We start from the raw sequence: 1,153,433 nt of genomic DNA, 5'->3' as shown, positions 1-1,153,433 counted from the left end.
GCAGGGTGATCCTTATATTTTGTATATTCTTAAATCTATTATGTTGTTTTTTTTTCTTTGCTTCCTGGGACCTTTCTCCATTAATTACCCTCTTAGTCTTTTGGCTGTGAAGTCCTTTAATTTCCACCTGCTCCTTATTAATGAAAACTATGGTCATGATGTACTGCAAAAGAAACAGCACAACTTCCACCACACCTGCCTCTTTTCACCCGCTTCATTCCCCAATAAACTTCTGAGAAGCGCATGACAAGACAAAGCTGATGCCCTCACTGTCACTGCCCAGTTTCCCTGAAGACTTTAAAATGACAAGGGGTAGTGGGGAGAGGGAGGTGTGTTGTGGAGTGGCGACATCTGATTGCAATGGGCCAATAGTGAGCTTATCTATCATCCCTTCCCTCCAATACTCTGTAGAAAAGGAGGTAGAGGGAGGGCATCCTGTATGAATGAAGCAGGGGAGTCACACTGCCATCCTCTAGCTGGGTGACCTTGTGCAAGTCATTCACTTCTTGTGCCTCAATTTTCTGTGAAATAGTACCCATCTCTTAGGACTGCTGTGATGATGAAATGTGTTAAAATTTGTAAAAGCCTTAGAACATACATGAACCATATAGTAAGCTCCATATAATGCTGTGAGAAATAACAATAGAAGACTTTACTCTTAAATGAGAAAACTGAGGTATATGATGATTCAGAATCTTGCCAGGCCCATGCAGATAGTAAGTGGCGGAGCAGACAGTTAAACCCTGGCTATCTGGATGCAAAACCCAGGCCTTCAACTGCCATGATTTTCTCCTTCTCGATCATGACGTGTTGACCAAAACAAAGAAAAATGCAACAATACAATAAATAAAGATCATATAAATGGCATTTTACACATCTTAAATTAGTAATAAGAGGCACTGTTTTATTAATTTTCATTCTCTATCCCTTGCTCCATAGAAACTTTTCATGATTTCCCTCCCCAGCAGTTTCAATAAGATGCTTGCGAATTTGTTTTGCTTTGCTGCAGATAATATGCTTACTAAGAGTCATTGTTTTCTTTATGGGGCCAGTTCTCCTTCTAAATGTTCAATGCCTTTCTGATTTTATGACTTAGAGCAGTTGATTGTTGACTCTTAACTCTCCCCTCCCACTCTCTAGGTCCCGCCTTCTGCCTTCCAGATTCCACTGTAATTATTTACAGAAAGAATAACTTGGATCCTTGATATAGAAAATGCTTTAAGTAACCTGTACTTAACTTACTTATGGCCCTCTTCCACTCTCCTAAAAGCTCATTTTATGAAATCTTATAATTCTTGCACAATAAATGTGCTTTCTTCCAGCATCTCACAATAGCCAGGGTGTAGGCAAATGGTTGATTGATCCAAGACTTGGAATTTGCAGAAGAAAGAAGAAAACCTTGAGGCCCTGGCAATAAAGTGGTTAAAGTTACTCCTCATTAGTTTTGGGCTCAACAGGTGAGGAAATGAAAAATGAAACCATGAGGTATAGAGGAAACGGGGATAAGAGACTGTTGGGTTCATTCAGGTGAAATGCTTGAAAGTGAAAAAAGGGTAAGTTGAGGATCTTAAGAAGGACTTGGCACATTGGGCTGTAAGTTCTAGGGAACGGGGCTCTTTAGGGTGCTTCAGAGTGTAGTTGTAGGCCTGCATTTGTGAAGTGGTCCCTTTCAATCTTCACTCTCACACCCATGGGGCTTTTCCATCCCAGAACTGCAGGAACCAGGTCTTATTACAAAGTAGCTCTAGTGAGTCTTTCAGGTTTTTCTCTTTTCACCTGAATCTTAATGTTTGTTTAGCTGTCTCTTTTAGAATAGGCGCATTCTTTGTTACTTTATCATGCTGTGTCTTTGAAACCACATGTATCATTCATCTTTTTGATCAGTTATTCCCCAAATTCTTATTCTCACTCAATATCCCAGTATTATTCACCACCCATGGCCCACACTTGCTTGCCTAAAAGAGATGAGGCAGACATGTATGGAAGAGGAAGAACCCTGGGATTTATAACAAAGGATCTATGAAGGCAAAGGTCTGCACTGGATCTACCAAGTGGATATTTTAGTCATTAATTATGATCATAGAGGATGGGTTATCAAAGAAGAATGGAATCAGCTTCCAAAATCTTCACTGAACATGAATGAATGCTTGGGAATTCTTCAGAAAACATGAAAACTTGTACATGCAGTGGCTAAAACCTCAAAGGATTTTTGTGGTTTTATTCATAAAGGTGAAAGAGTATTGGTCTGCACATGGCAATGGGGCACTTAACAGGGCTTGTGATCTGGAGAACATGGCAGCATCTATTTGACGTTTGACAGGTCCACAGCATCATTTCCCAAACCTCCTGGATCACAAGTATTGCCTTGAGCACTTGTTAGATATATGGTGCTCTTTATATATACAGATGACAAAGCTCTGCATGGGACAAATAAGTCAGAACCTCCTGGAATGTTTGGAAAATATTGTACTTGAGACAGTCTTTTCACAACTAAGAAGAATAAGAAGAGGCAATATTCTGTGATGATGCTGAGAATAAATGAATGTTTGCTCACAAAACAAGATTTTGAGAGGGTGAGGTGGAGAAAGCAGAGCCGAAGAAGCAGGTTGAAAACTGAACAGAGAAGTCTGGCAATGGCAATAATATGAAGGGAGTTGAAATGTAGCTGAGCAATGTGCAGAAAAATGAGTTTGACTTTTCTCAGGACAGCAAGCTGGCACTGGCTGAGGTTCCTTGAGGTATAGGAGTTTTCATAAGGTTAAAAGATTGAAGTGTTTGCTCAAAAGTTGAATAAAATTTTGCAAAATATTTTTTCTGTTGTCTATGAAGAGAGCTCTTCTTTCAAGGAAAGGTCAACTTGCTTTCTGGTTGCTTACCTTGGGATAAAACCCCAGCAGTTGGCACAGGTGAAGAGGTTCAAAAGTTCTCATGGTGAAAGAGGAGAGACCGTCAACAGTCATGGAAATCTACCTGTGAATCAGGCTCTTTTCATAAATTGCTAAGAAGATAGTTGGTTCTTGGATTCTTACCACTTAGCAGATACCCTGCTGTCCACATTGGAAGGCTCAAGTTTTATGTGGAGGAACTGGAGCACCTGAGGTGCCTTAGGCATAATGAGCCCTGTGTAAGCTGTTCCTGGTGATTGGACGGCAGTCACAGTATGCTCAGGTGTTTAACTCCCAGCCACCTGTGCTGGCTAGACGGCATCAAGGCATCAGACCACAAGCATGTGGACAATATTTTTTGTCTTCCAACATCACACTGCACCTTGAGTGCTAAAACATCATAAATTTTCTGCTCCCATTTTCAATGATATGTAATCCAAGTTTTGCTTTTTTTTCTTTTTTCAGTGAATAAATATTCAAGCTATCACTGAGCTGAATCCAGAGAAACTCCAATTTGCTCATTTCTTGCTATTTCTCTACATTGATCTTCTTTTTCCCCATGTAGCCACCTCAGACTGTAATTCATCTAGTTAGTTTTTAGTTTCATAGCTCCTCGTTTGGGGTGCTGCTAAACTTTCACCAACCCATTTCCGTTGAAATTCTGCTCATCCTTTGAGGACACATTTACATGCAGCATTCTTCAACTTTCTTCTATACTCTAAATTGCAATTATTATTGGAGTTCCTATAGCACTTTGTACCTCTATCTAGACAACTTATTAATATCATTAATAGTCCGTGCGCCTTATGTCTCTTGTTCTCTTATTAGATTATAAACTCTTTGAAGGAAAGGTTGTGTTTTAGCACTGTTATCCTCCACAGAACCCATTTTATCACCTTGATTAGGGTGTGCACTTGTCCAAATATTGGCTGATTGAATAACCATTTCCAGTGTCTGCTTATAGGCCTTATAAGCAGACAAAGAAACACTGCACACAAATCAAGTAGCAATTTATCAGCAGTCCCCCCAGTGGCTTAAATGAGTAAATGACATTTTCCAAATCACCAGAATTTCCTATTGTTTAAGGAGAATCTTGAATAGTAGAAGCATAGATGTATCTCTGGGTAGTCTGCATTCTATACAAATCATGCAGTTTGGGGGTGACTTAGGGACATAGTTCCTTTCTTTTCAGAATGACATAAGGAGATATTGTTCCAAGTTCTGGAATGTGTTATAGGATGGAAGGAGACGTTTCAGACCTGGCACCACCAAGCACACATGCTAAACCCATACACTGTGACCTCAGGATATGAACAGACTGGAGTGAGGAAGCCTTCAATAACTATCTCTGGACGAGCGGCTTCAGTCCTCTGGAATTGTGTCTTCTGCGTAAAATGTGGATTAAAATGTCTTTTCTGAATTTAAAGAAATACCTTGGATGCTTCTTATTCTTCACTTTGGAATATCTCACCCTCATCTATCTCCCTTTTCAGCTGCTGCTGCAGTGACCAGTTTTGCTAGCTCCACGAAACTTCCTGCCAGTACCACCTGAGCAACTGATTTCAGGTCTCTTGCCTCCCACCACAGAGTATCTCTGTTGACACCATATGGGCAGCCATGGGAACCCACTCAGCTTGCAGTCTAGGCATGCATATTTCAAAAGGTCAAGGCAGTTAACAGCTCATGGGGTGAGCTATGACCATTGAAAGACAGAAACAAGTAGAAAGTTCTTTCTCCTCTTTGGCCCCAGAGCCTGAAATACATCTTCATAAAATAGAGCAACCAGTTGCCTATTGCAGTGGCCAGCTGGTAATGCTTTCCTTTATCTGACTTCCTTTCCATGTCATCTATTCATCAGGATTCCTTACTTGTATGCTCTGGATTCATACTCAGCAAATAGCATAATCATGTAAAAGCCTTTGTCCAGAGTCTGCTTTTCTGGGAACCTATGTTAAGACATCACACTTTTGCTATAACATGGGCAAAAACCACAAAACTAAATAAATATTTAAAATCCCTGATTAAAAAAATAAGGAAATAGTAAATTCACTTTTCTCTAGGAAGGTAAATATGAAGTAAGTACGTATGTGGTCATATCACCGTAAGAGGACTTAAAAATTACACTAGACTTTATTTGATGTGGAACCTTTTACCCAAACCTGCCGATGATTTGAAAGACTTTGTATAATCACCATGTACCTATATTCCCTTGGATGCTGGCCTGGTCTTAGCGGGTAAAACTGCATAGAAATCACAAGGGGGATTAAAATCAAAACGGCCAAATTAACCCAAGCTGACCATATTGCTCTGTGCCCTAGGAAAGGCACTGGAAACTGGGAAACAGTAATGGAAAATAACCAAGAGGCTAAGGAGAGAGATGTTATTTTTGAACTTTTAAAGAGAACATTATAAATAGCAGAGAAAATGGAAAAGCAGAAATTAAAAACAATAAAAACAAAAGCAAGTTGACAGCAGCTCTTTTAATATGACAATTTTGGTGCTTCTAAGGCCCAGGCTTAGGGACATAATAGCTGAGTCCCAGTGAAATAGCCAAGGACCATGGGGTTTGAGCACTTAGTCACAATGGCATTTTAGGTTAAACAATCATTGACTAAGCAGTGAAAAATGAGATAAATTAAAATTATTTTCTTCACAACGGCCGAGGGGCTTGGCAAGTAATATATTGAAGAAATTTCCTGGACATAATAGGTTACATTAATTTTCAACTGCAAAACAATTCCTTCAGCATTATTTTTCAAGGAGACAGAGAAAAAGGGGGGAGAAAACCACCCTGTTACTCGCGCTATTTACTTCTGGCCTAAATGAGAAAACATGTTTCAAAGGGAAGATTAAGAAAGGCGTATCAAGACACAGAGCAAATCCTGACTGTAAAGAATTCAAGCTAATTGGTTACCCATTTGCCTGTTCAAATGTGGTCAGTATTAATCCAAGAACAATAGAAGCATAAGTTATGAAAATCGTTACATTGGGAAGCAGAATGTTAAGCCCTCTGATAGCTAAAACCACCTTTGTGTGGAATATGGAATTAAAATGGGAGCAAATCTTCTCATCTAAATATATTACCAGTTATTATAGAAGAGCTCAGTGCCTGTGATGGGGGCTCTTTGTCCCTGATCCTGAGTAAATGGGGTGAACACCTCAGGTTCCAAACCTTGTGGATTTCGCAAGCAGCTTGGGAAGCCAGGCGAATGGAGCTGTGTAGGGTGGTAACAAGAGGATGGTGTCACCAACTATTTCTAAATAGGAACAAAAGCCCATATTTCTTTTTCTATAAGGGGCAAGACAGTAAATATTATAGGCCTTGTGGTCATACATTCTGTCATAGCTACTCACCTTACCAGTGCAACATGAAAGCAGCCATGGATATTATGCAAATGAATGAACATGGGTGATATTCTAATAAAACTTTATGGACACTAAAATTTGAATTTTGTAAAATTTTCATGTGTCATGAAATATTTTTCTTTTCATCTTATTTCATTTTTTACTTTATTTTCAGCCATTTAAAAATGTAAGAATCATTCTGAGCTCTCAAGCTGTACAAAAACAGCCAGCAGGCTGGATATGGCCTGTAGGTCACTGTCATTCTTTATTACAGTAATCATTAAGAAATACAATAGCAATGTTATTAAAATGTATGTTGGAACCTCACTTGTTAGTGAGATGTGTGTGACTTCTTTGGTCAATCGGATAATTGTTTTCAAGTATAGATGTATGTTTTCTTAATTTCATTATATTTTTCACAATGTAATGATTACTGACAAGGTATACTTTTAAGTTTCATCTGTATTATTAACACTCTTTTCATAACTTTCCTATGTCACAACAATGGACAAAACAGATCAAACTGTGATTAGTGGCATTTGCCAGTTTCCATGCTGTAAAAACTCTAATTTCAAGCTCTTAGCATGACATTGCTTGCTTATGTTCTGTGAATGAGTCTCTTACAAGCACATTGCAAGAGCAAGAATTTCTATCTTTGTTATCTCTGCTTCCATTCTGCATCTCATACAAAAATAAGCAAACTAAATGCTCAGTAAAGATACATTGGTAGAGGAATATATCCATTTGGTAATAGTTTTCTCTCTCATATCAAATCATTTTATGTGATGGACTCAGATCTGTGACAACCAGATAGCCATTACCTTCTAGTCCAAGGTTTGGTTACAGACCTTAGCTCTGTGACTAGCCTCCAACTAGTAGAGGAGATAACATGAACTCATTTGCTCCCAACTTCCCTCCTATTTCTCTGCTCTCCCTCTGCTTCTTCACTTGGTTGGCATTCTCTTTCCTTCTTTTGCTCTGGTTCCTAGTACCCTCTTCTGGCTTTTACAGTATTCAAACCTTCCCAATATACCTAAGTACCTATTGTGGTGTTTATTTGGAGAGAGAGATAAGATTGATTTACAAATAGAATGCAAATTTTGAACTAAAGTATAGGTCCCCATTGGCTAAAATTTAGGAATTTCATGCATCATTTTGTCTTAGTTAACTCTAGTTGCCATAACAAAATACCATAGACTGGTTGACTTACAATCAACAGAAATCTATTTCTCAGTTCTGAAAGCTGGAAGTCCAAGATCAAGGCACCAAAGACTCAGTATTGGTGAAGATAATTTTCTTCTGTTGCATAGGTGGTGTTTTCTTGTGTTTTCAAATGGTGGAAGGGACTCGCTAGCTTTCTGCAGTTCCTTTTATATAAGGGCACACATCCCATTCATGAAAGTTCTGTCATTATGATCTAATCACCTCCCAAAAGGCCCCATCTCCTAATACTATTACCCTGGAGATGAGGATTTCAACACAGGAATTTGAGGATGACACAAACATTCAGATTCCAGTAGGAAGCTATAGGTATATATTTCTGTGTATGGTTGTATCTTTACATGAAAAATGCTAAACATATTTTACTACCCAAATTCATATTCTTACAACCTTTAGAACTGTATGAAATAAATTTTAAACTTTCCTTTAGCCTATATAATTATGCCCCACAAAATTAAACATTAACAATTGAGGGAGTGTCATTTTTTAGTTTATTCCACATTTAAAATAAAACTTCTTTCATATGTGTGTGTGCATGTGTGTATACATATATTCATATATGATATATGATGTGTATGTGTTATTGATGTGCATAAATGTTATATATGCATAAGTGTGTATATATATATATACAAATACATATATACATTATGAAGTGACCCCCCCACTCCTTCCTCATTCCTTATACACATTATTCAATCCATAAGACTTGAGTCCTTCTTGTCCTTGGTGCTCCCTCAACTTTCACTCCAAGCCACTCCCTCATGCAACCCCCTGAGCTCTTAGTGGCCAGGAGGCTCAGGGTCCACATTTGCACTCCAACATAGAGCTCACATTTGCTTTAGTGCATACTATAATTCCCCTGGACTTTATCAGTACCCTCTCATTGTGTTCTTCATCTTTTTGCATGATGACTCTGTAACTGGCATCCATGGCCATAAAACCATTTAGATTTCCTGCAAACAGATCGCTTTCCAGAACTCCAGTGGCAAAAAGCTGATGTGGATACTGATTTCTTGTTTGTTAGTGGCTAGTAATATGGGGCCCCAGAACAGTAGAAAGAGCACCTGTTCACATTTGTGAGCTGCTGGAGGCCACCCTACACTAGCAGCAGCAGTTGGGCCTCCTGCTGCATATTGTGCCCTTTCTGCAGACTACCAGGATCAGGTAGATTGCAGGCACAACACTGGACTCTGGAGCTTGCAGCCAGAGCTCCCCTGCACTGGCTGCTCACTCCAAATCCATTTTGCCCTTTGTCTGCTGAGGGCCTGATAGCAGTAGGGCCCAGCAGCTTGCAGCCAGATCAGCAAATGTGACAGTCTCTGCTAAGGCAAAATTGCACGTAGTGTCTGTCTGCAAGGAAAAGCACCACCTAAAAGAAGCGTGTCAGATCCCTAGCCAGCCAGACACCCAATTATTGGTCTCTGCTTTTTTTTTCTTTTAATTTTTAAGTTCTGACAAAAATGTCTGCTATAAAGCAGGGGGTGGTATGGCTGATCATTTTTTTTTTCCCTTTGGATAATTTAACTTTCAACCCTGGAGGACAAGACCTGGATGTCCAGTGCCTGATCCTTGCTCACTGGGTTCCAAATAAACACACCTGACACATTGACAGATGTTTAGAAAAGCTTTGCATTTCCTGCATAGCAAGTATTTAGTAGCAGTATTGCTATTGTAATAAATATAGGCAGACATACCTTTTTATTGCACTTCCCTTTATTGTGCTTCAAATATATTGAGTTTTTTTTTTCCCCAAATTGAATGTTTATGGCAACTGTGTATCAAGAAAATTTGTCAGCATTATTTTTTCTATCACCATGTACTCACTGTCAGTCTCTGTGTCATATTTTGGTAATTCTCACAATATTTCTACCTTTTCCATTATTATATTTGTTATGGTGATCTGTGATAAGTAATATTTAATGTTACTGTTATTGTTTGGGGGATGCCATGAACCATGCTCATAGGAAACGGGGAACCTAGTGTGTTCTGGCTGCTCCAAAGACCAGCTGTTCCCCCATCTTTCTTTTTCTCCTCAGGCCTCCCTATTCTCTGAGAAACAACAGCATTGGAATTAGGCCAATTAAGACCCTACAATGGCCTCTCAGAGTTCAAGTGAAAGGAAGAGTCACAGGTCTCTTTAAATCAAAAGCTAGGAATGGTTAAGCTTCAGAAAGTAGGCATCAAAAGCCAAGATAAATGGAAAGTTAGGCTTCTTGCACCAAACACTTAGCCAAGTTGCGACTGCAAATGCAAAGTTTTTTTTTTGTTTGTTTGTGTTTTGAGATGGAGTTTCGCTCTTCTTGTCCAGGCTGGAGTACAATGGCACAATCTCGGCTCCCTGCAACCTTTGCCTCCTGGGTTCAAGCGATTCTCCTGCCCAGTCTCCTGAGTAGCTGGGATTACAGGCATGCACCACCACGCCCAGCTAATTTTGTATTTTTATTTTTAAGTAGAGATGGGGTTTCTCTATGTTGGTCAGGCTGGTCTCGAATTTCCAATCTCTGGTGATCTGCCCTCCTCCGCCTCCCAAAGTGCTGGGATCACAGGTGTAAGTCACTGCACCAGGCCTGCAAAGTTCTTAAACAAAACTAAAAGTGCTACTCCAGTGAACATGTGAATGATAGCCTTATTGCTGATTTAGAGAAAGTTTTAGTGGCCTGGATAGATTAAACTAGCCACAGCATTCTCTTAAGCCAGTATCTAATCCAGGGCAAGGCCCAAATTCTCTTCATTTCATTTCCTGAAGCTGAAATGCTGATTTGGGTACAGGTGTAATAATAAGAAGGCACACATCCGTAAGTATCTCAGAAGTGGTATACAATTACACTCACACAAATTTAGGCATTGCATTTATGTTCTAAGGCCATCATAAGAAAATATTATGGAAAGGACTACAGCCACCATTTTTGTCAATCTCAATGAGAAACACAAGGCCTAGAGTGAATAATAACTTGCATAAGAATATACAGCTACAGTTGGCTGAGTTTGAATGGAGCTCAAGAATTGCATCTCAATTTTTTGGTTTCTTCTCAATGCAGTGTTGTTTTCCATGTGCTGCAATATACAACTATACAGAGAAGTGCTGTACTTGGAAGATTCTGTTCAAGTGGCAAAATTATCAGAATACACTTAGATGTATGTGGGAAGTTTATTTCATTGATATTGAAAGGGTAGACCGGGTGTGGTGGCTGACACCTATAATCCCAGCACTTTGGGAAGCCAAGGCAGGCAGATCACCTGAGGTTAGGAGTTCAAGACCAGCCTGACCAACATAGAGAAACCCCATCTCTACTTAAAAATAAAAATATAAAATTAGCTGGGTGTGGTGGTGCACGCCTGTAATCCCAGCTACTCAGGAGGCTGAGGCAGGAAAATCACTTGAACTTGGGAGGCAGAGGTTGTGGTGAGCCGAGATTGTGCCATTACACTCCAGCCTGGCAAACAAGAATAAAATTCAATTTCAAAAAAAAGCAAAAAATAAAAGAAATCACTGGTTTCTAGTCTGACACCACTGACTACAATATTAAGACTAATACTTAAAAGATTTCTTCAAACATTTTACTTTTCTCTTGTCCACACAGTTACTTGATTCATTTAAACTATTGTCCACTAATGAAAAGACAAAAATAAAGATAAATTTATCAATCTTTCATTAAAAAATTCCAGCCATATGTTTTCTGAAGGTCTTGGATGCTTTTGACTATATTATTTCAGATCCAGTAGTTCCCCACATACACATGTGTCTATCTGCTCTATGAAACAACTGGAACATCAAAATCTATAGGCCTTTTATATACACTGTGTTCTTTGTCCAATGACCTTGAATAATAGAAAAGCCAAGATTAGTGAAAACATTTTTAAAACCTGACTTATCAATAGATCATGATATTGTCTTTGCCTTTTAGCCTTATTTAAGGGTCTAGGTTGCTGAAGCTGGAAGGTCCCTTAGAGTTCACCTAGGCCAACACCCTCATTTTCCAGATGAGGAACTTGCACCTGGGAAGAAATTAAGTGAATTACTCAAGGTCACACAGAAAGTCACTTTCTGAGTCAAGCTAACATTCCTGTCTTTTGATATCAGTTCACTTTCCAATATGCCATAGGGTCTCAAAATTAACAAAATGGAGTAGTACTCTACTAATATTCAGCCAATGGATTTTAATTTGTCTCTTAATTTTTATTCACCTCCTACCTCTGGGACTTCACTTCAAGGTTAATAGAACCAGTAAAATATGGGTGTAGTTTCCCAGAGGGCAAAGAATCCTATAAATCAACTTTCTCTCAAGGATGACTTTCTTAACTTCTTTTGTGAAAGATACTCTTGAAAGCAAGGTCTTATGAAAGACTAAAGGATTATCTAAATTAAATGTCTCCTTTAACATACCAAGAAGTAGGTCTGGAGTCCCAGGTCTTAGAGACCTCGAGGGAGGCTATGCCCGATGGAGTAAGGGGAATGCCCAGGACAGATGGGCTCCCTGTGCAGTCATCCAGAACACAGGCAGTCTTGGGGCTGCTATATTAAGGGTACTTATGAAGGGGTGATTTAAAACTAATTAGAGCAATGGTAGAACCCAATTGGTACTTAGGGTTCAGAAATTCTTGAATACTCTGAATCTAGCTGAGGATTTATGGAACTGGCCAGAGGAAACAACCAACATTGGCAAAGCAGTCTTAGACTCTGGCTTGGGCAGCCAGCCCCAAGCATCTCAGTGCTGAGTGAGATTCACAGCCAGGTTGCCGAGGTCCAAAATGCTCGAAAGACAGGTCTCCTTCATGATGGGCAGACTGATGAATGCTTTAGAGCAATTGATCAAGCTCTGTGGATAGATGTCCCCTTTCATCTTGAGTTCTCTGCTTCCACCATGGTTTCCTCATCTCACCTCACAGTCTCCACTCGCTGCCTACCCTCACCTTACCATTGCTTTGCATTCTTTCCAGAATTTCAACGTCCAGAACTCCCCCTCTGACCACCCAGCTCACTTTCAAAGTACTTCCGTTGTAACTGTAAATAATTCAGAACCAATCTGATACCCTCTTTCTCTTGTATCTACCACTTTTTCTCTATCAGGCCCCTCTTAAACTCATATTCTGTTTTATGCAGCTTGGATTTCAGGCACATTGTGATAGTCACTGCTTACGCATTCAGTTACCTTAACCCTTCTTCCTCTGTCTTAATCTCCTGGCCCATTCCCAATTGTGGTTTAGTGCAACGCTCTGCCTCCTGCATGTCTCTGACTTGCCTCCCTGGAAACAGTGTGACTGTAGAAAAATCAATGACTGACATCAAGAAGGCCTCAGTATCACAGGGAAGCAATGCTACAGTTCCACACAGCTGTTCATTCCTCTATTTCCCAGGGGATTATGGCACACCTTTTTCCATCCATCTTCCATATCCCTGCCCTGAACCACTCAGCTCATTACTTTTGCCTTTTGTTGACAAAATAGAAGCAATCCTAAGAGAATTACATTTAGCCCTTCAACAACATGGGTTTGAAGTGAGCGGGTTCTTTTTTATAGGGTTTATTTTTCAACCAAACACGGATCAAAAATACAGTACTCACAGAATGCAAGTATTATAGGGATGACTTTTGGCATAGCCAGGTTCCACAGGGGATCTGGTATATGTGGAATTGGTATATGTGGAACAAATTCCACATATACCTGGCGGTCCTGGAACCAATTCCCTGCATATACTAAGGGACAACTGTGTTTTATCTTCCCTCTTTCAATTTTGCCACCTTCACTTCACCTGTCTCTAAATGCTCCACTATCTTTTCTGGCACAGTGGATGAACTGGCACCTTAACTACCTCAGAAAGTCTATTCTTCTTCTCATATCCTTTTGACCACTCAAGTACTTTTTGACCCCTTTCCTCCTGCATCTCCTTTCTCCACACTCTTTTTGCTCAGGAGGATGGAAGATATCACCACATGTTTGCTCAATTTCAAATGTCAGTGTCAATTTCTTTGTTCCTCTTTATTGATAAAAAGCTTCCAAGAGTCTTTGTGAAAGTTGGCACATTATCTGGCCTCATGGGCTTCACAGTTTAGCAGGGGAAAGGCACAGTTAAATAAAGATAGAGAAGAGTAGGTAATTACAAGTTATTAACATGTAATTACAAATTGTATCATTGATCGATAGGTAGGGACAAACAAGATAGAGAAGAAATGTAAACCAGGTAAAATTTTAATTGTTATATGAAAATAACAGGCATGCTCAGGTGTGGAATGTATCTGGAAGCATATTCCACACACACACTCTTTCTGACACATTGCTACTCTCCTTTCCTCCCACTCCAAAAAATAAAAGTGAACAAACACATTATAGCCACAAGAGATAACCCAATATGACAAACTTCCTATTGGAGAGGTTATATATGAGGATGGCATCATAAGCATTGAAGCCATCTATTCATGGATTTACTCTATGGTGAAAATCAAACATTATAAATGTGGAGAAAAGATACTGATGTGAAAAAATTTTTTACTACAATCATTGGTTGCAGAAATTGCAGTGGGCACTAATTTTGAGATAGAAGGTTGGAAGGAAGGGGACAATGGGATAAAGTGTGAGGATGCCAACTAATATAGCTTGCCTAAATAAGAGCAACACTGAATTTCATTCTTGATTATGCTAATTCAATAAATATGAATCTAATTTTGAATATTAGAAAGAATTCTGAACGATTATAAACTCAATTTTCTATCATGTATTTGAGATAGAGACATACTTAAAAAATTTTTAATAACATTTTATTTTGATTGAAACAGCAACAAAATAAAAGTATTAATTGAATTAGCTCTTTGAAAACAAACTTTGAAGAAACACATATAGATAACAATTTTCTATTGATGTTTCTGTTTTATTTATGTATGGGTACTTCTCATTTCATGCCTTCAAAAGTAAACATTTAATTTTCACCCATGTTATCTTTTTTGAATGCCTATCCCACACCAGGGAGTCATATTCCTCAGGTGGAAATGGCATTCGGACTTACTGGGTTCTCAAACTTCAGAAGGGCTTTTAAAAATACAAATTGCTGGGTCCTATCTGGAGTTTTTAATATTATTCCAAGTGATGCTAATGTTGCTGGTCGGGGATCACTCTTTGAGAACCATTATTGTAAAAAAGAAGAGTCCCAGGTTTCACTTCCCAGATATAGACAGTTCTGAATTCTGGGCTCTGCAGTTATAGCTCCCTCATTCTGTGAGCCCAGAAACATTGGTGGTGGTGTGCTTTGGGGAAGGAGAGGCAAGCTGTTACTTTTCTTTCATTGGTCTTAGTTTTGCTGCTGTTACTTATAAGTAAAAAAGCAGAAAAAGACAGAAATGCATGTAGACTTTGTTTTCTTTCATTTCATATCAGAAACAACAAAGCGTTGTTCTTCCATTAGAAAAAACTGTTAGAATTTTTCTGTGGCCCTGTGGGAAGGAAATTGATATGTACATTTATTTGTACATTTTCTGTATTTAAGTTATTCCTCAATTAAAAGAAAATAGTTAGTGTAGTAAAGCCTCAGAATGAAAGCCTCATCAACTGGATCATGGCAGGTGCAGGTTTCTCTGGACACATCAGCTTGTGGACTCACTTCAGACTCCCATGAATTAGCCTCAGGGGAGCGATGGCAGCCCTTGAGTCCCTATTGACTCACCTGCACATCAGCAAGGCATGGATCATTCCTTCAGTCCACAGGACCTTCTGGGGCACTTTGAATAAAACAGCATGGATCCTCACTTTCTATCCTTTTTGTTTTCTTCAAAGCCCTATACACCTTTAGACCCATGGAATATGCCTTTGTATATCTATAGTTATCTGTCTACCTCACCTTCCTGAAAGTGTCACAGGTGTAGGCTGTTTTGTTTCTGCCACATCCTCAGCAGAGCTCCTTACATGTGTATGGCTCTCAATATATATTTGTTAAATTAATGAGAGAATGAGGAAGTGAATTAATGAAACCACACATGCCCCATTAGGAGCACTAACTAGAAGAAATATACAGAGAGAGATTTTAGACTAAAGCGAGTTTCAGTTAATCCAGTTCTCTTTGATTCTGGCTGTGTCCAGGGGGCTGTGTGAGGTTCTCAGAGAAAAGAGAGATCCAATGAATATTGCTAAGTTTCAATCAACTAAAAGATCCCTAATTTTTGAAGTATGAAATATACATTGAGTGGCACTGGCAGTTTGGGTTAGGGTACCATGTACAGCTTTGGGTATAGTGCAAGGAGGCAACCTCATTCCCTTTACATTTGGTTGGAGACAAGGAGGCAATGCTATCTCCCCTTCCTATGTCCCCTACAAGCAAATGTGTGGATTTTACTCATCCTAACTGGGCTGTATCTGAGCAGCAACTAGCCAGAGAGTCATGCTTCACAGCACTGGAACCTGTCCCAGGGCCTCCATTTCAGTCAAACTGAGAATTATACCTGAACACAAATCAAGGCAAGTTAAGCACCCTTCCACAGTCATCTCTGAAGATGCCCCTTGTTTGCTGAGGACCAAATGTTGCACAGATGCATCTTCCATTCACTCTAACTCTGCTCTCTGTTTCTTCCATTGTGCTAGATGTGGTACATAACTCTTAGCTTTCCACGAAGGTGTATCTCAGAAATACCCACCTCACTTTTCCTATCCTGAATGGACTAGGCAAAGATACTGAGCTTTATCTTGGGCTTCTTGGGACTGAAACCCTTCAGCCTGAGCTAGATTAATTGATTCTCCTAAAAAACCTACAACCTCAAGGGGCCCTGAGACTCTGATGAAAATGAAAAGTTTACCATAAAGTAGCAAAGTGGGGATAGCAAAGACATTAAGGAACATACATATCAGGTATGACAATCACAACTCTCCTCATCTTGTATCCCACTCACAAATTCAACAAAAGAAGAGTTTACTAGGAGGTGAGGCTCTATGGATTTAACATTAGAGCCATACATGTTTTTGAGATATAATTTGCATACATTGGAATGCAAAGAGGTTAATCAGAGCCATCATTCAAATGAAGTAGAATACTGCCAGCATCCCCAGGAATTTTTCTCATGCCCCATCTCCCTCAATAACTACTCTGCGGTCATCACTGTTCTGCTTTCCATCACCATACACTTTTGCTTGTTATTGAATAGGAAATAATCATGCAATATGCCATTTTTTGTGTCTGATTTTTTCTCAACATAATGGTTTTGAGATTCACCCATGTGACTATGTATTTGAGTAGTTCATTCATTGTTGTTGCTGCATAGTGTTCCATAGTACAGATGTACCACTTTTGCTTTACTATATCCCAGTTGTGGACTTTGGGTTGCTTCCATTTGTGGATACTATAAATAGTGCTGATTGAATATTCTTGTACAATTGCATTGTAATCACAAGCACTGAGTTTCTTAAGATGAGTACCTAGGAGAGAACCTGCAGGAACATAGAAGCAGTGTATACTTAACTGTGGTAGATACTGAAGACTGTTCTTCCAAACTGGTTGTACCCATTTTGCATTCTCACCCGTAGTATATTTTGCATTCTTTCCACTTGCTGTGCATCTTCATTAACCAACAGTATTGCCATGTACCTCATTTGATAATATTAAATTCCTGCAGTCCGGTTTTGTCTAAAGAAAGTATGCTTATTGAAGTAGTGTTAAAGTGAATCTGTACCTCTCTGAAAAATTCAAGTATGGTGTTATTCTAATTTAAAAAAGTTAACTCACTTGGGGGAATGCAGACAGTGGAGTGTTCTTTCATTTTTTTAAATTTCCTCAAAAATAACCACTAATAGGAAATTCTAAAATATACCAAGGGCCAAGCACCTGTGAAAGTCAAGGTAGAATCCACAGGAAAGCAGATTCCATAGCTGGGACAGCCCTTCTGAGAGTGTGGAGTGAATGGAGCTTTCCTGCTCTGCTATTCTCCTGCCCAGGTGCCCAACGTTTCCATGGGCCCCCTTGGTGTCCTTGTTTTCCCAGCAGTCTACTGACTCAAGCCAGTGGTCCCTCATTGGTTGCATCTACGTTTTAACCTTGAATTTCAAAAGTGTTTGTAAATGTCATCTCAGGCCCTGCTTGCCATGCTAGGTCCATGCAGTCATCCCTAAGATATTACTCACAATCTTCCTGGCCATGCCTCTGCCACTGCAGCAATCCCTGTACAGTTTGAGAAGCCTTAGCAGATGGAGCTGAGTGTCCTAGAACTTGGGGACCTAGAATTACATACATGAGATTTTAGTTTCTTCAGCAAATACAAATCAATGCTAGACTATTTATACATGAAATATGACTATATGAATGCTATTTGTCCTCTCTAACATATATTTAAACATAAAATTAGAACATGCATAATACATGAATAGATAAATATATGCTCTGGTTAGGAAGAAATACATGATATAAATAAGACAATCAAACACTCAATAAAATAAAATCCTATTCTAATAGTTTTGCCACAGACTAAAATGCACTTAAGTCTGTCACTCCTCACTGTGTAGTAAGGCACACTGAAACCATTCCCTGACAGGATTCTGTCAGTATTGATGCCATTTAGACCTTAATACCTAATTAAGGCTCTTTTATTTTCTTCCTAACCCATTTTTCCTTGACGTTCTACAGTGGCTTTCCTTGGATACCCATCCAACCCTCTCCACACTATAGTGCACTATAGAATGTCCTACTTATCTGCGTAATTAGTGCAAAAAAATCCTTTGGTTTATAGTCAATGCATTTGGTTCAAATAATTAAAACACATATTTACTACCCAGCATTTTTTTTTTTTTTTTTTTTTTTTGCAGCCTGGTCTCTGTTAACATGTGTAATCATAACTATTTATTCAATCAGGTTCTCTATAAAGTCATGGCTACCTGTTCTGTGTACTAACCTATGAATCTTGCTTGAAAATAAAACAGCATTCATAAAAAATTCTGGAAAAAGGACCAAAGAGATTTTTTTTTTCTCCTCAATCAGAAAACCAAAGTTAAAAGTAAACCTTCCAAGTAACTTATTGACATTGTATCAAACGCCTTGCTATCCCTTAACACCAAATCTGCTATGGCCTCAGGCAGGCAGATACATGCCTTGTGGTGCTGGGTATTTTGAGTTATGATATGCAGACACCTTTTTCCAGAAAATGCTAGTTTTTTTTCCTAATTCTGTTTTGCATAGACTGTATAAAATTTCTATTAAATCATTTGATTATAAGCCACATTTGATCCCTATAAAATTACTAGGTTATAACCCCCCCGTAGAAAGGCTGAATCCTCCCCCCATAACACTGAAGACATGAGTTTCATATAATAAGCACTTAATACATATTTAATGAATTTAATTCTAAAATGCTTCAAGATAACTGAAATTGCTATAATATAATAACTTCTGGACTAACATCTGCCCTTATCCAGTTAGATGTAAAAATGTTCACTATAGAGTGAAAGACAACACTTTTATAATTAGGTAAGAATTAGAAAAATTCTTGTTTCAAAAATAGCTTAATTTTTGATCTATAGAAATAGAAGAAGCCAACATCATATTTTCTAAATGATTAAGGGCAAAATCATAAAAAAAAAATTCAGCTTTTAACCATTGCTTAGTACATAAAAAGTACACAAACATTTGTTAAATGAAAAATTTGTTGGTGTCAGTGCATCAGTATACATTTTATGTAAGAAATCAAAACTTTCTGTGAAAATGAGAAAATAAATTATTGGTAATTCTGATTAGTCCAAAGAGAAATAACTTTAAAAATCATATTTACCTGCAAGTGATCTAAAATGAGTCTGAGGTTTACTAGGTTGTAACGTTATGGCTTAGTCTTTCTTTGAGCACATTTTGACTCAATGTTGGAGAAATGCCCCCCCAAATTCTATGGAACACCATAAGTTCCCACTTTCATACTGTATATTGTAGTAAGTTGTCTTGATGTCCGTGCCAGATCCCCTGTTAATTGCTCACTGTTATGTCTTTCTCTGAGAACTTGCCCTTGACCAAACAGGAACCACTGTACCCTGGATGTTACACCCTGGCCTCCCTGACAGGCACTCTGGGCAGCCAGCAGCAAATCACTAACTGAATGGGGTACAAAATGCTGGCTTCTTGTTTCTGTATGGGACCAACTCTCAGTACAATCCATACTCTGGAGCCCCCTGTGAAATTGGACTGAAGCCAGACTCCAGCAAAGATTGCTTCCTTGCTTAGTTCATTTTTCCTTCCCTCTTCAGATCCCATTACCTCTTCCCTGAGTTTTCCCTTGACAAGTCACTTTTACAATAATATCTCAAGTTTTAGGCTTTGTTCTAGGTGCCTTAACCTAAGACAGTTGATACAAATGTGGTCTTAGGAAGAAGACTAAAAATGGGAGTGAGACTGATCACTCATCAGTCTAAGAGCCTAATGGCAATAAAAGCCCTGCTGTGAGTGGTAGATGGAGTATTTATGACCCTGGTGATTGAATAGCCAAAACTTTCATCTACAATAAACTGAAAGGAAACACAAGTGGAAAAGAGGCACTAGCTGATGTAAAGTCTCTTATATTTGATAGACATGGTGAAACAGTAACTATAAGGACTCCAGAAATGGGTGACTATTTCCAAGCACCATTAATTTATTTTTGAGAGAAACGTTGCAAGGTCAGATCAAATAATCAGCAATTTAAAGGCTTTTATAAAACATTAATATTTTGCATCTGATGGATAGACAGAGTTAAAGACCAGGTAGAAGACTTAATCACGAGTGGCAGAACTTTAGAGAAGGGTGCATTTTTAGTCTAAGATTTACTGTGCAAAAGTCAAGGTCCAGATGGGGAGTAAACAGAATCCTGAATCTCCTGGCAGAAATATAAAGGTAGTTGCACTTCGATCCTTAAATGTCCTGCTTCTCCTGAACATTCTAGTCCTGAAACCAATCCTTCTTGTGGGAAAACACAATCTTTTTCTCTTTGCTTGGGAACTATGCATAAGCATCAGATGAGGCAGGCCTTACAAGACAAGAATTGCCATACTCGCAAGAATATCTGTTTCTACCTTTACTGTTTGCCATAAATACCATTGAATGTTAGCATACTCCAGTGAGAAAATGCTTTGTCTGAAAAGGAAGAGAGAGTTTCCTCTGTATACCAGAGAGGTTATACACCAAAAGCCTTCAGGATATGTCTCATATGTACTGACAGGTACCAGGAGAGTATTCCTGAAAGTGAATTCTTACAGAGGTCTACATAAGAGATAGTAGCATACACGTTCATAGTAACTTTGCATGGTCCCTGGGGAAAGTTTAAAATTTAGAGAGCTGGTGCTTATTAATTACAAAAGAGATGCATTAACTGATGTGGAAAACTGTAGAGGAATGAACCCAATTCTCAGAGGCGTGGGCACGGTAAAATGGGTTTAGTATAGTTTGGTATGTAAGACTGGAAGATTTAGCAGTCCCTTCAAAGAGCCATATTAACTTTTGTTTACAAAAGTGATTAAGAATTGCACTGATGTTGAATCAGCCTTGTTGAGAAATTCAATATTGCTGTTGTCTGTCAGGCCAGACTTGGTATATAAGATGGAGGTACAGAATTGAGTTCCATACCGGCAATAAGGCCACAGGAACTGAGAACAGCAGAGACCAGGTGGCATAATTTAACCACTTGAAGCAAGGTGGGGCATAATGACTGAAATGGGTGACACAGTTACAATGGCACCAAGAGAGCCTGGCCCAGCCAGATCTATAAAGATGGCTGATAGACGATGATGGCTTTGAAGCAGTTTGTAATTGGATGATGTACACAAAAATATGTTTTACCTTAGGAGTATATAAACTGTCTGCTTCTACAATCTGAAGGGACTTGACCACCTGGGCATTCTGGAGAACATCATGGTGATCCACTCTATTGATGACATCATGTCAGTTAAACTTGATGAGCATGAACTGGGAAGTCTGCTAGGTTTTTTGAAAAGAAAGACGTACTCCAGATGGCAAAACATAAATCCTACCAAGGGGCCTGATACAACTATGAGGTAATATGTTGGACTTGCTGGGGCATCTCTTCCAAAGTATTGGCACCATTCAACTTGCACTTCTACCACTAAAAAGCAGCACAATATTTGGCAGGCTTGAGTTCTAGAGGAGGCACATTTCACACTTGGGAATCCTCTAATCTTGTTATTGAATGATATGGAAAGTTGCCAGTTTTGAGCAGAGTAGAGGGTGTGAGATAATAGTGCAGTAGATCCAGGCTTTTTAAAAATAGCTTGTCACTTGAACTACCCACTGTAATCCTGCCTTAGTCCATTCAGGTTGCTATAAAAGCATATTATGGACTGGGTGGCTTATAAACAACTGATACTTAGGTTCTGATGGTTGGGAAGTTCAAGATCAAGGTGCCATCAGATTCAGTGTCTGCTAGGGGCCTCCTTTCTGGTTCACAAATACCCATCTTCTCACTGCATCCTCACAGGGTAAAAGAGGCCTAGAGATAAGTGCATGCTCCCGCAAAGGATGCAGTAAGTAGGTCACTACACTGAAAGCTGCAGTTATCTCAAGTTCACTTTTATCTGCTCCCGTCAGTAGAGCAGCAAACACAAAATGGAATATTTGGCCTCATAGTACTGCTGCAGCATAATGAAAATAAGCAAAATGTTTCTGGTATGTAGGTGACATGCTAGAACACATTTTAGTACCCTGGAGCCCTAACTATAAGTGGGCAGGTATATAACTGTAGCAGGAGAAGGGCTTGCCATCCGGGACTCACACCCATCACAGATGGAGGTCTGCATTACCCCACCAGGCAATCCATCTGGCCAGCACAAGTGCTGTTTGAGGATGTGGGGAGTCCAGATGGGTGAAAGTGAGTATCCTTAGAGCTTCAGGACTAACAGCACCAGCAGTACCTTCCACTCTTGTAGGTTTTCCCAAAAATTGTTACCAATCAGAATCTCAGGTTAAATATTCTAACATGAAATGTGAACTTCATGTTAAAAGTAAATGATTGTGAGTGGTATAAGGGGTGGACTTTGGCGTTTGCAGTTTCTACTCCACTAATGTTCCCTTGACCTAACAGTGCACCCATCCCTAGTGTCTATCCCCCAGCAACTGTGGTAACTGCTGATAACTGATTATAACTTCGCCCTTCTCTTGATAACTGCCCAGTGCCAGATGGGAGCCACTACTTCCCGAGGAATTTCATCTGGGATGTAACCCCTCTATCTCCACCACTGCCAGGCTACAGTCAGCAGGCGATGACGAACAGACACAGGTATAAGAAAAAATCCCCAGCTCTCATGGCCCAACTCTGTGGCACCAATAATACTCAGTCCACTTTGAGATTAATATATTCAGAGTAGCTTTTTTGTCCTTGAGAAATATGGTGTCTGGTTGGGCAGCTAAACCTCAGGTCCAGAAATTGCTAAGATTAATGAACCTAATTTAAACAAACCTTTATTATCTAGAAATATATTATCTAAAGGGTCTAGAAAATAGGTTTTCTAGATTACAGAGAGTTTATGGGTGAAGCATTAACATTAAAATCATAACCGGTTTGGATGGGAGTCTATAAATTTTTATTGCAATTTGCATGCTTTCTTAGACAGAGGATATTGGATATTATTTCAACTGTTCTCGATGCCTCAAAGTTATTGTTATTAACAGCTCTTACTGCTGGAAAGTACTATAATAGTGATGCCTCTGACTCTGCTTAGATGTGTTTGGATCTGCACCAAATGAATAACAATGTCTTTGCCTTGAGTTATGTTTGATTTTGATCATGTTGCTATCTCTTTCTATTACTTTACAATTTTGAGTGTCCCCACTCGTTGCAGTTCTTTACTCCCTTTCAATTTGTTATTGTATTTTATTGACAGGGGAATTAAATATTAATAATTATTGAATGTGTACTGTGTACCAGGCATTTTCTAAGTGCTTTACATACATTAACTGGTTTAATCTTCACAATACCCAAACTCATTAGAATGTTTTACAAATTAGTAGCAAATTGGTCCTGCAAAACATATACGTGGCTCTCTTGTACCACATACATAAGCTGTAGTGCATGAACTTGCTGACATTTATTTTTATTTTTATTTTTTTTGCTGAGAAGCTTAATTTTTCTGTCCTCCTAGGTATTTACCTATACGTTGGATAAATAAGAGAGATAAGACATTGAAAGAGTTCAAGCTATCCCTATGAACATAGGAAATTATGTAACTGAGACTAAGAACACAAAGAAGTTGGAGTATTAACCACATTCCAGTAGTGTTGAAGATCTGCTTGCACAATGAGAGAGTGAGGGCCATTCTGAGTAAGAGAAATCATTTATATGATGCTACATACTAAACAGCAAGTTTACAAATTAAACTGTTTAACCACAGACAAAAAATTCGAAGCAATTTTCATTCTATGAATTTAAAAAGGTTGTCTTCCCACATGGGCTACAGTAATTCTAAAAGTGAGTCCCTTCTAGCTTTTCACTAATCCCTACAGTTTTATCAAGACTGTCTTAAATTTAACAGAAAAATCATGTTTCTATGAATAGTACATAAAAGAATGGATATCTTTAGATGTATCCTTTAATATACATCCCAGCATTTTCTTGGATTCCAGTTGGAACCTGTTGTGATAACATGACCCTCTCATTCTCACACTTCTTAAGAAACAAGGATGAGACCAACCCAGAGTCATTGACCTTTTTCTCCCTGCTTTATTTGTGCTCTAATAAAAGTAACATAGCACCACCTATATCCTCCAATAAAGTGTATCCAGATTTCCTTTCTGGCTGGGTTCTTAGCTCTTCCTCCAGGAGATGCTGGATTAGTGTCCCCATGGCCTCCCATTAGTTTAAGACATTCTTTTCAAACACGTATAATGCTCCCTGAAGTGTTATTGGTTTATAAATTACACTTGTTTCAGGGCAATAAATGGAATGATGAATGCATGCTTTGTTCAATCACCTTTTTATTCATGAAAGGCAAAACAAATATTCTAAAAAACATTTATCTACATCAAGAATAAGCTATAAACCTTTCAAAAATGCTGCAAGTAATCTGGGAAGGGACCACTAATTACTGTCATAACAAAGAATTCAATGGCTCCAAATGCTCATGGAAACATAGAATGTTAGAGACGGAAAATCTAGTCTACCATCCTTCTCTTACAAACTAAGTTTTTTACTTCTTAAAAAATTTTAGGCTCATGACCAAGTGTGGTGTCTCACACCTGTAATCCCAACACTTTGGGAGGCCAGGGCAGGCAGATCACTTGAGGTCAGGAGTTTGAGACTTTGTGGCCAATATGGTGAAACCCTGTCTCTACTAAAAATACAAAAATTAGCCTGGAGTGGTGGTGCATGCCTTTCGTCCCAGCTACTTGGGATGCTGAGGCAGGAGAACTGCTTGAGCCCACAAGGCAGATGTTGCAGGAAGCCAAGGTTGCACCACTGCACTCCAACCTGACGGACAGAGAGAGACTGTTTCAAAAGGTTCAGGAGGAATATGCTGGTTTGTTACATGAATAAATTGCATGTTTCTGAGACTTGCTGAATGAATGATTGCATCACGAAAGTAGACAGCATAGTACCTGATAAATAGCCTTCAAACCCATGCTTTCCTCCCAATTCTCCTACTTCAAGCAGTCCCCATTGTCTATTGTTTCTTTTGTGCCCATGTGTACTCAGTGTTTAGCTCCCATCTATAAGTAAGAACATGTGATATTTGGTTTTCTGTTACTGCACTAGTTCACATAAGATAATGGCTTCCAGCTGCAATCATGTTGCTACAAAAGGACATGATTTTATTCTTTTTAATGGCTGCATAATATTCCACAGTGTATATGTACCACATTTTCTTTATCCAGTCCACCATTCATGGACATCTTGATTCTGTGCCTGGTATTGTAAATAGTGCTGTGATATACATATGAATACATGTGTCTTTTTGGTAGAACAATTTATTTTCTTTGGGTATATACCCAACAGTGAGATTACTGGGTCAAGTTGTAGTTTTAAGTTCTTTCAGAAATCTGCATACTGCTTTCCAAAGTGGCTGAAATGATTTACATTCCCACAAGCAGTGTAGAAGTATCCCCATTTCTCTGCAGTCTCGCCAACATCCGTACATTTTTGGCTTTTTAATATCCTGACTGGTGTTAGATGGTATCTCATTGTGGTAGTGAGTTGCATTTCTCTAATGATTAGTTATAATGAGCAATCTTTCAATATATTTCTTTGGCGCATGTATGTCTTTTGAGAAATGTCTGTTCATGTCCTTTTTTCATTTTTTAATGAGGTTATTTGCTTTGCTTGCTGATTTAAGTTTCTTATAGATTCTGGATATTAGATTCTGTCAGATGCATAGTTTCTGAATATTCTCTTCCATTCTGTAGGGGGTCTGTGTGCTGTATTTATAGTTTCTTTTGCTGTGAAGATGCTCTGTAGTTTAATTAGATCCCACTTGTCGATTTTTGTTTTCAATGCAATTGCTTTCAGAGACTTATTCATAAATTCTTTGCCAAAGATAATGTCTAGAATGGTTTCCTAGGTATCTTTTGGAATTTTTATTGTTTTATGTCTTATATTTAAGTCTTTAATCCATCTAATTTTCCATATGGTGAAAGAAGGGGTCCAGTTTCAATCTTTGACAAATGGCTATCCAGTTACTTCAGCACCGTTTATTGAAGAGAGTCTTTCCCCATTGCTTATCATTGTTGAATTTATTGAGGATCAGGTGGTTACAGGTGTGTAGCTGTATTTCTGGCTTCTCTATTGTGTTACATTGTTCTATGTGTGTTTCTCTCTCTTATAGCCAGTACCATGCTGTTTTGATTTCTGTAGCCTTGTAGTATAGTCTGAAATCAGCTAATGTGATGCCTCCCGCTTTGTCCTTTTTCTTAGGATTACTTTGGCAATTTGGTCTCTTCTTAGATCCATATGAATTTTAAAATAATTTGTTCAAATTATGTGAAAAATGACATTGAGAGTTTGATAGAAATAGCATTAAATCTGTACATTGCTTTGAGCAATATGGCCATTTTAACAATATGGATTCTTCCTATTCATGAGCATGGAATGATTTTCCGTTTATTTGTGTCATCTCTGATTTCTGTCAGCAGTGTTTTGTAATTCTTGTTTTACATAGAGATCTTTCATCACTATGGTAAGCTATATTCCCTGATACTTTTTCTTTTTTGTGGTTATTGTAAATGCAATTGCATTCTTGATTTGGCTCTGAGCTTGAACTTAGATAAAAAAAACGATACTGATTTTTAAACACTGATCATTTTACCCCGAAGCTTTACTAAAGTCATTTATCAGTTCTAGAATTCTTGTGGTGGAATCTGGGGTTTTCTAGGTACAGAATCATATCATCTGTGAAGAGAGAGAGTCTGACTTATTATTTGGATAACTTTTTTTTTTTTTTTTTTTTTTTTTTTTTTGCTTTCCCTTGTCTGATTGCCCTGGCTAGGACTTCCAGTGCTGTCCTGAATAGGAGAAGTGAGAGGGGGCATCCTTCTTTTCCTCCTGTTCTCAAGTAGAATGCTTCTGTTTTTTCCCCCTTCAGTACAACGTCAGCTGTGGTTTGTCATAGATGGCTCTTATTTTGATGACTTTCCTTTGATACCTAGTTTATTGGAGGTTTTTAATATGAAGGGATGCTGAATGTTATCAAGTCTTCTCTGCATCTGAGATGATCATACGTTTTTGTTGTTAATTCTATTTATGTGGTAAATAAAATGTATTGGTTTGCATATGCTAAACCAAACTTGCATTTCCGGAATAAAGTCTACTTGATTATGGTGAATAAGGTTTTCAATGTGCTTCTGGATTTGGTTTACCAGCTTTTTTGTTGAGAATTTTTGTGTCTGTGTTCATCAGGGGTATTGGCGTGAAGTTTTCTTTCTTCATTGTGTCTTTTCCAGGCTTCAGTATCAGAATTATTCTGGTTTCATAGAATGAATTAGGGAGGAGTTTCTCCCCCTCAATTTTTAAGAATAATTTCAGTAGGATTTGTACTACTCCTTCTTTGTGCATCTGGCAGAACATTGCTATAAATCAGTCTCATTCAGGACTTTTTTTTTCTTTTTTTGGTTGGTAGACTTTTTATTACTGATTCAATTTTGGAACCTGTTATTGATCTGTTCAGGAATTTAATTATTCCTCATGCAATCTTGGGAAGGTGTATGTTTCCAGGAATTTACCCATTTATTCTAAGTTGTCTAGAGTGCATATATGTATTTGTAATAGTCTCTGAGGATGTTTTATATTTCTTTGGGGTCTGTTGTAATGTCATCTTGTTTTTTTCTGATTGTGTTTATGTCTTCTCTCTTTTGTTCTTTGTCAACCTAGCAAGCAGCTTATCAATATTGTTTAATCTTTCAAATAACCATATTTTGATTTTGTTGATCTTTTATATGGATTTTCACATCTCAATTTTATTCAGTTCAGCTCTCATTTTGGTTACTATTTTATTTTTGCTAGCTATGGGATTGATTTGCTCTTGTTTCTCTAGGGCCTGTAGGTGTAATATTAGGTTGTTAATTTGAGATCTACATGTCTACTTTTTAGATTGTATCTTAACCTGGAAGAATAAGGAATTCTAAAGAGATAACTCTCCTGAAAGCAAAAACACCTTTTAAAAGTTCCCATTTTGTAAAGTGTCCTACAAATTATTTCATATAATTACATGCAGGTTTATCCAGTGGCATGACTGAGCATTTTGTGACTTCTGTGAGGGTTGGGCTTAAACTTGAGGGTGAAGAAGAGAGAAATGATGCTTTACACAGTGTTAGGAGACAAAAGACCACCTTTCTCCCTAAATCTGAAATTCCAAAATACCAATTTTAGAATTCTTTTAATGTATTAACATGTCACTTTCTCATTTTATCTCTTAAAAATTCAGGAAAAGTAATCCTTAAACATTTCCAAGGACAATTTCACAGACTCTATGCAAGCAATATAATATATATTGATATAAAGCAATATCCAAAGAAAGGGGTAGCTAGTGGCTTAGGAATCTCTATATTTGACTATCACAAACAACTCTGCCAGAGCATGCTACCATTAACCCATCTCCCATCTTGGACCAACAAATACACATCTTTTTGTTTCTTTTCTCCTTATTTTGAAATAATTTTAAATTTAAAAAGAGCATACAAAGAACTTGCAAGAATAGCACCCTTCACTCAGACTCCCTAATTGGCAATATTTTATTCTCTGTATATGTGCATGTATGTATACATTATTGTCATCTTTCCAAAAAGTGAAAGTATGTAGCAAATATGATGCTCCATTATTCCTAAACAGGTTCATTACCTAGAAAATACTTTCCCACAAATGACAACACAAACATCTAAATCAAGAAATTAACATTTATAAAACACTACTTTCTAATGCACAGACTCATTCAAATGCTCAGTGTTGCCCTTTACAGATTTTTTCTTCTTCTAACTCAGGATTCCATCAAGGATTACACGTTGTATTTAATTGCCATGTCTCTTTAGTCATTTTCAATATGAAATTTTTCTCTAACTTGTCTTTTTGTGATCTTGATATTTTCAGTTCAACTGAGGTATTTTGCAGAATGTTTCAATTTGGACGTACTGAAAATTTCCTCATGACTGCATTTAGGCTCTGGATTTATTGAAGAAAAGATATAATGTCTTTCTTAGTGCATTACACCAGCAGGCACATGATATTGATTTGTCCTATTTCTCTTATCACTTAGTTAAGGTGGTGTCTGCCAGGTTTCTCCACTGTAATGTGACCATAATTTCCTCTTACAATCAATGGGCATTTTGCGCAGAAATACGTTGAGACTATGTAAATAACTCTTCCTCAATGAATTTTTGCCCCTGATGATTCTTTACCTGAATCAGTTGTTACTATAATGATTGCCAAAGAGTGCCCTCTAATTCCATTATATTACTATTTGTGATTAATAAATTAATGTGTATATATGTAGATACATACAATTTAAACACACAACTTGTATTTCCTATATATCATATATATCACATATATTATAATACATATAAACATCATCAATAACTATAAGGAGGTTTTTCTAAACAATTATTGATTCATCTTCAGTATGAATGCATGGAGAGAGAAATATTTTTTAATGGATTATAACTCATTATAGTAATCATTTCTTTTCAATCAAATTCCACCTTATCTGGCCAAAAGAAACATGGTTAGCTGATTCCTGTGTTTTTCCAAAAAGTGTTTGTTTTCTTGGCACTCCTTACATTTCTGGAGCAAAGGGTAGTCAAGGCTCATATTGTACTTTCATTTCCCCAGTCACATCATCAAACAGAAGCAGCTCCTTATTTTTTCAAGGAACTCTGGCTCTCCTTAAGATCACAGTACTAGGAATGTCCATTGGTACTGAGATGTTATGCTTCCAGGCCTCCTCAATGAAGACCGCTAGGAAATGTATGTGTGTATATACACATAAACTCTTACAAACGTATATATACTCACATATATCTATGTTTATTTCTTTATTTTTCTATATATCCATGTAACTCATGTGTCTACATATCTGTATTTATCTATACATATATATATGTGTGTGTGTAGATACACATATATACACATGTGGATCTATTTATATCTATGTAAAGGTAAATACAAGCTAAAGAAATGTATATTAGTACATATATAATTACATATTTAAAAACATGAGTTCACACCAATTCTTCCAATTTCAATCCAACAAGAGTTCACTTTACCCTTTACCTTTTCCATATTTGTATTTCTTTTATCAATGAGAAATCTGAAACCTATTTTTCAAAATATAATTTACATAGAGTTAACCCCCAATATCCATGGGTTCCTCATCTGTGGACTCAATCACAGGTTAAAAAAAAATTCAAATTTTAAAATTGATAAAATAATATAATAATAGAAATACACAAATTTTAAAATACAGAATAAGTATATAATAGTCATTGTATTAAGTATTATAAGTAATCTAGAGATTATTTAGACTATAGAGAATGTATACAGGTTTTATGCAAATCTATGCCATTTTATATAAGAAACTTGAGCATTTTAGTATTTTGGTGTTTAAAGGGATTCCTAGAACCAATCCCTCATGGAAACTGATGAATGATCAAATCTTTTTATATATATATAGCCACTCTCCTGACCCCATATGATTCAATGGCTCCTGTTTTGCAGACCCTATATGCCCTATGGGCTCTCATTGCTTCTTTAGCATTAATACCCAGGTATTGGTTTATGGACCTCATCATATTGGCCCCCTCTCTGCAGGTCTTACCTATGGTGGCCAACTCAAAAGAACAGATAAGAGGAGGCAAAACAAGAGTAAATATCCACCCTTAAATCTCAATTACGATAGGAATTCCAATAAGCATTTCCTCTTTATAAATGCCTTTCTTAGACAATAGTTTCTAATTTCTCTTATAGAACTTGCTAGATAAAAAGGTCAAGCTTATCAACCTATAGTTATCCACCAACAGTATGTAATCTTTTTGAGGGCTGAATGTATAGCCATCTTATTACCTATTATATCTATTATAGATTAGTGGTTTAAGAAATATTTTAATAAATTAACAGAACTTATTAAAAACGTTTACATCTAATATGAAGCTAAGTAAAAGTTGATTGATAGATGACAATGAAATGCAGATTGAAAACACGTGAACAAATTAATAAGACGATATTAAGCAAAAAAGGCAGTCTGAATAGCATGCATGAACTATGAGGAAATTTAACAATTCTCATAAAATCGGTTTGGGGAGATTCCTTGGCTGATACTTATTCTAACCACCAGAAAGCAAGAGTACTTTCAGATTTCATCTGACTAAGAATTAATGGGCTTGCTCACTTTGCCTACTAATTTTTACATCTGGAGCATGGTATTCAACAGGCAGTTACATTGCATATACAGCTGCAAGCTGAGAAATCATAGCATACCAGAAGACAGACAGAATGGCATGATGAGGAAAGGATGGAGGGATCCAGGATGCAGAGAATGGGGTTCTGGAGCTTCAGTATGGCTGCCCTCAAATATTCTAAGAATGCTATTTGATTTATTTATTCATTAACTTTTGCTTTAAAGGGCAGAACTCATGCCAGAGATAGAAAAATATAACTAAGCGGGCAGTAGCACAATACAAGGTAGAATTATCAACAGAGATGTCAACGTCCAGAATAAACTATTTGGCAATATGTCAGTGGAAGGATTTAATTGGGTGGTGGGCGACTGATCATCACAGGTGTCAGTGCATCAGCTCTGGAGCAAAAGAACCCAAATGTTTTCTTTCACATCTAGGATTTATAATTTTGTGATTGTGAGTTTTTTTACTTCAGTGTGAATTCTTATTTTTCCTTTTTACAGACAGGGTCTCATTCTATTACCCAGGCTGGAGTGCAATGATGCAGTCATAGCTCACTGCAGCCTTAAACTCTTGGGCTCAAGCCATCCTCCTGCCTCAGCTTCCTAAGCAGCTGGGACTACAGGCACATTCCACCACACCCAGCAAATTTTTGTAATTTTTTTGTAGATACAGGGTCTCACACTATGTTGCCCAGGCTAGTCTTAAACTAGGACCAACCATCCTTCTACCTCAGCCTCCCAAAGTGTTGGAATTATAAGCATCAGCCACCACCCTCAGCTCTAAATGGTTTCAATTGATATGAACCTTAGTTACTGTATTAGTTCTTTAGGTTTCTTTAACAAATTATCACAAACTTCGTAGCTTAAAACAACAGAAATTCATTCTCTCACAATTCTGGAAGCTGGAAGTCTGAAATCAGTCCCACTAGATTAACATCAGGGTGTCAGCAAGAATCACTATCTCCCCAGAAGCTTTAGGGGAAAATGTGTCCTTTGCTGCTTTGAGTTTCTGGTTGTTGCTCATATTCCTTGGCTTTTGGCTGCATCACTCCAGTCTCTGCCTTTGTGGTAATATGGCCATCTCCTCTTAGGTCTGTGATCTCTTTATCTCTCCTTCTTATGAGGATGCCTGTGATGCCTGTAGATAAAACCTGGTTAATTCAGAATAATCTTCCTGTTTCAAAATTCATAATCACATCTGCAAAGGCTTTGCCATATAAAGTAACATTCACAGATTTCGGGAACTTAGACATAGATAGTTTGAGGCGGTGATGTGGAGGATAAGGGGCGAGCAGGCATTATTTAGTCTACTACAGTCACCTTAGCAACAGAGGAAATCCTAGCTAGGATGGTGCAAATAACATTTCATTCCATCTCTGCTATTTCCTTGTCAAGTGTAACACAGCCTGCGGTCACGTCTTCGCAGTGTTGTCCTAGCAGTATGTTCCAGTTCCTGTGCTTCATTCCTAGCATTTGGCTCCTCGACTGAGACCTCATTTAGGGAAAAGAACAAATTCCCCTTGAGTAGCCACTGTCTGCCTTGGTCTCCCCTAGCCCTCTCTAGTAAGCATATATGCCAGTGTTCGTATGGGGTGGATATAGCCTGAACCATCAAAATTGCTGATTTCCAATTAAGATTGCCAACTTTGGCTTCTAAATATTTGGTTGAATGGGCTGGCAGTAAGTTCAGAAGGAGAACCATATTTATGGAGAAGATCTCATGTGCCAAGTAAATTAAGATACTTTGCACATGCTTTTCCACTTGATCATCAAATAATTGTTGATCTTATCCTCAATTTAAAGATGAGGATCAGAATTAAAAATGTCACATCCTCTTTGTTTTAACCTCAACATCTGTCAAGGAGGTAGTATTTTTCTCATTTTTATAGAAGTGGTAATGAAGCTCAGAAGTTAGTTGTGTTTTTTTCTTGTCAAAGACACACAGATATTACATGGTAGAGCCAGAATTTGAAAATATGTTCTGCTTCAAAAGATGTGTCCCTAAAATCAAAAGGTTAAAAAAAAGGTTTTACAGATAAAATGAACAGAAGTATGCTATGAAAGTCCCTTGGTTATTTTACTATGATGCCCAACTGCCCACTATTAGCACTTTATTCTTCCGGGTTAAGATACAATGTTTCCTAATAACATATTAATGTCTCTAAGATGTACTGTATATTAATGCTTTATATTTGAGGTTAAGGTTTAATCAAAAGGAGAAAAATGTGAAGTGTACATCTAAATGTAAAGTCTGGCAAGGATTGTGCAGTGATTCTGGACCACCAGCTGAAGTGGTTCAGTATAATTTGGAGTATACTGGTGATCCCAAATAAGAAATGAAGAGAGTAGCAGAGGCAAGAGTCTCATCCTTCACAATGTGCTAAAAATGAGGTTTAGCAGAACTCTGCCCTGAGACTCCACCAAGTCTTTCTGATGCTGTGATGTGGACAAGTTTTAAATGATGTTTTTCAATATTTTTAAAGGTGAGATCACACTAATAAATTGAAAGTTTCATGAATAAAATTGTCTTTGGAATTACCTACCTTATTTGTGTGAATACACTCAGTAAATTTATGATGATTAATGATAATATGATGAACACTGCAGTGCATAATAATTATTTGCTACTTATTATAAAACATCGCCAATATTTTGTATACCCAAGCAGTGCAACATGCAAGAAATTCAATGAAACCTTTTTAAACAAGCCATGGGGAAAGAGAAGAGCAGATGAAGCCACACACGCTATCTCTGGGGACAGAGGCCTCTCCTCCATCATAAATTGATTGCTCTGGCACCTATGAAAGGCAACAGGGGCAGTTAGAGGACTGCATAAAGAGATATGACTGTCACAAAGAAAGAGGAGACAGAAGACTGCCTCAAAGGAAAGTAGCGTTTCTGAACCTGTGAGAACACAAAGACAAAACTTCCTTCAAAATTCATAACTGTTGAGTTCTGGATAGCTGAAAACAATACAGGAAAACAACATTAAAAAACCCGTCCACACTTTCAGCATAATGTGAAATACCCGAACTTCAAAATTAGTGTAAATTATTTAGTAAATGCACCAAAACTCAGCAGGTAATCTTTCACCTTCATTCCCCACTGCAAAGGCAGGCCAAGAAAGGAAGGGACACCAGTAGAGCCAGTCATGGGAATAATGTCAACTTAAAACCACTATGAGAAAGCTAAAGTTCACCCTCAGTGTAAAAATATTAAACATTTTTTAAAGTGATTTGGTAGATTTGAACACAGTCTAACAGTTTATAGGAAAGAGGCTTAAAAATGCATACTGCTTGAAGTGACAGTCTTCAAGATACTTAAATTCTGGGAATTTTTTTTTAAAAATGAAAGGAAGAAAAAAGCCATTTAGAAATTGAGTGGTGAAAGATAAGAAAATGAAAAAGATCAGAATCTGGGGTTTTGAAAGACCAAGAGAACCAAAAATATTAGAGGACACGCAAATCCTCTCCTGTTATACATATACATGCGCACACACACAAATCCATCAAAGAATACAAATTTTGCTATTATGAAAAAACTGCACTTCCAAAGAATCCTCCAAACCAAATGAATACCCCAAAATGAATGGAAAAATGTAAACTAATGAAGCCACACAAAGTGATTATTTTTAAAAAGTTAGAAAATGAAATTCAATACACCTCAAGCAATGAAAACAGTTCGAACAACCAATAATGTGCCCGAAGAAACTGTAAGACAATACTCCAAAGTAAGTTAATTGTACTCAGATGTTTAGAGCTTGGAAAACCACTAATTTTTTTAAAATTGGAAATTCAAATTGATTATTGGAAATTGGCAAGAGTGAGAGAGAGACAGTAAGAAAATAGTTGTTTGAACTCAGAAAAGGAATGTAACCAAAGAAAAAAACAAAAGACTAATAAAGGAAAATAAGTATTTAACAAGAACCATTGAAGAAATCTGGAAAAATCTCAAACAGAATGAAACCGAAATAAATAAAAAGAAGAGGTCTAGAGAAAGATAAAGAAAAAATAAAGGATGGAGAAAGAATAAAATTAATATATCTGGAGTCCCTAAATTAAAAAATAAAACCCCTAGAGCAAAACATTTTTAACGATGCTAATGCTTAAATGTACAAACCGAAAGCAAAATTTCTATAAAGAAACACTTGAATCTACATATTGAAAGAACCCACAGATACATGGAATATCTAGCCTGAAAGGATGGGCTATGAGATTTCTATACTACAAAGTATTACACAAACATATAAAATGAAGCTGACTTCTATGAACAGATATGGAGTAATAGCTGGACTATATTTTGAAGTGACAAAAAGTAGAAAGAAATATCTATAACATATATATTTCATGTAAGAAACATACATATTTCATGTAAGAAAAAATGGACATAATAAAATATGTATGTATCTGATTATGCAAGAATGAAATGAAGAAAAGAAAAACCATAAATTAGAAAGATTTATTACCTCGAGGGTGTAGGTGGAACACCAGGTTGACAGAAAAAAGAAATGCGTATATCTGCGTGGTTCCTGGGTTGTTTTTTTTTTTTTTTTTTGTATGTTTTTGTATCATTCTGATATCTAGGGCAATGTTAAGGTTTCAAATTTTTAAAGAAATAAATTATGAGACAGAATTTGGGGAAATACAAACTGGAATACAAACTGTAACAAATCTAATTTTCTTGCAAATAACCCAACCCCACTGAATTAAATGGAGAAATAATGACACTGAAAACAGTATTTTTCTAGAGCTAGAAGAGCTGTACATAAACATTCTTCTTGAGTTCAGCAGTCCCCAAACCTTTTAGCACCAGGCACCAGTTTCCTGGAAGACAATTTTTCCACGGGGGTTTGAGGGGCAGCGATGGGGGAGTATGGTTTTGGGAAGAAACTGTTCCACCCCAGATTACCAGGCACTATTAGATTCTCATAAGGAGCCTCAACCTAGATTCCCTCCCATGTGCAGTTCACAATAGGGTTTGAGCTCCTATGAGAATCTAATGACACTGCTGATCTCACAACAGGTGGAGCAGAGCTCAGGTGGTAATATTCCCTAGTCTGCCATTTACCTCCTTATGTGCAATACGGTTCCTAACGGGCCACAGTACCGGTCCATGGCTTCCAGTTGGAGACTCCTGCTTCCTGCTTTAGTTAGGAAATTAGTTTTTCCCAGCTGTATGGGCTACATTTTTTTAAATACATTATGTGAATTAAAGGATTGAGATAATAAGTAAATACATTGTGGATACTGAGAGCCAGTTTTCTCACTGTTAGGAGTTACAAATAGAGAAATCTAGAATAAATCCTGTGGTGTAGAATTGAAATTGTAAGTATGAGATTATAGATGGATGTGTGTGTGTGCATATGCAATATAAATATATGTGCTATACACATACTGGCATATATCACCTCTAAAGTGGTCCTGAATTAAGTGGCATTCCAATATAATGAACACAACTTGTATCTATATTTTGGTTCTAAATACCATTCTCTACTAAAATAAAACAGGCTTCCTTGGAGGAATGTCCAACTCAAGTTCCCAGTCAGGGAAAGTAGATGTTGAGTCTAAAATGTTGTGAGACTCCAATAACCAAAAGAAGTGCTCAAGACGTTACAGAAGCATTCCCAAAAGATACAAAAGCAACTCAAGAGCTTTCAATGCCCAAATCAATGAAAATGTGAGCAAAAAAAGATAGTAATGAATTATATTCTAGGAAATAAAATCAATATTCATGAGTCTATACTGATATAAATGAATAAGAAATATGTGTGAGTGGGGACACTTTTTTACAGTAGAAAAATTAATGTAGCAGAAATATCAGAAAATCATCATTTAGCAGTTATCAAGTCATCATTCTTTCAGTTAGGAATTGGTGTCAACTCAGTGAGCAAAAGTATGATGAGAAGTAGAATATTTTCATAGTCTCAATGTGTCTCCTGAAAAGGAACTTATTAAATGGGGTCGGGGGAGAGATTAATATTACATTGGAAAAACTTGGATATCATCTTAACGAAGTGCTCAAAGTTCATATCACTCAGAATGGGGCAAATCAACATGTTGTTTAATAAATAAATAAACATCCTAGTGTGCTGTATTGTTCAGAAGGTAGAATTCCATCTGTGATATTTCTGCAAATGCAAAGACCAATTTTAACCATAAAGAAACATCAGATAAACCCATGCAGCGGGGGCCTTTTATAGAATAACTATAAAATAACTGTTTATATTCTTACGAACATACAGATTTATGGAAGTTAAAGACTGAAGAAATGTACCAGACTGAAAAAGACTAAGGAGATATGAAAGATAAATTCATTGTGTCAAGTTTGATTGAATCCTGGAAGAGAAAAATGACATTAGTAGAACAATTGGTAAAATAAAAGCCTATAGATCAGTTAAGTATCCCAGCACAAAATTAACTCATTAACTAAAAAGGGAATAATAGATTATACCAAATAAACATGAGTGATTCCCCTTAACCATGTAATCAAAGTTAACATCAATAGGAATGATACAAATTGACATTATGTGTTTTCTGGTATAATGAATAGAGAATACAGCATTTGTGTTTATTTGCTCTTGCAAAAACCTTATAACTTAAATCATGAGGAAATATCAGAAGACTCCAAATAGATGGACATTCTTCAAAATAACTGGTCTGCTTTTTAAAACATTATCAAGGTTAAAATAGGAACAGACAGGCTGAGGAATTACTTCATATTAAAAAGACAAAGAAGATACAACAACTAAATGCTGTGATTCTAGATTGGACCCCCGGCTAGAATTTGTTGATTGATTTTGATTTACTATTTTGTGAAAAACAACATGATTAAACAAATGGCAAAGTGTAAATAAGGTCTACAAATGTGTTTATAGTATTGTAACAAATTAAAGTCTTGAATTTGGACCACTGTTCTTAGGAAAATCAGAAGGAAGTATTTAGAGTTGAAGGTGTCATGTCTGAAACATTCATAAAGGGTTCAATAATAATGATAATATTAGAATAATAGATAAAGCAGAAAGAATACAAGAACAGTATGTATATATGGAGTGAAAGTATGCAAGTATGGAAAATTTTTAACAGCTGGGGACCACAGCAAAAGGATACAGTGTAGTCCTTTTTGCCATCCATACAACTTTTCAGTAAGCCTGAAATTATTTTAAAATAAAAATTTAAGAAGGAAGGAAAGAAGGACAGGTTTATATGCTAGAAAGTAAGCTGCAGAGAAACACCTGTATGCAAATGAGGCTCTGTCACTTGCTTGTGGAATGGTCTTGGACTGCTCTGCACTTCGGTTTACTTCTCTGTAAAATAGGAATAATAATTTTAAATAAACCCAGACAACAGCTGTGAATATTAATTAGCAAGAATATTAAAGAATAAGCCTGATAAAGGTGCTACCTGTTAATATTATGAACATATCAGTTTTAGTAGAGATGGAGCACAAATAAAGTATCTTATTGATATTAAGAACCTAGAAATTCTAGGCCTTGGTAACCAGCTGGTCACAGATGAGAAAGAGAGAGATCTATTTTCAGGTGTCCTAAATGGACAACTCTGTGGATAGTGGTGCCTTTCACTGGGTAAAAGAATAGGGGAAGAAGTGAAAGATTTGATGAGGCAGAAACACAATTTCAATTGTGTATGCATTGAGTTAAAGTGCCTGTCAGAAATTTTTCTGGATATATCAGTAAATGTTTGGGTAAATAAGTAGGGGATTCAAAAGATCTGAACTTGAGTTGTAGTGTGAAAGTTACTGATAATGCGTTTTCTTATCAAATATGTTTTTCCATTTAGTGCAAACTATCTGAGTTGGGGATGAAAAGTTCTCCTTGTATCTCTATAGCAGTTTGTAGCTTGTTGAGTAGGAGCTGTGTAATTGTATTTAACTGAAACTTTCATGTGGTCCCACCATGTGGGTCAGCATAGAACCTTTGTGGGAAAGATGGTGAGCAAACAAGGGCTCTGCCTAATGGACCTAAAGAAACATGAGTTCCTGGTCCTTCAATGAGCCTAGATACCACCAATACAACCCATCCCTCAGACTGTGTGTGTGTTGTGGGGAGAGGTGGTTTCCCCTACCTTAGGAGGTAGATAAAATTTGTCTTTGCACTAATTAAGCCCACTCATTGTCCCTTCCCTTCAAATCAGCTTTTGGGGTTGTCTTAACAGGTCGTCTTCTGCCTAGAGAATACAGCTTACTCTTACCATGTAACTCTACTCTCATTTGGAGGTCTCCTCCCATCCTTCCTTCCCATTCCTTCTGGTTTTTGCCTCATTCTACTAATACCATGTGAATGACTTTACTATCACAGTGAGGAAAGGAGTATATAAATTACAACAGTCTTAACTTTCAAAAAATTAAAAATCCCAACAAATGGAACATAAAAATAAAGTTTCTCTTCATTCAGATATCCTACATAAGAAACTGGCATCAAATAGATGGTATAGGGTAAGAGGATGGGAAATAAAATTTGATAAAATATGCTTATCCAGTGTACATACTCTTTATTCTGGAAGTGCATGAGTCTTCCTGAGACTTGTTTCTGGGATTCAGTCTTTTGTTCCACATTGCATGCTTAAAATGGAAGCAGAACCTATAGTAGGGAAAAGGAAAGAAAAGGGGAGCGTGATTTGGGAACCTTGGTTTATTATCTGTTTGTGATTCTATCAACTACAAGAGACAAGGATTTTATTTTACTTTTCATTATCACTATACAAGACCTTATGGAAAATACTAATGACTAAATTTACAGCTTATAAATGGCTTTCACATGTATGCTACCAATTAAACTTTACAAGGTGAAGATCTGAGGTAAAGTTATAAATCATTTTGACTGGGACAATAAGGTTTAAAGAAATGAGCAAAATGTTTCCCAAACTTCTCTGAGCATTGGAAATCACCAGGGTACTTCAAATTTTACTAGTGTCTGAGTTCCAACCTCAGAAAACGTGATTTAATTGGTTTGGGATATCATCTGGGCATTGGAATCTTTAAAAGATCAAAAGCTGCTTCCAATGTGAGTCAAGCTTGAAGTCTACTTCCTTCATAAGTTTCCAAAGTTCTAGAACTGGAAAGAAACAGAACTAGGATTAATTTCAGGACCCAGGGTGTCTAGTTCACTAGTTTCAACATAGGTGATTACATATATATATACACACACATATATGCAATAAAAATAAACTTATAGGAAACTCAGTAAAATGAACTTTCTCTCTCTCTCCACTAACTTTATTTCCAGAGTTCAAAATTGGGTGGATACTGGTTGGTGGAAAAGAGTTAATTGCAGCCGGGAGATTGGATCCAGAAGATGACAGGTGAGCACAGTCAATGTCAGGGTGAGTGAGGGAAGAGGTGGGAGAAAGAAGAGTGCCTGTGGCCATTCCCGTGAAAAACCGAAAACCAGAATGATACAGTGGAACATGTCATGTGGACCTAAGGGACAAAGCCAAGCCACTCAGCCAATGTCAAGAATTTGATGGCAACTGTGATAGATAGCCTAGTTGCCTCCCGTAGAAAGAGATAAAAAACAGTTCTCATCAAGTAGGAGTGAGGAGGTTATTAGAACCAGCTGTATACAGTAAAAATCAAAGTTGGCCAAGGTTTTCCACTTGTGGTGGGACCTGATCCTGAAACAATTTTGTGGGCAGTTGCCAGGAACATCGACCTAAAAAAATTATACACACACACAACCCCACCCCTCTCCCCACTACACACAACTTTACTATTTCAGAAACATGGTCCCTATTACCTTGTATTTCTACTTCAATGTTTTTATACTTAGCCTGTTTATAGTTAGAAAAAATTAAATTGGTCTAGTCTACTTCATACTAAAATAAATGGCATTTTTAAATGGAAGTTGAAAAAATGCTAATGCCAACCAATTATGATATTTTCACAATACATATAGACAAAGCCTGCCTATTTCTGAAACCAGAGATTTCATGGCTTATTGCTATTTACAGGGAGAAAAGGATTTATTGTATCTGTTTCAAAACCTTTAATATGCTTCCCAAAAAGTTATCTGGTTCAGCAAATAAAGAAAACAGGAGAAGAGAAAATAAATAGTAATCAGAAGACAATGTAATGTCTACTGTGCTACTCCTACTTTGTCACAGAACAAAATAATTATATGCATATTTTCAAAATGGAAATGATTTGAAAATGTCCCAGAGTTTCCAATCTGTAAACTGAGATTGCTGCAGTTGTTTCTCACTCTCTCAGATACATTTTAGTTATACATATGTATATTTTTTGCAATTAACCTATGTTTTGAGCCTCCTAGTCTACTTGATCACAGAAGATGTGATTATATTCACTTCATGGTCCATATAATCTATCCTAGCTTAAGTTCAGTCAGTTCAGGCATTTCTCTTTTGCGTAGTCCCTGGGGTGTCACCTGGCTTTTAGGGGGAAATGTTTTGACCACAGTCCTCATCATCACTCAGTTGACATCCACTGAGATGAACCATCAGCTCCTCCAGGTCTAGTGTGACATTTTTCAAATAGCATCACTTGGGATACCCACTTCCTATCTGGTTTCTGGTTCTGTGTTCATGGCACTTATTTATACTGTGCTTTTTTCATCATGATTGTAAATGACTTTTTAGTCTTTCTGGCCTTCATCATGTTCACAGAGGCATGGGGAGGACCTTTATCCTAGGGTGTGTCCACAGACTGTTCTGGAACTGTCTTTGGCCTTTTCTGTTGCAGACTGTTATACATACAACTCAATGTCAGCAACTTCACATGGCTCCAGTCTTTGAGGATTCCAGTCTGAATGCAGGGGCTGGGTGCCCTGTACAATCAGAACCTGAAACACACTGTCATGTACATTTACTCTGGGATCTCAAGAAAGATTATCTGATTCTCAAGAACATCCTCTTTGTGTAACTCTAATTTACTTTGTTACTATCGAGGCAATGGGTCACCTTCAGTTCCTCAGTAAGCAAACTGGTTCTCAAGTCCTTTTGTATTCCCAGAGTGTGCTAATTACATAGCTTTGTGTTTCGTCCTCAAAAGCAAGCCTTTTTATATTCAAATGTCCTTTCTTATTAACTAATTTCTATGCCAGAAAAATAAAAACTGTTTCCCACAGATGTGCTGAGGCACCCCATAATCTGCAACATGAAGAGGTAGAAAACATCCTGAGATAGCTGGGAATTGTAAAGACAAGATAACATACAGGTAAATATACAACTCTTAATCCACTGTATAATATACGGTGTGACATGCACAAAATTTTGCCCCCTAAACCATTCCTTACCCTAAGGTTATAATTGTCATTAATTAGGAATTGAGTGATGATGGGAAAGATATGCTCAGAAAGCTGCCAAGTGTTGGGCAGGGAGACCAGAAATACCAGAGTGTAAAGCTTACTACGATCCAGACATGCAAATGGACAGCAACACACAGCATTAGTTATAATAAGGATAAGCCACGTGACCGGGAAGACACAAGCAATTTGTCAGAGTACAAGCAGAGACCAACACTGGGGATCAGAGGTAGGAAACCAGCAATGCCATCTAGGCAGCATGACAAGCCTCACAGCACCGGCATTAAGGATTGGCCTGCTTCATCAGAGACTTGATGTTGAGTTCCTGAACTATAAACTGAGTTTCTTAGGGACACTTTGCCCAGAGCCTGTATAGATCCCAAAGCCTGATTCGGGCTGAACTTGCAGGATATAACTTCATCTTAGAAGAGCCCACAGATCATCAAAATATCACCCTTAATGCCTAAGTTCTTGTTGTCAGATAATAAGTAAATTTTTTCACAATTTAGAGACTGGGCATAAAATGGAAATATCTCTAGAAAGTGTAACTCAATGATTTATTGCACTTTGAGTTATCCATGCCAAAGGTAAACAACTGTCTTTTCTTTGAAGATAACTTTTGAAAACATTGGGGGTGGGGTGGGTGGGTAACAGCTTTATGGAGACATAATTAACATATAATACAATTCACCTTTTTAAAATGTACAAGTTAATGGTTTTTATTATATACACAAGTTGTAGAATCACATTATAACACCAATTTTACAACATTTTCATTACTCCAGAAAAAGAAATCCAGTACTTTTTAGCCATCATCTCCCAATTTCTTATCCCCCCAATCTTGGGAGATCACTAAGCTACTCTGCATATCCACAGATTTGCTTATTCTGGACATCGTCTATAAATGGTATCATACGCTATGTGGTCTTTTTTGTCTGGCATCTTTTGCCTAACACAGGGTTCTTGAATTTCACCCATGTTATAATATGTATCGATACTTCTCTTTTATTGCCAAACAACATTCCAGTATATGTATATACCACATTTGATTTATTTGTTCAGAAAAAAATTGTGTGAAAATATCAAACATAAAACAAGAACTAATATTTAAATAAATTCCCACAGATGTATTACCCACCTTCGAGCTAATGACTAACGTTGCTTTTTTAAATTTCCCACAAATCCTACCTCAACCTGCTTAATTTTGATATGAGTTCTTGCATAAATAGTTCATAATAAATTCCTATATATATGAGTCACTTTTTTAAAACACAAAATCATCATTGCACCTAAAATTATTGTCTCTGAATATCATCAAATAACAACAGGTGCTCGATTTTCTCTTTGTATTTCTTTACATATTATTTATTTAAATCAGGGTCCAAAATAAGTTCTTGAATTTTCTGAGTCTTTCTTTTTCATCTAAGTTTCTTTGTCCTTTTTTATTTTCTTACTTGCAAACTATTTGTTGAAGAAACTGGACACACTGTAGGGTCCCTTCTATTCTCAATTTTGAAGATTGCATTCCCTGTGGTAGTATCTAATATGCTCCAATTTTGTCCATATTTCCACAAATTGGTAGTTGAGCTAGTATCTTCATCAACTTTAGGTAGGATACTTTGGCAAGAATTCTTCATAATAGTGATGTGTATTTCTATCAGGGGAAACATAAGACTGGTTGTCCTTTTTCTTTTTCCTGTGTAAGTTTCTAATGTTAAAACTGACCAGCGATTTCTGGTGCTGTCAACCCTATCCAACCATTAAAAACTTCCCTGTTAGCTTTTCTCGTGGTGTTTTAGCATCCATTTTTAATTATTACCTAGATATTTTATTAGGAATTATAATACAGTAAATATCTAAGGTTCATTTCTCACTGAGTACCTTGGATACTTTCACAATGAAAAACATTCTCTCATCAATTATTTGATTACTCTGATTTACCATTTCAACAAAGGAGTCAGTTATATCTTCACCTATTGTTAACAAACAGTCATAAAACCTTGGGGAGTTTCAACAATAAGTGTTTCTCACAACAATGAGTTGGCTGGGGTAGTTCTGTTAATCTGCTCCAGGGTGTGGCCAGCTCTACCCTGAAAGGGGGTTTGGGTTAGAACCACGTGTATTTTATCTTCCTTGGTCCAACAGGATCGCCAAAGCATATTTTAGTTATGATCAGAGCAAAATAGCTAATGGTCCAGATGTACAAGTGAGTCTTCTCTTCACTTACCTCCATTAATCCCTTGCTGAAAGGCAAAGTCAGATAGTGAAGTGTATTTCTCTTTAAATAGAAGAGTGGGGATTTCAAAGTTACATGGCAGGTGAAGAATGGGGTGGAATTGAGACCAATGATTTAATCTGTCACACTTCTAAAGTTTTCTTTCTTTATTCTTATTTTCTAGTTTCCTGATAATGTATTGATTCCCTAAGATCAACCTAAAATGATCAATATTTTTCAGTATCATTACAAACTCATGGATTTAACAATATTTTATGTAACCAATTTATTTTACACACTATTTTGTTGTTCAATTTAGTCTACTTCAACTTGGCTCCTGGGTACTTTGGACAGCCTCAAAGGTCTTTGAGAGTTCTCTTGCTTTCTGCTGTGAAAATATAGTATTGGGTCATCATGACCGAATCTGGGAACTTTGTTTTCTTTAATTGTTATTTAGAGAATATATGTGAGTAATGAGAACGCTCATTGTTAATGGTTTTGTTATTGGTTCTAGGCCTTTTAAGTAGATGGAGATGGAAAATACTTACAACAAAATAATCAGATTTATACTAGTATTTCTGATTAAAATTTAAAATTGCACATTCACTTAATTTATACACACACACACACACACACATTTGTAAACACTATATTTATAGTAATGCTTATCAACATTCCTCTCCTATTATTTCTGGAGTTTTATTCCTACCAAGGAAGTTCTAAAAGCAGGTTTAAACTGGGAAAGCCAGCATTAAGGTAAGTGAGTGACTAAATGACAGAGGTATACACCTGGGATCAGAAAGAAGAAAAAGACAGATGACTGAAGACAAATTATACTTCTTCACAGTGCAGCTAATTGCTAATAATACTCTTGATTCGGGACCATGGGGATTTAAGGCTAGATGTGGCCTGGGAATCAGAAATTTTGAAAAATACCTATATGATTCCAGTTTCACGCCAAAGTTAAAAATCACTGACTTAGAATCTATCTCCAGTACAATATAACTAAGAAGCAACAGCCTTGCCCAGTCCATGGAGCATCAGGTTAGCCTTCCTATAGGTTTGACCCTGTAGACGTTTTACCACTGGACTTTTGTGCTTAGCCCAGATGGCATCTACCCTTTTGTCTCACAATATGGTCGTCAGTAATTGAAGTGGCATGTAAGAAGGAAAAAGGCACAGGCTTTGGAGTCAGAGGACTGCATTCCACAATTTACTACCTATATTACTTTCCTCTTGCTGCTGTAGCAAATTACTACACATTTAGTGTTTTAAAACAACACAAAGTTATGATCTTACAGTTCTGGAGGCCAGAAATGCCTTGGGCTAAAATTAAGGTATGTGTGTGTTGCTCTCTGGAGGCTCTAAAGGAGAATCTGTTATCTTGCTTTTCCACTTGCTGTTGCTTATCCACATTTCTTGACTCCCAGCCCACTTCCAACGCGGTAATATTCAGTGGAGTCTTTCTCACGTCATGTCACTCTGACACTTCTTCCCTTTTCCCCATATAAGGACCTTTTTTATTACATTGGTTCCACATGGAGAATCTAGGATAATATACCTATTTTAAAGTTAGTTGATTAGTAACATTGATTTTCCTTCTGCATGTAACATAATATTAACAGGTTTCAAGAATTAGGAAGTCGACATTTTTTGGTGGAGAAGGGAGAACTTATTCTGCCCACTATAGTTGCTATTGTCACCTTCAGGAAATACTTTATCCTTTCTGAACCTCATTTGCATTTTCATGAGCACCTGAGATCATTTTACATCTTTATGAATTTATTCATCCCAGTGATTCTCAAAGTATGGAGAGTAGTAGGACCAAAATGTTCAGAAGGACTTCTTATTGGTAGAGTGACAATGTACCACTTTCCCACTACATGCTTACACATTCTGAAGGACTGCTATGAGGAATGAAAGATATATTGCATGAAAATACCTGGACACAATGAGGACCCGATATCTATTAGCATTTTTTCAATTTGTCCTTCTTATTTATTTGTTCCACTAAATTCATAGAGAGGGCTCAAATGTTCAAATATGTTGATTGAGTCCCCTGGATACCACTAATCAAATTACCAAGCTTTTGCCTTAGCTCTGGTTCCAGCTAGATATTTTACCTACTAAAGTGGCTCACATAGTGTGATGGTTAATACAGAGTGTCAAGTTGATTGGACTGAAGGAGGCAAAGTAATGATCTTGGATGTGTCTGTGAGGGCACTGCCAAAGGAGATTAACAGTTGAGTCAGTGGGCTAGGAAAGGGAGACCCATCCTTAATCTGGGTGGGCATCACCTAATTGGCTGCCAGCATGGCCAGGATATAAAGCAGGCAGAAAAACTTGGAGAGGCTGGCCTAGCCTCCCAGCCTACATCTCTCTCCTGTGCTAGATGTTTCCTGCCCTCAAACGTCGGACTCCAAGTTCTTCAGGTTTGGAACTCAGACAAGCTTCCTTGCTCCTCAGTTTGCAGATACCTGTTGTGGTACCTTGTGATTGTGTGAGTTGATACTACTTAATAAACTCCCATATATTGAGTTTCTTTATATAGAACTCTGGCCTCTGGAACTATATCTGCCATAGACCCACATTTCAGAAGCCACCTACCCTTCCATCTGAGACTTTGAGTTACCTAAGTTACCTTCCTCACCTTGAAATGGTGATGGCAGCTAGCATGCGAGCCATGCCTAGAGATGGCATTAACTCTCAGACACTGTACCCTGTCTTTTGACATAGACATTCTAAGCTGTACAGTCCCAGTTCTCTGCTCATTCCCTGCCACACTGGGCATAGCTGTTGCCAAGGTCCTGCCCTGCTTGAGACCCATGACAAACCCTCATGTCTCTCCAAAGACTTTCTATTGTTTCAAACATGTTGAGAATAGTACATCTGAGAGTATGCTAGCAGCTTTTTATGCTCCAAAATTTGTTTTTCTTTTTGTGTATGTCTACTGTAGATTAGGCTTTTTAAGCCATAAATTCCAATTACCATAATCATCTAATTCTTGGACATTCATTGATCATTATATTTTACCCTTAGTCTACCATAACTGAAAGGGTGAAAAGGAAAGGAAGATTAAGGTTGTCTTTGGACCTGAGGTCAAGGAGAGAAGAAGAACCTGAATGATGTTCATGCATTTACAGTTGAATGCATTCCTTCAAAGACTATTTATTGAGAACATATTATGCAGTTTTGTAACATGCTAGTCATATATTTGTGAGAAAAAGTTGATAGTCTTTCCCTCATCGATATTATACATTTTTATGAAATAAAGAATTATCCTGATTATAAATGCTTATAAACATTTCAAGGGTGCCAATTACATTACATTAAAGATGTTTGATTGTTTTAGATATGATAATAGAAACTGGCCTTATCTAACGGTTCACAGAAGTTGTAAGCAAAGGAAGAAAATAGCACCATTGTAATATGAAGGAAATGTATTCTAGGCAAAGAAACAAAGTGAGAAGACTGAGGTGGGAGAGAGCTAGAATCCTTAAGAAAGACAAAATCTATAGTAATGGTACAGAATCAATCAAAGGCCACAGCACTCATAGTCATCTATATAATGATACAGATTTTGTTTTTTAATACTAAAAGCATTAGAAAATCATTATGACTCTTAATTTAGCTCACAACGGTGCTTACTCTTCATGACATCCACATCGTTGCTCAAATATCTCCCCAAAGACATCCCTGACCACATTAACTGAAATTACTTTCATGCCATCACTCTCTATTCCCTTTTTTGCTTACTATTTTTTTCATAGTATTTATTACTATCACAAAATTGAATTATATATTTGGCTATTTACTTCCTTTGCTTACAACTTCCGTGAACCCTTAGATAAGGGTTCATGAGCAATCTTCAGGCAAGCCCTGAGAATGTTTCCACAATAAAACTAGACCAACACTTCAAATATGTCAATTGTACAGTAAGAGGTTCATGTAAAAGGAGAATAAGGAAACAACATAAGCAAATGCAATTTGATCCAACATTGTAGTTCTCGGTCTTCTGCCAACTACCCATATGATACGGCAAGTGGATCCTTATGTAGATCCCCTAGATAAAAATGCCAACTAACAACGACTAAGCTCAGGGTCTCATTTGACCCCAATCAAGCCTACACTTTTGATCTGTCATACAAAACTGATAAACAGATGCTATTTTACGTTTTTAAGGCTGTGGTAATTTGTTCCACAGGAATAATAAAATTGATGGACTCAAATTTTTCCATATTTGGCCAATAAAATTATCTTCAAGCAAATTATTGTGTCCTTCAGACATACCCCATTATTCTTAATGAACTTCCTTATTTTCTGGCACATGTGTGCATGCAAGCTCACACGCGTGCACACACACACCACCCCAACACACAATGTTTCTGATTCATTCTGCACTTTGTCAGCCCTAGTCTCCAAGGGTCACTGGTTCCTTTGAATGGAGAAAGATATTTAGAAACTAAGATCTATCTTTGTAGTTGTAACACACAGGTAGACACAAAAACATCCATATACACAAACAGAACATTAAGCAATGCTTACTTTAGTTTTCCAATATTTTATAAATGGTATTGTACTATATAAAATTTTATATGACTCGTCTTGCATTCTCAGTTGGACATTTTTGTTATTCATCTAAGTTGATGTCAATGAACGTAACTCAGTTTTTCATTGCTATGCAATGTAAAATTATGCCACAATTTCTTAACTTTCTATTGATGAATATTTGAAACATTTCCCTTTTTAGTCTGTTACAAATATCAGGCCATTTATTTTCTGATCCTCATGAAGTATATGTGGATTTCAACTTTACCCAGGTGATGCTCAATTGTATACCAAAGTGCTTTTGCTGCTGCTCCACAGTTTTGCCAATACTTGGTGCTGTCAAGCTTTTTAATCTTTATAAATCACATGGCTGTAAAACAGCTCCTTCTGGTTTAATTTACATTTCTCTGGGTTCTAATGGCGTTGAGCATATTTTAATAAGTTAATTGTCCATTTGTATTTCTTTTGTGAAAGCTGTTTTAAGTCTCTTGCCTAATTTCCATTATCTTATTTCTCTTCTTACTGATTTATAAGTTGTTTGTATGTTCTAAATGTGATTTCTTTCTCAATTACATGTGTTGCAAATCTCTTTTTCTACTTGGTGCCTTCTGTTCATTTTTTAAAATTAATATTTCTACAGGTCTGTGATGGGCTGAATTGTGTCTCCCCCAAATTTATGTGCTGAAGTCTTAAAATGCAGTGGTGCTATATTTGGAGATAAGGCCATTAAGGAGATACTGAAGGATACATAAGGTCATAAGGATGGAGTCCTAATCTGATAGGACTGGTGTCCTTATAAGAGATACATTAGCACTCACTCTTCCTCCATATGCAGGCACAGAGAAAAGACCATGTGAGGACACAGCAGGAAGGAGCCATCTGCAAATCTAGGAGTGAGGACTCACTAGAAACCAACCTTGCTCACACCCTAATCTTGGACTTTTAGCCTCCAGAATGGTGAGAAAATAAAGTCTGTTGTTTTAATCATTCATTCTGTGCTATCTTGTTATGGTTGCCCTAGCTGACTAATATTTCTCATAATGAATGGACATTCTTTTAAATTTAATTTAGTTAAATTCATCAATAATTTATTTTAAATTAGTACTCTTTGTTTTTTATTTACTAAAATTTCCTATATCTTATCTCATGGAGATATTGTTCTATATTTTCTTCTGAATAATTTAAACTTGCTGAAAGTTGTAAGAAGACTCCCAAAGGGTATTTTCATTATTTCATATCTCTCTGTCCCAGTCTCTGTCTGTCTCTGTGTGTGTGTGTGTGTAGATGTTTAAGTATTTATCCTACCAAGAATTGATATTTGTATAACATGATAAAGAAATAAGATATTATATAAAACATGTAATCATTCATAATGCATTATTTATAATATATTCATCATTACATACAATTTGCTATAAATGTATGTATTTAATATGATAGACTGATTTTTACACTTTATTTATTAAATAATTTATTATTTAATCCAATGTTATGTCCTAGTTGGTTTAATTATATACTATGTTCTGATATCTAGAATAATTTTCTCCACTTGTTCTTGAGGAAAGTCTTGCTATTTTTGTCATTTGTTTTCCATACAGTACTGAAATCAGCTTGTCAATTCCATTAAGATTCTATTGGAATTTTGATTGTTATTGCATTGATGCATAAATCAATAAAAGAAAATGGTCACATTTTATAGTGACTGCCAACAGACATTACATATCTCTTGTATTTTGAACATCCTTTACAATTTTCCCTAGGAGTCTTACGTATCTTTTGCTATTTTATTGTCAGACACCTTATATATTTAGATGCTATTGTAAAGGGAAATATTTCCTTAATTACATTTTCTGAATTATGCTGCCATATAGAAATGCATTGATTGTGTTTATTGATCTTACAGCCCACAGACACATTGATGAACTCTCTTATTATTACTAATAATTTGTCTGTAAATGCTTTTTGGTTTTCTATGTAAACAACCATATCATCTGAAATTAATTTGTTTTGTTTATATCTTTTCAATTCTTATGCCTTTACATATATCTTATTTTTACTAGGCTCGGATGTCTAGCACAATATTGACTGCAGTGATGATACTGGGCATCATTGCCTTATTCTTGATTTTAAGGACAATACTTTAAAATATTTATCAATGATGTCAAATATTTTCTTGTTTGGAGCTCATCCCTTTTTATGAGGTCAGTGGTTCCATTCTGTTTATTATTTAGTAGGAATTTTTAAAAATCATATTGAAATTATATTTTGTCTATAGAAATCTTATGGCTCTTTCCTTTTTACTCTGTGTATGTAATGAACTACCATAATACACCATTTATTAAAGTAAACATGCATTTCACGATAAACGCAACTTGATAAATTGCTAAATTTGATTTACTAACATTTAAATTAAAAGTTTTTAGCCTCTAGTTTAACAATGTATTTGCCTACAATTTCCCTTCTTTTTAATAAATAAATATACTGGGAGGATTGGAATTATCTGCTTCTTAAGTGTTAGTTATAGGAAACGGTAGCAATATGAAATCCTCAGCACTCGCATAGCTGATTTTTTACTGCAAACACTAGTGACTCTGTCCAAGGGCTTTCTCTAGCTGTTGGAGGCCAGTAGGCCCATTTCCAAGACTGAGCAGTAAATGCCCCTGGGAGCAGCACTCAGCCAATAACACATGAGTGTCAAAGTATAAATACTTCATATCCCTTTCTCCTAGGTGCAAAACTTTGGAGGCTTTGACTACGTAATCACTCAGAGGTTCCTTCTGGGACCCAGCTCAATTGCCTGCAAGCCAACTGCTCACAAACATATTTTTTATAGAACTCCTTTTCTGCTTCCTTTCCCTACTCTTATCAGGAATTCTTGGGATCACTTTCCAAAGGAACCATTTCATTCAAATCCTTGGGTTCAAGGTTGGCTTCTGGGGAAATTCTGATTAAGATAAAAATACTCCTCTGTAAAAACTATCTGGATTTGTCTTTGGCAGGTTTCTTAACCATTGCAACATTTTAGTGATTTTAATGTTTGTTTATTCTACTTAAAATATGAGAACATTTGCTAATTTATATTATATATATTTTTCAGTTATGCATAAGTTTTTGAACAAATTAAGATAAAGTTGCTCAAAATGTTTGTCCATTAAATTTTTAAATCCTGCCATAATTCTTACGACTCTTCTTTCAAAACTATCACTTACTCATTTGTGGTTTTACCTTGTTTGCTTGATCACCATTAGCAGAGATTTGTCCATTTTATTAGTCATTTTAATGCCTTCATTGCTGGCATATTGAATTCTCTTGGTTGTGTATTTACTTTTTATATGTTATTAATTTTTCTCTCTTTAAAAAATATATTTCTGACCAGAGAGAGTGGCTTATACCTGTAAACCCAGCACTTCAGGAGGCCAAGATGAGAGGACTGCTTGAGGCCAGGAGTTTGAGACCAGGATGGGCAACAAAACAAGGTCCCATCTCTACAAAAATAAAATTAAAAAATTAGGCAGAGTGATGCTCAGGGTTACATGTACAGTCCCAGCTCCTCAGGAGGCTGAAGCAAAAGGATTGCTTGAGCCGAGGAGTTTGAGGCTGCAGTGAGCTATGATCATACCACGGCACTACAACCTGAACATGTTGTACATCTCTATTGATATGAAATTCAATAGCTGATAAAACTATTATGGAAAAAATCAGGTTAGTGATTACCTCTGGAGGATAGGGACAGGCTTTCACTGGCAAGAGTTATAAGGGAAATTTCTGAGATGATCATGAATATTTTATATTTTGATAGGATTGTGTTATATGGAGGTATGTGTTTATCGAAACTCAGTGAAAGTTTTTTTTAAAGTTTGTGCATTTCTTTGAATATGGATTTTGTATTGAACAAAAAAAATGGTAGGGTTCAACTCTGGTTGTATGCTGTATTATCTGAACCAAATTGGGCTGATGACTGGAGTTTGAGTGTCATAAAGGAAATGGGATAAAGGGAGGACTGGATGAATGATAGGATATATGATAAACTATAGTGAAATGTTTCTGATGTAATCTGAGTGATGGACATAAGGAGGTGAAATTATTTCATCCTTGGTTTATGTTTTGAGCCTGTCACAGTAAAATGTTTGAGATAAAAGACAACGAGAGAAGGAAAATCAAAGTTCCTCCGAACTGGTCTTTTTACTTGTTTCTTTCCCTCCCTATATCATAATGTGAATGTAGTGGATTAAAAAACAAACAATTCATATCAAGTTTTTTTCTCTGCTGAAGACTCTAATGATTTCCAAACTCTTTGAAAATCACAGATAAACTTGTAAAATCCTACTAATTTGACCTCTTCTGTTTTACTTTGACCTCAGCCCGGACCACCATATGGATTGTTCACTCCACTCCATCCACGCCTATCTCCCTGCTGTTTCTCAAGCACATCCCACATGTTGCTGTTTCAAGGCTTCACCTGTGTTCTCTCTACCCAGATCCCACCTTCTCCAGACATCAATGATCTCAGATCTCCCATTCTTTTAGACTTTTCTCAGTCTTTCCACTCAGAGGGTCTTCCTTGCTCACTGTACTTTAAATGCCTGCCACAGCCCCCATGTTCAAGATCTCCTTCTTTCCCACTTTTTACTTTTTTCTAGCTTTTATCTATAGTAACATGCTATATTTTCCCTTTTTCATTTTGTGTGTTTCTAGATTGCTGTGGAATGCACACCCCATCATGGCAGGGATGTGTGTGTGTGTGTGTGTTTTGCCTTCTGCCCTTTCCCAGCACACACAGCAGGACCGGGCCCATAATGAGCATTCGTTAGGATTTGTTGAGTGAATAAATGACCTATCTATTAATGTGTTAACCTAATGCTGTTAATGAACTAACTGTTTCTTACATCTAACAGGATATATATGGCAATCAAATTACAACAAATGTGGTGCCGTGTTAAACTGGGAGTAAGACTACTCATTGACTGTGTGGTCAATTTGTCACTTAGTATCTTGGGTCGTCATTGTCTTCCCTTACAAAGTGATGGTGTTGCATTAAGCTGGGGTCTTCAAAAATGCATATATATATATATATAGTATGCCCTTGGATACCTGGAGGAATGCAAGGCATGGGTGGGCAGATTTCTAGAACTTCTTCTCAGACTTCTACCTTTCTTTTATGTTTTTGGTTTTGCATATTGGACTTTGAAACCAATTTTATATTTTACTAAGTTTGGCAAAATTTTGTAAACTCATGAATAGAAAATCCATGCAGTTCATTAACAACAAATTCTATTATCCTGTCTAAATCTGAGAATATAATTTGTATAGTCACTAGAGTACTTCTGAGGTCAGAAAGATCTAGGGATCAAATTTTGGATCTACCTCCTTTGTAATTATATGATTAGACCTCTTTGAGCTTCAGTTTCTTCACATGAAAAACAGGGATTAAAACAATCTATGCAATAAGTTGTTTTTGTTTAAGATATAATCACATGTGATCATCCATGTAAAGCACTTATAACCATGCCTGGTGCATACTAAATGTTTACTAATTGACCGCTTTCACTTTTATAAACTTATTCAGGATTCCTAGTAAAACTGACCTATGAAGTCTAAATACTGTTCTTCAAATAGTCCACTGTATTATCTGTTTTATAAACAAAGATAATTTGTTTGGGATTTTCCAAAATATAATCAGAAGTGATTTTCAGAACAAGAAAAAATCAGTTACAAACTTCCTCCTTGCCTGGTTCCTACAGCTCCATCCTGCCCCTCCAGCCACTACCAAGTATATCTCATCACCAGGCTCACATATGTGACAGTGATAAAAAGGTCTGTGCTGGGAACAATATAGTGGGTAATAAATCAAGGCTGGGGGTGGGGAGAGTAGCAAGCAGGGTGGAAGGAGGGGTGATGGCATTGTGAATAATCAATACAACAGACTCTGTAAGAACATGGCAAAACATCTTACTTAACATGTTTAATAAAGCCAAAGAGGAGAAACCACTGATAATATGGAAACAGGCTGTTGGATTGCTGGAGAGCCCTTTGCCCACACAGTCAGGGCAAGGCATGGGAATGAATGAGAGCTGCTACCACTGTGCTGGCCCCAGCTCTGACCACCCACCCCACACTGTGCACAATATCTGGGATGGTATATGTTGCTCTTCCTGACTGTCCATCTCAGTTGTTTCAGGAAGAAAGAAAAACACTATTTCAAGTACTTCTAACCATGGTTAAATTCAAGAACAGGTAGCAAAACTGCTACAGAGCAATGGAACCACTCCCCCAGCTTGGAGAAACAAGATAACAGGAGTATCCAAAGGATGTTAGATACTTAAACTGAGATATGGCTGTCACTTGTTACTGAATGATTGTGCAAGAAAGGATTCCTGGGATACTCTAGGGCAGTCCTCTTGTTTTTCAAGGGAGAATATGCAAGCTTAGGGAGAATGAAGTCACGATGTCACATAGATATTCAGTGTCAGGATAGAGGTTAGGGTCTAGGTATCAAGTTTAAAAACATTAAATTGTCTAAAATGCCTTGCACACAGGAGATACTCTATAAATGGCGGGTCATTCACATTTTCCTTTAGTGCTGATCTCTTTCACTTCACTGCAACTGGGGCTTAAAGAGAGAAAGAAAAATGAATAGTGTACTAGGAGTGTGAAGCCATTGGTTAGAAAGCTGATTCTTTTACAGACTGATATAATTTAGGCCAAATCACTGAACTTGGGCCTCAGTTTCCTCATTTCCAAATTGAGAAGTTAGTTTTACAAAACTGAAAGGTCTTTCATCAGTCTAACATTCTTAATTTGAAGAATTCTCCCTTTCGAACTGAATATGACCTGTGTTCATAATGAAAGAGGAAAAAAAAAAGAAAAAAAAATTGCTACAATATTATGACAGCATCTTGTCCCTTGGCAGTTTTAGAATAATGTGTTATTGTTAAATTTGGTGGTACTGTCTTAGCAAGGCAAACAGAAATGTAATGTTTGCTAATTGAACTATAAAAATAATAATTACCTTTGATGTAGAGGAATGCAAAGTCACTCAGCAGTGAGCTCTGATTGTATGAATGGAAGCAGTTATCACGAGAGCCCAAACTAGACTAGAAGAGAGACATTCCAATTACATCTGGATGGTGCTGAATGTATACCAGGCATGAAATGCCTTCTGTACGTGCAGGAGTATTCCCCTCAGTGCTGCCATGGGCTAAGGGGAACACGAAGACTGACTGCTCTAAGTGATCTGTATCTTAAAGGGGAGAAGGCTGGAATCTCTTTTATCAGCACCCTAGCCTGCAGAGGAGGGTCAGGGTGGTGGTAATAAGGTGAGACACTGTCCAGGAGATGCCCTTAACCCATTCACAAGGCTCAACTGCACTGCTTGATTCAGTGGACTCTAAGGATGTTTTTATGACTCTAAAATTTGCACCAACTTCTGTATTTGGGGTTATGAAATCTACATTCAGAAATTCAGGGTGCTGAGGGTAGGGCATATGCAGTTCCCATAGCCTGGCTCAGCAGGCTCTGGACAAAGGCAGCTGATTCCAGTGGCCCACATTACCACATGTAGCCATCCCAGGCCTGCGAAGGCAGAGAACAGGCACTTCCTCAGTGCATATGGAGCCAAGAAAGCATACTGGACATAGAGGATTAGATCTCTTCCCCAATTTCTATGGGCTGAATGTCTGTGTCTTCCACAAAATTCATATGTTGACATCTTAACCTCCATTATGATGAGACTAAGAGGTGGGACTTTGGGAGGTGGGAACCTGCTCACATGATTCGGATTAGTGTCCTTATAAAAGAAGTTCCGGAGAGTGGCCTTGTCCCTTCCACCATGTATGGACACAGGGAGAAGCCCCTGTCTATTAACCAGAAAACAGGCCCTCACTAGATACCAAATCTGCCAGGATCTTGATCTTGGACTCCCTAGTTTTCAGAACTGTGAGAAATAAATTTTTGTTGTTTATGAGACCCCAAGGCGAATTTTTATAGCAGCCTGAATGGACTAAGACACCAGCCCTGAGCAAAGTGGAGAAATTCAAAGTAAGAGAGTGAGGCAGTTGTGGATTAAGCTGTGGATCAACAGGCCAACTGCAGCTCAGAGAAACAAGTCCTGAAATCTACGTGTATCATTTCCTCCAGCTCACCTTTTGCATGTTTATTTTCCCTGCTTCCCACCTACACAGTGAGCTCCTCCTGGACATCACGTAAGTTATTTTTACTTATTTGCCTGTGTGTTTATTTGTTCGCTTCTCTTTACTCCTTCTCAAGTTTAACAGTGATCAGGACAAAAATTGGTGCCCGTTAGGAAATGAGTGTTGATTGAAGGATTAGATTGAAATATTTGATTGCCTGACTGATTTAAAATATTGTGTCCAAATCTAGTTTACCACAATTCTAATAGAAACTTTAGGGAGAAACCATTTTATCATGTATTCTAAAATATGTGAGAATTTTGTTAGGGCTTCTTGTCAGAATATTTTCAATGAGTATTTTATTATACAACAAACTTTCTTTGGAGACCCCCTTCCTCCTGCTTACAGCTCTCAGTTGGCTTCTAATTTTAGCTCAAAGCTGTGCTCTACCAGCGTCTGTAAGATTTTACTCTCCATTTCTCTCTAGCCCCCTCCCCAACAAAATCATACCCGTATTTTTTTTCCAGAATGTAAAATATAGAAACAGGCATCTGTTTGGACAAAATCAGTTTTCACTTGTGAAAAGTGGATGCTTTCGAAAATCACAGGCAACAAGAAAAATGTCAGAGAATGGAACCAACTGTTGGAAGGATAATAAAACCCTCACTCCCAGTTGGATGAGCTGAGAAAGAGATTTGCAAAAGAATAAATAGGCAAGACATGTTTTGACTTCAAACGGTCATTGAGTTCCAACATCCCTAGCTTGGTTTAAACCTTAGACCCTTGATGCTTGATTTCTCAATGTAAAGACAAAGGCACCCCTGTCTGTACATTTGCTATGAGCATATATGGAGAAACAACCACGTGAAAAGGGACATCTGTTTTCTTTCCACACAGTGGTATTCTGAAGGACATTTCCTCTTTGATAGAAAACATTGTCTAGGCCCTCACTACTAAATAGTAATACTTTGAGAACTTCCAATTCAATTAAATGCAATTATGTTTGTAATTCATAGAAAGAATGTTATATGAATACTTGGTTCTTTAGCTTTTGGACCTTTCCATCATGAGTTTAAACTGTGTCAATCTTTTGGACAATTAATTGGTTTTGGAGGAGGTAGAATGCATCTTTGGCATAAAGTTTGAATTTTCTTATCTGTTATTAGAAAGGATTTGCAGTAAGATGCCTGGTACATGGTAATTGAGCTCAACAAACATTTATTACTTACCATTTCTTATGTACCGGCACTAAGCAAGATGCAAAAGATGCTGACCTCATTGAACAGCTGAAGTCCAGAAAGAGATGCAGATTTCACATACTATAATACATGCTTAAAATAATAATGTACATGTAACAGGTGGAACAAAAGGAGAGCCTGTGCAAGTTCCCAGGGTTTTCTACAGTCTCTGTATACCTTCACGCTTCCCACGGCTTCTAGCCCAACACACATATAGCACAATCTCAATAACTGTTGAACAAAGAATCACATTTTTAAAAGTCTAGGCACCTTTCTGCCAAAACTGATAAATATGCTACAAATTTTGAATTCGCAAAACTAAACTCTCTATCTTAAGAGAATGGTTTTGAAATGTCTCAGAATATTTTTAGTTTTCTTTAAAAAAATAATTTTAGAGATAAAATATGTTGTATTCTATCATGCATTCCATTTCCTCCTTCATTCCTAAAACAAAAATTGAATGATAGAAACTAGATAGTAATTTTAAGAGTTCATATATTTTGGAATTATATTTTACTACATTTACCAGTGTTAAAACAATACCTACTCTCTACTGCTTTTCTTCATTCTGTGTCAACATAATTCTCCCAACCAGAAGTTTAGCCTGTGCTTTGAAAGAATAGACATATGAATTATGCTCTTTGACCCTAAGAAGTTTACATTTTAAAAGCGTTTATAAAGTACAGATTTATGTGATTTACACAGGCACAAGATGACATTATAGAAACATACCTAATCAAACCTGTAAGTGGAAGATTATGGGATTTATGTATAATTGCTGCATAAATTGAGGACGCTCCTCTGGAAGATGTGGAGTTTAGACTGAGCTCTTGAAACTTGGATAACAACTGATGTGAGAAAGGGTTAAAGTCAAAAACCAAAGACGAGAATGTAAACAGCGTGGTAATATAAGGTCAGAAGGGCAGGGTGCAATTCAAGTATTCTTTGAAGAGTGCCTCTTAATTGTACAAGATAAAAGACAAAACTTCCTAACCAGGGGACCAAATACCTTAAGAATCTAGGTTCATCCTGTCTTTTCTGTTTTATTTCTGCATGTTATTCATGAGTAATCAGTGCCCCTCAAGCCAGTATTGGACTTTCTAATCTCTATGCATTTTTCTTACTTTTCCCTTCTCTTGGAATGACAGACTAAGCTCTACTCTCCATTTATTCTTATAAAACTGAAGATAATTTACCTGTGATAGCACCTGCATGAAGGATTCTTATCCTCTGAGCTCCGTTATTTATTGCCTATATATTGATTTTCTTTATGTATATTACACTGAAATTTTAATTGTTTTCAGACACCATTCTAAATTGAAATTATAAACATATTCTGAAGACGGTAAATTTCTTTTAATACCCCCAATATTTAGATATATTCCTATGTACTCTAAGTATTCAATAATTACAACAACCAATGAATTAGCAAGCAAAGGGGCACATTGTGGCAGACATTCTTTCCAGATTCTCTAAATCTTAGCATATCATTTCTCTTCTGACATAGTTTCAAGTCCCACAGTCGTCTCTAGTCCTGGCTCTACCATTACCTCACTACGGGGCTTTCCACAATCCATTAAGTTCTTGGGTCTTCGGAGCCTTTACCTGTAAATACTGTAGTTAATAAAGAGTTACATCACTGTTTATTTGAAGAAAGAAGTCTTGAGAGGAAAACAAAACACGTGTGTAGTAAATACTGACCTATTGCTTCAGATTGTTTTTTTCTTCTGGTCAAACTTCCAAAGCCAGCAGTGTGGGCAAAAGAGTACAGATTATTTTGATGCAAATGCAAACTGACAACGGAGCTGAGAAAATGGACCAGAGCAAGGGAGGGGACAATAACAAGAAGAGGACAATTTTATCACATGAAACGTTAAGTGGCTGCAATATTGTTCCTTTTGACATTTGGATCTGGATGCAACTGAGTGATGCTGAAGGCTACTTTACTTAACATAATTCGTCTTCCAGAGCAGATGAGGTCTTACTGAGCAAACATCATTTTTCAGTTTCTTTTGGACTAAATTTGGATGTGACCCATCACCTAGAATTCTAGTGCCTTCTCATTATTGTAAGGCTTTTGTGATCTTATCCCTCGAGACTCAGAATGAGAATTCCCGCAACTGTGGAAGTGGATCAATGGTTGGGCCTAGCAGATAAGTGAGTTCAACTGAGGAAATGAAGTTTACAGCCCACGACTTGGAGTCAGAACTTTTTTCTATGCCTGCGGCTGACTGTGGACACCAGAGTCCCATGCCAAGACAGCATTTAAATACCAAGGGATGAGATACATCACTGCACAGGCGTGATGCCTGGCACCCACACTATCTCCAGATGGCTTGATGTGCAGAAATAGCCTTTGGGATCAAACTCAATGTGGCGAAGTCCAAACTCGTGATCTGTCCCTCAGGACTTCTTTGTCGTATAACTCCCCTCTGCTGCTTAGAGGTACAGCTCGTAGTTTGTTAGGGTGCTGCTGAATATCAGAGAGTGTCCTTCTCACCACCAACAAAGACGTTTATTTATCTTCTGCTGTCTACAGGGCACTACACTAAGCACTTACAATATAGAAGTGGATTGTGTGATTACTGCTTTCAAGTGCTTCCAGTCTAGTTGGCGATGAAGGATATGCACAAGAAAATGTGAACATCTATATGGGTCTGCATAGTAACACTGTGTAATTTATGTACAGAGAAAGTAATGTAGAATTTCAAAGCAGATATCCACATCTCGAATTCTTTAGTGAAACACCCAAAAGACAAGCATCATAGATATTAGCACCAGAAATTATTTTCCAGAGCTGGGCTGGCCAAGAAAGGTTTCTATGATAATGAGAATGTTCTGTTCTGTAGTGTCCAATGTGATAACCGTTAGCCACAGGTGGCTATGTGTACTGGAAATGTGGCCAGTGAGACTGAGAAAGTGAGCTTTTAATCTTATTTGCTATTAGCTAATTAAATTGAGTTTCAATAGCCACGTGAGGCTAGTGGTTTTCATTTTGGACAGTACATTTCTTGAGTATTAACACTCATTTAGCATAAATAGCACAGGTACATGAATGCGAAGTTCACTAAGTTAAAAGGGTAAATTATTTAGAGCCAGTTCTAGTCCAGGAAGACTTCACACTTACCCCATCTGTAAGAAAAACACCATTCTCATTACACTGGAAAGGTGCAGTCACTCTCAATCAACTTTATACTGTCTTCACACAAAGATGAGGTCAAATTTAAGGGCTCCCAGACTGCAGGTTTCATAAGGACAGGGGCTTCATCTGTTTTGTTTACCATTATATGCATTATATTCAATACACCATTGAATGATTTATGGTGCATATAATGGCATATTGAATGGTATATTGTGCATATAATGGTAAACAAGCCCTTCACATAGTAAGTGAAAATAAATAAATGAATTAGCAAATAGGTGAGTAGATAAAACACTTCGTGTATTGTTATAAGCATCTCTGCTGGTTAAGCCGAGCTGACATTTGTAATGAAAATTACAATACCTAGATAAAAAATGCCACTTCTTCCAGCATAGGCATGAGTCTGGCTGATTTTGGTGTGGGGCCTCATACATTTCAAGTGCTCAGTCCGTATTTATCAAATACACTTGATCCATGCATTTCTGTATTTGTTTCCCCCAGTTAATGATTTGCAACAGGGATTTTTTTCCACTTATTTTTTCTTCTTATCCCACAAAATGCCTATCACCACCACATACAAGTTTCTCCCAATTTTGTTAACTGAATTACATGAGAAAGCATTGAGGTATTTTTGAGAAGCCCCTATTCTTTCAGAGGGAACGAGTCAGAAAGAACTAGAAATGGTTTACTTTCTTTTCATGACTTACTTCTGTGTGGGGGTTCAGCAGAAGTAGCTTTACAATATAAGGAATAAAAATATCTACCTTACACAGTTGATGATTTGGGGAGTAAGCAGTATGGAGTCCCTATTTCTATTTTTGTAAATTGAAAAATGCTATTTCTGCCTCACCTATCCTCCTGTCTTTCTATCACTTCTCTGTTAATTTAACAACCTCTCACATGCATTTTTTATATAGATAAGTCAAAATATATTCCTGTGAAAACCAAGAAGAAGAAAGGAAAAGCTTTCTGCAGCCCAGGGCTTGTAGGATGAGCATCGATACACTTGATCTTTCCCGGTGGAATGGGCACGGGAATTAACCCACACACTGGCACACGAGCTTCTTGTTTCTGCCAAACATGTCAGCTGAGATGGGGTTGCTAATTTATTTATGGGGACATATGTCAATGTCACTCTGAGAAAATGGTTCCAGGACACAAAAAAAGCCTGACTGCTGTCAGCGCTGACCTTATGCGTAGGTGGAATAGCCACCTGCTCACTCATTTTTTGGGAGGTTAGGGGATCCAGGGAGCCCCGCCTTATCTCAGTCTTTGCTCAAAGAGTCTTCTCTAAGTGAACTTCCCATAAATTTCGTCTAAATAGAATCTGTTATCCTAGGAAAGAAGTGTACCCTACTCTGCTTTCACAGTCATTACCCATGAAATGCAATCGGAGAGCAGATTTTGACAAGGGTTGGAAGCAAATATGTGGGTAGGGGATAGTGCTTAACACAAATTCATGGGTGGAAGGGAGGAGTATAAAAGAATGAGGCTGGAGGTCATAAAACTTTACTATTCTTAGAGATTTCTGTAGATACCACAATGAAGTACTTGCAATGTGAAAGGTGCATCTATCTATTCACATCTTAAGCCCAAGTCTCAGATATATCAGTCAACATCAGAATCCCTTTGCAGCACTTGCCACAGTTAAAAAAAAAAAATTTGACATCTCTGTTTTACACTCCATAAGTAGCACAGTTTTCTGCAGGTATAAGAGATCCTTCTAACTTGGTTTAACACCTAGGCTCCAGAGCTGCTCACACACAGCAGGCAATAAAAGCAGTGCCTACCCTAGGATTTTTGCTTGCCTTCATGTCTTCTGTTCAATAGAACCATTGTCCCTGCCTCTGTGATCACTAAGTGTCTGGACCCTGACTGTTGGGGCTTTTGATATCTACCTGCCTAGCTGACTTCCCTGGAAAGTGAGGTCTGACCTGCCGACTCCCTGTACCTTCCAGCCCATACCCGTGTGACCAAGCCCCCAGCTCTGTCTCCTCCTGCTCTGCCTGAGACTGTTGCTGTCCACTCCCCAGCATGGCACCCAGGGTCCTGCCTTGAACAACAAAGGGACATCAAAGCTTTGCTACAAGGCTGAGACAACTCGTAGGTTTACTGTCTTTGTTGACAGGCTGGTGGCAGTGGTCCTGGCAGGCAAGAAGGTAAAAAGTAAGCTGATATTAGAAATAATGGCAGAGAGGCAGAATCCAGTCTCTGCTGTTGTCAGCTGCCTGACCTTGGGTGATAGGCTTAAACTCTCTGAGCTTCAGTTTCCCCATCTATAATTGGGCGATACTAATATCAACCTTGATGGCTCTTGGGAGAATTAAATGTTTGAAAGTGCCCAGGACAAGTCTTGGCACATAGTAGGTAATCAATATGCAGGGGATTCTTTTCTTCCTTCCTTAAAGTAACTGAGCATGAGCCCAAGGTGAAGGTTGAGATTTGTTGGTGTCTATTTACCCCGTTGTGCTAGGAACTCCACTTTGTATAACTCAGTTCTATAAGCATTGCCCTTCTGTGTCAGTGTCAGTCATTTCTCTGCCTTTAATTTGTGAGATTTTACCCCCCAACACTTGTTTTTCTTAGCTGAAAAACAAAAAGAACACTACTTTCTCTCCTTCCCTGTAGATATTTCTACTGGCTTCCAAAGATAATTATTTAATGGCTCCTGCATACATGGTAACCAGATAGACTTCACATCATCTGGTTTTAACCACAATCTTGTAGCAGAGGACCCTCATGTTATCAATGGGGAGTCTGACACAAGCCTGTTGAGTCACCAGCACTAGTTCAACCCACAAGAAAATAGCAGAGATGGGATTCAAATCTAGGCCTCCTGAATTAAGTCCAGCTTTTATCATATCACATAAGAATTAATAAAAAAGCTTATAATGAAATAAAGGGCTATATGAAAATAATATATTGACAATATAGTAATTGTCTGTACATGAAAAGTTCTATCTCAAATATGATAATGTCTTGTTTCTTTTCCAGATAAGGAGAGACACAAATTCTGCTTCACTGAAGAAAATTATCTGAGTGGATGATCTTGTGCCCTTAGATTTTTCTTCTTCATCTTCCTCACCTCCACCATGACTGCCACCACAATCACATGCTAGTTGTTTTCTGAGAAACTTGTATTAAATAAGAATCAGATCACATGTCAGCTCTAACAATCCCATATTTATTAACACCTAGGATACAAGGGATGCATATGTAAAACGAACTATCCAGCATGCATAAATGAACATTCACAGAGGTTTTATCATTTGGCACTATGTTCTGTGATTTTACATTTGTCAATTCATACAATGAGTACAGTATTTTGCTGATGAGAAAACAGAAGCCTGGCCGGGTTATCTAATTTGACTAAATTCACAAAGTTAGGTCTCTTAATTCCCTGTGTATTCCATTCTTACCATCTAATTATTTTCAAAATTGGTAGTAGGGACAGTCAAATTCAAACTTCTTGTAATACTAAAAGTTACTATATTCCCTTTCCCAGGGGATTTTCTTTAGAAGGGAAAACATAGGAATTTCAAGATGGCAGATGGGGAAGGTGGCTTTTTTAATCTATTGACTTCTTTACTTGTAGGAAACATAGCCCTGGTTTATCTCATTGTCTGAGCACCTTTCCAAAGAGAGAAGCTTCTGAATAAAATTTTTAAACAAAACAAAATGATTACAACCAGAAACACATTTCCAAGGACACTAAATCTGTTGTGATGGTAACGAGGGAAACACCTGAACTGCTGAGGCTGGTTTCTTCTGAATGTATTCTTGGGCATCAGCTAAAGTCTTCAGTCCTGTTTGCATAGAGCGTTCTTTCCACCTCGTAGGGCCTCCCTAGTCCCAAAGAAAGCTGTGCATCACATTAGTGTACTAATGGGGTATACTAGTACTTTTATTTGTGAAGGAGTTTGTAGCCAGTCTTCCACATGGATTACCTTATAATCTGATAGATTAAAGATGAAAGCCCAATGTAGGTAAGAAACTTTAATGATACATATGTTGCCTCATAATCAAAAAGAAAACATTGGTTCACTCCTCTTAACCTACATCATGGGTTAAAGAAAACATTGCCCGGCCAGACGTGGTGGTTCATGCCTGTAATCCTAGCACTTTGGGAGGCCAAGGCAGGTGGATTACCTGAGGTCAGGTATTCAACACCAGCCTGGCTACACTGTCACCTAAGTGAGAACCTGACCAAAAAGGGGGAAATTTTAAAACAAAATTCTAGGAGGCCATTGTTTTGGACTAATCTCATGCTCTAGGCCCCAACAAACCTAACCGAAATGTAACAAGACTTTACAAAACACATGGACTCTAGAACAAACCAAGTTTTGTTTTGTTTTTCTTCTACAAATCTCTATAACAAACATTTCTAACAGCACATATATCCACCCCCTGAAGTTCCCCTTAAATCTCTTAACCAGATTCATTTCCTCTCGCCTAGAGACCACCAAGCTTCAGATGATCAGGCAACATGGGCTCCAGCCAGTTCCAGGTGGAGACACCGTCCCGGCCCTCAAGGAGCTACCCTGCCTCCACTAAACAGAACAGGGCAAGAGTTCCATGATCCCCAATAGGAATGGACTATGCCCCAAGTCAGCATGAAGCAATTACAGAAAAAAAGACCATCAGTCCCTCTGTCTACCATAAAGATTTATGGGGATCACATCTCTCAGAGGGGAGATGAGGCAGGAAAATAGGGTCTAGAGGCAGGGAACATAAGGCTGATTCCCACTTCAGCTATAACAGGAATATCCTTTCCATAGGGCATACACTGAGTAAATGACTATGTAACTTTACTTTATCCTCTTCATTTACAAAGGGCATACCCCCAGTAGAAGGTATTTACACTCATAAAAACTCTGTAACGGAGCCTTTGAGACCCTATGCTCAGGTGCACTACCACACTGTGGCATGTACTTTTGTTTTCAATAAATCCCGTCATTCCTTTCGAAAAAACCAAACCAAACAAAAACAAAACAAAAGAAAAGCTGTGCATCTATGCAGACACCTCTTTGAAAGGGTGCTGGGATCACTCATTAACTCTCCCAGAGGGTAAATGAATGCCCAAGCAGAGTCAATATTCTGCCTGGTTTACTAAGCACTGTAGATTGGCACAGCTCTAGTCTAGGACCTTTGGAGGATACAGGGAATATGTGGCACTTGGCCTCAGAGTTTTATATCTAGACAGGCTGAAGAAAGCAATTGAAACACTTTACGATGCTGGACTGTTGTCTTGGAAGGTGAAGAAAGAGTCCTCAAAAAGCTAAGCAAAGTCAAAAGGACCATGAACAGAAAAATAAAAGTGAGTTATTAAAACAAGTGAGAATTGACCCAAATTCTTAGATTCTTGTTTTAATTGTTATCTTATTGTAAAAGTTAAGAAGAGACCTTGCAGTTAAACAACCAGTATCAATAGCTTCCTTAACTATACTAGAAACTCCTGTAATCTGTGTTTCCCAATTCTTTCCATTTGCTTTTCTTTCTACTGTATTCCTTCCTTTCTCCTTCATCCCACTCCTCCCAGGCTTATTATACTACTTTCCCTCATACTTTTTCTTACCTCCGTGACCTTTAATATCTTATATTCCTTGTAGCTTGCCTTTCCCGTGATCACTTTTTCTCCCTCTCCCCATACACCTCTTCTCTGATGCTTTATTGTCAATAGCAAACTCATGAATAGAGACTCCTCAATGCAGGGGAAAAAATTCTGGAAAACCAACGTTTGGGTTGTCAAGCATCAGAAAACTTTGAAGATCCTCTGCTCAAATTGGTACTCAGGATGCCACCTCTGAATAGTATTATATCTATTTTTTGTGAGCAATCAGTTTGGAATATGGGGGTCCAGTACCTGAAAAAGGATCAGTCCTAGTCCTGGTTTACTAAATGCAGTGTCTTCCCCAGCTGGATTCCCCATACCCCACCAGCAAATAGTGATACATCAGTCCCAGAGAGTGCAGAAAAGTCATCTCCAGTCCTGCACGTAAGCCAAGAATTAGCTCTACTTGCCCATCGAATTTCCTGGGCCCTGGTACTATGAAACTTTCTAATCCCTACATATTAATATTCTATTTCCATATTTTTAGACTCTAAAATGCATTTGTCCCACTACATTTTATGCCATTGATTTTAATAATTAAAATTATTTAAAAAAATAATTTTAATTGCTGTCAGTCAGATGACTGTCATAACAATTTTGCCATTGAATGAACACACCCATCGTAACTTGCAGAATGAGTTACAGTAGGTTGAAAGTTAATAGTAAATTCTATTATTGCAGAGGCAAAAACAGAATACACTTTTTAGGAACGCTGACTCATCAATTGTCTTCATGACACAGAAGATAATATTGTTTGCAAATTCATGAGCATTGATGTCCAAGTAGAAAAGTAGTTGAGAAAAGTCAGTCAGAATGTACAGAGCACTGAGACCTCCAACACTAATGATACTTATGCTTCTTTCCTATGTACACAACAGAGTTGTTCACAAAAATTTATCTCTAAATAGGTTGAAAAGAACTCTTTCAATTGATCAAAATGAAAAAAAGCATGATATCAGTGTAATTAGCCATTTTTTCTTTGTTTTTTCATTCTTAATCATTCTTCTTACAGTTTACAATAAATATTTTCCAAAATAACATGATGTGTTTCCTCCTACTAGAAACTGATTCAGACTTTCTCCTCCAGCTGCTGCCTTGAGGACACACTCAACCCTTGATACTACCTACAGTGTAATGGCAGGGTCCTCTGTAGCTTGTGGGGAAGAAAGCCACATTTACTACTTTCTTTCCTCACAAATATATATCAGTACTCAGATCAGCCTTCTGCCCCAGAGTAGTGTAATTTGGATGGATTATACACAAACCTGACATTATAACTGCCTTCTCAGATAAGTTAGATTCTTAGTCATTGTTGCTGCAAGGAAGAAAAAAGTATAGACAACACAATTTTGGAGTCAAGTCGTTGAATTTCTCATTTATAAAATGAGATTTTAAAGTTGTTTTGATTTGTGGGCATGCTCAAAAGATTATATAGAATAATATATTTGAATATACTTTGTAAAAATAAAAAACTGATACTTTCAAAATATACTGCTCATTCTTCTTATTCTGCCTTCTTATTTGTGTGTGAAGACATTTTGCCTAAAAGTTCTAACACCAGAGTGAACTGTAAAATCAGTTAAATGAAATATAAACTTGGTGAAGAACAGCTGGCCAAGGTGCCTTTGCTAAACTGAAAACTTATGAGGAAAATATAATGAGTTTATATGGAGAATGCAGCCCCTCACCTCAGCTTCTCTGAGCTTCCATGTTTGAATGACCACGGTCTTATATCGATGGAAACCAACTTCATTTGAACTTGCAAGGACTGAGGAGAAAGGAAACTCAAAACCTCAGTCATGGACTGCCAAGATTTAGAAATATTATTAGATCTTGGATCATAAATCTGAAAGCAAAAAATGAATCAATCACTTCAATCTTTATGTGCAAATCACTCTGCTAAAACCAACAAAAAATGTTTTGATTTTTATACACCAAGACAAATGATTGAGAGCTAATATAATTGGAAGTAGGCATAATAAAAACAATACCTTATGTTTATGTAGCACTTTATAATTTACAAAGTAATTTCACACACATTTTTATTTTATCCTTACACCAATTTGTGGAAAAGGTATTATTCCCATGATAAATGGGTGAAATTAATCATTTTCTCAAAGTGATATTAGTTTAGTCAGTTGGTAGAAGATAAGGACCATGGATAAGTCACTAGTGCATCCCCAACACCTAGCTGACACTGTGATACTGTGTGTTATGTGCTGAAGGAATGTTTCAGTGAGTGTGGTATTGAAATGCAAATGAGAAGAACTCTGTAGGGTATTGATTGAGAAATGCTTTATGGAATTCACGAAGCTTCCATGGTGGCGAAAATTATTTAAAATTCTCAGAAAAGTGGCATATAGATATTCTAGATGGAAGGAAACTGAGAAAATGGTGGGGGAGGGGGAAGCAGGAAACTGTGTGGGATATTCATAGGGTTTACGTGTTAGCTCCATGGCTTGACCACTAGCTATGCATGCATGGTCCTTGACTGTTATAATTTTCAGGAGAATCACAACTTGACCAGAAAGCAACTGGTTCAATCATCTGAGTTACAGGGAAGCAGGATGAATTGCTGACATCAACAGCAGAGACATCATGTTGGATGACCGTGGTATAGCTGTCATGCCCCATGGGTAGAAGTAAAATTAATAAGCAGAATATAGAAACTAGTTAGTCCGTGGAAAGAAGAAATAATGAAACTGGGGACCCTGAACATGCCCAACTAGTGCAGGGCTGCAGGGCTTGGCACCTGCCTGCCCCTGCTGTACATATATAGCCATCAGCTTCCACAGCTAATAAGCAAGCAGAGGGAATGACAGGCTTTACCTAATGAAAATGGCAGCTATCAGTTTGTGACTCAAAAGGTCTGGCTCCAATTCCTCTTACAGTTGATGATTTGATCCTTGTCGAATTAGTGGGTTATAACAAGAAGGCTGCATGTGATTTCTGCCAGGGATTTCTTTTTAATCCTCTCCAATTTTTATGTTTATGCTTTTCCACAGAAAATTTGAAGAATGTGTGATCTTTACTGTCCCTCCTGACAAAAGAGTGTTATTATTTACTGAATATCTATCACTAAGAACAGCACCAATATACAATTAGAAAATCTCCAGAACTATTAACTTAGTCAATATTTAACAGAGTGTAGTATTTTGGCCAATCCTTACATTCACCTACACATTTTGTTCATCATGAAAATGCAAACTCCTAGTGTATACCCACCACTTAAGTTCCAATGTACTTCATGGGCTTCTAGTTTTGACCTGAAGGTACTCAAACAAATTTGATCTCAAAAGGTTGTTTTTCATGATAGAGTCCCTTCTACCATATGGCTCTTAGAAAGTAAGAATGAAAGGGATCATTTAAGTGATCTGATTTACATGGGACAGCACATAATAGAGGTAGATGGAACAGGAATTTTCATGTTAGGAGACTGAGAAAGGCAAATGAGTTTGAAAAGATATTTGGAAACCCCATCCATGTACTATATCCCTCTGCATAAGTCTGAGTCCAGCCTTCTCTCCATCACTAATATTCTCTCCATAATTCTCTTCTATAGTCACGTGACTTAAAATGTGGTCATAGAAGGCTATTACAGGAAGGATAGTCAAAGATCACAGGTGAAAACAACTGTGCTTAGAGCAATTATGCAAGTTTTCCCAAGCCTACAGGTAGCAAACAAGAAAAAACTACAGCTCAGGACATTTGGATCTTAGCACAGTGAGTGGTCTTTCTATGTACTATGATAACTTTGTACTCATCAAAAGCAGGTTAAAAAAATAGAGTATTCTTAAATCATATTCCACCTATGCTTTTGAGAGGAACTCAGCAGTGCTTTCCAACCAGACAACAAACAGCAGAATGGTTAGCTTATCCACTCTGGATTCCTGAACAATAGCTTCCGTTTGAAACAAGAGACAGAAACATGGAGAGCTTACAAGGAAATCAAATCAAACCGAATTAAATCAAAAAGCAGCGTTTGACTCCTTAAGAAAATGTTCCCTGAGACAGCAGCCAGCATGGCCAGCATGTAGGGATGTGTGATGTGTAGGCAGCCATCCATTCAGGCCACTGGCTACCAACAGCTGACTCTAGAAGTAGCATTTGAATCTACCCTGAGGGGGGCCAGAGCCCACAGACAGCTGGGCCATCTGTTCCGATAATACCACATTACTCTCTACACTCAGTAATGAAGGCTCCTGAGTAATCTTTCATCAGAATGACTTCACGGCATTAAAAATGTATTTCAATACATAGCTTGTTTAAATATTTAACCCTCTTCGGCTTTGAGAGATTGATTCGGAGCTGCAGTGTTTATATGGGCAGGAAACATTGATTTTCATATGCATGCATGCATTAATTCAGGAAGACTTGGGCACACACCAAAGGTTTTGATAAATGGATCTTTAAATCTCGGACTTTAAGGGAGAATATTGGTTTGCCGCCCAGCTCCCATCCCTCTGCCAGTATTTAAATATTTTCAATTCTCATTTCTCGGTGGTGAGGAGGAAAAGTCAGTAGTTGAACAGATTTTTGTGAATTATTTTGGGCAAAATTTGTTTACAGGACACACATATGCATGCACACACATAGAGATATTATTCATTATTCTGGTCTGGAGTGGGAGCTATTTGTGCACAGGGCTATCCAACTTTTATTACATCTATCTACAGCTTACCTTTTTCTGATATCTTGTCAATAAGCTCTGAAGACTGCTGTGTATTCAGCACATGCAGAGAGGCCAGGGACAGAAAACCCTTTTGTAAACTTCTGTACACGGTGACATCATTTAAACCCATTCCAATACTTTCTTTATCCCACATCCTCTCACTTTATTAAGGTTTCCATGCTGGGAGCTCTGGTTAATGCCAACCATCAACTTTGAAAACGTAAACACTTCAGTGTGTTTGGAGGACCAGCCCTGCTGGGCAGAGGACATATGCCTTGTAAGATGTTCTTAGCACTCAGCTTCCAGGTGTTGAATAAGTAATCAATATTGTATATGCAAACCCCTTTCATCTGTATAGATCATTACTCAGTACTACCTAATCTTCATCTTCCTTTCATAGATTAACAACAGTCCCACGAGATGTTTAGCTGACACATTATTATCACCACTGAGTGTGTGAAGAAACAGGTCTCAGAGAGTTTAAGCAAATTTTCCAAGTGCAAACAGCTGGTGAGTGGGTAAGCTGAAGCTGATTCTTGGCTTTTTAAGTTTTCCATCATGGCATTGGAGACAGTTTATTCCTCTAAGATACCTATCTATGACTTAGTTATCACAGCTAAATCAAGATCTATTGACAGTATATTAAATACCAAACGTATTGGCATGGAAATACAGTGATAAGTAGGATGAAGTCTTGAAACCAAAGAAACTAGAGAAAATAAAGGGCTCGGAGTGAGAATTAGAAAGTGTAAGATGAATGATAGAGGCACTCTGGACACAAAGGAATGAGATGGTTCCACAAAGATGATCAAAACAATAAATTGTTAACACAGCCCAAGTGTAAACTTTGCCACCTGTTCAGCAAGAGAATCAAGTCCTTAGGATCTAACACATCTATGAAACATAACGAATTAACCTCTGTCCCTTATATCTAAAATGGTGCTATTTGTGCACCATTCTTGGGAGAATGGGGAAATGGTTACTCATCATTGTTCACGTTTGTGGTTGATTCTGAGGGATGATAGGTGAACTCTAACATGGAATGCTATTCAGAAGAAAGAAGCACTGAGTTTTTGGTATGGACAGTGCATGCACATGGTTTCAGAAGCCAAATAGTACCTATGGCAGTACTTGCTTCAACATCCCTCCTCTACAACCCTTTTACTGTGTCTTCTGGTTATTACTTCAGTGTTTCTGAATATTATGCAGATAGTGCTACATTTGGTATTGACTTTAGACATTATTCACATATACCAACTGCATCTCATCTTCCACATGTATCCAAAATAGTAAGACATTGTATTAGTTAAAATAGTAGTCTTTATCAATATTATAATAATCATGTAAGTATTATTTATTTTACTACAGGATCAAATAATGCTCTATATTGTCACTACATTTCTTTCTTTATAGCAGCTTTCTTTTCCATCAGCGTTCTGTTTGTCTTTCCTTTTCTCTCTTGCTCTCTCCAGGAAACACAAAACGTATACTCTTACTAAATGCTCTCAACCACTCTGTTATCTCTTTTTATCCTCTGAGGACTTCACCACCAGATCTCTCCATCCTCTTACTATCATTTAAAGTTAGAGCCCTCTCTCTAAGAATATATTTTCATTATAACCCAAGGAATTCTCTCTAAAACTCTCCTGTATGATGACTTTCTTTTCTGCCTATGATGTAATAGCCATTGCTGGTTAACTACTGCATAGTTCTGGAGTACATCCTCTTGTTGCTTCTCACAAAAGGGTTACTAGTAGGGACATTTTCTGTGCTTTGCTTACCCTTTTTTTGTTCTCATATTCAATTGATAGTTTGGCTAACTACTGAATTTTAGGTTGAAAATAAATGTTTACTGAGATTTTTGAAGGCATTAATTTCTGGCATTCATTCTTGTTTGGAAAATAGAAGTCATACAAATTATTACTCTGTTTTGACTTATAATTCTATCAATTTTCCTTATTCTGAAATATAATTTGCTTTCAGGTGGGTATTTTTTTTCCTTATTCTTAACACTAGAACATTCTTCTTTCAATGTAGAGTTCCATGTCTCTTAATATACATGTATGTAATATGTATATAATAGATATTAATAGATATTATATCATTAATGATTATGATTTATATATTAATAAAGTTCTCTATCTTTCCTTTATATAGAAATAGTACATACAAATAATTACTATTTATATATCACTATTTCCTTTATATAGCTATTTCTTATATTTATTATGAACTCTATTGACTCGTTAGAAACTGAATTGGTTACATAAATTTTTTGTCTTATAGTTCAAATTGTATTATACTTCACAGAAAAATCTGACTTTTTCAGAAAATTGTTCTTGTTCTTTAAATGTTTTTGTTTCTTTTCCCCTGTTCTGTAAATATTATATTTTAATAGCATACTTCTTGTCTTTACTCTGAATTTTGTTTTTGAGTATACATTAATATAATTATAAGAGGGGTATTTAATTTTCATTTGTTTCCTACATTATCTGTCTCCATCAAGGAAATACTATTTCATTTAAGGTCCTCTCATGTATCTTATAAACCTGAGGTTTCCATTTATATGTAAGTGTGAGGCATACTAAAAAGTAATAATTGAAAATTAGAGTCTTTGAATAGCAATGATAGCATAATTCTATTTTTTTTAAAACAAGAAAACCTCCTCTGCCCCAAACATATGGAACAAGTAATAAAATATTTTTAAAAAATAACTGAATTAAAAACAACATAAATATCTCTGTGAACTAGCAGTTGACAATAAAAAAATAAGTTAAAATTAGGGCTAAAATTCTGAGTTATGAACGTATATGCAGGAATTGTCAGGTTTCATGGGTGAAGGAAAAGAAAAAGTTTCCCTGTGAGATGGGAGGCCTGAGCCCAAAGATAGCATGTTGGGTGGAGCTGCTTTACTCATGAAAAAAAAGCAGGCTGAAATAAGTTGCGTTAAAAATTTCTAAGTTGAAAGTCACTACTCTTGAGCCTAGATTATGCCACTGGATGACAGAGCAAGACTCTGCCTCAAAAAGAAAAAGTCACTGCTCCAGTGGATATCACAATACTTCATGGCCAGGAAATGAATATATCTGCTAGCTGCGTATATGTGCGTAGGTAATAGTTCTGACTTCTCCATGAGACAGGGTACCTAGAAGCCCGTATCAAGACTTAATACTTAGCTGGAGCTCAAGATCTGATTAGAAGCAGCAACAGAAACTCTATATTGGGGGAGATGACTGAAATGGGAGGCAAAGAGAAAGAAAAAAGTTTAGGGAGAAGAGAAAGAACTAAAGTAAACCTATTAAAATACACAGAAACATAAGGTAAATCTAATGTTAAAACAGTCAGCAAAATACAAATTCAAAAGAATAAATTACATGTAAAATGATTTTTATTGAACAGTATGACAAAGCCTTATAAACAAATATGATTATAATACTCAAAGAGAAAATCAGAAATTACATCCATTAAAACACAAACACAAAATACTATAAAACAAATTAAACCAGAAATAAAGGATTGGTAGATTTTTTTAAAAAACTACTTATAAATCTTGGAAATAGAAATTGAAATAAAATACAGTTGGGGCAAACTATAGACTGAATAAAGTCAAAAAGGGAACTAAAAGAAAGAAAAACTGAGAAATTAACTCAGAAAAAGCAATCAAAGGACATAGAAATCAGAACTGGGGGCGTTGGCTTACCTTCATTTGTAATTTCAGAATATGAGAGTCTAGGAAATGAAAGAAGGGCTATATTAGTAGTGACAGCAGCTAAAATTTTTCCAGAATTAAAAAAAAAAATAATTCTCAAATTAAAATTTTGTTCTGAGTTGTGGCAAGACTTTTATATTGTAATTAAATTTTAATACATCCACACTGAGTAAAATATCTTTAGAGCTCCTAGTTAAAAAGACATGATAGCCAAAGAGGAATGACGGTTTACCTGCAAGCAGATACTTCAGCAGCAACAAGAATTGCCAGAAAAGAAATAAATATTTCAAAGTATTCAGTGAAAATCACTCATTATTATAATAACCATACAATAAACCTATAATATCATGAACACTGAAATATAAATTTTCAGACAGATTAATTTAAGAGAATCTTTACCATGCAGAGATTACTTCTAAAATAAATTTTAAGTAATATATTTCAACAAGAAAATTAACCCAAAAAGAAGAAAGAGCATAGGAAAACTATAACGACATCAATTTTAATAAGATATATTGATAGATTCAATTTGCTGATTGTTAAATAATAATTATGGCTGAATTATTTGTATTAATACAAACTCATGGGACGATACTTGCATGTTGACTATGTATTTCCTGGCAGGCTTCATTTTAAGGTGAATAGGGAGAGACAAGCATTGCCTTATGGGATTCCCAAATCCAAATTTCCATTTTGAAGCTCTCTTTTCTTGACTTACAAAGACACTGGAATATGAGGCCTGAAAGGACTTTGAAAAAAACTTTCTACACCCAGCACTTTGGGAGGCCAAGGCAGGTCGATCACGAGGTCAGGAGTTCAAGACCAGCCTGGCCAACGTAGTGAAACCCTATCTCTACTAAAAATACAAAAATTTGCGGGGCATGGTAGTGCGTGCCTGTAGTCCCAGCTATGGCAGCAGCTGAGGCAGGAGAATAGCTTGAACCCGGGAGGTAGAGGTTGCAGTGAGCTGAGATCATGCCACTGCATTCCAGCCTGGGCAACAGAGAGAGACTCCATATCAAAAAAATAAAATAAATAAAACTCACTACAACCTCAGATAATTTATAAGCAGTCATGTAACTTAAGAAAACTTCCATCTGCTTGGCTTACAATGATGTTTGAAACAGAATCTTGAAGTGATTTACACCAAACCCCAGAAAGTATTCTAAGTAGTCATATGATGTAGGTCAAGTTTTTCTTCAAAAGCCTTTCTTCACTCTATTGAGTTGGGCTTGCCCAACTTTGTCTTATGCTTATCTCTCCAAGAAGAATGCTAAGTTGCATAATTCTTTCTCACTTTACTTACTTATACCTGTCACAGACACCTGTTTTATTGTAAGGTGTGAATGAATTCATGGAACAACCTTAATGTCATGAAAATAATTCAGATACCATTTCCCAAAGAAATCTACAAGAAGATGAAATATAATGAAATAAAATGATACATGAATTAAAAAAGGGAGGGGTGTTCTGTGCCCCTTTCTATGAGTGTGGGAAGCACTGCATACTACATATCCAACTCTTGAAGATTCATAATTTGTATAAGCATGTCACAGGCCCTTCCAAGCCATGCATTTTAAAAGCATGGTTAATATGTTTCTAAATTTTTGAACATTTGACTCCATTTTTAAATATATAATATACTGTTATACATCCCCAAGAACATTTGTATTTTTGAAAAAAAGAGATGGTGCTTAAGTACATCAGAAAAACAGTGTGATGTAATAGAAAAATGTATCAGATTGGAAATAATGAAACTAAATGTCAATCTGAAGTCTGTTATAAAAGAACTGCGATAATTATTTCTTCTTTTCTAAAATATAGCATAACAGTTCTTTATCTTTCATAGTTCTGATTGTTTTTATAAATAAAATATTATTTCCATAATCTATTACAGACTAGAGTGAGCAATGCTTCGGTGAAGGAAAAGAAAGTCCTTTCACTGTTTAAACAAGTAACTCATGCAGGCAAACGCCCTTCTGGCTTCCAGATAGATTGGACTTGTACAGAGAGGTGACCAAGCTAAGCATGAGAGAACTGCGGTTTCAGAAAGGAAGTCACAGAGGAACAATCTTGTTTTTCAAGAACGGTTTTTAAAAGAAAGGATGAAGGAAGGAAGAAAGGGAGGGAGAGAGAGAGAGGCATCAGCTAAAAAGAGCATTCAAAATGGTTGCTCTTACAAAGTGTATAAGTGAATGTGAAACTGAATTACTACATTCTTACGCTGCTAATAAAACATACTAAAGACTTTGTAATTTATAAAGAAGAGGTTTAATAGACTTACAGTTCCATGTGGCTGGGGAGGCCTCACAATCATGGCAGGCGAAAGTCATGGTGGCAGCAAACTAAAGTTATGGCGGCAGCAAGAGAGAATGAGAGCCAAGGGGAAACCCCTTATAAAAATATTAGATCTCGCGATACTACTTGCTACCTTAAAACAGCATGGAGAAACCCACCCCACCCCACCCCGGAGGCAGCCAAACCATATCAGAAACTGAAAAACATGAAAGCAGAGACCCAAACTTTGTTTCCACAATAGGGAAGGATCACCTGCATCTTGAGAAACCCTTAGGAAAAAATAATATTCCTGTTTGAACCACTGGAAGCTAGTAACAAAAAAGATAGTGCTTAGACCTAGGACGTGGCATTTAAATGAGTGCAGTCTACATTCTGTATATGGATTGGCTATTGAAGCAAAGAAGCTTAATCATTACAAACAGAGAGAGGCCATGGCAGGGCACATGCTAAATGGTTGAGGAGGGTGGATCAATTGTAGTCATTCAACAGAGCAAGATAAATACAGCCTCCTAGAAGAATAGTCTCCAGTCACAATTTAAACATACAAAGGACATTTTCCAGGTTGGAGTAAAGGAGTTTCCCCCCAGTTGGTGCAGCACAGAAATGGTATAAGATTCAAATAGTCAAGGACTACTCATGACTATTCACTGAATCAGAGATTCATTCTCTGTTAATGTTAAGTTTTGTTGATGAGAAAGCTCCACTAGGCAGTATTTGGGCCACCATTAGAGGTTAGAATTGCAGAAATGATATTATATATTGAAGTAGAATTAGCAGGTTTCTGAAATAGCTGATGGAAAAGACATAGCATAGATCTATTCAATACTCCAAGGATTAAGCTTATTTAAAGCAGTCAAATGCCATTTGAAGATCCTGGCATCTATCTTCCTTCATGATCTGCTCTTTATGCATTTTGTTTTATGCTTTACAGTTTGGAGATCATTCTCCTTGATAGATAAAATGAGAGAAAAATAAGAGATGAATGAATCACCCTGCCTTTGCTGTCATTTTAACAGTACCTTATCAACCATGAACCATGTTCTTCTTCCGGTTCTGTACGGAGTGAAAATCACCATTTTCCTGAATCCAGTATTTCTTCTTGCTCTTCACCACCTTCTGTTTTTTATCTTTCTCAATGAAATTCCTAAAGCCACAAGGGGCCTTTTCACTTATTTCTTTGTTTACATGGCCCTCTTTCTGTCTTTGGTTTATGTTCTCTAGAATATGGATTCCTTGGAGAATTCCCATTATGATCACTTTATTCCAGTAGGAGAGAGTAGACAACACAGAGGGGGAAGTAAGCATATGTGCAATCAGGTAGTGTTTTCTTCTGTCCAGGAAATGAGTACACATATCAAGTATCAACATCTAAGTACAAATTACCTCATAAAATAGCTGTTGCAGATAGTATATAATCCATATGGAACTGTAGGAAATAACAGTATTTTTTCTTATTATTGCTGCCTCTAGGAAAGTTTCTCAGAATAGTACTGATAACCAATTGGAAGCACAGTCTTAATTCTGACGAAGCCAGACACAGTCTATATGGTAAGCCATGACACCCATATTATATGCCTATTGGTGTCCTCACAGACAGATCCCCCCAAGACTCCTATCACTGCAACTCTATTGCACAAGATTATCAGTTTATTATAGCAAATTGTAAAAATTTATTGTTTTCTAATTCTTCTAAAAGGTCAATATGAAACTAAACAAGAAGAGGAAGGGAGCATTATGGAAGAAAAATAATAGATATTAGAAAATGCAGAATCAGGAGAAAGCATAGAATGTTGTAGGATTGATGGAAGGCTCATGAAATTGTAGGCTAAGTTTAAGTTGTAGAATAAAGCAAAAGATCAAGTTAAAAAAAATTAGAAAGGTGTCACTCATGCAAGGCTTTTCAGCCTGTGTGAAGACACTTAGACTTTCATAGCAATTAGAAGTTAAATAAGTAAGGGAGTGTCTTGAATAGATTTATGTTAAAAATATTGCATGAGTTACTGTTCAAAGAAAGCTATGAAGGAGACCAATTGAAAGGCAATTGTAAGAGGCCAAAGAAGAAATGATACCAAGATGTAAATAGCATGGTAGCAATACAGACTGTTTATATTTAGACTGCAGGGTTACAGTGATGAAAGAGAGGATAACTTTTATTGACAAGTAAGAAAGAGAACTGAGAAGATCTTAGATCTATTTAATTTTTTTCCATTGTATAGACGAAAGAGCTACTGCTAGAAGAAAACAAATGAAAATGAATGTTAATTGGCAATTAAAAGATAAAAGAGAAGAGGTTGAGCAAATTCAAAGAGATTTTTGAGTCTAAGTACCATGTGTTACACACACACACACACACACACACATTCTCATAAATTTTTATCTCCATTTCTCTTATCTCCTGTCCTTTTTTCCTTCTCTCTCTCTCTCTCTCTCTCTCTCTCTCTCTCTCTCTCTCTCTCTCTCCCCCTCTCTCTGTCTCTATCTCTCATGCATACACACAGGTTGAGCAAAAAACACTTCGAGTATTTTTATGTTTTGCTATGTCTTTGCATCGTTTTGAGAAATTTTACTAAAAATTAAAATTGACTAATTTTTTCAATGAATGGCTGTGATGAAACTGGACCATTTAGGTAGCTCAGTTTTATTTCAGTTACATATAGGACAAAATGACTGACTTGATTTGAATTTTATAAAGGAGAAAATTTGTATTTTCTTTTTTATACTGGAGAAAAATAGGTCCAGTATAATACTCAGGTCTCTTACGTAAATAATTGCAAAGGCTATATCTGGGAAGTCCTCTGCTTCCCACTCCCTATACTTTAACTTCTTTGTGTACCATTTTTGTGATCTGTATTAGAAAAACTATAGCCATATATAGTTTCTAGTGATTTTCTGGATAGTATCACCTCACAGTGATACCACTTTTGTTTTTCTTTTGTACTCAATCACCAAAGTGGTTTACACTGTAGCTCAGATAAGTTTGAGGATATCTGTTCAGGCATATAAGTTATTTTGATTACAGTGCCATTTCCTCATGTGCTTTATTTAAAGGCATAATCTTAATAGTCATCTTCTAATCATCCTCCCAGTGCACTAAATTTCAGTAACACTTCCACAATTGCGCTTGCATTCTTATGTCAAATTTCAAAGTCATTATTTGGATAATAAGTACTCAGTTCATTGGTTTAGAGGATCACTCTGTTTCTTTTTTTGTTCATTATTTTTTTCTTTCAACAAAATCTACCAAGTATCTGCTATGTAATAGACATTGTCTAATCTCTAGGAATATAAAATGAACACTTTGTTTTTATAAATCAGCATTCTAGACAGAAAGGAAGAGATAAGACCAAACAAATATAAAAAAGGCAAATGAAGATAATGTGCTATTCAGATAATAGGGTGATATCATAATGTAGCTTCCTAGTTGCATTAGATTGCCTGTAAGGCGATACTTCAGATGCGATGAAATAACAGGTCATAGAAATCTCTGTAAGAATCATGGAGAAGAGCATTCCAGGCAGTGAAGACAGACATGAGAAAGGCCTAAGGCAAAAACAAGCTTGGGTTGTGCATGCAAAAGATAAAGGACAATTGTGACTGAGTCCTGATGGATTAGGAAGAGTAGTTGGCGATGATGGTCAGCACACATAGAGTCTTGTGGGTCGGGGTCAGAAGTTTGAATATCTCTAAATGAGATTGGGAAACTAATCTTATGAATGATTTGAGTAAATCAGTGACATGATCTGGTTTATTGTTTTAATAAGACCATCTGCTGGTCTTTTGGAGGATGACTTGAACATGGACACATAGATAATCAGGAAACCAGTAGATGTTTATGGTTAGAGTCCAGGAAGTAGATTATTTATCCCTGAATTACAGTGAGTGAAGATTTACAGTAGTGAACCAATTTCAGAAAGGTTTTAGAGGAAAAATTGATGATGCTTGTTAAAGGAAGGAACATGGTGGGTTGAGTAAAAGTAAGGAAACCAGAATAACACCTACATTCTACATGTGTACAACAAAGTGGGTGGTGGTATTTTTTTTACAGAGGTGGAGAAGGGTAATTGGGGGAATAATTTTTTAATGAAAAATTAGGAGTTACCTTTTTTTCTGTTTTATCCAGTTAGAGTTTAAGATGGTTTTTAGATACTCGGGTAGAACTTTCAAATATCAGTATACATTCTATTCCGAAATGTCTAGAAACAGGCCAGGATAAAGATATTTTGCAGACCCTTTCACAAATGCAAGCAAAGCCAGGAGAAATAGGTAAGGTGACCCAGGTCACCCAGAGAAAATGAATAGCAATCATGGTGCACACCAACCTTTACAGATATAGAAGAAACATAAAAGTGAGGACACGGAGGTTAATGAAATAAAAGAAAACCCTAAATGGGAAGATAATATGCTTTCATTGTGAACTTAAAGGGGAAGGTAAACAAGAATTTTATGAGGAGATAATCTTTCAGTAGCTGATTGCTGTTGCTGAATTAAACAGCTATATATAAGAACTGCTAATAGATTAAATAATATTAGAAATGTATGCATCAGTCCCTACCCCACAGGACCTGAATGATGTTATATAAGTAAACTGTCTCAAGTTTTTACAGGATAGTTTTCAGCATTTCCTTATCACATATACCACTTTCTTTGACAAAAGTTGTCTTCTGTTGGTACTTTAATTATTGTTTCTGTGTTTATCAAAATCAGCTACAAGATAGTCCTCAGGATAATAATTCTGTTCAGAGTAGTAACTTAAAGTAAGTACTACCCTTAAAATAAATGCTTTCCCTTTATTGCTCTTTCACAGACTCATCCACCAATGCCAAAATCCCAGTTGCTTTGGTGACCACTGGAGAAGTACATGAAAGCACGACCCTATCCCAAATTCTGTTCCTTCCTTGGAACATGGAATTTTCCAGTAATCTCTCCCAATTTATTTCATTTCTTTTATTTGTATTCCTTGGAGAATCAACAGAAATGAAGAGCATCTGGTAGGATTTACAAGTCAGTATAAATTAGTATTATCTGCTTATGCTGTAAGAAGTCCAGTAGAATTTAGGATTACAAGACGTGGAGTCAGAAAAAATCAGAATTAAGACCCATTTCTGACACTTGTGAGCCCTGAGGTCAAACTATATACTTTTCTAAAATAAGATCCTCAAAGTGAAATTGGTTCAATGAAATCTTCTTCACAGTGCACATGTGAAGATAAAATGAGATAATAAATGCTAAGCACTCAGCACAGTGCCTGGCACATGGTAAGTGCTTCATAAATGTTAACTACCACCAATAAAAATGATGACTGCAATTTCAAAACTGGCCTATGAACAGTGGGGAGAATATGACTCAGATTAGAAAAGCATGAAGGTGCTCTGAGAGGTGGATTAACATGGGCCAATACAGGGGTACCAGAGGAGGAGAATCCATTTTGACTGGAGCAGAGGTTACTCAAAGAGAAGACTCTATAAATTCTATTGAGTTATATTTTCATTTCTCAGGAAACATAGAAGAGCCACAGGCTTGCCTCCATGTCTTCAGAATTAAACTCCCGGGAAAACCCATTTTTTGTAGAATTAGAGAGAACCTACAGAATAACCAGCCCCTTACTTAGTAGTCTGTGCCGTATTTACAGGTCAGCTGCAGCTCTCAGAATTCTCTCACAACGTGACCCATATGCAGTTTTAATTTAGCTCTCTTTCCTTTCTCCTCCTTTCCCTCTTCACGTTGTCTAAGTGCTAATAATAATAATTCAATTTAATAACATCCATCCTCACAGAGTACTCAAGCCCATCCGGTCCTCAAGGACACCTAACCCTTCCCAGGCTCACCTCTCAGCTTCTTTATCACACTTGAAGCACATCATAAACTACATCTTCCCCAGACCTTGTCATAAAGGGTAAGGCCGACATTGCAGGAAAGAAGTCAGGGAAATACAACCTTGAACTGTTTTATCTCCTCTTTTCTCTGCCCTTCTCCTCCCCCTTGCCTTTCCCTCTTCTCTTTGACCAGTACTTTTCCTTCGCAGCCAGAAAGAGAAAAAAACTTAAACTCTTGTTCCCAAAGGGGTTTCCTGGAATGATTCACTTTCTGTTTGGCAATTGAAACCCAATCTAATATGAACGATACTCAGCATTGATAGCTGCCTCAACAGTCATTAATTTGCTAATAGAAATTGCTTTTTGATGATGCAGGTCAGGAGGATGGCCTCTGGTTTGTGGATAAAGAAACTGAAACATGAAATGTTAAATGTCTTTTACACAATGACAGCACTGAGAATAAGGCAGGGAAAGGATTCACTTATCTGGTATTCAGCTCGATAAAAACTTCAGCATCTCGAAATGAAAAAAAGTAAAGAAAGTGGCAAAAATAACATCTATGAACATCCAAAATAATTGTAATAAAATGTGCTTAGAAAGACTCATGCATTTAATTCACATAATTATGCTGAATTCATTTATTCTCAATTGACACACAATTTTAACAATTTTGTATATTTGACCTCCTGGTATATAAAAATACTTTAAAGCTAAAAATGGTATTAAATAGTTAATAAGTACAAATTATATTAAATAACAGATAAGCTGATAATATTAAAATAGTAAATAATAGCAAATTATGAAGTACAAATTATAGGACAGACTTAATTGTTACATCTTTATTATCATTATTTGAATCCTCTTTTTTTGTCACATTGTGGATGAGAAAACTAAGACTCAGTGAGGCTATACCATGTAAACAAGGTCAGGCTGTGGGTTAAAGACAAACATGGAATGTTACTTCTGGGTATATAACTCCTTACTCTGTATGTCTTAAAAAAAGAATATAATGTCTACTACATGGAATTGTTATAAGCTAATATGTGAATGTATAGTAAAAAGTTGTAGAAAGCTAAAACAGAAAAGCTTTTAGTTTTGTAGAAATTCTTAGGAATGGGGCACAACATAATTAGTGAATGTTTTAATGAAGATTCACTGATAGCCATTGAGAGACAGGCCAGTATGGGCAAGAGAACTGGATTACAGGCAGTATTACTAAGCACCATATATTCTAATGCCTTTACCTTGATGCTACACATTTGTACTCGTTTGTAACCAAGGTCCAATCTGTAACACTAAATTGTACATGTTAGATTGTATAACACTGTATCACTATCTCTTGGCCACTTCTCATAGTGTTACACAGTACTCTTGCCCACTGATAAAGGCACACTACCCAGGCCAGGACTAACAGTGCATACACATAGGTAATCCACAGAGGGATCTGGAAGAAGGAAGACCATCCAGGTATTAAACTGGGAAAAATTTAATGATGTTGTCAACAAGAAAGCCAAACTTTATGAAATATTTAAAGAGGTTTATTTTGAGCCAATCTGAGTGACCATGACCTGCAGAATAGTCTCAGGAGGTCCTGAGAAAGTGAGCCCAAAGCAGTTGCTTTACAGTTTGGTTTTATACATTTTAGGTTGACAGAAGTTACATGCAAAGATGTAAATCAATACATGGAAAGTATACATGGATTTGGCTTGGAAAGGTGGGACATCTCAAAGCAGGGACTTACAGGTCATAGGTAGTTTCAAAGTTTTCTGACCAGCAATTTGTTGAACGAGTTAAGCTTTGTCAAAAGACTCAAAGTCAGTAGAAAGAAATGCTTGCATTAAGATAAGGAAGTGGATTAGTCAAGGTTCTCTAAAGGGACAGAACTAATATGATAGAAGAATATATAAAAGGGAGTTTATTAGAATTAACTCACATGATCACATAGTGAAATTCCACAAGAGGCCATCTACAAGCTGAGGAGCCAGAAAGCCAATCCAAGTCCAAACACCTCAAACGTAGGGAAGTTGACAGTACAGCCTTCAGTCTGTGGTCAAAGGTCCGAAAGCCCCCAGCAAATCACTGGTGCTCAGTCCAAGAGTACAAAAGCTGAAGAACTTGGAGTGTAATGTTCAAAGGCAGGAAGCATCCAGCATGGGAGGAAGATGGAGGCTGGGAACTCAGCAACTCTAGTCCTTCCATGTTCCTCTGCCTGCTATTATACTAGCTGTACTGGCAGCTGATTAGATGGTGCCCACCCAGCTTGAGGGCGGGTCTGCGTCTCCCAGTCTACCCTCATAGACGCACCCAAAAACAATACTTTGAATCCTTCAATCCAATCAATTTGACACTCAGTATTAACCCTCAGAGGGGGATTGTGGAAGGCATGTTCTTGTTATGTAGATGAAGCCTCCAGGTGGCAGGCTTCAGACAAAATAGAGGGTGAATATATTTTTTCTGTCTTGAAAGGGGTCAGACTCTTGGTAATTTAGGTTAATCTCTCTTGGATCTGGGAAAGACCTAGCTGCATTAATGGAGATTCTCTACAGATCCAAACGTTCCCCAACAAAATGTGGCTTTGCAGGACAATTTCAAAATATGTCCAAAAAATGTATTTGGGGGTAAAATATTTTTATTTTTTACAGGGCCTGCTGTCATGTGCTGCTATACCAGACTCAGGTTCAAATTTGGTATCTTATAGCCAAAGAGTCTGCTTTGTCAGTCTTATGATCTCTATTCTAATGTTAATGCTGATAAGTTGTGCCTGAACTCCAAAAGGGAGAGGGTATATATAATGAGGTTTGGTGATCTCAGTTCTCAATGTGGGTGGGAATTAAGTTTTTCAAGTTTCTCTTGGCCCAGAGTGGGTCCGTTCAGTTGCTTGGGAGACTTAGGACTTTATTTTTGGCTTACAAAATGTTAGCATTTTCACATTTTATCCCCTTAATTTTCTTGATCTCTGTTTTGGGGTTTTCTGTTTGCAAGGGTCTAATGCTGTTTTGCTTTCTAATCATATATCCTGTATTGACAATGTATCTGACAACTGTAGCTGAAAAGTTATCTGTCTCCATTGAAGAGAAACTGATTGATTCACTTTTTTTTTCCCTTGAGACAGAGTCTCACTCTGTTGCCTAGGCTGGAAGGCAGTGGTGTGATCTTGGCTCACTGCAACCTCCTGGGTTCAAGCGACTATCCTGCCTCAGCCTTCCTAGTAGCTGGGATTACAGGCACATGCCACCATGGCTGGCTAATTTTTGTATTTTTAGTAGAGATGGGGTTTCAATATGTTGGCCAGGCTGGTCTCCATCTCCGACTTCGGGCGATCCACCCACCTCAGCCTTCCAAAATGTTGGAGTTACAGGCGTGAGCCACTGTACCCAGCTGATCATAATTCACTTCTAAAGGTAGAGAGCAGTTATATCTGTTGGGTCACAGAGAATAAAACCCCCAAAAGTACAGTGCTTTGGCATACTGAGCACTTTGGAATTAAAGAAAATTAAAAGGCCTTGGAAGCATCCTCAGAAGCAAGAGCTTACTGACCTTTTCCTGTGTCTCCCTTCAAATACAGGGTAGAACTCTCTGAAATTCTCTTACATGAATCTCCACCAGAAGGAATGAAATTGCCTTTCATTCTCTCCTTGAAATTTTATTATCTATGGCGAGAAAGAAGACTGAGGTACCACATTTGGATGGACTCTGTCACAAGATATTGTCTAATTTGTAGGCTCATTAAAATTCCAAAGAGAATCATTTACAAGCTCATCTGTCTCCAAGACCCCTTAATTTCCCTTTACATTCACTTACTAGTCTTCACAATTGTCCACACACATACCCATTTTCCTCTCCTCTATAAATAGGGTATATAAGTTTCAAACGATCCAGCCTTGTTCGTTCGTTCTGTGTTTATTTGTTTGTTTGTTTGTTTTGACAGAATCTTGTTCTGTTGCCCAGGCTGGAGTGCACTGGCATGATCTCAGCTCACTGCAACCTCAACCTCCTAGGTTCAGGAAATTCTTCAGTCTCTTTCTTCAGCCTCCCAAGTAGCTAGGATTACAAGTGTGCACCACCATGCCAGGCTAACTTTTGTATTCTTAGTAGAGACGGGGTTTCACCATGTTGGCCAGGCTGATCTCGAACTCCTGTCCTCAAGTTATCCAGCAGCCTTGGCCTACCAAAGTGTTGGGTTACAGGTGTGAGCCACCACACCCAGCCTATATTTCATATTTTATGTGATTCCTGTGCTTATGCACATTAATAAATTTGTAAGACTTCTAACATTTGAGAAAACATGAAACTCTAAGCTATAGCTCCCACGCCATTACTTCAGCATTATTGTTCCATCAAACCAGCTGGCATGGAATTATGGGGTAATTGACTGTGATCATCAGAAACAGGGAGGAATGCTGTTACATAATTGAGGCGGAGAATATGTTTTGTACCTAGGTCACTCACTTGGTTATTTCTTGGTCCACTTGGCTCAATTTTGATGAGCATCAGCTGCAGGTGTAAGACCAGTAGTAATAGGAACGCTAGTTCATCCTAGTAAACTTTGTTTTCACAGGAAAGGAGGTCCATCAGAATCCTAGAGAAGCTTATTTTACAAAGTGTATTAGAGAGTAACAGGGGTTAGTTAGGATAAATTGTTGTAGTGTGCTGCTCAGATCGTTACCCTTCAGGACCAAGCATTCATTTCTCCATCTGCTGGGAATGTTGGCTATTGACAGATAATATGGTTAGGCTTCATGTCCCCACCTAAGTCTCACCTTGGATTGTGTAATCCCCAGGTGTTGAGGGAGGAATCTGGTGGGAGGTGACTAGATCACAGAGGTGGTTTCCCCATGCTGTTCTCATGATAGTGGGTGAGTTCTCACAAGAACTGATGTCTTTATGTGTTCGGCAAGTTTCTTCTTCACTCACTCTTCTCTCTTCTGCTACCATGTGAAGAAGGTCCTTGCTTCCCCTTTGCCTTCCACCATGATCGTATGTTTCCTGAGGCCTCCCAGACATGTGGAACTGAGTCAATTGAATCTCTTTCTTTTATAAATTACCCAGTCTTGGGTAATACCTTTATAGCAGTGTGAGCACAGATTATAACAGATGTAAGCTTAGTAGCTCTCCTGGAGTTTCCCTCTGCTGATAGCAGGCCATTAAATCTTATGCCTTCCTAGTCTAGGTATAATCCAAGGACCAGCAGCCCCACCAGTGTCTGGGAGTTTGTTAGAAATGCCAATAAATGGCCTAACCCCATCCCAGAACTGTTGAATCTCAGTATGAACTTACAAACTTCAATGGGCATTTACAAAAACGATGTTATGTGTGTGTGTGTGAAAGTTTGAGAAGAAATGTTGTGGAACATTGTTCTTCCAATGTTTTGAATTGTACATCCATGCCATGAAAAAATAATAAGCCAAGCATGCACTCAATATTTATAATATTAACCTAATATATCCTACATTATTATTATGTATCTATTCTTTATTGCATATAATACATAATACAAAATCTATATAATTATTATCATATTGTATACAATTGTACTAAAGTGACAAACACTAAAAACATTTTCAAATATGGTGCCTAAAAAGAATAAGGTGAAAATAGTCAATGAAATTTTCATAGGTTTTTCATACTGTTCTATGGATTGTCATGTATCTTGGCTGTATATACGCCATGTTGGAGATTGCTCTTCTCTAGTCAGAAACACATTAATCTTGTGCATTAGGTAGGGCCCTGGGAGGGGAATTAATGGAAACAACAGAATCAGGGAAAATGAGGATTTTTTTTTTTTTTTGGTAGACTGGGAATGAAAAGAAAATTAGAGTGGTTTGAATTTACATCAAACAGTGACAGCAACTAAATATGACATGATTTCATTTAAGGAGGAGAGGAAACTTCTCCTTTATTTTCCATTCTGTGTAATTCCAGTCAAAGATGTTTACCAAACTTCTCCATTTTCCACATAGGATGCTTGCTCTTTGCAGGTATCTGATTGAATTTTCAGCAGCTGTTTAGCAGGTCATTTTATTTGTCAGGTAGATGAAGGTAATGATAATTTATCAGCCCCCAGTTCAGATTCATGGCTGATCTGTCACCATGTATTTCTACAAATATTGCTCTTGTTTACTCAAGATGCAGCTCAAATTAGCAAGAGATTATCTATACATAGATGTACTTAATGTATGCATATATATACATATATGTTTGTATATACTGTATACATGTGTGTATATATAATTATATTCATATATACATGCATACACACCCATTATAAATCCAGACCAGGCTTTATAACACCATTCTACCTTCTCTGGCATGAAGATGAACCAATATAGTGACAATGTGAGTGCCTGAGTTGATGTCTCCAGCTGATAATTACATTAATACTAAAGCTCAGGAGGTTGGTATGGAATCTGTTCAGGACCCCTGGTGTGGGAGCTGAGCTCTATTGTTGTACACAAAAGGAAGCACCCTATAATTTCACAGAAAGCAGAAGGGCAGCAAAATAATATTGTTTAGACACTGCTCAAAGTAATAGCCACTGTGTTAGTTGCCTTGTCAGCCTTTCTGTCAGCAATGGAATGTTGTAGGGGAATGGAAAAAAGTCCCTCTAAAAATGTAAGACAATTAAGATATGAGTGAGGTAGGAACATGGGGTCTCAGAAAAGAAAGCAAGAGCCTTTCTTTTCTAACAAAAACGTGATACAGGAAATACTCAAGATGGTTCAATATGCTGTGGGTGATGACAGAACGCTGTTCATGAATATTTGAACTGAAGGACCCGCTGAGCAGTCAGTGTGAAACACTTCCTTGAACCAATTTTTCATTTCAACTCTATTAGGGATATGTAGAGGGAAAAAAATATTTCTATTCATGATGGCTCCTCAAGTTCACTCTTCATCATTCCTCTTCAACTCCATATAAATAAAGGCAATGGTAATGAACCTACAGAAAAAGAAAATACAGGAGAATAAACTTTATCAGCAAGATGTCCCTTAGGACTGCTGGTTCTGAGGACAGAAAGAAACTATAATGTCCAGAAGTTCAGTTACCATGATGTAAAAAGAACCAGAAGTGTTCCACTGAAGGTAGGTTCTAAGCCATTCTTAATCCTAGAAGCTGGGTCTCTGTTATTTCCTTTCTCATAATAGATATTAAAGTATTCCCAGATTACCTCATGTGATTATTCTTTTACTGAAAACTATAAGATGAGGAAGGGAAAAAAAAAGGAGCAGCCACATGATGCAGAACTGAATTGAGCTAATCTTTGTCTCTGTAAGTGAATTTGCAATGTAAACAACACCCCTGCAAAGGAAAATCACGGACATACCTGTAAAATACTTTGGGGTTAAAAGCCCAAGGCATCAATGAACTGCAAAAAATGTATGCTTCTTTTCAGAAAATAATTACATAACACAAAAGTCTTAAACCCAAACCTTCAAGTCAAATCAAAATGACCATACAAATCAAAATGACAAAAACAAACTAATAATTCAAATTGTAAAAATACCAGCCAACACAATTAATACTGAAGGATGCTCATTCCAGATATCCTAAATTAAATGCATTATAAATATTTCAGATTAAATGCTTTTTAATTGGCCAGTTTTTAAGTCTGCTGTTAGATTGTTTTTGTATGCTAAGGATTTTCAAAAGACATACCATTTTCTTCATTATTCAGAACAAAAGCTATACCTCCAAACAGGCAGAAAGAAAATAAGATCAGTGGCACAGGAAAAATGAACCAATTTATAAGTTTGGAAATGAAAAATTTAAGTATGTAAGTAGAAATGCAACTGATATGATGGAGACTAGACATAGCAGAAGAGAAGGTTACTGTTTTAGAAAATAGTACTGAGAAAGACAGTCAGCATGTTAGATAAAATGTTATATTGAATTATATTAAACAATATTTAAGAAATACAGAGGATAGGTTGATAACTTAATCATATTTTATTGAATCTTCAGTATAGAAAAGAATAGAGAGAATGGTAAAAAATTAATACTTTTAGAGATGTTGAGTAATCATTATTTTGGAATTGAAGAGTTGTCAGATTGAAAATTGGGTACTAACCTGGATAAATAGAAAGAAGTCTACATTGTAGTTATATTATTATGAAAGTACAAATTATTCAAAGTAAAGTTTATTAAAATATTATCAAAAATAAAAGACTAGTTACTAAATGGTGATAGACTCCCTTCCTCAGTGTGTAGACTAAAAAACAGTGCAATATTTTCATAGCATAAGGGATGACAATGCAACATATATAGTTTTTAATGTTCAACTAAATTATTATTCCAAAATGAGACCAAAATAGAGTCTAAGACAATTTGTTATGAATGAACTCCTGCCAAAGAACTATTCAAGGCAATACTCGAGTCAGAATAAAGGGAAGCAGAAGAAAGCACAGGAAATGGTGAAGTAAATTCATAAGCAATGTTCGATACAAAGCATTTCTAATTTTTGTGTTTGATAACACCTTTTATAATAAGCTTGACAAAAAGGCATATTCAGTGACCAAAAGTCCTTCCCATGATTAGGAAGAAAATTGTAACACTAGATAATTTTGGATTTTGTCAAAAAGTTATATAAATGTTTAAAATGTATGTGCATGAGAGTCTGTGGCAGAGTAAGATGGCTTACTAGAAGTCTCCATTGACAGTCCTCTGCAGGAGCATCGACTTGAACAACTGTCCACACAAAAATATCACCTTCGTAAGAACTAAAACTCAGCTTAGGTACCAATGTGGCCACAGTGGGTTACAGCACAAACAGGATCCCTGATTCCAGGCCTTAGCTTTTGGATGATATTTCTAGACATGGCTTGAGCCAGATGAGAGGCCACTGCACCGAAAGGATAATCCTAGGCCTGGCAGCATTTACTACAAGTTGACTGAAGAGCCCTTGGGCCTTGAATGAATATCAGCAGCAACCATGTATCATGAGCCTTGGGAAGTGGTGGCCATGAAGACAGACTCCTCTGCTTGTGGAAAAGGGAGGGAAAAGTAGGAAGGACTTTGTCTCATGACATGTGTTCCAGCTCAGCCTGGATAGATAGATGCCTAAGGTTTCTGACTCCAGGCTCTGGATCCTGGATGGCAACCATGAAGCCACCTGGGAATGGGGTAAGCATGCCACCCTGAAGGGAAGAACACATGCCTGTCTGGTTTCACCACCTGCTGATTGTAGAGCTCCAGGGCCTTGAACAAACATAGATGGTAGCCAGACATTTGTTGCCATGGAACTTGGGCAAGACCCAAAGCCGTGCTAGCTTCAGGTCTGATACAGCACGATTCTAGCGGTTGTGGTCACAGCATTACTTGTGTCACCACTTCTTTAGCTCTAGGCAGATCAGTGCAGAGGGAGACACTCTGTTTGGGAGAAAGTAAGGAATTAGACCAAGAGTCTTCAATGCCCAGACACCAACAAATATTCATAAACATCAAGAACATCCAGGATAATATGACCTCACCTAACAAACTAAGAAAGTCACCAGTGACCAATCCTAGAGAGACGGACATGTGAATCTTTCAGACAGACCATTCAATATACCTGCTTTGAGGAAGTACAATGAAATTCAAGATAACACAGAGAAAAAAAATCAGAATTTTCAGATAAATTTAACAGAGATTTAAATAATTAAAAATAATCAAGTAGAAATTCCAGCATTGAAAAATGCAGTTGACATATTGATGAATTCGTGCATCTCTTTTTTTTTTTTATTTTTTATTGCATTTTAGGTTTTGGGGTACATGGGCAGAGCATGCAATACAATTGCATAGGTACACACATGGCAGTGTGTTTTGTTTGCTTTCTCCCCTTCACCCACATTTGGCATTTATCCCCAGGCTATCCCTCCCCACCTCCCCCTCCCACTGGCCCTCCCCTTTTCTCCCCAATAGACCCCAGTGTTTAGTACTTCCCTCTCTGTGTCCATGTGTTCTCATTTTTCATCACCCGCCTATGAGTGAGAATATGTGGTGTTTCATTTTCTGTTCTTGTGTCAGTTTGCTGAGAATGATGTTCTCCAGATTCATCCATGTCCCTACAAATGACACAAACTCATCATTTCTGATTGCTGCATAATATTCCATGGTGTATATGTGCCACATTTTCCCAATCCAGTCTATCATCAATGGGCATTTGGGTTGATTCCAGGTCTTTGCTATTGTAAACAGTGCTGCAATGAACATTCATGTGCATGTGTCCTTATAGCAGAACAATTTATAGTCCTTTGGGTATATACCCAGTAATGGGATTGCTGGGTCAAATGGAATTTCTATTTCTCAGGCCTTGAGGAATTGCCACATTGTCTTCCATCGTGCATCTCTTAACAGCACAATTCATCAAACAAGAAAGAATTAGTGAACTTGAAAACAGGTTATTTGGAAACACACAGAGGGGACAAAGGAAAAGAGAATTAAAAAGAACAAAGCACATCTATAAGGTCTAGAAAATAGACTCAGTAGGATAATTCTAAGAGTTACTGGCCTTAAAGAGGAGGTGAAGAGAGAGAGAAAATAGGGATAGAAAGTTTATTCAGAGGGAATAAAGAGAGAACTTCCCAAGAGCTAGAGAAAGATACCAATACTAAAGCATCAGAAGGTTATATAGAATGCCATATAGATTTGACTCAAATAAGACTACCTCGACATTGAGTAATCAAATGCCCTAAGGTCAAGCATAAAGAAAGGATCCTGAAAGCATAAATAGAGAAGAAATAAATAACATATAATGGAGCTGCTGTACATCTGGCAGCAGACTTTTCATGGAAACTTTACAAGCCAGGAGTGGCATAACATTTATTTACTTCTTCATTTGTTTATTATTATTTTTTTCTTTCCAATTTTTAAGTTCAGAGAGTACATATACAGATTTGTTACATGAGTAAATTGTGTGTTGTGGGGGTTTGGTGTACAGATTATTTCTTCACTCAGGCAATGAGCTTAGTACCTGATGGATAGTTTTTACATCCTCATCTTCCTCCCACCCTTTGCTTTCAAGTGTTACCAATTTTTGTTGTTCCCTTCTTTGTGTCCATGTGTACTTAATGTTTAGCTCCCACTTATCCATGTTCATGGATAGGAAGAAACAATATTGTGAAAATGGCCATACTGCCCAAAGTAATTTATAGATTAAATGCTATTCCCCTCAAGCTACCATTGACTTTCTTCACAGAATTAAAATAACTACTTCAAATTTCATATGGGACCAAAAAAGAGCCTGTATAGCCAAGACAATTGTAAGCAAAAAGAACAAAGCTGGAGGCATCATGCTACCTGACTTAAAACTATATTACAAGGCTACAGGAACCAAAACAGCATGGTACTGAGACAAAAATAGATATAAAGACCAATGGAACAGAACAGAGGCCTCAGAATTAATGCCACACATCTACAGCTATCTGATCTTTAACAACAAAAACAAGCAATGGGGAAAGGATTCCCTAATTAAAAATGGTGCTGGGAAAACTGGGCTAGCAATATGCAGAAAACTGAAACTGGACCCCTTCCTTACAACTTATACAAAAATTAACTCAAGGCGGATTAAAGGCTTAAAGGTAAGACCTAAAACCACAAAAACCCTAGAAGAAAACCTAGGCAATATCATTCAGGACATAGGCATGGGCAAAGACTTCATGATTAAAACACCAAAAGCAGTGGCAGTAAAAGCCAAAATTGAAAAATGGAATCTAATTAAAGAGCTTCTGCACAGCAAAGTAAACTGTCATCAGAGTGAACAGGCAACCTACAGAATGAGAGAAAATTTTTGCAATCTATCCATCTGACAAAGGACTAATATACAGAATCTATATGGAACTTAAACAAAATTACAAGATTTACTGAATATTTTAAGTTCACTATTGATATGTACTCTTCAGAAGAAAAGATTTCATTCAAAATATTACTGTTCATTGAAAGGCACCTAGTCAACCTGCAGCTCTGATGGAGATGTGCATGGAGGCTAAGGTTGCTTTCATACCTGTTAACACAATAGCCCATAAATCAAGGAGTAATTTTCCTCTCATGGATCTGAAAAAAGTAAATTGATAAAATTTTGAAAGCATTTACCATTTTAAAATAGATGCTTTTAAGAATATTTGTGATTCATGAAAGAAGGTCAAAGCATCAACATTAAAAGCACCTTGGAAGAAGTAGATTTCAACACTCATGGATGACTTATTTTTTTTTTGAGACAGTCTCACTCTGTTGCCCAGGATGGAGTCCAGTGGCACAGTTTCGGCTCACTGTAACCTCTGCTTCCTGGATTCAAGTGATTCTCATCCCTCAGCCATCTGAGTAGCTGAGATTACAGGCATGCACCACCATGCCCAGCTATTTTTTGTATTTTTAGTAGAGATGTGGTTTCACTATGTTGGCCAGGCTGGTCTTGAGGCCATCCTGGCCTCAAGTGATCCCCTGACTCAGCCTCCCAAAGTGCTAGAATTACAGGCATGAGCCACTGCACTAGGCCACGTATGACTCTTAGACATTCAGGATTTCAGTGGAGTCTTGCAGCAAGTAACTGCAGATGTGGCAGAAAAAGCACAAGAACTAGAATTAGAAGTGGAGACTGAAGATGTAATTGAATTGTTACAATTTCATGATAAAACTTAAAGGAAGAGTTGCCTCTGATGAATGCACGAAGATAGTTGTTTATTGAGACTGAATCTACTCTTGGTTAAGATGCTGTGAACACTGTTGAAATGACAACAAAAGATTTACTATATTACATAAACATAGTCAACAAAGCAGTGGCAAAGCTTGAAAAGATTGACTCTAATTTTGAAAGCAACGCTACTGTGGATAAAATGCTATTCAATAGCATCATGTGCTACAGAAAAATCTGTCAGGAAAAAGAATCAATGTAGCAAATTTTATTGTTGTCTTATTTTAAGAAATTGCCACAGCCATCTCAACCTTCAGCAACCACCATCCTGATCAGTCAGTAGTCATCAACGTTGAGGCGAGACTCTCCACCAGTAAAAAGATTTCTATCTGTGGAGCAATCAGATAATCATTCGTATTTTTTAGGAATAAAGTATCTTTTAATTACAGCATGTTATTTTTCAGACATAATGTTACTATACTCTTAATGAACTACAATATAGTATTAACGTAACTTTTATATGCATTGGTAAACCAAAAAACCTGTGTCATTCTCTTTATTGCAATATTTGCTTTATTGCAATAGCTAGAACCAAACTCTGTATCTTGGAGCTATGCCTGTATTAATCCAGAGATCAGTTTATGTTTATTTTGCTGTTATTCCTTATCTACTTAGTCCTCAGTGTCCTTTACTTATAGCTGGCAGATATAGAAAGAGATGATGGAGAAGACATCTACTCTTAAACTTTTTGGCCTAAAAGTGACACATATGACTTCTACTCATAGTCCATTGTTAATAACTAATCATATAACATTACATAGATTTAAAATGAGCAGCTATGTTTTTAAGAAAACACATTAATCATTGATGAAAAAGTGCCCATCTCTGCCAGAAGTTGTCCATGTAAACACCAATATATCCATTTGTAGTCTTTCTCTTACCCAAAAAACAATTTTCCCTTCTATAAATGAAACATCTCAAAATCCCATCCAATCGTGTCATCAGTTCAAATCCAAGATCTCTGGCAATATTCAGTTCACTCCAGCAGGTTCAGGTATAGTTCCTCATGGACTGATAGATTTTTGAAATGGAAGAGGCAAGTTATCTCTCTTCATTTCCTCTGAAAACATCCAATATCATTGTGGAACAGGCAGGAAAACATCCATCAACCTTCCAGTTGAGTAAAAGGGAACATTGTGAGATACAGTCACTTGTCCATAAAAACTAAATTCCTCTATTGTAGCAACTTTGTATACTAGCAGTGGCTGAGATAGAGCCTGATTCTGCTCTCCGGGAGGAATCCTGTTGGCTCATGGTTCTGCATGACTTGTGACTCTACTCTTTGAGACATTCTTTCTTGTTCATTACCCTCCAAGGACACTCCGTTTGGGGATATTTCCCACCTGGGAGGAAAACAATATAGCTTTCATAGCATGCTTTTAAACTCAGCATGTTTGGGACATGTTAAGGACTCAAAATTTGCACTAAGACCTCAATACCCAAAGGCTGTTTGGGTCATAGATGCTATTTCTTTGAAAATGCAACTCTACAAAATATATAGTAGGCTTCTGATCTATTTCCTCCCAGGGCCAGTAGTTTTTTTCCTTGATGCTAATCTCAAACCCAATTAATTTCTTTGTTTGTTGATTCCATGTCTTTTTCTCAGCCATTTAATAGTAGTTTTTGAGTCATGCCCTCAGTAGAAAAAATAATTTGCTCCAGATAATTCAAAGAAAGGAATTTGAATAAAGGGGCTATGTTGACAGGCATGAATAGGAATAAGGAAACAATGGATGATGAGCCACCCAGTGACTAGCAACAGAATGAAGCTGTGACCATTCTTAGTGATGAAGGAAGAAAATAGAGTTACTAGAACGAGTGAGAATTAGAGCCAGGGCAGGGAGACCACTGAAACAAGCTGTAGTGATGGGGAAATGTAAGTTGTGCCAAAAGAACAAATAAATAAGGAGGGAATAGCCAGACTCTCCAAAGTCCTGCCGGATGCATTTAAACCCAAAGAGAAACCTGCTGCAAGGCAATTCTAGAGAAGCAGTTCACAGGGATCGGCTCTCGGAGGCAAAAATAAAGCAGCGAAGGGTGGAGAATTGGTCTGTGTTGGTTAGGAGTGCTTGTAAGTGGTGAATAGTCCAGAAAGATGATTACCATGTGGCCAACTAACAAGACTGAGTGGAAGGTCACAACTTTAATCTGAGTTTCATGCAGGGCTGAATCTTCATGGGTCTTGGGGTCTTGGTTGCTCAAATCCCTTTTATTTTTATCCATTTGAGTTTTGGGGTGTCGAATTTGTCAACTTTTTAAATCCCTTCAAGGTTCTAAATTCTATGATTCTATATATGTTTTTTCATTTTCATTTGAATACTTGTAAGTCCTTCCTGGAGCCTGTCTTTTTCTTTTTTCTTCAAATACCTTCATAAACATATCGGGTAGCTGCCAACATACACTGCAATATTTTGTTTTCCACTCTTCTCTCAAAGTCACAGTTGGAGGCAAATGGTTTGTCTTACTTGAGGCAATGGTCTACAGAAGTGTTGTCACTACATGACATGGATTTCAAGCTTTCCACTTTCTGATATCAGTTGGCTTGCCACTTGCCACATGACAGCTATGACAATGTCATATATTTTAGGATTTTGTTATGGCAGCACTCTACTTCAAGGCAACATTTTTTGTAGTAGTTAAGATAATACAAGTTGCCATAACAAACATGTCTCAAAATTTTACTGACAAGAGAATCTTTTTTTCACTAGATGCAAATCCAATGTGAATTTTCATTGGGTAGCTTCTTCTCTATTGGTTCAGGAACTCAGGCTCCCTTTGTCTGGGAACTCTACAAATCACTAGGCTTCAAATTATTTTGCATTCAGCCAATGAGTAAGTAAAGTGAAGATGAAGAAAGCATGCCTAATTCTTAACCAAGTTGGCTCAAAAGGAACACACATCACTTCTGCCCATATTTGATTGGTGAGAGTTAGCCATATGGACCCAAAAAGATGCCAAGAGGATTGGAGAAGGCAGCTCTTGGCTTGGCACAAAAACTCTAACCTAAAATAGAAGAAAATAAATATTTGGAGAAATAATAGCCATCTGTGCCAAAAGGGGAAAACAAATCACACAGAAGGTGGCAGGAATATGTACAAACAAGCAGAAATCACTATAAATGTGAAAAATAATAAACCACTTAAAAACAGAAATTATGAGTTTAAATTTTGAAATATATCAAAATTTAGCTTTCTGCTGCTTATTTAAAAGGGAATTTAAAATAAAGCAACAAAGAAGTTGAAAATACATGATTGGGGAAAAATGTATACTGTGCAAATTTCTATTAAAAATATATAGAAAAAAATAGAATTTAGAATGCAATGTCGATGAATATAAGAATAGCAGAATTAAAATATAATATGTGTACCTGACCACATAGTTTTGAATTATATAAAGGAAAAATGACAGAAAATGTAGCAAGCTGCTCATTAGCTTTAGATTTTTAAAAATATCAAAATGGAAGTATCAAGCAAACACTATAATACTGCATTTAAAAATAAATTCTATAATAAAATCATCCAATTTGTGTTCTGGTTCCAGGTAAGATGGAATGCATTCTACTCTGTTTCTTCCACTAAATGCTACTCTAAACCTGGAAAAAAAATGCAAGATTTATTAAAAAGAAAAATAGAAGCCTACATACTACAAACAGGTTGCATACATTCAACACCTTTAATAAAATGGAGAATATATTAGATACTATAAATCACCCAAACTCATTCAAAATGAAGTAACTTTCATACTCCTATAACTAGTAAACGTAGTAAATTCACCATTGAAAAACTTCTGAAAAATGAAATATTTTATTGATGAGTTCTACCAAATAATTAAAGAAGAAATATAATTAATTCTACACAAACTTTTCAAAAACAAATAGAAAAGGAGAGAACACCTTCCAACTCATTAAAGAAGCCAGTATTATCCTGATTACAAAACATATAAAAAAGAGTACAATAGAAGGCAATACTGTACTAATAACCCTCATGAATAGAAATATAAAAATCCTCAAGAAAATACTGTCAAATTCAATCCATCAATACATAAAAAGAAAAATAGATTAACAAATGGGGTTGACTGTGGAAATGCAAAGTTGATTCAAGATGCAAAAACCAATGCATACAAGACATCATATAAACAGTCTAAAGAAAAAAACATGATTACTACAATTGGGGCCAAAAAACATTTGACAAAATACAACATCCAAAAATGATTAAAATTCTCAGTGAATGAGGAAGAAAAGGTAACTCACTCAACCTGATCAAGGGCATCTAAAAAGCTATTGCTACATCTTACCTAACAGAAAGATTAAATGTTTTCCTCCTAAAACTGGTGACAAGGCGAGTGTGCCCCTCTTATGCCTCCTATTCAGCATGTGCTGGCTTTTACAGCCAATGAAATAAGAAAAAAGGAAGTATGAAGTGTGAAGTTTGAGGGTAAGAAATAAAACTTACTCTATATCCAAGTGGCATATTGTTTACATATAAACTCCTCCAAAAATTATCCACAAGATAAATCAAAGGTGGAACTAATAAGTGAGTTTGGCAATGTAGCAGAAGGCAAAGTCAAATAGTATTTCTATATACTAACAAGTAGCATTCAGAACTTGAACTTAAAAACAAATAAGCATTTGCAATAGCTCTACAAAATAAAATACTTAGCTATGCACCAAAAAACTTATTTAAAAAAATTTTTAAAGTCCAAACAAATGGAGATTCATGCTGTGTTCATGTGTCGGAAGACTGAAGAACATGTCAGTGTTTTCCAAATTCATCTATAGATTTTACACAGTTCCAACCAAAATCTTGGTGGATTTTTATGTATGAAGATACAATAATTCTAAAATTTATATGAAAAGGATATGAATCATAAGGGTCAAAACAATACTGAAAAAGAAAAAAGTGGATTCATACTAATGGATTTAAATAGTTACTATGAAGCTACATTTATGAAGAATGTGTCATGTTGCTGAAGGGATAAATGTATAGATCAATAAAACAATACAAAATCTAGAAGTAGGTCAATACAAATATGTCCAGGTGATTTTTAAAGTATATTTTAAAGGAAATTCAATTGCTAAAAGTCTTTTCAACAAAGAAAAAACAAATAACTCAGTCTAATCCCCACACCTCATACAATATTTAAATAAAAATGGATTATATAACAATGTAAAACTAAAAATGATTACACTTTCAGAAGAAAACAAAGGGAAAACTACTTATAACCTAGGGCTGGACAAAGGTTATTAAACACGATACAAAAAGCAGAGTCCAGAACAAATACATCAAAATGGATTTGATCAAATTTGGAAGTTTTGCTTTGAGAAAAATACTAATAGGAGAATGACAAAATAAATTAAAGACTTGTATAAATTATTTTGTAATCTCATATGTGAAAAAGGAACTTGTATGCTATTTATTAAGAACTCTCAAAACTTGACAGTAAGTAAACAACCCAAAGAAAAACTGGACAAGAGTCTTGAACAGATTCTTCACTGAGGAGTATATACAAATAGCAAGTAGCTGCATGAAAAGGTATCAATATCAACAGTTGTTAGAAAAATGATAATTTAATACAATGATAAAATACCACTGCATACCTCTTAGAATGGCTTAAACAAAAAAAAAACAACAAAAAGCATATTTAAAAAGTGGTCACTCTCATATATTGCCGAAGGGACTGCAAAATGGTATGTCATTCAAGAACACCACTTGGCAGTTTCTGTTTAGTGAAAACATATACTTACTGTATAATCTAGCTATTCAGAGTGTTTAACCTACAAAAATGAGAACTGTACATGCATGGTTATATCAACAATATTTATTTATTTTTTTGAGACAGAGTTTCACTCTTTTTGCCCAGGCTGGAGTGCAATGGCATGATCTCAGCTCACCACAACCTCTGCCTCCTGGGTTCAAGCGATTCTCCTGCCTCAGCCTCCCAAGTAGCTTGAATTACAGGCATGCACCACCGTGTGCAGCTAATTTAGTGTTTTTAGTAGAGACAGGGTTTCTCCATGTTGGTCAGGCTGGTCTTGGACTCCTGACCTCAGGTGACCCACCCATCTTGTCCTCCCAAAGTGCTGGGATTACAGGCGTAAGCCATCATACCTGGACATATCAGCAATATTTATAACTACCAAAAATGGAAACAACTCAAGTGTCCTTGAATAAGTGAATGGATAAGCAAACTGTGATATTATCACTCAAAAAGAATAAACTGTTTATATATGAACCAGCTTGGACACATCTCAAAGGCATCGTGTTGAATGAAATAAGCCAGTCTTAAAAGGTTTTTTTACTGTATAATTTTATTTATGTGGCATTCTAAAATGGAGATGATAATGACAGATAACAGAATGGTGGCTACAAGGGGTTACAGATTTGGAGGAAAGGTGACCAGAAAGAGATAGCATGAGGTAGTGATTTTGGAATAATACCACTCTTTTGTGTCCTGATTGCAGTGGTGGTTAATATATACACTGTTAGAAGTCATAGAAATTGAATACACAAAAGGTCAAATTTATAGTGTCTTAATTTTTAAAAAAATGTTTTAAAAGGTCAGCAAACTTGATGTGATACATATGTGTATATGTACTGCAAGTAAGATAAAGTATACCCATAAAATATTTGGAACCATTGGCCATATGTTTAGTCAGCAAAAGCCTCAACATTTTTCAAAAAATCACTAATATACAAGTTACAACCTCTCTTCAAAAGACAATGTAATTATAAATAAACAAAAAGTGCACTTTGGACAAAGCATATTTTTGAATACTTAAAAATGAAATACTAAATAAGTTGAAATGAAAATTACAAAATGCTTGGGACTGAATGACAATGTAAGTTCACCATGTCATCTAAAGTGAGAGAGTGTAAATAAATCACTTAAGTATTTAGCTCATTTAACTTAGGACATAAAGAAGGAAAACCTAAGTAAGCTAGATAGAAGAAAAAATTAAACGGGAATTAAGAAATAATCGAGAATATCAATAAAATGCAAAGCTTTTGCTTTAGAAAATACAAAGCAAAAATACACAAACCTTTAACAAGAGTGATCAAGTGAATAAAAAGGAGAACAAAGGTACAAGTAAATAATATTGATATAAAGAATTGGGTCATAATTACATAGAGCATGTAAAACAAAAAAGTTAAGAGGATTTTTAGAAAAACACTGCATCCACATTTAAAAACTTACATGAAATGACTAATTTTCTGAAAACATAAAAGTAAGCAAAATTGACAAGAAAAAATATAAAGTCTTCACAAATCAATAATAATTGTTGAAAATGAATGTATAAATAAGTTTTTCCCCCAAAAGTGAACAGTCTCAGAAATTTTATAGGCAAAGCAAATATGGCAAGATATTTTGATATGATATATTTGGGATTTTTTTTTTTTTTTGGATACAAGTATACATTATGTTGTTCTCTGTATTGTTTGGTTTGAAATATTTCAAAATTAAAAATAAATGACAAAAAGCCACTGGGATTGGAGCACAAACACTATATTCAGGTCCTGGCTTTATCTCTTGTTCATGGTGTGATATAAGACATGCAACATGTCCCATGCTCAGTTTTCTTTTTCATTGTGAGGGGAGTATCAGGTAAAATGTGCCTTGCACATGTGTGCCCTGTGCTCAGTGAGTAGTTCTGGATCTTATGTGGACACCTAGACTCAAGAGGCTAAGAATCTAACACTGTGATGGAGCCTACTAAGACACCAGCGATAACAACCAGCATTTTACGATTGTGCCAAAAATGTTTGTACCTGAGTTTGTAGGAATATCAGCTGAGAGCTACATGTGGAGTTTGAATTAGGCAAATTGGGATAAAATTCATTGTTCCTAGAAAATGAGAAAAAAATGAATTTTGAAACTGTGAAACTCAAATTTTAAAATTCTTGACTATGTGCACGTTAACTGGAATGAAATATTTTAGAAAGGGGGTTAGTCCTTATGCCCCGGTCAAACACACTTGCTTCTTCATGACATGCTCCAGAAGAAAAACTGTAGCCTGTTCAGAACAGAGAGAAGAGGCCAAAAGGACTAATTGGGTTTTATTATTAGAACCCAAACAAAGAACCAGTGATTTTACAACATGGAGAAGGGAGCCCTGGGAAAGGCATGAATTGATGGCTTTCTGTGTGTGAGGACAAGAAAAGAAAGGTAGTGAACTGGAACTCCCGTGATGATGCAATGACAAGATGGCATTTGTGTCACTTTAAGTTTCTAACAGACTGTCAGGAGAGGACCTGGGTCATATATGTTCTATAGTTCATATGACCACCCTGATGTCTTCATGCTCAAGCTTGATAACTTCCTAAGGGAAAAGCAACATGGGGTTTGGGACCAGATGAGTCCCAACTGCCATTCCAAGTGGGGTGCCTGTCCTTGTGGTCTATGTCCTTCCTTGGTTAGGGACCTTTTAGAATAACACACAAAAAAGTCCCGTCATTCCCACCTCATGGCCACAGATTGTCCTAGAAGCTTCGTGAACCACTCTGTGAACCAAGCTATTGGTCACAGGAAGGGAAGCTTACAAATGCCACCATACCCTTCCATTACCTGGAAATAATCTGATTGTTGGAGTCCCTTGCTAATTGATCCAAAATATAATTCTCTGTGTCAATAAGTGGAAAATGGTGTTTAAATGTCTTGATACAAACTTTTGGAAAATAACAAAAGATTAGAGATTTGTGGTTTGTGATAATGAGACTCCTAGGGCAGGGGTCATGCATGAGTCTTCAAGCCCTCTGCAATAGTAATAGGATGGAGACAGGCTTCATAGAAGTGGCACTTGTGATATAACAACAATTCTATCTCCTACTGTTACATTATCAATGGTGCAACTACCATCTTCAGGGTGTGGTGCTACTTTCATTATATATAGTATCTTGATCTTCCACACAGTTCTGTAGGTCAAATGATATTTTTACAATTGACATTTTGTACATGAGAAATTTCTGAATCAGAAAGATGAACTTACCTAAGATCACACAGCAGGTATGAGGTGACAGAACCAAGATTGAATTCTGATCTAAGCTTACTGTCCAAACCAATCTATCTTGAAGCCACCAAAGCATTTACTGGGGTAAATTTACTGATTTGGCAACTGCCTGCTGTTTATTGTGCAGTTACATGGCCTGTAATTTCCATTTAAGGGATGTGAATCTTCATTGTACACTTCAATCACCTGGCTCTATGCCCAATAGTGGCAAAGACAATAACAATCACAAACCAATACTATGCTGGCATAAATTCTGTGCCTTTCCAGTGTCAGTTGATTTATGGGGCTAGCTATGTTTTATTCTGGGACAATACTAATAACACTGTCCATATCACCAGTGGCATGGTAAGGTGCTGGCTTGGCAGCATTCCTGGACTAAAGAGATGAATGATGACTAATCCTCAAAGACTTTACAAATGAGAGACAATTGTCCGACAAATCTTATGGTGTGTTCTGGTAAACAGTGCATCTGGGAACTGAAGGCCCTGAACTCAGTAGCCCCTAAGATTTTTCTCTAGCTCTTCCTCTCTGTATTTGAACACCAATTATCAGAATTCTCTCTTCAGTGTTCACATCTGAGTGTTCTCAAGCTGGTATCAACTGCCTCTGGTGGAGCTGACCATTTGCTCCTCTGGGCATGGCCCTGGTTTTGATTAGAGTGTAAATATAGATTTATACCCTCTAGGTATATTTACATACTCTATACATCTATTGAGTATACATAGAATATACTATATACATCCATTAGAGTGTATAAATCTACCCACCATAGCATCTCTGCCCTCTCTTACTGTTGTTTTGTCGTCTGAAGGAGGAGCACAGCCTGGGTAAATGGCAGGAGTACCATTGAACTGCACCTCTGACTTACCACTCATGTTGACCTTTAGGCAGAATTACATATGCTAACAAACCTGGTTCAAATCTGAGATCTTTTCCTTATTTGTGATGGAAATTTGAACAAATGACTTACATTTCTAACTCTGAATTTCTTCACCTGCAAATGGGAATAATGCTAATTGCATTAATTATTCCATTGGACCAAATAAAATATCATACACATAGTTTATAGAGTAGTGGCTAGGACATTGTGTCTGAAAATTGGTAGCCTTTATTTTTTAAGTTTATGTAAAGCACCTAACCCAGATCCCAACACTTAGTGAGAACAACAAATCTACAAATCTGTCAATGCCATTTCTCATCTTCCTTTCTAAGTTTATCCTAAATAAAGGTTCTGAATTAAATCCCATCACATCATACAATCTTCTTGTAGGAAATCATCACAGCCAGTTTTCAGGCCTGATAACTTCCTACAGTTTTCAGAGGATATCACATGGAGACCCAATGATAAAGACCTCTGAAGCCTTCAGGCACAAGGCTGCCTTAGATAGCCCTGCCCACCCTCCGTCATTCTCAGTAATCATGCTATTTGGCACATCCTCGGAGAATCTATTTTCAGAACTCTTAATTATAGCTAGTTCTTTAAAGTTTTATCTTCTTTGAAGCAATTTGGATGAAGTAGATGTGTGGATTTCTAGGAAAATTCGAAAGAATCATTCCTCTCTGATGCCTGGATCCCACCATGTGTTGAGTATCCCTTTGCAGTAATCATACCTTCTTCCAAAGCCATTTTTAATCAAATACCTTGGAAGAGACAGCAAACGTCTTAACATCTCAGAATAAATGACTGTGTTGTTAGAGAATCTATTTTCTGGCAGCATGAAGGCATTACTATTATTGGTAATTTTTTTTTAATTTTCTACTTGGATATATATTTGTCAAATATTTTTAATATTCCCTTGACATTTATATTTGTTAAATAGCTTGGTGCCTTCTTTTTCTGTCTTTATATATGCTGGTTAAATGTTGAATGAACATCCGTACACTGGCTCCTATAGTGCTAGAGGTTTGGTCTAAGGTCCTGTACCTGTTGCTATGTGTGGAGAGAGCTTTTTAGGTCCAGTCTACTTTTCACTCTCGTGTCTTAGGTTTGCTTAATTTAAAACCTGAAGTCTGAACTCTAGGTCAGTTTGTCAGGGAAGATTCCTGCTAAGGAAGAAAGTACTTATAAAGTTGAGTGCTGCTCATTGCTCTTTATTTGGAAGCCTCTCATTAAGCCTCTCATTGTTGCTATTCCACCCTTTGAAATGTCCTAGTTCTGAGATGTCAAGTATTCTGGGCTCTTCTTCATAGTGGAACCCAGCCTTGCATTTGTAGCCTCCTTGCATGGACTGAAACTCTGATTCTGAATACCAGCTGAGCCTACAGAGCTTACCTCAGAGTTCCTAGAGGCTCCTTCACAAGAGATCCAGCCACCATCTGTCTTAGGTTCCCAGTCCATTTATTTATTTAGGTAAATTTGTTCTTCATAGCCTAGCTCCAGGCCTAATTCCAGACTCTGTGATTATTTCCTTAGCGAGCTTCTATGGCTGGGCTCTGACCAGGCCAGCCTCTCAGAAACCCATCTTGCCCAACATTTCTCTAGCTTCATTTGTAGGGAGCTCCATCTATAAAGTCATCTCTCACTGAATCCTACTATGTGAACCATAAGGAAACATATAAGACTCTGTTCCATGAATTAATTATCAGCTTTTTTTGGTGGCTGATGTTCAGAATTTCTAGGAGTTCTATTTTTAAAAATTAACCTTTACACTGAGGCTGTCAGTTTCCCCGGGCTTCTATAACAAATTACCACAAACTGGGTGGCTTAAAACAACATAAATTTGCTTTCTCACTCTTCTAGATGCCAGAGTCGAAATCAAGACATTGGCAGAGCCAATCACCTTCCGAAGACTCCAGGCAAAGATCCTTTCTTGCTCCTTCTAGCTTCTGGTGGTTCCAAGCAATCCTTGGATTCCTTGGATACATTTCTCCAATATCTGTCTCTGTGGTCACATTGCCTCCTCCTCTTCATGTGTCTCTGTATTCTCTTCAGCATCTTATAACATTTGTTGCTGAATTAAGGACCTACTGGATAATCCAGGATGGTGCCCTTATCTCAAGATCCTTAAGTTAATTATATCTGCAAAGATCGCTTTTTGAAATAAAGTCACATTCAAAGGTTCTGTGGTTGTAGAAAAGGACATGTTGTTTTGAAGGTCACCAGTACACTTAACTACACTAGGCAAAGGAGAAAAACATGAAGAAAAAAATAGATGATGTTTGTCCCCATTTGGAAATGTACATATTGCCTAAGGGCTTGGGCACAGATGCAGTGCTGGCAGCCAGGATACACATTCCTTCCTCATAATCAGCCTTTGGAGGTACTATCTAAAAAACTGCGTAGGCTCACCTTTCAGATGAAATAGTCAAGGTGTTAACTGTTGAATATATTTCTTCTTCAAATACTTCACACAAGTGCTTGCTTTTCTGGTTTAAGGCCATTGATTCTTGTTTGTCCACCCTCTAATAACTTGGAATCGTTTTTTTCCCCTTATTTCTTACCTATTCTTAGTGTCTATGTTCAGTTATCACATTCCCCACCCACTGTCATCATTGCTCCAGGCTGGATGTATGAAGTTCTTTTAATAATCTTTCTCTGTAGGTCATATCCTTTAATCCTTTTATCGTTTTTGGATCCTCTCCAATCTATCAATGTCTCCTTCTAAAACAAGCAGCCAAAATGCTACAAGAAGTGTTGTGTACCTTGTTTTTAAGCAGAGAGATAACAGATATTCACAAAGAAGGCCAGGGATTTTCAGAAACACATTCTGGAATTAAATCACATGTATTAAGTCAGGCTTTCCCAGTGCTTTATGCACTCTTCCGCTGCTTCAGCAACTGCATTAATTTCTTCTAATCACCAGGGGAAATGAGGAAAACAGACAGTTCTGGGTGTGTTCATTATGCCTAAAAATAATAGCAGCTGCCATTGGTCCCATGCTCATCATGTGCCTGCCCATGTGCTTTCATGTATCTGCTACCTCATTTAATGCTATACACTCGCAGTTGCACAGATAAGAAATATAGGCTGTGAGACAGCAGGAACCTTGCTGGGGTCTAGAGGAATATTAAGCAAGATGCCAGAATTCAATCCCAGGTTTGGCTGCAACATCTATTGTCCATGATACTACACCTTAGTAAAACTCTGGGTTGGGTTTTAAATCCCTAATGAAACACTGAGAATACTACTTTATTTAAAAGATAGTTCACTAAGTATTCAGTTCGCTGGCTGGATTCAGCTACTTTATTTTCTCCAAAATGATTTGCTTGTCTTGACTTGGCGTTTGAATCAAGAGTAACCTCTCTAAAGGATCATTACCTTAAAAGGTCATTTAGTTTATATCCATGCTTTGGGGGTCCCAGTCAGTAAGCTAATTCATCAGTGTCAATAAAGGATTTTCTTTAAAACTTTAACTCTATTTCTTTTAAAACTTGTATTACACAAGAATGCCACAAATCTATTTATAATGGGTTTGACCAAATACTTATAACTCAGTCAACTATCCTACCCAGTTCTGATCTAGGCTGTGCAAGTTTTCTAAGGGAAACATAAGAAAATATAATTCCCATTGAAGAACTTAGTCTTACAGAAGATAAATCCCAGGCTCAGAAAAATACTCAAGATAGTCTATGATCCAAATCTCAACTTCCTGACATAGACAGGGGTTTGTAAATCTGTTTAATCAGAAATACCAGAAGCCCATCTCAGAACAACTGAATCAGATTCTCAAAGGCCGCAGTCTGGAACTTGGTAGGTGAAAAAGAAGAAAAAACTTCAGAGGATTATTATTAGTCAGATTTGCTTGTGACTATAGAATACTGGCAGAAATATATTCAAAGAAGAGACAGAAATGTTGGTATCAATAAGAATAACATCTTACTACTATCTAGTGTTTTTCAATTTTCAAGTTAATTTCCAATTAACTTGCAATTACCCAAATTCCTGTTGTAAGGACTAATTGCCAGTCAGGTTGTACATAATAATAACTAAAGCCCAAAGTATTAAGTCACTATTTCATCCCTGCCCTAAGCCACGTAACTATTGAGAGCTCAGGCCACTGAATACTCAGTGTAGTCCTTTCTCTTACACTAATATGGGCATCCTTCATTGAGGAAAGATGTAAGCTAACAAGGAAAGAATCCTATTTGGGAGGAGAAACAGAAAACTAGATTGGCTACCAGTCCTACTTCTCATATGCTACATGATCATTAATGAGTTACCTCATCTCTCCAAGCCTCACAGTTTTAAAAACAGAGGCTCTGGATCACATCACCCTAGGTTAAACCATTGTAACTGAGGGACCCCACAAACAAGTTACTTAATCTCTTTGTACCTGGATTGTCTTTACCTGTAAAATAGGCTATTTTAAGATTAAATGTGTGAATGCATGTAAAGACCTAGAATAGTTTCTATGAAGCATCAAGTTTTTTGTTAAGCTTTAGCTTAGGGAAATTAATCAAATAAATGTGAAGTTTTAAATTAAGTGTTAATTTTTTTTAAACTGACACTTAAAAGAGACACTTAGACAATAAGATCACATATGATGGACTATTTATAAATAGAAAACATTTCTGGTAGTAATTATTATTTCTCTTCTTTCAGGACAAATACAGTTAGTGATACTTGGCATTTAATGGTTATATAATGTGTTGTGTGCCAGACACCATGCTAAATGACTAACATGCATCATCTCTAATCCTCAGTACAGCCCTATTGCCTGTGAACACTTTTTTGTCCTCATTTTACAGATAGGGAAACTAATGCTTAAGGAAGCTAAGTAAATTGTTCACAGACCTGGTAAGTAGGGCGGCCCAGATTAGTTCACAGGTCATTTGTTTCCAGACCCTGTACTCTAAACCACAGCATTCTTGCTGCTGCTGCTGTCTGGGCACTACCAGCAAAATTTCCAAATGGGTGAAGTTTATCCTTCATACTCTCCACTTCTTTCTCTGATTCCCTCTCATCATCTCCTATGCTCTCATTCCCTCCCAAATGCTCCCCTCCCCCTACAACCACAAGCAGCCTTTCATACTATCTTTTAATGACACGAATTCTATCATATCATCCCCTTTTTCAGACCAGCCCTCACTAGAATTGATCCATATGCCAAAAATTACTTCCTTCTTCACAATGAAATTGTCATTTTCTGTTCTCATCCAGGTACTGAATGCAGAGAAATCTGACTGTGTAATTCACAATAAGGAATGCTTTAAGAGTAAGAAAGATAATCTTTACATTTCTGGGGGAATTTATTTTTTACAAAGTGTTGGTTAACTGAACTACATCTTTAATTGGTGGCATGTTAGACTATGAAAAAGTGAAATAGAGGATTTGGCCTGGACTTGGGAGATATTGCAAGGTAAAAGGGCACTGCAGAGCCCTTGACAGAACTTATTGCTATAGGTATAAAAGGGAGGATGCAGTCATATTCCAAGAATTCACACATTTGAAAGTGAAAAAGTGCAGGTGTTCAAGTAGGACCTGGCTTTGGAGGACAAAGACACTCTTTCATCATTTTATTAAAGAAGCCACAGTGTGATGGCAGGAGGAATATTGCATGTCCTTTCTTCACAGCAGCCTCCTTAGCCCCCTCCCCTTTTTATTAAATCCAAGAAAGAAGCATTGTTCTTAAGTTGACAGTAACTGCCTGTGCACTGTTGGCTCAGGCCCTTCCTAAAGCCAGGGCTAAGGTGTTCTATAGCATGATATTTACAGACTAAAGAAGGATGACATTTCCAGAATAAAGCGGCCAGCCCTGTGGTAGGATCAGCTGTCTGGAAACTCACTTCAGTTGGAAATGACTGTTTTTCCAGTTGTTCCATAATGCGTTTTTTTTTTACAAAACAAACAAACAAAAAAGTTGTCTTTTTTTTCTTTTGGGAGAAACCTACAAATTCATTTCAAAGTGCTCTATACCATGGCAGGAGGGATATTGCATGTCTTTTCTTTAGAGCAGTCTGCCCAACCACCTTGTCTTTTTATTAAATCCAAGAAAGAAACATTGTCTTTTGGTTGACGGTAAACTGCCTATGCACCATCAGCAGAGGGGAACTTGGTAGGGAGCCTGAAGAGAAGGGGAGAGGATCTCCTATTTAACAGAATATCCTGGGCCTCCCTACCTCTCTGTATACTGGTTGACTGTCTTTTGAGATATCTTTGAGAATAGGTAAATCAAAAGCTCTGACGTCAAGAAGCTGACATCTGAAAGTAAACACAAAGAAAGATAACTAATAATTCAAGAGATACATAGTGAATGATAACGATAAGTAACTGTGAATATCAGAAAGCAGAATATGGTTTAGAATGCAGGTTGTAACAGTAATAATACTACTACCTTCATTGTTCTCAGGACTAAACAATATATGTTTGATGTAAATGCATGTGCATAGGTAGTATACATAAGAAATTGTTTTTTATATAGACATATGCCTACATGTATATACACTCATAAATAATCTTCTAAATAACAATATAAACTGTTCCTATTAACACTCAAGGATGTGACCATTAGTGGGGTCTCTCCAAAGAACATTTAGCTAGCAAATCAGCCATGAGAAATTTTTAGGCTTAGCTTTGTCAGATGCTGAAGCACATGTTTTTAATTCCTATAACACTGCCTTCTAACAGTATGGTGAATGTAACAGAGTTTAAAGCAAAAAAATCACTAGAGACTCCAATAATTTGTGGAAATCAAAAGGTTAAGTTGGAGAAATCCTTACAAAATGGGAAAGTAAAAACAGAAGGGCAGCAGGAGGCCTGGCATTATGGTAGATTACACAGATAAGGGGTGGGGGGACAGTGGGAAAATTGTGGGTAGAGGATAATCTTAAGGTTGAGATTTCATCCATAGGGCACAGGGGGGTCACTGAATATTCTTAAGTAAGACACATGGCACAGTATTGTTCCCCAATAAGAAGTAATCTCCTGAAGGCCTCTTGTAAATGTGATCATCTATTGTGGTCATGTTGAAACAAGTACATGGGAGAAAGAGTCCTTATATTTTAGAGACATATATTAATATACAGTCATCCATCACTTAATAACGAAAATACGTTCTGAGAAATGTTTAGTTAGGTAATCTTGTCATTGTGAAGGCCTTGCTAATTCTGGACACTAGCGTAGACTTGGTAACACTGTACATTTAGGCTACAGTAAATTTGTTTTTTAAAATTTTCTTTCTTCAGTAACAAAATTAACTGCAGCTTAATGTAACAATTTTACTTTATATACTTTTTAATTTTTTAAACTTTTGACACTTAGATTAAAACACAGATATATTGTATAGTTGTACAAGTGTATTTTCTTTATATCCTTATTCTATAAGTATGTTTAGTTTAAAACATTTTTATTTTTATACTTCTTAAACTTTGTTAAAAAACTAAAACTAAGACATAAAGGCACAAAGTAACCTAGGCTTACACAGGGTCAGGATCATCAATATCACTGTCTCCTCCCACCCCCATATCTTGTCCCCATGAAAGGTCTTAAGGGTCCAATAACATGCATGGAGTTGTCATCTGTGACAACAATACCTTTTTCTTCAATACTTCCTAAAGGAACTACCTGAGATTAACTTGTTTTGCATAAGTAGAAAAAATATACTTTAAAATTATGATAAAAGTGTAGTATAGTAAATACATAAACTGATAACATATTTACTATCACTATCAATTAGCTATACTTTGACTGGCAGTGAAGTAGATTTGTTTACACCAGCATCAACAAAAACAGGTGAGCAATGCATTATGCTGCAATGTTAGGATGATGATTACAACACTAGGCAACAGAAAGTGTTCAGTTCCAATATAATATGGGGTCACCATCATATATGCAGTCCATCCTTAACCAAAACATGGTTATGGGGCACAAGACCATATTTAATGATGAAATGGTACAAAGTTTCATGTTTGCTTTAATAAATCCACCATGTTTGTTTGGGAGGAGGGAGAGAACAGTGGAAATAAATTTGGCCATATGCTGGAAATTGCTAAAACTGGTTCATTGGTACATGGAAGTTCATAATACTGTTCTCTCCACTTTTACATAATTTTAAAATGTTCATAATGATAAATAAGAATCATTAGTAATTTAAGTAGACTTTAATTTGTGAGTTTAAAGTAAAAGAGAAAATATTAAATCTGTGAATTTTTGATAGTTAATGTAAAGCATCAATGAATTTTTCTTAAAAACTGAGCATGATAGAATCAGCTCTCAAATTCTACCATTAGATTTTAAAATTTGGATAATATAATAAGTATGCCTGGTGCATGTATTGTCTCCTTTGCTACAAAGTATTTTACATTCATAATTTCATATGATCTTCAGAGATAATTCTGAGAGTAGCAGGGCCACTAGCATGAGATTTGTCCTACTTGGTACCTAATGAAAGAATTCTGGTACCAACTTGTAAATCTCTTACTCTGACTTCTCAGTTTCTTATAGCACTAGAAAATTAAGCAGAGATGGGCAATAAAGGCAACATAATGATAATTCTCACTGCTATTTAAGGAGGTACAAAGACCCCCAAACATATTAGCAAAAGACTGAAAGGAATGACCCCAGACTCTAGTTTGTACACAGAAGCCACCCCTAAAATACTTGATGAATGAATGAGCCATTTCCATATTCATATACCTTTTAAAAGACATAAAGGCATTAGGGAGGTTAGAATAGCCATCTACAGGGATTAAAAATTCTGCCATATCTATATATTTTTATATATCTATATTATATATTTTCTAAGTGCTTACCAAGGGTAAATTTTAATATTTTCCTGATAATTTTAAAAGTTCATCCTTTTAAATTTTCCTTGCTTTGCCCATTTTGGGTCTGTATGAGGAAGAAGCTAAGGAGCAAGGCATGTAGCAAGCCCACCCAGCTTGACTGGTATAGAGGAAAAGTATTTGAGAATTATGAATTTGAAAAAGTAGCCTTTCCCTTATACATCTTCTTCCTGTTTACCCCTTGATATGGTTTGGCTCCGTGTCCCCACCCAAGTCTCACGTACAATTGTAATTCCTGAATATTAGGAAGGAACCTGGTGGGAGGCGACTAAATCATGGGGGTGGATTTCCCCCTTGCTGTTCTTGTGATAGTGAGTGAGTTGTTACAAAATCTGGTTGGAAAGTGTGTGGCACTTCCCTTTTCACTCTCTTTCCTGCTGGCCATGTGAAAATGTGCCTACTTCCCCTTTACCTTCCACCATGATTGTATGTTTCCTGAAGCCTCCCCAGAAGCAGAAGCCTGGACAGCCCACAGAACGATGAGAGGATTAAACCTCTTTTCTTTATAATTTACCCAGTCTCAGGTATGTCTTTGCAGCAGTGTAAGAACAGATAATATACCCCTCTTTCTCCTTTCTCTTAAAAGCCCACTCACCTATGTGTACTCAGAGCTAACAAGAGGTAGTATGATACACTGATAAGAGCAAGGATTTCAATTCATTAAATCTTATATTGACTAAAGCAATTGTGTGCTTGGGAAAATGTTTCCTAGATTTTCTTAATTCTAGGTTAAGATAAAATCAATAGCTGTACTTCCTACTTTGTAAGAAATATTATTTGGCAAACTTGCTTGTAACTGGTATGAATTATCACCTCTAAGGTTTGGTATATGAGGGTCTGATAGAGATCTAAATGGTTGTTTTCAATAATCAAACAAATGAAGCTCATACGGTGTAACTGGAAAACTGTGTTTGATATTCTGGGCCAGGGTAACCTATCATGGACTCTGCATTCATTCTTCCATATGTTGCAACCTGCTCTGCCCAGTTTTAAGGCTGACAGGCGAGGAAGGCATCAGTGGGATGGGAAGTCCAAATTAAAACAGAGCTCAGTCATTAAGCTGTCCTATTGGCAAACCTGCTGACCTCTTTTCATGCATTGCCAACCATTATTCTGGTGTTTTAGAGGTTTGGCCATTAGGCCATTAAATGCTTTGAGCTCCATTTTCCTTCTCTATAAAAACAGTGTGACACTGATGACTAGCGGGCTGTTATATTTATGTCAGCATGAATAATGTAGTAAAAGTAATAACAATCATATAATGGTCATATTTTATATGATAGTTACTTACTATGGTGTAATTAATGTATCCTATCTTCATTATTTAATATGGGCCTCCTGGCTTGTTTCATGCAGACAGCTGTTTATGTGGGGACCCAGATGCTGACAGTATCATGTCTGCCATAGCCGAAGAGAGGAGTAAGAAAGGGAGCCATTCAGCTAATATATTCCTAATGTTTTCTCTTCTCCCTGCAAATAGTTTCTAGAACTCTGTATTTTAAAACAGGGATGGCCACAGATTCCGCAACAATAGATTCTGGAAATGATAATGGACTACTTATAACAAATCTGTTAATTGCCAGGCATAGTCCTACATCACTCGTGGGTTATGGACAGATTCCTATTTTGCTCAGGCGTGGTGAGTGCCTTAACCCATCACCCAGAACCAGGAAGTGGCTGAACAAAAACTGGTTTAGATTTTACTCTAAGTGTATGTGCTGGCCCTTTTCATACCCAACCATGTCCTTTGGTCATGAAAATGCCTTGATAGGAGATCAGGAATGAGGGACTGATTCAATAACTAACTCAGGCTAAGTATCGTGGTTCATGATTACACTTGGAGCCTTAAGGTGTATTTTTTTGTGCAAAATTCAAAATCAGGCAATAATACTAATGCTACTAATAATAATTTTTAAAGACATAAAGGCATTAGAGAGCTTTCTTGTTATAGTAACATGGCTGTTGGGAAGCGCATCTTGGAATTCCCAGAGAATCCTTTGTCTCTACCTCCACAAGCAGCTCGGCATTTGGTGGGCACTGTGTCATCCCTGCTGATGAGAAACCCATCTACTTTTTGAAGATGGTGAACTGCTGTTTTGATCAAGTCCACTCCACCTGGTCCTGCCCTGCCTGCTGTCTCCCATGCATTCTCTGGGTGATTGCATGAGTAAGCTGACCTGTCAATATAATAGGCCTGCTGAGATTATGATGTAGAAAAAAACTAGCTGTTTGTTTTAGAACTTCCTTTCTGTTTCCATTTTTGATGAAGTTCTGGCTTGGGTATCAAAAAGGATGTTTTTTCCTTGGCAGCAGATCTGTAGTACTGCTGCTAATGAGGCCACCACAATGAGTGTGCTCTCTATGGAGATATATGGGAATGGGTGAGTCTCGCACTGCTCCTTAAGTGAAACACTGTCCAAACCTGTCCCTTTTGCTCTCCATTTGTGAAATTTATAGAATAATACTGCTCTACCATTAAGGACTTAGCTGCTAAGCATTTGGGGGTAGAATCACATTTGATGGATAGAAGGTATTGATACTGACCAGGTCAGGAGCTTGGAAAGAACAAATGAAGAATGAATAAGATCAGTGAAACAACTCAAGCCCAAGGGGCCTTCTTAGACACTAGTACTCTCTGGACCTTTATCCATACTCAAAGCATCTAGTCTCTGCATGTGCATGTGTGTGCATGGCAAGGAGTGGGGACAATGGCCAGGTAGACAAAGCCAACTTGTGGTAGAGACCAAACACATCATATGAGATACCTGCTCTTTTGATTGAAACCCAGTTGATTTTTTGGGTATGTCAGAGAATCTCCAGGCTATGCAGCCCAGAAGAATGCTAAAAGCCATGTGACAGAACTGGTCCCAGGAGAGAGAATGTGGTACCTCTGCCAGGCACAGGTATCATACAAGCCATCTAGTCCTAGATGCTTCTACTAGAACCTTAACCACCACTACCCATGGATACCCACCACTAACGCTATTATCCCCTGAAAGGATTTTGCGTGGAACCTGCTTTTTAAAACTACTATTTTCCTATTTAAAATACATCTCTTGAGTCTAATGAACAGTACCTGGGTCAAATGAGTATACACCAGATCCAAAGGAGACTAGTGATCTGAGTACCTGGCTTTCTCACCAAGAATCAAAAGGTAAGCGATGTATTACGTCAATTTAAAAAGCATGTCCAAAGTTTCTAGGAAGCTTCAAAATTAGCAAATCCTTATTGTAATAGCAATCTGTGCACAAGAAATTGCAAGCAGAGAATGGAATTAGAAAATCCTAGGTGATAACCTAACCCCAAATGGCTGGAATGGACTAACAGGGAACTAAACTAAAAGGGCACCGGAGTTTATGATTTCAAGTTAAGAAAAACTGATTGATGTCTCACCTGGGGAATCAAAGAGGTTGCTGAGTTATGTTAAAACATGTATTTAGGGATGCCAGGAAATATGCTAGAATAAGTTGACTGATTAAGGTTCCATTCTATTGGATATTAAGTCCTAGTCCAGGTCCTCCATGAGTCAGGGAACAGGGTAGATAAAAGATTTGTGATTTTGCTCTGGTTTTATAATGTTTTGCATGGCTTTTAGAGGGGCCAGTAGGAATTGACAGATCCTATATTCACACATCAGTGTGCATATTCAAAGTGTTCGGCACATCATTTAGGTACCAGGGATATGAAGATAAATCAAAGAGCATCCCTCCTGTCAATATACGTGCATGCTATGGAGAGTGGATGTGAAATAATGGGACAGGTAGAGATGGTCCATGGAGGCCTTGTGGATGAGTCATTATTATTCTTTTGTCTGATCTTTCTATCATATAGTTTATTCCAAATAGAAATTAAACATTCATTTTATTGTTTTATTTCATTTTATTATTTGCAACAGGGTCTTGCTCTGTCTCCCAGGCTGGATACAGTGGTGTAATCTCAGCTCACTGCAGCCTCAACTTGGCAGGCTGAAGTGATCCTCCTACCTCAGCCTCCCAAATAGCTGGGAATAAAGGTGCACACCACAATGCCCAGATAACTTTTAAATTTTTTGTAGAGACAAGGTCTTCCTAACATTGCGCACACTGGTCTCAAACTCCTGGGCTCAAGTGATCCTCCCAGCTCATCCTTCCAAGTGCTGAGATTAGAATTGTGAGCCACCCCATCTGGCCCCGATTGTTTACTTGTTAAATGATCTCTTCCTCCTATGCAAATATAATGGAAATGAGAGAACAGACCTGTTTTTTACTCTGCATCCTCTGGTGCAAGGTGGAAGTTCAATAAATATGTATTGAAAGAGTGAATAAATAAATGAAGATGAACCATTAACTGAAACTTCCCAAATGAGTGTTTCCAGGTAGAGATTAGATGATAGAGAGATGGAGGAAATTCTAGAAAGTGGAGCCAGTACTGCTAAGGGTATGAGAGAGAAAGAAAGCTAGAGAAAGTTAGAACCTGCAAATCACTTGGTACTACTGAAAAAAAAGTGCTGAGGCTAGTCAAGATGACTAAGATTGGAAATCAAGAGTCCACGCATGAAAGGCCATTCCGTTAGTTTCTTATCTGCTATAACAAATCACCACAAACTTAGTGACTTAAAACAACAGGTGTGTACTTCCTCACAGCTCAGGAATCCAGGCATGGCTTAGTTGGCACCTCAGCTTATAGTCTCATAAGCCTGTAATCCTGAAGTCAGGTGGAGCTGGTGTCCCAACTGTGTGTCAGAGTCCTCTTCCAAGCTCACATGGTTTATGAGCAAAATTCACTTTTGGTCAGCTGTAAAATTCACAGTGGCTTGCTTCTGCGATGCCAGCAGGAGAGCCTTATCAGAAAAAGCCATCCCTCTCTGAAGAGCTTTAACCTGGTTAAATCAGGTCAAACCAGTACAATCTTCCATGGGCACATAGCATAACCTAATTATGATACTGACATGCATCATATTCACAGACACATCCTGGGGAGGAAATTATAGGGCCAAACACACTAGAGCATGGAAGTTTGGAATCCATCTTAGAATTTTGCCTATCATATCATAGAACATTTTACATGTACATGTACAGATTACATATACAACATTGCACATGGAAAATTGTACAGAAAGCTTGTCATCTGTTGTGAAACAGGAAATCATTGAAAGGCTGTGAGAATTGGAGTAATGGGGGTATGTTGTTTTGTCTATGAATCATCCTGGCAGCTTTGTGGATGTTCTATTTAGAGGACCAAGGCTGCAATTCAGTGAATAAGATACTAGACTGTGACCAAGATCTAAGTGAAAGATGATGCTGGGGGTGCTGGGGCAGGAGAATGGGAATAAATAGTATCCCTAACTGCCTGTTATTTAGGTTCAACACCTAGGCCTTATCCCTGATTTTTATATTTGCCTCACATTCCATATTTAGTTAATCAGCAAGTTGAATCAATTGTATCTCCCTAATATTTAGAGAATTGTAAATTCTCTCCACAGCTCTCACCTAGCTCAAACCACCATCATCTGTATAGTTTATTCTTTAATATTTAAAAATATAATTTAGATTTATGTTACTTTCCTTTCCAGAACCCTAACTGGCTTCCTATTGCATTTAAAATGAAGCAAATGCTTTACTACATCCTACTGGGTTCTCTCAAAATGTGAGACTCTGAAACCACCCCACTATGCTCCGGCAAAAGGCCCTTCTCTCTGTCTTGAATAGCTACACCATTCCCACCCCAGAGCCTTTGCATTTGCTATTCTTTCAGCTTGGACTATTCTGCCTCCAGTTATTTTTGTAGCTGTCCTTCACATCATTCAAGTGTCAGTTTAAATGTCACTCTGGCTGAAGAAGGTAAGCAAATCACTATCATAATACCTTATGTTATTAACTTTATAAGATATGTATGCAATCATGTTGTTTATCTGTTTATTATTTGCCTTCCCTACTAGAAGGAAGTTCCAAGAGAACATCTGCATTTTCACTTCATATTGCTCATGTGCAGATCTGTAGCTAATACATGTACAATTGCTTAACAGATATTTATTGAATCAGGATATGTTTGAGGAAAAGTGCAAAATTTTTTGAACTTGATGATTAATGCAATGTGATTGACAATGGAAATGAAACCTGAAAGGTTCTTGGTTTTCTCATTTGGAGCCCCGAGATAAAATATAGAGGGAAGAGTATGTTTGGGACAGAATAAAAATGGCATGTAATGGAAACAGAAAGACAATGGATAAGATATACTTGCATGAAAACCTTCTAAAAAGTTTTGTGTTTTATGAAGTTCTAAGAAGCCAACTTGATCAACATTATTTTGTGGTGCAAAGTGATCAGACTAAAACCTATCCATTGCACTTAGTATGAAGAACCTGCTCATTCCTTTAGGGAGAGGAATTTCTTTATCACCTTTATAGTGAAGCTGAAGCTAAGCTAACTTCAAGTATCCCAAATTCTAGTCATTTAATTAAAAAATCACTGCATGTAGATACTCAGAGACCCGAGGAGTGTGGGATTTGGCATTAGAGAGCCATACCTGTGCTTTTCAGCACACACACCTTTAAACCATTCTTACTTTCTTCTTGCTCAGGGTGGGTAGACGTTTCATTGGAAATTTTCATGCCCAGCATGTTTTGCTCCAAACGTTTTTCTTGCCTCTTTGAAAGGCCATGTTTATTTAAAGGAAAATTTAATCTGTCTGTGCCTGATGCTTTTCCATTTAGCTCAGCCAAATGTTTTTTTCCTAAGAATTACGTACGTGCTGATCAAGCAATGTTGTTGCTTGTCAGAAGTGAAAGTCACACTTCCCAGTGAAAATCTCCTGACCCCACCAAAAAGCATGAATTCAGTTTAAGATGTCCCACCCCAGGGAGCCTGCCACAGGTTATAAGCTTAAGAGAGGTGAAACAGCTTCATGTGTCCTTTTACTCTTGAGGCCAGCACCAAAAATGAGACAATGCTAAAGAATGGTCAAACCTATGGCGGGTCTGCAGGTCTGCTTTTTCCCTGGTCCATCATCCATTCGGCAGTGAGTGAGTCTTCCCAGGTTTGTGTGCTTCCATTTTTCTTCTCTGTGAGTAGCATTGGTCTGCTGACTTCAAGACATGTTGAGAGACAGAACGAAATCAAGAAAAAGAAATTATTAGTGGAGTTTTGGAATCAAATCACAGGCACTCCCCACCCCCACATAGGATCCACTCAGCAGTGGGCTAAGGATGATGAAACTGCCTGAGTCCTGGGTGACGCAGAAACTAAGAATGTAGATTTGAATAAAGTTTGTTATTCTTGTTTTCCATTTTGACTTCTCATTAAGAATCATTCCATTCATGGGAAAGACAGACTAGCACATCTGGCAGCCTCCCCTGAACTTCCATGGAGCCTGGAAGATATTCATGCCCTACACTCTCTGCCACCTGTGACCACAGCTTGCACCAGTAGATTCTTCCTGTGGCACACATCCTGTGCCCTGGTTGCCCAGCATAGCTTTCTGGTCTTTACTTGCTATCCTCCTGACCTCCCAATATCTGGATGGATTCGCACATCTTGCCTAATTTATCTCTCTCTTTTCCTTCTTCCTGTGACAGACTTCTCATACCAATTGATCTGAAAATACGTAAGCATGAATTGACAAGCCAGGTAGATATCTTATAGATTATTTTTCTCCATGTCATTGTCTCACATTTATTAATAGTTTGTGAACACCTATTTTACATATAAATTAGAAGTAATTAAGATTATCCTTTAATAGCTTCACACCTTCCTTGGATTCCTATATGCTTTGTTGAGTGGAAAAGAAAGAAGTAAGCTGTGGTTAGTGTTGGGAATGAGAAATGAACACAAGGCTTTGGCTTCCAGGGTCTCACCTGTGAACATCATCAGTCCTGGTTCCAAAGAAAAGAGATGGAAATTAATGCATCCATTCCCTAGGGAGAGCCTAGGTCTCCTGGCTGCCAGAGATCAGCTCAGTTCACTACATCATGGTTCCATAGTTAGCAACTATGTTAGGCATGAGATTGTATTTACTCAATATATGTCAGCAAGTGCCCACAAAATAAGTGATATTTGTGTGGATTAACTTCTCTCAACTTTCTATCCCCTAACTTCCCACCTCTGACTAGATGTTTGCCAGTTAAATATATGGGCCCTCCAGAGTGCTGCTCATTGTGCTTAGCAGCAATTCCCCACTTCCCTCTATTCTCATGTAGTCATAACACCACCCTTTTCTGTGCTTTCCTATGGGATCTCCACTCCACTGAGAACCAAGGAAACATCACAGCCTCTTCCCCTGCCTAGGAAGGATTTCCTGGGCTTTCCTTGGCCTCACTATAAATTGCCAAGACTAAGCTGTTATCTTCAGTAAAAATTTACCCAATGTCCAATAATACAAGAATGAAAGTCAAGACCTAAATATAAGTTATATAGGACAACTATATTTGGAGAATCAGACCCATCTACAATATCCACTTCTGTGTGTCATTAACAGCAATGAACAATGCTTGGAGTGTCTTGAACATCTCTCTCTGCTGCCAAGTCCAGACCATCTGCCTGGAGATTGAAAAAAAAAAAAAGAAGAAGAAGAAGGAAATCTGCTTTCACTGTGGTCTAATGCCTACTTTACCATTCCTCATTCCATAACTAAAGATAGGTTTTGCGTCAAGGGTAACTGACAGTGAGAACATAGTCAATCCCTGTGCGAGAGTCTGCTTCTACCAACAGGAGTGTGATCTTATGATATTCAGTAGAACAGCTTAATCAAAATGTCATAGTGTCAGATTGGTATATTTTAAGTAATGCATTCACAAATATAACAGTATAGTCATTCATTCAGTCAGTCAGCCATTCATTTAGAAAACCAATTCTCAATGAGCACCTAATACCTAGCACCTAGCACAATGGCTGGCACATAGCAGATGCTCTATGGATATTGGTTTACTGAATGAACAAATGAGCTTGGTGCTTTTATTTGGATAAGCTTGTGGTCATTAAGAGAATGTTTCTAGATTCAGACAACTTCAGTTCAAATCCTGACTTTGTACTCTTACTAGTGACCTTGGGCATGTGCCTAACATCTCTAAGACACAATTCCTTTATTGTGTCTTATATGACTGATAATGATGATGATGGCAATGGTGATAATAAATGGTAGTGGCTCCTTCATAGGTTTGTTGTTAAGTACTTAAGGTAGGGTGAAATAATATTAGGATATTAGAGGACCCAGTGACATCATGTGTGAGATTTAGAATGAATCTTGTGGTTCCCTGAGCCTCCTGGGTCTGGTGAGTTGCAGTCAGCTCATAAATCTCATCATGCTGAGGACTGCCTCTGCCACATCTCCTACCTATTTCCTGAGTACTATTTTGAATGTCTGTGTCAAGGTCCCTTGCTGAATGGGAGATTTTTGGGACTCTCACAACCTGTCTAGCACTTTCCAGCTTTACTCACCTAGAAAGCAAAATCCTACACCTTATATTTCCATTTCTGTTTAAAGAACTATTTTGAATCCACTCTCATCCTGGAACTTTTGAGACAGGACATACCTGGCCCCCAGTGTTGCCTGCAGCCAAGCTTTCCAAACAGAATAAACCACTTTGTTAACACTGAACAAACTGAGCCTCACCTGGGCTCCTGATAGCTCTTGCTTTTTAGAAGTAGAACTAGAAGCTACATTGGAGTTTTATCTCAAAGATTAAGTAATGTACACAAAAGCACTCAGCACAGTAATTGTACTGAAAGGACTCAGTAAACGACAAATTTTATATGTATGTACTATTTTGTGTATTTTATATATGTAATATATTTTATATTATATATATGTACTATTATCACTTGCCTCCAAATTCCATTACTATTCCTTACCTCTTTTTCATTTTCTTTTTAATGATACAAATTAGCTGCATCAGCATGAATTGATTGGTAGATATAATCCTCATTTTCCACAACTCCAACACAGCAGCCATGGTGATACTGGGCATAAAATTCATCCCTACTGTATCATCTGGGCTAATTTATCTTCCTTTGTCTCATTTTTAATGTAAGATTCATTGAACCATAAGGGTCTCACCCCCACTCCAGGAAATGCTTGCCTATAAATTTAAATTTCTTCCTAGAATCTATCAGGTATCGGCATTTTAATATTTTATATACTCCAACCATACCTTCGGGACATGTGATTTGTTTACATAGCAAATGAGCTATTGGGAATTCCTTTCTAGAGAAGTTTTCATTCTGTGAATAATTCTAATGGTAGCTCAGTTTCCAGGAATATCTTTTTGAGGTTTTTTATTATTCATAAAAGAAACCATGCTTCCAAATTTGTTGAACACCTAGATTTATTCCAGGGAAAGTCACAGTAAGAAGTCACAAAATGCTGGTGTAAAAAAAGGCTATAATACTCACTTTTGCCATCAAGCTTGATATTTTTAATACGAATTTGTTTTATGTAGGTTTTAATATTAGAAGAGCAGTTATCTAGCAGATAAAATGGGAGAAAGAAAAACAAAATATCTTGTCTTCTGTGTCTTCTTAAAACTAAGTACATGATTGGGAGGTCAAGGCACGTGGATCACCTGAGGTCAGGAGATCAAGACCAGCCTGACTTAAATGGAGAAACCCGGCTCTACTAATATTACAAAAATTAGCTGGGCGTGGTGGTGCATGCCTGTAATACCAGCTATTAAGAAGGCTGAGGCATGAGAATCACTTGAAGTTGGAAGGCAAAGTTGCGATGAGCCAGGACAGTACCATTGCACTCCAGCCTGGGCAATAAGAATGAAACTTCATCGCAAATAATAAATAAGTACATGTATGGGTTGTTTTTTGTTTTTGATTTTTTTAGAACAAAATGTTTTATGAAAATAAAAATCCTTTGTAAGAAAGCACTACAGATCAAATGCTGTATTTACACTTATTAATTCAAGGTCCAGTTATGCATCAAACCCTGAATGGGCACAGCAATGGTTTACAGCTGAAACGAAATTGGACACACAAACACTTAGATTCTACTTCTACCAAAAATCTTGATTAATGCAAAAGAAGAGAGCGGAAATACTGACATAGGAAATCGGCCTAGAAACTAAACTGGCAGAGATGTCAAGTTAGCAAACTGTTGAAAGTCACATCTCCAAAAGGCACTTATTGTTATAAATGTACTTAATACCTAAACGTGAACCCCGAGCCTAGCTTATATTTTCTTCAAGAATTTGCAAAGAAATGCGTTGTGTTTTGATATGTTTGGATAACAGGGGAAATACAGGGCTGCTCCCTCCGTCAGCCCTCTCCACCCTGCATTCTACACTTCTTGAGCAACACGTTTGTACCTACTTTTGTGTCTTCCAAAGTACCCAATTCAGTGACTTATAATGCAGGCATCACAAAAGTTTAAGATAATATATTAATAGTAATGTTGATGATAAAAAATAATAGCTTTCTGTTGGCTTTCTTTTAAAGGTTGAACAAAACAGTAGGAAGCAAAAGTAGAGTAATAAAGGGGCTTGGAAAGAAATATCAAAAGTTATGGTAGAGTCTGTACTTCCTCTGAGAGGTGCTAAAAGGAGTAAAGCTAGTAAAATCTTCATCATCATCATCATCTTTTTAGTTGATAAATATTTAAAATCGATCTTGTCTTCAGGGTTGAAAGTTTCCATTCTTATGTTTTAACCTGCCCTGCCTGCACACCTTCTGCCCTTATGCTTGTGTCTTAGAGAGATGAAATAATGTCCTCTAATTATCTTTGTTTAAGCTATAGGCCCCTGCACAGGATCCCCACAGACTTCCTGCCATGATGAGCTCGACAGAACACTAAAGCAACCTCAAAGACACCAGTTATGCCTTTTTCTGAAAGTGTGGCTGAAGCCTTACTTAGGATAGCCTCTATTCTTTTTCTGAGGCTAATTCCCTGCTCCTAGAACAACAAAGTAAAGACTTTTTCCCAAATGAAAGCAGTTGAGATCCACATTTCTACCTTAAATGCTGCATGAGTGAGAGAGGGTCTTGTCTCTTTCCATTCTTTATCTCTAAGACTTCTCCCACTTCTGAGACTCCTGATAAGTGGGTCCCTGTCATAACCACTGCCTCAAGAGAATGAGAGCTTTGTATGGATTCTCCATGTCTCAGTAGCAGTTGTTCTTTAAAAGTAACTCAATTGTAGACACAGCAGGTTTCATGGGGCCCTTTCCTAATGATATTAACCCTAAGAGGAAGGGTTTTTGTATGGATATTTTTATACCTCAAGTACCTGAAATGAAATCAAGAAATTATAAGAAATAAGAAAAAATACCTATCTAAAATTCAATGCCCTAAAACACATTCAATTATTTTTCTGTAAATTACATTCAAATAACAACTCATAGTTTACATCTTCTAGTATACAAATACTGAATTTTATAAAACATTTTGTTTATTACATGCAAATAAATATTTTCTATTCTATTCTATTCTATTTTTCAAAATAACAAAAATGAGTCTGATTGCTAAACTGACTTCCCAGCTCACTAATGAATTGTGAAGTCCACAGCAGAATAACCCTGTCTTGAAAGCTCACAATCTATGAGTTCATATTTTACAAACAATCCTTAATAAATTTAATGACTGGCTATCCCAGCATACTGAAACCAAAGGCAATCAATTGCATAGAGTTAGGCAAGATTGATAGACTGAAGAATACAACAAAGAAATGAACACTTCCAGCCAGGCATGTGAAGGAACAGAAACAACTCCAAAAGCACTCAAATGGGAATTAGTTAGTGACAGATCAAATAGCTGCTCATACCTCAATAGAGACCCTGAGGAGACAGCGGCGTTATGGTGCCAGTCAATAAGTGTGCTGATAATGATAACCCCAAGTAACTACAAAAACTTTAATTGATGCTCTTCATAACAAACATAGTTAAAGCAATTCAACAAGTTATTGAATACTTTCTTACTTAAAGCATTACGTTTAAATACTGTGTAGATCGTTTCAGAACTATTTCAACAAAAATAATGCTAACATAACAAAATAATTTGGCGATTTTACAAGATATCATCTGGTATGGAAGGCTTTCAACTTACAGCAGTTTCCCCCCGTACTACATCCAGTAAGAGAACCTTCCAGCATGCTGAGTGGTTTGACGGTCTGAAAACTGGACCTGTGAGAACTACCATTTTTATTAATTTTCATGTCACTCTCCAAGTCTGTACTTCTGCTAGGGAGGTTGGTACTGAATCCACACCTTCGTTTCTCTAAATGACATTCCCTGGATGTAGTGGGGTAGGTCTCAACTCTGTCCCACCTTCTCCTCTCTGGACCACCTGTCCCTATCATTTATCTCAGAATAAGCACCAAAATTTCTCTTCAGCCCCTTGTCAGCATTTTGTAAAACTTTGTTTTTGGTTTTGCTTATTCTCTATATTGTCTTTTTGTCAACCCCTTTTATTTCTTATGGGACTTCTGGTACGTTCTCTTCTACCCAAGTGTTAGGTATCCCTTTTATCCTAGAAACTTATATTTCACCTTTATTTTTCTATTTTAAATTACAAAGTCTTATCTAATTTTGCACAAAGGCTGAGAGAAGAAAGAGAGTTAAGAATTAGGGGGCTGAAGCAAGCTATGCTCTCCTTAATAGGATTCTGAAGCACCTTGAAATCTAAGACCCTCTTACAAGGAATCTTCAACTATTGACTTGTGGAGAACAATTTATTCCAAAATGATGCTTTAAAAAGATTTCACCTCTTTTTAAGCAGAAAAGGTTTTCGTAGGGTATCTTGTGAAACATGTAATCGTTTCCACAACTTGAAAGTCAGAGAATGAATCAATTTAGGCCTGCCTGAAGAGAAAAGGTTTCACAAATACTCCAAGGTGTTTAGAGTCTCAGTGCTAAGAAGGAATGACCTGAAAAATGTGTATTTACCCAATCAAAATCCCAGTTAGTTACTTTGTGGATATTGATAACTAATTCTAAAGTTGATATGTAAAGGTAAATGACTCCGAAGAGCCAACCTAATATTTCTGAAGAACCAAGTAGAAGGACTGATACTATCTAATTTCAATCCTTACTATAAAGATACAGTAATCAAGGCAATGTGATACCCATGAAAGAATAGGCCAGTAGATCAGTGAAAGAGAATAGAGAGCCCAGCAATAGATCCATACCAACATAGTCAAATGATGTTTGACAAAAGAGCAAAGACACTTTGAGGGGAAAAGAATAGTCTTTTCAACAAACAGTGCTAGAACAATTGAACATTCACAGGGGAAAATAATTAATAATTTAGACATAAAAACTAACTCAACATTAGATCATAGGCCTAAATGTGATACACAAAATTATAAAATGTCTAGAAGATTACATGTGAGAACATCTGGATGACTTTAGATATGGCAATGACATTTTAGTACAACACCCAATGCACTATTTTAGTTGTATGTCACAGGTTTGATTTAAAATATTTTTATCTTTCATTTAATATTGTATATGCTTTATTTTCATTTCTTTATGAAATGTGGGTTACTTAGAGGTATATTATGTTATTTTTCAAGAAAAGAGAACTTTCAGTTTAGGCTTTGGTTTATTACAGCTTAATTTTAATTTTGGTCAATAAACATGCTCTTGTCCCTTTCCCAGATATGGACATGAGACTGCTCATCCTCTGTATGAGTTCAATCATTTAAAATTTGTTAAGAGCTGCATAATGAAGCACTATTTGTTCAATTTTAGTAAAAGTTTCATAAAACCCTTCAATTAACTTTCTGTGTTCTATGTTACTAGGTTGAGGGATTCTATTAGTAAAAGTTTCATAAAGCCCTTAAATTAACTTTCTGTGTTCTATGTTACTAGGTTGAGGGATTCTATTAGGTCAAGTTTGTCAATCAGGTTCATCAAGCATGTTGTTCAAACCTTGCATATGCTTATCATTTAAAAAGTCTTTCTGCATGTTCTGTCAATTATTGACGGGTTTTAAAATCTATTTTTATCTTTGTAGATATGTATATTTCCTTTTGCATATTTATCAGTTTGCTTTACGTATTTTCAGTCAATGTTAACAGTAAAATTGTCATATCTTTCTGGTTGATTAAGTAATATTACAAAGTGATCCAGCAGAGCACGTTTTTGCCTTAAAGCTTCTTTTGACTGATATTAACATATATGTAGCATTCCTTTACTTTCCATATCCTGAATCATTATTTTAAATGTATTTATTGTCAAAAAGACATTGCCATTTCTGTATTGTTTTATTTACATCTACATATTTTACCTTTTTCTTATTTCATTTCTATTTAATGTAATTATAATAAAATGGTTTTATATCTATCACCTTATTTTTTAATTTGTCTTCTTATTCTTTGTTTCTGTATGTATTCTCTTTCTCCTTCTGTATTAACTATATATTCTCTCATTTCATTTTTTTCTCTACTAATTTAGAAATTTTAAAAAAATTGTTTTTGAAATGTTTTAATGGTTACCTTGAAAAGTAAAACAAGCATTCTTAGTTGATCAATGTACAAATTTATTCGTATATTATTTTGAGATTTATATTGTTGCTATTAAGAAATCACCTGACTCTTTATTGCTTATTCTTGAAAAACTTCTAACACCCTCTTACTGATTTTCAGATTTATTTTTGTCTTCTATGTTCTGCTATTTTACTATAATTTAAATGGATGAAAATTTATTTGTATTTATCTTTATTTATAATGTAGTCCTCCTCAAACTGGTATATTTCTTTATACATGGGAAATTATTAGCCAAGAATACTCCAAATATTGATTCTGCTACATCTCTCCTCCTTTCTTTTTTCTTTTATAAAATGTATTTCTAATCAGCAAATAATCATGTATATGTATGGGATATGTTGCAGACTTTTTATATAATTCATAATTTTCATATAATTCATAACTCTATTTGCCTACATGCCCAAAGTATGTTGTTTTCTTTTCTTAAGACCGATACTATAACTAGAACATATCTTGCTGCTGTTCATGCCGGGTCAATATTATCAAGTGAATATTACTTTTTTTCAAAAGGCATTTCAAAATCTTTATTTAAGAAACTTCTTGAAAAAAAGATTTTAATATCTATTATTTTTTCTTTTATTTTCTTTTCAGAGACTCCCATTATACCTATTTTTTGGTCTTTTTTTCTGCACTCAATGTCTCTTATGGTTTTGCAAAAGCTTTATTGTTTAAATCTCATTTTTAATTTCTTTATATTTAAATTTTTTCCAAAGGTATTATTTGTTGTGTTTATTTACTTTTGAATCTGTTCTAGTTTAGTCAATTTTCAGCTAATATTTACTCTTATTTTCTGAGTTATTCTAATTCCAACTTATGTTCTTTCACATATTTAATTTTGTTAATATATTTTAGCTATTTTAATATAGTACATTATAGTTTTGATTTATCTATTAAGTGTGCCATTCAGGCATTGTTGTACTCATTGGAGAAATGCCATTCTACTTCTTAGTCTCTTTTTCTTTATAATAACTTTATATGGAATTTTGCCTGAATTTTTTTTAATGTACAATTATATGTAAAATTGAAAGTCCTAAACTTGCAAATGAAGACTTAATTCAGATAGCCTTTATGACATAAAGGATTTGCATTCTCTATTGGTCTAGTGTACTGTTAGGTTGACAGCCTGCTCCATGAGTTACCTTGGCTCTATTTCTCTCCTTCACACTTTACACATCTCTTTGCCTTTATCTCTGTTACTCTATCCTGTTTAGCTTTGATTTTACCCCCAGCAATTTCCTCCTCAGACTATGTCCTGTCCGAAGGGAACCAGGCCGATCACGTGCAAAAGCTTACAAGGACTGAACTACTCCAGGCACTTCAGGCCTTATCTCAAGTCCCTTATGTCCTTATGTTTAGCTATGAGTGGAGGGGGCAGAACTTTTTTCATTTTCAGTTGCTATTCTCAAACTGGCCTGACAATATTTCCAATGAATATCTTTTAGCTTTTGAGATTATTTTGTTCTCATGTTGGTTATACTCCCCTTTGTTTCCCTTACTTCTTTCATTACACACTCTACTACTGTGCGAATCTTGTAGCTATTGGTGACTTGTCCTTATAGACTTAAGATCTGGAGTATATGAGAAAATCCATTGCCTAGCTTTCTTCTATATTGCATTCATAAGTTTTTGCTTTTGCAGTGTTGTGGCTCTGCCTTAGGTGAAATAGGAAAAATTCCAAACACTATACTTCCCTTGTTAATGACAACTTCCCAGATTTATCTGAGTCATTATGCTTCATTGTGTGTTCTTTATTTTTTGGTAAGCTATTTTTGAAAAATATTTGAAGCCAATAATAAATGTGCATTGCTGACTTTATCTGTATAAAGCATTAAAATTAACCTCATGGGCTTCTGATTTCAGAGAAAATAGATTAAGCACATTCCATATTATTCTTCCCACTAATTATAATCTTGGAAAAAGCATAAAGCCAACTATCAGGAAACATTGAAAGATGGAAAAAAGATGAGGCAGTCCGTCTTGAGAAATTGCGATAACACAGTGATGCAATGATGAATTCCATCAAATTACTTTTTTCCTTTTTTTCTTTCTTTACCTACCTTCCTTCCTCCCTTCCTTCCTTCCCTCCTTCCTTCTTTTTTGTTCTTCTTTCTTTCTTTGAAGTAAATGTTTTTCATTCAAAACCCAGATGGTTTTATATTTGCTGGTCATGTGGTTTGTTAGAACTATTCAATTCTGCCTTTGTAGCATAAAGCATGACTGTGTTTTAGTAAAACTTTATTACAAAACTAGATAGTGGATCCTATTGGGCCTATAGGCCGTAGTTGGTCAACCTTTGCTGTATATCCCAATGAGCATGATAGAGCTGTCCACAGATCAGAATAGAAAGAGGGATGGCCCACTCTCATTCCACCTAGTGCTTCAGGGATCCTAGGTCAGAGCTTGTCCATCATCCCTTACACTAAGGCCAACAGAGATAATACCCCTTCCCCTTTCCAAATGGGGAGGCAAAACCATAGTGTTCACCCCTTTTTAGAAATAAGCAAGTGACAGAAAACAGGGGCACTCTACCTCCTCTCAATGACAGACAAAGTGTGTGGAGTTGCAAGAGTTTTGAGAGCAGAACTACAGCAAGGTATAATGCCCAGGTTTCAGATGAGCCTCTGGATATCACCAAATAGAACAGATTAGAATAGCACTGCAAGGCTTTGAAGACCAAATTGAAAAACCGCATTCTACAAAATTGACCCAAGATATGCAGAATACCTGCTAAAAAATAATACTAACATAGAAAACAGAGTCTCATATGTAATACTAAAAATATCCAGAATAAGATCCAAATTTACTATTCATATCAAGAACTGGAAAATCTCAACTTAAGCAAAAAAAAAAAAAAAAAAAAAAAAATCACAATCAACAGATATTAACCCAGAGATGAAACAGAGATTATAATTATTAACAAAAATTATAAAGCAGCCATCCAAATGTTCTAACATGCATCTGTAAACATGCTTGAAAAAAACAGAACATGTTAGATGAGAAAGAGAAGATATAAAAAAGCAAAATAAAATTTTAGAATAAAAAATACAGTAGCTAAAATAAAATACTTAATGGGCTAAATAAAAAAATAGAAATGGCAGAGAAAAGAATATTCTAATTTGAAGATAGATTAAGAGAAATGATCCCATCTAAAAGGCAGAAATATAATGAATTTTTAAAAATCAAAGACTTCGGTATTAACAAAATGTCTAACATTAAGGTAATTATAGTTAAAGAGAGAAGAGAGTTTTATGGCTGATAAAATATGTGAAAAAATAGTTTAAAAATGTCCCAAACTTTGAGAAACACATAAACATGCAGCTTAAGACACTCAGTCATTTCAAACTATTGTGGATTAAGAAAAATTCAACATAAACACATAGTAAAGTTTATTAAAATTAAATATAAAAAATAATACCTCGAAAGTAGTCAGCAAGTATTGATACATCCGCTATGGGAAGAGTGATATGAATAACTGCAGATCTGTAGATCTAACACACCTCTATCAAGATCCCAGCCGATAAATTTTGTTGAACTTAACAAGCTGATGCCAAAATACATATGGAAATGCAAAGCACCAATAATCACCAAAAAAATCTTAAAAATACCTTGAAAGACTTTATTGATTTCAAAACTTTCTATAAAGCAATAATAATTGAGATGGTACAATAATTGACATTTTATATATGTGTGTGTGTGTGTGTGTGTGTGTGTGTGTGTGTGTGTGTGTGTGTGTGTATGTAATGGAACAGAGTTAAGAGTACATAATTACACAAGTACAAAATAATAAATAAGGCCAGGTGCAATGGCTCATGCTTGTAATCCCAAAAATTTGAGAGCCCAAGTGGGGAGGATCACTTGAGGCCAGGAGTTCAAGACTAGCCTGGGCACCATAGCAAGACTCCATCTCTACAAGAAATAAAAATAAATAAATACAATTAGCCAGGTGTACACCTGTAGACCCAGCACCAGGGAAGCTGAGGTGGGAGAATGGTTTGAGCCCAGGAAATTAAGGCTGCGGTGAGCTGTGATTGTACTATTGCACTCCAAGCTGGGTGACAGAGCAAGACCCTGTCTGAAGGAAAAAAAAAAGAGTCATAATTAAAATAAAAGTGGAATTGGTGTGGAGAAAAGGACTGCTATTTATTGTAATCAGTATATTGTAAAATGTTGTCATTTAAGTTTTTTAATATGTGCAAAATATTTAAACTATTAAAGTATGGCATACATACAGAAGAATAGATACATTATTAGTGTACAGTTTAATGACTTTTACAAAGTTTAACTGAGCTTTGAAAATTAAGAAGGCTTTGTTCTAGTTTGACATCTTCAATGAATTATCTTACCTCTACAGCCCTCTGTAATCTTCTCATTTACATCAGACATTCTATTAAGTAGCATCATTAGTGCTAGTGCTCATGTTAAGTCCATGTATTGACTTGTACAATCCTTCAACCACAACATGTGTACACTGACTCCAGAGCAAATTATAAGTTCTCTGAGAATATAGGACCTGCTCAGACCCAGTGGTTGGAGAGGGCCAACTAGGCAGCTGCCTGGATCACCTATGTAGTACATTGAATCATGACTAGGATAAATAGGAACTATGTGGCTAATTGGGTCAGATTTCTACACCCAAATTCATGTGTGTGTGTGACTGGGGGAGGTGGAAGTAGATATAAATTTGTTCTACTATTTAATCGAGGAATACACAATTTTTTTAAATCTGTTCAATCAAGGAACACACTACTTTTTTTAAGATGATATCTTTCTGTGTTGCCCAGCTGACCTTTAACTCCTGGGTTCATACAATCCTCCTGTCTCAGCTTCTCAAGTAGCTAGAACTACAGGCAGGCTCCACTGTGCCCAGCAAGGAACACACTATTATCCTGAATGTGATTCTCTGCTTTTCTTCTAAAAGTGTTGAGTCCTAGCTACTGGCAGATCTTATGTTTGCTGAGTACAAACAAAATCTATATCCTGAATGTCTTTCACATTCTTAAATGTATTTCACATTCTTAAATATACTTAGTGTGTAAGGTTACATGAGTTTGGGGAAGGAAGCAATGAAAAAGCTAATGATTTCAAACAAGTAAAAGAAAAATGACTATTGTAATCTTAGGCAGGTGGTGACCCTGATAATCTCTGGAAAAAGGAGTACAAGAGACCTAGTCACTCCATGAGCAAGAAAAGAAACCCAGGCAATATTACATATCTAATTTTATTTTTCAATGAAATGCAATGTAAACTACTTTTTCTATTTGCCCAATGAAATCTTCAGTAAATTAACCAATATTCACTAATTTTCTCTTGAAAGTGAAAATTTACTTTAGAGATTGCAAACTGAAAGACAAGAGGGCAGTAAAGGTAAGAACTACAAATCTTTAACACAAGATATACATGTTGGGTGCGGTGGCTCACACCTATAATCCCAGTACTTTGGGAGGCTGAGGCAAGCAGATCTCCTGAGGTTGGGAGTTCGAGACCAGCCTAACCAACATGGAGAAACCCCATCTCTACTGAAAATACAAGATTATCTGGGGAGGCTACTCGGGAGGCTGAGGCACAAGAATTGCTTGATTTGCTTGAACACAGGAGGTGGAGGTTGCAGTGAGCCCAGATCGCACCATTGCACTCCAGCCTGGGCAAAAAGAGAAAAACTCCATCTCAAAAAAAAAAAGAGATACATTACCTTAATGAACAATGAACATAAAGTCAGTTTGTTTCTATCACCACTAAACCAATATTGAACACATATTTGCAATCATAGGGTTTGAAAGGAGCCAAATCATTATTAGCCTCCTAGGGCACTACACGTCATAGATCCACCCTGAATTTTTTTATTAAATGAAGTTTATTCTAACATCTTTATTTCCCCCACTCAAACATTTGTTAAATGCTCTATTTTGGGTTGCTAATTGAACTGGTTTGTATGAAAGTTTCTGGTTTTAGTACTGGAAGTGCTTTTTTGGGGAAACTTTCAGTCCTGGGCAAACTAGGATTACTGGTCACTCTAGAACTCTGGAGTGATCTGGCTCCACATCAGTGTTGGAGATATTAACAGGTGATTGTGGGCTGAATCGAGGAGAAGAAAGAATGGAGACATGTCAAGGAATCTATGCTGCTTCAAGTTGGGGTCAGCTTAGGTTGAGGAAGGAGAGGAATCACTTGAAACTCTCAGGAAGCCACATAAAACCACACCACCAGATTATAGGCAAAAAGTTTGCTCTCGCACTTGCTATTTTATCCAGCTTGTCTGGCTCTGCTCTGAATCCTTCCTTAAAAGCAGCATCCTCGTATTCTTAAGAAAACCTAAACTTTAAGTGACAGGACGTAAATAGCTGGAGAGAAAAATCTAGTTCAATATAGGCCAGAGAAAATTCAAACCCCCACAGATCCCCACCCTCAAGTCCTCAAGGCTGGAGGAGTTAAGAGCATTACATCACCAGCGGCTGCTCCCATTGGCTGATGGTACCTCAAGGACCAGAACACCTGCTCCTTGGACTAACTCTTTCCTTCCCTTGCAAAGCATCAGAAATCTAGGTATCATCGAATAGAACAAAAGGCCCAGGCAATGACAGCTTTTCAGAGGGGCACACCCTGCTTGGTCACTGCTTCAGCACGGATGCCAGTGTGAGCATGTCCACAGTCGGGACACAGTGAGCCCAGGCGAGTACCCTCCTTTTTAGGAAGTCTAAGATGCTGCCTTGACTGAGAGTTGAAAGAGATCTCGGGTGAACTAAATGTGTTTGCTTTCTTCTCTCACTAGTGCTATCGAAAAAGATTCTCATTGTAATAAGTTTTGACAAGAGCTGGCAAGGGGAGCAGGTGCCAATGAATCCAACTAGTCAGAGGCATTAGAGACATCGTGGGCACCAGAGGATAGAGGTGTTGCCATGGGAACCAAGTGAAAGGTGTTTGGTAGTGGCTGGTTAGGAGGTTTGTTTTCTTGTTTAAGACAGAGCTGAACAGCTGCAAGTCATGCTCTGTGTTTTCTACTTTAGCATCAGTGGGTAAATCCCCCTTCTCTCTTTTCCCCCATCCCCAGCCTTAAATAGGATTTGAGGAATTTAATTTCTCTGCTAACATGAATAATGCTTACATATGAGGCATGCCAAAATCTTTTGAAAAAGGTATTTTCAGCAAATCAGGACAATTCTAATCACAGAACTCTTTATGTTGGAGAGAAAATTGTTGCTTCAGGGTCAGAGTGATGTGGTTTTTTTTTTTTTTTTTTTTTTTTTTTGCAGAATTCAAAGGCATCATTTTGAGCTGCAGAGCTCACACTGTAGCTGGCATATACATCATTCCATTTCGTGTTCCTTTGCACTCACACTTCTGGATTTTAGGGCTCACATGCCCTAGAAATGACCCTGAAACACAGGACTGCTGAAGGAAGAGGATAGGGGTCTCTGAATTTTGCTGGTCTATTTGAAGTCTAAAGACAAAAGAAAAACGCAAAGATAAGTGTCAATTTTAAAAATAGTAATTCTCCAGCAACAGGTATTATAATTGGGACTACCATGCATCTAGTCCTCTTATAAGAGCCGTGAAAGACGTAAGAGGAGGGTCAAAGTTAGAAATTTGATGATAAAGCTATTCACTTTAGTAAATAGGTAAGCAAACTGGGAAACATTCATATAGTGGAATACTACTCAGTAATTAAAAACAATAAACTGGCCGGGCGCAGTGGCTCACGCCAGTAATCCCAGCACTATGGGAGGCCGAGGCAGGTGGATCACGAGGTCAGAAGATCGAGACCATCCTAGTTAACATGGTGAAACCCCATCTCTACTAAAAATACAAAAAATTTAGCTGGGCATGGTGGCACGTGCCTGTAATCCCAGCTACTCAGGAGGCTGAGGCAGAATTGCCTGAACCCAGGAGGCGGAGGTTGCCGTGAGCCGAGATCCCAGCCTGGGTAACAAGTACGAAACTTTGTCTCAAATAAATAAATAAATAAATAAATAAATAAGCTATTTACATGTGCAACAATTTGAATTCATCTAAAATGCATAATGCTGGTTGGATTTAAAAAAATATATTTTTCTATAGTGAATAGCTAGACTGAGGGAGCAGAGGAAGAGTGGAAAGGTGAAGGGGGTTCTGAGCTGCAGGAAACTGGAGGAAAAGTCACGTGGATAAGGAGCTGATATTCTGAGTGGAAGGCCTCAATGAGAATAACCAGCAGATGTTATGAGTTCAGTCATGAGAGTGGCTAGCAAGTAAAAATACACTGTGAATGGAATAATGGTGTCCCCGGTCAATCCAAATAGGACCTTCATTGCTGAAATTAGAACTCACAAGTTTAAACTTTGTTATAGGGATCAAGGTCAAGACTAGTTACCAGTGTCCATGCATATGATTAAAATGGGGAGGGGCCACCTTGTTGCAGTGATGCTGGATCACAGGGGCACTGGCCTGGCATTCTTTTATTCAAAAAACAGCGTTGTGTATTTATTTACAGGTTGTAGTTAATTATGACTAATAAGGTTAACAAAGGCAAAGGAGTGTTATGTCAAAGTCTCTGTCTTCAAATAATTTATAACTCCATTGTGAAAACTAAGGCTCCCATATGCACAGGTTGCAGTATAGTGCAAATAAGTGCCAAACCAGATACGAAGGTTCTCAGTGCAGTAGAGGGAACAGAAGATAGAGATTGGTCGGGGCAGTAGTAATTAGTGAGACATGGACTCCTAGAAGAGCTGCCTTGCAACTACCCATTCACTTATGCATGCAACAAGTATTTACTAACTAGCTACTTTGAAACAACACAGGCCGGGCAAGGTTGCTCATGCCTGTAATCCCAGCACTTTGGGAGACAGAAGCAGGTGGATCACAAAGTCAGGAGTTTGAGACCAGTTTGATCAACATGGTAAAACTGCATCTCTACTAAAAATAGAAAAATTAGCCAGGCATGGTGGCGCATGCCTGTAATCCCAGCTACTCAGGAGGCTGAGGCAGGAGAATCACTTGAACCCGGGAGGTGGAGGTTACAGTGAGCCGAGATGGCGCCACTGCACTCCAGCCTGGGCGACAGAGCAAAACTCCACATCACAACAACAACAACAACAACAAAGGAATATGTGCTGGTATAAAATAGCTATGCTTTTGCCCTAAGGGAGATTACAGTCTATGTCATAAGGGTACCATGTAAATCAAAGTGTGAGTGTTTGTTTTAACTGGAAGCTAAAATAGGCATTAGAGAAAAAATGAAAACTTAAGCTTGTTAAAATTTAAGCAAAGAGGAAATTTCACACAAAAGCCAAAATGATCTTTGTGAGTATTGAAGAAATTATTTCATCAGGCACTTTCATCGGGAAAACTATCTGGAAACCATTGCTCCAGACCAACAAATGACTGATGATGTTTGGCACATTTTCCAAGTTGGGAGTATCAGATGCATCTGGATTACAGTCCTTCTGCCTATTATGTATACTATCTCCGTGGAGTAAAAAGCCAGGGCCAGTCATTAAATTATCTGCATATATTAATGTATTATATTTGTCAGAACCCTGAAAGGATATTAAAGGGTTTAAATGCAACATACAGTGTTTAATTCTGTTTATGTTTTTATGTAGGGTACATGGGATCAAGAAATCGTTAGCAAATAACAGGTGCGGATTATGACGTCTTTGCTAGTATCAAAGAAGTGGAGAAAGGGCTCTGAACGCTGGGGTTGCCAAGTGAGACATTTGCATTGTGTGAATACAAGCACCCACTGTGAAAGGCCCTATCCTTGATCTAGATTAAGAGTAAAGTTATATTATCAGAGAAGGTAAGAACTGAACATATTTTCCCTCCGGAATTCCCCCAGGAAAAGATATCCCCAAAGGATATTCAAGAATTTCCTTGAATACAAGGAAATATATTTTGCAGTATATATAGTACATAACCTTTTGAGACATTTTTTCTATCCAGCCAGCATTATGCATTTTAGATGAATCCAAATTATTGCACATGTAGTTTATTCTTTTTAAATTACTGAGTAGTATTCCACTGTATGAAAATTTCCCAGTTTACTTAACTATTCACTATTTAAAGGGCATTTACCTGTTACAAGATTTGGCAATTAAAAATAATGCTGCTATAAATAATGCATGTACAGGTTTTAGTGTGAGCATTTTTTCTTTTTTTTGAGAAGGAGTCTCATTCTGTTGCCCAGGCTGGAGTGCAGTGGTGTGATCTCAGTTCACTGCAACCTCCTCTTCCCAGGCTCAAGTGATTCTCCCGCCTCAGCCTCCCTAGTAGCTAGGATTACAGGCATGCTGTGCCACCACACCCAACTAATTTTTGTATTTTTAGTGAAGACAGGCTTTTGTCTTGTTGACCAAGGTGGTCTGGAACCTCTGACCTCAGGTGATCCATGGACTTCGGCCTCTCAGAGTGCTGAGATTAGGGTCATGAGATGCCATGTGCAGCTATTTGCTATTATTTACAAGGGTAAATCCCAGGAGTGGAATTACTAGGTCATAAGTGTGTTTAACTTTCTAAAATGCTACTAAATCGTTTTCTAGAACATTACTTTTTAACCAGCCATGTATGAGCCTCCTAGTCAATCCACATCCTCACCAAAATGTGGTAATGTTGGTAACTTTTATTGAAACTATTCTAATAAATGCGTGGTGATATCTCTTAATGGCTTTAATTTGTACTTCCCTGATGATTAACAATATTATCTTACAATATTACCTTTATGCCTTTATTTTTCATATGTCTGTCTTTTTTGGTGAATTGTCCGCTAAAGCCTTCAGCCTGTTTATCAATTGTATTGTTTGTTTTCTTATTTATGAGTGTAGAATTTATTTCAATATTCTGCATACAGATCCTTTTTCAGATACATGAAGCAAATATTTTCTCACAGTTGGTAGCTAGATTTTTTTTACAGAATTTCAATTTAATTTTATTTTATTTAGTGACAGGGTCTCCCTCTGTTAACCAGGCTGGAGTGCAGTGGCATGATCATAGTTAATTGTAATTTCAAACTCCTGGGCTCAAGGTATCCTCTTGCCTCAGCCTCCCGACTATCTAGGGTTACAGACATGAGCCACCACATCTGGCCTTTTCTTTAACATAATTGTTGAGATATTATTTACTTACCATAAAATGCATCATAATTTTACAATTTATTGGATTTTAACAAACTTCCATAGTTGTACAACCATGACTATGTCTACTTTTAGAACATTTCTATCATCTCAAAATATCTTTTAACCATTTACAGTTAATTTTCATTTCCATACTATACGCAAATGACCACAAAGCTACTTTCTGTTTCTACAGATTTGCCTATTCTGAACATTTCATATAAATTGAATAATACAATGTGCCTTTTGCATCCAGATTATTTTACTTAGGATAATGTTTTCAAGATTCATTTATGTAGCATGTATCAGCACTTACTCTGTTTTAATTGCCAGGTAGCACCCCTTTGTAGAATATCCTGTATTTCTTTCTTCATTTTCTGGTTGATGGACATTTGGGCTGTTTTGCTTTGGGGATTCTATGAATAATGCTGCTACGAACATACACATGCAAAATTGATATAGAAATGTTTCATTTATGTGTGGTAGATACTTATCAACATATTGTTATGTGTGTGGTAACTCCATGTTTAAAGTTTTCAGGAGCTGCCAAGCTGTTTTTGAAAAAGACTATACCATTTTACATGCAAACAAAGTATGGGTATTACCCTTTCTCCACAGCTTTTCTAATACTTGCACTGTTTCTATTTTTTATAAAATTAAACATTATGTTATCACATTTTGGTTTTAATATACATTTTCATAATAACCAATGACAGTAAGTATCTATTTATGCACTTATTGGCCATTCCTATAACTTCTCTGGAGAAATATATATTCAAATATTTTAACTATTTGTAGTTGAGTTGTTTATCTTCTGATTATTGAGTTTCTTGGGTTCTCTAGATATTATGAATACCTGTCCTTTATCAGAAATGATATTTATAAATGTGCTCTACTAGTCTCTGGCTTGTCTTTCATTTTCTTAATGATGTCTTTCAGAACACAAAAGTTTTTAATTTTGATGAAGTCCAATGTATTGATTTTTCACGAATTGTCTTTGGTGTTGTAGGTGATAAACCTTTTCCTAAATCAAGATCATACATTTTTTTCTTCTGTATTTTTCAAATTTTTTATAGCTTAGTCCTTACATTAGTACCTATGATTTATTTTGAGATTATGTGTAGAGTAAGGTAAATATTAAAATTAATCTTTTTGCATGTGGATACCTAATTGTTCTAGAACTATTGGCTAAAAAAAATAATAATAAAAATAAAACACCCTATTTTTTTCTTCTGAATTGCCTTGATAACTTCACACCTTTGATGAAAATCAGTAGACTATAAATGTAAGGGTTTATTTCCAGAGTCTCAATTCAATAGATGTATAGTTCTATCTTTAAGCCAGTTCTGCACTAACTTGATTATTACTGTAACTTTTGAGAAAGTTTTAAAATTAAGAAATGCAAATCATCCAACTTTATGCTGTTTCATAACTGTTTCAGCTATTGAGGACCTGTGCATTTCCACATAAATTTTAGGATTTTTTTGCAAAGTTGACATTGGAAATTAGATAGGGGTTGCATTGAATCTATAGAATACTTTGGAGAAAGCTGTCATCTTAAGAATACAGAGTCTTCCAATCACTGATCTTAGAAACACCTTTCTGTTTATTAGTGCCACTTTAAGTTCCCTCAGCAATGTTTTCAGTGCACAAGACATGAAATTGGTCTTTTAACTTCCATAACAATGCCTTTAGTGAATAACACGATTTGAATTTTTGTAAAATTCACGATTTTCATTATATAATTTTTTTTGTTACGTGTTAAAATGCTTTACCCAAAACAAGATCATAGATGATTTATCCTTTATTCTCTTGAAACTGTTTCATATTTGTATATCTTGCATTTAAACCTATGTCTGATTTTGTGTTGTAGTTGTATAAATTGCAAATGTAATGCAAAAGATAAAGGTACTTCTCTGCATTTGTGTATATGTGTGTATGTCTGCTTACAGGGGTCCAATTGTTACAGTATCATACTTCCAAATGACTACCCTTTATGTAGACTGTTTTTAAATTTTGTTGTTTCCTTTGCCATGAAGAAGCTTTTTTAGTTTGATATAATCCTACATGGTTATTGTTTTCTCGTATGTGGTTTGGTCTCCTATTCAAAAACGTATTTCCAAGATCAAGAATACTTTTAGTTATATTTTCTTCTAGGAGATTTATTGTGTCAGGTCTTACATTTAAGTCTTTAATTCATTTTGTATTGATTTTTGTGTATGGTGTAGTATAAGGGTGCAATTTCATTCTTTCACATGTTACAAATCATATATGATAGGGGATTGATATTAAAAATATATAAGAAACTCAAACACTATTTATCAAAAATATAAAAAACTCAACTGAAAAATGGACAGAAAAACCTAAATAGACATTTCTCTGAAAAGACACACAAATGGCCAACAGGTGTATAAAAAGTGCTTAACATTACTAATCATCAGGGAAATGGAAACAAAACCACAATGAGATATGACCTCACGACTGTTAGGATGGTATAATTAAAAGCAAATAAAATGTAACAAGTATCGGCAAGAATCTAAAGAAAAGAGAAATGTTGTATACTGTTGGTGGAAATGTAATTTGGTACAGCCATTAGGGGAAGCCATTGTGGAAGTTCATTAAAATTAATAATAGAACTGCCATATAATCCAACAAACCTACTTCTAGGTGATTATCCAAGGAATTTAAATCAGGATCTGGAAGAGATATCCGTACTCCCATGTTCATTGCAACAATATTCAAGATGTGGAAACAACCTGAATATCCATTAAAAGAAATGAGTGAAAAAAAAGCACACACATCTGTGCAGAAATATTATTCAGCCTTTAATAAAGAAGGAAATTATGTCATTTGCAATGATATAGATGAACCTAGACGATATTATGCTAAGTGAAATAAGTCAGATACAGAAAGACAAATACTGTTAATATTACTTAGGTGGGGAATCTAAAGTAGTCAAACTCATAGAAGCAAAGAGTAGAATGGTGGTTGCCCAGGGTAAGGGGAGGAAATGTGATGATCAAGGGTACATCTCAGACATCTTCTGTACTCTCAGTTATGCAAGGTGAATAAGTTCTAAAGATATACTGTACTGTATAGAACATATAGCTAACAATGCTGTATTGTATACCTAAAATTTGCTAAAATAAATCTTGTATTAAGTATTCTTAATAATAATTATACTATTAATTACAATAGGGACACTGAGGATAATAATGATAAAGGAGAGCCGAAGAAAACTTTGGAAGGTGATAAGATATGTGCATGGCCTTGATGTTAGTGATAGTTTTAGAGACCCAAACTCAACAAGTTATATACATTAAATATGTATGAATATGTCCATGTCAATCATACCTCAATAAAGTTTTTTTTAACAGAAACACTTTTCTTTTTCTATTGAATTGCCTTTGCATTAGTATACAAAATAAATTGGAAATACAATTTGACCACATATGCATGGGTCTCTTTGGATTCTCCATTTTCTTTCATTGGTCTATCTCTTTATTATTGGTCTATCTCTTTATTAATACTACACTACCTAGATTACTATAGCTTTATAGTTAATCTTCAAGTTGGTAGTATCCTACAATTTTGTTTTCATTTTTCAGAATTGTTTTGATTCTTCTATTTTCTCTGCCTTTCCATATAATTGTAGAATCAGTTTATGTAGATTTACCAAAAACCCTTCTGTGCCAGTGAAATAAATTTGTTTAAATCTGGAAATAAACTTTGGAAGAATTAACATCTTTAATATGCTGAGTCTTTCATCACATGAATGCAGTATAACTTTTCATTATTTTAGGCCTACTTTGAGTTCTTAAATAAGCATTATGTAGCTTTCAGTATACAGATCCAATACTCGTTTCATTAGATTTATACCTAAGTATTAATTCTTGAAGTTATTTTAAATTTTAGCTTCTGTTTATTGTTAGTGTACAAAAATTCAACTGATTTTTCAGTAAATCTTGTGTCTTTGAAACTTGTTGAACTCATTAGTTCTAGATGTATGCTGTAGATGCTAGGGATGTTCTAGTTAGGTAATCATGACATTTGTGATAAGACTAATTTTTCATATTACAAAATTTTTAAATGTATTTTTCTAGTCCTATTGTAATAAACAGAACTTCTATTAGGTTGAATAGGAGTAATGAGAATTAACATCCCTGCTGGCCTCCTGACCTTATGAAGATATAATTTAATTTTACATTCTTAAATATGTTAGCTGTTAGTTTTTTGCAGATGTCTTTTATCAAGTGGAGAAATTTTCTCTTATTCTCAGTTGCTGATAACTTTCATCATGAATAGATACAGAATTTGTGAAATGCTTTTGCTGCAGCAATTGATATGACCACGTGTATTTTCTTTTCACACTGTTAATATAATGGATTACATGAATTATTCTGAATATTGAACCAAGCTATTTCCAGAATCAAACTTAGAAAGTTATGAACTAAATTATTTATTGGTGTAATAGATTCACTAATATTTTGTTGAGGACTTTTACATCTGGGTTCATGAGAAATGTTGGTGTATTGTTTCTTCTTTAGTACTATCTCCATCTGATTTTGGAATCATGACGATTCTGGCCTTATAACATGAATTGGAACATGTTTCCTCTGTCGTCTGGAAGGGATTGTGTGAAATTCATCTTCAGCTATTTGGTAGAATTAACCAGTGAAATCTTGTTGATGTAGATTGTTTCTCAGAAGGCTTTTATCTGTGACTCCATTGTCCTCTCTAGTCACAAGATAATTTAGGTTGTACCTTTCATGTTGAGTAACTTTTAGTAGATTTCATTCTTTAAGGAACTACTCTGTTTTATTGAAGTTGTTGAACATGTGTGCATAAAGATGTTTATGATATATCCATATTCTTTTGTAATGTGTGTGGTAATATACACTTTTTAAATTTTTATATTATTAACTTTGTGCTTTCTCTATTTCCTCTACTAGTCGTGTAAGAAATTTCTCAATTTTATTTATATTCTCCAGAATTCAGCTGTTGTTATCATGAATTTGGGGTTTTATTTTTACTTCAAATTCATTGGTGTATATTCTTATATTAAATATTTTCTTCTTCTGCTTGCTTTCTGTTTATTTTTATTCTAACTCATAGTAGCTTAGATTATTGATTTGATGCATTTTATTCTGTTGAATGTAACTGCTTAATTCTATAAAATTTCTCTAAAGCACTGCTTTAGCTCCATCCCAAACATTTTGATATACTACATTTTCACTTTAATTCAGTTTAGAACATTTTCTAATTTCTTTGATACTGTTTGATAAGTTATTTATGAGTATACTATTTAATTTCCAAGTGTTTGGATATTTTCTAGTTATTTTTCAACTATTTTAAATGTCTAGTTTAATTTTATTATGTTTAGAAAACATAACTGGTATAATTTTAGTTTTTTTTTTTTTTTTTTAATTTTTTATTGGATTTTAGGTTTTGGGGTACATGAGCAGAGCATGCAAGACAGTTGCGTAGGTACACACATGGCAGTGTGCTTTGCTTTTCTTCTCCCCTTCACCCGCATTTGGCATTTCACCCCATGCTATCCCTCCCCACCTCCCCCTCCCACTGGTCCTCCCCTTTTCCCCCCAATAGACCCCAGTGTTTAGTACTCCCCTTTCTGTGTCCATGTGTTCTCATTTTTCATCACCCACCTATGAGTGAGAATATGCGGTGTTTCATTTTCTGTTCTTGTGTCAGTTTGCTGAGGATGATGTTTTCCAGATTCATCCATGTCCCTAAGTTTGGTAAATTTTACAGCCCAGGTTGTAGCCGATTATCTGTATTTAAAAAGAATGTTATTTTTTCTGTTGTTGCTATGTGAAAAATCTTACAAATCTCAATTAGATTCATTTGACTGACATCTTTTTATTCCTTATATTCTTGCTGATTTTCTGTTTATGAGTTCTACATATTAAGAGAGACATCTTGAAGTCTTCAACTATAAATTTTTGATTTTTCTGTCCATATACTTAATTTGGTTTTGCTTTATGTATTCTGAAACTTTATTGTTAAGTGCCTGCATATTAGTATTGTTATGTTTCTCTTTAATCATCGTGTAATATCCCTATTTAGACCTGATAATTTTCTTTGCTCCAAATAATACATCAAATATTCAAATAGAGGCTTTAGCTCTCTTTTTGATTACTATTTTCATGGTTCATCTTGTTTTCCATTCTTTTACATTTCACCTGCCTAAATAATTCTAATTTTGTGGAGTTTCTTATAAAAATAATACAATTTGTTAATGTTTTTTAATTCAATTTTACACTCCCTGTCTTCTGATAGGAATATCTAAATCATTTAGTGTAATTATTGGTATGTTTGGATTTATGCCTACAATTTTACTTTTATTTTTCAATTTTGTTTATTTTTTCCTTGCTGTCTTACTTCATTTGTATATCTTTAGAATGCCATTTTTCTTTTTCTATTTTGACTACAACTCTGTAATTTTTAACTGTTCTAGACACCACAGTGTCCATTATTAGCTTTGTACAATATTTTTAAATCAATGTTTTACTATTGAAAGTGGAATGTAGAGTTGCCCTCATGAACTTTTGCAGTTCTATTTATAGCCATTAAAAATATCATCACTAATCAATGTTATAAATTTTATTCTAAGCCATAATACCTATTTTTAAATATCTGAGAAAATATTAAATATGCTATATTTATCCATGTATTTATTATTTCTATTCCTCATTCTTCATTTCCAATGTTTTGGGTTTCCATTTGGTATCATTTTTCTTTTCTCTGAAAAACTTTCTATAGAAATTCTTTCAGAGTATATATGCAAAGCATTTTTGTTCCCATATCAGGAATGTGTGTATTTTTCTCTCACTGCTTTTGATATGTTTCTTTGGCTCTTAGTTTTCAACAGTTTGATTTTGGTATGACTTGACATTACTTTTATTTTTTATTAAATATTTTTATATCCCATACTCTTTTTTCTATCTTTCTGGAAGTCCAATGATATAAATGTTGAAACTGTTGTTACTGTCCCACAGGATGCAGAATCTGTATTTTAAAAATTATTTTTATTCTATTATTCAAAATGGATAACTTCTATTGATCCATCTTCAATTTAATTGATTATTTCCTCTCTCATCTTCATTCTGCTACTAAAAAGTCTAATGAGGACTTATTTGATTGTTGTTTTTAATTTAATTATTTATTGTACATGTCATTTGGTTCTTTCCTATAGCTACTATATTTTGTGCCAATGCTTGATATCTTTCCATTTGTTTTCAAAATAGACCTTCCTTATTAGGGCATTTTAGTGATCACTGATTAATGTCTCTGTCACGTAATTCCAATACTTGCATCATCTCTACATCAGCATCTGTTAATTCTCTCATCCCATGAGAGTTGAGACTTTTCCTGGTTCTACAGATGCTGAGTAAATTTGGGTTGCATCTGAGGCAGTTTGAATTTCACATTATGAGACTGTGTCTTATTTAAATCCCTTAAATAATGTTGATATTTTGCTTTGGTGTTATTTTACATCTCTTCTCAAGAGTTATTTAAGGCTGCAGGGATGGGATAAGGTTAATTTTCCAGCATTTCTGGCCTTCAGGTATCGGAAGCATGACCTTTCAAGCTTCCAGTAAAGTCCTCAGGTATAGAGACATGGATATCAGATCAGTAACTGAAAGATGGCCCGAGTACTTTGAAATGATAGAGTCCAAGGAATATGACAGGTTCTGATAGTGTCTGCTATGCTATGACTGTATTTTGAGATACTAATCTATTTCCACCTTTATTTAGCTTCCCATCCCATGTCATTCAAGGAATGTAATCCATTTGTCAGTTCTGTGATTTTTCTCTGTGGAAAAAAATGTAGATGAATCTAAATTGTAAGTCTGTCTGGATTTTGTATCCCTAGTGGTTAAACCCCTTGTTATTAAAGGTATAAAAAAATTGCCTAAGCAAGAAGCTAAGGAAGTTCTGTGGGATGAGTGAGGAAAATAGTGATGACAATGATATCTATAGATCTCGAGAACAAAGGAAATCAGGAACACACAGGGAAGAAGATCCAAAACAGAGGTATCAAGAGAGAAGAGGCCTCCACAAGGTCTCTCAAGCCTTGATTTCAAGGCAGAGGGTAGCAGGTTTGATGGGGCCTTCAGATGAGCATTCTATGTGAACAAATGATACATGAAACATTTTAGAAATCTTTAAATGGTTTAAAAGAAGATGGTTGTGGTCAGAGCTACTTTGAATGTCTTCTATTTGATTCTAAATTTTGATGTACCTAATAACTACCGGATGTAATTCAGTGTGTAAATAATTAAGAGTTTGAATTGTATAAAACAATAAATGCCATCAGTTTAATACCAAAAAATAGCACAGTATATTAGAAAACAAGAATAGCAAAGATTGATACTCACTTCTTTATATAAAAGCTATGAACATTTGTCTTGTCTTTATAAATTTTTCAATTTATTGTTAAATTACATCACAAAGAAAGTTTAGGACAATATAGAAAAAAGCAATACTAAAGTGTATTTTTCATTGTTCCAGAATTTAAAGATAAAGCCTTTGATATTTCACTATTAAGTGTGATAGTTACAGTGGTTATGTAGAGTGAACTTTGTCTGGTAAAAGTTCATTTCTAGTTCTAGTTTGCTTGTAGGTTTTATTATAAATGAGTGTTGCATTTTATATAATGTCTTTTCTGCATGTATTAAGATAAATTAATATGAGGATATTATTTTTAACCTCTTAAAGCAATGAATTACCTTAATATAATTTCTAAAGTTCTACCATCTTATTTCTAAAATATACTCATCTTAATCATAACATTTTACATTATCAGATATAGTTTGTGAGTGTTTTATATCCACACTATGCAAATATCTTAATATTTTTGTGTTCTAATATTATCTGGATGTATTATCCAGATTATAGTAGGTCAGAAAAGGGGGTGACAATGCTCCATATCTTTCTATCATTGGGACAAAATGTGTGTAAAACAGGGATTATTCTTTGGAGACTTGTAAACACACATGAAGAAAGCCATTCAGGACTGTTATTTTTGCAAAACATAGTACAAAGTTTTATTATCATGAATTGCTTTAGAATATTTCAAGAGTCAGTTCTGGTAATTAATACTGTTTTAGAAAAATCAACTGTTTTGTCTAAGTTTTCAATTTATCATTACAGATTTATAGCATTACCATATAATCTTATTGGTCTTGAGCAGATCTATATTAATGATCTCTTCTTATTTTTGAAATTATTTATTTATGCTCTTTTTAAAAACAAATATTGCCAGCAATTTGCCTAACTTATTAACCTTTATAAGGAAGCCATTGATGGTTTTGTTGATTATGTTTCGTCGTTGTTTTCTGCTGTATTTTCTACTCTTATCATTTGTATTCCCTCTTATCTTTCTTTGAGTCTATTATGCTTTACCTCTTTCTAACTCTATCATTGAAAACATCCCCCATTAATTTTTCATTATTTCTTTAAAATTATAAATATTTCTTTTGGCATCTTTAGATGGGCCTCAAAGTTGTCCTAGATACTATTTTGTCACTTACTGGTGATTATTTTCTAAATTTAATATGACATTTTTCATTTATGGCTTATTCAGAGTGGTGCTACAATTTCTATATTCATAAAATTGACAACTCTTCTTTTTGTTATTGATTCACAATTTTAATTTATCATAAACAAGGAAATATAGCTTGTATATTCATTAGGACATATTTTTCTATTTCTATATTTTGAATACAAATACATGTGTATTTAGAATATAAATATGTTTGAAATATATGTGTAAACATGTATAAAGATATATATAGTCAAACAATAAATTACAAATGTATATGTATGTATATGTACATGTATATGTATAGATGGATGTATAAATAGATGAGAAAGAGAGGAATAGTTTTGTCTTGTTATGGCAGCTATCAAATCACACTTGATTTAATCATTTTATGTTTAACAAATTTTATTGTTCCAGGTTTGAGTGGTATATGTTAAAATCTTCAACATGATTATGGTTTGACAATATATTCTTAAAAATAATATCAACCTTTGCTTTGTGTTATATAATTTAAAATTCATTTTTAGACTTCCTAGCAAATCGTTTCTTTTATTCACTTGTAATAATTCTCATTATGCTTGTTTCTTTAAAATTTATACCATTCTCATTCTGCCTTTTACTCTCTATGCTGCATTCTGAGCAATTTTCTTGATTTGAACCTTCAGTTTACAAATTCTTGGTATTAAATCTGCATTTATAACTTTCCTTTTACTTTTTAAGTTTCATCTGAAAATTATATCACAATTTGTTTCCTATCTCAGTGTTAAAGATGAGAGGTCCAATTCTTGTCTGATTTTTTTTCTTGTATAGATATCTTAATCTTTTGCCTATAAGATTATTAAATTTTTCTTTTATCATTAGAATGGTTGAAGAATTTCGTAAGATGTGCCTGTTTTTTTTCTAGCAGAGGTGCAGGTAGGAAGAATTATTTTCAGATTTGTCTAATCTTAAATAGCTTCCTCTGTTTTGATTTTTTGTTTCTTTTTTCTTCTCATTATACCAGACGGAAACTTTGTGAGTCTATTTGAGGCCTAATTCTTTCTTCAGCTCCGAAAAATTTTCTTCTCGTATGGATTTAGTACTAACAAATTTATTTTTCTTCCTCTGGAACTCCGGTGATTTGAATGTTATGTACAACTCTACCTGTTTTTTCATAATAGTCATCTGTGTTTCATACTCTGTGTTTTGATGTATTTCTTACACTCATCTAGATCACTAATTTGGGTCCTTGTTAAATGATTGTCATCTCATTTCACATAATACAAATTATATAGTAAACATTATATTTTAGTCCTGAAAGCATACTTTTGCTGAACCTGAAATCCTTTTGAAGCTCATTTTTAAATTTACATTTTATCACATATATGACAGTTTTATTTTACTAGATGTCTGTTTTGAATTTCTACTTTCTCTTTCTCTTTCTGTATCTTGTACTCTCCCTTAGGTGAGGTGTTGACTTTTTGTTTTTGTATACTGGTGCTCAAATCTGATTTTTATAGTTTCCTAATTCTCTTGAAACCTACAAATGCTGGATGGCACATAAGTTGTGATTAGTTGGGTTTTCTGTGTAGCCAGAAGCTGCCCACCTACTGTTGAGACACTAGGAGTGGGGCATTGGTTGTCTGATCTGTCTGTTCTTCCATCACAAAGCTTGAAGAAACTCGGTCCTCTTACGTGCAAGGAGGCCAAATGCAGCCCTGCCCATGGGGCTCACATGTCTCTAGACAGTATAGACTATTTCTTTTCAGAATATGCTGCTTTTGAATCTGTGCTCAAGGTATCCTCCAGGTAGAGAAATCATTACATCAGTTCCAGCCAAGATTGTACCACTGCACTCCAGCCTGGGTGACAAGAGCACAATTCAGTCTCAAAAAAACAAGAAAAACAACAAACTTGTACAGAGCATCACTCAAATAGCCAAAAAGTATAAATAACCCAAATGTCTATCAAGTTATAAATTAATGAATAAAATGTGGTCTATCGAGGCAATGGATATTATCTGACAACAAAAGGAAATAATTACTGCTACATGCTATCATGTAAATGAACCTTGTAAGCATTTTGATAAATTAAAGAAGCCAGTCACAAAAGACCATCTATTTTATGATTCACTTATATGAAATGTCCATAATAATAAAAGTTATATAGATGAAAAGTAGATTAGTGGTCAAAGGACTGATAAAGAATTGGGAGAAATAAGGGGATGAGTGTTGTTGATGAAGAGTGCAGGGTTTCTTTTTGGGGTGATGAAAATAGTCTAACATTGATTGTAGTGATGGTTACAGAGCTCTTTTGAAGTAACAAAAAATATTGAATTATAGATTTTAAATGAATGAATTATATAATATGTGAACTATTTAGCAATAAAATGTTACCAATAAAGAAAAAAGACTAGAGCTAAAACTAATTTGTTACAAAATAAGACCAAATACTTGCTGGTTGTTTTTGTAATGCTTTCATTTTCCCATTGTCTAGCATTCCGTTTTGTGAGTATGCTATAATTTATATATCCATTTTACTGTTAATAGACATTAGGCTTCTTAAAACATCAGTTAAAATATCACTCTCAATATTGTTATACATATCTCTGCCTGCATATGAAACAATGTTTCTCTAGGATGGAAACTGAGGCACATAACAGGTTATATGCATCCTTAATTGAACTAGATACTACCAACATTTTCTCTGATATTTCGCATTGAAGTTTGAATACTCACATTAAAATTATTTTTTATTAAATTCTTAGAATTTTGTTTTTTCTTCAGTTTGGAGCTGTAACATGAGTCAAAATCTGAAAAACTGGTACAGTTGTTATATGATTTCCTTGTATCCCCACCCAGATCTCATCTTGGGAGGGACCTGGTGGGAAGTAATTGAATCATGAGGGCAGTTACTCCCATAGTGCTATTGATAGTGAGTTCTTAGGAGATTTTATGGTGTTATAACAGGTTCCCCCGCTTTTGTTCTTCACATGTGTTGCCACTGTGTGAAGAAGAGCATATTTGCTTCCCTTTCCACCATGATTGTAAGTTTTCTGTGTCTTCCCCAGACATACTAAACTTTGAGTTGATTAAACCTCTTTCCTTTAGAAATTATCCAGTCTTGGGTATGTCTTTATTATCAGGTTGGAAACAAACTAATACAATTGTCAAAAAGAATTATTGCAAACACCACGATTATTGAGAATTTATTATTGTTGACTATTCATGTAGCTGAGCATGTCCTGACAGTCACGCAAAGTGAGGAGAGCTATATTTCAACAGGGTGGTTTATGGTGAGGACGTTAATGTTGATAAATAAGAACTTTTCTTTATTTTTTGAGATGGAGTCTCACTCTGTCATCCAGGCTGGAGTGCAGTGCACATTTTTGGCTCACTGCAACCTCTGACTCCCTGGTTCAAGTGATTCTCCTGCCTCAGCCTCCCAAGTAGCTGGGATTACAGGCATGTGCCACCATGCCCAGATAATTTTTTTTTTGTATTTTTAGTAGAGATGGGGTTTCACCATGTTGGCTGGGATGGTCTTGATCTCCTGACCTCATGATCTGCCCACCTAGGCCTCCCAAAGTGCTGGGATTACAAGTGTGAGCCACCACGCAGGGCCGAAGTAAAAACTTTTTAGGATTTAGATTATAAAGAGAAATAAAAATCAAATGATGTTTTGAGGAGTGAAAAAATGTTGAGATTAAAAATACATATATATGTGGTATAAAGATTTAAATAACTTAGATAAGGAAGGATGGAGAGAGAACTATGTTAAGTACCAGAAAGGAATAATACAGTGAAGTTCCAGAGAAGCTTCAAGAAAATGAAAAAAAGAATATAAGAAAATGGGGAAGTAGCACAAACGACACATGGGGCCGAGACTACTTCTATATGAGACGGGAAGAGCCGAGGGAAAGAGGGTGGAAATGGAGAGAGATGGAGCAGAGGGAAGGAGATCACCTCTGATAGCCCCTTAGTTTCCTGGAAGAAGCTGTGAATGCGTGTGTGGGGTCCTTAGGTCAATACATCTTGCTAATGTCATGCTAATAATCTTTTAAAGGTTTTTCTCAACTGATCTCATTTTTCTAATAGTCTGTCAACAAGTTCAACTCAGGATCCATTTCAACCCTTGTGCTTCTGTTCTGGTAGCTCCGCCCATTTGAAATAAGGATTTGAAGTCTTAAAATTATGGCTTATGTTTGAATGGTTAGTTACTGTTGTGTGTCTTGTACAAGAGTCTTAAACTCTCTGATAAGCACTTTTTGTACCTATAAGATGATAATAACATCTCTCTAATATGATTGTGTTTATTAATGATATAATATGGAGACATTTTGTAAATGCTATGGCACTGAAACGATGTTAATTGTTTCTTTGTTTTTATTTTATTTTCTGGCCCTCTCTTCCACCTTTTTGTGGGATCCTGCATTATTAGCAAATTATTTCACCCATATAAATATAGTTTTCCTTGTAAGAGGAGCATCTAACAGGTTCAGCAATTAAGATGCAACCATTTGCCTTGCAAACAGACTGATCGACTTGGCAACAAGGGCAAATATGGAGAAGAAAGTGTGAAAGCACAGATTTCTCACGTGGTGCCTTGTCATCTTGTACTCTACAGTTATCCAACTTTTTTTTTTCCAGAGTGTAAACAGATCTTTAAAATCCATCGTAATATGACACTACCAAATGATACCAATGGCACTCAAAGAACCCACATTTTAATTGGAGAGAAAACAAATGCAGGGGTAAATATATGAGTAAAAATACAAGAGCCACTTAACCACAGAAAGTAGAATAGGTACCTCAGGGAGGAAGGTATTATTGTGGTCTGAATGTGAGATGAGTTATAAAGCAGTGTGTTTTCAAATTTCATGTAGAGCTCATTGCTATTTTCCAAACTAAATAGGCTATCTCTTATTGAAGTAGATGATAAGGACTCAGACAGAGCCCAGGGCTGCTGCACCTGTTTTCTCACAACTCCTTCTCCCCATTCCTGGCAATTCTGCAGAAAACCTTGAAGCACCTCTGCAGAAGTCTGGGCTTTCATGGAAAGAGGATTGGATTAAGGGAAAAAGAGTAGAGAAATGAGGGAGTTTTAGAATTTGAAAAAGCATAGTAAACAGGGTGAAAATGAGCATGGGTGACACTGGGATTTCCTGCTCCCCTGGAGCTGTGGAGTGATCGAATACTTGATGCAATGTAAGTAGCATGGAAATTTATGAAAGAGTTAAAGTATGAAGGTGTTAAATGTTACGCTCTAGAATCTTGCAAGTTAGGAATCCCCAATAAATAGACCAATAGACCAAATGACTTCAAAAAATGATCTTGGTTCATCCCTACAGTATACTTGATACTACATCTTTTTCCTTTTCATAATATTCTTTCAGGGATTTACCAGTTTGAGGGGGATGGGCTGATACAGATAATAAGCCTGTGCATAATTTATACATAACTCATTCAGAAATCCTATCCTCTCTTCTCCTCTCAACACACACAGTCATGGAGAGATTTCAATGATTCAGGGACGTAAAAATTAGTTCCTAATTGCAAAGATTTAAAGGCTCTTTCGACAAGCAATGGAGCATTATTAAGGTTTCTTGAGAAGGGGAATATATGATGCAAGAATAACTTAATTGAACCTCCCTGGGAAGGAAGGAGTGTCTATGCTTTATGTGTGCAGGCATTTGTGTGTGTGGCTATAGATGTTTGCATGTATATATATATAGAGAGAGAGATTATACTTAAAAGGCAGCCTAAGGGCGGATATGCTGCAATAAAGTTTCATTCTACCGAGGTTAGTGAAACAATTCACTCAGAGTAAATAGGATAATTTGGAAAGTTGTATTGTTTTTCAAATAGGAAAAGATTGAGTTAATTATGATGTTGGATCATCACAAGGTTTCTTGCAGTTGTGGAGGAGCTGGGAGAATATCTTTAGACACCTATTTTGTTCCTTAATCTTGGCAAATGGGTGAGAAAATTTAGCTCATAGATACACACTTACACACACATACAGATTCACCCAAACACATACTCTCATTCAGTTTACTACACATAGGACTGGTGATTTGGAGATTTCTGATAAGTGGCAACATATTTGCCCCAATATCAGTGGGAAAATAGAACTAGAGTTGGCCCAGCCCACATAGAAGGAACTAAGTGAACTTTATCTAAAAGGATATAAAATTTCAGCAGAATAAACATCATACTCCTACACAAAGATAAAGGGAAATTAAGCTAAGAGCTCATTATTTCTCAGCCCTGTGATTTAAAAAGAAAATTCTGAAATTCTCACTACAGAACCCCCCATGGATTTCCCTATTGGAATAAAACAAATGGTAATAGCCTGCATTATTTTTGTCCTTGGAAGATGGAAGTGAGGAAAATCTTAATGAGTCTTAATTGTGGGTGATGATGGTGAGAGGTGAATAGCAGAGACCTTGTGTGTGAAGTCACTCCTCAGGCTAGAAAACCCATGTGTGAGAGCTAAAATCAAAAAGACTACTTTTGTTTATTCTTGACAGTTAATTAGAAAATGAAACAAATCTTGTTTTTAAAGATACATGACAACATTTTCTCTAGTTGGTGGTGGGTGGGGGGGGATGATACTAGCTAAAGTGAATAGACTCAGACTCATCAGTATCTTTCCTTTTCAAATTTCAGAAGAAGGGGTCAAAATCTTCCAATGTTCCTTTGAAATGTCAAAACTCAACCTTAATAATCCCAACCTTGTGCAGCAGCTCTGCATACCAAAGGAGCTGGGAAGCTGACAGTCAGGTTTGCTTCTCTCTGACTGAATGAACTCACAAGGGCAGCAAAGCCTTTTTGTTGGGGGTGGAGGATGGAATTTAAAGCATCTTTACTGATTTAAACTAACTGAAGAGGGACAGTTCTGTGAATCAGTGATTAATGTGAATTATTGAACAATCTTTTGAAAATTTCATTCCAAGATGTCTATACACACTGAAGGTTAGATGGGCACAAAAAGACATGCTCTTTTACCAAGCAGGTTCATGGACTTCCTGGGGATATGTTTTTAAAGAATGTGTTCTATTACATTAAAGTAAATATTAGAACATGAGCTCACCTAGCAAATGACTGTCCTTTGGAGACCTAGTTTATAAAGGAATAGATAATAGTTATTGTCTGGCAACGTATCAATTGCACATTTGCTGATCAAAGAAAGTCATAAGTTTGAGTAGACATAAAAAGTATGTTCCAAACCTTAAGTGTTTTGTATTATGTCATGGGCAATAGGCCCCCACTCCCCTACAAATTAATATGTTGAAGTCCTAACCTCTCTGTTTCTCAGGAAGTGACTGTGTTTGGAGATAGGGTTTCAAAAAGGCAATTCAGTTAAGTTGAAGTTTTTAGATTTGGTCCTAATCCAGTATGACTGGTGTCCTGATAAGAAGAGAAAATTAGGATGTAGACACATACAGAGCAAAGACCATGTGAAGACATGGAGACAAAATGGCCATGTACAAGCTAGAAAGAGAGGTAACAGAAGAAAGCAAGCCTGCAAACGCCTTGATCTCAGACTTTCATCCTCCACAATTTGAGGAAATAATTTTCTGTTGCTCAAGTGACCCAGTCTGTAATGCTTTATTATGGTAGCCTGCTATGAACTGAATGTTGGTGTACCCCTAAAATGAACATTCCAAAGCCTTAAGTCTTAATGTGGCCACATTTAAAGATGAAGCCTCCCAAAGATGTAATTAAGGTTAAATGAAGTCATAAGATAGAATCCCTGATCCAGTAGGATTTGTGTCCTTAAAGGAAATGACACTAGAGAGCTAGCTCTTCCTTTCTGTGCAAAAGAAGTGGCCATATGGGACACATCTAGATCACAGTCATCTACAACCCAAAAAAAGAGTCCTCAAAATGAAACTGACCTTGACGGCACCTTGATCTTAGACTCTCCAGCCTCTATAGCTGTGAGAAATGAATTGTTGTTAAGACTCTCAGCCTGTGGTATTTTATTGTGACCATCTGAGCAGACTAATTAATGCACAGCCTCAGAAAATTCATATATACTATATATGTAAAAGTTATATTTCTGTCCAAGGCCCAGTCCTAGTCCTCTCCCAAACGCCAGAAACTGGAAGTTAAATGAATGTATTAATTATATTTTATAGTTAAAAAATATAAAACATAATTTTTCAGTATCTATGTTTTGAGCAGTCATATATTTTCTATAACAATGGGTTTCAGAATGTTTTGCTACAAGGTCTTTACCTTCAAGACCTTAAATTAGGGTTGAAATGTATTATTATTTTGTGTATATTTAATTTTATTTCATATTTTTGATTGCTATTACTAATATTAATCCATATTGTAATACATTTACATTTTCATGAACTTCTTCAAGTTCTTGTATAAGTTTGTTATTAACATCTCAAAAGCCTAGGACAGGTGCAAAATACAGCATCTGTATTTTTCTCACATGCTATGGTTTGAATGAGTCCTCTCCAAAATTCAGGTGTTGCCAGTGCGATGGTGTTAAGAAGTAGGAGCCAGGTGCAGTGGCATGCACCTGTCATCCCCGCTTCTCAAGAGGCTGAGATGGGAAGATTGCTTGAGCTTAGGAGTTTGAGACAAGCCTAGATAACATAGTGAGACCTTATCTATAGAAAATTTAAAAATGAGTCAGGTGTGGTATCAGGCACCTGAAGTCCCAGCTACTCTGGAGGATTAGGTGGGAGAATCATTTGAGCCCAGAAATTCAAGGCTGCAGTGAGCTATGATCACACCACTGCACTCCAGCCTGGGCAACAGAGTGGGATTCCATCTCTTAAAAAGAAAAAAGGCATATTTGACAGGTGATTAGGACATGAGGAGTCCATTCTTTTCAATGTGATTAAGGCCCTTATAAAAGAGTATTCATGCAGTATTTAGCCAGCTTGCCCTCTAGCCCTTCTGCCTTCTGTCACATGAAGACACAGCAAGAAGGCCCTCATCAGACGCCATATGCTGGTGCCTTTATCTTGAACTGCCCAGCCTTCAAAACTGTGAGAAAATAAATTTGATAATATATTAATAACTCCATTCCTTATACATTACCCAACCTCAAGTATTTTGTTAAAGTAGCAACAAGCAGAATAAGACCATGGAAGAGAGGAGTTAGGTATTTTGCTCAAAGTCTTAATGACAGAAGCATGTACACCTTCTGGCAATAGTGGATATATTGGAGATAGATGAGGGATGTGGTAGACATGATCAGGTCTTTTGTCATGCCTATAGAGCTTAGAATCTTCTCAGAATGATCTCATTTAGTTATTGCTTATGTAAATGTAATATTAAAAAACAGTTACCAAAACACAACAACACAATCATAGAAGTGAATGTTAAAACAATAAGTAGACTCCACTTGGTTGGATCTAAGCCCAATACCCTAGACTCAACAGTCTAATTCAAGTTCCTTTTACTCTTCCCACTGATAATTTTAACCTGACTCTGAATACGGAAAAGCCTTCCTTCTAAGCTCTCCCCAAGGGTGACCATCAGACACCACCATGAAGATAGTGCTGATTCTTGGATTGGTACAAATACTATTTCAGAGACAAGAATAAGGAGGCTAAAATAAATGAATCAGTCCAACTGGCCACTTCCTGGGAGAAGGTGGCATCTTTAATAAAACAATGTGATAAGGGAAAGAGAGATGCTTAGTGTGCTCCCACATAAATTTTTTCATTTCCAAGGATTCTGCATTCTTTTTTATGTCAGTAAGCTAAGTACCCAGAAATCTCCATTCTTAATAGGCCACAGTACTAGCCATAGTGAGAGGGCATGGTCCCTTTTCTAAAATATTTCACTTTATGGGTGTAGAGACAAGATTAACACATTATCAGAGAAAACTTGCAGTCCAAGCCACATTCAACCTATGCCTAAAGAAAGGTGCCAATGTTCATTGGACTCAAACCTCTGGTTTTCAATGGACAAATAACACAAGTGAGAAGAAAAGAGGAGAGTAGGTAATTACTCTTACGTTGGAATGCTAGCACTTGAGATTTGTAACTGTTCTAAGGGTCACAGGTTTTGCTACTGGTTCCCAAATCTTGCTGTAAACAGAAATCAAGGAAGGAGGACAGTATAGAACAGTTCAGATACCAGAATTCTATACAAAGTTTAGACTCAGATTTGAATTTAGATATTATATCACCCAAGGAGTATCTTGTATGAGGAAAATGCTTTAAGGAAAGAAAAAACTCTCATCAAATAAAAATAAGGAAAAATAAATGTCTCAAGATGGAACAAAAATCTCAAAGTAAGAATGTGTGCTGAGCAATGTATAATAAATCTGAATGAATATTGGCAATACAGCAAGCAAATGTAATATAAGTTTTAAGTAAGGATTTCTGAAGGAATTAAAGAACTGAAACTAAAAATTCTAAACCACATAGAAGAAGTGTAAGAGATGTGTGAAAAAGCAAAGTGTGGTTTGAATCTTGCCTTCATAGACGTGGTGAATAAAGGTGTGAAAAGGTGAGAGTAGAGGTTCCATCTGTCTTCCAAAGAGATCCAAAATCTCTGCATTTGTTAAGCTTCCATGGTGATTTTGGTGTGGTTGCTCAGCAGGCAGGCTTCAGGAAACCCCTGATTTAGAGGACGGTTCCTGAAGCTAAGAATACGCATTTCAGCACCTGGCTCCTATTGCCCACCTTTTTTTTTTTTTTTTTTTAGATGTAGTCTCACTCTGTCACCCAGGCTGGAGTGCAGGAATGCAGTAGCACAATCTCTGCTCACTACAACCACTGCCTCCATGCTCAAGCCATTCTCATGCCTCAGTCTCCTGAATAGCTGGGACTATAGGAGCACACCACCACACCCTGCTGATTTTTGACTTTTGTGTAGAGACAAGGTTTCACCATGTTGGCCAGGCTGGTCTTCAACTCTTGACCTCAGGTAATCCACCTGCCTTGGCCTCCCAAAGTGCTGGGATTATAGGCATGAGCCACTATTCCTGGCCTGTTAGCCACATTTTCTAAAACAACTCTAGATAAATGAATGCAAATGCACGTCTGCTGCCTTAAATCCAACTTCGTTAGGTGGAGCTTTATGTAGCACAATGAAAACGACTTCTGAGAGGTGGATTCAGAAGATACTGTGTACTTGCACTTTGATTTTCTTATGAAAAATAGGAATTGTATTAGATGGACTATAATTACCATTTATAGCTTCAAGTTTAAGTGACTTTACAAAGTATCCTAAGTTATATTTAGGAGAGATATTTAGAGAAGATGCAGAATTCCATTCAGGAAATAATCAGAAGCCCACCATCTGGACAATCTGACATAGGCATCTGGATGGGATAAAGAAGGCATGATTTTATTTCTCCAAGTCTCTCCTATTTCTGTAATGTTTTGTTCACCTCAGACAAAAAATAAATGCATATGTTTTTTGAAAAGGTACTGGATCTATGAACATAAAGTTATTTGGGTGGATCTTGGGAAATACAAGATGAAATAAAATCAGAAATGAAATAATTTAGTGCTACTACAGGCTGGTAACTGCTGACTAAGAGGTCAAATCTTAAATTTGAATGTGTGGAATAAATGAATCCAAACAGATTTCTCAGAAGCCTTGCTGAAAACAAACTAGAAAGGAAACAGTGACAAGGGGAACAGAGGGCAGAATGAATAAAAAGTGGAGGTGAAGTTTTATGATAATTTTGTAGTCATAAAGTCATCAAATTTCAGGTTTGGCAGGAACCCCAAAGGTCATTCCTGCCAATCACACATCTCATGCTTGAAAACCATAATTTTGCTCCCCTCCAGTCAGATGACTCAGTGAGGACTCCAATTTCCTTCCTTAGAAATCTGTAAGTGTAAAATGTTTCCTTCTATAGAGCTTTATTCTATCTCCATCTTTTTCTCTTAGTTTCTATTTTTCAGTAATGGCTCAAGTCTTCTCTCCTTTGTACATATCAGACTTCATATATTTGTAATTCACTATAACACACACACACATGTAAACTCACTTCTATCTCCACAGGATCTTCTATTTAGTTGTAAAAGTGAACCTTAATTTTCTCAGATATTCTTCAAATAGTGTGGTTATTAACCTCAATTTTTCCCCTCTGAAATTTTTTTAGATTCATCAATCTCTTTTAGAATGTAAAGCTCAGATTTGGGTAATCAGAATTGCTTGATAATTTAGAATAGGAACAGATTAATATTACACATTTCCCCAATGTTCTACTTGGATGATTGTTCCCCTAAATCAACTCACACCTTTTGTAGCCTTTTTATGGCCATGAAGTTAAACATACAAAAATCCACATTTTTGCAGCTAATATCTTAAGTTTTCATATAGCAATATTTTGTATTTCAGTCCAAGCCATGAATCCAATTACCCAGCATAGCGCCTTGTGTCAAACCACTAAAAACTTTCTTCAATGTTTTCATTAATCAATTTACCAGCATTTATTTGTGATTTCACAACCCATTACTCTTCCAAATATATAGCTATATAGCTATTCCTTTTTTCTCATTATTTGCAGTGGAAGCCATACCCAACGTCCTACTAAAACACAGATGTGTCATAACTACCTGATTTACCACATGTAACAGACTAGTAGCAGAGCAAAAGTATGCTTTTTCCTCCTTGGTTAATACATCTTAGGTCCTTTGGTAATAATTTTTTAACTTTTAAGTTCAGAGCTACATGTGCAGGTTTATAACATAAGTAAACTGGTCTCATGAGGATTTGTTGTACAGATTATTTCACTACCCGGATAGTAAGCCTAGTACTGATTAGTTATTTTTCCTGCTCTTCTCCCTCCTCTCAGCCTCCACCCTCTGATTGGCCCTAGTGTATGTTGTTTCTCTCTATGTGTCAACATTGCTCAGCTCTCGCTTGTAAGTGAGAACATGTGGTATTTAGTTTCCTATTTCTGTATTAATTGGCTGAGGATAATAGCCTCCAGCTCCAACCATGTCCCTGCAAAGGACTCTGTTTCTTTCTCATGCTTAGTGCTCACAAACCATGTCTTTAAAATTATTGTATGCAAAGTCTCTGAAATTTGATGTAACATTCACAAGTAGTTGAAAAAAATGACCCTCTTTTTCCTGTGCAAAATAGTCTGTCATTTGGGCATTTCAGTCTTTCATTCCATCATCCATTCTTGAGTCCTTCAAAGAATACAGAGCACCACATTTGCAACTTTATTCAAGATGCCTAAAATATAACTGATCTTGGTCCCCGGCATAAATTCAAGATTGGAGACAAAGAGGTTTTATAAAATTTCTTCAGTATTTCTGTAGACCTCATTAAGTTTATTCTACCTTTCCTTGACAGAAAAAATTCTTTTTACCAAAAAAGGCAAAATCAAAAAGAAATTTGGAAATTCTGTTTTGTCTCCAATCTCTATTTCATAATGAAAATTAACATACATGTATTTATGGAATATATGTCAGAAAAAAAATTACGCTACTGAATATCATTGTACTTGAACTTGTTCCAAATAGGTTTTGTGAAGTTTGCTTTGTCTTAGTCTTTAAGGAAAAATCATCTCAAGATCTGGTGAAATAACCACAGAATTTGTGGAATGAATTCGGGGTAGCATCTAATTCATCACCCAACCACCTCTGACAGAAGGACCTTGGTGGCTTGTTGGGTCTCTGGGAATTGTTTTTTTCTTTTTTAGTTTAGAACTAGTGGCTCCTCGAAACTATCACAGAGCCCGGGGTTTCCCAGTGTCTATTTATTATAGGTCATCTTACAGAATGTTAGGAAGAAGATTAAAGTATAATGCTCCTGAACATATTGTAGGATTTTTCCTCAAAGGAATTTTGTCTCAATTTTCATTCAGTAAGCTCTGGATCTGTGAACTGACTCAGATCTGAAAATTGGATAAAGGGCCATTACTCTCTATCATGTGAACTCAATTAAGGATACTCATCACCATATGTAGAGGTGTTGGGGCCCATTTATTTTAGTCTTGGATACTTCATCAATCCATTGCCAAAATATCAAGCCACTTTGATAACCTCTTCTGACCACTGAAATTTTGTATTAACTATGCCTACCTGGTACTCCACGGTCTTTTTATCCGGGGTTCCCTCAGATTCACTGAGATTACTGAGTTCAAATCAATGACTATAACTCTCATATTTGTCTCTAGTCTATGAGAGGTGGCACGCGCACACACACTCACACACACACACACAAACACACACCTTATTTCTTGTAACCTTGCTAAACTTGATTATTACATCAAGTGGCTATTTTTGTAGATACTTGGATATTATGTATGTAGATAATTATGTTGTCTGCAAATAAATAAGATTTTATTTCTTTATGTCCAATCAGCATACTTTTATCTCTCTCTCTCTCTTTTTTTTTTTTTTTTTTTTTTTTTGACTTACTGTATTGGCAGAGACCTACACAATTCGAATAAGAGTTATGCAAACAGACATTCTGGTATTTTTTTTCTTTTCCGGAAAAAAAGTATTCAGTCTTTTACTGAAAGTAGGATACATTAAGTATGATACTAGTTACAGGTCTTTTGAAAACATCTTAAGAAAATTCCTAGTTTGCTGATGCTGTCTTATCATAAATGACTGTTGTATGCACCAAATGTATTTTTGTTTTCTCCTCCTATGGAGATAAACATGTGTTTCTTTTATTCTTGTTTTTTATATTGTTGATATGGAAAAATTGAATGGTTAATTTCCAAATTTTAATGAAATATTACATTCTCATGTTAATAAAAAATTTGTTAATAAACATTACATTCTCATGTTAATAAAAATGATATGGTTTAATTATACATTATTGGATTATATTTCCTAATATTTTGTTCTGGATTTTGAGACTATGTTTCAGCATTTTCTTTTTATATATATACATATATATGCATATATATATATGCATATGTATATGTGTATATATGTATATACATATGCATACATATATATTATTGTACTTTAGGTTCTGGGGTACATATGAAGAACATGCAGGATTATTGCATAGGTACATACATGGGAATGTGGTTCGCTGCCTCCATCCCCATCACCTATATCTGGCATTTCTCCCCATGTTATCCTTCCCCAACTTCCTACCCACCACTCTCCCTGCCCTAGTCCCCTGTCAACAGAGCTCAGTATGTGATGCTCTCCTCCCTGTGTCCATGTGTTCTCATTGTACAACACCCATCTATGAGTGAGAACATGCGGTGGTTGGTTTTCTGTTCTTGTGTCGGTGTGCTGAGAATGATGGTTTCCAGATGCATACATGTCCGTACAAAGGATACAAACTCATCATTTTTATGGATGCATAGTATTCCATGATTTATATGTGCCACATTTTCCTTGTCTAGTCTATCTACAATGGGCATTTGGGTTGGTTCCAAGTATTTGCTATTGCAAACAGTGCTGCAATGAACATACATATGAATGTGTCTTTATAATAAAATGATTTATAATCATTTAGATGTATACCCAGTAATGGGATTGCTGGGTCAAATGGAATATCTATTTCTAGGTCCTTGAGGAATCGCTGCACTGTCTACCACAATGGTTGAACTAATTTACACTCCCACCAGCAGTATAAAAGTGTTCCTATTTCTCCATATCCTCTCCAGGATCTGTTGTCTCCAGATTTTTTAATGATTACCATTCCAACTGGCATGAGATGGTATCTCAATGTAGTTTTGATTTGCATTTATCTAATGACCAGCAACGAGCATTTTTTCATATGTTTGTTGGCCTCATATATGTCTTCTTTTGTAAAGTGTCTGTTCATGTCCTTCACCCACTTTTGAATGGGTTTGTTTGTTTTTTTCTTGTAAATCTGTTTTACTTCTTTGTAGCCTGGATATAAGTCCTTTGTCAGATAGGTAGATTGCATAAATGTTTTCCCATTCTGTTGGTTGCCGGTTCACTATAATGATTGTTTCTTTTGCTGTGCAGAGCTCTGGAGTTTAATTAGATCTCATTTGTCTATTTTGGCTTTTGTTGCCAATGCTTTTGGTGTTTTGGTCATGAAGTCCTTGCCTATGTCTATGTCCTGAATGGTTTTGCCTAGGTTTTCTTCTAGGGTTTTTATGGTATTACATCTTATGTTTAGGTCTTTAATCCATCTGGAGTTAATTTTAGTGTAAGGTGTCAGGAAGAGGTCCAGTTTCCACTTTCTGCACATAGCTAGCCAGTTTTACCAACACCATTTATTAAACAGGGAATCCTTTCCCCATTGCTTGTTTTTGTCAGGTTTGTCAAAAATTAGATGGTTGCAGATGTGTGGTGTTGCCTCTGAGGCCTCTGTTCTGTTCCATTGGTCTATATCTCTGTTTTGGTAGCAGTACCAAGCTGTTTTGATTACTGTAGCCTTGTAGTATAGTTTGAAGTCAGGTAGTATGATGACTCCAGCTTTGTTCTTTTCACTCAGAGTTGACTTGGATATGTGGGCTCTCTTTTGGTTCCATATGAAGTTTAAGGTGGTTTTTTCCAGTTCTGTGAAGAGGGTCATGGGTAGCTTGATGGAGATAGCGTTGAGTCTATAAATTACTTTGGGCAGTATGATCATTTTTACAATATTGATTCTTCCTAACCATGAGCATGGAATGTTTTTCCATCTGTTTGTGTCCTCTCTTATTTCCTTGAGCAGTGGTTCATAGTTCTCCCTGAAGAGGTCCTTTATATCCTTTGTTAGTTGTATTCCTAGGTATTTTATTCTCCTCGTAGCAATTGTGAATGGCAGTTAATTCTTGATTTGGCTCTCTTTAAGTTTGTTATTGGTATATAGAATGCTTGTGATTTTTGCACATTAATATTGTGTCTGTCCTGAGACTTTGCTAAATTTGCTTATCAGTTTCAGGAGATTTTGGGCTGAGACAATGGGGTCTTCTAAATATACAATCATGTCATCTGCAAATAGAGACAATTTTACTCCTTTCTTTCCTAATTCAATACCCTTTATTTCTTTTTCTTGATTGATTGCTCTTCCAATACTAGAACTTCCAACACTATATTGAATAGGAGTAGTGAGAGAGGGCATCCTTGTCTGGTTCCAGATTTCAAAGGGAATGCTTCCAGTTTTTGCCCATTCAGTATGATATGGGCTGAGGGTTTGTCATAAACAGCTTTTATTATTTGGAGATACATTCTGTCGATACATAGTTTATTGAGAGTTATTAGCATAAAGTGCTGTTAAATTTTTTCAAAGGCCTTCTCTGCATCTATTAAGATAATTATGTGGTTTTTGTCTTTGGTTCTGTTTATGTGGTGAGTTACGTTTATAGACTTGCATATATTGAACTAGCCTTGCATACACAGAATGAAGCCTACTTGATCGTGATGGATAAGCTTTTTGATGTGCTTTTGCAATCAGGTTGACAGTATTTTATTGAAGATTTTTGCATCTATGTTAATCATGGATATCAGCCTGAAGTTTTCTCTTCTTGTTGAGTCTCTGCCAGGTTTTGGTATCAGGATGATGTTGGTCTCATAAAATGATTTGGGAAGGATTCCCTCTTTTTGGATTGTTTGGAATAGTTTCAGAAGGAGTGGTACCAGCTCCTGTTTGTATGTCTGGTAGAATTCATCTGTGAACCCATCTGGACCTGGGCTTCTTTTGGTTGGTAGGCTCTTTATTTCTCCCTCAACTTCAGCCCTTGTTATTGGTCTATTCAGGGTTTCATCTTCTTCCTGCTTTAGGCTTTGGAGGGTGCAAGTGTCCAGGAATTTATCCATTTCTTCCAGTTTTACTGATTTATGTGCATAGAGTTGTTTGTAGTAAACTCTGATGGTGGTTTGTATTTCTGTGGAATCTGTGGTGATATCCCCTTTATTGTTTTTATTATGTCTATTTGATTATTCTATCTTTTCTTTTTTATTAATCTGGCTAGTGGTCAGTCTATTTTGTTGATCTTTTCAAAAAATCAGTTTCTGGATTTATTGATTTTTTGAAGGGTTTTTTGGTGTCTTTATCTCCTTCAGTTCTGCTCTGATCTTACTTATTTCTTGTCTTCTGCTAGCTTTTGAGTTTTTTTCATCTTGCTCCCCTAGCTCTTTCCATTTTGATGATAGGGTGTTGATTTTAGATCTTTTCTTGCTTCTCATGTGGGCATTTATTGCTCTAAATTTTCCTGTAGACACTGCTTTAAATGTGTCCCAGAGATTCTGGCATGTTGTGTCTTCATTCTCATTGTTTTCAAAGAACATCTTTATTTCTGCCTTCATTTCATTGTTTATCCAGTCAACATTCAAGAGCCAGTTGTTCAATTTCCATGAAATTTTGTAGTTCTGAGTTAGCTTCTGGATTCTGAGTTCTAATTTGATTGCACTGTGGTCTGAGAGACTGTTTGTTATGATTTCCATTCTTTTGCATTTGCTGAGGAGTGATTTACTTCCAATTATGTGGTCAATTTTAGAGTAGGTGTGATGTGGTACTGAGAATAATGTATATTCTGTGGATTTGGGGTGGAGAGTTCTGTAAATGTCTGTTAGGTTTGCTTGGTGCAAGTCTGTGTTCAAGTCCTGGATATACTTGTTAATTTTCTATCTCATTGATATGTCTTATATTGACAGTGGAGTGTTAAAGTCTCCTACTACTATTGTGTGGGCATCTAAGTCTCTTTGTAGGTCATTCAGAACTTGCTTTATGTATCTGGGTGCTCCTGTATTGGGTGTGTATATATATATAGGATCATTAGCTCTTCTTGTTTCATTGATCCTTTTACCATTATGTAATGCCCTTCTGTCTCTTTTGATTTTTGTTGGTTTAAAGTCTATTTTATCAGAGACTAGGATTGCAGCTCCTGCTTTTTTTTTTTACTCTCCATTTGCATGGTAAATGATCCTCCATCCCTTTATTTTGAGCTGATGTGTATCCTTTCATTTGCGATGGGTTTCCTGGATACAGCTCACCGATGGGTTTTGATTTTTATCCAACTTGCCAGTCTGTGCCTTTTGATTGGGGCATTTAGCCCATTTACATTTAAGTTTATATTGTTGTATGTGAATTTGATCCTGACATTTTGATGCTAGCTGGTTGTTTTGCCCATTATTTGATGGATTTCTTCATTGTGTCGATGCTCTTTACCATTTGGTATGTTTTTGGAGTGGCAGGTACTGGTCATTTCTTTCTATGTTTAGTCCTTCTCTCAGGAGCTCTTGTAAAGCAGGTCTGGTGGTGATGAAATCTCTGAGAAATTGCTTGTTTATAAAGGATTTTATTTCTCCTTCACTTATAAAGCTTATTTTGGCTGGATATGAAATTCTAGGTTGAAAGTTCTTTTCTTTAAGAATGTTGAATATTGGTCCCCACTCTCTTCTAGCTTGTAGGATTTCTGCTGAGAGATCCACTATGAGTCTGATGGGCTTCTCTTTGTGGGTAACCCGATCTTTCTCTCTGGCTGCCCTTAGCATTTTTTCCTTCATTTCCACTCTGGTAAATCTAAAGATTATGTGTCTTGGGTTGCTTTTCTTGAGGAATATCTTTGTGTTGTTCTCTGTATTTCCTGGACTTGAATATTGGCCTGCCTTGCTAGGTTAGGGAAGTTCTCCTGAGTAATATCCTGAAGAGTGTTTTACAGCTTAGATTCATTCTCTCCATCACATTCAGGTACACCTATCAAACGTAGATTAGGTCTTTTCACATAGTTCCATATTTCTTGGAGGCTTTGTTCATTTCTTTTTACTCTTTTTTCTCTTATCTTGCATTCTCATTTTATTTCATTGAGTTGATCTTCAATCTCTGATATCCTTTCTTCTGCTTGGTTGATTCAGCTATTGATATTTGTGTACGCTTCATGAAGTTCTTGTGTTGTGTTTTCAGCTCCATCAATTCATTTATGTTCCTCTATAAGCTGTTTATTCTCATTAGCATTTCATCAAACCTTTTTTCAAAGTTCTTAGTTTCTTTATATTGGGATAGAACATGTTCTTTTAGCTCAGAGAAGTTTGTTATTACTTACCTTCTGAAACATGTTTCTGTCAATTCATCAGACTCATTCTCCATCCAGCCTTGTTCCCTTGCTGGTGAGGAGTTGTGATCCCTTGGAGGCAGAGAGGCATTCTGGTTTTTGGTATTTTCATCCTTATTGTGCTGGTTTCTTCCCATCTTTGTGGATTTATCTACCTGTGGTCTTTGTAGTTGGTGACTTTCAGATGGGGTCTCTGAGTGGATGTCCTTTTTGTTGATGATTAAGTTATTTCTTTCAGTTTCTTAGTTTTCCTTCTAACAATCAGGTCCCTCTGCTGTAGGACCACTGGAGGCCCACTCCAGACTCTGCTTGCCTAAGGATCACCTCCAGCAGCTGCAGAACAGTAAGGGCTGCTGCCAGTTTCTTCTTCTGTTATTTTTGTCACAGAAGAATACCCACCAGATGTCAGCCTGAGCTCTCCTTTATGAGATGTCTCTTTGGATATGCAGGGGTCAGGAGCTGCTTGAGGAGACAGTCTGTCCCTTGTAGGAGTCAAGTGCTGAGCTGTGAGCTCCATTGCTCTGTTTAGAGCTGCTGGGTGGGTACGTTTAAGTCTGCTGCAGTGGAACTCATAACTGCCTTTTTCTCCCAGGTGCTCTGTCCTGGAAAGGTAGGCTTTATTTATAAGTTCCTGATGGGCTGCTGCCTTTTTTCAGAGATGCCCTGCCCAGAAAGCAGGTAGCCTAGCCACAGTCTGCCAGCAGAGGAATTGCTGAGCTGCCATGGGCTCAGCCCAGCTGCTGTGTGAACTTCCTTGCAGTTTTGTTTATAAAGGTATAGTTAGAACTGCCTTGGTAATGGTGATCTACCTCAGTAATGGTGGACTGTCTCTGTAATGGTGGACTGCCTTGGTAATAGCGGACTGCCTCAGTAATGGTGGACTGCCTTGGTAATGGTGGACTGCCTCAGTAATGACGGACTGCCTCTGTAGTGGTGAACTGCCTTAGTGATGGTGGACACCCTTCCCCACACAGAGTTGAATCATAAAGCTCTCAATCCAGAGCATTTCAGATGCTGGTCTTTGTGGGGGTGGGACTGACTGAGTCAGATCATCTGGCTCCCTGTTTCAGCCCCCTTTTTTTCAGCTGAATCAGTGACTGTCTCCCAGGCCTTACAGTCACCAGTTGAAACAGCACCTGGATTTATGTGAGTTTTTGTGTAGAGACCCACTGCACTGGGTGAAACAGCTGTGCTGGAGACTCATAGAACTTTTCTGCCCAGGAATCTCCTGGTCTGTAGCAGTAAAAATTCATTTGGAAATCCGGTGATCACTCACCCTCTGCATTTTCGCTGGGAACTGCAATCCAGAGCTGTTCCAATTTGGCCATCTTGGATCTGAGCCTTCAGAGTTTTCTTTTAATACCTTTGGCATCAGGGTAATTCATATCTCATTACATAAATTGAGAAGTTCACATTTTTATATTTTCTGGAAGTATTTTTCAAGAATAGGTTTGTGTTCCTTAAATGTTTTGTGCAATTTTTTTAATAAAGTGAGATAGGCTTGGAATTTTTTCTTTGTGGTTTGGTGCTTAACTACAAATTCACTTTTTAAAAATTCATACAGAAATGTAAAGTTTATATTATCTTGATTGAACTTTAGAAGTTTGTTTATTTTAAGGAATCTGTCTTTAGAAATTATCTAATATATTGGCTTAAAGTTGGTAGCATTTTCTTTAAAATCTTCAAGATCTGTATTAGTGACCCCTCACTGCTGATATTGTTTATCTGTGTCTCTGCTCCTTTTCCTTACTATTATGTATATAAGTTTATAAATTCCATTGATTGTTTATAAAACCAGATTTTGGTTTCATTTATTTTTCTCACATTTATTTTCTTACATATTTTTATTTATTAATTTTAGTTCTTATTGTTCTTTGCCTCCTTGTACTTAGTCTTGGTTTAATTTGTTATTTATTTGTTTCTTGAGGTAGAAATTTAAAAGATTGATTTGATACCTTTATTGTATACTAATAAAAGCATTTAATGGTATACATTTTCTGGTAAAAATTATTTTAGCTGCACTTCACACATTTTTTATATGTTGTAATTTGATTTACAACCAATTAAAATATTTTCTAGAGTTCCAGTTTTTGGTCAGAGGAAGTTACAAAACTTCACTTTTTCTCTCACTGAATATGACTATAAATATATATACATAATGCATGGAATGACTTTTTGAGGATGCTAGAATAAATAACAGCAGTAATATTGAGAAAGAAGATAAGAATTCAAAGTATTAAGGAAGTGGCAATGAGTCCAATATAATTTATTCTGCCAGTATGTCTGTTGAAAAGAAATATTCCCTTCTCAAAGTTTTAGCTATTTTAGTCTTCTATGGAGTTCTCTACAGCTGTATTTATGGGATTATTTGGCATCTGGGTTGTGAAAAATGGAGAGAGGAAAGAAAAACGGAAATTTTTCATGCTTTCTCTGAGCATTGGAAATTACTTTTCTTAAGTTAAAATTAGCAGACTTGTCATGGTGCTCTGCCTGTTATACTGCTGTGCATGTCTGAGTTTCAGACAGTATTGAGTTCAGACTGATGGATCTAATTAAATAAGCTGCCTGTCCATTAATGCCTCTTACCAATTTTTTTCCTTTGCCCCAGAGCCATTAGCAGTTTAATTATAGCTATTTTTAAAACCTTTCTCTGATAATTTCAACATCTGTGTCATCTCTGAGTCTGGTTACATTGGTTGCTTTGTCTCTTGAATGGATTGATAGGTTATGTTTTTCTTGTTTTTCTCTTTGTCTTGTAGTTATAACAGTAGGAACTGAGGCAAAAAGTATTTATTCAGAGAAATGAGATGGTTCTCCTTCTACTAGACTGTTAATATGGGTAGTTGACTAAATCTAGTCAAGTATTGATTGGAATTTGGGGATTGAGGTTGTTAACAGTTAACTTCAATAGGACAACAGATTCACATTTCTTTTCTATCAAGACTAGTGCTTAACATTTGCCCTGGGATACTGGTGCTATTTTCTCAGAGTTAGTGTTTCATCATCATCTTTCAACCATCCTTATAAACCTCTGCCACAGAAAAAATATCATTCTACATGCATTTACATCTCTTCTAATAGTAGACTGCTATTGTTTGGTACTTTTCATTAGCCTCATGCTTATGGAAGAAAAGGTCTCTGTTTTTCTCCAGCCCAGCCTCCATCACTGGGAGAATCTGTGTACTGGAGGCTCAGGGTGAAGCTTTTTTAAAGTTCTAGTCTTCTTTCCCTATAGCAACCTAAATCTGCCTTGTATCTTCAATTAATCTTTAGTGATATTTTCCTGTCCCTCTCCCAAAAGACAGAAACCACTATTTGATATTAGAAGAAAATTTTAAGACCAAGACAGTTTTCTGCCCTTTCTACAAAAGGTAAGGAGTTGCTTTTTACACTCTGTTCCATGTGGGCCATATTCTTTGCTAACTATCTTTAAGAGGCTTTAGTTTACTGTTTCATAGGAAAGAAAAATTTGGCAAACTGCAGAATATAGTTTGCTTGTTCCTCTGCTTGAATAGTGATGATCTCTGCTTGCATTACTCTACCAACAACAGTTGTTTTTTTTTTTCTTCTGAGAAGGAGCTTCACTCTTTTGACTCTTGTTTCCCAGGCTGGAGTGCAATGGCACTATCTGGGCTCATAGCAGCCTCTGCCTCTCAGGTTCAAGCGATTCTCCTGCCCCAGCCTCCTGGATAGCTGGAATTACAGGTGCCTGCCACAACGTTTTTTTGTATTTTTAATAGAGACAGGGTTTCATCAGATTGGCCAAGCTGGTCTTGAACTCCTGAGCTCAAGTGATCCACCCATCTCAGCCTCCCAAAGTGTTGAAATTACAGACATGAACCACCACACCCAGCCTGAAGCTCTTTTCAATTGTATATGCTACCCACCATCTTTCCTGTGAACACCTAGTAAAGAACAACAATAATGAGTTTTTTGGCCAGTGCACATTCCCTTTTGTCAGATGACCAAGCTATTTTAGACTGACACACTGCCCACACTTGACCTTTGGTAACTTTTGTAAAATTTTAGCATGTAAATTTTCACCTGCTTAGAGTGTAGCTAGCAGGATGCCTCTTCTCCCTTTGTACTGCCATAGGTGAAAGAGTTTGCATATCCTCTCTCTCCTTGGAGGGGTTAGTATCACTTTAGACTTCAGGTTACCTGATGACCTTGTAAATTCAGCATTCTGGGTGGCATTTCAAGTGTTATGATTTGGAAGTTTAACCAGCATTTTCTAATTTTTATAATGAAAGCATTATCCTTTGCCTTTCTACACTCTAAGTAGAAAAAGAAGACTCTTGCTTTGTTTTTCATATTGTTTCTGCCACTAATATATCTTATATTCTCACCTTTCCATGTATAGAAACTATATGCATGATCATTTGACTTCCTAATTCTCTGAAATTGGAATTTTTGTCTGTACTGATTATTTGTCAGTTAGAATTTAGTACCTCGTATATTTGTGGTGCTTTTTTTTCATATGTGACTTTACAAATCCTCTGAGAACAGAAACTCTTTCTGTTTACATTTAATAGCCCCACATCTTACCCATTGAAATAGGAGTGGGCTACTAGTTAGCACATAGAAAATATTTTTGAATGAATGTAAATTTTTTGACACAGCTCATCAGACTGGGCAAATATAGCTAATATTTCTCTTTCTCTCTCTTCATTACCATCAGGATCTTACATAGAATTGGATTTTAAAGATGACTGATTGTAATTATGATGGTTGTACTCTGGCTGATGCTCTGAATAAGGAGTTTGGGCTATTGCTGGAATCAGAGGACCAATCTCTTTTCCTGCTAGTGTTTTATGACCCAGATTAGGGCTCTGTAAGAAACTTGGCCTGAAGTAGGCCTATGTTTACGGGCTTATATTCTATTTATGGGTCAAGGACACCTGTGTTAACACTGTCATCTGTGGTTGGAGTTGAGACCAGATCCTTTTTGTTCCCTACTGAAAAGAGCAAGTTTAGATAATGAGCTTGGAGTTTGACCTCATGATATGTGCACTTCACTAACCTAAAGATCTAACCAAATGAATAAACTTCCTCAAATATAACACTGAATGCCATCAATGTATCAACCCAGAGAACACAGCAGCACTCTAACAGTTGGAAACTAAATGAGTTCCCCAAGTAAGCTTTCTAATTAAACAATACTTTTCATTTTAAACCATCAAATTCAGGTAATTAAAAATTAAAACATCTACATATTTATAGTTTTATTCTTCATACATTGTATGTATGTGTATATGGGGACAGGGAATCTACAGGAAAAAATGCAACAAATAATGAACTTGTTTATATTTATTTCTCAAATTGTGCTCTCAATTAATATATCTAAAATTGCCTTAAAACAGTGCCAGAAAAGATTAATGCAAAAGTGATGCATTCTATCTTTTATTTCAATTGTGTGACAGAAGTTTTACAAAGTTGAAAAGCTGCTAATTTAGTAGTCAACAGTGTCAAATAAAATTTCTAAACTGTATGTCTATAAAAGAACATCTTAGCAATAAGGCACAGCAAATATGCTTCAAAACAGGGCAGTCAGCAAATCTGCTTCAGGTTTTGAAATATCTAGCAATGACATTTATTAGAAAGAAACTATAATATATCAGTGATATAAAAAGCTGTCTCTTCATCAGCATTGCTTTATTATAGGCACTAATTTTGTGCAAAATCCTTTGGATTCTTTACAAAACACCTGCTGAACTTAAAGAAATATGGTGAGTGCTTGCACAGAGACAGATGCAGCTTAATCACATAATACTGAATTTGACTTTGTGGTGCTTAACAATAAATGAACTGAGCATACCAGTACAGAAGGCTTAAATCTTCCTTAAATTTGTATAAAGTTTTCAATGAATATACTGTTTGTGCTGATTCTTTCTTCATCAAGTTTGAGGATATAAACAAATAGCAATTAGAATCCCATTATGATGGAATTTTTTAAATAAAATTAAATCAAATCAAAGACACTGTCTGAAATTACACTCCCCCTTTTCAACTCCCCTCTCCCTTCTATTTCAATTTTTCTAGCTGACTGCTTTCTGGCTACTTTTCTCTTTGTAGTTTCCATCCATGCATCCATCCATTCATCCATTCATCATTCTCTGTTTATTCTATCAGATTATTTGAAAATTTCATGTTATAGATTAATCTGCTTCAAGGTCAGATATGATGGCATTATGGCTCAGTAAAAGATGGAAATAGAATAAGAAATACCATTTTCTCATTCTCTCTTCTGCTGCACATGAATTAGTTTTATATGTTGATTGATTTTTGGTGGTAGGTTAAGTCGATTTCAATGAATTTCACTCACCTAGTGTTGACCAGATTAAGATCCACAGTTGTTTACCCATATCACTATTTTTCTTCTTTCCACAATCTTCTAATTCATATGTTCAGAAGATGTGTTATTTGTACATATATGATATAGTCCCTGTACACATACCTACATGTATTTACATTCTCTAGTGAATTAACTATTCTTCCTTCATTGATTCTTATTTGCATTGTAATGTTAAATAATGGTACTTTAATTTTACTTCTTCAGATAAGCTGTGTGCTTGAGAAAACCATAAAACAATGAAACCTCATGAATATTTATATCAATGACTACACAGCATTATAGTCATAATCTCTGGAACTAGTTCTCACCAGTTCAGAATTAATTATCAAGTTCAGTTTTAATTGCATTCTTCTAAATTACAACCCCTCCCTTTTCCCCCCTCCCCAACACACAATAACTATAATGAATTATCTGGTAAGTACTTTACTGGGACTAATGCATCTAGGAGAGAGATTCCTAAAATCCCATTCTTAATGTCTAATAACCAAATGAAGGCATATGATCCCAAACCAGCTTTCTAATCCTTGTTATCCAATGTATTAGACATTTGCGGCTGCTTCTTGGGGTTTAATATATTTCATTTTCACTCAAGATTCAGTAAGAATTTAATTGAGTTTGGGGAAGTTTTTATTAAAAATTAAACCCTAAACACTCATTGTTTTGCTTTCTTATACTTGGGAATCTGAGATAGCATATGGAGAAAAGTATTGAATAGTGCAACCTCTGGAGAAGAGTTGTCCCTGTATTAAAAAACATGGACATGTTTTGCATGAGGATGTAGAGGTGTTAGAAAAGGAATATTGATATATTTAATTTTAAGTAAATGAGATCATGTAAAACTTTCTACTCAGAATGCTAATTTGTGGGGAATATAGAAAAGAATAACCATAATATTCGTATATAAAAATGCTCTAATAGAATTTAAAATTTTGAATAAAAAATGCTGATTAAAGTTTGATGAAGTAAAACTTTCAGTAATCTTTTTATTTTATAAGGTTATACATACTCTATTATGTCTAAAATAGAGTTAGTTTTAAATGAGGACTTGTGATGTCCATCCTGCATTTAGGTATGATGGAAAGACTATAGGTGAAATTAGACATGTGACAGTTTGACAGCATTTATTCCCAGAACTTTCCCTCATACTCAATGATTGTAATCTACTCATGGTTGAGAAGGCAGAAATCAAAACAGATAATTGGAAGTACAATTTCCATTAAATATCTAAATTCCTGGGAAGATACCATTGAAATAACTGAGCCCCACTGATTTACCCAGTAGATTTCCTCGACTCAGGTGAAGGTCCTGTCAAGTTTTCATGAAGATTTGGTCTTGATTATATCTAATGTTTGAGCTCAAGAAGGGTAGAAAGAAGATGGGAAAAGAAAAAATTGTCCTGGAATCAACCAAAATGCCCATCGATGATAGACTAGATTGGGAAAATGTGGCACATATACACTATGGAATATTATGCAGCAATCAGAAATGATGAGTTTGTGTCGTTTGTAGGGACATGGATGAATCTGGAGAACATCATTCTCAGCAAACTGACACAAGAACAGAAAATGAAACACCACATATTCTCACTCATAGGCGGGTGATGAAAAATGAGAACACATGGACACAGGGAGGGGAGTATTAAACACTGGGGTCTATTGGGGGGAAAAGGGGAGGGCCAGTGGGAGGGGGAGGTGGGGAGGGATAGCCTGGGGAGAAATGCCAAATGTGGGTGAAGGGGAGAAAGGAAGCAAAACACACTGCCATGTGTGTAAGTATGCAACTGTCTTGCATGTTCTGCACATGTACCCCCAAACCTAAAATGCAATAAAAAATTTTTAAAAAAATTGTCACAATGCTAGCATGGCAGAAATATGTCACCAGGCAGGGAAAAATGTGGAAAAAAAATAAAACAGAGAACAAAGGAAACAAGTAGTCAGTTGAGAATCAGTATCAATGAATCAACATAGGGGCTAGAATACAACCCATAAGAAGTCCTAAAAGAAGAGTCTCATTTAAAAAAAAAAAAATCAGGTTCTGGCTTAAACAGAGGCTCAGTAATCATAAGCTAAAAATAATATTTGAATTAACTTATAAATACATGAAAGCACGAACAGCTATATGAAAGAAATATTTCACACTTGAGGGCCAAATTCTAGAAAATCTGACTTTTTCAAGAGTATTTAAAAAGTAAGAAGTGCTACATACATATTTGAAAAACGAATGAAGAAATGAGATTTTGAGAGTTGTTCCAAATAATAAAATAAAAATGTATTTGTCTAGAAATCAGAAAGAAGATAAATATTGTCATATAAGTATATTTAATTCCGTCTTTATTTTATTCCAGATTGTTTCCTAAAATGTTTATTATGCATCTACTTCTTAAGAAGAACTTAATGAAGCCATTGACAATGACACATTTCATCTTTTGGGTTAGTCAGCTTCCCCACTGGCTTCCATATAAGGGAGTCTGCCCATTCTAGATAACCCAGGAACTCATAAGACAGCTATACCAACAGGCAGGCTCTTCGTTTGACATTATTTATGTGGCAGCAATTTGGAGTCACAGATTATATCTTTTAAGAAAATATTTTTCCTGCTCTCTGGCCAACAAATGGTGACACTGGCCTATTTCATCAATGTAATTCCCATTGAAGTCAGTTTCAGAAGAGAGTGAGCTACAATCATAGAGAATCAGATTAACATTTTTTTCTTAATTCAACGTATTTTTCAAAAAGTGGAAAATATCCCAACTGTGTGATTTTCATCATCTGCTGCTTGAATCCCATCGCTGCCCAAATCAGGCACAAACAACAGCATCAGAGCTGTATGATCTGCCTCTTTTAAAATAAAGTTTTAGAGCCCGCCACTGGTTTTTGACACATTTATTCCATAATATATTAGACACAGTGGAGTTTCAGTCATTATTAAACATCTTACAAATGTCCAATTAGGAATACATTGCATATAACATATGACACAGCATGTGTTTTTATCACATTGCATTAGAATCACGACTAAAGTGACAAAGTAGATGTGGCATGCTGTTTTTACAGTACAGTGACAATGTAACAACAAGGACCACTGCAGTAAAGATGAAGTAAATGTACACAGGACCTGTCTTCCATGGACCTTAGGCAGACAACTTACATGAAAAACAGTTTTATAACACATACCCTCTTCTTTACCTATTGCCTTCATTCAAATTCTGATATGGTTCAGACGTAAAAACTGTTCCATGAAAAAGCCTGCCACACTATCTTTGAATGATTAAATGAGCATTGCCTACAATTGCAGAATGATTCTGTATCTCTCAGAACTAACAGAAATGCCATTTTTTTCAAGTGTGAGTCAAATTCAGGATTAGAATTAAAAGGGATATAAAGAATGTGAAATAATGTCTGTAAGAGTAGATTTATATAAAAGACAAAGAACAAGAGAGTAAAACTGATGGCTTCTTAGGCAGTAACTTGTTTCTTGTATTTGCTCAATATTAAGTAAATCTTCCTAAAGTATTTAAGAATTCTTGTGTGTTTCCTCTCCAAGAATGCTGTGGGCTATCTTATATCACAGAAACTAGTATAGCTTTTATTTATTTATTTTTGTACATTTGCAAACAGTGTTATTCATTGTTTTTGTGTATTGTTCTGTGAGTTTAACCCATAATTAGATTCTTATAACTACCACCACAAATAGGATACAGACCAGTGTCAACATCCTATGGAATTTCCTCTTGCTGACACTTTGCAGTTGTAATTTCACCTCAATATGCCTCTAACAAAATGATACAGCCACTCTAGAAACAATCTGGCAGTTTCTCACCCTTTAATTTGACCCATAAATTATTACCATATTTACAGAATCATCTAGGATGAAAATGTGACTTTAACATATTGGATATTGATTTACCATAGAGAACACCACAGAAAGAGTCAAAAGTGAAAAAGTTAACATTTTTCATGCTGATGAAGACTGGAGTCTATAAAGAAAACCATCCCGCAGGTTATCCGCTGTTGACACATACCTATGAGAAAGTGAATGATGAAAAAAACTGAAGCTTAGAAGTCCGTGAAATCATCTTCTTTATATATTCTCTTATAGAGGCTATCTCTCATAACCTGGTGTCTTAAGCTTGAGTTCAATCCACATGTCACCTTACCTGGATATATGATTCCCACAGCTATGTGTAATGCTCTTTCCTGATGCATACCAGAGCAATTACTAAGAATGAGTAAACTGGGCATTGATTTGGGGATAATAAACTCCCCTTGCCCCATGCACACTCTGTAGCTGTCCTCTTGACTTTAGCCACCAATCTAAACTCTTATATTGTCATTTTTTACTTTTTTCTACATAAACTTTCATTGCTTCATTCTACTTTGAACTCACTGTTCTCTGTATACTTCTCATGTAAGATTGGAAGCTAACTTTTTGAAGTATTAGAAGCAAACGTGTTGTGTTGTCTTGCAATTGAAATTTAAGTTCTGAGAAGCTTGTGTATCTAATTTTGGTTACATATGTAAGTTAGAAGTGAATGAGTAAAAACACTATTAAGAGGGTAATGTCTATAATGGCAAGTTTCTTGATTAGATGATAGGTTGGACCACATGATCTTTAAGGTATTTTCCAATTCTTAATCACCAGTCCTGGAACACTACAATCCATGCTAGGCTATGTTAATTTACTGACTGAATTATGCTGTCCTATCTCCCTACGTCACTTGTCCTGTATAGTCCAAACCCCAGTGAGTTTAACAAGCATTTAGTTGCTTGTTAAAATCAAGCTTCTGGAACTTTAATTAACGATTGACTTGTTACTAGTTTTATTTTATTTGAGACTCTGACTTTTCATTTGAGGGCAAATTATGCTCATCATTTGGCAAAACTTCTACTATGGTTATCTGATGGCAGCCTTTTATGTAGCACATTTTTATGACCTGTCACATTGACATGATGATCACTTCTCTATGGCTTTGTACACTTAGACCTTGGTATTTATACTTTTCACTGGGTTCTTTCCACTTGATATAAAATATATGGTAATTCAGAAAAATATGAGATGTGAGAAGAAAAAAAATCATGCAACGTTCTGGCTAAATAAATGCAATGTTAGCGGTGAAGTGAGCACAAGATAGGAAGGAGAATAATGATCTCATATGGCCTATGATGAAAACTATGTCACCTAAGAGCCCACACAAAAGTCATCAAAGTCATGTGCTAACACACACACACACACAACATATTTTATACTAAATAAGATTTGATGAAGGTATTTCCTTTAAAATTCAAAAAGAGCAAATATGTCTGCTATCATCATTTTATTCAATATTATGCCAGAAGGACTAACTAGCACAAATAAGGCAAAAAAAAAAAAAAATGTGTGGGTTTATAAAGGAGCAAATATATGCCTAGAAGTGTTCAAACAGGTTATAACTGAATACACAGAAAACTCAAAAATTCTACAATAAATTATTGAATTCATAAGAAAGTTTATAAGCATTGCCAGAATCAAAATTATTACACTATAGTTAATTTTATTTCTATGTCACAGTAGTAAGCACATAGAAAAAGCATAATCAAAATGTCATTTATCATAGTTAAATAAATAAATTGCAAACAATTTTAATAGACTGTGTACAAGATCACCATGGAGAATTTTTTTTTGCCTTATGGAAAGACATAAAAAATAAGTTATCCTTCTGATGAATGTGATTTATATATACATTCCAAAACAGAGCAATTGGATTAGGAGTGTAGTCACTCTAACCTAGAAAACTGATTGCTGAAATCTGCCAATTTGGCAACAATACATTCAAACCAAAAAGAAGGAAAGCAACATAAAGAGAGACACTTGTGTCATAAACATGCAACAAACAAATGAGAAGATATATTCATGGATTGAAGTACTATACTTGAAATATTTTACTCACATTGATCTATAGATTTATAAAGTTGATGCATCCCAAATTCACAATAGTATCATGCATGTAATTTGACATGCAAATTTTAAAATTTAAAAGAGGAGGCAAAGAACAAGAATAGCTAAATCACATTGGAAAATAGAAAGTAGAAAAATGTGCTTTTATAGATATCAAGACTTAAAGATATGGTCTTTAAGACTGTGTGACAATAATATAGAAACAGACAAACATTTTAATAAAAATTTGAGAAAGATGAAAATTCAAAATAGTGGAAAATGAGGAAATAATCAATAAATCCTATATATATTAGTTATCCCTTTAAAAAATAATGACATTTCCTAGCACTAAATCCAAAAACCAATTTTCTGTAGATTAGAATCCTAATAATGAAAGTTAAAATTATAAATAAATTAGAATACAATATAAAAGAATGTCTTTTAGGCCATAGAATAGAAAATGATTTCTCATGCAAGATATAAAATTATTAACCAAAAGAAAAAATATTAACATATTCAATTACATTATCAGTAAGAACTTCCATTCATCAAGTGGCATCTTAAGGAAAAAAAAATACTCAAGTGTTAGAAGAATTAAATCATAACACACATAAATTAGAAAAAGTTTGGGATTTGGATATATAAAGTAGTCCTACAAATTGTAGATGAAAATATAATAAAAGTGGTAAATGAGCTTTATATAAAATAAAAATAGTAAACATATAAGGGTAACCAATCTTATCAGTTATTAAATACAAATTAACACTATAAGACAGTATCATTTTATCTATCCTACTGGCAAAAACAAAGTTAAGTTTGCAAGTATTGAGCATCTGTAAGTATAGGAGCATCCACATCAAAATGTTCAGCTTAAAACTACAGAGAGTTTTGAGACACCTTATCTATTACTATTGGGTGTGTAGATCTGAAAAATTATCACCATTATCTAGTAAGTTTAAGATGATTTATCCCACAAGTTTGCAATTTAACTTCTTGAGATATACTATTAAAAAAACTCATTGATGTATGCCTCAAAACACATGACCAATACATTTCTTAGCAGCACTTTTGATCATAGCAAAACTTTTGAACAATGTGAAAGTTTATCAATAGAAAATTGTGGGATTTCATAGTATAGTATAATATAGCATTGAAAAAGAATGATCTGTAGCCACAGACATCACCACAGATACATCTCATAACCATAATATTAAATTTAAAAGCAAGTTGGAATTCAATATAGAAATGTTTTCCATTAAGCATGGCTGAAATGTTGAGAACAACTGACAGATGCCTCTGTGTGTGTATATGTTTTGAAGCAGGTCTTGCAAACAAATTACAGGGATATGGGAAGAATTCTTCTCTGAGATTATAATAATTTTGACACTTCACCATCAATACTACACACATATCCTCACACACGTGCACACCTGTGGATATGATTAAGGTAGAAGTGTAATATTTGTCTATCAGAAACTATTGTTGGAAAAGATATTGCAATATAAGTTGTTTAAATTTTAATATGAAATTTAGTTTTTGGTCTGTCTGTGGTATTTATACTTCAACCCTTCTAAATGCATGGTATTTTACAATTCACACATGCACACACACACACATTTTCTCAACTGATCATTACATCTGTTTCTTGGAGTACTACTATCCTGTTATAGAATAGAGGAATGTGAGATTGATAAATGTAAAAGTGACAGTAAGAACACACAGCTAGTATGTGGGATGAAAGAAAAACCTCAAATACCACCAAATGACACATTTTTGAATTCTAAAACACCGCTATTCTTCCCTATGTATTATCTAATCATTACTCATTAATTATCTTTCCATTAGTAAGTTAATAAGGACATCTGAACTTTAAAAGTGTACATTGGCCAAAGCCATCTCATGTCCTCTTGCAATCTTAACAATGACTCTAGACACTAAATGTTTCAGATATCATAATTCTCCTTTTCCTAGGAGACTGAGATCCATATGAATTAACTGATCAAATCACCAGTACTTGGTATTATTATTATTCAGTATTTTAGTACTATATTTAGATATTTATAGTTTTTTACCCATCAGCAGTCTATTGCTTTCAAGTGACAAAAATATATATTGTAACCAAGTAGTGGATTTGTGCCTTATGTAACAAAACCAAGGAAAGGTTGTCTCTCTATTTCTTGCCTCTGCTTACCTTAGCTTGCTATCATTCTCTGCTACAAATACCTCCAAGTGAAACATAAGCACTAGTACCTCTTGTATTTCACTACTAACCCTGTACCTGCAAACATCCCCCCCACACACACCCACAAAAGGAGATTATTTTTCTGTGATTCCTGGGAACAGCAAAAGATGTACCTTGCTCTACTCTAGCTCATATGACCACAGTTGAAGTCAGAGGGACTATATATCTTATCTGAAAAAGAGGAGAAAGAAGGCTAGAACACTGTCCTCTACACCTGATCAGGTACTTCACAGTTTCCCCTCCCATTTCAGAAAAGGCAACTGAGGACGAAAGCCACTCAGTGATTTATTCAATGTCACACTGTGAGTAGCAGAAACATGACAAAGTTCCAGTTCTCCTGAGTCTCACCACAATATTTCTTAATGCTGATACCTTAACCAAAAGTTTTGATACATCCTGTATTCAGAGTTTGGTGCATCCCATTCTTTCCAAAAATGGAAAGCATGGAAAACTCTTCCAAGCACCACCATCAGCGGTTGATTAGGAGATTCCTTTTGAATTGGGAAGATAGAAATTGACTATTGTGGTCAAATGGTATCCTGGTCTCCCTGCCCTCTACCACAATAGCATTTGTTCCCACGACAGCTCTTTACTTGCAAATGTTGGACAATGTAGCACTTTCCAGCAGACAAACAGATTAACTCTCAGTGGTAGCTATAATTTTCTTAATGATAAAACCCTGTGGGGGCTAATTTATACATCATCTGATTTTTGGCACTGGAATCTTTCCTAAACATTTCAAAGGGTGTGCTCACGCTAACGTAACACCTGAAGCAATGCTTTGCAAATATCTGGTATTCATTAAAAGGATCTTTATATTGAAATAAATGCAAGTCACAGCTGTATGCATTGAGAAAACAAGCAGAAATATTTATCAAGCACTGTCTGAATATTCAGACTAATTTTGTGAAAACTGAAGAAGCATTATAACCCTTCCAGGCAGTTAGAAAGAAATGACTGACTTATGAAGAATTGTTCTAAGTTGAGTTCTGGAGTGCCTGGCACAGATGATTTGCACTGTAGGGATTGGTGAAGGAAGAGTTTGAATTAGAGATGACTACAGTGAAGGATCTGAAGTGGACCTTTAATGAACAATTCAATAGATGGAGAAAGGGGAGCAGGGAATAAAGGATATTTCAAAGTGGCACATTACCAGCAATTGTACTGAGGCATGGTGGCTCTTAATTATTTTGATTTGCTGCTGCTAACTTCATTCAGTGTCTCTCATATGCAACCGTTCTGAAGAATAAAAGAATGAGGGAGATTTCTATCTTCAAGAATCTCTCTCCCTGAATGCAGAGCTGACAAGAGAAATAATTACACAAAGCTGAAAAATACAAGATAGGAATAGGGATTTCACTGGCTGAGATTCAGAATCACTGGGGAAGTCTTAATAAAAGAGGTACCTGGGCTCACCTAAAAGTTTCTATTTCAGTGAGACTGGTGCTAACCTAGAGTCTGGTTAGAAGCCATATCAATATCCAGCTGTGAATAGCATAGGAAGGCAACCCATGCTGAAAAGGAATGGAAAATGAAATCAGGCACTATGTCTGACAGAAATCCCAAAAAGTCAACGTCATTAGTTCAAATAGAGATAGTAATGATGTAGCTGTCACGCAGTTAAGAGATGGGCTGATTTCAAAGAGTGTATTCAGATACACTGAAGTCTGAAGAAACCAAATTTTGGGGGTAATTATCATATGACTCAAACTCCTCAATATTTTTATAGACAGAGTATTAGAAAAGAAGAGAGAATTATTTAGTATTAAGCCCAAGAGTAAGAAATAAGCAATAAAGAGAGAGACAGAGAATTCTTGCTAAAGTTGGTTGAAGGCTCTGAAATAAGTTTAGTCCAAGCAGGAATCAATAAAGGCAATCATGTACAATCAACACTTATGTGTATTTAAGTCATGTGATTCAAGAGCTTAAAATAGAGTTGAATTAGACCAGATGGCAGCTTTCAGAGCAACAGCGTAGGTGCAAGAATGCTTTACTTAAAGGAGATTTCACTGAGGTGTTACTGGCAGACAGAGCATTTTTCAGCAAGTGGGGCAGGATTCAGAGTAAATCACAGCTAAAGGCAGAAGTGGGTGTAACATAAGCAAGGCTTTATGGAGAGGTATAAGTGCTTCTACTTATATATATGCAGCCTCGAAGAGACAGAAAAAAATCACTTGAAGATTTTTCTGTCAGGCTGAGCTTTTCTTTTCCCATTCACAGGCAATTTACTTCAAGCTGAATCTTGAAAAGAACATCTTGACATCTAGCAAGGGGGTTAACCTTTTAGGAAGCTTTTCAATATTTATACCTCAGCACACTTGATAAGTTTTCCCCATTCAGGATAAGTCCTGCATATGTACTCGGGGCCTTTACAACACTGTCCTAAATCACACTTGCGTAGCTCTATGTATTTACTTCTGTGCACCCTCCTTTCTGCTAAGGAAATATCACCTTGTTTTGCCCCCATTCCAAGGGTGGGAGATCTAAGCTAAAATATTTGATTGAAATTTCATCAAATACATATATCAGTTTGGGAAACATTGACATCTTATCAACATTGAGTCCTCTAAGCCAAGAGGAGAGTATAACTGCATTTATTTTGGGTCCCTGTAAATTTCTCTCAGTAATGTTTTGCAGTTTTCAGTGTACAAGACCTGCAAACTTTCTGTCACATTCATCAAGTGCTTTTTAGATTTGATGCTTTTGTAAAGAATGTTCTATTTCAATTGTTTATTATGCATTTCTAGTATATTAAAATACAATTGCCACTCTGAATTTTAGAGTCTTTTCTTTTCTAATAAAGGCATTTGATAATTTACATCTTCCTCTAAATACTGCTTTAGTTGTATTTAATAATTTTGATATGGTTTCCTTCAGTTTTAATTTTAAAAGTGGTGTATATTGTACAGATATTTGCAAATTTTCCAGATATGTATTTTATCAATTTTGAATTTAATTCCACATTGGTCAGAAAATAATCTGTGTAATTTATGCCTTTTAAATTTACTAAATCTTTAAATTTATTAAACTTCCTTTGTGCTCAGAATATTGTCTATTTTAATAAGTATTCTGTGTGTGCTTAAAATGGATATATATTATATTGCTGTTGGATGGAGTGTTCTATAAATATCAATTATGTCGAAGTGGTTGATAATGTTATTCAAATATTCCATAATACTATTAATCTTCTCTTTTATTTATTCAGTTATTGAGAGATAAGCTTTGTGTTTTCATGAGGTGTTTAGACCACTTATATTTAATATAATTATTATATAGTTAGATCCATATCTAAAATCTTGTTATTGGTTTTATATTTGTCTCATTCTGTTTTTTGTTCACTATTTCTTCTTGTGCATCATTTTGAATTACATGAGTATTATTTATATTTTCATTTTATCTCTTTTGTTTCTTAAATACAATTATTTGGGGTGTTTGTATAGTTGCTTTAGGTTCTATATATTATGATCTTAACTCATTAAAGTTTACTCTCAAAGGATATTATACCACCTCACATACATTGTCAAAATCTTTCGTAGTATATTTCCATTTCTCCCTTCCAAGCATTTATTGAAGTGCTCTTACATTGTTTATTTTTACATAAGTTATAAACCCACAGTGTATTGATTATTTTTGTTTTAAACAGTCAATTATTCTTTTAAGAGTTTTAAACAATAAGAAAAAAGTAATTGGATTAATACTCATAATTACCATTTCCAGTGCTTTTCCATATTTCCTTCTGATATCATTTTCATACTGCCTGCAGAACTTGATTTTGCAATTCAGGTAGTATATGTTTGCTAGTTTTGAACTTTTACAGCTATTGTATGTTTAAAAACAGTATTTCGCAAACCTTTTTGAAAGATACTTTTGTTGTTGTGGAATTTTAATTAGACTTTCATTGTTTCTGTTTGTTTTTTATAGTTCTTCAATGATGCTTTACTTCTTCTGGCTTGCATTGTTTTAGGCAAGAAGTCTGCTATCATTCTTATGTTCATTTCTCTGTATGTAATTTTTCTGTTTTCTCTGGCTGTTTTAAAATATTTACCTTTATCTTTGATTCTAAGCCATTTGACTCCAGTATGCCTTTCTCTAGTTTTCCTCATTTATCCTGTGCTTTGAGTTCATTGATTTTATTCAATCTATTGGTGTATAGATTTTATATTTTTGGAAAATTTCCAACCATTATTCAAAATTTTTTTAGTCACCAGTTGTCTTTCTTGTTAGGACATTTTAATTATAATATGCCACTCACTGTTGTTTCATGGCTGACTAATGTTTTTGATTATTTTTTTCATTTACTTTCTCTATTTAATTTTGAAAAGTTTCTATTGCCACATTTTTACTTTCATTGATTTTTTTTCTTCTGCAATGTCTAATCTGCTATTAATTCTATCCATTGTATTTTGAATTTCAAATGTGACTATTTCTCTCTGCAGAAATTTGATTTGGGTCATTTTTAGATGATTCTTATATCTGCTTATTGAATTAGTTGTTCCTCTTTGTTCAACCTTCTTGAACATATGAAATACTTTTATAAGAGTAAAAATTAACTTTTCTACATATTCAATCATCTCTTTCACCTCTGAGCCTGTTTGTATAGATTGATGTTTCTCTTCTTTATGCATAATATTTCCCAGCTTCATCCATGCCTGGTAATATTATTTTTTTCCAGTCACGAATTTTATAATACTTTGTGTGTATTATAAATTTTTTTAATAATACAGTGATTTTTTTAATTTCCATAAACATTCTTGAAAGTTTTTATGTGATGCAGTTAAGTTACTTAAGAACAGTTTGATCTTTTCAGTTCCTGCTTTAAGCTTCATTAGACAAAAGTAGTGCAGAATTATCTCTAGAACTAATTTTGTCTTACTACTGAGGCAAAATTTTGTTGAGACCTCTACCTCACACCCTGTGAATAATGAAGTTTTTTACTATGTCTAAAAGGAACAAGAACTAGCATTGGTTTGCTAGCAGGTCTCCAAACTGCTATCTCTCATACTTCCATAGTAGTAGCTCTTTCTCTGGTCTTGGGTAATTCCTACAAATGCACATACTGACCTCAACTCAGTTGAAGATTCAAGAGGGACCATCAGCTGATATGGAACTCTGTTTGTGTATAATTCTCACATTTATGGTACTATGTCTTATAAATACTTGTCCTTCCTGGACTCCCAGCTGTATCAACTAAACTTAGACTCTACCTTCATTCCTGCATTTATTTATGTCCTTAATGTTTTAGGAAGGAAAAATAAAATCTTCTATGAACAAGCAAGTACTCAGAGATTTCATTACGACCAGGCCTGCTTTACAAGAGCTTCTGAAAGAAGCATTACACATAGAAAGGAACAACCAGTATTGGCCTTTCCAAAAATATACCAAAAAGGAAAAAGCATCAACATAATGAAGAATTTAAATCAACTAATGGGCAAAACAGCCAGCTAACATCAAATGGCAGTAATCCTAAATTTAAATTGACTAAATCCCCCAATCAAAAGATACAGCCAAAACCCATTGGTATGCTGCATCCAGACCCATCTCACATGCAAGGATACACAAAGACTCAAAACAAAGGGATGGAGAAAGATTTAACAACTAAATGGAGAGCAAAAATAAATAAATAAATAAAAAGTAGGAGTTGCAATTCTCGCCTCTGATAAAATAGATTTTAAAGTGGCAAAGATATAGTGGTAAAAGGATAAATGCAACAAGAAGAGCTAATGATCCTAAATATATATGCACCCAATACAAGAACACCCAGATACATAAGACCTATAAAGACAACAATAGTGGGAGACTTCAACATCAATATTAGATAGATCGACGAGAGAGAAAATTAATAAGGATATCCAGGACTAGAACTCAGATCCGGAACAAGTAAATTTAATAAACATTTATAGAACTTTAAATACACAGAATATACACTCTTATCAGCACCACATCACAACTACTCACAGGTTTAAATAAAATATTGGTTGGCCATTATTAAGAACAATTATTGGCATAAAAGAGGTTTTCAATACCCATTTTTAGAATAAAGCAACACTCTCCTTCTCTCTCCCACTTCCTCTTCCTCTTTCTTCCTCTCCTTTATTCCTTTTTTTACTTTCTTTCTCTCCTTCCTTTTTTTTTTCAAAAAAAAATTCCCAAAAGAATGAAAGAATGAGGTGGAGGCCCCACTGTTGTCTCCCTATGTACAGACTATGATCAAGAGCTAAAGGTAACGCTGAGTTTTCCAACTATGGAGAGAAGGACCAGTTGAACAGTCAGTCAGTCATTGCTCTCCCAGGGCTGCTCTGATTCTAACACTGTCCTGGCCAGCTCAGTGTCCTCAATAGCTCTTTCCTCACTGCAATTAAAGCAGTGACACCTTCTGACACATGCCGGCACCCCACCTACAAAATCACTTGATACAAGTTATTCACTGAAAAAATTAATAACAATAATAATAAATAAAACCAAAATGTGTTTTTTTTTGAAAAGATGAATGAAATTTATAAACTTCTGGACAAACTGACCAAGCAAAGAGGACACAAAATAGCCAACATCAAGAAGGAAAAAGGACTTTTTATGTGAACAAAACTAATCCTATAGACATTTATAAAAATTAAATAATTTAGTATATGTACATCAAAATATATCTAGGATATATATGCAGTTAGACACAAAGCACTGATTAAAAAATTAAAAATCTAAATAAATTAAGAAATGTACATTGATATAGTTGTAATTAATGGATTGCAACACTCAATATGGTTAAGATATCAGTTTTCTCCTATTCAATCTACCAATTCAACATAATTTGCATTAAAATCTCATGCATTTTGCAGACATAAAAAAATCAAGATTCTAAAATAAAGGGAGGGATGTTGTGATTTTTAAATGTAGATATGTTCACAAAAAATTACACCTGTTAATAAATTTAAGCAAATAGATATAAGACAAAAAAAGCAGCCTATAGGTGTTTGGAAGCAAAAAAATAAAAGGTGGGTGTTGGGGGAAGTGTATATTCAGGCAAAGGAATTGAACAGCAAAAACAGTCTTGAAACGAGAAACATTTGGGTTGGTTCCAGGTCTTTGCTATTGTAAACAGTGCTGCAATGAACATTCGTGTACATGTGTCCTTATAGTAGAATGATTTATAGTTTTTTGGATATATACCCGTAATGGGATTGCTGGGTCAAATGGAATTTCTATTTCTAAGGCCTTGAGGAATTGCCACACTGTCTTCCACAATGGTTGAACTAATTTACACTCCCACCAACAGTGTAAAAGTGTACCAACCCAAATGCCCATCCACGATAGACTGGATTGGGAAAATGTGGCACATATACACCATGGAATATTATGCAGCAATCAAAAAGGATGAGTTTGTGTCCTTTGTAGGAACATGGATGAATTTGGAGAACATCATTCTCAGCAAACTGACACAAGAACAGAAAATGAAATACCGCATATTCTCGCTCATAGGTGGGTGATGAAAAAAGAGAATACATGGACACAGGGAAGGGAGTACTACACACTGGGGTCTACTGGGGGGAATAGGGGAGGGACAGCAGGGAGGGAAGGGGGAGGGATAGCCTGGGGAGAAATGCCAAATGTGGGTGACAGGGAAGATGGCAGCAAAACACACTGCCATGTGTGTACCTATGCAACTATCTTGCATGATCTGTACATGTACCCCAAAACCTAAAATGCAATAAAAATAAATAAGAAAAGAGGAACAAAGTTGGATGCCCCACACAACCTGATTTCACAGATTACTGCAAAGCTTCACTAATCAATTCCATAGACTCATAGATTAAGAAACAGAATGGAGAGTGTGTAAATAGATCCCCACCTCCTCCTCCCACCTTCCACAAACACACACACAGAGAGAGAGAGAGAGAGAGAGAGAGAGAGAGAGAATTGATTTGACAAACATCCTAAGCAACTAGATGGAGAAAGGTTAGTATTTTTATTAAATGGTACTAAAAAATGGGCTATTCATATGTCAAACAACCCAGCCAAAATTATATCAAACAAGATAAATGAAAAAAAATCTATACCATTAAATATAATAGATACACTATAGAACCCTCCAAAAGACAGTCTTTAAAATGGTCAGTAATTCAGGGTAAGGAACTCTAAAAACAGTGATAATTAAATTGAGATTTGGCTTTTCAAGAGAAACAATAGCAGTCAGTAGACTTTGGGAGAAATTATTCTGTTTACTGAAGAAAACATAACTGTCAACCTAGAACTGGAAAGAAATAAAGATTTTTTATGTGAACAAAATTTAAAGAAAATGTGCTACACCTGCAGAAGGAAATGCTAAAGGATATGCTTCTGGCTGAAAATAATTAATTACAGATAAAATGACAGAAGTCAAAAAGTAATAATCAGCAAAAGATAAAATGCAGAGGTAAATATATGAATGATATAAATAAATTTTGGCAGGGTCAAAAATAATGCCATACAGCACTAAAATAAGATATATTTAACTATAATATTTAGACCACATGGAGTTAGAGAATGCATTGATTACAGATAACATATTCTAGAGTTCTTATATTTTTTAGGAAGAAATTATAATATTTGTTGGTTTTGGACTCTAACAAACTAAATAACTTTATTAAATATTTCACCAGAAACTTATAAATAATTATAGCATATAACTTCTAAAATTTTAGAGTGAAATTATATTTTTAAAAAACAGTAACAGTGAGAAGAAATAATATAGAAATTATGGGATAAATAGAAAAAATAGTAAAAATATATATAAAATGAATATCTAAAATTAACTCAGACTGTTTTATAGTCATGACAAAATTAAGATCTATTTGTATCAATTTAAAACAGACTTCGACATATGTGGGGAAAGAGAAGGAAAAAGTAAAGGAGAAGAAACTGTATGGCAATAATATCAGATGAGACAGATGCACAGGCAAAGAAGTAAAAGAATTTACGTATCATCAATTCTCAAAGGAAGAAAAATACTCTCAACGTCCATAAGGATAGTAATACAAACTCAAATATTAATAGAAGAATTAGAAGAAATATTAAAAACTGTGGTAGGCTATTTTAATGCAATACTTTCAGTAACTAATAGACCAATCAAAAAGGATACAGAGGATTTGAATAACACATTAGCAAGACTTACCTAAGGACCATATATAGAACCGCACACCCAGTAATCTCAGAAAACAGGTACTTCTCAAGCGTACATTAATCACATGTTTGGCTGTGAAGCAAGTTTCAACAAATTTAGAATTACTGATATAATCAAAACTGCGTTCATTGCCACAATGCACTTAACTTGCAAATCAATAACAAAAACTAAGTGGAAAAACCACATTTATTTGAAAATTAAGAAACACATTTAAAATAAGTCAACATTCCAAAAGGAATAATAATGAAGACCGTAAGATGTTTATAAGTTATCCCCATACCCTAAAATCATGAGATATAATTACTAATACCAATTAGTAGTTATTCCTTGGTATCCATGGAGGATTAGTTCCAGGACAACCCCATGAACCTCCATACGGAAATCTATGGATGCTCAGACTCATTATATAAAAAGTGTAATGTTTGCATATAATCTATGCACATCCTCCTAAATCCTTTAGATTATATCTAGATTACTTACAAAACCTACTATAATATAAATACTAAACAAATAGTTGTTATACTATATTGTTTAGAGAATGACAAGAAAAAAAGTCTGTACATGTTCAGTATAAACATGATATTTTTTTCAGATATTTTTGATCCACAGTTGGTTGAATCCATAGATGTAGATCCCATGAGTAAGAAGGGCCAATGGTATTTATGTGGAAATGTATAACCTTAAATGTTTATTTTGAAAAAGAAAGACTAATAAGATAAGTATCCATGTTAAAAACAAAAAAAGAATATTTCTAAAGAGAGTAGAAAGAAGTAAAATTTCTTGGAAATTAATTAAATGGAAAACAATATACCAAGGATTATCTGAAAAGCTAAAAACTTGTGTGTATGTATTTAAAAGACTAACAAAATAGATACCTCTAATGAGACTGAACAAGAAAGAAGAATCTATGCTCAAATAAATAATCTATCTTTTAAATGGTTAAAATGAAAAGTATTGTTAATATTAGACAATAAACAAGAGAATATTATGAACAGCTTTATTTCAATAAACTTAAAAAATGGACAAATATTTAAAAAAACTAAAACATCAAAAATTGCTTAAAAAAAAGAGAAACCACCCATTGAGTAAAATAGCACAGTGTGTAAGAATCTTCTTATAAAGAAACATCAGGCCAAAATGCTTTACTAACATACTGTTTCAGAGTAAGGAAAACAGGGGAAAAGCACAAATTTATTTTAATAATTTTTGTCGTGAAATATAGAAGGTTTACCTAACTTCTATATATAATCTAAGGGATTTAGATATAATCTAAAGGATTTAGGAGGATGTGCATAGATTATATGCAAACATTACACTTTTTATATAATGAGTCTGATAGCCCAGTGAGATATCATATACTCTTCACCCAGCTTTCACAAATTTAACTTACTTTACATGATAAATTTATTAAATATTAAATCTGAGAAATCAACATTGCTAAAATTGTATTAACTAAATCAAAAACTTTCTTCAGATTTCACCAGATCATGCATTAATTTTTTTTCTGTTTTAAAATGCAAAACACGATAAAACTTTTCATTTGGTTATTATGTCTCCTTAGTCTCCTCTGATTTGACAGTTTTTAGTCTTTCTCATTTTTCACAACCTCAGAATTTATAGAATGTCTCACTTTTAATTTGTATGATGTTTCTCCTAAGTTGTAGCTACTAAGGAAAAATATCAGAGGTAAAATGCCCTCTCCATCATGTCATATCAGAGGGAACATGATATTAACAAGACATTACTCATGATCTTAAACTTAATCACTTGATTAGGGTGGTGTTTGCCACTATCAAATTCTCCACTGTAAAGTTACATTATGTTTTAATTTTATGATGCAATTTATAAAAAGTTAATCATTAAATCCAGCCAACACATAATGGATGGAGAAATTAAACTGTACATCACAAATGTAGGAGTATCAGATAATTTGGAGACATATGTTAAAATCACCCCTATAACTAATCAATATGTTTGAGGTGGTATTTCGAGGTTGTACTTCTATTGTACTTCCTTAAAATTTCACTTACTAATTTTAGCCATGTATTTTCCCTGTAATAATTATTATTTTGGAACTCAAATAAAATTTTTCTATTTCCCTCATTCCTGTGAGGGTTTCTTTAAGGAAGATTTGTCCATTCTCATATGTATATATTTGTTCTCTCTCACATATATATATTATATATATACATATATATATAATATCCTCATATATGTGTTTGTGTATTCGTATTGTGGGTATTTTATACTTTGGGTTATATTCAATGCTATTATTTTTTATGTTGTTGTTTCTCAAATTGTTTCTGCTTTGGCATTTGGCAACCCTTTTAGTTTATTGGATCCTAGTATATCCTTTTGCTATGCCTCCATATATTTGTGTCTTTGTGTGTACTTTCTTATTTTCATTACAAAATATACCCAGCAAGACACATGTGTACTTTTCTTATTTCAGACCTAGAATCAGTAATTTTTCCAAGCAGCCCTAGTTCTCATTATTGAAGAATGGTATTAGACACCAAGAACAGGGTGCTAAGTGTGCTTGAGCTATTGTGTCACTGCTTCTACAAAATAAATGTATATATACTAATCCATGCATATACACATATCTATACTCATTTCTGGATTTATCTATGCATTATATATATATGTGTGTGTATATATAGAAACATTTATATATATATGTGTATATATAGAAACATTTATACATATATATGTACTTACACACATGATATGTACATATTCTCCAACTCCGATCCATCAGAGCAGAGATCATTTCAGCCTTCTCAGTAGCTTATTTGTAACTTTTAACTCTGACCATGACAAATGTGGTTCTCATTATCTACACTTTATTTATTTGTTCAACTATAGCATCTATGTAAAGTAGTTGAAGAATTGCTAAGCTATACATTCCCCCATACTCCTGTAAGAAAGAAAGGTACTAATTAGGTTACATTGTTTCTGTATAGTTCTTTTTCTCTTTAGTCTTACAGTATTTAGTCAAATCATTATATTCCAAAGTTACTTAGATCAGTTCTCACCTACTACCTTCAGTGATGTTATGCTATATATTTTGTAATACAGTTGAATTCATTTGTCACAGACTATATTTCATCTTAGGATCTCTGGACAACCCAGATAATTATTTTTCAATGTCCATAAAATTCAATGTTTGATATCTACTGCTCTATGAAATTTGATATGTGTTTATAGCTATATATCCACCACGATGGGGAAAAATGTTTCATCACCTTAAAACGTCTTATATAGTCCCTTTTTAGTCACTTCCCTTTTACCAAAAACTGATCTATTTTCTGGCCCTACAATGTTTTTCCTTTTTCCACAATGTCATATAAGTAAATAATAAAGTACTGATCCTTTGCATTTATCTTATTCCATGTAACAAAATGCGTTTAAAATTCATTCATATTGTACAAATCAGTAGTTTGTCTCATTTAATTGCTGAGTAGTATTTAATTTTATGGATATTAACACATTTGTTTAAAACATCATCTGTTGGAGAACGTTTGGGTTGTTTCCAGTTTTGGGCAATTATGAATAAAGCTGCTATACATATTAACATACATGTTTTTATATGAACATACATACGTTTTCAATTCACTTCAATAAATAGCTAGGAATGTGATCATTAGACAACACAATAAATGTATGTTTATAACCAACTACCAAACTGTTTACCAAAGAGGATGTGTAATATTGCATTATCATTAGCAATTGAGAGTTTTCTTGTGCAATCATTTGGTATTTGTGATGGTTAGTTTTGTGTGTCAACTTGACTGGGCCATAGGATGCCTAGATAACTGACTAAATATTATTTATGGAAGTATTTGTAAAAGTGTTTCCCAAAATGATTCTCACTTGGATTGATGGCTGAGTAAAATAAATGGCCCTCTTCAATGTAGGTGAGCATCATGCAGTCCACTGAGGGCTTGAATAAACAAAACGATGGAGAAAGGTTGAATTCACTCTCTGCTTGACTGTTTAAGTTAGTACATCAATTATCTCCCAAACATGGCACTCCTTGTTTTCAGGCCTTTCTTCAGATCCAGACTGAAATATAAGCCACCAGCTCTCCAGCTCTCAGACCTTTGAACTACACAGCTGGAGTTCCTGAGTCTCCAAATAAGAGACAGCATATCATGGGACTTCTCAGACTCCATAATCAAGTGAGTCAATACATTATAGTAAATCTCTACCATCTATCAACTATGCATCTGTGTATTATCTATCTATGTATCCTATTGCTTCTGTTTCTCTAAAGACCCTGACTAACATCAACTTTGGTAATAGGAGTGGTTCTGGAGGAATAGTATTTTAAGAACAAGTTTCTGAATTGTTTCTAGGGTTTCTTCAATTTTTTCTCTAATAAAATTAGATTTAAAAATAGAAAGACTGTATTTCCAGTAGGAAAGAGAGAACTGATAGTCCATGGTATAAACATGCAATAAAGATTAACAAAATATCACTATTGGATACACCTAATTTAAGTATACTATAGTATATGGCACTTATAAACATTTTGGGGTAAATTGGAGAATATAATATGGTGACTGATTATGCCTAAAGTTCCTGGACAAAGTAATGAAAGAAATGGATGAGCTTAGGTATTTGAATTCTCAGCTTAAGGGCCACATAAATATACTGAAGATTTCTATGAGTGCCATGAAGGAGACCCTTATTTCCCATAGCCTCAGAGCTGAGACTGCTGAAAATCAGGTACAGAATCTCATTTTGCAATTGTTTAAATAACTCAAGTTGAACTCCTAGCTTTGTAAGGTATTCACTGTTAGAGTGAGTGTATAAGTTGGGAAATAATGAGACCCTATAAGTTGGGATGAGGATGTGTGGAACAACCCTAATGAAGCTGGGGACCTTGAGGTCCTGGATACTGATGAGTCTATGAGTCTTCTTTTGCACTGAAAGAGGTCTCTCAATCCCCAGTGACAGTGGCCCCTCTACCCCTAAAGGCAGCAGCATTCCCATCCCAGTCTTGTCTGCTTTTTCACCCACATTTCAGAGGATTAACCCTGCATTTCTTGAGAAAACTGTAATCCTCACCACCACCTCCTGAGACAGTTCCCAAGCAAGAAAATGCTTATTCTTTTCAGGCTCCACCTTTACCACCCCTCTTTGCTTCTTGACCTATAACTAGACTCAAGTCCCAGAAAACCCCTAAGAATGAGTGAGGTATAAGGTGTGAGCCATAAGGAAGTGTATTATACTCCAACATAACTACTTGAGTTTTCTAATTTATTGTCAGAAATATGGTACATGTGTAGAAATGGATGCTAAAAGTGTGGGCCAATGGTTGAAGTATTGTCAAGTTGGATCAGGCTTAATTTATTGATACGGGCTCAGTAAATACAGAAATTCTGAATTTAATTTTGTAACTCAGGAGATAGAAAGAACTCAAGTTTGGCTGGTGTGCTGGACAAAAAGGTTACCAACAGTGAGTAAGTTGGAAATGCATGATCTGTCTGCAGACTTACAGCTTTAGCTAGTCGGTCACAGTTTCCCTAGAAACACAGGAAGCCTACTAAATGTTTACATAATCTGCATAAGGACAAAAGTCTTAATTCAAATGAACAAAAGTCTAACCTGAATCATAAACACAGAGTTACAGCGCATCAGTCAAGTTTCAGAATTGAGCCAGTTTACAGATCCAGAACCCCCTGAATGGAGGAGAGGCCTGTCCCCCTAAGGAAGTCTCTAGCACACTACCAAAATTGTATACTGTTAACATGTCTCCCAGGCTTCTTCAAAGAAACCTATAACCTTTTACCAGGTTAACTATGCATTTAGAAATAGGAAATGATCGGACTTTTCAGGAACTAAAAGACACAAGCTCTGATTTGACACTAATACCTGGAGATCTAAGGCATGACTATGGCCCACCAGAGTAGTGGCTTATGGAGGTCAGATGATTAATGGCATTTTAATTCAGGTCTCACAGTGGCCCCAATGGGTTCCCAACCCCATTTTGTGGTTATTTCCCTAGTTCTGGAATATGAAATTGGAATAGATATACTCAGCATTTGACAGAATCCCCACGTTGGTTTCCTGAACTGTGGAGGGAGGGCTATTCTGGTCAGAATTATTAATGTAAATAACTGGCATTGTCTCTGCCCAGGAAAATAGTAACCAAAAGCAATAGCACATTCCTGGAAGAAATACAGTGATTTATGCCACCATCAAAGACTTTAAGGATGCAGGAGTAACGATTCCCACCAAATCCCCATTCAACTGGCCTATTTGGGCTGTGCAGAAGACAGATGGACTTTGTATAATTGCAGTGGATCATTGTAAGCTTAACCAGGTAGTGATTCCAATTGCAGTCACTGTACCAGATGTAATTTTGGTGCTAATTTAATAGTCTTTATTTCTTAAAAAAGTTTTATGTTTACATGCATTTATTTATTTAGGACAGTGAAACTATTCTATATGATACTGCAGTGATGGATATTACATTATAATTGTCAAATTATCATGTTGGAAGTTAAAATCTATGGACCTACACTGGGAGGGTCACAATGTGTGTATCTCCTCAAAGTCATGTAGTACACACATTGATTATTTGTATGTGTATGCACTGATGTACTGACTACAACACATGTGCATATATAAATATATATATCAATATATATGTCTATATAGTCCATGTGTATAAGTATACATGTATATACAGGTATCTATGTATATATAGCCATCTATACATACATAGTGTATATATAGGTTATTATGTGAATATATGCACACATATATAGCCAATGTATACAGGTATATATGTATGCATACATAAATATATACACAGCATAATTAATGAGTTATGAACATAGCTATATAGTGTATATAGTATATATTTATTTGACAGTTATAATATATCCAGCACTGCAGTATCTTATAGAATAGTTTCACTTCCCCAAAAGCAATAGCAGTGAAGTAAAATCTAGCACAAAGTGAGACAAAGATCTTGACTAAATAACCAAATACCCACATAAAACTGAGAGCAGAAGAAAATAATGTGAAAGGAAAGTCATATGCCAAGAAATCCTTAGAGAATATTGTATTTGTCATAAAATGGAAAATTTCTTTTCACTACCATTAAGATATGAGCTCACCAGAATAGTGTTCTTCATCTATATATGACTTTTACTCATTTTTGAGATACGTTATTAGTGTATCAAGCTAGAAGGATGAAATATTTTACACAAAAGAGAAAAGAGTTCAGGGAAATATAAGTTATCTTTCAAAAATATTATAGAAACATTAAAAAGAGGAAGAATCATTATTTTTCTATGTCAATTGGAAAAAATAGAAACAGATTATAGAACATAAAGAAATAGATTATAGAATTTGGAAGTTGTATAATTATTTTATTTTTCTACAAAATAAGTAGTTGCTTATGGTGAAATACAGTCCTGTCACTAATCAAGCCAAAGGAAGTTTAATAAGTACTGCCCAGTCTTCTAGCAATTCATTTCAAATCTGAGGACCTGTATTTCTTATGTGAGTGTGTTTGTGTGTATGTATGTGTGCATTTGAAGAAGTGTGCTTGTGTATACAGGAAAAAAATATGTGTATATGAATGTATATGTGAATAATTGCCCAAAAGCATACTTCTGATTGCATTTCCATAAAGTGCATTGAACTTTTATAATGTATAAGAACACTCTGATTTTCAGGACCTGTGCTAGCAAATTTATGAAGTATAACAATACTTCATTTTACAGAATTTGAAGACTATTTCACCAAACAGTTTTCCTCTTTTTTTCTTCAAGGCATCTTTCTAAAAACTTCTTATTCATACTCTTGCAAAATTTTCATAGAAATAATTTGAATGTAACATGTTGGCTTCATAGTGTGAATTTAGGGCCATATCTTGTCTCTTGCAGGCAAATTTGTTTAGATCTCTTACATCCAATTGAAAAATTAAGGTGTCTGCCCTATCCTAAAAAGTTCTACCAATCCATGATTAGGTACAGAATGGAAGTTATAGAGATATATTGTGGCATCTCTCAAATCCGAATAGCAAGCAGTTACTTAGAAAATTATAACAGATTTGTAGAGACAGAATTGAAAGTGTTATGAGTTTTCTTGTCCAAATGCTGTGGACTTAGAAGAGAAGCATTTGAAATGTGAATGGGTCTCTCTAATTCCCTTGTCCCAATCACATCCCAATGCATGTGGGCAGGCACTTGCCAATGGGTAATGGCTAATTTTTCTCCCTTAAACATCTCTCTCCTGAGTCACAGGACTGCCCTGATAATAGATGTAACTTTCTAAAGCAAATGGAAACACTGGGAGGAAATGAATAAACAGCCTGCTTATTAGCAAGTCTTGATGGGATTTTTTTTCCATTGCTCCAATCTTCATATGTGAATTATTAGGAGAGAAATGAGTTTTGTAGAGTGAAAATTAAACTCAAAATCAAAAGAAATCAAAGTTAGGCAGAAAGGTCCTCAGAGAAAAAGAACAAAGGCAAGAAAGACAAAGAGAAAAGAAGGGCAGGGAAATAGAAGAAAACATGGAGGGCCCAGATGGCCATGGGCAAGAATGAAAATGGCATTCTGCATGGACTCTCATCTTGGGAGACCCTGAGATAGAAGACAGTATACTGGGAAGTCTCTGTGCCAAGGAAGCTATTTTGTGATATGAGATTCCTCTGAGATTTGTTATACAAATGAAATTATAGCACACAATCATGTTTTCTCATACAGTGGTCAAGGGCTAGACACATGTACTTCTTGAAAGCCAAGATCAGTTTAAAAATTGGAAGATGATATTGTCCAAATACTATTTGGAGTATTTGTCTAGGAATCCTTTGAAGTCATCCAGCCTCTCATAATCCATTTTATTTCTTCTTAGCTTCCCACTTATTTGAATGTCTTACAGGCAAGGACTATGTCAGGTACCCCTTTCCTTATGGCCTCTTATTGCAAAAGCTAGGAAAATATCCTTCTGCTTTTAAAGGTCAAAGTTGAGATGGGTAAAATCAGCCTTATATGGACAAATAAGTCCTGTGAAGGAAAAAAGTATGGTTGATTTGTTTCAAATTATTGGCAAGACATGAATAAACATAAAAGAGAGAGAAGGGTTTGCAACAGTAGGACACATCCATCAATGAGCTGATAGAACTAATTACTCAATGAATAGCATAGAAAAAAATACAAGTGGACCAATGGCCCGTGGGTAGATTAGCTAATAGCAGAGCCACACATTAATCTAAATAGAAGCATTAATATATCCAGTATTTCTGGATATGACAAACAAGACATGTAGATCATCTGACTGTCAAACCTGGACCCTATGTTGTCAATAGCTCACTGCCCTGAGAAGGACTAACTGTTGCAAGGAATCTTGTGTCTCTACAATTGGAGAGAAAGTAAAAGACAGACCTGAGGCTGGTATGAGCATGTTGCATTTGGAAATGAAGATTTTGTTTGCTAGATGTGTATGGGGATTAGAAAAGAGGAATTCCTCCTTGTCTAGGTCTTTTAGTGGGATATAGTACTGAAAGTTTATTACTTCCAAAACTTCCCTTTTCATAATTCTGAATTTAAAGGCATCAGATCCTTTATTTAATGTGTGTGTGTGTGTGTGTGTGTGTGTGTGTGTGTGTGTGTGTGTGTGTGTGACTTAACATTTTACCCAGGGCTCTACCTGTGGTTATCGAGCCATCTACTACATGTTTTGCAATTGATTTCCTTCACTGGAGCCTGACTGGTATTCCTTTAAATACACAGAGATCTACAGCTTGATCTTCTGATCCTTATCAGCCATGTTAGCAAATCCTATGATTTTCCCATCATTCTTTCCCCTGTGGCAGAAGAACCATCAGGGGTGAAATAGCAATGTTGTCAATAGTCACCTTGAAGTCCCCAAACTGGTGTGCATATCACAAGGCCAGGATATGCCTCTTAAGTAGGAGATTCAAGTGATATCAACCATCCAGCTATTCAGGGCTGAGTCAAGGCAACACTGCAACACTAAAGTGAAGCTGCTAGCTTTTCTAAATTATCTCTTATAATGTAGAGATAAAATCCCATCTTTGGTGCCAGAAATTCTCATGTTTATATATTCAGTTTTGACCTTGTTTTAGAAGATTTACAGATTCTTTCTATAATGGGCACACAACTCGAAAACACTTGAATAGATGAAAGGCAGAATTCTTGGTAATTTCCAAATGAGAAGAAGGCTGCCAGGTAGGGCCACACAAGGTATGGCATCTAGGAACAGAGGAACAGAAAGATGGAACTGTCAGAGGAGGCTTATGTGTGGTAAGTATGGTGGGGTTAGTTAGGTTTCACTGGCTTCCAGAGGATTGAGTAATTCTCTGGGACCACTTAAGAAAGGGCTCCTGGATCCCCTGGATATCTGGGGAGCCTCTTAGAGCTGGGTATTTGTGTATTATATCCTAGGAATGCTGCAACCTAATAAGGAAAGTAGTTGGGGTAGAGAGTTAGCAAACTTCCCGCAAAGAGGAATCGAGAAATTTTAGCTAAGACTTCAAAACTTGGTTAAGATAGAACTTATGAGATATCATGTTATGGACTGCTCCCCTGAATGCCAGTCTTAAATATTTAATTGCCTTCCAGACATTTCTAATTTGATGTCTAATAGGCACCTAATACTCAAATGTCCAAAACTAAATTTCTCATCCTCCTTACCCAGGCCTGCTCTTTCCAAAGTCTTCCCCAATCTTAGTTGCTATAAGATTGACTTTTACCCTGTGAAGTATCAAGACTTTCACCCATCTCTACATCTGTTTCCAAACTTTCTCACCTGTGTCATGCAGTGAGATGACAGTTGAGGTGGCGGTTTGCTATACAGTGAGATGGCATGGCTGGCAGCTTGACCTTCTCTAATATGATGGAGACAAGTGTTGAAGCAACAGAAAACAGGACTCAGACAGGTGGACCAGCTGTGACTTCTGATTTACAGTGAGTGCCATCATAAGTTTTTATAGTATGTCACTAGCTTACCCTTCGTCAATGGTGTTAATCTTGGGTGACAAGTCATAAATGATAAACAGCTGTAACTCTGAAGTTTCCCCATCACACATTTGACAGGGCTTGCAATCTTGGCCTGAGATAAAACACCAGCTGCTTGTTCACTGACTATTTAATACCAAACAGTGTAACATAGAGCACCAAAGAAATGTCAAAAGTTCTTCAATACATGTCTCATTAATGCTAGTCAATTGTTACTATTAATTTTAGAAAACAAAAAGTACCTAGTTGTCTCTGTGGAAGGAAAAACGTCTTAGTTTAAATTGGTTTTTGTCCCTAGTTTTTCATAGAGATACTTCCTTTTTCACACTATTGTAAACTCTAGTCCACAACAGCTCTCCACCAATCTTGTTAATTAAAATTGTATGTATGGATAATAAACTTAAACATTATCGTAATAAGATTTTGGAATTGTCCTTCTTTATAGAATCAAAAAACTGAAGGACTAAAAAGAACCTTAGAGTTAATCTGGCCTAAAACCTCATGTAAGCATGAGGTAACCAGAGCTCAGTAAGGAGATTTCACACTACTTCTAAGTGAAAGAGGTAGAATTTCAAACTCATGTCTTCCAACTGTGAGTCAGGGTTCTTTCTATTCATCACACTATCCTCTCTTTCTATATGGATTCAACCATTTGAATAAAATTGCAGGAAAAAAGAAAAAATAAATAAATGAAATTATTTTTCTTGTATTATCTTTGGCAGTATTTACAAATAAATAGGCAAGTTCATGGTGATGAAATTTAAAGAAAAATGATGAGGAAGGAATTGCATTAAGAAATTATATCCCTACATAGACCTAAAAAGTAAATAGCAATAAATTTTAGGAGGTGAAAAATGGTTAACTCAACATGGAGAATATTCTACATAATTTTAGGAAGCACATGATACTTTAGAAAATGCACTTAGGGCCCAGAAGCTGGAAACAGTGTGAAAATTTACAAAAGCATTCATAGTTTGACACTTGGAAAATATCTTTCTGTTTCTTAATTTAAAATGTGATATTTTTATAATAAAAAAAAGAAAATCCCTTTCTGAAGAAAGGAGGCAGGGCATCCAGAGAAGGCCTTGCTGACATCTTAATTGTCAACAAAAACAAAGCTCCAAATGAGCTCAGTTGCTAATCTCAAATAATAAGTCTCTTTAAAAGTCGATTTGTCAATACAAGATCTGAATCCAACCCCTGAGATGGGCCCCTTCACCACATAAACTCACTGTCTATTTAAAATAACTTTCATTCATTCCTGGTTCCTGTTGTGGGGAGATGAGCTGTGTATGCCTGTTCTGGGACAAGCTGGTCCCCATGTGGCCATCCTGCTGACACACTTCCTTGACCAATGGCTGAGGAGAGGCACTGCAGACGTCCACAAATACAGAAGAGTGAGTCCATAAAAAGGACAGAGACCAATTATTCTCATTAGCCAACAAGGACAGAGAAGGAGCTAATGGGGCTTCTGTTTCAACAGAGGGAGTATTTAGGTTAATTATTAGGAAAATCTTTGTAACTATTGGAACAGTTAGGACTCTGGAAACCAGGTACCCAGGGAGAAAGCAAAATCACCTTTATTTAAAATATTTCAGGTAAGATTAAGTCACCATTTATCAAATAATATTAAAAGATTATTAAATCAAAACCACTAAAAAATACAAAAACAGTTTATACTCTGATATGAGAAGAGTATCTGGCACTTCAAGTTGTGTCATTAACAGAATGTCAGGCATTAGTTTAAGCATTAGGGAGAAAACAGAAGAGTTAATGAAACCAATAAAAAAATTGCTGGCCTAAAAAAGTTCATGATCTAAAGAGGGTGGGGGAAGGCAATAGAGTCCACAATAAATATATAGGTAAACTAAATATTAATAATATGTTAAATAGCTGTAAATTTCGAGGAGAAAACTAAAACCAGAAATAGAGATAGGAGATGACTAAGAAGAGTGAACATTTTAGATAAGGTTGGCAGATGAAAACTTCCTAAAAATATGGCACTTAAACAGTTCAACAAGATCACTCTGGCTGCTGTTTGCAGTACACTAAAAAGGAACAAAAATGCAGAAAATAATGTTCAAGGCTTTTACAATAACTCAAGTGAAAGAAAAATAAACCAAGATGGCTCCAGTGAAGACGGTTTATAGAAGTCAAATTCCAGATGTATTTTGAAAGTACAGTGAACAGAATTTGATGAAGAGTCAAGAGAACATACTGAGTGAGGTATGAAAGGAAGAGGGCTCAAGAGTGGCATCATAAGAGTGTAATTCCAAGAGAAATTATTAAAAATCAGTGAAAAATGGTATATTTAAAAGTCCAATAGAGGAATTAAATGGAAACTAAAAATTAGAGGTAAACATAAAATTATCTACAATCATAGCTAAAAATTTTAATATCTGTCTCCCAGTAAGAACCAGATAAAATATCAGTGATGACATATAGGATCTAAACAATATTATCAATGATCTTAATTTAATAAATATTTATAGAACACTAAGCCAGACCAAAAAAAAGAATATACATTCTTTTCAAGATCAGAAAAAATATCAACAAATAACATACTAAGCAACAAAAAAGAGAAAGTGCCAGAAAGTACTAAAAGCCTTAAATATCACAGAGTATATTCTTTGAACACAGTAAAAACAATTTTAAAATTGATGAAAATACACAGTAAGCTACAAATATTTATTAATTAAAACACGTTTCTAAATAACCTATGAAGAGTAGGTAAAAAGATGTGAAAGAAATAAAGAGGAAAATCAGAAAATTATTTTTGATATGAACATTAGTTAAAATCATATATATTAGGATCCACAGGATGCAGCTAACACAGGTCTTAGAAAAGCAAAGAATACAAGTTAATTATCTCAGTCTCAAAATTAGACTAAGGGAGTATATGAAAAGCTATTTAATCACAAAGGATAAGAAAGAAAATAATAAAAGCAGGAATATAAGAAAAAGAAAGCAGACAAAATACAGACAACTTAAAAGAAAAAAACTAGTAAAGGATTAATAAAATAAAAACTAGCAAGATAAAGAAAAAAATGAAAACATAAATTGTTAACATCAGTGGTTACTACAAGTCCTAGAAATACCAAAAGGGTAATAAAATATATGAGTGATATTATGCCAATAAACATGATAATTCTGATAAAATAAGAGAATATACTGAAAAGATATCATAACTTATAATTTAAATTAAATTTTTAGATTTTCCATATTTATCAAACATGAATTTTTAATGGAACACACACACACACACACACACACACACACACACACACACACCCCGGTCTCATCATTTTACCTGAGAATTCTACCAAACATTTGTTTAAGAGAGATTTCTTTTAAAAAATAGGGTAGAAATAAAAACATTCCAACTCATTTTATAAAGGCGACATAATTGAGATTCCAGTATCTAAGAAAGACATTACAAAGAACACGGATATGAAAGACAGTGTTTTGCAGTTCTTGCAGGCATCGTTCATCTCCTTCGTTAGCTGTATTCCTAGGTATTGCTCATGTGTGTGGTAATTGTGAATGGGATTGCATTCCTGATTTGGCTGTCAGCTTGACCATTGGTGCATAAGAATGCTAGTGATTTTTGCACATTGATTTTGTATCCTGAGACTTTGCTGAAGTTGTTCATCAGCTGAAGGAGTTTTTGGGCAGATACTATGGGGTTTTCTAGATTTAGGATTATGTCATCTGCAAATTGGGATAGTTTGACTTTTTGACTTCCTCTTTTCCTATTTGGATGCCTTTTATTTCTTTCTCTTGCCTGATTGTCCTGGCCAGGACTTCCAATATGATGCTGAATAGGAGTGGTGAGAGAGAATATCCTTGTCTTGTGCCAGTTTTCAAGAGAAAGGCTTCCAGCTTTTGCCCATTCAGTATGATGTTGGCCCTAGGTTTGTCATAAGTGGCTTTTAGTATTTTGAGGTATGTTTCTTCAATACCTAGCTTATTGCGAGTTTTTAACATGAAGGGATGGGTGTTGAATTTCATTGAAAGCCTTTTCTGCATCTATTGAGATAATCACATGATTTTTATAAAGACTAACAGAACTAAAGAGTTCTATTTACATGTATATTTGCATATGTTACTGATTTACTGATTTGCATACATTAAACCAACCTTGTATCCTAGGGATAAACCCTACTAAATCATGGTAGATAAGCTTTTTGATGTGCTGCTGGATGCAGTTTGCTAGTATCTTATTGAGGATATTTACATCCATGTTCATCAAGGATATTGGCCTGAAGTTTTCTTTTTTGTTGTTGTGTCTCTGCCAGATTTTGGTATCATGATGGTGCTGGCCTCATAGGATGAGTCAGGGAGAAGTCTCTCTCTGCCTCAATAATTTGGAATCGTTTCAGCAGGAATAGAACCACCTTTTCTTTGTACAGCTGGTAGAACTCAGATGTGAATCTTTCTGGCCCCGAGCTTTTGTTTTGATTACTAGGCTATTTATTACTGACTCAATTTCAGAGCTTATTACTAGTCTGTTCAGGGATTTAATTTCTTTCTGATTCAGTCTTGGGAAGGTGCATGTATCCAGGAATTTATTCATTTCTTCTATATTTTACAGTTCATGTGATTAAAGGTGTTTATAATAATTTCTGATGATTATTTAAATTTCTATGGGGTCAGGGATAATATCCCCCTTATTGTATCTCACTTTATTTATTTGAATCTTCTTTGTTTTCATTTTTATTAGTCTATAATTTTTTCAAAAAATCAGCTCCTGGAGTCATTGATCTTTCTAATGATTTTTTGTGTCTTAATTTCCTTCAGTTCAGCTCTGATTTTGGTTATTTCTTATCTTCTGCTAGCTTTGGGATTGGTTTGTTCTTGTTTCTCTAGTTCCTTTAGTTGGAATATTAGGTTACTAAATTCAGGTATTTCTAACTTTTTCATGTGGGCATTTAGTGCTACAAATTTCCCTCTAAACACTACTGTAGCTGTGTTCCAAAAATATTGGTGTGTTGAATCTTTGTTCTCATTAGTTTCAAAGAACTTCTTGATTTCTGACTTAATTTCATTATTTACTAAAAAGTCATTCAGGAGAAGGTTATTCAATTTACACATAATTGTATGGTTGTGAGTAAATTTCTTAGTCTCGATTTCTAATTTGATTACACTATGGTCTAAGAGATTGTTTGGTATGCTTTCAGTTCTTTTACATTTGCTGAGGAATGTTTTACTTCTGATTATGTGATGAATTTTACAGTATATGCCATGTGGTGATAAGAAGAATGCATATTCTGCTGTTTTGGAGTGGAGAGTTCTGTAGATGTCTATCACGTCCGTTTGATCCAGTGCTGAGTTCAGGTCCTGAATGTCTTTGTTAATTTTCTGTCTCGATGATCTTCTAATATTGTCAGTAAGGTTTTAAAATCTTCCACTATTATTGTGTGGGAGTCAAAGTCTCTTTGAAGGTCTCTTAAGAAGTTTCTTTGTGAATATGGGTGCTACTGTGTTAGGTGCAAGTATATTAAAGACAGATATCTCTTCACAATGTAGACATAAAAAATTTCAATAAAATAATACCAGATTTAATTTAGCAATATATTATATACGTTGAACAGGCGGAGATGATTCCAGGAATGCAGTATTGATTTAATATTTGTCCAAAGACAAAATTGAAACAAATTTATTTTAAGATATTAATTAGCTTTTGTTTATGGTGGTAGAATTAGGCAACACCTCATTCTATAAGATAGAATGAGTATTTTTATAGGCCGAGCAGAGGAACCTGGCTTTATAGACAAAACTGGTGGAGGAAAGAAGAAACAAAAGAAAACAAACTGATGATTTCAAAGTTACTTTTCATGTAAAGATTAAAGCAGAGAAGACTAACTAATCATGCAGAGAAGACTAACTAAAATTGGCCTGTTTAGAGATTTATCTATTCTTTTTTTTCTCTTTCCCTCTCATTCTCTCTCTCTCTCTCTCTCTCTCTCTCTCCCTCCTGATTGCTTAGAAAGTCAGATAAACAACTTATTTCTGGCTTGGTGGCATGGAACTTCATGACGAGTGACTCCATTTTGGTTTTATCTATTGGACCCAGTGCAGCAGCTCACTCGAAATGAATGGGCTCCTATAAACTTTATTTAACATATTTTAAAATTGATTAATGTACTTTTATTTCAACACAATAAAGAAGAAGAACTTACATGAGCAATTTAATATTATGGAAAGGACTTTTGACAAAATTTAACAGCCATTCATATTTTTTTTTAAATTCTATGCAAACTGGAATTCGAGGGGAACTTTCTAAAACTGCTGAAGTGAAACTACAAAATCATACAGGCTCAATGATGAAATGGTAAACTCTTCCCCTGTAAGATCAAAAACAAGGGTACAATCTTTATTTCCATTCCTTCCATTTAGCATTATACTGGAGTTGTTGGCTAAAGTAATAAGGCAAGAAAAATGAATTAAAGTTGTAACATTTGAAAAGAGAGACAAAAGTTGTCTTTACTTGCATACTTTATAATTTTTATAGAGGAAATTCTACAGGAAAACAAAACATATTAGAAGGAATAAGTGACTTACAGGGGCCTAGGTTACATAATTAATGTACAAGTATCAATTATATTTCTATTACCAGCAGCAGTAATTTGAATGTAAGATAAAAATGTAATTTATACTAGCATTAAAAAGCCTATAAAAAAACTTTGACTTTGCTTAAAAAAAAAACTGGAAGAATTTTAACTATTCAAAACTGTTATATTGAAAGCTAGAGTTGGCAATATTTAGGAAGATCTAAATTGATAGAGAAATATATCATGTTTACAGATTGAAAGACTATGATTTAAGAATTTATAATTTCAGGATATCCAATTTTTCCAAAATTGGCATATAAATTTAAATTAATCTCAATTATAATCACAGCAGGCTTTGTTATAGAGGTTTGCAAGCTAATTCTATACTACATGTGGAAAGACAAAGGTCTTAGAATAGCCAAAATCATTTTGATAAAGAACAAAAAGAAAATTTAAACCACTTAAAATCTAGAGTTAATATAAAATATTCAAGACAATATAGAATTGGCATTAATATACATGCATAGGTCAACTGATTTTCAACCAAGTTTCCAAAGCAATTTATGGCAAAAAGGTAAGTCAAATTGTTTTGCAGCATGCATATGAAATAGAAAAATAAATTTCAATCTTTATGTCAAAACACATAAAAATAAAGACCTACACATAAAAGCTAAAACTATAAAAGATTTCAAAGAAAATATAGAATAATTTTTTGTCCTGAAGATAGGAAAAGACTTCTTAAGATAGAATCTGGACAGCAAAACCATAAGTGAAAAATAAAAGGTCTGAGAAATTTAACTTCATTAAAGTTAAGCAACTTTACTCATCAAAAGGCAATTAGAGAAAATGAATATGTACAAATAAGGAGAAAATAGTGCCAAAACATTTCTCTTCGCAGATGTATGATTCATAGAGTTCATAGATAAGGTCTGTATTTAGACAAACAGCTGAAAGTCAATAGTGAAGAGATGGTAAAGACATGAGATTGGTGTAAATTGCTTAGGGATTTAGTGTACATAGAGAATACTGGAGGTCCAAGAGCAGAACTCTACTAATTGGAGAAAAGGAGTTGAGGAAAACACAGGTGAAAATGTGTTAGTCAAAGAGTAGGAAGCAAATCAGGTGGGTATGGCATCCTAAAAGACATATAAGAAAACATACTTAGATTCTAGAAAAGGATCAAAATACATGTTCCATACACAAGAAGTTATGTTTTCACATATGAAACTAACACACATGAAAGGACATTTATACACAGAAAATTAAGTATAAAGTAAGCCCCAGTATAAGAAATTCCAGAAGGTGTTAAATAAGTACCAAATAAATGATTCAAAAAGCCAGGAAGGCACACTTTCAGAAAAATTAGACTTTATTATGTATGAGAGTAGGGCAAGTCTTTACATTGAGAAAACATCAAGAAAGTGCCTTCAAGGTAGCGAAATGTTAAGCAAATGAAGCCCATGTTATGCACAAAGAAATTTTGGCGATGAGAATGCCAATAATGCAATATGTAAATAGAACTGGGACAAAAGATGAGACTTCAAAAATAAGAGAACAGCTCAGTTTTTTGAGAATTCTAATTGTCTAGCTAAGTATTTTGATTTCTTCCAAGAAGTGTTTTTAGGATCCCTTGAAAGGGATCAGTTTTTAGGATCCTTGAAAGCATCAGTAATGGCTGCCCCTCAAGAAAAGTTTTGGCCGATACCATTCTAAAACTATCAGCCCTGACAGTGTGAGAAGAGCCACTAGACTGCTAAAATTCCTATCGATTTTTTTTTACTTCAATGTGGAAAGATTTCATTACAGAACTTCGTAAGCCAGGTGAAAGAGGGCCACATTTCTATTGCCCTGTTTTTCCTAAAACAAAGAAAACAATTATTAGAGATTTTAACAATTTTCTCTTTTCTCCCTTAACTGAAAAAATTTGAAGCAACCTCAAGTAGAAATAGAGTTGTTCTGTGAAAATTTGTCATTCTTGTGCTGAGACTTGATGAGAAGGAGCTGGAAATACAATGCACTGAAAAATGCTCTGTCTTGTATCCTATACCCAAGAAATAGCAATCCTGTGTTCCCCATGCTATTACTCCCATGTAGAAGACACTTTCTCTCCTCCCCACTTTCTCAAATCCTTCCTTCCAACTACCAGCATGAATATCCCTCCTTTGACTGCCTTGAAAATTTACATTTTATTATTGAAATCATTGTGGTCATATACAGCCCTTTAAATGCTTTGTGATTTTTCTCTTTCTAAAGGAATGCTTGTTACCTTAATGGAAATGACCTACTCCATCATATATGTTTCTATTTTCTAAGACTTTTCCCAGGCCTGGATAGTGAACTGCTGCTAGAAACATCTTTGTCGAATTGACAGAATTAAACTTGAGTAAAGAAAGTTTCACACAGGAGGAGGTCTTAACAAATAAAGAAGCTGAGCAGCAGCTGTTAGAAGTTATAACGTTAGCATCGATCTGAAGGTTGTTTGGAAGCTTCTTTCATTTTCCTGCTAATGGCATTAGGGGCTCAGCAGCAGATAACAGGCTCTGACATCAAGACCTTAATCCAGGCAGTCTGCAGAAGCCCTGACCTTCAAGGAGTGCAGACATTGATCAGCACTGAGAGGGTGGAGGGTCAGAGATTGAGAGTCATCAAACTATACACAACTGCAAAAAGCAAAGTTGCTCACACTATATTTTGGAAAAAAAGGTCTGTATTCAATCCAGCCTGGGAAGAGGCACATCTTCAGGGAGTTCCTTATCAACTTGGCTTATTGGCTTGTTGACACCATGAATAATATCCTGAAATTTCATTGGAGATCTAGGGAATGTTAAAATATTGGGCTAGCCTCTCTAGAAGAAGAATGGAATGAAGATTCTGAGACTACATCCATTTTTTCCATTCTAACCCCACTCCTATTTCCATATCCTCAGGTGGAAGCTAAATTATTGAAATTCAGCTATCTTTTATCAGTGATTTTCTTATAGGCATGTTCCCCTTTTGGGTTTTCTTTACACAGGCCAAATGCTTAGACTATAGTGGTCTGGTTTCATGCCACCTATCCTTCTAAATAACACTAGGTCAGAGAAGAAGAAAAAAAAGTTTTTACAAACATGATTTCATTTGAGGTATCATGTTCTATCAATTTTCGTTAACTTTGTCATGATCCACTATCTCTTTTAGGCCTGCAATATTCGCTTTCTAAGTATAGACTCCCTACAAAAATTTGATAAATATTTTCAGGAAAGTCTTATTAATGTATATGATTTCTAAGAAACTGAGAGGGTGGAAGAAATAGAAATATAATATTGAATGTCTATTATAGTCAAGGAATGAGTATTTTATATATTTGCATGTATTTTGTTTCAGAAAATTGGTCCACATCAAATGTAACTTTTTTCCACCAAGTAGTATTTCAATGAATAATGTTTAGTAAAATCATCACAAAGGTCCATTTGTATTATATGAATTCTCTCTCTTTCTCTCACACACACACACAAACACACATTCACTTTCTCATATGTATACAAAATAATGAACTTTAACCTGGACTGTTGAGTTTAGTAAATGCACCTATGCTGAAGGAGGGAAAAAGCAATTTCAGTTATGGATTTAATAGACTTCCTCATGAAAGTTACATGTGTGAAGAAGGTTTATATATATGCTTATGTATGTAAATATAATTTTACAAACATTAAATAAAATCATTGTTTTTTTGTAAAATATTCAAACCATGTCTAGTATACAATGAAAACAAAATGAGAAAAACTTACTTTCATTCATAACCACCTCCACCACTCCACTGACACCCTAGAGCAGACAAGACCAGGTTTGTACATAACCACAGAGTTGCTGGCAGAGCTTCCATGTGCCTATGTAAGAGGCTCCTTAAAGTGCTCAAGGGAGAGGGGTGACTGGGATGGAACTTCAAAGAGTCTGGGAACTGCAAATTTCCAACTGGCCTTCCAGATTTCTATTTAGTTATTTGTGTTAAGTTGATAGAATATATTTAGTGCAGACCTCTAATCCCTGAGAGATGGGAATCAAAGAGTTGAGCCCAACAATGTCCTGGCTTTGTTCTGTGGAGAGGAACATTCCATACTGAGGTGAAGGAAAGCTTCCAAGCAGAACATGGCTGTCTCATTGAGTTGAGGAGACAAGGATTAAAGTTCAGGGACTCAGAGGTGGCCAGAAATTGCAGGGCAGATTTCCAGAATGGAAGAAAACATGGAGAAAAACAACTTTTAAAATGTGCATATTTTTCCTTGAACTGAATAATAACACATGGTAGATATGGTAAACAGTGGGTACCGTAAGCTGTCTAGATCCTGGAAATCACCCATACCAGGAACTGCTTCAGCTCCTACCAAAAATTGTACAGCCAGAGAAGAGAACCATTACTTACTATATTTAGCAGAAACTACAATAGGGTCATACCTCAATAGTGGGCTAAACACTCCCAGAATAAAGGCTACTCTAGACTAACCAAGCAAGATTCAAAAACATAGACATGAACTAAACAATCATCTAACTATCTACCAGAATAAAGAGCAAACTTTTCTTTAGAAGGAAAATAAATTCCATACACTTAATACTCTAAACATCACAATAACAGGAGAAAACAAATTAGTAAACAGAAAGAAATAATTTTTTGAGAGATGGAATTAGTAGGAAAGAGCATTAAAACAGCTATTTAAAAAACAAATAAATGAGGAGAGAAGAATAAAATGGAACATATAGAGATGTAGATACACTATTTGAAATGAAAATCTTATTGGATTTTCTGGACAGTAAACCATTTCTACAGACAAAATGTCACTGGACTTAAAGTCAGTGACATAAATTATTCAAAAAGAAATAACACAGAAAAAAGGTTTTAAAAAAAAACATGAACAGAGTATCTTTAACCCATGGGACCATATTAGGAGGTCTAATATATTAGTAATTTAAGTTCTAGAAGGAATAGGGCACATAGAAATTATTGGAAGAAATAATAGTACATTTTAAAAATTGTATAAAAATTATGAACTCAGAGACCAGTTACCTCATTAAAACCTAAGCAGGATAAACACAAAGAAAAATCACACCAAGATAGACCATTATAAAGTCTCTGTAAATGAATAATAAAGATAAAATTTTAAAAGCAGCCAGAAGGGGGGAAACAGAAAGAAACAAAGAGAATGTAATCACAGATTTTGCATAAAAAATTATGCAAGACAGAAGTCAATGGAATGTGTTCAAAATGCTGATTCTTCAATCTACAATTTGTCCAAATATTAAGGCAAATTAAAGATGTTTTCAGAAAAAAAAAAATGAGAAAAATTATTGCAAACAAAACTGGCCTGCCTGCAAAAAATATAAAAAGTTTTTAAAGCAAAAATAAAATAATTCCAACTGGAAAGTATGAGCATATATGAAGTTCTTTATTTATATGTCTTCTGGATATTTACAAATATTTGACTATTTAAAGAAAAAGTAGTGGAAATATTTCTAAATCTTATACATGTTTATAAATATACATTTATGAAAATGCACAAAGGAGAAGAGAAATAAAAGTATGTTGTAGTTAAACTTACATTATATGTGCAATGTTAAGATATCTCAAATAATAATAATTTAAAAGTATATACTGTTTATTTCAGAGCAGGATCGGCAAACTTATTCTGTGAAAGGCCAGGCAGCAAATATTTTAGGCTTTGTGAGTTATGTAGTTTCTATTGCAACTATTCAGTGCTATTGTTGTAGCATGAAACAGCTATGCCCATTACATAAACAAAGGGGCATTACTGTGTTTTAGTAAACTTTATGAAACAATTGGCTAGTATTTGTCCATGGGTCAGAATTTTTTCAACCCTGCTCTAAAATGAAAGTGATGCAGTATTTTTAATAACTGAATTTTGTACATAAAATATAATCTTTAAAACATTAGAAAGAAAGTGGGAAAAGGGAGGAAAGGAACAAAAACAGATGAAATTGATATGAAATAAGCAATATGTTGATAGACTTAACCCAACCATATTAGTAACTTCATTTAAAAGAAACCATCTAAATCCTTCAAATAAAAGAAATATGTAAGTTTGGCTACACATGTAAGACAGTACATTTTCTGTAAAAAAACCAAATTGGGCTTGATGCAGTGGCTTACGTCTGTAATCCCAGCACTTTAGGAGGCTGCCTGAGGTGGGCAGGTCATGAGATCAAGAGATGGAGACCATCCTGGCCAACATGGTGAAACCCTGTCTTTACTAAAAATACAAAAACTAGCCAGGTGTGGTCGCATATGCCTGTAATCCCAGCTATTTGGGAGGCTGAGCCAGGAGAATAGCTCGAACCCGGAAGGCGAAACTTGCAGTGAGCTGTGATTATGCCATTGCACTCTAGCCTGGGCAACAGGAGCAAAACTCTGTCTCAAGAAGGAAAAAAACCCCACATTAATTATAAGGACACATGGGGCTATATCAATATGAGACAAGGTTGATTTCAAAACAATAATACTAGAAATAAAGGAAAGTATTTTTAATAATAAAAGTGTCAGTTCAACAAGACACAACAATTTTGAATGTGTATGCACACAATAAAAGATCTTCAAAATGCATTAAGAAAAAAACTAAACTGAAAGGAAAAGCAGAAAACTTAAAAAATTCTGTCTAAAGCTTCAATATTTTTGGTCAGTAGCTGATAGAATAAACAGAAAATCCACTGAAGATAGAAAGGACTTTACCATTGTAGCAACATTTGCAAATTTGAACTTTATAGAGCATTCCAATCAACAACAACAGAATACATATTATATTCCTGTGCCAATTAACATTTAATAATATATACAATGTGTTGGGACACAAAACAAGTCTTGATACATTTAAAATATTTAAATCATATAGAGAGTTTTTTTCTGATACAATGGAATTAGAAATTAAGAAAAAAATCAGAAAAAAACAAAATAAATGTCAAGATATTATGACATCAAGTAAAACATTCACACATAACCCACAGCAAACAAAGAAACCATATAGAAAATTGGAATATGTTATGAAGTAAACAAAATAAATATTTGTGTGATGCACCTTAAATAGATATTACAGATAAATATATAATTTTAAATACTTATGCCAAAAGGCAATAAAGTCCAAACATGATTTAAGCTGTCACCGTAGGAAGCAAAAAAAGAGCAATGTAAATATAAGACAAGGGAAAAATCTATAAATGTAAAAACAGAAATCAATGACATACCAACTAAAAACAAACATAAACAATAAAATTTAGAGGTTTTTAAAAAAATCAATAAAATTATAGTAAAGTGTTGTGAAGTTTGATCAAGAATAATAAGAAAAAAGTTGTATATTATCAATGTCAATAATGAGAGTTCATCATTTCAAATTCTATAGCTACTAAATGCTAAGTATTATGAATACTTTTATATTTATAATTTTACCAACTTAGATTAAATGGCCAAAATAGTTGAAAAATAAATATCACTGAACTAATTAAATTAAAACTAAAGAAATAAAAAGTAGAAGTATTTCTCCATCAAACACACACACACACACACACACACACACACACACACACACACTTTCCCACAGAAAATTCTAGGCTCAAATAGCCTCACTGTTAAGTTCTATCATCTGTTTAAGAATAAAATAATTCTAATCCTATTCACCTCTTTTAGCAATATAAGTTGAAGGAATATTTTTCAATACATTTTTTGAGACCAGCATTACCTTATTCCAGAGAGAGAGGAGACAGAGAGAGAAAAAATAAGAGAAAAGGGAGAAAGAAATGAAGGAAGGACAATAATTGATAAAATATTAGCAAATAAGATCTAACATCTAAAAACATAATATTAAAAATTGATTTTAACATAGGTAAGCAAGATTGGATGAACACTCAAAAATTAGTCAATATAATTTGTCTTAATAATAGAATAATTGTGATCCTATATTCTAAAAAGCCTATGATACATTTCAACATCCATTCATAATAAAATACTTTGGCAAATAATAAATAGAAAGTAACTTCCTTAATCTAATGAATAGACATCAATGGAACATCCATAGATAACAACAAATTAATGATAAAAACCTAAATGTTTTCCCTTACGATCAGAATAAGTCAAGTATATCAGCTGTCTTTATTTTAATGTAATATTGTACTGGTATTTCTATAAATAATTAGAGAAAATAAACAGTATAAAGATTAGAAACAATATTAAAATAGATTTTATTTATGAACAATGTGATTGTTTATCAAAAAGAAAAGTTTCTACAAGTAAAAAAACTAAGCCGGAGTTTGGAACAAAAGGTCAATATAAAAATAGTGTGCAGAGCCCATATTCTTGGGATAGAAGGGTCAGAAGACACAATACTGTTAAGACCAGACTACTTCTGAAATTGATCTACAGTTTCAATGCAACTGCTAGCAAAATGACAACTGTCCTTTTGTTTTTCTTTTGGGGAAAGGGGAAAATAAATCAACCAGCTGGTCTAACATTAGCATGAAGATGCATGAAACTCAAAACAGCCAAATCAATCTTGAAAAAAGAACAAAGTTGGAAGATTCACACTTTCCAATTTCAATAGTTAACACTAAACCATGATACTCATGATAATGTAATACTAGGATAAGGATAGGAGAGACACAGATGAATGCAATAGAATTGAAGTTCTCTAAAAAAAGAAAAAACTTTACATTTATAAATGCATGTTAATAGAGACAAATGCACAGTAATAATTGAAGATTTCAACACTCCTCACCCAGTAATACAAAGAACGGGTAAACAAAAAGTATCAAGAAGGATAAAAAATAATAGTACCATCAGCTAACCAGAGCAATTTGACATTTATATAGTGTTCTAACAACAATGGAATATACATGAAACATTCCCCATGATAAATTATATTTTGGGTCATAAACTTTAACATGTTTAAATAAACTGAAATCACACAAAGTATATTTTCTGACCATAATGGAAAGGAATTATAGGTCAATGACAAAAATAACATGAACATCTCTAAATAATTGAAACTTAACACAGTTATAAATCATCAGAGTTCAAGAGAAACTAGAAAACCTTTTGAACAAAAATGGCAATACAACATATCTAAATGAGTATGCTTCAGCTAAGACAGGGCTTAGGGGAATTATATAACATCAAATACTTCTGTTAGAAAACGGTTTCTTTGAATGAATAATCTAAGCTTACACCTCAAGAGACTATACGAAGAAGAGCAAAATGAACCCAAAGAAACTGTAAAAGGAAGAAAAAATAACTCCAAAACATACAGAAGAAAATAATAATAACAACTAGAAACTGAAAACAATTACATAAAAAACAGAAAAACAATAAAGAAAATTAATGAAACCAAAAGCTTGTTCCTTAAGAGTTCAATTGAATTAATGCACCTCTAGTAAGAAAGCAAAAGTAGAGAAGAAACAAATTACCAATGCCAGGAATGAAAGAGAGAAATCATAGAGACATCCTTTAATGGGAGAATGGCTAAACAATCTGTATGATCATATAGTGGCACACCACACACTACAGAATGGAATAAATCTATTTCTGGGTTAAAATTCAAAGAAATGCCCATCAGAAAAAAAAATTATTTTTGCTGAATCAATTTTAAAAACGAATTTAAATTCCACAAATATATTTTATCATTTTTACAGTTCATTTTGAAAGATAAATATTTATTTCCTCAAGTTCTCAATCATTAGATTATTTTGCTTTAAAATGTTATATATCCAATTTTCTTATATCTTTTACTTTTTCATTAAATGTAAAACCAGAAACTTGATATGTCTATTTTTTATTTGCATTTCCTTTTTGTGACTGTACCTAAATTATTGCCTCTTTTCTCTTCGAATTGTACTATTTTTTCTTTAATGCATCAAATTATTCAGTGATTTTCAACATATATCTTTATATCTCATTTAAGGTGGCCTTCTTTTTTTCAATGTTAAACAATTTTTTGCCATATCACTAAAAATTCTAAATGTTCCTGTAATAGCATTATTTTTTACACTTTGGCTTGTTATCTATATATCTATCTATCTATCTATCTATATATATATATATATATATAGCATGCATGTTATCTATCTATCTATCTATATATATATGGCATGCATAAATAAATATGAAAGCTTACTTTCTGTTTTCCAAACACATTTTCAAATATCACAAAACATTTTTAAGAGTCTACTATTTCTATACTGATTTAAAATATCAGCTATAACTAGGTACATTTCTACAATACTATGAATAAGTTCATGTGTTTTTCCTCCATTCATCTATTTTACATAGTATCAGTTGTTTTAATTACTAAAGTTTTTAAATATGTGTTACTATCTGGAACATTACTTCTCATGGTATACCTTTTGGAAAATATATTAAATAGACATTTTCTGTACCATATGTACTTGAGAATTTGCTTGGCAAATTTACTTTAAAATGTTGGTTACCATTAAAATGGGTTATTCTGCTTCAGAGTATCAAATGTATTATTTAATTTGGGAAAATGGATATTAGTACTCTTATATCTTTTCATCTAGGAGCATAAAATGACAATTTGTAGCTTTTAAAGCCCTTCAGTGAAGAATTTTCAATGTTTGTTATATGTGTTTTATGATTTTTAATAGAATTATTTCTGTGTATTTTTTCCTTTACTTGTTTGCATGTTTTCACAATTGGGGGTTTAAACACAATGTAATCTCTTGTGTATTGAAGGGCTGTTGGCAGCACCATTGGTTGACCCCCACCCCAGTCAAGAGGGAAGCTGTAACACTCCATCCCTTGCCCACTGAGGTCCAGGCAGCTCTGTTGACCAATGCTGATACATTCAGAGGATGTGGTATTTTTGAGTTGCATGCTCCTTCTAGGCTCATGCTTTTTTTTCCAGGTCACTAACAACTTTCTACATTCATTCATCTTCTCAGACACTTCCCAGCTTTTCTTTCTCACTGATCTGTTATCAAAAATACCATCTATCTTCCTATTACAGAAGCTATCATTATGGCAATTGCTATTTTTTTATACCTCCTCACACTGTTAAAAAGATGTAATGATGACATTATCTTACTCTTTCTAATGTCATTAATAACTCATAGCTATCATACTAATCATTAATTACTACAAATTTCATAGTATTTCACACTGAGCCAGGACATCTAGTTCTATAACTGCAGCTTTAATTGGGAACTGGAACAAGTAGATCAAAGTGGGATTTAAAACCTGGGGAAGTTTTCCCGGCAACTAAGTGATTGCAGCAAAACTGCAATTGTGATCTGGGTATGTGGACAGGGAGGGGAATGAGAGAGTGAGGGAGGAGATACCTGTTTGTGATCTTCTGTCCAGATGTCTTGCTCAAGCCAGCCCCTGTTTACTCAGAGCTATCAGAAATCTGATCCTGGATAAAGTCAGCCTGGCCCTTGCCTTCAGGAGACACAACTAAAGTGGTCTTGCAAAACTAAACACATTTTGTAATGACATTCTCTTCCTCAAAAACCCTTGTAAAGGTCATGGCATCTAATTCCCACATGCTGAGCTCAGTACATTTCTACAATCCTGAATCCGACATTGCCTGTCCTATGCCTCTTTCCCACACAGCTCTCTCATTTCCCCACAAAAGCCCTTGTTCATTACTACAGCTACACTTTCACTCATGCTGTTTTTGACTTCCCCACTGTCTCTTCTGAATCTCTCCAAGGCCAAGGCAGATTCCATCTTCTCTGTAAAATTTTTGTCATCATCCAAAGCTGTTCTGCTCTGAAGGTCATATGAAGAACTCTCCATTAAAAGCAGTGATTTGGTGGCTCATGCCTGTAATTCCAGCACTTTTGGAGGCTGAGGCAGATGGATCAAAATGTCAGGAGTTCTAGACCAGCCTGACCAACATGGTGAAACCCCATCTCTACTAAAAATACAAAAAATAGCCAGGTGTGATGGTGCATGCCTGTAATCCCAGCTACTCGGGAGGCTGAGGCAAGAGAATTACTTGAACCCAGGAGGCAGAGGTTGCAGTGAGCCAAGATCGTGCTATTGTGCTACAGCATGGGTGACAGAGCAAGATTCTGTCTCAAAAAAAAAAAGCAATGATTTGACAGGGAACAAACACACAACACATCTTTTCAAAGTGCATGTTTCTTGTTGCTTCTGTGAGGTTTACACTCACTGAGGGCAGGGACCATGCATCAGTTTTGCTCTGTAAAACTGAGAAGCATGAGAAGCATGATAATTTATGCAAGTCATATGAAACAGCATGTGTAAAAGATGGATAAAGAGAATATTTGCCACAGGGTTATCACAGACAGCATTTTCTATTAAAAAACAATAAGCACTTGATATATTCTATTACTTAGCAAGTGTTATGCTCTCAATAAATAACTATTGAACATCTACTCTATGCCAAATAGTATTTTAAATATAGTTTTAAACCACAGACTATTCTTGTCGAGTTCACATTGTTCTTCTATTAATACCCATGGTGTTAATAACTGTGGTAATAACAATAGTAAAAATAACCATAAAAGGTCTCATTTGTTCCACACTGCCTATATTTTTCAAGCTTTTATTAACAGGTATGTCATAGAAACACTAGGAGGTGATTATTTTTATGATTTTCTAGAAAATGAGAAACCTTAGAAGGAGAATGGGCAAGTCACTTTTCTCTGTTCACTCCTTGGTATATCTAAACATTATTATAATGGTTCTAAAACATCAGTGGGTATCAGAGTCAGTTGTGGTCCTTGCTAAAAATGCCAAAATCTGGGCTATAGCTCTCAGTATTCTCTTTCAGTTGGTCTGGAATAAGGCTAAAAGGAGATGCACATATTAATAGACACTAATGGTTTGATTAAAAGGTATCTGTGTTTGTTATCTCAAGATTGTGAGATTACTAATTGGAAATAGTGGAGTTACAGTGTGTCCCTGAATTGTCACTTTATTGTCATAAAGTGGCAATTGCGGTAGATTGCAAATCATAGCTGCAGGGTTTTGAAGCTCTTCCCAGTAAGAGAGGAAATTCGTTTACCCATCTCTGGCCTTAGCCTGGCCTTTGGACTTGCTTTGTTCAACCAGATGGGGTGAAATGAGGTTGTGTAAGCTCTGGAATCAGGCACATAAGCAGCAGCAACTTCCATCTTGAGTTTATTTTTGTATACATGTAAGGATGAGGTCCATTTTCAATCTTCTGTACATGGCCAGCCAGTTATTACAGCACTATTTATTGAATAGGGAGTCATTTTCCCATTGTTTGTTTTTGTCAGCTTTGTTGGAGACTAGATGGTCATAGATATGTGGCCTTATTCATGGATTCTCTATTCTGTTGCATTGGTCTATGTGCCTGGTTTTGGACCAGTACCATGCTGTTTTGGTATAGTATAGTTGGAAGTTGGGTAATGTGATGCTTTCAGCTTTATTCTTTTTCATGGATTGCCTTGGCTATTCAGGCTCTTTTTGGTTCCATATGAATTTTAAAACAGTTTTTTTCTAGTTCTTATACAATTGTCATTGGTAGTTTAATAGGAATAGCATAGAATCTGTACATTGTTTGGAGAAGTGTGGCCATTTTAATGATATTAATTTATCCTACCCATGAGCATGGAATGTTTTTCCATTTGTTTGTATCTTCTCTGATTTCTTTGAGCAGTGTTTTGTAACTCTCATTGTAGAGATCTTGCACCTCCCTGGTTAGCTGTATTCTTGGGTATTTTATTCTTTATTGTGGCAGTTGTGAATGAGATTGCTCCTGGCTTGGCTATTGTTGGTGTATAGGAATGCTAGTGATTTGTATACATCTGTTTTTTTACCCTGAGATGTCACGAAAGTTGTTTATCAGCTTAAGAAGCTTTGGGGCTGAGCCTATTTGGTTTTCTAAATATAGAATTACCTTGCCTGCAAACGAAGATAGTTTGACTTCCTCTATTCCTATTTGGATACCTTTTATTTCTTTTTCTTGCCTGATTGCCCTGGCCAGGATTTCTAATACTATGTTGAATTACAGTGGTGATAGAGGGCATCTTTTTTGTGCTAGTTTTCAAGAGAAATGCTTCCAGCTTTTGCCCATTAGTCAGCTGTGGGTTTGTCATAGATGGCTCTTATTATTTTGAGATATGTTCCCTTAATACCCAGTTTATTTGGATTTTTTAACATGAAGGTATGCTGAATTTTATCAAGAGCTTTTTCTGCATCTATAATTGTGTAGTTTTTATCTTTAGTTCTGTTTATGTGATGAATTACTTTATTGATTTGCATATGTTGAACCAAACTTGCATCCCAGGGATGAAACCTATTTGATCATGGTAGATTAGCTTTTTGATGTGCTTCTTGAATCAGTTTGCAAGTATTCTGTTGAGGATTTTTACATCAGTATTCATCAAGAATATTGTCCTGAAGTTTTCCTTTTTTGCTCTGTCTCTGCCAGGTTTTAGTTTCAGGATGATGCTTGACTCATAGAATGAGCTAAGTAGGAGTCCCTTCTTCTCAATTGTTTAGAATAGTTTCAGTAGGAATGCTATCAGCTCTTCTTTGTATGTCTGGTAGAATGTGGATGTGAATCCATCTGGTCCTGGGCTTTTGCTGCTTGGTATACTATTTCTCCCTAATTCAATTTCAGAGCTTGTTATTGGTCTGTTCAGGAAATCAACTTCTTAGTTCAGTCTTAGAAGGGTGCATGTGTCCAAGAATTTATCCATCTTTTCTAGGATTTCAAATCTGTGTGCACAGAGGTTTTTGTAGTAGTTTCTGATGGTTATTTTTATCTCTATTACATGGATTAAATACTTAAATGTAAAACCCAAAACTGTAAAAACTCTGGGAGACAACCTAGGCGATATCATTTTTGACATACAAATGGGAAAGTATTTTATGACAAAGATGTCAAAAGCAATCACAACAAAAGCAAAGGCTGACAAATGGGATCTGATTAAACTTAAGAGCTTCTGCACAGCAAAGAAACTATCAACAGAGAAAACACATAATCTACAAAATGGGAGAAAATATTTGCAAACTATGTATCTGACAAAGGTCTCATAACCAACATCTATAAGGGACTTAAACACATTTACAAGAAAAAAATAACAAACAACCCCATTAAAAAGTGGGCAAAGAACATGAGCAGACACTTTTCAACAGAAGACATGCATGAGGACAACAAGCATATGAAAAAGAGCTCAACATCACTATCATTAGAGAATGCAAACCAAAATCACAGATACATTTTTATACATCTCACACCAGTCAGAATGGCTATTAATAAAAAGTCAAAAATTAACAGATGCTAGAGAGTTTGCAGAGAAAAAGGAATGCTTATACACTGTTAGTAGGAAGGTAAATTAGTTCAAATATTATGAAAAGCAGTATGGCAATTTCTCAGAGAGCTATAACAAAGCCACCATGCAACCCAACCATTACTGGGTATATACCCAAGAGGAATATAAGTCACTCTGTCATTAAGACACATGCACACAAATGTTCTATGCAGCAGTATAGATAAAGAAAGCATAGTATGTATATACCATGGAATACCATGCAGCCATAAAAAAGAATGAGATCATGTCTTATGCAGAAACATGGATGGAGCTGGAGGCCTTTATCCTTAGCAAACTAATGCAGGAACAGAAAACGAAATACTGCATGTTCTCACAAGTGGGTGCTAAATGATGAGACCATATAAACACATAAAGGGGAACACGGCACACTGGGGCCTACTTGAGGCTAGAAGGTGGGAGGAGAGAGTAGAACAGAAAAAATGACTAGTGGGTATGAGGTTTAATAACTGGATGATGAAATAAGATGTACAACAAACCCCTGCAATATGAGTTTACCTATATAATCAACAAGCACATGTACCCAAACCTAAAATAAAAGTTAAAAAAAGAAGCAACAACTTCTACTTTCTGGGAATGCTGCTGCCATCCTGTAGGAAAACTGAGCCATATCATGATTAAAAAACAAAACAAAACAAAACAAAAAAACCCATGAGGATAAAAGTCCAGCACTGAGGCCCCAGAATTGTGAATGAGGTTATCTTGGACCTTCCTGCCATTGTAGCTGCCATCTGATTGCAACTACATGAGTGAGCCCTTGTTTTTTAAACATGAAGTTTCAGAATGATTTTTTTACACAGCACTTGATAACTGAAACCAAAAATTTGTCAATTAACAGCACAGTGGATCATGTATAAATCTGACCCCAAGCCTGGTCCATATTTTCTTATACATTCCTGTAGGTACCATGCCTCACCACTCTCCCTAGGGTACCAGTTCTATGGAGCCAAAGGAGATGAAAAGGCTTTGAATAAAAACTAAATCATAAAATGACACGGGAGCACAGTGTATTGAGTATATCCCTCAATTGCCTCTCCTGGGGCTCTATTGTAATTACTCTCTCTCTCACACTGTTGTTACAATTTAAGACTTGCTTCAAATTTCTGAGAATCAGCATGCACTCCGTCTCAAAGTTAACTCTGGACCCTGAAGCCCACTTTCACATGACCAGCAAATGGACCATTCTTGCAGTAGTTCGATTATTTAGACATCCACTGGGCACCTGTAATGTTTAGAAATTTGGCTCCACAGAATTACTTAAAAGCATGAATAGGTTTATATTTTCCACAGGGACAGTTTTCTGAGACCCACAACTTACTCCCGGTGTCAGAAATCAGGGCTGCATCCCCAGTGCTCTGAAGAATGGATTTGCCAGATCATCCCAGCTCTGCTGTGCTTCCTGCTGTGATTCTTACCACAGCTCTGCTTTTACTTCATGTTTCCCATGAGCTCCTCCTCCCCTGACACATGCTGCCTCTTCCCTCAATTTCCTCTCCTGGACCTCATTTTCTGCTGTTTTAACTTCCACATTTAGTTCTACACATGCTTCATCAATAAATCTCTCCCACTCATTTATCTCCTTGAGTGTCTCCGATTCTGTTTCCATCACTCTCAATCTTGAGAAAATTCCCCTTTTAGAGTGTGTTTCAGCATCTGGTGAAAACTGGGTTAAACCTCTCTGGTTCTCTTCAATAACATGATCCCATCTGCCCTACTTGCTGGTCACAACCCTCTATAGTTTCCAAGTTACTGTTTTCAAACCCCTAACAGCAGGAACTTCACTAATGCAACATAAGAGCTGGGTGAATTTCATTCTTTCGAGCCTAGGGCTGCATTAACCTCTCCTTCAGAAAAAAAAAAACAAAAAAAGAAGCAGCAGCTAAAATTAAAAATAAAACCTTGGAACACCTACACTCTGTCAAACAATCAGTTGTTTTTAAAACTTCTTTTAGAGTTAATTCATCTATTAACCAGTAATCAAAATTAAGCATCAAATATTGTTTGAGCATCTTTGTCTATAAAGACACTACTGTGTGCTGGGGAATATGTAATGTACAGAAATCACCTATGCCCTCCTGGTACTTGAAAACATAACCAAGGGGGACAGGGCAGACACGTGGCAATATAGCTGACAGTATACTAAGTTTCTAATGACAAACTTATTGAAAGCCTGGAGATAAAATTATTAAACCAGCCACCGGAACCATCAATAACATGAGATCTTATCTGGGCATGTTGCTAGCACATCTTGAGAAAAAAAAATTTTTTTTAATTATCTTCTTTGGTTAATTAGAAAATTACACTTCTTTCTCTTTCTTTGAATGCAGTTGCTGACCAGTGCCTAGCTTGGCAAATGGAGGACCAGAAGACGTCTGTCACCCCTTTCCTCTCCAGCTCACACTCTCTGTAATACACATAACTTGCACAAACTTCCTCTGTAATGCTTCTGCCCTGGATACAAGAGGAAATCCAAAGATGGAGCTTCAGAGGCTCTGAAACTTCCTGAAATGGAATGCAAATTGTAGTGTTTTAGAGATCCTTGCTTGTCCTCAGGAAAGAGATCATAGTTTCCTCTGAATTCTCAAAAAATTCATGGCAGAAATGCTTAAGAATCACCACTCCAGACACACAACCTTGTAAGATCCTCAGTCTTAGAGTTCATGGACCTGGTTTTGCACTTTCATTTTTCAACCTGTGAGCTGAATGACTTTCCTCAAGTGGACTGAACACTCTTTGCTTTCCTCTTTTGTTGTTTTAGTGTTGATGTTCTTCTTGCTTCATATACATAATACAAATAAATATTCTTAGTGGGTTTAAATTCACAATAATAGTGTTGTGCTCTGGTTCAGGCCATTTGAATGCCTAAATATAAAAACATAACTCATGATATTTTACTGTTTTCATACTTTAAGTATTATAAAGTTTTCTGACTAAAACGCAAAAATATGCATTTAATAGGTCTGAGAAATTTGTTCTGCCTCCTCCAATTCTGTCTACATACTTTGTTCTCCCTTTGACTGAAATCTAAAGCTTCCTTTTTAAGATTTCCATTTGATTCGGTGCCCAAGGGTAAAACTATACCTCCCTGCCTACCTCTCTGCACTGAAGGTGAAAGGACTTCTACTTATGGGTCCTAAACCAGTCTTCTCTTGTCCGTCTTTCACTCAGGTCTTTACTTCATAATCTACCCAGTTTAATTTCCATGGAACTTAACATATAATCACTCTCTTGATAAGATCTCATTTCTCTTGCCCCTTCTATCATAGTCAATGGAGAAATCCACAATCTGGTTGAATCTATCCTTCCACCTGTTTAGTGCCTGTATCTAAGCAACTACAAACCACTACTGGAGGGAGTAAAATTTTCTACCACTAATTTGGGAAAAAACTTGGCACTATCTTAAACTTGTGTCTACTCAATGAGCCAGCAATTTCATTCTTCGCTAAATAACTCAGAGAAATTGCATACATACACCAAGAGATATGCATGGGAATGGCCATATAGCATTTCTGTAATAGCAAAAACAATGAAAATCTATACACTGAGTGGAAATAAATGAGTCACATCCCTAAGCAACAATATGGATGTAGCTAATAAATATAGTATGGGGCAAAATTAAGTCACAGAAAAACACATTTAATATATTTTATAGCTCAAAGCAGGCAAACTAAGCAACATTAGGTTTAGGGCTACACATGTATATGATGACTGCACTTACCCACACGTAGAAGGAGATATAATTCAGAAGACTCGTTATACCTTCAAAAAGGAGAAGAAAGAGTCATGTAATTACTGGTAAGTTTTATATCAACTTCTTGAACTGATTTCACATTAAAAATATGATTCAGATGGACCTTCAGTACTATCCAGAGATCCTCTTTCAACCCACTAGTGAATTAATTCTCCTACTTTTTAAGGTGGATCTAGAATTTTCTTCCTTTGTATCAAACCACTAACGCCTGCCTTCTCATTCTCCCCTCTAAGAGCTTAAAAGTTAAACCTATGTATTAATTCGGGAATTTTTCTTTTTAAAGTCCTATACTTTCGCTTTTCTTAAGTCAATCATCTCTTTTGAAGCCTACTATAAAAAATAAAAGTTAAATAATGGTTCATTCAAATTTGACTAGATCTGAGGGTTAGTGATTAGACATGACAATTATACCACTTTCCTCCCCAAATTTTAATCTATGGAAAGAATTGGCACAAGAATCATTAGCTGAAACAAGACTAAAAATTTCAGTTTTATTATTCATGTGAAAACAGTGATTAGTAAGTAGGATTTCTCAAACTATGCTGAAAGAAATTGCTAAGGTTTGAGGACTCAAATAGGATATCAAATTCTGTTAACAATTAACTAGTTTCAGCTGAACCGACAGGACTCCATAAACCTCACTAACTCACTAATATTGAATGGGGAGGATAAAGGTGTGTTCTGAGGGAGGCGAACCTCCAGTAAGAGGGACGGAAGCAGGTGAGAACCTACTGCTCTAATGACTAATCCAGGACACAAGCAACACACAGGCAGAGTCAGGGTAAAACTATTAGAGGCATTGGAACCAGAGTGACTCCATCTTGAATAGGAGCTGGGTAAAATAAGACTGAACTCTATTGGGCTGTATTCCCAGGAGGTTAGACAGACTAAGTCACAAGATGAAATAGGACGTTGGCACAAAGTACAGGTCACAAAGACCTTGCCGATAAACCATGCTTCAGTAAAGAAGCCGGTCAAAACCCAGCAAAACCAAGATGGTGATGAAAATGACCTCTGGTGGTCCTCATTGCTCATTATCTGGTAATTATAATGCATTAGCATGCTAAAAGACACTCTCACCAGCATTATGACAGTTTATGAATGCCATGGCAATGTTAGGAAGTTATCCTTTATGGTCTAAAAAGGGATAAGACCCTCAGTTCTGGGACTTGCCCATCCATTTCCTGAAAAACTCATGAAAAATCCATCCCTGTTTAGCATATAATCAAGAAGTAACAATAAGTATAAGCAGCTGAGTAGCCCATGCTGATGCTATGCCTATGGAGTAGCTATCCTTTATTCCTTTACTTTCCCAATAAACTGGCTTTCACTTTACTCTATGGACTTGCCCTGACTTCTTTCTTGTGTAAGATCAAAGAACCCTCTCTTGGGATCTGGATCAGGACTCCTTTCTAGTAACCAAACCTGTGCCTCATAGTCAAGTCCCAGCAAGCATCTGACTCTGACTCATCTCATTGGCTACTCTTCTTTCTATCGAGTGAAAGGTCAGTGAGAAGAAAAAGAGGAAGGCAGTGCATAATTTCTCCAGTCTTCTCAAGAAGGTACGAGAGTTGTGAAAAAGTTCCTCGTCTCTGGTCCAGGGGAAAGAACATTGGTCTAAGGTAAAGAGCCTCTTTTATCAATCACATCTCACGTCATGCTTTTATTTGCTAACCAATATCATGTTAATTGTTTTGTTTTTCCTAAAGTCTTTGAGCTCTCCTGAAGAATACTGTAATTTATTAATCCAGAGCCCCTCAGTATGTTATCTGGGTTTCAAACATTTGAGTCATAAATGACTTGATCATCTACTATTTCCTATATTAATAAAACTCACAAATGTAATCATATTCAGAGCAAGAGATTAAGATGTATATCATTTAGGAGAGGGAGCTGATCCTAAGCTGTTTCCTACCAGTGTTCTACAAATTTGGTTTTGTTAAATTTTATTACCTCTTATTTTGCTAACTCCTCCATTTGAGTATATTTTCTGTTCTTTGTGTCTTTCTTCTGAAATAGGGAATGAACAATTCTAATTAAAGATTATGGCTCATTGGGTCCTGGTTAACTGAGGCTTTCTTATGAATTGACAAGTACTCCACTGTCCCTTCAGGCACAAGGTACATTCGCCAAAATGATGTATAAAAAGCAAAGAGGACTTCCGTGCCTTTCAGCCAGAGCTTGTGTGAATAGCATCTGAGAAATAAATAGTCCTCTAGCACAATTCACTTACCCAGCAGGGCTTGGTCTCCTGTGACATCTCAACTTGGGAAAGCAAGCAAGGAAATGATAGAAGGCAGCTGGAAACCAAGCATTTAGTGCCCATTTGCTTAGCACCTACTATGCCTAAGGCAATTTGATTAATTTCAGGCAGGAGAGGAGAGAGACATAAAAAGATGTAAAACATAGACCCTGCCTTCAGAGAGCCTTCCTAAAATGAGATGGAAGCACTGCAAAACTCCCACAAAAGGATGGACTGTGGCAAGGGTCATTATGGAAAAGATTTCAAAGGTAGTAGAGAGAACTTTCTCTTGTTGACCACCAGTCATTTTCTATCTCAACATAAAAGTGCCCACCCCACCCTATTCCAATGTCTCCACTTGTTGGATGGGGCAACTGGAAGAAAAGCATTGTTTAAATTGCAACTATGAAGTGGGACTACACTAGTATGCAGTAGCTCAAAAGAGAGGCAGCAATAGTAATTTCTATAATAGAGCGTGTTTTCAAGCCAGGTTCCTTCCACTCATGCACAAGCAATCACTGAGACAGTGGGTTTTACAAAAGAAAATATTTTATTCACAAGGCCGCTGTGCAAGGAGACAGGAGGAAAAAAATCTCAAATCTGCCTCCCAAAAAATAGAGCTTGGGGATATTCATGAGATAGAAAATGGGGTGATATAAAGTGTGCAGTGATCTAAAGTGTTGGGCAAGGAGATTGGTGGGTAGGAAAGATGAGGTAATCAAGGTTTCCACAGAAGCCTAATTGAGCTTCATGGGTCTTCGATAGGATACATGTGCAGAAAACGGCAGCAGTTAAGCACGATTTAAGGGTGGAGGTTTTGGCGTTCTGACTTCAAAAGGTCACTTTCCAGGCCCAGTTGAAGGTCAGTGGTTTCAACCAGTTCAAACTGTACAAGAGCTGCCACTTGGTTCCTAAAAAACAACTTGAACCAACTGTTTACAATAGTGCCCCACAGTCGAAGATGTTATCTATAAGGAAGCTAGTGGGAGTTTAGTTAGGTACTGTTTGGCTATGTGACTTGCTAGTGTTACTTTTAAGATCAACCGGAGGTAAACAATTAAAAGCAAGCAAGGCAGATTAAGTTGGGCAGGCTTAATCAGGTTAGCCCTTGGCCTCAAAAATGTGACTTAAAGGTTCAGAGAAACAGAAAAAGTTACTGGAGAAGTCACTTAGGAGTGGGGACTATGGCTTAGAGTAGGACCTTCACTAAGACAAAAAAAAAATAGTTAAGGGTTTGCATTATCTTCTCAGTGTTAGTTTATGACGTTGAGAGCAAAGCTGCATGGCAGATGCTTGAATGTAATTGGCTTTGCAGTTATGGATGGGTACAAAGGCCCCTTCAGGTGGGCTGCTATAATGAGCTGAATTTGTGTTTCTGTGAAGGCAGATAGTATTGATGGGTGAAATTTAATGAAAGCACATGTCATCAGTTTACATTCAATTACAAACAAATAAAGCTTGATTGTTGACATCTTTGTGTTCAATTAGAATTGAAATATTAGGCTATATTAGAGTGATTTTGCTATTTTTAGAAAAATTAGTCAAAACTTTGCTCAGACTTTATTTTGGTTGTAAAAAGCAACAAGCTAAAAAAAAAAATCACAAAAGTTAAACGTGGCTGCTCCTCTCCTAAGCATTTCTAGAAGTATTATCAGTAATAGAAGATTCTAGGATGAAACTATAGATTCCCATTGGCCCCTCAGAAGCTATTAATAACAACCCAAGTCTAAGGACAAGATCAGAAGAAATTACCCGATTGTGTATTTCATTGTGAGTGTATTTGCCTAAGAGATTCTGTATGTGTTTTATTTGGGAAGTGGGGAGGAGAAGGTGGTTGGGGTGGAGTGAAGGCAGGTAAAAAAAAAGCTGCCAACTCACAACAAAACTTAAACAAGACGTGGCCTTTTAGAAGTTAGAGATGCCTTGAGCAACTGGCACTGGTGACTTTTGTTTTGAAATATCTGGAAGTATTTTATGAGGTCTGCAGGGGCTCTTCACTATTATCTTTGACTTGAATCCTGTCATGCAAAACATTTTGGGTTTTTAAATACCTTAGCTCTAATGGATGCCCAATTCATGTTCATTGAGTGATTGCATGAATGAATGCATGAATAATAAAAAGCAAAGTACTGGGAACTAATCAAGCAAGTAATATGACTACATGAAAATGCTGCCTTTGGTTTATGGTTTATTTCATGTGTAAGAATCTCCTCTTCCTGGTGAGATTTGGAACTACAAGAATAAATAGGACTTCATCTGATCCCTATTGATCAGTCACTATTGTGCAAAAGTACATATTTGCCAAAAGTGTGTAAAATGTGTTACATACACATTTTAGGCATGGCCCCTTCCCCAAAGAACTTCTCAGTAAATGCAGGTGATTTAGAGTGTAAAACAAGTAAAAGGAAGTAAAAGATTCAAATCCAGTGGTAATTTCTACTTGTACTTTTTCTTTCCTGCTCTTGTGGAATTCTCAGTGAAAATCTCTCTGTAAGACACCGTGAGGCTGCAGGCAGCATTTCAACAGTGGAATGAAATGGAAGTAAGAGTTCAATTCTAAGTTCTGTAAGGGTAGGATGATGAGTGTCCTGTCCAGGGTGATATTCTCAGCACCTAACAGTTCTCTGTATTTGTTTAATCATTTTTAAAAAGAACAAAGTATGAAAGGTAAGAAGAAAGGAATCAATTTTAGTCCTATATGAAGCAAAGAGGATGTGATTCCTAATTTTTTTTAAAAAAATCCAATGCCTCTGCTATTTTACTTCTCCTGTACCCTTTCATTTTGGGAAATTGTGATGACTTCCAAATTATGGTAATCATGGGCAAGAGTAGGTCAGATAATTCCTGGAACCAGTATTAACTCAGCAGCTCAACTTTTCTTGTGGGCCAAGATCTCATTTTGTACTAGTGACCTTAGATCTGAAACCCATCATACTCCAAAAACTATGGGAGAATAGAACATCTCTGTACTTGCTTTGGCTGAGATCAAACTAGCTCAAGATTTGCTCCTAAAAAAACGCTCCCCTAATACCTTTACAACTATATGAAGATGTAGAGCTTTCTCTAGTTGGGACTACTTCTGTTTGAACAATCATTTCTAGGGCTTTAGAAAAGATAAACAAAGTCCAAATGGCTCCATTGTCAAAGCTAAACTTGACCACTAGTCCACAAACCTCTGAACAGAAAATGAATGGTTATTTTAAAAAGAAACATAAAACTCTATTTTCTGATACCTTCCACACAACCCATCACTAAATCATTGGAGCAGGTTTCCTGTTGGCTTGTTTCATCTTCATTTTATTATCTGGGGATAATTGAACTCCAAGACGATGGATGACTCATTAAGACTTAGGTTTTTCTGGCTCTATATTTTATAACTTTGTGTCTCCTGTAAACCAATAAATCTTCATGTTATAACATTGAAAATAATGTCAAAAGACAAAATTACAACAAAATTTAGTTTAAAGATTTTAATTGGCTTTTATTTTTGATTCTGGAATTGGCCAACACCTCATTCTATAAAATAGAATGAGTGTTCCATGAGCTGAGCAGAGAAGTTTGGTTTTATAGACAGAAAAGGGCTGAGGAAAGCAGAAAACAGAAAGCAGATTGGTTGTTTCAAAGTTACTTTTCTTGTAAGGATTAAAGCAGAAGGGACTTCCTTATCGTGCTGTCTAAAACTGACATGTTTGGGGATTTGGCTATTATCTACCTCTCTCCTGATTGCTTGGAAGGTCAGATAAATAATTTAGTTGCCACTTGATAATGTACAACTTTAGAGTGAGAAATTTGGTTTAGTCTATTGAGTTAAATGCAAGCAATCCATCCAACCAATGACCTCCTGTAAATTTTATTTAATAATAGTAATGATTCATTATTCTAATGTCTATCTTATAACAAAACAGAATCACATCATCAAATTACTTTACTCTTTTTTTTCCTCAGATTAAGAAAAGAAAATTAAAAACTTTAGAAATTTTTACATGAATTTCAAAACACAGCTCTAAGCTTATTAATATTGGAAGCAAATTGCAAACTGTATGAAATCAACAGCAATAATTATTTTTAAAAGATATACTGTGTTTAAAACATTGGAGCTATACAGCATATTTTAACATATCAAAACCATTAAACTTTTTGGAACATTATGATAAATAATTGTTTTAACACATTTTACACACTTTTGGCAAATATGTACTTTTGCACAATAGTGACTGATCAACAGTTTAATATATAATTTATAACATTACATATATATATGAAAGTATGTATTATATATATTCCTTCTTCTGTAATTATCATTGCCCTCTCTAACTTTCTGGGCTGAGTTTCACTTGAATGCTTTCCATTCATCCATTCTTGGCTTCATTATGTATCCTCTTTAATACACAGTATGGTTTTAATATAGGAGTTAAGAAGGAATTACTTAGGCAGATAGTAATGGTATGGGAGTTCTCAGGAAGGCTTTTCCCTTTAAGGAAAAACAGACCAAATCATTTTCTAACAAAGGAGAGCCTATAAAGTTGAGCTGCAGACAGGGACAAGCAAGCTGGGAGCTTGCACAGGTGAATGCCTGCAGGAACTAGGGACTAGACATGTTCAAGATGGTGGCTCCATCTTCCCTTTCTGCCAGCCATGTGTACAGTAAGGTACAAACAAGATGGTGCCAGCCAAGAAGAGTTTATTTGCATCATAATATTAGAGTGGGGAGACCAGCCTTCCCACCCACCCCCATCATCCTCCAGCACTATGTAAATGTCACACCTAATCAAACCAATCTGTGAGCCCTAGGTAAATCAGACACTGCCTCCTCAAGCCAGACTATAAAATCCAGTGTATTCATCACCAGCCAGTGTTTTCCACTCAGAAGACCCCTTTCTACATATAGAGAGAGCTGTTTCTCTTTCTCATCTCTTCTATTAAATCTCCACTCCTAATTTCCTTGTGTGTGTCTGTGTCCCAAATTTTTCTGGTGCAAGACAATGAACCCTGGGGTTCATACCCCACACAACATAGCTGCTTATGTTTAAGCCCTTTGGGTGCTATTAAATACTGAAAAAATAAATTTTTTTAGGAACATCTAAACTCTGCTGTTTCACTACTTATTTGCCTTTCCTAGTCATTATAGATGGCCATTCCAAACACAGATGTCACCAGATATTTAGGAGGATTGCACAGTGGTGTTACTGGTCCAGGGAACAATGAAAGATTCCAGGTGAACAGAATCTTGGTGGAAGCGGAGTTTTGAATGCTTAGGTGAATCAGAAGAAATAGGGCTGACCCTGGGGAAGGCCAAAAACAATCATGTAGAACAGAATTGGAGGAAGTTGCAGTAGAAGGAAGGATAAGGCTCATGACTTGCATTTTGGGACAAAGCAGAATTTCAATAGCTACTTATGGCACCCTAAAGATTATAAAGTTTAGAACAGGGGATAATGGGGAGGGTGAGGGACATGCCCTGAATTCATTGATAGAAAGGCAATTCTGCAACAATTATAACTTAGCTTATCTTCCACCATACAGTCTAAAACCCATGGTTGAGAAATAGATGCTGTCCACATATTCCCCTCATGTGCAAAGACACATTTTTGAGTGGCAAATGGCAATGGCTGAGGTCTGCCTTTAGGTTCAGGGGAAGAACAGTTAGTTGGAGCCGAGGAGAGGGAACAGCGTTTTCCCAAGTTAGGAGGTTTCCCCTGCCTCCTACTCCCAATGGTGTAAATGGATCTAGCCATGATGCTGTCCAATGACTTTGATATTCTGAGTTAGTTAGCCAAGAGTTCGTTGGCTGCTGATTTTCTTTGCCCTATGGACCTAAAGGCCTACATTGATGTACAACAACATCCTGCTCTTGAATAGAGTACACCAACTGCTGTTTGCAGTTTGACTAATCCTAGACCCCTAGTCATAACCAGCTGTCACTTTGGAGAGAACAATTTTAGAATAGGAGCTTGCTGAGAACAGCGTCTATGTTAAAGAAAGAATTTGATTACATCATTTTTGGTTCTTTAGCCTTTAGAAGCCAGAAGTAATTGAATCATTATAGCCCTGCCTCCTACTCACCAACTTCTCCCAGCTCAGATATCAACTCCCGTGGAAAGCCTTTCTTTATGTCTAAGTCTATTTTGGATATTTCTCTTCTATGCTCCCATGACTTTATAGTAGTTCTCATATATTCTTGCAGTTAACTAAATGCTTGTCACACTTTGAATGTCTCTTATTCCTTACTAAGCTGTGAGCTTCTTTGTGGTAGAAACTGGATCTTTTCCAGTGTTGGATCCCTCGCTCCTAGGGTGTGCAATAAATATCTGTTGAATGGGTGGATACCTGAATCAAACCATCTCCATGTCTGCCTGCTCTCTTTATGCACTCACCATCTGGCCCTGGCCCTGATTCTTAGTTTACTCAGATTGTGGATGATGACACGTGTTATCACACATATGTAACCAACCACAGTCTGCTCCCAGCCTACTTCTTCCTCAAGTTCAGACTCAATCACCACCTCGTATAATGAGCCAGGCCTGACTGCTGCAGGCCAAAATGATGTCTCCTTCCTCTGACCTACACCACTCATTATTTAAAACTTGTACAAATACCTCTTTATCACACACTTTCTTTAGTGTGATGCCTGTGAGTCTGGTCTTTGTGAGCCCCTCACACATAAAGTCCATGTCTTCCCTTTCCCTTTTCTTCCTCTGCGTATCTAAGCTCTGAACTGGGCACAAAGAATACTCCAGAGTGGTACCAAATGGCATGAAATTATCCTAATCGAAATGAAGACATAGTTCTGAGGGCAAGGTTTTTGTCCACAGAACTCTACCTGTATTGGTACTACTGAGGCTGCTTCCTGGTGATGAATAGAGCCACTAGGCAATGAACGTAGGAGGGGATGGAAAGTAATTGGCAGAGGCAGAACTGTCCTTTTGTTATTTTGTTATAAATAAACTCCCACAGTGGAAACTTGTTAACCTCAGTCCTTGCCTTCACATCTACTTATATGCAAGACCTCCCTCGACAAATCAATCTTTACACTGCAGTGGCACTCTCTTGACAAGATATGTTTGGCTTAGCCACTGTTGATATTTGTTCTTGAAATCTCGGTTGTGTGGCATGGTACACTCTGAGAGCAGAAATGGAGACGCTTAGTTTATATGCACAGAGGACGGGCAAGATGCAAACAGAAAGAGATGGTCCACAGCAGGGCAGCAGGAGTGGCGGGAGCTGAGCAGCACTTAATATGTTGTGATGTGTTGAATCTATGAAACGCCTGTTCAATAGCTAGTCAAAGTAAATTTAGAAGGGCACGGGAAAGGGATTTATTTTTTCACCACTGTATAAATGTTCATTATATCTTATGCTGTTGGTCATGGTCTACCTGCGTCCTTTTGAGGTCCCAGTGCCCTTAGACTCTCAGATAGCACCACTGAGAAGAAATAGGTGAGGTTTGCTCAATACACACACACAACACACACACACACATACACACTCCCTATGTATTTCAAGAATTGAAGCATTATGGGCACTTTGGGATTGAGCTTTTTTTGCTGGATTTTAATCTCCGAAAAGAGAGAGCTCCTCGAAAGTAAATTATTTGATCTTTTCTCTTTTCCTCTTGTGCATAACCTTATTGGAGCATTTCTCAAATTTGACTGAGATCATTTAAATAAATGTCTGTTTTGATCATCAAACACCATTTGCAACCTAGACTGAATCTTACCCATTTATGTTTCCCAATAGAGTAACAAAGTGTCCAGCACATAGGAAAATCTCCTGAAATGGTAGCTGAACAAGAAATCCTAATATCCATGAACAATTGTATATGCAAGGCAGAAAACAAAAAGGTAAACAAAAACTATTTTGAGCCAACTTAAGAGAAATGCAGACACTATTAGATTATTAATTAAATTTTAATTTTCCTGTAAATAGTCTCCAGAGAAAAATGCTGTTTTAGCATTGTACCCTAGTTTAGGCTACTGTGTAAATAAATACTTTCTGTGGGTCTAGTTTTAAGCTAGATGTCATGGGAGAATAATTGAATAAAGTGTGGCCTCTGCCACTAAGAATGTTGGGTGGCATCTGGAGAAACAAGGTTCAAGAAAGGACCCAAAGCATGCGATAGAGTATGACGACAGGCCAGATGGAGGAGTGGAGGCAGTATGGATAAAAGGAGGTCAAAATAGGACAAGATTCCATGAGCTAGTACAATTAAAAAAGGTATTAGGAGGAGGTAAAACTGCATTGCAGTGAAGTTCTAGTTGATAAATGACATGTGGGTAAGCATTAATTGAATCATGCTGCTATTTCATGTAAGATTCCGGATGGGAATGTTAGATATTGTATCTCACAAAGGAAATGTTTTTCAGTGGTGTTGCTGAATCCTTAGATCATGAGAGTTTCCTTAGGTTTATCAGTGAACAATCTTGTCTTTAAAAAGGCAGTTTGGTGTTCTGTAAAGGAAAAGTGTGCTGAGTGTAGAGACCTTGATGTTAGGCGGCAAGTCTACTTTTAGCTGTGTGACCTTGATAAAGTTAACCATTCTCTGGGCCCCACTTTCCTTTCTTAAAACATCGCCAACAGGAAAAACCTGACCCCACTTGACCTCAGGGCATGGAAAAGACTTAAATTGTGAGAGAAAGTCACTTGTATAAAGACAAGAAGTCACTTCATCCTTTGGCCTTTTTCAGACCAAGCCTCAGATGAAAAGTGAGAGAATTGCATGATTTCTGCTCTTCCTCACGGCACTCATTTTTTAAGCATTCAGGACACTTTCTCCCACTCCTTTAATTTATTTCCTTTTGGTAGTCAGAAATTCTTAGAACACATTGAAGCATTTATGCATGTACATTTTAATACATAGAATAGGGTTCTCCACAAGTAGAAAATTCTGTGTGTGGCACAGGATTGAGGTGAGTGTCAGAAGAACCTCGATTAAATGTGTATATTGCCAATTCTATTTTTCTACCAGTCTTTCAATTTGGGAGGTCACTAAGCCAACATGGATAGGAGTGAATTCATATTCTGTAGTAAATCTGCAGTAAAGGGATGTCTCATGAGAAGCAAGCACTGAAGTTGGGACTGTTCAGAATATACATAGAGAAATTTGAAACAATGTGCGTTTAGAGCCAGTTCTAAAATATGTGACTAAACTCCACCTTTAAAGATGAGCAAAGAGAAAAGAATAGAAAATGAAAAAAGAACCTACATGAAAAACCTCTGGAAATTACCTCCTATAGAGTCGAGAGATTGACTTTTTCAATAGGCTACAATAATGCAGGATCTCTTCTAGAAAGAGCAGAGGCCATAAGGGGAAACCGACCAGGCTAAGATGTAAATACTATAATATAAAAAGAAAGAATGATAAAACAATTCTTGTACATAAGGAAATAAAAATAAAATTAAAAAGCATGGTGGAGCATGCACAGTAAAGACCTGATTTTAAATGGCAAGAGATTCAATCACTGTTTTGAAGAACAAACTTGAGAAGCTTCCACAGATAGCAGATATCAAAGTCCTGAAGTAGTTCATGACGTGCAGTAATAATCAGCGGAGCGTGATGGCTCATACTGGTAATCTCAGAACTTTGGGAGACCAAGGCTGGAGGATTGGTTAAGCCCAGGAATTTGAGACCAGCCTAGGCAAAATGGTGAGACCCCCCCCATCTCTACAGAATTTTAAAAAAACTGGCTGAGCATGGTAGCACACGCCTGTGGTCCCAGCTTCATAGAAGGCTTAGGCAGGAAGGTCACTGGAGCCGAGGAGGTTGAGGCTGCTGTGAACCATAGTCATGCTACTATACTCCAGCCTAAGTGACAGAACAAGACTCTCTCTCAAAAAAAATTTTTTTTAATAATTATCAAAAATGAGCCAGAAATGCATGGATAAAAACATTTCTAAAGAAGAAAAAGAACAATAAATGCAGAGGAAAACACCAAAGATATGCTGGGGGATAAGTCTTCTGTTCTAGAAAGTGATGTACAAATTGAAAGGCCCAGATATTTTGGGGTAAAATCAATGAAAAACCTCACATTTATATTCACATCTAGTAATTTCATTATAAATACAAAAACAAGAAAAATATAAAACTGGAGAAGTAAGCAACCCTCAAAGATATAAAAATTATGTTGCCTCGAACTCGTATTTGCAAAGCAAAATGCTGAAGCTGGGGAAGTTATAACTGTGCAACATAATTTTGAGGAGAAAAATTTTCAGGACCAACCAAGAATGTCTATGCTTGACCAACTTGTCTTTCGTTTGTAAAGGCATTCTTGGATATGTGTGTGACTCCTTGATAAAAAAATAAATGACTTAGAAATAGAATATAACCTACAAAGATAATAAAAAGAAAAAAGAAGTAATGGAGAATCCATTTAAATAAAATTTAGTGAAGGATTGTTGTAAATAGTTATAAAACAGTGCCCAAATATTAATGGGTTTTCTAGAAACAAGATAAACAGAGTAAAAAATATAATTTAATAATAATGATTGGTTCATGTATTAATCTGCTCAGGCTGCCATGACAAAATACCAAAGACTGGGTGGCTTCAATAATAGAAATGTATTTTCTTGCAGTTCTGAGTGTTGGAAGTCTGAGATCAGGATACCAGTATTGTTGGGTTGTGGTGAGGCCTCTCCTGATACAGATATCAGCCTTCGTTCTGTGTCCACATGAGGCCTTTCCTCAGTATCTGCACAATGAGAGAGGGAGCTTTCTCCTCCTTTTGTTGTGCAGCCACCAATCCTACTGAATTAGAACCTCATTTAACTTTATCCCCGAAAAGCCTTATCCCAAACACAGTCACAGGAGGAGTTACAACTTTCACATACGCATTTCAAGAGGGACACAATCCTAGTAGCATAAAAATTATATGAAATACGACTAAATATCAAAATCACATTATATTTCACAGCCTAAAAATGGTGAGATGCAGAGGTAGTTTCTTTAATACAAAATTAGAGAAATGTGGATTAAATAACAATTTTGAACACTGTAAAGGTAACCATTAGTCATGAATAAAACCTTCCAAATTATGTTAGAATACAAAAATATATATAGTGCATAGAGCAAAATTAGAACAAATACAAGAGGAGATAGACTTAACCAGGAAAATATAACAAAAGCAAATAGATGTAGAACAACTATACAATTATTCTAAGAGGGGCAAGTTCTCATTAAAATATTTAGAATAGACCTATATGTGTTCTGGAAAATGCTTATAAAATATCCTTCAATGTTAAGATAATAAAATAATTGAAACTTAAAGAATGAGTAGAGATATGTTAAGTAAACTGAAATAAAGTGAATGTGAAAATGATAATAAATAAATCTCCCAAATCAAAGAACTATTTCAGAATAATAAAAATGCAATTCACAATAAAGCAAGACCTAGGGGAAATTCATATGCAGTACAGCAAGGTATTGATACACATCAGCCAAATTTTCAAATGGCAAGAAATATTTTACAGAAATATAGTAGTCTTGGGAGAGTTTACCAAAATGTATAATCCTTCATAGATTCACTGAGCAAATAAATAGAAATAAGTATACAGAAGATGGACATCATAACATCTTTTTTTATAAAGACAGGAAATATTTTATACACAAAGAAAGGGGGATATACCCACTTTTACAATAAACATTGAACATTTGCCAAAATTGGCTATGGCAAATATTGTTTTATTACTTGAATTGGATAAAAATAGAGTATGACAATATAATAGTTATCATGATCACTAGTAATCATTCTGTCTTCACAATATGCCAGGAAACATGCCTTCACATATATTAGCATTGTTTATTCCTAATAACAATGCTATGAAAATTATGCAATTACCTCTCTATTTTACCTATGAGGACATTTAAACTTAAATATTTTTTCTGAGTTGACATGGCTAGTTAGATGTTAAAATCAGTGTTCTCAAATTTACTGTGCATTACAGCCCTGTGGTGGGCTGTTGAGTCCCACACTCCATTTCTGATTCCCAGAAGGTCTGGGGCAGGTCCCAGTAATTTGCATGTCTAATAGTTTCCAGGTGATGCTCATGCCACTGGTCTAAGAGCCTGCACGTTGACAAGCACTGGGCCAGGTGCTGCCAAGAACAGCAGCTTTACTGCTTTCAAAAAGGAGAAATTGTCAGAGAGCAGGTTCTGACAAAAATGCAATAAATTTAGAAGTTTATAATTAGCAAAGCTAAAAAAAAGTGCTTGGAAATTTAATTAAAAATTAAAAGCAATCATTCCCAAGTTAATCAATTTAATGTATTTCCAATTAAAATTCCAATTGGATTTTTTTCTTTGAACTTGACAAAATGATTCTAAACTCCATGGAGATAAATAATAGAAAATAATAGTCAAGAAAAATTAGAAAAAGAAGAGTATTTGGTGGGAACTTCCTGTATAAAATAAAACATTGTAGATTTCCATATAAGACTGCATACCAAATAGGTTTTCACACCATGCTTCTTTAAAGTCTCCACTGAAACACTGAAAAGAAAACTTTTAAATATGACAAGGAATAAGCCAGTAATAGTGGTATGGAAGGGAGGCACCAAAAAAGAGAGTACAAAGATTTGGGAAAGATAAAAAGGGATGAAAATGTATTTGTGATACAGTCAAAGGAATGAAACCTTTCTGACCTGGTATAATCCAGAGAGTGCTGGGTTCCATAAAGAGTTTTGGCCTTTCAGAATCCTGGATGGAGGAGCCTTGGGCTCAATGAAGGCAGATGCTAGATAGTAGGTGTGAGAGGTAGGGCTGAAAACAAAGGGGCTGATTAAGTTCTCTGAATCCAGCAAGTGAACCAGAGACCCCCTCTTCCCTTTTATTCTTTCCTGCTCTCCTTCCTTGAGTTAGAGAAAAGGTAGCTTGATATTTATCCTCAGGCACAACACTAGAACATTACTGTCAACAGAAATGGATTGAATGGTTGAAGACACTGAGGGTGGGTGATATTGACACCTTGGAGTAAATCCTGGCTCATTCTGACATTTGGGAACCCTCACCTTTGGAATGACCATCATCTTGTTTAGAGAAAATTAGAAAAAAGTTGTCCGAAGAAATTGAATATCCCAAGAGATAAAACATCCAATGCTGGTATGTGAGATCTCTCTAGTATAACAAGAACTCTAATGCAAAATTGTAGCTCCAATAAAACCGGGAGCGAAAAATGAAACTGTGGATTCCACCAAGGAGACCATTTAAGACATAGGTTAAGCTGACAGGCTTGCAGGCAGGGTTAAAGAAGATCTAGGCCAAAATAGACCCTAGGATAAGAGGTTCCAGAGGCAAAGGTGCTTGGGGGGAAAAAAGCGGTATTACACAATAACTGTATAGCAAAGATCTTGATTTTTATGAGGTAATCATTGAAAAGAAAATATTTCAAGAGGGACAAAAAAGGTTCATTAGAAACTCCAATTACAACGAATGTATATCCTCTCCAAGAATCTGATCAATACTCACTAAGTGATTGTTCTGCAAACAGTGTTGAACAAAGTACAAATAATACAGCCAGCCTTTACTGAGGTGCATAACCACAGTTAGTAACCACGTGGAGAGGATGAAGAGACTAGAGGAAGGTGGTAAAAAAGAAGCAGATCTCCACCCATAACAGCAGAAAATGAATTGATAATGTTCACAATTGATAAACTGAAAATAATAAATGTGTGCTCTTTGAGATTGAGAGTTTATTAGAAACAGGCCTTAAAACAGCTATAATTGGTTGCCTCTGGAGAACAAAACTAGGGAATTGGCAGTCATGGGCCATGGCAGGGTCCATTTATTAGAAATCTTACTCCTTCACTGTGGAAAGTTTTTCATTGATTTTTGTTACTTTATGTTTCCATGCAAACTAAAAACCCACTTGATTTAAAAATCAGGTTGTGTTTTCATTAGGATCAGGTTAAATTTTAGTTTAACCCAGGAATATTTCCATGCTAATGATTGTGAGTGGTCCTGTCCAAGAATGCCTTTCTGTCTTTTCAAATCACCTTTTGTATCCCTGAAAGAATTTTGCTCTTTCTGTGAAGAAACACACAGCAAAGAGTGAATGAAAACAGAATTAAAGCCATAAAAATAGTTTTTATAAGATAAATGAGAGATCCAGGGCTAAATAGACCAGTCACTCTCAATAAAAGTAAACATCTAAGTAGGCAAAAGACTACCATTCATAGAAAGAAACAGGTGGTAGGGATCATAAAATAAAACCCAAAACTCAGTTGAATGACAAACACCTACAAAAGAAGTGGCTTGGAACTGATGAGTATAAAATATGAATAAAGGCAAGCTAGGTTAGTACAGAGGATAAGATTCCTCATGTTAGGCAGGTTTGAATTCAAGGCAAAGAGAATTAAAGGAGATAGAAAAAGGTACTTTTTACTTTTAATGATTGAAATATAAAGAGTCTAATGCATAGAAACTTTAATGTTTATGTTCATGTGCACAGCATAGAGCAAACACCACTGGTAATATATAAGTGGATATGCACTCCAGCCTGGGTAACAGGAGCAAAACTCTGTCTCAAAAAAAAAACAATTAAAAAATACATAAGTGGATATGAGAAAACACATATTCTTAGCAGGAAAGTATAATTTATCTCTATTGGTCTCTGAAAGCCATATACCCATGTCATTCATCACCCTCTGCTTAAAATTATCCAGCTTTACTCATTTCTCCTGGCTCTAATAGGTACAAAATATATTTTGTGTTTACATTCACAGTTTTCTAATGATTCTGAGTATCCTTTTACATGTATTTCAGTCATTTGGATTACTGGATCTATGCATTTTCTGTACATGTCCTTTCTCCATTTTCTGTTTAAGTCTCTGACTTTTTCTAATTGATTTGCAAGAGTCTTTTGCAAGTCTAGATATTACTCCATGGTAAGTTTCAAATATGTGTAAATATCTTCCCCATTGTGTCACTTGCTCTTTATTGTTGCCTATGATGTCCTTCATGAATGGAAAACTAATTTTAATTTAGATAAATTAATCATTTCTTCTTTAGGATTGCTTATGATTTTTTAATTTTTAAATCAATTTTATTTGTAAGGCCTAACTTACATACAATAAAATATGTTCATTCTACAGTACACTTCAATGAGATTTGACAAATGTTTAAACATGTATAACCATCACCACAATCAAGACATAGACATCAACTCAAGAGGTTCCTTTGTGTCCCTGTGCAGTCATTCTCCATTCCCTGTGCAGTCATTCAGCATCACCATTGCAGTCAATTTCCTGTCGTGCATTCTTTCACTCTACATTTGTTTTGCTTGTCCTAGAAGTTTATAAATGAAGAATCATACAGAATGTACTACTTGGTGTCAAGCTTCTTTAACTTAGCATAAGTGATTCGACTATGTTGTTTTGATAATCAGTGGTTTGTTTCTTTTTTACAAATATGCCTCTTTAGTTCATATGATTAACATTTGATTTTCAGTTTTTAGTTATTCTATTTTGAATTTTTTGTGGACTCTCCATGCTCTTTTTTATAATGACTGAACTAATTTACATTCACACTAACAGTGTGCAAGTGTTTCCCTTTCTCCCCATCCTTGCCAATACTTTTTATCTTTTGAATTTTTGATAATAGACATTCTAACAGGTGTGAGGTGATATCTCATTGTGGTCTAATTGATACTTCTCTGATGATTAGTGATATTGAACATTGTTTCTTTTACCTGTAGGCCATTTGCATGTTTTTTGAAAAATTTCTATTCAGAATCTTCACCTATTTGTATTATTGCAAGTTGAGTTCCTTATATTTTTGGATATTACCTTCTTATCAGATATATGGTCTGAAAATATTTTTTCCTATTCCATAGGTTGTCTTTCCCACTGTTTGTTTTCTTTGCTGTAAGAAGCTCTTTAGTTTCCTGTAATCCCATTTGTCTATCTTTGTTTTTGTTGCTTGTGCTTCTGGGGTCATATCCAAAAACGTATTGCTTAGACCAATGCCCATGGAGTTTTCCCCTCCTGTTCTCTTCTAGTTGCATTACAGTTTAATATTTTTCATTTAAGTGTTCAATCCATTTTGAGTTGCTTTTTATATATGGTGTGAGATAAGGATCTAATTTTATCCGACTGTATACAGATATCCAGTTTTCTCAATACCATATGATCCAGTAATCTCACTACTGGATATATAGCCTAAGGAAATGGAATCACTATATTAAAGAGATAACTCCACTCTCATGTTCATTGCAGGATTATTCACAGTAGACAAGATATGAAATAAAACTAAGTGTTCATTAAAGAATGAATGGGTAGAGGAAATATGGTACATATACCAAATGAAATTCTACTCATTCTTTAAAAAGAAGGAAATCTTGCCATTTGCCAAAAATGAATAAACCTGGAGGATGTTATATTAAGTAGAATTAGGCACAGAGAGACAAATACTGCATTCTCACATAGTTTTTTTTTTCTTTTTTTTTTTTTTAATGTGAAAACTAAAAAACTCATAGAAGCAGAGTAGAGTGGTAGTTACCACAGGCAGAGTTGGGAAGATATTGGCCAAAAGGATTCAGAATTTCAGTTAGACTGGAGCAATACATTTTAAGAGATCTATTAGATCTATTGTACAGCATAGTAACTATAGTTAATAACAATGTAATGTATACTCAAAAATTGCAGAGTGGATTTGGTATTCTCATCACAAAAGTAAGTATAAGCTAAGTAGCTTGTCTTCACCACTCCATCATATATACATATTTCAAAACATGTTGTACACCATAAACATGCATACATTTTTTGTGTAAATTTTAAGAGAACATAAACAATCAGAAGAAAATACAAAAGGACTGAACATTTTATACATCTTTTTATAAAAAAGAATGTATTATTTTTCGATAAGAGCCTTTAGTGTATGAAAAAAGTGCATGTTTATTAGAAACTACTAGAAAGTTTTCCAAAGTGGTTCTATCATTTTACACTTCTGCTGACAAAGACAGTGGGTATTATTTTTCCTATATCATTGCCAGACCCTGATTAGAGTTTTAAATTTTATCACAAAGAGTATGTATTTTTTGGAATCTCATTGTGACTTTAATTTGAATTACTCTGAACACTAATAATGCTGAACATCTGTATTAGTCCATTTTCATGCTGCTGCTAAAGACATACCTGAAACTGGGAAGAGAAAGAGGTTTAATTGGACTTAGAGTTCCACAAGGCTGGGGAGGCCTCAGGCAAAAGGCACTTTTTACGTGGCAGTAGCAAGAGAAATATGAAGAAGCAAAAGCAGAAATCCCTGATAAACCCATCAGATGTTATGAGACTTATTTACTATCACTAGAATAGCACATGCCCCTGTGATTCAATTACCTACCCCTGGTTTCCTCCCACAACATGGGGGAATTCTGTGAGATACAATTCAAGTTGAGATTTGAGTGGAGACACAGCCAAAGCATATCAACATCTTTCTAATGTGCATATGACTATGTACCTTCTTTTGTAAAGTTTATACAAATCATTTGCTATTCTTTCACCAGATTGTTTGTCTTTATACTATTGCATTGTTAGAGTTCTTTTTGTATTTTGCATATCAGTCATTTGTTCGATATGTTTGGTAAACATTCTTTCCCAATCTATGGCTTGACTTTGAATATTTTAACACTATTTTTTGAAAAACAGTATTTTTAGAATTCTGATTGTCAAATATCACTTTATTTTTATTTATAGTTCTGGGAAATTATTGCCCTACTACAATTTCATAAAGACTTTCTCTATGTTTTCTTCTAGAAGTTTTATAGTTTTAGCTTTTAGGCTTAAATTCATGAAACATTTAAAGTAAATTCTTATAAATCATATGAAGTAAAGGTCAAGAGTTATTTCCTTTTTCCAGGGGAATACCCAGTTGTCCCAGTATCACATGTTCAACACCCTCACTTCTTAACATTGATATTGGTCCAGCACATGCATGTGCACACATGCATATATACAATTGTACCTATATGTATATATATTTTCTGATTCTACTGGTCCATTAATATGCTCTTAAACCAAAAGCACATTTTTGGTTAATGTGGCTTTATAATAAACTTGAAATCAGACACTGTAAGTCTTCCAGTTTTATTCTTTTAATAAAAGTTGTTTTGGCTATTATAGGTCTTTTGTATGTACACATAAATATTAGAATCAGTTTGTTTATAGTGTTTTAGATTCTGGGGTACATGTGCAGATCATGAAGAATTGTTGCATAGGTACATACATGAGAATGTGGTTTGCTGCCTCCATCTCCTGTCACCCATATCTGGCATTTCTCCCCATGTTATCCCTCCCCAACCTACCTACCTTCCACTGTCCCTCCCCTAATCCCCCACAACAGACCCCAGTTTGTGATGCTCCCCTCCCTGCGTCCATATGTTCCCATTGTTCAACAGCTGCCTATTAGTGAGAACATGTGGTGTTTGATTTTCTGTTCTTGTGTCAGTTTGCTGAGAATGATCATTTCCAGATTCATCCATGTCCCTACAAAAGACAGGAACTCATCTTTATTTACAGCTGTACAGTATTCCATGGTGTATATGTGCCACATTTTCCTTGTCTAGTCTACCATCAATGGGCATTTGGATTGGTTCCAGGTCTTTGCTATTATAAACAGTGCTGCTATGAACATATGTGTGCATGTGTCTTAATAATAGAACGATTCTTTGGATCGTTTGGATATATACCCAGTAATGGGATTGTTGGGCCAAATGGAATTACTATTTCTAAGTCCTTGATGAATCTCCACACTGTCTTCAACAATGGTTGAACTAATTTACACTCCCACCAATAGTGTTAAAGTGTTCCTATTTCTCCACATCCTCTCCAGCATCTGTTGTCTCCAGAGTTTTTATTGATCACCATTCTAACTGGTGTGAGATGGTATTCCAATGTGGTTTTGATTTGCATTTCTCTAATGACCAGTGATGATGAGCATTTTTTTCATATGTTTATTGGCCTCATATATGTCTTCTTTTGAAAAGTGTCTGTTCATGTCCTTCACCCACTTTTGAATAGGTTTGCTTTTTTTCTTATAAATCTGTTTTATACTTCTTTGTAGATACTGGATATTAGCCCTTTGACAGATGGGCAGATTGAAAAAATTTTTTTACATTCTGTTGGTTGGCAGTTCACTCTAATGATTGTTTGTTTTGCTGTACAGAAGCTCTGGAGTTTAGATTCAATTTGTCTATTTTGGCTTTTGTTGCCAATGCTTTTGGTGTTGTAGTCATGAAGTCCTTGCCTATGTCTATGTCCTGAATGATTTTGCCTAGATTTTCTTCTAGGCCTTTTATGGCATCAGGTCTTATGTTTAAATCTTTAATCAATCTGGAGTTAATTTTAGTGTAAGGTGTCAGGGAGGGGTCCAGTTTCTGTTTTCTGAACATGGCTAGCTAGTTATCCCAACACCATTTATTAAACAGGGAATCCTTTCTCCATTGCTTGTTTTTGTCAGGCTTGTAAAAGATTAGATGGTTGTAGATGTGTGGCATTGCCTCCAAGGCCTCTGTTCTGTTCCATTGGTCAATATCTCTGTTTTGGTACCAGTACCAAGCTGTTTTGATTATTGTAGCCTTGTAGTATAGTTTGAAGTCAGGTAATGTGATGCCTACAACTTTGTTCTGTTTGCTTAGAATTGTCTTGGCTATGAGGGCTCTCTTTTGATTCTATATGAAGTTTAAGTTTGTTTTTTTCCACTTTTGTGAAGAGGGTCATAGGTAGCTTGATGTGAATGCATTGAATCTGTAAATTACTTTGGGCAGTATGGCCATTTTCACAATATTGATTCTTCCTAACCATTCCATGCTCATGGAATATTTTTCCATCTTTTTGTGTCCTCTCTTATTTCCTTGATCAGTGGTTCGTAGTTCTCCTTGAGGAGGTCCTTTACATCCTTTGTTAGTTGTATTCCTAGGTATTTTATTCTCATTGTAGCAATTGTAAATGGGAGTTCATACTTGATTCATTCTATTTTAGTCTGTAATTGATGTATAGGAATGCTTGTGAGTATTGCACATTGATTTTGTATCCTGAGACTTTTCTGAAGTTGTTTATCAGTTTAAGGAGATTTGGAGCTGAGACAATGGGTTCTTCTAAATATATAATCATGTCATCTGCAAGTAGAGACAATTTGACTTCCTCTATTACGAATTGAATACCGTTTATTTCTTTTTCATGCCTGATTGCTCTGGCTAGAACTTCCAGTACTATATTGAATAGGAGTGGTGAGAGAGAGCACTCTTGTCTAGTGCCAGATTTCAAAGGAACTGCTTCCAGTTTTTGCACATTCAGTATGATATTGGCTGTAGGTTTGTCATAAATAGCCTTTATTATTTTGAAATATGTTCCATCTATATCTAGTTTATTAAGAGTTTTTAGCATAAAGTACTGTTGAATTTTGTCGAAGGCCTTCTCTGCATCTACTCAGATAATAATGTGGTTTTGGTCTTTGGTTCTGTTTATGTGGTGGATTATGTTTATAGACTTGCGTATGTTGAACCAGCCTTGCATCCCCAGGATGAAGCCTACTTGATCATGATGGATAAGCTTTTGGATGTGCTGTTGCAATTGGTTTGCCAGCATTTTATTGAAGATTTTAGCATCTATGTTCATCATGGATATTGGCCTGAAGTTTTCTTTTTTTGTTGAATCTCTGCTGGATTTTGGTATCAGGATGATGTTGGTCTCATAAAATGATTTGGGAAGGATTGCCTGTTTTTGGATTGTTTGGAATAGTTTCAGAAGGAGTGGTACCAGCTCTTCTTTGTATGTCTGGTAGAATTTGGCTGTGAACCCATCTGGACCTGGGCTTTTTTTTTGGTTGGTAGGCTATTAATTGCTGCCTCAACTTCAGCCCTTGTTATTGCCTATTCAGGGTTTCAACTTCTTCCTTGTTTGACTTGGGAGGGTCCAAGTGTCAAGGAATTTATCCATTTCTTCCAGGTTTACTGGTTTATGTGCATAGAGTTGTTTGTAGTAATCTCTGATGGTAGTTTATATTTCCATGGAATCAGTGGTGATATCCTGGTTATCATATTTTATTGAATCTATTTGATTCTTCTCTCTTTTCTTTTTTATTAATTTGGCTAGCGGCCTGTCTATTTTGTTGATCTTTTCAAAAAGCTAGCTCCTGGATTTATAGATTTTTTGAAGGGTTTTTTGTTTCTCTATCTCCTTCAATTCTGCTCTGATCTTAGTTATTTCTTGTCTTCTGCTAGCTTTTGAGTTTTTTTTTTTTTTAATCTTGCTCCTCTAGCTCTTTCAATTTTGATGATAGGCTGTCAATTTTACATCTTTCCTTGCTTCTCATGTGGACATTTCTTGCTATAAAATTTCCTCTAGACATTGCTTTAAATGTGTCGCAGAGGTTCTGGTACATTGTGTCTTCATTCTCATTGGTTTCAAAGAACATCTTTATTTCTGCCTTCATTTCATTGTTTATCTAGTCAACATTCAAGAGCCAGTTGTTCAGTTTCCATGAAGTTGTATGTTTCTGAGTCAGTTCTTTAATGCTGAGTTCTAATTTGATTGTGCTGTGGTCTGAGAGACTGTTTGTTACAATTTCCGTTCTTTTGCATTTGCTGAGGAGTGATTTACTTCCAATTGTGTGGTCAATTTTAGAGTAGGTGTGATGTGGTACTGAGAAGAATGCATATTCTGTGGATTTAGGGTGGAGAGTTCTGTAGATGTCTATTAGGTTTACTTGGTCCAGATCTGAATTCAAGTCCTGGATAGCCTTGTTAATTTTCTGTCTTGTTGATTTGTCTAATATTGATAGTGGAGTGTTAAAGTCTCCCACTATTATTGTGTGGGAGTCTACGTTTCTTTGTAGCTCATTAAAAACTTGCTTTATGTATCTGGATGCTCCTGTATTGGGTGCTTATGTATTTAGAATAGTTAGATCTCTTGTTGCATTGATCCCTTTACCATTATGTAATGCCCTTCTTTGTCTCTTTTGATCTTTGTTGCTTTAAAGTCTATTTTATCAGAGCCTAGAATTGCAGCTCCTGCTTTTTCTTTGCTCTCTATTTGCTTGATAAATCTTCCTCCATCCCTTTATTTTGAGCCTATGTGTGTCCTTGCATGTGAGATCGGTTTCCTGAATACAGCACACTGATGGGTTTTTACTTTTTATCCAATTTTCCAATCTGTGTCTTTAGATTGGGGCATTTAGCCCATTTACATTTAAGGTTAATATTGTTATGTGTGAATTTAATCCTGCCATTTTCATGCTAGATGGTTGTTTTGCCTGTTAGCTGATGCAGGTTCTTCATTGTGTCAATGCTCTTTACCATTTGGTATGTTTTTGGAGTCACTGGTACTGGTTGTTCCTTTATGTTTAGTGCTTCTTTCAGGAGCTCTTGTAAGGCAGGACTAATAGTGATGAAATCTCTCAGCAATTGTTTGTTTGTAAAGAATTTTATTTCTCTTTTGCTTATGAAGCTTAGCTCGGCTGGATATGAAATTCTAGGTTGAAAGTTCTTTTATTTAAGGATGTTGAATATTGGCCCCACTCTCTTCTGGCTTGTAGGATTTCTGCTGACAGATCCATTGTGAGTCTGATGGGCTTCCCTTTGTGGGTAACCTGACCTTTCTCTCTGGCTGCCCTGAGCATTTTTTCCTTCATTTCAACATTTCAACCCTGGTGAATCTGACAATTATTTGCCTTGGGGTTGCTCTTCTTGCGGAATATCTTTATGATGTTCTCTGTATTTCTGGGACTTGAATGTTGGGCTGCCTTGCTAGGTTGGGGAAGTTCTCCTGGATAATATCCTGAAGAGTGTTTTCCAGCTTGGATTTATTCTCTTTGTCATATTCAGGTACTCCTATCAAATGTAGATTAGGTCTTTTCCATATTTCTTGAAGGCTTTGTTCATTTCTTTTTATGCTTTTTTCTCTAATCTTGCCTTCTTGTTTTATGTAATTGAGTTGATCTTCAATTTCTGATATCCTTTCCTCTGCTTGGTCAATTTGGCTATTGAAACTTGTGTATGCTTCACAAAGTTCCCTTGTTTTTCAGCTCCATCAGGTCATTTATATTCTTCTCTAAGCTGTTTATTCTTGATAGCATTTCATCTAACCTTTTTTCAAGGTTCTTAGTTTCTTTGTATTGGGTTAGAACATGTTCTTTTAGTTCAGAGAAGTTTGTTATTACCCACCTTCTGAAGCCTGTTTCTGTCAATTCATCACACTCATTCTCCAGCCATCTTTTTTCCCTTCCTGGTGTGGAGTTATGAAATGTTGGAGGAGGAGAGGTATTCTGGTTTTTGGTGTCTTCATCCTTTTGCACTGGCTTCTTCCCATCTTTGTGGATTTATCTACCTGTGGTCTTTAGTGACTTTTGGATGAGGTCTCTGAGTGGATGTCCTTTTTGTTGATATTGAAGTTATTTCTTTCTGATTTTTAGTTTTCCTTCTAACCATCAGGCCCTTCTGCTGTAAGCCTGCTGGAGGTCCACTCCAGACCTTTCTTCCCTGGGGATCACCCACAGGAGCTGAAGAACCATAAGGGCTGCGGCCAGTTTCTTCTTCTGTTATTTTTGTCCCCGAAGGGTACCCACCAGATGGCAGCCTGAGCTCTCCTTTATGAGGTGTCTCTTTGGATATACAGGGGTCAGGGAGCTGCTTGAGGAGACAATCTGTCACTTATAGGAGCTCAAGTGCTGAGCTGGGAGCTCCATTGTTTCAGTGCTTCTGGGCAGCTATGTTTAAGTCTGCTGCAGCAGAACTTATAAATGCCTTTTTCCCCAGGTGCTCTGTCCTGGTAAGGTGAGGCTTTATTTGTAAGTACCTGACATGCTGATACCTTTTTCAGAGATGCCCTGCCCCGCAAGGTGGTAGTCTTGCCACAGTCTGCCAGCAGAGGCGTTGCTGAGCTACTGTGGGCTTTGTCTGGCTGCTGTGTGAACTTCCTGTTAGAACTGCCCCAGTAGTGGTGGACTGCCCTGGTAGTGGCTGATGCCCTTCCCCTGACTGAGCTAGACTGTCCTGCATTCAGCTGTGCTTGCTGCAAAACTCCCAATCCAGAGCATTTCAGATTTCTGGTCTTTGTGGGGTTGGGACCCACTGAGACAGATCACCTTGTTCCCTGTTTCAGTCCCCATGTTTTTCAGTTTAAAGGGGAGCTCTGTATCCCAGGTGTTCCAGGAGCCAGTTGTAATAGCCAACCAGATTTGTGTGAGTTTTTGTGTGGAGATGCAGAAACCTGTAGTGCCAGCTGAAACAGCTGTGCTGAAAACTCGTAGCCCTTATTAGCCCAGGAATCTCCTGGTCTGTGGGCAGTAAAAACTCATTTGGAAATGCAGTGATCACTCACCCTCTGTGTTCTCTTCACTGGGAGCTGCACTGCAGAGCTGTTCCTATTTGGCCATCTTGGATCTCCTCCAGTTTGCGAATTTTTACAAAAATCTTGAAAAGAAATTGATTAGGCTCATGTTGAATCTATACACAAAACTGGGGAGAAATTACACTTTAACAATATTAAATCTTCTGATCTAAGATATGGTATATCTCTCCATTTTTTTTTAATCTTAAATATGTTTTTGGAATGTTGTGCACTTCTCAGTGTATTGATTTTACACATATTTTGTTAAATCCATACTTAGCTACCTGTCATTTTTAATGCTATAGTAAATAGTAATTATTAAATTTATTTTCCAATAGGTCATTTCAAAATGATAGAAATCCAGTTAATTTAATAGTGAATTGGTGTCCTGCAAACTTGCTAAATTCCTTTATTAGGTTTTGGTAAGTTTTCTAGGAATTTACACATTATTATCTGCAAATAAAACAGCTTTACTCTTTCTTTCAAATATGCATGCCTTTTCTTTCTTTGTCATACCTTATCACATTGTTTAGCACTATTTATAAAATGTAAAATTCAAGTGGTGAAAGCAAACAACTTTGCCTGATTTCCTATCCTGAGGGGTATATTATTCAGGTGTTCACTGTTAACATCTACAGATAATGTCATGTTTATCAGATTGAGAGATCTTCCTTCCAATCCTAATTTGCCAAGGGTTTTTTTTTTTTCCTTTTTTAATATGAGCATATGCTGAACTTTATTGAATGTCTTTCTGTGTCTACTAAGAAAATCATGTTTTAAATCTCTTTTGTTCCATTAAAGTTGAATTATTTGTTTGATTTTTGAATGTTAAACCAACATATTCCAGAATAAACTCCACTTTTTTATATGTATTTTCCTTTATAATCATATGTCTTTCCATTCCTTATGGTTTGTGCTTTTATATTTTTTATTTTTGAAGTATCTGTAAACCACACATCACAGAAGCATTGTGATCTTACACATTTGTAGGGCTTGATACTTTTATTTTTATATGTAGAATTTTAAACTAGAATCCATATTTGTATGTAAAGTATGAATCCAGTTTTATTATACATAAAGTAAACCATTTTCCAAAATTGTCTAAAAATGTGTTTTCTCCCCCATTAATTTGTGGTGCTACCTTTATTATATATAATACTCTCAAATATATCTGAATCAATATGTTTTACTTATGATACTTTACTGGCCTATTTTTTAGTTCTTATAAGAAAACCATTTGTTTTATCATTGTACTATAACTTTATATCATATCTTAATTTCTCATATGATTTTTGTACCCTTTGCCATCAAATTCAGGATTTTTTAAAAAATAAACTTCTTTCTAGATTTTCATTTTTCTACATGAATTCCATATTAAAACTTAGGAAGTTTAATAAATCTAATTGTATATTTTTATAGAAACACATTGTAATTGTAGACTAAATTGGGGGATAATTTACATGTGTATAATAGTTAATCACCCCATCCAAGATGGGCTTTTCTTTATACAAATTATCTTCTGTGTGCTTCTACATGCTAAAGTTTTTTATAAGAAATCTCATTATTGGTTAAGTAAATTCTTAGATATATTATAGTTTTGTTGCTATTGTAAATTGTATTTTATTTTTTATTAAGAATTTCTAGTTGATTGCTGGTATTGTTAAATTTTCACTAGTATTTAAAGTTTATCATATATAAATATTTTACACCTATAATCTCAGCACTTTGGTAGGCCAAGATGGGTGAATTATTTGAGCCCAGGAGTTTGAGACCAGTCTAGCCAACATGGCAAAACCCCGTTTCTACTAAAAATACAAAATTTACCCAGGTGTGGTGTCACACACCTGTAATTCCCACTACTCAAGGAGGTAGAGGCAGGAGAATCACTTAAACCTGGGAGGCAGAGGCTGCAGTGAGCGGAGACTGTACCACTGCTCCCAGCCTGAGCAACAGAGTGAGACTCCATCTGAAGAAAAAAAAATTCTGAACTTACTTAAAAGTAAATTTTATCTATTAGTTGTATATACTTTTTCACAGTGATAAGCACATTATCTGAAAATATTAGCATTTTTATTTTCTCCTGATTTCATCATTTTCTTTCCAGTAAATTAATTTGCATCTTAAATTTTTTTTAGGTATCTTACCTGCTTCCTACTGGTTTTGATATGTTGTGCATGCATCATTCGTTATGAATAGTTATTTTCATATTCATTGACTACATAATGTGTTATTTAAAGGTGTGTCTGTTTCTGTGTGTGCATGCATGTGCTTACAGATGTTTAGGTGCTTAATGTCCACGTGTATAGATTTTTACTGGACCAAAAAACCGAGTTGGCAAATCACACTAATGTCAAAAAATGCCTTGATCTGAGTGGCAAAGGGAGCAGATGGTTCTGGTTATTCTTTGTGTTCCCCAGATACAGTCTTTGCCTTTCTCTCTGCTACTTTCTACCTGTGAGCCTCACCTCTATGGCCTCAGTCACTCAGGATGCTTGGACCCAGCTTCTGTGTATGGGAAGGTAGCGTCGAAAGACGAGTGGGTAGGAGGAGAGAAGTAGAGGTATTTATTCCCCCATTCCTTCCTTGCTTTGCTATGATTCTTCCCTGGCTGTGTTCTCCCTGGCTGCTGCTCCTCAAGTGTATTCCTTGACTTTTCTCATCTTAAGAGACAAGGCACACCATTTTCACTTATTGACTTTTCAGGCTTTGAATAGTAATTTATTTAGGCTGTTGCTGGTTTCTCATCATTGTTTTCTGTTTTCCTTACCTCTTCCCACATGCCTTTAATGTCTCTTTATTAGCTTTTTTTCAGTTAAACCCTTTTTGAATGTGTCCTTTGTTTCCACTCCAGACCCTTACCACTGTACACAGGAAATGTCAAATATCATAATATCAAATAAAAACATTATAGCACAATTTGGAATAATCAAATTATTGATTTTTAAAAACCACCACAAAGGACATATGACAAACTCCATTTCAACATCCCATCTCCTTAAGCCTTCAGAATCTTTCCTACATATACCCCCAAGTCTGAAACCTCAACCATAACGACTATGGAGCATTGTTGAATGAAGGCTTTAAGTAACCAACTCAGTAGCAGTTAACGAGACTCCCAGGTGCTTGTACTATACAGTAAATGAGGACTCCTAAGGGTGTGCCCCCTATCTGAATAAATTTGGCCTGATCTACCCTTTTGGAATCCAATTTGAAAAATCCTGCAACTCTTTCAGTGCATGTAATACATCTTTCCAGAATAATTGTTTTACTTCTGTGTTTGAAATTTACCTGCTTACAGTGCTAGAAGCAATGAAAGGTGGTACTGGCGGGCTATGAGAAAAGGCATCCATGTGTAAGTCAACTGCTTCTAGTGATTTCGCAATTTTTAAACTTTTCTTTTTTTCCCAAAAGAAGGCTGGATTACTCAGATTATAAGGAGAACTTCCAGAGAGACATGAGAATTCAAAATTATCAGATTTCATCTTTGCCTACCCAAATTTCTTTATGCCAGATTCCAGATCACACTCTTCGCTAGCCAATACCCTTACTTAGCATACAAACTTGATGTGGTGTGTATTGCAAGTCTGAGATGTGTCTATGCATATCTCAAGTCTGATTTTCATCCATGCCTTCTTGGTATTTAAAAGGAGAAGGGATTCCCTTAAAGCCCCCTTAAAGTCTTTCTGATTCTTTGTCTATGCCTTGAATTAAGAGGTTAAATCCTTAAACTTCTTTTTTTTAAAACCTTGCTTTAGTCCCTTTAGTGCAGTTGAAGCAGTTGCCCCACCACCCCATTGTACATAATCACCATTATCACTGCAGCAATTAAGTGCCTCAATCACTCAATCTCTCTTTACCTTGCCCGCCATCTGTAATTTACTCCATATCATCACCAGGGATAATTTTAATAACTATAATAATGGATTATCAATGTCTTCATGGAGATTATATATGCTATTCAAAAATATGAGCAGTTCTATCTCAGAGTTTCAGCATTTTAGAGTACAAAGAGACATAGTATTCCTGGTAGTAATAATTCTATTGGTTAGGGTCTCTGTAGGAAAAACACAGTACAGTTTAAAAGAATAATTTACAGAAGTGTGGGCAAGGTCAGGTATCACCAGATGACGGTGAAACAACACACAACAAGAGACACTGGCAATCATCTCTCTAAGTCTGAAGGATCAAATAGAGAAACTGGAGTTAGCAGGAGTTGGAAAAATTGGGTTGCATCATCCACAGGAGTTAGAGCCTTAGAGAAGTATTGCCACTTACAGTTTCATCAAACTGAGGGATTAAAAAGAGACAAACACCCAAACCTCTCTCTCTTCCAGCCCTCTCCTCCCCTACTACTTGCTTCCAAGGGCTGGAAGGATTCCCAACAAATCCTAAGGTGAGGGAAGACTGGGTAATGTATTTTATTTTGGTCATCTTCTAGAAACACTGAAGAGGATAGAGACAGGCACAAAATGGAATTGGGTGGAAGTGTGCTGCATCTCTTTATGAAATCCACTTGGTAAAAGGTGGTAGTTGTTGCCACTGCTATATGTGAGGCTAGGATGATGAGAAATCTTAGAGACAATGGTATAGCAGCTGTAATACTGTAACAGTCTAACAAGTAAGATTCCTCACCAGTGAGCATTCCCAGTATGGATGCTTTTCACTGAACCTAGCATTACCACCAAATCAGAGAATTGCCTTTGTCTTCCACACAAGATCCTGTACTTTCTGGTCTAGCCTGGAGGCAAATCTCTTCAAAAGAAATTCTTAGCCCCAGGTTAGGTGAATGCTCAGAGTTTGATCAGCCAGGTTACTTCACTGAGATACTCCACCTGATAAATCGGCCAGTTGCTTCCATGTGACCTCCCCTTCTTAGCTGTCACCACTTCTGGGCATAAACCAACTTATATATAATTTCCAGTCACTGCAGGAGAATTTCTTAAGTATGTCGTTAACTCTAGTTCCCCAATAAGTGTGGTCCCATGACTCTTTTTCATTAGTATTGCATACTTTGCTTTTTATAGAAAGCCCTCCATTCTCACTTTTTCCATGGACACACATTCATTTTAATATATCTTCTATCCTTTTGAGAGAATCGACATTTAGCAGATATTCTTCAGTATATCCTCAATCTATGATCTAGAAACATGAATCTCAATGCAATGAACATCTTATTAACTTTATCATAAAATAAAAATCCCTTGATTAGGAAATAAACCTATGATAAAACTCATAAACTGTTCAATTTCTCAATTTTCTTCACTTGCTCATCATTTAAATTTATGTTTTTGGGGAAATGTATCAATTTAGAGGAAAAAAATGGCTTAACATGATATTTATTCATGTAACATATTTCTTAAGCAACTACTTTTGTAATGTCCTGTACTGATGGGATTGAGGAAGACAATTGCTTTACCCCAGAGCAAGTTCAGAGTAAAAAGGCAATCATACTTGTTTTTCTTAAACAGGCCACATAGAAGAAAACATGTTTCGTAGCCTGAAAAATCAAAAGGAATAGAGACTAAGTTTAAAGTAACATGCTTGCCAATACAACTTGATGTAACTTCCCATCCATAACATTGGTAGTCCATGTTAGGGTGACAGTGTTTCCCATATTTATAACACTAGTCCTAATCCATGTAAATTTTGACTTTGCCATACTGAAAGCTCAGCCAGCGTAGATAATGACTTCTGATAGGTAATTGTAACAGGTAAATCAAAGGGCGTTATGTCAGTATGAATCACATTTTGGGGGTAGCTACAAGAAATTCTCTATTGTGATAGACAACCTTACATTATGATATTTAATATCTAGTATTGTATCAGAAATATGCAGCTGAAATCCTGTACTATGGAATCTTACAAATTGTCAGTGCAAAATATATTTTCAGTAAGCATACTCCCTTTACTTGCCTTAATCCTAATTATCCATCAAAGCCCATCTCAAAACTCTTTTTCCTTATGAATTTCTACCTGGCAAATGCAGGTCACAGTAATCTCATCCTTCTCCTGGTGCCCAACTTTTTTTTTGCTTCAGTCTTTTGGCACGTCAACATTATGCAGTTCCTTTTTTTTTTTTTTTTTTAATTATACTTTAAGTTCTGGGGTATATGTGTGAGTCGTGCAGGATTGTTACATAGGTATATACATGCCATGGTGGTTTACTGCATCCATCCCCCCATCACCTACATTGGGCATTTCTCTTAATGTTATCCCTCCCCAATGCCCCCACCTACTGCTATGCCTCCTCTAGTCCCCCCAGCCCCTCAACAGAACCCAGTGTGTGATGTTCCCTTCCCTGTGTCCACCTGTTCTCATTGTTCACTGAGTGAGTGAGAACATGCAGTGTTTGGTTTTCTGTTCTTGTGTCAGTTTGCAGTTCCTTTTATTCTTGTACTTTTAACAACTTGACATAAGTTTCTTACATCATAAGTTCTAAAAGGCCGCCAGATAGTACCTGAAATGATAGAGTATGCGTTGCAAAAACATGAGTGTGGTAAAAACTGAGTAACTATTCACCTCATCTATCTTTCTATTTATAATTTCAGATAGCATTTGAGGTTTGGATTTTCTTGGATATTAGGTTATTTTCCCCAAAATATTCTCAAAGTACATTTGCTTTGATTTTTTTTTTTAGAAATCTTCAGTATAATTTTCTGATTATTCCCTCTTATAATCTTTCATTTAATTGTCAGTTATGAATATGATTACTTTGCATCTGAGATGATTTAAAATCGAGTAAACTCTTATTTTAACTGTCTCCTACTTTACCCTTTCCAGCTGACATCAAATAAGTTATAAAATCTCTTGTCCATAGCAATATGGTTTGTACACCCATATTTATTCTTGTGATTATATAGAACACAAAATTGTATTAAAGAAAACTTGGGACAGGCATTGTGGCTCACTCCTGTAATCTCAGCACTTTGGGAGGCTGAGGCAGGCAGATCAAGGTCAGGAGTTCGAGACTAGCCTGACCAACATGGTGAAACCCTGTCTCTACTAAAAATACAAAAATTAGCCAGGCATGGTGGTGCATCCCTATAATCCAAGGAGGCTAAGGCAGGTGAATTGCTTGAACTTGGGAGCAGAGGTTGCAGCCAGCCAAGATTGTGACACTGTATTCCAGCATGGAATACAGTGACAGAGTGAGACTTCGTCTCAAAAAAAAAAGAAAATTTAGTCTTTCTAATATTTCTACATAGTTATTTTTTCAATTGTTACAAGCTCTAAATTTAAGAATGTGTCATCTTCTACACTATCCTTTCTACTCTCATGCTAGATGCATTAAAATGTAGGTCTATTAAAAGGAAATTTCATAAATATAGAGAAATCTTAAAATCACACCATACAGAACACAAGATAGCTCCTTAGAAGGCAATTACGAGTTAATTTTCATAGTACTCTTATATTTAGCAATGAAAGTACTCCTGGAAAATGTCTAGAGACACCATGTCTACAGTTAACAGAGTTATTAATACAGCCCAGTGGTTAGTAGCTCACTGGTCCCTTTCTTCATTTTTCCCACCCACCGTCAGTCCCTTCTTGTCACTAGGCAGTCAACCTAAAGTAGATACTCCAAGGGCTGAAGTTTCTGCTTTGGGGATCATAAAGTTGTCATCCCAATAATTTAAGGACTCTTTGGAAGCTATTTGGCTATATCATATAGCTTGATAATTACAGTCATGTAAGGCAGCTAAATGTTGAGGGTATCTTGAAAGTTGGTCTCCAATCTATTACTTCATTTCCTTCTAGTCATATCCATTAAGATGGTCCAAAGACCTGGTTCACATTTTCTTTATGTATTGCCCTTTAATTATACTGGTATTTCATCTCCCATATTTCTTTTTGCCATGGATATTAATAGCCATGTCTGAATTGTTCTCCTTCAGACTATAGGTAGATAATACATGAAAAAAAAGAGGCATGTATAATGTTCCATTTTAATACCAGTTGGAAAAAATACTCCGTTTTTTCATCCCCAGTTTACTCTGGCATGATCCATTTATTGCACTTTTTTTTTTTAGCATCATCTCTCTTTCAAGTTTTTGCATCCATCTTTCATTCCCTGTATTTTCAGGCTTTCCTATACTACTTCCTCTGCCTATAAAACATTTTTATAAAATAAACACAACCCAAAGTTATCACCTTTCAGAGGCATTTACCATCTTAATCATCTCCAAACTGTAAATATTTAAAACAAAAGGAATGATTTCAGGTTGGTTGCCGTGGCTCATGCCTGTAATCCCAGCACTTTGGAAGGCACTGGTGGGCAGATCACTTGAGGCCAGGAGTTCAAGACCAGCCTGATCAACATGGCAAAACCCCATCTCTACTAAAAATACAAAAATTAGCTGGGCATGGTGGAGGGTGCCTGTAGTCCCAGCTACTGGCAAGGCTGAGGCACAAGAATGGCTTGAATCTGGGAGGTGGAGACTGCAGTGAGCTGAGATCATGCCACTGCACTCCAACCTGGACAACAGAGTGAGACTGTCTCAAAAAATAAAAATAAAAAAACAAAAATGAATGCTTTCCAGTGAGAGCAAATGTGAGACACTGAAGAGGCAGCTGAGGAGGGAAGTATTTCAGATGTTTAAATAATACTTTAAAAGGCAGTGCTTTAGTCTCTCCAGTGCCAATCTGACAGTCACATGGGGATTTCAGGTATAGTGCTCTGATTTAAGAAATCCACAGGAGGAAGTTTATACATCTAGAAAAAGAGGCTCCCTCCCAACATGCCTTCCTAGACCCAGTTGCAGGAACAGAAGAATGTGTCCCTTTCCTCCACAAGGAGTGTCCTCCATGCACAGTGAGATGGCTATCTGCTGTGTCTCAGAATTCAGGCTCCGATTTGCCATCAAAAATGTTATATTCATGTTGTTTGTGATTTTAATTAGTTTTCCGAACATATGACAAACTAAATTGAGTAAATCAAACTGACCTTTAAATTTCCAGAATTATAGCCTATTTAAATGTCCATAATACTGCAATAATAACCCAAGTTAATAACCATTTCACTTTTCTCCCTGAGAGTCTCTCTGGGTGATACACAATGTTATTAATTTTGGCATGATTACAAATTATTCCCATAGTTCAGGTTTAATACAGTATTGATGTTGTTATTAATATAGATTTGTCAGTAAAGATACAAAACTGAGTCAGTCCCAGCTAATGTCAGTTTTAAGGTTAAACAGTAAAAAGAAAGCTAGCTTATATTGGAGGAAGGTTGGGAAAACCCATAAGACCAGAGTTTCATTATGAGGATATTTGGCTTGATATGAGCAAGGACTCAAAATGATAAAATAGCAAAAAAGTCATTGTAAATCTGCTAGCAGTTTAAAATTTTTAAAGTATATATTGGCAATTTCTCTATTTTTCCAAATTTCTTGGGAGATTGATTAAAACGTGACAATTTTATGAGGATTGTCAAAAAGTAAGTTTAGAATGTTAATCATTGGGGTCCAGTGAAGAGTATAATAATAATTCACACCAGACTATTTTGTGAAGCATGTGGCATAGCAAAGCAAAGAAAACTAGCTATATATGTGTGATTTGGAATGAACAAGAAAAAAAATCATGAAAAGTGGTACGTCAAGGCAATCTGACACAGTGGTGACAGAGTTCCAGTTGGACTGAAGTGTGAACTTGGACTTAACCTTTGGCATTGCTTTGCTTGTGTTCATTACTAAAAAAAATCTTTATGCAAGATACTTCATTGAAATGTTATGTCAAAAGCATTAAATATCTCAGAAGTTTGCAAAAAGTACTTGAGATAATGCATGAAAAGTGCTTAATGATGCTTGGCCCATAGAAAATGTTCAATGCATGCAAGTTCCTATTAACAGAATACCACTATGTGTGAAAACAGACATTACTTTCATCACAATAATGTCAGACTCAGAGAAATAAAGGCATTTCCACAAAGACTCATAGTTATTAAAATTTGTGATGGGATTAAAACTGTATCATTTCTAATTACTCAATCAGTTACCATGCTACCCATTTGCTTTGATTGTTTTCTGAGGTATGATTCCAGGTAATGTGTATATGGATTTTGATTTTTTTCCACATAAAAATTAAGTTTTCAGTACTTCTGCTTTCAGTATTTAAATAAACCCTAACAATAAGAAAATTAGAAAACGTGGACCAAATACTTCCCTGCTTAAAGGTATTAGACAGTTATAATGAAGTAGGAGTAATATATGGGTAAAATATAAGGACAATAGAGTAATTCAGAAAGATTAACTCAGTTTTTGGATCCTCATTTTCCTTAAAAGGGTCTACTGATATTAGAAGAGGTGGTAAAGAAGCTGCCTAATGCTATTCTTTTCACTTTGTATGTATTCAAAATTTTCTATGATATATAAAGTGAGGGAAAAAAGCTTCCATGAATGTATCCTAACCTGCTTTTTCAATCCTATCCCCTCTTGCTTCTTGATCTTTGAAAATTGTTTGCTGTTTCCTTTGTCTGGAATGTCAAATGTTCATCATTTTGCATAGCAAAATATTTTTATTTTCACAGTCTGAAGTCATTTCCTCCGTGAAGTCAAGATTGCCACACAAATGAATATAGCCTCACTGTAACCACTTGCCTCTTTCTTTGACTTTCCCATTGCAAAGAGCCTATTCCCTTTATAAGTATGAATATTTGCACATCCCTGTCACTTTGTAAGTATTTTTTTAAAGAAAAGGAGCTATGACATTCTCATAGTGTATATTCCTCTGCTATGACAAATGCAGGGGTAAATTAAGTTCTGTGGAACCTAAAGCTTATGCAGTTGCAAAGAGGAACTCCTTAGTAAAAAGAATACAAAAATACAAATACGAAATTAGATAGAGTGCTTGGGAGACTGTCATGCAAGTTAGGATTTCTAAAAACCTTAGCTTCGACATAGCTACAGTAAATCCATTTCAGCCAACACATTACAAAAAGCATTTGGTTTACTGAAGGAAATCCTCATTAAGGGGATCATGTTCACCAATGTTTCAAAAATGTTTTCTATGTGATATTTGAAACTTTTTTCTATTCCTCTATATCTAGACCTCAAAGGACTGAGACAGACGAAGCGGCATCAGTGGGTTCTACATCTTACATTCTAGGCTTCCTCATTAATCTTGTGACTTTTTTTTCTTTAAAGATTATTAACTCTCAGACATGTCACCAAATAGAATAAAATTTTCTGAAGTGAACCGATAAACACAGGGCAAAGAAGAGTATACTATGGACTTTTTACTCCATGTTTGATAACTGAATTTTTTAAGCCTTTCTCTTTCCTTTTCCTCTTCTGCTCCACATCTGGGCATCCAACACAAAAGTCCATTTGTTCTATTCCTTGGCCAGAACATCTAAGCAATAAACACTCCAGCTCGCATCATGTAGTACCCACTCACCCCAGCCTCTTCCCACAACAAAACCCCAAACCAGTCTCCTTTACCTGATCTCTCGAGAGATCAGCCATTTCCATACCTGCCTGGGAGTCTGCTTTTATCTTCTTGTTGTGTGTGTGTGGCAGCATCAGCCTTGACATTTAGATCAATTCTAAGGGCAGTGGGGTGGTCTGTCTCATTTTTGTAGTATGACCACTACATGGGAACATTGCCTTATGAATGTATAAAAATGTTGTTTAGTGAAGATTAAAATCTTGAGTATAGTCATACAAAATGCAGATTTTATTTGAGAATAATGTTGGAGGTCACATATTCCAGACTAAAACACACAGATTTTATCTCATAGACAGGAATGTGTTGAAGAAAAGTGGCATGATCTTGATGTGTGCTTTAGGAAGATGTACTGGACAGCTACATGCTAATGTGCAGTAAGAGAAACAGGCATGAGAAAGAACAAGAGGATCTTGACAACATGGAGCCTCGAGGATAATGGGGTAGGATTAGGGGAAACTCTAGGTTGCAGATGCTGGTTCCAACAAGGACAGCAGGTGGTTTGATGCACAATGGTCAAAGGGCATATTAAGCTCAAGCTGGGCAGATGCCATCATGTGGGTGGGACCAGGGTAGTAGAAATGGAAATCCAATCAGTCATCCAGTAAAAGTGTTTAGCGGCACAACTCCTACCTCATACACAAGAAATTTCATTACAGTGGTCAGACAGATAGTAAACAGGATCTAGGCCTGAGAAATGTGACTTTCTATAAGCCAGATTAGGTTCCAAATTCCCTACTGTTAGTATGCCATCCTATACAGTGTCTAGGGATCTAAGCACGGCAAGAAGTAAGACCATGAGAGGAGTTTCTAAGAAAAATTCCAGCATGATGAACTGGATGAATAGAAGAAAGCCACATAAAATACATGATTGGGGGCCACTTGTGAAACTGAGCATTCTCTTAGCCATGTTGAGGTATGAGTGACATATGTCTGAAGATTTATGAAAGAGGAGATGTGAAAGACTTTTAGAGTGGGAAACACTAGAGTTCTGTTGTTTGCTCAGCTTCAGAGCCATAGGTTTGGAGAACACGGCTATACTCTAGGATTTAATGATGGTGAAACTCAAATTTAAAAAAGGGCTGAATCCCAAAATTCTATTTTGTACATCTTCTGAGGTGAATATCTTACCTCTAGAGAGCTACCTATCTATCTATGTATCTACCAAATTTTTCTAACCGCAAAAAAACTTCTAATCTGGGGAGATCATTGAACATGACTTGTATATTTCGATCTTTAGTATTTACATTTAGAAAAAGATAATAGCACAAGGTAAGATCAAAGTAGTGCCACCCAAGTGAGACCACGAATGCTGAGGAACATCGAAGAAGAGAGGGCTCATCCAGACACCATCAACTGGAGATAGATTCAAAGGATAGAAATGTTTAGGGTATTTGCGGTAAGTCCCAATAGTGGTTGTATCAATTAAGATGTCTAATAAAATAGTGAACTATTAGTGGCTTCATCAAATGCAGTTTACTTTCTCACCCAGCAAAAGGTCCAGCGGTTGATGATTGCTATGCGGATATCAAGACTTTGAATCCAGATCTTTGTCAGTCCCTTATCCTTCCTTTCATGGTCGTAAGATAAATGGAGCCATTTTAGGAATCATTTCCTCTCAAGACCTCATACAAAGGCAGGAATTTGGCAAGTCTGTCACCTTATATATCTCTCCTTTATCAGAAAGGAAAATTATTTCTGAGAACTTCCTTCCAGCAAAATCTTCCTTGCATCTCTCTGGCCAGAATTGCATAACCTGCCCACTCATAAATGAGCTGGTGATATCCAAAAATATTCATCCTATACTGAGACAATAATTGGGTATTGTTAGCAATAAAGAGGAAAATGGCCTATAGATGAGCAGACGACAGTCTCTATACAATAGGTTTAGGCCTTTTCCTTTCCAGATAGCCTTTATGTTTAATGATAGTGACCAGTGCTTCATTTAAGAAGTTCCTGGTAATCAGAGTTTCTGATACAATGATTGGCCAGCATTGACATATTTGGGGCAGTGAGTCCTGCCTAAATTCACACTTCAGAAGCAACCATCTGCTTTACTTTGTTTATCTACAAGTGGGGACAAATCTGTCCTCCTTTAAATACTTTCTCAGAATTTGCTGCTTCTGTGTACCTTTCTAAGATTGACGATCTCTCTGATGAACCCAGCCCTTACCTCTGTTTCCTTGGTTAGCTCACATTCTGCATAGCAATACTTGACCAAACACCATCACTCCTACTAAGCAGAGACCTGTCTCTTTGTTGTATCAGGAGGTGAGCCTTTTCTTAGGCTCTGCGAATGAATAGTCAACATGAGTTAAGTCAGCCTATTGCTTAGCAGATAACTCACCTTTCTTCTATATGTGGACCCCAAAAACCACTGCCAAGAGATATCCAGGGATATATTTTTAGGTACTAAAATATTTGGGGAGATATTTTCATTATTTATTTGCATATGATGCATAGTGGGGAAAAGGAAGAATATAAAGACTGTTCTCCTTTTCCCCCTTTCTTTTCTCTCTTCCCAAAGCCCTCTACCCTATAGAATTAAGACTGACTTTTCTATGTGGTATTAAGTTCCTGTATATTTCTCCAAATGTGTCCAAAGTCCAGCTTATGAATTTTGAACATAATAAAAGCATAAAAATCTCCATTGTACCTATTTTCCCCCATTTAATATTCAATAATAAAGAATCAAATGTGCTTTGTTCTGATAAATAAAAATGAAAACTGTTTGCTTTCCTATCCTTTGTGAGACATCACTAATGGGAAGACCATAGTTAAGACAGCTGAGTCTATCCCTGACCCATTACTTTAAGAGAGAAGCAATGTGAACTCTGCCAATGAGAAGTACTAAGTTATTTACCTGAGATTGTCTTTTTTTGTGTGTATGATTTACATGAGTTGTACTGCATATTGGGTACTCAGAAAGACACTAGTGTGTCCAAAAGCATCACACTATATAGAAGCAGTTAGCACTCTTTCATTTAGGATACTTTGAGTAGCACTAGAAGTTACACCCTGATCAAAAGCAGCAGCTCTGAAAGCCTCATTGCTACTGTCACTATGAGCTAGTTAATATAGCTATCCTATGCATTATGTAGATTAAACATATTCTTCCTAAATCTCATAACATCAATCCCCTGCTCAGAAGCCCTAAGAAGCTCCCCATTACCAAAGCTTTTTAGTAACTATATGATTCAGTCCAGTAAATAAATTTTACTATTTTTTGTCTTTCAACTAAACCAGGTACATATGTGGTTAAAAATGAAAGAGTTAAACCAATTATAAAAATGGATGCAACTTAATAGTACTAACATGACCAGAGGAAAAAACTAATTCTACAACAAACTGATGTATCATTAAGGCTCTCATCAATACATTTTGTTATATCTTGAAGTTTGAATATTTTATTAATTACTTTGAAGTTACACAATCATAGTCTAAAGATTTATACTCAAGATGCTTAAAATATGGAGATAGTTCTGCCTTTTCTTTGGATGATATCAGACAGAAAAGATGTTTTCCTTATGCAAAGGGAGCTTTCAGAATAATCCAGAGTTTCCAGGACCCTCTGAACACCTTTCCAATTCCAATATGAGAAAAAATAAGAAAAAATTAAGCTGTGCAAAGCCAGTATCTCTGTCATTGACTGGCATCTCTCTCTCCAATTTTCATCCAAATAAAAAAAATAACTTATGATACAAGATAAAAATAGCTTATTTTGAAAATAGCTTCATGTAATAGGTTAAAAACATACCCCAATAATTTTGTTCAGACTTGATTTACATCCCTGGATATTTTAATCTAAAACTCACACCATGTAATTCTTCTTCCTCTAAAATAACCTGATTTAATTAAATATTAAAATTTCTTTTCCCATTAGTAAAAATAAAATCATGTAGGTGCAATTTTGTTTTCTTTGTGCTTTGGGGACTAAATTTAACTAATTAACATTTTAATAACATTCCACCATTTGTTCCTGCAGAATTAGGGGACTTGCTCAAGATAGATTAAGATATACTTTGAACCATCTGGAATTCAAGTAGCTTTGATTTTAAATAAGTACTTGTTTTCTTATAAGTTTGTGGACATTTTGGAGTGATTAACATGCAGGCCATAAGGTAAATGGAAAGAATCAAATTTATTTATTTTTATTATACTTCTCACACTCAAAATATTCTGAATTGCTTCCCTAAATGGGATTTAAATATTGATGAATATTCTGGCAGAACAGACATTCAAGATAATATTGTGAAATCTCACTGATCCAGAATGAATTGAAGGAACTCAGTCTGTATAGAAAAGCTTTTGAATTATAAGAGTGTCAAGAACAAATATTTTCATTACCTTTAAATCTACATGCAGTAACTCAAAGTATTATTGCTGATTGAGATGCCAGGGAACCCAGTTTAATGAGTGACTAAGGACTAGTATTGTGTAAAAGACACATTGAGGACAACAGTCTGGGTGGGACATAAACGTCCTAGAAGGTAAAATGGAAGACAAAGGTGAGACAGAATTGGGACAAGGAAGAAAGCATTGAATGTGAGGCTAGGCTACATGACCTATAGATTAAATATATAATCCAGATGGCTTCATTTGATAGGAACCTGAGGCCAGTTTAGGCAATTCCTTGTTATAGGACCAATAGCACTGACCAAAGTGATCTTGGTAGTTGTGGGCACAGAATTTTAAAAAAAAACATTGAGAAAGGAAAATTATATAAAATAGTTGGTTTGAGGCCTGACTTATCTGAGAAATTTTGTAGTATGCAATGGCCCAATTCCAGAACTCCTGATTGGGTTTGGTCCTATGCCAAGCCCACAGCACTAAGTCTCTTAAAATGGAATCCCAAATCCATGGATAGCCCAGAACAGACTCCTGAACTCCCTGGAAAGCTGTGCCAATCCACATGCACCTCACCTCTGTCTTAACCCATTGCTTTGTCATAATTCCTCCTGTTTTTCCAGCCCTTTTTCTTTCTCCTATAACTTCTTCATTTCCTCACCTTCCTTTTCTCCTTTTATCCTCATTCATCTGGTCTGATTTATACTCTGCCAAGGCACAGATGCCCTTAGGTTCTGTATTTGTAAATGCAGTAATAATACACTCATATCTTTGTATCACATGTAATAACTTTCAAGTGTTTTCTCTTTGCGGCCTTACTTAACCTTCATAATAACTTTGGCACCTATCATTTTCCATCATTTTAAAAGTGAAGAAATGCAAGTCCAACAACTTAACAGGCTTATTCTTAACAACATTTCTTGATTCAACTTAACTGGACATAGGAAAAATTAATTTTAATTGTAGAGGATTTGAGAAAGAAAATGAATAAGAAGGGTCAAAGGCAGCTATGAAAAAGCATGGCTCTCCAGGAACATTTCTTTAACTAAATTTGAGTTTGTAGGTATTTTCCCTCCATTAAAAAAATATTTTGATGTAATAAAAGTATCACTTTTTTGCTTAAAATTTGCTTAAAATTTCTGAGTTACTTCTTTCCTTACACATATAGCTCATTCCTATTGGTAAACCACTAGGAAATTCTGCAAAGAGCAGGACATTTATAATTACAAAGTCCTAAATTTCAGTATTTAGACAAATTACTTAAGAAACTTCTGAGTTGGCCAGGCGTGGTATCTCATGCCACTAATCCCAGCACTTTGGGATGCCAAGGCAGGCAGATCATGAGATCAAGAGATCGAGATCATCCTGGTCAACATGGTGAAACCCCATCTCTACTAAAAATACAAAAATTAGTTGGTCATGGTGGCATGTGACTGTAGTCAGAGCTACTCGGTAGGCTGAGGCAGGAGAATCACTTGAACCTGGGAGGCAGAGGTGGCAGTGAGCCAAGATCCTGTCACTGTACTCCAGCCTGGTGACGGCGCAAGACTCTGTCTCGAAAAATAAAATAAACTTCTGAGTCAATTTGTTCATAACTGAAAGGTGGAAATAACAACTGCTGAATAGGGTGGTGGTGGAGAAGTAGAAAAGCCTATACATGTGGAGCCCAGAGCTATCCCTGGCACAGAATACTTTTCGTACACCAGCTGTTAATGTCTCTGCTGACTCAGAAATTTGCTAGTTCTTGATATCACCCTATGGATTACAGATTGGGCCCCACAATCTTCATCACAAATACTTAACTCAGCTGTTGTAGCTGGAAAGCAGCCATAGACAATATATAATTAAATGAGCATAATTGTGTTCCAGTAAAACTTTATTTACCAAAAGAAAAAAAAATACAGCAACCCAGATTTGGCCTATGGGCCATAGCTTGCCAACTCTCATCCCAGCTCCACGGCTTACAGGGATTTGCAGCAAAGATGGAAATACAGCAGACAGAGTGGAATGTGATGCTTTAGAAACTGTTATTTATTCCTAATATAAATTTTAAGATATGAAAGTCTGTCTTTGAAACATGGCACTTCCTGCTAAATGCCAAATTTCCTTTTTTCCTGCCTGCCTGCCTGCCTGCCTGGGTAGAGAGTGCAGTGGCGCGCGTTCTTGGCTTACTGCAAACTTTGCCTCCCGGGATCAAGAAATTCTCATGCTTCAGCCTCCCAAGTAGTTGAGATTACAGATTTGCACCACCATGCCTGGCTAATTTTTGTATTTTTAGTAGAGACAGAGTCTCATCATGTTGTCCGGGCTGTTCTGGAACACCTGACCTCAGGTGATCCACCCACCTCAGCCTCCCAAAGTGGTAGGATTACAGTCATGAGCCACCAAGCCAGGCTTAAATGCCAAGTTTTTTAACATGTTTCAGATTAATCTAGGTTAGCCATGACTTCTCTTTCTTGTATTCCATATTCACAAATATCAAAGAAAAGCAGTCAGGAATGAACAGACAACAGAGCTTGTGAAGTAGGCAGTTTTTCTTTAGAGTTACATGTGTACCTCTCTGAAGTCGTAGAGTAACTTGAACAGTTCGCTGTTTCTGGAGTCAGTTTGACAAAGTATGACCATCCCATACCAGTTCTACCATAACCAGGGTTTAGCACAGACGGGGAAAATGCTCAACTACAAGATTCCTTAATACTGAAATGTCTACCTTTTTTCCCATTTGAGCAATAGCCACCCAACCTTCCCTAAAAAAGATTTTTTTAGGTAGCACCTTCTGTGTATCACTTCTTATAAAAAAAACCTTCTCTGATTACCCTTGTCAGAGGTGGGCACACCTCCTTTGTGCTATTAGATTACTTATCTAAATCACATCGTCTTGTCCTTGCTTATATATTGATGCATATATTTAAATTGTAATATTTCCATCAGTTTTATCTCCCCGTTTTCACTGGAGTAAGCTGAGCATAAGGATGGAGATTTTCCTTCTCTTCCCTTCACCTATACCTAGATTAGGGATGGAAACATAGTCTGTATTTAATAAAGCACGCACGTTTGCTCTAATGGGAAATAATAGTCGGAACTCTGCTTATTCTTCCCTAGTACTGGTGGAGCCTGGGCCAATGGAGCCCATCTCCTTGGGGTGCTAACTGTTGCCTGTTCTGAGTAGAGTTTCAGCAATCATCTCAGCACTGACTGCCACTGGTATTGTAGCCATAGCTAACAAATGTATGATGTCGAATGCAACAAAGAGAAGGAGAGTTTGAAGAAACATTTTCCTCACATTTCCCCATCGTGTTCTCAATGTGTTTTCCACACAAAAGCTGACTTCACTCACCTCTGAATAGACAAATCCCCTGGATATCCAAAGGTTGAGATAAAGATCGTTTTTGCCAGGCTGTCCTAGGTGCATTTGGAGATGCAGAAGAGCAAGATTTAATTAACTTGGTGACTGACTTAAACAGAGGTCTTTGCCTAGAATCCACATTGCATACATGGTTTAAGATCTGACCTCACAAGCACTTTGGTATAGTTTATTGACCCTCCCTCTGTTACTGGCCTCTTAACTCTGTCTTCCCCCAGGTGAGAGTTTTGTTGAATAAACCATGAATTAAGCAAAGGCCTTTTGCCAACGTTTTATTACCATGCCTTTTATGATGGAAATATTCAGTCCAATGACTTTGGTCAACAGCTATCCAACTTAATAACCTTAAGAAATTTTAATAGTAAGCATCTGTCCCATTTTACTCATTAACATTTCAGACCTTTTAAAGTCTTTTAACATTTTCTCTCATTTGCTCAGCAGTATAAAGCATGCAGGGTAGAGTTAATGGTAACTTCTTTTTAAATAGTAATCTCAAGGCTAAAGAAATGTGAACTATCAAAATCACACAGCGAGTTGGCAGTGGAGTCTAGTCTACTTTTCAAGCCCTGTCCCTTAAACTTACGTTATCCCCAGTGCTTTGTACCTCTCCTCCATTACTGACCTGTAATTTTAACTTTGTATAGCATTAGTAGTTACTGTAATTCCTCTCTCACATATGAGATTTTTTACTTATCTCTATTAACTAGCAAAAATATTTTTTTCTTGAAGAAGGCAAACTTATTTGCTGATAACTAATGTAATTTCAATATACAGCAGAAAACAGAAAGGAACTTTTTCTATAAGAATGTAATTCTCTACTTCCATTTTAGAAAATTGAGTTTATTATAGATTCTATATGCTTAAAATAAATTGAGGTTATAAAACATCTTCCCTGGAAGGAAGGGAAGCATGTGTGAAAGTCCTAAACCTAAGTAAGGATTTGAGGAGTATCTGGAGAAAAGAAAGAAGTTGGGGAGGAATAGATTATTCATTGAATTTTGGACATGCCAATCATCTCAGCTCTGAAAATACATCTGAAGTAGGGGTGCTCAGAAAGTAATCAGATTTTGAGTAGGAGAGAGAGAGAATCCTTTGAAATAGAAAACAGTGAATATCATACGCTAACCCTGGTAGGAACATAATAGCTACTGCAGCATCTTCTGAGATGATGCTTCTCAGCGTTGGAGCCCTAGGGCCAATAATGACACTAAGAATAAGCAGCAAAAAAGGAAACGAGAAAGACTGGTGTCTCTGCACTCACGGAGTCTGTCCCAGAGAACAGGAGTCCGGAGAAATGCTCCTTCCTAAAAGGATTTTTGGTCAAATAATTGGGAAATAGCAGGTGCTATAGCTCCCATCCTGAAGATTGAAAATTCAAACTCACATTTTAAAAATCCTGCAAATAAAATGAAATGCAAACATGTTTAACTATTTTAATTAGAAAGTACTTCAAACATACTAAAAGTCACATTGAGTAATATAACACCCATATACTTGCCACTCAGATTAAATACAGATTAACATTTTACTTTGTGGCTTAACATTTTTTTTTTTTTAAGAAAAAAGAGTGTTTCACATATAATGGAATCTTCAAACATTTCTCTCCTCCCTCTTTAGAGATAGTGTTGATTCACTGTTCAAGTTTTAATGTTGATTAATTCAGCATTTCTCAAACATGTTTACTCACAGAATCATCTTCTTATGTAACATCTATTAACAGACCATGGGAAATCTGAAATAAGTTTATAATTTTGGAACACTGATTTAAGATTCCCATATGTCTTTAAAAAAAAAAAAACCAATCTGGTGAATATACTTCAGACAGAGAGAAATGGGTCAGAAAAGAAGGAAATGAGTTTGGGGCCAGATTGAACAATAATTCTTAGGGGAATAAAGCTGCAATGTGAGGTCTCCACTGTAAAGTCTAGCAATCAGGGGTGACTTCTACATGCCAAATATGAAACTATCTCCCTTTCCTAGGGTATTACCCAAGGGTAGCCCCAAGAATGCTTATCTGGGAGTAGATGGGATACTCCAGAGTTCACCCTGAATAAAAGGAGAGACAGCTTCTGAGTAAAAATAAGCAAAGTGTACACTTCTAGAACTAGAAGCAATCCAGTCAGATGTCCAACATCCAGGTAAAATCTGCAAGGTCTCATATAGAAGCAAGCCAGATAGACGTCCAGCTTCCATGTAAAATCACAAGGAATTGATAGTCTATACAGATAGGGTGCCTGTGAGAGACTCAGTCTTATGGTCACCTACCTCAGAAAGCTCCACTCCTGCTCTCAGGAACACATCTCAGTGACCCTCTGTGTTGTCTACTGGTGGGGTGGGGTGGGGGCTCCCCTCCATATTCCTTAGCCACCAGCTATTTTGGTTGAAAATACTGGTTTACAGTTTAGTCCATCTCACCCCCAATGCAGACATAAGGAAATGACTATCTCCCTCCATTCATCTCAGATGAGCCCAATTTTTTGGAACTGCACTGAATGGAAAGGGAGCAGTAACAAGTACATTCCAACTAGAGAATAAAGAAAGCTGAGTTACACTTGCAGCAAATTTGCACAGAGATATTCTACACGCTTAGCCGTGGGAAGTTCTTCAAATGCTACAGAAATTTAGTAAATATAGGTTATCAATTATCTGGAGGAGCTAACTGCTTTGAGTATCTTTGGCAGCCCCTTATTTTCACTAGCCCAGTGATTCCACATTGGTTTTCCCTGTACAATGCAGCGTGAGAGAAAAAGCACACATTTAGCAGGTCACAAGGCTGTGATCTGACTTACCACTTACTATATCTTTGACCTTACACAAGGCACTCACCTCTGAAAAGGTGTAACTATGTCTTCCCATAGGTTTAACATAGGATTGAGTCAATGCATGTGATATGTTTATCTTAGTGCTTAGCAAGTGGTAGATCCACAAAGTTAGAGCTATTTTAATTACTGTTATAAATAACTGTGGAACAAAAAGGTCTATTTTTTTTAGGGATAGCAAGGCATGGTTGTTTGAGGGAGTGGGAGATACTATAGGAACCTGCTTGAAATTTTTCCAGTCAGAAGAGACAGAATAGAGGATACTGATAGAAAAGAGAGAAAAGGGCAAACATTTTTGACCTAACAGGGTCAGGGAAGTGAACAGTTTAATTAATATTTAATTAACACATCACCAGCCTGGAATAGAGATAGAAGCCTGCTGTTGATCTGACACATAATGTTAATGTGTTATTGGATACTACTAAGTATCCCTTTGTCCCCAACCTCTCTTATCCCTGGGAATATAAGAGAAACTGCAGGGCACATGAGCATCTCTTCCAAGGCTCTTGTTTTATTTTTCTGTGAACCTTCAATATTAGAAAAGTACGCAGCTGCCTACTCTACTGGCTTACAAAAAAGTTCCTGATCACATTCCATATAGCATCATGGAGGAGGCAAGAGGGCAGGGATGATGACAGTGCAAGATACACTGGTCCAGGTGTCCCAGCCAACCCAGTAATGGCCCTGAGTATGCTCCACTCACACATACCCTTGTGCCACTCTGAATCTTCTGCACAGGGTTCAAGTCCTCTCACTTCTCCATTCTTGCCTCTTTTCCTTTTCCTTAACCCCTTTTCCTTCCACCTAAGAGTGTTCAAGTCACCTTTCTTCTAGGAATTTCTTACTGAGCGCCTCAGCCCATAAATATTTGTGGACAGCACTTACTGTGGCAAGCACAGTTTAGCACTTAACACCTGCCTGGCACTGGGATTGAATGATCAGCTGTACCTATGTCTCTTTCAGTAGGATTGTATGCCCTGTTCGGGGAGAAATTAAGCTTGAATTTCCTTAAGCTGCTAGCACAGAGGTAAGCACAGGAAAACTAATTAATGAAAATGTTTAGAGACCTAAGCTATGGCCAGTAAATTCTCTAGGGACCTAAATAGTTTTAGAGAACTTCAAGTCCAAATGTATTCTCCCTCACAAATGCAGTTAGAACAGGGCCTCCAGTGCAGACCCCAGAGAGCCTTCGAAGATATCTGTCATGTGAGGCTGAAATGCAGCATTGTCATTATTCAGATAGAAAATAGAATCATTTATGAGATCATGGCTCATTGTCAGTTCTCTATATATTTGCATTTATTGTGACAGATGCTGTCGAATCTCATCCTTGCTCTATTATTCTACAGAAATAGATTGACCCTCTTATGCTATATAGTAATAATTAGGATAATATCACCCATTAACTCTCCATGTTCCTTCCTATCTAGAAGGCTCAGAGAAAGCTTTGATGACTGCAAGCCTGAACTCTACTCCATCAGTTTCAACAGGACCCTCACTTCCTCCAAAATTTTTATTTTTTGACTGAAATATTTTACAGGTTATTCACATCCCAAGGGGGATTTTTTTGAAAGTTTGAGATAATGGGTTTCAGCCATCTTGACTTAGAGCAGAATGAATAAATGCATTTTCTCACAGAAAATTCATAATGCCTTAAGCTGAGTTTGTGCCTATGACATATTCTTAACCACCTACAGAATTGCTTTCTCTTCATTTTTGAGGTTAAATGGGAAGCCTGGAGCCTATAGTAGAATTCCACCATATGTGCTGGTGGAAAATTAAAAAAAATAATAAAGAAAGGAAAGTCTACAGTTCTGTAGTTATCAGGCAGCACAGAGAAAACAGCAAAATTTTCCAAGAACTTACTGCCACGTTTTAGGGCAGGTGCCCACTGGTTACCTGCCATCCACAGGCTTCTATATTATAGAATTATTTGTCCTATACTGAAAATGTAGTGATTGCTTATTTATCTTCTTAGGAGCATTTATATTTTAAGGAGAAAGAAAGCACGTAATATGTTGAACTGGTGTCTGTGATTTCTCAATGATGTTCCATTAATGTGTTACTGTATACTACTATCCAATTGGATACTATACTACTATCCAATGGGTGGAGACAGGTAGCAAGCCAGACTTGACAGGATAGGGGCTGAGGAATATGATCTCACTGTGGGGGAAGATACAGTATTCCGGATCTCAGTGGTTAGCTTCTCAACATCAAGTTAGAAGACAAGGCTCAGGCATGGCCCAGATCATGGGGCAATATGCTAATAGTCTGGTATCTAGGAAGTAAAATTGGGAGGTATTTTGATCTACGGCACGACACTTGGCAGTGAAGAGGAGTCCAGTTCTAGGTGTATCATTATGGAGAACTCGGAGAAGATTGTCAAGCCATCAGTCTTCCAGATGGTCCAAAGCCAAACGTGTGTCTCAAGTGACAAGTTAGAGATTGACTCATGGGCACTAGAGGGTGTCAGGTAGAAAGGTCAAGCCACACACCTAGAAAAGGAGGAAGATAGAAATGGAGCTTCAACCAGCAGGCTCTGCAAGTCCTGGGAGAATCAAGTCTGCTTCTTGGGGGCATCAGGACAACTATGAAAGCAACAGGTTAACTCAGCCATCATGCCTAGGTCCTGAGACTCAGTCTAAGAATGTGTCCAAACATGGATGAGCTCCCCTGCCTCCTGCATTGGCTCAGGAATTGGGTGGGCTTAAATCACAGATAGAGGCTCCCGGGGGTGTTAGCTATTAGGAATGGGTCCCAGATTGACAATGGGTAAAGAACCTAGATTTCTGATAAATCTTTTCACACTGATTTTGAAAAGATTTTTTAAATATATTATCAAAGAAATATATGTCTGTGGTTTAAAAATGAAATAGTAACACCTTGTAGAGAAAAACAATAGTCCTAACTTCTTTCTTTGTCTGGTCTTCTAGAGGCAAGTACTGTGAAATCCTTACTATACATCTTCCATACAATATATATTTAAATAGCTTTTATATCCTTCCTATTATATATTAATATTTTTATTCATATTCTAGAAAAGTATACTTATATGTCTTCGTTTATGATACCTGGCATCACTTGTGGATATCCTTTCATGAAGGATGTTTTGACTTCACTCACCCCTCCTCTTCTCTCTCTCTCTCTCCCTCTCTCTCTCTATCTCCCCTACAATCTTTTTCCAATACAGTTGTGTTACAAAATTGAATCTTACGTAACACATGTATTTGTGTTCTGCTGTCTGTCTTCTCTCTGTTTCAATTTGTATTTTTCAATGTTTCTGGTGGTTGTTTCATTTCTTCTTAGTTTTTGATGTCTTTATTCAAAAGTCTGGCCATTCTTGACTGCAACTATGTGTTAAAAATAACTTGAGAGCTAATGAAAAGCTAAATGCTTGGGTGGGACTTGCCAACTTACTAGAGTGAGAGGGCTGTGGACTTGGCTTCCTAGTGGAAATATCAAACAGTGAGATTTGTAGGACTTCTCGCCATACCAGGGTCATTATATTTATTCTAAGAAATCTCCTGTGTCCTCCTGCATGGGGTAATATGCTCACCGGATTGTGTTATGGAAACGGCCAAATGGGAAAGAAATACACAGTCCAACATGCAAGACTCTTATAATCATTGAATCACTGTGTTTCAGTCTTTGTGCCCCACTGTACTTGATGGAAAATATTCTATACTTGTTTTGATAGGCCAATGTGGTTTAATTTTTTCAGATGTTAAAACTCAGTTCCTTTGCCATGTAGGCAGAAGGGAGTGATAATGAAGAGGAAATAGGTGGTCTCTATGAGTAATAAGGGGGTCTTCAGGTATTATTTGTACCATATAAAATTTTTTTTCAGTTTCTGTGACCCAAATACACTTAGTGTCTCCTATCTCGGAGCCTTTTGAGGGCTTCAGAGAACAAGTGTTTCCACTGATTTGTCAGTATCTCTTAGAAAGTGCATGGATTATTTTTCTCTCTCTTCTGCAAAGTCAGTTACTACTTCATCATTTCATTTCCACACTCCAGTAATTTACTGAGGCCTTTGACCCTGCTCTCCTCCTTCTGTGGTTGCAGTCAATTCACCATGTTTAAAAGATATCTATGGTATTTTTAAAAATCTGTCAATTTCCTCCATCTTATTTGCTTTCAAATAGAGGAGTCTCAAAAGCATAATGTTCTAAAAGAAAATGAAATGATGTGTTAGTAGTGGACATTCTGGACATTGTGGCACCTCACAGCTATTTTAGATTAGGGTTGATTCTAGGAAGCTCTCGAATGATGCCAGTAGGTGGATTTCTGTGATGCCTAGGCATGAAACCAACATGGCCCCAACGCAGCACAAGAAAAATTGTTGATTTTCCACATGTATATGACTCAGTGGAACCTCATCTTGTCATCATTCTGCAATATATCTTCAAAGTAAAAAGGATATGGAAATGTATCAGCTATGTGGCTTTCCAGAAACCATTACAGAACAAACTTAGACTAGAGCAAGTCCAGTTTGGCCGGCAGATTATAGCAACCTAAGCTTTACACTGAGAAGTTCATACACACCTGGAAAGAGGGTCGTCTGGAATAAAAGAGGTTCATCATTGTCGCCTTCAGTTTTTCCCCCACAGACCAACCTAGGGAGGTTCTCAGACCCAGAAAACAACTCTGATATTTCAGTAGTGCCGGCTTTTCTCCTGCCCTGACCAACTAGTGGTATGAAACTAATCAGAATTCCCCTCATGCCACAGCTATTTCTGAATCTTAGTTTGCGTATCTAGAATAGTAGATAATGAAATTATACTTTCAGGCTTTAATATATTTCACTTTTGATTGCAAAAGAAGTTATAGAGGATTATTTATGCTTGGAACTATGTCTGAGCTCTTCCAGGGAAGATAGAATTTGATACCACACCACATTTACTCTCTTTTCAACTGAATTTCCAGAATAGCAATTTCTGTATGTATTTATAATGTTTATCATTGCCCTAATGCTAATTTAATCTCTTTGAAAAAAAATCTTCAGGCTGGTAATAAATGATACACTGGGAAATAGGGAATTGATAATACTGATTTCAAACTCTAAAATTCCAGTTTAAATTTACACTTAGGAATTATTTATATCCTCTTATGTCATATCAATTTAAATAATATCCCACTCACTGGGGCATAAAGAATAATGCTAATATTAAAGTTTCTATTTAATATTTGCTAATTGCACATGAAGGGGTTATATCAGCTGTATTTAGGGTGTTTTTAATTTAATTTTACTGTATTAGAAAATCTATGAGGTTAAGTATCCTGATATTATTGCTTTTAAATATTGAGCAATAAGAATATTGTCCCCATGGTGCACCCTATATCATCTGGCCTTGAATAAGCTTTCTCCCCTTTGCAAGGGCATGGGGTGGTAGAGACAGCAGGGAGCTCAGTCTAATCTTGGTATAAATAAGGGTGATTGTAGTACTCTTTGTAGTACTCTTTTAAAATATCAAATCTGCATTTAAAAAGCTGTTATCTTTGTGAGGTCTAATGTCATTAATGGGGATACAGACTTTATGAAATCAAAATCCCATGAATGAAATAAACCTTATTACTATGAAGCTGGATTCTATCCTAAAGGGATGCATATAAACCATATTTAGTGCCTGATCTCAAACCCTTAACACAGTCTTTATTTGTTGGATTTTTCAACAAATAATTGTAAACTTCCAAAACATAGCAAAGTGGTAAGTTTGGAAGGAGGCTCAGGCCCTGAACCAAGATATAATCACAAATCTATATGAGCTGTGTGACCTTGATCACATTGCTCAGCTTCTCTGAACCTTGATGGTTTCTTGGGCTTTAGAAGGGAAATAATACTCCCTACCTTAGAAGACTTTATAATAACAGAAAAAAATACTTTAAAGTTTCTAGTACAGGATAGATCTTGTGGTGAGGTTTCTTATCACAGTGTAGTAATAATAGTAATGGAGAAGGTGGTAGCAAACTTTTGGAAGTGATAGATAACTTTATGACAGATTGCAGTGATGGTTTCATGAGTATGTACTTATCTCCAGTCTCATCAGGTTGTATACATTAAATATGTATAGCTTTTTGTATATAAATCATATATCAATATAGTGGTTTAAAAATAAAGTTTCTAGCCCATAATACATACAAATAAATGGTTCTGTAATAGTGTTCATAGACCTCACCAGTGTATGGGTACAAATTGGTCACTGTAAAATAATTTAGATTCCATAAGCTCTGTTTACCACCTGCTCAAGGAGAACATCTGACCCCCCAACAGCCCTCTCTGGCATCTCCAATGTGCTAATTATTAAGCATGCATAGATACCATGCTGAAATCAATCCCATATCTGCCATCCCCACTCCTGCCCTTCCACCAACATCCACAAACAAAAACTATTTTTTCACAGTTTGTCGTTCTGTACCTGACTCCTTTTCACCCCAAAATAATGGTCATTTTTCTCCCCAGAAATTTCCCAGATGTGGGAAGACACACTCATACCCCTCAATCTACTTAGATTCTAACTGGGACTCCCCACAGGAGAAGCTGAGCTTTCTGTTGAGCTATGACTTTGTCAAGAATAAATGTTCCCAGAAACAGAGGCATTCACCTTCCATAAAGGAAATGTCGTTTAGACAGACAGCAGCAGTTCTTGAAAATATACTACAAATGGAATAAAAATTCCATAGGCAAAAGTTCTCAGAGAGAGAGAGAACCCTATGCATTGATACCATGAGGAAGAAGTTCAAGGAAGGTATTGATTTTTATATGGAACTAAAAAATAAGGCATAATTTTAGCAGAAAACTGGGTAGGATAAAACCTGGTATCATTGGAGATTGGTGGAGGGTTTTTCTAGAGCAAAAGGCAAGTGTGAAGGGACAGGCAAAGGAGGGTTGGACAGAGATAAGGCAGGAAAAAATACTAAGGTGGGGGTGGTGATGTTGAAATACTGTATTCTCGTCACTTCTTGGCCTTTTGGCTAAGATCAAGTGAAATACTGTATTCTTCTCATCTACCATCAGTAAGACATGAGTTTCCAACATGAAATGTGTATCTACCCTGAACTGTCCATACTTACTTTCTTGTCCCCTCTATTACTCATAGACCATGTGTACTGCATAGCAATGTAGTAGCTATAAAGTGGGAGTAGAGAGAGATCTTATCACAATGTTATTACATGTATTACAACCCACTCTTATCAAAATAAGCAGAGAAATTGATGAGAGGCATAGTTCGAGGTAGAACTGGTATGTTCCTTCATAAGAGAACACATACATCTTTTTTGTTTTTGTATTAATTAAACATAATATTTCACTCATAAAACAACTAGAATCATCATTTAAAAAGCCAGCTTCATGGACCCAAAGATTCCCTGTTCGGCAGCATTTAGAGAGGTTATAATGCTCCTCTTCTCCAAGTGTTGCCATTGTGTTATCAGGATATGTGAACAGCGGTGGCTAGAAATTCCTATAATTTGATTGGAAGAACATTGTTGTACCCTCCTGCCAGCCTTCCTTCTACATCACAGTTTTCCCGAGATCAAGAAGACTCTCTTTTAAAAAACCACTGTTAATTTCTTTTGTTACTATGTTTCTTAGAAAGATAATCCAGTGAGTCTCACACATCTGTTTGCTTTTTGAAAGAGCAACCAAGGAAAAGAAATTCCAAGAAATGGAACTCCAGTTGTGGAATTATATGGCAATAAGACAATCATTTAAACAACGGAAAATAGGATATTCTAAAAGGTACAAGCACCACCACTGCATAGAAACTATAGGGAATAAATTCAAGTCCAGTACACATAAGAACTTTTTTATAATGAGATCTGTGGGAGGAACATTCCAGGAAGAAACCAGTACTGGGTGGAAATTTCAAAAATATTATCTCAAGGAGATCTGCACATCCATAAATCTCTGACAATTTAGGGTGACCATCAGTCCGGGCAAAGATATTTTTGACTGGAGAACCCTGGGCAAATGTGTCAAACAATAGAAAATAGGAGGGTTCTGTCATATATACAGAGGAATCTTGAATCAGGCACAAATCTCCCACACACAACTTAGTGAAATGTGCCTGGGTCATACCCTGAAACATTCTTTATAAGAAAACATTGTTAACGTTGAGTCAGGTAATTTATGAGCCCAGAGGACATGTTGAATAAATGTCTCTGTTCTTGAGACTATGCAAGAATTCTGCTTTAACATGTGGCTAATGAAATGAAGCTCAAGAATGTGTATACAAACACATTTATCGCTAATTTTTTTTAATAATTTGAAAGGTCATAGTTGACTGATGAACAATAACTTAATAAATGCTGATATTGACCAACCAAGTAATCAATAGCTGCTTAATAAATTAAAGGAAAATAAAAATATATTGGACTTAGATTATAACATAAAAATTACTTACAAAGTGTAATATTTGCCAAAAAAGTAAAGAACACTGAATATTTAATTCGAAGTATGTTATTACTGTGACCATTCTTCAGAACCAATCAGGAAGGAAGGAAGGAAGGAAGGAAGGGAAACAGAAAAAGGAGGAAAACAGATTTGCTTCTCAACTTAGCATAAACAGTAATGCCTGCAAGAAAGCACAACAAAATTTTCCCTGGGTCTCCAGTGCTACGATTACCATACCCTCCACCCTGCCCTCCAGGAGCCACTACTTGCTGAGTACTTGCTCCAGTGAAGCCAAGGTACTTCAGGAAGTCGATCCTCATCTCCTTGTATTAAGTAACTCAATCCTTACAAAAATTCTGCATAGTGGGCTCTACCTATTAGTACTTCAGCTTTTCCAATGAAAGGATTAAAGATGAGAAAAGGTAAATGGCTGGCAAGGCTGAATATAGACGTATGTGAAGATTTAAAGGGTTTTATAGTTCAGGAGAAAATGATGTGGCCAATCAAGGCAGGAGTCACAGTAGAAAGAGGCCCTAGAGACTAGCAATGGTGGACACTGTGACCAGAGAGTGTGTGTCTGGCACATGACATGATCCAGGGTGTGGTTCTGGAAGGAGTCTGTTAAGGCAAATAGAAAAGCAAGTCACTAGAGATGGGGAATTTATGTCCTGTGTCCTCCACATTTCTGGGGAAGCCTCCAGCATGAAAGCGAGCTGCTTCCCTCAGTGATGGGTCAGGTCAGAACCTGCTGCTCTTTTCAGCACACTTGCCACTTTTTGTCCAGAAGGAAGGCCCTCTTCTCAACCCCACTCAGACCTCGCCTGCCCCACTCAGAGCTCACATGTTAAGAGTTCACTCCTACAGCTTCAAGTTGCACTGAAAGCACCTTGAAACCTAAAAGCTAATGTATATCAAAATGGCTGGAGTACTATCTGTAGTCCCATTTGAATTGGAAAATACCCAACTTCCATGTCCAGTAGAACAAATTGAAATGAGCCTGCATAATAAGCCTTCAAGGACAAGATGAGCACTTGGTGACTCCCAGTATTACCCAGTTGCTCACCGTGCCTGTTGTTCTGCCATTGAAATGCATACTTTTAGCTTCAATGGAGTTCTCCTTTGTAACCAAACTGTAAATCTCTCCTGTAAGAGCTGTGGCTTAGACTGATTTTTGTTGCTTATAGCTTGGCATAAATGAGGGATCTAAGAGCAGGTACTGAGAGAGAAATGAGGACTCTAAGAGAAAAGAGAATTGGAAGAGAGGTATGCTGGGGGCACAAAAGACAAACTATGCTGATGTCTTCATTCTGCATACCCCTTCTCAGAAGTTCTCCAGCCTTCTTTATTCATTCAGTGCATATGTCTCTAGCCTCATTCCTGTTTACCCTGGTCAAATGGTAACATTTCTGTTAGACAAACCAAGGAGTTTGTAGGGAGGAGGTTTTAGTCAATAAAATCAATATCCATAACTAAAATTTAGTTTAGTCGTATATTTTATTTCAAATGTATATGGATTAATCTATCTGTTGCCACATAACCCCAGCCTTGGTAAGGGTAGACCATTCCTGTATCCTCTCTCCCTCCAGAGAGGGATTATAAAGTTTTTATGGTCATCACAGACCTTCCCTACCCTGGGGATCTGTAGCTTTTTTTTTTAATCTTTCAGACAGCCTCAGCTAAAGCTTGAAGGAATCTAAATAAATCATAAAATGTCCCCATAAAAATAGTTTGTCCTGGTAAATAAATTAATGAGGCCAGTTTGGACAAAAGTAAATCATAGGGCCCTTCCTATAGTACTATAATGTCTGGGCTCCTATTTCTATTTTTTGAGATGTCCCCCTGCCCAAATGCCAATGTGTCAACTGCTAGGGGAAAAGTATCTCACAAAATCCCTAAGGCTAGGCCAGGTGCACTGGCTCATGCCTGTAATCCCAGCTCTTTGAGAGGCTGAGGCAGGCAGATTGCCTGAGGTCAAGACTTTGATACCAGTATAGTTATTGGGGTAAAACACAATCTCCACTAAAAAATACAAAAATTAGCCAGGCATGGTGGCATGTACTTGTAATCTCAGCTACCTGGGAGGCTGAGGCAGAGAATCACTTGAACCAGGGAGGTAGAGATTGCAGTGTGCCAAGATTGCTCCATTACACTCTATCCTGGGCAACAAGAGTGAAACTCCATCTCAAAAAAAAAAAGAATTTCTAAGGCTGAGGTGTCAGGGAGTAAATAGATCCTGTGCTAGGGGAGGTGACATCCAGAAAAGCAATGGTTTGGCATCTGTAAGACCTGGGTTCACCCCTAGCTTTACCAGGTACCAATGTGGGACTGTGAACACTTCACCTTTTTATTAATATTAGTTGAGGTTCTTATTTCCAAGTGATAAAAATTCAACTCTAGCTTGTGTATGTAGAAGAGGAATCACTTTGGCTTGTGTGACTAGAAAACCCAAGGGGTGGGTTATTGCATTACTCACAGCTGGACCCAGCAGGTCTAGTGACTCTTTTATTCATTCCACAAATACTGGCTGAGGGTCTCCTTTAGGTTTGGGAGCTGTTCTAGGTGCTGAAGACACAACCGTGAACCAAACAGATAAATCTGTAAATACATGGCATGACAGATGGTGATAAATGCTATGGAGAAAAATAGATTACGATCAGGAAGGACAGGAGTGGCTGTTTTTTACTGAGTGGTTAGAGAATGCTGTTTGGGTAGAAATTTGAGAAAAGTAAGGCTGTGAAGCCTTTGAGAAGCTCTGTGATTGCCTCCATCTATGTTATGGATTTTCCCCTGTCTCTGTTTCTCTCCTGGTTCTGTTTAATTCTGCCTTTGGTCTTAGCAGATTCATTCCACATGGCATCAGAGATGGCCATATAAATCACTGGGTCTGCTTGGCCTTGTCTACTCATCTCTTAAGAGGAGAGACATACTCTCTTTCAAAATCTCCCCATCAGTCCCTGAGAAAGGACTTTGGTCATTTCTTCTGGTTGCCTCACCAGAGGAGAATACTATTTTATTGGACAGCCTGGATCAAAAGTCTAAACTTGGGGCAGGAGAAGAGGGCTGGGTAACTGGCAGCCTCACCAGGTGAAGAAATATTAGCTGGAATAGAATGAGTGCAGGGACACTGATCATGGAAAAATGACAGGTGTTCACTTTACCACTAATCCTCAGTATTCTTATTTGTAATAAGAGAATAAACATGCCTAAGTGAAGAGCTAAACACACTAGAGGGAGCATATGTGAACTATCTCATGCATAATGACAACTTATTGAATAGTGACCATTGTCTTATAGATCCCATGGGGCTTGCCCCTGCTCTATGTGTTTCTTGCAGAGGGTAGGTGAGTGGGGGAGGCAGCATCACAGGCTGCTTCTGCTCATCCCTATTCCTAGTGGCTGCCACAGTTCATTCTCTCCCTTAAGGCTTTTCTCCCAAAACTTGTAAGCACCTTCCCCCTTCTTCCTGCAGCCCACTTCCTTGTTACCACTGAAAACAGGCATTCAGGCCCCTTCCTCATGAGAAATATTGCTAATAATTCAGGGGAACAGACACAGAATACTAAAATGATAAATCACTAAAATCCACAAATATAATCATATGTTACAAAATCTTTAGTCTTTAATCTCAGACATGAAAGGTAAATAGAATAACAAATGAAAGTCTACTTTCTGTTTTCATTCCCTACATGGGGCTTAACTTCAACTCAGGTGTTTTCTGAGACCTCATTTTAACCTGGAACAAGTCCTCAAATTCAAAACAGCCCCTCTCCCCAGCATGTAGACCTGAAGGTAAATTCGGCATAAAACATATCATGTCTTTTTACCTCTAAGCGTTGATCTTTGGGATAACACTGAGAATGGAGAGGAGGGATAAACACAGAAGATGTATCAGAGGTCTTGGTCACGGTAATGATTGCTTTTGTGTGTCAACTTTACTGGGCCATGGATGCCCAGATAGCTATTTGGTTAAACATTATTTGTGGGTATGTCTTTGAGGATGTTTCTGGAAGAAATTAGCATTCGAACTGGTGGATGGACGGAGTAAAGCAGATGACCCTTCCCAGTGTGAGTGAGCATCATCCAAACTGGCAAGAGCCAGAATAGAACAAAAAAGTGGAGATAGATTGAATTTGCTCTCAACCTGCCTGGTGCAGCTAGGAGATCTATCTTCTGCCCTTGGTGTTCCTGGTTCTCAGGACTTTGAACTACACCACCAGCTTTGCTGGATCTATACTTCACAGACTGTAGGTAATGAGAATTCTCAGCCTCCACAATAGCATGAGCCAATTGCTCATAATAAATCATATGTATATGTATACCCTCTTAATTCTGTTTCTCTGGAGAATCCTGACTAATATGACTAATACATTCACTGACTGGATGTGGAAATTGGGGAATGAGAGGTAGAGATTACAAATGACAACTAGATTCTGACAAACTAACAGGAAAATTGCAGGTAGAAAGTCAAGGTAAGGAACTAATATGGAGAAGTTTAAGGTAATTAGTTGTATGGATAAGTAGAGTGAATTGCATGTAGAACTACAGGTGGACTGTAGTGGTGGCAGTGGAGACAGAGAAAACCAGACTGCAGTTAAAAGAGAAGAGGACTAAAGAGAGTACCATAAGGTCTGAGCAGAGAAAGATGGGCCCATATGGAAGAATAAGAATGATTTGCCTTGTTGTAAATGCCCATTGGGAGGGGACAACATCCATATAAAATGGGTACGGAAAAACTCTTTGTCATACTTGGGCCTCCCTTTCCCACACATCCTTCCTGTTCTTCATTTGCTACAAATAAGTGTGCTAGTGCCCCTAACCTCCTCTCTAACTTGTGGGATTCTGGAGATTGACTTCTTTCCCTAGGTTACCCTCTTCATCTCTTAAGAGTTTTGCACTCTGAGGTCTTCGTCTTATACCTGATTTCTTTCTTCTCCTATTCTCCCATTAAACTCTGCCCTGAGTTTATTATCCCTGTCCCTGCATTCATCTTTCTTATAAGAGTGGGGTATAGACACACAGTTTAAGTTCATGGCAGGGATACCCCCCTATAGCTTCTCAAATCCCACCATGTCAGCAGTCAACTCCTCTTGGTCTACACTGAATCAGTTCCTTGATGGAACTTGGTCCAGGTCTAATCAAAACCGGAGTGCATGCTGCATGCAGCTACATCATGGGCTGAGCTGTGGCCACAGGAGCAGAGCAGTCCTTGTGCACTCCTTTGAAGTCCATTTATTTTCTAAATGATCAGCTTCAGTGAGGTAACCCTGGCAATTGTCAGGGAATGGATTACTTGGCAACACATTGCTTTTTACAATGAATGTGGGTGATGACAACAATTTTACATACCAGTACTATTTCATGACCATTGCAAATGCTGGTGTCCAAATGGAGGAAGAACAGTGTGATTCAGAGTGAGGCATGGCTCAGGGACAAGCACAGAACCCATTCTGCTTTACCCCTGCAAAATGTCTCCCCTGGGCTTGAAAGTGACGTTTATCAGCAAACAGTTATTATTACTGTTTTATTATTGCCTCAGTTAGCATTTATATGGCACTTTGTATTTTCAAGGTGCTTTTCAATCATTTTTATTAGTGAGAGAGGGCAGATTCTCAGGCATAGGTGGAAGAAACTAAGAGGTTGGGTTTTCTTAAAAAAAGGCAAGATGTTTCTGCAAACAGTCATTCTGCTTTCTAAATTTGACTTTTTAAATGGTGGTTGAGAGACATAGAAATCATTTGTGCAGTAATTATCCAATAAAAAGCCACTAAGCCAACTGAAATGCCAGAAGAAAAATTACAAATGCCGTGCTGCTAGGCAGTCACGAGGAGAGAAATTCATTCATTCATGCATGTATGCATGCAATTCATCCATCATAATTTACTGGAAATGGAACACTTCCCCCCGCCCTCAAACTTTGGCCAGCCACTGCAAGTAATGCATAGAAAAGTCAATTCATGGCCTTTATCTTAAAGTATTTGAAATTATTATCTGGAAGATAAAATACATTAAGCAATTATGGCCACAAAGCAAATAGTACTGAATTAAAATCCAAGAGAGATCTAGAGAAGGAAGATATTTGGGCAAGAATATTCAGAACAGGTTTCCTAAAGCAAATTGGATTTGATTTGGATTCTAAAGAATGAGTAGAGTGTGGAAACCTTTTTTAAGTGGTGACCTCAAGAAGACATGGTGTCCGTCCCCCAAGAATTTTCAGTCTAAATAGTTGATAAAATAAGTTTCTTACATTTAATGAAAAAGAGGGTTACACCGGCAGATATTAAAAGTAATGGTAAAGATATGACATTCTTTAGAATTTCAAAGTAAAGAGATACTTTCCAAACCAGAGTGAATTTCGCTTAATGAGAACTTGTCTCAGCTAACAGTATTGAAGGGGATTTCTAGAAGAAATATTAATGCTTAGAGTGAATAAGGACCTACTTATACGAGGTTATCTATTTAGGGCTTTTTAAAATTGAACATAGTCTACAATTAGTCACCCAAACAGAGATATATCACTCAGGATGTCCAAAGACTATCCAATACCTTGGGTATCAGAAAAATTCTATTCATATCTTTCTCTTCAACAATGGAAAAAATTCTAAGACTGAATGAGTGAAAAGAATTCAGCCAATTGGCTAAATTGAATCAAATATTTGGTAGAAAGAAAGAGACATTTATGCTCTCAGTCCCAACCCCTTTTATACAATCCATCTATGAATATGTATCTATTAGATACTGTTTCCAGTCTTGAGCTAGTATCTGAAATGGAATTCTAGAAAAAGGCCACTTCTGTTCTTAGAAAAATTAATCTGCTCTAAGTGGCTGTTCAGAGTATTAGGAAGATAATGTAAGTGACTCAAGATAAAATTAGATAATTGTGTGGGGAGCAGGACAAGAGAAGGTGACACAAGACATTATGCTCTTTCTTTGGGTGCAAATCACAGAATGGAATCAGTGAGGGAATTATGTTGAAGAAAATGGAGATTTGGAGGAATTCTTTTATCTTTCTACCCAATGTACAATATAAGAAAGGTATCAGAACTGAAAAAAAGTATATAAGTACAAAGTGACACCTGCAAGTAAAATATGAAAGAATAGGAGCTGAGTTTCCAATTTACTCTTCTTTTTAAGTGAGCACATTTTTCCAAACTTATCTCAAATACTAAATTCTCAGATTGTACAATTCTGGTTTCCTTCTAAAACCCAGGAGTGGTACACTGTGGTAAGTGCAAGGCAAGGTTACTGAATGCTTAAGACCCTGAGCTTTGAAGACCTCTATTAGATACTGAGGTGACCTTGAGAAAGTAAATTAACTTCTATAACCTTTATTTATTACTATATTTTGGGTGTAACTACCTCACTAGGCTGTTGTGAGGATGAAATGACAATATATGTATGACATTTAACATCTTCAGCACACAATAAATAACCACCAAACATTCTTTTTATTATATTTCAAATTTACCCAAAGTGCACAGGATTTTGCTGTATAAAATTCTTTCAGAATTTTAGCACATTCCAAAATAATGATGAAATCAATCTTAACAATTAATCTCTACTAATCAAATAACATTTACATTTACAATAGTTTATATTTGTTTGATGCATTAATATTTACAAAGCTACAACATATACTCAGATAATGTTTAGCTTAGCAGCAGATAAAACTATGATTTACAAAAATTAAACAAGTTGTCAAGTCACACAGCTTGTAAAAGGAAGGTCTGGGCCTTGAACTTAGGTCTTTGTCCTCAGGTCATAATTTTCACACTTCATACTGTCTTATCATGTATATCAATATGAACCTGCTTAGAAAGATGAATAAGTCATACAAACGGCCTTCCCTCTTTTCTTGGGAACAAACATTTAAGAAGAAACCCATGTTTTATAGCTCTAAGGAAGAGGTTCTAATGATTATCATTTTAGCATTTTGGAAGACTGTTGGAAAGGATTTTTTAGAAGACAATGAGGGTTGCAGACACTCAGTTCTTTTGTAATAGACATCATCAGCCATTACATTTAAAACAAGAGTGGAGACAATTTTGTTTATGAAGCACCTGCCCCTGTCTGTAGGCATAGAAGAGAGTGAGATGAATAATCCAAACTGTCCCAGGCACCTTGAACATTTTTTGAAATTAGAGAAACCAAAGGGCCCAGCCAAAGCTTTCCTAGCATTTCTACACGAAATTTATAGTCTTACCCAATGGTCCAATCAATAAAGTTGAGTAGGAGCCAGGAAATGAAGAATTTCTGTTTGCTGGAAACTTTTTGATTTGTTCTATTATCATAATTGATGACCTGGAATCAAGAACTTACTCAACCGGAATATCAAACATCTCACTCTCAGACAGACAAATGCCTCTGGAAACCAATTAGGAAAATGTTGTTGATTCGCTTAGCTGTTCCCTTTCCCAGTAAATTTATTTATATTATCCATCTGACTTATATGCTACTCTATAGAAATATGTGTGTGGCCAGGGAAAGGGGAAGGTGTCTGAAGAGGCTATTTCATAGTGAGTGTAGTCACAAAGGTCCAAGTCATGGAGAGAGCATTTATGAAACGTCCCTTTAAAAAAACTTGACTCCCTCCAAATAGGTCCTGCCCTAGATCCTCAGTTGTAAACCACCATTTGGCCTGTGGTATTCAATACAACTCAGGTTGTTTCTTGTTCTCAAGAGGCTCTTTTATCTGGCAATTTCTCAAGTTCATGTTTATCTTGGGATTGTGTTACTGGAGTAAGACCCAACTGTGACCTACCTACAGGTTTTTCCATAGCTGGTGCCTTTCAATATTTAAGACTCAATTCAAATATTATTGCCTCTTTAGAGATGGTTTCCCTGACCTTTCTAGCTAAATTTTATCCCTCGACCCTTTCTGTCATATTATCCCATATTATTTTTTTCTTATAGCATTTGTCACTCTCAGAAATTATCCCAATTATGTGCTTACCTGCTTAGTATCTATTTCTCTACACTTGAATAGAAGTTCTATAAGGGCAGAGGCATTTTCTGATTTTCTATAGTTTATCCCCAGCTCTTAGATTAGTGTGTGACATACAGTAGATTCTTAATGTTTGTGGAAGTAAAGAAGTGGTGGCAGCATTATGGATTTAGTTTTCTCCATGTTTTGTGCATATTCTATATTGCTGTAAGATTTATTTCAAATTACTTCTTTTATGACTTTTTTGCAATTAGTTCTTCAAAAGAAGAGCCCGTGTCTTCTATGTTCATTATATCTCCCATGGCAGATTGTAAAACTGGCGCTTGGTAAGTTCCTAGTGATTGATTCATGGTTGAAAGCCAAAACAAAACGAAACCAAAAAAACCTGGTAATCATACAGTTCCAAACAAGTCAATCAGACAAAGCAGGTAGATAAACAAATATTTGGAGGTCTTCAGTTATTGAAAGAATTAGCTTAGTTTTCTGCCTTGCCTTTGTGTGTGCTTGGTTAAGATAATACAGTAAGGACATGTACAAATGGAGATTGCTAATGACCGAATATTGTGTCCCCCCCAACATTCATATGTTGAAGCCCAATCCTTAACATGGTATTTGGAGGTGGGGCCTTTGGGAGGTAACTAGGTTTAGATGTCAGAGCTCTCATGAATGGGACTGGCACCCTTACAAGAACAGGCAGTAGAGGACTTGCTTGCTTTCTCTTTCTGCTGTCTGCCCTGTGAAGATACAAGGAGAAGACAACAGTCTGAAACCTGGAAGAGGGCCATTACCAGACCTGACCATGATGGCACTCTGATCTCAGAATTCTAGCCTCGAGAACTGTGAAAATATTTATTGTTTAAGCCACCCAGTCTATTTGTTATAGCAGCCTTAACTAAGACAAAGATGAAAGCAAGGATGTAAAAAGCATCAGAAAGGAAGCCTCAAAGGGACATTGTGAATGGTAAAGGGAGCTGGAAAAGGAAAAATTACTGAGGATACAGCCTCCTCAGTCTGGTGACAAGAATGGCAATGTCTTCGGAAGAAGTTAAGGAGTCAAGATATTTTTAATAATTTGTTTGGGTACATAGTAAGTGTATATATTTATGGGGTACATGAGATGTTTTCATACAAGCATGTAATGTCAAATAAGCACATCGGGGAGAATGATAAAGGACTCATTGAAGATAGAAGAAGTGATTAATTTTAGTTTAGAAAACCTGAGCCCAAAATGGTGACAAACATGCAAGGAGTGGTGCCCAATAGAGAGGGGAAAATGAAGCAACACACTGAAGACATCTTATTAGTGGTTATCTCTAATTTTGTGAGAATGGGTAAAAATTACCAAAAAGAGGGTAAAAGGATTGAAGACTCACCCTAGAGAATAAGCACATTTGGAATTGAGAAGGAAGAGGAAAGATCAGGAAAGGGAAGGAGAATAAAAGAGAGGCAGGGTGGAGAACCCAAAAGAAAAATATTATGGAAATCAAGAAAAGATAATATATCATTTTGTTAAAGTATGAAATATATCTATGACTAATTTCTCCAACCAGAGAACCCAAATGTTAATGTCTTTGTTTTTGTGTGTATGGTGCAGGGTAGAAAAATTTTGATAAATAAGTTGTTTTATTTATGTCCATATTATTTATTTAAATTATTTTTAATTTATTTACTTAAATCAGTTACATAAATTTGTTATAAATCTGTAACAGTAACAAGATAAGCACATACTTCCTGAACAGCCCTCTCTTTGCATCCCAGTGCCTTCAGGAAGTTAACTATTTTGTATATGCCACCCCAATCCTCTTCCACAAATTGATATACCTACAAGGTAGAAATGTATAGTTGTTCTTTTTAAGTTGGCATAGTGATGCCAAGTGGTATTACATTGTAGATCATAATTTGAAGAGGTTTTTTTATGTTTTTACTCAACGATATATATTAGAGACTATTCTGTGCTGATACATGGATCTGTGTTATTCATGTTTACTGCTGCATGGACTCCCAAAGAACAGCTGGACTTGACTTGCCTCACTTAACCAGAACCTTTGTCATGAACAGTGACTCCCCTGTCCATGCCTCCTGTGCATATGTGTCACTCCTCCTGGTGTGGACATACTGAAAGTTGGAGAGTACAGCCCACTTCTCTTTCTGATATTGCTTCAACTACCCATGGCATAATACAGGCCTGGGTATAGTGTACGTGAAATAAATGCTGGCTGCATTGAAATCCCTAGAGTGGAACATTTTCTCTGGCCCTTTCTCCCCTTTCACATTACCACCACTTTGGCTTTGGTGCAGGCATAGAGCAGGCACAAGGCAGTACAAATACTGCAAAGGTGAACAAAGCCTGTGTCCTGGCCTACCAACGAGTGACTTCTGGCCTTTGCATTCTCGGCCTCTGCACTCTCGGCCTCTAGGATCAAAAAACTGACACAGAAAGATGGCAAGCATCTTGCCAAATATCCCGTTGAAAATCAGGCATAAGAAAACTCATGTCTTTCCCTATTGCCAACGCTTCTATATGTCCTACCCATAAGCCCCAGAGGATTCACATTGCCAGCTTCTCACTGCAACACCCACCACCTCAACAAATTTTATACTTTTCATTTGGTCCCATTCAATCCCATGTGGTGTTTTGAAAATATGTAAAGGGAAAGTGAGGCTCCAATATTTTTCCTTTCCTCATAAATATGGCATTTTAAATAAGTTTCATACATATTCATCATTTGCTCTTTCTTTTTTCTAAATGTGCACCTATAGCTTAAGTTTTATTCATACCCTTTTCTGGTTCCCTGGTTTGAACTGGAAAAATTGAAATGTAAAATATTAACTAAATAGTAAGTTGGCTAAAACTCACCTTTCAGCGTGAGCCTGAAAAGAAGTGGAGAAAATATTTTAATAATTAACAAGCATGGTAGTGAGGGAACATACACAGCTTAAATAAAAAACAGCCATAGGAAGACAGAACAATCTGTAAACAGAATATTTATGAGGAGTGAGAAATTGATTTGTGGGAGTAATTTGTGATGTCAGTGTTATTAATTTAGAATCACACTTCAAACATTTAATCTTAAGAATTCTCAGGTGGCTTAAGACTTTGCCAAAGTTTCTAAAGAACTTGAAGATCCTTACACATTGGTTCCCCTCAGCTATATGTCCAAATGTGTCCAGCACAGATGAACTCCTTCCAAAAATCATTATTTTTTTTCTTTTTCTCCCTATCTTTTAAAAAAAGAAACTGAGCAGGAAATCTCACTTAAACAAGCTGTCTCACAACATTTCTGGCAAATCCTGATTCCAACTAAGTTGAAAATATCTCAAAAGCAGCTTGTCATACAGAATTTCAGTGCTTCTGCTTCTGGGAAATGCAGAAATAGATGGATATGTGGGATTCAGATTCAAAACACCTTAAGAAAACACCTCTTGATGTGAACTTCAGGCTGACCTGCTTCTATGTGAGAGGCATATGCTATCCCTCATGTATCAGTTAGCTCTTGCTTTGTAACAAATCAGCCCATATGTATGTGACTTAAACAATAAGTATTTTTATTGCTTATGACTCTAAAAGTCAGCAGGATGATTCTGTTCTTGGCTGAGTTTGATCATAAGTGTTCAGCTCTAGGTAATATAAGCTAACACTGATGTTCTTGGTTGAGTTCTTTCATATGTTTGCAGGTTGGCTGACTATGAGGTAGTCTAGAATTATGCTAATAAGAAAAGTGGGCTGTCTTGCGCATGATCACTTATCTCCAATCAGACAACTGCATGGAGATAGCAGCATTCTAAGAGAGGGCAGATATATGCAAGACTTCTTAAGGCCTAGTCTCAGAAGTTCCACACCATCACTGCCACTTATTTCTTTGTCAAAGTAGGTCACAAGGTTATCCCAGGTTCAAAGGCTAGAGAAATATTTACGAATTCCTGATGCAGTAACATTGCAGAGGGTATGGATATAGAGATGCCATTAAGTAGGGCCATTAGTGGATTCATCTATCACACTTCATTTTTACAGAAACATTTTTGAGGAATCCTATAAAGCTACTTTTAATGTATACTCTCCAATACTCACCTGATCACAGTATCTTCACCAGGTACGCAGACAATGGGACTGAATGAAGGCCCGGTGAATGCATGATTTATTTGCTAGAATTTGAGGATAAGTGAAGAAAATAAATAATAGATATTAAAGCACTAATATTGAGAATATATATATATATATATACATATAAAGGTTTATATATATTGTTGTTTATGTCCTCTGTCCTTAAGCATGTTGGTGATGCATTATTTCTTAAAAGACTGTTCTATTGTTATATACAGAACATTCTTCCAAACCACTCCCCCTATTTCTGCAAGTTTAGAGGAAAGTGTGTTTTTGATCCTAACAAATGGTGTCAACTGAAGTTTTCAGAAAAGAATCAAGATGCAAATTTCTTCTCCAAATGATCTTTAAGAGATGTAGTGACTGAAATATTGAGAGGTTACGATTACTGAGATATACTATCAAAAATAATAACTGAGTCCTCCTATGTGCACATGATGACAACTGGACCTGTCCCCTGAGCATTTATCAACCTTCATTAGTTATAAAATGATCCAGAAATGTTAAAATGTGAACACTTTTTTTTCTTATACTTCCCAACCCTATTTCAACTCAGGAGATTCCCTGGGCTCTACCTGGATTCTTCCTTCCTACTCCATAGCCTGAAATTCTCTCAAGGCAATAATCTTAGGAAAATGTAGCTCCTACTTCATTTGTCTTCCATCTTTCATCGATCACTGTTGTCAGATGTCCAGGTTTTGGAAATGGTTGTTTTATAACTTTTGTTTCTTCTTTTTTTTTTTGTAGGGGTAAGTTGTTTCAGGTGGTAGAATAAATCTGGTCCTTGTTACCTACCTTAACCACAAGTGGACATGGTGAACATCTTCCAATTGATGGGCTATTGTATTAAATATCACTACATGCCAAAATACTTTTCCAGAACCTCACTCAATGCTTTTTCTACCATTGTTCCCCAAACAGCTCCATTAGCCTTGCTATTTTTCAAGATGAAATGTCTTCTTTAAAGTTTGTCCTTTTTTTGAGGGGGGGGAGTCTAACTGAAGAATCCCATTAGAATGTTATTTCAATGGCTTCCAGGGGCAAAGATTTTCTTAGGAAGTTAGGTGACATTGCCTCTGCAGATGAACATATGCCTTTCAAAGATCCTTAAAATACTAGAAAGCATGGGGCAAAAAGGACACACAGACATAACATTCAGGGCACTTTTTGTTCTTTTACTATCTTTACCTTTTCAATAAATTAGTGTCTCAAAGTTTAACCTTCATCTATAATCCATCTGGGGCTTCCTCTCATAATTCACTCCAGAAGGAACATTAGTGGATGTGAGTTTTCTCCCAGGGATTCACCCTCCTTCTGTTTTAAATCAAAAAATGCTTTTGCAAATTAGCCAAAGGAGACAGGCTATAAGCTTTCTGTAAGAATCCTTCAGTGTGCCCTCTGGACTTTTTGCCTGGCTGTTTTCAAAAGTTGTGCAACTTAGGATGGACATTAAAATCTACATGGAATGTGTAAACATGGCATGTGGGGACAAACACATCTTCCATAAAAACAACAGGCATCTGCAGTTGCTGCAATTGAAATGCATGGTGTAAATGCTTACCAATCAGAGGAAAGCTGGTGGTTTTTAGATTTTCATGGTGCAAACAGTTTCTAGAGACCATGCTAGAACAAGCCCCTCATTTGACCTAGTAGGAAACTAAAGCTAATTATTCTTTCATTCAAAACATAATTATTAAGTGCTTATAATGAGGCAGGAACTGTTTTAACCCCAAGATACGGCCGAACTAAGATCAAGTAACTTATCTGGGGGCACATAGCGAGTTAGTGATATCCCTTCCCTAGAACTCCAGTGCCCTCGCACCTTGTCCAGTGTTCTTGACAGTACCTGCACTTTAAACTGACTTAGAATATTTGGCAACAGAGATAAAGAAAAAAAAACATCCTGGCTCCCAATACCATGATCAAATATTTGTTCTTCTCCAGTTTTTCACTTACGTTTAGAATAACAACAGAAAATCAGTTAACAGGGCTAACTGGCAACCTCAGAAACACAACAGAACTGCCAAATCAGCACCCAGAGACCACTGCATTGAGGCATGAAGAAAATTTGCATTTCATGCATTTACTCCATTGTTTACACTACACTGACCCTGTACAAAGTCTGTAACAAAATGCAAAAGGGGATATAAAAGGAGAAAGATGCAGCCCCAGTCCTCATAAAATTGCTTAATCATCCAAACTAAGAACAACAGTAACAAAAGCAAGTGTAATAATTGGAGATGAGATACATTGTAGCATATATCAATTTGTGCTGCAAGAATAGGGTAAATTCAGTACTTACTGAGTCAAAAAGGCTTGTTGGGGAAGACCAATCTTAAGTTTGGTTTTGAAAGAAGTAAAACAACTGAATAAAATAAGTCATCTTTTGCTTATGAAAATTATTTCTCATATTGAAGGATAGTTTTAAACCTAATTTTTTTTCCTTTAGGGTACTACTATGTTTATGTTCAAGCCCCTTGGTTTGTCTTCCTTATCTGCCATTCCATTATTTTTAATTTTGTTCATTTCACTTCTTTCACTGTTCTGAATCCTGATATCTGTCTCTCAATATCTGTTTTCTTAAACGTTGTTTTCTTCAAAGTCTGTTCTCCTTTATGCTGTATGGGCTTCATTTCTGCAATGGTTTGTTCCTTTCATCATTTTTCAAGATAGATTCTCTGCCCCTTTCTGTTTATTAGTCATCTTTAAATGGGGCAGGTCCTCTAGGACCAGCTTCTGGTAGCAGCAGATTGCAGTTTACAGGGATTTTCATCATGGCTGGTCATAGGGTAAGGTACATGAGTTCTCATAGCCACATATCATTATTTCCTTCCAGCAATGAAGATAAACCCTACAAGGCTTTCCACAATGCAGACTTAACTTCCCCTCACTTCACCAAATCCTACCTTCCTGAAAATATGACTTATAGTATTACCAAAAACAGCTTGATTATTTTCTTGTTAAGAGGATTTCTAGTCAAGACCACAGCAGTATTTATTCAAAGATTAGTTCTCCCTCACTACTAAAGAAAACTCCTCTGAACACTTCATCAAAACCCCATACATTTTGAAGTGTCCAGTCTGGCTAGTGGGAACAGGCACCAGTTGGGCACTGTGTGACCCTGGTGCCCTCTCTTCTCATGTTTTCCAGGGATTCTGTCTCTGGCCTCAAGTAGTTTCCTCACATGCACAAGCTGATCAGCACTGCGCTGAATTCTTGAGAGTCATCCTCTGCAGATCTCAGGTTTCTCTCTCTGGGCAGCTATCCTCTCAATCTGTCCTGCAAATTTTAGCCACCTAGATTTCCTCATATTCTCGACCCCATCTCGACTCAGGGGGTTCACTGGGATCTGTCTGGGTTATTCCTCCTTGCTCCATTGCCTGAAATTCTCCCAAGGCAATAATCTTAGGAAAATGCAGCTCTTACTTCATTTGTTTCCATCTTTCATGGGTCACTGTTGTCAGATGTCCAGGTTTTGGAAATAGTTGTTTATAACTTTTGTTTCTTATTTTTGGAGGGAGAAGTTGTTTCAGGTGATAGAATAAATATGGTCCTTGTTACCTACCTTTACCAAAAGGAAAAGTCTAGGTTATGGTATAATTACTTGTTTAATTATACCATAATTATACCCCAACTTTCTTTCTATTAAAGACTTGTTTCAAAGAGTATCCAGGAGAGCTCCCTCCATATCTGCGATCCAAACAAAGGAAGTATAGATTTTGTTACTCAGAATATATCACTGGGTGATTGTTGAGATCCCCCTTCAGCATGCTCTGCAAGGCTATTAAACGTTTACTGCATTGGTAGCCCTTCATCTTTGGTCATGTATTATCAGATGTCTCCTAGGTGTGTTTGTCCTAGGAGCAAATGTCTCCTATATTTGCTTTTCATTAACTTTAATGAATGCTTTGTGGGAGGATCTCTCATATTGACACTGCCTTCCCTCCATCTAATGCTGAGCTTCTCTTAAGTCAGTATGCATAGAAGGCCCTGCTCATGGCATGTAGCCTGCACAATGGTGACTCCTAAAGGGCAATTGCTGGTGATAAAGAGGAATGCAATGAAATTAATAACATCTGAGGAAGCACAAGAGTATGATAAGGACTCAGCAAAGCAAATGGGTAGCTGAATTGACATACCACTTCCTTGTTCCAACTTGAATAAAATTCTAAATGTCTAAAACTAAGTATTTTTAGTTAAAATATGCATTCTAGAAATGTCTTAATAACAATCTAGATAATAATGGCAAGATACAGGGTCACTAGCAAAAGGAAGAAAGAAAATCTGTAGGAAAAAAAGCATATGGGAATACAGGCATGGCACACAATATGTGTTTGTCTTTCTCAAAAACTCAGTAAGAGAAGCAGCTTTTCTCCTTGCTAACAGACACTGCTTATCTTGGCTTCTATTAAGCATTCACTAATTGAAATAAAAATGAACCAAAACTTAGAAAAATGTGATAGTGTCAACTGTACTCAAAGAAAATAATATATAATTACTTAGTCACTCTAATTACACATGCAGAGTAAAGCAATTGCTTGCTATTTACTGGTATACACCAAAAAAAAACTTCATATTAATAAATATATGTGAGGAATTACTTGTTAAATTTAATTACTTAACAAAAGCAATAAAATAATTTTTAATTAAAAAGTATGTGCACCCATAAGTAAAATGACCCTTTGTGTTCCAATATAGTGGCTTCTTTTGGAGGTGAATGATGACATTTCCAAGTCCCTAATTATATACAAATCATAAGGGAGCAAAGGGGCTAAACATATTGTCTCTTCCCAATGGAGAATTAGGAAAGAAAATTGCCAAAGGAAAAAAAATGAAGATTGAAATAAGTCTTTAACATATTCTCTTCTTATCTTTAAGGAACATTATCTTTTTTTTTCTAGTAAAGTAAAAACCCAAAGTTCTTGGAATTGCCAAGGGTAATCTATAACCTTGAAGTCCTGAAAATTTCTTTTGTGCTTTTACTGCCATGCCAGTCTCCAATGGGCTAACTCATTACAATTCTTAAAGAATGAAGTAATTGATATTATTTTCTTTGGAAATTACAAGCAATTTGTGAAAATCAGCACTGATGACTTTTTCAACAGACACAAATAGTTGTATAATTCTTAATAATTCCAACACTAATAAACTGTAATTGGAAAACAACTTGTGGGTGGGGTGAGAGATTAGTACTCTGAGTTGCCCCCTGTATGTCTGGAGTAAAAGGTTAAATGAAATGGCCTTACTTTGCCATCTCAGGAAACTGATTCTTCCAACATCTCTAGTACGGTAATAGCAAACCATATAAAAAACAGTTTTCCTTATTTCTGATACCCCTAACTGGTATATGCCAAATCCTCCTCATTGTAACAGAGAAAGCTCATAGAATGGAATTTTTCTAGTCTTCTTTGAAAGTTTTATAACTAGGTTCTTCTCTTGAAATTTTTAAGTTTCTGAAATTCTGGGTAAAACTATCCTTGAGTCTTATTCCTTCTTGATAGAGTCTGCAGCAGCAGAGGCGAGAGTAGGCAATGAAGGGGAGTAAGAAAAGGACAGTCCCTAAAGCAGACTTCTTTTCAGAGAGATGACTTACTAAACGACCTTCTTGGCACAGGCCTCCAATGAATTGCAATCTGAACAAGGAAATACGGTCAGACCTACCAACAAAGTACAACCATAGTCATTCCTCTGATAACAGCAAATTAACCCAAGAAAGGGACATGTATCAGCCTGAAAAATTCATGAAGATTTGATTCTGCTGCCTAATTAACCACAGTGGTTGATACAAAGAAAAAGAAAGAGAAAAAAACATAGCCCATAAATAACAATGTCAAATTAGGGGCATTTGCTGGAACTTTCTATTGAATGGCTGAATCCATTGAAATAGCCAAATGACCAGTTAAATACATGGAATCAGGACCACTAGAAAGTTTTTATGTGCTGTGCAATCACATTGAAGTCACAGTTGTGATTGCACAATGTGATTATGCAATCACAATTGAAGTCACAAATAAGACATATAGGTGTATGCAATAGGAGGAGGCTTCAAAAATTTCATGAAAAAGTGAAATTAAAAGATAATTTAAAGGATAAAACATAAAATTTACTTCTCAACATAAGCTCCATCAAAGTCAAATGGCTGATGATACCAACCATTTAAGCCATCGCTAAAGCACTGATGGTCTTGAGAATCTAACTATGTCAAAGCATTCTTTTTGACATTACTAACTGAAGAAAAATGCGTGCCCTTAACAGATTCTTTAAGAATAGTAAACAAAAAAAATTCAGAAGAAGGCAAATCAGGACTATAGAGTGAATGCCTAATAATTTCTCATCAAAACTATGACGGAATTTCTCTTATTTCTAAAAAGAATGAGCAGGAGTGTGGTGTTTGTGGAGAAGGACTCCCTGGTGAAGCTCTGACTGGTCCACGGTCATGCTGACCAGACCACTTCCTACCTCTTGGTAGCCATTTTTTAAATTTTTCTTTGTCTTCAGGATTGTACTGGTAATGCCATGTTTCATCTCCTTTGAAATTATTTAAGAAATACTTCAGAATCTTAGTTGAGGCAGAAACTAATAACCTACCAATCAAAAAAAAAGTCCAGGACCAGATGGGTTCACAGCTGAACTCTACTAGAGGTACAAACAGGAGCTGGTAACATTCCTTCCGAAACTATTCCAAAAAATACAAAAAGAGGGAATTCTCTCTAACTCATTTTATGAGACAAACATCATCCTGATACAAAACCTGGCAGAGAAGCAACTAGAAAAGAAATTTTCAGGCCAATATCCATGACGAATATTGATGCAAAAAATCTACAATAAAATAATGGAAAACCATAACCAACAGCATATCAAAAAGCTTATTGATCACAATCAAGTAGGCTTCATCTCAGTGATAAAAGGTTGGTTCAACATCGACAAATCTATAAACATAATCCATCACATAAACAGAACCAAAGACAAAAATCACATGATTATCTCAATTGATGCAAAGAAGGCCTTCAACAAAATCCCACAGCCCTTTATGCTAAAACTCTTAATAAACTAGGTATCAATGGAACATATCTCAAAATAATAAGAGCTATTTATGACAGACCCACAGCTAATATCATACTGAATGGGCAAAAACTGGAAGCATTCTCTTTGAAAACTGGCAAAAACAAGAATGCCTGCTCTCACCACTCCTATTCAGCATAGTATTGGAAGTTCTGGCCAGGGCTATCAGGCAAGAGAAAGAAATAAAGGTATTCAAATACGAAGAGAGGATGTGTCAAATTGTCCCTGTTTGCAGAAGACATGATTATATATTTAGAAGAACCCATTGTCTCAGCCCCAAAATCTCCTTAAGCTGATAAGCACCTTCAGCAAAGTCTCAGCAATGTGCAAAAATCCCAAGCATTCCTATACACCAATAATAGACAAACACAGCCAAATCATGAGTGAACTTCCATTCACAATTGCTACAAAGAGAATAAAATATCTAGGAATACAACTTACAAGGGATGTGAAGGACCTCTTCAAGTAGAACTACAAACCACTGCTCAAGGAAATAAGAGAGGACACAAACAGATGGAAAAACATTCCATGCTCATGATTAGGAAGAATCAATATTGTGAAAATGGCCACACTGACCAAAGTAATTTACAGATTCAATGCTATCCCCATCAAGCTACCAATGAATTTCTTCACAGAATTGGAAAAAACCACCATCAACTTCATATGCAACTAAAAAAGAGCCCACATAGCCAAAACAATCCCAAGGGAAAAAAAAAAAAAAAAAACAACTGGAGGTGTCATGCTACCTGACTTCAAACTATATTATAAGGTTATTGTAATCAAAACAACTGGTACTGGTACCAAAACAGAGATATAGACCAATGGAACAGAACACAGGCCTCAGCAATAATGCCACACAACTACAACCATCTGATCTTTGACAAACCTGACAAAAACAAGCAATGGTGAAAGGATTCCCTATTTAATAAACGGTGTTGGGAAAACTGGCTAACCATGTGCAGAAAGCTGAAATGGGATCCCTTCCTTACACCTTATACAAAAATTAATGCTAGATGGATTAAAGATTTAAACATGAGACCTAATACCATAAAAGCTCTAGAAGAAAACCTAGGCAATACCATTCAGGACATAGGCATGATCAAAGACTTCATGACTAAAACACCAAAAGCAATGGCAACAAAAACCAAAATAGACAAGCAGGATCCAATTAAACTTAAGAGCTTCTGCACAGTGAAAGAAACTGTCTATAGAGTGAACTGGCAACCCACAGAATGGGAAAAACAATTTTACGATCTACCCATCTAACAAAGGGCTAATATCGAGAATCTACAAAGGACTTCAACAAATGTACAAGAAAAAACACCTCCATCAAAAAGTGGGCAAAGGATATGAACAGAAACTTTTAAAAGAAGACATTTATGCAGCCAACAAACATATGAAAAAAGCTCATCATCACTGGTTTAGAGAAATGCAAATCAAAACCACATTGAGATATCATCTCACGCCAGTTAGAATGGTGATCATTAAAAAATCAGGAGACAACAGATGCTGGAGAGGATGTAGAAAAGTAGGAATGCGTTCACACTGTTGGTGGGAGTGTAAATTAATTCAACTACTGTGGGAGACAGCGTGGTAATTCCTCAAGGATCTAGAAATAGAAATACCATTTGACCCAGCAATCCCATTACTGGGTATATATCCAAAGTATTATAAATCATTCTATTATAAAGACACACACTCACATGTTTTCTACTGTGGCACTGTTCACAATAGCAAAGACTTGGAACCAACCCAAATGCCCATCAATGATAGACTGGATAAAGAAAATGTGGCACATATATACCATGGACTACCATGCAGCTGTAAAAAAGGATGAGTTCATGTCCTTTGCAGGGACATGGATGAAACTGGAAACCATCATTCTCAGCAAACTGACACAAGAACAGAAAACTAAACACTACATGTTCTTACTTATAAGTGGCTGCTGAACAATAAGAATACACGGACACAGGGAGAGAATCATCATACACAAGGGCCTTGAGGGTTAGGGGTTAGGTGAGGAACAGCAGGGGGTGAGGAGACAGCAGCGGGTGAGGAGGTTGGGGAGGGTTGCTTTAGGAGAAATACATAATGTAGATGACAGGGCGATGGATGCAACCAACCACCACCATGGCACATGTATACCAATGTAACAAACCTGCACGATCTGCACATGTACCCCAGAACTTAAAGTATAATACATAAACTTTTTAAAAAATAATACTTTAGAATCTTGACCCTACTTGTTTACAATGTCCTTTGAAAGCTCTGCTCTTGTCTGAAGCCGATCTGGGCACAACAGTTTTGGCACCCATCGAATGAAAATTTTAACAAACTTTAATTTTTCAGTCAGAATTGTGTAAGCTTAACTATTTGACACGTCTATGGTTCTGGCTACTTTTCATGTTGTTAATCACTGCTTCTCTTGGCACCCATAGAATGGAAAGTTTGTTAAACTATACTTTTTCAGTCATAATTGTGTAGACTTAACTAATTGAGATGTCTATGGTATTGGCTATTGTTTGTGTTGTTAATGATTGGTCCTCTTTAAACGGGTATGAACAAGATTAATTTTTCCTTGCAAATTGATGTGGATGATCTACTGCTGTGGGCTTCATCTTCAACAGCATCCCTTCCCTTTTTAAAATGAGTTATACATTGGCAAATTGCTGATTTTTTGGAAGCATTATCCCCATAAACTTTTCATAAAGCATCAATGATTCACCATTCTCCCAATCAAGCTTTACCATAAATTTGATGTTTGATCTTGCTTTAATTTAGCAGAATTCATGTAGTCCTGATAGGAACTTTTTAAAACTCATGTCTTATCTTTCTTAGTTCCTCAAACTAGATCCTGTTCAGGGATATTATAACAAGTCAGTATGAGTTGATTTTTGTGCAAAAACATTTTGAAATCTATGCATAATTTTTTCCTAACAGTATTTTCCATGAACTTTTGGAAGTTCCTTCGTATTGATATAAATTTCAAATATTCAATAGGCTGAACATATATATGATTTCTTCAGAGACTAAAAATTTGCATTCCTTCTAACCTTCCTATCAATGTATCAGTCCCTCTCCTCTACCAAAATTTTAAAAAAAGTGTAAACATATACTTGAACACTTCTAGTGAAATGTGTAACAATATGTCATTAGTGGTGTTTATTCCCTTAAATCAAAATCATCTTTAATCCTCTCCAAAATCTTTACCTTAGTGATTCCCTGGCAACACTAACACATGGTCAATAAGGAGAGTAATATGAGTCTTTATAGCTACTTAAATCCTCAACAACTTAGATAAGAGTTGGCACAAAACAGGCCTCTTCCATCCTTCTGTGTGTGTGGACATTCAAGAATTGAGGATGTAAGAGGAATTTTCTGTAAGAAAAAAATATTTATAAGAACTAATGATGAATATTTAGAGAATATTTTATTAGCTTTTCTTTTCTGCACTGGATGTGGTTGGTTTTGGGGGCCCTGGAACAAAGCTGAATACAGACTAAGAAAGATGGGACATGATAACTTTTGCTTGGGATCTAAAGGATTAAAAGCTATCAAAGGGCAGTAAGGATAATCAGAGTAAATGCAACAAACAAAAACAGTCTACTTACCTTTTGTTGCAGGCAGTAGACTTTACAAAGCAGCAAAGGGAATTGGGAGGTTATCTTCTAGGTTTCCAGTACACCTCACCTTGTTAAGAGGAAGGAGCTCTATGCAAGAAAAGAGAAGATGCATTTTCTTCAGGCAGTCACATCACATCACCTCTGAGGAAACTCAGCCTAATGCTGGATGGATGAATAGAATGTACCAAAGCCTGAAAAGAAAAGCCATTTTTCATTATTGAACCATTGTAATTGCTAGTTTCATACTGAGTGTTAGTCTACTTCCCTGTAATGCACTCCTACTGGTTATTGAAGAAAACATATTATGCATCTTTATCTGTGTAGATACAGACATAGGTAATATATGTATATATTCTGTAATTTGTGTAAATATGCACACATACATATATATGCTAAGTCATATGCCATGTGATGAAAGGAAGGATCCAAGACAAAGAAAAATGTGTGAGTTTGTTTAAATTCTTGAGCCCAGAAATCAATTTATGTAGATAAAAATATACATGTGAAATATACCAAATAATGCAGCCGAATAAAAACTTCGCAGGTAATATGATGGATAGTCAGTGAAACAAAAGTTAATATTAGAGCATCAAATCTTCAGATATTTTGGAAGGGTCTCTTGAGGATTTCTAAAGGCCAGAGAGGGTTTGACTCAATGGATATGATGGAAAAATGGTGAAAGGGCAGAGGATCAGCATGAGAAAAGGTGTAGAGGCAGGTATGTGAACACTTCCTTGCAGATTTAATAAATAGCATGTTTGCCTAACTGAGTCAGACCTAAGTTACCTTTATACAAACCAATAAGAAGGCTGCCTGACTCTCATCTGTACCTTACCTTTTCTGAACTCCCACTGCTCCATTCAGGAGTGACTGTACATTAGAAGGAAGTGGGGACCACACAAGGCTAACATTTTGCTAAAGGAATTTACTTTCCTAGGCTTGGTGCTATCCCCTCAAAGGGCCACTTTGCATACTTTCACTTAAGCATCAGACATGCAAAAGGGCTCTAATCGTTGCATATCATGTCAATGTTGAAGTTAGGTTTTCATGACTATTATCTATAATAATGTTAATATTTAACACATTTGCACTAAGGCAAAATTTTTTTGGTTGCATTTTAGGAAATCCCAGGTCTCTGGCTGTACCATCTGTTCAAGACAAGGTGTAATGCCATTGCTTTGGGGTATTTGGGCCTCCTTCTGCTTATCTCTTGAATTAGAACCCATCTGGATGTCAGCTCATGGCTATGCTTCCTGTAGGTCCAGGAATAGCTTTTCGGAAAAAGAGTAAATACTGTGATGGTTAATACTGAGTTTCAACCTGATTGAATTGAAAGATACAAAGGATTGATCCTGGGTGTGTCTGTGAGGGTGTTGCCAAAGGAGATTAACATTTGAGTCAGTGGGCTGGGGAAGAGAGACTCACCCTTAATCTCATGGGTACAATCTAATCAGTTGTAAGTGTGGATAGAATATAAGCAGGTAGAAAAATATGACAAGAGAGATTGGCCTAGTCTACCAGCCTACATCTTTGTCCTGTCTGGATGCTTCCCACCCTCAAATATCGGACCCCAAGTTCTTCAGTTTTAGAACACTGACTGGCTTTCCTTGAACTCCCATGTATATACATGTATGTGTGTGTGCGTATATATATATATATATATATATATATATATATATATATATATATTAGTTCTGTCCCTCTAGAGAACCCCGAATAATATAAATACAAAAGTGTTGGGTCAAATTATTTTTCTGGTATGGTGTCCACCAACCAGTCTTGCCTATTCTGCTATAGATATTCTAAAGCTAAAATGTGAACTTTTGTGTTCTTTCTTTGTGTTAGCAGTTGATGAAGGACAAAACTAAGAAACACAAGCAAGTAACTTTGTTAAATCAAAATAAACTAATTGAATTTGTCATTTTCAGTAATATAAAAGATATTTTGATTCGGAACCTTTAAGAAATACAATAACCACTATCTAAAAACAATAAAAGAAAGAAAATGATCTCAGTCAAGAGCAAAGGAACTTGGTGATTTTTTAGCCTATTATTGATGAGTGTTACTGATGACGGCTGGAAGTAGGCAAGTGGGAGTTATTCTAAAGGTGTGAATCAGGGAGAAAAATGGTTCAATAAGACTAAAACACAAAATCTTGACTGATCAGGATTGGCTAACGGTTTTAGAAAAACTGATAACAAGACCATTCTTGTAAAGTGTGAACCCTTCCAAGAGCTTTTTGCCTGTATACAGCTAAGAGATAAAGCTGCTCAATCCTCTGGTCACTAGGAAGGACCTGAGAAAGCAGAGTGTTAAATTCATCAAGGAGATTTTTCTTTAAGACTCTGGTTTGGGTGAAAAGCCATGTATTCCTGGGATATATCACGCTAAACTGACATCGACCATGTTTACTTTGAAGTGACAAAAGAATGTAACAGTAGGTTTTATGAAAGAAACAGAACTAGGAAGGTGAGAGTCTTTGGTTCTGGAAACCTGAAATAGATGGAGAAGGAACCAGATTGGAAGAAAGATGGGACATTAGAAGCAATGATAGGGCATGGCTTATTACTGCATCCCAGTAATTGATGTGGGAGGGCTCACTGACAATGGGATGCCTGAAAGGTAAAGAGAAATTTTAGGGATTTCACATGTGTCTGGGCTACACTGTCTACCCCAGATGTGGCTACCAAAGCTGACAAATCCTTCCTTTTATTTTCCTTCTTCCATCCCTTAAGAATTGGTGAAAATTCGTTATGAAGATTTAAGACACTGAGATTTCTCCTCTGGTATAAAAATGACAGGATTGCCTCCCAGGAAATGCAGAATGAGGCTGGGATATGCTTATTTTTTTTTTTTTTTATTTACTAAGTCAGCATTTGCCTAATGTTCCATAGATTTTCTGGAAAACATTGAGAAAATCTGACCATCAACATATCAAAACTCCTTAACGTTTCTTTCAAGTATTATGCAGCATAGATGTGTACCATCCTTTCCATACCATATCACCTTGCTATTTTCTTTTTCTGTCACACTAAAACTTGGGGACAGGGAGACAGCCAGAAAGGGAAACACAGAGGGGACAATGTAATCATATGAGATAATGAATAGACATAGGGATATGAGAGAGACTGAAAAAAATGTATAATGGCTACTCTAGAAATCAAGAAGGAAGGTCTTGGTAAGAGATCCATTAAAACTGTGTCTCATGTGATCTTCTCTAGTTTTGCCAATAATAACGAAGAAAGACAAAAGGAAAGGCATGGCCTCACCGCCATCTTCACCTTCATCTAGGCATTTGCTCCATCTAGCACTGCAGACACTCCACAGTATGGCCTGACATGTCTTTGTAGTCTGTACCTGTTCTTGTGTTTGACAAGCTCTAGGCTGCTCTCCATTGCTCATGTCATCCCTGCTTATAAAACATCCTTCCCACTCATCTCTACTTTCCTCCATTCTATTCTTTACCATGAACCACAGAAGTTTCCTCCTTGGTGAAACTCTCACTGCCCCTTCCAATGAAACATGATGTCTTCTTTCTCTGAATAACCAGAGATGTTCATTCAGACCATACTTCTAACACTTAACATATTCTGTCTTATTTGATCCAAAAATGTTTATGGAACATACTATGTGCCAAAGTCTCTTTTAGGTGCTATTTCTTGCCTTCATGAAATTTAAAATTATTTGTATCCAGTGTTCTTAAAAGTTCTTTAAAAGAGAGGTTATTTCATTCCTCTTAAGTCTTCTGCCTACCCACTGAACATGGAAGGGGTTAGTAAGTCTCTGTCAAATCCAGTGGAATGTAATTCCAATAGCAAATTTTCTTCTTTACTTGAATGACTGTGTTCTGTAAGATTAGTCCTTGTTCCTATAAGTATGACTAGTTCCCTGCCTCTACCAGAGAGTTTCTTTCTTTCTCAGGAAAGTAAATGCATAAGAGATATGCTGGGGATGTTAAGAAAGCCCTCTGGCCTGAGCACTTCGGGAAAGGTCCAGGAATTTCCAAGGTTTTGTGAACCTTCTAATATGGCATGTTTTGTCTTGCTTTTCATACGTCCTCTAAGGCATCAGCAAATGCCCAATGCTGAAAAATGTATCAAAGAGAAATTGTTCTTAGTTCTGAGGGGAAAGCTACTGGGTTGCAGAGTTGTCATTTGACTGCTCTGAGGAGTTTCTCTGGAGTATCACCCTCCAGTCTGAAGAATCCAGTCTACCCTGGACAGTAAAAATGCAGTGAGAGCCATGACCTGAAGGGATCTCAGGGAAAATATAGACGCGTTAACATGTTCACGTTTGAAGCCTTGGTTTGAGGGATTGTGCCACAAAAGCTCAATGACCAATACAATACATGAATGAATCAAAAGACAACAAAGTACAAGTTGGGCAAGCAGTGGCAAGATTATGCTGGAACAAAGTTAACCACAACACAGCCAGTTTGGCCTGTTCCTGGCTTCTCCACAACGTTGACATTTGCTGATATCGCTCAATGCACCACCATCTTCACAGTGTGTCTTTCTTCTCTCTAGAAGTTTGCCATGAATGAGGGGACTTCATCTTTTTGTTGTTTTTAATCAGCCCCATAGTCCTTTTTATTTATTTTGAGATGAAGTCTCACTCTGTCACCCAGGCCAGAGTGCAGTGGCATGATCTTGGCTCATTGCAATTCTCATGCCTCAGCCTCCCGAGTAGCTGGGATTACAGGCATGCGCCACAGCAACCAGCTAATTTTTCTGTATTTTTAGTAGAGATGGGGTTTCACCATGTTGGCCAGGCTGGTCTCAAACTCCTGACCTCAGGTGATCCACCCGCCTCAGCCTCCCAAAGTGCTGGGATTACAGGCGTGAGCCACCATGTTCATCATAGCTCCATAGTTCTTTGTGCAGAGCTGAGCACATAGAAGTGGGCTGAAATGAACAAGGGGAAACTGATCTTGTAGGGATATTTGTGGCCCAGCCTCTCTACAAAGTATCTCAGATCCTTAATATCCTAAAATGCTTCAGCTGTGTCTTTCTCATAATGTGTAGTCCTAAGCATCAATTGCTCTTTCTTTAAGATGACTTTTTTAAAATAATATTTTCCCAATATTCCAAACACACTATCTATGAGAGGGAGAGAGAGAAAGAAAGAAAAGACAGAGGACACACACATATAATGAAAATTAGCCATTATATGTCATGGTCCCATGGTAACAATGTTAGCCTCTTCCTTCCATCTTTTCTTATCAATATAAACATACAAATACAAATACACACAAAAACATACAAATATAAATATCACATCATTAGCATGGTACAATTTAAGAAAGCCATGATTGTAATGTTTTGATCCTCTCCTCACCTTGATTGCTCTGGTTAACAGTGAACTCTGATTGAGACCTGTCCCTAAAACCCTGAATCTGAACCTTTAAATTTTACCTTGTAGAGACATGATTACCAGCATTTAACTTGGTCTATTAGTTAGAATGCTCTTTGGGAACTTCAACTTGGCATTAAAAATTGCTCTATTTCCCATAGATGCCTTTGGCACATAAGTTCTGATGAATTTTTAGAACAATGAATGAATGCTTTCATAATCTTATTCTCTACAATTCAACATATTGGATCTCGATGATGGAGTAGGAACCTGGATGGCAACCAGAAGTCAAGCAGAAGCATCTCACTATGCAAGCTGCTCTGTTATCTCACTGCTCCAAAGCTGTGGTGGTCATGGCTGCCAAATGTGTGGTGATAGCCATATGCATGCTGAGACCTTCATGGGGAAATGCCAGTCCATCAGGAATAAAACACAAAGCATGCTTCCTTTGCTTCATTTTAAAAACTATTTTGTCTTGCATAAAAACTTTTCTGAGAGGAAATTTTCCAAGTTCTCCTAAACAAAGTGTGGCAGGTTACCTTGGCTATTGTCAACATCAGCTCTAATAACATGAACTACTTTCTGAAAATAAAGTGGGTAATGTCTTCCCAGCTCTAGTTGTTAGCACAAATACTCTCCCACAGATTTATGGGAAAATCAGCTTCCCAGAAGGATAGTTGAGAGACTCAGTGATGGTCCCTCAGGGAAAGAGAGAGAGGCCTAACTCACATCACTGGATTTGTCCAAAAGCAAAGTATTTAGAATTCAGGAAATCTTCAGAGGTTGGAATTAATTAAGCATGACATGAATAACTAGTAAAGTAAATGATGTATCTCTTGATACTAACAATAGGTCAAAACTCATTAATAAGGACTGTTTATCAACAAGAATGTTACTGTGGGATGTGGGTAGTGACAGGTCAGTTGTAACTAAGCAGGGTCAGAGTTGGCCACCAGCCATAGCAAAACTGATTTTTTTCTGAAAGATGCTAATATGGAGTTAGAACAGCTAATGGACCAGGTTATCCAGAAGATACATGATCTCTACCACCCATGAAAGAAATGCAACATAAAATTGGGCAATACTGGGTTATACAGTCATAATTTACAAAAAGAAAGCCAAAAACAATAGGGCAAAAAGACTGCCCATTTTGCTTTGTAACTTTTTTTTAGAATATCCCTTAAAATTTTTTCATTTGATTTTTAAAATGAAATAAATGCTATTAAGACCCTAAGTTCCTCCTCATACCGAGCACATAAGACATCAATAATTTTCAATGTTTGCTAGTTGATCAGTTGCTGTTGAGGACAAGCAAAGTCTAATTTCATACTAAATATTTTATGATTATTTTATTCTTATGTTATAAACTCAGGTGTATTGTGGCAGTCAGGGTTTTCTCCCACTGAATCATGTGACATTTAAAATCAAAATGATTTAAAGGGCAGTTAGGAAGTCTTAAAATAATTTAATTAGGTGTTAGTATTTACTTAAGCAAATTTCTTTAACTGCTTGGGACTCCAATAGTTTTGTGGATCTGGGTTGATTCTGCCTTTTCTGTGTATATTACATGTATATTGTCAGACACTATATGTGAAAGCCTGAAAAAGGTCAAAATACTATGAACACTGAATACCATCATCATCATCATCATCATCATCAAAAATAAACACTGTAGTGCAAAACTAGTTTAAAAAAAAATCACTTCTCACACTTATTACTTCTGTGCTAGAAACCTAGCAGACACCCGAACCTACCTTACCCTAAAGACACATGACCACCCATCCCTGACACTATCACCCAATACAACCCACACTAGGACCAAGCTATTGGTGCTTGTTACTAGTGTTTTCACAAGAGCAGCATGAATGTTTCAAGTTTTTATCCTCTCTCCAAAATAAGCAATTGCATCATGTTGACTGGATATGATACCCTATTTCACATTTTTCAGAAACTATATTTTCTTGGGAGACTGTTAATTGGTGGCCTGCAGCTGACCACCAATAGAGCTACAAGTCCGTAACTGGAGGACTTAGTGCCGTAGTGAAGCATCCATTGAAGTGAGGGCACAAAGGCATGGCCCCCTACAGGGTGAAAGGAGAGGGAAGGTGGATGATAAATGAATGACCAAGGGGTCAACTTCTTGAATGAGTGCCTGTCCTGCGCCTAACATGGAGGCTAGAATTGCAAGAAAGAAAAGACACAGTCCTGTTCCTCAAGACTTATCCAATCTAGTTGAGATGATGTGTATAAAACATATTTTTGAAAAAACACAAAATATAAGATTCTGTTCTCATGAGTGGAGTTGGATAGCAGAAAACACATGCTAAAGGAGTTTAGAAAAAGTAGCCTGCAGATTTCAGTGATGGGGGAAATACACAAAGGGATTGAACTTGTGCTGTGCCTTACAAACACAGGTGGAATACCTGGATGTATGGAGGATAAAATGGGAAGTAAGGATGCTAGGCCATACCAAGCAGATGGACTGTGTAGGGAATAGTGGGATAATGAAAGGTCTTGACATCTTGTCAAAGTCTAGACTCAGTGCAGCTGAAGGTGAAGACCCACTAGAGATTTTGAGTTGGGAATAGCCTGACAATATCAAACAGCCAAAAATACAAAACAGCAATCAGTTTTGGGCTTTTCCCATGGGTACAGAGAACTGAGGGATTAATTCAGGTATGACAGACTACATATTTTCTATGGCCTCTAAAGCATACCCAGCATTTCTAATGCACAGCCCTCCACAATCACTGCAGGTTTATGGGTGTCCAAGCCCCACCATAGGAAAGGGTTTATTCAAGAGCTAGTTGTTGAAAAAAAGAAAGCTGTCAGTATTTAAAATAATAAATAGGGTGATGGTTAATTCCCAAATTAGGTACTCCTAAACTAGTGAAAATTTACAAAAATACCCCTGTTCAGAATTTAAGACAATTAATCCAGAGGATACAAATCTTTTCCCCTGTGAAAGGAACAATGGTTAAAAGCACAGACTTCAGAATCAGAACATCTAGGTTTGAATCCCAGCTCAGACACTTACTTGCTATGTGACTTTGGATAAACTTATTAACCTTTTTGGGCCTTGGTCCCCCACTTATATAATAAGCAACCTACTTATGGGTAAATCTTATGGATATGTTACAGGAATTAAAGAAACTGAGGAGAGCTCCACCAAGATGGCCAAATAGGAACAGCTCCGAAGTACAGTTCTCAGTGAGAGTGACGCAGAGGACAAGTGATCACCGCATTTCCAACCGAGGTACCAGGTGCATCTCAATGGGACTGGTTGGATAGTGGGTATAGCCCAAGGAGGGTGAGCTGAGGCAGGGTTGGGTGCTGTCTCACCGGAGAAGTGCAGTGAACCAGAGGACACCCTGTCCTACACAACAGAGGCCATGGGGGCTTTTACAGCCACTCTGGCACTCTGGTTCAAATACTGCACTTCTCTTGCAGTCTTTGCAGCCCACAGACCAGGAGACTCCTGCAAGTGAACAAGTGTCTTGGGTTTCCAGCACAATAACCTGCAAAAATCTGGGTGGCTTTTTAACTGGTGCCTGAAATGACTGCAAAACAGGGCCACACATTCCCCTGAAAAAGCAGGGGCTGAAGGCAGGGAGCCAGGTGATCTGGCTCAGTGAATCCCACCCCAACAAGACCAGCAATCTGAAACACACTGGATTGAGAGTATCACAGCCAGCACAGCAGTTTGAGCTTGACCCAGGATGGTCAAGCTCCATGGGGAGAAGGGCATCCACCATTACCAAGGCAGTCTGCCATTACTGAGACAGTTCTAACCTTACCTGTGTAAACAAAACCATAAGGATGTTTACACAGCAGCTGGACAGAGCCTGTGGCAGCTCAGTGAAGCCTCTGCAGGCAGACTGTAACTAGATTCTCTCCTTGATGGGCAGGGCATCTCTGAAAAAAGGCAGCAGCATGTCAGGGACTCATAAACAAAACCCCACCTTCCTGGGAGAGAGCACCTGGGAAAAGAGGCGGTTGTGAGTTCCACAGTAACAAACTTAAATGTTCCTGCCCAGCAGCTCTAAATGGAACAACGGAGCTCCCAGCACAGCTCTTGAGCTCTAATAAGAGACAGACTTCCTCCTCAAGTGGCTCCCTGACTCCCATATATCCAAAAAGGCACCTGATAAAGGACAGCTCTGGCTCACATCTGGTAGGTACATTCTGGGACAAAGATACCAGAAGAAGAAACAGGCAGCAACTCTTACTGTTCTGCAGCCCCTGTGGGTAATTCCCAGGAAAGCAGGGTTAGGAGTGAAGCTCCAGCAGTCCTGCAGCAGAGAGGCCTGTTAGAAGGAAAATGTAAAAAACAGAAAGAAATAGCTGCAACTTCAACAGAAAGGACATCCACTCAGAGACCTCATCCAAAAGTCACCAAGTTCAAAAACCAAAGGTAGATAAATCAACAAAGATGGGAAGAAACCAGCACAAAAAGGATGAAATCAGCAAAAACAAGAATACCTCTCTTCCTTCAAGGGGTCACAACTCCTTACCAGCAAGGGAATAAAACTGGAAAGAGAATGAGTTTGATGAATTGACAGAAGCAGGCTTTAGAAGGTGGGTAATCACAAACTTCTCTGAGCTAAAGGAACATGTTCTAACCCAATGCAAAGAAACTAAGAACCCTAAAAAAAGGTTAGATGAAATACTAACTAGAACAACTAGCTTAGAGAAGAACATAAATGACTTGATGGAGCTGAAAAAAAACAGCACAAGAACTTCACAAAGCATAAACAAGATTCAATAGCTGAACTGATCAAGCAGAAGAAAGCATATCAGAGATTCAAGACCAACTCAATAAAATAAAACTAGAAGGCAAAATTAGAGGAAAAAAGACTAAAAAGAAATTTTAAAAGCCTCTAAGAAATATGATTATGTGAAAAGGCCTAATCTACATTTAATTGGTGTACCTGAAGAGGATGGAGAGAATAAAACCAAGCTGGAAAACACTCTTCAGGATATTATCCAGGAGAACCTCCCCAACCTAGCAAGGCAGGCCAACATTCAAGTCCAGGAAACACAGAGACCACCACAAAGATATTCCTCAAGAAGAGCAACCCCAAGGCACATAATCATCAGATTCACCAGGGTTGGATGAAGGAATAAATGCTAAGAGTAGCCAGAGAGAATGCTTGGGTTACCCACAAAGGGAAGCCCATCAGACTCAAGTGGATCTCTCAGCAGAAACCCTAAAAGCCAGAAGAGAGTGGGGACCAATATTCAACATCCTTAAAGAACAGAACTTTCAACCTAGAATTTCATGTCCAGCCAAACTAAGCTTCGTAAATGAAGTAGAAATAAAATCCTTAAAAAACAAGCAATTGCTGAGAGATTTTGTCACCACCAGACCTGCCTTGCAAGAGCTCCCAAAGGAAGCACAAAACATGGAAAGGATCAACCAGTACCAGCCACTGCAAAAATGTACTGAATGGTAAAGACCATTGACACAATGAAGAAACTGTGTCAACTAATGGGCAAAACAACCAGTTAATATCAAAATGGCAGGATCAGAGTCACACAAAACAACATTAACCTTTAATATAAATGGGCTAAATGCCCCAATCAAAAGACACAGACTGGCAAATTGGATAAAAAGTCAAGATCCATTGGTATGCTGTATTCAGGAGACCCATCTCACCTGCAAAGACACACAAAGACTCAAAATAAAGGGATGGAGGAAGATTTACCAATCAAATGGAGAGCAAAAAAAGAGCAGGTTTGCAATCCTAGTCTGATAAAATGGACTTTAAACCAACAAAAATCAAAAGAGACAAAGAAGGGCATTACATAATGGCAAAAACAAGAAAAGCTAACTATCCTAAATATATACACATCCAATACAGGAGAACCCAGATACACAAAACAAGTTCTTAATGACCTACAAACAGACTTAGACTCCCACATAATAATAGTGGAAGACTTTAACACTCCACTGTCAATATTAGACAGATCAACTTGACAGAAGATTAACATGGATATCCAGGACTTAAACTCAGATCTGGACCAAGTGGACCTAATAGACATCTACAGAACTCTCTACCCCAAATCCACAGAATAAACATACTTCTCCACCACATTGCACTTACTCAAAAATTGACCACACATTTGGAAGCAAATCACTCCTCAGCAAATGCAAAAGAACAGAAATCCTAACAAACAGTCTCTCAGACCACAGTGCAATCAAATTATAACTCAGGATTAAGAAACTCACTCAAAACTGCACAACTACATGGAAACTGAACAAACTGCTTCTGAATGACTACTGGATAAATAATGAAATGAAGGCAGTAATAAAGATGTTCTTTGAAACCAATGAGAACTAAGATACAATGTACCAGAATCTCTGGGACACATTTAAAGCAGTATCTAGAGGGAAATTTATAGCCCATATGAGAAGTAAGGAAAGATCTAAAATTGACACCTTATCATAATTAAAAGCTAGATGAGCAAGATCAAACAAATTCAAAACCTAGCAGAAGACAAGAAACAAGCAAGATAAGAGCAGAACTGAAGGAGATAGAGACCCAAAAAAAACCTTTAAAAATATCAATAAATCCAGGAGCTGGTTTTTTGAAAATATCACCAAAATATATAGGCCACTAGCCAAACTAATACAAAAGAAGAGAGAAGAATTGAATAGATGCAATAAAAAAATGATAAAGGGGATATCACCACCAATTCCACAGAAATACAAACTGCCATCAGAGATTATTATAAACAACTCTGTGCACATAAACCAGTAAATCTAGAAGAAATGGATAAATTCCTGGACACTTACACCCTCCCACGATTAACCAGGAAGAAGGCGAATCCCTGAATAGGCCAATAACAAGGTCTGAAGTACAGGCAGCAATTAATAGCCACCAACCAAAAAATGTCCAGGTCTAGATGGGTTCACAGCAGAATTCTATCAGACATACAAAGAAGAACTACTACCATTCCTTCTGAAATTATTCCAAACAATACAAAAAGAGGGAATCTTCCATAACTCATTTTATGAGACCAACATCATCCTGATACCAAAATCTGACAGAGTTACAACTAAAAAAGAAAATTTCAGGCCAATATCTATGAAGAACATCGATGCAAAAATCTTCAATAAAATACTGGCAAACTGAATGAAATAGCACATCAAAAAGAGTATCAATCATAATCAAGTAGGATTCATCTTGGGGATGCAAGATTGTTTCAACATAATCAAATCTATAAGCATAATCCATTGCATAAACAGAATCAAAGACAAAAACCACATGGTTATCTCAATTGATGCAGAGAAGGCCTTCAACAAAATTCAACAGCCCTTTATGCTAAAAACTCTTAATAAACTAGGTATCTATGGAACATATCTCAAAATAATAAAAGCTATTTATGACAAACCCACAGCCAGTATCACACTGAATGGACAAAAACTAGAAGCATTCCCTTTGAAAACTGGTACTAGACAAAGATGCCCTCCCTCACCATTCCTATTCAACATAGTATTGGAAGTTCTAGCCAGAGCAATCAGGCAAGAAAAAGAAATAAAGGGTATTCAATTAGGAATAAAGGAAGTCAAATTGTCTCTATTTGCAGACAACATGATTGTATATTTAGAAGACCCCATTGTCTCAGCCCAAAATCTCATTAAGATGATAAGCAACTTCAGCAAAGTCTCAGGATACAAAATCAATGTCCAATACTCACAAGCATTCCTATACACTGATAACAGACAAACAGAGAACAAATCATGAGTGAACTCCCATTCACAATTGCTACAAAGAGAATAAAATGCCTAGGAATACAACTAACAATAGATATGAAGGACTTCGTCAAGGAGAAATACAAACCACTGCTCAAGGAAATAAAAGAGGACACAAATAAATGGAAAAATATTTTATGCTCATGGTTAGGAAGAATCAATGTTGTGAAAATGGCCATACTGCCCAAAGTAATTTATAGATTCAGTGCTATCCCTATCAAACTACCATTGACCTTCTTCACAGAACTGGAAAAAAACACCTTAAACTTCATATGCAACCAAAAAAGAGCCTGCATAGCCAAAACAATCCTAAGCAAAAAGAACAAAACTGGAGGCATCATACTACCTGCCTTCAAACTATACTACAAGGCTAGAGTCATAAAAACAGCATGGTACTGGCACCAAAACAGAGATATAAACCAATGTAATAGAACAGAGGCCTCAAAAGTAAAGTCACACATCTACAACCATCTGATCTTTAACAAACTGGGCAAAAATAAGCAATGGGGAAAGGATTTCCTATTTAATAAATGTTGTTGGGAAAACTGGCTACCTATATTCAGAAAGATAAAACTGGACACTTTCCTCACACCTTATACAAAAATTAACTCTAGATGAATTAAAAATTTAAACATAAGACCTAACACCATTAAAAACCCTAGAAGAAAACCTAGGCAATACCATTCAGGACATAGGCATAGGCCAGGACTTCATGACTAGACACCAAAAGCAATGGCAACAAAAACCAAAATAGACAAATGGGATCTAATTAAACTTAAGAGCTTCTCCACAGCAAAAGAAACCATCATTATAGTGAATCAGCAACCAACAGAATGGGAAAAAAAAGCAGTTGCAAGCTACCCATCTGACAAAGGGCTAATATCCAGAATCTACAAAGAACTAAAACAAACATACAAGAAAAACAAACAACCCCATCAAAAAGTGGGCAAAAGATATGAACAGACACTTTTCAAAAGAAGACATTTATGTGGTCAACGAACATGAAAAAATGCTCATCATAACTGGTCATTAGAGAAATGCAAATCAAAACCATATTGAGATATCATCTCATGCTAATTAGAATGGTGATCCTTAAAAAATCTGGAGCCAACAGATGCTGGAGAGGATGTGGAGAAACAGAAATGCTTTTCCACTGTTGGTGGAAGTGTAAATTAGTTCAACCATTGTGGAAGACAGTGTGGCAATTCCTCAAGGATCTAGAAACAGAAATATCATTTAATCCAGCAATCTCATTACTGTATATATACCCAAAGGATTATAAATTGAGTCTTTTATAATACACATGCACACACATGTTCATTGAGGCACTGTTTACTTGGAACCAACCCAAATGCCCATCAAAAATAGACTGCATAAAAAAATGTGGCAATATACACCATGGAATACTATGCAGCCATAAAAAAGGATGCGTTCATGTCCCTTGCAGAGACATTGATGAAGCTAGAAACCATCATTCTCAGCAAACTGGCACAAGAACAGAAAACCAAACACCACATGTTCTCCTTCATAAGTGGATAATGAATAATGAGAACACATGGACACAGAGAGGAGAACATCACACACTTGGGTCTGTTGAGGGGTGGGGAGATAGGAGAGGGGTAGCAAGGGGTCGGGAGATTGGGGAAGGATAACATTGGAAGAAATATCTAATGTACGTAATGGGGGAATGGAGGCAGCAAACCACCATGGCATGTGTAAACCTATGTAACAATCCTACAAGATCTGCACCTATACCCCAGAACTTAAAATTTAAAAAATAATAATAATGTAAAAAAGGGGGGAATAGAATTAAAGAATCAATATTTGTAAATTACTTAAAACACTAAGAGTTAAGGACATAGAATATGCTATTACATGTTTGTTAATAATAAATAAACAATATAGAAGAAAGCAGAACTTCCCTTAGTATTAAGGTGGTTCATAGGGATTTGTTTAATCCACTTAAGAGATGTAAATATTTTAAGAATTCTAGAGAATTAATTATAGTAGTGTCCCAACATGAATGGATTGGGGGAATTATGCAGATTTGTGTTTTCTGTTGTCACAACTGTGAAGTAAAGTTGTGGAGGAAGGAGGAGCTACTGTCATCTAGTGGGCAAAGACTAGGGATGCTTCTAAACATCCTATAATACACAGGATTGCTCCCACATAATGACAACTTACTCTGCCCAAAGTGTCAATAGCATCAAGGTTCAGAAATCCTGGATTATATGTACTTGTTGCTGTTCATTATGATCAAGAGATTCTCATGAAAAACATCATAGCAGAGCAAGAACAAAAAGAAAATCCTGCATCTATCTTCTAATGCACTTCTTGTATTCTTTATATTCCTCTGCTAACCCATTGTTGAACTCTGGTTACTGATTAAGGTTTTCCATTGTAGGCTTTAAATCAGAACAGAAGGAGTGAACATTGAGAAAGTGTTTTCTCATTTCAGTCCAGCACGATGAGCTAGCATCATCAATATGTTCATTTTGTGCCAAATGGAGTGTGTTGTAGAGAAAGAACAAAAGCTCTTCCCTCAGGGATCATTCTCTTTGGTTGAAGAAACAAGGGCCACACCTAGGAAATTATTAGGAAGTCTTATATAAACTGTGTGTGACCAAGGTTGAGAACATAATTTGAGACCACAAGTGCCCCAACTGGTCCTGGAAAGAAGACATTGGCATAGCTATAGATTATGTGAAGGCTTGGCAGACACTATCAAGTCTAAGTTAAGCTTGAGAGGTGTATAGGATCTCAGCAGATGAAGAAAAAGTATTCTTTTGATTAGTACTATGCCTAGTGAAAGTGTGGTGGTGGGAATATTTGTGTGTCCAAAGGACAGTGAGGCATTCTCTCTGGAAGGACTATTTCAGAGGCTGGAAGGAGAGTGGAGAGAAGCTTGGTAAGAATAGAAAATAAGTTTAAATAAAGAGGGAGCTAGTGAAAGCATTTATTTTTCTCAGTATGGGAAAATTTGTTCAAGTTCTTCATACATGAAAACAACAAAAAGAAAAGGTGTTTAAAAAGGGGCTGCATATCAGCATGAAGGTAGACTTCAGCAAGGAAAGAACATGGATGAATCCCACTTCCTGCCCTTGCTATGAGGTGAGGAAAGGGGCCTTCTGCCCTGGAGTCCGACGCATAAAGCACAAGCTGCTAAATCAGTTGTGCTTCATGGGAAAGGTGTTGTTTAACCTAGCAACAGTTTTAAGTTTGTACACATTTGCATGCCAAGATGTGCTACCATACAGTGTCATTTACAAACACCACCACGAGCCCAGCCTTTAGCTTGGGGTGGGTATTCATGTTTACTTAGCTATGTGGGTTTCCTTTTTTCTTTCTTTCTTTTTTTTTTTTTGGTTGCTAAATTATACATGTAAATCAATATGTATCTTGAATTTACATACCAAATGCAAATGGTGTGACTGTCACTTTTTCTCCTGTTCCATATTTGTTCTCTGCAGAATGAATACCATATGCACCTTCACTGAATCACTCTGGGCCTTTGCCCTTTTTGCTTCTCAGAAAATAATCATGGATGAAGTGGAAGAAAGATTTCCACAGGGCATTCCAAACACACAAGCAGTGAGGCTTTACTGCACATGCCCTAATAATAGAAGTTCAGAATCAGAATTAGACAGTTAATGTAAACTAAGGAAGCGTGGCCAATATCAGACAATAGCTGTGACTGGAGAATGGAAGCCTGACTGACAGATACTATGTTTAAAAAGAAAAGTACACCTGCTGGGAAGTAGGGAACACACACTAGGCCAAAGGGCTTAAGAGCTACTCATTGGCTGCCATCATCATGGGCGGGCAGCAGTCAGAGTGCAGGTCAAAAGGTCATAATTCTTCTGAGGGATCTTGGCTCTTGCCCCAGTGCCCTTGTCAAGCATAAGCCCTTGTACTCCTGGGAGGTGACCAGCATTGATCTGTAGTCCCCAATTCCTCATAAGATGGTTCCCTCTTTTCTTGGCTGATCTGCAATTCTTTGAGGGCCTAGGACTCTAGATGCTATCTCTGGGCAGGGTCCAGGACCTTTTCTTTCCCCTTCTAGCCTATGCACATGGACTTGCAGACAGCATGGCTCATTTGCCTTCCTAATTAGTCAGTTTAGTGTTTATAACCCAAGCCCCAAGCAGACACCCTCTCTAGGAAATCCTGCTCCATCATTAATTAAAAAAAAAAAAATCAAATAGACTCTTCGACATAAATTCCAGGAATATTTTGGAGCAGAAAAACAAATTAGCTTTCCCCTGGTGCCCTCTTCTAATTCTGGCTCTAAGATTCTACCCTTATTTCTGACATTGTCTGTCTTCATGTGAAATAATTTCTACTATTAACTGCATAAAATTGGCAAATTAATTCTGAGGGTTTAAAAAAAAACTAAGTCTGAGTTTGATCCTTTTCACCAAATCTCATTGCAATTTTTTTTGCTAGTTCAATACAGTTTCCCATTAAGAGCTATCAAATTCAATCAAGGTACTCAATTCTTATAGTTCAACTTTCCTAAAATTCAGCACTCTTCTCTCCTTCTCAAGAAACTTTGCTAACAACATGCATAGAGTTGTCATTCAGCCTTAGTTACATCAAACAGATGCATTTCAGATCTTTCATATCTAAGACAGGAACAGTAAGACCTTAATAATTTCCAAATGGAAACAAAGTTCTTCCATCATTGACAACCATGCTGTGTCAGCGCCGCAGATTCCATGATCCCAACCAACTGGTGGAAAGAGCTCTACTCCTTTCCTTCTGACCTTTCCCCATTCCTCACCTACTGAAGGGCTTCTTTGGGAATCCGGTTGTATTTGAAGGCCAGTGGCTAATTTCAAAGACCAAAGCATTTCAGAATTCTCACCACTACCTTTAAGAATGAGAGTGAATGCTCAGAATACCTTAAAATAACTTAATCTGTGCTTATTTAATTTACTTCCTCCATACCCACATGCACATATATCATTCTTTTTGTGTGTGCACCAGGAGAGAAAGCAAACCAATGTATACTGTAATGGAACCACTAATGAGCTGATGCTATCTACTGGCCTCTTTAAAATGCTGTTCCCTTCCTGTTTTGCATTTGTTGGGTTATAATTTTAAATTACCTATTCATCTCCAGCTCTCCTCCTTACCCCTCCCCTCTTTAGTGCTATCCTCCCTCTTTCTTTCTGTATTCCAAGAATCACATTTTCTTAAGAACTGACAGATTCACACTTTTATGTGCATACACACATACGTGTATGCACACAAAGACCATACCTTATGATCACCCGATTTTAGGTTGAAAAAGGCATGTGTGTGTGCACAAACTGTCTTTCTCTGTAGCTCCCTTCTTCCAAACAATGTTCTGAGCTTCAATTTCCAGACACACAGCATTATTTGTTTGCTGGAGAGTCTGTTTCTTAAAAGGTGGCTTTTTGGCCAGGCGCGGTGGCTCAAGCCTGTAATCCCAGCACTTTGGGAGGCCAAGGCGGGTGGATCATGAGGTCAAGAGATCGAGACCATCCTGGTCAACATGCTGAAACCCCGTCTCTACTAAAAAAATTACAAAAAATTAGCTGGGCACGGTGGCGCGTGCCTGTAATCCCAGCTACTCAGGAGGCTGAGGCAGGAGAATTGCCTGAACCCAGGGGGCGGAGGTTGCGGTGAGCCGAGATTGCGCCATTGCACTCCAGCCTGGGTAACAAGAGTGAAACTCCGTCTCAAAAGAAAAAAAAAAAAAAAGGTGGCTTTTTTTGTTTATTAGCTTATGTGTTTGTTTTTACACAATGTTCAGTGTCTGGTAAGGGTATGTGGATGCAGCTTCCTAATTCGGGAAGAGGGAGAGTTGATGATAGGTTGAGAAGAAAGAATGGTATTTTATGGATAGAGTGATCATATGTCCAGCCTCCCCAGAACAGGCCTGGTTTTCAACTGTTGTTTATTATCAGTACCAGCCTTTTACTCTCTTAGGTTGTAACCTAATAAAATGGTGGCTTCCAGCTTGAACTGACACATCACCTCTCCATTGCATTTACCGCATATTCAACAGAAGTTAACTAAGGGGACTGCTGTGTCAGAGCTTTGGATCTCAGCCTGTAGCGTATGTGTGTGTGTGTTTGGGGTAGGGGTTGTTGGGGCATGTTTAGCTGTCACCCAGTGGGAAAGTACTGCTGAGACACTCAGAATATTTACTCTCCGAAGCCCAGTTTACTCTTTGCTTGTGGTCATTCAGTCCACATGCAACTTATGCTTCACTAAACCCAAAATACTTTGGGTCTATAGTTATCATTTGGCAAAGAGCATGAGGATCTAAGTGACATCTCTTGTCTTTTGTTGTTTTTCATGTTAATGTGGCTCCCCAGTTAGACTGTAAGCTTCTTAAGAGTAGGGATAGAATCATCCTTTCAGCACTCATCCACAGGCTGAAAGTTGCTGAGTGAATTTTGGCTGATAACCACTCTAAGCCACTGGGATGAAACCCTACAGTTTCACACTGTCGTCAATTCATAACAGCTTCCATGAAGTGGCAATGCTGCCTAAGTCAGCTTCTCGGCCATTGAGTACTTACTCAAGGGAATACTGTCCTCCAGGATCACAAATGGTGGAATTGAATGAATATCAGGGGAGGAAAGGACTTTAGAGACAGTTGGACTCAAATGTGTTGCTTTACAGATGGGAAATGGGCTGACGAAGTGAAGCGACTCACACCACGAGTTGGTGGCAGGCCTGGATCCTAGAACGCACAGTGATCTCCTTTCTTCTCCTGCTATCTCCCTTCTAAGTCCCATCCAGCCTTGGCAAAAGAGACTGTGAGGCAGAATATCAATTTCCCCATCAGGGGTTTTTGATTTGGCCATGAAATAGAGACTTATTCTCCCTCAATATCATTTCTTGGCTTTCTTCCTTGTAATTTTGTAACTACTTGGATATTTTTTGTGTGGGGTGTAACTATCTGGATTTTTTTCTCCAAAGTTATCTCCAGACCTGTAATCTCCTGAACTGCTTGTCCACAATCACTCTCTGCTCTCCACAGGAGGAAATCATCTGCGGAGTGGTTGCCGAAACTCAAGAATATTCTTCACAACATGCCTCCGCCAGAGCGGACCTCTAGACCCACCGTCCTGCTCTCCTGTGGATTCTTATTGCATCTTTCTCTGAACAGTCAGGTGTCACTTGGCACTGGATTTGTGTGCTGTTCCTGCTTCCACTCCCCCCTCCCTACCGCCCTTTCTTTTTCCTCCCTCCCTCCCTCTCCCCAAGCAGACATTTGTGTTCAAAGGCACTGCCCTATCTGGCTCCCAGTGTTTTCACAGCAAATTCCTCCTCCCCAGCCCTGGATCTTCCCTACAGAGGTTTTTTGGCTCTTTCTTCTAAGACTCAAGGCCCTTCCATGCTACCTAAGAAGCTTTTTTCTGGGGAATCTCTTTTAAACCATTATCAATCTAAAGGTCCATATCACAACCCTATATTACAATATTGTACTCAAGGCAACATCAGATTACATTTGGACTCACGATGCCTCCGGAATGTGGTTTGCATACCGTTTTTATTTTCTGCAAAACATGCTATTGCAGCACAAAATTTCTGACAGTATCCAGCACTCTGGGCAAGGTAAAACATAACATTTAAAAGTTAAAGAGAAACAAAAAAGTGTTGTCTTATTAAAGATGAAGAAAAAGGTGGTAAAGAGCGGGGCTTTTTTTCCTCCAAATTAGCCGTTCATTATTATTACAAAGAAAAAATAGAAAGACAAGTTGTCTTTTCCAAGGTGCCCAGCCAGTCTTCACAAAGTCCCCAGTATCCTCTCCACCATGCAGAGGCCTCCAGCTGTGCCTGCCTTTCCCACCCTGGGGTCCTTATTCGCTGTGATGTACACATGTACGCAGTAGGCCTTGCTCTGTCTTCTGCTTACTCCAAGAATTTCATATTAATCCCTTCCCTTCTCCCCTGAAGTTGCTTTCTCAATCTCTGTTTTCATTTTCCCCCAGTTTCAAAGATGTAGGTTTTCTGAACAACTGAGCCCTACCTTTCCTCTTCCACCCTTCCTCCAGAATGAAAAGGGTCTCTTCCTGTCAGACCTGCCAGGCCTCGAGGCCTTCTTGGTCTGAGTTGTCAGCTTGCTGGGGGCAAGGTAATACCCTTTGTGGCCTATTTCCAATAATACCCTGCCCATTAATCTAACCAATCAGCTGGGGAAGGCATAGTGTCTTTGCCAGCCTCTTGGTCCATGGACCACATAGGTGCACAGCATTGCACTGTCCTCTTTCAGGAATGAGAGATTATACAGTAATACAAAGGGAACTCTGCCCTCCAGGAGCTCAGAATCTGGGCAGAGAGAAGGCGCATGCACACAGAAGGAAATAAAGATTACAAAATAAAGAAAAGCCATTTAGAGTAAATTATGGTATAGGCAGTAGGTGCCTGAGCAAGGAGAAAAGGAACAGGTCCACATGGGAGAATGGCAGGAAGGGCTAGATAGAAATGGGGGCTTTAGGAGGACTGGAATGCTCATGGCTCAAAAGGGGAGGGAGGGACCTGATGCAGTGCCCTCCACTATAGCCTTCCTCCTTGTACCACCTGGCAGTTTTAAGAAAGCAGTGAAGCTACAACAGCCAAGTACAGTCAGAAGGAGGTTTGGGGGTTAATGAGTTTTGTTAGCATGTTACTTTAATTGCTGTCGTTATTTCTGTACATACGCCTAGAGGCTTGCAGTGAATGCATTTTATTATTAATATTAAGCATTTTGTACAGCACTTTCTGTTTGCAAAGTGCTTTACAATCATTAATTAGTTATTCCTCCTGACACTCTGACGAGGTGATCCAGGCCTCATTCACTCCTCTGCTCAGTTATAAATGACGGCCCCAGTGTGTTGAGGTTAAATGACTTGGCCAAGGTCACCAGGCCCATCAACGAAAGGCTAGGATTAGAATTCCCCTGTCTCCCTTTAGGCTGGGACTGTTGCTGCTGGACCCAGCAGCTTCCCTGGACAGTGCTCATAAATGTTACAATAAATAAATAAATGAAGCCAGAGGCAGGCCTCATTGCTAAGGCCTAGGGACACCTCCGTCACAGTGGCAGCAACTAGAAATTGCTGAGAGAAGACCAAAATGGAGCTCCAGTAATAACATAACCTTCCACATGCTCATAGCCGGTTTTAACGCGTCCTCCTGGAGACCCTCACTGTCCTTGTTGCTGACTCCTTTGAGTCCATTTCCTTTGCACAATCCTTTTTAACTCTGAAGGCATTTACTGCCCAAAAGGGCTCTGAGATGTATAATAACGTGGTGATGCCTGAAAGAGCACCGTGTCAATTTAATTTGAACCAATTTGACAAGTCTGATACACTTTCAGGACAGCAGCCCACCACAAGACAACACAAGGCTTCTCTTGTTAGGTTCTTACCCTCGCTATTTCTCCTGGAGGTAATTACCTTAGATCAAGAGACCGATTGTAAACACGTTATGTTTTGCTGACAACACAAAGCTGGAGAGAAGCAGGAACTCCAGTTTGAGAGGCAAGGAAAATGCAACACGATGTGCTTCCCTCTCTAAGCTGCTATGCGGCAAATGAAATTCAGTATTGACAAACGCACATTAATGCCATTGGCCAGGGAGAGGAGCAGACAGGAAAATGCTGACCTGCAGAAGGAACATTTTCTAAAAGTGTCCCTGGGCCGCACTGCTGGAAAATTCACAGAGGGAACCATTAGATTCCAGAGACTCTGGGAGTTGTCTTTTTATTTTAAAATAATGCATCAACTTCGAAAAGCATTCCCCTACCTTACTTCTTTCCCTACACCTGCCCACGCCCACTCTCTGGCACTTCTGCCAACTGGAGTAGCTCCTAAGACATTTTCCAGGGATTTGTGATCAAAGCCGACATCCTGCAAGGAAATAGAGATTCTTCTAAAAACAGGAGTACCCGATTTAAATCCTCTGATGGCAGATGTTTTTTAAAAGAAAAACCTGTTTTGCCTCAATTCGGGCAGGACAAGCCCAGCCTTGATTTATGTTCATTACTCTCACAATCTTCCTTTCAGATGTGAGAGGGGATCATGATTGTTCAGTTTGTAGCACATTTCTCACTTCCATTTTGATGATATTTCCAGAAAAATGTCAGGACCAGATGGGCCACCTTCCCCCGCAACTCCTAAAGTTAGCTTTACCTTCAAGGAGAAGAAAACACCATCAATGGTTTAGCACATACTTCACAAGATGTCCTTTTTTGGTTTGTTTACTTGTTTTAAGCAATCTTTCCCTGTGCTAAAATGAGCATATACTAAGGATCTGTCACCCTGCTACGTGCTGGGTAGTAGGGGTGGGCAGTAGTTAGTGGACACATGAGGAAAAGAGATCAGACTGTGTTTTCAGGGAACTTACCATGGGGGCAAGGAAAAAAAAGTGGATTTAAAAATAACAACACTGCTCAGCTGTACTAGAGATGGGTCAGATGACGACAGATAATCATTGTGACAGGAATTTGTGGGTCAGGGATAAGAATAATCCACTGGAAACTCATAGTGGTAGAAAGGTTTCAGCAAGGCCTTGAAGAATGAATATAATATACCTAAACTGACGCGCACAAACACACACCTATGTTGGTTTTTTCTCCTAATCTAAAAGTCTCATCTGACCTAGAATCACTCATCAGTGCTCTTTGAATTCTACCTGACTGCCCTCAAGGTTCTAGAAGCTGGAGAGGAAATTGGTTTGGGGTTTATTTGGTTCATAGTGAAGGCATCTCAGGACAGCCTCTGTGTTTGTGGTTACCACAGCACAAGACCTTATTCCTGGACACAAAGAACTTGATTTTCTTTTTTGTGGCTTTTTTTTCTAGTGAGGCTCTAAATGCCTGAGCCAACCCCCCAACCCCAGGGATCCCATGGGGCACTTAGTCTGTTGGAGGAGGGCACGTACTGATTTTTCCTGGATGGTACTTGGTCACTGTCAGAGCCACTGGCAGAGGAAAGCCATTCCAGGTGGCTTCTCTCCTTCTGCTGATACCCAGGGTACTGTAGATCCTTGATCAAGTTTTTCAGAGTGGCACTCCCTCACTGTACACATTTTTGATTGCCTTCATGCCAAAGTGTCATTTGTTTGGGTAGTTCTCAGTAATAATATGGAAATAATATCTAGTATTAATTAAACAGGTATTGTTACTGTGTGTAAAGAGCTATGCTAAATGCATTGCTGTATTACTTTATAGAATCCCCATAACAGCCCTCTGAAGTATATATATCCATTATTCCTATGTTTAACACGAATAACCTCAGGCTTAGAAGGGTTGCTAAGAATTTTAAGCTTATACAACTAGTAATTGATGGTGCTTTGGTTAAAGGCAGCTCTGGCTGGCTCCAAGCTTTCTTCTCTTAATCCCCACCTCCTTATGTGAACACAAAGGAGATGACAATACAGTATACATACAGAATGGCTGTTCTTCCATCTCAGCTGTTTTTAACCCAGATGAAATCTTGAAGAAGACATGTGAACCACCAAAACAGATACCAAAAATTCCCTGTATTGATGGACTTACTTTTAACTCATAAGAGAATCATTCAGTGACTACTGAATGTTCTTTTACAAATAATTATCTTTGGTTCCTATCACTTACAAATGCAGATCAGACAGAGCAGCCAATCCCATTTAACCTATAACAAAAATGAAATTGGTGGATATATGGTTACATTCTCAAGGAAATGATGCTGGCAGATGGAGGGGTCAGGATGCAAATCTCAGTCTGTCTGAGTCTTAGCATTGATTTTGAGAGGGTTTTTCAGAAACATTCTCTGAAGTCAAATCCAAATGTTAAATGAATCTTCAGGCATCTAAAGAGGTCCTCATACAAAGGGGATCATAAGTTATGGGGTGCTAAACTGCAAAGAGATTCTTTTAATCAAAACCATAATTTAATAGTTGAGCTCTAAGTCTTTGTAAAATGTAAGAAACATGGCAATTAAAGGATTCTGGACTTTCTGATGTGGTTTACCTAGGCGACCTCATCAAGCAGCTCCCTGACAACACAGCCAGGTAAATCCCCAAAGATGGGGAAAAAACAGTGCAAAAGGATGAAACAATCAAAGACCAGAACACCTCTTCTCCTTCAAGGGATCACAACTCCTCAACAACACAGGATCACAAATTGACTGAGGAGTGTGACAAACAGACAAAAACAGGTTTCAGAAGGTGGATAATAACTAACTTTTCTAAGCTTAAGGAACACATTCTAACTCAATGTAAAGAAACCAAAAACCATGAAAAAAGGTTAGATGAAATGCTAACTAGAATAACCAGCTTAGAGAAGAACATAAATGACTTGATGGAGTTGAAAAACACAACATGAGAACTACGTGAAGCCAACACAAGTTTTAGTAGCAGAATCGATCAAGCAGAAGAAAGAATATCAGAGATTGAAGATCAACTCAATGAAATAAAAAGAGAAGGCAAGACAAGAGAAAAGAGTGAAAAGCAATGAACAAAGCCTCCAAGAAATATGGGATTATGTGAAAAGACCTAATCTATGCTTGATCGGTGTACCTAAATGTGATGGGGAGAATAAATCCAAGCTGGAAAACACTCCAGCATATTATCCAGGAGAACTTCCCAAGCCTAGCAAGGCAGTCCAAATTTCAAATTCAAGAAATACAGAGAACTCCACAAAGATATTCCTCAAGAAGAACAACCCCAAGGCACATAATCATCAGATTCACCAGGGTTGAAATTAAGGAAAAAATGCTAAGGCAGCCAGAGAGACAGGTCAGGTCACCCGCAGAGGGAAGCCAGTCAGACTCACAGTGGATCTCTCAGCAGAAACCCTACAAGCCAGAAGAGAGTGGGGGCGAATATTCAACATCCTTAAAGAAAACAACTTTCAACCCAGAATATCATATCCAGCCAAACCAAGCTTAGTAAGTGAAGGAGAAATAAAATCCTTTATGGACAAGCAATTATTGAGAGATTTTGTCACCACCAGACCTGCCCTACAAGAGCTCCTGAAAGAAACACTAAACATGGAAAGGAACAAGTAACAGTCACTGCAAAAGCAAACCAGTTGGCAAAGACCAAAAATGCAATGAAGAAAATGAGTCAACTAATGGGAAAGAAAACCAGCCAGTAACAAAATGGCAGGATCAGATTCACACATAACAATATTAACATTGAATGTAAATGGCCTACATGCCCCAATCAAAAGAAACAGACTGGCAAACTGGATAAAAAGTCAGAACCCATCAGTGTGCTATATTCAGGAAACCCATCTCACACACAAAGACACACATAGACTCAAAATAAAGGGATGGAAGAAGATTTACCAAGCAAATGGAGAATTAAAAAAAAGCAGGAGTTGCAATCCTAGTCTTAGATAAAATGGACTTCAAACCAACAAAGATCAAAAGAGACAAAGAAGGACATTACATAATGGTAAAAGGCTCGGTCCAACAGGAAGGGCTATCTTAAATATATACACCCCCCAATACAGGAGCACCCAGATACATAAAGCAAGTTTTTAATGACCTAAAACAAGATTTAGACTCCCACAAAATAACAGTGAGAGCCTTCAACACTCCACTGTCAATACTGGACAGATTAACGAGACAGAAAATTAACAAGGATATCTAGGACTTGAATGCAGAGCTGGACCAAGCAGACCTGATAGACATATACAGAAGGCTATACCCCAAATCCACAGAATACACATTTTTCTCAGCACCACATTGCACTTAATCTAAAATTGACCACATCATTGGAAGCAAATCACTCCTCAGCAAATGCAAAAGAACAGAAATCATAACAGTCTATCAGACCACAGCGCAATCAGACTAGAACTCAGGATCAAGAAACACACTCAAATCCACACAACCACTTGGAAACTGAACAACTTGCTTCTGAGTGTCGACTGGATAAACAATGAAAGGCAGAAATAAAGATTTTCTTTGAAACCAACAAGAACAAAGATACAACGTACCAGAATCTCTGGGACACTTTTAAAGCACTGTTGAGAGGGAAATTTATAGCAATAGATGCCCACCAGAGAAGAGAGGAAAGTTCTAAAATTGACACCCTATAATCAAAATTGAAAGAGCTAGAGGAGCAAGATCAAAAAAACCTCAAAAACTAGCAGAAGACAAGAAATAACTAAGATCAGAGCAGAAGTGAAGGAGATAGAGACACAAAGAAACCCTTCAAAAATCAATAAATCCAGGAGCTGGTTTTTGGAAAAGATCAACAAAATAGACTACTAGCCAGATTAATAAAAAAGAAAAGGGAGAAGAATCAAATAGATGCAATAAAAAACGACAAAGGGGCTATCACCACTGATCCCACAGAAATACAAACTACCATCAGAGATTACTACAAGCAGCTCTACTCACATAAACCAGTAAACTAGGAAGAAATGGATAAATCATAGACACTTGTACTCTACTAAGACTAAACCAGAAAGAAGTTGAAACCCAGAATAGACTAATAACAAGGGCTGAAGTAGAGGCAGCAATCAATAGCCTACCAACCAAAAGATGTCCGGGTCCAGATGGGTTCACAGGCAAGTTCTACCAGATGTACAAAGAGGAGCTGGCTCCATTGCTTCTGAAACTGTATCAAACAACACAAAAGGAGGGAATCCTCCCTAACTCATTTTATGAGACCAACATCATCCTGATACCAAAACCAGGCAGAGACTCAACAAAAAAAGAAGACTTCAGGACAATATCCATGATAAACATAGATGCAAAAATCTTCAATAAAATACTGGCAAACAGATTGCAACAGCACATCAAGAAGCTTATCCATCACAACCAAGTAGGCTTCATACCAGGGATGCAAGACTGGTTCAACATATGCAAATTCATGAATGTAATCTATCACATAAACGGAACCAAAGAGAAACACCACGATTATCTCAATAGACACAGAGAAGGCCCTCAATAAAATTCAACAGCCCTTCATGCTAAAAACTCTCAATAAACTAGGTATTGATGGAATGTATCATAAAATGATAAAAGCTATATGTGACAAACCTACAGCCAATTTCATACTGAATGGGCAAAAGCTGGAAGAATTCCCTTTGAAATCAGGCACTAGACAAGGATGCCCTCTCTCACCACTCCTATTCAACATATAGTTCTAGCCAAAGCAATCAGGCAAGAAAAAGAAATAGGGCGTACTCAATTAGGAAAGGAGGAAGTCAAACTGTCTCTATTTGCAGATGACATGATTGTATATTTAGAAGACCCTATTGTCTCAGCCCAAAATCTTCTCAAACAGATAAGCAAGTTCAGCAAAGTCTCAGGATACAAAAATCAACGTGCAGAAATCACAAGCATTCCTATATACCAATAACAGACAGAGAGTCAAATCAAGAGTGAACTTCCATTCACAATTGCTACAAAGAGAATAGAATACCTAAGAATACAACTAACAAAGGATATAAAGGACCTCTTCAAGGAGAACTACAAAACACTGCTCAACGAAATAAGAGAAGATACAAACAGATGGAGAAACATTCCATGCTCATGGTTAGGAAGAATCACTATCATCAAAATGGCCATATGCACAAAGTAATCTATAGATTCAATGCTATCCCCATCAAGCTACCAATAACCTTCCTCACAGAACTGGAGAAAACCACTTTAAACTTCATATGGAATCACAAAAGACCCCACATAGCCAAGATAATCCTAAGGAAAAAGAACAAACCCAGAGGCATCACACTGCCAGACTTCATACTATACTACAAGGCTACAGTAATTGAAACAGCATGGTACTGGTACCAAAACAGAGACATAGTCCAATGGAACAGAACAGAGACCCCAGAAGAAACACCACACATCTATAACCATCTGATCTTTGACAAACCCAGGAAAAACAAGCAATGGGGAAAGGACTCCATGTTTAATAAATGGTTTTGGGAAAATTGGCTAGCAATGTGCAGAAAGCAGAAACTGGACCCCTACCTGTCACCTTACACTAAAATTAACTCCAGATGGATCAAAGATTTAAATGTAAAACCTAACACCATAAAAAGACTAGAAGAAAATGTAGGCAAAACCATCCAGGACATAGGCATAGGCAAGGACTTCATGACTAAAACACCAAAAGCAATGGTAATAAAAGCCAAGATAGACAAATGGGATCTAATTAAACTCCAGAGCTTCTGTACAGCAAAAGAAACCATCATTAGAGTGAATTGACAACCAACAGAATGGGAAAAATTTTTGCAATCTACCCATCTGACAAAGGGCTAATATCCAGAATCTACAAGGAACTAAAACAGATATACAAAAAAAAAACAACCCCATTCAAAAGTGGATGAAGAATATGAACAGACACTTTTCAAAAGAAGACATATATGAGGCCAACAAACATATGAAAAAATGCTCATCAGCACTGGTCATTAGAGAAATGCAAATCAAAATCACACTGAGATATCATCTCACGCCAGTTAGAATGGTGATCATTAAAAAATTTGGAGACAACAGATGCTGGAGAGGATGTGGAGAAATAGGAACACTCCTATATAGTTGGTGGGAGTGTAAATTAGTTCAACCATTGTGAAAGACAGTATGGCAATTTCTCAAGGATCTAGAAATAGGAATTCCATTTGACCCAGCAATCCCATTACTGGGTATATACCCAAAGAACTATAGATCGTTCTACTATAAAGACACATGCAAACGTATGTTCATTGCAGTACAATAACAAAGACCTGGAACCAACCCAAATCCCCATCAATGATAGACTGGACAAAGAAAATGAGGTATATATACACCATGGAATACTATGCAGCCATAAAAAGTGATGAGTTCATGTCCTTTTTAGGGACTTGGATAAATCTGGAAACCATCATTCTCAGCAAACTGACACAAGAACAGAAAGCCAAACACTGTTATGTTCTCACTCATAGGCGGGTGTTGAACAACGAGAACACATGGACTGAGGTAGAGGAACATCACACACTGGGGCAGTTGGGAGGGTAGGGGAGAGATAGTGTGGGGTGGAGAGGGATAACATGGGGAGAAATGCCAGATATAGTATGCACCTAAAGTAAAATAAATAAATTTTTTAAAAAACCTTCAATCTTCATTTAATAGGCATGAAATAAAATACCATCACAATAATAAAAGTGAGAAGAGCTGTGTGAAGTTTTATAAAGTCTGAATTAGTGATTATCTAAAATAGATATAAAGCTTTATTAAAAAAATACTTTTTAGGTATTCAAACTCACAGCTGTCTAGCAAGGACTCCATACATTTTTCCAGCAAATAAATAGCGAACATGTAGTTAATGCAGGTCTTACAAGTAAACCTGTTAAATAGGCTGATGAGCCCTTCATCTCCACTTTCAAACATGTTTGCAGCCAGGGACAGTGGTTCATGCCTGTAATTCTAGCACTTTGGGAGGCCAAGATGGGCGAATTGCCTGAGCTCAGGAGTTGAAGACCAGCCTCGGCAACACGGTGAAACCCCGTCTCTACTAAAATACAAAAAAAAAAAAAAAAAAAAACAGCCAGAAATGGTGGTGGGTGCCTGTAATCCCAATTACACAGAAGACTGAGGCACAAGAATTGCTTAAACCTGAGAGGCAGAGGATGCACTGAGCCTTGCCACTACACTCCAACCTAGGCAACAAAGTGAAACACTGTCTCAAGAAAAAAAAAAAAAATATTTGCACCCTAACTCTGCTTCATCCCTACTTTCTTTGAAAATTAAGTTCCTTCAGAACAATGTTTTGCTATGTCTTTTCCTGGGGCTGTTCATAATTCTATTATAAGGAATTTCTAATTTATGGTATCCATATTAATTCACCACAATTTAGTCTCAGTGATAGAACTTCCCTTTTCCTCTGTGGGTAGGAGGAATTTAAGACAGCCTCACAGGACATTGGTATACAATTCTTGCTTTGAAATCCCCAAATCTAATTTGATTTAATTCAGCATGTGTATGCTAAACATCTACAGTGTATTCAATGCAATTTTTTGTTCTGAGGGATACAAAAGAAAGTGCAGAACATTTTCCTGGGTAAATTTTCAGCTTACCATAGAATAAAGAATGTATACACATGAAAAAACAAATAACCAGGTAATGAAGAATATGAAATTCCAAAATATAGTAAAATGTAGCAATAGTATAGACGGGAACATCAGTGAAGGAAAGGTCAATGTTGAAAATGGTGTTGTCCTGGGACAGTTAGTGGGTAAATGCCTAGCCAAGTTTGCACTGTAGAGAAAGGTGATCATCTAGAGATGGATGTAGGATTTTCCACTAAAAGGAGATTAAGGTTATTACCAGCATGTGGGCAGGACATAGCAAGATACTAAACAATCTGATGTGAGAGGCACATGTTACAGAGGAGTCAAGGTCAACTTAGAAAGAAAGTTTGGTGCAGTAGATATTCGGCCACCCCCATGCACCATAATACACAGATCTACAGGATCGCCTCCTGTTCACAGGAGAAATGACAGGCTCAATCGTAACTTGGAGGGACTGGGCAGAGCTCCCTGCAGATTCTCATTGAACTATTTCTCATCAAGAGAACATTTAAGAGGATGGAGAGAGGTGCAAATGGCCAATAGAAAGGCTTACTGAAGTGAAAGCAACAAAATAATTTCCCAGATTGCCACTGACTATTAAAATAGGCCATGAGGGTCCATGGTTATTACTTTAACAATTAGTTAATTTTAGCAGCAGGGAGGCCATTAGCTGACCAGCTCACTCTTCTGCCCAGCATATCCTAACCAATGAGCTGTGATTGGGGCAATAAAAATGAGATTGTGACCAAACAATAAAATATTTAGACTTTTAATATGTTGGTGGAAACGGACTACATTTTAAAGTGACAGATCATCATATTTTTCTTCACTTTATTTATTTTTCCAAGGCCAATGTGCCTAATCATTTCCTCAGCAGTCTGAGAGAAGGTGTAATAAAAGCAACTGAAGAAGGAAAGAGGAAAGATGCTGTGAAGAAACAAAAATTAATAAAAGGTAAGTATACAAATACATTCTGTGTGCTACAGTGAGCAACATATTTGAGTTTTATTTCTAAAAAAGAAAACAGGCTATGTGTAAAACCACAGCAAAATATCAAATTTGGCATAATTTATAAAGAATATGGAAATTAATGATGTAAACATAACTTTATCTTTAAGGAATGTCTATGGGTAATGTCCTCATCCATAAATGCCACCTAAATATAAGTAAATTGTCAACTTTAATTTGCAGAATGCATGCAAATAACTTAAAATTCTATATACAAGTTAATGCAAATATTGTACAACTCCTGAAATTGGAAATGAGTATGCCTAACTTTCTGCAGCAATAAAGTTAACATTTATATTACTATTTTCTTTCAACTGAGGTTTGTTTTTCTACACCAAATGAGTGTAATATAATTGTGAGATTTATCCTGAGGTGAGCATCCTGACTTTTATCTTTCTTAAAATCCTCCCTCCTGCATATATGCAATAATGACTACCCAGTCAGAACTGGTCTCTCTTCACCCATGGTCTACAGTGGAGCATCCTTGTCTCATCTTATTGGGAATGTACTTTCTCTCTCTATCCTAGTACTACTCAAACATTACAACATATAACGTCCATCCTGAAAAACTGAGCTTCTTGCTTGTAAGTGCACCTGATTTCTCACATGATATTAAAGGTTTTTAGTATTCTGTGGAGATTTCATTGTGGTCTGAAGCAACCAGGAAAGGCTTTGCAAGGAAACATAAACCTGAACAGCCCTTAAAGAATGAAGATTGTTTGGATGGGCAAGAGGAGAGGGTAAAGCCTTAAGTCTAAAAGTTAAGGCCTAGATGAAGGAGGGTTGAAGGAACACACCTGTTACTTTTCTGAGAGCAAAAGCCACTTGAATGAGGGCAGCACAAATGCAGAGCAATATCAGAGCCAACTACAGAATACCCTCTATAGCTGGTCCTCCAAACCAGCCAGCCCAACCATGAGACAACCCTCTCCAGGTCGGCTTCCCTGGTCAGAAATTCTCACGGCTTTAGACTCACAGATGGGAGGCCTTGCGCTGCTTTCATGGCGTTACATCATCGTTGAGTTCTTGGCACATCGGTTAACTTCAAATTTACTAGTATTCATTATTTGTTTCAAAAAAAAAAAAAGAAGAAGAAAAGGAAAGAAAGAGGATAATTTACATTTCCTGATTCAAAGCCAGGGCCTATTCATCATTGCCTGCACATCGCTTATAAAGATGATAAATGAATGTATAGTAACTGAACCCTAAAACAAAATAATGTGTTTTTCTTAAAGCTTTGCGGGGCTGCATTTCCGATGTAATTAGTTTACTTTTTTTAATCAAATTCTGTTAAGCAGCAGTCAAAATGAAAGCGAATTTTCAGACTGCTAAAAGCAGTCCAAAAAAGAGAAGGAGAGAGAAAATAAGGGTATTTTTTTCACATTTAATGGTACAAAAATATCAAGGTAATTGCATAACTTTCAGAAACAAGAATATTATCATGTCTTGCTGATGTATGATATTCAAATATAGGATGTTATAAGATAACCTACCATTTGATAGAAAACCTAGTTCAATTGCTATTCCGTCTTTGAAAATACACATTGAGAAGAACATCTTTAAATGCCTATGGGTCTACATTGCCCATAGGATAAATTCCAAATGCCAAAATATTACCATTTCACCTTCATACTTCATCCTAAAGTTAATCTGTGTTCTCTCAACAGTTTCCACTTATTTCATCTCACAGTTCCCTGTTTTTGAGCCTCGTGTTATTCTCTCAGCCCGAAATGGAGTTACCACTGCATTCTGCTAGTTTGCTTCCCTTCTCTGTAAAGCTTTCTCTGGCATCTTCACTGACAATGGTAGCTCATTATGTAGCTAGATATTTCCATCACTCACATTTCACTTAACACATAAACACTCTTGACATTGTCTGTATTGTTTTTAGATTTTGAATGGTTATTAATTTCTCAGATGTGTGGCTTGTCTCCCTGACTAGAATTCTTAATCCTTGAGAGTAGAGTTTAATATACAAGACTATTGTTGAACACAAGACTATCGTTCATAAACTGACAATATTGGGAGAAAGAAAGCAAGTTCTTATTGGACTATAGCAGCAATGCTACCCACTGATGTGATCTCTCATCAATTGCATCCCAGCCTTGGAGGACCTGAGATTCCAGGGTAGTATCATTGCCTTCCTGTTACCAGGAAAGCAAGTGGAGGGGAGGAATGTGTGCCCACGGTCCTATATGATATGTGTTGGAGATCTTTTCTACTAGGACCTGCACAAGAAATACATTTGGAGTACTTGAAAATTTCCTGGAGTACTTGAAAATTTCCTGGAGTAATCCTTTCCTTTTGTCTTCCTTCCTCCCTTCTTCCCTCCCTCCCTCCTATATATTCTCTCTCTCTCTCTCTCTCTCTCTCTCTCAGGTTTCACTCTTTGCCAGGCTGCAGTGCAGTGACGCAATCTCAGCTCACTGCAATCTTTGCCTCCCGCGTTCAAGCAATACTCTTGCCTCAGCCTCCTGAGTAGCTGGGACTACAAGAATGTGCCACCATGCCCAGCTTATTTTTGTATTTTTAGTAGAGACAGAGTTCCACCATGCTGGCCAGGATGGCCTCGATCTCTTGACCTTGTGATCTGCCTGCCTTGGCCTCCCAAAGTGCTGGGATTACAGGCGTGAGCCACAACGCCCGGCCCAACATTTATCCTCTTAACCCTCCTCTGCATTTACCATTTTGTCTGGACCTTCTTTCTTAGGAAACATGTGTAAACGGCCTAGACTCTAGGGCCTAGAGTATAGCACCTTCCAGAAAATGAGTTAGGTTCTCCCCAATCCTGTGCTTGTGGTGCTGCAATAATGAGTAATGGCTAGCACTTAAGTGAGCACAAACCATGTTTCAGGAAATCTATCATATGATTTACAAGTTTTCAATCTTGTTTCCAACATTTTGTACATAATATTGCATTCCTTACTGATAGCTTTGGAGGAAGAGGTGTCCATCTTTCTACATACACCTAATTTTTACTTTGTTTCTAGATCTGATGCCTACGCAAAGATTTTTAGTCTTAGAGGCAGACTTTTCCCCTTCCTTCCCTCCTTCCTTTCTTCTTTATGTCTGTTCTTCTTATAGTACCCCTTATTTTTCCCCAGAATTAATTAGCTGTGAGAGTCTTCTTGTTGACTTTGCCCATATTACAGAAAGCCTTTTCAATGTGCATGCACAGCTCTTCCCTAACTTTAGGAAATGTTTCTCCTACTTAATTTATATTCATATGTTGTGTTTGGAATTCCTTTAATACTCTTATTTGGGAAATCAATTATTTCTGTCCCTTTCCTCTCATCTTGGGGTGGGGAATCTGAGGCATACATGCTCTCCAAATAGCAGAGCCTTCACATCTGCAAACTTGTCTGGATTTTATATGTCTAGAGCAGTGGCAGACAAGGGGTACCTGAGGCAGCCAGGGAAGCTACCTGGGAACAGTCTCATTATAGCAAGCAAGTCATTCTCTAATCCAGTGATTCTCAAACTGGAGCCACATCAGAATCATCCACAGGGCTTGTTAAAGCAGGAACTACTTGGCCCTACTCCCAGAGTTTCTGACTCAAAAGATTGAGGTGGTGCTTAAGAACTTATATTTCTAACAAGATCTCAGATGCTGCTGCTGCTGGTAGCCCAGTGAGCATATTTTAGAAACACTGCCCTAAATAATAAACCCAAATGATCTTCTCTTGTCAGTGTGAAAGGGATTTGACAAATGGTTCTTTCGTTTTCAGTAATTATAAACAAATATATTTATCCATACCATCCAGTAAGTGTGTGATTGTTTTTAAATCAGCCTCAAGATAGAAGTCAGAGCAGGGCAATCTCCGTTTTGGAAAAGTTTTTCAAGTTCATTCTTTGCATCACTGATCAGTAAAGTTCCAATGCAACATCACATTCCCATAAATGAGGACTTTAGTTTTGGTATTGGGATTTCTATTTTTTAATCTTTATTTTCTTATGCAGATTATCTTCCGACCCATGTTATTATTCATTTCATCACACTGTAGTTTGACTTTAGCCTTTTCAGTACTTACAGATTTCTTTCCTTATTGCATAGAGACTATGCCTTATATGTGAATAAACATGGCATGCAGTTTTCTGAAAATTTTTCTGGTTATTTTAGTAAGTTATCTTCAAGTCTTAGCTTTCTATTAATGTTTAGGATAATATTTCATATTATTTTGCCTTTAGTATTTTTGTCCTAGGTTCTGGTCTATTTTTTGTATGCTCCTGCATCCTTAAATAATGAGATTTACACACATCAGTTCAATATAGGCATTTAGTACTCCCTTTAGTGATTCCATATTTCAAGGAGTCGTGATATATTTCAGACCAACTTTTTTCAAGATATGATGTGTAAACATGCTTTGATCTTACTAGTCACCTGGTATTTGTCAAAAAGCAAACAAGAACAACAATAGCAAAACCTTCTCGAATCTTCAATTGCATGGCAATTTGATAAAGAGCCCAACTGCACCAAGGCTGCTTTGCTGGCTATAGATTCTTAATATCTTATTCTATGGCCTGGTTCCTAGAACTGATGGCATCTGTAATAAACAAATATTTAAAAAGTAAATTTAAAATGCAAAATAATAAAACCAGTGTGAATGTTGTTAAATATGTTATTTTTGCCACTCCCAAGAACACTGCATGTATGGCATTTATCAATCAAAATGCTGAATGCCAAAAGCCAATTCCTTGTTTGCACCCCATCCTAACTTCTTCTTTCCCTGTTATCTAAGGATAAAAGAGAAACTGCTCCAAAATACTACATCAATGCAGTGAATTCAGGTGATCTTCCAGTGTTATGACCAGCATAGACACCAAAGGCAATAGGCATTGAACCTAACAAAAAGACTCCAGACAGGTTAATGAGCACCTTTGGGGTGCTCACTAATGTGGGGCTGCATGAAAGGCCACAATTTATTTTTCTCAATATAACTACATGAACCATTTAAGTGTTAAAATATCTCCAAGAATATGGCACTGGCTGTCTGCCTTAGTTTCTCCAGAGACTATGAGTAATCATTTTTTAATTTGCGACAAAATTTCTGTTGGTTAATGTGTGCGGACTATTCCAGAGATTGCTAATCAATGCTCATTTAACCAGAAATCAGAATAAGCTTTCTAATACAAATTTTATCATCTCTTGTTCACAGTTAAAATCCTCCACTATCTCCCCTTCAAAGGCAGGATAAACCTTAAAATCTCTTAATATAAGACTTGACGTCTTTTACATTCTCATCTGGGCCACCTGTCTGGACTCCTATTCCATCACCCTCTCCCAGTGTTATGGATTGAATTGTGTCCTTCAAAATTCCTATGTCAAAGCCTAACCTCCCAGTGTGACTGTATTTGGAGATGTGTCCTCTATAGACATAATTAAGGTTAAATGGAGTCTTAAAGGTGAGATCCTGATTTAAAAGGATTAATGTTCTTATAAGAAGAGTTACCAGAGACTTTGTATATTCTCCCTTTCTCTGTGTCTCTGTTTCTTTCTTTCTTCAACCCCACTCACCACCACCCCTGCCCCTGTGCACATGCACCAAACAAAAGCCATGTGGGGACATAGCAAGAAGGTGGCCACAAGCAATGAAGAAAACCCTCACCATAAATAGAATTTGCAGGCACTCAGTCATGGACTTCCCAGACTCCAGAACTATGAGAAAATAAATGTCTGTTTATTAAGCCAACAAATCTGTTGTATTTTTATAGCACCCCCAGCAGACTAAGACACCTAGGGTTCTGGTATTAGTCAGAGATCATCAGGGAAACAGAATAAGACAGATGATTGGTAGTTAAGTAGGTGGGTAGATAATTAGAAGGTACTGGTTCACAGGATTATGGAAGCTAAGATGTCCCAATGTCTAAAATTGGGAACCTGGAGACCTGGGAGAGCCTGGTATAGTTCCAGTCTGGGCGTTAGTTCAAAGGCAAGGAGAAGAATAATGTCTCAGTAAAAGACAGTCAGACAGAAAGAGCGAATTCTTCCTTATTCAGCCTTTCCTTCTGTTAAGGCCCTCAGCAGATGAAGCCCACCCACACTGGGGAGGGAGATCTGCTTTCCTCAATCACTGATTCAAATGTCATCTCATCCAGAGACCCCCCTCACAGACACACCCAGAATAATATTTCACCTAATATCTGGGCAGCCTGTGATCCAGCCGAATGGACACATAAAATTAACCATCCCAGTCTCCTGTGGTAGCTGTGATACTAGTTATCAAACACTATCATGGATTAAACACAGTTCTACTGATTCAGCAGGATATCTTCTGTCTTGTCTTCTTAGCCTCCATGATAATGGAAATGAGTACCTTGCCATAGTCTTGGTGTTTGTCATTTATTCCTCTGCCCTAAATGCCTTCCCTCTGCTTCCATTCACTGTCCATGTTCACCTAAATATCAACTCAAGGGCTTATTTCTCTGAAACCTCTCCTGATTTCCTCAAGCAGAATTGCCACTTTAAGCAACTGATGAGAAAGCCCATATTAGGTACTATTACAATTTTTATTTATAAATATAAAGGGCTTATTTCTCACGAGACTGTGAGCTCCTCCTGTTCAAAATATATATTTATTTCTCTTCGTATTTTTGCACTTAGTACAGACCATCATGTAGAAAAGTACTTTAATAAGCTGATGTTTGAAGTAATGCATATTTGAAAAAGAGCAAGGTTAGAAATCAAAAGACAAGAGTATGAAACTGTGACAATACCATCTCAGGCATTAGTGAGGGGCACATTGCCAGGACTCCTGATGGCACAGCATAAGGTGACTTATTTCCACATGCAAATCTGAGCACTCTATCCAGTCTCTGCAGCACCATCCCATCTTGCTCCCTGTTCCCGTTCTCTCTATTTTGTTAGATAATGGGTGGGCTCCCTCTGAGAGCTCTGTGGGAGCTCTCAACAATTTTAGCACCACACACCTGAAGAATATAATTCTCCTGCCTATCTCCATGTATAAGGAGATGAAGTGCAAAGGAGAGCCCAGCTGAGCACCTAAAATGGCATCCCTCAGGCCAAATCAGGCACAAAGTCCCCTGGAATCAGACAAGAAAGGTTGGTGATGACTGGTGAACCCTCCAGGATGGGGGAAGACAAAATAAGTGGAAGCAGACTTAAAGGAAGCCTTCCTGTCTCGGACATGGTGCTCTCACACCTGCCTGGAGGGGAGGAACCCAGGTGCTGAGTTCCATGGTGTCACAATGCTGGAGAAGCTCCCACACTCCTGGTCTGAGAAAGCCCTTCCAGGAGAGAGAATGCTTGCTTGGAGTTCTAGGACAGAGAAAGACATATAGACTGGGAGGCCAGGTGAGATACAGGCAATGACTGTAGTGGAACTCCCAGGTAAAGTGGAGGTAGGGGTTTCCTGCCAGAGGATGGAAAGTCCCAGGGGAAAATACGGGAACTCAGTGGGAAACTCTCAATGTGGTCTCCTGTCTCTCTGCTGTCTTGATGTCTCTGTTATTGTGAGTAATGGAAATGCCCAGTCCCCATATGTGTGTGCCTTCATTACATGATGGCAGACAGGGGGGTGGCTGCCTTTCAAGAGACTTGAGTGCTGTCTCTTGGCTTTCTGTTGTTTTCAAATCACCATGCCTGGGTCTTAGGAGCAGATATCTGATTTCTTTAAATTTTAAGAAACTGAGAGCTTGTTTTTTATTCCCGACTAGAAAATTTGCAGCCAGGTTGCCTCTGGTAGTTGTTGTTTTGGTTTTTGTTTAGGAGCTTATATAAAAAATCGGTTTACCTATCTGGCCTCAATAGGTAAACCCATCCAAACTGGCAGCAGTATTGCACTTAAGGTACCAAAGGGCTGTGGGTAAAGGCATAATTACTCTCTCCCTGCTCTCAATGCAGGTCTTTGTGTTGCGGAATGGAAGAAAAAATACTCAAAGGTAGTTTGAGGGAAAACTGGATGTACAAGTTCAAATTCACATTCATACAGACTCAACCTTCAAGTCTTGGGGGCCAGGGAGTTTGTATAAATTTGCCAGTTAATCTTGAAGTATTGCTGGAATTGATACAGGAGTGCTGGGAGGAGAAGAGCATGGCCCCTTTAAATGATATGGAAGTGAGGAAAGGAAGTGCTGGGTAGAGAAAGGTGGGTCCCTGGCGAGAGCTCCATTACCACAGACCTAGGGGAGGACAGGTACTCCTGCCTTCACGTACAAATGTTGCATTTTCCAAGACCACCTGGCCTTCCATATTCCCATCCTGGGCCTACAAAAACCCCCAAAACCCTGGAAGGCAGACACACAGGCAGCTAGACATCAAGGGGAGCACATCAGTGGAAGAAGACACAAGCATCAGGACAGTGAGAGGATGTGGAGGGAGCACACAGGTGGAACAGCACACCAGCTCGGCAGCAGGCTGTCCACTGGCAGGATGAGGTGGAGTTTGGCCAGGGCAGTTGGAGGCTGCAAAGCGCCCTGACTCCAGGAAAAAACCATCTCACTTCTGATTCCCCCATCTGCTGAGAGCTACCTCCGCTCAATAAAATCCTGAACTCATTCTCCAAGCCAGCATGTAATCGGATTCTTCCAGTACACCCAGGCAAGAAACCCTTGAATACAGAAAGCCCTCTGTCCTCGCAACAAGGTAGAGGGTCTCACTGAGTTAACACGAGCCACCTATAGACAGCAAACTAAAAGAGCACCCTGTAACACACGCCCACTGGGACTTCAGGAGCTGTAAACATTCACCCCTAGACACTGCCATGGGGTCGGAGCCCCACAGCCTGTCCGTCTGTATGCTCCCCTAGTGGTTTGAACAGCGAGGCACTGAAGAAGAAACCCACACTCCTATCACATGCCCTATAAGGGGGTCAATGAAACCTTTCCAATTTCAGAATGATTCAAAGTACTGTTCAAAGTGGTGGAATCTGGTGGAATTGGCCCTGCCGTCCTCCGAGTTTTTAAGGCAATTCTGTCAGAGTGGCGGGCAGAGCTCTGAATAGTCCACAGTGACACCGTGTAGCTGGTCTTAGGGTTGATACAGTAGATCATCCTGCCACTGGATTCTAGCCTACTGATGAGAAATCAGTGCTGTGACCACCCATGCTTTCTAGTGAGGTGGCAGCTCTGCAGAGCAAGAGAAGATATCATCTCTTTTGGGGCTAGATGATCTGTAGGTGAAATGGTGTTGTATGTCTGTGTTAATACCTGAGGTTCATTGCCTCACACCAAGGAATCAAGGATGCAGACACATAAGGAGTAAGGTTAAGAGCAGGGGTTTAATATACAAAAAAGAGAAAAGCTCTCTCTCCTGCAGAGAGGGCTCCCAAGGGGAGCCCCCTTCCAGTCTGTGGAGGACTGCAAGAGGTTTTATAGATGAGCTTCAGGACACAATGTCTGATTTACACAGGTGCAAAGGATTGGTTGGACCAGGTGTGCCATTTACATAGCAGGTGAAGAAGCTGGCCACCCTACCCTAATCTTGTACTATGCAGGTGGCTTCTCTACCTGGCTGGCACCATGTTTCCTGCTCCCTGACTGCACACATGGTGACAAAGAATAGGGAAGATGGAACTTCCAGGTTCGAATGCCTGGTTCCTAGATATTCCTTTTCTTCTGGCACTGCCTCCAGCACTTACCTGTGCAAGCTTCCAACTTGCTTTTCTGTCTGCGGCTTCATTTTCCAGGCTGTTCTTTGTTAGAAAATAAATGATTTAGGGGCTGCTTTTTTATTCAAAGGGAAACCTTTCCAAAGACTGTCTTACCCTCAATAACTGTCTAAATAATTTCTTTTTAGCTGTTTTATAACAGGTACCTCAGTGGCCTCTGTGCTGAGGCAGGAGAAGTTTGGATGTGGGAGAAGCTTTGCCTGTGGCCACAGTGAAGGCAACATAAGTACTTCCTCTGAGTGCCAGCATCTGGGTGTCAGTTTTCTTTGTCCCCAACTCCTGATGTTGTCCAGGCTTATACAATCCTTTACTACACAATTAAAAGTTGTAGGAGTCCCCATTATGCTTGAGTTCACAAGAAGTCAAATATTCTATGGAGTATTCATCACCAAGGAATTGCAGGAATTTCCAAGAAATGCTTACAATTTGTCCAACCCTCTGTCACCCCAGGCAAGCAACTGTTTCCAAGGAAAACACTGTTTGCTCCCCTGACATCGCCTCTCCAAACCATAACTGAGTCCTTAGGTGGCCATGGCAGCACTTCTACTATATCACCAAATGCAGGAATGGAGCTACCTCTAAACCATGCCTCAGACCAGGTTATGGGAGGAGTTTAAATCACTTCAGTAAAGTTTGTAAGATAATAGAAGAGACTTACAATAGAAAAATTCTTGACACTGATTATAAAATGTGAGAATTTCTAGATTGAATAGGCTGTATCACCTATACAGCCAACCCCTCAATGGATATTTCTAGGACATTGTCCCCCTGTTAGAAGTATGGACCCTTCTCTATCACCTCAAAGCTCAGCACTGGGAAGGAAGAAGTGGTTCTTCTCATTGTCAGTCTCACATTCATGTCCCAGACTGCATAATAATCTGTGGACCTACAGCTCTGTCTATAATTGAACAGATTTATAAAGGCGACTGACCAATTATCTCCTCCTTGTAAGTTACACACAATCTATAGATTCAGAAAAGTATTCCTGTCACTGAAAAATAATATTAAATAACAGTGGCTGCATTTTATTGAAGCATTACTAGACTCCAGGTTTACCATCCTAATGGTATTACCTGTGTTAACTCATTTATTATTATTTTCATTTTGCTGCTTAGTAAAATTAGAAGCAGGAAAGGTAAATATTTTTCCAAAGCAGAAAATGAAGAAGCAACTAAGTGTTAAGAGCAAATAAAACAGAGCAAAATATTGCCACAGTTATAGAATAGTAGTATCCCTATCTTCTATCATTCTGGTTCCCTGCCCCACTCCAGCTCTGCCTCTAGACATGAAATGCAAATAATAACAGTGTCTAAGCTCAGATTCTCTGCAGAAGTCTGAGAGCAACTTGCTAAGGTCCTGCCCTTCCATATGACACTTTCCATTGGGTGACGAATGGCCCCTTTCATGAACAGGACATCCTGTCACTTAATCTAGGCTGGTTCTGAAATGGAATGGCACTCCTTACTGCCAGAAATGTGGTGCAGTTGTATCTAAAGTCAGGCAAATTTATCTACCACTCCTATAAACCACTGACTTCCATCCAGGTTTTCCTTCATTTCTTTTCTGGCTCCTTTAGGAGTGTCAGTGCCCAAGCAAAAATCTTAAGTGTGAAGGGAATACTAGAAGGAATCTCTTTCAGGCCTCTTTCCCTAGAGATAGTTTGTTGATTTGGCTCAACGACAATAGAATAAAGATTTCAGTTTAGCCAGATAAAGGAGAAATTTCCTCTAGATTCCCAGTCCAGCTATAGTCCCTCCATTCTCAGAAAGTGGGCATACCTCTGAATCCCTGCATTTCATGCAGTAGACAAAGATCCTATTAGGTGCAATAGAAAAAGTATTGGGGTCCATACCTGGAGTGGCCAACATGATCATCATCAGAAAGTCTTTCTTGCCTGACTCTGTAGCTGAATGTGCAGGATGAAGGGTCATAGCTACGATACACTGACCCAGGAGAAGGGCAATTACATTTCCAAGGCTTTCCAGCTCACTGCACTATCTAAGCCCAGTTGCCTAAGAAATAACTATGGGTTTATGGGCTAGAGAGAGACTTGTTGGCCTAAGTCTCACAATAAAAGTGAGGGGACACATAATCTAAGGAAGTATCCAACATCAACCAAGGATTCAGAGGTTAGTAGACTCGATAACAGGTTAAAAACACATGACCTTTTTATTGCTAAACAGTATTTTATTGTAGAGGTAAGCTACATATTCTTGATCTATTCACTAGTTAATGCACATATGGAAATACCACTCAGCAATAAAAGAGAACAAAGTGCTAATACACACAAGGGCATGAGTGCATCTCAAAATACTAGGCTAAGTAAAAGACCTTGTCTATGGTTGCCTGGCCTGAGGCTGCAGTGGGAGTGGGGACTGACTGCACTGGTACAGGAGGGAGATTTTGGGGGCAACAGGAGTGCTCTAAACCTTGAAAATTATAGTGATTTTATGACCGTACACACATACTAAAAACCATTACAATTTAAACTTAGAAATGAATTTTTCAGGTATTTTCATTAGATGTCATTAAAGTTGTGTTTGTGTGTGCAAGTGTGTGCACATTCACTCCCACACACACAAGTCCAAATTCAAGACAATGTTCTAAATCATGTATCTCAAATCTGGGAATGAATAAAAGGGCATGAAGATTCAGATTTTAAAAAAATAAAATAGACTACAGCTGTAGGCTAAAAGTGTGTCCAGAGTTCTCTCCTGGAGAGCCAGATGTAGCCCCTGGTACTTACGTTCAATTCCAATATGCAAAACTACCGGAAAGTCATTTGAACTCACGTGACAGCAAAACCAGACTTGAACTAACATTAGACTACTTATATGACTATTAAGAGGTTTTATTCCAGAATATAACTGTGTTTATTGGTTGTTCTTAAGATTCCACTGTATATACTATGCTATCTTTGTAAAATCTAATGATTTAGAAACCTATCTGGCCCCAAGATTTTCAGATAAAAGATTGTGTGTCCATATCACATTATGGAAATTCACTACCCTTAAAGGCTGCAGTAGAGCTTCCGTAACCTACACTGATGAGTAACTGGGATATGGTGTGTGTATTCAGTCTCTGATAGCTTTGTCTAGTCACACACACACACACACACACACACACAGTGACAAATTCCAAAGAAGCACAGGGGCACTGGATTAGTAGATGTGATAATGAAGAGTGAAGGAAAGAGGAAGATAAAAAGAGAGGCAGTGGAGGGAGGGAGGATGAAGCAGGGTAAAGGCTGACCTGATAAACACTGCCACAGGTCAGATCTAATTCAGTCCTCCAAATAATGGTCATTGGGTCCTAAATTTTCTAAAAAGCAATGGTGTTAGACTGGAGAGAAAAGGCACATTTTGTCTCAATCAGAATCATGATTTAATATGTCAATTAGGGTGCCATTCAAACATGTGATTGGCTTTGGTCTCCCTATTTCTTATCTGGTTTCTATTGCAGACTGTATCTCCATAGTGAGAAACAACCTAGCGCTTTCACCCACCATGAACGAGATATGCACTGCTCTCTGTCAGCACTCTGTCGCTTCAAGGAAACAGATCAGATTAGAACATGACAAATGCAGCTGATGGGTAAAACAGGAGAGAGAGCATGGTACAGAAGGAAGCATATATGCCCGATCTAAAACCCTCTTTCCATCCAATTAGAAACCATATGTTCGTGGACAAATCACTTTGTCACTCAAAGTTATAGTTCTCTTGACTGTCCCAAACCTTACTTGAAAATACATGCTATTATTGTGTAACTTAATTAAATAATGAATGTAAAACTGTTCCCAGTATGTTCACATATTAATTAGTATATATCTACATCATCATTTTAATGACTGCATTTTATTTATATACTAAACTTACTGAGACAATCCATTATTCTTAATAACATATGTTGTTTTCAAATTGATCTCTCATAATGGAATCATTTTATAAATATATATCATTATGTATTTATCTAATTACTTTCTTCAGAAAAAAATACAAAAATAGGATTGGTATGCAAAAGAACTTTTCATTTAAATTAACTTTATTCAGGTAAAATTAAATAATATAAAATGTACAAGTTATAAATATATATACAACACTGAGTTTTGACAAATGTATGTGTCCATGTAACCACCATGACAATTAAGATACAGAACAATTCTATAACCCTCAAAGATTTGGGGGCCAATTCACAGTCAATTCTCATCTCCTATCCCTGGCCCCATGCAACAGCTGATCCCCTTTCTACCACTAAAGTTTAGATTTATGTTTCTTAAGTTTTATAATTAAGTGGAAGCATACAGTACATACTTTTTTGTGACTGGCTTCCTGTGCTTAGCAAAATATTTTTGAGATATATATGTTTTTGCATTTATTATGAATCTATTCTTTTCACTATAGGGTAGAAGCTCATTGAATAAATATACCACAATCTGTTCATCCATCTACTTATTTAATGAGCTCTTATGAGTAAAGCTGTTATGAACATTCACATACAAATCTCTGAGAAGGTATGTTTTCATTTCTCTTGGGAAAATATCAAAGAATAAAATTATGAAGTCATATAGTATAAGTTTATTAAAAACAACACTAAATTATTTTCTAGAATTACTGTATTATTTATACATTTTTCACCAACAGAGTGTGAGAGTTCACTCCTCATCTTCACCAAAACTTGCCATTTTAAGACATTTTGTTCATTTAGCCATTTTACTAGATCGTAGAGCTATCTCACTGCAGTGTAAATTTTTATTTCTCTGATGACTAAGAATGTTAAGCATCATTTTATATGTTTATTGGTCATTCCTATCCTCTTTCTGAAATGTCTTTTCAAATTCTCCACACATTTTTAACTAGGTTATTTGTCTTCTTAGATTATTTAAGATTTTTATATATTCTAAATACAAGTATTTTTTCAGACATAAGAACTGTGTTTCTTAGCCTGAAGCTTGCTTCTTTATATGCTTAAATGTGTCTTTCAAAAAGCATAATTTTGACCAATTGGTGATACAAATAGATGATAGAATCTGTTTTATCAAATTTTTGTTTTCAAGTTTTGTGATTTTTATGAGTTAATGAATCTTTGCTTCCTCTGAGTTAGCAAGAATTTTCTGTTTTCATTAATAAATTTTGTATTTTAATTTGGTTTTTAATTCATTCCACATAAACATTTGTGTATTTCAACCTCTTCCTGCCATAAAAGTCAGAAGAATCAGTAAGAAAAAAATTCTAAACTTAAAATTTGTATCCACCCAAGCTATTATTCAAATATAAAAGCTATAAAAATATTACTAGCCAAATAAGGCTTAAGAAACTTTGCTACACAAAGTACCATATAGAAAATAGACATGAAGAATTTAAATAACAGGGAAGACTAATCCAGGTGATAATATAACACACGCACACACACACACACACACACTGCCATGTATGAAAAATATCACACATGAAAAACATAGATATTGTATAGGATATATGTATATAACATGATGTGTGCAATGTGATATATATTTCATATTTTGATATTGGCAGTTGCTTTTAAATGTAACTAGAGCAAAGCAAAAGAAAGCAAATGTATTCATAACAGCCTACAATGAAAAGCCTTGTTAAGATCAACATGATAGAAGTTGGAGCAGAGAGACCAAGAGACGTGAAAATACACTAAAGTATTTCATCAAGCATTAGAAGATGCAGATATCACTTTCAAGAAATTATTAAAATAATGCACATATGAGTGAGACAGCAAGAAAAAATAAATACAATACATTTGAACACAGACTTTTAAATTACTGATAGAATAGGTAGATAAAACAATAATTTGAAAGATAAAAACAATATAATAAATAACTTCAAACTAATGGCAATTTATAGAGTTTCACAAGCAACAATTACAAAATACACATTTCTCTCAATTACTAATAGAACATTTACAAAAATTTAATAATGCACCAACCCATCAGAAAGCTTTAATAAATTCAAAGAACAAATATAATTCCCATAAGCACATGGTTTTTTATACTTGTATTTTGGTCTTTAGGATTCTAGATCAGAGTTCTGAGTCATCAAAAGTAAGGCAGAAAAACATGAAAAAAACTCCCACTGTTCCTCTCATCATTTTATGTCCTGCAAACATACCTCATAACCAACAGGCTTATGCCAAAGCCACCACTCTTCCTATGCATCTGTCTAAATAGCCTTGTATGAGTTTCTACAGTTGGTTAAGACAGGGCAACTTGTAGCAGGATTTTTTTTTTTTTTTTTTGCTGAGAGCATCCAAAAATACTGGATAAAATGCTGCCAAACAATATCTATGCAAAAACACTGGAGAGCTTCTGAGGAAGCCAAGACATGTGAGGCCAAGATCTTAGAAGGGGATCTCTGGGAATTTGTTGAATTTTAAGTAGTGAGGAGTAAGGGCCTGAAGATCTAACCATTTATCTGTCAGAGACAAAAGGCAGTTGGACTTTCAGCAACCTCACAGAGCTACAAATGCCAAAACTGAACATGGGCAATCAAGGCAGCTGGGCTTAGAGGGTTAGAATCCTTGCTAAAAGCAAAAAGAGAAAGTCAGACTGGCATCCTATGCTTGCCAATGGATGAGTCGAAAGTAGCTACGAGTTCAACAGAACACCCTATAGCCTTGTGGTTTTGTGGAGGAAAATTAGAGTTCATAAACTTCCCAGGAAGAGGTACCCTGCTGATCACTTCAGGACCTCAATGGTGAATCCTGGAGAACTACAAGTAGGGGTGGGAGGCAACTGAGAGACATAGCAAAACTTACAAAGTTTGAAATCAGCTTTCAGTCAGCTCAACTGAAGACTGAATAGAGGTAATGTGCTCTCTTACTGCCTGACAAAAATAAGTTTTATTCTCTTTGGAGGAATGTAATATTACGAAGAGCCTCTGCAAGTTGTGGGTTTTTTATTTTTATTTTTTGAAACAGGGTCTTGCTCTGTTGCCCAGGCTAGAGCACAATGGCATGATCTGGGCTCACTGCAACTTCTGCCTCCTGGGTTCAGGTGATTCTCCTGCCTCAGCCTCCCGAGTAGCTGGGACTACAGGCTGTGCTACCACACCTGGCTAATTTTTGTATTTTTAGTATTGACAGGGTTTCACTATGTTAAGTTAGCCGGGTTGGTCTTGAATTCCTGACCTCAGGTTATCTGCCAGCCTTAGCCTCTTAAAGTGCTGGGATTACAGGTGTGAGCCACCTCACCTGGTGGCCTTTATTTTATTTTTTTGGCAAGTTTTTTTTTTAATACAATTTTTTAAGTTCATCACTCAATCAAAAATTACCATGCATTTCAAGAATTTGGACCAAGAACAAAAACAGACAATATCAGTAAACATATGGTTATTTTATATATTAGTTATCTATCAAACATGAACATTAAAATAACTGTGATACGTTCAGAAAAAAATAGATGACAGGATGGAGTATTTCACCATAGAACTGCAAACCATAAAAAAAGAGTTAAATGAACATTCTAGAATTGACAATTGTAGTATCTGAAATTCAGAACTCAATAGATGAGGTTAACAGCCATTGAAGCACCACTGCTAAGAATAAAATAAAATGAAAGGCAGATTAGTAGAAAATAAAAAAAGAACGAAGTGAATAGAAAATATTAGAAATGCATCATGATAAAAAGATGTAATATATAAGTATTATTATTATTTTTAAGGATAACCTTTTTTTATTATACTTTCAGTTCTGAGATACATGTGAAGAACGTGCAGGTTTGCTACGTAGATATACATGTGCCATGGTGGTTTGCTGCACCCATCAACCTGTCATTTACCTTAGGAATTTCTCCTATTTCTCCCCTACACTCCCACTCCCCAATAGGCCCCTGTGTGTGATGTTCTCCTGTGTCCATGTGTTCTCATTCTTCAGCTCCCACTTATGAGTGAGAACATGTGGTACTTGGTTTTCAGTACCTCTGTTAGTTTGCTGAGAATGATGGTTTTCAGCTTCATCCACGACCTTACAAAAGACATGAACTCATCCTTTTTTATGGCTGTATAGTATTCCATGTTGTATATGTGCCACATATTCTTTATCTAGTCTATCATTTATGGGCATTTGGGTTGGTTCCAAGTCTTTGCTATTGTGAACAGTGCTATAATAAATATATATGTGCATGTATCTTTATAGTAAAATGATTTATAATCCTTTGGATATATACCCAGTAATGAGATTGCTGGGTCAAATGGTATTTCTGGTTCTAGATCCTTGAGGAATCACCACACTGTCTTCCACAATGGTTGAACTAATTTAGAGTACTACCAACAGTGTAAAAGTGTTCCTATTTCTCTACATCCTCTTCAGCATCTGTTGTTTCCCGACTTTTTAATGACTGCCTTTCTAACTGGCTTGAGATGGTATCTCATTGCGATTTTGATTTGCATTTCTCTAATGACCATTAAGGATGAGCTTTTTTTCTTATGGTGATTGGCCACAAAAATGCTTTCTGTTGAGAAGTATGTGTTCATATCCTTTGCCCACTTCTTGATGGGGTTGTTTTTTTCTTGTAAATTTGTTTAAGTGCTTTGTATATTCTGGATATTAGGCCTTTGTCAGATGGATAGATAGCAAAACTTTTCTCCCATTCTGTAGGTTGCCTCTTCACTCTGATTATAGTTTCTTTTGCTGTGCAGAAGCTCTTTAGTTTAATTAGATCCCACTTGTCAATTCTGGCTTTTTTTGTCATTGCTTTTGGTGTTTTAGTCATGAAGTCCTTGTCTATGCCTATGTCCTGAATGCTATTGCTTGGATTTCTTTTTGGGTTTTTATGGTTTTAGGTCTTACCTTTAAGTCTTTAATCCATCTTGAGTTAATTTTTGTATCAGGTGTAACGAAGGAATCTAGTTTCAGTTTTCTGCATATGGCTAGCCAGCCTTCCCACACCATTTATTAAATAGGGAATCCTTTCCCCATTGCTGGCTTTTGTCAGGTTTGTCAAAGATCAGATGGTTGTAGATGTGTGGTGTTATTGTTGAGGCCTCTGTTCTGTTCACTTGGTCTATGTATCTGTTTCTGGTTTCTGTAGCCTTGTGTATAGTTTGAAGTCAGGTAGCATGATGCCACCAGCTTTGTTCTTTTTGCTTAGGATTCTCTTGGCTATATGGGCTCTTTTTTGGTTCCATATAAGATTTAAAGTTTTTCAATCTGTAAAGAGAATTGGAATAGCATTGAATCTATAAATTACTTTGGGCAGTATGGCCATTTTCACAATATTGATTCTTCCTATCCATGTGCATGGAATATTTTTCCATTTGTTCATGTCCTCTCTCATTTCCTTGAGCAGTGGTTTGTAATTCTCCTTGAAGAGGTCCTTTACATCCATTGTAACTTGTATTCCTAGGTATTTTATTCTCTTTGTAGCAATTATGAATGGGAGTTCACTCATGATTTGGCTCTCTGTCTATTATTGGTGTATAGGAATGCTTCTGATTTTTATACATTGATTCTGTATCCTGGGACTTTGCTGAAGTTGCTTATGAGCTTAAGGAGTTTGGGGGCTGAGATGATGGGGTTTTCTAAATATAGAATTCTGTTGTCTGCAAACAGAGACAATTTGACTTCCTCCCTTGCTATCCAAATACCCTGTATTTCTTTCTCTTCCCTGATTGCCCTGGCCAAAACTTCCAAAACTATGTTGAATAGGAGTGGTGAGAGAGGCCATCCTTGTCTTGTACCAGTTTTCGAAAGGAATGCTTCTAGCTTTTGCTCATTCAGTATATTGGCTGTGGGTCTGTCATAAATAGCTCTGATGAATTTGAGATAAGTTCCATCAATATCTTGTTTATTGAGAGTTTTTAGCATGAAGGGGTGTTAAATTTTATTGTAGGCCTTTTCTGCATCTGTCAAGATAGTAATGTGGTTTTTGTCATTGGTTCTGTTTATGTGATGTTTTACATTTACTGATGTTTGTATTTTGAACCAGCCTTGCATCCCAGGGATGAAGCTGACTTGATCGTGGTAAATAAGCTTTTTGACGTGCTGCTGAATTGGGTTTGTCAGTATTTTATTGAGGATTTTCGTTTCAATGTTCATCAGGGATATCGGCCTGATACTTTCTTTGTTTTGTTGTGTCTCTGCCAGGTTTTTGGTATCAGGATGATGCTGGCCTCATAAAATGAGTAGGGAGGAGTCTCTCTTTTCCTATTGTTTGGAATAGTTTCAGAAGGAATGGTACCAGCTCCTCTTTGTACCTCTGATAGAATCTGGCTGTGAATCTATTTGATCCTGGGCTTTTTTTTTTTTTTTTGGTAGGCTATTAATTTCTGCCTCAATTTCAGAACTAGTTATTGGTCTATTTAAGGATTCGACTTCTTCCTGGTTTAGTCTTGGGTGAGTGTATGTGTCCAGGAATTTATCCATTTCTTCTAGATTTTCTAGTGTACTTGCATAGAGGTGCTCATAGTATTCTCTGACAGTAGTTTGCATTTCTGTAGGTTCAGTGGTGATCTCCCTTTGTCATTTTTTATTGTGTCTATTTGAGTCTACTCTCTTTTCTTCTCTATTAGTTTTTTTAGCAGTCTATTTATTTTGTTAATCTTTTCAAAAAATTAGCTCCTGGATTCACTGAATTTTTGAAGGATGTTTTGTGTCTCTATATCCTTCATTTCTGCTCTGATCTCTGTTATTTCTTGTCTTACACTAGCTTTTGAATTTATTTTATCTTGCTTCTCTAGTTCTCTTAATTGTGATGTTAGGATGTCAATTTTAGATCTTTCCTGCTTTCTCCTGTGGGCATTTAGTGCTATAGATTTTCCTCTAAACACTGCTTTAGCTGTGTCCAAAAAATTCTGGTACATTGTGTCTTTGTTCTCATTGGTTTCAAAGAACTTATTTATTTCTGCCTAAATTTCATTATTTACCCAGTAGTCACTCAGGAGCAGGTTGTTCTATTTCCATGTAGTTGTGCAGTTTTGAGTGAGTTTCTTAATTCTGAGTCCTAATTTGATTGCACTGTGGTCTGACAGACTGTTTGTTATGATTTCCATTCTTTTGCATTTGCTGAGCAGTGTTTTGCTTCCAATTATGCGGTCAATTTTATAATAAGTGTGATATGGAGCTGAGAACAATGTATATTCTGTTGATTTGGGGTGGAGAGTTCTGTAGATGTCTATTAGGTCTGCTTGGTTTAGAACTGACTTTAGATCCTAAATATCCTTGTTAATTTTCTGTCTCACTGATCTGTCTGATATTGACAGTGGGGTGTTAAAGTCTCCCACTATTATTTTATGGGAGTATAAGTCTCTTTATAATTCTCTAAGAACTTGCTTTATGAATCTAGAAGCTCCTGTACTAGGTGCAGATATATTTAGAACAGTTAGCTCATCTTGCTTCATTGACCCTTTTGCCATTGTGTAGTGCCCTTCTTTGTCCTTTCTAATCTTTGTTTAAAGTCTGTTTTATCAGAGACTAAAATTGCAACCCCTGTTTTTCTTTGCTTTCCATTTGCTTGGTAAATATTTCTCCATCCCTTTATTTTGAGCCTATGTGTGTCTTTGTATGTGAGATGTGTCTCCTGAACATAGCACACTGATGGGTCTTGACTCTTTATCCAATTTGCCAATCTGCATCTTTTAATTGGGGCATTTAGCCCATTTACATTTAAGGTTAATATTGTTATGTGTGAATTTGATCCTGTCATTATGATGCTAGCTGGTTATTTTGCCCATTAGTTGATGCTGTTTCTTCATAGTTTCAATAGTCTTTACAATTTGGTATGTTTTTGCAGTGGCTGGTACCGGTTTTTCCTTTCCATGTTTAGTGCTTCCTTCACTTCAGGAGCTCTTATACAGCACTCCTGGTGGTGACAAAATCTTTCAGCATTTGCTTGTCTGTAAAGGATTTCATTTCTCCTTCATTTATGAAGCTTAGTTTAACTGGATATGAAGTTCTGGGTTGAAAATTCTTTTCTTTAAAATGTTGAATACTGGCCCCCACTCTCTTCTAGCTTGTAGGATTTCTGCAGAGGGATCCACTGTTAGTATGATGGGCTTCCCTTTCTGGGTAACCTGACTTTTCTCTCTGGCTGCCCTTAATATTTTTTCTTTTATTTCAACCTTGGTGAATCTGATGATTATGTATCTTGGGATTACTATTCTTGAAGAGTATCTCTATGGTGTTTTCTGTATTTCCTGAATTTGAATGTTGGCCTGTCTTGCTAGGTTGGGGAAGTTCTGCATAACATCCTGAGGAGTATTTTCCAACTTGGTTCTATTCTGTCACTTTCAGGTACACAAATGAAATGGAGGTTTGGTCTTTTCACATAGTCCGATATTTCTTGGAAGTTTTGTTCATTCCTTTTCATTCCTTTTTCTCTAATCTTGTCTTCACACTTTATTTCCTTAAGTTGATCTTCAATCTCTGATGTCCTTTCTTCTGCTTGATGGATTCGGCTACTGATACTTGTGTATGCTTCACAAAGTTCTCATGCTGTGTTTTTCAGCTCCATTAGGTCATTTATGTTCGTCTCTAAACTGGTTATTCTAGTTAGCAATTTATCTAACTTTTTTCAAGATTCTTCGCTTCCTTGCATTGGATTAGAACATGCTCCTGTAGCTCAGAGGAGTTTGTTATTACCCACTTCTGAAGCCTACTTCTATCAATTCTTCAAACTAATTCCCCGTCCAGTTTTGTTCCCTTGTTGACAAGGAGGTGTGATCCTTTGATGAAGAAGAGGCGCTCTGGTTTTTTTAATTTTCAGCCTTTTTGTGTTCATTTTTCCTCAACTTTGTGGATTTATCTACCTTTGGTCTTTAACGGCATTGACCTTCAGATTGGATTTTTGTGTGGATGTCCTTTTTGTTGATGTTGATGCTATTCCTTTCTGTTTGTTAGTTTTCCTTCTAACTGTCGGGCCACTCTGCTGCAGGTCTGTCGGACTTTGCCATAGGTCCACTCCAGAGTGTTTGCCTGGGTATCACTAGTAGAGCCTGCAGAACAGGAAAGATTGCTGCCTGTTCCTTCCTCTGGAATCTTCATCCCAGAGAGGCACCCACCATATGCCAGTGGGAGCTCTCCTTTATGAGGTGTCTGTTGACCCCTCCTGGGAGATGTCTCCAAGTCAGGAGGCAGGGGGTCCGGTATCCACTTGAGGAGGTACTCTATCCCTTAACAGAGCTTCAGCACTGTTCTGGGAGATCAACTTCTCTCTTCAGAGCAAGCAAACAGGAACATTTAAGTCTGCTGAAGCTGTGCCCACAGTTGCCTCTTCCCTCAGGTGCTCTGTGCTAGGAATATGGGAGTTTTATCTATCAGCCCTTGACTGGGACTGCTGTCTTTCTTTCAGAGATGCCCATCCCAGAAAGGAGGAATCTGGAGAGACAGTCTGGCTACAACAGATTTGCTGAGTTGTGGTGGGCTCCACCCAATTTGAACATCTCACGGATTTGTTTACACTGTGAGGGGAAAGTCACCTACTCAAGCCTCAGTAATGGTAGATGCCCCTTGCCCCACCCAGCTCAAGCGTCCCAGGTCAACTTCAGACTGCTGTGCTGGCAGCAAGAATTTCAAGCCAGTAGATCTTAGCTTGCTGGGCTCTGTGCAGGTGGGATCCACTGAGCTAGACCACTTGGTTCCCTGGCTTCAGCCCCCTTTCCAGGGGAGTGAGGAGTTCTATCATGCTGGTGTTCCAGGCACCACGGAGGTATGAAAAAAAAATCTCCTGCAGCTAGCTCAGTGTCTGCCCAAACAGCCACTCGGTTTTGTGCTTAAAACCCAGGGCCCTGGTAGCATAGGCATCCCAGGGAATCTCCTGGTCTGAGGGTTGCAAAGACCATGGGAAAAGCATAGTATCTGGACCAGAACACACCTTTCCTCATGGCCCAGCCCCTCAAGGTTTCCCTTGGCTGGGGAGGGAGTTCCCCAACCTCTTGCACTTCCCAGGTGAGGCAATGCCCCTCCCTGCTTCAGCTTGTCCTCCATGGGCTACCCCCATGGTCTAACCAATCCCAGTGAGATGAGCTGGGTACTTCAGTTGGAAATGCAGAAATCACCCACCTTCTGCATTGACCTCACTTGGAGCTGCAAACCAGAGCTGTTTTTATTCAGCCATCTTGCCAGCCACCTTCATATATGAATAATTATAACCCAGAAAGCAAATAGGAGAGAATGAGGTAACAGAAATAAAAAGGAATAAATTCCAAGAGTTTTCCAAGAATTATAAAAATGTTGAAGGCACAGATTCAAAAGCTCAACAAAATAGTCAGAGGAAAAAGGACATTACCTTTGAATGAAAACTAATGAGTGAACACTGACTTTTCCTCAGAACATATAGAAGCCAGATAATGACATCCATAATGATCTTCTTGAAGTGCCAAAGAAAACACCTGCCAATATAAAATTCTAAACTGAATGTAAATGTCCTTTAAAAATGAAGGCAAAAAAGTGAGATGTCTAATCAAACAAAAGCTGAGAGAATTGTTAATGAACACCTGTGCAAAAGGATATATTAAAGAGAGTATTGAATGCAGAAAAGGTCTTCAATAAAATTCAACATCCCTTCATGGTAAAAACTCTCAACAAACTAAGTACTGAAGGAACATACCTCAAAATAATAAGAGCCATCTATGACAAAATCACAGCCAATATCATATTGAATGGGCAAAGCTGGAAGCATTACCCCTGAAACCTGGCACAAGACAAGGATGCCCTCTGTCATCACTCCTATTCAACATAGTATTAGAAGTTCTGGCCAGGGCAAGTGGCAAGAGAAAGAATGAAAATGTATTCAAATGGGAAGTCAAATTGTCTTTGTTTGCAGATGACATGATCCTGTATCTAGAAAACCCCATCAACTCAGCCCAAAAGCTTCTTAAGCTGATAAGCAACTTCAGCAAAGTCTCAGGATACAAAGTTAATGTCTAAATATCACAAGCATTCCTATACACCAATAACAGGCAAGCAGACAGCCAAATCATGAATAAACTCCAATTCACAATTGCTACAAAGAGAATAAAATACCTAGGAATACAGCTTACAAGGGGAGTGAAGGTCCTCCTCAAGGACAACTACAAACCACTACCCATTCCATGCTATGGATAGGAAGAATCAGTATCATAAAAATGGCCATACTGCCCAAAGTAATTTATAGATTCAATGCTATCCTCATTAACTATTATTTATTTACATTCTTCACAGAATTAGAAGAAATTATTTTAAAATTCACATGGAACCAAAAAATAACTTGTATATCCAAGAAAATCCTAAGCAAAAAGAACAAAGCTGGAGGCATCATGCTATTGGATTTCAAAGTATACTACAAGTCTTCAGTAACCAAAACAACATGGTACTGGTACAAAAACAGACACATAGACCAATGAAACAGAATAGAGAACTCAGAAATAAGACTTCACATATACTACCTTCTGATCTTTGACAAACCTGACAAAACAAGCAAAGGGGAAAGGATTCCCAATTTAATAAATGGTGCTGGGAAAACTGGTTAGCCGTATGCAGAAAATTGAAAACTGGACCCCTTCCTTACAATCTTATAGAAAAATTAACTCAAGATGGATTAAAGACTTAATTGTGAAGCCCAAAACTACAGAAACCCTAGAAGAAAATCTAGGCAATACCCATCCAGGACATAAGGATGGGCAAAGATTTCATGATGAAATCACCTAAAGCAATCGCAACAAAAGCCAAAATTGACAAATGGGATCTAATTAAACTGAAGAGTTTCTGTTGCACAGCAAACAAACAAACAAAAAATCTATCATCAGAGTGAACAAGCAACCTACAGAGTGGTTTGGAATCTATCCATCTGACAAAAGTCTAATACCCAGAATCTATAAGAAACTTAAACAAATTTATAAGAAAAAAATCTCATTAAAAAGTAAGCAAAGGACATGGACACTTCTCAAAAGAAGATGTTCATGCAGCCAACAAACACGAAAAAAAAACTCAACATCACGGATTGTTAGAGAATCGCAAATCAAAACCACAATAATATACCATCTCATGAAGTCAGAATGGTAACTATTACAAAGTCAAGAAACAAAAATTGCAAGGTTACAAAGAAATAGGAATGCTTTTACACTGTTGGCGGGAATGTAAATTAGTTCAACCATTGTGTAAGATGGTGGGTGACTCCTCAAATATCTAGAAGCAGAAACATCATTTGACCCAGTATTGCCATTACTGGGTATGTACCCAAAATATATTTAAATCATTCTATTACAAAGATACATGCATGCATATGTTCACTGCAGTACTGTTTACAATAGCAAAGACGTGGAATCAACCCAAATGCCCATCAAGATAGAATGAATAAAGAAAATATGGTACATACACACCATGGAATACTATGAAGCCATGAAAAGGAATGAGATCACATCCTTTGCAGGGACATGGATGGAGCTGGCAGCCATTATCCTCAGCAAACTAATGCAGGAACAGAAAATCAAACACCTGCATGTTTTCACTTACAAGTGGGAGCTGAACAATGAGAACACATGGACACAGGGAGGGAAAGAACATACGCTGGGGCCTCTGCAGGTGAGGTGGAGGGAAAGAGCATTAGGAAAAATGGCTAATGCATGCTAGGCTTAATACCCAGGTGATGGATTGATAGATTCAGCAAACCATCATGGCACACATTTACCTATGCAACAAACCTGCACATCCTGCACATGTACCCCAGAACTTAAAAAAAAAAAATTTGAGTACAAAAGACCAACAAAACAAATACAAAAGAGAGTAATGGAGAAGAAAACTATTAAAGATGGACTCAAAAAAGAAAAGTACGATAGAAGAGGTAAATATGTGTATAAATATAAATGAACCCCACTTTGTCCCCTTAGATAATTTCTAGACTTCTCACCATATCTTTGAACTGTACTTGTAAATCTTGCTCTTAAAGTGTAAGGCTCACTTGTGGGTAAGATGTGACACATTTAATTTGCCTTGCTGCAATATAGAAATTCTGCATCACAAATATAGTCTTTATCTGAATGATTTCTATGTTATGTCAACCCTTCTGATGGCTTCCTATTTCAGGATAGGCATTTACCTAAGAATACCAGGTCTTTTAAATGAACTGATGCCAACCCATGACTTCTCACACTGCCATAGCCTTATCATGTGAGTCCCACATTTATATGGTTAGGTTTCTCATCCTGATAATTTCATGTCATTAAATGTTATTAATGCCAACTTATTTCCATTTGGCATGGTTCTATCCCCTTGGGTTTGAGGAAAACTTGAAAGTTCCCAGCACTGTCATTACAGATTTCCCATTGCAGCATAGTCTGCTGGAGCACTTTCCTCTTTCTCTGTGTATGGCATGCCATTGGAAAAAGCGGAGACAATTATAAGTCCCATAACTAATAAAAATCTGTCCCAAACATCAATTTATTATGCAAAGAATAATTGTGTCAGTTAGTTACCTAGTCCCTCCCAGTCCTACATTGATAGTTCTCTCTTCTCTGGAAAGCTGAGGCTGGGTGTCTTTAATTAAATTTCCAGTTTCCTTTGCCAACAAGTTTTCTATTAGTTTTTCCCAAAGGAGGCATTAGTTAGAAACCAGAAGAGACAAGAAGAGAAGAAATCCTTTTTACTTGATTTCCCTCTGCTCTGGCAGCACTCTGGAAGTGCATATGCTTCTTCAATGATCTTCATTGGACTTTGATTGATACAGTGCTTGATACCAAGAAGAACTGGTATTTGCAGAAGTTGTAAGTTCTGTCATACTGCCATTTAACTAGTCTTGTTTACTATGCAGAAGATGGCTAGGTCTAAGAAATGACTGTGGAGTTCTGGGAAATAAATCAGGTAGTAGCTTAGACTGTAGCTACTATTCCTGTGTAGTATCTTTCCTTGAACAAAGCAAAATCCCCTGGCACCTGGCATGTAGCTATTTATATATCATTTTCTTCCTCCTATAAAACAATTTCCAAAGACAATGTGAAGTAGGAAGCTTTCACCACACTCGGTAGTAATACTCTTCAACTGACTTGCTCCAGAGCTACATAAACCTTCCTGACCTCTGTCATAATCTTGTTTACAGGGACCTTGAGCATCCTGTAACCCCACAGAACATCATGCTGATTTGACTTGATGAGTAGAAAGTGGCAACTACCTTAGTTGCCTTAGTAGCATTCAAGAGTGCCAGAAGTTAGAAGATAAACTTCATAAAAATATACGGTCCTGACACCGTGGTAACATTTCTACGAGTCCAGTGGAGTTTCCCCTTATACAGCCTACCACTAAGAAATAATCACAATGCATGTTTGGCTGCTTCGGATTTTGGAAGCAACATATACTTTATTTGAGGGTACTGTTCCAATTTATTTACCGACCTGCTGAAAGGCTTTCAGTTGTGAGTGAATTCTGAGGCTGATCTGGGTTATAATGGATGCTGCTCTGACACAGTGACTTTAGTATGCAGCTTCTCCAAAGGAACACAGAATAACTATGGTGAACACCAATGCTGGAAGAAGTCTATGAAATTCACCAATAAACAAATCATAGTGCAGTTTCCCAAGATTTTGGAACAAAATAATACACCCTTCTAAGGATACTATTAGCTTCTAGAATGAAAAGTTAATACTGGGCCCTGGTAGAGATTTACTATCTGGTCGCAGGACAACTGACCTAGCAACCTGAATTACATCTTGAACAAGGTGTTTCCTCATTCACTAAATCACAATTGTAGGGATGTAGAACAGCACTCTACATCATGTGCAAGTGTTATCTACTAAGAGAGATTTTGGAAGGGTCTAACAACGCAAGTAAATTGCAGAAGCAGGAGGCTCAGAACTTCCTGGCATCTCCACAGATGCACTATCTCTTATCACTCCTTTAAACGGCCACTCTTTTTTTTTTTTGAGGCGGAGTTTTTCTCTTGTTACCCAGGCTGGAGTGCAATGGCGCGATCTCAGCTCACTGCAACCTCCGCCTCCTGGGTTCAGGCAATTCTCCTGCCTCAGCCTCCTGAGTAGCTGGCATTACAGGCACGCGCCACCATGCCCAGCTAATTTTTTGTATTTTTAGTAGAGACGGGGTTTCACCATGTTGACCAGGATGGTCTCGATCTCTTGACCTCGTGATCCACCCGCCTCGGCCTCCCAAAGTGCTGGGATTACATAAACGGCTCCTCTGACCTTATGGAGTGACCCCCACAATTAGTATACAAAGCAAAAAGTAACTCAAACCTAGTTTGCAAATAGTTCTATGTAATATTCTGTCACTAGCCATAAGTGTCATTCATCCACCCCAATCAGAAGTAACGCAGAAAGACAGCATGAGGAGAAATCTACTCTGTTGTCTTTTTATTTTCTTTCCCTTTTTTTTTTTTTTTTTTTTGAGAGACATGGTCTGGCTCTGCCACCTAGGCTGGTCAATCATAGCCCACTGCAGCTTCAAACTTCTGATCTTAACCTCCTGCCTCAGCCTCTTTAGTTGCTAGGATTACAGGCATGAGCCACCACACCCAGCCCAACTTTGCATAAAAGAAAATATGGCCAGAAGTGCGAATCTATACTAATTCACCAACAACAGATAACTATTTGACTTGAGAGTCAGGTATTTATGAAGTAACAAAGATTCAGAGATTAATTGTTCAGGAGAAAAATCATGTGATGACCCTTTCAGGGTGGGCATATCAAAGAGGATATATTTGTTCTATGTTATTACCATAGAGTATTCCAAAAAGAGTAAGTTCTCAGATATTAGGTAGAAAAGATGACTGGGCCAGTTACTGATCCACTGCCTCTGAGCCTCATGCCTCCCTTCTCAATTCTGTTCAGTAATGGCAAGGCTGGAAGTCTTTTCATCAGACTTCCTGGTCAGTGTAGCCATTAGGAGATACTGGTGGGATCAGAGACAGGAGCAGGGAAGAAGCAGCACATCTTTGCTTCTCCCTTAAACTCTAGTGGCATCTCCACAAGTGTTTGCAACCCTAATTTCAGCCATGAGGCTCTTCATGTTTCCAGCACTGTCCAAGTGGCCTTTGCTCAGTATTTCTGGACTCTGTTAACACCACTTCCTCCTTTTCCTTCCACCAGCTCTAGGAGTGATGGATGTTTCCTACATTCATTAATTCCTGAATTACCACCCCAACCCCATTTACTCTCTCTCTCTTTGAAACAATGTTTTCATTTCCCTGCCTTACCTACCCTTCCTTTTCCCATTCTGTCCTTTTCTCCTGGACCTTTAACTATCTCACTTTTCATCTGAATCAGTGATTGTCACATGATTTCCTGGGGACTTCTGGGTTTTCAGAAGCCTCACTCACAGCGTTTCTGACAAAAAAAAAAAAACAGGGAAAGGAGAAAGATGATCTAAATTGTTTGGAAAACACTCACTTTAACCATATTATTTCTGTTCCTGTTTTATTTATTTACATTTCTTAGACAGATTTTATTCAAACAAAGGATTTTGCATATAATAAGTGTTTGAGATCATGGATCTTTGCCACTGATACACATGTTAAATAGAACTTGGTCAATGATAAAGTTACGGCTATGGCCTCAGTGGACGTTGCTTTATCTAACTAGAGGGAGGGGGGAAGACACCACCTCAGCCTGTGTTTTGCACTATGTTTATCCCACCTCATCAATTATAATTTTCTACCATGACCCTGACCCTCTGCCCTTGCTTCTGGAATATTCTCACCCTCAGAAACTCAGCTGAATGAAACTCCCTGAATACACTGCATATCAAAGGGTAAACGCATCTAGAAAGCCTGCAATAAAAATAACCCAAATAAATGACTAACACATCACATGTCCTATTAGCAAAGTACTTGTGTGGGAACAAAATGTTGTTGTTGGTTTTGTTTTCATTTTTTTAATACAGTCAAGGCCCCAGTGGGGCATGAATGTAGAATATCATCCCATTTTATAATATATGCACCATAATCTTCTTAAAATGAGTTTTCACTTCAAGAAACATAAGGACTTAAATATGAGCAGCCTGTTTTGTGCGTTTGTGTGTTTGGCATCTCATTACACTTCAGACCATTTTGTCTTCTTAGAACAATTGAATATCATTAGTGGAGGCATATTTTGTTGCCAGAACTTGCTTGGTTGCGATTGCACTCGTTAAAATGTGTCCATTTGCCAGCTGATGGATGGGAGTTCTGAAGGGTGCCTGGTGGGTGAGCATTTGAATATCAGAAGTTTCATCTCTTTCTTCCAGAGAGAAAAATAGCTTTGCTACCAACCAACACAAAGCATGAATTGTCCTTGACTTTCCCTCCCTCCTTCTATCGTCTTTGTGAAGCACTTAGTTTAGCTCACTTTCAGTCACCCAAAACTGTGCAAAACATAACCGCTTCACAGCCAAGCAAACCTGGGAGCAAATGCAGGTTCCTTAGCATGACTTACACTGTGACCTTGGGCAAATCACTTAACCTCTCAGGGTGACAGAATTTGAATTTGTAAAACAGGCTTCCAAATATCTACTTTCCAAGGTCCTGACAATGAAAATGCCTAACCCGTATGGGAATATAATAGATGCTCAATAATTGGCAGCTGACCAAAGTGGCAGTGGCCCAAAGCACTGCCTAAAACAATTAGAGGTCAAAAGCAAATGTAGCACACATCCTTAATTAGGGCATAATCAAGTACTAAAATGTAAGGTACCTCAAAACGAATTATTTTAGAGACAAGACCTAGAAGATATCATTGATTCTTATTACTCACAGTTGTATAAAATTATATAAAGTCACAGGAATGCTGAATTGGCACTGAATCAACAAAAACACAGAATCATTGCTCCTAGGGTCAAAATAGGGTTAGGGGTTCCTGTGAGCCCCTAGCCACAACATTTTCATCAACTAATCAGTATAAGGCCTTGTTTCATGTATGTTTCTGTGATATCTCATTTAATATATTGTATTGATTCATTAATATTTCATTCACAAACAACAGCATTATAACTCATGCCTAAATGAAGCTTACCCAATGCACTTATTTGTACCAAAAGGTACAACCCAGGTTTCTTGCTTGACTTGCTGGAGAGAACACCAGACAGAAATTTTGCACTGTGTTTGGGAGCCATTTTAAACAGTCAAATCACCACCAAAAAGCATTAAAAAGCACAAAAATGTGAAAAAAAGTCACACCAAATAGATGACAACCAAGACCCTTGTTTACAATAGGAAAGCTGAAGCAAGAAGGGAGAGTATCTCTTTGTTCAAACTCTGCTGGAAAGTACACAGAGGGCAACTAAAATTTTTCTTCACTCTGCACGCCCATGTTCTCAAACAACCAGGGAAACGCCATGATTATTGATTTGGGCATTTAAATAATGTTAATAGGCAAATTCACAAAAATGGAATCAGAAAATAATGAACATCAGCTGTAAATACCAGAGAGGGTTCTTGAACAAAGGAGAGGTAACTCAAAATGAGTGATGAGGGGAGAGAGTGCAGGCAGAAAAAGCCACATTAGCATAAGGAAGAAGGTAACTAATAGCTGGGAATAGTGTATTGGAAAAAGTCATATCGGTCAGGAACCAGCCTGACTTAGATCTCACGTGACATACCTGATCAGTTCCTTCAGATCTGATTGAATGTCCCCTATTCAGAGGGGCCTTCTGTGGCCTCTCCGTTTAAAAAGCATCCACCTCTAATCATTTGCACTCTTGCGTTTCCTCCTGCTTTATTGTTCTCCAGAGCACACTTTTACAAGCTGACATATGTGGCTTTTTTGTTGTTGTTAATTGTCAGCCTGTCCTTGCCAGAACGCATACTCCATGAGGACAGGGATGTTGTCTGCTGTGTTCACAAACCCTGACATCTACAGAGTGCCTGCAACAGCATGTCATTATCTATTGAATGAAGATATAAACCTAATGTTCTGAATAACACATTAAGAAATATATGTCTCATCTAAGACTGAATAGTCATTTGGGCAAAGAGTCCAATCAGATATGGAAGATTTATAGTCTGACACTGTATGCAACATGAAAGAAGAGAAAAATCATTCCTACCCTCATGAGGTAAGCACTGCACGGAAAGAAGAGAAATGAGCTGAAGGTAGAACTGTGGATATTGTTCTAAGCTTGCATCAAGCATTATAGCTAAGCAAAATCATTTATTTAAAAAAAAATTTTTTGAATGAGATAGGAGTCTATGGAGTTGTGGAGCACAAGGGAAGAGAATGTGGATTAAAGTTCAGAGTATGTATTCAAAGTGGTGACACCTACATGCCAAAACCAAGTAGGCACAGGTTTCTCTGTCTCAAAATCTTTTGGGATGTTTGCACCTAAAAGCATCAACCCCTCCACCGAATCTCAGCACGTAAAGCATGTCTGATTACCGGTGCCTGCTTATGGTTCTTCCCTACTCAAAATCCTCACAGAAATCATAGAAAGCATCTATCTTTAACAAAAACCTTTTTCTGTTTTCTGACCATTTTTCTGTCTGCCTCAATTTCAACTGCATCCTAAATGATATGATTTGAAGGAAACTGGGAAGCTCTCTGCATTGACAATAGTGACTAAAATGAGACTGCTGCAGAACCTTTGGGGTCTAAGGACTTTCAGATTTCACTGTTCCTGGATAACTAACAAATTAAGCCGCTGTCAATCATTAATACTTGAGTACAAATTAGCTTATTCTGCATTTCAAGCAGTAATGATGTAATTCCAAACTTTAATTTTATAGAATGAGAAAACTGAGATCGATACTGGGAACACAATTTTATACCTAATTTAGTAATTTGAGACAGAATAAAAACCTGGCTCTCCTGTCATTTAATTAACTGTAGAATTCTGATCCAAAACCTTTCCAAATGTGACAGCTTACAGAGGTGGTTGAGACCATCTCCTAATGAAATTTCCAATTAGTGAATCCTTGTGAGGAAAGAGTATAGAACCCCTAATAACTGGCAAATAATTGAAAAAAAATTCAAATAGCTAGTAAAGGTATTATCTTCCATTGGTTTATTAAACTCATTCTTCCCAGAAGTCAATTCCCTTCTTAGGGCACAGTATTCTCCTTTGGAAGATAAACTGGGCTTCATTTTTGGTGTCTTTTTTTTTCTTTAAAAAAATGGATCCCAAGAAAGGACTGTACTTCTAGAAAGACTTAGGGTCAATATGTCAAAAAGACAAAATATGGGAAGCTCAAAAGAGACAGAGGGGAAGTCAGAGAGCTAGATTTAAGAGCACCCCGAAACAAACATCAAGGTTTGCCACTTGTCCACATTTGACTGCAGCATGTGCACGGGAGTCTGGGGCCCATAGAGGATGGCCAGCAGTTACAGGGAGCTGGCTCTTCCTAAGCTCATAGTAGCTCTGTGAGTCATGTAGAAGCAACTTCAAATCCTTGTGACAGCAAATGCTAATCTGGAAACTGATTACACCCCACTGAGAGGCAAAAGATGAGCTGATTCCTTAACGGAGGAGCTGGATTTGACTAGAATGCCTTTGGAAACATTTCATTTCGATGCTGCTTATTTCCTTAACACACGCCATCATTGCTTTCACAACCATGTCTTCTTACACAACACACACCACATACACAGAAAGCCTGCCTAATCTAAACATTACATCTACATTCCCCTTCCCTCTGTCCCACATCCCAATAAATCCTTGTCTCACTGAAAAGGACTTTATAAACAATCTCACTTAGCTGTTAATCCTAGATGCTAGCCTAGAAAAATCTCCATAGTTTTGTCTTCAATTCATTTTTCCTCTCAATAAATATTGCTTACATTCTCAGAAGTCTTTACATTGTCAGATAGAAATTTGCCCTTCTTCCTCCATGAAGGTAGGAATAAATACTCTCTTCTTAAATTTGCATACTGTTTGAGGAAATGTATTTTTGCTGTGAATGAAATTGAGCTGCTAAAGTTCGAACTTCTAACATGAGAGCAGGCAAGTGAATGAGTTACTAGGAGAACTAGGATCCTTTACCAGTAGCTTCCAAAATAAACAATATTTGCCACCACAGTTTTGTACATTCCTCTCTTGACAACATTTAAACATAGAGATATTGAACACCAATAATAACATTATGTGCAAAACTATATACATCATTAAGAGAAATAGCTGGCTTTCTATTTTGAAGCCACCACGTTTTGCTAATTTCTTTTCAAGATGCATTAAGTTACTATGTTGGGGAAAGGAATAATACTGTTCTAAACCTCATGTCAGCAAAACAGTCTTGGGCCAGTTCTGGCATACTGCCTTTTTTATTTTTATAATTTTTAAATTATTATTGTAGTTTAGGTTCTGGGATACATGTAAAGATCATGCAGGATTGTTGCATAAGTACATACATGGCAAGGTGGTTTGCTGCCTCCATCCCCCTGTCACCTATATCTGGCATTTCTCCCCATGTTATATCTCCCCAAAGTCCCCACCCATGCTGTCCCTCCCCTAGCTCCCTGCAACAGACCCCAATATGATGCTCCCCTCCCTCTGTCCATGTGTTCTCATTGTTCAACACCCGCCTATGAGTGAGAACATGTGGGTGTCTAATTTTCTGTTTTTGTGTCAGTTTGCTGAGAATGATGGTTTCCAGATTTATCCAGGTCCCTAACAAAGGACATGAACTCATCATTCTTTATGGCTGCATAGTATTCCCTGGTGAATATGTGCCACATTTTTCTTGTCCAGTCTACCATCTATGGGCATTTATGTTGGTTTCAGGTCTTTGCTATTGTAAACAGTGCCACAGTGAACATGTGTGTGTCTTTATAACAGAATGATTTATAATCCTTTGATATATACCCAGTAATGGGATTGCTGGGTCAAATGGAATTTCTATTTCTAGGTCCTTGAGGAATCGCCACACTGTCTTCCACAATGGTTGAACTAATTTACACTCCCACCAACAGTGTAAAAGTGTTCCTATTTCTCCACATCCTCTCCAGCATCTGTTGTCTCCAGATTTTTCAATGATTGCCATTCTTACTGGCATGAGATGGTATAAAGATTTGTTAATGGGACACAGCCAGGTTCACTTACTTACATATTATCTATAGCTTTTCTTGTGCTAGATGAGCAGAGACGATAAGTTGCAACAGAGATCATGTGGCTCACAATGCCAAATAGATTTACTATTAGTACTTAAAAAAAATTTACCAATTCTTGCCCTAACCCAGTATATTAGGTTTTGGACAAGGACATTTATGTCTTTAACAAGGCTTCCCAGAAAGTCTACTATTAACCGATGTTTGAGAAATCCCACAATAAAATAAAAAGTGCCAGCCTCCGGGGACAGCCTGTGATGCAAGTGCAGAAGGGACACATTTAGAGACGGTTGCTCAAAGTCAGACTCTAAGGAAATTCTACACCATAGCTTCCTCTTAACTTTTTGAGTCTCAGATTCCCTCCAACTTCCTGATTTAGCCTCATATTTCCTGATACAAATCTTGGTACTTTTCCACTTGGCTCTTGGCATCCTTTTTTAGACAGCCAGTTTTTATTCTTGGCATCACTCTTTAGTTCCACTCTTGCCACTCATATTGTGTATGTTTATCTGTTCCTGCTCCACTGCCGATCCCAGACATCCAATTCCCATCTCAGTTCAAGTACAAGCAAAACAACAACAAACACTCTTCTCAGTCAAATGATTTGTCTCTCAGGAGATCTCTAACTCTTGATGTTTGATCCCAAGAAAAACAGAAAATTGAGACACTAAAGCCATGATTTTTACCCCATATTTCAAGGTTAATCAGTGCCCAAGGAGTTGTTAAAAAGAATTTTCCAAGGACACATTAATTCCATGGCCTCAGGAAAAGCTCTGTCACCAAGTCACAGAATAGAATACCTGGTGCATTAATTAAATTTATAATCAATATTGTGTTCAGATTTTCAAAAAGCAACCTTTTCCCCCAACTGTATCTATTTTTTCCAAAGACTTGGAACAGAATCTGTACCTGAATTTGTCTGTTGACAATGAAAAGGCGGGTGGTAACAGTTTCTCTGTGGACAACCCGCAAAATCTCCATGCAATTGAATGGTCCGAGCTCATCTTGGCCACTAAGCTACCCCAACAATTATTTTGTCTGGAAATTATAATATACTAAAAATTATAACATTAAGCTGAAAGTATTGACCTTAGAAGATTTAAAGACAGTCATAATTAGGAACATATCTATTTTTAATAAACTGCAAGAGGTAGTTTAAAAAGCATATGTAGGCCACCATATATTGTACATAGTCACACACATGTATAAACACGTATGGTATTATTGAGATATATGTGTATATGTATTAATAATTCCGTAAAGCAATGAAAAGTAGTTGTAAGAAGCCAAGCATCACTATAATTTAAAGTCATTTATGGTAAAGTCAGCCCTTTTTACCATAAAAGCTGCCAATAATGCCACAAAATTAAAAATATAAAATAATGTATATTTGTTATGACCTTGAAAAGCTAACTACAAATTTCAATTATGCTCAGCATCTCCTCTTAAAAATTTGAAACATTCATAAGTTTTATGAACATATTCATTAAAATATTAAGAAGGGAACTTCTCTAGCAATATAATACAGCTTTGCTTATGTGGATTGATTTCCATAAGGTTTCCAAAACTAGGATTCTTGTGGGTGGCTGTTTAGATGGAGGCTGATCATGATGTTCTGAAAGTTCCATGCAACCTGATGTGTGTTGCATACATTATTGCATCACTGATATTTTGCATGATACATGGATGGAATCCAACTACTTTCAGGAAATTCTTACAGCTTTGTCCTCTTGGATGGATGCCTTTGGATTCAAACTTCAGTTTGCATCAGGTAGAATTATTCTCCACCTTTGAATGCTGGGCCTTAGGACTTTAGGGTCAACTCAACTTCTTTCAAAACTGATCTGTCCCAGCACTAGCTTTCTTCTCATCAGTGAGTAGCAAAAGTGTCTCACAGCTGTGTTCCTTCAGATATAACAACTCTCTCCTCTGTAAAATTTGCATCATCTGACTGTTACCGCCTCTGAGAAACTGTATGAGCCACTTCCAGCAGTTCTTTCTAGGCCCCTGGAGTTCCTCTCAAGGAGGTAATGAAGACATGTGTCAAAGTTAAATGAGAGTAAAACCCCAGGGAGTAAGAGCAAGTGCAGCCATTGAGAGTGATAGAAAGAACAAAGGCCGTAATATAGGGACTGGATGTGCTCCTGAGGGCATGAGGTGATGCAGATTTATGGAGGATCCTGGAGGAAAATCATTAAATTAGATTTTAAAAATTGGATTAAAACTTCGGTTAAAAAATAATAATAAAAGAAAAAATAATACAGCAAAAGATGGCGACTCAAAAAAATAGTGAAGACACTCCAGTCAGTGACAGTGGAAGGGATTCCCTGAACCTTCTGTCCAAAAGGAATGACTTGGGTTAGAAGTGACAAGACAGAGCACACTTGTTACCAGAGACGGCCATCCACATGGCAAGTGGGTAGGGATCATGGCAGCAGCATGGCTGAAACAGCAGCAAAGAGGATGAGATCCAGGCTTGAGGGAGATGGAGCATGTGTGTATAATTACAAGAGTCCATTTTAATCGTTTCCGTCAAGTCAGTCTTATTTTCCTACTAAGACTGCCAGTTTCTACAGGGCAGGAAAAATGTTCTGTAAGTATCTGAAAACACAGTGAAATGGGAGAGTTCATTGATCCCCCTTGCAGGACATGTGACATGGGTGTGGCTCACCTGTTGGGTTGCTGCCACCACTCAAACCCCTGAGAGGAGGAGGAGGAGCATAGATGGACAGGTGCAGGAGTCCAGAGAGGTGTGTATTACAGTGTGCCCTTTTAACCCTGCCATCCTTGGAAAGCTCGAGTGTTAACCGGCTCAATGGACAGAGGGCCAATGTGACAGCTTTCTGTATCCCAAGCTCTTGCCCTACATCCTGGAAGAATCGAGTCACACATGGGCCTGAAGGATGAATGTAGGATTTTATTGAATATGGAGGTGGCTCTCCACAGGATGGATGGGGAGCTGGAAGAAGGGATGGAGTTGGAAGATGATCTTCCCCTGGAAGTTCAGTCCAGCAGTCAAACTCCTCTTTGACCACTGCCCGCCTAACTCTTGGCACTCAGGAGTTCATCTTCTTTTTCTCTGCCATGTCATTCTGCCATCCATCTGCTTGTCTTCTCCTCTCCTCAACTGATCATCTGTTTCTGGATCCTGTAGTTTGGGGTTTATATGGGTACAGAATAGGGGGCATGGCAGACTAAAATGTAACTTTCTGGGTGTGAAAACAGGAATGGCTGTCCCCATTTAGGGCTACAGGTCTCCAGACTTGAGGGTAGGGTCTTTGCCAGGGAACCACCCTCTTCTACCCCGTATTTCCCTTTCTCCTGTCTGTGTCAACAGCACATACAAAATCTTGTCCAAATTAATGAACAAACTTGTCCAAAGTAACATGGCTCATGAATATCAGAACCCTTTGACCCTAGAGTTTTATTGACCTACTTAGATCAAATATACCCTTTTTATATGCTATATATTTTATATATGCTTTATTCTTGGCTTCATTTTAAATCTCTTCTGCTGTTAATTTTTCTTTCTTACCTTCTCTTAATGTCTTATACAATCATAGTTGATAAATCTCTATGAGCCATCCTATGTCCTTTCAAGTACAAAGCGGTTAACTGAATCAACAAGGAATATTATTTATATGATACACACAGAGACACACACACATATGCATGTGTGTATTTCTCCTTAGGTGAAATAATTTGCACTGTGTGGTTATAAGTTGGTTAACTTGCCCTTCAATCTCTGGAAACCCTTAAAGCAAAATTCTATCTTTTTACATTGCTTAACAAAAAAATTACTTAGGAACCGAAGTAAAGGTAAACCCCACTGAAATCTGGTCCCTCTTTAATATCCTTCTCTTTCAAATCATCTATCCCAAATACTTTCCTGGTTGCCCGCCTGAGTGTCTGCTTTCCTACCAAGTCTCCACTCCATCACACCAAGTTCAAAGGACTCAGAATGAAGACAAAGGGACCCCCTAAGGGTCTTAAGGCAAGCATTTCTGTTATTTAATGCAGTTTCATTACTTTTTATCACTGGGAGGCATCTTGGCATATGGGAATGGAAATTTAGATTTAGTAACTTTCAGCAATGTCAAAGGAGCTATTAACAGAACCAAATTCTATGGTGTCCTAGTTGCTCTTGGAATATAGGTTTCAGAGCCTCAGCACCACAAGATGACCTCTGAGTTTAATAGAAGTCTACCAATAAAAAATAAATAGGAAATAATAAAAATGACATACTGAGGAATTTAAAATCATAAATGCATGCAAATTCGTCTCAAAGATGATTAATCAATCATTAAATAATTAATGAGGACTTAATGTTTTCTTGGAACTGTCCTAGGCATTGTGAATGAAAAAATAGGCGAACTTTAAGGCATAATTGTTGAAAACAGGGAAGCCATATGAAATGTTACATTAAAAGGGTGAAGGGAGAAAAATAAAAGCGCTAACATACATAGTAAATTTACATAAATACATATTATAGGCTATATATATATATATATATATATATATATATATGTCTCATTATTCTAAGAAGTGGTGTAAAAAAGGTATAAATGCCTTTGAAATGAAACCCTAGAACAAGCACTAGATTAGGAAATGGGAGACTGGGACCAGCTCTGGCTTGGCACCCAGCAAGTTGTGTGTCTCTGGGAAAGTGAGTGTCTATGCCTGGCTCTTTGTTCATCTGTGAAAAGAAGAGAATTGGATTATCTATAAACTGAAATCATATTTTATGTTATGAATATATAATACATTTCTTTATATTAAACACTGACTTATTGATCAGATGAAATTCGAAATATTTTGGAGTTGCAGCTAAATGAAGAGGGTAGTGTCAACAGAGGAAATCGTGGTGCTCTGAAAGTGTTCCTCAATAAACTGAACTAGAGCCCGCAGCAGAAAGGTAATGAGAACAACCTCAAGAAGACTCTTTTTAAAGTGCTTATATTCTGAAAGAGAATGAGTGATGGTATTAGTAAAAAATCAAGCTATTCCAGTAGTTAGAATTTTTATAACACACTTTTACATTGCATTTTTCATAGAAGATGCAAAGCATTGTGACTAAGTCTCCAAGATCTGAAGATAAGAAAAGGCCCTGAACCAAAACCCAGCTCTTGCATTTATTAGCTGTTTCACTTGGAGCAAGTTAACCTCTCTAGAAATCAATGACCTGGACAAAGAAACAAAGGTAACATTATCATGTAAATCATCCCTAAATAGAATATCTGCTATACATCCTAAGCCTGACACAACTTGGAAATACATCTTGGAAAACTTAGTTGTTATAAATACCTTTAAAATGCTAACATAGTAATACCAGCTGATGCCCATATAAGAACTAATGAACTTTTATTCCTAAAATTAATATTGCCCAAAAGTTATAGCCCTCATTTTAATTCATCTCTCTAGGAGGAGAAATCTCTGTGGTTTTCATATCCACATTCACCCTCTGGCCTAGGCCTTACTGTCTCTCCTTAATGCACAGGTAAACGTGATTTCTTCAATTGAGTTTACAATTCTTTTTTTTTTTCTTTTCCTGTCAACTCTTTGAGGGCATTGGGCTGACATTTCTGGGTCGGACTGAGTTTAATCTTTTTCTTTCAAATCATATTATGGGGAAAATGCCAGGGAAATGGCTCCCTAACAGCTGGCATTGTTCAGAAATCACCGAGCTTGGTGAATTTGTAAGATAAGTGTCTAAATTGTGGGGAGAGGCAGACAGCTTCCCCTCTTGGGCTGATATCTGAAGAACTAATGACTAAATGACTCCATTTTGTTCTCCACACAATGGCCTGTCCTGGAAGACTTGAGAGGCTCTCAGGGTTCAGGGCCCTTCCAAAAATCAGCCTGCCTAAAAGCTGTCTCGGGATCTTCTCTGCTTTCTTTGCTCCCTACTAATAATGTTATAACTTTTAAACTAATGAGAATAAAAGAGGATAGCTTCTTGCCTGGAGTAATGTTAATTCCATGAAACATTACTATCAACATACTCAGAAAAATAGATAAGAAAACAGAAATAATTCGTAGGACAAAAGCCAAAAAGTGAGAAACAACTTTTAAAATATTATGGGAGGTCCCACATTCACATTAAATACTAAAATATTAAAATTGATTGAGGTTGTGAAATAAGTGAATTACTTAGTCTCCCAAGCATTCAAATTAATTTTTCATCTCCTTCTGCAGGCCACTTCCCACTGGCTTTCGTTGAGCCCACTTAATATTTTATTTGCTGAAGGGAAAAGGTTTCCTTTTGACATATTGGCATTCCTGAGGTTAGTAGACCATCTCACTGCCAACTCCATGAGCAGTTTCCTCAGTCCAAGTGAAGCAACAACAAAGAATAAAATATTTGCTATACATCGTAAGCCTGACACACCTTTTTTCTAACCAGATCCTTCCCTAAATACTTTTATCCATGGATCCACTTCTTTTGCTTGTTACAATGCTCACTGCCCCCTTTCTGATTCTCCCTCCAACATTCCCAACTATTAGCCTATTAGTAATATATCTAGGAAGAACAAAAAAGCAAAACATAATAAAACAACCAAAAGAGAAGTTGTGATCCCTGCACTTGAGCTTCTGAAACTAGCTCTTACTTTTTCTCTGTGTTTTGTTTTTTGTTTTTTTCAGGAGACAGGATTCTACTCTGTCGCTCAGGCTGGAGTGCAGTGGTGTGATCACAACTCACTGCCGCCTTGTCCTCCATGGCTCAAGCGACCCTCCCACCTCAGCCTCCTGAGTAGCTGGGACTATAAGCAGGTACCACCAGGCCCAGCTAATTTTCTGTATTTTTTCGTAGTGATAGGGTTTCGTCATGTTGCCCAGGCTGGTCTCAAACTTTTGGGGTCAAGTGATTCTCCTACCTCAACCTTCCACCTTACTTTCCTTTCTTGGGGCTTACCTTCTTGGAAATTTAGATCAGCCAAAGAATGATAATCACTAATCTCTGGAGCTTAGGAATTAATATGGCAGATCCTCTGTAATTAGGAGGTAAATTCTAAGCTAATAACCAGGTATCAGAATTGATGCTGAAGGAAGAGTGGATACATGTACCAAAGGAGTCAAACAGGCACTCACTGGGCTTTGGAAACTTACCAGGAAATTAAACATAAAAACCCCAATTTTCCCATAGTACATTCACATGCTGAATCTGGATTCCTTCCTTTAAGAAAAGTTTATGCTTATGGGAAAATGAGATCAGAAATTCTCAATGTCTCTTCAGAATAAGAGACACTGTAGGATTTCAAACCCTCCATCACTCTTTAATGTGCCCCTTCTTTATGATCACAACAGTGGAACAGTGCTTTTGTGTACTAATAGAGTCATCAGTGCTAGATCTAGAGATGATTTTGACCTTAGCCTAGTCTAAAATCCTCCTTCCAAATGTCATGAAGCAGCAGCAATGAAAGATACCTAGCTTGCTCCAGTCAAATCAGAACAAATGCCTGCTTGTGCATCAGCACCCTGTCTCTCAAGTTCCCAGCACAGGACCTTCGCATATTTAGAAGAATAAAACATTTTCCCCTGCCCTCTCAGGTTCTGTGGCTGGGAGCTAGCAAATTAAACAGAGGAAATATAGATTAACAGAAGAAAAGGCATGTGTTTCTGTACTGATGTTAATATTTTTACATGTATAGGGGCTTCACAGAAGTAAAGACTCAAAGAGGCAGTTGATTCTGAGGGTTTATATACCATCGCAACCAATGGTAATAAACTGGATAAGTGACTAAGCAGAGATAAAGGTAGTTTGGGCTTCTACAGATGTTAAACTATGTGAAGGTGACTAGGAAATGTTTAGTAGATAAGTTGTTTGGTAAGGTTCATTATGAAGACTCAGGCTATCTCTAGTGATGAGACTTGTTCAACACTTCCTGGTATGGGATGAGGAGAGCTTTTTACAAAGGAAAGTTTATGCCCTGCTTTTAGGTAGAGAGCTCCTCCTGTATCTGCTGCTTCTTGATTGCCTTCAGCTCAAAACAATCAAAATACCAAAGTGACATATTTTGCGGGACATATCCCGAGCCTCTTCACACAGATCGTTTTTAGAACAGCTGGCAGCCAGAGTATGTCTTCTTATTCTTAAAAGTATTTCCTCTTTAATCAGATTACTCAAGATTGGGGGCCAATGCTGAAACCATATTATTTCAGACCACTTGAGTTTAGAGGCAATGGTACAAAGAAATTATCCGCTTACCATATTAACACACTTCTGACCTTATTCAATATTCAGACTAAAACCTCAGTGTATAAAAGTAGTAGCCCTCTCTGTATATATGAAACACTATCAACCTGTTAGCTCACTCTATTCCTGTGATGCTTTTAGGAGAGAAGACAGGAGTCATTGGCCCCACTCAGCCTATGGGAAAATATTGATTTAACTTCATTATTTATCCAAAGTCACAAAGTCCTGAGGTCCAGAGCTCAGCTGCCCCAATGTGAGTTCTGTGTTCTGTCTACTGTTCCCAAATGGGAGGATAAGATGCATTGCAGCATTTATTTCAAAGACATCACTTAGAAGATCCCAAAGCATGAACAGAAGGGAACACTAACCCATAAGAAAATAACAGTGTTTGTAGGAGTACAGAGAAATTGCATAACAACTAGTTTAAGAAACTAAGCTAAATAGAACTAAACACATTTTTGTGCTGCAGAAGTTTTTGGAGTCTTTAATATCTTGTTTGGTTTTGCGAACATGTAAGAGGAGTATATACTAGGCCTATCATAAACATTATGACCCTGGAAAGCATCAATTGAGGAGAATTTCAAGTGAATACTGAACCCTGGAATGCACCTCAGAAAACATGAGTTCTTGCCTGCAGCATCTCACTATTCTTCAGCAGCTTTACCAGGATCCCAGGATGCCAGATAATAAAAGGAAGCTAAAGGATTACTCCTTTATAACTCTAGTTACTTTTACCAGTCTATACTTATATCCTCACAATTCCAAGATTCCAACAATCAGCTCATTGTGAATGTACTAAAGTCATAATATGCAATTTCTCTTCTCAGACCAGACCTATCACTTCATAGCTAAACCTCTTACCTGTTCACAACCTCAGGATTTTTTTTCACATTCATTGCAGTCATACCCCTTGCTTTGATCATACTTGTCCATTTACTGTTCCTATAATGGCCATGGTGCTTTTAAGATCTTGTCTTCACTTATATTGTTCTTCTTATCTGTAATGAATTGTTTTCTTTTTCCTCTTTGTCTAGCAGAATCCTCATTTTGGTGTCCTTACAACCTATCGCCTCTTCATGTTAGAAGTGAATTTCTTCTGCCATAAATGTTTACAGTGTCATTTACTTTCTGCCTAGTTTTGCTAGTTATATTTCACAGATTTGGGTTTCTTCTGCTATTTAGTTTACAAAGTCTTTTACTCATCTTTGTTTAGCTGTCAGCACAGAGCCTGATGTCTGGCATATAAAACATTTCAGGTAATTGATTGTTAAAGTTAAATGAGACATGGGAATTGAAGTTCTATCAATATGTTAAAATCAGATTACAGAGGGCCTTGAAAGCCACATAGAGGACTTTGGCTTAATTTGATAGATAGTTGGAGGTGTTCTGGATTTCTTCTTAAAGAGAAGGTATCAGAGAAAAAGCACCATCCCTAGTTGGCCAAGCAATGTAGCTTGGTGGTCATAGGCAAAGCTTTCTGAATCTCAGCACTTAGGTCTCAATCTCAGCCCTCTCCTGCCTCAGTTTCCTTGGGAAAGTTACACATTTTTCTGGCTTTTAGTGTCTTCATTTTTAAAATTAGAATAGCCTTATTCCTAGGGTGATTGTGAATTTTGGATAAGGTTATCCATGGAACACCTTTAAAGCAATGTCTGGTACCTAGTGAGCCTTCAAGAAATATTAGCTAGTATTATAATTAACAACCAGGAGAAGTGAAAAGAACATTGCCTTGTGCATCAGGGATCTGAACTCTGCTGCAGTTTGAAGACAAGGTACAAATGAGGTCAAGTATTACCAGTCAAAGAGCCTGATTGGCACTTAAAGAGGATGTGTGTTTGGTGAGTTCACCATTCTTTTCATTCCAGGCTCAAAATCAAACTAGTAGCACAACACATGCATTAATCAAGCTTACGGAGACAATCTATAAAACACAGAAGCTCAATTCATTAATATACAATGAGAATTATAACTATTAAATAGATGAGATGTTGGTGACGGAATGACATGTTCTTCCTTATAGACAAATATATCCAGGAAACCAAATCATAATCCAACGTTGTTTGATGAAAAGGGAACAGAGCAAGGAGAGAAAGTGGGTGACTTTGAGCACGTGATTAAGCTCATAGCCAGATGTATCCCACTCTACTGTAGGCACATACCCACCACTTACGAGATGCCCCAACATACTCTGCACCTCACCTTCCCAGTGGGACAGAGAGCCCCTCTCTTTTGCTTCTGAGAGCCCCCTCTATAAAAAATCATGTATTTTTGTCTTGTTATAATGCGTGTTATAATGGATGGATATTTTCTAAGTGCAATCAAAATATACTCAGAGTTTTGCCTGACTATATTCTTGATGCTCATGGACCACTTATTAGGACAGTTTTAAGATAATTAATCTTCTTAAACTTCATTGGTGGGCCTCTGGTAGCCCTAAGAGACTCTGCAGAAAATATTCCTGTATCCTATCCACTTGGAGTTTTCTTAAATGTATCCTTATATAAATTGTTTATCAATTAGTTTATGTTACATAATAAACTATTCTACCCAAAACTTATTGTCTTAAAATGTTTATTATGAGTCCTTTTGTTCGTTAAAGACTCTGTGGGTCAGCATTTTGGGCTGGACTCAGCTGAGCTCATTTCTTCCTCATCACATGATGTCAGCTGTGCTCGAACACGTCTGGGTTCAAACACTGCTGAGATGACTGTGACAGTCAGGGACTCTCGCCACATGCCTCTCCACATGTTTCTCATCCTCCCTGTTCTGTTAGGCCAGGCCAGGAGCTGAATCAGGGTGAAACAGACTCCACTTCTTGATGGGAGAAGCCATGAAGAATCTGTAGCCAGATTTCCCTTAACTTACTATGGATGGGAGTAACTTACAAGTGAACAAATTGATGAATAAATGAATATGTCTTCAGAGAGAAAGGTCATAGTAATCAAATACATTAGGCAGGTGAGTTGCTATCTCTGTAACCCATGAGTGCAGGAAACTCACTCATCTAGGTCACAGTGAAAGGGATCCCAGTGCGGCATGCATTATTCTCTCCTGACACTAAAATTTTGTGATCTTAAGAAGGTAATCAGCAGGGAAGGTTAAAGTCCCTGAAAGGCATCTGGCATCGAGTGACCCTTCCTGAGGAAGCTGACACTGACCACTTCTGCCCAGTGATCAAATTTGATGGGTTTCATCATCTTCCTCCCCTGTCCGCTCCAGTTCTATCGATTGCATCGCCTTCAATATCTCTTTTGTGGTTAAAGGCTGCTCCCGAGACTGCCCTGTCTGAGTTGCCTAGTTTTGTCAATTCCAATTCAGCCAGACATCCTTTTACCCTTTCCTAGACAACAAAGCTTTTCGGTCGATGTTTAAAAAAAAAAAAAAGGAAAGAAAACTCATGGAAGACTTAGAAGCCTCAGAAAATTTTACTAAACCCTTCCTTCCTTCAGACCAATTCTCCTTACCTGGGTTGAGAGCAATTCTTCTTCTCTGATGAGAGCTCATATTTATCTTCTCTTCCAGCCTTTTACCTCCACCTTGGGAACTCAGACAAAAGTCTCCTTATTATTCTTCCCTTTCTTTCTTCTTTCTGAAAATTAAACATGATTTGGTGAATGTAAAGGTAACCTGTACATTTTGACCTGTACATGTCTTTCACCTTATTTTCAAGATCAGAAAAATACCGTTCGAGAATTCTCATTAGGCCTAAATTATGGAACAGGGACACTTTGTTTTATGCTTCAAATCCTAAATATTTCTTTAAGATGCTGCAGAAATACCTCCTAAAACAGGGGAGCTATGAAACTGACAGCCTCAGAAGAATGTTTCAGTTATCAAGTGTCTTTTGTGCCATCCTGTCTGTAACTTTGGGATAGACATGAATCAGATCATCAAAAGCCAATATTAGAAAAAAGTACTCAAACCATAGGGTAAAATTCAATCACCTTACTACAAATAACAGCTAAGAAATATAGTATCTCATCCCTGCCAATTGGTCCTCCGTTAACCTCAGCCACCCCATTCTGTCTGCTCTGCTCAGAAGCCACATCAGCCACTAGTCAGAACTGTCCTTTGTCTGCCTCCCTGAGATCACACCTGTTATTTCTCAACTAGAATTTTGTCTCCATTAGTTGGCCTGGAAAATTCCTTTTCATATTTTAACACACATTTCAATTGTATCATTTTCCAGTAAGCTTTTCTTGCTCTTCCTAGTTGTTTATTTCTTCATTTACATTATCACTATATATTTTTTACCTCCATTAACCTCACTGTAATAAAAATGTTGTGCTTTTTCTGTAGATCTATAGAGTCTCTTCTTGAAGAAGTTGCAGAATCCTGTCTTCAGGTTTTTACAGATCCCTACCATCCTGTCAGAGATTCTTCTGCTCTTCTAGGGGACTGATGTTTGTACAACCTGGCTTTGTTTTTGTAGCGCCTCCTTTCCATCACCTCTCTACAACCTATTTCCTCTTCATCTTCCAATGTCCCTCTCCATCAGCATACTGCTCTCATACTAGAAACATGATCTTGTCTTCTTTATGCTAAAATCTCATCAACATGTTCTTTCTCCTCCATTAACTTCCATATCATTCCTCTTTACTTGTGTACCTAATTCCTTAAAAAAAAAAAAAACAGTTTGCACCTGCTATCTCAACTGCTGCACCATTCAGATAACCCTTGATTCTTTACTATCGGATTTCTAACTTCACCACTGTTTTTGTAATTGCCTTCAAAAACAGATATAACTGGCTGGGCATGGCGGCTCACACCTGTAATTCCAGGACTTTGGGAGGCTGAGGCAGGTGGATCACCTGAGGTCAGGAGTTCCAAACCAGCCTAGACAACATGGTGAAACCCCATCTCTACTGAAAATACAAAAATTATCTTGGCATGGTGGCAGGCACCTGTAATCTTTGCTACTTGGGGGGATGAGATAGGAGAACTGCTTGAACCAGGAGGAAGAGGTTGCAGTGAGCCAAGATTGCACCACTGTACTCCAGTCTGGGCAACGAGAGCAAGACTCCATCTCAAAAAAAATATTAACTTATTTATTGGCCAAAAATGCCCACCTAGACACACACATGCACACACACAAACACACATATATAAATATAAGATTGTAGGCAATTTTTATTATCCTTAATCTTTCAGCAGCACTGGCTCCTTGAACTCTCATCCTTCATGACCTTACATTCTTCTTCTTCCAGCTGAAAGACAGTCTAATGAGAGACAGTAATTAACACTTAAGCACCACACTTCGGATTAACTGATGTTCTCTGTTATGCACAAGGCATACTGAAAGCACTGGGAGCCAGTCCTCGGCTTTCCTACATATTTCTGTTCCCATTCATGAGGTTCATACTCACTGAGGGTCGGTCATGTTTACGACCAAACATATTTTTGCCATTGGGCTTTCTGTTATAATGACACATTTTAAATAATAGGTAGGCCATAAATAAAAATGTAAGCCAATATGAATGCAAGAAACAGAATGATTTCTTTCATGAAAACTAAATGATAAACATTTGATGAGGGCAATTTGGGGAAAACAACACAACAAACCCTGTTGAAGTAGAGATGTTAGTTGTAGGGAGAAAAACATCATAAAACTCTTAAGTGTCATCTTTCATAACATTTAGCATTACTTTAAAGAAATCAAAATGGGAACTAGTAGATGAGGCATCATGGTTATAGTTTATGCAGAGAAAAACAGCAGAGTGCTTCTTGCCTGAAAGTAAAATTCTAGTGGAGAGAGAGATGTTAGAATTCAAACGAAGATTTTTTACTCCTGGAAAGGACATTTAAGTATTTTGATTAATCTACAATGACCAGTTCCTTTTATACCACATAAGAGGGTTTCTAGTAGAGGTAAGTGCTCATAGCTTATATCAGACAAAGGTGACATTAAATCCAGCTCAGCTGCTTATTATCTGTGTGCTCCTAGGCAAATTACTTACCCTCTCCAAGCTTCATTACCTTATATAAATAGAGGAAACAATAATATGTTACTTACAGTCCTGTTATAAGGGGTTGAAACATAAAACAACCAATCACATAAAAAGATGTTTAACCTCATTAGTATGTAAAGTTTATTACATAGTCTCTGACACTAAGTGTTCAACAGTGCCAGCTATGATTTTTATAGAAAGTACTCAATAAGTTATCATCATCATCACTACCAACATGAATGCTATTCATTGATGCTCTTCCCTTCCCTCCATCTATCTTCATCATGGGAATTCCACATGGTCTGTATTCACTTCTCTCTTCTCTTCATAATAAGATTTCTCCTTTAGCAAGAGCATCCATTGCCACAGCATCAAGGCACTTCTCTGCCCATCATTCCCCTGCTTGGAAAGGTGTGGATTACATATCTATTATGGGCAAGGTCCTGAGAGTAAAGTGTGGAAATGATATTGACCACAGGAAGCTCAACTTCTCTATGACTGGCTAGCTCAGCCCACAGTTGTTTCCTGTGACTCTGGAAGTGCTATCTATACCTCTCATTTACAAACTATACTATATCTTGTATTGTTTTGAAACCAGACATTATATATATGTACATACATAATCTCCTGTTGGTTTTGTTTCTCTGGAAAACTCCAACTAATACAGAGAGTGTTCAGCTTTCACTACATGTTGAAATTCTTGAGTCCTCTTCTTATTTTTGAAATAAAGCTAGAGTTTAGGACTTGGATCTATTTTCTAATAGGCAGCAACATGAGCCTGTCAACCTTGGCAAATCCTGCTGCTTTGAGGTTAGAATGAAATTGTATGCATCCCAACACTAGACAAGGCTAGCGTCAACTTTGTGGGTTCACATCCACCAGTAAGTGACTGTAGACTTGCCTGTGCTACCATGTAGCGCTCCCCAAATACCTCCCTTTATGCCTCCCTATAAGCCCCTGCTATGCTTGCTCACACTCAGTGATGACACCTTAGCTTGGGTTTACAGTACTTACTGACGCCTGAGCCTATGACTTCAACCACCTTGTTTTGAATTTTTACATACTATTTTTTTTATGTTCCTGCCCTTCCAACACTTCATCCCACCATGTACTCCTTTTCTGCTATATGTGTTTCATATGTAGTGTCTCCAAGAGTCAATACATTTTTACTTTCTTGAAATAACATTACTATCCAAAATTCCTTACTAATGAGTCCTTTCACCAGACTGAGCCTTTTACATATGAGTTCTGGCCTAAACATGAAATGAGGTCACTACTGCTTTTTGGATTCCAGATGGAGGAGTGTCTGCTCCTTTCTCTCATCTAGCAAGGTTGATATTTTGTATTATGATACACCCTATTCTATCTTCTCCTTCTCCCTATCCCTTGCTGCTTGTGAGGGCACAGCATGACTCTTACCTTTGTTAACTCATGCTACGGTAGTATGCAGTTGTTAAATTTTCGATGATGAATTGGTTGATCCTATTAAATAAGCCCCAAGGGCAGGTAATACTTGGAACAGCTACATAGAACAGCAGGAGGACAGTGAAAACAGGGGTCAGCTGCAGCTTGAAATTGCATCATACAGAAAGCCTGAGATCTTGGTTAGCTCATGGCAATCTTGAGGGCCAAGAGGTGGGGTAGTGCGGGGGGTCCTCAAGGGATAGTGGCTATAAAAGAGAAAGTACAGTGCCATCAAAATCAACCAACCCTACAACTCTAGGGTATGTGTTAACATTTCTGTTAATAAGAAGACAAAGAAGAAAGAAGAAAGGATGAACATATGGAAAAATCAGCAGGGAAAACACAGCCATTCTTTCATCACAAGGAGCTGAATAATTAATGGTAGGAGGTGGGTGTTTTGTTGATGAAGAAAATAGTAAAAAAACCCTTGTGGAAAGTATCGGAGAGGTCAGTGATAGGAGATGAAGGGACTTTCTAATCAACCCAGATTCTCATGGACATTGAAGTCAGGAATAAGAGTTTAGGAACCACACAGAGTGCAATTATGTGTGATACTAATGGAAAAGGAAAAAGCAATCTTTTGGGGGTGATTCACACAGTGAGTAATTGACTCTGGGTTTGGAGAGTAATTGCAGCAATGGGGCCTTTGGACAAAATGACGAGGCTTTAGGGGCTGCAATTAGGCAGGTTCCAGATCCAGTGTCTTCCTGGGGGATCCAGGAGAGCTTGGAAGGGCACAGTCACGCTCTATCCTTATCTGTCCTCCTGAACCCTGAGCCTGAAAGCCAAACTCCCCGACATAGCCTCTTGAAGGTAGGTCAAGATGGACATGGGCAGAGGCAAACCCTCAGAGTGGAGATGGAAACAGTAATCTCTGTGTAGACAGTGGGGCTGGGTCAGTGCTCACAGCAGCTCAACAATGCATAGACTCCCATGGGCCTCCATAATCTTTGCTTCAGGATGGATGCACCCCTAACTGCCCTCTGAAATTCACTTAGTACCTTGGGTCACACTCCTCAGCCTAAAATGCACTCCATTCCTCTCGCATGTCTCTCTCAAGGTCAAGCAGAACTGTTATTCCTTCAGTAAGCTTTTTCTAGCTATTCTAACCTACAGATCCTCTCTCTTCCCTGGTTGTCCACAGCCCTGGGGTCTAGTAAACTGTAGTACTGTCATTGATTACAGTTTGAGTCTTATCACCCTAGAAGATCATATAAGCTTCTTAAAAGCCAGAGCTGTATACTAACAATATCCAGCACAGACTAGAGGCATTAATTGCCTAGTGAATACATATTGATCAATTGATTATTTAACTCACTTAACACTTTCACATGACTTGGCTTAGGTATCTGATGGTTAAAAAAATTCAGTGGAAATCAAACTGATTTAATTCTAATTAATGAGGAATAGAGATGAAACAAATGGCTTCTTTGGAAAAATAAAAATAGACAAAAAATAAAATGAACAATCACATAAAAAGATGTTAAACTCACTAGTAACCAAGAAAATATATTTTAAAACAGTAATGATATAAAACTTTTCACACATTAATTTTGCAAACATTGAGGTGGTGGGAAAATGGTTACTAGCACACAGTATATGCTTTGGTGGGATATACAGAGATAGAATCTTTATAGGACTTAAACCATTGGCTTTTTAAAAATTAGCAACCCTGTTTTTGTGAACATGTCCTAAAGACAAATGTATACTTAATCCAAAATTATAAGTATAAATACACTTTTTAATGGCCATCAGGAAAAACTGGAAACACCTAACTGCCCACCAGTAACATCTTCAATAAATACGAAGGCTTCCTTATTACAGGACACGGTCGAGCTAAAGCAATGAAGGCAACTGACAGGGAAGGATCCCATCAAGGTACGAGTTGAAGCAATACATTAAAGAACTCATCAGAATCATATGTATATAGATGATCCCATTTAGGTTTAAAATTCATATGAATATATGTATATGCTTGGATATGTATCTCTATCTATCTATCTCTGCATAGAAAAGAGCAGGAGGGATACAAAACAAATTACCCATTGTTTTTAGCATCCTCAAGCAGAATGGAATTAAGTAGGAGGAAGAGTGAAGAGGTACTCTGTGCGCTTCCATACAAAATAAAGAGTTGAACACACAGTAGAAGACTCACTCTAGGGCAATTCAGTCCAAACCTCAAGAAAAGGTTTCTGCATGTTCAATGTGCACATATACAAATGTGGGATGTATTCTGCTTCAAACAATTGACTGCATGATTGGAATTATCAAGGAACTGTGACTTCACATCACCCGGAGGACACCACTGCCTCCCACCTTCGCAGCACTGTTCCTCCCATCCCACACTTCAGCACTATTCTTCTCTTAGGGCCCTTTGAGCTGCTTCAATCCACATTGATCTCAGCCCCTCAGAACTCCTATGGCATATGTCTGTGTCAATCAATTGATAATTAATTATGAATGATTTTGTGACTTTGGTGGAAATAACTTTCAAATGAGCCATGAAGCAATTCCTATATTGTAATGTTTACAGTTTTGTTTGACTTTCTAGCATGTGGCAGAAGTCTGTTTTCTGGGTTTTTTTCCCCTTCATTCCCTTTTTTCTTAATTCCCCTTTCTCCCCTCCCCTATTCTGGAGATGCTCTGCTCAAAGTAAGAACACAGAATACTCAGCTAGGTAGAGAACATGGAGCCTTCTCTCTTCCAGCATACTGTGTCACTGTTTCCCCCAAGGTCCAAAGGCAATGTGGCACTTTAATTAACATGAAGGCCTTTTTCTCTGATGGACTTCATGGCAATAGAGCAAACACCTGCCTATGGCAAACTGACTCTGCAAATGAGAGAGCCCACAATCTCATAGGTGAGCTCATCTAGTTATATATAACCATATGAAAAATAAATATTGCAATAACAAGAGTCCCATTTCAAGGGCTGATTCTGGGTATTGTGCATCTGTGTTTAAAAATCTGGGAAAATGGCTCTTAAGTGCCAGTCAATCCATTTGCATCCATTACTCAGTCTCCATTCAAAGGAAGGTCAGGCCATCTAGGATTGCAACTGGTCATAGGGCAGAGTGGCCTCTGCTCAGCAGAACTATTCCCCAGGGCTTCTGATTGCTGTGCTCTTGGAAATTAAGGGGGGCTGCTTAAAGACTCTCAGAGTCCTCTGGGTCTTCTCTGTTTTCCCACATCCTCTCTGCTTTTACTCAACTGTGCCTTCATTCCCCAACTTCCCCAACTCCTAGAGTTTCATAATAGATGCACAATACATTTTTAATGAATTAAATTAACATTTTTAGCAACATCACAGAAATAAAATGCAAAAAAAGAGTTACTGCCTAAAATTTAGGTGTTATAGTAGAGAAAAAGGGGGTGGGGGGATTGAAAGAGAGAGCGAGATTTTGGTTTTAATTCAGGAAACCTATAGTTGAAAAGTAAAAGATAATAGAAAGGTAGCAAAAGAGAAGATAGGAAGTTTTAAATATGCCATGCTGAAAAATATGAATTCATCATACCAGATGCCAGTGAAGAATTTTAAGTAAGGAAAATGACATGACCAAAGGTTGGTTTTAGAAAGCTCACTCTGTAGCAGTTTAGATGGTAGACTTGGAACAGATACCTTCCAAAAAACCAGCAAAGAGCCCATTGCAAGACCCAGAGGCTAAAGCCTGAACTAAGGCAAGTCCCAGGCATTACAGGTGAGAAACAATTTGGGAGATGCTGCATAGCATCGTGAGGTCCTGGAGCCCAGAGGTGGCAGATGAAGTAGAAACACTCACAAGATAGTGACGGCTGGGTAAATGACCATGTCATGCACAGAGACAGAAAGTCTATGGAGTAGTTTGGATGGGGAAGAAGGTGAGTTCCATTTGAGACATTGTAATGTCCAGGCACTGTGTGGGAATTGTAAGAAGGTAGAAGCTGTGGCATGGCAGGGAAGGGAGAAGCCCTGAGCTCTGAAGAGTATGGTTAGCGATGCCAGTCATTGGTTACGAGATGGGGCTGATGCCCTGTGAGTAATGAGGTCACCCAACAGGTGAGTTAAGTAAGATAAAACTGAGGATGCATTCCTTAAGAAGGATCAATTTTAAAGGTTGGGCAGAGAAAAACAGTCTCTTTTGACTTTTCATTTTATCACCCTCATTTAATTTTAGTTTAATTAATGCCCTGGGTTTTTTTGCATCAGAGATGAGTCACCTCTCCTTTTAAGTCCCCATGCTACCTCCTGCATTTCTCAGTCTTGATTCTTTTCATTCCTGCCCAGACGCCCTGTCTTGACACATTATTTTTCTTTCTATCCCCTCTGGCATGGCATAAAACTCCTCTGCGTGTTTCCTGGGAGCACCTGCCTGTGGAAGGCATGAGGGTTGGAAAACTATGAGGCTGGGGAGAAGACAGGAAGTGGGCCCAAGGCCTTAGAAATAAGCATCAAATAAAAATTCTCATTAATCCTCCATGGGGATATTTTAGAGTGTATAGTCAATGCTTGCTCAATTGTTTAGGTACCATTATATCTACATCAACAGTTTCTTACCCCAAGGAGCTAAAACCTCATATGTTTCCAGTGTGCTGAAGGTTTTAGACATAATTTCAACACATTCTCTGTATAAATGAAGGCAATTCATCTCAGTCTATACCAGTAGGAATAACAAAATTAATAAAATACTAAAATATGTAAAATAAATGAAATAATATCACATTTCAATATAACATTTTAAAATGTCTTATATATTCAGAAGACACTCAGGAATGTACATAGATCAGGGATTATTTTATCTCAAAAGAGGTACCTGAGGCAGAAACAGAACCACGACACAAGACTCAAGCATAATATCAAACCCACCCATGCTAATTTCCAGTAAAACAACTTCCGAACATTCTGCCTATGTCTCTGCTTCTCCAGCTGAGAGAGTATAAGTCTTTCTGTTTCACATGCATCAGAAAGCAGCTGGTATCTAAATGCACTATAATGAAAAAACTTTCCCCTCAGGTGGGCCAAGGAGGTGGAGAGGGGGTGGCAGGAAGCTGTAACTGCAGAGAGGTGTTGACATTGTTTTGTTGGAGTTAAGGAGAAAGAGTGTTTCTAAAGGAAACAGAAATACCAGGACACAGAAGCAAGGAGCAAAGAGAGGAACTGGCTGAAAATCTAAACACCGGATGAAAAATAGGAAGGCGAACAAGAGAAAATGAGAAGGACCAGAGAATCTGAAAACCTGATTTGAAAAAGCATTTGGAAATTAGTCTTGTTTCATAGTAAAAAGAAATACACTTTTTGGTAAATAGATGTGATGAAAAAATTTAAAATGAGGCTATAAGGATAAATATATTTCAAGCATGGGCAAGTAGTTGGAAAGTATAAAGCAGTGCAGAATTGCAGAAACTGAAAAACAGGAGGCTCATTTAGGGTGGAGCCTGATACCAGAGCCCCAGGGAGCAGCCCTGAGCCCTGACTGAGCCAAATAGGGTTTGCCCTTCACCAGTCACTTAATTCCCCTTTGAAGCTGCCTGTCAATCACACCCCTGAGGGAGCCCAATGGTGTTAGAACCATTCTTCCCAAGGCACTCCTTCCATTATCCTCGCTAAACCTGCCTCTGCCGTAGGGATGCACGCAGATTGCTCACATTAAGAAGCAAATTGATTATGAACTGAGTTTTGTCTACCAACACTTTTTAATATGTAATCTTGTCATGAGTGAACGAAAGTCATTAATAATACAGTAAGCAAAATGTGCTACAGTTAACCTTAAATTATAACTTACAAAGAGCATTCTTGCAGTTTCTTCTTTGATTTATGAGCTCAGTTTATTCTATGCAAATTCATGCACAGTTTCTAATAAGAGGGAGGAGGAAAGATAAAGGAGCTTTGAATATTTTATAAGCTTTTCCCACTTACCTTAATTTAGAATTATGAGGCTGAATATGTAAGTAGAGAATAATTACCTATTACTAGTCTCCCACATAGTTTATCTATTTCAGCTCTGAACATCCTGAGCAATGCAAAGCGTAACTGTTTTACTACCTGTACCACTGTGAATATGATAATTAGGCCTCCTCCAGCATTACTTGTTGCTGACACATGAGAAGATACACACTGTAATATAACCAGACAGTCCTGCACTGTTGTTTGATATCCCTTTTAAAAATAATATGCAGGATGTTCAGTATTTCATTCATTGTACATAGTTAGTGGACTTTTTAAAGAGATTTGTACGCTGAAAAAAAAAATTCCCTGCCTTTCTTCTCCTACTGCTGCATTCTGTGAGCTCCAGGAATATGGGATTAAGTAAACGGAGCTGTTCTATTGCAAGAGGTAAGATTGATGGCCTGGAAGACAGAAAGCTCATTCCAGGAACAGCATGGGAGCTCTGTTCTTTCTCACCCTTCTCCTCAACGGCCTCCCCACCCGCTTCTCACACACCAATTCTGTGCCTCCGACTCCCTACCCACCACCTACAGTCTCAGAGTTTTACACCACATGGGTGTTCAGGTGAAGTGGGTGAAGAGAAACAGGAAGAAAACTCAGTGTTTAGGAGATATGGCAAAGAAAAGTTCAAACTATGCCACATGGGACAAAAGTGGCTGCTTAATTGTTAACTACAAGGAAAAGGAAATGGCTTTCCAGGGTCACCAGACCTTGATTAAGTCAATAGCAGGACTTGGTGACTAGTAGAAGACTCCACAGTGAAGCAATTTCTGGAGAGAAGCACTAATTCTTAGGTGTAGGCTTAGGAAGTGCAGCCCGGACCAGGGACAACTGGTCATGCCTAGACTTCAGGATTCACACACACTTTCTCAGGGAAGTCACTAGTAATGGTGGCTTTGTTTTTTAAGAAATGTGAACCTGGGTAGAATATTGAAGCTGACCAGCCCATTTAATTTAGGAAATAGGATAGAATAGATGGCCAGCTCTTCAGTACCTGGACATACAAATGGATTCAGAGCTCACAGGAGTAAGAAGGGGCTAGCCTCTGCCTGCTCATCATTCGAGTCAGCTAGACTCCCCATTTGAAGGGACACAGGATCTCAGATTTGTTTTGTCTTCTTTTATTACCAGCAAAAACTCTTAAGCACCTAGTGATGTGCTGAATTATCTGAAAAATAACATGGATTGAGAGTGAATGGTCCTTTGCTTTAGTTAGGGCTCAAGGCTAGTGCCCTGCAGTGGTCTCCTCTTCTATCATAGTAAATGCTGATCAAATTTAACAGGGGAAGCAAGCAGCTTCCAATAAAAAGAGGGGGAAAAGGGTTTTCCTCTCAGTAAATCATATCATTGGATTTCATGATAATTAGCACTTCATGTTGTATTATGGTAATGGTGTCAGCCCAATAGCCAAACAGAACAAATGAGTTAAATATCTGTCAGCAGGATGTTTCAGGTCTGATTAAGGCCACTGCAGGTGTATCTGTCTATGTCTTTTCTTTTTTTTTTTTTTTTCATGGTGGACAGTATAATGAATTGTCTGTCATCATTCTATTAATATCAATTATCAATGAGTCAAGAAAATTATAGTCCCTTCTCTTGACCATAGGAAGAAAACTTCAGAGGATAGTCATTAATATATTAAGAAAAGGGAAAGGCACACTAAAATGAAATTTTAAAACCTGCTCTTTAGTGACTAATATAAGTGAATAAAGGAATGAAGTATGCCTCAAATCATTTATTTCTATCCAGCTGCTGCTTTGCAACAACCAGGTAGTTTTGTGACATAAAAGTCACTGGTGAGTTAATTCTGGGAAATATAAAACTTACAGAGATTTACCAAGTAGCATGCACTCTGCCTTTGACTTTACATACAGTGTTCGTTTTTCTCTTTTTCTTTTTTTTTTGAAACAGTCTCACTTCATTACCCAGGTTGAAGTGCGGTGACACAATCTCAGCTCACTGTAACCTCCACCTCCCGGGTTCAAGCTATTCTCCTGCCTCAGCCTCCCAAGTAGCTGGGTTACAGGCACCTGCCACCATGCCCAGCTAATCTTTGTATTTTTAGTAGAGACGGGGTTTCACTGTATTGGTCAGGCTGGCCTTAACTCCTGACCTCGCTATCCACCATGCTGGGATTACAGGTGTGAGCCACTGCACCCGGCCAGTTCATTTAATCCTTATATTAGCTCAATAATATTTTGTTATTCTAATTTTAAGTAAGGAAATACAGTATCTAACAGCAGTGTTTATCTTTTATTATAACAACTAATATTTATTACACATCTCTCCAAATATAATTACATGCTCAGCACAGACGAAGGAAGACTATAACAGAAGGGGGAAATATCACCCCTATCATAAATGATTTTCGGGTGAAGTTATAGTTATAAAGCAAAAGGTTAAGAAAATAGAAAAAAAAAAACAGAAACTTAAAAACAGAATAGAGGAATAATGATAGGGTACAATGTAATATCAGAGCTGTCACAATGCATTATATAGTTGATTGTCAAATGAGTGGCAGAGATAGAAACTGCTATTAGTTTAGAAAGGAAAGAGAAAATCATGAGCTAAAGTGGTCTGAAGATTGTAGGAGAAGGAAGGGAGCTAACTTTGGTCATGAGATGCGTAGGAATTGGATACAGCAAGAAGGTCAGTGGGACATGGTAGGGCATTTCGGATGTTTCAGATGGAGAGTAGGAAAGAAACGCTTGAGGGAAGTGAGAAAGTACCAGCTTAAACTGAGAGGCAAAGAGATGTTCAGTCAGGTTGGACAGTAAGATTCATATAAACAGACAATGAGTAGTAAGGTTGAAGGGGTTATTCAATAAGGCCTCCTTGAAGAGGAGAGAGAAGAACTTGGATGACATTCTTTTTTTAAAAAAAACTGAACTATCCTGATTGTAATGAAATATGTTGTTGGCACTGGCTTGCAGTTAATTGCCCTAACTGATCATGTTGGCCAGTAACCTTGTACTTTGCCTCTCCACTACTATTTTCAATCATTACTATTATGCTTACAGAAAATACTTTCAAAAGTGGTTTTACATCTGTCCTATAATCCCTTACAAACCTTGAACCTCAAGTCTAGTGGTCTCCAACATTTTTTGGTCATACATATCTAACAGGAAAAAGTCTTACACACACGCACACACACACACACACACACATATATTATGAATTAATATGCTACATTCATTATAAGATAATTAAAATCTAAATTTTAAAACATGAGAAATGAAATAACCAATATTTACATTTTTATTTTATTATGTAATGTAATATTAGCCTTTTTGCTGAAATTGAAATCATTTTTCATAACAATATTTTCAATGAACGCAATGAGACTGAATGTGCTTCACATTTCAGAAAGTCTTGCTTTGGTGCCTCATGATAGAACAATTGTGAGGTCCAGCACTGACTGCAGTTTATTTTGGTCCTTGGTGTTCATGGCTGCTCTCACTAACTGTAAAAGGGCCTCCATAAAGACACACGTGATGCCCCAGAATAAAGTGAGAATTGCCTATGCTGACTAGTCATGAGCTCACTTTCCAATCCTGTGTATCCATACAAGAAAATCTTTTGTTGGAATGTTGCTAGTCAATTTCTAGCTTATTAAATCAAGCAGGTTAGAAAATGTTTCTCTGATATTTTCAATGTGCTTATAGGAGAGCTTTCGCCGTTACGTCTGGCAATAAATCACACAGGTTGGAGACTGCCTTTCTAACCATTCACTTTCAAATGGAGTTACTTTCTGCTCATTGGCTGACCCCTCTCCAGATCTAAGTAGGTAGCTCTACCTGGTAATGAGAAGAGAAAGAGGAGAAGTGTTGGCTCCACCGTGTCCTAATGAGACAATTCTCCTGGGCTGGCACTGTGAGTGTTATCTTTAGTCTACAGTTTCCTCACAGGAATATCAGAAGCCACTTGGCTATTGTTTGAAGGTTATTTTAATTAAAAGGAGATTATGTAATTTACAAATTCACTTACCTGGATCCATATAAACCACAAGAGAACGAAAAGAAGAGTGGTGGTGCCCCACCAACCTCTGTATTAAGGAAGCTTCACCCTCCCCTCCAGACACCTCAACTCACTGTGAATCGTGAGATTGTCTGGCTTAAGCACCAAAAGAGAGGGCTTCTACGACAAATTAAAAATTAAATGTTACTCATTTCATCCTTTTACTAGTACAAGTTTCTGATATTTCCATACCTCAGAGGATCTTATTCATCCTCTGATTATAAGCATCATTTTGGAAACAATCGTTTGCACCATGTTGAGCGTATGGCATCTAAAGGCAAAGGAGTTTGTGATTTGACCCAAGTACCACACTCATACCACGTGGATGTTTGCATCAGAAACAGGTCTCTACACTCACAGCCCCCCGTGCCCACAAGGGAGTGGCTGTTAGTCAGGCATTCACAAGAAGTACACTCAGAGAAGTCAGAATCTCAAATGTGATTTCAGATTCATTTGTGTAATTTGTTCCTTCATTCCCTGACCACCTCTCCACAAAACACACAAACTTAACAACATATATGTTAGACTTAAATTTAATCCAAAGCATTTCCCTAGAGTAATGAGCGGTTAACACAAACAAGTGCTTACAGGCATATACACAAAGTAATGTACAGATGCAAGTTGTTCTTGAGACAAAAATGTCATCTAAGGAAGCCTTAGTCCAACTATAACCCCTAAAGGCGCAATATAATGTCAGAAATGTCTACCATCAAAGTTATTCTTAACAAGCTCTTTTCATTATGCTCTGCTGCTTGGGATATAAGCTTTGTGTACTTGAGGCAATAGTGCCTAACACATGTCATGTTAAAATCATATTATTAGTACCAGCAGAATGGGTTATATAATTCAGAGTTTAATTTCAAGGCTTAAGTTCTAAATGCCATAGGAATTAGAAAAAGAAGGAATGAGAACAGGCTGAAGAACCAAGAGATGTTTTTCTGAAAAAGGAAAAAAATCTGAATTTTGAGGGACTCGCAAAGCTAGTCTGCTTGTCTGATAAGGACTCGCACTTGAGAAAGGTTTGAGGCAGGTAGCTCAGCAGCTGTGTTATGATCTAGGTGTGTGTAGGGCCAGTGAGAGGGTCACTGGGTCAGGATCAGACTCATGGAGTCCAGCACGCTATGTGCTCACATGGGCCTTTTCTCCTAGAGATGGCTTTAGTGCCTACTTCTGATGGAAATATCCTCCTGGAAGTGTCAGCTCTGTCAACTGAATTTTCATATCTCCCCATGAAACAATCAGGATGTGATTGGGTTGTTATATTTATGAGGCAGTTTTTGAAACCTCTTTGAAGATCATTATCAGTTACTGCAGTAAAAAATGCCCTTCATAAGATTTTCTCCTGAAAGCTCCCCAACTTTACAATCTAGTGGGTTTGCAATTCTTGGCTGTATTATCATGTCCTATAAAGACTAAAATATAGGGTGATTTCCAGGGGCTTAAGGGTGGGGCAGAAAATAAACATATGATGTTCTCATTGCTATTTAACATCAGCAATTAGAAGATTAGAAGAGAGAAGGTTATGACCACCCCAAGGCATATGCAACCTTCCTAATTCTGAATGGTTCCCTGGCTTCTTTGATTAACCGCTGAAGGAATGCAGACTCCTCTGGAGGTTAATAGCATCCTCAGAAACCTCTTTGCCTACCCAGTGACTAAGCCATAATTTTTGCCTGTGAAAAACACACACCCCCACCCTCTTCTCAGCTTTAAAAATGATCTTTCTAGCTTTTGCCTTGCCCCTAGCATGCCCATGAACATGGCATCAGAGGACTGTTTTCTAAGATAGTCACTGTGTCCTATGTCCTGTGCCATCATAAAACCAAGTACAAAGAACACCAGCTGAAAAAATATGGCCAGTGCACTTAAGGGAAACTTTCTCCAATGTGCTCAAGAAAATAAATTTCATCTTACCCCTAACATAAGGCCGTAACTAGATCAAGGTAACCCCCATCATGAAAAGTTCCTCTGTTTTTGAGTCCTGTGCACACATATGCATTCACTCAGAATCACTACACACAGTGTTACCCTCCTTGATAAAATTCCTCAAGGATCAACCCAAGACTCCTTGGACACTCCAACATACCCAGGTTTGGTCTCTCCTTTTGCTCTTTTCCTTGAGGCCTTCTTAGCTAATCCCTTTACCTTCATTTTTAGCCAAAGTCTGTGGTTTCTTTTTAACATGTGTGTTCCTGCTTTCACTCTATTGCATGTATTCTGAGAGCATACATAAATTTTTAGTCTTTTTGGTTCACATTTCTCTGAATTGAGAATACAGCTGAGATAATATATGCAAGGACTCCCATAGACATTTGTACTTAATGTAGATAATAACATGGATTCCCAACCATATTCTGTGATTACATGAAACTTTTAAGATATTAGAAAGAGTGAGTTTACTTTTTATGTGAGAGAGTCACAAATTACTGGGGCCAGAGGGTAGACAGTTGCAATGGTTTGAATGTAGTTTGCCCCTGCTAAAACTCATATTGAATTTGATTCCCAATATGGCAATGTTGGGAGGTGGGACCTAGTGGGAAGTGTTTGGATCATAAGAGCACTTCCCTCTTGAATAGATTAATGCTGTCTCTCAAGAGAGGGTTAATTTTCACTTTCACAGGAATGAATTAGTTCTTGAGAGGGTGGATTGTTATAAGTGAATCTAGCCTCTCCTGTGAATCTCTTTGCATGCACCAACTTCCCTTTCTGCCATGAGTTGGAACAGCAAAAGACCCTTACCATATGGCTGCCCTATCTTGGACTTAGCCTTCATAATTGTCAGTGAAATAAATTTTTCTTTTATTATATATTACAGTCTCAGGTGTTCTGTTACAGCAACACAAAACAGACCAAGATAACTAAAATAGATTGTTGTGAATCATGCATCCTGGTTTTCTTGCTCCTTTCTAGTGTTCTTCTACATTTATTTTGGTTTTGACATGTAATTTTCTTTGGCCAACATGACCTCAATAAATATGACACAAAGACTTGAAAAGCTTGCAAAATGGGGCTTACTTTCTTTTAATCCTGCCACCATCACCTTAAAAGGCCCAGAATCATTTGTTTGAAGATATATGGCCCAGCTAACAGCAAAAACAAAACACCAGATGTGAGAAGCTATCCAACACAATCCAGCCCCAGTTAGCCTTCAGATGACTACAGCCACAGTGAGACCAAGTGAGACCAGCAGAAGAATCATTCAGCTGAGCCCAACCCAAATTCCTGATCCACAAATAAAATGGTTGATGCTTTAAGCCCCTACGTTCAGGAATGGTTTGTTTTGCAACATGAATAACTAACATATATTTTAAGCAAAATAATGGCATAATCAAACTTATGTTATAAAAGAATCTCTTGGGCTACTATACAGAGACTATGTTATAGAGAAATGGGACAAAAGTAAAAAGACATTAATAATACAATTGCTGTAGTTAGGATTGATGTGGGATAGAAGAGAGACTCTTGGACTAAAAGAGACTGAGATAATTCAGAAACCCATCTGGCACAACTACTTCTTTGAGGATTAGAAATGTTTCTTAACTGGGACCCAGCTCTGCTGGACTCTAACTAGGATATGATTCTGCTTTCCACCCTTTGAAGTTTGGGGTTCAGAGTTCTATTTTTATTTTGAATTATCTCAAAACTTCTTAGTCCAAACTGGCAGGGCTTTCACTAATTTTAGTAATGCAATCCTTTGAAAAACCTTTGGGGTTTACTAGAAATCTTACTGATCTTCAACCAATGCCCCAAGTCCACATTTAGAATTCTTTTTAAAACAAACATCTCCAAAATTTGAGTGTGTCAGACTACTGTGGGATAACTCGCTTAAGATACTTATACTTTTTCTTAGTAAAGTTCTAGAAAGCACTGCCTTAAATGTTTTTGAGGTCTTTACAAAATTTTACAAACTCTTTGATCTTTACTGTGGCTACTTTTCACTTTGAAAATCACTAGTCAGCTGAGAAACTGTAGGTGTGATACAACTTTATTTTCCAGCCTAAGAAGTCCTAACTCCTCTACATTTCATCAAAATTTTACTTAAAAATTAAATAGTCATTATTTTAGCTAATTTCTTTCTTCATATCTCTTATGCATAGTTAAAAGAAGCAAATTGACACTGTTAAATCTCGGTTTGTAAATATTCTTAGCCAAATCCACAAGGCCATCTGGTACCTTTTCAATTTTTCAAGTTACCACAAGTGATATTTTGGCCAATATTTTATACATTCATAGACCACTAGTTTTTAAGCATCTAAAAGCACTTAACGTTTTTCCAGCCTTAAGTCTTTTGTTCACTTTTCTTCCAAATTTCACCAGAAGATTTCTTTCCATATGTCCAGACTTCTCCTGCTGTCCAATCCAAAGCCAATGCCACATGTTAAGGGTTTTTGTTGCAATAACACCTTGCTTGTAGGTACTCCAGTAAATTAGTAATGTTCCCCTATAAATCATATCCCTGGTATCCATCACAGCCTTATATTGTCCCTTCACACATAAATTCTGGGGTTGGTTATTTGACTTCTTTGGCTGATAGGATATCAACAAGCATGATGCAGCAATTTCAAAGTGCTTAAGCATTGGAGATGGCACTCTTAAAATGCAGTTGCTATCATGTGAGACATCTAACTCTTCTATTGGAGACATGTGGCCCCGGTGACATCTCTAGCTATCTACCAGATATGTGAAACCATCTAAGATCATTCAGCCTGACACAAGTTGTCATATTACTACAGCCATAACAGAGACCCCAGGCAAAACTAGCATAAGAAATATCCACTTGGTTTCCTCCAAAATTCCTGGACCACAGAATCAAAAGTAAATAAAACTATTGTTATTTTAAGCTACTATAATTTGCAGTGGTTTTATATACAGTGATTTTTATACACAACATTAAATAACTAAAAGAGAAGTTAGTACCAGAAGTGTGATACTGTCATATTAGATACTAAAATACACATCACTGGCTAGGGAACTGGACAACAGAATCTGAAAAAAAAGAAAAACCTATGACACACAGTGGCAGAACAACTGACAAAAATATTGTTGACAAGAACTTGGAACATAGAAAATATACTTAATGAATTTGTGGTTCTGACTAAAGCAATCTCAATCTAGAAGGTTAAAAATATCAATTGGATCTTTCTAGCTATGTATGATAATGTGTTGCAAGAAAGAATAAGCTAAAGAAAGACTATTCTGTTTGTCAGCAAATTTGACAGGCATATGGAAGGCGGCATATGGCAGACTGGAAAATAAAACTATCTTTTATCCTCAGCTTCTCTAGCCAGACAATGATTCTTAAAGAAAGAAATGGTCTCTATGTAAATACCAATTTGAGTGTAGCTGTAACAGCATTCATTAAAACTTCAGAAAAGTAGAAGTGGCACCTAACAGATCCTCTCTGGTAGAACACATGTCTTCCAGGAACATAAAGGTTGTGCCCCTCACCAGCCTAACATGCCCCAAATAGAGAGAGGTTTATCTAAAATAAATAAATGTGATGTGGCTTTTCTCACATATAATGACAAGAAATTAGTCTTATACTTAAGAAACCCACAAGTTTTTTAAAGGAATTTTATTAGCTTGTACTAAGTTGACCAGAGACAGTTCAAAATAGAGCCCAGAGGGATGAGCTAAACCTTCAGGGGCAAAAAAAAAAAAAAAATGAGGAAACTACTACCACCAGAAGCAGAAATGTTCCCTAATTTAGCAGCGTCTCTGGCCCCAAACAAGCCTAATGCCATGTGTCTGGTTCAGTTTTAGAATTTTGTACAATAGATTAGTTAGATATTTAGAAATTTTTAGACATTGATTGTTAAACCATTGGTTGCTTGAAATCAATCATGTTTGGAATATTTATATAACAAATATTAGCAAATGCTATAAGTCAGAGATTTTAATTTTTTTCAGAGACACAACTGATCAGAATAGTATGGCTGCCAGGTGAAGAGCCCAGTTTTCTTTATTGGAGGATGAGAGGTCACCTGAACAGAGATGCGTGATCACAGTTGAAGCCTGCCGAGACCAAAAAGTCTACCAATTGTAAGATGTGTAAGTGAGGCCATCCAGGATCATCCACACTGAGCTGACCTGGCAAGATGACTTTAGAATGCCCCACCTAGATTGCAGACTTGTGGGCAATAATAAAATGGTCACTGTTTTGGCTACGACATTTGGGGTGGTTAGTTATGCAGCAGCAGATAATTGACATAGTGTGTTAATAGTTTCTTATCCCACTCAGAGAAATTTATAATTCTTGCCATGATCTACAAGCCCTACATGCTCTAAACTCCTCCCAGGTCCTAATCTCACTTCTTACTACTCTTCCCCTTTGCCTTTCCTGCTCAAGCCACACTGGCTTCTCTGCCATTACTCAAACAGGACAAAACACTTTTCAACTTTAGAGACTGGCTGAACTCCAGTTCTCTCTACCTGGAACTCTCTTCCACCAGTTAGCATGTCGCTATCTCTTTTAGGTTTTCTACCAAGTGTTTCTTATCAGGCAGGAAAGATACCTGTCTTATTACCCTATTTTATACAGGGTAGTCAGGGAAGTCCTGTCTACCTTCATTTCATTCACTTTTACATTGCTATATTTTCCTTCACAGCATATGTAATTACTTGTATCATTGCATACTATATCATATATTATTACATATTCTATATACATTATAGAATTTAATTACTTGTATCATTGCATACTACATCATATATTATATATTATTACATATTCTATATACATTATAGAATGTAATTACTTGTATCATTGCATACTACATCATATATTATATATTATTACATATTCTATATACATTATAGAATTTAATTACTTGTATCATTGCATACTACATAATATATTATATATTATTACATATTCTATATACATTATACTTTTTAAAATGTGCTGTTGCAATGGACTATATGACTATATGTACTATATAACATATTAAATACACATTTATACAGTTATAATTACATGTAATATGTTAACCATTATATATTTATTATTTATCTTCCACCAAAAATATAAATTATTTGAAAGCAAGGCATTGTCTCTTTGGTTTTCTTCTGTATCTTTAGCCCTTAGAATTAACTGGACACCTAGAAGGTGATTAATAAACATTTGTTGCATAAAATGCATGAAACATATTAATTACATATGCATCCGACACTCCACTGTGCACTTGGAAGAGAAGATGGAGAAACAGCAACAATCAGCCTATACTCTGATAAAAATAATAATAGTATATACACATACTGTGCTTATTTATACCTGGCATTGATCTAAGTGCTTTACACCTACTCACTCATTCAATCTCCACTTAAGCTGGTACATATACACTATTATTATCCCCGTTTTACAGGTGAGGAAAGTGAGGGATGTAGGGTTTAAGTACTTGCCCAAGATCCCACAGCTAATAAATATCAGAATCGGATGCCAACCAGCAGCTGACTCCAGTGTTGAAGCCTTTATCACTATTCTATGTATCTCTCAATTAACTTATGGTAGTTGCAGAAACAAAAACAACATTCTTAAAACAGAAAATAGTTAAATGATGCACTGTGAAGCTTAATTGCAATTACAATAATAATCCAGGGAACCCAAATGTCTATCAAAACTGGGATGGCCAGAAGAGGGTTCCCTGGAAAGGCAGGACTTGGCCAGTGCTAAAGAGCCAGTTAAAAGAGACAACCTCTTTAGAAGGAAGATTTGACTTCAACAATGATACAGTAGAAAGAAGGAATTCAGTAGGAGCAGGAACATGCTGATGACCAGTGGTGACCTAATGAATTGACCTTATATTTGGTTTTAGGGGAATCACAGAGCCTGATGAGACTTGGAGGAAGGTTCAAGCAGATCATATCCTAAGTGGAGAAATGATTTGGTTAAAAATCAATTTTCTGATTAATTAATTTTTTTCTCTAAGAAGAGTGCTTTCTGAGCACCTGCCTAATAAGAAAGACCCTGCTATGTACCGTGGGGAGTATGAAGCAATATAAAAGGTGATCTTCAACTTTGAGAAAGTATATCCTAGTAAAGGCGATAAAGCATGAATTCAAAGACCAGCAGTAGGGGGCAGATGTGTTGAGCATTCTTGAGTCAATCAAGGGGCAGTGCAATTTGACAGAAAGGTGAGATTCCTTTCTGCTGAGAAGGTTAGAAAGGACATTTTGTAGTAGCAGTACTGGACTTGAGTCTTAAAAGGGAAGTAGATTTCTCACAAAATGAATTGAGTGAAGATGGGTTCCAGGTAGAAACAGAGGTGACAAAATGCACATGGGTCATTTTAGCAGAAGGGGGAAAATGGGTTTGAAGAGCAATGAGTAGATTAAGTTTAAAAACAAAAGAAGCATTTTCTCAAATTATGGTTTCAGAAACACTAGACTCCCAAGCTGTTAAAGGGAAAAAAAAAAAGGTTTTTTTTCCCATTGAGTGTGTGCCTGCTCATGAGTTCGTACATATGTGAGTGTGTTTGTTTTGGGGATGTGTGTGCACATGTGTATGTTGAGTTAAACACATTAAACACAACAGAAAACAGAAATAGAAGACATGAGTAGTGCAAATATGGCTAAAAGGTAAGTTGAGAACAGAATGTAGGAGTACTTGGAAAGACTGTGAACAAAGAGGTGACATGAAACTAGCAGCACACCAAGATCCACCTGGGAGAGAGACTCCAGGAGGAATGAGCTGCTGCTGAACACACTAGATAGGGAGCAACAAAGATGTGTTTTTATTTAAAAAAAAAAAAAAAAGTCTTACCAGTGGGTGAAGCAAAGCAGTTTGTATATGTTTTCGTTCATTTCAAAAACCTCATCTCACTCTTTTTTTCCTCCTAAAATAAATGTATTACATAGAATAGAGTAAGGTTTTAAATCCTCATTGCCTAGACTACTGATACTCTGATACTCAGATTTTTCTAAGGTTGGCGGCAGTAAGAGATGCCCCTGGAGATACTGGGACCAAGGCGAGAGATCACTGGTTTCCGCTCCAGTGATGCAAACCCCCAACACTGAGCAGCCCAAATGATGTGCAGCTCCAGAACCTGAAACTAAGAGAACACCTTGCTCTTTGGACTTCTCATTCTCAGCTGGTTCTCAACAGTATCTCATTTTCCTCTCCTGGAGCCGTTAACGCTATCATCCTGAATGCTGGTTAAAGGGCATTCTTTGCATGGCTTGGCATAGTTCCCAGATATGTATTTCATCCAAAATATAGAGACCAAATTACCAATAAAGAAATTATGAGTGACTGTCGCTGCTCTGTCTCTGTCATTTTCCTCCACAGTTGAATACTCTTCATTGTTAGGGACTCGTTTTTTCTTGCAATTCAGCTTAAATTTTCCCTCACTTGGCTTCCTGTCATCACTCCTAATTATAGACTAATAAAGCCTTTGGATTACTGTGAGCAATTTTCTTTCCTCCCTTCTCCCACCTCAACTTTGCTCCAGAGGTTTTCTGGACCCAGCCCTGGATTGTACAAAATGGTAACCAAACAATACAAATTCATCCACAGAATTAAGATCTGGAGTTTGAGAATTAACATTCAAAGGTTGTTCTTTATCCTCATTCGTTCTCCCTACTCTTTGTTTAAGAAAAGTATCCATTATAAAGCCTATCGGAGCTGAAGGCTTCCTGGAACAAAGTGGAAGGCACAGAAATGGATCTGTGGAAGGTGCTTGCAGGTCAAATTTCCATGAAAGGGAACATTCTTCTGTATTGGTAAACCCAGATATTTAGCTTCAACACAGCCTGTCTATCTGCACTGGCTGGAGGGTCATTGCTAGAGACTTACCATAGACTTGCTAGAGACTTACTGGATGGCCCATGAGCTTTGCCTAGCCCCAGAAACAGGAATACAGTACAGTTCACATTGTATTCCCCAAGCCAGTCTCTAGCCCACTGCAACTCACATCCTTAATGAAGTTTCTTTCCCATCAAGATCAAATTACCCCATGGAATAAAACATTGATATAGAGCTTAGGAACAAGCATTAATTACTAATTGTGTGATCTTGGGCAAGTTACTGGATCTCTCCACATATTTATTTTGAAGTTTCAGGGAAACATTTTGTAAAAAAGACTCATCAAAGTACAATGTGATAATTGTCAAGCCAAGTGCTATTAATATTCACTAGGGCAGAAGTTCAATAGAAGAAAAGCTAAGGACTGGAATATTAAAGCAGGACTTCGTAAAAGGAAAGGGGATTTAGGCTAGACCTCCAAGGAGGATTAGAACTGAGTGCTTGCAGACCCTGAGATAGGGCATTTCAAGCAGGTGAGCATTATAAACAAAGCTTAATTTTTCTTAAAGAATAAGGCCTTAATTAGCCTTGGCCTTTTTCCCTCATTTTATATATATGCTCACAATTAATAAGATGCGAAATCCAACCCTAAACCTTACTAGCTTTTGTGTATCATTCCAAGTAATTTGGGAATGAAGGTCTACTATTACCTGCCCTATTTACACTTCAGTACTCAGAAGTATCCAATCCCAACCTCCCACCCCTGCCGCTGCCACCATCATCATCTACCACTCTCCCCTACGTATCCCACTCAGTCATAAATCATAAAGACCTGCTCAAATTGTGTTTTGTAGAATGAATAACTCAAGAGAAATAAAGTTAGCTTTATGAATGACACCAGATTGGGGGCAATGACATGGGCCTTCCAGTGCCATGGACATCAATCAGTACAGCCTGACTCTGGGGACACTCTGACTGGCTCACAGACACCGCTGGATGACGGGGGAGGTGCAGTGAAAGCCCTCTCATTGGCTACCTCTGGCCTGGAAATCAAACATGATTTATCTACATTAGTGGGCTTCATCTTTGTCTTATTATCCCAGCCACAGCTTGCGACCCAGGCCGACTCTCCTGCCTTTTAATAAACAGATTTAATAGGACTGATAGTTTGGCAATTTGTAGAGTAAATTAGATTTAATTTGGCCTGAATGCCACTGATTTCTCATATTGTTCAAAACAATCTTATCCAGAGATGCATGTCATCCCAACACGTTCTTTTCTGATGCAGCTGAAAACAGCCAGTTGACAGACTTAAATGAGTGTATGTTCTCCAAGAAGGCTGTGGCTTTTCCCTTTGCTTCCTGTGACTTAATTGACTTAGAGATATGGTGCAGTGGGGCATAGTGACTATGATAATGACAAAACCAGTAATAATTCCATTGTGTCTTCACTATAAGGCATCTTTGCACAATAAAGACCCAAACATAGTGTCCCCTTACATACAGAACATCAACATTTGGGGGATTTGGTATGGAAATAATTCTAATGTCATATAAATTCCCAAACCTTCTTAAAGAATGCACACAACACAATGTTACCTTTCCCTGATGACTTATTTGAGCATGCTTTGCTACACTGTGCTAGAAAGCAATGAGTAAGTCAAGTCTGTGTGGCTAACCATCTGCCCCTAAACTATATGGCCCAGTCTTATACCTTGACTTCTAGCCTTTTGTTTCTTCCCTCACAAGTAATTGTCATTCTTCAGTGCTGTGGGAGACCCTGACAGCTACCACCTTCTCTCATCTCTGGAGTAATCATTAGTTCTGATCACCGATTTTTTTTTGTCTTTAATAACATTGACTTTTCTGGCTCCCTTGGGTAGAAGGCATATGGCCTGGACCCGTCATTTTTATCCAAAGTATAAGACCACCCCATTGGTTTTTCTATCTGACATCATGATTGGCAGCATGTAAACAGGCTTATCTGAATGTACACCCAGTATGGAATATTTGTGACCAATCAGAGGTGGCTGATTGGTCAACCAGGGCACTCAATCAGAGCCCTCAGCCAACTTACAATGACAGCAAAGAGAAAGAAATGTTGTACTAGGCAATCAGGAGTTTGAGACTGTTAGTGCAATTTAATCTAGATTACCCTGGGAGTCTCACTTTCCTGCTTCCTAATTTGAATATTCTGAGATGATATGAACATAGATAAACAATAATCAAACTTGTGGTTTGTTTTTTATTGTACATAAAATTGTAACTTCTCAGTGGGCTCTTATCTATAGGTAAAATACATCAAAATGCACTAAATTTATGACTCTTGTTGCGTTTAGAATTTTTTTTAGCTTATCTACTACCCGTGGCAAATTCATATCAACAGTGAATGTCTTTCCCAGTAAGAACAATGTGCTACACCTTCCATGATGGAATTAAGCCAATGTAATCAACCTGCCTCCAGGTAGCTGGCTGGTCACCCTAGAGAATGATGCCATGTTAGTGTTGGTCTGTGCTCCTGACAGATTGAGCACTCAGCAGTAGCCCTAGCCAGGTCATCCTCAGTGAGTGGGACTGCATGTTGCTGAGCCTATGTATACCTTCCATCCCTGCCGCCATGGCCACTTTGTTGATGAACATATTAGGCAATGACAGCAATGGTTAGGGAAGGGAGCTGACTGCTATATACAGAGCAGGTCATTTTATCTGCATGACTATTAAAATCCTACTCTTCTGGGATCACCCTTTGGTAAGCATTCACACGGGTCACAAATATTCCATACTGGGTACACATTCAGATAAATCTATCTATGTGCCTCTTTCCCAGACATTGTTATAACAAATTTTCCATTCATGTTATTTCCAAATCCCTGACCAGCCAGCTAAACCATTCACAGTCCATGAATTGATATGAACACGTAACTCTTGCTGTCTCTCCTTCTGGGCATTGCCCAGTGTTTTGCCACTGGGAAGGTTTCCCTTTATTATTGTTTTCAGGGCCATCTGGAACAGGGCTACAGTGTAGCAGACATATACTTTTTGATGGTGCCTGCATATGATGCAGAATTATCAGTAAAACACAAAGCCAAGGTTTTCTTCAGTGAACTGGTCATAGAGAGCTCCTTGTGAGGCCATAGGTTGAGAGAAGACAATGTAGTATGAATAGGGTCCTAGGCATCTGGACCACTTCCTCATGCAACTTACTTATGCCTTGAGAGCCTGCTGGAATCCAATCATATGCCCAATTGTATGGCTGGGGTGATAAGGCAGTATCAGTTTATGATGGGAAGCTCAGTTGCATGGTAACTTGGTGGCCCGGGGTCAAGCATTCAGTCTCTAATCAGACCCAGTAGAAAGTAAGCTTGTATCTCAACAGAAGAGTTGTTACATGAAGAAATAATATAGTTTTATTCCAAAATACTGAGGTTCTGCTTAGTGATTCACCTATAAGGGCTTGCCAAAGACTCCAAACAGCATCTCTATATGCCAGGGACACTTCAAGTACTATTCAATCTGCTAGATCAGATGGCCCGAGCGGCAGAGTAGTTTGCATGACAACCTAGACCTGTTATAGAACCTTCTCTTAGCCTTAGCCCCACTTCAAATTAGCAGGTTTTTCTATCATTCAGTAAGTGGGTCAGAGAAGCACATGCAAATGAGGTATATGTTGCCTCAAAAAACCAAAGAGGCTCTGTAAGCATTGTGCCTCTTTCCTTGTAGGAAGAGATAAGATGCAGCAATTTATCCTTCACCTTAAAAGAGATATTTTGACCTGCTCCAGACCACTGGACATTTAGAAATTTTACCATGGCAGCAGGCCCTTGAATTTTTATACAATTTATTTTATACTCTCTAGCATGAAAGTGTCTTACGAGTAGTGGTTACTTCCTGATTGCAGGGTTCAATCAGCATAATACTATCCATTTAATGAGCCAAGGGAAAGTCAATCGAAGTCTCTGTGGGCTGGATTATGAGAGCAAGAACAAGTTAGATTGTACAAGCATGAGCTGGAGGTCATGAAGATAGACTGAAACTCATGTGAGTTCTTCTTGCTTATGACTTTGAAGGCATCATGCAGAGGACAGGGCCCTGTATCACAGAGCTAAACGTACACTGGTCTACGATTCAGAGGAAGGAAGGCAGTGGCAGGCCCAACTATTGTTTCACAACAAGGTGAGTCTTAATTTCACAACTAAATGACTGTTTCTTCCCTTTAGCCCTTCAAACCTCCTGTAAGAATCTCTTTTGTGGCCCAGCCAAACTAGAAACATAGAGGAAATACAGTTCAGCCTAATTAAATTGGCATGTTATAGAGCCACTGTGGCCTATAAGCAGATATTCTGGGTGTATGTTTTCTATTCACATGAGTTGGGAAAATAGAGATGCATAGTGTGAAGCAGATTCATTCTTTCTAAGGATGTCATCATCATTTCATAATGGAAATTTTGTCTTCATTACAGTCTGGGTAACCTCCCTGTCACACTTCAGGCTGAATGCATGGTTTTTTGGACCACATGTTGGCAACCAAGTTCCCAACACGCATTTAGGATAGTATATGTTGATACTGCCAGCAAAGGGCTGTTAGAAACTCTAGTCCCTAGTTCTGGATCTGCACTGCAGCACATTTTAATTTATACCAAGGAATAGGTGGTATGCTATTAGAATCTCTTCAAGAGAGACAGAGAGAAAAGGGATGGAAAGGGAAGAGAGGAGAGAAGGAGGCAGGAAGGCAGGGAGGGAGGCAGTGAGGGAGGCAGGTAGGGAGGCAGGCAGGAAGGGAGGCAGGTAGGGAGGCAGGCAGGAAGGCAGGCAGGCAGGCAGGCAGGCAGGAAGGCAGGCAGGCAGGCAGGCAGGAAGGCAGGCAGGCAGGCAGGAAGGCAGGATGGGCAGGCCACACAGGTGGGGTGACTTGCCCAAGCCAGTCGAGTAGGTCTGTGGCTCCAGAGCCAGGCCAGTGTTCCTGCTGTTATCCTGGACTCAGTTGGTAGGGCCCCTCAACTACTTTATCATCAGAAACTCTTGTAACTTTGACAAAATTAAGTGTTCCAATACACTGTTCACTTGTTTCCCACCTCCAGGAGTGTCTGGGGGGCCACAGGTGGCTCTACCTCAGGAAAGTGCTCTAGAGGCAGTCTTACATCCTCTACACCAGAAAAAAGGAGATGGAAATCCTGCCTACCAAGGAGTTAGGGGCTTCTACTTTGCCACCACTACTTTAGTCACTGACATGGTTTGGCTCTGTGTCCCCACAAATCTCATGTTGAATTATAATCCCCACATGTTGAAGGAGGGGCCTGGTGGGAGGTGACTGGATCATGGAGGTGGTTTCTAACAGTTTAACACCATCCCCCTAGTGCTGTCTTCCAATGTCATTCTCAAGAGATCTGGTTGTTTAAAAGTACGTAGCACTTTCCCCTTCGCTCTCTCTCTTCTGCTGCCACATGAAAATGTGCTTGTTTCCTCTTCGCCTTCCACCATGATTCTACGTTTCCTAACGTAGAAGGAAAGCCTGCAAAACTGTGAGTCAATTAAACCTCTTTTTTTCATAAATTACCCAGTATCAGGTAACTCTTTATAGCAGGGCAATGGACTAATACAATCACATCACAAAATTAAGCTCTTTTTCTACTTCCAAACATTGTCCTGTTGAGAACACTCCCTGATGACTTTCTGCTGAACTTGTGATTTTAGGAGTTAGCTCCAGAAGATGGATTCTTCTAAAGAAGAAGGTGTATAAGAAAGAAACAAATATTAGAAATGATTAAAACAAAGTCAGTGTCCTCATTCATTTTTTCCTTCATCCTTCCTATTCTTTCCTTTATCTGTGTGTGTGTGTGTGTGTGTGTGTGTGTTTGTGTGTGTGATATATAAAACAAACCCTCCCAAGGAAGAGCTCACAGACTCAGATCTATGACTCTAACAAGATGACTACCAAAAACAGGTAACATGTGGTAGAGGACAAAGAGAATCAGTATGTATTATAATAACAAACTGTGGCATTTCAGCTAAAATGAGCTGGGAAGAAAGGAGAGAGGAGCAGCAGGATGGTCTGTGGCAGCTACTGTGCTCAGGCTTACTGAGGGGAATGGCTCATCTAATCATCACCGCGACTCTCAAGGGTGTTTTATTGCTATACAATCCCCACTTTATGGGTAAGAAAGCTGAGGCCCTGTGCCTGCAGCAATCTGCCTAAGGTCACAGTGTATATAGACACAGTAAAACAGGGCACAAACTCAAGAGGTTTGACCTTGGCTCCTTAACAGCACGCTGCCCAGTATCCAGGCTTAGAGCTGGGGTGAGGGCAGAATGGAGCACAATGTTGGAGAATAGGGACAAGAGCAGCGAGGGTCAGATTTGCAGGGCTCTCAAGGAAGCCCAGCCCTCTTCACATTGACTGCTTTGCCTGAGCCTGACCCACTCCCTCTGTGTATGGCTTGGCCCCATCCAGGCTGTCAGCACTGGGAGCAGATGCTCACTTAATCCTTGGGATTAGCTCCAGATCCTGGAGAATAATCAGCAGTCAGCCAAGGTGCAATGCAGGTGGTACCTCGCATGCACACGCTTTCAGATCCAGTTTCCTAAATGTTATGTCGATACCCAGTTTTATCCCTAAATTCTCCTCCATAATGCATAGAAGAAACAGAAAGCTGAGACAAGCCTGCCAAAAGTTCAAGCTATCATACCTGACAAAGGAGATGTTATCTTGTTATTTGGAAAATGCTTCAAAATCTATGAATGAATTATTGAGTATGCCCATGTCTGTGTTTCTATGTGTATCTGTGTATGTGAGAGAGACAGACAGCAGCAGTGAGACACAGAGAAGAACAGAGAGGGATGAAAAAAGGGAAGATAAAATACATTCCAAACTTGATAGTCTATATATTTAAAGTATAACTCAACTTTTGATGTATGGAATATATTACACACGTGAATGTGGAAAGAAATACCTATTCTTCTGATGAACCAAATACGTAATTGAGGGACAGATCTACTGATCAATAGATGCCAGCGTTCCTTAATGAGCTATGACCCAGGATGAAGGAACTGCACATTTTAGCTTCACTCCTCATCTCCAAGATGGGTTGAGCAGCATCTGACCTTCTGCCTCCTAGGCTTGTGGTAAAGGGATATATGTGTAAGTATTTTAGAAGGTAGAAAATGCCAAGTTAATGAAAGAGATAATTATCAGTAATCACCATCATCATCACAATGTGATCCTGAGGATGACAGGATGGTCAGGGAGAAACAGACTCCAATATAATTATCTGGCAGATATAGTCGAAAGCACATTTCAGCCATATTTCCCACCTACTCCATTTCCTTATTCTGTGCTTTCTGTCCTGAACCCAGGGATCCATCAGGGACACTGCTTCTTTGTCACCATAAGGCTATTACTTGCATAAAATCCACAAATTAAAAAGGCCTTTTCCCCCACTCTATTTGTTGAACTACCTCTAGGCTGAAAATGCTTGCATGGATGTGAAAAATCTTATTTGCCTTATTTTTCATAGAACATATATGTTATCCCAGGTACAAAGCCGTATTCAATCTCATCCCTTCTCTCAGGACTTGCTCCCCTTTAGAGAGCTCTTAGTAATCCCCAGTCCCTCTCAGTAAAGCACACTTATTTGGGAAATTAACGTGGGCCAAGCAAATGGAGATGCCACCAAACTTATGCAAGCTTACTTTTAGACTCCCTTGGGGGGGCCACACACTGACTCTGGCTAAAGTGCACTAGTTAGCTAATTGTTGGTTCCTTCTAGGAATTGGTCTCAACCCTCCTTCTCCAGTTGAGTTCCTTGTCCGGAGTTCCTTCTCTGTTTACTTCTTCTCCCAACCTTTCCACTCACAAATATAGTTTTGATATGTGTCCCTACCCAAATCTCATATTGGAATGTAATCCCCAGTATTGGAGGTGAGGCCTCATGGGAGGTAATGGATCATGAGGCAGGTTTCCCATGAGTAGTTTAGCACCATCCCCCTTGGTACTGTCCTTGCTAATAAGTGAGTGAGTCCTCCAGAGATCTGATCATTTAAAAGTGTATAGCACCTCCCCTCTTGCTGTCTTGCTCCTGCTCCTGCCATGTGATTGCTTGTTTCTCCTTCCCCTTTCACCATGATTGTAAGTTTCCTGAGGCATCCCCAGAAGCTAAGCAGATGCCAGCATCATGCTTCTGTGCAGCCTGCAGGACCATGAGCCAATTAAACCTCTTCTCTTTATCAATTACCCAGACTCACATATTTATTTATAACAATGTGAAAATGGCCTAATGCACCCATCTCAAATCCCTTTACCCCCTCCCCACCCTGAAACTTTCTCTTATTTCTCTTACTTTTCTAAAGGCAGGGACAGAAAGTCACAAATGAGGTTCTGGCTTTTCTCCTTCTCCTGTCTCCTCCTTTGTCTTTGTTACTTCCTTAGATTTATTTTCTAAGATGGTTTTGTAGGTCCTCTGATTTTCATAATCTAATGTGAATGCTATTTAAAAAATAAAATAAGAAGCCTGTGCAGCATTCTTCTCCTTTTCTCTTTTCCTCACTGAATTATTGCACCCTGCTCAGTTACGTTGGGTACTGGAGGGGAATAGACAGAAGCTGGGAACAAAATCTGTTTCCGGACATTATGGCTGAGGTAAGGGAAAGGGGATACATAATGACCTAGTCACCATGCTCACTTCTGGCTTGGTTTGTCTCCCTGTTGAATGAATATTCCTGGCTCCCTTCCTATTTCCTCCACTCTCACTGGCCTGATACAGGGTCCAGTCATCTCCAAGACTACAGAACACCCTAGAAGAAAATATACTGTGAAAGGAGCAGCTATTCCAGGACTGTGGGATTGTGGGCAACTTTTGATTTCTTCTACATTACTTATTTTCCAAATATTCTACTTAGAACCTATGTTGGTTTTAAAGAAAAAAATACAATAAAGTACATATTTTTAACTTCCCCTTGACAAACATCTCTGCTATTTACTGTACCATTTCTCTCCTTCCCTTCATATCCAGCTGATTTTTACAGAAGATTCCACTAGGACAGTTATTTATACTTCCTCACACTGTTAATTCATTTGAAAGTAATATTTCACATCAAATAAACCCTCTTTGACCATTACTTAATGCTTTTTGCTTCAATTACGCATTGACCAATATTAATATTTACAGGGCTGACTTCCTTTGTGTTTTTGTTTTATGTTTATCCAACTTTTTTATTTCTAACTTTTCTTTCTTGGCCATCTTGTGAAGGTGATTCTTTCTCTTAGATTTATTATTACTGCAATAGGAAAGTTATCACCTTTAATATTGAATATTATGGCATATATAAGTATTGGAGGAACATATATCTTGCCCTATTTATTTCATCCTATAAGCTATAATTTTAGCATCCTCACTATAGCTTTGGTTTTCTCTCTTTAACTCTATAGATGCAATCTATCTGTTTATAGTTTCTGAAGTTATTTGTAAATAAAAATTATGTTTTTATTTCTAATAGCTCACCAAATATACATTTAAATTTCTCTCTAATTATCAAAGTTGATATCAAATCAATACATTTTGAGCTGATTTTCACTACTCTCACATTCTCTCCCCTTCTTTTTTCAAGAGTTATTTCCTGGCTTTTGCAACTTGAGTCCTGTGCATTCTCATTTCTAATATTTCCTTATTTCCATTTGTTCCCCAGTTCCCTATGTCTCCTGTTCCTATTGTGTGGATGACAAGTATAACAGAACATGTTTATTTTCATTAGAATCAGCAGTAAACTGGAAGAATTAGTGTTTAGGGAATATAGAAAGCATTTTGAGAGGGCATGGACTAGAGTTAGGTGTGGTGGTGGTAGAGAAATAACTTCTGCCCATGATCTAATTTCAGGGCAGGTCCTGGTCACCTCTGTAGATCTGAAGGGACAGAGACACATGGAGCTTCTCAAGAAGATTTTTATGAGGTTCTGTGTCAATCTCAGCTGCTTTGGAACCAGTATGGCCCTGCACTAGAAAGAAACCTTCCTTCCTCTGAGTGTGGCCCTTTTCAGGTCTGTGTCTCTGAAGCCTAAAGCACAAGGATCCCCAAACACTGCTGCCTGACTCTGTGTCCCCACAATGGGTGAGAGGGTAGGCATGGACATGCCAATGAACATCAGAGCAGAACAGGCGAAGGGGGCAGAAACCATGAAGTGATCCTGAGGTGAGCGACAGCTCTGCTTGCCCATGAGTTACTCTCCGGTGAATCTCAAAAATAATCAGTGACCTTTGCACAGCAGTCTGAGGTTCTACTGTACACACAGAAGGGGATCAATAGGAAGTTCTAAACTGCAAATTTCTTGACTAAATTGTCTGGATTTTTCTAAGTTATTTATCTTTTTCATGTTTAAAATAATATTTATAGCTATGCTGCTTCTTAAAATATTCAAAGCACTATTTGTTATACAATTACAGGCTTTAAACCGCCCCCCCCCCCACGCACACACACACTCTAGGCAGCTAGTGGTTCCCATTTCCTACATGTTGCTCTGTACACATTGGCCTCTGCCTTTCCATTGGTCATTTTTCTGGCCCCCATGTGTTCTTGCTTGCAGTTCCCGTTTCCATTGCAGTCATGACCCCTCTTGTTCTTATATGTGTAACTGATTCCAGCCAGAAGGGCTCCTCCACACTTACATGGTAATACCATGGAGCCACCTCTTCCACAAAACCTATCTAACCCCATTTCCTCCTTCTCGTACCCTTCCTCTGCCCTAAGCAGACCTCCATGACAGCATCATAGATATTGCTTTATGTGGTTTGGGTTTACATCTTTATATTCTTCTTAAGGAATATTAGACCTTTGAGAAAAGAAGCCGGTTTCTCTTGTTTGAATGCCCAGAACCTAAGACAGGTATAGTGGAAGAGGCAGTGAACTAATGTTTATGCATGAAGAGTAAAATGAATGAACAAATAAGGCAGATGGATGCTGGGAGAGCACCTGAAAACTAACTGAAAAGGGTAATGGCAGGCCCAGCTGAGGCTCTCAGTTTACTGGCAGTAGGGAGCCATTGAGAGCTCATGAGAGCAAACGTTCTAAGTATGCTGCATAAAGCACCAATAAAGGGCAATCTCCTGGGCCCCTGTGTATTCTGACCTCAAGTGCACTTGATGCATGGAAATGGCATCCTGGAAAACAAACATGTAGGCAACATCCCTTCTCTACAATCTCCAGAGAAAATATGCCAGTTAGAGGGATAGAAACAAAGTGGAAATCATAGGCTCATGGACCATGGGGGCCTTTTTCTACTATAATCATAGAGGTCATGATCTCAGGAATTGTGTCTAACTGAATAGGAAATTCAAAACATAATACAGGAACCAGGGAAATAATTTTAAACCCCTTTATTTCCACTCCATTTTTTCCTATAATTACCAATAACCCACTATTAGACGTCAAGGACAAAAATAACTCTTAAAGCCCCAGACAGAGGAGCCAAACTAGTCTTTTTCACCCTGGAAGCATTTGGGGAAGATGATTTCTTTGGGCCTCGAGGGTCTGTAATTGTCAGCATCCTCAAGCCATGGAAGCAGGGGGTCTCTACTCTATGATTATGCCTTGCCTGGGACACCTTTTGGGACTGTCAGTCTGAAAAGTATTTGCCCAAGAAGAAGGGAGTGGGAAGGAGAGGAAGGCAGCGGTAGTCTAGGAAAGAAGAGGTTGGCATGGGGACCAGATAAGAAGCTCATGGTAAACAACAGTAGCTGGAGAACAGTGGAAAAGGAAAACAGAAGTACAAGATCATCAAAGACAAGTCCAACCTGTCACTATTTAAAAGACTGAAAGAGCCACTGTCTGCTCACAAACTATTCAGGCCTGACTCTCAACTGCTGCTGGGGAAGAGTGGTTATAGGAGATGCTGACCACTTCTCCTTGTCCTTCTTACACACAGAATTGCTGTGCAAGAAAGGAATCCTTCCTTTCCCATGATGTACAGTGTCTTTCCCCAGCCTAACACAGACAAATCCTGTTCAGTAAGGATGTGATCATTGCATCAGGGCCACTGGAACTGAGGAGACAGGGAGATGAGCAATAAGCAGCAAGGGGCCACATGGCCAGTGGGGACAGCAGTGGTTCAGGAATAAGGACACATGGGGGCTTTGTCCTGGCATAAGCACTGTGACTCGGGTGGCAGCAAACATGTCTTCAATATCTGTAATGCTCCAGTTTCCCCTGTCACAGGCTTTGTAGCCTACTTGCCAGAACAGTTAAGGGTATATGAACTCAGGAGGCCTTGCTTGAACTGTGTAAGCACAACTCAGGCTGTCTGTGAGATATGACTTCTAAGAAGAAGAGAAGACAAAAGTTACACTGAGCCAGCTACCAGTATGATCAGGAAAACAGGATTCTCAGCATGAGGCAATGAATGAAGCAGGCTAGCATCTGCCCTTGAAGAGCCCAGACTCTGAAATGGAGAAGGTCAGAAAGAGATTTCTTATGGAAGTTAGGTCGAGGCATTCAACCTGGATCAGAAGGTTTCCTGACTACCTGCAGACTCTGACCTGCACTGTCTCTGCCTCATTTTGTATTCCTGCCACAGAGGAGTGGCTAGAGGTAAGAAGACCTGGAGAGAAGTGGCCCCCAGCCAGGGCATCCGAGAGCTGGATCCCTGCTCAGAATACGTAAATCCACTGGGAAGGTTCAAGCAGCAGCAATGAGCACTGCAATCAGTAGTATGCTTCCCTTTCATTCATGCACCAATGAGTCCATGAAAAGACAGCACTTGGCTACAGCTTGTTGAATCTGGAGAATACTGTTCTGTGAGGTCCAATTTGCAGAAGACTACTTGCTAATATCATCCTTCAGTATCTGAGGCTAGATCCCAGCTGCTGCACTTTAATCAAACAGAATGACAGCAGCACAGCCTCTCTCCTCATCCCATATCCTCCCCTGGCCAACAGGAGGTAGGAAAAGGACAGCCAAGGCAAGAGTCCGAGAACCTAAGAGCCAATTCAAATCCTTTTCTTTCAAGAGAGCAAATATAATGAGTCTCTCAACTATGAGTAGGCACAGGGGAAGAAGAAAAGAAAACACACTGGAGCTCCTGGGTCACTGCCAGGAATAAGATAGGGATAGAAGTGAGGCCACCTGGTTGGACTTGGACTCTCACTCAAACATGCAGACACACAAAGTGACTTTGGACTCAGGAAGAATTTCCCTTCTCCATATGTCTTCTTGCTCTGTGTACAGCAAAGCTCCCTCTTTCACACATGATTAGGAAGACTACCTTCACCCTTTATTCATATTATCATGAATTTACAGCGGTATGCATCAGAGTTACAGACATGAATATGTGGGGGTGAACATCCAAGAATGGTTACCTAGTTTGCAATGTACACAACCTTCCCTACTAGTTCAGCAGGGAGGTATATGGCAGAAAGACCTGATGAATGCTGTAGGGAATGTCTTAACAGAGAACTGCAGGGCTCTTTCTGCCTGAATGACTCAGGGAGCATTTCCAAAGGGAGGTAAAATTTGAATGAATAGAAATTCTCCAGGTCATGAAGTGGAAACATACAAATGCAAGGAGCCATGAAAGAGCCCTAAGCGCTTGTGCAAAATGAAAAGTTTGATGGGGCTCCAGCATGGAATGGTGGGGAAGTCAGGGGTTGGCAAAGGAGTGGCACTGCATCATTGGAAGGTAAGAAACCACATCTAAATATAAAGAGGAAGAGCCCAAGGGCAGAGAAAAATAAGCATGCAGTTTCTTTTGTCAGTGATATAAATAGATTATTAAGTCAACAGCATCCATTTAGCATCTACCAAGTGCTAGACACTGCACAGGGTATGGCACCCCAGAAACAAGTAAGATTCAATCCTCATCCATGAGGAATTCACTATCCAGAGAAGGAGGTATGTAAAGAATCATATAATCCAGTACAACGTGGTATAGGAGCAGACTAACTGGAAAACAGCAGAACCCCTCCAACAATTTTATATTCATTTATAATTTTTTTTATTTTAAAGAGGGTCCTCCAATTATAAGCTTCAGACTCTATAAAATCTAGATCCACCCATTATTGCTAAATAATGATAACAATGTCACACAAAGAATGTGCATGTAACTCTGATTTAGGCTGATAGAGGGTCAAGGAAGCTGTTACAATGAGTCATCACCTGGCTTAACTGACACACAAAATCATTAATTAAGAAAAAGCTCAAAGGATGATGGAATGGAAGGAGGAGTAAAAGGAATCTTTTGAACTCAGAGAAGAGGCAAAAAAAAATGACATCCAAGACCAGTGGTTTTTAAAGATGGGGGAGTAGGGTCTTCAGATCAGCAACATCAACATCCTCTGTGAACTTCGAAGCAAAGTTCTTAGGGCCACTCAGATGTATTGAATTGGAAGCTCTGAGAGAGGGCCTAGGAATCTGTGGTTTAACAAGCCCTAGAGGTGCTGCGGATGCATGTCAAAGTGTGAGAAACACTGCCTTACACTAAGGGGTGGGAAATGAGGATGGCTTCCCTAAGAACTCTTCTAAAACTGCAGTCTAGTTCAAGGTGAGAAGGGAATTCTGTCACCAAGAAAAAGTGATTTCACATGGTAAGGAAGAAAGGGAGAAATCTACACTCAGGATTGTGGTAGATTTTGCAGGGGGGAGAACCCATTAGTATAGTCTGTCAAGACCAAACTTTTCACTGTTTGATCACACCTCATTTGCATTTTTAATAGCCCCCATTAGACAGCCTCTGAGCTAATTAGGCAGGCGTCTATAATAGAAGACTTCTGTTTCCTGTTTTCAGAACTCAGAAACTAATGGCTGAAGCACTGCTAAAACAATTAAGTAATAAGAAAAATACTGTGTAAGATTGGCAAAAGCACAGCTGCCATAAATCATTACAAATGACTCACAGCTCCGAATGTTTAATTAGGGAAGAAAAGTAACCTATCACATGTTGGGATGGCAGGGGCAAGCTGAAGGAGAGGGCCTGGAGCAGAGAGTTTCTTGCCCTCTGCCAAGTGGGGATGAAGTTGGGGTTTGAGAATCCAGGGATTCTAGAATTGATAACACAACCCCATGCTTTAGGGGATACGTAGAGGCAGCTTTTACTACATCTAACTAGCAGTAAATGAAAACTACAGCAAAGCGATAAAATCAGGTAAATCAACGCGATAAAATCTACTAAAGACTCAGACTTATGAGTCATGTGGGTTAGCCAACAGGAAAAGAACCCCAACAAACTGAGATCCTGGCTGAGGGCAAAGAAAATGTGTAATGAATAGGTAGTAAAATAAGGACGTTATATATACAACTACAGATTCATGATTACTTTCAGAATTGAGAACAGTATTTATTTCCTTTCTGTGTTTTATGCACATATTTGTACATGTTAATTAGTTTCCTACTCCCTGTTTCCCCTACGTCAGGAGTAAACGTGGGTGATGGTTAGCCTTGCAATTTAGTCTTCAGGTTCTGTTCAGATGGAATTGTTACTGAAAGTTTAATATTACCCAAAGATAGATAGGTGATTGGTAGAATTTCATGTTTTCACTTCTTAGGAAAGGACCAGCCAATCTTCATTAGTGTGAGAGTCAGTTGCAGTCTCCCAGGTGGAAGAAATATGGTCTTAATATCATTACATGAACACTTAACTATAAGCAGAAGAGGATGGGTGTGGATGCTGAGAAATCAAAGGGGTGGACTGCAAGTGAGTCTCTTTTGCTCCTGTCTGCACATTTGCTCTCTTATCTCTCTTCTCTAATTTCACGACAGAGGTTCTGCAAATTACATTTCCAACTTTGCTTTCCCTTCCTTTGTGAAATACCTAGAATGGTTTCTGTTTTTCCTGAGAGGACACTGAATGAAACATAGGACTTGATTGATTAGAATGTAATCTATATGCAGATCTATTTTACCTGCTAGTATCACTGTAAAGGCTCACCCACATTCTAAATGCAATTTATTTGTATGGTTTAAGGGTGAATTTCTGTAATTCACATTGAGTAACTTATAAATTTGATACAATTTCAAGACAAATTACACAAAATTTTTAAAAAAGAATTAATTTGATTGTTTGAGAATAAACTCCAATTTGTATTTATTCTTTTGTGAATCACATTTACTATTTGTAGACCATAGACCATGTATTCAGCACCATGGTAGGCACTGTGGGGGAAATAAGGAAGGATAGCATTTTTCTAGGTATTGATTAAAAGAGATATTACAAGGCAATCATTGAATGAAAAGAATAAAAGCACGATTAATATGCATTTAGGGAGTTATATGTTCATAGGAAAGAGTAGTAACAGAACAGCATGTTAGAGGAAAGCAAAAATTCAGCTGAATCTTGAAGGAGCATTTAGAATATAGAAAGAGAAAAGAAGTTTGTCTAGACAAAGTTAACATTTCAAAATGTATTCTCAATTTTACTCACTTTACCCATTCTTCTGTTCTCTCATAGTCACTTAACACAGGGGTAAAAAAATAATGGTCTTTGGGTCAAATCTGAACCACTACCTGTTTTTATTCATTCATGAGCTGTGAATACTCTTAACTATTTTGGGGAAAAAAAAGAAAAATAATGTTTTATGATAAATGGAAATGATCAAATTTTAGTGTTCATAAATAAAATTTAATTAGAACACAGGCATGATGCCTATTTGTTTACATATTGCATATGGCTGCTTTCACCCTACAAAGGAAGAGTTGAATACTTGCAAGAGAAACTGTATGGCCTGCAAAGCCTAAAATATTTATCATCTGGCTCTTTACAGAAAAAGTTTGCTGACTCCTGACAGTACATTATCTTGCAATTCAATTTCACCATCTTAGTTCAAAGCTCAAAATATAGAAGACATTTCCAGAGGCTTTGTGCTTGACATCTAATGTGGCTCCTCCCCTGTTAGTTCTCATCTCTATCTTGTTGTTCACTTGTCTCTTTCTCCCCACTTTTTTCCCACTTCATGGTTCTCACCTTGTATTCAAATGGCTGGCTCATAAACCCCTGTACACCAACCAATTCCCCTGTTCTTCCCACTGAAATCTCTTCTCTGCTTTTTTATTTTGCTTTGTTTTGAGGGAGTGATAAAATATTGAGTAGATACAAAAGAATAGACATGAAATATCTCTCAGTTATAAAGAATAACAATAAAATGAACATGTATTTTCTCTCTAGTTCAAGAGACAAAACAAACATACCCTTTCTCTATCTCAAGAGACAAAACACTATCATTATTTCCATAGCTCCCAGGACACCTGTGACTCCTTTTATATCTTTGATTCTCAAGTCTCACTTCCTTAGAGAAAACCTCCTAGATAACTCCAGCTAACACTGCTGGTGCCGGCAGCTTACCATCAGTACCACACACTTTAGTGATAGCTTGGAAATTTAGAAGTTAAAAATTAGGCTTAGAAGCTGAATGCATAATTTTAAGTATATTCAAACCCTCCCACAAAATGTATGCAATTTCATATGTAACTCTTTGCCTGTAATATTCTGTATCCCAAATATCCATATTTTTTAGCTCTTTTTCAACCAAGAGAGTAGACAGTTTCAATATGCCAGCTATGAATTTTATTTTCCACTTTTACTGAATCTTTTTAGACATTTGGAAGATGGGTGCTCCTGCCTTTCACATGCTACCATCTAATGGTGATTAAAATCTATGAAAGCATGTGAAAAAGGAACTGGGTTAACTTCACAATTTTATGTTAAGTCCAAAGATGACTCTCTATTAAACTATCCAGATTAGTGAAATTAAGAATCTAAACACTCCCTGTATCTTCCCTGCCCAAAGTAATAAATGTCAACCTCTTATCATGTAATGGTGCTTAAGCTCAAAGAAACTAATGCAGTTAAAAAAGTTCTGGGCTAACAGCTAGTGGTATTAAGGTCTAGTTCTGATTCATTGTGAAATCTCCCTGACACCCTTGGAAAAAAAAACACTACTGTCTTGTCCTCAGTTTCTTCATCTGTAATTTCTGAGGTACCTTCTGTCTAATAACATTCTCTGCATTCATGGGTCATGGCCAACATAAACTGGTGACAAGGCCAAAGCTCCCTCTCTATACTCCTCCCTTCTAAATTTCTCTCACCAACACAGCCTTTTACTCTCACAGCTGAATATTACTAACCAAGAAATTGATTTCCAGCATTCTATCAGCTGCAGAATTTAGGCTTGGAAATCTATTTCCTCACCATGACCCAGCTAGTCATATGAAGCCCAGCTATTAAGAAATGCTCCAGAGAGAGAGAAGTGGGAAGGAAGAGGGGAAGGGAGGGGGAGAGAGAGAGGGGAGGAGAGGGGAGGGGAGGGGAGGGGAGGGGAGGGGAGGAGAGGAGAGGAGAGGAGAGGAGAGGAGAGGAGAGGAGAGGAGAGGAGAGGAGAGGAGAGGAGAGGAGAGGAGAGGAGAGGAGAGGAGAGGAGAGGAGAGGAGAGGAGAGGAGAGGAGAGGAGAGGAGAGTGAGAAACTACTCCTGTTGCTCCTGTGAACCACCATGCTAACAACTTCAGCTGTAATGACCATCATGGGGAGAGTGAGGTTGGTTTTGCCATTGCCAAAAGGGAATTGGCACCAAAATTGCCAACCTCAGTTGCTCATGGAGCACAAGAGCCTGCTAAAAGGAACTGCCTGCCTCCCAACACAGTCTCAACACATTGTTTTGACAGGCAGCAGGCCTCCACACTTATCCCATTCTTTTGGCAAGACCTTTACTTCCTTTTCTCTTGGGTAGGTGCTCTTGGCTACTTACAGGCCAATCATATCACAGTTTTACCTACATATGCTCTATTCTCAATTCAGTACTTTTCCTTAGGAATAATGTGGAAAAGTATGTGTAGACTGCCTCCTCATAGACTTCTCTCCCTACTAAAAACTTAAATCTGATTCTTCCTTGAAAATGCCGCTTAATCAAAACTTTGGCTATTCATTCTCCATTTTCTGAAATGTATTTCAAGATAGTGCTTTCCTGGGTGTTGTCAGGATAAAATCACTCTTTCTCTCTCTCCTTCTTCCTTCCTTCCTCCCCTCTTTATAACAAAATCATTCTTTCTCTCTTCTTCCTTTCATTCATCTTCCGTTCATCCTTCCTTCATTTCTCACTTTCTTTTTTCTTTCTTTCTCTCTCTCTCTCCTTTCTTTCCCTCAGTTTCTCTCTTTCTCTCCAAATGCTAGTCCTGTGCCCCCTCCAAATACCCTGAAACCTAATGTTGGATAATGAATACCTGGGAGTATATGTTTTCCAGAAGCTTCCCCAGTCAAGGATGAAGGTAGGTGAGAAACACTGATCTAAAACATGCATGAGAACCCAGGAAGACACTAAAATGTCCTCATTAGCCAAAACAAATATCTAAACATTCAGTTATTACATGCCTTCTCTTTCCTTACTTTATCATACTTTTGATTTAGGCACATTATAAAAATTCATTTCCCAATTTTCCACAATAAATTTAAAAGCATGAGTGAAAAGTATGTGCAAGATTTGACTAAGAACAGACATGCCAATCACACAAAGAAGTGACAAAAGACTCCCTAGAAAAGGGATGCAAAGTGAAAATAAGCGTGTTAAGGAGACTTTTGTGTCCTCCCCAGGCCCCTTGCAGCTCTCATCTTGTCCTGCCAACAAGGGATACTTTGGGGTCTGTTTTTGGTTCATTTTTTTCCTATGTTTTAGTTCTTACCATTTGGCTGGGTAATAAGCATGTGTCTTATTTCAACTTCCTTCCTCTATGAAGGTTTATTAGGTTGGTGCAAAAACCTGCAATTACTTTTGTGCAACCCTAATAAATGCAGGCCAAAGAGAAATGTAGAAGATTCGATGTAGGCCCCAAAGACCTCTGTCAGAGCTGTCTATAGAGCTGTTAAAACCTGGAACTCTGAGAGCCACTGTTCTCTGTGTTTAGAGTTAGTAAGTTTAGTCAGCAGAGTGGAGGAAGAAGGGGCCAGAGAGGTGATTTGCTAGGACAGATTTCTGGTTATTATGCCCCCAATGCCAGTAAATCGCTACCATAGCAGTGTCCAAATATGGCTGCCAGAAAGCCTTTGTTCCTATAAAGCATGCCACTTCTCACATCAAAAAGTGGGGACTATTCTCCCTCTCCTTAAACTTGTAGTGACCTTGGGAATTGCTTTGACTAATAGAATGTTACAGAAATGTTACGCTGGCATTCTTGAGCTCAGAGGACTTCTGAGGATGGGCGGCTTCTGCTCTCTCACCCTTAAAGCCTAGCCACCATGCTATAAGAAAGTGTAGAAACAGAGGCCCTGGAAGGTGATAGGCCATCTCAGACACTCCAGCCCCAGCCAAGCTCTCAGCTGAAAGCAATTGCATGAATGAGCACAGCTGGTGTCACATGGTGCTAACGATCTCCCCAGTTGAACTCTGCCTGAACTCCTGACTTACAAAATTGGGAGAAATAACAAACTGTGTCTTTAAGCCACAAAGTTTGGGGGTAGTTCATTATATCACAATGGATAACCAAAACACTCTGCCTCACTCTGAACTAAAACCTCATGGAGCACAGCAATTTAGATCTTGCTTGGGGCAGGAAAAACAGTAAGAAACTATGCGTTACAGTAGAGTGTACTGATATTAATAATAATGATCTTAAGCCATTGTGATGGCTTAAATGCTACTTAAGGAAATAGGAATCCCTGCCTAAGCCTGTATGATGTATTTTAGACATAATCCATTTGAATTTATTAAAAATTTGAATATTAGAATAGCAAATTTTAGAATAAGTATCAGGAATCTGGAACATTGGCTTATGTAGGAAGCTTCATCCCTGAGGAAGTTAGACAAATGATTTGTTGTCATACAGAGGAATTATCCTTGCCTTGAGATCAAAGAGAAAGCAGATGAGTACAGAGCTTGCAGAGAGAAGACCAAACTTACTGTGAAATACATCTGAGGACTAAGGGTTGGAAGGATAAATTTGGAGCTGTAGAGAAACTTCCTTAACAGCCTACTACCTGTCCTGACCTTGCCACTGAACAATGTGCTTTTCACAGAAAAACTCAAAGAGGAAGTCTGGATGCTAGCCACACCATCACCATTTATTTACTATAGGATTTTGTATAGTAAAAATTATCTAACCTCTCTTGAACCTTAGTTAAAGAACATATCTGAATCCCACTGATTGTCCTCTCAGATAAACACTAGAGACGTGTGCTTGGGTAAAGGAAACCCCATTCCTAGTTGGGAACTGGGACTCCAAGAGAGAACAGGTTCATCATTCCTGGGCTAGCTGAGCCTCCTGGTATATTAGTTCCTTAGGCTTACACTAACAAAGGGATACAAAGTAAGTGGCTGAAACCACAGAAGGTATTGTCTCGCAGTCTGGAGGTCAGAAGTCTGAGATCAAGGTGTTGCAGGGTGGGTGTTTTCTCCCGAGGACTGTGAGGGAAAATGTTTCAGGCCTCTCCCCTAACTTCTGAGGGCTTGCTGGCAATCTTTGGCACTCCTTCATTTATAGATTCATTATCTTGATCTCTGACTTCATCTCACATGGCATTCTTCCTATGTGCATGTCTTTGTGGTTGAAGTTTCCCTGTTTATAAGGACACCAGTCATATTAGTTTGGGGCCCACCCTAAGGACTTTGCTTTAATTTGATTACCTCTGTAAAGACCCTCTCTCCAAACAAGCTCACATTCTGAGAAACATGGAGTCAGGACTTCAACATATCATTTTTGGGAAACACAATTCAAGCCATAACACCTGAGTTGGTTAGGATATGCTATTTCAACCTGCAGAACCTTAGAGTCGGAGTGTCCGTGGAAATAGCAAACCCCACCAATGCCTATCCTGATGTCTTCCAGAGGCTGACTCAGACCCCTTATTCCATCTTGGCGTGAAACTTCCAGAGAAAGAGTTCTATCACTTGTCCTGACAGCCGTCCCCAGCCTGGACCCCAACTGGGCCTCCTCTATCCACTGCCTTAAACTCCATTACCACCCTCATCACTTACCCTTGTCCCCTACTCACCCCACAAGCATCCCCTCAGGGCTGACCCCCTGCTTCACTCCCAAATCTTGGCCCTCTCCAGGATTTCTTCCAACAGAGACCCAGACATTGAACTTAAGGAGCTCATTTGGGATTTTTTTGTTTTGTTTTCTGTTTTTTTTTTTTCTACATATATATTTTTTCAGTGTTTTTCTTTCCAAAAGAAGAAAAAACACTGTATCTGAATGACAAATGTGTTGTGTCTATCCCCTTGCTTAGGTATTTCAAAGGAAAAGAGGAAAAAAAAAAACAAAAACAAAAACCAAGCCTCACAAAGCAGGCAGGAATAACCACTTAACAATTCAGTGGCTGTCTTGGTGCACATGTCTCCCACCTAGTTAATTCTTCTACACTAACAACTGCTTTGGGCACCATAAATTATATACCTGTTTTGACTAAAAGGAGTTGCATGATGAGTGGTGGGGCTTATCAAAATCGAGTCCACATTGCAGGCGCTGTCAGTATGACAGACAGAAAGGCACAGTGTAATCCCGATGACTTCCCAATGAAACATAGACAGAGGCTTAACCTGATCCCTGAAGGAGTGACAAGGAAAATAAGGTGAAAGACCAATTAGCCTCTTTCTACATAATCCTAAACTTATTGGCTGGCTATTTTTACTTCTTCCACTCCCTGACTCACCAGGTGGCAGCCAGGAGGTGACGGAAGCCAATGCTTTCTCTTCAGAGCCCTCTGATAATTTTTGGTGCAAAAGCTACCTGACTTTTACTGGACTAAAAAGTATGTCATATCGACCTGACCCAGAGCTGCCTTCTTCTTTTAGAGAGTTGAGAAAGATAACACCTGTGCACCTGTTTTTCTAAGTGGGAGAAAGACGGGATGTGGAGACAAGTAGCAATTCTCTGAAATGTTATCCTTCAGTTGCTGGGTGCCTGCTTTGTGTTCACCCCTTGCTAGGCATTGTAGAAGAGACAGGAAAAGAAAAGTCACATTCTATGGCCTCTCAAAATTTAGTGGAGAGTAAATAGGTAAAACTCCACTGTAGAAAAAGAAAGTCTTAATGATGCTGCTGGTTTTCATGTGTGATGAAATTGTCTCTCCCTTTTTAGCAGGTGAGGTATACCTTTGGGGTTTTTATCCAGCTCTGGGGATGGATGTGCACCGGACACTCAACTTCCTGGAGTCTTTCATTTAGCATCGTTTGTGACCAATGGGGTATAGCTCAAAGGAAACTAAGCAGGGTTCAGAGCAGCATGTGCAGTGGTACTTAGGGGCTGAGACCAGGAATAAACAACCATCTGGCTTGAGCCACACAGTTATATGTGGTGAGATGATGTCCCCACAATGGGAAGTTGACCAAAGGTCAATGTGACAGAAACTGGAAGACCATGAAGGGTGAGGGAGTCACTTAGTAGTTCTAGAAAAAAGTTTCCTCCATTTTCCTGGAGGTGATGTTTACAGTGCTCAAATGCACTATCCTGGCTGCTGCAGCCATGTCTCCTAACTGAATTTCCCGTATAACCTGTCCTGAGAGTTGATAAAGCCACTGAAGGTGTTTCACTCCCAGGACATGGATCAGTCACTGAAGGACCACAGCATCCAAGCAACCAGACAATTCCCAAGAAATGGAGCACATACATTCAGGAGCCAAAACTCTTGTTAATCAATTTGGCTGTTGTTTCTCCTCTGTTATCTTTGCCCACATATGCCATGTTCCCTCTAATCAACTTCAATTAAATTTATCGTAACAAAGATTGATACTAATTATCATTAGTATAAAAAAATCACCCTTTCTCTTCTCATAGTCCTTTTTTCCTTCTAAACCATTTCACACACATTAGTGAATTTAGTCTTTATCATCTACTGTGTGCCCAGCCAGGGGCTAGGTACTGTGGGGCATGCAAGAAGCACGGCTTTGCACACCCACTGAGTGACTAGTGCTTTCTCTCCCTTTGCTTTCACTGGTCATTGTGATTAAACCATGAAGCACAGATACCAGAGAAAGGGCAGGGCTCCACTTGGGTAGAAAAAATGGAAATCTGTCACTCTGCCCACGCAGAACCTCCTATTATCACTCTATCATAGTCCATGACTGACCCAGTCCCTTGGGCTGCTCCTAGCCCCTAAGATATTGAAGCTACTATTTCTCTTTTCTAGATGGCCCTGGTGTCATCATTTCCTATCTTAACCACACCCTCTTCCTACTCGCATATCCTCACAACTTCTCCAGATTCCTTTATGTTGCATTTTGGCTCTCTGCTGGGTTTGCAACTCCTCCCAATTTAGCAACATCTGAAAATTTAATTAGCAGGCGGTTGTCTCCCTCTTCCACATAATTAATGAAGATGTTAAAATAAAACTGGATTAAGAATTTATTACACTATAATTTGCAAATCATTGCCACAGTTACTAGATAAGCTCTAACAAGGCAAGAGGGAGCAACTCGAGAGGGACAAAGGGGGCTAAGCCAGCACCATCCTCCCTCTAAACTGAAGGCAAAATGTTACAGGGGAGAGAACTCAGACTGAGAAGTGGTAGCCAGGGTACTGGCTGATACTCTGTCACTAACTGGTAGACACTCCTACATCATAATCCATCCCTAAACCCCAAGGCAGAAGTTAAAGAACACCAAGAGAATCTCAGCTCAAATCACCAAGGGGCCAGGGAGGTTTTCCTGTGAGCTTGGAACAAATGCAGTGATCCATTAGAAAGGGAGGGAGTGCCACTTATTTCTTTCTCTTGCTTGATTGCCCTGGCCAGAACTTCCAATACGATGTTGAACAGGACTGAAGATAGAGGGCATCATTGTCTTGTACTGGTTTTCAAAGGGAATGCCTCGAGCTTTTGCCCATTCAGTATGACACTGGATGTGGGTTTGTCATAAATAGCTCTTATTGTTTTGAGGTATGTTCCATCAATACCTAGTTTATTGAGTGTTTTTAGCATGAAGGGGTGTTGAATTTTACTGAAGGCTTTTTCTGCATCTATTGAGGTAATCGTGTGGTTTTTGTCATTGGTTCTGTTTATGTGATGGATTACATTTATCGATTTGCGTATGTTGAACCAGCCTTGCAACCCAGGGATAAAGCTGACCTGTTCGTTGCGGATAAGCTTTTTACTGTGTTGCTGGATTTGGTTTACCAGTATTTATTGAGGAGTTTCACATCAATGTTATCAGAGATGTTAGAAAATTTTCTTTTTTTGTTGTGTCTCTGCCAAGTTTTGATATCAGGATAATGCCAGACTCATAAAACCAGTTAGGGAAGAGTCCCACATTTTTCCTATTGTTCGGAATAGTTTCAGAAGGAATGGTATCAACTCCTATTTGCACTGCTGGTAAAATTTGGCTGTGAATACATGTGGACCTGGGCTTTTTTAGGTTGGTAGGCTATTAATTACTGCTTCAAATTCAGAACTTGTTGATCTATTCAGGGATTGACTTCTTCCCGGTTTAGTCTTGGGAGGGTGTATCCAGGAATTTATCCATTTCTTCTAGATTTCTAGTTCATTTGTGTAGAGGTGTTTATAGGATTCTCTAATAGTTTGCATTTCTGTGGGATCAGTGGTGATCTCCCCTTTATCATTTTTATTGTGTCTATTTGATTCTCCTCTCTTTTCTTTTTATTAGTCTGGCTAGTGGTCTATGTATTTTGTTAATCTTTTAAAAAAACCACCTTCTGGATTCACCAAATTTTGAAGAGTACTTCATCTTTTGAAGAGTTTCTTTCATCTTCAGTTCTGCTCTGATCTTAGTTATTTCTTGTCTTCTGCTAGCTTATGAATTTGTTTGCTCTAGCTTCTCTAGTTCTTTTAACTGTGATGTTAGTATGTTGATTTTAGGAAGAGAGAAAGTCAAATTATCTCTGTTTACAGATGACATGACTGTATATTTAGAAAACCCCATTGTCTCAGTCCAAAAACTCCTTAAGCTGATAAGCAACTTTAGCAGAGTCTCAGGACACAAAATCAATGTGCAATACTCGTAAGCATTCCTATATACCAATAATAGAGAGCCAAATCTTGAGCAAACTCCCATTTACAATTGCTACCTAGAAAAATATCCAGAATCTACAAGTAACTTATACAAATTTATAAGAAAAAATAAACAACTCCATCAAAAAGTGGGTGAAGGATATGAACAGACACTTGTCAAAAGAAGACATTCATGCAGCCAACAAACCTATTAAAAAAGCTTATCATCACTGGTCATTAGAGAAATGCAAATAAAAAACACAATGAGATACCATCTCACACCAGTTAGAATGGCAATACAACTTACAAGGGATGTGAATGACCTCTTCAAGGAGAACTACAAACCACTGCTCAAGGAAATAAGAGAGAACACAAACAAATGGAAAAACATTCCATGCTCATGGATAGAAAGACTCAATATCATGAAAATGGCCATACTGCCCAAAGCAGTTTATAGATTTAATGCTGTTCCCATTAAGCTACCATTGACTTTCTTCACAGAATTAGAAAAAACTACTTTAAATTTCATATGGAACCAAAAAAGAGCCTGCACATAGCCAAGACAATCCTAAGGAAAAAGAACAAAGCTGGAGGCATCAAGCTACCTGACTTCAAACTATATTACAAGGCTACAGTAACCAAAACAGCATGGCACTGATACCCAAAAAGATATATAGATCAATGGAACAGAACAGAGGCCTCAGATATAAAACACTACACATCTATAACCATTTTATCTTTGACAAACTTGACAAAAACAAGCAATGGGGAAAGAATTCCGTATTTAATAAATGGTATGGGAAAACTGGTTAGCCATATGCAGAAAACTGAAACTAGACCCCTTCCTTATACCTTATACAAAAAAATACAAGATGGATTAAAGATTTAAACATAAGACCTAAAACCATAAAAACCCTAGAAGAAAACCTAGGCAATACCATTCAGGGCTTAGGAATGGGCAAATACTTCATGACTAAAACACCAAAAGAAATTGTAACAAAAGCCAAAATTGACAAATTGTATCTAATTAAACTAAAGAGCTTCTGCCCAGCAAAAGAAACTATCATCAGAGTGAACAGGCAACCTACAAATGGGAGACAACTTCTGCAACCTATCTGTCTGACAAAGGACTAAGATCCAGAATCTACAAATAAACAAATTTATAAGAAAAAATTAACAACTCAATTAAAAAGTGGGTGAAGGATATGAACAGACACTTTTCAAAAGAAGACATTTATGCAGCCAATAAACCTATTAAAAAAAGCTTATCATCAGTGGTCATTAGAGAATGCAAATCAAAAGCACAATGAGATACCATCTCATGCCAGTTAGAATGGCAATCACTAAAAAGTCAGGAAACAACAGATGCTGGAGAGGATGTGGAGAAATAGAAACATGTTTACAATGTTGGTGGGAGTGTAAATTAGTTCAACCATTGTGGAAGACAGTGTGGTTATTCCTCAAGAATCTAGAACTAGAAATACCATTGACTCAGCAATCCATTACTGGTATATACCCAAATGATTATAAATCATTCTATAAAGACACATGCACATGTCTGTTTATTGTAGCACTGTTTGCAATAGCAAAGGCTTGGAAACAACACAAATACCTATCAATGTTAGATTGAATAAATAAAATGTGGCACATATACATCATGGACTACTATACAGCCATAAAAAAGAATGGATTCATGCCCTTTGCAGGGACATGGATGAAGCTGGAAATCATCATTCTCAGCAAACTAACACAGCAACAGAAAAGCAAACAATGCATGGTCTCACTCATAAGTGGGAGTTGAATAATGAGAACATATAGGCACAGGGAGGGGAACATCACATACCAGGGCCTGTTGCAGGATGAGGGGCAAGGGGAGGGATAGAATTAGGAGAAATGCCTAATGTAGATGATGGGTTGATGGGTGCAGCAAACCACCATGGCACATGTATAGCTATGTAATGAACCTAGACATTCTGCTCATGTATTCCAGAACTTAAAGTATAATAATAATCTTAAAAGAGCAAAAAAAAACAATACACACACACAGGAGAAGAAGAAAGGGAGTGAGTGAAGGATGCAGTGGGGCAACATGTTTCTTTTACTGAATATTGTGTCACTAGTAAGAACAAGCTTTTCTTGGAGACTGAACAAAACAGTAATAAGTCAAATCATTTGACCCAGGAAATCTTCTTTCTTAATATCTATTTTTGGCTAATGAAAACAGCCAACTCTAGACAGAAATGTTCAATCGTAATGTTCAAAAAAAACATAACATTTTAAAATGTTTCTGACATTTAAAAGTAATAGACTGGCGGGGCACCCTGTCTCAGGCTTGTAATCCCAGCACTTTGGGAGGCCAACGTGAGTGGATCACAAGGTCAGGAGTTCAAGACCAGCCTGGCCAACACAGTGAAATCCCGTCTCTACTAAAAATACAAAACTTAGCTGGGCATGGTGGTAGGCAACTGTAATCCCAGCTACTCAGGAGGCTGAGGCAGGAGAATCACTTGAACCCAGGAAGCGGAGGTGGCAGTGAGCTGAGATTGTACCACTACACTCCAGCCTGGGTGACAGAGCTAGACTCCATCTCAAATAATAATGATAGATCATGGGGAAAATCCTATACCTTATTTTTTCTCAGTTAATTCCCAACCCATCTCACTATCTCTGCTTTTACCTTCTGCTGGCCCTGGCCTGCCTTCAGTTCCTACTGTTTCCTCTGAAATGATCTCTCTCAGGGACATCTTTTGCCTTGACTTTTCTCTTCTTTCCTTTGACCTTCATGACCTCACACCCTCCTCTAGCCTTTCCTTCAGCCTAGCTCTCCCTGCAGCTACATGGCTCATATCTTTCCTGCAATAATAAACAAGACCCCTGTGTAAGTTCATTTTCATACTACTTATAAAGACATACCTGAGACTGGGCAATTTACAAAAGAAAGATGTTTAATTAGACTTACAGGTCCACATGGCTGGAAAGGCCTCACAGTCATGGTGGAAGGCAAGGAGAAGCAAGTCAAGTCTTATGTGGTTGGCAGCAGGCAAAGAGAGCTTGTGCGGGACAACTCCCATTTTAAAACCATCATATGTCATGAAACCAATTCACTATCACAAGAACAGCACAGGAAGGACCTGCCCCCATAATTCAATCATTTCCCACTACCGGGTTCCTCCCAGCACACATGGGAATTGTGGGAGTTACAATTCAAGAAGAGATTCGTGTAGGGACAGAGCCAAACCATATCAATCCCTCACCTGTTGCAACACACAGGCCAACCCCACCTCTGGCTCCTGAAATATTCTGGTACAGATATTCTCTGCTCTATCTTTCACGTTGGAGCTGCCATCTGCTCTCTGGCTATGCCTACCCAGCAAGGCCAGAGAGCAAACCTGGGAACAGTATTAAATACCTTTATGGTGGACAGACACAAAACGGATTATTAAAGGGGTTATTAGTGTGTTTAGGAGAACACTCTTATCTTCATAGAGCAAATGTTAAAGAAGTCACTATACCCGTGAAACCTTTTCAAAAAAACAAATGTTGAAGAACAGAATTTCTAAATCGAATTTGATTCCAAAGTCATTTCGTTTTGTCCAGCACATGATTTGACAAATCATGCAGGACTTGACTGACTTGCTGGCCCCATATTGCGAATTCCAGGTCAAGTTTGGCACCAAATATATTAATTTCAAAATTTGAGTTCCTATAGTTCTTTACCTCAGTGTATTGTAAAAAAAAAAAAAAAAGAAGCCCGTTTTGTTGAAAAAAGATATAAAAGACAAAGTAGTGATTCATGCAAGGGAATACCTTGAAACGGGTATAATTTATAAAACAAAATACCCTTAATATGACAGCAGTCAATTTAGCCTGATATAAAAAAGGGTCTGTGTTTTCTTTCATTTATATTTTTATGATACGTAATGTCTTTATAATTTCACCACTCCACATCAAAGCCGCCAACTGCTGAGTGCCTAAATAAGTAGCATGTGAAGAAAATGAATGAATTGCTAAATGTCCCATTATGTCCACAGAGAATATCCTTCTATTTGGAGTCAGGAATCTTAAAATGAGACGACAAATGAATGGTTTTCACTCCAATGGAGGGAGTTTTGGCAACTTTATTACGCTCAGCATTTGAATTGGAATAAGGGAAAATATAGAGAGAAATGAAGTTTTAAAAAATAATAAGTGTTGTTGGTGTTGGGTTCTGGCTCTGAATGTCAGTTCCTCTGTGAGACAGAGTGATAGGGACTGTGGGGGGCATAGCACATGCATAAAAGCTCCAGGGAGATGGAGCAGAGGGCCTGTCACTGTTGTGATTTCTCCGGCTATTTGAAGAATCTTAACAAGTTCCAACGTGTTTGGCCCAACACATTAAGACTGACATCAAAAATGGAAAAGCAGAGAATCTGTCGAGCTGGTTAAAGGAAATCAGAATAATCAGCAGCTCTTAGGGCACTTAACCACAGACACCCAGGGAGCCCCAAGTCAAGGAATAAGAAATGGGGCGGGGGAAGTGGTGATTGCAGGAACATCCAAGAGCTCGTTGACCTTAAAAATCTACCCAATGTGCATTGTTGGAAAACAGGATGAATACTATAGCAAAGATAACACAACTATGGATCTGTTTACACTGAAGCAACAAAGGCTACCAAGATCCACTTTCACTGGCCCTAATTCACCCTCTTAAAGCCTCAAAATTTAAAACCATATTCTTCATATTCCAGATCTCATCTCTCTTTCTCTTACTATCTGAATATGTCCATAGAACCCTCCTCTCAGCAGAGGGTTTTGTGCCACAACTAATGATGGAGAAAAGATGGGCTCACTAGCGTGCTACAGTGGCCTCCATTTCAGGAGGCCAGCATTTTCTGGGTTAGTCACTTAACATACTTGTTGAGAATTAACTATGAGTACATGATCAAAAGAGGTCAGGTGTACTTAACTTCTGACCTATTGGAGTGATAAGAGCACAGTCCAGGGTGAACAGTTAGTAATCAAGTGAAATGTTTTATTCCCTGAGGCTGATCTGCATATTTGTGACTGTGTGAGAACATATGTGTTGTACAACGTGCATGCAGTCAGAGCAGAGTAGGAAGAGACTTGCTCTCTGATACCTTTTAGGATCTATATTTTAAAGAAAAAAGTTCATACCCAGATTGAAACAAACAAACAAACAAACAAATCTGAAGGGTCACCTTTCATGCTAAATAGAGAGTAGCATTTTACTCCTTTAACTGGGAAAATCTGCTCTATGTGTAGCAAATACATTATAAAATTGCGACATAATGCATGTAACTATGAACATATACTTTGAAGCTTGAACACTGTTCTTTTAAGACAAAATAATCAATGGACAGTCTGTTCCTGATCTGGTTTGGATCTACGTCCCTACCCAAATCTCATGTTGGATTGTAATCCCTAATGGTGGGGATGGAGCCTGCTGTGAGGTGACTGGATCATGGGGTCAGTTTCAGATGAATGGTTTAGCACCAGCCTACTTAGTACTGTCCTCACAATAATGATAGTGAGTTCTATGAGATCTGATCATTTAAATATGTGTAGCACCTGGCCCCCAACCCCCTTGCTCCTACTCTGGCCATGTGATGTTCATACTCCGCCTTCACCTTCCACCAAGATTGTAAGTTTCCTGATGCCTCCCAGAAGCTGAGCAGATACCAGCATCATGCTTCCTTACAGCCTGCAGGACTATGAGCCAATTAAATCTCTTTTCTTCATAAACTACCCAGTTTCAGGTATTTCTTTATAGCAATGTGAGACTGGACTAATACAGTTCCTCTCTGGCCTCAGTTTTTTAGTCACAGGAACAAGCAGCTTAGATTATATAATTTCTAAATTCGAATCCAGTCTCTTATTAATGACAATGTCACAATTAGACCATAATGGCATATCATCAACAACAACTTTGTCAACAACTATTTGCTAAATACTTAAGAGGTGTCAGACAGTGTGTTGAGTGGTTTATGTACTTTAACTTAAAATAATTTAACTCATAATAATTTGATAAATAACTATTCTCATTTTTATAGATGAAGACAAATAAATTTCCCAATAGTACATAGTTTATGGGTGGCAATATTAAAATTCGAACTCAAATCTAATCCCACAACCTGTGCTCTTAATTTTTAAAAAGCTGTATTAAGGATTTCAGTTTTACCTAGCATAGAGGGAGAGGAAGACAGGCTATAAGAGATTGAAAAGCAGAAATGGTTTCAATAAGTGTTTACAATATTATTGAAGAGAAAAGAGCCATGTGGGAAAGAGATAACCATACAGTATAGTATGTGTATAAGTGCCAGAGTGAATAGATCAGTCAATAAGAACTACAGGACCTACAGAAGGGAAAATCATTATTAGTTAGATACTAGCAATAAGCCTAGCTAGAAAGGGCTTCGTGTCACTGGGATTTCAAATGGAGAGAAAACAAGGCAGACAGAAAGGCTAGGACAAGGCTTTTTCGTGGGGAAAAGTGCATTAGCAGACGCAAACGCTGGGATTGTAGCATGAACAAAAGACAGTGAAGAGAGAAGCTTGCATTTTCTAGTCTGAAGAAAACATGTAAACCTTCATATTGTGCAAAATAAGTTAATATATTTTCCTTATAATAGAGAAGACTTCAGAAACAGCACATTCTTTGTAGCTAATGGTTAATTCATTCATTGTTGCAAAATATAATAAGCATTTTTGGACATACAATATTATGGCAGATCAATACTTTCACCACATGTACGAAGATCAACCTGGGACTCTTGTTGAAGATGAAGAAAAGTGATTCTTACCACAAACCCATGTAGCAGAATTTCTACTGAATTAATCCAGGAATTTGCATGTCCAAATGCTTCTCAAATTGTTTAAAAAAAAAGTCATTGCAGTATAGTTATCATACAATAAAATGCACAGATTGTAAATATTTAGAGTGATAAATTTTGATAAATATATCAAATACTACCCAATAGTAACCTTTATCCCAAACAAGACACAGAACACTTCTATCAGCCCCGAAAGTTTCTTGTACCTCTTCGATACTTTCGATATCTGGCCCTCCAAATCTCATGTTGAAATTTAATCCCCAATTTTGTAGGTGGAGCCTACTGGGAGGTATTTGGATCATGGGCCAGATCCCTCATGAACAGCTCGGTCCAGTCCTTGCAGTATTGAGTTCTTGCTTTATTAGTTCCCATGAGAGATCCCCCAAGAACTGGTTGCTGATTGTTTAAAAGAGTCTGTCACCTCCCTCTTCGATCTCTATCTCTCTCTCTTCCTGCTATCACCATGTGATACATTCCCTTTTGCCTTGGGTGGAAGCAGTCTGAGGCCCTCACCAGATGCATATTATTCTTATACATCCATGGGTGAAATAAACCCCTTTCTTTACAAATTAGCCTCAAGTATTCCTTTATAAGCAACACAAATGGACCAAAACAGCCCCTTTGCCATCAGTCCCCCACTGCTCCAGGAAACTGTAGATCTGATTTTCAATCTCTGAAGATTAGTTTTGTCTGTTCTAGTGCTTCCTATAACCGTAATCTGCCATAGTATACTTTTTTGTGCCTGACTTCTCAACATAAAGTCTATGAGAAAACAGTTTTTGTTGCTCTTGGATAAATAATTAGGAGTGAAATCGCTGGGTAATAGGGTGGGTATATGTTTTAGCATTAAAATAAATGACCAATCAGTGATTGTGTCATTCGATCGTCCCAACAGAAATGTAGGAAAGTTTCAGTCGCTCCACATCCTCACTAGATACCGTCAAGCTTATTAATGTCACCCACTCATGACCAATTTTTTTTATGGTTAGTACTTTTGTGTCCATGAGGTATAAAAATTTTTAGTATTTTCATTCTAGTTCATTGAAAATATTTTCTAATTTCTTTTAAAATCTCTTCTTTGACCCATGGGTTATTTAGAAATATGTTTTTTCAATTTCCAAATATTTGGCTATTTTTCTTTTTATTCTTAATGATTTTTAATTTAATTCCATTGTAGTCAGAAGACATATAAGATTTTAATTTCTTGAAATTTATGAGATGCATTTTAGTGAACAATTAATAATCTTTCTTGTTGAATGATCCATATGCATTTAAAAATAATTTGTATTCTACAGTGGGTGTGATGTTCTGTTAATGTCAATTATGTCAAGTTGGTTAATAGTGTTGTTTAGATTCTCTATATTCTAAATGATTATTTGACTTATTTGTTCTATTAACTAATGAGAGGTAGTTAATACCTTTCAGTAGCTAATACCTTTCAGTGTTAATATTCTATCATAAAGGATAAGAGTTAATATATCCTACTGAGAGGATTTTTTAACATTATATCAATAATTGTGTTATAGATTTCCATCTTTTTATATTCACTCTGTTTATATTAAATTGTCTATTGTAGACAGTATATATTTTAATTTTATAGCCAGTCTGACAATCTCAGCCTTTTAATTTGCATGCTTAGTTGATTTATATTTAAAGTAATTATTTATATGGTTTGGGCTAAATATATCACCTTACTATATATTTTGTATTTATTTATCTGGGCATTGTTTTGATATTTATTTTTGAGGTTAAATGAATAGTTTTGGTATTATATTTTCTTTTCTCTACTGGGTTTTTAACTATGCGGCTTTTATTTTTTTTTCTTTGTTATTTTATAAATTATAATATATGTTCTTAATTTATTAGAGTATTCTTTCAATTAATATTTTATCAGTTCACACTTTACACTGCCAACTTCACATGTAAAAATCTCAAATTAGTTAATACTAACAAGCTCTACCAACTTTTAGAGAACTACTGTCTTATATTTTATCTCTACATAGGTTTTAAGCAGATGTTATAATGTCATTTTTGCTTTAACAAGCCATTACTCCTATAAAGAAAGTAAAATAAAAACTAAGTTTTTTGGTTTTTTTGTTTTTGAGATGGAGTTCACTCTTGTTGCCCAGGTTGGAGTGCACTGGCATGATCTCGGCACACCGCAACCTCCACTTCCTGGGTTCAAGTGATTCTCTTAACTCAGCCTCCCAAGTAACTGGGTATGTGCCACCACACCTGGCTAATTTTGTATTTTTAGTAGAAATGGGGTTTTTCCATGTTGGTCAGGCTGGTTTCAAACTACTGACCTCAGTTGATCCACCTGCCTTGGCCTCCAAAAGTGCTGGGATTACAGGCATCAGCCACCATGCCCAGCCAGTAAGTCTTTATATTAGCTTACTATTTACCATTTTTAGTGCTTTTCATCTCTTCTTGTAGAATTAGATTTTCATGTGATATCATTTTCCTTCAGTGTGATATTTTTTTTGAGTATTTCTATAGTCCATGTCTGCCAGCAACACATTTTCTCAGCATTTATTTATTTATGAGATAGAGTCTCGTTCTGTCACCCAGGTTAGAGTGCAGTAGCACAATCTCAGCTCACTGCAACCTCCGTCTCCAAGGTTCAAACGATTCTCCTGTCTCAGACTCATGAGTAGCTGGGACTACAGGCACGTGCCACCATGCCTGGCTAGTTTTTTGTATTTTTAGTAGAGATGAGGTTTCATGGTGTTAGCCAGGATGGTCTAGATCTCCTGACCTCATGATCTGCCCACCTCCACCTCTTAAAGTGCTAGGATTACAGGTGTGAGCCACTGTGCCCAGCCTCAGCTTTTATTTATAAAACCCAATTAAAAAAAATACTTTCATTGCATATAGATTCTCAGCAGGTTCTTTTGTTTGTCTTTTCTTTCAGTACTTTAAACATGGCCATTCCATTGTCTTTTGGCCTTCATTGTTTCTGATGAAAAATCAACCATCTTTCATATTGTTGTTCCACTGTGTGTAACGTGTTGTTTTACTCCCAGCAGCTTTTAATATGTTCTCTATATCTCTTTATCCTTAGTTTTCATCAGTTTGATTATGATGTCCCTAAATATGGTATTCTTTGTATTTATTATACTGTAGTCTTTTGTTACAAGTAGGAATTACTGATTCCTATCCCAAATCCATTGCATCAGAGTCACAGTGTAAGAAAGTTCCAAATGTCTAAATACTCCCAAAATTATCTTTACTGACACTTAAATTTAGATAATCACTAGGCTATAGTAATAAAATTCATCTCTAGCCTGAAGAAATTTAAAATATTTAATAAACTACGATATGTACTCAAAAATATATAATATCATTAGGACACAAAGATTTTCCATATCAAGAGAGATGATTTGCCATAAAAATTAAGAAATGAAAAAGAAATCTACATGGTAAGAAAGAAAAGCTTATTGAAAGGCATATCATTTAAGTAGAATCTTAAAACATAAGTGACATTTTCATTTGGAGAGTTGGAGGGGAGCTGATCATTTCTAAATTCTGTTATAAAGAATAATTTTACTATTCCAAACCTAATCTTGAGACCTCTATCAGAGATGGAATATAAGGGTTCTAAGTCAACCTAGGGGAATATTTCCGACAGACTTAAAATTAAGGTCTCTAATCTTTCAACTTTTAATACAGAACTGTACCCCCCTCTCCCCACCCCTCGGTCCCCCATACACACATTGATAATCCTTTACCAAGCAGAAAAACAGAGCTGGAATGCTTTCCAACTCACTAACAAAATGCAATGGCTTCTTACTTTTTTTTAATGCAACATAACCTGGATGTCAGGTTGCATTAAGATTCCTTGGGTTACGATGACATAAATAGTTCAACATAATGAAACATGACACTGAGAAATATGGGCATTGATCTGTGCCACTAATTTAAAGATGCACTGGGTTTTGCCTTGATCTGTTTTTATGTCCTCAACAAGAAAATGACACATGGATAATGGGTATTGTCTGCTTTGTTGTTCCCAGGACGGGCTGCAAAGAAGAGTTTTTTCATTATTGACACATCAATCGTATTGACAAAAGGGTTATCATATCCTCTTTCTCATGGACTCTTGTCAAATGGTCATAACTTACAAAAACAACAACAGAATCATTCTAAAAGACAGTCTTCAGGAAAATATATTCCAATTGTATCTTCCTCACACTTCATTCTGCATTGGAACTAAAATTCAATCTTAATTTATTTATGCAATCAATAAACTATGGGCTAGGTACTATTCCAGGGTTAGAAATACAATGACTAAGATCCTTACTTCACAGTCTTGTCCAGTGTTTATCAAAATATACTTTTCAGAGATGTTACTAGGTGTAGCCCTAAAAACTCTGTGTTTGGGAGACAGAGTTAAACACATAGCAAGAATTGGGGATCAAAGTGAAATTAAACTGATTAAGAATTGTCTGCCCCTTCTATATCAGAGCAGTATAGTCACAGGCCTCTGGTATGTGGGAACTGGAACTGAGTTATAAAATCTGAGAGTTGTCAAGTCCTTTTCTATGAAATGAAGATTTAAAAATTCCACCCAACAGCCTGGAATGACAGCAAATAATCAGATTACAGCCATTATTTATTGAGACTATGGCTGTGGTCACTAACAAGTCATTAGAGCCTGCTCTAACAAGGAGTTGTCAAGCCTGCTCCAAATATAGGTATGAATTCCAAATCTGTATATATAGCACAGAGACCCCAAATTGGGACTAAACATAATATCAATTTGTAAATAGTGATGCCTCAGAGTGGCAAAAGAATCATCTGTCATAAAGACCTTTATAACAGTCCAGGAACTGATGAGTTCCTACAGAAAACAGACTCTACCAACTGAAGATAATAATGACAATAATAATAAACTAAAATCTATTTCAGGAAATAGTTCTCCTTGAGAGAAAATAAATACAAATAACAACAAAAAGATCACGTCACTGCACACTGCACTCCAGCCTGGGCGACAGAGCAAGACTCTGTCTCATGAATGAATGAATGAATAAATGAAAGAATGAATGAAAATAAATCCAATTTATTAGTATTTTCCTCAATGTTAGTTCATTCCATGTCATGTTTAACAAATGTTTGCCTAGTCCAAGACCATACATATAGTTTCCATCTTTTCCTTCTATAAATTTATTTTAAATCCATATGTAAAAATGTAGTACAGAGTAGATGAAGGTGTTTGTAATGCATATACTGACAGAAACCTCCTATCCAGAATACATTAAAAACCCTTGTGAATCAATAAGAGAATGAAATCCAGTAAAACAATAGCCAAAGATTTGAATAGGTATTTTACAAAAGGATATAAAAGTGACCAATGAGTGTTAGAAACAGTATTCAGCAACGTTAGTTATTGTGGAAATAAAAGTTGAAACCACTATAGCATACAGTACACCCCAGAGGATATCTAAAATTATAAATGCTCTCAATATGACATGTTGGCAAGGATGTAAAGAAACTAGACTTCTTATTTGTTAATGGATTTAATTGCAAATCATTATAACAACTTATAAAAATGTGTTGGCAGTATCCATTAAAGCTAAATACATGCATAACTTATGACCCAGCAATCCAACTAATGGATATATACCCAATTAAAATCAATGTTTATGTCTAAGATACATAGAATGTTTATCACAGCTTTATTCATGGTTATCAAACTGAGAACACCAAAATATTCATTAACAGTAAAATGGATAAATTGTGGTATATCCACACAATAAAATACTATATAGCAATGAAATTTTAAAAAGCTAACTGCCTCACACAACAACAGACCTAAATTTTGCAGACATTATATTGATCAACAGAAGCCAGAGACCCCCGATATGATGCACTGCAGAAGGGAACACCAAGTCTGCTGCATTGTATTTGTTTTGTATATTTTAAAAAGTCCCAGTTTTAGTGGCTTAAAACAGTATTTATTATTTCACAGCTTATTGAATCAGAGGTCTTATTGCATGTTAACTGAGTTCTCTGCAAAGCTGTAATCAAGGTACTGGCCAAAGATTGATTTTCATAGAGAGGTTCAACTGGTAATGGATCTACTTTCAGGCTCACTCCAGTTGAAAAAAATTCATTTCCTTACAGCTCTAAGACTGAGGTCCCCAGCCTCTTCTTGGCTGTTGGCCAGAGGATATTCTCAACTAGAGGCTGTATGCAGTTTAACTTAACATAGCACTCTTCCTAGGTCCTCTCACAACATGGCAGCTTGAGCTTCAAAGCCAGCAAGGGAGAAAGAATGAGTCTGCTAGCAAGATGGAGTCTTACGTAACATAGCATACTCAAAGGAGTTACATCCTATCACCTTTGCCACAGTCTGTTGGCTAGGAGCAAGTCACTGATCTCATGCACACTAGAGTATGTAACTATACAAAGCATGAATACCAAAACGTGGAGATGGTTGGAGCTACCTTAGAGTGTGTCTGCCACAGACAATAATGCATAATCTTGATCTAATCATAAGAAAATATCTGGCAAATGCAATCTAAGGGAAAATCTACAAAATAACTAGCTGGCTTCAAAAGTGTTGAAGTTATAACAGTTAAGGAAGGACTGAGGAACTGCTATAGACAGAAGGAAACTATGGAGACTTGACAACTAAATGTCACATTGATCTTAGTTTTGGTCCTGGATCAGCAGAAGGCATTAGTGGAAAACACTAAATCCAAGCAACTTTGGTATTTTAGTTATTAGTACAAGGTTAGTTTTTTAAATTTTGATAAATAGACCAGGGTTATAAGAGCTGCTGACAAAGAAGAAAGCTGAGTGAAGAGTACATGAGAACTTTCTAAGTCTGTAAGTCTAAAATTATCTAAAAATAAATTTAAAAAGTGCTAAAGAAGAAGCCGGACAAAAGTATTATAAACTTAAGATTCTATATAAGGATTTCCAAAAATAGGCAAAAGTATTCTATGGCTATAGAGAACCCTTTGGCGCGATATTGACTAAGAAGAGACATGAAGGAGCCTTCTACAGTACTGGAAATGTTTTATATGTTTTTCTGAGTGGTGTTTATATGATATATATATATGTATATGTATATATATAATGTATATATATCATATGTATGTATCATATATATGAAACAGAGTCAAACTGTTAAACTCAACAAACAGTGATAATCCACTTGAATGCAGTGTTAAAATAGAAGGAGATGGGAAATAAGAAAGAAAAGAGAGGTGAAGGACAGAATGAAAAGGTCCATCTATATCTAACAGGAATTTCAGAAGTAAAATTAGAGAATGGGGGGGCAGTAGTATTTGAAGATATAATATGAGACAGTTACATAATTTAATAAGGAGGTGTCTTTCATTTGAAAGAGCACATTGAGTTTTAAATAGAGTAGATTAAATCAACACCAACTTTCAATGTAATTAAATAACAGAGTATCATAGATCAAAAAGAAAAATCTTAAAATTTACCAGAATTAAAATAATCATTGTTGGAGTGGGATTTTACAGATAATTCAGAGGACAGTAGAATGATCCATGTGGTAATGGATTAGAGTTGGAAATGCAGTACATTTTAGCTTAATTTTGATATAGATGGTTACATAAAGAAATATTTGTTGATATCCAAGATCTGTTCCAAGGTATCATCCATAATAGCACAGTCAATTTAGTCATCATGTTTCATTCAGCTCCTTTTGACTATAATAGTTTTTCAGACTTCCCTCGTATTTGGATGATCTTGACAGCTTTGAGGAGTACTGGTCAGATATTCCGTAAGTTGTCTTACTACTGAAAATTTTCTAATATTTTTCTCATATTAGAACTGGGCACATGGGCTTTGGGGAGAAAAATCACAGAGGTAAAGTGCCATTTTCATCATATTATATCAAGGTTATAAACTATCAACATGATTTTTGACTGTTGATGTTGACCAATCCTGTACATACAGGTATTTGTTGATATCTGTATATTTTGCATTGGTATACACACATGTATTTGTTTGCTGTCAGCTCAGGGAGCCTAAATAAAACACTCAGCAAGTTAATAGTGCCTAAATCATGGTGTCTAATGCCTTTATCTCATAAGAAAGGCTTCTTGGAGAAATGGATGATTCTAGAATTGGATCAGAAAGTATACAAGATGAGCCTGAAACATCCTGTAATGCTAGAAAGTAAGGGGGAAAATGATGAGGATATTTCAAAGAAGCTCAGAAGTCAACAGAAAGAGTTCCCAGTGATCAAAGCTGGAAAAATTTGAGCAACGAATTAAATAAAGTACAAGAGGATTATAACCCAAAGCATCAAATATTGATTAATTCATGTTTATTGTGAATACTAATATAAATAATTGAATACATTAATATAAGAAAGAGAAGAGACAAATCTCTAGTGCAGAATTCCAAGTAATTTCTGTCTCACGCTCAAGGAAATACAGTATGACTCCCCATTTTTTAGATGTGAGCTGCACACAGTGACTTCCTTCCAGTGAGTATATTTAAAGGGGGAAAAAAAAGAGTAACTTTACAATGGATAAATCTGAAAAAACCTTAGCCAGGTGATCAAGTCAACATCAACAGTCAGAAATCTTGTTGATAGTGTATAACCTTGATATGATATGAGAAAATGGCATTTTATCTCTGTGATTTTTCTTCCCAAAACCCATATGACCAGTTCTAGTATGATAAAAAAGATTAGATAATCTTCAGTAGTAAGACATCTTAAGAATATCTGACCAGTACTCCTCAAAACTGTAAAGACCACCCAAATACAAAGGAAGTCTGAAAAACTGTCATAGTCAAGAGGAGCCTAACAAAACATGATGACTACATAGACTGTGTTATTATGGATGAGACCTTGGAACAAAATATGGACATTAAGTAAAACCTACAGAAATCTAAATAGTCTATGAACTTTAGTAATAATGTATCAATATTGGTTCATTTATTATAATGAATGTTCTATACTAGGATGTTAATAAAGGGAGAATGTGGGTACAGGGTATTTGGAACTCTCTGTAATAGATTCCTCATTTTTTGTCAATCCAAAACTATTCTAAATAAAATTAAGTCTATTAAAAAAATACTGCCTACAGAAGAATGCCAATTGAATTGACAGCAACTTAGCAACAATAGCTATTAGTGGTCACAGAAGACAGATTATATATAAGAGTTTTCATCAAATAAAAAAATATATTGAAAATAAGAGGTGCCAAGTTTCTCACTCTCACAGAAACCAATTACAAACATGGCAAGAGGATAAATAAGAGTGAAGCCTGGAGTGTTAGATTGGAATTGGATATATCAATATAAACCCAGGGTGTTCAAGATGATGACAATTGATAAACAGAAAGGAAAGGAAAGAGAGAGGGGAGAGATATCTAAATGTGTACACATACCCACCCTCCCTCCCACCTCCATATACATACATGTTCCTTAGCTTTGTTCACTTAAAGGAACTGAAAAAAGTGGCATTCCCAAAGCAATGAATGTATCATGTTTTCTAAATGCAATTCCCCACTAAAGTGAATCAGTGCTCCTTGCAGAACTGGCTGATTCCAGGGCTGAGATAGGAGAAGATGAGATTGAAATGTCTTGTACTTTAAAGGAAGGAATGATGGGGATGTGTTATGTATATAGTTGTGTATATGTATATTTCTCTTCCTAACAAATGTTCAATTAATTTATATATATATATACACACACACACTTATTTATATATTCAACAATATATATGTACAACAATAACAAAAAATGACATATACATATATACAATTGAATAATATTCAGCATTTAAATAGAAGGAATTCTTGTCATTTGCAATGACATGAATGAACCTGGAGGGCACTCTATTAAGTGAAATAAAATAGAAATAGAAAGGCAGACATCACATGATCTCACTTACAGGTAGACTAAAAATAAATGTCAAATTCATAAAGCAGAGCATAGAATGGTGGTTACAGGGGATTAGGATGGTAAGGGGAGAGGGATTAAGGAGAGGTTTGTCAAAGGACACGAAGTTTCAGTTAGAAGAAATAACATGAAGAGATCTATTGTACAACGGGGTGACTATAGTGAATTAAAATGTATGCTATGCTTAAAAATTGCTAAGGCAGTAGATTTTAAGTGTTCTTACCATACACACAAACAAAAACTGATAAGTAGATGAGGCAAAACATATGTTAATTAGTTTAATTTAGCCATTCCACAATGCATATGTATATCAAAACACCATGTGTATACTGCTAATAATACAATTATTATATTTCAATTTAAATAAAGAGTAACTTCACACAACATATTAATAATTACAGAAAAAAATAACTTTATTGTGGAGAAGCTGGGCAGACACCAGTCAAGTGATTAAAGTGAGCATTTCCAGTGATGGCATGAATCAATATTGTACCCCTGAGAAGATGCAATGAGCAGAAAACAGCATTACTTCTGTGACATTCCTGCCAAAGGAATAAAACTTATCTCTAATGATGAGGAAACACCAAACTAGCCCAAATGGAGGGATATTCTTCAAATTAGCTGGCCAGTAATCTTCTGAAGTGCCAAGATAATGAAAGTCAAGAAAATAACTGAGGAACTCACCCAGTTTCAAGGAGACTAAACAAATAGACATGACAACTAAATGCATATGATTCTGAACTGAATCCTCTGGCTATCAATGATAGTATAAGGATAATTTTTGAAATGAGAAGGGATATGATGATTAGCTGAAATGATGCATTAATGTTATTTTTCTGATTTTGATGGTTGTACTGCTATGTAGGAAAATATCCTAATTTTGAAGAAATACATGCTAAACTATTAGGGATGATGGAACATCGTGCTGGTAATTTTAAAAAAGCTCAAAGAAAAAAGTTATTTAAATCATTTTATCAAAAGACACCTGTACTCATATGTTTATTGCAGCACTTTTCACAATAGCAATTAAAATAGTTTGTATCCCACCAATCTCATCTCAAATTGTAATTTGAATTGTAATCACTCCCCTCCCCCATCACCATGTCACCATGTCCAGGGAGGGACCTGGTAGGAGCTGATTAGATCTTTGGGGTGGCTTACCCCATGCTGTTCTCCTGATAGTGAGTGAGTTCTCATGAGATCTGGTTGTTTGATGTCAGCCACTCCCCCCTTCTCTTTCTCCTGCTGCCTTTTAAGGAAGGTGTTTCCCCTTTGCCTTCCGCTATGATTGTCAGTTTCCTGAGGCTTCCCCAACCATGCAGACTGTAAGTCAATTAAACCTCTTCATTTATAAATTACCTAGTCTCAGGTAGTATTTTTATAGCAGAATGAAAATGGACTAATACAGCAATGTCATGGAATCAAATTGTGTCCATCAATGGTGAATTGGATAAAGAAAATGTGGTATATATAAACAGTCACAGTAAAGAATGCAACCATGCCTTTTGTAGTAACATGAACGGAGCTGGAGGCCATTATCACAAGTTAAATAGCTCAGAAACAGAAAATAAAATACCACATGTTCTCATTTATCAGAGGGGGCTAAACAATGGCTACGCATGGACATAAAGATGGAAATAATAGACATGGGTCAAACTAGAGTGGAGGGTGGGAGGGAAGCGAAGATGGAAAAACTACCTACTGGGTATTCCCTATCTGGGAGATGAGTTTACTTGAAGCCCAAACCCTAGCATTACTAATATACCCATGTAACAACCCTGCACATGTATCCCCTGAATCTATAACAAAATAAAAAGAGAATAAAGAAAAGAAAAAGATTCTTTTGACTGTCAGTGAAGATTTTTAAGTTTCTTTAAAAAAGAGAGAGAGAAAAAAAAAATGAGAGGGCCTACAAATTTTGTGAGCCATGAAGGCCACAGCCTGGCCCCTATATCATGCTGTGCCCTAAACACACAATCCTACCTTCAACCCAGCCATAACCAGCATCAGCAGAACTGCCCAGCAATCAAGTTTCAACTTGATCGACTATTGAACTTGAAACCTTTAAGAAAAGTGGGAGCAAATATTTTTTTTTCTGCCAAAGCTTACAAAATTTCATTATAAGCAAACTCTCAGTGAGATAGTTCCTAAAAGACAGACAATTGAGTGTCAATAGCAGGAAGAGGCTCAGAAGAGATTACGTTATGCCAAATGAACAAACCACCACAAAGCTTTCAGTGGATCACATCCCATCTTGCCCAGAGATTACTGGAGCCCCACCCCAAATCCTCTTCACTTAGCAATTCCATTACCCTCATAGCAACATCCCCTAAACCTTCGGCTCAGCAGTGGCATACTTAAATTTGCCCACATTTCACTGGCCAAACCAAGCCTGGCATCCAGGAGGGAGGAAAGCATAATTTTATGACAGGAAAAGACAGTGAATGTTTTGAACATAATAAATCCTCTACATTTTGACAGGAGTGGCATGCAAGAAAAATAGTAAGCACATAATAAATTAAACATGTTGGTGCATTAAAAGTATTGATGAAAAATAATTTAAAAACTAAATTGGGGTTATAAAAATAAGTCAGGAAATATAGAACAATGAAAAATGGAAAAGATACGAATTTTAAAGATTCTAAGATCCTCGTGTTTTTTTTTTTTGTATAAGGATAAAGGCATTGATTAACTCTATTATTTTAAAGTAACTATACAAGTTACATGAAGCTGTTAAAATAATAGAAATATAATGTATTCTTTCCTATTTCAGTTGAGAAAAAGGGGGATAGAAAGAAATCATGTCCCCTCTAATATAAATCAGAATGTCAGGTTAAAAAAAATAAAGAAGGAAACACAGTAAACTGAAAACACAAAATAAGATGGCAAAAATTAGTTCAAATATTCAATGGTGATATTAAATATAAATGGATTAAATGTAAGCATAAAAGACCTATAAACTAAAAATTTTTAAGAGATACATACTCCATCTACATGCTGTCTTTATAAGATAATCTTTCATGAAATGGTATAAAAAGTTGAATATAAAAAGATAGAGACATAACTAACGTACATACAGTTCAATATAAACACAATTCTAGTGATAAGAATATCAGACTAAGTAGAATTAAGGCAAAGAGCATTGATAGACCCAAAAAGTATTTAAATGTAGCATTAATTACAAACAAGATATAATCATGAACTTAGCTGCACCTAGGTACATTTTCTTAAAATATATAAAGTAAATCAGATAAAATTGGAAAGAAATAAATCACTCTAAAATCAGTGTAGGCAATTTTACTACAACATTTTTAGAAACTAAAATTTCAAACAGGCAAAAAAATCAGTAAGATTAAATACAATTTGTATAACAGAACAACAAACTTTATTAGTTAGATAACTCCAATTTCAACAAAATAATAATATTGCTTGCAAGGGTACATTGTAAATTTATAAAAATTGGCCATATAAAAGACTAAAGCAAGCCAAAAAATTTTTCAAAATATTTACTGTCATGAAGTTATTTAATTAGAATTTGAATTAGCTATGAAATATAAAACAAAATTTAAAAAAACTAAAAGGTGTGATCCTGAAAACAATGAGTTGAGAGAAGGTATCAGAGACTTGTGGTCAAGATGGAGCAGTATCGTGACAGTCTATATGCTCAAATCCCATAGCATTGAGAGACAAAAGGGAAGAAAACCAGAAAGATTAAGCTGGGCATTAATACAATAAAAATCTCTTGAGGTGAGAAATGGAACAGAATGTAAGTAGTTATGAGTAAGTTGAAACCAAAGCTTTGTGGTGTCCCATCAGGCAGGGGCTATACAGTTTTCAAAGCCACCAGACAAAAGGAGAGTAGGGGTGTCCCACTCAAAACAGGGGCCTGATACTTTAGCCTGCTTTGCTAAAGCTGTGGTGGAACTTGCTTGCTTGGGAACTAGGGCAAAAAAAAAGCAACTTACAATTGCTGTCTTGGATCATGGCTAAAGCAATCTTCAAGCCGAAACAAGTGTAGAAACAGAAACAATCTTTCAACCAGTAACAGAAACAAGATACCTACCGGCTAGCCAACTGAATCTGCAAGAATAAAAAAACATAAATAAATAAAACTATGGAGAAAGGGTAGGAATGAACAATCATGAAAGACCTCGACAATTGTGTGAGGACAATCCAGAAAAATCACTAAACAGGAAGGAGTGAACAAGGAGAAGAGAGGGAATATATATACATATTGCTATAAATATATTTATAATTGTACACACACACACATATATTTCATGAAAATAGGCAAAGTAGTCTGGGAAGAAAAATTACAAGATAGTCAAGAATTCTGATACTATCAAAGAGATAGTATTTGCAAAAACACTATAAATTTATAAAAATTATTACATGGCATACCAAGGTGTAGACTAGTGTCTGCCAACTCTCTCCTTTTTTAACCTTTTACCCTCCCCACCTTTCTTGGACAAACTCCCTAAAACCTGATTATGTGAAGCATTCAGAGATCCTCCCAACCACACCTGTCCCTCCAGACTAAAGAGTGGGCAGTTGATTCCAGGCACCTCCCCGACCGAAGTCACTTTACAGCTGAGCAAAGAGAGACCTTAATGATAAAGTTAGGTTCCCAGAGGGATAGGAAGACCACTTGTATTATTTTCCTAAGGCTGTCATGACAAATTGCCACAAACTTGGTGGCTTAAAACAGAAGTGTATTCTTTCACAGTTGTGGAGGCCAGAAATCCTAATCAAGGTGCAGGCATGGTTGTGCTCCCTCTGAAGAATCTAAGGAAAAATCCTTCCTTGCCTGTTCCTAGTTTCAGTTGGTGGTCAGCAATGTCTGGTATTTTTTGGTGTGGTATCCCTTCAATCTCTGACCCCATCTTCATGTAGGCTTCTTCCCTGTCTTCTCTGGTGTCTCCCTCTCCTTTTTCTTTCAAAGAAACTAGTCATTGGTATCCTTGAATACCAATCTTTGGATTAGGATGGGTGATAATCCAGTGGGATATCATCTTATATTGATTACTGGAGATAAGTACTCCAGCATATCTTTTGTGTGGATACAGTTCAACCCATAATACTAGAACCAATACATATTTTTATCCCTTTCTATAGTTTTGGGGGAAAGAAAGTTATAGTGCTGCCCTTTCCCTGATTTTCTCATATCGGGTAGAGATCCCCACCTAAACCTGATGTCTTATTAGGACAACATCACTATTTTGGGCCTCCCTGTCCCAAACCTTAGCTATGACTCAAAGAGTTCTCTATGTGTCATCAAGTTGATATTTAAAGTGGAGGTAATCCCTTAAACTTGGTCAGGGTAGGCTGCAACTTTTAAGAAAGGTTGTGTCCGTGCTAACTCTAGGATTCTCAGCAGTACCCTAGATGCCTCCAAAGTTAATAAAAAACAATATTTGTATTTTTTTTTTTGAGGCGGAGTCTCACTCTGTTGCCCAGGCTGGAACACAATGGTGCAATCTTGGCTCACTACAACCCCCGCCTCCCGGGTTCAAGCGATCCTCCTGCCTCATACTCCTGAGTAGCGGGGCCTACAAACACCCACCACTGTACCTGGCTAATTTTTGTATTTTTAGTAAAGATGGGGTTTCACCATGTTGGTCAGGCTGGTCTCGAACTTCAGACCTCAGGTGACCCACTCACCTTGACCTCCCAAAATGCTGGGATTACAGGCGTGAGCCACCATGCCCAGCCAACATTTGTGATTTTAAGTAATTGTAACATAGATTCAAGCCAGGTGAAGTTTGTTTTATAAAATGACTTACAAGGCTTTGAATGTTTATAATTCCTAAAAGACACACGAAGGCATAACACGTCCTTAAAAAAACCCAGAAATTATGAAACAAAACTAAGCATGAAAGAAGCAAAAGCACAGAGATATTTTTTAAAGAAAGAAAAATATCAAAAATCTTGAAAACAAAAATTTAGTTTTTGAAATTTAAGGGAGGTTTAAAACTCCATCCTGGATATTAGTGAGTTGGAAATCGTTAATTTAAAGATAACTCCTAAAAACAGATTTTTTTTTTAACGTCGAAAAATTAGTTGAGAGCCTAGTAAACAGAATGAGAAATTTCTGGGGAAAAGTAACATGAAAAGGGTAGAGAATATTTGAGAAGGTACTCTCTAAGAATTATTCAAAATATAATAAAACCCTTAGCCACCAGATTTAAAAGAAACTTTTAAAACAAAGTTAGAATATGGAGCAATGCATGTGTATATGCATATGTGTACACACACAGACATGTACATAAGACAGAAACATATCACTTGGATTTACAACACAAGGGATTACTGACCTTAACAAGAGAAAATTCAGGAAAATGATAGAAACAAAAGCCTAAGTGAGGGGGAAATCAAGAGATTTGGAGATGAGAAGTGAACAGATTGATATAGACAACTCTCTTCTATTTTCTTGAAAAGACTGTTTTGGTTTTATCAATACTAAACGAGTTTTTTACCCATGGACTCTCATCATAGAAATTATTAAGGTATTCACTTTCACAAGAAGTACATGTGCTTAGAGGTAAGACTCAGAATGATGAGCACCAAAATGGATTTTACAAATGAGTAAATTTAATTAGCTATGGAATATAAATAAATTTAACATTTACTTTAAAAACTAAAAATAATTTTAAATTAATAAGTTAGAACGGAGGGTTGTTCAATGAAGAAATATGTCATGCTAAAACTGACAGAATTTTCAGAACAAATGACTCATATATAATTATAGAAGAAATTTTAAAACATCTGTCAGGGACTGGTACATTAAAATGACAATAAATCTCTACCAATATGGAAGTTTTTAACAACAAATTAAATATACCTATCTGATACACTTTTGTAGAATTCTGCTTTGAAAATTAATAAAGATTATGTAATATTTTAATGTACATATAAAATATGTTTTAATTCACTATATATAAATGAAATCAGAAAGCGAGTATCAAGTAATTTTAAGCACTCACCCTTATGAAGGCCATGATCACTGACCAAACTGACATTAAATTAAAAACGATCAGGAAAAAAGCAATAAAAAAAAGTTTGAATTGTTTTAATGATTGCTAAATAACTTGTGGGTTAAGAAAGAAATCACAATGGAAATTACATTTTAAAAAGTTGCATTTAGCTGTAAAAGTATTAATTAAAAATTATAATGATTAAAAAATAAATGAATTAAGTTTCCCTGATAAGGAAAAGAATAAACCTAAAAAAGTAGAAGGAAATAACAATGATAAAATCAGAAATTAATCAACTAGTTGTTCTTTAAATGTTTATAATTAAAAAGAAAAATCACAAAGAAGCAATACAGGGAATCAACAAAATAAAAACTGGTGTTGCTTTGAAAAAATTAATAAGAAAAATAAACTTCTAACTTCAATGTGTAAAAAATATGGAAAAGGCAAAAATAAACATTAGTAATTAATAAGGGACTCCAGGAATGGATATATAAGATAAAATAGCAATAGACCAATCTAATAGAAACGTTTGCAACAATAAAGGGTATATAAATTAAAATGCCAATATGATTTTTAACTATGAAAAATGATACTTAAACTTTAGAACAATGAAAAAGAGACTATAAAATATAGAAAAGTACTCTACTAAAAATAACATGCAGATACTAAGAAAGAGATAGTCTATTTATTACATGATTATTTCAAAGAAGGGGATAAAAACACCCAATTTTTAAAAATATTATATTGGCATAACTTCGACACCAATGCTGATATTTAGAAATAATTAAGCTGTAGACTAACTCTTATAAATATAGACATAAACCCCCCAAATAAAACATTAAAAACTGAATTTTATGTGCATTTAGACATAATACTATGGTATGCTTAATAGATTACAGTATAGCATAAACATAACTTATTTGCATTGGGAAACCACAAAATTCAGATGACTTGCTTCCTTGTGATATTCCCTTTATTGCGATGGTCTGGAATTCAGCTTGCAATATCTCCGAGCTATGCCTGTAATTTCCATGGTGTAAATTTTTTATCGACTTTCTTTTCCTTTTGGTGTATAGTTCTATGAATTATAAGATGTGTCTATATTTGCGTAAACAACACAATTATCATACTAAATGTTTGTAACAGCCCAAAGATCTCCCTAATGCTGTCCTTTATTAGTCAAACACTCTCTCAATACCTAACTTCAGGCAACGATTGTTCTGTTCTCTGCTACATTTTGTTTTTTAGAATATCACATAAATGGAATCTCACTACTGTGAGACTCACTTCTTTCACTGAGCATGATGTCATTGAGATGCATCCAAGTTGTGGCATATTCCAACAATTTATTCATTTTAATGTTTTTCTTCTATAATTTTCCGATAGCTTTATGCATTTACAATTACAGCTATAATTCATTTTGAGTCAACTTTTATATAAGGTGTGAGATTTAAATCAATGCACATATTTTTGAATATGGATGTCCAATATTCCAATACTACTTATTGAAAATACCACAGTTTCTCCATTGAATTTATTTTGCACCTTTGTCAAAAATTAGTCATATTTTTAATGTGTCTACTTGTAAATTTTCTAGTCTTTGCTATTGATCTACATGTTTATTCTGTCACCAGTACCATAGTGTTTTAATTACTAGACCTTTATATTACGTCTTAAAATAAGTTAGTATAATTCAAGCCCAATTCTCTTTCACAAGTTCTATTTATAAGTACCAATATCTTTCAAATTATTTTAGCTATTTTAGTTCCATCTCTTTTCCCTATACATTTTAGGATTGCATTGTCAATACTTATTTTTAAAATCATAAGATTTTGATTGGAATTAGGCATAATTAACATGTTAACAACTTTGAGTCTTCCAGCCCATGAGCAAGATATACATCTCCATACATTTCATCAGCATTTTCCAGTTGTCAGCATATGGAGCGTGTACAAATTTTGTTAGGTTTAGTCTAAGAATTTTCTTTACTGAATAACTTTACATGGTAGAATACCAGTCAATTCCTGGGCAGAAGAAAAAATTATTTCAATATGGGTATATTCACATTCCTGTTTTCCTTTCTACCTTTCCAGGCTCACATTTCAATGCAGTCACTAAGTATATTAACTCAACATTCCATTCAGTACATGTATACAGAGAAAATATTATGCCCCAAGTAGCAACAACACAGTTGTCTTATGAAGCCTGGGGCCTAAAGCTCTGAGGATCTACATTTCTCCTTCCCCGTCCAGTAGGGATGAAAATACTTGTCCTCACAGTCTTGTTGTAAGAATCCAATGTCACATAAAAGTGCTTTGGAAAGTTGAAAGATCTACATCACCAGTTCTCAATGGGAGTCCATTTTCCCCCTACTCCCTCTACCCCCACTTGCCAGGGGACATTTAGCAATATCTGGAGACATACTTTTGGTTGTCATCACAGTGAGGTGGTGTCACTAGATCTAGTGAGTAGATGCGAAGGATGCTGCCAAACATCCTATGATGGTCAGCAAAGCACTCCTTCATATGAAATTATCTAGTTCAAAATGTCCATAGTGCTAAGCTTAAAAATCCTGATCTAGGGGCCGGGCGCGGTGGCTCAAGCCTGTAATCCCAGCACTTTGGGAGGCTGAGGCGGGTGGATCACGAGGTCAAGAGATCGAGACCATCCTGGTCAACATGGTGAAACCCCGTCTCTACTAAAAATACAAAAAAAAAAAAAAATAGCTGGGCATGGTGGCGTGTGCCTGTAATCCCAGCTACTCAGGAGGCTGAGGCAGGAGAATTGCCTGAACCCAGGAGGCGGAGGTTGCCGTGAGCCGAGATCGCGCCATTGCACACCAGCCTGGGTAACAAGAGCGAAACTCCGTCTCAAAAAAAAAATCCTGATCTAGATAAATGTAAGACATTACTATCATTACATTACATACAAGAATAAAATCTTTTGGCTAAAGCTAAGCTTCACACACCAATAGATCAAATCTCTTTAAAAAATATGAAAGAACGAAATGAACAGAGAATTTTTTGGAAATACTGATTCCCAGATTATCCCATTAAGAAAAATACAACGTGGCTCCTCCATCCTTTCACTGAATGGCATATAGGACTGCAGCAAAGCTCAACTCCAGTGAAGAAAACTCACCCATCCTGGAGACTCATTTCATAATGAATCTCCCTCACTTCATTTCTCCAACAGGAAAAAGCATAATTCCATTTTCCTTCAAAGTCTTTCTTGAAGTTTTAATCAAATTTATACCCTTGAGAAACTACAGAGTGCCCTGTTCCTAAAGTAGTTATAAGTGCAGGAGAACTTCCCGCTCCGCAATTCAAGAAGCAATAGGCACCATGAGGGTGCACATTGCCTGAAATGAACAAGACTCCTGCATCTGTGAAACTTCAGTTTGATAGTCATCTACCCAGGCTTCTCCAGACATTTTAATTTCTCAGTTGTAAGTAGCCACTTTAACTGATTTGGGTTACATGAGCAGAATGGGCATTGGTGGTGTGAGACAGAAGGAACAATGTTTCGGGCAAGAGAATGGAAAAGACACACTATGCTTTATAACTTTAATTGTATTCATGCAGCTTATTTATCTGTTCTATGGAGAGCCTAGAGCTGAAGTCGCTTCTAAGAACTTACCAATGTTTAGTAAATTTGGTTTATGGCATGGTGAATCTGGTCATTTTGATCCTCATGACATTAGTGACCATGTTCCTACATAAAATGACCCCTTAGTTTGGCCATTGTACTCTCTTAGTAGCAGGCAAGAATGTGGCTATCAAATGGCTGACTAATCCAACCCAGACAGATATCAAGCTGGAGTAAGAAGCTCAATACCTTTGCAACTGACCCCATATATTCTCTTTCAGTTTGCAAAACTGCGAACTTCTGGTTTTGCTCTCTGGGGTTTGAGAAACATTACTGTGTTCATCCTCTCTCTTTCCTTCACATATTTAAGCTATATTAGGTAAATGCATATGCCTGTGTGTCGTCATCTTAAAATCATTTACATTATTGAAATGTTATTTCTTGAGCCTACTCCCCTTAAAGAAAAACTGTTGGATTTTCCCAAATTTGTTCAAAATGCTTTTTTCATGGAAAATTCAGATGTGGAGAAATTTTCTCCATTATGGCCATAGTATATTTAAGATGAGTCTTATATTGTACACTTTTCTGAAAGCAGAAAGATTACATCACATCAGTTTAGTGACAGCTGAATATGCTTTGCTTTTAAGATACCAATCATTCCACTTTGGACTTAGACAAAAGGGGAATAATTTCAGCATTTTCTTTGAGAAAAGTTTCAAAATTATGGGTTTTTTTCACAACAGCTTTTCTTGATAAACTTGAAGACGTTTGACAAAGAATTTACCTAATTCTACCAGGCAATAGGGACTTCAAAGATTAGAAAAATCTGTAGGAAACAAGGAAGTATAAACATACATTCTTACATATTGGGCATAGAAGTCAGAAGCACATTTGACATAGAGGGAATAAAAAGGCACATTAACTGAAAAACAGTGCACTGGAAGGTAACTCAGAGGAACCTTTGTTTTCTCACATCCAGTGTGCTAACACACAGATGAAGAGCACAGATGATGTGGAGCTATCTGAGAGACATCACTAACAGTGCTCCAGCAGCCCTTCCAATCCAGGATTCTAACATAAATTACACCCCTGAAGTATGGTCTCACAGTATGTGTATGGAAGTTACAATTCTTGAAATTATTATTTTTCAAGACAGTGTCACCAAGGTTGGGGTGCAGTGGCACAATCACAGCTCACTGCAGCTTTGACCTCCTGGGCTCAAGCAATTCTCCTGCCTTAGCCTTCTGAGTAGCTGGGACTACAGGTGCATGGCACCACATCCAGATAAAATATTTTTTTTGTTTTGTAGAGACAGGGTCTCACTTTGTTACCCAGGCTGGTCTCAAACTCCTGAGTTCCAGTGATCCTCCTGCCTCAGTGTCCCAAAGTGCTGGGATTACAGGTATGAGCCACTATGCTCTGGAAAATTGTCGCTTTAAACCAAAAATAAATTTACTCCTCCTCTCAAATCCCTAATGTTTCTTAAATAATACAGTAGAAAACTTTCCTCTTTGAAAAATGGCTTTCATCAATTTATATCCAAGTATTGGAACCAGGACTTGTTGCTATTGTTCAACTTATCTTCACCAAGATACAAAGAATACTCCTGTAGGATCACATTTGGAAAAATAGTGAGAAAGTCCATGCTTCTCCCAACTGCCAAATGTTTAAATAATCCTACTCACCTTCATTTTGTATGGACACATAGCCCACATATATTTATTCATCACTGATTACAAACACCATAACAGAATCAAAATACAAAACAGTGTGTTCCCCTATCTAATGTGGTTTGAGGAATATTAGAGAAAATGAGCCCATAAATAAATCATTATACTAATGTACAGTCAACATTACTATCATGAAAAGAATGTGCTGTGGGAACACAGTGGTAAGCTGCATAATTTCAAGGGGAGGTCAGAGGTGATTTTGGAAGAGTTTGTTAAAGACCAACGGTCAGGAAGACCAACAAAAAGCTGGGGGAGAAAAAAATGAAGAGACACTGAACTAATAATACAGTAGAGTTGTCTGTTTATTGAGGAGAGGTGACATATATATGAGGATAATCCAAGAGTTCACAGAAGATCCAAGAGATCACAAGAAGTTTACGATGACTTCCTATTTTTCTAGGACTGAAGACAGGCAATAGGGAGGAAACATGTGATACTACCACTGGTTACTCTTGTTACCTTTAGTAAATTACTAACCTTAGTTTTCTACTCTGATAAATGATAGGCTTCCACCTTGGTTATATAGGCCCTCAAGATATTTTCAGTTGAAATGAGACTGAAAAGCTATTTCCAGCATCTCAAAAACCTACATGAAAAATAGGAACTTTCTTGATCATATCATTTGGGTTAATAGTTTGTTCTTTGGGTTCGAATTATAGAAACACTAAGTAGTAAATTTAATTCCTTTTTTTCAGTCCAAATTCTTATAGTAGTCAGGTAGGCCTGTGAAGAATATGGGAAACACACAATTAATAAATAAATACATTGCTATTTTTAAGTACCGTTTTATACAGACCTCATGGAAAAACCTGTAAGGAGAATGTTCTTACAGATTAGGTCAACAATGAAGTCTGTACTTACTCCAGGTTCTGCGTGCTTCTCTAAACTTGTTATAAAAATATGCTGTTCTCCCTGAAACCTTAGTCATCACTGATTATAAGTACCATAATGGAATCAAAATACAAAACACTGTGTTCCTTGATCTAATGTGTTTTGAGGAATATTAGAGAAAACAGACTCATAAATAGATCATTATACTAATGTGGGATACGCATGTACAAACCATTTCTGAAAAGAATTTCTGAAAACTCAATACCAAGGACTAACTGTATGGGTGCATTACTGCTTTCAAAGTATTATATCATGATATGGAGAAATCACGGTAATATCCATCTAGCATGGATGGATGAAAATGGATATGAGAAATTGTTCTCTTCCATAAAGGAAAAGCATATTTTCTTCTCTTGAATCATATACCTTAAACCATAAGGGACCTTAGCAATTCTAGAATATAGCCTCCTCTGTATGCTTCAAGACTTCCTGAAGATAGGGACATCCGCAGATGTTACATGGTTTGCCCTACTGCACATTAGATAGTGTGAGGGCAATGGCAGTAGAAAACTTGGCACAGAGGTGTTTAATAAGATTATTCCCATTCTGCTTCTGTAATACTGAGAAAAATGGTATTTGGAAAAGAGGGAGGAGGGAAACACAGAAAAGCGTATTCCTTATAGCCAGTAATTAGGTCAATGTTAAATGAGAGAATATATATTGAAGATAAACTTTGCAAATAATTCTAATAGAGTGTACACATTTTTTGGTTCCAAATAAAGTAATATTGGCCTAGAACCAAGTGTTGGGATTCTGAAATTAAATAAAGGAGCTAGAATTTTCTATCTAAGAAGTAAATACTAGAAGTTGGTGTGAAAGTATGCATTATACCGTGGATGTAAGGTACAAAGCTTAACTATTACTCTCAAAAACCATATTGAATGTACTCTCCATTTTGTCTTATTTATATTAATCTGCTTTGATATATTCTTTAATAATAATGTAAAATAAAGTTTCTAACTTTAATCTAGATAATTGATGAATAACATCAAGTGTATATGACTGAGGCAAATTCTGCTACCTAGTGCCCCTATATATAAATTGTAAGCTTCTAGCTTTTCATTTGGTTTTTGTTTTGTAGTGACTGAACTGACAGCTTTTGTAGGTTGAGTCTACAAGCCTAAGGTTAAAAATAAATGATAAACACAGGAACTTGTAAATGAATAGATAATGGTTATTTGTGTGTTACTTTAGTCAGTTAAATTTTGCATTCTTTGCAATACAAACTCTTCAGGGTTTCAGTACTCACTGTACCTCCCATATCCCTCTCATCCTTCCACAAGTTTTACCTGTATAAAGGCCAAATATCTCCTCACAATATTAACCAAACTTTTGTAAAAGAACATGAGATAGTACTTCTCTGTCTCTGGCAAACAGAAACGTTAACAATGAATTAGCTTTTGTCTTTCCATATAATAAGTACAGAAAGCAGTAATACCTTTTTTTTTTAGCTGCAAGACAATAGCTTGTGTCTCTTAAGCTGACAGTGCCACTCCTGCAGAATGAATTTCCATAGAAGATAAATGGAAAGTCGCTCTCGTCATATCTTGGAAGTGTCTGTTAAAGCAATAATAATCATGGTCTAAGCCATTGCCCCTGGGATTAATGAAAATCCAGGAACAGCTGATAGTCCAAGATGCACAAAGAGTCATTATGCCCCAGATAACTATTAAGTCTCTGGTAATTCACTGTGGCTGAAGGAGGTGGTTGGTGACACAGGCATACCACAGTGATGGGCCTGGGAGGGACAGCATGAGACAGGTGTGTTTAGTGAAAAGGTGAATTTCCCACTGCCCATAAAAATGATTGCTTTGTACAGTTAAATACTTAAAGGCATATCTTACTTCTCTGACTTCACATCAACAGTATGAAGCTGAATGATTTTATCTGTGTAGTATTCAGTAGAATCGCTCCTACTTTCATGGAGTTGAAGTTAACATCTATTTATTTCTCTTCCTTCCCTGCCTTCCCTTTAAAGGTCTATTTCATTTGATGCCATCCTGCAAATACCCATTAATCCCAAGTAGTTGGACACTATGAGGATAAACAAATAGCAGACAAAAAGTGAACATTCGTATCCTACAGTTTGTGGCAAGATCTTTGCCATTTGAACTGAACTAGATGTGTGTTATACTCTAAATGTGTATTATACTCTGGAGCTCAGGAAAAATATACATAAGTCTACTCACCCCAAAAAAGCATGTGCCAGCAAAGGGGTTCTAATGATAAGAGTTAGTAAGAAAACCAACACTACCCAAACTGAGATTGGTATCTGTATTAGTCCATTTTCACACTGCTATATAGAAATACCCAAGACTGGGCAATTTATAAAGGAAAGAGGTTTAATTGACTCACAGTTTCACATGGCTTGGGAGACATCAGAAAACTTATAATCATGGCAGAAGGTGAAGGAGAACCAACAACCTTCTTCACAAGGCAGCAGGAGAGAGAAAAGAGCTAAGGGGGAAGAGACCCTTATTAAACCATCAGATCTCATGAGAACTCACTCACTAACACAAGAATAGCATGAGAGAAACCACCCCCGCGATCCATTCACTTCCCTTACTCGACATGTGGGGATTACAGGTTCCTCCCTGGACACATGGGGATTACAATTACAGATGAAATTTGGTTGGGGACACAGAGCCAAATCATATCAGTGACTCTGTCACAGCCTCTTATTTTTTATTCTTCAATGTGTTCATTCAACATGATTTCAAATTATTCATTGGAGGGCTATTGTGTGCACAGAAGACACATGGATGAATAAAACAGTATGGTTTCTGATCTGTATTACTTTTTCTTGACAGATGGTAAGTTCTCAATAAATATTAGCTATTATCACTATTATTACTATTATTTCCCAGACAAGAAGGGTGATATCTTATAATCCTACCACATTATGAATGATGGGTGACACTCTTAAAAGTATCAATTCCTTTGCTCCCACATCAAACATTCCTCATCAGGGTGGTTTAAAAATAATTATGGTAAACTAATTTTATTACCTCAGAAATATATTAAAAATGTAGATCTTTTATAATTCCTTCAGTTAACAGTAGACACTTCTTGATTACTTTCTAATTAAATCATTTCACTCTAAGACTTGGTAATTACAACAAGAAGTTATTAAAATTAGAAAACATTTGCTAACTCAGTACTTTTGATTATTAAGCCTTTGTCATTCAATATTGCCAAACAGTCTATGAAGATATATGAGCAAAGAAACTGATTTTAAAGTCTTTAACTGCAATAATTAACTACAGGTGTCCCAAACAATGCATGTTTCTTTCCTATCATATATTTTTCTGTAAAATCTATTGTTAGTGTCACTAATTGGATTTTTTTCCTTTGGCCTATTAAATGCATTTCATCCATATATTACTTTTTCCATAGAAGAGAATTATATCCTTGAATCTCCTTTGCTTAGGAATTTTATCTGTCTTTGGTTCTCTGATGAAAATACATCCACAGCTTATTATAGGAATCAGAGTTACACTAATTTTGATGGTTTTATCTGACTGATCACCACATTCCAATCTATTGAACAATAAACTTTCCAAATCAGATACATTCCTAGAAAGAAAACTATCCATATTGCCAGGGCCTGGGAAATTTGCCATCTCAGTATGTCAACAGAATGGCAATTTAGTTTCATCAGATTTCTTAGGAGGTGTGATATCTTTTATCTTCAGTTGCTGGCTTTTACTGAGGTGGGGAGAAGTGGGGAGATAAATTGTTGTCTCCTTTAGACAAGACTCAAAGAAAACAAAGGACTTTTTTCTACCCTGTTCTTTGCAAAGCAGTATAGGCAAGGGGTACACACATCATCACTGATAGGAAACAGCTTTTAAAACATAAGATTGGATTCACAGAACCAAATGATCCTTGCAAGCTGTGATCAGTCAAAGTAAATTCCCCAAATGTGATTCTGAAGCATAGGGTGAGGTGCTAATGGCTGTCTATTGGAATACTGGTTTGACAAACCGCACCTAGAAAAGATATTGACAAGCTCTTCAGTGTTCTAGCAGAAAAGAGATTCTTGAAATCAAGCCCATTGCTCCTCTGCCTGCCTTCTGCTGAGAAACCAAGGGAAGGATTGAGCAAATTCATCACCCGTTAACAAAGCAATAAGTAAAAACTGATGAGTCTTTGTGCTTGATGGAAAGGTGAATAACAGCTCCCTTATACTCCACACTGATCAGAGAACATCTAGGAAATCGTGTTCTATTTGGGGCACAATGTTTTCCCAAAGACAATGAGAAATACCCAAAGGAGGGGAAACACAATGTGAAGAATGAAAGGGAGAATAGAATAGGAAAGCTGAGCCTGGTAATGGAAGATTGGAGGGAGGCGTGGCAGGAACATGTGGTTGTCTTTGACTATATGAGGAATGTCATGGTAGGGTGGCACTACACAATGGGCAGAGGACAAACTAGGACACAGGCGTGGGAGTCAATGAGCATCTAATTTAAGATTAAAATCAGAAACAATATTCCTATGGCAGAATGCGTTATTTCCATCAATGGTGGACTCCATTTATTGGATGTTTGCAAGCAGAGCCTGGTTGAGATGTTGGAAAAGCAATGAAAGCTGAATCAATGCCAGCTTCATATGAGAGAAAGAACACAGACCTAGCTAAAAGCTCTATGCTCTAGGCCCAACTCTGAAAACAACCTGTTAGGAGAGAAATCTAGGTATGGCCTAAGTATACTACATGACTTTGGATGAGTTACAAGCCACAGGTAATTGGTTATACCAGGTTCCTAGAGAGATTGTAAAGGAGGTTTAAATTTTGTGGATGATCTTTAATAATTCTGTCTGGGTCTCAAGAAAGCATTTTTTATTGAAAGGTATACCTTATAGGTATACAAATAAAACTGATGAAATATTTGTATGTTACCTCAATACATGTGTACATACTTACAATGTGTATTGCAATTCCTGTGGAATTGCAGGAAGAAACAAAACAAAGAATTAAATGAATGGCACCTAAGCCATTCAGATCTCCAAAATGTTTAATTACTTAGGTAGCTTTAGGCAACTTCTTGTCTCTTGGGCTTTGTAGTCTCATCTGTAAAAAGAGACACCAGATGAGACCATCACTGAGGTTGTTGGGTTTTTTTTAATATAAGAAGCCATGATTATGAATATGTGCACAGAATATAAAAGCCTATCAATGTATTAGCTATGTTATGAAATGTAATGCCACAGACAGCTTCCATTGTAAGAGTATTAGTTTTGCCCATGTGCCTCATATTTTCATCCCTGGGACCCTAGAAGATGAAAGTGTTGAAGAAGAACTTCGGTAAATGCTTTGATCCACTAAGGAGATTCACAACATAAGCTTGATATTTCTTGAGTTTTAACCATGCTGAGATAAGCCCAATATCTCTATTTCTGCATTATAGTTATAAGGAAAACAATGTAAATCTTCCCAAATGGCTTATTTACATACCTTTGAGATATAGACTCATAGACTATTAAAGCGGCAGGGGGGCTTTGAGGCCATCTAATCTCAACACCCTCATTTGACAATGAGGACACTGAAACTCTGAAATATTAAATGACTTAACCAAGGACACAGAGTTTTTCTGGCCCAAGGCTAAGAATAGTTATAATGGCTTCTAACTCCTCATCAAATTATATTCTTTTATTAAAATGTGTCTCTTGCCCATTCTTGTTTGTTTTTTGAGACAGAGTTTCACTCTATTGCCCAGGTTGGAGTGCAGTGGTGTGATCTTGGCTCACTGCAACCTCTGTCTCCCAAGGTTCAAGAGATTCTCCTGCCTCAGCCTCCCAAGTAGCTGGGATTACAGGTGCCCACCACCCCACCCAGTTAATTTTTGTATTTTTAGTAGAGATGTGGTTTCACCATGTTGGCCAGGCTGGTCTCAAACTCTTGACCTCAGATGAGCTGCCCACCTTGGCCTCCAAAAGTGGTGGGATTATAGGCATGAGCCACCACGCCTGGCCTCTTGCCCGTTCTTATTAATGACTTTTACGCTTTTATATTTCTACTAGGGTTATGAATATTAAGTCATAACTTCACATTGTATAGAAATTGTATGCTTTCAGAAACATTCTTATTTAGTTTTGCCCAGAATATTTTGTTTTTAATCTCAACTTTTATTTTAGATTCAAGAGGTACATGTGCAGGTTTGTCATATGGATATATTGCATCATGCTAAGTTTTAGGGTAGGAATCCCATTACTCAGGTAGTGAGTACAGTACCCAGTAAGGAGTTTCTCAACCCTACATTCCTCCTTCTCTCCCTCTATTAGTCTACAGTGTCTATTGTTCTTCTGTTTATGTTCATATATGCTTAATATTTAGTTCCCAATTATCATTAAGAACATGCGACATTTGGTTTTTTATTTCTGCATTAATTCTCTTAGGATTATGGCTCCAGCTGTATCTGTGTTGCTGCAAAGAACATAATTTCACTCTTTTTTATGTAGTATTCTCTAGTGTTTTAGTACCATTTTTTTTAATCCAATTCACCAATCACCATATCTTTGTTCCTGTGAATAGTGCTGCAATGTACATACAAGAGTGACCCTCCATCTGGGTTGAGAATATGCAGAATGATTGTGGAAACAGAACAATTCTCTCTCTGGCCTGACCTGTTGACTCTCTGAAAGTTCTCCCATAACTAACACTAGTCTCACAAGTAAAGGGGAGGAAGGACAATAAATAAAATCATGTTTTTAAGTAGACCCCAGGCTGGTACGAACATCTCCCCAACGTAGCTAAAACTGTAATACTGCCATCTTTTTGGGAGAATGATTTATTTTCCTTTGGATGTATACTTAGTAATGGGATTGCTGGATCAAATAGCTCTGTTTTAAGTTATTTGAGAAATCTTTAAACTGCTTTTCACAGTGGCTAAACTGATTAGTGACAATGAGTATTTTTTCATATATTTGTTGATAAGTGTCTGTTCATGTCCCTTGCACATTTTTAAAGGGATTATTTGTTTTTGCTTATTTGTTTAAATTTCTTATAGATTCTGGATATTAGACTTTTGTTGGATGCATAGTTTGGGAATATTTTCTCCCATTCTGTAAGGTGTCTGTTTGCAGTGTTGATAGTTTCTTTTGCTGTGCAGAAGCTCTCTAGTCTTATTGGGTCTCATTCATCAATTTTTGGTTTTGCTGCAATTGCTTTTGGGGACTTAGCCAAAAAATTATTTGCCAAGGCTGATTTTGAAAATGGTATTTCCTAGGGTTTGTTCTAGGAATTTTATACTTTGAAGTCTTACATTTAAACATTAAATTCATTTTGAGTTAATTCTTATATATGGGGAAATGTGAGGGTTCAGCTTAATTCTTCTGCATATGGCTAGCCAGTTATCCCTGATCAATTTATTGAATAGGGAGTTCTTTACCCATTGCTTGTTTTTGTTGGCCTTGTAGGCGATCAGATGGTTGTAGGTGTGTGGCTTTATTTCTGAGTTTTATATCCTGTTCCATTGGTGTACACGTCTGTTTTTGTACCAGAACTGTTCTGTTTTGGTTACTGTCACCTTATGGTATAGTTTCAAGTTCAATAATATGATGCCTTTACCTTTCTTCTTTTTCCTTAGGATTGCATTGGCTATTTGGGTTCATTTTTGGTGTCATGAATTGTAGAATAGTTTTCTTTTTCCTTATCCTGTGAAGAATGACATTAGTAGTTTCATCAGAATAGCACTGAAGTCATAAATTGCTTTAGGCAGTATGGTCATTTTAATGATATTGATTCTTCCAATCCATGAGCATGGAATGTTTTTCCATTTATTTGGGTTGTCTCTGATATCCTTCAGTAGTGTTTTGAAGGTCTCTTTGTAGCGATCTTTCACCTCCTTGATTAGCTGTATTCCTAGTTATTTCATTTTCTTTGAGGTTTTAGTCAATCTCCATATTGATGAACAGATGAACCTTGGACCGGAACTTTCCACACCTTCAGATAAAACTTCTCAGAGGTAGGGTATAGAATCTGTAGGCCTACTCATGAAGGACTTGGGAAAACTAGCTAGGACATCATTTCAACATGAATGGATGGCAGAAAGGACACTTTAGGAGCAGACAACAGCCTAAGTGGGAGCATCTGTGGCCCATGGCAGAAAGAAGCAGTAGCCTGGATTTGCCAGAGAGTGAAAACCATGCATACAAATCCCAAACATTTGATCATTGTGTCATGATGACTTATTTGCCAAGCATCCAATGGGTCTGGCAGATTATGAGAAAATCAGCATTGTTTCTCTGGATAAGGCTCATATTCCATTCTGATAGGACACTGAGAGAAAACTGTGGAAAATCTAGATGGTTTTCTCAGATTGCCAAAATCAAATAATCTGCAATTTAAAATTTATATCCCTCAAATACCTTGAATAATCCAAATTTAATTTCTGATACTGTTCTTAATCTTCAAGAAGCTAGAAGCCTGGTTTGTCATAGTGAGTTAGTCAGGTTTAATAACCAAAATGACTATTAATGGGTAGGAAAAAAAAACTAGAATTGAGCAGATGGTTTGCCCACATGTAGACACAGTGTTTTCAAAGAAATTCTGTGTGTCATTTCAAAGAGATTCTACACTTGTTTGTTGGAAATGACCTGGGGTGGTTGGGAAATGATGTGGGGCTTGGATCAATATAGACACAAATCAGTTTTTTAGTATTTCCAACAACTTGTGACCCTCCATCTGGGTTGAGAATATACAGAATGATTGTGGAAACAGAAGAGTTCTCTATCTGGCCTGACCTGGTGACCCTCTGGAAGTTCTCCCATAACTAACTCTAGTCTCACAGGTAAAGGAGAGGAAGGGCAATAAATAAAACCATGTTTGTAAGTAGACCCCTGGCTGGTATGAACACCTCCCCTGTGTGGCTAAAACTGTAATACTGCTGCAGTCAGAGAGAGTACCCTGAAATGAACTGTCTTCCAGTTTATTGTATATCTCCAGCTGAGTCTCAGCAGATACACCACTCTCCAGCCTGGAGAATAAGGCTTCCTTATTAATGTGGGCAGGCTATAATATGGTCACCCCTAGTCACTCATCAATCCAAATTATTTGATATGGTTTTAATTAGTCCATACAAGGGACCCAGTAGTTACTATAACTTGACTGTAGAAAGAGGAAAAATCAACTCTTTGTTTACTTTTGATGCTCCAGACACATAAAGACACACCAAAATAACTGCTATTTATTTTACAAGATGGAAAAAATATTGACTGCCCTCTGGTCATAGAAGGCATTTTCTTTTGGGATTACAAGTGCAGAGATGAATTAGGTACACTTAGGATCAATATCTGTTTCTCTTCTTGGCTCAAGATGGGATTTGTCAAAATTCGAGAGCAACTTCTATTGAGTGTCAGCTACAAATCCTTCCACTACTGAGTCATACACCTATTCAGGTTGAAATATAAAAGGCAAAGGGCTTTTTCAGCTACAATATCTGGGGTTAGGATGCTGAATCGCTTCTCAGCCTTTTCCTTTAATGAGATTTAGTTTGATGAAGTGACCTTACTGGCAGAAAATGGAAGGGAGTAAAGGGTCTGTGCTAGCAAAAGACAGTAGCTCCTGGGGATGGAGGAATGTGCAGGCGGAAGGTCTGGGAGAGAGGAAGACAGGGAGGCAAGTCGGTAGAAGAAAATGTGGATAAACTACTCTGGCCAAAGATATGGTGGCATAGATATTATAAGGAACTGTGAGGCTAGAGTACAGGGGGGAAATTTGCTTTAGAGCTGCCTTTTAGGACTGCAATTAACAAATGCAGTGTTCAACATATGGCCTATCCCTGAGGACTTCAAACCTTGGAAGATTTCCCTTTGCTTGGGTAGAGGTTAGGCAATAATGTTGTCAGGGATCCCATGAGCAGGGAAAGTGAAGAGGGGAGAAAGAATTCTTAAAACTATTTCAGACATCCCCAAAGCAAGGTTTTAGAGGTTTGCATTTGACAGACTACGACATACATGGCCATCAGCTAGTCGAAAAAGCCCAAATGCAGAAGAGACTGCTTGTATTTGTCTTTGGGAATTCTGAACACTCAAGACACTACCAGAAGTAAATGTGTCTCAGGTGGAATTAGGAAATAGAAGAAAGAAAAGATACTGTCTGTAACCCAAGGTACCAAGTCTTTTAGACAAGGAGGCAAAGCCAACCATCATGCTTTATAGGATCAGGTATGATAAATACCATGGAGTGACAGAAAACAATCCCTTAGAAATCAACAGAGTTGCCACAAGTGCTGTAGAAATAGGACAGAGAGGAAAGCCATGTGATGCAGGGTAAGAGGTTCTCTGTGAGGACCTGGGTCTTGAGCCAGATCCTGCAGTAGAGAAAGGATTTGGTAGTGTGGACAGAAAGAGGTAGGCACTCTGAGTATGGAAAACAGCTGAATCACAAGCGATGAGGAAGAAAATTATTGCAGCAGAGGAGAAAGCAGCACTGAGGTATCAATGGGGGCATAGAGAAAATGAGCTGGGAAGAAAAGAAATATAGGTACACATGCAGTACCTATACTAATGAACTTCATCTTCATTCATTCTTCAAACTTGAGTTTCCTCTTCTCTAGAATGGGGACACTAATGCCTACTGCATAGAAATGTTGAGGAATTCAACACTGAGATGATATATGCAAATTACCTACTGCAGTTGGTGGCTCAATATATTAAATTTCTCTATTCTGCACCCACCCTCAGTGCAGGCAAGAAGACTGAATTTAATTCCGGCATTTTCTTATGTCTTGTGGTCATCCCTAATGAAAATCAGTTGTTGCTTCGCTGGCACATAATGATATCTGAGGGGGTCTTGACACCTAAAGCACTGTTAATTCCTATCCTAGTCGATTTCAGACTGCTGTGCCTTTTGAAAATCTATGTCTGATTTTTAAATTTTCTTTTCTCCCTCCCTCTGTTGGAATATCAGCTGTCACTTTCTGATACTGCCACTTCTGCCTGTGTGGATACTGATCTGCTAAAGACTAGAAAACCATTGTGAGAGTACATTAAATTCATGTAACCCCAAAAATAAGGAACAAAGATTAAAAAGTCAATCTGGAAACGTCTGTAAAGGTTTTTCTTATGTAAATCTTAACATGTGGCTAACTTTTAAAAAAATATTTTCTGTAGAGTAACACCAAGAGCCTTAGACCAATATGTTAGAATAATAAAATTGCACACAGTAATAATCAAAGGTAAACTTCTGCAAAACTGTGAGGGTGGCTAAGTTGATATGCCCCTTTTTTGCATTAGTTACCCAGCAACCTAATGATTTAGGCTTCTTTCTCCAGAAATGGCCCTCAGACCTCTAATTCTATCTAATTCACCTAATTGATGAATGTCATCTATTAAATATGGCACTACTCAGATAGGGTATCTCCAGTAAGATTCAAACTCAGTTGGCAAACAAAAGTTTCACTAGGGAATCTTAGACCTTTAAAGTGGGTGAGATTTTTAAGGGTAAAGAACTAGAAGGACCAACCATGTGAAATTTCAATAGGTAGGTGGCCTCCTGCCTTCCTTGTGCAATTGTAACTACTATCCAAGCTACTAAACCATTGCAATGCATGCCACCATGTTGCTGCTTAATAACACACAGCTGTCAGGTATTCCAGAGGTATCTATTCTCCTTCTCTTGGTCTCAAATTCCTCAGAAGGATACCATGATAATTTCCCTTTTTCATGTTAGGAGTATGTCCTAGAAACAGGTCATTTACTTTCAGAACAGGATTTGAGATTCTTTGGAGAATAATACCATCTGAGGTTAACGTGGTTTCCTGTTCTCTCAGCTACCTCCTCTTTGTATTAGACAGCGAAATTGACTAAGGGATTTCCAATTGAGAAAGACACGTATTTGGGTTAGGTCTAACCATCGAGGGGAATTAATATAAAGGAGCAATGGTTCACAAGCCAGCTCACTCCTTGAAATTTCAGCCACTGGAAAAATTAGTCTCCTCTTTCCTTTCCCTTCCCCCTTTTTCTTAATTATAACTTGCACTAGCTAATACCCTTTAATCTCTTTTAATAACTACCCTATCCTTGGTTTCTCTAAGCATCCTTCTCAAGGCATCCACAAATCCAAGAATGCTCTTAAGATTGACTGACTGACTGATCTCTCAGTTCTGTTGACTTACTGAAGCAAGATCTATTCCAATGTGGGGATAAAAGCAAAAACAAAGATATTAACCCTTTCTAGACCAAGGAAAAGGCCACGGCTTAGGAAATTTGGAAGGTAGCCAAGTGTATTTTTAGCCAACCTCATCTCTCATTTCCTTAATGTTTTTTCTCTCTCAAAGCTCACATCTCTCCTGCCTAGCATCTTCTCCATCCTCACTTCTTTCTGGGGCCTGGGAGTTAATAAGTTCTCCTTCTCATGGGGATTTCCCATATCCAAAGAAGACAAAGGCATAATGAGAAATTCCATCTCTACTGAAGAAACCATGTCAGGTCTGCATGGAACAGAGCTATGGTAGTTAGCTCAGACAAACTCATACCAGTCACAGTAGGTCAGAAGCCATTGAGTCCTTCTTATAACATTCAGACACATTTTGGGTGAATGATGTCAAGCTTAAAAACAAGCCCCCAAACTTAGAAGGCATAGCATCTGGCCTCGAGCTGCTTGCCATCACTACCCTTATCCACAAGAGGTACACATTGAATGAGAGGCCCTGGCAAGACAGAGGGAAGCAATGATTCAAACAATCAAGTATTTGTTAAAGCATCTACTCTGTTTGGCCCAGTGGGGCATAAAATATAACCTAGAAGACAAGACTTTCCACATATGACATAAGAGGAGGATAATAGGCAGTGTGTGATCAAAGCTATAGTTCAGGAACTAAATTCCCAGGAAGGGAGATTACTAAAAATCCCTGTAAAAACGGAAGGTTTCATGAGCCTTGAATAGTGCTGAGTATCTAGAAACATGTGAGATATTAAGAGTTTTTAAAAAGAGGAGGTACAGAAGGAGAGAGGGAGAGAGGACGACAGAGGGAGACGGAGGGAGAGAGGGAGAGAGGAAGAGAGAGGGGGAGGGAGGGAGAGAGGGAGAGAGGAAGAGAGACAGACTAGTATAAACATGCAAAGGGGACAACAGGAAGATCAGCCTGTTGAAGCACAACTGGTTAGAAATACAAGTTTGATACAGAATATGGATCCCCCAGAAAGATGCTTTAGATTTAGAAGACAAATAACTAATTCGATCAATTGGGAAAGAAAGTGCCAAGTCCTGAATCTACATAATACATATTTCTTTCACCAGCAGAGACTCCTCTCAGAAGCTAATTCAGGCAGGTTTTGCCCAAGAGAGTCTAGAATATGGGTACTTCCAGCACCCACCATAACTCTACATGTAGCAATCCCATGATTCCAAAGCCCTCTCTGCAGTTCAAAGACCCTCACTGGATGGTACTTCTAATGGCAGCACTTCAATAGAAACAACGAAAGCTACAAATGCAGGCTGCACATGTAATTTTAAAGTTTCTAATGGCCATGTTTTTAAAAAGAAACAGGTAAAATTAATTTTAATATACTTCAATGAAATATATCCAAATTATCATTTCAGTATGTAATCTATATAAAACAATTATCAATGATATGTTGCATTCATTTTTTCATATTAAGTTTTCAGAATCCACTGTGCATTTTACACTTATATATCAACCCAGACATTTCAAGTGCTCAATAGTTGCATATGGCTAATGGCTACCATATTGAACAGCTCAAATGTAGAGACTTGCCAGTCTTCAGTTTTAGTGTCTCATGTCACTGCTTCCTGCAAATGCTAGTCTGGTAAAGTACTCCATCGTAAGGTGCTAATAACGAGTCATTATTTGCTGAGTCAGTCTCCTTAAATAGCATGTTATTTTAGAGTGGGAATCTGACATTCACACCAGACCCAGTGGGTAGAATCCTGCAAATGAAATTATCTTCTGGAATCCTCTCGACTCTAAAAGCCCTGCCACAGGTTCCTCTCCACCCGTGGTTTCAGAGAGGCTGGACTGCTCTCTGTGTGATCAGGTCTTCCTAGGAGGGCTAAGCCTGTCGTTGGCCTCATGATGACCCTGAAGCACTCAGGATACCCAGTGTCATATAACTTGTTCACCTCTTTCCTCTGTTTAACAGCTGGTTAGCCCCTCCCTCTGGTCACCTTCTGTGACCCAGGACTGATCTTCAGTCTTGTAAGCCAGCTTTGGAAATGCCCAAGGGCCCAGATCTGAAATGCAGTGAACTCTGTACCAGGAAGAAGAAGCTCACTGCTTAGAGGCAGGTACTAAAAATGCTGCCTGCACTACATTGGAAGAAGGAAAGTGGTCTGACTATAGGCCTGGACACTCGCTGGAGAGACTACTCAAGGAGCATCATAGCTGAGGTTGTAGAAGCAATGCTTTTAATGGGATATTGAAAAACATGAGAGTGAACACACACTGGCCCTAAGGCAGAATCTTTAAAAGCAGACTGTATGTAGAGAGCTGTGCCTGCTTGAATTTGATCCCCTGCCGGGCCACTCACAAGTTGACTGACCTTGGGCAAATTACTCAGCTTTCTAAATCTTGGTTCTTCAAAGTAACCTGAGATTATAAAGGCAACCTCAGAGGGCTGTTATTTAGAAACATTTAACTAGGTGCTTTGCCATATAGCATTTTCAATAAAGTATGACTGTTAAATGAAAATAGGTAGATAATAGATAAATAGGTAGATAGATATAGACGGATAAAGATTAATAATCCAGCAGAAGAGAAAGGGACAGTGGTCTAGGCAACAGAGGTTATGAACATGTACACAGGACACTCCTGCAAACACACACTTACTCATGTGCACATATGAATGCACACATGTGCATGTGGGCTCACACATAAGCAAGTACAAGCAGGATGTGAGCACAGGTGCTCACATCCACAAGCATGCACACATGCACGTATGCCTGTAGAATCTTGCTCTGACGTTCTGAACCTCAGAAAGTTAGCTTGGGTCTCCAGACTCTACGCCTGTAGCCAATAGTCTGCTGCTTCAATACACATCCTGTCCTTGTGACCTCATCGAGTAACACTGCCTCCCTTGTGCCCTGCCTCACACTCTGGAATAGGAAAAATAAAACTGTGACCTTATTGGGAAAAGGAAGCCTTGCCCTCCTTCCACTCTGTGTGGCAGACATTTGACTCCCTGATTACATGCTCTCATAGGAATGGATTACGTTGCTTGTGTATAAAATAGTGTATCCCCTCTACAGAGAGCATCCAGAGGTACTTAGTAGAGATAGTAAATTATTATTGGTTGAAAGGCTTTGATATCCTGGAGTAATCAAATTCTTTCTCACTCACTCACTTCAGTTCCTGCATGAACCATGTGTAATTAATGCTATGACTAGATTTGTTGCTATAATTTATTCCCACAAAATGTGGGTGAGTGTGTAAGGATCTGTATCAGAAGCACATAGCAGGAGGCAAGGTAATACACAAAAATGTGTAAGAAAAAACAAGAGAGGCAACTCAACAGGGAATTACTAGACTTACTAAGTGTTAGCTGCAAGGAAGTCCACAAGAAAAAGAGGCATGTTAGTGATCTCTAAAAGATTGAATGTTCAAACCATACAAATGAAAAAACCATACTAATAAAATGACACTGCTCCTATTAAGTCTGGGTGGCTGTGTTGTATGCTTCCCAAATATCTGCTTCTGTGCTATAATTTTTTCCAACAAGTTCAGTTAAATAATATTATCTCCATTTACAGATGAGAAAACTGAGAATTAACTGACTTGCCCCAGGTCACACAAGTTGATTCAAAAACACCAATGCCCCTGAATAGTAATGGCGCCAAGATTCCAGCCAAGTGTGACTGAGTTAGAGCTTACCTATTGAACCCCTAGAGCCCAAGTCAATGCTGGGACTCCCTCCAGACACATACTGCTGGCTTGTTTATACAAATTCAGTCGACCCTTCCAAAGCCAGCTCATTCCTTGCCTCCTTCATGAAGTCTCTAAACTCCACCTTCTCTGACGTCCTGCTTAAACATTTTCTTGTTTAATGTATTTTTGTTTCTCCAACTAACCCCTAAGTTATTTGAACATTATGTCAAAAGTGAGCTAATAGTATCTTGCTGCTATTAATACTAGTGATATTAGCTGGTCTGGAAAATATACTGCTCATTTATTAACGAGATAAAAGAGCAGTGACTCTGTCTTGTTCCTCACAGTAGCACCAGTGCCTGCTGCAGTGCTCAGCATAAGGCAGTCATGAAAAAAGTTACACATTGTCCAAAATGAGAAAGGCGTATGCAGTGCCTGGGCATAGTTAGGAGAGGTGTGAAAAATAAATCAAATGCCTCACTTTCCCTCAAGGCACCCTCAATAAATAGCATTTATGATGCAAACCAGAAAGTGATAAGTGCAATAACAAGAATGAGATCCAGAAAAGGGAAAGGGTATGAGAACAGATCAGCACTGGGACTTAAAAATATCTGGCTTAATTTAATCAGTTTACAATACCTGAATCCTTAGCTTTTTTATACTTTCTATTTTATTTAAAGGTATCTGCATCAAGAACAGATTTGATATTGAATCTATAGAGTTCCCAATAAAGAAGGGAGGGAGTGAGGATATTATGATTTGACTGTGGTGTGATCTGTTTTTTCTTCTAACTCCATTTCATTTTGCAGGTCAAACCATCTCTCTCTCCCTGTCACAATGACTTTCCCAGTTTCACCTACAATAATGTGAGTAAATTATAAGTGTACCTTGAATGCCCCCTGTGGTTGGTCACTCACTGGTCCCTAGACGGGTCATTGTACTGCAACTTGCACTTAAAGTCACAGAATCAACATATTTACCATTTGAGAGGGGATCTTGGCTCTGCTCTCCCTCCATGATATCCCCAGTGGGATGTGGGAAGGGAGCATTCTTCACATTGTGTATGGCTGTGACCTAATCCTCTGTTTGTTGCTTTTCGAATTGGTGTAGCCTCCTACCTCCAGCTATGGGACTCCCCGCAGTGGACAGGTGCTGTCCATTTGCCTGCAGCATCCAGATCCTTGGCAGTCATCACTGCTGCTGCTTCCAGTAGTGAGGCGCTAAGCTTTGGATCCCAACTCTGGAACTCTCTCTCTTCCTTTTTCTTATGACCAGAACTTCCAGAAGGTTCCTGACAGTAGTCCAGTGCTATCTCCCTCCCAGTGAGCATCAATCCTTCAGAAGTACTGGGTCATGATAGGTGATAGGTTCATCTGCAGCTTCACCTCACCAGACTGCTATGCCACATCATCCTGACATGTCCTTCTCCCTGATGTTTATCCTCTCTGTTGTTGGCTTACATCAGGCAATATCCCCATCCACAGGTTATATCTGCACATGCCTGATCCCTAAATGGTGTGGCCAAGGAACCTCAAACAAGCCATGACATTAAGAATGGCCTTGGCTGCCTGGGACACACAGAGGCCTTCCAGGGGTGAGAGGTGCTGCCAACCCTGTATATTTTCATATGTAAGTGGCAGAGTCATGGTGTGAAGAGTCACTCCTATGGACCAAGGGAGGACAGAAATTTCTAACATGACTGGATTGTGAGGTGACCATTTCCTTTTCCTGCTATTTATTTTATATCCAACTGCATAAGGTAAACTGATTCAGTTGACTCTCCGCTCATCAAATAAATGCAAGGTAAAATGACATATGGGTAATGGAGGGGGTGATTGATAGAAACTGATAAAAACCCCCAGTACTTTCATTTTTTGAAAAAGTCATCAAAGTATTAATAAATAATCATTATCAATACTAATAAAAATAATAAAGTTATTAAGTACTTTCTACATGAGTGCTTCTTGATAAACTATTAGCATTGTTTACATAATAACCTAAATATTCTCATGTGGGTAGTCTAGACTGGGAACTACTGTTGCATGTGATCAAGTTCTTTCTCTTGAAATAAGAGTGATGGACAGAGATCTGCGGAGGGGTGAGAGCCATGGGATCAAGTCTAGCAGAAGATCAGGGCAGAACCTGCAAGAGGAGCACTGAATACAATCGGAGAGTCACCGAAGACCCTAATTTGCTCAGGATGAAAGAGCTAGAGGAGAATTGGGGTGGAGTTGAGGCTGGGATTCAAATGGGTTTGGGGGTCAAGTAGGGAATGGGTTTGTAGAACATTGACTACAACAACCCAAACAATGGTTTAATATTCCTTCTAAAAGCATTTCCCAGATGCTCCATGAACAAGTTTACTCAGGAATCTTGTTCAAAACATTATGCACCTCGTTCTCATCCATCACCTGCTGAAGCTAATCTCCAGTGGTGGATGCCGGGAATCTGTAGTTTTCAAGAAATTCCCCAGGTAATCCTTACTGACTGAATAGTCACGTTTAGGAACCAGTTATTATAACACCCTCAGTAAACTCAGCCCAGGCACAGGGACATAAGAGCCTAAGGCAAAATACTCCATCTTTGGACCACTCTACTTTGATTTATCATATAATGAACCAAGATGCATCTCTCAATGATCATTGCTGGGTTGTGCTTCTATCCCTTGGGACTTCACAAAACAAATTAAACCCTTTTATTCTTATTTATGATTTCTCATTTCATCCATAAAAGAGCCAGAATGTCTTCTGATTCCCTGAGCAGCCCAGTGTAGCCTTGGCCTGATTGGACCAGGGCTTTGGGTTAGCTTTGAATGTCATTTTGGAACTCTACTGAACTGCTGGAGAAGCCACAGCTATTATTTTAAGTCTACAGTCACGTAGACATAACATCTTCTGGACCTGGAGGCTGAGCTACAGCCTACAAACTGGGCCTGCTCCTATAGGCTTTTCTTGTTTCTACTGCTGTTTTTCCTTTGTTCCTCCCGCATCCTTAAAGTTTCTTTATTTCAGCTTCCCTGTGCACAGCTCTACAGATGTGCACGTCAATAAAAGAGCCAGAAGAGACCTTCTTTCTGCAGATTCCTTCTTCTTGCTACAGAATGGACAAATGGACCCAGTGACTCTTCTCTGCACATAACTACTCTTGGGTTTCTCTTCCACATAAAGCAAAACCACAGGGCAATGGACATGGGCTAGCTCCATGCCACTGGTTATAGCTTTCCATTTTATTCCTCTAATAGTAACATTGGAGTTTGGTAGAAACTGGGCTTAACTAGCACATATATGTATTTAAAAAGTGATCGATGTTCTTTGGTCCAGTATGCCAAATATATTTAATTTGAGGTATTAGGTACAAGAGCATGAAAAAATAACAGTTGTTAACAATGAAATTGTCTCTTGTGCCACAGTTTCCTTGAGGGACATTGAAAGAATGAAGGAATTATTGGCTTGGGTCACTTATTCCCAAACTATCAAACTTCACATAGCCATACCCAAGGTACACAGAGAATGTGTGTGACTGCTTTATCATGGTGCTCCACACTCCAGGCAACTTTTCAGACACAGGAAAGCCAAATAAAAGGATGTGAGATAATCAGCCTGTATTTGTACTACTGCACTGCTCAATGTTTAAATAAATGTACATCATTTGGGTCATATGTACTCATACCACATAATCCTTTTTATACAATGACATCCAATAACTCGAATAGGTAAGATGTACACAATGTTTTCAGAAAACCTGGAGAATCTGAACTCAGAATTTATATTCAGACCATTGACGACAACATATGCTGTTTGTACTTGAAATCTAGCCTTGCCCCTCCATGACTTAGTCTTTCTCCCTTGAGGCTTCTGCCCTAGGCTGGCTCTGTACCTCTTATCCTGCACAAGTACCTGATGAACAGGTTTCTGATTTTTCTCTGTGATTTCCTAATCATTTCCTGTATGTCTCCATATCCCTATGCAGCCTTGCCATCTGCAGGGGTTCTAGTCCCAGGGCACCTGCTTCATTCTGACTTGTCTGACCCATGAGCCCTAACTCATTTCATGGGAAAGAAGAAAGCAAGAGTGTGCCCAGGTGAGACCTCGGATTTTGATGTACCAAAGAGTGCTCAGATACACCTGAGTTCAAACCTTATCTCTGAAAAACACTGGCTATGTAATCTGTAAGACTATAGGCTCAATAGCATCAACCTCATGGGGTGGATGTGGAAATTAAATGGGATAATACATTTAAGATTAATGGCAATCAGGAACCTCATAAATATTAATTTTTTTCTCCCTCTCTTTCTTTTACCCTTCATGTGCATTCGACTTGAGGAATGAGAGCTTGTCTCTTCCTAATGTAGCTAAATGATCACACCTTGCATTTGTATAATACTTTGTAAAATACAAAACACATTTCAGAGGGCTTTCACCCTCAAAGCTCTCCTGTAAGTGGGTGGAGTAGATGTCATTATTTTCATTTTTCAGATTAAGAAATGGAACCTAACGGGGTTAAGTGATTTGCCCAAGGTTCCATACTGTGATCTCTTGAGTACAGACAATACATCTTCTTAAGAGATTGCTAAGCAATCTGAATATCTGCTAGAGGAGCCACTGCTAGTCATTCCATGCTCCCATCAGACCTGGCATTCCTTAGGATATAAGCTCTTCTATCCTAGTTCAGTTCCTCTGAGAGCTTGCACACAGTAATCTGACAAATAAATTCATATGAAGGTGCCAGAGGCTGATAATGGCTTAATATAATTAACATTCCACAAGTATTGACATTTTAACAAGGAGAAACTCTGGACAATACCTTAATGCACAGAGAGCAAATAGATTTTGTCCCAAGTGCCAGCTCTGATCAATTAATAGTGGACCCTCTGCATTGTTTTAAGAGACCCTGAGGCTGTGTCTGGGCTCAGAGGAAAGCCTGTATGATCCATTGTCAAAGCCTACCATATGTGTGGATGGGACAGGAGAGACAGGCTTGCCACTTGACCCCTCCTCCTCCAGCTCTGATCCTGAATGCACTAGACAGCACCAGGACAGCATCCTCATCTTCCACCTTCCCCATTTTGACCTAATCACTTCAAGAGCTGCGAGCTAGAGATGACAAAATGAGGCTAGGTCAAGTCCCCTGCGTGAGTCCTGTTACCTCCTGAGTCTAGGTTTTCTCATGATGAACACTGAGTGAGGTATTAGATACAAAAGCACTTTGAAATGATAAAACGCTATTCACATATGACAAGGAACTGCTGTTAGTCCAGGTACCACAGCCAGCTGGAGGGGTGGGAGTGTTCTGGCATTCCTTGATGGCTCCTTGAAACAGTGAGTGACTTATTTTGCCAGATTGAGGAAGAGGGTTTGGTTTCCTAGGGTGACCTTCTTCTTTGCCTGTCTCTTCCTCACTCCTTTCAACCCTTCAGGAGATAAGCCAAGCAAGCTGCCCCAGCAGCATTTCCTCCCTCCCGAGCTGGGTATTGGCATCATTATCTGAATATCAGCAATAACAGATAGGAGCAGCAGATACTGATGTTTCATTACCTTTGGCGCCGCTGGGGATTGCTGTCCGGATATTTGGATTCATGTGGCTTTCTCTCTCTGAGACTGACTTTGAAAAAAAAGTGAATTTGCCTCAATAGGTTAACCACTGCAGGCCTGCGGGGATAGAGCCCCTCTGGCCTTGGTCTTACTTTGGTTTCCATCCTGGGCCCATGCTTGTTGTCACCTAGTTCTGTCCATAGTAATGCCAGGCTCATATTCCTGGAGTCACTTAATCACTTGCATAAACATAGCAGCCTGGCATATAAGGACCTGCATAGCCCTTACCTGTCTTTCCAAATTATCACATCTGCTTGGTATAACTCACCCTTTGCTTCCAGCTAACTAGGCTATGTATTCATCCCCATAAGGGTCAGCCATGTCCTTACCTCCACAGTTTCCCAGGCTGTCTGCTGTCCCTGACTTCAAGTCTCTACCTGCTAAGTGTCACCCTTTGCTTAAAGTCCACCCCAGATGGCACCTTCACGAGGTCCATGATGGCCTCTCCCAATCATGGGTCGTCTTCTCTTCCTTTCAGTATTTAATAATCACTAACAACCGTGGGGTACATGAGGACCCTACACTATGCTTTACTTCATATCCACAGTCTCAGTTAATCCTCACAATAGCCCTACGATTAGGCACTACTATTAATCCATTTTTATAGATGACGAAACAGACGCCAGAGAAACAGGATTTGCACACAACAAGGCAGATAGTAAGTGCTTCAGCTGAGATTTAAGCCCAGGTCTCTGTCTCCAGTATCCATACCTAGAAGTCCCACACTCCAGGGTTCATTGAACCTACCCCTAAGCCCCAGAAGCATCTCTCTCCTGCCAACATGAATTATATTCTTCTGCATGTGAAAGCTCTTTGCGGTCTTGTCTTCATCCCCTGCCTTGACTATAAATTCTTGTATAACCAAGAGAGGTCATACCTTCCTCAGCTTTATTTCCCCAGTGCACAGAACACACTGAGGACATCTTTTTTAAATTTAACACCCTCTAATGCCAGTCTGTTCTCGTGGGCTCCACATCCTGAACCCTTGTCTTCACAACCTAATCTGCTGATGTTTCAGCTAGCCAGTTCTCCCTGCAGCCTCCCCTAAAATCATGTTGTTTTTCCTGCATCCTCTTTATTTGTGCTGTGTCATTTACATTCTCCATCCTGAACCACTCTTTCTCAATTTTTTCCAAACTTCAAAGCTCTACTCTAAAAGTCTACCTCCTCAGGAGAACCCTTCCTAATCATTATAGGTCACATTTTCCTCTCCCTCCTTGAACTAGTAACACCCTATCTCTGAGGTATTAGATTCTTGCCCAGTTGTTAGATCCTTCCCCAGGTCCTTCACTAATTGATAATTAGTAATGCCTATCATGTACTGAGTTACATATAGAAGGCAGTGTGGGGACATTTTAAAAGCATGTCACATATGTAGCCCATGAATTCAAAAGGTCAAAAATACTGGAGAGACAAGGATTACTCAAATGAAAAGCTAATAAAAAACCCAGTCACTTAAACGTGTCAGGTGGGAAGTTCAGACAAAAATATGTGCTAGGTAAAGCAAAGTGGCTCACATCTGTGATCCCAGCCTTATGGGAGGCCAAGGCAGGAGAACTGCCTGAGCACAGGAGTTCAAGACAAGCCTAGGCAACATCGCAAGATCCCTTCTCTACAAAATAAAATGAATAAATAAATTATCCAGGTGTGGTGGCACATGCCTGTAGTCCCAGCTACTTGAGAGGCTGAAGTGGGAGGATTTCTTATGCCAGAGAGGTGGGCGCTTCAGTGAGCCATGATTATGCCACTGCACTCCAGCCTGGGTGACAAAGTGAGACCCTGTCTCCCCAAAATAAAAACGAAAACAAAAAATAAACAACAACATAATATGTGCTAAAGGAGATCCATGGAGGGTGAGAGAACTGGGCATTCTGGTGGTTAGGCTGGAGGTGACCTGGAGGAAGCAAGGTTTGGAGGATAAGTTTAATCTGGGCAAACAGAAAGGAAAGAGGAAATACTACAGGCAGGGCAAAAATGCAATCACTTGGTGAGATTATAAAACAAAACTGACTTATAAAATAGGTGATGAGGAGACAGGTTTGATGCGTGGGAAGATTCGACTTGGAATGAGACAGGAAAAATCAAAGCTACGGAATACACCCATGCAAGCCTAGCTTCTATAAACCATCTCTAATTCAATCTTCTATTCTTCATATGAGATAATGGAGGCCAAGGATGGGGATGTGGCTTGAGAATGGCAAAGCTGGAATAAAAACTAGATCCCCTTAGTTCCAGGTCTGTATAGCAAATGGAAGAAGTCTTTAAGCTGGACAGTGCCACAACACCCTGGACTAGCTAGCTGACTCTCAGCCTACGTCAGATGCAGTATGTCTTAGTGTTGAGACCAGGGGTTTTAAAGACTGCAGTCTCTGCCAACAGCCTCGTGGCTACCTTGTTCACTTTAGCTTATCAGAACTTGAATGTCTTCATCTCCTGGGAAAAACGCAACAACAAAAAAAAAATGCTTAAGGTTAAGCCTGATTTCAGGGTTGTGGTAAAATTTAATGAGATGAGCTTTTCTAGTGCACAGTTAAGTGCCTATCACAGAGGAAATTCTCAACATAAATCATCTTTTCTGTGAAATGAGGGTTATGGTGCCTCTCCCAATAGGATATGCAGTCTATGCAATTAAACAACAAAGAAACCAAAACCAAGGGTTCAGGGGACCAGGAATCTATTCCAACTTGAATCTACAAGTGCCAGCACAGTGTCGACCTGCCAGCCACAAATATGGAAACCTGCATTCTCTAGCCCAGGGCACAATCCATCATAGATATTTAATAAAGGTTTCTGAGCAAACTGGATTTAAATTGGATCAAATTTAATTGCATCCTTTGTTTAAGATTTAAAAGTCAGCCTCTGAGAAGAGGCTGAATAGAACATTTGTTGGGTTTGGAGATCGTTCATTTCAGTGGTCGGACTTGACCTGTCTTTCATCATATTGATAATTCCCAAAAGAATGCCCTAAGTCTTCCCTCCTCCACTGCTCAGAGAGTTGATTGAACATGAAATCCACAGCTGTGGTTGGGGTTTTCTGGGAGTTGTCCACAGCGATTACTTCCATGGAATCCTGACTGCCCAACCCACACCTACAGGCAAGATAATGAACTTCAGGATTTCAGGAAGATATCCTTCTCCCAACCACATTAAATCCTAGGTTTTACTTTCAACAAGGTGTTTAAAATGTGTTTTTCCCAGGTGTTATAAGTAACTCATTTCCTCATGCCACCACTGTGTACACGCATTTTTAGAGCCATTGATGGGTATGTGTGCATACTGACATACAACCCTTTTCATGAACATCAACAAGGCAAGAATGCATGCTTATATATGAAAACATCCACACACGTGTGCACACATACACCACACAGACACACAGCCAATATTTAAGATAATTATTTACTGTCTTAGAGGATTTTTTGATTAGGGTTATATATGTAAAATATGTACCTCAAAATTTCTTTTTTCAAATGTCACAGTACCACGAAATTCCCACCACTGAAGAGTCCTAAAAGATCTTTGATCTTCCACCCCTCATTTTATGATAAAGGAACAAAGCCCAGAAAGGTGAAGTGACTTGCCTGAAGTCACCTGTCCAATTAGACATAGAACAGAGCCAGGACCTCTAAAGTCCCTGATCACTATTCCAATGACCCTGTCTGAACTGGTGTCATGAAGGGCTCCCATTCAACTTCTAGGGATCCTCCCAGGAGCTTCATCCTCTCTGGACAATGTTGTATTTTCTGGCCCACTCATCACATACACTCAGTGTGCCAGATAGTGTGTACTGATATTCAGACCCAATTCTACCCTACTTTGCTTCCCTCTATTCCTGAGCTGAGAGCCTGGAAACTGCCACCCAGAATCCATGGCCAGCATAGACTGCTGCGGAGAGGCACTCACTGGAGACTGGAAGGCAGAAGGTAGGGGGATGTCATGCTTCTCCTCGCTCTGTCAACAACCACAGGGAACTGAGTACAATGGACGGCTCTGGCAATACCACTAGGGGTTTCAGTATCAGGGCTTAAGCTTGTGGTTTTCTTCTGGCAGCAAAAGTCAGTGATTTCAACGGCAGCGATATCTACCTGCTGTGGAGCTCCAGCCAGCAAGTGCTGCTTCCTGAGTACTGGACAAAATCACACTGTCATCGTTCTCCTTCAGCCATTCCAACACACATGCAACCAAGTGCCTGTATTAAATCCTCATCTGCATGAAATACCTAGAGTTTTCTGTGTTTTCATCACTGGACACTAAATGTTATACCCTTCTCTCAATTAGTATAGTATTGCATAAATAAACTTTTTATGCTATTAATGATTGCTAAGGAAAAGTTTAGCTCTTCTAAGAGTAAGGCTTTTTTAATCATAGGCTTAAAGGAAAACATTTCTGAAGACAGAAGGATTTCCTTCAAACAGACACATGATAAGGGATGTTTAGCCCCACAGGTCCTTCCTCATGTATTGATCAAGCAGGACAGAAATAGCTATCTGCAAAAAAGACATGAATGGCCAGCCACGAAATGAATGGCCCACATGGAACAGGGCACCATGAGCAGTTGCCACAGTGTCTGCAGATTATGAGATGGAAAGGAAGAAGGCAGGGAAAGTTCTACAGCCCACTGAGAAAACTCTGTCCTCACTCATTAGGTTGGTCTAAGAATGGCTCATTCATTGTAGCACTAGCAGGCCTCTGAGGCAAGCAGTACCCACTGGGGAGCAGGGTTGGGACTATGTTTCTGAACCAAGGCTCCAGGATACCCCCGAGGCTGAGATCACAGAGAACACCAGTGCCCAACTCTGCAGTCTCCAGGCCAACTCCTATACAATGCTTAGAAAGAATATTTCTCTACTGAGTTACACAGTGTTATGCCCGGGTCTCTAACTCCTTGGCAAAACATGACCTCACTAAGCACTGGGGATTCCTCTAAGGTAAAATCGCAGATCTTAGCAGCATTCACGGCTTTGAAACGATGTGTGCCTTAAACTTACTGCTTTTTGCTTTGTTTTGTGTTTAGAGAGAAAAAAATAACAACAAAAATTCAAACTTTTAAGAAATCTAATTATATGTTTGAGTTATAGACTAGTTTTTAACAACAAAAAAATTAACAAAAAAGGGGGCTCATTAAGAGGCTTTTGTCTCCAAAACAAGTGTGTTTTCGTAAGCCATAGAGCAAGCAAATTCTAATTGCTGGCTTCATTATACAGAAACGTCTAAGTGTAACAATCAGAAGCCTTATTACACATACATAATTGAGTTTCATTGCAACTTATGAAAACATAAACTCTCTTAAACACACTTGCAGAAAATGTCGCATCATCAAATCAACACTTTTATTATACAAAAGTAATTGTGTTTAAAGACACCAAACATATGTTACTTATACAAAAAAAATGAGTTGTACTATGATTCAGAAGTCTAAATCTTGAATCTGAATGGAATGTTTTGTTTGCAAATGCAGGGTGAAAAAAAGGCAAATGAAAAACTTTACTAATGAGATGTAAGGGAACTTGCTTTGGAAATATTCTACTTTGGAAAAAATAATAAAATGAACTCTCAAATTCCTTTTTCTGGTCAGATCTTCCATGACCTTACATTCTTCTGGGCCTTGCTCTTTCTAAATCTATTTCTTATTCTGCGTCTTCACATTTTTCCTTTTGATTTGAATTCTTTCTCTGTCCAGTCTAAGCTGTAATCATTGAATTTCTCTTTTGCTAACACCAGTAGTTCCTTTGCCCCTGCAAAGTTCCACCATTCTCACCTGGTCACACCCATCCCTCAGTTAATTGTCCCCTACTTCCTACACTCTTTTGGGGCTCATGGGCCCACCAGGATTGTGTAAGCTCAAATCCAGCTTACCTTTAAGGGTTGCCCTGCAGCCCTCTTGCTTCTCCAGGCAATGCTTCTTCCTAGGGCAGGCTACAGAATTTGTGGGGCCTGGTGTAAAAATGAAAATGCAGGTTCCCTTGCACAAACAGCAGAGGAAAGACCTTTTCTGTTTTTTCAAATATTTTTATTTACTATATAATATCTTGTTCCCTCCATAATAAGAATACTTGCAGGGGAAGTTCAGGCCCCCAGAGGCACCTCTCAGCATGTGGGATATATGCCTAACCCCCACATCCTGCACCCAGGCCTCAAGTGGAAAGCAGCAGGTGTCAGTGAGTTGGAGCAGAGGCAGAGGAGCCATCCTGGGGAGGTGGAACCCCATATGAGCCAGGCTCCAAGCCCTTGCTATGTGCTCTGCATTTCCCCTGGACTCACTTATAAGACATAATTCAAAGATAAAATTATTAAGGATTTCAAATTGCAACCACAAATTATTAAACTCCAATGGTGAGAGCCCTGTGTGATTGCGCTGGCCACTGGCCCTTGAGGCTTGCCCTGATCCTCACCATTCTCATTACAGATCAAGGTTCCTATCATAAGCCTCCATTCCTGGGTACCCTTCCCTCACCAACTGCACAGGCTGCAGATGAGCTGACCTGCATTTCACAGGTAAGTCAGCAACCATTGTGACTCCTTCCACTGCTCCCCAATATGCCTCTGCAAACACTGCAAGCCATATAGCTCCATCTCTTTTCTCACAAAAGAAAAAACTTGTGCCTCAGCTAAGGCAGCCCCTCTCCTGACACATGGTGCTCAATCGACCTCTTCCTGCCACCTCCAAACATTTCCTACCTCAATGTTCTGTTCCTCCTCCACCAAGCTGCTAAGGGCTTCACCAAGACTGGCACATATGCCTCGCTACAAACTGGGAGAGTATGTGCTTTTTTTATCCTCATTTTGCATTTGAGACTTAGGAGTTTAAAGTAATTCACTCAAGATTACATAGATACTAAGAGGCAAAATCACCATTTGAACTCAGACCCCAAAACCTAATAATACTTAGCCACCAAATCATCTGGCATTTTCAAAATCCTCTCTTAGACCACATCCAAAGACAACCACAGAGAGCCACACAAACACAAACAAAGATCACAAAGTTTTCATGACCCAGCTTGGTTCAGATGTCCCCCTTTCTTCCCTTGGCTACTGCACTCCTTTATATCATTGAACATGATCTCTGCCATTGCTTTCCCCTTCAATTGCTTTTCCCCATCTGCACATCATGAAGATGTCAGCCCTTGGTTGCATCAGTTAGGGATCCTGCATTTTGTGGATACTTTTTCTCCTTGACCTCTCCTCAGTCTAAAGCACAGATGTCCTACCTGTTTCTCAGCATCCGCTCATCCTTCACTTGCTTGGATCTCATTCTACCTGTCATTCACGCCACACCCAAGTGGCAGTCCCTAAGTTACACCCTTTGCCCTCTTGTCCTCTGACGTCTTACTAAGTAACTCCCAACTTTTGTATAGGTATCTCCTAGATGTCACAGACATGCACAATCTCATACTTACGAGAAAGTCAGAACAATAAACAAATCAGGTATAAATCAGACATTTCATGCACATCATCCTCTTGAATCTTCACCAGCTCTTCAAAGTAATAGATATAGTTGGCCTGACATGGTGGCTCATGCCTATAATCCCAGCACTTTGGGAGGCTGAGTCAGATGGGATTGCTTGAGCCCAGGAGTTTGAAACCAGCCTGGGCAAGATGGTGAAACCCTCTCTCTACTCAAAAAAAAAAAAAAAAATTAGTCAGGAGTAATGTTGCACACCTGTAGTCCTAGCTACACTTTGGAGGCTAAGGTGGGAGGTTTGCTTGAATCCAGGAGACAGAAGTTGCAGTGAGCCATGATTACACCACTGCACTCCAGTCTGGGTGATAGAGTTCTCAAAAAAGAAAAAATAATAAGAGAAATGAGAAGTTTGAAGCTCATGACATCTAATTTCTCTCTGTACAATCACGCTGCTAAGCAGTCCAGAGCCAGGATTTCAGCCGGGTCTGCTGACTCCAAGTCCATCTCCCACCGCTGCCCAGGTACCAAAGCATCTCTGATGTGTCTGTCAAATTTCACAGGTAGATTTCTGACCTTCTTACATTATATCTCATATACCTCAAAGTTAAAATACCAAGATTTCACTAGAGTGCTATCCCCCTAGACTTCCTTTCTTAATTAATAGAATAGATATGTGACCATGCTGTTCCATTTCCTTGTTCAAAATTCCTGAGGAGCTCTCTTGTTCCCTCATGATAAAGCTGGAAAATTTCCTCCAGGGCATATAAACTCCTCTGTGACCTGGCTCTTATCTACTGGTTCACTGGTCTTCAATGGTGCCTGTTGAAAGCATTTAGATGTTCCAGTCTGACTGCAAAACCCCAGTACATCACAGTCTATGGTTCATCCAGTCATTCATTTGAAAAGTAATTATCTACTGAGTGTCTACTATGTGCCTGGCTCTGTTCTGGGTACCTTGGGCTTTGCTGTTTTATTGGGGAATAAAACAGCAAAGATCTCATCACCTTTGACCTTTCAACCTACTGAAGACAGGCAGACAACAAATGAAAACTAAGAGTAAATTATACAATATATAAGAAGAAGATGAAACACAAAAAGAAAGCAGCGTAAAGGGGAGTCATAAGAAATTCTGTGGTTTCCAATTAAATGGCATGCTCAGAGTGAGCCTCATTAAGAAGGGAAGACTTGAGCAAAGACATGAAGGAGTTGAGGAAGGGAGCCATGCTGCCATCTGGGAGAAGAGTGTCTTAGGTGAAAGGAACAGATGGTGCAAAGGCCTTACAGTAGGAGTGGGCCCCGAAGAGTCTCAAAGAAGGCCAGCTCTGACTGGTGCAGAGTCAGCAAAGGGGGAGGGTAATAACAGAGGAGGCTAGAAAGGTTAAGGGGGCAGGTACTGTAAGGCCTTAGATATTGTGAGGACTTTGGCTCTACCCTGAGTGAAAGAGAAAGCTCTTGTAGGGAATGACCTGATGTAATTTACATTAAAACAAAAATTCACTCTGTTTACTGAAATTAAATAGACCACATGCAGCCAATGACAGGGGCAGGAAGCCAGAAAAGTAATGCCATGAACTGGGCAAGAGATGATGGTAGGCAAAACAAGAGGTGTAGCAACAAAGGTGGTAAGAAGTGGTCTGAATATCAGCACATGATGTCCCCCTGGCCTGGAATGTTCTTCCCAACCCATCCAGGTGGCAGACTCATCTGACTTCCAAAAACATTCTACTGTCTTGGAAATCTTCTCAAACCTCTTATCCTTGGCTAAATACAGAGGTTCTTCTATTTTCTCTCCCTCTGAATTTTCATGATACTACAGACATTTCATTATTAAAGCATATATATGTCCATGTCAAAATTACTGATACTATTGTCTGTCTCCCAGACGTGGGTGTCTTGAGGCCATGCTAATTAATACTTCTTTGTATATTCAGGTTGCAGGTTTCATAAATGCTCAGTAAAGGCTAGTGATTGAATAAATGACAGAAATGTACAGGGTAAAAACTATCTATCTCCATCTAGATACTAAACCCCAGTGTTAAGAAATTTATACACTGGTCAGTTCTCAGAAGAAAAATACTCAGCAGTAATCATCTACACAAGAGCCCTCCCAATTGGGAAAGGATAACAGGACCAAAGAGAAGTGCCAACACCCTTTCTTCAACCACTGAGTGAAGAGAAATCGGGAGGGTCTGCAATTGATGTTTAAAGTAACTGGATAGAAAAAGGTACATGTCCTGATCACCCCCTATTCACTCTATTGGTGAGAGAGGAATCACTTTTACTCAGTAATATGAAATGGCAATACAACACCTACACGGGACAGATATGAGACTGACAGCAGTTCATTAGTCACTTAAACTCACAGCCTCAGGGAGCAGGACACCACACACCATGAAGGACCACACAGGTGCTGCACTCAGGAATAGGGGAAACAAGCAGGGGCTCTTGGAGGCAACTTTTATAGTAACAAAAGAATGAAGTTACCCCAAGTTTCCACAAGTGGATGTAATTGGCTTGTTTGAATGACTTCATGGGTTGACCTGGTGGTATACAGCTGGTCCTGCTAATTAGGGAACTAACTGAGTAGAAAGGTTTTCCCACTAAGTGGGGATCATATCTGATGAGAGCAGGGGAATTTGTGGTTAGGACTTTAGAGCTCTATGAGGCTCAAAGATGTGATGTCAGCATTTAATACTGTATGACAATTTCAGACCTCACATTACAACATGGAAGCAAAAGAAATGTTTAGGTCTAAGACTAGAGGAGGAAGGATTTAGAAGAAGACAAAATTAGGAATCGTTGGCAAATTGGGGACAGCACTGGAATAAGTAGTTATCACTGATGCAATAAATAAAGAATGTTACTAATAACAAAAGATGTTCTGGTAATAATATATATCATAGTATAATTCCAGGTCTAGATGGACGAGCTAATTCTAACGCACACTAGAAAAACACCTCAGGGAGGCTACAAATACATTGCCTGCCTTAGTCTGAAATTTCCTGGAAAACTGAGCTAAGCTGATCTAGTGGTGGGGAAAATGTGTGGACCCAACTGGTGGCTGACACAGGACCACCTAGAGAAAATCTATTATATATTTTAATACTATATTCAGAGCAATATTCCTAGAACACAGAACTCTCACCACCAATGCATTCGTTATCAACAATTCTTTCCCACTGCTGAACAATAGACTCTGAACTCCTGAGTCTATTGGTGAATACCCTATAGAAATCAATTCTACTTGCTTATCCTTAGCTTTTATTTTTCTCCTACAAGCACTATCCTTTGTCAAGTCCCACCTTCTTTGTGAAAGCCTTCCAGTGTTATGAGTCTCACAGTTATGACTCTTTTGGTAATTAATCTCCAGCTGTAAGAAATACTTGCTGGGTACCAATTCAATGACAATACTATGCTAGGAGTTGAAAATACAAAGAGAGAGGAGATAAGCTCTTGCCGTCAAAGGACTACAAATCTGACTGAGGAGCAGAACAATGCAAGATTGAAACAAGTAATGCAGGATGAATGGTAAGAAGTGGAAAGAAGGAGAGATCACTGTTCTAATGTATTTTTAATGTAAATTAGGGGTAAAGAGACATATTTTGCTTGTTCTATCTCATTATACATGGCACAAAAACAAGGTACCATCTTCTTCTTTTCTAAAGCCAGCACCTAACATTTTTTCATGTTGTTGACTGATTGACTACACAATTGACTTATATATTGATGTTTGCTTGCCCCTTTGGAATCTTTTAAATATGTCTATTTCTATTCTCTAATTATATTAGTGACTTTCAAATTAACTCATCTTAAAAGGTCTTATTACCCTTGGGAAATTTAGTATCACTAACTTAATATCCTACTTTTCATGATGAAGGTGGGTATTATTACTGCCATAATTAAGAACATATTAATTATATTTTTCTCAGTCACCTAAATTCATCAGACTCCAACACTGGGAGCTGGGTAGCTATTTATGACATGGGAAATGAAAGGCACAGGAAAGTCTCTGTAGCCCCAAAAGATCATGCCCACTTGGACTCCTATAGTGGCTAACACTGGAAATCAATCCCATTAGATAACACCAGTCTTGTCCATTAAGAAATTGTTCCATCGATACCAATAAAAACCCTAGAAGGAAATCTAGGCAAAACCATCCAGGACATAGGAGTAGGCAAGGACTTCATGAACAAAACACCAAAAGCATTGGCAACAAAAGCCAAAATAGACAAATGGGACCTAATCAAACTCCACAGCTTCTGCACAGCAAAAGAAACAGTCTCTAGTGTGAATCGGCAACCAACAGAATGGGAAAAAATTTTTGCAGTTTACCCATCTGACAAATGGCTGATATCCAGAATTTACAAAGAACTCAAACAGATTTACAGGAAAAAAACAAACAAGCCCATTCAAAAGTGGTCAAAGGATATGAACAGACACTTTATGAAAGAAGACATATATGAGGCCAACAATCATATGAAAAAATGCTCATCGTCACTGGTCATCAGAGAGATGCAAATCAAAACCACATTGAGATACCATCTCACGCCAGTTAGAATGGCGATCATTAAAAAAATCTGGAGACAACAGATGCTGGAGAGGATGTGGAGAAAAAGGAACACTTTTACACTGTTGGTGGGAGTGTAAATTAGTCCAACCATTGTGGAAGACGGTGTGGCGATTCCTCAAGGCCTTAGAAATAGAAATCCCATTTGACCCAGCAATCCCATTACTGGGCATATATCCAAAGGTCTATAAATCGTTCTACTACAAGGACACATGCACACGAATGTTCATTGTGGCACTGTTTACAATAGCAAAGACCTGGAATCAACCCAAATGCCCATCGATGATAGACTGGATTGGGAAAATGTGGCACATATACACCATGGAATATTATACAGCAATCAGAAATGATGAGTTCATGTCGTTTGTAGGGACATGGATGAATCTGGAGAACATCATTCTCAGCAAACTGATACAAGAACAGAAAATGAAACACCGCATATTCTCACTCATAGGCGAGTGATGAAAAATGAGAACACATGGGAGTACTAAACACTGGGGTCTATAGGGGGGAAAGGGGAGGGCCAGTGGGAGGGGGAGGTGGGGAGGGATTGCCAGGGGAGAAATACCAAATGTGGGTGAAGGGGAGAAAGCAAACAAAACACACTGCAATGTGTGTACCTATGCAACTGTATTGCATGCTCTGCACATGTACCCCAAAACCTAAAATGCAATAAAAAAAAAAAGAAATTGTTTTTGGAATGTGAATGCCTCTAGTACAGTTGAAATGAACTCAGGTTATTTGTGGAGTTGGGGTTTTGTTTGCAATCTGTTAAAGATCTTCTCCTATATACCAGATGTTATGCTGGGCATCATAGGGATGCAACATTGATCAAGTTTCATTTCCTCCTTTCAGTACATCACTATCTGCCTAGTTGAAGGTCTTCAGTTGCCTGGCCATGCAGTGGACATTTATAGGGCAGCAGCACATAATTAAGTGACAATTACAGAGTTATTGTATAAAGAAGACTTGATTTAAAAGGGCTGGAATCCAGTCTAGATTTTGTCATTAAAGCACTGTGTGACCTTGGGCATCAGTTTCTTCCAAAGATTTGCCCTGGTTCTGATGCATTTTGCTTCCATTAGGTGATCCCCATCTTCAGGAGAAGTTCAGAACACCCTCAATGATATAAAGGGAAGCAGAGATCAGAGCCTAGTACAGTGTCTGACACACAGTTGGTGCCATGATCTTAGCTCCCAACTCTATTCTAACCCCAACTCCAGAAGGACTTGGAATTACCATCTCCAAAGCAGTGGGAAAAGGAACAAAGGTGAGCTGGAGTAGCTACAAGAACTTCAGAGATGAGGGGCATAATATGGACTTCAAGGAGAAGGTAGGATTTAGAAGGAGCAGGATGGGAGGGCATGGCAGGTACAGTGAGAGTCATGAGAAGGCACCCCTTAACCTTCCTGTAAATAACTTTTATCAGACGTAGACCTGTGTATGTGATGGCTTCTGATACCTTCTGGAGCTCATCAGCAATCATGCCTTTAGCTACGACAACTTAGAGGTGAAACTGTCAGCATCACAGACACAATCTGCTTCCCATGATTGTGCCCTCATTTGCCCATTATGGGAAGAGAGGTAAGGATTTGCCCTGAAGGTATAGCAAGGCATTAAAACCCTGAGATTTGATCCTATGTTCAAGTTTGGCCCTTTGGCTCCTACTACATGCGACAGATCTGCTCACATCTGAGAGATCTCCTGAGACTCATATTCAGTCTCCATGAGAAAACTACAGCCTTTAGCCACTGCATTAAGGTCTTTATTTGTTAGTTTCAGGGAGGAAGTATATGCTAGAGCTACAGAGATGTTCTCCAAGCATCTCTACTTCATGTCCTACTTGTGATACCTCACACCTCATCACTGCTAGAATCCTGAGAAGTAAGCATTAGGCTGCCTATTTTATAGGTAAGGAAAATAAGGGTCAGTGAGGTGAAATAGCTCACATAAGTCACCAGCTAGGAAGTAGCTGAACACAGATTTGAACCATGTACAAAGAGCCGGAACTAGGTAAAGGAAGTGAAGTGCCTAAGGTGCAAAATTGTAGGAGGTCTCGACTCTCTGGGGTGAACTCTGCATCTAAACAAATGTGAAAATGAATATCTTGCTTCGCCCTAGTCCTGGCCCTGCTCACAAGGCTGTCTGGCTCCAAAATCCATATTCTCTTTCTTATACCACATTCAAATTCTGTAAGGCCAACTTTTCAGCATTCACAACATTCCCCTTAGGATCCCGGAGGAGAAAGGATTCCCGGACAAACCCAGGCCTAGGAATCTTTACTCCCAATCACATTCTAACCACAAGCCCAGATGATGTTCAGATAAGGTAGAGCAGGAAAGTAAAGATGAACAGATAACTGTCAGCCAGAACTGCTCCTGGAGGTGCCACATAACACTCACATTTCAAGAGAAACCTGGCCATGATGTAACCCCTGCTGGAGCTAGACATGGGTATAGGAGCAGTAGGTCTGAATATATCAACTTTCAGAGAGTCAGAATGTCTACAGGAGAAGTTGTGCTCTCCAGACATCTCAGTTCTTTTAGTTTGTATAGATGCTGCACAGGGCATTTCCTTGATAAAACTACCCTATTGGGTCAGGAGGTTGTTAAAAACCTAAGAGTGACATAGCCTTTAGGCCCTAACCAGACATGCCCCAATAACAGACAGAGTTGTCTTATGCAGATGGTCCCAACATCCTTCACATTTTTTGTGCAATTAGGACAAAGAGAGACCCATGTGCCAAACAGTACGCTGTGGATATTCAGTCGGACAGCAGGGCCATAAAGCCATTGCAGAGAGTTACATTAAAGCAGCAGCGCAAATCCCTCAGTGGCAGTATTAAGTCTTTGTCAACACTGGCAGTGAGTTGCGCAAAACACATGGAGATCCAAGATGCTCACTGCAGTTATGTTCAGATTCTTCACAGAAAAGAAAAAAGACACAGAAGAGTAAAGAAATTAAGAAATGAGTCTGTTTTTTGAATGCTATACATGCCCACCTGGTCTCCATGCAATTCTCTTCTATACCATTCTGTTCCCATCCCTTGATCCTGTTTCATCCCACCCATCTCACTGTCTCCCACTGAATTATTCAGGGTTCTCTAGAGGGACAGAACTAATAGGAGATATATATATATATTAATAGGAGATATATATATATATATAATATCTCCTATTATATTAAGAGATTATATATATGTTAATTAAAGAATATATTATACATATATAATATCATATTAAAGGAGCTATTAAAGGATATATTAATATCTATATTATATATATATATCTCCTATTATATCTCCTATTATATATATATGTGTGTGTGTGTGTGTGTGTGTGTGTGTGTGTAGTGTAGTTTATTATTAACTCACTTGATCACAAGGCTCCACAACAGGCCATCTGCAAGATGAGGAGCAAAGAAAATCAGCTGGAGTCCCAAAACTGAAGAATTTGGAGTCCAATGTTCCAGGGCAGAAAGCATCTAGCGTGGGAGAAGGACATAAGCTGGAAGCCAAAACCGATCTAGCCTTTTCATGTTTTTCTGCCTGCTTTACATTCTAGCTCTGCTGGCAGCTGGCTAGATGATGCCCATCCGAATTAAGGGTGGGTCTGCCTATTCCAGCCCATCGACTTAAATGTTGATCTCCTCTGGCAAAACTCTCATAGACACACCCAGGATCAATACTTTGCATCCTTCAATCCAGTCAACTGGACACTCAGTATTAACCATCACAAGTCCACCCCTTATCAACTTGGACCCATACACATCTCCTGGGATCATACACAATCTTCAAATTAAGACAACAATAAGGTCATAATTACACCTAACATAATATGACTATCTTACATACAACTGGAAATGCACCAATCCCCAACCCAAATACAATTACACAAAGTTAAACTTAAATGCTAATATGAAGTCAACAAATCTTATGTCACATGATAAAGAAAAAAATGAAATAAAATGAAGATATTTTCTTCATACAAGGGTAAACATGCACAAACATGTTTTTAACAAAAGAAGAAGGAAATACTTGTGACAATTACAGTTGTTGCTTCTGCAGCTGGTCATGTGGCCACAGCTGGCATTGAGGATTACCTTTTCCTACTACCCATTCTGTATTCCCTTTATCTTCAGAAAGCACTTCAGCAGGTCTTCCTGAAAGCTCTGGGCTGTTTGTAGTCCTGCCTGGATTGGGCTGTTGTAGTTTCCTATCAACCTTAATCACAGGGTATGGTAATACTCAGAGATCCCCTAATGGAGCTCCTGTATTCCATGCATACTCTTCCTCACCACCAATGTGTAGTAGTAGACTGATTTCATCTTGATAGTCTGGATCTATCACCCCAGCCAACATTGTAACTCCCTTCTAAGCATGTTTACTTAAAGGTAGGAAGAGCCCAAAGTGTCCAGGTGGCAATCTTAACTTCCAATTGCAGTTGAAGGCAATGTTCTTCCCTTCACAACTAAAACCTCTAGGCCAGCAGAACGTAATGCTGCAGAAACAGGAAGCAAAAATTTTGCTAGTGGATTACTAGGGGTGATGGTGGGCGGTGCCACTTCTACTTCCATCCCTTGATTCATGGACCTGGTCTAATGCTGGTTATGGAAGAAATAGTACCATATATTGGACTCTGATTCAGAGCATACACAGCCTTCTGGAGAACTTTGCCTCAGCTCTGAAAAGTATTGCCACCTAGTTGGCATTGTAATTGTGACTTCAAAGGACCATTCAAACGTTCTATCAATACAGTTGCTTCAGGATGATGTAGAACATGGTAAAAGCAGTAAATTCCATGAGCATGATCCCACTGCCACACTTATTTAGCCATAAAGTAAGTGCCTTGATCAGAGGAAATGCTGTGTGGAACACCATGACAGTGGATAAGGCATTCATGAGTCCACAGATGGTAGTCTTGGCAGAAGCACTGCATGCAGATTAGGCAAAACTTTATCCAGAGTGTCTATTCCAGTGAGGAGAAGTCAGCATAATGTCCTCAATGTAATTGACCAGTATGATATCTTGAGGAAGCAAAAAGTGATCAAGGTCTCTCCGAATAAGGCTATGGCATAAAACCACAGAGGTGATATAACCCTGAAGTAGGACATCAAAAGTATATTGCTGGTCTTTCCAGCTAAAGGCAAATTGCCTCTGGTTGGCCTTATGAATAGGAATGGAGAAAAAAATCTTTTGCCAAGTCAATGGCTGCATACCAGGTAACAGGAGATATGTTCATTTGCTCAAGCAATGAAACCACATCTGGTACAGCAGCTCCAATTGCAGTCACCACTTGGTTAAGCTTATGATAATCCACTTTCATTCTCCAAGATCCACCTGTCTTCTGCACAGGACAAATGGGAGAGTTGAATGGGGATATGGTGGGAATCACCACCCTTACATCTTTCAAGTCCTTGATGGTGGCAGTAATTTCCATAATCCCTTGAGGGATGTTTTTTATTTATGATTTTTCTAGGTAGAGGCAGATCTAATGGTTTCCATTTGGCCTTTCCCACTGTAACAGCCCTCATCCTATCAGTCAGGGAGCCAATGTGGGGGTTATGCCAGCTGCTAAGGATGTCTATCCCAACTATGCATTCTGGCATTGGAGAAATGACCACAGGATGAGTTTGGAGACCCACCAGACTTACTGTAAGGTGGATCTGAGCTAAAACTCCATTAATTACCTGACCTCCATAAGCCTCTACTTTAACTGGAAGACTACAGTAACGTTTTGGGTTCCCTGGAATCAACATCAGCTTGGAGCTAGTGCCCAGTTGTCCCCAAAATGTCTGATCATTTCCCTTTCCCCAGTGCACAGCTGCCCCGGTAAAAGTCCAGAGGTCTGTTTGGGGAAAGATGGGAGAAAGATGAACAGCATAAATTGTTAGTAGTGTAGTGGGACCCTTCCTCAAGGGCACCTGGCCTCCCCTTCATTCAAGGGGTTCTGGGTCTATAAACTGGCTCAAGTCTGGAAATTGATTGAAGGCCTGTGATTCTCTGTTTTCATAATTCAAATTAGTCTTTTGTCTATTCAACCTAGAAGTTTTCTGCTTTAAAAATTAAGCAGGAATACAGTAAGCTTCCTATAAATTTCACTTCTAGGAACACCATAATTAATTAACCAATGCCAGAGTTCTGCATGAATCAGACTATTCTGATTGCTGCTTTGCCTCTGCTGTCCATTATGGTAGCTATGCCTACCTTGCCTTTGAAGGTTGAGTGCTGCCACTGGCCCCTGCCACCTAGGGATCCAATTATTACCATTGTATTTAAATTTTGTAGTTGAGTGACTGCAGTTCCCACTGTTAGATCTGATGTACAGAGAAGAGCAATCACAGGGCCCTTCAAAGATGCAGGTGCTGCCCTGACAAATCTATTTCACAAAGCATTAGTCAAGGGTCTATCTTCTGGATCCTCCCAACTGGGAAGAGTAGGTCTAAAGTCACTAATCCACTCCGCCATCCCAACCTCCCTAAGCCTTTGGATCCTTTCCTCTACATTAAAGCAAGGGAGATCATGCATTTCCAGCTCACTCACAGTGGGCCATCTTTTAATCCATATTTCAGCTACCAAGCAAGTAAACTATTAGAGCCTTTTTTAACTCCTCAAGCTGCAATATTTAATGTAGAGTCCCTAGTTAGTGGGCCCAAATCAGTAAATTCATCTACAACTCTAAGTTCCCTCCACCATTATCCCACAGCCTTAATATCCATTCCTATGCCTGTTCTCCAGATTTCTCCTTATATAAATTAGAAAAGTCAAGTGGTTTTTCTCTGGTGTAGTGCATCTCCTCATGGATCACACTCTCCACCTCACCTCTAGGGTCCTGCTGGGACTTTAGCATAGTTATAGGTCTAGAAGCAAACAAGGGTATTGGGGGTAGCTCCTGAGGAGAATCAACATTATCTTGCTTGGCAACTGCCTCATGGGAGGCCATTACTGTTGCCTGAAGAAAAGGCTGGACCATCACTAGACATTGGTTGTTGTAGTGTGATTCAGGACCAAGTGAATTGTAAGATGTCTGTCATCTCTGAAACTTCCTGATTCTGTTTCTCCTCATCTTGCTCATCTGGGAATCCTCAGAAGAACCCAACAGACACCTTAATGAAGCACAATCCCTGACACCAGAATGCACTAGCCTTGGCCATCTCTTGATGCTTTGTCTGAGGGTTTATCTCCTCAGTCAAAGGTAGAAAGGCTAATAGCAGCATAGGTCAGGGAGGTTATGTTGCCACTACTGGGGATGGGGAAGCTGTTTCTTCTGGAAAAATAGGTTCATCAGAGTTTACAAACTCAGTGTCCCCAGCTTCATCAGGGTCTTCCCACAAATCCCCATTCTAAGTTGCAGGGTCCCATTCTTTTTCAATCAATGCCCGCACTTTAACAATAGACACCCGGCGAGGTTGCACATGCACTTCTCACTGCAGGTCAGCCACTCACATGATAAGAGCTTGTGTCTATTTCCCCATAATTTCAGCTCTTTCTCCACAAGGGATGAGACTCTCATTCAGGGCAATCTTAGCAGATTTCATGAGGCATTAGTCAAGGGTATATCTCCTGGACCCTCCCAGCTGCCATGAGTAGGTCTAAAGTGACTAATCCACTCCATCATCCCTACCTCGCTAAATCTTTGGATCCTTTCCCGTACGTTAAAGCAAGGGATAAAGCTCAGTATCTGCTTCTGAAGCTGGGAGGTAGAATCCTTGAGTTTGTCATTTTCTTTCATCACTTTGTCCAGTGAACTTAGGAGTAACCAACCAGCTTCATTATGTTCCTTGGTTCTCTAGATACAGTCAAAGTTATATAAAGAGTCACTAAACTCCTTGCCTCTCATAAGCAGTGAATCAAGAATGTCAAATGCATTTATTTTGCATAACTATCTAAACTGTTCACACCAAGGACTATCAATCTTCTCCATACTATTAGAAGTAGAGTCCTTAGCATTTTGGGGTCTAATTATACTAAGCAGCCAACTCCAGAAACCGTTCAACCAATGAAAGACTCCATCCTTAATATTTTGTCACCCTAGAACCACTCTTGCTACCAAAATCTGTATTAGTCAGGATTATCTAGAGGAACAAAACTAATAGGATAGATACATAGAGAGTTTATTAAGTATTAACTCACACTATCCCAAGGTCCCACAATAGGCCATCTGCAAGCTGAGGAGCAAGGAAAGCCAGTCAGAGTCCCAAAACTGAAGAACTTGGAGTCAGATTTTGAGGACAGGAAGCATCCAGCATGGGAGAAGGATGCAGGCTAGGATGCTAGGCCAGTCAAGTCTTTTCATATTTTTCTGCCTGCTTTATATTCTAGTCATGCTGGCAGCTGATGAGACAGTGTTCATCCAGATTAAAGGTGGGGTCCACCTTTCCCAGCTCACTGACTCAAATGTTAATCTCCTTTGGCAACACCCTCACACACAAACCCAGAATCAGTACTTTATATCCTTCAATCCAATTGAGGTGACAGTATTAACCATCAAACCCACTCTATTCCATTCCAACTCATCTCAAAGTTTACAATTTATATTCTATTCAGATTGCAACTATTTTGTTCTAGCTTATCCCACATTTTGAAATCCAATTCAACCTGAAACCTACATATCCTTACCAAAAAAGCCTATCCCATATAAAACAATCATTTCAGTGATCTTTCTGAGCTGACATGCTTATGAAAAAAGACATGTAGACATGGAGAAATTGCTATTATACTTGAATGAACTTCAAGCCTGCCTACGATGTCCAAAGGCTAAATTATTGAGTAATATCACTGTGAGAGAGATTTCTAGTGGTTTGATTCTTGGCCTTTTTTGATTAGACATCTTTATCAGCATATGGGCTGGAGGCATAGAAAAGGGATTTAACATTTGCTGAATACCTCCTATTTACTATGAGCTAGAGCTTGCCTTACCAGCACTTGCCATCTTATTGTCACTACAACTTTAAGAAGTGTTATTTTTATCCCCATTTTACAAGTAACTGAGGCTCAATGTCAAGAAACCTTGGTCAAGTTACACAGCTAAGAAGTGCTTTTAGACCCAATTGAACTGGCCACATGGATCCCATCATCTTTCTAGATCTCATGTGGTTGGTGATATCTGCGCATGGTGCTGGTGGTGGGAGCAGTGGCAGTCCTGGCATTATTGCTATCATCATCATGCAAAATTGTTTCCCCATGGTTTTGGATGGCATAAAGTGTGAAGCAAATATGGAGGCTGAGATATCCAGCATATGAAGTAGCAACACACTTTGTAAGAAAAGCTGCCTCACCCAGCTCTCTCATGTTTTATTTTATCCATGCATTGCTAGCTTATTCATCAAGTATTTCTCTCCTGTAACTTGAATGTAGCTTCAATAGGGAAAGTTTAAATTCACTGCCACATACTCAGCCCTTAAAAAGTAGCTGACACCTAGTTGTTGCTCAAACAGTATTTGTTAAATGAATGAATGAATGAATTAGTATAACATATTTCTAAAGGAAGTTGATATTTGAACCATAAGCAAGAGATCTGAGCAAGGGATCTAAGAGAGACACTACTCTCCACCAGTAGATGAGAATGATATGACTTCATTTGTTTAAACTGCTAGGACATAAATATACTAAAATAAGAAGAGACCTCCTTTTGATGCCCCAACACTGCTGGTCAGAATTCACTAGCATTCTGAGGGACAGGGAGAGACTGGAGGGTGTGCAGGCAGAACTCAGGCTGGCAAGAAGATCCAGTCCATTTTCCTGGAGAAATAAGAGCTTTTACCAAAATAAGACATCCCCTGTGGAAGGGTCACAGGCATATCAGGTACAATTCCAAAGGCAGAACAAGAGCCTCTGAATGGAAGTCACATGGAGTCACATCACAGTTAAATTAAATATAGGGATGACAGTTCTACCATGCTAAATTATTCAAAAATGGAATTGGTGAATTCTCCCTGAAAAGCCTTCCACATGCTGGGAAGTACTGAAGAAATGGCTGGACCATCACTAGACATTGGTTGTTGTAGTGTGATTCAGGACCAAGTGAACTGTAAGATGTCTGTCATCTCTGAAACTTCTTGATTCTGTTTTGCCTCATCTTGCTCATCTGGCAGTCCTCAGAAGAACCCAACAGACACCTTAATGAAGCATAGTCCCCGACACCAGAGTGCCCTAGCCTTGGCCATCTCTTGATCCTGCTGTAGATTCTCAGAATACCCTACTAAACCTGCTCTCAAGCCTCTTGCAGACTCTTGCTATAAATGACCTCCTCTTACTTCAGTACCTTGCCCTCTTCCTTCTCCCATCCCATCACCTATGCATGTCCCAAGTCTGCTCCCTCAGAGCCTGCTCTATGTTACATGCTCACTAATATTTATAAAGGAAATCAATACCTGTTTGTGTACCAGAAATATCAAACAGAAAGCCTCATCCAAGTGAAAATGCTCACATTTTTTGAAGGACATTTATTAGAGAATATATACCAAGTAATCTCATGTATCATCAAAACCCATAAAGAAACATAATAAAGGGTAATAGAAACCATAGTAAGGGGTGGGGATTGCAATCCGATTAGAAGTAAAAACTAGAGGGGCCTGTTTTGAAGTTAAAATTGACTCACAAGGAAACTGTATTCACTTAAAATTTATTTGAATTGGTAGTAACCTTATGTAGAGTTTACAGAGATAATGGAAAGCTCCAGGTCTCTAAGCCCAATCTTGGTGTTGTGACTGACTTGGAAGTGTGAAAAACAGATGTTTCTCAATTCTTATCATGTTAGATATATGGTAAGAGTGTCTGAGACGAAAGATAAGTCAGGAAGAAAAGGCTAATTGTGGCCTTGAGAAGATGTGAGCATAAAAGCATAATCAATCATACGATATGGAGTTGCCAGAACATGCCCCCTCCCCCAGTAAGTGCTTCTTTCAGAAACATGGACCTCAGAAATATAAGTGTAGGAGTACAGAGCTGGGTGTGTTCAAGAAAGTTTTCACAGACAGTTGAACTCAGTAAGCAGGACTCCAGAAATACTCAGTGCCTCAGCAGTGACATAATAAGGCAGTCAGGAGCAGTGGCTCATACCTGTAATCCCAGCACTTTGGGAGGCCAAGGCGGATGGATCACTTGAGGTCAGGAGTTTGAGACCAGCCTGGCAAACATGGTGAAACTCTGTCTCTACCAAAAATACAAAAATTAGCTGGACCTAGTGGCATGGGCCTGGTGGTACATGCCTGTAGTCCCAGCTACTTGGGAGGTTGAGGTAGGAGAATCATTGAACCTGGGAGCAGTGAGCTGAGATCATACCACTGCACTCCAGCCTGGGAGAGAGTAAAAACCTGTCTCCAATAATAATATAATAATAATGCCATAGGAATTGTTACTTTATAATTATTTTGAGCTAACTTGAACTTGTAAGTTGGAGCTGTAATTGAAGTATTTGCTCTGGACCCAGTGGGGAACTGGCTGTGGTTGGTGAATTGCATTGTTAATCCACATCAGGTATGGGCTGGAAGAGGCCAAGGAAGCTGCTTCAGGGCCCTGTGACACAGTCACCCAGTTATGCCATGGCTCAGAAAGCTCTATAAACCCCACAGCACTCAGGGCTACAGGCATTCATGCCATGTTAGAGAGGCCAGGTTCTTGCTGAAATTTAATACAAAAATATAGATGTCCCCATGGTCCAGAAGGAAAGGAAGCCAGGGAAAAACCAGATGGTCTGTTTTCTCACTCCTGAATTCCAGGCTGCAGAGGCTGTGAGATGCACTGAAGGAAGGAGGCTTATGAGGTCTCCAGGCCCTCTTTTCTGAGGCCATAGCTCTCTCCTCATGCCACCTGGCCTCAGACTCCTTACCTAAGTTTCTTTTGGAAGTGGCTCGGGTTCTTCCTTTTCTCCTACTCTTTGTCAAAATACCCCACCTTGACTCCAATTCTATAAATTTGCTTTTGTCAATGACAAGCTACCGACAAAGAAATACCTGTGACATGTTAATGGATGATATTAGGCAAACCACTCATCTTCATGAACATTTGTCAAGAACCCCTGTGTATCCACCAGAGTTTCTTGTAGTCGGTGGGCCCTGCTATTTGGATAGCAGAATAGCAAATACATCTCAACTCTTTTCCTGAATTCTATTTCTGGCAAACTTAGGAAGCTTACTGGTAAAGCCTGTAGCTAAAACAAACAAAAAAAAAGCAGCAGTGTTTGGGGGTCAGGGATCCTGTGACACCACTCCACTCTGCTGTCATTATCACCACTCACTTGTGTATATTAATTTTCATACACACACACAACATTCCCAGTTTCTGTATTATGCCAGGCTGTGGCAATAGGCTGGAGCTATAACCAGCAAGTTGGTGCAGCCCTCGGCCCTGGGCTCTACCTCCCCGTCTTTCTGACTTTAAGCTTAACGAACCAGTTTTTAAATTTTCCTAGCTAGACTGGTCTAGTCTTAAAGCTGAGGTGCCCCTCCTCCCTGTTCAGGGGCTTTTGCCTCTACCAATTGAGTTGCATAATTTGATTTAATAAATCAGGAGAATTTCCAATGGGTTTTGGATACTTTCATTAGGAAAGATATATGTGGTATGGTGGCTGTTTGGTCATGTGTTTAATTAAATTAATGAATTAATGTCTTTGGTGGTGAGGATTTCAGGAGCATATACCCCTCTTCTTCTTTACCCCCCAGGCTTCACTCAGGAAGATTCCTATTTTTAGCACAAATAGATTGTGATGAAAGAGTTGGGACTTACTTGCTGTTCTACCATTGCAAGAAAGAAAGAGTGGGACCTGGTGACCCTAAGTAAAGAGTTTTCATCAGTTTCTACTTTTGGAGTTAACCCTGCATAGCCCACCCATTCCATGTCCACCTCCTACCCTGTTCCCTGACCCCTCAGTTTCCTGGCTCCCTCTTCCTGCTCCTTACATGCGACCTGCTTTCACACCATAATTCTCACAGAGGAGATGACCCATGATGATAGCTTAACCCTGGAGCCCTTCTGGCGAGACAGGCATTTCAACAAGGACCAAACTCAAAACCTAAGAGATGAATGTTCAGAACATTATGTTGTACACAGTAAATACATACAATTTTATCTGTCAATTTGAAAAAAAATAAATTAAAAAACAAATAAAACCTAAGGGATGAAACATCAACCTTAGTGATTCAGACCCCAAGCCAGGAAGGCAAGAGGTTCTGTGTGGGTACAGCATCCTTGGAGCCTCTGCAGGCTCCTTTCCCAGGCTGGAGCCAGTGATGCCCAATGGAAGGAGGAGTGAGATCACACACACAGCCTGCTCCAGCCCCACAGGCCCCACCATCACTTGCTGGAGTCTATGGTTCATGTTTACTGTGGCTTTAACTGGCTGCTGGAGTCTTGCATAAAGCAAATGAAGCTGTAATCAAGGTCTTTGTCACTGTCCCACATTTGCATGGTGTAAGTGCTGCAGTTTGGGGACAGCTCATCAGTCCTTGGTCTGCACTTAAAGAGGATTCTTTTTTAAAAAAAGAACAAAAGAAAAACAACTTGAAAAGGACCCTAAGCATTTTTGGACTCTGATTTTGGAGATACAGCAAACAAAAATATTCTAATTCCTCGTTGAAGACACAGTAGACAAAAATATTCCAATTTCTCCTAGTTTACTTTGCATAATATATTGATTCAAACAAGCCAAGGAACGGACTCACAAGCAGAGAGGGAGCACCTCAGTTCTTGATGCTACTGGATAGCTTCACAGCTGGATCAGAGAGCAGGTTGCCCAAAAGATGATGCACACAGCCCTAGAGGCAGGGATAGCATCCTAAATCTAGCTACCACAGTAACTGTCAAGAGTCAGAGGGAGAGTCCTCTCATGGAAAGGGAGAGGCTGGGCCACACCATCCACAGGCAGGTATCAATTCAGCCCATAAAGCCTGGCTTTAGGTTTTGGAAATGATGTGGCAGAGTCATTAGCAGCCTATCTATATGGTTAGACACAGGTAGGGTTTCCAAAACCTTTCTGTAGTGTAATTTAAGTTTACTAAAAGAAATATTGCAAAGAAGCCCTACACATAAGTCAGAGAAGAAACAAAGGGGGATCCAGGTTCTCATCCACTCTGACCAAAGCCCTTCCTATAGCCCTCCCTGGAGTTATCCCTAAGAAACCTGTCATAGGATAGTCTCGGGGTCACTGTACAAGACCCTGGATCAGACAGAAACTAAGGTTTCCTCCAAACTCAACAAGCTGTAACTGAGTTATAATATAGGTTTCACAGATGATGTGAAACGTCTTGGATCCTTTTACTTTCTTTCTCAGTTTCTGATTTTGGGGAGAACTATTACATTCCATAAAAAGCAATCTGGATTATTGGTTAAAGCCATGGTACTTGGGGTCTAATCAAGTGGTGGTCTACCCTTAGCCTTAACATTTACTGGTTGTGTAATCTTGGGTAATCCAGTTAACCCATCTGAGTTTCAGTTTTTGCACATTTAATAAAAAATAAGGCTGGGCATGGTGGCTCATGCCTGAAATCCCAGCACTTTGAGAGGCTGAAAAGAGCAGCAGATAACTTGAAGTCAAGAGTTTGAGACCAGCCTGACAAATATGGTAAAACCCTGTCTCTACTAAAAACACAAAAAACTAGCCAGGTATGGTGGCAGGCACTTGTAATCCCAGATACCTGAGAGGCTAAGGCAGGAGAATCACTTGAGCCTGGGAGGTGGAGGTTGCAACGAGCAGAGATTGCACTACTGCACTCCAGCCTAGGTGACAGAGTGAAACTCTGTCTCAAAATAAATAATAAGATTTCTCTTACAGAGTGTTTGTAGGGATCAACTGAAATATAGTACCTGCCACAAAGGGAACAATAAAACTGTCAGCCATTATTATGTACATCTTCAAATTTAGTAAGCATCTCAACCACACACTCACATAAATTCTGGAGCATAAGATAACCATTTTAAATTTAGAGACCCATCTCTATATTTTATTTGACTTCAATAAGTTGGACTAGTTCTAATCCCTGTACCATGGACCAGTACTGGTCTGTGGCCTTCAGGAACTGGGCCACATAGCAGGAGGTGAGTGGCGGGTGAGTGAGCAAAGTTTCATCTGTATGTACAGCCATTCCCCATCACTCATATTAGTGCTTTAGCTCTGCCTCCTGTCAGATCAGTGGCAGTATTAGATTCTTGTAGGAGTGTGAACCCTATTGTAAACTGTATATGTGAGGGATCTAGGTTGTACCCTCCTTACAAAATCTAATGCCTAATGATCTGCCACTGTCTCCCATCACCCCCAGATGGGACTGTCTAGTTGCAGGAAAAAAAGCTCAGGCCTCCCATTGAGTCTACATTATTGTGAGTTGCATAATTATTTCATTATATATTACAATGTTATAATAATATAAATAAAGTACACAAAAATGTAATGCACTTGAATCACCCTGAAATGATCCTTCCTGCCCCTGGTCCATGGAAAGATTATTTTCCATGAAACTTCTCCCTGGTGCCCAAAAGGTTGGGACTGCTGCCTTGGATAACTGTGCATGGAAAAAAGAATGAGGTTGAAGCCAGTCTGCTGGTGGTAGAAAAGATAAATATTATGAAATGATTGTTAACTTCCTGAAAAACTGATCACCTCTTTCTCAACTGTGGTTGTCATTAGTGATATTCACCAAATATTTACAGCTCTCTGCCTTCTGGAAACATGGTATGCTTGCCCCTCCTGTTCCTCCCTAATGGTTAGATGGAATTGTGGAGCTAGTTCAGGCCAATGAATTGTTGCCAGTGAACATTCAATTACTGATGTCAGGCCTACGGCACTTTCTTTTCTCTCCAGCACAGCAACCAACAGATGGTGGCTTCCTGGGTGCCTGAATGACTACAGGGAATAACCCCTCCTCCCTCCAATGACCCATGATGACTATGTAGCATGAGGTGAAATAACATTCTGTTGTGTTAAATTGATGAGATTTTGGGATTATTTGTTACTGATACAAATAACTTTGGCCAATCCTGAATAATACATCCCCTTATGACATTCCCACAATTTCATAAAACAAAGGTCAAATTGATTGGCTTCATATCAGCAAGGCAACCAGCCAGTTTATTAACTAGTATTTACTAAGCTGAAAATGTGCCCTGCCTCATGCTCATCAGGTATATAAAGGAAAAACAGGTCTCTGTCCTCAGGGGCTTGCTGTCTTAGCTGGAAATACATTTTTCATGCAGGGAGACATAGGGAGATATTTCAATATAAAAATGTGAAAGGGTATTGGCTATAAGTGCCAAGGAATTTATACCTTGGAGAGTGTTACAGACTGAATGTATGTACTCCTTCCCCAAAAATCTACATATTAAAGCCCTAATCCCCAGTATAGCTGTATTTAGAGTAAGAAAATAATTAAGATCAATTGAGGTCATAAAGATCAATTGACCCTGAACTGATAGGATTAGTGTCTTTACAAGAAGAGACTGCAGAGAGCTCACTCTTTCTGTCTGTTTGTAGGCACTGAGGAAAGGTGTTGTGAGGACACAACAAGAAGGCGGCTGTCTGCAAGGTAAAAAAAGAGCCCTCACCAGAAACCAACCATCCTGAATCTTCATCTGAGACTTCTAGCCTCCAAATTTTTTCAAATGAATTTATGTTGCTTAACCCATCAGGTGTGTGGTATTTTGTTACAGTAGTCCAAACAGACAGGCAAAAGAAGAAATAGAATTCTAGGCTATGCTTCCAGGAAGATCTTCTGAAGGAGGCAGTACTGGCTCTGGCCTTGAGGAAAGAAGCTGAGAGCAGCTATAATGCTAGTTGCTTTACATATATTGTCTCCTTTAATTCTAATAACTCTACATGGCAAGAAATATCATCTCCTATTGTAAATGAAGCTCAGGGAGGTAGACAGGAGAAGACACGGAAATCTACAGGTTGCTCCTGCCCTATCCTGCCTCCCAATGCTAGATGGATGTAGGTTGATTGGCAGAAGGGCAAGGGAGCACTAGCTGGCTGGGGAGTGGCCTTTTCAGAGACAGAGTAGAAAAATGGACCTGAATAGGACTGAGGCTGCTTGCCCAGCAGCAGTGGGAGATACAGTAGAGAGGGAAAACTTCGATGAATAAGATGCAGGCACATCTGCTACAGAAATAGGTAACTGGAAGTCCCTATAGAAATACCCAATTTATCCATATTTAAAATCTGTTCCTGCAACTGTGTCTAGACTCAGTAGACTGTTTATAATCAGATATATTTTTTTCCTGGCCATCTTAAAAATTGATCCAAGTCAGATGTAAAGATGTCCTAAAAAGCTCTCTCCACTGTGTTTTTTTGACTTGATGTATTTCATCATCTTGACACAGCCTTGGGACATAAGCCTCATCCAGAAAAAAACTGAACACTAAGGTGACTACTTTCAGACACCCAATCTAAAATGAGGGATAGGAGAGGGTGCATGAGTCATATAAAACCTCTAAGCCTCATTATTACCAAAGATTTTATACTCTGAAATAACAAAACTTTAGTGCCCCTGATTGGTACTTCTTCAGAGCCTGGGTTTGCTGGAGAGAACAGTAGATTGCCACTCTGCCTGGCAGCTGGCTCAGCCTTCTCTCCTGCTGCTTTAACAGCCTTTTAGGTAATAACCTTTTTTATTAAGACAAACCCCCAAACCCTTTAAGCCCCAGCAGAGATGAGCTTTAAAGATGAGACACTCCAGGCAGCCATGGTGAGCTACTGAAACTTCTCTGCCCATTTTCCTGAATTTTGCCCTCCCCTAGGGCAGGAGTTCCTGACCTGGAGAATACAGAACAGCTTCTGCAGTCCATTAGCCCTTGAAATTTCATGCAAAATATTGCGTAATGTCCATTTTTCCTGGGATAAGGTCTATGGCTGAAATATTACATCCTCAAAGAGATCCAGGTCTGCAAAAAGAGTCACAGCTCTAGAGATCCTTACCTTGACTCCCACAGAGACCACTAGACTCCAGAATGCCAAAGTGGCTCAGTAGAAAAGGTACTAAATATAGAGACAGACAGAATTGGGTTCAAACCCTGGCTTAACCATTATCATCTGTGGCCTCAGGCAAGGGATTGCATCACTCTAAATCCAATTTCTTTATGCAAGCCTTACTCTTTCTTTTTGTAGATTTGTAAAAATAGGAGATAAAGTACATAGCGGGCACTCAGTAAAACTCTTCTCACTTTAATACTCCTATCCAAGCTGGAATGAAATAATATTATTTATTCCAAAGAGAGTCTTTATGCAGCTCCACAAAATTGTTCAGTGTACAGTTCAGTAAACTTTCTTATATGCATCTGTGATGATGGGGGCACCATTCAGTGAAGGATCTGATAGGCATCTAAAATCCAGGAAGGAAAACCAAAGGAAGGAGCAATGCAGTGATGGGATTATTAGGCTACTGGTAGGCAAAGACTCACCATTATCTTCTCGCAATGTGATGAGAAGACCAACGTTACAGACCAATGTTACACACCCAGGTTCTAGTCTGGCCTCCAAAGCTATTCTCCTTGAGAATTCTTTTAACCAATAACTTTATCTCTTTGGTTAAATGAGAAAAATACTACCTTACATAGAATGGTAATAAAGACAAAAGAGAAAGTTGTATTTTATGACTGTGGAACAACTCTGAAAAGCATCAAGGGCTGCAAATGGAAGGAGTAGTCATCAGTGTCAGTATCATGATTTCCATCATCAACCCACAAAGGCATCTTTACAGGACAAATAAGTGAACTGGGTTAGAGACGAAAGGATAGTGTTGCCCAGAGAAGCAAAATGGTCTGGCCTCAGACAGTGGGAGGCAAGCCATCTGTTCCCTTTCTCCTTTTTATTTTTCCCAAGACTTATAAGGATGTGTTGCATGATTCTTTCTGTGGGCACTCATCTCCTCTATGACCAGTGTGTTGATTTTCTTGCTTTATATATTAATAAAATGACACCCATTTACAACCTCCTTATGCCATTCCTATAATGAATCTCCTCCTCCTTCTCCCTTTTCTCCCCCTTCTCCTCCTGCTGTTACTGTTTCCCCCTTCACCCACGCATATGTATTCCTAACTTTCCTTCTCTGTCCATGCTTTTTCACTTCTACCCACAGTGATACCTAGGCACTGACATGTAACCACAATTCCTGCCCATCTTTCAAAGTCCAGCTCAGAGGCCACCCTACACAGTCTTCTCTACTCACCCCCTCCCCAGCCCACATTGACCTATCATTTACATCCTTATAACCTATAGAATCTGGGAAAGCTGATCATGCAATTTGATATACAAACTGGAACACTTAATTATAACCATCAGGACAACAGCTGTAATAGAGCTTGTCCTGGGACAACTCTGATATATGGTCACTGTAAGTCTGAGCTATAAAGCTGGCTCTTTGTTGTGTGGTGCCTAGTCTTATCATTACACTGTTACTTGTAAGAGTCTGCTCTTCCTGGTTGGGGTCCCACAGGATAAGATTCATCTTGCTTCTCCATCAACACTCCACCTCCATCAAGCAGATTGCCTTTAATCTGGTTCCATGGGCAAATATTCTGTAGTGAAGACTTGCATACAGAAACTTTACTGGGACATGTTCTCAAGAGCGTGATCCCTCCCTCGTGAAGGAGTTAGGGAAATAGGAAGGGGAAGAGATAGAAGTTAAACTGTTATGTAGCAGAGGTTTTGGACCATCTTACAAGCAGCACAAATGCTGGGATGGCCCTTCAGAGTTGTCACAACTTTTGTAAAGAAAAGAGATCTATTTGGCTTATGATTCTGGTGGATGGGAAGTTTGAGATTGAGCAGCTGCATCTTGTGAAAGCTTCACATTGCTTCAATTTGTGGCAAAAAGTGGAAGGGAAGTGGGCATGTGCAGAGATCACATGGTGAGAGAGAAAGCAAGGGTGAAACTGAGGAAGCAGACTCTAACAAACACTCTCTCACAGGGACAAATTAATTCCCATGAGAGTAAGAACTCAGCTCCATTAGCAGGTATTACTACATTCTCGAGGAATCTGCCTTTATGACCCAAAAACATCCCATGAGTAACCACCTCCCAACACTGCCACATTGGGGGACTAATTTCAACAAGAGTTTTGGCAGGGAGAAACCACATCTAAACCATACACAATGTTTTATTTTCTCTTCATTTCTGTGTAACATTGCTTTTGAACATGCCAGCCTTGTCTTGAAGGAGTTGGAGTTTGCCTTCTCCTGAGTCTGGTTCTGCAGGGCTCAAGGGTGGACAAGTATGAGTGTGGGTGGACAGGTATGAGTGTAGGGACTGTCCTCTTGGCTTAGAACCCTGGTGAGAACTTGGGATTAGATTGTTCCTATTGAGGCACATGGTAAGAATATATATCACAGGTGAGAATCAAGTGGAGTGAAGAGAACTTACAATCATGGCCTAGGGTTTATCTAACTCTGAAGCTCATAAATTGACAGTAACTGGTTATAATGAATTCTATGGTGAACTAATATTACCCTCTCAGGTTTGTGGGACGCAGGGGTCTCAGTCCTGCAATTATGAGGACCTGAATTCTTCCAACCACCTGAATAAGCTTGGAAACAAAGCCTTCCTGGAGCTTTCAGATAAGAATGTAGCTCAGCATACACCTTAATTTCAAAACTAGTAAAATTCTAAGCAGAGAACCCAGCCAGAATTCTGAATTACGAACTGTGACCTCGCAAGTATGCACTCTTTAAGCATCTAAATTTGTGCTCCACTAACTGCTTATGCATTAATAGAAAACTAATACAATGTTCAAGTTGCTCATTCCCCTAGCTGCCTGGAGTGCTCAGAAGCATGTCTCACTCCAAAACTCATCCTGGACTGAAGGAAGCTGCCTTGGCCAAGTTATGTGCCCTTACTTGAGGGCAGCCTGCATCTAATGACAGATTGCTACAGAAATACAAAGTGTTGAGCCCCTTGCCCCAAGTTGTGTGTGACCAGCAGTCATTTTACAGTGCACTCTATCAGTCAGTCCCCTTACTAAGCAGGAAATCACACATATGCATTGGGTCATCAGTCTATCCTTTCAGGGAAAAATGGATTTTCTGAGAAAATGAAAATTATTAATTTACCCTGAAATTTTATTGAGGGGAATTCTTTTGTATTTGAATACAGATGGGAGATAAAAAGATGCTGGAGCACTCCATTCTTTCTTTATTAATGAAGTAGGATACATAAAAGGCCTATTAAAATTACATATAAGCCTCAGAAGCTTCTTTCATATCTTACTCAGTGACTTTCATGTCTTAAGAGCAGCATTTCTGTGACAAGGTGTTACCCACTCACACGTGTACACAGTTTGGTTGTATTTATTCATTTATTTATTCATTCTTTACTTCAAAAGGTAGATTTTGAGCTCTGAGGATGAAAAAGGCATTGCCCTAGTTACTGGGACCCTAACCATGGATAAATTAAGTTTCCTGCTCTGAAGGTACTGACAGTTTAATGGGAAAAAAATGAATAAAGCAAAGAAGCAATTAGGGTCAGGGAAGTCCTTGAATCCTAGATGTTTAGGAAAGGAATATCTATTGCAGATGAGGGACAAGAAGATAAGTCAGGGAAAGATTTTAGATTAAAACCTGAAGGAAAAGTAGGATTTACCTGGTGAAAATGGAAGAGAGAGAGAGACAGAGACATAGAACAAAGGAGAGAAAGTGAGCAGGGTATTCCAGTTCAAGAAAGGAGAATGCCAAAGAGCTCATAGAAGGCTTATAGTAGTTCTAATACAATGTTCAAGTTGCTCATTCCCCTAGCTGCCTGGAGTGCTCAGAAGCATGTCTCACTCCAAAACTCACCCTGGACTGAAGGAAGCTGCCTTGGCCAAGTTATGTGCCCTTACTTGAGGGCAGTCTGCATCTAATGACAGATTGCTACAGAAATACAAAGTGTTGAGCCCCTTGCCCCAAGTTGCACCATGAATTCTATGGTGAACTAATATTACCCCCTCAGGTTTGTGGGACGCAGGGGGTCTCAGTCCTACAATTATGAGGACCTGAATTCTTCCAACCACCTGAATAAGCTTGGAAACAAAGCCTTCCTGGAGCTTTCAGATAAGAATGTAGCTCAGCATACACCTTAATTTCAAAACTAGTAAAATTCTAAGCAGAGAACCCAGCCAGAATGAAGGGACTCAAACAAGGTGCTTAAAGGGAACCAAAGGAGGGTGAGGAGAAGGGAAAGTCTTCACAGAAGGAATAGTAAGAAATAAGACTGAGGAGATAAGACAGAGTCTGAGGCTGATCAGGAGAGCATTATCAGAGGCAGAGTTTTGGTCTGGGAGGTGAAAGTAATGGTTATACTGGATCTATGCTAGGGTGTGTTAAAGGTTTCAGCAGATGTACTTTCCCTGACCCCCATGGTAGGATCTCTTGCTGACTCCATTTACCCATCTTGGTAGAAGGGTCATTCTGCAATAGCTGTATGTTTTCTATTACATTGAGATTATTTTCTTTTTGAATATCAGATTCTTCCTGGAAAACAATCCTGCTGACAGTAGGGATCACATCTCTTTTTCATACCATATTAGAAGCCTAAGGAATTAACCAAAGAAGTGATAGATCTCTATAATGAAAACCATAAAACACTGATAAAAGAAATTAAAGAGAACACCAAGAAATGAAAAGATAGTTCATGTTCATGAAGTGGAAGAAACAATATTGTTAAAATGTCCACACTACTCAAAGCAATCTATAGATTCAATGCAATCTCTATCAAAATATCAATGACATTCTTCAGAGAAATAGAAAAAACAATTGTAAAATTTATATGTAATCACAAAAGACCCAGAATAACCAAAGCTATCTTTACCAAAAAGAACAAAATTGGAGCAATTACATTATCTTACTTCAAATCATATTACAGAGATACAGCAACAAAAACAGCATGGTACTGTCATAAAAACAGACACATAGACCAATGGAATGGAAGAAAAAACCCAGAAACAAATCCATACAACTAGACTAAACTCATTTTTGACAAAGGTATCAAGAACATACACTGGGGAAAAGAGTCTTTTCAATAAAAGATGCCAGAAAAACTGGATATCCATATATAGAAGAATGAAACTAGATTCCTATCTCTCGCCATATGAAAAAATCAGTTCAAAATCAATTGAAGACTTAAATCTAAGACCTCAACCTACAAAACTACTACAAGAAAATGTTGGGGAAAATCTTGAGAACTTTGGTTTGAGCAAAAATTTCTTGAGTAATACCCCATAATCACCAAATAGATAAATGGGACCACATGAAGTTTAAATGCTTCTGCACAGAAAAGGAAACAACAAATTGAAGAGACAAAAAATTGGAAGAAAATATTTTTAAACTACTCATCTGTCAAGGGATTAACAACCGGAATATGTAAGAATCCCAAACAACTCTATAGAAAAGAATCTAATAATTCAAACAATGAGCACAGTATTGGAATAGACATTTCTCAAATAGAAGACATACAAATGGAAAACCAGCAAATGAAAAGGTACTCAACATCACTGATCATTATAGAAGTCCAAATCAAAACTACAATGAGATATTATCTCACCCTAAGTTAAAATGGCTTATATTCAAAAGACAGACAATAACAAATGCTGGTAAGGATGTGGAGAAAAGAGAACCCTTGTACACTGTTGGTAGAAATGTAAATTAGTACAACCACAATGGAGATTAGTGTGAAGATTCCTCAACAAGCTGAAAACAGAACTACCATATGATCCAGAAATCCCACTGCCGGATATATACCCCAAAGAAAGAAAATTAGTATAGTGAAGCCCTATCTGCACTCCTATGTTTGCTGCAGCATTATTCACAGTAGCTAAGATCTGGAAACAATCTAAGTGTCCACTGACAGATGAATGGATGAAGAAATGTGGTACATACACACAATGGAGTACTATTCAGCCATAAAAAAAAACACAAGATCCAGTCATTTGCAAAATCATGGATGGAACTGGAAATCATTATGTTAAGTGAAATAAGCCCAACATAGAAAGACAAACATTGTATGTTTTCACTTAAAGAGTCTAAAAATCAAAACAATTGAACTCATGGACATAGAGAGTAGAAGGATGGTTACCAGAGGCTGGAATGGGTAGTAAGGGAGTCAAGGAGTGGTGAGGATGGTTAATGAGCACAAAAAAGTGGTTAGAAAAAGTAAGACCTAGTATTTGATAGGACAATAGGGTGACTATAGTCAATAATAATTTAATTGCACGTTTAAAAATCACTAAAAGAGTAAATGGACTGTTTATAACACAAAGTATAAATGCTTGAGGGAATGGATACTTGATTCTCCTTGGTGTGGTTATCATGCATTGCATGCCTGTATCAAAACATCTCATGTACCCCATAAATATATATACCTACAATACTCACAAAAACAAAAAATAAAAATGCTCTGTATTGATCATCTCAGGAAGTTTTAGGTATTCCTCACAACAATCCTGAGAGAAGGCCAGAAAAATCTATATTTTAACTCCGTTTTGGAAATATGGAACCAAAATGAAATGCTGTGTGAACTTGTGTTACTTATCAAGAGCATGGATTCATGACTCTACACTGTAGGCAAGTCACTGATTTTACACACTAGGAGACTGAAGGAAGGCGAGACAAAGGGAAAGGTGCGTATTTCATAAAAAAACACAAAAACACAGTGTTAACAAATCTTTCAGAGGGGCTTTAGCAAGACAACATGATAAAGGGGAAAAAACAGGGGCTTGGGTTCAGAAAAGATACGATTCTAAGTTTTCTTCTGCCATTTACAGGTTCATTGATGTTTAAGAAAGAAAATAATGGTCCAACTTCTTGGAGTCTCCTTGCCTATCTGCAAGAAGACAGTAGTACCTTCTTAGATTATTGTGAAAAATTAAATTTTTAAATGTGCATAAAACATACAAAGTATGTTTTCAAGCAAATATCCAATTAATAGTAACTCATCCATCTCTGACCCTCCCTTAAAGTTTAGGAAATAGGGTTGCACCATATTGGAAGAGAATCAGTGGGAGCTTCATGAAGTGTGTAACAAAAACCGAACTTCCAGAGTCATGGATCCAAAAGAAATGGGAATAAGAGGTGCTTTGGGAGGAAGAAATGGACTGAGAAAATCTGAAAAGACAGTATGTATAAAGTGTACAGTTTAAACAGTAGTTAGAAGAGAGTGAATTTATGTCTGTAGTGTATTTATGTCTGGATGCATGTGAGTATGTATGTGTGTGTGACTGGTATATGGTTACGTGCACACGTGTGTTTGTATAAAACAGAAAAAATGGAAAACTGGACATTTCAACTTCACTTCCCATTTCTGTACTTTAGACTAGGGAAACCCCCACATGGACATGACTCACAAAGGTAAGTGTTTATTCTGCAGCATTTGGGGAGACTGGAGCAAGTTGCTAGGCAGGGAAGGTCACAAGCACATCAGCAGAGGAGAATAGCATTAGCTTGGGTGGCACTTCAGAGGAAGGAGAGATCAGATCTGGGAAAAAGAGTGAGCCTGCAATGGTGGGCTGAAGGGAAAGATACCACCCAGGTTGGGAAGGAAAATATAGTCACTGAAGATGTAAAATGGAAAGTACTTTTCATATGGCTGGTTAATGGGGAAAGCAGTTAATGCCCATTCCAAGGTGGGAAGCAGAGTCACTGGGGGAACATGGTGCCACTCAAGGGACTTGTAAATCAGAGGGATATGGAAAGGGTCAGGGCCAAGTAGCCTACTAGGCTTTCTGATTTGAGGACAAGGGGAGAAAATTCTTTAAAAGCTACGTATTCAAGTTCATTAAAAAAAAACTTCCTCCTGTTAAACCTACCATTAGAAGTTTATTCTAAAAGGTCTACAAGGCTCCTTAGTTCCCAGAGAACTTTTGTTTGAAGGCAAATACCAGGGGAGAGGTAACACATTTTCCTTAGCTAACCAGTGGCCTGAGGAGGAGACAATTCTCATTAGTCATGAGGCCAGAAAGCTCCAGGAGGAGGACTGGACCCCACAGAGAGGAATTTGTGCGAACTCCATAAGAAAGATGCAAGCAAAATGCTCTGGTGCTCTGAGGGTGGCAGAGAACTGATGATGTGCCACCCGGGCAATCAGAGACATCCCCATGAGGTCCTCACATTTAATCTGGGGCAGAGGAGGACTGAAAGAGGAAGCAGGGAGGAGGTGAGTATGATGGATTTTGCCAAGGGCCCACTTGAGCATATCAGGGACCAACAAAAGAGAAATTTCCTTAATCTTCAGTACATTTTGCAAAGATGTTATAAATATGGCTATGACTTCAGGCTCAGGCTGAGACAGAGATGCATTATCTTACCTGCCCAGAGTGAACTAGGCATGAGGCCTCTTCACAAGGTAGCCTTGTGTCTTTTTGCCTCTTGTTCTCTTCATTGTGCCTGACCACATCATCATTGTCACAGCCACGCTTTTCCTCCTGGATGAAATAGACGCTGGATCTTTCTGAGGCAGTTGTTCTGCCCATTTGTATAGGAGGGAAGCTGACAGTTACAAGGTCTCTGGGTGCACCTCTCTAAGCTCTCATCTGAAAGCCCTACAAAGGTCAGCACCCAAGGGCCCTGCCCCAATGCCATCACCATCTCCCTACTCTGTTTCTCTCAGTGTGTGTGTGTTTTAATTTCCTTACACAACACATATAATTGTGGTGCATTTGGGCCCAGTACATTATCTCAGCTGAAACACAAACCTTGCCATGTGTGGCAGCAAAACATCATGATCAGAGGCCAAACAATTTTACAAAACTGGCAAAATATCAACTCATACAAAATCACATAGAAGTGCTTCAGCACATACCAATACTCTTGATAAACAGCATGCACAGTAAAGGTATATTCTGGCACTTCCAATAAGAGTGGATAAATCAAAGTTGATTTATTCTGGGATCTGGCCTGAATTGCATGGTTTTACAGATAGATTATTTATTTTGCAATTTTCTTTTATTTTATACTGAGTAATATCCATTCATTCAACAAATTTTATTGAGTACCTAGCATCAGTCGATAATAGTTTTAAACTATTATTACACGCTTATTTTAGTACTGGGCACAACCACAAAAGTGAAAGACACATTAACAATACCTGTAATGGTGAACTCAGGAGTCAAGGAAGAACTTAAAACTGCAGAATTCCAATCTCCCCCTTAGAATTCTAGTGCCCCTTCTAATGCCCCTGTAAGACATCATGAAAACTCAGCTTCTGCAATCCATGCCAGGGAACATGATCTTTCAACAATAGCCAAGGCTGTTTTCAGACAGCTAGGATTCATGCAAGTATTCCCACAGCCCCTAAGAACATCCCTCAAGTATTCTACATTTTTGTTATCTGGAAGAAAATAATAATTATTTTTTAAGTACCCAATCCCTCTTATTTTCCATTTGATGACGGCAATTGCTTTTGCACCAACCTATTACAAGAGAGTATCAAGTCTTTGTGAAAGAATCACATTTTGTGTGAAAACTTTTGAAGATTTATCAGAGCAACAGGTACTTTGATTTTGGCAGAATGTTTGTGACCCAGTTGATCAGAATTGGCCATTTATACTGGGAAAAATTGAAAGGTGAACTTGGATAACAATAACAAATTCATATTCTGGAGAAAACAGAATATTATGGAAAGTGAGGAGTCCAAGAGTACAAATGTGAACATGTTGCATTAAGAGGATTTAACCTGGAAGCCATGGGTTAGACATGTCTGCTTGGAGTGGAGCCCTTGAGGTACACAGCTTGAATGAGGGCTTTTGCAACACTCATACATACCATGATGGGAAGAGGAGAGAGACTTGGTAAACTTAGAGACCAACCCTGTATGGAGTGTGACAGAAGAAAGTAGTTTGCTGTGATCCAGCAAGAGCAAGCCTGGAGGGGAAGCATGGTGAACTGATACAAATATACTTCCATTTACTGATGTCCCAGAGAGTATGTGTACAGAGAGGACATCCACAAGTATCCTGAGAAACAGAGGTCACAGATCATCAATACTTGAATGCTCCATTCATTTGGTAAAAATAAAAAGTCTGTTTGCTACTACTCTACCACACAGTATTAGTACAAAAAAAAATTAAACAAAACAAAATATGAAACATTACCCTAATCACATTGCAAGGGTGAGGGTAGAGTAGGATAGTTCACAAATGTCTACACAATCAGGCAGTACATAACATATGCATACCCCAAAGCAAAGTGCCTATGAACCCACAGTGAAGCAAACAGCTCTGGCCTGGAGACCTATGTAGGCCGGTTAACCACTGCCCCCATTGCCCACCAAGTAATACGAGTATAATACGATGGGAATCTCGTCACTCTCTGGATGGAAATGTAGTGGAAGTCACTTGAACAAAGATAGGAAGCATGAAGTCTAGTTCTCCAAGGTGAGTGGAGACACCGCTAGTCCTGGCTGCATTCACCAGTGAGATAGAAGAGGCAAGCCAGACGGTGACCAGGACCTAGCAAGTCCATCCAGCCTTGTATTAAGAAAAAGAGCAACAGCTGCACATAGATCTATGCCTTTTAACTGTGAGACCCTGAACACAGTAACCTCAACCCAATCAATTATGCCAGACTCAATTAAGGCAATTGGGCTAATCCTTCTTCCTTGTTGGGGAAGAGAGGAAGCTAAGAAGAGATGAGTGGAGGCAGGCATGCCTGACAGAAAGGATGGAAAGATGGAGGTGTTCTCTCTTCAAATGGTAAGCAGGTCTGAGCAAATTCTAGCTCTCTAAATTCCTCAAAGCCTCAGTACTTTTTTTTGGCCTTTTGGGGTTCTTAAGGGGAATAATGCAATAAGATTATTAATCTTATTAATAACACCTGTAATCTCAGCACTTTGGGAGGCCAAGGTGGGTGGATCATGAGTTCAGAAGATCGAGACCATCCTGGTCAACATGGTCAAACTCCATCTCTACTAAAATTACAAAAATTAACCAGGTATGGTGGCAAGTGCCTGACCTCCCAGCTACTCAGGAGGCTGAGGAAGGAGAATCGTTTGTACCTGGGTGGTGGAGGTTGCAGTGAGCTGAGATTGTGCCACTGCAATTCAGCCTGGAGACAGAGTGAGACTCCATCTCAAAAAAGAAAAAGAAGAATTCATGAATAAAATGATGGTGATAACACAGAGAGCTCTCAGATTCCCACCATGGCCACATAACAGGGCTGGGGGCTTCCAGCCCTGGTGACATGTCCTAGACAAAGCAGGAAAGGAAGGAAATGGTGGCCAGAAGTGAGAAGAAGGGCTGAAAAAGAAGGGCAGGAGGCAAGGTAGTGCAGGTGATGGATGAGGAGTGTCGAAATCCCCTTCCAGGAACACTTTGTCCTTCCCATCTGATGCAGCTGTAATTGCAGGGGGATTGAGCTGATGAGGCACAGAGGACCTTTGCTGCTTATGTTTACATCTTTCCTCCATAATCATCTTTGAGAAAATCTTAGAGATGGGTAAATGGCTCAGAAGCCTCAGATCATCTGCTTTGTGGGTGTGGAGTCTCTGCAACTGGGCTGTTTATCCAGAACCACCCCACCATCAGAAAATCCAACTGCCCCATGTGTCCACTTCTCAAGGTACTCAGGCAGATCTCTGAGCAAAACAACAAAAATCTGCAGCATTTGCCGCCAAGGCCTCTTTTTGGAAAGTGTTCTCTTCAGAACACACGTAGGCACTGTGGAAGCTCTTTATGAAAAAGGTCTAGTGCCCACCGATAGTGTGGACAGGAGAAACACATCTCACCCCAATGAAGAGTAAATGATAGTAAAGGGGGAGGCTCAGCTTCTGAGGGTCCAAAAACTGGAAAGTCAGTGGGGTTTGGTTCAGTGGGGACAAGCTCCCTGGAACAGCTAGGATTTCATCTTTGCCTTAAAGAAAGACATGGAGCAGGGCCTTCCAGGTAGTGATGACAGAACAAAGTCCCAGAAACTGAAGTGACCATCGCAAGGGGAATGGGGCACTGGGAACAAATACCTTTGGCAGCCTCCATCCTTTGAGACCCCCTTCTGGGTCTCCTTTATCCATGTAGCTTTCACTGCGAATGAGCAGTGTCTTCCATTTCCTCTGAACTCTGGTACCTGTTGCTTTCATGCCTTTCAAGGCATGCATCATATATTGCCTTGTGCTCATGTTATTTACTTGCCTGACCTAAAATGTATGTCACCCATATTAGGAATTTAGTATAGGTTAGTTGGATTAATTAATGTATTCATGAGTGGTGGGACATATTTGAACTGCTTGGTAGGTGGAGGTCTGACAGCCCCTGGCAAATCTTTCCTGGGTCCAGAAACTTGAAAACCTGGCGATGTGAAGAAAGCTCCATTCCAGTCACCCCAGTGCACGGCTGCTCAGTGCATATGAGTGTTTCCCATTTTTACATGTCTTTTGTAGGCTGAGCACAGGCCACATTCCAACCTTCTGCTAGATTCAATGACAATCTCTACCTGCAAGTTTCCCTGACACACATCCCCATGCAAACCCAAAGAGAAAAATTTGGAAAGAAGTTGTAAAAACTGAAGTCACAGCCTAGCAGTAGCTTAAACAGGAGTCTCTGTTTCAACATATGGAGACTTTAAATAATATAGAACATAAATATTATTATCACAATGCCAACGGATTCATCCACATGAAATTCATGATGTATTTTGTATTTGCTTTCCTTTAGTAGAATATTTTTCTTGGGCTAGTATCAGTTGGCCTCAGCTTTCCATTTATCCCTAAATACTTGCCATAATCCCTCCAGCGCCACTCCCCACCTTTTTGGTGCTTTGCTCCAGGCTGACTTTCGTGGACTGAATTATCCAGACTCTCTAGACCCTGGCTTCCCAAGGCCCTGGCAGGAGGTGAGAGGTGGGAGGAGAGTGTGGTCAAGACCTTGGCCCCTCAGCTCTCATCCTATAGGACTGTGGGTTTGTAGGAGCTTTGTTCCCCCACCAAAGCCTCCTCTTCGACATCTTCAGCTATGTGTCTCCGGATCCAGCCACTGTCTTGTTCCGTCAGGCCCTAGGCTAGTAATGCCCCTTGCTCTTGCCTTCCTTGAGGCATTCTGACACCTTTTGTTGGTTTTCCTTAATGCTGTCAACACATTACTCTACTTGGGTGTTTCCTATTTCTGTTTCCTGAAAGGACCCTGAATGACACAAGGTCCTGTTAACCAAAGAAAAGCCCAGGGAGAAACAGGATAATCACTTTTCTATTTATATTCCCAAAGCCAGGATTGGCCTGATCTTTGAGATGGCTCCAAGTTATGCTGGGATATTTGGGTACTTGGGCCAGTTGAGACTTGCTCCTATGGACTTGCTCAGAATCTTAAGTTTTCATCTTGACTAATCAAATCAATTCATGAAAACTGCATCAATACCTTTAACGAGTACAGTGAAAAATCTCAGAGAAAGCAAACTCAGGCCCTGCCCTTTAGCACACTGGTGCTAGGAGGCCTCTTCTCTGCACTCTGCCCTTACTTTGCTCTTACTTTGGAGCTAATAGGAACTTCAGAAAGGGAGGTTTATGCTGAGCCCATGAGAGCTTTTTTTCACTTATTCTTGTTCTCGCTTTTTTGAAATAGGAAAAAAGGGTGTGCATGTAATTCCAGGTTATGTATCACCCAGTCTCTTATTTTTGCAGCAGGAATTTCAGGTTGTAGAAGCAGCTTTGTACTTATTTGCTGCCATCAGGGAGGTGGTTTTGCTACAAGGTTTTGTGAGGTTGTCAAAGTCAAGAAGTCATTACTGACCTCATGCTTCCTAAGGGAGAAGCTGACCATGGTGTTAGTTGAGCCCTTCCCTTCTGTTCCTGGATTTGAGGGACAATCTCTAGGGTCCCATTACCTTCATTATCCTGAGCATTCCTCTCCCAAAAAGACTCTCTCCCCTCGGGCCCTCAAATTCTATACTGTGTAAGAAGCTCACTCTTCAATGACTGCTATGATTTGAATGTCCCCTCTGAAACTGATGTTGAAATTTAATTGCCACTGTAACAGTGTTGAGAGGTGGTACCTTTAAGAGGTGATTATGTCATGAGGGTCCTGCTCTTACAAATGGATTAATGTCATTATAGTTGGAGTGAGCTACTTAGCAAGAGAGTAGATTCCTGATAAAAGGATGAGTTGGGCCCATTTTCCTGTCTGTCTCAAAAGCACTGTTTCTCACCATGGGATGCCCTCTACCATGTTATGATGCAAGAAGGCTCTAACCAGATACAATGCCTTGATCTTGGATTTTCCACCCTTCAGAAGCATAAGCCAAATAAGTCTCTTTGCTTTATAAATTACCCTGTCTGTGGTATTCTGTTACAGCATCAGACTAAGACAATGATTGATTTAATATGCACACTGTTCAATGTTTGTTCAGTTGTCAGAATGGCTTTTCTGTTTGTTCTTGTCAGGGCTGGATGACACAGTCTCTAGACACCCCAGGGGCAGACATCTTGCCTTTTCTATCACTTTATACAAGGCCCAAGTGGAGAGGAAAGTGGGGTTAAGAAATAGTGGGATTTTTTTAAGCACTAGGCAAATTCAGATCATTAACATCACCATTATTAATAGACAACAGTGATGTGGTAATAGCAGTGATGGTGATTATAATAATCTCTCAAAAAACATTCTTCCCTCCTCCCTTTAGAATACACAAGCTGGCCCTCACAGTGTTTCACTACAAACTGCGCACTTGTGGAATCCTGCGTAAAAACTTACTCGATTTCCCTGAGCTTCTGGTAAAGTGCACAAAGGGGCATGTATGTGGGTATGTGTGTGTGTATGCATGCAGGCAGGCAGGCACATAGACTGATTGCCTTATGTCTCCAAAAGGAAATGACTCCAGGGTAAAGCACAGGGGGAGTCGTTGCTGTCTGCAAGCTCCTGGGGTGTAGCCATAACCATAAGGGCTGAGGGTTTGGGGAAAAGTAGTTTGAAGTGTGGGAGATGTTCCTGCATTTGAGGGGAGCATTTCTTCAGGCCATTGTGGACCAATAAATGGTTCAATTTTTTCATTGTTCTAATTAATTTAATTAAGTTAACTTCCAAGGTGTGTTAAGAAGCAATGCCTTGGGTGATTAACTGTTCCCATATCAAGGTGTTTTCACAAACACATTTACCCTGATTAGTGTACACATTATTATGTAATTAAATACCTCACACAGAGGAATTTATTAGTGCCTTCTTGTCTCCTAACAAATAAAGCAGCCCTCTGAATCTCTTGGAAGAGATAATTCCAGTTGCTAGGAGAGAGGGACAGACAGATGTAGAGACACACCACGATCCACACTGGGAGGGAATTTCCATGATTTCCATGGCTGTCCCCTGTCAGGATCCCATATCCCCCTGGGCAGTGTTTCCTCCTAGAGATTGTAGCCTGACCCACTCCTGAGCTCTTTGTCCTTCCTTTCCTCTTTTCCCTGCTTCATCCCAGCAAGTCCATATCACTTACCAGAAAGGCCCCTTTTACAAAAGGGAATAAAGACAAAGTCTTTGCACAGAAGGTATGAGGGCACATCCCTCTGAGTTGGCCTTCAGAAAACTGTTCGGGTTCACAAAGTTGCATCTTAACCTCCTCCATCTCCTCCTTCTCTTCCATCCCCCACATACCACTCTCTGCTGAGCCATTTTCTCTGGGGTTCACTTCCTATTGGATGGGAAGGAAGGGCTTATGTTTTCGGATATTGAAGTAAGGGCTGGTCAGACATTGGGTTCTGAGACAACTTAGAAGAATAGTTCTGGATAGGCCAATTTCTGAAAACCTTTTCTCTCATGGCCACCAACTGTATTACATGTATAGTCAACCCTACAAATCCTGTGTGTTCTAACATTAGCAATATTAATAACACTTACTGAACATGTCTATCCCCGGTACAACTGTGTGAAGCATTTATGTCTCTTCTTGATGAAAAAAAAAAAACTCAGTAAAATATTTAAATAGGTTTATTCTGAGCCAGTATGAGTGGCCATGGCCTGAGGTACAGTCTGAAGAGATGCTGAGGCTGAGTGCGGTGGTTTACACCTGTAATCCCAGCACTCTGGAAGACCAAAGGTGGGTGGATCATTTCCTGAGGCTGAGTGTGGTAGTTTGCACCTGTAATCCTAGCACTTCGGAAGACCAAAGGCAGGTGGATCATTTGAGGTCAGGAGTTTGAGACCAGCATAGCCAATATGGTGAAACCCCATCTCTACTAAAAATATAAAAATTAGCTGGGCAGTAGTGGTGCGCCTGTAATCCCAGCTACTCAGGAGGCTGAGGCAGGAGAATGGCATGAGCTTGGGAGGTGGAGGTTGCAGTGAGCCAAGATGGCACCACGGCACTCCAGTCTGGGTAACAGAGTGAGACCCTGTCTCATAAAAAAAAAAAAAGAGGTCCTCAGAAAGTGTCCCTGCAGTGGTCAGGCTGTCAGGTTGCAACTTAGTTTTATACATGTTTAGAGAAACAGAAGTTATAGGCAAAGACATAAGTCAACATTTGAAAGGTATACTTTGGTTGTGACCAGAAAGGCAGGATGTCTCAAAGTGTGGGGCTTACAGGTCATAGGTAGATTCAAAGATTTTCCATTTGGCAATTGATTGAAAGAGTTAAGCTTTGTATAAAGACTTGAAATCAGTAGAAAGAAGTTTCAAGTTAAGGTAAGGGGGTTTGTGGAAGCCACAGTTCTTATTATGCAAGAGAAGCCTCTACTAGTAGCAGGCTTCAGAGAGAATAAATGGTTAATGTCGTTTCAGACCTTAGAAGGTGTCAGGCTTAGTTAAATCTCTCCTGGTGGCATGCATCTATGGTCCCAGCTACTCCAGAGGCTGAGGCAGGAGGATCGATCACTTGAGCCAAGGAGGTTGAGGCTGCAGTGAGCGATGATCATGACACTGCACTCCAACCTGGATGACAAAAAGAGACCCTGTCTCAAAAAAAAAGAAAAAGAAATGTAAATCTCTCCTGGACCTGAGAAAGGTCTAGAAAGGAAAGGGGTTTCTGAAAAGATATAAATTTCCCCCACAAGATGGCTTGACAAGGCCATTTCAAAATATGTCAAAGAAATATATTTGGGGGTAAAATATTTTTATTTCCTTCAGGGCTTGTGTCTGTCACACGATGCTATCCCAGCGCCTGGTTGGAATTTGGTGTCTATTGCCACAAAGAGTCTGTTGTTAGTGTTGTGATCTCTATGTTACTGTTAATGATGGCCACCTGTGTCTAAACACCAAAAGGAAGGGGATGTAATGAGGCGTGTCTGACCTCCCTTCCTGACATGACCGGAAATTTAGTTTTTAGGTTTTCTTGGCCCAGAGGGGGTCCTTTCAGTCAGCTGGGGGACTTGGGATTTTATTTTTGGTTTATATCTTCATAATCCTGTAACTCCAAGAGGTAAGTGCTATTATTATCACTACTTACCTGATGAGGAAGCTGAGGCTAAGTGACAGTGACTAGGTACTGTATTCAAGACCGCACAGTAAGGAAGTAGCCAAGTCATGCAGATGAAGCAAGGCCTTCTGACTGACAGTCCTCACCCTGGGCCTCTCCTAGATGCCTGCCCCATCGGCAGTGTTGAGTGGAGGAAATTAAGACTCTGATTTTCAGGTCTAGGGGCCCTCAGTCCCATGCCTTTGATGTGAGAAGCCAAGCACATTTCTTTGCCTGCCTGCTCCATTTGATGCTGTGAGGCCCAGGCAGCTTAGCCACCTCTGAGAGGTTAAATTAAGTGACATTTCTGGGGGATGTAGAAAATACTACTGAAGGCCAAGTGAATCAATGCTGAACGCAGAACAAAAGAGTTCCCACCACTGGGATCAGACTGTTCAGGTTGGTGGCAGGGAGAGAATTATGTGAGCCGGGGGCTAGCTCCTGAGGGAGCCGAGATTGATTCTGTATGATTGATGACTCGGGGACAGAATGCCAAGTCATCAATTGCCTCAGCTCATGCCACGGACAGCATCAAGATCACTTTTCCCTGGTGTCCAGCCTGAAAGATTTCTCTTCTGTTTGTTTGTTTGGCCTGGGGCAGGCGCCTGCCGGTCTTCGCTGTGTAACTTTACCAAGGCCTTTTGAGAAAAGACAGGTGACAACATCTGGCTTCAGGAAGATATAGAACTTGAAGGAGAAGCAGCAGAATTGGGAGTGGGGTAGAGACTGTGTGTGAATGTGTATGTGCCTCAGAGACAGAGAGAGTGAAGAGGCAGCAATAGGCTATGCTGAAAATCTTGAATTCTGGTTCCACATGTGCCAGTGTATAATTACTGACCAAAACTAAGGTATTTTCTCTGTGACCCAGTTTTTTCATATGATGAATCAGAATAATCAAAGCTATGCCTTCTATCACATCAGAATGTTAGGAAAGATTCATAACCCTCACCAAAATTTGCTCATGTTAGCGTTGGGATTTAATATTTCCTTACTTGTCCTTTATCATGGTTTTTGGGGAAAATTTATAGCTTGCTTTACATAATCTCACACTGCTGGATGGCCAATGCTAGCTCCCTATATGAAAGTCCTACCACCCAATGAAAATGGATGCTTCCTAAGGTCAGAGACCACAGCTTTTCTTTTCCTAGATCACCTATAAGCCTGAAGCTTAGCAGATCATAAGCTCCATAATTATTTATCCTGATCAGTTTTGTTTTTATGTGTATGTATGAGTAAATAGATATGTATATGTGTGTAGTTATGTATACACACACACATATTCCACATATATATGTGTACACACACACAGATATATATGCACATATAACACATATATACCTCATAAATCCCATGAACTTATATCAGTGGTAAAGCTTAGAAGGGATTGAAGCCATTAAACATTTTTACAAAAAGTACAACTGTGATTTTAAAGACATTAGGGGAAGGATAAGCCTACTGGTCTTTGAAGATAATATCAAGTTAAGAGATAATAATGAGAAATCTCAGTTCCTCACTTCCTATTTTGTCTGTTTCCTCTGACAATGTTAACGAATTTTAACTGGAGCAGAATAATGTGGCTAAGATGAAATTAAAGCCCAACATAACTGAAAGGACGGTGGTAAAACACATAGCCACTTTTAAAAATCTCTACATCTAATTATAAAATGGGTATTTCAAACACATGGTAAACCAATTGGAAAATGTGAAAGGCAGAGAGAAGAAAAAAATAAACATCCACAAACCGTAATGTTCAGTGTTGGACATTATTAAATACTACTCATATTTTCTCTAACACTCCATCAATCTGTGTGTGCCTGTGTATGTGTGTATTTAATTAGAATTTTAATATGTAGTTCCTTTAAATTAGTTCAAGTCTTTAGGCTTAAACTAAAATTCTACCCCAGGGAGGAGAAAGTGATTGGAATCTCTTACATCAGAAAGCAATCCCAGAAATCATGTGACAGTTAGCTAAAAAAAGGAAAAATAGTCTTATTTTATTCTTGGATAAAACACATCCTAATTTTTGTAAGCGATTTAACAAAATAGTTCATGGTATGAAAATGAGATAGAGAACTATGGGATGGCACATAGTCCAAGGATGCAGAAAGCAGATTTATGTCTGAATGTGTTGACCACCCCCACGGAGTGTTGGGGTGGGCTGCAAAGGCTCTACTTCATCTACCCATTGATACATTCATTCTTTCAATTACTTACTTAGAGCCTGTCCTGCCCAAGCACTACTCCTGGGGCCTCGGGACCCAGGGTCCAGCAAGCAGAGTGAATTACAGCAAGCAATCTTCTCAGGAGTCTTCCTGAAATGAATCCAGAGAGGTGGCGAACAGGATAAGCAACAAATACTAAACTGAAGACATTGACCAATGATTAGCAATACTGAGACTACCAAGGAAGAATGTGCAGGCTTCCATCTAAGTTTTAAAAATCAACTCCTTGGGAACAGGACTGGAGAAAAGGAATTCAAGAGTCATTCACATGAAGAAGGACTGAGAAATTTTTCTTAATTACAAACCTATCAACAGCTGGATGCAGACACTAGAAAAGCTGAGCTAGTCTTACCCAAGCAAGTATAACTCTTCTGTCCGTGCCAGCCCCATGTTCCTATGTTCATTGTGATTGTGTTAAGTTCTGTACTTGGAACCTTAAAAGGGACCTGGACAGGTCACCATGATGAATCCAGATGTGAAGCCAAAGAGGTGACAGACTTGGAAGCCTGGTCATGAAAGAAGAAGAAAAGTAAAATGTTTAACCAGAGGAGAAAAGCCACATGGTGACAAGTGAGTAATCAGCAGGGGACATGAGAGATACTGTCATTTAAACCCCTGGGGAGACAGTTTTTGGAGAAGTAACATACTAATCCCGCAGAGCTCCCAGAATAAAGGCTGGAAATCACTGAGATACTCAAAGGTTCAAGTCCTCATAAGGAAGAAGTTTCCTCTTAGTCAAGATGTACCATACATAGGCTAGTCTTAAAAAGACTAGTGAGTTCTCTTTGTTAAACAAGAATGTACGGGAAGCTATTGTATTGAACTGAGCTCCTGCACTAGGCCCCAACATATCAGACCAAACCAGAATATGGTCACTCATGCTATGTGCCACCAATCAAATTGAACTTTGAAATGGGCCAGTTAAAGAGAGAGAGAGACAGAGAGAGATTGACTGACTCACTGCGCCCAATCAGAAGAGGCCTAGTTTACAGGAATCCTCTTGATAAGAAAGGCCCCTCTGTTATAACCCTATGATGAAAGTAACTCTGAAACAATCAGTCCACCTTCGGTAACTAATTTCTGCTTTCTTCAGCCCTTTTCTGCCATAAAGTCCACTTCCTTTGCTTAGCTTGTGGGAACACCTATTCTGCTTTATAGACTGAGATGCTGCTCCCATTCATAAAATGATAATAAAAGCCAAGCAGATCTTTAAACCAAATTTGCTGAAATTGTGTCTATCGACAATTTTCATCAAGAGTATAAATAAAATCAGGGTACTATGTGTCAGGATCATGTAGAAAAAACTTCTGTGCTGGTCAGAGACTGGAGTCCATACCTCAAGAAGTCTTTCTGTTAGACATTCCATGACTTCTGACAGCTACAATTTGGCTGTATAGCAGGAACCAGAAAACTGGGGAAAGATCCATTTTTGGCATTTTTCTTTCAGTTCTCCTCCAAACCCCATGATATCTTACCAGCCCAAGCACCTCTGAAAAACTCTGTTCTCAGTTACTGAATAGGTATTTAAAAAAAAAAAAAAAAAAAAAAAAAAAAAAGAGTACATGTCTGCTTCACAGTCTAGGGACTCACTCCCACAGCTGTTAACCCGACCAATGGGGTTAAAGCCTAAACCTAAAAGCCCAACTCCCATTGATGTTGAAGGCAGATGTTGCTGGTAGAATACCATTCATCAGGCAGGTGGGCAGGGGGATAGCTTCCTGAGGCAGTGTGGACTTCCTGAAATCCATCACCTAGCGCTGCCCAGGCCACACTTGTGATTAAGCTGGCCATGCAGGAATGGAACTTGTGTTAACAAATTACCTCCTACAGTTACATCTCTACCTTTTCCCATAAGGCTAGGACTGCACCAAATATTGAGGCTCCATCCCTTTTCTGAAGCCCAAATAGGTAGCCCCCAACCTAGCCTTTGAAGATGAATTCAGTTGAGGAATAAACATCTGTTTCAGAGCAGCAGCAGGTCGAAATGTGTTAGAGACACTCAGTTTGAAGACCTAAAGCCATGGGGTGTTAGAATGAGAGGGACCAATCAGCAAAAGCCTTTCTTCACTGAAATTTTACCAGAAGGTATAAATTTTTCAAACGAATAAAAGCATGTCTACTCTGAAGCAGTGATCAGAAGTGAAGGAGTCTAGAGGTTCACGTACTTAACCCCCTGCATCTTGCCTGTCTCTCAGGGTGACCCCTTAGAAGGATCTGCAGAGCCTAGTTTGAAAACCAGAGAGTCACTTTGCATATTGGGACACAGTGAGGCAAAGGGCCCAGAAAATAAAAGTGACTCACCCAAATTGATAGCTGATTAGCAATGTACATGGAATCTATTCTCTTCACCCCCACAGTGGTCATATGCAAGCTATGCATGATTACATGGCTACATTAAGAGAATCAGAGAAACGTATCACCAACTGCAAATGATGAGTCACTTTCCATCTTTCACTTATTGGATCTGGGATCAGTTACATCATTCCCCCACCAAAGAATACATTATGCTGTGGTGAAAATGGAAACAAACAAACTAAAAAGGTCGAAGGTGACATGAAAAAAAAAATTCTGCTTTGGCAACATAAACACATATTTTCTGCAAATTTGCTTGCGGGCATGAATTTGGCTTTCTTTTTCCCCATGGAATGTCAGCATTTTTAGTCTCAAAACAGCTTTCTCAGCAAAATAATAGTTTCTGGCCCATGGAAGTTACCCTTTGTTTTTGCAAAACAGAAGTTGGAAGCTCAGTGAAAATTATAATGTCTATACCATCTCTTCTCTCTTTCCTGGGATTCATAATACTACATGGGCTTACGCCCTGTGGGCTGCATCCAGAGAGACATTTAAGAGAAGCAGAGGAGAGTTTCCTCTGCAAAACCAAATGGTTCAATAGCATGGACATCCACCTGTATCTTTTGTGTGAGAAAATAAAAATAGCTCAGGGCAGTCTGAGCTCTGTGAGGTATGCAAAATGTATTAGGCCCAGGGAGACTTGAGTATGGAACTTCAGTCACACTTCCCCACTCATGCCTGGGGGCAATTGTTTAAAGGCATTTTGTTCCTGACTAGCTCATCTTCATGTTCCTGAAATTTATGATACAAAGAACGATGTATAGCCAATCAATAGCTTATGCTATTTTTATGTAAATTCTTGGCAAGCAATTTAGTAACTGCTTCTTCTTTTCCTTTAAAAACCCACTTGTAACCGTGGCTATATTCAGGACAACTGGAATTTATGCTTCTGAGTTACAATTCTCAAACTTGGTGCAAATAAACTCTGTTTATAAAAAGATTGCCTCCTTTTTTTTTCCATTTAGGTTAACATGTGTGACCCAGAGTACTGCCTTTTCTCTCCAGGCCTTACCTGGCTATTGTCCAGCTCATGAGACTACTGTCTGGTGTCCCAACATCCTGCCTATGGTAGGTCCTGTTTTAACTGTTACTTTTTTTTTTTTTTTTTTTTTTGAGACAGAGTTTCACACTATCACCTGGCTGGGGTGCAATGGTGCGACCTCAGCTCACTTCAACCTCTGCCTCCTGGGTTCGAGCAATTCTCCTGTCTCAATCTCCCCAGTATCTGGGATTACAGGTGCCTGCCACCATGCCCAGCTAATTTTTTTGTATTTTTAGTAGAGATGGCATTTCACTATGTTGGCCAGGCTGTTCTTGAACACCTGACCTCATGATCTGCCCACCTCAGCCTCCCAAAGTGCTAGGATTACAGGCCTGAGCAACTGCCCCAGCCTTATCTGTTACTTTAAACTTACCCTCATCTCTTTTGAATTTGTAAACTGTCTTCACAATAGGCTTTCAGTTTTCTAAACCAGAAAAATGTTTGCATATTCCATGTGACCCGGCACAGGGCTGAGCATATAGTTAGCACACAGAGAACAGTACATAAATAATTGAAAAGTAAGTGAAAATAATGAAAAAGTAATTGAAGTCAACTACACCACGCAGCCACAACCACACTTCCTGGTCATTCTTTTTCTCTCCTTTCTTCTGCAAAGTGTGTGGTACCTTGAGCAAGTTATCTTCTCTGAGCCTTAATTTCTCCATCAACAAATGAGAATATACATACTGTCATCATAGGCTCTTTGTAAAGTTAAATAAGACAATGTGGGAGTACAGTGAAAACAATCACTAAAGGTTTCTTTCTTCCTGCTTCAGCTTTTTCCTTTGTCGACTGAAGAATGAGGCTCATAAATTTGGAAAGGAGAGCTTTACTTCTCACAAAGGGTTGCAGGCTGCAGGCTGGCAATTTTGACAGGCTGGGAAGCATAGCCTCCGGCCAGAAGCCAAAAGCAGACATTTCAAGGAAGAGGCAAAGGGAACAGGAATTTATGCGGAGATCAGTGGCCAAAAATACATATTCAATAAGCTATAGGAGGAGTCATTAATATTTATGAAAAAAAAAGAAAGATGAAATATGTACATGTGAAACTGAGCTTCATGCCCCTCCATGGGACCCAAGTTCAAAAAATGGCAGCATTTGCATGATGTGAGGGTAGAGTTTTTGGCCCTCTGACATCAATAGGAGCATAGGTCACAAAAACCCTTACTTTGCATTCTTCTTAGGCTGGCCCAAACCACTGTCTAGTCAGTGATCTCTTATCAGGCAGAAAAAGAGGGGCAGAATTAGGCGGTAGATTGATACGAGCGATGAAGTCTTCTGAAAGGGCTGGTTTCTGTTTAACCCTTAGGGAAAAAAGCCTAATCATATTGAGCAAGGGAGGGGGTATGAGGCACCTCTGATCCCCACGCCCTCATGGCAAAGAATTCAGTTTTCAAGGTTACTCTGTGATCCCTTTGGCCAAGAGATGGTCTGTTCAGTAAGTTGAGAGGCTAAAAATTGTACTTTTAGTTTACATTTTTATCTTTCTGCAATCTTCTCTAGCACAGATATGTATAAATGCCTGTACTACTCTGGTTAAGTAAGTAAACACTTATCTACTCAGGGTGCCTTGACAAAAGGAATGCCTTTCCACTCCTTGTTTTATCTTTGTAGAGGTATCTGGTTGACAGAACATTCAGCAGTCAAACCTCAGGAGCTGAGGCTAAGGGTTAGGTGGAGAAACATATGGGCCAGGGATGCCTTAATAATTGTGGAATCCAGGGACCATTTGTAGCTATCACTTCAAGGAGCAGATAAGGAGCTATATAACCCACCAAGCCATGTGCTCAGAGCAATAGAGTTCAGGAAAATAGTGCATCAGGACCCCTGGAGGCCTGCCAAAAAAAAAAAAAAAAAGAAATGCTAACCACACAGATATCCGAGGAAAGAGCAGTACTGGAGCACTAAACATTCTTCAAGAACCAAGTGTCATCTGCGGCAGCAGAAGTGGAAAACCCAGAGTAAGTTCCAGCATACCCATCCTTTGGCTCTGCCTAGCACCCTTGTCAATCAGGTCATAGCCCCTGGTACTAGGTGGGGCATCTTCAGCCAGGCTCAGGTAATCATAGCTCTTCGCCAGCCCAAGGCTTGTTTGGTAGTGTGTTTATCTTTTATTCTGAGCCCACCACAGTGCTAAATCCTTTGCATGGATCATCCCTATAACCTTATGAGGGATATTCAATTCTTAGAATTATTCTATTATTATTCCTTTGTAAAGGAAATTAAAGCAAAGAGAAATTAACTAAACTAAGTCAAGGTCCCACAGCTAGAGTGCAGATGCACCCTAAGCCAGGCTGATCAAACTACTTTCTTGGGATTTTTCGAGACTTAATCAGGGAAAGTAAATTTGTGAAGATTGCACTGCCCAGTGGAGTGCGATTTGGGACCATTTGCTCCTTCCTCCTTTTTCTCCGGTTGTTAGCTTGGCAGGCTGTAAGCTGGGATTTGCCTATAGCCTTAGGAGAAGGGTGGTTGGGCTATCACCCAAAATTCAGAGACAAGATAGGGAGCTCCAGTGAGGTCTGCCCCTACAACCAGCCATCCTTGAGGCAGGCTCTGTTTCGGGCCTGCTTTTCCTTGGGATTTGATGATGTAAGGCCAAAGAGGCAGAACTCTCCCCTGCTATACGCATATGCTGTTGTTGACTTAAGCTGATTAAGTTGGTTGTCTGTCATTTACAACCAAAGAATCCTGATGACTTCAGTAACTCAGAGCTTCCAGTCTATAACTTAGCTGGCTTTAGTCCCCTCACAGTCCTGAAGGAGGATTATCTGAAGGCCTATATGCCAGGCACCTGAAAATAGCAGATGGGACAATGCAGAGGGTGCAGGGAGGATGGCAGTCAGCAGAACTTACTGTGGCAGGAACCACACTGGGCAGTGGCTCTGACCACCATAGAGAATGGAGAGGACCAGAGCAAAGCCTTTTCTTCTAAGTTGCCCCATTCATTCTGACAGAGACCTTCCTAACATTCCACCTATGCCCGCTCCAGGGTAGCTGCTACCCTCAAAACACCCTAAAGCAGGGTCCCCAAACCCCAGGTCACAGAGTGGTACTGGTCTCTGGCCTGCTAGCAACCAGGCCACATAGCAGGAAGTGAGCAGCAGGCAAGAGAGCCTGAGCTCTGCCTGAGTTCTGCCTCCTATCAGTTCAGTGGTGGCATTAGATTCCCATATGAGCTCAAAACCCTGCTGGAAAAATTGTCTTCCATGAAAATGGTCTCTGGTGTCAAAAAGCTTGGGGTCTGCTGACCTAGAGAATCATTCCAAAGACCACTGTCATATTTACACCTGGAATGTTCACAGATATTTTTGGCCAAAGGTTCACTAGCATATTAAATCTGTAAAAAATGTAAAGTTCTAAGTTGTTTAAAAGAAGCTCACCCAAAGTAAGAATCCCTGCTTTGGCATCCGTGACAATTTTAGTACCCACCCGGCAGCTCACAGAGACAGCAAGTTCATTCAGTTTTGAGAAAGCGCAGATGAGGGCTGGGGTGGCTGGCTGTTAAAATGCCCCTTACTACTCTTCACTGTTATTTTTCTTTTTAAAATTCCTATAAAACTTATTCACTAGCCACATCTTTATCCAAATTGTGATATATTACTGAGGGGAAAAAAGTCATTTGTATTCCCCACCATCTAGATCTAATAGACATTAATATTTTGACATGTTTTCTTCAAATTGTACTTTTTATGAGAAATTAGATGGTTGCATATGGAAACAGCTGAACTTTATAAATCCTTCAAGTCCCATTCACCCGCATCTATCCCCAGGTGTAACCACATCACTCGCTCCTTGTGACTTTACTTTTACTACATATGCATAGCCATAAAAACATAGACATTGTTTGCATGCTTTCAGCTGTATGAACTGTATTTTTTTTTAGATGGCATCTCACTCTGTGGCCCATGTTGGAGTGCAGTGGCACAATCTCAGCTCACTGCAACCTCTACCTCCTGGGTTCCAATGATTCTCCTGCCTCAGCTTCCTGAGTAGCTGGGACTATAGGGACACACCACCATCCATCCATACCGGGCTAATTTTTGTATTTTTTAGTAGAGATGGGGTTTCACCATATTGGCTAGGCTGGTCTTGAACTCCTGACCTCGTGATCCACCTACCTTGGCCTCCCAAAGTCCTGGGATTACAGCACTGCATTTTTTACATGACATTAAGGTTTTCCAATGCTTTGTATGTGTGCAGGACTCCTAGTTCATTCACTGTAGTAGCTGTGCAGGTGTATTAGGTGAACATCCAATTTATAATATACAATTTATTTATCTACTCTCATCTTGATAGATATGTGTACTGCTTCCAATCTGCTACCACAAACCATGCCGAAAAAGACTTACTTGTGGGTAACTTACTTCAGCATCTGGGTCTGAGTTTCTTTAGTATATATATATTTCTTTAGTTTAGATATATATATATATATATATATATATATATATATATATATATATATACTAAATAGTAGAATTCTAAGGTCACAAAGCATTAGCATCTTCGGCTTGAGTCCACAGTGCTAAATTGCTCTCCAAAATCATTGTTACCTACTTATTTGTGTATCAACAGTGTACAAAAATCCCTCTCTCTCCAAAGCTTCACCAAGACTTCAAATTATTAAACTTTTTACCTGATGTGTAAAAAGGAATTTGTTTGCAAATGCTTCTTACTAATCATGGATGCATTTGCACTCCTATTCAAATGTTTACTAGCTGAGTTTTCTTTTTCATCTTCCTTAGCTCAGGTTCCCATTATACTCTTTAGCTTTTTTATTGGTTTGTAGGACTTACTTACATATTCTGATTACCATTCCTTTGCTGATTAAAGCTATTGCAAACATCTTCCTATGTGTGGCTGTGTGACTTGTCTTTGAATTTTGTGTTATGGTGTCTTCAATTATACAAAAGATTTAAGATTCAATGTGAGAAAAATATAAAATGTTTTCTTTTTGATTTCTACTTTGTATGTCTTGTTTAAAGAATCTTTACCAATATCTATATTATAAAGATATCTCTTTATAATATAACCTCTATATTCTCTTCTATAAGCAATAAAGTTTGCTTTTACTATTATGTCTGTAATCCACATGAATTTTTGCTTCTTTTTGGTATGAAACTGAAATTGGGATCCAATTTATTTCCACATGGAAAATCATTTCTGGAAGTACAATTTATTAAATAGTCTACCCTTTCGCAGCTGCTTTGTAATATCATATACAGAGTTTGGACAGACATGTGGGTCTGTTTCTAGGCTGTGGTTATCATTTGATGTATTTTTTATCTCCGTGCCAAAACCACATTATTTTAATTACTGTAACTTTCTACTAATTCCTAATAGCTGAAGGGCAAGATTCACTTATTATTCTTAAAATATCCTTGATTATTTTCATATGAATTTTAAGAGCACCTTGTCAAGTTCCATAAAAAACACTGTCAAGATTGCAATTGAAATGGATTTAATCATGGAGTGGTGGAGAGTATATTGACACCTTTGTGAAACAGATTCTTCCCCATAAGAACATAGTACATCCCTGCATTCATTTGGGTCTTCTATTTTCTCTAGATAAAATTTCTAACTGTCTCTATAAAGGTCTAAAATTAGTATTTGTTTAATTTGCTTAAGAATTAGAATTGCTTAATATTTGTTTAAAATACCCTTTTGCATTGCTTAATTTTAAAATCATCTGTTTTTAAGCAAAATCTACCCTTTTGCTACTTAGAGGTAGATATGCTCAGAATTTTGTTTCTTTCTATTAAATTCAGTTGTTGCTATTATTTTTAAATTGTTAACAGCTATATAAATGTAGACTTCATTTTTCCCTTTTCCTCCAACATTTTCTCATGACAATGTTTATACATAGCAAATTTGAAAGAATTTTGCATTGAAAGCCCATATAATCACCATCTAGACTCTACTTTTAATACTTAAACATGCTTATTTTATCCTATATCTATTGATTCATTCCTCTATATAACTATTCATCTTACTATTTGGTGTATTTTGGGACACATTACACAGATTAGTACACTTACTGCTTGTTTTCATCTTATAATTGATTATTTAAAGCCACATTTACATAATTACTGGTAAGTTTGAGTTCAGTTGTATCATTCATATTTTTGTTTTTTTTGTGTGGCAGCCATTTGATGGGAAGCTTCTTTTTACTTTCTTTTGCTACCTTCTGTTATATTCTACTGATTTTTTTTTACAATAAATTGGTATTAATTTGCTTTATCTGCAATTATTTAAAAGCTAATGCGATTTCTCTCCTTGAAGTGTTAATATAAGTAATTGTTTTGGTCAATTCTTTTATGTTAAACAACCTTTCATTCCTAGGATAAACTCACTTGCTCATAAAAGATTTTTATTCATATATTTTGTTGTTTTATATTTGCTAATATCTGGTCAACAATTTTTGTTTCTGTATTCATTAAGAATACTGGTTTGTAATTTTCATTTTTCATAATGTCCTTGACTGGTTTTGTTAGCAGTTACACTGACCTCATGAAATGAATTAGGACGTGCCCCTTCTCTTCTATCTTTTCAAACAGTCTGTAAACTACTTTCAAAGTATGATATAGTTCATTTAAACAAGCAATCTAAACCCTGAATTTTCTTTAAGGGAAGGTTTTTTGTTTACTTTGTTCTTTTTTACATAGGCTTTAAGAACAATTTTATGCTTTATGTTTTATGGGAGGAAGGTATGATAATTTCTCATATTCCCCGTGCTGACACATGCATAGCCTCCCCTATTACCTATAGCCCCAACGATTGTTACCTTTTTTATATTTGATGAACCTGCATTAAAATATCATCACCAAAATTTCATGGTTTACGTTAGTATTCGTTCTCGGTGTTTTTACATTTTATAGATTTAAATAACTGTATAATGGCATGTATCTGTTACTGTGGTATTATTTTACAGAGTAGTTTCACTGCCCTAAAACTCCTCTGTGCTGCCTATTTATCCTTCCATTCTTCCTATCCCCTAGCAATCCCTGATTACTTTACTGTTTCCATGGTTATTTCATTTAGAGAATATCATATAGTTGGAATCCTCTAGTATGTAGCCTTTTCTGATTGGATTCTTTCACTCAGCAATATACACTTTGGCTTCCTCCATGTTTTTTATGGCTTGAAAGCTGATTTTCTTTCAGTGCTAAATTTTAAGACTCCACTGTCTGTATGTGCCACAGTTTATCTATTAACCTACTGAAGGACATCTTGATTGCTTCTCAGTTTTGTCAATTACAAATGAAGTTGCTATAAACGTCTGTATGCAAGTTTTTGCATAGACGTAAGTTTTCAATTCTTTTGGGTAAATATCAAAGAGCACAATTGTTGGATCACATGGTAAGAGTATATTTAGTTTTATAAGATAGTGTCAATTTATCATCCAAAGTGGTTGTACCATTTCTCATTCCCATCAACAATGAATGAAAGCTGTTGTTGCTTCACAGCCTCATCAACATTTGGTGTTGTCAGTGTTCTGAATTTTGGACATTCAAATACATGGGTAGCAGTACTTTGCATTGTTTTAATTTGCATTTCTCTAGCAACGTATGATGTTGGAGCATTTTTTATATGTTTATTTGTCATTTGTATAACTTCTTTGGTGAGTACCTCTCATTGGCCCATCTTTTAATCAGGCTGTTTATTTTCTTAATGTTGAGTTTAAGATGTGTTTATATATGTTGGAAAATAGCCTTTTATCAGAAATGCCTTTTGTAAATATTTTCTCCCAGCATGTGATTGCCTTCTCATTATCTTGATGTGGAAAGGTCTTTATTTATAAATTAAATATCTATAATGAAAACAGATTTTCAAATTTTTGTTGTATCGATTTTGAAAGTTATGGTTTTTCATTGAATATATCTAAACTGTCAACTATTATGACATAGTATAGTTTAAATTGTTCCTGTAATATGCTTTCAATATTTTAATAATTCTATTTCTAATATTGATAATTTCTATTTTCTATTGTCCTTGAATAATCTTGATCAAGGATTATAAAGTTTATTAATCCTTTTATGAAACCAAGTTTGTTCATTTTCTCTATTGTTTGTTCATTTTGTACTTTGTTAATATTCACTGATCTTTATTTTCTTTCTTCTAATGACTTTGGTTGTGATTTGTTCTTCTTTTTTTAGTTTCTTAATAGGAAGAAGAAATCACTGCTTTTTATAACTTTGTCTATAATATAAGCGTTTCAAGCTATAAATTTTCCTTAGTACTGTTTTAGACATATTGCATACATTTTGATATATTAGATCTCCATTATCATTAAGTTCAACATATTTGTAAAATTTTTGAGGTTTATTTTTTAGCCTGTGAATTATTTAGAAGTGTGTTGCTTAATTTTCAAACATTTGTATACCTAGGTATCTTTATGTTATTGATTCATAATTTAATGTGTCTTTAGGAAATGTATTCTACATAATTTCACTTCTTTGAAATTTGTTGAGACATTTAATTACCAAGCATATGGTCTGTTTTGGTATATGATTCATGTGTGATTGAGAAGAATGTACAATCTATTGTTGGGTTTAGGTTTCTATACAATGTATATTTGGCCAAGTGTTTGACAATGTTATTCAAATTATATCCTTAGTGATTTATTTTTATTTGTTATCAATTATCCTGGTTGTGGATTTGTCTATCAGCTTTGTTCTGTTCATTTTTGCTTCATGTATTATGCAGTTTTGTCGTTAAATGCATACACATGTGAGACGGTTATGTTGATTACGTCTCCCTGATGAACTGACCTATTTATAATTATGAAATATCCTTCTTTATTTCTAGCATAATGCTCTTCATCTGAAAGTCTGTTTGTGAATAAAATCTGGATTAAGAGTGTGTCTACAATTTATCTGACATTAAGATGGCCAAGCCAGCTTTTTTTGTGGCATATATTCTTTCATGCTTTTACTCTTAACCTATTTGTGGCTGGATGTTTAAAGTGTGCTTATTATAAACAGCAAGTAGCTGGATCATTTTTAGTTATATAGTATGCAATCTCTATACTTTCAATAAGAGTGATTAGTCCATTTACATATAGTACATGTAATTTATTGACGTAATTACTGTAATTGTTATATTTGGGTTTCGTGTAATTACTGTATCTGGGTTTAATTCCACCTTCTTAGCACTTGTTTTCTATTTGTGCCACTTGATCTTTGTTCATCAATTCCTCCTTTATTATTTTCTTTTTGGTTAATTGAATATATTTTAGAATTCCATTTTATTTCCTGTATTGATATTTCAATTAGGCCTTTTTGTGTATATGTGTGTGTTTTAGCAGTTGCTCCGGAGATTTATTATTCTCATCTCTTACTGATCACAGTTTATAAAACATTCTCCTACTTTATGAAAAAACATTAAAAAATAAGGTATATTTTCAATTACCACCCTTCTGCCCTCTGCACATTTGTTGTCATACATTTCACTTCCACATGTGCTTGTCCACTGGATCCATCTCTTCTCTTCTCCTCTATAATTCTTCTCCATTAACTCTCCCCTCTCTCCCCTGAATCATTATTTGCTATATTTTTATAGGATCATGTTTATTAGGACATAAACATGCTATTATTTCTCTCATCTTCAAAAAAATGTCATTAATGCCACATCCATCTACATGATAGCCTGACTTCTCTGCTCTCCCTTACAGCAATATACCTTGAAAATTTTGTTCTTCACTCTTCTGTCCCATTTTTTAAGCATACACCAAACAAGATTTTTTTTGCACTGTTTCTGTAAAAATGCTCTTAACAAGTATACCGATGGTATCTACTTTGGTAAATACAGTGAATATAATGATTAATTCTCAGTCCTCCTTTTACTTGGCCCATCAGCAGTACTGGACACAGTTGATCCCTCCCACCTCCTGAAGTATTTTCTTTGAATGGATTTCTTATAGATTTCCTCCTACAATATTTGATTTTCTTTCTCAGTCATTTTTCCTGATTACTTCTCAGCTCTCATACGTCCCAGGGTTCAGCCTTTAGATTACTTCCCTTGCCTGTTTATGATAATTCCCTTGGTGACTTCACCTTTCCTCATGGCTCAATTCCCAATTTATATCTCCAGTCCAGAGCTCTTCACTGAATTCCAATTTCATACACCCAACTACTTGTTTGACATCTTCACTTTGATATGAAAATGCCATTTTAAATTTAAGGTAAAAACTGAACTCCTAATTCCCTAATCATCCAAAATGTTACTCTCCTACAGTTTTCCCCATCTCAGTAAATAACAACTTCATCCTTTTTATTGTTCAAGTCAGGAATCTTGGGATCATTTTTCCCCCCTCTTTCATGCACCACAAAATCAGAGGATCCTATTTATTCTGCTTTCAAAGAATATCCAGCCTAATACCACTTCTCACGGTCTCCACTGCTACTACCTTAGAATTATCATCATCTCTCACTGCAGTTGTAATTTGCAAACCCATCTACCTTCCAGTCTGTTCTCAATTCTTATGTCCAAGTAATCCTGTTAAATAGGAAGTCAGGATATATCATTCATCTGCTCAGAGTCCAGTTGTTCCCCATCTTACTTAAGGTAAAACCCAAAGTCCCTATAATGACCTGAGGCCCCATGTGACAGTTTCCTGTAATCTCTGTGACCCCCACCTCTTAGGACTCTTCCCCTTAGTCCTTCTTGTTCATTGGCTGCCTCACTGTTTCCTCAATGTGCCAGGCACATTTCTATCCCTGGGTCTTTCCACTTGTTCTTCGTTCTATTAGAAATGCTCTTTTTCCAGATACCGTAATGGCTCACTACCTTACTTCCTTCAGGTATTTGTTCAAAAGTTCCCTTCTCAATGAGGTCTTTCCTGGATACCCTATCTATAATTGTAGTTCCTACCCCACACATTCTCATCCCTCTCTATTTTTTCCCCTTCTGTGTTAGGGTTCTCCAGAGAAACAGAACCAGTAACCAGTAGGATGGATGGATGGATGGATATTTATTATGGAAATTTCTTTATGCAAGTATGGAGGCTGAGAAGTCTCACAGTATGCCATGGTCAAGCTGGAGAATCAAGGAGTCCAGTGACATAGGTCAGTCCAAGTCTGAAGACCTGAGGTCCAAGGAAGCTGTTAATGTAACTCTCATTTCAAGGCTGAAAGCCTGAGAACCTGAGGAGGCAGGAAGTGCTGGTGCAAGTCCTAAATCCCAGAGTCCAAAAGCCAGAAAACCTGGATTTCTGATATCTATGGCCAGGAGAAGGGGGTCCCAGAAGTGAAGCTGAATTTGTCTTTTATCTGTCTTTTTCTTCTATCTGGGCCTTCAACCGATTGGATGGTGCCTGCTCACAGGAGGTGGATCTTACTTAGTCCACTGATTTAAACCCTAATCTCTTCCAGAAACATCCTCACAAATATACTCAGGAATAATGCTGTACAAGCTATCTGGGTATCCCTTACCCTAGTTAAGTTGACACCTAAAATTATCCATCAGACCTCCTTATCTCTTCTCTACATACTTATCATGTATTGTCATCTCATAAATTTTGCTCTTCATAGCTCATTCACTGCTATGTCCCCAGGGTCCAGAGCACACCTGGTACATGGTAGACATTGACAGCACCTAGTCCCTTTCGTGCTCCACCTCGTCAGTTTGGCTTCAAGTTAGATGTTTAAATATGTACATCCTTTCTCCCATTAGCTACAAATCCCATGACCTCTACATACCTGTCAGTCAAGGAAAAATGGTATCTCTATATTCATTGAGTCAGATATTGTATGAGATGCTTAAGACACAACGGCCAGCAAGTTATACAGGGTTCCTATTCCAATGCCCAGTGAGTAGACAGACACCTCCTTCCCCCAAAAATTAACAAGTAAAATAAATATGGTTCAGAAATAAATTGCTGGTTGAGTGAAAAAAACAATGTAAAATGTTTATTTTATAAATGGCACATAATTGATCATGTTATGAAGCAATCAAAATGATTCCTATGACTCCATCAACAAATTCAAGTATACTGCATTGATCTGTTATCATGATGCTAATAGACATACCTGAGGCTGGGTAATTTATTAAGAGAAGGGGTTTAATTGACTCACAAGTCCACATGGCTGGGGAGAACTCGCAATTATGGTGGAAGGAAAAGGAAAAGCAAAGTCAGATCTTACATGGCAGCAGGCAAGGGAATATGTGCAAGGGATCTCCCCTTTATTAAACCATCAGATCTCATGAGACTTATTCACTACCACAAGAACAGCATGCGAAAGACCTGTCCCCATCATTCAATTACCTCCCATCGGGCTCCTCCCATGACATATGAGAATTACAGGAACTGCAATCAATATGGGATTTGGGTGGGGACACGAGCAAACCATATCGAACAGTCTATTTAATACATGGCTTATATGGGTGTAGAGTCCTCTTCTAAGAGTCTTAAAATGTTAAGGTGCCACCCCTTTGCTTGCTGACCTTGCAACCAACTACACAGCACCAAGTCACATGCATTGTAAAATAACAAATCAGGGAACATGATACTAACATCTCTCCTGTGTTTACTGAGCACCTACCTTGGGGCTGGGAGAATTTAGATACTATACACCAAGTATATATTGATTCATTTACCCCTGACTTCTGACATAAGAAGAAGGTATTCCTAGCCTCATTTCACAATGAGGTAACAAAGTATCAGAAGATAATCCCTTCACTTTTAGCAATCAAGTGAGGATTCAAATACCTGATAATCACATCCGAAATCTTATATATTCTATTAGTCTCCTGAAAAACTCCCACCACAAATTTTCTAGTCCTCACATGTCCTTTCTTCTCAGAGCTATTCTGCCAAGCTCTGTCAGAACGTTCACAAGTCCTAGGGACTTAGGACCCAGCACAAGTCCCAAGTCTGGAAATTTGTCTCTTCCCACTGTACCCAATCTCCCACTACCTTCATTCCTTTCTCCTACCAATCAATGTCTATTTCCTGAAATCTTCCATTCTCCCTGAAGTACAAGGGATCAACAACAGCTGAAAATGCAACACTTCCTATGAGAAGGTGTACTGAACATCTCTCAGAATTTTAAGCTAGAGACAGAAATTTTAATGATGGAATTGTATCTGTTCTTTTCTCTAGCCACATGGGAAATATTCACGAATTTGAGTTTTGCCAGTAGTTCCTAAAATCACCCCTCAGGTAAATTTGGCATTGAAATGAACTCCTAAGAAGCTTTGCAAGGGTTTTCTGGCCGCAGCTCTGAGGCACTGATACCTATTAGGTGCAGAACACCTAACTTATGTCCCTTAGGTTCCCAAGCACACCTGCTTCCTGGGACAGGAAAGATGCAAGTGTCACTGGCCCTCTGGCCATAAGAACTCTAGTCAGTATTTTCCACATCTGGGGTCTTTAAATGAGTCATTGTGAGGATTCAGAGGTGGTTTCTATAAAGTACTAGCACATAGTAGGCACTCAATAATTAGCAGTGGTGCTTAATCGTTTTCTCTCTCTCTCCTAATCAAGGACTTTGGATCCACCCATCCCTCCTCAAAACTGTTTAATAAAGTCAGGACACCATTTAAATTAAATTGGTGGAGTATATTGCCTAATTAATTGTGCTGGTAATTAAATTGCAACAGAAATGGCCTATATGCACTTCACTGGACATTTACTATAGCTGAATAAGGTAACAATTGTATGATAAATACATACCAGTTTATTATGAGGAATAGATGCTCTGAACTTTAACAAATGCTGGTGAAAGGCTAAAACTATTCCAAAGTTTGTGTCACTTAAGAAGGAGGCTCATTAACTCCTTCACATACTTCTTCACTTTTTAATATCCATTGGCTGGACAAACATAATCAAACAATGTGGTAGGTCCTCATTGCCACACTTCATCCCTCCTCCTAGTTTTCTGACTAAGTATGGTTGGCATCAGATGCCACATGGAGTGGTAACATATCAGGGCTGGGAGAGCTCGGGGAGGCTGGTTGGTTTACCCTCTCATGCAAAATCCAAGGACCAGAGAAGAGGTATGTATGCCTTGCCCAAGGTCACACAGGTAAGAGGCTCAGGACAAAAACCCAGCCCTCATGCCTTCTTCTCCCACGTCCTTCACATTACATGACTATTTTTGGAAGGCAGTTTTCTCTTCTTCCCTGGAGTATTTTCTCTCCCTGCTCATTGACATGAAAAGACCTATTTATTTTCCAAAATGGAAAGATACATTCCCTAAGGCAGTTAGCTCAGGGGCTGGAATTCACAAAGGTGTAAAGGACTGATACACAATCCTGTTCAGATGGCGAGTTTTGACACAGATGGCAGGAGAAGCTAACAGCATTGGGGCAGTGATGTGCAGGAGCCAGCCTCTACTGCATCAGATTGCAGGAGTTCAATTTCCATATTCCTTCCCTGCTTCAATGAGACTTCAAGTTGGTAGCTCGCAACCAGCCATTGTGCAAGTATTTAACCATGGAAGAAAGTAAATACTATAAATTGGAACTTTAAAAAGCAATGTTTTACCAGAAAACCACTGATTAGGGCTTTATGGGTCTGCAGGGAGTGGGTAACAAGGAATGAGGGAGCATGCGGGAGGTAGAGTTCAGTTGTATTTGATGAAGGCCAACAGAGCCCATTTTCCAATTTTGCCAAGAGTTATTCCTGGGCACAGCTTCCATCCCCAGGATCTGTCTGATCCAAGTCCATGTGCAGAGATTTTTTTTTTTAATCAAAAGAAACTGAACACGGAAAGGAGAAAAATAGGGCTACAGAAGAAGATAGTTCAAAACACGCTTCTGCTTGATTAATGCTGATTAGCATTCCAAAAAATATATTTGAAAGAGTTTCTCTATTGGTTGAATATGAATTACAGTGCTTGCCAAAAAGCACTGTAGATTTTTTAAGCTTAACTAAAGTTAAAAAAAAAAAACCTTCAAAAATCATGGCTCTCATGATCACCAGTCATTTAATTAAAACCCAATAATTGCCTTATTATATCAAAGGAATTTCTTCCTGGATGCATGCAACAGAGAAAAGAACCTTAACTTAGTATTTTTTATTAAAATCATGCATTTGGTTCTCTGTTATACTAAGAGATGAAAGAACACAATGATGTTATTATCCCAATCGTATGAGCCAGCCTTGCAGGATAGGAATTAGAAATTAAAGGAACATTGTATCAAGTGAGAAATCATATGTTTAAATCAATGACTTACCTGCCTTATTACTAACACACATTAAAGCCCACGAGATTTAGAAGGCACCCAGCACTGTTTTTCCTTCCTATTATTTTCAGGATATGATTAGAGTTGAGGTCTGTGAAGGTTGAAGCAGGCTTTGCCTCCTGTGACTCTACAATGACCTACCTCCTATGACAGCAGAGAACGTGAATTCTCCCTCATCAGGCCTGGGAGGTGAAGACCAGCTGATCCCAGAGCCCTAGACCATGAACCTTCTGTAGGAAGCAGGGAGATAGGCAACTCCCCAGATGAGTTTAAAATCCCAGATGACTTTAATGAGTAGCCAGGGCTGACAGCCACTGCTCCCGGTCCTTTTCAACATGCCTTGCCCTCTGTTCCAGAGTGAGCATGTCTCTCATGTTTATTATCAAATCACAGAGAACAACCCAGATGCCTCTTCCCCTTTCTTCCATGATATGCACCTGCACAGAGTAACCTTCTTTATTATATTATTTCATTCAACCCTCAAAATCATTCTGCCAGGTAGATATTATTATTCCAATTTTATGATAAAGAAGATATGAACTGTTTTTAATCACAACACTTCTGGCACATTGTGTGGATTTTTTTTCCCCACACCAAACAATTTTCCAAATCTCTAGACACCAACTGGGTGTTCTAGAATTAGACTTAATTCTGACAGTAACTACTCTGAGTTTGTGCAGACCCCACAGGTTAAGGGCCAAGTCCCACAAAACTGACCCACTTCAGGCACCAGGTACAAATCCCAGGTTTTCACCGGTAATTCCGACAAATTGGTTATAAATTAGGGGTTCCTACAACCCCTTTCTTACGTTTGATAATTTACAAGAACAGCTCACAGAACAAAAATAGTGTTTTTACTTTTTACTTTTAGATTATAATGGATACAAAAATCAGAAACAGCCAAATCGAAGAGATATATAGGGAAAAGTATGAGGAAAGAAAGTGGAGCTTCTATGCCCTTTCTGGACATGCCACCCTCTCAGAACCTCATGGTGTTCACCAACTCAGAAGCTCATGATTTAGGGATTTTATGAAAGTTCTATTACATTGGCATGATTGATTAAAATATTGACCTTTGGTGATTGAACTCAACCTCTAGCCTCTCTCTCCTTCTCAATTCCCATGTTAAGAAATGGAGCTAAAAGTTTCAATCCTATAATCATATAATTGATTCCTCTGGCGATCAGCTCCATCCTGACCATTACCTAGGGGCCCTTCAATAGTTACCTCATTGTCATAAACTCAGGTATGGTTTAATAAGCACTGTATTAGTCCATTCTCACACTGCTATAAAGAACTACCTGAGATGGGGTAATTTATGAATAAAGGAGGTTTAACTGGCAATCAGCTCCATCCTGACCATTACCTAGGGGCCCTTCAATAGTTACCTCATTGTTATTAACTCAGGTATGGTTTAATAAGCCTTATATTAGTCCATTCTCACACTGCTATAAAGAACTACTTGAGATGGGGTAATTTACGAATAAAAGAGGTTTAATTGACTCACAGTTTTGCAAGCTATACAGGAAGCATGGTTGGGAGGCCTCAGGAAACTTACAATCATGGCAGAAGGTAAAGGGGAAGCAAGCACATCTCATCATGGCAGAGCAGGAGAGAGACAAAGAGTGAAGTGGGAAGTGCTACATACTTTCAAACAACCAGATCTCATGAGAACTCATTCACTATCGTGAGAACAGCAGGGGGGAAATTCCTCCCCCCCCCCCATGATCTAATCACCTCCCACCAGGTCCCTCCTCCAGCACTGGGGATTACAATTCAACATGAGATTTTGGTGGGGACATAGAGCCAAATCATATCAGGCCTCTTATGCATAATAAAAATGTTCCCATCACCTCTACCACTCAGGAAATTCTAAGCGTTTTATAAGCTCTATGTCAGACACAAAGCCCAAATATATATTTCTTATTATCATAGAGGATACAACATATGTCCATCCAATCCAGAATAATACCAAGTAATACATTAGGAGTCCATCTAGGTCCTGAGATTTTGAGACCTGGAGTGCTCCAATTCCACTTGTGGAAAAATGCTGATACCTGGACCTCAATTTCCAAGACTCCAAATTATTTACTGGGTCCCAGTCATCACCATTTTTTAAAAGTTCCAAGCGAGATTCTAACATGCAACCAATGCTGAGAATCACTGAGCCAGAGTGTATGACCAAAACTCCTAGTCATCCTGATAAGCATGTGAAAAGATGTTCAACATCACTAATCATTAGAAACATACAAATCAAAACCATAATGAGACACAACTTCACACTGTTATTGAGGGAATATATTCTCTTCCTGGGTCCACAAGGGTGTGTGGTTTCTAGGACAGGAACTTCCCAGCAATATGCCCTACCTGCCTTCTCCCACATCTCCATCCAGGAGACTTAATGGTCTTCGTTTAACTTTGGCCCATATGGGAAAGGATCAAAGATCAATCACTCTGGCGGAAGTTTAAAGGAACTCTTTTCATTGGCCAGGGGGCTTGGAGAAGGTGGGAATTCCTCCCAGGTTAAAAGTCCCCTCCTTCCACACCTCCTTGAATTCCATAATTGGGTCCCCCTCCACTACCTTTGTGGAAGCTGCTTTTTCTCTCCTGGATTCCATCTTTCTGGATTCTCTCACTCAGTATGAGAGGAGCTTTCTTTCTCTGGTTTTCCCCCTCTGGGAACCCTTCTCACTCAGTGTGAGAGTGGCTGTTCTTTCTCCTCACTCGGTGTGAGAGCTAGCTGTTTCTCTCTCCCCCTTTCTCCTTTTTTCTCTATCTTTCTCTCTGCCTAAATAAATCACTTTCTATAAAAACTCTTTGAGGTTCGATATTTACTTGCGAGCACACTGTGCCCAGTGTGGTCCTCTCTCCCATTCTTAGGTAAGTGAGACACCAAGAGCCTGGAGCCTACTGGGGAGTGAGCTAAACCTTACCTGCACCCTAAAGCCTGGAAACATTATGATAGCTATTATCAAAATAGCAGAAAATACAAGTGTTCATGATAATACGAAGAAAACAGAACACTTGTGCATTGCTGTGGTATTATAAAATGGTACAGCTACTGTAGAAAACAGTATGGTGGGTCCTCAAAACATCAAACATAGAATTATCATATAGTTGAGTAATCTCACTCCTGACATATACCCAAAAGAATTGGCTGGAGTGTATTGGCACGATCTCGACTCACTGCAACCTCCACCTCCCAGGTTCAAGCAATTCTCCTGCCTCAGCCTCACGAGTAGCTGAGATTACAGGCACATGCCACTGCACCTGGCTAATTTTTGTATTTTCAGTAGAGATGGGGTTTCACCATCTTGGTCAGGCTGGTGTTGAACACCTGACCTCAGCCTGCCTCGGTCTCCCAAATCAACAGAATATACATTCTTCTCAGTGCTACATGCCACTTATTCTAAAATCAAGCACACAATTGAAAGTAAAACACTCCTTAGCAAATGAAAAAGAACAGAAATTATAACAAACAGTCCCTCAGACCACAGTGTAATCAAACTAGAGCTCAGGATTAAGAAACCCACTCAAAGCCACACAACTACATGGAAATGAAACAACTGCTCCTGAATGACTCCTGGGTAAATAATGATATTAGGTCAGAAATCAAGAACTTCTTTGAAACCAATGAGAACAAAGAGACAACATACCAGAATTTCTGGGACACAGCTATAACAGTGTTAAGAGGAAAATTTATAGCACTAAATGCCCACATCACAAAGCTAGAAAGATCTCAAATTGACACCCAGGTTTTGCTGATACCAAAACCTGGCAGAGACATATACACACACAAAAAAACTTCAGGCTAGTATTCCTGATGAATATCAGTGTGAAAATCTTCAACAAAATGCTGGCAAACCGAATCCATCGGCACATCAAAAAGCTTATCCTCCATCATCAAGTCAGTTTCATCCCTGGGATGCAGGCTGGTTCAACATATACACAAATCAAATAAATAAACATAATCCATTACATAAACAGAACCAATAGCAGAAACCAGTTGATTATCTCAAAAGATGCAGAAAAGGCCTTTGATAAAATTCAACCATTCCTTCATGTTAAAAACTCACAATAAACTAGATATTGATAAAACATCTCTCAAAATAATAAGAGTTATTTATGACAAACCCACAGCCAATACTGAATGGGCAAAAGCTGGAAGCACTCCTTTGAAAGGATGCTCTCTCTCACCTCTCCTATTCTGCATAGTATTGGAAGTTCTGGTTAGGACAATCAGGCAAGAGAAAGAAATAAAGTATATTCAAATAGGAAGGGAGGAAATCAAATTGTCTCTGTTTGCAGACAATAGAATTCTATGTTTAGAAAACTGCATCATCTCAGTCCCAAACTCCTTAAGCTGATAAGCAACTTCAGCAAAGTCTTAGGATACAAAATCAATGTGCCAAAGTCACAATTCCTACACACAAACAATAGACATGCAGAGAGCCGAGTCATGGATGAACTCCATTCACAATTGCTACAAACAGAATAAATTACCTAGAAATACAGCTAACAAGGGAAGTGAAGGACCTCTTCAAGGAGAACTACAAACCACTGCTCAAGGAAATAAGAGAATATACAAACAAATGGAAAAATATTCCATCCTCATGGATAGGAAGAAACAATATTGTGAAAATGGCCATAATACCCAAAGTACTTTATAGATTCAATCCTATTCCCATCAAACTGCCATTGACGTTCTTCACAAAATTAGAAAAAACTACTTTACATTTAATATATAACCAACAAAGAGCCTGTATAGCCAAAACAATTTTAAGCAAAAAGAACAAAGCTGGATGCATCATGCTTCCTGACTTCAAGCTACACTATAAGGCTACGGTAGCCAAAACAGCATGGTACTTGCACCAAAACAGACATGCAGACCAAGAGAACAGAACAGAGACCTCAGAAATAATACTACACATCTACAACCATCTGATCTTCAACAAACCTGACAAAAACAAGCAATCAGGAAAGGATTCCCTATTTAATAAATGGTGCTGGGAAAACTGGCTAGCAATGTGCAGAAAACTGAAACTGGACCCTTCCTTACAACTTGTACAGAAATTAATTCAAGGTGAATTAAAGACTTAAATGTAAAGCCCAAAACCACAAAAACCCTAGAAGAAAACCTAGGCAATACCATTCAGGACATAGGCATGAGCAAAGATTTCATGACAAAATTCCAAAAGCAATTGCAACAAAAGCTAAAATTGACAAATGGGATCTAATTAAACCAAAGAGCTTCTGCACAGCAAAAGAAACTATCATCAGAGTGAATAGGCAAACTACAGAATGGGAGAAAAATTTTGCAATCTACTCATCTGACAAAGGTCTAATATTCAGAATCAACAAGGAACTTAAATTTATAAGAAAAAATAAAACATCGAAAAGTGGGAAAAACAAATGAACAGACACTTTTTAAAAGAAGACATGTATGTGGCTGACAAACATATTTTTAAAAAGCACAACATCACTGATCATTAGAGAAATGCAAATCAAAACCACAATGAGATACCATCTCATACCAGTCAGAACAGTGATCATTAAAAAGTCAAGAAATAATAGACGCTAGTGAGGCTGTGGAGGAATAGGAATGCTTTTACACTGTTGGTGGGAGTGTAAGTTAGTTCAACCATTGTGGAAGACAGTGTTGCAATTCCTCAAGGATCTAGAACCAAAAATATCATTTGACCCAGCAATCCTGTTACTGAGTATGTACTCAAAGCATATAAATCATTCTTCTCTAAAGACATGTGCACACATATTTTTATTGCAGGACTATTTACAATAGCAAAGACATGAAACCAACCCAAATGCCCATCAGTGATAGACTGGATAAAGAAAATGTGAGGCCGGACACAATGGCTCACACCTGTTATCCCAGCACTTTGGGAGGTCAAGGCAGGTGGATCACTTGAGGTAGGGGTTTGAGACCAGCCTGGCCAAAATGGTGAAATCCCATCTTTACCAAAAATACAAAACTACAAAAACTATCCAGGTGTGGTGGCAGGAACCTGTAATCCCAGCTACTCAAGAGGCTAAGGCAGGAGAATCACTTAAGCCCAGGAGGCAGAGGTTGCAGTGATTGAAGATGGCACCACTAAACTCCAGCCTAGGTGACAGAGTGAGATTCCATCTCAAAAAGAAAAAGAAAATGTGGTACATATATGCCATGGAATACTATGCAGCCATAAAAAGGAATGAGATCATGCCCTTTGCAGGGACATGGATGAAGCTAGAAACCATCATTCTCAGCAAACACACACAGGAACAGAAAACCAAAATCAAACACTGCATGTTCTCACTCATAAGTGGGAGGTGACAGTGAGAACACATGGACACAGGGAGGAGAACAACAATTTCCAGGGAGTGTTGTTCAGGAGTGGGGGATAAGGGGAGAAAGAGCATCAGGACAAATAGCTAATGCATGGGTGGTTTTAAAACTAAAGGATGGGTTGATAGGGGCAGCAAACCACCATGGTACATGTATACCTATGTAACAAAACTACACGTTCTGCACATATATTTTGGAACTTTAATAAAAAACTTTAATAAAAAAAAAAAAAACTTTAAAAGTCCTGGCAATTATTCCCAAACTTGGATGTGCAGCAATGTTCCTGGGAGAGGTGGGCAGATTAAATGCAGATCCTGGAGTTTCACCTCCAAGGATTCTAGCTCTGCCACTCTAACTTGAGTCTCAGGAAGCTCAAGTTGATTCAAACACCCATCTTAGTCTGTTTTGTGCTGCTATAACAGAATACCTGAGACTGGATAATTTATGAAAAACAGAAACTTACTTTCTCACAGTTCTGGAGCCGGGAAAGACGTTTAGGATCAAGGTACTGGTAGGTTTTGAGTCTGGTGAAGGTCCAGTCTCTGCTTCCAAGATGACATCTTGAAGTCTGTGCCCTATGGACAGGATAAATGCTGTGTCTTCACATGATGCAAGGCAAAAGGGAGAAAAGAGATAAACTCCCACCATCCCATCCTCTTGTAAGGGCACCAACCCCCTTCACAAGAAAGGAACCCTCATAGCCTACTCACCTCTTAAAGGCCCCACCATGTAATACTACCAAATTGGCAATACCTGAATTTTAAAAGGGACACATTCAAACCATAGCAATGCCTGTGGTCCACAGAACTCATTCTGAGAAACTCTAGTCTTTTTTTTTTTGAGACGGAGTCTTGCTCTGTCACCCAGACTGGAGTATAGTGGCACAATCTTGGCTCACTGCAACCTCCTCCTCCCAGGTTCAAGCAATTCTCCAGCCTCAACCTCCCGAGTAGCTGAGATTACAGGCTTGCACCACCACATCTGGCTAATTTTTGTATTTTTAGTAGAGATGGGGTTTCACCATCTTGGCCAGGCTGGTGTTGAACTTCTGACCTCAGCCCACCTCGGCCTCCCAAAATGCTGGGATTATAGGCATGAGTGACCGTGCCTGGGCTAAGAAACTCAATTCTTATTGCTAATATAGATCAGAGATGAGAGGTAAGTGTAGACTGTAGGCAGGGCTTACAAAAGTAGCAGATTTGAACTACCCTTTGAACTAGGCCTTAGAATATGAATAAGAAAATTCTCCCAACTTACCTGATTTCCTAGACCAGGCCTTCATGTTTTACCAGCTGCCTAATTTCCAGTTAGAAAGTATTCACTGAAGATTTACATGGATCCTGGGCTCCACTCACTAGACCTCAAGCACCTGAGTCTGTTTCCAGCTTAAAATGAGACCCACCCTATTGCTGAACTTCAAGGAGCAACACCTGCTACATTTGCAAACCCCATCAAGATCCAATCCACGAAAAGGGCAGAGCCATGGAGATCAGCTCTTGCTAGTACACAGCTCAAACAGGGGTGACTCCAGAATCACAAAACAGAAGAACTTTGTGAGCGCAGAATCTGACTCTTTCCCATGATATGGTCCCAGAAGAGACTTTTTACCCTTGTCTAGGGAGATACGTGAAATTGCCAGGCTGTAAGCCAGCTGCCCCTTATTAGCTGTATCTAGCACACGTGAAGTATTTAAGAGAGCCAGAAGTCAAGGCATGTGCTCTGTATACTTGAATCTGCAATAATCCAGGCTAGAGGTCCTTTACTGATGAGAATGCTGGAAATTATTTTTTCTCTTGTGAATTTCCAGGATCTTGGAAATATGCAAGCAGTCTAAATTCAGTCACTTGGGGATTTTGATGGATTGTTTGATTTGCTTTTTTCCAGATCAAGATGTGGTCTCTTTGAAGAACTGTCCCAGGACTTGGAGGCAGCAAAATTGTCAAACTGACAGACTTTGCTCCTCCTAAAAGGGAATTCTGTCTGACTCCACTTTGACTGTCCTCCATACTGAGTGATATATTCAGGAATTCAGAGAAGCATAATCTATGTCCTTTAACCAGAAAAGAGGCTAAACACACAAACCCATGGAAATCCTGTCCTTGCAGCCTTTCTTCCAAATGCAGAGTGCATAAAAGTGAAAAACCTCCTGCTCCTAAGACACTTCTCCAGAGGCCTGGCTTCGTCATACTTCACAGAACTTTTAGCCTAGGAAAAACTTCAGGCTGACAAGGGGAGAACAAGCCTCACTGAATTCCTCTAAAATTTCCCTCATAAGATACCTTAAAAATTGCACTGCAATCGCAGATGGAGCAGAGTGGATCTAATGAGCCCTGGAGGTGGCCTTCCCCTCACCTAGCTCAGCAGCCCAGAACATGTCCCATAACTTCTCTGGGCCTCAGTTTCCCTTCAGACAAAAGAGGGTTAGAAAGGCCTCATGTCTACCCCAGAAGACAGTAAATCAGAATATGATTAAACAAATGTCTCCTGTGAAGGCACTTGGAAAAAATCTAATAAGCTCTATAAACAGAGAGTGTCTCCACATTTTCAATGTTCATACAGTCTTTAATGCAAGCACCCAATCTATCGTGGGGGTGGGGAGTGAGGAGCAACATTTGGCAACAATTTACACTACAGATAAATACACCCACCTTGACATTTTCAAAGCCTGGCTCAGAAGAAAAAGTCCTTTTTTTCCCTGAAGCATTAAGAGAAAATGTGCATGATTATCATCTGTCTAAAAAAAAAAATGAGGAAAGAAAGAGGGAGGGAAGAGGAATACAGCTGAAATGACACCGAGAAACTCACCATTTTATTCTGCACAATTGAACTTCATTAATCATAGAAAATCAGAGATGGAAAAGACCTATTAGGTCACCCCATCTATCCCTCTGAAAGCATTAAAAGCTTTCAAATGAGACAGAAATCGGAGGTCCTGACTGCTGATGGCCATTAAAGATAGTTTTTGTGAAGAAAAATGTTAACCTTCATGTCTCTGACAAATTACACTCAGGGTGGTTACAGGCTGCCTTTGCCAGAGTGCCCCAGTTCTGGGGTTGGAGGTCACCACCCCTTAACATGAGTGCTGCTAAGTGGCTTCAGCAGGGACCCCTGTGAGATAACCACCACTCGTTGACAGCGAGGACCCCGCAGGAGCAAGCATGGCCCAGTTCCCTGCTCTTCCTCTGTTCTCCATGCACAGAGGAAGGTGCAGTTTCCTTTCCAAAACACCTTCCATTCAGGTCGTGCTTTTCCCAGGGAGCCATCCTTCTCTAGCTAGCCCACAGTGCAGCCCCTTTGCTGAGCCTTTATATCCTTCCATTCTGGTCCTTACCAAGCAGCCCTGGAGTACAGATGGAGCACCTGCTGTTTCAAAATATCCCAGATCTCTTTGCCCCTTCCTCTGACAATAGTCCAGTTGTAGGGAGTTGTCTTTATCCCACTCCGTGCGACTGTGGTGAGGTAGAAACCCACTTTCTAGTTCATAAGAGTGTTCACATACCCCAGCATGTTCATCATAGTAACTCAGCCCTCTGACTAAAGTTATTGGCCAGAGATGAGCACATGACCCAAGCTGCTCCAATCTAGGTCATTCTCTGGAAGGAGAAGCTTTCTCTTTGATGATATGAAGGTGGCAGAATGCAAATCTGAAACTGCAGTAGTGGCCACTCCCACTGTATGGAAGTAGCTCATGTGATCAGAATAGAATGAAGACAACACATGCGGAGGCAGACACAGGGCTGTATGCACCTCAGGAGTCCCCAAGGACAAGCATTCCTGTTTTTCTCAGTTATGTAGCCAATACATTAAGTTTCTACACTTAAGCTACAATCGTGCATCACTTAATGTTGGAATACATATTGTTAAGCAATTTTGTCATGAACATTATAGAGTATACTAAACAAACCTAAATGGTATAGCCTACACTCATAGGCTGTATGGTATAGCCTATTGCTCCCAGGCTACAAACCTATATAGTCAGTATTTTACTGTACTGACTACTGTAGGCAAATGTAACACAATGGTAATGGTACATCTAAATATATCTAAATATAGAAAAGGTACCATAAAAATATGTGTTCTATCATTGATAATCATTATGATGAAAGATCATTATGCAGTATATACCTACACCTTCAACTTAATTTCTCTCCCTGGGACCTGTGGAGTCCTAATTACCAAATGTCCACTGGGTTCTGTCATTCGACACTTGTTTACATGTGGAAATCTTGAATCCCCAACAAAGTGATAGCTCCAAGGGGGCAGAAACCTTGCTGCTTCTTCTCTTCAGTGCCAAAGTCCAAGCTCCACCCAGATGGTCATTATTAAACAGCAGTTCATTGAATTGTATCTAAGTATCTTTGCCCACAGAAACTTGCCTTTACTTTTCTTTCCTGCAGGGACTGCTGGTAGCCGAGAAGCATCATGAGTCATACCCCACAACTCACTAGCTAAGTGACACCCTGATATATGCATCCTCCTCTAAAGATGCAATAAATATGACACAGCAGTTTGCTCCCAGCACTGGCCTCCCTTTCCCCAGGATATCTTGTGCTGTGGTTTTTCATTGAGGGCTCAATTTGCATTTTAATATATCACACATGACTGTTTATACAAACCAAAGCCTGGTTCCTTTATTTCCTTCCTATAACATCTTCTTGCTGTTGTGGTCATAGATCAGGCCCAGGTTGGGGACCTGCTCTTCAGGGCCAAGGACAGAATTTGGTGAGAAGAAATTTTAATAAAAGCAGAGGTAACATCAGAACTCTTTAGCCCAAAGACAGAAGGTGACAAGAACAAATTTGTCTTAGTGGCACATAAGAAATAACTGAAGTTGGAGAACGATCCAAGATGGCCGATCGCTAATATCCCGGGATTGCAGCTCTCAGGGAAGGCGCGGAGAACTAGAGGACGCCACACTTTCAGACAAAGTCTGGTCACTCACGGAGCAGAAGATCCCCCAGTGGTGGAAAAACACGAGTCGCCAGCGCGACTCTCGTGGTCGGCGCAGCGGTTCCGCCGGCACCTGGACGCGGCAGCGCTCGGCACAGAGTAAACGGGACCGGTGCCCCTTCTGACCGAGGTTTGGAGCCCCAGGAAGGCAGAGTCGCCTACTATGGACACAAGAAGGAAGCCCGACAGGAGAATCCAGGGCAGAAAAGCACCATCAGTTTTAACGCCGCTGCTCTGGCCCTGGGAACGAACAACCTGGACGTCCACTCAAGAGACCTAATCTGAAAGTTGGTAATTTCAAAGACGACAGGAGGATAAATTTACAATGACGGGAAGAAACCAGTGTAAAAAAGCTGAGAATACTCAAAGTCAGAACGCCTCTCCCTCTAAAGATGATCACAGTTCCACATCAACAATGGATCAAGGCTTGATGGAGAACGAGCGCATCCTGATGACAGAATCACTCTTCAAGGAATGGATAATAACAAACTTCGGTGAGTTAAAAGAACATGTTGTAGCCCAACGTAAAGAAACTAGGAACTTTGAAAAAAGGTTTGATGAAATCCTATTGAGAATAGACAACTTAGAGAGGAGTATGAGTGAATTAATGGAACTGAAGAATACAATACAGGAACTCCGAGAAGTATGCACAGGTTTAAACACTCGAATTGTTCAAGCAGAAGAAGGGATATCAGAGGTCAAAGTCCAACTTAATGAAATAAAACGTGAAGAAAAGATTAGAGAAAAAAGGATAAAAAGGAATGAGCAAAGTCTCCAAGAAATGTGGGACTATGTGAAAAGACCAAATTTACGTTTGATAGGTGTACCTGAATGCTACGGAGAGAATGAATCCAAGCTGGAAAATACCCTTCAGGATATTATTCAGGAAAATTTTCCTAAACTAGCAAAGCAGGTGAACATTCAACCGCAGGTAATACAGAGAACACCACAAAGATATTCCTCAAGAAGAGCAACCCCAAGGCACATAATCGTTAGATTCACCAGGGTTGAAACGAAGGAGAGGATACTAAGGGCAGCCAGAGAGAAAGGTCAGATTACCCACAAAGAGAAGCCTATCAGACTTACAGCAGATCTCTCGGCAGAAACTCTACAGGCCAGAAGAGAGTGGGGGCCAATATTCAACATCCTCAAAGAACAGAACCTTCAGCCCAGAATTTCATATCCAGCCAAACTAAGCTTCACAACTGAAGGAAAAATAAAATCTTTTATGAACAAGCAAGAACTCAGAGATTTTATTACCACCAGGCCTGCTTTACAAGAGCTTCTGAAAGAAGCATTACACACAGAAAGAAACCAGTATTAGCCTTTCTAAAAATACACCAAAAAGTAAAGAGCACCAACATAAAGAAGAATTTACACCAACGAATGGATAAAACAGCCAGTCAACATCAAATGGCAGTAACCCTAAATTTAAATTGACTGAATTCCCAATCAAAAGACACAGCCAAAACCCAACGGCATGTTACATCCAGACCTGTTTCACATGCAAGGATACACAAAGACTCAAAACAAAGGGATGGAGAAAGATTTACCAACCAAATGGAGAGCAAAAATAAATAATAAATAAATAAAAAGCAGGAGTTGCAATTGTTGTGTCAGATAAAATAGATTTTAAAGCAACAAAGATATAGTGGTAAAAGGATCAATGCAACAACAAGAGCTAATGATCCTAACACCCAGATAGGAGACTTAGATTCAATGAGACAGAAAATTAATAAGGATATCAAGGACTCAAACTCAGATCCAGAACAAGTAAACTTAATAAATATTCATAGAGCTCTCCACTTCAAATACAGAAAATATACATTCTTGTCAATACCACATCACACCCACCCATTAGTTTAAATGAAACATTGATTGGCCATTATTAATACCCAATTTTTTTCAAAATAAAGCAATATTTCCATTTACTCTCCCTCTTTCTCTTCCTCTTTCTTCCTCTCCTTTACTTTTTTTTTTTTTCTTCCTTCTCTCAAAAAAAGAAGAAATCAACTTGTAAACCTCTAGATCCAGGTCGGCAATGTCTCTTTCATTGCTTGATTTCCTTTCTTCCCTTCCTTCCCTCCCTCCCTCCCTCCCTCCCTCCCTCCCCGCTTCCTCCCTTCCTTCCTTCCTTCATCCCTTCCTTCCTCCCTACTGTCCTTATTCCCTTCCTTCCTGCCTTCCTCCCCCCCAAAATAAAAAAAAAATTAAAAAAAATAAATAACTGAAGTTAAGACCTTAAACAAAATCACAAAACTTTTATGCCCCCTCTCTCTCCTGTGGCATCACCTCCTTCCTGCATCCCTTCTCTAGGGCCCTACCCTCCAAAGTCACCTCCTCCCTTGTGTCTCTGAAGGACTTCCAAAACCTTCACGTGGCCAACCTCAGATAGTCATCAAGAGATTACCTAATGAAACCCGTTTTTTGTTCGTCATCCCAGGGAGGAGCTGTATGTTTTGTCTTTGCTCTCTGACACAGATAATAGCAGCACACACTTACACACCACTTCCTAGGTGCCAGGCACCATTCTAACTGCTTTATAAAGATCAATTCATTTCATCCTCACAAGAACCTTAGAGAAACAGCTAATATAATCAATCACCAGTGAGGTTAGGTAATTCATTCACATCTGCATGGCCGATAGACAACAGTACTGGCATTGTATTTTACAAGAAAATACCTGTAAGCAACATAATTAGAAAGATGATGGATTGTTTTAAGTAGGGGATCAGTTGGGGTATTGGCAGTTTCGGAACAAGCTGGGTAGGAGAATTAGGAAAGGAAAGTGGGAAGATAAACCACAATTGGCAGACAGTTGGGGCTCACCTTGCAGAAGTGAGCAACCACATAGAATGTGGACAAGAAGTCTTTGAGAAGCCTGGAGGGGGATAATACCAGATTCAATGCATTTAGCAAATCAACTAGTGGGTGGCAGGTGCTCCCCAAGAAGGTCAGCACAGGCACCAGAGGTGCCTCACAGATGCTTTGGCTCCAAACTGGCCCTGGGCAGCCTCTGGGATGGCCAACACCAGTGAGAATGGCACAGACCAGGAAACAGAGATTTCAATCAGAGTTCTAATAGTTAGGAATCTTTTTGACTGAGACTTTGTCTCTATGTAGAAATATAATTTGAATTTCAAACACTGGTACGTACAATGGTGAGAATGTGGGGATTCATATATTATAATAATAAATTATTTTGATAATTTTTATCATCCTCAGTAAAACACGTGATTTATATTTAATTGCCTTGCTTAAATGAAATAAAGTGGTTGAACTATAATTGTTACATGCGATATAGAATTCACATTATAAACTAAAATAATTCTATTATCATAAACTAGTACATGATTTTGTTAACAATTGCACATTGCAAATGTTTGACCTGAGGTTTGTTCACATCCAGTTGATGCTAAGGTTTCTCAAGTTGAGGTCTGTTTTGTAAAATTCTGTACCTCATTGCCAAATCAGGATGTGCACAGCCCCCACCTGGGTGACAGGTGGGCTGACTGTCAAAAGCAAACAATCTTGTGGTCCTTGACAGGTCAGCCAACTTAAGATAGGCTTACCTCCACTTCTTAAAGCAACTTTTTATTAAGGTATAACTTACCTATAATATACTACAAACATTTTGGGTGTACAAGTCAGTGAGTTTTGACAAATCTGTGTATCCACTTAACCATCACCACAATGCATACCCACCGAATTGAAAATTAAAAAATGCAAATAGGTATAGTACAAGGAATATTTCTAATGATAAGGAAAAGGATAAATCCATACAGATTTAAAAATGTATAAATAAGATTTTAAACTCACACAGACTTGTTGATAATGGGTTCAGAAGCACATAGGGCAATGACTGACACTTTAGGCTTACTATAGGGAAAAAGAATGTAAGTCACCAAATATCCAAGAAGAGATAGAGGTATGTGTCTGAAAGTAATCTAGGAGTAGGAAACCAAAAACTCTAAAGATATTCATTGATTCTAAGTCTTGCTTCAGTTAATACTGAGGGTTGATGTGTTGGAATAGACCAAGTATGGGATAGTACTATCTATAGCTGTATTTTATGAATCAAATTAAAAGACTGGACTCAGTGATCTTGCACGTGACCACACTTCATCACTGACCAAAACGTCTCTCAAAGTCACAGGTCTCTACATGAGTCCCCATCATCCTGGATCTTCAGAGGTTAAGATTTGGCTGCATCACTAATGTGACTGTAAAAAAGCCAGAACTGTTAAATACAGTGGGATTAAATGTCTAGCAGCTCTCATGCATTTTATTCTTTCAGTACTCTTCAACTGTGGGAAATCTTAACCCTGTGGTTAAAGTTATTCTGGGAGCCAAGGACATCTCCTGCCAAAGACCAAGAGTAATATGTACCATTAGGATGCCACACTTGAATGCAGCTGTTTTCTGAGACTGTTTCCTATAAGATGAAAAAGCAAGCTGCCTCTTTCAGAAGTATGGGTGCAAAGGGGACAAGAGGGTGATGGGCAGTTTGGGCACAAGTTGAGACTCTGGAATCTCAGGTCCACTTAAGACATTTCTGATGCTCTCAGAGTCTGACAAATCTGGAAAGCACCTTACTTTAGTCAAGAGAACTCTAAACATTTCCACTGTTCTTGAGTCTTCAACTCCAAGTTTGACTCTGTCAGTCTCTGAAGACTGAGACTATTCTAAACTAATAAATCAAAATACATGTATTGCTCATCCAATGTATGTTGACACTCTACTCTTAAGAAACTGGCATATCCATTGAAGAGACAAGACATATGGTAATGAAAACATAAACAATGAGTAATGGGCACAACCAGGACTGAAGGAATTCAAAGGTAGCTAGTATTACAACCAATATTGGAGATAATTGACAGTAAGACTTCCCCTTCTCCTTATATTAAACAGAAATTTAAATTTTTTATACCCAACTCAAATTTCTCATGCCTTAATTTTCTTTCACAGGGCCCTGTACAGGAGTGGAGCTAACTAACCAACAGCTAACTCATGAAGTTCATTAATTCCTAGGATAGAGCTTTCCTTTAGAAAAAGACAGGCAGAAATACATCTTAAAATATTTCTTCTGGGCTCCTTCCCTAGTTCTTTTTTCTTTAGCTCTTTTTTTCCTCTTAGTCCCTAAGTGTAGATTTTTATAATATTCTGACCTTGCTTGTCCTCTCTATTCTTTTCATACTCTTTCCTGAAACTCTCAAACACTCTTAGAGCATTAGGATGGTAAAAAGGTCTTATGATTCCATGGACGTTATGTGAGAATACATTATGTTACAGACACCAAACTGAGGCCCAGACAGAAAATTGACTTTCTGAGACCATACTAAAACTTCATTTGGGAACAAATGATAAACCTCTTTCTATAACAGCAAAACTCAAACAAGAAAACTGACTTACATGGCTTTTCATGGTTTTCACCGAACTGGCCAATGGGATGTTTCAGGATTCTACAGAAACAACGTCAGTGCCCTAGCCTTGTGCTATTGTGAATGACTTTAGACTAATGATTGGATATTCAAAGATAAATATCCACCTTATGGCAGAACATATTTCTTCTTGGGTCATCTAAGATCAACACTCCTAAGAATATACATTTTGGAGCTATTTTATTAACAGGGAAGATCCACATTGTCAAACATAAATCCTCACTTCCTTTTCTTTTAGCAGTGAACTAACAAGTTTACAGTTTTCAAATTAAAAAGGTATATAGCTCCCTAGTTTTCTCTTCCTTCTGCTACCTTCATCTCCCAGGTGATACCAAGATCCTTTGAGAGTGAATAAGAGATCTGTGACTCTGTGACCAGTGCTGAAAAGTGGCTCTAGTAAGCAGAATAAAAAGGCCACTGGACTAGTAATTTTATTCAAGTTCCACTATTAACTCACTAACCATATTAGCCTCAGCAAATTAATTGTCAAACAAGAGTAATATATATCCTGCCCACCTAGAGTGATCCTTTTTTCTAAACCAAATGCCTATGTACATATATGAAGTCCAAGCATCCCTATATACGCTATAGTTTCTTATTTCTCCACCATCTATAATGGTGGATGTTACCTTTATTTACTCAGGTATCAAAGACAGAAAAACTAGGATTCACCCTATAGAAGCCCCAGAATCTATTTTTTCAACACAACCAGTTGATCCTTCTTTCACAATATGTTGTGAAATCTTGCTTCTCCATCCTCTTTCTCTATTTAAGACGTGTATCATGCCTCATCTGGATTGCTCCCATGGTTCCAACTGGTCTTCAGAGTTCCCTGCCTCCCATCCTTGTATTCCAAGTCATTTTCCACTATTACCAAAATGACATGTCTAAAACTTTTATCTAATTATATCATCCTCTACTTAATATCCCTCAATTGCATTGCCTTCATAAAAGCATTAATGTTCTCAGGTGATATTAAAACATCCTTCACCATCCCTATCTCCATAATCCCATCCTTGCTTATACTATCCCCTCTACTTGTGTCTTCATTTTTGTCCTCATTTACTTGTCTTTTCTCACCCCACATCCTCACAGACTAAATTTTCCTATCATTCTTCATACCTCACAATACCATTGCTATTGTATTTTCTCAAATAAGCATCCTTCTTCATATTCCCAAGTAGCACATTTCGAGAACTTTGAAGAGTCTGAGATTAGCCTGTCATAGTTTTATAAATGCTTGTAGAAGACATAAGACTCCTGAATCAGAGAAAGGAGACAATTTATTCCTCATAGCATTGCAGGAACCAGAGCATCAGCATTTGTTCTAGTTTCCAATTCCTAGAATATAACTTGAAGGGGGCTAAAAGGCATCTACAAACACTGTGAACCATATTATAGGAGAGGAATTCTGAGTTTATGGAAGCCAAATCTTTTGTAATGGATAGTAAACACACCCGCCTTTTGCTCCTGAAGAAAAGATTATCTTTTATCTTTCAAGATTGTCTGTTACACTAACATCTTTGAAAAGACACTCTAAAACAAAGGATAATTAGCACATCACTTAGATCTGCAGAGACTTGAGAGACCTATACCTATAGAGAACTATCTTCCAACACACTGAACAATCTGCAGTCATAGTTTGTTGGTTTTCTTTTTTGAGACGGAGTTTCGCTCTTGTTACCCAGGCTGGAGTGCAATGGCGCAATCTCGGCTCACCGCAACCTCCGCCTCCTGGGTTCAGGCAATTCTCCTGCCTCAGCCTCCTGAGTAGCTGGGATTACAGGCACGCGCCACCATGCCCAGCTAATTTTTTGTATCTTTAGTAGAGACGGGGTTTCACCATGTTGACCAGGATGGTCTCGATATCTTGACCTCGTGATCCACCTGCCTCGGCCTCCCAAAGTGCTGGGATTACAGGCTTGAGCCACCGCGCCCGGCCTGCAGTCATAGTTTTTATAACACTGAGTTTCTGTTAACCCTATAACTGTCTATCGCTGTCATTAGATGTTGAACCTCATGACATAGAAACTGAAACTTGTTATTCTTGGCTTTACTTAGCATATAACACATAGTTGGAGTCTCAAATATATGTATTAAATAATAATAATTTAATCTAGATAAAATCTTAAATCTCCATCAATTTGGGCATCTTTAAACAGAGAATTCATGTAATTTAAATTAGATAAAAAAAAATGTGAAGTTTTCTAGAAAGTAATAATGAGCTATAGTGAGGTAAGATCTTTTTAAAGTCTTCAAAATTTTCTCCAAATTATTTCTTTCTTATATTCAAAATGGAGTAGTCGAGATGGAGTTTCACTCTGACACCCATGCTGGCATGCCATCTCTTGGCTCACTGCAACCTCTGCCTCCTGGGTTCAAGCGATTCTCCTGCTTTACCCTCCTGAGTAGCTGGGATTACAGATACACCTGGCTAATTTTTGTACTTTCGGTGGGGACGAGGTTTCACTGTGTCGGCCAAGCTGGTCTCAAACTTCTGACCTCAAGTGATCCACCCGCCTTGGCCTCCCAAAGTGCGGGAATTACAGATGTGAGCCACCGCACCCAGCCAGGAGTAGCTAAATTTTAAGATGCATTTATTGATCAAAAGCTCACCCACAGGTCTCCCTTTTCTCCTATTTCTTTAATTCCTATAAAACAACATATCCTAAACCCACATTGTCTTCAAGGAAAAATTCCTGATAGAAATCGTTATTATTTCTACTTCCATAACTCCCTTCAGCTACGTGAACACACACAAAAAAAACCCACAAAAGAATATGAGAAAATTTTTGGAGGTGATGGATATGTTTACTACCTTGAATATAGTGTATACATATATCCAAATCCATCAAAATGCATATATTAAATATGTGCAATTCTTAAAATATCAAATATTTGTATCTCAATAAAGATATTTTAACAATAAAAATATTTTATTTTTAAAGCTCTTCTATTTAATTCCCATACAAAGCCTCTGTTCTCCTTCAGCCAAATCTGCCAGGCCTGATTTCTCCATCTATTCCCTTACATAGAGGCCACACTATGAAGTTCTTCCTTTCTGGGGTCTGGGACAGGGTGGCATTGTCCTCTGAGGCCCAGCTTCATGCATGGAGCTAGAATTCTCTGAAGTCATGAAGGTAATCTTCTGAGTGTTTGAAGAATTGAAGTCAGGTTAAGGTTTGGAGATTAGTAATAAATTAATATAAACAATTTTCCTTAGTTATCTGAGAATAGTCCAGCTCAGAACCACTTTAATCTGCAGGAAATATATTTTTTCTTTGTGCATCCCAAATTATTATCCTCACTGACCTGTCTTTTCCTACTTGTCTTCAAAATATTCTTGCCCCAAACACCACTGGATAGATTAGGTACATTGTCTCAAGGCTATAATTGTGATAGCACAAATATAATTCAAGAAGAAAAAAAAGGAAATTACTGGGGAAAGAGCTCACCTATTGTCCTTTTGCATTTGTACATCATTAAAAAACATATGAGTTTTATTGTATTTTATTATCTTTTAATGGGGAAAATTTTTAAGCATTTATATTTATTGCCATAATTGATGTCCTTAGGCTTTAGCGCTTTATTTTCTCAGCTTTCTTGCTATTCCTTTAATTTTCTCTCTTTTGCTGGATTGTTTTAGCTGTATTTAGTTAGCTTTTTGAAAAGTTATGAATCCATGCTTTTAATTATATTAATAGATAATTTTAAAATGTTTTTGATGAATTATACATACAGAAAAGTGGATATTAATCATGTATTTCTGTTTTCAGAAATACAAAGTTATAGAAATAACAAACGTATCAAGAAACAGAACATGAATGACATCTCAGAAGCCCCTGTTGATCTCCATTCCAGTCTCTGGCCCTCCAATGGTAATTGCTCTCCTAATTTTCAAAAGCATAGATTAGTTTTGCATGGAATTATCTAGCACATACTCATTCGTGACTGGATTCCTTAGCTCAGCATTATATTTATGAGTAATAGCCATATTGTTTTGCATAATTAAAGTGCCCTCATTCTCATGACTATATAGTAGTCCTTTAGATAAATATACCACAATATATTTAACCATTTGACTGTTAATAGACATTGTGTCCGTTTCCAGTTTGGGGTCCTAAGAATAGTGCTACTTCTGGCTATTGCTTAAGATGCAGAAAACTAGAAAAAGCATCACTTCAACTCTTGCAACAAAAATGCTACAAAATTCACAGATTTATAATTTTACTTGAACTCATCAGAGATCTGAGTTTATAGGAAAAAATGGCTAATCTGAAATCGAAGTATATGCAAGTGTCTGTAGGGAGAGATAGAACATGAGCACTCAGTTACCCAGGACAGATGCTGCTAGACGCTGGTAAGAATTTAGCTAAAATTGTTATCAGATTGTTAAGGCCAAGCAATGGGTCCCGGGAGAACAGAGTACTCTTGAGAGTGCAGATGTAACAAAAATTTGCACCCATTCACAGGCTTTTCTACATGCAACTCACTAGTGATCACAAAACAGACTGATGAGGGTCCTGAAGAAGCATCGCCTTGCAATGCAAGCCTGAAGGAAGAGAACCGAGGCCGTGTCAGGAAAGGCATAAAACCCCACCCGGATTATCCTTACCTTTTTCCTCTTCATAACAAGGCCAAAACTGCTGGAGGAAAGCCAACAAGCACTGTCACACTCAAGGCAATGGTGAAAGCCTACTGCATCTAGAGTAACAGAACAAAAAAAAAAAAAAATCTGCTCTAGGGAAGATGCAGGAATACAAAATTGGGCTCACAATTATGTCCAGCAGAAGAACAGGAACACCGAGAAGACCACAGTCCTGAAGCTCAGGTCCAGTGCCTATATAAGGCCGATGCTTAATTAGAAGGGTAGAGAATACACCTGCTCCTTACCACAAGGCTAGGAAACATTGAGTAACAAGTAATAGTGGAGTTCTGCTACAACAGGGACAAGAGCATAGAAAAAAAAACTGTCTACTTCTGCATAGCAAAAGAAACTATCATCAGAGTGAACAGACAACCTATAGAATGGGAGAAAAATTTTGCAACCTATCCATCTGACAAAGGTCTAATATCCAGCATCTACAAGAAACTTAAACAAATGTATAAGAAAAGCCAAACCATCTTATTTTTTAAAAGTGGGAAAAGGATATGAAAGAAGACATATCTGTGACCAACACACATAAACAATAGCTCAACATCACTGATCATTAGAGAAATGCAAGTTAAAACCACAATAAGATACCATCTCACATCAGTCAGAATGGCTATTACTAAAAAATCAAAAAAAAAAAACAAACAAACAAACAGATGCTGGTGAGTCTGTGGAGAAAAAGAAATGCTTTTACACTGTTTGTAGGAGTGTAAAGTAGTTCAACCACAGTGAAAGACAGTGTGGACACTCCTCAAAGCCGTAGAAGCAGAAATACCATTTGACCCAGCAATCCCATTATTGAGTATACAATTAAAGGAATATAAATTAGTCTATTATAATGATACATGCACATGTATGTTCATTGCAGTAGTGTTCACAAAAGTGAAGATATGGAATCAACATGACTATCAGTGACAGACTGGATAAAGAAAATGTGGTACGTATACACCATGGAATACTGTGTAGCCATAAAAAGTAATGAGATCATGTCCTTTGCAGGGACAAGGATGGAATTGAAACCCATTATCCTCAGCAAACTAGTGCAGGAAAAGAAAACCAAATGCCACGTGTTCTCACTTATAAGTGGGAGCTGAATGATGAGAACACATAGTCACATGGAGGGGAACAACCCACACTGGGGCCTGTCAGAGGGTAAGGGGTGAGAGGAGGGAGGGCATCAGGAAGAATACCTAATGGATGCTGAGCTTAATGGATGCTGAGCTAGGTGAGGCGATGATCTGTGCAGCAAACCACCATGGCACACGTTTACCTGTGTAACAAACCTACACGCCCTGCATGTGTGCCCCTGAATTTAAAATTAAGCTGGAAACCAAAAAATAAAAAAAAGGATAGGGACACTTTTATGTGTTTGCTCTTCCAAATTGTCCATTACAGTTGGGAGTAAATATTTCTCCCTTTCTATCTTTACAGTAGAGTAATAACATTATAGAAAAGATATTCTAAATCCAAACATCCTCAAAAACCTCTTACATTGCAATTAAAGAACAATAAACACACACAAAAATAGAAATTTTAAAAATAAAAATAGGCCGGGCATGGTGGCTCATGCCTGTAATCCCAGCACTTTGGGAGGCTGAGGTGGGTGGATCACAAAGTCAAGAGATCAAGACCATCCTGGTCAACATGGTGAAACCCCGTCTCTACTAAAAATACAAAAATTAGCTGGGCATGGTGGCACACGCCTGTAGTCCCAGCTACTCAGGAGGCTGAGGCAGGAGAACTGCTTGAACCCAGGAGGCGGAGGTTGGGGTGAGCCAAGATTGTGCCATTGCACTCCAGCCTGGGTAACAAGAGTGAAACTCCATCTCAAAAATAAATAAATAAATAAATAAATAAATAAATAAATAAAAATAAAGACCAATAAAACTCTCTAAATCGTAGTATAAATGGAACACCTAAAGCTAAGAGTGAACTAGACATGGAGAAAAACTATATGGCAAAAGAAACTACAGCCTAAAGACAAGGCAGTGTTTGAGCAATTTGAAGCAAGTGATGCATTGCTAGTAACCATAGCAGTAATTAATCTTAAACTTAGTTTAATTTCTAATTCATGCAAATTCTCAAAGTTTTAACAGAAGGAAAGCCATGCCTATATTCAAGCATATCAACGGTTTACCTCAGCTTCAGAGGTCCTACACAAGCTGTGTGTCTTTCCACAAAAACTTATTGAAAAAAAAAAAAAAACCGTCAAGAGACAATTCCATCAACAGAACCAGATACATTTATGACACAGATGTTGGAACTAACAAACAAGGAATTTAAAATAACTATAATTAACATGTTAAAGGCACTAACGAAAGGAAGGATACCATGCAATATCAGATGGATAATTTCAGCAGAGAAATGGAAACTTTATATAAAAGAATCAAATGGAAATGCTATAAATGAAAACAGTAACAGACATGGAGAAAGCCTTTTATGGACTCAACAGTAGACACGACACAGCTGTGGAAAGAAGCAACGAACTTGAAAGTAGATTAAGACAAATGATCCAAAATGAAACAAAAAGAAAAGAAAATGGTAGTAATGGTAGTAGTAGTAGTAAAAGAACCAAACTCACAACAGCTATGGAACACTGTCAAAATATATAGCATATGTACAGGACTCTCAAAAGGAGAAAGAGAGACCATAGGTCAGAAGAAATACTTGAAAAAATAAGGGCTGAGAATTTTTCAAAATTAATGATTGTATGACAGGAAACAGGGGAAAAAACAAAAATGAAACAAAAGTAAGCATGTCATATTCAAATAACTTGAAACCAAAAACAAAAATCTTGAGGCAGCCAGAGAAAACTGGACGAAAATGAAATGGTGGGAAAAAACTGTGTATTTAGAACTCCATACTCAGAAAAAAAAAAATGCCTTTAAGAAACAAAGGAGAAATAATTACTTTGCAAACAAAAAAAAAGAAAAAAAAACCAGAAAACTCATTATCAGAAGAGACCTACATTATAAGAAATATTAAAGAAAGTTTTAAACGCAGAAAGAATATGATAACCAGACAGATCAGAGACTAGGATCTGCACAAAATAAAATTAAGATGGATGAAAATAGAATTAATGAAGGAAAAATAAAATTTCTTTCATTCTTATTTTTAACAACACTAAAGTATCTAAAGCAAAAATAGTAGCAATGTATTGTGTTTACAACATACGTAAAAGTAAAATGTGTGATAAAAGTAATACACAAGATATAAAAGAGAAATTGGGAACAATATTCATGCAAATAAGCAGTGTCTGTTGCATTTAGCAAACATAATTAACTCCATCCTTTCTGGTTCCCCGATCTCTGTGGAGCTGCCAAGTGGCCGGAAGTGCACTGGACAGGAAGTGAAGTCAGCCAGGCTTCCGCCCCCACAGGTTGGTCTTTGCTCACAGGCTAGACAAGGGGAAAATCCTATCAAGCTCTAGGAGTAAATAGCAACAGAGGCACCTATAAAACAAGCCCAAGGAAAAAATAAAGCCAACTAGTTTTCTGTATTCTTCTGCCTGCTTTAGGCCCTGACAGATTTTTCAGACTTGGAGAAACAGCCCATCCACCTTTCTCTCCTGGCTATAACTCAGCTTCTATTCTATCCTATTCTATTCTATTCAGCCCTAGCTCTTGGGACAAAAAGCTTCTCTGTAGAAAGGAAAGTCTTCAGGCCACATTGGCTCTGGAAGGAGCAGTTCCCCTGTGGTATTGGATTTTTTTCTTTCTTGCTTGCTCTCCTTTCCACCATACGAAAGGAGTCCATTTAGAAGCAAATTTACAACAGAAGCTGGAAATCCAATCTCTCAGGCAAGAAAAAGCTGGATTTTAAAATAACTCAGGAAGGTAGAATTCCAGAAAGGAATAGCTGCAGTTTTGATCATGTGTCAAATCTGTAACGGCTGAGTGAACTCCAGGAGCTTCCTGGTGCTGCCCAGCTTTTCGGGCTCTGAGCTGAGCTAGAGGTTGGCAGGTGGTGATGGAGACAAGGCAGGACTGCTGTAGGCAGCTCTGATGAGGAGGCAAGGGGCAGCCTGGGGATGTGGCACAGACCCAGTTTTACCTCCAGAGCTGCCTGTATCATTCTATCATAATCCAATAAAACATGTACCTGGAAGAGCTGCAGTTTTAAGGCAGCAAGCAGCTACCTGTGTGAGATCTAGGCTTAAAACACACAGCAAGACTGAATCCTCTAGCAGTGACGAGCTCAGGCTGGAGGGTAAAAGCAGTTGGCATCAAGGAGCTGTTCTGATAATGTCTGCTTTTTATGGGAAGCCTGAGAAGCCACCAAGGGTAAATAATCCACACACAGAGTCCCAAATGTGCCACCATTGTGTTTCTAAAGTGGCCCGTTTCTAAAAGCTGGTCCTAGTACCGTATCACAGTTGAAAGTGGACTCCTCAATACCATTCATACTCTTCCCTTCACCTCCTAAAACTAAACTGTGTCTATGTCCACAGGAGGCAAATCTTTCAAACACTGAGCCTCAGGACAGAGTGTCCTTGAGACAAATAAGTTTTGAGAGACTTCCCCATGCAACTCAGTAGGTTAGAAGCCTCAAGACCACTAAGAATCCCAGGACATTAGCTAATGCCACTGTTACTAATAGGATACAAAGATATCCTCTGCTACCGGAAAGCTAATTATCCTTCACAGTTGATGTTTTCTTCCACCACAAAGCCTTCTCTAACCATGCCAGTCAAAACCTGATTTCCTACAGGGCTTTATCTAATACTTAGATATGACTTTTTACCTAATAAATAGCAAAGATAAAAATACCCAGTCCTGGCAAAAATGAAGGAAAATAAGAAATGTAATCATTGGTCCATTTCTCTAAAGGTTGGGTCAGCAATGAGCACAAAATGGAGAATGTATATGCCCCTGGACTTCAAATTCCTCTTCTAGGGGTTTTTCCCACAGCAAAAACTGTGGGGGGAAAAATATAGCTACAGAGGTGTTCACTGAAAGCCAACTCATATTGAGGGTAAGTCTGGAGACAGATTTCCTAGCTCTGGTTCCTGGCTCTGGCACTTAGAAGCTCTAACATTCTTTGAACTTCAGTTTCTGCTTGCAGAGTTGATGTAAAGATTAGATTATGTAATACATGTAGCCTGTACATCATGAAAAACCAATAGCTTCCCATTTTGTTATTTTAATTCTAATATTTTAAATAAACTCATATTGCCACTAGGATTTAATTAGCTACAATGTGATTTATCTACACAATTGAAAACTACACAAGCTTTGTGGTTTTTGTTTTTAAGACAGGGTCTCACTCTGTTACCAGGCTGGAATACAGTGGCACGATCATGGCTCACTGCAGCCTCAAACTCCTGGGGCTCAAGCGATCCTCCCATCCTTGCCTCCTGAGTAACTGAGAGTACAGGCATGCACCACCATGCCTGGCTAATTTCATTTTTTATTTTTTTGTAGAGACAGATTCTCTCTGTTTCCCAGGCTTGTCTCAGACTCCTGCTTTGAAGCAATCCTCTCTCCTCAGCCTCCCAAAGCACCAGGACTACAGGTGTGAGCCACTGCACAAGTCTATGCAAGCTTCTACAAAAATACAAGTTCTATATACATGTTGAATCAAAAGAAGAAAATCAGATTCAAGAAAGCCTGTGCACTTATGTGTGGGTCTATTTTTCTGCTATGCTTTGAATATGTCTTCTAAATTTCATGCATTGGGAATTTAATCCCAAAATTTACATGTTGATTGGAGGTGTAGCCTTTGGGAAGTAATTAAGATTAGATAAATCAGAGTGGAGACCCCATGATGGAATTGGGGGTTTTATAAGAAAAGAAAGAGGTCTGAGTGGACATGCATACATGCACGCTCCCTCATTCTTGCCATGTCATACCTTCTACCATGTTATGATACAGCACAAAGGCCCTCCACAGACACCAATACCATGCTCTTAGATTTCCCATTCTTCAGAATCATGAGTTTAATAAACTTCTCTTCATAAATTTCTGTTTACAAACAGAAAATGAACTAAGCCTTTATGTGTGTACATGTCTATATGGTTGTGGTTGTGCGCTGTCTAGTGTGTACATATGTACTCTGTGTGGGTCCTGTGTAAATCTATAAGGTTTGTATGTAAATCTGTGAGGTTTGTGTGTGGGTTTTCTGTTTGTCTGCAGTGTGTACATATGTGTGAGCTTTGTGCGTATACCTTCAATATGTATACAAGATATCTGTGTGTCTGTAGTATGTGTATGTGTGTGAAGTGTATAAGTGTAGTGTGTGTGTGCATTCTGTGTCTGTGGGTTGTCTGTCTGCAGTGTCTACATGTGAGTTCTGTGTATGTGTGGTACATTTGCATGTGCATTCTAGGTACATGTGTGGTATACTTGTAAGTTCTGAGTGTGTGGTATATTTATATGGGAGTTGTATGTATGTGTGTGTATATATGTGTGTGTGCATCTACAAGGTCTGGGGGAATGAATTTGCATGTGAGTTCTATGTGCATGTGTGATATATTTGTGTGTAAGTTCTGTGTATGTGGTGCATTTATGTAGGAGTTCTGTGTGTGTCTGTATGTGTCTATAGGGTGCACTGTGAGTTTTTTGTGGGGGGATGTATTTGCATGTGAGTTCTGTGTATGTGTCTGTGGGGTGCATATATGAGCTCTGGGGCAGTATATGTGTATGTGAGTTCTGTGTGTGTGTCTGGGGGCATGTGTGAGCTCTGTGGGCTGGTGTATGTGTGCGAGTTCTGTGTGTGTCTGCATATGTGAGCTTGGTGGATCAGTGTATGTGTATGTGAGTTCTGTGTATGTGAGTTCTGTGTTGCATGCGTGACCTCTGTGGGCTGGTGTGTGTGTGTTCTGCGTGTGTATCTGGGGAGTGCATGTGTGAACTCTGTGGGCTGATGTATGTGAGTTCTGTGTGCATATCTTCAAGTTGTGTTTGTGCCTACATCCCAGCCAGTATCAGAAGGTGAATAACAACTTGGATTCTGAGTAAGAGGACCCTGAGTTGGATTCCTGCCCTGTAACATAGTATTCCACTCTGGACAAGTTATTCAACTTCTCCAGCTCTAGTTTCCTTATCTATAAAACCTCTATGTCCTCCTTCCTATGAGACATGTGAGAATTAGAGGGCAGAATTTATGGGAAGCACACAGCACTGTGTCTGACACACAGTAGGTGCTCGATAAAATGTAGCAATTGTTCGTCATTGTCATACTTATAGAGAGGTGTCAGAACAGATGTTATCTGACATCTTAAGGCAGCTAGGTTGTAGGAATCATTGTGCTTTTCATTTCCCTTTATAATTTTCTATATGCTTGGATATTTTGCATGCATATCTATTGTCTCTATAATGGAAAAAACAATACATGTTCCTTTCAACAAAACAAAAACCTGAGGCTGGCATTCGTCTCCTTCCCAGTACAGATAAAACACCCCTCAATCCTTGACCCTAAAGTCAAGGATGGAGCTCTCCATCTTTCCAAATGCTTCTCCCACTTCTTCCCTGAAATTCCCACCCTCCATTGTACCATTTCTGGATTAAAAGCTCAGAATGTGATTTTATGTCCAGAAAGTCCAGCTTTAAATTCCCATGATACCTGGGATTGGCTATCTTAATCCCACCAGAATTGGTTTTTTAAAAATCAGATTAACTTGCTGTCACTTTGGAAGGTATGGCAGTAAAGGACAACTCAGTGTCTGTCTGTCAGAGGCCAAGAAGGAGAAGCCAGGAGGGAGATTTCAGAGGCACATGGTTGACACCGTGGGCTGGGGCTGGAGCTGGGGACTGGGTGTGGGGGACTAGAAGCCCAGCATGAGTGGGGTGTGGGCAGGAAGGGGACCAAGGGAAACATATGCTTCCTTTACAATAGGGTTCAGGTCAGGTGTTCCCACAAGTGCAGAATTTCCCTTCCACAGGCGTGCCAGAAGCTTGTTAAAACCTGAGATTCCAGGCAAGACCTTTCCTTCTTCAAAGAGATTCTGATTATGGTTTGAAGGGGGCCTGGGCATCTTCCCAGGTGAGAACTGGACTAACGGTTGTGAAGCAATGAGGAAGATCCTTGGTATTAAATATCCCACTGTGAAAAACCCAGTGCTCGACCACTTTCATGGCTGTGTGGCTTCAGTGCAGTTATTCAACCTCTCTGGGCTCTTGATGCCAGTGAAATAGGGTGATGATCCAGAACAAAATGATGATGGGGCCGTTCAGGTTGGGCAGCTTCTGTATGACGATAGAAGCTGGTTGATGTGAAGCCAATGCATGGTCCTGTCATTCTCTGAGAAGAGACCCGGTGCTCTGAAGATGATTTCTGACCCTAGGGTCGCCCGGTCTGTTTCCCCTGCCACAGCCGCTCTCGCCGCCTTTTCCTGGTCCTGAGGCGGCAGGCAGCCTGCAGCCTGCGAGTGTGCTCCACTGCCCCCTGGTGGTCCCATCTGGGAAGACGAACAGCAGCTCCTTCCCTATTCGCTTTATTCAGGTCCCTGAGCAAAAACAGTGCCAGCCGCAAGGCCAAAGGTGGAGAGCGGAGGTGGCCATGGGAGCTGACTTCTGAGGCTATGGGGCCTGGACTGCCCCACCCCACCACCGCCGCTTGATTGCTGGTGCCCGAACTATCACTCTGGAGCAGCACCACTGAAACACCCTTGGCACTCCCTGACCCTGGGCCAGGCTCTCCTTGGAGCAGGGCAATGGAGGAGGGGGAAGGGTTGGGGGAGGGGGTGGGAGGCACACCTGTTGCTCCTGGAGCTTAAAGAAAGGAGCCTGACCTATCATATAATGTAGGAGGCTGTGCAGAATTCAGCACTAAAAGTGGTTAAAAGGCCAGCCCCAAGGGAGCACACTGCACGCTTTCAGCAGTCCTCCAGCTGGAAGAAGGAGCTGAAGGCTGAATGAGAACTCTGCGCCCATGGGAAACCCTGCCCTGAGGCTGGCTCTGGCAAATGTCTAAACTTAGGGCATGAACAGAGGCTCTGCCATGGGCAAGACTGGCACTGGAGAAAGTGGACGTAACTAAAAACCAAACTCAGCCCCCACCCTCCTCCAGCCTGGGAACCCGGTTGCCATGAGCCTGACCTTCTGACATTCAGGCTGTAGGATGCTCCAACTCCAGAGGCCATGCCCCCCATCACACCCTCTTCCCTTCTCCCCACAATGAAACACCCCTGCCCTGTACCCTGTCCCTGCCAGCACATACCCCTAGGCAGGGCCTTTGGGTGGGTGATACCTCTACTTGCACCTTCTCAAGGAAGGGCCCCTTCTTGGTCATCTGAGTCCTTAGTGACCCTGCTGATTTCAAGTGGAGACTATGACGATTGGAGGGTGGGCTCATCGCAGAGGACTGGGCACATCCTTTCATCAAAAACATGTCACGTTGTTTGGGCACTGTGGTCCATGCCTGTCATCCCAGCACTTTGGGAGGCCGAGGCAGGCAGATCACCTAAAGTCAGGAGTTCAATACCAGCCTGGCTGACATGAAACCCTGTCTATACTAAAAATACAAAAATTAGCCAGCATGGGCGCCTATAATCCCAGCTACTCAGGAGGCTGAGGCAGGAGAATTTCTTGAACCCAGGAGATGGAGGTTGCAGCGAGCTGAGATCACACCATTGCTCTCCAGCCTGGGTAACAAAAGTGAAACTCTGTCTCAAAAAAAGAGAAACAAACAAAAAATATCATTTGGACATGGTCCAACCATGGGGAGCAGGCATTTTGGGATGTCCATTATGGCACCGTGTTTCTGTATCTGGGCACGTGCTCCATGGATTAAGGACTGGCTTACTTCACAGGCTGTGGTCACCCATCCTAGGTGTCTGCAAGGACAGAGGACAGGGCTGGAGCTCCCAGAGCTTCCCACCTGCCACAGTCAGCCACAGACAGCATCAGGAGAAAAGGCAGAGATGGTGGCTTCTAAGCCACTCCCCTGAGCATGGAGAACCCACCTGCCACAGTCAGCCACAGACAGCATCAGGAAAAAAGGCAGAGATGGTGGCTTCTAAGCCACTCCCCTGAGCATGGAGAATGAACTCAATTTCTGCTCAGGAAGCTGTTTCAACTCCAGACTTCACTGTTCCTTCAGCAGCCTTCTTTAAGAGCTCGCAAAGCTATGTACAAGTATGAAGCCTCCTCTCTGCCATCACTGTCCTCCTTATGCCGGAAGAGATCTTATTAGGGTTCCAATCACCTTCCTTGTTTGACCCTGAAATTTCCTGAATACTTACTAACCAAAGACTACTTTCTCTGTTCCTTGTTTTTGTCATTGTTGTTTCTCTAGAAAACAAGCCTCCATATCTGTTTCAATTTAAACAGAAAAGAGTAGCAAAAATTACAGAGATGAAGAAGATAAATTCATTGTACTTTTTTTTTGTGAGACAGCATCTCACTCTGTCTCCAGGCTGGAGTGCAGTGGCACGATCTTGTCTCACTGCAATGTCCACCTCCCGGGTTCAAGCCATTCCCCTGCCTCAGCCTCCCGACTAGCTGGGAGTACAGGCACACACCATCACGTCCAGCTTTTTTTTTTTTTTGTATTTTGTATTTTAGTAGAGATGGAGTTTCACCATGTTGGCCAGGATGGTCTTGATCTCCTGACCTCATGATCCACCTGCCTCGGCCTACCAAATGCATTGTACTCTTATGATAAACTAGGTCTCCATAAATTGTCTTTGGTATAGCATGTCCCATTTAGCTTTTATAGAAGTTCAGATAAGGCAAGGAAATACTCAATTTTAGAGGCAAAGGGACAAAGACTCAGAGAGGCCAAATGAAGAAGCTTGATTAGATCCCCCAATTCTGACCTTAAGTTCTCCTTACTTTAGAGAAAAGTCCTGATTGCATGTCTGTAATTTCCTAGTGGTGTTTCTTTATCTCTCACTCTGAGGATGGGAATACACTAGTATCTAATGCAGGTGAGGTCTTAGCATTAGATACTAGTGACCTACAGAGCAAGGAGTGTTCACCTCATGTTGACCAGGTACCCACGACTCCAACTCCTCTGGGAGAGGTCAGCTTGGGGCATTTTCTCAGCTTTCTACCACTTTTCCCCCACACGTTACACACACACACACACACACACACACACACACACACACACACACACACTCCTCATGGCATAGCAACCCTTGTTCCCACAGAACCAGCCCTGGGCTCAGGGTTCAGAGCTGACATCTCACAGCTTCCCTCTTCTCCCACCAAATCCTCCTCCAAGTCGCTGTCCCAAATCATCCTGAACAGGTTATGGTAGACCCTGGAAATACTTTTCTCTCTTGGCTTAGGACATCATGTCCCTTGCCTCCTTCCCACCTCTCTGCCTGTTTATACTCAGCCTTCTTTTTGGGGGCTGGTCTTTCTCATCTGTAAACTTTGCAGGGCCCAGGGCTCACTCCTTGCTCTCTTCTCTGTACTCACTCTCTCAGAGATCTCGCCCTGATCTAAGGGCTTCCAATACTGGATAGATAGATTGATGATGGATAGAGAGTCAAATAGATAGGGAGACAGATACCTCCTGAAGACTCCTGCTTCTAACCAAATATGACATCTTCACTCAAATGTCAAAGAAGAACATCAAAGGTAACATGAATACAACCAAACTCTTCCATTTCTCCTCAAATATGATTTCCCAACAGTCTCCTGGCACTTCCATAGAGGCAACTCCGTCTTTTGGTTGCTCAAACCATGGAGTCATGTTTAACTCTCCTTTTCTCTCGCAGACCCCATCCAAACTGCCAGTAAACCTGGTAGCTTCCTAGTCAATATGGACCTAAGATCCAACTGCTCCTGCCCTCTGCTGAGAGCCTCCAAGGCTCCTCACCCACCCACAGTAAGAGCCAAAGCCTCATACTGGCCTTCATGGCAGGTGGCCACACCTTGGACCTGCCTTGGACCCTGGTGCTCACAACTATCCTAGTGCAATTATTAACAGCACCTCCCTTTACAACCTAGGGCCCCGACTGGATGATAAATTGCATGCTGTCCCCCACAACATGCACATGTCCAATCAGATCCTCACTCCTCTCCACCCTCTCTACTGCTGTCTCCTCCCTCAGGCCACATTGGAAACACCTTCCAACCCAGCAGGCTGTGTTCAGTGCCTCTGTATGGCACATGCTCTCCCCAGAAAGCCTATGTCTCATTACTTATTTCCTTCAGATGCTCAAATGTCATCTTATCTGCTCAATAATAAGGCTACGCCACTCTCAGGACAACAGCCTGGTAACTCTCCACCCCCTGACCCTGTCACACCCTTTCTCAGGGCAGGTGTCCATACCTGGCAGCTACATCTTCACTGTCACTCTCCTCACTGGAAACTTAGCTCCTGAGCCCAGAGCCTTCTACTCACGGCATCAACTCCAAGGCCTTGCACAGCTCTTCAGACCTGGGGGTGCTCCCTAAGTATCTGTTAGAAAAATGAATGAATAGCCAGGTTTAAGAAAAGTCACAAAATGTGGAGTTCGGAAAGCTTAAAAACCTGTTACATCTAGTCATAATGAGCACAGAGGGCTGCTTGGATCCGTGGAAACTGAGTAAGTGTTAGGAATCGTCAGGAGTTCACATACTGTCTGAACTCGGAAGACGTGGCATTTGATTTGGACTGCATCACTTGGGCCTGTCTCAGGACTCCCCTGAACCTCAGTTTCTTCATTTTTAGAATAGAATAATGCCTACAATTGTTTCCAGCACTAGAATTCTGGAATTCCACATGTTTGGCCCCAGAAAGATGAGAGGACAAAAGAGCAGACTAAATAAACTAGGCCATCGGGAAAGTGAGTACTTTACTGCCTTCCCACTGTCCCGCGGACTCCCAGCGTCACCCACCATCTCAAAAGGTACTTCCTCAACATGGATGCTCTGGATGCTCCAGGGCCTGGCCAGACACATGCACAAGGAATTGACCATGTCCTTTAGAGTGCTGTCCCAGAGGACATTGCCCTTCAAATATAAAGGCACAGCTACATTATCTGTAAGCAATCTGCACCATCCCATCCAAGCACATTAGCTACTCACAGACCAACTACAGTCACCTCAAGCCATGACACTGGAAACAGGAAACTCCGAAGCAACGCACATGTGGGCAGCAGGGAACACAAAGTGCCCTTCCTGCGGTTCATCTGTGGGCTCCATGAGAGCAGGAGCAGCCATGCAGCTCTTCCCTGGCCCCCACTCCCTGCCTCTGGCTCTCCACATTGAGAAGAACCTTCATGGGAGCAACACTCCCAGCCATGAAAGGACCAGATCAGGGAATTGGGTGGGAATTTGAAAAACTGGCCCCAGATTTGGCAAGCCAGGATTTCCTTCCTCCATCTCCTTGAGGAGATGAACCCTGTTCTCAGGGTGGCCCTTATTCTCACCAGTCACCAGCACCACCCCAGTGCCTGCAATATGATAGGCACAAGATAAACAGAAAAATATGTATATTTACGTATTATGTATGTATTCTTATAAAATACATGTATCATTATTGTAGAATATACATATAAACAATATACATATTATACATTATATGTAAATACAGGCTGAGTAGATGGAGTGAACAAAGAAATGAGTTAAACACACACACACACACACACACACACACACACACACACACAGGCAGGCACATTTGTTCTGACCTATCTATCCTGTTCCCCAGGAATCTAGGCTCTATCTTGGGTTTCTGTCTGTCAGTTCATCTGCTTCTTGGAGACTTTGAGTCAAGGCTGGTTATGGAAACAATCCTGAGATTTTTCTGCTCAAAAACTACCTCCTGCTGAGGCTCCTCACCCTCAGTCAGTGGCACGCTGTTGCCAAGGCTCTGGTTCACGGCGTTATACATATACTGAGTTTGTAATCAGAATCTAGCAGAATCTATTTTAAATATGTGGGGACTACAGTACATATGAATATGCTAATCAGCTAAGCTTAATAGTTCTCATTTGTATTAATGCAGATCAGGCAGCTGCATTTCCCACCAAATATTTTCCTTGGTATTTACTGACGAAATCAAGGTCCTTCTAATAAGTTCTAATATTTAATCTAAAAGCTCTAAAGAAGGTGCTTTAGTTGAGTATAATCTAATTTCACTGAATAAAATTGCATCTAAAAGCAATATAAAGTTACAATTTGTTCCTTGTCAAATAGTAAAAATGGCCTTTAAATTTTACATGGTTTTGACCTTTGGTTTTTGCATTTCAATTAAACTTCCCTCAGAGCCCAGTGGATCAAATGTTCCCTGAGTGTGAATTAAGTCCTAGCAAGAGATGCCCACCAGCCCTCTGTTTCTTTCCTTTTCAAACTGACATCTGTCTCCCTTTTGACGCACAGCAGAAACTTTCTCCCTCAATGGGTGGAGCAGAGGTAAACAGAAATATTAGGTCTGGCCAATATTCTGTCTCTGGACACCTGAAATTTCTACGAGTCAGTCATCTAAATCCATTCCTGAATCAGCACGCCAACCTGCAAGCCTCCTTATAACTGAGAATGACCCAACCTCTCCACTAAGCCATTTTTTAGTAAGGCTTTCACTTTTGCAATGTCTGTTAACATCTTGTATTAGACTCATGCTTCATAAGAACCCAGGGATCCAGAGGCAAGGTCATCATTTGACTTCCGATAGAATCAGATGCTCAGGTCTGAGAGACTGTGATGCCACCCAATATCCATTCTCCTCTCCCTTCTTGGTAATAGAGTCCTATTTTTATTTAGGGCAATGATATCTCCAGCTAACTACTATATTTCCCAGTCTTCCTTGCAACTAGTGAAACAAACAGATAGAAAAAGTCTTGGGTTCCTGATGGCATTGTAAAATCAGCCACTAGCACTGGCTACCACCTCTAGGCATCCTTTAGATGACTGAAAGAGAACCAGACATGATTTTCTGTTACATGCAGTTGAAACAAATCTTAACTCTGGTAAAATTTATGTAGCACAATTCCTGGCCCATAAGTACAAAATAAATTATAACAATTTCTCAGGCATCTGCTGGATGATCAGTTCAAACTTCATGGAAACCAACCAAGGGCTCAGTGACAGAGAGAGAACAGATGATACCCGCATATCTACAAAGATCAAGCAGAAACTGAGAACTGTATGTATCAATAAGAAGAATAGCAAATATTTACTGGGCTTATAGGCACCAAGCACTATTCTGAACATTTTACATGTATTAGTTCCTCTGTATTCTCAGCAATTAATACAGCACTAGGGAAATTTTGGGTCCACAGTAAATGCTTTGAATAAACAGACAGAAAGCCAGATGACATCTTGCTTATCTGGATCTGAGCCTGACCTGCTGACTACCCTGAGCATAATCAAGATTAAGTGACACATGAACTCTTCAGACACACAGACAGCATATCCCTATGACCATGGTTCTTCCAAGGTCAGGATCATTTTATCTCCAGCAAACTGGGGAATCTGTGTGTGCAAGGAATGTGTCTCTCTCCTCCAAGAGAGAATTTCGCCAGTGCATCTCTTTCCTGAATTTGAACAAAATTAGCCAGGTGTGGTGGTGCATGCCTGTAGTCCCTGCTACTCTGGAGGCTGAGGTGGGAGACTCACTTGTACCCAGGAGGCGAAGGTTGCAGTGAACCAAGATCGCCCACTGCACTCCAGCCTGGTAACAGAGTGAGACTCCAACTCAAAAAAAAAAAAAGAAAAAAAAAGAAAAGGAAAATATATAGCACTCCTAAAGATTTTGCCATCTCCCTGACCTACGTGGTTCCAGAATGAAGACATTGTCAGGGCATAGTATTTAAGATAGCGATACCTCCAAAGGCCATGTGCCACACCATAGGGCCAGGCCCAAGCAGGAAGTTCTGGTGTTTCTGTAATAATCCACCAAGAACTAGACACTTGGCACATGCACCATCACAGTTCATGGTTACAATGGCCTCATGAGTTATGGTGCCATTTCATGCTAAACACACTAAGAATTAGAGACATTGTGACTTACTTCATCCAAACTTATTAAGCATGTACTATGCGCTAGGCATTAACTTTGGGGGATGTAAGAGAAAATATGGGACATTACTTTTAGGAACATAGACTTCAGTGGGGAAGACAGACACATAAACAAAAATTATATGTTGTAACTTGCTGTAATGAAAGAATCAGGTATTATGGAGACATATTGGGACTAGCTCACAGAAGACTGGCTATGACTGCTGGGACAGATTCGGGCAGAGCTAGAAGGCAGAAGGGAGGTAGTCTAGGAAAAGAGGGCAGTTAGACAAAGCATGATAAAGAAGGTGCAGTTGGTGTAACTGGGGCATAAGTTTGATGGCTTCATAATGGTTTGATTTGGTAGGCTGAACTACATCTTTCATATTTTCCTAATTATATGTTTCCAGTTGTGGGGCCACAAATGAAATTCTTGGGAGAATGGGGTATAGAGAAGCAAAAATGAAGCAGTAGCCATTTTGTAGCTCACATGTGTTATAGATGAACTGCTGATTTACCTCAATGGAATGGAGCAAGTTCCTTCTCTTCCTTTGGTACTCCTTAGTTCCGCTGGCTCCTCTAGCTGTATTTGTTTAGCTCTATAATGAAGGACCCAAGCTGCTGCTTATTACAAAGGTCAGAGGCAACAAGTAGGAACACAGGTTTCAGCCTGTGCTTACAGAGGCTCAGCTTGTGCATATGGGTTGCAGCCCACTCATGGCCTTCTTTTCCCAACTACCTGCTTTTGGACCTCAGTCTCTTGCATTATATGAGTCTACAGGCTTACAGAGACCACTTAAACAGTTCCCACAATTGTGCAGCCCTGTAACAAACCCTTATATATATATAAATTATGTATATATACATACACATATGTATATATATGTATAAAGGTATATGTATATGTATAAATGTATTCGTGTATGTGCATAAATGTATATATCTCTTACAGGTTTTTCTTCTGTAGCTGGACTCTGACTAATAAAGAATTTGGTACCAGAAGTGGGATGCTACTTCAACAAACACCTAAAAATGTGGCAGTGACCTTGAGGCCAAGCAGTGGGTAGAGATTAGGAGAATTTTGAGGAGCATGATAGAGAAGGCTTAAATTGCCCTGAACAGGCTGTTAGCAGAAATATGGAAACAAGAAGCCTGCCAGTAAGAGCTCACAAGTAAGTAAGGAACATATTACTGGCACCTGGAACAAAGAGGGGTCTTTGTTACACAGTGGCAGAAATATCAGCAAAATTGTCATCTGCTTTAAGGGGAAAGCAAAGCTTGTAAGGGATGAACCTGGTTATCCAGCTAAAGTGATTTCCAAATAAAGTGTTGAAGGCACTGCCAGCAGCATCTTGCTGCTAATAGTGAGATGTGAGAGAAGAGAGGTAAATTGAGGGAAAAACTGTTAAATAAAAAGAAAGCAGGACTTGGTGATTTTAAAACTTCTCAGCCTTTCCAGGTGGCAAAAAATGCTGAAACTAAAAAATGACTCTGAGCAGTCAGGAAAATATGGCATAGAGATGAGACTACTCCCTTCCTGGAGTTTCCTGAATCACCTCAGGATAACTTATGTTTCTGGTTCTAATTTATGAGTAACCAACCTAAAATGCATCCTTGCTTGTTTTTCTAAATTTCAGGGACTTGAAGCTCAACCACATACTCCGTCAAATTCCAGGCCTCTGATCCTAGTAATAAGACTGTCATGCAGAAGCTGGTTGCACCATCGTGCAGCTAAAAACACACACCTAGCCCAAGAGCCAGAGGGGCTGAAGTAAGGCCCAAAGGTACAGAAATTTCTCGTTGACCTTACACCCTACTCTTGTGATACTCTCTGTCAGTACCTTCCATAGTCTTTTCCTTAAGTGTATCACAGAAACACTGGTATTGGCCAGGGCTCCTCACTCACCTCTTCTAGGAAATTTTGTATTTCCTAGAAGAAATACAATGCCTTGAAACAGACACATTACTAACTGTATTTCAATCCCAGCCCTTCCTCCTAAACTACAGCTTATCTATCCAACCTCCCCCTGGAAATCTACACTATGAGGTTGCAAAGGCAGCAAGGCACATGACAACTCATTCGTTTGCTCGCTCTCTCTGTCTCTGTCTCTCTGTCTCTCTGTCTCTCTCTCTCTCTCTCTCTCTTTCTTTGTGTCTCTCTTTCTATGTATCTTTCTCTCTACATCTCTCTTTCTCTCTCTCTCACACACACACGCGCACATACACACACACACATCCCAGAGAAAATACCTTTTCCAACAAACCAGACCACCTGGATTTGAGTCCTGACCCTAGCATTTCCTACAATTCAGCCACATTGGACTCTTGGAAAATTTTAAACTGTTTAAACACTGTATACCTTGAACAAGTGTCTGTTTTAACCTCCTTATGTTGCAACGTATTCATGTGCAATTAAGGTTAATGATAGTTCTTACATCATAAGCTTATTGTAAAAATAAAATGAGCTCTATATGTAAAGCAGAATTGTCCAGCACAGATTATACTCTCCATAAATTTTAGATGTCAATATTGTTACTATTATGATGAGCTGCATCACTCAATACTCCAAGGAATAACTCTTGAAATCCCCTACTGCCCTGAAATACACACGTATCCAATTGATTATCAAATTCATTGGTTCTACCTCCTGAACATCTTCCTCATCCATTCTCATTTCTCCAATCCAGCTGTTACCTCTTTAGTTCAAGCCTTCATGATTTTCCCATCAATAAGGATCAGTATATAACTGTCATGGCCCCTTACCTGGGTTTTACGTGAACCATAACCAAAACAACCCCACCCCTCCGTACCTATGTCCAAATCCCTTCTCCACACTGTAGCCAGCATATCATTCTAAACCAAAACTCTCATCATATTTCTCCCCTTATTAAGAATAAAATCTTGGCTTGTTGGGGTGACATTACCCAATGGCCTCTATGCCCTTCCCTCAGTGCTCCCTGCTGTCAGCCCCGCCTTCACCGTCTTGCATCCTACAATTCAGCCACATTGGACTTTTGGAAAATTTTAAACTGTTTAAACACTTAACATGTCCTTCCTCCTAGAGTCTTTGGTGCTATTAAAAAAAACTAGAGCCAGACAGTAGTTAGAGCAGTGAAAACAGATTTCATTCAGGAACTACAGCAATAGGGGAAAAGAGACCTCAATATAGAACTGGGCTCAATTCTGAATATAGCAAGGACAAGTGGGGATTTATAGCCAAGGAGCAGGGTGGGTGTGAAAGGTAGGTGGATGGAAAATTACTAACAAGAGGCATCAAGGGTAGGGGAATTCTTTCTAAACTGATCTAACAGGATCCTTGCTGAAGGCAAGTCCGAGTAATCAGATATCAAGGATGGAGGATGAAGAATTTGATCAGACAGCAAAGGTGATCAGATGTGGAGCTGGAGGAGTCCTTCCCAAACTTACTTAGTAGAATTCCTTTTCTTTTTTTTTTTTTTTTCCGAGACAGTCTTGCTTTTTTGTCCAGGCTGGAGTATAGTGGCACAGTCTCGGCTCACTTCAAGAGCCAAGCTATTCAAGTGTAACCCCAGCTATTCAAGAGGCTGAGTGATTCTGATCACTCCCAGATTCAAGTGATTCTCCTGCCTCAGCATTCCTAGTAGCTAGGATTACAGGCACGTGCCACCATGCCCAGCTAATTTTTGTATTTTTAGTAGAGATGGGGTTTCACCATGTTGGCAAGCTGGTCTTGAGCTCTTGACCTAGTGATGCGCCCACCCCAGCCTCCCAAAGTGCTGGGATTTACAGGTGTGAGCCACCATACCTGGCCACTTAGTACAATTCTTAGTAAAACTGATCTATGAAAGTTCAGCAAAAATTGGAGCCAAAGTCAAGGCCTAGGTGAGAAGAGATCTCAGAGTAGCCTTATCAAAGTCTGATCAAGGAGAGAGTATTTGTTAGTGCCAAAATAAAACAATAGAGGGGATTATTATAGCAAAGAATACTTCTTCTATAGTATTTATGCCCTCCCTACCACTAAATTTGTATGTGGAAATCTAATCCCAAATGTGAGAGTATTTGAAGGTAGGGGCTTTGGGCGGTAATTAGGTCATGAACGCAAAGGACTTCATGAATAGAACTAGTGCCCTTATACAAAAGGCCGCAGAGAGATCCCTTGCTCCTTCCAGCATGTGAGGACATGTGAGAAGAGCTGGCCATCTATGAACCAGGAAGCAGGACCTCACCAGACACAAAATCTTCTGACACCTCAATCATTGTATTCCAGCCTCCAGAATTGTGAGAAATACATTTCTGAGGCTTATAAACCATCCAGTCTATGGTACTTTGCTATAGCAGCCTAAGCAAAGACAGAAAATTGATACTCAAAAGTGGGGTATTGCTATACCTAAAAATATGGAAGTAGCTTTGGACCTGGGCAATGGGCAGAGGCTGGTGAGTCCTGAGACACATGCTAGAAAAAGCCAACATTGCTGCAAACAGACCTTTAAGGACAATATGGTGAGAGCTCAGAAAGGAAAGAGATCTGTAGAAACCCTCCATCTTCTTAGAGAATATCTAAGTAATTCTGAAGAGAATGATGGTAGAAATATGGGTGGTAAACGCCAAGTTCCAAGTTCCAAGGTAAAGTTCCAAGAGGAACTCGTTGGACAATGAAGGAAAGGCCTAGGTCTTTCATGTCATGAAGTGGCACAGAACTTGGCAGGGTTGTGTTCATATCTTAGTGTCTGGTGGAAGATAGAACATGTAATCGACAGAACTGGAAATGTGGCTGGGAGATATCTCTACAAGTGTTAAAGGAGTGGCATAGTTCCTCTTGACTGCTCAGAGTAAAATGTAAGAAGAGAGAAATGACTTACAAACAGAATTATTAATCAAAACGGAAGCTGAACTTAAAGAATTGGAACACTTTCAGCCTATCTACTTTGAAAATAATGAGAAAGACTACTCAGGAAAGAATACTAAGGGTGTGGCCAACTAAATATCCAGTATAGTCAGCCATCTCAAAAGAAGCCAAAAAATGCAGAGGAGTAACCACCTGCATTGCCCAACACTGCCTCCCGTCACTGGCCTCACTCCCCACACTCCAGTTCCAAACAATTCAGCCACCCCTAAGTGAGGCTTCAGTGGGCCCTAGTGGGTGTTATCCTGTATCCAGCAAAGCTTTGGGGATGTGGCTGCCTCCACCTAGATTCCAAAGGATGAGCTGCCTGTAGCTGCTGGCATGGAACCAAGATGGAAGGCCACTGGGAAGTTTGGGACCACCAAAGATATACCCCACTAGGGCAATGCCCAGCAGAACTGTGGGGGTGAGGCCTCCTAGAGAACCCACACCTGTAGAGCCTCCAGCATATAATCAGTCTGGGAGAATCAGGCACACAACTCCATTCCATGAGAGCTGTGGCAGAGGCTGTGCCCAAAACTGAAGGGACAGGGCTATTCAGAGCTTTGGGGGCCCAACCCCTGTCCAGCAAAGCTGCGGAGGCAGGACTGCTATCTCAGTGGGTCTAGAAGACAGAACCTCACCACTGTGTGCCTAGAGAGCAAAGCATCAAGCCAAGGAGCCTTAGGGGATAATGTTGGATTTTAGACTTCCTCAGGACCTCTTCCTCCTTCCTTCTTTCCTATTTCTCCCTTTTGGAAGAGGATTGTCTATCTTATGTCTGTCCCTCCGCTGTATCTTGGAAGCACAGGACATGTTTGATTTCACAGATTCACAGCTAGAGAATAATTTGCCTCAGGATGACTCATACCTTGAGTCTCACCCATATCTGAATTAGATGATATTTAGAAGATACGTTAGACTTTGGGCTTTTGAATTCATAACATGTGAGAAGTACATGAATTTTGAGGGGCCAGGGTAAACTCCTATAACTATTTGCCTCTCTCCCAGGGTAAAATGCTATAACTAAATATTTGCCTCTCTCCCAGTGTATGAAACTCTATTCCCAATGTGATGGCATTTGGAGGTAGGGCCTTTGGAAAGTGATTAGGTGACTTGGGAATGGGATTAGTGCCCTTATAAAAGAAGCCCCAGGGGGCCCTCTCACCCCTTCAGCCATGTGAGGTTACAGTGAGAGAACAGCTAGCTATGAACCAGGAAGTGGACCCTCACCAAACACGGAGTGGGCAGCCACTTTGATCTTGAACTTCCCAGCCTCCAGAACTTTGAGAAATAAATTCCCATTGTTTATAAGCTACTCAGTCTATAGGACATTGCAGCCCAAATGGACTAAGACAACCCCTACACTCGTAAGTGTCCCAAACAGCAACAGGTGAGTGAGGAGGTATGTGGTTGGAATCCTAGGTGGGAGAGGCAGGCTGGGGAGCAGGTGGAGCAGAAGCAGTGAGCTTGGACCCTGGACTGCCCTGGCCTGCTTCAGAGGGCCACTCCCAGATGACTGTAGCCCCAAACTCTGCTTTGCTTGTCTGCAAGGCAAGGGATAATTCTGGCAACACAGGTTAACTAATCTAATCACAGCAAAGGTCAGGACCCCAGCAATGGAAGCAGACCCTTCTTGCAACATTGGAGGACATCTCCATTGGACAAGCAAACCAAGACACTCTGATAGAAAAGCTTTTATGTTATAGGGTTTGAGTTTCCTTTTTTCAACCTTCCGGGGGAAAAAAAAAGTAGTCAAGAGGCTGTCAGGCAGCTCAGCGTCTCCATTAGAATTCAGAGTATTCCACGGTAATTACAAAACAGCTGTAATGGAAAATTGGTAGTCAAACCCATTTTCCAGCGACTAGAACGGTGAATGGGCTCCATTATGTTCCTAATTCTCATTAACTTAATTTGCATAGGAAACAATGAAGGAATACATAATGAGGTACAGTGGGCAAGCAGCCCAGCCCTGGCCCCCATGGTGCTGGGTTCAACCCACAGTGACCCACCCCAAGGGAGGGAAGCCCAAGTGCTAGTGCTGGGCTGGACTCCACCAGGCAACCTGAGGCTGCTGGCCTGAGCTAGTCCCAGACCACCAAGGTGGAGGATGACTACTTGCCTGTCACTCCTTGCCTCAGCACACCCAATGCAAATCCCATTTCTTCTCTCCACCTCCCTCCCCTACTTTTGGTAAGGCTGAAGAACTGGAGCAGAAGGAGGAGGGAACCTGTTTTCGGGTAAGCAATTCCAGGCTTTGGCTGTGTGTGCACGCATGTTTCTCCCTACAAATCTGGTTTTAATTATAATTGGCCCTGGCAAAAGAATGAGATCAGCAGCTGGGGAGTGGGGTGGGACTGGGGTGCAGGGACAGGCCTGAGCTGAGCCCTGGGTGCTTTTTGGGAAGTGAGGACTGCAGAGCCTAGTTCCAGTTTTGCTACCCTAAGCCATAGTGACCACATCAAACCAGTTCTTTGCTGGTAGATTAAATGGAACGTAAGTTAAGGTAGAAACAGGTCACACCCAAAGCTCAAAGCCCAAACAGCCAAGCTGTCTCTGATTCCATCTACCATGAAATGGTAATAGTGGAAAACCAGAATTTCTTTGTGTTCTCTATTTTAACAAATAAAATTACAAACCAAAAAAAAAAAATGTGGTACATTCAACTCACTGTTTTGGGCATCTATGATATTTTAGACACTGTACTGGACTGTCTAAATGATTCTTTACAGCAAAACCACCAGATAAGAATTATATCAATTTCACTGATAGGGAAACTGAAGCTCAAATAATTTTATATGCTGATTGTTTCGCTCTTCACAGGCAAAGCCTGGTCTTATGGACCAGCTAGTCCAGCTAAGCCGATGTTTCCCAAACTTTCTAACTTCATGGCACTCATGGAAAATGATTACATTTGTATAGAATACTCAGGAGGAAGGAGAGAGAATGTGGAACCTGAAGAAGGCTGTCGTAAACTCCACTTGGTGGAGGGGATCAATATTTCAAGCCACATGAGTTGGAAACCTGAAGTCTAATTCATAGGAAAATGCTGGCCCCTTCCGAGAGCTACCAGGAAGGTGTGTGTGCCAGCAATATCTCAACAGTGTCTCACTTAATAAAGCAAAAATGCCTGAAACACCACTACTCATTTGGGTTAATTATTGCCCTCCCCATATTTCTCTTTTTAAATGCATATCTCTGTAGGTGATGTATATGCATCCCATAAAGAAACGCAATGTAAGGAGCATTTAAATCAAAGTAAGAGACTCAGGTTTGTTTCCTAATTCTGCCACTACATAGTTAAAAGAGTTATGCAATTCATTTCAAGGGAGCTGGACCAGATAACTTTCCTTCTCTTAAAACTCTGCAAAGGTACCTATGTAGGCTTTTGTCTTGAGATGAGAATGAGAACGGGTCAGTGCTGTGCCAAATGCTGAAAGGAAGAATGGCATAGGCAAAGTGAACGAAAACAACTTTTTTTTCAATAATTAATCATTCCTAGCTGCTCCACACCAACCCTATTATCTTTGTCATCTCCAACAGCAATTTCCTGAGAATGTACTAAGTTCTGGGCATCACACATGTCTCATTCATAATCCCTGTAACAACGCTATGAGATGGGTTTCATCACCACCATTAGATACGGTACTGTCATGATAAGAGGTTGAAGCCATAGAACTGGGTGTTCCACTTGCTCTTCACATGCTTCTCTGTCTCATTTCCAGCCTGCACTCTCTTTGTTTTTCACAATAACTTGCTGCCTATCCTTTACCTAAACTCCCTCTGAGCCTGGAGTGGATGATATGCTCTTCAGCATTTCAGTGAACTGTTGATGCCCAGGGTGAATTTGGGAGCACAAGCATGTCCCTTCTCTCATTGGCTCCCAATCTCGTCCTTGGAGATACTACCTGTATCCAAAATAACTGGAGACAGTTTAAGCAGAACTTTTGGTTGACTTGACCAATTGTATTGGTTCTTCAGGTGCCACAGCCGTGCATCCCAGACAGAGACACCCTTGATAACCAACACGGCAACCCCTGGTGTGCAAGGCCAAGGAAAACAAGTGGTCTGCGTTCATGTGCACAAACTTCTGTCTTTCTGTTTGTGCCCACCAGAAACCAGTTCATACAGTGCTCAGTGTTTGCTGATTAATGAGGTGACTTATTACCTCTACTAATAACCAAGATTATTTACTCTGTGCCTGACGTGTGTAATCATTGTACCAAGAGTTGTAGAGAATTTTACATTTCTCTACATTAAAGCACATTCAGATTTTCCATCTAAGTCTTCATATGTTCCTCAAAACTTCTTGCTTCAGACTAGGCACTGGGAGGTGGTCTTCTTTCTTGATGCCAACCTCATGGCTTAGAGAGTTGCTGTAGGATATGGAAGGAAAAGCCCAAGAGACCAAGTTCAATATTCTAATGTTTCCAACTTCATCCCTGACTTTAAAGAGAAATACCAGCTGGCCTATTTAACCAAGCACCAGTTCCAAGCAACTCCCACTCTCAAATGGACTGGCTTTTAGATTAGTTTTCCTGCAGGTTCTCCAAGCACTGTCCCTCATTTCCTATATATAAGAGCAAATCTGAAGATGTGCTAGAAAGATTCAGGGCTGGCTTGTTTTTTCCCTTCTTGGGTTCACTCAATGGCACTTACACACAGACAAAAACCCACTTGTGGCTGAAGTCTCCCACGCAGAGTTGCAGGCACGCAGCGTTCCCTCAGTAAAGTGCCTCTTGCTGTGTTCCTGGGAACCAGCACCGTGCCACACAGCTCTGCCAACTGCGTCACTTTTGGATTCTGGGCTTTGAAACCAAATAAAAATTGATATGTGTGTAATCACATTTGTTTAATTAAAGTAACACATCTGTGCAGTAAATATTCCAGCACGAGCTGGTCAATAGCAAATCCTCGGCATGTACAGTAATAATTGACTAATGTAATTAAATGCATGTCAGAGTTTTAAAAGAAAATATAATGAGATTTCATCATTTTATACATACAGGTAATTAGTTCTTAGGAATGTGAGTAAAAGCAAATTATCTACAGATTTGAACTATCAGCAGATAATTCAAATGACCTAGTTTGGGAGAGAAAATGGTATCTAAAAACTAGAGAAATTTAAGCCAAAACCAGTGTGTTTTACTATTAAATCAGAAAGCTACATTAAGAAATGAGAACGAATAATTTTGTTCAACTTGTTTTTACGGAGCTTTTCTCTTTGGATGAGTTGTGCCATAGTGAGGGTACCAGGTCTCTCCTGGTTCATGCTTCTCTTCCAGTGGTCTAGATATCCAGGAACTTCCTAGCCCCAAGCTCTGGGTCATTTTAAACAAATCTTTCTTTTGCTTTTTTCTGTATTTAAGGTAACCCACCTCCTGCTGCTCCTTAACAGTTCCTGTTTTGTCTGCCAGTTATCATCCTAGTTCCTGGATAGCACAGGCGCAGAAAGGGCTTGGGAAGGGCATTCCAAGAGTACAGAACAATATGAGCAGATGATGCAAAGATAGAGAAAAGTACATGTCCTGTTTGGGAAGCAGAGAAGAGCTCAGTCTGGCTGGGGAAGAGTCCAGTAGAAGAGGAAGAGATGTGGCTGTCAAAATAGGCGAGGATATGATGGGCAGAGACTTGAATATCGGCCAAGTAGTTTGAGCATCATTCTCTGAAGGCCATATAAAGTTGCTGAAGATGCTGTTTTTTGCTACTTCACTCAATGCTAATCATGCCAAATGCTTCAAAAATCTCAGCACTCAAATATAAACTAGCTGCTTGTAGAAACAGTCAAGTCCTCATCACCAAAGCCTGGCCATTTTGACATCAGGGTTCTTTTTCTCCACGATGAAAGCTGTCTGCACACTTCTCTCTCCCAGTGGGTGATGCCTCAATTTCATTCCCTTCTCTAAACTCCTACAAATGTTGATACTGCCACCTTAATGGCCCACCTTAGTGGCTTATCTTAGCCACTGTAGCTCTGGATTGTGAATCATGTCTTGTATGAGTTTTATTGCCATAGGCAGACTAAGCATGGGTAAGGACAGCACGAGCCTGTCCTGTGCATGTGATTTTAAATTTTCCATATGTACACACAGGCTGTTTAGCTTCATCTTTGCTGACACGATTCTGTGTCAGGAAATAGCAGTGAAAGAACAGAATGACCACGATAAATGCAAGATTTGGCCATCGTTTGATTTGACAGCCACATGTTCCTCACTAGTTAGAGGGCAGAAGCTTTACAGAGTTTCATGGCTAGTGGCTGTACTGAGGGATACGCCACCCACTCCCTTGCTTGCACACTGTGACCAGAGCTTTCCTTCTCTGGGACAGTTTGTGCTGGTGCATCAGTGACCAAACCTAAGCATCAGTGTGGTCCCATGTTTAGAGCTTAATAGTTGGCAGTTAATAGTTCCTACAACAGCAACAAAAAATGCAATCACAATAGTGATAAAGAGGAAACCTATAAATTAAAAGACACAGACATATCAACCAATAACAATGCACTTATTTTACAAATAAAAACTTATTTGGATCAAACAGGAAATTTCCACATATAAAACAATAGGAGAAATATAATCACTTGCTAGATATTTGTGCATAAGGAATTTTTAAGTTTTAGGTATAACAATCATGTCATGGTTTTAACCTGTCAATCTTTTTCAAAACAGCCCTTACATTTTAGAGATATAAAGCAAAACACATAGATGATGGGATATAATGATGTCTACATTTCCTTCAGAATAATCAAGGAGAGGGAGGAAAAAAGAGTCAGTAAGGTTATGAATAAAAAAAATATATACTGGTAATTGTTGGAGCTGAGAAATACATACATAGGGCTCAATATACCAGCTTCTTGACATCTATATATACTTAAATTTTTCATTTAAAGATGGATAATTCTGATTTGTAGTTAGCCAAAGAGACAAGTCCTTCTGGGTTATTAGTTTATGGCTATAGTTTGAGGTTGGACTGAGGCTGGAGCTCTAGGTTCCATTTGTGGCTAGAGCTATAAATTTATAACTTATCAAGTATGGAGCAATCTATGACCAAAAAAAGAATCCAGGAGTGGCCAGACAAAATATAAAGTAGATGATCGTGGTTATGGGGTAACTTGGGTCTGGTCTTGGGATCAGTCCGTGGCCAGCTTTAGAGATTGGTCTAAAGCTGGAATTAAGAAGAAACTGTAGCCAAAGTAGGAGGTCATTCCTTCTGGAATTAAAGATGGTCTAGACCACCAATTACAGAATTATGTATTTCCAGAGCTAAAATTCAAACATGTTACCAAATGGAGAGGGAGTTTTATATTTTCTCTGTGGCAATGTGGGGTAGGCGGCATGTTGGATCTGGTATGACATCATGTCAGTGTTGGACAAGATTTACAATCCAGTGTGTTGAAGTCAGGATCAGTTGTGAATGATTTCAGGGAGCTTATTTGTGACTGGAGTTAAGGGGGCCTACAATTTCTCACTGGGGTTTGAGGTGGTTTTACACTTTAGGATGCACAATTAGTATTACCTGAGGATGGAGGGTATCTAATGATGCCAATATCTAGGCCCTAGCTAAGGCCACTGATCCTGGAACTCTGAGGTCAGGGCCAAGACCTTGAGAAGCCCTAAGTTAGCATGTCAAAGTGACCAAACTAAGGTATCCTTTATATCTGAAGTTAAAAGGTATTCTGTGACTAGAGTTTCAAGTGTAAGGAGTCAGTCACTGGCTACATAATAGAGAAATATGTGGGCCTCCAGAAGGATGCAGCAAGTGTACTTTATTAGCACTGAGCTAATCCTGGGATCCATGATTCAGAGTACCCAGTAAGCACACCCAAGAAATAATGTAGTGCCTTGTAAAACAATGCTTCTGACCTACCTATGTGGCACATATCGGAGTCTTTTTACCTGAAGCAAGAACAGCTTTCTCTACTGAGAAGACCAAGATCCAGAGCCTATCCCCATTCAAGATCATGGGTAAATGGTTCATTAGGAAATTGAACCTCAGATCATGGCCTCAGTTGATTCCTGTGCCAGTCCACTTAGCTAACTCACCTAGCAAGACCTTACCAACAACAGCCCTATGTAGAGTAAAATATATGATAAGCATTGGGGTTGAATGGAGAGAAAGTCATGAGTATTATACATTTAAATGATAGAAGAAGGGTCTCTTAGTCCATTTAGTGTTGCTCTAAAAGAACACAGGAGGCTATATAATTTATAAAGAAAAGAAGTTTATTTTGCTGATGATTCTGATGGCTGAAAACTACAAGCCTAAGTAACTGCATCTGTGAGAGCCTCGTGCTGCTTGAATTCACAGTGGAAAGTGAAGGAGGAGCCAGCATGTGCAAAGAGATCGCATGGGAAGAGAAAAAGCAAGAGAGAAAAATCAAGGAAGTGAGACTCCTTTTACTAACCTGATCTTATGGGAACTGATACAATCTGGATATTTGTCCCTTCAAAATCTCATTTGGAAATGTGATTGCCAGAGTTGGAGGTGGGGCCTGGTGGAGGTGATTGCATCATGGGGCAGATCCCTCACGAGTATTTTAACACCATCCCCTTAGTGATAAGTGAGTTCTTGCTCAGTTAGCTCACAGGAGATCTGGTTGTTTAAAAATGTCTGGGATCTCCCCCTTTTCTCTCTCTTGCTCCTGCCCCCACCATATGATGCCCCCAAATTCCCCCTTTGCCTTCAGCCATGATTGTAAGCTTCTAAGGCCTCACCAGAAGCAGATGCTTCCTGTACAGCCTTCTTCCACCAGCCAATTAAATCTCTTTCCTTCTAAATTACCCAGTCTGAGGTACTTCTTTATAGCAATGCGAAAATGGACTGACACAGAAATTAATTCATTCCCACGATAACTAAAACTCACTCACCCACAGGGAGTACATTAATCTATTCGTGAGGAATCTACCCACATGACCCAAACGCCTCCCACGAGGCCCTGCCTCCCAGCACTGTCACACTGGTGATCAAATTTTAACATGAGTTTTGGTGGCGCAAACAACACTCAAACCATAGCAAAGGAAGAGAAGAAAGATGTGTCTCTTAACTTTTCATTAATTAGTAAATGCTTTCTTGAAGAGGTAAAATTCTGCAACCCAACATGTTGCTATGGATTCCATTTAATTAGTCTATTACATGCTTAATCTGTAGCTATTGTTTGTATCCATGAGGGTGTCTAAGTCACAGCTCTGCTTCATAAGAAGCTTGTAACCTAGGACAGCAAGGGCTCAGGGGCAGCTGAACAGGAAAGACATGAGAAATGATGTGAGTAGACTGGGTTGCAACAGCACTAGGGTGATGGCCCCTGTCAGCTCATGGTTCTGTAGGCTGACAGGAAGTCTGGTGCCAGCTTCTGCTTCTGGTGAGGCCTTTGGAGGCTTATAATCATGGATGAAGGCAAAGGGGAAGTAGGTACATCAGATGGCAGGAGCGGGAGCAAGAGAGAGAGAGGGGCGGGTCCCAGGCTCTTTCAAACAACCAGATGTTTCGTGAACTAACTGAGCAAAACTCACTTACCACCAAGGGGATAGTGCTAAACTACTCATCGCTATTCCAAGGCTCCAAATGAAAACTGGTCAGAATGCTTCCAGCATCTCATTGAGAAGAGGAGTTAATTATTGTTTCACTCTTAGATGGCTTCTGGGACCAAGACTGGTCAAAATGCTTTTTACATCAATCCTGAGACCACCAAAAGGTATATTATCATTCCTTTAAGGTGGCCTGCACTCTGTTGAGATCCTGACCTGGGTTCTGGCAACAGTGAGGAAAAGCACAGAGGAAAGGTAGCCATGTGATGAAATGTTCCAAGAGAAGGAACTCAGAGAAATGGAGGGTAAGGTAGGCTAACTGGTGTCACTGGAGATGATAAACACTGTAGTTGCCTACCAAATTCTATCACTTTTCCTTCCTACAAATAGAATTCCAATTTAATTCAGGGAGACAATGCGCTCAGTTTCAAAGACCATTTTCTGGCCGTCCTTGCTATTAGATGTGATCATGTAACAATGTAACTAATGAGATATTAGTGAAATTCTGCTGGAGAAATACATAAAGCATTCCTTCCTCCTTTACATACACACTTCCCAAGTTCCCACCTATTCTTTTCTTGCCATGAGTATAAGAGCATTGAAATCACCAATTGATACACAATAGCATCCTTGAGTCTGTTCCAGAATTGGATGCACTCTTCTGAATCATTCTTCTCCAACTGGTGACAAGGAAAGAGACATTTTCTAGGTAGGAATCTGTCTTAGTCTATTCACACTGCTGTAACAAAATACCATAAACTGAGTTACTTATAAAAGCTATTTACACAGTTCTGGAGACTGAGAAGTCCAAGATCAAAGACTTGCAGATTTAGTGTTCAGTGACAGCCTGTTTTCTCCTGGCCTGAACCTTCTCACTCTGTCCTTACACAGTGGAAGTGACAAAAGAGCTCCCTCTTTTATGAGGGCACAAGCCCGTTCATAAGAGCTCTGTCTTCACAATCTAATTGCCTCCCACCTCTTAATACCACCACATTGGAGTTTAGGATTTCAACCCATGAATTTTGGATATTCAGACTCTAACAGAGCCACTACTAGGTTTGTGCTAGAGCCTTGGATGGTGCTATGACCCCACCATGCCAGCCTGAGCCATTGCAATTGCCATCCAAGCAGTCTTGACAGAGTCCCTGAGCATCAGAAGCAGCACCTCTTCCCTTAGTGCTTCCCCAACCACAGCAACAGCAGGAAAAGGACATAAGCGACCCACACCTTACATTACCTGTGAACTTGTGACATCTACAGTAGAAAAGAGGAAGGGTATACAGATGACCTGCAGAAGTTTATTTGGGAATGTCAACGGATATGGCAAGGGCTATGGCAAGGGCTAAGACATGCAGGATTCTGGGTTCTGAATGAAACTTTTCCACCTTCCAGTTGAATTAGCTGAGGACATAGTAAGTCAAGGATCTAGAAGTATGGCTAGCTTCAGAGTGTATGCCAGTGACATGTGAGAGTCACCAGACCATGAGGCTACAGAGGCAGACCAGATACCAATCCAGAGTTCCTTCTGTAGCCAAGAAAGAGGAGGTCTTGGCTGAGTGAAAACTGGCCAAGGGGATAGGACTAGATCTTCATTGTCTTTGCTTACCAAGGTTGGACCTCAGACAATAACTTTCCAATTCTCCCACCAAAACAAGCAGGAGCCAAAGGCTCTCACACAGACTGAGTTAGGTTGGACACAAGAGCTAGGAATGGAGAAAAGCTGGGTGGCCTCTGACAGCGAAAAGAGGAGCAAATGGGAAACAAAGTCTGTCATTTTAAAGGCCAACTCTAAACAGCTAAGTAAGGGCCATGAAGTCCAAATTGGGAGGGGAGAATCAGAGAGAGTCTCTTGTCTCCAAAGAGAAAGGACCTCAGTAGAGGATGAGCAATATGGAAGAATTAGGTTTCAGACGAGGGAGTGTGCCCTAGCCCATAGAGGGAAGATACTGTAACAGTGGGGTTCAAATAACAACAATCCTGTGTCACCAGTATTATTATTACTTGATAAATGTTATTATTACTATCTATGAATGTAGATTAAGAAGCTAAAGGTCTGCAAGATGCACAGTCAGGCAAATAGGAAGCAGCATAAGAAAGATCAAAGCTACAGCTTGCATATTCTGCACATATATTCTGCTTTCCTTTTAGAAAAAAATAAAAACTAAGTTTGAAAAAATAAATAAAAATTTTAAAAAAAGAAGATCAAAGCTACAGCTGCAACAACAAAGCCCCAATTTGTGTGTGTGTGTGTGGCCATAATTTCATGCTGAAACACATTCAGAGAAAGAGAAAAAAAGAGAGCACCTACGTGTTGGGGGAAGTGAACGAGGAGAAGCAAGAGGGTCAGCCAGAAGAAAACGATGATAATAACAGACAGTCCTGAATGTCTACCTGAGAAGTTTTCTGTTGATTTGACAATAGAGAAGATCCATTGTAACTCCTTGAACCAGGACAGAAACCACAAAAATGGTGTTTGGGATGTCTAATCTTTCAGGGAGAAAATCAAAGCTTTTCAGGGAAGATAAAAGCTTGGGGAGCAGGCCACTCAGGTTTCCAGAATCAGGGTTACCTGTGTTCCCTCCTTGGCCACTGAGTCAAGAATAACCCAAATTGTTTTTTTGTCAGTTTCCTTTTTCAGGATTGTTTCCCATTTCCAAGAGAGAACGAAGGTAACCAGCTATGATCATTTGTACTGGGATTCGCACCTCTGAGAGCAGTTTCTCCTTTAAAACTTAGCGATATGTTAAATCCTCACTGGTCTTCATTTCATATGAAAGAGAAATGTCACAGGCAACATTCTCACAAGCTACATTAGAGGGCTGAAGTTAGTCTTCCATCTCAAGGGGAAAATCCTACAAACAGCCAAGTGTGGCAGAGAGCCTTATATGTTACAAGATGGGATCTTTTTGAATAAGAACTTGGAATTGATATTGCCAGGGTCTCCTCCAACTCTGTGATATTATAAAGATGAGATTCTAATTTTTTTTAATGTGTCAAGTCCAGCCTTCTGCCTTTAAGCAGACCTGTACTGCTGGAGGAAGCTCAAATTCCTGTTTGCCAAGGCTTTCTGCATTCCAGGGACTTGGCACTTGCTGATTCCTCTTCCTGGATGGCCTTTCTTCTTGCTCTTTGCAAAGCTGGCTCATTTTATTCTTTCAGGTACTTGCCTGAAATGTCTTTTGCTCACAGAGGGCTTTCTTGACCACAAAAAACTAGACAACCCTGTTTTTTTCTCATACTAGAACCCTAGTTATTTCTTACATGAATCTTAGTACATTATGACAATTGTATATATTTGTTTGCTTTCTTAGTGCTTATCTTCACAACTAGAATACTAAACTCCATACTGGATCCCCAGGATGTAGCATAGTGTCTGGCACATAGTGGGTAATCAAGAAATACTGTACTTTGGGATGCGGAGGCAGGAGGATCATGAGGTCAAGAGATCGAGACTATTCCAGCCAATGTGGTGAAATTCCATCTCTACTAAAAATATAAAAATTGGCTGGGCATGCTGGTGCATGCCTGTAGTCCCTGCTACTTGGAAGGCTGAGGCAGAAGAATCACTTGAACCCAGGAAGTGGAAGTTGAAGTGAGCTGATATCATACCACTGCCCTCTAGCCTGGTGACAGAGCAAGACTCTATCTCAAAAAAGAAAGGAAGAAAGAAAGAAATACTGAATGGGTACATAGAAGTTTAGATGAATGGATGGACAGATGGGTGGATGATGATGGGTGGAGGGATGGATGGAGGGACGATGGAGAGATGGATGGATGATGATGGATGGATGAAAGAATGAACAAATCTTTCATTAAATATGCCATGTAAAAAGAAGGTTATGAGGTCAAATGGGTTTAGAAAATGTGTCCTCTTCCCTTCTTGGAGATTTACATTGCACATTAGCATTTTAAAGGGTATGAAAATTCCCCAGGAATAAAAAAACTTGCTTAATTTTATTTTACCCAGCATTTCCTAAAGTTATTTTAACTCAAAATACTTTTTTCATGGTACACTTCCTTAACATCCTGCCAAATAATGTTCCTTGAAACACCAGTTTGGAAAATCTGCTCCTTTATAACCATTGCCATGTTAAATAGTAATTATTTTTTAACTCTCCTTCCAGGCTGTGAGGTCTCTAAAGGATATAGACTGAGACTTATTCCTCTTCATATATTCAACCTACAGCACAGTGCCAGGCACAGAGCATATGCTCAGAAATAATTGAGTACCTCAGAAGGGAGGAAACAAAGGGGAGGAAGGGAAGAAGGAAGGACGGAGGGACGGAAGGAAGGAAGGAAGGAAGGAAGGAAGGAAGGAAGGAAGGAAGGAAGGAAGGAAGGAAGGAAGGAAGGGAGGGAGGGAGGGAGGGAGGGAGGGCGGGAGGGAGGGAGGGCGGGCGGAAGGGAGGAAGGGAGGGGATGTAGCTGGGTTAGTCCATAACCCATATATATTTCCTGATATGTACTTCAACTGACTTTGAGGCAAATAAGAAAATGTTAAAGATGACCTTACTATGTCAGAAGTCAGGATTACATTAACCATCTCAGATAAACTTTAGATTAATAATTAACCTAGGGTTTGGATTTAGGATTAATTCACAATAACACCTCCCTGTGTCTCCTACCCTCTCTCCCCCAACACACACACATAGTATTCTTAAGCTGAGCTCTCTCCTGTGTCTGAGAGTCAGATAATTATTATATTTAGGGAACACTGGCAACAGTATTACATAGTGGTTAGTAACATCGGATTTGAAGGCAAATCCAGACTCCACCCTTTACTAGCTGTGTGAATTTAGACAAAGTACTTAACCTTTCTAGGGCTCAGTTTCTTCCTCTGTAAAATGTAGATAGTAATAGTATATAATTACAGTGCTGTTGTGAATATTAACTAAGATTAAAATGACATGAGCTTAGGACAGCCCCTATCATGAAGCAAGTAATCAATAAACTACCTCCTGGAGGAAGACTCCCTTTCTGATACTGACATCAGGAGCTAAGATATTTTATCTCCCAGGTGAATTGCCTTTAGAGGAATAGCTAGGGAAATGCTTAACTCAGAAGAACAGTGTTAAAATTGTAAGATTTCAGGTCCATAGAAGGACAATTTCAGGGAATGGGGCTCTTCAAATCTTATACCAAGACTCTATATCCCCTTTGAACACCTTGTGAAATTGCACATGATCCTATTTCATCTAGCACTTTCTAGATGCCCTCTGCACCACAACGTTGGTGGGAAACCAATAATAAGCACACTTTCTCTAGAGAAAATTCAATCCACACTGTGTAGAAATGCAGCTAGAGCCAGCTTTGTCCCCTCCTTCCTTGTAATCATGGAGGATTCATTCCTTTTCTCTTCACTGCTCTTTGGGGTTTGTGAATTACAAACACAGGTAACTTCCATCTGCACAGTGTCTGTATGTACCTCAGGGAAAGGAGGAATTAAAGGGGCCATGAAAGGCAGGACTCTATTCATGAGTTTGTCCTAGGGTGGGATTAAGGATGAGTAGGCTAGAGAGGGGGTATGATTACAGATTTAGCACCTATGCAGGGCTGAACACAAACACACTGGAAAGACTGAAATAAATAGAATACAAAACAAAAATACCATCCAAGAATTATTCTTTTTAAGGAGTATTTAGATTCAGAACAAAACCAAAAACAATATTCTCCCTTTCTGATTTAAAATATGCCCCAGTTATGGCCCCAACAGAAGAGTTACCTGCTCAAAAGGCTGAAAGGAACTCAGAGTATAATATAATCCCCCAGCCCCTAGAAAAGATTAACCTTAAATCAGCTCAAATGGTCTTTACCTTTCTTTTAAATAAACTTTAAACTCATCTAGAAAACATCAGACTCTTAGAGGTGGAAGGATCTCTTTCCTGAAATCCAACATCTTTGACAGATGGCTGTACAGGCTTGGAGGGAGGAGGGGGATGAGTTCAAGAGCTTCATCCCACATCTCTATCCTTTAGAAAGTTAGTTCTTGTGTCAAGCTGAAATCTGCTTCACTGTAGCTTCCATCTGCTGTTCCAGTTCTGCCATTTGGAGCCACACAGGACATGTCTGCTCTCTTCCATTTGACACCCTTTAATTCCTGACCTCCACCTCCCATTGTCTCTCCTCTGTACAAAACATCTCCCTGCTCCTTGAACATTCCCCACATGCTGTGGTTTCCATATTCTTTACCATGTTAATAGCCTCCCTGTGAAGCCACTGTTTGGTTATTGTCTGTCTTAAAACGTATCCTCTACAACTGAGTCCAAATGTCCTAGATGTGTTCAGGCCCACATAGAGCACCAAGAAAATCAGTGGTGAAGAGTTAACAGCTTTTTCGGTCATATCCACTTGGTTTCATCATGTTTTAGCTCTGTGTCCAGGCCAAGTTAAACTCTCTAAACCTAAGTTTTCTCCATTCATAAAATAAACATAATCATGTGGTTGTCAGGAGTTGTAGTCATGTATAAAAGAGCATTAAGTAGAGTACTTGGTACATGGTTAGTGCAGCACGAATGGTGGCCACATAGAATGCTTGAAGTTTTCTGTATTATTAGACTTGCTAGTATAAAATTTTAACAGTTATTCATGACTCATTCACAATGAGTCAGCCAAAACATAAATTTTTCTACAAATTTTTGTCAAGAAACATTTCTCCTACCTTGATTTTGTGCAACTTGTTATTTAAATCTGAATTAAGAATTTGTCTGTATTCATGTTTATCTTCTGGCTCATTACTCCAACATACCAACGTCATCTTTCATGGGTAAAAAAGAAAAGACCCTCCCTTGACCACAAGCCACAGAACTTGACTGCACACAAATTTGGAAGCTTTTCTAATATAAATAGAACCCCTGTGTAGCTGAGGTCCTACTGCATCACAGTTTTTTTTCCCCACTTGGGACTCCAGTGTCCAAACTTCCACCATCAGGAATGTGATGAGTTCATTCAACAAGTTACATGTACGTTTGTTGAGTGCCTTCTCTGTAGTAATGAATTCTCTTGACTGGAGCTATGTAGTGGATAAGACAGGCAAGACCCCTACTCTCATCAAGTGTACATTCCCCAGGGGGAGGACAAGCAAGAAGTGAATACATCAGATAAGTATAGACCATACACGTTATGTGTGAATAAAGCAGATGGCAAAATGGAGAGGGATGTGGGTGGGGAGAGGACCACTAGACTGGTGGTTCCAGAAGGCACCCCCTGTCTAGAGCAAGACCAGGAGGTGTCAGACCCAACAGATGTACAAGTCAGCAATCCCCTGGTTTATTTGGTGGTTCCTTTTTTTATAAATATGGATTACATCAAAATGTAAGTCATTAAAGGCAGTAAATTGCTCTATCTTCAAAGCTTCTAAAAGCCTGGCTCTAGTTGTCTACCCACAGCAAGCTCCTCTGGCTCATGAAACAGAGCCTTCTTTGCTGTTGCCAGGAATGACAGCAGTTTAGTGTGGTAATCTGGAATATCACACACTCTTTGGAAGTTAAGGGAGCAGTTAAAATGGGAAAACATATTTTTACTAAACTGGTTCACTTGGGAAACAAAATCTTATGAGATCCATAAGAAGCTGGTCACAGTAGGCTTACTTGGTGGGAAAGAGTTCAGAAGTTGTTTCTGCAGAGCTCAGAGCAGGTAGGGCCCAAGCTCATTCTTTGAATTGCTCTCCATTCATGTGAGAGTAGCATCCTCATGGGACTATCCAATTTCTCATGAAAAGAGGCCTCCCTCTTTTCTAATCGAAAGGTTAGAGGTATACTAGGGTAGGGCTTGTTGTGTAAGCCATTCTCTTCTGGGATTCTGCCATTAATAGCAATTTGTCCTATTTTTTCCTCATAATGGCCTCTTCCTACCTAAGTATAGGACTTCACTTTTTCTAAAGCCGCATTGGAAAAAGCATGAGAAAAGAGGAGACTAATGGTGCTAACTAATAAATACACCTTGGTCAGAACCTGGAGAGAAACTCCACTGGTACCATGACCCTGGAGCTGAGGAGGTTATTGATTGGGTACTTGAGCCTGATAAGGAGAACAAAGCCACAAGCTTGAAAAGATGGACCCATCTTTTCTGATGAAGTAAATTAAGTCTTGAATCAGAAGTCCAAAGTGTACCTCATCCGACACTGGCCCACTCACCTCCTATTGCAGGGGGGTTTTCTTTCTTAGGTAATCAGGAGTTGTTCTGGGCCCCTATCCCATCCTCCAGCTCCCAAAATTCCTTACTGATGCCTTTGACATATATTCTCAAGTTACACTTTCCTCAGAATAATACTGTGTCCACATTTACAGATATATTGGGATAAATTTATAGAAAACTTAATGGAAAGATTCATAGAAAATGCTCACAGTAGTTACCTCTGGGGAAAGGGTTTGAGTTCAGGAAAGGGAGTGCAAATAGAGTTTTTTGTATATCTGTATAGTTTTAATATTTGGAAGAACAATGTTTTCAGAAATTACTTGTGCAATGGAAATTAACTGTGTTAAAAAAAAAATAAAGAAAGCACTACCAGCATCTGGGTAGAAATAAATCACATAGACTACAAGACAAAAAAAAAAAAAGAAAGAAAAAAGAACAGACTCAAACATTTCCTATAGAGCACTAAATATGAGAAGACTTAAGAGAAATACATAGAATTTGGGGGGAAATTCTATAACCAACCCAGTGGTTACTCTGTGAAAACTATGACAACAACATATATTCTGAATAAAATTACTCCTCAGAAACGTATCACTTAATCCAAAAAGTAAGTGAATTAAATAATTTAGCATAAAAGATTGCAGTTCAAGAGGAATGGTGTATCAAAAGTACTTAAATGTAGAATTGAGTCTGAATGATGATAGAAAGCGTAAATTCAAAAGAAATGAAAACATTTTAATTTAAAGAATATACACAAGGTAAAAATAATTATTATTTAAATTCCAGTTCTGGAATTCCCCAATAACAACAAAAAAAAGTAGGAAATGAATGGAGAGTTGAAAGCATGGCATAAAGCAAAACTGCTCATGTCTTCTTCCACAGAGTAGGCAACTGGCAGTTTCTGCTTTGCTTGGACAAGTCACTTAACTTTCTGTGGCTCCAAATCCTGCTGTGAAGACTAATTTAATAAATATACATACATTGCTTAGCACAAAAGTATGACATATATTAAGAGCTCAATAACATTAACTGATAATTATAAAATAATTATCATTATATTGACTTTTATACTTCTAAAAATATAAGCTCAAGTATATATTAATCTACTTGCTTTTTAGTAGAATAAAAAAAGATTAATCCTTAGCAATTCACAGGAGAAAACAAAAGCAAATAAAATATTATCTACATACATATAACAGAAAACCAAAAACCAAAGAGAATACATAAAAAGCAAGAAATAAAGGTAACAAGTTTAAAAATGAACATATGCAGCTAAAACCCTGATTTAAATTAATTTATGGCCAAGCACAGTGGCTCTCCCCTGTAATCCCAGCACTTTGGTGAGGCAGGTGGATCACTTAAGCCTAGGAGTTTGAGACCAGCCTGGGTGACATGGTGAAACCTCATCTCTATCAAAACTAAAAATATTAGTTGGGTATGGTGGTGGACACCTGTGATCCCAGCTACCCAGGAGACTGAGGTGGAAGGATCACTTCAGCCTGAGAGGCAGAGGGTGCACTGAGCCATTATCGTACCACTGTATTCCAACCTGGGCTACAACGTGAGCCATCTCAAATAAAATAAAATAAAATAAATTGGCTTAAACAACAAATAAAAATTGCCTACTTTTATGTAACGGGATCACAAAATGTAGGACAATGACAAGACCATTGGTTTAGAAGCTCAGGGATACTTTCAAGAGTCCCAATTCTTCCCATCTCTTTCATCTGTCATCCTTCTGAGGACTATCCCCAAGGCAGGCAGCAAGACTGCTATCTATCACATTTCCAGGAGTGCCATTCAATGTGATCCAGCTCAGCAGAAAGATCCTCTTTTCCTGTGGCTTTCTTAGGAGCAAAAAATATTCTCCAGAAAAGCCTCCCAAGCCATTTCCTTTCTCAGTATCTTATCCGGAATTGAGTTACCTGCCCATTCCTAAGCCAATCACTGACACAAGTTGGGATTACACTTGTAACAACTGGCTCACCCTGGGAGCTAGAGTGAAGTTAGGTTTTCTTGGGATGCAAGGGCCGAATTCCTACAAATATCTGGGCTCACTTGAGACAAGGCAGGAGGGAACAGCTTCTGGGCAGGGAATGGCAACGTTCACTACCCATATCAGTTTTGAAAATCACTGTCAGTGTAATTAACTCCCTCATTAATAGACAAAGGCTTTTTTTGTTGTTTGGTCAAAATATAAAATACTTAAGCTACAACTCAAACAAGGTCACAAATAAAGGCTAAGCATTTAGCCAAGATATATGCACACAAAAAGGAAACAGGGATAGAAATTGCAAACAAAGCATTAAACAGGCCAAGAGGGGCATTTTAGATTGATTATGGGTGTAATCCACAATTAAGATACACACAACGTCATTTCACATTATGTTACAGCATAATAGAACGAAAGCAAAATCACTGACAAATGGGAGAAAACCAAGAGTCAGTCATTACAGAAAAGTTGAACACATTTCTCTCAGGTTATGGCTGACTATGCTATCAGAAGAGGGTAGAAAATTATAAATAATACAACTAATAATGCTTATCTAAAACATTTCTAATTTAAATGTCTTCTAACCTGGTTAGCCTGGTCTAAAATAAAGTTTAGTTGATGGCTCCAGTCATGATCATTTTAATCACCCACCTACCCCAGGAGGCAATAATGATGTCACAGTGTACTCTCTGATGTTTCTTACAGCCCCTCGGGGCTCCTCATCCCAGGCTTGCTTCATCAAACCCCAGGAATGAGCCTTCCTGTTCATCCATGTACCCCCACCGCCTCCAGCTGCCCGGCCACCATCTTTGCTACCCTGCCACCAGGCCTAATGAGGGTCGGCTAAGCTGCCCCCACCTTGGCAGAGGTCTCATTTCCCCTTCCCTCTCTACACAGGTCTAGAAGATACCTTTCTTTTCAATCCCATGGCCAGGAGCAGATAACAGCCTTTACCAAGAATTTACTGAGAGTTCATAAAGAAGGAAAGAGAGAACCAACTGTCCCTGCCAGCAGATGTACCCACTTCTGGACGCCTCCTCCAGCAATTCTCCCTGCCCTGCTTCTCTCTGTTCCTAAGAACTGGACCTTTCTGTCCAGTTGTGCTCTATTGCACTTTCCAGGCTAAGCTTGGCCTCCCCAGCCTTGATCCTGTTCCAGGCACTGACTGACCATGGGAAAGTCTGACAGTTTCAGATGAAATCATTCATATCTCTAATGGCTGTGTGTGCTCCAGCCCATTGGTCTCATCAGTGCTATACCACAACTTTTACTTTCTACATGTTTTTGAAATTCTTAGAACTAAATTTCAACTTGGGTATCCCATTATAGACATATATCTAACTATAGATAACTACCAACAGAGAATACCGTATCTTTTCATATACACATGAAGCACTAAAAATTTTTTTAAAAAATACATTCTATATTAAGTCATATTAAAAATCTAAATAAATTGCAAAGAGAAGAAATTTTGCAAATGAATTGCAAAGAGAAGTAACAACAAAATATAACCACTTAAAAAATTTGAAGGTATTCTTAAATCACACTAGAATTAAATGTTTTTTAATGACAGTTGAGAAAATTATAACAAATGGAAAATGATATATAAAACTTTGGTGTGACAACCAAAATGTTTTCAGTGTGAAATCTGAGGCTTTAAATGCCTACAAAATTTTTAAAAATGAAATGTGAAAATAAATGAACAAAACATCCAACTTAGTTATCAGAAGAAAAGTAAGATAAACTCAAGGAAAGCAGAAATTTAAAATACATTTAAAAATAAGAGTTTAGAATGAGAAAATTGATAAATCCTAGGAATAGATCTTTGGAAGGAGAGGCTAAATATAGCTAAACATCTAGTATGTATATGCAAGTAAATGAAAGAGAAGATACAAAAATAAAAAGTTAAAAATGAGGAAGCAAATATATTCATATACTTTTTAAAAAATTGTATAACAATGATGAAATGGGCAATTTTCTAGGAAAACCTAAGTGAATCAAAACTTAATCATAAAGAGAAAAACTATCTGAACTGATAAAAAATACAGAGAAAAATCTCAAAAAGCAAATACATATTGCCTCCTAAATGGCAGAGAAATTTATGTGAGTTCTTTAAAACTCCATGCCATAGAAAATATTTCAGAATATATTTTTAACTGAAGATTTCTAAATTTACCATAACCTTAATACCCAAACTTGATGGAAAAAGGACGCTCCTAATTACACACACACACACACACCCCACCATATACACACACCTCTAAACACTACTTACTAACAATACAAATGCAAAAATCCAAAATAAAATATGAACACAAACCAAATTCATAAGGATACTGAAGATAGAGATCAATACACATGACCAGGTAAATGTGACTTCAGAAATTTAAAGATTAAAGAAAAAATTATATTTAAATAAAAAATATTCCTGGTTAAAGTCATTTCCATATATATTTACATAATTTTATGTATGTATACACATACACACACACACACACACACACACACACACTAAGAATAAAGCTTCCTTTATATATAAAAAAAATCTCTCTTAAAACCAGACACTTGGTTAAATGATGTAACCAAAGGTCCAGCGTTAAGATAGGTATTGCTGCTCACTCTAAGGTAGAAGGAGGAATCTACCTTACCGTGAGCAGCAATAAAAATAATACAGGTGGTGTCCCTGTTTTTACATAATACTTTGAAAGTTCTAACCAATGCAGCAAAACAAAAAAAACACATGAGTAATATATAATGAGTTTAATGAAATAAGCAAATGGAAAACTTCAGAGAAGCAACCAAAATATCAGTGGCCAAATACAAAATGCACATAACACACAGCATACTCCGCAATCCACAATAGCTTTCCACCAACAATATCAGCAAATATATAAAATATCTAGCAATAAATGTAGGAAGTAGGTTAACTTGATGAAGAAAATTGTTATACTTTACTGAGGAGCACAAAAGAGTCTTAAATAAATGGAGAAACAAATAGTAATCCTGAGTAGGAAGAACACATTTTTCAAAAGGATGCAATACTGTTAAGTATATCATTTTCTCCAAAAAGAATTTATGTTTTCATAAATCTTAAACAGCAAATTTTTTCAAAATGAACATAAAAATTCATCTAGAAGAATAAACAAAGAAGCTTCTCAAAGAGAGTAATGAAAAGAGATAACACCATCAGAAATGATGCTTACCACATTGTCAAGCTCAGTAATTAAAGCCACGTGGCGCTCAAGCAAAAATTATTAAATGAACCAAGGTACAGGGAAGCAGCTTCAGAAATAGACTCTAATACTAATTAAAGTCCAGTATTTGACCAAGATCACGTTTAAAATCAAGGGAGAGAGAGGAGAATGTAATGGCTTTTAGTGAAATTATTACATTTTTGAAAAAGAAAATCTTAGATTTCTGCTCTATACCATGTCCCGGAAGTACTGACCAATTAGATGTAAAATGAAAAAAAAAAAGAAAAGAAAAGAAGGGAGGGAGCGAATAAGGAAGGGAAGGAGAAAGAATAAAACAGAAGAAAATGTATGTTATTTTACAGATTGAAATCTAAAAACAAAGGAAAAATATTAAGGAATACCTATATTTTTATAGCAGACATGTCTGTTTATGGAAGAAGATTACTATTTAATATTTAAACAAAAGCAATACCTAGGGAAAATATTCATAGCATTTATCAGAGCTCTCCAAATAAATTTTAAAAAGCATCTACAGATCATTGGAAATGGACAAGAATATAAGCAGGCAATTCACAAAAGGGAAACAAAAAAAAAGAATTTATTTAGTATTTTATGAAAATGAAACAACAGTGTGATTTCCTTTTTGTCTGTTTATCAAAATAGTACTTTCTTTTTTTAATTATGTTCTTCAGTGCTGAAAAGGTTGCAATGGAAATATGTACAAATGTGGTTAATGGGAGTTTAAATTGGTTCAGACTTTCAGGAGGATATTATAGCAACATGTATCAAACACTTTAATATTTTTTAAAATCTACTTTTAGCAATATTTCCTAAGAAAAAAATTTTAAATGTGCCCCAAAATGTGTATAAATATATCCACATATGATATATCCCTAATTTAAAAATTAATAAAGAACAACTTTTATGTCTTCAAAACAGAGCTTTGGTAAAAGTTTCTAAAAGTTTGACAAAGATGTTCATGTTCTAAGAGAAAAAGCCAAATTTGTAGCCTTAATCATGTATAGCATGAATATCAATTTAAATTTGTAAAATCAAAATAAAGATATATGAGACAGAGAGAGAGAGGTGAGGGCAGGAGTGAATAAGAATAAAAGAGAGAGAGAAGCAGAGAGAGAGAATAAGCACACCAAATGTTAGCCAAGAGGTGGGAATAGAGATGTGTTCTATTTTCTTCTTAAATTGTACTGGGTATTTATTTCTTAATTTAATGAATAAGCATTACTTTTAATGTCAGAAGAAAAAAGGTGTCATTTTAAAACTAGTCATTATTTACATCAGGATCCTTATTTAGGTGGAACTATTTCACCTCTATTTCTACTTTAAATGTTGTATCCACAAATAATCATCCCTGTGTTTGTCATTACAAAGACACTTTTGTTAAGCTTCTCTTTATTTCAGCAAGGGGTGTGTCCAGAGATAGAGATCTATAATAAATTCACTCACTTCAAGGACTTTATAGTCTAGGTTAGCCTTGTATATGGAACTTGATGCCCCACTGAAGATTTAACTTACATTTATTGTGTTTCTCTCTCTGGGCTAAACATAATGTTGGTCTTTCTTAGGATAAACCAAAATTGAGAAGCAAAGATAACTATTTCCATTTTAGTGGCAAAAAGGGCAAAGAGTTAGAAAAAAAAAGGCTATAAGCAGACCATGTGCTTCTGTGCTTCTGACAAAGAGAAAGTACCTCCTCCCACAGTGGTCCTGGGGAGGAAAAAGAAACAGCAGGAGAAACACTAGACCCCCTGCTGATACCACAGCTGGGGCCTTATGGGACAGCTATGAATGGGACTGAGTCAGTTAAGTAAAAGCATTGCAGCCCAGGGAACCACAGCAAAGGGCAAGCTTTTCTCCTGATGGCCCCAGGGAGAGAACCATTCTCCACACAGATGCTGCTGGAAGATTCCTTCCTCCCAGGGCAAATTTGACAAAGATGCTCACAACATAATATACTAAGTGAAAAAGCTTGATGCAAAATTTTGTCATACCTAGCATGAATATAAAGTTAAATTTGTAAAAACCCAATTTCTTTCCATTCAGTAGTGGACCACCAATTTACAAGTCTGGAGAAAGGGCTTTCAACACCATCAAAATGGCAGCAAGAAGAAATTGTAGCATTAGGAAAAAGAGCCTAATTCATAACCAGGGCACTCCCCATACAGCTTGTCATTTAAAAATGACACTTTCCCCTTTTGAGTTTTGTAAGACTTGGAGATTTCATGTTTTCTCAAAATATGATTATACATTCAAAGAATGAGGAAGAAATTCCAGTAAGAAGAACTACACAAGCAACAGAAAAAAAAAATGCTATTTTATCTGCAAGAACCAATAAATGGTTGCATTTTCTTTCAGTGTGTTTATTATTACAGTTTGTCCCTGGTACAAGTTTTAAAACAGTTTATCCCTCCTCACATCAGGATGAATTTTTTTAAAAGACATAAATTGCATTTACCCAGCTGGATTTTTCACAGCAACAAGAAATTTTTTTTCTTGCTTTCCTTTCCTTTGTTTTACTCAAAATATTTGGTCCTCCTTGTATCCCAAATAGAAGAAAATAATAATCAACAATTGATTTATTTGTGTGGACAGAATGATTTGATGCTATTTCTTGTCGTTGACAGAATGATCTGGGTGGAATTGCATTCCATTGATAAAACAGTGATGAAATGTTATTTGTTGGATGAATAAAGTTAGAAGTCAAGAGAAATTGCTTTGGCTCACATGATATTTTTTCTGCTGTCAGTCATCTCTTGGCATTTGATCACATCATTGTCTCTGCTCCCGTCATATTGACTCCGTTGTCTGTTATTAATTGAAGCATGACTTTTCTTTCAAAACTGCAAGGAAGAGGACAAACTCTAGAAAATAGAAGAAGTTTCACTTTCACTTTTTCTGTCTTCTTAACTATCTGGTTCTCTCCAGAATACCTCAGCTTCCTTATTGGTAAACTTTAAGCATCACAGGCAGGGCTCAGTGGCTCATGCCTGTAATCCCAACACCTCGGAAGACCAAGGAGGAAGGATTGCTTGAGGCCAAGAGTTCAAAATCAGCCTGGGCAATACAGTTAGGCACTGTTGCTACAAAAACCTTTAAACAAAGTTAGAAAATTAGCTAGGCATTGTGGCACATACCTGTAGTTCTAACTACTTGGGAGGCTAAAGCAGAAGGATTGCTTGAGCCCAGGAGTTGCAGTGAGCTATAACTGCACCATTGCACTCCAGCCTAGGCTACAGAGTAAGACTCTATCTCAAAAAAAAAAAATTAATAAACATTTTAAAATAAAAATTAAAGAATTAAATATCACAAACTGTTGTGCCTTTCTTTTAAAGATGTACGCTATGAAATGAAACTTCTCACGATTTGACTTTATCCAGCATGCCTTCAAATGGCCTCATGAAGATACACACTTTATACTAATACTCCCTTGCTATGCAATAAGAATATCACACAGCACTGAAAAATAAACAACTGATCATGCATAACAGCATGGATGCATCTCACAAATATAATGTTGAGTGAAAGAATTCAGGCACAAAAGACATATACTGCGAGTTCATTTATAGAAAGTTAAAAATCAAACAAGACTTATCACACTGATGTTTGATTCAGGAGAAGAATCACCTTTGTGGGGCAGTGACTGAGAGGTAACAGGGGTACTTCTGTAAGGAAAGTTCTGGTTTTTTATCTGAATGGTGGTTATAGAGAGATATATTCTACTTGGGAAAAGAAATCCCATCGCATTGTGCATTTATGGAAGCTTTTGGCACGAATGTTATGCTTGAACAAAAATTTACTAACTAAAAAATAGTTTAATTACTAATTAATTAATTTTAATTAAAGGGGGGGTTTGTCATTAACTGATTAGATGTAGATGTGAGAGAAAACAAGACTGTAGGACAAGCTCTGTGTTTCCTTCAGGCATCAGTGGGTTGGGTATACAGAAGGCAAAAAGGACACAGGAGACGGTCTTTTATTGGGGGAAGTTGGTTTGGAGAAGTTGAGTTTGAGGTGCCTGCAAAACAGGACATAAATACTCCAGTATACACTCAGAATGGAGAGCTGGGATGGACTATACGATCAGGAGTGGTTGGTATAGCAATCATAACTAGAGCCTTTGAGAGGATACGATTGTCAGGAGAAATGGAAAAATAAAAAGAGGGGGACTGAGGAAGGAGCAGGAGGAGGCCCCTGGGATGGGCTACAAATTTCCATCCCAGGACACATGGGCAGGATGGGCTTCCTGGAAACTCAGTTTCCATGAACCCATACTGCCTTGGGGCCCATCTCACTCAGAAGGAGGTGGGGCTATGCCAGGACCAGTCTCCTTCCTCAATGACCCTCCTGACCTTCACCTCCACTTTTTACATTCAGACCTAAGCTCCTTGCACATATTTGATGAATAAATGAACGAATGAATAAATGCTTCACAGATAAGTCCTTAGTCATATCGGCATTTATAGGCTTTTAGAATGCCAAACAAAAATGAAATAGAGGCCACAGGTAAATGCAATTGATGTGTATGTATGCTGGCAAAATGAGGAAAGCAATTTAAAGCACATATTGGAGGGGAATCAGGGACCATGGATATAGGAGTTTTACATCAGCTTTGGCCAGAGCAGTGGGAAGTGGGGTGGAGACAGTTATTAACAATTCTCCAATTTATATTTCCCTATCGCCCTTCTCCCAGTTCAATTCAACAAAGACACCCAAAGATAAATTCTCTTTCATTCTACAGACAGTCAAAAAATATCTGATAAGAGGCAGGTCAGCAAAAATGGTAGTTGTATCTGCAGTATGGAAATCACCAAATAAAACCATTGTTTGTTTTGAAATTAATGCCTCTTAGAATCAATAATACATTGCAAAATTGATATTGACTACAATGTGTTTGTGGGTGGCTTTCAGCAGTGTTGGAAGGTCCATCAGCTTTCTTTTTACTGCAGAGGTTAAATTAGCAAGTCACAGTGCACAATAGTTATAAGGCCCCTGTCCACCCCATTCTTAGAAAAGAGCACCTGTCACCTAATAAGTGCTCAGTGAATATTAGCAACTAATTTTCAATTTGTGTTTTGGGTGTTAGTGTTTTGTTATTTGTTGGTTTTAAAAATCACTGTGAATTAACAGTAGATATAATGAAGGATTTCGTGCATATGCCACTGTCACTTTATGTCTGGCTCTGTGCTACAGACTCTCAGGAAACTCAGAAGTAAGACAAAGCCCCTGCCAGGGTCAGAACTTAACCCAACTTAACTAAAAAGGTTTTGAACCAGCATCTTTGCCAATCACTTTGTTTTCCAGATGAGGGAATCTGAAGCAATAAAGGACTAAGTCTGGACTCAGTTTTGCTGATTCCCAGTTTAGGGAACTTTAAATTATAGTATCAGATCTCTTCTATACTTGAAATTTTAATAATTCTATCAAAGAAAACACAGGAAATATTTACAACAATAGAAACCAATGTGTTTGTGGTTTCTGGTTCAGGGTTTGCTGGCGACAGTGTGCTGAGAAGGGTGGAACCTCAGAGGCAATTTGGTATAATGGAAAGGGATTGTAGTTAGAGTCATGGGTTCAAATCCCAGCTAGCAGGATGACCAGAGATAAACTACCTAACCCTCATGAACATCTTTAAGTTGAAAATAAAATAGTAATACTTACCTTAGAAGTAGCTCTCAGGAAGAAACAAAATACAGCATGAAAAATGACTAACAAGGCACTTGGCATGTTAGACAATATATGTTATATTATTCCCTTCTCTTCTCTCCTTCCTGTAGTACCCATCAGAGGTTCATAGAGAATATAGACTGATATTGAATCTTAAGCAATATAGGTGGGTTTTTTTTCTTCCCCTGAGTTGGTGTGTTGAAGTGTGCCATCCAATATCCACAGTGCCAAGGCCTGAGCTGTGAATCCCGGCTCTTGGGGTCATCACTTACTTGAATTTGCTTGCCAGGGCATAGAGTATCTCAACTCTTTCCCAAGTTCACTCTCTAGAGCATGGTCTGAGAAAACAGAAAGCAATTATGCAGCAGTCTTCCTTCCCACCTACTGCACGCATCCCTGCTGGCTGCCCAATATGCAGACCCACAATGCAAAACCAAGGTCTCCACAAAGGCTTTCATCTTTATCTCTTCCTTCCACTAACAACCTTTGAGAACATCTGGATTTCTTTCATTTATCCAGAGAACAGTCCCCTCAAAAATAACTGAACCAAGATGAACTTCACTGACTGCACTGAGGTGCTTGCAGGAGCTCCCTGGGCCCATGGGTGATTGTGCACTGACCTTGACTAACTCATCCACTTGGGGCCTTCACTCAGACAGTCTTCATCACCAGGTCTCCCTCCAAAGACTCCATCTATCCTGAGAATGACTGAAACCCACTCAGTAGACCTCCTCCCTGGGTTGCACACATTGTGAAAGCAGATGTATCACAAGAGTAACTCTCCTTGTGCCAGAACTGCTCATGCAGAGTCAAGAAGAGATGGCACAAGCACAAAGACATGGGGTATCATGCTCATATACTCCCTATGCCAAACAGACAACCCCACAATACACAGATATGCAGGATTATAGAAAGATGCCCAAGCCCACTAATTATGGTACACACACACTCATCCACACAGCTTCACACAAGAAGTCACACATGTTCTACATACACACACACCTCTGCAGAGACTACCATGACTGTGCATGTCTCTGTGTCTATGCAGGGACTGTGTGTACCCCTCTCCCAAGCTTCTCTACTTGAAGCTCCACCTGGCAGGGTAGTTTGGCTCTGGAATCAGAAGAGAATTGGAATTTCTGTTCTAATTTCCTCTACTTTAGAGCCATGGGCCTAGAGCTTGGGCAGGTTGTTCAACCTTGCAGGCTTCCTTTTCTTTATCTGCAAAATAGGGGAAATGGTGGCTTCTACCTATAATAATGTTTGTTTTGCTTTTTCCTTACAGGGCTGATGTGAGTTTTAAATGGGAACACGTATTTGAAGTATTTGGTACACTGCTTACCAAATAGTTAATGTTCCCCAAATGACGTAGGTAGGTTTTACAAGCCCACAATTGCATAATCCAAAAAGATTCAAAAACCAAAAGGTTGTTCATAACCTGACCTGGAGAGATGTGAGGCTTTTCTAATACTTATTCACCCCACTTAGGATCAATGTTCATAACTTTGCTTCAGAAGTGTGAATGTGTTTGGTTACAACACTGCCCCATTCACTACTGGGTTTTTGCTTTGTTCACATTATTTATTGCTTTACTTCTGGGAAGTCTGAAAAATTCTATTATGGTCCCACGGATTTGGACAAGAAACTGTAGAGGAGAATTATCATTCATATCATTATACTTTATAACAAAAATAAGAATATATTATATGTAATAACATGACAATGTGATTCAGTAGTACTGGAATAACAGCTCTCATTACTGTCATTACACTCATACTCTCTGCCTCTCTAGCATATATAGTTAAGTGTCAGCCATGATGGTAAGCTCACATATCAGCCTGCCTTCCTTACTCACTCACATACCATGCCATTTTCTCCCGGCATCATTTCCCTATTTCAGGAGGGACTGAAGCTTCTCACAGCTTGCCAGTGCAATGAGCATCTGAGCCATCGAGGCCACCCTGGTCTTGCTCCTGCCCAGTCTTCCTTGGCTTGCAGCACATCCTAACCTCTCCTTCCAGCACCCCCTCCATCACACACACACTGGACTCTGAAGTCCCCAGTCCACAGCTCTATGTAAGGTACTGTTTCAGTACTGATGGGGTGTGGAGAGGAGGAAGCCTCTCTCCCTACATGTGCCATGAGCCCCTGGACAACCGAGGTCTCAGAGCTCGTCTCCTTGAATCCCTCACATATGTCTGAGGACCAGAACTATCAAAAATTCACTTGGTGCATCAAAAATTTACTTGGCTTTCTTCTGTCTTGTAACCCCGATTACACTCAATTAATAGATGGCTCTCTCTAAGTCCCTGCCAATGAGACCTCAGGCCAGACCTGCGCTTTTCTGCATTGGTGGCTTTAAGCGTGGTCTTTAGTGTTAGCTGCTCACTAGAATAATCTAGGGAGATCTTTAAAAATCTCAATAGGTGGCCCACAACCCAGACCGATTAATTCAGAATCTCTGGGGATGAGATCCAGGCATCAACACTTTTTTAAAGTTCCCCAGCATTTCCATGTGCAACCAACACAGAGAATGCTGTGCTCTGGGCTACTGGAAGGAAGACCACACCATGTGTGATTAAACCTCACTACATGATTGTTTCTGGGTAATCCCAGGAGCCAGGGACAGTGGGATAAGAACTGTGAGGAGGAGAATCTTCTCCCACAGAAACCCTGCATGCGTTGCCCCGGAATAAGAACCTGGAAAAAAAGTGGCACCAGATCCTTGGAGGACTGGGCAGTGGACAGCCCCAGAACCAGAGTTCCTGAGTAAGCTCACAGGCAACTTGAGGGCTATAGAAGGCAGGGTTGCCAGATAAAATACAGGGCACCCAGCTAAATCTGAATTCCAGATAAAGAGCAAAATATTTTTTAGTTTAAATATCAAATATTGCATGGGATATACTTATACTAAAAATTCTTTATGTGAAATTCAAATTTAACCACACATTCTGTAGTTTTATTTGCCAAATGTGACAATGCTGGGGGTACAAATTTACCCTGATTGCTTCCCACCTGTGTTGTGAAAGTTTGTTTATGCAAAAAGGAAAGAAAGCAGTCATGTTATTCCAGACGGCATTCGTTCCATTTGCCAAATAAATAGATTTTGCACTTGCCTTTCTAAAAAATAAAAATAAAGCTTTTTCACATTTCTTTTTTTTTCTTCCAGAGACTTGTCCTTCATTTTATGCTGACACCTTAACTCTTTGTCAAAGGCCATTCCAATCTGTAATGGAATGATCAGAGACGCCTTCCTGTTCTGCCTGCATTGCATAAAGACAGAATCGGAGATTCACTAACAGAAATCCCCTCAGCTTCCTTCAGCCTCTCTGGTCTTTCCCAGCAACTCCCAGAGGGGCTCTGATCTCAGGACTCTTGTCTGCCCCAAGCCTGGGAAGCTTTACTCAGGGAAAGAAGAACAGAGGGAACTGGGCTGCAACACAGATGGTGTTAATTGGAGCAAAAGATTTCACCTACTGGAAATAGTAGCTGTAAGCGAGACCAGATCTGAAGAACCCAGTGAAACTCTGAGGGCCTGCCTGCAGCCTGGCTCCCATGGGGAAGACAAGACTGAACCCCCATTGAGGCAAGGCAAAAAAGGCTCAAAATGAATCAATTAACAGCACATATAAGACAGATGCCTGTATATATTTTTTCTTCTGTCTTTGTGTGGATGTTAAAATCTAAAAGAGAAATATTTGTTCCATAGCCTCAGGAAATGCCAGTCAGGTCAATTCAAGCTTCAACACTGAAGGGTCATAGAGGATGGCCTTGGCCAGGAAATGTCACCTTACTGTCTGCCGCCTGCTGGATCTGTGCTAGCTCCTGGGTTGGGTACTCTGCAGACCCATGAGGGGCTGGTTTTGGTTAGGTCTGGCTTCCTCAAGGCAACATCTTCCCCTATCTCAGAAGCCTCCCAGCAGAGACCATCCTGCTTCTGAACCCCACAGCACAGTGCTGCACTTCTCTCACGTAACCTTGCATACCCCAGCCATCATCATTGGTGTGCATCAACCTTAGCAGACACGTGAGGGCAGGAGAGGTATACATTGCCCATCCCATCATCCTTTCATCCATGCATTAGCTAGCCCAGTACATTGCTCTGAAATATCTGATGGATGAATGAGTGAAAAAATAATGAGTGACAACCACCTTCCCTTTAAATATACATGCTTGCTATCTTCTTCCTCTTTCCAATTGCCTCATGGGAGTGGAAGGGCTACAGTTATTAAGTTTATCTTGCAACCTAGAAAACCAGATTGCGATAAATGACTATCCCAAATGGGTTGCAACTCACTTCTGGCAAGGCCAGAATAGAGGTCCCCACCCTGAAGTCCTGCCTGAGTGCCGTTTTCTGGCATAGCACTGCCTCTTTGCCAGGCTGTGGAGAGGAAGACGCACTGTACATAAATCCCCCAATGCTTGAGAGTTTATCAGCAAAAACATGGAGACCTGATATGGTCCATCTCTTCCATAACAAATAAATAATACATAGTAATAGTTGTATCAAAATGTTAGGGAAAGGGCAGGAACTGCAATGCATATTATTTGGGTAAAATACACAGACTGAATCCTTTTGAGTAAAAATTGTAGTCAGCTAGAACTCATTTCCCAAAAAGGAAATCAAAGCTTTCCAAATCAAACAGCATCTCTTTGGGGCCCATTTGTTTATTTAGTCATTACGTAAAGACTTGCCGTGTGCCTGCTCTGGGCCAGGTATCACTTTGAAGGCTGGGATAGAGATGGGGAGTGAATTGAGGAGGCTTTCTGACCTCATAGAGTCTCCATGCGGGTGCAGGGAGATAGAATACAAAAAATAAACCCAACAAACAGGCAACACAGTGCCAGGGTGTCATCAGTGCTATGAAGAAAATAAAGCAGGATGGTGCAGGAGAGAGGGTGAGTGAGCAGCTGCTTTAGTCTGGTCAAGAAAGGCCTCCTGGTAGAAGTGGCATTTCACCTGAGACCTGCCTGATGGGAAGCAGGCAGCCCTGGGAAGAAGTAGAGCAAGAACATCCCAGGAAAAGGAAACAGCTGGTGACAAGGATCCGAGGTGGGGACAACCTCAGGGCCTCTGAGAAACAGTAGGTGGAGTGGGATGAGCAAAAGGGGAAGCAAAACAAGAGACGATATCAGAGAACCTGGCAAGGGCCAGACCCCAGGAAACCCAACTGTGTGGGCCAGGATAAGAAATTTGTATCTTAGCCTCAGTGTGATAGAAAGACCTCAGAGGGTTCTGAGAAGAAGAATGTGTGGTTTCATTTCTGTCCTAAAAATGCCATTTGATTCTGTGAAGAGTGGATTTAAGTAACAGGTGACTGCAAGGGGATGCATGAAAAGATTTTGCAATGTTCCTGATTGTGAGGATTGTGGCCTGTCCTGGGTTGAGAGAACAATTTAGAAGAACACAGTATTCTACAGCCTTTAAGCAGTCAGTAGGATTTGCCAATGAAAGCTATCTAGGGAACAGAGGGATGAGATAGATTAGAATTAGGCCTCTGCTTGGCTTGAGCAACTAGGAACATGGTGGTGCCATTTACTGAGACTGGGAAAAAGAGAAGTCGCAGAAGGAAGCAGAGCCTCCTTTGGGGATGGTTTGAGGGTTGGGATTCCTATTACATGAACAAGTGGAGGTGAAGAGAAGACAATTGGATACCTGAGTCTCAAGATCATGGAAAAGGCCATGTGTACACACTTAAATTGTGAAGTTATTGATATAGGTTAGTAATTAAGACCACAAGGTAAAAAAAAAAAAAAAATCCCTGAAAAGAGAAAGTGTTTGTAAAGGAAAAAAGAGACCCCAGCAAGGTGCCCCAGGTATTCCAACATTCGGGTGGGTGGGAAGAAGAATGAGTTAGATATGGGTAGTGAAGCAGGAGGAAAATTTGAGGAGTCCAGAATCCAAGAGAACTGGGCAACTAAAGGAATCATGAAAGGCTTCCTGGAGTAAGTGGTATTTAAACCAAGCCTTGGAGACTGGGTGGTGTTTAGATCAGTGTAGGGCAGTTAAGGACATTCTGGGTAGATGTAAAGGTGTGAGCAAGGCCTTGGAGGGGACCCAGGCAGTGAGGATCCACAGACAGGAAGAGGAAGAGTCAGGTGATAGTCACTAGAGTCACTGCCCTTTTGTTGGGGTCCCCAAGTGAGAGACAAAGCCCGGGCTGTGTGAAGACAGGAGGAAACCAAAGCTGACTGCATCTTCTACAGCCCCTTGTCCTGCCTGAGCTTCAGACACCTTAAATGCCCTGGGAGTCAGGCCTGGGCACCTACGGCTGTTGATTTCTGCCTTCTCCAGGCCCATCAGCAAAGGACCATGTAGCAGGCTGTCCAGGCCCCAGGGCCCTGTGCCCATTATGCGGCCAGACCATCAGCTTCCCTGGCTCAGACCTGTTCCTTTAACTGCTGTGTGCTTCGGGGAGGGATACCATGGGGAGTCTTTAACCCAAGAATTCAGGAAATGAGCTCTACTTCAAGCTCCACTCTCTCCAACCAACTTTCTATAAACCCCTCTCTGCCCCAAATTAAGGTGCTTTCTTAATTAAGGTGATCTCCTACTTTCTCTGTAAGCAAGGGTACTTGTTTTCCAACTTTCCTTCTCATCTACTTCTAAAAGTTTGCTTAATGGTCTCAGTTTCTCTAGATGCTTCTTATTTTGAAGAAAACTTAACCTTTTCCAAGATGAAGAAGCTGAGTCCAGCCTGGACAAAACACACACCATCGGCAGTATCCTCTAACACTTATGCACTGGAAAAATGCTTCTCATCTTGAGTCTGGAAGCAAGGAGAAGTCTAGAGCCAGACTGGAGCTCCAGCTCTTCAGGAGGAACCTGTATCTCACAAGGAAGCCAGCCAGACTAATGTGGAGATGAGTTTGCATAGGTTCACAGGGAATGCTTCCTGGAATAAGAAAGAGAGCAGATTTGGTGATTAGTTCATGGGTATCTTTAGCCTTCCCACAACAGAAAGGAAGCCCCCACAAGTGTAAGCACATACATACAAACATGTACATATTCTACACACAATTATGCTCACAAATCATAAATTTGTGCATACAAAACCCTCAAGTAATGCTGAGGCCCCTCAAATATGTCTCCTTGGTAATTTTCACGCTTTCACATACATATGCATACAGTTGCACAGTATTCACTTTCAGTATTGTACAGCAGTCACTGCCTGCAATTAGGTAGGGCACTGGATTTTCTAATAACTAATGCTGTACCTACAAGGTACCTCCTCCTGCCTGGAGCTCCCCACTCCCACCCCGCCCTCGTCACCACCTGATTTGGCTGAGGGGTGATGAGGGGCTGACTCCTCGTGTTTGGAACATCCTGCTCTCAGCTCTGTCTCTCTGTCCTATCTCTTGACACTAGCTATTCAGCTGTAACCATTTGCACATGTTAATGTCTTATTTGTGTGTCTTCTTAGGTCTTTTCAACATGTATGTTTGTCCTAAATACTGGCCTGTGGCAGAAACCACATCTCTCAAATTAGGCCAAGAGGCCTGAGGCTTCCCAGGGTGCAGATTGTTTGTCTTTCACCAGACTTGAGACACCTGGTGATGATGCCTGTCAACCCACTTAAGCTGGAGACTGCGAGAAGGCTGGGGCCTGGGGCCTTCATTTCTATTGCACCGGTACCCTCTGGCCCACACCAGGGCTTGGGCCACAGGGCATGCTCTGCAGGCAGCACAAGACTGTTTGAGGTTAGTGGAGTTATGGGCCTCCTTCTCTTAAGTACTTCTGTACTGGCCATTCTCTTTTCAGCACACAGAAAGGCAGTTGTCACAAAGACCCAGCCCTACTTGTTCTTCATCATCAGGTCTGGAGGTGCAGGACTGCATAACCTCATCTGCACACATCGGTCCATGTAAGTCCAGTGTCAGAAGCATTGGGAGGACCCCTTGGATGCTCCTAAACCTCACCCACCTGCTGGTTAATGACTGTTTTCTCTTTTACCACTTATGATATAGGGGGCAAGTCTCCCTTGGAGGCTGTCACATTGACTCTGATACTATCTCCCTAGCAGATCAGCTCTCTCCTGGAGCTTCTTTGTGGGAAGGACTGAATATGAGAGCTCTGGGGGCCTGGTCTTGGTGATGCTGATGATGAAAAGCCTCCATGGAAGGAAGGGTGAGCCACAGATGAGAGGCCCAAACTGAACTCCCAAACTGTATCTGTGTTACTCAAGGTTTGCCAGAGAAACATAACCAATGGGATGGATGAATGGATGAGTGGATAGATGATAGAGATAGATAGATAGATGATAGATAGATAGATAGATAGATAGATAATAGATGATAGATTAGATAGAAGATGGATAGATGATATAGATGATAGATAGAGATGATAAATGATAGATAGATAGATAGCACTCTCCAACAAATTTCAGCTGCCAGTTTTAATCTCAGAGTCTGTGTTCTGGGGAACCTGACCCATAAAAGTTCCTCCCTATTCATAGTGCTTTTGTGAGTACTTATAGTGCTTGCCATGTTGGGTTCTGTGCTGAGTGCTTGGAATATGAAGAGAAAGAAAAGATAGATAGATAGATAGATAGCAGTACATTTATTATGAGAATTGGCTCACATGATTATTGAGTCAGAGAAGTCCCATGATACGCTGTTGGCAAGCTGGAAAACCAGGAGACCCAGTGGTATAATTCAGTGTAAGGCCAAAGGTCTGAGAAACTTGAGGGGAGGTGGGGGCACTGGTATAAGTCCCAAATCCCGAAGGCCCAATAACATGGAGTTCTAACATCCAAGGGCAGAAGATGGATGTCCCAGCTCAAACAGCTACAGCAAATCCACCTTTCCTCTGTCTTTTTGTTCTGTCTGGCCCTCAGTGGATTAGATAATGCCAACCAACATTGGTGAGGCCAAATTTTCTTTACTTAATCCACTGGCTTAAATGCAAATGTGTTCCGGAAACAACCTCACAAGTATACTGATAATGTTTTGTCATCTAAGTATGCCTTTACCCAGTGAAGTTGACATGTAAAGTTAACCATCGTGATGTCCTATGTACCTTGGTTCTTGCACTTTTTTCTTTTCTTTGTTTTCTCTCCTCTACTCACCACTTTATTCACTACAGCCCACCTAAAGTGAGGTAAAGACTATCTAGAACATACAAGTTTGTAGAGGCAAGCAAGAGCAACTGTTGTTTCAAGAAGAAGTTCAGCCTCCTGGACAGACAGCTAAGAGCAGTTAGAACATACAGACCAGAGTGGCCTTGGCTGCCCTCCTTGGCCAGGACATCAGCATCGCTCTTTAGTGTTCCTATACCACTTTTACATTGCTATCATAGCAACTCAGACAGGGCACTGGAGGTGGCTATTGACCAACAGCTCTGGTAGATGGCAAACCACTTAAGTAGAAACCGGGTTTTCTTTCTCTTCATATTCCAAGCACTCAGCACAGAATCCAACATGGCAAGTACTTGTAAGTACTCACAAAAGCACTATGAATAGGGAGGAACTTTTATGGGTCAGGTTCCCCAGAACACAGACTCTGAGATTAAAACTGGCAGCAGAAATTTGTTGGAGAGTGTTTTGGAATCCACAAGTTCCCCCATCAGGGAGTGAGAGGAGGAGGATTGGGCAAAGGGAGCCGCTGAATTTCAATGCAGTGACTACAGCGAGCTCTGGAAGTGAGAAGACCCTTCAGAATTATCTTGTCTTCATACATCTTCATCCACCATTCTCTACACAGTGGGCCAGTGCTCCAGCTGGAGGAAGGAGTGCTTTAGTGCTGGACAGGGGGTCTGGGGCACCATGGCATCCATCACAGGAAATTTGGTGGAATATCAATATTTCAGAAGTAGAAAGAAAGGTACTAGTGGAAGAGCCATGGGACCCAAGTCAGGAGCCCTGTGCATTAGTCCACACGTTTTCTGATCTTGGGCAAGTCATCGAGCCTCTCTAGCCTCTGGCTTATTTTATGCTAGCTGCACATTAAAATCTCCTGAGAAGTTTTTTAAAATTACTAACTCTGGTCCCCACGTCACACCAGTTGAATCAGGGTCTCAAAGGGTGAGTGTGTAGGCATCAGTGTTTTTAAAAACTTCCTGGTGATTTTAATAAGCAGCCAAGTTGGAAAACCAATAGAAAATAGATGGCCTTAGAGCCTCTCCTAGGTGATTTCTAATGTTGATGGTACTGGATTTCTAGTGTCTATGCTCTGTGGCCAAGAGCTGGCTCCTCTATGAAGAGAAGGACATATATGACTTCTGGTTGCAGAAGCTTCCCCAGATTTACTCCTTGTTATGTATCAGTGGTATCCTCACAAATTTTGTATGTTGAAGTCCTTACCCCTTTCTAGTACCTTGAAATGTGACTATATTTGGAGACAGGACCTTTAATTAAGTTAAAATGAGGTCATGAAAGTGGGTCCTAATCTAATATGATGGATGTCCTTATAAGAAGAGGACTTAGTTATATACAGAAGGATGACCATGTGAAGACACAGGGAGAAGACAGCCATCTACAAGCCAAGGAGAGAGGCCTCAGAAGAAATCAACCTGCCAACTCCATGATAGCTGACATCCAGCCTTGAGAATGGTGAGAAAATGTATTTCTGTTGTTTAAACCACCCATTCTGTGGTATTTGTTACTGCAGCCCTAGCAAACTAACAGAGTCCTCAACTCCAAACCCCTCTGCTTTCTCTCAACTTCTCTCCCCAGTTTATTCTTTCACTTCTCCCAAAGACCAAAGTTCATAAACACCCTCAAATCAGCTCCCAGGTAAATGCTGATATCACAGGACAGAGCTTAGGAAACTCTCACCCTTGTGAAAAATCAGTGAAAGCAACTGCAGAACTGTTCCCCTGGCATTCTCTCACCTTTCCCTCCAGTCCATCAACGGAGAAAGCTGATTAAAGTCCTTCAGAATTGCCAGCCCACTGAACCCATTCTCAGAAAACTCACTGACGGATTTATGAGGAAAAGAGGGCAGTCATAAGAGAAGTTCTTTTCTGTGTGGAGTGGTGGTGTTATTCAGAGTTGAGGAAAGCCAGCCTGCCCATAACAATCCTCCTACCAGCCTCTGGCCAGTTCCTGAAGTTCAACCATCCAGAACATTCTCATATCAGTCAAGGCCTCTGCTAAAATGCCAATGCCAAAAAGATGGAAAAACAAAGCCATTATATGCTGTTTATACTTTAGGCTCAATTTGCTATTGAAGTTGTGTCCTATGGGTTGGTTTGATTAATAGTTGTTAAGAGAGAATTAAGGCATTAGTTACTTCAAAGAAAAAGCTAGACTTATAGAAGGCCTGTTGCCTGCAAAAGCTGCCTGCTTGACAGCATTGGCCACTATTTCCTTTCTTATTTCACCATAAGTCCCCCAGCAAATAATCAGGGAGTGTTTCCCAGACTGCGTTTGCACTGAGCGATCTTTGACAAGCATTCCCAGGTTTCTCAGTTATGCTCAAAAGGAGGCCAATCAATTTGTCCAAATACATATCATAAATACAAACTGCTTTAAAAGCAAAGGGGAATGGAAGGAACTTCTAGTCAATCATCTTCCACTGTAAATAAATATTGGTTTCCAATCAATTCCCTCAATGACCTAAAAAGTCCTGTGGACACAGCAATGTATTTCCTGGGGAGAGTTTCCCCCTAAGAATGCAATCTCCTAACCCATTCCTTTGCATAAACACGAATGAAGTGTGAAAAATAAAAATGCTCTGAACAAGAGATGCAATTATTTTAGGTTCTTTCCTACAGGAAAAGAAAACATCATCCTGCTATAATCTTCTCTGTACTTCCCTCCCTCATTCTCTCCTCCTCTTCTACCCACTGTTTAATGAGCCCCAGAATTTTCCTCCAGAGAACTTTTCCCATCATATAACACAACCTTGGAAATAAACACTGGCTCCAGTTGGATGGCCTGAAAAAACAGGGTGGGCCTAAAGAGAATGCATTCACTGTAAGCGAATAAAGCAAGTCTGAGCATTGGATAAGGCTGGATGGTTTCTGCTTTTTTCCATTCCCTTATTCAGGCAGTTCCCACATTTAAGAAAACACTCTGAGACTGATGTTTGGCCTTGCCCTAGAATTTGGTCAACACAGAGCTTAGAGAAGGAGTATTTCAGAAGTCTATTACAAGACCCTGGGACTCAGCACTGTGAACTTTAGTTAGTATGAAGCAACTTTTGAGCTCTGAGAGCTCTCTTGCCTGATTCTGGCCATTGTCTTCTTGCCTTGCTCCCATGTGTGAATCCCTGTCTTAATCATCAATCTAGTATCTAGATCCTCCCTGCTCCAGACCCCAGTGGCCAGCCATGGAGATGGCCCTTGTGTTGACTAACCCCTTGCTTGTCTACTGAGTTTGCCTAAGTCAGCTGCCTGCTCTGTTCCTCAGTTTTACGAAGCCCATTGTTAGGGCTGTACTCTGCAGAGAAGCAGTAGAAGGAAGTTGTTAAGGGCATGAACGCTGCAACCAGCTAGCCTGGGGTGAGGTCCCAGTACCATTTACTAGCTGTGTTATCTGGGAATGTTCACTCTGCCTTGACTTCCTCATCTGTAAAGAAAAGACTTCCTCATCTATAAAATAAAGATGAGTACCACCCGCCTCACAGGTCGGCAGAGAGGAGGAAAGGAGCTGGCACATGCAGAATGTCAAGAATAGTGCATGACACACAAACACACATGGGGACTGTGAGCTTTCTCACAGTGGGCTGCTTGCTTGAGCAGCCACACCCTCTGAACACCACATTTTTCATCTACTGAAGTGTGCTTCCCACAGTATCTGCTACATACATATGGGCCCGTCTAATTCCAGGGCCCACTAAGATACTATAAACAGCAAAGAACACACAACATCTCTGCCAGAAAGCATTTATTGAGCACTTACTATGTGCCAAGCACTATACTGGATGTGGGGTGTGCAATTAATAACTTATATTCTCTCACCTTCTTAAGGGGCTGGGGGTCTAATACATTTATAGAATGTCCCTAAGATTACAATGGAAATTAATAGGAAAAATAATCTTTGCTTCCCCCTGACATGTCGTGTGACTACTGCATACAGTTAGATTCCCCAGAAAGCTTGATGCTTTTGTTTTTCAGGACTGAGTTTCCTGGGTTGGACAAGATTCGGGGAATGGAATCACCTATCTCAGCATCCCATGAAGACTGACATTTTCTGGACTGTGGGGTGAATGGATCTCCAGGGAAGAGACTCTGGGGAAGAGGCCCTTTGGCAGTCTTCCAGTTCTTAGATATAAAGCCCTTGCCGCCATCAGAGGATTGTGTTTATTGTGGCTATCCTGGGAGACACGATAGGGTTATAAAATTAGAAAAGCATTCAGGTCAGTGATCCTCACCCCTTCTCCACTTCATTCCATCACTGTCTCTGTCACTCCAACCCTTAGGAATCCAATATGTTCATATGCATTCATGCTTGTTTTCATCCTATTAGGAATCAAAGGTGTTGCAGTGAGCATAGTTACTCTGTGGAGACAGATCAGAATGCATTTCCTGTGCTGAGGCCTTCAGCCAGCACCAACTGAGGACAGCTCAGGATCCCAGTGAGGAACAGGGTCCATGCCAACCTTCAGAGCCCACAGGCAGGGTGGGCACCTGCATTGGTTGCCTTGGCAGAGAAACTCTACTATACATGGAAGGATGAGATTCTGGGGCTACAGCATTTCAGTCAGCACAGCCCTATAGGACTGCCTATTTACTGCAATAATCATGTTTCCCATAGAGCCCTGGGAGCCCCAAGGCAGAAGGTAAAGTAGTTCTAGAAGCCTTCCTAGAAAAAACAATGCATAAATTAGACTTAAGGAGGGTCCCAACGAGGGTGATGTTTAACCCAAATGATATAATGTTTAAGCCCTGCAAGAAAAATACCTCAGGCAGCCTTTTACACAGCCAAGACAGAGTGATGAGCAGAAGCAAGGAGCAGGGAGACCTCACTGGCAGCCCTAAGCCTTGCCACCAGGCACACTGCAAGGATATTTAAGATGGCTGTGCAAACAGACTATGTAAACTGAATGAAAAATCAGAACCTGAGGCACAGGGTGCCCTTTAGGAAGCTGGTTTCCCAGGCCTCAGCCTCTAGGGATTTCCCTGTGTGATGTCAGAGACCTAAGTGGTTAGTGTGTCCTTCCTGCCTTCCCCTCCTCCAACCTGCCTCTCAGCCCCCAGGAGTTGCCACCAGGTGGGTTCCTTTCCTGGGTCTACTTCCATAAGATGGGTTTTCAGGAGACAACACGGAGGCCTGAAAGACTGAGATGTCAACTCTTCCTTCTTTGTGTCTTTTAACATCACATTAAAATATGCCTGTCCCTGGGAAGCCTGTTTATCCAGCAGCAGCATCAAAGAGTCATTTCCCTATTTCCCTAATGCTTTTTCTGAGACACACAGTAACTCACAGGGACTAAAGCCGGAGCTCTACCTCCTTCTCTCTGGGATCTTTGTGTGTTCATGGCATCAGCAGCAGCCTCACAGAGACTAACAGAAACATAGGGTCCCTCCAAGTGCCCTAAGGCTGCCCCTCCCCACAGCGCGCACATGCGCGCGCGCACACACACGCACCACTGATGGTTTCTTAATAAGTCCGTCCTTCCTTTTCCTCTCATTCCTTCCCTCCTCCCTTCTTCCCAGAACTCTTTTATGTGTGACTGTCACTCTCATCATGGTGTATGACAAGTGTCCCTTCACTTGCTGGACTCCCCTACAAACGGCCACAAGCCCTGAGAGAGTGGCACACAAAGCTACCCGGTATAGATGCTCGATCAGTGTCAATCGCTTGTTGCCTTCACTCACCCATCTTCTTCTCAAGGAGAGCTCCTTCCGGGAAAAATGGAATCCAGTTTCAACACTCCAGCCTCCTAAGACCTCCCAAGCACTAGTTAGAGAGTTTATCCCTTTCAAATTAATACAGTTTATCCCTTTCACTATATTAGTTTGCTATGTCTCCCTTCCTTTTAGGGTCATATCCCTACATCTAGCACAGAGCCAGCTCATGGTGAGAGTTCAGTATTTGTGGGATGAATGAATGAGTGAGTGAATGTGTCTTCCATGGCAAGTGGGCCCCAAGAGAGCAGGGGCACCGTTTCACTTTGGTCTTGACCTGCCTTCAGTACTCCTTACATAATTCTACACATAAAGACACTCAACCACAGTAGCTAATGGTACTTGCAAAAGCCATTCAGATGTGTTTGAGAGATGCCTGTATTTTGTCCTCTCTACCTCTTCAAATCTCACCTATCCCTGTCCTAGCCCATTCCCCACCTAGAGAGGCCAAATCACCCTCCTTACCCTCCCTCAGCACTGCCTGGGAGTCTAAGCAACACTGCCACCCTATTAAAGTGCTGGGTATTTGGGCTGTTTTCCCTGCACAGAGGACAGGCCTCCCCCAGTATAGGTATGCAATCTCTAGTGCCTCTTCTGACACCCAGGAAAGAGGGCATCCAGGGTTCATGATGAACTCTGAAATTTCTGGTTGACCTGACTTGAATCACAGCTGCAATTCACTTCCCACAGGCCCCTTAAAGGGGCCACTTCTGAAACCTGAGAGCTGTGGGCCTTGGCTTTCAGTGACCACAGACCCTCCCTCAACAAGGAACCAAAGGCAACTGAAGAAGTCATTGCTGTGCAGCTGGACTCCTCTTTATGACAGCATTCTGTTGCACAGGAGCAATGTGTGTTTTCTAAATCAAACCAACCTACACTACCCTCAGAAGGGCACTCCCTTTTATAGGCAGAAACCCAAATTCTGGTCACACTCAGATTTTGTGTGTCACTAAAGCCTCATGGCCCTAGAATCCCCCCACTGCCACCTCCCATCTCTTCCCCAAACACCCCCACCCTTTTACTGGCTCGTCTCTCTTCTGGGGACAAAATATGCCCTCAAAGGTCATGTGCTCTTTCTGTTCCGTCCTCAGCAAGTTCTGACTCACTCTCAAACCTCCCAAACCCCTAAAATCTCCCTCGATTCCCCAAGCAGACTTTGTTTCTCTCTGCCCTATTCTAAAACTACACCCAATGCCACATTTTCCCATACAATCATTCATGTAGGTGCAGGAAATAAATGGACTCTAACTGCGGCCTTGAAGACCTCTGCCTAAAGCAATCCTACAGGGAATTGACAAGGAAACCACCTCTCCTCTGACATAAACCCACATCGCTCAGGGCTGGCAATGCTGAAGATTCTGCCCACAGGGGTCAGGGAGAGGCTGGCCCTTGACCACCTGCACCTGCCAGGTACTGAGCCAGCCACTGAGTCAGCCTGTCCTGGGGAGACTCTCACTCACTACCACATTCACAGCCAGACTGAGCACATACACATCTTACCTGCATTCTGTCCAAACTGGGACATAACCAGATTCAGGGTAAAAGAAGTGAAATAAGTGAAGTGGTTGGGCACTCCTAGAGTAGCCTGACAAAACAGGATGGTGGTATGAGGCAACAGAGACCACCACATGGGGCCTTATTCCAGTTCACTAGGACTCTCCCAAGCTCCATGGCCAAGAGTGCAAGTCAAGAGAGGCCCAGCCCACTCAAATTCCCCTTTCCTGCAGAGGATCCACTTCTCTGCAGTTAACACTGAAAATTATGGTGCCCTACAAAGGGCATCCAGGTGTGTCCTTGCCTGATGACCTCAAGAAACCAACATGTATAATCCAATCATCAATAAGCCTGACATTTATCTTAAGGGGAAGACACCTTCACTGAGGCAGGTGGAATGAGGGAAATCTTGTTTTAATTTTTTTTAATTCAATAATTTTTAGTAAAGGAAATGTTATTTTCTCCCACTAATCCACCAATACAGTTGTCCGCTAACTCCAAATCGCCTGGGGACAAGCTCTATCATGTGAATTTGGGTTAGAGGAAGGAAAGCTGAGGGCTCTGGGTAGGAAACTGCCCACCACGAGGTGGCAGAGCCAACAGAATACACGAGTTAGTCTGATTAACTGATGCAGGCTGATATGCTGGCAGCCTGGGCCTGGTGAGCCTCTCCACCCCTTCCAAGGAGGATCTGTGCTTGAGTGGGGGTGTCTGGAGGGCATCACCCACCTGATCATGATGGGATTGGGTATGAAGAGCAGAAGGCAGGACTGGCTGGTCTAGAGCACAGGCCTGTGTACAGCCTCTTCCATCACTGGGACATACAAGGTCAGCTCTAGGGCCAAGGGGGACACTCAGGGGAAGCATGCAGAAAGAACCACTTCATCCCTCTCCTCCCATTATATAGCATATGACATGCAGTTAAAATGAACCTATCAAGGGCAGCTTGATCAACACAACTGAGAGTCTAAACATCAGCTCAGACAGAGAAGAAAGGGCATCCCAGATTGGGAGAATGGCCTGAGCAAAGGCTTAGATAGGGGAATAACAGCATTCTGTTCTGAGCAGAGAGAAGAAAGCAGCTGATTTGGAGAAAAGGTCTATTAGGGAAAAGAAGATTGAATTTTCTTTTTGTACCTTTTTAAAAAGAAATTAAATAGAATTTACTGATCTCCCACAAAGAAGGCCAGTCCTTCCCTTAAGGAGCTTAACGTCTATTCGTGGGAAGAAGATAATAAACACATATAATCAGGCCAGAACATAAAAACACCACAGGACATGAGGGCGGGCGTGGAGGGCACACTTTGAGGGGAAAATAGCTCCAAGGGAGGTCAGAAAATGCCAGCATTTAAGAGGGTCTTGATGTCAGGATCATATCAAAAACACTTTTTCAGGACTTGAGAATGCTGCCCCAGGGAATAGCTTTTCTATGTTTGGCCCCCAAAGCCCAAAGGGCTGTGGAGAAAGAAGGAAAACCATTTTCAGGCAAGATAGGCCCAGAGTAGCTGCTTCAGTGATTCTGCAGGTGGGGACTCATATCTCTTCTGTCTCCGTGATTTATAATAAATGCCGAGGGTGCCTGGAGCCACCACTCTGCATTGCTAAGTGTGTGCTTCATGGCTCTTTGGGGAAAAGATGGAACAATTGGGCCAGGCTTCCAGCCCATACAGGTGAGTGGGTGAGGGGCTGTGTGATGTGCAAGGTAATAGCAGAAAGAGCGTTTCCCTTCAGAAGGGAAGCGTTTCCGGCCAGCGTTTCCCTTCAACCTCCTCCTTTTGTTGACCCTTGGAACACCCCCATCCCATACTTAGCCTCCCCAGTCAGGGGCCCAGCAGAAATGGGTAATGAAGGAGAGCTTGTGCTCCTGGCTTCCTGGCCCCCTGCTTATAAAGAGAGAGAAGCCAAGCCTGGACCGGTGTCTTACTCAGTGAGGTGCAGGACCTGTCTGGGTTGGATGCTCCCAAAGAAACTTTCAGAGCCTAAAGTCAGCGATGCCCAAAGCTGACACCTGTGAGTGGTGGTGCTGAGACTGCGGGATTCTTTGTCGTTTTCAGAAATCAGCTGCCTGCTTTGGCACTTGTCTCCCAGGTCTTCAGAGATGCTCAATAATATCAGTTCCTACATGAGAGTGGCTCTTCCCTACGTGGTCCAAATGCCTCCCCTTCTTGTGTTCAGTGCATGTTCAGTCTGCAGCAAACTCCAGAAGAGGCATTTGGGCACACACAGACCTGGGTCATCTCAGCGGTGGATGTCATTTCAGTTGACTGCTCTACGTTGACCTTTGTGACCTTGAGGCAAATGACTACATCTCTTTCAGTCTGTTTCCTCATCCAGAAGATGGATGTGAGTATGCCAAACTTTTCAGATAGTGTGAGTGACTGAGATCACGCACATAAAGCTCTTAGCTCAATGACTAGTGCATAAAATTAGATCTTACTTTACATCATTTACTAAAATAAGGCCCAGATGGATGAAAGACTTAATACTTTTTAAAAATAGAAGAGCATATTGAAAACCATGTTTATGATGTTGAAGATAAGGACAGCCTTCTTATAAATAGGATATAAAAGCAAAAGTCATCAAGGAACAGGGTGATATAAATGGGCTAAATCAAAATTAAGTACATGTATAGGACAAAAAACAAACAATGGATAGAAAAAATTAATGTCACCAAATATAACACAGATTACTGTCCAAATTATATATTTTTAAAACTCCAAAAAATAAACAAGAAAAACAAAGTTAACTCAATAAAACAACAGGCAGCAAACCAAACCGGTCATTCACAAAAGAAAAAATACGAGTAGGCAATAAATATATACAGAGACTCAACTTTATTAGGATTAAGGAATAAGAAAAATTCAAATTAAAACCTCAATAAAAATTGCATATTTTTAGCACTGCTTAGATTGGCAAAATTAAATTTGGTAGTCTAAATGGATGGCAAAGTTGTGTTGTACAACCACTTTAAAAGTGAGCAAAATGTATAAAGACACCTGCACACATATATTTATGGCAGTGCTGTTCACAATAGCAAAGACTTGGAACCAACCCAAATACCCATCAATGATAGACTCAAGAAAATGTGGCACATATACACCATGGAATACTATGCAGCCATAAAAAAGATGAGTTCGTATCCTTTGCAGGGACATGGATGAAGCTGGAAACAGTCATTCTCAGCAAACTACATGGGAACAGAAAACCAAACACTACATGTTCTCACTCATAAGTGGAAGCTGAACAATGAGAACACATGGACACAGGGAGGAGAACATCACACACTAGGGCCTTTCGGCGGGTGGCAGGTTATGGGTGGGATAGCACTAGAATAAAAACCTAATGTAGATGACAGGGTGATGGATGCAGCAAACCACCATGGCACGCACTTAACTATGTAACAAACCTTCACATTCTGCACATGTACCCCAGAACTTAAAGTATAATTTAATAAATGAACAAAATGACAATCCTTGAGAAACCTTTAAGATATATTCATATATTAAGACATCTACAAGAATATTTATGAAAGCACTGGTTGTAGCAGGTCAAATTTTAAACAATGGCTAAATTAAATATGATATCCTTATAATACGGAATAGTATAAAGCTGTTAAAATGAATACGGTGTATCTCCATGTTCTAAAATAAAATAATCTCTAAGACACAATGTTGAGTGAAAATGCATACATGTGTGATATCATTTATAAGATATTTCTGTATACTATATGATTTTTACAAGTACATATATGTCCCTTTTAAAAAATTATAGAAAGCTGCATACCAAACAAAATGGATAACTGCTAGGGAACTTGGCAATGGGGGTATTCGAATGATATTTAGTTTCCACTGTAATGTTTTAATTTTTTACAAGGAGAATGTATTCATGAATTTGTTATGTAATTAAAATAAATTTTTAATTGAACAAAAACAATAAAACCTATACCTCATTATAAACTTCAAATTCTGATCTAAGTGATACATAATGATAACCACTAATGTTAATTGAGAGATTATCAAATGTCAGACAGACCCTGTTCTAAGTGGTTTCTATTTATGTTTTCCATGTTGTTATGTTTCTATATTTCCTGTGTTTTCACATTTATCCTCAGAACAGCACTACAATAAGGGCTTGTTCTCAATCCTCCTATATGGATCGGGATGCTGAAGCAATAGGGAGATGAAGTTAGTGGCTAAGGTCACCAGCCACAAGGCGTTGTAGAGCCAGAACTTGAACACAGGCAGGCAGTCTGGTCAGAGGAGCCTGCTCTGCATTGTCCCTTAGCTCCTTCTGGGCCCACAGCAGAACATATTAGGCAGCAGTCTCCTTGCCCAGGGAATGGGCGGCCCTCCCAGCTCCAGACCCTGGACTTTCCAGAGAAGATACAGTCTGCCATCCCATGGCCTAGGCTCCCCATCTCTGCAGGTTGTGGGAGGATGACTTGCTAAGGGTTCTGTAGAAGGTGGCAGGGGTGGGTCTTGAAAAGTAAGAAAAACTGGAAAGCCAGTGCAGGCAAGTGGACAACGAGGAAAAATAGGCCAGAAAAATAGGAAAAATCTTCACTGCTGAGATCTGTTTGACTCAAACAGATCTCAGCAGTGAAGACAGCCTGAATCAGAGAGGGCTCCCAATAGCCTGGCCTCTGCCTAGTCTGAGAAACCAGATTTTCACCTCCAGCTCTTGCTGGAATGGGAGAACACACCATATTTAATCCTTCTAAATTGGACATGAATTATTCAAAGACATTAAAAAAGAAGAAGAAGAAAACCTCTCTCCTGGTAAATGTGACTCTTATGGACGCTAATATTTGATGATTAACAAGGGATCAAATGAGGCATTTGGCAGAGGGCAAGAGCAATAAGTGAAACATTTCCACTGAGACAGATCCCGCCTGACTCAGCCTCAGGGCACCAAGAACCAGGCATCTCTCTGGATTACTGCCCATCTGACAGCCAGAGACGGCTCCCAAATGAAGTTTGTTCATGGAGGTCTTCTCCCAGGGACAAACCTTTGCATGGGTGAGCAGAAGGCTACAGCATACATATGATATAAAAGTCATGATGATGTACTGTTGGTCCCATCTATGCCCCCACAATCAAAGATTCCATGATTGGAAATTCCCCCGTAGACCCCACAAGGGTTGAGGCCATTGTCTCAAGAAGCCCCATAAAAGGGTACTCACTTAGGACACTAGAGAAAAGGGTTGTCCTGGGCCATTCCTAGGGTAAGATCCCAGACACATGGTTTTCAGAAATCCTGCATCAGAATACTAATGGGTAGCACTTACTGAGTGTCTGCTGAGTGCCATGTGTTTTGGCCTATTACTTAATCTTCACTGTAATGTAAGACAATGGGTTATGTTACCCTCATTTCGCTGATGAAGAAACCGAGGCATAGGGAGGTTAGATAACTTGCCCAGGATCGTGTAATTAATTTCTAGGTGCCAGAGGAGGGACTTGAACCCAGGGAACCTAATACCAAAGGCCACTCTGCTCTACTTCCTCTAATCATATAGGATAGTATTAAAGTGGAAACTCTAGGGCGGGACCAAGGAATCTACATTTGAATAAGCTACACAGGTGACTCTTACACATTCAAAGTTTAGAACTTCAGAATATTGTGTGCCTTAGAAAAAACAGCTGCTTCTTTGGAACTAACTCTGTTATTTAGCTTATCTCACTCTGTAGACTTTGCACTCCTTGAAGAAACACTGTTTTCATTCTTAACACTTCCCCGCCAGCCCACCCTCCAGCCTCCTTAGCACAGTTCCAGGTGTGGAACTCAGGCAATACTTATTAGTCCAGGGAGAAAGCTCTGGACCCAAAGTCTGAAAATCAAAACATGTATTCCAGCTCTGCTATTTAATTTGCCTAGGCAGGTCCTCACAACAGATTTAGGCTCAGCATTCCCATATGTTCAATGGAAATAATGTCAAAAAGAGATTTTAAAATACTAATTTTTTGGCCAGGCGCTGTGGCTCATGCTTGCAATCCCAGCACTTTGGGAGGCTGAGCAGGGCAGATCACTTGAGGTCAGGAGTTCAAGACCAGCCTGTCCAACATGGTGAAACCCCGTTTCCATGAAAAATACAAAAGTTACAAAAATTAGCCTCGTGTGATAGCACATACCTTTAGTCTCAGCTACTCAGGAGGCTGAGGCTGGGGAATCTGCCTGAGAAAAAATAATTAAAATGAAATAAAATAAAGTACTATTTAAAAAAAAACAACTATCTTACATTAGTTGCTTATTCTGTGATGGGTTCTGTGCTAGGACCTTTGGCATACATTGACTCTGAACCACAGGGTTCTTCAAGGTAAGTTTATTACTCCCATGTTACAGATAAAGAAACAGGATTTCAGAGAGATTGGGTTGCTTGGATAAGCCTGCACAGCCAGCAATGATGGCAAAAGCCTTCTTACCCAGGTCCCTTTGATTCCACATCACACGCTCTTTCCGACACCACCCAGTGTGATCTGCCTTTTCTCTATCCCATGGACATAATGAGAGGCAAATGAGATCATAGATATATCAGTCAGGATGGGCTGGGCTATGCTGTGATTGAAAAACAGCTCCAAATCTCAGTGGCTTAAAACAGCAAACGTTTATTTCTTGCTCTCACTATGTATCTATCAGGAGTCAGCAGGGTGTTTCCGTGCAGCGTAATCACTCAGGGACCTAGATAGAGCAGCCTCCATCCTCAGTGTTGTTCAAGAGAAGTAGCACCAAATATTGCAGACACGTAGAAAGCGTCTGTGTAGTACAAATGAGCTGTACATCACATCTACTCATATTTCATTGACCAGAAAAAGTCTTGGCCAAGCCCAGAGTCAATGGGGTGGGAAAGCATGGCAAAGGCAGAAAGGAAACAATAATTGTGAGCAAATATTTAATCTACATAGAAGACCATGGATGTACAGAAGGCTTTGGAAGGTGCTCAAGTGAAACAGCATGACGTATGCTTTCTCCCATGGAGGCATGGTGGCGGGCCCCATGGCTCCAAGATGAGCCTCCACATGCTGCAAATTCATGGATATCTCCCCTGTTATCAGGAATCTAATTATTACTTTGCTTTCTGCTCAATTATTAAAGACAAGGCAATGAAGAGCCATGGAAGAGGAGAAAAGTCTGTTTTGCAGCAATGACAAACCATATTTCATATGCATAAAGGGGAGAAATAAAAGAGCATTGCTTTTACTCTTATAATTGCAATTTCCTGCTCGTTTCCTTTTCAAATTAGTGGATGTAATTGTTTGGTAATAAAATATCAGCATAATATATTAGAGGCAGAGAACAGACGGGCTTAAGGGACAGTTGCCAAGAACAGGAGGGAGAGAAAAGATTGAATAGAATCAGAGTGTTCAAAGCTTATGGGTTTTTCATAAAATGTATACCAGGTTATTCCTGCCACTCTCTCTGCTTGACTCATAATGGAAGCAAATGAATGGTCCAGACAAATCAGTAATCTTGACCTAGCTTAAAATTCATGTTGGTCCAGGTTCAGAACAGAAAAGAAGACCAAAAGTGCAAGAGAGAGAGAGTACATGAGAGAGAGAGTTCAGGAAAAAACAACTGTGATGAAGACCAACAGTTTTGAGATCATGCTTGGATTTAATACGAGCTTCACCACCCATTGGCTGTGCCACCTCAGGAAGATTATTAACCTCCCTGAGCCTCCATTTGTTCATTTGTGAAGTAGGAATAAAAATACTCCAGCTCAAGAGGCATTACTCCATAAAGAGTAGCTATTCATATTATTAGAAAATTAGAGTGTGTGGTTGAAGCCCTGCTGAGGGGATGTGATGGACAGCAGGGTCACCTTTGGCAAAATATCAAAACTGGGGAAAATTTTCTTTGTTGCCTTTAGTTCTACCATTAGCTTCCCTTTCCTACATCCTGGTGCCCTGCTCCCCTACTTGCCCCATTTCTTCAAGGCCTACCCCATTGTCCTCAGGTCAATGTTGTCTGATGCTTACCATGGTATTAATGAATACCAAGGTGCTACCTGATAAAGAAATCCCAAAGGTGGCTGTTGTGGAGGAATGAAAGGCTCCTGGACTGGGGACATGCTGCTGCCTCCTGCAACACACTGCAGAAGCAGCCACTGTCATTAATGCCTGCCCTAATTGAGTGGTTGGACCCCATAGGCGAGCCCTAAATTGGGAGCCATGGGAGGTTAGAAATTAAACAAATTTAGTCTGTAACCTCAGAAGCCTCTCAGACTGGTGTGAGGAGAAGCAACTAAGTCTAGTGTGAAGGTTCTGAGCTCTCTGGGAAGTCACCTTACCCGGCATTGTGAGTTCAGGGACCTGGGGATCCTCTTCTCCAAGGGAGAGCCCCTCCAGCTACTCACAGGGGCTCCCAACTTGACATAAGAAATGATTTCCTTATTCAGACAATAGTGAATCAGATGCCCCATGGAAAGTATCCTCCATGCACCCTGGAATTTCACTGGCTGATTCCAAGGGGAAGGAGAGCACCAGCACCCTTGTGAGGAAGGTCACAGTGAGGGGAAGCAGAAGGCAGAATGCTGGGGAAGAACTTCTGGGTTTATCCTTGAATGCACCCCAGGGAAGGTGAGCCATGCCAGAAAAGAGGTCAGTGGGAAGTTGTTCCACAAAACCAGCAATAGAGAAATTGACCCTCAGTTTTAGCAAGAGAAACTTAGTATGCATCTAAAGTAGAACCTTCTGGCAAGGCAGTTCTTAGTCACTATCCCCAAAGCCACCTGAATGAAAAATACCCCTTGTGGAGGCTTGCTGGGATTTTTAAAACAAAGATAGTAATTTGCCTCCAGAGGGAGAGAGGCTGTAAAACAAATTCCCCAAGCCAGTCTGTGCAAAATGGATAGGAAGGTGGGGAGATCACAGGTCCTCAAATGGCATCTCTGTCCTGTTAGGGCCACCCTCACGGGCTTGGCCTTGTCTTCTCTGACAAAGCCTCCTGGACTGCATCCTGGTCAGAGTCAAAGCCAGAGGTACCTTGCATCAACACAACCCCAGAAGTTCCTTCTCAAGCTCCCACTCAATCAACTCACAAATCCCTGGCACAATTATTATGTGCCAGGAAATGTGTTAGATACTTACGAAGCATAGGATAAAAATTCTCAGAGTGCTGGACTCCTCCAATATAGGGGATGGTGACTCAGAGGCCCTGTCAGACTTGCCAGCACTGAATACAATCAGTACCTGTGCATTGTGAGAGCCCAGAGGCCATGACTGAGCCTAGATGAGAAACAAGAACTTGCAAGGGGGTGAAGTCCATGTAAGACAGTTGGTTGCCAACCTCTTGAGAAATTGTCCTGGATAGACAGGAGCAAAGCATCTTTTTGCTGAGTTGAACCAGGTACTCTGTGTCCTCACATTCACATATACTGCCCTCAGCAGTGAGTATAGTTATTTGCTGTGTATCTCTCATCTCTTGAGCTATCTGGGAGACTTTAACTGTCTCTCAAAATCTTGAATAGAGTCTTGAGCAAAGTGGTGCATGATGTGTGTCAGGGGTTGGGGAGGTGGGGAGAGAGAATATATGTATATATTGGATGAACAATGATCAGTGGGATGTCTAAGTGCTTCTGCAAAATGGATGCTGTTAATCTAAGTTTACCTCTTCTCCCATGTACTGAGGGTCTAAGGAGGCTTCTGGAATTGGCCAAAAATGCATATAGGCTGATAGGACAAGGTTCACATGCACACGGTGCTTATTATAAGTGCTGTATTTCATCATCTTCAGCTCCTCCCTGCAGGAGTTGCCTAGACCCTGGATGCATTTTCTCAGCCAGTCATTTCCAGCCAGAAGAATCCTTGAAGCTTGGCTCATCATCTCAGAGTGTTTGAATCTTGAATTTCAAGTAGGAAAGCAGTAGATTGCAACAAGACTAAAACTGAAAGCCTTGAACACACACTTCTGACTCCATCTCATTTCCCCGCTTTCTACCACCCACCCAAACCCTAACCTGAACCATAGAACTCATTGTCTGTATAACTGGGACTTGGGGTTACTTGACTTGTAACATCTTTATAGCTTTTAAATCTTGTCCTGGTTTTTTTTAAGCCCCTTCTTATAGACTGTAAGGCCCTTGTGAGAGAGAAGCATGTGCAGCAAGATAGAATGAAATACATCCTGCTTCATTTCAGCATCATCCCTTTATGCAGAATTTACAAAGGAAAACAAATAAACATAGCTTCTCAACGTTTGGACTTCCTCAGCTATCAGGTATTTAGGGAGGGTAGAAATACAGCATATAGATTTCCCCAGGCCTAAGGAGGGATTATCCAATGGGACCTCTTGCAGAAATTTGAAATGTATTTCTATACTTGAAAGACACAGAGGAATGACCCCCAACTCACATCTGTGAAGGTCAAGGAGACTGGAACCTGAGCTGACTCCCTCCTGAAAATCTACAGGGTGAAGGTGGAGTTGACCAACTGCCCCGGTGGTAAGGGCTGCTTCACCAGGACTGGCCTTCACTTCAGAATAGAGGAAGAGATGCATGAGTGTTTCTCATGAATTGGATATGGGTCAGATGGGGAGAAGCTGCCTGGGCCCTTCTTGGGTCCTAACTAATTGAGCTGCCTGGAGGAAGGCAGGCCATCAGCAGAAAGAGGCTGGAGTTATACCATTGGATTCACATGGCAAAGGAAGATGTCACGTGTCTAGCTGAATTAGATGGATTAGGGAATCACACACAGGTCACAAAAACCGCAGGTCACAAGACCCAGCAGGAAACCTCTTAAGATCCCATGACAGTGTGCTTTCAAGAGAATGAATCAACTCTATCCATTGGCTACCACCAGAGACCATAATGCCCTTAGTGAAGTAGACACTATCTCATCTGCTCACTTCTCCTTCCTCCCATACCTCCAGCCTTGTAGGATTCACCACAGCAGCTGGTGACCAAGTCGGGGAGATGAGCCAAGAACCAGGAAAAAAGAGAGAGTCAAAGAACCATTCCCCATCTCCCACCACAAGCTTCCAACCGGAAGCAGTCCAAGCCAGGGCAGGGAAGAACATGTAATGCTAATTCCAGTTCAGAGTTTTGACCAACACATGAGACTAGATACACTATTTATTAGCTCTAGCCTGTGTTTGTGGGTTATGATAATGGCCACAGGTCTCTCTAGTGTCTACAAATTAGCTGAAAAGCCAGGAGACCTGCCAAGTTTCTTGTTGAGCATAGGGAAAATTATTCCCACTAAATAAGTTTAAACAAATGTCACTAAACAAAAATAAAGTTGCATTTTTATGATGTCTAAATCACTCATATTCAAAGTTCCATGGAACAATGCCACATTTCAAAGTTCTGGACAAAAGTCCAGCTTTTTAAAATAAATTAAAAAAAAAAAACAGTCCTAATAGCAGGAAAAATTAGGCACCAAAGAACAAATTTAATAGGGAAAACTCAGGAAATGGTCACCAAGGCCCATTCCAAGCTTCCAATCCACCCAAGAGACCACAACACCCAACTCATGCATAGTCACAGACGAGTGGCACGGACAGAAAAAATGAGACCAAAATTTGTTGTGTCATTTAGAGATAAACGAACAAGCCAAGATGTGTGTTGACTAGGAAAGTTTACAAAAGGCAAACAAACAAATATACAAACAAAAAATCCTCTACTTTAAATACATAAAAATGTAAAATCTCTCCATGTTCCTTAATCCAACTGATTCCTTTTGGTGCCAGCAACTCATTAAAGGCTTCGACAGCTGCTTAAGAGTTACAAACACCGTATCTCTAAGTAGCAGAGTCTCCTTGGAAGGTTATCTGAATACAAGGCTCCACTGAATGACATGGTCCTTCTGAAAAGTCAGGAAAGACTATGCTACACTAATAAGAATTATAAAGTATCCAGGAAGAATATGGTGTTCAGATGTTGGTACTTGGTGATTACCGTTCAAAACACTCCGAAGTTGCTCTGCCCCAGCAATGGGGTTCATAATATCAAACTCTGAGGCCGGATGGCAACAGAAAAGAATGTTAATGGTCTATGGTAGGAAACTTCTTGCCCAGCAGGCTTTGGAAAAGTGGGAATGTGGATTAGAATTAGAAGTATGTTGTCGGAAGCAGGAACTTAAAACCTGGGAGTTGCCCTAATACTGGCTCCCCAAGCTTCCTGCTCCCTAACACAGCTGCTCCCTCATGCTACATCATTCTTGCAGATACTGCCACTCTGTCAGCCACAGGGTCTTTCCAGGATCCCTGCTTTCAAAGCCCTAGGCAGCCAGTCCTCTTAGCTCTCTGATTGCATCTTAGTTTAACATTCCAAGGATCTCAGCTTGCTTGTTTATCTAAATGGCTTTTATGTAGAATATTTTCTAGGCTGGGCACAGCGGCTCACACCTGTAATCCCAGCACTTTGGGAGGCCGAGGCAGGCAGATCACCTGAGGTCAGAAGTTTGAGACCAGCCTGGCCAATATGGTGAAACCCCATCTCTACTAAAAATACAAAAATTAGCCAGGCATTGTGGCAGGTGTCTTTAATTCCACCTATTTGGTAGGCTGGGGCAAGAGAATTGCTTGAATCCAGGAGGTGGAGGTTGCAGTGAGCCAAGATCATGCTACTATACTTCAGCCTGTGTGACAAGAGCAAAACTCATTCAAAAAAAAAAAAAAGTGTGCGTGTGTTTGTGTGTGTGTATATTTATCCCTGATAAAAACCATTCTGCCTCAATTTGCAAAAGGGGAAGGAAATCTTCATAGACAAAACCAAGAAACCGACCTAAGAAGGAGGCTGGCTTGCCAGCACTGTCTGTCAGTCTGTCTGCTTTAATGCTACCACCAGTAAGTAGCAAAGTGGACCATTATTAAACAATTATTAAGTTTTCTTTTAACCTTTTTTGACATTAAGTTAGTTAATAGAGTAGTCTCTCCTTATTCTTGGTATTAATTTCAAATAATCCTTCCTTAGGTACTGAATCCCTCCTCACCACCCCACACAAGATTCCCTTTACACACAAGAAAATGTCATTCACACACACACACAAGGAATTTGTGCAGTAAGTCACTATAACTCAATTTCCTTGATAATCATGTGGGAGAAAAAGAAAAAAAAAGAAAAGGAAAATGAACAGGAGGATAAATGAAAGTCTAGCTAACCTGGCAACTTGAAAGAGAAATGTAATCAATTGACTCAGAATTTGAGGGAATCAGGGGCTCTATAACTAAAGGCAAATAGACCCTGAGTAGAAAAATTGTGTGGGAGGCAATGGAGAAGTGGAGAGAGGAAGGAAGAGATTTCTTTGGTACTTACCTGTATGGCATCGACTTCAAGTCGTCTTTAAGTGGAACTGACGGTATTACAAACACAATAAGCACTTCTAGACAAACTGGAATAGCAATCACTTCGGGAGCTGGGAAGCATTCACAATTTTGCTGTTGTCAACGCTTTCAGTGGCTTTAATTTTCAGTGGTAAGCACAACTTCTATATAGTGTTGTCAAACCCGCAATGAAGTTATGTCATTGAATATTAAAGGCCCAGCCTGCGGAATGCCAACACACAGATTTGAATTTCATGCTCGCTCCTAAACATCAAGACAAATATGTCTAATTTCATAAAAACCTGGCCAGCCCCAGGGAGGCTGACAATCATATCTATTGTTACCCACGTTTGCTAGAATAAAACTTAGGCCTGCTCGGTGTGTGAGGCCAAAAGGAAGCAGGGAGGAGAGAGAAAACCAAGGACTAACAGCATAGTGAAAACTGGCTGACTTTTTACAGCACTTGTCAGACATGCAGATTGCTGGGGCACTCAGTGCCAGTGAGTCTCATCCAGCGGGAATGGATCCCTGTTTAATGAACATCTTTAGGAAATTGTCGGCTAGGTCATGGAATGGATGTTGGGAAGATTGAAGGAGACGGGAAGTATGACTGGAAGGGAGAAGGAAGCATATGGGCCCGCCATTACATTCCAAGGCATTTGGACTCCATCCTGAATGCAGTAGCAATCCCAGTAGGATTTTAAGCACAGATGAGGTCATACTTGTTTCTTAGAAAGATTACTTTGGCTTCAAAGTAAAAATTGAATCAAGGCAAGGAAAACTGAAAACAAATAGAACAGTTAAGACTCAAACCCCACATGAGGCTCTAACCTGGGCAAATCTAGGAAAAATCAAAACTAGGCAGCTCTGAGATGCAATCAGAAGATCAGGACCCTTGGTGGAGGGTTAGAAGTGGGGTGAGGAGCTATGAGCAGTCTGGGGTGACATCTAGGTTTCCCGCTTGGACAACTGAATAGTTAATAGTTGATGTTTATCAAGTGCTAGCTGTGTGCTAGGTTCTGTTGCAATATGGAGGCACAGCAAGGTATGATAAGTTCCCAATTAGAAAGTGGGAAATGGAAGATTCAAAAGCTCAAACCCAAGTCAACTGGGTCTAGAGTTCACACTTCTAACCACTGCACCATGTTGATGGCAGAGCTTGCTCCATGATGATGGAGAATGACAGCCAGATTGAGATTAGGAGTTTACATAGAACAGGAAAAGAAGAACAGAGAGAGAAAGAGTGCTGTGGTAAGTAGGCAGAGAGAAAGAAGGACACTACAGAGAAGTCGTGTCCTGGAGATCACAAGAGGAAAGGTGTTTACCAAGATCCCATAGGAGGAGGTTTGTGCTCATTTATTGCAGTAAGCAAGATAAGAACTGAAAAAGTTCTATGAGTTCAGCCACCTGGAAACCATGGAGAATTCACCTGTATTTCCAAGAATTGGTAAGGGAAGGCTGCAAGGTGATAAGTGAATAGGAAGTAATGAGAGGGGTGGTAATCCTCAGCATGAAAGGGAAAGTAGAGAAAAATGAACTGTTCAGATTCTGGGGGCACAGAGGCAGCAAGGTGTTGAAGAAACAGATTAGGGAGGGATGGAGACAGTGGTAAGGATATCGGAGGAGTGTGAGTGAGTCAGAGGTGGGAGTGGGCAGCAAATGTCTGAGGAGTCTGGAGTGAAAACCTTCAGGAATGATAGAGCATCATGAACATACAAACGGGCCACTGGGAAATGCTGAGACCCTGGTAACCTTGTGGCTCCACCTTTCGCATGGGCAGGGGGCCTCCTTCAGCTGCGCCCACCAGCCTGAGTACGGGTGCATGGCTGAGTCCATAGCTGAGGATTTGCAAGACAGTTTTGTGTGTATATGTGGTCAGACTGGATAAGAATATAGTAGACAGATGCATCAATCTAAATTAGTAAGGAAACGTATGGGGAAATAGGTGGCTAGATAGATGGATGACAGGTTTCTGAGTGTAGCCCCAGAGTATATATCCTACATCAGAACAACATAAAGCAAGCAGTGAGGCTGAGCAGAAACGTACCACCCTCATTCTGACAGGGAATCCAAGGATGAGCTCATTAAGAGCTGCAAAAAGCCCTTAAATGCAAGTGGCTGTGCCTTAGAAAAGCTCAACTCTGCATCCACACTGTACACCCTAAACCAGAGTAGCCAAGACCACTGGAGCCCAGGGTTAGGGAGAGTCACAAGGCCTGGGAAGCCACTTCCTGAGTTCCTTAAGTCAGAGAGTCATTACTTCTGGACAGAGCACTGGCATTTGTGTCCTCATTGCTCTTCACTTTCTCCACATATCCTCACTGCTTTCCTTCAAGGTGCAGATCAAATCTTGCCTTCTAATAAATCTCTCATGTCCCACATTGCTCTTCCTGGGTCTGACGTTCTATTGCACACAGCATTTGAGCTGTATCCCACTGGCACCCTGGTTCACAATAACCTGTAAGATTTTATATTTCATGAGCAGATGTGACATAGCTGCAAGAATAATCATGGTTTAGAGCAAAAAACTTGGTTTTAAATCCAGTTCCCGCAGTATCTGGCAAGTCACTTGGTGTATTAGGTATCAGGTTTCTTTGTTTCTAAAGTAGAGGTTATAATACTAACATTGCAAGGTACTGTGAGAATTAGGAACAATTTGCATACAGTCTACTATATGCTGCCATGCCTAACACATATTAGGTGCTCAATAAATAAGGAAATCATTTTTTCATTATCATTAGTTGTATTGTTTTGGTGGTATGTGATGTCTTATATCCCCAGCCAGACTGTGGATTTCCCAAGGCACTGTTCACACATTCTCATTTCAGCCCCTCACCTCCATTGCCTCAAGCCCACACAAGTGTGCCCTCATTGGCAGATGACCTTCATTTCCATCCCTAGGAGTGATATGGTAAAGTCCCCATCAAACTGTACACCAAAAAAGGGTAAGGACAGAAACACTGGGTGAGAAACTAGGGAGAATCCCCCATATCTAGGGCCAAATCTTACCACTATCTTCAGAGAGAACTTCTCATTGATGAGGCCCCAGCAGAAAATGCAAGGCATCCAAGATGGGGTTTTGAAAATAATTTAATGATGGGATTAAATGCAGATTTAAGGAAGCCAACAAGAGATGTCAAGGCACCCAAATATTTGTACAGCAGGGGCTGTTGCCACCCTTAGCCTGAAAGGGCAAGGGTGAGAGGAAAGATATTACCAGAACCCAGTGAGAGCCAGAACCCTGGAAGAGGGCCCAGCTGTTGGGAGCTGCAGGTGTAGAGAAATGGTCACACCAGAACCACTGTCCAAAGCTGCAGAGCAGGGAAGAAACACCTTGACCTCGCCTTCCTTGCTGCAGCTCCAAGAGCCTGCGGGTGTCTCACTGTGGTTGAAGCCAACAAGGAGTTAGACAGAGGACTGCAAGGGAGCCTGGGGGGGGGATGCAGGATGCAAGGGTCAGCATCCCAGGGCGGAGAGCAGATGGTAAAGGGCAGAATAGGACAGTGGTGGAGCAGCAGATGTAGCGTCATCAGCATAATTAACACAGACAAAGCGCCAATGGCCGGGGTGTTTGCAACATGCTTGTCCAAGAGTGAATATTCTCAGAAAGGGCTGGACACTTAATGGACAGGAGGTAATTGGTATCATTAAGTATTTGCTCAGTAGTTGTTGGGGACACACTAGGAAAACCAAGCACAGCCCGTTCAAGCAGTCAGATGAGTGCCAGCAAGATGTGGGGATTTCTTGACCCTGCATGTAACAACAGATTAAGGGAAGATTGTGAAACATTCTTAGCAAGTCTTGGTCTCATATCCAGCAGTCACCATAACGTGGCAATAAAATAAACAAAATAAACTGAGGCCTTGCAAAGAGAAGGGAAGCAGCTCTCACTGTGGCAGGCCTAAGACAATGAAACATGAGCAAACAGGTATTAGTCAAAAGGAAAGCCCCCTAAGAATGTTGGTGAAGGGTAGTCCACTCTAGGGTCACTGGAAGCATGACACAGGCATAGCTAGAGGCTCTGATGGCATTTGGAGAGAAATTTTGATGTAGCTCACAGACCAGCTGTTATTTTCTTTTTGGAAGGGAAAGCAGTCTGGGAAATAAGCTACGATGCTCAGGGGATTAACGGTGCAGCCCCTGCCGGGAGCAGGTGGTAGCTCAGCGGGCTGGAGAGGCTGTAGCCCCATATCCCTTCCCCACAACAACTGTGAGTTTTATTAAGAGATGCTCAGATTCGATGAGAGTGGGGATTATGTGGAACTCATCTTACCACCCATTCGACTCTGTTGATTAAGTTTCTTTCTCTAAGACCTTGTGTTGTGAATGCTTGGTAACACAGGCCCTAAAAACCCCATTCCTGTGGTGGCTGGGCCAAAAGGACTCTAAGCACAATTTCCATTTAGGCCTTGTCCCCATAAAGTCCTCCATCAAGGCGACACATAGGAGGAAGATGATAATGTTACCAGCCCCTGCTATCTTTTTAGTTGTTTTGCATCATAATACATGAAAAAGTTCTCTGAAAAGGCAAAAATAAGGGCAAGAAATGTATCTATATTCGCAAATGAAAGGTAAACCTAGAGTTTCCCTCTTTAGATTATATGTATTCATAACACATATAGGTATGTATCACACATGTATGTCACACACAAAAGTATACATGTACATGTATATAGACAAAAACACCTCTCCTATTGGCCCTGTTCCAAGCACTATTATCTCTCCCATGAACTATTATTCTCAATCCTAATTTTCCAGCTTATACCTTTGTTTCCTATAATCAATTTCAAACACAGGTCACATCTCACACATGTCCATAACCCTTAAACGGCTTCCCAATTTATTCACCAAAGTCCTCCAATGGCCTACAAGCCCTCTTGATGTGGCCCTCATCAGACCTCCTAACTCATCACCCCTGGCTCACTCTATCTCACTCCAGCCATAATGGACTCCTTGTTAGTCTTCAAACATGCCGCAACTTTAGGATTTAGCATCGGCTAGTCCCACTTCCTGGATACTCTTCCTAGAAATATCTGAATGGTTAACTGTCTCCTCTACTTCTTTTTCAATGTTATTTCAGTGAAGCCTGCCTTGACCACCCACTTTAAAATTACTTGCGCCCTAATCCTTACAGTCTCTATTATTTTCATAATGCACAGCAGTCTATCTTACTATTTAGTTTCTTTGTTATGTGTTATTTGTTATCTGTCCTTCTCTAGAATATAAGTTCCATAAGGACAATGACCATCATTCACAAGTGCTCAGAAAAGTGCCTAAGACAATAAGGCACTCAGTAGGCATTTGTTGAATGAATGAACAAATGAACGAATGAATGATCCAGTGCATACCAGGCTTGTCATTGCAGATCTTTATTCCTGCAACATGCCTAGCATAGATCTTGTCTCAAACTAATGCTTCTTAAGGGCTAATTAATGATGTTATTTATTCAACAGACACTACTGAGAACCTATTTTATCTAAAACATCAAGGGAGACACTAAGAAATATAAGAAATGCAAGCTGCTTTCATAACTTTATTTAATTAGAGATGTGTTCCCCGATATCTAGTTCTTTTCTCCTTCCAGATACCTGGAAATTTTCCAACTGCTGGTAAGTGGGTAGGGTTGTGTGATTAATTGGCCAATGAAAGGTGAGCAGGACTGGTAAGTGCCACATCCAGGGTGGGTGAGTGAAATGTAAGATCTATCCAGTGATAGTGATCAAAGACGCCCTGTGTTCCAGAGTACAGTTCCTTGATGGAAGAGACTATTTGGCTTAGATCCTTGAGTCACCACATGGAAGTCAGTTGCTTGGAAAATCACCTAGACCTGCAACTGACTTCATGTGTACAGAATATAAGGCTTTGCGGTGCTGAGCCACTGACATTTGGGAATTTTTTGTTCCTTCATACAGCAGCCTATCCTGGTGAGCACAGAGGCCAGGGGTGGCAGGGAATGAGGAGAGGTGGCAGCAGGGTGCAGGGGCACTATGAAACTGATAATAATGAAGACAGCTGAATGAATAGCTTTCATGAAGCTGGATGTAAAAGGTGGCTAGTAAGAGATATAATCATTGAGGTATTCATTAAAAGGCAGAAATGTTGGAGAACTGTTGGGTAGACTGGATATAAAAACCCAGGGTGTCATAATGAGTGGGATTTAGATAAGCAGGAAAAAAGGGAACATTGTAGTTTGAACAAATTGCTTTAAGGAAGGCATGATGATGATGATAATGATGATGATGATGATGATGATGAGCTACTGAGGGGAATGTTCGGTCAGAATTGAAGCCGCTGAGACTGTAAGAACAGGCTGATAAATTCACCAATCAGTGAGGCCTGATTTACAGGAGTGTCAGCACTGGGACAGGCCCCAAACAAGGAGGACATTTCACAGGAGCAAACGTTACTTAGAATTCTATTTACTCTTTTTTGTTGATTTAGGGTGGCTATTTAATTAGTTTTTAGCATTGCATATTGTTTACCGTCATCGTTTCAACAGAAGTTAAAAGTAAGAAACTTTACCATGCCCTTGATTTGTAGACAAAATAGCTAACTATTCCAGATTTCTCTCCTGTCCCCTTGCCACATTTCTGATTTAACAGTGTCTCTGACCTGGTGAATTGCTTCTAAATCATATCACCAGGTTTCCTGAGATTCTGTTGTGTGGAACTTCTCCCGTAAGACAACATCACTAGAGCTGAGAAAACACATCTTCTCTCATGTCTCAAGTGATAGGTTGTCTGGTAACAAATGCAGTAGGCCAAACGAACATTTGTGTTATGGATATGGCATTCCTCAATGAGGACAATTCCACAAAATTTGCAGCTCAAGCTGAGAAGTTCACTTTGGGGTCCAGCAAGACTTGTCCCTGAGCAAGCCTAGGACTTGTTCATGAACCAAACCAGACTTGGAAAGGGCTCCAGGAAAGGCCACTTCTTTTCAGTTGTGGATCTCTAATTAATAAATACAAGGTCGTCAAATTTGAGCCATGTACAAAACCCTGTGCTGAGAGCTATTGGGGTATAAGAGCAGATCAGGTTCTGGCCCACACTTCTCCCAGCTCAATTTGAGTACACATAATTAGTTCTCGAGGAAAGGAGGCTAACGGTATAACAGCAGCCACGGCATTCAGGCTCCCTTCCTGTCTGCCGCCAGCCTCACAGCCTGCTTGCCCAAGCACATTTTGTGAGCCAAAAAGAGGAACAACCTCAGGAAGAACTTCCTGAGAGAATTCAAAGCACAGACAACTGATAGAAAGTCAAGATTACCTAAAGTTCTAAAAATGAGACAAGGACGAGGTTGATACAAACTTAGCATATGAAGGAATGGTCTATTTCAGGAATATTCCTATTTGTGGGAATTGCTGCAAGTTGTTAGAGGATGTGCTCTTTGAAAAAGAGGCTTTCCTCAAAGCCCACCAGATTTCTCCCTTTTAGAGCTCCCATCCTTCTAGTCATTCCTAAATTCTTCTCCTATAGCAATGTGGACCCTCTGCCCTTCCAGGTCAGTCTCTCACTAAGCCAAACCCTGTACACACACACAGACACACACACACACACACACACACACACACACACACACACACGGGGGGGGCGGGGGAGAGAGAGAGAGAGAGAGCGCGCAAGTGCCCACATGGAAACATAGCACAGTAGTTAAGAGCTTGGATAAAGATGGGTGTGGTATTTATGCCTGTGATCCCAGTGCTGGGAGACCAAGGCAGAAGAATCGCTTGAGCCCAGGACTTTGAGGTTACGGTGAGCTATGTGATCACACTGCTGCACTCCAGCCTGAGTGCAAGAAAACAGAGAGAGAGAATGAGTTTATGTGGTGGAGTCAGACTGCCTGGCTCAAACCTCAGCTTTATCACTCTTTAGATATGTGACCCTAACACCAAATTACTCAATCTACATTTATCTTGGTGTTCTAGTCTGTAAAATGGGGTTAGTTATGTACAACTTACCTCCTAGGGCTCTTCTGGAAATTACATGAAGTAATATATGTGAAATACTCAAAACAGTGCCTGACCTGTGCCTGTGTCATCTGTGGTTATTGTTGTTGTTCTGTGTGCACTTCAACTTAACGGGCAGATAGGAGAGTCTTTGCCACTTGCTAGGGAATGGACTACAAGAGAAGTATTGTGCATTTGCCTCTCCCACTCTTTTGACCCAAAGTCTGAGGCTTCCCACTGTGACCTGTGGTGCCTGCAACACAGAAAACAGGGATTGACAGGTGCTCTCCTCTGTTCTCTGAGCTACTATTTCTTAAACAGTCAAGAAACACCTCAATATGGCTCAACTTACAGCAGCTTTGGGCTTCCACTTTGCCATTGCTTATGTCTATAAGGGAGGAAGGGAAACAAGCAGCATGATGGGTCCTCACCTGTGCTCAGGGAAGAAGGGGGAAGCACCACCTGCCATCCTGTCTGGCATCCTTTGTAAGAAACCCACTCACTGCCCTCTTCATCTTAGCCCATCAGGAAACCTTCAGTCTCTGTCCTCTTTCCCTACACACTCTCTGACCCCAGGACATTGCAGGACATTGTATAAAAATACAGTAGTTCCTAAAAGGTTCAGTAACACCAGCCCATCTGTGTTCACATTTAAAACAATTCACAATTCCAGCTGATAGCCAGACCCTAGCGGCAGGTAGGGCTGGGGAGGGAACCTTCTTGAGTCATTCTCTCCCATCACAGGGCTCACAATTCAAAGAAGGGAGGTATCAGTAGCAGGTGGGCAGTCAAGAAATGCTTCTCAAAGGCCAAAGGACTTTTAACAGATGCTTGAGCAATGGCTCATAACAATATGTAAGGCTTGGTCAGAAAGGGTCAAAGTGTGCCAGACATGAGAATCGGCAAAGACAAAGGTGCAACAGATATTGATGTGCACCCACACAGCATCGTGCTACCATTATGACAACATGTAGATGAGTATGCAGGGGCAAAAATATGCTCGGATGTATTTATTTATATTAGAGGACATTTCACACTACACAATACATCAGCCTATGTTACCTCATTTGATTTTCACAATTTATCTGTTGGATTGGCAAGGTATGATATTCTTCATGTCACAGGGAGGAAATTCAAGCTCAGAGAGAGAAGCAACTTGTCTAGTTCTTAAAATCAACAAGTATGAAACTTGGATGTCAACCTACGAGTTCTAATTCTAGGTTCTGTGCATTTTTCCAAATGCCCTCTCTCTTTTCCCTCTCCCCTCTCCTCTCCACTCCTCTCCTCTTTTTCCTTTCTGTCCCTCCTGTTTTTTTCTTTCTCTGTCTCTCTCTCTCTTTCTCTCTTCCCCTCCTCTCAGCAGTCCTGTGCTTGGAGAAAAGTTTTGCAAGTAAGTCAGGCTACTAGAACAAGGCTCCTTTGTACCAAATGAGTCCATATGCAAGTCTCTCTTATGAGGAATGGGTCCCAATGGTTAGAATGCTAGCCTGTCCATGTGTGCCATCTCTGGCCTGCTGCAGGGCTGGAGCTCCCATTTTTATGTTCTCCTACCACTGGGGAGTCAAGTGTACCTGAGGCAGAGGGGAGTCCTTTTCAGGAGACTTATCTGCTCTATCATGCCACATCGGTGACATAATATCCCAGCATGAGAATAGGAAAAAGAACAAAAGGGGCCTGAAAAAATATCCAGCATTAAGAGAAAAAAAAATACCAGTATGGCTGGCTGGATTGCTTATATTGATGGAGCTAAATGCACATAGGGGTATAACAATAAACAAACATAAAGAGAAAAAGAATTGAATCACTGAGGAGGAAAATGTCAGGCTGCATATGTAAATGTCACTATCAGACAGTCATTTCTGGCCACCCAACTGGACCAGCAATTAATCATATCTTAGCATAAGAGGCTTGAGGAGGTGAAGAAAGATACAACCTAGTCTCTGAGATCTCCCTTCCTCAAGCAATTTCTAGAACATTCTTTGGTTTGGGGACTCAATAGGAATCCTAGATGCAGGTGCAGGTGTCCCACCCCACTACACACACACACACACACACACACACACACACACACCATCTAGACTTGTACTCACCAAGAAGATCCTGTGCCAAGAACGTCTCTTCACACCAGACCCTGGTCTCCCCTACCTGGAAAGACTTCGATCATCTCATCCCAATATGGGTGACTTCCAAGAAAAGAACTTCCAATGCTTTTTCCTGGATAACATATGTGTGCCCATGCCTTAAGCCAAGTAATAAGACTGCAGGCGAAGCAGTCTTCCAGGGAACACCCCTCATTTCCCCACAATGTGCCAGCACAGGGAAGTAGAAAACTATTAGAAGCCCTATCCTTGGCTCAACCTTCAATTGCAGTGCTAGGGAAAGGGACAGAGGGGACCTGGACTCCCTAGTTCTCACTCCAATTTGCACTTCAGAAAGCTTATGACCTGATGTGATCTCCAGAGTTACCAGGCAGTAGTGCCAACTACTAGCAAGTAAGAGTCAGGAGGCCTTGCTCACCCACCCCTCCTTCTACTCCTGTACTCCCAACCCTGGCTCCTGAAAGCCCCCACACCTGGAGAGATCTAGGCTTGCCCCTTCTGACTTGCCTGCTCTTTTGCACATTTGCCAGTTCTTAAAGATGGGATCCCTCAGAGCTCCTCTAGGAGCCATCAAAACCTTTTGAATCGGTTTCTACCTCCCACCTTAGGAAAACAAGTACCATGCAGTCATTCCTCTGTGATGCGAATTGATTTGTGGTTTCACCCTGAACCTCTCTCAGCATCCAGAAATACCCTAGTCTAGGTGTTAAAAAACATTCTTCCTCTCATACTCCTGTCCCATTCTCAGCTCAAACTTTTCCATGTTTTCTTCTTACCCCTAAACTTCCCCTCTAAGTTTTTCTGGACTTTTTCCCTCTGTGCCCTGGGGGAGCTGGTACACAGCAGCAGAAAAAATTTTAGGATGGAAGTTCTGGGGCCTCTCTGGAAATGAGGTTTACCCTGGTGGAGAAAGAACAAGGGCCTTCCCTCCAAAGGGAACAAGGAACCAAGGTAAGTAAAGCTGTTAATGACATAAATTACTTTACTGTGAGAAGGACCTAGGGCCAGTGGCCTTGCTTAAACCCAAGGGTTTGGGTGGGAACCCAAGGTGGGAGCATGAGATCAGAGAATAAGAATTTTCTAAACACACTCATCCTCAATGATACGGACATTACCTGGTCCTATATGCTCTGCCTTGGAGCCCTCACTCCACCACTGGACACTCCACAGGGATGAACTTAATGGCTGGAGGCCCTTGTTATCAGAAGCACCCTAACACGCACACCTAACCAAACACTACTTTAAAGAACGCCATTCCAGGACACACTCTGCCTTACGAGTTGTGGGTACATTTAAGTCTCATCTGCAAAGAAACTATTAGCTGCTCTAGGACAAGGACCAGATCTCCTTTGGCATTGCTTTTCCTCCTCACCACCATCCTCTACCCCAGTGCAGGGTTGGATGCACAGTAAGGAAGTTGCATGGGAACCATGGGAAATGCTGCACTTGTGAACAGGAGATCAAGGCTTTAGCCTTGGATCTGTTTAATTATCTGGTGACTTTGGGAAATTCACTAAAATCCTCTGAGCCTTTGCTAGCTCACCTGTAAAATGGGGCTAACAAGATATTTAGGCCACCTTACTTCTTTAATGGAAAACCAGCTTGAAAATGCATTAAACTGATATATGCTACTCAAATCGTATATATTGCAGACCCTGGCATTCACAGATTCTCTTACCCCATCTTTGACTATTCTCATGAAACCCCAAATCATATGACATAAGAGTAGGTTACCCGTTTGCTGGAGTCTGCTTTCCATTCAGAGGCTGATATAGTAGGCTGGGACAGGAGCCTGGAGAGCATAACTGGCTGACTGCCCCACACTCATTGACCCCCAAGTGTAGCAGTTCTCTGCTTTAGGCAGGCACTGCCCCTCTCGCTAACAATCTGAAGGTGCCATGTCAGCTCTTATTTGTGCCTCTATACCTTCATAACATATCTAGAATACCTCCAGTTGCCACTTATGCCCACCCTGGACTATCTAATTTTCCTTGGGCTGTTACAACATTCTTATTACTCATCAGCTTACTCCTGCTTTGTCCCTAATGGACTGCTTTGAACACAGCAGCTGATATGATCCTTGAAAATCGTAACACACGCCCTGTTGTTCCTTCATTCAAACACTTCCGTGTCTTCCCAGCCTCTCCATCATACCCAGAACCCTCGGAGGGCAGAGACTACTGTGTCCAGGACATGGAGGGCATTGAATAAATATCTGTAGAATGAGTGAGTGATCATTTTTCTGCATTTTAGAGAGAGGGAATTACATACAACTGTGTTTTTCATGCATTTGAGAGTCACAGAGGCCTGAGGATATAATCTCACAGATGTCAAGACATATTTAATTGTATATGGAAGAGAATTGCATGACACCTAAATCCACATTTCCAGACAATGCCCAGAATTGGTGAACAAACAAATCCAAGATTGTGCATTGAAGCATAAGGTTGGCCCATATGCAACCTAAGAGAGGATGGGGTCAGATGACACGGTGAGAAGGAGAAGGCCACCAACAAGTACAGAGAGCCCCCTGAAGCTGCTCAGGGCAGGACAGTTATCGCTACCCATAGGGGAGGGCTGCGGTACCTGTGTGACTTGCTGAGAAAATTCTGTGGAGTATGTTAATTTCTTTGGGACTTCAGAGGCCCCATAACTCTTGGAGATTAATAAGAATCTGGGAAGTATCTGTCTTTGCCGGCTGCTTTCATTTGCGCAGTAATAAAGCTCTCCTTTCTTGTTTAATAAAAACAATGTGGAAACAAATGGTTCTGTGCACAGAGGAACTTTAGAGAAATGAATTCGGCAGCACGGAGGGAAGTGTTTCATCACACTGCTGGCTCCCCAAGTCTAGAACATAAGCCATGTTTTCTTTCCCCTCTGTCCCCACCACACTCACACACCCCTCCCCATGTTGTGGTACCTCTGGACTCAGCCCTGGTGCACCAGGCACATGGGCAGAACAGAAAGGGACAGATAAGTCCCCTGCATCTGTTGACCCACACTTGTTCTGTAAACAGAAAGCCGGGACTTGGCTCCCGAGCCCCCAGTAGCTAGAAGTGCATGAGTGGAGGCCCAGTCCTTGACTGGAAATAAATAATGATGAGGAAAAACTAGCTTTCGTGTAAAGGAAAATCTGCCTGAGAAGAGAAACAGACTGCAGAACGATTTAGCAGTCTCACAGAGACATGAATCGCTAATGGGTCCCAAGAAGAAACTGGATTCCATTGCTCACCGGTTCATTCATTATGAACAAAGGTAGGCAGACAGTCCTCATCTGACTGGCTGAGGTGCTGAGTCCAATCACCAGCTCACCAAGCCAACACTCTGGCTCAAAACAGTGTTCCTGATGCCACCCCCTTCTTTTCTCAACTGGGGACCCCTGAGCTTGTAACATAGATAGGGCATTAAAGCAACAACCTTTGCCGGAAAGTTGTGTTTCCTCTTCAGGGTCCTGTATGACTACCTGGGAAATGGCACTAAGGCTGGTGAAGAGCTAAACAACGTTTATGCTGGGGAGAAAGACTAGTGGAGAACCTCCCCACTGCCAGAAAACACAGGATTTATTAACTGCCTACTATGTGCCCTGCCCTGCTGGCCACCATCCCCAGGGGGACACATGAATCACAGTAATGAATTAGAACCTCATTAAATTAGACAAGTAGGGGGTCTGGCCTATCTGCATTAATGAAGATCTGATTTATTAACTATCTTTAAAGAAATACAGTTTTATTACTTTCAAGTGTACGCATTGATTCATATCAAGTGCCAGCAAGCTTTGCCAAGTGGAGGTCCTGACGGCCCTGCCTTAACGAAAAGATAAGATTAATTTGTAATTAACGGCATCCATTTGCATGGAAACAATTAATGGGCTAAAGCCCTCATAAAAACAGTGCAATCTATTAACTAGATTAATAATGCCCACCATACAATCTAGGGTGACTTATTAGTTTTTTCCAGAAAAGGCAAAGGTCAGATCTACAGCAGTTTAGGTACCATGCTGAGCTCAGAAAAAATTATAAAGGTGTCCACGCTTGTTTGCATGGTCCCAGCTCACTCATCTCTTTTTCCTTCTGTTTCTTTCAGCAGGCATTTCTTTTGGACAATTGAAATAAATTTAAAAACAGAAGTATAGGATAATTATTGACCTCAAGGAGCTTTCAGCATGTCAGGGAAGATAAGATATATACTCATTAAATACTAGTGAGAAATTCAAGTGTGGGATAAAGGCAATGTATAACTAACGAATGCCAACTGTGGTTGAACCCTGATATGGTTTGGTTGTTTCCCCACCCAAAATCTCTTAAACAATCTTAAATTGTAATCCAAATTGTAATCCCCACATGGTGGGAGACGGACCTCATGGGGGTGATTAGATCATGAGGGTGGTTCCCCTATCCTGTTTTCATGCTAGTGAGTAACTTCTCACGAGATCTGATGGTTTTATGAGGGGCTTTTCCCCACTTCACTCTGCACTTCTCTCTCCTGATGCCATGTGAAGAAGGACGTGTTTACTTCCCCTTCCACAATCATTGTAAGTTTCCCGAGGCCTCCCAGCCATGCAAAACTGTGAGTCAATTAAACCACTTTTCTTTATAAATTACCCAGTCTTGGGTACTTCTCCATAGCAGCATGAGTGGACTAATACAAACCCCTAGCTGTGCTAATCCTTGTGGGAAACCCTTGACATGTATATGTTAATAAGTAAGCAACACTCAGAAACAGCCCTTGTAACTTCCTTTCCAATTCTGTACATGAAAATATGGAGGCACTGAGTGCTCTAGGCCTTGTCTACATTCACACAGCTGAAACAATGTGAGGTAGCCTCACAATGAACCAAACATACCTCCTAGTATTTACACCACTATGTGGACATTGCCTCTTAAATCTGGGTTGACTTTATGGCTTGATTTTGACCAATAAGAGTATCGCAGAAGGGGGCCAGGCATGGCGGCTCACACCTGTAATCCCAGCACTTTGGGAGGCTGAGGCACGTGGATCACTTGAGGTCAGGAGTTTGAGACTAGCCTGGACAACATGGTGAAATCCTGTCTCTACTAAAAACAAAAATTAGCTGGGCACGGTGGTAGCCGCCAGTAGTCTCAGCTACTTTGGAGGCTGAGGCCAGAGAATTACTTGAACCTGGGAGGCAGAGGTTGCAGTGAGCTAGATCGTGCCACTGCACTCCAGCCTGGGTGACTCTGTCTCAAAAAAAAAAAAAAAAAAAAAAAAGAGTACTCCAGAAGAGGTGCTGTGTGAGTTCTGTGGCTAGATCCTCAGAAGCCTTACAGCTCTGCCTAGGCCTCTTAGAATACTTGTTCTGAGGAAATTCAGCTACTGTGTAAGAAGCCAAGCTATGGTGAGACTGACATTCTATGAGGAAGCCCAAGTTAGCCCCACTCAGAGGCTGTGTGGAAAAAGACACCTGAACAGTCCTACCTATTCTAGCCATCTTCACTGAGATATGAGACATATGAGTAAAGACTCCATCCTGGACATAAGCCAGTATGAGCTTTCAGTTGACCCCAGCATCAGTCAGTTACAGTCACTGTAACCAAAGGAAAGACCCCACTCAGGAACTACCCAGCTTAGCCGAGCTGAACTACAGAACCATCGTTTCTCACGGTTCTGTGTAACAGACAACCAGAACTAACTGGAAAGATTTGAATATGAATGTTCTAATGCCAAAATTAGAAGCTTGGTCACTGTACCACACCAGCAGTTGGGCAGTATGGACCCCTGTGTGATGAGTTTATGAGTTTGCCCACCTTATCTTTTCTTCTTCCCTCTTGGAGAACCCCAAACAGGTTTGCTCCTTCATTCTGATTTTCTGGCCTGTGAAATGGTGTTCAGTTTGTAAGCATGTCTCAAAGCAGTTGTGACCCTGCCCAGCTCCCATGTATTAGCAACCATGAGACAGGTCTAAAATACTGGGGAGAGGTAGGGCAGTCTAGACTGTGACTGTCCTGAAGACAGTTTGCCATATTGTTGTGAAACTCTCCTGAGTAACCTATTTAGACTTCCATCTCTCTGGTATGAGTCCTGGATCCTGGTCTCCACTTTTAAGCTCATACTGACCTCTCCCTGCTTCTATATCTTTTATATAGTAGAAAAGATTTTTTAAAAGGTACACATGTATAGGGCACTTACCATGAATGACGCTTGGAGGACTGGAAGTTACCCTGGGTGAGTCAGTGAGTGAATCCATGGAGGTTGGGCTATTGAGCTCTGCTGGTGACTGATTTCTCTTGGGACCTAGGCATGTGTCACTCTGAGCTCAGATGAATTTGTTCAGATCAATTTCTGGACCTCTGATCTACACTGGTCAATCTACCAACAACAAATTCTTGCCTAAGTTTTTCCTTGTGCTCTTCTGGCTTTGTGGTCTTCTGGCATCAATAGTGCCAACCAAAGATGTTGGGACTCATGCACATTAAGGTGGACAAATAATAACAATAGCTCAAAACATTAGACTGTTGTAGCCTGCCCCCAACAAACTTGTATTTTGTCAGAATCAAAATCTGTTACTAACAAATGAATCCCTTGTTATAAAATTTCTGACATTCTTACAGTGTGGGCTAAGTACTTTGATGAGCCTCTTTTCAAAATCCCTGAACCTTCTCCCAGGTTGGATGGTCACTTCCACCATGTATGTATATCACTGGCTTGATCTTCCCCTTGCTGTCTCCACCACAAAGACTTTATTGAAGCTTTTTTTTCATGGCTTGAAACAACACCAGAATTTCAGTTGGAAGATGAGGCTGTAACAAAGAAGAAAAATCTTTCTCCCTCTTCCTCTCAGCCGTTCACACCTCTTAGCACTGAGAGCTCTGAAAGAAAACCCCAGTTGGGAAACTTCTGTCCCAGAGATAACATGGGATAAGCAAGTATGCATAACCGAGGGGAGGTGTCTTCCTGAGGACATCCTGGCTCTGACTGTGCCTCACTGAGGAAATCATTGGGCAGGAGCAACAATCTAGAGCCCACACCCTGAGTGTCACTTCCGAACTCTGTGAATTCCAGCAATTTCCTTAACCTCTACGGCTATTTTCTTCTTCTGTAAACAAGGGATATTGGTGTCTGCTGTAAAATTAAATAAGAAAACACTTTCAAAACTTTTATATATAATACTCAGTAAATGACATCTACCAGCAATAGTAGTATATACAGTAGTGTGTCAGTGACAGGAATATGTTCTGAGAAATGTGTCCTCAGATGATTGTGTCATTGTGCAGGCACCATAGGGTATATTTACACAAACCTAGATAGTACAGTTTACTATACTCCTAGGCTACATGGGGTAGCCCATTGCTCCTAGGCAATAGACCTATGTAGTATGTTACTATACCGAATACCACAGGCAACTTGTAGCACAATGTTAAGTATTTGTGCATCTAAATGTATCCAAACATAGAAACTGTGCAGTAAAAATATAGTATGAAAGATTTTTTAAAAGGTACACATGTATAGGGCACTTACCATGAATGAAGCTTGGAGGACTGGAAGTTACCCTGGGTGAGTCAGTGAGCGACTGGTGAATGGATACAAGGGCCTAGGCCACGGCTGGACTCTACCGGTAGATTTTATATATTCAGTACACTTAGGCTACACAAAATTAATTCTTTTTAATTTTCTTCAATAATCTCTTAACCATAGCTTACTGTAACTTTTTTCATGATAATCTTGTTTTATCTTTTTACTTTTATAATAATACTTAGCTCAAAACACAAGCATATCATACACCAATACAAACATATTTTCTTTCTTTATATCTCTATTCCATAAGCTCTTTTCTATTTTAATTTTTCTTTTACTTTTTAAACTTTTTTATTAAAAACTAGGCACAAACACAAACATTCACCTAGTCTTCACAGGGTCAGGATCATCAATATCACTGTCTTCCCCCTCCACATCTTGTCCTACTGGGAGGTCTTCAGGGGCAGTAACACACATGGAGCTGTCATTTCCTATGACAACAATGCCTTCTTCTCAAAGACCCCCTGAAGGACCTGCCTGAGACTGTTTTATGGTTAACCTTTTCTAATAAGTAGAAGGAGTATACTCTAAGACAACAACAAAAAGCATAGTATAGTGAATACATAAACCAGTAATATAGTCATTTATTGTTATTATCAAATATTACATTCTGTACAAACTTGAATGTGCTAGACTTTATACAATTGACAGCATAGTGGGTTGGTTTGCACCAGCATCACCACAAACACATGAGTACTGCATGGCCCTATGACAAGATCAAAAAAAAAATCACCCAAACCTTTGAAAGAGGTCATGACCTAGCAGGAGGAGAAAGAGAAATATAAGTATGAAAATTATTTTTAAATAAAATTTTTAGCTCCATCATAATCTTTTCTTTTTAATACTTTAAGTTCTGGGGTACATGTATAGATCTTGCAGGATTGTTACACAGGTATATACAGGCCATGGTGGTTTGCTGCCTCCATCCCCCCATCATCTACATTAGGTATTTCTCCCAATATTATCCTTCCCCAATATCCTCACCCCCTGCTATCCATCCCCTAGCCCCCAACCCCTCAACAGACCCCAGTGTGTGATGTTCTCCTCCCTGTGTCCATGTGTTCTCATTGTTCAACACCCACCTATGAGTGAGAACATGTAGTGTTTGGTTTTCTGTTCTTGTGTCAGTTTGCTGAGAATGATGGTTTCCAGTTTTATCCATGTCCCTGAAAAGGACATGAACTCATCTTTTTTATGGCTGCATAGTATTCCATGGTGTATATGTTCCATATTTTCCTTGTCCAGTCTACCATCTATGGGCATTTGGGTTGGTTCCAGGTCTTTGCTATGGTGAACAGCGCCACAGTGAACATACATGTGCATGTGTCTTTATAACAGAACGATTTATAATCCTTTGGGTATATACCCCATAATGCGATTGCTCAGTCAAATGGTATTTCTATTCTTAGATCCTTGAGGAATCACCACACTGTCTTCCACAATGGTTGAACTAATTTACACTCCCACTAATAGTGTAAAAGCATTCCAATTTCTCCACATCTTCTCCAGCATCTGTTGTCTCCAGATTTTTTAATGATTGCCATTCTAACTGGCATGAGATGGTATCTCAATGTAGTTTTGATTTGCATTTCTCAAATAACTAGTGATGATGAGCATTTTTTTATATGTTTGTTGGCCTCATAAATGTCTTCTTTTGAAAGATGTCTGTTCATATCCTTTGCCCACTTTTTGATGGGGTTGTTTTTTTCTTGTAAATTTGTTTAAGTTCTTTGTAGATTCTAGATATTAGCCCTTGGTCAGATGGTTAGCTTGCAAAAATTTTTTCCCATTCTGTTGGTTGCTGGTTCACTCAAATCCTTATTTCTTTTGCTGTTCAGAAGCTGTTAAGTTTAATTAGATCTCATTTGTCTATTTTGGCTTTTGTAGCCATTGCTTTTGGTGTTTTGGTCATGAAGTCCTTGCCTATGCCTATGTCCTGGATGGTTTTGCCTATGTTTTCTTCTAGAGTTTTTATGGTGTTAGGTCTTATGTTTAAATCTTTAATCCATCTGGAGTTAATTTTTGTATAAGGTGTAAGGAAGAGATCCAGTTTCAACTTTCTGCACATGGCTAGCCAGTTTTCCCAACACCATTTATTAAAGAGGAAATCCTTTCCCCATTGCTTGTTTTTGTCAAGTTTGTCAAAGATCAGATGGCTGTAGATGTGTGGCATTACTTCTGAGGCCTCTGTTCTGTTCCATTGGTCTATGTCTCTGTTTTGGTATCAGTACCATGCTGTTTTGATTACTGTAGCGTTTTAGTATAGTTTGAAGCCAGGTAGCATGATGCCTCCAGCTTTGTTCTTTTTGCTTAGGGTTGTCTTGGCTATGTGGGCTCCTTTTTGGTTCCATATGAAGTTTAAGGTATTTTTTTCCATTTCTGTGAAGAAGGTCAATGGTAGCCTGATGGGGATAGCTTTGAATCTATAAATTACTTTGAGCAGTTCACAATATTGATTCTTCCTAACCATGAGCATGAGATGTTTTTCCATCTGTTTGTGTCCTCTCTTATTTCCTTCTTTACAGAGTTTATTACCATGGGGCAGGCAAGGTGAAGAGGAAGAGAAGAGGACATACAGGAACACAGGGACAGTAGCAGTGGAGCTGTGGCCAGCCTCCCACTGAAGGGAGGAGGAACAGGAGGGGCTACTGACTCAGAAAGAGAGGCTCATGTAGGGCAGACCACAGAGGAGGCAGGGACCTTACAGTGGCAGGTGGAGATGATTCGACAGGAGGGAATGAAGAGAGGAAATACTTTAACCCCACTTAAATCCCTCCTTATTGGCCCAAGCAGCCAGAAGCCAAGGAGCTCACATGCCCCTTGACTTAATTCATACAGAGCACCCCATAGGTTAGAAGGCAGAGAGTAGATGGGGAGTGGATGAGGCATAGGAGATATGAGGTATGGGGGATACTGAATTGTGGGTGGATCTGAGTAGACAGGGAAGGAAAGCAACACACTCAGGAGCCAGTGTTTGAAGGCAGGATGAAGGTGTGAGTGAGACCAGTGGCAGATGGTAGTTGGTGAGAAACCTGGCCAAGGTAGACTGAATGGGCTTGGTAGGAAAAGAGTGGGATTTAAAGTTGGGCCAAACATTCATTTCTTGAATTACAGGTTAAATTTTCAAAAGATTCTACTTGGTAGAATCTCAATGAATCATTTTTAAAGAAATACATCAATTCCACCATTAAATACATGGGCTTGAGAATCAGGAATGCCAAAAAGGAAAGTCTCGTTAGATCTACATGCAAGAAAGAGTGTTATAGGTGAACTGGGAGAACATGCTTGGTGTCTTTCATACATTTTCTTCTTCCTGGCCTTTAGTTTTGAAATCTCTGTCCCATTCTTCAGGTAGAGCCCAGTGAGGTGCAGGAGAGTCAAATTTCCTTCAAAGAGTGTCTAATTCCAGACTTTTCTCCTTGCCCTAATCTCAGCACCAGTCCAAGGCATTTCTATTAGGATTACTTGCGGGGAGGGCCTCTGGATGTGGAGGGTACAGCAGGGCAGAAAAAAGCAAGGGAGGAGCTAAGCAAAAAAGCAAGGTCTCCAAACCCCAGCAGAGGCTGGCCAAGCATCAGCTTGGCCATATCCAGATCCAAACACTTCCTCTGTCCCCAAACCCCACATTAACACTCAGGACTGGTTCTCTCTACTAGCAGTGTAACAACAAGGAAAAAATCTACCGTGTTCATGTCAGTCACCATGGGACCTTAGGCTGATACCATTAAATACTCATGGAATGAACAAAGAGTGAATTGGAAAAAAAAAAAATAGGAAAGGAGGGTGGAAGTAGGGAAGAAAGAATTCTTAAATGGCTATTCATCAGCGGACATGTCCTTACTGACCACCTGTGTCTCTCCAGAACAGTACAGAGTGCCGCTGAAAGACACGAGAAGAGAACACACTCCAGTTGAGGGATAGGACTGTGTCAAAAGGCAGTCACCAAGGAGAACTGTCAAAGGGCAGGCTAAACAACACAGAACTGGTCATAAATGCAGAATGAATGCAAAGAGAGCAGAGGTTAGGGGAGTGGTGAATCTGAGTGGCTCAAAGGGTAGGCTATGTTTCAATAGGATGAGTGGATTGAGAAAGGTTCCCAAGTAAAGGGAACAGCGTGAATGAAGACAGGAGGTCAGAATAAGCAAGGCTGGTGTCCAGAACATTGAAGAGACAGCACTGCTAACTCTCCCAATTCACATCACAAATATAGACACCTCCTGCCCTAGTACTGCACAAAGCATGGGGGATCTGTGGAGATTGGAGAGAGTTCCTGCCCTCCAGAAGCTGCAGGGTTACTTCCAGCTCTGAAAATCTAAAAGTGATGGTAAACTAGCCAGACTTCTTACCCCAAACAAAGAAGATTCCTTCCAGAGAATTCTGGAATGATGGTAGGCTGGCTTCTACTCCAAAGTCCCCAGATAAGGTCATCTTCATCTACTCTGGAACAATTTTAATTGATAGAATTTCTATTCTACAACTTATACCATACCCACATAACATTGTTTTTGTGATGAACACCACCATGATTATGATCATGGCTGTCAAGCTCTCCACACCCACTCCTCTCTGTGGAGTCTTTCTCAGAACTCCACAAGAATGTGGGACCACCGCCCTCCTGGGAGGACCTATGATGGCAGCCTCTACTCTGTCTCAGAACAAGGCTTCGGGTCTGCTCCAGCCTTAGACACTCCCAGCAGTCTGGGCGTCTGTGTGTTGGTCATGGCGTAAAACCTGTCTAAGCCTCCAGTCTGGTGTTACAGCACACATTTCTGGGCATTAATCTAAGCCTCCAGTCTGGTGTTACAGCACACATTTCTGGGCACTAAATGGCCAGAATCGTCATAAGAAACGTCCATATCACAAGAATTCCCACCCACAACTGCTCTCCTTCTCTCCCTATTGACACAATCCTCTGAAAAATGTGGGGAGTAGAAAATTGCTTTAATCAAGGACACTCTTTAAGATGCTTAAGTACAATACTGTTTAAAAATGGGCAGTTTTATATAAAGGGAAAGAAAAAAAGTACAGCAGGAATATACAGTAGTATATCAGATTGAATTAGTTTTTCATGCCACAACATATAAACAAATCTGTTTAATTAGAACACCTTGTTTTTATTGCATTCTGAGCAATTTTTCAATGATGAGGAGAAAACAAGACACTGCAGAAGAGATTCTAAAATTTCCCAAGAGATCTCTACTTCCCTTGAGCCCAGCTCCTGGGGGGTTCCTTTGTATTCTCTAGAAGTGCCCCTGGCACCCCATCTTCCCTGTTGCCCCCACCCCTACCACCTTCAAAATAACAACATCCATTTATAGAGATTTCAACAAATTTTATGCACAGAGGGGAGACGAGACATAGTCAATGACATGATAAAAGCTTGGAACCCCAAGAAATGAAGAGCAGGAAATCCTCAAAGCCCCCAAGTCTCCAAAAGAGAGGAGTGAGCCCTGGACTGGAAGAAGATATCTGGTTCCGAATCTGGTGCTACGGAGGGCTCCCGGCTCACTTCCCCAGCTCAGGCCCTTGTCTCCTCAAGAGATAAGCCCACTCTATGTAGGAGAGAGCTTGACTAAGGACCCTAGCAGCCCCCACACTAGGGATTCTGTGCTTCAGACCTACACACACACCTAACAGACACATGGCCAGAATGTCATAAGCAATGTCCACGTGAATATCACATGAACTCCCACCAACTGCTGGGAGTGGAAAGAAATCTCAGTTTCTTTCTTGGGTATGCACGTATGCACCTGGACGTTGCTCATGGCATGTTCTGGCATGACATTCACCTGGACATTCTCCTGTGCTTCAGACCTACACACTGGCTTGATACATAGAGGCCTAAATCAAGGGATCTGAGAATTGAAGAAACATCTGGTTGCCCCTCACCCCACTCAGAGCCCAGAGGATGCCCTGACTTCTCCACATTCTCTGCCGTGGTTCTCTGCTCCCCAAAGTGAACACTCTCGGGTCCTTACATCCACCCACGCTTCTCTCCTCACCCCCATCATTGCACTCACACCTGCAGGGGTGTATGTGTTTGTATTTTTGGTTTCTGGTTGGTTTTCTAACAAGCAGAAGATTTAAGCTTTTAATCCATCTGTTGGGTGCAAAGCATAATATATTCTGGGAGTGGATTAGGGGACTAAATTTGGGAAATGTGTTGTCAAAATGTGGATCTGCAATGCAAGCTTATTGATGAGGGTGTCATTTGGAGTCTGAAGGCCTTTTTGGAGTCTCTGTGACGAGGGTTGAAAAGTAGTAGAGCAACAGGTGTACAAAACTCACCCTCCACAGGATGGAAGAGATGAAAACATTTCCTTTGGTGAGGGGGGTACCCCAATCACTACTTTCTGGGTTCTACTTTTTCTCTCATGTCTTCTCTCATATAGTGAGACCACACACATTTCAGGATCCCTCCCCTCCATAGTACCACCCTCAGGATACTGACTTATATTTAGTCTCACTCAGGAGGGATATCTAATAATAAAACAGAAATCTCGATTTCTTACTTGGGTATGCACATTTTAAGGATGATCAAAGTCTTCTATTCTTACGGTGGTGGGAATGTGGGCACCAATCAGCATTTTGGGGATGATACTGGAAGAGATGGAGAGAACAGGAGACCCATCTCAGGAACCCAGAAACAAGCACCCCCTGGTGGCAACTCATTCATGTGACACCTAGGATCAGCTTGGTCATTAGAACACAGATAAGTTTCTGTGCATGGAAGTGGCCAAAAATAGCCTCAGTTTGTTTTGTGACTGAAACTATTCCTTGCAACCCCCCCACCCGCTGTGCCATGGGCCTGAACTGAGGCAATGGGCGAACATAGCATGGAATTCAGGAGTCAGCTGCAGACTTGGGATAGGTAAGCAGCAGGGTAACCGGATAAGAGTGTAGGTGGGACTAAGGAATGAGGAGGTGGGGATGTGTAAGCATAGGGAGTCATCACTTTCTCATCCAGGCAGGGCTGGTGCATCACAGAAAACCAACATGGTCCTCAGAGAAAACCGACAGCCATGTAGGAGGCCCATCCACAGCACCCCTGATTGGTAACTACTACCCTCTAGTATACCGTCTGCAGCAAGGAAGAGCAGGTATGGACTGAGTAGGAAAAGGAGAGAAGACTGGCCGAAACTCACTTTTTATAGAGTCTAAATGCATCAGACTAGGGTGACTGGCTTCCAGCCTCCATGCTGCACATTTGATACAAAAGGCTGGGATGAAATCTCCCCATCAGACCCACTTTGGCCTTGTTCCAGCTGACTTAAAGATGGGGCTGAAATGTCTTTCTGTTTGTAGGCTTCACTCCTAGCTGACCCCATTGTCCCCCATCTGTGAACTGCCAGGTATTACCACAACTGCTGCCCTGCTCTAGACAAGTGCTTAGTGCACTGGAGCACAGGAGAAGCCCAGTCCTTGGCCACAGAAATGTCACAACCCACATGAAGGAAACACAGAGAGTGTATCTAGAACACAGAGAGCAGGGGAAGACAGTAGGAAGGGATTTTGATGCCAGTTCAGTAAAGGTTTTTTTTAAAAAAACAAAACAAAACAAATAACAACAAAAAAAGATCTTTTAGTGGGAAGCCACAGACACAAGACCCCACACCTCCCCGTGCCACTGCACCAAAGGTGCTTCTGAGTAGGATATTTCTCACCACACATTTCTCATTAAAATCCCTTAAGCTGTCGACCTGACTTAGCCCCTTCTCCCGTGGTTGGTCCCATTTTGTCTCAAAATGACCTTGGTGTATTTAAAATAGAATTTGTCTTATTGCCCCAGGGACTAAGGTCAGGCAGCCCAATCCTGCTTCCTCGTGGTCCTATCAGTGCAAAAACACAGAAAGCACAGGAAATGGTCCAGGGTTGCATATTCAGAAAGTAAAAAATGTCCTGGTCCTCCCATTCCTGAGTGGAGAGCTGATAGATGACAACAGAGGAAACACTAAAGCTAACAATGGGACTGAGACTACCGTGGCAGCACTCGATGCAATTGTTGGATAAGAGAGAATCATAATGTAATAGATACCCCTATCTGGGTAAGGAACACCAGGAGTAAACGTCAAAAAATCTTGGCCAGTTCCTTCAGTGGTTTCCATATCACTGTCCTTTAACCTCTTCTCTACTGCATTATCAAGTTTTCACTCTTACCAGAGTATTACCATCAGCACATAAACATGCCATTATGTCTGCCGTTAAATAAAACTCACCTGGCCGTACTCTCTCTCTCAGCCCATTTCTTTGTTTCCCTTTGCAACAGACCTCCTCAGCGGGTCATCTACATTCTCTTAAATTTCTCTCATCTTTTTCTCTCTTAAACCCCCTCCCATCCACTTTCACCCATGCCTCTCAACCAGACCTGTCCTCTTTAGAGGAAACATTAAAGCTAACGATGGGACTGAGACTGCAGTGGGAGTCCGCATTACTGTATCCACCTGCCATTTCCCAATTCTCATGCCACTTGACCTCCCAGCAGCATTTGATAAGGTTGGCCAACTCCCAGGACTCCACAATCTCTTTTTTTGGCAGGGGGGGAGGAGGGAAGTCTTACTCTGTTGCCCAGGCTGGAGTGCAGTGGTACGATCTCAGCTCACCGCAATCTCTGCCTCCGGGGTTCAAGTGACTCTCCTGCCTCGCCTCCCAAGTAGCTGAGGCTACAGGCACACACTACCTTGCCCAGCTAAATTTTTTTTTTTTTTGCATTTTTAGTAGAGATGGAGTTTCACCATGTTGGCCAGGATGGTCTCAATCTCCTTACCTCGTGATCCACCCGCCTCCACTTCCCAAAGTGCTGGGATTACAAGCGTGAGCCACCACGCCCAGCCTGACCCAACACTCTAAATGTCCAGTGCTTTGGACTGTTCCTTGGTCCTCTTAACACTCACCGCCTTGCTGATATGACTAGTATCATACACTTTGAAGGCTGTTGCAGGATCACGAATCCTGAATTCATCTCTCTAGCCTGGATTTTGCCCCTGAATCAGAGATGTGTATCTCCGAGTGCCTATGTGATGATCACAGCTTAAGTGTCTAAGAGCCCTTTCAAACTCCACACATTCAAAACTGAGCCCCCAGTTTTTCCCCACCCTAATCCTACTCCACTCATAACCTTTCTCATCTCAGCCACTCAGCTAAAAACCTTAGAGTGACTACCTGCCAGTAGATTCTGCTGATGCTATCTTCAAAACACCAAATCTGAGACACTTACCACCTTTGCTGTCACCCCCATAAGTCTAGTTAACTCTTACATCCTTCCTGGATCAATCCTGCAGTCTCCCTTCCCTCCTTGGAGGTGTTCTTAACACAGAGGGCACAGGGATGTTTTGAAATGTAAGTTTCTTGTCATTCGATTTATTAATCATGTCATGTGTCTGTTTAAAACCTTCTAGTGGCTCCCCTTCCAAGAGCAAACTGAAGCCCTAACAGCAGCTTATGAGGCCCTCCCTCCCTATGACCTCTTTGATCTCAACTTCTATTATTCTTCTCCTCACTCATCACCTCCAGTGACACTACCCTCCTTTCTGTGCCTCAAACACACTCTGCACCCCTACCTTAGGGCCTTTATTCTGGAGTACCGCTGTTTAGAATGTTCTTTCCCCCAGTGTCTTCTTGGCTCACTTTATCACCTCCTTTCATGCCTCTGCTCTCACTTCCTAGGGAGGCCCATCTTGACAATTCTATATAATCCTGTGCCTGCCTGCCCTATAGGCAGTATACCCAATCCCCTTACTTTCCTCGGCATTTCTTTCATGGCACACATTGGCATACTCTATCATTTACTTATTTTTATGGTTTTCCTTTTTTTTTGAGACTGAGTTTCACTCTTGCTGCCCAGACTAGAATGCAATGGTGCAATCTCGGCTCACTGCAACCTCTGCCTCCCAGGTTCAAGCGATTCTCCTCCCTCAGCCTCCTGAGTAGCTGGGACTACAGGTGTGTGCCACCACACCTGGCTAATTCTATATTTTTAGTAGAGACAGGGTTTCTCCATGTTGGTCAGGCTGATCTTAAACTCCCAACTTCAGGTGATCTGCCCACCTCGGCTTTCTAAAGTGCTGGGATTACAGGCATGAACTACTGTGCCCAAGCTTTGTTGTTGCTTTTTTGAGACGGAGTCCCACTCTGTCACCCAGGCTGGAGTGAAATGGTGTGATCTCGGCTCACTGCAACCTCCGCCTCCTGGGTTCAAGCGATTCTCCTGCCTCAGCCTCCTGAGTAGCTGGGCCTACAGGCATGTGCCACCACACCTGGCTAAATTTCCATATTTTTTGTAGAGATAGGGTTTCACTGTGATAGCCAGAATGGTCTCGATCTCCTGACCTCGTGATCCATCCACCTAAGTCTCCCAAAGTGCTGGGATTACAGGCATGAGTCACTGTGCCCGGCCCTATGATTTTTAATATGTATCTTCCCTTGCTGGAATATAGGCTCCAAACAAACAAGAATTTTTGTTTTATCCTCAAATATATGCCAAATACCTAGGGTGGTGCCTGACACATGGGTGCTCAATAAATACACACTGAATGAGTAGACTTCCCTTTTACTACCCAAACATAGCCCATTTCACCCACTCCTCCCAGCTAACAACTCTGAGTCCTGCTCTTTGGAATAACAAGTGTCAGCATTTCTGACAATAGTAGTTACAACAACAGCTATGGTAACTATAATTTATGGATTGTTTACAAGGAATATAATCTACCAACCACATGAAAGTGCTCACATTGTACTAGATGTCATGCTAAACTTTTAACAAGAACTATGTCTCTTATTTTTTCTAATAGTTCAGTAAGGCAATGTGGTAAAATGCATTAATGAATCCAATATATTACCCCATCCCACCTGCAGCATCCATACCCTTCAAGTGCCCGTATGGTGAGCAGGAAAGACTTCCTGTCCCCTTGACTTTGAGTGTGGCCATCTGACTTGTTGTGGCCAATGATAAATGAGTGGAAATGATAACTTCCAGATCCAAATCCAGGACCTAAGAGGCTTTGCAAGGTTCCTCCTGCTTTCTTGTACTTCTGCCACTCCCTTGAGAAAAACAAACCCTAACTGGGGTGCTGCTAGTGGAAAGAGATGGAAAGACACAAGGAGCAAAGCCACCCCAGCAAAAACCAGCCCAGATCAGGTGCCCTTACCAACCCCCGGTCATGAGTGCAGTAAAAATAGTGGTCATTTTAAGCCACTGAGCTTTAGTGGAGTTTGTTGCACAGCAATAGTTAAGTAACAGAGATATTCCCATATATCCCATTTTAAAGGAAAGGAAAATGATGCTTCTCAAAGGGAAGTAATCCACCCAGGGTATCACAGCTGGTGAACAGTGAAACCAGGGTCTAGCTTGGGCCTGACCCCAGAGCCTGAGCACTAACCATTAGGTAATACCACCAAACCCATTTCTGCCTTCTTTGCTCTTCTGTAGCACACGTTGCTTAGACACATTCTGAATTCCTCTCCAGATACACTCATTTATTCATTCATACTTTCAAAAAATTAAAACTAAAAAGTTGAGTACCCCATTGTGCCTGTAACTTGAACATTGCTGGAAATGCTGAGATAATATCTGAACTATATAAACAGAAGAATAGCAGAAAAGGAGAAAATACAGAGTGTAGCTGAAGAGATGTGCCCAAAGGAAGCTGAAAACAATCACAAAGAAAGTGCTGGTGACAACTGTCATCAAGGCTCCAAGAAAGTAGACTCTGATGTGGCTTGGGGCATCCAGCTTAGGGCAAGGTGCTTGGGATGATTGGACAATTTCTATCCTGGGCACTGTCAGAGCACCACCCTCCCTCTTTTCCTTAGAGATACTCCTTAACCCTCATGACCTTTTGCTTCTCTCTGCTCTCAGAGTAGGACAAAAGAATCTAATATTATTAGTCACTGCCACTCAATGTTAAAAATAGACAAGCCATTTTCAGGCTTCATCAAAACAATATCACAATGAGTCACTTATTTTTCATGATTGTGAATATCCAGAAAATATTAAAACATTCCCAAGACAGTGAGACAGTTCTCAATGTAAGCAAACGTGATTCTTTGCAAGAATTTGCAGCTTGTCTGGTGTCACATGGTTAAAAAGTGGCATAAACCAAATGAGAGTTGGAGTATTTAAGGGTGAAAGGACACAATGAGTGGAGAAAAGAGCAGGTAATTCATTAACCTTGGGTAAGTTGGTTAACCTTTCTAAATCTCTGTTTCTCTATTAATAAATTCGAAGTGAGAATACCTAATTCATCAGGTTGTGGTGATGTTTAGGTATGTTAAAGGAAAAGAAAAAGAGCCCAAGAAGGTGTTTGGAATCAATCTATAGGCAGAGATCATCATACCATCCATTCAACAAATATTCAGTCAATGTCTACCATGGCCAGGTTCTACGCTATGTCCTGGAAACACAGTGGTACATAAAATGGACCCATTTCCTCCTCGTGGAGCTCACTGTCTAGTAAGGGATACAGACAAGTAAAACTAGCAGATACAATGCTGTGAGCCATGTGCTCCGTTGGTCTACATACAGTAAAAGGGGAACATTCACCAGTTTGCACAGTTTCAGACTTACACAGTTCCCAAACCTGAGGCACTTGTCAAAACCTCAGATGAGACATCAAATGTTAATGCAAAGAACATATTCATCAGGGTCTAATCATACTGTAATAAGATGGGAAAGACCATTCCTAACATTCTGATGAAACAACTGTGGAATGGTGATTTCTAACCCAAAGGGAAATGGTCCTGCACTGGTAAAGCTCAGTGGAATTCACTGGTTGCATCCACCCAGGGCATACGAACCTGTCTCATTACATAGGATTCTTATCTGTTCCCTGTCCTCATTCTGCATTAATCCCACTCATAGATTAAATGCTTACTCCACAACCCCATGTAATCCTCATAACATCCCTGGTAAGTGAGTGGTATTTTTTTATCCCCTTTTCACAGATTAATGAACTGGCACTTAGAAAAATTCAGTAACTTCCCCAGAGGTCACACAGCTTGGAATTGGCAGGTAGGAACTCACAGGGTGGGACTCAAACCCAGGAGCTCCTAAGGAGCCAGGGTCCTGCTCTCCCTCTTATTGGGCCTGCCTGGTGGGGCAAAAGGATCTCAAAGACATTTTGTAGGGTGCTCATGCAGACTGAAGCCTATTTATAACTGCTCAGCTACCAAGAACTACAAGAACTAATTGGGGTCATAAACATAAGGGCTGTGGACAATCTGTGCAACTTGAGTTATTAGGGAAGACTGTGAAACAGAGTTAGGACTTCAGTTCATGCCTGGGTGAAGAATAAAAGCACCATCCGTTCTGTAATTCTTTTGATAAAGATGCAAGTTCTGTGCACTGAGCTGCAGTTCATTTCTTATTCGTCTGCTTTTGTATTCTTTCTTAGAACATCTTAGATGCATAAAGAAAGAAAACAACCAAGCTTGCTCTATTACTGTAATTACAGCATGACACAGTTGTGACTGAAGAGTAAACCACCTCAGGGGCTGGGGAAAGGAAAGACAAATGCCAAGGGAGTCACCCCTGCCTGTAGGAGGGCAGGTCACAGGGCTTGCAAATAAAGAATGAAAGTTCTCATTACACAGGATTCTTATCTGTTCCTTGTAGCAAGCCCAGCACGATCCTGACTTAGAAACTACTTATTAGTTGATGATTCCATCTGTGCCTGGCCCTCCCAACAGAAACAGTTCTCTCTTCTCTGACCTCCCCTAACCCATTAACTATGCCTCTTTGGGGAGATTTGACATTTTCCATTTTTTATAATATTTATGCATGTGCAGGTTATATCCTTGTTCATCTCTGTGTGGGCAGGGCTGTTTTGATGTGTCTTTGAGTCCTTCATAGCCCATGGTACAACACATATGCCCACCACGCACGTCAATGATGTTTATTGATAAATGAAGATACAGCTCTATCCCTTGAAAAAAAAAATTGCCTTAATCATAATGGCTTCCTTCAAGGATCTAGATAGACTGTGGGGGGAGGGATAATGAATGTATAAACTGTTCTCAATTTATACACAAGAATGTCTGGCCCTTAGAAAATCCTGTTTCTCTAAAGATCAGCTTCTAAGATTAACTGATGAAAACCACAGGTAAGACCTGAGAGGGACATCAAATATTTAGAATTAGAGACAAAAATGAAGGAACACTGAGCTGGGCCAACACTGCTCACCTCCCCAACCATTGCCTGCTCCTCACCTCTCCGTGCCCCTCCTCATCATCATTGTTCATTCCCTGACCATCACCTTAGTTCAATACTCACCACAGAGCCTTCCAGCATTTAGGAAACTCTCTGACCCCAAGCACTCACCTCCTTCTTCTAAACTGTACAATGCTTCTGGATTAACTTTCTCAAACTCTTTATTTGATCATATTGAGAAATGAATATGCATAGAGATTGAACAGAGAGCTTTGGACATGACCAGATCTGGACTCAGTTCCAGCCCTACTGCGTACTAAGTCTCAATCATCTCAGCTATAAAATGAGGACAATAATAGCATCTGCCTTGTAGGAAGAGGTGAGAATTAAATGAGATATTACATATATTTACAGAGTATCTGGCTCCTGCCAAGCCCTACAGAGATGTCGAGGAGTGGGAAAAATAATTTTCCTACTCCAGTCCTAAAATGGTCCTCAGTGCCAATGAGGCAACTTGCTCTGCCTGGCAGGCCAGGCCCTCAAGCATTCAAATGCAGTTGCCCTGCAGCCTGGACGCTTTCAGCCCCTACAAGTGACTCTTTACTTCAGCCAGGTTCTCCTCACAATGAATGTGTGTGCAGGTCACAGAATGCTGGCCTCTCCCTCTACCAACCTAAATCCCATCTGGGTAGATACTTGGAAAACAGCTTATGGGAGACCCTATTCAGAATACATTTTAAGATACAGTCCAGACTGACTCAAGAATTGCATGGTGTGTGTGTGTGTGTGTGTGTGTGTGTGTGTGTGCGCGCGCGCGTGCACACACACGCATGCATGCGTGCACACATGTGTATGCACATAAACACAAAGGAAAAACAAAGTAAAATTATCTTATTATGGCTAAGACCTTTCTTGAATATGAGCAAAAGAAAAATATACAAATAAAAAAGATTACTAGATTTGACCACACAAATACTAAGAAAAGTCTCTATATTTTAAAACACTATAAACAAAGCTGGAAAACAAAAGATCAAATGGGGGGAAATATTTAAGCCATATATGCTAAATAAAAGATTAATAATTTATAAAGCACTATTACTAATCAATCAGAGAAAAATAACCAATAGGAAAAATAAGCATTGGACTTAAACTAGCAAATCACTGAAAAAGAGGCCTAGATGATAAAGAAATATACAGAAAAATGCTACCCTTTTAATAATTAGACAAAATTACAGTAAAGCCCAAAGTCTCACTTTGATCTCTCAAACAGAAAAGCTTCTTTTGTGGACAGTAGCAATTGGTATTGTCAAATCTGCAAATAAACATGGATTCACCCTGGGATGGTGAGCAGTGAGTACAACCTGCTCCTACAAGCCATAATGACAAGACACATACAAGGTTTCTAAAATGTGTATAGCTTTTTACTAGTAATTCTAACTTTAGAAATTACTCCTGAGACTAGTCATCAATAAGTACCAAGATTTCTGCATAAAGACTTTCATCACAGTGTTCTTTGCAATAGGATAAAAAGAAACATCTTAAATTTCCAGTACTAAGATACTGAAATGTAAATATTAATAGTATATTCACATGAAAGAATGCTGTGCAACCATTCAATGTTATATTTTAGAAGAATATTTAGGAGTTAAGGGAACTATTTCCAAAATATTGTAAGTAAAAATATTAGGTAGTAGTCCAAACTGGCAATTTTCTATATATTTCCAGAAGGTAAAAGCCTGGGAAGGATATGCATGACAATATTAAGTAGCTGTCTCAGTATGCAAGAATTGCCAATAATTATAATTTTGTTTACTATTACTTCTTTTCTTGGAAGAGATGAACATAAATTACATATAACTAAATGGACTTTACCCAGGTTTCAAAGTCAGCTCAAGGACCTACTTCCTCCATCAAGTCTGCTCTGACCACCACAGACCTCACTGAACTACTTATCCTTCACTCTCTTTTAGCCATTATTATCCATGTTATACAATCACCCATTTGATCAGATGCTTCTTTGTACTGCTAATTATTCTGGGTTTGAAAGTATTAATTCCACCCACTAATATCTAGATCCACCTCACCCATGGCAGGTTGTATTTTCCAAGATGACTCCAACAATTTCTCCCATCCCACATACTCTTCTCACTGCTGACATGGACACTCTTGCTATGAACAGGTAGTGCTTATGGTCCCTGTCCTTGCATTGTACACCAGTACCTATGGCAAAAATAATGCTATGTGAATTCTGAGGCCAGGACATAAAAAAAGGATAGTGTTTCCACCCAGTTCTCTCGGAGGTGCTCTTTCTTGGAACCCAGCTGCCACACTGTGAGGAAACCCAGACCACATGGAGAGTCCACTTGTAGGTATTCTGGCTAAGATCCCAGCTGAAGTTCCAATAAACAGCCAGCAAAAAACCCCACCAATATGCAAGTCAGAAAGGTGTTAAGCTGACTCCAAAACCATCATCTGCCTGCAAACACAATAGACCCTGTACAAGAACTGCCTAGCTGAGCCTAGTCAAGTATGTGACCTTTGACAGACTGCAACAATAAAATACTTTCTGTATTTTAAGTCAATAAGTTTTGGGGTGGTTTGTTACATGGCAATTGATAACTGGAACTTATTCACATTACCTTTTTTTCTTTGCTGACTCACACATACCCTCTCAGGGCCACTTTCAGTCCTCAATCCTTTAGCTTTATAAAAACTAATCTATGTATATTTATTATACAAATGAATGAATGAGAGTTCTAACCTTCACTTTATTCCTTACATCCAAACTTGTACATGTCAAAAAGTCTTCTTAGTAACTTCCTCACCTAAGAGAACTAGAAAAAAAAATCTTTTTTATATAAATATTAACTTTGTATTTCCTTCTGAGTAATTCCTTTCAATTATACCCTTAGCTACCCAGCATGCAGAAAAATTTTACTTATTAAAAAAAGAACAGTGCATAAAACGAAACAGTGAAGAAACTGACTTCCCTGGTTTACCCACTTCTCAGGGAGAAGCCACTGCCTAGGAAAATGAGGGCCTGCTTTGGTAAGCAATACAATAGTAGGATACTAATACCTTCATACCCTCAGTAAATAGGGAGGCCAACTACAAAACAGCAGCCCCAAAGAGCAAACAGACCTCTCAGTAAGTCACTATTACTATACCTTAATACATGGGGCCACCTATGTGGGGTGGTTTGACAAGCAAAGGGTCTTCTCTATACCAACCCACCATGCCAGATCCACTCATGGGTTAAGCATTTTCCTCTCCAGCCATTTTTGGTTTTGTGTTTTGTTTTGTTTTTGAGATAGAGTCTTGCTTTTTTGCCCAGGCTGGGGTGCAGTGGCGCAATCTCGGCTCACTGCGAACCTCTGCCTCCTGGATTCAAGCAATTCTTCTGCCTCAGCCTCCCAAGTAGCTGGGACTACAGGCACACACCACCACACCTGGCTAATCTTTTTGTATTTTCTTTTTTTTAAGTAGAGACAGGGTTTCACCATGTTAGCCAGGATGGTCTGGATCTTATGACCTCGTGATCCACCCGCCTCGGCCTCCCAAAGTACTGGGATTACAGGCATGAGCCACCATGGCCAGCTGCCTTTTTTGTTAAGAAACTCCCCTGGGGAGGGAGCACACATTCACAGTGTAACAGAATCAGCTACAGCACTCCTGTTATTTTACCTCACATCAACGTTGCATGAATGTGTTCATGGGAATTTGTCCCTGGGCTGGAGGTAGTAATTGTGCACAACCAAGGCAGGGGCTCATAGGTGAGGATGTCCACAAAAAAGAGAAAATTAAAAGAAGGGAAATCCAGGAATTCCAAAATCAAGCTTCTTATGTTTTACAATTGTACCAAAATTTTACTTGATGGGAACTGATTAAATTTGGTGCATCTTTTATTTTTTATTTTTCTGCTGAATTTGGTAATCAGTAAAATTGGGTTTACCAGGAACTAGTGTTGCATCCCTCATTTATGAAGCCTGAGACTCTCAAATTGTCCTGGGCCATTGGGGTGCCATCAATGTCATGCCCAAGAGTCATCTAGACATCAAAGTTCCTTTGCCTTAATGTTGTCATCTCACCAGTTGGACCCAGTGACTCAGAAAGGCAAGGAGATCATGACTCAAGGGAGGAAACAGAAAAGTAGAAGGACCTATTCCAAGCACAGCCTTACATGAATGCTCTTCAAAGACAGGGGGATTGTCTCAGATCCTGAAACATAGTTTGATGATCAACTTTCTCATTCTGCCTCTCCAGGTACTGTTCAAAGCATGGAAATGAGAAAGACTGGCACCTTTTTGTATTAATCTGACATTTTAGAGGTTGCTAATTAGTTTTGTGGCCACTCATATCAGCTTGAGTTTATATCTCCATGTAAATTCTCCAGGATCACTAGCTGTCCTCCTAGAAAGCCAGGGATATGGTACTTGACATACCTGACATCACTAGATGTGCCCCTAGAAAGCCAGTGATATGGTGCTTGATATGCTTTATTTGCTTTGACAGGACTGACCAGAAGAAAAAGGTATTTTTGCTTTCCCCTTTCCCAGAGGCAGATATTTTTTCTGCCAGTAATCTATTATGCCAGACAAAAAAGTGAAGTTTACGTTAAGGTTAGTTCCCCGGATTTCTCAACAAATTCTAAAATTGAGCTACCTGCTACTGCCATCACCATCACTATCCCCACCCTGACCATGTGTTCACCTACTCCATCTTTCCCAACACCTAAACAGGTTGGCCTCATTACTTTCACTCTCTCCATGATTAGTGCCAATTTATCATCACCACAAACATCATCAGAATGGCCTTCACAAATCCCACCAGGGAAAGGCCTGCTCCCACAGCTACAGGAATCTACATATTAAGACTTTCAAGCTCTTCAAGCTTGAAAGCTCTGGAATATACTAATGGAGAGAAACCATGTTGGAAAAGACCCCTGGGAGAGGTAGAGAGGTAAAGTGTGCCCCAGTCGCCTCTCAAAATATCCAGCAAGCAGCCATCGGGGAGCATGTGCCCGTTCTTTGAACTCCCTCAAAGTACCTTTCATCTGTTCTAAATCCAGGATCATCTTTTGTACAAGGCTTGCTGTTTCTGGATAAATCCTTGGCCCTTGTTCAAGTCCTGGACTGTGTCAGGATGTTCTACAGACCCCAGCAGGAAAGCATTGCTAAATGAGTCTTTCCAGCGGGACCCCTTTCTCGTGACATGGATTCCAAATCCCAGGCCAGAGCATCTGCGTTCAGAGTATCAATGACAAGGCAACATCGTCGTGTTCTCGTTTCAACCCCAATTTTCCTGGAGGAGGGCCCCACAACTCCACCAGAAGATAGTCATCAGTTGGTAGTTTCTTTCCTGAGGCACTCTATTTTCAGCTTCGTATCATATCACGGACTCTCTTTCCCTGTGGAGCAAGCTGGTGAAACATTTTTCCTTGCCTAAGCATTTGCCTCATCTCTGACTCAAATCTCTAACCTGGAAATGAGGGGGAGAGCAAGCCAACATGGTTCCAAGGGAAGGCCTCCTGCTCTGCCAGCAGACGGCACCTCAGTCCTGAAAACTGCTGTGTGAGGCTAAGCTGATATCCTCTCCTCTCTGAGTCCCCATCTCACCTCCCATCGTCAGAGAAAGAGTTTGGCACCATCTGCTTCCTTGGGTGTGGCAGAAGACTAACACCATTTTCCCAAGTGCATTTCCAAAATTAGATACTTTCTCCTGGTATTTTTTTTTTCCTGGTTGTCAAATGATTCTTTATTGAAATATTTTCCTTTACAGGTCTATACTAGCAGGGCATTCCACTGCATCACTGTTGATGTCATCTGTGATATTGTGAAGGTGGTGGCCACCAACATTACACCCACAAATTGTGCAGTACTCCAAAACTCTTTAATGGTTCCAGAGTTCTCTAATTAAAGACCGGTGCTGCATGTGTTGAGCAACGTTGACAATGTCATCAAAAGTGATACTGTCACTGTGCTTAATGCTTTTCTGCTTCTTTCTGTCTCTGGTTGGTTCCTTGGGGTCTTTGATGATCAGGACAGAGACAAAATGTACCACCTCAATCTGGGACTGACTGTTCTGAATGGTCAGTTCCACTGTAATACTTAGACCAGTCTAGTCACCGGTTGCCTTGGTGATGTTATCACCAACCTGTTTGAAGACAGATAGATCCAGGGGGTCAAGGTCAGACCTGGCACCAACTTCTCCACTGGTGCACCTCAGGTACAGACTCATAACCTTGCTGGGGTCAAATATGGGCAGAATGGTGGATGTGGCTAGTGTCAGATGAACCTGGATGTGGGATGACTGAAGAAAGTTATAGCTCGGCCTCCTCCCAGCTAAAAGCAGAAAGCTCCCCTCACATTTTTAAACAGTCTCTATCTCTTCATTGCATTTTCATTTAGTGTGTTTTCTAAGTCACAACCAAATTTATGAGCAAAAAAAGGTGATTTTGTTCCCATTTTGCAGGTGAGAAAAGGGAACCAGAGGACTATAGCATGTCTTTAAGGTCCTTAACTAATTGCACAATTGGCCACTGTGAGGCTGGAACCCAGATGTTCTGTTGGAGCTGAACTCCTCACACTTCCCACCCACTGGCCTGTGTGTAATAAACGCTAAGTCACAAAAACAAACCTGAAACCAGTCAAAGGGTGCATGAAAATTATGAACAGATTGTGAAATGTGAGTGGACTATGAAAAGTAGCCATTCAAATGTACCTCATACTCTCCAGTGAGGACACTTTCACCCTAAAACACACAAGGCCCACAGGTTACTTAAGAGACACAGAAACCCCACCCAGGATATCTGTGCTGGAAGAGGACTAATGAGTCAGCTCATAAAACACTTCCATTTTATAAATGAGAAGACTGAAGCCCTGCCAGGGCACTGACTAGTCAAGGCCACTCCAGGACTCAGACTCATTGGATGCCCATTTCCAAAAGCTCTCCTTTCAGAACTTTCCTCTGCCTTCTATGAGAAGGGAATGACCTCTGGTAGAGGCCTAAGCATTTCACTGTGAGCCAGGAGAGTTGGCCCACAGCCATGGACATAGGCAGAGTAACCGAACACCCAGCCAACCAACCTCAGAGGGACCAGGAGGCGGAGCATCTTTAAAACCATCCCTTCAGCAGCCTGCCTCAGTGCCTGAACTTCTGAAACTCATGGGCATGAGATAGGAGTGTGGCTTGCTTCACTTTGTCGGTGCCCCTTGCTCAAACCCTTATGGGGAGCAGGCAGACAGGCAGGTAGTGAGGAGCTTTTTTGGGCTCTGACCCCATGGCAGCATCTAGGGTTGAGTGTTTACAGCTCCCAAAGCCCCAGTGGGCATGTGTTAACAGTGTGCTTTTTCAGCTTTGCCATCTGCAGGCGGTTTGTGTTAATCAGCTCAATTAGACCCTCTGCCTTATCGCAAGGACAGAGGACTTTCTGTTTCCCAGGTTCTTGCCACATTAGTGTAGTGGAAAAATCAGATCACACATGGGCTTGCAGGATGGATGCAAGGTTTCATAGTGTGGAGGTAGCTCTCAGTGAGATGGATGTGGAGGCCAGAAATGGGGTGGGGAGGAAGGTGGTCTTTCCCAAAGTTGGGCGGCCCAGCAGCTGGACTCTCTGAGTTCCCCTTGGCGTCTGCATCATTTCGCAGACCATGGCCTCCCAGTGTCTGCTGGTGTGTTCTTTTGTTGGTGTGTTCTTTTGCTGGTGTGTTCCTCTTGATGTTCAGTCACCTGTGTGCGTGCCTGCTAGGGTCTCAGGGTTTTTATAGGTACAGGATGGGGGGCATGGGGGGCCAGAGTGGTCTTGGAAAATGCAATATTTGGGCAAAAGAAACAGGAGTGCCTGTCCTCACTTAGGTCCGTGGGCACAGGCTCAAGGGTAGCGCCCTCACAAGGGACCCTGCCCATCTCTACCCAGAACTTCCCTGCCCCACACCTGAATCACTTCCACTATTAGGTATTCGGTTTCACAGCTTATGGCATGAAGGACTATGGTCCAAATGTAGAAAGACCACACAGGGTCACTGATACCTGGAGCACTTCGTAGCCATCAATACCCTGCAGTAACTTAAATGATCACTGGCAGAGGGAAGGGCTCTAAAGAGACAGAACACAGGACACGTATGTTTTAACAGAAAGAAAAGGGAAGAAGGTGGCCCCTGGCCTGAAACAGGGCTCTGACTAAGGAATGCTTAGTCTAAGCTCTGGGTCCTCAGTCTGGAGACCAGACTTGGAAACCTGAGACCCAGAGGAGGGGAAAAGTGATGAAGATATACGGATAGAGAAAACCTACTGCGCCAAGTGGTAAAAATTTATGCAAGCTAGTTTAGTATTTAATTGTTTGAATTTTTTTAAAGATATGTATTGGCTTGTGAAACCCAAAGGTCAGAAGGTGCTCTGGCCTCAGGCCCAGCCTGCTCTCTTACCTGCCTGGCCCTGATTTGCCCTGGGCTGGCCACATTCTCCTCAAAGACAGCAAGCGCAATCCAGGGCCTTCCCAGGCTCACAGGCCAGTGGCTGGCCCCTCTCAGCTTAAGGAGAGCTCCTTCTTCCCAAGGTGCAAAGCTGGCCTCTGATTGGCCAATCTAAGATACGTGCCCCTCCTTAACTAATCCTTGTGCTCTGATTGGCCAGGTCTAGATCACGAGCTTTTCTGACTGACAGCCACAACTTTCAATAAGGAGGCTGGGTTTAGTCAGGTCAGAGTCAATCACACTCCTACCTTAGATGCTGGCGCACGGTCGGTGTCACCTGAGGCCAGCTCCTCACCCAGGTGCTCCAGGTACTTGGCCCTCGTGGAGGGGCGCACGGGAGGACTGCTGGAGGGAACCCAGGACCCTCCAATGCTGAGCAATACCGTTTCCTCTGGAAGGGAGCTGTCAAAAACGCTATCTGAACTCATGTCATTCTCTAGTTGTCTGATATATGCCGCCCGCCTCCTCCACTGTGAATTTTAGCTAGCTGAAGTTAGACACTCCGAATGTTTTCTTTCTTGCGGAATCCCCAGCACTTGGCACACGGTGCAGGCTCAGTAAATGTGTACGGTGCACAACTGAAGGCTGGAGTGTGCCTGGGGATGCCCTGTGAGTCTCACGTCTGCTCAGGGTAGCACTCCCACTGCCCTTCAGGGGGGCCCAGAGACAAGCTCGGGCCAACGGCGAGCAGTCACCCCTTCCCCTGGGCCACCTGCGTGCAAGGGAAATGTGCCCAGGGTAGAGCCTGCCTCTCCGGCTCCAGGTACTGCAGGGTCCTGCATTCCCTACCCCTGCCAAGGCCTGCTGACACTTTGCCGAGGTTAAGCCCTGCAGGTGTGATGAAGGTGTGATGTCCCTAACCGGGGAGCAGGTGAGGGCAGCTCCACGTGAGGGGTTAAGGGCCCGGGTAGGTGTGCGTGGGGGCCGTAGATGGCCAAAGCAAGGATTCTGGGAGCTGCATGGAAGGAGGTTCTGCTAGTGCGAGGAGAGAGAAGAAGAACGGGAAATGGCAAATGGCCTAAGCAACGCTCTGCTCCCAGATCTCTCACTGCCTCTGTCTCTGGGAGGCAACAAGGGATGAGGAAAGGTTGCTGCCGTTGTCTTCCTTTCTGCACAGACACCTGTAATCAAGGGCTCCATCAGACTTCCTGTCCCTGCGTGGTAGCTGCTTGCCACAGTGAGAACCTCAGCTCCAGACTGGAGTTGCCTAGCAACTCGGAATCCTGAAAAGAAAGCAAGAAAACAGGAGCCAGACAGAAAGGGCAGAGGGACGTGGGCCTGGCAGAAGAAGGAATTAATCAGGAACAAACAGCCTTATGCACAGGCTCAAAGCACAGGACAGCTTCACAAGTCCTTAGGACCTCTCCACCCCAGCCTCTTGCTGGCTTCTCACCCTCTGTTAGGTGCCTGCCATTCCCCACTGGGGATACTTCCTTTCAAACTGCTTACCTCCCTTTAAAATGCAAATCCTCTGAAGAGGGTTGTCCTATTTCAGTGTGGGAGGAGCTTATCAGACCCTTTGGGGAGAAGAGAAGAGGAAATGAGAAATGCTTCTAATCCCATTCTAACCCATCCTGTGTGTTTTACTCTATTCCACAGCAATTCGGTCCGTTCCATTCTTCTCCATTCTAAGTCTTTCCACTGGTGCAGGGCAAAGGTATCAGATGTGGGTGTTTGGCAGCCATCTGTGTGACACTCAGTGAGCTGCTTACTTCAGGGAGCCTCTCAGTTCTGTCCAAAATAATCCCAAATCATGGGTTGTTGTGAAATCCATTAAGCAAAATCCTGTAATCGAGAATATGTGGCACAATATTTGACAGGTAGACAGCACACAGTACATGCTAGTTTCCCCTACAGAAGAGTGGAGTCATAATGTCATCATCACTGGGACCCCCAGGGTCTGTGTCACCCTCCTACTTAGGCACCAATTAACCAGACTCTAAATTTTGGAGGTGAATTGCAGTCCTGGAACGCAAAAGTGACTCTAGTCCTTGCTCTTAGGGAACACTCTGTGGGCAAGTTAGAACCCCAGCTGCCAGGAGAGTCAGAGAATGGTAGGCAATGGAACAATATTCTGCTCCTGGATTAATCAGTTGTTCCATTGTCTTTCTTTTTCCAGCACCACTGGGACTATTCTTGAATCTGGTTGCCTTTGATGGGTTATTTTGGTGAACCTATGGTGGTGCTTCTGATGCATCTCTCTGTCATCATGGCTGCAGGACTCAGGGATGGGGTTAAGAATTTGTCTGGAATTGGGTTTGCCATTTTCCAGGTTGGGGGTCAGACCTCTGGATGAAACCGGGGCTTCATCTCAGAACCTTGGGCCAGGGCTTAAAATTTCACTGGCAAATGGAATTAAGGTACCAATGTTCTGTTCATCCATCCATCCACTCTATACTTACTGAGTTGGGCCTAGCACTGCACTAAACGGATGGAAAAAAGGATATGGCCAGAAACAGCCTGAGTTTTCTGCCCAATAAGAGAACATCGGAGAATCGCACATTATTCAAATCCAAGCAGAGCAATTCCTTTTCTCAGGGAAGGAATAGTTCAGAGAAACTGGAGATGGCCTGGTCAAAACAGAAGTCTCCTGAGGCGGAGGGAATTTTTGGAAGCTCATCATCCTTTCCCAAACTGATAAAAACAGTTTGTAAAGGTAATATGATCTTTTCTAAATTTCACATTCCTGGACCCAACTGAACCCTGGAAAACAAGCATGCTTAAGAATAGAACAGGCATAGGTAAACAAGGACCCCCAAAGCTTTAGGGATAATTAGAGCTGATGGAGAATTAATAGGAGAGGAAAGAAGAGGGGACAAGAATGTCCCAATGTCATTTCTACAACTACCTGTGTGGGTGTTTGATGAACACTGTCATATAGCATCTTGGCCTGAGTCTTCATTTATTCACTGCTCTCAAGTTAGAGCAGTTCTGTCCTCTATGTTGCCAAGGCATGTGTGATTTTTTGAGTGTTCGTGTGTGCATGCATACATGATGTGTTGGGGTGTACATCTTTCTGCTTGTTAAGGGAATGAAGGGACCCCTGCAGTGCAGGCAGGTGGAGTGTGAATTGTATAGATGTGTAATACTATGTGGATTCATAATCAAAAACACCCTGATATTAAAACAAGAACTGGCTTGAAAGCCAGATGTTTCCCGTACCTTTGGAAATGTCCAACAGTTTGGTTTCTTTTGGTGCCTCTGTCCAGCTGAATTCCTGGGACAAGCCTTTGAGCAGAGAGATGGTCTGAGATAAGAGACCCTCTTTTCTGAGCTGCCCAGAGTCGTCCTGGTGATTATCAGAGCTACCTACACCATGACTGTGGTTAGATTTCATATTTACCTCAAGTGGGCTGGTCTCATCTATCCATGGTTGACCTACTTTCAGGGCAAGGCAGAAAACAAGGACATCAGAAGTTGGGTCTCTGTCTGATGGTTAACTCCTAAGGAAAGATGCTGCCAAGGGGAGGAACCTCCTGGGCTGCCCCCTCCCTGCCCTTCATTTCTGTCCTACTCAGGAATGTTCTTAATACCCCCAGAATATGGCATCTCATGTCCATTCCTAGCCTTTCTCTGTGCCATGCACTCCACCAGGAATGCTCTCCCTGTTCTCCATCTCTCCAAACCTCTGCATCCTGCTAGGCTCACACTGCACACCGTCTCCACTGTCTGCTCCTGGACTGTCTGTGTGAACCACTCCTCCAGAATTCTATTCTGTCTCTAATTGTTTCCATCTAAGTTTTGTCTTGCCAATTGAGGCAACTCCTCCCCCGCCACACTCCCTGACTTAGGCCGAGCTTTTAATAAAACCTGCTTCCCTTGAATTAACTCTGTAGCAGTGCTGTAATGTTTACAAGAAGCCACTTCCCATGAATTACATAACTCGGGCTTCACAATACTCTTTTGAGGAAAGCAAGAAAAAGCTTATTATCCCCATGTTACAGATAAGAAAGGTGAGGTTCAGCGAGACTAGTGATGTATTCTGAAGCCCTGTAACCAGGCTAGCAAAGCCAGCCAGCCAATCCCAATGCTACTGTCTCACTACAGGAGTATTGAGATGGCCAGGGCATTTCCTAGATACCCCCTACCTCCTCATCTCAGCTATTTGTTCTCCTCATAGCTCAGGGCTGTCTAGGTAATGTGCCTTTCCAGCTGCCTTCTACCTGTGCTAAGTATCCAAAACCCCACCCATAATGCTAAATCTTTGGCTTGTATCTACCCCAGCCATATTGGAAAGAGGTTTGAAAAATTCAATCACTGTTGCTAAAGGTTGATGAGGGATTAAAACAGAAACACTTAAAAGTTGACATAGAATGGGTGACAATACCCTAATCTACTCCCCGTCTACCGAAATAGCAGAACATCAGAGGAAAAAGGGCCGTTGGAGCTGTGTTGTTCAGTATGGTGGCCACTAGCATTTGAAACAAAGCTCATCCCAATTACAATATGCTTTAAGCATAAATAGATGTTGGATTTCAAAGATTTCGCATGAAGAAAAAGATGTAAAATAGCTCAATAATTTTTATAACATTTTGTTAAAATTTGGGGATTTTACATATTAAATTAAAAGTATATTAATAAAATTAATTTCACCTGCTGCTTTTTACTTTTTTAATGTGGCTACGAGGACATTTAATTATATATGTGGCTCACATTACATTTCTGTTGGAGTCTTAGTGTGAACAATAAGGCTTTTATAGTACTTCAAATAACTCCACACAGGTTATTTGAAGGTTTGCTCAGTTTATGCTTGAGGTTCCATTATCTGCAGCAATAAGAATTCAGGACAGAGTTCTTCTAGAAGACGGTGCTTGCTTTCTCCCAAAACGAGCCACCAGCTGTAAGATTCTTGGGCCCCCCAGGGTTGATGGTCTGCCCCACAACAGAAACACCCAGCATCCCCCGCTGAGCCCAGACTGAATTCCCTGAGCCAGGCTCCCCACTTGGGCTGGGAGTCTCTCTAATGCTTCTGTCTTCCTGACTCCTGCAAGAGGTCCTCTAGTTAAAGTCATGCCTAAAACTCTCAAAGCTGCCGTGGAACACTGAGAGGCTGTGCTCTCTATGGAATCTTCTGAGAGATTGCTAGCTTTGACCAAAACAAAAGAGATCATAATTAAAGACTGTTTAAATCAAGGTTAATGTCATTTAATTAGAGTGGAATCTGGGGCCTGCACTGATTGCATCCTTGCAGGGAAAAGCCACCTCCCTTAAATAGCATAACCCAAACTTCCTAAGCTGGCACTGGAAAGAGAATCTATTTATAAAAGGCAACTTCTGCCGAGGGTCTTAAGTATGCCTCTAAACCTATCTCCACTTTAAGAATCTGTCATTATTATCAGCATGCTGGCCTAAAGAGAATGCCACTTCCCCTTTGGAGAGAACGCTGCTAGACTCAGGGTCAGTTCAGGGGACTAGAACCATTCAGCTGAAGTCAGTGGTCAAGTCCTGGGCAAGAAAGGCCCAGTCACCTTTTCTTCATAGACCACCTTCAAGGGGACTGCTCAAGCTCATGTCCTTGTCACCTCTTGAAGGGATGGGGAAAGCCCCTGGAACTACAGTGTGTTTCCAAAAATTCCACATAAACCAAAGGAGGCCACCCTCAAAGGCCACTGCTGGCCTCGGCTGTGCCAAGAAGCTCTGAATGAAGCAAAAACGGAAACACACAATCAGCCATTTTCTAATAGAGGAAAGCCTGCAAACCCCTGGAAACATGAAGCCACCAAGCCAGGAAAGCCTGAAGATCTCAGGCTGCCCCTCACTCCAAGGTGGGGGTAAGGGGCACCTAATGATGTAATTTCATATGATTAAAACTATACTGCATAAATAAGGCCAAGGAAAATAGAATAAAATATAAACTAAAAATAAATGGTTGAGTCAACTCATCTTTAATGCTTTTCCATGTAACATCTATTTTGTATAATGGAATATGACTTTCATACTCCGACTGCAAATTTAACCTTGGCCACAAGTTATGATGTACATTACAATACACTTTTATTATGTTACACAGTATTGTGGTGGTTTTTTTAATCTATTGCTAAGCCCCTAACAGTATGTCTGCGTCAGTGAAGCCCATCTGTCACAACCACAGTGGAGACATTATTATGTAAATAGTTCTAGGGCCTCCTTTTGGGGGAATTTAATATACTGTCCTAATATCTCAGCCGGAAAAAAAATGTTTATGAAAAAAATATTTTTTTTTGTTTGTTTCATTTGTAGAGAAAGGCAGGTTGAGTTGCTCAGGGTTTTTTTTTTTTTTTTTTTTTAATAGTCCAAATCTCTTTTCTTCTCTCTCTCACTCACAATGTCTTTAAAAGCTAATGATATGGCTCCTAATAAAATAAAATAAAATACATGAGAGACTTCTTTTAAACACACCAGCTGAAGTATAGGGCATTAATATCACGGAGCCTAGTGCATTAGCTATCTTTTCTATATTACAGTCATATTTCAATAAACTAAGTTTTCTTAGCAGGTGCCATCTTGGATTATTTCTTTATTAGACTGAGTTATAAAATATGCAGAAGGATATGCTGAATTTTTGTGATTTCTTGCCAATTTTAAGCCTTTGCCAAAATCCATACATCTAAATTTTCCCTCTTATATGTGGAGAGCAACACCTGGACAGGACAGACAGACACTCGTGTTTGCAGGGCTGAGGGGACAAGGGCATGACCGAATGGAGTGTGGCTTGCAAACAGAAGATGCCAGTGTCCCAGACTTCTTATTCCATCTTAACTAACCAAGCCAGGACTTTAGGACAGCACAAAGGAAGGAGCTAATCATTGGTGGGAGCTGGGCCACCTGGACCTCCCAGCCCCACATCAGCCAAATCCTGACTTTTAATCAGGCCTCAAATATTCGCTGGGCTCTGGCCAAGCAGTGAGTTCTTTGAGAGAAGCAAGAGACGTGAATTACATACTCAAGGGTATCCAGTGCAGATGAAGAAAGAACAATGTAAGGATAAAGTAGTCACATGATGGTAAGGGTGGTTTGGACTACAGGCAGCAAAAGTTGAACAGAGGAAACTACAGTGCAGAACTGAATAATCAACGGAAGCTTCTCTAGGCAGTGAGAACTCAGCTAGGCCTTGAAGAAGAAGTAGAATTTAAGTAGTTGGATTGGAGGAAAAGTGCCACTAGGCATCACAAATCAGGCATGCATTTCTACCTGCTGTGAGTGGGAGAGAAGACACAGCGAAGGCCCAGAGGCTAAAGGAACCCAGGTGCATTCGGGGTGGTATGGTTGTAGAGACCATACCACCTCGAATGCACCTGGTCTCATCAGAGGGCTTGATAAAGAAGCAATGGACTTAGAGAAGCAGGTTCCCCATCTTAGCTTGCTGGGATCAAGACAAGTCTGGCGAACAGATGGGGTAATCCCATTGGGCATCTATTTAAGAGAATCCTCTTAAAATAAGCAGAAGTCAGGAAACCAAGGACAGAGAAAGAGTGGTCAGTGAATGAAGGTCATTCTGAGGGCAGCATGATGCTCGTCCCTCACACATGCCTCTCAGTCCAGCCATGTCTCAGGTAGAAAGGAGAAAGGGGACTATAAGGCAAATCAAGAAAAAGCCACTTCACCAACTTGTGACCTCACCAAGAGCCTGTCACACAGAGGGTAGTGAAGCACACTCCGACATGTCACCCTTAACTCTTCACAGCTTACAGGAAAGTGCCTATGAAACACTACCTGGGAAGCTAAGTGTCATAGCAGAAGCTGTCTGCGTGCATCGCCAAGTGGTCATAGTGAATGTAACTCCATATACCCACCCTCGCCACATGCTCAGTATATATAGATTCAGGTAAAGGAAGGAACAGCCAGCATGTTTCCTGGGGCCCGGGTTGAAGACAGAGGACTTGCACTAAGAGCATCAACTTTCACCTGTGTGTGGCACATGAGGACCATGTGGGTGACCAGCCATTCCTCTGCTCTCTGTTGTCCTCAATAAGGATCCAGCTAAGCCATCTAAGCAAGATCTCAGTCTGTGCCTCCAGACAAAGCTGGTTTATCTCAGAATCAGGCAAATGGGAGCCCAGAAAAAGGTCCTGTGGCTTGGCTACACTGGTTACTCAGTTAGTCTCTCCACATGGACCATGGCAGTGAGGAAGAGCAGGAAAGACCCCACCTAGGCCAGCCAGGAGCACCAGTCCAGACAGAGGAAAGAGTCCCAAATGGAGAATTAACTTACTCCATTCTTCCTGCACAGCCTGTATTAACTCCAGGTGACCAGTGGAGAAGAGAGGGTGCAAGAAGGAGGTATATGAGAACTTCCTAAAGCACTGAGCCTGGAGCTGGCTTTGAAGAGTCCTAAGAACTGGACTTGGGAAGAAGGCAGAAGCCCAGTGGGAGATGAGGATGATCAGTGCCTGGGTGCCCCCCTTATCTCGCTCCCTGGAGCAGTCAAGAGCCAAGCACGCCTGGTCCCCCTTACCCAGGTTAAAGTCTCAGCTCTGCCAGTTGTGCTATGTGTGATCCTAGGCTAATTTCAAAATCTTTCTGAGCCCCCATGTCCTCATCTGTAAAGAGGAGCAATGATGCTTACTTGTTAGGATTGTTGTGAGGGGTAGATGAATATCAAATGGCATATAGTAGTTGTTCAACGGATGGTAATCTCATTCCTGCTGGGATTTATAGTCCATGGATCTAGTTACATTTCAACCTGTGCTGCCCCTGGAGGTAGCAAATCGCACACAATGACCCCCGCTCCAGGATCTCCTGCTAGAGCTTCCTCAGTGCTAGACATGCCTGCCCAGGTCTCCAAGTCCCATGTTCTCCTGAGGAAACATTAACTCCCTGAGTCTATAGGGAGCTTTTAGTAGGCCAAGTCAGGGCTGAAAAATGTTTGATTTCAAGAGGCCATATGAACTTAAGCCTGGTGCCACCACAGATGGAGGCCGAAAATTCCAGAAAGGGACCTTCATCTCTTTAGTTTAGATCCTCATAAACCTGCAAGGCTGCAGAGAAGGAGCATACTGTCCCTGCCCAATCACTAGCCCCTTGGGGAGAATCTTAGCAGAGTGGGTGGGAGTGAAGAGCCTGGGTGGGGGGAGGTTCTACAAGAGGACAGCTTTACTAGCACTGTGGCTAGCTCCAGAAGATAAATGACAGGAGCCACTCTAGGCCACATTCAACAACAGGAGCTGAGGACTGCCCACGTCCTCCCAGGTATCTCCCACAAGCCAAGCCTTCATTCCTGCCTCCTGTTCTCAGCAGGGGGCCAAGTGGGTCCCCTGCAGCCCCCTTTCATCCCCACAGAAGTAAGGCCATGGGAGGTGGCCCAGCCCCACCCAGCTGCCCAGGATTCTATCCTCAAGGTATCATCCTCAGGCATCATGGGAGTCAGGGAAAAGAAGGTGGCAAGAGGGGAAACCAGGAGATCAGCTGTCTGGGAAAAGGACAGTGACCTTCCAAGTGACGTTTCCCAGGGAAGACCTGCACAAGAACCTCTTTTCATCTAGTAGCAGTTAGAACCTTCCAGGCCATGGGGAAGCTTCATAGTGATCAATTATCTGTCAGCAGAGAGGCAGTGGTGCAGTTGCCTAAGGGTGACACCCAGGGATGGGACCCCAGAATAAACTAAGAGGACACCACAGTGGCCAGGGAAGCTTAGTGGGCATGTTTTTCCTCTTGTTCCAAGCTGAAGATAGCCTCTGACACTTGAAACTATCTGGTAGCCCCTCTCCAGGATAGATATCATTTCAGGGACCCCCCTCCCAGTCAGACCCTACCACAAATCTGAGATGCTACAGAAAGAGGAAAGTCAGTGAGGAGGGAATGACAGCTTCCAAATTCCATCTAGACTCTCTCTATCCAAGCTCAGAAATCAGATAACCAAGAATACTACAATAAGATTGCATGGTCTATCATCTCTCCCCAAATCATTCAGAAGGGTCTTCAGTGGCTTATCCTACAGATGATGAGATTGACACTCAGAGAAGACTCACAACTTGCCAAGATCACACAGGACTCTGTCCCCCTGACTCTGACTCCTATTTCTGTGTCCATTGTATAACCCCAGAGTTATTCAAGAAGAGGTCATAGGGCCAGACGCGGTGGCTCACGCCTGTAATCCCAGCACTTTGGGAGGCCGAGGCAGGTGGATCACGAGGTCAAGGGATCGAGACCATCCTGGTCAACATGGTGAAACCCTGTCTCTACTAAAAATACAAAAAATTAGCTGGGCACGGTGGCGCATGCCTGTAATCCCAGCTACTCAGGAGGCTGAGGCAGGAGAATTGCCTGAACCCAGGAGGCAGAGGTTGCGGTGAGCCGAGATCGTGCCACTGCACTCCAGCCTGAGTAACAAGAGTGAAACTACATCTCAAAAAAAAAAGAAGAGGTCATAGAAGGATGAGTACAGCCATCAGCTCCTCCTGAGCCTGGAATTGTGATGCCCAACATCAAAGCTGCTTCTCCTGGCTGAACCAGGGTTGACCACGTCCAGAGCTGAGTTAGCTGTTTGGGCACAAGTGGCTTATTAGTAAGAGGAAAGCAAGCATTTTGGGAAAGGCCTAACTAGGCAGGCATACAGATGCATGTGGAAGAAGTCAGGGGATGAGGCAGCTCCATTTGGAAACACCCCCACCAGGATGCAGATGTTCCAGCAGCTTGCTGGGCAGCAGGCCTGGCAGGAAGATGCTCTGGCTCTGACCCCAAAACCCCCTTCTCACCCTTTCTCTCTTTTCACTCTGCCCTCCTCCCTCCCTCCCCCACTGCGTTCCTCTCTCCGGGCTCTTCCCACCCCCAACTTCTCTTCCCTTTGTTACATTTCCCACTCCCTCTGCCCCTCATACTCTGTCCTTTCTCTCCCTGACATTTGTGAGGACGATCTCCCTCCCTCTCTTCCTCTCTCTCTCTCTTCCACTTCCTCCATGTCTAGCCATTCTGGTCCTGAGTAGTTCATCTGGAAAGAATGAACAATGTGGCAATGTCTTCATGTCTTGGTCTTTTTCTTCTGGCCAAAACCAGAGAGTGCAGACACAAGCAAAATGTGCCCAAGAGAAGAGGAGGAAGAGAAGAATCGTATCTAAGAACACGTTCCATTTTCGTATTCCCTCTGTATGACAGATGAATTGAAAAAGAGAAAGAGAATCAGCCCATTAATCATCCAAAACTCAGAGGGCACATACATGAAATGATTTGCTTTTTCTCCAATCCCTGTTTTCAAACAGGCCCTGTTAAATTCCCTTTTCCATCCTTAATGATGACCTAAGCACATCTAATTGCTGAATAATCACTTCCAAATATTAAATAGTAGAAATGAATGGAGGCATTCTAGAACTCCATGGTATATCCAATATAAGTATTATTTCCTCCCCTCCCCAGCATTGGCCAAGCCATGGCTCAAAGGACAAAGAGATGAGAGAGGGAGCTCTGTTACTCTTAGAACGCCACCAACTCCCCACTCTTCAGTATGTCGCGACAAAAAAGGATAGATACGAAGATGGAAAGTGACAAATGTCTTTTACATATATGGTGCTGGGGTGGTTCTTCCTTGAATTCACTGACCACTACTGTCTTCTGGCTTCTAAACCTCAGCTCACTCGCTCTCCCATGGTGGGCATGTTGAAGTCTTTGAAGACTACCCACAGGGCCTACCCCTGCACATTGCCCTAAGGTGCGAGATTCAGCTCCACCTCCACCTCTCATAGCCTCTCATCACCCCCTCTACCTCTGCAGTGGAGGTTTCTTCCCCATGCAGCCAACTTGTTGGTGTATCTACCAGACAGTGGCAGGTACTGTAGACAAGAGGGTATGTGTACTGGGCAGTACACGTAATGGGCAGTACAACCCATTTTGAAACATTCTCTGGTGGGGACATCCAGGACTCTGTGTGTGCTAGTCCTCCACGAGCTAGCTCTATATGTCAGTTGATCTTTGAAGTAGGGCAGAGCTGAATTCAAATTCTAGTTCACAACATGCTCATTGGGTGACTTGGAGCCAGCTATCACCCTCTTTTTTACCCCAGGTGCTTCATCCACAAAATGAGGGTAATAATATCATCCATCCAGTGATGCTAAATATGATCACATTAAGGATATGGCTGGCACAAAGTCAATATTCAGTAAGTAATAGGAACATTCTCTTACCTCTTGCAGTCTAATTTCCCCCTATTTAAAATAAAAATGAGGTGATGAGTTCCCAAGTTCCTTTTCAGCTTTTGATTTTATGGAGAGTATACACATTTCTCTCCTCTATTGAAGTATTAGCTATGTCTATGCAGGCAGGGACACAAATCCCTTCCATGCCTGCTCAAATGAGAATGCTGAGCTGAAAGGCTGGGGACTCAGCTGTGAAACACCCATTCCCTTTATGGATCAGTTAGCATCACTCAGGACTTGGGCTACACACCCAAGCTGGACCTCTCACCAAATCTAAAAAGTAGGCTCAATTCAGTATTGTCCATGACCGGTGCTAGAGATGGGATACCCAGAAGACAAATCACCAAAATAATCAGGACTGCCATCTGTGTATCTGGAAAACAATAATTTCTTACTGTGATATTTTTGTTTCTTAAAGTCACAAACCACACATTAACCGCACAAGCCATCTCTAGGAGATGGATCAAGAATTGCAATATCATTCTCCTACCACATTTTGGGGAATTGAAGAATAAAAAAAAAAAAAAAACGAAAGAAAGAACTGCTTTTGCTCAAGGTCACAGTGTCTGGAATCGAAACTCTCTCCTGAACTTAGTCTCCTGGCCAAATTGCCTCTGAAACACTTTCTCCCTCCCCTGGGCCATCCCTCCGGCTCTGCTAGGAGCAAGGGACAGGAGATCTGAGATCTCGAAGATGCTTTTCACTTTGTTCTTTTTCCAACATTGTCAGACTCTGGGAGCCACTGAGACTCCTGGAGGGAAGAGCAGAGCTTTGCAAGTTTGGGATGACTTCCATTCAGAGCATTCTCCACACTCCCTGGGTTCCCAGTGAAGACAAAACCCAAGAACCCTGGGATACCAAAAAGATCTCAAGATTATGTTGGTATTTCCTGAAAACTCACAGAGAACAGGGCCACGCAAAGGACATGTCAACAGCTTTTTTGATGACTTCAATGTAAGTGAATCAGAAACAGATGGATTAAGTCTCCCTTCAAATACACATGTGCTGGAGAGTTGCAGCTGAGAAAATGCTTAGACCCATGCATTTCCAAGGGCTGGTCAACTCCAAACAGAGTGGGATGTTTTGCTGAGTCCCAAACACTGACTTATCTTCCTGTCCCTAAAAATAACTGAGCTGTCCAGCTGTTGGATGGATATTTTCTCCTTTGGTTTTTGTTTCATTTGATTTTTCTCATGAAGTATCAGGGTGATAAATGACTTCAAAACCTGGTCGAATGTTCTGGGGGAATTAGGCATTCAGAAAAGTAAAAAGTAAAAATAAAAGAAAATCTGCCAAAATCTCATATTATTGCCCTCACCAGACATTCTGTCCTTTGAACATTATCTGTCATTACTTACCCATCCATCAATGTCAACCCCAAGATCTGTTTCCTCTGGGAACTCTTTGGGATTATTTTTGTCCTCATGAATATATAGAAATCAATCATTGAAACAAGTTTTTCAGCACCTAGCATGTACCCACGGTGAATGTCTAAGACAAGGTCCTTGCCCACAGTGGGTTTATGACATAATTAAGAAGCTCTTACAAACCCATGAAGGAATTAAGAGATAATAATGGACGGTACAGGTAAGTAAAAATGTATGATACAAGCATAGGGGCATTAGGTCTTCAGAGAAAAGAGAAGGCACTGTGTATATCAAAGAAGGTTGGAAATCATAATGAGCAATATTCACTGACCGTTGTGTTTTGGGGACTTTTACAAATGTTTTCTTTAGATCTCCACAAAAGCCCTTTAATACAGACAGGGTATTGGTCATATAGATGGGAAATGGAGACTTGGGAATATGAAGCGTCTTGTTCAAGGTCATTAGGAAGTGGTAAAGCAGGTGTAGAGCCAGACTAAAGGCTTATAAGCCAGGCACCTGTGCCTTATGCCACACCAGTTTTTGAAACAGTTTGTTAAAATTTGATAGTTAGGTAACTATGGCCTTTCCTGCAGATGATTGGAATCTCTGTGACATTTCTGAATATATCCAAAGTTGGCTTGCACACCCCCACCTCTCCATTTTGCTAATGAATGACACCCATCTAGAATTTTCCCCTCCTTTCTTGCATTCCTAAAGATTCAGTACAAGTTTGTACCTTGGATTTCCCCAGCTTAAAATGTTTTCTCCTTCTTTGGAATAAATAGGACTTAATAACTGTATCTCTTACATGTCAACTAATTATGCACTGGGAGTCACCTCACTTCTGTTTTCTTGTACTTTTTTTTTTGAGATGGAGTTTCGCTCTTGTTACCCAGGCTGGAGTGCAATGGCCCGACCTTGGCTCACCGCAACCTCCGCCTCCTGGGTTCAGGCAATTCTCCTGCCTCAGCCTCCCGAGTAGCTGGGATTACAGGCACGCGCCACCATGCCCAGCTAATTTTTTGTATTTTTTTTTTAGTAGACACGGGGTTTCACCATGTTGACCAGGACGGTCTCAATCTCTTGACCGCGTGGTCCACCCACCTTGGCCTCCCAAAGTGCTGGGATTACAGGTGCGAGCCACCGCTCCTGGCCTTCTTGTACTTTTACTCAAAGAATCTTAGCTTATTGTTTAGCACATCCATGTCTCATCTTCTGCAGAGATTAGCTGCTCACTCAGGAGAGTTTTTTTTTGCGAGATACATGGTCCCAACTGTTTTGAGGGTGGTCCAGTGCTATGCTTAGTAAATATGTGTTGATAGGAGTGAAAATCTCCACCCTATGATGAGTCCTGCAACTGCAGGCCCAGCTCCCATCTTGGAGTAGAACTCTCCATCTGCATGTACTACATAATTCTCAAGTTCCTTTTGTTGAAAATATTACCATCTTCCCCTAAAACTAGCTTCTCTTTCAGAGGTTTCTCTTGCTGCCAGAAGCAATGAAATTCTCTCAGTCAGGCTCCAAAGGTGATCATCAGTTTTGATCTTGATGCCCTGGGGTCCTTTTATTGTTCATTGAAGTTTCTTGGAAATAAAAGGTGCCCTACCTTGTGCTGGATGATCTGGCAGAGATCAAAGGAAGAGCAAATTCCTAGGAGAGCTCCCAAGCAAAGAAAGGACAAGATACACAGGGATTAAATTAGACAACAATGCAAGCTTTTGTGCGATCAGTTCACACTGCCAATGCCATACTTCAGAAGTGGGGAAGATGAGCTTGTGTTGAAGTAGCACACAGATGCTTCCTGGGAAAGTATTTGAGTGATTCCTGGAGGCAAGGAGGACTGAGCTGAGAGAAGGAGAAGGGGAAGGCCCTGGGGGCAGCCCTGTTGGGAGAAATGAGAAGATAAATGCATGGTCCCTACTCTCAGGCATCAGAAGTTGTCCAGTAGCCATGAAAAAATACTTCCAAGCTGGAGTGTGTCTTACACCTGTAATCCCAGCACTTTGGATGCTGAGACAAGTAGATCGCTTGAGGTCAGGAGTTTGAGACCAGCCTGGCCAACATGGTAAAAGCCTGTCTCTACCAAAAATACAAAAATTAGCCAGGCAGGCGTGGTGGCAGGCACTTGTAAACCTAGCTACTCGGCAGGCTGAGGCACGGGAATCACTTGAATACTGGAGGCAGAGGTTGCAGTGAGCCAAGATAGTGCCACTGCACTCCAGCTGGAGAGACAAAGAATGGGACCCTGAGGAGAGGAGAGGAAAGAACAGGGGAGGGAAGGCGAGGAGTGGAGAGGTTCCATACCAAGGAAAGAGACTCACAGGAAGCATAAATGACTGAGGGCTCCAACTCCTAACCTTTTATATTCATTCATTCATTCATCTATTCACTCATTCATTTCACTGAGGAGCATAAGGCAGAAAACAGAGACTGAGGCATGTTTCAGAGCAGGAGTGGAAGTTTATTTTAAAAGGCTTTAAAACAGAAGAAAGCAAAGTACACTTGGAAAGGGACCCAAGTGGATGACTTGAAGAACAAGTGCCCCCAACTCCTAAGACTTTAAATTCGTCTCAGCATTTACACTGAGTTGGCAGCTCCCCAAGGCTGCTCCTCACAGTGACTAAATGTGGTGGGGATTCTAAGGAAGACCTGCTCCTGGGAAACAAGGCTCTCTTGTTGATAGACTTTGGCTCACAGATAACCTGCAGCTTTGCAGAACCTTCCTTAGACTAATCCAGGACTTTTCCACCTATCTTCTTCTCTCCACTAAGTCAGACATGCAACAAACCAGTTCTGACAATTCTCTACTTTCCCTGATTTCTTCTCTTTTTCCTATCACAGAGGAAACTCCCTACTTCACCTCTCCCTGGACTCAGAAAGCAAGTGGGGAAGAATATGTCAATGAATTTATCCTTGCAGAGATGCCAGGCAACATCTGCCAGACCTGTCTGTCTATAAGCAGATAGGTAATATTCTTTAATCCAAGAAGAATTCAAATTATTCATATCACTGTGAATAAGGGGCACTTAAAAAATCTCAGCCAGAGTTTATTTACTGCCATCAGAGCTCCAAACCCCCAGAGTATTGCTCCTCCTGCCCCCACAGCTGCAGAGACTAATAGAAAGGGTAACATAACTCTAGACCAACCCTGAGGTGACTAATGATTTCAGTCTGCTCTTTCCTTTTAACATGTCTTCCAAAATACGTTGGAGAACAAAATAATAAAAAAGGAAAAAAATTTGAGGGAAAAAATATTTGTTTTGCATTTACATAAAACAGTTCTAAAATATGTAGACCTAGATGGTCAGGAAAAAAAAAGAGGGTGGGGAGGAGATGGGGACAAGAAGGCAAAGAGAAAAAGGAGGCAGAAGACAAGTGTATTTTGTTTTGTTTTGTTTTGTTTTTGAGATGGAGTCTCACTCTGTCGCCCAGGCTAGAGTGTAGTGGGTGCAATCCCGGCTCACTGCAACCTCCGCCTCCTGGGTTCAAGCAATTATCCTACCTCAGCCTCCCAAGTAGCTGGGATTACAGGCCAGCTAATTTTTTGTATTTTTAGTAGAGATAGGGTTTCACTGTGTTAGCCAGGATGATCTCAATCTCCTGACCTCGTGATCCACCCACCTCGACCCACCTTGGCCTCCCAAAGTGCTGGGATTACATGCATGAGCCACCGCTCCCGGCCAAGGGTTGTTTATCTCTCAACTGTGACCCACCTCTTTTGTATTGCAAAATTACATCACACGCACAGAAAAGAACCTAAAATATAAATGTCTACTATAATAAGTAGTTACAAAATGAGCACTCATGTAACTACTACCCAGCTCAACATAAAAACATGTCTAAACATTCCTGTTTGGTTTTCTTTATAATCTTATCACCTAATTTGCATTCCTGAACATTATAGTTTAATTTTGCCCGTTTCTTATACACAAGGAATCACACATGTATTCTTTTGTGTTTTAATTTATTGGCTTAACGTTTGATTTGTAAAATTCACCTATGTTTTGCATGTTGCAGTAGTTTGCTCATTTTCATTGCCCATTTCATTGTATAGTAGGCCTGTGTCTGAAGAGACTATATATCCATTCTATCAGTAATGGATATTTGAGTTGTTACCAGCTTGAGCTATTGCAAATCATCTCTTGGCATATGTGCGCATGAATTTGTGCTGACTGTATACTTAGGAGTAAAATTGGTAAGTGATAGGGCATGTGTATCTTCAACTTGGGGAGTGTAATTTTCCAACATTGTTGTGTCAGTTTATACTCTCACCAGTGGTGTATAAAAGCTCTGTTCCACAGCCTTATGAAAACTTATTAATAGGCTTTTAAAATTACCTATCCTATTGTTATGTAGTGTTACCTGTCTGTGGTTTTAATGTTCATATTTCTCACTATTTCTGATTACTAATGAAGGTCCTGTGAACACATTGTTTTTATGTGGAATCCCTGTTTAAGTCTCTTGCCCATTTTTCTATTGCACTATCTTATTTTATTGATCTGTAGGAGTAGTTTGTTCTAGAAACAAGATTTTTTGTTCCTTATATGTATTATATATATGTGTCCCTCCCAGGGTTGCATCTTCACTCTCTTGAGGGTTTGATGATAAAAATTCTACAGTTGAATATAAATAAATTGACAACCTTTTTCTTTATGATTGGTGTTGTTTGTTTCCTGTTTAAAAATCTTTCCCTCTTCTGCAATTATGAAGATACTCTCTATCTTGTCTTTAATAAGATTTACTGTTTGGCCTTTTACAACTATATACTATTAATATTTAATACATTAAATTCTATACACAATTTTTATAATTTATAGGTTGTACATTTATAACTTAAAGTTATATATGCAATCTATATGTTATTGATTTTTTTGAATAGTGTTAAGTAGGGGTCAAATTTTCTTTTAATTATATGGAGATCTATTTTGTTCCCAAAGCACTTATTCTAAACACCAATCTTTGTCTACTGCAATAGGTGCCATATTTATCATAAATCAATAATACATGCATGGGTCTGCATCTATTAGCCTATTATAATACGATACTATATTAATTATTATAGCCTTAAAATAAATTTTAATATTCAACAGAAAAAATCTTCTCACCCATTCTTCTTCAAGAGTGTCTTGGCTATTCTTAGCATGATTTACATCTTACATACCTTTTTTTAGATTTATTCTTAGGATTTTATTTTATATGCTATAATTTTATTTTGTAATTATTTATACCTCGTATTTAAAAATCAATTGGTTTTTGAATACTGTTTATTTTAAAAAGTGCTAAACTTACTTGTAGATGCTAGTAACTTATCTGTAGATTTGTTGAGATATTTTTACATAAAAAATAATATAACCAATATATAAATACTTAACAATTTTATCTTTTGCTTTCCAATTCAAATGATACTTTTTTCAACTTCTCTTGATGCATTGCCTAAGACATGCAATATAATGTTCAATAGAAATGATAATAGTGAGTAACTTGGTCTTGGTCAGAATCTCAAAAACAAAATCTGTCAACATTTCTACAGAAGTCCTATTAAAGATGTGGTTTTTGAACATATTCTTTATCAGAAAGATTACCCTTTCTTACAAGAAAGTTTATACTTATTCCTAGTTTGCAAAAGACTTATCATAAATTTTATTAGACATTTTTTCTATACCCATAAAAATAGTCAATGTTTTATCTAGTGTGTTCTACTAATGTGGTGAAATATATTAATTTATTTTCCAATATTGAGTCAATTCTGTATTCACAGAATAAATTCACATGAGAGATAACAAATTATTTTTTCTACATATTGTTGGATTTTGGTTTGCTATTATCTCATTTATGATTTTTGTTCAAATGTTTAGCAAAGGCAGTGACTTGTAATATTTCTTTCTTTCTTTCTTTCTTTTTTTTTTTTTTTTTTTACAAGTTTTAGTGTCATGTTTATGATGGCCTTATAAACAAGGTAGAAAATATTTTTTCCTTTTTTTGTCCCTCCAAGAAGAGTTTGGTTAAAGTCACTACTATTTCTTTTTTATTAAACACATTTGGTAAAATTTGCTAGTAAAATCTTGTTTCAGAAGTTTTTCTTTTGGGGAATTTACAAATTAAATTTATTTATTAGCTAATTTATTAGCAATTCAAATTTTAATTTTTTTTTTCTATTTAGGAGATGCCTTTTTCTAAGTATTTGTCATTTTAAATAAACTTTCAAATTTATAATATACTCTCTTTGTTATGTTAATTAGATCCATAATATCCCCCTTTTTTTGTTATTTGTGACCTTTCTCTTTTTTCATGATTAATCCCATTAGGAGTTTATCAATTATTTTATTCTTTTCAAAGACTGATTTTTTTATTTCCAATGATCCCCTATTTTGTGTGCTTATTTTTAGTTTTATGTTTCCATTTTATTTTTATGACTTTATTCCTTTTACCTTCTTTGTGTTCATTTTAAAATTTGTTTCTAGCTTTCAAAATGGATGCTTATATTATTTTCAGCCTTTTTTCCCTAATATGTACATTTATGGCCATAAAATTTCCCCAGTAAATAGTTCTTTTGCCATACTCTGCAACTGTTGATGTATTTTATATTTATTATATGCCAGTTTCAAATATTTGCTGTTGTGATTTGTGACTTCTTCCTTAAACAGTGAGTTATCTAGAAGTACATTTCTTTCTTCCTTTTGTTAGACTTTAAGTTCAGAAACACATTTGCAGGTTTGTTACATAGGTAGACTTGTGTCATGGGAGTTTGCTGTACAGATTATTTCATCACTCAGGTATTAAGCCTAGTACTTACTCATTAGTTATTTTTCCTGATCCTCTTCCTCCTCTGACCCTCCACCCTCCAATAGACCCCAGTGTGTGTTTTTCCCCTCTATATGTCCATGTGTTCTCATCATTAAGCTCCCACTTACAAGTGATAATATGTGGTATTTGGTTTAAAAGTACATTTCTTAATGTCCAAACAAATGAGATTTTTCTAGTTATCATTTTATTTGTCTGGATTATTCACGTTTTTATCAGAGAGCATAGTCTATACGATTTAAATGTTTTGAAATGCTGTGACTTGTTTGATGGCTCAGAATGTAGTCAAATTTATCAATGTTTTTGAGTGCTTGAAAAGAATGTACATTCTATAGATACAGTGTGTCATATACATACATACACACAGTTACACATTTTTATGTATACATTACTATCTTTAAAAAATCTTTAATATCCTCACTCACTTTTTTCTGTTCGTTCTTTCAGTTAATGAGAGAGGTAAGCTAAAATACATATTACAAGAGTAGATTTGCTCGTTTCCCCTTTTAGATTTGTCCATTTTTATTCTAGCTTAAGGTCATATTTTAGCTGCATTTAAAGGTGACACTTATTTTTTTCCTACTAGGTTGAATATTTTATCACTAAGAAATTCTTACTGTCTCTAATAATGTTTTTGCCTTTGTCTACTTTTTCTAATCTTAATATAGTATATATTTTCATTCTTTTAACTTTTTGTTATCATTATATTTTAGTTGTACATCTCAAGAAACAAATATATTTTTTAACCCTGTCTGACAATCTTTGTCTTTTAGTTGGAGTACTTAGTCCATTTATATTTAATGCAATTATTGATATATGTGTGTTTAAATCCACCACTTTACTATATGTTGATGCTTTGTCTCTCTTATTCCGTTTCATTTTCTCTCTTACATTTCTCTCACGGTTTGATTTTTTTACTTTATTTTAGAGGACTGTTATGTATTCATTGGCTAACTAGACACTTATTTTTCTATTCTTTTAGTGGTTAAACTAAAAACCCCATTTACATCTTTAGCTTACCAAAGTCTAACATCAATTGGAAGCTTTTTCTGGAAAAGAAAAAGACATCAGAGAATTATAATTTTATTTATTCCTCTGCTAATATATAGACCAGTTTTTTATTTATTTTACTTTTAAACCCCAGAAGGCAATATTATCTTTGCTTTATAAAATCATTAGTCATTTAGGTTTAATTGTGTATTTCTTATTCCTCATTTTTCTCACATGAGCTCATTTTTTTTCTGCCTCAAGAATTCCCTTAGCTTTTTATTTAGTATAAAATTCCTGATGACAGATTTCCTTTTGTTTGTCCACAAATGTCTTCATTTTACCTTCATTTCTAAATGGTATTTTTTGGGGGGGAGATAAAATTCTAGGTTGGCAGTTAGTTTTTTTCAACACATTAAAAATATCATTGTATTGTCTTTCAGCTTTTGAATTTTCTTCTGTTGAAAAGGTTACTCATCAATCTAATTGTTGCACTTTAAAAGCAATCTATCTTTCATTCATGACTGCTTTTACAGGTTTCTTTTGTCTTTGATTCTATGCAATTTTTAAATGATGGACTAGGTAGGGTTTTAATTTTTGCTTGTGGTTCATAGCAGTCTTAAGTCATGGCTTAATATTTTAACATTGTTAGAAATTTCTCAGATATTATTTCTTCCATAGTTCTTCTGCTCCATTCTCTTCTATTTCTGGGACTTCAGTTAAACATATGATAGAACTTATCACCGTTTTCTCTTTGTTTTTTACCCTCTTTGCTGGTTTTTTTTCTATCTTTCATATGATTGAGCTTCAATTGAGATATTTCTTCTGACCTATATTCCAGTTAATTAACTCCCTTTTCAGCTATGTCTAATCTTTAAGTAAACCATTCCATTATTTTATTTATATAATTTTTATGGAACTACTTTTTGAAATCTGATATGTCAATTTTATGGTTTCTTGATCTCTGCTAAAACTTCCATCTTGTTTTCAATTGCTTGATAATAGTATATATTGTTATTTTTAAATCTATACTATATATTGTTATTTTTAAATGCCTAACATTTCCAATATCTGGAGATTCTGTGGGTTTTTCTTTAGCCAAGTTCTTGTTAATTTGGGTTCTTTTCCTTATATATTTGGTTATCTTTGATTGTGTCCCAAACAATATATTTGAAAAAAAAATTATAAAAATAATTTGAGACATACAATGGAATTATCTTCTGCCAGAGATAATTTCTACTTACTTTTGTCATACTTCTTGGATTACCATAATTCACTTTCAGATATCAGAAATTTCTCACCCACCTAGTGATTAAAGCTAGGATAGAGTTTTGAGAGGGTGTATTTACTTCTGATTCACCTGTATTACTAGGGTATAGCCTTTCAGAGTCCCAATCCGAGTTGAGGGTGATTTGCCAGTATTTACATCTCTGTGTTTTGATCTCCTGAGAAATACTTTACTACTTTGTTAGATTTCCACTGCCTTCAGGCAGCTTGTTGTTACTGTTGTTGTTTTTCAGCTTTTCTAGTCCTCAGCAGAAGAGTTGGTCCCAAATTAACTAGTCCTCCTATTTTGGCAGTGCCCCACATTTGACACCCAGGAATCCTATACTAGCCTCTGACTCCAGAGAGACCTCTGCCCACACTCACACCTTCATCTACCCTTTCTCTAAAGACATGTTACTAGCAAAGGGAACTGAAAGACTTGCAGATTGAAACCCAGAGGATCCACTTTCAAGTTGCCTCTGCCCCCATCTGGCTGTGGCTTCATGTCTCAGTACTAATAACTCGGCTACTGTCTTATTCCTGTGACCAAGTAATACCCATCCTAATTCTTAGAAACTCAACCATCCTTTTCTTTGTACCTAAAGACCTGGTCTATTTTCTAAACCCTCTAGGACTAGGGGTCCATATTATTTCTTTTCACCTACCCTTTATCTGCAGCATCTCTGTGTGTATAAAGCGAGGAGCACAGGACCTATCAATGTTTTTAGAATGCCACTTGCTGTCCAGATCCTCATTTGCTAACACTTGATATTCTCCTCTTTTTGAGATACTCTGTGTCCCTTCTAGGACTTTTCTGAGGATGACCACTTTCCAGGGTACCATCAGTGAGTGCTGAGTCAGTGAGTGCTCCTCAGCACTCACCATAAAAGTTTCTCCTGCAAAGCAGAGCTTTCCCCTCCCCTGACCTTAGGTTTATTCATTCAGATTAGTCCTTCCACCTAGCTAAGCTCCAGCTGTATCCAGGCCTGTGCAGCCCACCAAATCCTACCACAGCTTCCATCTCTGCACATAGTCCTACCAGGAGGCAACCTGGTCACAACATGAGGAGAAGAACTTGAATCACAATAAGTTAAGCAGTACAGCTTTCATTCAATCATTCATTCATTTTATTTATTTACTCATTTTGTTCTTTATCACCTGTGATCTCAGAATGAGGGAATTAGTAAATAAATGAATGAATTATTGAATAAATGCCCAATTACCAGTAAGTTAACTACTCAAAAGCAATTGTCTTTAATCTTCTTACCAAGTTGCCTTTTCAACCTTTACTCTACAGTGATAATACTAGGTCTGGGAGAGCAATTTTTTCAGGACTTGGCTAAAATCCATAAAACCTTATTCCTAGGATAATATGTGTTTGTAATGAACATAGTACTCATTTTTCTATAAAGGCTGTTTCTGTGGAAGCTTTGCTTATTCATTCATTGGACAAATATTTATTTATGCAGGTTTTGAGCTGGAAATACAGATAAAAGGGACTGGGGTCATTATCTTCAAGGGGCTTCCATCTGTTGTAGGATATTTACAATGCATTGTGCTAAGGGTCATGATGGAGGGCCACATGCACAAAAAACACCTTGGGTCACAACAGGGATAACAAGCAGGTCAGGGAGGGCTTCCTGAGCACTGGTATGGAACCTATGATTGGTGATCAACAACAAGCTCAATCCCTCACCCCTGGTTCCCTTCTGATGCTGTTCACTGACTTTACACATATACTTTTTAAAGTGCAACAGTAAAATTCAGCTCTGTGGGTCTGAGTGATTGCTAACTCTAAATTAGAGTTTGAGTTAATGAGGTTTAAGAAGATCATTCTTATTTCCTTATAATGAAGTTAATCCATGCTCTGCTCATGAAACTCATGGAATGAGACTTTATTCAGTTTCTTATCACATATGCCTAGTTTCCTCACTCAAAGGTCTAATCATAAATATGTAGTATTAATACCAGACAAGCTGGCCCAAAGTCCTCTGAAAGTCCCCAGTTGGGATGGCTGATAGGTCATACCCTCTAATATCTTTTTTATGCTTTTATGTTTATTTACCAAGCAGTAAATCAGTATTTAATAACCACCAACTGTGTGCCTGGTCCTTAGGTATTGTAGTTTTTTTCACATAGGATTTCTATGCTAAATTTGCTTATAATCTAGGTGAGTGAAAAGGAGATGTTTTCATGCTAATCTAGGCAGCATGTACTTATCTATCCTCCAATCATTACTGGATATTAAGGATGTGCTGAGCATTGCTGTAGACAGCAGAAGCCCTCAGCCAGTAGGAAAGATGGACAAGCCAGAAGAGGACTGCAGTGTTAGATACAGGGAACCATCTCAGTCTCCTCAGCACAGTAAGTAGATGATCACTGACTCTGACTGCTATAGAAGTTGCTGTCACTTAGCCAGCCAAGCATATGGATCAGGCTAAGGTTTTGGATGCCCACCACCCCTTCCAAGGGATCTTCCCATATAGGTACCCCAACCCCCTGCCATAGCTAATTATATCAGATCCAAAGTGGCACTTAACTAAGAAAACAAACCTCTATCTTAGTCACCAGACTTTGAAGAAATGGGCATTCGTATTGTGACCAAATAGAGACAATGGTGCCCAGTTGGAAACATTTTATTTTCTTTGTTAGAAATTTTTTAATGTGGAGAAAGTGAATCAGTTGATAATGGGACTACAGAAATCACACCAAAAGTAGACAATCTGCAAAGGCCTTTAGTCTTGGACTTGCCCAAATGAGCAGAAGCTACAAGTAAACAGAAACTCTTAAATCAGGTAAGAATAGTAGAGGAGGCAGTTTGTCATTAACAGAAAGAATAGGAGACTGTTAGCTTCTACTTCTAAGGGGCCACCAAGATATACTAGGCACTAAAGTTGGGCCTGGCTTCTGAAAGCCTCCCAGGCCCCAACTCCATCAAAGCCCTGGCATGGCCCTGTCCTCCTGGTTTCCTATTCCTGGGAGGTCCAGCCTGTGCCTGTTATGGCCTCACTTGATATAAACCCAAACTCTTAATGTCAACTGAGCATCTGCACTTTCACCTTAAAGAGCATGAACAATGTACAGGAGAGGCCCATTCCTTAGAGCTCTGGCCTCTCGGCAGAGGTTTGGGGAGGCCACGCCTCTGCATGTCCCTAGGTATATGTCTCTTTGATATATCCTGTAGAGCTGAATCATGCACACAGGCTGTGCCCAATGCAGGCTGCTGAAGGAGATGTCTGAAGCAAATTACTTACGGTGAAAAGGAAGGTGTTACTCAGGGGTGCATGGCTATATGCAAGGGCTGATAGTGCCTGGAAAGAGGAAGAGGAAGGCAGGATTTGGGCCCATCTTGGTAGACCAGAAGACAGAGCCACTCATCCTCACCCTTCAACCTGCTCCCACGCTCAGGTCTCCCAGATCTAGGTCAGGACAAGTGAGTGGGTGTGAACGAAGGGCCGTGTAAAATGACAAACCTCAGGTGACAAACAGGGTATAGGCCACAGGACAGACTGATCCTCCAGGGGACATTGCAAATTGTGCCTACACTTTATGCAAATGTAGCCCATATTTATGCAAATACTCACAAGGGCTTTATTAATTGCCAGAGGCAAAAAGACCACATAGCAGGCTGAGAAAGAAAACACAGGTCTCAATCAGGTAATATCTCATTGCTCAAGTTCTCTAAATGCAAAAGCGATTGTGACCTCACTACCTTTCTCTCTTTGACTAAATGGATTAAGGCACAAGACCTCAAATGCTGGGTCCTTAGGAAGCTCACCCCAAATTACAAATAGACATGCCTTTCTTTAGCAGGACCAAGGCTCCCTTTGGGGGTAGCCATCCTCACCTCTGCTTTTTAGACAGCACAAACCCAGATACCCCATGAGCTCTCTCTGTCTCTCACTGGGTCCACCCTGGTCTCTCTCCAACTTGCAGTGCCCCATGCTACAAATCTTTCTCCCTCCCCTGCTCTCTACCCAGCTTATTATTTCCACCTCTGGGAACTGAGAGGCAATTAATGCTAATGATGCCTAGTTCATGCTAAAACAGCCAGATTTCATACACATTTGAGGAGGTAACCCCAATACCTTGACCTAAAATATAAGTAGTTCATAATAAAGCTTCAAGCAGACATTTATTTTGAGTGGTGGGAGGCTGAGGTCTCCCTTGAGCTTCCAAAGTTAGTTGCATAAGCAACCCCCTCCCTCATCCCATCACTGAACAATTAAGACCCTACCTCATGCTGACTCACTCTTCCCTTCCTGGGAATCCTCAACTCTGCATGTTATAGTTTCTCCTTCCCAAATGGCCATGCCTTCTAAGGCAACTCTCTTGAAGGAAAGAAAAAGGCTGAATTTTTAGGAAAAAAATTCCCTGGAGTTATGACCAGGGCTGGTTTCTGGAATTCATTTTCCAGCTAAGCACTTTAGAACTGTGTTTCTTGTGGTTATTAGCACAAGTGACAACAGCATTTTCCTCCCTGAGCCACGCAGATTAAGGAAACCTAAGACTACATTTCTAAAATTGTTTCCATTTCAACCCACAGAGAATCAATACAAGAGAAGAGCATTGCCTTAAACGCTAATGTTATCCAAACTCAAATTCATTTTTGATGGATTGGTGGCTGTGTTTTCTTAAGGCCAGTCCAGGATAAATATATACATTTCCTGATTTTTTTTCTCTCTCCTCCCCTACCCCCTACATATGAAAAATGCAGAGAATGATACGCTCACACTCAGTTTTCCCTTCAGGACACAATCTGTGTGGGAAAATTGTGAAAACATTTCTAGTAAAGAGATGGTTTTGGGGCTTTGCTAAGGCCATTGACCAGCACTGAATATATGACTCAGGAGTTCCCAGTCTGAAGGGAGACTCATAGCACAAGCTGCAGAGAACCTGGGTGAAGGGTGCAATACAGACATCAGGACTGTCTGCAGCCACTGCTAGACCCAGCCCCATCTCTCCTCATCCCCATTGCTAGGGCCTCTGGATTCTGATTGCCACTGCCACTATGTGTTCCAGCCCAGCCCTGACCCCAGTGCTCAGAGCTAACTGTTGTTTGAAGCACAAGAGGTTGACAAAGTTCCAGTCCCACATTTTCAGGCCTGACATCCAATTGTTGCTGGCCTCAGGTGCTGCCTTGCTCCTCTTCTGCTCCTAAAATGCACCTTCCTCATCATCTTATTCTTCAGGATTCAGGTCAGGCATCACTTCCTCCAGGACATTTTTTCTCTGACTTCCTTGTTGAGTCAATCACCCTCTTCTGTCTCTATCATTACATCCTGCTCATATGTTGGCTGTTGGCCACCCAGAACTGCAAATGACTCTGTTTGTGTATCTCCTCAACTATAATGTGAACTACCTGAGAAAAAGGCCTGAGTCTTACTCAGCAGCAGGTCTGAGATAGTGCATGACACATAATAGATAATTTTTAGAAGGAGGAGGAGGAGGGGGAAGAAAGGAAGGAAGGAAGGAAGAAAGGAAGGAAGGAAGGAAGGGAGGGAGGGAGGGAGGGAGGGAGGAAGGAAGGAAGGAAGGGAGGAAGGAAGGAAGGAAATTGAATGAAACCCCAGCTTGGAGTAGGTACCAATTAACAGAGTTTCTGGTTTCATTCCGGAGGTTATATTGAAAAATGGGGAATTAATATTTCTTAGATGCTGACATCAAGAGGTGGATTTTTCTGGACTTCACTTCCAGGACTTGGCCATGTGACTTGCTTTGGCCAATGGAACATTAGCCGATAGAACACAGAGGCTTGGAAAACCCTTACTCAATGGATTTTGCCTTCTCTTGCTGCTGGGAATCCTCCAACCCTCATCTAAACAAGCCTGGGCTTTCTATAGAATGATGAGAGACCCCAAGAGAGGCCCAGCCATTCTCACTATGCTTGCCATTGTAGCTGAGCCCCTAGACATGTAAGTGAGGTCATTATAGATCATCCAGCCCTGTCCAAGCAAGCCCGGACCAGAAGAAACCCACAGAATTATGAGATTTAATGAATCACTGTTGTTTTAAGCACTAAGTTTTGGGATTGTTTGTTTTGTAGCAAAAGCTAACTAATACAATTCCCACAATAAGCTCCTCTTCTGTAACTTGTTTCTTTCTACCTTGCCCATTCTCCAACCATACAGATCCCTTTATTTCTCTCAATAAGCCAACACTTTTCTGACTCCAGACCTTTGCACATGCTGTGCATTACTCTCTGTCATGCATTGCTCTCTGTGATGTTCTGAACGTGGCTGGCTCCATATCATTCTTCAAGTCTTGGCTTTCTTGACCATTCATTCTAAATTGTGTTCTCCAACCACTTCCCAGTTCTTTGTTAGCACTGGTTTATTTCATTCATAGCTCTTTTAACAATTTGTGGTTATTTTGTGTATTTGTTTATTAGTTTTATTTTTTTTTAATTTTTTATTGGATTATAGGTTTTGGGGTACATGAGCAGAGCATGCAAGACAGTTGCGTAGGTACACACATGGCAGTGTGCTTTTCTTTTCTTCTCCCCTTCACCCACATTTGGCATTTCTCCCCAGGCTATCCCTCCCCACCTCTCCCTCCCACTGGCCCTCCCCTTTTCCCCCCAATAGACCCCAGTGTTTAGTACTCCCCTTTCTGTGTCCATGTGTTCTCATTTTTCATCACCCACCTATGAGTGAGAATATGCGGTGTTTCATTTTCTGTTCTTGTGTCAGTTTGCTGAGGATGATGTTTTCCAGATTCATCCATGTCCCTACAAACGACACGAACTCATCATTTCTGATTGCTGCATAATATTCCATGGTGTATATGTGCCACATTTTTCCAATCCAGTCTATTATCAATGGGCATTTGGGTTGATTCCAGGTCTTTGCTATTGTAAACAGTGCTGCAATGAACATTCGTGTACATGTGTCCTTATAGTAGAACGATTTATAGTCTTTTGGATATATACCCAGTAATGGGATTGCTGGGTCAAATGGAATTTCTATTTCTAAGGCCTTGAGGAATCGCCACACTGTCTTCCACAATGGTTGAAATAATTTACACTCCCACCAACAGTGTAAAAGTGTTCCTTTTTCTCCACATCCTCTCCAGCATCTGTTGTCTCCAGATTTTTTAATGATCGCCATTCTAACTGGCGTGAGATGGTATCTCAATGTGGTTTTGATTTGCATCTCTCTGATGACCAGTGACGATGAGCATTTTTTCATATGATTGTTGGCCTCATATATGTCTTCTTTCGTAAAGTATCTGTTCATATCCTTTGCCCACTTTTGAATGGGCTTGTTTGTTTTTTTCCTGTAAATCTGCTTGAGTTGTTTGTAAATTCTGGATATCAGCCCTTTGTCAGATGGGTAGACTGCGAAAATTTTTTCCCATTCTGTTGGTTGCCGATCCACTCTAGTGACTGTTTCTTTTGCCGTGCAGAAGCTGTGGAGTTTCATTAGGTCCCATTTGTCTATTTTGGCTTTTGTTGCCAATGCTCTTGGTGTTTTGTTCATGAAGTCCTTGCCTACTCCTATGTCCTGGATAGTTTTGCCTAGATTTCCTTCTAGGGTTTTTATGGTGCCAGGTCTTATGTTTAAGTCTTTAATCCATCTGGAGTTAATTTTAGTGTAAGGTGTCAGGAAGGGGTCCAGTTTCTGCTTTCTGCACATGGCTAGCCAGTTTTCCCAACACCATTTGTTAAACATGGAATCCTTGCCCCCTTGCTTGTTTTTGTCAGGTTTATCAAAGATTGTATAGTTGTATGTATGTTGTGTTGCCTCCGGTGCCTCTGTTTTGTTCCATTGGTCTATATCTCTGTTTTGGTACCAGTACCATGCTGTTTTGATTACTGTAGCCTTGTAGTATAGTTTGAAATCCGGTAGTGTGATGCCCCCCGCTGTGTTCTTTTTGCTTAGAATTGACTTGGCTATGCGGGCTCTCTTTTGGTTCCATATGAAGTTCATGGTGGTTTTTTCCAGTTCTGTGAAGAAAGTCAATGGTAGCTTGATGGGGATAGCGTTGATTCTGTAAATTACTTTGGGCAGTATAGCCATTTTCACGATATTAATTCTTCCTAACCATGAACATGGAATGTTTCTCCATCTGTTTGTGTCCTCTCTGATTTCGTTGAGCAGTGGTTTGTAGTTCTCCTTGAAGAGGTCCCTTACGTTCCTTGTGAGTTGTATTCCAAGGTATTTTATTCTTTTTGTAGCAATTGCGAATGGCAGTTCACTCTTGATTTGGCTTTCTTTAAGTCTGTTATTGGTGTAGACGAATGCTTGTGATTTTTGCACATTGATTTTATATCCTGAGACTTTGCTGAAGTTGTTTATCAGTTTCAGGAGTTTTTGGGCTGAGGCGATGGGGTCTTCTAGGTATACTATCATGTCGTCTGCAAATAGAGACAATTTGGCTTCCACCTTTCCTATTTGAATACCCTTTATTTCTTTTTCTTGCCTGATTGCTCTGGCTAGAACTTCCAGTACTATATTGAATAGGAGTGGTGAGAGAGGGCATCCTTGTCTAGTACCAGATTTCAAAGGGAATGCTTCCAGTTTTTGCCCATTCAGTATGATATTGGCTGTTGGTTTGTCATAAATAGCTTTTATTACTTTGAGATACGTTCCATCGATACCGAGTTTATTGAGGGTTTTTAGCATAAAGGGCTGTTGAATTTTGTCAAATGCCTTCTCTGTGTCAATTGAGATAATCATGTGGTTTCTGTTTTTGGTTCTGTTTATGTGGTGAATTATGTTGATAGACTTGCGTATGTTGAACCAGCCTTGCATCCCTGGGATGAATCCTACTTGATCATGATGAATAAGTTTTTTGATTTGCTGTTGCAATCGGCTTGCCAATATTTTATTGAAGATTTTTGCATCTATGTTCATCATGGATATTGGCCGGAAGTTTTCTTTTCTCGTTGGGTCTCTGCCGGGTTTTGGTATCAGGATGATGTTGGTCTCATAAAATGATTTGGGAAGGATTCCCTCTTTTTGGATTGTTTGAAATAGTTTTAGAAGGAATGGTACCAGCTCCTCCTTGTGTGTCTGGTAGAATTCGGCTGTGAACCCATCTGGACCTGGGCTTTTTTTGTGAGGTAGGCTCTTAATTGCTGCCTCAACTTCAGACCTTGTTATTGGTCTATTCATAGTTTCAGCTTCCTCCTGGTTTAGGCTTGGGAGGACACAGGAGTCCAGGAATTTATCCATTTCTTCCAGGTTTACTAGTTTATGTGCATAGAGTTGTTTGTAATATTCTCTGATGATGGTTTGAATTTCTGTGGAATCTGTGGTGATTTCCCCTTTATCATTTTTTATTGCATCTATTTGGTTGTTCTCTCTTTTCTTTTTAATCAATCTGGCTAGTGGTCTGTCTATTTTGTTGATCTTTTCAAAAAACCAGCTCTTGGATTTATTGATTTTTTGAAGGGTTTTTCGTGTCTCAATCTCCTTCAGCTCAGCTCTGATCTTAGTAATTTCTTGTCTTCTGCTGGGTTTTGAGTTTTTTTGATCTTGCTCCTCTAGCTCTTTCAATTTTGACGATAGGGTGTCAATTTTGGATCTCTCCATTCTCCTCATGTGGGCACTTATTGCTATATACTTTCCTCTAGAGACTGCTTTAAATGTGTCCCAGAGGTTCTGGCACGTTGCGTCTTCATTCTCATTGGTTTCGAAGAACTTCTTTATTTCTGCCTTCATTTCGTTGTTTACCCAGTCAACATTCAAGAGCCAGTTGTTCAGTTTCCATGAAGCTGTGCGTTTCTGGGTCGGTTTCTGAATTCTGAGTTCTAACTTGATTGCACTATGGTCTGAGAGGCTGTTTGTTATGATTTCAGTTGTTTTGCATTTGTTGAGCAGTGCTTTACTTCCAATTATGTGGTCAATTTTAGAGTAGGTGTGATGTGGTGCTGAGAAGAATGTATATTCTGTGGATTTGGGGTGGAGAGTTCTGTAAATGTCCACCAGGTTTGCTTGCTCCAGGTCTGAGTTCAAGCCCTGGGTATCCTTGTTGATTTTCTGTCTGGTTGATCTGTCTAGTATTGACAGTGGAGTGTTAAAGTCTCCCACTATTATTGTGTGGGAGTCTAAGTCCTTCTGTAAGTCATTAAGAACTTGCCTTATGTATCTGGGTGCTCCTGTGTTGGGTCCATATATGTTTAGGATCATTAGCTCTTCTTGTTGTATCGATCCTTTTACCATTATGTAATGGCCTTCTTTGTCTCTTTTGATCTTTGTTGCTTTAAAGTCTATTTTATCAGAGATGAGAATTGCAACTCCTGCTTTTTTTTGCTTTCCATTAGCTTGGTAAATCTTCCTCCATCCCTTTATTTTGAGCCTTTGTGTATCCTTGCATGTGAGATGGGTTTCCTGGATACAGCACACTGATGGGTTTTGGATTTTTATCCAATTTGCCAGTCTGTGTCTTTTGATTGGTGCATTTAGTCCATTTACATTTAGGGTTAATATTGTTATGTGTGAATTTGATACTGCCATTTTGATTCTAAGTGGCTGTTTTGCCTGTTAGTTGTTGTAGATTCTTCATTATGTTGAATCTCTTTAGCATTCAGTGTGATTTTGGAATGGCTGGTACTGATTGATCCTTTCTATGTGTAGTGCCTCTTTTAGGAGCTCTTGTAAAGCAGGCCTGGTGGTGACAAAATCTCTGAGTACTTGCTTGTTCGCAAAGGATTTTATTCTTCCTTCACTTCTGAAGCTCAGTTTGGCTGGATATGAAATTCTGGGTTGAAAGTTCTTTTCTTTAAGAATGTTGAATATTGGCCCCCACTCTCTTCTGGCTTGTAGTGTTTCTGCCGAGAGATCTGCTGTGAGTCTGATGGGCTTCCCTTTGTGGGTGACCTGACCTTTCTCTCTGGCTGCCCTTAGTATTCTCTCCTTTATTTCAACCCTGTTGAATCTGACGATTATGTGCCTTGGGGTTGCTCTTCTTGCGGAATATCTTTGTGGTGTTCTCTGTATTTCCTGCAATTGAGTGTTGGCTTGTCTTGCTAGGTGGGGGAAATTTTCCTGGATGATGTCCTGAAGAGTATTTTCCAGCTTGGATTCATTCTCTTCGTCCCCTTCTGGTACACCTATCAAACGTAGGTTAGGTCTTTTCACATAGTCCCACATTTCTTGGAGACTTTGTTCATTCCTTTTTGCGCTTTTTTCTCTGATCTTGGTTTCTCGTTTTATTTCATTGAGTTGGTCTTCGACTTCAGATATTCTTTCTTCTGCTTGGTCAATTCGGCTATTGAAACTTGCGTTTGCTTCGCGAAGTTCTCGTATTGTGTTTTTCAGCTCCTTTAATTCATTCATATTCCTCTCTAAGGTATCCATTCTTGTTATCATTTCCTCGAATCTTTTTTCAAATCTTTTTTCAAGGTTCTTAGTTTCTTTGCATTGATTTAATATATGATCTTTTAGCTCACAAAAGTTTCTCATTATCCATCTTCTGAAGTCTAATTCCGTCATTTCGTCACAGTCATTCTCCATCCAGCTTTGTTCCCTTGCTGGTGAGGAGTTTTGGTCCTTTCTAGGAGGCGATGTGTTCTGGTTTCGGGTGTTTTCCTCCTTTTCGCGCTGGTTTCTTCCCATCTTTGTGGATTTGTCCGCTGGTCGTCTGCGTAGTTGCTGACTTTTCGTTTGGGTCTCTGAGTGGACACCCAGAATGTTGATGATGAAGTATTTCTGTTGCTTGGTTTTCCTTCTACCAGTCTAGCCCCTTCGCTGTACGACTGTTGAGGTCCGCTCCAGACCCTGCTTGTCTGGGGTGCACCTCTAGTAGCCGTGGCACAGCGAGGGATGCTACCAGTTTCTTTTTCTGCTCTCTTTGTCCCAGGATGATGCCTGCCTAATGACAGTCTTTTGGATATAGAGGGGTCAGGGAGCTGCTTGAGGAGACAGTTTGTACTTTATAGGGGTTTAATTGCTGAGCTGTGCACTCTGTTGTTCATTCAGGGCTGTTAGGCTGCTATGTTTGATTCTGCTGCAACACAGCTCATTAAACAACCCTTTTTTTTTTTTTCTCAAATGCTCTGTGTTGAGGGGTTTGGGCTTTATTTTTGGATGTCCGATCAGGTGTCCTGCCCAGCTCAAAGGCAGACTAGCCACTGTTTGGCTGCCGAGGCTCCGCCCTGCTGTTGTGTGATTCGCGCTGTTCCTGCCGGCTCTGCTGTGGTCTCCGCCACGCCCTGCGGCGGAGTCTCTTCGTTGTAGCGTGTTGCCTCAGCAACGGCAGGCTGCGTCAGCAGTGGGCGTGTATCTCAGTAGGGACGGGTTGCCTCGGCAACGGCTGGCTGCGTCAGCAGTGGGCGTGTATCTCAGTTGGGGCGGGTTGCCTCGGGAACGGCTGGCTGCCTCAGCAGTGGGCGTGTATATCAGTTGGGGCAGGTTGCCTCCGTAGTGGTGGACGCCCCTCCCCCACAGAGCGTCTCAGACCGTCTGCCCGGGATAGTTTGAAATCGCGGTTTTGTTCGTCCCACTGGGTATCCCAAGCGATCTGTCCCTGCAATCCCCTGGGCTGGGCTACTGTGCAAGCCTCGTTCAGTCTGAAGTCCAGCCCTCTCAAGTCTCAGGTTGCCGGTTCAACAAGGCACCCGGACAAGCGCGCCCTGTGGGGATTGCTGGGTAGGGCCGGCCGCCGCTGCCCCAGCTGCCGGCTTCGCCAGGCAGACCTACTGCCTGGCGTCCCGTGTCTTTTTATACTTGGGAGTTTCCCCGTTCTGTGGGCAACAAAGATCAGTCTGGAAATGCAGCACTGACTCACCGTTTGCGAATTCAACGCGGGCTCCAATCCTGGGTTGTTCTCACAGCGCCATCTTGAGTCAGCACCTGTTTATTAGTTTTAATCTATTCCCTTCCAAGTTCCATGGAATTGCCTTATCTGTTTGCTTACCAGATTGTTCAGTAGAGCTACTGTAGCATTCACTAATTATTTGATGAAGGAAAGAGGAAGATAAAGAGGAATAAAGTCATCTCAGTCCCTCCTAGAATGGGGTGCTTCTTATCTCTTGGCATTTAACATCTAGATACCACAGGGTGGGTCCCTTGCTATCAGCTCTCCCAGTGCTCTGAGACACATTTTTCATCTGTGCTTATAAGGGTTACCTATTTAAGGTACTCTATTGCTGATCCAGCCACTATTACTAAAATGTGGCTTATGATTTTACCAGTGGAGCCCTGGGCTTTACTCACAGGTAACTTTCCTTCTATAACTTTCAATGGGGTAGGTCAGTTTCCCCAAAGCCTCTGTTCCCATTCCCTTCATGAGCAGCTTTCAAGGCTTGATTATGTACTAGGTCTTCCTCATCCTGATATGTCCAGCCCATGCCTGGCTAAGCCTTCAGATCTGTTACTAATAGAAAAATGACTCAACAGAAATTACAGACATGATACACAGATGAAACCAATTCTATGCTCAGAAGGGCCAAGGCACTATTGGTATTTTTGATACATCGGAGTCAGTACAGGCTAACCAAAAAGGCAGTTTGAAAAATCAACACCCAAAAAGTGTTCTAATGCAAGACAGAAAAAGTACATCATCCCCATTTTCCCCTTCCCCCACAACTGTCATGAGAAATTCAGGGGAGGCGGGGGATGAATACAGTGGAAAGGAGAGGAAAGAGGACTGACCATGGGCCAGCCTTGTGATCCCATATGAAAAAATACAAAAGAAGCCAAATACCAGCATAACAAGGAAAACAGAGACACCCAGAGAACAATCAGCAACTAATCTAAGCTCCCTGTGATGCTATCCCATATTATGGGAGCTTCAGGGAGGATCACACAGAAGCAATGAGGCAGAACTCCAGCAGGTGGGTGGGGCTCACTTCAGGAGAGGCGATGGGACAGCTGAGTGAGCAGTGAATGCACAGAGCTGTGCTGGGCCGGACCCTGGACAGGAAGCAGTCATGTTTGGTGTACACCAGGGAAGAGCAGTGGTCGAGCAGCACCAGCCTGGCCCCAAACTTTAGGTGCTAACCCTATGATGAGAGAAAGCTGGAATCTAGCCCAAAAGACAGCTACTGTACCCCAACAAATGGAACTTAAGACCAAATCTGTGTTGCCCCCACATTTTATCAGCACTATAGCATGACGGGGAAAGGCTCACCTGGCAAGATTCCATCCATGAAGATAATGTCCAACTGTCCTCTTTCTCCCGACTCTCCTGGTTTGGGCTCCATACACAGTTCTAGTCCTGGAAGTTGTCTCACTCACTCTGGGCATCTTCTATTCATTACTGGTGAGACCAACACCAGTGAGGCCCTGCCCTCATTGGCTGGGCTGGGTCTGACTTTGTCCACTACTTCTCCAATACCCATACGGGCCCTGGCGCCTCCCATGTTGTCTTACTGGGTGTTTACTGGAATATAAAATCATCACAAAGTTCAGCACATCTGCTTTACCCTCTTACAATCACCCAGTAAGAGCAGACTGCTGGATTGCTACAGTCATTGTCATCTCCATGGTGTACTTCTTGGCCTCTCCAGGCACGGTGGCAATGGTCAATCTAGGCCCCTGGCATTTGATGGGCAGGAAACAACCTGAGCAATGACACTGCAAATTGGAAGGTCAGCTTCTTGGGAGTTTGGCAGAAGTTTAAGTATTCTGCTTTCCTGGTTGGGTGGAGACAGGAAAAAAAGTAGAGAAAAGAACAGATTAGAAAAGCATCATAGTGTTGGTCCCAGTCCCAGATTCCCCTTACATGGCTGGGAACTGAGCTGTGAAACAGGACTCCTGATCCAGGATATGGCTGGACCCTGGGGGGATCTCCAGAATAAGAAGCTGACCTCTGGAGCCTATGGACCCACTGATACAGCCTTTTATAAGCTGTGGACTGCACATTCAGTCACCTGCCAGGGCTTTAGGGGATAAGTTTGGGCCCATGGACTCCCATGGAGATACTTAATCATTGCATCCCTAACACAGAGACCGTAGTGTTGGTGTTATAGTGAAGAGCACATTCTCTGCCTGATCTTTGACAGGTGGAGGGGCCCGTGGCTACAGAGAATATTAAGAGCAGGTCAGGAATATCTTGCCCTCTTTCTCAACTGGTTCACCCTCAGAGAGACTGTAATCTAACAAGCCCCAGCATCAACATTTATAAAGAAATGTCACTGTTGGGTGACTAATTTTATGATAGGCTAGATCTAAAATTCCTCTTTTCCTAAATTCCTCACTTTTTATAATATAAAATTAACTACTAATTTTATGTTCTTAGAAGATAAGGGTGGCATCTTTTTGGCTTGGTTGTCTCACAGCATCTAGCCATATAAAAGGAAGAATCATTGCTATGGCTGAGTTTGAATGAGGCCATGTGAACGCTCATGAGAGACAGACAGAGAATGGGAAGATTGACCAGTGATGGAAATGTAGCATTTGTTATTACGATATCTCATCCTTTCCAGCTTCAGATTTGGGATAAAGCAACTTTAGCCCAGCAGAATCAAAGTCAAGATCCTAAAGTAGCTCAGCCTAGCAGATGTGTTCAATACTATTTATGATTCATTTGTTAATTTATTCAATACATCTATTAAGCACCTGCTCTGTGTAGGCAGAGCATTATGCCTCCCCACAAAGTTACTGGGAAAACTGGGCAGTAGCTAGAATATTCAAATGAGAGACGGACATTGCTAATAAAGAATAAAGTCAGACAGCTAGGTAAGGGAAGAAAAGCAAGGACTTTCTTTTTGCATCAGCGTCACAGAATTCACCTAGTTTCATTCTAGTTCACACAAGTCTTTTGTTTTCTCCAGTTCCTGCAGTGCACCCATTTTTTTCCTTTTGCAATATTTATTCTCTACTATTCATTCTGATATTTAATCATATCAACCTCATCTGGGCAATTTCAAGAGTGAAAATTCAGGGCAGATATTCGGTCCTCCGCGGAGTTAACCTCAGCCCTCCGCAGAGTTAACCTCAGCCCCATCTGTACCTGCTTCATTCAACATCAATGTGCAGCTACTTCTATATCATGTGGTCTAGCTCCCAGCTGTAATTTATCTCTGGCATGCTGTATTGTTTCATACGAAGAAGTCTAGGTCCTCAAGCAACCAGTTCTTCTCCTTCTCTTGGGATCCCTATATAGGACAGAATACATAGTTGTACAAAAAAAAAAATCTAAATGAGTAAATTAAAGGTTCGATAAGAAAACTATCTATTTGGGCCAATTAAATCATTCTTCCAGATATGGGGAGACCTATGCTCTTGGTAACTGAGTCTTCTAAAAGGTCATTTATACTAAAATGTAAATGACTGATAATGAAAAAGTCATTTCTGCCAGAAAATGTTTGCATTTAGTCAGAAATCCAGAGTCTTAACCCAAAGAAAGATGTTACAGTCAGTCATTAACTTTGATAGCTGTGACCTAAAACTTATGGTGCTGTCACTCATTTAACCCACTGTCAAGCCCTGGCTCCCCTTCACAACATCATCACTGTCCCCAATTGAGTCAATAGTGGTGACTCTGTGTGTGTAATGAGGCTTAAAACTGCAGGACACATAAGTAGCCCCAGCCCGTGTTAGCGAGCTCTGACCTCCCTAAGGTAAACGGTAAGCGAGAAAGCAACTGTCACCAACCTCCCTACTGCCTACACACACATACATACAACCATCCCTGGAAGTCTCACAGTTCCCCATAGAACAGCTTCTCTCAGGAGAGAGTGGGTTTTTAAGATAAACTCCTCTAAAGGTTGTGTGCCTGCCAGCCACTGATGCAAGGAGCATAATTAAGATGGAAAACAACCAAATACTGCAAAGAGCAGAGACAGAACAACACCGGGCCAACTCACTGAAAAGGCCTCTCTCCCCTGTGGCTCTGTGCTCAAGAGCTCTCCACAAGCAAAGAAATAAGGGAGGGTGGAAAGGAACACATGAATAAAACAAAAGGTATATTTATGGAGCACTGCTGAGCAACTCCTACAGCACCTCCTTCTGGCTGGACCCCTGGGGTCACCTTCCAGTCCAGGGTTAGATCTCCATGTCCCACCCCATTCTTTCCCACAGGCCTCAGATGTGTCAAGTCAGCTGAACTCAGGTGGAAATCATGCTGAGTGCACAGGAGCAGGGGAGGTGGAGGACGGAAGCCGAGAGCAGGGCTAGGAAAATTGTGAGAACTATAGGGCTGACCTCAAATCAGTAACCAACGGCCCTAAAGGGTGGTAATGAAGTCAGCCCAGGCTCCAGCAGACCCTTAAACCCTACATATCAGAGGAGAAACAGCAGGGTGAGCCAGATGGGAAGTGTTGTCAAATTCAGGTGGGGGACAGCATCATGATGTGGGCGTTTGGTTCATTAAGAGCCAGACACAACCCAGAAGCTTGGGAGGCAAGGAACAGAATCCAGGCTCACAGAGTCTACACAGAAACTTGCCAAAGAGTCAAGGCCAAACCCAGGGGCCTGAAATTCAAGCCAGCATTTTGTCCCTTCCAAAGAATTGGATGGCAAGGTAGAAGAGAACAACAGAAAACCAGTCACAATGATTGCATCATTAGGACTTAAGGGATTAAGGGAATGAGTTTTGGAATCAGGTCAATGTGGCTTGTTCATCCAGTCGGTTCCTCATTTGAAAAATATGGGAGATCACCTTCCTATGGGACTGTTAGGAAGACTAAATGAGATCAAGAATGAAAAGTGATTAGCACAGAGCCTGGCACACATACTATTATCATGGTACTGATGGCAGAGATAGGGCTGCTGGTGTCGAAGGAAAAATTATAACAGTGGCATCTAGGGTCACAATCATACTATCTATTTCAGCCTCCACTGGTTCATGGGGCTGAGGTGCCTAAGGCACACCTATTGGGTCAGGGTTAGTTCAGAAACTGAAGCGCTGTGGGCTGAAGGCTGCACCAGGCATCCATTGCTGGAGCTGGCAGGAGCTGGGCCCAGGGACACAATCACCTTATCTCTGGCTCACTGTAGGGCTAAAAGATGTGTTTACAATCTACTAGCCCACTTGCCAGATCACAAGGCACCAAGGTCACCCAAATTGTTTGCAACAGAAAAATAATCAGAAATGAGGTCTCCTAACTCAGAGTTCAGAGTTCTTGCCATTCTACTGGGGCTCCTTCATCCCCATGAAATATCTTTACCTAACGCCCTCCTAGCCTCACTGCCCCTACTATCAGCAGACAGATCTCTCCCTCTAGAGTTGGGTAGAAACTCCCATGGGAAACAGGCATGTGCTAACGAAAAGGTCAGGCATAGAGAAGTGACACACACTGCATGAGTCTCCTCTTCCTGGATGTGGAAGCCACCTGCTCACTGCAGCACAGGGAATGGAGGCCAGGGTATAGATTCCATGGTGAGCCCACCATGAGAAAGGGTCAGCTTTCTTCAGGAATTGAGGTACTGGTCTTGTCCTCTTTTCTTCTGTATCTTTCTTAGTATCATGAGACACCAGCTACTCTATTCCAAAGATGAGGCATGAATCAGAACTAAAATTCTGTTTCCTAAATTCACAATTGAAAAACAACAGCATTTACATTAGTTATTTTTATCTAGAATACCAGGGTAGTCTATGAATAAAATACACACAGTTGGAGAGGAGGAGAATATTCATCCTACAGCTCTCTGCCAACCCAAAGGCCAGTTGAACCATCTTCATTACTTTTCATAATTAAGAACATAGTAACAGCCAGCTAGGGGTGTTTAATCGATGTTTAGGGTTTTAAATTCAATTCTCACCTGAGCGGACTTGTCAGGTTGATTTAAAGTAGTTAAATAAAAATTAATTAATGTAATTCCATAAATTACAGAGTTGAAATGAGTTATTTGAAGTAAAGCAAAATGAAGTAAATCTAGGTTGGTTCATTTTTAGTCTCAGTACTCAGTATTGAGTTGTTGGCCAATGAATATGGGTGTTGGCCTCAAGTAACTGAGAATTCTAGAAAACTGGCTTCAAGAGATGGCCTGGTGCAAATCCATTGCTGGGTTCTTCAGGGTAAGTCCATCTGGGGCAAGGAAATCCAGATCTGGCATCAGGGAGTTCATGCATCATCCTGGAAGCCCACAGGTTGAGGGGATACAGGGACCAGAGGTGCTACATGGCTTGGGCAGGTCCTATAAAATGCAGGCCTTGGTCATACACTGACCTCTTAATTTAATGCCAACTTCTATGTTACTATAGAATTTGACTATTTGTCTCAAAATTAAGAACTATATGCATAAAAATCTGCTTAAAAAAAGGTCCTATGGGGTGGACCACACAAACCTACAGAATATTTTAGGCATTCTCTCCGTGTCCTCTACTCTCCTTCTAAATAAAAATGAATGTATTCTATACAGCAAATGTTCACATCTTCCCCCTCTTCCCCACCGAGCATATGATTCTACTTCTATCAATTCTTTCTTCCAATTCCCATTGTTACGTAAGCTGAATGTCTTGGAAATAGGCATATGTCTTAAAAATAGGCCTATGTATATAATTTAGCTGTGAATGTGGTATTCAAGCAGTCTCCAACTTAAGAGCAGGCTCTGTTCCAAAAGTTTGAGTGTATGTCAGTTTTCTAGTACTCAAAATGCATTTTCCCACAGAAACCATGTTGTGCGTGGTAGTTAGGTCCCCCAGGCAGCCCACAGATGCCTGTTGAAGCCCAAGAAACTGGAGTGCAATACGGTCCTAATAGAACCCTAGACCCCAACATGTTTCTGTGGGAGAGCACATATGGAGCTCTAACCCAGGACTCCTCCTCCCCTTCAAATCCTACCCTTGCTGGTTGTGGGAGTGGTCACACGGTCTCACCACGTTCTCAGAGAAATGGACCCTGCATCTCAAGTTCCAAACACACCCTCTGCAGTTCATCAGTTTTTCCCTTTTTTTCCACAGCTTTTCTGTTAACAGTCAAATTATGCTCTTCCACACAACACATTGGTGCAAAGCAGGGAAGCAGACAGACTCCCATCCAGGTTGTCCTGCCTTCGGGAAGAAAGAGCCTTGGGAAAAGCCTTCCCTGGGAGACAACCAGGGTCAACCTTGGAATCCCCTGCAGGCCCTTGGTGGCTGATGGAGAAGAAGAGAGAGGCCCCAAGAGGGCCAACAGGAGAGTGCTGAAGACTCACTTCATTGTCTTATGGAGCACCCTTAGTGCCCAGAACTGTGTCAAACACATCCAAGAAAAAAGAAACTATAAAAAGATAGATTCAAATTCAAAACATAAAAAAAAGACCTTATATACGTCCCCTTTAAAATGACTGTTATCCCTAGGTACATTATTAGGTGAAAAATGCAACAAACCAAACAAGACAGGATGAGAAAAGTGGAAGGAGAAGGTGCCCCACCTAAGTGACTAAGTGCTCTCTCAGAGCACCCAATAGCAGCCAGCCAGCCCAGCACCCCAAGGGATCCTGAGCCCACCGGCAGTTCAGACACCCTTGTACCAGAAATTGAGTCGAAATCCCCTTGAGCTCTCTAGAAAAGTGATTTTGCAATTGCTCCTGACCACAGTTTTTTAATTTCAGGTTATGTTTTTTGTTTTTAGCATTTAGCCTGAAGTCACCTATCCAATGAAGAATTGATATAAATAATGTTTGGAAACAGAGTCCATTTTTTCATTATTTATGAAGCACAAAGTAGATAACTCATCCTCGAAGCTCCCACTAAATTATTTCTACCTCTAGCTTTCGCTGTAGTACTTGGAGAAGGAAAAATAACTTCATACCCAAAGTTTTTGGGCTTCCTCTAATTGTTCAGAGTTTTCTCTCACTTAGCAAGTGGTCACCGCAAATCTGTGAGAGAGAAAACTTGGTGGCTCTTACCATCAGGAGGGACATGATGGGGGATGGGGTCCACCTGCCATCTAATATACTAATGGTTTGGGCATCATCCCTGAAAAAAATATGGCCTTCCACCATTAACAAATGAATGGATAACATAATGTGGTATTACACACTGTGGAAATTCTGACCCATACTATAAAATGGATGAACCTTGAAAACATTATGCTAAGGGAAATAAGCCAGACACAAAAGACAAATAGTGGATGACTCCACTTACACGAAGTTCCTGGAGTAGTCACATTCATAGACACAGAAGGTAGATCAGTGGTTGCCAGGGGCTGGGGAAAGGGGAAATGAAGGGTTATTGTTTAATGGGTTGAGAATTCAGTCTGGAATGATGAGAAAGCCCTAAAAATGGATACTGGTGATAGTTGCACAATATGAATGTACTTAATGCCACTGAACTTTACACCTAAAAATGGTGAAAATTGCAAATTGTGTTATATGTATTTTACCACAATTTGAAAAATATCGGGGTTTCCAGCCTCTGCTCAAACATTTCACCTCATTCCAAAAGCATAATATATCCCAGGAAACTATGTGCCAAGCATTGCTCATGCCCTTTGTTGGGAAACAGCATGACCAGAAGAGAACCTATTATGAAGATGAAGTCTGAGCAACAACTTGAAGTGCAAGAGTGAGTCAGCCATGCCAATATATGGGGAAAGCATTCCTGGAGGAGAGAAGAGCCAGTGCAAAGGCCCTGAGGGACTTTCTGCCTGGATGTCTGGAGAGCAAAATTATGCTGATGGGACTTTCGTGGGATTGTATGATTGTGAGTGCTGTAATGCTGGAATTTCCTAGTGGGGACGTTCTGCACTCAGGTAATGCTGGATCAGTGAGCGTTCAGGGATGTAGATGACTGATTAAGATCTCATCCATGTGGGAGCAACATGAGCCATGACTTTAATCGCTGTTTGCCCTAAAGCACCACCCCCTCTTTATGGCCAATGATGCAGAATTTGAACCTCTGTAGTTCAATTTATCCAGAGACTAAACTTCCCTCTTCCTATCACAGTGTGGGGTTGAGTACTGGAGGGGTTCTGAGGGACTAACAACTCCTCAAGCAGACTTTCAGCTAATCCTCTTTTTGGCCCACTTCCTTGCTCTTGGTTTCAGAGCACCTGGGACCCCCATTTCTTTGCTGTTGAATAAAGGAATGAATGGATGAATGAACACTATACTTGAAACAAAGGAGTATCCAGCACCGAAATATGTAGTTCCTATTGCATGGGCTGTCTGGGGTCAGATGTGAGGGAGAAATCATAGGCAACTTTAGAAGCATTAGGAATAGTCTATAAGGACGGAGACTGCTGCAGATGGAGCACATTAAGGGACCAAGGCCCAGTGTCTGGAAAGGTGTGGTTTACTGGGGAGGCCGTATTAAAAGCATGTGCAAGATGCCAAAGGGCATCCCATGCATAGCCTGGGATTGTACTCAAGAACCTCTTCAAGTTCTCAGGCTTCTGTCCTTCTTCTTAAACTCATTCTTTCTTGTTGAAGCTCTGATTGGGATAGGGGAAATGAGGAGTCCCTAAAGGTTTCCAGGAATTCTTGCTACTTTGGTGAGAAATTTTGTTGTACATGGTTGCATTTGGTATCTGGGATCCCAAAACATTTTGAGGACATTTAAAAACATTTAATACATTGTGTTTTACTGTTTCCAAACCATATCTGACTCTCCTCATAAAGACCATGGCCTCATCGAAGGATTTCTCTTTGCTGCTCACGTTGGTAACACAGCATCTGACCATAACTGATGCTCAGTATTTATGGAATAAATCAATGACTGACCATTATTGATGCTACCAGAATATGGTTTCAGTATTGAAATGCATCTTAACAACTCCATGTTTCCTGCTATACTTAAGAAGACTGGTGGGAATAGTTCCATCTTACAGATTGGAGCCATAAAATGTATGTTTATTGCTACATAACAAATTGCCCCAAAAATTATCATCTTAAAACAACACATTTATGATTTATTATTATTTCCCAGATCCTGTGGGTTGGGAATCTGGACATGGCTTAGCTAGGTCCTCTGCTCCAGAGTCTCTCATTAGCTGTATCCAGGTACCCACTGGAGCCAGTCATCTCATGGTTCAAATGAGGCAGGGTCTGCTTCCAAGCTCACACAGTAGATGTTGGCAGGATTTGGTTCTTCAGTGGGCTGTTGGACTGAGGGTCTCAGTTCCCCACTAGCTATCAGCTAGAGGCTACCCTCAGTTTCTTGCCATGTGATCTCTCCACAATGACAACTTGATTCATTAAAGCCCTCAAGCCAAGAAGGCAAGAGAAAGAGTGCCACATGGTGAATATCACAGTCCTTTATAACTATGATAGTTAATATTGAGTGTCAACTTGATTGGATTGAGAAATGCAAAGTATTGTTCCTGGATGAGTCTGTGAGGGTGCTGCCAAAAAAAGATTAACAGTTGAGTCAGTGGACTGGGAAAGCAGACCCACCCTCAATCTGGGTGTACACAATCTAATCAGCTGCCAGTGTAGCCAGAATAAACACAGGCAGAAGAAGGTGGAAAGGCACACACCCAGGAACAATGCTTTGTAGCCTTCAATCCAGTCAAGTTAACAATATTAAGGACCGTGATGCCCTAACCTAAGAAGTGACAATCCACCTCCTTTGTGGTATTCCATTCACTAGAAGCACGGTCCAGCCCATACAGGGCATGAACACTGGGAGGCAGGGGCCACTGGGAGCTGGGAGCTGTGTGCAAAGCAATCAAACACAGGGTCACTAAGCAAACCCAAGTCCTTCAAGATCACACAGTGCACTTGGGGTCAGAGCCAAGGAGATCTCCACTCTTCTCCTCCTCCCTCCATCTTGGGTGGTGCTGTGGGGCAGGGCTGGTGGCATGGGCACCAGTAAGTTGGCAAGGAGGGAAGAGGAGTAGTGAAGGAAGGAGGGCACCAATCCATTTACCCAAATTTATTCTGGAACAGAATTTGTTTTTCAGGTTATCAAAAAGGCAAAAATAAGAAGTGACTGCTGGTATGGATTTATTACCACTAATGCAAAAGCTGTTCCTAATAACGGTTTAAAGTATTTCCATATAATGCATCTGTTCAGTTCAAATTTATAAATGGGGCCTAGACAGAAGCACAGCACCTAACAGGGAGTGCTGAAGAGCCGTGTTAGCCTGGCACTTTGTGTGTAGGTTTTTCCAATAGGGAGGGATGTTGTTTGGGCTGATTCTGGTCCGGAAATCATTGCAGGTAGGTTCAGTGGCTGACCAATCCCCTCATTCTGTGATGCTGCTCAGCTGCTTGGCATTCCCACGGAAGGAGAGAATGAGCTTGGGACACAGCAGTACTGGGCCACGGTAATGGAACAGGCTCTCAAACCAGAAATCTGTGTGAGTGGCTAATCCAAACGATCCCAAATACTTCCCCTCCTCCAGCTGTAATGCTCAAGCTTTCCCACTGTGTGCTCAGTTCCTTCTTCTGGTGGGTTTAGCTCCTCTCCATGCACAAACCAGACTTGACTCAGGGAGGACAAGGCATTGCCATATCATCTCCACATCTCCATCCAGTATGTGTGTATGTGTGTTTGTGTGTATGTGTATATGTATATGTGTCAGCATGGGGGAAAGGGTGATGAAAATAGCAACATGTTATTTCTAGGCTCTTTGGAAAGAAATGAAGCAGAATGAGAACAATGAGAGAAAAGTATGGAAAACTGAGTTAGAAAGGGAGAGGAGCGGCAAGTGGTGCAGGGAGGAGTAGAGAGCTACACACCTGCTATCTTTTCCTCACTCTTCAAATTAGCCTTCCCCATTTGAAGAACAAGAAAACTGAAGCTCAAAGAGCCACAGTAGTTTGGCTAAGGTGGCACATGGGTGGATCCAGAATTCAACCCTAGAGCGGCCTGCTGTGCAGAGCCTGGAATTGGTGACATGGCACGAAGAGCAGCTGGCCTTGTGACAGATGGTTAGCAAACTTCCCCTTCCATCTTACAAATTACACACACACAGACATACATATATATACACACGCACATACACACATACATATACACACACATGTATATATATGGATTCTTGTCTCCATTATTCAAACTATTTTAGATGGCAAATTCTCACTCTAGGAGGCCATTCCCAGGAGTGGAATCCTGAAGGGTGTCATAAAATTCCTGTGGGGTGGGTGCAGAGTGCAGCCAGCAGCAGGATTCTTCCTGATGTCAAGGCATATCAGCCTCTTGGCCACAGCACTGTGCCATGAACAGAGGCTTCCTCAGACTAGAAATATGACCTAAGAGTGAGGTCTTCAAAGGACAGAGGGTCTTTGATGAGGCTTCTGGTTACTGTGGGAGGGAGCTTCCCAGAAAGTTGGCACCTGTTAGGTCCTTATGAGAAACTTAGGCCAGTGTCTGTCCATGTAGGAACTTCAGGTGACAGGTGAGAAAGCCAGCTTTACCTGGAGTTGGAAGCTATCTTCGAATCTGATATTTCTTATATTAGGAGGAAGGGACAAATTTCAAGGTGCAGAAGTGAATTGTAACCAGTTATGATAGAAAGAAAACTGCCCCCCAAAAGATGTGCAAGTCCTAATCCCCCAAACCTGTGAATATGTTCCCTTACATGGTAAGGGGAGGATTAAGTTTGTTGATGGAAACAATGTTAATTATTATAATGCTAATCAGCTGACCTTAAAATAGGGCAAGTATCCTGGATTATTCAGGTGGGCCCAACATACTCACACGGGTCTTTTTGAGATCTGGGAAAGACTCCAGGAGCCTTGGATGGCTTTAAAGACAAAGGGGGTTATGATCCAAGGAATGCTGGCTGCCTCCAGGAGCTGAGGAAGGCAAAAGAGAAGGATTTACCCCAAGACCCTCTGGAAAAAAGGCCACCCTGCCAAAATCCCAATTGTAGCCCAGTGAGACTGGGTCACATTTCTGACCTCCAGAATTGTAAAATAAACAATTTTTGTTGTTTTAGGCCACTGAGCTTGCATCATTTGTCATAGCAACCATAAGAAACTAATAGGAGGCCAGGCATGGTGGCTCATACCTATAATCCCAGCACTTTGGGAGGCCAAGGCAGGTAGATCATCCGAGGTCAGGAGTTCCAGACCAGCCTGGCCAATGTGGTGAAACTCTGTCTCTACTAAAAATACAAAAATTAGCCAGGTGTGGTGCTTGGCACCTGTGATCCCAGCTACTTGAGAGGCCAAGGCAGGAGAATCACATGAAGTCAGGAGGCAGAGGTTGCAGTGAGCTGAGATTGCACCATTGTACTCCAGCCTGGGTGACAGAGTGAGACTCCACCTCAAAAAAAAAACATGAGCATGGAATGTTTTTCCATCTGTTTGTTTCCTCTCTTACCTTTAGCAGTGGTTTGTAGTTCTCCTTGAAGAGGTCTTTCACATCCCTTGTTAGTTATATTCCTAGTCATGATTAGGAAGAATAAATATTGTGAAAATGGCATGCTGCTCAAAGTAATTTATAGATTAAATGCTATCCCCATCAAGCTACCAATGACTTTCTTCACAGAATCAAAAAAAAACACCTTAAACTTCATAGGCAACCAAAAAAGAGCCTGCATAGCCAAGACAATCCTAAGAAAAACAAACAAAGCTGGAGGCATTATGCTACCTAATTTCAAACTATATTACAAGACTACTATAATCAAAACAGCATGGTACTAGTATCAAAACAGAGCTATAGACCAATGGAACAGAACAGAGGCCTCAGAATGAATATCACACAACTACAACCATCTGATCTTTGAAATATCTGACAAAAACAAGCAATGGGTAAAGGATTCCCTATTTAATAAATGGTGTTGGGAAAACTGGCTAGCTATATGCAGAAAGCTGAAACTGGATCCCTTCCTTACACCTTATACAAAAATTAACTCCAGATGGATTAAAGATTGAAACATGAGGCCTAACACCATAAAGACTCTGGAAGAAAACCTAGGACATAGGTATGGGCAAGGACTTCATGACTAAGACACCAGAAACAATGGTAGCAAAAGCCAAAATAGACAAGTGGGATATAATTAAACTTAAGAGCTTCTGCACAGCAAAAGAAACTCTCAATGGAGTAAACCGACAACCAACAGAATGGGGAAAAAATTTTGCAATCTACCCATCAGACGAAGGGCTAATATCCAGTATCTACAAAGAACTTATCAAATTTACAAGAAAAAAACAAACAACCCCATCAAAAAGTGGGCAAAGGATATGAACAGACACTTTTCAAAAGAAGGCATTTATGCAGCCAACAAACATATTTTTTAAAAAAGCTCATCAACACTGGTCATTAGAGAAATGCAAATCAAAACCACATTGAGATACTACCTCACACCAGTTAGAATGGCAACCATTAAAAAATCAGGAGACAACAGATGCTGGAGAGGATGTGGAGAAATAGGAATGCTTTTACACTGTTGGTGGGAGTGTAAATTAATTCAACCATTGTGGAAGACAGTGTGGTGATTCCTCAAGGATCTCGAAATAGAAATACCATTTGACCCAGCAATCCCCTTACTGGGTATATGCCCAAAGGATTATAAATCATTCTATTATAAAGACACATATACAAGTATGTTTATTGCTACACTGTTCACAATAGCAAAGACTTGGAACCAACACAAATGCCCATCAATGATAGACTGGATAAAGAAAATGTGGCACATATACACCATGGAATACTATGCAGTTATAAAAAATGAGTTCATGTCCTTTGCAGGGACATGGATGAAACTGGAAACCATTCTCGGCAAACTGACACAAGAACGGAAAACCAACCACATGTTCTTACTGATAAGTGGGCATTGAACAATGAGAACACACAGACACAGGGAGGGGAACATCACACTGGGGCCTGGCGGGTGGAGGACCAAGGGAGAAATTGCAGGAGGTGGGGGGGTTGGGGAGAGATAGCATTAAGAGAAATACCTAATACGGGTGACAGGGTGATGGATGCAGCAAACCACCACCATGGCATGTGTATACCTATGTAATAAACCTGCACAATCTGCACATGTACTCCAGAACTAAGGGAAGGGAAGGGAAGGGAAGGGGGAGAGTGAGGGGGAGGGAGAGGGAAGGAGGGAAGGAGGGGAACCAGTGTAGGGTTGTCTAAGTCCAGGGAGAAAATCTCTGGGGCTCAGAGAAGCAGCCAAATTCCTCACCTGATGCAGGCTGTGGGGGAGGTGAGAATATATCCAGACCCTGCAGGACTTGGCGGGCACGGTCACAGGTGAGAGTCTGAGCAGACTCATTTCACTTCTAAGTGGTCAAGGGCTGTCAGTGAGACCCCAGACATGGCTAGAGAGTTCCCAGCCCCCTTCTTGGGAACCTTTGAAGTCATCATTTAAAAAAGAATACAGGAACCACCAGCCAGTGACAGCCACCAAGAGAACTCTGCTTCTTTGACCTCTTCACAGTCTTTGCTGTTTTGTTTATTTTCCCCTTAGTGATTGACAGCTGAACCCTTTAAGGAAAACGACTTGTGAATTGTTTCATGAACAGTAAAGGAAAAAAATAGAACAAAACAAAAAAGAACACTTCCTATTTCAGCTAGGGCTGCCAGAAACCTAGGTTGGAGAAACAGATGTTGACAAGATGGAGAAGCAAAATCCTTGTGGCTCCCTGAGGCAGACAGGGAGGAGAAAGGCTTCAGAGGCCATGAGAAGGTCAATCACACACACAGAGCCAGGACTCATATTAGGAAACAGTGGCTGTGCTCCCAGGGAGGACTACTCGGCTTAGCATGGAGTTGGCACTCAGCAAACATGAGCTGCTCTTATTATTACATAAGAAAGAATGCCAGATTACCCATTCGTTAAAAAGAAGGCATTACCTTGAATTCCTTCATACTCATTAGTTTACCTAACTTCTCCATAACCATGTTGACATGATGAGATAGATGGCATTTTCCTCTACCACTTTATAAAGTTTAAAATGTCAAAGTGAGACACATTCTCATTTTGAATAAACAGGAGGAAGAACTCAATGGTCAACAAGAGACTCCAGGCCACAGAAGGAGAAGACTCAGCAGGGCATGAAGGCAATGGGCTCAGAGCTTCTGGGAGACACCCTCTGTGACCTCCAAGCTGGAGAGACCAAGAAGCCAGAAAGACTGATCCACTGTCTCCAGACCTCAGTGCTGGCCACTGACTTGAATCCAGCTCCCAACTCTCTGCTTAGGCTCAGCACCACCCTACTCTGAGATTTCCTAACAGCCTTGTCTCTAAGTGATTGGGAACAGGTCGGAAAAGGGACAAGCCACTTGGCAGGGCTCTCACCCTCCCAAGGTTCATAGCTGCACACTGGCAAGTCTTCCAACCACTTCTGCCTTCTAGTTACCAAAGAAAAAAATACTGATTGTAAACATCACTTTAAAAGCATGCCGTCCGACAGCCGGCTCAGCTGTAATACATCAGCCTGAATTGTACTCATTTATGGTGAAGCATTTTATATTAATGTTTTCATTGCTTATCACAGACACTGGCTTTAAAGTGCTTAAGCCAGCTGTACTGAGTTATTTATTAGGCTTTTCTTTTTTCCAAGTTGCCTTTTCCTTAAATAAAGTGTTTGGTTTACTTTCATACATTTAAGAATCCGTCTTGTCTCCTGCCCATCACTTCTGATGGCTCAGGTGCATATACCCCCCGTTTCTTTGGATTTACTCAGTCCCTCTGGAAGTCAGGTGAACTGGGGCCAGCAATGGCCAGAGAAGGAAAAGGTAAAATGAGGCAGAGTTCAGTTTCTGCAGGACCATCTAGCTTTCCTTCCTCTGTCTCCCTTCATTGTACAAATTAGATTCCACCTCCCCTATACTATTGAAGATCTTCAATGATAGTCCAAAGTCAACTAATTTGACATGTGGGCTACAGTTAATGCTGCTAATCATCTCCCCTTCCATGGTTCTCCTCTTTCCATCATGACTACTCCTGTGTCCCCAACATTAACTCTGCCTTATTCTTCATTCCTAAGTGTGGGTGGCCTAAGGGTCAGGTCTCAGACCTATCTCCTTCAGAACTAGCACCTATATAAAGCGAAGTCCTCTAAATAGTGAGACACCCACTTTCCTTTACCCACTGGGCTCCCAGAAAGCTGACAGTAAAACAGAAAGCCAGCAGGTTGGTCTCTAGAGAGTCAATCTTTCTAGTCTTGTGACTTTAGAGTTGCCTAACAAAATTCCAAGACCCAGTCACTCCACACTGAAGCCCATTAGTCAACAAAGTCCAATAGTAACCATAGAATTCCAGTCAGCAATGTGGTTCTTCATTCCGAAATACAAACAGATAGCCAAGCATCAGCTGACACTTAAGAAGAATTCTAACAACAACAACAAAAAAAAAAAAATTGGAAACAAGAGCCTTGTAAGAAACAAAAGTAAAGCAAGAAGAAAAGGAATTATTTTTTAAAAACTGTAAATATATTCAGAAAAAAATAAGATAGGTATCCATGTAACAAGAAGTGAAAGTTATTATAAAACATTAGAAAAATTTAATAAAGAATATGTGAAAATTAAATATGGAATATCCATAATAATTAAATAGATTCTAGAAGATAAATATAAGCAATCTCTAGAAGGTAATATAATCAATAAATATTATTGGAAGTAGACAAAGGATAATGTGATAGAATGCAGGAAAGAAAAACTAAAGCATCTATCAAGCAAGTTCAATTGTCTCTTAAAAGAAATTTTAATAAGAGAGCTGAGAGAAAACAAGGGAGGCAATTACAAAGACAAAATTCCAAAAAAATTTTCAGAACTGAAGGGCATGAAATTCCAAATTTAAAGAGTCCATCAAAAGATCAAACATAATGAATGAAAAACAGAGGCAAACCTAGATACATCATTGTGAAATTTCAACATACCAGGGATAAAGAGTAGAAATATACACTTTCAGAGAAAGGTAAAAAAGAGATCATATAACAAGAGTGGAAGTCAGGGAGGGACCAGACTTCTGAGTAGCAATACTGGAAGCTAGAACACAGTGGAGCAATGCCTTTAGAATCCTGTGGAAAAACACATCCATCTTCAAGTTCTGTATCTAGCTAAATGGTAATGAAATGTGAAGAGCAAATAGTTAGATACACAAGGATTTTAAAATTTTATGCTGATACATGTTTTTATGAGAACTGGAAGAGGCACTTTACCAAAGCAAGAGAGTAAAGAAAAGAGGATATAACATCCAGGAATTAGGCGATCTGAGGAGCTCAGGGGAGACCAAGGCAGCAAGCCCAGAGAGAGCCAGTCCAAATCAAACAGGCAGGAGGTTGGGACTCAAGAAGTGGTACCTCTGACAGAGATTTTAGGACAGAATCAGTGACAGGTACACAGAAAACTAGGCACATTTTTAAATTGAGCGATTATTAGCTCATGGAAAAACAAACAATTGTGTAAAAAGGAAAATCATATTTGTATTTCTTTGTGAATATTTTTATAGATATAAATATGAAAATCCTAAAAATTCACTAAGCAGAAAATAGCCATATAATTGTGTTAGGAGGATGAAGAAAAGACAAGGAATGGTATGTTAGCTAAAAAAGAGAAAGCCTAAATTTCTGTGGATAGAAGGTAAAAAATAATAGCCTATAGATATAATAATATCATATTATTTAGAAGTAGGAAGTTAAGTGCCAGCAAGAATTGTTCAAAATTTAAAAATAGTGTTTCTAAGGAGTAAGACCCAGGAGTATTGAAGAGTGAGCCAGAGAACTGCTAGGTTTTCTTTTTTATTTTCCTAAATCTTGTCAAAAATTTGAATTTTGTAATTCTGTACATATGCTAGTTTAACAAGTAAAAGTTTAATTCAGGTATATAAACTGTAAGATATATGGATAGCTACGTATTACAGAAAGTGCAAGAGTCCACTATGAGAAGATGTTTAATGAGGAGCAAAACAGATGCAGCCCCTGCCTTCTGGGAACTTTTCTCTAAACATGGCATTCCATCTCTTATCTCTGCATCCGGCACATACCATTCCCTGACTACCTGTCTCCCTGGAATATGGTAACTCATCTATTAAGTCTCCTTTCACACCTTCCTTACTATCCCAGGCAATCACTCCTTTCCTGGGTCCTACTGCCCTTTGTGCAAACAACCGATACAGCAATTGCATCACTGTATTTTAAGGGCATGTTTATTTGCAGGGCTCTCTGCTAGTTCATAAGTCCCTAAAATTCCAGGACTTCATTTTACCCTGAGTATGTCCCTAGTAATGAACACAGTATCTGATTTTATATCAATATCCAGTAAGTGGTTGTCAAATAAATATATGCATGGATACATGCATGGGTGCATATCTGGATAGATAAAAGGATGGATTCATGGATGGAAGAATGGAGGACCAGGCTATGTTTCCTTGTTACCACCTAAAAAGGAACAATACTGGTTGATTAAATCAACAAAGAAGACTGAGAGAGCTGGAAATATCCAAGAAATTGATTGTACCATCCTCCTTAGGCCAGGCATGCATAGGCCTATATAGTGCTAGTGGTTCACTGCCTCACTGAAGCCTCAGTGGATCCCTGATACCTCCCTATTGCTACCAACTGTATTATTGCTTCCAACATACTTGGGACCCAAGGTGGCCAAAAACAATGTACATGACACAAAAAGAGGGCAGGGAGGAAGTGTCATGGAAAGGGGAGGCAGGGGGCCCTAATGAAATGCCTTGATGGCAATGACACCTGTCTCTACTTATGACTTTCAGCAGAAAGATCAAATGCCTTTTGGGTGCTGCCAGATATTGCTCTCAGCTAGCAGTGCTCATAAAGAGAGAAACCAGGGCACCCCCAGTAATGACAGCCACATCTAGTACTAGGGGCTGGCTGAGCTGGTAGAGCTCTTCTTAGGACCATCCTGTGGGTGATATTGACACTGCTTAGGCTAATAATTTGCATATTTCCACAAAGATCTCCAAGCAAATGGATGACAAGATGTAGAGGATCATGTGCACAATGCTTCTTCCAGCCTCTACCCCATCCAGCACACCCATTTCCTAAATTGGACGGTAGGGGTAGGAGAAGACTGAGTCTGAGTCTGAAGGGGAAAGGACATTGCCAAAGACTCAGAGGGAGCTTCTAATGCCTGACACCACTTCATCCCCACCGAAACCATCTTTAGCAATTGAAAGTTAAAGTGAATTTCTTACCCATTCATCCAATCCAGGATGGTAGCTGGTCAGTGCTGTAGCATGATTTAAGGGCTCTGAAAAAATACCACACTGCCCCCAAAATATCTCCCTGGCCTGAAATTCATTTCACTTCATAACCATGCCTGAAACTCCACCAATTAGAAATTCATTTACAAGCCCCTCTTGTAAAATGTGCAACAGTGATTAGCTTTATTTGATTCTGCTCCAGAATCTAAAATTAGGACCAATGGCTGGGCCTAATAAAGAAAAATTGATTGGCTTTAGTTTAACTGAAAAAGCCTCTTCTGTCAGTTCTTGCTCTTCAGCAATGGGACCAACAACTCCCATGAATGACAGATAAGTGATTACTTGAGACAAAAATCTTCTTCTTCTGGACAGCTCAAAAGGGGTAGAAAGTTCTTCTTTAAGGTGGATTAAAATGGGCCTCCCAATACTCTCAGCAGTTTGCCAGAGTTCTGCCCTCAGCAACACAAAGGGAGTTTAATCACCCACCCCTTGTCAAATATTCTAAGCCAGACTTCCTCTCCCATGTGGTTTCTGTGGCCCTTTCTCTGTTTCTAACAGCTGGGCAATATGTGCGCATTGATTTGGCTAAATAAGACATGACTTCAAGGCTCTGCTCGCCCACCAGCAAATGTCCTTTCATAGGGTAGAAGTTTTAAGGGTGTGTGGTATGCAATAATAGCCTTGTTTTCTCTGCTTCTCACTAAGCACTGGAATCTACAAGAGCATGTAGGGCTGGAAGCATCACATGGCTGTTGTAGGCATCAAGCTATGGGCAAGGAAGTCAAATCAGAGAGAAGGGCTCAAGAAGATACCAACACCTGGCTAGTTGACTTTGATAAGACTTTCTTCAGAGTTCAGGAGACAGACCCTGAGGTTACAACCTGATGTCATGCCAGAGGCTGTTTGTTCTATTCTTCTCCATGAAAGTTCTGCTCCTGCAGGCTCATGACCTGGACTTCTGTCCTAGATCAGTCCTTCATTAATTGACACTTTGAGAAAGTTTATTAATTCCCATGAGCCTGTTCCTTCAGACTTCTCTATCTGGTTATCTGGTGGAGTTTTATAATTCCATGAGATGATGAATGTGAGAATGCTTTGAGGCCTATATAGTGAAGTGTTGGCAATGACCAGTGGTAGAGATCATGGTTGACTTCCAGCTTGTGGGGATAGCCCAGGTCCACAGCTGGGAATTATGGCCAGAAGGAGTACCAGCATGCTACAGTGAAGCACATTTCTAGTTCGGGCAGAATCCAAAGGCCAAGTATTTGGAAGCATTTTTGCAGCCACACAATATCTGATAAAATTTTCTGCATGGTTGTATCTTTTTTCTAGATTTGTTGATGTATAATTGACACACAAAATTGTATATATATTAATATATGTGTGTATATAGTGTATGTATATATATACAAATTACATATATACACTGTATATACAATTTTGTCTATATACCATGTTTATCTGTCTATATATATTTTGGGTGTACAAGGTGATGATTTAATGTACATTGTGAGATGATTGCTACCATCAAGCAAGTTAACATATCCATCAGCTCACATAGTTACCACATATAAGTGAGATCATACAGTGCTTGTCTTTATGTGTTTGGTTTATTTCACTTGGTATAATGTCCTTCAGGTTATATCTTCTGACATGTTGCATGAAGCATGGATGTTGTGGGTTGGTCAACCTATAGCATGTCCAGTTGCATAGAGGTACTTCGTTGGCCAAAGGAGTATACAGGGAACACACTGAGCTATGAGGGGAGACACGTGTTTCAGTTATTCCCCAGCCAATCCTAGATCATATTTTCACTTGTAAAGATATACAGAAGTCGAGGATGGAAGGGAATGTGGAGCTTCTCATAAGGGAGGTAGAGTCAGAAACCTCAAGACAAAACACGATCAGATCTGTGAGTAGTCATTCCAAGGTAGCCTTCACTTAGATGTATCTGTATGATCACCTAATTCCTGGAGCAAATCAAGACCAGATGGTCAGAAGGCCTAAGTTCCTGCTCTTCTGTTAAATGTGAGTGCAATTGGGAGGGTCTCCAGGCTTCACTGTAATTAAGGGAGCAGGACTGGGTGATCTTTTTCTATACCTTCCATTTTATCCTTGCACTCATTCCCCTCTACTCCCAAACATGGGTAATTTCTGCACACCCTTCAAGACTTAACCTTAAATTTGCTTTCTCAGGGAGGTCTTCCTATTATCTTTAAAGCCCCTACCAGACAGACACAGCACTTCTACTCTCTTTTCCATTTCTCCCTGAATACTCTGTGACCACCATATCTTTTGCGTCCTTGGCAAAAAGTGTGTATGTAATAAATTAAATTTTTTAAAAAGAGAGAAAACTCTTAGTACAGGAGAAATCACCAACCCCCTTAGAATGCAAATGGAAACTAAGAAAGTGCCCACTGCCATAAGAAAAAGTTTTAACTGCTATATAAACTGCAAATAACCACAAAATCTTAGCAGCAAAGCATCTTCCATCAGGCAATGCAGATGATCGATAGAATACATAAGTTCTAAGCCTAGACCTCAAAGGCCTTGTGACTTCCTATGTTGCCACCTTTAAAACCCTGAGAAAACCCTGTGAATAGGCCCAATATGGCCTGCTAGAAATTGAGAGCCCTTGTGGAGAACCAAGACACCCCAGCTGAAGACTATTCCTGGCCAAGAGCCTGTCAACTTCCAGGCACATAAGTGAGGCCATCCTAGGTCATCAAATCACTAGCCAACCCACCAGCCTCCCAGAGATACTTTCAAAAGCCCTGTAAGTGACCACTGAACCAGTCCAGAATAGATAAACTACCCATTGAAACCACAGAACTAGATAAACGGAGGTTGTTTAAAGCCACAATATTTTGTGGCCATTTGTTACACAGCAAAAGCTAACTGATGCAACTTTCCCTCTCACCTTTTTGTTTAACTTAGAAGGTCCAACTCTTGCTAAGTGGCACTGGAGGCAAAGGGCAGAAGACTACTGGAGCCCTAATGTAATGTAATGAATACAGCTGCCTTTGGAGGAGGGGATAACCTATGTCCTAATCCCCACAGCACAACCTTCGGATTAGAGAAATCCATCCATGTGAACCACAGGAAATCAGTTATTCAGTCAGAATAGAAAACAGCTAATAACACCTTTAGTGCTTGACCTATGCCAGACACTCTTCTAAGAGGAATCTTTCTATTATCTCACGTAATTTTTATAATACCCCATGACATGAGACCATTTTTATTTCTACTTTCCAGATGAGAAAGCTGAGGCACAGAGATGCTAAGTAATCCTCTCCAGGAAATGGTGAAGCTGGAATTTGAATGGAGACAGGCCAACTCTAGAGTCATGTCTCCTACTCAGAATGCTAATCAGCCAAGTAAGGATAACTGGGGCCCCAAGGGGGACTTCCAAAGAGTAAAAAGGGGATGTGAACTTGTGACTAGGCCTGGGGCCCATGAGCTTTTGTGAGGACAAAGTGATTCTGACCCAGGACATGGTAGAAATGAGAAATGCCTCAGGCCCCAGTCACTCTAGAGCAGCTTTGGGGAAACAGGGGCTCAGCACGTGACAATGTGTGAGTGAGGAACCAAGTGTATGAAACCCAGCAATAGCTGCTGGTACAGGGATTTGGACCCACAAGGGCATGATCAGGGTGCCAGGCAGGGGCCCAAAGACAACACAGGCCCTGTGGACCAGAATGCAGCAAAGACACCCCTCCCCCACCACCAAGCAGCAATGTCATAAACAGAGGCAGCTGATCTCTGGACAGCTGAAATATCTGGATCTTTCAATTTCTTCTCCCTCTGTTTTTGGGGGAATGCAAATGGGGGAAATGAAATGAGAAGCTAGACTTCCTGACAATAAAAACAGTTGAAGTCTTAAGAGATTAATCAAGAAAATAAGGCCTAAATGGCCATATTTACACCCAAACCAGGTGAAGTGATCTTAGTGGCTTGATAAGTATTTCTTGAATTGCACAGTTTATAAAGTGCTGTCAAATACTTTATTTGCTTCTCACACAACCCTGCAAGGTGAGTGGAACAGGTGTCATTGCCTCTGCTTTAAAGTTGATGGAACTGCAGCTTGGGGAAGTGCCTTGCTCAGGGTGACAGAACCAGTGGGAACAGAGCCAGGATGCCAGCGCAGGGCTTCCCCCAGCAGACCTGCAATTCCCATCCTTGGGCCATGGCTTCTCTCCATACACATGGTACAATCACACCTAACACACCTAACAATCAAAGAGAAGTCAGAACTCAGGACGGGAATACAAGGGAATGGACATTGGTGACTCATTATCAAAAGAGAGATTCCAGACTCTTAGAAGAGCTCAGAGAAAGACACTGTATCCCAAGGTAATCAGCACTGGCTTCAAGGAAGAAAAAGGGGCTTGGCTTTGATTTAATTCATTCAAGCAACTCTTTGTCCCCCAGACAAATTGTTCTTTGAAAAGTTGCTGATGAATGCAATTCAGTCATTTTTTAGCAATAAGCTGCTTGGGGCTGATCTGCAAAATAGTTAGCTACCTGATGTCATCCATTTTTACCCAACCTGTTTTATGTGTTAAACAAATCATGGACGGTTTTTTGTTTGTTTGCTTGCTTGCTTTTTTGTTAGCTTAAAAGAAGGGACTGTTTCTCGGGCAGCAGCCCTAGTTCTCAAGCCTCAACAACTGTCCACTCTGGGCCAAGTCCCAGCTGCTGCAGCAGCGTTGACGATACAACTTTCTGTTGCTTCCTGTTGAGCAACAGGAAAAAGATGGAAGCAAGAAGAGGACCCTCGCATCAGACGTCAGCATTCTGGAAGTGGGTTTTTACTGGAGACGGAAAGAGAGAAATTGCTGAAATGGAAGGAATTATCATTTCTAGAGTCATCTCTGGATAAAAAATTGCTGAGGCCTAAATATCCACAGATTATTCTGAGTTTATCTTGTTGCGACAGATCTGCATGCTGTAATCAATCACGCTGCATATCCATAAAACAGCTTGATAGTACACATGTATTCTCCTCAAAATAAAGTTGTAACATTTACACATAATAACTTACTAGGCTGCAGGCTTTGCCTGATGTATGCTCAATATCATCTCATGTTTTATTGGATCCCACACTAACTTCTGCCTAAAACAGTCATTCTACAGTGAAAAGTTAATTGGAAGTCTTGATTATAATAAAGAAAAAATTTTTTAAAGACAAGGAATTGCAACAATAACTCTGGGGGCTGCAGCGAGACAAAGGTGGGTGGAACATTGGGAGAGAGGAAGGACAAGGGTGGATTCAAAGAGCCCCACTTGCTGGCTGTTGGCTCTGGAACAGCACACTTCAGCTGTCCAGATCTCAGGTGCCTCACCTGTGAAATATTCGGCATTACCAAATGCTAAGATGTAAATCATACAGAGAAAGTGAGACAGGTGGAAGAGGATGGTGAGATCATGGGAAGGGATTCCTGGCAGGAAATAGGCATAATTAGCCAGTGTGACCCAGCACACAGAAGGCCACTTTCTCTGATTCAATGTGGGTTTGAGTAGTGGTAAGAGTTCGAAGAGTAGCTTAGAGCTATTTCTGAAGACTGTCATTATAAGTCACAGCTGTATCTGTTCATCTCTCTTACCACACTCACTAAAACTTGTATAAAAGTTATTTATTTGTTGACTATTTATTATCTCTATCTCCCCATTTCAGACTCTCAGAACCATGATGCAGAAATGCGGCTATCTTGTGCACTGTGGTGTCTGCAGTGCTTAGCATGTACTAGGCACTCACTGAATAACTGACAAATGAATGAAAAATAAATGAGTGAATGAACAAATTAGGCCAGTAATTCACCAGCTCCAAGTCTTGCAGAGAGCAAGAGTGTAGGACCCCTGGGGTCCTACACTGACAGCCCCTCTGGCTAATGTCCTGAGCTTTCCCTCTCCTCCACCTCCATCTAAACTCCCCATCCAGTACCATGGTCCCAGCAATATAACCAACCTAAAAGCAAGGACCAGTGGGCATTCTGCCCTTTGTGGACAACAAAGAGTCCCTCTGCTCTCCACCCTGATCTGAGGATGATGTGATGTGGAAGCTGATTTGGTGACATACTTTAAGAAACCAGAGAAACTAGCAAGTGCCATATAAATAAGTAACTCTCTTTATGCTGTAGAAGTTCCAATGGATTGGGTGACATGCAGGCCCATGCATCAGGACCATTCTCAGAACATCAATATCACCAAGGGAGCTTTGTCACCTTTCCACCCTGGCGCTGCTCTTGGAAGTCCTGATGCAGTAGGTTTGTGCTGGGGCCTGGACCCCTATCATTCATAAAGTTTCTAAAGTTTCACATATGATTTTGACCTGCTCTAAAGATTGAGAACAGCAAGACTGGACAATGGCTTAGATCCCTTCTTTCCTGCTTCCATGTTAAGTGCAGTTTTATCCAAGACTGATTGAGTTTTCTTTGAGGGAGGAGAAAATGGAGGAATGAATATTCATTGGTTTCTTTGAGGGAGGAGAAAGAGGAGGAGTGACTATTCATACAGTTTTCTTAAAACTCAATCAGTCTCAGATAAAACAAGTGACGCAATTAGAGAAAGTTTAATATCTGGCCTTCTAGTTTAGTAAAAATTAAGCTAGAGTTTTCATTGTCCAGTGAGCATGCCATGCTCATCTTCTGCTCCTATCTGTGGTTTGTAGAATTCTTCAGCCACCACCATTGTCCTGTCCTTCCTCTAAACCCTACCCAAATCACACCCACTTATTTGGAGAAATGATGAGCTATGGCTAATCCTGTAAAAATCAGCTGACAATTGGGCAAAGAACTTACCACAGCCCTGTCTTGCTTGGAGCTTTGAAATTTGCATTGGGCTAGCCCACTCCTACTCACTCATTGAACCAACATGTTTGACTCAGCTCTATCAGGAGCAGTATCATGAGCTCTGTCATAAGACATGTTTGACTCAGCTCTATCAGGAGTTCTATCACGTTTGACATAGCTCTATCAGGAGCTGTGCTAGGTGCTGGGTTCAGAGCAGTGAAAAAGCTGATATGGAACACGATTTTTGCTTCATGCTTCAGCATCATTGCTTAAGAGCAATCTGCTGTTTGCAGCTTGGTGCTTTGGGAAATCTGTAGTGTTGACAGCTTCCAAGGGTTTAAGAAGACATAACTCTCATGAAGAATCACAGATGTTATCCTGAGGATTATCCATTCAATCATCAAAGGTTTTATTCCTATACTCGATGACAAGTAAAAGGCTAAGATTTCATGTGACTCTCTCTATGTGGGCTACTCTGCCCCAGCAAAATCCACAAATAAGCAAGTTGAGTTTAACTATAAACTTGGGGACCTTTGCCTTGGAAATGGATCTGGTCCCTTGGCTCTTCTATACTAGCCAGCTAGACCTTGCTGAAGTTGGGCTCCTGGTCTTCACAAGCCCATGCATTTGGTTACCATGGCTGTGAGGTGGAGAAGGAAACCCAGGAGCATGCTGGATGCAGGAAGCAGCAGCAAATCAGCCTGATGAATCCATGCTGCTGAGATTATCAAGAATATTAGGGGCAGAACTCTTCCCTTCTTCTCAGGCCAGTCCTTATTCCTTACACAAAGCAGCTGGAAATGATTTGCCTTGTCCTGAGCTGGGTGACTGAGTTGCAAGCACAGACTCGGGGATGAGGACATTTCCCATGACAGCCTGCATTTATTCTCAGCCACGAGGGCCCTGGGTTTGCTCCCACCTTTCTCAGTTCAGCCCATCCTATCTCTCTAGAGTGGTTTGAGCAGCTCCATGATGGCCCCTGGACCTGGAAAACATCCCAGATTGGAAGGGATTAATCACCGTGTGACATTCAGCGTCTTCACTCCCCAATACCTGTTGCCAGCAAGTCTCTGCTCTCCCTGCCAGGACCTCTACTATACTCAGGGTACACAAAACCCCCAATCTACCACACTGCACACACCCTTCCCTTTTACTTAATCCAAAGTCAGGCTAGGACTTTCAAAAAGAGCTCTTATTAGGAAACCCTGGGAGCACAAAGAAGAGAAATAGATGAGTGCAATAATGCTTCACATTTGTATAGCACTTTGCAGTTTGTAAAGCACTTGCACGTTCATTACCTCATCTATCCAGTACGAATTCCCTCCCCTAACTTAAGTAAAGCCTAGCTAGAGATTGGCACTGGCTCTTCTAGGAGTTTCATCCATGCCTGCCTGACTACCATTTCCCCGATCCAACCTTGACATCTGGCAATACCAGCAGCCTGAGTAGAGAGTCCTGGTGACTCCGAAAAGTTTGATTCCTGGTCCCAGGTCTAACCCAGATTTTCTCGTGGCCTACCCAGTCCACCCCTCTCCCAGACGTTGTGTTCTGGAAGCATTTTCACTAACTAGTTACCAATGATGATTCTAACTGAAGAGAGAAGCACTGATCTCCACTTTACAAGTGAGAGAAGCTTGGCAAATGCAAGTCATATTTTATGTTGTAGAGGTTATCAATAGATTGGTTGGGCTGCAGAACAATGAAACTGACCCCATTTCACTGAGTCATTTCTTTATGAGTGCATGAGTTCAAGATGCATTTACCGAGCTCCTCCCATGTGCTGACCTCATGGGTGCTACAGTGAATCAGGTACGGCTCTGCCCTGAGGAGCCCATGGGCTGGCTGGTCATACTAGCCTCTCCTGCTACTAATAACCTAATAAGATAAGTGTTATCGCAGAGGCCCAGACACAGTCTAGGGCCAGAGAAACTGCCTAGAGGATATGACTTGGATGAAGAAGGGCAGAGGGGGCCCCAAGTGGAAGTAAGAGAGCAAGAGAGCATAGCATATCTGGAAAATGCAAAAGTCTCAGTACCATTGGTCAAGTAGGGTGTGCTGAGTGATATACTAAGTTATGAGATTTGAGCTTTATCCTGAAATCACTAAGACACTATTGATGGGCTTTAAGCAGAGAAGTGACATGAAAGGGACCTTCCCCCAAAGTTATTTTTTAAATTAAGTCTCTGCTTCTCATCTTGTTTTCCTGTGGTTGCCTCTTTCCAAAATAAGTGAGTTCAAATGGGGGAACTTGTCAAGTAAGACTATCTGGTTTTTTTTTCTCTCTCTCTCCCTCTGTGCCTCCCTCCCTGCCTCCCTCCTTCACTCCCTGCCTTTCTCCCTCACTCACTCACTCCTTTCCTCCCTCCCTCACTCACTCCTTTCCTCCCTCCCTCCTTTTCTTCCTTCCTTCCTCCTTTCCTTTCTTCCTTCCTTCCTTCCCTTTCTTTAAAAAAAAAAAAAAAAGACTATCTGGTGACTGGTTACTAATTAGCTAAAGTTTTACTGCCCTCTATTTATGAGAGGTGAGATTATTCTTCCTCTCCCTCCCATGCTCACTCTTTCTCCAACCATGGTGGACTTGAGGGAGCCGAGGCCACTTTGGTCCAACAGGCTCACGGGGCAAGTCTGGGTGTGAGGCTCTGAATACTTGTAGTTTCTGTTTCTATTCAGTGCCTTTTACATTCTGATGTCTGTCTACAAGAGTCAACTGCTGTCCACATAATGCTGTCAGAATACACATATTGCCCACCCATGACCATTATCCCATTTGTCAAGCATTGAAGAGTTTGTGTCACACTGACCTGCTGACTGGCTGTGCTGATGTCCCCCCACCCACCCACCCACCACTCCAGAACCAGGGCCAGGCTTGGAAGAACCCAGATGCTGGCAACCCCTTGCCTTCAGGGAGCATTCTTTATTCAGCTCAGGATGCAATTTCACTGGGCATAGTACAGAGAAGAGCAGGAGGAAGAGACCATGACTTCCTAGCCAGTTCCATCATGTCAATTCTGAGTGACAGGGCTACAGGTGGCACAGCCAATGCCTTCTCAAAGCTAGGAATGTGTCTTCTGTAGGTTCAAAATGGCTAAAACCCCCAGGACACAACGTATATCTGAACTGGCCTTTGTCTGTTTTCCTCTTTGGAACCAAAGTTCTGTTTTATTTCCACAGATGGGAGAGGCCTCAGAAATTGGGCTTTGACCAGTCTGTGCTATGATCTGACCATGGGACACCAAGACAATGGGTAGGGACCTTTACCTTTGGATCATGAGAGGGTGAAAGACCCAGAGAGCTGCTGAGATTCACACGCAATTGTACAGGGCAGCTGTGGACACTGCTTTTATCAAACCCCAGTGGGGGTTGCAGTCTCCTGAAACATTAATAATCCCTGATTTGGAAGGTGCTTGCTGATCTATACACACCAATCCTATCACACACCTCCAAGCTCAAGACCAGCCTTCCCCACAGCAAGTCTGCCAAATCACATCCAGTTGACCCAACTAATGCAAACATGGCAATAATTTATTTCAGTTCAAAGAAATGCAAATTGGGTTAATATTCCTTTCTCTGAACCATCATATATTCAATGTAAACTAATTCATTTCCACAGCAGTGAATTTTTCTAGAAACAAATGATACTCTGTTCTGCACAATTCAAACTAGCACATTTTTTAATGCAACAAACATTTATAAACCACTCATCCCTCCCCCCTTCTCTCCTTCCTAAAAATACCCATTGCAGCACCATCTTCGAGCCTACAGCCTGTCATCCCAAACTGCTGTATTGTATTTATATAATGGGACTGTTTCCATCCCAGTCATCAAATAACCCTGTTTATTATTATCCCCATTTTACAGATAAAGGAACTAGGACATCGAGAGGTCCACTGCCCCTACCAACCCCAAGCCCCACAGCAGGGCTATAGTGGAGCAGACGTGTTTCCAGGCTACGGCAGCCTTGGGTGAGCAGAGGCCGGCAGCCAGGCTGGACTATGCTTCTAGAGAAAGCAAGCACTTCAGGGAAGATGATGCTTGTCGTCCCTCACCACAGGCCGGTGCAGAGATGACCATGCCCAGAAACGTGATGAGAAGCGCTCTCAGCCACTCTCTCCTGTACCCCAGCCATGCTGGACAAATTTATGTGACTACTTATAAAGGCAGGAGTTCCAGGAGAGGTGAGAGGGAAGCTTCTTGGAGATGCCACTCAGGATCTGGGGCCTGAACCGTTCAGGAGCGTCAAAGGAGTTTCACCCACATCCCACACAGTGCTTGACCTCTACCCAGCAAGCATCTTCACACTAGGGCTTCTCCCATCAGGAAGCACCCCAGGCCTCCTGCTGTAGCCTGTGAGGCCTGCAACAGGGCAGCAGGCTCAGCTGGTCACCACTAGAGGCAGATCACAGCTTGGCATCAACCTTTCTATAGACACAAAACTTTAAAAACACAGCTCTTCATTTAAAGAACTAACTTCCAGGGGTGTTTCTAGCCCCCCCTAGTACCACCAGGGAGGAATGTGGGGATTTCATCCTGGTGACCATCAAAGTGCCAGGTCCGTATTCCCTACCCAAGAGCTGGCTGTGAACCTGCTGGCTATAGAGACCCAAGGGCAAAAACTAACTACTCCACTTGCCTTGGACCCCACACCCGCACCCAAGCGCACCCCTGCCTGTGCCCAGACTGAGGTCTCGACACTCCAGGCCTCGGTGGGGTTGGGGCAGAGGCTGTCGGACCCACAGCATCAGCACTCCCCTGCAGCAGGACTCGTTATTAATAAACACGCTGCTTCAAGCATTTGCTCAACGATTGTTTGATATTTCAGTTTTCAGTAATTTTCTCAGTTAATAATTTATTAAATGGATTATTTGTCATTTCAATTTATTAAAAATTGATAAAGGGCTCATTTCTTTTTTCCCAAGCTAGGACACAGGGAGAGATGCACAGGCCAGAGAACAAATTAAGGCTTCCTACTCCCCTTCTCTTCCCCTGTCGCTGTGAAGTCACCTGCAACCAGTAAGCACCAGGTCCATTTCCTGGTGTCTTTGCACACAGCGCCCTGCTCCCTCATCAAATGATGAAGCAAGAGAGGCTTGCCCTCACCCTCACCCAGCCACCTTCACCACACAGCCCTGAATCACTGCTTTTTATCACAGCCAGACACCCAACCATGCCAAAAGTAGCACACATTCCTTCCTTGCAATGCCCTGCTCAGCAAAGAGAACACCCTCCCAACTCCCTCAGCGTCTGAAGACTGCACAGTCCCCATCTGAGGTGGAGCTATATTTTAAAGAAGGAGCTTGGAATCGTGATGGGGTTTCAGGCACTGTAATGAAAGTAGGAGGGAGGTGTTTACAGCAGCAAAAGAACTGGCAGGGGAGCTCGAAATGGCTACCTGCTCTCTCCGTGGGCAACACCAGCCCCGACAGCCAGCTCCCTTGTCTCTGGTGCTCTCAACTATTTCGCTGTTTCTATATTCTGATCCTGGCTCTGCCTGTGTTTACAGAACAAGCATACGAAGACACTTGAAGAAAAAACAAAAAACTTAAGCAGGCTGTCTCCTGATCGTTCTCCTCTTCTTCCCCCTCCACCCTTCTCCCTGTCCCTCCACCATCCTTTGGCTCTGATCTGCTCCTTCTCTCTTGTTCTTGACTCTCTTACCATCTTCACGACCCTTCCTGTTTCTCTCCCTCTCCCTCTTTTCCTGGTACTTGCTCTATCTGCTTTCTGCCTAACTTTCTTCCCTTTGGGCCCTTCCTCTCCTAAGGACTTGAGGTCCACAGGCTGGTAAATACCTGGATTCCCCTAGCCATGGGGGTGGCCTGTGAGGTCTCCTTAGAGCCATGACGAAGCTTCATCCCCAGGGCCCTGGAGTCACAGATGTTCTGTGGTTGTTTCTAGGCTGAGAGTGAAACCCCAGGACCATCCTAGTGTCCAGGTCCCAGAGTTTCAGAGTGCCCACCCAATTGCAGCAAACAAAAAAAAGACAGTACTTTCTGAATCCAAGATGGTGCCAGGGAAGGTCGCCCCCTCCAACTCCAAGCACTGCCAAGGGCAGAGGAAAGAGAATAAACTGCAGATGGACAGGTGGGAGCCTGGAGAAGCAGCAGCCTCTCAGAGTCACTTTAGCCAAGAGCATCGGCCACCACTTTGCTGTTTCTGTCTGCCTTCACAGGCTCCTTGAGACCCCATGTATCACTGTTTTCCAGAGCACTTTTCCCCAAGATGAATTTAATGGCCTTATAAAAGTCATATTGTGCACAAATTGGGAAGTTTCTGAAGCACCGTGCAGGCTCTCATGCATATACGCTTGCGAAGTTCCCGCAGCCGGGCTGGAAAGGCAATTCAAGGCACAAAAACATCCTTGGGTAAATTACTTCCTATTAGTATGTCACATATTTCTTAGATACGACTGTAGTTCCAGGAGGTGACAGCAGCAGTTGACAATAAAACTTTGCACTCTTTTTTATTTATATTTTCTCTGCCTTTCTATTTATTTTTTCTTTCCCCTCAAAGTTATGTAACATTGCATGAAGCGCATCATCTCCTTGCTCCTAAGGAAACAATGCCCCCTGTGGCTTTGCTTGACACCCTCTCTGTGGAGTTACCCAAGAAGTGGTAACTTCAAGTACCACAGAGGAACCTCAAATGGGTGTCATGGCATTGTTTAGACACAAGGTCTGGGAGTGGGGCTCCCTCAGCCCCCAGTAATATCCTTCCCCAATTTCTCCACTGACCACAGCTTTCTGCCTAGTGAGGAATAATACAGATTTCTCCACTGAAGCACTTTGGGAGGCTCAGGCATGTGGATCACTTGAGGTCAGGAGTTTGAAACCAGCCTGGCCAACATGGTGAAACCCCGCTCTACTAAAAAAAAAATAAATAAATACGTACAAACATACAAAAGATGTAGCCAAGCATGGTGGTATGCACCTGTAATCCCAGCTACTCGGGAGGCTAAGGCAGGAGAATCACTTGAACCCGAGAGGTGGAGGTTGCACTCAGCAGAGACAGTGCCACTGCACGTCAGCCTGGGTGACAGAGTAAGATTCCATCTCAAAGAAAAGAATTCTCCACTGAACAACCACCATATGCCTAGACCAGAGCTAGATGATCTGGAAGAGGCAGGAGAAGATGGGAATTCATGGTCTAGTTCCTAAGTCCCACACAGTGAGACAGCCTATTCAAAAGAAAAGAAAATTTATGGCAAGTGACAAAATGAACAGACTAACCTGAACATGCTAACGGAGCTGGGCTGGAAGGGATCAAGGTCAGGCTCAAGGAGGTTGCAAGCCACAGCTAGGCTTCCATGGACAGGTAGAGGACAGAGCCATTGGGAGCAAGGGCTCTCCATGCCATCTTTGGAAAAATGAGGTTTCCCTTAGGCTGTCCTTTGCAAACACAATGGCAACTTGGCATTTAATGGTACATCTGGATGAGAAGGGAATTGTATTAGTTCGTTTTCACACTGCTGATAAAGACATACCTGAAACTGGGCAAGTTACAAAAGAGAGAGCTTTAATTGGATTCACAGTTTCACGTGGCTGGGGAGGCCTCACAATCACTTGCAAGGAGGAGCAAGTCACATCTTATGTTGAATGGCAACAGGCAAAGAGAGCTTGTGCAGGGGAATTCCCCCTTATAATAGCATCAGATCTCATGAGACTTACAATCACGAGAACAGCATGGGAAGACTTGCCCCCATGATTCAGCTACCACCCACCAGGTCCCTCCTGCAACACATGGGAATTCAAGATGAGATTTGGGTGGGGCTGCAGCCAAACCATATCAGGAATGCTCTAGTGAGTCTCCAGCAGGGAACTGAAACTCTTCATCAAGAATCTTCTCTTTGTTGTCCCAAGACCTTAAAAAATCCTTCAAGCACGGGGAGGACCCAGTTTTCCAGCTTTTGGCCTGGGGGTGGATGAGGCTCACCCCAGCTTCAGCTTTCTGGCTTCCTAATCCCCTTCTGGCTCCAACACTCCCTCAGGAGCCTGATTCTTGTGGTCTGCTGCCAAGTTCAGAGCCATGGAGAGATAAATGACAGCCCCTATACTTGCTCCCTCCCAAACGCACCCAGCTCATTTTTATTCTCAGAATATCAGGTCTAGAAAGTCATCCAGCTTAAGTTTGTAGCTAAAGAAAGGGTTTGGTTGTTCTGCCAGGGGTGTTTTAATCCTGTCTCTGTAGAAAGATGAGAATCCAGACCCTTAAAAAAATATGGGGACCACAAAATTTGAGCAGGGCTCACCCCAGGATATTGTTTAGTGTAAATCCCATAACATGGTGAATTTAATTATTTTTAACTTTTCAGCTAAAAGTTTGATATTGCCTTCACAGTCATTGAAACAATGGGAAAACACTATCACTAAAAAATAAAAGATCCATCCCTTAATTGCAAATTGTCCTGTGCCTTTTTTTTTTTTTTTTTTTTTTTTTGGTCAGTGCAAATACATGCTGAATATTTTAGGACTCTTTGGACCTCAATTCTCTACCACTTATAATTCAAAATTGCATCTCCCCCTGCCTTTTCCCAGGACTCTTAATTTCTCTTCTCTCTCCACCATTATTTATTTAAGCCTCCTAACTGTATTATTTATTTTAACACCATATCTGTATTATTTATTTTACTGTAGCTCCATAACGATATTATTTAAGTCTATAAAATAAAGCTTTTTCCCTTGAACTCTCTGTGCAAAATAAAATTGTATTGTACTGAAACATTCTTTGAAATGCCCTTCTCTTCTACCACTGGATAATAATAATAATACTTTGCATATATATAGTACCTTTCATCCTGGGATTATTTAAGTCTGCAAAAGCAGTCTGTCTGAATTCTCTATGCAAAAATCATGTTATATGATAATATTATTTGAAATGCCCTTTATTTTTCACCATTGCTGGTACAGAAATGCTCTGTCTTTATGCACAACTTTTCACCTAGGAATTCCCAAGTGGTTCTCTCATTAATGCTCATCTACTTAGAAGTGGCTGGGTTAATATTGCTCCCACTTCCTGAGTGGTGAAAAGGAAGCAGCAAGAAGGCCTCCATAGATAGGAAATGTGTGTGACTCAGAGGATATCAGGAGGAAGGGTGTCCACATCCCATAAGGTTCCTCTCTGCCATGGAAACAGCTTCTCACAGCCTATCTCCTCCTGCCCATCATCGGCATTTATCAAAGAAACATAGACTGAGCTCTGGAGCCAGATTTCCTGGGTTTAGATGCACTTACTCCCAAGTGCATCTTACTCCTGGGCAAGTCCCTTGGCCTCTTGAACCATCAGCTGGCTCACCTCTACTCAGCATCCTCCCACACTCACACCCTGTGCTTGCTCGGGCCTCTCTCACATCCCAAATTGTCCTTTCTACCCCTAGCCACCTATCCACCCATTAATGTCCAACTCTGGGTCCATCTCTAGGAAGAGTGTCCTAGTCCATTCACCCTGCTATGACAAAGTACTACAGACTATGCAGCTTATAAACAACAAAAATTTATTTCTCACAGTTTTGGAAGCTCAGAAGTCCAAGATTAAGGCGCCAGTATATTTGGTGTCTGGTGAGGACCCATTTCCTGGTTCATAGATGGTACCTTCCTGTATCCTCATAGAGTGGAAGAGGCAAACAAACTCCCTCAAGCCTATTTTATGAGGCCACTAATCCCATTCATGAGGGCTCCACCCTCAAGACCTAATGACCTCACAAATGGTCCTACCTCTTAATGCCTTTACTTTAAGAGTTAGGATTTCAATAAATACATTTTCAGGCCACACAAGCATGCAGATCACAGCAAACAAGCAAATGGAAGCCCATTATATTCTCCAAGAACAGCATCCAGTACCTGTCATTTTCTTTTTGAATGACCCTTGGATCTTAAGGTCTGGTAAAATATCCTGGAGCTATATTTTGTGTTATTTTCCACAATTTTAACTGTCTCTTATGATTAAACTTACATTTACTGGTGGACTCATTCAACAAATATTGAGTATTCGCTGTGCAGTGGGCACTCTTTTCGGCTCTAGGAACACAGTTGTGAACAACACAGTCTAAAACCCCAGCAATCTCGGAGTTTAAAATCTTGTGGAAAAATATATCCACTACCAGATCTGTAAAGCTAAGCCACAGCAAAATCCGCGCCTTCTCTCATGGCTTTCTAAAGGCTGAGCAGAGTATGGTGTACACTGCTGGGGAGCAGAAGGTATTTTTTATCTGATTTTTAATTTTTTAATTAGAAAATACAAGACTTTGAAATAATTGTAGCAATTTTCTCTAGTTTCAAAAAAATGTTTAGAAAGTTGCCTTCAGCCCCAAACTGGTTACTAAGCTCCTTACTATTCTTGTAAGGTTTTATATAGTCAGTGTAACTCTTCCCAGAGTGACCCATCACTGTGAGGAGGATCAAGTCCACAACCTCTAACCCTTAAGTTATTCATCTGCTGAGTAGGCTGGTGACTTCTGGTCTTGTTGTGAGGAAGAAATCAGACAGTCATCCAAAAGGCCAGCACCACACCCAGCCAGTAAAAGCAGCTAAATAAACCACAGTACCACATGCTTTCCCTTCCTAAGGCTCTGGGGCTAACTCCATGTGATGTCTGAGGAGCTGAAATGTTTGGGCTGATGAAAAGGAGTATCTGATCTCCCCAGCAAGTTCCCTCCTTCAGAAGACATGGCAGCACAGATTTGGTCTCCTGCCTCTTGCAAATTATATATCTGATAAGAAGTTCATAACTAGAGTATATTAAGAATTCCTATAACTAAAAAACACAACAAACAAACACTTGATTAGAAATGGACAAAGGATTTGAATAGACATTTTTTTCAAAGATGATATATAGTCAACAAGCACATGAAAAGATGCTCACATTGCTAAACATTAAGGAAATGCAAATCAAAACCACAAATGAGATATTACCTCATACCTATTAGGATAATCACTTTCAAAAACAACAGAAAATAACAAGCATTAGCAAGGATGTGGAGAAATTGGAGCCCTTATGCACTATTGCTGGGAATGCAAAATGGTGCAGCTGCTATGGAAAAGAGTTTTGTAGTTCCTCAAAAAAAATTAAAAATAGAATAATATCCACATGATCCAGCAATTTCACTTAGGGTCACATACCCATAAGATTTAAAACAGGGTCTCAAAGAAATACTCGCACACTCGTGTTCACAGCAGCATTATTCATTATGAGCTCGTGTTCACAGCAGCATTGTTCATTATGAGCTCGTGTTCACAGCAGCATTGTAATAGCAAAAGGGTAGAAGAACACAAATATCTACTGATGGATAAATGAATAAACAAGTGAATTTAAAATGAAATATTATTCAGCTTTAAAATTCAGAAATGTTTAAGAAAGGAAGTCTGACACTTGCTATAACATGGCTGAGCCTTAAGGACATTACGCCAAGTGAAATAAGCCAGCCATAAAAAGGCAGGTATTATATTAGTCCACTTATATGAAGGACCTAGAGTAGTCAAATAGAGAGACAAAAGGTAGAATTGGGTTGCTAGAGCTTAAAGGTGGAGGGTATAGACAGTTGTTGTTTAATGGGTATAGAATTTCATTACTGCAAGATTAAAAGAGTTCTTAAGATGGGCTGCACAGCAATGGAAATGTACTTAACACTACCGAGCTGTATACTTAAAAATGGTTAAGATGGTAAAGTTTGTGTTATACGTATTTTACTACAATTTAAAAAGAATCTAATGCAATTGAGAATGAAAACATTCTAAAAGAATTATCCTGCTGTTCAGCTTTTCTCCCAAATTTCAATTTTGGGTCATTTTCTTCTCTAGTACAATGTTAGATATGTCAACAACAGGCTTTCCCCTCCAGTCCTCTCAAAGACAATTGAGAGATAGACATGGGAATCCAATAAAAGAACAAAATATCAGCTCCAAGGCAGCTAAGAACTGATTGGAGAGCAGAGCTTCAGCCCTGTGGCCAAGTGGACTAGCCAGTCCTTTACCCCTAAATACAAGGCCCTGTAGCTTCCCTTCCTCTGCTCTTTATACCATGGTGGAGGGCGAACAGGGGTCAGAATCCTGCAGACAGATTCTGATCAAAGGAAGAGCAAGAGGCTAAGCTCAGCATTTTCCTTCCCCACCCCCCAGAGCCTAATCTCCATCCCCTAACCTGGAGGAGAGAGGCTAGGGAGAAACCAAGGATACAGAGATCCCTCCACTTGGAGAGTGAGGAGCATGTGTTCTCCCCAACGAACTACTGGGCAAACCAGGGACTGGTCTAACCCGAAGTTTTGAAAGTTTTATACTGAATTACCCAAAGAGTAAGAAAAAGTAAAGGAACTTCCTCATCACTCCCCCAGTATTCCCATCTCTCCATAGGATCTGGGAATGAGCCAAAAACCTTGGCACATGGCAAGCAGCACATTTCCTAGAAGTCTTATTTGAAAAAAGTGTCCCACTCCAAAGTATTACTCCTCATTATGACATCGCTGTTGATGGGGTATGGGGTTTGCTGGTAGTGAGGTTTTCTTAATCCTAATGGAACATCTGTTAAGAAAAGACTTTATCTTTGAAGTTGAAGGATTCCAATAAGCCGACGGACTTATGCATGATGGAAATCTCAGTGCTTTGCTCTGGATGGGTGGGGGGAAGTGTGTGAAGGAATCTTTTGCCTGGATGGTGGCTTTCATTGGCAGTGAACCCACTGGAGCTGGGTCTTGCTACCACCCCCCAATTCCCCTCTCTTTTGCACTTGGAGCTGGAGAGTGAGGATGAGGGTCTGGGTACATTTGTATCAACACATCCAGGACTTGGGAGGAAACAGATGGAAAACACCAACACCTCTTTGAAGGCTGAAGTTACTGAAACACACTAGATGGACTAGAGCAGGCCACACCTAGGCCAAATGGCAGAAAAAGAGAACAAAGTCCTCAAAAAAAAAAAAAAAAAAAAAAAAAAAGGTGGGAGGGGGAGGGCTCCATCAGGAGAGAGCCCGAGCTCCAGAGTGATTCTGGAGGGTCTCTTCCTGATGACAGGCCCTACTGCCAGCTCATTCTCCCTGATGCAGACCTGCAGGATGAAACCTTCTCCACAGTGAGATGGACAGGCTGTGTTGGCCAGAGTTGGGGTTCTATGAGGTACTGGTGTCTGCCTGATGAAAAGACACCCTCTCTCACACATCATCTGGGCAGCCCACAGCTTAGACAAGCTCAAGAGGCACACCACAGTAGACTTAAAGAAACACTAAAGAAAACTGACTTCCCTGACCAGAGCTCCAGGAAAGGGCTGCACACTTTAAAAATAAGCAAACTGAACACTGCTATCAAAGTCAGTAGGGCTTTTCTTACAACCCTTCAGATACTTCAGGTAGATATACCTCCTTCTCCCTAGGCTTGACATCCCCCATGCCTCAGGGCCTCCCCTGGTAACAGACGGGCCTTGGTTGCAGCAGGGAACTGGAGATCTAACACGTGGGTCTTGAAATCAGCATACCAGCGGACTTCTCCCTATGGTGCAGCCTCCACCCACCCCAGGCCACAGAAGCAATTTGTGGACTTTTTGCCATGAGAAATCTTTTCAGCACAGATCAACACAATTCAATTTATTCCCAATTTCCACTCCAGAAATCCAGTCAAATTCGTCTCACAGCAAATAGAGTATTCCCCCTCTGGAGCCATAGGAGTGGAAGAGGGAAACACAAGACACATGCCAAAGAGCAAAGATACTGAGCTCCTCGGTGCAATCGCAGGGCTTTAGGACCAGGAAGGCTCATGTGTGCAGAGCCAGTTTCTGAAACTGAAACAGCAGACACAGGGCTGGCTGCCAGCATGGGTCACAGGCCGAGGAGTGGCTTTCTGAAGAGCTGAGTTCAAAATCGATTAAGCAGCAGGGCTATTTATTGACCACTTTAGATTCCATAGGAAAGGAAAAAAAAAATCCACCACGAAAATGAAATCCTGTCAGTAACCCCAATAGGCTTGCCCACCAACTAACGAGAACAAGGTAAATTTGAGCTCAATTTACTCAAATGGATAATAAAACTTTCAATTATGGTTGCATTATTTGTTGCTATATGGTTGAAAGATTAGGTGACAATATGCAAAAAATAGTTTCTTCATATTATAATATTTAGTAATGTCATTTTATTTTTTATATGTTTCATTAAATTGTTTTGTGGCTTTATTATCTACCCAGATGCACAGCCCAGAAATACAATTATTCAGATTTAGAAGCAATAAAATTTGGCATGCATTTTCTCGTATTCAGAATTTCTGCATGTTAAAAAGAAATTATAGCATTCTTCCCACATTGCACTGCTCTGAGGCCCTCACAGACCCATTCATTAACCGAAGACATTACAGAAAGCACACCATTTAGGTTAAAGGGCCCTTCGGATAACAGATATGCATGCACGAAGCAAATATTTCACTGTAGCCCCGCCTTTTGATTATGACAATAATAGTGGCAAACTGATATGCGTTTGCTCTAATGTGCTGATCAATGATGGATCCATTGAGTGGTGAAAACTCTGATTGCAAAGCAGCACACAGAGAAAGCATTAGGACAACAAAACCTATCTTTGTAACTATCAGGAAGTGGGAATTTTACTACTTGGAGAAAAATGAAAGCTTCCTGGGAAATTGTATTTCAGAAGAGTTCTCTAGGATGTGAATCCTGAACACGTTTCATGGCCCATGGAGTGGTGGGTGTGGACAAGTATGAGTTGAGGGATGGCAGCCCCTCTGCCCAGAAATATTCTTCTATTGACAAGTCACAGCTCAAGGCCTCAGAACCAACCAGTAAAAGTGCAAATAAATACTATGGGGATATTATTATCCACCTCTGGGACCCTAACATTTAATAGACAACTACTTGAAATCTTGGAAACCAAAATGAAGATTCATTAAGGAATGTAACACAAGACTGTCAAGAGTCAGTTTTATTTTGGGAACAGTTGATGGTGTTAAATGGAAAGGGTGCCAAAAGAGGCGTAAGAAGGCGTCAAATGTGATCTTAGACCACTCAAGAGAGAAAAGGATAACTTAAAAATTGGAAAAATGTATTTGTAGCCCATGCCACCAAAAAAAGATGACTACTGAAAATCTACAAAGAACTACTATAAGTCCATTAAAAAGGAGCAAAAAAAAAATGATAGAAAAGAAGGAACAGAAGACATGAGCAACCATTTCACAGAAGAGAAAACACATACGGCCAATAAGCATTTGAGAAAATAACATAGCAATGCACAATGATGCCTTTGATAACAATTTGATTGACAAAATTAAGAAAGAATACATCATAAAATATCAGAGATGATATGGAGACAGAGGATCTGCAGGGGGAGAGAAAACTGGTGAAACCTCATTGGAAAAGAATTTGGCATTATCTTATAAATAGTCCTAAACCCTACAATCCCTAGATTCTAGTTCTGGGTATATACTCAAGAAAAACTCCTACATGAGTGCACCAGGAAGGATGTACAAAAGTATTCATAGCAGCACTATTCTTGGGAGCAAAAATCTGGAAATATCCCAAATGAATAAGTAAATTCTGGTGTACTCCACAATGAAACGATTGTGAGGTACTCAACACTAACGAACTGCAGCTACACACAACAATATGGCTGACTTTTGGCAACACAATATTGTTGAAAATAGTTGGCTCCAGGAGACTATAGGCAACATGATTTCTTTTTCTAAAGAATTAAAAATAACCAACCAAGCAATATAATCTTAGGAATGAACATATATAGTAAAACTGTTATAAAGTGATGATGAGTGTAAGATTCAGGAAAGTCACTAGCTCTCATCAGGGAAGCCAGAGATGGGCCAGAAAAGCTGACGGAAGGGTAGGAAAATTGTGCCAGTGTCTAGTTTCCTGTGGCAGATGTGAGCTCTTGAGTCCTTATGACATCATAAATACACACACAAGGTAAAAGGGGGAGATACACAGATAGTGAGGGGAGAGTGGCAGGGACCAAAGATTAACCCAGTTCTAAGCACTGAAAATCCTAGGTGATTATTTGGTGTTCAGGAATCGTGCTTATATATGTATGTGTGTATGTATGCATGTATGTATACTTCATCCACATACTCACTGAGAAAAATGTTATTTTTAGATGAGAAATTAAAAGTAATCTATTATTTCTAAAATGATGATCAAGAAGCAATAAAACAGGGTAGTGACTCACACCTGCAATCCCACCACTTTGAGAGGTGGAGGTTAAAAGGATCACTTGAGCCTAGGAGTGCGAGACCAGCCTGGGCAACATAGCAAGACTCCATCTCTACAAAATAAAATAAAATTTTAAAAAGGAGTAATAAAACAGATATTCTGTGCTAAAAATGCTAATCATGCAAAAGATGAGGGATGAAGGCTAGAGGAATAGGACAAGAACAGAGAAAGCCATAAAGACCCAACTCAGGGAATTTACTTGTGGGGTCAAGGCTCCCCTTGGAAGAAAAGCCACAGAGAGTAAAGGGAACCTTCAGCAAGACAGGGGGCATCGTCCAGTGTGGTAGTCCTCAATTCCTGTTTGCCTCAGAAAGCACCTGGTGAGCTTTGAAAAAATGCAGACATCTGAACTCCACCATCTGAAATTCTAAATTCATTCACCTGATTCAAACCTGAGTATCAGTAAGTTTCAAACACCTCCAGGTGTTACCAAAGCTGAGCACCACTATCTTCTGGGGAAAGCATTAGATTTGAAGTCATATCTAGGTCTTCTGGACCCATGTCCTCCATTACCTAGAGAAAATTTGGTCCAACAATTTTTTCTCCCTGAACCTCTATTTCCTCATCTCTAAAGTGGGTGACGTCAGGAGCAAGTAGGGGGCACTAAAGGCCCTCACAGACTGATTTCAGGACCTCCTGTCTGATTTATGTTGTAGGCAGGAAGGAGGCGAATCTCAGCGAAAGAGACTACATTGTCTTCAACCCAGGGAGAAGAGAACAGGCTGTCAGTCCCCAGGCTGATCGGATAGTGCCTATAGGCATGATTACAGAGGTAGTGTAGTCCAGTGGTTAAACCCAGGGTGCTGGGGAATTTCCAAGCATGATGACTCAACAATTTCTTGCTCTAACAACCCAAGAATTGTTAGCAGTGTTAGTAGTTGGGTCTAATAACCCAAGAGTTGTTAGCAGCTTTAACAACTGATACAAGCAGTTAAAATTTTAAAGACAAAAAAATTTTAAAAACCATATCCAAGCTCAAAAATAAGGTATCAATTGCTGTGGACCAGAAAGCGAACAGAATATCAAGGGATTAAGTGGACTCATGGGTCTCCTGGGCTCCAGAGCTGGAAGCATGAGTTAGAGTCCTGGAGTTTGGCTTCTGCAGGTCTACAGAGACCCTAGGAGCCCCAAGTTAGCAGAAAACCAGGCAGGTTCACTGAGTGAAGCCAGGGCTGGGGTGCAGCTCCCATTTGGGAAAAGGAGGCCTGGGAAAACAGCAGCCTGCTGCAAGAGGCAACAGCCCTGTGAAGACATTGGATAGTGAAATTGGAGAGACGGGGAAAAAGGCATAGACTAGCCACTAGGAAGTGAAACCAAGCGGTCACAGGTTCTCTGACCAGATATGAGATACCCATACCCCAATATCACCCCCAGAACAAGAGACACAAAACACACATCCAGCTAGAGGCAACCATAAAATTTACATGAAATGTAAAGTTTTTAGAAAACTATGAATTATCATAGTTGACTGAGAAAAATAGAAAGCCTGCACAATTGGTAATTCCTGAAGAAATGGAATCAGTCATCAAAATCTCCTCCCCAAAAAGCACCAGATGCCGGCAGTTTTAAAGGTAACTTAGCAAATCTGTAAGAAATGGATAATTCCTATTTTACAAAATATTTGAGAGAAAAGAAAATAATGGAAAGTTACCCATCTCATTTTATTGATACCAAAATATGACAAGGACAGTACAAGTAATAAAATTATAAACAATTCTTGTGAATACAGATATAAAAATCCTAAATAAAATACAAGCAAATAAACTTCAGGAACATATTTTTTGAAGTGTGACCAGGTACTCTTATCCAAGGAATATAAATAAAGATGCTCTAATATAAAAATAAAAGAGAAATATCACATGACTTTTTCAATAGGTATACAAAAAGCATCTGTACTAGATGTTCTAGCCAAGTAATATTACCAAGGTTCAAAGAATTGGAAATAAAGGCTCAAAATGGCCTTACTTACAGTAATATATGTGTATATATAGAAAATGTCAAAGCATTTATCAACTATTAGAATAAATTTAAAGATTAAGCAATCTTTATGTACAAAAGATAATTTTTAAAAAGTAATGATGCACCTATATGCCAATTTGAAGAAATAATATTTAAAAAGGATCCTATTTACAATAGCAAGAATAACTATGAGGTTTCTAAGAATACAACTTTAAAAATCTAGATAAAACCTTTATAGAGAAAATTTTCAAAATGTTACTGAGAATCATAAAATAAATTCAAAAAATATACCATTGTCATGGTTGGGAAGACTTGCCTACATAAAAGTGTAATTCCACTCCCAAATTAATATATAAATGCATTGCAATTACAATCCAAATTTTGACAGGGTTTTTTGAGAAGCTACACAAGATGATTCTAAAAATGCATGTGCAAAGGGAGTAAGAGGCCAAAATTACCTAAGGACAAAATTGAAGAACAATGTGAAGCGATGTGACCTGCCTGTATCAAGTTTTATACTAAAGGAACAGCATGGTCCTGGCACAACAATCAACAACAGAACAATGGTACAGAACACAGAGCTCAGAAAGAGCAGATTTTATATGGCATAAGAATGGATTCTAAACAAGGGTGGAGATTGGACTAATGAGTGAAGCATGCTGAAGTCAGTCACTTTCCATTTGGGAAAAATGAAAATAGATCTCTACCTCTTTCCATACACAAATATTAAAATCCAGACATATGTGAAAGCTAAATGGGAGGAAACTCTCTAGAAATTGAAATAAAAAGAGAATATCTTGATGACACCAAAGGAAAATATTTCAAAAAGAGGACACACAAATTAGTATAGCCATTAGGAAAAACAGTATGCAGGTTCCTCAAAAAATTATAAATTGAACTACTATATGATCTAGCAAGCCCTATACTGGATATACACACAAAGGAAATGGAGTTAGTATGACAAAAAGGTATCTGAACTCCCAGGTTCATAGCAGAATTATTCACAATAGCCAAGATATGGATCAACCTAGTGTCCATCAGTGAATGCATGGATAAAGAAAATGTGGTATATACTGATGCTTCTCAACTTCTGACGGGATTAGGTCTTGACGAGCCAGTCATAAGTCAAAAATGCATTTAATGCTGGCTACATTGCATATGATCCCTAACTTACAATCATTCAACTCATTTTTATTTTTACTTTATAATAGTGTGAAAGCAATATGCATTCAGTAGAAACTAACTCCATCACAAGTTGTAAGGAGATCCTTCACATACAAAAGGGATGCCTCCCAATAAACCTATCAAAAAAGTCCAAAATTGTAAGTCAAACTATTGTAAGTCAGAGACTATGTATATATGATGAAATACCATTCATTCTTAGGCAGAAGAAAATCCTGTCATTTTTGACAACATAGTTGACTCTGGCAGACATTACACCAAATGAAATAAGCCAGCTACAGAAAGACAATTACTGTATGATCTCACTCATATGTGCAATCTAAAATAGTTGAACTCATAAAAGTAGATAGCATGGTGGTTACCGGGGTGAAGTGTGGCAGGGAGGGGATTGGGGAAATGTTGATCAAAGGAAACAAATTTTTAATTAAACAAGAGAAATAAATTCAACTGATTGATTGTACAATATGGTGATTATAGTTAACAACAATGTACTGTATACTTGAAAATTGCTTTAAGTAAATCTTAAGTGTTCTCACCACACACAAAAAAAGATAACTATGAGAGGTAATGCATATGTTGATTAGCTTGATTGCACATTACACATGTATATATATTTCAAAACATCATGTTGTCTACCATTAGTGTATATAATTTTTTTAAATTTTAAAACAACTCACATGTAATACTTGTCAAATAAATAAATGATTGAAATGACTAAATGCAATTAAATTAAAACTAAAAAACACACAACTAGCTCACTATAAAAAAATTCCTTAAAAGCTCCACATTTGTTTGTGAATTGTTAAATTTAAATAAATGAAAATTTCTGCTTGTTAAATACCACCATGAGTAAACTGAAGATAGTGCGATCCACAGAATTTATATTCACACTCTACACAAAAAAATTCTATACCTACATTTTTAGAAGACAGATATCCTAACTTAAAAAAAAAAAAAAGTGAGACCGTGAAATATAAAGCGGGTGTAGCAGAATATTAAGATCTAGTAAAATTGGAAGATAGGCACATGGATGCTAGTTGTTCTCTGAAGTTTTCTGTGTGGTTGAAATATTTCATAATAAACTTAAATAAAAATTAAAACTCTGCTTTCACATTACCCAGGCCTGTTGTGCTCACGTTTTAGTTCTGATTCTTACCAGCAGCCAGGGGCAACACACCTGAACTTTGCAATTAAGAATCTCAGTTTCCTTATCTGGAAAATTGGAGATGTAATAATACACATCTGTGGGTGGCAGCTTCATACAGGGCTTGACAATAGCTAGTACTTAATAAAAGCTTTGTTTCTTTTGTATTAATAATATTAATCCCATTCACTCCTATCTCTTTTCTCTCTCACACGTAATGTCCTTAAGTCTACACCAAAAAAAGCTAAGTCATGTTAAGCCTTTGACCTAATTGATGTAGCACATTCTTCTTAGCAGTGTGTGAGATGCATTTATTTCTAAGAAGGCTGGGCAGGTCCGGGACTGGATAAACACTAAAGTATGAAATTTAGTAACTACTTGGTACCCACATATCCATTAGAATCCGCTAACAGCTCTAAAGCATCTACCCTCTGCCTTAAACTCTGTTATTTCTTATTTAAATGTTAACCAATAACAAAGGTGTTCACTAGTATTCCCATGTTTTAAGAGAAGACTCAGAAATAAAATATCTTTCAGATCCAAAGTACATGTTAACAGCAGATTAATGCTCTTCTAAACCCCCTAAATCAAACCAAGTAGGAATTTCTTGTAAAGTTGGACAGGAGCTGGAGCTGCAAAAGCCATGTACCCTCACTTCTAAGCCAATATTCTTGCATTTACACATTCACAGACAGAATTTCTTCACCCACCCTCTGCTTCTGTATATTAATAAGTAGAGCAATCTAGAATAATCATTACATCCTAATATCCTTTTGTGGTCGATAGGATAAAGGTCTTGGCCCTGGAAGTACTTGTGGTCTCCCTTGAGAGGGACAATCATCCCTAGAGTCAATTATCCAAAGAGGTGGCAAGTTCCCGAAAGGCAGGCCTCAGGCAGGGAAGAAAATCTTATTTCTCTCAGAGTCTCATATTATAGGAGCTGTTCTTCAAGGAGTCAAGATGCCTGAGGTGAGCTCCTAGGCAAAAGATGCTAAAAAGATGCCCACCCCATGGAGATAGGCTGGGAGCTGGGATGAGATGAATCCTTTCACTTTCAGAGACCAAGCCATAGCTTCTACAGCAGACTATGCAGTATAACATCCTCTCTGGTTTTGCTGCCCTTGGCTTTTCTCCCAGTCCTTAGTATTGTTGGAACATGCCAGCACTCTCATCTGGGGCCCTTATTTATCTTGCTAATGTGTATTTCTGGGTGAGAATTAATGATAGATCCTCCAATAAAAACTAATTTTTATGTCCTTAAACGGATAAGGTGAGTCCAGGATTATAAAGAATGTCTGAACATGTATTTACATGTCTTCTTACAATTTATGCCCACCACACACCTTTCTCCAATGGAGAGATTTTTCCTTCTATTACCACCTAGAGCAGTTCATTAGCTCTGTTTGTGTGATGAACCACTCCAAAATTTTGTGATTGGGAACAACAATCAATTTTTATTAACTCATGATTATATAGGTTAGCAAACGGGGCTGAGCTCAGCAGAGAGGTTCTTCTGCTGGGCTCCCTGGGGCATAGAACTCACAGGCGAGATGGAGGCTGCTAGGTCTAGAATCGCCTCATTCACATGTCTGACAGTTGGTCATGGCAGTTAGCTAGAGCAACAGGTGTGACTGGGCCATACATTCAGCAGGCTAGCCCAGGATCATCAACATTGTAGTGGTTGAGGGTTCCCAAGAACAGCAGAAGAACATGACTTCAACGTGCAGTTCTTTTTCAGATGTTTCATGTTACCTCAAATCATCACCTCCCACTTGGTAATGTACCACTAACTAAAGAAAAGCCCAGAGTCAATTTAGGAGGGCACTAGCACAAGAGTATAAATACAAGCAAGGGGATTATTGCAGCCATTTTTTTCACATAATCTATGCCAGCCTGAATATCTGGATGTTATTTTATGATGCAGGGAAGAATTTTTCTAAAACATAAAACATATATCCATAAACATTCACACACTCACATCCATATATGCACATACTGCATATTCTCACACAAAAGCACATGTACACACACAGTCACACTTGTACTCACACACACACACATGCATACCCACAAGGACAGAGTTACATAAAACTAGTTGCATGTATAGGCACAAAAGTCAATTTACAAGGTAAGGTTTTTGCTATACACACTGTTTCATTTTAACTCCCAGCTTTTCCTTGACAAATCCTGCCATGGCAAATTCTAAAGAAGGAATCTGCTGCTACAACCTATCCTTTGATATGAAGGGTTAAGCGATTAAGGATGACCCAGCCTGCCAGCTGCAGGCCTGTCTCTGTGGTCTGATTTCTCAAGATGATACAGCTCACTTCCCAGCGGTGATTGCAAGATTTAAATCTAAGTCAGGAGAGAGAAAAATGCACTTCTTAGTACAATGTTAGTTAGAGCACAGACAGCATAACCAATGAACAGATGGAGTTTTACAGAATTGTTTCACTATTTGACTAGATGGAAAATAAAGAAATGCATTTCCATAGGGCCTCCGAGCTCTAGGGCCTTAGGAGGTCCCCTAGTCCAGTTCCCTGAGTATCTAAAATAAATGTGTTATGCTCTAAAAAAGATTTGGCTTTTAAAATAAAGACCTCTTTATTTTCTACTGAAGCATATGACTTTGTTCTATGCATTATCAACATATGTATTATCAAAAATTTATAATTAATGAGTATTTACAATCATAAATTTTTAAGTGACAATATATTAAAATGTATTAAAAATAGATTGCATATATTTCCACTTCTTCCAAGTTTCTTATGCCTTTGGGAAAAAATAATTTCTTCCCTACAGGGGCAAAATTTCTGTAGAATCTATATCAGAACAGCAAAGTCATCTGCATGACTCTGACCACCACCAACTCCACCCGCTGAAACACCATTTAAAGCTGATTGCCCCCACCCCTGCTTAAAGCTTCTCTGATCCCAGCCAAGTACAGCCCTACCTAAGTTCACTGGCTTCAGATCACATCCATACTTGAAAATATCTCAAAACAGGTGAGAAATTACTGTTTTGGTTTCAGAAAACTGGTTGTGATTGGCAAGGACAATAGTCTGAGTTGCATCAATGTAAGAGTACTCAGTACCAGTGTAGCTGACTACTCCAGGGATGCAAACTCAAGGGCTTTGAGGCTCAGACAGGTGACCCAAGCTGCAAAGGCAGCTGGACAGCTTGTGTCTCGAAAGAGTGCAGGGCACCCTCTCTGCTCAGCCCCAGGAATTAGGGCCTAACTTGTCCAGACTTTCTGAAGGTTCTCACTTTTAAATGTTGGCAACTAATTCAAATTACATCAGTCTGCAGGCCAGGGCAAGCAATTAATTAATCAATCAATCCATCAAACATGGGGAAAAAAGGCTAGTTCCAAAGTGCATACTCTGATCTTAAGAATTCCAGTGAAACAGGAAAGAGTAAGAATGAGCCTCAGATCCCATTATCCTAAGACACTTTGTTCTGATTCCAAAGGGAATCAGAGTGCACCCATTAGTTAGGTCCCTTCCTCTGCCTTCAGCTCTAGGCTGAGGTCTGCAGACAGCCTTGTGTTCTACAGCTGGGGAAAGAGGCCAGACTGGAGCACAATGAGTGCTTAAGAACAAACACCTACTTCCCAAATTAAACCTTGTCCTGGGTTAAATTTCCAAGTCTTCTAGGGCACCTCCCTCTAAGTTCTGCCTTAAACTGCTTTTAAAAGTAATGGGACAGGGAGCTACAAAACTCCTGACTGAAGAACCTCAACCATTTCCAGGTTTCCTTCTCAGCCAGAAGTGCCCGTGGTGCAATTCCCCAACACATACACACACAAACACACACTCTCTCTCTGTCTCTCAAGGCAGGGGTCCTGATAAATTGGTACGGCTTCATGTTATAACAATGCATTAAGCATAAAACTACTCCATGGTTAAAAATCTAAAAACTTTTAAAGAATACAACCCATCCACCAAATAACCTGTGAAAAGAGATGGTGAAGTTTACATTCAGTGAGGCAGCGCTGACATCACCCCTCACTCAGACACTGCCCTCATCCTCAGAAAAGTATTTCCTCTCATGCAACCCCAGGCCATTGTCCCACAATCCTATGGGCCAGTAAGCAGTTGATTATGCCCATTTGGCAGAGGAGAAAATAGAGGTCCAGTGAGGAGCTATCACAGAGGAGTTGTGCCAGAGGCAAGACCCAAAACAGGCCTGACTTACCCGGGGCTCCTCGCCCCCACCTAGAATGGCTGTCCCAGGCCTCCCTGTCTGTCCAAACCTCCCCATCCCCTGAAATCCACCACTGCCCTTGAGACAGTATCCCAAGCTTTCAAAGGCAAAAGATGAGAACTTCTGCTTCTACCATCTACACAAAGAACCAAGGATGGACCAAGCTGTACACTAGACCCTCAGGGATAAAACATAAAAGAGTTTCTCCAGTTTTGCCAAATACAGTCCAGAGAGAGGCAGTCCACAGAGGATGGGGTGGGTTAGGGTCTGCCCAGAGGGCTGGACACACCCCTACCTACAGGTTGGAATGCAGCAAATGCCTATGTAGGACCCCTTAAACTCAAATGCTGGTATTTCACACTTGATCCTCTACCAAAAAGAATGTTATTCTGAAGAAAATAAAGTCAGAGAAACAAAAAAGGACACTCTACTGATATGCTATTCCAGCTGGCAACCATTCCTGTGGCCTGTCCTGTGTGGGCATCTCAGGAGAGACAGGAAGTGAGAAGTCCCCACCTTTTGGAAGCTGATAGGGCAATGTAGGGAGTCTCTGTGCCAGTGGACATGAATTAACAGTGACGTACCCATCTGAGTTCTCAGACCCTTAGATGCTCTTGGGGCTCCCAGTTCTAATCTCTGAATATGTGAGATCACAGACAGCAAGAAAGGCTATCACCAAGGGTTTAATCCGGGGCCTGGGCCTCCAAGAATGAGCAGTCCAGGCTGGGGTGCCGGGTGGCGTCTGCGGGGGTGGCGGGGCATGACAGGCAGAGGCAATCTAGAGCTGGAGGCTCAAAGGAGCCCTGTTAAAAATGAGACAGAAGAGATGGCCCGACCAGGGCAAAGGGTTTGAAATAGGAAAAAGAGAACTTCCACTGGAGAGTCACACCACATGGACCCTTGAATGTCACGAGGAAGAAGCTGGCCGGTTCAGTCCTCAGCAGTGAACATGACATCAGTGATTTCCCCCATAGTGCTTTAGTATTCAGGGCAAATGAAAAGGAACAGAAGCCGGATGGGAAATGAAACAAAAAAGTGAAAAACAAAGACCTACCCCTAGTCCCAGATGGCAGCTAAAGCCGTGTGTTGAACCAAAATCCCTTGCAAATGGACCCAGGCAAGGTACCGTCTGCCCTATGGTCACTAGTGCAGTTCTGGGAGCTGGCAGAGCTCTGATGCCTGAACTGTGCATTCACATTCATTTCTTCAAGCCCCTCTCAGATGGCCATGCTTCGGCCATCTCCTGCCATCACGCTGGAGTGGCACCAGTGCTGGGGGCACCATCGGAAGCACTGGACTCTCAGAGCCCCAAGTAGGTGGAAGATGTGGGAAAGACCTGTTCAGGTATCCTTGGCAGCTGTTTAACAGCTGTCCTGCCACCCTCTGTGAAGGTTAGGAGATGGAGCACAGGTCATACCCTGAGCTGATGAAGCCAGAAACTCTTTGACACTGAATACCCCTCTCCAAAATAAAAATGAAAAAAAAAAAAGACCCAAGAAGACCAGGATATTGAATAGAAATCTAGGAAAATAAAAGCAGCTATTCATTTTCACCTTAATGTCACACCAGGAAATACAGTGCAGAGCTTGAGTGTAAAGACCAATCATAGAAGAAAGTGGTGATGATGTGGGAGTGATTGAGGAGCACATGGGTGGCCCATTAAAGCATAGCCTCAGTCTACCTGCTCCAGTGCCTTTTTCCCACTTTTTCCACCATTAGACCCTTTGCTGATAAACAAATGCCCCATTATAAACTCCGCAGTCTGGTTTCACTGAGCCACTTGCGGCTTCCCCAACATACTGTGTGCCAGTTGCCGCTCTGGTCAGAACACCTCCTCCTCTCCTATGCCAGGTGCTCCTGCTCCTTCCCAATTCAGCTCGAAGATAGGCTGGTCTGCTCTCACAGCAGGGCACTCAGCCCTCCGATGGCCTGTCTCACTGTTCTGTGATTGTCTATGTAAATGCTTGTACCTTCCCTCACTTCATAGGAATTCTCCGAGGACAGAGGTCATGTTTTATTTTGCCTCCTAGGTCTTTACAGAGTGCATCTAATGAATTAGTCCTAATGGAAATGTGAGCACCTTCACCTACTGGTATTCCCTCTGCAGCAGTTGTCAAAATGGGCAGGATGTGATGCAAGAGAACATCAGGAATGGGACAGGAACACATGCCTTGGGAGAACATACGTGCATCTTTATCCCAACAGCGAGGCAGGTGGCCAGGCACAGGATCTGCTAGCAAGGGCTTAGGAAAGGTAAGGTAGGAAACCCGCACAAAGAATCCCTCCCACTCTGCTCCTGCACGCCTGAAGGAGTAATAATGACAACAGTTAGAGTCTATCTGATACTGATTGTCCATCGGGGTGCTTCCTGTGCCCCACATGCTACACTAAATATGCGGCACATATGATCTCAATTAATCTGTAAACAAAGCTAGGAAGTCAATTATGTTCATCCCAGCTCCACAGACATGAACCTGGAGGCTCAGAGCAGACAGGTAACTTGCTGAAGGTCATGTAGCTGGCAGGTGGAAGAGCTGGGATTCAAACCCCTTCCTCTCAACTCTGGTGCTGTGGAATAAGAAATCGGGCTGAAACTGTGGGCCCCATTTGATGGAAAAACATATTTATATACATTCACACAAGCTCCCTCAAATCCTTTTAGACCACAGGAAGGCATTAAATAACAACTTATAAATAAATAAGGATCTTAATAAATTCATATCCACGCACCTGCCTAAAGTCAATCCTCCCCCTGAGCTACAGTCTCCCCATGGAGTGGGAGATGCAGGAGCCAGACTCCCCAAGTTGTTGACATTATAGAAGAGAAAGTGATAGAAGGAGAGGAGGAGGAGAGGATCTGAGGACAAACCACCTGTGAAGGCAGCTCCCAGTCTTGCATGATCTGAGGCTCCCTGTTCATATGCCCCTCTGCCACCCACTGCTACTGTTGAGGTTCGTGACCCTGCTACCCCCTTACCCAATTTCCTGTGATTCCCTCCCAAATATTCTCTCTACTCGCAGCCCTTCCATCCCAACATGGCCTCACCAATGTCAGCCTGACCTTCCTGAAGTACAGCTCAGAGCATGTCCTGTCCATGCTCCCATGCATTCAGGGACTTCCTTTGCTTTCTGATTGAAATCTAAAATCTTCAGCTTAATTCAAAGACTTTCATACTCAGCCTCTAACCAACCAACCAGATTTGTCCCCAACTACTGGCTCAGACACCTCAGACTTCAGTTTCAAGTTGAAAATATGACTCACTGCACCCTAAATGAGCCTTGCCCTCCCTGCTCTCCTGTTTCTCTCCCTTTACCTCTGCCCCAAACACCACTGTCTTCTCTCAGACTGCAAGCAAACATTCGTGGAGCACCTCCTAGGTATTAGGCACAGTCCTGGTTTGTAAGATCAAACTTGTCCGTCACACTTTATCCAGATGCTGACTCCTACAGGAGGTCTTCATCAGTCTCCTGATGAGAAGCAAATTCATCCTTCTCTATGTGCCCAAATATGTATTTCCATATTTGGCCTTAAATCACAGGCATGCATCTGCCTCTCCCAGCACTAGGAGCTCCTTGAGGCAGGGAGGATGACACAGATGGCTGGTAGTCAGTCACTGATCATGGTGAGTTCCAATCAAGTCTGTACTAGACTCATGGACAGTTATGGAGTTCCTGGATTATCATGTCCTGCTGACATGTAAACCACAACAAAGAACGTGTGTTTTCAAAACAATTATCAAAATACAAGGAATGAAATCTCTGAAGCATAAATTATTGCAAAAACTAAATCATCCAGTCTCAATTTTGATTTACCTAATATTTTCATACTGCATACCTAAACAATTAAATAAACTGTCTAAATCCATAACACTTTGTGCTGTCAGAAAAGGACAATACAAGTCATGAGAAAGAGGATTTATTCTCTCCTGGGGTTAGAGTCTAACCTATAATATTAAAAATAAAAGTGGATGTCAAGCTTAAGACCCATTCACTCAGTCAGCAAGTTCGAAGAGTTTATTAAATTCTGGCTGCATGGACTCTTGTTGTTGGGCTGTAAGTAAATGGACTCAGTTTCTCCCTCTCAGTATTTCTACTATTGTCAGGAATACAAGACTTACTCACATGAAAAAGCAAGATGAAACAGTACCTAAGCAAGAGACAGGTAATGTAAATTATTGACACGAATGCTGAAAAAACATAAAAGAAAAATCCAAACAAGTTGTGGATCATCAGAAAAGATACATTTGAACAACCTTTCTTTCTCGGTAGAGTATACTCTTCAAGCTTCAGAAAAGTCCTGCATTAGTTGTCTTAGAGGGTCAGGTCCAGATGGCTCTCAGGGAGAGAGGAGATTCAGCATTAGGGCACCCAGTCCTTTAGGTCTTTCATTTCCTCATGTATTCCCCAATTCATCAAATATTGATTGAGTGTTTACCATGTGCCAGGCCCCTGTGCAAGTGCACAGACATAGTGGTAAGTGAGAGTGACATAGTCCTTATGAACTAGTGGGGTTTATAATCTACCATATGTGAGGGTCTCTTTTACATTCAAGCTTCATACCTTGAAAGGAAGGTTGATATTCAGGTGACTTGAATGACTAGACACAGAATGGGTGATGGGGATGGAGGGGAAGTGGTACAGAGGCAGAATGAATGGCAGGAGGAAACCTTACTGGGAAAAAACACCAGTCATCATTTACAGCATTCTGAGGTTGAAAAGTCTAAGATGGGGCTGATGTGGTGGGGGGGGGCATGTATGACAGTCATGGGCAAGAAGAAAGGAAGCAGCTCTTGTCCAAGAAAGGGTGGCACACAGGGTTCTGCATCAGGGTCAGCCCTCTCCCCCACCCTCAAGCTGAGACTTGGCATTCCTGCCATGGAAAGCAGAGCCAAGAAGTGAAAAAAACAATGAAATGGGCCTGCCATCAATGAGGAAGCATCGTGCAATGCCAGCACTTGATTTGGAAAGTATTCATAAGGCTTTCTTGGCTAGGATATTTAAGACAAAAATAGAAATATTCTCATCAATGATTTATAAGATTGCTTTAGAAAGATGGGGCAGAACCCAGAATAACAAAGAGCAAAAAACCACACTCCCACTTGTCACTGTGCTGGAGAGCATGGGTCAGGGGAGACAGAGCCATGAGAGGGTGCTTTTTGTTCCTGTCACAGAAATTAGAGCTGGGAAAAGTGACCAGTTTCACCAATCTGAGCCTCAGAACCACAGCCACTTTTTAGACTCTTCCAACTGCAATTTTATTCTTCCCTGGGGTTGAAACCTCCTGATAAGATATATGAACATTGCATCGGTATTGAAGAGACTAGCAATAATATTAACAAATTAGCAGCCAATTAGATAGGAACATTAGAAAGCATCCTCTTCTGGATATAGCCCTTGGAGGAGGAGAAGATGAGGACCAAAGAATGAAATAAGAACAGATTTAGAAAAAAATAAACAAAAAAATGAGGGGGATAAAACCTCACAATAAGGTAAGGTCATTTCACAACTATGGGCTGAGTTTATTATATTCCTGGACTCTTCATTTTCATCAATGCACATGTTGACTACATCGCCCAGACTCTTCAATGGAAGTATTCAGGAAGGGAATGGAAAAGCTATCTCACACCTGTACTGTTGCCAGCACCCAAGTTCCCAATACTACCTGCCTCCACCTAATCCTGCATGAAGCTCCCCAGCCAAACTTCCTAAACCCAAAATTTGATCAAGTCATCATACTGGAGACAAACTTCAGCACCCTATTGCTCACAGGATCAAGATCCTACTCAGGCTGACATTTGCGGCTCTCCAGCCACCCAGACAGACAATGAATATTTATTGTATACACAGGAAGCCAAGCCCTAAAGATACAGAACTGAACAAGAAAGGCATAGTTGTACCCTCATGGACCTTACAAACTACTGAGGTGGGAGGAGGTCAGCAGTAATTAATTAAACAATTGCCATTAGGCAGATAACTATAAATAGCACTGCATACCTTAAGAGTCCACAATGGGTTACCTGTCTTAGTCTGGGCAGTCAGGCAAGTAAGGCCTCCCTGAAGCAGTGATGTTCAGGCAGAGAAGTGAAAGCAGAGCAGGGATTCGTGAGCAAAAGAAAGAGGGAGAGGATCCCAGTAAGGGAAACAGGGTGAGAGATAGTGTGGATGGCTGTCAAACTGGATGGAAGCTGAGGGGGTGAGGATGACAGCAGTAGGAGCCAGGGCAACCTGGAACCCAGGACAAGGGGAGGGAAGAGGCCACAGGAGAAGGGTCCAGAAGGGGTGGCAGATGGGACAGGGTGAAGACCAGATCAGTGAGCTGAGCTCTATCCTGGAGGTAATGGGAAACACGAAAGGCTTTTAAGGAGGAAACTGGCAAGACCAAATCTGCGTGTTAGGAAGGTCATTCTGTGCACAGACTGAAGTGTATTTGGGGCAGGAAAGGGAGGGTCAATACAAAAAAACCAGTTAGCTGACTTTGGCAACATTGTAAGAGAGAATGAGAAAGAGGTGAAAATATGGGAGAACCAATGGGATTTGCTGACCAAGGGCATCTCCAGGATGAGAGAGAGGATATAGTCAGGAGTGATGCATGTCCAGGCTGAGATAACTGGGTAAAGGATGGGGTCACTAGCCAAGGCAGGGACTTCTAGTGGGGGAGATTCTTTTCCTCATGAGAAGAGAGATACCCCAAATATAGCATTCTTCTCCTGGAGCCCTCTAGAGGCTGGGAATTAGGAGCTGAAGCTCAGTAAGAAAGATAAGACATGTTTCCACATACAGAGGAGAACTGCTACCCTGTGCAAGTAGATGGGGGCCCTCAGAGATTGTGAAACCTGCAAAGAAGAAAAGTTCAAAAATGGGACAAAGGTAACCCAGCATTTAAGGACTGCACAGAGAAAGAGGACCCAGTCGAGGGGACTGGTGGAAAGTAGTAAGTGAACAAAGAAAGAACAATGTATCCTGAAAGAAAAGAAAGAGATTCCTGAACTAAAGTGATTAACGGCATTAAGATGAAGACTTAAAAGTGGCCACTGGATTTGGCCAATAGGAAGCTACTGAGGACTTTCATAAAAATAATTCTGATAAAGTTCTGGGGTGGGTGGTGGGGGGAGGAAAGGCCAGCTCTGAGTATTACGGAACAATGAGGAACAAAGAGAAAAAAGCAAGGGTAGCTATCTGTTTCCTGAATGGGTATTTTGGGAGGAACGCATGACAGCTGGAGTTTGTAGAAGTGTCGGCTGTCATGTAAGGAGTGAGCTCTCCTTCGATGGAGGTGGTTAAGCAAATTGGAGAAACAGGAATGCTGGAAGGTGGGTTCCTCCAATGACCGCAGGAGTAACAGAGAGGCCCTTGAAGGGCCATCCAAATCTGAGATGTCATTGCTCTGTGGAAAACAAGATCTGTCAAAACTGTCATTTCCACAGAGCCTATTTAGGATCCAGAGCCACACTTCATCATCAGGATACCAGAATTAAAGGGAGTAAGAGCAGGGGAGCATTTCCCTGAGCTTTTTGGATATGAAGTAAATAGCATTACATCTTCCCTAAAGGGAAGGAGGCTATGTGGCTTGGGCTAGATAAAAGGATTCCGGAAGGAGAAGTGCCAAGGAGGAAACCCCATTTCCTCCCCTAGGAGAAAGTCAGCTCCCGTTGGAGGGAGCCAGGGAAAGGGGATCTCGCTGGAAAGAGACTGCATAACAATGGAGGCATCTCTCCTCCTTTCTCTTTGCTCTTCCCCAGGACTGAGGTAGTGATCCCTTATGTTCCTGACTAATAGGGAAGCCAGGGAACTCGCTGTGCCTCTATTTCCCAACTCAGGGAGGAGGGGGGTGTCGTGGCATGGCCAGCTGCTGGGGCAGCCTTCCTGGGAGCTAGCCTCTCCACGCCCTGTGCCATCCTCAGCTGCCAGCCAGGACCACAGAGCAGAAGGAGAGGAGGAAAGGAGGCACAAGAAGAGAGGAGGGGATGCAGAGAGGAAACAGCCATCCATTACCATTACCAGATAGTGAGTATGGATGTGCTTGTGTGTGTGTGAGAAAGAGAGAGAGATCTATGTTTCCTATCTAACCCTGAACAAGTAGCCTCATCTCTCTGGATATTGCCAAAGGTTTAAAATGAGAGAAGCAGATTAAAAAATACCTACAGTTCCTTCCAGGTTGAAAATCCTGTGTTTCTCAAATTCCATATCTGTATATATATAGCACCCCCAGAGGCCAAAAGCATTAGCAGCACAAAGAAAATAAAATAAACCCCAGTGAAGAAGACGTGCTCTCACACGTGTCGCTGACAAACACGTGCACGCTGCACGCGCGTACACACACAGAGGAAGGAGGGTGCTGTGTTGAAGGGCGTGCCTATATGTGATGACAGTGGCTACAGCATCTACACATAAAACTTGTCTGATCAGTTTACAGTCACGTCTTTTCTACACTCTAGTAAATGCTTAATCTTGACTAACCTAAATATTTGACAAATGAATCCTTTTGGATTGTCAAGCTCTCTAGGTAGCTAAGAATTTACTTTTCAAATGATCAAAACCAGTTTAAAAAATCACCCCAGAGGGAAATACTTAATTTGAGTTTTGGTTTGGGGGTTTAGGGGTTTGGGATTTCATTTGTATTACAAATGTCTTAAGCAAATTTAGCACTCGGTGGCACTGGTTGTTTTCTGCTGTTTTAGCCACGGTGCCAAGCCTGGTTCTGGGCTGGCTCAGAGTGAATGAGCTATAGGACAGTCCTCCGGTCTCCATGTGTGTGTAGGAGGGGACATAGTAGGGAACAGAGTGCAGAGGCTGCCTTGATCTGGGGAGGATGAGGGCAGAGCAAGCCTCCTGCTGCACCCCAGCCAGCCAGTCCTCCCATCTCAGAGCTGAACCTTAAGCAGTGAAGGTGAAGGAAGGAGAATACAGGCACATTTCAAACAAAGCTGAAAGCTGTGAAGACTGGGCTTTACCTCCTGTTTGGGTGGCTCTGGGCTACCTGGGGCCACCACCCAGAGAAGTAGAAGCAGAGTGGGTCTAAGCAGAAAGATACGTTTAAACAGATTCATCCCCCTCCTCTCCCTGTCTATCCTAGCTGCCTGCGGTGTAGGAGGGTTCCAGAAGTGATCTATGTGGGATGCACAAGAAGAAAGCTGGAAGCCAGGGTGTGCCCCAGGCCCCCTCCCTGAAGGGGTTGTAGGAAGGTACAGGGGGACCAGAGGATACTTGCAAGCACAGTGGCCACCTTGGGCCTGATGGGCCGGGCTCTGAGGCTCCCAGGAGCCAGACAGTGGTGGTCACACGCCACAGAGCCCACTGAGGCCCCAGAGGACACAGTCTGAGGGCAGCTCAAGGCCCCTCTCCCACCCAGGACACATGTGTTTCCCCTACCTCAAATGCCATCTCAGCTGGAGGGGAGAGAAGGAAAGCCTCTGAAGATGGGAGATTTGCCCATACAAGATAGTTTGCCCTGAAAAGAGGGTGAGTTACCTTTAACTAGCAGGTCTGAAGTCTTTCTCTCCCCTTGGCATGGGTGTGACCGGGGCCAGGGAAGTAAATGGCAATTAGAGAAAGTGAAGTCCACTGCGCAGTAGAAGTGGATGCTGCAGGGGGGGCAGCTTGTGTGGCAGGTTCTGGCCCCTCTCCTCATCTGCACTGTCCCCAGCAGAGGACCTCTGCTCAGCCTCATCCTGAGAGGTCCCACCTCAGGGCTAAAGGCCGGGGATCCCACTGACAGGGGTGTTTCCAGTCCAAGAAACAGAACAGAGCAGGCAGAGCTGCCAGAGCATCCCAGCCCACTGGGGGAGCAGTGCAGTGCTTGTGAGGCAGGAGACAGGGCTCTCTGCCTCCCTCAGCTCCAACTTAGGGAGGGCTCCCCAGCCTCCCCTGGTGGCACAGAAGAGGAAAGGAGGCCCCATACAGCCCTGTGGCAGTTCATCTTTGGGTCAGCCTCAGACTTAACTTGTAAGACTTGAGGGACCAGAGAAGGCCCCTGGCTACCTCAACACTGATTCTCAACAAAGCCTTCTTGTTGAGAGTCTGTTTGCAAGGCAAAGGACCAAAAAATGCAAGCAAGTGGCAGTGAGGAACTTTCAGGCAAACAGTGAGTGAGCCCAGAAAGGGAAAGGGTGTCTCCTGTGAGCTGGGCTGAGGAAGCATTGGCCTGGGGCCTGGACAAGAGGGTGAACCCACCAGACACTGGACTGTGGCTCTACTCCCTCTCTGCTGACAGCCTAGAGCCCAGTGTGACTGCCGATGGAGGACCCTCCAGACACAGTGTCTTTCAGAGCCTCCCTTGGCCCACAGCCTCCTGGTCGCTTTAGCCTGTCAGTCCAGCAGACTCCAGGCTTCATTTATAACAGGCCCTGGTGGTCCCCAGGCCCCAGGGCGCATCCTATCCACCGCACTCTAGACCATGTGCACACACGCACTCACTGACCAGGACAACCAGCCTCCATTAGTGTCTAGGCACCCTCTTTTGTCCCTGGTCATTTAATTATTAGATTCAGAGTGACATGAAAATACACCCTCAGATTTCACCATCTCCCAGTGATAGCAAAGAACATGCACGGATTTTTACAGCCTAGAAATCTTTTATCATCACCATCATCATCCTCATCACCATCAGGGCTAGGTGGTACCACAGAGATAACTCAAATGTTTAACAAACAGACGGACGAGGTCCCTTGTCAGGAGCCATGAGGACCAGGCTCTAGTAGAGATGTCCATGAGAATGTGAGTCTAAGCTAAGGAGGTGAGAACCTGAACAACAGCAAAGGCTCAGCTTTATCCAATTTGCATATTGATAGTTTAGGAATCAAATGACAGGGGAGAGCTCAGCAGGGGAACTTATGCTCTTCCCTCACTGAATCAAGGGCTGTATGGGTTCACAGCCAGAGAGGCCAGGGTTGCTGTGGTGCTGGAGCTGGCTTTCCAAGAAAGGTGGCACCGAGCAGCCCCACCAAGATGGGTAGGACTTGATAGGAAGTCAGGAAATAGCATAGCATCAGCCTTAAATATGTGGGCCATGGAAACAGCCAACTGGATTTTGTATTTTCACTGTCACTTCCTGGCTATGTGACCCTAAGAAAGAAACTAAACCTCTCTGATCTTTAGTAGTCTGGTATGTAGAAGCAGAGAAGAACTTAGCCAGGAAAGGGACTGGCCTGTGGTAATCAGTAAAATGGACATACAAGGTAAAGGATAAATAAAGGCACAGGCTGAAATGAGAGCAGCTCATGATTAGAGGCAGGGCATACAGGAAGAGCCCAGAGGGCCAGGCCCCAGCAAGGCGGGCTCCTGGGCTGGATGAGGCTGTGGCTAGAAAGGGCTGTTTCTGAGGCCCCATCTCCTCGGATGCTGCAGCCTGGGAGGTGGTAGCCCTGCCAAGGCATTATCAGTCTAGCCCTATCAAGGGCTTTCTTGCCAGTGGCCATGACTCTGACAGGGAAATCAGCAGGCTGGCGTTGCGGGCCTGGGCAGCGCAACAGACAAGGCTCTGGGGACAGCTTAAGTGGACAATAATTGCAGGTTATTATATACCGGGCTGCAGCCAAAAGCCAGGCAGCTATTAAGTGTGATTGGGAGAAATAATCCAGAGGAAGAGGATGGATGAGAGCGCCAGGCCGCTTTCTCTGTGCCAGGGCTGCTCTGAGGCTGGGGGCTGTGCAGAGAGAGGGTCAGGGACAGGATGGGTGGGGAAAGGAGCTTATTCACAGCATAAGCGTCTTGCACTTGGAGAAGTCCATCCTCACTCCTTCCCACAAGGTATGCAGAGCAAGGATATGATTCCCATCCCACATGTCAGGGAATGAGGTCCAGAAAGGGGAAGCAGTGATCCAGGACACACGACAAGTCTTAGCTGAGCCCCTCCAGAGCCCAGATGAACAGCCCTTTTGCTGTTCAATGTTCAAACACAGAACCCACTCTCCTGAGGCAGGAAATACCTCAGCAGGGCAGCCTTGATGCTAAGCAGGGAGCACCTCAGAATTGGAACTGGAAGCAGAGATCAAGACCCAAAGGGGGCGCAGATCCCATCACATTGCTGCCTGCCCAGCAGACAAGATGATGTGAAAAGACTAAAAATCAGAGGAGGGGCAGGGTTATGACAATAGGGTTATTTCTCAGAGCTTTATGTATTCATTAGATGCCTAAGAAGAATTTTATGCCCATTTTATAGATGAGGATACAGAAGCCAACAGCAGTGGCATGGCTTGTCCAGGGCAGGGTGGTGATGTCCAGACCAGCTCTTGTCGAGCCCAGCTCTTGCTGGTGTTGGGACCTGCACACCCCACCCCAGATCTGCCTATTAGAGAAGCCCTTGGCAGAGGTGACCCTTACCCTGCCCTACGCCACCAGCCTGGGAGGACTTGTGGTTTTATCCTTTTTAGCCAGGGTTTCCCATTTCTTCAGGAGGAGAGATGGTTCTTTTTTGGGACCAAATAAAATTGGATTGACCCCGACAGTGTAATGCTGCCTTGAATGATGTGTGGATCACACATCCCTAACTTCCTACCCTCACACCCTCAGATCTTTCAAGCCCACAACTCATTTTGGAAACAAGGAGGCAGCACCCTAATCCCAGACACACAAAGATCATAGGCGTCTTTAAGGAGATTCCCAAAGACCAAACCATGCCCTTCATTATGAAGATAGCCCCACAGGGATGAAAACATTAATGGAGGGGATATGTATCATGGGTTGGTGGTGGTCAGCCCTGACTCCTACAAACACAACACCTCAGCAGACATCCAGGAGTGTCATGTAAAAGGCTCAGGGCCATCAAACATTCTGAGAGCCTGTCCCTCCCTCCTGGGATCAACTCTCCGACCCAGCACCCCCGGAGCCCCAGCCTAGATTCAGCCTGGCCCAACGACCCTGCTTTGGGTCACATGAGAGTAGAAACCTGGCACAGGGAGGGATCAATTACACTGTGACTCAGCGAGAGGGCACAGGGCCAGGGAGTGAGTCACAGCGGCGTGCCCACCCTCCGTGGCAGGGAGGTGGGGGGATGCAGGCCTGCGTGGGAGCCTCCCTGTGTCTGGGTGTGGAGGTGTGTGGGTATAGGCTCCCCTGATAATGGAGGCAGGGGGTAGTAGGTGTATACCATAGGGTGAGTGCCTCTCTGAGCCTAAATGCAGGTGTGCATCAGGAAGCCGTGTCATTGAAAGAAACTCTTGGGGGCTCCTCCCTGACATGGGCTTCTCTCCCTCACACCCCCACACAACTTTGCACCCAACTGGAGATGTCACCCACTTGCTGTAATGTGGAAGGGGCCAAACTAGCTTCCCTCATTTCCCTAACAACATTGGGAGGGCCACTGAGAAGAAATCCCAAATGTCATCTTTCTTAGAATATCTCCATGTTACAATATATTACACACATTCCAAAGTTATTTTCTGCAACAGCTTATACCTGGAGACAGTTTATTTAATGAATACACTCAATCATAACTAACATTTTTTGGACACCTACCATGTACATATTACCTCTTTTAGTCATCACAACAATCACATGCACTGTTACACTCAACCCATGTTTCTGATGAGGAAACTGAGGCCCTGAGAGCATGACTTACCTGGCTTGTAAGTTAAAGATCTGTCTGGTTTCAAAGTCCAAACTCTTTCTAAAAACAATGCATGCACCTATGCACGTATGTATATAAACAGTACAATAACTTAAGTCTGATAAATACTTTTAAGCAATAAATGTCCAGTTGTATTTACAAACTGTATTTCTTTATACACTTTGAACAAAATTTATATTAATGTATCTTTTTAGTAAGACACCAGAATGTATATATACAACTTACCATGTACACTTTGGATGACTTTAAACTTACTAAAAGACTGCCATCTGGAAATTCTTGGGGCAGGGGGGCAGTGATTTTCTTGAAAACTCTGGCATCATCTCTTAAATATTCCTAATGGCAGCAAATTCTCATCCTTTGAGAGCAGAAATGATTTATGGAAAATGGGCCCAATATGGTGACCCTCCCCCTCGGCATGTGTGTTGGGGGTCAGAGAAGTGATTTCTCCCTTTGCATCCTTCCTAAATATCCCAGCATATTCTTTGTTGTGGTATTGTACCATTGATTACCCTCTTCTGTATCAGCCACTCAGCATATGGTCATTGAGTCCCCACCCTGAGCCCTTCCTGCGAGCTGGCCCTACTGCAAACCTCCCACCCAAGGCCACCTGCCACCGTTGGAACACAAGCCTAGATCCTTCCATAGCTGCAGCCCCCTAGTTGACTCTGCCTGTGCATCCTCCATCCTCAGCCTCTCCCTCTCTCTCCCCAGGCCATGAAGTCAAGCACCCAGCTCCCAGGTGAGTGACCAGGAGGGTCCACCGAGCTGGGGGAGTCCAAGGTCTCCAAACAACAGCTCTTTAAAGATCCAGCATGGTGCAAAGGTCCTAGAGTCTCACCTTCCATAGACTCTGTCCAATTGGTGTCCCCCTGGCCCCACCCAACACCTCACTCCTTCATGTCACCTGCACAGCCTGCAGGCATTGCATTATCTGAAGGATTGCATGGGAGCCTGGAGGCAGTGGGGAATGTTAGGATTAGAGAGAGCCCAGGTAGAAGCTGTCGATCTCATGGCATTATCAGAGAAATCATGGCCCTGCTGAAGTGACGTTTACCCATAGCATTGTGTGGGTAATAAATACAACTTCCTATTCCAGTTTCCAAAGAGAGCCCAGTGCCTGAAAACCTCAGGGCTCATGTACAATAAATTAACATAATTAAAAACTAATTAGTAAAACATCACAATTAAAAGGACTTGCTGAGGCAACACCTCTCAGGTAAGAAGAAGGTACCGCCAGAGTGCTGGCAGCTAGTATACAGAGCAGGTCCTGAGAAGAGGCTGTGATGCAGGACTTGCCCTCCCAAAAGGCCTCCTTCCCCAAGGAGTACCTTGAGAACAGTGGCTCAGCTTGTAAGGACACCCACAGCATGTCCAACTCAGCCAGAGGTGGGCGCCCCTCCTCCTCTGTAGGAGGTAGGAAGGGGCTTTGGCAGGACCCCAGCCCCCAGTGGCCTGTGACACTGATAATATTGGTTGGCCAGACATTGATCTAAGCACTTTATCTGCATTCACTCCTTTAATCTTCATAACACCTCTATGAGGTAGTTTTTATTTCTCTTTTTATTTTACAAATGAGGAAACTGAGCCACAAACAAATTAAACAACCTGCCCAAGGTCATAGAGCTAAACAGTGGGAGAGGCAGGACTTGAAGCCAAGGAGTCTGGCTCCAGAGCACAGGCTCTGCCAGCTTCACCTAAATGCAGCTGAAGCCACATGCTTGTGCTGGATGGAGCACTGACCTTTAAAAAAAGAGTCAGTTCTTTGGGGAAGATAAGGAGTAAATTTCTAACGCCTCAGTGCAATTAAGTTCATCAAATTTATCTACATCCTTCTATAGCTCATTTAGATCCCCAATCCCCACTCTGTCACCTTAATTTTTACATGAAAACTGATCAGTCAACCTCCAGACATGCCACTGTCATCTTTTTTGGATGTGATCTGAGGAAGGAAAGGAGGGTAGAAGAAAGGGACCCCAGTTCTCCACTCGACAGAAGAGAAAGCTGAGGCCCAGGAGAGTGATGAGTCAGGTCCCCACTGCCAAGTTCTGGCTCTCCTGGCCACACCACACAGGATGCCCCTGTCTGTGACTCTGGGGTCCCTTAATTCTGCCTCTCATGCTGCCTCTACATTTCCTGCCTGTCCTCAGCACCACGAGGCAAAGCCCCGGGGTTAGCAATGGAAGCCTCGAACAGGAGCTGACCACAGACTCCCAAAACCATTCCCTGCCAGAGCCAGGGCTGCCCTCACAAGACCAAGGTAGTATGTCCCTGAGGCTCAGCCAGCAAGAAAATACAGCTCAGAGACCCTTCTTCTGCCAATCCTGGTACCTGTCTGAGCCCTGGAGACAGCTCAGTTCTTCTACGGAGCCCCTGTGTTTCCCAAACACACAGTATTCTCCCTCCAATGGGTTTCCTTCATGCCCAGACCTGCTGTGATCCCAGAACAGGACAGGATATCCTTCAGTTGTCTACTTGGGTAGCAGGAGGCTGCCAATATTAACTAAAAGGCAGTAGGGCTGGTTTTTCTCTCCCTTTCTTACTCCAATTATTGTTCTTTATATCACTGAACCTTCCTGAAGTATTCCAGGTAGAGATGCCCTGGGTTTGTGGAGAAGACCATACCGCTGAGGGTGCCCGCAAAGCCCCATCTTGCTTGTCAAACTGATAACCACATGGGAGCCTGCTCTTTCTGGCTGTCATGCAAGAATTCAGAGTCCATCACTCATTCCAGGCCTGGCAACTCCAAACACCACTTCAACCTGAAAGGCCACCTCTTTCTGTTCTTCCCGAGCTGAAACACCCCTTCCCACAGGGCCAGCAGGGCCCTCTCCTCCAGAAGGCCTTCCCTGAGTGCCACAGTCCACACAAGTTCCACCTACTCTGGAGGCCCATAGCCCACACGGCCTGCTCCTTTCACTCTGCCCCTGGGTCAAATCATTCCCTTGGTGGTCACTCAGCTCTTTGAGTCCATTTCTTTGCCCAAACAGCACATGGGCACTATGCAGAGTACAGGGGAGTCTCCCTTCCTGCAGCCTGCCCTCACTGCCCTCTGCAGGTCTGGGCAGAGCAGTTGCTCCACAGAGATGTTGAATTGGAGGTCTTGTTTGTTAGCGAGCCCAATGTAGATCTCAGCTGTTTTCAGCATGGTCTCAACATAACCTTGGAACCCTTCCTGCTTTTTTCCCCTTCTAGTTTTAAATCCCCAGCATGGCCTAGCTCACCACCAATCTGGCTCCCTCTGCATCCTGCCTTCCTCACTGCCTCTTTCCTTAAGGCTACTACCCCCATCACAGATTATCACAGGCAACTTGGATTGTTTTCTATTTTCTCCAATGTGGAACTCCTCAGGCCTGGAAGACATTTAACCATCTGTTGCCATTTGCTGTTCTGGGGCTTTTCACTTGGTATGACTTTGGCCTAACTAGACAGTGAGTTCTTTGCAGGCTTGTCCTTTCTGGGCTGCTTCCAGAGGGAGATCAGAAAGAATGGATGAATGCAAGAATGACTGAGTTAAGCAGTCAAGCAGTGCAGACCCCAGGAAGCTGAACTGCTGGGGATCTTCTAAATACCTGTTCTAAAGTGTCCACCTGGGGCCCTGCAGCTTCCCGTCCTTAGAGTCCCTTGAATATAGTGTTAACACCACTCCCCAAGTCAGATTAGCCATTAGTGTCTATCAGCTACAACTTAAGCACCTATTGTGTGCCCATCACTGCCAGAAGGAGTTGCAGAGAAGGAGAAGAGACCAGATTACTGGGTCCTTGCCCTCCACGAGCTCACAATCGAGGTGGAAAGAGAAGATGCACAGGCAGGAGAGCCAAAGCAGGCCTGAGGTTGTACAGCAGTGGCCAGGGCTGCTGGTTTAGTGAGTGTCAGAGAGGAAATAGTGACCAGTGGCTCAGCTGAAGGGAAGTTGAGCTTAAAGAGGGCTCCCTCTCCTCCTTGAGGAAGGAGAGGAGAAACAAAAGGAAGAGAGGGAAGAGGAGGTACTGGCAAGGCCTGAGTAGCTAGCCCACCTGAACTTAATTCCCCATATGACTTTCTAACACCCCCAAAGATGAATCAGCAACAAAATATAAACACCAAACCCAGAAAGAAATGAGAAACAATTGTTCCAGCTCCGCTTCCATTTGCCAGCCTTCTCCCTCTCTGTGGATAAAATAATTGTGGCCATGAAGTGGCACTTGGAGGGAAAGTTTTAAATCTGCTTAAATGTCACAGTGAGTAATACTTTGCCCCATCTTTCTCTAATTACATTTCTCTTTGATAATCTAAGGTTAAAAAAATTTTTTTTAACTCAAGTCTTCCTAGAATATCAAGGGTGAGGATACCAAAGAGCTAACCTAATCATGTTTCATACTATTTTCTCAGGGGTCCTGCTCTTTTTTTGCATGAGTCTGAGACACCTGTTATTTTATCCCCAAAACTCTGCTATGGAGGCAAGGTAGGAGCCTAAAAGATCCAGCCCTGCACCATTAAGAGATTGATGCCTCAACAGAAGCTGCGTCTGCTGTTTACACTGGGTAGCTCATTTAGACAGGACTTAGCGTCCTGGGGCAGAAGCTGGGAAGGAGGACATTTCACCATATACCTGCCAGAAAGATGAGAGGTGAGGGCTGTGCCACCTGCTAAGGGGAGATAACCCAAATCCAAAATAAGCCATCATCAGGTGGGAGAGAGGAGAGAGTGGGGATCTCTAAGGAAGAAGGAGCTCTCCACAGCTTTGAGTCCACGAGTGGAGAGACACAAGAGGGGCCATGGTGCACACGGCACAGGCGCAGCCCTGGAGGGAATTGGCACTGCACAGAATGGAGGAGTCTTCACAGCATCTGAAGCAGCCCATGCCCCCTTTCAACAGCAAGCCCACTCCCTGACTGACTCCTGCCCAAGGAATGCTTTTATTTATGTATTGGCTATTATTAATAACATGAATAATTAAACCCCTGTGAATAATTTACTTGGACCTGGGGGTGGCTGGGGTGGTGGCTGGAAGAGGATGGTGAACTTTAGTGGCTCTCCCCTGAGCAGTTCCCTTCTTTTCCAGCCGCCTTTAGCTGGCCCCCTTCCCTTTCCATTGCCTGGGCTTTGCTTTCAGGGGTTGGGGAGCAAGGAGAGAAAGAAAGACCTCAAGCAGAATTTACTCTCCTGAACTCCGATGGCAGAAAATACATGCCACTCAGCTGTTGGAGCCAAGCACCAGCACCACAGGATGATGTTGGAGATATCTTGGACAGTTAATAGCCTCTGCTGATGTGTCCTAGGGGACTGGAAGGAGGAGGTCTCAGCCTGGTAGGGACACACAATGCAGTGTGGATACACGCAGGATCTGTGCACAGACCTACGCTGCATCCACACAAGCAGGCACACACCGACAAACCACACATACAAACTTTCCAAGTGCTTAGCACAGACATGCCCCCCTTATGAGGGGACTTAACAGGCACATCAAATACACAACCACCAAATGGCAGAGGCTCTATATGTGAGTTTCTGCTCGAGTCCATCTACTTGGTCGATTCTTAGACCAACATATAATACCAGATAACGTAAGCCAGGGAAACCAAGTGACGAATTAACTATACTTACACCCGATTCCAGCAAGCAAAGGCAGAAGCTAAAATGAAATGATGAAGTTCCACAGTTCTAAAAATCATACTTGCTCTTTGGTATGGGCCCGGGATTCTCAAAGAGAGGCGTCCTGAGCCGACTCGGGGCTTGGGGCTGCGAACCTCGGGCCTCCGGGCCTCCTTCGGCGCTGGAGAGCTCCGTATTGTGCTTGTACCAAATGGGTTTGGCCTAGGTTTTCAGGCAGCTGGGGTCTCATTTCTTTAATTAAAATTGCAAACATATCCTCTAGTAACGTAACGTGATCCGAGGGCAAGAAAAGAGAAACCCTGAAACCCGAAAGTAGCCGAGGGCCCGCGGGGCTTTGGCCAGCCGCTCCGCCCCGCCGCCTCAGCTCCCAGTCCCGCAGTCCGCGGGGGAGCGGGCGCGTTATTTTAATTTGCCAGGCTTCTGAAGCGAAGAGGCTGCCCTGAAAAAAGCAAACGTGAGAGAGGACGGGGTGCAGGTAAACATCATTAACGTGAAATACGCTACCCCAGCCAAGTTCACCACCAGTATTCGCCTCCAGAGGCGGGGCTGCTCCGACCCCGCTCCGGGCTCCGCGCCTGCCACTCCCTCTCCCGCGTAGCGGAGGTGCCAGCCCCAGGAGGCCTGGCGGGGAGTCCGGCGGGGTCCAGACGGTGCGGCTGGACCCCCGGTTTCTCACGGCAGGAGCGACTCCTCCTCGTACCTCAGGAGCTGTAGGTGCCGAAAACGAAACCCGCGGGGGCAGCGCACGCCGCGCGAGTCTCGGTCCGGCTGCAACCCAGATAGCTGTTCGGGGGCTTTCTTTTGATGGTGATTTTTTTTTAAATTATTCTATTTGAACCCGTAAAGCAGACGAGGGCAACATCAAGCAGTCCCCCACGCTGGGTCAGCGGCCACCGCGCCCAGCGCCTTCCTCCCCCTCCGGCGGGCGAGCGGGCTGGGGCGCCCGACTCCTACCTTCCTCCCGCCAGTCGCCGGCGGACTAGCCGCGCTTTCCCGAGCGGGGGAGGCCGCCCGGGACGGGGACCCCCACCTTCCGCCTTCGGAGGCGGGCTGGGGCGGGGGCTGGACCCCGAGTCTCTACTCCCCGTCCCTCTGCCCCCGCCGCGGCCCGACAGCTCTCAGCCCCATCCTGGCAGGTGGCTCGGGTGGCCGTAGAGGCCGCTCGGGTGGCGGGAGGGAGCTATGGGGCTGCTCTGGCAGGTTGGGGGTGCGAGGAGGAAAAAAAGCAGAGAAAGAGACACACAGAGAGAGACAGGGAGAGCGCGCGCGCGAGAGAGAGCTCTGGTCTACAGATTTATCCACATAATATATATTTATGTAGCTTTTTTTCTCTCGACACTGATGAATGCGCGCTCGGATTCCCGGGCGGACTCACTCCAAGCCGGCTCGCTTTTCTAGTCTAAATAAATAAATAAATAAATAAATAAATGGAGCCAGATGGAAGAAAAAAAGTGCCCATTCCACCTCCGCCGCCGCCCCGCCCGCCATCCCTGCCTTTGCTTCTCCCGCCTGACGCCCTAATAGAGCGTAGCTTGGTGGATAACGCCCCCCTACATACCCACACGAAAATAAAAATCACTGTTTTTAAAATGCAAAAAGTTGCACCTGCTGCTATTACAAAAAGAACCCTCAAAAGGCAGAGACAGGAGGCCGGCTGCCCAGAGCCTAGCAGACACCCTCTCCCCGCGGCCGCCGGGCCCGGAATCTCAGCGCCTCCCGAAGAGCCATGCGCCTGGCGCTATTTATAGCCGGGGGCCGTCTCGGACTGTACCACCACCACCGCGCGGGGCCGCCGACGGGGGAGGCGCGGTGGGGCAGGCGCCGCCCCACGCCGCCCTGCCCCCGGCCGCCGGCCGCCGCGGCGCGGGCCCCCACAGAGCGCCCATTCCCGGCCCCCCGCGCCCTCCTCCACGCGCGCACACTCGCCGCCCCCACCCCTGGTCTGGTTGGGAACTTGAACCGGTCCAGCCTGTTTAAACGGAAAGGACAGAGATCCTGTCCAATGTAAAAAAAAAAAAAAAATCAGATCAGACCGAGAGAGAGCGAGCGAGAGAGAGAGAGAGAGAGAGAGAGAGAGAGAGAGAGAGAGAGAGAGAGAGAGAGAGAGAGAGAGAGAGAGAGAGAGAGAGAGAGAGAGAGAGAGAGGGAGGGAGGGAGGGGGAGAGCAGAGAGCGCGAGCGCGAGCGCGAGAGAGAAGAGGAGAAAGAGAGAGAGCAGAGAGCGAGCGGAGAGCGAGGTGTAGAGAAACCGAGGGGGAGAGAACCCGAGTGTGTGTATGCGTGTGCGTGTGTGAGCGCGAGCGAGCGAGCGAGAGGAGCGAGAGAGTGCGAGCGAGAAAGAATAAAAGGAAAGAAGATTTTCTCTATGTATATAAAGATGGCCACGTTAGCAAACGGACAGGCTGACAACGCGAGCCTCAGTACCAACGGGCTCGGCAGCAGCCCGGGCAGTGCCGGGCATATGAACGGATTAAGCCACAGCCCGGGGAACCCGTCGACCATTCCCATGAAGGACCACGATGCCATCAAGCTGTTCATTGGGCAGATCCCCCGCAACCTGGATGAGAAGGACCTCAAGCCCCTCTTCGAGGAGTTTGGAAAAATCTACGAGCTTACGGTTCTGAAGGACAGGTTCACAGGCATGCACAAAGGTGAGTGCACCTTTCCCTCCCAACTTTGCCGGGGAGCAGGAGCGGGCGGGCGGGTCGACCGGCCGGCCGGCGACAGACTAGCGGCGTACGGAGCGAGAGGAAGCCTCGGGCGGGCGCCGTAGAGGGAGGCGCTCGGGCAGCGGAGACCAGAGCTGGGGTGCGTGGGGAGCTGTTCGCTGGGGCAAGACTGGGTTTTGGGCGAGGTGCTGATAGGAACGATGCTGTGGAGAGAGCAGCGGGCGCCGATTAAGAGAGAAAGAGAGAGAGGATCGAGGAGGAGACGAGGCTTGGGTTTTTGGGTACAGCGACTTGAAAGATTGGGTTGGGGAAGGCTGCACCGGTCCAGCCCAGGACGCTGAGCAGACTGACTCGCGGGCGCCTGGCCGGCCGGGGACCTAGGGTGCTGTCCATCGCCGTGGTGCTGAAAATACTAAGGGAGATGGTCTCCTCATCCTTCGCTCCCGGCCAGAGTAGCAGGAGCGCAGCCGTCTAAAAGGGAGAGAGGTGACAAATTCGAAGAGATATTTTTTATTTAAATATAACAGTAAACTCTCCCTGTCGAGCTGTGTGCCTCAATAATCTGATTGTGGTGTGAGTGGTGGTGTGTGTTGGGGTGGGAGGTGGATGTTTGAAGGAACCAGTGATAAAACCTAAGGCAAGAATTAGCAAGGAACCAGCCATCCCCCTGGGTGGAGTGGGGGAGTCTGGCAAGCCTGGATAGTCCCCTTCCCAGGAAAGCGGGGCTCTGGAGAAAAATATGTGTGTGCAAGATTTGCATTTTGAAAGGTGTACCCTAATTTATCCCAAACTCACCATGCAGAGAGCTTTATAGTACATTATTTCTCCCTTGAAGAGATTATTGCCAGTGAGTGCTTGGGGGAGGGGGAGACAGAATAATCAAAGAATTAAAACCCAGCAACTTTTTAGGAAAGTGGTCATGGGAATTGTCTGCAGCCTGGCTGTTTTCTCCTTGTTTTATTATCTTTAAAGCAGAGCCCCAAACGTGTTCAGTTGTAGAATGTGTGTGGGTGGCTGGTGGGTGACGAAATTAGCCCAGTGCTCCGCTTCCTAACAGTAATGTATAGGCTGTGCAGCGGGGATAAATCGGTGCTGGAGCAATGTGGGCAAGTTAAATGCTTTCTGAGAGAGATTGATCGCCAGACAGGGAAGGAACACGGGGCTAAGGAAGTTGTAGGGGATGTGTATGGATGTTCCGTTTTTAATAAACAGTAGTGTGGAGAGCCGCCGAAGATGCTGTTACAGCTGGTGGTTTTAAAGATGAAAACACACACGCACACCCACCCCCACATAGAGAGCAGCCTCATCCTTGGCCACAAATGAGCTATGGACACAGCTGATCCGCCAGCACATTAGGTGCAGAGCGCGGAGCTGTCTGGCTCTCTAAGCAGCAGCGATTTTCACTATCACAACCACCCTCTTTCTCCAGCCCTCCCTTCGTTCGAATACTAAACAGAGCTCCAAACTCTTCATAGTTGGAGTCCCAGAGAGCAGTTTTTATTGGCTTTAGCATCCTCCAGCTTGCCTGCTGAGGAGTAAATCTTAAAGTTAATGGCATGTTGAGTAGCACAAAAACACAGCAGAATGGAAATATACTGGGTTTGTTGGGGTGGGGTGAGGGTGGGGGCTGTAATGGAGAGAGAAACCAACATTTATCCAATATGGAGAAAATGTCTGTCTGTTCAAAAGAGAGATTGGAAAGGTGGAATGGGGAGGAAACCTTCAAAATGATATTCGAAGAAAAAAAAAAACACTTTCTTCCCCCCCCCTCAAGTCAACCATATCTTTGTAGTTTTTCCCCTTCCAATCAAGCTTCCTAGAAGCTAATCAAGGTTTGTATCAAACCTTTGTTATTCTGAATGTCCTCATTTTAAAAATAGTAATAATAAAAATTTTGAAAGCATAAGTAGGGAAGTCTTTTGTCCATCTTAATTATAAGTTTTTGTGGTGATTTAAGATTTTAAAGTTAAAAAAATTAGAACCCACTAAAGGCAAAAGACAGTTGTGAGGAGCTGGGCTTCATATGGAATCTGGATTAAAGCACTTTACTAGCTTCTTCATTTCAAATGAAGATAAACTTTAACGATATTCCTTGGTTTCTTTTCTACAATCCCTGATCATCACTTTGTTTCTGATGTAATTTGAACTCTCTCATATAATAGCAAAGAAGTAGAATTTTCATCATTTCCATTAGGGAGGTGGAAAAGGTTATGATTATATCTATATAATATATAGATATAATACATATATTACATATGTGTCCCTATGACCAGAATTCCTAGAACAAACAAAACTTCATTTTCTAAATAATTTCTCCCCTAAACTGTCAGTGGCAAGCAGGCCCGGTGGCTCCGGCATACTGGGTTCCTCGTTGTCGCAGCTCACCCTTTGGAGCCCGAGCATATATTTTTCTCAGTGAAACTTCCTACCTCTCCATCCTTCTGATTTTTTTTTAATTGAGGTTGGGCCTAAATGTCCCTAGCAGTTCTTGGAAGCTCTCAGAGAGCTGAATAAATAAGACAGTTTCCAAGGTCTGGTTTATTCAGTCCTAGAAGAGTTTAAACTCCTTTTTCAGTGATGCAGCCTGATTTATTAGCTAATCCTGATAAAATAAGCATCCAGCCACCTTAAAAAATTACTCGCTTGCCATTGGTGATTAATTACTGTTAAGTCAAAAAGCATGATGAGGTTTGAGGAATGAGGGTTGCATTTGGTTTCTAGATTTCCCCATCTCTAAATTGACAATATAAGGCTAGAGATAGAATCATGCCTTTGTTAAGTCTGGTTTCGGGGCATATTTGTGGCTCTTGTTCTTCCCTTCTTGAATTTCTAACTTCTAATGAATCGTATGGGATAAAATTGAGAGACACAGAACACTGACCTCCAGTTTGGATGTCATGTGTATGTTATTGACAAAAAAAAAAAAAAGAAAAAGAAAGAAATGAAAAATAAGTAAAATCACATGGGGAGAAATGCCAGATGTAGGTGATGGGGGGGGATGGAGGCAGCAAACTACATTGCCATGTGTGTACCTATACAACAATCCTGCATGATCTGCACATGTACCCCAGAACCTAATGTACTATATATATCTGGATGCTGACCCTAAACATCCTTAAAAAAAAAAAAAAACTAAAACACATGAGATTTCAGGTGGGTCTCCATTTGTTGGCCACCTGTCATTTCAGGTATCTAAAGAAGGAAGGAGTTCTAAGGGTTAATGGAACACCTGCCCTGCGTAGACTGCACCTTAAAAGGCAATTACTCCAGTCAAATTGGGAGTCTGTGGAGGAGGGAGTGGGTGGGTGTTGTGGAGCAAACCCAGCCATATCAGAGAAAGGCTGTTGGGCTAGGGAGGCAGCAAAGAGCAGCTGTGGACTGGGATGATTACTTTAAAGGTAAATTTACCCCCTGGAGGCCAGAAAGCAATTGGAGAGAGGGGTATCTGGGTGCTAGGGAGAGAGAGAAAGGAAGAAAAAAAGCCCAGAATGAAAATTCAAAGAAACAACACCCAAGGAAGAAAACCGAATTTAATGCGAACTCTCCAGACCAACTCAGAGTCTTTTCTCTCCCATTAGAAGCACTTCGGGAAAGATTGTTTTTCCAGGCTCCAGAGAGAAAGACATTGTACTATTGATTAAAGTGAAAAGAGAGGAATTCCTTGGGTAGCAGCAGAACTGAGCTGAGGACCAATTTTTACCCCTTCTTGTAGAATCTTTCTCCCTTGGAGAAGGGAACAGGTCACCCAGTAGTCTAATTCTTCCTTTCTCTCATTTTCAATTTATTTCTCTTTTTTTCTTTTCATTACTTGTAGAACAAAAAGAGGCAATGACTGAAGACACATATACGCATACATACCCATGCTTGCTAACACTCACATACGCAGTGGATCACACATGAAGAAATCAGCAATCCATTCATAACTTTGGTCCTGTCTAGCTGGATAGGAGGCAGCAAAGACTGAGTTACTGGGAGACATAAAGGCTAGTGCTCTCTGGATAGCCATATTATAAGGCATTATCTTTGAAGTCATTTAAGTCCAATTTAAGTGGTATTTAGTATAATATTTATGAATTAATGTAATCTAAACATAGGGCTGTCCCCAAAGGTTTAAACAGCCTTTACTACTGATGTGTACTTGTTCCCAGAGCCTGCGATGCATTTTCATCTCAACAGCTAAGTCCACATCATAGTCCCTCTTGTTATCCAGTCAGAACAGATCTGTGCCTGGGTAACCACTCCGCTTTGAGATTTTCTCCACTGAGTGGAGGAAAATCTACTCTACTGGCAGCCTGGGGGTCTCTCAACCCAGGAGCCACAGCTGCAGGGATTTCAGTCTCTCATACTTCCGCACTACATCCAGAAGGAGGGTGGGGACACCGTAATAGAATCTTCTGTGGATTTCACTCTAGAGAGTATATCATTTTAAAATATACACACCACCATATGTACAACCTTGTATTTCAACTGTACCTGAATAGGAAATGCCTAAAGCCCCTTGATTTGGGATTTAGTTGTGAGAAAGAGGAAGGATGGACGTATGAGTATGTTTTGGTTATTTATGACCATCTTCATAAAATTATGTCTTGTATTTATGCTTAAGATACAATAATTCTCAGAACACTGATTTTCCACCGCTTGACTTTACCCAAGATGATTTGTTGTTTTCTGTGGTTTGGGGTTTTAATTTCCTCTGTAGATAGGTGAAATAAAACCATGAGACTCTATGTGATTTCCATTTTTAAATGAGTCTAAGAAACAGTGCAGCTGAAGTATTAGCATGGGCATGAGCTCAATTAAGATGCACTTTTTTTTTAAATTACTTTGAAAAATAAAAATTCAGTTCTGTCCAGGTGAAGACTGGCAGAATGGCTGAGTAGACACCTATAGCTGTTAAAAGAAAGATTTGCCTTGTCAGGGATAGGGAAAACTGAATAGCCAGAATAAGAAAACGAGAAAAGAATTTTTTTTTAAATTTCACCAAAGAAAATGATCAATAGCAATCATTACAAACCTAAAGCACATCAAAGCAACAATCACTATTAAAACAAACTCCAGATTCCAGATGTTGATATGTGTCCTACTTAAGAGCAAAGAAAAAAATTATTGGGAAATGATTAGCTTATTTACGAGACTAATGGTTATTTGCTGCTCATGCATAATTTCATTTGTCTTTTAAGCAGATTGCTCAGAATCAACAAACACAGAAATAAATTAACACGCACATATGCACGTATATGTTTCCATGTGCAAGCATGACTAAGCACATCCCACACATATGGAAACCAGGGCTGCCCTAGATTTCAGTGCAATTCAACAGGGAGACATTAACAACCTCCCCCCCATCCCCAAACACATGCAGTTTTAATGGGAATTCTAGATTGGGTTGAAAGAACCCCCTTGGCATACTTTCACTCCCTTCATCACCTGCTCCAATTGGCTGGATGTTTGTGGCTTCTCAAATACAACAAAATAAAGTCTTTTCTTGAATGAAATCATAACCATGAAACAATTCAAGGGAAAACAATTACAAAACTACATTGCATAGCGATGCCCCCTACACAGTCATGTAGTAAAGTTCTCAGAGTTCTATAAAGGAGTTCATGTCCAGGGGCATTCCCACTGCCCAGTGATCTTGCCACACTCCAGCAACTTGAGCATGGCCATTATTATCACTAATATTAGCATCGTCCTCCTCATTACAGCATCTATATCAGGAGGGGAGAGAGACTTCCGATCGAGGCCTTAGAAGATGTCCAAGACACCATCTTTTTGCTTGAGACAAGAGCTGGTCTCAACTTTGCCTCTGTCCAGAGCTCACACCTTTTATGTCATCAGGAGAGGGTCAGTTTCCAAATTGACCCAAGAGGGATCTCACCTAAAGAGAATCTGGGATAAGTAGGCTCTAGAGGACAGAAATTCAACAGAGAATAAGGCCCAGGGTTGCAGGTAGAGAAACAAAAAGAGTGATAGGGTCAAAATGCCAGCTAGAAGCTAGGAGTACCTATTTACAGTGGCTAAAACTGCAGCAGCTCTTGAACTTGGAAGGGAAATCCCATGTGACATGCAGAGAGAAGAGCTCAAGGGTGTGAAAACCTATGTGTTTGTAGGTAGGGGGAGGGAAGATGCTGCAGCCTGTGTGGGTGTTGGAGTGAGCATGTGTGTGTGTGCATACACACACACAGGGAAGAGATGACAGATGCAAGTGGCATGGAGATGATGTTAGGGACAGTTTAATCTTGCAAGGCTATATGCAGGATCCAGGAGAAGGGTGATAGAGAAAAGGAGAGAATCTGGAAAGAATTAAGCTGTCCTCATCATTACATCCATGATCCACCTCAGAACTCTTGGCTTGGATTTGTCAGTGAGCCAAGGTCCTGGTATGGAGGTGTGCTTTTTGTTTTATCTGCCTGATGCCCCCATCCAGAAGTCCTGGTTTGGAGAACAGTTCCAACCTCATTACCAACCCTTCACCCTTTTAAGGCTACCTGCTTCTGCTCACCCACTGACTCATTTTAGCAATGATCTTCCATCTGGAATCTGAGTGTCCAGCCGCAGCTAATTTCCTCCACCCACTGCATTTCTCACCCTACTCACTGCCCCTTGGTGGCCCAGGCTACTTTCCTTTTATAGTGTTTACACACACACACGACCTGACAGCTCCGTCAAACCAGGCCCTCCAAGCAGAATGCTGCATTTTACCTAAATCCAAGCAGGGTGTGGCAGAGAGCCGGTTGCCCTCTTTTTGGGCTCTCTATAACAAGAGCAAAAAAATCCACTCCTTTTTACCTCTTCCTTTCCTGCAGGCCTTTAGATACACAGCCTCTCCAATAATCGCAGAAAGCATCCAGTCCTACTCAAGGAGCCTAGGGGAGTAGAACAGAACTCCCCCCATTCCCTGCCCCCTGCAATTTCGTTGAAGCCCTTTCATCATCCTTCCTCTCCTTTTCTTTCTTCTCTGCCATTTAAGACACCCATCCAAACTCCAAAGGAGGTCTGAAGAAGGAGATAAGTGTTCCACTTGGCAACATAAGAGAAGTCAAAGGTAACAGAACAGAAAAAAACAGTTATAGGGGTAGAAAAAGCAGCATCCAGCATTGATGTACTTGCCCTAAGAGCTTATTCCATCTCTACCCATCAAGCTCCCTGTAGCCCAGATGTGTATAAAGCCCAAGCCACAGCCCTACCCACAGGAACCAAGAAGGAAGCCAGGTAGGAATCCCAAGGTTATTGCCTTGATTTTTGAGTCCTCAAAAGTAGAAGGGGAATTAGTGGGGCATGATGGCACAAGCCTGTAGTCCCAGCTACTTGGGAGGCTAAAGTGGGAGAATAGCTTGAGCCTGGAAGGTGGATGTTTCAGTGAATGGAGATCATACCACTGCACTCCAGTGAGACCTGGTCTCAAAAAAAAAAAAAAAGAGTAAAAATGGATATTTTCAGGACTATCCATTTAAGGGTTTCTCCCCTTCTACTTGTTCCACATTTGGTTTTTCTTATCCTTCCTGGTACCTCTCCTCCAGCATGAGCTGATTGAGGATTTCAAACAGTGACTCCCCGCAGCTCAGTTCCGGAACAAATCCTATGTGGCCATCTACAAGATAGAAATAAATGGGTGCCCTCATGGAGACAGACATAGTCCTGCTTCTGTGAGGACACAACAGCCAAAAATATTGATCAAACTCAGGAAAAAAAATTGATAATGAACTGGCCTCCAACAAGAGTTTAATTGACAGAGACTTCCGAAGTCTGACTGGACAACGCATAAACTGACCGCGATGTTACTTTATTGCAATACACTCTGCTTTAATTAATTATCACCTTTGTTAAGAGTGGCTACAGATCAAAGGTTTCTAGATACTTAACACATCTTTTGAACAAAGCCCCGATGTATTAGGCTATTCCACAGCTAGCCAGCAAGGCAAGCTAGCTTCCCATTTTCTTCCCTCTTTGCTGCTGACTTCCTCCTCTTTGTTAAAGGCAAACAATCCTTTCTGCACAGCCACAGTGTCCAAGGACCGGGATTGTGAGAAGTGTTGTCCACCGAGGGCAGGGCGCTGCAGTTCAGCAGCTTTGCCTAAAATTACACAACTGAGACTTGGCTTACCCTTGAATCGGTCTGACTGAAATGGGGAATATCAGCAGAAGAAAAGGAGTTCACAGAAACACAAAAGGGGGGTGTGCATGCGCAAATGCACATGCACAAGCAACTATGTGCACATCCACATAAATCTTATGGGATCAATACATTTCACATCCGCTGCCCACACCTCTTAACTTTTCCCTCCCGCCTCTTGAGCACCTGTGCTCCTGTCGTATTTCACACTGAGAAATGCTCGCAGCTGAAGCGTGCATAGATGATGCTGTATTGAACCAAGTCATTGTTTGGATTCAGTTGTGGAGTCTTGGTGCCCGCTGAAGGATGGTCCTCACCTGGTGTAGGTAGTGCCTAAAGAAGCCACTTCTTAAGATGTGACAGAAACCTCACTCTCTGGAGTCCCCAAAACCTACAAACTGACAGGTGACTTACTTGAAAGCAACCCTTGGAGTCGTTCTAGGCAGATTTGAATGCCATACGTGGCTGTTTGTTCATTATTCTAATTTAATGATGCAGTCACACCTAATTAATCCATGTCTGGTTTATTCATACACTATGTCTGAGGATCCAAAAGATCTCTCTAGCTAGCCAGTTTCCCTTTACAAGCAAGGGGGCATCCCTGACAAGTGAGGTTGTCTGAGTTCAAACAGGATGGGATCACTGGATCACTGTAGCCTGAGCCGACAGAGGCACTGACACTGACACCACCTTCCATGCAGATAGGCACGACACCAGCCAGAGATGCACAGAAGTGAGGTCTGTGTGACCATGCACAAACACATACACGAGCCCAAAAAGCATGCCTTCTACTACAAACTTACACAAACCCATTCTCCTCTGAACATTAAAGGGCCACATCCCATCATGTAATCAATGAGGCCTGCTGGCATGCCAGGCTTTCATATGATTGGAAGTTTGGGTGCAGAAGGTTGAGAGCCTGAGCTCAGTAAACTTCTCCTCTCTGGTCTTTAGAAAGTAGAGCTGAATTAACTGTTGCCGCTGCACAGATAAAGAGATTGAGGCTGGGAGTAGCGTATACCCAAAGTCAAGCCTGCAGCATGGTCTTCGGCGTACCTCCCAGAGGCTGGTTCTGGCCAGACTACTCCCAGTGAGTGCTGTCTCTTGCCTGGCAGGTAAATTGAGAGAATGAGGCATCAACCTAATAATATCCTTATAAAGCCAAGCCTCCTTGCGCAAGTCCTCAGAGACAAGAGGCATCTAAAGATCAAACAGTACATCACAGTGTATTTGTAGGAACTCTCTGATTCTACTACCTCCCTACAATGCTGTAATTGGCTATTTGATCAGCTCAAAAAGGGACGGTGTTCGAGACAGACTCTCACACACACTCATACGCTCGCATACTCACATACACATCAACACACTCGCATGCACACACACATACTTTCGCCACACAAGCATATGCAGACACATTCTTTTGCACACCACATATCATGGGTCCCACACCAGCTCACGCGACAAAGGTCAATTTTCACAGGAGGTGCTTGAAGGTGAGTGAAAAGCACACACCTAAGATTGTATGTGCCCTTCCAGTAATGGGCTTATCAATACCTCTTAAAGCAATGTGACAGCCAGTCCAGAGTGATTCAGTTGTGTGGACAAAGGTCAACATATAGATATCCATTATTAATAATATCAATATCTTGGTTGACCAATATAACCAGAAACTGTATCATGTCGCTGTTGATGGGTGAGGCTGGGAGGACTCCACAGCAACAGCCGGAAATTATGCCCATGTAAAATTAATCATATTGACTGGTTCTAAGAATATGCAGTGAGGTGAAGATCTTGGGAGAGCTTGTCATGGTAGGAGAGGGGCTCCTTGTTCCCAGAGGCTTCCTGGTTTTGAACTCCTGCAAGGAGACCAGGGAAACAGGGGTGTCCCTGAGTGACTGGCAAGAACACTCTCCCTCATCTGGCCTTTGCTTTTCAGCAGGCTAAGGTGGAGGAGAGGTGTTCTCTGAACAGGAAAAGAAGGAAATAGGATCCCCTAACCATTATGCATCCAGCATATCCATATCTTTCTGTCAAATCAATACTTGGCTTGGCTTGGTCTCACCGGATGAGTCACGGAAAGCATCCTTGCCCCCACTGTGTGAAGAGGTCTCTCTCCAAAGGGGTGGCGTGAGCCTGAAGCCACATCCCATTTCCAGGGTGGGATACTGTTTCCAGAAGATGCTAGTGTACACTCTGCAGCCTCGGTATCCCAGGAAGAAAGGAAAGGCACCCAGTCAGATCAATCACTGTGATTAAATTCTTGGGATCAGCAGAGCCAGGGACTCAGGGTACTGCTCTGTCAGCATTGCTGGTAGGGTGGGAATGTCTTGGACTTCAGAAAGCCATTTTTAACAGAGGCTCACTTTTAGCCCGAGTGAGTGAGAAGGAAAGCCTTTGCATTCTTCCAAGGGAAGGCTTGGAATTCCGTTGGGGCAGTCCTGGACCCCTCTCTCTTGTTCATAAGAGCCGTGTCTCAGGACATCCCTGGCCCTTCTTGGCAGCCATAGATAACACTTGAAAGAGTGACTTGGTGAAGAAGTGAAAAGGAGAGAATCCCCGTGTCTGGGGGCTCCTCAAAACGGAAAGAGGGCAGTCAGGAAGTGTCTCTGGTGACAACCAAAGGCCCAATAGGCTTTTTGATCATTCCATTTCTCTGTTTCCAGAGTCGTCAAGGCAACTGAAAGGGAGCCAGCCTTAGCGTCCAGGCACCGTGGTGGGCGTGATGATGAATAAGAAAGGGGCTGCTAAGATGGGGGGCGGGGATACCTTTGATTGTAAAGGAGGGCAAGTAAATGGTTCCTGTCTCTGGAATGGGAGATGGGGCTGCTTGGAGTAGGGTGCTCCCCTTCTCATAAGAAACAGCACAGGCCCCAGTAGACTGGCCACATCCCATCCTCCCTTGATTTGCTCTCCCACTCACCCAGGGTCACCAAGTGGCAAGAAGGTCCAGTGATCTCTGCACAGTCGGGGAACCCACCCAGGTGCTCACAGCCAGCCCACTGGACGAAATGCCCGTGGCTCACTGCCGCTCCCTCCCCTGTGCACACACTCAGCCCCTGAGGCTGCCCCAGACAGTTCCCAGACCTTCAGATTGGCTCCCATCTCTGCCCAGGCTGGGCACAGCTCAGAGGTTATATAGGGAGTGTGGGTTCTGGCACCAGCATTCAGTCCTCCACCCAAAGTGCCCTCTCCCCTCCTCGCCACAAGGCCTGGTCCTAAGTAGCTCAAGGGAGAACAGCAGAGAGTTAGGAGGCTAGACCACTCCTTTACAGGCTTTTCATACCTGGGGAGGAAGCCCCTCATTTGTGTGTTGGGGGAGGGTTTCTCTTTCCTCCAGCTGTCGCCTGCCCTCTGACGGTGAGATGAAGAACTTCTTACACACACGCTGTGGGCCCCAGTCTGAATTGCTTAGCTCCCGCAGCCGCCCAGGCCCGGCCTCACCCCAGGAGCTCCAAGCCAAACCTCTCCCGCACCCTGCCCCTTACACCGGCTGGTGTTGGCGACTCCTTCTGCAAGGCAGCTCCCTGCGCAGGTGGGGGACTCTCCAGGTCATTTCCCTCACTTGGCAAGCCAGGCCTGAGCCTGGGACACCAGCAAAACAGGGACCACAAAGCCAGAGGATCAGAAAACCCAAAAAGTATTGTCATTTCTGTATCCATGTGAGTTTCGTTTCATTTCAAAAATTAATAATTACAGTCTATGATTTAGTATGATTTTTATTCTTAATTCCATATGTTGGGGGCTTATTAGCAAAGCACCAGAATCTTTTGCATATTTAGGGGCTGACATGGGTCCAACTCCAAATCACGGTGTCCCTCAGCTTCTGCAAAGGAATCTCCAATGACCCCACAAGATGCACACATGTGGCACACTCACACGCTGTGTGTGATGAAATGGATAGGCCTGGGTGGAGAACCCACAGATTAGTGATCGATTGGTACACTCACCACCCAGGTGCAGCAGAGGACCCAGTAGAGCAACCTAAGCCCCTTTTATCACTCTGATGAGAGTGACAAAGACACAGAATAGGACTGACTTATTTTCAAGTTTCATTATCTTATCTAATTAAAAAAAAAAAAATTTTTTATTGAAAAACAAGACCTTCATCTATAATGTCATCTTGACTATTTCAATAAGCAAATGACTGGGTTTATTTTAGAGTAAATTCCGTTGACATTCTGTTGGGCAAGTTTGGAAATCCCCTGGAATGAGGAACAAATGGGAAAGCCTGGGACCCAGCAGCTGAGTTGGGTCTCCAGGCAAAAGAGAGGAACAGCAAGTTAAAGGGTGACGACTTGGTGCAGGAAAATGGTGTTGTTGAGCTGTGGGAAATGACTACTGGGCAGATCAGGTCACAACAGCAAGAGAGCACACTCCTAAGGGCTGACCAGTCACATACTGGCTGCAGAGGACATGCTTCCTCCAGGAGACCCTAGTTGAGATAGGTGGGAAGCCGGGCGGGAAGGGCCAAACATGCAGGCTTAACCACCTAGCTGGAGCCAGCAGAAAAGGCCAGACTCCTATGCCCTTTGGGTTGAAGTTCAAGACCTCCATCTTCCCCTTATGCCATCACCAGGGCTTTGGTTTGTTTCTCCCTTCATTTCTCAAGTTTCTCAGCAAAACATTGACTTGGAATGTTCTGACCTTGTCTTGGCTGAGCCAGTGATTAAGAGGGCTAGTCCGCAGCTGAGGCCACACAGCCAGGAGGAGAGCATCCCTGCAGACCAGCAGAGACTGGAGGAGGGGCCTGCTGGGGCGAGAGTTGGGGAGTCTCTGAACAAACTGCCATTGACCTCTGGGATGCCCCCACCCCTCTCCACACTCATCCTCATCATGCAGAGGCTGGTTTCTGCAGAGCAGGGAACAGGTAGGAAATTGTAGGCTGGGGAAGGCATATTATGGCCCCCTGCAGGAAAGCCTCTGGGTCTGACGGGGGAGACACAGGCCTCCCTCATGGAGATGAAGATTCACGTCCATCTCAGGTGCCGTGAGTGTCAGGCTCTGTCCTGGCAAAGTAGGGGACCCACTTTCACTGCGACAAGATAACTTGAGATGCAATAGAAGGCAGCAACCCCGCAAACATAAGACTATCCTGTGTAAATGCCCTGTTGGGGTTGACGTGGGAACCCCCAAAAGATGAGTACTCAGGTAGGGGTACTGGCCCTGAACCAGACTCCCACATAGATAAGGACAGCATAAGCCCACCCTGGCAGATGGGAATGGGACAAAGCAGGAGGGCTGGAGAGCTGACAAGTCAGGAGTTGTGTTTTGTTTCTTTCCATTGTATTTTGTTTTTGTCCCTCAGCAATGAAGTCTCATTCTCAGGCTGGGGACAAAGGAATTTCTCATTTTGAATAAATCTGGACCTGCCACCAGCCTGGCTGAGGGAGAATCAGTCGGGGTGGGTGGGTGTGTTGCCGTGACTACTCCGAAGAAGTCAGTGACACACGCTGAACCTGCCAGGGCTGTCCTCACCTGCTTTGGGCTGCAGTGTCCTTCAGCTGTCCCAGTTGCAGCCCACTTGGGCTGAGAAATTACTCATGGAATATTTAAACCTGTGGCCATGTTTGCTGTCACCAAGGCAAGTGTCCAGATTGTCCCCACAGACTCACTCAGCAGAACGTCCCGAGAAATACACTATAGGGTTCCAGGGTCTGGAATCTTCCCGCAACTTCCGCCGCCCCCCGCCCTGCTCCCGCTCCTGCCCCCAGCACAGGAGTGGCTGGATGGCAGCTAGGGCATGGGGATGAAGTGGGGGACAGAATTTCCTGGGGTGACACTGGTCTTGCAGCTGGAGAAATCTTGGCGGGTCCCAGAAAGAACTGCCCCCACTGTGGACAGCACACCCAGGCAAGGGTGCCAAAGGCTCCCAGGCAGATGTTTTTACTGCAGGAGAACAATGGAATGGATACACTTCTCCCATCTCTGAAAGAGAAACTCAGCCCAGGGGAGCAGTCACGAATCAGGCGGCCTCTGGGGCTGGCTCTTTAGGGGAGGAAGACTCCCCTCTTATAGGCCTTCCACAGACCGCAATCCCTGGCATCTTTCTGACCCCAGGGATTTCTCAGGGGATATCAGAACTGGACTCAGTCATAGAGCTGGAGTGACTGAAAAACCCAGGTTGCTGCAGGGATATGGGTATCACTAGTGTTGGTCTTCCAGTGCCCTCCCAGCTACCAGTCATCCACCCTCTACATTCCCCACTCCAAGTCCCAACCCCCAACACCCCCAGGCCACCAAACCAGGACCAAGCGCTCTCAGACAACAGTATCCAACCAAAAGTGACCTCCTTTTCCTATCATTTCAATGTCTTGCCCCTTGCTGGTCTGACAAATCAAATTGGGCAGTTGTGTCCCTGGCGGCTAATGGACATTAATGTGTTACCATCTCTGTTGCCATGTGCCTTTTAACAGGGACCTTTGAGAGCCCAGTCCTTAACCCAAAGAAGCATCTCTAATCGCGGGGGAATTTTCTGGCACAGGCCAGGCTAGAGGGAGCCAGCATGAGGCAGGGACGCCTCTGGCTACTGGGAGGCAGCAGAAGTCTCTCTGGCCTCTAGCTCCCTTACCTGAGCAGAACTCCACCTCCCCTGCTGCAGCAGAGAGGGACCCAGGCAGCTGCGGACAGGCTGATCCCTCTGCGGTTCTCCCAGCGGGGCCTTTGGATCACAGAGGCTGCCATGCCAAATGTTTAATCAAATATTAAACATGGTCCGTAAACTTAAACCAACGTCATATCTGGAACACCATGTCCCTCCTTAAGAGCAGCCCAGCTCTGGGGAAATTTCAGCTTAGCTTGGCCTGGGTGTGGGGCAGGGGCTTCTTGTTTCATTCCCCCTTGTGGGCAGGAAAAAGGGGAGACAGGCAGGGACCATGGCAGGGGTAAGATGTATGGCTTTCCTCCTCCATTCTACTATTAATTTCCCCTGATTTTTATCTAATCTCTCCCTGATTGTCCTGGTGAACCTTAATAGACAAAGTGAATTTTTATTACATCATCAATATAATCTCCAGCTAATCAGCAGACACAGGGGCCACTGCAAGCCCTATAGCTCCTCATCTGGCTTCATAAATAGTAGGAACAATGACTGCCAAGCCAAACTCTTCCAGCTCCTCCCGGGAGGCCCCTCTCTGCTGAGCCCCCTCCCCAGATCTATTCTTGGGATTTCTTTCTTCCCACGGATCCCCCCACCACCACCCATTGGGCCACATTGCCGGTTGATGGAGATATCTTCTCCATTAGTATTTTTAGTTTTCTTCCTCCCAGCTTCAGCTGTTAAAATCACAAATCTGGGGCTTGTGTTTCGAATGCCAAAATAGCCTAATGTCGACTGATTTTGATTCTACTTTTCTCTGAGCTGGGAATATGATATGTCATAAGATATTCTATAATAGTATGGATTACAGGATATACTATCAATCACATGATATGCTGTATTAAGTTATATGTTATTCTGCACATATATAACCTATATACCAAAGTGTTTTGGTCACTCAGAGTTGAACCATGCATCTTGTGTACTGTTGCATAGATGTTAAATTATGTATTTATGTTATAGTATGCCTTCTATTTATATAGCATTTTAGTCTGTAAAATACTTTCTTATTTAGTGCCTCTTTTTTCCCTATTCCAACCAGGTACAGTTGATACCATTTTTATAAAGAAAAATGAAAAAGGGATCATGAAGGAAAATTACAACCTGGTCCAATCCTTCCAGGATACAGCAGAATGGCTCGGCTCGAGAAGGGTGCCAGCCAGCCAGGGAAGTGGGCACTGGTGAATCAGGGGTCGGGGGCGAAGGTGTACCTGATGACCAGGCAGGCAGATTCGTGGGGCCCGCCCTGCTGGACAGCCCCTGGTCAAAGGGTAACCTTCATTCAAAGAGTAGGAGTTTTTTCCCCCCATCACAAACCTGCCCAAAGTTAATATGCAACTGAGTGTGCCCCTTCCAAGTCCTCTTGCTATGAGACTAGGCCCATGCAGTAACAGGAGGCTGCCTTCTCCCCTCCAGGGTCCTGGTCATACTGCTCTATGATGGTTTGGATTTCAGAAAACCAGCAATGCCACTTACAGTCAAATCCTTTGAATAAACTGAGTGATGAGGCTAATAAATCTGGCCTTGAGCACCCACAACAGTGTAGACCATTTGGGAAAAGGATAGTCTGCTTCCTGCAGACAATCAGGACCAGCTCTGGGAGTGACTGGCCCCCGTTCCCCAGTCGTCCCTCTGACTCCTGAGAGGAGGGCCATTTCCACGCATCTGATTCAGCTGGTGATCCACATGTGTCTGGGGCTCATGCATAGGCCCTTCCAGCTTGGGCCTGATTATTCAGGGGAGGGCTGGCTGTTACAGGGCTCCTGGGGATGGGCAGTGTTTAGTACCTTGGATGCTGCCTGCTGCAGAGGTAGCTGGCACAGCAAGGATGCACTGCACCTAGGAGCCACGTGCCTGGGTCCTTGCCCCACCAGGCTCTGGCTCCCACACGGACCCAGCATCCTCACCTCATTGCTTAGAGCCTGGGCATTCTCCTCTCACATCACTGCAGCAGCACCTGCTTGACCCATTGCTTAGGGTCATTGTGAGGATCATATGAGAATGGAAAACACGGTGTAAAAGTTAAAATGTCCAGGGTCACTGTCATGCATCAAGGGTCAGCACCCCCCATCAAACCACTGAGCAGCTCTGAGGGTCCTGCTCACTCTTGGAAACAGGATGTAAGGGGCAGCACAAAGGCCCAAGAATGTGTGGGAAGGGATATTAGCAATGTACCTACTATGTGACAGAGACACACACGCAGCCTCTCATTTGTTTTATCTCATCACGTCCTCGTGACAAAGCTTTGACAGAGATGTCACTGTGCCCCTTTGAATGCCGAGGAAATGGAAACTCAGAGAGCAGTAACTCAACTGAGGTTATATACACCCAGATTTGTCATCTTCTCAAGCCTGCCACACTTCCTTGACTGCATGCTCCCCTTATGGAAGTAAATAAAAAGATCACCTCTTACATCTCCCTCATTTTGCAGATGGGGAAACTGAAGCCCTGGGACATGACTGGCTTATTTCTTAAATTATCACACACTGTTTTGTATGGAGGATCTGAAAACACATACACAGAGAGAAATGTGTACACATTTATGGATACACAGAGATAACTCACACAGACACACCCTTACACATATGCACACATACATATTCAAAAATAAGTACACATAGGAACAGACTCAGAGGCATTCATACAGATACCCATATATGCAAGCACACACATATACACACACACACACACACACACACACACCCCAAAATGCAGATACATTCACAAACACATTCACAGACACACACATAGAGAAACATTCCGGCATCCGTAAAGAGGTGCACATAGAGATACACACATGGACCTAGATGCATACCCTCACACAGACATACACACTCATATACCACTCCTTAATGACAAGGCTTAATTAACCACAAGGCCAAAAACACGATTTAGTCACCTAACTTGTCAGCAAGAAGAAGTAAAAGCAACTGGTTTGGAGAGAGAGATGACAGGGGCCCTGCTTGGAAAGGAGAAGAGAATACAGGGGCCCCATAAAGGCGGCAGCCAAATCCTCATTACAGGTCAACAAATAAACAGAAGGTATTTGCTGAAAGCACTCCCCCTGCAATCTCCCTTCTGCGTCAACCTGCAGGATCTTGGCCAAATTTCTGTTCATCTAACCAAGACCAAACGCAGACCTGGAGAAATTTGGGGCAGACCTTCCAAGAGCTCCCCAGCCCCAGGCCCTGGCTATAGACAGCTGTCATGAAGGTCTAAGGGAAGGACTGTGAGCAGAAAAGGCCGCCTCCGGGAGGTGGCAACTGGGAAGGAAGGAGAGAAGGGTAGGTCTCCAGCCACAGCCTCTCCTGGAGACTAGCACTCACTCAGGCTGCCTCCGGCTATGGCTGAGTGAGAAGGGTTTTGGTACACCCAGCCCTCTGCCATCCACCCAAGCCTGCTGCAGCCTCGGAGGCTCCTGTTGACTCATGGGAACACATTTGGAAGAGAAGGTGGCCCTGCTCAGCTGTATTAAGAGAACACACACCATGTCTCTCTCTCTCTCTCTCTCTCTCTCTCTCTCTCACACACACACACACACACACACACAAACACACACAGAGCAAAGGGTTAATGATGGCAAGGAGTTCACCAGGGAACAGAAAACCGATGGTTTTCTTTAAAATAAAATCCTGAGGATCCAGGAATGGGTTCTTTGTTTCCTCCATCTGATGGATAAGCTGACCATTTGGAAGTCGAGTCTGTCCTGGGATGATGGGGCAGCCTACTTTTGCAGTACTGACTTGAGCTACATGTGCTGGATGGGAGATGTGAAGGTTGTCACTGGAGGTACTGCACGTGTTGCCCTGTCCTGCATAGACTCTGTGCCAACCAGCTGCGAGGGGTGAGACCTGGTGGACACCTCTGGGGACTATGGCACAGAGCAGGCTGTGCTGTGTCTGCTAGAGGTGTGCCATGTAGATTCATGTTGTAGCTGTGGGTTTTGCATTTATACTGAATCCTGTGGTTCAGCTGGAGCATGCACATGTGTGTTAGTGTTGTGTGGGTCAGCATGTGTCATGTGTGGGAGAGGTGTGTTTTCTACGCTGGTCAAGAAAGAGAGGGGAGGGTGCCCAGAGGGCTCTCTTCATTCCTCCAAGGCTGCAAAGCTCCCTCATCCTGGGACTTGCTATCTGGCAGAGCCCCACCCTTTCCTTCCTAGTTCAGGCTCCAGGGGTATCTCACACCAGGACCATGGTTGTTCACAGCCTGAATGAAGTGCTCTGAGTCCAACCAGGGTTCTGGAATCAGGAGCCTCTCACTGCAGCTGCAGTGAGAACTGTGTGTGTATATGTGCACATACATGTCCATGGGTGCAAGTATGTAGTGTGTGTGTCCACCTGCCCACACACCACTTCCATGTGAGTGCACTCCACTCCCGGGCTGGGAGACCCAGGCGAAGAGATGAGGAGCTATGCAGACGTGTATGCTCATACGTGCTGAGTGTATGCAAGTGTGTGTGGGCTGTGATGGGCTCGGGTAGGCCAATTTTTAGTGACAGATTGTGTGTACGTCTATGACTACAGTTTTTACCAAGTGCATGTAAAAAACAGAAGAGATGAGTCCAACTCCCTGGGTGGGCACGCCTGCAGTTCTCTGCAAATGTGTGTAAGTGTGGGTGTCTTTTTGAGGGGCCTCTGGCCAGTGGTGGGGGAGGAGTGTGGGAAAAGTGTGTGGGGAGAAAGGACTCTGCACACGCGTGGTTGTGGGCCACCTAATTGGGTGGACACTAAGTCAGTGTCCTCCAGAGACCTCGCCACTTTCTTGGACACACGGCTGGGCCATCTGTGCCATTTTCTCACATTCTGCCCACAGATTCCCTGGGAGACCAGAAGAAGAGGGGGTCAGCTCCCCAGAAGGTAGCCCTAAGGTCTCCTCTTTGAGGCAACCACATGGGCAGGGCTGTGTGTGTGTGTGCGTGTGCATGTGTGTGTAAGAGAGACAGGAAGAGAGAGAGACGGGGCAGCTACAGGAAAAAAGAGGCCCCTGCCCAACTGCCTCCATCTGGGTTGGAGCAGATGGTGCTCAGACCCGACCAGTGAGGCCAGAAACTGCACTTGGAAGCAACCTTTTGTAAGGGAAGGGCCAGGGTGGGGCCGGGGAGGTGTTCTCTGGCCAAATGCTTCTCTGCTCTCCTGGGCCTGTCCCTCTGTCCAGATACACAGAGCTCCTGAGCCTAGCCCATGTGTCCAGCTGCAGATATTTTGTCTCTTTGCCTCATCTCTGTGCCCCCTGGAGGCTGAATCCAGCTACTTGGGAGTACAGGTACGAAAGGCAGGCCATCCCCAAGCCTGGCCCCAGCCCACCTCTGGCTCCAGCACGAGCCATTTTGCTCCTAGGCAGCAGGAGAAAGGCCAGTTCTACCTGCCCAGGAGTCCTGGGAGTTCAGGCACAGAACTGGCGGTTGCCCCATTTGCTCATCTGGAGGCACCACCACTCTTGCCCCTGAGGACACCGTCCCCTCCTCAAATCCAGGGTTTGGCTGTGTGCTTTGCCCATGCATGTGCAGCAAGCTGCTGTTGGGCGCTGGTTCCCTCAGTAAGTGCTAAGTGCCTGGTCTTCCTGCAGCTGAGGCCGGACCCTGACCCTCTCCAGCCCTCCCAGAACCCATGTATCAGAATCTCCTGGGATTCTGGTGGAAAACAAAGCTCCTGACCCCACACCTTTGAATTCCCTGAGGATGAGGCCAAGGAGTCTGCAAGTTGGAAAGCAGCCTCAGGGGTCTCCACGCATGTCAAGTTTCCTGTCCCTGCAGCCCCAGTGTCAGCTACCTCTCTAGCTTGTCAGCAGTGCTGCAGCTTCCTCTGGCCTCAACCTGACACCCTCCTGGGTATCCCCTAACTTTCTGTGGCTCTCCTCATGGCCCTGGGGCTCAGCCTTCCTCCCCGGGAAAATGACAGCCTACATTTTTGGAAGCATCTGCTTACACCATAATACCAATTCCTTAGGCTGTTGTTATAACTGTTGTAACAGACATGTCTTTTCCACTTGCAGGAAGTGGGTCCCAATCTCACACTCTTATATCCTCATCCTCACATAGTTACACACACACAGATACACTTACACACATACATAGTGCAAGTGTACACACATACCCATATTCAGGCAAGCCAACGCCTCTGGTGACACATTACGTGTAAGCTCTTTGTTTTCAATGGTGAAGCTATTCTGTGCCCAGCTGTGGAGTTGTTCCCTTGCTCAGCACCTCACACAGCTTCCCAGCACTTCCCAGAGTCCACTCAGTGGGAGGTGGAGGCTCTGAAGGCAGCACAAAGGCCGTGGGACAGGCAGCACTGAGGCCCAGCCCTATTGCTCCACTGACAAGCTGTGAGTCGGACAAGTCCCTTTCCCTACTGGTTGGCCTCAGTCTCCCTGTCTAGCAAATGGGAATTTACACACTGCCTAGATGAGTTGCTTGTGAGCATGGAACAGTGATTTCGATAGAGCATCTGGAATGCAGTGAGCCTGAGATAACGGTAGCTGTTGAACAAATGAGAAAACAAAAAAAAAAGAAGTCAAAAGAGTTCACGATCTAGGACATCCCTGGCCTTGCCACCCTTGCCCTTACCTCAGCTCTCCCTTCCTGGGAGGTAAGTTCCATCTCTGCACCTCTGCTCAGGCTGTTCCCCTTACCTCGGGTACGCTCTTCACTTCTGCTTTCCCAAAACCAAAGCCTGCTCCTCTGCACAGACTGGGCCGAGCCTCCTTCAGGAAGCTTCCAGCTGCTGCAGCCTCGTCAATATCTCAGAGTCCCCCATGCTTCAGCCTCCCTGGAGCTTCAGCCTCCCCACCCAGCAGCACAGACCACGTGGTGGTCTCTCTCATTCATCTGGAGGGAATGGAGGGGCCATCAGTTTATCCCCAGAAAAGACCAGTTGCTTTTTCAATACTAAGTTTATTGTTAATGTTTTCATTGTCGATAGTGTTTGTAATAGAAAAAATAAACAAGATAACAACATGAAGAGAAGGACGCCCATATTCCCACTTCCCAACGATAATGACTGTGAAGGTCTTGGTTGCTGTCCTAAGTCCGGCTGGTGGTTCCAGCTGGGAGCCACATGCAACCCAGGCTGGGCTCTTGCTCACCCATACTGTGCCCACTGCTGGGCTGCACATTATGTGAGGAGCAGGAGCCTCACCCAAAGCAGAAGTAAACACAGCCCTTCCCACCCACACTAACAGCCCAACTTGAGATGCCCTGTGTCCTTCACCTGCTTCTCTAGTGACTGGGGAGATGGCCAGGAAGATGCCCAGCGTTGGGAACATAGGTCAGGGTGTGACCTGGGTTTTGAGGAGGGAGGAAGCCTTTCATTCTAGTCCATCCAGGAACTCTTTTGAGTAAGTCACTGGGCAACTGTGGAGCTCCATTTCTTCTTTTGGGAATGGGAATGAAATGGGTCACCTCGAAGAACGCTTCCTGTTTCACAGTCTCTAACCCTATGATGTAAATTTCATGCTGGATTTAGAGTTCAGATTCCAGGGTGGTGCAACCCCTGGGGAGCTCTTGAAGGCTGAGGATGGGAAGGCATAGGAAGATTTCAGGGGTCACCTCAGTCAGAGGTGCCAAGTCCATGCAGGGATTGAAGAGTTCAAATGGAGACAGGTGTGATGGAGAGTCCTTGTCAATATCAGGCTCTAACCAAGATCAAGGGAGGCAGTGGTGATGCCATAGAAAGAGCACTGGATCTAGAGCCCAGAGACTTGGGTTTTCATGTCTGAGAGTCAGTCGATGACCGAGGGTGGGGCCAGGCGATGACAGGGGCTGGGGACAGGTGATGACGTGGCAGGGCCATGGGAGGGTGGCAAGGAGTTTCATTCCTGTGGCTTGGAGCGCCTCCTAACCTGTAAGTCAAGAATAACAACACCGGCTTCATGAGTGACTATGGCAATTAAGTGAGAAAACGTAGAAACATCTAGAATAGTCTTGTATAATGGTAATAATCATAATCATAATCATGAGAGGAATTGTTAACATGTATTTATCGTTTGCCATATCCCCAGCATGATATCAAGTGCTCTAATGTGCTATCTCATTTAATGCTCCCAGTTTTCCTAGGAGGGCATTTCAATTTCTATTTTACAGACAAAGAAATAGAGGCACAGAGTTTAACTGCCCTAACTTCGCAGGGCACAGAGCAAGTAAGTGGCGCAGCCAAGATGCCAAGCTGTGCTTCTAAGAGTCATATGCTTGGGGAAGAGTGCCTGTGCCTATTGTGGTTAAGTAGCCACATTCAGGGAGTAGCAGGTCTTTATGACCGGGCCTCAGCTTTCCTAAATATAGATGCCACCATGCAAGATCAGAGCAGCCAGCTCGTGAAGTTCAGTGGGTGCACAGTGAGCACTCAATAACGAGTGTTTATTTATTGCTTCTGTTTACAGCTCTATTCCCAAAGTGAATTGTTTGTTTAAATAAGGAGCATTTACCTTTATTACAGTCATTGGTAAATAAAATTATATTTGCATTTCCACAAATATGTATGAGTTTAATTAGTCTTGCAATTCGTACACAAGAGCCAGTCCAGGAAACACATCCATGAGCTCACACTTCTACACCCTAAGCAGAAGACCTTCTCTGACAAACACCGTCAGGACTAAATCATTCACTCATTCATAATTACTGATCACCCACTCTATGCTGGAGTCACAACGATGACCATGGCAGAGAAAACTCTGGCTGTCCTGGAGCTTACATTTTCACGAGAGAGTCAGATGAGAAATTAAAAATGGAAACTAAAAGCCTGATCATAAGTGTTGTGCTGAGAATATAACGTATGGATGAGGCGTGACTGGGGCCACTGTGTATGTGTGAGTGGGGAGGGCTCCTCTGAGGAACTGACAGTGAAGCCAAGATCCAAACAACAAGCAGACATGGTGGGAGAAGGCACTTCCAACAGAGAGAACAGCAGGTGCAAAGGCCCGGAGGCAGGAATGAGCTTTGCGTATTCAAGGGACAGGAGGAAGATCAGTGTGACAGGATCATCCTGGGGTGATAGGGAAAGTGAGGTGGGAGGGGTTGGTGGGGGCAGCTTGTGTCAAGCCTGGCAGGGGTGTCTGAATTGTTTTCTAAGGTTAGCAAGAAACACTGAAAAAGCCATGTTCTGATGTACATTTCAGAGAGATCTTTCAGCTGCTGTGTGGAGCCAGCTGCTATAGGAGAGCAGACATGGAGGGGGGTGGCCAGAGGAGAATGATAGGGCATGAATTAAGAAGGGCAGTGAAGGTGCGCGAAACAGATGGTGTCAGGATGTTTTTCAAAGATAGGGGTCCCAGGACTTGTTGATGGATTGGATGTGGTGTGGGGAGAAAGAGAGGAGCCCAGGACGATTTGAGGCACTCAGTGCTGAGTGGGGCCATTTACTGGGAAGGAACATGTTTTAAGGGTGGGTGATCAAAATTCTGATTTGGCCTTGCTAAGAGTGGGAGGCCTGTTAGATGTCCAAGGAGAGGCATTAGGTAGGCAGGTGGATATATGATCCTGGAGTCTAGAGTGATGATCTGGGCTGGAGGTATGAATTTCAGAGGCATCAGTATGTCATGGTATTTAAAGTCATTTATAACAAAACAAATTAAATAAGACTTCGTAGATGTGATTATTGTTTCTCCTCAGTGTGGACTGAGCATCAACTAGGTCACAGACTGTGTGGTGCACACTATGGCTCATGCATGCGTGAAACCTGGAACAGAGGATGCTGGGAGTCCTCTTTCTCCATGCCCCCACCCTACCTCCAGGCAGGTGCTTACCCATGCTGACACTGCCAGCCCTCACTTTGTCTTAATGAATGAGACAAAGGAAACTATTCTTCCTGCCCTGAAGTATCCAGCATCATCTCACAGAACTTAGCCCAGGTCTGTCCCTCCTGTGATCCCACCTAAATCCCTCATGCTGTAGCTTCATTCCCTCCAGCCCTTGCCAGGGCCACTGCTGCTGCCCTTTCTTGGAGTGTCTTTCCCGGGATGCCAAGGTTGCATTCCATGCAGCAGGGAGAGCGGGAACTGCTGTCCAGGGGTGAGTCAGCCAGATTCACAGTGGTGATGTAGGTCACAGAGCTCCCTCCTCCCTGCCCCACTGCTGCGGCTAGAGCCTTCCCACCCAGCGTGCCCCACGATCCATGTCCCTGTGGCCCACATACCCCGACCCAGCCACCCCCACCAACCTGACCATGCCGGCTTGTTTCTCTGAATGCCTAGAAGGGAAGAGCCCCTCAGGAACTTCTCTTTGGCCCCCAGAGCCACCACCAAATGCCTGAGGCAGACCGCTGGCCCGTTTTCCCTGTTTTAAAGCAAAAAACTAATAAAGAAGACAGACGCTGCTGTTTTACTTACAAATGAGAGATGTAATCATTCACACAGGTACCTGGGAGGCTCTGGGGTGGGGCCAGGGCACCAGTGGGTGGGAGGGAGAAGGGCCACAGGCACCTTCTCCACATCCTGCTGAGTGCCAGCAAGTGAGAGAGCCACTTGGGTCCCCACCCCAAACTTCTCTCACATCCCAGAGCAAAGTCCTCCTTCCTTGTCACCTTGAGAGGTACTCTGGGGTCTGAGCCCACTGTCAGGAGGGTGGCATTCAAATGCCCTGAAGAATGATGGGGTGTCTGGCTGCAAGGCCAGGTGCAGATTGGGAGAGCTGTGCACACATCAATGCATGGGCACTGTTGTGAGTAGTTATTAATAAAGCTATGTCTACTGTCCCGCTCTCTAACATGCCAGCCCTTCACTGCCCGTGAGACCTGAGCATCACCTCTCTCCATCCTCACAGCAAGCCCATGACCGCATGAGCAATTCGGTAGCTAACAGTGGCGTGTGGCTATTTACCTTTCCATTTACATTAACTTTATTCCGATGTAATTTAAAAATCTGTTCTTCACTTTTACTAGCCACGTGCCCAGCGTTCAACAGCCACTAGTAAAGAGTGGCTACAATGTTAGATAGCCTGTGCTGTCTACATAGCACATTTTCTGCATGCCAGAAAGTTCTATCAAACAGTGCTGAGAGCATTGCATTGTAAAGGACTCACAACAGTGCATGAGTGAAAACACACACATGGGCATGTGTGAGCATCACTGGAATGTTCACACATGCACAGCACAAGGGGTATAGCTGTGCATGTGTTTAGGCTGTGTGTGCATGTGTGTGCACATGTGTGTGTGCCTGTGTGCATGTGTGTGTGCCTGTGTATGTGTGTGCATATGTGTCTGAGAGGTGCCCAGCCCTTGTCCACCACCCCAGGCATCCTGCTGCCTGAAGGAAAGTCAGGAACATAAGCTCTGGAATCAAACTGTCTGGGTTGGAATGTGGACTCTCCCAATCTCTAGCTGTGTGACCTTAGGCAAGTGGTTTAACTTCTCTGTGCTTCAGCTTTCTCTTTAGAAAATAAAGATAATAACAGAACCATTGTTGAGGGTTATTAGAAACATTACATGAGATAATATGTGCAAAGCTCTCGCAAAGGCTCCTAGCACACTGTGAGCTATTAATAAACATTAGCTGTTACTGTCGTTTCCAAAAGGCAGTGTGTTTGCTGTGCAGGAGAAGCCTCGAAGAGTCTGCCATATCAGGGAGAGCACTGAGAACCCCGATGAGACTGAGGATGGTTTCATTCTGAAGGCTGCCACTGTTTGCTGAGAGCAGCAGGGTGGGGCAGGGAGGGAGCTGGTGGGAGCAGCAGGGGTCCCGGACTCTGCAGAGATGGGTGCTTTGGTGAGGAGGTGCCAGGAGGGGAGGCACAGGGGAGGTGGCAGGAGGGATGGAGCAGGAGTCCCGCTCCAGCAGGCTGTTTACAGCCTGGATCTTCCTGTCAGGCCCTGGGAAACGTGCTGCTGAGTGAGGGAGAGAGAACCACGTGCATAACTGCTTCACAATGTCAGAATTGCTTCCTACATTCACTCAAGCACCAGGCCAGCTATTCCGTCACACTGCCCTCTAGGATCTAAAGTCTCACCTGGGAATGAGACCAACCCACAAGCGACAATTGGAATGAAAAAGAATCAGAGCAGAGGAGGCACCTGAGGGAATCACTAGTCCCAGGCAGCCATTTTAACACAAATCAATTCAACAGGTATTTGCTGAATGAGTGCCTGCCCTGGGTAAAGGCAGCACTGTGGGTGCTCCAGGGATTCAGAAAAGCAAAAAAGCAGGAAGGAGCCTCTGCCCTCAATGAGTCGGGAGCCAGAGAGAGAGGCTCCAGGACTCAGCAGCCAAGGTGAGATGGTTCGGGAGAGGAGTACGCACAGGAACTGGCATTTGTAATGGACTTTGAAGATGGGTGAGACCTTTCAGAGAGCAAAACATGGTCCAGAGAGGTTGGACAGCTTGCCCAGGGCTACACAGCCGGTGAAGACTCGAGCCAGGTGCAATGTCTTTCTACCATGGAGGAGCAGGGAAAAAGCAATCCCTAGGCACACAGTGCAGAGAACAGGGCCTCACAGGTGCACACAGGAGAGACCAAGGCCATTGCCTGGGATGAGGGGGCCACCTCCCACCTGCCAACCCTCCAGCCTCCCGGAAGTTCCGCCCTATGCCTTGAGAGACCGCCTGTGTTTTCAGATGTGGCCAGCAGAGGGCACCAGGACTACTGCACAATCCAGAGCAAGGAGTTGGCCGCCCCCAGTGCTGGATTCAGTGCCTGGGACTCTCTGGGGCCCAGGGCACAAATGTCTGCCCACTCCCACAGCCCCATGGGGTGAGCCCATGATGGGGCACCAGGTGGGGGAACCACGTGCTTCCGTGTGAACGGTAGGGCTCCACGGAGGCAGGCCTGGGTAGACAAGACAAGTCCCAAGACCCTCCCACATCAGGTGGCACCTCAGGATGAATGAAATAGTTTTCCCCCAGGAGGAGCTTGTGTCTGGTGGACCTAAAATGAGTTTATTTTCTTTAGTTTCCTCCCAGAGAAAGCAAAAGGAGGGGTGTCTCCATCTGTGACCACCTCCCGGGCTCATCCCCGAACCCCTACAGCCAAGCAAGGAAATAATACAAACAGCCCTTGTCAGGCTTACACGTGGAGTTGGGGTGGAGACAGAAGCAAGAAATGGTCCCCAAAGACCTGCAATTTTCGTGTCCTTTTACAGGGACCCGATCAGGAACTGGCCTTCCTGCCTTAATCATAAAGGCCCGTTGAAGTTAGCACTTGGGTTGCCCTTTTGCAGAAAGACACCCCAAAGGACTTGCTGGGAATCCCTTCTCTTGGATAGAGAGCACCATTCTCCTCTGAGAAGCCCAGGCCCTCAGCATGCACACCAGGCCCCTTCAGTCCAGCCTGGTGAGATTTCCCAAACTCCAAAGCAGTGGGGTCCGAATTCGGTTTTTCTTCTTCCTGCTCCGAGAACCAGCCTATGTTTGGTTTGGACAGTGGCAGTTTGGAGATTCAAATGAAAGTCATGATCAAGGTGGTGATAACCGAGTGCACAGCAAAAAATGTAAGGGGAGAAGACGGAGACAAGGAGGAGGAAGCAAACACCCGAAACAAAGAGGCGAGGGTGAGGGAGAAAGCCCAGGCGAGGGCTGAGTGGCCAGAAGGCTCAGGAAGGCCAGGCTGAGGATGGATGACCTATAACACCCGCCAGTCGTGCTGTGGGACAGTCCCAGGGATGTGCTACATCAGATCACATTGGTCCTCAGCTGTATGTGTAGGAATCTTGTGAAGTGAGTCAGCCAGCACCTCCCAGCAAGGTGGGGCATCTCCTCTCTCCCTCCGCAGAAAACCGCTCACACTATCAGGAGGTGCCCAAGCTTCCCTGCAGGCCCGGGAGCTTTGTGCCAGCTTGTGAAACCCTGGGCCGCCTGCATTCGAGCTTGTGGCTTTGGGAGGTGGGGGTGACGGTGATAGCAGGGGGTGGGAAGGAGCGAGTGCAGGATGTGCAGGGACTTACAGCCTGGGGACCAGAGCCTAGTGCTCCTCCTATCTCTGCCACTCACTCACAGCACCATCTCAGGTGGCCATCACCTCCCCCATGCTCCCTATCTGCATCTGTAAAATGCAATGGCAATCTCCGCCTCACCCATCCCACACAGATGTGGTGATGCTTAGATTAGGCAAAATGTTGAGAAAAGGCACTAACAAGCACCACACAGGTGCCCTGCGTAGACCTGTAGCTGGGGCCCTTGCTCAGGACTGAGAAGATAGCTGTTGCTATCAGGAAGTTCCCTTTTAGGAGGGAGTGGGGGAGATGGGAAAGGACATAGAAGAGAGTCAGACTCTGAGTTTCCAGCCCTTTGGGTTCCAATGTACCACTTGCCCTAACGCCTGTCCCCTGGGAGTCTGACAACCATAAGCCTGACCCCACAACCATTCTGGCCTGTGCAGTGCTCGGCTTTCCCTGGGGAAGCCTGTTTGCCACCCCACCCCTCCCATCACCCCTCCAGGGAATATCCTCCCACCTCCCCCCATTGCTCCAAACAGCTGTGATTCAGAGAGAGTCATTTCCAAGGAAACCAAAAAAAAAAAAAAAATTTCCAGACGTCAGGGGAAATTTCGACCACAAAGCAAGTGGTTCCAGAGGAGCATTGACAGCACCCAGGATGCAGCTTGGACTCCTGGCATTGTTGGCACCATCCTCAGAGGAAGAGACAGAAACAGGACATATGTGCAGGGGTGTGGGGAAGGAGATGGATGTTTCCCAAATCGGGAATCAAAGTTTTCAATAACATTTGTTGTTCAGCCACAGGGCCCTCGAAACTAGAGGAACCCAAAAAGAGGTGAGGAAAAGTTAGCAAGGGCCTTTGTACCAGGAAGTGAATCGTGTTCTCTCCCGCTGCATGGCCGGTGTGGATCCAGGTAGGGATCCCTGCACTCTGATGGCAGGGCTCACCTGAGCAGGCTCCTCTGTGGCCTGGGCTCCTGGTGGACGTCCCACTCCCCAGGGGTGCTCAGGGTTGGCTTGAATCCCACATTCAGGACATGGCTGCTTACTATCCCTTCAGAGCTCACCATACATAGAAACGCTCTTAATATACTTGTGTAAATTACGTAACAACCCACGTGTGCACACAAGGGAGCGTGTACCGTGCCAAGTGATGGGTTACATGAACTCCTCCTGCAACTCTCATGATCACTGTATGCTAATATGATGAAGGCGGCTCCAGAGTTTTGCCATATGGATCTCAGAGTTGTGTGGGGACTGGGAGCTGCTTAAAAAGTCTGCAACCTCAGATCCCCTGGATCACTGCTCTTTGGAACAGGAGCAATTGTCTTCAGAATTTGTTCCGGACAATGAATTCAGTCTTATTTTAACATTTTGAAGTGACTGGCTAGGAAAAAACTATGAAAAGACAATAAATAACGCCAATAAGGTATGTACTCAGGTGTAGCTTTCAATCTAAAGAGTCAGATTCTGCCTGGTCCAAATCATACAGAGACTATTTTTAATTCCAGAATCACCAATTGAATAATCCTCCATAGGAAGGATTTCCAGCATGGTGTTCTACTGTTGAAGACCACCTGGGAGCAGGGAGGCCCGCCTCCCATCCAAGGCCACACGGCATGGTCCCTAGGACTAGCCATGCCCTCAGACAGCTTCAAGGGTGAGGAAATGAGCGCAGAGGACAGCTTTCCACCAGCCCACCATGTAGACAGCACAAGCCTTCGGGACATGACACCTCAGTTTCTGTTGCTTCAAACAGTGCTGTGCAGCCCCCTCCCCTGCTGGCTTTCAGAAGAGGTTCTGTAAACACCTGGCTCTGTGAGGCCAGTGTCTCTTCTCAGAGGCTGAAATCGACCAGACAATAGCCCAGAGCGGGAAGTGTCTGCATTCATACCCAGTCCTCTGCCTTCCCTCCCTTCTCTCCCCCTCCTTCTCTTTCCCCTCTGGCCCTGGGGATGTATTTTGCATCCTTTAAATGATCTTGTTTATTCTATGTGTCGGAATATAGTTATCTGAATATTAATTATGGCTTTAGTGAAGTTCATCGGTTGAATGCAGGAATGGAGAATTCCTCCTTCACTTTCAGCCACCTGCTTTGATTTCTCTGTTTATCTGCTTGACTGAGCTGAAATCAGTTTCTGTAAGTGAAAGTCGGCTGCTTGGAGCAGATGTTAATGCTCAGAAATAGTGTACGGTCTGCTATTAGCATAAGTAGCATGATGCTAATAAATAGAGGTGTGCAGGGCTGGTGGCAGTGGTGCCGGTGTGGACTGAGGGACAGCGGCCTGCCTAGTGATACAGCCCGTGCCCTACCCAGAGGAAGAGGGAAAGCCCCAGCCTGGGTGCTGGACACCTTCTGCCCAAGCCAGCCCCGCCCTTCCCCATCCCCAGCACCCCAGTATGCAGCCAGCTAGGGGCTGATGATTAATGACAGTGAGGACTGTAACCAAATTGTAGTACCATTAGCACCAAGTCACAACTGACAACTAGATACATCATCTCTGAGGTTTCTATCCAGCTAACTAATTTAACTATGTGAATACGGGAAATGCTGCTCTGATGCCATAAGGCAAATATTGCCAATACCCGGGAGCCTGTCAGTAAGGAATGAGAGATGGGGAATCCATCACGGCCCAGTGGCCAGGTCCACAGCCCTGGCTGGGTCAGCAGATCTGTCTTCATGGCATTTGCGCTTCAAGGCTCTGAAATACCTTCGCCATACACCCGGCAGAGGACCCAACAATTTGCCAAACCAAGCCCCCAACTCCAGGACCACCCCACTGCGGTCCCCTGACACAGAGATGACAAGGTTTCCTTCCAAGTCAGAGGACAGATTTGGTCACAGCAATGCCTTTCTCCCCATCCCCCCGGGTTTCTCCCCATCTCTGCAGCTCCCTGCTTTCTCCAGGAGAGGGACTTGAAGGAGCTCCGATGAGATACAGGTGGGCCTCTGTTCTCACAAGAGCTGCTCCCGAAATAGTGAATGCAAATTGTTATTATCTTTTTTTGTCATTTTACAATGAATCTTATTTGAAATGCGCTGTGTTTGCTCATCAGAAGAGCCTTATAAGGAATCCTTTTAGACATAAAAGAATCCTTCTGCCATGTGAATAGTTGCCCTTTAATTCATCTGGTTTATGAGCTTGGGGGCTGCACACAGCCAGGTTCTTAAGCCAGCCGCTGAATTACCAGACGGTTTATTCTCTCAATCAGAAGGGCCCCCACTCAAGTCACCCCTGTGCTGTATGGCCTGGTGGCTGCGAAGGTTGGGGGGCCGGGACATTGACTCCATGTTAGAAACTTTGGATTCCCAAACTTCTCACCTGCTATAGTGGAGGCAAAAGAGTATCTATCTAATAGGTTCTGTGTGGCTCAGCAAATTCAATCCCTGCTCTGGGGTTTCCTACTCACACTCAGGGAATTGAGGACAAGCTCACAGGATGTCTGTGAACCAAGACAGGAAGACTTCAGGCTCCCCAGCGATAGAAGGAGACATTCCTGCGTAAGCAGTCGTGTTCCCGCAGCCATGTGCCTGGCTAAAGCACAAGGGCATGGTATCTGGAGTGGCTGGGCCAGCTTGCTGGAAGGCTCCGTTCTGGAAGTAGCCGCCCACACCAGTAAGCTCAGAAGACAGTAATGGCAACAGCCCAGATAATTCTGGGAAATTTAGCTTCCATGAGAGATATCCAGATAATGGAGATGGGAAGAAAGATTTCCCATCTCCATTATCTGGATATTCGGTGCCTGAATAATTGGGCAGTGCCCCTCTTTCCAGGGCAGCCACTTAGACGAGAATGTTAGGTCACTGACAGTTACCTAAATAGATCATTCATGCCTCATGTAAAAAGCACTTTCTCCTGGGAGAGGTTCTCTCTTTTCTTTCATGTAAAATTTGCAACTGCCTTATGAGTGCAGGAATTCTCCCATTTGGGAGATGAGAAAACTGAGTCTGTATATGTGTTGAATACGGGGCTGTTACTTCTACAGATAACGTGCTAGGTTTATTTTTGTCAGAAAATTAGCACCATGTCACCTCACCATTTTTTTTTAATTTTCTACTTTATCTTTCAGAACCTAAAAAGTCAGATCCCCAACCCAAGAGTTCTAATCTTCTTCTCTCAGGTGCCTGAAAGCATATATTTCCCGTTTCCCTCAAAGAGGCTATCATCATTTCTCTTAAATGTCTGGTCTTTCATCTGAACGCTGTTTCAGAGGCAAATGGGGTACAGTCTCCCCAAAAGGTAACATCCATCCCTCCATCCATTATTCCACAAACCCTGGGCAAGGGTTACAAAGGTGACTGAGATACAGTCCCTGCCCTCCAAATGCCTACAAAGAAATCAAGTACAAAGCCACGTTTCCCCATACTGCCACAGGAACACACATTCAAAGTGCTGGGATGTTCAGACGAAGAAAGGCTGTCTCCTGAGGGGATGACTTGGGGAGCTGCTGCACGGGGTGTCCTTCGATCTTGGCCTTGATGAATGGATATGATTGTGAAATGCAAAGATCAGCAGAAGTGCCCTCTGCAAGGAGAAAGCAATTTGAGTAACAGCAGAGAGGTGCTAGGGAAACAGTGCGGGGCCAGGTAGGCCGGCAGCGGACCCCCAGTGGGCACGGTGGAAGGGGAGCTAGCATAAGTTGTCAAGGGTCTGGACCCAAGACCAAGGAATGTGGGTCATAGGTGATGGACGGGGACACACACTCATGCCCTCCCTTGAGTAGATTTCTGAGTTAACAAACCAGAGATTAAGACCAGAGTTAACAGGGAGATCCTGTTGTGGGGGCAGGGAAGGGCCTCACTCACTCACTACCCTGCCCTCTCACTGTCCTGCACCCACGGACCCTAACTGCACCCGGATCTCAGGGTGCTAGAGATCCGGTCCCGTCACGCTCAGCTGCATCCTACTTCCTGAAAGCCACGATGGAACAACCCCTCTGTCCTGGCACAGGAGAGAGCACCACCTCCATGACGGGACTCCTCCATTCCCACCTTCATTCCCACCTTTCTCACCTCTAAAGACGCTGTTAGTTACACCCACCCCACCCTCATGTCCTCTACTTTCTTAAAGGTTTTGCCTTTAAAACAAACTGCTGTTATTAAATAAATAATTGATGCCCTTCCCCATTTTTTATTAATCAAAGGCTAATCAGAGCTGCAGATCGGCATGCGGCAACCAGTGTTAGCCACACGGAGTGGATATAATTCTTGCTAAAAGCAGCGAGGTGCTATTTTTGTTTTCCCCATGCAGCCTCATCAAGGGGACATGTGCAATTTCCATTAGGCTTTGTGAAGCACTGAGAAAGAGCTGGGACTCTGGGACTCCAGGGCGGCAAGCTCAGCTAAACTGTCCACACCCTCAAGGGACCTTGGGGGGCCGTAAAGAGGCAATAAGAGGACCAGTTTCCTGCAGTGAGGAGTAGCTGGAGGGGGCCCAGCTGAGGCTGGAACCTGGGATAGAAGGGTCTCCCAGTACCTGTGGAGGTTCGAGGACAGGCAGCCCGGGGGCCTCAGAGGGCTGCTCTGGGCAATGATCCAAGATGAACCTTGTCCTGGCCCGAGACTAAGCATCCCCAGAGCCACCGACAAGCCAGTGACCTCACCCCATTTTGCTCTCCCACTGGTGACCCCTACCCCAGCTCCCACCTCAGCGGCTAAGACACCTGCTTGCCCCTCCCCTCCCTCACCTGTGCCACCCCTAGCTTATAGATACCACTGGCAGTATCAGGGTTCCATGACCTGGACCAGATTCTTATCAGTCCTTTTCTCTTTTCTAATCCTGCTGACTTTTTTCCTTCCTTTCTCTCTCTCCCCCTCTCTGTGCTTATTGATCCCAAACGAGGAAAAAGTCTATTAATCCTAAACCCAGAGAAGATTAGAGATAGGGCCGAAAGGGCTTGTCAGGACAGAGCCTCGCAGGCATTATCTCCTGGGAAGGTGACCACATCACCAGCAGGAGGAGGAAGGGGAACAAAGGAAAGGAACAGAAAGTGAAACACAGAGTGGCCACCCCAGGAAGCAAATGTGATCCCTACTCTGTTAGGATCTCTCCAATCCCAGGTTTGCACCTACCTCCTGACTTGGGAGACGGAGCCTGGGGTGGCACGGGGTAGGAGAGTGGGGAAATACGATGATGATTATAACTCACCCCATTCCTAAAGTGTCTTGCTGGGCAGGCAGGAGCTGGTGGATTTTCTTCTCCCCTGGGGCCACAGACACTTTGGCTCTTGCTCGTAGTCACCCACAATCAAGGAAAGCACAGGGTGATGGCATGCTCCTATACAATGTGGAGCAGGCTACTCTGACTGCTGAGGCCAGATGCCCACCAGAGACCTTAGGCAAGTTCCTTAGCCTCTCTCCGCCTCAGTTTCCTCCCTCATAAAATAGACACAATCATTGAAAGAGCCTTATACAGTTGTGGTGAGAATTAAATGATATAGCTTGTATGAAGAACCTGTGTACATGTCAGTCTCATGATGAATGAATAATTTTTATTATACTTTCACCCGAAGTGCAGGAAGGCTAGACAGTGGCTGGAAGAGATTCTGACTGGCTCTCATCTCTGCAGGATGGCCTGGGTAGTGGGGTCTCTAGGGACAATACAAAACGTCAGCAGTGTGTCAACGCTGATGTAACCAAAGTGTTTGGTTCTGTGCAATGGCTGCTGTCCATTCTGCAAGTGGGCCACACAAAACACCCAAGGACCATTCACGGTAGCGCCTCGGGACCAAGGTCGCAGGTCTCAGCCCCTCTGGGTCTTGCTCTGCACAGAATCAGAATCTCTATGGGTGAAGCCCAGGCAAGGAAAGTCAGATTCCAGTCCAAGCAAGCTCCAGAGGTTGTTGGGTGGTAGCTGGTTGCTGATCCCCCCATGGAATAGAACCCAGGTTCCTGCCCCACTACCAGCACCACACCATATTTTCCCTCCCTGGCTTGTCTAGAAGTCTGCCAGGTCCAGTTGCTTGCAACGCAAATCCAAAACTGTTGGCTCCCCTTGGCTGTAGGAAGGCCAGGCAGCAGACTGTCTCCCCTATTAGAGCTTCCTTCCTGCTGCCAGTCCCCCAGCCTCCCTTCCACTCACCAGTTTCCTCAGTTTGGGAGCTGGTGCTGAGCTGCTGGGTGCACTCTGATTTGCCTGCTCCTCCGTGAGCTCCCTCATGCAGTAGGTGTGGTGTGCTACATGCAACCAGACCTGAGCTCCTTGAGGTAAGAGACAGTGTCATAAGCACCTCGACCCACAGTCTTGGTCAGAGCGCTGAACAGACAGCGTGCCCCCGTGTCCTGCTCAGCAGGCACACCTTGCACCACTTGGGCCCTGAGCAGAGGCCCTTGAATCCAAGGAAGAAATCCAGGTTACCCGTTCAAGCACTTCCTGAGAACCAGATACATGGTCACATCTCTCCTCCCACAGATGCTAGGAGGCTGGTACTATCACCATCCTCATTTTACTGATGAGGACACCAAGGATAGAGCACCCCGATTTGAGACCCTGGTTCTTAATCCTGTAGTACACCACCTCCACCTGGGTCATTCTGCCCTAGAGCCTCCATCCGCTGGGAAAGTAGCAATTTGGGGTAAAATAATAAAGGAATGAGCTAAGAGCAGATGGTTTGTTTGCTGTTTATTACCTATCTGAAATTATGACAATTAGCCTCCAAGTTACCAATTTACAGAAGAATAACAGCAAAAAAGGATACTGCTGGTACGTGGAGGAGAATGCTGCTGAACTAGGAGACTGTGGTGTTGAGGTTTTTCCATTATTAGTATTGTTATCGTAAAAATAATACATTTTTACAGTCAGTAACAAGTGCAAAGGGATATACCATGAAGTGTGATTCTCCCTCCCACTCAAGACCCCATCCCAGTCTCCAGAAGGTAGTTTCCTGTATATTCTTCCAGAAATATCTCACAGGCACACACAGGCAGGCACACACACACCCCCACACACACCTTCTGTTGTGGAAACTGGAATGTGCTCCCCACACTGTCAGGCACCTTGATTCCTGGCTTTGCAACATATCTTGGATCCTTCCAAATCAGCATGTATGTAAATCTACTTCATTCTATTTAGGGGCTGCATAGCATTTTCTTGTCCAGAAATTCACTAATTGCCATAGCCAGACCCCCACTGATAAGACATTTAGGTTGTTCCTGCTTTTGTGTCTGATTTTACTACAAACCACACAGTCAATATCTCCATGAGCATCCATTGCATACGTCTATAATTCTACCTATAGAAAACAGTCTTGTAAGGAAAATTATTTCAATAGATGTAAGCATTCTACATTTTGATTGATATTTGCCTCCAGAGAGACTGCACCAATTTAAGCTCCCATTAAATCTTCTTTGTTGGATTTTCTGTTTTCTCAACTCTTTGCTCACACTATGTATTATTAGAAAATGCTTAATATTTGCCCTGATGTGAGTTTCAAATTCTTCCCTGACATTAGCTAGCTGTAAGGCCTTGAATCAGTCCTCACCTGCAAACTGAAGGTCAGGACCCTTTTAGCTCTTCCTGTGATTTTAAGTCTCTACTAAGTGTCTGCAGGTGTTAAAACTGTGCTAGGACCCGTGAGTTCTCCTAGCCTAAAGGAACTTAAAATCTGGTTGGAGAGCTACAGCATACCCAGAGAAGATTTAAGGAGCAACTTGGGACAGCCTGAAAGCAAATGCAGTGCAGCTTAGTCTGTGGGCCTATAGAAGGTCCTGGGAAAGTGGTCAAAGGCCCCGGTGGCCAGGGCTCTCACTGGAGGAGGTAAAGCATGTGTGGAAAAAGGAGGAAAATGCACAGAGGGCGTTGACTGGAAATGAAAAGAGGAAGCATCTTATCTCACCTCCTAGCCAGAGCCTGGCAAGCCAGCCTGCATTCTCTCTCCCCAAATCACCCCACAGTCTGCTTGTTTTCTCACCACTGACTGAAACCAAGTGAAACATCAGGTTTGTCTCAGAGCATGGTTTGATGTTCTGGTTCAGTGAGGATCAGTTCTTGTCCTAGCAGCTTCAGTAAGTACTGAGTTCTTCGTGGAAATATCAGTTCAGTTTGCTGTTCTGGGGGTGGAATTTACTACACACAAACCTTGATTAACCCAAGTTCTTGGGAAATGGAGGATTCTAATTAATTTAGTTTTCTGCGTAATGATGGGGAAAAAAAGGGTTTGGGGGTTATGCTTGTTCCAAGAATGACTTTGGAAGCTAGAGCTCCTCTCCTGCTTGGGTCAGCCTGGGCTGGTGACCCTGCTCCAGTGCTGGATCCAAACTCACCGCTAGCACTTCTCAGGTCGTTCTGTGGTGGCTAAGCTGCTATCAGGAATTGCAGCTGGCGTTTTTGGCTTCTAGCCGGCTCTACAAAGCACAGGTCTTGCTGTTTTCTTCCTGATCATTGTGCTCGTCTGTGGGCAATTTAGCTTACATTCTTGCAAAGGGGATGGGGGCAATGGGAAAACCATCACATAGGTTGAGGGTCCTGCTAAATTGATGTTATGTTACTTGGGGTTTACGTAAATGACATTAGCCACAGTTTGTTACAGCTGGAAGGGCTCCTGGTCTACTGCCCATTTTATAGATAAGGCAAAAGGCCTGAACATGTGGGGTGGCTTCAGAGCTCTCAGAGAATCGGTGTGGTAACTACACCTTGCAAATCCAGGCTTTCATAATGAACAGGTTACATGACTTACTCAGGGTCCCACAGCCCATGAAGGGCAGAGCTGGGATTCAGACTAGGCCTGGTTAACACCAGAGCTTCTCCCAAGAAGTTCCCAGAAAGCACAGGGACCCTTTCTCCCTGCACTTTGGAATCCCTTTGTAGAGAAGGATCCCCGGAGTTTGCATTTTAAACCTGGCATGATCCTGAGGCAGGCTGTGGTGTGAAGGGAGCTTCTCTGCAAAAAGCTGCATTCAATGGTTCCGTAAAAACATTCTTATAGCAGCATCCTACTTTCACACAGGTGGCTCTACCCCAGGTCACCCACCTCCCAACTGCTGAATAGTACTCACTAGGGGAACTTCGAAAATCTGTTCCCTTTCTGGCCCCTATAGGACAGAAAGAGGAAGTCACTAGAAATGAAGGGGAAGAAGAGGAAATCAAAATACCTTGAGACAAATGAAAATGAAAACACAACATACCAAACCTTACGGGAAGCAGCAAAGAAGTACTAAATTAGAAGTTTAGAGCAGTTAGCATTTACACGCTTACTCACAGCCACGCAAATGCAAGTCACCTCTCCAAACACGATTTTTGTCTCTTTCAAGGGTTGCTTGTGGGTTGATAGAAAAGACATCCTCTAACACCCTTTCAGGATGCCTCACACGGAGACCAGGATATAGTCCCGGCCTTGGCCCTGCTGCCATCTGGCTATGTGACATTTCTTTGCTGCTGTTCCTCCAGAGGTAAAAAGATACAATAATTTCCACCCCACCTACCTTCCTGAACTGCAGGGATAATTGAGGTCAGTGGTGCTCAAACTTCAGTGAGCCTCAGAATGCCCCCAAGTTCTCGTTAAACACAGTTGGCTGAACCCCACTCCATAGTTTCTGATTCCAAAGGGGAGTGAGGAAGGTTTAAGACTTTGCTTCTCTAACAGATGTCCAGGTGATCCCCACGAGGCCCTCGTGCAGGCTGCTGCCACACTTTTGAGAACCATTGCTCTATGAGGCTGTGAACAAGGGATCTTGTGAAAGGGGTATTTAATCATGATTTTGGATTTTGTAAAATGCAGGATCCTTCTTTAATGGGAAAAAGTACCATCTCCTCCCTTCAGCTTCATGTCTGATCAACGTAAATGTTCATGAATCTCATTCTCTTGTCCAAGAAGCTATGGAAGTTTAAGGAAATATTGTAGACCCTTCAGCCAGTCACCAAGGGATCCTAACAGTTCTTTCCTTCCTGCCTCTCCCCCTCCCTCCCTTCCCTGCTAAGAAAGGTCAGCTCTAGAAACCAGAAGATTCTCCCTGAGAAATATGAAAATATTTGCTCAAGTTCACAACCTGCTTGTCCTACACCCTACACCCTGCCTGGGCCACCTGCACAAATCTAGCCACAGACACAGAATCCACACCTATGCAGACACGCCTGGCCGCTCCCACTCCCCTCCCCACACCCGAGAAAGCCTCCCCTAAGAGCGCCAGGAGCACCACTGGCTCCCAGTCTAGGCGTGGTCAAGCCTCCTCTAACACGGGGCTATTGTCTGGAGTTAGAAGGAAACGCATTACAGCTGGAAAGGATTCCGAGAAGCCATTAACCCCAAATAGGAAGGGCCTGTTGGTTCCTGCTGGTGAAGACAGATCTGAAAAGGCAGTGCCTCTGAAGGGAGCGACAGGCCAACGTCCCTCCAGCCGGGCCAGGACAGTGCCCTCCTCAGAGGGCGCCCAGGAGGCAGGGAACCGCAGCCACCCTGTGTCCAGCTCAGAAGGGAGGGAGAGGCAGAAAAAGAGATACCGGAGGGTGGTCGGCCGGCCGAGCAAGAGGTCCTTGGCAAAGAGAGAGGTAGTTAACAAAGGAGGAAGGAGGAGGGCGGCGGAGAGAGGAGAAAGGGAGGGCCGAGGGCGGGACGCCAAGAGCAAAGAGGGAAGCCGAGCGCTGGACGGGCGCAGCCGACGCGCCCCCCGCGCCCCCCGCGCCCCCCGCGCCCCGGCCCAGCCCAGCAGCGCCCCCTTCTCCTGCTGGGCGCTGCGGACGCCGCCGGGAGCCGCGGCCGGGGTGGGGAGGGCAGGGGGCGCAGCTGCGCACCCCAGCGGTTCGCAGCTCCGGGGACGCCAGGCTGGGGAGCCCGGGCTGCGGGCCGCTCCCTCCGCGTCCCCGCCCCTAATGGCTCGGTAATTGATTGGCCCCGCGTCCTATTTTCACCGCGGGCGGCCGGCGCCAGAGGTCGGCTAATATCAATATTTCCCACTGCTGCTCCGCGGTGTGGATCCTCCCGCTCCGGGGCTGCCCCGCTGGCCGAAAATTTACCTTTGGTTTAACAAGAAGTGGGAGCTGAGTCAGGGATTAGGGCGCGACAAGTCAACATAAATGAAAGAAACAGGGAGGTGGGAGCAGGGGAGAACATTCGTCACTGCGGGGCGGTCAAGACAGACTGGGGTTAATTGTGGGAAAGAGGAGAGAGGAGAAGGCAAACAGGGATTTCCAAAGGCCCTGGACTCCTTATTCCTGGGGTTGGCTTCGAAGCAATCTGAAATCGGCCATTTTCCTTCTTCTCACCCACCTCATCATCCTCGTCCTAACACCCACCTGCTACCACCAAGACCACAGGCCCCTTACAGCCTGACTGGCTTCCCCGCTGGCCCTCCCCCAGATCCGAATCTGGTCCTATTTTATTTAAGTGGCCCTTTCCCTCCAACCAGATATGACTCATTCAAGGCACAGAGAAGAAGTAACATTTATGGAGGTACCCCTGTATGCAGGACACTGTCCCTGGTGACAGTCAAATATTATCTAACCTCCTCTTGGAGGCTCCATGGGGGCAGGGCATGGTGTCTCTCTGGGATATCCACAGCAGCCAGTGAGGCTCACACATAGGAACCATCTGCTGGGAGGCAGAAAGCATGGACAAATGAGTGGCAGTGACATGCAAAGGACAGACATTTTGGGGGCTCAGTGAGCCTGAGTTGCAAGAATCCACACGCTTATTTCCCCACCATTCTCCTCCCACCTTCACCTCTGTTGACTGATGATCTGTAAATGGATAGATCAGCGGCTCTTTATTAAAGACGATATAGAGACTCAAGTTTCACGGAGATGAAGGACCAGAAGGGACTGGTAGCATGAGCATTTGTGAGATAAGGGGCTAGGAAGCCTGGAAAGCTCCATAAGTGGGGCTCAACTTAGCAAGCCGTGAGGTCTCAAGCCCTCCCCAAGACCCATTCCACTCGTAGCCTGAGCTGCAGGATTCGCTGATGGGCATCCTATGATTGGCCTGAATTTTCCAGAGCCAAGCATGGGTCCGAGTCTTCCCAGTAGCCTGTTCTCCCAGCAGTGATACTACCCTGGCAAACCAGTCTCCCCAGCTGGGGTCACCAATCTTCTTACCCTTGGTCAGGATTTCAGGCCTGTGGCTCCATCCTTCCAGGGTCCCAGGGTTAGGGGCACATGGCAGGTACCAGGTGCTGAATGACAGAGCTTCTTCTTTCAGGCCTGTCTGCCCCTGGCAGGGTGGTAAGAGATGCGAAGGAATTTTATAATATTCCAAAAGAACATCTAGGGCCCATCTGAGCCCCTCTCCTGGCCCCAAGAGAGACCTGGAGGAGCATGAGAATGGATCCATGTCAACTGTCACTTTGCAAGAAATGCCCAATGACTGAGCCTCTGAAGACTTCTGGATCCATGTGGTCGTGGTGTCTGCTCCTTATCAGATGTGGACTATTGAAAGGTCTCAACCAAACCCACGTGAACATGTGCCCAGCCAGGTGGTGAGCCCCTCAGGGAAACAGAAAGAGGAAGCACAGCAGCGCCTACGCCACCCTTCTCAATCTGGTTGTGGGAAACAAACCTCTTCACTGCCAAATGATCACAGAACAATGCAAGGAGGCATGATGAAGAACATGGCCCTGTGACTCTCCACACTGGAAATTCTGCAGAGTTTAGAGACAGAAACACTCCGAGTCAGGGAACTAATGGAGGATGGTTTCATGGGGAGGGTGGAAGGTACAGAAGGTGACAATACAATGCCCAACTCCCCTGAGGCAGCCAAACTGATGGGGACACCCAGGAGATTGGCTGCTGCCCCACAGGGTGGGCTCAGAGGACAGAAGGAAGCCAGAGGGAAGAGCTGTGGCCCAGGGCCTCCAGCAGGTTCTGCTACCCTGTTAGCAGGTGTGAAGGGGTGATGGGACCACTGGAGCTTGTCTCAAGCAAGCAAGCCTGCACCCATGGAAAATTCCCTGCATTGTTTCCTCAGCTCTCCTCTCAACGTGTCTATTAATGTGATAAGGATATTGCATTTAACAGGCTTAGTTCATTGCTCCCATCTGACATGCACATGTGCACAGGCACACACACACACACACACGTGCGCACATGCACACAGCTATTCAGTCTATCCAGTCAGACCAGGCAGGGTCTCAGTGCAGAGATGACAAGATTTTCCCCTTAGAGCCAGTTCCTTAGTCCTAATTTCAGTCCATCTTCCATCTCAGCTCCAGCCGGGTCCTGGGCTGGGGCTGGGCCACAGGGAGATGCATGGTCCCTGTCATCTGGAGCTCACATCTGGCACAGGTCAGAGGCAGAGAAGAATTCATGATGGTCACTATGCTAACTCTTTGATTCTGTATGACAAGATAGGGAGAGAGAGGGACAGGAAGAAGCATTTCGTGTTGCACCAGTCAGGAGGAGGTGGGACTCATTTAGAAAATAATTTAAGAGCTGTCTTTTATTGAGGCATTACTGTATGTGCTGGGCATCTGGCTTCTTTCATCTCGCTCAACCATCACATGTCCACCATAAGAAAGGCACCATTTCTCTTCTCTTAGACATGCAGAAACTGAGGCTATGGGAGGTATGAGCAGGGGTAGCAGGCATTCCCCACTCTCAAACTCACTGGGTGCTGAGTGATGGTAACCTGCTGTAACCAGGCACAGTGGAGGCGGAGGAGATAGCAAAAGTTCCTTTGAGACTTAAGAGAAGTAAAGAGGGAAGCTGGCTTTTTCTGTGCCTACCCAGAAGGTGCATGAGATGGTGTTCCCTGCTCTCTGTGACTGTCACTCCTCAAGCCCTCCTGCCTGCGTGGCAGGATGAAGGACAGGCTTTCACAGGCAGACAGGAGAGGCCAGGGTCACCGCTGCCAAAGGCTCGCCCAGTGCTGCTCCTGCAGCCCAGACGGCTGCTCTGATCCTCCGCTGAAAATGTCACGCGGGAGACAGGCACACTCTGATCTTCAGAGGGCTGTGGTGCATCTGTGATGACATGTGGGCATCAAGATTTGCATATTTATTATAGATAAGCTGTCAAAATGTATGTTGTCAATTTCACCTTATACTCCAGATTTAATGGTGCGCGTAGAGGACAGAAAATCTTTAATATTAATATTAATATGATTTTAGATTATAAGACTGCATTGTAGATATCAATCAGCCAACCCTTAAGGACATGTCACTCAAGTTGATATAGTTTATAGAAAATTAATGTAATCCATCCTGCATGATCTATTGCAGGGGGCATGAGGAGAGAATAGAGTGTGGGGGCTTGGGGCGGAGGGCTGCGGGGCCATTATTACTTGCCACAGTTCTCCATACGTGCTAATTTGTGTTCGTGCTTTGAAACATCAGAGAAGGGAATCTGCCCATCTTAGACTTGGCACGGACCTCAGAGATCAGCAGCTCCAACTCTTCCTGTGAGGAAATGAAGACCCAGAGTGTCAGGGCCACAGTCACTTGGCTAGTTGGTGGCAGGTGTGGCTGAAGGAGGCTCCAAGCCCCCCTGATATATGTCTGTGCCCCAACCCCTGATACCCTCCCATTCCCCCACATCCCATCCCCTAGGCTGCCTGGGCAGATTGCTTCTTCATCTGTTTGAAAGGATCTCCAGGGACTCCTCCCCGTTCCAAGGGGTCTGGAGGGCCTTGGTAATGTGCAAAGGGCTTTCCTGATGATTGCAGAAGTGACAGGAAGACCCCAAAGTCCCCACTGTCCATCAATCTGCATTCCAAAGCCCGAGGTTCTGGCATTGGCCCTCTACTGAAATCATGGACTGAACACCTACTTTGAGCATAGCAGTATGATAGGGACATAGGGACGGCCCAGAAATACATGACATCATAAGACAGTCCCTTCTGGTTAAGAAGGGATAATCCCCAAAATATCTTAGGGCCTAAGTGCTCTACCCAAGTCCTCACAGGCGTTAGGGGCTTTCAAATGGGCTCTTTGGTTATGGGAACCAGCCAGCTAGACAGACAGACCAGTGGCTTCTAGGCTCCCAGCTCTGCTCTCAGAACCTGTTATACCCCTACCCACCCACCCACCCGCAATCAGGAAAAACACTTATTTTCCATATAGCAACCTGAAGTCTGTTACCCTCTGCCGGCTGGGTCAAGCAGTAACCCGGAGACACAGCTCCAAAACCTGCTCTTTGAACCGAGCAGCTATAGTATAACGCTTGGCCCAACAGTGCCTCTCTGGGCCTTCATTTCTACATCCATGAAATGGGAAGGAGAAGACAAGCCCTATTTAAGTCACGCCTTCCTCAGAACATGCTCTGGAAAGCATCAAGTGCACACAGCACTCTGGCCTGATTTCTATGGCTCTGGTCTGGACCCCTGCTCTCCTGGCCAGGCCCAGGACCCGGCCTGTGAGCAGAGAGGAGACACTTCCCCGAGCTGGGGCCAGAGGAAGGAGCAGCCTATTCTTTGGGAGTCAGGCTCAACCAATTTAGGGGCTCAGAGCTTGGGGTGAGAGAATACAGCCCTGGCAGCATGGGACGGCCTCCCTCATCTGTAGCCTCCCTGCCTTGCTTGAGTGATGGAAGCTGTCAGGAAGTCCCAGTCGTCCCCAAGGGAAGGGTAGTGATGTCCTGGTGCCTGAGTGATGACAGCTACCTTCCCCTCCAGTTTTCCCAGGCCTTAACAAGGAGCCCCTTGTCTCCCACCAGTCTGCCAGTTCCCTTTCCCTGCTCAGGGCCCTGCCTTACTCCCTCCCAGAGGACAGGAAGCAGGAAAGTCCTGACTGGGCAGTTCATGACCACTGGAGTTTATGCATATCCACACTACTTATCTGAAGTAAGAGCATGCCCAGCAAGCTCCATAAATCAGAGGGGCACAGCATATGTGAGCTGAGGCCTAGACCACTGAGGGGGACGCTTGTGGTGGGGGCTCCTCCGCGACTCCTAACGGGCCCAGTCAGCCAGAGGTACTCCTGGCTGCCCACAGATCTCGGCATCTTATTTACATACTGCTGCAGACTGACGAACACCTGAAGCATTTTTCATCCTGTTCAAACTACAAAAGCCTCCTCGGGTACTTCTGTGTTAGCGCTTCCGTACAACAGCAAAATGCTGATAGGAGGAATTTTTTTTTCTTTTTTAATCTTCCACTGAAGCCTCCAAGAAAGATGACCTGCAGAAGGGGGAGGAAGGCGCAAACAAAGCCAGACAAAGTGAGGAGGGCACGCCATCCTTGAGCACGCTTCTTTCTCCCGGGAGATGTAGCAAGTCGGGTGAGGGTTTCAGTCTGGGAGAACATGACCACCACCCACCCTGCTGGCTCAGGAACCCCCAGCTCACCCCCACACCTCTGTAGGGACAGCTTCTTCCCAGCCACTGTTCTGGGTCATGGCTGTTAGAGATTTAAAGCTGGTGAAGGCAAACCAGTGTGTCCAAGAAGAAATGAAAGGCAGGTGGGGGTGGAGGGGATTCCCAGCTGTGGCCAGGCCCTTGGAGGCTGCCCATCTGCTTGTGAAATCTCAGGACCTCCAAGTGGAAGCTCCTGGGAGACAGATCTTGCTCAGTTCGATTAAGACTCAAGGATTCTTAATCTTATGCTTTCAGTCCCCTGGAGGAGGAGGCGGAATCCATGATCAGTTCTCAGAGCTCGGACAACCCCCTGTACCTATAGGCAAAATTACTTCTGCGTGCACGTGTGCATACATGCATGTGCATGAATGGCGGCATTTTTCTAGAATCAATGCATGTTAGTGTCCATCAGATTCTTAAAGGGCAAGCAACATGTCCAAACCTGTAGGGAACCACACTGGTCCACCCCTGGTGCTGCTCAGCTGTAGAGCTGAGGATCTCAGGAGGCAGCAGCTTGCCCAGTGTGGGGAGCACACACACAGGACTCGGTACTTAGTAAATCAGACTCCAACCCCAGCAAGGTCGCCTGGAGTAGGGCGTGGGAATGGGAGGGGTGCTATTCAGGTCCCAGCAGCCTTCAGGAGTCTAAGGGTCTTTGTGCCCTGGGAGGGAGGCCAGGAAGACGTCCAAGTGTCCTCAGAGCTCACTGTGGCTCTGAGCACATGTGTTCTTAGAATCTGATTCTCTGTTCCCCATTGCCTGCCTAGAGATTGTTTTCTCTCCCTGACCCCTGTCTGTTTATCTCTGTGTCACCAATATCTGTTTTTATGTATTTTCAAGTCCCTTTCCTTTGTTTCCTCCATTAATACTTCTCGTTCAGGGGAGGATAAACAGGGTCGTAATCATGCTATAAAGCGAGCCACAGGCTGTGTGTCGCTTATTGCCCAGGGGTCTGCTAATTGGAATTTATAAAGTTCAATAAAAACTATAATCCAATAAGGGCTGAAACTCTTCTTCATTTATCTTAGGGGTAATATTGTGCCTGCCCACCCAACCGCCTGCCTGCCAGCCAGCAGTCAGAAGCCAGGGAGCAGCCACCCAAGAGGCCTTCCCTGGGGGCCACAGCATTCCCTAGAGTGACCAGCACTGTATCTCAGGCTGGGTGGCCTGGACAGAGAAAAGAGGGAAACTTGCTGGTCAGGTCTCCCCATGGCCCAGTGCCACCCACCAGCTCTGGTGGCTGTGCTTTTGAGACCTGGCGGGGAGGAGGCCCCCACTGTTCTAATATCATCTCTTGTACCATTACAGACTCACCCCCAGTTATAGGCGCCCCTCCCCCCACCATGCAACTGCCTCACACACACGCTGAACTAATACAGCCTTTGAAATTCAGATGATCTGCCACCAGGAATCCTGTGTAAGTGCAATAAGCCCTAAACCTAGGATGAAAGTGCCTCCTTCTCTGACCCTAGGAGGTCCCACAGAGTGAGGTGTCACCATGAGGTGCATGCCCCAACCAGAGTTGGAGCCATCTTTGTCACCCAGCTGTGCCTCATCAGACACCTACCAGGAGCCCTTTCCCAGACTTGACAGTGAGGGAGACAAGAGAAGGTGGGGAGAGGGTGCCACAGCCACACTGATGAGCTGTGCCCTGGAGACAGTTAGACAGGCGCGTTAGACGAGGGGTGACCAACTGTTCTGGTTGGCCTGGGGCTGAGGGGCTTCCCAGACATATGACTTTCAGGGTTAAACCTGCATAGTGTAAGATGAGTGTGACAGAGGGAACCGCCCAAGCAGTGGGCTGAGAGGCAGGGAAGTGGATGGAGCTCAGCCCCAACAGACAGCTCCTGGAGGACCCGCCCTGCCCCTGCCCAAAAGCCACCTGGGAAGCACATCACTACTTGCCAAATGCTGTTTGCAAAGCACCTTGCAGTTTCCCATTACCTTCCAGAAAGCCCACACTCCAACAGGAATCTGCCTATACCCCAGCCCCAAATGCAGAAGCAGGCCTCTTGCTCAGACTTGCCAGAGCTCTGGACATTCTCTGAGTGGGGAGATGGGGCAGGACACTCAGCCCAGTCTTCCAAGCAGGGTGGGGGTAGGGAGCCACCAACTCCACAGCATTCCTGCTTCTGTCAGGGCTAAGTAGAAGGCAGAAGCCTGAAGAGCCAATTGCCTCACCCACCTCAGTGCTGGGATGGGGGTGTGCATACGTGTGTGTACATTTGTGAGGTGTGTGTGAGATACCCAGAGTTGAAGGCATGGTCCTGCAGCCTCTTAGGGCTTCCCAGTCTGCAGAGAGAGAGAGAACACAGGCCATGTTGTTGTCCTAATGCAGCTTCTTGGAGAGGGAAGTTGTGTCAAGTATTAAAATGGGGAGGAGATCCCAGCCATATGCCTCGAGAGCTGAGCTATGCAGCTAAGGAGCACAGCTGTTGGAGCCAGTGCCCCATGCTAGCTGTGAGGGTGAGCCACCCTCTCTGAGCCCAAGACCCTCAGAGCCAGCAATACAAGGGAAATAGCTAAAGCCTTAGAGCCAGACCTGCCTGGGTTCTGAATGGGCTTTCTGCCACATACATGTGTTTAGCCTTGAGTAAGTCATTCATGGTCTTCACTTCTCAGCTTGAGGAATAATGCCGTAAATTATGTAAAATGCTGACCACAGTGCCTGGTCCACAGTAGTTAATTCCTGGTCCTGGTAGTTAATTCTAGCTACTAGTAAGAGTAATTTATATTTTCCGTGAAAGACCCAAATGGAGATATGGGTCAGTCTGTGGCTGGGGCAAGGGCTCTGTCTTCCCCAAGCTCTCTTTGCTGGCCAAGAGCCAGGCTAGTGTTGGCATAGGGATAGAAGAGTTAATGAAGACTAGAGCTAGCAGGGCCCCTGACTTGGAATTCCTTCTTGACTCCAAATTCAAGAGGAAGGGGTGCTTACCAGTGGTGGGAAGGGTGGTCCAGGTGGACGGGAGGAGGAGCCTCCCAGCAGAGGCAACGGTGTGTGCACAGGCCTGCCTCAGGGCCAAGAAGAAAGCAGAGATGAGGCTTGGGCTACCAGGGGGCAGAAAAGGATGTTGGGCTGTATGATTAGGATGATGGGAAGCCAGTAAATAATATTTTTTGCCAGAAAAAGCAGTCTGCTATCTGAGACTGAAAAGGTCTAATACCCTAAACCTTCTGAATCCGTCTCCAGCCTCTCCACACCCTCATCAAACCCTCATCATCGACATTCATTCACTCACTCACTTACTCCACCGAAGCACATCAGGTGCCTCCAGGTACCCAGCCCAGTCTAGATGCTGGGATGCCGCAATGCGGAAGGCACATCCTGCTTTCACTGGGATGAAGCACCCTCATCTGGCCTGGGCTCCTCCTTTGCCTTCCACCCAGTCCAGCCTTTCAGGATCTGGCCAAGGTCCCCCAGCCCCTTTGCAAAGCTCAATCTGTCCTTCCTAGTCATCACTTCCTGGCTCTTGTTGATAGAGAAATAAAAGAAGCAGGAGACCACATCCATGCCCCCAGAGATCCCTGTGCCCCAGCTGGAGGGCATGGATCCACCATCACCCTCAGTACCATCCCTCGGCTGGGTCTGTTCAGTGTCCTGGTCAGCCTGTGAGCTCTGTGAGTAGGGAGGCCTGTCTCCCTCCAGCGCTATGGTCTTTTAGCAACCTCCGCTAGCTAGGAAGAAAGCAGAGTGTGACCATTGCTTTAGGCCTCTAGTGGAGGGTAGGCCAAGAAATGCCAGTTTCTACCACTTGTGTTCAGGAAGCCTAGGCCTTCCAAAGATAGAAGGGAGGAAGACCTTGATAGGATGGGATCCTCAAGGAAAGCACTGCCAGCGGGTAGCCAGGCTGGGGAGAAGCTCAGGGGCACACGCTGCAGAGCAGCTAGGAGGGGAAAACTTGTTGCTCCAGGGAGGGATGAGAAGCAAAAACAGAAAAGGGAATAGGAAAGGCATTTGGGGAGGTAAGAAGCAGTATAATCTGAACTGCAAATCCCCTTCCTCCAGGCTCCTTAAGGCTTTTACTGTACTATAAAAACCACTGCTGAACAGCAAGCCTGCTTGATGACAAAGAGAGATAATTGGCTCTCATGCAGATTTAAGCCCAAAGTTATCAAATAATAATAGCACTCAGAAAGAGACACAGGCAAATGGGCCTGGAGAGCCCGCTTCTTCCAAAGGATGAGGATTTGTTAAAAGTATCTAAATTATGTTCCCGCAATGGAACAGGGAAATGGGGCATTATTTTAAAAAAAGATTTTCTTTTAATGCTTGGATACATTTTTAAAAGTTCCTTTATAATTAGGGCTGTAATTTATATAATTTATTTTTAAAATATCCTTTTTTTAATTTCCACCCGGTCCAGTTAAAGTTGAACTGAAAAGCCACAGTAAATGATTTTTTTAATAAACCCGTTTAAAGGAGCCCCAACCTGAAGCAGAATAGATATGTGGATTTTCAAAGGAGAGGGGGAAAAATCATATATTGAAAAAATAAATTTCTGAACCCATTTTATACCCCAGATTTTATTACCACCGGAAGGTTTTTAGAATTCTAATTCCCTTTGCTTTTCTTAAGCTGTTTGTTTGCTACCCAGGGCTCCTTGGGCTTGGGACCAGAAGCTCAATTGGTTGGTTTCACTCTCCTCTGTCTGCTAGTGTGTCTGCTTTGCTCCTCAAGGGGGCTCTGAGCTCCGTGAGGTCAGATACTAGGCTCTCAGAAGAAACACCTTTTCTTCTCCTCAGCGTCCAGCACAGGGCCCATGCAGACAGTAAGTGTTCAATAAATGTTTGCTGATGATGTGCCATACTGTGAAGACGTCCTAACCCATGAACTCCATGAAAGCCCTGGGCCAGAAAACAATGCTCCTTTCACAGGAAGCTTTGGCTCCTGTTGTAATGCCCTCCTCCTAGGAGGGAGAGGGGAAGAGGGCCATACTTTCAGCTGTTAGTCAAGGACACCCCTCTGGTGGCGGGAGAAGTAGAGCGGATTACCTTGAACACCAGGGCCAGAGAGCATCAGAGTCACTGTTCATTTGAGACAGGTCAGGGTAAGAGAAATGCAGAAAGAGGTACCAGGGACCCAGTGCTCTGCTGACCAGCAGACCAGAGAGATCAGTGTCTCCACATTTCTAGGGACTTGCCCTGAGCATCTATGTTTGCTGGACTTAGTAGGGCCATCACCTGAGAGGTGGCCATTGCCACACCTCTATGGGAAGGCACACACACACACACACACACACGTGCATGTGCACACACATACACATGCCACCACCTAGAAGGGAAGAGGAACAAAATTAGGGCCTCATGAACCAATCAGAGGACAACACAGGAGAGGTAGTTAGGACTATAACTGCTGGAGCAAGACAAAGGATGAAGAAGTTCACGAACACTTTAGGGAGACTCCTTAGAGGAGGGAGCATTTAGGATTGGCCTGAAAGTACAGGTTGGGTAAAGACAAGCAGAAGGTGCTAGGGAGGATATTCCAGGAGCTGGAACCAGTATGAGCATGGACAATGTGGTAGGGATGAGCAGGTGTGTCTCAGGAACAGTAAGAAGACGTTCTTGACAGAAGCTTAGTATATGGAGCTGGAAAGAGAAGGTTGGTGCAGAGTAAGGAGGGCCTGGAGTCTATGGAAGAATGGAGACATCAAATCCATTCCATAAGAATGGTCCATGCCCTGCCTAGTGATTCTCAATCCCTTTCTCTTTGGGAAGTAAAGTTCAGACCAGAGGAAACCCACATTGCTGCCCATCCATGGACACATATTTGCTGAGAAAAAGAGAGAGAAAGAGAGATTTGAGAGAAAGAGAAATGAGTCAAAGATAAAGAATAGAAGGAAGAGGAGGAGAAGAAAGAGATAGAGAAGGAGGAGGAAGAAGACAAAGAGGAAGAGGAAGAGGAGAAAGAAGAAGAGAAGGAAGAGAATGGTATCAAGATAAAGAATGGAAGAAGGAAGGACAGGAGATGGAGGAGGAAGAGAAGAAAGAGAAAGAGGAACAGGAGGAAAATGGAGCATGAGGAGAAAGGGAAGAGAAAGGAAAAAGGAGAAGGAAGGAGAAAGGAAAGAGAAAAGAAGGGAACAGGAGGAAGAGAAAGAGGAGGAGGAGGAGAAGATAATGCTGCCTTAAATGCCGCCTGGACTTTCAGAGGGGCCGCAGCTCCATGGAACTCTTTGGGGGTTGACACGGCCCCATCATGCTCAGCACACGGACATTGGCCTGGACATTATGAACTGCAGCCAAGAGACCAACAGAAAACAAGAAAGGGGGCCAGAGACTGACTCAACAACAGATCCTTTTCCAAGGGCCACAGGAGGATGGAGACACGCTCACCCCCACCCACCTCCGACTGTCCCTGGCCCTCCCAACCCAGTGAAGGACAGCAGAGCACTGGGCCCCAGACTGCTGCTTTGTTGCCAAGGAAACAGCAATTACTCTGTGAGTTGTATAGAGTTTTTTCTTTCTTTCTTTCTTTCTTTTTTTAAGTTCTGGGCCTGATGAACTGCAGTCGTGGCTGCCCCTCCTCCACCCCCGCCCCCAGCCCCAGCCGCTGACTCTGCATTAAAGGTCGGAAGGGCTGGAACAGTTGCTTTCCAAAATGACAGATGCCCCTGCTTGGGGTAAGCATGGCAGGAGAGAAACCATTTGTCAACGTATTTATAAAGTGGGAGGAGATACTGAAGTTGTATTCCCTCCAGCTTTGTGAAAAAGAAGAAGAAAGAATGAAAGAAAAAGGGCAGAGGGTGTGAGGAAAAGGATAACCAGCAACTTTTCCCATCGACCTTCTTCCTTACCACTGGGAGAGGCTGACTGAGTGCTAAGTGCTGCCGCAGATGCAGAGATGAAGAAGGCCATGCTCCCACCCTTTCATACTCACAGCTGGAGGAGATTCACACCTGGGTAGTCAGTGGCAGTGTGAGGAGGGAGTCAAATGGGTATGTTAGACCAAGAGTGTCACAGGCTGAGTTTGGGGAAGGGAGAGTGAAGTGTGGGGAAGGGAGAGTGAAGTGTGGGTGAGCCAGTCTAGGACTCAAGTCCCTGAGGGGGGCTCAGGCTGAGCTGGGCCTGAGAGGAGAGCCTGGGGAATGCCAAGGCCTTTAGGGCTGACCTTGATGGGTTAGAGCATTGTGCAGGGAACCCAACCATGCCCCAGGAAGCTTGGCATGCCAGAGGCATCAAGGCTCACACGCTTATGGGGGCAGCAAACAGTGGGCACCTGACCAAGCACGGAGCCTGCCTTCAGAGGGCAGCTGACGCATGCCTGTGGCAAGAAGGCTGAGTGAGTAACTCAGGACATGCATGGTTGCGGCTTCCAACACTCGAGGATTTTAAGGAAGGGAGAGGTTGGCGAAAGGTCCGGAAAGAGACCATCTACCCCTTTATTTATTCATTATTCACTCTTTCAACAAATCATTACAGAGCACCACTCAGGGCAGAGGACACAAGAAGGCACCTTCTGGCGGGGATGGTGATGACCCGGAGGTGGAGTGATGAGTGACAAACAGTGCCCTGGGCAATGGCCTAGAGGCTGCACAGGTTACTCCATGGAGTAAGAAGATGTAAGATGATCTGTCTTCTCCATGGAGAAGCTCTTCCAGGAAGTCAGAGCTGCCTCCAGAAGGCCCCCCCCAGTCTCACTATTGGGCCCACTGGGTTGACAATGACTGTTGACAGTTTCCTGGATGTTCCTGTTATGTGGTGAAAGGGGGAGCATGTGCATGGGCCACGTGGCAGCACCTGGAGAAGTAAGGGGAAATGTTTCCAAAAGGAGCCCTAAGAGTCGAGGAGAAAACAGAAGCCCAGGGCAGAGAAGTTACTGCTGGACCACCCTACAGGGAGAAATTTTGGCATCATGAAGTCCACCCTCTCAGACTACCAGGCATGTAAAAAGGCTGGGCAAGGGCCAAGGGCAAGTCTAGTTTCATTCTGTAAGGGTGAAGCTCACAATGGGGCTTCAGAGAAGAGATGGCTTGCACAGGGCTGCCTTTAGAAGTGGGGGAAACCTCTGTGGCTGAGGGAAGCCTGCTGGGGTCACTAAGGAAGCTCAGAGAAGCATGAGAGCTGAGGCACCCAAGTGCCAAGGACACCTATCTGCACAGTGGATCAATGCCAGCTTCTGGGGAAGAAGGCTGGCGTCCCTGCAGCAGATTGGCCAGCTGGGTCCGAGTAACATTTGGCCAGGTTGGGGCAAGGAGAAGCCTGGCATGCACTGAGGAACTGTGCACTGAGGATCCTGGGCTGGAATATTGCAGCTCAGGGGGCAGGGGGAGAGTCATGTTTTTGTGCGTTTCCCCCATGCTTTCTTTTCTATACTCTTCTTTCCTGTTGAACATTAACCACGTTGGAGTGTACAAGTCAGTGGCATTTAGTACCATCTCTGTGTTGTGCAACTATCATGCCTCGTGTTCCGAGACATATTCATCACCCTAGAAGGAAACCTCCATGTGCATTAATACCCCATTCCTACCTCCTCCCAATCCCTAGCAACCACTAGTCTTCCCTCTATCTCCATGGATTTACTTATTGTGGATGTTTCCTATAAATGAAATCATATAATATGTGACCTCTTGTGTTTGACTTCTTTCACTGAGCATAATATTTTCAAGGTTCATCGATGTTGTAGTATATGTCAGAGTTGTCTTCCTTTTGATGGCTGAATAATATTCCATTGCATGGATGTACCACATTTTGTTTGTTCATTCATAAGTTAATGAAAATGTAGGCTGTTTCTACTTTGGGCTTTTGTGAATGCTGTTGCTGAGAAGATGCATGTACAAGTATTTGAATACCCATCTTTAATTCCTTGGGGCATATACCTAGGAGTGGAATTGCTGGATCATATGGCTTATGCTGCCTTATTGTTTGTCAGTGTCCAAGCTGATTTGTCTGTCTCAAGTTCCCTACCTAGATTCAGATGAACTCAAAACTTATTGAGTGCCTACTGTGTCATGCAATGCATGCTCTCACTAATCCTAGGAGCAACTGTGTCTGATCAGGTTTATTCTCATTATCATTGACAAAGCTGAGGTTCATATAGATCAGGTCTTGGGTCAACCAAATGAAAGATGCTAGAAACACAGATGCCAATTCCTGGATTTTTTCACCACACAGCACATGGCTTTCCTATATGGGTAGAACACCCAGTGCCTGGATGTGCTAGCTTCATGGTGTTTTATTGCAGAACTCAAAATACCTAAATATTGTACATTTAAATTAATTCCATGTAAAAATGGTATTCTCTAGATTCTACTAGGGATAAGTGGTTGCAGGTGCTAATCTTTGTTTTCTTTTTATTGGAAGAGAAGGACATAGAGTTGATAACATTCTTCCATTAAGTTAATTTTTGTGCAAGTGCATTGGGGAAAGGAAAGCTGAAGTCCATTTTGATGGCTGAACACTTGAGCCCTGCCAGTGGGAGGGAGACTGATGCCATCCCAGATCAATCGAGATGTGCTTTGAGGTAGGAAGACCATATTAGGGCAGGAGTGGTGTATGCAGAAGCCCCAGGAAGCAGAAGAACAGGTTGAGGCAAAAGAGAGATGACCCTAGTGACTGCTGAGCGGCCACAGCAGAGATCACCCTACTCTCTCCAAGCATGTAGATGCTAGATCTCAGGGTTTGTGTCAGCATGTGCACATTTAAACTGGCTTGGCTCAGAGAGAAGAGACCTCCCCACCACCCTTCCTGCTACCCCAGCTAGAAAGGGATGGTTGGCTAAGGAGACCAACCAATGGCAGCAAGGGGGCTTCAGGCCTCGGTCCACCAGCCCACTTGAGCTCACAGCATGACCTTGAGCAGCACACACACAGATGTGATGGGAGCAGCTGGCTCATGTCCCCTGCAGCTGCACCTGTGGCATTTGTCAGCCTGGAGAATAGGCATGCCCTACCTATGCATGCCTAATGCCATCCATCAGCCCAGCAGGAGGTGAGGGGGGTGCCTCTCCACGCTTATCTCCACAGCTCTCCACCCAACCCCCACTCTGCAAAAGACCTCAGCTGCTGAGTGTATGATGAGACCACAGCCTAAGACCTGGACACCTGCCCTGTAATTCTGTCAGGCAATTAGCACAGCAAATGGGCCCAGAGGGGCCTGCCTCTGGGGAGTCACCCTCCTGCCTCCACATGCTCTACCCTGGCTCATCCCATGTGCTGATTCCAGACTGATGATAGGACAGACATGCCACTGCCTTGCTGGCACTTACCAATCACAATCTCCACTGGCACCCACAGCTTCCAGTGTCTTAGTCTGGCCTTAGAGATGCCCTGTTCAAGCCCAGACTGTCTCATATGCCATAGCAACTCAGTACCAGACTTCAGCCAAGCCAGGGAGAAGAAGTGGGAGAAAGGAGAGGCCCAGAGGAGCCTGGCAGGGAAAACTGGAGAGGAGTTAACAGCTCCTGGGAACTGCAGAAAACACAAATTTGGCAGGTGATGGCAAGGTCTGGAGCTGGGCAGGGGCAGGGGCTGGTGGAGAAGAGAAATCTGCTTTGGAGATGGCTGTGGGGTAGGTTAGGATGAAGGAGGAGGAATTGAACTGCTGGGCTTCTGGCTCAGGGAATTCTGATCTCCAGTGTGGCAGAAGCCAGGAGGATGGGCAGGTGTGGGTGCATAACGGGGGCCTCTTTGCACAAGTTAAATGTGAGGAGCCCTGAGCCCCCAGGCATGGTGTTCAGCAGATAGCTGTGTGTCTGAGAGATGAGAACCAGCCAAGCCACGATGGGAGCTGCTGTGATTGCTGTGAAAACAGTGAAGTAGCGGACAAGCAGCCAGCTACAACCCCAGGTCTGCTCTCTCAGAGCTGCCTTCTCTAGGAGGAGCCAGATTTAAAGTGATCCCTTGAACACAGACTTGACTAAGGAGGATGGCAGAGAGCACTATCACACAGCAGGCAAGCCTGGAAGTGTGTGCTGATTTTAGAGGAAATGGGAAGTCATGGAGGATTTCAAAGCAAGGAAGTGACATATCAGAACCTGGTCTTAGGACAATCACTATGCTGGCCTGAAACAGAGACACTGGAGGCCAGAGGATGAATTAGGAGGTTATTAGACCAGAGAAGATGAGTGAGGACACAGCAGACAAGAGCTTGCATGGAGTGAGGCGAGATTTCTGTCCCGAATAATAACCTAGTAAATCAGTTCTAGACAAATACAAATGCACCCGGCTAATGTGAGGGGCAGGAGGGAACGGGGGGGGGGGGGCTTTCTCCCCACCTGGTGACTAGCACTCACTCAGATGACAGTCAGGGGTCTCTGGGCCTTGGGCAGTGACTGAGGGGAGCATAGGACACCATGGTGATCAGCTGGGATCACAGTGAATGCCATGAGTGGCCAGGACACTTCTCCAGCAGGATAGGGAAGACAAGACGCTGCAGGGGACAGAGAGAGCCCCGGGTCACACCCTGAGCCACCCTCCTGGCCACTGTGGCTTTTAGGCCAATGATTCCAACTTCCCTAACCTGAAACCATTCATTCAAGAATGTGTGTGTTTCCTCACTCCTTTTCATCTGTCCCAAGGAAATGAGGGTGCCTGAACTTCCACCAAATCCCAGAAAGTGAGGAGTAGATGAGGCAGAGGATGAAAGGGAGCTTAGGAGGCGGAAAAGTGCCCAAGGAGGAAACAAACTTTTCAAAGTTAGAAGAGCCATAAAACGCAAGGCGCGACGTTTCCCCCCATTTCCCAGGGAAGCGCCACATTGCGTTTAATGGTGCTGCTGCCGCTGGGCTGATGTGCAGTGGGTGTCTGTTGGGGCTGGAGAGTTGAATGGCAAAGGCAGGCAGGCAAGGGGAGAGGAATATTCCAGGCCTGCCAGATGTGGGGGCCGTGCAGGCGACTCCAGCTCAAGTTCAGGGAGGACACCAGGCCCATGTGACCACAGGACACCCTCCCAGGTGGCCCAACCTTCCTTTCCATCTGCCTTCCTGGGACGGCGTAGATGGGGTGTAAATGTGTCTTGAGAAGTCACCTCTGTGCCCATGAGGGCACTTGTCCTGGCAACAGCATGGGCCAGCCCCCTCTCAGAGGGGCAGATGTAGGGTTAGCAGGTCCTGAGGTGGGGTGCCGTGTGAGGGGCCCTGTGATCACCCATGGGCTTGACCTACAGGGAGCTGGCTGGGCTGTCCACAGCTCCCTATGCTGTGGGATTTTTGGTCGGCTGTGTTTTCCCCAAACAAGCTTATACAATTAGTTTCTTCTTGTTTCCTAAATTATTTTTGCCACTGCTAATTATTTCACACTCCATATACAAGAGTTATTGGGGTGGGTAATGGGACGCAAGGGATGGCTTCGCAGGAACATCGAGGGCTTCAAGACACGAAGGCAACTTTGATTTGTTTTTCTGCTCAGCCGCCCGCCTGAGAGAAGGAACAGAGAATCCTGAAAGAACAGGGGGGCGGCATTGGGGATAGGAGGGGAGGGGGGAGAAACAAACCAGGGCTAAGGCTTTGAATGGCAGCTCCTACTACTCTGCCTGGGCCTAGGAGGGGCACCTGCCCGCAGATCAAGACCACCACCCTCCTGTCCCACAGAAAGGGCATATCCCAGTGTGGCTCAGGGAGGACTGGGCACTCTAGAGGACACTTCTGCTCAATGCATCACAACAGGGACACATGTGGGGCCTGGTAGTGTCCTGGGAGCTTCACGTGTGTCATCACAGGCCTGGGTCACAGTTCACACTATCGATACCCCTGTATGGTCTGGGCAGTGGGGCTAGAGAGGTTAAGGAGCCCCACCAACATCCCATAGCCTGGAAGTGGTAGAGCCCAAATGGGATTCCAGGTCTGTCTGACACCAAAGCCCATGTCTCTAACCACCCTGCTTCCCTGCCAGCCACAGAGGTCCTCTGTTCACACAAAGGCTGGGGAAGATTGTCCTGGGAGAAGGGCACTCACCTTAGACATGAAGGACTTGGCTCCCACAGTCACCCCACCTGGCCCTGGACCCACCGAGGTTTTGGCTCCCGAAAGCCCACAGTGCCTGAACTCCAGCCAGGAGAGTTGTGGCCATTCCCATGTTCCCCTCTAGGCAGACCCCATGGTGGCTGTGGCCCTTTCAGCTCAGCTCTGCTGAAGAGTGGTTGGAGCTTTTCCAATGAAGTTGAACCAGGAATCTAAGTGGAGAAGCAAAACTAGAAAATAGAAAAGTTGCTGAAAGAAAGGGAGTATGGAGCCCAGCCTGCTTCTTGGAAGCTGCAGATCAGCCTGGCTGTGGCCCCGGTCACCAGGCCCATGGGTCACGCAGTTGTAAGCTGATCATCCATCTGGCCCCAGCCATGTAAGGCACCAGTCATATGAGGACCTCACTTCCCTCTCGGACAGTTGCCCCCTGCCCCTGCTTCTCCTAACCAGGGAACCCCAAGTTACTTCCCCTGCCTTGCTCAAGCTTAGTCTTGGCATCCTGCAGTGGCCAGAGGAAGATGGGCTCTGGGCAGCTCTAGGACTCCTCTTGGCTTCCCCATGCTCTGGACCAGGCCTGGCAGTCACCACCCTCGCTGGCCCTCAAGTTGTCTGTGGCTCAGACCCTTTTATTTTGTAAAGAAGCCTCTTGCCCCAGCCAAATGCTGAGACCTACTCTATAGATGCCAAATTAGATCCACAATTCCAGGTGGCACTCTGGCCTCACCTCTCGGGGCTCTCCATATTTCTCACAGACACACCAAAAAATGAAAACAGAGCGAGTGTACCAAGTGAGAAAATGTGTACATGGTGTGGAGCACCGCCCCTGGCCCAAGGCAGTACAGCATTGTGCTGGGGTGACTGGTACTCTCTGTTTACTAAGGGCCAGTCCTGCCCATGCACCAGGCATGTGTGTTCTCATTTGACCCTCAGCAAACCAGTAAGGTAAGTGCTGCTAAGACTCCTATTTACAGATGAGGCAAGCAGCTAAGAAGCCTGCCCCAAATCACACGTTAAAAGGAGATTGAGCCAAGAAATGTGCAAGCCCCATGCTTAACGCCGCCCCACGCCATCTGAATGGAAGGGGCCAGGCTACACAGAGCAGCTCATCCAACTCCATTCCTCCCTACAGATAAGATCACAGGTGCCCCAAGAAGAACAGTGGCTTAGCCCTCGGCATAAAACCCATGTTCATGATTTCCTGCCCAGGTCTTTTCTAAGAGAAAGTTCTTGCAGGAACTTCCACCCTCTCCTGGCCCTGGGAGGGGCTCCCTGGAAGCCACTCTCTTAGCCCTGAGTCTGGTTGCTTCTTACTGGAGAGGACAACTGAGCTCCAGCCTTACTTATCCCCTCCGGATGGGGGCAGGGAAGGGACAGGAGATTCTCAGGAGAACATGAAGCAGAATAAATGGAACAGGGACCTTGAAGGAGACTGCCTGACATTCAAGTGGCTCTCAGTACTCCCTGCTGCCATCGAATTTGAAGCCAGCACCACCCGCCCACGTAAGGCAACTAAGGCAGGAATCAGCATGCCCATTTGATGGAAGGGAAAACTGAGACCCAGAGAAGCGAAGAGACTTATCAAGCCTTGGTGGCAGAAATGGTGCTAGAACCCCTTTTAGTGACTTTTCTGAGAATGCCTTGTCCTGCATGCATGATTCTCAGAAAACAGATGCTAAGGGTTCTGGGGATGTGACTTGTGAGCTGGGGCCCTGGCTTGGAGTGTCCCTGGGCACAGAGTTACGCACAGGATGTGGAAGGGGCTCTTCCAAGGGAGGGAGTAGCTCTACTGCTGACTGGGCAAGGTTGGGGCAGCACTCGTGACTCCATAGCAGGCTCTGAGCACCACTTGGGCTTTGTTGGCTGAAGTGCCCAGGACCTGGCAAATGGCCAGGGGCTATAAGAGCTCACTGAGCCTGCCCTCAGCCTTGGCAAACCTCATGGGGAAATATATTCTCTTATTCTTTGGCTGCAAGTGCTCTTAGAACAGGGGCTGAGTGCAGAGCCCTGGGCTGACCTTTGAGGCAGACAGGTGGGGAAGAAGCAGGCACTGCCCCAGAACCATCCCGGGGAAGGCCAGGGAGGAGAAAGGCCTTTAGACACAGACACATACATTTAAATCCAAGCCCTGCCTCCTGCTAGATAGCGAGTGACCATGAGCATTCCATCTGACCCCTCTGCACCTCAGGTGTGTCCTCTTCACTATGGAGGAAATGGCATCTGCTCACAGATATGTGATGATGCACCCACCCAACTTGGTATTGAGGCTCCGTCCCTCTAGTGCCCACCTTTCTTTGTGCAGCTGATGCAAAGGCTCAATTAGGAAGCAAGGAAAGCAGAGCTGACCCCAGCACTGGGTGCCTGGCACAGGCCTCTAGAGTCAGGAATGGAGGGGATCAGTGCTACCTATAGTATTTGGGAGGGCTGCCTGGACAAGGTGAGATGTTACCGAGGCCTTGGCTGATTGGTGGGAATTCAGGCAGAGAGAGAGATGGGGCCCATGCTTAGTGAGGTGAGACAGGGAACTGGGCATGGGCCAGGGCTTCAGAGGCTTGAGAGAGATCAGGAAGGAAAGGAGGGAAGAAACTCTGGAGCTGGCAGGGGCTGCCTCAGCTGCCCAGTGGTGCCCAGCAGTGCAGTGGGAGCCTGGCCATGCCTAGGCCACTAGGAGCAGATACTAGCCTTGCAGGTGGCCTGAGCCATTCTCTTGGGCCACTGTCCTGTCTCATGAGACACCTGTCACTTTCCCAGTGAGAGATGATTACATCCTTTTTGAAAAATAAAGAACAGGAGGAAGAAAAGAAGCCGAGTCCTCCCTCTCCGTTCTCCCTCCCACTCTCCCTGCCCCCTCTTCCTTTCTCCCTCCCGCTCTTGCTCTCTGTTGCTAAGTAGATGGTAGGTTTATTTGCTGCTGTCGGTTCCCAGTAGAAAAATTTCGTCTTGGAGAGCCGCCTGGATGGAAATGGCTTCAGCACCGATTTCATGGAGAAGGTCTGTGCGGTAATTAGTGTTCATGAGGGAGGAATTGGACTGGCAGGCTCCCAAGAAAACTACTCCCCAAAAGTTAGCTCGAGTCCAGAGGGCTACATCAAATCTAATTCCAGAGTGTGCATCTCAACCGCTATATTTAGACCCACAGACGAAGCAGACAGCTCAGTGGCTCGAGGTTCACAGGGGGCCTGGTCGTGGGAGGCAGAGGCAGTCCATGCTGCTGAGACCATGGGTGATGCAGAAACGTGATTCAGCTGAGGACGACTGGTTCTCACTTAGCCCCATGTGTGTCCTCTCCCTTCATGCCCCAGCTTCTCCAGAACAGAACCTTGGTGAGAGAGGGGGAAACACGGAGAGAGAAGAGAATGGGAGGAGAGAGGAAGGTGGGAGGCTGGTCAGTGCTGGAGTGCATTTATTTCTACAGACCATGCCGGCTGACTGCAAATGCCCACTGCCCCTCTGGGTCCCATGCATCACTTGTTCACTCCCACCACTGCAAGGCCCTCCACTCCCCCTCCTTCCTACCTACCTCCGTTAACCCCAGGCAACCTGCCCTGCCTCCAGGAAGGTTCTCCGGGTGCTCCCATTTCTGTCCGTGGCTTCCTCAGGCCTCTACAGACTGAAGCTTTGTTACTGGGCCACACACCACCTTATCTGGCTTCCTCCATATCCCTCCATCACTGGCCCATCGGCAGGCTGGATGCCCCTGAGGTCAGGTGGTCTTTCTTCTTCTCTTTCCCTGCCTTTTCTCCCCAGGCCAGTGCTGAGCAATTAGCAGGCATCCCCAGACACTTAATGATGGAATGGAGACCCGCAGGCCCCAGAGGGCTGGCAGTGGCCCACCTGGGCCTTCCGCTGAAGGAAGAATAAGTAGAAGCAAGATTAAAATCCAGAACTCTGACTCATCCTTCCCACTTCCATTCTCTGGAATTTTCCCACACCAACCTGCAGTTACCCAGAGATTTTATCCAAAAGGTGGCTAGGGTTGCTGGAAGTCCAGGGACTTGACAGAGGATGGTATCCTGGCCTCTGAGCTAAGGTGCAACTTCCAACCTAGTGTCTTGTCCCAGTGCAATGCTGTGGGGGCCTTTGTGCCCAGGGTCTCCCTCTGGTTCTTCATCCTGGCCACTCCCTCCTTCCCTCCCTCCAATCCTGGACCTCTGCTCTCAGCTGGCCTGACTCCTTGGCCATGGCCCACGTTTCTGGCACAATGAAGGCCTCTGTGATCAGCCCCACACCTCATAGGAAGGACAGAGCTGGGGGTGGGCCTCTGCTCAGCCTCAGATTCCAGGCAGGAGAGGCCTCAGCTGGACCTTCCATCCACCCCACCCTTCTTGCCTCAGGCTCCCCAGTGGGGCTGGAGTTCATTCAGCTCAGCTGAGACACAGAAAGGCTCTAAAGAAAATGAACTAGGAGGCCAAGAGAAGGGGTAAACTAAGGGCACAAAGACAAGATGTACTCCTCTGCAGGAGTCGGAAGACGTGCTAATGTCAGGCTGCAGGCTGGCTCTGCCTGGCACAGCTCACTAAGCCTGGGCCTGGGTCTCCATGACGCCCCTCCTCTGCCCTACTCCTTTCCCCCTCCCCCAGACCCTCTCAAGGTCAGTGAAGACAGAATAGAGCCCTACACAGCTGTAGCACTCATGAGAATTGCACCTGTACCTCCCTCTCTCCCCAGCCCTGGCTGCCACCCGCCGTCCACTCAGGCAGGGGCAGGGGCACTGGCTGCACTCCGCCCACACCTCCTCGCATGAATCTGTTCTCCCAGATCCCTTCCGTTTGGTGCACAGCCTTGGAGACACACCTCCGTCTGTTGACTCACAGTCAGCTTCCTACACAGTTTGTCTGGCTTGCTCTCCCCTCGCCAGGCCTGCACTAGGCTCCCCAGCCTTACTCAACCCGGGAGGCAGGCAGTGCTCTAGGTACCTTACCTACCAGATATGCGGTCTTGGGATGATTGATTCATGCACGTTTCTCCTGGTCTGTCAAAGAGGGATGTGTACTTCCCATCCCCCCTCCCCCACTCATTCATTGATGAGTCTGTGCCAAGGACCCACTTGGTGCCAGGACTGTGCTGGATGCTGAGGACCGAGACTCATGGGTAGGGATCATCAAACCCACTTTACACAAAAGGAAGCTGAAGCCCAGAGAGGCCTGTTGACCTGCTGGAGGCCTCCAGTCAGTACTGTCATGCAAACCATTGACAATGCCTCATCCCATGCTCCCAGTCCCCATGCCAGGTCCTGTGCCCAGAGCAGCGCAGACGAGAGGCACGCAGAGGGGGCCGGCTTCCCCATTGCAGCTCACGGGGTCCGCTTGAGAGGTTAACAGGTAACACAGATAAGAATGCTTAATCTACATTCCTCCCCTCCACTTCCCACCCTCTGGGGACTCCCCATCCCTCCCAAGCTGTCCCATCTCAGTGCTGCCAGGACCCTGTTCTGCTCCTGCGCAGAGATGTGCCTCTTCTAAACCTTGTCTGTCACGTCCCAGCTTTCCTCTCTCCAACCCTCTCCAACCCACATTCCCAGGTCTTGACAATTCCTCTCACAAAAGAAACAATGGACACTGAGGTGCCTCTTTGGGGAAGCATGAAGCCAGCTCTTTGTCACCCAGGCCCCTGCCAGCTCATTACCACCTCCTGTCATTAGCATCTTAGACACACACACACACATACACACACAGACCCACACACACACACACGGGAAACAAGACACACTGGCATCCTAAACTCTGCATGCAAACCCTCCATTACTGTGAGTCCCCACACACACTGGCATGTGCTATGCAGGAAGTGCAAGGTGGTCCCTGTCCCCTACAAGTATGTATGGGAGTGGTTATAACCAAAGAACACACACAGGTCTGACAAAGGGAAGCAGACAACAGACAGTATGAAGGCCGAAGCCATTTTTTACACTGTAGGGAATTTAAGCATCACATCACAACTATTACTGCTGACAACAACAAGAGTAATACTCCCCGTTAATTATATCCCAGGTACTCTGCTGGGCACCCAGAACCCCCGCAGGTGAGTGTCATTATCCTAATTTCTCGGGTTCTGGAAGACACTCTGTAAACTACCCCAGGGCTCCCAGAAGAAAGCAGAGGCTACTATCACAGCCAGACTGACCTCCCTCCTAGGCCAGGTGCAACCCTTTCCCAGGACTCCAGACACCCTGTGGATGGCAGCAATCAGGCCACAGGGGTTGGATGGCTTTCTCAGAGTCACCAGCTGGCTACCTGGTGACAGGAACCTCAAGGTCCTGTGTTACTACTGTGTAGGGATGGGAAAAATGGTACAGCCTGGGGTGGTCAGGAGGAAAATTAAGTAGGTGGACAAAAGAGAACATAGGTGCTAGTCATGAGACAAAAAGAGAATGGCAGGAAGGGAGGGAGGGAGAGGGGGAGGGAAGAAGGAGAGATGGGGCAATGGAAAGAACATGAAGAGGAAATAGAAAAGGAAGGGAAGAGGAGGGGAGGGGAAATGAGAAGGAGAGGGGAAGGGAGGAGGGGAGGAAAAGGAGGGAAGGGAGGGCAAGGAATGAAAGGGAAGGGAAGGGAAAGGATGAAGAAAGAGAAGGGAGGGGAGAAGAGAAGCAGGGAGGGGAGAGGAGGGGACGGGAAGGGAAGAGAGGAAGAACAGAAATGGAGAAACCCAAAGAAAGAGGAAGGCATCTGGGGGAGCTTTGAGCGGATGATGTTCTTATAGGCTCCATCCCTTCTAAATCACTTCAGGGCCCCCAAACTCAGTCTGCTCAGTCTTTGCACATGCAGAGCCTTGCCCTAGTACACCCTTCCTTTAAGGCCACTCTGGGTTGGAGATTCACTCAGGTGTCCCTGCACTGAGTTCTTCCCCAGGCAGAGTTGAGTAACCATGTTCCCAAGGCTTCGGAGTTCAGGGTTCAGGACATGGGCTGTGCAGGCAGCCTGTCCATCTCACACACTGGCCCTACCAGGGACCTGGTCACAAGATCTTAGCCAAGTCTTTAAAATTTGAGTGACTCCGTTTCCTCACCTGTGAAATGGGGATGATAAGTCTATTTTGTAGACTTACATTAAATGAGTCAAAACATATAAAGCCCTTAGAACAATGCCCAAAATACAATCAAAAATCAGTGAGTGTTTGCTGTTATTCCTGCCACCAATAGGGCCTGCACAAACTTCGGCTTGGTAGGCATGTTGGTTGCACACTCATCACCTGGCCTTCCAAGCATGCTTACCGATTGTCTCTTTTAAAGCAGGGTGGTATGTCTTTCATGCCAAATTGTGGGCCATCAATAAATTGTTGTGAAATGAATGAATGAATGAATGAATGAATGAATGAAGATCTTTTCACTCCATCCACAGATGACAGCACCTCCAACCCCAGTCACATGGTTTGTTGGGTCTTGTGTACCAGTCATCTGATAAGTTGGCTTCATTCCTCTCTTGGTGGGCTCTGTGGCCATGTGGGTGGGTCTCTGGGAAGAGAAAAACTAGAGCTGAGTGCTGGGCTCTGTCTTACCCCATAGGCCAGGTTCCCCATTTACCAATTTCTCTCACCCATGTTGGTCACTCCTTGTGAGTCAGCGAGGATTGCAGGATGACCTGGAATAGCTCTAGCCCTCCCCAAGACTGGGGCCAGCTGGCTCTAGAGCAAAAGCCAGAGCCCCTGCCTCTCTGAAAAATGGGAATGCTGCTTCCTTAGGGCTCCCATGGATTTCAAGGAGTGGCTCACTGAGGCTGGCGTCCTGTTACTGTTGCTGACTCCCTCTTCACCACAGCCCTCAGGTTAAATAGTGCTAAATGCCTGTGATTGAACTTATCATATTGATGTTGGGTGCAGCCCAAAGCCCAGCCAGAAGAGCGGCTTAAATGGCCAAGATCATGAAAGAAAGGCACCCTCTATCGAGAGCTGGACTGTGGCCTGCCAGGACGGTATGAGATTGTTTTTCTGCTTTTAAAAGGAAAATCACATTTTCCAAACATCAATCCTGTAGCATGGGACTCCTGGCTATTGGTCTTTTCAAAATAGCCTGTCTTGGATGTTGTGGTTGGAATTTCTTGATTGGTGTGCTTCTTTTAAAAAAAAAAAAAAAAATGTTGTTGTTGTTTTTGTTGTTTAAGTTAATTAGGGCCTGTTAGGAAGAAGCCAGAGGAAAGATGTGAGATTATTTCACATCACCAGGCAGGTCCTGAGTGCTGCCATGTGACCAGACCCCACAAATGAAGAGAGGTGGATACACCCTCCCCTCCTGAATTTTGCTCAGCTCAACCCAACCACTGTCATAAGACCCCATCCTGGTAGGGGGGCTCCCGAGAAGAGGTCCAGCCTAGGAGCTGTGGTCTACTTGGGGGACAGGAATCTCACAGATGAGGACAGCAGAAAGCTGCTCAACCAAGCATTCATTTGAGGGCATCATACATATTCGAAGGAGACCCCGCAAGGACTGAGAAGCTGGAAGAGTCAAACTGGGGAACTGCAACTTGAATGGGGTTCAAAGGGTTGGATGATTTGGTGGAGGCCCCAGGAATGGGAAGGCGCCCCAGACAGGGGGAGAGAATGAGCAAAGGCCCACAGTGATATGGCCATGCACTGCTGGGGGAGGGAGGCATGGCTTAGCAGTGTGACCCAAAGGCAGGGTCTGTCCTAAGAAGCCACAGAGGGACTCACAGGTCCACTGCTTTGCTAGTATGATCTATTCTCCTTTCATGGGAGAAAAGAGTCAGAGAGGCCCATCCCACCTCCCCAACACACACACACACACACACACACACACACACACACACAATCATGAGGGCAGAGAGCTGTCTCTGTGGATATATCAGGGAGAGCTTCAGGCCTGGGGACAGGGATGGGGGCTTCCAGAGTCAGCCCAACAATAGAGTCCTCCAAGCTTCCCTCTGCATGGGGAAGGAGCTCCCCCTGTGAAAAATGACCTCCACCTCCACTTCACCAGTCCCACAGCCACAGAGAGTTGCAGCCAGGGGAATTCTGTCACTCACTCAAGTATTTGCTGAGCTTGCTGTGCAGGTATAAAACATACACACAACCCATCAAATGACACTAGCCACTAGAGCCTCAGATGATTCTTATGCACTGAGGAGGTCATGGTGTCACACTGGGGCTGAGCCATGTGGCTGAGGTCAGCTGGTGAAGCTCTGAAGTTCTGACCAAACAGGTCAAAAGGGAGAGGGAATCCAGGCAGGGGTGGAAGGAGTGAGGCAGAGGCTCAGAAGCTGTTGGAGAGAAGGGAGGTGGTTTCCCTTCCAAACCAGTGATGATGCCTAGCATCGTTGGAGGCCCTGTCTGTCACCCATATCACGCAATTTAGTGATAGTTTTGGTCTTGCCAAGGAGGCCTCTCTGAGAGCCCCTTCCACTCTGGACCATCCCCACTGAGTTCAGCCTGGTTTCTCACCCTGGTCTAAGATAATTCAAACAGGAAGATCTAAACTCCCCTACTAGGTTCATTAGAAAGGAACATAGTTCAGGTTCCAGGTTCTAGCAAAGAATTTATCCTGGCACTTACATGAGTACGAATGCCCCAAATGCATTTGAAATCCAACCTTGATGCTCAGCTAGTGACCTCTACAGAGGAGCCCTAGGCGTGTCGCCTTTGACATTTGAGAGGGCGTCTGTGATAGAGGAAGGCCAGGCACCACCTCAGCTGACTCTACTTAGGTTCCTGCAGGAAGAAAATGAGGTCACTCTTGAGTCCCTTACCCCAAGAGAAGGCCACAGGATGAAGAGGTGGGGAGGGAGGGCCTCTCCCTTCCAAGGACTCTCGTGTCTCCCTGAGCACGACCAAGCTACACACCATCCTCAGACACTGCCTAGGGCTCCAGTAGGGGGAAAAAGGAACTGAGCCCAAAAATAGTCATCAGGAGAGCCAGGGTCTCTGCTCTCCCACTGTGGCCACATCTCAGAGCCTCTCCCAGTCTCAAGCTTCTGAGCTGTCAGGTACTGATAATGTCTCCCCCATCCCCAGCCTATGCTGAGGTATAAGAATGGTAAGATCGTGCACATGACAGTGCTTTGGCAAGCCAAAGCCCTCTGCCAAAGAAATACACACCAGAGAGCACCCTCATGCTCTCCTGGGGACCAGTGGGAGCTGCTGGCCAGAGAAGAGGTACAGGGGCAGGCCCCTGGCTGCAGGAACAAAACCCAACAAATGTGGTCAGCTGAGCAGACTTAACTTCTGCAGGCCCATGTTGGAAAAGCTGACACCTGTCCTGGGCCGGTACCTACTTCTCTGAGCTCATGGGCCCATCAGCCCTGGCCTGAGATGGAGGAGCTCCTCACTGAAAAGAGGGGCAGGCCATCAATATGTCATGTCCACTTTTGATCTTTTTCACAGTGCTATAAAGATGGAGCAGCTGACACCAGACATGTAATTCTCAAGTGTTTAGGACATAAACAAGGCCAACTGGCAGGGAGGGACACTTGGCAAAGGACCCACTGGCTGGTCTTTTAACCCCCTCTGAGGTCTGCAGCTCCTTGTCCAGAGCCAGTTAGGTCCCTCAGTCTGAACATGCTGCCCTGCACTCAACAAGAAGAGAAAGAGAAGGGTGGTCCCTTTCCTGGGAGATTCAAGTCTGGCTTGAGGAAGATCTGGACCACCCCAGCTCTGTGCACATCTCTGTCTTGTGGGTACAAAAGGCAGAAAGAGTCACAGTGAGCCATTTATTTTCCCATACCACAGCAGAGTTTAACTCAACAAAACTCATTTGCCCTCTAGAATGGGCCGTGTTCTTCTCTGGAGTTTCTGATTTAAAGAGAGGAGACTCTGGAGGGCAGTGCAGAGCCTGCAAGAAGAATGAATGGCCAAGGGGGAGATTTCAGCACTTGGAGAGCCCCTAAAGAGGAGAACAGGCTGCAGCCCCTGATGCATTGGCTTAGGGGACCATCCATCTTCCCCCTCCCCCACCTCTGCAGTACCCAGCACCCCCACCCCCAGGCTGCCTCCTCTGAGGAAGACGGATGGCTGCTGTCACCAGGGGCCTGAGCTATGTGCTGACTTCCCTAGACCTTATGGCCCACCTCCCCCACACCTGCATCTCTGCAGCAAGGCACTTCTCCCTGCTGCCACTCTACTCATTCTCACCAGCCAGAGGCAGAGTGGAACTCAGCAATCTCTGCATGCTATGCTGTCTGTCACTGGTGGAAAGGCGGCCCTGGGGTGAGCTACTCCTATAATAGAGCATTTACATATTGGGTGAACACACACAAATGCAAGGAGACAAAGACAAGTATGATTCTAACTGCAAAATGAGAAGGACCATCGCCAAGGGCTATGAGAAACATTGGAGCTGACATAGTCAGGGAAGGCTTCCTGGAGGAAGGAAAACTTAGATACTCCTAGAAAGTTATGTGGGCTCCAAAGGAGTGAGGCCTGGGGGAAGACAGCAGAGGAAAGGATGATGTTCTCAGGCTTGGGTTTACCCCATGGGGGTGGAGAAGCAAGAGGAAGTCAGAGATCTATTCTGTGGGTGGGGAATCACTGTGTCACATTGAGAGAAGACAACGGCAGGAATTGTTGGAATACCAGCAGGGAGTACTCGAGGAGTGGGAAGAGAGAGGGAAGAAGATCCAGGTGGAAAGAACTAGGGAAACAAGAATGGCCAGGAAAGATTCTGGGAAGATGGCAGGAGGGTCAGCCTGTGGCTGGACACAGAGAAGGGTGGAGAGAGTGGCACAGCCCCATGGGGTCTTCCTCCTGCCTGGGACTCAGTCCTGATGAGCCCCAAGGGCCCAGCCTCAAGTTGTTCACGGTTAAGGAGAAAAATGAGGCTCATCCTTGAGGCAAACCACGGGCAGAGGCCACATGCCAATCCATAGAAGGTGAAGCCACAGTGGCCAAGGTAGACGCTCAGGGCTTTACCTCGGAGGAGGACCTAAGAGGTGGGTCTTAAAGACTGTGTAGACTCTGGCCGAGCACTCGAGGTGGGAGGATGTCTGCAGAGGAAGAACATGTAAATGAAGAGCTGCTCTGTAGCTGCCTCTCTCTCACGTGGCAGCAGAATATCTGCTTCAAAAGGTCCCAGGAAGATTGCCTTTGCCCACCCAGACCACAGAAGACAGAAGCTGGATGGGGGAACAGATGTGACCTCAGAACACCAGTAACCCTCTTCCCAGGGAAGCTGGCGGACTTTCCTTCCCTCCCTCTCGCTGTCCACTCCTAGAGATGCTACTGTAACTTCTCTGCAGTGGCCTGCATCTGTTTTTTAAATCCTCCAGATGATTCTCAGGTACAGCTGGAGGTGAGGACCACTAAGGAATGGTGCTCCGAGGCTGTGATTTCAGGTATCATGGCAGGTGGATAAGTGGAGATTTGGGGAGCAGGGGTCCTTCTGGACCCCCCTAGGAAGATCACACTGATCAGGGAGCCTCTTCCTTGGACCTTAGATCTGGCTCGTGGGCCTCCTGCTCCCTTCCCATTCCCCACCCCCCAGCTTTCTCCCACTTCCTCCAAGCCAGCCAAGTCCAAGGCCTAAAGGATATGATGTTTTATTAAAGTCCAGACCTTCCTATTCTTGGACCACCTTCCTCTGGCTAATTCTGTAATTCAATTAGTACAAAGGCAAGGCCCAGCTGGGGTGGGAGGAGGGAGAGCATCGCATCAGGAACCTTCCCTTCCTTGATGATTACGCCCCAGGCTTCGGCCCTGTTCAGAGTTGGGCAGGAAATTGTACTTCCTTTACTTCATAGTGACAAGGGCCTTTTATTCTGGCACATGGCGGCTTTGTATATTACTGCCATCTCCACGTAATTAATTCTGCTGCACTGTGTTTCCCTCCCACATGGTAAAGGGCACTGCCCACCTTCATGGGCACAGCAATACCCCTTGCACCATGGTCTGCAGGCCACCCCTGCCGGAGAGGGGCATCTGCCACTCTGGCATGCACCCTAGCCCGACAGCACCCTCCAGCTGCCCACACTGCTTGCCTGTCCCTGGCCCAATGCTCACCTCTCCTGCCCCACGCTCCTTCTCCCTTCCCTCCTCACTCTGCCAGTGTTTCCCAATCTCCCTTCAGTGTCCCAATCTTGGGTCTCTTTCCTCCCTGCCATAGTCCCTCTCGGCCTCCAGCTCACAGACACCTGAGTGAGGAGCTGGGCTCTACATTTAGCCCTATAGACATGGAAGAGGCTGTCCCTTCCCTCACCAAATTGAAAGTCTATTCAGAGACAAGACATCAAGCTGGTAAATGGAAGGGAAAGTAAATAAGAATGGTAAGTGGGAGAAGGTGATATGCCTGAATAGGAAAACATGCGTGCAGGCCAACGTGTTCAGCCTATGCGATAGAATTTCGAGTATTAGAGGACAGGCAGGTCTGTGCTGGCCAGAGGAGATGGGCACAGGGACCCTCTTGGGTGAGGGGAGGGTGCTGTAGGCAGCTCAGGGGTCAGTGGCTGAGGGCAGCACTGTGCTGTGACTTCTCTCCCCACAGTTCCATCAGCTCTCTGCCCCCATCCCACCTTGGATGATTTCCAAAGCTGCCTCTGCTCCAGAACAGGCTGCAGTTCTATCCTACTTGATCTCATGACTCAGGAAGCAGTGGGACAGGGTGGTAGACGCTGTAATGAGCTGATGCTGGGAGAACCATTCCAGACACTGGGACAGGAAAGGGGGCAGCACCAGGTAGGGTCCTAACACACCCAGAGAGCCCCTGGGTCACTCGGGTGGCTCCTCACCTCAGGTCCCATCAGAATTGCACAGATGGGAGGTCCCTCTGCGAATGGGAGGGAGAAGATGGGGAGGTTTCTGCACCATCATGGATTCCATCCCCCAAACACCAACCCCTAGAACTCAAGGTCAAAGACCCAGAACCATGTACATATCCAGCTTGCCGAGTCAAGAGCATCTGTGTCAAGTCCCAGCACCGCAGCAGCCAGCGCTGCCTCAGAGGAAGCTTTAGGCAGGGCCACAGCCACCCCACCAAGGATAATTTCTCTCATGAAGTCTTTGCCAAGTGGCAGATGTGCAATGATCTTTGTCTCCTCAACACAGGCCGTGGGCCCTGCATCCTGTCGGCCTCACCCATTCTCACCCACCTCCTATTCATTCCATCCTCCTCTTTTAGCAAAGATTTTTTTCCCTTTATAGTTAATTATGCAAGTGATACATGAATACATTCTGGGTCTAAATGTGTCAAACAAAACAAAAAAGTGAAAGTCATAGGAAACATACCCCCCACTCCCCATCCCATACTCCAGACTTTGTCTTTGGTGTGTAAATATGGATATGAGTACATAATGGGTGACTTGATTCTGTCTCTGTCGTACATACATGGACATAATTGGTGACTTGATTCTGTCTCCGTTGTACATACATGGCATCTATTATTTCTCAACTTTGCTTTTCCTATCTGACCATGTGTCATTCCGTGCGGGTACATTGAGGATCTTTTCGTCTTCTTAACTGCTATTGCATATTCACAGTTTAAAAATGAAAATATTCCCTAGGGGCATTTAGGTGGCTTTTAATTTTTTTTTTTTTTTTTTTTTTGCTTTTCCAAGCAGCCACACTGGATCCTTGCTGACTCCTCTCTCTGTAAGCATGAGTATGTGTGGATCGGAGGATCAGGACTCAGTGGGGGGATTTCTGTGCCACTGGCCACATCCCCAGGAAGGATGAGGCACCCTCCACAGAACTTCTCAAGCCTTGGCGTCCAGAGCCCGGTGCTAGCCTCTCTCCCACACACTTGTGTTGGTAGGCAGCTGCTCCCTGATAGAACACTGTTTCCCACCTCAACTGTGAGCTCCCAAAGGGCCCCACCAGGGATGTCTCTGGGGACACCTCAGTACATCATAGAAGAGTGAGTTTGGCAGATTAGTGACTGCTGGGGCAAGGCTGACACCCCCTATCTCCCCCCGTTTCAGCTGGACACCCTCACAGCCCACATTCCCCTCCTCAACCCCTGTGAGATGTGGAAACAAGCCACAAGAAGCAAAGCCAGTTATTCTAGCTGGGAGTTCTGCATGTGCCACCCCCATTCCCTCCCCAGGAGAGAGCAGTGAGTGTCCAATGGCTGAGTCTTGGGCACCCTTTCTTCCCCCACCCCCTGAGCCCCACCTCAGCCTCCACCCTAGGTCTGTCCACAGCACCCTGTGATGATAAACTCTCTTCCTGTAGTCCTTCCCCACAGTCACCATTCCCCCAGGGCTCTGCCCTCAGCAGGGGTGCAGACTGGTCCCTTCCTTCAAACCCCAGAGTCAGCGGTAATAACTGCTTATCCACATTTGCCTTTCTCAAAGAGCCTTAAGAGCAGACTAATCTGCCATGCTGGCATGTCAGCAGCTACATCAGAAGGGCTGGAGATGGACTGGGAAGAGCCTGGGATGGGACTGCCCCAGTCAGCCTCCAAGTCCGGCTGCTCCCGCCTCACAGAGGTGCTGAGGAAGAGAAGAAAGGAGCTTCGGCACCTCTCTAGCCCCTGCTTCGCCACAGTGAACTGCTATTCATACTGCAGCCCGCATTTAGTGAAGTCTGCAGAGGCTGTTCATACTCACTGGCAAGTAGACCTCCCACAAGCTTCTGAGGGCCACTTCTGTTCCCATTTTATACATGAGGAAATGGGGGTGGACCCTGGCTGGGAAGGGGCTCTCCTGGGCCCCTCTCCCTGCTTCCTTCTTTCATCTCCTTTCGCAAATACCTTCCCTTTCCACCTCCTCTCTGACGCCAGAAAGGGAAGGGAGGCAGGAGGAATTTCCACATTGGAAGGGGAGGAAAGGGGTTTCACTGGGTGCAGTGGTGTATCAGCCTTCAGCCTTTTCTGGGATCCGCTTTGGGGTGAAGGGGGAATCGTGGTGAGAGTGCACACTATCAGATTGAATAGGCTCCTGGGAGCTCAGGGGGCAAAAACCCTTCCATCAAGGACCTGATCAACCCTCCAGCATCACCACTATGGAAGCCCAACGTGCCTCAGTGTCCACAGACCTTGGACAGCTCTCAGTAGCCTCTGAGCACCATTTCTGTGCCTGCTGCCCCCACCAAATTAGCTGAGGTGTTCTGGCATTCAGTGCTTTCAAGGAATACATATTAGACTCCACCCATATGCTGGGCACTGGGAACCAAGCAGAAACAGAACAAAACCAGGCTCCTGACCTCATCTGAGCATGGGGAGCCTGCCCATCAATGAGCAAATATACGTGACTCTGTCAGGGAGTGATGGGTGGCAAGCAGGGTCTATGTGGGGGCAATGGGGTGATCAAGGGAGGTGTCTCTGATGAGGTCTCATTTGAGCAGAAACCTGAGGGAAGAGAAAGAGCATACCACGCTGATAGCAGGGGTGGGGCAGGGGCCGTTCTGGGCAGAGGAAAAACCAGTGCAAAGACCCTAAGGCAGAGTGTGCCTCGTGGGCTGAGAAGAGTGAGGGGGCCAGTGAGGGGGACCAGGGGAAGACTGGAAGGAGATAAATTCAGGGGGTGGATATGGCAGTGGGGAGGTCACCCAAGGTCTGGGGAATCCTGAAAGATTCTGATTCACAATAAAGTTGTGAGCTCTCTCAAAAACTGTGGCAGAAATCCCTGGAAGCTGGACAAAAGCAACAGATTCTTTTCCCTCTAGAATCCTTTCCTAGTTATCTTGGGCCATGGAAACAATATGGTCATTCCCTCCTACTACTCCTCCTCTTCCTCCCTCCCCACATCCTCCTCCCTCTCCAAACTTGCCCCTGACCTTGTCCCAAGCTGGCTTGCCTGCGTGCAGCAGAGGCAGTGGCCGCCTCCTGGTTGCAGGCAGAGGACAAGGCCAACAAGGGGACGGGAGGAAAGAGCCCCCGGGAGAGGCAGGCGGCAGCACGAGGGACGACGTCACAGGGGCCTCTGACCGCTATTCATTTCAGTCCCCGGGTGTCTCCATCAATAACCGTCTGCCAGTGACCAGGAGAGAGGAGGATGGCAGAGGGAGGGAGGAAGGGTGATCTGGGGTCTGGGTGAGGGGAGGGATGAGACAGAGTGGGAGAGAGGCTCCTCAGAAGCTCCTCCAAGCCTGGGGCAGGTGGGGAAGCCCGAGGGGGCACTGGGAGCTGAAAGTTTGTCTCCCAAGCTTTTCTCCCTGCTTCCTTCTTTCATCTCTGTTCCTTTCACAAATACATTCCCTTACCACCTCCTCTGTGAAGCCAGAAAGGGAAGGGAGGCAGGAGGAATTTCTACATTGAAAGGGGAGGAAAGAGGTTTTCACTGGGTGCAGGATGGATGGTGGAGTCAGAGCTGCAGAGGACACCGGGAGCATTCTGTGCCTGGCAACAAGAGGCTGGAGCAAGCCTGGTGACAAGGGCTGGTGTAGGTACCAGACTGGCACCAGCAGCCTGTGGGCCTCATGAGAGGAGAGCCGCCACGAGGTCTGGCACAGAGCCTGGCACAGAGCGAGCACTCAGGAAATAAATGGCCATGGCAATGACCAAATGGCTGGCTGTGGATAGTGGCCGAGGGTGGACTAGACCAGCCAAGGAGGGCTGCCTGGAGGAGGTAGAACTTGATCAGATTCTTGAAAGATCAGTGGGTTTGGGAGAAGTGAACATGGGGAGAAGGGGCATACCAGCTGAGGAGGCAGAGAGCAGAGGAATGGGGGGCAGAGGGGTGCAGAGGTGAGCACAGGTTGTTGGGGATGTGGTCTTGGGTAAGGTTTTGTGAGAGAGAAGAACAAGAGAAGTGGCCATTCCACAGGGTGACTTCTCTGTGGCCATGGGTGGCTTGAAAAGGTCTGAGGTGACTGTTCCCTGGGACATTCAAGGCTGCTTTCGCCATAGTGAGCATTTGTGCTTTCCCCATGGTTTTGAGCCTTGCAAGCCTCCCAGTCCACCTTCAGCCACATCTGCAGGCAGAGGAAGAAGGCCTGACACGGGGCATACTGGACAGCTTGAGGGAACTCCCAGAAAGACTCCCCCATCCCTACTCTCTTGGACTTGTCAGCACACTTAAAGGACAGCACCGAAAAGTCACCCCTTGTGTATATTGCTCTGCCAAATCCAGATTCCCTGGCCAGTGGGTGGGTTGTGGCCCATTTAGAATCACTGCTAGACTGGGCCTTCTCAGTTCACAAGGTGGGGAGACTGAGGCCAGAAAAAGGATGTGATTTGTTAGGGTCACCCAGGGAATTAAAGGCCAAGCAAGAGTGGTCTAGTGCTGTGCCTCAGTGGCCTCGATATGCCCTAGAAGCCCTCTGATGGGAAGGGGTGTGAAGACCACCTGTCACTGCAAATCAGACAACAGGGATTAGGACATTGGGGACACAGGGGGTGCTTATTTTATTAGGAGGGACTGGCCTGAGGTCCTCCTTACAGACTGAGCCTTTATTTGGAAGGCCTTGAGGAGCCCTCCACCATTCCTGATGGAATAACGCCCAGCACTCCTACTGGCCAGAAGGAGAGTCCATGGTCAAGAGTGGCCAGAGGTTCCGGGGGTGAGGGGTGGAAGCTGCCCCTTCCAGGAAGCGTAGAGGGGAAACAGAGGGCAGAGAGGCCTGAGGCACCAGGGCACCGGGTAAAGAGAGACCCGTGGGGAGAGGGGGGTGTGGTGGGGGGAAGATGCAGGGTGGGGAGACTTCGCGGAGGGAGCAAAATAGAAAAGCAAAGGGAGTGACGAGAGGCAGACAGCCGGGAACGCTGAGAGGCAGAGAAGCTCCGAGAAGAGTGCACTGGAGAGAAAGAGAGGTGGGGAGATGGACCGATCGCAGGGAGGGGCAGGAGCCTGGAGGGCGGGCGGCAGGGTGCGTCGGTGGGCCCGGGGGCGCCCCACTGACCCTTCTCCGCGCTTGCTTCCCTCCCCAGGCTGCGCCTTCCTCACCTACTGCGAGCGTGAGTCAGCGCTGAAGGCCCAGAGCGCGCTGCACGAGCAGAAGACTCTGCCCGGGGTAAGTGTCGCCCGCCGCGGTGCAAGCGGCCGACACGCCGACAGGGGGCGACTTTGGGAGGCCGGGCGGCGGCGCGGCGCGCGGGAGAGGGCGGCAGGGAGCTTGTGAGCCCGCACGCCCCCCTGCGCGCCCCCCGAGCCGCCGAGCTCTCGGCCGTCAAGGCCCGACGGGATCTGGGGCGGGGGCCTAGCTTGGCCGTGGCCGTGAAGGTGGAGCCCCGGCGCTGTTCCGGCGCTGGCAGCCTGCGGCGGGGGTAGCGCCGCGCCCCGGGTCCCGGGAGCGGCGAGCTGCCTCCGCCGGGCCCGCGGGCCGCGTGCGCGATCGAGTCCGCCCATCGAGTCGACGCGGGCCTCTCTGGGGGGGGGGGCCGGCGTGGGAGGGGGCGCCGCGAGTGAGATCACCGCGGTTTATTTAAGGAGCCAGCCCTCGTCTTTGATAAACTATCGCGCCTCGGCCCTGGTTTATAGCTTCTGTGCGGGGGAGAAGAGAATTATTTATGGCCCCCCTAACTGGGTGTGATATCAGCCACGGCTATTACCGAGGCTAGTTCATCACCATAAAATAAGAAGTGTTCTTTGGGTCAAGGGTCTTCGCGGTCTCTCCTGTGGGTTCAGAGAGATGGGGCGGTGGTGAGGGAGGAGAGATATACGGCTGCTGAGTATCTAAAGATAAATGGAAAGATGTGTGTTTGTGGGCATAATTTAAAGAATTTCTAAATATACACTGTTGACGCTTATACAATGGGCCCTGCAGGGAAGCACGTGTGTTCTATAAGTATGCACACCCATGCTTACACAGGCATGTTTACATTCTTACCAAGCCAACCGTATGTAAACACACGTTTCCATTTCTGCCCCACAGCGGGAAAGGTTAACCAGGTAGACGGAGAGAAAATGCAACCCCGGACAGGGGCAGCCTTCCTTTGCATCAAAGATCTTTCTTTACTCGTTTAGGGCTGGGGAGCGCTGAATTACACAGGGCCTTGCTTCCATTAAGACAGCCTCTGTATTGTATTTTGGTATTTGTGATTGCAAAGCACGGGGCTGAGTCATCTTAATAACATACCCACAGATGCAAATATATGGAAATCGAGCATCGTGCAGATTTTGTGTGAAGCCCAGCTCTGGCAGGGTGGCCATTCCCCAGTTGTTTTTTCAGTGGTGCGGCTACATGCACATATATTATAGTAATTACTTTCTGGGTGCCCTCTGTAAGATGGCAGAAATATGCTCCACATCGCCCCATGTTATGTGTGAAGCATAAAGCCATATTGTAAGATAATCAAAGGCTTCTGAGAAAGGTTTGTGCTGATTAATAAAGTGTTTATGGTACTTTGTTTTGGGGGAGATTGTGATAGATATTTTAGAGTCATCCAAATGGAATAGAAAATACCACATTGTTATGGGAGGCCCTTCATCAGCTTGAGAGAGATTGCTGGGGAGTTTCATGATGGCTAAAAGCCAGAATCAGATGGGGAAACAGAGAGAAGGTGGGTGGGGGAGGTTTAGGATTTTGAAAGGGGAGAGGCTGGGAACTGGGAGTATTTCAGTAGTAGCAAGTGTGGATTGTTGAGGATCTAACATTAACTTGTGGTTGTTTATTTTACATATAATAGAATATCTGAATGATGGAGTGTATTAGTTCTTTAATAATTTATAGAAATACTTTGATGTTGCAGTAATTACATTAAAGGTCACATATCAAAGGTAATTTGGTTGAGCAGCTGTGATGGTTTCTCAGAAGCAATCAATATCACTGTCCGTGGTGCTGATTTCACCAAGGGGCCTGCCAGATTAAAGAAGGCTTATTACCAGGCAGAAAGGCCCAGGGGAAATCAGGAGCACATTGGAGCGACGCGCCAGCCCCCCTTCCACCGATAATTAACACTGTTCCCCATAATCTGTGCTAATCCTTCATACTGGGAGATTCAGTGGCATTTTTCTGAAATCAGAAAGACAAGTTGAATAAGTTTGAGGGAAAGGGCAAAAAGAAACGTGAATGTGTGTTGGGATGGGGAGGGGGGAGGATAGAGGCCAACAGTAGCGCTGAAACATACCCTAGAGTCTCCTCGAACACCTTCCCTTCTTCAAAGGCTTCACAGGGAGACTCATGGCCTCAAAAACCTCATCAAACAATTCTCCAGGCAGGCGCGGCCCACTGGAGGGAGGGGCAGGAAAAAAAGACCTGATTGCAGCTCAAAGTTCCGAGAGCACACTGTCTTCACACAAACCTACATGCAGATGAATGAAACACAAAATGACCAAGTAAAATTATTCTTTAAAGTAGAGTCATTTTGATTCCAGAAAGCAGACCTGGTGTTATCATTGTTGATTGGTTCTCTCTTTTGAGATCAGAGAAATTGTGCCACTTGCAAATGCATGGATGGGATCAAGCCAAATGCTCTCACCCAATCAAATAATAGGTGCCCCTGCTGGCTGAGGCTGTGTTCATGGCTGCCTGTTTGGGTGAGAGATGGAGGGGGACCTCTTCTTGTCTGGGGTGACCACACTAGGTGCCCCAGCAGGCACACTCTATGTCTAACTAAGGAGAATGAAATTGAAAAAAAAAAGAACCTGGAAAACTGGTAACCTCAGCAATTTAGATACTTTCCCAGACTTCAAAATCCATTAAAATCAATCCATTTGAATCATCCCTCCACTTTCTCACTGAGGAAAGAAAGAGGGGAAAAGATAATACAGGCAACCTATGCTGTTTCTAGCGATTTACGGAGCTAACATGATATTGCCAGCAAGAAAAAATAATCCCATTGCTGTCATACACACATTCCACCACCAGCACAATGAGCGACAATAACAAAATGACAGAGACAGAACTAGAGGCACCCTTAGCACATGTCTTCACAGGGGGCCTGAAAAGGGGAGCTGACCTTTCTCTTGGGATCAGTGGAAGCTCAGAAACCACACCACAGTGGTTGTTCTTAAACATCAGTGGTAAGTGATTCCCAGTATCCCTGGGAACTAGTCTAAGCAGAGCTCTCTGATGGCTGATGGAGTCATCCCTGGACCAGCGTCACAAATGGATTATTATTTTTGAGTCTGGCATGTTTTCAGTAGAATTAGATTATTAAACTATGAAGCTTCATCTGGGTCCTTTTGATCACTGCCTTCTGCCAGAATCCAGGCAGAGTGACTCCCTTTTTCTAAACGCTCTGCCTCTCTCTCCCTCATACTCTTGATCTCACTCTTTCCTGTTCTTCTCCTGCCCATGCCCCTCTATTCACAAAATCTGTTTCACTATTCACAGGGGACAGTCAACACGGGGTAGTTTCTGAATCCATCAGCAAGTGTTTCCTGTGTGCCAGGTGTTCTGTAAGATACAGAGATAAGAAAAACACATCCACCTCCCTGCTTCGAGTTGCCCACCAAGTTGGGGATAGAAGCCATGGACACAAAAATATCTACATAGTCAACAATATAAGACAGCACATGTTATTATAAAAGGGGTAGTGTGGACAGTTGTTCAATCATCACAATATTTTAAGTACTTGACCTACCTTGCCTCATTTTACCTTCACAACCACCCTATGAGGAAGATGTCATAATTACCCCCCCCCCACAGAGGAGGAGATTGAAGTTTGCCTAAGGTCACAAAGTTGGTAAGTGGCCAAGCCAGGACCAACACTGAATCTGCCACCAAAGCTCAAGATACCTACCTCTGCCAGCACCGCCAGTTGCTTTAGGAATTTAGAGAGGACCAGGATGACCATGGAGTGCAGGAGTGACTCAAAGTTTTTGTTCAGGACATGGTCAGAGTGGGAATAGAGTTGGGAGTAAAATGAGTCAGATGGGAGCACTGGTCTGAGAAACGGCCCAGAGTTGAGGCACACAGGACAGGCCAAGACCTGGGTGACACGGGGCAGCTGGGTGACACGGGGAACCCCACTCTGAGAACCACCTGTGGCCTGAGTGTGCACAGGAGGCCTCTTGAAAGAAGTCTGTTTCTTAACATCAAACCCTGATACTTTGTCACAGCTCCTCCAGCCATTGGGATTTTGCAGGGAATTGTCTTCCAGGAAGAGCTCATCTGTTTCCAATGTTGGGAATACAGGGTCTCAGGGGAGATTCTCAGATAAGAGAAGACCAGGTGCTATGACAAGTGGTGGCCAGCACTTTGCTCTTCTGGTAACAAAAAGGGCTTCTCACCAGGGCTGGCAGGGAAAGAGTTGGGTCCGTCAGTGGGAGGCCAGGAAGCAGTGGGAATTAGAGCTGGCCGGGGATGGGGGTGGGGGGAGTGGGAGCTGTATCTGCTTGGTAAACATTAAAGTTCCAACTCACTAGTTAAAGATTGGCTTTTGTGTCCTCACTCCAACAACCCTAGAATACAAAACAAACTAATACACTCCTCCCTGCTGTCTCCCCCTTTCCTCCCCTCATGTCAGCCTGGCAGACATGCAGAGTCCTGCCATCATACCTCCTGATGCAGGTCACCACGACTCACGATGGGTCACTTCCATGGAAATTCAATGTGACCTTCTTCGAGTTTACCAGGAAAGATGTTGAAGTGGAAAAATTATTTTTAAAATAGTTCAGTTGGATTTCTAGCACTGCTCTCTCAGTGTCTCTCCTTTCTATCACTTCCTCTCACTTTTCTCTTTCTTAATCCCATTTTCTCCTCCTTTTTTCTTTTTCTTTTCCTCTCTTCTCTTTGTGCCCGTTTTCTCCTCTCTTCTCTCCCTCTGCACAGTTTCCTCTAGTTTTTCTCACCAACACTTTCTTCTTTTATCCTCACTTGTCTCTCCTTTCTCTCTCCTCTCCTCTTCCTTCCCTCCCGCCCTCCCTCTTTTGACTTTGGCCCACCCCACCTCTACCCTGACACCCATAGCAGGCTCTGTTGGGGCCTCCATCACCATACCGGGGCTTCCCTGGTAAGACTCATCTCCCTCCCTGATAGTCCTGCCATTGAAGGATTCATCTAATTTTATGTACAACTGTAAAGATGAATGATAAGTAGAAAGGATGCAGGCAAGAACAAGATGAATAAATTATAAAGGGCAAATGATGACAAGACAGGGGTCCCCAGAGACAATGATATGATAACAGAAACTAAAGACGAATTTATGATGGTTGTAGTTAGCATGTATGGAGGCTGTTAATTCTTCGGGGTAGTTTTACAACTTCTAGTGATTGGTGCAATCAAAGCATTTCATTTTAGAAATGGGATGTATTTCCACTTGTCTTTCCTGTAGGCTCAGTGTTGGTTTTTGTCTCTGAACAGTGAGTCTGGGTCCCGCCAGCACCTGCCTCCTCCCTCCCAGCCCCTGCCACCTTCTGTGTCTCTGCAGAGATCATCTCAACCAGACCCACACACTGCTCCAGTTCCCCAATCCTGTTGTCCTTCCTCTTGCTGAGTGTATTAGCATGGGACTGCTGTAACAAAGTACCACAAATTGGGTGGCGTAAACAACAGAAATGTATTGTCTCACAGTTCTGGAGGCTGGCAGTCCCAAATCAAGGTGCTGGCAGAGTTGGTTCTTTCAGAGGGCTGTGAGGGAGAATCAGTTCCAGGACTCTCTTCTCACTTCTGCCAGCCTCCGGCATTCCTTGGTTGTCGATAGTGTTCCCTCTGTGTTTTTGCATCATCTTCCCAGTGTACATTGTCTGGATCCAAACTTCTCCTTTTTGTGAAGACAGCAGTCATATCAGGTTAGGGCCTGCCCTAATGATCTCATCTTAATTTGATCATCTGCAAAGACCCTATTTCAAAGAAGGTCACCTTCACAGGTCCTGGAGTTAGGAATTCAGCATCTGTGAGGGGAACACAATTCAACCCATGCCACTGAGAAAGGACTGCCCTGTGGCTCTTCCACAGCAGGGAGGGTAAAGGACTATAGTAGTGTCTGAGTCACGGGGGTCCCCCAGCCTTTCTGAATGTCACCTGGATTCATGCTTTTTTCTTTCTCTCTTGGAGGAATGGATGATATATCTTTCTTCTTTCTCATATTCTCTGAAAAGAAGTAGTCATCCATCCCTTTAGGGAAGTGGTTCTGAATTTTGCCCTGCAGGGGACATTTGACATTGTCTGGAGGTGCTACTGGCAGGCATCTAGTGGGTAGTTCCCAGGGCTGCTGCTGAATGTCCAACAGTGCACAGGACAGTCCTATAGCAAAACATGATCTGGCCCCAAGTATCAACAGTGCCAAGGTAAAGAAATCCCATCCTGGGTCTAGGGCAGGTAGAAGGCAGGACAGTGAGGCCCTGGGTCAGAGCGTTCCTCTCTTACTTGCTGGTTCTCATTCATTCAGGAAATGACCCCGAAGGTCCTTAGAGTGTTGCAAGAGGGAGGACTTGTGAAGAGGCAAAGGCTCCAATGGTGTGAGCACAGGATAGGGGGTACGGGCAGGAGGAGAGGGCAGAGCCCACCTCCAGGCATCAAGGGTCATTTGTCACATGCCATTCACATGCACTGCCGTCTGCAGGGCAGACTTGACCCAAGGGCTTAGCAGTTTCAGCACCACCTCCAGCTCAGCTCTCTCCTGGGTTAGATGAGTGGGGACTCTGCTCATAATAGAGTAGAGACCAGAACCCACTCATGTGGGCATTTCTCCAGCCCATACCTTTAGAAAAGTCCCCACCCCAACAGCAAACAGGCTTGGCAGGCATGTGCCCCTGCTAGACTTTCCAGCCCAACAGCACCTTCCCCACAGGACCAACCTGGGCCCATTATACAGAAGGGAATACCAAGGTTCCAAGAGGGAAGTCTGAAGTGCTTTAAATCCAGGTACCCAGGGACAGATGGGCACAGGGGCTACATCTGTGGCACCTTTGAAACTTTCCTCTTCTCTTCCACATTAGCCCTTGGCCCAGCCCCATGTCCCACTGTGTTCAGACAAAATCTTCTCAATCTCCTCCCCACAGAGACATCTCAAAGTCCTCCTTCTCTTTGGGGCTGTGCCCACAGCCTTCCCTCCTAGACTTCCCAGTTTATCTGAAAGAACCAGAGAACCTCTGTGCCCACAGTCATCAGACTTGACTTGAAGGAAATAAACAAGAGGGCACATGAGATAATAAACAGAGGGAACCTGGGCCAGGTCCAGCCAGCCACCAACAAGCCATGTGGCCTGGGCAGAGCAATAAGCTTGGCCCCTCCCTGCAAACACCATCTGGCCCTTGAAGGAGATGGTGGGCCACATTGCCTCTCAAGCCCCTTCTAGCTCTGACATTCTTTATATTTCTAAGAATAATGAGCTCAGCATTACTCACATTACTTAAGATGACAGGGAGATGAGAGGAGAAGGGGAGAGTGAGGATGATAGTGTCTCCTGCTCACCACTACCCGACGCCATTGGTGACAAGTGTAATAAAGCATGGGTCAGATATGTCTCTCCCCAGTGCAGAGCAGCCAGACTGCCTGCCCCCTCCCAGGGCTGGAACTGGATTCTGATGGCACCTCCACCCGTGCCCTCTGCTCAGGTCTCATTCTAAGGGCACCATACAGGTGTTTTGCAATTTTTGAACTGCCCCAGTGTGGCTTGGATCATGGTTGCCATCACCCAAGTCAGCGGCGGAAGTGTTTACAGATAGCCTGCCCCCTGTGGAGTTTAGTTGTGGGAGGAAGGGTGTCTGGCATCAGACAGAAATAAGTAAGACATGGCCTGCTGCAGAAGGAGTTTATAATCTGGTTTGGGAGGCAAGTGTGAAGACAGCTCATGATCCAGAAAATATCCATAGGAGCCCCAAAAATGCTGGTGATAGGAAGTGCCCAGGAGTTCAGATGAGAGAGATGGTGGGTTAAGCCAACGTGCCCTGGAGGAAGGAGCCCATGCCGCCATGGTGGCCTTCTGCTTCCAGGCCCTCACCGCTCTGATGCATTCTTCAGAGGCTGGTCAAGGATGTCATTGTAAGGTGAAGATCCCACCACCCACAAACTGCCCAGGCTTCTGTCACCCACAAGATTCAGTCAGGGCAGATGCCCTCATGGCCACAAACCCTCCAAATGCACATTGCCTTCCTGCAAGCTCCTCTCTTTCCCTGTCATTCCCTCTGCCTGGAGAGTTTCCATTCATCCCTGGAGGCCCAAATCCAACATCACTTCCTCTGAACAGACTCTCTGCCCCGTTCGGGGAGCTTTCCAATCCACCCGCATCCAAGCACCCAGCACTGCCCTTGGGACCCAGGCTGCTCTGTTAACTCCAGAGTTCCCAACTTGGATTACCAGCCTGTACCTGCTTTCTTGTTTCTGCACCTGTGTCTGGAACTGGCCCAGAGCAAGGATGGGTGGGAGGGAAGCACCTCCTGCTCTGCTGAGCAACCTCGCTGGCCTTGGCATTTCCAGAGGCACCAACAGATCATTCTGGCAGCTCCTATTTTAGCCATATCACCTCCATGACCCTCCAGAAAGTCTTCAACCTAGCTCACCCTGCGGGGGTACATGTGGAAAGAGGAGAAGGTCTCACTTTCTGGTCATGGATGTAGGAGGGAAGTGCTATGTGGAAGGTGCTTTGGCCCGGGCAGTCGCTGCCGGCGCAGGTGTGAGTGTGGGCGTGTGTGGAGCGAGGTGTGTGTCCACCAGAGCGGGAATGTGAGGCTGCCGCGGGGGCCGTGCCTGCATGAGTCCGTGTGAGGCTGCAAAGGGTTTGTTGACCTTTCGCCAGAAAACAAGGCTGAGAAACAGAATGTCCGTGTGAGCTCCTGCTCCGAGATGGATGTGTTTTAGGACTGGAGGGTTTCTGCTGGGGCACATGTGTGTGGGCGAGCAGAAGGACACATGTCTTTGTTGCTGACCTACAGGGATCTGGAACTGTGGGCTGCCACGTGCCATCAAAAATGGGCAAGCCTGGGTGATGATAGAAAAAAGCGGTATTGTACTTTATTCTTTAATTCCTCATGAAAGCAGCTGTTTTAAAGAGGAAAGGGCTGGAGTTCAGGGGAGATGAGGTCTCTCCAGGGCCCTAAAGTTTACTGTGGTTCAAGTTTTTTTAATCAAAGGCATTTGTGGCATGTTCCCAAAAGCCCAGTAGGGGGCACCATGCGGGTGGCATCCTCTTCTGGTGGCTGAAGGGTCACAGTGTGTTTAATGGTGTGCCTGGGGTGCCCAACCCTGTGCCCAGCACAGAAGAGGCAAAATGATGCCTAATGTGCTGCTCTCCCGTTCAGAACACCGTCAGCCTGTCCAGAGGACACCGACCACCTGGATGACTTGGGGCAGCCACCCAACCTTTCCAGGTCTGAGTTCCCTAATTGCCGTCATGAAAATCACATGTGTAAGCCCTTTATATGCTGTGAATTGCTACAGATCATCCAAGCTGTGTTACTAATGACAAAACAATGATGTGAGTGGGGATGACCTTCAGAGTCCTTTGCCACAATAAAGTCCTGTGACCCCTAATTCACATATGAAACAATTAAGTGGATAATAGAAATATAGAATGGCTCAAGTATGCAGTTTGGACTATATGTCTTGTTATACTTCAAAAAGAGCTGGGATGAGCAGAAAGGACTCCATGGAGCAGGGAGGACAGAAGTTGGTTGTGTGCATAAAGGGAGAGGAACTTGGGAAATGAGTAAGAGGAGGACGGCTTGAGGAGCTGGGATAGTCTGAATTTTCCTGCTGGAGTTGAGGACAAGAACAGGGGAAATGTGTCTGGAGATGGAGGAGGCTTTTCTCACATGCCGTGCTTCAGAACCTCTAGCCCCTTACAGCCTGCGGGCTCCAAGCAACTCCATCCAGATCAGTTGCTCTGAAATCCTGCATGTGCTGGGCATGGCTTTAGGCCCCAGCAAGTCCCCAGCTTTCCTCTCCCTAGAAAGGCCCTGTCTCCTCCCAGCTTACCCACCAAGGGCTTATCCTCCCAGGGCATCAGGACCTAGCCCCAATCACCCTTCCTCTATGAGGCTCCCCTAGGCAGCTCTAACCCACACTGATCTCCCCCTTGTCTGAGCTTCTGCAGGTCAACAGCACCGGAAGTCTAAGCCCTGCCTTAAGTGTGGACATCAGATCTGCATCACTGGGGTCTGTTAGAAATGCAGAGTCTTGAGCTTACTCCAGATCATCTGAGCCACGTCATTCAGACTGCACCCACCACCCTTTAATAAGATCCCTGGGAGATTCGTGGGCACAAGAAGTTCAACCACCACTGGCCTAATGTTAGGCTTTAAAGGATATTGTCTTAGTTGGAGCACCCCCAGAAGCAGGCTCTAGACAAGCATTTGAGCACAAGTAGTTTCTTTGTTGGGGTGACCCCAGGAACTTGGGTCAATAGTGGAGACAAGGAAGAGAGGAAATTGATAAGGGGTGCCTTATCAGGCAGATCAGCTTCCATTGCAGGGGTGCTGAATCCCACTGGCACTCTAGAGCCAATGTCAATTACACTCCTTGGAGCCATCCCACTCAAGGGGCCAGAGAGCTGGGGTATTCGTGCCCCAGTTTCCATCAGGCTGTGGCTGAGGATGTTCCCTGAGGCCTTCTGTTCTCCAACTTTTCTGGCTTGCCTCATGGGTGGGCAAAGTGGGCTCTACTGTCAGAGAAAGCCCTCAAGCTGAAAGGGCCAGTGCTGGCAGTTGGAAGTCAGCCCACTGTCACTGAGGTGGGGAATAGGAGGGGTCATGGGCAGGAGACCACCTACATGTACTGCAGATCCAGCCTGGCAGCATCGTCCCAAACAAGAGAGCAGATCAAAGACTCCTGTCTCTCTAACCCCGATGACAGCTGCCATTCACTGTGTACTTGCTATGATCCAGACACTTCACAAATATCATCTCCTTTATTTAAGACAGTGTCACCCAGGTCTTAACCAAGCCTTATTAATGCTACTGTATGGAAGAGGAAATGGGCAAAGGGGCTTGCTCAGACCAGAAAACCAAGGAGTGATCTGGTTCCTGAGCCCACGCTTCTCCCTCCTTATCCTAGGACACCAGCCCTGTAGAAAGCCAGAGCTGCACGAGGGCAGGAACCATCCCTGTCACCCCAATGCCACATACCAGACTCTTCCGGCAGGAGACTCTGGCATGATTGCTAGACACCCGGGGGGGCCCTGTGGGGTAGAGTGGTGGTTCTGGAGGTGTCACCACACAGCTGGCCTGTCTCTGCATTGGAGTCCATTACTCCAGGCTAGAGGCTGGACTTCCTTTTCCAAATGGAAGGAAGAGTCTGATTCCATCCACAACTCTGCCTGGAGCCTTACTGTGTGCCCTTGGGAAGCCACTTAAACTCTCTGAATTGCAATTTCTAAGTGGCCACTCTTCGACTTAGAGATTCATTTGGCTGCAATGGCCTCAACAAATCACACTTTGGGTTTTTTGCACATCACAGAATCTGGGGTCTGGTGTTTCTTCAGCAACATAACCACGTGAGGCATCGGAGTCCCTCTCCTCACTGCCGTCGGAGGGCATTGCATCTGTCATCAAGCAGAGCAGCTCCAGCTGCCTCTGTCCCTTCTATCTGGAATACAAAAGTTTCCAAGAGGTCCCTTCCCAGGAGACATCTAGGTATGTCTCATTGGCCAGAACTATGTCACAGGGCCCCTGTATCTGCAAGAAAGTCTGGGAAAGGGGATATCTTGCCAAAGACTCTGCACACGTCTGCCATGAACACATCTGTGCTTCTGTAGTGAAGGAGAAGGGCTGGATAATATTGGTAGGACCTGGAAGCGTCTGCCCCGACACAGTCTGTTAGAGATGGTCAGGGATTACAGAAGAGCAAGCTGGCTGGAGCAGCAGCCGCCCCCACCCCCACACATGCCACATTTGCCTTCAGCTCAGATCACACTCTGATGCTTCCATGAGGACGCTGAGTCAAGAAAGCTGTCTTAGGGTGTGGTCCAGAGGAGTGTGTTCAGGCAGCACTGCTAACTCTGCATGTTTATTCCAGCTACTGACATGGTTTCCAATTCTGTGAGATTCATAAAGGGAAAGGGAATAAGATTTCAGCTACCCTTTGGTAGCATATTTGTGTCCTCTGTGTCTTTCTCGAGTGTGTGCCCTTCTGTGCCTTTGTGTGTGGCTTAAATATTGAAGAATCAAAGGCCGCCACTCCTGCAGATAGCTGTGCCACATCACAGGCATTCCACAGGCGATTCCCCACTCCCACTTTTTTGACAGTTGCACCAGTGGTCTCTCACCCTCTGAAAGTGGGTCGGTCAGCTTTCAGGGCCAGCAGCAATGGCACCAACTTTATTTTCAGACACTGAAGCAGGACCTCTTTTGTAAAGGGGTGGGGGGTGAGGCAGGGGTGCTCTGTGCAAAGTCTGCCTCAGATTGACCCCCCTGGTAAGCTTCAGCATGGCTGAGAGCCAGGAAAAGGGGGATCAGGGACAGCCTGGCTGGCCTGTGCTGCCCTCTACTCCTGAGGCCTCCCTCACAGCCTCAGGGTTGTCCCAAAAGTTTTGAGTCTCTGGTCACAGACATGTTCAAACAGTCTGAGTTGCGGCGTTCAGGGGTTGATACAGGTAATTCCAACATTGGACCAAATCAGTTCTGGGGTGGGGGCAAGTTAAAATCCCATGATTTTACCTAAGTTTTACTATCTTTACCATCATAAATGCCCCCATGGTGCCAGTACCAGTCTTTAGCCCCAGCCAGTTTGCCTAGGTTGCAAATTCCCTAGCCTCTATCCTGGAGTAATCCTCATTTCTGCCTCAAGCCCCCCAATCTCTCCCTTCTCTGCAGACCTTCAGGCCTTAGAGGCCAAACCCTCCATGCCAGTGGGCAGGCTCTGGCCTTAAATTTAACAACCGAGCCTCCAATCCCAGCTCCACCACTCTGAGCTGCATGACGTTGGGCTAATCACTTAAACTCTCTGTGCCTCTGTTTTCTCATCTCAGCCCTGGGTCCCAATAGTTGCTTTATCCGGGGGCTGTTTTCGGATAGCATGAAGCATGCAAAGCTCCGAGCACCCTGCTGCTCTTGCACACAGGAAATGTGCACAATGACAGTCTCTCTATGGCTGCCACTCTTGCTGCAGTGATACTGTCTCGAAGAAAGGAGTGAATCTTTCCACCTGGCTCCTTCCAATCCATTCCCAGCCCCTGGCTGCCCAGGTCTGGAGGGCAGCTGACCCAGGGTGCATAGCAGCAAACCTCCCAGCTGGATAGCCCAGTACAGGGCTGACCACAGGGAGGGACCAACAAACCCCACTACACTTTATGGAAACTGTTGTGGGCAGGCAGGTCCATAAGGATGCTGGACCTGGCCCTGCCAAGGCCTGGCTGTGCTGGAAGATGAGGGCTCAACGTCACCACCTTCATGCCCCCACAAGAGGTTAATTAAGTTTGTCCTCATGGTTTGCCAAACCCCCAACATGAGACCTACATCATATCTCCCTTTGCATTCCTTGTTCACCGTTCTTCACCCCAAAACAGGGCAGCACCCCTGGAATGTGAGTGAGCACAGCCCAGAAGATTAAAAACCGTAACCAGGAAAAGAGCAGGGGCAGAGCCATGCCCTGGACACCCTCATGGACTAAGATGGTCCAGGAGGCCCTTCAAGACCGGGAGACAGAAGGTCTGAAATGAATATGCATTCAGCCTCTCTCAGCAGCACTGACAGCTGGCATCCAGCAGCTGGAACGGCTCAGAGCCTGGGAGAAGGTTCGTAATTCAATAAGTTGTGAGTCAGTAAGTGTTTCCTGAGCACCCACCAGGAGCATGGCCCCTTGCTCGGTGCTGCTTGGCAGGTGGAAGTGAAGAGAGGGTGAGAACCCTGCTGCCCCTGGGGCTTCCCTCCTGCAGAGGAGAAAAGATGTACATGCCCAGCAATTAAGAGGACAAGGGATCGAGACCCCCAACTGCAGTTTAAAGCTGGGAGTGGTTTGGGAGCGCTGTGAGGCAGCACTGCCCACTGAGTGTCCTGCCTGGGCAGGATTGGGAGGATCTAGGCGGATGGAGGGGGCTCGGGATGTCACTCCAGTGAAGTGACAGCAGGGGCAAAGGCAAGGAGGAGGGAGAGCTCAGGGAGCACTGGCTGGAGTTCAGGAAGGGCTTGGGGGCAGCAGTTAGTGTGAGTTGAGACCCAAGTGGGGAATAAGGCCTTACACATCCTACTAAGGAGCTTGTTCATTTGCTTTTGGGTGCTTTGGAGCCCATGAAGTTTCCTGAGTAGGAGAATGTCCACCTCCACATGGTATGTGGCATGGTCTGGATGGGGAAGGCCTGTGCCAATCCTGGTGAGAGGACTGAGGTGAGGAAGTGACATCAGGAACAGGATCTGGGGACAGTGGAGAGCCTACCTCAGTCCCCGTACCCAGAAGCAGCCTCAATGGGCACAGGCTGGCAGGAGCTACTCACTTGGTTTGGGGCAAATCCTGTTGGTGGAGGCTGAAGGGAAATTTGGTTCCCTCTGGACCCTGAAACTGGTGATGGAACTGGGCATTGCTCTGACCATTTGAACACTGTTACCTGAAGGAGAAAGTCTCCATTCAGGGAAGGTCGCACAGTGCTGGAGAGGTTTCCAAACAACCCCATCTCACTACCACACCCAGGGATTTCTTTGACATTCAGATTTATAATAAATACAAAGAAAGAGGCTCCACCTCTCTCTCTCTCTCTCTCTCTCTCTCTCTCTCTCTCTCTCTCACACACACACACACACACACACACACACACACACACACACACACACACAGAGTCATGAAGAGTCAGGATCTGGCTGAGATCCATTGTTGCAAATGCTCCCTGAGTGATTTCACTGACCCTCCAGCTTCAGAAACCCTGAGTGTTCCTCCAGTCTTTGTCCAGCATTGCCAGAAAATACTGGTTCCTCCTCTTGGGTTAGAAGAGTTTGATCCGTGAGGAGGACCCGACTCTGCTGTTATGTTTCCTTCCTGACGGTCAGGGAACCTGAAAAATGTGGAGTGGGAAGGGACATAACCATCACTTGCCTACGCATTGGACACAGCGCTGCTGAGATGCCACATTTGGGTCTTTTCTCATTTGCAGCATGGCCTTTATCTTGGAAAGGCTCCATGATTGATAACCAAGTAAACCCATCCTAATTCAGAAGAGCTGGGGAGGACACCCATTTCCATTAGCATCCATATTATGGGGTGTGCTCAGTGAAGTTTTATTACTTTTCAGTAGACAACCCAACAGTGCTTCCAAGTTAATGTCCAGCCCTACTTTAATGAACAGATGCAAAGCCTGTGTAATTAGCACAGTGATGAAGTGACACAGAGGATTCATAAGCCACTTGCAAACACTGCTCTTAAGTTGACAACATATTCCAGCACATAGAACTTTGGCTACACTACTTCTTTGCTGATCAAAATTTTTGATAGATTTTGCAAAGGGAACTTTACTCCTGAAATCCAAATTACCCTCTATTCTGACTCGATAGGGTTGAAATCTACAAAGACTTCAGCCCACTCCTTAAGTATTCAGCATCTAACAGATGCAATGAACTTGTGATGGGAAAGCACAGAGGGTCAGAGTTCTTCCAGAACGCCTTTCCTGACAGGTTGAACCCTCATTCTCTAGCCACCCCCCAGGGATTCATTGGTGGCTGTCCTGCATTATGAGGTGGCAGGGTGGGCTACCTCCCACTGATGCCCCTTAATGCTCTCAGACCCCATGGAGCTCTGCTATTGGTTTGCATTCTCTAGCCTGTGCCATGCCTGGATGTTCCTCAAACTCTTCCAGCTCCTGTTAGGTCAGCGGGCAAGAACCGGATCCATCACTGATAGATAAATCGATGGAAGCAAACCTGCTATCCGGCCAGTCTGAGCCCTCCCTTGCTCCTGCCCACAGGTTCTGGGAAGACAGCATGTGCCATCTTCTTCTATTCTTATTAAACGATTTATCTGGGGGAACTTAATATTTTCTTTTAGGATAAACTGAGCTAATGCGATGTGCTTGTTTTAATTTGCGAGGTTAACTGATCTAATTATCTGCGGCGTTTAGTTAAATCCTTGTGCCTGGGCCGGCTGCAGGTGTGGGCTTTGAATCCTGCCAACAGGAAATCTCTTAAAATGAGCTGATCTAACTCAGCGGGTCTGCTGGTATGAGGGATTTTCTAATAATGCATGAATTTATTAACAGCCAAAGATAAATAGAGGATGTATTTACATTAAACAAATTCACAAGGAACTGTCTGCTGCTTCCCCCGCCCTGCTCCCAACAGATGCATCCCCCAACTCCGCATCCCTGTCTGTGCCACACAGGTTGGGCAGAGAGTGACCCTGAGGCGCCCCATGCAGCTACAAGTAGATCCCCCTGCCATCATGACATGAAGGGGTAAGCAGATCAGGAAAGGGTTAAAGATCTAGAATTTTAGCTGGCCATAGACTCCAAAGGAGCCAGTAGTGTTGCCCTGCTCCCTAAAAGCTGACACAGTCTTGCAGTTAATAGATACCTCCCTCTGAAGAAGGAAAGTGATGGTCCCATTTCCCTAGGCTGGGAAGACAGCCCGGAAAATCCTAGTTTGGAGCTGACTGCTACACTTTCAGAGAGGTATGTCCAGAGAAGGTGGCCAGGACAGCTGATATGGTTTGGCTCTGTGTCCCTACCCAAACCTCATCTCAAATTATAATCCCCACAATCCCCACGTGTTAAGAGCAGGACCTGGTGGGAGATGATTGGATCATGGATGTGGTTTCCTCCATGCTGTTCTCATGATAGTGCGTGAGTTCTTATGAGATCTGATGGTTTTATAAGGGACTCTTCCCCCTTTGCCCATTTGCTCTCTCATCTGCTGCCCTGTTAAATGTGCCTTTGCCTCTGCTCACCTTCCACCATGATTGTAAGTTTCTTGAGGACTCCCCAGCCATGCAGAACTGTGTGTTAGTTAAACCTCTTTTCTTGATAAAGCACCCTGTCTTAGGTATGTCTTTACAGCAGTGTGAGAATACGAATACAACAGGAAAAGGAAATTCTTCCTCCTGAAGCTAGTTAAATGGTTGGCACCATCCATCTCCCAGAAGACAGCCTAGGCAAATATAGGTGTGACTGGATTGAGGCAGCAGGAGGAGAATCTTGGGAGGCACGTAGAGGGGACTCACCATACACAGGTGTCCTGAGAGCCTCCTGGCTTCCCAACCCCTGTCCTGCCATGGCCCTGACATACCAGTAGCTGTCCCAACCTTCTTCTGGGGTTCCAGAAGCCCTTGCAGAGGCTAAGCCTCCAAAGCCAACACCATTCAGGGGGAGAATTATTACTCCAGAAATGCGCTTTGCTTGAAATACCATTCAGCTGTATTGTGTGAAACACGGCTTCAGGATCAGGCCAAGTAGCCAAAGACGCATTTGAAAAATGCATTTCCCATTACCTAAGGCCCAGACTCCCTGACAGCCCGAGTCATTCAGTACTGACCTGTTTTCAACTAGCGTGGTGCTCTCCTCTTCCCCGTGAATGATCTGGATAAAATTGTACTTGCAAAGCACACATGTGCAAGATGTACTTGTGCACACACAGATGCAGCTGCACTCTCATCACCCAAACACACGCAGTCACATACACCAGAGCGCATGCCATGTAGGTGCCCACAAATGTATGTGTATGTAATAGGTGATCTGAACATGTAACACACATGGGAGACACATGACATCCTGCATATGTTCATATGTGGGCACACAAACACATATGTGCAACACTGTTTTTCAGACTCCTTTGGAATTGAAAGAGAATGTAGTTCTTTAGGGACAGCTGAAGATAAACTCTTGATTTCTGATTTCTAGAGCAGTTTGGACAAGGTCCTCTGAAATGCATTAAAATGCTAATCACAGCATCTGTCTGAACCCTGGCAGCTGTGTGACTTGGGGAAAAATGGAAACAGAATGGATTCTGAAGCTGAGACTCCTCTTTGACTCTCCTTCTCTTGCTCTCTCATTTGTCCCTCCACTGCCCTCCTCTGCCTGATCCTCTGTGGGCTCCATCCAACACCAGCCTCTGTGCCACCTTGTCCTCAGCCTGGTCCACAGTGGCGATTGGTCTGTCCGACTTTCCTGAGTGCATGGCTCCCAGTGCTAACAACTAAAGCCACTGCCCTTCTTAAGGCTGTGCCCAAAACTCCCTGCTGTGGAGTTGCCCCAGCCCACAGGGGCTGGGCAGGATGGGCAGGGACAAGTTCCAGGCATGGCCTGCATCCCAGAAATGGCCTCCCATCCTCTGGGACCCCTGCTATCCCCAGGTGAGAGCAGAGAAAGTACCTGCTAACAAGGTACCTGTCCTGTAACAAGGACAGATGGTAGAAGTACTCCAACCTAAAAGGGCAGTCTGATGTGGAATGTCAGGCAGTGTACCAGGCAGGGCAGAGAGAATATTTTCACCAGGGTAGCTTTCTGACACCCCATAATGACCCATATATGGGCAAGGGATGGGACCAAGTGGGACTCTGAGATTCACACTCCTGAATACCCTTCACTGACTCTCCACCAGCCATAGGTGACATCTGAGCCCTGCATCAAGCCCTCGGTCACTCATCTTGTGACTGTTAGCTCCTCCACTCCCCACCGCCTCCCACTTTGACCTCAGGATCCGGGACCATGCTGGCTCCTGACTCCCCCACCCGCGAGCACGTGGCTCACACCCCCTGAGTGGCTCCACTAGTTTCCTTTGCCTAGCATCCTCCTATGTCTGCCCCAAGCTCCTTCTGCCAGGCCAGTCCTTGGCCAGCATTCCAAACTCAGCTCACATGTCACCTTCTCCAGAAAGCCCTCCCCAGTCTGGATAAGGCTGGATAAGATGCTCCCTCCTGCATGCCTATAATTTCTTATGTCTACCTCAGTTTACCAGTTTAACATGAGTGCTCCACTCTAGACTGTGCCCTCTTTGAGGGCAGGGACTGGGTCCTACCTCCTCATACGGACCCAGAATTGGCACAAGGCTGGCCTGCTAAGTTCTCAGCAGCTGTGAGATTGTTGGAATGAAGTGGGTCTGCATGAGTATGTGAAACATTGGGACTAGACCCACTGTGTGGGAGTCCCTAAGCAGACATCTTGGAGGTTGTCTGCCCTTTCTGCTGGGACCTGGAATGGCCTCTGGTCAGGCGGGTGTAAGTACAGACCTCACACTGGGTTTCATGTGCCCGCATCTCCCACCCCCACTCCATGAAGATCGAAGCTCCCAGCATACCACAGTTCCCTTTTTCCTCTCAGACATCAAACTGTCGTTTCACTAAACACCATCTGGAGACTCCTGGCCTCAGCCCCTCACTTCTCCCAAACTCTTATTAATGTGATGGGTGTTTATTCCTTCTTTCTCCTCTTCCACTTCCTTCAGAACATCTCAGCTCTGGCCTGCAGACATTCATCTTATCTTCGGGGAGCTCAGCTCCACTGGGGAGGGCGGCTGTCTCGCGCTTGGCTTTAGGCAGCTGACAGTGATAAAGAGCAGACAGAAAGAGCAGGCGCGACTTAGCCGACCCCTTGTGGAGCCTCATCCCAGCTGGCCTGGAAAGGGGGAGGGCAGATGCAAGCTGAAGAAGGAACCTGGTTAAATGTGGTCTATAGTGGCCTTTGACTCTGCCAGCACTCCTGAATCCTCTGTGGCTCCCTGGCACTACCAAACAAAGCCAGGATTCCTAACCCCACCTCCTGGGCTCCCATCATTCTGCTGCCAGCACACTGAGCTCTCCTTTCCTTCCTGTTCCCATGTTGTGGCTCTCACCTGAATGCATCCCCTGCTCCAATTCTTGCTTGTCCTTGAAGGAGGAGTTCATGTCTTCCTCCTCCATGCAACCTTTCCTGACTACCCCATGCATACCAGTTCCCTTCCATGGCATTTACTTTGCCCCAATCTGCATTGCACTCTGTTTTATATCATGAACCTACACAGACACCCCTGATGCTACTCACAGAGCCATCCAAGTCTGGGCACACAGTGGACCCATAGTCAACCCCCACTGTCTTAAAGCAAAGAGGATCTGCAGCAGTGACCCCATTGAAGGAAACGTCAGCTCTTTGGGGGTTGCCCAGTGGCACACAGAGCCCTCCCACAGTGTCCACATGGAGGCTGCCCATTCCCGTCTTCCACCATAGCCCAGCTGGCACCTAGGGCCGGCTTTCTTCCCCTGGTAGAGCATTAAGCTAATGCGTGTTGTGTCTCATTAGCTGCATTCTGTTTGTGCCAGGGCCAGGCAATTTGATGGGTAGTTGATTGGATATTCTGTTTATTTATGGCAGGAAAAGCATTCTTTATTGAGGACTGGGCAGCACATTTCTGTCCCCATGGCACTAAGATCCTCTGGAAATCAAGCAATTATAAATTAAGACTAAATAAATAATATATAATCAGCAATAAAGACTGCAGGCCTCCATGAAAAGAGCTCTCCTCAGGCATCTCCCCAACCTGAGAGACACCGGCCATCCAGAGCCCAGAGGAAGGTTGACAGGAATTGGCATCTTTAATTGATAGGTGGGGAAACTAAGTAAGGCCTGTGGAGGTTAAGAGGCTTGCCCAGAAGCAGGATGATGGTGAACCAGCATTTGGCAGTGTCCTGAGGACTTGGGAGACCCAGGGAGACTCCTCACAGACCTGTCCATCTGCTAAGATTGCACACAAGGAAGTCATCATCCAGGAGTGCATCTGAGAACACCAGGTTGGAGTTTCCTTCTCTGTCCCACTTTAGGCAGCATTACCAGTGTGGATGGGCCAAACTGGATGAGTTTAGAAGTCTGGAGATAGCACCGTGGCCCTTGCTCCCTGTCAACCAGCCAGGGAAGCCTACAGTCCGGGCTTCTTCACTCCCCATCTTGGAGATGCCTCCCCTGTCAGAGCTGCTGCTCTGTGACCCACAGAGTGCCAGGGCTCTGAGATTCAAAGGGCTGTGATTCTCAGCTAGCCTGTCTGAGAAACACACCTCCATGCCTAAAACAGTGGGCTAGCCAGAGAATCGAAGCCCACCCCAGGCAGAGTCCTGAGTCATAGGACAGATATCTACAAAGCTCTGATGTTCCCCCTGAAGGCCCACGTATGGTCCAAGTGTCCCACCGTGCAGCCCCAGCCAGGGGCCTAGAAAAGGCTGCCGGAGTCATCCTGCAGCCAGAACAGTGGAAGGGGAGAAGCTGGGGATCAATGGAGTCTATTAAGAGGCCCAAGCTGGAGGCATCAGAAAGGCCTTCCAGATAGGAAGGCAATGTGTGGAGCTCAGCTATACAGATGTAATCTATGTCTCACTCAGCCCAGGCGCCCCTCCAGCCAACCTTCCCACCTTCCTTCACCCCTTTTCTGCTCCTCTTCCTCATCCTTGCAAAAACTAATTGTCTCTCTCACCAGCCTGAGCCCCGTGCTTTCCAGAGGTTTATGCATGAAACTAATTATGCACCGCTAATTTAGAAGCTAGCAGCTTTCCCGTTACCGTTCATTTGATTTGGGTTGTTCTGCTGAGTGGCATTTCTGTAAATATGCCACAAGGCTGGGGGCCTGTCAGGGAGGGCAGCCTGAGTTCCGGGTCAGAAGGAGGGGCCTGGGAGTCTGGGGGTGGTACACTTCATGTGGGAGAGGGGACAGGAGGGTGCCATTACCATAAGCCAAGGAAGGCCTCATTAGCAGCCCCGGATGGCCCTGCCAGGAGGTAGGAATGTGACTGTAAAATGTCATACTCTGTTGGATGGGGACACATTAGAAAATGTCCACAAAGGTAAGGAAAAAAAAGCTCCAGGTTGGCAGGAGTGTTTAGTGGGCCTGGACACTGCAAGCCAGGAGCTGGGACCCACTGAGCAAAGTGGGAGCTGGAGAGGGGCAGTGACGAAGAGCATGGTAATTACCCTGGGAAACTCCCTCCAAAGAAAGATCTCAGGCCCAACTGGGTGATGGCACTGCAGTCCCAGAGGGCTGGTGTCCTAGGGTCCAGGAGGGAACAGGACCCTAGGCCCAAATCCAAAGACTTCTTTTCCACTTCCAGTTATAGCTTCTTTTGTGACCTTAGAGAGATGGTTTAACCTCACCAGGCCTTGGAATCCACTTCTGAAAATTGGAAAGAATCAGTCCAATGTTGATCATGGGGTTCAGTAGCGACCCCATGAAATGAGAGTTAGAGTTCTTTGTGAATTACCTGACACGTCCACAAACATGCAGGTGCCTCTGAGGGCCCAGCAAGGGCTCTCTGGGGAGCTGCTTGAGCTCTTAGTTCTCTGACCTGCTGCAGCAAGGCCCAGTGCCATGGGCAGGTGCAGCTCAGTTACCCAGAGCCCTACACTCTCAGGAGGACTTTGTGCTTGGCTTGATGCTCTGCAGTCATCATCTTGAAATTCTTAGTCATTTCTGAACTAGGGGCTCCACATTTTCAATTTGCACCTGCAAATTACATCAGATGCTGTCTTCATGGAGGAAGTTCTCTAGGGACTTCTGTGCATTCATTGTGTCTTCTGGAAAAGGAGCTCACTGAGGACAAGTGCTGTGTCTTCTCCTGTGGTCCCCCAGAGGGCAGGTCTATGGAGTGCTCAACAGAGAACACAGGCATTCCAAATGGTTCTTACACAGGGTGTACCTGGCATTGTCTAAAACAAGGGCACCCAATCTTTTGGCTTCCTGGGCCACATTGGAAGAAGAATTGTCTTGGGCCATGCCTAAAATACACTAACACTAATGATAGCTGATGAGCCAAAAGAAAAAAAATCACACACACAAAAAAACACCTCATAATGTTTTAAGAAAGTTCACAAATTTGTGTTGGGCCAGGGGTTGGACAAGTTTGAATAAGTCAAATCTTATCTATCTGTCATACCCACTGCCCCTTTACTTCCCTTCATGGGACTAGCAAGCATCTTCCAACAACCCTACTCCCCTCTCCCCACAAACATGTGGAGCTCTAGAAGAGTGGATGTCATCACCTGCTGCAACAGCGACTCATTGATGGTGACAACCCCACTGTTGACTACAATCTCTGGTTGTTGGGAGTCTGCCCAGCTGGCAGCTCAGAGATCTCAGGGTGCATCCACCAGAGAAGGATTAAGAGGAAAATCAGAAAATGCCTGCAGGACTTGTGGGTGGCCAGCTCAGAGATCTCAGGGTGCATCCACCAGAGAAGGATTAAGAGGAAAATCAGAAAATGCCTGCAGGACTTGTGGGAAGGCCACCAGAGGAGCAGACACAAGGGTGAGGAGAGGAGGCAGCAATGGGAAGCCCAGCTTGCTGCCTAAAGGGCAGCTGGACAAACTGCTCTCTAGAGGCTACTGAATACCCCAGGAGACCAGTGAGGCTTACTTCTCCTTTTCCCTGCTCAAGACCTCCAGGTAATGCCAGAAAAGACTTTCTGGGTCAGGGGTGGGCAAAGGGATACGAGGGCAGTCCCCAGATCATCCTCCTAACCTCTGCTGAGCTCTCAGGGTGCTCCAGGGAGTCAGCAGGGCTCACAGTGGAGTGCAGCTCATCACCTGCTCAACTCTGCTCTGCCACCCATTTGCTGTAGACCAAGTATCAATTACTTACTGTCTCTGTGCTGTACTTCCCTCATGGGTAAGATGAACTTGGTCCTCCCAAGTGCACTTTCAGCAGTACCGTTCTGATTCCCCCATCACATTTTCCCCCTAATCATGCCTTGTCCTTCTCAGCATCCTCACCAATAGTCAGACATACCTAGCTTCTAATTTCAATCCAATCAGGGCACCCATGTGGTCTTGTAGCTAGTCTCCTACCTGCACTGGCCTCTACCTCCATATCTGCAAAATGAGCATGACAATACCTTTCTTTGCTGGGCTTCCAAGGAGAGGGGGTAATGGCAGCCACTCACTGAGCAGAAGCTACTGCTGGGACTCAGTGACCATTGACCATTCTGGCGTACAGCCACATTGCTTAGAAGGACAGCTCTGGCTGCCTGAGATGCCATGCTTCCTTCCACAAGCACTAAAATCCACCCCATCTGGTATGGTTAGGCTTTGTGTCCCCACCCAAATCTCATCTTGAAGTATAGTCCCATTATCCCCACCTGTTGTGGGAGGGACCTGGTGGGAGGTAATTTACCCATGCGGGCGGTTCCCCCATGCTGTTCTACAATAGTGAGTGAACTCTCACAAGATCTAATGGTTTTATAAGGGGCTTTTCCCCCTTTTGTTCGGCACTGCTTGCTGCTGCCATGTGAAGAAGGATGTGTTTGCTTCCGCTTCTGCCATGATTGTAAGTTTCCTGAGGCCTCCTCAGCCATGCTGAACTGCCAGTCAATTAAACCTCTGTCCTTTATAAATTACCCAGTCTTGGGTTTGTCTTTATTAGCAGCATGAGAACAGACTCATACAGCACTCTTGACAGCAAAGCTCAAGTCCTGCCTCCATCCTATGGCCTTGATAATTCCCACAGGACTCAATGGGGAATTAGCCTCCACACCTATGGTGAATTAATTGCTTCTGTAAGGTGGCTTCTGTCTTAGATATCTTCTCCCAAGGCCCTCATGCCCCAGGCATGCAATAGACAGCAGGGAAGAGCTATTGAATGAAATGGACATACTGTGTGCATTACACTCTTGGTCATCCACACTAGCATGTGATGTATTATATGGCATTCTTTGTCTTTGGTGCTGGTTTTTCCTTCCCTTGATGGAATCTGAGTGTCATTTTCCAGCAGGCTTTTTCCTTTCCCATAGCAAACATTGAGAGACCCACCTCCCACATCCAATCAATCCACAGATGTTACTTGGTGTTGATGCCAAGTTTCCAAGACTGCCAGAGAGACAGGCCTCATGCCGAGCTATAGTGACCAGACTTCTGTAAGAACCAGTGCTGAGTAATGGTTCAAATGGTAACCAGCATTAGCAAATAGTTCCTGTGATAATTGCAGCCTAATTTGTGTGTGCACATGAATTAGCATGCATCTGTATGCCATTAGCACTCTGAATTATCTCCTGAGCAGCAGCGCTTGCCTTGGGGCCCTGTGGACAAGCCAACAGTGGGACATTTCTAGAGCTCAATTTCTTCTAAGAACAAAGGACAGAAAAACAAGATTTCAAGGAAGGGAAAGAGTGTGCTTCCCCACCATTCTGTGCTCCATCGGCTGAACCTTAGTCCATTCCATGGCACAGAAGCAGAGAAAGTCAAGAAAATCCAGACCTCATCACTGTTAGTAGTTGGGCTACATGATGTCTTCAGCTGGAACCTCCTGGAGAAGAAACAAGTGTAATTCGGGAACCCCTCGCTCAGCATAAGAGCTTTGTTCCTAGTTGGACTACAGTGAGGAGCGTGTTCCATTTTAAATGTGTCCAGGGAGTTATTTGAAGAACTTCTTATATAAAGTGGGTGATCATCTCTGGACTTGAGTTTTCATATCACAGACTTCCTAAGTGCAGAAACTTTTAGGGTTAAGATCATTACATAGACCCATTCATGTTCAGACATGAGTGATTCTTAGGAAGCTTCCCAAAGAAGCACGAGTGATATTGAGTCTATTCCTTCGACTTCCTTCCTCTTTGCCAATACTGCCCATCCATTCTGAATTTGAACTGCTAGGTTTTTGTAAAAAGTACCTGGGAATTGCTATTTGATCTTCCTTTTTGTTTTCTGAAAAGTCTTTCAATATGATAAACCACAAATCATGCCATTCAAACCCTGCCTTCCAGGGATATATGTATTTAGAAGAATACATCTTCACACAAACACACGCACACACGCATGCACACACACACACACACACACACAAAAGTTGGTGTGGTGTTAGGAGCTGCATGTACAAAGCTGATGAGGCTAGATTGGGATGTTCCAGCAATGGCCAATGACAACCTTGCACAACAAGTGGCAAAACCCCCACCCCCTCCCCACTGAGTGTGAGCACAGCCAACCCAAGGCAGAAGCTGCAAGACAGAGCTGCTGAAGATAGGCATGCATCCCTCCAGGCTCTGAGGCCAAGGTCACATGGCCCACAGGCTCATGTGTGACTAGCTTTTGGGTCACACATGAGCTTCACAGAGTTGAGCTCAAACTCCCATCCCAGTCCTCATTGCTCCCACCTCCAGCACATCACCTCCATGAATTCTGTGGATGACTGTGGATATGAAAACATGAGGTCTCTGTGCTAAGGAGAGAGTGAGTAGATGGAAGGACACAAGAAGGTCCCACTGAGACAGAGGTGAAGAGAATTTAGGTAACTGACTAGAAGTTCAAGAGCTCTCAACAAAAGAGATGAGAGAGTTATCTACATAGACCATTAGCTCTGGGAGAGAGAGAACACAGAGCATTTTGGCTTTAGAGAGGTGACTGAGTCTAAGCATGGAGCCAGTGTCATGGGGACACACTAGGACCAAAGAGAATGACATGGAGTATAAACTCAGCAGCTCAGTCCAAAAACCTGTGAGTGCAAGAAAACACTTTAAAACCCTGTGGTATGTGATATGGCCCCACATACTTGAAAATTCACCACAAGGTAGGTAGGTAATCCAGGCACAGGAGGTAGAATCAGAAAGTGTCCCAGGGCTCTGTCATCAGTGATGAGCCCTGAAAGCAATGACAGACTCACAAATAGGAAGTTTTCTGACCATGGCGAGCTTTGCAAGAAATGAAGGCTCTGCAAGCAGAGCCACGCTCTCCAGATAGCAATGAGTTTTGTGGATACTGATGAGCTCAGCCTGCAAGCCTAGCATCTGCAAAAGACAATAGATTCTACAAACAGTAACTGGTTCTAAAACCAGTGAAGAACTCTGCAAGCAAGGAGTGACTCTGCAAACAACAGGCTCCACAAACTGCTATGGGTTCTGCAAACCTTAATGAGCTTTGTAAGCAGTATCAGGCTCTGCAAACCCCAAGAAACATTATAAGTGGCAGCAAGCTTTGCAGATAGTGATGAGCTCTGCATGAGATGCCCAGCTCTGCAAACAACAGACTCCACAAACAGCACAGGCTCTAAAGCCAGTGACGAGCCCTTCAGGAAACAGCTGGCTCTGCAAACAGCAATAGGCTCTACAAATGTCAGCCAGTGGGGACGAGCTCTGCAAGTTATAACAGATACTGCAAACTGCAACAAGGTCTCCTGTGTCTTGGTCCCCAAAAATAGCAGGTGGAAGAACCCCTTTCCATGCCAGGAGGTGAAATACCTGGCCACAAAGTACTCCTTCCACATTAGCCCAAAGGTGATCATGGAGCCCACTCTTCAGCAACATTTGAATGGGAAGCCAGCGGCCATCAGGGGGAAATCTCTACTAGTGGTACATCCTGACTAGGACGAAGAAAACTCACAGAGGTGACAGTTCTAGTATACAGCTGGAAAACTCAGAGGTGTGCCAGAGATGAGTTTGCAGAAGTGGCCAAAGCAGATACTCACATCTGCAGAAGTGGCCAAAGCAGATACTCACATCTGCAGAGAAAAAACAGGGCCCTAATGGGAAAAAAAGAGCTCTAGAGACAGGACAGCCTCAGCCACCAGCACAGAATGCTGCCACCCCCACTTCATGACCTTAGCAGTCCCAGGAAAGGGCTCCTTGCTCAAAATATCCTGCTGTCTGGCCTGTCTTTGATGCTCCAAGTCCCATCATTAAAATTTACACTGTTAGAGTTCACGCATGACCCTTATTGGAATGAAATCACCACCCACCCACCCACTCTGCCAACACCCTCAGCCTGACACCTCAGTGTGAATCAGCTCGTCACATCCTCTGCCTGGTGATAGACATCCAGGAGCAGCATTTGAAGGTGTGTGGGAGCCAGATTGTGCCTGGATCCTTGGAGCATTGGATATTATGCTAGAAAGGACTGGAGGAGGAGTGGGCAGGGATGGAGGACAGGAAGACAACTTGGGGGTCAGGCTCAAAAATGGAAGGGTCACATTTCGCAGTCCTGCCAGGCCAGAGCCTCCTGGGAAAGCTGGGCTCAGAGGATGAAACAGGCTGGTGGGCACCAGTGAGTGAGAGAAAAGAAAGGAGGAGGAACTGGAGATGGTCTTCGGGCTGTGGGATGTGAGGTCTGCTCCCGGGCTGAGCTTCCAGACCCTGTCAATAGCAGGAAGCCTTGCTCGGTTAATTAATGAGGTATTCAGGCTGACCCTTGATCTCTGGAGCAAATCAAGGGCTTTGTGTGGCTCCTATTAATTGCCTGGATTTGTTCAGCAGCTGCCTGGGAAGTAGGTTGGTGGAAGACTCCTTCTTCCTCCTCTCAACAAATTCTGTACACTCCCAGATGCCCAGCAGCACTCTCAGCCCTGGGTCTCAGGGTGTGAGGGTCCAAGAAAGAGCCAACTCCGTGTCTGGAGGAGGCTTTCAGAGGATTGGGATATTTTCAGGGTGACCACTCAGAGGAGAAGGAAGGCCTGGTAGATTCGGCCATGGCCCACCCAGGAGGGTGGGGCCATCGCGAGGGGCCATCAATGGCTGTCTCCTTCAGACAGCTCCAGGCAGGCTCTGGAGGCAATAAAGCAACAGGGAAGCCAGTGCCTCATCCCAAGAGGAGAGCCAGCAACACTCAGAGGTCCTCCTGCTCTTTAGGAGGCAGCCCAGCTTCTGCAAATTCCCAGTGATAGAAGCAGCCGCCTCCTACTTCCACTGCACCTTCCAGATGGGACAGGTCTCAGAAGCCCCCTCAGGATAGACATCACCCAGGGAGGGAGCTTCCAGGAAGGCCAGTGACAGAAGGCCTGGGAGAGGAAGATCAGGCTCATACTGCAAGCCTCTGAAGATGGGACGTTGTCCCACCCAAAGATGAGAAAGGGAGGGGAGAAGTGGAATGAGGGCTGAACCCCTAAACACGCAGCCCTGGGGCTGGAGGGAGTTCCTAAGGTGCAGTCTCAGGCCATGCCTCTGGCCTGGTAAGGATGATCACTAGACTAGCAGCCCAGAGAATAGTAGGTGGGTCTCTGCCTCTCACCTGGGCATGGCCACGGTATATCAGGAATAGGCTCCAGACTGAGCATCCACAGGAGGGTGCAGGCCTGGCTCTGTTATTCATGGTTGTGTATCACCTGATCACCTGGGCCTCAGTTTCCCCAGCTATAAATGGGGGCTAAGAAGACCTATCCTGAATTCAACCCAAAAGAATTCAATCAGAAGATGGCAGCAGAAGCCTTTTGGACAAGGCGGAGTCCTGCCTATAAGAGAGTCCTGTTCATTGTGGAGCTGGGTGGACCTGCGGCCTTCGGCAGAGTCCCCTTTGGGACCACATGCTGTCAGAGGTGCAGGGCTGGACAGAGAAGGACAAAGCAGGTTGTTGACCCAGGGCCTGCACACAGAGAAGCAAAGCCTCACTTCTCAATCCATACAGGGCAGACAGAGTCTGGGCCTGCAGAAGCAGGCTTGTCTTTTCCAGGGCTCGACAAGCCAGTACCATGGGCCACCCCACCAAGGCCACTTCCTGAGTCCTTACTGAGCCCCATGATGGAGGGTGCTTTCAGGGCACAGAGATGGAAACAAGGCCTCAGAAGCAAAGGGCCAGACCGGGGTGTCTGCCCTGGAGAAGGAGGAAAAGGCCCAGGGACAACTTGATGGGGAGAAACCAGGGGCAGCTGTACAGCCAAAGAGGAAGGTGCTGGCCCCAAAGCAGGACCGAGGCTGTGGGTCTCCCTCTGCCACAGGTGACCTAGGGCAGGTATGACACTCCAGGGGCCTCAGTAAGAGAAGAGAAGCCACATGGCCCAGATTCAGCAACAAGAAGTCAGTCTGCGCATTTCATGCTGCTGGAGATGTGAGTGAATGAAGAGTGACCCCAGCCTCCAGGGAGCTTCCCGTCTGGGGTGCAGACAGGCTCCAAAGGAAGGAGGTCACAAGTTTCTAAGGCGGAGGCTCCTCTGGCCCTCAGTGGGGTCAGGGTGAGGGGACCTCTGCAGAGCCCTGGAAGAGTGAGGTCACTTCTGGGTCCCAAACCTCAGCCTGTCCCAGCCGTGGATGTATGCTCAGTAATTCCCTGAGCATTGCCATGTATGGCAACATATCCTGCAGTGACCCAGCCTGTAGACCTTGTCTGTGACCTAAAAGCATGTGTCCTGTGGATCTGCTGCAGGGATGTGTCATCCACCTCTATCATCCTTCCCCGACTGCCCATGCTCACATTCTGTGACCACAGCCCTGATGTTACGGGGCTGGGATAGAGGTGCTCTGGGCTTAGCTCTCTCAGCCCTGGATCCTCAGTTATGGGCCTGGAAAGAGAAGGGTTTCTCACTGGGGAGCCCCAAAGCACATTCCTTTCTGCCCCTTACAGCCCAGGCCTTGGCTGTGCTGTCCCACAACCTACGGTGACACCCTTGATGGCAAGTGGACATGAGTTGGAAGAAGAGGAGAGAAGGGAGAAGAGGCAGAACAATAAAGAACAGGGGAGGTCTCACTCACAACAACCCTCTGAGCAAACTCAGACTAAGACAAAGGAAGAGAGAACTAACTTAGCATATTGGATGCTCTGCACTTAGTATGGTTCATCCATTGGAAGGAGTGAGCAGATAGGCCTGAGAAAATCACCCCCTCCCACCTGCTCCTCCCACCTCTCAATGCATTAAATCCATGAAACAAAACAAAGGTCCTGCTGTTTTAAGGAAATAAAAGGCTCTCCTATCCAAAAGCCCAGAGGTTTTGAGTGGAGAGGAAAAGAAATACATTTGAATGTGAATTTTTTTTCCCCTGAAGTGCCACTTAGCAATGCACAGCCTGGGCATCCCTGAGGGAGAAGGCTCTCACTAGGGAGATGGGATGGGACTTTGGCTGTGGCTTATTCTAGGGATAGGGCCCCATGTCCTCACAGTGCAGACACGTCACAGCGAGGAAGGGGCTGAGTTCACTGATGGCTGCCCTCCTCATTAGGGCCTGAGCACATCCCGGCTGGTTCCTGAGCCTGGGACAGTGAAAACAATGTGTTTAGTTGACTCTTTAATTTCCAAGGTTAATCGTGTTATTTTTAAAAATTATATTTTATTGGGTTCACAACCCCCAGTGGAGATAGTTAATTAAACAAAGCGTGGTGTTGGGAGTAAAATACGCTTTACAGGCAGACTCTATTTCTTTTTCCTAATGCTGGATGGACGTTTCCATATTGATGGGTGGTCATAAAACAACATATCAGCATGGTTGTCCCGAATACCTTGCTTATTGGGGTGTGAACAAATCTGTGGGCAAACACAGGGAAGATTAAGCTACATTCCTGCTTTCAAGGAGCTTACAACAGATCAGGTCATAAGATGCAGACTAAGGACCATGTGGAGGCTACCTGTGAAGGAGTCAGCAAAGGGTTGGCTGTTCCCCATCCAAGCAAGACAGGGTGGCTGGAGGAGCCTAGGTGTCTGACTTGGGTCATTTGAATGGGGTGAACTTCACTGGGCTCCCAGGCCTCCTTTATAGACTGCTTCCTGGCATGGAACCCAGGAGATGCTCAGAGTTCAGATGCATCCTCTGGTATCTCCCAGCACCTTTCAGGCAACGAGAAACTACTTCCCACCTGTTGGGATGCAAAGGGACGTGATTTGCTTTTCTGCTTCCCAGTGCACAAATCTTTCCAAAGCTGTTTTTAGTTTGTTTTTTTTTTTTAACCTGAATTATAACTTCCTTTTTCCAAATATGATAGGTCTGTCTGGAGGCAAGGCAATAGGGTGTTTTTCTTGGCTAGAAAGACAGATGAGTGGAGAGGAATGCTGGCTCATTGGAGAAGGCAACTCAGTCCAAATCCAGGCAAAACCCAAGGTCGGCCTGAGGGACAAGACTTGGGTTAGATCAAATGGGGTGAGGGGTGGGAGGAGTAGGGGGAGGGAAGAAGGAAGCCAGCTGCTGTTTGTGGGGAGTTCTTGAGTCCTGCTGGAAAAATAAGCTTCTTTATTTTACCTTATGTATTATCAGGTGCCAGGGCTTGATAGAGGCTCATATCGGCATTTTCTTTTTGGACTATCCCTGTTCCCAGGCTGCCAGCCATCCAGTGACTGCAGTCTGCCTTGGAGGTCCTGGTGGGTCATCTGCACCCTGCCCTCAGCCTGAGCTCCACCCCAGCAGGCCAGCCTCCTCACCATTGACCCCCGATGCTCTGTGCTGAGTCCCACCTCCTTGCCATTGCTCCTGAGGTTCCCTCCACCTGAAATGACCTCTCTCCATTGAAATCTTTCCCAGTTCCGCAATCCCCGTCTCTTAAATCCCATAGCCCTTCAAGTCAGGACTGCACCCTCCAGCCCCAGTGAAGGTTTGTGGTAGGGACCAGTTCCCCCAGGAGTGTCACATGGTCAGTACTCACAATCCCCTCCTTGGGAGCTTTCCAGAAAGTGACCCTGAGGGTTGCTGGGGCTGGTTAGAGAATGTTCATGAAAGTTAGCATTGGGCTAAAGATTAGGGAGTACCCCACACACAGAAGCTGTTTTTCCTGAACTGCCTTATTGTATTCATTCATCCATTCAGCAAACGGCAAGAGCATACACATAATGTGATCAGTTTTGTAAAAAAGAGGCCAGTGTCTTTGCAGGCCAGGAAGAGGTTTCCCAGAAGTATGAGCAAATATGTTGAACCATTAAAAAAATGGTATTGCTACAGACAGAGAAAAGGAGGGGGCCATTCCAGGGAGAGGGAACCAGGAAGCAAGTCAGAAGCCAGTGTAGAAGTGTATTCTGCGTTGGAGGCCCTGGGGGGTCATCTGCAGATGTGTGAGGGGCAGCTGGGGGTGGTACCTCATCTGGAGGGCCTGGAATGGCTGGCAAGGCCAGGCAACATTATTCTGCAGGCTGGAGAAGACTTTTGTACGGAGCAGTGAGGTACCAGCCCTTAGTTTCAACTCCCTTGGAGTGTGAGAGCTAAGAAGGGGTGGGGGCAGGGGGCACTTGGCTTAGGCTATGCTAGGATCTCAGCCAGAGAGGTGAATATGCAGAGACGAAGGAGATGAGTTCTGGAACTATTTGAGAGTTGAGAAAAGAGAGAAGTCAGAGTGATGGATTAAGATAAGAACCACTCATATGTCACACCATTCCTTATTTATAAATACGTATGGAAAGCCTACAAACCAGGGGTCTGTAAGAGAGAGAGGATGATTCTTTGAGCAGTATCCAGCAGACCTGGGGAAATGGTGGCATGGTGCTCCAATTCAGGGACACTGTGACACAGATACTCAAGCAGAAATCCTGCCCCAGAGAGTTCTGCCTCCAAAACAATGCATAAGGTGACATTTTAGTCCCTCAAGCCTATGGCCCTACCCCAGGCAGGAGGTGCTGGGGTCTGACAACCCAGGGAAAGAGAAACTGCTTGCCAGGGCCTTGGGAAGGGCAGCCACAGGCCGGTGGGTCCACCTTGGGGTCCCTTGAACTTGGCCACCAAGAGCTGAGTAGCTTGGTTGGGCAGGCACCGCCTGTTTCCCCATCTGTGCAGAAACGACTGTCCTGGCCTCAAGGATTGTGAGAAGATGCCATGGTGAGTTCTGCAGTTCTACCCACAGCACCTGGCACGTGGTGGTCACTTAATAAGCAGTAGCTGTTATTACTCCTGCTGCTGTTATTGCCATTATTACATTACCAAGCGTGGCTCAGGGTGGCATGCATTCAGCCAACACCATTGCTGGCAGAAAGCGGGGCATCAGAGATGCTCCATTCTGCAAAATCTTGCTCCACACCCCATTGTCCCTGCCTCCTGGCTGATGGGCAGGCAGCACAGGCCCACCCAGAGAAGGGGCCCATGGAGGCAGGGAGCCTTTCCCAGGTGCTGGGCAGAGGAGGGTTGGGATGCCAAGAATGGAGGGGTGGCCCAAAAGTGCTGGGATCCCCCACCCCAGGCTCATCTCTAGGTTGCTGGTGGAGGAGGGAATTAAGCAGGCCCATGAGATGCGGGATATGAGAAGCACACTTCATTCCAGGGCCCCCTGGATGGACAGCTGGTGGTTGGGCTGCTCAGAGGATGGAGTAGGTGATGCAAGGGAGCAGCCCCAGCAGCAGGGCTTTGTGGGCTGCTCAGAGCTGTCCCACATCATGTCTGATGGCTCTTCAGGGTGTGCTGACTGGGCGCTAAGTACAACTGCCCTCCCAGAGACCCCTGTCAGGAGCCACTGAGCTGTGAACACATGCTACTGTGTGGCCCAGCACGGATGTCAGCAGAGGGTCCTTTGGAGGGAAGTGCAAGGCAGGGATGTGGACCAAACCACAGGCGTGCATGCACACAGTGCACACAAACACACATGTGCACACATACAGTGTGTACACACGTGTGCATGCACACACACAAACATGCACTAACACACACATCTGCACATGCTGCACATGCACACACACACATATAAGACACGGGCATACACAAGCACATGCACAGACACATGCACACACACACCACACACATACAAAAGACACATGCATACACAACCACATGTATAGACACATGCACACTCACACCACACATACAAAAGATACATGCATACACAACCACATGCACAGAGACACCTGCACACACACAGATACAGAAGGACAGACAGAAGCATGTATACACAGACACACTACGTTCACACACACAGATACACAGAGCCCACACCACACTCTCCACCTCCCTTATCAGGCTCAGGTACCTGGCTCACAATGGGCCTGTCCCCATTAGGATTTCCTCAGTGTTCCCCCTCCTCCCCCTTCCAAGGTGCCCAGGGAGCCACCACTCTGCCCCCTGCTCTGCCCTTGTCCTCTGCAGTGGGACAGGGGCAGCTGGACCTGCCAGTGGTCCCATTGCAGAGCCTGTTCTCTGGAGCCCTGCCCTCCACCAGGGCCACCACCACCTCCCTATGCCTGGGGCTCCTTCAGATCAAAACTGCAATATGTGGGCTGCTTTGCATTGACAAAGGCTCCCACAGCTACACTCAGGATGCTCAGCGGGGCTGTGGCCTGTCCACGGGTGAAGGGATGAGGTCCAGAGCACAGCCCTCTGAGCCAGGTTCCCTTCTTACCACTCCTGAAACCCCAGGCCAAGGCTAGTGACAGAGAAATGCATTGTACCTTTCTAGGAGCCTAGGAGCCTGTGCATTGTTATGCTGGACCCAGGAATGTCCCAAGGAGTGACAGGTACCACCGAGGCCCTGCAGGCACAGAGATGGGAGAGGCACGGGTGGGAGAGGGGAAGGCATCTGGGGAGCCCACAAAGTGAGGTGGGTGCCCTATAGGGTCAGCAAGGCTGTCCTGCCCGGAGGCCCCAGCAGGAAGATCGGGAGGGCAACATTCCAGCCATGGAGATCATCAGGGATCGCCATGGCAACGGGGGTGCAATTAAGGCCCGTTTCAGCTGGGAGCAGCTGTGCACACTTTATCTGCCTTGAATAAGGAGCAAGAGAAAAAACCTGGGGAGGGAAAGGGGGCGGGGAGGCAGAGGGAAATGGCAGTCCTTTGCAGGCCTCTTCCTGTTCTGAGAGAAAAGCAGAGTGTGGGGGAGAGGGAGGGAGGGAGAGAGTAGAGAGATGCCGAGAGAGACCCGGACACGGAGACAGACACAGGTTCAGAGAAGATCGACAGAGACAGACGTAAACACAAAGACAGGGCACAAGAGAGAACGTGTTTTTTTCAAACCACAACGGGACTGCTCAGCCTGCTTCTTCCTCCCAACACTCACACGCACACGCACACGCACACACACACAGACACGGACACACAACACTCACATCACACACATACACAAACATAAGTACCCACATGTACTCCCATACAAACTCGTACCCTCCCACACGCAGGTATAAATATACACTCCCTCCAGCCACTGACCCTTCCCTCCTCCCTTGCCCTCCCCCCACCTCCTCCCACCTGGAATTTGCCCTCCCCCCACCTGGAATTTTCTTCCCCCACCCCTGGCCCTGCCATAGGCTTGCAATCCTGGGACTCCTCCGGGAAAACCCTGTGTCCATCACCTCCCAGAGTTGGGTTTTCTCCTTGTTAGTGCAGGGACTTCAGTACCCCCCACTCTCACTGCCTGTCCTGGGCCCAGAATCTCTGCTCATGGCATCCTGGTTGTGGAAGAGTGAAAGGTGGGTGGGGGATTGGTAGCCAGAGCCAAGGGCCTCCAGCTAAATGAGGGAGACATCTTGAGGTTACAAATCCTGTCCTATTCCCCACATGCCCCAGGGCCTTTGCACGTGCTCTGCCTCTGCCTGGAAAGTTCTGCTCTCAGATGCTCACTTGGCTTGCTCTCTCACTTCCTTCCAGTTTCTCCTCAAATGTCACCTTATCAGAGAAGCCTTCTCTGGCCATTCTATCTAAAATAGCTGTCCCCTCCCCCTTACTCTGCTTTACTCTGTGGCAGTCCAATCAGTTACGCCCTGACTTGCATGTCCCTTGTTGGTCTCCCTCCACTAGACCATGTGCTTGGTGAGCAGGGCCTTTGTTCACCGAGGTATCTCTGGATCTGGGAGAGGACCTGTCACTCAGTGGCATAGGGCTACTCAAAGAACCCTGCAAACTGAAATGAGCGGGTGGTAGAACTTCTCCCACCTGCTTAGAGTCACACAGCCAGCCTCGTAGCAGAGTTCAGATGCAGCTCCCAGCACTTTCATGCTCCTTTCTCTGGGCTGCATACCTCTTCCTTTCCCTGTCCCCCATAATCCCACTGTCCCAGTCACACTGGCCCAATCACTCTCATTTAAAGGTGACCCATGCTTCTCCATGCCTTAGGATGACATCCTTCCTCTTCTCTCAGAACCCAAATCATTCTAAAGCGTTCAGATGCCTCCTCCTCCTTGCAGCCCTCCCTGACCTCCAGTCCCAAAGCCATCTCTGTCCTGTGAACACCTAGGCTACTGAGCTGGGCGACCAGCTATGGGTTGGTGGTCCAGTTTTGTTACTGGCAAACTGTGACTCAGCAAGTCATTTTATCTCCCTGGCATTGTTTCTTGGCCAAAAAAGCAGAGGAGCATGATGCTGTCACTAAGATTTTCCTGCGTGGACAAACCCTTTTTGAGGGGGGTGCTCATGAGGCTTGGGCCATGCTGGCATCAAGCAGTCAGCCGGCTCTGTGTTTGCTTGGCTGATCAGTGGCTGTGGCTTGTGGACCCCAAGGGTGGGCAGGATGGCGTCTGCTGGGCAGTGCCATGGGAAGGTGAGTGGACACATTCTGAAGAGCAAGATCCCAGTGCCAAGCGGAGCTTTCATCCCCAAGGAAACAAGCAGCGAGCTGAGCACTTCTTGGGAAGCACAGAGTCTGGAGATGGGGCACTGGAGGCTGCCAGACCCATCCAGGCAGTGGGGTGGCCACATCTATTCCTGGCAGTGCCCTTGAAGGCGGTCAGAGCAGCTAGCGGCAGTTCCCGCCAGCCTCCCAGATGCCAGAACGCTGTCAGAGGCCAGCACCTGCGCAAGACAGAAAGGGTGGGGATGGCTGCCACTCCCATCCGCAGCCAGCCAGCAAATGCGTCAGAGCTGGACGTGCCCTGCCGTGGCACTGAGGTCACAGCTGGGAGGTGAGGCATAGGGCCATGCTGTGTGGAGGCAAGGCCTCGTCTGGGGGGGGCTCAGCTATCAGTGGGGCTGCAGTCAGGGAGGCTTCTGGGCAGCTGTGGGCTGGAGGCATACCTCAGAGGACTGGTGACTGATAAGAAAGGGAAGGCTTCCTCTGTCCTCTGCTGGTACCCAGGGCCCTGGCCCCATCCTTCTCAGAGAACTCACTCCCAGAGAACCGCCCAGGCTTCAGGCTCCAGTCGTCACGTACAGGCCTCAAGGCCTCAGTGACAAAAGACCCACTCCCTCCAATTTGAACTGGGAAGCAAATTCCTGCTGATGTCAGCAACACTGAGCATCCAAAAGTTACCTGTAATGACTCTGCGATGCTCTGTCCAATTGGCCATTCAACTGCCTTGTGGCTCTAGATCATTTTAATTTGGGAATCACTGAATGCCACCATGTACTCAGACCTAGGCTTACACCAATGTGGCTCTGAGGAGAGATACGTTCCATTCCTGCCAGCAAGATGGAGGCAAGGGAGCTGCAGGGAGCCCTGGAGGGCCGCGGAGGAGAGGTGGGGGTGCTTGGGGGTCACCACTGGTGACCATCCCCATCTGGCTGTCAGGGTGCTCAATTGGCTCATGTGAAATGAATGAACAAAGATGGGAGGGGAGACTGAATAAGTGAATGAATCTCCCCATCATAGACAGGCAGTCAAGAAAATTAACTCGGGAACATTGGCCCAAACGCGAACACCGGGGCAGGTACTAAACAGAATAAAGTCAAGCCCCAGAGGTGTAGAGAGTGTAGACACCCACCCCCAACCCAGGCCCATGTGGCATCACAGCTGAGCTGCAAAGAAGGCTCTGAGCCCTCTAGCAGCCAAGCATTCGATGGTTGGGCCAGGGATCCTCGGGAGCTTCTGGAGGCTGGGGAGCGAGCCTGCACAGAGAGAGAAAACCAGTTGCTCCCCCACAGCAGGAGAGGAAGGCCCAGGGGATTCAGTGGGTATTGGAAGGGGTGGTAAAGGAGCATGGGGTGGGAGTGAGGCCCCGGCGCCCACAGTGAGCACTGAGGAACTGTGGGAAGTCATCGTCCTTCCCTGTGCAGTGTCTGTTGTGACACCTGGAGCCCCTCCCAGGGCTACAAGGAGGATGCAACAAGAAAATGCAGCACCGAAGCCCTTCACAAACCAGCGCACGAGGGGGAGGCTTGTAATCCAGGGCAAGCCTCTCTGTGACGCGTTCTGGATCACGTGAGTTTGGATGCCAAGTGTTTGGTGATTGGCTTCTGGGCTCCAGGGCCCCTAGCCTGTGGCACAGGCACCCACTGTGGCATTTCATTGGCCTTACAGTCATGAGACCCTGCCCTTTATCAGACTGAATTTGTTTCCTTTTCTTACTCCACTGTTAGCACTATGGCAGGGTTTTACTGCAGCTCCTCATTTCTGCAACTGATCACACTCTGCTGGATAGTCAATGAAGGACATTTCAATGGTGAGTGAGTGAGTGAGTGAGTGTGTGAGTGAAGTCACTCCTGTACTTGCCAAGGGTCTCCTATTTGGCAGAAGCTCCTTGAGGGAAAAAGAAAAGCCAGTGTGTCTTATGCAAATTTCAGGGCTTTCCACACAGAAAATGCCCAGTAGTGTGGCACTGACCCAGTAATGCTGCCCGGCCACACCATGGTCTTTTCATGTGTGGCTCCTGAGTCCAGATAGACCTCTGAAAACAGGCTTGACAGTGAGAGGAGAGGGGAGAGGTAGAGAGAGGAGGAAGGGTGAGCAACCGACAAAGAATAAATGATTATTTGAATGGTTAAGAAATATTAACTAATATTTACTGCAGGCCTGCTGTGTGCCAGGAACTGTGTCCAGTGCATGATGTAGACTCTCATTTAACCCTACACCCTGGAGGCTGGGACCATCTTCCAGGTGGTGAAGCTATCACAAAAGACCAGGGACCTTAATCAAGGGTATACAGCTCATGAGTGGTACAGCCAGGACTCAAATGTGAACCTGTGGAATCTGCAGCCCAAGCCTTTCCTGCCCTACCTCACCCCAGGAGCCCGACAGCACCCCCAGGTGAGGACAGAGGGGTGGGGGCTGCATCGATCACCCAGGCCTGGCCTGGCCCCTCCACGCTGAGGCTGTGTAAGGGAAGGGTTGGTCCAGCCCACCTCACCTGTCACTGGACTGGGGAACCCCAGCCTACAGTACGAGTTCCTTGATCTCCAAATCCATCTGTCTCTTGCAAGTGGGTAATGAGGATTCAAAAGTGTGGCATGGCTGTAGCATTTGTGCAGTCTGCACACCCTCCTCGCCACATGCACAGCCCACCTGGATGGAGCCCCACCACCCACGCTGGTCTCCTCCTACTGAAGCAAAGCATCCCTGTCTGTGACCTTCTCTGGAGCAACAACCGAAAGCATGAGGGGAGGATGGCGCTAGCAAAGCCTGGGTCACAGTCTGGGTTCTCGCCATTCCAAGCCTCCCTCTCGCTCTCTGTAAGGTGGAGATATTAATACCTGCCTTGAAGGGTAGTGAAGAGGATGAGAGCTGGGTCCACGTGGGGCCTGGCATAGCATAGACGCTCAAAGGGTAGAAGATAAGGAGGAGGAGGATGGCAGTGGTGGGAGACAGAGAGAGACACACTGGCACACAGGCAACAGACCTGAGGCTTCCAGGCCTCCCGCAGCCATGTCCCTGTCTGCCTCCTCTGTCTCTTCTCCTTTTTAGCTTCTGGGGGGGAAGCTCTATGGGAGACACAGAATGCATCCGACTTATGCCTCCCTTTCTCTTTTGGAAAGAGTTGCCTTCTTTCCAACTGCCTGTTCCTCTGCCCCTCCCCGGGCCTCTGCCTCCCTGCCTCTGCCACCCCATCCTCACGGGCATTGTCTTCAAGCCTGCCTCTCTCTCCTTGCTCCCTCGTCCTCTGCTTAATCATCTTAATCATTGTGTCCTTGTAACTCAGCCCTGGGCTGTCTGGCGGCAGCACTACCCCATGAAGTGACAACTCTGAGTCACACACTTTTGGATGCCGGCACTGTGACTACCAACCCCAGACCCCAGCTGCAGACCCCAAACCCCCTCAGGGACTCAGCCTGCTGAAACACTGAGAAACCCTTACAGTCTCTGTTTCTGTTTCCCTGGGGGAGAATAGAGAAGCCCTTGGCCATGCTCACTGGGGCAGGATGCCCAGCGCAGGCCTCAGACAGGCCCCTCCACTCTGGTTCCTGCAGCCCAGGTCTCTCTGTGCTGTGGTAGGGAGGGGAGGATGCAGGATCCTCATCTCTCACCAGCCTTTCTCAGTCTGTCCTCAGCATCAGGCCACCTAATCAGCCAGCACTAGAGGTGCTGGTTAAAAGGCAGATTCCTGGGTCCCGCCCTCAGGCTGTCTTTAACAGTGCACCAAAGTTACAATTACCAGCCCCTTTCTCCTTTGTGAGCAGCTCCACCCAGCTTCTGTCTGCACCTGCGGCTGGCAGGCTGTGTGTGCCCTTCTGCAGGCCATAAGCCCAGGAGCCCGCATCACGCACACAGGATGTTCCAACAGCACCCTCTCCTGGAAACTCCCTTTATTTTCTGAGAGTCAGCTCAGGTTGCTTTTGTGACCATACCTAGTATCTCTCAGAAGCTTACTCTGGGAGGGAAGTACAGGGAGGCAGAAGGCAATGGGGGGGCCTCATCTGGAGGGCACCTCCTGAGCCTGTGGGGGCTGTGGACAGTGCAGAGAAGCACCCCATCCCCAGGAACCAGCCCTAGCCCTGTGCCTCCCCAACTCCCTCCTTCCTCTTCTGAAACCTCATTGTGTGTGTGTATGTGTGTGTGTAAGCACGTGAGTGAGCACGCTAGAGAGAGAGAGAGCATGTTTCTCTTGGAGAAGGGCAGCTCTGTTTATTACGGCTGTAACCTTGGCTTTTGGGTAGAGCACGGCAGTGGGAATCTTCGGAGCCTGGAGCAAAGAATTTAATATTCATAAGTGACCTCACCATAAATGGAGTCCAGCACCCCCGAAGGACTCGCAGATGATGCCCGCTGCCTCCTCCTGTGGTTGCCTCTCTCAGGGAGTTCATCAAAGCCTCCAGCCACAGCTCATGCCCGGCTGCCCACAGTGTCTCCAGACCTATCCCGGGCTCTGGCCTCCTGAGCTGCAGCCCAGGAGGGGGATGCTAGAGGGGACTCAGCCCTGTCCACACAGAGCGTCTATACAGGTGCCTGGACACGCAGTGCAGGGTAAGCACTCTGGGGCCAAGAGAGTGGGCTCAGGGTCAGTGTCTTACACAGAGTAGGAACATGGGAGATGATAGAACATGGGTTCTGATCCAGCATTTTGCATACGTTAACTCCTTTCATCAGCACAGCAGCCCAAATTACAGACGAGAACATTGAGGCAGGGAGAAGTTAGTAACTGGCCCCAGGTCACACAGCTGGTACGTGGCAGTGCTGAGATTCCAGGCCAAGGATTGCAGAGCGTGAGGAGAATCTCACAGATACACGTCAGGCCCATATTCAGTTACAGAAACCTCTAAATTTTTAGCATCTATTTTAGGGCTCGACACTCAGAATATGCACACTGAATATTTGTTGAGTTGACATCTCGCTGGGCAGAGTGAGCAGTAAATATCTGGCGAATGGAGGACGGATGAATTGTGCCCAAAAGGGATTGAGCTTGTGAACACAGAAGGAGGCTCAGGATTCCACGTCAGTGACCACTCGCAGCCCCGACACGGAGAGGGAGAGGGAGCCCAGGAATGGGGTCTGTTCCCCATCCTTTCCTACCCATGAAGATGTGGGCAGGGGAGCCTGCACCCTCATCCTGAGGCCCTCCAGGGAGAGCCTGGAAGCCATGGAGCCACTCTCCAGCCATTCAGGGATGAGAGCCTTCACCCACACTGATTATGTCATTGGCCTGCTTTGGGAAATGCTGGCTGAAGCCCCTCTGCCAACACACTTTGCCACAAGTACACAGTTCTGGGGTAGGAAGCGCCCTCAAACCTGGCAGCAGGCCATGGGGTGCCTCTCCTGCCAGCTCAGGGCCTTTGTGCAGAGGGAGTGTGCTAGAATCAGGATGGGTTAGGGCAGGGTAGATGGTGCAGTTGGGAGACCCCCGCACACACACACTCATCTGTTTCTCTAACCCAGAGCTGACCTCTTGTTTTTATTTTTAACAAGTAGAATGATGGCCCGGGTCTTTTCTACTTTTCCACTTCTATAAGCAAAGGAAGGAGAAGAAATAAGTCTTAGGAGGCCAGGCCGGGCATGGTGGCTCAGGCCTATAATCCCAGCACTTTGGGAGGCCGAGGCAGATGGATCATGAGGTCAGGAGATCGACACCCTCCTGGCTAACACAGTGAAACCCCATCTCTACTAAAATTACAAAAAAATTAGGTGGGTGTGATGGCACGTACCTGTTGTCCCAGCTACTCAGGAGGCTGAGGCAGGAGAATCACTTGAACCCGGTAGGTGGAGGCTACAGTGAGCCAAGATTGCATCACAGCACTCCAGCCTTGGTGACAGAGTGAAAGTTCATCTCAAAAAAAAGTCTCAGGAGGCCGAGAGACAGAGACAGGCTAGGGCTTTGCCTGCTTTGAGGCCCTAGGATTTGGCTGTAATCCACAGGAGATACGCCCCCTCCCAATCTCACCCCCACTCCTATCAGGTTCTCACAGGAGCTCCCATTTGGGAAGACAAAAGCTACTCACTGGAAGTGAGTAGCCCCTTGTCTGGCCACATGTGCAGAAGTCAGGGGAGGCTTAGGGATGGGTAGAATTTTGAAAGCAGAAGGTAGTGGGAAGTAAGGACACAGACAAGACTAGGAAAGCAGGTGCAGACTAACCCAGAAGACAGCAGGTACTGTGTAAGGAAGGAGGGAGAGCTTACCAGGACAGAGAGGGGGAGACTATGGAGCCCTGCCCAGATGCTCCGTAGAGAACTCTACGATTCCAAGGCGCCTCTGTAAGGCATCTTATTCATTCCCATGCAGGTGGCTCAGGGTTCCACAGCCCTTCTTGCAGACTGTGCTACCAGCGGCCGAGCCTCTTCTTAGCAACTGTCCAGAGATGAGGCACAGCACAATCTGTTTCCTTGTATTGGAAATGTACCCTGTGGACTGAGCACAACTTTCCCAGGAGTTGCCACGTGGCCTTCCCAGAGGCTCATGGTGCTGTTTGGGCCAAGCCCCCTCAGCAGGAGCATGCACTGTGTTGACCCTCACCCCAGCCACCCTCCCTTCCTGAGGCATTGACATCAGCCACCCCTTCTCCCTTTCTAGAGGGTATCTTGGCCCACCCAGCCATTAATTTGCAAATGGGCCATTTCAGCTTCAAAGGGAAAAAGAGTTTGTTTTTTTTTTTTCCCCTCCAATCTCCAGTTTTTAAGTATTCTCAAATGACTAGTGAGAATCAATCTGAGATGTAAGAGTTTGGTGCGTGCTGAGTGTGAATTCTCAACTTCCATCTTTATTTCTTTATGGCACGACTTGGCAAGCAGGTGGATGAATGTGGGCCTGCAGGCATGGATCCCTACAGAGGCCATGTTCGTCATTTTTTTTTTAATTTGTTCCTTCCACTGAGCTACTGCTGCTGATTTTTTTCCCTTTCTTCTCCTCCTCCATTCACCCTCCCAAAGCCCCTGGGTAATTCATCCTCTGTCCAGAAGTCTGGCCAGGCCCAGTTTTGTGCCAGCAGGAGCCAGCGGGGCACCCAGCAAAGGAAATGCTCCACGTAGAGGGTGATGCACCATGTGATTCCGGGTCTTTTCGGTTCAGGTGTGGAGATCAGGGGAGTTCCGAGGAGGGGAATGGGTGTGAGTTGCAATCGTCAGGAGGACTTCCTGAGGGAGGGGGGCTGCCCTGGCCTTCAAGAATGGAAGGCTCCCCAGGGACACAAGTCTAGTAGTGAGTGGAGGGCAAGCTGGCTGCCACTCCTGAAACCCCGGATGGACAGGTGTCTTCTTCTGTTTTATGTGCACCTTCCCAAAAGAGGGTGACCTTGCAAGATAGAGGGTGACCACAGGCAGATGGTCTGACTCAAGATAATGGTCCCTGGCTGCCACCTCATCCCCACAGAGGCCAGACTAGGCTGCCCCAGCCAAACCACCCTGACTCTTTCTACCCCTTCTACCTCATTGCCCCATTACTGTAAATAAGATCTTCCCATCCAAACAATTAGCCTCCTCGTTTTGAAACCCTGGTTGTTGTTTATTTTTTTTCTGGTTCTGAGGCCTTAACATTGGAAAATACAAACATATCCGGCATCTGTCTGCGGTCTCCCTGCAACCATCCCAGCCACTAATGCACTTACAGCCCCCACAGGCCAGCTCTCCAGTCCCCACTCCCCCCCGTGCGTGCGCGCACGCACAAACGCACAAACACACACACACCCCCCACTATTGAGTTCTGGGAGGCAGGGAGGAGCCAGCTCCCTGGCATCAGGGAAACAGACAGGGGACTGGCTGGCTGGAGCTTCCTCCAGGATCTGCCCCACCCTCCATGGCTGGGAGGAGATCTTAAAAAACAAAACCCAAGCCTTCCTTCGGTGGATGTGCAGAGTCACTAGTCTAGGGGGCGAGACGGTCTGAAAGTGATCTCAAGACAAGAGCGGTTTAGGTTCAGCAGTAGCAGATACATTGTTGTGGTAGTAATGTTGACAACTGAAATAATGCATCTACTATCTAATATTCATATTCCTTACACCACTTTACTGATCATCTATAAGTCTATCCAATCCTTTAAACAAGCTCAGGAGATCAGGGAGAATTGTTATCTCCATTTGCAACAGGAAAACCAAGGCCCAGAGGGTCTGCAGTTTGTCCAAGGTCCTTGGAGGACAAGCAGGTGAATGGCTAGTTGGGGAGGTGGGTAGTTAGATAGGTAGATAGGAGGATGAGTAGGTGATGGGGGTAGTTAGATAGGTTGACAGAAAGACTAGATGACTGCAGCCAATATTCTCTCTCTCCCCTCCAGGCCACTCACTGCAGTAACTGCCTGCCCCATCGGATGCAGTTAGTTGCATTTTAAATTGAACTGGCACCATTTATTATTTCCTGTGGGCCTCACCTCCTCCAATGAAGGAGACGCGACTTCTCCTCTGTGCCTCCCTTCCCACCTGTGGCTGTATTTTTGGAGCTGAAGCTCGGGACATTGGTCTGACAAGGAGGAAATGCTCCTCAGATGGTAGAAGTGAAATCAGGGCTGTCCTGGGACAGCGGGCTGAGCCTGGAGGCTCCACACTGGGCCTGGGAGGAACTGGGCACCCAGCCATGGCCAGCAAGGCTGGGTGGGGCTGAACGGGAGCAACTACATGCCTGCCCTTCCTCCTCACTTCTCTAGGATGTCCTCAGAGCTCCAGGGGGAGAGCGCAGCCCAGCCTCCCCTCCTCTCCACCTGGTTGTTAGTTCCAGCACGTTCCCCCTCACCGAGGCCCCTCAGCCAAGGCTGCCTGGAAAACTCCACCGGGAGCATGTACAGGACACCTTGGGTCTAATGTAACATTTAATGGCCAAATCTCCCTAGGTCCCTGCATTAATACAAAACTACTTTACTCGTCCTAACCAGACAGAGTAACATGGGTAATGGCTCCAAGGCTAAGCCTGGGCAACAGGGAGGTGATGAAGGAAGCAGCAGCCATCGGCACCTTGCTGTGGCCTTGAATGGCAGAGGTGGGTGATTCCCAGGACCAGAAGTCATTGCGTGACCTCTGAGGACAGGACCCACAGTGTTCACATCTACATCCTAGGAGCCTAAGGCAGGGCTGTGCTACACATCAGTCATTATTTAATACACAAATCATTGTCTTAGGGACAAATGTTTCCCCAAAGATGTACCAGACAGGAATACACCACCCCTTGCTCAGTGTAAACCAGAGGTGACATGATGCTGTCCAGCCACGCAAACTGAGCCCTGCCTCCAACCCTGGCCTCAAGGACATCAATTGGTTCCTACCTGGGAGCTCCAGGGATTTGGGGGACACGAGACCTGGTGGGAGACAGCTTCCCAGAGGAGTGATCAGACCAAGCGTGGAGGTCCCCAAGGGCTCCAACATGGCTGTAGCCCACAAGGTCCTTGGAGTGGTCAAGAAGATAAGACTTCTTAGGAGAAGAAGGCGCACAGTGTCAGAGGAAATAAGGTCAACTGGACACTGAGAGCAGGGCAGTAACTGTCCAAGGGTGTGGTACAACCCTCATGAGCTCCTAGATATTTCAGACACACACATGCATGCATACGTGCACACACATGATGAGAAAAAAGCCCTCCAGAAATTGACTTAACTTGGTTCTACTTTCAATTTATGTAAACCCCACTGTCATGGACACTGAGTGACCAGAGAAACTGTCCCATGGTCATCCGAGTACTTCCAGATTGTATCCATGCGCCCCCGCTCAACCCTTCTCAGGGTAAAGCAGAGCTATCCTCACTCCAGTGCTAACTGCAGCCAGGCCCAGGTCCAGCTCTGCTCTGCCTCTGGCCAGCTGCAAAACCTGGTGAGAGTCCCTTTGCTTCTCTGGGCCTCAGTTTTCTCATCTGTAAAATGACGGGCTGGGCCTGGAGAATCCCTGGGGCCTTCTGCAGCTCCAGCATCAGGACTACAGAGGCTGCTGGGCTCTCAGGTGGAGGCAATTTCCCAGATCACTGAGCCCCACCTGGCCTCCATTGTGTGAGGCCTCCCTTGGGCATTAGCCATCTGGAAATATTGCCATCCATCTTTTGAATATCTGGTTAAAACACTTACCTAATCCTAATCTAATCCTTTCAATTTGGGGAGAGAATTGAAGAAAAAAAATGCAAGCAGCCTGAAGCCTGAATGCTAACAGATGGGTAAAAAGTATGTATAAATTACACCCGCGGCTGTCAATTCCAGCTCTCCAGATAAAGTGATATGAAAGGTGTTTCATTTATAGGGGAAATTAATTGCCAGCTGTATGACTGGATGGTGTGAAGAAACCACAGCTACACGATGTGTCCCATATATTTTTCCTGGCTGAATTCAGTACCTTCTGTGCCAACGGCTCCTGCTCCACTCCAGACCTGGAAGGTACCGGGGTAAACATGACCCTGAACCACTCTTCCAAAGTTAGGATCCAGCCAGGGAAGCTTCAAACATGGTAGGGTGCATGACACTGGGAGGTAGGGTGCCAGCACCTCCTGCTACCAACCCTGGGTCTCAGTGTCCTCATCAGTCAGGACAGCTGCTTAAACTGCATCTACTCTATCTACTCTGTCAGCATCCTGAGCGCAGGATAGCAAGCCAGTCTTCTACATACCTTCATCCTGCCTTGCCAAGCACCTTGCCCCACCATGGACACTCAGTCCACATCAATGGTAACACTGACATCTGGAACACCAGTCACACCATTTAGTCTGGGGCCAACCCACTCTGCACTGAGAGTCAATCACTTGACCCCTCAGGGTTTAGTCTCTACATCAGCATAGTAAGGCTGCCTCAGGCAACTCAGGTTGCCTTACCAAAAACCAGAGACTGAGTGGCATATGAAAAAGACAATTATTTCTCACAGTTCTGGGGGCTGAAAAGTCCAAAATCAAGGTGCTAGCAGATTCAGTGCCTAGTGAGGGCTCTTCTCTGGGCTTGCAGACAGCCGCCTTCTTGCTATGTCCCCTCATGGTAGAGGGAGACTGAGCTCTGGTCTCCTTCTCTTCTGATAAGGACACTAACTCCATCACAAGAGCCTCACCTTCATGACCTCATCTACACCTAATTAATCTCCCAAAGGCCCCACCCCCCAATACCATCACCTTGAGAGTTAAGGCTTCAACATACGAATTTGGGTGGGTGGGACACGAACACCAAGTCCTTTACAGAGGCACTTAGCTGGAAGGTCCACGCCTCCCAGTGCTGGTGTATATTCTGGCTGCTAAAGTTCTGATTATCTCTGTCTCTGGCTATGGAGATCAGAAGGCTGAGAAGACAACTCTACAGGGAAACAGATGCAGCCAGGACAACTCCTCTGCCCGCCTGCCTGGATATATCCTTGCCAGAGATCCTCCTTTATGTAGAGGAAGTGTGCATCGCAGGAAGAGATGGCAGCCACTCCAATGCCTTACCCTGGTCCTCCAGGACACGAGATGGGTGGGAGAAGGGAAGCAGAGTGCTGGCAAAGCAAAGACAGTTTATGCCCCCCATTACCCCAGTTTCCATGGTATCTCCCCTGCAAAAAGGGCTCTCTGGATCATTTGGTGAAGATGTCAGTATCCTCAGAATGATTTCTGAGAAGGGCAGACTGCAGTGCTGAGAGGCTTCCCAGCTCTCAGACTTCAGGGCCTCTGACACTCAGACCTTGGCACCAGTGTACTTGCCCATTCTCACCTCATACCTGCCAGCCAGGAAGAGGGGTCTCCCTGCAGCCTCCAGCTTGGGAAATTGCTTCTGGTTCCTGCTTCTCCCGCCTTCTCATTCATTCTTTCTTGGGCACAGGGTGGGTCAGGCAGGGCTCAAGGTGGGGCCTGCATTGAGAGAATCAATTTGGAGGTACATGCTTGCAGCCACCTGCAACCCGCTGGGGAGCCTGGCCCCAGCTATGCTGCATGCAGCCACTCTGCCAGCTGCTTGCCAGACCCCTGGGGTCTTTCCATTCCAACTGGGGAGGGGGTGAATGGGAGGATTTCTATCCTGTGCTCCCCCATTATCAGAACTGTTAAGACAATGAGCTAATACTCTACTCAGATTTAAATAATAAATTAATCTGCATTATATTGAGGAGGCCTGAGAGAGACTTAATTATCTGGTGTACTTTTGGGTGGAAATGAAGGTTGGGAATCGCGCTGGCCGTAGACAAGCTCCCCGCACTCACACTGGTGTGAGAGTCTAGATGCCAGGGCTCCTGGGCAGAGGTACAGAAGTGCCCCCACTTCCCTCTAGCCTCAGACACTCCCTCTAACATGGGGAGAAGGTGCCTCTATTTCTGGCAATCCCTTCAAAGGGCTCCAGGAACAGTGTCTGAATCGGGTGTTCTCCTGAGCAGGCAGCCCAGGAAGTGAAGAACCAAAGCCTCCCTATAGCCTGAGCTGTTCGCCATGGAAGTGCTGGGACCACATGTCCCAACTAAGCAAACAGGAATAACAGATCCTTCCCCAGAGGGCGAAGGTCAGCCGTGGCTCTGAACCCCACCTCTGCAGCTTCCTTGCTGTGTGACCCCAGGCAGCCTCCTTGATTTACTCCAGCCTCAGTTTCCACATCTGTGTAAGGAATGTGATACCAGCTTTGCCTGGGGTCTCTAGAGGATTAGACACTGCAAGGCGTGGAGGTTTTAGCACAGTACCCTGGGCAGGAAACCCTCAGGAAATGGTAACCCGCGCGCCTGCAGATGCTGTCTGAATGAGGGAGCATTTGAGAGCGCCTCAAGCTGCTCCCGACTTCATGGTTACCGTCTTAAACAAACGTAGCAGTATGCAGCGCTGGAGAGTTGAGCTGTGTTCTTCTCTTAAGCAAGCCAGCGCCAGGCCTGTGGTTAATTTTTCTCCCTGGCTGGTTCCTGCCGCTCCCTGGGAATGGAGCTTTTCACACCCTGAGCCAGCTTGCCCGAGAAAGGACTATTTTCAGCCCAGCAGCTACAGCAACAAAAATGTGAAGTCATTCCTGCTGCCTCCAGCTCTCCCCTCCTGAGAGAGGTGAGCAGAGAGGTGTGTGCCCAGCAGCTGGGGCCCTGAAATGCCTACCACCTGCCCCAATCTGTGACCCTAGAAAGCCACCACAGTGTCCTGGGTTGATTCCTCATATCCACTAGTTCACCTCCTCTCCTCCCTCTAGGCCCTCTCAAGGTCTGGGGTCTTGCCAGGCTCTGCCTGGGGGTGTGGTGTCCCACTGGGCTCTGCCCCTCTGGAAGACACACTAGGGTGGGCTACAGAGCTGAGGACTGAGGTGTGAACTGAGGCTGAACCGACAGGGTGCAGCCTCCCCTGCTGAAAGTCGCCTGGGAGCCAGTGCCTTGTTGGGATGTGATGAGGTGGGGGCAGGAAGAAGGCACCTGAGTGATGAATCATCACAGAGAACCCAGGGAAGTGGGTGTTGCTGAGATCCTGAGCTGAGAAGAGCTTGATCGTTTGTTAAGTTCAAAACCTGGCAGTTGTCACAGTCTGCTCTGCAAGGAAAACTGGGGATCAGAGACCCTAAGCAAGAGAGAGAAAGTTAGTGGTCAAGAGAGCTGAAGCCTAAAGAGAGGTGCCAGGAGCCAAAAGGGGCAGCCTGACTCCACACTCAGACTAGAAGCATCAACAGCAGGGCAGCAACGTGTTAGACATACCCAAGACACACACACACACGTGCATACACACACACACACACGGACACACACTTGCACATGCGCACCAGCCAGGCTGGAGAATGGGCTGCAGGCTGGTCACAGGTCAGCCAAACAAGCCCTGGGCCTTCTGCAAGACATGTAATCCTTGTGGCTTCCAGATGCTCACCAAGAAGTAGAACTGGAAAAATTCCACCTGTATTAGCTAAGCTTAAAAAGGGGGTTTGTTCACAGCCAGGCCAGAGTACAGAGTCCTAGGAAGTGGGATGTGGCAAGGAGCACCTTTCCCTGGTTCCCCACCCACAAAGGGGAACCCAGGGAAGTCCAAGAGGACGGTGACTAGAGCAGACAGGTGACCTCCCTACATCCCCTGGAGTCCTCCCTCCTGTGGACTTGCTATTTTTCTCCCCCGAGAGTTTTGGAGGGAGTGGTCAAAAAATCTGACTCTCCCCCTACAACAGGGAAGACAAGATGCCCATTTTCTCTGCCTGGGGTTTCAACTGGGAAAAGGAGGGGGTGCAGGAGGAAGGTGTCTGAGGGTGCATTTAGGGGCAACATCACAAACCAAACACTGAGAAGACAGGAGGTTGGCAGGGAGACCAGAGTCTCCTCCCCACTCCCTACGCTGAAAGCGCCGTGGGACAGGCGGGATGCCCTTGGTGTGTGTTGATTGCACCTCTGGCCTCCTGGCATCAACAGAGCGGCTGCTGTAAGGCCAATCCCCATGCAACCGAAAGGCCCTGGCTCCCTCGTGAATGAGTGCACTGCTCATTCACCCCACCAGGGAGGGGCGGCCCGGCAAGCCCCGGCTCTCCTCCATCTCCTCGCCACCCTTCACTGGTGTAATAAGGTGGCTGCACCTCACTCCCAGAGGGCATCAGGCAAGGGAAATCATGGCACAGACCCCCATGTTGTCCATTTCTGCCCTTGGAGACAGGGGCCACTGAAGCCTTTTTGCCCCATGAAGGTGACTGGTACCAGTCCCCGACCAACAAGCTGCAGGATTAGCTCTGAGCTTCCGGCCCTTGGAAGTCAAATCTCAGTGGTCACAACAGCAGTTAACAGACCGAAAATGCCAGAAACCAGCCTCTGGGGCTTTCCACAAGCCCAGCAGCCTGGGGTGGGTGCTTTCTCCTCAGAGTAACCCAAAGCCTGATTGTCTGTACTCCTCATTGGGCAGCTAATCGTGTATGGCCTTGAAACATCGCTTCTCTTTTTATTCTGAACTATTAGTTAACTCTTGGAGTATTAATTTACTTTTTATGGTTTCTGTTCCAGAGTTTACGTGCAGCTTCCCTTCTCCCCAACAAAGCGATCAGCTCACCGGAGTCAGATGCCAAGCCTTGTTAGTCAGGCCTTGGGCACCCAGGTGTCTGCAGAGCCTTAGGTGTAGTGAGCGCTCAGCTAAGATTTCTCTGTTTAAAAACTTCTGCCACACAGGCCAGGTGTAGGGGGAAAACTAAATGAATAAAAATAAGACTTCCCAACTTTGCCTCTTGCAGGGATTTTGAGGTCTGGGGAGCTAGATTGGTGGCCACAAAGCAAACCATCTTCCTGGGCTGTCCACACTGCCACCTCATCTACTTCCCCATCTCTCCTTTCACTCTCCAAGGGACAGAATCATGACGGCTTAGAGAATGAAATTTAGGTAGGACCCACTCTTGGAACCCTCTCCCCATCTTTGTTTACACACTCCTCCACCGGCGAGCTCCCACTTGCCAGGTGACCCCAGCCCGTGGCTGGCCAATGACAAGATGCTCCAAGACAAAGCCAGCTGTGGCCCAGACCTGGCACTTGGAGATAATTTCCAGAAACAAAGGCTCAAATGAAAATGGTTCTTAAGTTAATGGTGCCATCATTTGCCTACCATGTGCTCTGTGCTGTGCTGAACACCATAGGGGCACAGATAGGCAGAGATGCGATCCTTGTCCTCAAGCAACATTCAGTGTCGTTGCGGACCAGAAAAATGTACAATAAAAGAATGATGACCCCACAGAGAAGACATCAACTGCTGCATTGTATTGGGACACAGGACATTGGGCCACAGTGTCCCCAGGCCACCTTTAACCACAGGGATGCCTGGAACAGCTCCTTCCCTAGGCAGGCTCATAGTCACTTTATCTGCGCAAAAAAGGGGGTGGGCCTGAATGATCCCATAGCACTTTCTACATTCCTGGGGACACAGTCACTTCTTGGGGAAGAGGAGGCCAGTGCAGAGGCACTGAACTTAGAGAGGTGAAGGGGGCAGCACCCCACTCGGGGCCACATCCCAGCCACACCTCCCTCCCTGCTCACCCCCCACAGGCCTTAATCCACTCATTGGTTTTGTATCATGTTGAAGATAGGTGCATGTGGCAATAAGATTCCTATGTTGTGCATACCATGGATTGGGACAGAAGACAGGCATTAGAAGCCTGGCGGTACTTTTAAGCTCACTTCCAACCAGGAGCAAATCAAAAGAGCACGAAATAGAGGATGAAGGTGCTGAGAGAGCATAGTAAGAAAACCATTCAAGGCAGGGGCTCAACCCAAGAAGGCTTCCTGAAAGAGGAGAACATTGAGGAACGTGGAAAACAGGAAATGTGAGGCACCAGCCAGGTCTCTGGGGCAGCAGTGCTGGTCTCTCCAGGTCCCTGCCTTGAATAATGCTACTAGCCCTGAAACAGGAAGCAGCTTCTCTGCTCTCAGGTATGAGATGGACACATGATGAGGTCCCTGCACAGACATTTTTTGCCAAACCACATGAGTGAGAATATGTTGTATTCTCCTGGGCATCTTTCATTTCAACATCTTTGCTTGGCATCTTGCAGCTCTCCCCAGTCCCTCTGCCCCTGGGATTTGCTTTGCTTGGTCCGAGCGCAGCCTTCATTGCCTTTGTTGTTTATAAAGTGGAAGGATAGTGTGCCTACTATGATTTCTCCTATTTGTTGCTCTCTCATTTCTCTAATTTGGTCTTTTCAAATAAATCGGTAGAACAAACGTCCTCTTTCCCATCCCACCTCCAAGCTCCTGCTCTCGGCCCAGGTGGGATGTGCTGGGGGTGGGGGCTTCTGGGATAGGGACCACTCTGCGGGCCTCTGGAGACTGTGCCCTGACATTGGGGGGCAGCCCTCACAACAGCACCCCTTCTGCTGCCAGATGGGAAGGTGGGATCCACCCGAGGGGCAGAGGACATCAGTGCTGGCTGCTTCTCAGCCCCTGTGTATGACCTGGAGACTGAGGACCCAGCAGGAGTGAATCCAAAGAGAGGACCAGGTGGGACCCAAGGCAAAGCTGCCTGGGCTCCCAACCTCGCAGCCTCCCAGCTCAGGCCCAGAGACAGCAATAGACAGGCATCTTTCGTGCTTCACCTTGCAGTCACTGGAAAATTAAATAAATGTCCAAGGTGGGGGAACTTACTTCACGCTTTTACAGCTTTTCTGCAGAACGAAAGCCAAGGACTTATCTGCGCAAAAAAGGAGGTGGGCCTGAATGATCCCATAGCACTTTCTACATTCAGTCCTGAGGCCTAATTATGTGGGTGTGGAAAAGCTGCCTCCTGGGACCTCAGTTTCCTAATCCGTAGAGTGGGTATGCTGGTACCCGCCTGGACAGCCTGGCAGATGCATTTGGAGGATGAGATGAGAGATTAATACTATGGCGTTTTGAAAAACGTGAAGTCCTGTGCTCGCCTGCTAGGAAAGTTTAACAATTTCATCTTAATATGGTGACTGTGGCTTATCAAGATTTCACATAATGTAAAAGGAGACAAAGGAGAAGGTGGCTGCGTAATAGAAAAGAACACAAAAATAAGGAGACGATAAGACCACCAGGAAAAGCAGCAATTGTTTCTGCCATGATAGCTTTTTAATCTGTCAGTTGGTCAGTTTTAATTGGGCATCTACTGTATGCCAGGGAGTGAACTAGATGGCACAGTCAGAGAACAGAGCTGTCCCCAGAGGAGAGCAGGGAGGGCTCAGCAGCCCATCCTCACTCCTGGCTCACCCACAACACCCAACCACAGTGGCGTGTAGAGTCCCTTCCTCTCTATACTTGTCCCAGGACCCAAGCCTAACCCAGAAGCCAGGCCTAAGGCCAAGTTCTCCAGAACCAGGATTGCAGGAGGGAAGAAGCAGGCAATGAACGGGAGTGTGGGGGAAGTGGCCTTGCCCAGAGACACCTACAGCTATAAAAAGCTCCAGCGCCACCTCCAGACCAAGTGAGACCTGCTAATGTGCCACATCCCCATGGGGTGAGGAGAAGCAGCAAACACTTCCCCCGGGGTGGGAGTGCTCTTTTGCTCAACCCTGGGAGGCATAACTGGAGGGGGCCTGACGGGCCACTTCCTTAGCTACCAGGGGGCCCAAGCCAGGAGGAGGCCTCTGACAGCTATTTAGGGGTGCCCTGCTCAGTGCTCCCCACATTCTGCTCAGAGGAAGCTAGATGTATACACTGCTTCTGCAACCTGTCGTTTGCAAAACCCAGGCCCTAAACCACAGTTTCTCAGTCGTTTTTGTTGTGCTGGGCTGGGCTTGTGCTTGACTTTAGGTTTTGTTTAAAGTCCCAGCAGGTTCTAGCCTGTTTCTGTGCTGCACACCATCCTCGCTGGCTTTACCTCCCTGCCCGAGGTTTGTGTGGAGTGGGGGTGGGGGGCCCACTGCAGTGCTATTACAGTATTTGCATTTATATGAGGCACAGACCCCAAGTCTCCAGTCTCTGGGTGCTTTTACAACTCTGTGTATACATAATTTATTTTTGTTGCTATTTAATCAGTCTCCGTGTTGAGATGAAAAGTTTCCAAGGGGCCCCAGGTTATTATGCAACTTGCAATTCCACCAGCATTGACTGAGTGGATGGGGTCCCCAGTCTGTGCTTAGCTGCAAAGGTGGGGGGCACAGTAATGGGCAGGAGGCCGTGTGGTTCCTGCCCACAAAGCCAGCTCAAGCTGAGGTAGGGTAGTGGATGGCAGGGTACAGAGCCAAGGTCCACCTCCCCAGAGGGGTGGCCAGGAGAGAAGTGGGCAGTGAGAGCCACACTGTTCAGAGGGAGAGATGCTGAAGGAGGACGTGCCTGAGACAAAGAACGTGGCCAGTAGGAAGAACCAGCTAGCCCGGACTTCCCGCTTCAGAGTCAGGAGACAGGTTGAAGCTGGGCAGGGATTGGAGCAGCTAAGCCGAAGGCAGGAAGTGCAGGTGTGTGCCTGACACAGAAGTCAGGCAGGGCAGGATGAGCTCCAAGTGTGGGGTCTTCCGTAGGGATCATTCCTAAGAAGACATGAGGTTGTTCTGTGCTCCTCAAGCAGGCCTTAGAGGAGATCCCCTGCACAGGGCCAAAGGGAAGCCCCAGCCTCACCAAGATCACTCTCATTTTTGGAATGGAGTGAGTTATAAACAAATAACCAAAGAGGCAGTGGTGTGTGCTGAAGTCCTTGCCTGTATGCTAGAGCAGGGTAGGAGCAGTCCCTGCATGGGGTGGCACTGCCCACTTGGAAACTCCAGGACCCCCAACATAGACATGCAACAGACGCTGTATGAAACAGACACACCCAAACATACAGAGAATGAGTGCAAACACACAGGTATGCAAAGACGCTGGCACACATAGGCACACATACACACAGACATGCACACACAAACACAGCTATAGACACACAGAGATACAGACATACAGAGCACAGAGGCACATACGCATGCTCCCCAACACACACACACAGACTTACACATGCACCTTCTCAGCCTTCAGGCTCACCTCTGATGGCCGAACTCCTATGGGGTCCTTGTTACAAGAGAAGGTAGGTTGTTGGGTGTCAAGGTAGAGAACTACATTTCAGAGCAAGTACTCAGAGGAACACCTCCCACATAGCCAGTGGTGGACCCAGCCCCTGTTATAAAGTAAGCAAGCACCCAGTGTTCCAACATTCCTTGCCATGGCAGGAAGGAGGTCTCCCTCACCATGATGCATCAGCAGATGCAAGGGGCACCCATGTCTCCCCAAGGACACAATTGCTCAGGCCCCTGCAAACATTTGCTGGGAGCCACCACTCTAGGTCCTGGGTGCCCACGTGAATAAGACACAGTCCATGCTCTCGACCGGTCACTGGGTTCAACAAGCACTTGCTGTGTGCCCTCTGGATGTCAAATGATGTTTATGGAGGATAGACAGAAATAAAGAAGGCCTGGTCTCAGCCACCAAGGAGTGCCGGGTGTGGGCTGGAGCATCAGACACACTTCCTCCGGCAGGGCGGCCACTGCTCAGACACATGGGGATTCTACTTTAGGAGTCTCCTTCAGGTCCTCCTGCCTCACACAGCCCTACTGACAGGCAGTCATCCTCTGAGTGCTGATCTAAAGTTGGTACGTAACTGAGATTCCCTAAAAGGGAGTTCAATGATCCTGTTTGGGAAAACTGAAATCCTAAGTCCTTTGAAAGGCTTTTGTGTCCCATTAGCTGTACTGGAGTTGCTGCAGCCCCTTGGAATGTGTGAGTTCTGATGCAGCTACTGTGGGGTGACTCCTTGTAGACCCCCTTGGAAAACACAGCCACACTCCAAAGGATGCACTCCCATAGGGAATCCTCTTTGCTGAGCACCTCCTTACAGAGAGTAGGAATATCAGCCGGTCAGGTTCAAGCTCCAGTTCCCCACCGCCCACCGGCTCCTTCCCCTCTCCACGCATTCCTGAGGACTCAGCCACTGGCCAAATCTTTTTACTTTCCTCTCATCACCCTGATTATTCCCTGTTTAATTAAAATTTGTTTCAGCTAATAGGCCTTAAATTAGTATTTTCAAATATTGACATCTACAGGACCCTCATTCATTATTTTTGAAAGCTCTAGGGCTAATTGCTTTATCACCCACCAATTAATTACTCATTCAGTGGACAGGTAGCCGCTGCCCTCAGAACATGGACAGACATACTTGCAGGTAGGTGAAGCTGCCCATAGAACAGGTACACACAAGCTTGCATGCCTGAGCATGCGCGCACACACACGCACACTAGACACTTTCCCCAGTAGAAGTCTGGCCTAGTAGAATCCAGTTGCACATATTTTTGGGGACCAGGAGGACAGCAAAGCATTGCATGGGAGACCCAGGTCTTCAGTGCCAGGCCATCCCCTGTCTGTCTGTCAACCACGTGGAGAACTCTGCAGGACTGGGGGGCCTCAGGGTTCCCTCCTCTTTGTTCTTCCTTCAGTGCAGAGAACAGAAACACTGTAAGGAGGTGATCAAGGTTGAGGAAGTTCCCAAAGATGGCAGCTGGAGCTAGTAACCCAGGGCCTTGAGCAGGGAGGGAGGCCCTTGGAGGCCAAACAAAGAGTGTGATGTCTCCACAGTGGGAAGCCATGCAAGAGAAGATGAGGTCAGGGTTGGGGACCAGGGCTGGGAAGCCTGCAGAGAGGGACAGGCCAGGGCGGTAAGGGTCCCCAGAGGCCACAGAAAGGGCACTCAGGTCAGGCCCAAGTTGGCTTCCCCCACAGTTCTCCAAAATGACCCAGCTGTGGACATCAACAGATCCAGGAAAGGTCTAGAACAGTCCACAGAGGATATCCCCCAGGCAGCCTTGGGAGGAGCTGGGTTTGGAGAGTTGGGTGTTTTTTGCCTATGTCAGCCCCCATTGGGATTGCCACAGCCCCATTGTTGTTCACAACCATAGCCATCTGTGCTATTTCCTGCCTGAGTTATTGAGAATTTTACAGAAAAATAAGAATGTGTTCAGGATGCCAGCCCAGAACTCCTCCACCTCCTACCCCAAGCCAGCGATCCTGCACATCTGCTTTGGGTTGGAGGAGGTGAGCCCCGCTTCCAGCTGGTGAGAGGAGAAGCTTTTATTCGAACGAGGGCCTTCTTGCTCAGACTCCCGCCAGACTGCACTCTAGCCTGCTGCCACTGTGGGCCTCATCTAGGGTGCCCAGCTTCCGCTCTGCGTCCCTGCTGCTGCCAGCACCCGCCAAGGCTGAGCCTCAGCCCCGCTAGCCCGTCTTTTTTTTTCCTCCATGTAAACAGTCTGGAGTGATTGGGATTAAAGTCTCTGCAAGTCGTTGGTATCGCTTTTCGGGAGAGCCGAGTAATCCATGGGGATTAAAGAAGCAGCCGTGCTCATCTCTCACAAATGCATATCTGTCAGAGGCATTGACCTGTTAAAATAATGAATTTAATGTGCAGCAAACCGCACACGGCAGTGGCGGCGCAACATGGCCTGGCAAATTGTTTTCCATGTGTTCAAATGAGACTTTTAAGGGAACAGGGCCACCTGGGCAGGCTGCCCCGCCCCCAGCCCTCCCGCACCTCACCCTCTGCAGTCCCACTCCTGCAAGGAAGAAGGAGTCTGGTACTGACGCCATCAACCCTACCCGTGCCCATCCCACTTAGGAAATGCAGTCGTCCCACTTAATTTCTGCAGGTTGATTATTGGCTTTGTGGGCCATTTGTGGCTTCCTCCAGTGGCTCTCCCATAGCTCAGCCCATGGGTGGTCACTGATAAAGCCCTGTGTGATCCTAGGCCTCTCTGTAAGGCTCAGTCACAGGACAGTCTGTGTCCCATCCCCAGTCACTGGAGGAGTAGCCTAGCCTCCAACTCTTAGAACCAGAGCTGGGGACTGGCAAGGCAGGCATCTAGCCCAATACTCTCTTTTTACATAAGGGGAAACTGAGGCCCATAGAGGAGACATGACTTACCCTTTGTCACTCAGAGTGTCTGCGGCAGACAGAGGACCACTGTCCAGATATTCTTCACCCTACCCAATTTTTTTTTTTTTTTTTTGAGACGGAGTCTTGCTCTGTCACCCAGGCTGGAGTGCAGTGGCACCATCTTGGCTGGCTGCAACCTCTGCCTCCTGGGTTCAAGCAATTCTCCTCTGGAGTAGCTGGGATTACAGGTGCCTGCCATCACAACCAGCTAATTTTTTGTATTTTTAATAGAGACTAGGTTTCACTGTGTTGGCCAGGATGGTCTTGAACTCCTGACCTCATGAGCCTCCCACCTTGGCCCCCCAAAGTATTGGGATTACAGGCATAAGCCACCTCCCCCACCCACCACCCACCCAGTTCTTGGTCCACTTCCCCCTGCCCCCATATCATGCTCCCCATGGCCAGGACCTGTGCTTGGGGCCAGGTCCAGCTGGAACCTGTGGGGCTGTCCTCTGCTATTTTGGGGAAAGGTCCATAGCAGAGTTGGGACCACACTGACTCCAGGACAAGGGCTGGGGTTATGTCCTGGTCTGACCCCAGTGGTCACTTTCCCTCACTACCAATGAGTCCATTTCCCCTCCAGGCACTGTCCCTGGCAGACACTGCAGAGAAGACTCTCCCTGCCTGGCTGATGTCTTCTCTGGGGAATGGAGGGCCCTACCTCCAGCGCCTAACAGAGAAACAACTCTCTTGGGGAGCAAAGGTCCCTCACGAGGCAGACCTTGATGGTAATATGTCCATCTTCCAAGGTGTCTCCAGATGGCAAGGACCATGGCCCAAGGGCTTTTGCCAAGCAGCTGTAGCTTCTGCAGATGCCAAGGGTCAAGCCTATGCCAGGGGAGCTAGCTCCTGGCACCAGAAGTCTCTCAAGGAACCGGCTTTTTTTCTTTATTGAATCTCCATGAGCTTCCTCCCTGGTTGCCGAGTGCACAGTGCTGTCTCTAATGAGGTAATTACGAATGACTCGGGAGAAAGGCAGTGCATTCTCCTTTTCCTTCGTTCTTTTATTTTTTTAAAGAAATCATTGGATTGTGAATTCCTTGGGTCTCAGGTATTCTAGCATGCATTAATAAACCCACAGTTAGGGGGCAATCTGGGAGGCAGGAGGGCTTGCTGCAGGAGCTGCCTCTCAGAGATCCCTCAGGCACCCTCCCTGCAGCTGGCTTCCTGTCTGTGGCTGGCTGAGCAGGGAAGAGTTAGAGCCTTGGAAGGGCCTTGTCCTCTTTGTTCCAGAGCAGAATCGTTAATGGACACGTACACAGCATCCCCATTTTAACCTGCAGGCCTACGATCCCATCATCAGCCCACACATGAAGCCGGTAGCATCATGGTCAGATGATCTGTTCGTCCAGTCATGGCTGATCACCTTCAGGTCGCCCAGCCCCAGGCCTGGCAGGACAGGAAACCCAGAGAGTTGGAATCGAATCTTTCTCTCCTCCAGAATCCCAAAGTCCTGCTGGGAGTCACACATTCACAAATGACAATTGGGTCCCACAGCAAGATAAGATGTGACCTAATGCCCAGAGAGGGGCAGAGGCTTTAAGAGCGTCTGGAGCTAAGAATCTGCCCTGGGAACCACAGTGGCCAGAGAGCACTATGGGGGTGGGGTGGGAGTGTAACAGGTGCAGGTCGAGGGCCAGATTCGGGAAAGAGGATGTGCTTAGGACTGAAAGAGCACAGCACGGAACAGCAGGCAGGTAGCAAGAGTGTGGCAGCGTCAGGAGTGTGTAGAGCCCAATCCCCTGGACTTTGGAGCTTCAATGCAGAGGTTGGGCTCCTCGTCTATCCAGAACACAAGAGGAGTGAGAAGGGGTAGGGGGAGGAGGCAGACAGAATGGGGCTGGGCTTAAGGCTGGTAACCATGTAGCTGGGAAATGTGCAGGGAAGGGCAATGGTGCGCCCTCTGCCTCCGATCCTGTGTGACCACAGGCATTGCTGCTAGCAACTGGGAAGCCTTACCTCAGGCCACGGCATGACTGCACAAACCCTTAGTAACAGCATGCAAAATATGGCTTGTAAATGCTATCAGGCGCTCAGAGTGCCTGAGGCAAGAGGTTTGTGGTCCTGGAGCCAGGCCATGACCCTCCAAGGTAGGCCGGTAAGGCCACACGTGGTGGAAGGCTAGAGCTCTTCCCCCTCCTTCTGCTCTCTGGGTATTGCCACAAGCCCTGTACCTGTTTTAAGCCCCTTAGCACCCCTTTCTCCTTGGCAAACCACTACCATTTCATCCCTCTCAAATGACCTCTGCCCCCAGCCTCCTGTGATAGCCCACCTCCCCTTGGCTCCATATACCTGCACAGAGATCTCATCATTTAGGGTAGTCTCCCACCATGTTAGAGAAGCTGTCTTGGGATGAATTTAAGAGCCTCGCGTTTCTAGGTCAAGGGAGCTAACAGCAAATCAGGCCCTTGCAGGAACCACATATTAGAGAAGGGAGCTATTAGGTTCATGCAAAAGTAATTGTAGTTTTGCCATTGAAAATAATGGCGAAAAGCCGCAATTACTTTTGCACCAATGTAAACATTCCAAGTTTATGAAGTGGAAAGTTGTCTCAAAAGGCTGGACAGGATGAGTTCTAGAAGGCTTCTCAGAGGTGGAGACCCCTCCCCAGGACTTAGAAGAGTAGAGGAGGAAGAAACTCAGAGACAAGGAGGAGATGGCATGGTGTACAGCCAGTCTGTCCAAAGATCTGATCCCTATGGAGCGAGGAGGTGAGAAAAGCATGATGAACCCTTGGTGAAAGATTTGTGAGCCTCTCAGCTATGGTGCATGTCCCTGAAGCCTCCCAAAGCCATTCTCCTAAAGGTTTTAAGTGGAGGCAAGAAGGAAAAGGAGCATAGGGGGCCTTCCTCCCCTTTTATAGTGGGCTTGGAGACAAGTGAGGTGATGGCTTTAGGTGACCAAGGCCATGGCTGTCACCAGGACTTGGGTACCTCCACTATTTTCGTTTCTCACTAAAATGGCTTCGTCCACCTGCCATTGCTGGGTTGCCCCTGGGGCCCTGAAGAGGAACACCAGGCCAGGGACCTGGGAAAAGTGGGAGGACAGTCACCCCTGCTCTCTGCCGAGGATGACTTCAAGGGTGCCTCACCCAGTCCCCTCCTTCCACAACAATGTCTCTGAGCTCCTCCTAAGCCCACCTTTGACCCCGCCTTTTCCAGCAGACTTCCATCCCATTCTGGCCCCACAAGGACTCCTTTCCCTGTGAAAGCCATTCCCCCGAGGAGTCAGCACCACACAAGACCTGAGGACACTGATCAAGCTCCCAGTGTTGTTTATTTCATGAGAAAGACCCTGGCAGCCTACCTGGACCTGGATGAGCCAAGGACAGGGCACACCTGCATCTGCTCCCCTTGTTCTCAACCCACCTTCCTAGAACCCTCAGCACTGCATTGGCATTTCATTGACTTGTCTGGAGCTGATCAGCCAGTCTCTCTGTCTCTGTCTCTGTCTCTGTCTCTGTCTCTGTCTCTCTCTCTCTCTCTCTCTCTCTCTCTCTCTCTCTCTCTCTGTGTGTGTGTGTGTGTGTGTGTGTGTGTGTGTGTGTGTGTCTGTGTGTGTGTAGAACCTGCAAAATGTTTAGGGACCACTAGCTGCTCCCATACCCTACCCAGCCCCATGAGAAAGTGGCTTTGGAAATGAGGTGGAGGGACGGGCACTGTGCTGAAGAAAACAGGGAGATTTAGGGGTGCATTGTGCTCATGGCAGAAGCCAGAAGCATTTGTGGGTCATTTCTGCTGGGGAAATAGAATGAGGGATGACTCCAGAGCCTTTTCATTAAGAAATCAGGAGTTGCAGTGGTCTCTGGCCAGCTTCCTTTGCAGAAAATGACAAGGCATGGCTTCCCTATGGCCACGAATGTAACAGGGCAACTGTACAAAGGCGGCGTGCCCTAAACCCAGGGCTCTCTCTCACTTTCATCACATGCATGCATACACACACATGCATACACCCTGGCTGGCTCTTTCTCAGGCACACACTCCCACATGCTTAACACATGCATCCATCTCTCAGTTCTTCTTCAGATACAGCTGCTCCCTCCTCCAGGCTCCCAGGCTCCTCTCCCGGTTACCCTACTTATTCCTGACACTTGCAGGGCTGACTTTGCCTTTTGAGTGTTGCATTAAGAAGTGCAGGGGCTTGGGGTCAAAGCTACAAGGAGTATGCAGGGGAGAGGAGCAGAAGCCAACCTGCTCTTCCTTCCTCCCTGATAAATGTCTTGTCTGTTTCATTGACCACATGGCTGAAACAGGGAAATGCAGCTGTGTTTCTCATGCAGTGGCTACAAGGATGGCCCCTGGCTGACCAACAGTAGGGAGGCACCACCATTCCCCCAATCCCTTCTCAGGGGGAGGAGAGGAGGCCACAAGTGCTGCCTGGGGCCTGGAATCCGGTCCCCACACAGGCCCCACTCAGGCGCTGACCCCTTCTATGATCTCCTGAGAGAAGTCGGCTCCCTGTCGCACTCAGTTTCCTTGTTTGTCTAGCCGGTGTCATAATCTGTTGCCCCAGCATGCAACTGAGCACCGTGTCTTCCAGCAAGAGGGATTTGAGTTAGACAGGAAGGACCAGCTTTTGAAAATGAGAGTTCTTAAGGGCAAGTCTCCAGGAATATCTTTTCTCCGTGTTTGCTCACATTCTGCTGCTTTCTAAAAAGACACCGCGTGGGTGACCAGAGGGAGGTGTGAGGATTGCCTTCCGAGGAGAGAATCAGGCCATGCTAATCCATGCTGACTGAGGAAGGCTTGAATTCACATCCGGTGTTTTACAGCTCACATTTCACAGGCTGCGCGTGACTGTCCTGGAATTGGCTTGGCCGTTCATTTGCTCCACAAGCCCACTCTCAACAGAGAGAGCAAAGATCGAACTCAGTCACTCTCACGCCTAAGTCTCCAATCTGTTTATCACTTGGTGGGCTCCCATGAGCCCCCGCTGTGTGCTTAGGCCACAGGGACTCCAAAGAAAAGGGGCACGTGCTCATGGCAGCAGGGAGCGGGTCACTGTCTGGCTGGGAGACATGACTCACACGCATGACACAATCGAGGACAGGGGTGGCCATTAATCAGGGCAGGAGACTGGGTTTAGACTCAGGGCTGCCTTCTTCATTGTAGGCAGAGATGCATTCAGCTGGCCCACCGCAACTGAAGGAGAAAGCCGTATGGGGCCCAGGGTGTTGGTGATAAAACTGCCCTGTGTTTAAGGAGGCTGCGCAGCCCCACAGCCCCTGTGGCCAGGCCAGCCAGTAAGCAAGGAGGGAGAGAAGGCAGCTGAGCAGCAAATGCTTTGGCCAGAGAGCTGGGAGCCCTGTATTCTAATCCCAGCCCTACTCATAACGTGCTTCATGTTCAACCTCTCTGAGCCTTAGTTTCCCTCTCTACAGACTGAGAGTGTGGGGTTAGCCCTGCCCCATGCCCTGAGCAGAGGACTGTGAGAATCTTGGCAGGATGTGGATGGGCCTTGGCAGGATGTTGGGGAGGGAGTGGGGAAGAGGCAGAAAGATCAGGACCAAAGACCCAGCAGCTCCTACACTTAGGTCAAGTAAGGGAAAGGAAAGAAGAGGAGGAGGGAAAAACTTTGGCAACAGAGACTTGGAATGTCTTAGGTTCAAGCCAAGTTCTTACCTGAATTGGATGGGAACAGGGCTACAAAACATGGCTTAAGGCTCTTAATGGGAAAATCGAGGCCATTTGGTCCCTGGGGGCTGCCAGGAAGATCATGAGGCAGGACTTCCAAGGAGTCAAGAGTCTCTGATCCACAGGAAGGCAGGGCACGGGAGAGGTTGGTGGCTTGTGCCTGGCTTGCAATTTGTGCACAGAAAACTCTTTGTGGGAGACATGAAGCCTGTGGCTTCACCTGCGTGGTGTAGCAATGACTCCACTAGCCAGATTCCAGGTCCCCTGTTCTCCAACAGAGGCTGGGCTATCCTGCAAGCACCTGCACCCTCTCCCTGCCACAGCCTTCCAGGCAGACATCCCCACAGCCGGGAGGTAGACAGAGTGCCTCTCCACCCAGGGCTCCCAGCACCGGTCCCACCCCCACACGCTGGCTCACACAGTTCCATGCACTTCCCTCTCTCGCCACCCAGTTCAAGTCCCACCTCCTACACAAAGCCTTTCCTGAGGATTCCCGTTCACAGCCATTCTCAGCATGCCACACTATTTCATTCACTCCTCATCAGAACTGTGAGCTAAGTGCTGTCATCCCCTTACCAGATAAGGAAACCAAGGTGCCTAGACATTCAGTCTCTGCCTAGAGTTCCATGGCTAGTGAGCCGGATTTGCAACTTCCAGGGTCTGGCTGCAGGGTCTGCGCCCTAACCATGAGGCCACACTGCCTCTCCCAGCTACTGCCTACTACCAGACACTGGACTTGAACTAGCCCCTGCAGCTACTTCTATTTTGAGGGTCAAGGTCCCCCCACTGCATACCAGGCCACTTTTTGGCCAGGGCTTAGATGGCCTCAGTCCACCCTTCCCACCCCCAAGCCTCCCAGCAGGGTGTCAAAGCATGTGGATCAATGTGTTGCTGGATACCAAGAGCAGATGGCTCACATGATGACTAGATGTAGCTGCCAGAACCCCGGAGTGGCCGTTTTGTGAGTCCTTCACAGAGGATGCCCTTCCTGCTGACCTCGGGCCACCACAGGACCAGATTCTTCCCCAAGATTCTCACTGTCAGCCAACCTGGCCTGAAGCTAAGGGTCTTCTGAGGAGAAGATGGGCTGTTAACCCAGACAGGACTAGTTCTCTCTTTGTCCTTAAAAAAATCCTGTAGGGGCTAAGAGAGGTGGCTCATGCCTGTGATCTCAGCACTTTGGGAAATCGAGGCAGGCAAATCACAAAGTCAGAAGTTCGAGACCAGCCTGGCTAACATGGTGAAACCTCATCTCTGCTAAAAATACAAAAACTAGTTGGACATGGTGGCATGCACCTGTAGTCCCAGCTACTCAGGAGGCCGAGGCAGGGGAATGACTTGAACCCGTCAAGCGGAGGTTGCAGTGAGCTGAGATTGCGCCACTGCACAGCAGCCTGGTGACAGAGTAAGACTCCATCTCAAAAAAAAAAAAAATCCTCCAAGAGTAGAGCAAACTATCATCTTCCCCTGGGTCCTCTATTTTGGGTACCAGAGAGTGACCCTGAGGTCTGCCCTCAGCCCTCTCCACCCTCTTAGGAGAGGAAGGCCAGGCTGACCACCTGACCATTGTAGTAGAATGCACATCCACACGGTCACCTCCCTCCTCTTCCCCTGATCACACCCTGAGTCAGCTCCTCGTGTCTCTCCCCATCCGTCTTCCAGGAATGCCACCATCCTTCCTGACCTAATGCCAGTTCCCATTCTATCTCCCAGCGTTCCTGAAGCGGGTGCTTGAGGGTGCGGTTTCCCTGCAATCACATACCCCAACTGTGGCCCCATCTCTCCTGCCTCTTTCCCTGAGTCAGTTCCTCGTGTCTCTCCCCATCCGTCTTCCAGGAATGCCACCATCCTTCCTGACCTAATGCCAGTTCCCATTCTATCTCCCAGCGTTCCTGAAGCGGGTGCTTGAGGGTGTGGTTTCCCTGCAATCACATACCCCAACTGTGGCCCCATCTCTCCTGCCTCTTTTCCTGACTCACAAAGTGCCAGTGGTTCTCTGAGTAGAACACTCTGGAAGGACCAACCTCTTCCCTAGTGCATTTTTCTTGCGTTGTGACCCTGAAGATACTTCTGGAATTATTCTAAAGAAATCCAGTTTCACGATGTGAAAGTGCAATTCATTTGTAAAAACCATGTAATTAAACAGAAGAGTAAAACCTTCTCTTTAATTGGGTAACAATCAGTCTGTAACTGATTGTTACAGTCTGTAACATTGACTGACCATCCCCTCCTGGGTGCTTGGCTCTGCACTAGGTGCTGAGGAAATAGAGAGGAACAGGGCAGTGCCTCACCCTTGAGGAAGGTGGGGTCCTGTATCTATGAGTTCACTGCTGGACTCCCCAGCTCCAGCCATACCAGAGGACACCAGCAGGTCCCCCAGTCTTTGTCCCCAGAAATACACCTACCATGTGCCCCTATGCTAGACTAGACACAGGCACAGCGTGAAAGGTCAGCTAAGTATTCCAGAAGGAATTGTCAAGCACACCTAACCTTTGCTCAGACAGAAAGCCTGGCTCTCAGGGAATGCACACATCCCTGACAGCAGGCACCCATTCAGTGATTTGAGAAGCTATGAGCCTTTGGCAAGTTGCTGAATCTCTCTGAGCATTAGTTTCTCCTCTTAGAAAACTGATCAATGATCTTCCTCCTGTCCGACAGGTGCTTTACAGTATTTTTTTATTATCCTCAGCAATTCTATGAGACAGGCAGAGTATACGTCATTATTTTGGAAATGAAGAAAATGTAAGCGAGGCCAAGTGACTTAACCTAGATCACACAGTGGGAGAAACACACAGCCAAGACCCAAACCTCCTGGGTCCTTCTTCCCTGCTTTTTCCAGAATTGGGCTAGGTGATTTCCAAAGTGTCATTCACTGTGAAAATGCTATGACATTGACAGGTTGAGGCAGCAGGGTGCATATGGAGCCAGGTCTAGGAAGGCCCCAAAACTACAGTTGGAAGCTCAGTGGGAGTCAGGTGGTCCTGAGAAGAGAGAGCAGAGCCACTAGGGAGACCAACACTAAGAGTGAGCAATGGGGATATGCTGACTGCTTGTGGTTCACAAGGGTACGGAAATCAGACCTGCCTATGCTTGACCAAGGTTGAAACCTCCATACTGCAGTCATTTGACTTTTTTACCAATGACCCCACTTCCCACCTCTGGTTTCTGTATTCAGAAACAACTGCCACCAGCAAAGCTGGACAGTGGGACTGCTCACCTTCCCCAACCATGTGGATTTCCAGCTTGGTGGGGAGAGAGCAGAAAGAGAACTGGGGAGGAGAGACAGCTGCGGCCTTTGATCAGATCACTTTGGCCTTGAAGGATAGATGGATTTTCATGATGCCCCTAATTGGTGGTGCTTCCAGGAAAGAAAGCATACCAGGAAAGTAGGTAGGTCCCGGTCTTTGAACTGAGGGTTAAAAGCAAGTGTTCAGGAACTTGAAGCTCAGTTGACTGCAAACATCCTTCAGACCCATAAGCAATCAACCACATAACCCGTTATGAGCACGTGGTGTTTCTTACCCCACCCCTCTGTGGGTCTTGGCTCTCAGTGATCTTTGTAGGGAGTCTAGGATGTCCAGGGGGTCTAACAGCAGCTTTAAGACATCTGGATGGGGTTGACAGGGTCAGGAGCTGGCCAAGATTAGAATCAGACTGGCCTTCATAGTTCTGGTGAGGATGGCATCTGTAGGATACTGTCCTACTGACCCTGTCTCTCTCCTATTTGACCTTGTGGGCCCTGGAGCAGTAGTTTTCCTGAGAGAGCTGGTGTTTCCAGCTACTGGTGAGAGCTGCAAGAAGCACCTCCCTGGATCACTGAAAGACCTGCCCTACAGCACCACTTGGCCAATAGAGGGACTTCACTGAACCTGCTGTATTCTTCTGGGAAGAGTCCTGAGAAGATGTGGGGAAGGATCCTGAATGTAGAGAAAGGGAGACCTGCCCACAGGTCAAGTCAGAGAAATCGGCAGGCAGAAGGAGTGGAAAGGCAGGGGAAGCCCAGTGCTCTGTCTCTGGGCCACTGGCTGGAAAGGAGCTGTGGCTGGAAGAAGGAAGGGGTTGGAGGCAACTACCTGCTCCCCGATAACTGCTCATTGCTGAGCCATCCCTATGGATGGGCATGTTTACCCCCAGACCCAGCTCCCCAGCTGCTCTAACTTCTGCCTTTGGAGCCCAGCCAGCAAGTTCTCCCTGTCCATAAACTACACACAGAGGTGCAACTGTGCACACCCCACAGGGTGCATGGGCATCCAGTAATATTTGCATCCATCCTCCATTTTCCATCACAGGAAGACTTCCTTCTTTGTTTTCTTTTTCCTTTTTTCTGTTTTCTTTCCTTCCTCCTCTCTCTAATATTTTTCTTTCATTCATTTTTCCTTCCTGCTTTCTCCTTTCCTTTCCTCTCTCTCCCATTTCTCCTTTTTGCACCTCTTCTTGTTCTCCTTCCTTTCTCCTCTGTTCCCCAGAGAAATTCTGCCACTTCTAACTTTTCCACCTGTCTTGCTTCTGAGCCTACCTGATTGCAGAAGTGAATTCCTGCCTCCTCAACTCAGGGCAGATGCAACAGAGAACGTGCAGTGCAAAGAGGGAGAGGAAGGCCACAGCCTGTTCATAGGGCCTGGACACACTGGAGTCTCCCAATCCCCAGCTTTCTGAAGGCCCAGCCCTGGGCTTGATGCATGAGAAGACAGAAAGGCCTCCCAGGCTGGCTGAGCAGTGTGCTCAAGGATCCCCTGGGTACTCTTTTTAAAGGCTGATTCCAAGGCCATGGTCCCAGGATTCTGATTCCATATGTCTGTGGTGGGGCTCCAGCACCTTCCTTGTTAAAGAGAAGACCAGATAATATGAAGCAGGTACCAAGTTACTTTGGGGAATTTGAGGCTAAAAGACAAGACACTCACATGAAAACCATATTCAGTCAAGCTAAGGGCTGGGGATTTCCAAGATGGAAGCTAGAGGCTAGAAAAGCTGGGGGCTCCGGGAGGTAAAACCCAGGAGATGGGCTCTGAAGAGCAGGAGGATCTGCATGGGTTGTCAGAGAAGGGAGGATTACAGGCAAGCACAAATTATTTGAGTCAGATACTTCAAATGGCAGGCAATATATTAGATGGATGGATGGATGAATGGATGGATGACTTCAAATGATCCCAAGGGACCACTGGGCTCTGCCTTGCCCTGTGCATTGGGTGTCTGTGGTTTCAGGCCAGGGCTCTAAGTGCACAAGATGCTCCCTAATCAGACCTCTTGCTCCTCCACTTTCCACCACCCTTTGCTGTTCTGCCACCTCTGAAAGAGACAAAACCAGGGAATGAAGTTTAAATCTGACCCTTCCCCTTCCCTGCCCCACCCTGGGCCCAACATTCAGAGAAGAGTTAAGTGACAGAGCCTCATTCTCCTGTATGAATTAATAATTGATTCAGTAACAAATCACTAATATTGCAGTAGTCGTGGTGAATAAGATAATGAATGTGTTCTGTCCGGGGAGTGTCATGTTGTGAGGATTCAGCTGAAATTATTCATAAATGTGCTACTTTTCCTCATCTCTAACGGCTGCTAGTTTAGCTCCTCTTTTTAATCTTCCCAACCTGTCACATTCGATGGTGGAAATCGTCAGGCTCCATATACAGCAGAATATTAAGGGGGAACTGCCAAGGCATTATGTCAAATTTCAATAGGTAATAAAAACAAAGTGCTTGAAGACCCTTTCCCACTTCTCTTAAACTTAAAGATTTTCGAAAAACTTTCTAGATGAGCTCCTTCTCCTATCATTAGAGAAGAAACACCTGAGGTCAAGGAGTTCAGAAACTTGCGTGTGACCCCTACTTTACCACAAATTTGCTGTGTGACTTTGTGCCTGTTCTCAACCATCCCAGACTAAGTTTTCAATCTCTAAACAAGGGATGCCTCCCTGCTTTTCTCCTGGGTGTCCTGAGAGAATTGTGACGTGACAGGAAAGAAAGTGCCCTAGACCACTAACAGGCGGCTAGACTGGAGTTTCTCCACTATCACACCCTACACCAGCCAAGTCAGCTGGTTCACTATTCTCATGTTTATGCCTTCCACGTGGCCACTTCAGAGAGGTCCCCGCCCTGCCTGTTCACCTTCCATGTCTCTTACCTTCTCCGTCTGACCCAGCCAGCACTCTGAGCTCAGTTCAGCCACCACTTGCTTCATGAAACCTTTCCTCATCCTGCCTGTCAGATATATTTTCCTCTACATACATCTTCCCTAGTAGGTGGCAAGCATCTCAAGTATGGAAGCTGTCTTCTACATCTTTGAGTAAAATAAGAAAGGAAGAAATATTTGTAGAATGAGTCCACTGGTGGATGAGTGGGGAGATGGATAGATAGATGAGTAGGTGGGTGAATGGGTGGTGGATAGGTAAATGGATGAGTGGATGAATGAGGAATGGATGGATGAATGAGTAGATGGGTAGATGGATAGATAGAAGAATGGATGAATAGATGATTGGATGAGTGGATGGGCAAGTAGGTGTGAGTGAATGGGGGTAAAAGTATACATGGGTAGATGGATGGGTAGATGGACAGATAGATGGATGAAAGAATAAATGGTAGGTGAGTAGATAGGTAAGTGGAAGAGTAAATGGGTAGATGGAGGCATGGATGCAAGAATGGATGGATGGATGGGTGGATGATGGATGGAAAATTGAAACAGGCATTTTACTGTTTTCAGTCAATGAGCAAGTGTTTGCCAAATCCCTGCCCTGCCTTGGTGGTTATCTCTGCTATGCCAGGTTGGAAAGCAGAGAGAAAGTGTCAATGACTTGGCACTGAGGGTGCTTAGGACAGGATGATGGTGATCAGACTGGGTTGGAGAGTGGAGATCATGATATCACAGTTGAGAGACCCTTAGGATGGGCCTTTTAAAGGCCTTAGTGTGACCCCTCACCTACAGAGGAGACCTATGGTACCGAGAGTATAGACACTTTGGTCACCTCTACAGCAAGTTGGAAGGGCCAGATCCTGGGTCTCCAGACCACCATATTGCAGTTCTTCCTTCACACCAGAGGGCACTGCACATAAGGGAGGACAATAGGCTCCCTGGAGAAGAAGAATGGGGCTCTGGAAGGACGTGGGACTTGACCAAGAAAAACACACTGTCCCAAGTGGTTAATTTTGATTCTGCCAAGAAATGAGAGGATGATTTGCCCTCTCAGGACCCAGCCAGCTTCAGTTGACAGATTTTTTTCCACAACTGATCCATAAGGTCATCTAGATAGACCAGACTAAAGAGGGACTGTAGAACACCAACCCTGAAAATAGATGTCACAGGAGTGGAGGGCATGAAGGGGTGGGAACAAAAATTGTCTCACTCCCTGTGTGGCCACCTGTTTTAAGTCCCTCTGTACAAACACACCTCAATCAAACCAAACCAAAACCTTCCGAACATGCCCCACAACCTACCCTTACACAGCCTTAACCACAGAGCTCCAGAGCAAATGCCTACACTCCACCACCCCCTACACACACAGATGCTCACCAACACGGTGAACACACCTACAGGAACCCCCACGAACAAACGTAGAAATGCACCCCTTAAAACACACGTCTACCCACGCGTGAACACATGCATACACGCAGACATGAAGAAACAGGCATACTCATCCAAGCCTTCATTCTGAGTAAGTTATTAAAAATGTAGACATCGCTGGCTCCCAGGGTCAATATGTTGTTTTTAAATTTAAACATGAATTTCCATTTCATTGAGCCTCCAGGGCTAACAAGATGTGCTGTGACAGGAGCAGCTAGCTGGAAAGGCATGATTGAAGAGCGAGCCAATAATGTGTGTGCACAGCCTGGGCAGGGAGGGGACCCCCTCTGCCCAGCCCCCACAGCGTGCTATGAGCCTTGAGCAGGAAGTGAGTGTCACTACTACCACTCGGCACTGAGTTCTGACCCAATTCACCAACCCATGTTTCCAAAGCTAAGAGAGCAGAATGTGATGCAGAAGTATATTCATTCATTCACCCATCCTACACACATGCACCCATCCATCCATCTATCCACCCACCCATTCATACATATATGTACCCATTCATCCATCTATTCACCCATTCATACACACATGCACCCATCCATACACACATGCACTCATCCATCCATCTATCCACCCACCCATCCATATATATATGTACCCATTCATCCATATATTCACCCATCCATACACACATGCACTCATCCATCCATCTATCCACCCACCCATCCATATATATATGTACCCATTCATCCATATATTCACCCATCCATACACACATGCACTCATCAATCCAATCATTTACCCATTCATTACACACATGCACCCATCCATCCATCCATCCATCCATCTACCCACCCATCCAGACACATATGTACACATCCATCCAACTCTTCACCCATTCATACACACATGTACCCATCCATCTACTCACCCACCCACCCATACACACGTGTACCCATCCATCCATCTAGTCACCCATTCATACACACATGCACCTATCCATCCTCCCATCCACCCACCCTTATATACACACATGCATGCATGTATCCACTCATCCATCCACCCATACATGCATGTGTCCATCTATCCATCCATACATATTCTGTGAAAACTCAGGCCTGGACTAAGGACTGTGGAAGTGAGGACAAGAAGAAACATCTGTCCCTGCCCCCTGGAGTCTCCACTCTGATTGGGATTAGATGTGTGTCTCAGTGAACTCCAGCTGTACTCTGTATCCTCAGACAGTGCCAGATACTCTGGTTTATAACCACACCATAAGCAGTCTCCCTCTCTGGGCTGAAAGTTCTGCAATAGAAGGTATTATATCTGTCTTGTCCAGCAATGGACTCTCGGCACCTAAGCCACAGTAGGTGCTCTGTGGATGTTTGGTGAACTTGAATGGGTTTGGATTCATATCTGAAAGGCTGGCTCAGAGGTCTTATGTGGTTGTATTCTTCCTCATTCCCCAGCATGAAGGAGGGAAAGAAAGGAAACACCACAGTGAAGAAAAGGGTGCTGAATGGTCAGGACCTGTTCCATGGAAAAGGTGGACAGGGAGGTGCCTGTGCTCTTGGTATGCCAGGTGGCTGGAGGGCACAGTTATCCTCCTGCAGGAGAAACAGTGATTAGGAGCAGAGTCCCTGGACACAGGTCCTGGCTGGGAGGGAGGCACAGTTGGCACAGCTGAGAGGGCCTGTATAGGCTAGCAGAGAGCTGCACCATTTCTCCCTGCAGCCCACCTCATCTCCTGCCCGCCACTGCCCCTCTCAATAAGCCTGCTGAGCTGCCCATCTCTGAAGCCTGGTGAGAGTCCTGCCTGGTGCTGTCTGCTCTTTGGGTTTCAGGGGACTTTGACTAGGCTGGACTTAGTGGATTCTGTAGGATTTTAGGTATCTTGTGTGTTTTAAATGCTAGTCAATACCTAAAGTTCTTCACCCACCAGAGAGTGAGAAGGAAGAAGCAGCAGTGCCCCTCATGAATAAGTCACCCCACAGCCTTGCCTCCTGGAGATTGTTTGGCCAAAGCCAGACCCCCATTTTTCTTGCTATGTATATGCGCACACACAGATGCCCATGGGGCCAGGGGCCATTTGCTAATGTGGGACCAAGTTCCCTCACCCTCACACAGCCTCACCAATGCAGCTGCATACCCACATAAACACATACATCTCCCACACATTGGGACAGTCTTTCACTCTCTGAAACTTTTGAACTCCAAATAATTTTTGAAACTCTTCCCTTAAAAATCAGGCTATTTGGGCTGGACATAGTGGCTCATACCTGTAATCTCAACATAGGGAGGCCGAGGTGGGAGGATCACTTGCACTCAGGAGTTTCAACCAGGTTGAGCATATAGTGAGATCCCATCTCTACAAAAAAATACAAACATTATCTGGGCATGGTGGCACACAGCTATAGTCCCAGCTACTCAGGAGGCTGAGGTGGGAGGATCACGCGAGCTCAGGAGCTTGAGGCTATAGTGAGCTATGATAGCACCACTTCACTCCAGCCTGACTGACAGAGTGAGGCCTTGTCTCAAAAAAATTTTGACTATTTGGTCCCTGCCTTTGGGAAGCAACCTCTTCCTCATCTCTGGATCTCATGGATGCAGAACTCCAGGACCAAGGGAGCAGTGCCCTTGTAGGTCAGCCAAATCATTCATTTTCCCCTTCAGGCCATGAGGACAATGGCAACCCAGCCCTGGCAGGGATTTCACAGGCACATGTCCACCTCAGGCTGCTTGCATGCCCTCCTTGCATCTGCAGTGACGGGGGTGTGCAGGCTGACTCATGCACCCTAAGTCACTCGGTCGTACACGCACACAGGCATACAATATGCGATTGCTCGGCACACCCTCGCCTTCACACGCCACATCCGTCTACTCCAACACTCATGCCAAAAGTATAGATGGCCTGTGTGCAGAGACAGCCCCCATCACAAGCACATGAAGGTGGCTGGCGCAGTGCAGGGATGCCCACCTGCACACATGAGCACACAGGCATGATGTCAAACCCCACAGTCAGGTTTGCCAGCTAGAGGTCCTGGCAGCCCAGGTGTGGAGTGGGTGGGCCGGGGCTGCACGGGCCTGCAGCCCTGGACCTTCATGTGCCCAGTAGTGGAGGTCCAGGCCTCTGGCCCTTTAAACATCCATTTAAAGTCTCATCTCTCAAATAATTCAGCAGAGGCATCAGCCAAAAGGGCACACTCTCCTTTCCTTGTCTTCAGGAGCAGAGAAGAAGGAGACAGGGGAGAGAGTAGATTAATTGGGCCTGGAACAGTAGCCAGAGACTGTGTAAGCCCAGGCTGCCAGGGAGGCAGGGGCGGGGGTAGGGAGAGTCCAGCTTCGCTCCTCTCCTCTTTCTGTCCTTTCCATGTCATGCTCTCCTGAGAACCTCACACACATCAGCTCGGGGAGTGGCAGCCGCTCAGTCCAGTCAACACCTGAAAGTGGCCCTGAGGCCATCTCTGCCTCCATCATTGTCACTGGCCTTTCTCATTCCAATATTAGCAGCCAGCCAAAGTTCCTGGGAGAGACAAGCTTTCAGGCTGGGCCCAGCAGGTGTGCCTGGCCCTGAGGCACTGTGTGTGAAGGGTCACTTTGCAAAGCAAACTGTCTGTAGTGCCCCAGGAAGCCGAGAATGGAGGAGTGGCATGTGGTTGGGCCTGGGCAGGTAGAGCAAGAAACCCATCTGTAAATGGAGCCCTGTCCCCTAGCTAGGTCTCAAGTGGAAACTGAGTCCTGATACTTCTGTCCCCTCCCTACCATGTCCCTCAGCTCCCCCTCCTGTCTCTGTCGCCTGCCAGGTTCTGCCATCCATTCTCTCTACCCACCCCAGGGTCTCCCGCACTCTGCACACCCCCTTCCCTGATGCAGGCCCCTGTCTTTGGCTTTCTGGACCTCGACACCAGGATCCAGGCTAGGGTCTGCCTGGGCCTCTTTTCAGAGTATCTTAGAGTAAAGAAGACACACGAGGAATGAGCAGACAGATTTCAGCTTAGTGAAGAGCCTGCTTACAGTAAGGGATGTCCCTCAACACAGCAACCTACTCTGTAGGAGCTGTCTGCCCAATCTTCCCCACAGTGAGGCATCCCTGAGGGACTGCAGTGCCCCCAAGATTCCTCCCAACTCGAACACTCTGAGCTCGCTCCTCAGTAGGAATCAGCGCATCACATCCCGAGGGGACCCTCCCCACTGGCTACCCCCTGGCTCCAGGTTCTCAGGCCAGTCACCCAAGGGGCAAGAGGCACCAACCCCATTCCAGGTTTTGGTCAGTCCTCCCAGAAAGCCGGTGGGCAAGTGTTTATTCATGTGGGAAATCAAATTGCTGGGAAGAGCCACATTTCCCAGCACATGGGTATGTAGGTCAGGCTCAGGGTTTCTTCCGCATGGCCACCCTTTGGGTATCTGAGGACAGTCAGCAGTCCTGGCCCCCGCCCCCACCCTCTGAGCCTTCACTTGGAGTCACTCAGTCAACCCATACGTTCTGAGCACTGGTGTGGGGGATCCCACAGTGAATCGACAGACCTCTGCCTGCTGTCTGGATAGGGACCCATGCAGGACTAGGACATGGAATCTTCACTCCCTAGGACCAGAGCTAGGAGAGAGGTGGGCAGGTGGAGTGGAGGCAAAGACTCCCACACACCACAGAGCAGGCAGCGACAAGGACCTTGCACCCTGAAGAACTGGGTAGTGCGACAGGACCAAAAAGAGAAGCCTGTGTTTGGGGGGGGCGCCCCAGTGTGCCCAACCTGAATCCAGACTCTCAGACTTAGGAACCGTGGCTGGGACTCAGCAAAGGGCAGCTGGGAAATTCTGAGAAGAGCCAAGGGGAAAGGAGCGAGAACTGGGTCTTCCCAACTCTGCCTCCCATTCTAGGAGATGGGAAGAATCATAAAGTGAAGTGTGATGAGGCCCTCAGATTTGCCAAACTTGTATGGAATCTCCAGGCTTCCTCCTCTCACATCCTTATGTCCAAAAAAAAAAAAAAAAAAAAACTTCTTGATTTTTCCATGTGTGTAGTCAGGGGAGCTGAGAAGCAGCAGATTTTCCATTCCTGAAAAGTTGGGTGCTTTTTCCCTTGCAGTCCTTTGAAAGATGTGAATCTTCAGAATCTTCATAAGAGAAAGTCAGTAGCCTCAACTCAAAAAAGGAGGCTTCCCAGAGGATGGGTACCTTGCTTGTGATTCCCATCATGGATGAGGTAGAATTTTAATAAATAGCCCTGTTTCCTAATAAGAACAAAGGAGACACTTGTCTTCCTGAGCCCATCAGTCTAAGAGCAGCAGGCCCTGGCATGGGAGAGAGGAGAGCAATGAGGTAGAGAAGAGGGCAGGTAGGCAGAGCTAGCATCCCAGTGATTCAGTGTTCCAAATTCCACTTTCTGCCTTCCAGCTGCATCCCAGCCACTTCCCCTCACTAGTATTCTGTGAAAGCCAAATTTCGGTACACACAGGGTTGTGATTTTACCAGTCCTTTTTAAAAAATCCTTTTCATCCCCAAATCAATGTAAAAATATTCTGTGGTACAGAGCAGATTTGATTAAAAAGGGAAGAGGTTGCCTGAAATATGCCCCCAAAAAATTGAGCTAATGGGAATCTCATTCATTATTTAATCTCCTGCTTATTCAAATAGGACCAAAATGGAATCCAATATGGCATGTGCGTGGTGTTGTCCTGGAGAGCAGACAGGAGGCAGGGAGCGGGGGAGGGAAGGACGGACGCAGACCCGCCATTGCACTTCATGTATTAAATCGGCGGCAGGCTGTGAACCAAGTTAATAAGAGTAGTAAGCCTGAACATTCTAACATGTGCATGTGTGTCTATGTATATGTGTGTGTGTATCTACACACATATACACACATATGTATATACATATAAACACATGTATATACACACATACACATGTACACATGCACATGCATATATTTATCTGGTATCTATTCTCTTGTGTTACACTGTGACTCATGAGCTGCCACACCACTGAACTTTATTAAACACAGATAAAATGTGTCTCCTCCAGCCGGGCACGGTGGCTCACGCCTGTAATCCCAGCACTTTGGGATGCTCAGGCGGGTGGATCACAAGGTCAGGAGTTCAAAACCAGTCTGGCCAACATGATGAAACCCTGTCTCTACTAAAAATACAAAAATTAAGCAGGCTTGCTGGCACGTGCCTGTAGTCCCAGCTATTTAGGAGGCTGAGGCAGAAGAATCACTTGAACCTGGGAGGCAGTGGTTGCAGTGAACCAAGATCACACCACTGCACTCCAGCCTGGGCAACAGAGAGAGACTCCATCTCAAAGAAAAAATGTGTCTCCTCCAACAGCAGCCCATGAAGTGATGGCACCCAGGAATGGCCAGGCAGGTGCCGTGTCTGCCCACTCACGCTGGGCTGGCAAAACCTGCCTTGTTCTAAAAAGGGCCTGGCAGGAACTGGAGCAAATATCCAGCAGCCCTCTTCCTGGAGTGGTGTTGTGGGGTAGGGACAATGTTTTTGGAGAATTGTCCGTGTGCCCAGCTTTATGTGTGCTGGTGCCTTTAACCCCCACAGCAGTTCTGCAGATAATATCATCCTCTCTGTCTTGCAAGTGAGGAAAATGAAACACAAAGATGTAAGGAAACTGACCCAAGTCCAAAGAAGAGTACGTAGTAGGCCTATTAGACCCTAAGTTTTGTTTTCTTGTTTCAATAAACAATGCTGCCTTTCCTAAGGTCTAACCAAGTGGGGTCTGACATTCCACCTTTGCATGGCTGGGTGATAGATATCAGCAGTCTCCCAGACATTCCCCTTTGTTCAGACTGGTCTCCTTCACCCCCACCTAGACAGACCAGACCCACCTTGAATTCCTGGCTCTCCCCGCTCCCCCATAACCCCACAGTATCTTTCCTGGCTTTCTTCCAAAGGTCCAATTCTTCTACCCGCCCTTCCCAACTTATATTCCCTGAGGTCCAGCTGCTGAATACCTGCTGAATACAGGGCCCTGCACTCAGAGGGCTCCTACCACAGGCCACATTAGAGGCTTTTCCTTTTCTTCAACCCTGGCCCACAATGGAGCATCCAAGAAAATATTTTCTTCCTTCAATGTGCTTTGTGCCTTGGTAACAAATGGGTCAGGTATATTGGGACAAAAATTGCTCAGCAAAAGGCCACCTTCCAAGTTGTCTATCTGGCGATGATTTATCATGCAGGTCCTCAGTGGCCCCACCATCCAGGTTCCCCCAAGGTCCAGCAGCTCACGTGCCCTCTTTTCCATTCCAGCAGGCCCATAGCACAGGACCGTCTGCCTAGACCAGACGGATGGGGACATATGTGGGAAGCAGAGAGAACTTTCTGGGAGAAAGCGTGTTTTTAGTGAGGTATCCTGTGGCCTTATCCTGGGGAATCTCTCCTCCCTCTTCTGCAGTCACACTGACCTAACTGAACTGGGGTGCATGTGTGGGGCTCAGAGGATAGAGACGGAATGGGCGTGTCGTCCCATCTCGGCTGACTGCTTTCCCTCCTTTAAAGCCAACCAGGGACAGCTTTCCTTTACTCCTCATATTCTTTGAAATTCAGTTTGAGCTGCAGGGGAGTTAAAAAAAAAATTAAAATGGAGCAGGGCACCAAGCACCCTATGAAACAACTCAGCGAGGCAGTTTCTCCGGCGAACCTGCGTCTTATATCTTCTATGACAAAAAGATTTATAGCAATTTTTTATTAAAAAAGAGAGAGAGAAAGAGAGCTGCAGATAATCAGATCTGAGACTCAGAAATGGGAGCGTGGGGGTGTTATGCATGTAAGTTATTTTAAAATATATGTTAGGTTCGTGATGGATTTTTCCACTCCCGGCTGGAGGGGGGCCAGCCCAGCCCCCCACCACCACCCCATGTCTGGCCTGAAGTGATGAAAATGAGGTGTGAAGGGGACCTCCCCCACTAATATCTCACCGGCACTCTCCCTCCACAGCCACAGCCCACTACCCTCTTCCCTCAACAGGTAGACAAGGGACTCCTGCTTTTATCGGGAAGGACATAGCCACAGGTTCTTAAAACTGGAAGCAGTCTTACAGACCCTCCAGTGTGGAGCTCTCAGCCCTATTTTATAAATGAAGTAAATGATGGTTATAGAGAGAAGGCTTCCCCTGCATTTTGGAACACAGAGATGGGCCTCACTGGCCTTGCTGGTAAGGTGTACACATCTCTCTGCTAGTTCTCCAAACCCACTTGGTCTCCTGGGTCCCCAGGCAGAGCCCCCTTCGAGGGAAGGGCAGAAGCAGGAAGTGGCATTTACAATACAGGGAAAGAACTGGGCAGAGGTGATGGGATGGTTACCCCGTCCTGAGGCAGAGCAGAGCACGCCTGGGGTGAAGAGATCTGAACCAGCAGAGGAAGGGGCAAGGGCGGGAGAGTCGGGGAGATGCAATCATCCCTGTGGCTCATGACTTTGCCTGAAGAAACTCCTCCCACACAGGGAGACCCAATTCCATAGGACCTGTGGACAGCACTGTCAAATGACTAGACACTCAGCTCTTAGTGAAAATGACAGGATGACAATGTGGAAGTAGTGTCAGGAACATAGGTCCTATGAGGAATAGCTGGAGGAACCAGGACTCTGAAGGAAAGGACATGGGGGAGGTTGGAGCCTTCAGACCCCAGCCCAGCCAGCTGAGAGCAGAGAGTGGCCCCATGGGTGAAGGGCTGGGTGCAGGTGTGTGATGGATTTTTTTTTTTTCTTTTAACAAGGAAAGTTAGCTTGGTGGGACAAATAGCAAAGACATTTTAGAGAGTGGAACAGAACTAATAAGAATGCTGAGGCAAGGAAAAGCATACAACAAAGGATGGGCAGTGCTCAGCCCCAAAATGAGTGCTAATGGTAGCATACCAGCCACCAGAGCAGAACAGAGGGAAAATGCTGGAAGGAAGGGCTTTCTGAATGCCTCGGACCTCACTGTTAAGGCAGCCACACCTCCACACTGGTCTTGGTCACAAGATATACATAATCCATCCTTGCTCTCTGTGCTTTCTTGGGGTGCCTCTGAGTTCTCTGTGAGCTGAGCTCCCCAACAACCAAAGTGTACAGGGTGAGAATGCTGAGCAGGCCTGGCTGGAATGATGTCCAGGCCTAGGCACAGCCCCATGTGAGATGTCCCATGGCTTCGGGAGGGCCCTGGGCGTCCAGGTGTGCATGTGCGCCCTCAGGCAGAGTCTGGACTCCTGTTTTCCAAGTTCCCTGCCCTGTGTCTATTCCCCAGATCCTACTCCACCCCTTTGCCAGTGAGTTAATAAGCTGAAACAAACACTTAACTCTAGAGGCCCCCTACATGAAGGCACTCCAGGATTTGGAAATGAGGGGGGCTCCTCTTCTGTGGGGCAGAGTCTGGAGAGCAGAGAACCCCTCCACTATGTGACCGAGACCTTCGGCCACCCTTTGAGATAGAGAACTGGGCATGAGCTAAGCAGGAGCTCAAGGGGTTGGAGATGTGCTGGCAGGCATGTGCCTCGACCTCTCCAAGTTGTAGCTGTCTGTCTATGATGTAGGGTTAGTAAACTTGCTGACTCAGGCCAGCCCATGGAGCTGTTTGAGGAGTAACCGTGATGAGGCATGAGAAGTCCTGGCCAGACCCCAGGAGGGAATCCGGGAATGGTGGTCAAAGATCTCACTTCAGGTGGAAGTTGCTGCCGGTAAAAGAACCCCGAGTGCCTCCTGGACAGATGGGCTCATGGTAGGGGGCCAGGCCAGGCCAAGGCCAGCCTTGAGGTCATGAAGTGGACCTCTGAGAACAAGAATTAGAATTGGGGCCAAATCCAGGGGAGTCGGTGTATCTGAGACCATCTTGGAAGAGGAAATGAGCAGCCCTAGCCCAGGAGGTCAGTGCCTCTGTCCCAGGCACCATGTCCACATGACCCTTCACACATCATTTACTGTGTGCTCTGGAAACTCTGACACGTGTCACTCACCCTTCTGCCAAGGGCCACCCTTCTGGGAAGGAGAACACACACCTGCACTGTCCTGCCTGTCCCAAGCCCTCTCAGACCCACCTCTAGAGGACTACACACCATCAGGCATAGCTGGGTCAGGCCACACAGCAACCGAGGCCCCTGCCAGCACACACACCCACCACCCCCTTGCCACACACTGTCACACGGAGTCACATGCAAACATGGAGTCACACAGCCCCGTGCCTCCACTCCAGCCATTTGTCCCCAGCCCTCCCTGTGGGCCTTGTGTGACATGGGGAGGAGCACAGAGAGCCTCCGGGGAGGGGTGGCCTCGCCTCCACGGAGGGCGACTCCTCACGTTATTTTTAAACATTCCCTCATTTGCTAAATGAGGCTTTCGCTCCCAGGCTCCCTTTGAAGCGGCTGCTCCTCTCATGGAGGGGGGCAGGGAGACAGTGGCCTGATAGATGCTTAAGAAATTATAGGTGAAACTTGCTGACTCAGGCCTGAATGATGTGCTGTCCCAGGACTGTGTTTAGTCCAATGAGGGCTGCTGGCTGGCCTGCCCTCCCCTGACCCCAGCCCTCTTTCTTCTCTCTCTATACCTCTCTCCCCTCCTCCCCCACCTCTCCCCTCACTCTCACTGTGTCAGCTCAGGCATCTTTGCCACCTCCTCCTTCTCTTCCTCCCAGACCTCCTCCCTGGGGCTGGAGAGCCTGCCCAGTGAGGGAAAAGATGCCAACCCCCTCGGAGCCACGAGAAGCCACATGGGGCCACGTGGGGCCCCATGCATGCCAGGACCAGGGCCTGTTCAGGTCATGCAGGGAGGGCGGGGAGGGCAGAGGAAGGCTGGGGGAGAAGGGCCTAGGGAAGGCTCCTCGGAAGAGGGGGCCTTGAGCTAGGCCTGCAGAGACCTTGAACTTGATAGACTGTGGAAGGGCACAGGGCTGCCCAGAAGAGAAGGAACAGCTTGGCCAGTCCCCAGGGCAGAATAAGCTGGGTGTGGGCAAGGTGGGAAGTTCTGTTATGGGGGGACATTCTGAATTTTAGAAGTTCCTCTTGGCTTGAACTTTTACTTCCTCTTTGACTTACTTGTCTTTCTTTTTCACCTTTTCCACATTCAGACTCTGGCTCTTTGCTGGAATAAAGAATGACAGGGAGCTTCTACCCCCACCCTACCCTACACCCACTTTCCACCTGCCACCTCCAAGCTAGAAGGATTGAGACGGGGCTCCCACTCAGAACACAAGGACAGAGGGTGGGGTCCACCCAGGCTCAAAGGGGTGAGAGAAGGGGCAGCTCCCTGGGGTCCCCCCGACCCTGAGTCCCTAGACAGGTGCATGGAGGTGGGCAGTGGTATATGTTCCGGGCAGGTGTGATAGGAGCCTCTAGGAGCAGGAGCAAACATCCTTGGGGCCCCAGTGCCTCTTCTCCCACGTGGGCAACCTGAAAGACGGATGGTAATTAAACTTGAATGCAAATTAAAGTGGTTCAGACCAAACACTTACAGATTCACCTCGGCAGCCTCCCTGCTCATTCCCACCAGATCATGTGTTCACCGCCTCAGCATGAGAAGAGGCAGGTCCCCTCCAGACGGCCTCGGAAGTAAAAAAGGAAGAAAGCCCAGAGACAAAGAGTCCAGATGCCTGGGGTTCGGGTGACGGGGTTGGAGGCCCAGAGGGCTGCAGTGATTTGTCCCAACTTGCCAGCAAACTGATGGTGTACTCAAAGTTAGGTTTTAAGGTCAGACAGCCCCAAGGAGACAGTGGGCCATAGCCAGAGAGTGATGCGCCTGAACAGGCAGGAAGACCTGGGGTCTGGCCCAGGCCTCCTTATGGATCATGCCAGGCCCAGGTCACGCCAACGCAGAGCTTGAAATGCAATATCCCTTTTTGAGCTGAGTAACGCCTTGCAGCCACAGGGAGGTGAGAGGCCAGCCCTGTATAAGTATGCTTGGGTGGGAAGAATGCTGGATGGTGTCCTTGTCAATCTCCCCATTCAACTACAAGCTAAAGGCTGAAGGATTTCTGGCTCATGGCTGGTGCCAGGGAAGTCTCAGATCCATGTCATGGAGGGGTAGAACACTGCCTGAGCTGGGATCTGTGGCTTGCAGGCTGGGAAGTCTTGGACAAGCTTCTGGATGTTTCTGTGTCTTGGTTGCACTGTCAACAGGACTGGCTCATAGGGCTGTTCTGAGGACCAAATGAGTGAATGCATGGACAGCACTGACCTGTGCTCAGTGAACTTAAGTTAGTATTGGTCTGTAAGATGGCCAGATAGCACTCTGAAAGGCACTTTCCTGAGTCCTTCCCCCACAAATGCAGAGCTCGCTGCCTCTTCCATGACGCAGTAATGCTCATCAGGAGCCGAGAACAGGGCCTCCACACACTAAGTGCTTGCTGAGCTGCCGACACAGCTAACCACATGAAAGGCTTCATCAGCTGGCCTTGCAGTTTGATTTTAAAGGAGAGGATGACGTGGTGGGAGAAGGGAAGTTGCAGTGAACATCTCCATTTCCATCGCTTTCTTTTCTGAGTGAAGAAGGCCTACCTACAACCATGTGGGGGTCCAGCAGAGGGGCCGCTGGAGCCTGAGCATTCATCCCTGCTGCCAGTCCAGGCCCTCGCCTAGGCCCTGCCTCCAGCTCTCTGGGAACCAGTAGAGCCCAGCAGAAGCAGCTAAGGAAGGACCCCCATACCTACCCCATTCTCAGAGTCAACCCCCGGGGCCCCTGTCAGGCCCAGCACCACATCAGAAGGGCCCAGGCCCCGCTGGGATCAAGCTGTTCCCATAGTGACACACAAATCAGCCACCCTCAGCCCTGTCATTTGCCAGAACCCAATTCATGAGCCTCTGATCAATAATTCAGGCATCTCCATCTGTGGAAAACTTGGATTTGGCCTAATTTCTCTCATAAACAAAGAACATCATCTGCTCCTGACAGTAAAATAGACACCAGTCAAATTTCTCAAAAACTAGAGGTTTCTGTGAACCACATTCCTTCTGAGTCTGGAATCGCAGAATCCAGCTTGCCTTTGTGAATCCCATGGGCAGGCTGGCTGGGTTGGGAACACAAAGTCTGGTGTGGGAAACTGGGCTGGGCAATTGGTTCAACGTATTTTAAGTGTTCCAGTATATCGTTTGAAAACCAACGGATGGATCTAGCTACAAATGATTCTTCTCCGTTTAATGGAGTTGACTATCTGATCTCATTAGTATTTGCTGAAAGAACATGAATGCAACAAACACATTTTTTGGAGATATTCTTGAGCCAGGTGTCTCAGTCAGGATTCTCCAGAGAAATAGAAGTTATATATACACAAGTATGTATATATGTATATGTATATGTATATGTATATATGCATGTGTACATACACACAAATATATATACACATACATATATCTATATGTACATGTGTGTATTTATATGTACATATATAAATGTCTATTTCAAGGAATTGGCACATGTGATTGTGGGAGCACTGGCAAGTCTGAAATCTATAGGGCAGAGCAGCAAGCTAGAAATTCTCAGGCATAAGTTGAAGCTGCAGTCTTGAGGCAGAATCTCTTCTTCCTCAAAGAAACCTCAGTTTTGCTTTTAAAGGCTTTCAACTGATTGGATGAGGCCCACCTACATACCCTCCTTTACTTCAGGGCAAATTCTTGTAGTGTAGACTGTACACCTAGATTGGGGTTTGGTTAAATAAGGTGCATGCTACAGCCTAGCCGTGACCATACATAAAACCAACCATCTCACCAGCTTGCCTCTGGCATCTGCTTTTCCCTGGACATCTCTCTCCCAGTGGACCTAAATCAGTGAGGCTCATCTGCATGGGCAAGAAGCAAAACATCAAGGAATGATCAAGCCAGAGCAGACCATGAAAAGGGTGTACTTGGGGAAATTGGAGCCAAAAGAACTGAATTGATTTGCCCAAGGTCACATAGCTAGTTAGATGGGCAAGTGTCTTCCTCAATCAGGACCACAGTAGGCTCACCTGCCACGTGGACCCACCATTTTTGCCTGCCTGCCTCCAAATCTAGGCAAGGTCACGTACTACAGGTGTGCAGCTGTTACAAAATGATTCTAGTTATGGACACCTGGCAGGTGTATCTCAGGCACCTTGTATTTCTGTTATGTGGGCCCTTCTAGAGCAACTGTGGTCCAGCCAGTTAGTAAAAGCCACCACAGGATACCAGGCATCGTGTTGGTGATGGTCATTGTCCATTTTTTGCTGCTGTAACAGAATACCTGAGCGTGGGTAATTTATAAACAATAGAGGCTTATTTGGCTTACAGTGGAGAGGCTGAGAATTCCAAGGGCATGGAGCCAGCATCTGCTGAGGGCTTTCTTACTGCATCATTCCAAGGAGGAAAAACAGAAGGGGAAGCAAGTGCATGAGGCAGAGAGGAAAAAGGGGGCAAACTCATCCTTTTTATCAGGAACCCACTCTCAGAGGAACATTCTCACGATAACGGCATGAATCCATTCACCACGGCAAAGCCCTCACTACCTAATCACCTCTTATAGGTCCCACCGCAGCCATGCACGGTAGCTCACATCTGTAATCCCAGCACTTTGGGAGGCTGAGGTGGGTGGATCACCTGAGGTCAAGAGTTTGAGACCAGCCTGACCAACATGAAGAAATCTGTCTCTACTGAAAATACAAAATTAGCCAGGTGTGGTGGTGCATGCCTGTAATCCCAGCTACTCGGGAAGCTAAGGCAGGAGAATCACTTGAACCTGGGAGGCGGAGGTTGCAGTGAGTCAGGATCGCACCATTGTACTCCAGCCTAGATGACAAGAGGGAAACTCCGTCTCAAAAAAAAAAAAAAAAAAGTTCCACCCCTTAATACTGTCACAATGGCAATAAAATTTCAATATGAGTTTGGAAAGGGGCAAATATTCAAACCACAGCAGTGATCAACAAGTATTTCTGATCAAAAAACAAAAAACGACTGTGAGCATCTCCATGCATTATTCAGCTTGGGCACCCTATCATCGGGTACAGTGCCTACTGCAATAGAAACTCTTCCCTGAAAGGGGTTTCCTAGAGTGAGAAGCAGTGGGCGGGCCTCACCCATAGGTGGGAAGGTAATTGGCAGGACAAAGCAGTTACGTGTGAAGCATAGGCCGTTTGAAATCTACATGCACACCTGGGATCTCTGTAAATCCTAAGCCACTCGAGGGGATGTAGCTGCCTCCATCTTACAGTTGAAGAACCTAGGACTTGGCAGGTGAAGGGATGTGTCCAAGGTGGCTGGGCCCATGGTGCGATCTCGAGTGACTGCAAGCACAGTGCCCTGCCTGCTCAGGTCCACCACTCTCAGGGATCCCCACACCTTGGAGAAAGACAAAGATCAGGGGCTTCAAGCAGCGTCAGTGGCTGGTGCGTGTCTCTGGCCCTCTCACCGATGGGCCTCCTTGGGAGGATCTCTGTTGGCCAGGGAGGAGGAGGAGGAGGAGGAGGGTGAGGTGGAGATGGAGAGAGGGGGCTACAGCCTTACTTCTCAGCAGAAGACCCCTGTGAGGGGCCAGTGGCCTCAATCCTGGGCCACGGCAGGAAGCCTCCTCCCATTGGCCCAAGGCCAGGCGCTTCCTCAAGATCAACAGGATGTCTGCCCCTCAAAGCCCCTCACATGCCAGAGCCACATCATGGAGCAGCTACATGTGTGAGGCCACAGGCCATCAAGCGAGATTTCTTCTCTCTAAAGGTCATCATTCACAATAGAACAGTTCTCCTCCTGAAACTCACCCTCCCAGTACGGGAATGTCACTGTCATCCTGGCCCTCTTTTGCCCACTTTCCCCCACTTTTCTGACCCCTCTGCCTTCTGACTCCAAACTCCAGAACTGTAGATGAGAAAATAATTTGGCCTGGCCTATTACTGAAAGGAAATGGGGAAAGGGCTCACAGGCTGTAAAAGCTCTCCTTCCTCCCTCCCTCCCAGCATCGAGGGCCGTCAGCTCACTGACACACCTGTCCTCCCTGAAGCACCTGCCCTTCACATTCTGGATGGGCTCAGGGCCTCTCTACAGACTCACTGCCATGGCTGTTGCCATTGACCGAGGCCCAGGTAGGGGAGACTAGATGGAGGAGGCAGCCCTATCGTCAGTATAGAGGGTGGGAGGAGCCCCTGCTTGAAAGAGCAGATCTGACCTTGTGTTGGCACAAAGCACATCCAAGGAGCCCCCCGGGGTCTGGGGACAAGAATCCTGGCAGGTACAGGGCTCAGAGACAGAGATTTGGGTTCGAGCCCCAGCTCCACTCTACCCCAGCTGAGACTAGACAATTCTTCGATAAAAAGCCAACATACCCACCTAATGAGGTTCTTCTACAGCCAATGTCATTTACAAATATAGAGTGTGCTGTAAGCCAAGAGCTGGTCATCCATCAGGCATGGTTTGTCCACCCTGGGCCTGGTTTCTGGACAGCATGACTTGTGCAGCTGTGGAGGAAGTGGCCAGGAGAAACTCAGAGCCCAGCCTGCCCAGCCTCCATCCCTCCCCACCCGTGGACTCTCCAGGACTCCTCAGTGCAGCTTAGGGATCCCAACCAATCCCTTCAATCTGCAGATGAGAAAACCAAAGTCTGGAGCTACCCAGATGGTCCTGGGTACCCAGGGAAACCCAGATGGTCCTGCTCCAGCCCAGCCCAGCTGCAGTTTAGAATGGAAACTCCTGGGGGGCAGGGATCGTGGCTTTGTCCAGCCTGGCCCCAAGCCCCAGGCCTACCACAGGGTCTGGCAAATCTCCCTGAATAAATAAGGTGTCTGCCAAGATGCCCAGTGCACAAATGCACCCACGCTTTTTAAATGGAGGGTGAGGGGCTGGGTGTGCAAGCATTGCAGGGAGTTCAGAGAGTCGAGGAGCAGAGCTGAGCACAGAATAGCTGCTTTGCATCTGCAGAGAGGACAGCAGCAGTCCTTATAATGTCTGGGAGGCATGAGGGTTTGTGGCGAGCTGGGAGGTGACAGGGGCAATGGGGAGGCACGTGGCCTGAGATGCAGTTTGCTCACCTCCCCCCTGGGCTCCGGGAGGCCCAGCATCCAGCTGCCACACAGGCAGGCACACCAATAGCCTGGCCAAAATAAAGACATCCAGACACAAGCCTGCACCCTCTGAGACGGAATCCTGGCTCTTGCTCCTTTAATTAAGAAAAACAAAAGATATGAGCAGGGTGAGTGCCTCGAAGATGCTGGGGAGGTAGAAAGGATAGGTTCTTGGCTCCCTCTAGGAGGGCTGTCTGGGAGGAACACACGTGGTGGCTTGGCTGTGCTGTCAGTGAGACTGAGGTCATGGGCGCACACTCTACAAGGTGTGGGGGAAGGAATCCAAATCCCCCAACCCATACTGAGCCCAATCACAGACTCAGAGTGATCCCAGTTTTGTCCAGTCATCCGCCTCATTCATGCTGTCTCTTTTTTTTTTTTTTTTTTTTGATGAAGTCTCTCTGTCACTCAGGCTGGAGTGCAGTGGTACAATCTCAGCTTACTGCAACCTCTGCCTCCCTGGTTCAAGCAATTCTCCTGCCTCAGCTTCCTAAATAGCTGGGATTACAGGTGTGCACCACCACACCCTGCTAATTTTTGTATTTTTAGTAGAGACAGGGTTTCACTATGTTGAAACCCCCTCAGGCTGGTCTCGAACTCCTGACCTCATGATCTGCCCACCTCAGCCTCCCAAAGTGCTGGGATTACAAGCATGAGCCACGGTGTCCAGGCATGCTGCCTCTTAGAAGGGCACTGGCAAGACAGTGCATTCACTCAACCAGGGCTTACTGACCACCTACTATGTGTCAAGCTTATTGCACAGGACACAGCTGTGAGCAGTAGAGACATCTTACCCTCACAGCTGCTCACCCCATCAGCCTTTATCTGTGACTCATTCACCCTGCTCTTTTATTTGTTTTTGTTTGTCTGTTTTTAATCCTTCTGAAAACCTATTCCCATCTACCATCTTGAGGCATGTTTTCAATTGCCAAAAATTTACAGATGGAAAAAGGGCAGCACAGCTAGGACAAGAATTTGGATCTCTCATCTTCAACAACACATGCTTCAAGCCCTGTCACATGTACTATGTGGTCACAGGCCCCACAAGAGTTCTGAGGCCAGGTGTCACCGTGGCGTGTGGCTGATGGCAGAGCAGGCAGAGGAGCTTGCAACCTCACATCCCACAAGCACATCCAAATGCATCTTTGATGGGTCCTGATGGAAATCTGAGAAGTCAGAGGCTTCTTGTGGTCTTGTACTCATGGATGGAGAAAAAGAACCCACAGACAAGACAGAATCCTTAACCTGGCCTGGGACCATGGGTTGGATATTCCCAGACAGGCAAGAATCGGGAGGGTATCACAAAGGGGACCTGTGAAGACCAAAGATGCCCAGGAAGAGCGAGTGAGACAAAATTGCCAGGGTCCAAGAAGGGAGCCAGAAAGAAGGCAGGTGTGGCTCCGATCAGGGGAGTTAGGTGAATCAAGCTGGCTGGAGGGGGCTGGGAGGGCTTTGAATCCCAGGCTGCGGAGTTCACACCATGGGGAGCTGGGTGCCCCAATGCCAACCTCCTTTCTCCTCTGGCTGCCCTGTGGGGGCATCAGAACTGGGTCTGGTACTTGTGTGTGTGTTTGGAGTTCTCAGTACCTGGCAAGATGGGCTGGCCCCCAACAACCAAGAGGTCATTTGGATTGGCCTTCAGTATCTCTACCACTTGAAAGAGTCATACCCCCCGGCAAGAAGCAAAAAACGGCAGATTCACTCTGTGAGATGGGGACCCTAGCCTTGACCCCTCACTCACCTGACCCCTCAGGGGCTCAGTGTTTTACAAGAAGACCCCAGAGAAGAACTACTGATCTCAAAATGACAAACCACTATAGTGCACACCAAGCTATTGCTCTTCCCTTCCCCTACAAACCTCCAATGAGCACCTGCTATGCGTGAAGTGTGTGGTGCAGGAACAGGAAGGGCGCAGAGGGGTCAGCTCAGATGGCAGCTTGCAGGAGCCTGGGAGAGAGAAGAGGGACCTCGCCTGGCCTTTAACACACAGCCCAGCCTGTCGTGGGAGCAGTCATCACCCACCCAATGAAGCAGTGCAGGAGGAAATGGTGGGAGAGGCACACAAAAAAACATTCTCACCAGGACCGTGGGTTGTAAGTGCCACAGAGAGGTGCAAAACAGAACTGCGGGAGGAAGTGAGCCTCTGCCCCCTTGTCCATTCTGCCAAGGAGAGTGAACGTGGCATAGTGGAGGTGACATGGTGAGGGCATATGTGCACAGAAATAGTGATGGAAGCCCAGGCAGATATGGGAAACCCCATGGCCATGGGCCTTAGACGGAGTTTAAGGGTTACCAGTGGACAGGTGAGACTTGGATCTGTAGGGGTGCATGGCAAACTTACTCTGGGGACAGTGAGTGGAGGCCAAGGGGGAGCCGTGGGCATGGCAGGGAAGCTGCAGAGTGATGGCCACCAGACAGGCCTGCTGGAGAGGGAGAGGGAGTGATGCTGGAGCGCCCACACAGCCCAGGGCCTAGGAGGTGTCCCCAGCGGCCACTGCAAGAGCAGGTCAGGGGCTGCTGTGGTCTGGGGGGAGTGGGCAGCTGCCACCTGCATCCTGGAGACAGCAGACGGCTGGGTGTGGCTGGCCTCCTCCTGGACCCTTCAGTCCTCCCACCCTCTTACCCCTGTGACACCCCCATGTCTGCAGCGGAGTGGAGGGGTGCTGGGGCTGCCGTGGGAGGGCCCTGGCATCGCCTTATGAAGACATCTGTGTCTCTAATGAAAAGTTACCCGTTGCCGGGCAGGGGAGAGACACAAATCATTAGGAATCAATTTAGCTCTGGCCAGCCATCTGCCTAGGCCTCACGTTGGGGGAGCCGGCCGCTGCCTCATCACGCGCTCCCCCTCCCAGCCTAGTCTGGACGCACACGCGGGCAGGAGGAGGCCCGGCTGCTGGACCGAGGGCAGCTCACTGCCTGCCTGGTGCCCGCGTGGTGTGCCCGTAGGCGCCGGCCAGGTCTAAGGTCAGGATGGCTGTACCCGAGCAGCAGGAAGAAAGCGGCCCAATTCCGTCCCTCACCGGCCCCGCCTCCCGCCCCTCATCCCTCTCCGGGCTCTGAGCGCGGCCTGCGCCCTCGCCCCTCCCCTCGCGCCTGTCCCGAGTGGGAGGTGGAGGTTGCCTAGCCACCTCTCTGGCCACGGTCACAGCTCCGTTGCTATGGAGGCCGGGCCCCCCGCTGCCCCGCCCCCGCCGGGCCTGTCCCCGAGCATCTGCCGCGGGTCCCTCCCGCGGGCCCCGGAGCCCTGCGCCGCCCAGAGGAACACGCCAGGTGTCGCGAGCGCCCTGCGGCCCCCGACAAGCTGGCAATTTGTTGTTGTTTGTCGAGTGCTTTTGTAATGCAAATCCCAGAGCCCGCCGCTGGCGCTCCGCTCGGAGGAGGTGGGGTGTTTTTGCCTTTTTTTCCCTTGGCCTTTGCATTTGCAATTGTTGGTGTTGCTTAAAATTTTTTTTTAAAAGCCTGGTAAAGGAATATTACTTATTTAATTTCATTTGCGTGTAGTGTTTGTTGCTGCCAAGTGTGCTCCACATCTTCAGAGGTTGCCCAGACTGGGGATGGGATTGTGGGTTAGAAGGTGAAGGAATCTGCCTAAATGGGCACCTGTCACCAAGAGAAACTCAGGTACTGGGGCTGGGGCCCCAAGTCCCAACTCCAAAAGCCAGCTCCACCCAGTGTAGCCCACACCTCCTCTCCCCACCACATGCCTTTGTAGGACTTGGCACCCTCAGGGAATGTGGGGCTGTAGGCTGCTGGCTGAGCCCCCTCCATGAGCAATGAGTTCCCTGCAGCACTTCCGGCAGCCCAAACCCAGCCTTGCCCAGCAACACCTGAGCCCAAGTGTCCAAAGGGCTGCTTCCTGAAAACCCAAGCCACCCCCTCCGCACGTCTCTGAGCAGCCCCTCCTGGGGTGAAAGTGGGGCCCTGGCCCCTAGAGAGCAACAAAGGAGTAACTCCTTTGTGTAACCTTTACCCCATGCCCTGTTTCCATGGCTCTGAGTAGCTTTGAGCAAGTGCCAGGTACATCCCATCAGGAGGTCTGTGTCTGGGTGAGTCTTCCCCACTGGGTGCCAGGCTAAGGTGGGCACCTCTTGACCAGGAGGTAACAGGAGAGCATCAGGGTCTTCCCAAAAGAAACCGAGCCATCTCCTCCAGCCTCTACCCTATCCCTGCAATCCCTGAGTTTGTCCCACACACGGTGCCTAGGCATCGACTGGTGTCAGGCCCAGGGCTGGGTATGGGGCACCACAGGGAACAGACAAAAAAAAAATCTGCTCCCATGGAATGGAATGACGTGGGGGAAGGGAGATAATCCGAGGGTGAACATTATCAATGGCAGGCTCTGATAAGAGCTTTGATAAGAATGAAGCAGGTGATGGGGGTTGGTGGGGGGAAAGGGAAGGGGCTGTATGAGAGGGGCTGGCAGGGAGGCCCCCACTGAGGTGACTTTGAGCCGAGACCCGAGGGACCCCTGAAGCATGCTCAGTAGCACAACAGGCCAATTGTCTCCTACAACAAACCAAATCTATCTGAGTTTGTGAATTGCAGAATGCGTTTTTAAGCATTAGGGTTCAGTGCTTTGGGGACCAGGAATTAAATGGCCCACTAGGGAGTGCTGCCCTACTGTACTAGGTAGCATCTCTGCTCTGCTTGTGAGTACAAAGGAGCTTCGGAGGTGAAGGAAACAGCCTGTTGTTTGAAGGAAGGCAGACCCCGTGGCCTTGCAGTGAGCCCTGCCTCTGCTCCACTCCTCTCAGCTCTGGGCTCATAGTTCATCAGAGTGGTCAATGGTCAGATCCAGCTTGACGAGCACTATGCTTCACCACATCGTCTTTCACAAGCTGTGCGCATAAATACGAAGGGTTCAACAGTGCTTTCATGCAAAAGATGGCCCAGTACAAGCACAGAACAATGGAGGCAAATGGGGATGTCTCTGGGTGACTTTCGTGGAGGTACCCTGGGGTGCAGCTAGGTCTTGGCTCCGTGACGGAGCCCGTCCTAGCCCCAGATCACCAGCTCACAACTCTTCCCCAGAACTAGCCTGTTCCTGGGGGAAAACCTTTCTTTCTCCCACTTCCCGCACCGCAGTGATGAGCAGATATGGGCACATGAAGCTGAGTCATCATCACAAAAGTGCCCATTGGAGGGGAGCAGAGGCTCTCAGGCCCCAGGGTCTCCCTGAATTCAGTTCTGGTGACCCAGTTGCAGACAACATGGTTTACCCCACTGGTTCTTAGCCCTGCACACTAAAAGCCACCCTGGGACCAACTGTGCCTTGGATCCAGGCTCTCAAGGTGGGGTAAGACAGGTGAAATGCCAAAGCTGAAAATGTCTGCCACCGACTGCCTACTCCTGTCTGCACAGAGCACGCTCACTGCAGCCTCTAAGCTGCTCAGGGCCTTATCCTAGCTGGGCCTCTCTTGTTTCCTGAATCTCCCCAGTACCACCCAGACCCTCAGCGTCCTGCCGTGCACCCCTGGTGGCATCCTCTCGGACAATCAGAAAACAACTGCTAGCTCCATGCAAGGCCCTGAGGGGATTCAGGCAAGAAGTCACTACCTGCAGTAGTGAGACCCCGACCTAGTCACCAAGCCAGGAGCCAGGGCATCAAGACAAGCGAGGGAAGGTGTGGTCTGATGGTGAGAGAGACACACGAACAGATCACAGCAATGACAGGGACATGGAATAGAGGGTGCCTAGCCCAAAAGACAGGACCACTCTCCAGCATGAAGACCTCACATGGGACCTTGGCAAGGGCTACCTGGAGCCAGGAGGGCGAAGCCTGCGTTCAGACCCAGCAGAACAGGCGCTGCTGCTGCTGCTACAGGACTCCAAAGAGCAGAGAACTGCTTAGGCGATGGATGCCAGGGTCCATTCCTGCAAAACAGGCATGGGTGCTGCTCCTAGAGAGGGGCAACTTTGCCTGAGCATGTGTCCATGTGTCCTAGATGGTTAAGAAAAGGTTTGGGGTCCCTGCCCCTCTGCCCCTCTGCCCCTCAGGAGACAAATATGAATTAAAGGCAGGAGCCTTTTGCCAAGAGGCCTCTCCCTGCCTGCTTCTTATGCTCACCACCTACAGGCTGTGGGTTAGGGCCCTATCCTCTCCTCCCTATATCTCCTGTCTGGTGGCAGCTCAGGCAGGCCAGATGAGACCAGACATGCCTGAGGTGGGCAGCCTCCATATTCAGGGCTGCTGTGACAGCTGACAAAGTTACAAGGACGGGGACATGAGGGAGGACGGGTGGCCCGCTCCCTACGGCGGCTGCCCCTCTGCTCCATTCCATTAGGATTGATCAGGCTGGGTCAGGGGTCTGCTGGGCCTCCACTGGGCACCTGGAGCTTTCACAATGACTAATGGCAATGCTGCCACCGCTGTGCCGGCCAGCAGCACCACCCCCATCACCACCACCAGCCTTCACGTTCACCCAGCTCTTCAGCAGGTAGTCCACCTCCAGGTGCTACCCATGCCTGGCTCTTGTCCTGGCTGCTGCTTTACGCATCCACCCATTCACTCAGTTCATCAGTCAGTATTTACTGTTACCTCCCTGTGGTTTCTGCCCAGCCCCCTGCCCCCAGCTTAATTCTGCTCACCAGCATCATTGCCAGGGCCCCTCCACCCTAGCACATGACAGGTGTTCTCAGCATCACCTGGACAGCAGGACTGCCCCAGTCAAGAAGCTGTGCCTTAGCCAGCCCAGCATGCCCAGCAGAGGGAAAAAGAGGAGAAAATCTAGTTAACTGCCCTGAAAGAGCTTCCCTCCAGCCGGAATGAGGAGAACCACATGCACAAAACTACTAGGAAATCCCAGCCAGGGCAGGGCCAAGAGATGGCTGAAGTGACAGGCCGGGGGCTGTCACACGTGGCTCCCAGTCCTCCCATCCCCAGGGCTCTCGGAGCTGTCGGGGGCGTCCTGGAACTGAGAGGAAGAATCAAGTGGAGAAAATGACACGACACGCAGCCACACTCCTTCAGGCGCCTCCGTAACCCACGCTGCAGGCTCCCATGTGGCGCACGCTCATGGACATATGCCACCTACAGCATGTGGTAGGGAGGGGGCGTGGACAAGGTGTCCTAGAAGCCATCCTGGAGCCAGCAAGGGCAGAGGGGTCATCCCGACAGGGCTGGCTGGCAGAGAGCTTCTGTGCCCTCACTCCTGGGCAGGACAGAACAGGCTGAGGCCCCAAACCCTACACAGAAGCAAGCCTGGAGCCCCAGAATGTTCCATGGGCCCATCCCTGAAGGATCTGTGCAGCGTGAGTGAGCGTGAGAAATCCAGACTGCCTCCTGACAGTGTCCCTGAGCGAGACAGCCATGCGTGACTCTGCCTGTGTGTGTTTGTGTCCAGGGTGGATTCGCTCTGCATGGCTTTATGCGCCGGATTCTCTGTGGGTGGGGGCAGCATTTTGCTGTGTACTGGGGGCTGTGTCTATAAATGTCTGACTGTGTGCATGCTCACTCTACTGGACGTGTGACACTCACAGTGTGGCAGTGAAGCTGCAGGGAGGGCAGGGGACGGTCACCGTCCTCAGGGGTGTGTGGGTGCTCGGGGGAGTGGACATCTGTCCTGCTTTCCGTGCTTCCCACCTTCCCCGAGCACACCCAGAGGTCCAGCCCTGGGGAGCAGACCATAGCCCAGCGCCCCTCCCACACACACTTTTCATCAATTTGGTGCTTTCTTGTCAAGAAGACAAGCTATTTGCTTCCTGAAGATCAGATGGTGATGGATGAAATATAGGGAATAATTAAATTAGCAGTGTAATGGTGGTGCAAGCCTCAATTAAAAAAATATTTCCATTGTCATAAAGTCTAGCCATAAATTTTAGGAGCCCTACTTGCTGGTGGCCTGCAGTGCTTGGCAGCCTGACTAGCCATCCTGTGGGTGTGGACTCTGATCAGATCTGGGGAGGCCCAGAGAAGGGCTGGGCTGCTTGAGGGAGATTGGCATTGGCAATTTGAAAGTCTCCACATGCCCCACCCCAGTCCCCATCTCATCACAGTCGAGCAAGACAGCGACAGCCTGAGAGTGGCCTCTGGTACCTGCTCCCCTTTTCAGGTGTGTCTCCAATTCTCAACCACAGTGACCCCTCATTCCCTCTGTCTTTCTTCTCGCTTTAAGTCAACCATGAAGAATTTGGGGTGGAGGCTAACTCCCACCCCGTTTCACCAGGGCAGGACCTCAGTCTGTTCACGAGGTCCTGGGTGGTGCATCCGAAAGCCACCACTGGAAGCCTCAGGAAGAGCCATCAGGAGGTGTACAGGAGCACCCAGAAGTCCCTGGTAACTAACTGACAGATGGCATGGCCCAGGTCACCCTCCAGGGCACTGCTAAAGGTCTCCTGGGCAAGAGGGTGACAAGGCTGAGGTGGTCCAGGCAGAAGCAGAGGGTGTGGGGCTTAGACTGGAAGGGCGTGCTCAGGAGGGACCCTCAGTGTGTTCTGTGGAGGTTCTGGGGGCCCCCATGTAAGTTGGACTCAGTGGCTTCTCCCTCCCCCTACACTTATTGCAATAACTGCTTGTCTAGCCCATTATGCTCATGAATTCCAGCAGCTGTCCTAGGTCCTAGAAGGGTGTTTGCTGCATCTCGAGCTCATCAATAACCCAAAGGGGCCCATGCAACAGGAAAGCTGGAGAGGGGTTGGTGCCAGGGTTACCCAGGCCCAGGGCAGCACTGACACTGGGGAGGGAGAGGAGGAAGAGAAGGAGGGTGGGGGAGGCTGTAAAGGAAGACAGAGAAGAGAGGAGAGGAGGAGAAGGAGGAGAGAAGTAGGGAAGAGAGAGAGAGAGGAAGAGCCAGGAAAGGAGGAACAGAAAGGGTCAGAGTGCAGTCAGGCCACAGGAGGCCTGTGTGGAGAAGGAACAGCGCCCCCTACCTCTTCTCTTAGTGCTTGACTTCTGGCACCGTCAGGACCCAGCCTGGCAGATGTGCTGAGCTTGGCAGTGAAGCCTCAGCCTCACCTTTCTTTTTCTCTTTAGAGAAGCCCCTCTCACACTTCAGGTGCTCCCTCCTCTTCTCTCTCCCCTCAGTGAAATCTGCCCCAAAGGACTTACCAATCACACTGTGCTGTACAATGCCCTCCCCTCCCCCCACCCCTGCCTTTCATGAGTGTGGCCCTAAAGCAGGGACAATGACAATAAAGGCCACAGAGGGTCACGGAGCATCATTAGCTGGTGGGAAGGAGGAGGGTCTGGACCAACATTAGCGGGGAAGCTGACTTCCTCCAGCCCCAGGCCAGGTGAGATGAAGCCCCACTCTGCTCTGCTCTCATCAGAGAGTGCAGAGGGCTCCCTGCCCATGGCCCCTTCACCGGGATTGGGAACGCTGTGGGCCAGTACCAAGATCTCCTGGGATTCCAGCTGGAAGGAGTAAAGGGTCAGGCTGGAAAGCAGGACATGGAGATCTGCTCAGGATTCTACAAAACAGAGTCCCGCCCAAGGGGAGCTGCTAAGATTCAAGGATAACCTGCAGCTTCAGCCAGCCCTGGACTCTTCGACCAGCTTCCTGAGCCCAGAAAAAGCCCCAGACCAGAGTCCCCGACTTGACGCCGAAACTCTGGGCTTGTCCAAAGGAGTTGAAAGGAGCAGCAGAACCCAGTTCTCTGGGGGTGGAGACTGGCAAGCCGGGCTCAGTCATGGGCTGGGCACAAGGTAGGCCGTGGATCCTGAATCTCCGGGATTGAACCAGAGCCTCCCATGACAAGAGGGGCTCCAGGGGTGAAGGAAGCAGCTGGCTGACTGTGGTTCCAAGCGTCCAGGCCTCATCCCACCAAGGCAGAGGTCAGGCGGGGTGCCAGGTCAGGTTCTGAGGGCCCCCTGCCACTCTGCTGGTATGAGGAGCAAGGCCTGGCCCAGAGGCATGGGTTCAATTGCACCAGCGGGTTCAGTTGGCCCAGCCCCCCACTCAGGTGGCCCTGGGTGCCCACAAGGTGGAAGCCAGTAGAAGGCAGGGAGGGAGGGGTGGCACAAAGTAATGCCCAGGACGAGGAGCCAGAGGAACTTGGGGGTCATCTGTCTCTTTGAGCTGCCAGAATCTGTACCGTGGGCAAGAATCAAAGCACAAGCCCCGTATCCTCCACTGAGGCCAGCGGGGCTGGGGAGCCCCCTCCATGGCGCAGCAGGTTCAGCCCTGCACCTGCCGTCTCTCTATCGCCAAGAGAGCCCCAGGACCAGTGAGCGGCACAGTCCATCATGTCTGTCTGCCGGCGGCTGCATCTTGAGGTCACTGAGAGAGAGTACAAACTTGTCCTACAGAAGGCAATAAAACCTTTTTAATGCAAAGAGAATTCACAGAGCCCCACTCTGTACACACCCTGAGGTATGAGAACAAAGTGAAGAGGTGAGCGTGCAGTCAAGGGCTTCTTCTTTGAAACCCTAGAGGGAAAACTATTTAGGAAAAGAGAGACTATTTAGGACCATAACAGTTAAAGATTATTGAGAAAGGGACTGAATTGTACCTAGGTGTTTTTTCTTTATAGGCTTGTTTTATAAGACTTTCCAATCTCTTGTTTAATGGCACCGTATTCGAGTTAATTTAATTCAATCAAAAGTTCTATTTTGACTTTTTCTAAGGATAATTAGTGGGAAGCATGTGTTCTCGTGCTCAGTTAATGGCAGCATCATCTAGACTATCTTCGAATCAGGATGGCTCTCCACCTCACTCATCCCTCATCCCATCAGCCGATTCTCCCTCCAGCAGGCCCCTCCACACAGCACTGACTTCCGGTCCCTCCCCACGACCCCAAGGTATCCTCGCTCAGCCCCCACCATCAAAGGCCACCACTCTCGCCTTGTTTCCTCCTTACTTCCCTCATTCTCATTCTGATGTTGCCGCCTCTGTAAAGGCTTCCTCTTCATTGAATTCATTATTGCTTTCTCTAAGCTTCCAGAACACTCGGTTTATTCAACACATCGCGTAATAATTGTCATCCTCCTTGCACATCTGCAGGTCCAACTAGAGCAAACATTCTTTGGGGGGACAGAGGAACATGGGCCTGGAATATAAAAGCAGGTAAATTAAGATGGCAGAAAAGTAAGAAAGATCAGTACATTAATTCATGATCTCCAGGTAATATGCTCACAGCAAAAAGAATATAACAAGGTAGATATCACCACCTGGTGGCCATATTTAGAATTGCAAGTTTAGTTAATTTGGATTAAATTAATTCTTAAATCTAAACTTTCGAAGTTTCAATAAATGTCACACGAGCACTATGAGTGTAGGATCTGAAAATGACAGCCTTGTCATTTCACAGGCTTATATGAAAGTAAAATATGTTAACTGATGAAAGTAATTTGGAAAACCAATACATATGTATTGAAAATAGTCCACAAGTCAGGTCTCTGCCAGGTACTGTGGAACAGAGCGCTCCCATGTAGATGGGAAAGCAGGATTCGCACATGAAACCATTAGAGAAACAAAACTGTAGGTGTATGGCACAATATCACAGAAAAAGCATTCTGAACAGGATGTCAGGGAGGGCTCCATGCCCAAGGCAGGGTTTGCAGAGTGAATCAGGTTAGAATAAAGCCAACAGGCAACAGGGTGCTATGGGCTGGGAGAGCTGGAGGGGAGACATTGACTCAGTTAACTACTGGCCTAATTGGCTGCTGACTAATTGATTAAGCAGTGGCATGGACCAGCTAAGATGGGGAGAAACTACAGCCAGTAGAAACCCCGACTTCCCTTGACATCCCTATCACCACCACCACCACAGTTAGAGGTGATCACATTTTCTTTCTTCCTTTTTTTTTTTTTTTTTTATTTGAGAGGTGTCTTGCTCTGTTACCCAGGCTGGAGTGCAGTGGTTCAATCTCAGCTCACTGGAACCTCCCCCTCCTGAGTTCAAGCGATACTCCTGCCTCAGCCTCCTGAGTAGCTGGGATTCCAGGTGCCCACCACCGCACCGGGCTAATTTTTTATACTTTGGTAGAGATGGGGTTTCACTATGTTGGCCAGGCTGGTCCTGAACTTCTGACCTCAAGTGATCCACCCACCTCGGCCTCCCAAAGTGCTGGGATTACAGGTGTGAGCCATGGCATCCAGCCTAGTGACCACATTTTCTTAACAAAAAAAATCAGACACACAGCCTGAAAAACGTAAGTGTGTATTTATGAGGACAAAGGGAGAAAAGGTTTGGAATGGGGACTGACCCAGCAAATCTGAGAGATATATGGTTTGTATCATTAGTAAGTTTAATGAGGAATATGAGTCCACTGAGGGAAGCAGCTGGCTCTGGGACAGGCAGGAGAGACCATATCTGTGGGTGACCTGGGTGAAGAATGGGTCCTGGGCTCCTTAGCTCTTGCGCTAATGGGTAAAGAAGCTCATGACCATGAGCGGGATGACAGCGGCCACTCTGGCCAGCTGAAGTGACCCGTGATGTCCCCATTTATTTCTCCTACTACCTTCACTTTGCCATGTTTCCTGGCACCACCACCCTCTGTAGCTTGCAGAGTCCCTTTCCTAGCAAGGCTCCCAATATGGCCCAGGGGACCTCCAGGCCAAAGTCCCAGGCCCACGTCTTAATCACACGCTGAACCTGCTAAGCCTCAGTGCTTTCTAGTTCCTGAAAGCTGCAGGCTGGCTTCGGTCCCTGCTAACCCCGGTCTGGACCAGCCACAAGCCCCCAACAGGGCCTGTCTGCACCCTGCCCCACCTAAGTGTCCTCCCTCCTCGGTTCCCATCCCCAGCCCCTCCGCCTCCCTCCCCAGAGCAGAGGCCGGCCTGAAGACAGATATTAATGTGCAAATTAGCACAACCCGACTGGGTCCAGATTGCCACTTAGAATTTGCATATTAATAAATGTTTTTGTGACAGCATTTAGCAGCTCAGGAAGGACAGAGAGTCTCCCCTCCCCCAAGCCCCATAAAGGAGATAACAAGCCTGGGGAAGCCAAATTTGTCCCCCTCCCACTAGCCAACCTGTATGACTTCCTCTCATCAATCAATCAATCAATGTATCTATCTATCTCCCTGTCACCCCCACATTGAGCATCTCTGCCCAGTCTCCCAATTAGCCATGCAGGAGGCAGCAGGAGCTCAGCGCCATGGGGAGCAGTGTGGGAGCAGTCAGTGCAGCAGGGTGTCTGGAAGGAAGAGGAGGAACCAGCCTCTCCCTGACCCCACAGGGCAGACGTGGTGGGTTTAGAGAGAATTCCTGCTTTTCCAAGTGCTTGAGGGTCTGTCGCCTTCCTAGCCAGCAAGGAGGGCAGCTCCGGAGTCCCTGGACTGGCCCACCAGACCCCTTGCCCTGTGGCTGGTTTCAGTCATAACTTATAGAGGACACAGCACCCCTTTGGGTCTCTATTTCCTCTTCTGTAAAATAGGGTTAATACCCGACTTCCATGCCTCACAAGACTATCATGGGAATCAAATGAGATGTGGACGTGCTTGGAAAAGAAAGGAGGGGTTTACAGATGCCACATGGCATTTGGCATGGGAGGAAAAATTCCTGGGGCTGCATATTATAGACTTCTGTATTATACATGAACCATCTGGAAATTAAGTATTATGTATAATAGAGTTTTCAGCTGGCTGAGGATTGCCTCCTTCAAGCATCAAAACTTTTAAACTTTCATTTTAACTACTTGGAGGAAACATCTATCTAAAATGCCCTCCAAGCTACCGCTTTCCTTATTCAGTGTAAAGCCATGTTTTCCTCCTGCCCCCAGTTTGTCTCCAAGCAGGGTGGTGCTATCAGGATGCCCAGGACAGGGACGGGGCCACTGGCTGCTGTGGCCCCACCACCCCCGCCACCTTCCTGAGCCTCCTGCTTCCCCAATGCCTGCTGTTCTGCTGCTTTGCCAGGCCGCAGCCTTTCTCAGCGCCTCCTGGCCTGTGAGATTAAATCAGTGGCTGGATATGGTGGCTCATGCCTGTGAGTAATTCCAGCACTTTGCAAGGCCAGAGGATGGCTTGAGCCCAGGAGTTGAAGACTAGCCTGGACAACATAGTGAGATCCTATCTCTATAAAAAATCACACATACATACATACATCACTGGCAGATCAGCTCTAATGATGGGAACCGGGATGACCAGACCACCCAGGAGTGGGAGTGGGCCACACTCCATCCAGAGCCAGGGTCAGGGCGCTTATGTTTTTGCGGAGAGGGGCAGGTGAGCAGCTTGTCAACACTGTTTGTAAACTGGCAGTTAATAACTCTAGAGTGCGTTTTCTATGAGCAAAGTGCACAAGAGTTTTAATACACGGACCGTAAATATTTTACGTTGGTTGAATCAATGAAGGGATTAATAAACCCTAAGGGCCTTCATGACCTACTTCTCAGTTCTGGATTCATTTGTGTTCTAGGGAGAAAGGCAGCCTGCTTGCTAGTTTTGTTCCTGATAGAAAAGGCATGAGTCGGGCATGTGTGTATGCATGTACACTGTGTAAATTCACTGCCTTCGCCCGGTTGAAAGGGGTAAACAGGGCCTCTGGAAGCGGGAGGCCAGCAGGTCTGCATTCTCCTGTGCTCAGGATACAAGGTGAAGAGGGAGGAGCCCCGAGTCTGGGGTCATTGTACCTAAGATGGAGCCTGGTTTGGTTTAGGATCTGTGTTTCCCATTCTCTAAAAGGGCTACTGCTAAGAGAGGCAGAGCAAACAAGGGTGAGAACACGCTCAAGAGCCAGACTGCACATGCTGACTGCTGATGCCCGCTCTGTGGGCCTGGGCCAGCTGCCTGTCGTCTCTGTGCCTCAGCTTTTCTATCTGTAAAATGGGATGGTAACAGTCCCTGCCTCGTGGTGAGTGGACCTCTGCCAACACAAGTCAAGTGCTTAGCACAGTCAGTGCCAGCACATGTAAATGTTTGCTGTTTTTACTTCTGCTTTAGCTTCCCTACTAGGTCAATTTAAGGACCACCAGGTTTAGCATAAAGAGTGGACCTTGAACGCTAGTTACGACTTTTGGGCCACTTTCCAAGTCCAAGGCTCCTCCTCCATGGCCTAGAGCACAGGAAGGCCTCCTTTACCCCTGGGCTGCGTCTCCTTCCCTGCTTGGCCCCACGGAGCCCATCAGTACATACTCAGTAAGAATTTGCCAGACTGTCACCATCCCATTTTATAGACAGAAAAGCTGGGGCACAGGGAGGATAGGCAGCTGGCCCAGGCCCACAGAGCTGGAATCAGCAGTCAGCATCTACCGTCTGGCTCTTGAGCATGTTCTAACCACCCTCCTGCTCTGACTGTCTTAGCAGGAGCCCTTTCAGAGAATGGGAAACACAGGTCCACAGAGATTCAGACCTGCTGTCCCAACACCCACATAGCAGGTCCAAACGCAAGCACTCAGCATGAGCCTGGGACCACACAGGATCTTGCTACAAATTCTCTGTAGATGCAGGTAAATGGACCAAGCCAGGAGTGCTGGGGCCAATAGGAATCTGTGCCTTGACCCAGAGGTCAGCAGTGAGGCATGAAGATCTCCTTAATCAGCAAACCAGCTAAAGACATCCTTCAATCTTAGCTGAAAACTCCAGTATCCGAGAACTGACCTGGGCAGTGGGAAGAGATGAGGACAAATAGAGAAAACCACCCCTGTCATCAGAGAGACTCCATTCAAATGGTAGAGGCAAAACCCTCCTCTATCTCCCATTCTAAAGGAATGCTCATGTGAAGGAGTGTTCAGCCTCTACCTACCTCAAGGAGCTTCCTGCCCTCCAGGCACCCACCTTAAGGAGCTTCCTGCACTCCAGAGCCCCTATATAATATGATGCAGACATCAGCATTCTGGGAGTTCAGGGCCCAGAGCCAGGGGGCCTGAGACAAGCACAAACAGAGCATGAGGGTCTCCTCCATTGCCCTTTAGAGCCCACCTTAGAGAGTACCTCCTCCAGGAAGCCTTCTCTGATTTGGGGACATAATTGCTTAATAAATTGCCTACATTCTTTACTTCTGGCCCCATGAAGCCTAGGACTGGATTTTATTCCAGTACTAGTGTAGGGCCTGGCATCAAGTATGCCCTTGATACTTACTGTTGAGTGGATGAATGGCAGGTGAGTGAGTGGGTGGGTGGATAGATGGATAGATAGATGCAGAGTGGATGGTAGGTGGAGGGATGATGGATATATGCATGGAGGGATAGATGGATGGATGATAGATGCTAAATAGAGGAATGGATAGATAGATGGTGGATGGTTTATGGATGAATAGATAAGGATGAATGGTGGGTAGATGATGGATGCATGGCTAGAGGAATTCATGGATGGATGGATTGATGGATGAATGGATGTGTGATGGATAGTGGATTGAGGATGGATGGATGATTGGATGGATGGATAAATGGATGGAGGAATGAATAGAAGGATGGATGGATAGATAACTGGATGGATGGATGGATGGATGCAGGGATGGATGATTGGATGGATGGGTAAATGGATGGAGGAATGAATAGAAGGATGGATGTGGATGGATGGATGGATAACTGGATGGATAAATGGATGGAGGAATGGATAGAAGGATAGGTGGTGAATGGATGAATGGATGGATTAATGGATGAATGCCTTAAATCAGGGGATGGATAGATATATGGATGAAGGAATGAATAGTTGGGTGGATGAATGGATGGATGGATAGATGGATAAATAGATGGATGGAGGAATGGGTAGATGAATGGAAGATGGATAGAGGATGAATGGTGGATGGATGCTGGATTAATAATGATGCTAGATGGAAGAATGACTGATGGATTACTTGTAGAAGGGTGACAGGAGTATCAGAGGTCAGAGTACAGAGGAGGACATGAATGTGCAATTGGGCAAAGACACCATGGGAATGGGTTTGAGAGGAGTAGTGGGGAGAGAGGGGGCTTGAACATAGACCTTCAATCTGAGGCACAGGAGAGAAGACTCAGCAGCACACGAGCACTGGGAAGGCAGAAGTTTCCCCAGAAGGATAGCAGTAGATAAACTGGGGAGTTGGGGGAGTGGTGTTTGTCCAGATGTGGGAGGGATGGCAGCTGGTCCAAGAGGGAGGTGAGGGCAGGTGAACTTCTCTCTGTATCTGAAAAATCACAATAGTGTTGGCAGGCCCAGCCTGTCACCAATAATTCACCCTTGGGTTCAAATCAAATACAGGACAACTAGATGGAAGAATGGAGATGCCACCCACAAGCTGAAAGGGTTGGGCTCTGGTTCAGTGCAGAACATGGGAAGGAGGTCTGGTCCTGAACTCACAGGTCCCTGAAACCCATCTGCCTCTGAGTGGAAGGGCGGGTCCAAGGGTGAGGGGGTCCAGAGCAGGAAAGCATCTTGGCCTCCCTCACTGAGGTTCCCCGAGTGCCAGATGTTTAATCCACCCCTCTGCCTCTATCCAACATCATGCTCCATACACACAATGGGGAGCTGAAGGAGAGAAAGAGTGGGTCACCAAATCTCTCAGGCACTCTTAGGAGAACCTCTCCAGCTCTGCTCATGTTCCAGCACAAGCAGGAAGTCCTGCCCTGAGTCTAACCTTCATTCCTCTTGGTGCATTTGTGAGCAAGGAAGCAGAGGAAGCCCAGTTTGAAGTCCCAAATGACAGTTCTCACAGTTTCTTAGAATTTCTCTAGGCTGGGGAGACATCGAAGTGTTTCGCTGGCTTCTGTAGGACCCCAGATCTTTCCGGCATATTCAGGAGCAAAGGACGGTACTCTTTTTTTCTCATGGCTTCTTATTTGTGATGCCAGAGCTGGCCATTATGGAGGTTATTAAATTTAAAGACACTGCAGTAAACTCCAGCCTACAAAAGGCAGCTAGCATCATTAACACGTAATTGGAAGCTAAGCTTAATGAGGTAAGAGAGAAAAAAATATTACCCCCAGTCCCTTTTAGGATGGCAGCCCACCTGAGCTTCCACACTAGAACCTCAATAGCATCCCCACGCCAGGGCCAAAGGGGAAAAAGAGGGTGAAGACAGCCTCTGCCTTAGTGAGCTCACCGTTTATCCCTGCTCTCATCCAACCCTCCACTCAACTAACTTTCACAGCACCTACCAGGTACCTGCCCAGGCCAGTCCTGGGGAAGGCAGGTGAACAACTGGACGAGGCCCCAGGCACCTTGCTAAGGTCTGCAGGGAGGCTGGTCTCCTACCCCACTCAGGAAGAGCACCACAAGCCCCCAGCTAAGGAAAAGCCAGCAGCATGGTCAGACACAGAGACAGGAAGACCAGGGAGGGTGAGGAAGAGAGCAGGGAGGGTGGGAACTTCGGGGAGACTTTCTGGAGAAAGGAAGGTATCAGCCTTGCAGAGGACAAAAGGAAATTAGACATAAGGGATGCTGGCTGGCTGGAGTCCAGCCCTGCCTTCCTGCCCCCTCCCATGCTGCCCTCAGGGCCTGCTTTTCACTCGGGGGCAGTGCACCCCCACAGCAACTCCCTCCCGGGTGAGCCTGGGCAAGCCCCACTGTGGCTGCACGTGAGCCACTCAGCTCAGACCGGCTTTCCCAGCATTTGTGGGTTTTAATAAGACCCTAAAAAATAAAAGCACGGCTTACCCCCAAGTGCTCTTTCCCTTTAATTTGGGGTTTATAATATATACGTGTTTATTTCATAGCGATGAATGCTTCCGCGGGACTTGCCCGTTGCTAGTGTTGTCTGATTTATTTCCTCTTGACGCTCTGAGAAGGATGCGGTTGTTAATAACAATAATGCCGCCCATCTTACAGCACTCTCTGCTTTTCGGTGCATTTTAAAATCCATTATCCTATTTAATAGAATTGTAGACTCACAGGGAAATTGTAAAGTCGGGGGAATTTGTCCTTGGCCACCCCAATGGCCTTCTCCGTGCCTGCCGCCTCTCTGGGCTCCCTGGCCTTCCTTCTGTGGGGGTAGCCCAGCCCTGCAGAGCCACTGTGGGGCCAGACACTATCTCCTGTGACCCAAGCAACAAGCAAGGGGTGGCAGAGAAAGCGCCTTCTGCTTCCTGGGTGGGCGAGGGGTGAGCAGTCGTCTCTCCTAGCCTCTGTCCATGGAGAGCTGCTCTCAGGAGGAGGGGGTCCACTGTGGGAAAGAGCTGGGGGGAGGGGCAACCCATGGGCAAGATGAGTGGGAGCTGCCCTCTTTCATGTCTGACGGTGAGGACCAGGGGTGTGGCTATCTTCCCCTCCCAGCAAGAGGCTCCCAGTCAGCCCCAACTTAGGGGCACAGGGGGGCAGACCCCACTGGACTGAGGATCTCTGCTCTCTACTGCCTTAGAGGCTCACTCCTATTGCCTCCTCTGTGGCTCTCCTGTCCCCCTTCATCCCCCAGCTCCTTCTGAGCACACTGACTATCCTCCCTTTCTGCCCTTTCACATGCCAGAAACCCACTTTCCTCCAGGGGCACCAGCCAGGACGAATGTATTCTTCCCAGCAGGGTCCAACGGGAACCAAGCGCACTCTAGAGGAGGGTCCTGCCTCTGACCCTAGCCCCAGAGGCAGAGTTTGACTTGAGTAACTCAAGCCAGGTCCCCAGGAACATACTTGTCTCTTCCCGAAAGCCCAGTCGCAAGCTTCTGGTCAGAAGCCAGATCTGTGCACATTCATTTCGTGTTCTCCATGCTCTCTCATCACCATGTTCCCGGCCTCCCTCTCATTTCTAAGCCTCAGGAACGACCCCTCAGCTGGCACCTGCCCAGCCTGCCCTGCATCTAGGGCTAGTGCATTACAGCCACCCAGGAAGCTCATAAGCAGCATCCCGTGCCTGGGTCCCACTGACAGGTTCTGATTGAATTTGTCTGGGAAGGGAGGTTTTCTTCCTTCTTTTTCTTTTTTCTTGTTTTTCCTGAAGCTCTCAGTAGGTTCTAAAATGCAGCCGGGGCTGGACTCCACTGAGGCAGGTCCTTGGCTCATGTAGACCTCAGGGTCCTGCAGAAGCAGGCGGCCGTCCTCAGGCACTCTTACCGGGCAGCAGACGGCTGCTGCGCCTGCCAGCTCTGCTTCCCCAGCGGGAGTGCTGCCTTCCTGCATCTCAGGATGCCTTTGTTTCCCTGGCCACTCCCTTCTCTCCCTTTTCTCCCCACATCTTTTTGTCCCTCTCCTCCATTTCTTCTCCAATTCTTTCCAGTTTTGTCTTGCCTCTTCTCTTCCTTTTTTATTTCTCCTCCTTGCTTAGGTATCTTCTTCTGTCCTCCCTACCCCACCTCTCCTTCCCCCTCCCCCCCTTACCTGTGCCTCCATTGCTCCTCCATCTCTGGATGCCCCCTGCTGTGCCCCCTGCTGAAAGCAAAGACTCAGTATTAACCCAGGGGTACCCAGAGGTTGGGAGGGGCTCTCCTCTGCTCTGCTTTTGAATTGAGCAGATCTTCTCTAATGGAGCACACTCCAGAATTCATCCACTAGCATGAACTAAACTCCAGCTTATGATCCCGACCCTTGCCAGGCCAGAAGAAAACAGGGCTTACCCTCCCCTTGTACCCTGAAAGGTGAGCCTTGCAGGCACTGCAGGCTGCTTTGCAGGGACCTCAGGGCCTTGCCTATTTTCCACCAAGGGGAGGCCAGACCTCAGGATTCCTGTGTTCTCCACCCAGAGCCCCAAGCTCCTGAGGATGATGGATTATGGCAGAACAGAAATGAAGGGGGGCCTTCCTGGGGTTCTCAACCCCCAGGACTGCAAACACAGAAGCCTTGAAGGCCAGAGAAAGACTGAGCTGGGACCAGAAGAGTAGGAGGAGTGGGGAGCACACCCAGGGGAGAGCAGTTCCAGAAGAAAGCAAGAGGTGGGGATGGATGCAGGGTTTGCAGGGGCAGAGAAGTGGCCTGGCTGGGCTGCAGTGTCCTGCCCAGGGAGAGAACACCAGGCCAGGCAGGGGCTTGGAGCAGATTACAGAAGCCTCATGTGCCAGGAGGGAGGACTGAGCTTGATCTCCTGGGGGACAGGGACCCAGAGGAAGGTAGGTGGCCTCTAGAAAGGTAGGTGGCCCAAGAGGGACATGGCCTGAAGAGGTGGGAGGCTGCCATTTGGGAAAGGGCTGGCCAGGCCCTGCCCTTATTGGGAAAGGGTGAGGGCTGGTCAAGAAGAGGAGAAGGTGAAGGCAGCCCGGGATGGATGCTTCCAGTGCCCCCATCATTAAGAAGCCTGGTTCTGCTCCTGACAAACCTGCCCAGGAGCCTGTGCTCAGTAAAAGAAATTGATTACTTTCCATTGCAATTAACATCTGGTCCCAGGTCACATCGTTAGGATAATTTGTTACAGGAAAAGCAAAGGAACTAGCAATCCAGTAATACAGTTCTTGTGGACCCAATTAAAAAGCCTCCTCCAGCCCATGGGGAGGGGCTAGAATGGGGAAGGCTCCCCAGGCCTGGGTCTGGGACCTGGGAGCACGGAGAGGGCAGTCATTAGAAGTAGATGCTTGGGATGGAAGAGTTGAGGAGTTGGCTGTAGCCTGGCTGCATCACACACACTCGGGCCTCAAGCTTCCAGAGGCCAGGTGGGCAGTGGCACAGAATGCTGGTAGGAGCTGGGGCTCTAGCTCACACTCAGATTCACATCCTGCCTCTGCCATCTAGGGAAGCCTCTTCCCTCTTTGGGCCTCAGTTTCCCTCTCTGCAGTCTGGGAATATTAAGTCTCCATCTCACATGGGTGGGAAGGGTTAAATAAGTTACAGGGACCACGTTCTTTGGACAGCATCAGCATAGGAGGTCAGGAAAAGCTGGCTCTGGTGGGGTGATTCAGGCTTCCATCCCACCCCAGTGGGGGGCTCCCTAGGATGTGTCCCTGCCCCCTTGCTGAGGGAAAGAGCCCTGAAGGCCCTGTGGTGACCCAGCTGCTGCCCTGCTCCTGCCCTGAGAGACGACATCCAGCCGGCGGCATCGCTGACATCCTTTGGTGGTCTTCAGGCCCATTACTGAGCGCTTTTGTAAACGCCCCCCTCCCACCACACAAAGTTACCTTTGCAATTCATTTGTTTGCCAGGCAGGCAGATTTATGGCAGGTATCTGTATAAATATTTATACTCTGCGGCAAGGAGGCTTTGGAGGACGCATGAGCACACACACACACACACACACGCACGCACAGGTTCTTGTGCCCCCACCCCACCCTAGACACAGCTTCCCTTGCCCAGGCCAGCTGCAGCCAATGAAAGAGTGACTCTCACCCCATACACACACCTAACCTGAGGACACACATCACAGGCTGGACAGGCCCATACACCCCAGGCAGGCCGCACAACACAAATCCAGATACACTCACATGCACACCATGCTCCATCTCTAAGAGTGCCTGCTCACCTGGGCGCTGTCCCAAGACTGGCCCTGAACTACATGATCTCATAACCACCCATCAGCCCACTCCTCCCACCATTCAGAGGATTGGAGGATGGGGCTGCAGCTCCCAGAGGCAAGGCCACTGGCCAGGAGTAGGAAGCCAGTAAGAAGCAGAGAGGAGATTTGAACTCAGTGCTGGGTAAGGACAATGCTCCTCCACTCTGTGCCTCCCTTTCACAGGGGAAGGAACCAGGCAAGAAGGGATATGATGGTCTTCCTAAGACTTTTCCATCGCAGACAATGCCCCCAAGTCTTTTGGAGTGCCTGGGAGTGTTTACCTGTGTACACACGGTGGGCAGAACAGGGGAGACTCTTCTTCAGCACACTGATATGTCACTGTCAATATGCAGGCCTGACCAGCCACAACAGGCATTGACCCCTCAGTTGCCAGATAAGTTACAGATCAAAGATGAGTGGGCTCCTCAGGAGGCTTCCAGAAGGGTAGGAAACATGGCTATCTCAGCCCCAGCTGTGGAAGGTTGGAGCTGGATGTCAGAGTGGAGATGAGCTGCATGAGTCCTGGCGCCGGGCAGTGAGGACAGTCCTGTGCACTGCAAAGACAGTGCAGACCCCAAACTCGCTGGGTGGAGGGCTCCAAGCCTGACCTCCTGCCTCTACAGATTAGTCGAGTTGAGGCTTCAAGGGGCTGAACTAAGGTCACAGGGTGGGAACCTGCAGGGATCTTCAGCCCAAGCTGCATCTGGGACACTGCAGCCACCTGTGATCTCAGCAGCCGGGTGGTGGAGCAGCCACCTTTTGGCAAGTGAATTGCTGTGGATTTAGGTAAAACGTCCACTCCCAGTGCATCTCTCACCTCCTATGTTCTCCTTTCTAATTTCTCATTTGGCGAGAGCCGATGTATGGTGGCTCCTCACTCCCCAATATTATTATGCGATTAAAGCACACCTTTAAGCCAGCAACTGTGGATCATCTGGTTGCTGGGAGTCCACAGGCAGCTTGACTGAAGCCGTGGCATTGGGAATGGCCCCTGTACATGCCTACCTGAGCCTCTCATGTGCCTGGCAGCAGCACTCCTGCAGGGGACTCCCAGCCTCTGCACATCACTGGCAGGATGCCCTGCCTGGACAGCCTCCCTGGGCCCTCCCAAGGCTGCTTTTCACCCCCTCCCACTGTTAGAGTCTGAAACATGGCAGGATGGTGTTGGGACACAGCCCGCTGTGGAGCTGGGTGGCCCTGGGCACATCACTGACCCTCCCTGGGCCAGTTTCCTAATCTGCAAAATGCAGGTCCTAAGTGTCCCTCTCACAGGACTGCGGTAAAGGTCAAGTGGGGAAATACACACACCTGCTGGTCATCAGTAATGCTCACCATCACCATTGCCATTAGCGTGTTCTTTATTCCAACAAAGTTCTCCAAGAAGCAGAAGCTCTGTCTTGAGCGTCCTCACTGCCCCACCATATTCAGTGTCTCAGGTAGCGAGGGGCCAGGATGGGCTGTCTGTGGTCAAGCCGGGCAGGGTGTATGAGAGCCTGGTTGTCTCCTCCACATCTGAAACCAGAAGGGCAGGGCTGTGGGCACAAGGCCCGGCCTGTGAGAGGCCCTCAGTTGGGACCAGCTTGCTGATGCCCTGATTGATGCGGACCAGTATTGAGAAGGAGCTGGTCTTCCCCCGGCTCATATTGAAGCTGGCAGTGACATGGGACAGAGAGTAGACTCAGTGGCCCCAGCTTTGCCACTGCTCACCAGGGTGGCATCCGCTGCACCCTCAGTCTCTCTGGGCCACCTTGGTCTCTCGCCTGTAAAATGGGAATCACCTTTTCCCTGCATATCTTTCTGGCTTGTTGTAAGACGTAAGAGGTGTTAGCAGGTGAAGGGAGTGTAAGGGTGTCGGTTGTTGAATGGAGTCTTCTTGGCTGAAATCGTTAATGACTGGGGTTCTTGCCCCTCCCCAGCATATTCCTCACCCCAGCACTCAACAGGTCATATCAATTCACATGCTCAGGCAGGACCCTGCCCTAGCCAGAGAACACGTTTCTCTTTCTAAGGCTCGGTTGTCTATGTTGTTGTTCTTACAAACTCCAACTGCACACAGGAAAGCAACCATGCACACATTAAAAAGTGTACTCGGCTGGGCATGGTGGCTCGTGCCTGTAATCCCAGCACTTTGGAGGTCGAGGCGGATGGATCATGAGGTCAAGAGATCGAGACCATCCTGGCCAACATGGTGAAACCCGATCTCTACTAAAAATACAAAAATTATCTGAATGTGGTGGCACATGCCTGTAGTCCCAGCTACTTGGGAGGCTGAGGCAGGAGAATCACTTGAACCCGGGAGGCAGAAGTTTCAGTAAGCCAAGATCACACCATTGTACTCCAGCCTGGGGATACAGCGAGACTCTGTTAAAAAGAAAAGAAAAGAAAATTAGCGTCTACTCAGAGCCGCTGAGCTGCACCCATGCCTGGGCCAGTCGTGTGGCCTCTCTGTCCCGAGAACCTTGTTCTTCCTGGGCCCCTGAGTCAGGCATAAGCCTCAGTCACCCTTGTTGCCACCCCTAGGGCCTGGGCACTGCTTAATACCTACCCCAAGCCCTCTCTGGCTGTTTTTATTCCATCCTGGGCCAGCCCTATGGTCACACTCACAGGGGTTGCCAAGGGCCTTGACTGCCCCCTCCCAGCTTTCGAGAGGCCAGCTCCTGGTGGCAAAACCATGTCTCTTCTCTCCCTTTCTCAGCAACAATCAGGAAAGCCTATACTAGGAGCCCGGCATTGCTCACAGGGCTCCTCTAGAAGCAGATCATGAGACGCCTCACTCTTCAGTCTGAGGATGTCTCTGAAAAGGAGGGATCTATCAGGAGAGGTGCCAGTACATTCCTGCAGAGAAGATGCTGGGCAAGATGGCCACAAAGGGCTCATTCCTCCTGGATGGTCCATGCACATCCCCTGAGGCCAGGATCCCTGGGCTTCTAACCCAGGGAAGGTGGGTTCTAACCCTAATGGCTTCTAACCTATTAGGCCCCAAGGACAACCAGAGCACCCCTGGGGCCTTGGCTACTTGTGAATGGCTCCCAGGCTGGCACTATGAATTTTTCAGCTTGGTCCTGCCATAATCCACATTATCAATGACTTGGCTAAAGATAATGTTAGTCAGATTGACTGAATCTTCAGATGACTTAAAGCTGAGAAAAATGGCACATCCCATAGATGGCAGAATAAGAATGCAACGAGATCTCAGCAGATGGATGTGACTGGTAGAATCTAACAAGAAGGAATTCAATAGGGGGAAATATGAGGCCTTTCACTCGGGGCTGAGGATCTTAGTACAGAGGCAGGGACAGGAGAAGGAATGGCTCAAATGCAGCTGCTGTACCCGCGAGCAAGTGCTTCTTCTGACAGCTCAAAATAGGAGGCTCCAACCGCATTTGGCTGCCCCGGATGGAATTGCATTTGAGACTGCTTGAAGACACGTGTGATATCCAGGAGGAGGAGGTGTCGGTCACACCTGCTCTGTGCTGTTCCAATCAGTTCTGGGAATAATTGAAGAACTGGGTAAAAATTATACAACAACTAAGTTCAGAGGAGAGTGGTTAGCACGCTGAAGGACTTTACATGCTTGACATGTGACTCATGGTTAGAGCCAGCACTGTGAAGTTGAGGAGCAGGCCAGCCGGGCAAAGGGGCCATCCTAAGGAAAAGGCTTGTTTCCTTTGGCTCCAAAGGATGACAGGAGGGCCACCTGTGGAAAACACCAGCAGTCAGACTTTAGGCAAACATGAAAAGTCTGCTACTTTTCATTGCTGTGCAGGGAGTATGTGGCCACAGGCGTGGGGTTAGATTACCATAGGCAGATAAACGGGATGCCTCAAAGCAGGGTTATCAAGTGGCATTGTGGTCAGGCTGTGGGGAGGCTGGATGGCCTCCACCTTCCCTTGTAAAGGCATCTGGGTTCTGTGCTTCCTTCTGGGTCTGGAGAATGCAGGGCACCTCCATTCTGCTATCCCCTTCTAAGAGTAATGATTTCAGTAACACCCAAGACCAAGACGGGAAGAGTGGAGCCCTCCATTTCTGTGCAGGAGAAGGGATCTGAGTAATGTAAGCCTGGGAAAATGGCCCCACCCAGGCAAAGAGGCAGCCATCCTCTCCTCCTTCTCCTCGGGCTCAGGAAAGCAGGGCCACTGGTCCCTCAGGAGGAATAAAAGGACACTAAGGCCAGAGAACATTTGTGGTATAGCACCTATTGGATTGGGAGCTGGGAACAGTCTGGGGGTCTCTCTTGCTTGCTGAATCTCTCTGTCCCTGTCCCCGTGGTTTCAGGCTGTAGGTGCCTCTGCTTTAGAGGAACACTGGGGTGAGGCAAGCCAGAGGACCAGGCTGGGCTCTGGGGAGAGGGAGCAAAGGTTTTTGCAGTGCCAGCTCAGCAAAGGTGAAGAGGGGAGCTTTGGCTTTCTGCAGTTTGCACAGCCCAAGGCCCCAGAGCAAGGAGGAGACAGGCATGGCTCTCATGCAGACGGCACAGTGCACGGGCACATTTTCTGGGCAGCCTCTCTTGGGATCTGCTGTGCTGGCTGAGCACAGAGAGTATGAACACAGTGATGAGCACATGGCCTGGCCTAGCTGGAACAGGAAGTAAATGGGGTTAGAGAAATCAGTGATGCTATGAGAGTCACTGGGACCAACTGTGAATTCCAGTCCGTAGGATTTAAAGCGAATCCTTTGGCACTGGGGAGCCATAGCATGTCTTTGAGCTGCTCAGTGATGGAATCAAGTATAGGTATAGCACTATAAGGAACGAGGGCAGAGATGGTGAAACTAGGGAGGAAGGAGCAATTCGAGTGTCTAAAGAATTGTAAATTCTTTCAATGTGCCTGGCCCTTAAGTATAACAGGGAGAGGGTGAGGACAGGATGCTGCTGAAGTTTCAGAAAACCCAGGAGCCAGCCAGGTACAGTGGCTCACGCCTGTAATCCCAGCACTTTGGGAGGCCTAGGCGGGTGGATTATGAGGTCAGGAGTTCAAGACCAGCCTGGCCAACATGGTGAAACCCCGTCTCTACTAAAAATCCAAAAATCAGCTGGGCCTGGTAGTGGGCACCTGTAATCCTAGCTACTTGGGAGGCCGAGGCAGGCGAATTGCTTGAAACTGGAAGGCAGCGGTTGCGGTGAACCAAGATCGCGCCACTGCACTCCAGCCCGGGCAAAAAAGCAAGACTCCATCTCCAAAAAGAAAAGAAAAGAAAGCCCAGGAGGCATCCCTACATCCCTCATCCACCTGAGCAAAGGTGACAAGTTGTCCCCAGAGCCACTCATAGGTTCCTCCAAAGACGCAGAAGATACTGTAGCCACAGTGAACTGGAGGCAAGGAGGCCCTGGAGACAATGACTGGGAGAGGGTCTGGGGCGCAGTAGACCCTGGAAGAGAGCCCAGACTCCCACTGCCCCCCCATACACTGCTGTGTTCTGGGAAAGACAGTCATACGTTTACATGTTTCGGTATTGGGAGCCCCATGGTGGAGGCCGTGGATGAGGAAAGGAAAAAGAGCATCGGCCTTTTGGCTGCTGGGAGGGCCTGGGGGCAGGAGATTTGCATCTCCCTGGGGAAGCATCTCAACATGAACTTTATTCAGCTTGCTCCTTCCTCCCCTCCCCATTCTGGAATCCACCTTAGAGCTGCCCAAGCAAGCACCCAGCTTCCCATAAGGCAGACACCCCAGAGGTTTACAGTGCCAGTGTGGTCATGTGTGCAGGCTGGTATGCACCAGAAGCACACATCTCCCCCAAACAAGGATGCCCAGGTGTTCACCCAGGTCCTCACATTTGCACACAAATGCATGCCCACCTGCTCAGCAACAGGCATGGACTGACTGTACAGGTGTGTGTCGGCAGCTCACCTGTGTGTGCGCGGGGCTGTTCCATAGGGACACAGGCTAGACAGACCTGGGCTCACACACTTGTGTGGAAGGGGAGTAGGGTGCTGTAGCTGCCTGCTTCTTGCGTGCTGAGGTGGCCCCAAACCCTGGGGTCAGGCTGGAAAAATGACTTTGCTGGCTGAAAGTGACAGAGGCTCACCGCCAATACAGAGAAAGAGGAAGTTTATGGCAGAAAATTGGATTTGAAATCAAACCAGGCCCCTGGGAAGAGGTTCGGTCAGAGACAGCAGCTGCCAAGATGGGATGGGACCTTGGCATGGGCAGTGGGAGGGGAGGCCAGCCAGGAACCAAGCAAGAGGGAGACAGGGCCCTCCCCACTCCCTGAGGAGCCACCAGCCTCCTGCTGTGTACTGTCTCATCATTGTGGGGAGGCCAAGAGCCAACAGGCAACAGGGGATGAAGAGAATTTCCCCTGAGCTGTGGTCTAGAGTAGGGAGACGGCAGGGAGGAGGGAAGGACGGGGCTGAAGAGGGAGATGAGGTCAGATGGCGGATTTCTTCATATTGTGTTCAGAGGAAACCAAAGCCTCACAAAGTTGGGCTTGCAGGTAGGAGAAGGCTCAGTTCTCACCTGAAGGATTGATGAATACATGAATGAATGCCTGTATCCTGGGACAAAGTTGGGACATAGATAGTGTCACCCTACCCAGGTCACATACAGTGTCACCATACCCAGGTCTCCTCTGCAGATGGAGTCACTGAGACCCAAATGACCCACAGGCTATGTTCAGGTTGGTGCTGGAACCTGGCTCTTTACACCCAGCGCTGCTTCTCCTCCCACCTCCCTGGCCCAAGTCCCAAGGCTGCACCACACTGTGCCCGCCTGCTCAGCAAGCCCACCCTCCCCCGACTCTGTTGGAAGACTAGCTGGGTGTGGGGGGTGTAACACAGCCAAACAATTAACTGAAGTCGCACAAAGGAAGGGTGGGGAGAGGGACATTCTTGGCAACGCAGCAGTGTAAGGAGAGATGGATGAACTTTCCCACTTCACTGGCGCCATGGAGCTGACAGTAAATATCAGAGGTAATGATATTGACTTTAAGGTATTATGGCTCCAAATGTCACTTGTGCTTTCGTTCTCTTTCTCTCTTCTAAGAAAAAAAAAAAAAAAACAGTCTCCTGGACCTGATTTGCATTTTTTCTTCCTCCACTCCTGTGTTCCTGCAACAGGGAAGGAAGGTAGAGACCATCCTGCACGTTGCACCTGCCAGGCACCCAACAGCAGGGCTCCTTAGGAAAAGTCGGCTGTGGCCTTCCTGTCGTTTCTGTCCCAAGCGTCTCATGTAGGACAAGAAAGCCCTCCCCTCTGGGAGCATCCTTTCCCTCTGTCTTCCCCACCGACACCCTGCCCCAGCTCAGGAACCCACTGCATCCTCTCAGGGCTGGGAGAATCAAGCAGAGACTCAGGAACCCACAGTTCCTGCCCCCAAACGAACTCTTTCCAGTGGCATCTCCCCACTCCCCCATGTCTGCCTCCAGTCTTGCTGTTGCATCATTCCCATCCGCTCTCTGACTAACGCTGCTTCCTTTCTGTCTACCTGCCCATGCTCTCCATCTCTCTCATCACACCTCCTCTAGGTAGCCACCGCCACCACCACCGCCGCCACACTGCCTGAGCCCTATCTCCTCCTCTTCCTCCCGCAAACACCTTAGCACATGAACCCTGCAATGCCCCCTCCTGAGGTGGGTGCTGGCCCACCTCAGTTTCTTCTCCCAGATCTCACCTCTAAAGCCAGGTGAAGGCTCCTGGGAGGCCAGCCTCCCCAGTCTCCCACTCCTTTTCAACATGATGCCACAGAGCTTGGCTTTTTCAATTGTGTTTTCTGTAAATACCTTTTAGATGAGAAACCAAGAAGGGGCCACCCAGAGGAGCTCCAGGGGGCATGGGGAGATGGGCGGAAGCAGAGAGAAGTGAGGAGGGTGGGATGGGAGTGGCGGGCGCCACCCAGACAGGGAGGCTCCGGGTGTAGTGGGAAGAATAGAAGTGTGGAAGTTGGACAGGTCTGGGATTCAAATCCAGGTGTTCTGTGATCCCAGCGATGCTACTTACCCTCTCAAAGCCCAGTCTCCTTGTCTTCCAATGATAGTGGCGATGCCTCCCTCCCTGACCCTCCTTGCCTAATGGAGAATAGGGGCTTCGTATACAGACGAGAAACTCCACGTTCTCTCAGGCTCCATCTCCATGGGAACCAAGCCTCAGGTCCCACTGAGCAGAGAGAGGACCAGACAAGGGCTCCAAATAGGAGTGTGGGGAAGAACGGGGCCTGAGTCAGGCACACCACAGCACCTGCACCTCTCCTGACCAGATGAGCCACCCGCCTCTCAGCCTCAGTGCTTTGTTTGCAGAAATGGAATAGGGGCCATCCTGTGGGACTTGCATGAGGTTTGGAGCTGGCAAATGGAGATGAGAAGCAAGGGCCTGGACACAGTAGAGCTGACATCTGGGGGAGACCTGAGTGTCTTTGTGGATGTTATGCATAACTGCAATGGCAATGAAGACCTGGCCTCACTGCTGCTCTGTGCAATAGCAGCTTTCCGGGTCTGCTCTACAGCTTTTCCAGCGCCAGTCCTACCCAATTGAGTGCTCAAGATCTGGTTTGAGAAAGCAGAGACCATCCTCCGCAGCATGGTGTACACAGGGAAGGAGAGCATGATGATAGGTATTACCTCTCCTTCGTGAACATCTCCGGTGACAAAGATCACGGCCTTTGCAAGATGTTCTATTTCATTGTCAGTCTTTTCTCTTTTTTGTTGTTTTTTTTTTTTTGTTTTGTTTTGTTTTTTGTTTTGAGAAGTAGTTTTACTCTTGTTGCCCAGGCTGGTGTGCAATGGCACATCTCGGATCACTGCAACCTCCGCCTCCCAAGTTCAAGTGATTCTCCTGCCTCAGCCTCCTGAGTAGCTGGGATTACAGGCATGCGTCACCACGTCTGGCAAATTTTATATTTTTTAATAGAGATGCGAGTTTCTCCCTGTTGGTCAGGCTGGTCTCAAACTCCTGACCTCAAGTGATCTGCCTGCCTCAGCCTCCCAAAGTGCTGGGATTACAGGCGTAAGCCACCACACCCGGCCATGGTCAGTCTTAAGAGTTAAAGTTCTTCCTCAGGCTGAGCTAAAATCTGCCTCCCTCTAAATTCCTACTGAAACTTCCAGGTCATGTTCACACAAGTCACTGTTGATAGGGGTTCCTTGTTCCTGATCACTCAATTGATTATCTAGGCCTAGAGGCAGGATTTTACTATTGTTCGTGTAAAGTATGAACACTATGTCCATATTGTACTATGTCCATCATCTTTCAAGAGTCGATCTGGTGTTCGGCTGTTGACTTAGTTTTAAATTGGCCTCATCCAGGCCGGGTGCGGTGGCTCATGCCTGTAATCCCAGCACTTTGGGAGGCCGAGGTGGGCAAATCATGAAGTCAGGAGTTCAAGACCAGCCTGACCAACATGGCAAAACCTCATCTCTACTAAAAATACAAAAATTAGCCAGACATGGTGGTGGGCCCCTGTGATGCCAGCTACTAAGGAGGGCGAGGCAGGAGAATTGCTTTAATCCAGGAGGCAGAGGCTGCAGGGATTTGCAATCACTCCATTGCACTCCAGCCTGGGTAACAGAGCGAGACTCTGTCTCAAAAAAAAAAAAAAAAAAATTTCCCCTCCACCTTCAGGGATCTGTGAAGAAATTCTCTCTCCTCTGCCTCATCCAGATCCCTCCCCAGTCCTTGGCTCCCAACCTCAATTCACAGGGGGTTGGGGGACATGCTTCTCCCTTCGAATGAGGTTTCATTACATTCACCCCATTGGGCTTGGTAGAAGGGTATTCAGAAACGGCTGAATCAACTCTTCATTGCCCAACTTCAGGGGTGCTTGAGACCCACACTGCTACCTTCCATGGGCTACTCCCCTGATCAAGAACCTGCAGTGGCTGCCTATTGTCTTTGTGTTGGGCCTTCAAGGCCCTTGGTATTTTAGCCTTACTCTTCCTCTCCCTTTAAGGTCCCTTTTGCTCAGCACCCACCCCTTACTTCAGTAAGATCATTCTCTGCTGTCTCCCATCCTACCCGATAAATCATTCTTCCAGCAACTTCTCCCATCACTGCCATCTTCCCAAATCTTCCTCCTCCTTTAAGACCCAGCCAGATTCCCACCACACCAGAAGATTTTTTGTAACTGTCCTGGTCCCTGCCGACCTTCCCCCCTCCTCTAGCACCCGTTGTCTGCCCATCTCTGGCTTCACAGTCACTGCTACAGCTTTCTCTGCCTCTCCCTCCAGTCTACAGAGGGCAGAGGTTCTGTCTTCTGTTCCTCCTATCTTCCCATACCCCACCACTGAACTGCAGAGAAATCATTCACATTTAGCTTTGGAAGACCTTATGATGAGAGCATTTGAGTCTTGTTCTACTATGAGCAGTCTGTTTCTCTTCCTAATTCTAAGTTCTTTAGGCCCAACTAGAAATGATTGGGCAAATCCTCTCCATGGACTGAGCAGTCACCTGGGCCTGGTAGACAGTGTGCCCTGCTGAGTTCTGGGTCCACAGGGAGATGGAGCCCCACGAGAAACCCCATCCAGGCTCATGGTTGCAGACCACAGCCATGCCTCTAGACCACAGCCACGCCTCTAGACCACAGCCACCCCTCTAGACCACAGCCACCCCTCTAGACCACAGCCTGGAGCCTGGAGCCCCAGCACCGGATCCTGAAATTACTCTCTTGAGATCCTTGTGGTCCATGCTCTCTTCCCCAGCCCCGGTCTGAGTGCCTGACATTCCAGGGTGTGATCTAGGGCCCAGGCTTGGAATGGGGCCAATTCCTGAGGTGGCTGCCAGGGAGAACTGAAAGGACACTTGTCATTTTTCCTGCCCTGGAGAAAGGACCTTGGGCTGAGAAACAGAGCAAAAACCAACAACATTGTGCTGTAGAGAAGCTGGTGGTAAGCGGAGAGGAGAGACAGCAGTGCAGGAGGGAGGGAGGCAGGCCGGCGAGGGGTGGAGCATAGGCACCCACTGACTGCTTCTCAAGCCTAAGTGCTAACAGAAGCTCACTTCGTGCCTCATTGGAAATCCCCTGGAAACATTCCTATTTAAAGGAATCCGAGGATGAAGTATTGCGTAGAACAAAGACCTCCACCAGGCAAAGAGGCTGTGCCCGTATCCCTTTTCTCAGGGCTCTCCCCAGAGGGCCCCTGGGTCTTAGAAGCAATAGGTTCCTAAAGACACAGATAGATGTGGTCCCTACCTGTCAGTCCACACCACTGGCCACCTCACTGCAGACACATGGGTGCATCGAGGACCAAGCAGAGGCGGCCAGAGAGTGCCAGGTCCTGACAGGGGCTGGAGTGGGCTGGGCACAGTGGCTCATGCCTGTAATCCCATCACTTTGGGAGGCTGAGGTGGGTGGATCACGAGATCAGGAGATCGAGACCATCCTGGCCAATATGATGAAACCCCATCTTTACTAAAAATACAAAAATTAGCTGGGCATTGTAGCATGTGCCTATAATCTCAGCTACTTGGGAGGCTGAGGTAGGAGAATCACTTGAACCAGGGAGTCAGAAGTTGCAGTGAGCTGAGATCGCACCACTGCACTCCAGCCTGGTGACAGAGCATGACTCTGTCTCAAAAAAAAAAAAAAAAAAAAGACAGGGGCTGGAGTGGAACAGAGAAAGGCACAGAGGTGGGAGGGAGGGGCACGTGCATAAAAGGGACCAGGCACTCTCCAGGGGCACTCCTCAAAGGTCCAGCCCAGTGCAGGAGAGCAAGCTCAGAGCCTGAAATTCCAGTTATGGAGATGCCATGCTAAATAATGTGCTTTAATTAACCAAGGACCATTCAGGTCGCTGAAAACCCATACCCTATGATACCAAAATCTTATGTTCTATCATCCTCCTGTAAGCAAGGTGGCTGGCAGCTGACAAGTTCTACTTCTACAAGCATAACTCTCTAGTGACATCTGCCACCTGTCACCCCTCATTGCGTCTCGATTTTGTGTGCTAGGACCCCGCAGCATCAATAGGGTTAGAATTCTGCCAAAGTAAGAGTTGTAAGCCTCTAAGAGAAGGCCTGAGAAGTCTCTTGCATGAGGAATGTTTGTACTTATTTTCATCATGTCCATTTCAGATACCTGGAAAAACGTTTCCTCCCTTCCTATTTCTTGTCTGTGTCCTGGTAGATGATACCTTTCTGAACATGAAAATATTGCCTGGATGGGAAGTTCCTTCCTTTGTCGGGAGGCTACTAATGACTTTTTTTTTTTAGCATGAAAGCCTACTCAGCACCTCCTAACCTCACCAACCCTCATCCCCTCCCCACACAGGCCCCAAGTTCCTCTCAGAAGGCTTGCACCGGGAGAGTTTTTGCTCAGCCAGGTGCCTGAGGTGAATTCACTGCACGGGTGTGCCCAAGACAGACAAGGAGGAGATAGAGTGGGAGAAATGAGTTTCGAGGAGAATCAGAGGAGAAAAGCAAGGAAGAAACCAGAAGAATCTAGAAAGGGCCTACTGTGTGCCAGGGTCCTTCCTGTTACCTCCTGAGGGGCCTGAGAGGGAACAGCATCTCTCTGGTCCAGACCTAGAAGCTGTCCAAACCAGCACCTGACCACCTGACCCCTGAACTTAGGTGTGCAAACATGTGGAGCAGATTTGTCAGATTGAAAAGGGAGGGAGGTCCTAAGAGGCAGCAGATCCTCAGGGAGAGCTGAGGTGAGAGCAGGTGACCGGCTCTCGAGAGATGGAAGGGGAGGGAGGTCCTAAGAGGCAGCAGATCCTCAGGGAGAGCTGAGGTGAGAGCAGGTGACCGGCTCTCGAGAGATGGAAGGAAAGGCCACAGTCGACACAGGATGGGGAGGAAGGTTCAGAGAGCTTAGCGCAGTCAGGGAAGCCAGGAAGTGCCCCAGGGACCTGTTTGAGCTAGGGGACCCACAGAGAAGTCCAGAGCAAGCCTGCGTCCCAGGCTACAGCTTGGTCAGCCCCCTGACCCTCCCCATGTCCTCGCAGAAGGATGCCCAGCTGGGCAGCGTCTGCACAGTTCTCTCTGACCACACCTAGCCTGTACTCCAGCCCCTCAACACTGTCCTCATCCTGCTTTGTCCTAGGAGCCCCACAGCTGGCCAGCCCTAAGCCGGGAGCTAAAAGGGCTGCAGAATCACCAATCCCAGAAGAGGTGGGGCTGCCTCCCAGGCTTGGCCTTGACCTTCGGCTGCCGCCTGGGAGTGGTGCCTCTGCAACCCTGACTTGATTAACATTTAAATGCCATTTGGTGAGAGGAGGAGGAGAAGGATCAGGGCTGGAACAAACAAATCTCAGAGCTGGAGCTGGAGCTGGAGCTGGTCAGGGCGTCTGGGCTGGGGAGCCTGTACCTCGGACGCCAAGTTGAAGATCTGTACTGGTCCCTGTGGGTCAGGGTGATGGCAGGGCTGGGATGTGACTAGGCTGTCTATGCCTCCTCACAGTTCTCCTTCCCTGATCTGCCTTGGGCCCTCTGCTAATTTCACCAAGACCGAGGGACAGCCTCCATCAGTATAGGCTGGACCACAAGACCCCATCAGTACAGGCTGGACCACAGGATCCGGTGGGGGTCAGACCACCGGGCTCCTCTGACCATCCTTCCCTGCTCTGGCAGCCTCTTGGCCTGGCCTCAGTGCCCCCAGGCACCCTCTGAAGCTTCTTTTGGCCTCCCCTCCTGCCTCTGTCTTCCCAGTACTCTTGAGCGCTGGGAAGGAATCCCCCATTCCCCTCCCTAATGCCTCCCCAGCAGGAGCTGCCACTAGAACAGCTCTAATGGGCCAGGTTGCTTCCCTGGCTGGGCATCTCCGAGGGTAGTCTTCCCATTGAGGCTGGAGCAAAGGCTTTAAAAGCCACTTAAAATGTCCTTGATGAGCAGGAGTGACCCTTTAGGAAGGAAAGAGGCCGGAATAAAGCGGAGGGGAGCCACAGAGCCGTCCACCTCCCCACCTTCACATTTGGGTGGGGCCCGGGCACTGGTCGAAGCCACACCCAGAAGCCGAGTAGGGGTGCAGTTGTAAACAAGGTGGCTAATTTTGTTAACAGCCAAGGCTCTTGATTTACATATTCAGGAGTGCTGTCTTCAGAAGTCGTTAACACAAAAGTCTAAATAACTTCGCTAATGGGGCAGCCGCCTGCTGTGACCCCAGGCTTGCCAGCCTAGCCAGCCTGCCAAACCCCACCCTAGCTTCCCTGGAGGAGCAGGAACCAGTCAGGCAGCTGGATGCACCAGGCAGAGCTACGGGGAGCAGCAGGCACAACCAAAAACCCCCCATTTCACGACTTTACTCCTGGTGCATCTCTAACTCTCCACACTCAAGTTTAGCTCTTTGGGTTGATATGTTTGCTGAGCCAGATCCAGGGCAGAAAATGCAACACTTGCACAGATCAACACCCCTGTGGAAACTCCAAAGTACCTGTACAAATGACAGCTGGCTTTCCGTCTGAATGGCCTTCACAAGCAGAGTTGCCAAGGCTTAATGTATGTCCAGCATTACTGGGAGCTCCAATATAAGTGGGGGTGGGGGGTGCTGCTAAAAGTAACTAGAGTTTACTGAACACCTACTATGGACCATGACTGTGCTAGGTCTTGTTTTATAACATGTGCCTTCCTTGACCCTCACAACCCTGAAAGGACAAAGATAACAGGCTTGGGCGTGGTGGTTCATGTTTGCAATCCCAGCACTTTAAAAGCCAGGCAGGCGGATAACAAGGTCAGGAGTTTGAGATCAGCCTGTCCAATATGGCGAAACCCCATTTCTACTAAAAAATACAAAAATTAGCCAGGATGGTGGCACATGCCTGTAGTCCCAGCTACTCAGGAGGCTGAGGCAGGAGAATGACTTGAACCTGGGAGGCAGAGGTTGCAGTGAGCCGAGATCGTGCCACTGCACTCCAACCTGGTGACAGAGACTCTACCTCAAAAAAAAAAAGGATAACAAGCTTATATGTGAATAAACCCCACAGAGACCCGGCAAGCGTAGGGGATTCTGTTGCAATCACATAGCTCCATGCATTAGAACTGAGATTCCATAATGGGCGGTAGGTATCTGGCTACAAATCCTACCCCCTGCTCTGTTCCACTGGTGGTGCTCCTGAACTCACCCACACATCTGCACATGCCTGTACAGAACCCAATGTCAAGTCAGCAGAGGAGCCTTCCCTGCCCAAAACACTGCTGGCATGAAAAGCATAGCTCTGTAACAGGCCGGCCTTTCTCCTGACAGGCTCTGAGCAGACCAGCTGCATAGTCTTGGGCAAGTGATTTCACCTATCTGGACCTCAGTTTTCTCATGTGTCCTTATTATGAGGATGATATCAGTAGTACCACCCTGCTTGCCATGTGAAGGGCTAGAATAGGACCTGGCACATAGTAAGTGCTCACTCATGTTATTAACTGGGGATCCCACCACTCAGGGGCTTCTCCACTTGAAGGGCTCTGCAGAAGGCCTTGCTCACAGGTTGTGCTCAGCAGGCTGGTTCTTGTGAAGCTGGTGGGTGCCAGTGTCAGGGGAGGTCCCTGGCCCAGCAGTGACAAAGTGATGCTTGCCCAGAGCCCTTAGGTCTCTGGAGCCCCCTGAGACTCCATCCCTGGATCAAATGTTTACTGTCCATGGTGGCGGTGGCCAGAGATTGCAAAGGGGCCTTGAGCAGGTAAAGCTGAGCAACCAGAAACAGGCAGCTGCAGATTAAAAGGCAACAACTCCCGGGCACAGTGACTCACGCCTGTAATCCCAGCACTTTGGGAGGTCAAGGTGGGCGAATTGCCTGAGGTCAAGAGTTCGAGACCAGTCTGGCCAACATGGTGAAACCCTGTCTCTACTAAAAATACAAATAAATTAGCTGGGCATGGTGGCTTTTCCCTCCTGGGGTCACATTACACTCAGTCTCTCACCCTCTATATTAGTCTGTTTTCATGCTGCTGGTAAAGACACACCCGAGCCTGGGCAATTTGCAAAGGAAACTTAATGCAGAACTCACAGTTCCATGTGGTTGGGAAGCCTCACAATCATGGCGGAAGGCAAGGAGAAACAAGACACCTCTTTTGTGGATGGTGGCAGGCAAAGAGAGAGCCTATGCAGGAAAACTCCCATTTTTAAAACTGTCAGACGTGGCCGGGTGCGGTGGCTCACGCCTGTAATCCCAGCACTTTGGGAGGCCGAGGCGGGTGGATCATGAGGTCAAGAGATCGAGACCATCCTGGTCAGCATGTTGAAACCCCGTCTCTACTAAAAATACAAAAACTTAGCTGGGCATGGTGGTATATGCCTGTAGTCCCAGCTACTCGGGAGGCTAAGGCAGGAGAATTGCCTGAACCCAGGAGGCAGAGGTTGCAGTGAGCCAAGATCACGCCATTGCACTCCAGCCTGGGTAATGGGAGAGAAACTCCATCTCAAAAAAAAAAAAACCATCAGACTTCATGAGACTTATTCACTATTAGGAGAACAGCACAGGAAAAACCTGCTCCCATGATTCAATTACCTCCCACCAGGTCCCTCCCACAACACATGGGAATTCAGGGTGAGATTTGGGTGGGGAAAGAGCCAAACCATATCATTCCACTCCTCACCCCTCCCAAACCTCATGTCCTCACATTTCAAAACTAATCATGCCTTCCCAACAGTCCCCCAAAGTCTTAACTCATTTCAGCATTAACTCAAAAGTCCACAGTCCAAAGTCTCGTCTGAGACAAGGCAAGTCCTTTCTGCCTGTGAGCCGGTAAAATCAAAAGCAAGTTATCTACTTCCTAAATACAATGGGGGTACAGGCATTGGGTAAATGCAACCATTCCAAATGGGAGAAATTGGCCAAAACAAAGGTGCTACAGGCCCCATGCAAGTCTGAAATCCAGTGGGACAGTCAAATCTTAGAGCTCCAAAATGATCTCCCTTGACTGCATGTCTCACATCCAGGTCATGCTGATTCAAGAAATAGGTTTCCATGGTCTTGGGCAGCTCCATCCTGGGGGTTTTGCAGGGTACAGCCTCCCTTCCTGCTGCTTTCATCGGCTGTGTTGAGTGTCTGCGGGTTTTCCAGGTGCATGGTGCAAGCTGTCAGTGGATCTACCATTCTGGGGTCTGGAGGACAGTAGCCCTCTTCTCACAGCTACACTAGGCAGTGCCCCAATAGGGACTCTGTGTGGAGGCTCCAACCCTGCATTTACCTTCTGCACTGCCCTAGCAGAGGTTCTCCATGAGGACCCCACCCCTACAGCAAACTTCTGCCTGGACATCCCTGCATTTTCATACATCTTCTGAAATCTAGGTGGAGGTTCCTAAACCTCAATTCTTGACTTCCATGCACTCACAGGCTCAATACCATGTGAAAGCTCCAAGGCTTGAGGCTTTTGCCCTCTGAAGCCATGGCTGGAGCTCTATGTTGGCCCCTTTTAACCCCAGCTGGAACAGCTAGGATGCAGGCTGGGGACACAGCCAAACCATATCACCCTCCTTGCCTTTGTATGAGCTGTTTCCTCTACCTGGAATGTGCTCAGACCTTCACAGGCCTTCAGGCTCCAAGCTCAAACATCAGCTCCTCTGGGAACTTTCACTGACACTGCTAGACCCTCTTCCAAGGCTCCCACTGGGCTTTGTACAAGCCTACGTAGTCCCCATGGGCATTTCAGGCTAAAAGGCATGGGTGTGACCCAGCGAAGCGAGTGGTGAAACCTGGGGCAGGTGGAAGAATGGGTAGGAGAGGGGCTAGAGGCAGTTTGGGCCTGGGGTCCTGCGAAAGAGGCAGAGTGCAGGCCTGTGGGAGAGGAAGAGTGTTGGACGAAGGCCCAGGGGAAGCTGCAGAGAAGTGTGGGGTGTGGACACCTAAGGGTGAGCAAGGTGCCGAGTGCCTGGCATGAGCCCAGGCTGCCAATAGAGAGATCTGGATCAGGGTCAGAGAGACCAAAGTCAGAAGGCAATCTAGCTGAGGACTCAGACAAGTTACTGAAGCTTGCTGCACTCCTCGTGTCTTTCCTGTAATAGCTTTTGGGACTATTGAGAGGATAAAGGCAAAAACAGATGTCAAGCATAGCCACTGCCAGCCCCTGGAAGTTCCTTCATTGTTGTTGGTTCCTGCAGACACCAGGGTCCTCTGAGTGCCCGGGGACCTGTATCCACTTCTCCCTCTTTACTCTCCATACCTCCGACCCTCCCAGTGCTCTGACCTCCCCAGCACCTCTTTCATGTCCTTGTCTCTCTCTGGGCTGCCATCCCACACCCCACTATTCTCTCTCTCTCTTTGTGCCCCCCATCCACCCTTTCGTCTCTCTCCCTTCAATTACCATAACACAGAATGGAAGAATATTTTATTATTTGGTGCCTTTATTAAATCAAGTTTTATGTTCACTGTTTTTCATTTTTAAAGTGGATGAATGCCACACTACTTTTTCTTATTAAAGAGCAAAAACTCAACAGAGTGGCTTTGACGGTCCCATGGTAGTTCTGTCCATTGGTCAGTGGCTCCTGATAGACAATGAAAAGGTGTGGGTATTCTCCTTGGCCACTGGGCTGCCACCTGAGTCAGAAAATAAGGGGCCTCAGCACACCCATACTATTTTCAGAGAGACCCTGGGGCCAGTCCAGGGCTGGGCTTGGCTGGACTGGGCTGGGTACCTACAGCTGAAGACAGACTGCAGTGATGGCTCAGAACACAGGCCTCCAGGCCATTCTGAGGTCCCGCCTCGTGTGGGTATCCCCTCTGCAGCTCTCTAGCAGAGGCCAACTGAGTCCTGGCTCCTGGCTGGTTTGACTCCAAAGGGCAGTGGCACAGAGCTCAGGGAAGCCAGTTTTGGAGGTATGGCTGAGTACAGGTCTCAGAAACCACCCCCTCCAAGGAGCCGGCCTGGACTGATGCCACCCACTCTTGTTCATGACACACTCTCTCTTCAGGTGTTTTCTTTTCTTTCTTTGTTTTTTATTTTTTTTTTGGGGTTTTTTTTTTTTTTGAGATGGAGTCTCACTGTGTCACTCAGGCTGGAGTGCAGTGGTGGGTTGCTCACTGCAACCTCCGCCTCCCGAGTTCAAGTGATTCTCCTGCCTCAGCCTCCCATGTAGCTGGGATTACAGGCTTGCACCCCTGCGCCCAGCTAATTTTTGTATTTTATTAGACAGGGTTTCTCCATGTTGGTCAGGCTAGTCTCAAGCTCCTAACCTCAAGTGGTCTGTCTGCCTTGGCCTCCCAAAGTTCTGGGATTACAGAGGTGAGCCACCGCACCGGGCCAGGTCTGTGTTTTGAGTTTAAAGCTTCCCATGTGACAGCACATGTACATGCACACACACAAATACACAATACCACATTCATTCCTGGACACAATTGGGCAATCTCGGGATTCATCTTCTCAAACATATTCACATGTACACACATAGATATGCAGACATCAGTAACAAGGCGCACACACAGACACAACTGTATGGCCTGTATGCGCACACCTTACATCCCCAAGCAGGCTCACATTGTCTCTCTCCCAGAATCACGTACAGATCCCATCGTGTCCAGCGACAGATCAAGCATTTTCAGGCACACACAGGCACAGAAACACAAATGCACATACGGGTACACATATACACACATGCACATATGCACAATAGGCAAACACGTGATCAGTTTCATACCCTAGGAGCCCTGCCCTCAATGTCTGCAGAAAGCTGCTGAAAACCGAAGGCTTCTTCCTTATGGAAATCTCTCTCTCCATAGGCAGAGGCCTCACTGGGGCCTAAGTGCTACTTTCCTGGCTCCCACCACAAACCAGAATTACCAAAATGATCTGAACAGCAGGGCGAGCATTTAGAGCTTTTGCAAACAGGTTCATCATCAGCTCCTTGCAGGGCAGGAGGGCTGGAGAGAAGGCATGGCTGGAAGGCCTAGAGGGCCCTTTTCCTCCTGGAGTCCCCAACCCTGAGCCTCCGCTCACCCCAGAGCACACCCACCTCCTCTGCAAGCCACAGGGTAAGGAGTCAGGGGAGCAGAAACCAACACGGTGCCATGCCAACCTGAAAGGGCTCCAATTTTAGAGCTGTCTCCCAATTCAAAAGGGTTTGCTGAGAGTATACATTTTTACCTACCTACGGGAACCAGAATGCTTTCAAGTTGACATTTGTATGCAGCCAAGCATGGGCCAGTGGAGGAAATTCCCTGGCCTTGTACTAAGAGAGGTGGCTCTCGGTTCTCCCAGGCACCCCAGATTGGGACAGGAAAGCCCAGGCCCTCTGCGCCCCCCACCATGAAGCCCACATCGGAAGCATGGGCTTCATGTCCCCAGCAGTGAACTTGGAGGTCTGGCAGCACTGGGGCAAGGCTGAGCTTGCTTTCCCTTACTCTGCATGGCCCTGGAAGGTCACTCACTAGACTGGCCATCTGTAAAACGGGATAATGGTGCTTCTTCATGCAGCTGCTGGGAAGGGACGTGAGCTCCTGGTACACTCCTTGCAACATAGCAGGTGCTCAACATAGTTCAGTTTCTCCCCTAAGGGCCCAGGTCCTAAGGGAAAAAAGTTAAAACCCAGCTCCAGCTCTGACCTTTGTCCTAAGAACTGGTCCCCCGCCGCATCACCCCACTGCTCTGTTTGACATTTCTACCTTAAGTCTGGGCAGAGTTAAAAGTAAACTCATAATTCCCCTTCATCCCCAGTCCCCCACCTTTCGCCCTGCCCCACCTAACGTCCTCATTACTGTCAACAGCAGCACTGTCATGGAACCTTTGAGTCCCCTTGGATGGATCCTGGCCTCTCCTGCTTGCTGACCCAAGTCCCCACAGTTCTTCCTCTGTGCCCTGTGGCTGCCAGCCACCTCCAAGCCCTTTGCAGAATGTTCCAACTGGTTCTCAGCTCTGCACCCTGCTGTCCAACCTCCCCTTTCCCCATATCAACTGCCCTCCTCAGTACCTACCCTATCACCACAGAATCTTCCACAGGGGCTAGCCCCGTCACTCTATCACTGACCCCTGGGATTGCAGCAAGGAGTTTAACTAGAAAACCACATGCCCATTTGAGCTTACCCCTGATCCCTAAGCCCCTCAAGAAAGGGTCTTCTCTTACATGTTCTTGTAACCCCAGCCTCTGGCATATTCAGGCACCAATGACGAGGCACTGTTCCACCCTATCCCACTCTGCACCTTGACATCTGTCTTTCCCCAGATTCTCAGCTGCTTTTTCTCAGCTGAGTCCTGGTATCTCCACCCTGGAGCCTTTCCTAGCTAAACTCCCCCACCCACCACCAAGTGGCAGCTTTTATCCCCTGCTTCCAAAGCTGACCTCCAGATTCTGACCTAATTTGGTGGCTGAGAATAGCGACAAAGGGAACACCAGCTCTGGGGCTAGGCTGCCCGACTCCAAGGCAGATACTTAAAAAAAATTTTTTTTAATTTTTGATTTTCGTTTTAGAGACAGGGTCTCTGTGGCTCAAGCTGGAGTGCTGTGGTACAATTGTAGCTCACTGCAGTCTTGAACCCCTGCCTCAAGGGATCCTCCCTCCAGGCTAATTATTTTTTGTAGGGATGGGTCTCACTATGTTGCCCAGGCTGGTCTTGAAATTCCTGTGCTCGTGATCCTCCCACATCACCCTCCCAAAGTGTTGGGATTACAGGCATGAGCCACAACATCTGGCAATACATTTCTTTTCTGCAGAATGGGGAGGAGGTACACTGAGGACGAATGCAGTAGTGTGTGTAAGCTCTCAGGGCTGTCCCAGCATGAACGGACAGCCATCGTGGTCCCCCTGCGTGGTGGCTGGCACTGATGTTCTTGTCCTCGCCTTGCCCAGAAGGAGGGACACCTGCAAAGGTGTGGTCTGGGCTCCTGTCCTTGCACACCCAGGATAAAAATTCCCAGTTTTCAGAATAACAAGATGTTGAAGATAGAAGGGAGGAGGATATTGGCAGCACCACACTGCACGCACCCTGGTTTAAACTGTGATTGTGGACCAAACATTTAGAGACCCGTGTACCCAGACAGACTTCACTATGCTAACTTCATCTGCTGGCCACCCCCCTGGCTACCTAGAGCTGCTTCCTCAGAGTCATGAAGATTATTCTTGAAAGCTGTGTTTCTGGGCCAGGCATGGTGGTGGCTCATCCGTATAATCCCAGTCTCAGTGGGAGACTGAGGCAGACAGACCACTTGAGGCCCTGGGAGTTCGAGACCAGACTGGCCAATATGGCAAAGTCCTGTCCCTACTAAAAATACAAAAAACATTAGCCAGGTGTGGTGGCATGCACCTGTGGTCCCAGTTACTTGGGAGGCTGAGGCAGAAGAATTGCTTGAACCTGGGAAGTGAAGGCTGCAGTGAGCCAAGATCGCACCACTGCACTCCAGCCTGGGCAACAGAGTGAGACTCTGTCTCTAAAAAAAGAAAAAAAAAAGCTGAAAACTGTTTCTGGACACTGGCTCAAGACTTAATATAATATCAGTGTAAAACCAGTCCCTTTATATTGAAGGCAACCTGGCAATTAGGGTTGAGGACTCAGATGACCGTTGAGAAACCAGGGCAGGAAGTTTAGGGCAGGTAGAGTCATTCTGGTATAAGGTGGGCCATGGGCCTGAGCATACAGGCAGGAGGAGAGGGGAGAGGCATCTCTTCTTGGAGAGGAGGCCACATGTACATAATGTGTATAAATGTATATAATAATCATTAGCAGCGATTCAGCTGTCTGCTGCTCGTATGCAAGATAAATTGCATTAATCAACACGATGCCTTCAGAACTTTTGGTGAGTCGTTTCTTATGCTAATTGGGCCACTTAAAGTAGACTGTCATTGCACCAGGATCTCAGGCTGTCAAGACAATTACTGGCGTGTGCAAGCCCCTCCCTTCCAGCCCTCTCTCTCCCCCACCAGCACCTTTGCGTTTTTAAACATAATATTAATGAGGAGAGCTATACTAATTACCTGGCCAAAAATAAAACCCTGAAAGAAGAAGGGGGGATGTGGGTAGAAATGTGACCGACAGGGAGACTTGGGTCACCTTGAAGGCAGTATGAGAAGTTCTCTGAGTGGGGGCTCCCTGGAGACTGAAGACTGGCCCAGGCCAGAACTCCAGGTCTGCTCCCCTGCTGATGTGGAATCCTGACTCATGCCCTGTTCTCTTGGTGACCCTCGGGACTTCAGGTCAGATGCACCATAAGCCACCTGGAACTGGGAATCCCAGAATCCTGGGATCTTGAGTGAAAGAAGCCTATAGTCCCGGAATCAGACATTTGGAGCCTGTTAGGCTTAAAGGAACCCTTGAGAGGTCATCTGATTTTAGCCTCATTCCGAACAGACCAGCAGAATAATCCACTGGTTAGCAAAGCCAAGTTCAGAATAATCCACTGATCAGCCAAGCCTAGCTCAGTAAGAGAGAGGACCCCCACCTTGGTGGCCTCGGGGAAATTTCAGAAGTGGGGAGGTTAGGGGTCTGTTTGAAGGCGGGTCCTGCAATGTGCAGTATTGATTGGGATTGGACAGGCTCCGTGACATAATCCTTTAGAAATTGATGGACAGAGCACGGCCAGGGTTTGAGCAGGTGAGGATGAGTAAACAGCCATTCACAGGCCAGCAGATGTGTCCGGGTGAGTGAGCTGTTGTTCTACGAGGAGCGCGAGTGGTCTATTGCTCAGAAACGTGGATTTGCAAAGTTATCTGCATCGTTTTCTTCCTGGATGAGCATTTTCTGGATAGTCAAGTCACGCTCACGTAGACAGTCTTGGTCGTCATATGTGAAGAGACAGTAAAGTCTCTTGGTAAAATGTCTGCATGTGTCAGGGGAGAATGGAGGCTCTGTTCCTGTCCTGTGCCTCTCCCTGGTTGCTAAGGGCCCCTCATCCACCTCACTGGACATAATATTCTATGAATTCTTGCTCCTATATCTGTCCCAGGCACGTCCCTCTCCCAAATTCCACCCCCACAGCCTGCTTCAGGAGCTCCTTGCCTGCTTGTCTCCCCTCCTCCTGGAGGCTGCCAGGGTGTTTACTAAAAAGCAAACCCAGGCTGGGCGCAAGCCTGGGTAATCCCAGCACTTTGGGAGGCTGAAGCAGGCAGATCATGAGATGAGGAGATGGAGACCATCCTGGCTAACATAGAGACACCCCATCTCTACTAAAAATACAAATAATAATAATAATAATAATAATTAGCTGAGCTTGGTGGCGGGCGCCTGTAGTCCCAGGAGGCTGAGGCAGGAGAATCGCTTGAACCCGGGAGGCAGAGGTTGCAGTGAGCCGAGATGGCACCCCTGCAGTCCAGCCTGGGTAACAGAACAAGACTCTGTCTCAAAAAAAAAGCAAACCCAGCCACATTGCACATGATCAAGGGTCACTGCCTGCCTCTCGGCCTGCCCATGCCTTGCCCTGTGAACTCCGGCTGGCTCCCCTTCTCAGCAGCCCCTCACCCTCTACTCCACTTACCTTCTTCTGTCTCTGAGACTTTGCACCGCTGTCCTGCTGCCCAAATGCCCTTCTCAGCCTCATGTTGCTGGAAAACTCCTGTTTGTCCTTCAGGAATCAACTGCACTAGTCACCCTAGAGCACGTCCTCGGTCACTCACAGCTCTGTGGTTCCCGAAATGCCGGCCCACGGGTCTCAGTGCACCTGCATTGCTGGTTTACAGGTAGAGCCTGTGTCCTATTCAGATACTCCCTAGCGCTTGACACAGGGGCTGACTGTCCTTCATGCACAATAAGTACTTTGGAGTAAATGAGTGTGTCTTTTCCATTGCCTTCTGAATAAAAAAAGATTCTTTCTTCTTTCTTTTTTTTTTTTTTTTTTTTTGGAGATGGAGTCTCACTCTGTCGCCCAGGTTGGAGTGCAGCGACACAATCTCTGCTCACTGCAACCTCCACCCCCTGGGTTCAAGCGATTCGCTGCCTCAGCCTCTCAAATAGCTGGGTGGCAGGGTGCCTGCCACCATACCTGGCTAATTTTTGTATTTTTAGTAGAGACAGGGTTTCACCATGCCAGCCAGTCTGGTCTTGAGCTTCTGACCTCATGATCCACCCGCCTCAGCCTCCCAAAGTGCTGGGATTATAGCCATAAGCCACTGCCCCTAGCCAAAAGAAACAATTCTTCAGGCCTGCTATAATCTGTCCCGCTTTATTTAAACCTATTGTGTCCTCTCCTGGTTCCCTCCCTCCTCCCTAAACCCACCCTAGAAGGAACCCAGCCACGGTAGAGGAGGCATCCACATCTCCAGGCTAATAGGTCCCTCCAGGGCCTAGGACTTGGACAAGGAAGTATCCAGTTTCTCCCACCGACTTTCCCCCTTCTTTGAGAGCCTACACAGAACCATCAGATAGGAGGGATGTGCTGGTTGCTATCCTTGATTCGAGTTCAGATTGGGAGGGCAGGCCCACCTCAGAAAATGGAACTGCAGAAACCACCTGCGTTATCTCTGCGTTTCTGAGCTTTGTTTCCATGAAGTGTGAGTTACACTCAAACTGTGTCCAGCACCTCCCCTGCTTCAGCTCTGCCTTTCCCCTGGGCTCTCTCCAGGCCCCTTGGACGCACTTTTGCACCCTGTGATCTCCAGCTCATTTCACTCTCGGAGAGTTGCATTCATCGGCAAAGCAGACAAGGTCAGGGGCCAGTTTGATCAGCCTGCAGCCTCTCCCAGACCCCCTGGAGGCAAGAGAAAGGGGAAGAGAAAGGGGGGCCCTCCTCAGTGCAGCTCCCCTGGGGCAGTCTCACTAGGCACCCCTAGGGTGACTGAGTGACTTGAGTGACTGTTTTCTCCGGTCTGCTCTCCCTGAGGCAGAGGGTGAGCTGGGCCTTGCCTTAGGGAGTGTGTGATAATATAAGCCCCTGGAAGGAAAGGAGAAAAGGAGGGGTGAGAAAGCGGTGGAGGAGTGGGGAGACCAGAGACCAGGAATGATCCCTGATGGGTGTTTTTTTGTTTTTTGTTTTTTGTTTTTTTTGAGGGGGCTGTAGAAACTATGAAAGCCAAGACCAGGAGGAGGGAATTTTGCTCACTCAACACTTTCTAGGTCATGGTCCTGTCCCTTACCCCTTGTGCTCCAAATCCAGGCAGATAGAAAATGGGAGATCCCACTTGAGCCCTTGGCCCCAGAGGCTGTATCATAGGGAAGCAGGGATCATGGAGCAGATGGTCCATGCCCAGGAGCGCCTGATGTGATGGGTGGACAGCACCCAGCGTGCACAGCACCCAGTGTGCACTGGCCTGAGGGAGGAAGGCTCCAGAAGCAAAAGAGGAAGGGACCATAGAAGCACTTCTTCCTGGGTGAGCTGGAGTGCTCCAGCCGGGGAGGATCTTGAGGGGCCCAGCATGTGTGTGTACCTCCTGAGCCTCACCTCGCCAGGTGAAGGGCATTTGACCCTGCTTAGCAGGTGGGGGAATTGTGGCTGAGGGGTCAAATAGTAATGATTTCTGTGCTCTTTCCAAAAGGCTGTTTAGAGAAGGAGCAGCAAGAGAGAAGAGCAAAATGCAGAGGCAGACAGAGGCAGAGAGGGAACTGGGAATGCAGGGCACAGGGCCAGGCGGGCAGGGGCGGGCAGGAGACCAGAGGCCAGGCCTGGAGGAGGGTCAGCTGCCGACCTCCGGCACCGGGCCCTCCCATACTCACCTGCTTGTGTCTCTTGGGGGTGGGAACTAAGCCACCTGATTGGCTCTTTCTGAGCTTGGGAGCGTGGGAGGGACAATGGAGCTCTCCAGAAGGCCCATCTTGGATTGATAATCCAAGGTACAGGTCACAGCAGCCAGGTCAGTGGGGCCAAACCAAGCTCATGCGCCTCCTCCCTGCAGCTGGCTCCTGGCCTGTCACCTGCTCCAGCCCCCTGTGTGGTGTGGGACTTGCCCCTTGTACCCAAGTCTTTGGGTACCCTGGACTTGGTGCCCCTCAGCTTGGCTCCTCCTGCTGGGGTGCCCAGGGGCAGGTGTAGCTTGATGCCTGTAGCACGTGTGCTCAAGAGAGAGGGAGGTAAGGGGCAGAGCTGCGGAGAAACTTGCAGCAGAGGTGTGCAGCCACCTCAGGTCCTTCGTGCAGGTGACGTCCTGCCACTCTGGAGGCAGGCGGGGACCAGAGTGCCTATGAGGCAGGGCCCCTCTGGGACATTTTCCAGAATAAAAGCAGACTCAGACACAGAGAGCCAAGTGCAGGGGCAGGCATGGGCCTGCAAACCCCTTAGTAATAAATGAATAATTGGCCCAGCATTCCCCTGATGGAGGGGTAGGGCAGCATGCCAGCATCTCCCATGCAAGGGCCTCGGATGAATCTTCCCTGCATGATGGCTGTCACTAACCCATTTGGGCAAGGGGTAGCGGGTGGCAGGGAGGCATTGGAGACTCACTGTACTCCCACCCCTGCTCCATGCTCTGGGGCTCCCTATTCTCTTCCCCGTCTAGCCTGCAGAGAAACTTCTCAGTCAAAGTGTCCCCTGAGGTATTGGGCACTGTCTGCTCAGACTTCGCTCTTGTGAGCCTGGGCCTTTCACCTCCAACACCCTCCATCAGCAGGTCCAATAGGCGCTCTCTCCAAGGCACTTCCCAGACCCATCTGCTGTCCCACCCCCTTCAGCTTGGCATCAGCCCTCACTCTCCCACTCCCCTCCTTCCCCTTGTCTCTGTTCTGAGGTTCAGCTCAGGCAGTCCCTTCTCCAAACCAAAGACACCCCATCCACCACTCCCCAGGCTGTTGGAAGACAGGCACCCTGGGATGGGATCATGGGCTGCTGACTTCCTCAGGCCAGCCGTAGCATGAGACATGCTGCCCCCACAGCTGCCCCAGGCTTTCTCCCTCCTGCCAGGCACTGCCAACCCCCCAGGGCTTTGGCACAAGCAGCTCCCATTGCCCAAAGCTATCCCACATACTCCCCCCTAACACTGGCTCCAATCCCAGTCCTCGCCCTCAGTAACCCCTCCTCTGCAGTGCTTTCTCCAACTGCCCATTTAACTGGGCACCCTCTTCTTCCCTGTCCCGGTTTGTGCAGCAATTTCCAAATTGACCGTGGCTCATGTACCAGCCCCTGGCCTCCTAGAATATCTTCATCCACACAAATAACCCAGACTGGGCAGTCCATCCATACCTGGTATGCACTGGGCAGTCCATCCATACCTGGTATGCACTGAACCCCAGTCACCAAATGACTAAAACAAGCCAGTTCTGGGATACCAGCTCTGCAGCTGGCAAACCCGCTCTTCTGTCACACTCTGCGTTCATTCCCCACCTCTCCCCTGGGGCCTAGAGCTCTTTTTTCCTCCTGGGGCTCCCCACAGAGACTCCTTCCCTGTGACCTAAATCGTTCTGGGCATGTCCCCTCCCAAGGGATATGCACATGGGGCGTGAGAAGGGGACCAGTGACTCTTCCATGGAGGTGTTACTGGAATGCTGCTGTCCTAGACATTGGGGGGGCCAGTTGGAGGAGATGGAGGCAGGCACTGCTCTTGACGTAGGGAGCCCTCATCTCCTGGCAGACATAGAAGGAGGCTGCAGGCTGGTCCCCGCTCCACACACCAGAAATGGCCTCCGCAGCGGGCCAGCGGGACAGGCACAGCACAGTTCTCCCCAGGAGGGCGCCATTTGGAGTAATCAGTTTTTTAATTACTAGTAATTAAATGTGTGTAACCTGCCCAGCTGCCGCTCCAGGAACTGGGACGGAACTCCTGGGGGCTCGAGAGGTCAGGCGTGTGCTGGGAGCCTCAAAACCCATTCAGCCACCTCGGCATGAGGAGGGTGGGTAGGAGGGTGGGTTTGGGAATGCCAAGGAACACAGGAGAGGCCCAGGAGACTGGAGAGACCTCAGCGTCAGGGTGGGCTGTGCCTTTCTGTCTCGGGGGTCCCCAGCCTCCTGAAGCCTATTTCCATTCTCCCTTCAGCCTAGAACAGCAAGACATCTGCTCAAAAGGGTCTTGGGTGGGGTTCCCAACCTGCAGTTTCCTCCCCTGAAGCCTCCCAGGCCCTCAGCCACTCCCAAGGGAGTCCTCCACTGACTTCCACAGGCTGCCACTCCACCCCACCCCAAAGCACTCAGTTCATTCGAACATCTACTGAGCATCTACCATGTGCGGATTGCTGCAACAGAGGTCTCCAAGGCCATGCAGCCAGCTCTTCAGGGAGCCTGTCTCCCCCCACATCCCAAGGACACCCCAGGCTCACAGAGAGGCTGGCTATGGCCAGGGCCCAGGTGTTGGCTGCTGGTCTTGCCTCTGTTCTGCCCTCTCCCTGTCCCTCTCTGCACCTCATCTCTCTCCCACTCCTCCACCTTATGATGCTCTCTTGCATTTAGGATCTTTTGTGGAACAATTAAAATGAGTGAAAGCAACCTTCTTGCTTTCTTGCAGTTCCTATTTAGGGAGTGGGCTGGTGCGGGCAGCCCCTGATCATTTAATTAAACCCATCCTTATAGGAGCTCTGCTCAACACCAGTCCTGGGGACTCCAGCCTCTCCAGAGACAGAGCCTACCAAGGCACCCAAACTTTACTGCCCCTCCACCCCCACTCTCCAATTCTCCCCTCTCCACACATTCCACATCCTGCAAACATGGACTTGGGTCATCATTGGACAAACAGGAAGAGGGTTCCAGCAGGTGGAGGAGAATTGGGGGCTACCGGCATTGATGGGATCAGGGAGGGTGCGCTCTCCTCTCAGAGTCTGCAGAAAGGGCAAGGATTTTTGTGTGCATCCCTAGGGAATGAAATCCAGGAGCTGCAAGGCCACCAGTGAGCTGGGCTGCTGGGGGGCGTGTCCCCTTCCCTTGCAGCTGTTCCCCTCATCTGTCAAACAGGAATGGTGACAGCTCCTGTCTTCAGGTTCACCAGTGTCTGCATACCTCTGAAAGCCCTCTGCCAACATGTAACACGGGGTTAGTGCGTGGATAGCAAGACACGACGAAAAGTACAGAAAGCTGTGCACATATGCATGGTGACTGTGGCTCCTTTTAACTCCAAGGGAACAAGCTTTTGTGGCTCACACCAGAGCCTTTCCTTACCCCGGCAAAGACCAGTTCTTCCAGAGTCTGCCTGTAGTTTCTCCTGCTATAGCCAAGGTATAACGCCCTTTTTTGATACTTCCTAGAAAGCAGATGGCTCACCTTTGGATCTTAAAAACACACCCAAGAAGCCACTATGCTCAGTGTTATTTCTTTCTCACCTGAGCCCTCACCTCTGCCTGATGGCACCCCAGTGCCCTGCGAATGCCTGCCAAATTTCCGGGGAGTCACTAGTTCTCTGTTTCATGGACTGCTTGCCATGTGTAAGCCAAGTGTGTCCTCAGCACTTGCTCTCTGGGCCCCATGGGGCAGGTCAGTGGGAAAATGTGCTCTTCAATGATTTGTTTCTGTTTTTGTTTCCTGAGGCAGAGTCTTGCTCTGTTGCCCAGGCTGGAGTGCAGTGGCACGATCTCAGCTCACTGCAACCTCCCCTTCCCTAGTTCAAGCGATTCTCCTGCCTCAGCCACCTGAGTAGCTGGAATCACAGCCATGCACCACCACACCCAGCTAATTTTTGTATTTTTTTTTTTTTTTTTTTGAGACGGAGTTTCGCTCTTGGCACTTAGGCTGGAGTGCAATGGCACGATCTCCGCTCACTGCAACCTCCGCCTCCTGGGTTCAGGCAATTCTCCTGCCTCAGCCTCCTGAGTAGCTGGGATTACAGGCACGCACCACCATGCCCAGCTAATTTTTTGTATTTTTCGTAGAGACGGGTTTCACCATGTTGACCAAGATGGTCTCGATCTCTTGACCTCGTGATCCACCCGCCTTGGCCTCCCAAAGTGCTGGGATTACAGGCGTGAGCCACCGTGCCCAGCCTAATGGTCTGATTTTTACCTGGTGCTTACTGTGGATGCCCAGCCCCATCCTGCCCTGCAGAGCTTAACCTCTTTAGGAAGGTTCATGAACGAGCCACATCAAGCCAGCAATGGATGAACAGTGTGGAGCTGATAGTTCTGGGCAATGGGTAATCAGAAAAGGAGCAAAATGGGAGTAAAAGGTTGATGCTGGGAGATCTAATGGGCCTCCTGGAGAAGTGGGCTCTTAGATAGAAGTCTTTGAAGAATGCATAGGAGTTTGGTTGCAGAGATACCATTCCCGGCAAAGGGAATAACCAGGGTGAAGGAGGGAGGGAAGAACAAGCCGTGGTGAGGGGTAACAGACAGTTGGAAGTGGACAGCCTGGCAGGAGTGACAGGTGAGGTTTGGGAATGAGGAGTCTGGACAGGGTCTGCCGCAGCACACGTGCACACAGCAGCTTGTCAGCACATGTTTTCTTAGACAGCCAGGGTCCTCAGGGCATGGAACACAGGCAGCATCCAGGTTTTCATGGCAAGGAAGAGGATGCGGCATGCACAGGCTGGCCACTCTGAAAACATGCACCGATGCCCAGCTTGCCATCAGGCAGTTCCTTCCTGCACCCCCGCACATACACACACTCCCCATCTCCACCCAGGGGCTGGGTGGGAGGCTGGGAGGCAGAACACAAAGCCCAGCCTGGCCTGCAACCCTTAGACTGCACCTGGGTGCCATCTGGTGGCTTTATGGAGCTCTGCACCCTCCAAGAGTTCAGGCTTTTGGAGCCTTTGGGACATCACACCTGGACGTGGCATCCCCCTCCCCACCCGGCGTCTACACGCACATGTGCGCGCGCACACACACACACACACACACAGAATCAACACCCATTCTCAACACAATAGCTCACACCCAAATGCACTCAGGGCTTCAACAAAACTGCTACAGACACGGGGACACAGATGCAGTCATTCCCACACACCCTTCTTTTCTACCTCCTCTCACCGACTAAAAATCAGGAAGTAAGAATAGAAGACACTGCTGCTAGCCCAGTACAGGCACAAGCACAGCACGTTTCCCTGTGTTTCCAGAGGCCTTGGTCTGTTCTCAGCACATCAGCAATTCTCACCTGTGGTCACACAGCACACACCCTTCCAGCTCCCGTATCCGCCTGGCACCCACACGTTTCGTCTTCAGAATCTCCTCCCTCAGTGTAAGGGCAGGAATGGCTCAGCCAGTAACTCCCATGGATGTCACGTTTCCACAGACACACACATGCCATGAGGACTGCCAGGGACATGACACACGGGCAGAAGGGTGCCACCAACAGAATCCTTCCCACTGCCACCCAGGGGGCTTCCTTGCACTCATGGGAGTGGTGGAATTCAACTTTTCTGCAGTGGTTGTCCCATGTGGCTCATGACACATTTTTATCTACATTAGCTCAATATTCATTATTATGATTCCCCCGTTTTTTCCCAGATGGAGGCACAGAGGTTCAGGGAGGTTAACTGGCCTAGAGTCACACAGCTAGGAGACACCTGCAGGGACCCCAGGCTCCCCCCTTCTGCCTGGACCCTAACCTGCCCTCCCTGGGGAGCCCCGAGGCCCAGTGGAGCTGTTTCCAGTCTGGGATGAGGAAGGGGCACAGCTGCAGAGCACAGGGCAGCGTGGTGCCCACTCCTCATTCCTGCCCTCCATTGCCTCCCAGAGGCCCTCTTCCCCACTGGGCTGCAGCAGCAAGAAACAGAACATGGAGTCACTCTGAGCCCCACTCTCAGACTCTCCCACCCTTGCACTTTCCAGGTTTAACCTGCTCAGAGAATGTTGCTATCCTTCTGGGGCCCTAGGGACTGCTGGCAGGAACAGAAAACTGGGGAGGAGGTGGAGATGCTGCCATATGCCTGGCGTGTGTGTGTGAGTTTGTGTGTACATGTGCTGTTATCTTTCCCCAGACTAAATTCTTGCATGGATGCAAAATGGCCACAGCCCTCCCAGGACACAATTGCCAGGAATGGCTCTAAGAAACCAGGTTGAGGGGCTGGAGGAGGAGAAAAGTCTGTGTGTGGCACCAAGGATGCGCTCTACTGTCCTGCTGTCCTCCATCTGAGAGGAGACTGGGACACACACACACACACACCCCCAACACCAGTCCCGGCAAAGGAAACAGCCAGGACCTGCAGCCTGCAGACATCCATTTACAGAGAGATCACAAACAAGGAGAATATGTGAGTCTTAGCAAAGAGACCAGATGAGTCAGAGAGTTGTGGGATTAATCAGGAAAGACTTCCTGGAGGAGTAAGATCTTGAGCCTAATGGCATCAGGGATCCATTAGAATGATCCATTACATTGGATTGAAACCTTCACCTTCCTAGCTCCTACGAACACTTCCTCTTGTCATCATACAGTCCTAGAGCCAGAAAGAACCTTACTGGGGCTGGCTGTGGTGCTCATGCCTGTAATCCCAGCACTTTGGGAGGCGGAGGCGGGTGGATCACGAGATCAAGAGATCAAGACCATCCTGGCCAACATGGTAAAACCCCATCTCTACCAAAAAATACAAAAATTAGCTGGGCATGATGGGGCGCACCTGTAGTCTTAGCTACTCGAGAGGCTGAGGCAGGAGAATTGCTTGAACCTGGGAGGTAGAGGTTGCAGTGAGCCGAGATCGTGACACTGCACTCCACCCTGGGTGATAGAGCAAGACTCCATCTCAAAAAAAAGGAACATAATTGGTCACTGGCCCAACTCTACCCCAGGCAGGGTCCCCGCTGGAGCATGCTGGACAGCAGCCCACAGGCTATGCTGGATGGAGCATGGTCATGGGGCAGAGGACACTTGGAGCTTCCAGCCTGTGCCCTTGCTGGACCAGGAGTTGCTGCGTGAACTGTCTGCACTGTCCTGACCCCAGGGCCAGGTGGAAAGCTCTAGGCCTTCTGTTTGCTGCCTTCCAGTGGGATGCCTCTGTGCCTGCTCAGGCTGAGTGGCCCTGACTCCTTTAATTCTCCTCTGGTAAAGTGAATACACTTCTCCTGTGTCTGAACACGCTGCATATTTTGACCTAATGCCACATCGCCATGTGGACTACAGCTTAGACCACCCCTACTGTTAGCAGCACGTTGCATGCTGAGCTGGCTGCACAGTGTGGGCACTCTGCCCCTCTGGAATCCCAGGGCTGCTGATTACACAGACCAGAGCCTGGCCTGCCATCCCCTGCAAGGCTCCCTGGGAGGACACACAGCCACACCCATGGAGCCTGGTTATTCAAACCATGATGGATCCACTTCCTGCACGCGGTAGCCAAATCCTTCCCTGAAACCTCACTTCCTAGCTAATGCCCTACTGAATCCACGCTAGTGAGTCTCTGGCTGGGGCACTTCCCTGCTCACCAAGGTGTTTCTTGTCGCCATCCCTACTTTAAGCAATTGTTCTAGAGAAGAGAAATTAGGCATTTCCTGTATGAAGGGCTGGAGACTGAGCAGTGGAAGCTACAAGTGTCTCAGACGTTAGCTTGATACCACTGAGAGAAGGTCCAATAGACAAAAACAGCTGACTCATGCATGGAGTGAGCCTCCAGTCAGTGGAGACATTCAAGCCACAGTTGCCTGTGAGATGCTTCCAGCAGCTTGTGCCTGGTAGGATTAGAGCCCAGTTGTCTTCTCTGAGTCTGTGATTCACTGTCATTGTCATCTGCATCAGCATGGACATGTTCTTCAAAAATAAGACTTCTTTAGCGTGACCACCTGAGAAAACCTAGCACACCTCTGCTCAGGGATCTCAGGCTGGCTGCCCCCGGTATAGAAGACAGAGAGCCCACTGACCACTGGGATCCACCCTCAGGCCTGTGGGACTGGGAGACAAGAGAGAGAACTCAGCCCAGGGATAGTTGTTGAGTGAATAACAAGAGAATTAATGAATCATCAGCCACAAGATCGTGTCCCCACTGAAGCTGCTTCCTGGCCCAGTTTCATCCCCAGTTTGGAGAACCTGCAGGCTCCCCTTGGGATCCCCCATCGTATGAGGACTCAGCCCAGGACCTCATGAGAAATGCTGTAATGTTGACCCTGGGACCCCAGCGACATTATCACCTGTTCGAGGAGCCCCCACTCAGTCAGGGCAGAGCCCAGCATGGCTGGCAAAGGCACAAACCTGAGAGCTCGGAGAGCCACTATCCAGCTTCTCCCTCTCACTGTTTCTGAGGTCAGGATGGGCGCCCCAGACTGGGTGTTGGCTGCACTTCAGGAAGATTTCCTGAGGCTGGGGTTGGTAGGAAATTATGTACAGACATCCACCATGCACTGCCAGGCTGGGCACTGTGGTAGGAGTCACAAAAGGGGAGTCCCCATTTCAACCAAATGACAGTGGAAGCTGCTGAGCCTGTTAAGGAGGAAAGGGCCTAACAAAGCCGTGCTAAGTAAGGATTGATATGGCAATGGCATATGGGGTACGCTGTTTGGGGGAAACAGCAGGACACACAGAATCCCAAGTTACTGGCAATCCCAAGGCTGGGAGTGGCTGTGCCTTCAGAAGCTCAATGCCTACCCTCTCCCCTTGCTTTTACCCCCTGCCCCACTCTCTGCCATGTGTTCATTCACTGGCAGGTGCATGACCATGTGTCCACACACAATAAACCCAGCAAGATGCCTTTCATGTCCTTTTTTTTTTTTTTTTTTTTTGAGACAGAGTCTCACTCTGTCACCCAGGATGGAGTTGCAGCTCACTGCAACCTTCACCTCCCAGATTCAGGCAATTCACTTGCCTCAGCCTCCCATGTAGCTGGGATTGCAGATGCATGCCACCACGCCTGGTTACTTTTTGTATTTTTAATAGAGATGGGGTTTCACTATGTTGGCTAGGCTGGTCTCGAACTCCTGACCACAAGTGATCCACCTGCCTCAGCCTCCCAAAGTGCTGGGATTACAGGCATGAGCCACCATGCCCAGCTGCCTCTCAGGCCTTTGCACACACATGGCTACACACATGAGCACACTCACACGCACACAAATGTATCCACGTATCCATCTGTGTGAACCCACATAGCCAGGCTCTGGTAAACATCCTGCCTCCCCCAGGCACAAGCCAAGCCCCCACTTTCTGGTCAAGGGATCCATCTGGGGGACAAACACTCCCCTCCCCCACACAGAATCAGTGGCTTGGCAGCAGGTAAAATTTATCATCATTACCCTAATATCATCTCCAGGCTTGGCAATGGCAGCAGCTAAAGAAAATACCAAGGCTTAACTTGGGGTGTGCAGGAGAGAGAGGCAGGAGATAGGAAATATGATTTATGATGGAAATCAGTGCAATCATAATACTTTGTGCTTATAAAATTGGGCTGTGTCTCCTGTGCCCACACAGCCTGCTTCAGCTCTGCCTGTCAGAGGAGGCTGGGAATCCTGGGCTCTGGGACCAGGACAGATGCAGAGACCCCCCAAACGATGGCCACTATGCATCCCCTTGCCTGGTCTTCCTTGGGGCAGTGGGGGTTCAGGGCATTGTCCAGAGAGAAAGATGGAGGGAAACAAATGGACATCGAGCTGGCCCTGGGACACGGTGCTGGGCATGGTCGCCATGTGGCTTATTCTGCTTTCAAAGCCAGTCTGTGAAGGTAGATCTCACACACACACACACACACACACACACACACATGGCTCCTGCATCTTCAAGTCCATAAAATGAAGCAAGAGCATAGAGAGCTTAAAATCTTTTATTTTGAGTTCAGGTCACTGGTAGTCATGGCCGAGCTAGTTATGACAACACATGGCCTGGTGCCCAGTGGAGCCCAAAGATTGTAGGGGGCTGCCATGACATGGGGTGTGAGGGGCCACAAGAAGGCTCCACTCCACCCACAACAACCCAACCCCTGCCACCCCAGCACCCAGAATTTCACCGTTAGCAGTATCCTTTTGAGCTAAGCAATGTTTTCTTCAGGTGTCCCTGTCCCTTTGTGACAGTGACAGGTGCAGAGAATGATGACAATGGTAGTAGTGATACTGGCGGCAGTGGCAGTCATAGTGACAATGGTGATGGTAACAGATGGTGGCAATGGTGGCAGTGATAGTGGTGGCGATGATGATGAAGGTGACATGGTGGTGGTGATGGTGGCAGTTTTCCAGATGTTTGTTGCAAACATGGGGCAGGGGTCAGGTTAAACACAGCCAGGCATTTCAGGGAGAACTGGAAATAAACTTGTTTCTGCTTCACAACTTTTCTAGAGGAACTGAACCAAGAATCCTGTCCCTGGCATGGTGGCCTGCGAGAGGGTAGAGGTGGAAGTGGGTGGAGCGATCTGCCTTTCTGGTAGACTTGGACGTGAGCATGCTTCTGTCACCAGGGAGCAAATCTTGCACCTACACCCTGTGAGAAACCATTTGTGCTGAAGATAAAGGGGCCCAGGTGACGGGAATGTGACTTCCGAGGCTGGGGACGCTGCCACCTGGAGGTGAAGCCGTGGTCACTGAGGGAGATTCTCTGCAGGGACATTTCCTCCGCAGGCCCTCCTGGAACATGCCAGGGCCACAGGCCTCTAGAGGGGTGAATGAGCGAATGAGGGAGGGAATGAATGAATGCCAAACGGAATAGCTGCCTCCTGACTGCACCTGATGAACTCAGTGGCTGGCCGGAGAAGACATTAGACCCTGGGGAGAAGGGGCCTGGCGAGAGAGCCAGGTCTCTGGGGATACAGGAGCTGTGCTGAAGGTGGGGGCAGTGTTGAGGCCAGACCATCTCAGGAAAGGCCTCAGGCAGTTCTGAAGATGGGAGGGTGTGAGGCTCACCATGGGAGGCGGTGGGTCTCGCCAGTGTCCCCACCACATCTTCCCCTTCCTCCGTCTGGACACTGGAGTCCAGGCCAGCTGGGTCCACACTGTGAGCTTCCTGTCCTGCCCGCCAGACCCCAGGGCCACTGCAGTCCCGATTCTGAGTAGTGCCTCTGAGCCACTGAGAAGGAAGCAGAGATAGGAGATGCTACCCAAGCAGAAAGGCTATAGCCTGGGAGGGTCTACAGACAGACCACCAGGCCTGCAAGCACCAGGGCACAGCCAGAGACAGCGGGGACCCGGGAGGGACAAAGAGACAGAAAGAAATGAAGTTGGACGGGGCCAGAGCCTCGGGTCATGGGGCCAAACTGACAGCCCCACCTGGGGTCAGGGTGACAGCGCTGGCATTTCAAAGGACACCCCAGGGCCAGCGCTTGCCTTGAGGAGACCTCAGGAGCTCAATAGACTTTCCAAACCTAATTAGTGTTTAATGGCCTGGAGAGACACTGCATCCACCGTCATAGGCTGCACACACCGTCCAGCTTCAGGTTCTTAATTAACCTTTAAGGAGATGAGCTGCTGTGGCCACCTCAGGAGGCTACATCCATCCCTGCTGGCATGCACGTATGCCAGGGCCCACAGGCTCTCTGGGTCCACTGTCACACGTGTGAGTCGGAGGGTGACACGAGCAATCCCTCAAAGCAGGTTTTTAGAAATGACCGGTGAACAAATTCCCACTGAGGTGTCCTGAACTCCTGGCTGGGGACCTGGGCTTATGGAGGGGAGGCCATGCTAAGAACTGCACAGGATAGGCCACCTGGGGTGGCTCATGCCTGTAATCTCAGCTTTGGGAGGCCAAGGTGGGAGGATTGCTTGAGCCCAGGAGTTTGAGACCAGCCTGGGCAACAGAGACACCTTCTCTACAAAAATTTGTTTTTGAAAAATTAGCTGGGTGTGGAGGCACATGCCTGTAGTTCCGGCTACTTGGGAGTCTGAAGCAGGAGCCTGAGTCTGCTGCTCTTTAGCCTGGGTGACAGAGTGAGGCCCTGCACAGAATAGAGAAAAGGAGAGAGGAGGACACTGGCACCCACCGTAGCCGTGATGGGCAAATTCCAGCTGTGAGTTCTCCCTGAGTGAGGCTCCTGGGGCCGGCCATGGGACGTGTGGCCAGCAGACTGAGCAGATGGGCTGTGATCTGGGGAGGTGGCAGCTGCTTCTCAGGGCTCAGAAGTGTGCGGCAAAGAATGTCAGAGGAGGCCAAATGCAGGACCGTCGTACTGAGAGTATAAATGCCTGGAACAGGGCTGGAGTCCAAGCTGGGGAAGCAGAAGGTATTGGAGGGAGGGAGTTGGGCCCCTCAGCAGTGGCAGTGATGTTCCTGCCACAGCAGGCTGGGGGTGTCAGGCCTTGGGCTGGAGGCTGTGCCAGGGAGAATGACCAGAGTCATCCAGCATGTGTGGTGGAAAGGGGAGAGGTTGGTGGTGGAGATTCAGAACTACCTCCATGGGAGTGCAAGTTGAAGAGAGGGCCACAGGCAGGGTCTCTAAGGGGAGAGGAGAGGGGGACAGCTTCAGGGGCAGCGCACCTGTGAGAAGCCTGATGTTCAGGGGTCAGGCAGGACCTGAGCTGCCTGCCCAGACACAGACCAGGAAGGACAGGGAATTCAGAGGACAGCTAGAGAAGGCACAGTGGAGGCCAGGAGGGGGCCAGCCCTGACCACAGTCCCCCACTTCCACAGCACGTATATCACACACCATGCATACAGCCAGTCACCCCCACACCTCCACACACACACGCACACACACACACTCACTGCACACACTGACATACTCACACGAGAACATGCATACGCATGCATTTGCACGTGCAACACACACCTCAGACACTTCTAGTCACCTGTTTACATGGCCCACCCTCATCCTTGCACACTCACTCACACAGACCCCTCACCACACACTCCAGCCCTCACGCACACATGCTCACACCCACACCTGAGCCTGACACCCTTGCAAGCAGTGCCTGTGACCCAGAGACCCTGGCGTGTTCCAGGAGGAGGGCAGTGATCGATGCTTATTAATGAAGCTGCCCCGGAGATGGCTAATTGATGGCGGTGCGCGGCTGTTGTCTGGAATTTAACCCGATTCATCATTAGCCTGTTGGAAGCTGGAGAGCTGTGTTAATTAAGGCCAGGAAAAGAGACTTGGACGAGCTGGCGGTGCAGGCTCATGTTAGAAAACGGGAGAGCAAGGGGCAGAGGGAGGGAGGGGGAGTAGAGGGAGGGAGGCGGGGAGAGAGAGAGAGAGAGTGTGTGTGTGATTAAATCTAAAGCCCAGAGACAAAACAAATTCCAAAAAGCAAATGTCGGTGCCATTTCTAGGATGACTCAGGTTTGCGCTTGGCCGGCATCGTCAGGCTGTGGTGTGGGGATTAAGAGCAATTTCCTCTCCATTTGTCATTTACTTGGTGTGGGCCTTGTTTTTTATTTTAACATGCCTGGGGACTCTCTGCTGCTCTCGCCAAGCCTAGGACTGAGGCCCGGGAGCCACAGGAGAGAGGAAGGAGCCATCCCTAGGGGTCAGGGCCAGGTGGGGGTAGAACCATGACCCCTCTCCTGGCCATGGAGAGGCTCAGCTTAGAAACAGAGTCCCAGGGGAGTCGGGGGAACAGTTACACAGAGGCAGGCTGGGAGGTAAGGGAGACTGCCCTGGATAGCACAGACAAAGGTCTCCGTCCAGCCACCAGGGGCCACGGTGCCACCCCCTCTCACTCCCACCCAGCCAGTGTGCTCTAAATCTCTGATGACAGTGGTCCCACTGTGAGCTGGGAAGGGCCGGTCACAGCTCGAGAGAGCCCCTCACCAGGCCCAGGACCCCACATCTGAGGGCTCCTAGACAGGTGTGAGCTGTCAGGGTGACGGGCCCAGAAATCCAGTAATAAAGGGAGACCTGGGAGTTTAGACAAAAGACCCTGAAACCTCAGGGCTGCATAGTGGCCCAGCACTGAGGGCAGACCCTGGAAGATGGGCTTGAGTTGCCCAGTGGGGCACTGGTGGCAGGCAGGGTGGATGAGGGAAAATTCAGGGGAGATGAGCTGGGGCTAGAAACACCTCCTTCCTAATCGTTAGAACTGGCCTGGCCATCATGGGTTAGGACACCCCATGCAGGAGGGAACCTAACTCCAACACTATAAGTGTGTGAGCAAATACCCAAGAGCCACGAAGGAACTTTCAGGAGAGTAGCTGGGCACAGCCAGTGTCCAGGAAGGATGGACTCAGTGCCTTCCCAGCAAGGCCCTTCTGGAGACTGGGTGGTGGCTCCCACAGGGAAGAGCCACTCATGTTTGCTGTGCCATCCAATTCTATAGAACAAGGCCTGGCACACAGAGGTGCTCGGTAAGCACTAGATGAATGGATGGATGGGTGGATGGATGGATGGATGGATGGATGGATGGATGAATGAATGCATGGATGGATGGCTGGGTGGGTGGATGGATGGGTGGGTGGGTGGGTGGGTGATGGATGCATGGGTGGATGGGTGGATGGATGGGTGGATGGACAGATGGATGGACGGATGGGTGGGTGGATGGGTGGATGGATGGGTGGATGGATGGGTGGAAAGATGGATGGGTGGATGGATACATGGATGGATGGATGGATGGATGGATGGATGGATGGATGGATGGATGGATGGGTGGATGGGTGGATGAGTGGATGGATGGGTGGATGAGTGGATGGATGGATGGGTGGGTGGATGGATGGGTGGATGGGTAGATGGATGGGTGGGTGGGTGGGTGGGTGGATGGATGGATGGGTGGGTGGATGGGTGGGTGGGTGGATGGGTGGGTGGGTGGATGGATGGATGGATGGATGGATGGGTAGATGGATGGGTGGGTGGATGATGGATGGGTGGATGGGTGGGTGGATGGGTGGATGGATGGGTGGGTGGATGGATGGGTGGATGGATGGATGGGTAGATGGATGGATGGATGGGTGGATGGATGGGTGGATGGGTGGATGAATGGATAGGTGGATGGATGGATGGGTGGATGGGTGGATGGATGGGTGGATGGGATGGGTGGATGGAATGGGTGGATGGGTGGATGAATGACTGGATGAATGGAGTGTGTGGCCCATCACAGCAACAGCTTCAGTGCTGGTAGACCAAGCAGAGGCGTGGCCATCCCACCCCATTCTCAGCTCTTCCCCACAGATGATCCAACATCTTCAGTTCAGTAGAGACCAAAAGAGCCTGATGATTTCGGAGTAGAAAGGAAAAAAATAAAATGTTAGGTATTCCTCAAAATGACGGAAATACTAAGACAGGCAGGAAAGAAGTGAGAGGAGGAGGAGAAACAGGAAGGGGGAGAGAGGAGAGGAAGAGGAGGGAGAGGAGGGAGAGAAAGAGGAGGGGGAGGAGGGAGAGAAAGAGGAGGGAAGAAGGGAGAGGAAGAAGAGAGGGAGGAGAGAAAGGAAGAGGAGGGGGAAGAGGAACAGGAGGGAGAGGAGGGGGAGAGAGGAGAAAGAGGAGGAGAAGTGGAAGGAGGGGAGGAGATGGAGAGGAAGAAGAGAGGGAGGAAAGAGGAAAAGGAGGGGGAAGAGGAAGAGGAGGAAGGAGAGGAGTAGAAGGGGAAGGAGGGAAAGGAGGGGAAAAGGAGGGGGAGGAGGGGGAGGAATGGGAGGGCAAGGAGGAAGAGGAAGAGGAGGGGGAGGGGAGAGAGCAAGGGGAGGGGAAGGAGGGAGAAGACAGGGAGGAGGGAGAGAAACGGGAGGGGAAGGAGGGAGAGGAAGAGGAGGGGGAGGAGAGAGAGCAAGGGGAGGGGAAGGAGGGAGAGGAAGAGGAGTGGGAGGAGAGAGAGGAAGGGTAGTGGGAAGAGAGAGGAAGAGGAGGGGGAGGAGGGAGAAGAAGAGGAGGGGAAGATAGCTGTCACTTATTTTCTGGGCTCTCACTAGGTGCCAGGCACGATACTCAGAGCTTGGCAGGATCGATCACATTTAATCCCCTCCACACCCCATGACGGGTTACTCGGGTAAGCTTCTCAGAGGTTAAGAAACATACTTGCCTTGTATGAGCAAGTATGAGGCAGAGCTAAGACCGAAATTCATGCCTCACAACTAAATCGGGGCCTGTTTCATCTAAATTATCTATTCACCGCTGTTATTTAAAAAATGCACGCCCTCACTCCCCCACCCTGAAGAGGGTTAGCGACCCAGCCCGGCCATTCCGGCTAATTAGCTTGGTTGCCAAGGCAGCAGATCTTAATTAAGACCACAAGGATCCTCCCACCCTTGCCAGTGTGGCCCTGGCGCATTCTCAGGAGCAGGACGGATGTGGGGCTTGGAGACAAAGAACCCTCTGCCCTTGGCAGTGCGGGCCTCAGGGAGCCCTGGCTGAGAGGTTCGGGCACAAAAGCACAGTGGCAGCAGGATCACGGGTCCACCAGTTCCATCTTGGTGATTTTCATGGTATCCTTCCACCTTACCTGCCACTGGCGGGAAGCATCTACCCACAAATATGGCTCCAAACCCACAGCAGGGAGGGGCTCCCTCCTTCCCCTTGGGAAACCAGCACTGGGCTTGGGGCCGGGCCTCTCGAGGGACCTTTAACCACTGTGAGGGTCACCTCTTTTATTTGTGCCAACCCAGCCCTGCCCCTTAGGTTTGGGGAAAAGCATTTTGTAGAGAGATGGGAGAGGGCAGAGGCTCAGAGAGGGATGGGAGAGATTGGGGAGAGCAGGGAGAAGGAGGAGCGGCAGCCCAGCCAGCCCACCAGCAGGCTCTGTCACGGCTGCTCACAGCTTCTCTCTGGACACTGCCGAGCTGCTGAGCAGAGCAGCCTGTTGCATAGCAACTGCCCAGGCCTGTTTGTGGGGGCTGGACCAATGAGGCTACATGGGCTGCAAAGGGTGCTGCCTCGACCGAGGCCACTGTGTCCCACCCCACATCCCCCAGACCCTTTGCAAGTGAAAGGTAGACAAGGTCAGGCTTGGACTGCAGTGAGGAGTCATTCTACAACCAAGAATAAAAGCCGATCTGGGGAAATTTGGGTCAATTCATCAAGAACCTCCTATGCCCAAGCATTAGGCTCCTGTCTTCCCACGGGAGGGTGGGGAATGCACCTGGTGCCAAGGTGATGCTGGCCATTCTTGAACTGAACAAGTATTTGCATGGTGTTTTGGGCACCTGTGTCCAGTCACCTCTGACCTCCTGCACACACAGCTGCCTCCTTGCTCTTTCCAAATGCGGTCCTAGTGCAATGCTGTCTGCAGACTAACAGTGGCTCCCACTGCCCACTCTACAAGCTCAGGCCCTCCACAGCCACACCGGGTCCTCCCCGCCTCCACCTGCCTGCCTGTCCTCCACCCTCAGCGACTTGCTGCGCGTGCTTTCACACCCTGCTGGCCCTCCCCTCCACTCTCCTCCAGGTTCTTGGTAGTTACTCCCACCCCTACCCCATCTACATCCTGCCCACCCCATGCATTTGCTCAGCTGACTTGTTAGCTTTCAGGAAGGACCGAAGGACTTGAGCCCCGTCATGAGGTCATGGAAGGTCTGGAGCATGGGAAAAGGACTTGAAAACTCTCTCCCACTACAGCTCACTCATGCCGCCGAGCCCCAAGTGCACACCCCCGGCCAGGCACACAGCACCAGCCCACACGTCTGACTCCTTCCATCCTGACTCAAAGCCGCCATGCCCAAGTCCAGCCTGAATCCCCACCATGCCATTACCATACTTGGGAGCCTGTGTGGCTTCTCTCAGCCACCTGCCCATCATCTCCTTGAGGGCTGATTTTGACAGGAAGTGAGTCCAGAGGTGATGACTAAAAAAGTGATAAGTGTAACTGGGTGGACCCAATCACAGAAGGCTTGCTGGAAGAGGCAAAGGCCTGAGACTTCACTTTGCAGACAGCTATCAGAGGAGAGGTGAATAATGGAATGCAGCCAGTATGGGGACTTAGTGAGACATGTCTGCAGGTTACCCTGACACGACCTCAAGTGCTCTGTCCAAGGGACAGGGCATAGGGGGAATAAAGGACGGCCAGCCTCACAGAGGCAGCCCAGTGCTGGAAGTCTGAATGAGGAGAGGGGTGAAGAGCTGACAGGCCCTAATGCCTGTCATGTGTCCTGACCCGACAAGCATCAGATGACCTCCTCAGAGTGGGGAGTGGGAGCAGAGACCAGATTTATTAAAAAATCTTATCTGGAGGGTTTGCATTTTAATGGACTCTGGATTTGCATATTTTAACAATAACCTCTGGTTCTTCTGTCTGGTCGGTGCTCACTGGCTGTCTCTCTAAACGATGATCTTCGCCGCTTCAGTAAACCCTTCCTAATCCAAAGGTGCAACACACCACTTTGCTGGAGGAGGGAGGATTAAAGGGCCTTTCTCTTTGGGCTGGAAACAAGGCTGTCCAGCGGTGACCCACTTCTGGCCTCTGGACACTCTTGCTACAAGGGCACAGCTGAGGCAGGAGGGAACGAGGGCTGTGACAGGTGTGATGGGGGATTCAGTCATCATTTGGTCAGTACTTCCTGACCACCTACTGTGCATCAGGGCCATGCTGGGCTCTGCGTGGGTATTGGGAACTCCTCAGAGTAAAGACAAACATTGGACAAATAAGTCCATAACTCTGTGACCATAACAGTCCAAATCATAGCAAGACAATGAGGAAAGACAAGGGGAGCTTGAAGGGGCACCTAGTTTAGATCGAAAGGGCAAGAGGGGCAACTGAGGCCCCAGGGAGGCTCAGGAGGTAGGCAGAAAGGAAAGGCAAGAGCTGCTTTACCGGCAGGCAGGCTGGCTATCTGCCCCTCACACCCTAGGAGGGGTGCCACCAACTGGCCTGCCAGGGAAGACCTCGGAATCTGGACCACGGTGGTGAGTGGGGCGGTATCCAGGTGTCACTGAGATCACTGCAGAGGGTGTCCTGGAGTCAGAATTTTATGCTGACAACAGATGAGATTTCTTGAATCTCTAACCCCTCTCTATGGAACGCACCCTATGCGATTTATTAAGGAGGTAATTAAAGCATTAATATATTTACAACAAGCTGCAAATAATGTGTGTGGCTTCTGCGCTTCCCCTGGGATCTAGTCTCACTGGGGGACTGCGGAAGCCCTCAGGCAAGGGTTCATTCTTTCCTCCCACAGCGACTCCAAGCCTACTAAGCACAGCTCCTGGAATTCAGCAGGGCCTGTGATGCAGACCCTGCCCTCCTGGGGCTTTAAACAAATAATTTCATCATTAATTAATTTGTTAATTACAATTTGCTAGGCACTGGGAAGGCAAAGTTCTGATGGAGGGCAGGGTCTCTGGAGAGCGAACCCACCTTTGGTCCCCACAAGCTCACTGGTGAGTTCTCTGTCCTTATCGAGTTGGTTGCATCACCAGGCTTTCGTCCCTATGGCTGAACATTCTGGGTCTATCCTCTCAAAATATCTTTAAAAAATGGAGTAATGATCTTTCTGAGGACAGCACTAGTGCACAAACCTGGGCAATGCTTAAAACACCTGATGATCCACAGAATACCTGATGTCTGGTGTGGGTAGATGAAGATGGGGGCCCAGAAAGGCATCCTGGCGGCAGCGTCATGGGCAGGCAACCCCGTGCAGTCACACAGAGCCCCACACTCAGAAGGGCCCCACGCTTGGGTTTTGTGTTCGGCAGTCTCCGTCTTGAAATTCTCTTTTTTTTTCTTTTTTGAGATGGAGTTTTGCTCTTGTTGCCCAGGCTGGAGTGCAATGGTGCAATCTCGGCTCACTGAAACCTCGGTCTCCTGGGTTCAAGCATTTCTCCTGCCTCAGCCTCCTGAGTAGCTGGGATTACAGGCACCTGCCACCATATCCAGCTAATTGTTTTGTTTTTGTTTTTGTATTTTTAGTAGAGACGAGGTTTCTCCGTGTTGGTCAGGTTGGTCTCGAACTCCCAACCTCAGGTGATCCACCCAATTCAGCCTCCAAAGTGCTGGGATTACAGGGATAAGCCACTGCACCTGGCCCATCTTGAAATTCTTAACACTTTGTCTATGAACATGTGCTTTGCAGGTGAGGTCCATGGGGCTTGGGGTCTCTGCTCCTGCAGAGTTCTGCCTCTCTCCATCTGCCCAGGCCACCCATGTCCAGGGGCCCACCTGCAATCGCTGCTGTCCTTTGTACCAGCCAGCAGTGGCCTGAGCAGAGGCTAAGAGAGTCAGGGTTGATCACATTCACCCTGCGGTAGCCCAGGCTGGCTGTGCTGTGTGAGGTCTGGCCAGCCAAAAGAGGCCATGACTCAGTAAAGATGAGTCTCTTGCCCAGATACCTCACACGTCCCAGGCACAGAGTTTACAATACCCTTGAAAGTTGCTTGTCCACTCTGGGTTAAGGCTGAAGGCCCATAGGAAGAGGTGATGTCTGGCTTGATGTCTCAGAACCCACCCTCAGCTGGGGCATGACACATCAGTCTACAGCCAACGGCCATCCTCAGGCCCAAGCTGCACCCCAGGTTGCAGGTGGGACTCCAGCAGCCTGTGAGGGTCCCCATATCTGAGGGCGACATCCCTTGGGACCTGCTTTCTGCCTGGAGGGACTCTCTTCAGCCTTCCTGAGTTTGGCTTGTGTTTCCAGATGAAGGCACCTTCCAGGTGTGAGTCAGAAAACACGAACTGTGAAATTTCGGCGATTCTGCATAGGAGCTAAATGCTCTGATATTTGCACTTAAAACTGGTATTGCACAAAATAACGATGAACTGTAAAGTCCATGCTAATAATTTAAAATTTATAGTTTTCTTTACTTAAAATGACATCAAATAGCAAATTAAAAAAAATCACGACAAGTTAAGAGAGCAAGCAAGACCATGAGAGAAAGGAAAAGCTTTTATATTTTAGCACTTTAATGACACTTATTTATTTTCTTTTTTTTTGGCGCTTGGAACAAGGGGTCCTGCAATTTATTTTTGTTTTCTCAAAGCAGTGATGCTGGCAGGATTAGGACACAGACCTTTCCGGTGAGCTCTGATGTGCAGGCCCGCTGTTTCACTGTTCCCATGACCATCGTGTGTGCTGGGGCAGGGTTGGGGGGTGGAGAATAAAACCTGAGTTCTCTGGGTGGACACGACCTGGCATTGTCCTAAAAGAACAGGGTAGATGAAAAGTAGGGCCAAGTCCACACAAGCGCGTCCACGAGTAGGTGGGCAAGGACTGCCCTCCTCAGAGACCACACAGCAGTGTCGAGGTAAGAGCTGCCCTCCTGGTGAAGGCTCTGAGTTTGGGGGAGATACGACTCTACGTCTCCAGTGATATTTCTCAGAGGCTTGGCGAGGTGAGCCCTTCTGCTGAGCAGGGAGCAGGTAGCTCCAGGCACCAACATGTCCCAAAAGAAACCAGAAGGACCCTCATCTCTGAAGTTTGTTTTTTAGATGGAGTCTTGCTCTGTCACCCAGGCTGGACTACAGAGGTGCGATCTCGGCTCACCAAAACCTCTGTCTCCCCAGTTCAAGCAATTCTCCTGTTTCAGCCTCCCGAATAGCTTGGACTACAGGTGCCTGCTACTATGCCCAGCTAATTTTGCATTTTTTCGTAGAGATGGGGTTTCACCATGTTGGCCAGGCAGGTCTCAAACATCTGACCTCAGGTGATCCACCCGCTTGCCTCCCGAAGTGCTGGGATTATAGGTGTGAGCTGCTGCTCCAGCCAGCTCTGAAGTTTGAGTACTCATTCTGGAAAGCATGCTGGCCGCCCCATGGGCCAGTCCACTCGGCTGTCAGTGCCTATTGCCCCCCACCCCCGCCAGCTCTCTGCGGGGCATTGGTCCCCACCTTCCAGTGCAGGCTGGCCTTTGTTGAGAGCCTGCTCTTGCATGTCTTCCATTATCCCTTCAATCCTAATCCCCTGGCTCCCGCGCAGTGAATTCTTTGAAGATGTCTGTGATGTCACATAGCACTAATCAGGTGCACACATGCACTCCAGGGAAGAAGCACAGTCCTGAGGTTGGCTCTGGGGATGCAGAGTAAGGGCCCTGGTCTCCACTCTTGTTTGTGAAGTAAGTCTCTCTCCATCTCCATCTCCCTTTCTCTTTCTCTCTCCCTCTCTCTTTCTCTGTTACACACATGTACACACACACACATGAGAGACAGAAAGGAGTGCAGATTCGTGTGTGACAATCAGGAAGCCTCCCTGTAGGAGGTGAGCTTCAAACCTAGACTTTGGAGGGCTAGGAGGGTTTGGATGCAATGAGGAGTGACAGGGAAGCTTTCCAGGTGGGGAGAAAGTCAACCCCATTACTTCAGAGGTAGCACAGGTAGGGGGGCCCTGCTGGGGCCCAGCATGAATGAGAGGGCACAGAGGTGGACCAGGGGCCAGTTCCAAGGAGGGCCCATGATCCTGTGGGCGGTGACAGCTGTCCGCAGAAAGAGTGAGGCAGGGTGAGTGCAGGAGTGGAACCCCTCCACCCCAGGCTTCTCCAGCTTTGGCTTTAAGCAAGCATCAGGCAGTGAAGGACAAGGGAAACTCAGCTCCATCCCAAACCTCCAGGCCAACCCTCAGGACAGCGGTTGCTGCTGAAGGGGAAGCCGGGTGAAGACTTTCCCCTCCTTTGGTGGCAGAATGCAGTTGGGCACCGCCCCCCCCCGCCCCTACCCCCAACAGGCTGGCCCTGCTCTGGCGGGTTCTCATTTCAGCCTCAGGGAGCCCTAGTAAGGTAGGGGAGAAGAGATGTGTGTAGGCAGGAAAATGTCACACACCAGCCCAGTGAGCCGGCCCAGGTGGTACCAGGACCAAGAGCGGAGTAGCAGGAACTGGTGGGGTGAATCAGGGCCACCTTCTCAGACAGGGGTGGCCTGCACCCTGGTCCTCGGGGAGGGGGGCAGCAGAGACCTGCAGAGGCTGGTGGGAGTGGCCTCAGCAGCACAGAACCAGAACCAGATCCGAGAGGAGGCAGGGGAGGGAGGGGAAGCAGCGGGTGGTTGTGGGGGAGTAGGGAAAGAGCAGCTTGGCCTGTCTGTCTGTTTGTCTGCCCACGAGCCACAGACCTCCCCTTCCACAGGGAGCCACACTGGACAGGTGAAGCCTTTCGACCAGCTCAATCATCGTATTTATTCTAATTGTATCGTAATCGTCCCCAAGGAGGCCGGTTCAAATGAGCTTGACATTATTAAAATTTTAATGCCCAGTTTTCATAGCTGAATGAATATTTAAAGGGTATGTCCCAGCTTAAGTTATGATGATGAAGAAATTAATGGAATGTCTTGTTTAATGCATGGATATGTGTTGATGCAAAAAGTGGCAGAGGGATGGGGAGGGGGAAGGGAGGCAGAGCCTGAGCGGAAGGGAGAAGGGGAAAGGGCCATCCACCTGCCCACCCCCTGCAGCAGGCAGGAGCAGGCTCCAGATCTGGGCCAGCCCACTCGCTCCCCCGGAGGGGCACCTGGCTGGAAATAGAAACACAGTCCACAAGGGTTTGTGATGTCCACAGAGGAGGGACATCACAGCCTCCAGGGAGGCTGCAGGGGGCTGTTCCGGACCCAGGAAGGGCAGTCCTGGCTCACCAAACCCTCTTCAGGCACCTGGAGGCGGACACCAGCTAACGCCATGGGGCCTTCATGGGGATGCTGGGGACATCTCGGAAAGAGAGTGGCAAGGAAGGCTCCTGTGCCCTAGCCCAGATTCCCAGCAGCCACAAGCCCCAGGACCCTCCAGGGAATACAGTGTGCTGGTGGAGAGGAATGGCTGACAGAGGAGCAGAGATGGGGGCAGGAAGGGCACCAAAGGGGTCCTGAGGCCATGGCCAGGGTCCTGGGGGCAAAGTCACAAGAAGGGCATGGAGATGGTAACTGGCTCTTCTGATCTTCCTCCTGGTCTCATTTCTGGTTCTTCCCTCCTCTCCCAGCTCTTCCCCTGACCCCTCTGCTCTCCCTCGCCCTCGCCCTTGCCCTCTCCAGTATTTCTCTCCGCCTCTCCCCTTGCTCTGTCTCTGTCATGCTCTGCCTTGTTCTTGCCCCATCTCTGCAGCCTGGCCCTGCCTCCTCCCCCAGGACAGATGTGTTCCATCCTCCTCCCTCTTCAGGGCAGAATCAGGGCTGGGTGAGGCTAGCTGAGGACTAGGGGAGGGAGGGAGGTCTCCCTTCAGGCTGGGGCCACCTGTGCAGAGCCTGTTCCAACTGAGAAATCTTCCCGACCGAGCCTGACACTTTATTTCTGCTGAGAATTAAGAAAGCATAGGGCCGTATATTATCTCACCATCTAGCCCTGCACCTCTCTGACAAGTCCCGCAAAGGCTGTCTGGATGCTGACCACTATGAGATTATAATGGGACATGAAAAATGACCCCAGGAGCATGGCTGCATGGGAACCAATTCAGTTCTACTTTACCAGTCTGCCTAGAGCACACCGTAGGTGCCCAGGCCATGGCTGAGGCAGGTGGGAGGCTGGAGGAGACCCCATGTCCCCACTGTTAGAAAGCCCACAGTAAAACTGGAGAGAAGCCAAGGGGCCTGTATTTAAGGGGTGAGCCCAGCAGCACACCATGGGGGAGGTCTGCCTGCACCATCCAGGACCTGTCTGGTTGGGAGGTCTCCTAGGGCATCACAGGCACCCAGGTGCCAAGGACAGTGGTCTGGCTGTCTATTACTGGGGTGGCCGCTAGGGTGGAAGGCTTCATGCACAGGGAGATTTCATTTGCCTGGTTTAACTTACCATGGAAAATGGGACCCATCATATCAGAAATAGCTCTAGCCTGGCCATGCCAATCCACAGAACTGACCCTAGCTGCTCTCAGGCCCAGCTAGAGAAAACTGGCCATAAAACACAGAAATGAGATGCCAGGGGAGGAGTCTCCTCCAATTGCCCCAGCTGTTCACCCACACAGGATGAGGCCCCTAGGTACGTGGGGTCCTCCTGGCATGCTCTAGCCCCAGGAATGGAGGCTCCTGCCCCAGGAACAGCCTCGTTCCCCAGTTGGGACAGAGCCCCAAAGCCCAACTGGTTCTAGTTCACACCCCCGTGCCCGCCCCTTCTCAGCCAGGCCTTCTTTCCATCCTTACAGGGGAAGCCTGAATTCCCCATCTGGCTCCCTGCTTCCCTCTCTTTCCCCACACCCCCCTTGCCCTCTGCTTCGAACTTTCCTGGACCATCCCAAGCCTATTCCACCTGTTCCCAGCATCTCCTGAATAGTAGGCAGATGTCAGGATTCCTGGGTTCATCTTGGTATCACCATCCACAACCTTTGTGACCTCAAGCTAACTTCTTAATCTCTCTGAAAATCCTTTTTTTTTTTTTTTGACTGAAGTTAGATAATCTATTTGCATACACCATAGAAGTTGTGATGATCTAGCAATGTGATGCGTATATCAGCTATTCCTGTTCTCAGGGGTTTGTGGATCCTTGTGGAGGCCTGGGACACCTAAGCACCATTCCCACTTGCAAGTCAATTTTCAGCCTTGGGTATAGTTTATAAACAGAAAATGAGGAGCTCCCTGTAGGACCCTTCCCAATGGGGTTCCAACCAGGCTTCGTGAACTAGGGGGCTTATTTGTTTGCTAGAGCCACCATAGCAAATACCACAGACTGGATGGCTTAAACAAAGGAATGTATTTCTCACAGCTCTGGAGGCTGGAAGTTCAAGGTCACGGTGTGGGCAGTATTGGTTTCTGGTGAGGGCTCTCTTGCTGGTTTGAAGATGGCAGCCTTCTCGCTGTGTCCTCCTGTGGTCTTTTCTCTGTGTGAACATCCCTGATGTCTCTTTCTCCTCTTGTGAGGCCACCAATCATATGGGATGACGACCCTACTCTTATAACTACATTCAACCCTAAGTACCTCCTTAAAGGCACTATTTTCAAATACACTCACATTGGGGGTTAGCGCTTCACCATATGAATTGTGGGGGCACACTTCACAACAGGAGCCAAGTGGACTAGGCTTAAAGAATGAATAGCTGTCAAGAGGAGAAGGCTGCATGGCACAGCAGGGAGCTTGAAGGCCCAGGGAATGGACTTGGGGAGGAGGGTGCCGGGATGTGGTGTGGGAATGGTGCAAGAGGCAGTGGGGCCAGATTTTGGGGAGGTCAGGCAGAAAAGATATTTCATTTGATGGCCCAAAAAACCTGGCCTCAATCTCCCTTTATGGGATGGGTATTTTACTTCTTCTTTGGTCCCCCTCCTCCTGGAGCAGCTGGGGTCAAACGAGATAAAATATGGTGAAGCCAAAGGCCATGGCATGAGCAACACTGGACCTACTCATTCTGGCTGAATCCCATCTCCGCCACTCCTCAGAGCCTTGTTCTTCTCATTGAAAAGATGGATATAATAATTCCTACCTTAGAGAATTGTAAAATTACATAAGCAGGAAAGCTGTAGAAATATGTCAAAGAGAACATCAGGGCTGGAACTGGGTCCAGGTCAGTCCTTAAAATCTGGTTAGGGGAGAAGAATGTCACAGGTGTGGGGGAAAAGAAGCCTAGAAGGACAGGGCATTGCAGGAGGACAGGCACTCAAGGAAAGGGTGAGATGCTGAGTCCTAAACGGCACTGGACGGGGAACCTGGAGTGACCTGGCTCACTCCTGGAGTCCTTCTCCCATAGCCAGGTGTCTGGTTGGCCTTCTGGATCCTTCCCTCAAGGACTGGGAAGGAGCTGGTTCATGGGGAAGCCAGAAACTTCATTACGTTCCTCCTTCTCCTGTGATTGGAGTTTGCTCTACTATGGCAGTGTTCTCTGCTGCCAGGGCTTGGGCACAAAGCACCTTGCTTTCCCTCAGCTCCATAAGGGATGTCCAGTGGGGACCTGGTGGCGAACAATGACACCTCAGCCCCTCTCGGTGGGCTGGCTCTGGCACCATCCCCTGCCACCTCCAGCTACCTGTGCCTCCTTCCTTGTCAGCTCCGTCCTGCCTCCCGTCTCTGTCCTTCCCGGCCATGGCTCTGCCCTTCCCATGGCCTCGTGCTCACCTTGCTGAGTCACAGGCACCCATACTCCCCCACCCTTGTCTTGACGCAGCCAAAACTCACTTCAAGTCGTAGACCAGAAGGCAGGAGGAAGCTTGTGACTGGCTGATCCAGACGCTCGCTGTACGGGAGGGAATTGGCAACGGAAGGTCTCAAGGTACAGGACAGACAGGCAGAAATCACCCTGCAGGCCCTGCTTCCCAGCGGTGCCCTGCCACGCGGTGGCCTTGGGAAGCACCTGAACACCTCTTGGCCTCAGTCTCTCCATCTCTAAAATGGGGGTGTTTACCTGCGCTGTTGCCTCTCTGAGTCTGAGTTTGTGAGAGAAATGCAGATGCAAGAAGGGCTCAGGGAGGTGCGTAAGGGCAGTAGCACTGGCGGAGACATCAAGTCCAAGTTCACTTGCGTGATCCACCTCATGTTTATTGCTTAAAACACGCTGGGACCTCCACACTGGAGAGCCCACCCTGGTGCCTCGGGGTGAGACTAGAAGCCAGGCAACGGAGCCTGGGATGCTTGGAGTCCAGAGACCCCTAGTGGCAGGAATGGGCCATTGACACAGATCCCCAAGAGGGAAGAGAGAGGCCGGCAGGCAGAGGAGTCAGGCCTTGCCCTCCTGTCCTCCTGGCACCCAGACATCACAGGGGACGAATAGCTGTGCCCACTCCACGCACTGCCTGAGAGGACGACCCTGGATGCAACCTGGAGCCCCAGCCCTGAGCTCTGCTTTAACCATGGAGCTGGGCAACCTGGGGCCTCAGTCACCTCTCACCCACAGGCCACGTCTGCCAGCTGGCATCGGTTGGGGTAAAGCTGGATGCCCTGGCCTTGGTGGGGACCATCTGCAGCCAGCGACCAGCGACCAACTCATCTCCATAAAGGCAGATGTCTGGAGTGAACTAGAGCTGAGCCAAAGGTGTGCTCTGCGGACTCAAAGGCCTTGTGCGACACAAAGAGACAAGGCCAGTGTGTCTGTCAACCTCAGAAGCTGATAACAAAGGCTAGCAGGAGCTGCTCGGAGTCAGAGGAGGAGGCACCCCAAGCTCTCCCATCCAGAGACACCCCCCGAAAGAAGGGGGCCTTGGGCTTGTGCTGTTGAGGGGAGATGGGCTGAGCTTTGGTACAGGTGTGTGCACCTGCAGCAGCATGTGGGAGTGCATGTCTGTGGGTGCAGTCTGCATCCCTGCATCCATCTGTGCACCTGAGTGTTGGGGGTCTGTGCCCTCATCCCCAGGCCTGCTATAACGCTGTCCCCCTGTGCTCTGTTGCAGATGAACCGGCCGATCCAGGTGAAGCCTGCGGACAGCGAGAGCCGAGGAGGTAGTAGCTGCCTGCGCCAGCCCCCTTCACGTGAGGGCCCACTTGTCTCTGCCCCCCTCCCCCCTCACTCCTCCCTCCTTTTCCCAATGCAGTCGTGTGATGCAGCGACTCCCCGCCTCCTCCTCTTGCTCCTCTGGGGATCTCGTGGCTGAGGGTTGGGGAGAGAGTTTTGGAGCTCTGGGTGACTGGTGTGGAGAAAGAGAGGAGGGAAGGGGGGCAATTGGGGTCTTCCAGATGGTAGGGCCTGTGCCTCTCTGAGTAAAGAAGTGCCTTGTCCTAGGGCATTCTTCCCCCCTCCGTTAAAACACCCAAAAGGGTGTGGCCACCTGGGTATTGCCAAGGAAAACCCCACCCTGATGGGACTCGTGCAGTCGCAAGGGAGGCAGGAAGTGGTCACAGCTGTGCCATAAGAGGATTCGGCCATAGGAGGCAAATCTGAGTGGCCCACAGGGGTGTAGGCACTCAAGGCCAGCACCAAGGCAGAGATCCTGGAGATAGAGGCAGGCAGTTGGGCAGATGTCTGGAAAGGGACAGAGCGGAAAGACACGGCCTCACTCCACAGACGCTTGCCCCAGAACATGGACTCACTGGAGCCTGGCTGTGGAGAGCCTGGGTGAGGGAATGCCACACCTTGAGGCTCAGCCCTGGAAGGACCAGGCAGACAGCCAGCCAGGAGCAGCTCCATCCCCAAGTGACAGCGTCCTCCTGGTGCAGTGCCTGCATGGCTGCCCTGCTACCTGTCACCCCAGCCCTGGGGGTAATCGGGGCCCACTCCGGGCACAGCCTTGTCCCTAGGTTCCTCTAGATGAGATTCAAACATACTCTGACATTAAAAGAAAATGAAAGGAGAGGACATGGCAAAGAAAATTCATCTAGCACCCAAGATCAGGCCTCCCCGACCCAGGCACCAGCTCCTCCCCCAACAAACTGCCCCCGTGATATGGAGCCCATCACACCTCACTTGTGGGAGAGAGAGAGACTCACCAGCCCCATAGGGTAGAATAATGTGCAGGCACTGCCAGATGCCCCCTTCCTGGCCTGCCGCCTTGGGGACGGGGCATTGTCCTTCCCGATCGCCAGCCCCTGGGCACTCACACTAGGTGCCATTCCCACTGGGCCCTGCTCAGAAGCTGCTCTGAACTGAGCTCTCAGCCACTTCTCCCTGTAGGTGGCCAAACGGAGGCTCCTCCAAGCAGGCGAAGGACCCCCAAGGAGAGACTCTGGCCTCTCTACCAGCAAGGGGCCACAGCCCAAGTTCCCACAGAAGCACAGCCAGGCAGTGAGCCAAGCAGCCATACAGAAGTGGGACACTCACAGAGGACAGACAGGCGGTGGCTCCCTCCCTCCAGTCTCCTCCCACAACGTAGAGACCTTGGAAAAATTGAGAACACCCATGAGGCCAGCAAGGGGAGCATAAGAGTTGGAGCCTTTTTTTTGCCCTGAGAAGGTGACATCGGGTAGAGCCTCCAAGGTGGCCCCAGCCTACCCTTCCCCTGGCCAGGGTTGGGGTGTCCAGCATGAGAGCACTGGTAGTGAGATGGGACAGCCAGTTGCAGCTGTCCTCCGCCTCCCAGCCAGGAGCTCTTGGCTTCTGCTAACCCTGCCACGCCCTGGACTCTGGCCTGGGTGTCCATGTTCACCACACTCCCCCGGCCCAGGCCTGGGCCCAGTGCTCCTGGTTTCTTCCCACTTGACAGATCAGCCAGGAACTAAGGGATTTCTCTCTCCCCCGTCTCCTCAGAAAGTTTACTGGGAAATTAAGGACAAAAAGTCAAGTAGGCGAAAGCTACTTGCAAGTTTGGAGAGCAAATTGTCCTGGAAGGAGCTGCGGTGTGGCCACTTGTGACCTGCTCAGCCCTGGAACCTGGGCCTGCCCAGAACTCAGGACCCCTCCCAACCCAAACCTCAGATCCTATCCCGCAGGGCTTGAGCTGGTGCCTTGGTGCTGCCTGAAGGGACCCTGTGCCCCAGGGTACAGACACACCTCCTGACGCCCATTGAGTGCTCAGCCCTAAGGACCCCAGTAGTCAAGATCCAATTGGTTGATGGGTACAGATGCTTTAAGCATGAGGGGGTCCATGCGAGTGAAGCCCACCTGGTGTGTGCTGCCTGCTCCTGTCCCCTCCTTGGCAGTGAGAGGAGCGCCATCCTCAGCCTCACCCAGGGCTCATGAGGCACACAGCAGTGCAAGGAGGGGTGTCTCCTGGAGACCAGCACCCACCCAGGCACACAGTGACTCACCTGCAGCCCTCAGTCCACACAGCCCGGCCAGGAGGCAGCAGCTCGGGGAAGCTCCCAAGGACAGGCAGGAAGCTGGGGCAGCAGGTGCCAGCCGCAGTTTCAGAGAGGGGATTCCCAAGGTGGGGGCTGCCAGAGGCCTTGGGGGAGGTAGCAATTCTGCCCTTGAAGGTGAGGGATCCCACAGCTGGAGAAGGGGGATGGCATGAACAAGGACCACCGAGCCAGGCCTCTGAGGGCCACAAGGAGGTGCCATCTGGCACAGAGCAGCAGGTCAGAGTCCAGCCGGTTTTCTCCAGCGTGGCTGGAGAAGGGTATCTGGAATCCCCTCTGCCCAACAAGGCCGTCCTGGGCTCTAACTCAAACCTTTTTCTCCCTGAACTTGCCTCGGAGGCAATAGCTCTCTGACTCCAAGATGCTAACCTCATCGGCTTTCCCCTATATATCTTCTGCGGCTGACACTTGCCCCAAACCAGATTAATCAGCTCTTTTATTCTTCTCGCAGTAGAAAGTAGCGGGGGAGCCAAACCTAAACATCTATCTATTAATTGCATATTCAATATTAAACAGCAAGATGGCCCTGAGTCAGCACTATCACCAAGCTATTTTTTTTTTAAGAAAGTTAGTTTAAAATAATTTAATAGCCATTAAATACTTCTGGGGAGAAGGAGAAGAGGGAGAAGTGAACATTTTAAAAGATTAAAGAAATGGGCAACAGGAGAAGGGAATGGAAAGAAGGGATGAGAGAGGGATGGAGGAGGTGGGTGATGGCAGCAGGCAGGAGGAGAGAAGGAGGTGAGAAAAATAGACAGGTGAGGGGAGAAGAAGCAGGAGTGGGGGTGGGGAGCGAGGCCTTGAAGACAGTGGGTGATGGAAGACTGGGGCACAGTGGTGTAGGGGTAGGGGAGCAGAAGCAGGCAGTGGCCGCAGAGGGAGAGGGAGGGCCAGCCCCAGCCCTGGCTCAGCAATGAGCCAGGTCACGAGTCCCCAAAACCCAGAGGACACAGGACACCTGTCCCCAGCTGCATATCCAGGTGCATTTGAATGCTCATGAGCAGCACAGAAAGATGTGTTTTCGGCTTAGGATTTGCGGAACATGCAGGGGTCTTTGGCCAGGGGACAGGAGGAAGGCTTCTCTCCCCCTCGCCCAGCCCACAGCTGGCTGCGGCCCCCTGCACAGCCGTATCATGGTTCCACCTTCTCATCCCCCACCTCAGGCTTCTAGACACGTGCCCGGTCACATCCCCCACACGCATGAGGTATAGGTGTGGGGATGGGCCTGGGCAGGGTGTTGGCAGGTCTGTGTGCACAGGAGCGCTTTTTAACTTCCTGTCTCTGACACACATGGATTGCTGGCTGAGGCTGATGGGCCACTGTCAGGAGTGATTCAGGGAGCTCAGTTCTTTTTTTTTTTTTTTTTTGAGATGGAGTCTCACTCTGTTGCCCAGGCTTGAGTGCAGTGTCATGATCTCAGCTCACTGCAATATCTGCCTCCCAGGTTCAAACAGTTCTTCTGCCTCAGCCTCCTGAGTAGCTAGGACTGGAGGTATGCACCACCACACCCAGCTAATTTTTGTATTATTAGTAGAGACGGCGTTTCACTATGTTCACTAGGCTGGTCTCTAACTCCTGACCTCATGATCTGCCCACCTCAGCCTCCCAAAGTGCTGGGATTATAGGTGTGAGCCACCACGCCCAACCTCAGTTCTTTTTTCTTTGGTATGAAGCCAGCGGCAGCCTTGCATCTGAACGGGTTGGAGTGGAGATACAGGTACAGAAGGAAGCAGAGCTGTCTGGGTCCTTGGCTGGAGCACCCAGGAAGAGTACAGGATGCAGTTCATGTTTCAGTGGAAGGTTCTTCTCTGGAATGAGCTCAGGCACCTCCGTCTCTGGGCCTCCATCTCCTCACATGAGGGGCTCAGGAGTCACTATCCATAAAGCAGCTGTTTACAGAACACTGACTGAGGGCTGGGGATTTTATGGAAATATGTTTTTTAATTGTTGTTTTTTGTTTTTAAGATGGAGTTTCGCTCTTATCACTCAGGCTGGAAGGCAATGGCACGATCTTGGCTTACTGAAACCTCCACCTCCTGGGTTCAAGCGATTCTCCTGCCTCACCCTCCCAAGTAGCTGGGATTACAGGTGCCTGCCACAACACCCAGCTAATTTATATATTATTAGTAGAGATGGGGTTTCACCATGTTGGCCAGGCTGGTTTGAACTCCTGACCTCAAGTGATCCACCCACTTCAGCCTCCCAAAGTGCTGGGATTACAGGCATGAGGCACTGTGCCTGGCTGGTAATATGTTTAATTTATACAGCAACTTCAAAGTATGGATGTTCTTGGCCCCACTTAAAGGTACAAACCAAGGCACAGAGAGGCTAGATAACTAGTTCCAGGGCACACAGCCAGAAAATGGCAGAGTCAAAATTCCAGCTTCTACCTGTTAGCCATCAGAACCCAGGCTACATGTATTCCTGTCACTCCCAGGAGGGCTTATCAGACTGTGTGGCTCAGGGGCAGTGGGAAGGCACCACAGACATTTGTGTCACCTTTAGGCCCATTCTCAAGGCAGCTGAGGTGAGAGGAGCAGAGTTCCAGGTGAGGAAGGCAGGATGAGCCTGGACAAGGAGCTCCCAGACCTACCCATGAAACATGAAAGACCAGGGCAGGAGTGGGTCAGAGAACAAAGAACTCACTGTGGCCTGGAGCAAGCAGGAAGGGCTTCCTGGAGGAGGTGGGAATTAGATCAAGAGGTATAGAGCTGGGATACAGTGAGGACACAAAGTTAAAATGGGGCCTTGAACACAAGGCCAAGGGTTGTCACCATTGGAAGCAGGAGCACTGATCCTGGGTAAGAGATCACAGACAGAGAGAGGGCAGTAATCTCCTGGGTAGGAAGAGAAGAAAGCGCCCCTGCTACGAACACCAGAAGCCGGGGCTCCAATTAAGTAGAGAAGCAAGGCCAAGAACAGCCTCCCCAGGAGCCATCCCTTGGCCTGAAGAATCCAGCTATCCCCCAAGAGCACACTGGAGCAAGTTGATTTACCCCCAGTATAAGCAAACTAATTCATTCACCAGTGATGCCAGCTGGGGACAGAGAAGAACCAGAGGGAGGGCAGGCCCGTCCCTGCCTGCCCTGACCATGGCAGCTGGCCCCTCAGGGGTGATGATACCTCCCCAGGGCATGTGCTTCAGTGTCCTGTGCCTCCTAGCAGCAGACACACCCCACCCCAACACCCCAAGAGCTGGCTCCTGCTCAGCTTCTAAATGGAGTGTCCATGGGTGTCCCTAGGGCACCGCCTGCGGCCCTGACCACGTCCTCTCCTCCCAGCTCTCAGTCCAGGTGACAGGACAACCCCCACCAAGATGCCTCCTGCAGCCAGGTTGTGGGACCTCCTTCCAGAGGGTCAGAGATGAGGAGGTAGGAGCTCTGACTGCCTTGGCCTCAGGCAGCCAACTTGCTTGGGAAGATCCTGTGTGCCCACCCAACTCTATGGGCTCAGGAGGATCAGCGGTCAGACAGGGACCATGAAGGAGGAGACGAGTGGCTGAGACCTGGGTCAGGTGTAGACAACTGCAGATGCATGCCATCTCCCCTGTGTCCCTGGGAAGGATGTTTCTTTCCCACCTTCCTAGGGGATGTGTGGAACTGGGAGTGTCTGCAGTGCCTCTGTCAGTGACCATGAATGTGTGGCACACCAGGGGGTGCTTCACAGGCAAAGCATGTGACAGCACCCTGGGTTCCTCCAGACACCATGCAGATGAGGCCTATGTTGGCTAAACCCCAGTGTGATGGTTACTGCTAGGAGGTGGGGCGGGCTTTGATGAGGCTGGCTGGGGTGGGGCACAGACTGGGGCCACCAGATTTATCTCATCAATATGAAGTGACAGAAAAGCCAGCAAGGTAGTTGGCTAGGGAGAGGTTAGAAACCACGAAGACTGGAGAGAAGAGTCCTGGGAAAGAGGGGACTCGGGAGCTGCCACCTGCACGTGCTCATCTTGTCCATGTGTCTGGGCCTGTGTCTACCTCTCTGTCCTGTGGGTTGCCTTTGTCTCTTTCTACCATCGGCCACGTGAGAACAAAGTGGAAGCTCGGTTCAGCAGGGCCTCAGGGATAACAGGCCCAACTCTTGTCTCCCAAGGCACAGGCTTGGGAGGGGGCAGGCCTGGCACTGGGGAGTCTATCCAGAGGGCAAACAGCAAGAAAGAAAACCACCTTCCAGGGTCTGCTACTCTCTCCAGGGACCCAGAACTGAAAAGCACATGACACACAGATACACACAGGTGGCCACCTGCATAGTAGAATCAGGCCCGATTGCATAGAGAAGCTGCCAGATGAAGCCACCAGCCAACAACACACCTCTAGCTGTGGCAACTGAGACCCAGGCTAGAGGTCCCACCACTGAGGGGCTCCCGAATCTCTCCCTGGCCAGTAGAAGCCTGTTTTCTTCCAGGCCCAGGAGAGATCAGCAAAGCAAGCAGCTGAGAACTGAGCCCAGGAGAATCGAGGGCAGCAAGTGAAGGCAGGCAGGGCTGAGCTGGCCTTAAGAATGTCCTGTTGCTCCCCAGCAAGACAGGGGAGGCTGGAGGAGGGAAAGGGGAGCGTCCCCAGGCACCAGCTAGGAAGGCAGCCTTGGCATGTGGTGGCAGTAAGCTATCTGCAGACCCCCTGGGAAGTTTCTGAGTGTGAAGGGACCTCTTTTTTTTTTGAGACAGAATCTTGCTGTCACCCAGGCTGGAGTGCAGTGGCACGATCTCGGCTCACTGCAACCTCCACCTCCCGGGTTCAGGCAATTCTCCTGCCTCAGCCTCCTAAGTAGCTGGGACTACAGGAACCTGTCACCACACCAGGCTAATTTTTTTTTTTTTTTTTTTTTGTGGAGATGGGGTTTCACCATATTGGCCAGGCTGGTCTTGAACTCCTGACCTCATGATCTGCCCACCTTGGCCTCCCAAAGTGCTGGGATTACAGGTGTGAGCCACCACACCCTGCCAGGGACCTCTTTTATGTTTCTCTACCCTTCCCAAGTCCTGCAGAATTGCTCTTCTTCCTCCCTCAGCCTCTGTATCTAGACCTGGGAACCCATGCCCATGTTTCTTTCTTTCTTTTTTTTTTTTCTTTTTCACAGGCTGGAGTGCAGTGGCATGATCTCAGCTCACTGTAACCTCTGCCTCCCAGGTTCAAACGATTCTCCTGCCTCAGCCCCTGGAGTAGCTGGGATCACAGGCGGGAGCCACCGCATGGCTGGGAGCCAGTGTTCCTCCCTCCCTACACTCCCCATACTGTGTCTCTGTGTCCCTGTCTCTCAATCTGTCTTTGGCAGGACCTGGGCAGGGCAAGGAAGGCATGGGAGGGTTGGGGGTCAGATATGACACCTGGGAGGCATCCCTGAGACAGCTGCTGGCCGAGTGTCCCGAGTTCCTGTATCCTTTACGTGCGCCCAGCACACTCCAGCGTCTTCCGGGTGCCCCCCTCGCTGTGCCGCACTGGTGTGGCAGTGGAGTCCCGCTGGACCAGCTAATGAGGTTGGACACAATGTGAGTGACTGGGCTCCCAGGCCCTCCCTGAGGCCACGTTCCCCACCATAAACCCGTGGCCAAGTGCGTCCTCCCGGCCCCTCCACCATCTGTAGCCATATCGGTTCCTGAGGCTTTTAAAATCCTATTAAACTCCTCATTACTCCTCCGAGCATTATTTTCTTTCTAAACAGCCACAGACAACGTGTTGTCTGCGAGGGCTTCAAAGGGCCGAAGGCCACCAGCTGTGGAGTGCGGGCCCCAGCGGGAGGGCTGCTGTGGGACAGGCCCGGGGCATGGCTGGGGAGACCCCCTAGCCACAACCGCTGACTTTCGGTGTGGGGTTTCTCCCTTGCAGACTCTTCTAGCTATTCTATCCCGCACTAGAAAGGCAGTTTAGCAAGTGTGCAGATGAACTAGACATACAAGCTGTCCCGCTTTACAATAATTCAACATACAGAGATGTCAGTTTCCCAATTTCAGGAGTCAGTGAGTGACTCACTGGACAAAGCTTCTGGGCGCACAGAAACTTGGCAGGACTCTACTGAGGGAGCCCCCGCTCAGGCAGAAGGGGCTGCAGAGAAACATCCAGAGGGCTGGACCACAGCACGCTGAAAATTAATCTGAAATTACACTGAAAATTAAGAAATTAAGAGCCTCCTTACCCGCTGATTTGGGGTTGGTTTGTACTCTGCCAGGGAGACCCCGGGAGACCCCGGGATGACCAGAGCTAATCCTACCCCAGCATGGAGGGTGCAGTCTGGGAGAGAAGGCGTCCAGTGACTGAAGGAGAAGGAGTCTGCCCCCCAGAGCCAGAGACCCCCAACCTTACCATCCCACCTGCCTCCAAGCTTCCTGTCCCACAGAGGCCTCTGAAAGGTGGGCTGGTTGTGGGCTCCACTTATGGCCCCTATATATGTGTTTTGGGGGCTTTGTATCCTTGTTCTAGACCCTGCTCCATACCTGGACACCCACAATTCATCACCACAGCCCTTCCACAGCCATGTCCTTGGCCAAGGGTCCTGGGGAAGCGTCACAGAAAACCAAGGGAACTTTGAATTGGGAGATAGCTACCTGCCTGGTTGGCCAGGACACAGCACCTCCTAGGCCTGGGGGGGCGGGCAGCAGCCCTTGTGTCTACTCTACCCCCACCCTATAAGCCAGCCTCTCACCCAGCTTCCATGTAAAAACATTTTTTTGGGGGAGGGGGATGGAGCTTTGCTCTTGTTTCTTGTTGCCCAGGCTGGAGTGCACTGGTGCGATCTCAGCTCACCACAACCTCTGCCTCCCAGGTTCAAGCGATTCTCCTACCTCTGCCTCCCGAGTAGCTGGGCTTACAGGCACCTGCCACCACACCCAGCTAATTTTTTGTATTTTTAGTAGAGACGGGGTTTCTCCATGTTGGTCAGGCTGGTCTCAGACTCCTAACCGGGGCGATCTGCCTGCCTCAGCCTCCCAAAGTGCTGGGATTAAAGGTGTGAGCCACCGTGCCTGGCCTAAAAAGCTTTTAAGAAGTAAAACAACTGTACAGCATCTCTCAGTCTCCTTTCCAGGCCGTGGGCCCCTGCTTTGTCTATCTGTCCTGACCTATCTTCTCCCTGAATTTCTCAGGCTGTAGATGGGCATGTTTGCCCTTGAACACCAATCAGCCTGAAGTTCATGTCCTGGCAGGTCTTTTGTATACTTGGTCCCAGATTTATTAGGGGCTGATGTTTAAGAAATGACATATCAGCACAAGAGGTTCATGTGAGACATAAGGCAGCATGGCCAGACAGTCGGAGGTGCTCACACACGCCCTGTGCAGGCACCTTAAACATTAGGAAGGGCTGAAGGATTAGATGCCTCCTGGCCAGGCCCATTGCTCACCCAGAATATGGCTTCCCTGATGGTCAGGAAGTTCTGTCACATATCTGCCACATTCCCTACCCCTTTTGCTTTTGCATTTCCAGCCATTAGGTTCCCTGGATCATGGTGCAGTATTCCTCTGCCCTGGGGTTTTATTCTCAATAATCCCTATTCCTTCTGACTTAATTTTTTTCTTTTCTTTTTGAGTCTTGCTCATTGCATCCAGGCTGGAGTGCAGTGGCATGATCTTGGCTCACTGCAGCCTCCACCTCCAAGGTTCAAGCAATTTTCCGGCCTCAGTCTCCCAAGTAGCTAGGATTACAGGTGTGCACCAATATGCCCGGCTAATTTTTTATATTTTTAGTAGAGACAGGGTTTCACCATGCTGGTCATGCTGGTCTCGAACTCCTGACCTCATGATCTGCCTGCCTCAGCCTCCCAAAGTGCTGGGATTACAGGTATGAGCCACTGCACCCAGCCTTTTGTTGTTGTTGTTAAAACAGAGTATCACTGTCACCTAGGCTGGAATGCAGTGGTACAATCTCGGTTCACTGCAACCTCTGCTTCCCAGGTTCAAGCAATTCTGCCTCAGCCTCCCAGGTAGCTGGGATTACAGGCATCCACCACCATGCCTGGCTAATATTTTGTATTTTTAGTAGAGACGGGGTTTCACCATGTTGGCCAGGCTAGTCACGAACTCCTGACAGCAAGTGATCTGCCCACCTTGGCCTCCCAAAGTGCTGGGATTACAGGCATCAGCCACTGGGCCCAGCTCTTCTGACTTAAAATTTAAGAAAATCTTTGTCTCCTTTCTTTCTCCAGCCCCTTTGTAAAAAAAAGTTTTAAAAAGCCAGGAAACCTCTTCTATTTACACAACTGGACCCAAACAGCAGCTGCGTGAAGAACTGGTCTTTGTGGTTGGGGAGGAAGTTGCTGGTGGGGAGGAGTCCCCAGGGAGAGCCCCGCAGAGGCACCAGCGGAGCAGGCACACATTATAAATATGTCTGTAACTCCTGCCATAGACGCGAAAATATAATTAACTGCAAACCTGCAGAATTTAAATGGACTTTAGATTTTCAGCTGCGGGAGGGGGTGTTGATTGATCTGCATTTTGTTTTTGAAGTTTTTTTTAATCCATTTGGAAAGTTAAGTTGAGACTCGCAGCATCTCGACAAATTCCCTCTGGCCCCGGCTAATTTAGCAAAGGATTGTTTCAGGGGAAATGGGATATTAATCATAGCAAATGGGCTTCTGGATGATATTTAAAAGCTGCCTCATGCCTCTGTGCCCAGGAATAGGAATGACAGAGAGAAGGTACAACGGCCCTCTTGTGTCCCATCCCATCGCCACTCCCGCATCAGTCCCATCCCAGCCTGGCCACTATGGCCACTACATGAGCGTGGAAGAGGGAGACCCCCACTTCCTTTGGAGATGGGCGAGAGGAGAGAAAGTTCCCAGGCAGTCCTCCCAGGCCCGGATGGTGTCCTCTGCACAGCACAGGGTGAGCCCTGATGTACCCAGGACTGAAAGAGCCCTGAGCATGATTTATCCAGCACCCCCCAGCCCCAACACACCCCACTGGGAACATCCTGATGACAACATGGGAATGGTGGGGTGTGCAGGGAGGGGGAGGGACAGGGAGAGGGACAAGATGGCACGGATCAGAGAGATCAGAAGGGGTAGCACCTGCCTGGCCCTTGGAGGGCAGGAGGATCTGAGCCCAGATGCACTCAAAGAGCAGAGCTTCCTGAGTGGGAAAACAATCCAAACTAAGGCAGGCTTGGAAGACCCTAAGAGGCCAGATTGGAGGGCCTACTTTGGGGAAAAGACAAGGATGGGAGCACTGATTTCCAGAAGCTGCTTTAAATGGATACATTTAGGTAAAGGAAAGCCATGTAAAGCTTTTGGGCAGGGGAGTTAGGTGATAGAAATGAGTTTTGGAAGCAATCTTCTAGGGCTACTGAACCGGATGGAGGGAGGAGTGAGAGCAGGTGGAGAGCAGGGACCTGGCTGGGCTTCACTGCCCGCCAAGCCCTCTGATCCCCATTCCATCCCCTTCCCGCAGCGCTGTCGTGCCCCAAGAGCTGCATCCTCCTGTTGCAAAGTGGGTGGTGACACAAGAGAAACTTAGCTGGTGAACTAAGTTTCTGGAATCTTCCTTGCTGACAGCTGTTGAGGTTGTCATTTTATTTTTATAGTCCAGTCCATGGGAAAGGAGAGGAGGAGGCAGGGGTGCGTGCAAATGGAAATCATACTGCCCGGGGTCACAGCTATACTGAACATGTGAATTACCAGAATGGGAAGAGACAAGGAAGGCTTCCTGGAGGAGGTGATAATGGGAATGACAAGTCTACTGAGAGGATAAATCTGGGCTGTGTCATAGGCAAAGCCCTGAAAGCAGAGACCAGCAAGGCAAATATGTGGCATCCTGGATATTTCAAAATAATGAAGAGTTGATTTGACTGAGAGCAGGATCCACTTTCTGGAATAGAAAGACCCGGATTTGGTACACCATGGGTCTCATTGCTGCTCTCAGCCCAGGGCATGCACACCTCTGCTCATGCACCTGGGGGTGCACACACAGCATCTGCACCTGGGGGACGCCCTCTCTTCTCCTCCTGCAGCCCAACCTTACCAGGCCTGTCCCGGAGTCTTGTTTCTCTAGTTCGCTCTCCCACTCAGTCTTCCTGATCAGACATGCCCTGCCCCCTGTTAGAGGGCTCTCCTTTTCCCTATCCAGCCCAGGACAAGGTACATAGGGACCAGTCACTACTTGTAGCAGCAGCTGCGAGGGCTCTGGAAGCAAAGTGGATAGAGCCAGTGGGGCCCCCATCCTCCTAGTAAGTCACTCCGGGGCCTCCAATAAGAGTGCCTGAGTCTTCCAGCAGCCCTGCACAATGGGGTGAGCAGCACTCCTATTTTATGGAGGGGGAAACAGAGCTTGGAGAAGAGAGGTGACTTCCTCAACACCACATGGCTAGTAATCAGCCCTCGCCTCTGTCTTTCTGGGCACGCTTCCAAGCCTGGCTTGGGTCTGTGCTGGGGTGCTGACACCTAGAGGAAGCTCTCGCAGCATCAACACCAACCATCAGATCCACAAAGGATGAGGATGGGTCTTGCCTCAGTCTTCAGGCTGGGCTCTCCAGCTCCCATCCCCCAACCCCAAGTGCCCTTTGGCTTTGGTGGGTAGTAAGGGTCCTCAGAGAGAGTCTGAGGCTGGACCTGCCCAGTTGTAAGCCCCACCAGCAGCAGGATGAGCCTGTCTGTGCTATCTAAATGTCGGCTGGGAGGAGCAGGTAGAGAAACTCCATGTACACCCAGCTTGAGAACCAACCTGACCAGTCAGGGCCTTTTCCGTCTAGGGCCTGGCAATGAGAAAGGCTTTGCAGAAATCTCAAGGTCAACCAGGGCCCTTATCAGGGACAAATCCATGATTCCAACATCCTGGACACCAAATCCTCGCACTGGATAACTGGCCCAGATGTCTTAGTAGGCTTGAGGCCTGCACATGAATGGCCAATTGCAAATAACTTTCGACTTTGAGGGACAGTCCTTGCTCCTGGAGAGCTGATGGGCCACGACACACAGGTACATGAGGGAGATGTCTTCAAGCCCCTGCTGAGCTCTGAGCCCTAGGGAAGCTTACAGTCTGGGGGCAGGGAGGTCAGCCAGCAGCAGGATGGGCATCAGATGAGTAGAGGAGATGACAGAGGTACAGCCTGTGCCTGCTGAAGCAGTCAGGGAGGCTCTAGAGGACAGTGTCTGCTGGAGTGTGTTCCTGGCTGAAAAGCTTCTGAGACCAGGCATGCAGGCCCCACGGCCTAGAGCCTGCCCAGGAGAAAAGGAGGAAACCAGTTGGCCAGAGGAGAGGGCCCCAGGGAATGCCAGGCAAAGGAGTTGTAGGGTGGGGAGACAGTTCTGGAAGATGATGGGGAGTCTTCGAAACCAGGGATGGAGTTGGTGATTGACAGAAGCTAGACTTAGGAAGACAGGTCACCTGCAGGGAGCACTGGACAGGGAATTAGGGGGACCAACCAGAGACCAATTCAGCCTCCAGCCATGAGGGGCTGGGCAGGGGGCAGGAGAATTAAACCATAGGTTCAAGTGCCCTTTGTTGCTATGAAATGTATGCCCCAAAGATGACCCTGCCCTGCCCAGGACCTGCTGCCTCCAGACCTCCGGGTACACGCACACTTTCAGCACATGTCCATCCTCGGACGGTCATCTCTGACCCTTCCCACCTGCCCAGCTTCATGCTGTTGGTCAGAGGGCAGGGAAAGGGTTCGGAGCTGGGAAGGCCAGCTGGGGACCCCTGGAGAAAGCTGGGTGTGCTGGGAACCCCTTCCCTGCTTCTGTCTGAGCCTTGATGTCAGTTAGCTCCTGTTTCTCATAGAGACTGTGCCCTCCTTGAGGGTAGCCAGGCCTGGCCCTCCACAGAACCTGGCTGGGCACCAGGGCCCACAGCCTCCTTGTGCCTGTACCACGAGGCCCGTCTCTAAGCAGAAATCCTCCCCCACTTCAGGCTCTCTGCTGGTCTGAAAGCAGCCCCCTCTGTCATCTCCCCACCTCCCGGCCCACAGGCATAGGGTGGGCAGTGGGGCTGGTGCCACTGACATTGGCATTCTCCTTGCAGCACATCTTAATAATTTAATGGCTATTAGCAGGGCCGATGTGGTGGTGGGGGAGGGAGGTACAGGGGGAAGATTTATAGAGAGAATTCACTCCAGGTTGGGGTTTTGTCTTCCTCTGTTTTCCTGGCATTTATCATGCATGTTTTAATTTGGATCGGAGAGTTGCTACCATCTGGCCATTATCACAAAGAAATATTCATTTTCGCTGAGTGACACAGGCTCCATTCATCACAGAGTGCGCTGATTGCCCCGCGAGTGTGGGGCTGTGCTTTCTCCTTCATTTGAAATGAACCTTGAGCTACAAGTAGGTCCAGTTTGCCCAGAGCAGAGGCACAGGGCAGGTGGCTGCCACTGACCCTCCCAGCCAGGTGGGCCGGGAGCACCCTAAGGGACAGCCATGCTGAAAGTGGAGGACAAGCCCCCTCCTGCCAACACAGCCATCTACCTTCCCTCACTGCTCCTGGGGACGTCTTGGTGGCCCCCTCTGTCTCACCCAAGGCTTCTGACAAGCAGCTTTCCCACCTGCCCCTCTGCCTAGAGTGGCCAGACCACAGAGGTGGCAGAGATGGGCCCTCTGCCCTCACCCTGGGACCCAGCATTTGAGAAATGTAGCAACGCTGTCCTGTCAAGCGCAGAATTTGCTTCAGCAATCTCGCCCTGATAGAGTATCACGCTATTGGTGTCATTTCAGGTCAGAGCTGTGTTGGGGAGAGAGGGCCCTCCCCATTCTCCTCTCCTTACTTTACGGTGGCACCATCAGTGCTGGGCCCCATGGGAACAGACCTGTGCGCCTCCAGCTGGGACATTTCCTTTCATGTACTGGTGGCTCACCAAGGAGGTGTGCCCTCGGGACCACTGAGGGGTTCTTGTCAAGGACTGGCCAGAGCCCAGGCATAAGGCTGGGACCCCCTGGTGGGGGCAGCACAGAGCACCTCTTGACTAGGCTGGGCCACACACGAAGCCACTCAGGGAGCAGCCACCCAGATCTGCAAGACAGACAAAGGAGGAGAAAATCTCCTTTCATACATTCTAAGTGGGGAATCAAAGCACTCTGAATCTGCTGGGCCCTTCTGTGTTCCCTGTCCTGGGACAGGGGTAGGAAGTAAAAATCAACACATCCCCAGCAAGTCACCCACGAGCGAGCTGGAGTTGTTCACAGGCTTGGAGACAGCAGAGCAGTGCCCCCGGCCCCAGCATTAGACGAGAGGGGAGTGAGGCAGCGTCCAAAGCGACTTCACAGGGTGCCTCTGCTTTGCCCACAGCCAGAACCTGGCAAAAGGACCTTTTCCATCTACAGAAGTCCCACTGCCCCAGGGCTTGACAGTCAGTCCTCAGGGGCTGCCTGCCAGTCTCTGTCCTAGAAACCATGGCCACGTCCCGACCCTGAGGCCCTGGACCCCATCAGGACCGAGGTTTGCTCAAAACCCAGGGGACTGTGCGAGCTTTGGTGCCTCTTCCCCATCAGGGCAGAAATCCACGGGGTCCTGTTCTTCCAGTCCAGTGCACCAACTTAGCTGTAAGTAGGATGGGGGCCCCACACCCCCACCAATGCCCAGGCCAGCGTGATTCTTGGCCTCAGGGAGTTTACGGTCTGGCTGGAGCCGAGGGTAAAACTAAGGAAACAATTAGAAGACAGGGACAGACTTAGAATCAAAGCACTAAGTTGTCCGTCAGTGACGGCCATCAGGTTCAATGCCAGAAACCAACTGACCTTCGCAGCCCCCTGGCATGGGCCAAGGCCTCACTATGGGTCAAAGTGTTTCTTTTTCCCCCAGACTGTGACTTGGGTATCATTCCTCCATTGTATAGATGCGGCCACTGAGGCCCACGAGTTCACTTGCCCGGGCCACCAGCTGGTGGGTGGTGTACTTAGGAAGGAGCCCAGGCCCATCTGATTCTCAGGCCATCTGACTCCCAGCAGTGCCCCACTGTGGGTCTGGGAAAACCATGGGTAACTGTGTAGGAGTAGGCATTTCAGCTAGAGAGGACAGCAGAGCACAGAGGCCCGCACAGGCCAGGATGGGAGCCGTTACACTCCAGACAGAGGAATCTGCCTGCCTGTCCTACACCCTACTTTTCTATCCCGGCACTTGCTGACCTAATTCGCTGTCCGCAGTCTGATCCTTCCTCTTTCCAGCAGACTGGGTGAGTCTCCACTGCGTTGTGGAATGTGGAGCAGAAACATTCACTAAGAGGGACAAAGGAGGGTGCTTGGCGCCCCAAGCCCCCACGAATGCTGGTGCCACCCCCTCCTCCTCTGAAACTCATTCAGTGACACCAGCAGCTCTGAAACATCTGCTCCTCCATCCCGGACCCGCAATTTGAATAAATTACCCCGACGTGGCGGCAGCCTATTATTAATGGCTCGAGTTTTATAAGATGCTTTAGTTTAATAACACTGTAGCACAGCGCTGCACTTCTCCCAGATATTTTTGTATTTCACCCCTTCCCCTCCTCCTGCTCCCCTCCATGCTGTGGCCACCTCCAAGGCTCTGGGCCACATCCCCAGCAGTCCCATCGCCACCACCATCCCTGAGCCCTGCTCACACCTGGGAGCCCCATTCCTGTGGAGGCCAGTTGAGACCACCGCTGGCTCCTGTCTGGGACTTCCAGCCCCCATCCCTCCCCCTCCCTTCTAGACCCTCAGTCTTCTTTGTGGACAGCCTTCTTTTTGCAAAGAGCCACCCCAGGCTGGTGGAAGGGGGAGCACTGCCAAGCTGGGTGCTCCTCTTCTACATTCCCCGAAGGAAGCCCACAGCGGCAGGGCGGCTGAGGGCAGGGAGACGCCACACAGCATGGTCCCCAGGCCTGGTTCTGTGCTCCTCACCCCGCCTCCAGGGCTCTGTTGAGGTGGGGACACAGCAGAAGCCTGAGAATTAACCTGCCTCTCCCCAGGTGGACTGTCAATGGCCGAGGCTTGAAAGAAGCTGAAGCCAGAGCTCATTTCTTTATTCTTGGCTCCTGGTTCTTCATTCATTGGTTGATTTGTCCTTGAGTTCATGCCCCCCCACACCTCCTACATAAAGTCCTCCCAGGTTACTTCCACCCACTGCCCTGGCCCATGGGTCCTTTTGGCTGTTCCTATAATACCAGCTGCACCCCCTCCCCACTGCCCTCTGCACGGCCTTCTCCCCATAGCCTGGGAGCCTGCCTTCTCCTGGAGCCCCCTGGGGCCTGGTCAGTGCCTCGCCCACAGCCAGCCCTTCTAGAATGTTTTGAGTCTGGTTAATAGCAGGTGCTCATACGTGTGTTTTCAGTGCATTGCTCCCACAAGCATGTGTGAGGCGTCTGTGTGGGTAATGCTTCCAGCAAAGAATGGATGTTTTCACTGAGGGAGAATGCAAGCCCAGGGTGCGTGGGTTTGTAAGCTGGGGATATAGGGTAGAAAATGGTGAGGTTCAGACAAGTAGCCGGTGTATTCATGTCCCCAACCTGTTCAAAAAAATGCAGAGCACAACTGACAGGCAAGAAACGCATGATGACTGGGCATGGTGGGGCATGCATAGAATCCCAGTTATTTGGGAGGCTGAGGCAGGAGAATCCCTTGAACCTGGGAGGTGGAGGTTGCAGTGAGCCAAGATCACACCATTGCACTCCAGCCTGGGAAACAAGAGTGAGACTCCATCTCCAAAAAAAAAAAAAAGAAACACATGATAAAGGCTCCTTGCACCACTGGCCGCGGGTCAGCCCTCGGCAGGTGTCTGGCACTCACCGTGGGGCTGGGGGCCGGGGCAGCCTTTCTCCTATGATGCTACCTGCGAGGACTTGGCCCTCCTGGGGGACTGCAGATTAGGTCAGCAAGTGGCCTTCAGAATGACAGTGTCTGGAATCAGAAGGAAAGGACATGGGGTGGGGTGGGGAGCGGGCAGAATGTGCCGTCAGGCAGGAGGCCAGACTCGCCTCATCAGAGGGTCCCGGGAACCCCCAAAGCCCACGTGGCAAGCCTGGAAGGGATCTTAGAGGACGCTTCCATGCCAGGCCAAATTGAACTGTGTAGCTCCCTCTTTCTGGGGACCTGGACACCCAGCAGAGACCAAGACGTAGCTTTAAAAAGGAGGATGTGTTACCTCCCTTTTTATCTCTCTGACCCCTCACCTCCGTCCAGCACAGTGATGAGGGTATCAGGAGACCCAGGCTCTCCTGGCTTCCCGTTTGGTCTGACATTACTGTGGGACTGCCTTTTGCTAAGAGCCCCACCATTATAACGTAATTACTGCTGAAAATGACCTTTAAAATATACTTTAAATTCAAAATGTCTTTAAACCCTTCACTGAGCACCATTTTTCAATTTCAATGACTGTTTTCCTTCTTGTGGGGAAGTGCAGGGTGGGGAGAGGAAGGAGCCTCCGCCAGGATTTCAAATGTTAATCTCTCCATGTTGCAGAGCGAGCTTTGCAGGGGGCCTGGATAGGTGGAAGGAGGGATCAGAGTCAAATCCCCTTAGCCCTGAAGCCTGGGGGCTTTGGGCCTCCCGAGGCCACAGCTCTGTGGCACCTCTGTTGCGCCTCTAGCCAGAGCATGCCTCGCCTCAGGGGACCCAAAAGAGCAAAGGAAGTACTGAGAACAATGGTCCTTCTCCTCTCTTCCACCATCCTTGCTTCGTCCTTTCTCCCCTCCTCCAATGTTCAGTTCCCTGCCTGCTCAGCTCCCTCCAGGGACCCCCAATTCCTGCAGGAGGTGGAGTCCCCTCCCACTCTCCACACCTCTTCTGTGCTTGGCCTGGTTGGTGCACCCTGTGCCTCAGGCAGCCTGTGCTCCCAGCTGCTCCTGACCACTCCACAGGAAAAAGTGGACCAGGAAGAAATGCTGGCGGAGGAAGCCTTTGCAACCAGCCGGCCCGCACCCTTCTCTCGCCCTCTGCCTCCCGAAGGCTCACCCTGCTGGTCTGGGAGAAAGACTTACTTGCAGAACACACCACACACCCCAATAAAGCTTCAGGCTCACATTCTCCATCCCCAGCTGTCCCCAGGAAACTCTGCTGTACCACCCACCTGGAAGCCTGAGGAGGCGTCCCTCCTCACCCATTCATTTCCCTCCCTCCACCTTCCCATGTCCGGGAAAGCCGAGTTCCCGGTGTAGCCCCAGCGTCTTCAGATGTGGTCACTGATGTGCATCCTCCCTCGTAGGTGTCCTCATGTCTGTCCTTTCTTTGTGCAGTGTGTGTCCTCATCAGAAGGGGCTCCCAAAGGCCATGTCTCTGGCTGATAATGGAAACTATAATTCCCATCCAATAAGAGGGGTGCCTGCCCAGTGATTGGGGACAGAGGCAGTGTGAGGCCTTTTAGCTGCTTAAAGGAAGCATTTGGGGACTCAAGTTGTGTGGGTACAGACAGGAATCCTATTCTCCCCACATACTGGGACTCAGCCAACTCCAGTGGCAGGAGAGGAGAGGAGAAGGGGAGGGGAGGGGCTCTGATGAGGTAGGGCATTGGGCAGGTAACTCCATCCACCTGTGCCAGGAAGGTGTGGCCCATGAGCATTCTGGACAGTTCTTCCAGTATATGCTTGGGAGTTTTATTAAAATGGCCCAAATTCCCATAAGCATCCAGCTTGTTCGCCATGAAAGTCAACATATATTCCAAAACCAACCAAAGTGGTTTGCATGCTGTTCAACTCTTCAGATGGCCTGAGTTTTTAGATGCTCCCCAGTTCTGAATGACCCCTGCACCAACAGCTCACCTGCTCCTCTGCCTGTCCAGGCTTGGAGCAAGTGGGAGGTCTGGAGAGCACTGGTGAGGCCAGCAGAGCAGGGGAAGGTGGAGCTGGGTGGCATGTCATGCTGTGCCAGAGACCCACGTGCTCCATGGACAGGAACTTTCCCACACTGTCATATGTATTGTGTGGATAACATCTGTTAAGGCCTAGTGACTGAAATCACTTATGGTAGCAAAACAGTCACTCAATGAGCAGAATGAGGCCTTTCAGCTCTTTAAAGGAGGTAGCTTCAGAGCCTTCACACTCCCAGCAGGGACAACAGAAGGTGGTGGCTCGGCCTGGACTCCAGCTTTGAGCACCTCTGCACCTCCAGGTTCATGGAACCTGAGGAAGGGCAGCCCAGGGCAGGAGAGCCCTCAACCTGGAGCAGGGCTGAGCTGGGAGAACCACATGGTCCAGCCCCATGCCTGGGCACGAGGCAGCACCCAGGGCAGTCAGATGGAGGGAGACACCTGTCCATGGGACTTTGCAGTAGCTGTCCTGCTTGGGCAGGGCTCCTCCTGGGGCTACAGGGAGGCAGCGTCTTTGCTGGGTGTACTGGGCTGGACATGAGTCTTCACAGGGACCCATGTCCCCACCCCTGCCTTCTTGTAGTGTCTGGTCTGGTGGAGGAAGGATAGAAACAAGAAATCAGGCAGGTTGGGAGGCCGAGGCGGGTGGATCACAAGGTCAAGAGATCGAGACCATCCCGGTCAACATGGTGAAACCCCGTTTCTACTAAAAATACAAAAAATTAGCTGGGCATGGTGGTGCGTGCCTGTAATCCTGGCTACTCGGGAAGCTGAGGCAGGAGAATTGCCTGAACCCAGGAGGCGGAGGTTGCAGTGAGCCGAGATTGTGCCATTGCACTCCAGCCTGGGTAACAGGAGCAAAACTCTGTCTCAAAAAAAAAAAAAAAAAAAAAAAATCAGGCAGGGACAAGGGGCTGTGTCAGCACATGCAGTGGCCTCGCACTCTAGCTAGGGCAACAGGACCTACCGGGACGCCAGGTGGTCGCACTGACATCCTCTCCAGCCCTCACCTCCTCCAAACACTCTACCAAGCTTGGCTGCTTTGGTGCCATGGTTTTTCTCATCTGAGCTCTCCTCCATCCCTGCCCACTTGGAGCATCTTCTGTCTTCTGGACAACTGCCCCTCTCCTGTCTATCTGCCTGCCTCCTCCTGTGTCCCCTACCCCACCACTGCATTCTCCACACAGTGGCCCAATCAGAGGCTCTGGCCATCCTCACTCACGTGGCAATCCAAGCCTTTTACTGCCCTCAGTCCTGCTGCCTCAGTGCCTGCCTGATTCCCTTGCTCCAGTACCCTGGCCTCATGGCTGTTCCTCAAATTTCCCTGCTCTGGGCCTTTGCACTAGCTGCTCCCTCTGCCAGGCACCCCCAGATGCCACTCCTGCTCACCCTGTCTCAGCTCCTGTGTCCCTCTCCCTGCAGCCTGTCCTGACTTCCAACCTAAGGCAGCCCCAGCTCCTCTATCTGCCTCCTTTTTTTTTTTATTCATGGCATATATCATTACCCTGACTTCGTCTTATTCATGATCCACCTCTTGCCACTTAGAGATGAGCTCCATGCAGACAGGGACTCTTTGATCTTCTCTGTATCTTGGTAATTTGCACAGTGCCCTGCCCAGAGCAGGAACTCAGGAAATGAAAGGCTGAATGCACAGGACAGGCCCCCCAGGGCAGTGCCATAAGAAAGTGCTGGAGCATAGGATCACATGCAACAAGCGCGCACAAAAGAATGTGATGTGTTCAGTGAATGCCTACAACAGCAGGGCTTATGTGGATGGGACCCCGGGCCAGGTGTCCAGGATCAGAAGTGAAGGCAGAAGGCCTCACCTTTAAGGAACCTCAAGAAGCACAGGGTGGGGGAAGTTTCTGGTCTGCCTCGTAGGCCCAGGATGCTGGAGAAGGATCCTGGAATGGGGAGCTTGCGATGATCCAGAGAGCTGGAGGCTCTAGAAGGTGGGCATTGTGGCTCTGTGCTCCAGGCCCTGGGACAGCCTGACCAAGCTGGGGAGGAAGGGCCCATGAGCTCTGTTCAGCACGGGAGAGATGGGGGTGGGGATCAGGCTGGCTGGCTGGACTCTGGACGGGGAAAGGAGAAGGCACGGGAGCACAGGGCAGGGAGTGTGACTCACTCAGCCTGGCTGGCTTCCAGAAAACCCTGTGCAATCAGCCAGAGAAACACATTTGAGAAAACAGAATTGTGAGAGTAACTTTGAGGCCTCGGTTGCCATGGGAACATATCTGTAAATACTTAACTGCAAACATTAAGTGACACACAGGGAGGAGCGTGGCAGCAGTGCTCACGTCATGGGAGACAGCCGAGCCACAGCACCAGCCTCTGCTGGTCCTCATACCTTCCTCCTGGGGCCCCTGGCCTGGTTCCCTTGTCCCTGTGAGCCTGACACTCTGAGTAGGAGGGTTCCAGGTGGCCCAAGGCTCACGACCTGTCCCAGTTCTGCCGGGTCCCTGGTTCCCATACAGGGCCCTGGGACCTCACTCCCACGAGCATCCTTGCCCAGAGGTGACGGGGCCCAGGCCATCCCTTTTTCCGTCCCTCACTTCTAAGGGATGGGCACAGTGAAACAACATATATTTCAAGAAATTATTTGCAACAAGTGGGCTTAAGAGACCCAAATATCTTGCTTTCAGGGGCCCACAGCCTGGTTCATGGACAGAGCTCAGCCTCTGCGGCAGTGCCTCTTCTGGTTTCCCTCTGTTTAGGACGCTCCCCCGTGTCCTGGTGACAGTGTGGGGGCCTGGGAGGGAGTTTATCCCAGGAGCCCTCTCTGCCTAGCCCGGCAGTGTTCGGATCCTACCTACTTGCTCTTAGCCTTTCTGGGCCATGGACCCCTTTTGGGGACTGAGGAAGCTTTTCATTCATCCATTGAATTGTTCCACAGAAAGTTAGCAAGCACAGCCATCTGCCAGGCCCTGTGCTAAGTGCTGGGTGACCTCTGCCTTCCTGGGACTCACAAGCTAGGGAAGGGAGCAGAAGTATGCTAGAACCCTAAAGAAAAGCAATGACTACAGCATGTTAGCCAGTGTTCCCCGTCGGGTCCGAGCCCCACTTGGCTGGAGCAAAACCGGGGATGAGGGGAGAGTAGCAGGAGAAAAGGGGAGGATCCTATCAGATCTTGTAGCCCATTGTTAAGACTGGATTTTTGGTTTTTTAGGCGGAGTCTCACTCTGTCATTCAGGCTGGAGTGCAGTGGCTCAATCTCACTGCAACCTCTGCCTCCCAGGTTTAAACGATTCTCCTGCCTCAGCCTCCCGAGTAGCTAGGATTACAGATGCATGCCACCATGCCCAGCTAATTTTTGTATTTTTAGTAAAGACAGGGTTTCACCATCTTGGCCAGGCTGGTCACTCCTGACCTCAAGTGATCCACCCACCTCAGCCTCCCAAAGTGCTGGGATTATAGGCAGCCAAGACTGGATTTTATTCAGAGTGGAGCAGGGAACCACCACGGGGCTGGAGCAGAGCAGTGACATGCACCGTCTCACTCTGACTGCTGTGTGGACACAGAGGGCAGTCAGGCCACTGCAGTCACACAGGACAGACGGACATGGCTGGGACCAGAGTGGTGGCTGTCATGGTGAGAAAAGCTATGATCCTTCTCCCTGGAAGAATGAGCACCTACAGATCCTTGGGTCATTTATGCACACTCTCAAGATGTTCCTGGTCCTCAAAGCTCAGCCATCACTCCTTAGGGTCCTGCATCCCTGGGTTGAGACCCCAGCCTCCTGGGACTCTCACCCCAACTCTAGAAGACACCTTTAATCCTTAGCCCATTTGTGGAGCTGAGGCCAGCAGTCCCTTGAGCCCAGGACAGACCACAGAAGGAGGACAGTTCATAGTAGACTATACACCATTGGTGGCTGTACCTCTGTCCAAGGGACTCCTGTTTCCCAAACACGCAGCAGGCTCTATGGAATGCCTGGAGAAGGCAGCCTGCTGCTGGATGGCCAGAGGGCATGGGACCTGGCATCCGGGCCTTTGCATGGCCCAGGCCCCACCAATGAATCTCAGAGATTACACTGAGTGAAAGAATCCAGGCACAGACAAGTAGATTAATGTGTGATGTTTTAGAGCAGGCAGAACCAAACAATGGGGAAAGAAGTTCAGAGCACTGGGTGCCTTTGAGGAGGTGGGGACCCTGCCTGGGAAGGGTCATGAGGGAACCTTCTGGGGAGATGGAAATGCTCTATATCTTCATAAGGGTATGGAGATTTTCAAAACTTATTACATTATATCCTTAAGATGTAATGCATGTCATTGTTTGTAAATTTTATCTTTAAAAAAATAGACCTAGTCAGGCATGGTGGCTCATGCCTATAATCCCAGCACTTTGGGAGGCCAAGGCAGGTGGATCACGAGGTCAGGAGTTTGAGACCAGTCTGGCCAAGATGGTGAAACCCCTGTCTCTACTAAAAATACAAAATAAAATAAAATAAAATAAAACAATTAGCCAGGTGCAGTGGTGGGTGCCTGTAATCCCAGCTACTTGGGAGACTGAGGCAGGAGAATTGCTTGAACCCAGGAGGCAGAGGTTGCAGTAAGCAGAGATTACGCCACTGCACTCTAGCCTGGGCTATAGAGCAAGACTCCATCTCAAAAAAAAAAAAAAAATCCTAAAAAGGATGACATGTCCCAGGTAGTGCTAGGAGAGTCGGCTGCCTAAGAGGACCTTCCTCCTCCCTGGGCCCTGCACCTTGTCAGGGGTTCTGAGGCAGCTGCTGCAAGAGAACCAGACTCCAATGCGGAATGTACGTTAAAGCGTAGGAAGTTGACTGCATGGATAAAGTGATCTTGCATTTTAAAAGAGAATTCTGAAGACAGCAATGCTTACCCCAAAGAGATGAAGCTCTAATAGGGGGATTCAAGACCCCTTGGCAGATGGTGGGTAGTGGCCTCCCGGTGCCCTCGCCACCTGCTACATTTCACAGATTGCAGGTGATCTGCTTATAGCCATGATGGGCCAGGGAGACGAGAGGGAGGGAAAGAAACCATATACTCATTCCGCCCCTTCCAGTGGCCTTTCCACTGGCCTCTGGGTTTGCTGTGCCCCCTGCTGCCGGGCCTGGCCTTCAATCTTCCCTGCTCCCTCTTCTCTCCCCGCCTGCTGTCTACATCTCCCTAGTTGATTTCTGATTGTAGGCCTGAGCTTCTTGCAGAGTCTGGCCTCAGTCTGGTGTGTTCCTCACCTGGCTCAGTTGAGGCCTCTGGGTGGGAAAAGGCTGAATGGGAGATTCTGCTCCCTAGTTTGGCTCTTGGGGGTCAAGGGGGTTCTCCTGTTCACTGCTAACTTACCAGCCCCAGAACTGCCACCTAGCCCAGACTGACAGTTCAAGAGCTTCCCTTAGGAAACAGGAGGACATAATGCCGGGTGCGGTGGCTCACACCTGTAATCCCAGCACTTTGGGAGGCCGAGGCAGGTGAGATCATGAGGTTAAGAGTTCAAGACCAGCCTGGACGAGATGGTGAAATCCTGTCTCTACTAAAAATACAAAAAAAAAAAAAAAAAATAGCCTGGCCTGGTGACTGTATCTCAGCTACTCGGGAGAGAGGCAGACAATTGCTTGAGTCTGGGAGGCAGAGGTTGCAGTGAGCCAAGATCGCACCACTGCACTCCAGCTTGGGACACAGAGTGAGACTCTGTGCCAGAAAAAAAAAAAAAAAAAAGGAAACAGGAGGACATGGAATGATACTGGACCGTGGGTGGGGCCCATGGGTGAGGCACTGGTGTGTGCCAGAGCAACAGGCAGGGCTGTTAGGGTTTCAAGACTAGGAAGGACTGCCATCAGCGAGGGAGGGTGACAGGATGAAACTAGGATGCCCCCAAGTCCCAAGGTGTCAGGACAGGGCCAGAGTTGCCTGTTGTCCAGGGTTAATTGTTAATAGTGTTTCCTTTCAAACTAATGAGGGTCCCAGTTTGGGCAATAAATAATATGTCACCCAACACATTAAAAACAAACAGGCTAGGAGCAGTGGCTCACACCTGTAATCCCAGCACTTTGGTAGGCCAAGGCAGGTGGATGGCTTGAGCCCAAGAGTTCGAGATCAGTTGAGGCAACATGGTGAAACCCTGCCTCTACAAAAAACGCAAAAATTAGGCAGGCGTGGTGGAGGGCACCTGTAATGCCATCTGTGGTCTTGGGAGGCTATAGTTTCTCTGTAACTCCTGTAGTCTCAGGAGGCTGAGGTGGGAGTTTGGCTTGAACCTGGAAGGCAGAGGCTACAGTGAGCCATGATCATGCCACTGCACTCCAGCCTGGGCAACAGAGCCAGACCCTGTCTCTGAACATGCTGAGGGCTTCAGAGCTTCTCACAGAGCTCCTCCCCAACTGAGTGAGATACACCAATTTCACACTATCACATCTGCAAGTGAAAGCAAAGACCCAGACAAGTGACACCATTGGGCACAGGTCACACAGCCTGCTGACCAACCAGGACCGAACCCAGGTCCTGACGCCCAGCTCGGTTCCACTTCCTCTCACTGCCAATGATAGAAGGATCAACTGTAGCTGACAATTGGGTGCCTCCCTTCAGATACTGTGTGTTGGAGACTCCCCAGGACCACCCCAGGATTTTGAATGGGGATGTGAAGTACAGATTGTATCCCTTACTAACTGTTCGATTGCAGGTGAACTTCTTAACCTCCTTATGTGCCTCTGATTCCTCTTCTGTAAAGGAGCAATAACAATAATATGATTTCTGATGACTGGTACATTGCAAGTGTTTCAAAAATAGGTGTAGTCTTCTCCCCAAATGCCAGAAGAGCTTCCCTGCCTCCAGCATGCTCTGAGCCCTCTTGGCATGGAGTGGTCTCTGACCTGGGCCAATATGTTTACCCTCATCACCACCTGACATGAGTCCACGTCTGTTGAATTCAAGGAATAATGTATGTCTTGTTTCAGAAACAAACCCTTTATCTACCTGCAAGCCATAATCCTTTTAGCTTGCTAGCCACACCATCCCAAACTAGATTCAATCAAGTTCTGCCACATCTGGGCTTCTCAGGCATCAGCCAGGCCTTTGGCACCAGTGACCACTAGATGACATCTTTGAGGAAAACAGTAAGAGGGAAGGGGGACATTAGCAGCCCTCCTCATTCATTCAGGCAGGGGCAAGCATCTGGAACGGGAGGAGCCGGCCTCCAGGAGAGACCGAGGGACTGGTGCTTCCAGGGCGCCCCCTTCTGGCGGAAGGTGAGGCACAAGCTTAGGGAAATGCCTCCTGCCTGCTTTCAAGTCAGAGCCTCAGAGACAGAAAGAGAACTGCAATTCACCTACGTGGTCCAGAAAGACAATGCATTGCATGTCTTCCTGCCTGAGACCCATCCATTTCATCTGCTTCAAAAGCAGACTGTATTCTAGGGGAGACAGAGAGGTTTACCTTCTGCATTTCTTCCATCTTCTCTAGCAAAGAGGCTGGTCTTTATGATGGGAAATGTATATAATGTCATAAAAAGAGAATTAAAGTCCAAACAAGTCAAGGAGATCAATCTTGGCCTCATAAAATAGGTTGTATCTCCAGACCAGAGCAAATTGAGCCATGGCCCCAGGTGTACAAAGGAAACAGGTATTCCACTTGCAGAGCTGCTGCAGGTCACTTGAGGCACTGTGGGACCTAGAAATGGACAAAGGTCCAAGTGTTTAAAAGATGAAGAGGCTGGATTCTAAAAATGGGCAGCCTGGAAAGCTTGAAGACAACCTTTGGCCAAGTTCTAGAATAAATTTGTCAATTTGTCAAACTGATGGCTTGAGAGGGAAAATGATGATGACTTAGGAACCACAGTGCTTCACCCAGGATGAGCGGGACAGGGAAGTTGGGTGTCTGTGTTGGTAAGCAGGTGCCCCATGCATAGAAGCAGGGCCAAACCTGGCATCATGTCACCCACTAGGGGCAGATGGTAAAGTTGCCCAGGGTAACTCAGGGCCAGCTGAACATAAAGGAAGGTTCCTGGTGACATTGTTGGTCATGGCCCTTGTCTCTGGTACTGTCCTGTTGAACATTTTTATCAAGAACTTCTCAAAGGTGGGAAACATAGAAGCTAACTTTAAAATGTGCTGATGACCTGAAGCTGGCCCAGAAGATAAGATGAAGGACAATGCATTCAAAATCCAAAGATATTTCCCCAGCAAAGTTCTCATTCTAGACACAGAGCCATGGGAATCCCTGGGGCTGCCCCCACCCTCACCTGTGCCACAGTGGAAGTGTAGAGATTCAACAGTTTCCCTTCTAAAGCCCCGAAATCTGCACCTCTTTTGGGATAGGAGGGTACTGGAAGATTTCTGAAATTGGAACTTTGTGAAATTGTTGATCTGGAAGTTCTTTGGCAGTCAGGTGGTTGCTGGGTCAGCTGATTGGTTAGGTGGTTGCTTTCAGTGATCCCTTCCTCCCTGACCCCCATATGTTTCATGTGGTAAAGAGATTAGCACACTTCGTGATGCCAGGCTCCTTTGAGAATCTAATGGAAGCTCTGAACCTCTTCTCCAGGTGAAATAACCATAGACATGAAATGGTGCTGACCATCTCAAGGACTCCACAGTCCCCCTCTAGCCCATCAGATAACCTCTTAAGATACCATAGGTTTATAATAAACACCCCTGCCAGCCAACCCACCTGGAAGTCATTGCACCTCAGCATGACTCTGTCTGTTCCTTCCTTCCTGCAGGAGTAAGGACAGTGATCTCACAGCCTATAGCATCTGGAGTGGGTTAAATAGTCTTCTCCCCAAATCCACATCCACCCAGAACCTGTGAACCTGGTTTTATTTGGAAACAGGGTCTTTGCAGATGTCATCAAGTTAAAATGAGGTCATACTGGATTCAGGTGGGCCCTACATCCAATATGATTGGCATCCTCAGAAGAGGAAAGAAAAATGGACACAGAACATGCAGAGAGAACGCCACGTAGGGATAGAAACAGAGGCTGGAGTGACGCAGCTACAACTAAAGAAAGCCAAGAATTGCTGGGAAACACCAGAAGCTAGGAAGGGGCAAGGAAAGAACCCCCACTGGAGCCTTGAGGGGGAATGTGGTCCCGTCAATATCTTGACTTCTGACTTCCAGCCTCCAGAGCTGTGAGAGAACAGATCCATGTTGCTCTAAGCCACCCAGTTTGTGTCACTTTGGTATGGCAGCCCTGGGCTGAGGATGCAGGTCCCCAGGGGGTTTCCACGAGCCCAGTGGAACCACGTCTAGGCTTCCACCTCTCCCTCACCCTAACCACCTTTCCTGGGTCCTGCTGGTCCTTCTATCCACCCGAGCCACTGGGATCAGACAGCCTTAAGTTTTGCCTATGAGAGGGTTACAGGCCACTTGAAGAGAAGTTAAAAATCCCAGCACATCCATCGTAATACGTTTTATTACAGCCTGCCAGTTTAGACTAATGACTAATTTACTGTTTAAAATACCAGCGGTGTATTTTTTATTTTGTTAATTAATTATCTCAAACAAAGGTGAAATTTATAAAAGTGTCCAGAAATGGTGCGCATTGCAAAATCGCCTTGTAGCAAGAGATGAAATTATTACTAACACAGGATCAAGTGATTACTGTATTGACTTAGTTACTTTATGGCTTTGTAATGGATTTCTTCATTATTTTCTTGGGATTGTGGCATTCTGATTGTGTTAAAGTCTGTTAATCTATGCAAATATCATTAGGCACCACTAATACCCGTAGCAACTTTCCTGCGTTCCAGGGACTCTGCTAAGTGCCTGGCCTGCCTGGGTCACTTCCGGTGGCAGGAAGGAAAGCCAGGCAGGAGGAAGTTCTCCTGGGACGTCCTCTCCACACACATTTTCCCAGCGCTCAATGAGTGGGCACTTCTGTGGGGTGGTTTGAAGGTCTCCTTGCCCTGAGCCATCTCACATCTGCCCCCACTTCCCCCAGAATGTCACCATAAACCTCCATCTCTTTGGATTAAGGCTTTGGGCAGCCTTGTTAAAATGTTGTACCCTGTACTGGAATGAAAACCTCATTGATGCAGTATCCACTGTTAGTGCCGGGAACTGGCGAGGTAGTCAGTGGGAGTGTCGTAGTTCATTTGGGCTGATATAACAAAAATGCCATAAGCCAGCTAGCTTATCAACAACAGAAATCTATCTCTCACAGTTCTGGAGGCCAGAAGTCCAAGATTAAGATGCCAGCAGATTCTATATCTGGTGAGAACATCTCGCTGTAGTTGCATGTGATAGAAAGGGGCAAACAAACTCCCTCAGGCTTCTTTTATTTATTTATTTATTTATTTTGAGGTGGAGTTTCGCTCTTGCTGCCCAGGCTAGAGTACAATGGCACAATCTCAGATCACTGCAATCTCTGTCTCCTGGGTTCAAGCAATTCTCCTCCCTCAGCCTCCCAAGTAGCTGGGATTACAGGATTCGCCACCATACCCGGCTAATTTTGTATTTTTAGTAGAGATGGGGTTCCTCCATGTTGATCGGGCTGGTCTCAAACTCCCAACCTCAGGTGATCCACCTGCCTCGGCCTCCCAAAGTGCTAAGCTTACAAGTGTGAGCCACCTCGCCCAGCCCTTTTTTTTTTTTTTTAAATAAGGGTGCTAATCCCATGCACTAGGGCTCTGTGCAGATGATCCAGTCACCTCCCAAAGGCTCCATCTCTTACTACCATCACCTTGGGGGCTGGAATTTCAGCGTATGAATTTTAGGAGGGCACACACATCTAGACCACAGCAGGGGACATGGGCCTTGCTGTGTTGAGACAAGGGACTGGTCAGTTTTACGAGGGTTAGAAAGAGGTTGAATCTAATTACGGGTATAATACAGTTGGCCAAACTCAGATGTTCTAAGAGACACCTGTGGACCCTGGAGACTTAGAAGGGATGTCCCAATGTGGTAGGACAGAGGAGGTTGATGAGTAGAGGTAACCATCCTGTGAGCAGCCGCGGATGATTCAGAAGGATTCTAAATACCTGTGGCCTCATGACCAGGCCCTCAAGTCAGCCCTGCTGCAAGCAGGGCGGGGGTGGTCCCTGCTGCCCTCCCATCATGACCCTTCCCTCTAGATAGGTGATGTGTGCTATTGTGGGTGAGATGGGCCAGGCCTGATATTCAGCTGCAGCACTTTCTCCTCAAGCTCCTGCTGCCCTTCTTGGATCAGCATTTCCAGACTTCTCAAGGTTAAGGAACCATTTTTAACATCAAAAATTCATAAGTGCCCCCCTTGTCAGATGTTTTACTTGGAGTATCCATTGTTTGAGAGAATGCAAAATGACAAAATTCCACCTTGAATTCAGCAGTGCTTTTAAATGGATTTGTATTTTTAAAGTCACAACAGCATCTAGATGCATTTGAAAAATAGTCACATATACCTGTGGATGAAGCTTTCTGATGCAGTCAGCAGGCAAAGCTTGAGGGTGCCTGGGACCCGCATTCGGGGGCTCCACTGCCACAGGCCATCCAGCTGCTGTGCATGGAAGAAGAGTGGGGGGCTGGCAAGGAACATCCCCTCTAGCCATGGAGTGGGGCTTAGCTGGAGAGCCTTGTCTTCTCTTCTTTTCCTCTTCCTGTTCCTCCTTTCTCCATCAGCCTGTCCAGCCTCTTCTTCCTCCCCCTAAGCCTGGGGTGTGGGGAGTGGCTGATGGAGCTGCTAGAGCCCACAGCTCGCACTGCTCAGACATGCATGGCCCTGTGCTGTGTCCTGTTATGATTACAGTCCTTCCCCTCCAGCCCAGCCACTTCTTTGGCCTCCCCAGCTCAGCACCACCACCACCCACTCCCCAGACACCAGGCTGCCCTCCATTCCCCAGCATCGAGCCCTCTCCCAGCCTCGCCCCTCCATGCTACCTCCTCCACTTCTCTTCCATTCTCAGGCACTAGGGACCTAAAAGCTTATCAGGTCCTTCTGATCACAAAGGACATTTTCTGGCAAAATCAAAATCAGTCATGTGGAGGTGACCAGAGCCACCACATTTCAAAAACTTCCCTGAAGAGGGCAGTGCCCAGTCCACAGGCATAGAACCCAAAAGATGAAACTCCAGGGCTGTGTAATACTCCATGTCTCACAACAGAGAAGGCGGGTGCAGTCGCCAGAGATACCGTGCCAGCCCCACCTGTGCCAGGTACTGTCTGGGGGAGCATCCGCCAGTTTCTTAGCTTCTCTGAGCCTCAGTTAACTTATCTATCAAATGGGGCTCTCATCAGATTGTATTGGAGCATGGTAGTGAGCAGTGGACAGGATGTTTGGAGATGGCCAGCTGGCACAGAGCCCCCTGTCAGGACATCCAAAGGGTAGCTGAGAGCGTCTCTGATAGCAGAGACTGGCTGTGGGGGAAGGGAGGTTGGGGATGAACTGGGGTGTACCAGCTAGCAAGCGGGGCCTTCACCTCCCGCCTTTACTCCCAGACCACCTGCTCCCAGCAGAGCAGCCCCACAGTGCCTGTCACCCCTAGATCCCCCCTGGAGTCTTATAGGTGGGAGGGCTAGTTCTTGATTTTCAAAATACAATTCTCCTTGAGCACTTGAGCTGAGTAATGAAGCTCTTTGCATTCTCTCCTCTGAGCTCCCATCTCCAAGTTTCCTTCCTTCTCCCCACCCTTCCCTAGAGAGGCAGAGCAGCCTTACCTCAGTGCCCTGTGGCCTCAGCCATGAGGACACTCCAGCCTGGCAGACTCTCCCTGCTCCACCGTCTACTGCCCCCTCTACCAGCCCCCATCCCCTCTCACACCAGGGTCCCCCATCATGGTCTGCCCTCCACAGCTGGGCCACCCTGGCCCTAATTTGGAAGCACTTTTCCTGAAGGATCAAGTCTACTTTCTGTATCTCCTGACACAGTCCCTTGTGCATAGGCTGTTGACTGACTGCCTGACTGACTGGTGAATAGCAGGAGGTGTACAGGGCAGCTCCAGGGCTGGCATGCGGGTTTCTGAGACACAAAGTTCTCTTGTGCCACTCTGTACAAGGAATTTCATGGTAACCAAATATTGCCACCCTTCAGAGGCAATGTTTCTGTTCTCTGTTCTCTCTCTAGCAACAGAGAACAAGCGCTTCTGTAATTAGCAATGCCAGCCACAAACCAACAGTTAATATGTTGCCACCCTTCAAAATAGTTTGTTCTCTCAAGAAAGCGAACTCTCCCCCTCACAATCTCATTAGTCATTAGACAGAATCAAGGCTTGCAGATGGTGCAGCCCTTCCTAGTGCCCAGAGCCACCTGCTCTCCTGAGCTCAGCAGGGCCTCATGATCATTCCTCTGGTGAGCAGGGCAGGGGGCTACCTTCTATGTGGTACCTGCGAGCTGGAGAGTTGGGCCACCTGGTTCAAAGCCTGGATCTGCTGCGTTTCAGCTCGAGGACCCCCAGCAAGTTGGTTGCCAAGCCTCTCTGTGCCTTCGTTTCCTCATCTGTAGAACGGAGAACAGTGGTGCCCACTTCGTAAGGTTAAAGAGCTCTGAGCTGTGCTTGACCAAGAGAATGAATGGATGGAGCTCTGTGTAAACCATGTGGGCCGACACCTGCCGTCTCACTGTGGGGGCTGAGGAGAAGTGCTCCCTTAGGAGCAGGTACCTATAAGGGAGACATCCCTCCAAGCAGGGAAGGAGAACCTCACTGGGTACAGTGGAGGCTTTGGAGGTCATGTCAGCCTGCCAGTAGGTTCAGGAAAACATCGAGGAGAATCTTCAGGTGTCCACAGTAAACCAGCCCAATTGCAACCTATGTTAACTGCAACTCCACTGGCAAATGTGAAGATACAGGGACCTGGGTTGAAAGAGAAGCTGGTTCAAGATAGGCCTTGAGTAGAGCAGCGTTCCTTGTTCTTTTGAGAGTCAGTACCCCAGCAGGTGTGGGTGGTCATGACTAGTTTTCTGACCTTCGCATTTAGACCCCGTTACCTGAAGTCCTCAGAAGCATCGTGGCCACCCATCCATCCACATTTACCTATTGCTATTTATGTGTCATCCATCATAAATCTATCTGCTTTCTGCAATCATTTTTCTCTCTTCTGTGTATCTATCTATCATCTAACATTTAATCTGGATATCTAGCATCTATTAATCATGTCTACCATACATCCATCTCTATGTCTATCTGCAGTCCATTATCAGTCATGAGTTAATACACCATGTACTTAAGGGCCCTCTGAGTTCCATGGGGGTAGGCAGCAGGGAATCTAGGAAGGCCAGGTGGCTGGAACAAAGTGTGATAGAAAGCAACCCGGAGGCCTGAGAAACAGGGGCCTGGAATTTCCCACTCAGAGAAAGGCTGGCCTGGTGGATGAAGGGGGAAGGGGCACAGGGGAGGAGAGAGGAGGAAGAGGAGGAGGCTTGCAAAGCCCTCAGGGGATTAGCTGGGTGCTGACCTAGAGAAGTCCCTCACCCTGCCTCCCAAAATTAGTTCAGTAGCTTTACAGGATGATTCCTGAGCAATGGGAAGGAGGGCCAGGCTCAGGTAGGCATCAGGGCATAGAAGATGGGTGCTGCCCCCCTGCAGGAACAGGGCCGAGAATTTTGCAGTCCAGACGCAGTGCTGAGGAGAGATGAGCAGCCTGGAGAATACCGATCCGATCACATCCTTTCCCTGCTCTGGCTGCATGTTGGTTTCACCTGAGAAGCTTTAAAAAACCAAAACCAGAAATACTGACATTTGGGCTCTGGACCAATCACTCAAATCTATATCTCAGGGGCCAGCCAAGGCACCTGGATTGTTGAAGGCCTCCAGGCGATTTCCATGGCAGCCAGGGCTAAGGACCTTTGTCCCATGAGATCCAAGACACCCACTATTCATCCCTGAAGGGCTGTCCTGAGGGTGCAGGGACAGTCGCTGGTGCTGCAGGGCGGGACTCAGGCTGTGGAGGCTCATAAGATGACGTTCTTCTGGGCTTCCTCCTGGGTCTCGCAGGGAGGCCAGTGGGCCTTCTGCAAGTGTTCAGGAAGCATCATTCCTGCAACTGGGTGGTAGTGGAGGAGGCTGGGCGAGGTGGCCTATGAAGACCAACTCCCAACCCAAGATTGCCAGAGGTTCTGGGCACAGGGTCAGGCGTGGGGGATGGACATGGTGGCTGCAGCTGCCAGGTTAGTCTCTCTTGATTTCCAGTGTGACTCCTCCCAGGTTAGACAAGTAACGAAGATGCTGAGGCCTCGCACCTCCCTAGGAAGATGGACAGTGGGCTGGTAGGCAGCTCCTCCATCGCTGTCCATCCACAGAAAGCAGAGCCCCACAGTCGATATTAAGAATGGGCCATGGGTCAGAGGGTCAGGGGGTTTGTACCAATCCCCCTACACTGAGTCTTTTTTGTGCCTCTGGCGGTGGTGGGAGGCACCAAGGAGACCCATGCCCACCCATCCTCTCCGTGCAGCTGCAGAAAGTTGGGTCACCACTGGGAGGATCTGAAGCCCGCTGAGGGTCAGCCTGTGGCTAGGGTTGGAAGTCTGTCTGGGGCCAGGTCTTCTGCAGTTGGTGACCACTGCCCTGCACAGAGCCTTAACACCGTGCAGCTCTGCCGCCCAGCTAAGGAGCCCTGCTCTGTGGTTAATAGAGACAAACAGCTCTAAGTGGGTCTTTTATTTCTTCCCTAGCATTTGTGGTCAACTGGAGTAGATGCTTTGCCCTGTCAACGAGATGCTTTTAACACCATTCCTTGGTTACTCCTCTTCTTGCCCCTCCTTCCCTCTTGACCACCCTGTCCTCGCCCTCCCCTGCAGAAACTTCCCCCCTCCCCTTGCTGGAATAGCCTACTTTGTCTGTCTCCTTGAGAGCCGAGGACAAACTGGCCATAATTTATGCTCCCGCATGATATAAAGGAAAAAAAAGTCCCCATTATGCCATAAATTATCCTGCAGTGGGTGAAATGCAGGAGAGTGTGCCAGACGCCAGCAGAAACCCCATTAGACAACAGAGTTCGGCTGTGAAAAGTCCCCACAGAACTCCGGGGCCATCTGTCGTGTGCCGTGTGCCTGGTAAGGATAATGTAACAGATCAAATGTATAATCAGTTACCTGGAGAGACGGCTGCACGCCACCGCCCCAGCAAAAGGTGACTTCTACATAGAGCCACCATGGTGTCCTGGGCTCCTGCTGAATGGCCTGACTCAAACTCACAGGGCAAGAGTCCAAGGGCCAGAGAGGGAGGCAGCAAGGGGGCAGGTAGAGGCGGTTCCTAGACCCCTCACCTGTACTGAATCCTAAGGCTCAGCTCCTCCTGACTCAGGGTCCCTAGGCCTGCTCGTCCCCCTCAAAGTGCAAGAGATGAGAGTGAAGGAGCCGTTCCTGGCCCCCCAAAGGGTGACAACAGATCCCCAGTTCTGGCTGGTTCTGCAAACGTGCTGCAAGTCCCCCAAAGGCACAGCCACCCCTGCAAACCCCCTTCTCAGGAACCACACATCTGCCCAGAGCAGGCCCCCAGGGCCAGGGAGGGGCTTTGGGAGATGGAAGGGATATTGCAGTTAGAGGAGTCTGCCTGCAGGGCAGATGCCTGTGTGATGAGGAGAGAGGACATTTTCAGCCCACATTCAAGGGAGGGGAAGACCTGAGGACTCAAAAGGAGAAAACTTTGCCTCCTGGAGCACCTAGAAGACTTCCAGACAGCCAGGCTGTGAGCAGAGGGATTGGCAGGACTGGGGAAGGCCTGTGAGGCAAGAACTGGGACCCTGGGCAATGGGGACTCCCATGAGCCCACTCCCTTGTAGCTAGCACGAGGCTAGGGGTGTCCCATCCACTCACCCCTCGGGGCTCTCAGCCAAAGCTCTAGCCCTCAAAAAGCAATGTGGTTACTGGGCATTTTGCCAGAGGTCTGTGTGAAGATGGAGGGGTGGAGAGGGAAGGGAGGGAGTGAGAACTCCAGGCAGTATCTTCTTCTGCCAGGAAAAGGAAGATCCAGCTCAGTCCAGAACAGCTGGGCTGAGTCCTGGCTTCACCAATGACTGGGTGTGAGTTCTTGGGAATGATATTTAACTTCTCTGTGCCTCCGTTTCTTCATCTAAACAGTGGAAATAATCAAATTCCTGCCATGCCTGCAAAGTGCTGCTCTCAATGTCTGGATCACAGTGACTGAGGAGAAATGAGAACGAACCCCTGTGGTTCGTCTTCTTCTTGCTCTTACAGCCATCACCTGGAGGAGTGAGTCACAGCCGCAGCCATGGGCAGGGCACCTCAAGCCCAGTGGAGGGAGGCGGAGGTGACCAGGCTGAGCAGCGCTGACTGGAGCAGGAGGGGCTTTGTGATGTGGGAGTGGGGTTCTGCAGGCTCTCATCATGTAGGGCCTGGGTGGTGTTATGCTGGGCCACAGCAGTAGCCATGGGTGCTGTGAATGAGGAGCCAGATGGAGCCAACGGAGGGCATGGTGCGCTGTGAGGCCAGGCAAAGGTGAGAAGAATGGGCCCAGGGTTGGAGGCCCAGGCCAGGCTTCCAGAGGTCAGAGGAGAGGAGCCAGGCCCTGCACCTTCAGGAAGTGCCCAGATCAGGGTGGGTGAAAGAGGAGGAAGGGGTGTGTGTGTTGGTGTGTGTATATGTGTTGGTGTGTATATTTGTGTGTGTGTGCATGCATGTTGGTGTATGTGCATCTCTGTGTGTGTGTTGGAGTGTGTGGGTGTGTGCATCTGTATGTATGTGTATCTGTGTGTGCTGGTGTGCGTATTGATGTGTGTGTGTATGTTAGTGTGTGTGTATGTATGTGAGTGTTGGTGTGTGTGCTGGGTGTGTATGCATGTTGGGTGGTTGGTTGTGTGTGTTTCGATGTGAGTTGGGGTGTGTGTCTATGCATGTTGGGGTATGTATGTGTATATGTGTGTATGTTGGGGATGTACCTGTGTTAGGGTATGTGTTAAATGTGTGTGTATGTGTATGTGTGTGTGTGTTGGGTGTGTGGGGGTGTTGGTTATGTGTGTTGGGGTGTGTGTCTATGTGGTGTGTGTATGTGTACGTATGTTAGTTTATATGTTGCTTTGTGTGTATGTGTGTATATTGGGGTATATGCATTGGTGTGTGTATTGATGTGTGCATGTCTGTGTGTATGTATTGATGTGTGCATGTCTGTGTGTGTGTATGTTGGGGTAATGCATTGCTGTGTATGTGTGTGTGTGTTGGGGTATATGCATTAGTGTGTGTTGTGTGTATATGTTAAGGTATATGCATTGGTGTGTGTTGGTGTGTGTGTGTGTTGAAGTATATGTGTTGGTGTGTGTTGGGTTGTGTGTATGAGTGTATGTTGGGGTATATGTTGGGGGATTGGTGTCTATGTTGGGGTGTGCATGTATGTGCATATTGGGGTATATGCATTATTGTATATTGTGTGTGTCTGAGTGTATCCTGTGTATGTGTGTATGAGTATATGCATTGGTGTGTATGTTGGGGTGTGTTTATGTTGTGGTGTGTGTAGGTGTGTTTGTGTGTGTTGAGGTATATGTGTTGGGGTGTGTGTGTGTGTGTGTGTGTGTGTATGACTATGTTGGGGAATATGTGTTTGTGTGTATTGATTTGGGCCTGTGTGTGTATGTTAGGGTATATGCATTGGTATATGTTGAGGTGTGTGTGTGAGTGTATGTTGGGGTATATGTGTTGGTGCGTATCGGTGTGTGTATGTGTGTGTGTGTGTGTGTGTGTGTTGGGGTATATGTGTTGGCTGGTGTATGCATTGGTATGTGTGTGTATGTGTTGGGGTGTGTGTTGGTGCATGTATTGGGTGTGTGTGTATGTTAGAGTATATGCATTGGTATATGTTGAGGTGTGAGTGTATGTTGGGGTATATGTGTTGGTGTGTGTGTGTGTGTGTGTGTGTGTGTGTTGGGGTATATGTGTTGGCTGGTGTATGCATTGGTATGTGTGTGTGTGTGTTGGGGTGTGTGTTGGTGCATGTATTGGGTGTGTGTGTATGTTAGGGTATATGCATTGGTATATGTTGAGGTGTGTGTGTGAGTGTATGTTGGGGTATATGTGTTGGTGTGTATCGGTGTGTGTGTGTGTGTTGGAGTATATGTGTTGGCTGGTGTATGCATTGGTATGTGTGTGTGTGTGTTGGGGTATGTGTTGGTGCATGTATTGGGTGTGTGTGTATGTTGGGGTATATGTGTGGTGCGTGTATTGCCCAATGCTAATTGGGCAAATGGATTCATTTATTCATGGCAACACATATTTATTGAGCATCTACTACATGCCACGCCACTGAGACATTGGACCTTGCTGCGTGAATGAACGAACATGGATGTCTCATTCATGAAGGAGAGAGGTCAGGGGGCATGGAGTGGGTGCCTGTGTAGCCCTTTACATGACATTACCAGACTTGGCTTGGTCTCAGAGTGAGGCAGAGCCACCACAGGGTTTCAGCAGGGGAGAGACAGGGTCTGGATTTTAACTGCCCCTTCTGCTGTTCTGTGGAGAGCAGACAGCAGGGTCTTGGGTGGGTGTCAGCATTGAGGAGGTGACTGTCGTACCTGGGTAGCTCCAACCTTCGGGGAAAAGGAGGAGAGATAGCAGACCCTGAAATATCTGGAAGGCAGTGCTGGTGAAGGAGTGCACATGAGGGGGACTCCAGTCTCCGGCCTCCTCCACCCCAACATCAAACAGTGCCAGACCCAGAGGAAGCCAAGCAGATCAAGGGCAGGCACTGCCTCCTGGGGGCGGGGAAGAGCAGGTGAGGGTCTTCATTTGCGTCCTATTACAGGCCCCCAACATGTCCTGATCCCAGTAGCCTTTGATCTGGTCTGATGTCTCCTTCAGCCTTCTTCCCAAGCAGGAAGGCTTTTGTCCTCAGAGGCAGCTCCCAGCCCAGCTGTGCCCAGCTCTGTCTCTGACACAGTGCGGTGGAGGGAAGGGGGAGTGTGTAGCTCTCTACTGGCTCAGGCTCAGAGCCCTCCTGAAGCCTGGTCTGTGCTGACCCTGTGTACCAGGTGAAGGGACTGGCTCTTGGGAGGATGGCCAACCTGGTCACACAGCTGCAGGTTCTTGACTCTGGTGTGGACAGTGGTGCTGGAAACTGTCTGCGCCAACCACCTGGTGGGTAATTCCTAGGTTCTCAGGCTCCAAGGATGGGGGTGCAGACCCCCGTCCCTATCCTCTGCATTTCTATTTAGAAGGCAGTTCTGATGTTGTGTGCTACCCCCCTGGGGCAGTGAGCTGGCTCTACAAGGGCTGGGAAAGGGGAAGAAAAGGAAGCCTCTGGGGCTTAGGGTGGGGTGGTCACACAACCTTAAAAACTGTACATATGTAGATTCAGATGAGTCGCTTTGATCCCTCATCCCTTAGGAGCCATGGCCGCCTGACAGATCTGGATTGGGAGAATTCGTGGAAATGGCGGTAGAGATGCTGAGTAGCTTTGGGGGAAATGTCTATTATCACTCAACCCATGTAGACCTCCTGGTAGGGGCTGGAGAGCATCTCGGTGGTTCCCCGAATGCTGCTGGCTTCTCTGGCTGGCCTGCGCTGGCACGACTTTGCTCAGTTCAGTGTCTCTAGGGGTCCTCTCTACACTCCCAGAGTGAGAGTGGGCATCACCCTCCTGCCAACTGGGGTCCCCTTGGGTGAGCAGTAGTAATGGTTAGAACAGCCACAATAATTGGCATTTACTAGCCTTTTCTCTGTACCACGAACTGTGCTAAAAACCTCATTTAATCCTGGACCCACCTGGGGGGTTATATGCCTTGCCTGAGCCTGCACAGCCCAAACATGGTAGAACCAGGATTTGACAAACAGCCTGAGGTAGTATCTGGAGGACATGCTTGGCCCAGCCCTCCCGTTAAGTCAGGTGTGTCTCCCTGTCCCTGGCTACTGAAGGCCCTCCCTGATCCACAGATGAAGTTACAGAGGGGGACATGTCCTTCACCCTCAGAGTCACTGCCTGTGGGCCCAGAGAGAGCAGAGGATCCTGGGATCCAGGAGGCACACTGCGAGGACCCCTGCATGGAATGACCTCTGGGCAGCAGCCTCTGCCTGGCAGCTGAGGATCAGATTCATGGGTGCTCCAGCCTCTGGGGTCTTGCCCAACCCCTGTCCCTCCCCAAAACCAAAGGCTCCAAAATACAAAAGAGGCCTCGGCTCTGTCATCGTGTCAGGCATTTTCTCTACACCCCTAAACTGCTGTCTTTGAGTTCCAGGTCTCCTAGCAGTCTCTCTGTCCACCCCACCAGCCACTGGACCTCAAAGCCATGTACTCCCCACCCTGATCCCTGGCCTCAGTGTTTTCCCCAGCTCAGTAACCCCCAACCTTCCCTCAGCAGCTGGAGGGAAGAGAATAGTAAAAATCTACTGCGGTGGTAAAAGGCATTAGCCATCTGAACGCTCGGCCACAGCACTTTTGCAACTGTCTACCCTTAAGCATGAAACATTGTTTAATGCTGATGGGAATGAGTGAATCAGATTGTGAAAATTAAACCAGAATTTGAGCATTAGCGCCAGGACGCTGGCATTTGGTGAGTCAAGTGGTACTGCTGTCACCTCCCTCCTCACTGCTTAGGGGCCCCCCTCACCCTGCCCGACCAGCATGATGCTCCCCACGAGGAAAGAGTGGGGGCAGCAGCGAAGGCACTGCCCTGAAACATCCCCCTTAGGAGTTTGTCCTAATTCTGAGGTTCCACTGAGGGTGCCCTGGGCTCTCCTTTTAAAATACAAATCCCTGCAGCCCGAGCCCAGTCCTGCCCTGACACCCTGAGTAGAGTGAGCACAGAAGATTTTGTCTCCCTCACAGAGGAACCCATGGGAGGATGCAAGAGATTCTGGCAACCAGATTCCACTGTCTTTTCTTTTTGGAAGCACCTGTCGCTCCCCAGGGTGCCACCCAGTGCTTTTTATAGGCTGTGAACCAGAGCTCAGAGTTAGACTGGGGTTTCAGGAAAATCAAAAAGAGTCCTGAGTCAGAGGAATGGCTGACTTTTGTATGCGCTGGTGGAAAGGAGCAGGCAGGAGGCAGGTGAAGAAGCAAAGTCAGGCTTCCTCAGGGTCCCCTTCTTGCAAAGCTGCCACAGCCAGGGACCACTTGGAGCAGGTGGAAAGGGCAGCCAAAGGTGTTGCTCCACCTCTCCGCCTTTGCTCGAATTCTGGTGTGGGCCTGTCGCCCCTGCACGTGTCCCACACACATCATAACTCCAGCCCAGCTCCTCCTGGAAGCCATCAGGGTGTAGCCACTTCCTCCTCCCCTTCTAGTCTCTTCTGGCCTGCATCCTGGAGTTACTGGATGTGTCTATCAGGCCTGTTCTCTGTTCTTTCACCAGGGGCTCCAAGGCAGAGGCTCTGGGCCCACAGACCAAGGACTCTGGATTCTCCAGGGATCTCAGAGCCAAGCACAACTCTTTCTCCCCAACCGGGTAAAAGAGAAAACCCAGAATCGCTCCCAAAACTCATCTCAGATCTTCTGTTCTGACAATTCCCTGGGGCACACAGTGAGTGCTCAATCAATGCTTGCTGAAGGAGTGGCCAGAGGGGAGACCCAAAGCATGGCGGGGGCTTTGTCCAGCCCCTCCTGAGGTGGCTGTAAGCACCTTGACCTGACACAGAGCTGTGGGCTTCTCCCATCCACAATTTTATCGACTTCCCCCAGCCCCAGCTCCTACGCAGATGGGGTAGTGAGTATAGGCTCTGCCTACTCCCCGACAATGGTTAGACATCTGAGCACAAAGAGCCAAGCTACCCTCTCTGGGTCCAGGCAGGGCTTGGATGAGCACCCATCTCATGTTGCCCAGCCCTCTGAGGAGTCACACTCCTGTTCCACAGAACAGATGCTTCCTCACACCTGCAGGCACAGACACTCGGTTTAAAAGAGCAGATGGCAGCAGCAAGGGCTTTGGGATCAGGAAGTCAAGGACCCCCATGAGACTGGGTTGAGTTTAGGCTCCAGCTGTGGGCAACCTCCTGTGCATCCTGGAGCTGCTTCTCCACCCCAGCTTCCTCGTCTGAAAAAGTGTGAAACGCTTGGTGTTATCTAGGGTCCTGTCCAGCACTGCCACTCTATGACCTTGTTCTTCCAGGTTCAGGGACAGCAGTTCTTGGGGCCACTGTATGGCAGCCCTACTGGCCTTTGTCTTGTTTGGGTACTTGTGTGTTGTGGATGGCCAGTCTCTCCACCCAGATGGCAGCTCTGTCGAGCAGCTGCATCTCTCTTGTTTACCTCTGTAGAAGCGATGCTTGGAACAGTGTCTGGCACAGAGAAGGCGCTCAGTGAACAGCTGCTGAGTGACTGTAAAACATGCTCCCCTTGCTCTGTCCCTTGACCAAGAGAAACCCATGAGGCCTCAGTCCCCTCAGCTTAGGTCAGGGGATTTTGTCATGCTCAGTTTCCAACTTCCAGGGCTGAGCCCCTGACCTGAGCTGGGCTCTGTTAAGAGGAGAATCTGGGCTCCCAATGCCAGCCTCCAGTTGCTTACCACATCTCCGAGCTCCCAGGGGTTCTCAGCGACCTCCCACTCACTCTTCAGCCCCTCCCCACACTAGCTCTGAGGCCACTCTTCACCTCGCCACCTTGGCCCAGCCCAGCAGCACCTGCCTGAATCTCTTTACAGGGGCAGCTCCTGACACCCCAACTGTGGGAAGCAGTGGGCTCAGGGCTGAGGGCTCACCAGAAAAGGGGGACCACCAGAGCCTCTCCATTATCCTGGGTCCCAGCCCAGGCACTGGGCAGTGGCCAGGGCCTGCTCTGCCTGTACCAGGAGTCAGGGGCTGTGTAGATGGAGGAGGGTGGGCACGGACTGGGGAAACTGAGTCATTCTCCAAGACTCTTGTGAAATTGGCATCAGATCCAAGATACCAGCCAAATCATACCATTGTTTATCTGACACAACTTGAGACAGTGCCTCAGGAAAGTGGCCAGTAAGAAGGTGGGCAGACAGCGTGGGAGACGGGGATGTTGTCCATCTCAGTGGGTCGCCTCAGCCTCAGAATCTAGTCCAACCTGTTGCTTCAAGTATGTTCCCCATCATGAGATGTGGATCCTCCACCTTCTCCTCTCACCCTCTTTGATCTCTGCCCCCTCACAATAGGGGTGACCTTCCAGGCCAAAGCAAGGCAGGGTGAGCACTGCATTTCCTCTTCCTCCTGCATGATGAAACTCAAGTAGGGGCCATTGCCATGGTAATTACCTCTGGGCAGGCACCACCCCTGCAGCAGGCACTACCCCTGCAGCAGCGCTTGGGACCCTAGCCACCAGCATGGCAGGAGTGTCTCATCACACCCATTTCATAGATCCCAAAACTCAGGTGTGGAGAAGAGAGCGGGAGTGGGAGTCAGTGGGCCTGGCCCAGAAGGAGGTCCACTTGCGAACTTCAAGTCCCCGTAGTCCCTGGTCTGCGAGAGAAACCTTAGAATCACTCACACAAGTCACAATCCCCAACTGGAGGACAGTGCAAACTGTACACATTTGAGGATCCTAGAAGCAAACATTTGCGTTGGGTGCAGTCAATCCATGACTGCCTGGAGGAAGTGTCTGAAGCTGAGTTTCTTTGGTTTCTTGTAGCCCTCCAGAAAGGTAAGGGTGGCTGTAGTTTCCCTGGGGAAATCCATATGGGGAGGAAGGAAGAGGGGGAGCCTGGCCGCTTATATGTTTAGAAAGGCTTCAAGCAGGAGGCTCTTCACTGAGAACTGCACAGGGAAGGGAGATTTCAGGGGAGGTGAACGAGGAATTAGGAAAAAACAAAAAACCCAAAACCGGCTAAAGAAGGAAGTGGCTGGATAGAAAGGCACGTGTGGATGAATTTTAATGCAATCAGAAAACTGTCATAGCGATAATAAAGGAATACATTCAGACATCAGAGAGGCGAAGGCGAAAAACTGCGGTCCCCGAATGTAAATCAAGCTTGGGCAGAGGAGGTGCCTTCCCTTTCTTTCCTTTTTCTGTCCAAGTGAGGAAATGGAATTTTTAGCAAGAGGGCCAGGGATTAGCAGGGGGGCGGGTTTCCATTTCTTAGTCTTTCTGAAAACCCTATTCAGTTGAGCCTTTAAAAGGCACCAAAGGTTGAGGGGGAGGTAGGGGGATGGGGTGGGGAGGAGGAGCTGTTTTAATTACTCCACAAAAGAAGGAAAAGCTCCCATTTCACTTCCAGTAAATTGCTGTTGCTGCTTCCAGGAGTCAGACTTAAGGGCTCCCCATTCTTTTCTCCTTTTCTGTCATCTTTCCTCACAGCCCTCTTCTCCCAGCTATTTCCCTCTAATGCTCTTGCCTGTGTTTCCTGCCAGTTTCTCTCCCCCGCTCCCTTTCTGCTCTGAACTCTATCTCCTCCCATCCCACTTCAGCTTTCCGCTTCCACCCTCCCTCTCTCTTTTCCTTCTCCAGAGACTGGAGTTGGTAGGGGAGGGCTGCACAAGGAACTCTGGAGATTAGGTGGGGGTGTGCCCCAAAGTCTTGCTGGGACTCTGGGGTCCAGAGCTTCAGCTGAGGCCCATCCTGTTGGAGGGCAGCTGGTGTTTCCTGATCCAGAGCTGGTAACAGGAACCAGCAACCATGCCCTGCAGGTTATGGGAGGAGCTGGGACTCCAGCACCACGGCACCATGGCACCACATCATCATTGAGAATTGGCCCAGTGCCAAGTGCATCTGGGCTGAGGAGTACCAGCAGGGCAGAGGGCAGGAGGACTGTGCAGGTAGCTTTCAGAGCACAGGAGCCTGGAAGCTTCCTCTGCTTTGCTTCAGACCCCAGGACAGCCCCTCAGCTCTAAGTCAACTCTCCTGGCAATATGGGCAAGGTGAGGGTTCTCTAGGAGAGTAGGTACCAACCACCTTGAATACAGAAGGACACAGGGTCCCTGAGTGACTGTGTGTTCAGAGGAAATCATAAACACATGGCCATTTGAAGTTTTGGGGTCTGCATTTCTGCAGCTTTGGCTGTGTGTCAATCATGTAATCATCCACAAACATCCAGTGAGTGCCTGCTGAGTGCAGCCACCCCTGGGACTCTGTTCCAGTTCCTATGGCTGCATACCAATTTAGCCCGAAACTGAGTGTTGTAAAACAACCGTTTATTTTGCTCATGGATTCCATGGGTCAGGAATTCACAGGGCACAGCATGGAAGGCCTGTCTCTGCTCCAGGATGTCTGGGTCTCAGCTGGAAAATTCCAAGGCTGGGAGCTGGCATTATCTGAGGACTCATTCATTCACATGTTTGGTGGTTGATGTTGGCTGTCTGCTGGGGCCTCAGTTCCTTTCCATGGGGACTCTTCTACATGGGCTAATTGGGGGTTCACAACATAGTGGCTGGCTTCCACAGAGCTAACACTTCTCAAAACACAGCCAACGGGAAGCTGATCTCTTTTATGACCCAACCTCAGAAGTCAACTGGCGTCACTTCTGCCATTCTTTATTGGTTAGAGCAGTCACAAGCCCCACTGAGATTCAAGGGGAAGGAAGATATCCCCCAGCTCTCAGTGAGAGGAGTGGCAGTCACACTGAAGTCAGAGCATGTGGGCTGCGGGCATCTTCTGCAGTGATTTACCAGCGGCCACAGGCCGACACAGCCCCACGCGCACCTTGTCACCCTGAGCACACAGCGTGGGGTCAACAAAGCACTTGATACTCATCACAGGTGTGTGTGGGCTGCTGAGGCACCTTCAGGAACAGGCACCCCCAAAGTGTCCAGGGCAGAATTTTGCAGCGTCAAGAAATAGAAGAGCCAGACCACGGAGGGGGCATGCAGATGGAGGAAAAAACCATGTGAGATACCAACGAGGTGTGCCTGGGATGGCACAGGGTGGGCAGTCATTCACTTTGTTCACCCCATCACTGAATAGAGGGCCCACTGTGCGCCAGGCACTGCTGCTTCAGCAGAGAGACCTGGTCTCTTTCCCCAGTGATCACCCCAGGGAATGGGTGGGAGAGGGGAGCTTTCCGAAACCCACAGTCATTGTCCTTTGACATTCCAGCCACAGGGATGGGGCTGAGATAGAGTAAGGGAAGGGTAAGAAGGGGCTTGGGTGAGGAAGCAATACTCAGCTGAGAGCTGGAAGAAGAGGACTGGACCTTGTGATGAGTGCGCTCCAGGCAGGGGAACAGCAACTGCAAAGGCCCGACGGCAGACCTCACAGTTGTGATTCATTCTGGCACCTGTAGAGCAGAGCGCGTGAGACCAGGGAGGAAGGGAACGCAGGCTGCCGAACGACCCGTGTGCTCTCATGAGGGGCTAGCCCAGGGGCTCTGCCCTTCAGGGTGCGGCCTGCCCTTCAGGCGGGAGGAGGCCGAGTCGCTGCCATCCAGCTCCCGCCTGCCACAGCTTCCCCCGCACTTGTCTCGCGGCTGTGCGCTCCCTCCCCTACCCCACCCACTTCACCCCCTCGCCCCGCCCCCGTCCCCCTACCCCAAGCCCCGCCCCCATCCCCCTCCCCGCATCCCTCTCCCCCGGCTCCGAGACCCCAGCCCTGCCTCCCTGGCTCCTCCCTCTCCCTGTCGCCCTCCCCTCTCCTGCCGAGCCCTGCTCCCTGGGCCGCCCCCGCGCAGCCCGGTCCCTGGCCCGGGTAAGCATCTCCTAATTTTGTTCCAGAAGATAGAAAACTCTTTGTGGGCATGCTCAACAAGCAACAGTCCGAGGACGACGTGCGCCGCCTCTTCGAGGCCTTCGGGAACATCGAGGAGTGCACCATCCTGCGCGGGCCCGACGGCAACAGCAAGGGTGCGCGGGGGCGGGGCGGGGCCGGGAAGCTGCCAGGGAAGCTGCCCGGGAGGGAGGGGCGAGGCAGAGGGAGACCCGAGGGCACCTCTGAGGTCGCGGTCAGTCTCTGGGCTTTTTGGTGTCTCTTTCTCAATCTCTGCCTCACCGGTCTGCGTTCACCTGGGATGCGCCCTCTCCTCCCGGCCCCTCCCTGGCCCTGCTTCTGGGTCCCAGCTCGGCCTCTCGCATCCCGCAGGGTGCGCCTTTGTGAAGTACTCCTCCCACGCCGAGGCGCAGGCCGCCATCAACGCGCTACACGGCAGCCAGACTATGCCGGTGAGTGCTGGCCGCTTGGGGAGGGGGCGAGGGCAGAGGCGGGCCGAGACCCCAGAACCCGCCATACCTGCCGGCAGCCCAGTCTCCCCGAGAGACCGGAGAGCATGACCCTTATCCCTGGTTCTCAGACAAGGACGCTGAGACCCAGGGATGTTAAGGAACCGGCTCGAGGTTACCCAGGTAGAAACCCACGGTGGGGTTCACACCTCATTCCCCTGGGCGAGCGCTGATGCCACCCTCTCCAAAGCGCCCCGAGGAGTGGGTGGGGTGGGCCCCGGGCCAGGGGCACCAACAGCAGGTGGGTCTCACGCGCCGCCCCGGCCGCAGGGAGCCTCGTCCAGTCTGGTGGTCAAATTCGCCGACACCGACAAGGAGCGCACGATGCGGCGAATGCAGCAGATGGCTGGCCAGATGGGCATGTTCAACCCCATGGCCATCCCTTTCGGGGCCTACGGCGCCTACGCTCAGGCAGTAAGTGGCAGCACGGGCAGCGCGGTTCTCAAGCTCACTCCCCTGGGAGCCCCAGAGAGCAGGACACCTTACCGAAAATACTGTTCTAGCCCTCGCCCTCGCCCTCGCCCTCACCCTCACCCTCCGTGGTGAGAAGGGGGCCAGAATGAACCCATGAACCCAGGGAGTGTAACTTCAGAAGGGACTGAGAGAAGGCTGGCCCAGTGGGGTGGTTGCCAGGAGAAGGTAAGCGTGGTTCTAAGGCGCAGAGCTAAGAGAGGCCCCCAGAAACGTTACCCTGAGCCTTTTCACCACAGCCAGATCATCGTTGGACTCCCAGAAGCACAGATGAGAAGGGGAGGTTCAGGTCATTGGTTGCAAACCACACCCACTCCGTGGAACCTGTCTGCAGGCCTCCTGGTCTCTCCTGGCAGGGGTCCTGTAAGGCACCTCAAAGCCCACACTTCTGATATCCCCTTAGGCCTCTGGCCCACCTACTTTTTTCTTCCACATTGGGGCTCACTCTGTCAGCCTCTCCCAGAGCTGCCTCCAGATGGTTACCACAGCCCCCATGTGGGTGGCACTGAGGCAGGTCACAGTTCTGGGTCTGAAAACACAGGTGCACCTCACTTCTGCAGTGCTGCCCACCTTGGCCACATTCTGTAGCCTCCCCTGTCTGCACTCACCTTTGTGACAACACTGGAGGTGCCTGGTGTTCTATTCATAATTCTCCTGTCACTTCTACCAACAGACTCCAAATTAAAATCATTCTGGACAGAAACCTGTGCTAAGGAAGTTCTGCAGAGACTCAGAACTTCCTTAGCATGTCTCTAGTGCTGCGGATGCCACATTCCCACAAATGACAGGCCTTACACAGGGCTCACCTGCACCCACGGAGCCAGTCTCCTCCCCTGCCCCCTACAACAACTTCAGAATTCCGAAGACCCTAGTGTTACTTTTAAATACAGTCACCTCTCAGGGCGATGGCTTCTAATAGCTGTTGAAATATGGAGCAAGAATGGGAGAGGCATGAGGGCTTTCTGGGGTGCTGGCTGGGAGAATGTCTGGGGTCTCTGGGGCTCAGAGCTTGGGTGGTTAGTCTCCAGGAGCTGAGGCCCTTGTCAGGGAGGGATGCCCCCTGGAAGCACGTGATATTTTTTCCACTCCCTCTGCCCCAGCTGATGCAGCAGCAAGCAGCCCTGATGGCGTCAGTCGCGCAGGGTGGCTACCTGAACCCCATGGCTGCCTTCGCTGCCGCCCAGATGCAGCAGATGGCGGCCCTCAACATGAACGGCCTGGCGGCCGCACCTATGACCCCAACCTCAGGTGAGCTGGCAGGTGCCTACACAGGGTCTAGCCCAGTGGGAGAGCAGCTGGTCCAGGCTGGGACCTAATTTCAGCTACCAGCAGACCATTATGTGGCAAGAGCCCATAGTGTCTGGGCCCAAGAGGCCTTGACTTCTGACAGTTTGTCTCAAAAATGCTCTAATCCCTGGGGATCCAAGGAAAGATGAGATGTGGCACCCATGCAGTCAGTCCACCGGGTGGGGCAGATTCCTCTCAAGTTGTTTGTGTCAGGAAACAATGTGTCTTAATCTCTATTAACAATAGAGATCTGGAAAGAAATGGACATGAAGACATCACCCTATGGTGTCTATGAGGAAAACAGCCTTGGCCATTCTGTGGCCTTGTTCAGTCCCTGGCCCAAGCACAGAAGGAACTCATTTGTTTTTTTTGTTTGTTTGTTTGTTTTCATTTCCCTTTAACCCAACCTAAACTCACTGGCTTTTTCTAAGACAACTCTGTAACAAGCTAGAGAGAACCACAGGAGTTATCAAGGGACAGGAACTTGGAAACGACCCAGCTCACAAGTCATGTTTTTGATTGAATTTTGGCTATTGTCCAGTCCAGTGAGTCTCAACTGTTGCAGTTATGCCCCTGAACTCCCAGGACATCTGGAGACATTTCCGACTGTCACAGCTGGGAGTGAGGATTGCTACTGAAATCTAGTGGGTAGAGGCCAGGGATATTGCTATACATCTTACAGTGCACAGAACAGCCACCACAAGGGAATTTCTGGCCCCAAATGGTAATAGTGTCAAAGCTGAGAAATGCTCCTGCACCCCAGATGCTCATTCACCGAGCTTACTCGGCTCTCTGTGCCCAGGCCACAGCAGCAACTTTCTTAACATCCCAGAGCCATTCCTTTCCCAGTTGAAAGCCACAAAAGACTGCGCCATCTCTGGGCTCAGCTGGAACACTACCCTCCACCTCTGATCCCCATGTGTACCCCCTTCAAGGGATACACATGAGTCCAGGCAGTGGGCCAGACTCAGGTCCATGTTCTCAGAGGTACCCTGGTACCTACATGAGAGGAAGGCCCTTTCCAGCCTCTGGGACCTCAGTGCCATCACCATAATATCCACATCTCAGGTTCCACCCACCTGGCATAGGGAGGACACAGTGTATTGTCATTTGACCCCAACTGTATCCTCACCATCATGACCACTACCATTGCTTCAACTGGAGGAGACCGAGGTGTCTACTTTGTGTATGAGCTAGAGCTGAGTCTGCAGTCTATAACAACCTCTCTGCCTCAGTACAAGAGATTGCCAGAATTAAGACGTACTCCATCTAGGTAGAAAAACTCCTTGGAGAGGTATATCAACCCCCTAGTGACCAAGTAAAGACCAGCTAATTCTGCCTTAGCTGGAGAGAGCAAGAACACTGAAAAAGACTGAAGGAGGGCCAGGCATGGTGGTTCACACCTCTAATCCCAGCACTTTGAGAGGCTGAGGTGGGTGGATCACTTGAGGTCAGCAGTTCAAGACCCACCTGGCCAACATGGTGAAACCTGTCTCTACTAAAAAATACAAAAAATAGCTGAGCATGGTGGTGCATGGTGGTAGTCCCAACTACTTGGGAAGCTGAGGCAAGAGAATCTCTTGAACATGGGAGGCAGAGGTTGCAGTAAACCACAATTGCACCACTGTACTCCAGCCTGGGCAACAGCCCAAGACTATCTCAAAAAACAAACAAACAAAAAAGGCTGAAGAAGAAACAAGTATAGTTACAGTCGAGGGCATTGAGAGTAGTCTGTGTGCTAAGGAGAAGCCAAAAGGGTCAGAGATATCTTCCTTGGGCAGGTGGAATTTGGACTCTGCCTTGAAGGATGGATACAATTGGGATACGTGAAGTCACTTCATATAGGGAGATAAGCCAAGGTATGCGTCATAGATAAGATTGAGCTGGTATGTGAGGTCCAAGTCTATCCACAGGTCCTTGGAAACAGTTGAGTAGAGCTTTATGGGTGGACCTTCCTCATGTCTGTTCTGCTTGCCTCCCTCCATTATTCCACGTCCCTGGAACCAGGTGGCAGCACCCCTCCGGGCATCACTGCACCAGCTGTGCCTAGCATTCCATCCCCCATTGGGGTGAACGGCTTCACCGGCCTCCCCCCACAGGCCAATGGGCAACCTGCTGCGGAAGCTGTGTTCGCCAATGGCATCCATCCCTACCCAGGTAAGCACATCTAGTAGCACTTCCTTTCCTGTGCAGCACTTTCTTTATCCATGCTGTTCCTGCTCTTTCTGTTATAACAAGATGTGGCTCCTGCCCTCTGTTCATTTCTTGATGAAACTCTGTGATCAGAGGGGGCCAGCCTCCCATCTTCCTTCAGGGAGCCCATGATGGCAGAAAAGAGACCAAAATCCTGCCCTTGGGGAGATGTCATTCTGATCAGGGAGACAGAACCCCATTCCAGGTGCTCTCTTAGCAAAGAAAGGAGACTGGGTGCAGTTGTACAACCATGTAGAGGCGAGTGAGTGCAAAATAATTGAGTGTGAATTTAACCTACAAGAAGTAAGGGGATAGAAACTAGAAGAACAATCAGGGTTAGTGTTAAGTAGGAAAAGACTCTTTGGGAAAGGAGTGGAGGGAGATATGATTGGCACTCTGGCTAGTACAGACCAGTCCAGTCCTTTGTTGCACATAGAACGCGATCAGCACCCTGGACAGCTCAGCGCCTCAGACAGCCCAGCATCTCGAACAGCTCCTAGACCCTCTTTTCAAAAAGCCTAGCACACAGGAAGATCCAGGAGGCCTGCTCCTGATTAACTTTGTTCCTCAAATTTAGCCATCCTCACAAGGTGAGAGTGTCCAGTTGGCCTGAAACAGCTCCTCTCCCTTATCTGGAGAATGGGCTTCTATCAGGGTAGGGAAGCTGGGCCCAAAGCCCTATAGTAGGGCTCTAAGGCCAATGTTCTCGAGATGTGAAGAGTGCCGCCTTCCTGGAGGGCAGAGGATAAGGTTAAAGTCCCCGTAAGTATCAGTAAGTGCCCAGTTTGTGGTGGGAAAGGGGGGGCTCAAGAAGGAGGGCGGGACATGGACCTATAATTTGGGAGGTCAGAGTCCATTGAGAACACAATCTAAGTCTACACAATGATGAGACAATAAGGCAGAATTAAGTTTCATCAAGAGTGAGTGTTCTCAGATTTGAAATGCTAAAGGATCCAAATGAATGGAGGGTTCTATAGGCTGAAGAAGCCCAGAAGAGCCTCCCCAAGGAGGAAGCTACCATTGAGCTTTAACAGATGGGCAAGAATTGGAGAGGTGAAGATAAACAAGGAACACCCTCCTGTAGAGGGACCTGCCTGGCAAGAGTGGTGGTGGTAAGGAGGTTGGCACACAGGGCAGGCAGGCCAGCGCAACGTGGATTGGCAGCAGGGGCTGGGTCCTGTTCCTCACTTTGGGTTCCTATCAGAATCCACTGTGGGGCTTTATATAACCACAGAAGCCCAGACATTCTCATTTCCTTGTCTGGAATGCAGTTTAGGCATTTGTAGTATATAAAAGTTCCACCAGGGCTGGGCATGGTGGCTCACACTGTAATTCTAGCACTTTGGGAGGCCAAGGTGGGTGGATCACTTGAGGTCAGGAGTTCGAGACCAGCCTGGTCAACACAATGTAAACCATCTCTGCTAAAAATACAAAAAACGAGCCAGTCATGGTGGTGCACGTCTGTAGTCCCAGCTACTCAGGAGGCTGAGGCAGAAGAGTCACTTGAACCCAGGAGGCGGAGGTTGCAGTGAGCCGAGATTGTGGCACTGTGCTCCAGACTGGGTAACAGAGCAAGACTCCATCTCAAAAAAAAAAAAAGAAAAGAAAAGAAAAAGAAAAGTCCCACCAGCAGCAGAGTGCAAGGTCACTGTACTAGAGAGAAATAGAGGAGAATCTCCTGACTTTGAACTTGGAGTTGTTTCATTCCCTATTCCAGGGCTTGCCCCATGATATACCCCTCAGTCCATTAAGAAGAGGCCAGAGGAGTCTAGAGAGTGAAGTGATGGGGCTCTAAGGATCTGGGGTATTGTTTAAGGATGATGACCCCAGGCTGGTAGGGTGGCAGGGGCAGGCAAGCTGGGGGTACTGGGGGATGAGACCCCACCAGTCTCAGGTTCATAGGCTGGGAGATGGGATCCCCAGCACATCTGGTGGCTTCATTTCCCACCTCTCCCTGCCCACAAGCCCATCTGGATCTTTGGCTCCTGATAAACCTGCTCCTTCCCCACCCCCTCCAGCATCTGTGAGCTATTTCCCTCATGGAATTTGGAAATGTTTCTTTCCCCCATTTGTAACAATCTGCCACATCTCATAAACAATTCCCTGCCAGAGCAAGAGGGAGGGAGGGAGGGATGGAGGGAAGGGAAGGAGAAAAGTAGTACATTAAAAAAATTAATTTACCATCTTTAAATACAGAGTTTGGATCTGCTGTAATGAGCGAGATCCTTCAAAACGTTCACTCTTTGGCAGTTACTAACGAGGTCGTTAAGCAGAGAAGTAGAGAGGGGTCTCATAAATGCTTTTCTCTGCTTCCTAGCCCCAGGTAGCATTTCTGATCTCCCATCTTGGGTTCTTGCTGGATGCACACAGTGTGGCCTTTACTGTCATATAAATACCCTTGAAGGGGTGGCTCTCACAAACATTGAAGATTGTTCGTTCATTCTTTTCATCGTCCTCTTCATCAGATGCTTATGATGTTCCTGGCACTGTGCTGGAGGCTGCCATGCAAATCGTGCAGGTTATATTTTGCATGAGGGCACCAAACCGTGTGCCCAAAGGAAAGGGCATGCTTTTCCAATTTGCATAAAGACACAGCATGGGTGAGCAGCTGGAAAGCCTGAGAGCACAATCTGGACACAGTTCTCCCCCCACAGAGCTGAGAGGCTGGCAGAGCAGAGGGGCAGAGGGAAGGTAGGGAAGAGACCACTCTGCCAAGCACATCACACCAGGGAGCCCTTGGCTCCAGTCTCTACCATGGGGGAAACAGAGGGACAGGGCATGGGACTGGGACAGCCCCAGACAAGAAGGAACCTGCATTGTGGCCCATCTTCAGCTCCCCACATCTGAGCAGATCCCTCATAGGTCCAGCTCCCTTGCCACATCCTGCTTCTGGGGGCTGTGGAACATACTGTCCCACTGTCTCCAGGGACCTCTGCACCAGGCTTTTCCCTGGGCATCTTTCAGGTCCAGGTGCTCGCTCTCTCTCTCCCTCTCTCTCTCTCTCTCTCTCTCTCTCTCTCTCTCTCTCTCTCTCTCTCTCTTTCTTCCTTTCCTTTCCTTTTTTTTCTTCTTTCTTTTCTTTTCTTTTTTTTGAGACCGAGTCTCACTCTGTCACCCAGGCTGGAGTGTAATGGTCAAATCTTGGCTCACTGCAACCTCTGCCTCCCAGGTTCAAGCGATTCTCCTGCCTCAGCCTCCTGAGTAGCTGGGATTACAGGTGCCCACCACCATGCCCAGCTAATTTTTTGTATTTTTCATAGAGACAGGGTTTCACCATGTTGGCCAGGCTGGTCTTGAACTCCTGACCTCAGGTGATCCACCTGCCGTGGCCTCCCAAAGTGCTGGGATTATAGGCGTGAGCCACCACACCAAACCCAGATGCTCTTTTTCTAATGGAGTTTTACTGAGATAGGGAAATGTGCTTGGAAGGGAAGTTGGGGCACTCTCCCTAGACTAAAGGTCCCAAAGCCTGGGGCCAGTTAGCTTAGCTGGCCTGAGTTGACAGGCAGATAAGCCCGGATAGTTCCTTCCTGCCACCTCGTGTTATCCAGTTTTCCCTCAAGCCATCCTAGGGCTCCATCCTCCCTCTGGGCAGCCCTTGCCTTTACCACCTCTCTGGGCCCCCAAGACCAGCCCACTCCCACATTAGTCACCACCAGCCTTGGTCACCAAAACCAGTGCGTAGTGCTGGCCCATGCTTCAGGCTTTTGCCCACAGCTTCTGCAGAGACAGCAAAGGCAACAGAAGGGAACCAGGCCTTTCCCTCATCCCAGCTTCCCTGAGTTTCTTTCCAAAGTACCAGTTCAGGGGACCTCTCTTCCCACTAGGCAGGAGACATCACAGGATCACAGTGTTGGAAGACAGGAGAAAGGTCCTTGGTCTTCTGGTTCCTTGGTTCTGTGGGCAGCATCCCGCTCCCAGTCTGCTGGGAAGATCTTCTTTGTGTGGCTGGTCCCTGCTGAGAGGACTTGGCCATGGGCTAGGAGTGGAAGACCTCCATGCCTCGTGCAGCTTCCCTGACAGTGAGGGCGGGTCCCTTTATGGCACAGTGGCCCAGGAGGCCAAAGTGGTAGGGTGAGGCCTTCTTGCCCTTTCTTTCACCCACCGGGAGCTGCCAGGCTGTCCCTTCATTCACTGTCCCCCACTTCCACTGAGGATCATGAAGAATAAGCCCACCACCCTGCAACAGCCTCCAGCCCCCATCCCCTTTCCCCACAGCCCTTCTGCAGGGCTGGGGCCCTCATGCATCCCCACCAGCCTCTCAGTGTTGAGACTTCCTTGGCTTCTCCTCCCAAACCCTCCACAGTGCTCTGCGTGAGCCCCCATCTCACCCCAACCCTAGGCCAACTGCAGCCTGCATCCCCCAGCCAGGGTGGGCAACTCTCTACCCTGCCAAGGGCTAGGGTGGGCGATCCCCAGAGGATCCAGGCACTCAGCGTGTCTGTCTCAGATGCCCTGCCCCAAAGCAGAGCCTGCAATAGCCGGGAAAGGTGGTACAACTACATCATTGTCCCTATGGGAATGGGGGGAAGGGCCACCGTGGTGAGCACCACTGACCTCTGTCCCCTTGGCTCCCTACAGCGCAGAGCCCCACCGCCGCGGACCCCCTGCAGCAGGCCTACGCCGGAGTGCAGCAGTACGCAGGTCGTTAGTATCCGCGCGTCCCCACAGCTCTTTCCCCAACTTTGTTTCTCTCTCCATGCCTGTGACACCAGTGACCCCTCAGAGCTGGGCCCAGCACTGCATGGGGTGGGCAGAGAGTAGAAGGAGAGAGGCCTGTGCTAGCAGAGACCCTCCAGGCTGCCTTCTTGTCAGTGGGGCACCTAGAGTGCCCCTGTAGTGGGGGCAGGCAGAAATTCAGGCACATGGGGAGGCCAGGTGGAAGCTTCACCCTTGCTGGGGAGTTACTTGTCTTTGAGGCCCAATTTCCCTTCCCTATGGAGCTGCCAGGGCTGGTTTGCCCAGGAGCACCAGGCCTGACACCAGGCCAGGCTGGCCCTGGGTGCTGCCCACCATGGGTCACCGTCACTAGCCCAGGAAGCACAGATGCCTGGTTTGAGAGAAGGAGGGCCTCTAGAAGAGACACCGTCTCCCCACCCCCTACAGCCCTCCCCACAACAGGCAGAAGGATGGGGCCCCAGCAGGTGGGACAGGGAGCAAAGGAGGAGAGGTGGGAAGGGACAGCACTGACTGAGGAGAGGGCCTGGGGTCACTGAGCCCAAGCTGAGCTGTCAGCCAAGCCTGTCTCTTTCTCTCACCCCTGGACTACACAGCACCCCATAATCATCCCTGCCTAGCCTGTGTCCTAGTGCCTGACCTGGTTAGGGTCTCTCTTCCCTGTGCTGCCTCCCATGAGTGTGTGGGGCTGCCTGGAGAGGGGTGGGGGTACTGAGGTGAAGCTGGCCTGGCCCATCTAGAGCCCAGAGGAGGTACTGTCACCTATTGGGTCCCCTGAGCTATGTCCTCCAGCTCTGCTGCTGTGGGAGCCGAGCCAGACAGAGGAGGGAGCCGGCCACTCCTGTCCCACCCCAGGCCCTTTACAGTTGGACAATCAGGTTTATCCAACTCAGTCCTCTGTCTCTGAGAACTACCCCCTGGCAGCCTTCCCAGAGGCCAGTTCCATACCTCTAGTGGCCCCCCACGTCCCACACAGGTGCCATCTGAGTGGGAATGAGGGCCTGCCAACTGGAGTCAGCTGTGGCTCAGAGAAGTGGGAACCCTTTCTGTGGATTACCAGGTGGTGTGGGGAGATCTTGTCCAGGCCGTTTTGGTGTTTCTGATTATCCATGATTGTGTGTTATGCACACATGTGTTTTATCCACTATTTCGAATTAAGCTTGCTGCCCCCAAAACACACACACATGCACATGTACATGTACGTATGTAATGTACACACACCCACACACATACACACACCCACACACGCATCTCCAGTCTTTACCCTGCATATCCTCTATTAATCCGGGAACTGAAAGCTAGCTTTGTCCTAAGTGGCTGAGGGGCAGGGCGCTTTTTGGCTGGTCTGCTTTCATTGCCCGCACTGAAATCTCTCTTTCTTCCTGCTTCCACTCTCTGCCCTGTCGCCGGCTCTTGCTTCTTGTCTTGGGCCTCCAGCAGCCGCCTACCCTGCTGCCTATGGTCAGATAAGCCAGGCCTTTCCTCAGCCGCCTCCAATGATCCCCCAGCAGCAGAGAGAAGGTGAGTGTGCAGGCCAACTCCTGGGCCCCTCCCCTCCATTTTCCCCAAAGTGGCTGCTCACCTGGGCCTTGGGCTGGGTGTGTGAAAGGTGGCCACGTTTGTGTGCTGTGTTGAGGTGGGCAAGGGAGGACAGCAGGGTTGTAAGGAGCAGTGCTCTCCGACCTCAGGGTGGAGGTGCGCTTCTTGTGGGCAGCTCTGCACCTGGCCCGGGGGCAGAGGCCTGGAGAGAATGCCCCGAGGGCCATCAGGTCCCACACGAGCTGCCTTTCCTACTCCCCTCCATCATTGCTGCTGGCCTGCCACAGCTCACATATCCATACCTTGGTCTATAAGAACCCCTTCTGAATGGTTGGGTTTGTGTTTCTTCCTTGGCAAGCCCTTGAACCACCCCTTAAACAGAACCTAGCAGAGATTAGGCCTGTATGTGCCAGTGGAGGCCTTGTCCCTGTCCCAGGGAGTTTCTAGTTTTCCAGAGGAGATAGAGGCTCATCCTTGGGGTCTTCATTGGAGGGCACACCACTGTGTTCCCAGGGAGCGCAGCTGGGAGGGTGAGACTCCAACAGCATGGTAGAGTTTGCAGAACCCACTCTGATAGCTGTGCGAATTAAGGAAAAGCTGGTAACCAGGCTGAGAGGGTCAGGAAGGGGAGGCCCCAGAGGAGCTGGGGTCCAAGAATCCCCCTCCTGTGGTGGGCAGGATTTGGCCAGTGGGGAGGATTGGGAGAAGTGGGAGTGCTCATGGTGGAGGGGAATGGGACAGGGAGATGAGTTTATCACTCACAGAAGCTGTGCCCTCTCAGTGACCAGGAGAGGCAGGTGGAGTTCCCAGGGCAGGACGACTGCCTGGGCAGGATAAGAGATGAGAGTGCCCCAGTGCAGTGGAAGAAGGGGATGCTCCTGGGAAGCTGTGTCCCAAGGCCCTGATGTGAACAGGGCAGGACAGCAAGATCCTTGGGTCAAATGGCAGGGACCTTAGAATGCAAGTCAGTGTTCTCCCATCCCAGGGCCTAGGGGCCCACATAAGCAGGAAGACAGGAGGCTGGATGAACAGGCCCACCCTCTGGGACCCTGTGGGCCTGGCACAGAGAGCCCAGCTTGAGGGCCAGGGCACTAACAAGGCCCTGTCCTCTCTACCCCCATGGAAATGGTCACTAGGTAGCAAGGCACGGAATCTGCCCCAGCAGCCCATGTGCTCAGAGCCTTCCGGTGGCCTCCAGAACCCTGCCTCGTAGCCCCTGCAGCACAGTCTCCTGGAGCTCTGGAATGTAGGTTAGTCCTGGGAAGGGCCCAAAGAGTAAGCTGGCCAATATCACTTGACAGGCCCAGTGAGGGACCCCAAACAAGTGCCAGAGCCTGCCTGGTGGAGAGCCCGGGCTTCAGAGAACACCCTTCTGGGTGAGACGCTGCCACCTCCTTCCCCTGTGACTCTGAACAAATCACTCCATCCCTTCAGCCTCAGTGTCCTCACCACAAAGTGAGGAGAGTGGGGAGCTTTCTGCGGGGGCTCTGAGGACCAAGCCAGCTGAGTCTGCCCTCAAATTCCATTCCGCAAGTGTCTGTGCACACTGCCCTTCCTTTACCAAGCTAGCACCCCTTCCAAGGCTGTGCATGAGACATACTGTCCCAGCTCACACCCAGCAGGCAGCTTCTGAGATCCGGGGCATCAGGCTTCCCATGCTCAGGAAATCCAAGCTACAGGAACTCAGATGGGTGGACAGGAAGGCCCAGCCTCACGCTGCTGCAGCTGAGGGACACTGGGCTACCACTGGTGAAGTGGGGGTGGGGGTGGTCCCCTCACTGGGCTGCAGCCCTGGGCCTGCCCTGCCCTTTCCTTCTCCCCAGTCCAAGACTTTATCAGTCAGACCAGGGCCACAAGGGGTGGGGTCCAGGGGTCCCCATGTTGCCTGCTCCAGGTCCAGAACAGAATACTGTGCCCACAGGCCCTGCTATTTTTTCTCCTACTAGTTTCAGGCCATCGTCAGCTCCCTGAATCACCTGACCTGTTGACTCAGGGGTCTCTAAATCCTGCCCCAACCCCCACACAGCTGCAGGTCAATGGCACCCCGCCCAACAAACATGACAGCCCCTACTGCAGGCCTTAAACAAACTCAGCCCTCATGGACCCTCCTGCCCCCTCCCACTCCATGCTCTGCACTACCCCATGTGCCTAGCTCTGAACTCCTCCTCATTCCTTCTCTCCGTCTCTGAGTAGCTACAGTTCCTGCTCCCCCATACCCTGCTCCCTAGTCTAGGCCCTGTGTGGCCAGTCTTGGCTCCAGCCTCTCCTTGGGGTGGTGGGATCTACCACGATTGTCCCATTCTCCCAGGCCATGGTGCAAGGGTTGAGCCACCTCAGGGAAGCAGGGGATGGGGAAGGGTAACACACAATACCAACAGAGCCACTCGGCATGGGTGGGTGAGAGTGTGGCACTGGGAGTGGCTTGTCAGGAAGGCTTTTGTGGGTCTGGAAGGATGGGCAGAGGCTGGCAGCACACAGAGCTGGGGAGGCAGTTGGTCCAGGCAGGGGGAGCAGCAGGAGCAATGGTACAGCTGCTGCAGAGTCCAAGGTGAGCGCGGGGCCAGGGAGAGGCAGATGCGGGCTGGAGCCCCAAAGCTGTGTTCAACAGAGTTGTCCGAGGCTTGGATAAGAAAGAAGGCTGTGTTCCTCCAGCCCTGCTAAGAGTTGGCCTCTTTACTTCACGGTCCCCTCCCCATATGGAATGCCATGAAAATATCAGGATATTCTTTGGGCAGGGGAGGACACTTCTGCTGGCTCCTCATCTTTGAGCTAAGCCTGAAAACTGACAGATGCCTGAATATCCCAGAGGCCATCTGCCCCAGAGATGGGACGAGGTTGCCCTCAGGGATGGCTGCTGCAGCGGCTCTGCCAGGGCTGCAGGGTGGCTGGGGTAGCTGCTTTCTGACACTGCAGCTCCATTTCACCATTTCTCAGAAGGCTGGAGTGGACCAGATTGGTCTCTAAAGTCCTGCCAGCTCTGCCATCTGCACGTTCTGTAATCTGTGAATGAGGGAGTGCAGAAGGGCTTGGCGGTAGCTGGAGTTAGACAGTGTGTGGGCTCACTGTCCAGGGGAAGGGTCCAGAGCAGCTGCCCTGGCTTCCCCATCAGGCCTGGGTTGGAGAGTCTTCCCTGGGGTTCCGTCACACACCGTGCACATGGGACTGAGCCTGTGAGCCCTGTCTGTGAAGCCTCCTTGTTTCTAAGGAGAACAGATGCAGCTTCCACATAAAGCAGCTTGCAGAACTTGAACTTGGAGCCAGGGCCCCAAGTCAAGTGTCAGCATGGGGTGGAGCAGTCAGGGCCTGGAATAGTGAGGATGGGAGAGGAAGGAAGGTGTGTGCAGGGCTGGAGGGGAACTGGGCAGGAGGACATGAAAAGGTGCATGCGCCTGGGAGCAGCCAGTCTGGTTGGAGAGAAAATCTCCAGACATAAAGGAGAAAGAGCCCCACCCCAGAGGATGGAGTATGGACTCCCTTTCAGATAGGGAGGCTATGGGGAGCTGGGGGCCATCAAGGGCACATTCACAGGGCTGAACCAGTGGGAAGACAGCATGGTTGGAAGGGACAGGGTAAGGGGAGGGCCACCAGAGCTTGGGGGTATCCATCCCTAGGAACCCCTGGAAGGGTGTGAGGGAGCACATTTGTGCCCGGATCTGAATGCGCCGCCCCCTGGCAGGATGCCTGGGAGCCAGCTGTCCATGGAGGGGAGGCCGGAGGGCTGGGGTGAGCAGAGGGCACAGGGTGAGCACCAAGGAGGGAGGAGGCCAAGGCTCCTTCATCAGCTTTAGGGGTTGGGGAAATTTTTGCTCTAAGCTGTGGACCTCGAGGTGGTAGAGACAGCTGGAGAAAAGGAGGAGGAGAGTGGAAGGTAGAGAAGCAGAAGAAGAGAAGGGGCAGAGACTCTAGATAGAGGCTTTGCTCCACAACTGGGTTGCTTGGTAGCCTCACTGCTCCCAGAGAACAAGGATGGTTGATTGTGGCTGTAAAAGCCATGGAGCCGCCCATGTCGGCGCCTTACAGCCTTCAATTTTAAGCTCATGCCTGGGTTTCCAGCAGCTGCTGATCAGAACCTCGCTTCTTACACAACTCTAAGTGCAGCTGTTTCCTTCCCCTTCCCACCATAGCTTGGATGCCATCATTGAAATGACCACAAGTCACTTTAAAAGGTGAAATTACGTGTGGCATTATGCTATCTAGCATGCATCTTGGAATGATTTCCATTTCAAAGAATTAAAATTGAGCATTTTGACTATTTAAAAAGAAACAGGTAAATATAGCCAAAATTCAGAAAGCTAAAGTCCTCCACAGCGTTCAGGGGGCCTGGGGTATTGAGATTTTGGTAGGAAAAAGGAGAGAACTCACACCATGGAGACAGACCGTCCGGGCTCATGCCCTGGCTCCTGCCCTCTGCCAGCTGTGTGGCAGGTGACTTAACCTCTCTGGGCCTCGTTTCCTCATCTGTGAAGTGAGAGTGATGACAATAAGGCTGCTGTGAGGATGAAGTGAGTTAGCAAACACAGAAAGTGCTCAGAACAGCCTGACCCATAGTTCGTGCTGTTGAAGTTGCAGGGCTGTTACTGTGGTAACGAAAGGAAGAATCTTCATGTCATGAGGCTGGAGGGTTCCCTGGCTTATCACAGAGCCTGGGTTGCAGCCCTTCCCATGTGCCCACACAGGAGGCAGCATAAATCCTGGTTTCCTGGGTATGAGGAACTGGGCAGGACAGTTGGGCCATCAGGGCCAGAAGGGAAGGAGAGGCTGCAGGCCACGGGGAGGATGGGCACCCCTCTCCTAGGGGCTGAGCCTGGCCTGCGAGAGGGGAAAGTGGGGTGTCTCCCAGCACAGGACATGGCTGCCCCAGGGGATGTCCTGGTTCCCCTCATAGGTGGGGCTGGGCAGCCAGATCTCCTGGGCCTTCCCTCTCCTCGAACCCCCGGTTTCCAGAGACACAGCAGGAGGTTGACTCCGCCCCTGGAGCCCTATGGTTTCCAAGCCTTAGTTAGGGATCCATTTTATAGAAAAGGTGACTGAGGCACAGAGAGGTTCAGTGAGTTGCCCAAGGGCAGAGCAGAGACTGGAGCTCAGACCCGGAGCTCAGCATCCCTGCCTCTTCCGGGACACCCTTGGATCTGGAATGAGACCCCCCCCTCCTAACCTTGCCCCCACCCCTCCCTGCTGCGCTGCCTAACTCGCTCACCTCTCCTCTGTCTCTCTCTTCCCCCACCCCGCCATCCCTCCTCCCCCGCCCATCCCCTCCCCTCACCGCAGGGCCCGAGGGCTGTAACCTGTTCATCTACCATCTGCCCCAGGAGTTTGGGGACGCTGAGCTGATGCAGATGTTCCTCCCTTTCGGTAATGTCATCTCCTCGAAAGTGTTTGTGGATCGGGCGACTAACCAAAGTAAATGCTTTGGTGGGTAAAGATAACAAACCAATTAGCTTCACCTAGGACAGGGCGGTGCTCGCACCAACCTAGCGGTGTCCAACTGCTTTTCACCTGCTCCTTCACATCGCCCGCCCCAGCTGCTCCCTGGCCCTCACCAGCCTCATCTCCCCCTTCTCTCTCCCACTGCTCCTTCGGCTTCTTGGCTTTCCCTACCCACCCCACCTGGCTCCCCATCTCCCAGTCCAAGATATGGGTTTCCTCTTCCAGCCAAATTCCAACCGACTGAGAAGGGAAAGGGTCCACTTTGAGTAGGGGCAGGAGGGAACACAGGCAGAGCCCAGCAACACCCATTCCCCCAGTAGTCCCTCTCTTCTCATGGTCTGACCAGGAGACCTGGCCTGATCCCCCGGGTAAAGCAGAGCGTAACACCTGGGCAGGGCAGTCATCTAGCCAGTCTCCTCTCCTCCCTGCCCCTTCGCCTCCTCTCTCCAGCTCTGTCCTGCCCCCACTCCTCCTCTCTGTCTACCCTGCTTTTTGCTCCCCTCCTGCCCTTCCCATTCACCTGCCTCAGGCCACCAGAGCTGGGCATTGTTGAGGAGTCAGGAAGAGGAGACTGGTCCCTACCTTCAGGAAGCCTAAGCGCTGAGCTTGGATAAAAATTCTGTTTACAGCAGTGAAATATGCGAGGCACCAAATAATGGAGCGATATGAAAGGCAGATGGATGTAAATACACAAAAGGAAGGGAGGGAACTCCAGGTGGGGAGACTTGGATGAGGAAGGCATGGGGCTGGGGTGAGGTGAGCCAGAGGACAGCAGGAGGGAGAGCAGGCACTGGGTGGGGTGTCTGTGCTGTGAGTAATAAGAATGCAGCTTGCAGGAAATGTGCCCAGGGCACGGTGTTACATGGGAGAAGGAAACTTGAAAGCATCCAGAAGCATGGCTGTCAGATAAAATACAGGATGCCCAGTTACATTTGAATTTCAGATAGACAAAAGATACATTTTTAGTATAAGTGTATACTTACAGTAAAAAAGTATTTCTTGTTGATCTGAACCTTAAATGTAACTGGCATCCTGTGTTTTTATTTGCTAAGTCTGGCAACCCTATCCAGGAAGCATCAGACCTCCTCCTGGAATTTCATTTCACCCTCTCTGCTCCACTCCTCCTTGTTCCTCTCCAACCTCCTCATCCTTCTCCATCAGCCCTTACTTCCGGGCCAGACCCACACCTATGTCATGAGGACTGAAGGGTCCAGTCCCCAGAGAGCCACACTTGGAACCAGAGCTGAGTCTGTTGGAAACTCAGTATCTCCAGGCTAACCCTAGATTCTGGGGCCGTGAGGAGAGAGTAGGAGGCTGTGTGGCCAAGGAACCCAGGTCACAGTTGGGGGTGGTGGAGGGGAGAGGGGACAGGAGTGGAGCAGCATCAGGAAGCACATGTTAAGGAGTTTGCAATCTGGAGTCCAACTTTCTGGAATCATGAAGGGCTTGAGGATTTAGAGCACGTTCCCCAAAGTAGTCAAGATCTTTGCACCATCTTCCCCCCCGCCCCCCGGAGCTGCCACAGGAAACCTGTGGTCTTTCAATGGCATGGAGTTGCCGCAGCAGCTCATTTCTCTCTGGGGGTGGAAAAACAAAGCAAAAGCAATAGACAGGTTTGCGGCCGTCCGCTCTGATATTTCTCTGTTATGAATTACAATTATGTATGTAAAAACAGCAAGCTGGAAGTCAGTTGCATCTGCTCCTTAAGTAAGTCCCAAATGCTACATCAATGAGAAGAGCACTGCTGAGAGCCCAGGAAGCTCTGGGCGCCTCTGCTGGAACAGGGTTAGTCTCCAGCCATAGCTGGGCTTGGTTCATTTGCACTGTCCCAGCTGTGGGTGCAGCCCTGCTTTCCTAAAGCATTTCCTAGCAGTCTGCTCCAGGCACTACCTTCTTTAAGCTATTAGCCCACTTAAATTAGCCAGGACCACAGTTTTCCCCCCCCACCTTTTTTTTTTGAGATGGGGTTTCGCTCTTGTTGCCCAGGCTGGAGTGCAATGGCGCGATCTTGGCTCACCGCAAACTCTGCCTCCTGGGTTCAGGCAATTCTTCTGCCTCAGCCTCCTGAGTAGCTGGGATTACAGGCGCGCACTACCATGCCCAGCTAATTTTTGTATTTTTAGTAGAGACGGGGTTTCACCATGTTGACCAGGATGGTCTTGATCTCTTGACCTCGGGATCCACCAGCCTCGGCCTCCCAAAGTGCTGGGATTATAGGTGTGAGCCACCACGCCCAGGCTTTCCCCTGCTTTTTAATGGAACGTCCTCTGTATATCTCTAATCTAGCTCTCTCCTCTTGAACAAACTTCTGATGTCAAACATACCAGCCCTGAACAAAGGACAGACTCCCAAGATGTTGGTCAAGCCTAGCTGTTCCTGGTTAAGCCACTTGGGTTCTCTCTCTCACACCAGGCAGCTGAACTTTCTGCCAGTATCCCAGAAGCCTTTAAAGTGAGACCTAGGCTGGGTGCAGTGGCTTGTGCCTGTAATCCCAGCACTTTGAAAGGCTGAGACAGGGGGATCACTTGAGGTCAGGAGTTCGAGACCAGCCTGGTCAACATGGTGAAACCCGGTCTCTACTAAAAATAAAAAAATTAGCTGGGTGTGGTGGCGGGGCCTGTATTCCCAGCTACTCGGGAGGTGGAGGCAGGAGAATCTCAAACCGAGGAGGCAGAGGCTGCAGTGCACTCCAGCTTGGTGACAGAGTGAGACTCTGTCTCAAAAACAAATAACTAACTAAATAAATAAAAACAAAGTGAGACCTAACCTCAGCATTCCCTCATGGACAATGAGCCTCTCTCTCTTCCTCTATGCAAAGGGGATTTTAACCATCGCCCCAGGGCAGACCCTCAGAAAGCACTAGGTCTCCTTTGTTCTTAAAGTGCTATTTTTGCTGTAAAAGTGGCCCTACATTAAAGTTAACTCCTCAAAGGCTGCTTTCACTCTTCATAAGCATACATGTACATTTATAAGCAGAATCTTCCAGAGATCTTCATCAGGACATGTCCAGCACAAACTGTTCCTATGTTGGAAGGAGGGCTGCGGGGATACCATGGGGTGATTCTACCTGTGGGCCTTCTCACAGGGTCTGGGAGCGGAAAGTTTCTGAGGGTAGGAAGAGAGCAGGAGAGGTAGCTCTGGAAGATAGTCCTGGAACCATGAACATGGGAGACGGTGCCCAGAGCTCTGCCAAAGGGGCCTCTGGTCTGTGGGGGAGAGAGAGACCCTGCTCTGACTGCTAGCCAGTTACTAAGAGATCAAGGGAAGAAAAGTTCCGCTGAGCCTGGACTCCTTCTCAACTCTCAGGGTTCCAGGGACCTCTAAACTCTTCCAGGAAGGCTGAGCTTCTGCCTCCCCCAGAATTCCTTTCTTCCCTCCCCACACAGTGGCTCTGCCTCACTCTGCCCTAGACAGCTCCTCCAGCCCTTTGTATCTTCTTTATCCTCCCTTCTTTGAACTGTTGTGGATGATGAGAGGAATGAGGGGCAGCTTGTCCCCCACAGGCAGGCTGCCTTGTCCTGACAGGGACAGGCTTTTGTTCAGCCACCTTCTTTATTCTGGGGAAAGCAGCATCAACACACAATTCACATATTTGAAAACTGCTCTGGTTTATGAAGGACTTGACTTTAGTGGTTAGGCGTACAGGTCAGCGGAGGTGGGGACGGGCCAGGAGGGGCTGAGAGGAGCTGGTGGAAACATCACGGGAAGTGAATCTCCAACTATGGATCAGCTGAAATCCTCCCTGTTTATTCTGGCATCTATATTTATACAGAGGTTGGTTTTGTTGCTCTGGGCCCAGCTCTGACCAATTGTTGCCCTCTTTCGGCTGCAGGAGCAAACTTGAGCAAGGCAGGAAGGAGAGGAGAGAAAGAGACCATGGAGGCAGCCTCTGGGGCAGAGGGAAAGAGGGAAAAAGAGCCACCAGGTTGGGAGAGTGAGGAAGGGCTGTCTTTCTTGGAGAGAAGTCCCAGGCCAGGCCCCAGGGACCACGGACAATGAACTGAGAAGACGGTTTCTACTTCACTGGAGGATGGCTGTGTCTCCCTCTCATACCTAATGGCCATTTGGGGACCAGCCTGCAACGGGCACGTTGATGGGAAGGCCTCCGTGTCTCACCAAGCTTTCACATAGTTTGCAGGATCTAAGTCCTTTTTGCAGGAGAAAAGGCCTCTAACGTCGAATAAATTCAAGCAAATACTAGATTAAACAAAGCTATAAGGGTTTATTTACTAAACTCGGGGCGGGAGGGGACGTTATTTGCTGGTGCGCTGGACTGGCCCACTGGGCCTGGCTCTAAGCCTCCTGACCACACAAGCCCTTTCTCAGGAGCACTTGCGAGGGCCAGTTTGGGAAATGCTGATGTAAAGTGTTGTCTGTATAAGGAGATGCATTCAAAATTCCCCAAAGGTGATTTCTGACCTCCTTTTGGGAACATGATCCGTGCCCATCTGGGACCTGCGCAGTTGGGCCTGGGAGCCGCCAGGTTCCGCATCTGGGCACAGGAGGACGCGTGGGAAGCGCTCTGCGCGGAGGGCTCTGGCCTGACTTGCACTGACGGTCTTGTGACTTGTCACGGAGCTCTTGAGGGGATCACGGGGGACCTATCAGCTGGTGCATGCTTAGTCCACGGCGCGGGGCGTGGAGAAGACAGATGCTGATGGTGTCCGGGCCAGGTGGCGCCCAGGCCCCCCGGAGCCTGACGGGGCGGGTAGGGCCGGGAGTGGGGGCGGAGGGACCGCGACGGCTCAGCCTCTGAGCCTCCCCCGACGTCCGGGCGCCCGCGCTGGCGAGGGGGGCGGCCGGGCCGGCGGTGGAGAAGTTTCTCGGCGGCGCCTCCCTCCCGGCCCCTCGCACTCGTCTCTCTCCCCAGGCCGGCACCCCGTGCCCTCGCGCTGCCAGGCCCCCTCCTGTCAGGGAGGACAGTGTCCAATAAACTCCTCCACCCGCAGGTGTGTCCGCCCCCTCCCGCCGAGGCGAGGGCTGAGGTGCCGGGGCCGGCCGGGGTGGGGGGCGGGCGCCTCTCTGAGCCCCGCCAGGCCGCGAGCCCCACCTAGAGGGCGGGCGTCCGGCGAGTGGCGCGGCCGGAGCCGAGGCGCAGGTGCAGGAGCCGGGACCCTGCCAGCGCCCGCCCCGGGAGGGGCCTCGCTCGCGCGCGCGGGCTGGGCGGGAGCGGGCGCCGGGGCGGGGCCGGGGGCGGGGCCCGAGGGGAGGAGCCTCAGGCCCGCCCCGCCTCGTCCCCTGTCCCCCTCCCCTCCCCGCCGGCAGCGCCCCGGGCGGCCCCGTGGAAACCCAGGCCCTCGTCCCTCGTGTCTCGCCAGGCTTCGTGAGCTTCGACAACCCGGCCAGCGCGCAGACCGCCATCCAGGCCATGAACGGCTTCCAGATCGGCATGAAGAGGCTCAAGGTGCAGCTGAAGCGGCCCAAAGACGCCAATCGCCCGTACTGAGCGCCGGCGGGAGCGTCCCCCGGGGGAGACCAGGACTCGCACAGGTAACCGGGGGCGGCCGGGGCGCGGGGACGGGGGGGGGTGTTGGGAGGGAACTAGACGGACCCGCCGCCTCCTCCTCCGGCCTCCATAGGCCGGACCCTCACTGGTGCCTTGGACCCGCTGCGCCCGGCTCAGCCTGCTCTTCGCCCTGCGCCTCCCGCCAGGCGCAGAGCTGCAGTCCCCCCGGCAGAAATGGGCCTGGCCATCTCCCTGGGGCAGGGCCAGCAGGGGCAGGAGTGAGGGAGCTGCTCTGGGAGGGTGAGGTGAGCCCTGGGCCTGAGTCTCCGGGTCTACACTGGCAGTCCTGTTGGCCAGAGGACCCTGGGGTGAACAAGTGGCAAGCTCAGGACGAGAGAGGTTGGGGGCAGAACAGGCTTTACCCAGGAGAGCTGCAGCCGCCCATGGGGCCTGCTCCCAGACTCCCTGGCTCTCGCCTTCCCAATTCTCCCAGGAGGGCTGGCAGCCTTTAGATACTTGACCCCTGCACCGCCTTCCTTTCCCCATAGCTCAGTGAAGAGAGGAAGGACTGGATCTTTCAAAGGGAACTTTGAAAGCTGAGGAGGGTAATGGTACAGCACACTGAGATCCTGGGTCCTGCCTGCCCCGCATGGGTCATGATGAGTGGTAGTTGTTCCTTTTCTGGTGGGCTGGGTCCTGCTTAGGAGCTGGAGACACTGTCAGACACGCCTTCTCCAAGTCAAAGTGCTTCCTGCAGAAACGATACCCCAGGCCATCAAAAGTCAACCTTCAGTCTGGTTTCCTCCAGTGCTGTGGCTCTTGCAGCCTCGGCTTCTTCACAGAACAGAGGTTAAGGTTCCCTTTGGGCCCTTCCAGCTCAGCACCCTGCTGCCCTCTGACTGTCCCCTCCCCACCCACGGTCCTCCATTTATTCAGTAGTATTGTGTGCCAGCTACTGTGTTAGGTACTTGGGGCAGTGAGCAAGATTGAGCAGTCAGAGACAGACAATAAACAATGACATGTGATCAAAGAATATGATTTAGTGTGTCAGGATTGTTGGCTACAGTTAAACCCCATGGTCAGTGTAGACCTCATTGAGGAAGTGAATTGGAGCACAGAAAGTGAGGGGAGCAGCCAAGCCTTCCCTCTGTGGGAACAGTCAGGGTGGAGGCTGCAAGGTGGGGCTGCAGACTGGGGTAGGAACAGCAGGAGGCCAGGTTTCTGGGAGAGTGAGGCGGGCCACCTGGTGTGCGGCCTTGGTCTCTTCTTTGAAATGGGAGATGGAGGGAGGAGAGCTCCAAACAGAAGAGTGATGGGTAACTTGCATTTCAATGGGGTCACCCTGGCTGCTGTGTTGATAATAGCTCCCAGGAGGCAAAGCCTAGGTCTACTGCACTGACCACTCAGTCCAGGGCCGAAGCAGTTGATGAGATGTGAAGGAATTCATTTCTAGATGTATTTTGAAAGAGGAGCAAAGGATGAGTCCCAGGCTTTTGGCCCAAGTCACTGTAAGAACAGAGGGTTTTGGAGAAAGATCAGGCACATGAGAATTACATGTTTAAGTTGAGTTTCAGAGTCTAGAGTTTGGGAGGGAGGTCTCCATCTTCTTCCACCCAGTGCTGGGGTACAGAAGGGAGCCTTCTCTCTGGAGAAGTGCTTATGCCTCCACTCTCTGCAAGCCGGGAAAAGCAAAACCAGCCTTTCTTGCCTCCTGGTTTCCTGTCCTTGTCCATTTCTGGCTTGTGTCCAGATGCCAACACACGTTTTTCAGAGTTTGGGCACTTTCTTGTGCCAGGCACTGGGCTCAGTGCTAGGGATGCAAGAATGAATGAGTCAGCATCCCTGCCCCCAAGGAGCTTCTGGTTCTGTGCACACATAGACACCGGGAGGCAGCCTGCAGATGGGGACATTTCCATAGGAATGGAGGGATGGTTTCGTGAAACAGCTTTTTCTATAAATAGAGCACTTTTTCTTAAATCAGCATAGCTCTGCCACTAAGGTGTGACCTGGGTTAGGGTGCTTGTTTTCTTTGGGCTTCTGTTTTTTCATTAATAAAACTAAGGTGTTAGAGTCAACTAGAGGATTTGAGGGGTAGGAGGATATGCATCAGGCAGGGTCATGCCCCAAGATTCCAAGGCCCTCCCCCTTCAAAGTAGCTTGTCTTAGCCTCCTTCACTCAAGCCAGGGTAAAACCTCTAGGTTAGAGGAATTCCCAGATGAAGGGGTGAGAAGGCAGGTTGTTTAGGATCTAAGGTCAGAAGTGTTGACAGGATTGAACGAGTTGCAATTCAGAGTTGGGGTGGGGGCTTGGGAAGAGTGGTTTAAAACAGTGGGATCTTCCAGCAAGGCATGCAAAGAGCAGAAAGATGAGGACCCTAGACCTTCACACAGTGCTTACCGTGCACCAAGCACTGCTCTGAGAGGTAACAACTAGGAGATGTAACTACATAGCTACAACTACCTATCAGGTAGGTAGTATTAGTATTTCCATTTCACAGATGGGGCGCAGAGAAATTAAGTAGCCTGCCCATCAGCTAGTGAGTCACAGAGCCAAGCTTTGAAGCCAGGGAGCCTACTCCCCTTCAAGTGAAGAGAATGAGAAGCCACACCCTACCCTCACCCCAACCTATCACACCAGAGTATCCTGAATATCCTGAGGGAGCATCAGGATACTCTGGGGTGAGCATTTTCTGGGGTCAGCCATCTAATCACCTCCTTTCTACTAAGCAGCCCTTTAAAAAACTATGATGTGACCTAACCCCTACAGTAAAGTTAACCTTTTATTTTCTTTGAGACAGCATTTTAACATATGGTGCTGTCAGGCATCCCAGCCCAAGACTGTTGGGAGTTCCATTAGAAAGGGGGTGCTAGGAAGAGATGGGGGCTTCTCAAGGCAGCCTTGGGGACTGCAGTGAGAAGTGGCTGCTCCTGGGCTGCCAGCGAGGGAGGAAAAGGCACAAAAAAGCAGCTAAACATGCCTAGTATCACAGGCCAGTAAAGGATATTCATTTGTGCTGAGGCCTGAGCTGCAGCCTCAGGTGCTCAGAATCGCAGGCAGCCTGAGCAGGGAGCAAAGGAGGAGGTGGGGGGGGGGGGCGTGTCAGGGGAAGGGCGGCTGCCCCAGGTGGTGCAGGTTTTCCAAGTCCAAGTCAGAAGGGAGTGGGGCAAACCTGTGGGAGGGTGAGGGCCCAGTCAGCGCAGCTGTGGGGAGCGCAGCTGGGCTTTGGTTCCCTGAAGTGAGGTCCTGGGAGTGTGGGATTAGGATTGGCATCAGTGGCTCTCCTTGCTGGCTGGTTTTCTGCTTCCCCACTGCCCTACCTCTCTGGCAGCTTGGGTTTGTTATCTTGTGCTAAGATGGTAGTTTATCTAAGCAATCTTTGCCAGGAAACTAACAGGAAGGAAGCAAAGGCAGGAAGAGTAGGCAAAAACATGCAGGTGGCCAGGTCCATAGCTGGCAGGCAGAACCCACCCAGCCTGGCCCCGCCCAGCTCAGAGGTTGGCCTCTGAGCCCCTCATTCTGCCACCACTTACCGCAGTAAGTGCAAACTGGGCCCCAGCAGCAGGCCAGTTCAGACTCAGCACTGCAGTTCTATGGCTGGAGAGTGCACCAAGCATCTTGTCCTGAATCCAGTGAGTCCTGTGACTCTGGCTCTGGGGATGCTTTTGGAAAGTGTTGGGTCCAGGCTTTGCAGGCACAAGTGCTTTGGGTCTAACCTGTACAGGGCTGGGCTGTGGCTTTGCACCTGGCCCTCCCTTGCTTGAGTCCAGCTGATTTTAGGGCCTGAGATCTGAATTGTTTCAGCCTGGCCATAATTTCCTCACCCAGTGCAGTGACTTGGGCTTCACCATGCTGGTCAGTGATCCCACTGCCACACTTAGGGCTGTGCTCTGTGAGCCCCATCCCGAGAGTGGCCGGGAAGGGGTCACACTACAGGCAGAAGAACAGCTCCTCCCTAATGAAGAGCGTAGCCAGCTGTGCCCGGTGGAGTCCTGGGACCTCCTCAGGGACTGAGTGTGAGGGTGTGTTGTGTGTCTAGGGCCTCACATGTGTGAGAGATGAGGGCGTGTGTGGGGATGTTCCCTAGATTGAGCTTTGGGGACAGGGGCTGTGTGCTATTCAGGTTTGTGTTGCAGTACCCAGGACAGTGCCTGGCCCTGACAGGCAGCCACACTCTCAAGCTAGGAGAGGGGCAGGCAGAGTGGGAAGGAGTGAATGCCCATGAGGGGCTCAAGGCTGGAGTGGAGGGGAGAGAGGAGAGTCCCCGGGAGTCCCTGAGTTGCTGTTGTCACACAGCCCCCATCTGATGGCAATACCCTCCTTAGTTCCTTAGGCCTCTTCTCCCATGCCAAGGGGACCTGCCCATTGGCTATCCTGGGTGGGACTAAGGGCTCATTGGGAGGAGTTGGAAGTGGCATTTCATGACTTGGTAGGCATGGGATGGGCCCTGATCTGAGGGAGGGAGATCTAATGTTGGAAGAACAAAGAACCCAGCTCTGGTGGGCAGGCAGATGGGGTCTGCACAGGAGAAGTCTGGGGTGCTTCTGTAAAGGCTGAGCTGGAGGCTGGGCTTGGGCTCAGCTCCTTGGCCCCTCATCCACAGTGACATTTTAAGATCCCAGGCCTCCCTTCCTCCCTTCTGCTTGAAGGAAAGCAGAAAGCTGAGAGGGCTTCTGTTTTCTCATTAATAAAACTAAGGTGTTAGAGTCAACTAGAAAATTTGAGGGGTAGGGGGATATGCATTAGGCAGGGTCATGCCCCAAGATTCCAAGGCCCTCCCCACCTCAAAGTCCACTGCATGTAGAAGCCTGTGGACTGGAAAGCCTGCAGATCAACCTGGCGCACAGGCTTTGCCCAGGCCTGAGTGCCACAGGGGAGCAGGGCCTTCAGCGCAAGCTCAAGATCACCATGAGGAGGGGTGGAGCTAGGGACTTCTGATCCCAGGTGCGGCAGAGGACTATGAAGGGGTGAGGGGTGGAGAAGACAACTGGAAGCTGAATCATCTGTTGATTCTTGATAGGGAAGAGAACCTCATTCTCAAGCACTTAGGGCTCCACCAGGAAAGAAAGCTGAAGGTTGGGGTTTTGTGGTAGGCCAGGCTGGAAAGCTGTTCATGGAGTGGTGTGGGGTGAGGGGGTGGGAAAGGAGGGTGGGGTGGTGAGCAAGGGAGGTCAGCAGAGCATGGGTGGGAGCAGCAGAGGCTGGAGGCACTCGCCTCTGTGCCCCCTGCAGGGCATCCTCCAACCCTTCATGTGGCCCTTGGATGGGTCAGAGCTGCAGAACCTTCGAAGGGCTTTGTGTGCCCAGATACAGCCTCAGTTTGGCTACCCAGGCCACTTGGGAGCAAGGCAAAGAGTGTGAGCAAAGAAAGGGCATAAGGTGATTGCAAGATGAACTCAGTAGTGCCAAGGCGTGTTTCCAGAATCCCAACAACATTGATGAAATTTACCCTAAATCTCAAAATGAAGGTTCTGAGGAAAGTAACTTGAGGTGGAGCTGAAGCAGGGGAGGGCCGTAACCTCCATGGTGGGTGCCCTTGCAGCCTTCTTTAGGATAGTGGCCAAGGTGAGTCCACAGGGTGGGAGGGCTGAGCTGCTGCCAGCCTGGGCAGTACTACAGCAGCAGAGCTTTTTGTAGATGGACACTGTGGACACAGCAGTCACCGTAGCAAGCCTCTGACCTACCCAGCTGACCAGGGCCACCCTGACAGACATCCCCTGGTGGCCCACAGGCTGCAGTCACAGAAAGCTGAGTGGGGGTGGGGGGAGCACCACCCCTATGGGAGAGAAAGAATCAGGGGTGATGAAAACCAGAGCGCTTGCTCCCCGAGATCGCTTGCCGGCCAAGGTGGTTTGAGGGGCTGTTTTATTTTTTTTCTGGCCCCCTTGCCAAACTGCCCATGCCCCTCTCCCCAACGCATGATGGATGCCCTTAGTGGCCCTGTGTAAGGTTCTGCTTCTGTTCACAGTGTATCATGTGTCTGCATAAACAACTGTGTGTGTATGTGTGTATGTGTGCGTGTGTGTGTGTGTGCGCGCGTGTGTGTTGATGTGCCCATGTTTGTCTGCTGGCTTCCTCCATCCTTTGAGTTCTTTTCAGTTCTCTTATGATTTGACTGCTGTTCTCTCATCTGAGCTTCTAGATTGATGCTGTGGTCTGGTGCTGTATAAATATATTTTCTTTTTAATTTTGTTTTAACTTCTTCCTTGCCCTCCTTCACCCGAATCCCAACCTTCCTTGCCCTCCTCCCACACTCCCCAACCCTACCTGCCCTGCCCCACCTCTTCCTTCCCCCACCCACACTCTCTTGTCCTCTCTCTCTCTCTCTACATATATAAATATATATATAAATCTTTTCTTCTTTTGTCATTCAATCAAATTCCAACAACCCAACCAGGGCCAGTCAAATCCACCACAGTCTCGCGCTGAGCTAGGAATAAAGTTCACGTAATCACATGAGAGTGGAGAAAAGTCCCCCATCCGTAAGTTCAAATCAACTCAAAGTTCACAGTGTGACATGATGGCGTCATGTAACAAGGCTAAGAATCGGTTGCATGACAATTGCCGTCAAGTTTCGTGGAGGTGCTGTGATTGGAGCGTTTTTCTTGGATGTTGTATCAGTTGATGATTGGCCAGTCATGATCACACGTGCATTTTCTTGACTTTTGTGCTGCCACAATCTTTTTTGCTGTGCTCATTTTCGTTTTGTTCTTGGTGCTTGCAGTGGTTTTACTTTCTGTTGTTTGGTTTTTCTTGTTCAGCGTTTTTTTATGCTTCTCTAGATGTCACATAGAGAAAAAAACAAAACAAAAGATAAAAAATAGTCAAAATAAAGATGAATTCCTGAATTATCAAACATGGGATCATTTACCTGTGCAAACCATTATTTTTTTTTCTTAAAAATAAGGAAAACATCTTAAAAATATCTATGCGTGGTTGATTTACTTGCACTTGAAAATATTGTGATTTTATTTTTTTCTAGAAATTTGGGGGCCTTTTTCAATTGACACTTTCCTAGGTCTGGTCTTTTTCCAGTTAGGCTATTTTCAATCTCACTTCAAAGGGAAAAATACAAAACCAAAAAAACAAAAACAAAATATCTACAGTAACAGAATGATAAAAAAAATTCTAAACCAAAATACTAGAGTACAAAGCCAGAGGCCTCTGCGAGAGAGCCCAGTAACAATTGTAAGGTTTGTATTGTAGCCACTTCTGCTAAATTAAATGTGGGGAGGGGAGGCTGGGAACTGGGGGCTTGGGAGGGTTTTTTTGGTTGGTTTGGAAGAAACAGTACTAACAAAAGCAAAATGCACCTTTTTGTTTACAACTGAAAAAGGGTCCTTGACAAGTGTTTTTTAATTTTATTATTATTTTATTTGGTGTTGTAATTGTTTAGACTGCTGTGTACGGTTTGCTGTTTGTTGAATCAACAGTGTGAAAAACCTGCCAGCATGGATTGATATACGCATGACGTTGTCCCCTCAAGTGGGGGCTTTGCAGTTCTAACTTTCTTGGTGTAACCAGTCACCCCCATGTATAAGTGGAAGCTGCTTGCTAGAATGGAGATGAGTCTCATTTGTTAATTCACAATGATTAAGCATTCGCCTTCTGATTCTAGTCAGATCATGATTTTTTTAAAGCAAAAAACACCAAAAAGCCACCATTCAAAACAAAATCAAGCCCTGTCTGAGTTAATCTATTTAAGTTTCATAATTAAATCTCTTCTGACCTTTTTTAGATTTTCCCATCCACTCCCTTGAAGTTCTGAATTTCCTCTAAATTCCCTGGCATGTATGAGAAAAGTATTATGTGTGTGTATGTGTGTATATATATGCATATACATACACACATATCCATGTACATCCACATATGTGCAGGTGAATATATTCTACACATATATCCAGATATACATATATATACACAGCCTCGCAAATAGTTACTGACCCCGGGAAAGAAGTGGTTGGCTGGAAGCTGGGCGAGGATTCTACGAAATTTGAGTCACGGATGTGTTTTCCTTCTTTTCCTCGAGCCGGGAGGAGTGGGCTGGGCGGCTAGATTTTTTCTATCTTGTTTGCTAGGCTTCTGTATACATATTGTATCTGGGCTAGATCCCTCAGAGACAAGTTTAATTATGAATTCATATCCCACAGTCCCAAATTCTCCCCTTAGATCTAGCTACCCCCAATCCAGAATGCTAAAGTAACCCAAATCAAGAACCTTCTTCCAACAACGAAACCTCAGCTACAACCATCACCACTAGACCTCCCAGTGGTTTCTACTCTGAATAGAAGAGTATATTTCTTTTTAATGTATCATGATCATGACTAATTCTCATACTGGTCTCTCTTCCTTCCCTCCCACCATGCCCCAGAGCTCCCATCCTAGCCCCTGAGGCAGGTTCCTATTGGTGTTTGGATGCTTTTTGTGTTTTCCCTCTTGGCTTAATCAGCCCTGATTTTCTTCATTTTAGGGCAGGATGCTGAACGGGCTACATTAAAAAACAAACCTCTCTCTATATATATTTATAAATGAGAACTGTTGGATGACACCTTTGACATATCAGCCAATATCAATCAAGCTGAAGACTCCAGACACTGTCTGTGTGACTGTAACATTTCTTCAAGGAAAGTATAGCGTCTATGGAGTTCAGAGGGCACATGTTTGGGGGAAAAATATATATGACATAAAGAAGAAGAAGATGAAGAAAAATGAGAAAAAAAATCACAAAAAAGGCAACTTTAAAACAAAATATCACGAGACCAGACGGGGAGGCTGAAGGGCTGGGAACTGGGAAGAGACGCTGCTTACCGATCCCGGGGCTTTTCTAGCCCACGGGTGCCTGAGGCAGGCTGGGGCAAGCGGTGCGTGGGGCCTGGTCCCCAGGGGGCGGCTGGGAGGCCGCCACTGAGCATCTCTATCTGTCATTCCTTTAGCTATTTAGGGACCAAAGGACCAAACTTTTTATTGCAGATGTGTAGCTCTATGTCAAACAGAGGGGGAATGGAGGACCCCCTCCTTCCTGCCTCATGGCTGTTTTGAAACAGCTTAGAGCGATTCTATGAAAAATGTAATAAAAAATTAAAAGAAAAAAACAAAAAAACAAAAAAAAAACAAAAAAAAAAAAAAGGAAAAATAATGCTTCAGTGCTTTTAAAACAGCAAGATAATAGTTCTTTGATACTTTGAGAGGCGCTTTGATGCCCCTCATCCAAGTCTATGACACTTTCCTATGGTTTTCTGTATTCTATGTCTGGATGGAGCTGTTAAGATGAACAAATTGGTGGATGTTTAGGGAAAGCAACACAAATCTTAACTCATAAACCGTGAAGTGTGAGAAAACAAGGAGGGGAACAAACGGGACTTACCAGGCAAGGTCATTGTTGTGAAAAGTCTGTAAATGCTTCTAACTCTTCCCCCTCTTAAAATCATAATAGTTGTACAGAATTTTAAAAAGGAAAAGTTTAAAATACCTATATAATAGAAGAAAAATTAGAGGAAAGCAAAAAATAAAAAATAAAAATAAAAAAGGAAAAAAAAAAAAAACTATAGAAGTTAGCGTTACTGCTAAAATCCCAGATGTTGTAGGACTGTACTTTTGTAGAGTTTAGACTGAGCATCAATCCCTTCTCCCCGCGAGTACTGTCGGACGCCGTTGTCCCTGAGGGCCAGGCTGAACTTGCCCCAGACCTGCGGGCGCCTGGCTGCCCGTCGCCGGTGGAGGCCACACCATCGGCCGGGATCGGTCGCGTCGCCTGGGACGCCGCTGCCGCCGCCGTCCTCGCCTCTCGCTTCCCTCCGGGAGCTGCGCGCGCTTCACTCACCTTCCGCTTCACTCGCCTTCCACGCTTGCTCCAGAGACTTTCCGGGCAAGGGAGAACTGGGAACTTTCATCTTAAAACAACTAGACAACACACACACACACACAAAACCTTAAAAAAGAGAGAGAAAAATAAACAATCTTTGAAGAATTTCTGAAACTGTTTACAAGGAATTTTGAAAAACAGGGATGTTTAAATGATGCCGGCTCTGTTTTTCTGTAAATAAATTTGCATATTTTGTAGGACTTTTAATTGTAATGATAGAGAAAAAAACAAGGAAAACTATTTAATGAAAGCACGATATTTATCTTTGGTAAATGACTTTAGAGCAGTTAAAGACATTGCTTAAAAAAAACTCAGAATCAGAAAAAACACTGAATTATTTAAGAACACATATATTTTAAAGTATAACATATTTATTATAATTTATTTGCGCCCTTGGGAAGATTGCTTTGGCATTCTGCCTGGATTCCTTCTCATCGATGTCCAGCTCATCTGGAGGCGGGGGGCGGTCTCAGACCTACCATTTTTTCCCTTTAGAAGAACAAATTTCCAGTTCCTCGAGGGCCTCCTGCCTTTCCTTTCTTTCTGTCAATTTTGTTATTGTTTTTCATTTTCTTTTTTTCTCTTGACTCCTCCTTTTAGGATGTCCAGATGTAAAAAAAAAAAAAAAAGAAAAAGAAAAAAAAAAAAGAAACAGCTGCAGTTCAGTACAACTGCTCTTTTCACACTCCCTAAAACTCCTTGTAACCTTCTGTAACTATTGGATGACGCTTTCTCCAGCTTAGCCCTAAATAAAGCACAGTTTAAAAAAAAAGTTTTCTTCACTGGTCTGTGCCTCTCAGACTTTGGCCAGCTGTGCCTCACGGCCCCAAGGCTTGCCCGCTGGAAGCAGCTTTGGTCCTCTTTATGGAATCTGTCCACTACACAGGTCCTCGTTCTGAGCCTCAGCATGTGAGGCTCTTTCTGGGAGGTGATGGGAACAGTAAAAGGAGGCCTGCTCCACTCTAGGAAGAAGCTCTCTGGACTGGCGTGTGTCTCAAAGTCCCCGTTGCAAATCCATTCTTCTGGTCCCTGGCAGGGGTGGCCGCAGTGCCCAAGCAGAACAGAAAGGAGGCCACCCGACCTGAAGGCCGAGCAAGAGTTGGGTTGGGGGGAAGCCATGTGACACCTTGGGGAAGGAGGCAATGGAGGGAAGAGGCCACAATAAAGGAAGAAGGATGAGGATGCAACTCCAAATTTGCCAGCAAGCCCCTTGCTCTTGGCCCTGCCCCTCCTGCTGCTTTGGCAGTTTGCAGGCATGGAGAAAACAGGATTCTGGGCAGTGCCTCAGTCAGGGGCCTGTTGGGGGCAGAGGTGTACAAAAAAATAAGAGCCCCCCCCCCCCCCGGGGGTTTTCCTCTCATGCTGCCTGTCCTACACTTAGATACGAGCTGGAGAGAGGTGTCCAGACCCTGAATGCCAGGGTGGGAGGGAAGAGCGTTTCAAAGGAGGAAGGCCACCACAGGCCTTGGAGAGGTGTGGCTGGCCTCTGGAGAGGAGCGCCGCTGCAGCTGCACACCAGCCACATGCCTTCGCCCAGTCCTGGCCTGGGACAAACCTGCTTCTCAGTCTTGGCTCTCCCACCTCCTCCTTTCCCCTGCTCTCAGCCCTTCAGTCTGGTCTAGGAACGGGCAGACTCTTTCCCAGGGCCTCCACCTCTCTCCACTGCTGAGACAGGAGGGCTGCCAGGTGAGGCAGGGAAGCTTCAAGGCTTCAGATGCCTGGAGGAGGGAAGACAAGCCCCCAGGAGACAAGGGTCCTTGACTGCCACTCAGTCTGTGCACTACCTTTCTCCTCTGAAGGAGGGTATGCAGAGTAGTGCTCATCGCCCCAGCTACAGAGCAGTGCCTGGCCCCATGCTCCGTCCTGTCCTCCCAGCTCTCAGGGCCGGGGGCCAACTCTGTGCTTCTGACAGCATTAGGCTGGAGAGACACTCATGTGTCAGCAAATAAGGGAAGGCCTCCAAGCCTTGACCTAACTATGGACATGGTTCCAAGACAGAGGAACTGACGAGAACCCTAAACTAACCCCCATTCGCTGCTCAACCGGGCTGCAAGTCCTAGTGACAGCCTGCTCTGTCCATTCTAGGGAGCTGGACTTGGAAGAATTAGCATCAAGGGGCTGGATGTCAGACTGGGTGTTATTCTTCCCTGAGAAGAATGGAAGGTGTTTTCTAAGAAATTCTCTGGAGAGTGGGGAGGTGTCTAGGTTTTGAGCCTCAGGCTAGTCAACACAGTGATTTCTGTTGCATCTTTGCAGCTGAAAGCCAGTGAATCTGCCAGAAGGGGACAGCCTCAACCCCCAGCACCCCCTCTTACTCTTTCAGACCCCAGGAAGCCTCCTGGGGACCCCCAAGTGACCTCCCCAGACCTCTCTTGTTTGTGTCTGCCTCCCCACTGCGCACCCTTGTCTCTGGGACACAGCCCTCCCCTACCTCCACTGAAGGTGTTGTGACTCAGGGCTGTAGCACCCTGGAAGCTGCCACCAGAGAGATGGGCTGTGAAGCAAGCCAGGCAATGTTGCCCTCTTCTGGGTGTGGCTGACTGAGAGGGCAGCTAAAAACACAGGAGCCAGATGTGATCATGCCAGTTCTAGAAAAGAAACCTTCTATTTAGAAACCACTCATCAGGTGACTAACACATGCATAGCACCCTTAAGAGAGAATACAATTTATTAACCTCTTGGGGAAACAGATTCCTTGAAAACTCACTGGAAACTCTTAGATCACTTTGCACAATTATGGAGCGCAGGCATCCCTGCAACTCATCCGTCACTCCCTGGTTAGGAACTCCTGACTTGCAGCGTTAGTTAAGAGAACCGAAGACAAATTCTTGTTAATTTTTGCTTCTATTCTGGCTTATATTCTTTTGTTGTTATCCTATCTGCCGTGTGTGGCTCCTTCATAGCTCCCCTATTTGTAAAAGACCTCTTGCTTATTATTAGACACTTTTTATTTCAAGCATAATAATCAAGGATAGAGACACTTGCATAAGGAATCCCCATGAACCCACTACCTAGCTTCAGCATACATCAACTCACATTTTGTCAAAAATCCCAGGTATCATGTCATTTCATAAATGCCTCCATTTCCCCTTAATATTTTCCATGCTGCATTGATGTCTGCCAGCTGGCTCTGGCCTGTTAGCCTTGCCGTGGCAGCCCCTGGGGAACATGGTCCTCATAGTCTCACCATGGCCTTATCCTGGGGTGGAACCGGCTTCTGGTGGAAGCCCCAGGCCTCTCTCCAGCCTCTCCCCAGAGCAACTGCACCTGTTCCCAGCAGCACTTTCAAAGTCTTTCCAGTTCTTTCACACCAGTGTAGTCACAGCTTATCTCTCTTTTCTCTTTTCTTTTCTTCCGTCTATCCTCCTTCCTCTGTGATGCTAATATGAAAAAGTTATGTTTATTGAGACATTTCATTTAATAGCTCCCCCCCCTCTGAATTTTTCTAAAGATCTGACCTTTTTGCTCTTCTGAGCAGGATTACGCCCCATCCCTCACACTAAGCACTGGTAGAGAGAAACACAAGACATAGCAGAGCTTCCCCACTCATACAAGCACTGCCAGGGCCTCTGTCCTCCAGGACTGCCCATGCTGAACTGGGCAAAGCTGCAGATCCCACAGCACAGGAGCTGCGGGGCTAGTGCTTGAATTTTAGTGGGTAAAACACAGAGGAATATTCTCCACCTTGCTTGCCCACTTGGTAAAGTGGATAAGGGACATATGGCAGTGAGCTTAGGGGGCCCAGCCCAAAGTGATAGCATCAGACTTGGCCATTTGACTGTTTTCAAAGTGGAATCCACCCTTGAATAAAAGTTATTAGCTACCATTGGTATACTACCTCCAGCAGACTGGTTAGTTCTGGCAGTTGGATATTCAGTCAATATTGGTTCATTCCGGTATTAATGAGTGAATAAAGAAGAGAGGAATGAACAAATTACAGATAACTGAAGGCGTGTCCTAAAGAGGCCAGTGTTCTGGAAATGCCCTTTAAGTAATGACAGCACATAGAATAAGCATATAGTCAACACCCCCTCCCATGCCCAGATGAATGCTTGCAAGTAGACTTTTTTTTTTTAACTTTCTGGTGTCCTGTCTCTACTGACCCTCCCTCTATTTCTCTAAGCTGCCTTCCCTTCTCTCTTCAAGTCCTCCCTTCTTTGGTTACCCCCCAGTCTCTGGTCCCCAACACTCCCAGGTGCCCTGGGACTTGCTAGTGACAGGGTGGAAGCCTGGAGAGCCAGCACCAGCTCCCCAGCCCCCTCTATATCACCCTTTCTCTCTCCTCCTGCCAGCCTACCTGCCCACCTCTCCAGGGAACTCTGAGCATCTCCATCTCTGCTTCCACCCTTTGTGGAGCTCTAACCAGGACTTTCCCCAACTAGGAGAGAGGATGGAGGGATTAGGATATCACAGTGAAAAAAGCGTGGGCTTTGACGTCAGACCGGGATTCAAATGCCAATTCTCTCTAACACCATCTGTGTCACTTTGGAAACATAATTTAACCTCTCTGAGTCTTAATTTCCTTATCTCTAAAATGGGGATAATACCACCCCAAGAGTGTTAAGGAGTAATCGAGAGACAGCCTCTCTCAGCTCCATTCCACCCCAGGGATGATCCAAGTGGTAGAGACTCAGAATGAACGGCTCAGGTTGCAGTCCTGTCCTCCTTCCCTTTTCTTATTTCCATTCCATTGACAATTCACTTTCCAACAGAAGCAAACTTGAACTTGACACGGGACCACTTTTTTTTTTTTTATTTGGGGGTGGACTTCATTTTTTTTGTGAAGTCCAGTCAGCCTGTGCCACTCCCAGAAAATGCCTGTCATGCTGAGGTGCACACACCTCTGCCTCTCTGCTCTTTTCTGGGAACCCCAGTTAGCTGACACTCCTGTGCCCCTGCTGCTCTCTTTGCCCTTTCCTTTCCCAAGAGCATTCCCAGAGCCACTGTGGCTGCTGCTGTCTGCAGCCCTCCTCCTCCGGGCTCACATGGCCTCAGGCTGCATACTAATTTTTGCATTTTAAAACATTTTATCTATTTTTTTTGAATAATGTATTCAAATATATTTCAAAATTCAAAACACAGGAAAAAGGAAACAATGAAGTTCTTCCCACCTCTGAGCCCAGTCACCATTTCTCTCCTTAGCAGCCGCCAGTGTTGCCAGTTCTCATTCACTCTGCTCTTTAAGTGTGTGGGCATGGAGTGTATAGGTGGAAGGAACTCAGCTGTCATCCTTATTTTCAGTGAGGCGACTCAGAGCCAGGCAGTGATGTGCCCAGGCTCCTTGCAGCTGCCCCATGTGACTCCCAAGAGATGAGCCCAGGCTGTGGGATGCTTACAACCCACTGACTGAGCAGAGGCATCAGGGCCGTCCAATCCCACTCTCATCATTTGGGCATCACTCACTGAGGCACGGGTGTAGCTGTCATTTATGGGGCACTGCTCTATGCTAGTCACTGCCTTAGGAACTGCCTAGTTATAATCTCAGCGAATTCTCAACAATAATTCTATGACGTAGATGTTGCTACCCTAATTTTCCAGATGCAAAAACTGAGGCTTAGAGAGGCGAAGTCCCTCACCTAAATCAAGTCCAGGTGTGCCTGTGAAGCGGTGCCCTTGCTCTCCACATCACCTCTCCCTCAGTTAAAACTCTCCGCACAGCCGTTCCCCTCCAGTCCTTCTCTCATGTCTCCCTACTTTCTTTCTTCTGGTTTTCTTTCTCAACAATCCCAATTTTTTTTGGTTATTTTTTTGAGATGGAGTCTCACTCTGTAGCCCAGGCTGGAGTGCAGTGGCACGATCTTGGCTCACTGCAACCCCTGCCTCCCGGGTCCTGGTTCAAGCAATTCTCCCAAGTAGCTGGGATTACAGGCACGAGCCACCATTTTTAGTAGAGATGGGGTTTCACCATGTTGGCCAGTCTGGTCTTGAACTCCTGACCTTATGATACACCCTCCTCTGCCTCCCAAAGTGCTGGGATTATAGGCGCGAGCCACCATGCCCAGCCAACAATACCAATTTTACCTTGAAGAAATGGCAGCATCTATATCGATCTAGGTACCAATCCTTTTCTTCCCTTCACTCCTTGATTATCTTCTCTCCTTGATAGAGTTGGAGTTCTTAAAGGTGAGTAACAACAGAGTCAGCATGTTAATTGGTGCATAAGTCCCCCTCCCTGGCAGCACTTGCTGGTTATATGGACAGACAGGAGCTTTTATTATTAACAGAGAGAAAATTAAATTGAAATAAATGTAATATTTATTAACATTTTATGGAGTTACCTGAAGTTCAAAAGCCTTTTGAGCTATGTCAGCCATTTCCCCAGTACATGGAACTCCAGAGAAAACTTCAAGCAAATTCTTAAGATCAGTGCAGACTGGGGGTGCTCAGCTGGGTTTGCATTGATCTTAAGAATTTGCTTATTAAAAATTAAGCTTATGGACCAGGTACAGTGGCTCATGCCTGTAATCCCAACACATTGGGAGGCCGAGGCAGGTGGATCATGAGGTCAGGAGATTGAGACCATCCTGGCCAACATGGAGAAACCCCATCTCTACTAAAATACGAAAAATTAGCCAGGCTTGGTGGCATGCACCTGAGTCTCAGGTACTCAGAAGGCTGAGGCAGGGGAATTGCTTGAACCCGGGAGGTGGAGGTTGCAATGAGCTGAGATTGCATCACTGTATTCTAGCCTGTTAACAGAGTGAGACTCCATCTCAGAAAAAAAGAAATTAAGCTTATTAAAATAAAGCGGAAAATTTAGCCATTTATGAAGGCCCCATACTTCACTAATTGAGGCATGAAGATGCCTCTTGTCGTCAAGGTCTCCAACATGATTCACTGTTGCCATTGCCACTCTGTCCTTAGCTATTCCTGGGGCCCAGTTCAGGGCCACGGCCATTGGGGTGGCAGGAAGTCCAGTGGGCCCAGGAGCTGTCAACCTTGTTTCCCTTCCATTCCCTGCTCTCCTCATGGGGACCAGAGAGGCTTCAGAAGCAGGACAACTGTGGGTCCTTTTCACCTTGCATGGGCAGGATGTGGGCTTCTACTAGGGAGATCCAACACAGACGCCCCAAGCTTCTCACTGCATCCAGTCCTATGCAGGGTCTCAGATCCCATCTTTAGGCCTTTTTCTTTGGGTTAGACCTAGGCCTCATTAGTTCTGCTTTTGAAATGAAAACTACCTTGGCGTGGGGAGTAATTTGTTCCCTAACCTGCTTAACCAATATTTATTGTGTACCTACTGAGCACAGCACTGCAGTAAGGATTAGAGGTGAAGAGATGAAGACCTCATATACTAGGCACCTCCAGGCCCAATGTGAGGTATGTTATGGGAATTATCTCTAATCCTGTAATTCTGCAAGGTGCTATCACCCTACCTTACAGATGAACAAACAGAGGCGTGGATAAGGTAGGTAACTTGCCCCAAACCACACTGCAAGAAACTAACGGAGCCAGGATTCAAAATCTGCTGCGCTAACTCTCCCATGAGGTTGCCTGACAAGCAAAAGACAACTAACTACACATTAGTGTGATGGAACTGCGTTGGGGGCCCCAGGTGGGACACCTGGGAAAATGGAGACATTTGGGTCAGGCTTTGTAGGGTGAGCCAGTGTTACATGGACTCCATGGGAGGGCTCATGGAGGAACAAAGGGTGGAAGCCTGGAGAGCCAGCCCCATTCCAGACCTTCTGAAGAACTGCAGAGTGTGTTAGGTAGGCTGGGAATGTGCTGGGGAAAAACACAAGGCCTTGTTTCAAAGCAGTCCTCTTAATGATCATCTAGACCCTGTCCTGGCTACTTCAGGGCCACCATTCCAGTTACTCTTCCCAATAATCCTGGGCCCTAGTTTACAGATAAGCTTATATGCTGTATGAAAGTCACATGAACCCCAGAACTGGGATTTGAATCCAGGTCTGCCTGATGGCAGATGGCATGCATCTAATCTTCATATTACATTGGAAGAAGCTACCTATTCAAGGCACATGCACAATGGTTCTTGCCTCAAAAGCCTCTTTGCTGACCGTGTTTCCAAGCCTCAAACAGAAACACACAGACTATTAACGGGATAGAAATACCTAACTGTTCACGGGGAGTCAGGCCTGTCCTGGAAAGGCTCAGACCTCTCTGGTCTCAGATCCCTCCTCTGTAAAGTGAGCAGGTAGCCTGGGTTTCAGGGATGTGGCCCAACTTCAGTGCACCTGAAGCTCTCTGGCAAGTGCTGGGAAGGGCATTGGAGAAGAGAGAGGTCAGAGGACAGGCATGGCTGTGAGTGCCCTCACCCTCGCTCTGGGCATGAGAGTCCCCTGGAACGAGGGAGCTTGGTAGGGAGTTGTACCCTCCACGGTATTCTGCTCTTGGCTCTGGGCAGAAGACAGCTCCTGCCTTGCCCTGAGTGCTGAGTGACCTTAAGAATCTCTGGGCTCAAGGCATCCCCTTAGAGAATATTTTGTGTCTTCAGCATTGACTTCAATATCTGGCACGGAGTAGGTGCTCACCAGTGTTTGCTGAATGCATGAGAAGCCGTGGGGAGTGGAAGGGGAATGCCTCCCACAGGCCTCTTCTGAAGCACCCTGGGCCTGGCCCACTCTTGCAGGGCTCTTTTCAAGTCGCATGTTGCCCCAACGCTGAACAGGAATCAGAAGAAAGCTTGGTGGATCAGGTCTTCCCAGTACTCTGAGAGCTCCTGGGATGACAAGCAAGGTCTCGTGGGGCCCTTAAATATGGCATATGGACACAGATTCTCATGCCATTCCAGACTTCTGACCACTCAAATTCTCCTGTCCTTAAGTCCTTGTCCAGGGTCGACCTGCTCCAGGAGGTCTACTGGAAACTGAGCACCTGTTTTCTGACTTTCTAGGGTCCTGAGAGGGAACCACTTCCTGAGCTCTTGTTACCATGCTGTTGGGTGTTGCTCTGTATGCAGCTCCTGCCCTAGCTAACGGCCCTGAGGATCAGAAGTGAATGGTCTGTTTCCAGTCTTTCTCCTAGCAGTGGACTGGCCAAAGAGAGTAGGCGGGGCACAGTAGAACACTAAGGCTTTAAATGCAATGTGCTGACACTCCAATGGGTGATAAAACGACTGGGTAAAAAAAGGTAGATCAGAAACAATATTTACATGGTCTTGAAGTATACCCCCATAAGATACTTACTACAAAGGGAAAGTCAGTAGTTTTATTATACAAGGAGAAACCTGGCAGACACCGCCTTAACCAGGTGATCAAAGTTAGTGTCATCTGGAATGTAACGTGTAACAAATAGCTGCACATGGGCCTCCTGGTCAGACATGCTGAGGAGACTCACTTATTCCTGCTGAGGATGCATAACCTGAATCTAATCATAAGGAAACAAGACAAACCCAAAATATTCTATAAAGTAAATGGCTTGTACTCATTTAAAGAAACAAGAAAACTAAATGCAACTTGTGATCCTGGGCCAGAATTTTTCTTTTTCTTTTCCTTTTCTTCGTTGTTGTTGTTTTTGGTTACAAAGGATATTAGTTCAACAATTGGTAAATTTTAAATAAGATCAGGTACTGTGTCAGTATTAATTTTTCCATTTTGATACCTGCACTGTGGTTATTTAAAAGGCCGTCCTTGTTTTTAGGAAATATATGCTGAACTTTTGGGGAAAATAAGGGTATTAGGTCAGCAATTTCCTCTCAAATGTTTCCAGAGAAAAATAACAACACAGTGTTTATATGTGAGAGAGTGTATGTAAAGCAGACAAGTTAAATCTTAACCCTTGGGGAATGTGAGTAAACGGGATAAAGGAATTATTTGTATTATTTCTAAAACTTCTCAGTAAGTCTGACTTCAAAATAAAATGTATGAAAAAAATGTGGCTGGTTTGAACATTAGCTGGGTAAGCCTGGGGAGAGCGGGCAGCCACGTGAACTGGGCATTGCAGAACCAATCCCTGCCCGCTTCTTCCATAGACAATGTGCTGGGTAACAGGAAAGGAGAAACTTCCAAACTATGGCCGTGGGAAGCTTGTGACTCAGCAGTCCCAGCAGCATGATCAGGCCGCCATGGTTTCTCCTCCAGCCCATTACAAAAGCACTAGCCATGGCTCAGAAACAAGTGGAGATGCCCTTCTCACTCCATCCCCAGGAGGAACCTGACAGGCAAAACAAGAAAACGCTATCACTGGTTGTTCGGTTCTGAAGAAAGGTGCAGATTTGGAAATACTAGAGGTGGAGTATGCAGACTGGGGTGGGGAGTGGGAGGAGGAAGGGCAGTGAGCCACCCACAGGCACTCCTCGTGGAGGCAGATGGCCATGTGGACCACAACTGAGGTCTCAATCCTGGAACAGATCTCAGCTCTGCCTGCTGCTGACACTCCTCAAGGCTGAGACCTGGAGACCCAGAGTCATGGAGGCAGAGGTGTCTTGAGAAGTCAGGACCTTGTATGGGGGATGAAGTTCTAGGCTGACGGGAGAAACAAATTACATTCTGAAACCAGGACAAGTGTGGCAGTGGGGTGCTCTGCTGGAGGCACTGCCTGAGGTGGTGATGTGCAGCAGGAGGCAGTGATGGTTGGGAGCTGGCAGGCCCAGATCTCCAGCTCTGCCTGGCTATCACGGAATCCCCAACTCTCCATGCTTCAGAGGGGCCTACTGCCCCCTACTGGCCTTCAGATAAGTTACAGACACCTGATATGTATAAAGAAGTTTGCAGCTCTTAACCCAGCAGAGGTGAACGAGCATCCATTCATCAGATCCCCACAGACACTATTCCAGGCAAGGCAGACAGGCATACATGTGCTATCTATGTTTTCCAGACAGAAGCACTGACTAGTGAAGGGATTCGTGCAATGTCACACAGCTACAGAGCAAGAACGTAAACCTGAGCCTGTGATGGAGCACAGTAACCTTGCCAAGGATTGCCGTCCATGTAGGTCTCATGGGCCTATGCAGGCACGAGCCTTGCTGCTCCTTTGCGTTTAAACACCAAGCCTAGCATTCATGGCTGTCCATGAGCTGACTACCTTGGGGTTCTCTTCTCTATGCCTTTAAGCACAGTGCTCCTCTGCCTGGGAAAATTCTGATTGAAGACCCTGACCCAGAGGTTACTGTTCAGGGCTCTGTGACCACACTGACCTCAGGGAACTCTAAGTGCAGCTCAACTTGACCTGCTGCCTCACTGCACTCTCCTCCGCTGGAAGTCTGGAACTACGTTGCTAAACTTTGGCTCGTGCATAGTGGACAGTCAGAAAATGCTTCAGAATGCATTCAAGACCAGTGATTCTGAATGTTTTTGGATCACAGATCCCTTTGAGAATCTGATGGAAGCTATGAATCTTCTGATCCAGGTGAGCTCTCGGGTGAAGAGTGAGGCGAGGAGAGGGTGCTGTATGTAGGGCAGCTCTCTGCACAGACTGGTGCTCCTGGCAGAGCTTTGATATCATGCAGAGAGACGGTTTCTCCTTCTAATACAGCCCACTCCAAAACATGCTCCTGGACAGGACAGTGCAGAGGGCCACTAGGGTGCCCCATTTCTCTGCACAAAGGCTGTCCCTAAGCTCAGGTGGGAGATTGAGGGGATGTAACCCCTCAATGCCTGCTCCTCCCAGCTGGCTAAGAAGCACTCAGAGAGGCAGGGAGAAGTTCTGCTTGTGATCACTGCTCCTGAGTCCTTTCTTACCCTCATTGCTGCTCAACTGCTTTTTTTTCCTCCCACACAGTAAATCTCCTTCTATTATTCTCCACCTTGATGAAGTAACCTGTGTCATTCTGAGAAGAAATACATAACAGTGTATCAGAAGAATCATGGATCTTCCCATTCATGCTTAAAAAAAATTTATTACAATATAAGAAAGTGTGAGTAGCATGAATTTATTATACTGATTTAACACTTCTAGCACTTGAGTTAAAAATGCCCTTCCATAAATAACTGTCCCTGGAAAACATAGCAAATTTACACAGTTTACCATTTCCCAGTGTTATATAAATCCAACAAGCTTAAATCACCTGCAGCTGAGAGGCGAACATGGGAAACCAGAGCTGAAAAGTTCATACCATCCCAACTGGCAGCAGTGAGGAGAGAGGGCAGCAAGGAGTGAGAGCAGTGAGGAGAGAGGGCAGCGAGGAGTGAGAGCAGTGAGGAGAGAGGGCAGTGAGGAGTGAGAGCAGTGACAAGATAGAGAGCAGTGAGGAGAGAGAGCAGTGATGAGAGAGGGCAGTGAGGAGTGAGAGCAGTGAGGAGAGAGAGCAGTGCAGAGAGAGAGCAGTGAGGAGTGAGAGCAGTGAGGAGTGAGAGCAGTGAGGAGAGAGAGCAGTGACAAGATAGGAGTGAGGAGTGAGAGCAGTGAGGAGTGAGAGCAGTGAGGAGAGAGAGCAGTGAGGAGAGAGAGCAGTGAGGAGAGAGAGCAGTGACAAGATAGAGAGCAGTGCGGAGAGAGAGCAGTGAGGAGTGAGAGCAGTGAGGAGAGAGAGCAGTGAGGAGAGAGAGCAGTGAGGAGTGAGAGCAGTGAGGAGAGAGAGCAGTGCAGAGAGAGAGCAGTGAGGAGTGAGAGCAGTGAGGAGAGAGAGCAGTGAGGAGAGCAGTGTGGAGAGAGAGCAGTGAGGAGAGAGAGCAGTGAGGAGAGAGAGCAGTGAGGAGAGAGAGCAGTGAGGAGTGAGAGCAGTGAGGAGAGAGAGCAGTGAGGAGTGAGAGCAGTGAGGAGTGAGATCAGTGAGGAGTGAGAGCAGTGTGGAGTGAGAGCAGTGAGGAGTGAGAGCAGTGAGGAGTGAGAGAGCAGTGAGGAGTGAGAGCAGTGAGGAGAGAGAGCAGTGAGGAGAGAGAGCAGTGAGGAGTGAGAGCAGTGAGGAGAGAGAGCAGTGAGGAGAGAGAGCAGTGAGGAGTGAGAGCAGTGAGGAGAGAGAGCAGTGAGGAGAGAGAGCAGTGAGGAGAGAGAGCAGTGAGGAGTGAGAGCAGTGAGGAGAGAGAGCAGTGAGGAGTGAGAGCAGTGAGGAGAGAGAGCAGTGAGGAGAGAGAGCAGTGAGGAGTGAGAGCAGTGAGGAGAGAGAGCAGTGAGGAGTGAGAGCAGTGAGGAGAGAGAGCAGTGAGGAGTGAGAGCAGTGTGGAGTGAGAGCAGTGACAAGATAGAGAGCAGTGAGGAGTGAGAGCAGTAAGGAGAGAGGGCAGTGAGGAGTGAGGGCAGTGAGGAGTGAGATCAGTGAGGAGTGAGAGCAGTGTGGAGTGAGAGCAGTGAGGAGTGAGAGCAGTGAGGAGTGAGAGAGCAGTGAGGAGTGAGAGCAGTGAGGAGAGAGAGCAGTGAGGAGAGAGAGCAGTGAGGAGAGAGAGCAGTGAGGAGTGAGAGCAGTGAGGAGAGAGAGCAGTGAGGAGTGAGAGCAGTGAGGAGAGAGAGCAGTGAGGAGAGAGAGCAGTGAGGAGTGAGAGCAGTGAGGAGAGAGAGCAGTGAGGAGTGAGAGCAGTGAGGAGTGAGAGCAGTGAGGAGAGAGAGCAGTGAGGAGTGAGAGCAGTGAGGAGAGAGAGCAGTGCAGAGAGAGAGCAGTGAGGAGTGAGAGCAGTGAGGAGAGAGCACTGAGGAGAGCAGTGCGGAGAGAGAGCAGTGCGGAGAGAGAGCAGTGAGGAGAGAGAGCAGTGAGGAGAGAGAGCAGTGACAAGATAGAGAGCAGTGAGGAGTGAGAGCAGTAAGGAGTGAGAGCAGTAAGGAGAGAGGGCAGTGAGGAGTGAGGGCGTGAGGAGTGAGAGCAGTGAGGAGTGAGAGCAGTGTGGAGTGAGAGCAGTGAGGAGTGAGAGCAGTGAGGAGTGAGAGCAGTGTGGAGTGAGAGCAGTGAGGAGAGAGAGCAGTGAGGAGTGAGAGCAGTGTGGAGTGAGAGCAGTGTGGAGTGAGAGCAGTGAGGAGTGAGAGCAGTGAGGAGTGAGAGCAGTGTGGAGTGAGAGCAGTGTGGAGTGAGAGCAGTGAGGAGTGAGAGCAGTGAGGAGTGAGAGAGCAGTGAGGAGTGAGAGCAGTGTGGAGTGAGAGCAGTGAGGAGTGAGAGCAGTGAGGAGTGAGAGAGCAGTGAGGAGTGAGAGCAGTGAGGAGAGAGAGCAGTGAGGAGATAGAGAGCAGTGAGGAGAGAGAGAGCAGTGAGGAGTGAGAGAGCAGTGTGGAGTGAGAGCAGTGAGGAGAGAGAGCAGTGAGGAGTGAGAGCAGTGAGGGGTGAGAGCAGTGAGGAGATAGAGAGCAGTGAGGAGAGAGAGAGCAGTGAGGAGTGAGAGCAGTGAGGAGTGAGAGCAGTGAGGAGAGAGAGCAGTGAGGAGTGAGAGCAGTGAGGAGAGAGAGCAGTGCAGAGAGAGAGCAGTGAGGAGTGAGAGCAGTGAGGAGAGAGAGCAGTGAGGAGAGCAGTGCGGAGAGAGAGCAGTGAGGAGTGAGAGCAGTGAGGAGAGAGAGCAGTGAGGAGTGAGAGCAGTGAGGAGTGAGAGCAGTGAGGAGTGAGAGCAGTGTGGAGTGAGAGCAGTGAGGAGTCAGAGCAGTGAGGAGTGAGAGAGCAGTGAGGAGTGAGAGCAGTGAGGAGTGAGAGCAGTGAGGAGTCAGAGCAGTGAGGAGTGAGAGAGCAGTGAGGAGTGAGAGCAGTGAGGAGTGAGAGCAGTGAGGAGTGAGAGAGCAGTGAGGAGTGAGAGCAGTGTGGAGTGACAGCAGTGAGGAGTGAGAGCAGTGAGGAGTGAGAGAGCAGTGAGGAGTGAGAGCAGTGTGGAGTGAGAGCAGTGAGGAGTGAGAGCAGTGAGGAGTGAGAGCAGTGAGGAGTGAGAGCAGTGTGGAGTGAGAGCAGTGAGGAGTGAGAGCAGTGAGGAGTGAGAGCAGTGAGGAGTGAGAGAGCAGTGAGGAGTGAGAGCAGTGTGGAGTGAGAGCAGTGAGGAGTGAGAGCAGTGAGGAGTGAGAGAGCAGTGAGGAGTGAGAGCAGTGAGGAGTGAGAGCAGTGAGGAGAGAGAGCAGTGAGGAGTGAGAGCAGTGAGGAGATAGAGAGCAGTGAGGAGTGAGAGAGCAGTGAGGAGTGAGAGCAGTGTGGAGTGAGAGCAGTGAGGAGATAGAGAGCAGTGAGGAGTGAGAGAGCAGTGAGGAGTGAGAGCAGTGTGGAGTGAGAGCAGTGAGGAGTGAGAGCAGTGAGGAGTGAGAGCAGTGAGGAGTGAGAGAGCAGTGAGGAGTGAGAGCAGTGTGGAGTGAGAGCAGTGAGGAGTGAGAGCAGTGAGGAGTGAGAGAGCAGTGAGGAGTGAGAGCAGTGTGGAGTGAGAGCAGTGAGGAGTGAGAGCAGTGAGGAGTGAGAGCAGTGAGGGGTGAGAGCAGTGAGGAGATAGAGAGCAGTGAGGAGAGAGAGAGCAGTGAGGAGTGAGAGCAGTGTGGAGTGAGAGCAGTGAGGAGAGAGAGAGCAGTGAGGAGTGAGAGCAGTGAGGAGATAGAGAGCAGTGAGGAGAGAGAGAGCAGTGAGGAGTGAGAGCAGTGAGGAGTGAGAGCAGTGAGGAGTGAGAGCAGTGAGGAGTGAGAGAGCAGTGAGCAGTGAGGAGTGAGAGCAGTGTGGAGTGAGAGCAGTGAGGGGTGAGAGCAGTGAGGAGATAGAGAGCAGTGAGGAGAGAGAGAGCAGTGAGGAGTGAGAGCAGTGTGGTGTGAGAGCAGTGAGGAGAGAGAGAGCAGTGAGGAGTGAGATCAGTGAGGAGTGAGAGCAGTGAGGAGTGAGAGCAGTGAGGAGATAGCAGTGAGGAGTGAGAGCAGTGAGGAGTGAGAGCAGTGAGGAGTGAGAGCAGTGAGGAGTGAGAGCAGTGAGGAGATAGCAGTGAGGAGTGAGATCAGTGAGGAGTGAGAGCAGTGAGGAGTGAGAGCAGTGAGGAGTGAGAGCAGTGTGGAGTGAGAGCAGTGAGGAGTGAGAGCAGTGAGGAGAGAGAGAGCAGTGAGGAGTGAGAGCAGTGAGGAGAGAGAGAGCAATGAGGAGTGAGAGCAGTCAGAACTGAGAGCAGTGAGGAGTGAGAGCAGTGAGGAGTGAGAGCAGTGAGGAGTGAGAGCAGTGAGGAGTGAGAACAGTGAGGAGAGAGAGAGCAGTGAGGAGTGAGAGCAGTGAGGAGAGAGAGAGCAGTGAGGAGTGAGATCAGTGAGGAGTGAGAGCAGTGAGGAGTGAGAGCAGTGAGGAGATAGCAGTGAGGAGTGAGAGCAGTGAGGAGTGAGAGCATGAGGAGTGAGAGCAGTGAGGAGTGAGAGCAGTGAGGAGATAGCAGTGAGGAGTGAGAGCAGTGAGGAGTGAGAGCAGTGAGGAGTGAGAGCAGTGAGGAGAGAGAGAGCCGTGAGGAGTGGGAGCAGTGAGGAGAGAGAGAGCAGTGAGGAGTGAGATCAGTGAGGAGTGAGAGCAGTGAGGAGTGAGAGCAGTAAGGAGTGGGAGCAGTGAGGAGTGAGAGCAGTGAGGAGTGGGAGCAGTGAGGAGTGGGAGCAGTGAGGAGTGAGAGCAATGAGGAGTGAGAGCAGTGAGGAGTGGGAGCAGTGAGGAGTGGGAGCAGTGAGGAGTGAGAGCAGTGAGAAGTGGGAGCAGTGAGGCGTGAGAGCAGTGACGAGTGAGAGCAGTGACGAGTGAGAGCAGTGAGGGGATTGCAGTTAGGAGATAGCAGTGAGGAGTGAGAGCAGTAAGGAGAGCAGTGAGGAATGAGAGCAGTGAGGAGAGAGAGAGCAGTGAGGAGATTGCAGTGAGAAGATAGCAGTGAGGAGTGAGAGGTGTAAGGAGAGCAATGAGGGTGAGAGCCGTGTGGAGTGAGAGCAGTGAGGAGTGAGAGCAGTGAGGAGAGAGAGCAGTGAGGAGTGAGAGCAGTGAGGAGAGAGAGCAGGCCGGAGTGAGAGCAGTGAGGAGATAGAGAGCAGACAGGAGTGAGAGCAGTGAGGAGAGAGAGCAGTGAGGAGTGAGAGCAGTGAGGATTGAGAGAGCAGTGAGGAGTGAGAGCAGTGAGGAGAGAGAGCAGGCAGGAGTGAGAGCAGTGAGGAGATAGAGAGCAGACAGGAGTTAGAGCAGTGAGGAGTGAGAGCAGTGAGGAGTGAGAGCAGTGAGGAGAGAGAGAGCAGACAGGAGTGAGAGCAGTGAGGAATGAGAGCAGTGAGGAGAGAGAGCAGTGAGGAGAGAGCAGTGAGGAGTGAGAGCAGTGAGGAGGTAGAGAGCAGACAGGAGAGAGAGCAGTGAGGAGAGAGAGCAGTGAGGAGAGAGAGCAGTGAGGAGTGAGAGCAGTGAGGAGAGAGAGCAGTGAGGAGTGAGAGCAGTGAGGAGAGAGAGCAGTGAGGAGTGAGAGCAGTGAGGAGAGAGAGAGAGAGAGCAGTGAACAATGAAAGCCAGGTTCCCCTCCTCCAGCTCCCTTATCCCAGCTCGGTAGTGGCCAATCTCAGGACTCAGAATGGGGAGAAAAACAGGGTGGGCAGCACCTGGAAGAATCAAGGAGGGCAAACACCAGAGTCTTATAGCTGCGGAATAGGTGGAGGACATGAGCCTAGGGCATCCTGGCAGAGGTCAGGCCATAGGCTGTTTGTGTGCTGGTGCCAAGGAGGTGTCAATTAAGGCTGCTCAGCTGTGGCCTGCAAGGAAGAGGGGAGGGATCGGCCAGCTCTGATGTCCTGGCCGGGTCTCAAACAGGGCCTGTCCTCTAGCCAACCACCTCTTCTACTCTGTGCCAAACATCAACACTGCTTCGTACTCCTGGGCCTTCTGGTTCCTACGTGTTTCAATGGCCTCCCTCTCAGCACCCATTCTGGCTCCACTGGACACCCTGCCTCGCCCTAGTTTCATGGACACTGTGCCCTCATCATTCTCATTTTCTTCTGGGCTACTTTCTAGATCTAGGTCAGCATACCAGGCACCACACCTGGACGGTAGAAATGGTTACTTCTCATCTTCACAAGTATCTTCATAAATTATTATATCTGAGGCTTAGAGAATACAGGCAACTTGCCGAAATCTCCACAGCTCACAAGCGGTGAGGCTGGGTTCTCCAAAGTGAGTATGTGTTATCTCTGAACACTTTACACTCTAGCTCAGTGATAGGTCTGGAAAGGTTCACCAGAGAGAAGGACCTGAAAAGTCACATAGGCGGGAAACAGCAGCATGTCTTTGGGAGATGGCCAGTAGTTGTGAACTGTGTAGGGCAGCAGGGAGGGGCAAGACGCTGAGAGGTCCAGTGTGCCACTCTGAGGGGTCCACTCCTTTCCTGTAAGCAGTGGGGAGACGTCTGTATTTTTAAGCAGTGAAGTTACAGATCTTGGATTTGTAAGAAAGAAAATGCTAGTGAATGTAGAGATGGCACTGAAGAGGGAGCAGTGGAGGTGTCTCCCAGCCCCACCCTCCCCAGCCCTCTGAGTATGGCCCTTACTTTCCACTTTGTTTAGAGAGCTGAAAGAAGGCTGGAGTAGTCCAAGGCGTACCTGGCTTTGGGGCCACAGATTTGTTACATTTTCTCCTCCCTCTTACGTGCCTACCCATACACCTGTTTGATAAATAATGATTGGGAGCCTATAATGTGACCAGAACCATGCTGAATCCTGAGGAATTAGTGATGAGTAAGACTGATATCTTTTTCTGGCCATCTAGGGGCTTAGAGACTAAAGGAGAAATCAGAAAAGTAAACAGGCCATTCCAGCAAGTATTGTGACAAAAGATGTACAGAGGGCTGAGAAAAGCTCCTAAGGTCAGGAAACGGATACTACGGTGCCTTTAGGAGCTCTGAAAGTTCAGGGTGGCTGAAGCACAGAAGTCAAGAGGAATCCAGTGGGAAAAGAAGGGGCTGGAGGTGTAAAGGCTGCAGTGGGCCAAATCACCAAGAACCGTGTGCATTACAGAGGGCAGTGGGAGACCAACGCTTTAAGCCCAGGTGTGACTTGATATAATGACCTGGTAGCTTTATGGAGAGTAATAGGTGACGCTAACTGAGTGCTATTATACTCTATGCTGAACACTCTACCTGCGTTAGCTCATTTAACCTTCACAATAACTCCATGAGGTAGGTTCTGCTGTGATCCCCATTTAAAGATGAGTGAGGCAGAGAGAGTCACATATTCCAGGATGAATCTGGCCATCTGGCAGGAAGACCAATAAAGAAACTGTTGTACTAGGGAAGCATCAACAAAGATAGAGAGAAGTGGGGAAGATTGAAAGTAGGAAGTGGACTTGACAACTTTTTTCTTTTTCTTTTGAGATGGAGTCTTACTCTGTCGCCTAGGCTGGACTGCAGTGGTGTGATCTTGGCCCACTGCAACCTCCATCTTCCAAGTTCAAACGATTCTCCTGCCTCAGCCTCCTGAGTAGCTGGGACTACAGGCTCATGCTACCATGCCCCACTGTTTTTGTATTTTGTAACGGGTTTCACTGTGTTACTCAGGATGGTCTCGAACTCTTGACCTCATGATCTGCCCACCTTGGCCTCCCAAAGAGCTGGAATTACAAGTCCACACCTGGCTGGACTTGATACTTCTTGAAGATTGACGAGAAATAGGAAAGAGAGGGGAAGAAGTAAACAATGACCCTCTCACCACAGTTTCTGAGTTTGAATTCTATTTCTGACTAGCTGGTAACCTTGGCAAGTTTTGCTATGCTTCATTTTCAATATTGGTGCAAAAAGTCACCCTCAAGTTTTAGGTGTGCATAGATGTATACCTGGCCTCATTACATAAAGGATATGATGTGGCTTACAAGCATAACACATAAAATGGAATGATTTTGAAAACTAAGAAAAGAGGCCTCATCTCGTAAGGATTGAATAAGATGGTGCACAGGGCCCAGCCGAGGGTCTGGCACACAGGAAGTGCTTCAGCAGTTTTTGATGCTTGCCTGGCACCCACCGGCCTCCACTCTACATGCGCCAACATTCTGGATTCCTCTCCTCCTCCTACAGGGTCTGGGTTTTCATGCTGTTTTCCTAACTCTGTCACTTCCAGGTCATTACCCCACAAAGACATATAGGCATAGCTCAGATATTGCGGGGCTGTTTCCAGACCACCACTGTAAAGCATATGTCACAGCAAAGGAAGTCACACAAACTTCCTGTTCCCCAGTGCCATAAAAGTGATGTTCACACAACTGCAGTCTACTGTAGTGTGCTGCAGGCCACTAAGTGTGCACCTGCATGATGCCTAAAAGCAGTATACACATATGAACTTAAAATACTTAATTGCTAAGGATCATTTGAGCCCACAGGGGGTTGTAATCTGTTTTGTTCATGGAGGGTCTTGCGTTGACGTCGATGGCTACTGACTGATTGGTGTGGTGGTTGCTGATCAGCATGGCTGTAGCAATTTCTTCAAATAAGACAACAGCGAAGTTTGGCACACAATTAACCCTTCCTTTCATGAAAATTTCCCTGTAGCATGTGATGCTATCGGGTAGCATTTTACCCACCATAGAACATCTTCTGAAATTGGACTCAATTCCCTCAAACCCTGATGCTGCTTCAGTAAATAAATTTATATAATATTCTAATTTATATAATATAATATTCTAATATTATAACATTTCAATTATGTTCACAGCATCATCACCAGAAGTAGATTCCATCTCAGGAAACCATTTTCTTTGCTCATCCAGAAGAACCAGCTCCTCATCCATTCAAGTTTTATCATGAGATTGCAGCAATGCAGTCACATCTTTAGCTTCACTTCTAATTCTAGTTCTCGTGCTATTTCTACCACATCTGCAGTGACCTCCTTCATTAAAGTCTTGAATCCCTCAAAGTCATCCATGAGGGTTAGAATTAACTTCTTCCAAACTCCCATTAACTTTGATATTTTGACCTCGTCCCGTGAAACACAAATGTTCTTAATGGCATGTAGGATGGTGAATCCTTTCCAGAAGGGTTTCAATTTACTTTGCACAAATCCATCAGAGAAATCATTATCTATGGTAGCAATAGCCTCAAAAATGTATTTCCGAAACAGTAAGATGTGGAAAGTGGAAATTACTCCTTGATCCATGGGCTGCAGAATGGATGTCGTGTTAGCAGACATGAAAACAACATTCATCTTGTATATCTTCATCAAAGGTCTTGGGTTACCAGGTATATTGTCAATGAACAGTTATATTTTGAAAGAAATCTTTTTCTTTGAGCAGTAGGCCTCAACAGTGTGCTTAAAATATTCAGTAAACCATGCTGTAAACAGATGTGCTACTATACAAGCTTTGTTGTTCCTTTTATAGAGCATGGGCAGAGTAGGTTTAGAATCATTCTGAGTAGCCCTCAGATTTTCAGAACTATAAATGAGCACTGGCTTTAACTTAAAGTTACCAACTACATTAGCCCCTAACAAGAGAGTCAGCCTGCCCTGTGAAGCCAGGCATTGACTTCTCCTCTCTAGTTATGGAAGTCCTCAATGGCATCTTCTTCCAAGTGAAGGCTGTTTCATTTACACTGGAAATCCATTGTTTAGTGCAGCTACCTTCATCAATAGGTGGATCTTCTGGATTAAACCTGCCATAGCTTCTACATCAGCACTTGCTGTTTCACATTATACTTTTACATTACAGAGATAGTCTCTTTCGTTAAACCTTTTTTAGCTGGAAGCTTTCCATCTACAACTTCCTCATCTCTCTTAGCCTTCATAGAATTGAAGAGTCAGGGCTTTGCTTTGGATTAGGCTTTGGTTTAAGGGAGTGTCCATAC

General features: G+C 43.1%; 1 protein-coding gene and 2 long non-coding RNA genes across 54 annotated transcripts; 1 reads left to right on the top strand and 2 right to left on the bottom strand.

Moving 5' to 3' along the window:
• Positions 1–301,545: 301,545 nt before the first annotated feature.
• Positions 301,546–808,716, bottom strand: LOC144579051 (uncharacterized). 3 transcript variants are annotated; one of them, XR_013525873.1, is made up of 8 exons: positions 808,604–808,716; positions 806,990–808,397; positions 739,372–739,516; positions 737,548–738,052; positions 567,361–567,472; positions 391,627–391,751; positions 312,253–312,455; positions 301,546–301,620 (listed from the first exon to the last, which is right to left on the bottom strand). It is a non-coding gene; the product is annotated as an uncharacterized LOC144579051 (long non-coding RNA). The 3 variants fall into 3 exon arrangements; XR_013525875.1 differs by having other exon boundaries at positions 312,253–312,351; XR_013525874.1 differs by lacking the exons at positions 301,546–301,620; positions 312,253–312,455; positions 391,627–391,751; positions 567,361–567,472 and adding an exon at positions 734,600–736,364.
• Positions 808,717–809,157: 441 nt separating this feature from the next.
• On the top strand, positions 809,158–1,130,672 carry CELF4 (CUGBP Elav-like family member 4). Of its 50 annotated transcripts, none has more exons than XM_035270901.3 (15): positions 809,158–809,648; positions 887,084–887,166; positions 1,053,035–1,053,083; positions 1,100,449–1,100,574; positions 1,100,810–1,100,889; positions 1,101,217–1,101,360; positions 1,102,518–1,102,665; positions 1,104,712–1,104,861; positions 1,109,479–1,109,544; positions 1,111,015–1,111,095; positions 1,116,382–1,116,465; positions 1,121,411–1,121,489; positions 1,121,859–1,122,030; positions 1,128,382–1,128,466; positions 1,130,455–1,130,672. In XM_035270901.3, the coding sequence occupies exons 1-14, from the start codon at positions 809,363–809,365 to the stop codon at positions 1,128,433–1,128,435; spliced, it is 1,602 nt and encodes a 533-aa protein (XP_035126792.1). In that variant the 5' UTR covers positions 809,158–809,362; the 3' UTR covers positions 1,128,436–1,128,466; positions 1,130,455–1,130,672. The 50 variants fall into 50 exon arrangements, 35 of the variants coding, with proteins under 35 accessions (XP_035126792.1, XP_035126790.1, XP_078204158.1 ...); XM_035270899.3 differs by having other exon boundaries at positions 1,111,012–1,111,095; XM_078348032.1 differs by having other exon boundaries at positions 1,100,446–1,100,574.
• LOC118146874 (uncharacterized) lies at positions 975,572–979,409 on the bottom strand. The gene is made up of 3 exons (XR_008475793.2): positions 978,647–979,409; positions 976,273–976,400; positions 975,572–975,702 (listed from the first exon to the last, which is right to left on the bottom strand). It is a non-coding gene; the product is annotated as an uncharacterized LOC118146874 (long non-coding RNA).
• Positions 1,130,673–1,153,433: the final 22,761 nt, after the last annotated feature.

The sequence above is a fragment of the Callithrix jacchus genome, chromosome 13, assembly GCF_049354715.1.
Source record: "Callithrix jacchus isolate 240 chromosome 13, calJac240_pri, whole genome shotgun sequence".
NCBI classification, from domain to species: Eukaryota; Metazoa; Chordata; class Mammalia; order Primates; family Cebidae; genus Callithrix; species Callithrix jacchus.
Note: the sequence above shows the minus strand (reverse complement) of the source record. Positions and strands in the feature narration are given on the sequence as shown.

Excerpts from the sequence above, each read along its gene's own strand:
- CELF4 (XM_035270893.3), top strand. The coding sequence starts at position 809,363 with ATGTATATAAAGATGGCCACGTTAGCAAACGGACAGGCTGACAACGCG. Across the intron at positions 1,102,666-1,104,711 it reads ACCTATGACCCCAACCTCAG|GTGGCAGCACCCCTCCGGGC; the intron begins GTGAGCTGGCAG and ends CCCTGGAACCAG. Across the intron at positions 1,116,466-1,121,410 it reads GCAGATGTTCCTCCCTTTCG|GCCGGCACCCCGTGCCCTCG; the intron begins GTAATGTCATCT and ends CTCTCTCCCCAG.